A 1,019,856-nucleotide genomic window follows, 5' to 3' on the forward strand; every position below is an offset into this window, starting at 1 on the left:
CAGCTCTGTCCACTCTGAGTTCCTGCTCCTTCTCCTTGGGCTGAATTCCAATTCCTGCAGCTCTCTGCAGATTCTGCTCTTTGATCTCTGCAACTCTCTTGTTCTGCACTCTCTGCTCTGCAGTCTTTCTCGATGCTGGCTCTCCCTCAATGTCTGCTGCCTCAATGTCTTCTTGATATCTGCTTCTGAATTCTGCTGCTTTCAGTTTTGCTGCTCTCAGTTCTACTCCCCTTCAATTCTGTGCTCTCCTTTTATACAGCCTAGCCAGATAGAACTCAGGTCTCTGATTGGCTGAATTCATGACTGACTAGAGCTTAGTGTACATACCATTGGCTCTGGCCTTAGCAACTCCCCTTAGGGTCCCGAGGGCTTCAAGCCCACAACAGTTTAGCACCTAGTAAGTAGGGGCGTTAAGCCTATTTATAAAGAAAAACATAATCAAACTTTCCCACCTAGGCCCACCTGAGGCCTATTGAATGGCTGGGGAAGATCTTCCATCACATTAATACTACATAGGCCAAATGCCTATAAAATATTTTCTGCGCTCACTGATTTTTTATCCCCTCTTCTCACTCTACATAAAACTTTTGCAATCTGTATTCTGACTACATCACTCAACTGAAACTGTTCTCTCTGAAATAACCAATGATCTCTTAACTGACAAATCTTATGGTCACTTTTCAGTCCTAAATCACAGTTGATCCTTGCTCTTTTACTAGACACTGTCTCCCGTTTGTGATTTTTATGACACTACTCTCTCCTACTTTTCCTGAACTTGTCTGACCTCTTCTCAATCTCCTTTATTTGGCTGTCATTCACACCATATCCCTTAACTGTGGATATCCTGGACCTGCTCTCTCCCTACAATCTCTCCTGGTGATCTCATCAGCTCCCATGGATTTAATTAACATCTTATTGTCATTTCCTGGTACCCTGTAGCTCTAAATTCCAGCACAGTTTTAATGGCAATTCCACCTGGTTCTGAATTTTATAGATCTTTTAATTTAATAGATCTTTGCTCAGTTTTCTTCAGCATGCTAGGGGACCCTGACAGTCAATACCTTTTTGCTTCCACATGAAACAGAAAATAGTATACCTGAACAGTGCTTCCACAGTTATTGAGTTCCTAGCTTGTTTTTCTCAAACTATAGTTAGAGATTTGGCAAAAGTTAAGTTCCCTGGTGGTTTTGTTCTGATTCAATATGTAGATGGTCTGTTATTCTGTTCATTCTCTTTTGAGGACTCTTGACATATTTCTGTGCATCTTCTTAATCAATTTTCTTTTAAAGACAATAAAGTCTCTAATGAAAAACTGCAATTGTGTAAACCTGAGGATATATACATGGGATATATTTTAAATAGAGATGGATTCCAAATGACCCCAGGCAGACTACTGGTCATCTAAATCCTCTTCAACCTCAGGCCAAAAAGCAATTTGGGACTTTTTTTAGGTTCGGCAAATTATTGTGGACAATGGATCCCAGGATACATTTTTGTTGTAGTTAAGTCATTTTCAGTCATGTCTCACTGTTCATGAACACATTTGGGGTTTTCCTGGCAAAGATATTAGAGTGGTTTGCCATTTCTTTCTTCAGCTTATCTTACAGATTAGGAAACTGAGCCAAACAGGGTTCAGTGACTTGTCCAGGGCTGCACAACTAGTAAGTGTCGGAGGCCAGATTTGAACTCGTGAAAATGAGTCTTCCTGACTCCAGGCTTAGTGCTCTATCCACTGTACCACCCAGAGCACAACAGTGCTACAGAACTACAGGATCACTACTGTGGCTAAACTTTTTTATGCTATACTACTACAAACTTATTGCTTCTACTTCCTCTCCTCTTATTTATTCCTCAACTCTTTGAAATCAAGCTTTCATTGATCACTCAAGTGAAACTGCTCTCACCTAAGTTGTCAGAGAAGAGCCAAATCTGATGGCCTTTTCTCAGGTCTAATCCTTTTTGGCCTATCTGTTGCATTTTATACTATTGACCACCTTCTCTTCTTGGATGTTCTTTCCTCTCTGGGTTTTCATGATGCTCCTCTCTCCTGGCTGGCTTACCGTATGATTATTCTTTCTTAGTCTCCTAAGCTGGCTCATCATCTACATCATGCCCCCTAACTGTGGGTGTTCTGTAAGATTCTCTTCTTCTATACTTTCTCTCTTGGTAATGCCACCAGCTCCCCTAGGTTCAACTATCTTCTCTATGCAGATAACTCCCATTTATATGTCCAAGCCCAATCTCTCCCATGAATATCAGTTCTGTATCACCAAAATCAATCACTCAATCAATAAACATTTATTAAGTGCCTACTACTATGGGCCAGGCGCAATGCTAACTGCTGAGGATACAAAAAGAGGCAAAAGACAATCTCTGACTTCAAGGAGCTTACAACCTAATAGAGGAGACAACATGCAAACAAACATATAAAAAAGCAAGCTATATACAGGCTAGCTAGGAAATAATTAACAATGGGAAGGCATTAGAATTAAGAATAACTGATTAGATATTTCATAATGGAAAAATCTTCAACTCAACATGTCTAAAACTAAGCTTATTATCTTTTCCCCACAAAACTTCCCTTCTTTCAAACTTTCTTATTTCTATCAAAGCTACCCCCATCCTTCCAGTGTCTTAAGTTCATAATCTTGGCACTAATACTCAACTACTCACTCTCCCTCATATCGCACATCAATTAATTTCCTAAGTATTGTCATTTCTATCTTCCTAACAGCTCTTGCAACTGATTTGTTCTCTCCAACCACACAACTACCAGTTTTATTATTATTCTACTTATTATTATTCTTGCCTAGACTATTGCCACATTCTCCTGTTGTCCTTTCCTCACATTTCTCACCACTTTAGTCCATCCTACACAATGCTGCAAAAGTAATATTCCTTAAGCAAAAATCTGACCATATGATTCCCCTACTTAACCAATTTCAATGCCTTCCTGCTGACTCTACTACTATAAACTATAAACTCCATATCAACCTGGCCCCAAACTTCTCTTTCCAATCTCATTGGACATTATTCTCCTCCCTGCACTCTAAAACCCAGACAAACTGGTCTTTTCTCTGTACCTTATTCACTACATTCCATTTCCCATCTCCAATGCATTTGCCCTGACTATCCCCCCATGCCTTCCTACCTCTGCCTCATAGAGCTCTACTCTATCTTTAAAATGTTCAGCTCTGGCACATCTTTTTGCATGAAGCTTTTCCTGACCCCTTTCCCCTTCCCAATAGCTAATGCCCTCTCTCCCTCCCTCAGTCCCTTGTACTTAACTACTTTGTGTGTATATACACATGTATGTGTGTTTATTATCCTTATATTTGTGATGTATAGATTTTTATATGTGTTCATCTCCCCCATTAGAATGTGAGCTCATTGTGAGTAGGGATTGTGGTGTGGTGTTGTGTGGTGTGCTGGTGAAGAGGGCTAATCTCTCTCTCTCTCTCTGTGTCTCTCTTTCTCTCACTGGTACCCATCTTTATTTGGATTGGTTTACTAATTCTTATGCTATTCCCTTGTTCTACCCTGTAGGTATAGTTTTCTCTATAGCTGCTCTTCTCCTGTGCTTCCTTCTCTTTCTTTCCCTTCCCTCCATTCCATTACAGGGTCAGGGCAGCTCCCCACAGGATTTTCTGTCTTCTAGCTGACATTGTTTCCAGTTTCCTATTGTATAGTAACAAGTACATTTCCCCAGAATAGACAGAAGGTAAATGTTTCTTCTTCTAGTTGCTGAAGTGAGTTAGTATCCCCATTTCTATTTCTATCCTGTAGTTGAATAATGCATTTGTTTCTTGATGCCTTCCAGGCAATGAGTAGAATGCACTCTTTTTTATTGAAAGCCTCAAGGGTAAATTAGACCACATTAATTTTGAAAATTAGCTGTGTGTGGCTAATGGGCACAGGGTCCTCTCAGATAGGACCCCTAAGTTTCCTTAAATCTCATCATTTCAGGTAACCTGCTCAAGTTAGTAGATGAGGCAGAAGATACTCATTTGAGGATCCAATAGACAACAACTTTGTCTCCCTTACCCTATGTCATCCTGTCCTGTCTTTAATCTTTGACCTCCATAAAAACCTCTAAAACTACACCATCATTCTGAAACCTCTATATAAGCATTAACTTCCCCCCCCCCCCCCAATAACGGAGTCTCACTTAGCTTTCTGGCTAGGAGACCATCAATAAAGCTCCCAACGGCTACAGAGAAGGTCTAAGTGAATTCTTTCACACCTGAACCAGCTCTACCAACGCTAAACCTCATCACTTTCAGCGGCAATAAGAATAGGAATTCCATAGCTTACATTATAATTGGAATCAAAATGTCTTATTTTAAAATAGTTCATAACCAAAGATATCTGAAGGTTCTCTAAGGATGTGTAGTGAAAAGACAGAAACTTTTGGATATTTACTTAATCCTACGATAAATCTTTAGGGAAAGGACTAATCAAATGTGTGCGGGGCATCTCCAGGGAACAAGCTGCAAGTAACTCTAAAGCTCTTAAAACAGAATTGTTGGCATTGTTGCTGTCAGTGCATTGTGACCTCAAGCCATTTAACTAACAAGTCCGGGACAGCAAGGGGCAAAGAGCAGCGACATTAAAGAGAAGATGTATTAACTAGGAGAGAAAAAAGGAACAGATTTTGAAGAAGCCCTTTTTGTTTCCAGGGTTGAAAGGAACTACACTTTTAAGATGACCAGCGGCACAAACTCTTTCACATCGTACCGAAAATCTAAAATAAGGTGAATCTTTGGTGGGAACTATTGTTAGGCAAAAGGGGGAGGGGGACAGAGATGTTCTCTCTGTCTTTTCCCAAGTAAAAGACCAATATTAATGGTATCTTCTGCAGAAGTCCTAGAACGCAGGACAAGTACCTAAAAGAATTACATGAGGACTTGAAATTAAGAAAACAAGAGTTGGTGGAGATGCTGAAACCCCTGGAAGAGAAGAATGGCACCTTACTCCAGAACTTAATGACTAATTTAGAGGAAAAACAAAAAAGGTAAAAAAAAAAATCTACCTGAGGTTCACAGAAGCAGGAAGGCTGGAGAATCTTTGAAATCAATGGGTAGGAAGTGCTTTCTTTTTAAAGAGCAAGTGTGGATAATACAATTGTCACAAACAAAATGACCCAGGCATGGAGAAAGAGGCTTTGGTGCTTCTTCCAATAGGAAGTTCTCAATGGCTCCATTTCTCTGAAAGTGAGCATAAAATTGCAGAAGGATTCCATGGCACTCTGGCATAACGTTACGAAAAAGAAGTTGGGATGAGGGACACTTTCCTGTCCTTATGATAGCCAGAGATATCCTAAGTAATCTAAGCAGGTATTCCCAGGCTGAATCCTTTCAAAAGAAAGAATGATCTAAAGTGGGGGTAGAGAAAAGTTCTTTTCAGAAGCCTGTTTGTCCTTAACATTTCTTGTTCATTCATGCCTGACTCTTTGTGACCCTGTATGGGGTTTTCTTGACAAAGATATTGGAGTGGTTTGCCATTTCCTTTTCCAGTGGATTAAGGCAAACAGAGGTTAAGTGAATTGCCCAGGATCACACAATTAGTGAATGTCTGAGGTGGAATTTGAAGTCAGGTCTTCCTGACTCCAGGCCCAGTGAGCCACCTAGCTGCCCTTTTCTAAGAGCATAGATATTTTTCACTTTAAGGCAAGCAGAGTTATGGATCCAAGAATGCTGATAAGTTTATCAGAAGGTTGTCTCTTCTGGGACAAGCTGGCAGTCTCACTTACCATATCTTGCATACTGAGGAGAAATCTGAGAGATGTCAGGGCATTGTGGATAGAGGACTAACAACGGGCAGTCAGAAAGACCAGGTTCCAAGTCTAGTTTCTGGGGGACAGGTAGGTTGTGCAGTGGGTAGAGTACCGGCCCTGGAGTCAAGAGAATCTGAGTTCAAATGTGGCCTCAGACACTTATTAGCTGTGTGACCCTGGGCCAATCATTTAACCTTGACTGCCTCCAAAAGAAGAAAGTCAACCTAGTTTCTGACACAGAATAACTATAAGATAAAAGGCACTTAATCTCTCAGTGCCCTCAGACCACATTCTAAGACAGGAGTTAGATTTCAAGGGGTCCTAGAACTTAGATGGGAAAAAAATTACATTATAATTTCAATATAATTGATTTCATTTTTAATCCTATGCATTTTATTTCATGCACTTAGGAACTTATGCTAAGAGAGAGTCCATAGGCTTCAACAGACTGTTAAAGGGATCCATGATATGTGCATTTAGGGTAGGAACTCTTATACTAAAGCAGCAAGTTATGGATTGCCGACCTGCATTTGCGGTGGGAATTTCCAAACAGGTGTTCCTCACACTGATGAAATCACAGATCTAATCAAGAAAGAACAAATAGACTCAAGGGGATGAATAGGTGGGAACTTCCTGGGAACGAATATATAAACTAGGGCACGAATCTCATTAATTATGGAGAACTGATTATTTCCAGAGGTATTCCAAAGTTCACCTAATAATCCAGCTTTGATATCACTTCTCTTGCAGGGGAGCTCTCAGGACCCAGTAGCTAAATTTTATCTTTTGTACAGAGAATGCTTATACTTGATGCCTTCTCCCTACCTTACAGTCTACAGATCATGAGGCAGATCATGGCAGCAAAGGGAGGTGATTCTGATGATACCATAGTCCTGGAGATGATCAAGGATACAGAAGAACTAAAACAGAACCTGGTAAGAGGGCCTGGGGTTGCAAAATAGTATTTTGGACAGGAATCAGAGGGTTCATGGTACTAGTTATGGAGGCAGATATATAGCACATCTGGGCTGTGATATTTATAACATATTTACAATATGATTGTAGTAGATAATGTTTGACACACACACACACACACACACACATGCATACACTTCTTTGTAACACTATTGTGAGCACAGAAAAAGCTCATGGTGACCCACATAGGACAGATATAGATATAATGGTGAAGGGTGTCAAGAATACAACTTCTTTGATTTTCTTTGTGATTTTCTACACCACAAGCATATTTGTCCTTTCACATCTCAGCACAAGTAGGAAATTTCCCTGGAGGGAAAAAAGGATTTCACTATCAGAAGCCAGCCCTTAAGGCAATGAAAAAGAATCAGCAACATAAAAGGGATTTTGTTTTTTTTTAAAATGTTATAAAGGAGATATGCAATTTAAAGTGCTAAAGAAATGACCACTCCACCCCACCCCCAATAGACCAAAAGGTAGAGGAAGCTAAAAAGCATTTGTTTTGTTTTTTAATCATTTGTCATTAATATTACCCTTAAAAAGATTTCTAGTCTAGTAACTTTTTTTCTTTAAAATCATAACACTCATCTCTTGCTCTTCTGGAATATTCAATAGAACATTGCCTTCCTTTAATAAATAGCCTCTAGGCTCCACTCTCCCTTCCCCACCCCTCCTCCTTACCCTTCAGTGTCCCTTCCCATCTCACTTCTGGTACATGTAGCAGGACAAAAAATTCATCTTTCTCTACAGGTAAAAAAAAAAAAGTTGCTTCAAAGAGAAATGGAGTTGCAGTGTAACAAGGTAAGAAAGCTAGAGCAAAAAATTCTAGGACTCCCTGAAATCATGGTAAATTCTACCCCATCACCACCATTAAAGAGACTATTTTTATCCTTGAGACATTTGATACAATAAAGTTAGGTTTTAATTAATATTTAGTCTTCAGTAATCAATCAATAAGCATTGGCAGCTAGGTGACACAGTGGATAGAGCACTAGACCTTGCAGTTAGGAAGACCTGAGTTCAAATTTGGCCTTAGACACTTAGTAGCTGTGTGATCCCAGGCAAGTCACTTAACCTCCGTCTGTCTCAGTTTCCTCAAATATAAAATAGGGATAACAACATAACCTACCCCATAGAGTTACTGTCTCAAAATAGATAATATATGTAAAATTCTACCACAATATAAATGATTACCCCATAGTAGTTGCTTAATAAATGCATATTTCCTTCCTTATTTAGTCCCAATTCTGTGCCAGGCATTGGGGATGCAAAAAGGAACACTAACGTTGTCCCTGGAGAAAGGAAGTTTTCATGGGCTTTATATAATAATCCTCTGGCCAGAAATGACCTATGCCTTTGTGGGTTTTGACTTTCTAATACTTTTCACTCCATCTTTCCACCAAAAAAAAAAAAAAAAGTGGATGCCATTAAGACCAGGTGACAGATATTGTGCACTAAACTCCATTAATTGTTAATAGAATTTCCCTCCTTAGAGGGAAAGCACTCAGAGATGTGAGGACATTTCCTCTAATGGGCCCTAGCTCATCCAGAATTTTCCAATGATTTTCAAAAGAAGAAGCAGGCTCATATTCCCTAGCTTTTGATTATTCCACTTCGACATTTCTTCCTAGGAAAGAGAGAGGCAAAGATTGAAGAAACTTTTTCATTCTGTGTTCTCCTTGAGAGTGATGTTGGACAGAGAGAAAGTATCTTCCAGCAGAAAAACTAAAACGCTAAATCTTTCCACACCTCCAAATCACCAATGTAAAGTTGTTTGGGTTTTTTTGTTTTTTAAATTCCATCAGCAGGCAATCGAAGATGAGTATCGTTTGGGACAGGAAGCAATGCTACTCAAAGGCAAGGCAGAAATGCAGGCATTAAAGGCAAGTATATTACATGCTGATCAGAATTCTCAAGCCTTTTGATACAACACAGCTAGAAACATGAATCTGGGAGACAGGATCACCTTGGGTAGGCAGATAGGGAATGTTTGGCTCCCTTGTTGGTTATCAGATTTATTGTCTTGCCTGTGCCTATGTATAGACAGTGCCTATGCCACTGACTACGCCCCTTTCCTGGGTTCTCCTCTCCCTTTAGCTCTGTTCTTTCATCCCAGGCTCCCTAATCCCCTCACCAACTAGGAGGAACTGAAGGGACACCTCATATGCTTGAGAAAGTAAAGGAGGTAAGAAAAGTAGTGAGACCCTTCTTGGTGTTAGCAGCTTGGCTTCAGAAAATGACTTCAGAGAGACCCTGACTTGAGCAATAAGACAAAATGAAACACAGAAAGTAGAGGTTATGGTGAGCTCCCAAATGGATGAGTTTTTCTTGCAGAACTTGTGCCTTCTTATACAGTACACTTCAGTGACTCTATAAGTTTCTGGAATGTCTGTTCTAGGGTGAAGTGTTAGGGTCTGTCCCAATCATGACTCCACAATGTGTCAGTGGACAGTGGTGTATGGTTGAGTTATTGAAAGGTTATTAGAGATGCCTTGGATGTATCACATAATTAGAATCTGCTATGATCTCCTAATTCAAAGAACTCAAATTTCATTCATTTAATTTTGACATTTGAAATTACTCTACTGCATTATGATCATCAATTTACAAAAAAAAAAATTCAGAGAACAGCTGCAGGGGCATGGTGTATCAAACTGGCATGGTACTGTGGGAATTTCATAGCTTATGGAAAAGACTGATACTTAACCTCAATTTGATTTTTCACCAAAAGACTCTTTCTTTCACTAGGAAAGGCTTCAGAGGGACATGGAACAGGTCACTTTTCAAGTTGAAACCGATGATGTTCAGGTACCAACTCTCCTGACTTTGGACATGGGGTACAAATTTAAAGTTGTCAGGGTGTCTTTATTTGCTGATAAACCTCACATTCAATGAAAACAACACCGGCTTTGACCTAGTAGCAATAGATCTTGATCCCTGATTTTATCTAAAAAGAAGTAAAATTGCCCACTGTACAAGAGGGGAACGTAACCTCCAAAGAGGATTCTAGAGTCTTAAGATTGGCCCTATATAAAACTGTAAAGTAAGCAAATCTTGCCTTTAGGGGACTCTATCCTCGTCCCCAGTTTCCATCTGTAGGAACTCTACTAAGTGTCTATTCTGAGGTCCTTTCCTTTTCCCATATCCTTATCCTTCTAGGAGCACATTGATGTGTAAAGAACACTAGATTTGACATCAAAAGACATGGATTCAAATCTTTGCTCTGCCCCTATTTACTTGTGTCACATAGGGCAAGACACAACTTCCTGGGCCCTTAAATTTCCTAATCTGTACATTGAAGGAGTTTGAGGAGATTACCTCTGACGTACCTTTTTAAACTCTAAATCTATGATGCTATGATCCCTACTCCCAAACCCTAGTAGGTAGCCTGATGAGTGGTAATGGATTCATCAATAAAATATCTACTGATTGTGCTGCTAATCCCCAGATAATAAGGAGATAAGTATTTCCTTATGGGAGATTAAGCAATTTAATGATAGAATGTTAGATTGAGAATCAAAAGGGTTCTGTTTCTGACTTCACTGTGTAGTCATTGAATAATTTTGAACAAATCACATCTTCTCTCTGGTTCATTTCTTCTTTCTGAATTAGGAATAAATAATAGCCTACTTCTTTGAGACTTGAGCAAGAATTAATAGGAGTTTGTTGGCAATCTTTGGGTAGAAGGCAATGAGTAGTTAGGAACTGGGTTTAGAGAAGTAACTAAGTATTTAGCTAATTATTGTTTTCCCAAAAGGAACTTCATAGTAGAGTGGTTGAGGAGAAGATCGAAGCTCTGTCGAAACCCCAAAAGGCAAATGACCTGCAATTATTACACTATTTAAAACAGAATTTGGAGATACCTCAAGTTAGCTCCAAACTTATCAGCCCAAGGTAGGTGAAAAGTAGGGTAAGCGTATTTCTGAGGATGAACTTGGTGGTTTAGGGTTTTGTAAGACAGACTGAGTCTTAATTTAGGAAGCAGAGAGCTATTGCCTCTGGGGGTCCAAAACTAAGGTAAAAATAGCTGATGTTTATATTTTATATAGTACTTTAAAGTTTGCAAGTGTTTTATGTACATTATCTCATTTGGTCCTCACCAAAATCCCATGAGGTATGGGTGCTTTTTTACATATGAGGAAACTGAGGATCAGATAAGGTAAGTGACTTTACCTAGGGTCACACAGCAAGTAAATTTATCCCAAATTCAGGCTTTCCTGGCTCCAAATACAGCACTCTATCCACTATATCACTATGGTCTTCAATTAGGATGTCTAACCAGGAGCTGGATAGCTGTCAGAGTTGTGGAATTCCTGGATCTTTATTAGACTATGCTATTTACTAACAGAAGCCCAAAGGAAATCCACAATATGAAAGTGATAAGTATGTTTGTTTCACCAGCCTAGGCATTCCTCATGTGTAAGAGTTTCCCCTATAAGAATGAAGGAATGACAGGTAGGAAAGGAAAAAAGGTTCTTAAACCTACAAATAGCTTAAGAGGGATACTACAGGGTGTTCCTAAAGTCGGGACACATAGGCAAAAGTATGTATTTTCAAGAAATGAAATGATTGAAATTTTCAACAACATTTTATTTAATTGGAATACTAACAAATAACATCTTCAACTTCAAATATCATATGATTTCATATTGATATTCCAAGAGTGAATGGCTAAAATTGATGGCAATTGGGAGTTAGTGAGTTATTGCATCACGTTCACGTGAATCTTGCAAAGCACATCAACCTTTGCAGCACAAATGATGGAAATCATATTAAAGATGTTATTTGTTAATATTTCAATTAAATAAAATGTTGTTGAAAATTTCAATCATTTCATTTCTTGAAAATACGCATTTTTGCCTGTGTCCAGACTTTAGGAACACCCGGTATAGAAAGGAATCAGGCATTAAGAGATGTTACATAAGTATAAACAATGCATATTCCCTCTTACTTTTGCTTATCCTTTAGTACATGGTACTTTAAACTCTCCCTCAGTGCCCAGCATAGTGTTCTCCATACACCATAGGTATTCAATAAATGTTTGAGGAAATGGAAATCTTAGACTACTAATTTTACTATGGCTAATTAATTTTTAGAGTCAATCTGTAAACCCATTATAAAAGAACTAAAGACAAGTATCAAAGATATGAAAGGAAAAGAAAAGCAGTGTCGCCAGAATCAAATAAGGAGTACAACTGCTGATGTTTATAGAAGAACCTAAGTTAGCGTTATCAGCAAAAACACAAATAGTGATAAGATAACCAGGGGAATATCCAGGTCATGTAGTTATTATTCTCCCTAAAGTCCGGCAGTTGCCAAAGTCTACAAACCGTTCTTATACAATCCTGCTGAGATTAATGTCTCATGGCTAGGCCTGAAGGACATGTATTGATGTTAAGGGAATAGTATTGTTCTAGTTCCAGGAAACGTGATTGAGTATATGGAATCTGTTGGACAACATGAATGGATATTTCTAGCAACTTACTAAAATAGACATGAATTTCCTTTTTGCTAGCCATAAGGTAGACCAGGAGAATTAGCAGTTGGTAATGGTATCCCACAAGACAGATATATTCTTAGAATCAAAGACTATTGGAGCAGGATGAAACCTTAAAGATGATCCAGTTCCTTCCTCCCATCCTATCCCCACCATTCCATACATGAGAAAAACTAAGGCATATATATATATGTATATATATATTTACACATAATCTCACAACTTGGTGAGACAGATAATATAGGTAGTACTATCCTTATTTTACAAATAAGGAAATTGAAGCTTAGGACATTTAAATGTCAAGTTGTTAAGAGTCAAACAGCTAACAAGAGTTAGGGATGGGATTTGAACCCAAGTATTTCCTGACTCTAAGCCTTGTACTCCACTCCACCACACTGGTCTCACCAGAGGACCATGATGTTCCAACTTTTCTTTTTTATGCTCTTAGAAAGTTTGGTGCTTTTCTCTCAAAGAATGTTTGATGATGGATCATAAGGTTCTTCAGTATCACAAGTGAGAATGATCATAGGTATGAAGAATAATCATCCTTCATTCCATAGAATCTGGTTTTCCTATTGAGAATGAGAATAGAACAAAACACTGGGTTGTATTCTCTTGCACTGTGAGGCTGGAGATCTAGGTTTAGTCATGGTTCTGCCTCTGGATATTTTGACCTCCCTATACCAAGATACCTAGGTGGTACAGTGGATAGAGCACTGGGCCTGGAGTCAGAAAAACTCACCTTCCTGAGTTCACATATGACCCCAGACACTCTGTGATCCTGGGCAAGTTACATAATTCTGTTTGTTCCTTATCTGTAAAATGAGTTGGAGAAGGAAAAGGCAAACTACTCCAGTATTTTTGCCAAGAAAACCCCAAATGGGGTCATGATTGAAAAACAACTGACTGAACTGATGCCTCATTTTCCTTATGTGTAAAATGAGGAGTTGGAAGATTTTCTCTAAAGTTCCTTCTTGTTCTATCATTTTATGATTCCAAAGCAGAAATGCCCTTAATATACACAATCCTGGTGTTTGCTTGAATACAATTGAAGGATAAGCTAAGACCTGACAATTCATCATAAATATTCAAGTCAACTCACTTAGTGTTTATTAAACATCAACTATATGCAAAGCACTATGCTAGGCCGGGGAATAAAAAGACAAAAAGAAAGTAGTCTCTGTCCTCAAGAAGCATACATTCTAATGGATCCAACACAGGCAACTTATATACAAAGTATGTGCAAAGTAATAGTGATGAAGAGCTCTAGACTATAAAGGGCGTTATATGCCATGTTAAGGGTGACACTGAAGCTTCTTTTTTTTATTTTAATTTTTTTTCTTTTAGACTCAAAGGCAGAACACAAATAGAGAAAAGAAACAAAAGCATATCATAAACTTAAATAATGGAACTTAAATTCAAAGTAAGAAAGAAAAAAAAGCATGTCATACGCATAGCAGAACATAAGAGGATTCAAAACATGTAACAATAAATTTTCACTTCAAGAAAGCCTGTATGATAAATAATACACATTGTGTTGAGAATTGTCCATATTTCTTTGCTTCCTTTTAAGATTTCTTTTGTTCTCCCATGTGCATTTTTTCTTTTTTTTCTTAATTTAGTATATTTAGTTTTCAACATTGATTTTCGCAAGAGTTTGAATTACAAATTTTCTCCCCACTTCTACCCTCCCCCCCACTCCAAGATGGCATATATTCTGGTTCCCCTGTTCCCCACTCAGCCCTCCCTTCTGTCACCCCACTCCCCTCCCATCCCCTTTTCCCTTCCTTTCTTGTAGGGCAAGATAAATTTCTACACCCCATTGCCTGTGTATCTTATTTTCTAGTTGCATGCAAAAACTTTTTTTTTGTTTTTGAACATCTGTTTTTAAAACTTTGAGTTCCAAATTCTGTCTCCTCTTCCCTTCCCACCCACCCTCCCTAAGAAGTCAAGCAATTCAACATAGGCCACATGTGTATCATTATGTAAAACCCTTCCACAATACTCATGTTGTGAAAGACTAACTGTACTTTGCTCCTTCCCAACCCATCCCCCTTTATTGAATTTTCTCCCTTGACCCTGTCCCCTTTCGAAAGTGTTTGTTTTTGATTACCTCCACCCCCATTTGCCCTCCCCTCCATCATCCCCCCTTTTTTTATCTTCTTCCCTCTTCTTTCCTGTGGGATAAGATACCCAATTGGGTATGTATGGTGTTTCCTCCTCAGGTCAAATCTGATGAGAGCAAGACTCACTCATTCCCCCCTCACCTGCCCTCTCCCCTCCTCCCACAGAACTGCTTCCTCTTGCCACCTTTATGCGAGATAATCCACCCCATTCTATCTCTCCCTATCTCCCTCTCTCAATATGTTCCTCTCTCATCCTTTAATTTGATTTTATTTCTTTTAGATATCTTCCCTTCATCTTCAACTCACCCTGTGTCCGCCCTCTCTCTCTCTCTATATATATATATACACATAGATATATACATACATATACATTCACTTATATATATATATACATAAACATATATATATATATATATATACATAAACATATATATATATATATATATATATATATACATATTCCCTTCAGCTACCCTAATACTGAGGTCTCATGAATCATACACGTCATCTTTCCATGTAGGAATGTAAACAAAACAGTTTAACTTTAGTAAGTCCCTTGCAATTTCTTTTCCTTGCTCTTTTTCTTGATTACCTTTTCATGCTTCTCTTGATTTTATTTCTTTTAGATATCATCCCTTCATCTTCAACTCACCCTGTGCCCTCCCCCTCTCTCTATATATATACACACATACATATGTACATACATACATACATGCACACACACATACACACACACGTATACACACACACACACACACACACACACACACACGCATATTCCCTTCAACTACCCTAATACTGAGGTCTCATGAATCATACACATCATCTTTCCATGTAGGAATGTAAACAAAACAGTTCAACTTTAGTAAGTCCCTTACAATTTCTTTTTCTTGATTACCTTTTCATGCTTCTCTTGATTCTTGTGTTTGAAAGTCAAATTTTCTATTCAGCTCTGGTCTTTTCACTGAGAAAGCTTGAAAGTTCTCTATTTTATTGAAAATCCATATTTTGCCTTGAAGCATGATACTCAGTTTTGCTGGGTAGGTGATTCTTGGTTTTAATCCCAGCTCCATTGACCTCTAGAATATCGTATTCTAAGCCCTTCGATCTCTTAATGTAGAAGCTGCTAGATCTTGGGTTATTCTGATTGGGTTTCCACAATACTCAAATTGTTTCTTTCTGGCTGCTTGCAGTATTTTCTCCTTGAGCTGGGAGCTCTAGAATTTGGCGACAATGTTCCTAGGAGATTTCTTTTTGGGATCTATTTGAGGAGGCGATCTGTGGATACTTTCAATTTCTATTTTGCCCTGTGGCTCTACAATATCAGGGCAGGTCTCTTAGATAATTTCTTGAAAGATGATATCTAGGCTCTTTTTTTAATCATGGCTTTCAGGTAGTCCAATAATTTTTAACTTATCTCTCTTGGATCTATTTTCCAGGTCAGTGGTTTTTCCAATGAGATATTTCACATTGTCTTCTACTTTTTCATTCCTTTGGTTCTGTTTTATAATATCTTAATTTCTCATAAAGTCATTAGCTTCCACTTCCTCCAATCTAATTTTTAAGGTGGTATTTTCTTCAGTGGTCTTTTGGACCTCCTTTTCCATTTGGCTAATTCTGCCTTTCAAGGCATTTTTCTCCTCATTGGCTTTTTGGAGCTCTTTTGCCATTTGAGTTAGTTTCTTTTTCAAGGTGTTGTTTTCTTCAGTATATTTTTCAGTATTTTTTTGGGTCTCCTTTAGCAAGTCATTGACTTGTTTTTCATGGTTTTCTCACATCCTTCTCATTCCTCTTCCCAATTTTTCCTCTACTTCTCTAACTTGCTTTTCCAAATCCTTTTTGAGCTCTTCCATGGCCTGGGACCAGTTCATGTTTCTCTTGGAGGCTTTTGTTGTAGGCTCTTGGACTTTGTTGACTTCTTCTGGCTGTATGTTTTGGTCTTCTTTGTCACCAAAGAAATATTCCAAAATCTGAGACTGAATCTGGGTGTTTTCACTGCCTGGCCATGTTCCTAGTGAACTACTTGACCCTTGAGTTTTTTGTCGGTGTATGACTGCTTGTAAAGAGTACTATGGTCCAAGCTTGGGGGATGCACTGTTGATTTCAGAGCTATTACAGCCAGCTCTGCCACACCAGCACTCCTCCTTCCCCAAGAACCCCCAACCCAGACTGGACTTAGATCTTCAGCAGACTCTGCACTCTTGCTCTGATCTGCCACTTAATTCCTCCTACCAGATGGGCCTGGGGCTAGAAGCAACTGCAGCTGTAGTTCTGTAGCTGCCCCACCTCCGCTGCCCCCAGGGCAGTGGCTGAACCACAAACTCTATCACCCTGTCCCCAGCAGCTTTTCCCACTAACCTTCTCTGTTGTCTTTGGTGTTTGTGGGTTGAGAAGTCTGGTAACTGCTGCAGCTCGCTGATTCAGTGTGCTAGGGCATGCTCCCCCCCGGCTCCTGGTCTGGTTGGTCCGCGCGGTCTACACTGGGCTCTACTCTGCTCCACTCCCAGCTCCGTGAGTGAAAGACCTCACCCAGCAATCATCCAGGCTATTCTGGGCTGGAGCCCTGCTTCCCTCTGCTATTTTGTGGGTTCTGCAGTTCTAGAATTGGTTCAGAGCCGTTTTTTATAGGTTTTTGGAGGGACTTGGCGGGGAGCTCACGCTAGTCCCTCCTTTCCAGCCGCCATCTTGGCCCCATGTGTATTTTTTTTACTTTGTTCTTCCCCCCCACCAAGGCTACAATTAAGTATGGATATGTTTCTCTATAGCTATAGATATATAGATACACATATACATACATACATACAAATATAGACATATACTTTTCCAAACAAATTCTCCTCCTGATCTTCATTTTTATGTTTGTGTATAACTCTTGTTTCCTACCCCTCCTGCCTCCTCTACTTTACTTCTACCCACTACCTTGCCCTCCTATTATTTGCCTACCCCCCTCCAAGGATCCCTCCCTTATCCTCCCATTCCCATAAATCTAAAGACTCTTTTATACCCCTCTTTTGCCTATTCCCTCACCATCCCCTCTAAGATCCCTCTCTTATCCTCTTCTCCCTCCCTATATCCCTACTGTTTTATTTCTTCTGAATTTAGAAGACTTTTATACTCTTCAAAATATATATGTATTGTTCCCTCATAAACCCATTCCCAATGAAAGCAGGTTACCTAAACTACCAGCCCTCCTCCCCCATCTAATTCCTCTGTATTGATTCTACTTCTTGCACCTCATCTGTATACTCTTTTTAGCTATTCCTAATGGTTTTGATTTTTAAATTTGTATCATACTCAGGTTCACCCCAGTCTTTCTTATGAGTTACCCAATTATTAATAAGAATCTTAGACATACATTTTATACTTTACATATATAAAAAGTAAACAGTGTGTCCTTATGAATCCCTTATAATCCATCTTTGGTACATACCTTATATTTCTCTTGGCTCTTATATATCAAATATTGTATTAAGTTCAGGTTCTGTTTTTTAACAAAGTCTTGAAAGTCAGATAGTTGCTCAAATGTCCATTTTTTTTTCATTCAGGACCATGCTTAACTTTGCAGGGTATGATACTTTCGGCTGGAGCCCCAGTTCTTTTGCTCTTCAATATATAGTGTTCAAGACTTGTGGTCCTTTAATGTCTCTGCAGCTAGGTCTTGTGTGATTGTAATTGTGGTACCATCATATTTAAATTGCTTTAATCTTAATGCTTTTAATATTTTATCCTTGAGCTGGGGGTTTCAGAATTTGACTATGATATTCCTATGAGTTTTTCTCATAGGATCTCTTTTAAGTGGGGATCAATGGATTTCTTTTTCTATTTCTACTTCCCCACCCCTCCTTGTTCTAGTGCTTCAGGAAAATTTTCTTTAACTATTTCTTGCATTATTGTATTAAGATTCTTTTTTTTAAAATCATAACTTTCAGTTAGTCTGGTTATTTTTATGTTTTCTCTTCTTGAGCTATTCTCCAAATCTATTGTTTTTCTTTGTTTTACCTTCTGTTCTATTTTTTCATTATTCATATTTTGTTTAATTATTTCTTGATCTCATAATTTTGCTGGCTTCACCTTGCCCAATTCTAATTTTCTTTTAATAAATTTATTTTTTTATTTTTAGTTTATAACATTCAGTTCCACAATTTTTTGGGTTCCAGATTTTCTCTCCCTCCTTCTCCTCCCGCAAAGACAGCATGAAACCCAATGTAAGTTCTACATTTACCTTCACATTGAACTTATTTACATAATAGTCCAGTTGTAAAGAAGAATTATAACCAATGGAATGAATCATGAGAAAGGAGAAATGAAACCAAAAAAGAAGGAAAAAAAAAAAGAGAAAGCAAATAGTTTGCCTCAATCTGCATTCAGACTCTATAATTCTTTCTCTGGATGTGTATAGCTTTTTCCATCATGAGTCTTTTGGAGCTGTCTTTGAACCTTGTACTGATGAGAGAAGTCAAGTCTATTAAAGTTAGTCCTTACGGATACCATGTGTCTGTAATCGTGTATAATGAGCTCCTGGTTCTGCTCCCCTCATTCAGCATCAGTTCATATACATCTTTCTAGGTTGTAATGAAGTCCATCTGTTCCTCATTTCTTATTGAACAATAGTATTCCATTACATTCATATACCACAATTTGTTTAGCCATTCCCCAACTGATGGACATCCCCTTGATTTCCATTTCTTTGCTACCACAAAAAAGAGATGCTATAAATATTTTTGTACATATGGGTCCCTTTCCCACTTGGATAGCCCTAGAAGTGGTATTGCTGGGTCAAAGCGTATGCACATTTTTATAGCCCTTTGGGCATAGTTCTAAATTGTTCTCCAGAATGGCTGGATCAGTTCACAACTCCACCAGCAATGTAACAGTTTTCCAATTTTCTCACCTCCTCTCCAGCATTTATCATTGTCCTGTTTTGTCATGTTAGCCAATCTGACAGGAGAGATGTGGTACCTAAGAGTTGTTTTGTTTTGCATTTCTCTAATCAATAGTGATCTAGAGCATTTTTTCATATGACTATAGATATCTTTAATTTCTTCCTCTGAAAACTGCCTGTTTATATCCTTTGACCATTTCTCAATTGGGGAATGACTTGTGTTCCTATAAATTTGCCTCAGTTCCCTGCATATTTTAGATATGAGGCCTTTATCAGAGACACTGGTTGTAAAGATTTTCTCCCAATTTTCTGCTTCCTTCCTAATCTTTGTTGCATTGGCTTTGTTTTTACAAAATCTTTTCAATTTAACATAGTCAAAATTATCCATTTTGCATTTTGTAATGCTCTCTGTCTCTTGCTGGGTCATGAATTCTTCCCTTTCCCATAAATCTGGCAGGTAAACTATTCTTTGCTCTCCCAAATTGCTTATAGTATCAACCTTTATTCCTAAATCATGAACCCATTTTGACTTTATTTTGGTATACAGTGTAAGATATCGGTCTACGCCAAGTTTCTGCCATGCTATTTTCCAATTTTCCCAGCAGTCTTTGTGAAATAGTGAATTCTTAACCTAGAAGCTGGATTCTTTGAGTTTATCAAAGGGTAGATTGCTGTAGTCGTTGACTATTGTGTCTTGTGTACCTACCAATTCTAATTTTCAAGGTGTCATTTTCTTCTTTAAGATTCTGGATCTCCTTTTTTAATTGGTTGACTTTCCTTTCATAATCTTCTTGTTTTTCTTGGATTATTTTTTTTTTTTGGCTTTTCCTCCATCTCTGTCATTTGATTTATAGTCTTTTTTAAAGATCTTCTATGAATTCTTTTTGGGCAGGTGACCATTTGATGTTACTCTTTGGAGGTTTCTTTACTTCAATATCCTCCTCTGAAGATGAACCTGTATTCCCACAATGGCTTTCTATGGTTGGATTCTTTCCCCTTTGCCTGTGCATTTTTTTTCTTTTTTTTTTTGTGGTAACAACTTGATTTTTGTAATCACCTCTAGCCCTGGGGTATGGGAGATGGTGCCTCTTACCCCAGATCTTCAGTTCTCCCCTCTAGCCTGGAACCAAAGCCAAACCTCCAACCTCCTGTAAGTGCCCACAGCCAGGGGTTTTCTGCCCCACTGCTTCTTCACTCACCAGGCGTGTGCTAGTTCCTTCTCGCCTCCACCGCTCTTCACAGCACAGCTGGGTCTGGCGTTCCTTGTTAGCAGCGGTTCCCTCGATCTTCCACAGGCTCAAATGCCCAACTCCCCTCACTCTGGGGGTGGGGTGGGTAAAAGTTCCTGTGGCTGAGTCCAAGGCAATCTCTCAAACCAACTAACCCCAGGGCTTGCTAGCTGTTGTTCAAGTGGCTTCCCTGCTGCTGGTTGTTAAAGTGGACCCTAGCCTGCAGGTGTTTACTGTTCACACCCACCAAACCTAGTCCTGGGATTTTTCTTCTGATCTTCTCAAATTGTCCCAGGAAGACCCCAGTTGTGCCCCATTCTTATTTTTACCCGCATTTGTTCACCCTAACGTGCTATTTTATCTTTTTTTGTGGGGGAAAATCTTGAGAGCTTGGAATTTTCTGAACTACTCTGCCATCTTTCAGAATCCTCTTGCGGATGAAGCTTCTCGAAGAGGAGAGTAATATAATCAAGTCTGTGCTTTAGCGATATCAATTTGGATCCTGTGTCAAGGATGGATGGGAGAGGGGAGAGACTGGAAGCATACTCTAATAACAGTTCAAGACTAAGGTTATAAAAGCCTAGCTTCATAAGTGGAGAGAAGGAATGGATGCAAAAGATGTGGTGGTAGAATTGACAAGACTCGTCAACTCATTAGATAATAGAAGTTGAGAAAAGAGGAAGACTTGAGATTGACTTTGAGGTTGGGAACCTTGGTGACTGGAAGGATGGTGTTGTTCTCCACAGAAAAGGGAGTTAGGAGAATAAGACTGGGTTTAGGGAGAAAGGTAATGAGCTCCATTTGATACATATTGAGTCTGAATCATTTAGGGCAGGAAATAACTCTTTCTGATTGTTCTTAGATTCTGTGTTAATCCATTTACAGCATAATGTTTGTCTACTACAGTAATAAACATCATGGGATATTAGCTTTCATTAGCAAGGTGTTGCTTTTTTAAAGAGGAGGTAATGAACAAGAAAACTGACAATTTTAAATTAATAACACTAGTACCTCCAAGGAAGAAGGTATATCTTCCAATGTTTATTTGAATTTTTCAGTAAAGAAAACATTAGGATTCATGGAAGTCAAGACAGAATGTATAATTCTGTTTTGTTTTGGTTTTTTGCCCAGGAGGTGGCATCAATCCCATCTCTGTACTAGTAACTTCCTAAATTTCATCAATTCAGAAAGTGAGGAACTCTTCTTTCCTCAGCCCTATTACATAAGGCCCTATATTTCTATATATCTCAGATGGCATAAAGAAGCACTGTTGGGCTAAGGCCACTGGGTTAAGCTCATAGGGTTGGCCACTTTACACCACTCCTTGTCCTCTACCTAGCCATTGTGGTTTGTCCAGGTTCAGTTTTAGGGAAGCTAGATATCTCCTCAGGGGATTGGACTCCCTATTCTCATAGTCACTGGCTCATTGCCCCATACTCTGGCACTCCCAGGGAAAGTTGCTAGTTATAGTAATAATCATGGCTCAAAAATATGACAGTGGTTTTTAACTTGAGGTTGCAACTTTTTTTAAAACAATGATAATTGTATTTCAATATAATTGGTTTCCTTTGTATTTTATTTTACGCATTTAAAAACACTTTTGAAGAGTCTATAGATTTCAAACTACCCAATATATAAAAAAGGTTAAGATCCCATGGTCTGAGGGGCTTCTCAAAAAGAGAAATACCAACTACACAATATGAACAAAGTAGAAAATAGTTTGTTTATTCTAATACAGAAAGCAATGTTAAATTGCAATGTGAATGAAATGAATGATTTGAACAGGATTCAGTAACTCAAATTATAACTACAGATATAGTTAGCTAGGAGACTGATCATTAGGACTCATAAAAATATAGCAGTTGTAAAATATCAGTAGTTTTGCACATTTCATTTCTGCTCTAGACATTGTCTGATTAAACAGTCAAATTAGATTTTCTTCCTGGTGGCGTCTCTTTCTGATGATGATGATTTCCTTGCTGCCAACCTAATCTTGCTACTTCTGTTGCTGCTGAAAACTGTTTGACAAATACTATTCTTACTATCAGTACACACAAGCCTTTTAGGACCTTTCAATACAAGAAGACACTAGACTAGAGGTGAAGACAGCCAGTGGCCCCTGCTACAAGCTCACCTAGTTTAGTCCCCACATTGCATGGTGGGGAGCTGTGGCAGGGTTGCCACTGGATCAAGTCAGAGAAAAATCATTCTTTTCAACCCTTCGCTGGAATAACATATTGTCACCTCAAAAGAGTAATTAAAGAAAATGCCATCTAGAAACTGTCTTCTCTTTTCAGAGAACCCAGAGTTCTCAGTTCTTCCAGATCATCAGTCAATCAAGGGACTCTATCTCTGAGTCATGATGTGGCCAGAAATTGACACCTAACATTCTGGAATGGTGATTCTGTATGCTCTATGGGAAAGGGGGTGAAGAGGCCCATTAGACATGAAAAAGAATAATTCCAACTGTAATCTCATTTCCACCCAAGTCTGGAAAAGTTCCCCGAAGGCCAGTCCTGTGAATGTTAGGTGTGGCAAAAGTAGAGGGAGACATAACTCAGCTTGCTTGAGAAATTGCTGGGCCAACTGCACTGCACACCTGTGCAGGTAGACGGAGGTTGTAAGATACAATGGAGAGAAGAGTGGAGAAGTTTGAGAAAGGCAAACACAAACTGTTTTCATGGCAAATGAGAATCTTCCTGGAGCCAGAGACATTCTGCGAAGCTGGCCCCTGACATGTTCTTTGGCCCACAACTCTGGAGACTAGGAATGAACTCTTTGAAAAAGAAAAGACAATTTGGTCCCACAGATCCTGACCAAAATTCCCTCATCCCACATCTTTCTTTCTGATATGTTGCTATAATCTCAAGTACTGGTTAGTTACAGTGCAGTAGTACTACATATTTGTGAGATAGTTGGAAAAACAAAGCTGTATTAATGGTATCTTAAAAAGGAGATCAAACTCTGTTACCAACACCATTAATCTTCACAGTATTCCTGTTTTGGGAGAAAGCAAGAATTATCACCTCCATTTTCACAGAAGGAAACATTCTGGTAGAAGGAGAAGAATTAATTTTCCCAAGTCTAAAACAGCATTAATCCTTACCTTTTTATTGGGCAAACTGTAAAACTCAGAATAGAAGATTGCTAAGTATTAGTCTTGCTTTAGCTGCCTCAATTCTCTTTCCCCGTATTATAAAAACAAGTTTTTCATCTTTTTTTGTGCTATGACTCAGTACAATCCTTGGCACATAGCATTTGGTTAATAAATGCTTCTTGTTTTATTTATGTACGTAAATGTACACATGAAGTCTTTCCCACAGAAATCATCTGTCCCTCGAAACTCTTTCCTCAATTCTCAATCACTGAACATATCCAATCTATTGACACATCTTGTCATTTCTATCTTCGTTCCTCTCTGTATCAATACTCCAGCTAGCAGCTGTTGTGGGGGTGAAAGACCAACACAAGCCCAACAACAAGAATGCTGCCAGCACGCTGCAAAAGCCCAAGTTCTTTTGATCTGCTTTGGTAAGGAAAGCAACATTAAGGGGTTGACAAGTTTACTTTAATCCAGCATACAGACATCATTCACTTAGTTCAGGGGAAAAAGCAGGTACCCTGAACTTCAGAGCAAATTACAAACAAATTACAAATATTGACAGACAGACAGAATGCAATTCATAGTTACCAACATCTGAGTTCAGCCCGGGAGCTCTTAACAAGGGGTGGTCCAGAGTCATGCATGCCACCACTGCTGTGGGTAAGAGCTCTGAAAAAGAGAAAGCCAACCCCTGGTTTTATATCTTTTTCAGGGTCAACGGTGAGTCACACATGCGACTCACCCATGTGTCCTAGAATCGTCACAAAGAAGCAACTTAAACCCACGTGGTCTAAAAGCCTCTGATGTCCCAAACACGTCACTCCAACTCATGTGCAAACTAGGCCCTCCCCTGAGGCAAGGAGGCCACCAAGGACTCCCAAATCTAATCAAGGAAACAAAGGCCAAACTCTTCAAGGGCACTTGGTTGAACTAAGAGCCCATTTTGTTTACCAACATACTCTCACACAGACATCAACCTACTTCACAACTCTCCTAAATGTTCCCTTCTCTCCACTACCACTCTCTTAGTCACCCAGGCTCACAACCTTTGTGTCAATCTTCAACTTGGCAGAGCCAAGATGGTAGAGTAAAAGCAGGGACTCATCTGAGCTCTCCCCCAAACCCCTCCAAATACCTGTAAAAATAACTCTAAACAAATTCTAGACCAGCAGAACCCACAAAAAGACAGAGTGAAACAAATCTACAGTCTAAGACAACCTGGAAGGTTGACAGGAAAGGTGGGTTGCACCAGGCTGAGAGAGGAGCGCAGCCAAGCACAGGCCATGCTAGCACAGACTGGCCCCCAGCAAACCTGGAGCAGGCCTTGGGGACTGAATCACAGACACTTATGACAGTTTCCAGACTTCTCAGACCACATACACCAAAGACAACTTAGAAGGTCAGTAGGAAAGGTCTATCAGACCGGGGTGAGAGAGGAGTTCAGTTCAGCTTTGACCCTAACATGGTCCCAGCCCTGGCAAACCAGGAGCAGGCCTAGAGAATGACTGAATCGGTAGCGGCAGTGGCTGTTTCCAGAGCTTTCAGCCCACATACTTGGATCTGGGGGGCAGTCCTGGGTAGCAGTCCTGGGTTGAGGAGGAGCACTGCCATAACACAGTTTGTGACAGCAGTGGAGAGGGAATCCTTCTCACAGTTCCAGGGCGGAAAAGAGTACTTGTGGTCACTCAGAGACCAGAGCACAGATCAGGAGAGGAGTAAACATCTCTCCTTAAATCATACCACCTTGGAAGAACTGAAAAATTACAGGTCCCTAGAAGTATCTCTGAAAACAGCAGCACAAAACCCCTGAAGCTTGGGACAGCACACTCTCCACAGTGGAAGTAGAGCCCTTTTTTACAAAGAGTTAAAAAGGCTGGGAAAATGAGCAAACAATGGAAAAAAAAGTCAGAGTATAGAATCTTACTTTGGTGACAAGGAAGATCAAAACATACACTCAGAAGAAGACAACAAATTCAAAGCTCCTACATCTAAAGCCTTCAAGAAAAATATGAATTGGTTTCAGGCCATGGAAGAGCTAAAAAAGGATTTTGAAAATTAAGGAAGAGAAGTAGAGGAAAAACTGGGAAGAGAAATGAGAGTGATGCAAGAAAATCGTAGAAAAATTGAGACCCAAAAAATACTGAAGAAAATAGACTAGACCAAATGGCAAAGAGATCCAAAAAGCCAATGAGAAGAATGCCTTAAAAAGCAGAACTGGCCAAATGGAAAAAGAGCTCCAAAAGCTCAATGAAGAAAATAATTCCTTAAAATTTAGAATGGAGCAAATGGAAGCTAATGACTCTATGAGAAATCAAGAAATTATAAAAGAGAACCAAAAGGATAAAAAAATAGAAGACGATGTGAAATATCTCATTACAAAAACAACTGACCTAGAAAATAGATTCAGCAGAGAGAATTTAAAATTATTGGACTACCTGAAAGCCATGATCAAAAGAAGAGTCTAGACAACATCTTTCAAGAAGTTATCAAGGAACACTGCTCTGATATTCTAGAATTAGAGAGTAAAATAGAAATTGAAAGAATCAACCTGTCACCTCCTGAAAGAGATCCCAAAATGAAAACTCCCAGGAATATTACAGCCAAATTCTAGAATTCCCAGGTCAAGAAGAAAATATGACAAACAGCCAGAAAGAAACAATTCAAGTATTGTGGAAGCAAAATCAGGATAACACAAGATTTAGCAACTTCAACATTAATGGATCAGAGGGCTTAGAATATGATATTCCAGAAGTCAAAGAGGTAGGATTAAAACCATGATGCACCTACCCATCAAAACTGAGTTTTAATCCATGAGGGGAAAAATTGATATTCAATGACATAGAGGAATTTAATGCATTCTTGAGAAAAAGCCAGAGCTAAATAGAAAACTTGACTTTCAAATACAAGACTCAAGAGAAGCATGAAAAGGTAAATAGGAAAGAGAAATCATAAGGGACTTACTAAAGTTGAACTCTTTACATTCCTATATGGAAAAATGCCATTTGTAACTCATGAGACCTTTCTCATTATTAGGGTATATGGACAGAGGGCACAGAATGAGTTGAATATGAAGGGATGATATCTAAAAAATAAAATTAAGGGGTGAGAGAAGGAAAAAGGGCAAGGTAGAATGAGATAAATTATCTCACATAAAAGAGGCAAGAAAAAACTTTTACAGTGGAGGGCAAGAGTGGGGAGGTGAGAGGGAATGAGTGAACCTTACTCTCACTGTAATTGGCTTAAGGAGGGAATAACATACACAACAAACTGGGTAAGGAAATCTATCTTGCCCTACAGGAAAGTAGGAGGGAAGGGGGAAAAAAGGGAAGGGGTGGTAGAAGAGAGGGCAAATTGGGGGAGGGGGTAATCAGAAGCCAACATTTTTGAAGAGGGACAGGGTGAAAGAAAACAACATGACTATAATGGAAGTTTTTGCATCGCTACACATGTGTAGCCTACATCAAATTGCTCATCTTCTCAATGAGGGTGGGGAGGGAGGTAGGAAGGGTGAGAATTTGGAACTCAAAGTTATAAAAACAAATGTTAAAAATTGTTGTTACATGCAACTGGGAAATAAGATACACAGGCAATGGGGTATAGAAATCTATCTTACCCTACAGGAAAATAGAAGGGGAATGAGATAAGGGGGGGGTTGTAATAGAAGGGAGGGCAGAATGAGGAAAGGGGTAATCAGAAGGAAAACACTTTTGAGGAGGGACAGGGTGAAAGAAGAGAGAAGAAACGGGTGGAGGGAATAGGATGGAGGGAAACACAGTTAGCAACAGTAAGTGAAAAAAAATTTTTGAAGCAAGCTTCTCTGATAAAGGTCTCATTTCTCTAACATATAGAAAAACTATGAGAAATGTATAAAAATAAGAGCCATTCCCCAACTGATAAATGATCAAAAGATATAATCAGTTTTCAGATGAAGTAATTAAAGCTATCTATAGCCATACGAAAAAATACTCTAACTCACTATTGACTGGAGAAATACAAGTTAAAACAATTCTGAGGTACTACCTCATCATCCCAATTAGATTGGATAATAGGATAGAAAAGGTAAATGACAAATGTTGGAGGGGATGTGGGAAAAATGAGACATTAATATACTGTTGTTAGAGTTGTGAATTGTTTAAACCATTCTATAGAGCACTTTGGAACTATGCTGAAAGGGCTATAAAATCATGCATGCCCTTTGACCTAGCAATACCACTATTAGATTTGTATCTCCAAAGAGATAAAAAACAAAAAAGAAAAGTACCTATATGTACAAAAATATTTATAGCAGCTCTTTTCTGGGGGTAAAAAACTGGAAATTGAGGAGTACATGTCAATCAGGGAGTAGCTGAATAAGTTGTGGTATGTAATTGTGATGGAATACTATTGTACCATAAGAAATGATGAGCAGGATGCTCTCAGAAAAACCTAGAAAGACTTATATGAGTTGATGCAAAGTGAAATGTACCAGGTATGAAGTAACAGCAATATTGTAAGGTGATCAGCTGTGAATGACTTAGCTAACCTCAACAATAAACGATCCATGATAACTCTGAAGGACGTAGGATGGTAGGATGAAAAATGCTATCCATCCCTAGACAAGGAATCGATGGTGTCTGAATACAGATTAAAGCAACTTTTAGTTTTTTTTTCCACTTTATTTTTTTGAGCTTTTTTTTAATCTGTGTTTTCTTTCACAACATAACTATTATGGATATGTTTTGCATAACTATACATATATACATCTATACATACACACACATACATACATATATATAAAAATATACATATATATATATATATATATATATATATATATATATATATATATAAACCTATATGGACTTGCTTGCCTTCTCAATGAGGCAGGGTGGGGAAGTAGTAAGAGAGAGAATTTGGAACTCAAAGTTTTAAAAACAAATATTAAAAATTGTTGTTTACATGTAACTGGGGAAAAATTAAATACAAAATAATAAAAATAAATCAAATCAAAAGGAAGCCCCAAAATTCCTTAACTCTCGCTCACTGCACATATACAATCTATTGCTACATCTTGTCATTTCTGCCTTCACGATAACTCTCCTAAATGTTCCCTTTTCACCACTCACACAGACACCAACCTAGTTCAGATCACCACCTAATCCTTGTACTATTACAACAGCCTTTGGACCGGTTTTCCTCTCCCTCAAGAGTCTCCCCCACTTCAAATGTATTTTACAAAAGATAAATAAACACGAAAATAGTAACTCCTATACCATGGAAGATGTAGTTCCAGATCTTCTATATTGTAATCCATGGAAGGCATTTTGGTTTATTTTATGGATTTCCAGAGCCCTTGTAATAACTCTAGAGGCCTGTAGGTTGGGAACCATTGGTGTTATGTATTATTTATGCTAGGTTCTGAGAAATATATAAAGTTTAGATAAGACATGATCTCTGCCACCAAAAAACTCACATTCTAGAAAGAGAGAACTCACTGACCAGTTTAGATTTTATCTTCTTCTGGTTTTGTGTTTTGATGTTCTTTGTCACCAAAGTAAGATTCTATATAGTCTGAGATTTTTTTTTCCACTGTTTGCTCATTCTCCCATCCAATTACTTGACTTTTTAACTCTTTGTTAAGGTAGTGCTCTGCTTGCACTGTGGAGGATATACTGTCCCAAGCTTTGGAGTTTTGTATAGCTGTTTTCAGAGATACTTCTAGGGACCTATAAATTTTCAGTTCTTCCAAGGTGGTATGATCAAAGGAGAGGTGTTTACTTCTCTCATGGACTGTGCTCTAGTCTGTGAGTGACCACAAGCACTCTTTTCTGCCTTGGAACTGTAAGGAGGATTCCCTCTCTTCTGCTGCCACGAGCTCCACCATGCAGTGCTCCTACTTGCCCCAAGACCTTCACCCAGGACTGCAGCCCAGATCCAAGCACAGGCAAAGCAAGAGAATCCTGCCTCAGCACCAGCAAAGAGATCTCTGCAATCCCCCTCTGATTAACTGCTTGACCCCCTCACCATCTGTGGGCCTAGAGCTCTGGAAGCAGCTGCCACTGCTGCTGCCCTGCAGCTGGGGCCAGACCTTTTTCCTCTCTCACCCACATCCGACAGACCTTTCCTACTGACCTTCTAAGTTGTCTTTGGCACTTGTGGGTTGAGAAGTCTGGAAACTGCCACAGCTGCCAGTGATTCAATCCCCTGAGGCCTGTTCCAGGTTTGCTGGGGCCTGGTCTGTGCTGGTGTGTTTTGCACTGGACTGTGCTCCTCTCTCAGACTGGTGCAACAGATCTTTCCTGTCAACCTTCAGGGTTGTCTTGTGCTCGAAATTTGTTTCACTCTGTCATTTTGTGGGTTCTGCTGCTCTAGAATTTGTTTAGAGTCATTTTTACAGGTATTTGGAGGGGTTTGGGGGATAGCTCAAGGGAATCCCTGTTTTTACTCTGCCATCTTGGCTCTGCCCCTTAGATTTTTTTTTTAAAGTATACAAGGTGAATTGTTGGAAGTTATGACACATAACTAAATATACAGAATACAAAATAATAATATATGATAAGGAGATAAGAAAAGTACAAAGTTAGATATGACATATTAAAGGGAAAAAGTCAAGGGGGGGATCAGATGAGATTTGAATGTCAATTTCAGATTAAACAGTTAATTTCTTGTTATTACTTCACTATGCAAAACCTTCCAGAAGTCCTTAGGGAATTAAATCTTTATTTCAAAACGAAGTTTCAAAATTTGAAAAACCAAAAGCAGAAAGGCAGTTCTTCAGCGGAGAGAAGACTATTAATTTGAGTGTTGATGGATAGTGATAGCTTATTCTGATAGCTCAAGTGAAAAGCAGGAGGTTAAAAAAAAGCCAACTACACAGATATATCTACCCACTTCCATTTTTCCCTTTCCTTATGCCTTTCCTTTCTTCCTTTTACCCTGATTTCTCTTTTTCTTCCTTCTCTTTTTCTTGCCTCTTTCCTATATATATTTTTTCTCCTTCAAGCCACCTCCTCCCCCAAAAAGAACCTGGCATTAGTATATGTACATACATAGACACACAAATATACAAGCATATGCATTGCTCTAACTACATATAATTGTATAGTTTAAATTTTTAGTTTTAGAAATAGATGAGTAAAACTGTATTTTCTTTCTCCCAAAACAACAATTTAAGCTTTTTGTTTGTTTTCGTATAGGAAATAGCATGGTATAGTATAGTGGTGTCAAAGTCAAATAGAAATAGGCACTACTAATCCATACATAAGGATCCTGGCAGGCTAGATATTAACTTAGTTTTAAAATATGTTATCTATGTTTTATTGTATTTTTATTTATTTTGTTAAATATTCACCAATTACATTTTTATCTGTTTAGGCCACACTGAGGGGTGGGGTACCTCCTGTTTGACACCTCTGCTATAATGGAGAGATAGCCTCTATATAAAAAAGACCTGTGTTCTAGTCTTATCTCTAACACCTGTTTCTTCTGTGACCCTGGACAAGTCATTTAACTTCTTAGTGTGTTCTAAGCTACCACAGAAGACTATTAAATTGCAGAAAAGTTGATAACTTAAATTAGTAGGGTGAGTTTTCTTATCCGGGTGATCCCTATACCAGTGAAATCACAGGTCCACTTGTTCGTGATACTTGGTCTTATTTGTGTTGATCATTGGCCATTTTTTTACACACACACACACACACACACACACACACATGCACACACACATACCTATATGTTTATATACATATGTTCATATACATGTACACAGACAGATAGTTAGATAGATATAAACATTTTTATCAACAGGATTAAAAAAAAGTCACCATTTCAGGCCTTAAGGGTATGACTCTGGATGGGCATACCTTATTTAAAAGAAACAGAAGAAGTAAACAGAGGTGGGATGGCATTGTGTGAGGTAGCATGTAGGTGTGAGGGTACCGGGTATGGTGACATGTGCCTGTAATCTCTGCTGCTGAGAGAGGCTTAAGCTTGGTGGTTTGCTTGAGCTATGGAGTTGTGAGGGGCAGTAGGGCTAAAGCCTACTACTAAAGTCCAAGCCTATTACTAAAGTCCCTACTAAGTCTTACACTTGTAGAGTAAGCCCCAAGAGCAGGGGGCCAACCAAGCTGCATAAGAAAGGCCTGAGGACCCTGGACCAGGTCAGAAACAGAGCAGGTCAAAGCTACAGTGCCAAAGAATAATGGAATCAGGTCCAGCAATGGCTACTGTATGTCCATCCTGGATGAGATAAGAGAAACCTCATTTCAGAAAAGGAAAAAGGAAATTGAAGACTCAGAGGGATGAGGCATGGGAAGAGCAAGTTTTTTTTCATCAGAGTATCTACAGATCACATGAACAGAAAGAGGAAATAAATGAAGAAATTAGAATCCGTGCTAGAGTACTCTCTTTCCCAATAGCAGAACAACAAATAACTTCTTGACTTGACTTAATGATAGTTTCATTCTTCAAAAGGGGACAAACAAGCTAAGATTCTACTCTGGACCTGATTGTCACTAATAGGGAGGAATTGGTTGTTGGGGAAGAAATGATGGGAAAATTAAGAGGAACTGACCATTCGTTCATTCCCTTTCATTGCTACAATTCTACTTTCTTCTTTATATAAAAGACAATCTGACAACCACTAATCCTCATTTATGTGATTAATGCTGACATTGGTAGAGGTTTGGGGAGAAGTTTGGCCTTCACAGAGGCTAAGCAGATACAATAACTTTATCTACATCAAGCAATGATCCTATTGTTTTGGGACAGGGGAGAGGAAAGTCATTCATAGTCTGACACACACCTCAAGTTTTTAAGAGAATAGATTTTAAAGACTTCATAGAGAGTTTAGGTAGCATTCCATGGAATAAAATTCAATGAGGGGGGAGTTAGCCTGACAGGGATGAGAAACTCTCAAGTATGAAATATTGAAGACACAAAGGAAAACAATTCCAATGATGATGGAAAATGAAAGTTGTCTGAGGGGACTAATGTGGATGTACAAGGAAATTCACTGACTAACTTAAATTTTAAGAGGATAAATATACAAGACAGAAACAAGGGTGGTTAACAGGATGAATATGAATATGGCATGATCCTATAAAACTAATGTCATGAGTACTAAAACTTGGAATGAGCTGAGATGGATGAGTAAAGGTAAAGAGAAGAGTAAGCTTGGTTTGTTTTTTTAAGCCACATTGTGGGAAAGAGGAAATTCAAAAAAGTGATAGGATCATTGAAGTAGATAGAGTTACTGATTGTTCCTTTTCCCCATGGCTCAGCCTCATTGAGGGCCAAACTTTTCCCCAAATCTCTATTTGTGTCAGCATTAATCACACACATAAGGATTAATAGTCATCAAACTGCCTTTTACATAAAAAGTGGAGTAAATTAATATTTCTAAAATTGAGGCACAACAACAACAGAGGCAGCAGAGGGAAAGCTCTGTATTAACAGAAAGTATTTATAAGAGGCAACAAATAGCTTTAATTCCATGAGAAACAGAGACTAAAGAAGTATAAGTAAGTAATATAAATATAATATAAATAAGTATAAGGGCTTAGATGAAAGGAATTTGGCCTAGAATTAATAGTCAAGCCCATTGACAGGTGTTATTCTCTTCCCTTTTCTGAAAAGAGACATTTGAAATCTCCCCCCCCAAAAAGTGGAGTAAAACAATAAAAAAGCGGGGGAGGGAGGAAAATGGAAGAAGAGAGAGAGACTTATTTTGGACAGGAATAAACCAGTACTTGAGCTCCAGCTGCAGACTTCTCCAAGGAGTCCAATACTCTAGAGGATGAAAAAAAATCATCCATCAGTCTAATAGGGATATGAGCTATTTCTGGGCCAGGCCCAACTTAGGATGGATCCACTGGATAAGGCTCAGGATCAGAACAAAGGATACTGCTAGATCTCTTAACATTTAATAAAGGAAGTTTACTTAGCAAAAGCATGGAAAGGATATTTAGCAAGGATCCAGTATTGATTTGGTTAGTCATAGCTCCTCTGCCTCCACATTTGCCATGATAGTGTGCCCAGTCAGAAGCATGAGTCCATCTTTTAGGAGTCCTTGACTCTTCATGCACTGAACTTTTGCTGTAACCAGAAAGCTATGTCAATAATTCAAGCCTTAGTTTCCTGGACCAATAAAATATCAAGGATGGCTTCGATGGCAAGATGTTGGTCCTACTACATGAGCTTTAAGCCAGGCCTGGTTTAACAGGTAAGTGAGGAAAAATTAATTTCCCCTGGCTTTACTATAATCTTACTGGCATGTGCATCAGTCCTAGTCTGAAACAAGTGGGATACAGAGCAAATCCCTTATCAAAGCTTTTGATTCCCAGTGTCTGCTGATTTGGTCATGAAAGATCAGCCCCACTTGACCCTGCCTGCCTTCTTTCCCAATTGGTAGGGCTGCTATTTCCACTTTCTCTCTCCTAAAATCTTCTAAAAACAGTCCTAGAAATTTAAGTTCAAAGATATCATCCACTGGTGAACTCTTGAGCATTCCCATGGCAGCAGAACTCATAACATTGGTGCAACAAGCCCTTAGGAGCTAATGAGGAAAAAAAGAACCTGGAACAAAATTTTGAAGTGCACATATAGTTACATGAAATGATGTGGATGATGAGCTAGCAAAGGAGACTCAGAAAAGGAACAGGAAGATAGGAAGGTAATCAAGAGACAGTTGTATCATGAAAACTCAGGGAGAAGAGCGTATTTCGTATTTGAAGTATTTACAAGGATGGCCAAAAGTGTTAAATATAGAAAAGAGATCAAGAAGGATGAGGACTGAGAGAAGATTCGGCAATTGAGATCAGTGATAACTTTGGAGAGAGTACTTTCAGTTCAGTGATGAGGTCAGAAGCCAGATTGCAAAAGAGTGAGGGACATGTAAGTGGAGGCAATGGGTGAAGTTTCCTTTTTTTTTAAGCAAAAAAAAGTGGAAGTTGCTTTTTCTATGAGTTTGGCTATGGAAGGGAAGAGAAATATGGGATGGCTAGTCAAAATCTAGGCAAAGCTGTGGTTACCAAGCACCAGTATAGCATTATCAAGAGGAGATTATGCCAGACAAATTTTATTTCTTTCTTTTGTTGTAGTTACTAGATTGATATTAGATTGATAGCTCAGGGGTAATGCGGACCAGGGTAAGAGAGGCTTTTCCCAAAGAAGCCTGGGCTCTGGTATAAATAAAGGCTAGATTCCTCCTGACAATGTCCTGACCCCAAAGAGGTAGGAATCAGGCTTTTCTTGCTCTCTCTGACATATTGTGCCACTAATAAAAAAATCACACATTTTAATTGCCAGGTAGATAAAGACAATTTTATAGGATCACTGAATAGTTATTTCACATTCACTTCAAATCTGGACTATTTGAGCATCTGAAAAAGTCCAGATCTTCTAGATAGCCAGGAACGACCCCATAGTCCTTCCGGCTGCAGACTCCTCCTGATGGTGGTACTCTTCTCCTCTGAGAAGCTATTAGGGAGTTATATCCTACTGGGCAACCAGTACCCAAATCAGGAATTTTCAAATTTACAAAGTAGCCAAGGCTGGAAATGTTGATCTTGAAGGATTGCTGTTCAGTCACTTGGACTCAAAGAGTAGTCAATCCTTAATGATTTAAGGTTAACTTGGCAGGTCCAGGTATCTGAAGTATGCCCCTGTACTATTTAGTATATTTATCAGTGGCTTAGAAAAAGGTACAGATATGGAATGTTTATCAAATCTACAGAAAACACAAACCTGGGAGGCATAGTTAGCATACTGGCTGATGGATTTCAAAAAGACCTTAGAACATTGGGCTTAATTTAATAAGATGAAACTTGACAGGGAGAAATATAAAAATGCCTTACACTTAGGTTTGAAAGTTCAACTTCACTAATGCAGGAAGGGGCAGGCATAGTTAGTCAGCAGTTTGTTTGGAAACAATATGAGAATTGTGGTGGACAATAATCTCAATATGATTCAGCAGTGTGATGTGGTAGCCAAAAAAAGTGAACATTATCTGAGGCTGCATTGAGAGAAGTATCTTCCTAGAATTAGTAAGTGTTAGCCCCTCTGTACGATACTGTGTTAAATCATTTCAGGAATAGTTCTAGGCAATCACAATTTAAGCAGGTCATTGATAAAACAATAAGGTATCCAGAATAAGGCAATCAAGGTGGTGGTGAGAGTTAAAGGTAGTGGTCAGTTAAGGGAACAGAAGGAAAAGAAAATGAGTTAGGGGAGTTATATATGAGTATTTGAAGGGCTGTCACATGGTTGAGGGACCACATTTCTTCTGTTTAGCCTTAGAGGGCAAACCCAAGAGCAATGAGTGGAACTTGACAGGAGGGCAAATCTAAGGCTCAATTTTAGGGTTATACAAAAGGGAAGGGAAGGAGAATGGAATAAGCACTTATATGGTGCTTACTACACACCAGGGACTGTGCTAAGTACTTTACAAACTAATTCTCATTTGATATTTACAGCAACCCTACGAGGTAGGTGTTTTTATTTCCATTTTACATTTGAAGAAATTGAGGCAGGGGTTAAGTGACTTGCCTAAGGTCACACAGCCAGTAACTGTCTGAGGCTGGATTTGAATTCAGGTCTTCCTGAGTCCAGGCCCAGTGTTCTATCTACTATGCCATTTAGTTGCCTGACCAAGCTGATGAATGATGTCTATATTACAGTTGGGGATTCCTTTTTGGACCTAAGTTGGAGTTAGTGACCTCTGTGGTCTCTTACCTTCAGGAATTTCCAATGGCCTTCTACTGACTCTGTGAATAAGTACAAACCCTTCAGGCATTTAAAGCCCTTTCCAGTCTGATCCCAAAATACCATTCCATGCTTATTTTCCATTACTATGTTTCATACGCCATAGTCCAAACTGTCCTGTGTGTTGTTCTTCATATATGATATTCCATTGCCCATGCCCTTACACAGACTGTCCTCCATGCCTAGAACGCACTCCCTCCTTACCTCTGTAACAGCAATAGCATATGAGAACAGCTGCTGTAAATATCTATATATCCATCCATATATATATATATGTATACATATACATATATGCATTAAGGATTGAATTGCACAGTATAATAAGCACTCTATTTACTCTAAACCTTGAGCCAAGAAACTAAAGCATCCACAATCCATAACAACACAACAACTTATTACCAAGGTGGCCACATGGCCTTAAACAGATGCAAAAGTAACTTGCCCTTTTCCCCCAACAAGTATGGCCACAAAGCCTAAAACAGAACGTATCAGTCAATATATAAACATAACACTGAGTATGTAACATGGCACACAGCATATATCATTGCATTCAGTATATGACATAGCATGCTCCCCACCACCACCTTATACCTTCTTCGGGGGCCAAAATCTATGGGGAGTGAGCAACCAGCTCCTCTTCACTCAGGTGCTGTCCAAAAATAGTTTATATAATCGGGGGTTCTAGGCCAGGGTCTTCCCTAACACAACACATCTCCAGGGGTAGCAGAGAACACAACATACTCCACCCCTAGGTTACAGTAGGTTACAGTCTCCTCAATCAAAACAGTGTCCAAGTCCTGAAAGTCCTCTTAGGGTTGTGTCCTTTCCACTCTGCCATTGCAGGCTCCCATCTGGCATTCTCAGGAGTGTGCATGCTCGAATGAGGCAAAGAGTCCAAGTCCTAACTCTTGTTCCATGTCTCACCTCATGGAGGAAGGGACTGCTCCATTCCAAGCTCTCCCTGCTCCTGCCTGGGTCCAAGCACAGCAGGGTCCAGGGGCTCCTGCCCCCAGCTTCTGTCTCTGGCCCTCACCACCCCAACTCCAGGGGAAGCAGCTCCCTAGTCTCACATGGGGAGGGGCCACTCCAGCCTGAGATCTGGGGATAGCATACTTCCAGGGCTCCCACCCACTGGGCACAATTTGGGTTGGGGCTACTCCACTCAAGCTCTGACTCTGGCCATGGCCTTGGCTCTGACAAGTTCAAAAGAAACTTCTCTGGCTCCTTTGTTATCTCTATAGAAGCTTTAGCTAAAAAAAATAGCACAGCAACTGGGAAACAACAGACAACTATCCCAGTCTCACTAAACCCCATACTTTCATTTAGTCTGTGCAGATCCTGCCGACAGGAGGGCTGCTAACCCAGGTTTACTCTTGATCTATCAGAGGTCTCCTTTCCCACTCTCAGGGGTCTCCTCTCCACTACTAACAGCAACCACTCGTTCAGGTGAAGCATCCTTCTTGTAAGCAAACCCCTAGGCAATAGCAATCTTCTAGAATACATACAGTTTTCAAAGATTCTGCGTTTGATTGGTTCAGTGCCAAAAAACTCAAAGCCTAGGTGCCTTAGCATCTAATTGGCTTAGTGCCCAAAGGCGTGAAAGCCCATGTGGCCTAGAACCTGATTGGCTCTGAGCTCCAGGTGACCCAGCATGTGATACGTCACAGCTGTGAACTGGGCCAGAATTCAAAGGACCAAGACATCTGTGACTGATAAGGCAAAATACTTAGAAACAAGAGATTGTAAAGGCTACGGATCCTGGAAACAGGATTCCAAGAAATAATAACAAAAATCTACCTTGCTTGTGCACACAACCTTTGCCTCAAAGAATCTCTAGTCTCCTCCAACACTCAGCACAAAAGTGTAGGGTTAATAGAATATAAGATCCTCCCCATCCATTAACAGGCCTATGTGATCACATGTGTTCCCTTTTTTCCTTGGAACAGGGGTAGTGTTCCCAGGCCTAAAGGTACACAGGTATTTCAATCAAGGATGTCTTGTTGATTTGAGCTCTAGCCCAGTTCACAGCTGTGATACATCCAGAGTCACACAGAGTCCACTGGGGGAGGAACTTGCCGAAGAGGAAGCTTGCTTAGGAGAAGCCTGCTTATGCAGAGGCTTGCTTGCAAGAAGGCTTTCACACCTTTTGGTACTAAGCTAATTAGTCACTGAATCAAGAGGGTTTCAATGCCTTCTGGCTCTGAGTCTATTAGCCAAGAGTATATAGATATTCTGAGGTGAGATTTTGCTGTGGGGCTCACTCATGGGAAGAATGTTTGCTTAAGGTCTTTATGATTTGGCCAGATGAGACTCTGGGTAGCTGTTGTTAAGGAGCACCGCCCCCCTCCTTGTGAACCCAGATGTTGGAGCTCCCAGTCTGGTGATGTATTGCTCTGTTAGGACAGTTGCAGCCCTGTCTATCGGATCTCTGTGCTAATTTCCCTCTGCTTGTATTTTTTTTTCTCTGTTTGTATTTTCTCCAAGTTCAGGGTGCTAACCTTTCCCCCGAACTAGTGAATGACCTTTACCCTTTTTATTTACATTGTTTAATTAAAGTAGGATTGTTAACTATTTTAAGGTGTCTTTCCTTTACAAAAGATCAAAGAACCTGTGCTAGGAGGCCATCCTGGGTGTGCTCAGGTACTTGATAACACGATGAGCCACCTCCTTCATGTGGTTTTTCCTCTGGTACGTCTAGCTTCTAGAAGCTCCTCTGTACAGTCTTATGTTGCATATATGTAGAAATGTGTATATATACATATAATGAACATGTATATACATATATGTATGTGTATATATTTATATATACACTTATGCATGTATATACTTATATGTGTATATGTACTTTCCTCCAACAGGCCAAGAATGAGTTCATTTTCGTCTTTGAACTCTCAAAAGTGCCCCGAACATAGTAGGTACTTAATGAATTCTTGTTTCCTCCCTTGCTAAAATTCTATGATTCTGTTACTCTGAGACTTCTGGGAAATAATTATATCAATTTACTGAATGAAAATTAAGATATTCACATCAATGCTAATATAAAAGATGATACTGTAGGAATACATCTTCATATGATAAATAATGGCAGTGGGACATAATCCTTGGAGTCAAGAAGACCTGTTTGAAGCAGCTATATGGTACATTGGACATAGAGTGTTGGACGTGGAGTCAGAAACACCTCAGCTCAAATCCAGCTTCAGGTACTTTACTAGCTGTGTGATCCTGGGCAACGCATTTAACTTCTGTTTCCTCATCTGTAAAATTGGGATAATAACAGCACTCAGGGTTGTTATGAGGATAAACTGAGATAATATTTTAGAGTGCTTTGCAAACCTGAAAGTGCTATGCAAATGCTATTTGTTACTACTACTACTACTACTACTAGTACTACTACACTATTATCACCACTACTATTATACCTCTCAGTGCCCTAAGAAACAATTTAAGATTGAGTTGCAGAGCAGGCCCTGATCTGTACTGGTAGATTGGTTGGAGGAATTCCCTACCTGTTAGCTTCTGATACCCATGAAATCATAGGTTCAATTAAAAAAGAATTAACTCAAAGGAAGATCCTTTTCCCAAAGGCACTTTTTTCTTCATGTTTCCTAGGTATTCCAGGCTCACTGGCACTGGGCAGAAGTCAACTTGTGAGTGTGGTAAGAATGACATTTATTTGCAATTTAAAAAAATACTTTTAGGACCTATTTTGATAATGGTTTGAAGTTTGAAATAGACTGCAGTACTTGAACAGTTCCTGATATCATCAATATGATGACTGCCTAGTCTAACCCATACATATCTTCCCACCCTGTTTGATTCTTGACCTTTGCTGCCCAACATTCTGAAGTCTTTCCTCTTTGACACTGTAAACATTTTTACACTACAAAAGAAGTGCCAGGGTACTGGATATGATTATAGCAAAATTTTTATGTGTCGCAGGGCTTTTAAGGAGCAGAGACTCGAACGGAAAATTCAAGTACTAAGGGAAGTCTGGATAATGGTGTAGCAGGTGAGGCTCTTTTCTCTGGGTCTGCACCAGGCTGTTGCTTTGCCAAGTTAAGTTAATATTCTGAAGACTAGGTGATTTCTACTTTGCTTTGGACTTTAAAACAGGCCCTAGCCGTTTGTATTAATTAAAAATCCTTGCAAATCCTTTTCTTCACCCCGCTCATTTTCTGCAGAAGGCCACATTCTGTCAGTTTAAATAGCCACATTTTTGTTACTGATAAATTTTTGTTTTTGCACAGTATACAAAATCATCAACTAAAGTTGACAACCAACTCACAGCTAAAATCCAGCACCTAGCAGTCCCTAAAAACAGGTTAAAAAACACTATAAAAATGATTGCCACTGATAGCAATATAACATTATACTTTAGTGATTTGCTTTTAGTTAAAAATAAAGGTCAGTTAATTTAATTTTATTAAGTTAGTGTCAGAAACCACAGTCATTTTAGTAACCTTTAAATTTGAAATCAAGGTCAAACCAGTTTAGGTGTAATTAATGGCCCAAATTCTTTTACAAAAAAGGACATTTTTCTCCCAGGAAAAACTCAGTCTCTGAAAATAAAAATAAAAAAGGTGAGGAAATCTAGGAATCAGGGGAAAAGTATGGGGGAAGAGCATGAAAAAATGAAATATTTAATTCTTGGGAAACCTCCATATGTAGGTAACAGTTTAAGATACTAATGTCTCTGAAATAAAAATGGGTGTGGAAAAGAAAGCACATGCAAGCATTCTGGATTTCAGTTTGGAATTACACAACAAAAGTTGCTAAACTGTTTATACCCTATGACCCAGAAATCTCACCACTAGGCATACACCCTAAGAAAGACAAAAACCTAAAAAAGTTACATAATATATTAAAATATTCATGGTAGCATTTTTTGGTGGTAACAATGAAATAGAAACAAAAGTGGGTACCTACTGATTGAGGAAGGCCAAAAAAGTTATAATGATATCAATGTAATGAAGTATCATTGCGCAATAAGAAATAATAAATATACGGAATTTAGAAAGGTAAAGGAAATCTCTCACAGGTAGTATGGCCAATTTATTACCAACATCCTAATAGTCTAAGAATATGCTTTTGCTTTTCTTTTCAGACTGCTTTTGATTCTTTTTCCCCTTAGAATTCATTCAACCTTAGTCTGAATGATGTTAGGTATATATATTAGGTATAGCATTGCTAATTTGCTGATAATTTGGGAATCATTATTATTTTGTGTGGAGGAAGCTAGCTTTTTTTTATTATCAGCTTCATTTTTTGATTCCTCTGAATTAAGCTGTTCTAAACAAGGCTAGTAAATTAGGCCACTGTTCTATCCAGTAACCACCTCCCCAGCTCCAGTTCCTCACTTGGATCCCCTAGAGGACTGTAGTCATGACCATCTGTACCAGTCAGGCCTCTACCACTCTTTTCTGCTCCTTGTCTATCTTGCTTTCCACATCCAGTTCTGATTATGTAAACAATGTCGAGATGAGCAGTTAGCAATTAAAAATAAAGTGACCTTTTTGTTCTGGGTAGCCATTTTGAACAGAAGGCACTGATGCTTCTCAACCATCTTCATCGGTAGCATACATAAATTAGTCATAGCATACTGTGAGAGAGTTCTCCCTTACCTATTAATACGAATACTGTAAAGACTTGGAGTCAGAGGGGCTGGGTTTATATCTAGGCTCTGCTAATTACTATCTAGTATATGACTTACATTGGGCTACCAGGGGTGGGGAACCTGTAATTAATCTCTCAGTGTCTCCTCAAATGTAAAAGGTGGGGATAGGATGATAATGACCTTTAGGGTTCAGTCCATTTGTAAATTTAGGATCCTATGATGCAGGGCTTTATAAATAGTGAAGTTTTCAGAGGCAGAGATAGACCCAGATTACCAAGATATTACCAAGATGTAAGATATCAGGAGCATAGGAAATGAAAGCATTATCACCATTATATTCAGCAGATATTAAAATACTTAAAGAATTTCTTTGTATATTAGTTAAGTCTTTGAAAAAAATACGGTTGACTTTAATAACGGAAATGAGATTAAAAAACAGTAGCAAACACTGGCATAAAAAGGTTTAGTAGAGACTCTAATACTAGAGGTCATCCTTCCAAGGTTCCAATTGGGCACCCAAGTGGGAGTGAGATTAATGGGTGTAGGGACAAGACACAAGGCACATAGCCAGGAATGCTGCCAATAGTAGTTTCTGACAGAGACCCAACACCAGAGCAAGAACTCCAAGAAAACCTCAATTGCTGACAAATTACAAATGCACAGAATTGGAAAGAATTATTCCGTATCATTGTTCCCAAACAAACAGAATTCCTATATGGTTACTGAGACTTTGAGAGCAATTGGGCTGACCCAGATTACAAAATAATGATAATGGAAGACAGCACCATTTAAATTAAAATACTAACAACCCTCAACTGCAAATGGGTTATGCCTCAAGAATTTCTGTATGTTAAATAACTGAATCTCACATCCACAGAAACAATATTATATATGGGAGTTCTTAGGCCAGCTCACGTCTTTATAACCCATAATGTACCGAGAATAGTACTACACAACACATTCATAATGTCTAACTACATTCTACGGGAGGATGTGGAATACCAACTTTTGACACCTGTTTATTTTTCTTGATTTTGTGCAATGGGAGTGACAATTTCCCTGGATCCAATTGCCTTTGGAGGTTTGTGGCAGGTGATTGGTAATGTGTGTAAGGAGTAGGAAAAGAGACTGGTGAGGATGGGGATCTGGGTAATAAAAGATAAAGAACTGACAGTGTTATCCTGTCAAGGCCACTTGTTCCTGGTATGGTTATTCCACTTTATCCTTTTTTCCCCCTTCCAATTAAAAAACAATTCAAGACATGTATTGAGAACCTGTTACTGCAGGCAACTTCACTGTGGTTGTCATTTCGAGGTACACATGATTTACTACGGCAATGAAACAGCCCCTGCCCTCAAAGAGTTCACATTCTCCTAGGGAAAATCATGAACTGTAGTAAGTAAATGCAAAGTATACAAAAGGTAATTTCAAAGAGGTAGGAGTGCAGCTGGGAAGAATCAGGAGACCTTGTGTAGGAGGTGGCACCCAGATTGTTCTCTGAAGGTAGCTATAGATTCTACAAAGTAGAGGTGAGCAGTGTTTATATTTCAGGTGTGGGGGCCAGTTGTGCAAAGGTAAGAAGCCGCAAAGTGGAATATCACATATAAGAAACACAACTGGCAGGCGAGTTTGGAATAATAATTGTATGAGTGGTTTGCCTACTTTATGTGTGACTGCAACTGTGCTCATGATTTATAGTAAGGACTCAAAATCTGCCATTACAACTAGGATGCAGAGCTTCAACTAACATAGTTATCACATTCAGTCATTCAACTGGCATTTATTAAATGTGTACCATGTGCCAGTGTAAGTGGCATTTATTAAGTGTGTACACTGTGCTCAGCCCTGGGGATATAAACATAAAACATTCCTGTCCTCAAGAAGCTTACCATTAGAATGATTACATCCAATTGGGTGACAGATTTAACTGTACGAACTTATGTTCCCTGAAACTCTGAAAAAAATCTAAAGGTCTCAATGAAGAGAAGTATTTGTACCTATATCTTTACTGTTTTTCTAGTAAGGTACTCCATCTCCTGACTCCAAGCATTTTTACTAACTCTCCCCCAGGCCTGGGATGCTTTCCTTATCTCCACTTTCTGGCTTCCTTCAAGTCCCAGCTAAAATACCTGCAAGAAGTCTACCTTAATTCTAGTACCTTCTCTCCTATTTTTTCAATTCATCCTGTATATAGTTTGTTTGTACATAGTTGTTTGCATGTTGCTGTTAGACTGTGAGCTCCTTGAGAGCAGGGGCTGTCTTTTACCTTTCTTTGTATCCTTAATGCTTAGGATAGTGCTTGGCACATTGTAGGCACTTAATAAATGTTTACTGAATGAGTAAATATTATTTGAATGTGATACCCAAGGGTCTCAATTATTGGTTATCTGCTTTCTAAATATCCACTACACATTTAAGTAACTGAGTCTTTTAATTTTTACTTATGAAAATGTTCACTTTGAAAAAGATTAACAAAGATTTAATCCAAAGAAGCCAGATTAAAAATAATGAATTTGAAGGTACCATGATACTTTAGGACTTTAAAAAAGTTGCTGTGGGCCCACCCTTGATGAGTATCTAATGTCATCCATGATGGGGGTGGGGAGTGGCAGTAAAAGCAAAACTGAACTGATGGTTCTCCAACTGAATATGTGAGTATTCTTGTAGAGGGGGGAAAAATCAAACCTACTTCCTCTCAACCCGCCCCCCCCAAATGTGGTGCTAATAAAGTGAACCTGATGTACGGAAAATCTTCCTATTTAAAAGCTATCCAAAAGTGGAATGGGATGCCTTGAGACATAGTGGGTTCCTACTAACAGAAGTCTTAAAGGAAAAGTTAGATGACCATTTTTTTTCCTTTTATGTGTGGCAGTAAGGATTTCTGTTGTTGTTCTTGTTGTTTTGGGTCCCCTACAACTCTGAAATTCTGTGATTTGTAATAATCTTGAAAATATTTGATTACTGACTAGTGGTCAGGGAACTAAGACTAAAATACACAGCTCAATTCACAATTAAATATTTGTAGAAGGCTTTAAAGTTTTCAAAGTACTTTCCTCACAATAATGCAAACTTATTACTTCTTCTAGAAAAATTTAAATCACATATTCTAGGCGGAGAATGTTATCTTTCCAATGAAATATTGCACATTTACACACTATGATCTTTTCTCCATTTTAAGTCTTTGGCAGCCAATAAAAGGCAACCTTTTTTAGAAGGGGAAGGAAATGTGTTCATTTAATTCCAACTCTTTACATAAAGATTTATCTTTTCACTTTCACTTCCGGGTTAATTTTCTACATTATGACTTCTAAGATATTTGTGGATAAAATAGGATTCACCTTCCCTCTCATTTCTCAAATAATTTTATTTTGATCTAATACATTTAATTCCCTGATGCCAGAATGCACTGTGTTGGAAGAAATGAGTTTGGTGGAAGAAAGATATTTCTAGCACTGGATGATATTTTGCATACAATCCATCAGTAAAAGGAAGTCACACTAATAATCAGGCCAATGAATTAATTTTTCTGTAATATTTTATTCGTTAAAGCTTATTGAATTTTCACAGAGATCACTGCCATTATAAATAAGATATATGTACAAACAGAATTCAATTAATAATAAATTCTAACACAAATACTTGCTACAAAAACATACTGCTTAAAATGTCACGAATATAAAAACTTGCGTAAGTATTAAATTTTAAGATAAATTTTATATTCATTCTCGAATCAATTTTACCAAATGTCATCATCATAGAATTCTGCTAAGGACTTTACAAAGAACAAAGAAAGCCCATGATCTTAATATATTGCTAATTTGCAGCAGGCCCTTATTAAATGTAATTGAGGCAGCAACTTGTTTCTGCATAAAAACACTGAATTATATGGCTAGAGTGTAATTCGAGACCATCTAATCCACCTCCTAATTTTACAGATGAGAAAACTAAGGTCCAGAGTGTGACTTCTTCAAAGTCACAGTTAGCTAGTGGAAGAGCTGGGACTACGACCCAGGTCTTTTAACTAGCGCCTTTCAAGTGAGAAACCGAAATTTTAGTTGATTTCACATTCACAGAAAGGGGGAAACATAACTTGGATATTCTGCTGAGGTGTGTACCAAGTTGTGGATCTCTTTACTCTTTTTACTTGGTTTGAAATACAGAAAATTATCCTCAGAGATTACTTTACATCTATAAATGGATGACTCCTTGGTGATAAATTTTGAGTTCATTATAGTCATCTGACATTTTAATCTGTGAAAAAGTATTTTCACATATGCATACATATACCATATGGGGCTATATAAGTATAAATTAATTTATCTTATCAGTTGAATCCACTTATGTTTCCCTCCATTATCTCAATGAGGCTAAACATTTACTAAGGGCCTGCCCATTTTGAGTCTTCAGAGTTGAACAACTTTAAAATACTGGCTCTGCTCCATTGGAATAATTCATTCACCACCATATTAACTACAAGCTCTTACACACGTACCAACAAGCTTAAAGTGTGGGTCATAGTGAGCAGAATTAACCTCAAAGGGCTTCTAAAAAAACACCCTAAACTTGACTAAAAATGTTTCTCCTTAAAATGGTATGTTGGTTTCTTTTTCCAAACTCAAGATTTTCTAAGAGAACAGATTAAAAAAAAAAATCATGCCACTGGAAAAAAGTGAAAGACAAAACTGAACTCCTCATCTTTCCCTCTAAACCCTCCCCACTCCACCTTCACTATAACCTAGATGTTATGGTCAACTTCTCACTATATCTCACAACCCCTCCCCCCACCCAAATCTGTTGCCAGGGCTTGATTTCCCCTCTATAACATCTCTCCAATATGTTCCCTTCTTTCCTCTGACACTCCCACCACTTTGGTGGAGGCCCCAATCACCTCATGCCTTTCTCAAGTGTCTCCCCACTCCAGTCCATCCTCCATTCAACTATAAATGTGATTTTCCTGAAGTGTAGGCCTGGCAAAGTTAAACCCCATCCCCCCGGAAACTCCACTGGCTCCCTATTGCCTACCTGATGAAAAATCAAAATGCTATGGCATTCAAAGCCCTTCCTACCTTTCCAAGTCTCCTTACACCTTACTCTCCAACACCACCCTGAAGGCCTGGAATACTTTCTGCCTACTGCTTTCCCTGGCTTTAAGTCCCAACTAAAATCCCACCTTCCATAGGAAGCCCTTCCCAAACTGCCTAATTCTAGTGTTTCTCTCAATTATTTCCTGTTTATCCTGTATATAGCTTATTTGTTCATATTTGTTATTTAAACAGACTTGAGGGCACGAGCTTTCTTTTGCCTCTTTTTGTATCCCCAGTGCTAAAGCAGCAAGGAAGTGTGATAGAGAATAACAAAAAATAACCATGGGTTTACATATTTTATAGAACGCACAGGAAAATAAAGAGCAGCTGGGTAGATCAGTGGGTAAGAGTCCTGGACTTGCCCTCAGAAAGACCTGGGTTCAAACACAGGCTGCCTCAGCCTAGCTCTGTGACCCTATGCTTAACCTCTCTCAGCCTCAGTTTCCTCCTCTTACCTCACAGGGCTGTCAGGATAAAATGAGATATACGCACATTGCTTTGCAAATCTTTAAACACTACGTAAATGCTAGCTATTATTACCAAATTCTATCTTTGTGGTAATTCATTGGGTCATAATGTCACACAAACAGTAACAGCGTGAATTTAAACTTGAATTGGGAAGGTCCACATTCCATTTCCAATTTGATTGGGAGGGTCCACGACTGGGGAATCTCAATTTTTTTCCATGTGTCATGGAGCCCTCTGGCTGTCTACGGATCACTTTTCAGAAAAAAAAGTTTTTAAATGCATAAAATAAAATACACTAGATCATAAAGGAACGAGTTATATGGAACTGTCAATCATATGTACATTTGTGTGTATATGTATGCATATGCATACACATATGAGCACATAAGTGTGTACATGTACATGAGTATGTACATCTAATAAACCCAAAATCAGACTCCAGGTTAAAAATCCCTTGCCTAGAAACATGCATTTTCTCTCTAATCAAACGTTCCTTTCGGTAAATAGGTTTATTCCTCATTTTTTTTCTGCATGGGGAACCCAAGGAATGTCAGGAGTGCTAAAGGAAAGAAATGACGCTAAATCACGAAGCTGCTGGGATGCCCAGGAATCACTGCAAAGTGCATCGCTGAAGAAACCAGGTTGTTGTCTAAGAGATACCTTCTACGAGGCGCCTCCGAGCCGCCAGTATTCGACGTTCTCACCCCACCTACGCAACCTTCAAAGCTTCTTCCAGGCTCCCCACGGGGCTCTCCCCCGCCTCCCGGGGAGTGGGCGGCAGTTCCCCAAGGGCAGTGCGTGCAGCCCACAGGAATCCTTCGCTTTTGCTACCCTACAAGCCATGGGTCCTTCGTGTGCTCAAAACACCCTCCAGGGATCTCCAAGGCAGAGACTGCGCCGCTCCCACCCGCTCTGGCAAAAGGAGCAGAAAGGGGACTAGGGAGGGAGTTCGGCGGCATCTTCCAAAAAAAAAAAAAAATCTCTGCTCGGCGGAGGATTGCTTTTGTCTGGGGCTCCTTTTAGGTTGACCGTTCCGCGCGCTCCCGCGTCAATTTCCTACTTACCTTTCCCCACCCCCCAAGCCTACCAGGCAAAGACTGCCACCGGCCGCGCGCCAGTGCGCGCGGGACCACGTTGGGTCTCTTGCTCCTGCAGGTTCCCTAACCCGTGCAGTCCCTCGGTCATCCCTCCTCACCACCTCCTCTCTACGCTCCCACTGGCTTCACGTCCCGGCCCCCAGACTCCGCCCCCCCTCCCAACCCAGCCACCTCCGCCACCCCAGGAAACTCCCCGGCAACACACGCGCTCCCGGAGGCTCCCACTTCAGCTCCGACAGACCACCCTAAGTCCTCCGCCTCCCCAGAGTGAGATCCCAGCAGCTCCTGCTGCTGCCACTGCCCCAGCCTCCAGCCCGGCCGGGGCTCTGCTCTCCGGAGTCTTCGGTTCCCGCCCGGACTCCCCTCGTGCGGGTGCTCCAGGCGCGCGCGCACGCCAGCGACCCTCCTCCTCCTCCTCCCCCCCCCCCCCCCCCCCCCCGCCTGCCCCGCCGCCTCTCGCGGCTTTTTGCCCCACTGGCAGCCTTCGTCCCCCCAGTCTCCTAGTCACGCGCTCTGACTCCTCCTCCTCTTCATCCTCTCCCTCTCCGCCGCCAGTGCCGGGTCGCCTCAAGTCCCACGCCCCCCCCCCCCCACTTCCTTTCTTCCCTCCTCCTCCCTTTCCTCCTCCTCTTCCTCCCTGTTCCTCCTCCTCCTCCCCCCTCCCCCGCGCTCGCGCTCTCCCTCCCTCCCCGCTCACTCGCGCGCTCCCGGCCCCGCGCGCTCCGGGCCCTGAGTTTCTCTCGGCTCCTGCCTGTGAGGTGACTGCGCTGGGAAATATGGCGACCGAGGGAATGATCCTCACCAACCACGACCACCAAATCCGCGTCGGGGTCCTCACAGGTAACCGGCAGGTGGGGGATGTTGGGACCCCCTCGGCGGCTTCCCCGCCTCTTCCTCTGGCTTCTCGCCGGTGGCGGCTCCTCTCTGCGGCCCCGGGAGAAGCGGGGCGGGGGGGATCGCGGAGGTGGGGGGGGGAGCTGAATGACAGTCGGCGGCGCTGCTGGGGGTTGGGGTATCCCCGGGGGTCTCCCCCCCTTCCTCCCCGCCTGGGAGCTGCTGCCGCCCCCGCAGCGTGTCAGGGCCCGGCGCTGCCTCTATCGCCTCCGATGCCGGAGCCGGAGTCCCCGGCCTCCTGGGAGAGCTCGGGGCCGGCGCTGCGGGGCACCGACCGCGCGGCTGGGGAGGAAGCCCGGCTTGCTGGGACCCCGCATTGGGAAGCCCTGCGTGCGCCCCACGCCGGCCCGAGCGCATCCCGCGTGTGTGTGTGTGTGTGTGTGTGTGTGTGTGTTGAGGGCAGTGGGGGGAGATCCAGCGTCCGCCTCTTCCCTGGTTTTCTCCCATCCCTCACCCGGCAGCCCCGGAGCTGCTTTGGCGGTGGTTGACTGAGGCTTTGGCTGGACTTGACCGAGAGTGTTCGCCTGGCCAAACTCCGTTATAACCCCACCTGTCACCTCTTGGCAGGTCGCTCCCCTAGGGAGGAGAGGAAGCACCTTGCGTGAGGACAGGTGATGGAATCTGCATTTTGCCTCCTTGAGGAAGGACCCTTTTTACTCCTCCCCCCTACCCGTTTTCCTCCAACAGCTTTGTACTCTACACAGACAAGGGGGTCCTATCCTGTTCCCTTCCCACTTCAGCCCCCATCTGGCTCGGGATTCCCCCAGTCCTCTTTAGCACACACACCCCCATCCCCCAACTGGTGGAAGGTCCGGAGGCTGGTAAAAGGCGCACTTTTCCTCCGGCCCGCGTTTACCTCCCTCTCCAAGGCTGTGTGTGCTCTGCATGTCTGATTCGGTTGCGTTATATTTGGGTAATAACCCTCTGTTCGGCGATATGCAGGCAGTTGCTGCAGGACACGACTCCCAGGATAAATAGCAAGTGAATAATTTCTGGAGGTTTTTTGTTGTGCTTTGGTTTCTATAGTTGTGTTTCTGTGTAATAAAGAGATGATGAGATGGTTTAAAGGACCCACCTTTGGTATTTGGCTTGAAAGAAACAAGCAGGCTCAGTGATGAACCTCAGTTTTTGAGACTTACGGAAAATAAATTACGATGTAGATGGGAATCCCAGCTCCTCTTCCCCCCTCCTCGCCCCACCGTATGTCCAGATATGACAAGGCTGAGATCGTGCTCTAGGAAGGACTAAAGTCATGACAATTCGTTTTATTCTTAGGTAGAAAAATTTCTTAGGCTGCTGGGTGGAAAGAGATCTGAAAAGTACCGGCTTATTATTTTTTTTAAAATTCAGACTTGCGCTTATTGATTATTTTCGTTATGTGGAAAGGGATACTCTCCCTCCTGAGTAAGCGATGCTGATACTCGGGTCTGCTGAATTTTTCTTATTGAAAGCTCCCTGGTAGGGAAGCTAGTCCAGACAAATTTTGTAGAAGGAAACCCCCAAGTCAGAAGATGCGCTGTTCTTTCCTCATGGTGCTGAAACTGTTAACTGGAAGAGAGATTCAAGGTTTCCTGGAATTAGTGAAGTTCAACAAAGAATCTGCAAAATTATCTGTGATTGAATGTAAACTGGTTCTTTTGTTTATCCTACACTCTGCAGTCTGAATGTTAAGCCTAGTGAAGAAGCAGCATCAGGAGTTAACGATAGAGGCTGGAATATTCAGTAAAATCATAGAAGCATTATACAAATTATCTGCAAAGATACATACCCTTTAGGGGCTTGTTATCTAAAAACACTGACCGCTGCAAACATCTGAACAAACTTGCTAAGTATACAATTACTCTATTGATATTATGTACAATTGAGCTTGCATTGTGAGGAAGGAGTGTGAATTTGGATAAGGTAGATTATATATTTGAAAGAAATACTGAGTATTTTTGACTTGAGAGAAGTAGAAAGGTAGAGGATTGTAGGGGGAATTGAGGAGTTCTAGGATACCCCTGTCCAAAAACTTTTGAAGCAGAGTGTAAGGATCCACAAATCTTTAGTGGGACAGGCACATGGTATAGTCAGAATGTTAGGCAGAGAGATAACTTTTACAGTGGAAAGATGGAATAGTTGGAGATGAAGAATTCCCAGAAGATGAACTTGCAGTAATCTAGGTGAAAGATGTTCAGAGCCTGAAGTAAGACTGTGGCAATAGGAGTGAAGAAAAAGGGACAGCTTTGGCAGAGTTGATAACAAAAGGTAATAAGATATGCCTTCCTTCCCCCCCTCCCGACCCCCCCCCCCCACCCAGAAAGCTATGTATGTAGACAAAAGTTACTGATATTTCTTTGTAGGAAGGTGAGGCATGGGGAGGAGGAACAATTTTCTATGTTTTCTATGTTTATATGTTTCACTTGAAATGAGTCAAGTTACTCTGCTCAATAAGGTATGTAGTTTTGGAAAAACTATGAAAGAATCAGGTATTGTACATATTTGTATCTGTAACAACTTTATGACAATTTTAATAACTAAAGTTTGTTTTTATTAATTTTCATAAGGATATGTCTCATGCCCAGTGAAATTCAGTTAATAGGCCTTGCTTCCATAACAATGGTTTTGGTATTCTAAGTTGTACTGAGAATTTATGGTCTACCTACAAAAGCACTTGTAACAACTCCTTGTATTTTCAATATTATGATAAAACTGTATTATTTTTAAGACTGTAACTGACTTGATTCTTCTATATCAGGTGCTCTTAACCTAAGTTCTGTGAATTTGATTTTTATTTTTTACTATCTTGATAACTGTATTTCAATATGATTGGCTTCCTTTTAAAATTCTGTGTATTTTATTTTATGCTTTGAAAACCATTTTTCTGAAAAGAGGTTCCATAGGTTTCGCTAAATTGCCAAAGGAATCAATGAAATAGAAAAGTTTAACTCTTGTTCTATATGATATCTTCATACATGTCTTAAAAGCATGTTTGAAAGATAACATTTGCACTTTGAGATTTTCACCTGATAGACATTTTTGCAGTATTCTCCCCAGCTTTGAATTTAGCAATTTAGTACATGATATATTGGAATTTTCTTATGATAGTGTAATGTGATTTCTACAATGTGAGGTGATTTCTAAAATCATGATAGCCCTAAGGCAGTATTTGCCATAAGTACTTCATTTTGGCTTGATCTTTTGAATTATTTAGGAATTTGGAAGTCAGATGATAAAGTTAGTATGGATGTTTTAATTTTTCTGCTTAAGATTATGGGCACATTTTAAATAGTAATATGAGATATATAGCGTGTACATGAAAATCAGTTGATCAGGGACAGTTGAAGGATTGTCACCTTTTGAAAAAAGGTCTTATAGCTTTGAAATATTTTATAGTTAACTTTAGGAAGATTATAGAAATTAAAGGAAGATTATATACAGTGTTATAAAGTGTAATTTCTAAATGTCTTCTTGTTCCTTCCTTATTATGATTATAGTAGATGTTGAAGATAATCCAGTATTTTCTGTTTTAAACCTGAATTTGGACATTAGAGAATTATAGTTAGTATGATGATTTTGTAGACTGTTTCAGTAGGTATTGTATTCGTAGGTAATCTTAACATTTCATTGATATTCACAATAAGTCACATTTAAAAAAATGTCATATCTCATACTTCTCAAAATTATCGTTTGAGGATTCTTTTTTTTAATCAAGACAGAAAGCCATTTCTCCATTGCAAAAAGTACATAGTTACTCAGAAAGCACTTCTTAAGTGCTTAGTATGTTTCATGTGCTATAGGAAATAAACATTTAATATTGAAATGGGAAATTGTAGAAATTTACTCAGTAGTTATTGATAATTTATCATCTACATTAGCTATTGTCAAAATTAGTCAACAAATTCAAGGCACCTTAGAAGCAGTTATTTACTAGGACTAAATGTTATCAAGAAAGCAGCTATTGAAAAATGAGGCTTTTTAGGGAGGAGAGTTATTTTAAGTAATCAGCTATTTTTTGCTTATTATAACAACAGTGCCACACAGAGAAATAAGTACAAGTATAAACAATAATTATTATAGATTAAAAAACTTATTGGAAATCACAACACTGTGACAGATTTATGTGTATGTCAGTAGCATATAAATAAAAATTCTTTAAAATGAAAACTCATATTCTAAGATAAGTTGATGAGAAGCTTTTTATAAATATATTAAGGTTTTATCTTTATTAGCTTATACTCTACAAATGCCATATTTATTTTCTGAAAATTCCATTTACTGATATATTGTAAGTATTCATAAACTTTTTACACTCATAATCATAATTTTTTTGAGATTACAAACTCTTTGAGGTGAAGACTTTTCTTTATTTCATATTTGTACCTTCTCCAAGACTTTGTATTGTACTCTCTGCATAGTAGGTTGTTAATCAATATTCGTTGAAATTTAGAATTTTCATTTTGAGAATGGCAATAACGAAGGATTAAATAAATAAGCAAATCATTTACTACTGAGACAGAAACCGGAAACAGTGTGCTAAGTCAAGGTAATTCTTACAAGCAACATAAAGTACAAATATATATATATATATATATATATATATATATATATATAGTACAAAAATACCTTTAGAGATCATCTAATCCAACCTCCTCCTTTTTCAAGTGAGGAAACTGAGACCCAGAAAAATTGTGATTTGCCCAAGGTCACAGAGTTAGGATTCAAACATTTGTATAAATCCATATTTAGTGCACTTTCTGTTATGCCACATTGCCCTGTAATTGTAGATGTATTAAATGATCATTAATCAAAAGTGACTACTATGTGTTTAAATAAGACTATTTCTCAGACTAATTTGTGGGTTGGCTATAGAGGTAGTTCCTCCTTAATATTTATCTTGAAAGTACATAGAGGATTTGATGAATGTGAAAAGTGGAAGTTTTAATAAAAAAATTTTTTCCCTGAAAATCACCACCAACACTAGCTTGAGTATCATATTAATAATTAGTTAATTTAACTGAGAGACATGTTGCTTTCCTGTTTTTTTTTTTGAGGGGAACATCCTATTGTGGACTTTTATTTTCATAACACAAATTTGAAGTCTTAAAACTATTTTTAATAGTATATAAGCTTTTAAGAGCAAGGATTGTTTTCTTTGTATCTTTGTATCCCTGGTACCTAACACAGTGTTTGGCTTAAATAGATATTTGTTGATTGGTTTTCATTTATTATCATCAGTGTTCAAGTAGATCACTTGGTTCAGTCATCTTTCAAATTATGTGAAGAGCACAATAAAAACCCATTCTATGTTAGGTCAATGCCTTTAAAAGAGACTTAAGAATTACCAATGGTAATATTTATATGAGAGCATGTTAGTTGAACCATAAAGAGATACCTTTTGTATATCTTTGAATATTTGTTTTTGATTCAGATAATGTTATGTCCTCAATGCCATGGAAACTGCCTCTGCTGATATAGTTTGATATTGGTTTGGCCCAAACATGAGCAATTAATATCTCGTCAATTATTTAGATCTGTCTTATTTCTATAAAGAGTGTTTTGTAGCTGTATTTTTATAGTTCCAGTGTGGGCTTTGATAAACAGACTCCCAAATACTTTTTATATCTCATTGTTATTTAGAATGAGATTTCTTTCTCTGACTTGCTGCTAGATTTTGTTGGTAACATACAAAAAGATTGATGATTTGTATGGGTTTTTGTTGCATAATGGATAGAGCTCAGGACTTGGGGTCAGCAAGAATTGAGTTCAAATCCTGTCTCAAGAATCACTTAGCTGTGTGATCCTTGGCAAGTTACTTAACCTCTCTGAGTCTCAATTTCCTCATCTGTAAAATGGGGATAATAATAGTACCTACCTCACAGGGCTGTTGATGAGAGTCAAATGAGTTAACACATGTAAAGCACTTTGCAAATCTTAAAAGCTATTATTAAAAGCTAACTATTATTATCCTACTACTTTGCTGAAGTTATTGTTTCAATTAGTTTTTTTTAGTTGATTCTCCAGGGGATTTCTAAACAGACCATCAAGTCATCTGCAAAAAGAAATAATTTTCTTTCCTTTTTGTCTGTGCTTGGTTCTTTTTTTTTTTTTTTACAACCAAAGAAAAAGAAAGTTTATTAAAGATTCTCCATATTGGGTAGACAATTAAGGAGCCTGAATATTTGTGACTCTCGTATTGACAAGCAGGCCATATTGAATCCAAACTAGATTGAATCTGAGCACCTTCATGGAAGCAAGATGGAGCTTATATAGAGAAAGACTGTGGGAGGCATCTAGGGGTGGTTCTAGGATGATGGGAGGAAGGGTTTAGGGAGAATCTTGAGAAGGTCTAAGGATGATCTTGCTGGGACTGGGATGACTAGAGAGGGACTCTAGGAATGGTATTAAGGGTGTGAAATAACTGGAGGTGATCTGGAGGTAACATTGGAGGGCTAGGCTAGTTTAAGGGTAACAAATTTGGGTATAGATATTTTGATAGGATTAAGGGTGGGAAGTAGCCACACAATGGAGGGGTAGGCTAGGTTAAGAGTAACAGAGATTTGGGCCTAACGATAATGAAAGGTTTATGGGCCCAGGCAAATGCCTCATCAAGTAGGAAGACTCAAAGAGAGTTCAAGGGGGCTCCCAGAGCCTGTACCCCATCATTCCCCCCCTCACACAAATGGGCCCCAAATTCCTTTGGGTTAAGGAATGAAGGTCTCAGTTTCAGAAACTGCTTCCTGCTGACAAGAGGTATATGGGTCCCGTTCACATAGTCTGAGCAGTCATCTGGAAGTTGATCGCTTGGACCCTGGAGGAGACAAATCTGGCAGACAAGGACCAAACAAGCAGCATAGGAGTATAGAGAAAGGACAATTTCCCTGGCATGACCCAGGGAGCAGGGATTTGACCTCTATGGTGTGCTTAGTTCTTTAATGTCTTTTTCTTGTCTTATTGCTATGGCTAGCATTTTTAGAGCTATAGCAAATTGTAGTGTTGATACTGGAAGTCTTTGCTTTACCCTTTGTCTTAGTGGAAAGGTCTCTAACATTTTTCCATTCCATATAATTCTGGCTCTAGGTTTTAGAAAGGTACTATTTATCATATTAAGAAGAAGTCCATTTTCCTATGCTTTGGATGATTTTTTTGAAGAAATGAGTATTTTTTTTTACGTTTAATCAAAAGCTTTTCCATCATCTGTTGATATTTTGTTTTTATTGTTTGTGTTAATGTGATGTATAATATTGTTTTCCTAATATTGAACCAAACCTGTGTTCCTGGCATAAGTCCAGTCTGGTCATAGAGTGAGATATGTTGTAGTGGCTCTCCAAGATTTGGTAAGATTTGTTATGGTGGGGAGGTTAGTGGTGAAGGAGATTGAAAACTCTAGCATGACTGAGGTTGCAAACTGGGTGACTTAAGAGATTGACTAGTAGTTCCCTCTAGCAATAGGGAAATTTGATAAAGTATGGTTTTAGGAAGGAAGATAATCAGTTCGTTCTTGAACATATTGAATTTGAGATACTTGTGGGACATCCAGAAGATGTCACAAGAGAGATTAAAACTGGCTGTTTAGGTTTGAAAATCATTGGCTTGTATAATAATTGAATCCATGAGTATGTACTCCGTTACCAAATTATGATCCAAAACAGAACCTGGTGGATAGCTAAACTAAAAAGATCAAGAAATGCATGATTATCCTGCAAAAAACGATTGAGAAGCAATGGCCAAATAAGTAGGAAAATGAGGAAAGAGTAGAGTGACAGAAGCCAAAGAAGGAGAGAGTGAGTATCTAGGAGGAGTAGGTGGTCAACATTGTTGAAATCTACAAAGAGGTTAAAGAACCAAAAGGCCTGAGAAAAGGTCATTGGATTTTGTAATTTAAAAAGTTGATAACTCTGTGTTAGAAACATGCTTACATTGTCTAGGAATAAACAATACTTGTTGGGAAGTCAGGAACATTTTAATTATATTTTACATTTATTTAGTCTGAATAAATGGGTACGTCCCCTGAACGGAGTACAGGAGAGTACAAGGACTCAGATGGACACCAGGCCTTTTATTGACCTCCCCACCCACTTCGAATTTCCCGCCAGGCCCTTGCCAGATGCAACCCCCTGACTGCCTATGTCGTGCCCTCCTCAAATGACTCGTTTAAGCATACATGCAAACCTCTAACCTTTCACCCAACCGGAGGCCTGGTCTCTGCTGGATCACCTGACATTTTGCTAAAGCTGCAGGGAGAAGGGGAGAGGGATACTTTCAACTCTGGAAACAAAATTGCTCGCCCCAGTTCTTACACTCTGTAAAGAGTAGTTTCAGTAGAAATGTGGAAAGAGGAAGGGTCCTCAATCATTTCTAGGAATTTGGCAGTGAAAGGAGAGCTATAACATGCAGTTTAAGGGGATAACAAGGTCAAATGAAGGTTTTTAAGTGATGGGATAGGCCTGAACATGTTTTTTAGACAGTGGAGTAGCTGAAGGTAAGAAAAGAGTGAGTTCCTGGGGAGATGAGAGGGAATTGAATAGATGGCACAGTTTCACCTTGATAAGACTTCTGAACAGCCACTTCTTTCTAAGAAATAAAAGCAAAAGAGGAGAGCATGGGGATGTGTGATTCAGAGGGGATTGTAGCATTTAGAGTGGAGAAGAAGAGGGAGCTCATAATAGATGGCCTTGATTTTCTCAGCAATAAGATAATCCAGGTATTCCAAGAGAGTCAAGTCAAATCAGCAAACATTTATCAAGTGCATAGCAGTGTGCTAAGTACCAAGTATACAAAGACAGGCAAAAACCAGGCCCTGCTCTCAAGGAGCTCACAGTCTAGTGGGAGAGGCAAACCATGCAAATAACTGTATACAACTGAGATATATACAGAATACATTGAAGGTAATTTCAGAGAGAATGCACCAAGGTTAAAGATGAGCAGGGAAGGCTTTTTGAAGAAGATGGAATTTTAGATGAAAATGAAAGGTAACCAGTAGGAAGAAATAGGGAGAGAGGGAATTCCAGGCACTGGGACAGTTAGTGAAAATGCCTAGAGTTGGAAGATGGAATATCACTAGATTCCATAGTATTTGGAAAGGAGTAAGGTGTAAGTAGACTAGAAGGGCAAGAAGGGGCCAGATTATGAAGGATTTTAAAAACCAGAGGATTTTATATTTGATCCTGGAGTTTATAAAGAGCCACTGGAGTTGATCGATTAGAGGGAGAGACATGGTCAGAACTAATGCTTTGGAAAGATCAGTTTGGCAGCTGAGTGGAGAGTGGATTAGCATGGGGAGAGACTTGAGGCAAGGAGACCCATCTAGCAGTCTTTCAGTAATCTAGGCATGAGGTGATGAAGGCCTGCACCGGAGTGGTGACAATCTCAGAGGAGATAATAGGGCTTAATGGAGAGATATTGCAAAGGTAAAACTCCCAGGCCTTGGCAACAGATTGGATATGATGTGGGGGTGCGGGGTGAGATAGAATGAGGAACCTGGGTAACTGGGAGGATACAGTAACAGGGACATTAGGAAAGGGTTGGGAGGTTGTGGGAAAAATAAAGAATTCAGTTTTGACCATGCTGAGTTTAAGGTGTTTATGGCACATTCAGTGTGACATGTCCAATAGGGAGTAAGAGACATGAGACCGGAGGTCAGTAAGGATGTTAGGATGAGATAGGTAGGTTTGAGAAGATAATTGAATCCTTGGGAGCTAATGAGATTATCAAGTGAAATGGTGTAGAGGGAGAAGAGGACCCAGGACAGAGCCTTGTGGGACGTGCATGGTTAGTATTTCCTGGATAAAGATCTAGCAAAGTAGCCTGAGAAAGAATTGTCAGTTAGGAGGAGAACCAAGAAGAGAGTAGTGTCACAAAAATAGAGAGGAGAGTCTAAAGGAGCAGAGGATGATGATCAGCAATGCCAAAGGCTACATAGGGGGCAAGAAGTATAAGGATTGAGAAAAGACCATTAGATTTGACAATTAAGAGATCACTGGTAATTTTGAAGAGAAAATTTCCAGTTGAATGATGAGGTCAGTCTTTAGTTGTCAAGGTTGAATATGACCAACTCCTCTAAATAGTTCATTATAACTTTTTTAACAGCACATTTTCTTTCCTAGAAACCTGTGTAGGCCTTGTGGATAGTTAAAAAAAATACAACATTGCTTATAGTTAATGCCCCAAGCTGGAATTAGTCCCAATAAATTTTGACTGGGTTCAGTGATCTCTATAGAGATGATTCCTGTCTCTCTATATACAGACTTCTCTTTTCTGAACTCCCAGGTTTACAACTTCTCCTATCTCCAATTCTTCATTCTCACTTGCTCTACATATATCCCAGCCCCAAGTCTTGTCGTTTCTACCTTTATAACACTCACAGGTTTCTTTCTCTTTAGTCATACAGCCATCACCCTAGTTTAGGCTCTCATCACCACTTGCCTAGACTTAGTGCAATAGCTATCTATGTCCCTTCCCACTCCAATCCATTTTCCGTTCATCTTCCAAATGTTTTATCTGCTTCACAGGTTTGAGCATGTCATATTTCCCACTGCCCCCTCTCTTCAAATAAATAAACCCTGGTGGCTCCCAGTTACCTTTATGATCAAATCAGTCTTCTGTTTGGATTTCAAGTTTTTTATAACTTGGTCCCTTCCTTACCTTTCTAGTCTTCTTTACTCCCCTCCATGAACTCGTGATCTAGCTCTAGTGGCTTATTTGCTCATCCTTACACACAATACTCCATATCTCAGCTCCATGGTTTTGTACTTTCTGTCCCCCATTCTTGGAATGCTCTCTTTCCTCGCATCTGCCTCTTAAGTTTCTCTTATATTCTTCAAAACTCAATTTAACTCCTATCTTCTGCAGGAGGGCTTTCCTGGTCATTAGAGTTGCTAGTGCTTTTTGGGTTTCAAAATCACACCTATACTGCTTTCTCTTCCTGGAATTTCTCTTAGTCCCTGGGCCTCCTTCCCCTAAACATTCTATCATGCCTGCAGCCTGCTCACCCTAGATATCCCTCTGCTGTACCTATCCCCTTCTCTTATTGTTGAATTCCTCCTGGAGCTTCCATTTGGTGAAGGAGTCTAGGCTGGCCTGCCATTATTCCCCTCTGGCTCTGTTCTTGACTTGATCTGGATTGTAAAATCATGCTCCCAGGCCTGTACCTTCATTCTACCTCTTCTTCCTTATGCTTTTCATCTCCCCTTTTCTGTTCCATTTTTAGAAGGTAAGCTCCTTAAGGAAAAGGGCTGTCTTTCTTATTGTTTCCATTTGTATCCCCAGGGCTTAGCACAGTGCCTAGTACATGGTGCTTAATAAATGTTTTTTTCATTTCTAAAGGATTCATGCTGGAAAATGCTATCCACATCTAGAGAAAGAATTTATTGAGTCTGAATGCAGATTAAAGCATACTATTCTCACTTTTTTTATCTTTTTCATGTTTTTTTCTTGTTCTGTTTCTTCTTTCACAATATGACTATTAGAAACATACTTACGTTGTCTAGGAATAAGCAAGACTCATTGGGAAGTCAGGAACGTTTTAATTATAATTTACATTTATTCCCCCTGAATAAATGGGTACCTCTCCTGAACAGAGTACAGGAGAAAGTACAAAGGACTCAGATGGATGCCAGTCCTATAATAGACCCTCACCTTGTATCTCCTGCCAGGCTCTTCATTGGCCAGATACAACCCCCTGACTGCCTACATCATGCCCTCCTCAAATGGCCTGAGGCCTGGTTTCTGCTAAAGTTGGGGTGGGGAAGGGGGAGAGTTACACCTTTAATTCTGTGGAAGCAAAACTCCGCCCCCCCCCGTTTTTACATGACTAATATAGAAATATGTTTTACATGATTGCACATATATAACCTTTATCAAATTGCTTACTTTTTTAGGGAAAGGGGAGAGGAGAGGGGGAAGGAGTAAATTTGGAATTCAGATTTTTAAAAAAATGAATGTTAAAAACTGTCTTTACATGTGATTGGAAAAAAATACTATTTTAAAAAAAAGAAAAAAACTTTGTTTCTGTTGTGGTAGTTTTTGCCTTTGTTTTCCTAATACTTAGCACACTGCCTGGTATATAGAAACTACTTAATAAATGCTTATTTTCTGATTGACTGAAATTCCAATGTTAGTTTGTGGTTCTGGCCACATCACAGTCAGAGTATCCACTTTCCTTTTGATACCAAAAAGATTTTTAGACAACTTTAAAGTTATTTTAGTGTATCCCAGGTAATGGGATGCATTTCCTATGGAATAGACTTGATTATTATCTTTATCATCCAGTCCACAAAGTACTATTTCTTTCATAGGTTGTAAAATAATGTGCTTTTATTAGATGATTGAAATATTTTAATTATTTGGGATCCACTGGCCAATACAGTAGTGCATGGCATATTTTCAGTTTTGACCATTACTTCAATGAATTGGTTGAATCTGGATAGGACAGAGTTTATAACTGACTGGTGATGAAGTTGTGCTACTTGTTTTTTGTATGTGGGACAGTCCCTACCTGTGTTTCCCTCTCCCCACTTTGGTTCATGCTGCTTTTCCTGAAGATTTTCAGCTTCTGTTGCCCCAAAGCTGCATTCTCTTCATGAGTGTGTTCAATCAACGTATAACTATCTATTCTGAAGTTATAATAGAAGGTAATTCTGCCTTTCTGATGGGCTTCTGGTAATATTACTTGTGTATCCTGTCTTTTTGGCCATCATCCTCTTGTCATTCCCTTTCCTGTGGAATAGGTTTTTGATCATGGGTCCATTTTTTCCCACCTCTTTTTTTCTTGAAAGATCCTTCTTTGAACCATGAATAAGAAAACGTCCTAGTGATGTTTGGAGTTGAGTCTTTGCAATACTGCCTATCTTGTGGTCTCTTTTCATAGTGCTTGAATGATTTCACGTGGTTTATCAAGTCGTCACAAGTTTGGTGACTTGTTTTCACATTCCTTATGTCACCCACATAGCTTGTTGTCTAATTGGATGATTCCGGTCATGTCTTCATCTTCAGAAGAGATCACCCTTCTTGCTGTCGGTATAAGTTGTCTGGTCATGACAAGAATTTGCAGTTTTCCTTTGTATACAAGAGTAATACTATCAAATATAGCGGTTTCCATGGCTGTTATTTGCTAGGACTGTAGAACAACTTGTGTCTTTTTATATATTCCAGGTATGTAAGTTTTGGATTTCTTTTTCTTGACCTCAGAGGTATTTAAATGCAGTGTCTTAGAGGTAGCTGGTGGAGCAGTGGAGAGAGTACTGGGTCTAGAATCAGGAAAACCTGAGTTCAAATATGGCTTCAGACATTCACTAGCTGTGTGACTCATGGCAACCTCTTAATTTCTATATGCCTCAGTTTCCTCAGTTGTAAAATGGAAATAATAATAGCACCTACTTCGCAGGATTATTGTGAAGTTCAACTGAGGTAATATTTGTAAGATGTGCTTAGCACAGGGCCTGGCACATTGTAGGTGTTATATAAATGCTTCTGCCGTTCCTCTTCCCTTCCCCTTTAAGGCTTTCTATCAAACAATTCATCTTGTCCTCTGTCAGAAGCCTGCCAGCCCTGTAGAACTTAAATGGCATTGATGCTAAAGTACTTAAAAGGGTGTTCGAGTTAAAAGAAGAAAATTTTCTTAATGATAATAAAGCAAGTTCACTTTATAACAAAAATCTCCCACATTTACATAGTGGATATTATTGGAAAACTGATATAGTTAAAAAATCAATGCCAAGTCCTCAAATTCATGCTGTGTTTCAGAAAGATAAAATGATTGCATTAATGTATATATTTATTTTAAAGATGGCAGTATCATCTTTCCAGGCACTCACATCCTTAAACTCAGAGTTAACTTTGACTCCTCACTTTCATTCTCCCTCACCTCTTATATCCTTTCCTTGGCAAGTCTTGTTGGTTCTACCTCCAGACTGTTCTCACATCTAGCTCCCTATGTCTACAATGCTAGTCCAACCCCTTGTCATTTCTCACCTGGATTATTTCAATAGCCTCTTTTTGGTTTTCCTACCTCAAATTTTTTCCTTACTCCAATCCATCCTCCATGATGTTGCTAGAGGTATTCATAAAGCACAGGTCTGGCCATGTCATTTCACTGCTCAGCAAACTCCATTCACTCCTCCTAACCTTTAGGATCAAATCCAACTCCTATTTGGCCATTAAAACCCTTTTCAACAGGGATTCTCAGTCCTTTTTATATTGTGGACCCCTCTGACAGTCTGGTGAAGAAAATGGACCTTTCTCAGAAAGTTTTAAAATGCATAAAATATAGATAAGATTGGAAAGGCAACCAATTATATTTAAATCAACATGTAATTTTCCCCTATCCAACTTTATAGACATCCCTCCAAAAAAACCCTCTGTGGACCCCAAGTTAAGAACCTCTGCTTTATGACTTGGCTCCAGTCTACTTTTCTATCTTGTTACAATACTTTTCTTTATACTTTCAGTGGGCTAGCCTAACTGTCCTTTTTGATGTTCCTTTTACGCAGCATTCCATATCCTGTCTCTGTGACTTTGCACAGGTTGACCCTTATTCTCTTCTTGCTGTATTTTAGAATTCCTAGCTTCCTTCAAAGTTCAGCTCAAATGTTATTTCTTTCATGAGACCTTTCCTGTCATTCCCTCCTTTCTCAGCTGCTGGTGCGTCTCCCTTGAAGTTCTCATGTTCAGAGTATGTATAGGATTTTGTGTACGTATAAGCATACACATATATAATAACATACACGTGTGTGTGTGTGTGTGTGTGTGTGTGTGTATTTCTTCCCCGCCACCCCTTACTCCGAATATGTATGACACTGGGCAAGTCAGGAGCTTGGTGTGTACCAGTCAACTATGTAAGACTAAGTTGCAGAGATGGTTGTTGATTTGTATTAGTAGAGGGTATTTCCTCACTGGGAGTTCTTTATACCAATAAAATCACAGGTCCTCTTCATGTATACATATATGGGTGTGGCACACACACATGCATATCAACAATATGGGTAGATATATGTATCTATATGTATGTGAGTATTTGTGCACACTACCTCTCTGCAGCCTTTGACATTGTCAATCATCCTTTTTTCCTTGATACTCTCTTCTCTATAGGCTATTGTGATACTACTCTCTCTCTCCTCCCTATTTGGCTGCTCTTTCTCTGTGTGCTTTGCTGGATCTTCATCCAGGTCATACCTACTGACCCTCGGTGTCCCACATTGCTCTGTCTTGGGGTCCTCTTTTCTTCTTCCTCTATACAGTGTCACATGGTGATTTCATCAGCTCCTAAGGATTCAATTATCATCTCTATGTTGATGATTCTCAATTCTCTCCCTAGCCCTAATCCTTTCTGCTGACATCCAGTTCCTGTAATTTCCTACTGCTTATTGGACATTTAAACTGAATGCCTTACAGACATCTTAAACTCAGCATGGCCAAAACAGAACTCCTTATCTTTCCTGCAAACCCTCCCTTTTCCGTATTACTGTTAAGGGTCACCCCCAGTTTACTCATGCTTAAAACCATGCTTGAATCCTCACTCTCTCATCTCTCTGGTATGTAATCTATTGCCAAGGCCTGCAGATTTTACCTTCTTAAGATTTCTTGTATGTATCTTCTTCTCTTCTCTAAGACTGCCACCACATTAATGTAGGATCTCATTACCTCATGCCTGGGCTATTGCAATAGCTTTCTAGTTGGTCTGCCTGCTACAAGTCTCTTCTCACTCCCAGTCAATCCTCCATTCAGGTGTCAAAGTGATCTTAATAGAGTGAAGATTTAACCATATCACCTATCCCTTCCCTGCTACCCTCCCTACCTTGCCCCATTTTACTTACCTCCCTGTCATTTCTAGGATCAGTTATGAAATCCTCTGTTTGGAGTTTAAAGCATCTCATAATCTGCCCCTCTTCCCCATGCCTTTCTAGTTTTCTTACACCTTACTCCCCTCTGCATACCGTGCAATCCAACAACACTGGCCTCCATGCTGTTCCTCAGACTTGGCACTCCATCTCCCATCTCCAGACATTTTCACCTGTTACCAAGTGTGGAATGCTCCCCCTTCTCCTCTCGGCTTCCTAGCTTCTTCTGTGGCTTCCTTTAAATTCTAGCTAAAATGCTATCTTTTACAAGAAGGTAGGGGGAACATTTCCCAATTTCTCTTAGTTCTAGTGCCTTTCCTCTGTTAATTATTTCCAATTTGTCATATGTATATAGCTTGTTCAACACTTAGTTATTTGCATGTTGTCTCCCTCTTTAGACTTGGATCCTTGAGAGCAGGAACTATCTTTTTTGCTTTTCTTTGTATCCCTACTACTTTTCACAGTGCTTGGCACAAAGCAGGTGCTTAAATAAAAAATTATTGACTTGATGATGTGTGAGTATGTATTATATGTTTGCATAGGTACATGGTGTTTCCCATAATAGAAAATGTAACCACTTTGAGGGCAGGAACTGTTTCATTTTTTTCTTTGTATACCTAGCACCTAGCATAGTGCTTGGCATATAGTAGGAATCTAATAATACTTGTTGACTATTTATATTATGAAAAATTAGAGCTATGGATAATAATTTTTTAAGATTTATTTTTGAAGATTCCCAGTTTAATTCTCAGTTTTCTTAAACGTTACTACCCCTTTTACATACTGCACACATCCAGTGACACTAGCTTCCTTGCTGTTCCTCAAACACGACACGCTGCCTCCCACCTGCAGGAGTTTACAAGCTCTTCAAATGAAATACACACGAAGACCTACTTATTAAACACTTGTCCAGTCTAAGAAGGAATTATCGTTTCATCTTAATGGCCTAGATATTTCTAAATATTAATCAACAAGGAATTCATTTGCCATGGGCAGATCAGATACATTTAGTCCTCCATCTGCATATGAATGGTAAATTGACTCATCTCATGGAAGAAATATGTGTCTACCTGAAAATATTATTATGCTTTGACAGAGGGAGAACAAAGAAATTTCTGATTTAGCAAACAAAGTATTACAAATTGTATTACTATTTATGACATCTTATTTTCTCCTATGGTTATTGTAAAGATAAAATCCCCTGGGTTTGCCTCTTTATCCCAAAGTGACAAGCCCTTAAGCATGTATGTTTCTGTGGGGTCATAGGCTTAACACTGCATGGAATGTCTCCTAGCTAAAACAGACCATAGGTCTTGCTTTTTATCTCACATTTCATAAATAATGAAGGCAGTGAATTGCCAAAGCATACTTTTTCTTTTATAAGTAAACCTTTCTGCAAAGAACTGCATTTATCCTTTCCTCATTCCTTTCTACTTTTTTTTTTTTAAATGTGGAATTGATCAGTATCCTATAGTGGAAAGAGTAGTGTCTTTGAGGTCAGGACAGACCTAGTTTCATATTCTGTCCCTGATACTTGTTAATTGTGTAAAAATGGGCAAATCACTTAAATCCCTGGGCCTCAGTTTTCTTCATTTTTATTTTTTTTTTAAATTTTTTATTTTAGACAAATACTAAAACTTAAATATGTAATAAGAAAAGGAAAAGAAACATAAACTTAAATATAAAATAAGAAAAAAATGTGTCATGTTCATAGCAGAACATAGGAGAGGATTCAAAATATATAGCAATAGCTTATCATTTCAAGAAAGCCTATATATTAAATACTGTGGGCTAAGTTGAAAGTTGTCCATCTTTTCTTTGCTTCCTTGTGTATTTTCTTTTGTTCTCTGCTGTTCACTTTTTACTTTGCTCATTTTTCCCCCTTCCTCCCCCCACCCACCACCCCAAACCTACAATTGAGTGTGGATATAGTTATATCTAGGTATTGATATATACATATACATATATACACATACATACATGTATAAACATATACTTTCCCAAAGAGATTCTACTCCTAGTCTTGTTTTTATGTTTGGGCATGTCTTTTTTCCTATTTCTCCTAACTTCTCTGCTTTACTTCTGCCTACTGCCTTGCCCTCCTATTACTTTATCTATCCCATTCCAGCAATCCCTCCCTTACTTTCCCATTCCCCTAAATCTAAACACCCTTTTGTACACACCCTTTGATCTAGTCCATCCTCTTCCCTTCTAAAGCTCCCTCCTTTATCCTCCCTTTCCTCTAAATCTAAACACTGTTCTATACCCCACTTTCAACCTACCACCTCACCCTCCCCTCTGAAGATCCCTCCTTTATCCTCTCTTCCCTCCCTATCCCCTTAGAATTTTATTTATTTTTTATTTCCTTTTTTAAATTTAGAAGAATACTCTTCTAGATGTATATGTATTTTCCCCTCTTAAACCCATTACCAATGAAAGTGGGTTTCCAGAATTAACAGCTCCCCTCCCCCAATCTAATTTCTCTGTATTGGTTCTTCCTCTTGTACCTCATTTGTATGGATAATTACTTGTAGCTGTTTTTGAACAGTTTTACTTTTTAAAGTCATATCATATTTAAGTCTACCCCAATCTTTCTTATAAGCTACCTAATTGCTAGTAACAGTCTTAGACGTAGGTTTTACATTTTCTGTACTTTATGGAAGACATTCTATCCTTGTAATTGGTCATTGGTATATACCTAATATTTCTCTTGGCTCTTGTACATCAAATCTATTGAGTTCAAGGTTTTTTGTTTGTTTTTTTTTTAAACAGAATCCTTTAAGTCTGACAGTTGATCAAATGTCCATTTTTTTCCCCTTTAAAATTATGCCCAGCTTTGTTGGATATGATATTTTCGGTAGGAGGCCCCTCTTCTTTTGCTGTTTGATATATAGCCTTCCAAGACGTGCCATCTTTTAGTGTCTCCAACACTAGGGCTTGTGTGATTCTAATTGTGGGACCATCATATGTAAATTGTTTTTTTCTTGTTTCTCATAATATTTTGTCCTTGATTTGGGGGTTTTGGAATTTAACTTAATATTCCTGTGAGTTTTCATTGTAGGATCTTTTTCAGGTGGTGATTGGTGGATTTTTTTTGTTTCTACCTTCCCCTCTTGTTCTAATGCTTCAGGACAATTTTCTTTAATTATTTCTTGTATTATTGTATCAAGATTCTTTTTTTGATCAGAACTTTCAGGCAGTCCAACTATTCTTATGTTTTTTCTTCTTGATCTGTTCTGTAAATTCATTGTATTTCTTATGAGATGTTTCACATACTCTTCTATTTTTTTCATTCGTTATATATATGTAATACACACACACACACACACACACATATACACACACAAAATTAATCTCTTATAACTTCTCTGGCTTCCCCTTGCCTAATTCTAATTTTCAAAGAATCATTTTCTTCCTTAAGATTCTGGATCTCCTTTTCTAATTGGTTGACTTTCTTGTCATAATTTTCTTGTTTTTCTTGTATTGTCCTTATTTTCCTTTTTAATTTTTCCTCAATCTCTTTCATTTGATTTTTAAAGTCTTTTTTAAAGTTCTTCAATGAATTCTTTTTGGTCAGGTGACCATTTGACATTACTCTTTTGGGTAGAAAAGAGTTTCTTTGTTTCGGTATCCTCCTCTGAAGAGCAACCCCAATCTTCTCTATTCCCATAGTAGCTCTCTGTGGTTGGATTCTTTCTCCATTACCTCTGCATTTTTTTTCGTAATAATTTAGTTTTTATAATCACCTCTAGTCCTGGGGTATGGGAGTTGGTGCCTCTGGCCTCTGATCCTCTTCAGTTCTTCCTTATGACCTTGAACTCAAACCAAGACCTCCAGCCTCTTATAAGTGCCCTCAGTCAGTGGTGTCCCTGCCCCACTGCTTTTGCAGTCATGGGGCTTGTGCTGGTACCTTCTCACCCTGCCACTCTCTGCAGCACAGCCGTATTTAGCGTTACTTGTCCGAAGAAGTTCCCTAGATCTTCCCCAGGTCAGACTACCCCGGGGGCCCGGGGAGGGGGAGGGGGGTGGGGAGGGGGGGGTGGGAAAGGAGTTCCTGTGGTGGGACCAAAGCAGCCTAACCCCAGGGCTTGCTGCTTGTTGTTATAGTGGACCCCTAGACTGGAGGTGTTTACTCTTAAACTGGGAGGAAATTTGGTCCTGGGATTTTTCTTCAAGTCTTCTCCTATTGTCCCAAGAGGACCCCTGTTCTGCCCCTACTCTTTGTTTTAATGACTCTATATTCACCCAGAGATTCTATTTTATCTCTTTCTGTGGAGGAAAATCTTGAGAGCTTGAAATTTTCTGACCTACTCTGCTATCTTCCTAGAATCCTCTCCATTCTTCATTTTTAAACTGAAAAGGTTGGACTAGTTCACCTCAACATCGAAGATCTTATGTACTTCTCTGAGCTTATTTCCTCATCCATAAAATGACGTCAGTAATATTCATCTAAAGTGCTTTATAAACCTTCAGGCACTTTTATAAGTGTAAGCTAAATGTCCTGTTACAGTCATTGGGTTGTGCTGTCATTCAGTATGTGTTATTGATAATACAAAAGTGTATTCTTAGCAAAGACTACTTAAATGCATCTATATTTTTTTATCCTATTATTGTTGCAACCATTATCAGAGAAACAGACTGTATTTACAAGGATGTATTGATGCCAGTTGAATGCTGTTGCAAGGTGTGGTGACATGTTACTCTATTTGTAGTTGCTGAAGTGAATTGGAAAAAAACCCTTCAGCTATATTAACTTTAGAGCATTTGAAAACACTGGAAAATAAGTCTACATTTGCCATATGGGAAAAAGACAATTGGTAAGTGGAAAAAGGTTTTGTATTTTTTATGTAAATATTTAAAACATGAGAGAAGCTTTAAAAAATTACCAATGATCAGAACTATCAAACTAAATTGTTTACATGTATGTTGTTCTGTGCTATATGCTATAGAAAATGAATCACCACCTTCTACCATCTTAAATGTTAAAGTAGGGGCAAGGTACAATGATTCTGATACAACCTTTTATTCAAGAGTGAAGCTGGTACGAATTTAGCCAAGGTGACTGAGAATATTTTGTGACTTTTCCATTTTAACTCTTTTTCTTCAAAGGATACTTCTTAGATAACCTATCAACAGGTTACTAGGTATAAAGGTCATAGATTTGCACTTGAAGGCACAGGGCTCTAGGTTACTTCTCTGTGGAAATTGAAAAAAAAAAGGAAAAGGTTAGGGTCAGAAGAAATGAATATGTATGGACTTTTATTAATGGTTTTTGAGGTAGGATCCTCCCAAGTGTCATAGATTGATATCTAGGAACAAATGTATCATGTGACACTATTGTCTATGTCCATTATAGGATAATACTTTCTGTTAGAAAGTAGAAAAAGGATTAGGAGAAAACACACACATACACATACACACTTACAATATTTGCTAATTGTTAAGCATCTTTTATGAGATACTTGATGGGGAAAGAGATTAAAGGCGGTGGCTAAAGTGAAAATGTGTATGTTTATATGAGCAATACTGATGGATGCAGATTCATGATCCTTTAAAAATAATCTCAAAATTATTGGGTTGAGGTATGTTATAAATTATACCATTCTGAGAAATTCTTACTGGATAAAAACCTTTAATTTGCAATATGATAATTTTAGAAATCTTAAACATATAGTCTAAATTTAGCAATATATTTAAGAAAGAACACTTATTAGGAACCTTGGAAAAAATACCTTATTTTTTAAAAAAAAGTTTTTTGGTATCTTTTTTTTTTAACTTCCACAAACAATTTTAAATGTATATCTCTTCCTTTCCTACCTGGCAAGTCATTCTTTGTCATAAAGAATTAAAAAGAGGTTAAAAAAAAGTCTAATAAAACCAACATATCAAACAAATCTGATAGTTTATTAAATACTTCCCATCCATAATACTTACCTTTTCAAAAGAGAACACAGGAAAATTTTTTCAACTTTTCTCCAGGGCCAAGTTTGGTCATTACAATTACATGGCATTGGAACAGCTAGGGGCAGTGTATAGATCAGAGGTCCCGGAGTCAGGAGGGCCAGAGTTCAAATTTAACCTCAGATACCTACTAGTTGTGTGACCCTGGGCAAATCACTCAAACCCCATTGCCTCCAAAAAAAATTACATAGCATTCAGTTTCCTTTCTGTTGTTCTTTCCATTGGCTTTGTCTAGTCATTATGTATATTATTTTCTTGGTTCTATTTAATTCTGTACCAGTTCATATACATCTTCAAATGCTTCTCTGAATTACTCATATTCATCATTTTTTATGATGCAGTAAGATTCTTTTATATGCACTTGCCACTAATTCTTTAGCCATTTCTCAGTTGATGGGTATGTACTTTTATTTTTTCGTTATGCTGCATTTCATCTTCGTTTTCGGATTGGCAATCCACGTTCTTTGTATTTGTTTCCCCAGTGCCTAGCATAATGCCTGGCACGTAGTAGGTACTTAATAAATGTTGGCTGATTGTTTTTCAGTTCTTTGCGTTCACCGAAAGTATCCTTATCGCTATTTGTATGTTTGTGGGACCTTTGTCTCAAACATTGAGGTCTAAAACGCTGCTCTAGCAGTGGAATCTCATTTCAGAGGGTATGGACATTTTAGTAGCTAAGAAATTACTTTATCATGATACATTGGAAAGGACATTAGGTTTGTAATCAGAGGATCTGATTGAGTTTGAATTGTAGTGTCCACTTAAAAATAATAAAACTCCCATTTCTTTTGGATATTTTTGTTTATAGATATTTCTTCCTGGATCCGCACTTGTACTTTGGTAGAACTCTGATTTCTTTGGTGGGAGTGTTCCTTTTACTGAAATGAATTGCAAGCCGTTGTTGGTTTCATATCCTACTTATCAGTCATTATTAATTGATTAGCAAGCATTGATTATATGTCTGCTATGTGCCAAACATTGTGCTCAGTGTTAGCTATTCAAAGACAAAAGTGAGGCTTTCAAGGAACTTATATTCTATTGAGGAGATACATTTTTACAGAAATAGAGGATTATTCAAAATAAATACAAAGTGATTATTATTATTTTTTTGGACAAGGGTGCTCACTGGGGGAATCTAGATATGCCTGTTGTTGGAGGTGGCACTTGAGCTATGCTTTGAAAGGAGCTAACTGTAGCAAGAGGTGGAGCCAAGGAGGGAGAACATTTTGGGTATGAGGATAGCCTATGCAAAGGTTTGGAGATGGGCAAGCAGGCTAGTTTGACTGAAGTATAGAGTTATGTATAAGTTGGAGAAATGTGTAATCATATTGGAAGGATAGAATGGAACCAGAAAGTAAAGAGCTTTAAATACCAAATAGAGGAATTTGTGCTTTATCTTAAAAGCAAGTGGTGAGCCACTGAAGATTTTTGGTCTGGGGAGTCATGGTCAATCTTGCACTGTAGGAATATAAATTTTCCAGCTCTGTGGAGGATGAATTGCAGAGAAGGGAGGCTGCATTCAAGGGAGACTAATTGGAAGTTCTTGCTGCACTCTAGGTAATTAGGACCAGATTTAGGGTGGTTGTGGTGTGAATGGAGAGGAGAGGATGAATATGAGAGATCGTAGACAGTGGAATTGACAAGATTTAAGAACTGAGAGTTTATATAGGGGGTGAATGAAGACTAAAAAGCCCAGGATGAGGGACAGCTGGGTGGTGCAGTGAGTAGAGCACTGGCCCTGGAGTGAGGGGGACCTGAGTTCAAATGTGACCTCAGACACTTGACATACTTATTAACTGTGTAACCTTGGGCAAGTCATTTAACTCCAATTGCCCTGCCTTTCCTCCCTCCAAAAAATAAAACAGTCCAGGATGACACTCAAGTTGAGAGCCTGGAAGGATGGAGATGCCCTCACTAAAAATAGGGAAGTTAGGAGGAGGGTTTTTGGAGAGAGAGAATGTGGAGAAAGATAATGAATTCTGCTTTGGATGTATTGAGTTAGAGATAGTTCTGGAACATCCAAATGGGCATGACAAGCAGATGGTGGAGATGTGGGACTGGAGTTTAGGAGGGAGCTGAGGGAAAAATAGTTAGATTTATGAAATCATCTGCATAGAGAAAATAGTAGAGTCTTTAGGACTTGATGCAATCACCAAGAGAGGGAAAGATACAGAGCTGACAGAGTACAGAGGACAAAAGTACAGAGATGACAGTACTGCAAAAGAAACTGAAATTGGTCATACATGTAGAAGAAAGAAAACCATGTTAGAACAGTGTTACAGAAACAGGGAGGAGAGAATACGCAAAATGACAGGGCAGGCAACAGTATCATATACCATAGAGAGGTCAAGAAGGACGATGAGAAAAAATCCATGAATTTCAGAATAAAGAGATCATTGGTGACTTTGGAAGAGTGATTTAAGTGGAGTGGTGGGGAGGGAAGCCAGATTGCAAGGGGTAAAAAATGAGAAAATAGAGGCAATGGGTGTAGATTGCTTTTTCTAGGAGTTTGATTATGGAAGGGAGGAGGACTATAGGATGTTAGCTTGAGGGGAGGGTAAATTAAAGGTATTTTAAGTGTACAGATCTAGGGCATGTTTACAGGTAGCCCAGGCAGGAGGCATTGGATAAGAAGTTAAAAATTAGGGAGAAAGGAAAAAGATGCTGGAATCAAGGATATAAACAGAAGCATTGTCATTGTCAGAGAGAAAGCATATTTCTTCCTAGACTAGAAAAAAAAGGAGTAGAGAATAGGAGATGATATTTAGGTGATTTGAACTGTGGAATGGAGGAGAAAGGTAGTTGAACAGATGATGATGATTTTTATATTTCTACAAATTCTCTGTAGAAGACCTCAGTGCTCTAGAGGCCTTCCTTTTGAGTGGAATGCTGAAATAGTGAAGCCCCCTCAGTGTTGGACAAGACCTTACCTCTCTTACCACCCACCTCCACCCTGCGCCCTTCTATATTCTTAGAAACTGCTCTGCTGAGAAAGTAGATAAGAAATTACATCAGACAGAGACCTGCAAGGTCCTGTTTATCTAACTTTTACTCCCTTTTTGCTTAATACCGGTCCCTGGTCTCACGCCTGTCTTTTTGTTCTTTGTTCTCTGTTGCTGGGAAAAGATTCTGCATTTAGAATCCAGTTAATCCAGTTAATGGGAAGAGGAGCCAGTAGGGGGTGGGGGAACTCTGTGTTAGGGTCTATATAACTTGCTTTGAGCTGTATGCTACATACACATACACACACACACACTTGCTGGGGTGTGTCCTTTCTCATGAGAAAGTAATAAACTTCTTTTTGCCTTTTCTCAAGAACAGTCTCCTTATATTTTTAATGTGAGTAGTGGTCTCTGACCCACACACTCTTGTGCTTTCAATATCTTGAGGATATTAATGTTGCATATAGATTGCCTATCTGTCTTCTTTCTTTTTCACTATCTGGTTGGCCATTTCTTTCCCTAAAATGTACGTCTTGAGATACTTGTCTTAAGTGGACTTTTGGGACGTTGAACAGTTTAGAATTTATGTCCAGCTTCCCAAATGCAATCCAATTCTTCTTCTCTCTTCTTGGCTTTGTAATATTCCACAGCTCAGTGTTGTTAGTACATTGTTATCTGAATAGGAACGTTTGGAGAACTTCATGATTAATTAGGGAATACTTTTTTGTTAGGACACTGTTCAAGACATCTTCCGTTGACTTTAGAAGGGTTTATGTTTTGTTTTTATATTTCATTTGATACTGGTACTCAAGTGATTATTTAAAAATACTTATCTGCATTGATCATATCATGTATAATTTTAATTTTTGTGTACATGAACATTGAGCAATCAGTAAGAAGATTCATAGGATCTTAAATTCTGTATGCATCTCAGTTTTGTGATAGTATCCTGTGATAGAAAATAATCTGCAGAATCTTTCCACTTTGTCTCTGGTCTTTTTATTAAGGTTACCCTCAATGCCTATATAGTCAACTCTTATAAAGAATTCCCAGGACTTATAGTCTAATTATCATAGTCCTCTCCTCTTCCACACCTCATCTTGTGGATCAGTCTAGTTCTTTTCCCAAAAGTCAAGGAAATTTCCCCCAAGACTTAATTGACTTGGTGGTGTAAGGTATAATTGAATTTCATTTCCACAGAAATTATCTGAAAACATGATTTGAAGTCATACTGGTGGCTAATGTCAGAGATAAAGCTGCTTGTAGGAGGAGGGGCAGTGGGGAATGTTGGCTGCCTGAAAATCAGCATATCTACTACTTTTCTTTTTTCTGAAAAGGCTGTATATCCTGTATACCAAAAATATCCTGTATATCAAAAAGAATTGCCAGGCCAGGTCTCATTCACAAAGGATGAGGATGAAGTCCATAAACCCAGATCTGGTCTCATAATGAGACTTTTATCACTGATATCTTGAGTTCAAATCATCAAACTCATTTTATCAATTCTTTTAGCAATTGAGAGGGATCCTTTCTCATGCTATCTGATGCAGACAAATGGGGAAGAGACTAAAAGTATTTTGGCTTGGTATTTTGTTTTAAATAATAAAGTATATGAGAATGAAAAAGGGGGAGGATTGAAATGTGGAAATGAGAAGATGTAATCAGGGGGTGAAGTTTAGTGAATCCTGGAATGCTGCCCAATGGAGTTCAGGGTGGGAATTTCAAATCAGGATAACTATAAAACGAGTTTTGTGATTATCTTGGGTGTGCTTGTGCCTAGGAAAAGGGACCCTCTTTCACAAGGGATTAAAAGGCCAAATCCCCCGTTAGAAATGATGTGAAATAAAAATAAATTTTTTTCTAAATTCACTCATGGTCAGGTGGAATTCTTGTTAAGAGAGTAATTGGCTAAAATAAAGATGGAATAATTGGCTAAAATAACGATGAGAACTTTCCTGGCTTCACAATGATTACTGTTTTTTGTTTAGAGTGAGCATATTTCTCACAATTTGGGGGCCATGAGAATGTGTGTATTACATGGATCATCCTGAAGGCTCGAAGCCAGGGAAGCAGTGGGCTACGGCAGCAGGCCTGGGCTTACTCCCTGACCTTGCCTGGGAAGTCCTGTGATCTCCACAAGCATGTTTCTCATAGTGGGCTAAGACTCAGCCACCTAGTCCATAATTGAGCCTTACACACTTTCTGGTGGCCTCTTCTTTTGCTGAAGGCATAAAATTAGCTTGGGCCCTTCTGACTTCTAGGATATCAAGCCCAAGGACTTGAGATTCTCTATATGCTCTGCAGATCATATGCTTTTCCATATAGAGGTAAGGGGAGGGGCATGCCTAACTTAGCTGAGTGCTGCAAACTTGTTGAATATTCCTTCTATACTATGGCTAGGTAAATCTCTTTTTGTTAACTTGGCTATGATTTTCTGCTTTTGTTTCAGTATCAGACCTAAATTACTTGGGGACCAGCCTGAGGGCATATGTGCAATAGTTGCTGATGTCTTTTCTGTTGACTTTTTTTAAAAGGACCATTTGTTATCTCTTTCTTTCTTTCACTAATCTGTATTGGTAATTAAGGTGGGGCATTTTTTTTTTAATGTTTTCTCTTTTAGAATGCTAAAGTAATCAAGTGCCTTTGATTAAGTCTTATTAGGTACAAAGCCCCAGACCTACACCCTTTTGCTAACTAGTTACAAAGTCCCAGACCCACACCCTTTTGCTGATTAGTTGTGAAGCCTTTGGGCCCTAAGAAGGGTATATAAACTCAGAGGTTAGCATTTTGTTTGGGGCTCTCACTCACTGGAAGAGTGTTGATGTGGAAACTCTGGGTAGCCATTGGAGCCTCCCAGCTTTAAAGAAAACCCAGATGTTGGTGCTTCTCTTTTTGGTAACTATGTATATGAGGTCTTGATTAGACAAAGCCTGTCTGTTGAATTGTGTTATTTGATCTGTTGATATTTTATGTTTGTAATTTCTATTTGTATTTGCGCTGAAGTTCAGGGTGCTGGCTTTTCCTCTTGAACTAAGTGAATGATATACGTATGTTTAATTAAAGTTGCTTTCCTTAGAAAAGCAGATCAAAGAACCTCTGTTGGCAGCTCTTGTTGCTGGTCTTGTTGAGGCTTACACCCATACAGCAGCTGCTAGCAACATTGTTGTTATATAATCTTACCTTTCATTAGATAGATTGGAATATTGATTCATGAGAATTTTGAATTTGTGTGGCCTTTCTCTTAGTCTGAACTGAAGAGACTTTATTATATAACATATAGTTTCCAACCAGAGGAATATAGTTATTGACCTGGGATTGAGATCCAGCTCTGACAGTCAACTGTGGGCAGATCATTTAAGTTCTCTTGAATTGGTAAGATGGTGGTAATAATAATAATACACCATGCATTTATTAATAATTAAAAGAAATATTTTTGAGGAAAGTTTTTGGTAGACTGTGAAGTGTTATATACCATGAGTGTTATGGTGTTCCAGATGACTTAGATATAGCCTTTGGTCCCTAAGAGTTTACATTCTAAAACATTTGACTTCTTTGAAACACCAGTGCTTTTAAGTTTTAAAGTCATGTGGAATAGTGGTTTGTTCCAAGATACAAATATAGTCAGAAGTAGGACTAAAGTTAGGTATTGGACTGTGACCAATATAGAAAGTGAGACCTAGGTCTAAATGTTACATCTGGATTGTCGCTAATCTAGAAATAGGCTGTTGGATTGTCAGGGTGTTTTTTACTTTTTAACTCTTGTTAAATTTTCATTCTTATAATGGATACACTTTCATTCTACACTCTTATCTGAACGAATAGGTAATTGACACTATCAAGATAGATTTGCAGATGATCATGTTACTAGTACTTAACCAACAGTAATTATGATGATAACAACACTAGTGTTGTCATTACCACCTTATATTTATATTGGTACTTAGTTTATAAAACATCCTTCTTGTATGTTAACTTATTTGATTTTCTGATCTTATTTTGGTTTTGGTTTAATCCCTAGTTTTCAGATGAGAAAATAGGGTAACAGGCTAAGCACTTCTTCCCACTATACCAGATTATGTTGTTGTTAGATTAGAAATAAATTCAGAATTTTAATAGGAAAAATAAATATTTTAAAGCAGAATGGGAACAGAAGAACATTAGTTAAAACAGAACGGGAGCAGACGGGTATAAAATGTTGCTTATTTTCTTTAGTGTTATAAGCTTCAGGAACAAAATTATGTGGTAGTTTCCATGCATAGAATGTATAGTAATAAAGCACAGGCATAGTCTTGGGTACTAAAAATTAATGATGAGAAATGTTGTATGCATATACGTACATATATGCATATACACATTCACACATACCACACTATAGCTACACCTCTAGATCAGAGTATACAATATATGATTAAGAGATTTTTGTCTATCCCACTGTCTTATCTATCACACTTTATTATGAGAGGATCAACAACTGTTGCTTAGAAATCAGGATCACAAAGTATAACTAAAGAGATAACTGGATTCTGTTTAAAATTAGTAACTCTTTTACTAGATAAATGTGTAGGAATAAAGATTTAATTCTTATTATTACAATGCTAAATCTTACATTGTATATTAAAGTTAGAGGTAAAGCCAGAAATTTTTTGGCTTATTTACACTCTGTGGAAGCATCATGGTCATGTAAAGAGCTGTACTGGTTAGGAGAGAATTGAATTCGGATACTGTTTATAATACTCCCTAGCTGTGTGAGCCTGGACAAGTCAGAAAATCAGGTACTCTCAGCATTGGGACAGAAGTCAGAGCTCGTCTTGTACTACATGTCCCTCAAATTAGACCCAGGCCCTTTGCTTCATGAGAGTACTTCTGAGACAATGTTCCATGTAATAAGGTATAAGCACACCTTATAGAACTTTGCCTTAGTGTTGTTTTACAGTAAATACGTACCTGATAACTAAATCCCATCATAATACTGTAGAACCTCACTGTTTCAAAAGAAGTTCCACTGATTACTCTAGATACAGATCATAATGTTGGCCTACTCTTTGCATTGGTAATTAAGATGGGCTTTTAACACTTATTCAATCAAGCGCCCTTGAAGAGTTTGGCCTTTGTTTCCTTGATTAAATTAGGAGTCCTTGATGACCACCTTGCCTCAAGGGAAAGCCTAGTTTACATGGGTTTGAGTGATGTGTTCGTGACATCAGAGGCTTTTAGACCACATGGGTTTAAGTCGAATTTTTGTGACGCTTTTAGGTCATGTGGGTGAGTCGCATGTGTGAATCACCTTTGACCCTGAACAAGATATATAAACCCAGAGGTTGGTGTTCTCCCTTGGAGCTCTTAGCCACAGGAGTCGTCGCTTGTGACTTTGGGCCAGCTGTTGTCAAGCTCCCCAGCTGGTCAACTCAGATGTTGATGCTTTTTGGTAACTATGAATTGTGATTTGGTCTGTTTCTAATGTATGTTTGTATTTGTATTTGCTCTGAAGTTCAGGTTGCTGGCTTTTCCTTCTGAACTAAGTGAGTTATATGTATATGTTGGATTAAAATAAGATTATTAACCCCTTAACGTTACTTTCCTTAGTAAAGCAGATCAAAAGAACTTGTACAGGCAGCATTCTTGTTGTTGGGCATCTGTTGGTTTTTCACCCCCACAGCAGCTGCTAGCCGAATTGTTGCAACACTCTTGAGCCCTCAGTGGGATGAACTTTACTAAGCATCAGACAATTCACAATTCCATTTATACAGCATTGTTCATATGGAGCTAAATGCCAGTTGCAAACTTGTTTTGTTAAATACTGCATTTGCAAAACCAATTAATGATAATAGTTAAGGTATATCTACACATTAATTAGAGATATGAATAATAATAGCTCATTGGGTATGATCTGAAAGTGTAAAGGAAGTATAAACACAGGAAAAAGGGGTAAGTTAGATGTAGTAGGAATTTGAAAGAGGGCACATAGATGTAGAAAGATGTGAGGAAATTGGGAAAGAAGATGAATATTTCTGGTTCAGTGACTTCCCTTTACTGGTTGGGATCTGAACTTATATGGTGTCACAGAGGTGAAGTTGGGTTCAGTTGTGAGGACTCTCCTCTTACTACATATTGGACATTTGAAAATTAGCTTACTTATCCCATTGATGAAATACACGTGATAGTGGCTTCCTTTCTTAATGTGTTTAATGCTGAAATTTTCCATATATTTCTTTCTTTCCTTTTGTCTTCAATTTTTCTTTCTGACAAAGTACCCACCCCCCTTCCTCTGGGCAAATGTGTTTAAGTTCAGTTTAAATCTGGGGATTCTTTGTAAAGTATGTGCCCAGGGTAGTCCTCCCTACTAAATCCAAATGTGTTAGCATGTAGGCTAAATAGAGATTAGCTTACTCATTTGGTAAAAGTAATAATAATAGTCTTTGGAATGGTCTGGAAGAATGAATTTGACAGTGTTTATCTCTAAATCTTTGACTTGCTACTAGCAAAATAAAATAACTAAAATTTCCTTGACCTTTCTTTTTGAAAAAAATCACCACCAAAAAAAATCTGGCATTCTTTTTCCAAAAATTTGAAGACATGGTAAGGAAGACAGCAACAAGCATTAAAGACCTAGAAATAAAAATTAACACCATGCTAGTATTCTGACTCAGGTTAAATTTGGAGCTGAATTCTAGAATCTTTTGGCATTCTGTGAGCCTGAGATTCTGTGTGGGTGTAGGAAACAAACAAAAAAAAAATCAGTGGTTGATCAGTTTTCTTACGTCCTAGCTAGATGAAGAGTAACTAAAGTTTAATCTGCTTTCAGCAAATGAGAAAACCTTCTGTTTTTTGGAAAAAGGATATTGTTTCATGGAGCAGTGAAAGGGGAAGCTACTTCTTTCTGGGGCCGGCCAAGGAGAACGGGAAGCCCATAAGAGAAGGATAGCGGCCTCTAAGAGATAGAAAGCTACTCAAAGATAACATTTTTGTCCTCCTTTAGAATTTGTTTATTTCTGGACAGAAGAACATCACATGTTGTTAAAAAAAATTGAAGGGGATATCCACATTACTTTGTCATCCTGAAATTTGCGTAAATGTTCCTTATAGTAGATGGTATTACTGTAAGAGAATTTAATCTGTATTCATTTGCTTTTTTTGCTACAGATCTCAGAAAAAGTTTTTGGAGTAGAGACTAATAACACTTAAGTGTATTTGTAACTCTTCCTAGCCCCTAAGCCCCTTTAGATTAAGCTTCTTTTGAATTATATGCATTCCTTTCTGTTGTTAATTATATCCTATATTTTATTCCATTGGGTTTAAATTTTTTTCTTTTTTATTATCATAAAATTGACAAATATCAGTAAGCATCATTTCCATATACCAAGATCACAAAAAGGATTATATGTGAAACTGTGAATAATTATCTACAACTTGTTTTAAAAAAATCTATATATAATAAATTTAACATAGTTATTTCTTAATAGTCCTGATTATCTGTGTCTCTGGATTCATTTCTGCTCCCTTCCTTGGATCATGTTTCTTTCATTTTAGCTTCTTTATCACTATTCTCTTTCCTCTGATAACTATTTGTCCTTCCACTATTGCCTCCAAAACCTAGCCTTGTAATAAATAAGCATATTTAAGTAAAATAAATCCGCACTTTGGCCATGACTAAAAAATTGTTTTTCATTCTGAACTTGCTACTAAATTTATTAATTCATTGTTTTTTATTTTCAGTTTTGTTTCCCTGCTCTTTGATTTTAAAATGTTCTGTGTTTGTGTTTAGTTGGAGTTTTTGTTTTACTGCTTTTGTAGCTTTCTTTTTAGTTCTATGGCCAATTAATTTAGCTATTCTTTCTCTTTTATCGATGAAAGTGGTTAGAGATATGAAATTTCCCTTTAGATTATGCTCTCTACATTCCAAAAGTTTTGGTATTTTGTCTCATTGTTGTCCTTTTATATGATGAAATCATCTATTGTTTCATATTTGAACCACTAGTTCTTTAGTATTAAATTATTTAATTTCTGTTTAAGTTTTTATCCTTCAAATGCCCTTTTATTGATTATAATTTTTGTTGTGTTATAGTACATAATAGGCAGTTAATAAATGTTGACTTGATTGAAGGATCTATTCAATATATCTGCTTTTCACTCAGTCAGTACCCATTTATTAAGCATCTACTACATGCCAGAAACTATACCATGTGTTGGAGACATAAAAAAAGGTGGAAGATAGCTCCTCTTTCAAGGAACTCAGCGTAATGGAGATAACATGCAAAAAACTAAGTAAAACTAACAAGATATAGATATTATCAATAAAGGGAAGGGACCAAAATTAAGGAAGATTGGGATAAGTTTTGTGTAGAAAGTGGGATTTTATTTGGGTCTATAAGGAAGGCAGTGATTTTTTTTTAATGATCATTGCTACCTTTTAAAAATCATTATTTATTTAATATTTTTAGCTTTTAGCATTAATTTTCACAAGAGTTTGAACTACAAATTTTCTCCCTATTTCTACCCTCCCCCCCTACTCCAAGATGGCATATATTATGATTGCCCCGTTCCCCAGTCAGCGCTCCCTTCTACTCCACTCCCCCGCATCCCCTTTTCCTTTACTTTCTTGTAGGGCAAGATAGATGTTTATGCCCCATTACCTGTATATCTTATTTCCTACTGGCATGCAAAAACTTTTTTTTGAACATCTTCTTTTAAAACTTTGAGTTCCAAATTCTCTCCCCTCTTCCCTCCCCACCCACCCTGCCTAAGAAGGCAAGCAATTCAACGTAGGCCACATGTGTATCATTATGCAAAACCCTTCCACAATACTGATGTTGTGAAAGACTATATTTTGCTCCTTCCTATCCTATCCCCCTTTATCCAATTTCCTCCCTTGACCCTGTCCCTTTTCAAAAGTGTTTTGTTTTGATTACCTCTTCCCCCTATCTGCCCTCCCTTCTATCGTCCCCCCTTTTTTATCTCCTTCCTCCTTTTTTCCTGTGGGGTAAAATACCCAATTGAGTGTGTATGTTATTCTGTCCTCAGGTCAAATCCTATGAGAGCAAGATTCACTCATTCCCCCTCACCTGCCCCCTCTTCCCTCCCAACAGAGCTGATTTTTCTTGGCACTTTTATGTGACATAATTTACCCCATTCTATCTCTCCCTTTCTCCCTCTCTCAATATATTCCTCTCTCATTCCTTAATTTGATTTTATTTTTATAGATATCGTCCCTTCATATTCAACTCACCTTGTGCCCTCTATGTATATATTTGTGTGTGTGTGTGTGTGTGTGTGTATGTATATGTATAGTCCCTTCAGCTACCCTAATAGTGAGGTCTCATGAATTATACACTTCATCTTTCCATGTAGGAATGTAAACAAAACAGTTCAACTTTAGTAAGTCCCTTGTGATTTCTCTTTCTTGTTTGCCTTTTCATGCTTCTCTTGATTCTTGTGTTTGAAAGTCAGATTTTCTATTCAGCTCTGGTCTTTTCACTGAGAAAGCTTGAAAATGCTCTATTTTATTGAAAGTCCATATTTTGCCTTGGAGCATGATACTCAGTTTTGCTGGGTAGGTGATTCTTGGTTTTAATCCTAGCTCCATTGACCTGTGGAATATCATATTCCAAGCCCTTTGATCCCTTAATGTAGAAGCTGCTGGATCTTGTGTTATCCTGATTGTGTTTCCATAGTATTCAAATTATTTCTTTCTGGCTGCTTGCAGTATTTTCTCCTTGATCTGGGAGCTCTGGAATTTGGCACCAATATTCCTAGGAGTTTTCTTTTTGGGATCTTTTTGAGGAGGCGATCTGTGGATTCCTTCAATTTCTATTTTACCCTCTGGCTCTAGAATATGAAGGCAGTTGTCCTTGATGATTTCTTGAAAGATGATATCTAAGCTCTTTTTTTGATCATGGCTTTCAAGTAGTCCAGTAATTTTTAAATTATCTCTTCTGGATCTTTTTTCCAGGTCAGTGGTTTTTCCAATAAGATATTTCACATTGTCTCCCACTTTTTCATTCCTTTGGTTTTGTTTTATAATATCTTGATTTCTCATAAAGTCACTAGCTTCTACTTGCTCCAGTCTAATTTTTAAGGTAGTATTTTCTTCAGTGGTCTTTTGGACCTCTTTTTCCATTTGGCTAATTCTGCCTTTCAAGGCATTCTTCTCCTCATTGGCTTTTGGGAGCTCTTTTGCCATTTGAGTTAGTCTATTTTTTAAGGTATTGCTTTATTCAGTATTTTTTTGGGTCTCCTTTAGCAAGTCCTTGACTTGTTTTTCATGGTTTTCTCACATCACTCTCATTTCTCTTCCCAGTTTTTCCTCTACTTCTTTAACTTGCTTTTCCAAATCCTTTTTGAGCTCTTCCATGGCCTGAGACCAGTTTATGTTTTTCTTGGAGGCTTTTCATGTAGGCTGTTTGACTTTGTTGACTTCTTCTGCTTGTATGTTTTGGTCGTCTTTGTCACCAAAGAAAGATTCCAAGGTCTGAGTCTGAATTTGAGTCTGTTTTTGCTGCCTGGCCATGTTCCCAGCCAACTACTTGACCCTTCAAGTTTTTCGTCGGGGAATGACTTCTTGTAGAGTAGAGAGTACTTTGTTCCAGGCTTGAGGGGGTGCACTGTTATTTTCTGAGCTATTTCTACACAGCAAGCTCTGCCACACCAGCGCTCCTCCTCCCCCAAGAACCACCAGCCCGGACTGTGACTCAGATCTTAAGCAGGCTCTGCACTGCTGCTCTGATCTTCCACTTAATTCCTCCCACCAGGGGGGCCTGGGACCGGAAGCAACTGCAAATGTAGTTCTGCAGCTGCGCCACCGCCGCTGCCTCTGGGGCAGTGGCTGAATAGCGAACTCCTTTCTCTCTGTCCCCACAGGTTTCCCCAGTAACCTTCTCTGTTGTCTTTGGTGTTTGTGGTTGAGAAATCTGGTAACTGCCACAACTCACTGATTCAGGGTGCTAGGGCCTGTTCCGCCCAGCTCCAAGTCTGGTTGGTTCTGGTGCAGCCCACCCTGGGCTCTATCCACTCCTCTCCCAGCTCTGTGCGCTATAGACCTTACTCAGTGACCATCCAGGCTGTCCTGGGCTGGAGCCCTGCTTTCCTCTGCTATTTCATCGTTTCTGCACTTCAAGAATTTGTTCAGAGTGGTTTTTTGTCAGTGTTTGGAGGGTTCTGGGGGAGAGCCCTAGGTGAGTCCCTGCTTTCCAGCTGCCATCTTGGCTGCGCCCCCTCGTTGCTACTTTTTATAGATGTTCTTTAATAATTCTACAGTTTTGTCAGGATTGATGCCAAGGTCAGTAGTCTATAGTTGACATATTTCTGTATCTTCTTCCCTCCCTTTGTAAAACATTTGGTCAATATTTAGCTTTTTCTAATCCTGTGGTACCTTTCCAGTTTTCACTGGTCTTTCAGAGACTACTGGCAATGGATTATCAGTCACATCTTTCAGTTGTTTCAGTACTCTGGGTCAGGTGACTTAAAATCATTTAGAACTGGTAGGTATTCTCTTATCATCTACTTATGTGTGCTGGGTATTCAGCCCTTATTAACATTCCTATTCCAAAAGATATTCTCCTGTGCTGTAGGCAAAGAAGAAAATAAGAGTTAAACTTTTCTCTTTCTTACTATACATTTTTATTATCTCAACTACCCTAAGCAAAGGATTTAAGCTTTTTTTAAAAAATCTTTGTTTTCCCTGCTTTTCCTTTTAGTACTCTCTGTCTTATGCCACATTGCTTTAGTTTTTGCAGAAACAGAAGGGGGTCACACAGAATTGAGGATCATCTTGTATTTTAAAATTTTTCTTAACTTTTAATTCCTAATTTCTTGTGTTTCCATGGTTAAAGAATTTATCACCAAGTAACTAGCTTCTGCTGGAGGCCATTCCTAGACTTAGCAGTTGCTAAAACTGTCTCCATCTTTCTACTTTACATGTATCTTATTTGCACCTATTTAAATATATGTTGTCTTCCAGCATTAGAATGTAATTTCTTTGAGGGCAAGTACTGTATCAATCTTTCTTTATATCCTAGTACTTAATAGAATACTTGACACAGAGTAAGCACTTAATAAATGCATGTTGATTGCCTCTTTGAACTTAGGAAGTCTGGTCCTTTAATTTTATCAAAAATCATTTAGACAATTACCCCAAATTGCTGTTTTGTCATTTCAGTCATGTCTGACCCTTTTTTTCCCCAGTTCTTTATTGCTTTATTTAATATTTTTTAGTTTTCAACATTGATTTCCACAAGATTTTGAGTTACAAATTTTCTCTCCATTTCTACTCTCCCCCCATTCCAAGATGGCATATATTCTGATTGCCCCTTTCCCCGGTCTGCCTTCCCTTCTGTCACTCCACTCCCCCTCCCCCATCTCCTTTCCCCTTACTTTCTTGTAGGGCAAGATAGATTTCTATATCCCCGTATTTCCCAGTTGCATGTAAAAAACAACATTTTTTTGAGCATTTGTTTTTAGAAATTTGAGTTCCAAATTTTCCCCCTTCTTCCCTCCTCACCTACCCTCCTTAAGAAGGCAAGCAATTCAATATAGGCCACACATGTATCATTATTCAAAACACTTCCATAACAGTCATGTTGTGAAAGACTAACTCTTTCCATCCTATCCTGTCCCCCTTTATTTAGTTTTCTCCCTTGACCCTGTCCCTTTTCAAAAGTGTTTGCTTTTGATTACCTTCTCCTCCTATCTGCCCTCCCTTCTATCATCTCCTCTTTCTTATTCCCTTCCCCTCTGCTTTCCTGTAGGGTAAAATGCCCAGTTGAGTGTATATGTTATTCCCTCAAGTCAAGTCTGATGAGAGCAAGATCTACTCCTTCCCTTTCACCTGCCCCTCTTCCCTTTCATTAGAACTGCTTTTTCTTGCCACTTTTATGTGAAATAATTTACCTCATTCTATCTCTTCCTTTCTTCTTCTTCCAATGTATTTCTCTCTCACCCCTTAATTGTATTTATTTATTTATTTTTAGATATCATCCCTTCATATTCAACTCACCCTGTGCCCTTTGTCTTTCTGTCTCTAATACTTGAAATTTTATGTTTTAAAATTTATAAAATATTCCATTCCAAAATTCCTTGATCGCATCCTAATCTGCTATCATTCCATCTCCCCTGAGCCTCATTTCTCCTAAACCTTTTCTTTATCCTCAAGGGAACCTCTAGCCCCTCTGCCCCTCAGTGTTCTCCCCGGCTCCATTCTGGCTTTGTTTTCCTCCTTTCCAAATGTTGATCCCGTAAATAACCAATTCAAATCCTACTGTCCTCTCCTGTCAATTCCCTGCCCCCTTAGCTATTGCCACTTATACCTTAGCACACCACAACCTCAGATTACCCCTACCACTTGTGTCCATTCCTACTCAAGGGCCATTGAAGGCTGTTGTAGAAGTCAAGGAACCACATTGTTTGGATCTGTTACAACTTTATGTAATTTAATCTAAACTTTTATGCAAGATAATTTACCCCATTCTATCTCTCCCTTTCTCCCTCTCTCAATATATTCTTCTTTCATCCCTTAATTTGATTTTATTTTTTTAGATATCATCCCTTCATATTCAACTCACCCTATACCCTCTGTCTCTCTATATATGTATATTCCCTTCAGCTACCCTAATAGTGAGGTCTCATGAATTATACACATCATCTTTCCATGTAGAAATATAAACAAAACAGTTCAACTTTAGTAAGTCCCTTGCGATTTCTCTTTCTTGTTTACCGTTTCATGCTTCTCTTGATTCTTGTGTTTGAAAGTCAGATTTTCTATTTAGCTGTGGTCTTTTCACTGAGAAAGCTTGAAAATGCTCTATTTTATTGAAAGTCCATATTTTGCCTTGGAGCATGATACTCAGTTTTGCTGGGTAGGTGATTCTTGGTTTTAATCCTAGCTCCATTGACCTGTGGAATATCATATTCCAAGCCCTTTGATCCCTTAATGTAGAAGCTGCTAGATCTTGTGTTATCCTGATTGTGTTTCCATAGTATTCAAATTATTTCTTTCTGGCTGCTTGCAATATTTTCTCCTTGATCTGGGAGCTCTGGAATTTGGCACCAATATTCCTAGGAGTTTTCTTTTTGGGATCTTTTTGAGGAGGCGATGGGTGGATTCTTTCAATTTCTATATTACCCCCAGGTTCTAGAATATCAGGGCAGTTTTCCTTGATAATTTCTTGAAAGATGATGTCTCGGCTCTTTTTTTGATCATGGCTTTCAGGTAGTCCAATAATTTTTAAGTTCTTTGTCCTGGATCTGTTTTCCAGGTCAGTGGTTTTTCCAGTGAGATATTTCACATTGTCTTCCATTTTTTTCATTCTTCTGGTTTTGTTTTATAATTTCTTGATTTCTCATAAAGTCACTACCTTCCACTTTCAGTATTCTAATTTTTAAGGTGGTATTTTCTTCAGTGGTGTTTTGGACCTCCTTTTCCATTTGACTAATTCTGCCTTTCAAGGCATTCTTCTCCTTATTGATTTTTTGGAGCACTTTTGCCATTTGGGTTAGTCTATCTTTTAAGGTGTTATTTTCTTCAGTATTTTTCTTTTTGGGTCTCCTTTAGCAAGTCTTTGACTTGTTTTTCCTGATTTTCTTGCATCACTCTCATTTCTCTTCCCAATTTTTCCTCTACTTCTCTTTCTTGGTTTTCCAAATCCTTTTTGAACTCTTCCATGGACTGAACCATATTCATATTTTTCTGAGAGGTTTTTGATATAGGCTCTTTGACTTTGTTGACTTCTTCTGGTTGTATGTTTTGTCATTCTTTGTCACCAAAAAAAGTTTCAGTCGTCTGAGCCCTTTTATGCTGCTTGCTCATGTTCCCAGCCCCTACTTGATCCTTGAGGTTTTTGTCACAGTATGACTGCCTTCAGAATGACAAGTGCTTTGTCCAAAGCTTTAGGAGTTTTGCATTGCTGTTTTCAGAGCTACTTCTACACAGCAACCTCTGCCACACCAGTACTCCTCCTTCCCCAAGAATCGCCAACCAGGATCCCGTCCCAGATCCAAGTAGGGCAAAGCAAGAGAACCCTGCCTCTGTGCCAACAAAGTGCTCACTGCACTCCTGCTCTGATCTGCTGCTTAATTCCTCTCACCAGGTGGGCCTCTGGAAGCAGCTGCAGGAGCTTTCTCTTGCTGCCGCCCAACATTCTGCACGGTATCACCTCTACTGCCCCTGGGGCTGGGACCGACTGTGCAGTCCTCTCCCCTCCATCCAGCAGTTTTCTCACTTACTTGCTAAGTTGTCTTTGGTGTTTAGGGGTTGAGAAGTCTGGTAGCTGCCACAGCTTAGTGATTCAGGGCTGTATGGCCTGCTGTGCCACATCTCCTCAGCGCCTCTTCTGTCCTGGCGGCCCACGCTGGGCTGTGCTCTGCTTCTAGCATGGTATGATAGAGCCTTCCCAGGGACTATCTATGCTATCTTGGGCTGGAAACCTGCTTCCCTCTATTATTTTGTGGGTTCTGTAGCTCTAGAAATTGTTCAGAGCCATTTTTATAGGTGTTTGGAGGGATTTTGGGTAGAGCTTAAGCACGTCCCTGTTTTCCTGGCACCAACTTGCCCCCGCCCCTCATGTCTGACTCTTAATGAACACTTTGGGGTTTTCTTGGCGAAGATATTGGTGTAGTTTACCACTCTATACTGCTATAGCTCATTTTACAGATGAGGAAACTGAGCCAACAGGGTTAAGTCACTTGCCAAGGGTCACACAGTTAGGAAGTGTCTAATGCCAGATTTGAACTCAGGAAGGTTAGTCTTTCTGACTTCACTATCTTCTGTGCCACCTAGCTGACCCTGTCAAAATGACTAGCAATCAAAATAAATTAGTACAAAATAAAACAATTAAGGTATTACTTCCTAATTGTGAAATTGGAAAAATGAAAAAATTAAATATTTGAGGGACTGTGGGAAGGGAGGCACATAATTCCACTGCTAGAGGAACTGTGAAGTGAACATTTTGGAAAACTATTTAGAATTATTCAGGAAAAGTTACTAAGTTGTTCAAATCCTTTGATTCAGTGATTTTATCATTGTACTTATAGGATTATAGACATAAAACTTGTAAAGGGACCTTAGAGCTCATCTAGGCAAATTTCCATGTTTTGCTGATGGACTAGAGCAAGTTGCATAGGTTATAAGTGGCAAGGTTAGGATTTGGAAGTAGGTCGTCTGACTTTAAATGCAATGTTCTTTCCGCTAGCTTACAATGGTACCAGAGAGGTTAATGAAATGTATAAAAATATTTATAGCAACATTCTTAATAACAAAAAAGTGGAAATAAGATATGTGTCCAGCCAATCAAGGAATGGTTGAACAAAACGTGCTATATGAATATAATGAAATATTTGGACTACAAGCCATAATCACTGTGAAGTAATAGAAAATGAAGAAAGCAGAACAAAATAAAAAAATTCACTATGACTAAAAAACTGTAAATCAAATTAGCATTAAGAAAAAACACAGGTTAGATGCAACAGTTTGGTGCAAAGTTACTAAAAAAAAGTACATATTTTTTTCTTTCTGTAAATAATCAGTAATCTACAGAAGTGGGAAATGGACACGTACCACAAATTAGAATCACTCTATTAGCTGGTTTTGTTTGTACATTTTGGGGCAATATACTTTGTAGGGAGGATTGTTTGGGTTTTTGTTGAGAAACGTTCATTGTATGAAAACAAAAAATGCCAATGATTTTTAAAATTGGAACACACCCCTTCCTGAGAATACTGTATTAAACTGAATTGTAGTGTTAGTAATCTACCTTCTGTGGTATATTTTCCTTCTCTTCCACTTTGAAGTTAGGGTTCATTTTTCTTCTCTGTCACTTTTAAAGTTAGTATTCATTCATCTGAATTGTAATTGTAGCTCTGAGAATTGGAATCATACCCATTTTTAAGAGTTGGTAAACTTGAACAAGTATAATGAGTGAAAATGTTCCAAAATGAAAATTTTAATAAATATATTTTAGAGTTTTTGAAAACTTAAGGATAAGATATTGTTTGTGATGAAAAGGAGCTTTATTATTATTGCTTTCAAATTAAAGACCTGTCATAACTGACATGTCAGTATTAATATCAGACATATGTAAGTATTTGTAGAATCAATGGTTATGCAAATCAGATAGGAAATGTAATTACCATCAGGCAAGATTCTGGGATCATTTTAAAATATTTCAAGAGATGGGGCAGCTAGGTGGCACAGTGAGCACAGCATCGTCCCTGGATTCAGGAGGACCTGAGTTCAAATTCAGCCTCAGACGCTTGACACACTTACTAGCTGTTTGACCTTGGGTAAGTTACTTAACCCCAATTGCCCTTCCCTTCCCCTGCAAAAAAAATATTTCAAGAGAATATATTTTCATTTGGACTTGTTAAAAAAGTCAGTGGTAGTTGTCCATTTGTGAACAGCTAAAAAGTAAAATCTGATCAGTTACTAAATGCTCTTCCATTGGTTCATGATTTCATTTTTTTCAACAGATGATCTTAACTCATTTCTTATCTTGTGCGATTCTTGTCTCTGTTCTCCCACAAATTTTCTATATAACATCTGCTTTAGAAACCTTGTGAGGTCTAAACTAACAGACTTTTCACTGACAAGTTTGCCGGTAGGTGAATATTTCTTTGGCTATAGCAATCCATGAATCTCATAGCAATAGAACTTAATATTTATTGCTAAAAACTGAGAGAAATAACTAATTTTAAATGCTGTGCTTTTGGTATGTGTAGTGTAATGTGTTGGTGTATATGCAATAGCTCCTTTTTCTCCATTTAACAAGAATTTGTACGTATAAATATTCAGTTAATTGAGCAAGGATGTGGGGACAAAAGAAAGTATAAAAGTGAAAAGATTACAGATAGGACCAACCTGTTGGACATGAGGTGAATCTGATAAATTTTAGACCATATTTTGCTGGGGAAGGGTAGATACCATCGTCAGAGAAATGAAATGACTTGACCAAGAGAACTCAGCTGATTAAGGTGTGGAATTTGAACTCTAAACTCAGACCTCCTGATTGCTATTCCAAGACTCTTTCCAATAGGTGATGCCCCTTTTCATTATTTAAAAATACTATTAGAAATTTAAAGGTAGTTATTATAATAATGCAAATTAATTATTTGAAGACTTTTTAACTCTGACACTGAGAATGGTATAGCTCTGAAGTCAGATCGTAAAGTCTTGAGCCTCATAGATGTCATTCACCCAGAGAACTAATAAGAGAAGTAGAAAGAGCTGAGGATGAGGGTTGGGGTATGAGTAGCATCATTGTGACCTTCAATATAAAAAGCACTTAAAGTAGAAGAAAAGAGAATAATAGGAAAAATAGTGAACAGAGTTGAAATTTGAGTGATATGTCTTGGCTATTTGCTTTGAAAGATAGACAAAGTGGAGATAATGTGGAGAAAGTTAAATCAAGTTGCTTCTTGTTAAATAGCAAGGAAGTACAATTGTGGCATTCATAGTAATACTAACTAGCATTTAAAAACATCAGCATATTAATAATTATTATTTATATAGTGCTTTGAGTTTTGCAAAGCACTTGATATGTTATCTCATTTGATCAGCACAACAGCCCTGTGAGGTAGATTATTTTACAGATGTGGAAAATGAGGGTGAGAGGGTTAAGTGATTTTGTTCAGTAAGAGCCTGAGACAGAATTCGAACTCAGATCTTTCTGACTCCAAAGGCCATCTCTTTATTCTTTATGCCATCTAGCTATTTTATCACTTAGAGTTTAATTACATTTTGCTGAAATTAAGTTAGAACATATGAGGCCAGATATGTGAGAGGGCACATCAGTTAATGAGTGAAAAAGCATTTTAAGTGATGATGTGCCAAGCGTTGTGCTAATCACTAGGGATACAAATAGGAAAGTAAGATAGTTCTAGCTCTTAAAGAGTTTACATTAAAGAAAGGGGAAGATCACACTTCTAGGAGGGAGCAATTGCAGGGTGAATGACTAGGCTGAGAGGTACAGAGGACAGAGATAGGACTTATGGGAAGGCCCAGTGTTCAGTAGGGTAGTTGTCATCTTATAAATTAATATAAATAGAATAAATAAAGCAAATAGAGGTTGAGTTTATTATAAGTCGATTGTATAATAACTGTAGAGACAGAGAAGAGGAGTAGCTAGAGAGCTGGCCCCAAATCTAGAGGACCTGGGTCCAAGGCTTGCCTGTGAAACATAAAGACTTCTTGACTTTGATCTTTTCACTGCTCTAAGCAGTTCTCTAAGGCTATAAGTTACAGAGAGGGTGCCCTCTGAGGGAACCATCCTGCATTGGTAGAGGGAGTTTCCTTAATTCTTAATTTCCTATACTAATGAAATTATAAGTCTAAACCTATCAGATCTGTACTTATTTTCCTTTTTACTTTGTATTTGCTTATTTCCCTCCTTCAGTTTGTGTGTTATACATGATTTGCATTTAAAAATGAATTTAAGCAATTCGTTACATTTATGAAATACAATAATGAGTGTAAGTTGTGATATACTCTACTTTTTATTAGATGTTTGATGTCCCTTAAAAGTCATAATAGTCAAGTCTTTATTATCTAAGTGCAGTGGCAACTTCCAAGACAACGCATAGAATATGGGGTAGGGGGGTTGGGGGGGGTAACTAACCAGCTTCTTTAGAATATGACATTAGCCTTGATCATGAGAGAATTATCACATAATATTAATAAATATCATAATTACCTTCTTAGAGTCTTTACTTTTGCCTTATAATGCAAATATGCTAAAGAGAGGTAGTTGATGTAATATATTAGTGTGTATAATGATAGAAACCACTTTATTCCACTCAAAACTATTAGACTAAATTAACTGAATGTAGATAAATTAAATTGCACTTATTTTAAGTACTCCTTATTTCAGACTTAAATAGTTAGTGCCTTAACACATTATATCATTTTCTATTCTCTTGGTAGGTATTTCAGATCAAAACTTATGGATGGGAATTCCATGATATCCTCTTGTCCCTAGTTTTCGTTGTGTCTTAAGAATGTTTCCCTGACTTTTATGTACTGTAGTGTAGCCATTAGTAATCATAATATATAAAAGAGTCTGTTTGACTCATTTAACAAATGTAACTTTTTTTGATGATCTCATAGTAATTGATTTAAAAAATCACCAAAAGTATTAAGAAAAGTTTTCTGTTTAAGACTTAATGTACCATATATTGCCAAGTGAAAGCTCCCAACACAAAGCGGTCTGTGTTTCTAATGGAAGTTTTAGGTGATCTTAACCAAAACTACACTAGCAGGCGCCACTATAATAAGACACAGCTAGTTCACAGCTTCCTGAGGAGCTACAGCACCATGATGGCATGCACACCCACTCAGAATTTATTTTCAGAAATGACAGAAACACCTTGTTATAATTAAACTTTTGTACAAAAAGTACTGGGATGCACTGAGGAAAATTTACAAAGAAGCCAACAGTCTTTGGAGATCAAAAACAGTATTAATTTTTCTGTAAGGATCTCTTAACTATACAGTGAGATGCTCTAAGATGTTAGAGAAGAAAAACAACCAGATCTCAAGGCCTGTACCTGAGACAGTGCTACACATAAGACCTGTGTAGAATTTTTCTATGTAACAGACTTCCTTTTATGAAAAATCTTCTTTGAAAACATCAAATGTTTTCTCAACATAACAGTAATAGTGCTTAAAGTTTGCCAAGCACATGTCGTGTTATCTCATGGTCTGCTTCAGAAAAACCTTGTGACGTAGTCGTGAGGTAGTGTGGTATTATTGTGCCCATTTTACAGATGAAGAAAGTGAGGCTCAGGGAGGTTAATGACCATGGCCACCCATGTGACCATATAGTAATACTAAATATGTTGGAGGCTGGATTTGAGCACATCTTCCTGATTCAGTGTCCAACACTTATCTGCTACAATACAATATAACGTAATAAACATTTATTAAGTGCCTGCTTATGGGCCCAGCACTATGCTAAGTGCTGGGTCTACAAATAGGAAAAAAGAAAGAGTTCCTGCCCTCAAGGAATTTTTAATGGTGGAAAGACTATGTACAAAGAAGGCTTGGGCAGCGAGAGGAGAATGGACCTAGCCCTGGAGGGCATGATGATGGTGCATTTCAATCTGTGGGAGGGCAACTGGTTGGAAATGAATGCTATTTCAAATTGCTTCTCCAGTGGTCTTAAGAATGGATGGGTGGATGAATTAATGAAAAGGGCAGGGTACAGTCATTTATTAAGAGCTTACCAGGTGCCCCACATATGCTTAAACGCTGGGGTAAGCAAACATGAGCAAAAAGAAAGAATTTCAGCCTTCAAGGAGCCTATATTCTAACAGAGGAATCCAAAACCTGAAAGTGAGCTGAAAAAGGGGAGGGGAGGAAGGGACCTACCTGCTTTTGAACATAATGTTGAAATTCTGAAAGTCAGAAGTCTAGCCTGGTGTCAGTCAGAAGTCTAGCCTGGTGTCAGGGAGTTTATTAGGGAAGACAGCATAGGTCAAAGAGTAGTGGCCAGGGAAGGGTATTTTGAAATATTGATCTTTTTTTGTTTATCTGAGAATTTTAAAAACATTCTTATTTTTATTTTGTTGCTATTTAGTGAGGATGCCATTCTTTTAATATAGAAATACTGTGTAATCTGCATTAACATCCTTTTGAATTAAAATTAATTGTTTCATATATAGACAATTCTCTTTTTATGTAAGTGGATTGTCGGTAGAGATGGGGAAGAAAGAGAGGGAGGGAAGGAAGCAGGGGACCTTCTACTCTTGGAAGGAAGGGGGCAGCAGACAGGAGCAAGAGTATGAAGAGCAACACCCTGGGTGGGACCTACCCCTTGTGAGGCCTGGCCAAAACTGAAAGGAAGAAGGAAATGGAAGATGGTGAGGGCTGGACAAGGACATAGACCCAAGTGTGTACAGTTGACGGAAGGTCTCTCTGGGTGCTGGAAGTCTCAAGCCAAGCCCCAAGTCCAGGTGGTAGTTTCTCCAGGTCCATTCTTCTGCTTTCACTTGGAGTTTTTTGTTTGTTTTTTTTTAAGGTTTTGGGACATGATAGGGGGTGGGGGATGGGGATGGGAGGCTACAAAGCCCTGAGCTAAGGGGGCAGGATTGAAGAGAAAGAGCCCAGCACTGTACAGTAAAGTTAACATATTGTTTGGTGGGTTTTTTTTAAGAATGCAGATTTCTTTCACAATTTTTCATGTGAAGTTGAATTTGGGTAATTATGTAAAGCGAGAACTGTTTATAGTCAATTTTGCTATAATGCTCTTCTTGAAAACATGAATTTATTCCAATGTGATTGATGCATTAGAGAACAATTTGAGCATAACATGAATTTATGCATGATTTTGTCCACTAGGTTAACACAAAAGACTGTACGGAGTTGAACTTAGGTAGGAATACACAAAATGCATACGTATGTATACCTTAAACATGTGCCAGCTACCTCAATTTACTATGTGTATTATCCTATAAGGTAGAATCTAGCTATTCTCTTACATTTGTGAATATTTCTTCTACATTAAAACAAAATGAAATTCAAACATATCTAAGCATACAGGTTCAAAAACAACAAGCAGTTCATACAAAGGGAAAACTTGTAAGTATTGTGGAAAAGTTTGAAATAAGGCATTTTGGAAGAGACAGAAGAACATGTGATATCAGCTGAACATGGAGAAATAAAGGAATCCATATTGAAGACCTTTGGAAAAAATGCCATGAAAATAAAAGAAATGTCTATGGGTTAATCTCTTTTTCCCCGTAAGCCCTGTAATTTCTAGTTGTGTGATTTTGCATAGCTTGATGATTTTTAGGAGTGGCAGAACTGACTTTTATTTTGATTTTTTCATTTTTATTTAATATTTTAGTTTTCAACATTGATTTCCACAAGATGTTGAGTTACAAATTTTCTCCCCATTTCTACCCTCCCCTCCATTCCAAGATGGCATATATTCTGATTACCTCATTCCCCAGTCAGCCCTCCCTTCGGTCACCCCACTCCCCCCCATCCTCTTTCCCCTTACTTTCTTGTAGGGCAGGATAGATTTTTATGCCCCATTCCCGATACATCCTGTTTCCCAGCTGCATGCAAAAACAACTTTTTTTTTTTTGAGCATCTGCTTTTAAAACGTCGAGTTTCAAACTCTCTCTCCTCTTCCCTTCCCTCCCACCCTCTCTAGGAAGGCAAGCAATTCAGCATAGGTCACATATGTATCATTATGTAAAACACTTCCACAATACTCATGTTGTGAAAGGCTAACTATATTTCCGCCCATCCTATCCTGTCCCCCTTTATCCAGTTTTCTCCCTTGACCCTGTCCCTTTTCAAAAGTGTTTGCTTTTGATTACCTCCTCCCCCTATCTGCCCTCCCTTCTATCATCCCCCCTTTTTTATCCCCTTCCCCTTACTTTCCTGTGGAGTAAGATACCCAATTGAGTGTGTATGTTATTCTCTCCTCAAGTTGAATCCACTGAAAGCGAGATTCACTCATTCCCCCTTACCTGCCCCCTCTTCCCTTCCAGCAAAACTGCTTTTTCTTACCACTTTTATGTGAGATAATTTATCCCATTTTATCTCTCTTTCCCCCTCTCTTACCCCTTAAATTTATTTCACTTTTTTAGATATCATCCCTTCATATTCAACTCGCCTTGAGCTCTCTCTATATATGTATATTCCCTTCAACTACCCTAATACTGAGAAAGGTCTCATGAGTTACACACATCATCTTTCCATGTAGGAATATAAACAAAACAGTTCAACTTTAGTAAGTTCCTTATGAATTCTCTTTCTTGTTTACCGTTTCATGCTTCTCTTGATTCTTGTATTTGAAAGTCAGACTTTCTATTCAGCTCTGATGTTTTCTTTTTCAAGAATGCTTGAAAGTCCTCTTTATTGAAAGTCCATATTTTGTCTTGGAGCATGATACTCAGTTTTGCTGGGTAGGTGATTCTTGGTTTTAATCCTAGCTCCTTTCACCTTTGGAATATCATTTTCCAAGCCCTTCAGTCCCTTCATGTAGAATCTTCTAGATCTTGTGTTATTCTGATTGTTTCCACAGTATTCAAATTGTTTCTTTCTGGCTGCTTGCAATATTTTCTCCTTGACCTGAGAACTCTGGAATTTGGCGACAATATTCCTAGGAGTTTTCTTTTTGGGATCTTTTTTAGGGGACGATCAGTGGATTCTTTCCATTTCTATTTTACCCTCTGGCTCTAAAATATCAGGGCAATTTTCTTTGATAATTTCTTGAAAGATGATGTCTAGGCTCTTTTTTTGATCATGGCTTTCAGGTAGTCCAGTAATTTTAAAATTATCTCTCCTGGATCTATTTTCCAGGTCAGTGGTTTTTCCAATAAGATATTTCACATTGTCTTTTTTCATTCCTTTGGTTCTGTTTCATAATATCTTGATTTCTCATAAAGTCACTAGCTTCCACTTGCTCCAGTCTGAAAAGGTGGTATTTTCTTTAGTGGTCTTTTGGACCTCCTTTTCCATTTGGCTAATTCTGCCTTTTAAGGCATTCTTCTCCTCATTGGCTTTTTGGAGACCTTTTGCCATTTGAGTTAGTCTATTCTTTAAGGTGTTACTTTCTTCAGTATTTTTTTGGGTCTTCTTGAGCAAGTCATTGACTTGTTTTTCATGGTTTTCTTGCATCATTCTCATTTTTCTTCCCAATTTTTCCTCTACTTCTCTAACTTGCTTTTCCAGATCCTTTTTGAGCTATTCCATGGCCTGAGCCCAATTCATATTTTTCTTGGAGGCTTTTGATGTCGGCTCTTTGACTTTGTTGACTTCTTCTGGCTGTGTGTTTTGTTCTTCTTTGTCACCAAAAAAGGAATCTAGAGTTTGCGTTTGAGTCTGAGTGCATTTTCGCTGCCTGTTCATGTTCCCAGCCAACTACTTGACTCTTGAGCTTTTTGTCAGTGTATGACTGCTTGTAGAGTAGAGAGTACTTTGATCTAAGCTATAGGGTGTAAGCACTGCTGTTTTCAGAGCTACTTCTACTCCACTGTCACCCCAGGCTCTGTCACAGCAGCACTCCTCCTCCCCCAAGAGCAGCCAACCAGGACCGCAGTCCAAATCCAAGCAGGGCACAGCAAGAGAATCTTCCTTTGTTCCCACAGAGCTCTCCTTGCATTCTTGCTCTGATTCGCTGCTCAATTCCTCCCACCGTGTTAGCCAGGGACTTGGGAAGCAGATGACTCTGGGGCTCTGGAAGCACCCTCAGGAGCTTCTTGCTGCTGCCACTGTCGCTGCTTTAGCACCTCCTCCACCCCCAGACCGGTCTCAACTAGATCCCGCAGTTTCCCACTAACTTTCTCTGTGGTCTTTGGCGTTTGTGGGTTGAGAAATCAGGTAACTGCCACAGCTCACTGTTTCATGGCCCCAAGGCCTGTTCTGGCTGGCTGACTCCTGGTCTAGTCTGTCCTGGTGCAGCCCACACTGGGCTGCGCTCTGTTCCCAGCACCGTGCGATAGACCCTTCCCAGTGACCATCCATGCTGTCCTGGGCTGGAGACCTGTTTCCCTCTGCTATTTTGTGGGTTTCACAGCTCTAGAATTCATTCAGAGCCATTTTTATAGGTGATTGGAGGGATTTGAGGGAGAGCTTAAACAAGTCCATGATTTCCAGCCGCCATCTTGGCTCTGCCCCCCAGAACTGACTTTTATTATGCTTATGAAGTTCCTGGGACATGAAGTAGATCTCAGAGAGGAACTGGTATTATTTTGATGAGTTGTATTTTTATTTTATATTTAAAAGTACTTATTTCTAGGATTTGGAGTAAACAAATTATGTAATCACCCTGGAAAGATAGGATGGAACCAGATTTTGAAGTGATTAAAATGTGAAACAGGTATTTTATTCTAAAGGCAGGTAGGGAGCCACTGAATCTTCTTGAGTAGAGGAGTACCATTGCTAAACCTATGTTTTAGGTATATTAATTTGTTAATTGTAGAGGATCACATAGGTGAAAGAGACTAAATGGGAGGATGCTAATGAAGAGACTGTTGACACTCAAGGCAACAGTTGAAGTGAACCTGCATCCAGCTGGTTGTAGTGTGAGCATAGTGAAGGGGATAGATGTGATAGATATGTTGGAGGTGGAATTAACAAGGATTGGCAACTGACTAGGTGGGGGGAAGGGAGTAAAAGTCAACAGCTTATAGGTTGTGAAATGTGGGTGACTGGGGCGTGGTGGCATCCTTGACAGAAATAGGGAGGTTAGGAGGAAGAGTTGGTTTAGGGGAAAATAATGAGTTATGCTTAGTGAACATTGACTTTGAGGTGGAGATGTCAAATGGGCAGTAACACATATGGGACAGGAGCTCAAGAGAGAGAACTTTTTTCCAATGGAGATTCAGGTAATTGAATTCATGGGAGTTGATGAAATAACCAGAGGAGGATACATAGAGAAATAGGAGGAGACAGTCTAGGACAGAGTCTGGGTTATTTGTTTCTGGTTGTTAATTATTCCTTTGGAAGCTGAATTAATTCTTTTTGGTTATATGGGGTGAGAATGAATAGTCTTAAGATGACAGTGAGGTTGTGAACCTGCATGATTGGAACCTGGTACCCTCAATAGTAGCAAAGAAGTTCAGAATATGGGTAGGTTTGGAGGAAAAGAAAATAAGTTTTTTTTTTTTTAATGTGTTCATTTCAGCATGTCTATTAGGCAGTCCATATTGGACTAGAGTTGGGTATTCAGATCTTGGAGTTATTTGCATGTAAATGCTAATTAAACTACTGGGAGCTAATGAGGTTACCAAGTGAGAGAGTATAGTGAGAAACTATAAGAAAGCTCATGACAGAGCCTTGTTGTTTATATTCGTAGTTAATTGATCCTGCAAAGCGGATTGAGACAGAACAAACAGACATATACATAGACATATGGGAGAGAGCAGCATTATGAAAAAGCAGAGAAGAGCTAGTATCCAGGAGAAGGTGGTGGTCAATTGTGTGTTAAGTGCTACAGAGAGGTGAAAAAAGGATGAGGATTCATCACTTTATATTTGGTAATTAAGAGATCATTAGTTTATTAACAACTATAGGAACAAATGCTCCAAGTCACTAATAATAAATGAAAATCACAACACTGAGTTTTTATCTCAAACTCAGCATACAGGCAAAGATGGCAAAGGTTGGGGGCCAGTCACTGTTGGAGGGGTTGTGAAAACACAGACATTGGTTGTTTTTTTCCCAAGTAACAAGCATTTATTTTCACTCTCTTCCTCCTCTCAGTGGGAATAAAGAAAAAGACCTTTGTAGCAAATATGCACAATTAAGAGAAACAACAACAATACAAAAACCTTTGCCTATATCCAAAAATTGGGTATATTCAAAAATTTGTCTTATTCTGCATCTTGAGTCTATTACCTTTCTGACAGGAGGTAGCATGTTTCAACATTGGTTCTCTGAAATCTTGTTGGCCATTATGTTTATCAGAGTTCTCAGTTTTTCAAAGTTTGTGTTTACAGTGTTATTGTCATTGTATAAATTGCTCACCTAGATCTGCTTCACTTCATTCTACATTAAATAATTCATACAAGTCTTCTCAAGTGTTTTTTTAAACTATCTCTTTAGTCATTTCTTATGGTATGATACTATTCCATTACATTCTTAGACCATAATTTATTCATCCATTCCCCCATTTATGAGCACCCTTTTAGTTTTCCACTCCAGAAGAGTTGCTATACACACATTTGTATCTATGAGTCCTTTTCTACTTTCATGTATTTCTTTGGGGCATAGACCTAGTAGTTAGTAGTCATCGAAGCAAAAGGTGTGCTATGCATAGCTTTAGTAACTTACACATAGTTTCAAATTGCTTTCCTTAATAACTAGACCAATTTACAGTTCCACTAACAATGCATTAATGTCCCTGCTTTTCCACACTTTCTTCAGCATTAGTCATTTTCTTTTTTGTCATGTTGGCCAATTTGATGGGAGTGAGATGAAACCTCAGAATGCTTTCATTTATAGAAATTTTAGTTATGGAACATTTTTATATGACAATTGACAACTTGGATTCTCTCTTTAGAAAACTGCCTTTATAACTTTAAACCATTTATCAATTGCAAAATGACTCTTACTTTAATAAATCTGAATCAGTACCTTATACAGTTTAGAAATGAAACCTTTATCAGAGAAACTTGCTACTAAAATGTTATCCATTTCCCTTTTAATTTTAGTTGCATTAGGTTTATTTCTATAAAAAGTCTTAAAGTTAAAAATTCCTAACATTATTTATGAATTCTTTTTTTCTTTCAGTTTTGTTCATCTCTTCTTTTAAGAATTTATGTTTTGGTGTTTAATTGGGTTTTTAAAGATTGTTGGGTTTCTACCTTTTTTAGTTGCCAGCATAATTCATTGATCTGATGAAAGTGTGTCAGGTTATAAAATTTCCCCTAAAACTGTTTTGGCTGAATCCCCAAAATTTTTAATATCTTTTCTCATGTTTGCTATCTTTTTTTTTCTTTCTTTTGGAGCTGGGAAGGCAGGGCAATTGAAGTTAAGTGACTTGCCCAAGGTCAGCTAGTAATTGTGTCAAGTGTCTGAGGCCAGATTTGAATTCAGGTCCTCCTGACTCCAGGGCCAATGCTCTACTCACTGTGCCACCTAGCTGTCCCCATGTTTCTTATCTTTAATGAAATTATTGTTTCTGTGATTTGCTCTTTGGTTCTTTGAGATTTTCGACCTTTTCTTCAACTAACTGACCCTTTACTGGATAAGATTTTTTTTTTTTTTTGCATTGTGGTGGGAAGGACATATTTAATATTTCTGCTTTCCTTCATTTGCTTTTGAGCTTTTTATGTTCAAATGGTCAATTGTTGTAAAGGATACATGCACAGTAGAGAAATATATACTCCTTTCTATTTCCATTCAATAATTGCAAGAGATCTATTATATCTCTAACATTACATTTTAATTACATTTTAATATCTTTCTCTCTTTTTTTTTGGTTAGATTTTTCTAAGTCTGAAAGGATGCATTTGAGTTTCCCACCGTTAGACTTTGTGAAAAACACTGTTGGATTCTGTATTTCTAATACTAAGCTGTTAATTCTCCTTCCAAGTCTTTTTTCTATAACTCATTCTTTTCCAATTCTTCTAGGGTTTTAATTTTATTTGTAATGCCATTTTAAACTCTATTTCTTTCTGAGATTCTGGTTGACCTGGTGGCCAGTTGTGCATTTCTTTGAAGTTTTGTTGAAAATATTTTGGAGTCATTCTCTTTTTACTAGCTTTGTGTCTTGGGCATCCTTAACACTATAATAGCTTTTTATAGTGGGAATCTTTATTGTTGTTGTTTATTTTCTTCCAGCCATGCTTCTTAATTGTTTGTGTGCATGTGTGTGTGTGTATGTGTGTGTTACGTCCAGACTCTGCATTCTAGAGTGAATGTCAGGGCCTTGTGTGGTCCTGATTCATATTCTCTGGGGATTCTCTACTACTTTCTGTGGGTGCTGTCTTTCTTAAAGATCTCGGAGGTGGCATGGCTCATTCTGAAGACCAGCATGTTTTCATTATAGGGTAAACAGTTCTGATCTAGGGCATTGGTATTAGCTTTTCAAGCGTATAATATTGTTTTTGCTCCAGTTAATACACTGCAGGTTTGACTTGGTTGGAGATCTAGGCTGCTGCTGGCCATAGCTTCTGTCATCTTTCTTGAAGTCTCTGCAAGCTCTTAGTGATAGAACTTCAGGGTTCTTCTTGATCTGAGCTCCCTACCTTGTTCACTCTTTTCCAGACATCAGCCTGGGGAAGTATGTTGAATCTAGGACCCCACACTGTTGTCAGTGTCACACAGATGCTGCTTACTTTTCTTTGTGCACCTTGCCTTAGGTAAAGGTTAAGCTTGAGCTGTAACCATTCCTTGCTATGGTGAGACAGATTGGCCCTATACTTAGCTGCACATCCTCTCCTCAGTCCACACTGAATGGCTAATCTGGCTCTGGGACCCAAGCAGCCAGAGATGCTGGCTAGCTCCTGTTTGTACTCCTGGTATGGTAGAGAGAGCAGTTTCATTTTGGTGATAAGATTGGAAACAAGATTGTAGAGGGTTGAGAAGTGAGGTGAAAGGAGAGGAAGTAGAGGTACCAAGTGTGGATGGTTTTTTCAAAGAGTTAGACTGGGAAAGAGAGGATAAGGGATGATAGATAATAGAGCTGTTAGGATGTTAGTGAAGCATTTTTCTTTTGTTTTTTAAAGATGGGGAGATTTGAGTGTGATTATAGGCAGCAGAGAAGGAACCAGTCATGGAAGATTGGAGGGGGGGAAGGAGAGTTGGGGCAACATGATAATCTTTCCCAACTTAATGCATTTGGTGGCACTTTTGTTATTGTCAGATAGAAGTAGGAACCCTTATTTTGTAACCTGTTTTTAACTTTGGATATTTTTCCATTGTACATTATGTTGACTCTTGCCTTAAGGAACATAATTTTTATTGTGCTGAGGAAGAATTCTTCTTAATCTTTTGGTCTTTTTAAAAAAACGAATATTGGATTTTATTAGAGGCTTTTTCAACATCCATTGGTTATATCTTTAATGTTTTTATTTATATTACATTATCATTATTTTAACTATTAGCTGCTTCTCTTGGATTAATTTTGTTTCAAACCAGTATATGTCGTTAATTTCCCCCCAAAATTTAGCATTATTCCCATACACATATAATTCTGTGCTTACTTTTCCTTTTCTAAATTTTATGGCAAGGTTATTTGTTAAGAAATAAAATTTACTCTTTGTTTTAGTTTTCTTATAGGATGAATCATATATAATAGGGGGTGGAAGTAGGAAAGTGGAAATATGCTTGTCAGAACTGGTTTAATTAGGAAGGAATTTTAAAAAGGATAACGAGGATGAGTTACATGCCAGTAACTATACACTTTTACAAAAATGAATTTATTATAGTATTCTCAATGTAACTGTACTGGTAGCCTGATGGGCAGCTTGGTGGCACAGTGGATAGAATGCCTGCCCTGGGGTCAGGAGGACCTGAGTTCAAATATAACTTCATACATTTACTACCTGGGTGATCCTGGGCAAGTCAATTAACCCTGTTTGCCTCAGTACTGGTAGCCTTCTTTAAAAAACCTTCCTATATTTGCCTGATAATCATTCTCATATATGAGGGTCATCCCAATATATGAAGTACTAAACAGAGGGTCAGAGCGAATGCTAACCTTTCTACTGCATGCTTTTAAAGTTTAGAAACTGAAGTGGTGGAGCCAAGATGGTGGAGCAAAGGCAGGGACTCAGCTGAGCTCTCTCCCAAACCCTTCCAAATACCTTTAAAAAATGACTCTAAACAAATTCTAGAGCAGTAGAACCCACAAAAAGATGGAGTGAAACAAATTTCCAGCTGAAGACAACTAGGAAGGTTGACACAAAAGGTCTGTTGCACCAGGTTGAAAGAGGAGCACAATCCAGCACAGGCCTTGCCAGCACAGACCGGGCCCCAGCAAACCCAGAGCAGACCTATGGGTGACTGAATCACTGGCAGCAGTGGCAATTTCCAGACTTCTCATTCCACTGTCACCAAAGACAACTTAGAAGGTCAATAGGAAACGTCTGTGGCACCTAGTTGAGAGTGGAGTGCAGTTCAGGGTCAGGCTGCAGCGCCAACCCAGGAAATGTGCTTTGGAGGTGGAGCCAAGATAGAAGAGGAGAAGGAGGAAACAATAAACTGAGCTCTACTCCACAAACCTCTTCCAAATGGACCTAGGGAATACACCAGATCAAATCCTGATGAGGAGGTCCGAAAAAAGTCACAGTGAGGCATTTGTCAAGTCTAGGTTGGCATAGGAAGAAAGAGAAGTCTTCCAACACTGGGAACATGATAGGGCTGGGAGTATACTGTATACAGAACACTTCAGCATCCAGGCAAAAGCTGTGTGCATGTGGAGGCCCCATTTCTGTACTGGGACACCCCAGACCCATGTTGGGTACAGTGACAAGGAAAGATGCTACCTGGCAGTTTTGTCACTCACTACCCAGTTTTAGGACACAGATCCAGGTAGACTGAGACCAGCACCCAGAGTGATGTCTCTGGGTAGGGAAATCAGGGTAGCCCTCAGTAGTGTACCAAAAAAGAGGAAGTTCAAAAGCAAGCAGCAGCAATGTTTCTCAGACCCCAGGAGTAGAGCAGGGTCTCATTTATAGCATCTAGCCCAGCCTGCAGATGAATAACTAGGGCAAGAATCCCAGACCAAAGTGGAGCCTACAATTCTGTGACTCTGAACCAGGGGAATTTCCCAGCTGGCTGATAGGGGCTGAGGACAGCAGCATTCTGCTCTTGCTCAAACCCATCTGGTTAGGAACTTGCAGAGCCTCATACCAGGGAGCAGCAATCCTATTTTGTCCTGGATCTCTTATCTCCTTCCCCTCCTAATTTCCTGGAGGCTAAGATGGATTTCTATACCCAATTGATTGTTTATGTTATTCTTTCTTTGAGCCAATTCTGATGAGAGTAAGGTTCACTTACTCCCCCAACCCCACCCTCTTCCCCTCCACTGTAAAAGCTTTTTCTTGCCACTTTTATGTGAGATAATTTATCCCATTCTACCTCTTCCTTTCTCTTTCTCCCAGTACATTCCCCTGCCCACTCCAGGAACATGGGAAGCTTGCAGGTCTCTGGCCTGTTCCTGAGATCCTGGAGTACAGCACTCAGTACCTCCCAAAACTGCAGTTGGATCAGCCCAGACATTCCCTCCAGAAGTATGCAGAGCCTAGCCCTAACATCAAGTTAAGAATCAGTAAATAGGCTAGAAAAATGAGCAAACAAAATCAAAAAAAGGATCCCACCATAGAGAGCTATTGTGTTGGCAGGGAAATTCAAGATACAAACTTAGAATACAAGAATGACTCTAAAACATCTGCAACCTCAGATAAAACACAACTTGGGCACCAAATGACCTAGAAGTTTTGAAGTTAGATGACGCATAAGTTAGTTTGTTTTTTAAGTTAAAAGTGTTTTTTATAAATGAAACAAAAAAGCTTGAAGGAAAAAAATGGAAAAGAAATGAGAGCTTTGGAAGAAAGAATTGGTAAGGGAATTAGCAGCATTGCAAAAGAGGTTCAAAACCTTGCCCAAACAACAAACTTCCTTAAAATTAGAATGTACCGAATAGAAGACAATGATTCCATGAGACAAGAATTATTAAAATAAAGTCAAAAGACTGAAAAAAATAGAGGAAAATGGAAGATGTCTCATAATAAAAACAACTGACCTGGAATCATTGGACTTTGTGACTACCATGACCGAAAAAAGAGCCTAAACATCCCATTTCAAGAAATCTTAAGAGAAAATTGCCCAGATCTGTCAGAACCAGAGGGCAAGGTGGGAATGTAATCCATCAGTCACTTCCTGAAAGAATCCTCAAAATGAAAACTGGGAACTTCATAGACAAAATCCAGAGCATCCAGATCAAAGAAAAAGATGCTACAATAATCCAGAAAGAATTCAAGTTCTGTACTGAAGAGCCATAGTTAGGATCACACACAATTTAGCAAATACCACTATAAAGGAGTGGATAACTTGGAATGCAATATTCCAGAAACCAAAATATATGGACTTACAGTCAAGAATAACTTACCCAGAAAAACTAAGTGTTATGCTATTGGCAAAAAATGGATTTTTATTGAAATAGAAGATTTTTAAGTGTCAATACTTTAGATTGTTTGAACCCCAATAATATCTAAAACCTCTAAACTGCTTTTGCTCTATTCCAAAAATCCCCTTTTCCTGCCTCAGCAACTTCAAAGACCAGGAGTATCTTTATTGTCTGTGGTGACAGAAAGTCTGCAGCCAGAGGTGTGGGCTAGAAACAGTTGCATCTCCAGGTGACCCTACATTGTCAATTACCTTGTACCCAAGAACTTGGATATGGAGATCATAAACTGCAGCTCTGAATTGTTACTTAAACCTTCTCTTTCTCTTGTTCAAGTTAATCAGAAGCTTGCTTCTGGTTCCATGATCATGTATCCGCTAGCTCCAAGGGAATAAATCTATACTAATTTTTATTTCACCTAGTCTATTTGCCTCCTTTAACCAAACGCCCAGGTTGACAGGTATGGTGCTGTGACTCAGATGGAAATGGTGGCCTGGGACAAAGAACTGCAGCCCAACCTTGGCAGTGCTCTGGAATTTTGGCCTTGACAAGGTGGGGTTAAGTTGTCCCTATCCCCAGCTTCCAAAAAGAACTCCCACAAAATCGGTGGAAATCCGAAAATTCCCTTTAAGCTAGCTTTGAGGGCAGGGAACAATAAATCACTTTGGATTAATTCGGTTCCTCTGTAGATCGAGTTTTCAAAACAAGTTGGGAATGTTTTTCACCTTGGGTTTGGTGAGGTGGCTGAGTGCAAACAAAAGGCAAAAAGTTTTTCCTTTAAGGCTCGCAAAGCTGCTAATTCCCTCTACCTTCGCTCTCCCTCTTTTCCAACAGCTCCAGCTCTAGCTGTTCCTCTACTCTCTCCTCCCTATTCCTCGCCACCTTCTTGCCTCCCGTTCCCTTAAAGGCTCTGATTCGGGGGAGGATAAATGTTCCTTGTCCTCACTCCTTGCTTTTCCCTTACCTGCCTAAGGCGGATAACTTTGTACAGCGGTTGCTGCCGTTGCCTCCTTTCTCTCCCCTCCCCCCCCCCCTTTCCTCCCCTTCCCAAGGGCTTTTGTTTTTGAGGAGGAGAGCTACACTCTGGATGTAGGTTATGGAGGGTCAGAAACATCAGGGATGTCAAGGCTTCCCCCAAAGACCATAGGGGTGCTAATAGCCAATTCATGAAAGCCTCTAATTCCCTCTCTTTGATTCCCTCTCTTTATCGTTAAATTGTGAGCTCAGTCTGTATTTGTTCTGTTAATTGTAATTTTTTTTTGTCTGTCAGTATGTGTGTTAGTGTGTATGTGCTGTGAAATGAGTTGACCTTGTGAGGTTTGAAACACAGGCAGCCAGAGATTTCGGGGGGCTGCAGCTAGGGAAACAAAGACTCTTTTCTTTGTGGTTTCTGGTCTGTCCAACCTGGAATTACAGCGGAAATAGGGCTAAAACTTTTTAGCAGATTCTGGGATTTAATCATTAAAAAGTTTGGAAACTGATTAGTTGGAATTTTGGGAGAGAGAACTCCAGGAAATCTCACTTGTGCTAAAACACCCCCTTTCTAATCCTGATCACTTATCATTCCCCACTCCCTTCCCAGAGTTAAGAGGATGTCTCAGTGTGGGAATTTTTAACATCACTAAGGGTTTTTGTAATTCCTCTCATCCCCAGGTGAAAATTGTGGGGAAAATTTAAATCACCCTTCCCCACCTGGCAAAAGGAGGGGAGGCTCAGAAATTCACAGACTGGTGGTAGCTTTGTGCCTCTTGGGCACTTTTTGGGGCAAGCTTTTTGGCAAAGCTTGAAAATGTCATCCAGGTCCTATACATTTCACCCACTCTGTCCCCAGCAGCTGCAGACTGCCCCAGGCTCAGTAAATTCTGCAGTTGTGGGGGAAGGGAAAGGTGGATGGATTGGGACTGTAGTTAGCATTTCCTAAACTCTGCCTCCCGGAATTATCACCACTGGGATACCAGCTTCTGCTTTAGGTAAACTTCACACTTCTCTGTTCTAGTTGTAAAATTGTATTCTATTTCTGTTTGACCTATTTCCTGATTTGTAAAGGGAAAATAATAATGATGGTTGTTATGGGATCAAAATGATAATGATTGTAAAATGCTTAACATAATGTCTGGTATATGTTGGACATAATATTATTATTATCTCTCTCTAATTTAATGTAATTGTTAACTTTTGAAGTGGTTTTTGAATACCAAAAGTAATAAGTTGAAAAATTTTCTATATGTGATAATCTGGAAATGCAATTGATGTCATGTGAAATTTATTGTTTCTGTATTTCTGAAATTATATTGTATTTCTAAAACTCTGTTAGATTGTGAAATTTGAGAAGACCATTATGTGATAGAAATGACATTATAGCAATTTTAATCTGATTTTGATATATGTGAATTGGGTGCTTTTAAAGGATGTGATGAAAATTTGATGATTTTAAACTGTCATATTTGGTTTAGAAATGCATTTACCTAGACTGAAAATGGGTAGTTCAAATTTTACATACATAATAATGTTTAGGGCATTATTACATTTCTGTAGTCTAAATTTTTTTAGAGTTGTATTAGGTCAAGAAGTTGGACAATTGCTGTAACCTAAGAAATTATAAACTCCCGAATTTTGTCTTAATTTAAATGGAAGTTCAGTTAAAATTGTTTTTGTTATAATTCAAGTAATTATACAAAGGCCTTGTTGGGTCCTCTTGTAATTTCTGTCAATTCAGTATACATTGCAAACTGTTAAAAATGTGATTTTATAGATAATAATCTTTTCTTTTACAGTTCTAAGAGTATTGGGCCTTAGAAATTAAAATGTTACCGATAGTGATTATGAATCCAGATTTGGTTTGCTCATCCAGCTAAGTCATGATAATTAATAGATTCTGTTTCAAAGTTTAAATACATGATCATTGGTTGTGGTGTGCTTATATTTCTAAATTTTCTTGTATTATGTAACTTAATTAACATTGCATTACCTATGTTGTTAGGAAAATAATTCCTCTTATAATCTAGATGTTACTAGATTAAGAATTGTACTTAATTAAGAAATTGAGATTGTTAACTGAACCAAGGACTTTTGGCTCCATCTAGCCATGAATTCTTATCAATCTTGTGTAAAGTTTTCAGAGTAGAGGAATTGCTACGGAGAAAGTTTTTAAAGTCCTGGTAAACTTTGTTATTGTGATAAGGCTAATTTAATTGGGTATGTAATTTATAGAAACTAAATGTCCTCCCCGTTACAACACCTTTTTGACTAAGGAAAGGTTTTTGCTTCAAGGAATAGGTGAGAGACATATATCATTTTAAAACTTTCCAAATAATTTTCTTCATAAAAGTTTAGTGACTATTTCTTTTAACATCAGGATAAAATTTTAAACTGTTTTTAAGCAAGGGAAAATACTTTTTGGAGGATCTCTTGTGCAATTTTTAGAAGGCCTACTTTGAATTTGTAATCATTCAATGGCCTAAGCACATGTAAAAGATTCAACTCCTGAAATCTCTTTTCTCCAGAATGAGTGTAATTGGGGAAGAAGAAAGGTTGAGATATAACAATATGTATCTCTTCAGTAGTAAGATCAAAGTCAAGAACCTCTTTTGTTTAAGGCAGATAAGAAGGTTTGGGGACAAAATGGGAGTCATCCAAGCCCTTCCTGTCCCCTACATAGTTGTTATGTTGAGAGAATCTGAGGTAGTATTTTAGAAGACAGAAAAGTTGTGAAACTTGATTTGAATTAATGCTCAATGAAATTTGGGACAGTCCTGACTGAAGGATATTTATTTGCTATTTAAGACTTTATGGGACTATGACTTACTTGTTTTAGGCTCTGATAGGTGTCATAAAGCCAATAGTAGAATGACATGCACTACAGGCTGAGAACTTTAAAGGTGGATGTCTATGCCTGGGAAAAAGTTTTGAAGACGACCTTGGACACTGCCTAGGTAGGATCTTCCTGACTCTGTTTCCCAGATTCCCCTATTTCCTTTCTGAAAAAGGAAATTCCCCCACCTAATTACTCCTATGCCCTGCTTTCAGCATCTAGTGACTATATGATTGGCTGTCAGATATGACTCATGCCTGGAATCAAACAGAGCTAAGGAATTTCTCTCCTTCTGTTAAGATACATGACATTATCCCTCTTTTCTTTCATAGCAAATTTATATTATCAAGAAGTTTTGTAAGCACAATGCTAAATCTGTTAGGTAATAGATAAATATTGGAATATCTCTGCGTTATTATAATAGGATATAGGAATGAATAGCTTATAATTTGACCTATATTCATGGCCAAATAAAAATATAATATATAGAGATAACATCCTGCAAAAGGAGAAAATGATTAGACAAAGTAATAAGACAATGATGTAATATGATAGATGTCTTCTAATTCAATAGGAAAGCAAAATTTTGGGAAAAGTAACAGGATCAGATTGATTCCTCTAAGGATTATATACAGATGTATATGATTGACAAAAATTCATTATGCTTTGGTAAATAGATATTAAATTTGGATTTTTGCACAAAAATTGTATAAGATGGTGGTAAAAGTAAAATTATTTCTCCTTTATTAAAGTATTTCTCTGATAATTTTAAAAGGTAGATGAGCTCATTTTATGGTTGGACTTTCGCATTTCATAGGTTTCTTATACCAGGTACAAGATTTAGGTAAGAATAGAAACAGCAGATGATGTGTGTGTGAGTGTGTGTGTGTATATATATATATGTGTGTGTGTGTGTGTGTGTGTGTGTGTGTGTGTGTATAAAATGATTGTACTAAGTTATATTAAGTAAGAATTACCTGGGAATTATCAAATGATTGGGTAAATTGGTACTCTTGTATAGTCATATGAAAGATAGTATTTTTTTCTAAATATTAATGGGAATAATTTGGACAAAGGAAAAAGAAGTCTGTGAAATAAAGATACAAATGTAAGGTTGAATCATTATCCCATAGACTAAGGCTGGGATTTAGAGTTACTTTGCATCTATGTGCACTAAAGTCCTTAAATGTTTCAAAGTGATATAAGAACAGTTGGATATTAATACAAATTGTGCAATTGATTGCTGGAATTAAATCAGAAACATTTTACCTATCATATTTATATAGTCCAATTTTTAAAATACATGCAAGCTATTTAAAACTAGCCTTAAGGTTGTTCCTTAAGCAATGTGAGAACGAATCTATTAAAATAATTGATTATGGAACATCCTAGATTACCATAGGACTGGAACTAGTGTTCCTATATAAGTTCAGGTCCTTTACTTCTTGGTAATGGTATGGAAACAATTAGGTCAAGGATTTATGAGAATATTATTTTGTTAACATCATGCCTGTCTAAAGCTTTGTTACAATTAATAATGTTAAAAGAAGAATGGATGGTCGTTTATTTTGTAAATGCCATCAAAGAAACATGGCATGACTAAAAATTCATGATGTTATATGTACTGTGTTACAGGGATACCCGAAATTCAATGTTAGTTGACATTGTTAATGATTGCATTGCTTTGGATGGTTCATATTTAAGTTTTCTTGGTTATCTAATGTATAAATGTAACATGGATGTTATTATGCATATGTCATTATGCAATTATGTGAATTGTGGGAAAACTTTATTGTATTGTTTGAACCTAGCCCTGCTTGGCTGGCAAACTGAACCATTTCTATGTGGCTTTAATCAAGGACCTGTGTTGTGCAGTTTCTTCTCAATTATCAAATCATGTGTTTTCTGAGAGCCTCTGTCAGGTCTACCATATCTAAAGACTGCTTCTGCTCCCAACTGGACATCTGAGCCCATAGGAGAACTTGCCCACTGGTGTCCAGGGGGCCTGAAAATGACAACATCAGCCAAGAGTCCGGACCAGGCCTGTGAGAAATAAAGCTCCCTCCCCATCTGAAGCCTCTCCCCTGGGATCAGCAGCTTACTCAGATTCCCTCCTATTTTCTGCTGCTGGAGTTCTTACTATACTTGTTTTCTCCTGTTACTAAGGGTTCCACTAGGGCTGACTTTGGCCCACAAATGTTCCACCACCTTAGTTAACAAAATAATACTGTCCATGGTTGTTTTTCCCTCTGTCTGAGGGGCCCACTCCAGACACTGGGATTAGCTTGTCTCCCTGGTCAGCAAAGGAAGAATTTTTAGAACTTCCTTTCCCATTCCCGGAAGAAAAGTCATACCTCTCTTAGTCTAACAGGTGTCGCCTCAGCTCACCTTTGACCAAAAGGAGGAAATGTCAATACTTTCAGATTATTTGAACCCCAATGATATCTAAAACCTCCAAACTGCTTTTGCTCTATTCCAAAAATCCCCTTTTCCTGCCTCAGCAACTTCAAAGACCAGGAGTATCTTTATTGTCTGTGGTGACAGAAAGTCTGCAGCCAGAGGTGTGGGCTAGAAACAGTTGCATCTCCAAGTGACCCTACATTGTCAATTACCTTGTACCCAAGAACTTGGATATGGAGATCATAAACTGCAGCTCTGAATTGTTACTTAAACCTCCTCTCTCTCTCTTGTTCAAGTTAATCAGAAGCTTGCTTCTGGTTCCATGATCATGTATCCGCTAGCTCCAAGGGAATAAATCTATACTAATTTTTTTTTTTTACCTAGTCTGTTTGCCTCCTTTAACCAAACTCTCAGGTTGACATAAGCATTCCTGATGAAAAGACTAGAATTGTAGAGAAACTGACATTCTAATACTGGAGTTGAGAGAAATACAAAAAGAAGCAAACATGAATGAACAGTGATAAGGGACTAAAATAAGATAAACTACTTACAGTCGAATATGGGGAAATAAGACATATGTCCCCTCAAAAACTTATCATTATCAGAGATTATAGAAAAATTCTAATTATAGAGTGATCTGTTATGTCTTGATCTTAAGAGAAGAATGAAAAGAGAGGAAAAAAAGGAATACAGTGGGGGGGGCAGAGGGAAGAAAAGGAAGGCTAGAGAAAATTATCTCACCTTATTAGAGTTGTACAAGTTTAAACACAAGAAGGAGGAAGTGGAGGGGAACAGCTGATACTTCAGATTTAACATTCACTCTTGTTGTTTGTCTTTCATTCTCTAAGAGGACCAGTGACATCATGAGGGTAATGCAAGTCAGTAGACTTGCAAGTGAATTGGATATAAATGACGCAGGGCCATGTGGTCTTCAGCCTCATTCTCTTCTTCAAAGTCATCTGAGTCCAGTGGCAAGACATAGGTTAGGACGTGCAGTGGGAGACCCGAACCTTTTTAAGCTAAGGTTTTTCCCAGGTCTCAGTTTGAGATAAACCCATTTAGTGATTAGAGGCAAACAGTGGCCTAATTTGAATCAGTCTGGGTCTGAGGTTCTGGCCAGAAAAGAAACAGTTGCTATTTACACTCACTCTGAGCCATCAAAACCCAAAAAATGAGCAAGTGAGGTTTGGACCGGGATCTATTATTGGCCAGTCAGTGAGAGCCAGGGTCATTTGGGTTTAAATGCATAGTCAAGTAGCTCCATTTGAATCCCAATTGGTTTTTATCAAAGCCAGGTTTGCCAGAGAAATCATGAATGAAAACTACCTGAGACAAAAGAGTTAATTGTCCCAGTTTTTTAAAAAAAGAATAACAAAAACAAATGATGATAGAATAAATAAAGAAGAAAGAAAAAAAAATCAAGCCCCGAAACCCCCAATATATCTTGCAAAATATAAGGGATCAGAACTACATGTAAAGATATGACTCCCCATGTGGACAGAGGGAGAAGAAGGAAGGAGGAGGAGGGGGGAGGAATACAGGCACATAGTTGGGTATAGAAGTGAATTTCATTTAGCAGAGACATAAGAGGGAAGAGGGAGAATTAGAAGGAAGGAAGGTTAAGGAAAGAAAAAGTCCTAAGAAAATTAAATTCATATTAAGGATGTACAAAAATATTTCTAACTCTTTGCTGTGGCAAAGAACGGAAATCTGGGTGTCCATATACTGGACAATGGATGAATAAGTTATGGTATATAAATATGATGGAATAGTATTGTTCTGCAAGAAATGATTATGTTTTCAGAGAAACCTGAGAAGACTCCTATGAACTGATGCAGAGTGAAGTGAACAGAGCTAAGAAAACAGTTCATACAATGACAACAATGTGGTGAAAACAAACAACTTTGAAAGAATTAGAAACTCTTATCAGCATGATGACCAACCACTGCTTTAGAGGACTAATGATGAAACATGCTACCCACTTCCTGATAAAGAGGTAAAGGATTCTGAGAACAGAATGAGACACCCACCCCCACCGCCCACACACACACACACCCCTTTGCCTTGGACATGACCAGTATAGGACTTTGTTTTGATTGACTCTACATTTTTGTAATAGGTTTTGTTTTTCTTTAGTTCTCAGTTGGGGTAAGAAGGCAGAGTTTTTTTGATTGAAGAAACTATGTAATTAAAACAAGAAAAAAATGACTTGATCTGTATTTCTAATGACTCACAATCTAGGTAGACAAGAATTCATCTTTTTTCTGGGTGCCATTGTTTGTACATTATTTCCTTTCGTCATTTAATTTCAACCTTCCTTAACTGTTGCTTGGGTCCCTCTTCACTTATTTCTATCCCTTCTCTTCCTCATCACCTCCCCCCAGTATCTGTAGGCTCAGCTTTCATCTGATTTACAGTGAGATTCTCATTAACAAATGATGAAAGGGAAATATAGCCCTTCCTGTTTTTTCCTGGAATGGTCTACATCCCCTTGCCATGCCCTTTCCATACTCTTCTTCTACTACTACTACCTACTAACTAGTTTTATGGTTTATGAGTGAATATTCAAAATAGCTCTAGTGTAATTGTCTTTTGAAATTCAGATGGATCTTATTTTAATGGCTTTGTTTTTCTCTGTCAAGCCTAAGTAGGGAGGGGGGGCAGGAGAGAGAGAGCGTGAAAGTGAGCACATGCAAGAGCAAGCAGCCACATATTTTTATTGCTTGTTTTTTTCCCGTTTGTTAGTAGTAAATCACCCTTACAAATCATTAAGGGCTGTTAAGAAACTTTATGTTTTGTGATGACCTGTGGAAAGAAGGCCATTGGTGGTAATGGAAAAGGAAAGCTATCTGATTAATTGCTAGGATTTGAAGAAGAAAAAGGGAATAACTGGGAGTACAGAGAATTGTTTTATGTTAGTATATGATTATATTTCTTGTACATAATGGGTTGAATAGATTATTGTGGACTGACCTGACAAGGAACTATGAACTAGAAATGGGATCTTAGAAATCTAATCTAGTTCAGTCCTATCATTTTACAGTTGAAGAAAGTGAGATCCCATGGGAGGATACATTTCCTCTTTGCCTTTATTCCCTTCCCCCATCCCTCTTGGGTCACTGAGACCCTATGGGGCAGTAGGCTCAAAGAAAAACATGGATGCTCACTTGGCAGTCACCAGCTCTATTCCTTTCCTTGATATGGAAGACAACAAGAAGTCCTAATGTTCTCCAGGTTTAACCAATCTGCCTTACTTCTGCACATTCTAGATCAGCCTGCTGATGGATCCTACGGATCCCTGGGCATTGCCATTTGTCTTGTCACTTTATTCTTAGGATTTCAGTCCTTTTCATCTGCATTGCAGCTGAACTCTCTTATGCATTGTTTTCTCCTTAGCTAGTTCATAAGCTATTTGAGAATAGAAATTTTTTATTTTTCTGTTTGTATCTATAGCACTTTGTACATAGTCAGCACTTGATAAATGCCTTTTCATTCATTCATTTGTTCATTTATTCATTCATTCAGATAAGTTAAATATATGGGATCAAAGAATCATAGATGTAGAGCTGGAAGAGAACCCTGGAAGCCAGTCTAGCCTAACTTTCTCATTTTACAAATGAAGAAAATGAAATTCAAAGTGACTTGTCTGAAGTTCAAAAAATTAGTAATGGAAGGAGCATTGGAATTTAAACAATGTGTGGGATGAAAGACCCTCACCAATTAAAAAGTTAATTTGTAATAAGGAACCATCTCAGGGTGGGAACAGAAATAAATTTTATTCAGTTCTGGAGAATAGGGCTTCCTCTGCCAGAACAGATCGAGCAAGGGAGGCAGAGTACAAAGAGCAAAGCACCAATAATTATATCTAAGGCAAGAGAATTCCTGCCCACCTCTGACTCTTCTCACCATTGCCTGGGAGGCTGGCTTACAATCTGAGCACGAAAAACTAGACAAAGAACCGAGAAATTGAGGCACAGAAACTCCAATTCCCATTCCATTAGTTAATGATTACAACTGAGGTGACATCTATAAATCTGAAGAAGGAGAACAGAATAAGGGGAGGGGGAGACCCTCTTCATTCTTCTACAGTGCTTTTACAGTAAAGGAAAGCAGGTCACAGTGACCCTATTCTTACTGAGCAAATCTTTAAACCAGAACCAGAAGAAAGAACAAAAAGTTTCAGGGTAAACTTTCCCAGAGGCTGAGCCATCAGACTCTCACAGCCTCAGCAGAATTTTCCACTTCCTTATTTCCCTATTTCTTGATTTTTAAACATTTCTTAGTATATAGATATATATTTATACATCTCTTCCCTGTGAAGTCTTCACATTTTATTTACCTCACACAACAAGGTCTCTGATTCCAAATCCAGTGCTCTTTCTTCTGCTGTTTCTATGCTGTTCTAAATCACATACTTAAAATAAGTTTTCAGTGTATATCTATAGTAAGAGATAATATATGTGCTTGAATATGTAACATTAGTTGTACACCTAATAAAACATTTGACATTCTTTTTGACAGGAATTTGAATAGTGTGGGACAGAAGGAAGAAAATCTGAGGTGTACCTCTGAACTTCCAGAGATGAGAGATATATTTATTTGTATTTCTGTGTACTTGAGAGACCCATACTTTGAGCACAAATTAATAGGAGATTTTTGAGGTTTTTGTTTCTTTTTTTTGGATCAGTGTAGTCTTTTCATAGTACCTGCATTTATAAACCAGTACGTAAAAAATTTATCTTATGCTATTCATAAGAGAACTGTAACTTTTCAGAAAACCTCTGGCTCACTAAATTTCTGCGTCAAAGGCAGCGTCAAGAATTGAATCATATGCTATTTAGAGAATGGGCAGGGTTGATTCTTGGCAGCAGTGTCCTGAAACACCTTGCTGGTAACTTTTTTCATGGATTTAGAAATGGAAAGGACCTCAAAGATCAGCTAGTCTACCTTCCCTGATTTTATAGTTAAAAAAAAAAAAAACGAGATCAGTAAAGGTTAAATGACTTTACTCAGGCCACGTGGATAATAAATGGGAGATCTGGGATTAGATCCTAGGTCTTTCACCTCCATGTCCTATATTCTCCAAGGTAAAGGGAAGAAGAGGAGGGTAAAGGATAGCCTGTGCTCACATAGGGAAGGATGAGAAGCAAAAAGAGATTGTGATCATAGTTATGTGTAATTCAACAAACTTTTATGGTTTGCAGGGTTAGGTTATGGGTATGCAAATAATCATAATTGTGACATAAGAAATATTTGTGATGCAGTGGGGAATATAATAATGTCCATGGAAATTATTGTGAGAAACTTGAAGAGAAGAGGACTATACTGCCTGTATAGAGGATGGTTTAAGTAGCAGCAGGCAGACAGGAGAGGAGAATGATAGAATAAAAAGGGCAATCAGAAAACAGTCAAGTTAAGTGGTCTCTGGGTTGGAGGGAAGGTGAGGCTTCAACTCCTACAAGAAATTTGTGATATTGAGACACTTCAGTCCAGAAATCATAGCTAGGGCAATCATTGATGTGCTTTCCTCAGGAATATCAAAAGGAGTCTAAGGGGAAGAGATAGAATCCTGTGGTTTTTTTTTTTTTAAGTAATTCTGGGATATTTGCTGATACTTTATACAAGTTTAATTGTCTAGTGGTCTGTTTTGAATTTAAATTTGATTTTTTTACTTTAATCATAACATTTTTTCATTACTTCATTTTCATCAGAAAATAGCTGCACTTGGAAGAGAGACTAAAAGGAAATGCAAGACATTTTTATAATTATGTCTATCCTGATAGGATTAAAAGATAGTGAGAATTTACTGTGATTTTAGTTTTTTGCTTGGAGTCTGTTTGAATAGAGAACTTCATACTCAACCAAATGAAGCCTGAAGAAAGCAGTATGGAACTGTAATATGAAAATTCCTCAGAACTCAAAATTTCAGATATTCCTGGTTGTGGTTCACTGTGCCAAGGCTTCTGGCAGCCAGTGTTGCAGACATGTAGTTTATGTGTAGTCCATTTTCTGTTCCACTCTAGGTTTTCCATGGATAGGCACGGGATACTTTGAAAATAAGCGTAGTTTAATTGTGGCTCTAGCCCTCACCCCAGTGTAAAACTTGAGTATTTCTAAATTTGTATCTACATACTCAGTTATGAACATGCTAACAGAAAAGCTAGGCAAACCACAGAGTAGAAGTAGTAAAACACATTTAATTGGAACAGAAAGAGAAATGAAGCAAACATTCTCAGCAACCATTCCCCAGATGAATATGTTCCCATTTTTTTCTTCACAGCATAGTCTAGAGAGGGAAATCTCCTTTATCCATTACTACCTTCAGACTAAGGGAAAAAAAGCGTAACATCTTGGCAGCCATGAACCCTGTCACTTATAGTTCTTGGCTGTCATTATGTTCCAGATGCAGCTATCACCTTGTTGGAGCCAGCAGCTTCCCTAGTAGTCAATACATGTTTCTGTTCCTTTTCAGTTCTTCACTGTTGGCAACTCTGGACTCCCCAGATGCTATGTTTTATCTGCTTTCTCCATTCAGCTCTCCCCTTGAGTCTTCCTGCAATATCCATCTCTTTTTATGTAATCAAGTATTCCCTTCTCTGAGATACCAGTTTTTGGAGAAGTAAAGTCTTGATAATATGCTCTGTATCATCAGCTAGGCACACTGGAAATGTCGACTTTCCAGATAACTCTCATTTACAGAGGTGCCAATCTCTTGCTAACAAAACCTTGTCGTTTGAGGGACTTAATACAGTTATGGTATAGCAATGCAGTGTAGTGTGTTGTAAAAGACCTTGTTGCTCTAGTAATTGGGAGATCTGTTCTAGCTTTACCATTAGTAAGCTGTTTGATCCATGAATAAATCACTTAACCAATCAATATCTGTTTTATAATCAGCAAAGTAGGAATGAAGATTCCTGTTCTGCCAACGTGGAACATTGTGATGATAAGTAAAACAATATGTGTGGAAAACTTACTAGGGGGGGCAGCTAGGTGGCACAGTGAGTAGAGCACTAGCCCTGGAGTCAGGAGGACCTGAGTCCAAATCCAGTCTCAGACACTTGACACACTTACTAGCTGTGTGACCTTGGGGAAGTCATTTAATCCCAATTACCCTGCCTTCCTCCCTCAAAAAAAAAAAAGAAAACTTACTAGGGCCATAGATAGGAGAAATACCATAAATTGCAGCAAAATATTGAACAAAGTCCATTATGTTATCTTTGTGGACAAAGAGAAAGATTAATTGGTAGTTCAATTAGGTAAATTCAAAACTGGTTGGACATTTGGATTCAGAGTATTGATTAATGGATAGATGTCAACCTAGCAGGAGATCTTTAGTGGTACACATCCTTTTCTGTTCAGTATTTTTATCAGTGATTTGTTAGAGACACAAATAACATACTTATTAAATTTCCAAAGAGCAAAGATGACAAAAGATGACAATAGCGTTGGAGGGGCTGTGAAAGACACTAACATTCTTCTTCTAGGTATACTTCGTTCTGGATTTTAATATCATGCTTCAGCTTCAGTCTCACTTTGAAGCCTGGGACCTTCGTACGTGCTAGGACCTCTTCACTCTGGAACATTCAACCATATACCCAGGCAATCATCCCAGTGGTCTTCTTACCCTGGATCAGTTCCTGGGGTCTCCTCACATTGGAACATCCATCTAGCCATTCATCCACCTGCCCACTCCATCGATCTTCTTACTCTGGAACATCCCTTGACCATGCTTCTTTGCCTTTTGATGAGTTCTTCCTGGGGCTTCTATTTTGGAGAATGACCCAGAGTAACCAATTTTCATTAGCCTCATAGCTATGCCTATGATTTTTCTTACTTCAGTGCCATGTCTTCATCATGCCATCTCCTTCATCTCCTCTTAATCTTTTCAGCTCCCTTTTCTGTTTTGTCTTCCCTCATTAGAATGTAAGCTACTCAGCAGTCGGGACTGTCTTTCTTTTTGCTTGTATTTGTACCTGCAGTGCTTAGCATAGGGCCAGCACATAGTAATCACTGAATAAATGCTTGTTGAATTCCTACCTGCTCACCTGTGAATCTGTCTAGCCAGTTCTGAGTTAGGATAAAAATGTGATTAAACTGTCCCTACCCTCTGATGCAGAGATAAGCATATGCTTCATAAAAATTAGAGAAAGGTCCTAGATTGCATAATATTAAGAGAGGTGTGTGTATGTGTGTGTGTGTGTGTGTGTGTATGTGTGTGTGTGTGTGTGTTGAGGGAATTGGAAACAAAGTAGATACCCATCATTTGAAGAATGGCTAGAAAAAATTGTCATTATATAAAGCTATATTAAAATTTAAAACCAGGGTGGAGCCAAGATGGCGGCTGGTAAGCAGGGACTAGAGTGAGCTCCGTAACCGAGTCCCTCCAAAAACCTATAAAAAATGGCTCTGAACCAATTCTAGAACGGCAGAATCCACAGAACAGCAGAGGGAAGCAGGGCTCCAGCCCAGGACAGCCTGGATGGTCTCTGGGTGAGGTCTATTCCACACGGAGCTGGGAGCTGGAGCTGGGAGCTGGGAACGGAGTGAAGCAGAGCCCAGCCTGAGTGGCATGGACCAACAAGGCCAGCAACCGGGCAGAGCATGCCCTAGCGCCCTGAATCAGTGAGCTGCGGCAGTTACGAGACTTCTCAACCCACAAACACCAAAGACTGCGGAGAAGGTTAGTGGGAAAAGCTGCGGGAGTGGAAGGAGTTCGCGGTTCGGCTTCCAGCCCTGGGGGCAGCGGAGGTGGGGCAGCTACAGCTGTTGTTACTTCCGGCTCCAGGCCCACCTGGTGGGAGGAATTAAGTGGCGGATCAGAGCAGGGGTGCACAGCCTGCCGAAGATCTAAGCCCAGTTCAGGTTGGGGGTTCTTGGGGAAGGAGCAGTGCGGGCCTGACAGAGCTGGCACCTCCCCCCCAAACGTGGAACATAGAACTCGTTAGTCTACAAGCAGTCATACCCCACTGAAAAACCCAAGGGTCAAGTTAGTTGGTTGGGAATATGGCCAGGCAGCGCGCCCAGATTCAGTCTCAGACTTTGCATTCTTTCTTTGCTGACAAAGAAGACCAAAACATACAGCCTAAAGAAGACAACAAAGTCATAAAGCCTACAACAAAAGCCTCCAAGAAAAACATGAACTTGCCCCAGGCCATAGAAGAACTCAAAAAGGATTTGGAAAAGCAAGTTAGAGAAGTAGAGGAAAAATTGGGAAGAGAAATGAGAAGGATGCGAGAAAACCATGAAAAACAAGTCAATGACTTGCTAAAGGAGACCCAAAAAAATACTGAAAAATACACTGAAGAAAACAACACCTTAAAAAACAGACTAACTCAAATGGCAAAAGAGCTCCAAAAAGCCAATGAGGAGGAGAATGCCTTGAAAGGCAGAATTAGCCAAATGGAAAAGGAGGTCCAAAAGACCACTGAAGAAAATACTACTTTAAAAATGAGATTGGAGCAAGTGGAAGCTAGTGACTTGATGAGAAAACAAGATATTATAAAACAGAACCAAAGGAATGAAAAAATGGAAGACAATGTGAAATATCTCCTTGGAAAAACCACTGACCTGGAAAATAGATCCAGGAGAGATAATTTAAAAATTATTGGACTACCTGAAAGCCATGATCAAAAAAAGAGCCTAGATACCATCTTTCAAGAAATTATCAAGGAGAACTGCCCTGATATTCTAGAGCTACAGGGCAAAATAGAAATTGAAAGAATCCATCGATCGCCTCCTCAAATAGATCCCAAAAAGAAATCTCCTAGGAATATTGTCGCCAAATTCCAGAGCTCCCAGATCAAGGAGAAAATACTGCAAGCAGCCAGAAAGAAACAATTTGAGTATTGTGGAAACCCAATCAGAATAACCCAAGATCTGGCAGCTTCTACATTAAGAGATCGAAGGGCTTGGAATGCGATATTCCGGAGGTCAATGAGCTAGGATTAAAACCTAGAATCACCTACCCAGCAAAACTGAGTATCATGCTCCAAGGCAAAATATGGATTTTCAATAAAATAGAGGACTTTCAAGCTTTCTCAGTGAAAAGACCAGAACTGAATAGAAAATTTGACTTTCAAACACAAGAATCAAGAGAAGCATGAAAAGGTAATCAAGAAACGGAAATTGCAAGGGACTTACTAAAGTTGAACTGTCTTGTTTACATTCCTACATGGAAAGATGATGTGTATGATTCATGAGACCTCAGTATTAGGGTAGTTAAAGGGAATATGCATATATATATGTTTATGTATATATATAAGTGAATGTGTATGTATGTATGTATCTATGTGTATATGTATGCATGTGTATATAGGTATATATATATGTGCTTTTATATATGTATATACATATACATATATATGTATATATATATGTAAAAGAGAGAGAACAGACACAGTGTGAGTTGAAGATGAAGGGAAGATATCTAAAAGAAATAAAATGAAATTAAGGGATGAGAGAGCAACATACTGAGAGAGGGAGATAGGGAGAGATAGAATGAGGTGGATTATCTCCGTAAAGGTGGCAAGAGGAAGCAGTTCTGTGGGAGGAGGGGGGAGGGCAGGTGAGGGGGGAATGAGTGAACCTTGCTCTCATCAGATTTGGCCTGAGGGGGAATACCATACATACTCTGTTGGGTATCTTACCCCACAGGAAAGAAGAGGGAGGAAGATAAAAAAAAAATAAAAGGGGGGGGATGATGGAGGGGAGGGCAGATGGGGGTGGAGGTAATCAAAACAAACACTTTGGAAAGGGGACAGGGTCAAGGGAGAAAATTCAATAAAGCGGGATGGGTTGAAAAGGAGCAAAATGTAGTTAGCCTTTCACAACATGAGTATTGTGGAAGGGTTATACATAATGATACATGTGTGGCCTAGGTTGAATTACTCGACTTCTTAGGGAGGGTGGGTGGGAAGGGAAGAGGGGAGAGAATTTGGAACTCAAAGTTTTAAAATCAGATGTTCAAAAAAAAAAGTTTTTGCGTGCAACTAAAAAATAAGACATACAGGCAATGGGGCATAGCAATTTATCTTGCCCTACAAGAAAGGAAGGGAAAAGGGGATGAGAGGGGAGGGGGGTGATAGAGGGGAGGGCTGACTGGGGAACAGGGCAACCAGAATATAAGCCATCTTGGAGTGGGGGGGAGGGTAGAAATGGGGAGAAAATTTGTAATTCAAACTGTTGTGAAAATCAATGCTGAAAACCAAATATGTTAAATAATTAAATTTAAAAACCAAATATGAAGAGTTCAGAGAAACACAATATGTGTGTATACATATATACATGAATTAATATAGTGAAATAAGTAGAAACAGGAAAAGAATACAATGTTACAGCAATGTAAATAGAAAGAACCAACCAGGAAAGAAGCAATTCAAACTAAAACTATTTGATTATAATGACCAAGCTTGACTCCAGAGAACAGTTGATAAAACACTCCTCTCTCCCTTTATTTTGGGATGGTAGACTATGGGTATAGAATATTGTATATACTCTCAGATATGGTCAGGGTGCTTACTGGTTTATTAGCTCTTTTATTTTTCTTTATAAATCTTTGTTACAAGGAAAAGCCCTTTGGATAGAGAAAGAGGGAGAATATACTTGAAAATAAATAAAATTTCCAGAAGCATGAAGGTGAGATAGATAAGGTACACAGAATCAGATCCAAAAAGCTCATGACAGCTGAGACTGGCTATATCTAATAGGATGAATTTTAATAGGGATAAATATAAAGTCCTATGATTAAGTGGAAAAAATAACTCTACAATTACAGGATAGGGAGAGACCTGACTAGACAGCAGTTCCTGTGAAAAAGACCTGAAGGATTTTAGTGGAATGTAAGCTTTATGTGAATCAGCAGTGTCATGGGACAGGTAAAACTGCTCATGTGATTCAGGGGAGAGGGGTGAGAAGGGAACTTGGAGAAGAAAGGTTAAGAGAATGAAATTTTATATTTCTGATTGTAGCTACATTCCTTAGAGTCTTTGCTTCCTGAAAAAAGTAGTAAATCACCCAGAAAATCTCTTTACCCCTTTCACCTTCCTTCCCTGCTCCTGCCCTTGTTGCAAAATTTTTTTTTCACTGAATCTGTGATTTCATTTTTATCAGTAACTCCTAGGGAGCAAACTTCCTCTCTTAGGGTAGATTGATACCTGCTCTGCAACTGTTACTCTTAGAGAGTAACCTGGAGTACTAACAGGTTAAATGATTTGCCCAGGGTTACAGAGCTATAATGTGTTCAAGGCAGGAAGTGAACCCAGGTCTACAGGACTCCAAGGCCAATTTTTTTTGCACCAAGATGCCTCTAACTGTAAATAAAATGTTGACTTAAAAAAAGGAAGGTTGGAGAAAAATATGTAAATAAATGTTATTAATAGGAGGGAAATAGTTTTAAAATTTCTGAATTTAAATGATGGCTTATGAGCAAGTAACTTTTTTTTTTTTTTTTTTTTTTGGCTTTTTGGCAGGGCAATTGGGGTTAAGCAACCTGCCCAAGGTCACACAGCTAGTACATGTGTCAAGTGTCTGAGGCTGGATTTGAACTCAGGTCCTCCTGACTCCAGGGCCGGTGCTCTACTCACTGTGCCACCTAGCGGTCCCTCAAGTAACTTTTATTTAAAAAATCTCAAATATTAGTCACTACCTACCTGGAACACAGAAGTTATATTTTTACTTTCTTTCTAAAATGTGCTGACATCATCAACAACAACAACAACAAAATCTATGCCAAAAAGGCCAAAAAATTCCTCATATTTTATAGTTTTTTCCCCCCATTTCAACAAATTATTTATTAGGTACATATTCTGTGCAAGGAATTATTAAGGATACAAAAATAAACATGCTGTGGGATATGTCTTAGTGTTTATTTGGAGCGTGATCTGTATGCTTGTTTCTTTTACAAAATACCTGGGGCATTTGGTTCCTAACCATTTCCTGATGTGGAGTAATAGAATATTTTATAGCTGGAAAGCTGCCAAGAGTTCTCCAAATTTCTTACAAATGAGAAAACTGAGGCATAAATTACTTTTTATTTTTTTTCCCTAAGGCTTAATACCAGTTGGGGTGTGTGAGAAGATATATCTCCTTCTGATAATGTCACCATTGACTTGAGGTTGGGGTTGGGAATGAGTGTAACTGTTGGTTCCATTGTCCTTTTGGAATCTCTGTAAGCTATAAATAGGGAATAGAGAGTCTTAGCTTGGTCAGATGGCTTGGTAATTAGTCAGACAAGGTTTTGATGTTTGGTAAAGTCAATAGAAGAAAGAAAGAAAAGATCTGCAAAGATTTCTGTTAAAAAAAAAAACAACCTTTTTGCCAACAAGGATTATGGATCCAATGAATTTTGAATCTAATGTCACAGTCATACATATGGAATTGGTACTGAAGAAAACAAGGAGAGGAAAAAAAAAGATAGGAAAAAAAGCTGACCTAGACCAAATATATCCAGAGGGTCCATAGCAGTGATGACACAATCTTGAGGGCATTAAGGGATTAGTTTTTAAGGTTTCTGAATGAAGGAAGATACCAAAGGTGTAGGCAAAAAATTCTCAAATTCATTATCACAGAAAGGTAACTTATAGCTGCTTTCCCATATTCTTATTACTTTCTTATCTATATAGTTTTAATGAAACTAAGCTTTACACTTAGCCAGGGAATGGTTGATGATGGCATTAGATAGGAAAACCCAGGCTTTTTGCAAGTAATATTTCACAGTACACCATGACTTTAGTGTCATTCAATATATTGAGAGATGTGGAAAATGCAAGATGCTACTATGCTTATTGCTTTTGACTTAAAAAACAAAAACAAAAAACATTTGATTTGGCAGAGCCACCTATATCTTTATAGTCTCTCCTCCAACACTATATCTCCCATGCATCAGTCAATTATATAAGAATCCTTGAAAGACACAACATCAGAGATAACCTCATTTAATTGTCCTCTAATCATTAATATCAATTACTCTAATGGATCCATGATCTCATTGATTTGGAATTTCCCTCTAATGATGCAAATCATAGCCTTTCCATAGCTGCTCCCTACATTATGACTCCTGTCCATGTTATCCCCTAAGTTTTTCTCAGGGGATCCACCTAATATGATATAGGCCTTTTTTGCTTTTTGTTAATATCACAGGGTAGCAGTGGAGCTCTCTTGTATACCTGTCATCTCTCACTCTTGTCATGGGACCAGCCTTCCTCTTTTTCCTATCATACAGTTTCTTAATAATATATTTTACTCCTGTTCTTTGGAGTTCCTTGTTGTCACAACCTACTCATACTGACCATGCTCATTGCATCATTGGTTATATATTGCAGCCTGTTCATACTGACCATGCACATGGTCTTCTGATAGTCATTTTTAATTTTTTGGAGATTTATATTCCTTCGGTGGGGGGGGGTGGAGTGTATAACATTACCAGTAGAATGTTGATATTAAAAAGATGAGCCTTTGCTCTTATGGGAAAATTGGTGTCACTAACGGAGCTTTAGGCATTTCCTAAAGACTATTCTCCTGTACTTTTCTTGTTCAGTTCTGGGATCAACTTAATGTCTATATGTGCAGCTTTTCCCAGATATATATACAGATTGATAAATCCCAAGTCTATCTATCTAAATTCATGTTGCAATCTGAGCAGTTCTTCATCCAGTTGGTCTCTCTTCTGTGAATAGTTGGGCGAAACTCCTTTTAGTAATTGCACATTTCTTCCAGGAGCTCTTCATGTTCTAGTTTGATGCAGTTAACGTAATGTCAGTTGAAAGCAGAAACTTATGAACCAACCTGTCTTAGAAAAGAAATTCTTCTTCAACCTGGACTTCAATTCAGTTCAACAATATGGACTTCATAAGAGTTTTAACAAACAGCTTTGGCAAACATACATGCCTCCATTTTATGTCTTGCTTGAAACTTATGATCAGAGGATTGTTAAACAGGGTTATTTCTGATAATACATATTTCAAATGATTTTGCTAAATGGATAAGAGTCATTTTGTTGTAAAAAAGATATCAAGGCAGTGCTTTACTCTGCTGGATCAAATGCCTTTTCATGTTTAGGATTAAGTGGGTTCAATTATACATCATATTTTTTCTCCTTATTAGCCTTTTTTGTTTTTAACTAATTCTGATTGATAATATTACATGAAGGATAAGATAGAGAAATGTATAGTCTCCAAAGTTGTTTGCCACTGTAATAGAAGAGATCCAGGACAAGGTCTAAATTGAGGAAGGCTTCTCCGTGAATGGTGAGGTCCTCCAGACACCTCTGTTTGTGGATGACATGCTGATTTCATCAAGCCCCAGAACATTGCAGAACCTTACAAATGAGATCTATAATCACTTAAAGAGTTTGACTTAACTATTAACCTAGGAAAAACCAGATGGATGAAGAATGTTTATTGTCCAGACCTAATCAGATACTAGGAAATAAGAAAAAGTTATCTACGTATTCTAGGATATATTCCTTGAAGTTTGAGTCAAATTGGAAGTTAATCTTGAAGCTTGCTTATGAACTATTGAATGTAAGAAGGTATAATATGACAAAGAAAGAGTAAAGCAAAAACTTTATTGCTTAAACTATTTAAAACTAGACTGAAAAGCAATTAGTGTATTGAGTAGGTTTACCTTGAGGTTCAGCCTCAGCCATAATATTTAGAAAATAAAAAATAAATTTTTAGGGACATTTTTGAAACGTGAACAAAATGACCTAATTTTCTTCTTGAATGGTTAATTTCACGTAAAATAAGTGATAAATTAGAAATATAAAGAATTAAAATTTGAACAGATAAGATTGTATAATCCGGTGATTGGAAGAAGATCTTGTCCATAAGACAGAGAGCAACACTTCATGAATTAAGTAGTTGAATCGTCTTGCAACTCATAGAAGCCATGTAGCTTTGCTTGCTAAAATAAGGATGAACCTCTATGCTTCAGGCATATTCTAAATTATCTCTCTCCTATATGCGTCACTGCCAAGTTACTTAACTATAATTTGTCAGTTGCAATTGTTGGAAGGAAGGTCACCTTTTGCTTTTAAGGGGACTTTATTTAGAAACAAAATTAAATGCAGGTATCCCTTATGGAAGATAAGATATTAGAGCTGGAGTATCAAAGAAACATCAAAAAGTTTCTTCATTTTCTAAGACATTTTGATAGATGTTACATAATTTAAATAATCTGCAAGCAGTATATGTTTCCAAATATAAGGAAAATAGTGTATGTCTAACTTCAGTTTGGGGGCATTTTTCAATATAAAGTGATAAAATGGCAAGAAGGATTAAGATAATAGACTTAAACAGTAATTTCAATATAAAATTTGTCTGAGTCAGGACATTGTTATTATATTCTTGCATTAGTTAACTTCATTGAATTTTCTTTTCCTAACATAAAAGAGAGATATTTAACTTTTAAAGGAAAGGAGAATCAGAAGAATTATAGAGGAATCCTAACCTGAGCCAGAAGTTTGGATAGTGAAGGAATTTTTTTTGGAGGGTGGAAGGCAGGGCAGTTGGGGTTAAGTGACTTGCCCAAGGTCACATAGCTAAGAAGGGATTTGTTATAAATGAGGAAAGGAAGAAGGACCCCTGAAGATACAGATATATAGTTATATGTTTTTATGTACATATATGTATACATATATACATACATCCGTGCATAGACACATATATATATGTGTGGATCTTCATAAAGATTAGAATGTTTTGAGGAGGAGGCAGTTGCTTATCCTCTAAGAAAAGTACGTGCAAAGGTATTTTCAGGTAAGAGATCATTGGTTCAGGTGAGGGGTATAAATCCAAGATTGTGACAGAATCTTCAAAATGGAAGACTACTACTCTTTTCCAGTGACTCACGTGGGCATAAATGATACTCCTAGAAAGACCCTGTAAAGTATTGTCAAAGATTATGAAATCTCAGGCAAGAACCTGAAAAACATAAGTCATAGGTGGTATTTTCTTTTCTGGAAAGCAATGGATGTAAAAGAGGGTGGACAGCTGGTATCTGAGAATGGATTTTGATTTTTTAAACCATGACTTTAAATACAGAAATGGGGTATACCTTATCAAGGTAAGATCATATTTCTCTAATGTAAAAGGATTAACACTGAAAGGGAAAGGGAATGGAGAAAACTGCCCGGGTATGTTTACCAAACTAGATAATAGAAGTTGGAGGAGACAGGGTTAGAAGAATAATTTGTGAAGAAGAGATCTGAGTCTGCCTCAGGAGGGTAGTTTGTTTTTTTCTCATTGGTAGCTAGGTGACCATTTGCCAGGTATGTTGTCTTTGGGACTCTTTCACATATGAGTTTCACTAGAAGGTTGTTAAGGTCTCTTCCTACCCTAAAATTCTTTGAAATTGTCGTATTTTATTTTTGTAGTATCTCAGATTTCTTAAGTGTACAGCAAAAAGTAAAAACTTTCCCCCCCCCCCCAAAATCAGCTTTTGAATCACCTTTAGGAGAAACTATATTCTAACCGTGTTATAGTCTAGGCCTCTTAAAGGACCAGTATTAAGATTTTCTAGTCTGAACTTTACTCAGAAAGTATCTTCTCTTTGTTAACATTTTTCCAGTGGAAATAGATGGCCAATGAAATGTTGTTTCACCAATGCAGTGTTTCTTTTAAAGCCATTAGTGACTTTAAGTGGAGAAAACCTATACATTAAGTTGTAATATTTAACTTTGGATGGTTAAGAAAACAGGTGGCCACTTTTGAGCATCCTGCTATCTTGCATCACTTTCACATTCTACCTAGCCATCCCACTATATACCCTGTGCATCTTGTTCTTTGCTTGCCATATAGCAACGTTCAACCTGTTGCTCTGGATCATGGTAGTCAAATCAGTAATAACATTACTTCTGTAAAGATCCTGTCAGTTAGTTGCCCTATATATCAGCTTAGCCTCCCAGTGATTCCCCAGACAAAAAACTGCCTTTTAAAAAATTTTTTTAAATTTAATTTGTTTAATATATTTCGTTTTCAACATTGATTTTCACAAGAGTTTGAATTACGAATTTTCTCCCCATTTCTACCCTCCCCCCCACTCCAAGATGGCGTATATTCTGGTTGCCCCGTTCCCTAGTCAGCCCTCCCTTTTGTCACCCCACTCCCCTCCCATCCCCCTTTCCCTTCTTCTCCTGTAGGGCAAGATAAATTTCTATGCCCCATTGCCTGTGTATCTTATTTCCTAGTTGCATGCAAAAACTTTTTTTTTTGTTTTTGAACATCTGTTTTTAAAACTTTGAGTTCCGAATTCTCTCCCCTCTTTCCTCCCTGCCCACCCTCCCTAAGAAGGCAAGCAATTCAACATAGGCCACATGGGTGTCATTATGTAAAACCCTTCCACAATACTCATGTTGTGAAAGATTAGCTATGTTTTGCTCCTTCCTAACCTATCCCCCTTTATTGAATTTTCTCCCTTGACCCTGTCCCTTTTCAAAAGTGCTTGTTTTTGATTACCTCCTCCCTGTCTGGCCTCCCTTCTATCGTCTCCCCCTTTTTTATCTTCTTCCTCCTTCTTTCCTGTGGGGTAAGATACCCAATTGAGTGTGCATGTGATTCCCTTCTCAGGTCAAATCTGATGAGAGCAAGATTTACTCATTCCTCCTCACCTGCCCCCTCTTCCCTTCCTACAGAACTGCTTTTTCTTGCCACTTTTATGCGAGATAATTTACCCCATTCTATCTCTCCCTTTCTCTCTCTATCAATATATTCCTCTCTCATCCCTTAATTTGATTTTATTTTTTTAGATATCATCCCTTCATATTCAACTCACCCTGTGCCCTCTGTCTATATGTGTGTGTGTATATATATATACATATATGTATATATACACACACATATATACATACACAGACACACACATATATATATACACACACACATACACACCCACAGATATATATATATATATATATATATATATATATATATATATATGCATATTCCTTTCAGCTACTATGATACTGAGGTCTCATGAATCATACACATCATCTTTCCATGTAGGAATGTAAACAAAGCAGTTCAACTTTAGTAAGTCCCTTATGATTTCTCTTTCTTCTTTACCTTTTCATGCTTCTCTTGATTCTTGTGTTTGAAAGTCAGATTTTCTGTTCAGCTCTGGTCTTTTCACTGAGAAAGCTTGAAAGTCCTCTATTTTATTGAAAATCCATATTTTGCCTTGGAGCATGATACTCAGTTTTGCTGGGTAGGTGATTCTTGGTTTTAATCCTAGCTCCATTGACCTCCGGAATATCATGTCCAAGCCCTTTGGTCCCTTAATGTGGAAGCTGCTAGATCCTGTGTTATCCTGGTTGTTTTTCCACAATACTCAAATTATTTCGTTCTGGCTGCTTGCAGTATTTTCTCCTTGACCTGAAAACTCTGAAATTTGGTGACAATATTCCTAGGAGTTTTCTTTTTGGAATCTTTTTTAGGGGCGATCTGTGGATTCTTTTAATTTCTATTTTACCCTCTGGCTCTAGAATATCAGGGCAGTTCTCCTTGAATAATTTTTTGAAAGATGATATCTAGGCTCTTTTTTTTTGATCATGGCTTTCAGGTAGTCCAATAATTTTTAAATTCTCTCTCCTGGATCTATTTTCCAGGTCAGTGGTTTTTCCAAAGAGATATTTCACATTGTCTTCCACTTTTTCATTCCTTTGGTTCTGTTTTATAATATCTTGATTTCTCATAAAGTCACTAGCTTCCACTTGCTCCAATCTCATTTTTAAGGTAGTATTTTCTTCGGGGGTCTTTTGGACCTCCTTTTCCATTTGGCTAATTCTGCCTTTCAAGGCATTCTTCTCCTCATTGGCTTTTTGGAGCTCTTTTGCCATTTGAGTTAGTCTATTTTTTAAGGTGTTGTTTTCTTCAATATTTTTTTCAGTATTTTTTTGGGTCTCCTTTAGGAAGTCATTGACTTGTTTTTCATGGTTTTCTTGCATCACTCTCATTTCTCGTCCCAATTTTTCCTCTGCTTCTCTAACTTACTTTTCCAAGTCCTTTTTGAGCTGTTCCATGGCCTGAGACCAGTTTATGTTTTTCTTGGAGCCTTTTGATGTAGGCTGTTTGACTTTGTTGACTTCTTCTCCCTGTATGTTTTAGTCTTCTTTGTCACCAAAGATTCCAAAGTCTGAGACTGAATCTCAGTCCATTTTCGCTGCCTGGCCATGTTCCCTGCCAACTTATTGACCCTTGAGTTTTTCGTTGGGTTATGACTGCTTGTAGAGTAAAGGGTACTTTGTTCCAAGCTTGAGGGGATGCACCGTTGATTTCAGAGCTATTTCTGTACAGCCAGCTCTGCCACACCAGCACTCCTCCTTCCCCATGAACCGCCAATCCGGACCTGATGCAAAGCTTAAGCAGGCTCTGCACTGCTGCTCTGATCTTCCACTTAATTCCTCCCACCAGGTGGGCCTGGGGCTGGAAGCAACTGCAGCTGTAGTTCTGTAGCTGCACCACCCCTGCTGCCCTGGGGGAGGTGGCCGAACCACCACGAATTCTTTTTAGTCTGTCCCCCGCAGCTTTTCCCACTAACCTTGTCCATTGTCTTTGGTGTTTGTGGGTTGAAAAGTCTGGTAACTGCCACAGCTCACTGATTCAGGGTGTTAGGGCCAGTTCTGCCCAGGTCCTGGTCTGGTTGGTCCTGCCGCTGCCCACACTGGGCTTTGCTCCCCTCCCGCTCTGTGTTTGATAGACCTCATCCAGTGACCATTCCAGGCTGTCCTGGGCTGGATCTTTGCTTCCCCCTGCTATTTTGTGGGTTATGAAGTTCTAGAGTTTGTTCAGAGCCATTTTTTATAGGTTTTTTGGAGGGACCTGGCAGGGAGCTCACGCAAGACCCTGCTTTCCAGCCACCATCTTCAAAACTCCCTTTTCTTGCTGCCATTCCCCTATATGTGTTGTTCTCCTGTGTTGGAATGGGAGCTCCTTGAAGGCAAGGATGTCTCTCTTTTTGTATTCTGTCCTCAGTTCCTAGCACTGTGTGTGCGCTCTCCACACATATTCATTTACCTAAAATAGATTAAAAGAATGAAATCACATATTCCAACGTAGTTAAAAGGTCATTTACATTATCTAATGATAAGCAAAACATAAAAGAGTAATTACAAAAGAAAATCTTCAATAAAATTGATGATTAAGATGGTATAGGAGGGTAAATGATATAGATGCCAGAATAATGTTAAAATATAAAGGAAAAGGTCATGAGTTAGGTAACATAACAGATTAAGAAATTGAAATATTTTTATTTCATTGGAACAGGAAATCAACAAAAGAGCTTGCACTGCCAGGGAAATTGACTTATTGACACAGGAGCAGATATGGCTTTAAAAATTATATGCATTCTTTTCTTCCTTGAATATGGGAGAATATGAATGAAAGATGTTATAAATAACTGCATATTTTCTTGGGAGAGAAAGAACTATCACTGAATATATTTTAGAATTGCAGCAAAGCAAAGCTGCAGGTGATTTCAACATTTAGGCATGTGATAGCTAAACTAAACATAGGATTCATCTTCAACACAATATCTCTGTGTAAATAAGAATGTAACTTTATTTTGTCTTTGATCTAAAAAAAAAAGCCTGTGAAGTACACAAAATTTACTAAAGCACCATTTTCATCGGTCTTTAAAGATAATTTTGCTACATTTTAAGACAGTTTGAGTAAACTTTAAAAGTGTGGTATCAGTCATAATTCCTATTTTAAGTTCTGATTTGTCTGTAGGACCATGACTTCTGTATCCATCTAAATTTATTGTTCAGTTATTCCGTCATGTTTGGCTCTGTCCATGGGGTTTTCTTGACACAGATGCTAGAGAGGTTTGCCATTTTTTTCCCCAGTGGATTAAGACAAGCAGAGGTTGAGTGACCCAGGGTCACACAGCTAGTATCTGAGGCCAGATTTGAGCTCTAGTCTCCCTGACTCCAGTCCCTGCACTCTATCTACTGAGCACCCAACTGCTTCCTATCCAAATTTATACCCATTTTCAAAAGAAAAAAAAAACCTGCATACTACTCTGCACTGTGGGAACAATGCATGCCAGAAACAATTTTTATTAATTTATGATAATTCTAATCTAAACTCTAAACCAGTGGTGGGATTCAGATAAATTAACAACCTGTTCTCCACAGGAACCAAGCCGAGGTGCCTTGGCCGCTGATGTGGTGGGTGCAGGCCCCGCCCCACCCTAACAACCAGTTGGCTGAACTCAACCTAAAATTAGCTACAGTTCTATTGAACCCGTTCAAACTGGCTGAATCCCACCACTGATCTAAACATTATTTTGCCTAGAGATACAAACGTCTAAACTGACAGAGTCCACTCAGTGCCTTACATGGATCTCTAAAGTCATTTTGAAATCCATTTATAGGATTCTTGAGCAAACTATATCTCATGATATGAGCAAACATAGTTGCAGGGCTCAGGATAAAGTAGAAATTCAGTTACCATTTTGCTTCCTCAAACAGAACAGTAGTCACTTAAGTTTCAGGGTAACCTTGGAGAATCATTTTCCTAAACCATTTGATCCTTCATTGTTCACTTCCTTGAAGGAATCTCCTTTCCTGCTCAAAAGATCTCCCTAAGTTACATGAAATCAAATAAAGCAAGTTCTTCTCTTAGATGTATCATTATCCTAATGGTCATTCTAAGGCTCCTTGCCCTTGTCAGCTCCCTGCACCAAGATGGGGTGAGGTCTTTTCACGGACTGCTTTGGAGGATGGTGATCTAGAGAGAAGGGAGCAGGGCATAGTTTCTGAATTGATAGTTAAAGGGTAATAGGTTACTTTTCCACTTAGTCTAAGGTATTCAGACTTTCACAATTTTAAATGCTTTCTTAGTATTTCTAAAAAGGGAGGAAAGTGGAGTTGGCTGTAGAAACAATGTGCTTTATTTCCAAAAAGACATCTTAAGAATAATTAAAAATTAGGAGATAAAAGGTCAAAATTCTGTTTTCCTTAGATTGTGACAGGGAAAGTTTACTTGTATTTCTTAGATTGATTCTTCTCCTTAATCCCCAGTGGCTAGCATATAGTAAGATAAATAAATTCTTGTTGATTAAGTAGGGTATTATCCCCATTTAATATACAAAGAAAGGCAGTATTGTATAGTGGCTAGAGAACCTACTTCAGAGTTAAGACAAACTAGGTTTAAGTCCTATCTCTGGAACATTGGCTATGTGACCTTGGGTAAGTCATTTAACCTCCTAGTCATAGGCAACTCTCTAACACAGTGGTGTCCAGAGTGGAGTTGGGACTCCCTGAAGAGTTGTAGCTTAACCTAAAGGGGAATAGGAGGCTGGACTAGATGACCTTTAAGTTTTTTTTTTCTAGCTGTAAATATATGATGTTATGATCCTAACAGGAATGTGTCCTCCCTATGAAAATCCAACATAATTCTTATCACCCAGTACTCTGCCCCTTCCCTCTGATGTGCTAGGTCCTAGCCTCTCCACTTCTACACTGGTATCCCCTTAGGGCAGTTATACCTTTAATTGCTGCCCACAGCAGCTGCACAGCTAGCACTGGGAAAATTACACTCCTGTCCCTTACCCCTAGATTACTTTGTGGTTGGAGCAGTTACCCTAAGACAGCTGGCTTTGTGCTGTGGGGGAAGTGGTAATCAATAAAAACTTCCTGACTTGTCCAAGGTCACATAGCCAGTATATGTAAAGAGGTGAGACTTGTACCCAGGTCTTTCTGGCTCTGTACTACACTATATATTTCTCACAGTGGGATCAAATATTATTTCATTTTTATCTCATTCTTTTAAAAGTTCCTGTTTTGGTATAAATTTTATAATGAACAACATTATCGGTAGAGTAGTATATATGTATTATTAAGTAAATAAGACACATTTTGGGTACACGCTGAAACTTTTTTGCTTATTGAATGTGCTCTCAAAACATTTTTACTAATAGTGGTATGCAATCAAATAATTTGTATACCGTTGCTGTGAAAGTTACAGAGCAAGAACCAGTTGGCAGAAGGAGTTTCCTCACTGGAGTGTCCCCTACAAGAATGAAACCACAAATCAAGACCAAAAAAAATTAATAAATGAGTACACTCATCTGTTAGATTAAATGGCTTATCATCCACAGAGGCAGGGATGTTAGGAGTACCATAGGAGATAGATAAAGATAAGGGTTCAGAACTATTTCACTATGGTCTGAGCATGCTTTTTCCTCTTGTCAAGACTGTCCTTATTGCAATTCTCCATTTGGCTCCAGAATTGTTCTTTATGAGATCTCCTGCTCACTAGAGATCTCATCTTGATGACAAGGAGCTAGGTTTGGAATAACGAATAAATTGTTTGGAGACTATGAGGACCCTTTGGTCAAAATTTAGTTGTAGGAGCTGCTTTGTTCTTCTCTATGTGGAAACATATAGCAACAGGCCCCCAGTCCAAACAGATGCTTTACTTGTCAGCAACGAAATAGCTTAAGTCTTGCATTCATATATCTATGAACCAGCTGAATTTAAATGCTATGATGAAGTGGGATTACCTACCTTAATGGTTTTTTGTGAGGCTATATATAGAACACATAATAAGTTGACAGATCTTAGGATCCTGGCATTTATAGTTGGAAGGGCCCATAGAGATCACCCCGTCCAGCCCTCTCATTTTACACATGAGGAAACTGAAACCTAGAAGCATTAAGTGACTTGTTCATGCAGAGATTTTTACTTTACCTCCATCTTAGAATCCCTGTTTTCCTTCAAATTTTAGCTCAGATGCCACTTCAAATATATGAGCCTTCCCTGATTCCCTGGCTGCTGGTGCTTCCTCTTCAAAATTTCCTTTTATTTATTTTGTATAAATTTTGCATATATTTTGTGTACATGTTGTCTCCCATATAAGACGTTAGCTCTTTTTAAAGCAGAGACTTTCAGCCTGACACAGTGCCTAATAAATGCTTATTAGTTGATTTGGAGTCAGAGGTTCTGAGTTAGAATCTCAGTTTTGTCACTTAGAGTCTGTCAGTCAGTACACATTTATTAAGTGCCTACTATGTACCAGGTACTGGGCTAAGCTCTAGGGGTACAAAGAAAGGCAAAAAGTAGTCCCTGTCTTGAGGAGGTCACAATCTAATGGGAGAGAGAAAATGTGTACAGGACAAATAGGAAATAGTCAACAAATAGAAGGCACTAGAAGTAGGAGGAATTTGGAAAGACTCCTTGTAGAAGGTGGGATTTTAGCTGGGACTTGAAGGAACCCAGGGAAGAGAGGAGATAGGTTGAGGGGTAAGAATGTTCTAATCATGGGAGTACAATCAGTTAAAGTGTCTTGCTTGTGGAATGGCAAGGAGGCCAGTGTCACTGGATCAAAGAAAGAAGACTGGAGAAGTACTGGGGGGAGGGGGGGGAGGGGAATGGTAAGGTTGAGAAAGTCTTTGAATACTAAGCAGAGGATTTTATATTTGATCCTGGAGGTGACAGGGAGCCACTGAAATTTATTGAGTAAGGGATCACATGGTCAGATTTGCACTTAAGGAAGATTTTTTGATAGCTGAGTGGTGGATGAATTGGAGCAAGGAGAAACTTGATGTGAGCAGACCTACCAACAGGCTATTACAATAGCCTGGGTGTGATGTGATAAGAGCTTACATTAGAGTGGTGGCAGTATCAGAGTAGAGAAGAGGGCATAGTCTAGAGATGTTATGAAGGTAATGACCTTAGTTCACTTAGTTTTGCTGGAAATGAGTTTTTTCTCTGTAGAATGAGGTGGTTGGTCTCTAGATGACTTCCAAGATCTCTTCTAGTTTGAAATTTGTGACACTACTACATAGTAAATTCAGGGTATGTGTAAGTTGAGATGTGACCCCAGAGCCTCTAGTCTCAGCAACTGTTATCACTGGGCGTTTCTAGTTTGGTTTTGGTGTCAGCATAATATAAATTAGTTGGCTGGATGGAAGTAACAGAAGAAGATGTAGTGCATAATGTGCCAAGCTTGGGAGAAGTTGAGATAAAGGGGAGAAGGTGGCTATGGATTAAGAAAGTACCTGTTGTGCCATACCTTCTCTCATCAGCTTTCCCTCTTCCTGGTTCTCAATGGCAGCTGATGTGAGACCAAGAGAATGGTTTGAATAGGAGTAACCAGGAAAAAAGATGTAATTTCTAGTATTCCATCTTATGACTTTATCGATAAGAGTCCAGGGTTCCAGGAATTGTTGTGCCTTTGAATCAAAACCAAGTGCATGTCAAGCTTTCTTAGATCAGTGGTTTTCAAACATTTTGACTAAGCACCCCTATCATTTAAAAAATTGAGTATGTACTCCCAATATGAGGACATATTTATATTTAAAATATATACATGTACCATTGTATTAGTTGTTAGTACATTATTATTTACTGATTTTGTGTATGTGAGAGGTGTAATGGATAGTGAGCTGGGCTTGAAGCCGGGGAGATCTATATTCAAGTCCTACCTCTAATACGTACTGGCTGTGTGACTTTGGGCAAGCCACTTAACTTTTTAGTTTTCTAGGTAACTCTTTCAAGACTATAAGTTGCAGAGAAACTGCTGACTTTCCATTGATAAAAGGAGATTCCTTACCTGGGAACTTGCTGTACCAGTGAAATAATAGGTCTGCTCCCTAATCCTAACCTGTTATGTACATTATTATGTGCATTTTTATTATGTATATTATTATTCTGTGTATTTACAAAAATGGACATTTAAATGGTTGAGATAAAGATGACATAATATTTTAAAAATACATTCATCAAAGGTACAGAAACCACACGTTGTATCAGGAAATGTACTTCTTGTTCTATACCTCTAGTCAGTCTGTCACCTCTCTGTCAGATGGTAGGTGTGCTTTCATCATCAATCTTCTGGAGTGGTGATGGTCACTGCATGGATAAGAGTTCTTAAGTCACAGTTTTATTCTTTTACGTCACTGTAGTATTGTGTATTAGTGCTACTACAAAAAGTGCTGCTATAAGGTTTCTTTGTTCTCTGTGGAGGTATATATCTAGTAGTTCAGTTGCTTTTTGGACATAGCTCTAAATTGAATCAGTTCACAGTTCCATCAAAAGTGCATTACTGTGCCTGTCTGCTCCCCCCGCCCCAATCCCTCCAACAATTGTCATTTTCCTTTCTTTTTATCATCTCTGCTATTTTGATGAACTGATGAACTTCAGAGTTATAATTTGTACTTCTCTTTTTCTTATTTGTAATTTGGAGAATTTTTTATATGGTTGTTGATAGATTGACTTTCTTCTTTTGGAAATTGCCTGTTCATATCCTCTGGAAATAGCTCTGGTTTTCATATATTTTCATTACTTCCCTATGTATCTTGAGTATCAGCCATTTATCAGAGAATTTCTGCAAAGATTTTTCCTAGTTTACTGGTTTCTGTTTCCTTTCTAATTCTGAGTTGATATTGTTTTTCCAAAAATTTCTCTATTTTATGTAATCAAAAGTTTCCATTTTGTATTTTTCTGTCATCTCTAACCTTTTCTGATAGGTTTTGTTCTTCCAGTGTTATGAGTAGCCAGAGGCCTAATTCAGTTTGAAGTCTCAGGTTTTTAACTTGGGATCCATAAACTTTATTGGTCTGTGGATAGATTTCAGGGAGTCCTTGAACTTGGATGGGGGAAAAATTTTATTGTAACATATACTAACTTCTAACTGAAACTAGTTTTTCCTTCAATTATGAATTTTGAAAAATTATTCTGAGAAATGGTCCATAGTCTTCAGTATATTGCCAAAGGGGTATATGGCACAAAAAAGGTTAAGAACCCTTAACCTTTAAATGGTAACCAATTCTTGTCTCTAACCTCTAATGTGAAGCCAAGGAACCATTTAGGGCCAAAGCTTTTGATTTAGCTTCCAAGAGAACTGTTATGGAACTTGTCAGGAAAATAAGTAGCATAAGTGGCAGGTGTATATTTTTGTATTCCTGCTCCAAAATATTTTCTTCTATGTTGAATCATTATTGAATTACCTGATGTAGCTATGAAATAAAGAATAAGATGCCCAAACCCTTTAAATATCAGCTGCGTAAAGAATGCACATCTCTGGATTTTTAAAATCTCTTGTCTAAAGAGAGCTGTCCTAAGGATCAATTGCTACCAAAATTAGAAAGATTGCCATCTGTTGGCAGCTAATTCATGCAGTAGACCATTGGTCTCAAAGGTTGTGCAGTTAAGTGCCAGGAGTTTCACTGGATGTGCTTCCTGTGCCTCTTGGCAGACTGTTCTTCCTGGCATGGCAGCTCTGTCCAGGGAAGAGCAATGCTAACTCCTTGGGAAGGGAAAGAGAAGTGGAGGAATCCCAAGGCTTGGTTGACTTAGAAACTTTCTTTGTTGTCATGTTCAGTTTGCTGCAATTCCTCATGACAAAAAAATACTACCTCATGAGCAGAAAAAAAAAATATGAAAATCATTGAAAGATGCTGAGGAGTTCTGGTCATGTATTTCAAGCTACATACCCGCAGATGTCACAGAAAGATCAAAGGAGCAGTTCGTTGTCTCTTCCTATAAGATAGCTTCTTTTTTCTCTTGGAGTGGCCAAGCTAAGGACTGCCTTTTTTATGGTTTTTAAAGGCCCCTTTCTTCAGAGGTGCTTGGTGTAAAGGATTGTGTTTCAAAATATTTCCAGTTTCTTCTAGGACTCAGCACCTCCTGTGCTCTTCACCCAAAAGACCCTTTAACTGGATTGTTCTGACAGCTCTTCCCATCCTGCTATCCCCTCCTCTGTCTGCTTGTTTTTACTTAAATCAAACCTGCCCTCCTCCCTTATGCATGAAATGTGCTCCCCCTACTTTCATACTTCTCATAGCACTTTCTCTAGACCTCTTCCTTGTCCTTATTACATTCTAATTTGGATCACACTTGGTAGGTGCTGTACTTGTATGCCTAGCACCTAATAGTGCTTTGCACATAGGTTGTACATCCAAATCCAGTAAATCCAATAAACATTTATTAAGTGCCACTAGGTGCCGGGCACTATGCTAAGTACTGGTGATGTAGTTAATAAAAAAAAAAGATAGTTCCTGCCCTTTTAGAGCTTACAGTCCAATGCAGGGAGACATCACACAAAAGGAGGCAGGAAAGGGCGGGGGATGCCAGGGAGTACCCAGTCTGGGGACATCTTGTTCCATGGAGTTGAAACCAGGCAGAGCAGCAGATGCAGAGTGGAGTGACCTGAAAAAGTCCAGTTGCTTTCTACCATCTTATAAAGGAAGGCATTGGGAGGAGTTTGGTACTCTACCTTTGAGGCTTCCATTTGGAGGGGAGAGGAGGCTAAAGAGGGTAATAAAAGTTCGTTGAATTCTAACCTTCTTAGAATCTTTTCTTTTCTCTTTTTTATCCTTCTTGTGAACATGGGTTGAGCTTTACCTTTCTTCCCCAACCCAATTCTTAATCTTAGAAGCCAAATGATATATTTAAAAGAACATAGGTTTTAGAGTTGAAACATCTAAGTTTACATCCCTGTGCTACTTACTACCTCTGTGACCTTGGGCAATCATTTAGCCTTTCTTTGTATCAGTTTCCTCATCTGTAAAATGGAGGCACTAGACTAGTTGATTTCTTCATTCCTTTCCAGTTCTAAATATAAGATCTTGTGATCCTTTCCTTCTTTGCCTTTAAGTTCTCAGCTGTATATTTTATTTTCTAGCAGTCTAACATTATTTAATGGTATTTTCCTATCATGATCTTATTTTAATCGGATATCCAGTGTATCATATATATTGTTTCTACCACCAGTAAAAAACTCAGTGAGAGTGAAATGAGTTGTTGGAGGAGAGAAAGGGAATAAGCCTATGGCACAGTGCTAAGTGCTTTAGAAATAATATCTCACTTGATCTGCATAACAACCCTACCAGGTGGATGCTGTTATTATCCCCATTTTACATTTGAGGAAACCGAGACAGAAGTCAAATGACTTCTTCAGGGTCACACAGCTAGTGAATGTCTGAGGCCAGGCTGCACTCATGTCTTCCTGACTCCAGGTCCACTACTTTAGCCATGATACCACCTAGCTCCCTGGCAGTATATATTCTCTTCATTATTGTAAGTTATAAAATTAAAAATTAAATGTTATGGATTCCTTGATGTTTATAATTTTTAAAATATCAATACAGCCAGCTGGTTTCCAGTTTGAATGAAACTAGTATTTGAAGTTTGCTTTTGCCAACAGGTAGGGATGCCAGAACTCTTCATTCTGTTTGTATTGTAGGTAGGGATAGAAACTGTCAAGTATATGCAGTTTTATCGAGTTTTTCCCCACAATTTTGAAATTTAAAAGTTTTATGTTCACTAGCCAAAATATTTTTTTAATTAATTTTAAACATATTTTGTCTCTGAAAGTTTGGACCTGACAATGACGGAAACATCATGAGAACTAGAGAAATTACTGGAAGAGATAGGTTTGGGAGAAGATGAGTTTTAGGTGTATTAGGTTAAGGTATTGATGGGGGAATCCAGGTGGTGATATCTAATAGATAGCTGCAAATATAGAGTTAGTTTTCTTGGGAATTGGAGTGAATGATAATATATACTTGGAAGACATCTGCATAGAGATAATTGAAGTCATAGGTATCTAATTGTCACAATTAGAGTTAGGGGGTAGGGTTAGGGTTAGTTGAATAGGGTTTAGTAAGTTGAATGCTCTTAAAAGTTTAGAGGTATGCTGGGTGAGAGTCAAAGTTCATAGCTAAGAGGTTCTGAGCAATTTTTAAGGAACAGATTGTGTAAGGTCATTATAGGACTGTTTTGGGAAGTATTATTTCAGGTATATTTAAAGATGTCAGATTTCATCATTGCATTTTTTTAATGTATATGAACGTAGATTAGTGCTCTTGATAGAAAAATATTATATAGTCAAGGTAGATAAATCTATATGGGTATGAAAGGTATACAAATAGGAAAGAGAAACAAAAATTTAGCATGAGGAAAGTGGGCCATGAGGACAGTTCACAGAAGGAAAAGAGGTCTCTTATCTTTTAGTCCTTGTAGATCTGATTAATTAAAGAGTTTCTGTAACACAGTTCTGATGACTAGCTTCTCCTGTTGTTCAGTTTTTGTTTGCCTATTACACAGATTATGCCATTGGACATTTAAGAAATAAGTGATTAATAAAGTTTTTAGTGAAGTGTTTTGCTGAAGGCTCCTTTGAGTGTGCATAATAGATGTCAGTTGGAAAAAATAGGACATAAATAAGAACAAAACAGAGGATATTTTTATTAGACCATGACTTAATAACATTGAAATTTATCTTTGCTCCACTATTCTTCCACACAGCAGATCTGAGAAGACATACATATTCTGGGTTAATAGAAGAAATGTTGGCTTTGACTCTGTAGAGAACTGTTACCTTTAGGAAAGAAAGAAGATGCTACTTAAAAAGCACAGCAAGAGTCTGAATGATTAATGTACATTTAAGATCATTAATTTGATAATGATGGCACAAGATTTTCACTACATGAGATATAGAATATGCCTAGTAATTTCATAATTGTGTTACAAAAATGAGTTTGTCCAGTGAACCAATACTTTAAACATCTGTCATTTCATTAGTATGGATATTCCTGTTTCCATAGATCACAACCTCCTTGTGCCATGTGGAGGCAGCATGATATAATGGAAAGATTGATGGCCTGAGACTCAGGAAGATCTGGGCTCAAATCTTACCTTTACCAATTGTATGACGGTGGGCCATTCATTTAATTTCTATAAATCTCAGTTGTCTCATCCTTAAAATAAATATAATAATGCCCCCATGCCAAAGGGTTGTAGTGTGGTTAAAATGAGTTGATATATGTTAAAGCACTTTGAAAACCTTAAAGTCCCATATAAATGTCAGCTCTTTTTATTAGTAGTTGTTTATTGAGAGGTAAGTTTGTGTTTTTATTTTTGTGTTGGAGCTGTGATTTACTTGGTATAGAGAAGTTCTGAGGAGGAAACTCCTTATCCTATGGTCACATAGTCAGACGCAGACATTAAACTCAAATCTTCTGACTCCTTTCTGTATACTAAACCATGGTGTCTCTTGAGGGAGTTATAGTGGACCAAAAATTCATCGTCCTATTGCCAACATGGCCTTGGGCTTTTTCACATTTAGCTAGGATGGTTGTCAAACAGCAGACATAACTTTTTTGACCAGTTCTGTATGCAAAGATGTATCAGCAGCTGGAAAAATTGTCAGAGCTTCTACTTGATTGCCAATTTTTAAGCACTTGTGGCTACTACAACACCACAATGAGAAATTAAGAGCAGAGAGAGACTATGGCAAGGGCAGCCAAATGATGATGGTCATAATATACTTTTCACAGTGTTTGGATTGTTGCTATTCTTAGCCTTCATATGGTGCATATATTTGCATCATATTGCTATTTGGGATTTTTGAAACTGTAAGTGTCATCCTTCCTTTGTGAATGTAGATTGACATTGCTTGCTAGAAAATGAATACATGCATATACACTTTAGTAATTGCCTGCTATCACATCTCATTGATTCAAGAGCTCTTAATATATAGAGTACTGAAGAAAAAAACTTAAAAAGAAGAAAAAAAACTTAAGTGAATTTTAACCTGTTTCCTCCAGCTGTAGCATGCTTCAGAGTCTGGGTAATGGTCCAAGAGAGTTAAGAGTTAAATCAGAAGTTCTGGCCATATCTGGCCACCAATAATATTTTGGTTTTTGTTTTGCCATGGAGTCCCTTATGAGCGCGTGGCCATTTGAGACCCTCACAGCAAACTACTATCTGTATGAGAACAAGCCCAAGTGGATCAGTCATGGGGTGAGTCAAACTCTTTCCCCATTCTTTTGCTTCCTCTGTCATCCCTCAAATATTTACAGTGCTCAAAGATCTCAAAGTGTAGATTTGGCAGTGCAGGCAATAAAATCTTGCTTGAACATCAGTCACTGCCCTAAAACCCCTGAGAAGTGAAGAGAATGGGTTAAATGCAATGTAGAAATAGCTCCTTTACTATATGAAAAAGGAAAGCTGAAAACTATCTTTGCTGCTGCCTTCCCTTATCTATGAGCTAGTATATCAAATGCGATAACATATGTACAGTGCTCTGCAAAGCTTACACCACTGTATAAATACTGTTCATTATTAATGTGACTCCATGGGCAGCCACGTAGACCTCTAATGAAGGAGTGTCTTAAAATGTACACCTGGAAACTTGTAGCACCCTTTTTTCCTCCCAGCTCTCCTGAGATCTTGATTGGGCTATAAACGATATCCCTCACTAAAACTTATTTGGATACATAAGTTCCTGTTCTTGGGCTTTCTTTTTCCTTCCTAGTGAAAACACTAATTTACCACAAAAAGTAATATAGGTAGCAGAGATTAATAACCTTCCATTTCTTCATTATTTCCTATAGCCATAAAGAACACTTAATTGATAGAGCTATTTACACATACAAATAATTGTACCAAGGATAATTTTGAACAAGTGTTCTTTTTTTCTTGAATCTTTTCTTTTCTTATTTAATATTTTTAGTTTTCAACATTGATTTCCACAAGATTTTTTTTTAAATTTAAATTTATTTATTTAACATATTTGGTTTTCAGCATTGATTTTCACAACAGTTTGAATTACAAATTTTCTCCCCATTTCTACCCTCCCCCCCCCACTCCAAGGTGGCTTATATTCTGGTTGCCCTGTTCCCCAGTCAGCCCTCCCCTCTATCACCCCCCTCCCCTCTCATCCCCTTTTCCCTTCCTTTCTTGTAGGGCAAGATAAATTTCTACATCCCATTGCCTGTGTATCTTATTTTTTAGTTGCATGCAGAAACTTTTTTTGTTTTTGAACATCTGATTTTAAAACTTTGAGTTCCAAATTCTCTCCCCTCTTCCCTTCCCACCCACCCTCCCTCCCTAAGAAGTAGAGCAATTCAACCTAGGCCACACATGTATCATTATGTATAACCCTTCCACAATACTCATGTTGTGAAAGGCTAACTACATTTTGCTCCTTCCCAACCCATCCCGCTTTATTGAATTTTCTCCCTTGACCCTGTCCCCTTTCCAAAGTGTTTGTTTTGATTACCTCCACCCCCATCTGCCCTCCCCTCCATCATCCCCCCCCTTTTATTTTTTTTTTATCTTTCTCCCTCTTCTTTCCTGTGGGGTAAGATACCCAACTGAGTGTGTATGGTATTCCCCCTCAGGCCAAATCTGATGAGAGCAAGGTTTACTCATTCCCCCCTCACCTGCCCTCTCCCCTCCTCCCACAGAACTGCTTCCTCTTGCCACCTTTATGCGAGATAATCCACCCCATTCTATCTCTCCCTCTCTCAGTATGTTGCTCTCTCATCCCTTAATTTCATTTTATTTCTTTTAGATATCTTCCCTTCATCTTCAACTCACCCTGTGTCTGCTCTCTCTCTTTTACATATGTATATATATACACACACACATATATATATATATACATACATATATAAAAACACACATATATATATACACATACATACACATACATACATATACACATAGATGTATACATACATACACATTCACACACACATATATATATATATATATACACACACACACACATATTCCCTTCAACTACCCTAATACTGAGGTCTCATGAATCATACACATCATCTTTCCATGTAGGAATGTAAACAAAACAGTTCAACTTTAGTAAGTCCCTTGCAATTTCTGTTTCTTGATTACCTTTTCACTTGATTCTTATGTTTGAAAGTCAAATTTTCTATTCAGTTCTGGTCTTTTCACTGAGAAAGCTTGAAAGTCCTCTATTTTATTGAAAATCCATATTTTGCCTTGGAGCATGATACTCAGTTTTGCTGGGTAGGTGATTCTAGGTTTTAATCCTAGCTCCATTGACCTCCGGAATATCGCATTCCAAGCCCTTCGATCTCTTAGTGTAGAAGCTGCCAGATCTTGGGTTATTCTGATTGGGTTTCCACAATACTCAAATTGTTTCTTTCTGGCTGCTTGCAGTATTTTCTCCTTGATCTGGGAGCTCTGGAATTTGGCGACAATATTCCTAGGAGATTTCTTTTTGGGATCTATTTGAGGAGGCGATCGATGGATTCTTTCAATTTCTATTTTGCCCTGTGGCTCTAGAATATCAGGGCAGTTCTCCTTGATAATTTCTTGAAAGATGGTATCTAGGCTCTTTTTTTGATCATGGCTTTCAGGTAGTCCAATAATTTTTAAATTCTCTCTCCTGGATCTATTTTCCAGGTCAGTGGTTTTTCCAAGGAGATATTTCACATTGTCTTCCATTTTTTCATTCCTTTGGTTCTGTTTTATAATATCCTGATTTCTCATAAAGTCACTAGCTTCCACTTGCTCCAATCTAATTTTTAAAGTAGTATTTTCTTCAGTGGTCTTTTGGACCTCCTTTTCCATTTGGCTAATTCTGCCTTTCAAGGCATTCTTCTCCTCATTCGCTTTTTGGAGCTCTTTTGCCATTTGAGTTAGTCTATTTTTTAAGGTGTTGTTTTCTTCAGTGTATTTTTCAGTATTTTTTGGGGTCTCCTTTAGCAAGTCATTGACTTGTTTTTCATGGTTTTCTCGCATCCTTCTCATTTCTCTTCCCAATTTTTCCTCTACTTCTCTAACTTGTTTTTCCAAATCCTTTTTGGGTCTTTCTATGGCCTGGGGCCAGTTCATATTTTTCTTGGAGGCTTTTGTTGTAAGCTCTATGACTTTGTTGTCTTCTTTAGGCTGCATGTTTTGGTCTTCTTTGTCACCAAAGAAAGAATCCAAAGTCTGAGACTGAATCTGGGCGCGTTTTCGCTGCCTGGCCATATTCCCAATCCAATAACTTGACCCTTGAGTTTTTCAGCGGGGTATGACTGCTTGTAGACTAACGAGTTCTATGTTCCACGTTTGGGGGGGAGGTGCCAGCTCTGTCAGACCCGCACTACTCCTTCCCCAAGAACCCCCAGTCCAGACTGGGCTTAGATCTTCAGCAGGCTGTTGCACTGCTGCTCTGATCTTCCACTTAATTCCTCCCACCAGGTGGGCCTGGAGCCGGAAGTAACAACAGCTGTAGCTGCCCCACCTCCGCTGCCCCCGGGGCTGGAAGCTGAACCGGGAACTCCTTCCACTCCTGCAGCTTTTCCCACTAACCTTCTCCGCAGTCTTTGGTGTTTGTGGGTTGAGAAGTCTCGTAACTGCCGCAGCTCACTGATTCAGGGCGCTAGGGCCCCCTCCGCCCGGCTTCTGGTCTGGATGGTCCACACCGCTCAGGCTGGGCTCTGCTCCACTCCGTTCCCAGCTCCCAGCTCCCAGCTCCGTGTGGAATAGACCTCACCCAGAGACCATCCAGGCTGTCCTGGGCTGGAGCCCTGCTTCCCTCTGCTGTTCTGTGGGTTCTGCCGTTCTAGAATTGGTTCAGATCCATTTTTTATAGGTTTTTGGAGGGACTCGGGTACGGAGCTCACTCTAGTCCCTGCTTACCAGCCGCCATCTTGGCTCCACCCTCCCCACAAGATTTTGAGTTACAAATTTTCTCCCCATTTCTACCCTCCTCCACCCCAAGATGGCATATATTCTGACTTTACCTTTCCCCAGTCTGCCCTCCCTTCTGTCACTCCACTCCCCTTCCTCCTTATTCCCTTTCCCCTTACTTTCTTGTAGGACAAGATAGATTTCTATACCCCATTGCCTGTATGTCTTATTTCCCAGTTGCATGTAAAAACAACTTTTTTTGAGCATTTGCTTTTAGAACTTTGAATTCCAAATTCTCTCCCTTCTTCCCTCTCCACCCACCTTCAACAAGTGTTCTTTGATAGTCTTCAGTAGATTATTTTATCTACCAGTAATCCTAGACATGTACTAATGTTCTCTAGACATTAGCATTAATTGTTGAATGTGAGATTATAGCTAATGATGCCTGAAACAGATGGGAATAAAAATTTAATTCCTGACTATATCAGGATTTCTTTTAAAATCACCAAACTTTAGTAATTTTATACTTTTTTGTATACCCCAACAGCTCTTGTATATAATGTAGGCACTCAATAAATATTTAATGTATTTCATTTTTATTTAGTTTGAATAAGCATGGAGTTGAAATGAAAATGATACTATAAAATGGAATTTATAAGGCAAAACACTTGGTAGTGATGATGACAATAGGATCATAAATTTAGGATTAGAAGAGATTTTTACAGCTTAGAGTCTTAGACCAATTTTTTTACTCTACAGATAAAGAAACTAAGCCCCATAGAGTTAGGTGACTTTCTTAGTTGGTGGGATTTAAACCCTGATGCCTCTTCCTCCAAATTCAGTGTTTTTTTCCACTAACAATTTCAGGGCTCTCAAAAAAAAAGTCACTAAATCGAAATTCTTTACAATAACCCTGTGAAGTAGTATCTCAGTGATTATTACCTTAATTTTATAGTTGAGGAAACTCAGTTTCTGAGAAATTTCCTGAGCTTACTAAATGCCACATAGCTAGTAAGTATTGGAGCTGGGATTTGAACCCAGATCCAGAATTTTCTGTGTGCTGTATCACACCTTGCCAGTAGGTATTGTCAGATATGACATGATGCTTGACAGTTTCCTGCACCAGAGTCTTCACATTTTGTAGAATGAGTTAACACCCTAGTTTATCAATTTTCCAGTTTTAACATAATATAAAATTGGTGTTCTTAAAGCAAAGGAAGAGAAGAGGAGATAGAAGGGCCAAACCTGTATAGTTAAATGCTGTTCTTTAATTTCTCATAAATGTGACAGTAAAGGAAAAGAAGTCAGTATTATGTGGATTTGATAATTACAAATAATGTTTCTGTTAGTGAAATTTACAATACAAATATTTTGTTAAGCAAAAGTAATTTGGCTTTCTATGTTCTGAGAGAAGACTTTTCAATCACAAATTTAGAAAAATATGCAACAATTATTACACCTTTATCTTCACCAAATCCATGGGAGATGTAATCTCCCTCCAAGTCTTTGCAAGTAGTACTTATAGACAGAGATGGGTCTGGATCTGTGTTTCATCACAGTGAGGAAAGCCCAATGTGAAAACCCTTTCCACTTATGCAGATTATTAATTCTTCTGTAACTTCTGCAAGATTTATTGTAGGACACTGAGAGGTTATGGGAGTTGTACATATTCTCATAGGCAGGATTTGAATCTAGGTCTTCCTGATTTCTAGACCAGCCTTCCATGAATTATATTGTTTCTAATATTTTCTTTGTAATATTTCTGCATGATTCCTTGGATTGTAGGATTTACAGTTTCAATTTGCTATTATTCTAGTGGAAGAAAATGATACCTTTTTGTAAAAAGTGAATTAAGTTCTCAGTTTCCATCCCCCAAACGGAGCAATGGAGAAGTTTAGGAAAAAGATAGTTTTCTGTTGATAACTTTTTATTAAATATGTAACTTAGTAAACTAGGTAGGCTTGAATTTAAATGCTTTCATTTCTCTTTCCATCTCAACCAAACTGCTCCAGATCACACTGTATAACACTAAATAGAACTTCATGCATTGATTCCTCCCTATTAGTCCTTTTGTTGCTGATTAAGTTCATTTGAATGAAGTAAAGTCATTCAGGACTTGGGGTTGTTAAGCCCCAACCTTGGATGAATCTTACCATCTGCTACCTTAGCTCCTATTCCTGTGCTTACTGGGTCTACTACAGATTTGTTAAATGTCCTCAACTGAGGTTCTCTATACAGCAAGGCAGTTCTTTTATGTTTCTCTAATCAGTTTGCTATGTTATTCACCAGAAGTGGTTATTCCAAACCTTATCCTTTCAGCTTGCAGTTCTTATGGTCACAAAAAAAAACCCCAGAGAAAACCACAACACACACATACACCAAAACCTGACATTTACCAAGAGTTCTTTTTTCTTTCCTCCTCATTTAACTCAAATATATTCTCCAGCTATCTCCTTCATCTTCATGTCACCAACTTGAAGAGCTTGCCTTTCTCCTTACCAAGCCAAACTCTTCTACTTGCACAAATGAGCTGATTCCATCCCATTTTCTTTAACATATTGTACCCTTTGTCATCTCTCCAGACTCACTAATGTTCAGTTTGTCCCTGTCTACTGGCTACTTCCGTGTTGCCCAGAAACTTGCTCTTGTCTCTCCCCCACTTGCTGTCATCCTATAATTATCTTTTGTGGCCAAACTCCTTGAGAAAACTATCTACAACTGCTCCCTCTACTTCTTCTCTTCTCACTTTCTTTTAAACCTTATGAAGTCTGGCTTCCAACCTCATTATTTGACTGAAAATAGCTCTCCAAAATTACTAGTGATCTCTTAATTGCCAAATTGAATAACCTTTTCTCAATGCTCGTCCTCCTTGTGCTTTCTGTATCTTGTGACGCTGTTGATAATTCTGTTCTCTTGGATACTTTCTTCTCTCTAGGTTTTTATTTTATCCTTGTTCTCCTTCTACATATCTGGCCACTCCTCAGTCTCCTTTGCTGCATCTTCCTCCAGGTCATGCCCATTAACTGTGGGAGTATTCCCCAAAGCTCTGTCCTGGGCTCTCATCTTTTCCATTATATAGTCTCACGTATTGATCCCATCAGCTTCCATGGGCTCAGTTATCGTCTCTATTCACATGATTCTGTGCTTCATCCGTCCAGCCCTAACCTATCTTCTTACCTCAGTCTTGCATCACCAAGTACCTCATAGATATCTCAAACTGGATAGAATTATTATTATCTTAAATTGGATTCCATAGAAATTTTGAACTTGACATGTTCAAAACAGAATTCATTATCATTCTTCCTAAACTCACTCCTCTTCTGAACTCCTCTAGTACTATTGAGGAGGGTACCACTGTCATTCAGCTTTTCCAGGCTTAAAAATGTTTATCATCCTTGATTCCTCACTTAAAATCACCACATCAACAATGTGTTGCTGAGTCTTGTCTTTTCTACCTTCTCTTGTATGTATCCTTTTTTTTTAACCACTCCCTTAGCAGCCACCCTGGGGCAAGCTCATGAAATCACATCTGGACTATTTCATTGGCCTTCTGGTTGGTCTTTCTGCCTCAAATTTCTCTCTGCTCTCTGTTCATCGTCTATTCAGCTCTCTTAAGTGTAGGTCTGAACATGTCATACCCTGCTCAATAAATTCTAGTGCTTCCCTGTTACCTTCAAGCATCAAACATAAAACCCTCTGTTTAATACTTAAAACCATTCATAACCTGGGTCTTTCCTACCTTTCTAGTCTTACTACTCTTTCTTCCCTTCCACATAATCTAGAGTCCAATAACATAGGCCTACTTGGTGTTCTTTGCATGTGATGCTCCATCTCCTAACTTTGTGCCTTTTCGCTAGCTGTTCTCTATGTCTCAAATGCTTTTTCTCCTTACTTCCACCTCTTGGCTTCCCTGGCTTTCTTTAAGATCCAGCTCAGATCCCCCTTTCTGAAAAAGAACTTTTTTCTATCCTCCAGTATCTTCTCTCTGAAACTAACTTCCATTTGTACTATATGCCTCTGGTATGTGTATCATACCAGAGGCATATTGTTTCTCTTGTTTGAATGTGGAGCTCCTTGAGAATAGGGTCTGGATTTGTTTGTTTTTTCCGAGCTTAGTACAGTACCTGTCACATAATAAATACTTAGGAAATGCTTATTGTCTGTTAATACATATTTGAATTGATTTGTGTTGGAGTCAGAATACCTGGATTCAAGTTGGTGCCACTTACTAGTTATTGTGGTCATGGGTAAGTCATTTTTCTCTGAGATTCACTTTCGTCATCAGCAAAATGAGGGACCTAGGGTGGATGAATTCAGATTCTTAGAACTTTCTAGTTCTAAGTTTATGAGTCCTAGCCATAGTATAGACCAAAAGATTCCCTGTTGATGACAAAATTCTCCAAATGTTTCTGTTTGCAAATGATATGTTAATTACATTATGTCCTGCAATGCTACAAAAACCTCACTAAAATCAAAATAGTGTGAAAGAGACTGGTTCAGTTATGTATGATGGAAAAAATAAAAGTAAACAAAAAATAAATAATGCCAGACTGGCAGCTAATTGGATAGCTCATCTATCTGGCACAGCTAGGGAGTGGGGACTGATAGCAATTCTAATATTTAAAGATGTCATGGGTGGCCTGTGTAAGTATTGCAATAGTCATGTAGAAGAAGGATTATACATGGTTATTTTGTCTCTATAGGAGAGAAGTTACAGAGAAGCAGACTCCAGCTCAGTATTATAGAACTAAGTACAATGAGTTGTCTTGGGTAGTTAATGTATGACTCCTATTTCAGAGGTATTATAGGTGGTGATCAAAGTGAGGGACCTGTGTATTCACTAAACTTGGTATTTCTTTCTGAGCTTTGCATGGAATAGATAGGTGGTGATCAAAGTGAGGGACCTGTGTCTTCACTAAACTTGGTATTTCTTTCTGAGCTTTGCATGGAATAGATGGGAAAGAGATGAAATTCATCATTTGCACTTGTCTGTGATTCTTCTGAGGAACTTTAGTCCAATTTAGTTTATGAAGTAACATAATTTAGTACATAGTTTTCATCTATCTATCTATCTATATTAATTCTTTAGGTAACACCTAGATGAACTTTGAGTAACTGGTGGAGTACTTTTTACAAATTCTTTCTCTTTGGACTAATTATTTGGCAGTTCTTATTTACATAATGCCATCTGTCAATTAGAGATAGCCAAGAACCATTGCTTTTGAGTGAGGAGAGCTGTACCAGGAGAACATTATACAGGATTACAGACACACGGTATCTGTGATGACTAACTTTGATAGACGTGGCTCTTCTCAGTAATACAAGGTTCAAAGACAGCTCCAAAAGACTGATAATGGAAAAAGCTATGCACATCTAGAGAAAAAATTATGGATTCTGAATGCAGATTGAGGCAAACTATTTGCTTTCTTTCTTTTTGCCTTCTTTTTTGGTTTTGTTTCTTTTTTCTCATGATTCATTCCATTGGCTAGAATTCTTCTTTACAGTTTGATTATTGTGTAAATAAGTTTAATGTGAAGGTATATGTAGAACCTATGTCGGATTACATGCTGTCTTGGGAGGGATTGTGGAACTGACTGTTGTAAAATAAATTTTTAAAAAAGAACCATTGCGTTGTTTAAATATTTTCCATTTTATATTCCAACTCCTATTTTCCACCTTGGAAATTGATGACAGTAACAAAAAAACCTAAAATAGTCTATTTGCTAACTTATATTACTCTTCTCATGAATGGTTTTTGTAATGGTGAAGAACAGACATGCATTGGATTTGGTATCAGAGGACCTGGGATTCAAATCCTACCTACTCCTTCCTCTTACTATCTGTATGATTTTGGACAAGTAACTTAATCTCTCTGTGTCTATTTCGTCATCTGTAAAATAAGGGGGTGGTATTAGATAGCCTCTAATGTTACTTCCAGCTCAAAATTGATGATCTTAAAATCCCATGACTTGTGGTGTTTCAGTATTTCATGTCCTGCATGGTGCTGCGTTTTCCTCTGACAATACACTTTGAAGAAAAACTTCACCAAGATCGTTCTTCTGTCCCCATCTTTCACCTCCAGTGACAAAGCAAGAAAAACAAAAACCACATTACTTGTATAATCAAGTAAAATAAATTCCTTCATTGGCTGTGTCAAAATAAAATATGTCTCAGTTTTTACTATTCAGCTCTTTATTAGGAGGTGGATAGCATGTTTCATTATGAGTCCTTTGGAATTATATATGATCATTATGTTGATCAGAATTCCTAAATCTTTTAAACTTGTTTGTCCTTACGATATCATTGTTATTGTCTAAATTTTTCTCTTGGTTCTGCTAACTTCACTTTATATCAGTTCACAAAGATCTTCCCTGGTTTCTCTGAAACCATTTTCTTCATTTCTTATAGCACAGTAATATTCCATCACATTCATATACCATAACTTGTTCAGTAATTCCCCAATTGATGATTATTCCCTCAGTTTCCAATTCTTTGCCACCACAAAAGAGCTGTCTAGCAGAACTCTTAAGTACAACGTGAGTGATCTAGGTTTTGAGGCTTGAGAGTTGAGGTGTGTTGATGTGTAGGGTAGAATTACACTTTTTAATTGTATTAAAGCAACTTATGTTTCTTAGAACTGAGATTTTGATAATTAGATTTTATTTAAAAGAAAGGATGGTAATGACTTATTACAAACTCAATATTAATCATCATTATAACCAACTAAACCTGCTTTTCACCTATTTACATTTAAATAAACTAATTGTACATAATTTCATAGCACCTTTTTAGTTACTCCCTCTAAGTCTCCATCAGGATGCTTTGTCAATTCATTTCAATTCATTTTTTTTCCTTGTAAAATCTTTTGTTGATCTTTTTTCTTTTTTATATCATTATTTTTTTCCCAAATATTCACTTCATTCTCATTATAGAATCCTTCCTTGTGACAAATAAAGTCAAGGAAAACAAATCTTTACATTGGCCATGTCTGAAAATGTGTTCTTTTTACAAAACCTATTGTCTACCATCTCTGAAAAAGGAGGAAGTAGAGGTATGCTGGAGCCATCTATATCCAGCTTGCTCCTAAAGCCCATTGTTAAACTTATAATGTGAGCATTTACACCAGTAATTATATCACTAAAAATTAGGGCTTGATTTATAGTTTTGTTGCTGAATTGTTAATTTGTTACATTTAAGAAAGTATTAAAAATGCAGGTTAAATTTTTTAAAAGTTTGTACATACATGTCCACTTCCCTCCCCCCCACCCTCTGCCCTCCACTCCCTTCTCCTTTAAATATTTACCAGTACACCCCTTGGTACCTATGTGTGCTTTACTATTAAGTCCTCTGAAGACAGGATTGGTCATTCCATTGCCCAGAGTTCTGAAGTCTTTCAATATTTTTTTTCCTTGACATTCCCATTTTCTTTTTGTCTTACTGTTTATAGTTGATGTGTACTCTGCACTCTTGTTCTGCTTCTTTTGCTTTTCGTTATTCATAAAAGTCCTCCCACTTTCCTTTATATTACTCCTACTTGATGGTTTTAATTACATGATAGTATTTCATGACATTCATGTACTGCAGTTTATTTAACCAGTTTCCTTTTGTTGGATGGGTTATTTTTCCCCACTGAGGAAGAATGATCAGATATTCACCTGGATGTCATCAAGAAAGTTTACTTCAAAAATACAAATCATAACCCACTGATGCCTGCCCATCCTTTACAACATCTTTGTTCTTCCAAAAGTTTACTGCAGGAAGTCCATGTAATGTGCTGGACCTCTGTCATTGCAATTCTGCAGTTATTCTAATAACTCATAATAATAGTTTCCTGGAGGCGCTGACAGGTGCCTTGCTCAGCGTTATGCAATCAGTCTGTGTCAGAAGCAGCAGTTCTTGATTCCAAGGCCAGCTCTCTTTCATTGTGCCATGTTACTTCTAAGTCTGTTATTCAGCTGAAATTCACTGGTGTAAGTTCTTAGAGATGTGGAACTAAATCTAGTTTCCTCAAATATATTTGTTAAGCAATGGATTCTTTCTTCAGTTATCTATAAGTTTGAAAGTCAACTTGGTTTTTAATAACCTATCATAACATCATTGACTTAGAGCTGAATGAGACCTTAGAGATCATTGAGTCCTACCTCCTTATTTTATAGATGAGGAAACTGAGGTTTCAGTTAAGTGACTGGCTCTTGGTCATACAACTAATAATTGTCAGAGATGAAATTTGAACCAAGTCTTTCTGACTCCAAGTCTGTCTACTTACTCTGCCAGTGGTGTGAAGTTAGAATTGGGGTGACTAATCTATAAGAATCCATGTGGGCCACTTATTGACTTAGTTGTTCAATGCAATATTATCTATCTTTTATTCTATTTTTATTTACTTTTGTTAAATATTTACCAATTAAATTTTAATCTGGTTCAGACTGGTCTTGGGAGTGTTGCCTAGGTCCATCGGTAGTGTGTTTGAGCCCTCTGCATCACATTTTACTGTTTTTCAAGAGAATGGATTCAGGGAGACCAGTTAGGAGGCTGTTGTTCAGGCAGCAGTTGATGAGGGCATATACTCAAATGGTTATGATATGAATAGAGAGGAGACAGATTCAAGAGAAACTGGGAAGAGAGGATAAATAAGACTTGGTAATTTTGTGGATTAAGGGATGAGAGAGAGAGAATTAGACAAGGATCATTCCTAGGTTGCATATCTCAGTGATTGAAAAAATGGTGGTATATCCTTGACATTAGAGAATCTAGGAGGAGGGGGAGGCTAAAGGAAAATATGCCCCAAGGATATGGTATGATATAATATAATGTAACATAGTAACATAATATAATATAGTATAACTATTCATTTAACCAGAATGTATCTAAAGCTTATAATAAGCATTTAATTAAATGACAAAGGCAAGGAAAACAGAAGCATAGTATCTTGAAAAAGAGCTATAAAAATTATACCAACAGAAATGTAATAGCTATTTAGACGTTGACAAGTCATAAGTTGGGATTGTGATTAATGCTAAAATTTTGCACCCTGTCCTCCCCTATTTTTCCTTTTTCATGGCATACAGCATCATCATTGGAATTGACTTAAAGACTTTTAAATTTCTTTCTTTCTTTGATTCAAGCAGAAACTAGATTGGAAAAAAATGTTATTTTTCTTGAAATGAGTAGGTTGTTTAATGCAGTATATAGAACTATTAAACCGTTGACCTTTAAAAGTCCAAGGCATTTTCTAGCTTTCCATTTTTAATCTTAATTTTAAAATTTTATAATCATACTGAAAAAATACTGGTTTTGGCAATTTTTTCCCCACCCTTCTGAGAGTCTAGTATAAAATTGCTTATATCAGTTTAACTTTTCAATAACATCATTAATACATTATAACCAAAACCTAATGTAACTGAAATCTCACTGTAACATCATTTGGTTAAGTGAGCATTTGTAACATTATTCCTATGTAACTAACAGTCAGTCCCCTGTAATTTTATTTCTCCTAACATGGTGTTTTCCTTGAACAAGTTAAATTATCAATTAACAAACATTTATTGAGTGTCTACTAGGTGACATTAGGTTCCCTCTATCTATACTCCATTTTCCACCTATCTCTAAACCTTCTTTGAACCCTGTTTACAGGATCTTACCAAGTTATACTAAATATAGAACCTGGTGATGCTGAAACAGAAGCATAGTATCTGTACCAGTGGTACAGTCTCTCCAGCTGGGAAGGAAGGAGAGATCATATAACCAGAAGGCTTAAGGAGGTGCTGAATTGGTCATGTTAAAAGCTAGCGTCTTACTAGAGTTGTAAAATGGGAAGCTGAGGGGACAAAAGCAGAAGGCATTATCTGGGTCAGAAGCAAGTTTGTACCCAAATCATCTGACTTTAGTTTCTCTTCTGGGACTCTGAACTTTGCCTGTTATGCTGGGTTGATTTCAGCATTCTCAAGAATTGAGACTTCATTTGGATTCAGATGCATACGTAAATGCTGTCTTCTAATTGACTTCTCAATTGTGGCATCTAAGTGGGCTTGTTTTGTTATTGTTTTTCATTTGTTTCAATCATGCCATACTCTTTGTGACCCCATTTTGGGGTTTTCTTGGCAAAGATACTAGAGTGGTTTGCCATTTCCTTCCATAGCTTATTTTACAAATGAGGAACTGAATCAAATGGATCTAAATGACTTGTCCATGGTCACAGCTAGTAAGTCTGAGATGTTGGTGCCTCTCCGCTGGTAACTATATATTGCTACAGCTAGACTGGTTTGTGTATCTGTTCATATAATGTATGTTTGTAATTTCTCTTTGTATTTACTCTGAAGTTCAGGGTTCTGGCTTTCCCCCCTGAAGTAAGTGAATGATATATGTATGTTTGATTAAAGTGAGATTGTTAACCCCTTAAAGTCGCATTCCTTAGAAAAGCAAATCAATGAACCTGTGCTAGTAGCCTTCCTGTGTGCTGTTGTTGTTGGTCTTACCCAGCCACAGTAGCGGCAACAGCATTGTTATTACATAGGATGCTTAAGAAATGGATTAAATCATAAATAAATAATATTTTGCCTGCTACATATTTATAACATATTTTTTTAATTGAACATAATGACTTTATCAATGGTATGCAACAAAGAATTCTATGCTTCTCCCCCTTTACTATTGGGGTACTTTGGGACAAGGACTGTGAATGGGACATGAGATCCCTAATATATGGAAATAGTTAGGAGTGTGGGCTCCCCAGTAGTAGAACTTTTCTTTTGTATGGAGAGATCCATGGCTTTCCAGTTTACTCCTTGGAGGTCATGGAGACCATGCAACTACGTGGTTGCTATAACAATATTCTTTGTCATGCCAGGAAATGAACTTGACAAAATGTTCATTGAAGGCAATACCAGCACCAGCATCAAACATAGAAGAATGGGTGTTTCTGTTAAAGTTACAGGATACAATCTGGTCCCCTGTGTAGCCCAATATGCCCTTCAAGAGGCCTTCCAATACTTGCTTCACCACTTTCTCGTTACCATTATATTTGGCAGGGTTCTCCAGGCGGCATGTCAGATCCACAAAAGATACTTTGGGGTTAGGAACATGAAAGGCTATGCCTGTAAGCTTCCCATTTGGTTCAGGGATGACCTTGCCTTCTGTCTTAGAAGCACCGGTGGAAGCAGGATTGATACTTTGGGTAGTTCCATGTCTATCACACCACAACTTGCCAGAGGGAATAGGTGCTGTCTTCTGGATGGCAGTAATGGCATCACGGACTGAGCCCTTCCTTAGTGTCAAAGCTGTCATGAATAGCCAGGGAGAGACACTGTTGAGGGAATTATTGAATTTCTCATGTTTCACTTCCATCGGGAACATAGGAGCATCAGGAGTAGGGGTAGAAATGATGACCTGCTTGGTTCCACCCTTCAGGTGAGCCCTGACCTTTTCTGTGGTGGTGAAGACACAAGTGGATTCTACTCAACTCCAGTATCTCCTCATTTAATATTGGGATCATGCTTCAATAAGAGAGTAATAGCTTTTCAATTGACCACCAGTTTTCCATTTTCAGCTATGGTAGCGCCATTGAACTTGCCATGGGTGGATTCATATTTGAACACATAAACCATGTAGTTGAGTTCAATGAAAGGGTCAATGATGGTCTCACCTTCCACTCCACAGGAGGTGAATACGGCCCTGCCCACCAGGCATCCAATATGGCCGAATTCATTGACTCTAATCTTTATCATCTTGTCTCAGGGATGTGGCTGCAGCAGCAGATGCTGACACTAAACTTGGGAGAAGAGCCAAGAGCTTTTTTTTGACTGGGGAGAAGAGCTAAGAGTGCCATATGTAACTTTGACTGGGCCATTATGGTTGCTTTACAGTTGTTTTAGTCTACCTTAATCAACTCCCTATCCCATCCACCACACTTCCAAATTCTTTCTCTCTACTTAAATCATCAGTCAAATCCATCTCCTCTTATCCACAGCAGAGAGCTTGGCCTCCTCCTTCAGTGAGATTAAAGCTAATTGATGAGCTCTCACTTGCATTTTTATTCCCAGATTGCTTATAAATTTCTTCACATAATCATTCATTTATTCCATTGTTCCTATTTCAGAGGAGTAAGAATCTTTACTTCTTGCTAAGGCGAATCTCTCTGTGTGCTGCTTTGATTTCATCTCCTTTTCACTCATTCATCTTCCGACTGTCCCTTAAAATACTGAACTCCACATCTAACAGATGTCCTCAGGTCTCCCAAGTCTTCCTGTTCATCTACTCCACTAATCCATCTCTCTCTCTCTCTCTCTCTCTCGCAAAACTTTTAGAAAAAAGTTTTCTGATCTGATGCCTTCACTTCTTCAACACACTCTTCTCAACTCTGAGACAGGAAACCCTTCCTGAGCTTTCCAGTTGCTAGTGATCTCTCTCTTCCTTCTCAAATTATCATGTTTTTATTCATATGTGTAAATGTTGTGTCTCTTCAGTAGGATATAAGATATATGAGTGCTGGGATTATTTAATTTTTATCTTTGTGTCCATAGTGCTTTCTCTGCACATAGTAATCAAAAAGGACTAAATAAAAATATATTTTATATGGAAAATAGAACCCAATACCACATTCTGTGTCTCTGTCTGTCTCTCTCTCAGTTTTACTAATTTTACTCCTATCATCATTATAGTACTGATATAGCATAAAAAAGAAAAGATTATTTTAGTCATTCTGCATCATTCATATTTAATGAATGTTTGATTGAATTAAATTTGGTACTAAATGAAAGAAATGAAATAAGGCAATGTATTAGGGTATGGCAGGATCAAGCACAGATTTTAAGATGGAGAGATAAAAGGGAAGTATTCCAAGGCATTAGGAGATTTTTTTGGTTTCATTCTTTCAATGAAACTTAGATTTATTAAAGGGTTACATGATGTTAAAAATTCTTCGTGTAGTTTAACTTACCAGATTAACACTTTAAGTCATTTTTATAGTAATAATTATTTTTAGTGTAATCTTCGCCACTGATATTTCTTGTATGAAACTCACCAAGTTTCTTCTGTTTAAAATTTGAGCTTGAGTTTTTGATTAATATTTGGTACAGTTTGTTAAAGTCAAAGTATATTTATTTCCATGATGAATTCTGCTGTTTGTATCTAGCTCCCCATTCATCCCATTCTTTCATTCAGATTTATTTTGACTGTCACAGATTGTATTTTTTCTTCCACAGTCTATTCTCCTGGGTTTTTTTTTCTATTTTTTATACTGAACAGCTTCACTGGCTCACAAATTAACTCTTGTAGCAAAGTATCTTGTTCTTTGGGGAAGTTAAGAACTTACTTGTATCCTGGACCCTTATGATATCAATATGGAGTAGGTTTTCACAGAATTTGAATGGTTGAATAGCTGAGTGGTTGAGCTTAATTCTTTGCTATATATGATAGAATAAAATGTTTTTACCTTTTTGTTTTTGGTACTTAACTTCCAAAGGATTGAGAAAGGGAAAAAAAACAGCAGTTGTTAGAGAACCAACTATTAACATTCAGAAGAGTGAAAAATAATGTGATACTGTTGGACTAAAATCAGAACACCTGAGATACAGAAAGACAAAAATAAACTCTTTCCTTTTTTAGATTATATTGGCTCTGTGCTCTTGATAGGTATAAAATTAGTTGGTAAAATTAACAGAACATGACCTGGAGAGAAAATATATGAAATGTTGAATTCTGTTTTTCAGATTACATATGCTCATTTTTAATGCTTTCTCACTTAAAATTCTATGGTTCTGTTCTAAGTTTATGCCTATGAATCTCAGATATGTTTTGACATTTTTCACTTATATTCATATTAGTGTAGTTTAGTAATGTAGATGAGCAAAAAATGCACAAAGGTCTGTGGTTATAGGGATCATTATAACTACTGTGAGAGGTTAAAACTTCTTAAAGATCATTTTGCTCAAATGGGACCCAATAGGAGCCAGACAACTGGTTCTCATAGAAACCTAATTACACATACTTGCTTTTCCTGACTCGGCATCTTCCTGAAGGAATTAGGACTAGTTTTTATTTAAATTATTGGTATTTTCCCATTAGTTATCACAGGTACTGTTAGGTTAATTTAGGAAAACTGGTTCTTATTGGTAGGGCTCTGCTGGCTAAAAGTCTAAGAATAGACATGTGCAAGTAGGATCACCAGTTATAGGCTTTCGAGTGGAAACCATTTGGATCAATTTCAACACTTTTACCTTCATGAAGTAGGTAGGTTTCTTTTTTAATTTCTAAACTGTATTTGTATATTCTACAAGTTATATACCAGATTTTCAAAAGTTTGGAACAAAATGTTTTCTGGTTAATGCTTATTAGTTAACTGGAATATTCAATTCTTCTTGGAATAACCAAATTAAATTGAGTTAACTGGAATATTCAATTACCAGGCAATCCCAACAATTATTGTTTTACTATATAGGCACTCCCCTAGTTATGAACACCTTAACTATGAGCATCTTATACATATGAATTGATTATATGCTCTGTTTCCTACAGCTGGGGTGGCTAGTTCAGAGAAATGTGAACTTGGTTCTTCCCTGTATGAAGTTGAACTACAGATAGCTAAGGTTCCTCCCACTTCCCAATTCCTCTGATTCTTTTCTTGCCCATCAGGGAACTCATACAAATCAGAAATCAGTCCTATATCACCAGTTTACAGTTAGGTATTTCAGTCTGGATGTCCCAGATACATCCTAAATTCTGCATGTCCGAAACTGAACTCATTGTCTTTCTCCCTTGGCTGTTACCTCTTCCAAATTTTCCTATTTCCATTGAAGGTACCACGACCCTTCCATCTCCTAGATTTATAACCTTAGCATTATACTATACTGGAAACGCCACTCCCCTATGTATTTTGTAAGAGGTAAAAGCTTGTCACTTTTACCTCCACGATATCTCTTGCGTTCAATGCCTTCTCTTCACTCAGACAGTACCAAATTAGTTCAGGTGCTTATCACAGAATACAAAATATTATTTGAGAGAACTTATTTTATAACAGAGCTGTGTGAAATTCCTGGCCATTTTAAAGGGGACTTTTTACAATTAAATATCATTAACTCTTGATTTAATTGGACTGTATTGTCTGGGTTTTAAAAAAATTACCTGTGGTGTTTAAAGTGTCTTCCCTTTCTCAGTTTAAAATTAGGGCTAAACTGTGAAGAGTTTATGGCCAGGCCTAGAAGAATTATGTATATTCCTGTGAGGAGAAGAGAGAAAGGACATATCTTTCCCTATATCTTATCTCCTACATCAAATATAATTGAGTTTTCTATTGTCTGGTTTTTTAAAAACAATTTCCAGTAGCATGAAGTTTATTGATTAAGGGAGGAAGGTCAGATCTTTACTCTATGAAAATAACTGTATGGAGGAGGAAATAGAGTATGGAGAGACGTGGGGCATGGAGACAAAATAGAAGTCAATTACAGTTGTTCTGGTGAGACAGCTTGGATTCCAGGTAGGGTTGTGGCTGTGTGAGTGGAGAGAAGGAGGTATATGTGATGAAAATTATCTAATTTGGCAGCAGAATGAATTATGTAAGGTGAGCTAAAGTGAAATGTTGAAGAGGAAACTGACATTGAAACTTAGGTGACTGGAAGTATGGTAGTGTCATCAAAAGTAATAGTGAAGACTGAAAGAGAAAGGGTCATTTTGAGTTTGAGATGCCTATCGGATATCTAGTTTGAAATGTCCAATAGGCCGTTGGTGATGTGGGAGTGATCCTCAGAGGCAGTCATCTGCATAGTGATGATCACTGAACCCATGGGAGCTGATGATGACAAGAGCAACAGTATTACATGCTATGGAGAGGCTGAGAAGAATAAAGACTAAGAAGAATCATTATATTTGGCAATTAAGATCATTGTTAACTTTGGGGATAGTTTCAGTTGTATGATGAGGTTGGAAGCCGGGTAGCATATAGGTTTAGAAAAGAGCAAGAAAAAAGGAAATGGAAATACTAGTGTAGGCAACTTTTTTAAGGAATTTGTCTGAGTAAAGGAGAAGGAATACAAGGTACTATCTTTTTGCCCTTCAGTAATTTACTGTCTGTTTGAGGTCACAATATACATAAATATGTGAAACAGCTAAATAGGAGGGTAGTAGTGTGGTATGTGATTAATCGCCAAAAATAAGTGGAAAGTTAAAGCAAGGCAGGAAAGTGTAGCCATTGGTCTGAGCTCTCATTACTGGTCTAGGTCCTGAAGAATAGTTATTTGACCAGACAGATGGCAGTTAAGTGTCACAGTAGAAAGTGTTGGACTTCGAATCAGGAAGACTTCAGATCCTGCCTTACACTTACTAGCTGTGTAACCGTGACCAAGTTTCTTAAGCTCTCTGTACCTCAGTTTCATTCTATGTAAAATGGAGATGATAATAATTGCACTTAGAACTTTGCTAACTGTAAAATGCTGTGCAAGAGGGGCAGCTAGGTGGAGCAGTGAGTAGAGCACTGGCCCTGGAGTCAGGAGGACCTGAGTTCAAATGTGACCACAGTCACTTGATATACTTCCTAGCTGTGTGACCTTGGGCAAGTCACTTAACCCCAATTGCCCTGCCTTCCCCCCCTCCAAAAAAAGAATACCAAAAAAAAAATGCTGTGCAAGTGCTACTACCATGACTACCATGACTACTGCTGCTGCTGCTCCAGCCCCTAATTGCTCAGAGCCTGAGTTTGGAAGCCTGTTCCTAATGATTTCAGCTTTGCTTCTTTATTTGCCTCAGTTAAGAAGCATTTATTTAATACCTATAACATACCAGTCATTTTGCTAGGCACTTGGAGGGAGGGGTACAAAAATAAAACTGAAGCAATCTATGTCTCAGAGTGCTTGCAGTCTAATGGGAGAGGCAACATATACATTAATAGGTAAGTGCAGAGTAATAGATTAGATGGAAGGGTACCCCAGAGGGTAAGATACCAGCATCTGGGGATTGTCAGAGGCCTTTTGCTGAAGGTAGTATTTGAGCCTTAAGTCTAGAAGGAAACCAGGGATTCCAATCTGTGGAGGTGAAGGAGAACATTCCAGTTATAAAGCATGAAGTCCAGAAATGTAGTATCATGTATGAAGGACAGCAAATAGGCCAGTCTGGTTGGATTGTAGAATGCCTATAGGGGAGTAAGGTATGAAAAGATAGGAAAGGCAGGAAGGGACCTTGTGAGGGGCTTTAAATTCCTAACTACAGTAGTTTGTATTTCATCTTAGAGGTAATTGGAACCATTGGGGTTCATTGAATAAACAGTGACATAGCCAGATCTGCACTTTAGCAAAATCTCTTTGGCAGCAGTGTATAAGATGGACTTAAATGGTGAGAAACTTGAGAAAGGGAGGTCAGCTTTGAGGCCATGGCAATGATTTTGACAAGGGATGATGAGAGCCTGAATCAGGCTCTATGAATGATGAGAAAGGGATGTATAGGACAAACGTTGTGAAAGCAGAAAAGACCAGATTTGGTGATTAATTGGATATATGGGTCTAGGATGACACCAAGGTTACAAAGCAGGGCCGTTGGAAGGATCATGGTGCTCCTGACATTAATAAGGAAGTTCAGAAGAGGGGCAAGTTTTTGTGGAAAGATAATTGAATTCTGTTTTAAATATGTTGAGATTAATAAGCCTATGGGGCATCCAGTTGAAAATGTCCCGCAAACAATTGGGAATTTATGATTCACTCACAGGAAAGAGACCAAGACTGTATATATTGATCTAGGAATCATCTTCATAATGGTGTTAATTGAACCCATACAAGCTGCTGATATCACTAAATGAAAGAGTATAGATGGAGAGGAGAAGAGGACCCAAGACAGAGCCCTGTGAGGCACTCACCATTAAAAGGTGTGACCTGGGAGGAAGATCTAGCAGTGGAGATGAAGACATCACACAGCTGTGAAAGCCACGAGAAAGGAGTGTCTTGAAAACCCAGAACATATCCAGGAGAAGATGGTGATCAATACTGTCAAATATTCCAGAGAAGTCATGAAGGATGAGGACTAAAAAGAGGACATTATATTTGGCCGTTAAGAGGTATTGGTAACTTTGGAGGGAGCATTTTCAAGCAATGATCATAAGCCAGATTACAGAGAGTTTAGAAAAGAATAAGAGACTTGGGGGACCTGAGTGTTGTTGTTCAGTCATTTCAGTTCTGTCTGACTCTTCATGACCCCATTTGGGATTTTCTTGGCAAAGATACTGGAATTGTTTGCCGTTTCCTTCTCCAGCTCATTTTACCTGAGGCAAATAGGGTTAAATGACTTTCCCTGGGTCACATAGCTAGTAAGTGTCAGGCCAGATTTGAACTCAGGAAGATTAGTCTTCCTGACTTCAGGTCTGGCACTCTATCCACTGGGTCACCTAGCTGCCCAATTAAATGTATAAATGGCTTTTTCAGGGAGTTTAACTGAGAAGAAAGGAAGGATATAAAATGATCGCTGACAGGCATGCATGGTAAGATCAATTTTTTAAAGATGGAAAAGATAGAGGGATTATAGGGAAGAAGCCAGCAGGTAGGGAGAGACTGAAGTTTGGGGGGGTGGGGTGGAGGGGCGGGGTAGTTAGCATAGTGCTTCTTTAACTGTGGGTTGTGACCCCATATGGGGTTAATAAAAGTTTGGCAACAGTAAAAGGTTTCTGACCATGCATTGAACAAAAATTAATTCAAAATCACACACATAATGAAACCGAGGGGTGTCTGGCAGTGTTTATTAGTGTCGCATCTCACAACTTCGCTGCAGCCTTGGTTCTGAACACACGACCTAGGTATTTTACACTGCTGTCACACCCAAGTAGCAGGAGTCACCAGTGCAAAAAAAAGTTTAAGAAACCCTGGGCAGCTAGAGAAGGCAAGAGGTGATGAATTAAGAACAGATGTAGAGGGGTTTTACTTAGTAAGGATAAGGGCCATAGATTCAAATGAAAGGAAAAATAGGGGGAAATGATGTCAGAGGGATGTGACAGGAGGAAGCGCTCGGGAAATGGCTTTAATTTATCAGTGAGATATAAAGTGGAGTCTTCCATTCAGAAGGGAGTGGGGGGGCTTTTCATCAGAAAACAGAAGACAGGTAAGATCTGGAAAAACTTCTGTGATGCTTGAGGTATAGGATTAATTAGGGAGGAGCAAAAGGATTGCCTTGCAGTTGAGAATAGATAACAAATTTTTGTAGTGTACCCAATCAGGATGGTTTTAAAACTTATTACAGCTCAGTACAGCAGCAAGCGAATGGGAACAAAGGAAGTAGATGATAGAGTAATTCAGGACCAATACGCTATAGAGTAAAGGTTCAAAGGGATTGATTTGATTGAAGAGTTTAGTGTATAGAATTGAAATGGTTTATTATGGGGTTTGAAATTGGGAGCAGAGAAGAGTATAGTCAGTGAAGGGATGATGACCTGAGTAAATAATGAGGGTTGGAAGGCATGGAGGTTCTAGTGAGTTTGATGATTAGAGTTTGGTTATACAAAATAGGGAAAGGTGGAGTGAGAAAAAATTTTGATCACTGTCTCTGATAAAGGCCTCATCCCTAAAGTATACAGGGAACTGAGTCAAATTTATAGGAATACAAGTCATTCCCCCATTGATAAATGGTCAAAGGATATGAACAGGCAGTTTTCAGAGGAAGAAATTAAAGATATCTATAGTCATGTGAAAAAATGCTCTAAATCACTATTGATTAGAGAAATGCAAATCAAAACAACTCTTAGGTACCACATCTCTCCTATCAGATTGGCCACCATGACAAAACAGGAAAATGATAAACGCTGGAGAGGAGGTGGGAAAATTGGAACACTGTTACATTGTTGGTGGAGTTGTGAACTGATTCAGCCATTCTGGAGAGCAATTTGGAACTATGCCCAAAGGGTTATAAAGATGTGCATACCCTTTGACCCAGCAATACCACTTCTAGGGCTGTATCCCAAAGAGATCACACAAGTGGGAAAGGGACCTGTATGTAAAAAAATATTTATAGCAGCTCTTTTTTTGTGGTGGCAAAGAATTGGAAATCAAGGGGATGGCCATCAGTTGGCAATGGCTAAACAAGTTGTAGTGTATGAATGTAATGGAATACTATTGTACTATAAGAAACGGGGAGCAGACAGACTTCATAATAACCTGGAAAGACCTACGTGATCCGATGCTGAGTGAGGGGAGCAGAACCTGAAGAATGTTATACACATTACAGACACATAGTATCTGTGATAACTAATTTTGATAGACTTGGCTCTTCTCAGCAACACAAGGTTCAAAGACAGCTCCAAAAGACTCATGATGCAAAAAGCTATCTACATCCAGAGAAAGAACTATGGAGTCTGAATGCAGATGGAGGCAAACTATTTGCTCTCTCTTTTTTCTTCTTTTTTGGTTTTGTTTCTTCTTTCTCATGATTCATTCCATTGGTTAGAATTCTTCTTTACAACTTGGCTATTGTGTAAATAAGTTTAATGTAAAGGTATATGTAGAAATCATATCAAATTATATGCTATCTTGTCGGGGAGGGAAGAGGAGAGGTAGAGGGAGAAAATTTAGAACTCAAAAACTTGTGGAACTGAGTGTTATAAATGAAAAATTTACAAAAAAAATCTGACCTGCAAAAAAAAAATTTTTTTCATCAGATAAAGGAGTTTCAGAGTTCACAAACAGGGAAGTAGAATATTTGTTAGTGTTGGCAAGCTCAAGAATATGACCTGTCTTTGCTTGAGGTAGAGGAGATGATGATGAGTTCCTGTGAATTATGTATACTGAGGTACTTAGAAGGTATAGTGTTTGAACGAGCATCATCAGTATATGTGTTAAATCCCTTAATATGAGTGGAGTTGCATTGGAGAAAGCGACTGTGAAATAGGCAATGAACTCATTGAAAGTGGGAGAATTGCCCAGGAATTGGTAGATAAGTAAGTCACCAGGATCTGGATTGGATGATAAATATGGATAATATGAACCTCAAAGGAGGAGAGGTCGCTGTGTGAGAATAGAAGATGGAGAGGCTGAGGGTGGATAAGAGGAGACAGATTTCAGGCAGGAAGATAAATTTGGAGGCTGTTGGAATAGTCCATACAAAAGGTAGTGAACTGAGGTAGTGGCTATATAAGTAGAGAAAAGGCAATGGATGGGAGGAGTATTATGGGTGTGGAAATGATAAGATTTGGTAACTCATTCAATATGTGGGGTAAGTGAAAATATAGAGCTGAAGATGACCCTGAGGTTGTGGACCTGACTTACACACATTATCTTTCCATGTAGGAATGGAAACAAAACAGTTCAACTTTAATAAGTCCCTTATGAATTCTCTTTCTTGTTTACCTTTTCATGCTTCTCTTGATTCTTGTATTTGAAAGTCAAACTTTCTATTCAGCTCTGGTCTTTTCAGCTTGAAAGTCCTCTATTTTATTGAAAGTCCATATTTTCCTTGGAGCATTATACTCAGTTTCACTGGATAGGTGATTCTTGGTTTTAATCCTAGCTCCATTGACCTCTGGAATATCATATTCCAAGCGCTTCCATTCCTTGATGTAGAAGCTGCTAGATCTTGTGTTATCCTGATTGTGTTTCCACAATACTTAAATTGTTTCTTTCTGGCTGCTTGCAGTATTTTCTCCTTGATCTGGGAACTCTGGAATTTGGTGACAATATTCCTAGGAGTTTTTTTTTTGGGGAGGGGAATCTTTTTCAGGAGGCGATCACGATTGGTGGATGCTTTCAATTTCTATTTTACCCCCAGGTTCTAGAATATCAGGGCAGTTTTCCTTGATGATTTCTTGAAAGATGATGTCTGGGCTCCTTTTTTGATCATGGCTTTCAGGTAGTCCAATAATTTTTAAATGGTTTCTCCTGGACCTATTCTCCAGGTCAGTGGTTTTTCCAATGAGATATTTCACATTGTCTTCCATTTTTTTCATTCCTTTGGTTCTGTTTTATGATATCTTGATTTCTCATAAAGTCACTAGCTTGCACTTGCTCCAATCTAATTTTTAAGGTGGTATTTTCTTCAGTGGTCTTTTGGACCTCCTTTTCCATTTGGCTAATTCTGCCTTTCAAGGCATTCTTCTCCTCATTGGCTTTTTGAAGCTCTGTTCTTTAAGGTGTTATTTTCTAAAGTATTTTTTTTTGGGTCTCCTTTAGCAAGTTATTGGCTTGTTTCTCATGGTTTTCTTGCATCACCCTCATTTCTCGTCCCAATTTTTCCTCTACTTCTCTTACTTGCTTTTCCAAATCCTATTTGAGTTCTTCCATGGCCTGAGCCCAATTCATATTTTTCTTGGAGGCTTTTGATGTAGGCTCTTTGACTTTGTTGACTTCTTTTGACTGTATGTTTTGATCTTCTTTGTCACCAAAAAAGGAATCTAGAGTTTGCGTTTGAGTCTGAGTTCATTTTCACTGCCCATCCATGTTCCCAGCCAACTACTTGACCCTTGAGCTTTTTGTCGTGTATGACTGCTTGTAAAGTAGAGAGTACTTTGTCCCAAGATTTAGGGTGCAAGCACTGCTGTTTTCAGAGCTACTTCTACTCTACCATCAGTCACTCCAGGCTCTGTCACAGTAGCTCTCCTCCTCCCCCAAGAACCGCCAACCAGGATCGCAGTCCAAATCCAAGCAGGGCACAGCAAGAGAATCTGCCTTTGTGCTCACAAAGCGCTCCTTGTACTCCTGCTCTGATCCTCTGCTAGATTCCTCCTGCCGTGTGAGCCAGGGACTTGGGAAGCAGCCGATGCTGGGGCTCTGGTAGCAACCTCAGGAGCTTCCTGCTGCTGCTACGGCCACTGCTGCACCACTTCCTCCACCACCGGAGCTGGCAGCCGGACTGCTCTGAACTTGATCCCGCAGTTTCCCCCTAACCTGCTCTTTGGTGTTTGTGGGTTGAGAAGTCTGGTAACTGCCACAGCTTACTGTTTCATGGCCCCAAGACCTGTTCTGGCTGGCTGCCTCAGGGTCTGGTCTGTCCTGGGGCAGCCCAAGTTGGGCTGCGCTCTGCTCCCAGCACCATGCGATAGACCCTTCCCAGAGACCATCCATGCTCTCCTGGGCTGGAGACCTGTTTCCCTTTGCTATTTAGTGGGTTCCACAGCTCTAGAATTTGTTCAGAGCCATTTTTTACAGGTGTTTGGAGGGATTTGGGGGAGAGCTTAGGCAAGTCCCTGCTTTCCAGCTGCCATCTGGGTTCCCCCCCCACCCCACTTTCCAAGTAGTTTTACAGACTTATTAAGACTCATGCAAGCAGCCTTATTGGGTCCAGATTATTACATGTCTCTTTGGTTCTATGGGAGACCTGGGAAGCTGCATGTCAGCCAGCCATTGTGAGTCCATGAACTCCTTCCCACTCCAAGTATCTTCTCTTTAATTTTTTAAATCCTTCCCTAAATAAAGCTTATCATTAGAGAGCTCCAAGTACTATTTTGGCCCCATTATTTCAGCATTTCCTAAAGAACCCAACACAATCAATGGCAGAAGTTAGATGAGGAAATAGAGATGACAGGGTTTCGGACAACTAAGTAGGAGGAGAATTTAGGAATGCTGATGACTGAAAACGTTTTCCTCCTATCCATTCAGTCAGAGTTCTATAAGCTTCTGGGAAACTCCAAACAGTGGAGTAAAGAGGCCATCCTTAGGAAGCCTGCTGATTTAGTGAACTGAATTAGAAGGGAAACTCCTGTACACCATGCTGTGACTGTTTTAAATTCTAATTGAGCAGCCAGCTAACCCATATGGGATTTTAGCAATCCATACTCCTTTCCTCCCCATCCCACCCTCCTATACACACACACACATTTTTGTTTTACCAGAGAGCAAGTTCAAACTGCCTGTAAAAGAGCTTTAAAAAATATCCCACTCTTCTGTCTGTTTAAAACAGAATTTTAACTGTTTCCAGTATAAGAAATAGCTCAACAACCCTCATTTTAGTTCTGAAAGCCTTCTGTGGCCAAATTGGAATGCTCAAAAAAAACCTCAGAAGATAAGTCAGATGTCCTCTTCTTTCTCCAAAGCAGTCAAGAAACACCTGGCTAGGAGCCCAGAAAAGTTAGTTAATGATTATATTAAGTCTGTTTTTTGGTTGTTTGGATGAGTGAATACTAGTAAAAGTGTTCATTTCTCTTGATTTTTAATTAAATGTGATGAATCTCTTCAGTTTCTAGTAAAATTAGGGTGACTTTTTTTTTTTTATTTTTTTTTATTTTTAACATTTGTTTATTTTATTTATTTATTTATTTTAAATGCAATTTATTTATTTAACATATTTGGTTTTCAGCATTGATTTTCACAACATTTTGAATTACAAATTTTCTCCCCATTTCTACCCTCCCCCCCACTCCAAGATGGCATATATTCTGGTTGCCCTGTTCCCCAGTCAGCCCTCCCCTCTATCACCCCCCTCCCCTCTCATCCCCTTTTCCCTTCCTTTCTTGTAGGGCAAGATAAATTTCTACGCCCCATTGCCTGTGTATCTTATTTTTTAGTTGCATACAAAAAGTTTTTTTGTTTTTGAACATCTGATTTTAAAACTTTGAGTTCCAAATTCTCTTCCCTCTTCCCTTCCCACCCACCCTCCCTAAGAAGTTGAGCAATTCAACCTAGGCCACACATGTATTATTATGTATAACCCTTCCACAATACTCATGTTGTGAAAGGCTAACTACATTTTGCTCCTTCCCAACCCATCCCGCTTTATTGAATTTTCTCCCTTGACCCTGTCCCCTTTCCAAAGTGTTTGTTTTGATTACCTCCACCCCCATCTGCCCTCCCCTCCATCATCCCCCCGCCTTTTATTTTTTTTTTATCTTCCTCCCTTTACTTTCCTGTCGGGTAAGATACCCAACTGAGTATGTATGGTATTCCCCCTCAGGCCAAATCTGATGAGAGCAAGGTTCACTCATTCCCCCCTCACCTGCCCTCTCCCCTCCTCCCATAGAACTGCTTCCTCTTGCCACCTTTATGCGAGATAATCCACCCCATTCTATCTCTCCCTATCTCCCTCTCTCAGTATGTTACTCTCTCATCCTACTTAATTTCTTTTTATTTCTTTTAGATATCTTCCCTTCATCTTCAACTCACCCTGTGTCTGCTCTCTTTCTTTTACATATATATATAAACACATATATACATATATATACACACATACATACACATACATACATATACACATAGATATACACATACATACACATTCACTTATATATATACATAAACATATATATACATACATACATATATATACATATATATGTATGCGTATATACATATACATACATACATACATACATACATATATATATATATATTCCCTTCAACTACCCTAATACTGAGGTCTCATGAATCATACTCATCATCTTTCCATGTAGGAATGTAAACAAAACAGTTCAACTTTAGGAAGTCCCTTGCAATTTTCATTTCTTGATTACCTTTTCATGCTTCTCTTGATTCTTGTGTTTGAAAGTCAAATTTTCTATTCAGTTCTGGTCTTTTCACTGAGAAAGCTTGAAAGTCCTCTTTTTTATTGAAAGTCCATATTTTGCCTTGGAACATGATACTCAGTTTTGCTGGGTAGGTGATTCTAGGTTTTAATCCTAGCTCCATTGACCTCCGGAATATCGCATTCCAAGCCCTTCGATCTCTTAATGTAGAAGCTGCCAGATCTTGAGTTATTCTGATTGGGTTTCCACAATACTCAAATTGTTTCTTTCTGGCTGCTTGCAGTATTTTCTCCTTGATCTGGGAGCTCTGGAATTTGGCAACAATATTCCTAGGAGATTTCTTTTTGGGATCTATTTGAGGAGGCGATCGATGGATTCTTTCAATTTCTATTTTGCCCTCTGGCTCTAGAATATCAGGGCAGTTCTCCTTGATAATTTCCTGAAAGATGGTATCTAGGCTCTTTTTTTGATCATGGCTTTCAGGTAGTCCAATCATTTTTAAATTCTCTCTCCTGGATCTATTTTCCAGGTCAGTGGTTTTTCCAAGGAGATATTTCACATTGTCTTCCATTTTTTCATTCCTTTGGTTCTGTTTTATAATATCCTGCTTTCTCATCAAGTCACTAGCTTCCACTTGCTCCAATCTAATTTTTAAAGTAGTATTTTCTTCAGTGGTCTTTTGGACCTCCTTTTCCATTTGGCTAATTCTGCCTTTCAAGGCATTCTTCTCCTCATTGGCTTTTTGGAGCTCTTTTGCCATTTGAGTTAGTCTGTTTTTTAAGGTGTTGTTTTCTTCAGTGTATTTTTCAGTATTTTTTTGGGTCTCCTTTAACAAGTCATTGACTTGTTTTTCATGGTTTTCTCGCATCCTTCTCATTTCTCTTCCCAATTTTTCCTCTACTTCTCTAACTTGCTTTTCCAAATCCTTTTTGAGTTCTTCTATGGCCTGGGGCCAGTTCATGTTTTTCTTGGAGGCTTTGGTTGTAGGCTCTATGACTTTGTTGTCTTCTTTAGGCTGTGTGTTTTGGTCTTCTTTGTCACCAAAGAAAGAATCCAAAGTCTGAGACTGAATCTGGGCACGTTTTCGCTGCCTGGCCATATTCCCAACCAACTAACTTGACCCTTGGGTTTTTCAGTGGGGTATGACTGCTTGTAGACTAACGAGTTCTATGTTCTACGTTTGGGGGGGAGGTGCCAGCTCTGTCAGAGCCGCACTCCTCCTTCCCCAAGGACCCCCAGTCCAGACTGGGCTTAGATCTTCAGCAGGCTGTTGCACTCCTGCTCTGATCCGCCACTTAATTCCTCCCACCAGGTGGGCCTGGAGCCGGAAGCAGCAGCAGCCGTAGCTGCCCCACCTCCGCTGCCCCCGGGGCTGGAAGCCGAACCGCAAACTCCCTCCACTCCCGCAGCTTTTCCCACTAACCTTCTCCGCAGTCTTTGGTGTTTGTGGGTCGAGGGGTCTGGTAACTGCCGCAGCTCACATATTCAGGGCGCTAGGGCCCCCCTCCGCCTGGCTTCTGGTCTGCATCGTCCACGCCGCTCAGGCTGGGCTCTGCTCCACTCCGTTCCCAGCTCCCAGCTCCGTGTGGAATAGACCTCACCCAGAGACCATCCAGGCTGTCCTGGGCTGGAGCCCTGCTTCCCTCTGCTGTTCTGTGGGTTCTGCCGTTCTAGAATTGGTTCAGAGCCATTTTTTATAGGTTTTTGGAGGGACTCGGGTACGGAGCTCACTCTAGCCCCTGCTTACCAGCTGCCATCTTGGCTCCGCCCCCGGGTGACTTTTAAAATAAATAAAATACTAAAGTAATGAGATTTTCCCCCAACTGTGTAATTGGAATTGGAGTTTGATTCAAACTTTGATGGGTGGGGCACTGGTAGGGGGAAGGAAAGAGATAATAGTAAAAATTCAAAGGAAAACTCTTTCCCTCAATCTTGAAGTTTGTTGCAAGGGGGAATAAAGGACTCCAGAATATCAGGGATGTCATTTAAAGTACGAATTTGATGGATTTTGGTAAATAATTACATATGAAGATTAAGCGAGACAAATTGAAATGTCAATAGTGTTTTAATTGGGCACCTAGGTGGTGCAGAGGGTAGAGCACTGGGCCTGGAGTTAGGAAGACCTGAGTTCAAATCCATCCTTACATACTAGTTAGCTGTGATCCTGGGCAAGTCACTTACCCGTTTGCCTTAGTTTCCTCATTTGTGCAATGAGCTGAAGAAGGCAATGCAAACCTTGCTGGTATCTCTGCTAAAAAAAGCCCAAATGGGGTCACAAAGAGTCTGACACAACAGAACAACAACAAAGATTAAGGTTATGTTGGTGTTTCAGGTCTCTGCTTAGCAGTATTTACCTTTACTTACACCATATTTGGTACTTGTCCTATTTATGTAATTCTTATTTTCTAATGTCATTGAATATTTTTTCTCCTTGTTTTTCTTTATCACCCACTTCATTGAAACAGTTAAAAAAACATTTTATTTTAAAACTATGACCAAATGGTTAAATGATTTTTATGAGCGATCTTCTTTTGAATGTCACTATGGAGTTTGTCATCATATTGTCTGTATTCATAATACCTTTTATAATTTTGCAGTCTCAGATAGTTAATAACAAAAGACTAGTACTTTCCAAGTAAGCAAATAGTGAAAATGGAAAGCAATATATACAATTAGGATGAGCCTAATGATATTAGATAGCCAGAAACTGAGTATGCCCTCCCAAGCAGTCAACAGATATTTATGATTTATTAACCTGTAAAAGATGTTGCTTAGTGGTGGAATCTAGAAATGAGTATACTATCTGATTGGCATGATGACATATAAAAATGAAAAGGTAAATAATGACTCATTTGTATGATGCTTTTAATCTTTACCATGAACTTTTCTTCAAAAAATTATTTTATTTTTATAATTTTATTTGTATTTCACCCTCATTTACAAATAGATTCCTTATCCTCTTTCCCACCCAGAAGTTCTTCCTTACAATCAAGATTAAAAAAGAAAGAGGAAAAAAAGCAATTTACCAAAACTAATCAGTGTATTGACCATATCTGATGATTTATGCAATATTCCATTTCCATAGTTCCCAACTCCACAGTGCTAGGATACAGGTACATTTTTCTTATCTCTTCTTGAGGACCAAGATTGATCATTATAAGTATACAACATTATTTTTTTTGTCTTTTCCATTTATACTGTTTTATTTATTGTGTATATTGTTTTATTGGTTTTGCTTGTTTTATTCTATCAGTTCATATAACTCTTCCCATTCTTTTCCGTATTTTTCATATTCATCATTAAGGCTAGATACATTTCATTTATATTCATGTAGGATAGTTTGATTAGCCATTCTACAACCATTGTGTATCTACTTTGTTTTCAGTTTATTACTTCCACAAAACTGCTGCTGCAATGAATATTTTGGTGTTTATAGGACTTTCCTTTCTTGCTTGAGTTATATATATAACAGAGAGGAATCTATGGGTCCCAAAAGGTATGGACATTTTTGTCATATTAAAAACAAATTCCAAATTGCTTTCCAGAATAGTTGTACCAGTTTTTTTAGCTCCACTAACAGTGTATTTGTTTGCCATTTAATAGCCCCTCCCATATTTGACTATTGCCATCTTTTGTGATCTTGATTAATTTGTTGGGGGTGACATGATGCCTTGTAGTTATTTTGATTTGTATTTCTTTTATTATTAGTGATTTGGAGCAGTCTTTTACATGACTGTTAATGGTTTGCCATTCTTTTTGAGAACTGTTAGATGGCATAGTGGATAGAGTGCCAGACTTGGAGTCCAGAAGATCTGAGTTTGAATCCCCGTCAGACACTCAATAGCTATGTTACCTTGGGCAAGTTAGTTAACTCTCTCAGCCTCAGTTTCTTCATCTATAAAATAGGGATAGTAATAGCACCTATTTCCCAGGGTTTTTATAGAGATCAAATGCTAGTCTTAAAGTGCCATATAAATACCAGTTATCATCATCATATTATTATTACTACCAGCTTGTGAGGTAGGTGGTGTGAATATTATTATCTTTATTTTTCAGATGAAGAAATGCAGGGTTAAATAGGTTATACTTTGCTTAGTAAGCAAGTAGTGGTAGAGCTGAAATTCAAATCCAGAGTCTCTGTTGTCTGGCGATTTTTCCACTGCTCTATACGGTCTCTCCAAAACAAGACAGTACAAAATAAATTCCAAACAAGTGCTGTAGTAAATAGTAAATACAACAAGGCATTTCACCTCAGACTGGAATGGTCAAGGAGGAGCTGGTTTTTAAGCTGGGCTCTAGATGAATAGGATTTAAATAGGTGAGGGAAGAGGGTATAACAGGTAGGGGAATTGTGTCATGCAGATAAGTCTCTCCAACCTTATAGGAACTGAGAGTATGTTCTGGGGATTAATGGAAAATAAGGTTAAATTAAAACAGGTCTTAAAAAGCAGGTTTTGGTTTGATGTGCTAGGAAAGGAAGCCGTTATTAGGTGGTGAGTAAAGGATTTATATTATAAATTTGCTGTGAGGTGAATTGAAATTTGAAGAAACTAGAAGAAAGTAAGTAGGAAGGAGGGTGTTTTCATCCCAGTGTGAGGCAGCATTGAGAACCGAGCAAGGGTGGCACGTGAAAGACCTAGTAAAGAAAAAAAAATGATAGGTATAAGTGAATGATTTAGAATTGCTTTAACTTTATCAAATTCTTAAAAAAATTTAAATTAGTTTGTATCTTTGTAAGGGCAAGCAAAGTAGGACTTTTTACTATTTTTTCTTTTGGAGTGCTTCTCATCACTAAGGTAATCAAGTGCCTTTGATTGAGTCTTGCCTTTGTTTGTAGGAAGGTTCACACCCTTTTGCTAATTAAGTCAGGAGAGGTGAGCAGCCCTCAGGCCCTGAAAAAGGGTATATATATATATATATATATATATATATATATATATATATATATATATATATATACTCTGAGGGTAGTTGTTAAGCTAGAACTCTCAGAACTGTGGGAGGAGAGGTTTTGCTTTGGGGGCTCACTCATTGGAAGCGTTGATGTAGAGACTCTGCGTATCCTTTAAAGAGCCTCCCAGCTTTGAAAACCCAGATGTTGGTGCTTCTCTCTCTGGTAACTATGTATGTATAGCATTGGTCAAACAGCTAGAAGCCTGTCTGTTGATTTGTGTTTATATTTGTTATTATATATTATATAATATATTATGACATTGCATATGTTAATTTCTGTTTATATTTTCTCTGCTTGTAATTTCTGCTTGTGTTTTCTTGGAAGTTCAGGGTGCTGACTTTTTCCCCTCAACTAAGTGATTGATATACGTATGTTTAATTAAAGCGAGATTGTAAAACCCTTAAAGTTGCTTTCCTTAGAAAAGCAGATCATAGAACCTGTGTTAGTAGTCCTCCTGTGTGCTGGTGTTATTGGCCTTACACCTCCACAGAAGCTGCAAGCAGCATTGTTGTTACAATCTTTTGTCTGGGCTAGGATTAAAAGGAGTTTATTTGTTCTTCTATTGGTATTCCACTAATTGAGGAGAAGGAAGGGGAAAAATACAAACTTTCTTAGACTTGTAGCATTTTTTAAAATGGTAATACATAACCTGGGTTTCTTTTCTTGCGAGTTGCCTGTCATATCCTTAGACTATTTATCAATTGGGAAATGATTCTTATTTTTATATGTTTGAATCAATTTCTGATACATCTTATAAATGAGAAATGAGACCTTAATCAGAGAAACTCGCTGCAAAGATTTTTCTCGCAGTTAAGCTATTTCTTCTCTCACTTTAGCTATATTGGATTTCTTTGTGCAAAAACCTTTAAGTTTTATGTAATCCTTATTATGATATGGCATGATATGATATGATATATGATATGTAGGATTACATAATCCCTTCCATAGGCTTGAAAGGTATTGTTTTTGTTAGTCTATTTTTAAAAGTATTTGACTTTTTATATCTTAAGCTATGTATACATTTGGGGTTTATGTTGGTAGATGATGTCAGTTACTGGTCTAAATCTGATTTCTACTATATTACTACCCAGTTTTTTTCATCAGTTTTTATCAAAGGGTGAGTTGTTGCCCAAATAACTGGACTCTGTGGTTTATCAAGCACTGGGCTGCTAGGTTAACTTTCTTCTGTATATCGTTAGCCTAATCTGTTCTACTGATTGACCTCTCTTTTTCAACCAGTACCAAATTGTTTTGTCCTTTGTAGTATAATTTGAGGTATTATTTTTTACTGCTAGGTTGTCTTCCTTCCCACTTTTTTCATTATTTCTCTTTAGATTTCTTGCCATATAGTCTCGGCTTCCCCAGTAGCAGGAATTTGCATGCATGTACTGCCACACTTGACTGTTGTTTCTTCTCATTTCACTCAGTATGAATTTACACAAATGTTTCTGAGTTTCTCAGAATCCATCTTGTTTGTTATTTCTTATAGCATAACAATGTTCCATGATATTCATATTTCCTTATTTTTTCAGGCATTCCATAGTTGATGGACATCGATTTTGCTTCTAGCTATTTGCTATATGAAAAATTGTGATTTAAGTGTTTTTTTGTTGTTGTTGTGGTTTGTTGTTTTTTTTTAGATTTTATTAAATTTATTTATTTAACATATTTAATTTTCAGCATTGATTTTCACAACAGTTTGAATTACAAATTTTCTCCCCATTTCTACCCTCCCCCCCACTCCAAGATGGCATATATTCTGGTTGCCCTGTTCTCCAGTCAGCCCTCCCTTCTGTCACCCCACTCCTCTCCCATCCCCTTTTCCCTTCCTTTCTTGTAGGGCAAGATAAAATTCTACGCCCCATTGCCTGTGTATTTTATTTTCTGGTTGCATGCAAAAACTTTTTTTGTTGTTGTTTTTGAACATCTGTTTTTAAAACTTTGAGTTCCAAATTCTCCCCCTCTTCCCTTCCCACCCACCCTTCCTAAGAAGTCAAGTAATTCAACATAGGTCACATGTGTATCATTATGTATAACCCTTCCACAATACTCATGTTGTGAAAGACTAACTATATTTTGCTCCTTCCCAACCCATCCCGCTTTATTGAATTTTCTCCCTTGACCCTGTCCCCTTTCCAAAGTGTTTGTTTTTGATTACCTCCACCCCTATCTGCCCTCCCCTCCATCATCCCCCCCTTTTTTTATCTTCTTCCCTCTTCTTTCCTGTGGGGTAAGATACCCAATTGAGTATGTATGGTATTCCCTCCTTAGGCCAAATTTGATGAGAGCAAGATTCACTCATTCCCCCCTCACCTGCCCTCTCCCCTCCTCCCACAGAACTGCTTCCTCTTGTCACCTTTATGTGAGATAATCCACCCCATTCTATCTATCCCTATCTCCCTCTCTCAATATATTCCTCTCTCATCCTTTAATTTGATTTTATTTCTTTCAGATATCTTCCCTTCATCTTCAACTCACCCTGTGTCCGCTCTCTCTCTCTCTCTCTCTCACATTCACTTATATACACACACACACACACACACACATAAACACATAAACACACACACACACACACACACACACACACACACACACACATATATATATATGCATATTCCCTTCAGCTACCCTAATACTGAGGTCTCATGAATCATACACATCATTTTTCCATGTAGGAATGTAAACAAAACAGTTCAACTTTAGTAAGTCCCTTGCATTTTCTTTTTCTTGTTCTTTTTCTTGATTACCTTTTCATGCTTCTCTTGATTCTTGTGTTTGAAAGTCAAATTTTCTATTCAGCTCTGGTCTTTTCACTGAGAAAGCTTGAAAGTCCTCTATTTTATTGAAAATCCATATTTTGCCTTGGAGCATGATACTCAGTTTTGCTGGGTAGGTGATTCTAGGTTTTAATCCTAGCTCCATTGACCTCTGGAATATTGTATTCCAAGCCCTTCGATCTCTTAATGTAGAAGCTGCCAGATTTTGGGTTATTCTGATTGTGTTTCCACAATACTCAAATTGTTTCTTTCTGGCTGCTTGCAGTATTTTCTCCTTGATCTGGGAGCTCTGGAATTTGGTGACAATATTCCTAGGAGATTTCTTTTTGGGATCTATTTGAGGAGGCGATCGATGGATTCTTTCAATTTCTATTTTGCCCTGTGGCTCTAGAATATCAGGGCAGTTCTCCTTGATAATTTCTTGAAAGATGATATCTAGGCTCTTTTTTTGATCATGGCTTTCAGGTAGTCCAATAATTTTTAAATTCTCTCTCCTGGATCTATTTTCCAAGCCAGTGGTTTTTCCAATGAGATATTTCACATTGTCTTCCATTTTTTCATTCCTTTCGTTCTGTTTTATAATATCTTGATTTCTCATATAGTCACTAGCTTCCACTTGCTCCAATCTAATTTTTAAGGTAGTATTTTCTTCAGTGGTCCATTGGACCTCCTTTTCCATTTGGCTAATTCTGCCTTTCAAGGCATTCTTCTCCTCATTGGCTTTTTGGAGCCCTTTTGCCATTTGAGTTAGTCTGTTTTTTAAGGTGTTGTTTTCTTCAGTGTATTTTTCAGTATTTTTTGGGGTCTCCTTTAGGAAGTTCTTGACTTGTTTTTCATGGTTTTCTCGCATCCTTCTCATTTCTCTTCCCAGTTTTTCCTCTACTTCTCTAACTTGCTTTTCCAAATCCTTTTTGAGCTCTTCCATGGCCTGAGACCAGTTCATGTTTTTCTTGGAGGCTTTTGGTGTAGGCTCTTGCACTTTGTTGACTTCTCCTGGCTGTATGTTTTGGTCTTCTTTGTCACCAAAGAAAGAATCCAAAGTCTGAGATTGAATCTGGGTGTGTTTTCGATGCCTGGCCATATTTCCAACCAACTAACTTGACCCTTGAGTTTTTCAGCGGGGTATGACTGCTTGTAGACTAAAGAGTTCTATGTTCCACGTTTGGGGGGGATGCGGTAGCTCTGCCACACCAGCACTCCTCCTTCCCCAAGAACCCCCAACCTGGACTGGGCTTAGATCTTCAGCAGGCTATGCACTCCTGCTCTGAGCTGTCACTTAATTCCTCCCACCAGGTGGGCCTGGGGCCGGAAGCAACTGCAGCTGTAGCTGCCCCACCTCCGCTGCCCCGGGGGCAGTGGCTGAACCTCCAACTCCTTCCACTTTTCCAGCTTTTCCCACTAACCTTCTCTGTTGTCTTTGGTGTTTGTGGGTTGAGAAGTCTGGTAACTGCCGCAGCACACTGATTCAGGGCGCTAGGTCCTGCTCCGCCTGGCTCCTGGTCTGGTTGGGCCACGCCGCTCACACTGGGCTCTGCTCTGCTCCACTACCAGCTCCCAGCTCCCAGCTCCTTGTGGGATAGACCTCACACAGAGATCATCCAGGCTGTCCTGGGCTGGAGCTGTGCTTCCCTCTGCTGTTTTGTCGGTTCTGCAGTTCTAGAATTGGTTCATAGCCGTTTTTTATAGGTTTTTGGAGGGACTCGGCGGGGACCTCACAGTAGTCCCTGCTTTCCAGCTGCCATCTTGGCTCCACTCCCCAAGTATTTTTTTACTTATTAGTCCCTTCATTGTTAAAATATTTCTACATATTTATGAAATCTTAAATGCCTAAAATAATATTTATAGCATTCACATAGGCCAGTGGGAAAAAGGTGTTTTGTATCTTTTGTCTGGGATAGCATTAAAAGGAATTTATTTATTTTTCTATTGGTATTCCACTAATTGAGGAGAAGGAAGGGAAAAAACACAAATACCTTATATTGGCTGGTCAGTTTCGAGTGGCTAAGATGACAAAGAAATGAATTTGTGGTGAGCTGTCTAGGATAGCTAAGGTTCTTGAAAGCCGAAAAACAAAGAGTAAAAAGAGAATGTACAGCATTTGTCATTTGTGGGTCAAATAAATCAGTAACCTTTTTATTATCAAGTGCCCCATAAACCCTTATTTGTTTCAAGGTGGCTGCCAGAGCCCTCAGAGGAATCATTGTGTTTAGGGAGGATTTGATTCTTGAACAAGTCATCTCAAAGAAGCACGTAAAACTTTAATGTTGTCCCTTGAACTGCCTGGATAGAAAAACTCCGTGATCTTAATTGTATAGGAGTTTCTTTTGTATTAGTAAATTATTTTGTCTTAGCCCTAGCATGTCACTATCATCAGGGGAAAATAAGATTTTATTTTTGTTGTTACTTTCTTTTGTGTTACACCTAGTCTGAATGCCAAATAGTCTACTAGAAATAGAAATACTAGAAATGCCAAATAGTCTCATCTAGAAAAATGGTGTAAAACTTGTTCTGGATCAGGCTCTGATCAGGAGAACAAAGGTATCAAGATTAATCAAAGCAATAATTTTTAAAAGCACGGGTAGAGTAGTGATGGGACTAAAATTTCTGGGGAACTAATAATAGCACAGTATCTGACCTATAGTAAGTGCTTAATAAATGCTTGTTGACTGGCTATAGAAGACTTAAATATAAAAACTAGGTACAATGAATTTTAAGGACTAGATGGTAATGGTGGCTGTAACATGGAGGTTATTAACCTGTTAACGTGAAAAAAAAGATTAATACATAATACTGAAGACTAAAAGCATTGTCTAGAAAGTATTAAAGAAATCACCCTTTGGTGAGATCTTTGCTATTTGTTTTTGTCTACTTCCAAGTGGTTTTCACCATTTTCCATTGCCCAAAATTTAATGTGATGTGTCTTTATCCATTAGATTAGTTATATAATCCTTTCTCTTTGATGCAGTCTTTATCACAAGAGATAACCCTTTGCAACATTCATCATGTTCTTCCATGATGTGTTAGACTTATGACTTCTCTATATCTTATGGTTTCTTTTGGGTAGTAGTTTTTCAGTCTTTGAAGAACTATAAAACTCTTTAAATTTTTTTTTAGGATCTTTGGTCCTACCATCTACACTTTTTTTTTAAAACCACAGAGATGGTTACATTTCTGTGAAAGAATTGTGCTGCTACGTACTTAGTAATTTGAAGAAAAAAGCTAACGAGATTATATTGGTTGAAAGGAAAATACTGTTAGCCACTTTTTTTTTTTTGGCCTGGCAAATTGCTGTGGAAACCCATAGAACAGCTGAAAAAATAGCCATATGATATCTTTTCCCTTGTCTCATACAGACTTTTACTTGTTTTGCACATGTAACACAAAGTATTAGTTTTGATTTTGTACTTTAAGGTTAACACATAGATTGAATAAATCTTTGTTTCTGTTAAGAACATCAAGATCAACTGACAGGCTCTTATTAAAAGCCCTTAGGCTTGAAGCAAAGAGGATATGTGCCAGTGTTTTCTCAGGAAAGTCTGTATCCGTGATTTCTATACCATCTTGCTCTGACAAAGATTGAGTATTTATGTTGAATATATAAAATGAGTTGAATTTATTTTGCTTTCATAGTTCCTTTTCTTCATGTTAATAGTTTGTTTGTTGTTTTTAATGTGGGCATCCACACAAAACACACATTAGCTTTACATATCAAATAAATAGACAATAGTTATGGTAAAATTATAGTTTTGATTTCTTGAAATCTTAATGGTCTGTTGCTCATATATTTCTTCTCTTTTTCATTAATTGTAATTCTTGCTATTAGTAGGTTCTCCACATTAAAAAATTTTTTTTAATCTTTAAGAAATGTTTTGTTTATTTGTCTATATTTTAGGGTTTTTTAAACTTTATTATATTTTGAAAGAGCCTGAAGTGTATAATTTGTATGAATAACTGCAGTATGATGAAAAATGATCTATTTCTAGAAAGTTTTCTGTTCTAATATAAAAGTGAGAAACCATTAATGGAGTGTGTGTTTTAAAATTAGTAAGGCTGATAAAGATTAGAATGGTTTATGTCTGGGCAAAATCCCAGTGTATTTAAAGATCATTTTTTATATTTCCTATTTAATCAGGCCCAAAAAAATCTCTTGCTGATTCTAAGGGAAGGCAAGTTTGGACAGGAAAAATTATAATTTTAATTTTTATGTAACAGAAAAGTTATGTGATGGTCATTTAAGGATGTGAACAGTTTTTAGACTTTAAACTTAATTACTATTTGGTAATGAATTGTGTTGTTATCAGGGCTGCTGTGTACGAACAGAATACTTGAAAAGAGAGAAGCATAATTCTCATGAGATTTCTGTTCTAACTTAAGATGAAGAAAATTGGTCATTTTTGCCAAATGGAATGAAAGAATTAGCAATTTTTAAAAAAAGATTCTTTCCATTAAAATAATAGATGACATGTATAGTGTTGCCTGTACTTTTACATGTTATCTCATGTGATACTCCCCTAAATCCTATGGTCAGTACTGTTATTGACACTTACATTTTAATTTTTAAAAAATATTTGTTGTTGGTTGATTTTTTTTCCCTGTTACTTTCTAATAACCCACCCATCCGTGAAGCTAAATGGTATAGTAAATAGAGTGTTGGACTTAAAGTGAGGAAGACCTGAGTTCAAATCTTCCCTCAGTTATTAGCCTTGTGATCTGAGCAAGTCACATTCTCTCAGCCTCATTTCCTTCAACTTTCTCCTTTTTTCTTCCCCCCTCCTCCATTATTATAATTGTTATTATTATTATTCACAACTTCTCCCATCATCCCCCAAAGTAAACCTTATAGCAGTAAGACAGCACAGTGGATAAGAGCCTTGGACTTGGGGTCAAGAAGACCTGAGTCCATATTGCTTCAGACATTTACTAATTGTGTGACCCAGCGCAAGTCACTTATCCTTTGTCACTTATCCTCAGTTTATTCATCTTCAAAATGGGGATAAATGAGAATATTTGTAAAGTGCTGTATAACTGCTAGCTATATTGCAAAGAAGCTCAAAACAAGCATTTGACAATGTCTAATAGCATATACCTCTAAATGTTGAGGGAGGGTTGACAAAGTCCAGGAACCCCAAGATTGGAGGTCACAGACAGGGTCGGGGCCATCTGGAATCCATTCATGGACTCAAGCATTCTTTAAGTCAAGGTGGCAAAGATTTATTGTTCTGCTTTTCAGTGGGCAAGAGTTCTTAGGGAACCTGCAACCTTAGAGAGGTACAATTAATGTTTATATAGGATAAGCTATAGTAAAACACGTGCTGAATATGCTAACTAGGTGATTCAGGTGGTTAGTTCTCAAAGGAACATGCACTTTTTGTATCTACTGTGCAGGTATCTTACCCAGAGTTCACGGGGAAATAGCCCAAGGAGGGGGGCACTACATGGAAGTGTGGTTTTAGGCCTGAAATATCACTAAGTCAACTAATGGTCAGGGCTGACTGAGAAATACCCAGGCTGCGCCACATCAGTGGATAAACAAAGGGAGTATACATATATCTAAGTCTAGGATACATATGATAGGTCAGTGAGTAGTAAATATCTCTATGAGCCAGTATACAGCCAGTTCAAACTAATAAATTCTGTAGGTGCAGCTGGCTACTGTATTAGGAGGCGAGATAAATGTTTTGCTAGAGCATACTGTCCTTTGGCTGGAGAGAAACTGTCTGAGAGTGTTTTGAGGTAAGGGAGAAATGTGATTTTGGAATTGGGGTCCAAGCACAGGCACCCAAGCACCCCATCAGTTCCATACCTATAGGTCACCATTTCTCTTCCATAACTACCAGCCTGGACCCTGTCACCATCATCCAAGAGAACAGTGTAACCTGACAAGTGCCTAAGCAGGTGCTACAGCTCCTGCCTCCTTGGCAGCCACAGCTACTGAAGACCCAGAAAAGAAAGTCCTTGCAACCAAAGGTTTTGGCACTGTTAAAGTGTTTCAACATGAGGCACAAATATAGTGTTATCAGTGGAAATGACATTAATGAAGATATGTTACCATATTCTGTCACCATACCCTAGGAACTGCTGGACTTTTCAATGTAACTTGCAGCTGAAAACTCCTATTTATTGTCTTTTCCTGTTAGAATGCGAGCTTCTTGAGAGCAAGGACTCTTTTCTTGTCTTATGTTTATATCCCTAACACTTAGAACAGTGCTTTGGACATAATGAGCACTTAATAAATACCTTTTTGTTCACTCATGATTAATTATCTGAAGTCATTGTTACAATTATTAGAGTTCTGACACTTTTTAAGTGCTGTTTTCATTTGTGTTCCTCTGCTTGTGGACTGCTGGACCAGGAGTCAGGAAGACTTGCATTCAAAACCAGCCTCAGGCACTTAGTAATAACTATGTGATGTTGAGCAAGTCACTCAATCTCTGCCTGCCTCAGTTTCCTCATCTGTAAAATGGTGATAATAATAGCATCTACCTCCCAGGTTTGTTGTGAGGTTAAAATGAGATAGTATTTGTAAAATGCTTTCCAGTCCTTAAAGTGCTCTATAAATGGTCTCTACCTAGCTATTACTTCAGTCTGGCTCAGCTCATAAAAGTCCAGGTCCTTTATTTAAATCTGTTCTGCTATTGCTCCATCTGTTGACACCCACTTTGTTTCCAGTTTTTTACTGTCCCAAATAATAATAACATTCATGATACACATTGAAGAACTCTTTACATACATTATTTAATTTGTTCCTTACAGCAATCCTGTAAGGTTGGTGCTATTATTATCCTAATTTTATAAATGAGGAAACTAAAGTTGATAGAAAGGTATTACATCTAGCAAAGTGTCTGAGTCCGAATTCAACTTGGTTATTTTTGACTCTGTATCCACTACTCTATTTAGTGCAGCACTGAGCTGCCACTAGAATATGCTGCTAAAACAATCTTACTATAACTGTAAAACATTTCCTTTGGTCTTTGACCTCCTTGTGGTATCTACTCCCAAAAATATCACTAATTTTAAAGATGTGGACAGCTTTCTGAGGTGGTTAGATCAAATCACAGTTCTGCCCACAACTGGTATACTGGTGGCACTATGGATAGAGTGCTGGGCCTGAAGTTGTGAAAACCTGAATTCCAATCCAGCCTCAAACACTTATTAGCTGTGTAACTCTGGGTAAGTCACTTAAACTCTGCCTCAGTTTCCTTAACTGTAAAATAGGGGTAACAATCACATCTACTTCCTAGGTTTGTTATGAGGATCAAGTAAAGTGCTTATAGTGCCTAGCACACAGTAGGCACCTACTAAATATAGGCTTCTTTTCTCCTTCTTCCAACAGCGTGCCTGCTTTTCTGTAGGACATCAAGTCTTTTCCATATCACCCTTTTGGGCCAATTTGATGGGTATGAGGTGATACCTCAGGCATACTTTAATTTGTATTTCTCATATTAGTGTTTTGGAACATTTTTTCATATGGTCATTTATAGTTTGCCTTCTTTGTCTGTATATTTATTTATTTTGGTAAGACAGGTGGTACTTATAGGGTACTATGATACTATGATCCTATGTACTGCCTTTTTTCTCCTGGAAGGGGAGGAGCTCATTCTTACTTAGTCCTTGTCACTGAAGCCTGGCCTGTTTCTACCCATTCCTCTTTCCCATTAGGGGCTAGTGATTTAATCCACCACACTCATAACTATTAGCTTACTTTTCAGCTTAAAGGCAATATGGTCACCTTATTTAGTCCATGTGGTTACCTACTATACTATTTTTTGGAGTTTATATCAGGTGAAAGTTATTAGTGCAATTACAATAGCTAAGAGCCCCCAGTTAGGGAAATTCCTGACATTCATTCAAAGATTTGGCTCTCTGCCCTAGATCTAATTTTTGTGTATCTCCAGTTAAGCCCTTGATTCTTTCTATTTGATACATACTAGAAATATTTAATGAAAAGAAGTGAGCAGAGTATATTAAGAGTCTAGCACTGAACACAGAGAGGAAGTTGGTGAAAGAGCACAATTTTTTCCCCCTTTGGTCTCCCCTCAGTTCTTGAAGAGTTGTGTATAACTGGCCAGCCTAACCCAAGTTCTCTGTTCCAAGATAGCTGTTCCATTGTTCCAAGCCCAATGGTTTATCACATTCTCTCTCTTCTCTGTTATAGCTCTCTTTGATTTTCTCCTGTTGGTTTCCAGCCCCTATACAACAAGTGGTCTCCAGCTCAATTCATTGAGTCCTTGGTAGGTCTGAGAAGGCCATCCTTTCTCTCAAGCTTTCTCACAGACTATGTGTTCTGAAAACTCTTGGGTATGACTCAAGTTTGCCTTTTGGCTCAGAGATTAAAATAGTCCAAAGGCCTATTCAGGGCTAAGAATGTTAGTCCTAGATAGGAATAAGAGGCTTGGTTCTGAAATACAAACTCCAGTATGTCAGTAAGTTCTCAAACCCCTAATACATTTTGAAAATAGTTTATGTGCTTTTCCCACTTATCTAGTAGGGAGACATTGTGGTAGTATTGAAATGGTTCTATAAGCTTTGTTACTACTTTATATTGGGTGAAGAAGACAGTTAATTTCTGAGGCCTTCATTTTCTCCTGGTTCACATTTGTAAAATGAGGGAGATAGAGTATTTAGATCCCTTCTAGCTCTGTGTATAATTGTATTTTTGGATATAACTTTATCACAGATAGTTAATACAAAGATTTATTATGCTTATGCAAAAACTTTTAATTTTATATAGTTAATATATATTTTATCTTTTGTGATCTCCTTTATTCTTCTGTTCCTTTGTGACTGTGAGATTGATGCTACCCTTGACAATAATAGGGTTATTAAGGTGAGGGAGAGGGTTTAAGAGGAAGAATAATACATTAATTTTGGATATTCTGAGTTTCAGACTCAAGACATACCATTCTAGATCCAGTTGGAGTTGTGAGATTATCTGCAAATAGATTGTAATTGAATACATGAAAGCTGATGAGGTCACCAAGCAAAATAGTAGAGAAGGAGAAGAAGGCTCAGAACAGTGTCTTGGGAACCCCACTATTAGTTGGCATGATTTGGGTAAAGAACCATCTAAAGAAACTGAGAGTGAGGGGTCACAGGTAGGAGGTGAACCAGGAGAGATCAGTGTCACAAAAATCTAGAGAGAAAGGAAAGTATGAAAGAATCAATAGTGTCAGAGGCTGTAGAGAGTTCAAGAAGGATGAGGATTGAGAAAAGCCATTAGATTTGACATTGAAATTTTTGTTAATTTTGGAGGGAGCAATTACAATTGAAAGATGAAATTAGAAGCCACTCTGCAGAGAATTAAGAGAAAGTGAGAGTAAAGGAAGTAAAGGCACCAATTATGGGTGACCTTCTCAAAAAGAAAGATATAGGAGGAGAGTTAGTGAGGATCAATTTTTTTCTAAATGGGCAGAATGTGGTCTTGTTTATGGGTAGCAGCAAGTAGACAGGGAGAGATTAAAGATTAGTGAGACAGTGAAAATTATAGAACAGGTAATCTGCTGGAGAAGATGGAATGGATTTGAATCACTTGAGCATATATAGAGGGGTTTGCTTTGGCAAAGAAAGGGGGCTTCATAGGAGGCCCCTCTTCATGGGAAACAGCAGTGAAGCATAAGAAAGTGTTAGAAGGCATCTGAGTGTTGTCACAAGTGGAGGAAGAGACAAAAGGGAGCTCTTGATGAATGACCTTTTTTTCTGAAGTGAAATATGTGGCAAGGTTCTCAACTGAAAGAGAACTGTGGGAGGCTTGAGGAGAGATGAAACATTTGGAAAAGCTACTGTGGTGAGTGGGATAGTGAATGGGGGTAGTGAATCCCTAAAGGTATAAAATAATTCCCTTCCTCAGTGAGGGCCCAGTTGAAATATATAATGTAATCTGAAGTGGGGCCAGGAGAACATTGTAAACAGTAACAGCAATATTGTAAGCATGATTAACTGTGAAAGACTACTCTGATTAATATAATGATCCAAGACAATTCCAAAGGACTAATGATGAAAAATGCTACCTCACACCTCTAGAGAGATATATGAGGAACTCTTGAGTGCAAATTGAAGCAATTTTTTTCACTATTTTTATTTTTCTAAGATGGTTAATATGGAAATTGTTTTTCATGACTACATATGTATCATGTTGCTTGCCTTCAGAATGGGTGGAACACAGGCTGAAGGGAGGGAAAGAATTTGGAACTCAAAATGCAAAAAAAAAAAAAAAGATGCTAAAAATAAAAAACAACTCTAAAAAAGAAAGCATCATTTGTAGTGTACTCAACATGATTTCATGACTTTCTCCAGCTTTTTTTTTTAAACATTACATGAATAGGAATGAAGGCATTAGATAGTGGGAATAATTACGAGTTGGGAATTATCCAACCCTGGGTTTTGTTTGTAACATAAAGAAAGCTTATTACTTTTGTGGATTTATTTTATAGCCTGCCAGTTTGCTGAAATAATTAATTGCTTAGACTTTTTTTTTCATTAAATCTTTAGGATTCTCTAAGTAAACTAAAATTTTGTTTGCAAATAGAGATAATTTTGCCTCCTTTTTGTCTTTACTTATCCCTTCATTTCTTTCTCATGTCATTGTCTAGAGTATTGTATCAAGTAATAGGAGAAATATTGAATTTCTTTATTTAACTACTAATCATCTGGGAAAACTTCTAGTATTTCTATATTACATGTCACGCTATCTCTTTATGTTAAGAAAATATCCTTTAATTCCTGTGCTTTTTAGCAGTATTGTCATAAATGTGTAGTTTTTTGAGCCTTGTCTGTTGATACTATCATATAATCTTTATTATTTTCATTGTTAACATGCACAGTTGTTTACAGTTTTTTCATAATGTTATATCATCTTTACTTTCCCATGGTATAAATCCAACATGATCATATTGACCATATTTTTGTTGCATCTTTGCTAATATTTTACTTGGCATTTTCCCACCAGTGTTACTTAGTTAGTGATAGTGGAATATAGTTCTGTCTTTCTGCTTTATCTCTCCCTAGTTTGGTTATCAGGACCATATTTGTCTAATGGATGGCATTTGCTAAGGTGTCTTACTGGTTTATTTTTGTGGACCATTTATGTAATAGGGATTAATTGTTTGTTAAATGTTTAATAAAGTTAACTTGTATATCTATATGTACACTCTCCCTTAAATTTGTTTTTTCAGTTTTCAATTCCAAATTCCTTCACTGCCCGTCTCAGTCCCACCTACTGAGATGGCAAGAAAAGCAAGGCCCATTACAAACATGCATAGTCATGAAAAACAAATTTCCTTCTTAGGCTTGTAGGAAGGAGAGAAGGAAAGAAGGAAGGAAAAGAGGAAGGAAGGAAGGAAGAAAAAATATGCTTTCATCTGTACTCTTGAGTCCATTAATTCTTTGTCTGGCTTTGAATAACATGTTTCCTCACAAGTCCTTTGGTTCAACATTGTGTTGATCAGTCTTTCTGAGTTGATTGTCTTTACAGTATCGTTGTTACTGTATAAATTATTCTCCTCATTCTGTTCATTTTACTCTACATCAGTTCATGCAAGTTTTCCTTAGTTTTTCTGAAACTGTAGCCTTTGTTATTTCTCATAGCACAATAGTATAGTATCATATACCATAACTTATTCAGTCATTCCCCAATTAATGGGCATCCCCTCAGTTTTTGATTCTTTGCTATAAAAAAAGAGATGCAATAAATATTTTCGTATATATACGTCCTTTTCCTTTTTCTTTAATCTCTTTGACCTAGCAGTACAATATTTGGTAGTGATAGTGAGTCTTGCTTCATTTCTAATCTTACTAGAAAATCTTCTGGGGGCAGCTAAATGGCGCAGTGAGTAGAGCACCGGTCCTGGAGTCAGGAGAACCTGAGCCGGCCTCAGACACTTGACACACTTACTAACTATGTGACTTTGGGCAAGTCACTTAACCCCAATTGCCCTGCCTTCACCCCTCAAAAAAAAAAGAAAAAAATCTTCTAGCTTGTCTGTTTCACAAATAAAGCTAGTTTTATAATTGAAGACATTTTAAAAAATAAAATTTAATTAAAATAAATTGTAAAATTTTGATAAAGCATGTAGTTAGTGCTCAGGTAATGCATTAGTGTAGTGGAAAGAACTTTGGGTTAAAAATTGAAAGATTAAGAGTCATATCTTGTATTTGTTGTTTACTGTGTGACCCTACAAAAAGCACTTTTTCTTTTTGGGTCTGTTTCTTTATTCATAGAATAAGGGAGTTGGACCAGAGGTTTTCTGGGGTCCTATAACCCTGTTGAATAAGTCCACAAAGGTTATATATTTGAATAAAAAATAAAAGGATTATAGGTTTTTCCGGATAGAATCATATTATTTGATAATACCTACTTGCCTGGATGTAAGGTTTTTGATAGTTTTGTCCATATTTCCTTTCTTGTTAAAAATGCTCTATTTTGGTGCTTCTGACCATTTTTCAGGTACAAACATTTATATTTTTTGTAACCTTTGCCTTATGAGGAAATAAAGCAATAGCTGCATAAATAAGAATTGTTAGATAGGTATATGGCATTGTCCTGTGTATATTTCTTGTTACATGAGAGGGGAATGCCAAAAACAAGTAACATTTCAGCAGTAGCATAGCAGTAAATGGGCATTTTATGTAACACAATGCATAGCTAAAGTCAAAATTATATTATAGCTGTATAATATAGTAGATAGAATTTTTTGCCAGTTATTTTTGCATATTCTAAATCTTTAGTTACATTAAAATTGGGAAACTGAAAATGAAATATAATAATTCAATAAGCAGGTTTTGCTTATCTCTTTAATCAGATTTTCTCCTTGGAGCAGTTAGGATGTATTTTTATATCGCTTATATTGAATAAGTCACCAAACCCTTCTATATTGCCTCCTAAGTGTGGAGGTGATCCTGGGTTCTTGAAGGCTGTAACTATGTAATAAGTAGGTCCTCCCAAGTCAGACAAGCTTCAAGTGGGATTGGATGGGGTGGCATGTATATCTGCCATCAGAGGACCAGCTTTGCTGAATTTGAAGAGGCCTGACCTCTCCAGTCCAGTCACCACTTGATTCCTTTTTTTTTTTCGCCCATAACAATTCAAAAAAAGCATACTAAGTTGTAGGGAGGAGTTGTGGTACACTTCAGGAGAGAGACTACCCATGGCAATGAATTAATGGATCAGTAAGGTATAAGGAGATATGATATTAACAGATGGATATGTACAGTTTAAATCCATTACCATGTAATCTTAGGTACCTAAGAGCAATTTTGGGGTAAATGATTAAATTGTGGTGATGTTTGCCACAGATCTCTTCTTGCATTCTTTTCTCTAAGTTTGTTTCCTTGCTGCTATTTTAATACTAGTAAAATTATGAAGTTATTATTCAAAATAACACACTCTGCCCAATGTGACCTGTGTCTCTAGTCCTATGTCTTGGAGGGGGCACAAAGCTGTATACATAATTTTGATGAGCAGGAGGTCACTAACTCTAATCCTCTTGATAAGATGAACCTGTCTTGCCCTATTACTGAACTCTCCTATGTCTGTTGTTTCTCCCAATTAGAATGTAAGCTCCATGAAAGTAGAGACTGCCTTGCTTTGCTATTTGTGTTCTTGGTGGGGTGCATGGATCTTCAAGGGGGATTAGTACCTCTGGTGCAAGAACTGTTGAGCCCTTTTCAGGGATGCTTTCCACCTTTGGTGTCCACCTACCAACTCTCACTTGTGGCTCCAAGAAGCTGTAGCATGTGCAATGGCCATGCTCCAGTAAACTGTTTCAGCAGATGGGCTAAGCTAGGTTGAGGGTAACTGAAGGGCCTCAAACTTGTCGGTGAATTAGCTAGGCGAATACCCCCAAGCATGCGAAGATTTCCCCTAGTGAAATGGGCAGATGAGAATATTTTATTTCAGTGGCCACGAAGGTGGCTGAAGCAGGCACTTTGGAGTGCTCAGAGCTTGGTTAGACATCAAAAATGCCAAAGTCATCCACTGTAATCCAAGCCATTGCCAGTTGTCTTTACTTTTTCTTGCCTCTGAATTCTCTGGAAGTGAGAATGAGGCCAGTGACTTCATGCAGCTCTGCTTCACTTAAATCCAATTTATGCATGAGACAAGAGACATCATCCATACCATTTTACTTACCTCAGAGTCCTGTGGTGACAGGCAAGTGACGAAGCAGCAGATACAAATATACTGGTTGCTGTAATCACAACCTTTCACAGAGGCAGCCCAGGCCACAGAGTCATCTTCTCACTGGACTGAAGCAACAGTGGGATTTGGCCATCTCTAGGTTTCTGAGCAGCCTTTTTAAAGGAGTACACTGCTCACCTCCTGGTGTGAGGAAGGGGCTAGAAAAGGTGCCCTAAAAATTGTCTGTTTTGCCTACCCTTACCCTGGCTTCCTTACCATGGCAGATGGGAACCTATCCTGTTGTTGAAAACACAAAAAAAGTACAAAAATTTTTTTGAAGATGATTCCATTCACCATCAGTTCATGGAATGTGTGTGCACTTGTAGACAACATGAAATCCAGTAGACCTGAAAGATGAACACCTTTTGTTGAGAGAGAACTCAGCAGGTATCACATCCAGATAGCAGTCCTCAGTGAAACAAGGCTGGCAAATGAAGGCCAGCTTACCAAAGTCAGAGCTAGATACATGTTTTTCTGGAGTGGCCACAGTGATGAGGAGCATTGTGAAGCTGGCATAGGTTTAACAATCAAAGCTAATCTAGTCAACAAGCTTGTATGCATCCCAAAAGGAGTGAACAACAAGTGTGTGACAAATTGCCACTTGCAGGAAAGTGCCATGCCACCATTATCAGTATGTGTGCTCCCACCATGACAAACCTTGATGCAGTCGAAGAAAAATTTTATTTAGATCTGGAGAACCTCATCATCCATGTGCCAAAAGAAGACAAGTTTGTAATTCTAGGTTGCTTTAATTGCCAGATTAGGCACAAACTATCAGACATGGCAAGGTATCCTTGGGAGGAATGGAGTCAGAAATAGCAAGAGCAGTGATCACCTACTACTGAAGACTTGTGCATCTCATAACTTTTTTTTTAATCACCAACACTATCTTTCATTTACCTAAGCACAATAAAACTTCATGGATGCTCCCTCACAGCAAACATTGGCATTTAATAGACTGTCATTGTAAGGAGAAGAGACAGAGTATGAGAGTGATGAAGGTGATGTATGGCACAGAGTGCTGGACCATTCATAGACTTAAATTGGTGTTCAACAAGAGCAGCAGCCCCAAGGTAAGATGATTACCAGACTTAATGTCAGCATATTATAGTGCTTCTCCATGCATTAACAGTTTGTTGCTAACTTGGAGGGAAAGGAGAGCCAACACATGGTTGGCAACAGTGGAGCAGAAAAGGAGTGGGCAGCTTTTGGAGATTTGGTGTAAAGCACTACATTTATTCATCTGGGCCAGAACACTTGCAAACATCAGTATTGGTTTGATGAAAATGATGGGGAAATTCTGAAGCAGCAAAACAAAAAATGAGAACTCCACAGGGTTTAACCAACACGATAGTTTGTCTTCTAAGACAGCAGTGTTTAACTCCCATCAAAAGTAAAGTGCAAGTGAAGTTCAGAAAGATGCAAATTCTTGGCTCAGTAAGAAGGCAGAAGAAATTCAGTTTTATACTGATAGTAACAATCCAAAGTGCTTTTTATGACTCCCTGAAGGCTATTTAAGGCCCAAAGACCTATGGTGTATCGCATCTAGTCAGTGCTGATGAAGCCACATTGATTAGTGATAAAGACATGCTGTTGGAGAGATGGGCAGAATACTTCTATAGTGTTCTCATCAACCAGTGCAGAAGCCATTGATTGTATAATTCGGGTTGAAGTGAGTTCCTCTCTCACTGAACTTTCCAACTAAAGAAAAGGTTTCAAATGCCATTAAGCTCTTCTCATGTGACAAAGTGCCTGGTGCTGATTCTGTTCCAGCTGAGATTTACAAGGCATACCTTATTCATAGAAAAGCTGACTAAAATCTTCTTGATTATGTGGCAAGAGGAGTTTATCTCCTAGGAGTTCAAGATGCCTTTCTTTTACAAATGTTCATACAGACTATTTGTGCCTGACCTGTGATAGAGCCTTCTGAACTCATATTGGTCTGATCAGCCTTAGTTAGACACGCTGTACCTCGATCCCAATGTAGTGATGTCATTTTGGTTCTCTTTGAGCACAAAGGACAACTAACCAGTATTCTTAGTGCTTAGCACAGTGCCTACACATACTATTTAATCATTTTTTTGCTTAGTCGTTCATTTCATTCACATTAGAGCCACACAACTGTGGAATATCTTGTAGAATGTAGATTGTAGAAATAATTTATCTGTTGCTTAGAGATAGACTAGGGAGGTGACATGGTCAGACTTTTAATTTAGGAAGATCACTTTGACAGCTAAATGAAAGATAGCCTGGAATAGGCTTGAGAGAGGAAGAACAACCAATGGGCTCATAATGATAGTCTTGGTGGGAGGTTATGAGGGCTTGTACCAGGGTGGTGTTAAAGGAGAAAAGGGGGTGTATTTCAGATATGTTATGAAGGTAAAATCTATAGACTTAGGCAGCAGATTCTGAATGGGGAAGTTAGAGAGTGAGGAGTCAAAGATGACACCTAGGTTGTAAGCCTGGGGGACTGGGAAGATGTTGGTACCCTAGATAGTAATAGGTAAGTTTGGAAGTAGGGAAGGGTTGGAGAAAGTTGATGAGTTAAATTTTGGAAATATTGAGTTTAAAATGAGTGAGAGGAAGAGAATGGGAGAATTGAGAGCTTCCATTGAATGGCCTAACTTTTTTTGGTAAAGTAAGAGATAAGGTCCTCAGTTGAGAGAGAGAGGATTAGGGTGAGGTCTGGCAGGGTTGAAGAGTTAAGTGAAGATTTGGAATAGCTTTTTTGATGAGTGGGATAGGAATCAATTTAGGGAAGAATAAAAGTATTGCCTGATTCTCTTGTCAATGAAGGGCTTAGTTGCTTTTGGATCATATTAATTTGTAATGAACCTATTCATCAAGATTGTAAGACTTTGTTCATCAGGGTTCAGCAGTTTGTAGGAGTAATCCCCAAGAGATGACTGATAATAGGATAAGGGGGAAAGATCATCTTTAATATTTGCGATGAAGCCCTCCAAAATGATTTAACAAGAGACCTGTTTACATATGCATTGGGATGCCTTCTACTTTTTATAAATTAGTTTTAGATAAGATTCCTCTTTAGGTATGCATCAGAAAAGAAAATCTCTTAGGCCTTTTCATTCACATATAGATTTAAGAATATTTTATAACACTACAGAAATCTTAAACATAAAATAAAAATAATGTGTAAAAAATAGTTCCACTGCATTGCTATCATTTGATCATTAATTGAAGGGTCTTTCAGACTCACCTAGATTAACTCTCTCATTTTATAGTTGAATAAAAAAGTCCAAAGAGGTTAAGTGATTTGTCCAAGGTAACATGTGTGGTAAGTGGCATACCCAAGAGTTATGTCTTCTGGCTCCATTCCACCATTCTTTCCACTGTACCATGCTGATGACCAATGGCAAAAGTGAGTGGTTGCCTGGATATTTCAACTTTGGGGTTGTTGTTTTGTACCCCATGGTGGCCCCAATTTTATGTAGCACCCATTATATGCCACTATTGTCCGGAACACCTGCTTGGCACAAAACCTTTACCCATCCCTTTTGGGCCTCTTTAGCACAAGGTAAGTCTGGTGGGGATTAAGGGTACATCAAATTGGCACTTAAGTGCATCTCTGTGACCATAAGTGTCTAGCCCTCCTTCTGGCAGATTCTTCCTCCCTACCCCACCCTCTTTAGTTTTCTCTAAGAGCAATAGGAAGAAATGGGTGCCTGACTGCTGAGCCACTAGAGATATAAGAGAAGAGTCAGCCAATGATGAATCATTCATCCCTTCTGCCACCTCCCAAAAGTTGATGTGATTTTTTTTTGTTAGTCTCACTTTAATTGACCTTGATTTGAATTTAAGTTTTTTATTGACAAAACACTGTGCTGCCCCCTGAAAGGGCCCTACCTCCAAACCTTGGAAAATTCTACTCTCAGTCATGGTCATGTGGACATAACATAGGATGCCCTAAGAGTTAAAATGAATACCAAGGGTTGCTTTTCCTTAAGATCTCCTTGCCTGAATTTCCCATCCTAGTAGTTTCCTAGCAGCCTCTCACTGCTCCATCTTAGCATCCCAAGACAGGAGAGGAAAAAAAATGTGACCAACCCAAAGCAAGTGCATCCCCTTATACGAGGGTCCACAGTCCGACTGACTGCCCAGAAGTCAGTGGAGCTTCAGATGCTGCTGGCAGTGTCTGGGCACTCCATGGGTCTCCCAGTCAGAGAGACAGTAGGAACAGAAAGATCTAGGGAAGAGAACAAAGAAAGGGGCGCTTATCTGTTATCTCAGTGGCTAGGAGAAGATCAGCGGAGTCCAATTAATATTTGGACTCTTGGTTTCAGCACTATAAATGTTGAGGTCAGAGTTGGGAGAGCAGTTTAGGTGTGAAAAAATTCACTTAGAACATTTTCTCTTAACCAGTGGGAGCTTTATTATGTAAAAGCTCCACAGGCCTGAGATTTGCGAGGAGCTAAAGAAAGGCTCTGATATTTGGAAGGACCAGGTTTATATAGACAGAAAGCTTGTGGATGTTCAGGATGATGTAGTTTTAAGGTGTTATGGTGGTTAAAGATTAAGGATAAGGAAGAATTTATGGCACAGGATGAGGGAGATGGTTGTTTACAAGATAAGAAGTAATTTATGACACAGGATGAGGGGAAAAGGATTTTAGGATGTTCGCAAGTTATGAGATCTCAAGTTACCGGATGGTCTTCATAATGAGTCCCAACTCTCCCCTCAGGAGGATCTTCACAAAATACTGGAAAAAAAGCAACCCATAATATTCTTTTTAACCCTTAGGGCACCCTATGCTATATCTACATCAATAGGCTCTACTTTTTCTTTTTCTCCAAACACACATGTGCATACCAGTGAAAGATAGTTATTGTGTATAATTACCATATGTACATAATGAATGTAATCTAGTTGTGTGCATGTTATAATTTGGCTCATAATACTGCAGTGCATTGATTTTGTTTCCTGAAATAGATTTCTTCTGATCAAAAAATTCATTAAAGGAGGAAGAAATTTCATGTGTTTTATGAGGGCTGGATACTCTCATAGATTAGCTGATTATATAGAGTAGATTTCTATCAGCTATGGTGTACATATTATCATAGAACATGGTATATCAGAGCTGGAATTGGCCTTCCTTAGTAGTTATCTAGTTTAAGTTCTTTTTAAAGATGGGGTATCTGAGGCCCAGAGAACAGCCAATAGCATATAATAAGGCCTTAAGATTTTTTTTTCTTTTTTTTTTCTTTTTTTTTTTTTTGACTGACTGTGGGATCTGCTTTATTGGCTTGGGACCAGCCATGAGATGCAGTTTAAAAAAAAAATACAAAATGGGCTTCAACCAGGACCAGGACAGCACCATATGTTTCCATTTCTGGAGGGTTCCTTGATGAGAGTCAATTGGTACAAAACACTGGGGTGGGGAGGGGGACAGGTGCAGAAATGAGGCAATCTGGTGTTGAGTTCAGTGGTAGCCGTTGGCAGAGGCCCCATTTCTACCCTCCCCCCCCACTCCAAGATGGCTTATATTCTGGTTGCCCTGTTCCCCAGTCAGCCCTCCCCTCTATCACCCCCCTCCCCTCTCATCCCCTTTTCCCTTCCTTTCTTGTAGGGCAAGATAAATTTCTACGCCCCATTGCCTGTGTATCTTATTTTTTAGTTGCATGCAAAAACGTTTTTTGTTTTTGAACATCTGATTTTAAAACTTTGAGTTCCAAATTCTCTCCCCTCTTCCCTTCCCACCCACCCTCCCTAAGAAGTCGAGCAATTCAACCTAGGCCACACATGTATCATTATGTATAACCCTTCCACAATACTCATGTTGTGAAAGGCTAACTACATTTTGCTCCTTCCCAACCCATCCCGCTTTATTGAATTTTCTTCCTTGACCTTGTCCCCTTTCCAAAGTGTTTGTTTTGATTGCCTCCACCCCCATCTGCCCTCCCCTCCATCATTCCCCACCCCCCCTTTTATTTTTTTTTATCTTCCTCCCTCTTCTTTCCTGTGGGGTAAGATACCCAACTGAGTATGTATGGTATTCCCCCTCAGGCCAAATCTGATGAGAGCAAGGTTCACTCATTCCCCCCTCACCTGCCCTCTCCCCTCCTCCCACAGAACTGCTTCCTCTTGCCACCTTTATGCGAGATAATTCACCCCATTCTATCTCTCCCTATCTCCCTCTCTCAGTATGTTGCTCTCTCATCCCTTAATTTCATTTTATTTCTTTTAGATATCTTCCCTTCATCTTCAACTAGCCCTGTGTCTGCTCTCTCTCTTTTACATATACATATATACATATATATATATATATACACACACACACATACACACACATATAAACACATATATATACATATACACATACATACACATACACATAGATATATACATACATACACATTCACTTATATATATACATAAACATATATATATATATATATGCATATTCCCTTCAACTATCCTAATACTGAGGTCTCATGAATCATACACATCATCTTTCCATGTAGGAATGTAAACAAAACAGTTCAACTTTAGTAAGTCCCTTGCAATTTCCGTTTCTTGATTACCTTTTCATGCTTCTCTTGATTCTTGTGTTTGAAAGTCAAATTTTCTATTCAGTTCTGGTCTTTTCACTGAGAAAGCTTGAAAGTCCTCTATTTTATTGAAAATCCATATTTTGCCTTGGAGCATGATACTCAGTTTTGCTGGGTAGGTGATTCTAGGTTTTAATCCTAGCTCCACTGACCTCCGGAATATCGCATTCCAAGCCCTTTGATCTCTTAATGTAGAAGCTGCCAGATCTTGGGTTAGTCTGATTGGGTTTCCACAATACTCAAATTGTTTCTTTCTGGCTGCTTGCAGTATTTTCTCCTCGATCTGGGAGCTCTGGAATTTGGTGACAATATTCCTAGGAGATTTCTTTTTGGGATCTATTTGAGGAGGTGATCGATGGATTCTTTCAATTTCTATTTTGCCCTGTGGCTCTAAAATATCAGGGCAGTTCTTCTTGATAATTTCTTGAAAGATGATATCTAGGCTCTTTTTTTGATCATGGCTTTCAGGTAGTCCAATAATTTTTAAATTCTCTCTCCTGGATCTATTTTCCAGGTCAGTGGTTTTTCCAAGGAGATATTTCACATTGTCTTCCATTTTTTCATTCCTTTGGTTCTGTTTTATAATATCCTGCTTTCTCATCAAGTCACTAGCTTCCACTTGCTCCAATCTAATTTTTAAAGTAGTATTTTCTTCAGTGGTCTTTTGGACCTCCTTTTCCATTTGGCTAATTCTGCCTTTCAAGGCATTCTTCTCCTCATTGGCTTTTTGGAGCTCTTTTGCCATTTGAGTTAGTCTGTTTTTTAAGGTGTTGTTTTCTTCAGTGTATTTTTCAGTATTTTTTTGGGTCTCCTTTAGCAAGTCATTGACTTGTTTTTCATGGTTTTCTCGCATCCTTCTCATTTCTCTTCCCAATTTTTCCTCTACTTCTCTAACTTGCTTTTCCAAAACCTTTTTGAGTTCTTCTATGGCCTGGGGCCAGTTCATGTTTTTCTTGGAGGCTTTTGTTGTAGGCTCTATGACTTTGTTGTCTTCTTTAGGCTGTATGTTTTGGTCTTCTTTGTCAGCAAAGAAAGAATCCAAAGTCTGAGACTGAATCTGGGCGCGTTTTCGCTGCCTGGCCATATTCCCAACCAACTAACTTGACCCTTGAGTTTTTCAGTGGGGTATGACTGCTTGTAGACTAACGAGTTCTATGTTCCACGTTTGGGGGAGAGGTGGCAGCTCTGTCCGACCCGCACTACTCCTTCCCCAAGAACCCCCAGTCTAGACTGGGTTTAGATCTTCAGCAGGCTGTTGCACTCCTGCTCTGATCCGCCACTTAATTCCTCCCACCAGGTGGGCCTGGAGCTGGAAGTAACAACAGCTGTAGCTGCCCCACCTCCGCTGCCCCCGGGGCTGGAAGCTGAACCAGAAACTCCTTCCACTCCCGCAGCTTTTCCCACTAACCTTCTCCGCAGTCTTTGGTGTTTGTGGGTTGAGGGGTCTGGTAACTGCCGCAGCTCACATATTCAGGGCGCTAGGGCCCCCTCCGCCCGGCTTCTGGTCCGGATGGTCCACGCCGCTCAGGCTGGGCTCTGCTCCACTCCGTTCCCAGCTCCCAGCTTCCAGCTCCCAGCTCCGTGTGGAATAGACCTCACCCAGAGACCATCCAGGCTGTCCTGGGCTGGAGCCCTGCTTCCCTCTGCTGTTCTGTGGGTTCTGCCGTTCTAGAATTGGTTCAGAGGCATTTTTTATAGGTTTTTGGAGGGACTCGGGTACGGAGCTCACTCTAGTCCCTGCTTACCAGCTGCCATCTTGGCTCCGCCCCCAAGGCCTTAAGATTAATGTTTATTGATTGATTAAACTCATCTTCGAATTCACAGATTAGTGCTTTTCTCACTTTATGCTGATGCAGTCCCCATTGGTTTTGAAATGAGACAAAAAAGGGAATAAGCATTTTATGTAGTACCTACTATGTGCCAGGCAATGTGTTAAGCACCATTGTAAAACCAATCCTGCGAAGTAGGTACTGTTCCAATCCTTATTTTATAGTTGAGGGAGACAGGGTTAAGTGACTTGCTCAGAGTCACAAAGCTAGTAAGTTGACTGAGGCTGAATTTGAACTCAGGCCTTCCTTGCTACAGGCCCATGTCTCTATACAGTGTGCCATCATCTGCCTTTTTAGACAGAAAAAAGTTATATTCTGATTTGACATTATATCACTAATGTAAGACACAAGTTTAATTTAAATGAACATCAGAACTCCAATAAACATTTGTTGAATGAATAATTATATTAAAATTATGTATGTTGAAAATAAAACAATGAACTTTGTTGTCATTTTGGTGATTATTTGAAGAATGTTCATCTTTCTTTTTCTTTGAAAGTAGATTTACTTTTATTTGTATTAGATGTAAAATTCTTCCAAGCATGATGACAACTTAAAATGGATAAAAGAATTTGAACAGGAAAACACAATGATTGTTTTCGTTAGTGAAATGTTGAAAATTCTCATATAAGGAGTGCATGTTTCTTATTTAAGTTTTTACCAGTGAGAAATAATTATTCAAAATGATTGTTATGTAGTTTCACAAAGAAATTTTTCCAAACTTAAAGAACAAGTAACTTGTATTTTATAAAATAGGTCAGAACATGGAAAATGTCATCAGTAACTTTTATAAGGCAAATACAGTTTCAATTCCTAGGATGAAAAAAGAGAAAACAGAAACAAATCTATTAGCTAGTATCATTAATATCAAAGTAAAAATATTGGATCAATAATTCGTAAGTAGGATACTGCAGTTCACCAAAATAAATTATCTATCATGACCAAGTAGGATTTGTAACCACAATTCGATAATGGTTTGATACAAGGGCAACAATATAGTAAATCATGTTAGCAAGACAAAAAATAAAATCTATGTGATATCACTAGATGCAGAAAAAGCATTTGATAAAATGGAGTATTCTTTTATGTTTTTTAAAAGAATAAGTAAAAATATAGAAGATTCTTTCCTTAATATGGTAAAAAAAAAAATACGTGCCAACTGTGAAATATTTCTGTTCTTCAAATGCTCCACTGTATGAAGGAGAAGTACCAGAAGCATTCTCATTTTTTTAAAAAATCCTTTTTAAAGTTCTTCTATGTATTCTAAATTTTTTTTTTGGAGGGTGGAAGGCAGGGCAATTGAGGTTAAGTGATTTGCCCAAGGTCACACAGCTAGTGTGTCAAGCGTCTGAGGCTGGATTTGAACTCAAGTCCTCCTGACTCCAGGGCCGTGCTCACTGCACCCCCTAACTGCCCCAGCATTCTCATTTAAAAGGAGGTATGTTCATTTATTCTTCTCCTCTTCAACCAAACTTAAAAAATCTTAAGTAGTAACTGCAGTAAGGCATGAAAAGGAAACTAAAGTAATAAACATTGACAATGAAGAAACTAAAATATCCCTATTTGTAGATGACATGATCTGATATCTCGCAAACCCAGGAAGAATAATAAAATTAATAAAGTAACTAAACAACTGTAGTGAATAAATAGTATATTATAGAAATTTGTAGAAATTATCTTTATTTCTATACACTCAAGAATCCATTTCTTTTCATCAAGAATCAAAGACCATTGGAAGAATCAAATACTTTTTAAGTGCGTACCCTTTGACCCAGCAATACCACTTCTACAGCTGTATCCCAAAGAGATCACACAAGTGGGAAAAGGACCTGTATGTACAAAAATATTTATAGCAGCTCTTTTTGTGGTGGCAAAGAATTGGAAATCAAGGGGATGCCCATCAATTGGGGAATGGCTCAACAAATTGTGGTATATGAATGTAATGGAATACTATTGTGCTATAAGAAATGGGGAGCAGATGGACTTCATAATAACCTGGCAAGACCTACATGATCTGATGCTGAGTGAGGGGAGCAGAACCAGGAGAACATTCCCCATAATGGAAGAAGCTGCCTACATCCAGAGAAAGAATTATGGAATCTGAATGCAGATTGAGGCAGACTATTTGCTTTCTCTTTTCTTCTTTTTTGGTTTTGTTTTTTCTTTCTTATGATTCATTCCATTGGTTGTTGTTCTTCTTTACAACTTGACTATTGTGTAAATAAGTGTAATGTGAAGGTATATGTAGAACCTATACCTGATTACATGCCATCTTGGGGGGCGGGAAGAAGGGAGAGAAAATTTGCTTGTGGAACTGTGTTGTAAATTAAAAATAAAAAATAAACTAATAATAAGAAATACTTTTTATAGGAAAAGATGAATATATATATCTTGTACCCGTAGTTAGGTCGAGGAAATATAGATTAAAAATTAATCTTTCCCCAACTTATTTATTGATCCTACTGGATACAAATTAAAGTAATAATGTCATGGCCAAATTCATAGGGAAAAGTTTACAGGTAAATGATGTAAAAATTATGGAAAAAAAAGTCACCAAAGAGAGACTTTTCCTACTTAATTTCAATATTATCTCAAATATTCAGATAGATCTATGATCTAATACATTTGGATGTTCCCCATAATGATACAGATTACAATTTACACAGGACTACCAATCTTGTATGTGCCCCATGTCTCTCCATAAATGCATCAGAAGGGGTCCACTTTGTACCAGTCAGTAATGTCATTTCCAACTTCACCAATATATCAGTGGTACATGCTGTGAACATGTTATCACTTTACCTTAGCTTAGGACAGAACTAATTTATTGAAATATGTTATCTTTGCTAACCTATTCATTTCACTCTTGTGTTACTACTTAAAAGAAAAATCTTATTTCAGTAGAATGTAAACTTCTGGAAGGCAGGGACAGTCTTGCTTTTGTCCTTGTATCGCAACACCTCACCCAGTTTCTCATATAAGTTATATGTTTAATAAAGGTTTTTTTTCTAATTGAATTCTTAATTTAAAGAAGTTTTCATATTAGAAGAGAAATGATTTTTTATAGTGTTATCTGAATAACACTTACTATTGAGTTGGAAAAGCACAACACTTGAAAGAAAAAGTACATATCCATATTTTTTTCTAAATACTTTTGAAGGAAAAAATGGTAGAAGTCTTCCAGAATACCATATGGCTTTTCTTTTATTGTCATAATTAAAACCAATAAATATTTACTGTGTGCCGAGCTCATTGTACATTCCTGGTTTTTCTTAAAGATATATGTATTGTTGGATCAACTCTCATTCAGCTTCATATCATAGCCTGAAGTATAGGGATTCTTTATCCTCTTGGGTTTTCTTGTGGATTACTAGACCTGACTTTTGACTATTTATGAATGTCATTTAGGAGACTTTTCAGTGTTCTTGGGTCTGAAGCAATCAGTATGGTATCATCCATCAGTTGGTACATGTGAATGACCTAACCATCTTCAGGGAATCCCTCTTCCCTGTGCTAGACATCTTCCATAATGGTACTAGATATTTTTGGCAAGTATTTGTCTCTTTGTTTTATACCTTATTTGATAATTGAAGAGTTTTTTTTTTTAAACAAAATCACTAGAATTATTTCATCGTTCAAGCAGCCTTTTGTAATTTTAATATCTGCATTGGAGACATTGTTAAAACCAAAATTTTTAAAAGTCAGTTTTCCTTTTTTCTGTGAATACTTTTTAAAAGTCAAGAAACAAGATTTCTGATTATGATGGTAGCATGGAAGGTCACAGAGGAGTTTACTCTGCCACATATACTCCAATAATAATCTAAAAGAAAACAATGCAGAATCACCAGAATAAATGATTAAATATTCCCAAGAAAAACATAAATAAGTTCCTTCATGCAGTCCAGAACTGCAAAAAAACCACCCAAAAACCTGCATTAGGAAAGAGGCATCCATCCTGAAAACTGGCATAAGCTCAGATGGATACTTGAAAAGTCTGCAGTAGCACTTGGACCAGGGAAAAATTGACTTGAGATGGAAGGAAGCTGCAACACCCAGATTGGAGAAGCCCATGAGGAATAGAAGATTGCAACAGTACCACAGCTTTAGGGACAGCCAACCACAGCATTCTGTTCAAGGACATTGACACCAGTGCTCTCTAATCGCTGGGAATAAAAATCAAAAATCAAACCAGTCACTGCTTTCAAGCTCATGTTCCAGCAAGGGAAAAAACACATATAGAAGGTGTCAGCTACAAGAGAGATGGAAAGGTCCCAGGCTCCTTATGGTACAGCAGCAAAACAAGTAATTTATATCCAACTGTGTCAGTTTCTGATGTTGAACCATTCGATAATACCAAGGACTTTGGTTTGAAGAACTTTCTTTTCTGAGTCTTCTGTTAGCTGTAGCTGAAAAAATTGCAGAAATATTTGTTCTACCACAATTTCTCAGGGCTTATTTCTACACAGAATGGCACCAGAAGCTGAGCTATAAGCACTATTATTCCCAAGACTCTTGGGTTCAGAGTCCTAGGCTCTGTCTATTGGTAACTAAAGGAAGGTGGTGGTGGTGATGGTAGTTTAACTTGTGTTGCACATGCAGCCTCCTCTCTCTCCTTTAAGGTACCTTTACTGCTTGGAATATACTAGTCTGATTGTCCTGTATGTAGCATTACATGAATTCGATAGAATTTTACTACCTCATAAAAAATGATGAATTTAAAGAATATAGAGGGAATTGGGAAGAAATACACATACACACATACATACATGCATACATACATGTATTTATGTATGTGTGTGTATGGATACACATACTACTGATACAAAATGAAAGTAAATAGAACCTGGAAAACAATGTACATAATGACAACAGTAATGTAAATGGAATAACGAAAACCAAAATTGGATGCTGTGTAATTATAATAGCCAAGTTCTCTTCATTGCAGACTATGGAACCTAGCATGTTCTTTTGGAATTGTTTGATGTGTTGGTTAGTTTTACTGAATTCCCCTGCCTTTCCCTTTTTTTTTTTTTGACTTCCTGGGGTAGAGATATACTGGTAAATGAAGATGATGTGAAAGTAAAAGATATCAACAAAATTTCAGAAAAGAGGTACTCTTATTCTTTATTACTCCTTTTTTCTCAGATTGCTCTAATTAATCCCTAAAATTGGGACCCTTTCAGTGATCCTGATTGCAGTCAGACATAAAGCTAAGTAGAAACTCAAAATATTATTATCTGTTGGATATGATATCTAAAGAACAGTAGGGAACAAGACAACTAAAATGCTAGAATTTAGGCATGTAATATCAAGCTTTGTGAAAAATTTACATAGATAGCCACTAAACTGATATTATTTGAAGTATGCCAAAGACTCACATATTTCAGAATATATACATTATTCTGCTAATAGGTGCAAAATTTCCACAAAGTTTTCTCTTTTGAGTTAAGACCATTGGTAAAATGCAAATATTTCTTTGGCTGTGTATCACATTAAGCTATTAGCTCCCATCAGGAGGTTAGTTTATCAGATTAGCTAGTTTAATAATACTAAGAATAGCTAACATTTATATAGTGCTTTAAGATTTTAGAGCTCTAAGAGTGGAGATACAAACCATATAAAATTTTAATTGATGGAGAAAGGAGAAAAAAGTGTGATGCAAACTTTCTGAGGAGGGCTTATTCATGGAGAAAGTCATTTTTAGAACTTCTGCTTAGCAAGACTGCATGAAGATACAGTGATTAGGAGAATTACTTAAGGAAGAGATAATAGAATATCAAAGACAACCTTTATTTAAACTTTTTTCTCAGATCTGGTTGTTATAGAGGTATAGCGAAAAAAAAGGGAGGGGGAGGGGAATTTAATAAAACTAACCAAGACATCAAGCAATTCCAAAAGAATATGCTAGGTTCCATAGTCTGCAATGAAAGGAGCTTGGCCATTATAATTACATAAACATCCAATTTTGGTTTTTGTTGTTCCATTTATATTATTGTAGTCATTATGTACATTGTTTTCCTGGTTCTACTTAATTTCATTTTGTATCTCACACACACTCACACACACACACGCACACACACACACGTTTGACCAGAGAGGATAAATCATAAGAAACGAGTGAAACTTGGTACATCTCTCTGAAGCATGGAAATATAAGAATTATAAGGATTGTGGAAATTTATTTCTTGTTGAGAGAGGGAAAGGAAAAAAAAAGAGGAGGGCATCAAGGACCTTGTAGTTGGATGGGACTCATCTAAACATCACTATACCAATAAGGACTTGGAGATATAAATACAAAAGTGAGTATCCCTGTCATTGAGAAGCTTACATTCTACTAATATATGTATACATATACATGTATGTACACCTATATACATGTATATGTATACCCACACGTACCTATACTAGCTAAATAACCTGTATGTTCTCTTACAACTCCTCGATTTTATGAAGTAAAAAAGAATAGCAGGCCTGTTGAAAGACAAAAGTCAACAAGATTGTTATGCTGGTCTTGTTACCTTAATTAGATTTGCTACTAAATACTAAGCTGTTTCTTGTGTGATGCTACCTTATGTTGATGCCAGTTGAAAACCTTTCACTAGTTAATCATTTTCACTGTTAGCATCACCAACTGCCTATCAGACATTAATTTGCTCTTAGATATTCTACCATCATCTCAAACTTATGTCTAAAACAGACCACAGCGATGTTTCCCCTAAGACCAACTTTCTGTCTTAGCTTTATCTTTTTGTCAATGTTATTCTCTGAAATCATGGATATGAGGCAAGAGGGAAGACTCATATCAGTTATCAAGCCCTGTCATTATTTCATTAGTAATAGCTTTTGCATTTCTCCCTTCTTTTCCATTCCAGTTGCTATGTGCCTGTTCTAGGTTAATTCATTCCTGGAGTATAGTCTCTTAGTTTATCAAACTGTATTCATTGTTGCCCCCTTCCAATCAATTGTGCATAATGTTTTTAGTTCACTCTTCTAAAATACCAATCCATTATACTATACCCCTCCTTTGAAAAACCTTTGACACCTTTCCATTACTTCTCTGTATCCTACTCATCTAAAGCAACCTTACTCTCCTAAGCATTCTTACTCTTTACAGCATCAAGGCAGATTTCATGACTTTGAAAAAAAATCATGAACATGCCTAAATGGTTCGGAATCGCAGGATATAAGGAATTCTCTGAGTAGAAGGCAGAGGAGTTAAAGCATTTATTCAAGCTCTGAAGCAGCAGACCCACAGACCAGTGTCCCCATTTTGATATCGTGGCCAAAACCTTCCAGATCCAAAAAGCCTGCCTCACAATAGTAACCAGGAGGTTACAGAAAAATATTATGGCAGTAAGCCAAACCATACTTCTGCTTCCCCCAATGCTAGGGACCTCTTGTAAGAAGATTACCCACTGGTCTCAAGCTCAGCGCTCTCCAGTGTGCATGCTCCTGAAGCTGGTTCTTGGGTCAGTCCTGCTCTCAGTAGCGCCTTCTGCTGGTTCTGCTTCTGCTGCTCCTCCTCCTCCTGCTTCCACCACATCTGCTTCTCCAAGCTCTGTTCTCTCTTTTTACATAGTCCTTAGACATCATCCAATGGACTGGAACATCATCTGAGAGCGACCAGAACTTAGGCACCTACTATTGGCTCTGGTCTTAGCAACTCCCCTTAGGACCCTGGGACATTGGCTTAGCACCTAGTAGTTAGGGGTTTGGTGCCCACTTAGGAGTGTAGCTCTAATCAGACTTCACTTCACTGGCCCCACCTGGGGATGGGGTGTAGATCTTCTCACTTACTGATTGCCTTTAAATTCAGCCCCAAGATCTTTCATGTCCATTATGTAGGCAACTTGTGTCTAAATAGGTACAAACTCTTTTTTTTTCCTAGTACAATAGAATCCCCTCGAAATGAGCATAACATTTGCAAAACACTTAACATAACATCTCATCATCAGAGTGACTACATGGCTCACTTGTCGGCCCCTAGATCTTTGTATCCATTACATAGGTCAATGGGAAACTGGTATCAATACCATAACAATATAACAGTACAACAAGGATACTACAAAATAAGTACACAGAACAGTATCATCATTCCCCCCCACACCTTGAACGAATGGGGCTCAAAATCTTGGGGTAAGGGGCGAAGGTCTCATTCTCCATAGCTTCTTCTTGCTGACATTGGATGTAGAGCTGTCCCTGCCCCAAGAGGTCAAGAGTCCCATTCAAGAGATCATTTCTTTAGCAAGCTGGCAGGAACTCCAGGAATGCTAGGTGCTTAGGCAGTCAGTCTCTGAAAGTGTAGGATACTTAGGGTACTTAAGCCTAAAGGAGACAGAACTAACAACAAAGTTAAGGTATGGGCTATTACCCTTCAAATGAAATCATCTCCATTTTGCTTGAGACTCCAATTATGCAAAGATTCAATCTCATTGCCAAACTCAGATAGGAAATGTTTCTTTTCAAAAGGAACACAATGAAGAAACTAAGCCAGGAGGATCCCATCCTAGATAGAGACTAGGATTGCCCTCAAGGCTTTTTCTCCAAGATCCAAACTTTCATCTGTTGATCACGCAAGATCACATTCCCTCTGAGTGGCTTGTGGCATTTATCTAATCTGAGTCTCCCTGAAGGTGTGACAAACTCAGGTGCAAAGGTTCAGAATGTGTAGTGTCTATAGGGACAGTTCTCATTTCTCTGTTATCAGGTCCCTTATCTTGGCACATTCTGTACAGTTCATTGGTTGGAATGCCATTTATCATTTCAAAATCTACCCCTGCTCTCAATAGAGCAGTGAACATTTCTTTTCTCTTCACTTTATTTTGGCCCTAAATCTGCTGGCTATTCACTCTCCTCTCTTGAGGAGATCTATCTCTTCCCCATTCTCCTAAGTCATTTAACTGTAAAATCTTATCTATCACCACTGAAAGACAGCTCCCTATTTCCCCAAGTAACAGTCAAAATTAGGTGTTTTTAAGCAGGAGGAGCTGTCTTAACTATTAAATTCCTTTGAGTGACTCCCAAGGGATCATTGTAATATGTATGTGCAGTTCCTATCATGATAGCAGTCTTCATTACCTCCTCCTTTAGTTTTATGATACAATCTCTAAGTAAATACCAAGGTTTATTCCCAGTGGGCCACATAGAATTAGTAGGATATTTTTTTAAGTACATCCCTCAGTGGCTAACGCCAACAGATTAGTCCTGCTATCACCATCTTCTTGCTGATGATAATCCCTAAATGCTTGCTGAACTACAGAGTCCTGGCTGATACCTATGAATTCCATACAATCCACCATATCTACTGATCCACTGGCCCCTTGGTCACTGATTCTTACCATCCAAGATATTAATGATTCTCCCATTCTTTGGGTGAATCTACGTAAAATGTCTGTGATCTCTTGCTGTGAAAGATCTTCCAGAACTTCCCTCGTAACTGAATTGTCACCTTGGGTTTCCATCCTCCTCCTTCATATGGGACCAACGTCTGTCTGAGTATTTAACAGTTTCTCATTCTCTGTGTGAGGGACATCCTGAACCCTAATATCATTTAGTGCCTCCGCCCCTGGCATTGTCTTGTTTTCTCTCAACTCCCTTCTCCTGTCACCATGGTCAGGCTTAACCTTGGCTGAGTTGAAATGTACTCTTGGCCCATTTGGCCTCCTGTTGCTCCTCGCCACATTAACAGAAAAATTCTCATTTGAGTCAGTAGACTCTTGAGCGACAACTTGTTCTCTTGCTGTCTGAGATTCCCCATCTTGCCGTGGCATTGGAGTACCCCCATTTCTTTCACTTAATATAAATCTTTCATATGCTAGCCCGTATGCTGATAATACCATCCAACTTGGCCTAGATAGTGATGCCCCTGACTGAATTCTAACCTCTTGTAAACATCTTTCCAAATCCCTAGGATCTCCTCTCTGTAGTCTTGGTTCCCAGTTTTCACAGAGTCAGACTCCTTTAGCCCATTCCTTTGCTAGGGAGGAATAAAATGGATCCTCCTACCCTGGGATATTCATCACTTCCTCAGAAGTCCTTCTGGTTCTAAATAGAGATCTTATACCTAGCGATCCCATCCTTGCCCCCAGATATAGCATTCAGGCAAATTCGTGATTTTCTTTGAAGTCGTGAATTCTGCCTTAATGCTATACTCTTTGTATATGTACTTTCTACTTTAGCCACACAGGGGTAATTACTCACTTAAACAAATTGCAGTGTATTTCTCCCTCCATGCCTTCTCCCAGATTTTGCCTCCTGTAACTTATAGTTATTCGTAAAAATCTAACTTTACCCCCCCCAATTATTTGTCACAATAATCACTTTCTTTAACTTTACAATACTTACTATATTTTTTTATGTAACACTAAATCATTTAATGACATGTGGAAACTTTTGTATTGCTGTTTAATTTTTCATATATGTAGTTCTTATTCCTTCAGGTAGTTTGTAAGTTTCATCAATGTAGGGAATCAGTCAGTTAGCAAACATTTCTACTATGTTCCAGGCACTGTTCAGGTGCTAGGGATAGAAACAACAACTATAATGAAACAAGTTCTTTGCCCTCAAGGAGCTTACTTCTGTTTTCGAAGAAAAGAACAACTAAAACAAAAACATGATAATAATAGCTCAAATACATATGGCTCTTATTCTGTACCAGACCTTGTGGTAAGCATCTTACAGTATCTCATTTGTTTCTCTTAAAAACCCTGAGAGGTAGGTGCTATTATTGTCCTCATTTTACATATGAGGAAACTGAGAAAAATAGAGGTTAAATGATTTGCCCAGAGCTAGTAACTTTATGAGGCTGAATTTGAACTCAGGTCTTCCTGATTCTAGGCCTCTTACCGTATTCTGCCATCTAGCTGCTGATATGTATGTACAATAAGTATATGTACATAAGTCTTCTTGTGTGTATGTATTTCTGTATAAACACATTTATACAATAAACAAAATAAGGCAATTTGGGGAGGGAAGGTATTAGTACCTGGGTAGATCAGGAAAGGCTTCTTGTAAAAGGTGGCAATTGATATGTCTTGAAGAAGAAATTCTTAGAGGAGACAATGAGGAAGAAGTACATTTCAGGCCAGTGGATGGATAGTCAATGCAGAATCGTGGAGATGGGAAATTCATATTTTTGTCACAACAAGGCCAATTTTCCTGGACAGTAGAATGTTGGAAGGGGAGTAATATATAATTAGGCTGGAAAGTAATAGTAAAGCCAGGTTGTAAAGTACTTTATTGCCCCTTCCCCCAACAAAAAAAAAGTTTATATTTTTATCTGAGAGGTAGTAGAGAGTCATTCTAGTTTGTTAAGTAGAGGAATGACGTAGTCAAACCGTAGCTTAAAGAATACCATTTTGGCAGCTACATAGAGAATGAAGTGGAATGAGTGGAGACTTGAGGAATGAGGAGCAATTAAATGCCTCTTTGAGTAGTCCAAATGAGAGATAATTAAGAGCCTGAACTAAGCTGGTAGCTAAGTGAGCAGTGAGAATGGATCAAATATGAGAGATACCATGGAGGCAGAAAGATTTGGCCATTCATTGGATGTATGTCATTGTTCCTCTTTGAAAATGAAGGATGAACAACAATAAGAAGTGAGGGATAGTTCTAGCTCGAGAATTGAGAATTATGCTGAGGTTGGTGGTACCCTTTATAGAAATAGAGAACTTCAGAAAAATGATATAGATTTGATGGGAAAGGTAATAAATTCTCTTTTGACTTTGTTAAGATTGTTAAATCTGACTTCTTTGTTTCTTCCCATAAGGCATGACATAGCTTGGTAGCACCTTAAATATTTGTTGAATGATCAATTTGAATTTTCATTCACCTCATTAATATATCTTCAAAATCATGGCAGTTGTTTACATTAACTTTGAGTAGTGAGTTAATTTTTTCCCCCAGTAGGAAGTGGCATAGTTAAGAGATGAATTTTCTTACCCTGCCAAAGAGGTTTCTATAGACTAAGAAAGTGTGAGAATTGCTGCCATTAGTTTTATCTGTGAATTTTGTATATCTGTGAATTTTGCTGTGAATCAGGCTAGAACTCAATAAATTTGCTTTGAATCTTGCCTCAAATTTAGGAGCCAGATAACTTTTTATAGCTTTCAAGGAAAAATAGATGAAAAGGTAAAACAGGAAAGCATCATGTTGCCATAGAGCATTGTTCCCAACATCATATCAAGACCCAAATTACATTTCTCAGGAATTTGTAGAAGAGAGAGAGGTTCAGAGTATTTAGACCTCTGGAAAGGTTTAAGGAGCACATCTAGCCAGTGTAATCCTTCGGCCATATGCAAAGCAGCTAGAAACCTTTCTAGCTAATAATCTCTTATGCCATCCTGTCTGAAACGTCACCCTTCCTTTTTCCATTTCTGAAATATTCATAGGCAAGAGTGCTTATTATAGGTGGCAAGTAAGAAGTTTCTAGGAGCCCTCAGACTAAGTAATGCTTTTTGGTCTTGCAGACACATTCTCTTTAAGTTGTTGTGATAGTAAAATATGTGTGAACGAGGTTTGTTTAAATTACTAGATGTCATGATTACCTTGCATTTAAGATTTGTCAAACCGTGAGTTAAATGAATATTGAGTTAATACAGGGTGTTCCTAAAGTCTGGATACATAGGCAAAACTGCATATTTTCAAGAAATGAAATGACTGAAATTTTCAACATTTTATTTAATTGGAATATTAACAAATAACATCTTCAATATTATTTCCATCATTTGTGATGCAAAAGTTGATGAACTTTGCAAGATTCACATGAAGTCAATGCAATAATTAAGTAACTCCACATTGCCGTTAATTTTAGCACATTCACTCTTGGAATATGAATATAAAATCATATGATGTTATTTTAAGTTGAAGATGTTATTTGTTAATATTCCAATTAAATAAAATGTTGAAAATTTCAGTCATTCCATTTTTTGAAAATAGGAATTTTTGCCTATGTGTCCAGACTTTAGGAACACCCTGTATATCTGAGAAGTCGAAATATAGCATGTTATGGTATAATGTGTATTTCCTCATGTTTCCACATTTTATGCACTTGTAACATCTAGTAAATCTCTCATATTAAGAGTCAGACCGCTGTGGAAGGCAGTCATGTGCCTGGTACTCTGGTCAAATCAATCCAAAGGCAACTCTGGAAAAGCTGACTTTGGAAAGTATGAGCCAAGACTTAGTGACCCTCATAACTCTGCCCAGTACTGCCTTTAATTTTTGTGGTAATTTGTATTATAAATCTGTTTCTTTTTGAAGAGAAATGGAGAAAGGGTCCAAGAAAGGGATTACAGGAAAGCAAACCAATAAAATTATATTCTATTTGAATAACATTTTGTAATAAAATTAAGAATTTTCATTGCAAAATAATGTATTTGATTATGTGTGGTCATAAAACTTTTCTTCCAAGATGACAGATCTAAAAGATCTATCCTGTCAGATGCTCCTGTCTTGCTGCTTTTTCATTTTCTTTGTATGACATTGAGTTCTTCAGTACTGATGTGATCAAGTCTGCTTTAAATTATTAGCCCTTTATCATGTTGGATTTAACTCTTCTTGATTTCAGTTTAATAATGGAGAAATTCTGTCCCTGATCAAAGAGCAATCCAATCTTTCTCAAAATAAGTGCTCAGTTTTCTCAAAAACTCTTTGTTTACTAGAAGAAAGATAAAGGGAAGGAATAAGAGAAGAGGCTTTATTGCTTGAAGGAGCATAAATAGAAATTGATACCTTTCTATTGTTAGTGACCAAGGTTGCTTTATAGTCTTTGTTGCACCTGGATTTTTTTTTAACTCTTTGTACACTGCTGCCAAACAGTTATTTTGTCTAGTATATAAAACCATAGGGTGCTAACGTAATTTAAAACTTGTGTATAAATACTGTAATAGGTTGGAAATTTTCCTGGTATTTTTTATACATATGTCCATATTGTACCCATAGACTTTGCTGTTCTCTAGAATGGCTGTATTGACTTTTTGTTATGGATCAGGCAAAAAATAATTAGATAAAGCTTGACAAGTCTAGGAGAAATTTCAGGAATAACTATCTTATTGTTTAAAATACTGCTTTTTAAACTTTAAACAGTATGGCCAAATAAAATCGATGCTTCAAGTTCAACTTCTTAGCTGGCCCAATAGCAGCTTCCCTTTTGTAAAGACCCAAATAACACTTTATACTTAATACTTTAGTTATTTATCAATCCACTAGTTCTATTTTAAGTGATAGCGTCTTAGTATCTTCTGTGTTGCAGATACATTTTTGATGATACTTTATTTTTCATGTCATATAACCTCTAATTACTGTACTTAGAATTTAATATTCACACAGAGTTTTAGGTTGCCACATCCTTTATTAGTAGGTAACTTTCCAACATTTTGAAAGGTTGTATTCTTTTCTGTCAACTTTCTTGGTATTACTTTTATGTTGTTGTGTAAGCTATTTACATTAAATGACCAACTAGCCAGTGAAGCATTTTGGAGTGAAAGACATTATATTCATTTTTTATCAAGTCCTAAAACCTGGCCCAAGAAAAATGAAGCTTATATAATCATAATAGGATTATCCAGTAAAGTATGAGGTAGCTGTTTCTTGAGGAATGTTGAGCATATTCTTATTTCCATTACACTTTATTTAGATGCTTTGTAACTTTGTAGACACATTTTTTCCCAGTGAATAAATTGTTCTCTGGGTTTAAGCTGTCTACTGTGGTAGAAAAACTCTTTCAGAAGCAACAAGGGGATAAAGTGAAAAATATTGAGCACCAAATCAGGGTCACTTATAGGGTCATGTGGATCATATGGGGCAGGTGACCATTTATCTGCTCCCTATGTTTTAGCTGCCAGGAAGAAGCCTGCCATGGTTTTTGGTGTCTCTGGATCCCCACCATATCATCCTGCTCTGGTGGCTCTCAGCAGCAGCCAACAAACAGCTACTGAAAATGCAAGGCAGGTAAGTTTTCTCAAATTGCCTGTATGGCTGCAGTTATATGTATGGTGACCATGTGTCCCAAATTTTCAGGGACATTTCTAGTTTCCAATATTCTTTTCCATTATCTCTATTAAAAATATCCCCCAAATTCTAATATTTTAGTAAATAGCAATTAAGTGAAGAATTGAATTGGTAAGCATTATCACAAAAAAATTAATGAATAAATAAATGAATGATGAAGCATTTATTCAGTGATGCTTTGTACTAGGCACTGTATAAGTCCTGGGAACAGAAATAAAAAGCGAGTACGGTAGACTACAAAGAACTTACATTCCAATGTGGGGAGATAACATAAGAAGAGAAACTGGAAAATGGGAGGGAGGGTCGGGCAGATGGCAAGAGTGTGTGGTTTGAAATTGGCAAAGAAGTGACACGGAGGCCTGTTTTCAGACAAAATAAAACAAAAACTCATCTATCAGAGCCCAAGATTCTAGGGACAGAGTCTAAATTCTGGTGGGAACAAGATGAGGAGGATAGACAAAGTGTAAGTGACATGGTGTGGACATGACTGGAGCTAGGGTTGTGGCAAGGGAAAGAGTGAGAAAGTCATGAAAATATGTGCACATTAGTCCACTGTACATGTATCTATAGTTATGTATCCAAGTAGTGGAGGATATGGCATAGCTGGTGATGGCAACAGCTTTGGGGCACAATATTTCTAATAGTAAAATCCACAAACATTTCTTGGTCCATGTCAGTTACAATTGGTAGCAAGGCAAAATTGATGGACCACCTCATGAGATTTTAAGGTGAATATTTTTCAAGTACTAGTGACTTTATGGTTAGAAGTTATTTGAAATTTGTTTCATGCGTCCCAATTTTTGTTTTGGTAATGTATGGCCACTGTAATTATATGATATTCTAATACCCTAAAAGAATAATTGGAGGTATTTTTATGCCCCCAAAGTAGTATACCCCTTAATTATGGAATTACAGATTTTAAAGGATGCTAAATCTCTATTCAAAGTTTCATTTCCTCTTTGTCTCTGACAAGTGATCATCCAAATTCCAAAGACCTCTAGTGATAATTAACTCAGTGCCTTTTGAGGATGCATATCTTATTTTGGGTTTGTTTTAAACATTAGGAAGTTTTACTTTATACTCAGCTTGAAGTCTGCCTTACTGTAACTTCTACTTATTGGTCCTAACTCTGTCTTCCAGGAAACAAATCTAATTCCTCTTTTATTTACTGCCCTGACTAAAACAGTTATAACAGTTCAATGCTAATGAGATTTTTTTTTCAGAAAAGGGTAAAAACCTAATAGATTTTAAATGACATAAATCACACTTAAATTGTAAAAAAAATATACTAGATTAATATTGCTTTAGCAAAATCTTGATTAATTGTTCAGTAGATCAGGTTAAAAATTTTAAAGTCAGAATAAGGACTTTTTAAATCATAATTTGGTGGTCTCTTCTGGGCCAAAGAATCATCCATTATCTTTCCTTGGAAAGTAATTCATTATGTATTTCTTTTTTATAAATTTTTCTACATAAAATGTAGAAAATGTTGGTCATTTATTTTCTACATAAAATCCTCAAGCAATTCATCATTAGAGGTGTCCTATTAATCTTGGAAAAGTGTACAGGTAAAGCAGTCTAAACCTAGGCCTCCTGGTTTGGTTGGCTATATTTAAACAGTTTTTCCTTAACCTCTTTTAGTTTGCATCTTTCATTATTTTAAAAAGTTTCAGAAGTAGTAAAAGACTCAGTTGTGAAGACTGTAGTGTTTTACCTTGACTTTCAAACTGGCAAAATTTTGTACCAAGCCATTGTCCTTTAAAAGGTATATGGTATCACCTATCATTTAATTTTAAAAGGTTTAAATGCATGGCTATCCATTTAGGCTCATTTTTTTTTCTATTTTAAGTATTTAATTGTTAACAAAATTGTCTTAGGATACAAAGAACATAGCAGTGCTGCTACTTAATTTTATAATGGGAATGTAGTTGAGCTTCCTCATTTTGCTGTGATGAAACTGAGATGAAGAAAGGTTTTTTGCAAGAACCAGGTCTGACTCATAATCCATTATCTTTCCATCATATCATATTATAGTTTTTTTAGTGTGATACATAAGCATGAAACTACTATGACTTTAAATGACCATTTTCAGAATAACAGCTGAAAGTTTCCTCTCAATAGAACGGTCCATTTCAGACTGATATCAGCAGATAGAAATATTATAGACAATTAGTTAAAATATAACTGATTCTTATCTTGTGTTGTAAACTCAGTGCAAACTCCCAAGTAACACTGAGAATGAGGAAGTTGGCTCATCATTTAGCCTCTCTACCAATTTGGATTATAGTTGAGGCACAGGTGGAGATAATTCATAGCCCATCAAAAATAAAGGGAAAGAAAAAGATACTCTCTCTCTATGAACAACTGATATTTGACTTTTGTTCTAAATCCAGAGGACTATTTAGATTGAGACATCAATCTAATTATCTTTTAAGTGTGAAGTGTTTTTTTTTAAATCCTTTGTGTATGCATAAGAGCCACTCTTGTCCCTCTTGTTGCATTCTGTTGTCTATAGAGCTTCCCGAAAGGATAGAGGAAACAAAATAAGACTTCTTCATAATTTTTATCCACAGGGGCTAGAAAAATTCAAAGTAATAAAAGAGAATAATAATAGCTGATTGATTTATACTTAATAGTTTTTAATGTTATAGGAACTTTGATTACAGTCTGCATCTCAGCTAGATAATAATATTAATAATGGCTAGCATTTATGTAGTGCCTACTCTGTGCCAAGCACTTTACAAATATCTCATATGATCCTCACAACAACCTTGGAAAGTAGATGATATTATTACCCCTCCCCCCCATTTTACAGTCGAGGAAGCTGATTGTTGAAAAAGAAGTTTTAGCTCCTTAAACCAAATTAAGAGATGGGTTAATGAAAGGTCTATAAATGGCATTTAAAGAAATCTTATATTTTTTTCACTCTATCTTTTTATTTCCCTCTATCTTCCAGTAGTGAAAACCCTTAGGAAACCTAAAGAAATTTTGTATGCTTATTTCAGAGAAGGGAAGAAGTTGTAAATGTGCATCCATGGAATTGAATGAGGAAGTATTCTAGATGGAACCAGAAAATGAGACAAATTCCATGGCTTTGTGAGAAAGAAAAAAAGGGGAAAGACACAGTCTGGGCCGTCCAGAGAACTAAAGTGGCAGGCACCCTCATTCCTCTACAACCTCAAAAGGCAAAGACTTGACTTATTTTTACAAATTTACTTGTTCCTTGTAACGTAAAATAGCAGAACTCTGTAAAGAAAAGACCTATACATGTGGCCCAGCCTCTACAATATAAATGTAGGGTGATAATGATGATAATCAATTGTTATTGTAGTCTTTTAAGACTTACAAAGTATTTTATATTCATTATCTTATTTAATCCTTGTAAGAACCCTGATTATAGTGAAACAATCTAATTTCAGCTAAATCGTAACTGATGGTTCAAAACAAATATTATTGTTTTCTATGCTTTTCAGTGGTTGAAGTATAAATTAGGAAGTTTACTTATAGAACATCACAATTTTTTGGTGGAGGAAGGGAACTCAGTGACCATCTAGCTTAATCCATTCAAGAAATAAGTATCCTTACTATTTATTATATACCTGATAATTAGTCATACAGACTCTGCTTGAAGACCTTCAGTGAGGTGGACTGTACTAACTCTATTCCACTATTGGGATAGCTGCAGTTATTAATAAGTCTTTTTTTTTTTTACATTAAATCTAAAATTTGTTTCTTTGCACCTTCCACTATTTACTCCTACTCTGGGTCCAAACTGAACAAAGTCTAATCCCTTTACCACATGTTTCCTTTTAGTATTCTTTTCTCCAATCTAAACATCCCCAGTGCTTTTAATCCACAATAGGTTCAGAGTTCTTGACCTTCCTGGTTGCTATTCTCTGGATTCTCTTCAATTTAACAATGTCCTTTCTAAACTTGGGGAGGGTGGTGAGATGGGGTGGAAAAGATGCCCAAAACAACATATTGCTCCAGTTGCTGATAACATTAACTTTTTTTTTTTTTTTGCTGTTTCATCAGACCACTGACTCTTATTAAACTTGTAATCCCCTCAACTCTCAGTGAATATTTTTTAAATGAACTGCTTTATAACTATGCCTTCCCTATATTGTACTTGTGAAATTGATTTTTTTCAATCCAAGTGTAAGACTTTACATTTACCCCTTTTGAATTTCTTATTAAAGTTAGCCCAACACTCCTCCCTGTTAAGCTATTTCTAGCTCTGTATTCTGTTATCTGGTGTGTTAATGGTCTGCCCCAAGTTTGGGTCATCTGTAAATTTGATGAGCATGTCAAAAAATATTAAGAAGGTATGGGATCAAGTACAAATCTTTTGTTCCCCTGTAGTAGAAACCTAAGTTGCCAGGAGTTTGTAATAACTGTATTAATGGGTTATTACAAGAGTTACAATAATGATTTACTGATATGAGTAAAAGATTATCTGGAGGAATAAAAAATAATTTTGGAAGTTAATGACAATAAGACAGTTTTATGTCAGTAAAACCATATTAATAAGGGTCATAATTTTGTCATCTTTGCATAATTTACAATTCAGTGCCCCCCCCCCCCCCCACCATTGTTGCTGTGAACAGTTAGAGGCATTTCTAGAATTCAAAACTGGGATTTGGGGTAAAAAATATTCTGATTATATGCTTTAAAGTTTTGAAGGGAAGGTTTTTGAAGGAAAAAGAATATTCTGATTAGGCCTTCTGTCTTGTCCGCTCTGCTGAAAAGTGCAGGAAGAAAAGACAGCAGCATGCTCTGCCCTCTCTGTATCTTCACTTTTTCCAGAAGATGAACCCTTCCTTGTGCCATAGCTAACAAAGTGTAACATATCTGTTTAAAGTGACATGTTATGCCTTTACTAACTTGTTTCTATGAAGATGATGCTGCCATCATTTAAATAAACATGTAAAAGTGATTCTCCCTTAAATATCTCCTCTGATTCTTAATCATAGTGAATGTTCCAAGGTTCTCTAAGGCTCTAACATTTCCTATCAAACCAGAAAAACTTCTAGTGTGGACATTGGGACAAACTGTCATTCAGGATTTAGCATACCTAAGTTTGAACTTAGGAGGTTAGCCACTTGATGAATTTGTTTTGTTTTGTTTTTACCATAGTGACTTAGAAGACTATGCTAAGGTATTGAGGGGTGATGATTTACATTGTTAGAGGAAATGTCCACAGTGGTGAAATCATAGTTCTTTTGAATTATGAAACAATATCTTGTGTACCTTGATATTTGAAAATTTACATGTTTAGAGTACATCATTTTATGTGAACATAGTGTATATGTGGCACTTAGAATTAAGATGAATAGGTTTGTTTCAGGTTTTGCTTATTGTTAGACTAACAGTACTGAACCCAGTGGGAAATCTTTTTCTATTTCATGATTGCTTAGAAAAAGGAGTTTCTGACATTGTACTAGGTTTATCTCTGTTGCAAAATGAGAAAATAGCCTCTGAACAGATTTGTTCAATCACTGCATAATTCTGTCAGTTAAGTTACTAATTAAAGAAGTCGACTTTTTAATATGTTTTATGTTATCTGATTTCTTTTTTTATTAGATTATTAAGTGGTACTATTCAGTATTATATATATTCCTAACAAGTAAGAGGGTGAATCCTGAATTAATGTTATTGAATACTCAAGAATCCACTGGGTTTTGATTTCTTAGGAAAGATATAGCTGCATTTTTTTTTGTTTAACATTTCGTTTTCAAATAATTATTTTTTTTCTCTTCTCACTCAGCCTTTCACCTGTTTGGGTATTCACTAAAATTTATCCATCATTAAAGCTGCCTGAAATATATTGCATTAAAATTTGGATTCTTTTGTTTGATTATGCAGATTTGTGATCAATTCCTTTGAGATTCAAAAGAAATAAGAACTCTGTGTTCTCCCTGTATCTTCTCCTTTTCCAGAAGATGAACAGTTTCTCCTCCCTTAGATAAAGAGGTGGAATGTACCTTTTTAAAGTGACATATTTTACCTTTTCTGACTTGTTTCTAAGAAAATAATAGCACATTCATTTAAATAAATGGATGTAAGCGATTTTCCCCTAGATTTCTTCTCTGAAGCCTGATCATAATGAGTGCTCCTAGATTTGTACATTTTGTATACCTGTCAAGACTCGTTAAGACCTTGTCTTTGACTTCTTTGTAACCTGCCTGAAGCTAAGGCCCTTGATAAATTTTGTTGAATGAGTGGAATTTTCCCGATAGTTTTTCTTTCTATTTAAAAGCAAGAAAAGTTAGAGCTGGAAGAAATTTTGGAGAAAATTTACTTCAACCCCCCCCCCCCTTTTTTTTTAAAGAAGAGGAAATTGAGACTGAGACATTAGGATACTTTCCTTAGGTCACATAGCTAATTTAAATGGTACAGCTGAGATATGAATTTGGATGCCTTAATTCCTAGTTGAATTCTTTGCATTTATGTTATTCTAAATTGTTTTATATTTATGATCATCTGTTCCTTCTACCCCTTCTCATTGTCAGTGGATAAAAATTCACTTAAAACCAAAATTGATAACTTTGCATTCATCTCTACTTTATTGTTATTTTAATGATTTGATGGTGTGTTTTAAAGTGCCTCTTGCATATTTGCTTCAAAAACCCCAAGATGTTGATAATTTTTTCATAATTTTATATTGAATAATCACTATATTGATGAATATTCAAGAATATATTGAGTATGACTAAGTGAATGATTTATTGTTTTTCTTTTGTATATCATCATAAGCACTTATGACTTAAATTCTTTTTACCAGTCTTGAGCAAAAATTTTGTCTTTGTTGATTAAAGCCCCTGAGAATAGCAGACTAAAAATGTATCCAAAAAATGTTGATACCCTGTTCCATTTCTTTTTTGTTGTGAGAGCTCATGATCCAGAGAATGTTGGACACTCTAAGTTCTTGACTTGTTTTTTGTTTTTAATTTTTGAAAAGTTAGGGCTACAAATTAAATTTCTGTTCATATTATATTTTCAGGAGAATATCATATCTTTTTAAAAAATAAAATTTCATTTATATATTTTTGGTTTTACGTTAACTAAATTTCTCCTTGTAATTTTACCCTTCCAGAAACCCATCCTATAGTACAAAACAAGAAAAAAAGAGAAATAGGAAGAATAACACAGTTAGCAAAACTATTCACTATATTATTTTTTAAAAAAACTTGATAATATGTGCAGTACTCCATTCCTATGGACTGCTCACCTCTCCTCAAGTCATCAAGGAATGTGTCAAACTTTTTATAATTTTCTAATATTCGCTTTCATTTATGCTGTGGTAATTCTTTCCATTTACATTATTGTAAGTCATTATGTATAATATTAATTCACTTTGCATTAGCTCATGTCTTTCCCACCTTTTCTGTCTTCATTATATTTACAGTTTCGTATATATGTACCATAATTTGCTTATTCATTTCTCAGTCATCATACTTCAACTTTGTTTCTAGTTCTTTGCTCACACATAAATATTTCGTTGTATATGAGGACTTTCTTTTCATCAGTGACCTCCTTGAGTTAGATATTCTAGGTATATAGCTACTAGGCATAACTCAGTTACTAATACCCACTATTTATCTTAAAAAATCTTTATTGATATATTTCGTTTTTATAACACTTGGATTTATATCTTCTAGTATCTTTTATGTGGCTAAGTGATTCAGTGTATAGAGCTCTGGGCCTAGAGTTAAGAACACCTGAGTTCAAATGTTGTTTCAGATGCTTATTAAGCTATGTCATCCTAGACAGTCCACCCTGAACACCTCAGTTTCCTCAACAGTAAAATGAAGTTGATAACAATAACTCTTATTTCCCAGAGTTGTTGTGAGAAATAAATATTTGTAAATTTCTTAATGCACTGCCAAGCACATGGTAGATGCTTAATAAATCCTTCTTTTTCTCCTTCCTTCCTTCCTTCCTTCCTTCCTTCCTTCCTTCCTTCCTTCCTTCCTTCCTTCCTTCCTTCCTTCCTTTCTTCCTTCCTTCCTTTCCTAGACTACCATCCTTTTATAACAAAATTAAAAAGGGGAAAAAAATACCAGTTCAACCAAACTAAGCAACAGAGCAAAAAAAATAAAAAGTCTGACATTATAGCAGTGTTTTATACCCATAGTCTCCATCATCTTCAAAGAGGAGGGTTATGTGTCTTTTTATATGTTTTCTTGGACTCAACTTTCATCATTATAATTTTACAGGATTCAGTTTTGTGTGTTTGCGTGTGTGTGTTTGTGTGAGAGAGAGTGTGTGTTTCTATTCATATTGTTGAAGTGATTGTGTTTTCTGGTTCTCCTTACTGCATTTTATAGTAGTTCAAATAAATCTTCCTGCAAGCCTCTGAATTCGTCATTTTCTTCATTTCCTACAGTACTATTGTACTAAATGCACATACCACAACTGGTTTAGCTGTTCTGAAATAATGGGAATGTATTTTGTTTCTGCTTCTTTGATACTAAAAAAGTGCTATTATAAATATTTTGATATATATAAACCCTTCTTTTTATCATTGACCTCTTTGTGGCATATATGTCAAGCAGGGAATCATAATGAATAAAGAAGAATTTATTAAGTGTTTACTATGTTCTGAGAACTGTGATAAAACTGGGAGTAAAACAACTGGGGATAAAAAGAAAAAGAGAGACAATCCTTGCTCTCACAGAACTCATACTCTGATTGCAGGAGAAAAAGGTATGAATGTTTAAGTCACTTTCATAGAGTAATTTCAGATTCTTTCCAGAATGGTTGAAACAATATGCAGGTCCACCAAAATGGCATTAGTGTGCCTATCTTTCCACAACCCCTCCAACATTGACTATTCTCATCTTATATCATCTTTGCCAATTTGCTGGTTATGGGGTAAAATCTCACAGAATATTAAATGTTTAGAATGAAGATGGGTAGCCCTATGAAATTAGAACTGAAATTATTAGGGATTTGGAACAGTGCTTCATATGATTGTTAATAGTTTGTAATTCTTTTGATTAAAGTTTATTCTTCTCTTTTGATTGCTTAACTATTTGCAATGGCTTTTGGTCATATATTTCTGTCTGTTGCCTGTGTGTCATATATCAGACCTTTTTTAGAAATTTTTGATACAAATATTTTTTCCACATCTCCTTTCCTTCTTACCTAAGAGGTGTTAATTTTGCTTATACAAAAGCTTTTCAATTTCATATAAGTAAAAGGGTCTCTTTTATCTTTTGTGTTTACATCTTTCTTTTTTAGTTATGAAATCTTCCACAGCCATAGGTTTTAGAAGCACTTGATCTAGTTGTCTTTAAAAAAATTTTTTTTAGAGTAGATTTTAACTTTAGGTGACATCCCATTTTGAGTTTTTCTGGTTATATTGTAAAAAAAAAAAATCATCTAAACATCATTGCTTTTGTACTGCTTTTCAGTTTTCCTAGCAATTCACATCAAATAGGTTGACAAATAGGTTAACTAAGTTATATTCTCAGACTGATGAAACACTGGGTCTTTAAGTTTGTTTCTGATTCTTCCATATCTAGCCTGTTTCACTGATCTAGTGTCTCTTTTTGAAAATTCAATTGTATTTTATAGTAAGTTCCAAATTTTCTCCCTTCTATTTCCCTGTCTATTACCTACTGAGAATGAAAGAAAAACAATGACTATTACAGATAAGTATAGTCTTATAAAACAAATTCCCTTATTATCTATATTCAAAAAAGAATAATGGAACGAAATATGTTTTGATTTGTACTCTGAGCCCATTACTTCTTTATTTGGAGGTGGATAATTAGTCTTTTGGAAATGTGGTTGGTCATTGTGTTGATCAGAGTTCCTAAGTCTTTAAGAGTTGATTGTCTTTACAATGATGTTATTATTTTAAAAAAAATATTTACCTGGTCCTGTTCACATCACTTTGCATAAGTTCTCTCAGGTTTTTCTGAAACCATCTCCTTCATTATTTCTTGTAGCATAATAGTATTTCACTGCATTCAACTTATTCATCTATTCTCCAATTGATGGGTATCTCCTCAGTTTCCCATTCTTTGTTATCACAAAAAGTTTCCATAAATATCTTTATGTACCCATGGGTCCTTCTTTCTTTGATCTCTTTAGGGTAGTAGCAGTATTTCTGGGTCAAAAGATAAGGCACAGTTTAATAAATTTTGGATCATAGTTCCAAATTGCTTTCCAGAATTGTTGAATCAGGTCACAGCTGCACTAACAGTTAATTAAAGTACCTATTTTTTCATTATCCTCTCCATTATTTATCATTTTTGTTTTTTGTCAACTTACATTGCAAGTTGGTACCTCATAGTTGTTTTAATTTGTATTTCTCTAATTATCAGTGAATTAGAACATTTTAAAATATGGTTATTGATAGCTTGGATTTCTTGAAATCTGTAGGTTCAAATCCTGTAACCATTAATCAATTGGGGAATGACTCTTATTTTTATAAATTCGACTTCATTCCCTGTGTATCTTCTGAATAAAACTTTTATCAGAGAGATGTATTGCAAAGATTATTTTTCTCCCTATTTAATACTTCTCTACTAACTTTACTTGCATTGGTTTTGTTTATGAAAAACCTTTTAAATTTTATGTAATCAAAATTGACCATTTATTGCCTGTGTACCACTCCCATTTTTTTTTTTGTTTCTTTATTCACTATTCTCCTATTCATAGATCAGTCTGACAGGTAATTTCTTCCATGCTATTCTAGCTTGCATATGATGTTACACTTTCTTTCTAAATCATATACTCATTTGGAACTCAGCTTGGTAAGTATTGTGAAGTATTAATCTATGCCTAATTTCTGCCAGACTATTTGCAGTTTTCCTGTAATTTTAGTCCAATAGCAAGTTCTTCCCCAATAGCTGGGATCTTTAGTTTATCAAACACTAAGGTACTATGCTGATTTACTTCTGTATGTTGTGTACCTAATCTGTTATACTGATCAACCTCTCTTTACCCTGGATCAAATAGTTTTGATAATTATGACTTTTTACTATAGTTTGAGATCAGGACCTGGTAGATCCCCATACTTCCCATTTTTTTCCATTGTTTCACTTGACATTTTTGACCCTTCGTTTCTCTAGATGAATTTTGTTGTCACTTCTTACAGCTCTATAAAGCAGTCCTTTGGTAATATGATGAGTATGCCACTGAATAAGTAAATTAATTTAGGTACAATTGGCATTTTGTTATATTGACCTAGCTTACCCACAAGCAATTAACATTTCTCCAATCATTTATTTAGGTAAAAATGTTTTATAATTGTGCTCATATAAGTGTTATGCATGTCTTAACAAGTACTCCCAAATATCTTATGCTGTCTGTAGTTATTTCAAATGGAATTTCTCTTTCTGTCTCTTCCTGATGGATGTTATTGGTAATATACAGAAAAGTGTGTCATTTTGGTGAATATATCCTGTAACTTTGCAGAGACCGTAGCTTCAGTTATTTTTTAATTTGACTCTCTTAAGTTTCTCTGCACAACTATCCTGTCATCTGCAAAAGGTGATACTTTTGCTTTCTCTTTGTGCTTAAACTTTTTTCTTGTCTTATTGATAATAGCTAGCATTTCTAGTGCAATATTGAATAGTGCTGGTTATAATAGATTTCCTTGCTTTATTCTTCGCTTTATTGGGAAGATTTCTAGCTTGTCCCCATTTTAGGTATTGCCAACTCTTGCTTTTAGACAAATACTGCTTATCATTTTAAGGAAAGTTGCATTTATTCCTATGCTTTCTAGTGTTTTTAGCAGGAATGGGTGATATATTTTGTCAAGAATTTATTCTATATTGACATAATCATATGATTTTTTTGTTTTGTTGTTAATGTCAATTAGTTTGTAGTTGTCCTAATATTGAACCAGCTCTGCACTTCTGATGTAAATGCAGCCTCATTATATTATATGATCTTTTGATATATTGCTATAATCTCCTTGCTAGGATACTGTTTAAAATTTTTGGCATCAATATTTATTATGGAAATCGGTTTACAGTTTTCTGTCTTTGTTTTGACTTCCTTTGGCTTAGGTATCAAGACCATATTTATGTCATAGGAGGAATTTTCTTCTTTTTTCTTTACCCATTTTACCAAATAGTTTATGTAATATTGGACTTGATTGCTCTTCGAATTTATGTTAGAATCTCTTGTATATCCTTTTGGTCCTGGGGCTTTGTCTCTCCACACACACTCCCGCCCCCATCCTGCCTTTAGGAGTTCATTTATGGCTTGTTCAATTTCTTTTTCTACAGTAGGGTTATTTATGTATTCTGTTTCCTGTTTGGGTAATCAGTGCAATTTATATCTGTGAAATATCCATTCCTTTTTTGTGTTTTCAGTAGTGTCTGATTCTTTGTGACCCCATTTCAGGTTTTCTTGGCAAAGATACTAGAGTGGTATGCCATTTCCTTCTCCAGCTCATTTTAAAGAAGAGGAAACTGAGGCAAACAGGGTTAAGTGACTTGCCCAGGGTCACATAACTAGTAAGTGTCTGAGGCCAGATTTAAAGTCAGGAAGATGAGTCTGCCTGGCACTATCCACTGTGCCACCTAACTGTCCATCCCATTTTCTTTAGATTGTCATTTTTATTGGCAAGTACTTGGGTAAAATATCTCCTGATAATTGTTTTTATTTCTTTTTCACTGGTTATGAATTCACCTTTTTCAATTTTTATACTGTTAACTTGATGTTTTTAAAGGATCCAATTAGCTAATGGCTTGTCTATTTTAAGAGGTTTTTTTTTAAAAAAAAAAAACACTAGTTCCTAGTTTTATGTGTTAGTTTATTTTTTTTTAACTTTGAATTTTGTTGAATTTCAAGATTCCTGGGTGGAGGGAGGGCATTAATTTGTTGGTTTTCTAGATTTTTCGTTGCATACCCAATTTATTGATCTACTCTTTCATCCCTTCTTTTATCGATAAACATTTAGAGCTATAAATTTCCCTTAATACTACTTTGGCTTCATCACACAAATTTTGATACATTATGTCATTATCTTTTTTTCTTTCTATTTAATATTTTGCTTTTTCCCAGTTACATGTAAAAACAATTCTTAACATTCTTTTAAAAATATTTTGATTTTCTGATTCTCTCCCTCTCCCCCTCCTTAAGAAGGCAAGCAATTAGATATAGGTTATACGCATGCAGACATGCGGAACATATTTCCATATTAGTCATGTTGTGAAAGAAAACACAAACCAAAAAACAAAAATGAAGAAAGTAAAAAAAAAAAGTATGCTTTCATCTGCATTCACACTCTATCAGTTCTTTCTCTGGAGGTGGATAGCATTTTTCATCATAAGTCCTTCAGAATTGTCTTGGATCATTATATTGCTGAGAATAGCTAAGTCATTCACAGTTGATCATCATACAATATGGCTGTTACTGTGTACAGTATTCTCTTGGTTCTGCTCGTTTTACTTTGTATCAGCTTTTGTAAATCTTTCCAGGTTTTTCTGAGTGTATCCTGTTCATCATTTCCTATAACACAATAGTGATCCATCACACTCATACCAGAACTTGTTCAGCCATTCTCCAACTGAGGGGCATCCTCTAAATTTCCAGTTCTTTGCCACCACAAAAAGAGTTGCTGTAAATATTTTTGTACATATAAATCTTTTTCCTTTTTGTTTTTTATCTCCTTGGGATATCAACCCAGCTATTGCTGGGTCAGAGTATGCACGGTTTCATAGCTCTTTGGGCATCGTTCCGAATAACTCTCCAGAATGGTCAAAGCAGTTCACAATTCCACTAACAGTACATTAGTGTCTCAATTTTCACACATACCCTCCAATATTTGTCATTTTTCTTTTGTATTAGCCAGTCTGATCGGTATTGCTGTGGTATATCAGAGTTGTTTTTATTTACATTTTTGTAATTAATAGTGATTTAGAGCATTTTTTCATAGGACTATAAATAACTTTGATTGTTGCAAACTGCCTATTCATATCCTTTGAGGATTTATCAATTGAGAAATGACTTGTATTTTTATAAATCTAACTCAGTTCTCTATATATTTGAGAAAAGAGACCTTTATCAGAGAAACTTGCTGTACAATTTTTTAACATTGAATTACTGTGTTTTCCTTCCATCCTATTTCCCCTTGTTTATCCGCCTCTTTCTCCTTTTACTATGTCCATCCTGTCTACCACCTCATCCAATCAGCCCTTTCTTCTATCTTCCCTGTCCCCCTTCTCTTATCCCCTTCCCCTCTTACTTTCCTGTAGAATAAGATAAATTCCTATACCCAAGTGAGTATGTAATTATTTCCTTTTGGAGCCAGTTCTGATGAGAGTAAAGTTCAAGCGCTCTCCCCTTTCCCACAGTCCCCCATCTTCTCCCTCCACTGACAAAGCTCTTTTACACCTCTTTTATGTGAAATATTCTACTTATTCTACCTATTCTACCCCTCCCTTCCCCTTTCTCCTAGTGCATTCCTCTTTCTCACCCCTTAATTTTATTTTTTTTTTTTAGATATCATCCCATCATATTCAACTCACACCCATGGCCTGTGTCTATGTATATCCCTTCTAAATGCCTTAATAATGGTAAAGTACTTAGGAGTTATATTTGTCATCTTCCCATGTAGGAATGTAAACAGTATAACCTTATTGAATACCTTATGATTTCTCTTTCCTGTTTCCTTTTTTATGTTTCTCTTTGGTCATATATTTGAAAGTCAGATTTTCTGTTCAGCTCTGGCCTTTTCATGAGGAATGCTTGAAAGTCCTCTGCTTCATTTTGAATGTCAGTTTTTCCCTTGAAGTAGTATACTCAGTTTTGCTTGGCATGTGATTATAGCTCCTTTGCCCTCTGGAAGATCATATTCAAAGCCCTCTGATTCTTTAATGTAGAAGGTGCTAAATCTTGTTATTCTGACTGGCTCTATAGTATTTGCATTGTTTCTTTGTGTTTGCTTACAATATTTTCCCCTTTTCCTGGGATCTCTGGAATGTGGCTATATTCCTGGGAGTTTTCATTTGGGGATCTCTTTCAGGAAGAGATTAGTGGATTCTTTCAATTTCTATTTTAGCCATTGGTTCTAGAATATCAAGGAAGTTTTTCTTGATAATTTCTTGAAAGATGACTTCTAGGTCCTTTTTTTTGATCATGGCTTTCAGATAGTCCGGTAATTCTGTATCTGTTTTCCAAGTCAGTTGCTTTTCCAATGAGGTGTTTCAGTTTATTTTTTCATTCTTTCATTCTTTTTTATTGTTTCTTGATGTCTCATAGAGCCATCAGCTTTCACTTGACCAATACTGATTTTTAAGGAATTATTTTCTTAAGTGAGCTTTTGTATATCCTTTTCCATTTGGCCAATTTTGCTTTTTAAGGAGTTCTCTTCAGTGAATTTTTGTTCTTCTTTTACTATTTGTCCTGTTTGATTTTTTAAGGTATTGTTTTCTTCAGTATTTTTTGTTCCTTGTATTCCAAGCCATTGACTAATTTTTTTTCATAATTTTCTTGATGTGTGTCATTTCTTTTCCCAGTTTTTCCTCTCCCTGTGTTATCTGATTTTTAAAATCTTTCTTGAGCTCTTCCAGAAATTTGTTTTGGGCCTAAGAGAACGTCGTATTTCTTTCAGACTTTGGATGTTGCAATTTTGACGTTGTTGTCTTCTGAGCTTGTATTTTGAACTCTGTAACCACAGTAACTTTCTGTGGTCAGGTTTTCCTTATTGTTTGCTCATTTTTCTGGTCTATTTCTTGACTTTTAACTTTATATTAAAGTTGGGCTCTGCTCCTGGGGCAGAGGGGGCACTGTCTCGAGCTTCAAGTTTTTTGTTCAGCTCTTTTCAGAATTAGTTCTGAGGGTCTGTAAGTTTTTAGTTCTTCCAGGTGGTAGGATTTAGGGAGAAGTGTTTCCTAACTTTCTGGTCTTTGTTCTGTTCTGGGATAAAATATAAGCATGCTTTTCAATCCTGGAACTGTGACCAGGGTCCCCACTCCCCTGAGGCCACAAACTCTGAGACTGTGACCTGGATTGGTATACAGCAGGGTGTTTCACCCAGTGGCAGCAAAAGGACCCCTGTAATCTCCTTCAGATCAGTTGTCCAACCCTCATACTGAATGTGGGCTGAGAGCTCTGGAAGCCACTGCTGCTGATTCAGTTGCCCCCAATGCCTGTTGCTCTCTTGCCTGGAGGTTGCCTGTGTTGAACTGTACTTCATTCTCACCCTGGTGCAACAGACATTTTCTGCCAATTTTTTGGGTTGTCTTGGGCTGGAAAATTGTTAGTGAGGACTTTATGCTTTGATACAAGATCAGTTTTTGAGAACTTTCCATGTAGAGCTGAGGAGTAGGTACATTTCTTCAGAGGCCCATTATGTCTAAGTTTCCTCAAATTCTCTTTACCTCCTTAACTTTTTTCTCATTTTATATTATGGTTAGATTTTTCTAGGTCGTCCCCCAGTAGTATAGCTTTACTGTGTTTTTCCTCCTGTAACTCATTTCACTTTATCTTTAAGAATTTAGATATTATGTCATCTGCTGCATATATGTTCAGTATTTATAGTGATTCATTGTCTATAGTGACTTTTATCAAAATGTAGATTTTCCTGTTTATCTCTTTTAATTAGGTCTTTTTTTTAACTTTTTCTTTGTCTGAGATCTAAGCAATATATTTTTGGATATTGGTTTCTAATATTTTATTCTCCTATTTTGTGTGAATTCATCACTTTTAGAATTATGATTATTATATTTCCTTTCATCTGCTTCTTTTATACAGTTCTTAATTTGTCCTTTCTATTATTCCTTTCCTTTGCCTTAACAAATTTTTTGCCTTTCATTTCCCTTTTGGATAAGATGTATTTTGGTACCCAACTATGTATATATAGGTTTTTCCCTCTTTTAATCAATTCAGATAAGTAGTTCAAGTGTTACCTGCTCCCCCAAATGGCCCCCTCCATTGTATAAACTCCTCCTTACATATTACATTTATGCAAGATGATTATCCCAATTTTTCCTTCTTTTCCATGGTATATCTCTTCCCCATCCATTCCATTCTTCTTTTGAGATCCTGAAAACATAAGAATCATTCCTAGGCCCTCTGGCTAATCAGATTTCCCTCTGTAGTCCCTGATTTCCCTCTGTAGTCCCTGATATTAATAGATTTATGTATGGCTATATGTGTCAGCTCCCCACATAAGAATGTGTATAATTTAACATTTTTAGTCCTTTCTGGTTGCTCATTCATGTTTACCTTTTTATGTTTCTCTTGATTTTTGTATTTGTATGTTGAATTTTCTTCTCTGGTCTTTTCATCAGGAATGCTTCAAAGTCCTATTTCTTTAAAAGTCCATTTCCCCCCCTTCTCTAGAATTATACTTAATTTTCCTGGGTAGTTCATTCTTGGCTATAGGCCAAGATGATTTCCTTCTGGAATATCATATTCTAAGCTCTCCACTCCTTTCAGGTGGTGGCTGCTAAATCTTGTGTGATATTGACTATGGCTCCTTGGTACTTGAATTCTTTCCTTCTGGCTGCTTGAAGTATTTTTTCATTGACTGAGGAGGGCTTCATTTTGGATATAATATTCCTGGGAATGTTGAATTTGATGTTTCTTTCAGATGATTACTGGTAGATTCTTTGAATTTCTACACTGTCCTGTAATTCTAGGGCAGTTTTATTTTATGATTTCTTGAAATATGATGTATGATTCTTAAATTGCCTCTTCATTCTATTTATCATTCTTAATTTTGATTAACTATAGTAGATAAGAAGGATTTGTATATAAAATTGCTAATTGAGCTACTGATGGTTATTACAATGTATAAAAGACAAAAGGTATGATTATAAAGCTGTTCTCATATTGAGAAGTTTTTTTTAAAAATTTTATTAAAATTCTGGAATGTTATAACTGGAAAGTACCTTAGAGATAATCTCTTCCAAGATTCTTACTTTATAGATGAGGAAATTGAAAAGTTAAGTGACTGCCACAAAGTATTACGCTGGAACTAGAATCTAGGATTTTCTGACAGCCAATCCAGTCTTCTTTCCACTCAAAATATTTTTTTCATGGAAACAAACTTTGCCTTTCAAAATTGATTAAATTCATCAGGTTCTGACCCCTGTTGTACTCTTTTACTTTGGTGAAATCATACACAACAAACCAAAATAATATTAGTAAGTAACATGTATACAGCATGTTAAGGTTTACAAAATGCTTTCCTCACAAAAATTCTATAAGTGGGTATGGCAAGTACCCTGGGTAAGTTATACACATTTTTACAGGTGAGGAAACTGAGACACTGAGAAGTTAACAGACTTATGATTACACATCTAGATTTCTTGAATCCACATTCACTATTCTGTGCACTATGCTATGTTCTCTTAAGGCAGTGAGTGATATAATTTTATTTTGATTTTTAGAATAAAACAAACACCAATTAAGGCTGAATGGAAGTGAAAACTAGTGACTCATTTTATCAAATGCTGATGATGAATGCTAAAATAGATTTTGCTGTTTGATATGCTCTGGCACTTTCCTTAAACTCCTAAATAAAACTAGGTCAGCCTTTTACCAAAAAAGAAAGTTTTTTCACTTGTATTTTCATCTATATTCCCAGTTCTCATGAGGAATTTATCTTTTTAAATAGATTTTTGCAGTAGTTGTTGTAAAAGTGGGAAAAGAAAGGGAAAGGGAAAAAATGCAAGATATGAATGAAATGTGTACAGTTTTCACATAAGATTTTCACAATTCTTAAGTGACTTATAGATAGCATGTATAAATAGATGGTAGTGGTATATCACAATAGTAGTAATATATTTAAACATTTTCAACTTATTTGAAAATGCTGGAAAATGTGATAATACTTTCTTAAGGGTATGCCAATCTTTTTGCCATTCCCATTTGAATGGTAGGAAGGCCATTTTACAACAGGATTTTACAGGGGAAAAAAAATGAGGAAAGTGGCGATAACATCAATAAAGTAGCATGTTGTTAGAGTATAGTTCAAGTAACTTTTAAAACTTCTATTGACGAAGGGGGTTAAGGATGGGAGATTCATTTCAGCAAACATTTATTTATGTTTTGCCATCTTATATCTATCTTTAGTGCCGAAAATAATGCCTTCCACGTAGTAAAAGTTTAGTAAATGTTTATTGAATAGGATCAAATTTAGGATAATGATACTACAAGGTAGTAATGGGAGGGAAAGAAAAATAGAAAAGAAAGTTGTGATGTATTTCAGGAATAAAAGGACAATCACAGAGATTTATGATACATCTTTTTTTCTATTTGCAGTTTATCCTGTAATATTATAATAGTCCATTAACTGGTCTCCCTGTCTTTTGTCTGCCTCTTCACAATCTATCTTCTATATCTTCTGTATCTTTCGTGACAAAATATTCTTAATCCATTTCCTTTCGCCACATCATTCCTCTTAAAATTCTTCAGTTGTCCCCTATTGATTGTAGAATAAAATAGATGCTTTATCCTTCATAGACTCTTCTTCAAGGCAAATTATTTACTAGCTCTTCTTTGATTTCATCCCATACTTTTCTGATACTGTGACTTTTTACAGTCCTTGAAATCATCTTCCACTACTTTTCTCTCTTGAATACAGGAAAGACTTTTCATAATCTGATTTTTGCAGAAAAAAAATTATTAGGAAAATTGGTCTTTGATGAAGTCTTCCCTGATCCCCACAGCTAAAAGTAAGCTTTCTCCTCACATTTACTTCAGAGAAAGTGATGACTACCTCATACAGGTTAGATTTTTTTAAATTCATAAAATAAGGAAACAAGGGCAGGTGACAGAGGTTAAATACAAAAAGAATGTATCTGGAGTATTAAAGCTTAAAATGAACTCAGGTGACTGATGAAAGCAAATGGCAATGAAAGGGATTTTTTTAAAACCTATTTGAGGGATAAAAGTTGATCAAAGAAGAAATATGACCATTACTCAGAGTAATTATGACCATTACTCAGTGTTGGACAATGACAGAGAGAAAGCATGGCCTCACAATTCCTAGTTTCTTTCTTCTTCCAAGGAAAATGACTTTTGGACTGGAAAAGATAACAAAAATGGAAACAGGGAGTTAGTACCTGATATAAATGAGATAATAAGAGTGGCACCTAGATTCCCTTGGTAAATTCAAGGCACCTGCCTGAGATGAATTACATCCTGCTGCACTGAAAGAATTGATAGGTGTGATTGGTGTTCTACTGTCTAATACATGAGAAGCTATGGAATATGTAAGATGCTGTAGGACTAAAGAAGGACAAATATCCAGCTTTCAAAAAAGGAAAGAGAATACCGTATACTAACTGTGGGACAATAAGCTTGAGTTTGATGCCTAGGAATATTCTAGAATAGTTTCTTAAGGGGCAACTAGGTGGCGCAGTGAGCAGAGCACTGGCCCTTGACACACTTACTAGCTTTGTGACCTTGGGCAGGTCACTTAACCCCAATTGCCTCGTCTTACCCCTCCAAAAAAAAAAAGGTAAAAAAGGTAGAATAGTTTCTTAAGAAATATTTAATGAACCTCTAGAAAAGAAAGTGATAATCATAGAAGGGTGACTTTATCAAGTATAGGTCAACTCTTTTGGAGAGACAGGATTTTATTAAATATGTAATTCTGAGGAATGCTGTAGGTGAAGTTATGTTAGTAAAGAGTTCAGTAAAGTATCCCACTTTATCCTTATGGAAAAGATGGAGAGATATAGGGATAGGTTATTATACATTTAGATGGTTTCAGAAGGGGGTGAATGATTGGACTTCAGGCGTAGTTATTAATGGTTCAATATCAACTTAAATGGAAATCTTTCTGTCCCAGGAATGTGTACATAGTCCTGTGCTGTTAACATTTCTTTCAGTGGCTTGTCTAAAATTATAGATGGAATGCTTATCAAATTTTTAGAAAGGAAATGTTGGTAACACAATGCTGCAAGGATGACAGAATCCAAAAAGATCTTGAAAGGAGAAGCGAATGAGAATTTAGATGGTGCGTACTGTGTTCTAAGTGCTTTTTGCAAATATTTCATGTGGTCCTCATAACAACCCTATGAAATAGATGCTATTTCATCCCCTTTTTACATTTTAGGATATGGAGGCAAACAGAGCATAAGTGATTTACCTATTGTTACATGGCTAGTAAGTTTCTTAGATTAGATTTGAACTCAGGTCTTCCTGATGCCTGGCCCAGTACTCTATCCACAGCTACACCAACAACTTCTATTTTTGACTATTTTGAAATAAATATTAAACTGAATCTAATAAGATTCTGTGGGGATAAATATAAAGTCTTAAATTTGGATTAAAAAGAATTCAAGTGACTTTACAAGTACAACAAGAGTTAGATAGCAATTTGTCTAAAAAACATTTGGGGATTTTAGAATATTTTTAAGTTCAATTTAAGTAATCATATGTAGCAGTCAAAAAGCTAATGAAATCAAGGACTACATTAAGGAACATAGTCTCTAGGACTTAAGGAGGTAATAGACTTGCTATATTCTATGCTGATCTGACTACACCTGTGGATTTTATGTTTAATTCTTGGCACCTCATTTTAAGGAAGATACTGATAAATTGGATAGCATCCAGAGGATTACAACCAAGATGATTTAGGGCCTTAGGTCCTCATCAATTGAAGGAACTGGAATGTTTAACTTGGGAAAAAGAATGGAGGTAGAGGAAAGGGTAGATGATAACTATGTTCAAGTATCTGAGTATTTAATGAGCTGTCATTTGGAAGATTGTAAAACCAGGAACTATAGATGGAGTTTGCAAAGAGGCCTATATAGAAGAACTTCCAAACAATTAGAGCCACTCAGAAGTGGAAATGGCTTCATTGCTAGTAGCAGATTTCTTGTCATTGGAAACCTTTCGACAGAGTTTTGTGTTCACTTATTGGAATATATTGTAATGAAAATTTTGTTTCACTTATTGGAAAGACTAGATAGGCACTGAGATTCCTTCCAATTCTAGAATTCTCTGATTCTGTCTAGATTACACTCCACTACAATTCCTCTTGTATTATCCTTATTTGTATACATGTTCTAGTCACTGATATTAGTATGTACAAATGAATGAATTTTTTCAATTATGTGATTATCTTAACTTTGGATTTGGTACAGTTAGTTGTCATTGATACTTTACCAGTCCCAAATAATGAAGTTGTTTTTATTATAGTATTGAAAGATTAGGAATTATCGTTTTATGGTTTTATGGATTTTTGAGCCACATATCCCAGAAGTATTTTGGCAATAAATTTTATGGTTATAATAATTGCAAATGAGCTTAAATAATGTAAAAAATGGGATTTTTAACTGTGAGCACTCAGATAATTGCTACAGTGGCTCAAATTCTCCATGACCACAAAATAAGCATGAAATAGAGCTCTTGTGGAGAAGAGGAGCTGAGACTTGCCTGAGCCAAAGTCACTTTGAAAGGTTTCCTGCTGATAGTCATCAATTATTCCCATGTTGGGATAGTTTTTAAAAAATGACAAATATTAAACCCAAAACTTGACAAGGCTATTCTGTCATCTTACTTTATATGCAATTTCCTCTTGAAATCAATGAAGACATGTGCCAGTAAATTGCAATGCCAATAACATATTCAAAGCACAAGCATAACTACAATAGATTGATTGTTCTATGTTACATTCTTAGCCTTAATAACACAAATTATTTCGAGGCTTCAGTATTATAAAAATGCAATAGGCAACTAGCCATGTCTTCTTATGAGAAACTCCCTGGCATTTAAGATTGCTTAATAGGCTATTTTCTATTTTTAGTGCAGAGAGACTTGCCTTCTGGAGGTGGTGGTGGTAAAAACTCTCAGTTAAATGTCTAATGTGTCCTTTAATAGAACCATGAAGTGTGTCCAAATCATGTTGCAGAAGTTCCAAAACTTATTTGGCCTACTGGACCCTTTACAAAAATTACTCAGCAACTCCCTAGAAATCTGCTTTCTTTAACCTTTTAAGGTTTTTTTTTTTTATTTGCATCATTTCAAACTACTACCACACCCCTGGTTCATTCCAGTGCCCCTCCCCAGAGGGAGTCATTGAACAAAAAAAGGTTTAATGTTTACAAATGTAGCAAGGATACAGCAAGCATATAATGGTACTCAACTTCAGCCTGGGCAAACTTGGCCTCCCTCACTTTCTCATGGAAAGGTGTGTGATCTCATGTGGTCTTAGAGATCTCTGACTAATTAGGGCTGCGACTTTTTATGCCCCTGATCCTATGCAGACTTTTTATGCACCTGAGCCTAGAAATTGGGTTAGACAAGTTAGGGCCTTTCAGGTTGTATGAGGTTAGGAAGTTGCATTAGGAAAGCTGGGATCAGTCTGGTTGTGCAAGGGATCAGGGAAGCTGTGTTAAAAAAATGCTGATCCTATCCCATATGCTGCTATTTTGTTGGATATTTAGCATGAATGATTGTAGAACCCTGTCAAAGACTTTCCCCACATATTTTGACATAATCATGTGTTTTGAGATGTTTTCTATTTAATATGTTTATGTATGTTGATCATTTTCCTAAAGTTGAACTATCTTTGAATCCCTGAAATAAATCCAAGTTGGTTATGGTGAATGATTTATTGGATAAATCACTGTCTCCTTAATAGCATTTTATTTCAAGATTTTGAATCCATATTCATTAATGATAATGGTCTGTAGTTCTCCTATGTTTTATCTTTGCCTGGTTTAGAAATTGGGACTATATTTGTCTCATAATAGGAATCTGGTAGAGTGCTTTCTCAATTTTTGAGAATAATTTGTGTAGTATTATTTGTAATTGTTCTTTAAAAGTTTGATAAGATTCTTATGTAAATCAATCAGGACCAGAATTTTTTCTCCCTTAGGTCATACTTCCTTTTTTGATACTGGGTTTATTTAGGGTCTCTATTTAGAGAGATCTATCAGAACTTTATTAGAGTCTGTGAAACTTCTCAATCAGTAGAGTGAAATTGTCAAAACAGTGTTTTTGAATAATCAGTTTTTCAACTGTATGAGGGATGGATTGGATAAGGGAGAGACTTCAGAATTACATTTTAGGTTTTTTTTTTCCTTTGACAATCTGTTTGATCCTATACAATTCACTTAAATCATTCCTACATTAATTTCTTCATTTACCTAATAAAGATAGTGAAATATTTGGTCTTTAAGCTTCCTTTCAGGTTTTAAAATTCTCTAATTGTGATCAATTTTTAGCTTTATGTAATTTCCATTTTCAATCCCAAACTGTGCTATATAGGAGAGTATTTAACCTCCTTTAAAGGAGTATTGATTCATTCAATTTAGTGGTTTTTTTTCTTAATGGGTATATTTAACAGAGAGAGCTTATTTTTAGGAGTTTGCTCTTTTACATGGTATATGTATTTATGTGTGTGTATATATGCACACATTTGAAGAATTCTTATGGTTCATTGAAAGTTATTGAATAAAAGTTCATAAATAACTGCATTCTCTTAGCCATCATTTAAAACTACATACTTAAGAAGGCACTTTGGATTATTTGCTTTTCATTTTCAGTTATTTTCCATGTTGGGTGTTGCTGAGAAGAAAATTATATTCTTTGAAGTTGTACTATACTAAAGTGGAAGGGATAAAAATAAAGTATATGATTTTTAGGAATAAAAATGGAAGTGGCAATATTTAAAGATCATGACATCTTTGGTGAATTCATTAACATACTCATTTTCTCATATTTGTATAAGATTTGAAAACCTTAGAGTGTTTCAGCTAATTTAGTTTTTTGGTAAGCTGATGGATACTCTTTCTTTGGTTCAGAGTTTTTTTGGTGTCTGAAGTTTATTTTTTTTGAATGCCAGTTCTCATTGTAGAATGCTGTTAGATTAGAGGTGAAATGGACTTGAGTTGAATGTATATTAATCTCAAATTACGCTCCAGGATTCATTGCTGGTTGTTTTTTTAATGGATTTTATTGATATCTTTTGTTTTTATGTTGCCTAGGCTTCCTCTTATATTCTTCTTTTTTCCTCCTCCCAGAGAGACATTTGTTAAAATATTTTTTAATAGAAAAAAGGGATTAAGAGAAAAATTTAGCAAAATTGAACAATACTTTGAAAAAATCTGTTGTTCTATTCAGTGTTCCACACTCATAGACCCCACCCCTCCATTCTGCAAAAGTGTGTGTGTGGGGGGGGAATGTATCTTGCTATATGTAAGAATGGATATTATGGTATCTTGTTTTGCTCCCACAGATGTTATTGTGAAATGGTAAAGGCTCCCAGGCTATTAGAGGAGCTTGTGATAAGCTTCCTTATCTTGTTCTGCAAGGATAGTGGTCGAGCACCTCCTGGCCTAAGGGGAACAAAAAAGGTTGTGATGTGACAACGGGCTTGAACTTGAGGGGTCATGCCTCGGTCACAAGTGTCCTCACTACTGTGCCAGCTCAGCTAACCCCATGAATATTAACTTACACAGCCAAAGGGCAGAGACTCTGTCATTTTCTGATCATGGGACCCATGATGAGGGAAGGGTAGCATGCTAAGGAGGGAATGTAAGGAAGAGTTGTAACGTGGAGGAGTCTGGACCAATCCTGACTCTGGTGGGAGGAGTAAGACTACACTAACAGCATTTAAGCTTGCTCTTGCTTCTGTATGGTGTGTGTGTGTTCTTTGTGAGCAGCACACCTGCTTTCTCGAGGGAAGTATAATAAATGCTTTTCTCCACCCACTCTGTTTCTGAGTTCTTTCTGTGAGAATGGGTCTATCATGTGGATCTTCCTGAGGGCTTGAAACCAGAGAAGCAGTGGGCTACAGCAGCTCACCTGGGCTTACTCCCTGACTTTGCCTGGGAAATCCTGTGATCCCCCCAAGTGTGTTTCTCACACTATATTTCTTCTTGGGATCAAGCTTGTTCTCTACCTTTTTGTAAACATTCTTTTTCAGTTGTTTTGTTATCATTCTTTCCATTTACATTCTTATAGTCATTGTCTATGTTGGTTTCCTGGCTCTGCTTACTTCACTTTCCATTAGTTCATCTATAGTTCATCCATACTTCTCTGTCTTCATATCTTTACCTTATGGCACAGTAATATTCCATTACATTCAAATACCAAAATTTATTTAGCCATTCCCCAATAAATGGCAGTCTAATTTATTTCCAGTTCTTTGCTACGACAAAAGTGCTCCTTTAAGTATTTTGGTGCATATGGAGATTTTCTTGTTCCTCAGTGACCTCCAGGGTATATATACCTAGCAGTAGTATCTCTGAGTCAAAGAGTATAGACGTTTTAACTACTGCATAATTCCAAGTTGCTAGCCAGAGTGGTTTACTAGCTCACTGTTCCGCCAACAGTGTATTAGTGCACTTGCTTTTCCATAACTTCTCCCACATAGACTGTCTTTTATCATCTTTTCCCTTTTTTCTGGGTATATAATGAAAACTTAGACTGCTGTGTTTCTAAATAAATATCACATGTTATTTTTGTTTGTTTTCATTGACTTCTAGTAGAATAGAAAAATAATTTTATTTAGTTTCAAAACAAGTTAATTGTATCTCCCGCTTATCTACTATTTTTGTTCCATTGAAAAAATAAAAATTGAGTTTTAGTTTTTACATTTGATTTAAAGTTCATCTAAGTCATACTTAAAATAATTTCTTTGAACAGTTTTTTAATCATAACTATGAATATCAAGATATATTAACCTGTTAATGGAGAGTTTTCTTTTGATAAAGTCTAGAAGTACTGGTTCCAAAGCTGTGGAAAAAGCACTGGTTCCAAAGGCAGAGAATCTGGGTTCATTTGTATTCATTACTTGTTTGGCCTTAGACAAGTTATTTAACCTCACTGTTTCTCAGTTTCTTTATCCATAAAATAAGGGGATTGGATGATATAGTCTCACTTCCTTTTCAATTCTAAATGTGGAATTGATCCTATGATCAGTTTCTGCAAAATACTTATTTTATACTAATGAGAATGTCATCTATTTTTGTTTTCATTATTGTAATACATGGACTCTTGACAACCACGTACATTCATTAAACAAGGTTCCAGGAATTCTCCAAATCATTGTAAGCACAAGTCCATACTCTGTGCTCTAGCCCAGTTTTGTCTAACTTAAATAGAAATGGACCCTACTAATTTGTACATAAGGATCCCTGGAGGCTTCATATTGATGTCTATATTTTATTTTATTTTTATTTTGTTAAATAATTTTGAATTACATTTTAATCTGGTTTGAGATGCACTTCAGAGTGTGGCAGGCTCTAAAACATAGAGCAGACACCTGTGTTCTTGCCTATAGTGGAAGGAGGTGGAGACCAAGGGCAGAATAGGATCCTATTTTGCCCTACATAGTATTTAAAATTTTTAGCTACTTTGTATTAATGCCTGTTGGTGGCTTCGAGCTGTCATTGTAACACGTGGAACTTGACATAATGAAAATAAATCTGTGTGTCATGAAGAATATAATTTTATGGCATTAATGATATATATATATTTCAAAATGTTAAAAAGCATGACTCTACCCGTCCACTTGCATATTACCCCCCTTCGTGACAGCTGCCTACTTTGTCTACATTTGATTTTAGCTCTCTATAGAGGAGTATGTCTTAAGTAGGAGAATGGTTTCTACTCTGAAGGACTGACAGTTTATTTGAGATTTTGCAACATATTGGTCATTTCATTATTTTCTTCCTACAAGATTTAGAAAGTTGGGCAATTTATCTTTGTGTAAAAGCCAAAAGTGAATATAAAAACTATTTTGATCCACTCTAGGTGGTATTTTCACACACTAATTGATACTAAAATCAATTTTCTGACCATGAACACCTTATAAAGTGTCTAACATGATAGCTTCACAAAGGAAAATAAGGCCCTTATAATGTCCAGGTTTATTTGACTTTGAAGATTTCTTTATATTTGAAATCATGATAATATATAAACAAATGAAACAAATATTAAAGTTAAAAAAACCACTAAGTGAAACATTAGCTTTTGGAGATAGCTATTGGTTTGTAAACTCTGTGACAACAGTGTCTGTCCTAGCTGCCCTGTATCCCAGTTGCTTACTACAGCATCTTGTAATTCAGTTCTTTTTCAATAAACATTTACTAAATATTTTTTTGTTTTCAAGTCACTGGGGTAGACAAGAAACTAAAATAGTCCATTTCTTCAAGGGGCTTACATTCTACAGTTATCATTTTCCCACTGCGGTTTCTATATATCACAGGTCAGCATAAGAAATTAAATGGAAATTTGGGGGGAGTTTTGTGGAAGCCTCAGATGACACACAAAGGGAGTAAATGACACAGAGCCTATGACCAAATACTTAACCCAAATTTTACCATAGGGTACTATAAACACTCCATAAAGGAAAAAGAAAAAAAAATCTGACTTCTTTTGTGATACAAAGGGAGGGTCAAAAAATTTACTCTGATTTTCTAGATGGGTGGGTGGGGGATTGTGCCATGCACCTAACCCTGACTGCCTGGAAGGGATACAAATAATAGTACCTTAATAGATGTTTATTGGCTTGAATCCAGTTGAATAATATCATCAAACATTAGGACGAAAGGATTTAATAAATTATAGACTCTAAGAGACTTCTATGATGTTCCCTAAATGTTATCTACTTTCAGCAGTAGGACTGCAGTGGCTTAGTGACTTCTCTCACATGTATTGTATTGACTAATAATTAATATATTTTAAACCACTTATTTTAATTTAATATGAATGGGTTAGCATGATTTGGTGGAAAGAACAGAGGTCTGGGAATTAGGAGATTAGTCTGCTCTTCTACCACCTTTCCATGTGATTTTATGTCAGTCACTTAACCTCTTTGCCTTAGTTTATCAAATTTGTAAAAAATTTCAGATAATACACCTTGCCCTATTTATATCATAAAGTTATAAATGTAAAATGAGGAAAATATTGGCAAAAGCGTAGAAGACACATGGAAGCTACTGACACATGGAAATATCATTAATATTTTTTCCTTTTAAATTTGTTTATTTTTAGTTTACAACATTCAGTTCCACAAGCTTTTGAGTGCCAAATTTTCTCTGCCTCCCTGTTCTCCCCCCAATCCCCTCCAAGATGGCATGTAATCCGATATAGGTTCGACATATACTTTCACATTAAACATATTTTCACATTAGTCATGTTGTAAAGAAGAATTATAACCAATGGAATGAACCATGAGAAAGAAGAAACAAAATGAGAGAGAGAGAGAGAGAAAGAGAGAGAGAGAGAGAGAGCAAATAGTTTGCTTCAGTCTGCTTTCAGACTCTGTAATTCTTTCTGTGGATGTGGATAGCTTTTTCCCTCATGAGTCTTTTGGAGTCGTCTAAGAAGTTAACATTGCTGAGAGGAGCCAAGTCTATCAAAGTTATTCGTCTCACAATGTGTCTGTAATTATGTACAATGCTCTCCTGGTTCGGCTTCCCTCACTCAACATCAGTTTATATAAGTCTTTCCAGGTTATACAAAGTACATCTGTTCCTCATTTCTTATAGCACAATAGTATTCCATTACATTCATATATCACAACTTGTTTAGCCATTCCCCAATTGATGAGCATCCCCTTGATTTCTAGTTCTTTGCCACCACAAAAAGAGCTGCTGTAAATATTTTTGTACATATGGGTCCTTTTCCCATTTGTATGATCTCTTTGGGATGCAGTCCTAGAACTGGTATTGCTGGGTCAAAAGGTATGCACATTTTTATAGCCCCTTGGTATAGTTCCAAATTGCTCTCCAGATGGTTAGATCAGTTCACAGCTCCACCAACAATGCATTAGCGTTCCAGTTTTCCCACATCTTCTCCAGCATTTATCATTTTCCTGTTTTGTTGCGTTAGCCAATCTAACAGGTGAAATGTGGTATATCATTAATATTTTTGTTCAGTAACAAATTACCATTGATTTTCTAACACTATAAGGGAAAATTTTTCATGACCTCTATACATTAGAATTATGATATCTCAGAATTGGGCAAGACCTAAGAGATTATCTATTCTAATTTATTATTTGTAATTCTTTCTCCACTATCTCTGAAAGGTAGCCGTATAGACCTGGCATGAGTACCTCTAATAAAGAAAAATTTATTTCTTCTCAAGACAGCCAGTTTTACTTGAAAATTCATTCTTATGTTGATCCAAAGTGTTATTCCGTTGGTCCTAGATCTTGCTGGAGCAATAGAGAACACATCTATTTCCTGTTGTATGTGAGTAATGTTTAAAGACAGCTGTCCTTTTCCTTCCTTGGTCATCTCTTTTCCTGGCTAAACAATAATCTTTTTCAGCTAGTCTTTATATGACCTGATTTCTAGATGTTTGCCTCCTCCTGCTCACCTTCCTCTGGACATACTTTGTTCTCCATTCTGGCATGCGGTATGTAAAATTGAACACATTTCTCCAGTTATGATCCCATCAGTGGAGATTGTTGTTTTTCAGTTGTTTCAGTCATGTCTGTGTCTGTGACCCTATTTGGGGTTTTCTTGGCAAAGATACGGGAGTGGTTTGCCATTTCTTTCTCCAGCTCATTTTACAGATGAGGAAATGGAAGCAAACAGGGTCACATAGCTAGTAAGTGTCTGAGGTCAGATATGAACTCTGGAAGAGGAGTTTTCCTGACTCAAAGCCTGGCACTCTATCCACCATACGACCTACCTCCCCTGACAATACAGATTACACGGCTTCTGTTATGCAGACCAAGATACTATATATACCCATTAATTTAGTCTAAGATCTGCAGTTCTTTAGTGTCTCCACTGCTAGGTCTTGTGTGATTCTAATTGTGGCACCACCATATATAAATTGCTTTTTCTTGTTGTTTGTATTATTTTGTCCTTGACCTGGGTGTTTCAGAATTTGACTATAATATTCCTATGACTTGTCCTTATTGGAACTCTTTCAGGCAGTGATCAATGGATTTTTTTCTGTTTCTATTTTCCCCCCTTGTTCTAATGCTTCAGGCGAATTTTCTTTAATTATTTCTTGTCTTATTGTATCAAGATTCTTTTTTGATCATACCTTTCAGGGAGTCAGATTATTTTTATATTTTCTCTTCTTGATCTGTTCTCCAGATCAGTTGTTTTTCTTATAAGATACTTCACTTTCTCTTCTATTTTTTCATTCTTTATGTTTTGTTTAGTTATTTCTTGATTTCTTAAAAACCATCCCTGGCTTCCCCTTACGCAGTTCCAATTTTCAAGTGCCATTTTCTTCCTTAAGATTCTGGATCTCCTTTTCTAATTGGTTGACTCCCTTTTCATAATCTTTTTGTTTTTCTTGGATTGTTTTTTTTTTTTTACCCAAGAAGTGGGAGAGAGGAATATGATAATAGAGAAGTGTCATTGACACTGAAAGAGTAAGAAGTGGGAGTATGGTAGCCTATAGTGGATATAGTACTTTTTGACTGGGGCTTACATACTCAAGAGTCTCATGAATAGCAATTCTCTTTTGAATGGCTTTTATGTCTAAGGCTTTAGGTCCTGAGCTGAGTCTAGGAGTTGAACAGTAAAATAGATGGAGATATTTTGAGCTGTAACTTTGAAGCAATAAACCTGCCCAGACTTTCAGTGGATCCCTTCATTTTCAATGGGAGGACAGATATGAGGAAAACATTCAATGTCAGTCTATCCTTCTAAGGAAATGGGAAAGAGTTTGTTTTGCTTCTTCTCACTCAGCTAAAAACAGGGTCTTCAGGGTACCTTTTGATGAAAAGAGGCAAAAGAAGTACTGTGATAGTAATTTGGTAGGTTTCTGATAAAGTTGGATTTTATAGTGGGGAGTCATGAGAGACCTAAAGACATCATGAAAGCCCTAAAACTTGCTCTGGCATCACCAAAAAAAATATAATAGATAAACATTGAAGACACATTTTTCAGCTTCACAGTTTTTCTCTGTTTATTTCCTCTAATGACTTAGAATTAGGAACAGTAGAATGTCTGATTTTCATGGAAAATAAAGCAGAGGTTCTTATTCAGGAGATCTATAATTTATATATTTTTTATATTTATCAGTCCTTCATATAGTTTTCTATGTCAGCCATCATAATCTTTTTGGGCTGATGCTAATAGAAATAATACTATTGACTCTAATCTTTTGCTATTATTTTTGGAACACTGTAGCTTTTTTATTGTCTGTTTAAATTTAACTTAACACAGATAGAGTGTTATTGCATAGATTCACCTGATTCATGATTTTACTTTTCTATAGCTACTTTAATGAAAAATGAAACAGTGAAAACAAATAAAGGTGGTCTGAAAAGCTTAAAATTTTATTCATTTTTCACTAATGGCTATAAAAATATGTGGCTTTGTGTCCTTTTAATAAAGATAGCAGCAGCCTAGCAGTAATGCCTTGGGTTCTCTCTGCTTGTGTCTCAAAGTCCCTTTCTAAGGTTGTAATGCCAATGAGTGATTAAATATCTTTCCCCCACCCATTCAATAGGCCCGGGTGTAGTGGGGGGGGGGTGCGCATGGGCACACGGTGCTAGTTAAGGGAGGCTTGATTAGAGGCAGACTTACACCCTTTACTTACTAAGTGCTAAACCCCAGGCCTACACCGTTTCACTGGGCATGAAGCCCTGGGGGCCCTAAGAAGAGTATATATATACCCAAAAGTTAAGGTCAGAATTCAGCCCAAGGAGAAGACGTGAGAACTCTGAGACAACAGAGCTGCAAAGAGAGTGGAGATTGGAGACCAGAGAACTGAGGGGGGAGAGAATGCAAGCATGCATACAGTTGGGATTCGTGAGTGTTTACAGGAAGGCCCCGGAAGTGGGGAAGGTTATAGGATTACGTGGTTTTTTGCTGAAATACTGTGTATAATTTCCTTGTTTCATTGAGGTAGATTTACTGGCTTTGGGATACAACAGTTGCTATGTCAGGTTGGAGTTAATGGTTTTAGGATTTAATCCTCTAGTGTCTAAATAGATGTTATACTTCCCCTGCCTTCTAACTAGAGAATCTCTTATACTTTGCAATTCTGGACTATACAGGCATATTCATGGCCATCTTCAAGGTCATGAATCTTGCCTTACTGATACAAAGGTCTTTCCCCCAGTTGAGTTTTTCACACGGCTTATCACAAGGTCCTATAAGACTTGGTATAGTTTTGTTAACCCTGTTTTGCCAGTGCTCAGAAAATACTGTTACGATATGCTAGTAACTTAATTTGGATAACCATCTGTTGCATAAACATACTGATTGACATCCCTAATTGATTCTCTATTCTAAACATGCTATTCTAAACTTCCTCTTCTCTCCTCAGTCTTCCCACACTAATCCCCTCCCTCCTTTTCCACCAGAGGATTTTACTTCATATTTTACTGAGAAAATGTAAGAGCTTCCTCTTCCCCCCAATCTATATCTAAAAACCCTTTGTCATTGTATCTCATTCTTTATTCTATCCTGTGAAAATGAGGTGGCCCTTCTCCTTGGCATCTCATCTTTTACTACTCTTTCTGCATCCCATCCTATCTCCCCATCACATTTCCCCACTTCTGCCATCATTCCTTTTATTTTTCTAATTTCTAGGCTCTCCCTCTATACTGGTTAGGTCTGTCTAGGTCTCTCCCATCTAAAAAAACAAACCCCAAACCAAAAAACTTTAGTATACCATTTTCTTGAGTATCGTCTTACATCTTTCTTCTTGGAGGCAAGCTTTAAGAACAAGGCTGAAACTTTTCCTTTCCTCCATTCTGTTTCTTTTGACTTAACTTCTCACCCCCTTGCAGTCTGGCTTTCAGTGCCATCACTGAATTGAAATTGATATCAACTTTGATCTCTTAATTACCAAATCCAGTGACATTTCTTTGTTCTCATTTTTCATCACATCTCTGTAGCATTTGGTACTACTGACAACCCTCTCCCCTTGGATACTCTTGTTTTCTTTATCTTTATGACATTGCTCTCTCTTGTTTTGTCTCTTACAGGCCTGTCTGGCCTCTCTCCAGTCTTCACAATAGAACTAATAATGCTAAAACTAAGAGCATTGTTAAAGGTTATATAGATCAGAAGGATGTTGATGTAGATAGTCTTTCAAAGCTATATAAAAAGATCTTTTATGAGAACTGTGATTGTAGAAATTTGGTTTAAGGCACACTGACATGACTGTTTTATAGGCTAAGGTTTTCTCGCCAATGCCATTTCATTGCTCTAAACAAGGTAATACAAATTCCATATCCCAGTACGTTTTTTCCTGTGATTTTTTTCTGTTTCTTTAGTTATTATGTATTGCTATTTACAAATAGCATTGTTTTATCACCAATGATGTATATAAATGGACTTGGAGTAATGTCATATACCACTTGAAACACTTATCAGACTCTGGGCAATTTACTTAAACTTTCTGAGCCTCGGTTTTCATCTCCAAGATAAGAGCTAGACTAGATTACCTCTAAGGGCTGTTCTAGCTCTAAATCCATAATCCTTTGACCTATAATCAATAAATACATTGAAAATATATTATGGTAGTCTTCTAAAATGAACAGAATGCACTATTTTTGTAGAAGTAGAACTTTATGCTGTAAATAGACAGTGTTTATTTGTTAAGAAGGTAAGAGCAATATGGTGTGCATCTTCAGAAAGCAAGTCTTGCCTCTACCAGTCAAGAACTTGTTTCCCAATACTATAGTCTATTTTACATGTTAAATTCTTTATTTTATTCTGTAAGTATTCATAATTGTATCCATTTGTAGCTGTTATGTAACTATGCCCAGATTTAATTTATTTCACTTATACAGTGTACCTTCTTGGACCAGGTTAAGGTGTTAGATGTAAGCACAGTCTGTCTCAGAGATGTTAACCTTTTGATTGCTAGGGTTGATTGAGATGGACCTACTTTAGGCCTCTCAGGCTTCCATATGTATCTCTCCAAAGCTGCCTTTTGGCAAGAGTTGATCCTACTGACCCTTTTGAAAAAAAGAATAGTAATGAACAATTTAGTCAAGTGAAACTGAGGAAGAGTTCTCCAAACATATCTTCCCTTTTTTTCATCCCTTCCTACCTTTCTCACATGGCTCCAAGTCAAATGAGGGAAAACACTTGGAGGTGAAAAATTGACAAAACTAGTAAATAGTTTTTACTGTTCAGGTTATCAATCTCTGTAACAGTGGGTGTCTATTCTTTCAGGTAGGGTTTAGAAATGAAGACATTTTTGCCACTTATATCATTATTGTTTGTTCTATGCTTTGGACAGATCACCTTGGTCTGGGGGGAAGAATGCCAAATTAGAAAGAGGCAGCATAATTCACAAGAGCATTGGATTGGAAATCAGAATGCCTGGATTTTAGTTCTGGCTTTGACACTAACTTGCTGTATGATCTTGGATAAGTCATTCTATCTCTAAAGGCCTTAGTTTTATTCATCTGTAATGCAAGGAGGTTGGCACAGATAATCTCCTGGGTTTCTTTTAGCTCTAAAATTCCATAACTGATTGAATTATGCTATTATGGGTAACATGTATTGAGATATCACTTGTCAGATAAATTGAAGAATGTTAATGCTAATGTACTTAACTTAATCAGTATTTGCTGAGATTTTAAAAAATGGTCATGCATCAGTATAGACTTTGCCTCAGCATAAAGTCTAATTGATTGCAGTTTTAAGGATTTAACTCTAGTAGCCTAAAATTGCACCAAAACTTTTGGGATACCCTGCATTGTTTTAGTATTTTATAGATACTATTTTTGTTACTATCTGAATGAGGCAAGGTGAAAAAAGTAACTTTCCATTATTACCAGTATACTGACTAGGTTGAGTTCTATTGTATATGTTATTTGGTTACTACCTCTGTATGTGAGTTGCATTCCTAGAAAATGCTATGAATATAGAGTTCAGAAATACATTCGTTGAATGTCTGACATTTCACTTAGAAGAATGAGCATATATCCAGACTGGTTGCTAAGTACAACTCAGCACTCAACACAAATAGGTTTTGGTAATGGTACTGCCTGTGCTTCTAGAAGCCAAAGATTATATTTGCATTTGTAATCATTATCCTGTCATATTTTAATAAATTGGAGGCAATTAAATCTTTCTCTAGAAAACTTTACCATTTTTCTTAAAATAGCTTATTTTTTTAAAAACAGTTTTTTTTGAAGTAAAGCTTTTTGTTCTATGTAAACAGTATTTACTTATGCTGTGGATGATTTGTATAAAATAACTATGAGAGCCAGTGTGACAGCATGAAATAGATTGTTGGTCTTACAGCTAGGATGACCTCAGTTCAAGTTCTGATACATATTGATTGTGACCATGGGTAAATCACTTAACTCAGTGTCCCAGTCAATACTCTGAGACTGTCACTTAGATGAGTTGCTGATCTACATCAGTAGAGTAAATTACAACTATAATACCTGGAGTTCCTATACACTGATGAAATTGCTGTTATGGATCTAAATGTATCTTAATGTGTCATGCAGCCTCCAAATAGTAATAACCCCAGTAACAGTAGCCACAAAGAACACAGGCTACATTTATACTCACTGTGCAGCAGAATTTTGCTTATATAATCTATTCAGCCATACTAGTATAATCATCAGTATTTTCTAAGGAATTAGAAGAACATTAAAGCCCATATACACATAAAATGAGAGTCTGTTTTTTCTATTTTAAAAGTACTCTAACAATTCTTTTTTTTTTTTTAAAAAGGAAAATGGCAAAATCTTATGTACATATAAAGAAACCTGGTATGAAATGAATTACATTGTAAGATAGTTGAATCATGGGACTACAGTTGGAAGAGATCTTGGAAGCCATCTAATTCTACACCTTGTTTTCACCCTACCCCAACCACCATTTTACAAATAAGGAAACTCATGTCCTGGGAGAAGTTTCTTACTCAGTCGCAGTGGTAAAGGCAGGATTTGAATCTAGATCCTCTGCCAGAGTCAATATTCTTTTCACTTTACTATACCACGTTGGAAATGTGAAGAAAATATGAAGAATGATCTAATTTTAAAAGCAAATAATCCCTCGATGGACTATAAAAATAATTAATGTATAACATCTTACCCATAAAAATCAGAATTGATAAATAATCTAATTATAAAGGTTCTAAATATGTCCCATTGCTTTTAGGCTCACATACTTGCATTATGTGTTCACATATGAGAACCTCAAATCAAGCTACAATCAACAATTGGGTGTTTATTTAAAGGACATAAAGCAGGGTCATAGCTAGGATTATGCTTTGTCGAGGTGCAGTTTGCGGAGAGGGTGTGCTGCCTCATTTCTCCCTCTGACAAAACCATGTTAGCTAGTAACTTCTTGCTTTGGCTTGATGATTTCATCCCTCCAGAGGAGGTGGTTTATGAGGAAATGGGTCTGATTCTCATTGAAAGGGAAAAATTGGTTGCTGGTATATAAAACATGGGAACATGGAGGAGAAATGACTACTTCCTCCTAGTTTGTGGTAGAGGAAAGGAAAGGTAGATAGAGACTGACATGCATCTGAGATTTTGAGAAAGCAAAACTTTTTTTATTGCAAACTAGAAAACATCAACATAAACATTTCCTTAAAGACCCGAAAATGAGAAGTGTGAAATTGCATATCACCCTTGTACAATTTATTAATTTTCATAGACATTAAATTCAATATTGTCCTGTTTCTTACTATCAGGACCTCCCTCTGGTCTTTTGCATATTTAAAAAAAATGTTTCTTTAATGTTCCTTGTCCTATCACCACCCTTATCTTGCCAAACCTTAGTCCTAGATTATTACTCCTACCATCCACCTTCTCTGCTTCTACTCAACAAACTGCTTTATGAACTAGAGGAAATCTTTCAACTGGGTACTTTACAGATTCATGTTACTCAACTCCAGCTGGACCCTCACTGTAGCAAAGTTTTCATCCCTGTTTGATTCCCTCTATCCTGGTAGAACCTATTTCAAACTTCTCTTCTTTAAGCTTCTGTAATAGTAAGGCAATAATAACAATGTAGATGATAATTGTCAAAATGCCTCTGTAGTTCTGTATCGCAAAGTATATGAGACTCTCCACACAGAAGAAGTAAGCCATTTATTTAGACACCAGAGAACCAGATCCCACAAGCCATTTATCCAGTCTATCACAGCAGTAAAACATTCCACACACAATATCACAACCTGGAGCCTCACCATCCCAAAACCTCTTCAACCTCCTGCTGCAGTCTTCCCGAAAACAAACTCAGTACAGCTGAGTCAGCCTCTTCAGTTCTAACAATCATGAGGGTGGCCATTAGCAGCCATAACTGTTCTCTTTCTCTCTCCCTTTCCCTCTCTCTCTCTCTCTCTCTCTCTCTCTCTTTTTCTCTCATTCCCCCCCCCCCCCCCCCCACCATGTAACTTAGGCTTCCTGTGATGCAAGCAGGTCACATGGCCTATTAATGGGTGGGAATGATCTTCAAATCTAAATTGCTGTTACAGCTCCCTACACCTCCTGCTTCTTGTTCTTCCATCTACTGAGGACTTTGCCTTTACAAAGCCCCTTGATATTATTCCATCTCTCTCTCTCTTTTCTCTGGGCTAGTTCAATATTAGAAAAACCATGGACATAATAGACTATGTTAATAACAAAATAAATGAAAATTACATATCACTAAGAACTAAAATAAAATACAAAGGTGGCTCTTTTCCTCAGAAAGGCCAACTTATTCACATGTGCCTTTCATCCCATCCCCTCCCAGATTATATTTTAAATCACCAATACTCTATCTTATCTGTTTCTCCCAAATATTCAACCTCTCTCTATTAATTGATTCCTTCCTTTCTTTGCTAGACTCCTTGAAAAAGTTGTCTTTTTGCTACTTCTATTTCCTTTACTCTCACTTCTCAACCCGTTGCAACTTGGCATTCTTCCTCATTGCTCAGTGGACACCACTTTCTCCAAAGTTAGCAGTGATCTCTTGTTCCCTAGTCATAATTTTAAAAGTTATCTTTTATGTTCCTAATTTGTTAGTGATATAACCTTTTATATTCAGTTCATGTATCAATAGAAGCTTATTGTTGCATATAATAGGAGACACTGGTCTGTACCAATTTTTTTTTTTACCAGACTGTTAGTCAATATTCTAAAGTACTTTTTGTCCGATAATGAGTCTTTATCCCAGTAGTTTATGTCCGTAAGTTTGTTGAACGTGTACTCTATTACATTTCTTCTGGATTTTTTGTACCTAATTTGTTTCATGGAACAACTTTTTTTTTCTTTACCTATGCCAAGTTGTTTTCATGGTTATTGCATTGTGCTATAGTTTGAGATCTGGTTTTGCTAGGCTCCATTCCTTTTCGCTTTTTTGTTCTAATACTGAACCTCTTGACCTTTTGTTCCTCTAGATAAATTTAGTTAAAAAAATTTTGGGTGCTATAATGTAATCCTTCTGTGATAACTCTTTGTAAATCTTTGTTTCAAATGTGTTACTTGTAAACAGCATACTGCTGGATTCTTATTTCAAATGAATTCTATTGCTCTACCCTTTTTATCCCTTCTAGGATCACTTTTATACTTGTTAATTGTTTATTTCCTATTTTCATATCCTCTAGTTTTTTCCTCCCTTCTGAGCTCCATCTTGACAAAGAAGATTGGTAGAGAAAGAGAAGGGATCTGGTAATCGTTAGTAATCTGTAATTGATATTGACTGTTTCTTTTCCTCTCTCTTAACCTCTCTTTGCCAAGTCTAGATGAAAATTTCTAGCTTATCTTTTCTCTTTTTTTCACTATCCTTTATGTTCATCCCTCAGAAGTTGAAGTTTGGTTTGCTTGTGACCATTTCACTCCCAATTCCACTCCCTCTCTTAGATTCCATTTCCTCTTTCTCTGCCTTTGCCTGTAATAATTGTGAATTTAATATTTTGCTTGTGTGTGTGTGTGTGTGTGTGTGTGTGTGTGTGTGTGTGTGTGTTTTGAATCTTCCTTTATTCAGTTCAGGTAGGAGTGAGAACATGAGATGCTTTATATGAATTCATTTTTTTCTCCAGTGTCTTTCTTTTCCCCTACCATTTCTTTCCACTTTTAAAATCAACAAAACAGAATAAAACCATACTTATACACAGTGCTTTTCTTATATAACTTGCTCTGTAACTCTTAAAGAGACATTTTTGTCCTTCTGATGAAGCCTATGGATGTTTTTAAATGGATATAATAAACTACATAGGATTATTAAGGAAACCAGTATATTAAAATACAGTTATCAAAATACTTTTTAAAACAGGTTCATAGATGCTAGGTTAAGAACCACTGTTCAAAAGGGATTTTCGCTTTTTCTCCATTTATAAATTTAGGATTCGGCTCTCATTTAGCTTCTCCAGTGTTTTAACAAGCTAGCAGCTGGTGTGGGGGTGAAAGACCAACACAAGCCCAACAACAAGAATGCTACCAGCACACTGCAAAAGCACAGGTTCTTTCGATCTGCTTTAGTAAGGAAAGCAACGTTAAGGGGTTGACAAGCTTACTTTAATTCAGCATACAAATATTATTCACTTAGTTCAGGGGAAAAGACCAGCACCCTGAACTTCAGAGCAAAATACAAAGTACAAACATCAACAGAGAGACCTTGTCTGATTCAAATCCCAATACATAGTTACCAGAGTTTGACAAAGTCTCAGCATCTGGCTTTACGAGCTGGAGGGCTTCCTAGCTACAGCTGCCTGGAGTCTCCACACGCCACCAAGAGTGAGTGCCCTAAACAAATTACAAACATCGACAGCAGACCAAATACAGATTCATAATTACCAACATCTAGGTTCAGCCCGGGAGCTCATAACGAGGGCTGGCCCAGAGTCACTCACGCCACCACTGCTGTGGGTAAGAGTTCCAAAGAAGAGAAAGCCAACCCCTGGGTTTATATCTTTTTCAGGGTCAAGGGTGAGTCACATCATCACAAATCATCACAAAGAGGTGACTTAAACCCATGTGGTCTAAAAGCCTCTGCTGTCCCAGACGTGTCACTCAAACTCATGCGTAAACTAGGCCCTCCCCTGAGGCAAGGAGGTGCCAGGGACACCCAAATGTAATCAAGGAAACAAAGGCCAAACTTTCTTCAAGGGCACTTAGTTGAACTGAGTGCTAAGAGCCCATTTTGCTTACCAACATATCCAGTTGGTTAAATATGTTCAACTTTCCATATTTTTCTTGACCCTCTATAGTTTCATCTCAATTTCTGTTGAGCTATGGTCTTTTCATCAGGAATACTTGTGAGTGTTAAATTTTATTAAAACTTCATTTTTGTCCCTGTAGCATTACACTCAGTCTAGCTGAATAAGTCTTTCTAATGTGTAAGCCTTTGTGTTTAGAATATCATGCCTGAAGGTTTTCCCTTTAAAGTAGTTGCTGCCAAGTTTTATACAGTCATTTCTTTTATATGATATAATCTATAACAATGCTGTCAAACTTAGAAACAGGCCACTAGATATAAGTATCCCTGCTTGTCATATATGGACTTAGAAAATCATGTTAACTTTATTTACACTCTATTGTATTTTTATTTCTTTTGTTAAATATTTCCCAATTACACTTTAATCTGGTTTGAGCTACATTCAGGAATGGTGGCCCATGGGGCTGCATTGTGATACTTCTGATCTTTAATATTCAGGTCATAGCTTATTGTGTAGGTGGTATTAGATGTTGGTCTAATTCTCATGTTTGCCGTACTATTTTCCCATTTTCTTAGTAATTCTGATCCATTAAGAAGCTTTTCCCCAAGGAATTTATGTTCTTGGGTTATTGTTATTCAGTTGTTTCTGATTTTTCCTCATGTAGTCTGATTTATTGTTGTTTGTTGTTGTTGATTTTTCATTTTTAAAGAGGACTAATGATGTCACATCTTGATGTGTGTGTTGAATTGGATTTAAGTGAGGCAAAGTTGCACAAAGTCATCAGTCTCAGTCTCTCTTCCAGAGTCTGACTAATTGATTTACTTTTCTATATTTTGACTAGTAGGCTAGGAATAAGAATGGACCTGTTGTTTCATTACTAAAGGGAACTTCAAATAAGAAAATTCCTTCTATCATTGTAGGTATATGCTCTCTTTGCAACTTACTCTTAGAGAACTATCTTGGGCACTAACAGTGTCTCAGAAGCAATATCAGTTAATCAACATGTATTCAGTAAATGTCTCTGTGTTAGAAGAAGTACTTCAACCCAGATCATCCTGCCTTCAAGTTCTGCTCATCCAGTATTAGACATTGCCTCTCATTTTTTAATTAGTACCAAATAATTTTTTATTGCTACAGGTTAAAGATAATTTTGATGTCTGAAAGTATGATTTCCCCTTTTCCCTTTTTTCATTTTTTTCCCTATGTAATTCTAGATCTTTTCTTCCTCTGATTTTGTTGCTATTTTGTCTTTCTCTGCAAAGCTTCCTTTTGGTAGCTTGATTAGTACAATATAGCACTAAATTGCAAATGAATTAAGGTAATATAGGCATTCATCTTGTATTGGCATATGTCTAGACATTGTCAGCAGGCAATCACAGTGTCAAGAAACTTATGTGAAAACCAGATTTATTACAAGAGAAATGAACATTATTGTGGAATCCAAGAGTTCACAATTCATACAGAAGTTTGCATATTTATGACAGCAGGACAAAAGAAAGAGGAGATACCAGGAAGGGGCATGGCATGGGAGTGGGAAGGGTGCAGTAGGTGGGAAAAGGACCCAACCCAGCCCAAATGGGAGCAGCAAGGTGATGGCAAAAGCTGCATTCTTTAAAAGAATTTGTTCTGTAAAACTTAGACTCAAACAAAAGGCTGCACCCAACGACCTAGAAGACCCCATGTGGCCTCAAGGCCGAAGGTTCCTCACCCCCATACTGGACTATGAAGATAGGAAGGAACTCTTATCTGCAAAGGGCCCCAGCTGCACATGTATTTTCTCAGCCTGGCACAGACTGGCTGGCACCTGTCTTGCCTCCCAAGGACACACAGGGAATTCAGCTTGGAATACAAATGAATTATATCAGCTGGGGGTTGGGGGGCATCGACCTTGACACATTCAGGGCCTCCTGCTTGCTCAGGGCCTGGCATTTCTAGAAAATATGGCAACTCAGAAAGACAAGTTTGAAGACCCTTTCACTAACAACATGTGCATTTAATAGCTATTTACATTGTTATTTAAGCAGTTTATAATTGCATCTATACATGTCTTGAGCATGTCATAGTTGATTGATTCACAAATAATTTTTGTGTTTTGTAGTTATTTTGAATGCAACTTTATTGTCTATTTTTCTTATTGGATTTTGCTATTAGATAAAAATGTTATTGATTATGTAAGTTTATTTTATATCTTGCAACTTTAATGAAGCTATTGTCTTGATTACTTTCTGTGTTGATTATCCAAGATTTTCAAAGATCATAAGGTTATCAGCAAATTTTTGTTGTCATTGAGTTGTTTTAGTTGTGTTCAACTCTTTGTGACCCCCATTAAGGGTTTTCTTGGCAAAGATACTGGACCACTTGTGGTCTTCTCCAGCATATTTGATAGATGAGGAAACTGAGGCAAATAGGGTTGTGTGACTTGCCCAGGGTCATCCAGCTAGTAAGTGTTTGAGGCCAGATTTGAACTTGGAACTTCTTGACTCCAGGCCCAGTACTCTATTCACTGTGCCACCCAGCTGCCCTTACAAGCAAATAGGGATAATTTGTCTCTACCTTGTCTTTTTACCTTTGTTTCTCTTTTCATTGCTATTGAGAGAATTTCGTAAGAGTAGAGAAAAGAGACATTCTTGTTTTATTCTTTTTTTATTGGGATTGCTTCTGGCGTTTACACATTGCAAATAATGCTATCTTCTGATTTTAGTCATATCCTTTTTTATCATACTAAAAAGGTCCTTTTATGGTTAGATTTGGGTAGTGGGTTTTTTTTAGCAGAAATTTGCATTGTCCTCCGTTGAACCCCTTTTCTGAATCTACTGATATAATTCTTTTTATGATTTTATTCTTTTAATGATTACTTATGTTTTCCAAATTTTGAACCATTCTCTTATTTCTGGAATAAATGCAATAATAATGAATAATTTGGAGGGCAATGTTTCTGTGTTTTTTTTCTTGGCCAGGATTTTTAAAAATCAATATTCAGCAATGGTTTGGATCTATTATTCTCTTTGTTTGCTTTATCCTTCCCCATTTTAGTTATCAGGACTATATTTTTCTTATGAATGGAATTTGGTAGAGTATTTCCTTTCTCAATTTTTTTAAATTTAAATTTATTTATTTAACATATTTGGTTTTCAGCATTGATTTTCACAACAGTTTGAATTACAAATTTTCTCCCCATTTCTACCCTCCCCCCCACTCCAAGATGGCTTACATTCTGGTTGCCCTGTTCCCCAGTCAGCCCTCCCCTCTCATCCCCTTTTCCCTTCCTTATCAAAATAAATAGATGCTGGTTAACAAATAGAAAAGTTGATGAAAGAAATAGATCTTGCCACCACGCTGGACACCTTGCCTCCTACTTCTTTCCTCCTCTCTTTTTCATCTTCTTTTTTGTATATTGTCTTCCTCCATTAGATTGTAAGCAATTTGAGGGCAGGGACCGTCTTTCTTTTTTACACTTTTATTTCCAGAGCTTTGTACAGTACCTGGCACATAGTAGGTGCTTAATAAATATTTATTGACTGACTGATAACATACAAAAATTAGTGAATGTAGCAGCCTCATATTTCATTTTTTTAATTTAAATTTATTTATTTAACATACTTGGTTTTCAACATTGATTTTCACAACAGTTTGGATTACAAATTTTCTCCCCATTTCTACCCTCCCCCCCACTCCAAGATGGCATATATTCTGGTTGCCCCGTTCCCCAGTCAGCCCTCCCCTGTATCACCCCCCTCCCCTCTCATCCCCTTTTCCCTTCCTTCCTTGTAAGGCAAGATAAATTTCTACGCCCCATTGCCTGTGTATCTTATTTTTTAGTTGCATGCAAAAACTTTTTTTTTTGAACATCTGTTTTTAAAACTTTGAGTTCCAAATTCTCTCCCCTCTTCCCTTCCCACCCACCCTCCTTAAGAAGTTGAGCAATTCAACCTAGGCCACACATGTATCATTATGTATAACCCTTCCACAATACTCATGTTGTGAAAGGCTAACTACATTTTGCTCCTTCCCGACCCATCCCGCTTTATTGAATTTTCTCCCTTGACCCTGTCCCCTTTCCAAAGTGTTTGTTTTGATTACCTCCACCCCCATCTGCCCTCCCCTCCATTATCCCCCCCTTTTATTTTTTTTTTATCTTCCTCCCTCTTCTTTCCTGTGGGGTAAGATACCCAACTGAGTATGTATGGTATTCCCCCTCAGGCCAAATCTGATGAGAGCAAGGTTCACTCATTCCCCCCTCACCTGCCCTCTCCCCTCCTCCCACAGAACTGCTTCCTCTTGCCACCTTTATGCGAGATAATCCACCCCATTCTATCTCTCCCTCTCTCCCTCTCTCAGTATGTTGCTCTCTCATCCCTTAAATTCATTTTATTTCTTTTAGATATCTTCCCTTCATCTTCAACTCACCCTGTGTCTGCTCTCTCTCTTTTACATATATATATATATACATACACATATATATATATATACACACATATAAACACATATATATATACACATACATACACATAGATATATACATACATACACTTTCACTTATATATATACATAAACATATATATACATATATGCATATTCCCTTCAACTCCCCTAATACTGAGGTCTCATGAATCATACACATCATCTTTCCATGTAGGAATGTAAACAAAACAGTTCAACTTTAGTAAGTCCCTTGCAATTTCCGTTTCTTGATTACCTTTTCATGCTTCTCTTGATTCTTGTGTTTGAAAGTCAAATTTTCTATTCAGTTCTGGTCTTTTCACTGAGAAAGCTTGAAAGTCCTCTATTTTATTGAAAATCCATATTTTGCCTTGGAACATGATACTCAGTTTTGCTGGGTAGGTGATTCTAGGTTTTAATCCTAGCTCCATTGACCTCCAGAATATCATATTCCAAGCCCTTCGATCTCTTAATGTAGAAGCTGCCAGATCTTGGGTTATTCTGATTGAGTTTCCACAATACTCAAATTGTTTCTTTCTGGCTGCTTGCTGTATTTTCTCCTTGATCTGGGAGCTCTGGAATTTGGCGACAATATTCCTAGGAGATTTCTTTTTGGGATCTATTTGAGGAGGCGATCGATGGATTCTTTCAATTTCTATTTTGCCCTGTTGCTCTAGAATATCAGGGCGGTTCTCCTTGATAATTTCTTGAAAGATGATATCTAGGCTCTTTTTTTGATCCTGGCTTTCAGGTAGTCCAATCATTTTTAAATTCTCTCTCCTGGATCTATTTTCCAGGTCAGTGGTTTTTCCAAGGAGATATTTCACATTGTCTTCCATTTTTTCATTCCTTTGGTTCTGTTTTATAATATCCTGGTTTCTCATAAAGTCACTAGCTTCCACTTGCTCCAATCTAATTTTTAAAGTAGTATTTTCTTCAGTGGTCTTTTGGACCTCCTTTTCCATTTGGCTAATTCTGCCTTTCAAGGCATTCTTCTCCTCATTCGCTTTTTGGAGCTCTTTTGCCATTTGAGTTAGTCTGTTTTTTAAGGTGTTGTTTTCTTCAGTGTATTTTTCAGTATTTTTTGGGGTCTCCTTTAGGAAGTCATTGACTTGTTTTTCATAGTTTTCTCGCATCCTTCTCATTTCTCTTCCCAATTTTTCCTCTACTTCTCTAACTTGCTTTTCCAAATCCTTTTTGAGTTCTTCTATGGCCTGGGGCCAGTTCATGTTTTTCTTGGAGGCTTTTGTTGTAGGCTCTATGACTTTGTGTCTTCTTTAGGCTGTATGTTTTGGTCTTCTTTGTCACCAAAGAAAGAATCCAAAGTCTGAGACTGAATCTGGGCGCGTTTTCGCTGCCTGGCCATATTCCCAACCAACTAACTTGACCCTTGAGTTTTTCAGTGGGTTATGACTGCTTGTAGACTCACGAGTTCTATGTTCCACGTTTGGGGGGGAGGTGCCAGCTCTGTCCGACCCGCACTACTCCTTCCCCAAGAACCCCCAGCCCGGGCTGGGCTTAGATCTTCAGCAGGCTGTTGCACTCCTGCTCTGATCTGCCACTTAATTCCTCCCACCAGGTGGGCCTGGAGCCGGAAGTAACAACAGCTGTAGCTGCCCCACCTCCGCTGCCCCCGGGGCTGGAAGCCAAACCGGGAACTCCTTCCACTCCCGCAGCTTTTCCCACTAACCTTCTCCGCAGTCTTTGGTGTTTGTGGGTCGAGGGGTCTGGTAACTGCCGCAGCTCACATATTCAGGGCGCTAGGGGCCCGATCCGCCCGACTCCACGTTTGGTTGTTCCACACTGCTCAGGCTGGGCTCTGCTCCACTCCATTCCCAGATCCCAGCTCCCAGCTCCCAGCTCCGTGTGGAATAGACCTCACCCAGAGACCATCCAGGCTGTCCTGGGCTGGAGCCCTGCTTCCCTCTGCTGTTCTGTGGGTTCTGCCATTCTAGAATTGGTTCAGATCCATTTTTTATAGGTTTTTGGAGGGACTCAGTACGGAGCTCACTCTAGTCGCTTCTTACCAGCTGCCATCTTGGCTCCGCCCTCCTTTCTCAATTTTTAAGAATAATTTGTGTAATATTGATTTTAATTGTTCTTTTAACAGTTCTGTAATCTATTTGAAACAGTGCTTGCTTTTCTTTGATAGTTTCTATGTTGTTTGCTTTATAGATCTCGCACTATCCTTACTTTTTTTTTCTTCTATGCTTCATTCTTAGAAGTATGAAATCATGAAGAAAGCAATGTTAGACAGGTACACTACATGATAGATTGCTCTATGTTTGCTGTTGCCATGAAGAGTCTCATTTCTAAATTTCATGCCAGTTCTTCTCCTAACCCCCACCTCTCATTTTAGGTGCCTGCTAGCCCTGGGAACTCACATACACCCTGTCCTGGGATAAAACATTGCCATTGAAGGCATAACATCCCCTAACATAACGTGGCCTCTAATGCACAAACTTTCCCCAGATTAAAACCATCAAATGGTCTCTTTCTTCCATTGCAGATGCCTATTTCTTTCCCCGTTGGATAGACCTTAAGTATTCACTATCCCCTCTGGAGTTAGAGCACCCTCAATTCTAGCCATCTTCCTCATTCCCTTGCTACCCATCTCTTTTGCCAAGAGACTATAGGGATAGTGGTATCTGCCCACTGTTTTCCCATGAACTTGCTGGGAGTACATCATCTGTTCCTTGTTGTCTGACTCTTCTCTCCTCATTTATGCAATCTCCCATCATCTTAACTCTATCCTACCAAAGACATTGATTCACCTGGGGAGGGAGGTTTCCATGGTGCTTCAATATAACACTCCTACCTTCACTTTTTATATTTCATTTGAGTTTACTTAAATTGTTTTTGCTTTGTGACTTTTTTAGTCTCTTGTTTATTCACTTTGCTTTTTGTCTTTTAACCAGATGGACCAATTTTTCTTTCTAATTTTTAAAATACTGCCTTCAGAACAGTAGATAATTAATTTTATTACTTTTTTCTTTATGAGTACACATATTTTTTCTTTTGTTTCTAGTGTTTGGAGTATTTGCAAGTCAATTTTTCTGCTCCTCTAGTTTTTTGTGGGGGGTGGGGTAGGAATGCCTCTTTTGTTGAATATCTTTCTGTCCCCTTCTCTTCTGTTTCTGGGTAAATTCCCAAGGCTAAGCTGTAAGGCTACTTCAGTTTCCTCACACTGGGGTCATAGGATTGACTGGTTTAGTCACTGCCCCAAGTAACCTTTGAGAGAATAGTACTGTTACTATCTAGGTTTCATTCTCCTATAAAATCTTCAATTTAATAGTCAAAACCTTTCATAACCTCCTGAGTGAGAAGGATATAATTTGTGAAGACTTCACAGAGTAAGAATATAGGGGCTACACTATTCTCATATTTCTGGAATGGGGAATGTCTGAGCGAGTAGGGGAGGCTTGGAATTTAACCTTGTGGTGACTTAGCTAACTTCTGGAAAGTCAGGGCCTGAAGCTGTAGGTTCCCTTCCCTTCCCCCTCTCTTGGTGCTAGCACAAGAATTTTACCAAATAGGGAGGTAATGGACTACCTGTGAGCTGTCCCCCTCTCCTTCCTCATGCCTTTTCTTTAACCATGTCATCGCCACATTAGTAGCCATATAAGTAAAGTATGTATGGATTGGCTCTGTATTTTCATGCCTAGATTGTAAGCCCGCCTCCCAGCCAGTGGTGAGAAGGGATAGAGGTGGGCAGGAATCTTTGCCTTAAGAGTATATCTAGTGCTGCATTTCCTTTGTACTTTGCCTCCCTCCACCAGTTTCCTGGTAGAGGCGACACCCAAATCTTGTGAGGTTTGTAAAATAAATTAACTTTGCTTCTCCTAAAGATGTCTTTCCCATTATTTGAATTTTCTGTCCCATACACTACCTTTACCTGCACTCAGCCTTTCCAGTCTTTTTACACCTTAACACCCACACACATACTCTTTTATCCAGTAACAGTGACCTCCTTGCTGTTCCTGCAATAAGACACTCTGTATTTTGGCTTCTGGCATTTTCACTGGCTGTCCCCCATTCCTCGAATATTCATGTCTACCTTCTAGAGGAAGCCTTTCCCAATCCCTCTTAATTCTGGTACCTTCCCTCTAGTGAGTATTTCTTATTTATCTTGTTTGCATGTTGTCTCCCCATTATTTTGTAGCTGCTTAAAGGCAAGTACAATCTTTTGCTTTTCTTTGTATCCCTTGCTTATTGACTGACTCTTCTTCATGCCATAGCTCTCCTTCCTTGAACCTCACTTGATTTCTTCCTCAACTCACCTCTTTTCCTTTTCCTGCCTGGGGTGGTGAAAGGAAGACAAATCATTTTAGATTTAGGAGTTCCTTGACCTAATACTGGGCTTTATTTTCATCTTATGGCAAACACATTTTCAGTCCAGTGTATTTCTCCTTTCCTTCAGCTTCATAAAGTTGGGCAGAATCAGCATCTCCTCCTTCTTGTATAATGGAGGAGATGTTTGGTCAAGTTCACTATAACAACATGAATCCCTAGATAGGTTCCTGCACAAACCCCTGAATTAACTTGTGTTTCTGCCTACTATGTGTGAATGCTTGTGGTGGGAGGTGCACTGAGTGAGTGAGTATTCTAAATGAGACAATTCTCTGGTGTCAATTCCTAAGGATTTTACCTTGTCTGGTTTCTACTTTCTTTTTTTCGAACGAATTTATCTGTAGTTATTTTAAAACTGGCTCATAGTTACTTTAGGGATAGATTGTAATGACTAATCTGATCACATTTATTATTTTGTTGGTAATCACTCTTCTGTAAGTGAAAACATGCTATTAGCAAAATTGTCTTTACTATAAGGTTGTGGATCTTCTTAATCAGTCAACAAGTATTTATCAAATACCTTCTATATGTTTGTCCTATAAAAATTCATGGTATAGAAATATATTTTAATAAAAGTTATATTTTAATATCTTGAATATTAAATGTAAGATATTTCCTTAGATGATTTAAACTATGAAAATAAGTCCAGCTTTGTTTTATTAAAAAAAATATTTTTAATTGTTTTGTAGTAGTGGGATGTCCTTACCAATTCATGGAGTTTTTGGCATGAAAGTCACACTGAAAAGATTCCAACTACGCAAAGATATTCTGAAGAATCAAGCAAAGGTCTTAGAACTCAAAAGGGTCAAAGTTTTAATGGGAAAAGAATTTATTAATATCAGTGGACCGCAGTAGGTTTCCAACACATATTGGGCATTGTATCACCAAGAGGAAAATTATGAGCAGTGTTGCCCCATGCCCAATCAGGGAAACGTTTCTTAGTCCTTTTAGTGCAAACATTTGCTTTCCTGCAGTTTTTTCTTTTCCTACATTAGGAAGTACATGGAGACTTCTTTCTTGGCTATGCTTTTGCTCTTTCAGCACTGAGAAAGCCAGATAGAAATTTTTTGTAAACTTTTCTATCATGACATGCTTCTGATGCTTACTGCTTCAGGCAAGTCATTTAACCTCCCTTAGCCACAATTTCTTCATCTGTAAAATGAGAGGGTTGCACTAGATGGATTCTCAGGTCTCCTCATGCTCTAACTTATTTTTAAAATTGAACTCAACTTTTGTTTGACTAGGAGAATCCCTAGCTTCCTTCAAAACTTAGCAGGGGCGTAAAATCTTGGTTTTTATCCTTGTTTATTTTACTTTTCTGATGTTATTACTACATCCTCTTTTAATGGGGCAGACCAATAACATGCCTATCTCTTCAGGGTTTTTTTTTGTATGACCAACAAGAACATGAATTACTCTAGTTACATTCCTGAACAAGTTCCTACAAGGTCAGTGAGGGAACTTGTTCTTAATTTTTTTCAAATGTACCATAAGAATCAATTTTAAAATAGTTATGTAAAAATTGGTGTCAGTGTTATGTTTAAACATAGAAGTTATATTCTATTAACATGTCAATTCTTGATCAGAAGATAGATTTAAATTACAATTGCTTCCAGTTATAAACACAGCAAATTATCATTATAAAAACATCTTAGGAGTTGGAAGGGGGGACCTATGTCATTTTAGGATGGAAAAGTGTTTTGAAGTCCTAATAGAGTATCATTTTTTTAGACTATCATTTTAAGACTGCACATTTTGCAGCTTGAATGCTATGTGTAGCCTGTTACAGTCATCAGTTGTTGAAAACTTTTTGAAAGAGATCTTATTCTTTAAAACCGTTTTTAAAGGACCCATGTTTATTTGAAGTATATTTAATTTTGAATATTCTAGCTTTGTGAGTATATCATGATTAAGGGATTCTGAGAGCACACAAAGATGGTTTTCAATTTTTTTTTAATAATTCATTGGATTAGATGCAACTGTGTACTCAGAGTCATGCCAAGATTTGCTTTTATTCAAAGAATGTACCAATATTTGTATTAAGGCATATTTTTGAATTTGAGAATTTGGAGACTCTTGTCAGAGTTTGAAAAAGGGAAGATGAGTACTAGAAAGTTCCCTCAAATATTAAAAAAAAAAACCAAGCAAGACCAGTGGATATTCAAGCATATCTTGTAAGAGATTAATTCATGTCATTGTTCAATGGAGTTGAAATACCCCACTTTCTAGGAAGCATTTTTAAATAATGTCTTAGAAATTTTTTTGTATCTTTCTCTACCTTGGGCAGATATATTACTTCCAATTTTTGCAAAATGAATCTCTAGTAAGTGAGCTATATTAACTATTGATTGAATCGGAGAAGCAAGGAGGGGAGTAAACTAATATCTAGACATAATAAAAGCATGTTTAAAGATATACTTGACTATTTGAAATCATATGTTTAAAATAACTTGCTGAGTTTCTCTGATAAAAGCCTCATTTCTCAAATATATAGGGAACTGAGCCAAATTTATAAAAATAAGAACCATTCATTCCTTAATTGATAAAAGATCAAAGGATATGAATAGGCAGTTTTTAGACAAAGAAATCAAAGTTATCTATAGTCATATAAAAAAATGCTCTGGGGGGCAGAGCTAAGATGGAGGCTGGAAAGCAGGGACTTGTGTGAGCTCCCACCTAGTTCCCCCCAAACACTTATAAAAATGGCTCTGAACAAATTCTAGAACTGCAGAACCCACGAAATAACAGAGGGAAGGAGGGCTTCAGCCCAGGAAAGCCTGAATGGTTGCGGGAAAGGGTCTATTGCCCAGAGCTGGTAGCGGAGTAGAGCAAGCAGACCAGGAGCCAGGCGGAACAGGCCACAGGGCCCTGAATCGTTGAGCTGTGGCAGTTATGAGACTTTTCAACCCACAAATGCCAAAGACAACAGAGAAGGTTAGTGGGTAGAACTGCTAGAACTGAGTAAAAGGAGTGCCTGGTAGGGCCCAGCCCTGGGGGTGAGGAAGTGGTGCAGCTCTGGGACTGCTTCCAGCTGCAGTTGCTTCCAGCCCCAGGCCAACCTGGTGGGAGGAATTAAGCGGCGGATCAGAGTGGGAGTGCAGAGCCTGCTTGGATCTGAGTCGCAGTCCGGGTTGGCAGTTCTTCAGGGAGGCAGAGCGCTGGTGTGTCAGAGGTTGCTGTGTAGAAGTACCTCTGAAAACAGCAGCCCAAGGCCCCTAAATCTTGGAACAAAGTACTCTCTACTCTATAAGCAGTCATACCTCGATGAAAAACTCAAGGGTCAAGTAAGTTGGCTGGAAACATGGTCAGGCAGTGAAAATGGAACCAGATTCAGAATCAGACTTTGGAATCTTTTTTTGGTGACAAAGAAGACCAAAACATACAGCCAGACGAAGTCAAAAAAGTCAAAGAACCTACATCAAAAGCCTTCAAGAAAAATATGAACTGGTCTCAGGCTATGGAAGAGTCCAAAAAGGATTTGGAAAAACACGTTAGAGCAGTGGACGAAAAATTGGGAGGAGAAATGAGAGCGATGTGAGAAAACCATGAAAAACAAGTCAATGACTTGCTAAAGGAGACCCAAAAAAATACTGAAGAAAATAATACCTTAAAAAATAGACTAATGGGGATAAAAAGGAATATACTTTCTTCTCAAAAGTACATGGCACATAATCAAAAATTGACCATGTACTAGGGCATAAAAACCTCACAATCCAGTGCAGAAAAGCAGAAGTAGTCAATGCATCCTTTTCAGATCATGATGCAATAAGAATCATTTTTAATAAAGTACCATGGAAATACAAGCTAAAAACTAATTGGAAACTAAATAATTTAATTCTAAAGAGTGAGTGGGCCAAAGAACAAATCAGAGAAACAATTAATAATTTCATTCAAGAGAATGACAATAATGAAACAACATACCAAAACTTATGGGATGCAGCAAAAGCAGTTCTTAGGGGGAGTTTTATATCTCTAAATGCCTACATGAATAAAATAGGGAAAGAGGAGATCAATGATCTGGGCATACAGCTGAAAAAGCTAGAAAAAGAGCAAATTGAAAACCCCCAATTAAATACCAAATTAGAAATACTGAAAATCAAAGGAGAGATGAATAAAATTGAAACCAAGAAAACTATTGAATTAATAAATAAAACAAAGAGCTGGTTTTATGAAAAAACCAATAAAATTGACAAAGCTTTGGCCAATTTGATTAAAAAAAAGAAAGAAGAAAATCAAATTACCAGTATAAAAAATGAAAAGGGTGAGGTCACCTCTAATGAAGAGGAAATCAAAACAATAATTAGGAATTATTTTGCCCAACTGTATGCCCATAAATTTGACAACCTTAGAGATATGGATGAATATCTACAAAAACATAAACTGCCCAGACTAACAGAGAAGGAAGTGAAATTTCTTAATGACCCCATATCAGAAAAAGAAATTGAGCAGGCCATCAACGAACTCCCTAGGAAAAAATCTCCAGGGCCAGATGGTTTTACATGTGAATTCTATCAAACATTTAAAGAACAACTAATTCCAATACTTTGTAGACTATTTGGGAAAATAGGTGAAGAAGGAGTCCTACCAAATTCTTTTTATGACACAAATATGGTACTAATACCCAAACCAGGTAGAGTCAAAACAGAGAAAGAAAATTATAGACCAATTTCTCTAATGAATATTGATGCAAAAATTTTAAATAAAATATTAGCAAAAAGATTGCAGCAACTCATCACGAGAATAATACACTATGACCAGGTAGGATTTATTCCAGGAATGCAAGGATGGTTCAATATTAGGAAAACTATTAGCATAATTGACCATATCAACAACAAAACTAGCAGAAACCATATGATCATCTCAATAGATGCAGAAAAAGCCTTTGACAAAGTACAACACCCATTCCTATTAAAAACACTAGAAAGCATAGGAATAAGTGGAACCTTCCTCAAAATTATAAATAACATCTACCTAAAACCATCAACAAGCATTATTTATAATGGGGATAAACTAGATGCATTCCCAATAAGATCAGGATTGAAACAAGGATGTCCATTATCACCCCTATTATTCAATTTGGTACTGGAAGCATTAGCTGTAGCAATAAGAGAAGAAAAAGAAATTGAAGGAATTAGAATAGGAAAAGAAGAAACTAAATTATCACTTTTTGCAGATGATATGATGATTTATCTAGAGAATCCTAGAGAATCAAGTAAAAAACTACTTGAAATAATAAACAACTTTAGCAAAGTTGCAGGATATAAAATAAACCCACATAAATCCTCAGCATTCCTATACATTACTGACAAAGCCCAACAGCAAGAGATAGAAAGAGAAATTCCATTCAAAGTTACTGAAGGCACTATAAAATATTTGGGAGTCTATTTGCCAAGACAAACCCAGGGCCTATATGAACATAACTATGAAACAGTTTTTATACGAATAAAAACAGATCTAAATAAATGGAGAAATATCAGTTGCTCATGGTTAGGCCGAGCTAATATAATAAAAATGACAATTTTACCTAAATTAATCTATCTATTCAGTGCTATACCAATCGAACTACCAAAAATTTTTTTTACTGAGCTGGACAAAATAATAACAAAATTCATTTGGAAGAACAAGAGGTCTAGAGGATCTAGGATATCAATGAAAAGACATGCTAGAGATGGTGGCTTAGCCACACCAGATATTAAACTGTACTACAGAGCAGCAGTCATCAAAACTGCCTGGTACTGGTTAAGAAACAGGGGTGTGGATCAGTGGAATAGGATAGGTACACAAATAGGTGAAATCAACAAGTTTAGCAATCTACTCTTTGATAAACCCAAAGAGGCCAGTTTCTGGGCTAATAATTCACTATTTCACAAAAACTGTTGGGAAAATTGGAAAATGGTAGGGCAAAAACTGGGCATAGACCAATATCTTACACCATATACCAAAATAAAGTCAAAATGGGTTCATGATTTAGGAGTAAAAGTTGATACTCTAAATAATTTCGGAAAGCAAGGAATAGTTTACTTATCAGATTTGTGGAAAAGTAAAGAATTCATGACCCAACAAGAGATAGAGAGCATTACAAAATGCAAAATGGATAATTTTGATTATGTCAAATTGAAATGTTTTTGTACAAAAAAAGCCAATGCAACAAGAATTAGGAGGGAAGCAGAAAATTGGGAGAAAATCTTCGCAACTAGTATCTCTGATAAAGGCCTCATCTCTAAAATATACAGGGAGCTGAGCCAAATATATAGGAATACAAGCCATTCCCCAATTGAGAAATGGTCAAAGGATATGAACAGGCTGTTTTCAGAGGAAGAAATTAAAGCTATCTACAGGCATATGGAAAAATGCTCTGGATCGCTGCTGATTAGAGAAATGCAAATCAAAACAACTCTTAGATACCACATCTCTCCTGTCAGATTGGCTAAAATAACAAATCAGGAGAATGATAAATGCTGGAAAGGATGTGGGGAAATTGGAACATTGTTGCATTGCTGGTGGAGTTGTGAGCTGATCAAGCCATTTTGGAGGGCGGTTTGGAACTACGCCCAAAGGGCTATAGAAATGTTCATACCCTTTGACCCAGCAATTCCACTTCTAGGGTTGTATCCCAAAGAAATCACGCAAGCGGGAAAAGGACCCATATGTACAAGAATATTTAAAAGCGGCTCTCTCTGTGGTAGCCAAGAATTGGAAATCAAAGGGATGCCCATCAATTGGGGAATGGCTGAACAAACTGTGGTACATGAAGGTAATGGAATACTATTGTGCCATAAGAAATGGGGATGATGCAGACTTCATAACAACCTGGTAAAACCTACACGACATAATGCTGAGTGAGCGGAGCAGAGCCAGGAGAACGTTATGCACAGCCACAGATATATGGATTCCGTGAGGACCAACCCTGACAAACTGTGCTTTTCTCAGCAACCTAAGGGGCAAGGACAACTCCAGGGGACTCACGATGGAGAATGCTATCTTCATCAAGACAAAGAACTGCGAAGTTTGAATACAGACTGAGGCACACTACATGCTCGCCTTTTCTGCTTCTCTTTTGTTTTTGTTTTTGGGGTGGTTTTTTTTGGTTTTTTTTTTTTTGGTTCCGTTTCTTCTTTCTCATGATTCATTCCATTGGTCAAAATTCTTCTCCACGACTTGACTAGTGCATAAATTAATTCAATGTGAAGTTATACATGACAGTTATATGAGACTTCATGCCGTCTTGGGGAGGGTGGGGGGAGGGAGGGGAGAAAAACTGGAACTCAAAACTATATAGAACCGTGCGTGGTAAACTAAAAATAAATAAAGAAATTTATGAAAAAAATGCAAATGGAAAATAGTTAAGACAATAAATGAAAATACAATAAAAAAAATAGACTAACTCAAATGGCAAAAGTGCTCCAAAAAGCCAGTGAGGAGAAGAATGCCTTGAAAGGCAGAATTAGCCAAATGGAAAGGAGGTCCAAAAGACAACTGAAGAAAATACTACCTTCAAAATTTGATTGGAGCAAGTGGAAGCTAGTGACTTGATGAGAAATCCAGATATTATAAAACAGAACCAAAGGAATGAAAAAAATGGAAGACAATGTGCAATACCTCATTGGAAAAAGTGCTGACCTGGAAAAATAGATTCAGGAGAGATAATTTTTTTTCAAATTTATTTATTTATTTTTAGTTTACCGCACACGGTTCTACATAATTTTGAGTTCCAGATTTTCTCCCCTCCCTCCCCCCTCCCTCACCAAAACAGCCTGGAATCTCATATAACTACCATGTATAACTTCGCATTGAATTAATTTATACACTAGTCAAGTTATGGAGAAGAATTATGACCAATGGAATGAATCATGAGAAAGAAGAGACAGATCCAAAAAAAAAAACAACCCAAAAACAAAAACAAAAGAGAAGCAAAAAAGGCGAGCATGTAGTGCGCCTCAATCTGTATTCAAACTTCACAGTTCTTTCTCTGGATGGAGATAGCATTCTCCATCATGAGTCCCCTGGAGTTGTCCTTGCACCTTACATTGCTGAGAAGAGTGAAGTATGTCAGGATTGGTCCTCACGGAATCCATATATCTGTGGTTGTATCAGGAGAGATAATTTAAAAATTATTGGACTACCTGAAAGCCATGTTCAAAAAAAGAGCCTAGATATCATCTTTCAAGAAATTATCAAGGAGAACTGCCCTGATATTCTACAGTCAGAGGGTAAAATAGAAATTGAAAGAATCCACTGACAGCCTCCTGAAAAAGATCCCAAAAAGAAAACTCCTAGGAATATTGTTGCCAAATTCCAGAGCTCCCAGATCAAGGAGAAAATACTGCAAGCAGCTAGAAAGAAACAATTTGAGTACTATGGAAACACAATCAGGATAACACAAGATCTAGCAGCTTCTACATTAAGGGATCAAAGGGCTTGGAATATGATATTCCAGAGGTCAGTGGAGCTAGGATTAAAACCAAGAATCACCTACCCAGCAAAATTGAGTATCATGCTCCAAGGCAAAATATGGATTTTCAGTAAGATAGAGGACCTTCAAGTTTTCTCAGTGAAAAGACCAGAGCTGAATAGAAAATTTGACTTTCAAACCCAAGAGTCAAGAGAAGCATGAAAAGGTAAACAAGAAAGAGAAACCATAAGGGACTTATGTTGAACTGTTTTGTTTACATTCCTACATGGAAAGAAGATGATGTGTGTAGCTCATGAGACTTCAGTATTAGAGTAGCTGAAGGGAATATACATATATATGTGTGTGTGTGTGTGTGTGTGTGTGTGTGTGTGTGTGTGTATACATATATATTATACATACATACACATAAAGACAGAACGCACAGGCTGAGTTGAATATGAAGGGATGATATCTAAAAAAAGTCAAATTAAGGTATAAGAGAGGAATATATTGAGAGAGGGAGAAAGGGAGAGATAGAGTGGGGTAAATTATCTCACATAAAAGTGGCAAGAAAAAGCAGTTCTGTTGGGAGGGAAGAAGGAGCAGGGGAGGGGGAATGAGTGAATCTTGCTCTCATCATATTTGACTTAAGGAGGGAATAATATACACCCTCAATTGGGTATCTTACCCCAGAAGAAAGCAGGGGGATGGGGATAAAAAAGGGGGACGATAGAAGGGAGGGCAGATAGGGGGAAGAAGTAATCAAAGGCAAACACTTTCGAAAAGGGACAGGGTCAAGGGAGAAAATTGAATAAAGGGGGATAGGATAGGAGGGAGGGAAACATAGTCTTTCACAACATGACTATTTATGGGAATGTTTTGCATAATGATACATGTGTGGCCTGTGTTGAATTGCTTTCCATCTTAGGGAGAGTGGGTGGCGAGGCAGGAGGGGAGAGAATGTAGAACTCAAAAGTTTTAAAAACAGATGCTCAAAAAAAAGGTTGTTTTGCATGCAACAGGAAAATAAGATATACAGGCAATGGGGCATAGAAATCTATATCTTGTCCTACAAGAAAGTAAGGGGGAAAGGGGTGGGGGGAGGGGAAGGCGGTGATAAAAGGGAGGGCTGACTGGGGAACAGGACAATCAGAATATATGCCATCTTGGAGTGGGGGGAGGGTAGAAATGGGGAGAAAATTTGTAACTCAAATTCTTGAGGAAATCAATGCTGAAAACAAAAAAATATCCAATAAAAATGCTCTAGATCACTAAAGGTTAGAGAAATGCAAATTAAAACAACTCTAAGGTTCTACTTCATAGCTATTAGATTGGCTGACATGAAAGAAATGGAAAAGGACACGTGCTGAAGGGAATGTGGAAAAAGAGGGATACTGTGCACTGCAGGTGGGGTAGTGAAGTGGTCCAACCAATTTGGAGTACAATTTGCAGCTATGCCCAAAGGATTATACAACGTTGCATGCACATTGACCCAGCAATGCCACTATTAGATCTGTAGCTCCACGCCCCCCCCAAATAAATAAACCAAATAAGTGAAAAGGACCCATATGACTTGTTGTGAAGGAGCTATATGAAACAATGAGCTATGCTGTGCAGAGTTACCTAATCTGATGAAGTTGTAGTGGATTGAAATATGGTCTGTTGGAGAAGGAAATGGCAAACTTCTCCAGAATCTTTGCCAAGAAAACCCCTTGGACCATACTAAAACGATAAAAGAGATGACATCAGAAGGTGAGCCCCTCAGGTCAGAAGGTGTCCAATATGTTACTGGGGAAGAGTACAGGACAAATATGTGACTCCAGTACTAATGAAGCTGCTAGGCCAAAGCCTAAAGGAAGCTCAGGTGCAGATGTGTTTGTTAATTAAAGGAAAGTCTGATGCTGTAAAGGTCAGTATTAGGTAAAGACATAGAATGTATGATTTATGAACCAAGGTAAGCTGGATGTAAGTCAAACAGGAGATAGACACATTGATGTCTTGAGTGTCAGTGAACTTTAATGGTTGGTAATGGGTGAGTTTAATTTAAATGATCACTATATATATTACTGGGGGCAAGAATCCTTTAGAAGAAATGGAGTAGCCCTCATACTCAATAAAAGGATGAAAATATCAGTACTGGGGTATAATCCCAGATGACTGAATAATACCTGTTCAAATCTGAGGCATGCTGTTCAACCTCATAGTAATACAAGTATATGCTTCAGTCACTAATGTCAAAGAGACCAAAGTTGATCAGTTACATGAAGATGCACAACATCTTCTAGAAATAAAACCAAAAAAAATGTCTCATCATAGGAAATCAGAATTATAAATTAGGAAATCAAAAGATAATTGAAATAACAGGCACACTTGGCCTTGGAGTGCAAAATGAAGCAGGGCAGAGACTAATATTGTTTTGTGAAGATAACTCACTGGTCATAGCAAACACTCTTCAACAACCCAAAAGGTGCCCCTACACACAGACATCACCACATGGTCAGTATTGAAATCTCATTGATTACATACTTTGCAGCCAAAGGTGGAGAAGCTCTTTATAGTCAGCTAAAACAAGAACTGCAGCTGACTGTGGCTCAGATGAGGAGCTTCTCGTTGCAAAATTCAGACTTAAATTGAAGAAGGGGAAAACTATCACGACCTATATCATCCTTTAGTGGAAGCAATGAATAGATTTAAGGGATTAAATCTGGTAGATAGAGTGCCTAAAGATCTCTGGACAGACGTGTGCAATATTATATAGGAGGCAACAACAACAAAAACATACGAAAGAAAAACAAGAAAGCCAAATGGCTGTCTGCTGAGGCTTTACAAATAGCTGAGAAAAGACTAGGAAGTAGATAAGGTTTTCTTAAATGAGCAATGCAAAAAAGTAGAAGAAAACAGAATGGGAAAGGCAAGACCTCTTCAAGGAAATTAGAGACATCAAGGGAAAATTTCAGTGCAAAAATGGGCATGATAAAAGTAAAAAATGCTAGGGATTTTACAGAAGCAGAAGAGAATAAGAAGAGGTGGTAAGAATACACAAAAGAATTATGTCATGGATAACCACGATGATGTGGTTACTTATCTAGAGCTAGGAGAATGAAATCAAGTGGGCCTGAGGAAGCATTACTGACGATGTTGGTGGAGATATTGGAATTAGAGCTGCACTATTTAAAACCCTATAAGATGATGCTCTTAAAGTACAGCACTCAGTATGGCAGCAAATTTGGAAAACTGCAATGGCCATTGGATTGGAAAAGACCAGTTTATGTATGTCCCAATCTTAAAGAAGGGCAGTGCCAAGTAATGTTCAAATTACTGAATGGTTGCATTCATCTAACACACCAGCAAGGTTATGTATAAGATTCTGCAAGGTAGGCTTCAGTAATATGTGAACTGAGAATTACCAGAAAAGTAGGTTGGTTTTCAAAGAGTCAGAGGAACTAAAGACCAAATTGACATTTGCTGTATTGTGAAGGAAAAAAGTGAGGAAGTTGCAGAAAAAAAATCAGCTTCTCCCTCACTGACTACACCAAGGCTGAGGAACCTGCAGCTTTGAAGCCACATGTAGCCCTCTAGGTTCTCCAGTGCAGCCCTTTAACTGAATCCAAACGTCACAGAATAAATCCCTTTAATAAAAGGATTTGTTTTGTAAAACTTGAACTCACAAGTCCACATCCAAGGACCTAGAAAGTCACATGTGCCCTCGAGGCCGCAGGTTCTCCATCCCTAGACTACACTAAAGCCCTTGACTGTGTGGATCACAACAAAATGTGGCAAGTCCTAAAAGAGAGTGGGTTACTTGTCTCCTAAGGAACCTGGATGTGGTTCAAGAAGCAACAGTTAGAACTGAACATGGAACAACTGATTAGTTTAAGATTACAAAAGGAGCCCCTTATTTAACTTAACTTATATGCAGAGTACATCATGCAAAATGCCAGGCTGGTTGAATAAAAAGCTGGAATTGAGGTTCCTAGGAGAAATATCAATATCTGCACCTGAATGCAGATGATACTGTTTTAATGGCAGAAAGTGAAGAGGAATAAAGAAGCCTCTTGAATTGAGTGAGCGGGAAGAATGTAAAAGCTGGCTTGAAAAGAAAAAAAAAACTAATGTCTTGGCAACTGTGGATCAGCAATAAACTTGGCACAGAATTGAATAGGCAGAATAGAGTAGACTGGATTATATTTGGGAAATCAGATTCCTTTTAATGACCTAAACTCTTGAAACAAAGGCGCCATCAATTTGTTCCTGCTCCACTACCCTGGGAAGAATTAAAATTCGGATTACCCATAGGCAATGGAAAAGCACATGATAGGGAGTGAATACGTACAGCACATTATGAGTGAATACTTACATAGGATAAGTGGCATGAAGTATTCTAACAGAAAAATGTATGTCTAGAAAAAGAGATGATCCAGTTACATAGCAAGAGCAAAGAATAATGCATGTTCTGTCTACATGTTCCATTGGTATCAACAAAGCATCAGGAGATCTAGAGAAAGGCCCCAACATATTGGTTGTACTTCCTGCATAAAATTAATGAAATATATGGGTACAAAAAGCAAAAGGTAAAGAGCTGTGGATTGATTGTGATCTGCACTATTGGAAGGAATACCTATAGTGATGAGATCACAGATCCATTAAAGTGCTAAAATGATGTTTGGCAATCATTCTGTTCCCATCTCAGTGACTTTGTTTCAATTGAATACTGGTAGGAGGAGCTTATTAAAATGTTATCAGCACTGAGGAAATGCTGGTATCTTTTGGATATTCATTGTTTGCTAGTGTTCATCAATGTCTGATATTAGTAAGAGCAAGATGTTGAACATAAAAGGGTAACAGAAACCCCTCGATTTTCTGTTCAATGACATCTGTTCCTTAGAATAATACACTTTAATGATTTCAAAAATTCATCTAGTTTGGAAAATTCAATGCATACTATTAAAAACAGCTGTCGAGTAAAAACATTTTTATTGAGCAATTAATTATAAAAAAATTTTTTTAATGCTGCAGGTCCAAGTATTCATCACCTCTTGCCTGGAACTATTGCAGTCACCTCCTAATTTGTCTTCTGGCATTCAGTCTTTCCTCTTTCCAATCCATCCTCCATGCACTTAAAAAATTATTATTGCTAAAGTACTGTATACTATATAAAGTCCTTCTGTCACTTTAACACAGAAAGAATGATAAAGGTGTAATTCAATTCAACAAATATTTATTAAATTAAATGTTTATAAGGCCGTGTGCTAGATGATGGGATGATAAAGATAAAAAAAAATGACATGATCATTGCCCTGAAGACAGTCTAACAGGCTGATACAGCATGTACACAAGTAATTACATTATAAGGTAGAATTTGATAGAGCCAAAGAAGAGAAGCTGACAGTCCTATTTCTCTATAGGACATCACCATTCTTCTAGTCATCCAGATTTACCATCTAGAAGTCATGTTTAATTCCTCATTCTCACTCATCCCTCATATCCAATCAGTTGCCAAGTCTTATGTATTCTTTTTAAACATCTCTCAAACCTGTCCTCCTCTCTTTAGTCACAACACAACCACTCTAATTTAGACCATCATCAAATCTTGCCTGGACTGTTAAAAAAGCCTCCTAATTGGTCCCTCTCCTTCTAGTCTCTTTTCTTCTCCAGTCCATACCCTTCACAATTCCTAAGTTAATATTCCAAAAGCACAAATCTGATTGCGTCTCTCCTCTGTTCAAGAAGCTTTAATGGCTTCCTTTTTCCTCTAGGATCAACTGCAAAGTCATTTCTTTGGAATTTAAAGCCCTTCACAATCTGGTCATTTTAGTTTTCCAAGTTAAGCATACATTCCTCCCCTGGTGATTCTTCCTTCCAGCCAAACAGGCCTGCATGCTGTTCCAGGTGCAGTACAATGACTTTGCATGCCCTACATGCTGCCCCCCACTCTCCAAGCCTAGAATTATCTATTTTTACCTCTACCACTTGGTGTTCCTAGCTTGTTTTAAGGCTCAACTCAAGCAGCACCTCCTTTAATAGGCATTTATCAATTCCTGCAGTGAGACTCTCTTTGCTTCAAATTTCTTTGTATGTATTTTGGGTATATCTTGTATTTATTTGTATTTATACATACTCTAGTCTACTTTTAGAATTTATGATCATGAGGGTGGAAACTGTCTCACTTTTGATTTTCTATATTCAATATCTGATTGACAGCAAGGAATAGTAGATAGAGAGCTGACTTCAGAGCCAAGAAGACCCAGCTTACTGTTTTGTGTCCCTGAGCAAGTCACTTAATTTTTTTAAAATTAAGATTTTTTATTTTTAGTTGACAACACTCAGTTCTGCATGATTTTGAGTTCCACATTTTCTTACCACCCCCCTCCCCAAGACGGCATGGCATCCATTATATCTTCTACATTCTACATTCCCCATTCAGTTTTCTCCAGAGGTCTATCATATCTACCTTTTCTAAAATTCTGTTCACTTCCTTAACTTCCTTCTTACTTATTTTGAGGTTAAATTTATCAAGTTCAGGGAAGGGGAGGTTGAAGTCTCCCATTATTATAGTTCTGCTGTCTATTTCTTCCTGTAGCTCCCTTAACAACTCCTCTAAGAATTTGCATGTATGTTAAACAATGATATTGCTTCATTGTTCATGGTGCCTTTTAGCAGGATGTAGTGTCCTTCCTTATCTCTTTTAATTAAATCTATCTTTACTTTTGCTTTCTCTGATACTAGGATTGCTACACCTACTTTTTTTACTTCAGTTGACACGCAGTATATTTTACTCCAGCCTTTTACTTTTACCCTGTGTGAATCCTCCTGTTTCAAATGTGTTTCCTGTAAACAGCATATTGTAGGATTATGGTTTTTAATCCATTCTGCTATCTGCTTCCGTTTTATGGAAGCATTCATCCCATTCACATTCACAGTTACAATTTCTATTTGTGTGTTTTTCTCCATCCTATTTCCCCCCTGTTTATGATTTTATTTCTCCCTTTCCCCTTCCACTCCTCAACAAATTTTGTTTTGAATGCCACCTTCCTCAGTTTACCCTCCCTCTTGCTTCCCCTCCTTTATCTTATCGTTTTCCACTTCCTACTTCTTCTCTCCCTTATGACCACCCCCCTCCCTTTTTTATGCCTTTCCCATCCTACTGCCTGTGGGACAAGTTAGATTTCTATACTTGTCAGGGCTTGTTATTCCCTCTTGAACCAGATCTGATGATAGTAAAGCTCAAATACTGCTCTTCTTCCTCCCTTCTTTCCCTCTATTCTAATGTGTTTTTGTGCTTCTTCATTTGGTGTAATTTACCCTTTTCCACTATGTCCTTACTTCTTCTCCCATGACCCTCCCTTTGCATCTCTTAATTATGTTTTTCATCCTTATATCAGTTATTTTATACTGACATTAACAGTCTATGTGTATCCCTTTCAATTGTCATAATAGCTGTACTATTCTCAAGATTGATATATATATGTTATACATACATAAGATGGTATAATCCCATATAAAGATGTAAATAATTTGCTCTTGTTGATTAATAAGGTTTGTGGAGGTTTTTTCCCCCTGGTTAACTTTTCATGCCTCTCTTGAGTTTTGTATTTGAAGATCAAATTTTCCATTGAGTTCTGGCCTTTTCATCAGGAAAGTCTGGAATTACCTTATTTCGTTGAATGTCCTTGCCTGAAAATTTATGCTTGCCTGAAAAATTATGCTTAATTTTGCTGGGTGGTTGATCCTTGGTTGTAGTCCCAGCTCCTTTGCCCTTTGGAATATCATATTCCAATTTCTCCTGTCATTTAATGTAGAAGCTGAGAGATCCTGCATGATCCTGACTGTAGTTCCATGATATTTGAATTGTTTCTTTTTGGCTGCTTGCAGTATTTTCTCCTTGACTTTGTAATTCTGAAATTTGGCTATAATATTTCTTGGTGTTTTTGGTTTGGGATCTCTTTCAAGGGGTGATGGGTGAATTCTTTCAGTGAGTACTTTACCCTCTGGTTCTAGGACCTCTGGGCAGTTATCTTTGATAATTTCTTCGAAGATACTGTCAAGGCTCTTTTTTTCATCGTGGATTTCCAGTAGACCAATAATTCTTAAATTGTCTCTCCTGGATCTATTTTCTAGGTCAGTTGTTTTTCCAATCAGATATTTCACATTTTTTTTTCTATTTTTTCGTTCTTTACATTTTGTTTGACTTCTTCTTGATGCCTCATAGAGTTGTTAGCTTCCACTTGGCTCAATTCTAATTTTTAATGCCTTGCTGTCTTTATTTTGTTTTTGAATCTCCTTTTTCAGCTAGCTGATTTTACCTTTCAGGGTGTCATTTTCTCTATTTGGATTCTCAATCTCTATAGCCTTTTTGCCAATCTTACTTTTTAGGGAGTTGATTTCATCATTGGATTTTTTTTCCATTTTTTCTTTTACCTCTCTAATTTGGTTTTTAAAATCTTCCTTTAGCTCTTCCAGTAATGCTTTTTGGGCTTGAGAGCAGTTCACATTCCCTTTTGAGGTACCAGATATGGGTATAGTGTCATTGCTATCCTCTTCCAAATTGGTATTTTGTTCATGCCTGTCTCCATAAAAAGAATCAATGGTCCTCGGGCTTTTTATGTTCTTCTTCATGTTGGTTGGTTAGCCTTTTCCTAGCTTTACAATGAATTTCTGCTTTGGAGGCTCTGGGCTCTCTGTCTCAGGTTTCTTATACTGGGGATTGTGAGTCTAGTTACTGGCTTTGTGTATTATAGCCTTCAGTTTCTTGAAGTGTGGGGGTGGGGGTCCGGCTGCCTGAGGTTTCCTCTTCACCTGGGGCTGCTCCCCAGCACTGTTGGTCTTCAGCAATGTCTCAGTTGTTCGTTGTTTGTGCTAGGGTCTGCCTCTTCCCCTGGTGGTGCAAGGGTACGTCAGGGCTCCTGGTGTTGACCCCTGCTGGCTCTTCCCCTATGGGACTCATGAACTCCTGCTGTTTGACCACTGAAGCCCCACTTCTGTCTCCTCTATTCCAGCATTTTTTCTTGAGGAATTCTGTGGGTCAGATGTGGGGGGTGGGGGGGTGGGGATGGATTAGAGCTGTTTACCTGGCCATTATGTCTCTCAGAAGTTCAAGAAGACTGGGCTTCATAACTTTGGACTGCAAGCTTCAGGAGGTGATGTCTCACAGCCGGTGGCATTGTGCTGCTGCCTCTTGTCGCTTCCACAGGTTGCCGTCCTGTGTTGGGAGGCCTGGGGATCTCCATGGGTTTTGGGCACCCAGCCTGTCTCACACATTGATATCCCCAGCTGCTTCTGCTTTTGTGCTGTTTGGAGCAGCTCTGCACACCAAGCACTCTCCTAGCCTACGGATTTGTCCCGTTGGCTTTTCAGACTCTCCTGGCTTGGGAGTTTGCCTCACTCAGACTGCTCACGTTTTCTAACTCTCTCAAATCTGCTCAGATTCACTTTTTTGTAGGAATCTGATAGAACTTGTGAGAGAGCTCCGGTAAGACGCTGTTTACACGTGGCTATCTTGGCTCCGCCCCTGTTTGACTGATTCTTGATGTATCATGGAGTCATTAGCTTCTACTTGCCCAATTCTAATTTTTAATGTATTGTTTTCTTTATTTAGCTTCTCTATCTCCTTTTTCCATTTGGTTGATTTTACTTTTCAGTGAGCCATTTTCTCCATTTATATTCTGATTCTCCTTAACCATTTTGCCAATTTTACTTTTTAAAGATTTGTTTTCATCAGTAAATTTTTTTTTCCATTTTTACCATTTTTTCTTTTACCTCCCTAATTTGGTTTTTAAAGTCCTCCTTGAGTTCTGCCAGGAATCCTTTTTGGTCTGGAGACCAGTTCACTTTCCCTTTTGAGGTTTTAGATGTGGGTATAGTGTCCACATTTTCCTCTTCTGAATTGGTATTTTGATCTTCTCAGCCTATATAATAGATATCAATGTTCTTTGAAAGCTTTTTAGTGTGCTTTTTCATGGTGTTTTTTTTTTTCCCCTCCTATCTTCTAAAGTGGATCTCTGCTTCTGGGGCTCAAAAACTGTCTCAAGTTTTAAGTGCTGTGGCTTCTAGTTTCGTGAGGTGTAGGGGAGGGGTGCTCTGGCTGCTGGGAGTCTCCTCTTCCCCAGGACAGCTCTACAGCATGGGCGGTCTCTGCTGTTGTCTGTGCTGGTGTCTGCCACTTCCCCTGACTGTGCAAAGCCAGGTCTGGGGTCCTGGTGTTGACATCTGTTAATCCCACCCCCTAGGGCTCAATTATTCTCATTGTTTTGCTGAGGTGTGGGCTGCTGGGACACCTCTCTTCCTACACTATTCTCCTTCTGCCACCCCAAGAAGGGCTCTCTCCCCAACTTCTCTCACTATATGGCTACTGAAGCTCCACCTCTGACTCCTGTTTCTCCCGAGGCAGTATTCTCTGGGTGAGGGAGGGAGAGACAATTCACCTGGCCATTATGGCTCCCAGAAGTTCAGGAAGGCGAGTTTCAAACCTTTAGACTGTGAGTCGCCTGGAGGTCCCTGGGTAGTTGTTTCCATGGCTGCAGGTTCTGTGCTAGTGTCTCTTGTAGTTCTGACAGATTCCTGCCCTGGGCTGAGAGGCCTTGGGCTCGATTGCTGCGGTAGCCGATCCTTCTGCCCTGGGGCTGCTCTTGTTCCAGAATTTTGCTCACCCAGACCTCTCCCAGACCAGCGGTTTCTCTGCTGTTCCTGGTTGCTGTGGTCTGGTCCCTTTCTGCGTGCCCAGTGCTCCTACCCCTTTCAGTCTACTAGTGGCTTTTAACTCTCTCAAATCTGCTCAGATTCACTTTTTTGGACGTATCTGACAGAATTTGTGAGAGAGCACCAGTAGTTCCGTCCTTTCATAGCACCATCTTTGCTCTGCCCTCCAAGTCACTTAAATTTTTACTACCTTAGGCAGCCTTCTAAGACTAATTTGCAGAGAAGGTTCCAGACCTAAAGTGGTAGAGGTTATTGTAGGAATGGAATGATCCTACATCAGTGAAATCACAGGTTTAGTATATGTCTTCCATTCTCTTCACTGAGCAATATATATGGCATAGAATAGGCAATTACTAAATTTTTATTAATTGATTGATGTACTACTCTAAGAAGCTTTGGACTTAAGAAATTACTTTCAGCTCAGACTTATGAGGGAGGCAACATTTGATTTGGTCCTTGAAGTAGCAGAAGAATTTCAACAAGTAGAAGAAGGGAAGTATGTTCCAGGATTGCAGGGTAGCCTGCAGTAATAAACAGAGGTTGAATGATGTAAGACAAATTGGGAGAATAAATTTGGACTGTATTACACAGTACATGAAAGGAAGTAGTGAGCAATAAGGCTTTAAAGATAGGTTTTGCAACCTAATTATAGAGGCTGTAAATACTAGGTTGATTAATTTGTATTTTATACTGTAGATAAATAATAGAGTAACAGAAGTTTTTAAGTAGGTGAATGACATTGTTGGTACTGTGAATTAACATTAAGATGGGAAAAAATGGACTAGGGAAGGGCTTTAAATGTCTATCAGGAGATTTTATTTTTGATTATGGACATAATAGGGAACCACTGCAGTTTGTTGAGTAGGCAAATGAGTCTGACCTGTGCTTAAGTAAAATCCTTTTGACAGCTGAGTCTCAGAGGATAGAGTGTAATAGAGAAAGACTTCAGGCAGAAATACCAACCATCAGGCCATTGCAGTAATCCATACATAAAATTATGAGGGCCTCTGCCAGGGTAATGGCAGTGTAAGAGGAGAGAAGGGTGTGTATATGAGAGATGTAATGAGGAAGAAACAGTAGGACTTGACTACTGATAGGATGTGGCGGGGTGGGGGGGGGCGTGGTGAGAGAATGAGGAGTCGTGTTTCAAGCCTATATGTCAGGAAGAGTAAGATTTTGGTGGGGTAGAGTAATGAATTCACTTTTGGACATGTTGAGTCTGTGTTGTCTATTAACATCCAGTCCAGATGTCCAGTGCTTCTCTCTATATAGATCTATAACTCTTTGGTAAGGATTAGGTGATGGTAAAATTTGCTTTGATTTTCTTCATTTCTTGCAATTTGGACTTATTGACCCAACTGGAAGTCATGGTTGGAAAAATGCTGTCATAGAGTTTGCTATTCAAGTGCTTTGGTTGCTGCTTAAGTTAGAGATGAACATTTTCAAACTCTTAGTGCAGATTCTTCTCACGAGATTTCCAGATATATTTTATTAAACACCTTAAAGCCTTAGAAGAACATCAAGGTTCTCAATATCTTGGAACTTTTTGATAATTACAATTGATACTTCTTTAAAATGTTTTCCTTTTAATAGCAAGATATACATGCACACATATATACTCATGAACATACAGATCTGTTCCTATCTGTATGTAAGGTGGATTTTAGTGTATGTAAAGTCGATTTTGTTATTCTTTTTTAGGTAATAGTTCTCAGGATCATAGATATTAGTTCCCATGAATCATGGCCATAACAATCTACTAGTTCCCAGGCTTATGGCTTGTAAACATTTCTACCATGTTTGCGCCTCATATTATAATCTTAAAGATAATATAAACATTTCAGTTAAGCTGGTAGACATCTACTGCGCATGCATTATGCAGAGGCATCCTGATATTGGTAAAGTTAATGTAAACTCGTTAGGCTCTTGCTGGCAAGATACCTTCTTTGTGTGCTTCTCTGTAAATCAAGTGAGCACTGTAAGTGGGGAATACGAATACACAAGGGGAATGTGCATGTGTGTATGCCTTGACCAGCCCCCCATCAAGTCTGGGCGGGGGGTGGGAATACACAAGCTGGAATGCTATACACGTCTCGGTCAGCCCCCAGCAAGACTTCGGGGATCCTTTAGGAGTTGGAACTCTCGTTCTTACCTGCCCCTATGAGAAGAGTAATTAGAGGATGCTGTAGGAGTTGTGCTGCCATTATCAGCAACCCTACTGAGAAGAATAAAGTAATTATTTAACCCCTTATTATGTCTCTGATGCTGTCCTTCTGGCTGTCCAGATCAAGAATGAACCTGCTAGAAGATGCAAAGTGTCCACTCCAGTGCTTCTTGTGTCTCCCCTCCTACACTATCCAACACAAAGAAATAGATATTATTACAGATGTACATTAATTTTTACTCATCATTATTCAAATTTTATGCTCTAATATATACTGAATACTTCTGGCTAATATGTTGCTACTTTATTTCCCATCCTAAAAGGAAAGTAAAAGAATAGTTTATATCTGTATTAGTTTATGCATAAAAATAATATCTTCCATTCCGTGGATAATATTACTACTGCATATATTATCTTAACATTTATAAATTCAATTTAGAGATACCATATTATTCATGCTGCACTTTACTTGTAAATAGCAGACATGTAAGCACTTGTTTGAGAAGTCAAATCAGGGGGCAGCTAGGTGGTGCAGTGGATGGAGTACCATCCCTGCAGTCAGGAGGATCATAATTCAAATATGGCCTCAGACACTTGATACTTAATAGTTGTGCTACCCTGGGCAAGTCACTTAACCCTGATGAGGGAGAAGTCTGATCTGGTCAACAAACATTTATTAATTACCTACTGTGTGCCAGGTAATACCCTATGCTCTAGGGACTAAAAAAAGGCAAAAAAAAAAATCCTTGCTCTCAAGGAATTAAAAATAGAGGTGGCAACATGCAAATAAGTATGCATAAGCAAGATGTATAATTGGATAATTTGTAGACTAGAAACCAATGGAAGGTGACATGAACAAGATGGAGGACTAGACGAATTGGATTTCTCCAATCCTGTAAACCTCTCTAAAATAGGAATTATGCATAAAAGATAAAGCAATGTCATTTGTCTCCTGGAGCAAAGACATTAAGCACCCTAATAAGCTAACAAGACCATGAACTAACAGCAGAGAAAGCTAATTCCTAAGCCACTCACTCAGAACTCTTTCCTCCACTATTTGCAGGACTGCACAAGCCAACCCATAGAACTAAACTCTACTCTCTCCTTCTTCCCTTCCCCCTGAACCTCAGAAAACCAAACAGTGGAAAGCTTGGTCTGACTGGGACTGCGTTGTATCAGTGTGCTGTACTGTAATAGAGCTTATCCAGACACCTGAAAACAGGAGGAACTGAGGCAGAGCATCTTCATTTGTATGGTGTTCCACCAGACCTTTAGGAAAGGGGACTAGCAGTGATGGCCATTTCTGACCCCACAGAAGTTAACTTGGGACATCTGAAATGTGAAATCCCTAGCAAGGGGAAAAACTGAGAAGACTTTGATGTCCTGTCACTGGAGTAACTGCAGTCAAAGGGGAAGGAGTCAGAAAGTGAACGATTGGAGAATATAAACTAAAAAGATTGAGATTACCAAAGATCTTAGGAGGAAGAAAACTTAAAGACCTTAATCATAAACAGATAAAACAACAGGAAGACATTAATAACAGAAAGAAATATAACTTTTAAATAAGCCTAAAGAAACCAGATTTGTATGAATAAATTTTGCAAAACAAAGGAAAATTAATTAATACCTGATGAGGCAGAAGATGTAGATTCCCACGATGGCATGGAACCAAAGAAAGATGTGCTGAATGGTTTAAGAGAGAAACAAGAATTGCGAAAGCAGAAGTTATGGCCTGCACAATAAAAATAATCAGCAGAATGGAAAACTTTAAACCATGGTGACAAACATTACCAAAGAAATAAAAGACATAAGCAGTTGACTGGGAATGTAAATACATGACAGTGAGAAACAAAAATCAGTAACATTACAAGAACTATACAAGAAACCAATGGACGGCTAGATTCTAAATTTGATTTTTTTCTTATTTTTTTGACATATGATGCTTATTTTATTATTATTTGCCAAGCTATGTTAAGAATCATGATTTTAGGGGCTAAACACAATGATTTCATTTTAAGGCAACATTTCATTAAATAAGAAATGGTATTTGGGTTCCTTATAACACAAAGCATACACATAATTTCTGTAAAAGTAAAATATCATCTTCAGTATTCATTTGTGAATAATCCTAAGAAAGGAGTTCATGAGGAAATATAAGTATGCATTTATTTAATGAGTGCACTATTAAAATCATTCATTTGCAAGAAGGATCATTTTCAACTGAAAGGAAAAGTGATTTTCTGTTCTTTTGTACAAGGATTTTTTTAAAAGTACGAATATTGGCATTGGTTTGACTAGCAAAATCTTTTCTATTCAATCTTCAGATCATATTTGTAACCAAAAGTGTTACCATATGGTAATTCAGTAGCTTTGATAATTCTCTGAAATTCGTTTCTGATCTGTTAAGAGTCTCTTCATATGAATTAGTACTACCACAGAACTGATTGCAATTACACCATTTGGCTTTCATGCTGTCTTAATCTTTAGGGGGATTAATCCAGTTGGGTTGTAAGACCACAAGTCTTATGGTGATCCCATTAGGTCAGATTTATATTAATGAAGAAAGTTAAAAAAAAACTGTTATACTTAATAGTATATGGTTTATTGATAAGGAAAAACATTTTTAAATTTAAAACCTTTTAAGTCTACATTTAAAGCCAGATTTTATTTTAATCCCAGCATTAAGTATGAGGAAGAAGTATATAGATGATTAAAATGCATTTTTCATTCTAATAATTTTCAGTGTATCTAGAGTGATGATTGGTTAGTGAACAGTCTTGTGTGCTCCATTGATATTCACATGACAAGAGCCTTAACAGTAGACCCAGTATTACTACATTTAAAAAAAATTCTCCAACTAGGTGAAACCTATTCAACTGAATCTGCCTTCTCCAAAGAGACCTTTGATCTTTAATTGCTAAATCCTAAGCCTTTCCTTAGTCCTCAGCTTTCTTGACCTCTCTGTAGCATGTGACACTGTTAATCTTACTCTCTTTCTGGATACTCTTTTCTCTCTGGGTTTCTCAGTTCTTCTTCTGCCTATTTGATTGCCCCTTCCCAGTCTTCTTTACTTAATCCTCATTTATGTCTCAGCTCCTAATTGTAGCTATACCCAGGGGTATACTAGTATAAGCATTAATTGGCTCTGAAAAAAATGTGCCTAAGGCATACTTTTAAATTTAATTTCTTAAGTCTACACAACCAACAAAATAATACTCTGAATTGAAGCATTTTGCCAGTTTCCAAGGTGTAAATGCTCTCCCTGAAAATTTAATCATTGACTCTTTCTAGCCAGTGTGAGCTGGCTCCAGCATTAGTCTCCAAGACTATCCTGAGCAATCTTCTCTCACTACACTTTTTATCTTGAATACTTCATTAAACCCCAGGATTAAATTATCATATCTATAGAAGTGTCTTCCAGATGTATATACACAGCCCTGGTCTCTCTACTGAACTTTAGTTCCTTATCACAACTGCCTATGGGATATTTGTACCAGGATGTTCATATGCATCTCAAACTTAACATGTTAAAACTAGAACTCATTATATTTCCCTTCAAAACTTGTCAAGAGCACCACCATCCTTCTAATAATCTAGGTTTGTCACCACCATCATAGTCAACTCCAGCCTCTGTCAACTTACCATTAACCAAGTCTTGTTAATTTTACCATGCCAGTATTTCTCAAATTCATTATCTTCTCTCTAATCATATGGCTACAACCTCTCAACTGGACTTTTGCTGTAACTTGGTACTTGTTCTTTCTTCTTTAATCTGTCTTCCCCATAGATAGAAAAATGGTATTTCTGTAGTACGTCTGACTTAAGTCATCCCCCTGTTCAATAGGCATAGTGGCTTCTAGGCTTAATTATAGATTCTTCTAACATTTAAAACCATTTGCTTTCTGGCTGCAACTTTCTTTACTAGTTTTAGTTACACATTCCCTTTCATACTCTCTATAGTCTAGTGAAATGAGTTGCTATTTTTTTTTATATTGACACAACCTTTCTTATTATTTCTGTGCCTTGGAGCATGCTATCCTGTATGGTGGAGATCTACTCCTCCCCTCTGGATGCTCTCTATCTGTATCCCTGGCTACTCCAAACTTTAGGTCAAGCACCATTTCCTTCAGGATGCCTTTTAAGATCCCCTCAGCTGTTAATCTTCAACCACAGATACCATTTTACACGTACTTTGTATTTCATTATCTGTATGCATGTTGTCTTCCCACCTCAATAGAATGTAGGCTTGAGGGCAAAGACAGCTATGTTCTTGTTTTTATTTTTTTTCACTGAATGGCTATAGTGTAGTGGATAGACACTTGGTTTTGGAGATAGGAAGACCGGGGTTCCAGTCTTGCCTCAAATCCATCCTGACTTTGTGACATTGGACAAATCATTTAACCTCTCAGTGCACCTAGGCACCTAAGACTAGAAGTGGTAGAGCTGTTGACATCTGTATTTGTAGCAGGGGCAGTTTTTCTTTTTTTTAAACAAGCCAAGTCAGCAAATATTTATTAAGTGCCTACCTGCTATATGCCAGGCATTGTGCTGAGCACTGGGGCAAAAGAAAGGCAAAAAGACCGTCCCTATTCTTAAGGAACTCAGTCTAATGAGGGAGGCAATATGTAGAGAACCCTATACAAACCAGGGTAAACTGGGACTAATCTCAGAGTGAAGGCACTAAGATTAAGGAGTACTGAGAAAGGTTTCTTTAAAAAAAAAACTGGGATATTAGCTAGGACTTGAAAAATCCAGGAAAGTCAGGAAGGCAGAAGTGAGGGAAATTATTCCAGGCATAAGGGATAACCAGTGAAAAAGCCAAGAGTGGGGAAATAGGATGTCATGTCATCAGATTTCAGCCTTCGTAATGTTCTTATAGAGATGGAAAAATACACACTTAGATGAAGGTAAAGCATATATAGGGTGTGAGCATTCCTGAGGATTTATAATATGATGCAAAAATTAGAAGCATAGAGCCAAAGAAAAAAGAAAAGATCATACTGATTGTGTAGTCATCTCTCGTGATAACATTTGAGCAAACTGAAACCCAGAAAGATAGGAATGTACATAGGGAGTATTAGTTGAGCTGGGATTCAAACTCAGGAACTAGCAGTCCAAATTCACTGCCCTTTTTCCAAACTGTGCTCTTAGAAGAGTAGAGGAATAAGACAAAAAGAGCCACTCTTACTTGTCACCTAATTCTATCCATAAAGAACTGATTAGTAAAGTGACAGGACCAGGAACCCAGGGAGAAAGAGATTATTTCACCTGAGGGTTCCTGAGATTGAATACCAGCTCAATTACTTATTCCCTGTTTTCCTTCCCTATCTCTCTGGGCTTAGTTTCTTCAACTCTAAAATGAGAGGACTCAATAATATCTAAGACCTTATTTGTCTCTAAATTTTATGATTCTTGAGTTATCTTCAGAATTCTTAGCAAAACTAGTCAGGAATCAGTTTTCTGATTCTAAATGTAGTTGTCACAGTAACCTTGAGTAAGTCATTTTATCATTTTGGCCCTCATTTTCTTTGTCTACAAAAGAAGGACATTGCACTAAATTAACTCCAGGATCACTTTCCACTCTAACATCATGAATTCCCCAGTTAGAGTTTCAGAAAATTGTTTACTCAGTACTTTCTCTCTGCAGAGAGATCATCATTATGTAAAGCATCTAGAATTTTAAGAAATTGACTACCACATATGAAGAATTTATTTTATGTTAAACACATAGTCTTTCAACCATTCAGAAAGTATACACTTTTGGAAAATTCTGTTTCTAAAAAACCAACTATTAAATTCTTTTCTGCTGACATCATTCTCTTCTGCTGTGCATAGAGCTCCTTTTGATTTCAGAGGGGAGATTTAGGAATAGCATACCCTGTTAATAAACAGCATTGCTTTTTCGGTTTCTAATTGTGTTCGGCTTTTTTTTCTTTTTACTGCTAGAGACTCTAACAATACCTTACATTTAAAAAACATTTTTAGATTTTTTATTTTTAGTTTACAACACTCAGTTCCACAAGTTTTTGAGTTCCAAAATTTCTTCTCCTCCTCCCTCCCCCTCCTCCATGAAGACAACATGGAATCCGATATATGTTCTACATATACCTTCTCATTAAACTTATTTACACAATAGTCAAGTTGTAAAGAAAAATTATGACCAATGGAATGAATCATAAGAAAGAAGAAACAAAACCAAAAAAGAAGAGAAAAAAAAGAGAGAGAAAGAGCAAACAGTTTGCCTCAATCTGCATTCATACTCCGTAATTCTTTCTCTGGATGTAGATAGCTCTTTCCATGATGAGGCCTTTGAACTTTGTATTGGTACGAAGAGCCAAGTCTATCAAAGTTATTCATCAGAAGCAATATGTCTATGGTTGTGTACAATGTTCTTCTGGTTCTGCTCCCCTCACTCAGCATCATATCATGTAGGTCTTTCCAGGTTATTATGAAGTCCGTGTCTTCCCCATTTCTTATAGCACAGTAGTATTCCATTACATTCATATACCACAACTTGTTTAGCCATTCCCCAATTGATGGGCATCCCCTTGATTTCCGATTCTTTGCTACCACAAAAAGAGCTGCTATAAATGTTTTTGTACATACAGGTCCCTTTCCCACTTGCGTGATCTTGTTGGGATACAGCCCTAAAAGTGAATAACTTACATTTAAACTTTAAAATTTTCAAAATATTCTTAATAAATAAGTATTGCATTTTTACTCAGCCTTCTGTTGTATCCAGTTCCTGTACTCAAGGAGTTTACACTCTAGTTGGGGAGAAAAAACTAACAACTAAAAAATAGTGACAAATGTAAGATAGTATATAATGTTTGATGAACAAGTGAATAGATGCAAGTTGAAAACTGTTTCAATTGCCATTACAGTATTTCTATATAATGAGACAAATTCCATGCTGATAATACTAATTTTGCTTTTTAAAATTTTTACCATGATACGTTTTATTAAAAGAAAGTTCCTTTGTTAAAATAGCTTTAAGAGGATATTGGTTAGGGAAAATTAGTAGAAAGATCAGAATTGAGTTTGGGAGAATCTTTAGGCTGGGATCAAAATGAGGAATTGAATAGGGTAAGGGAGGTGGGGATGTGGATGAGTGCTAAAATATTCAGACACTTATCTTGTATATCAAACTGGGATCTTGTCTCAAGAACAAGACCTCTATGACACCTATCAGCCATGAGACAACTGTCTTCCATTTCTAATGAAGAACAAGTTCTGCCTGTCCTTTTTGGTCTCATTTGTTAGTTGTTTAGTCAGGAGACTGAACCAAGGACTACTAGATTTGGGGGTAGAAAAGGATTTAAAAAAAAAATTATGAATTGTGGAACAAATTCAAGATGATAGTAAAAATGACCTGCTTGTGCAAGAAAATCATGAAAAACAAGTCAATGACTTGCTAAAGGAGACCCCAAATACACTGAAGAAAATAACACCTTAAAAAATACACTAACCCAGGAGGTGGAGCCAAGATGACGGCTGGAAAGCAGGGACTTGCCTAAAGCTCTCCCCCAGGACCCTCCAAACAAATACAAAAAATGGCTCTGAAAAAAATTATAGCACTGGAGAACCCATGAAATAGCAGAGGGAAACAGGGCTCCAGCCCAGGACAGCCTGGATTGTTGCTGAGTAAGGTGTATCCCACCGTGCTGGTAGTGGAGCAGACCAGAGGCCAGTGTGGGCTGCGCCCAGACTAACAAGACCAGGAGCCAGGTGGAACAGGCCTTACCACCCTGAATCAGTGACCTGTGGCAGTTAGCAGACTTCTCAACCAAGAAACACCAAAAAAAAAAGAGTGTTAGTGGGAAAAAACTGCGGGGACAGAGTGAAAGGAGTTCGAGGTCGGCCACTACCCCAGGGGCGGTGGAGGTGGTGCAGCTCTGACGCTGCTTCCAGAGCTACAGCTGCAGTTGCTTTTGGCCCAAGGCCCACCTGGTGGGAAGAATTAAGCGGTGGATTAGAGCAGGAGTGCAAAGCCTGCTTTGCCCTGCCTGGATCTGGGCCACGATGCTGGTTTGCGGTTCTTCGAGGAGAAGGAGTGTTGGTATGGCAGAGCTTGCTGTGTAGAAGTAGCTCTGAAAATAGCAGCGTAGCTCCTAAAGCTTCGGACAAAGTACTCCCTACAAGCAGTCATATCCCGACAAAAAGCTCAAGGGTCAAGTAGTTGGCTGGGAACATGAACAGGCAGCAAAAATGTACTCAGATTCAGACTCAGACTTTGGAATCTTTTTTTGGTGACAAAGAAGGCCAAAACATACTGCCAGAAGAAGTCAACAAAGTCAAAGAGCCTACATCAAAAGCCTCCAAGAAAAATATGAAGCAGGCCATGGAAGAGCTCAAAAAGGATTTGGAAAAGCAAGTAAGAGAAGTAGAGGAAAAATTGGGAAGAGAAATGAGAGTGATGTGAGAAAACCATGAAGAACAAGTCAATGACTTGCTAAAGGAGACCCCCCCAAAAAAATACTGAAGAAAATAACACTTTAAAAAATAGACTAACCCAAATTGCAAAAGAGCTCCAAAAAGCCAATGAGGAGAAGAATGCCTTGAAAAGCAGAATTAGCCAAATGGAAGAGGAGGTCCAAAAGACCACTAAAGAAAAGACTACCTTAAAAATTAGATTGGAGCAAGTAGAAGCTAGTGACTTTATGAGAAATCAAGATATTACAAAACAGAACCAAAGGAATGAAAAAATGGAGGACAATATGAAATATCTCATTGAAAAACCACTGACCTAGAAAATAGATCCAGGAGAGATAATTTAAAAATTATTGGACTTTATCAGAGATACTGGTTGCAAAGATTTTCTCCCAATTTTCTGCTTCCCTCCTAATTCTTGTTGCATTGGTTTTTTTTGTACAAAAACATTTCAATTTGACATAAAATTATCCATTTTGCACTTTGTAATCCTCTCTATCTCTTGTTGGGTCATGAATTCTTTACTTTTCCATAAATCTGATAAGTAAACTATTCCTTGCTTTCCCAAATTACTTATAGTATCAGCTTTTACTCCTAAATCATGAACCCATTTTGACTTTACTTTGGTATATGGTGTAAGATATTGGTCTATGCCCAATTTTTGCCCTACCATTTTCCAATTTTCCCAACAGTTTTTGTGAAATAGTGAATTATTAGCCCAGAAGCTGGTCTCTTTGGGTTTATCAAAGAGGAGATTGCTAAACTTGTTGATTTCTCCTACTTGTGTACCTATCCTATTCCACTGATCCACACCCCTGTTTCTTAACCAGTACCAGGCAGTTTTGATGACTGCTGCTGTGTAGTACAGTTTAATATCTGGTGTGGCTAAGCCACCTTCTCTAGCATGTCTTTTCATTAATATCCTAGATACTCTAGACCTCTTGTTTTTCCAAATGAATTTTGTTATTATTTTGTCCATCTCAGTAAAAAAAATTTTTGGTAGTTCAATTGGTATGGCACTAAAATAGATAGATTAATTTAGGTAAAATTGTCATTTTTAATATATTAGCTCGGCCTAACCATGAGCAACTGATATTTTTCCATTTATTTAGATCTGATTTTATTCGCGTGAAAAGTGTTTCATAGTTATGTTCATATAGGCCCTGGGTTTGTCTTGGTAAATAGACTCCCAAATATTTTATAGTGCCTTCAGTAACTTTGAATGGAATTTCTCTTTCTATCTCTTGCTGTTGGGCTTTGTCAGTAATGTATTAGAATGCTGAAGATTTATGTGGGTTTATTTTATATCCTGCAACTTTGCTAAAGTTGTTTATTATTTCAAGTAGTTTTTTACTTGATTCTCTAGGATTCTCTAGATAAATCATCATATCATCTGCAAAAAGTGATAATTTAGTTTCTTCTTTTCCTATTCTAATTCCTTCAATTTCTTTTTCTTCTCTTATTGCTACAGCTAATGTTTCTAGTACCAAATTGAATAATAGGGGTGATAATGGACATTCTTGTTTCACCCCTGATCTTATTGAGAATGCATCTAGTTTATCCCCATTACAAATAATGCTTGTCGATGGTTTTAGGTAGATGCTATTTATAATTTTGAGGAAGGTTCCACTTATTCCTATGCTTTCTAGTGTTTTTAATAGGAATGGGTGTTGTACTTTGTCAAAGGCTTTTTCTGCATCTATTGAGATGATCATATGGTTTCTGCTCGTTTTGTTGTTGATATGGTCAATTATGCTAATAGTTTTCCTAATATTGAACCAGCCTTGCATTCCTGGAATAAATCCTACCTGGTCATAGTGTATTATTCTCGTGATAAGTTGCTGCAATCTTTTTGCTAATATTTTATTTAAAATTTTTGCATCAATATTCATTAGAGAAATTGGTCTATAATTTTCTTTCTCTGTTTTAACTCTACCTGGTTTGGGTATTAGTACCATATTTGTGTCATAAAAAGAATTTGGTAGGACTCCTTCTTCACCTATTTTCCCAAATAGTCTACAAAGTATTGGAATTAGTTGTTCTTTAAATGTTTGATAGAATTCACATGTAAAACCATCTGGACCTGGAGATTTTTTCCTAGGGAGTTCATTGATGGCATGCTCAATTTCTTTTTCTGATATGGGTTTATTAAGAAATTTCACTTCCTTCTCTGTTAGCCTGCGCAGTTTATGTTTTTGTAGATATTCATCCATATCTCTAAGGTTGTCAAATTTATGGGCATACAGTTGGGTAAAATAATTCCTAATTATTGTTTTGATTTCCTCTTCATTAGAGGTGACCTCATCTTTTTCATTTTTGATACTGGTAATTTGATATTCTTCTTTCTTTTTTTTAATCAAATTGGCCAAAGGTTTATCAATTTTATTGGTTTTTTCATAAAACCAGCTCTTTGTTTTATTTATTAATTCAATAGTTTTCTTGGTTTCAATTTTATTCATCTCTCCTTTGATTTTCATTATTTCTAATTTGGTATTTAATTGGGGGTTTTAAATTTGCTCTTTTTCTAGCTTTTTCAGCTGTATGCCCAGATCATTGATCTCCTCTTTCCCTATTTTATTCATGTAGGCATTTAGAGATATAAAACTCCCCCTAAGAACTGCTTTTGCTGCATCCCATAAGTTTTGGTATGTTGTTTCATTATTGTCATTCTCTTGAATGAAATTATTAATTGTTTCTCTGATTTGTTCTTTGGCCCACTCATTCTTTAGAATTAAATTATTTAGTTTCCAATTAGTTTTTAGCTTATTTTTCCATGGTACTTTATTGAAAATGATTCTTATTGCATCATGATCTGAAAAGGATGCATTGACTACTTCTGCTTTTCTGCACTGGATTGTGAGGTTTTTATGCCCTAATACATGGTCAGTTTTTGAGTATGTGCCATGTACTTTTGAGAAGAAAGTATATTCCTTTTTATCCCCATTCAGTTTTCTCCAGAGGTCAGTCATATGTGCCTTTTCTAAAATTCTGTTTACTTCCTTAACTTTTTTCTTATTTATTTTGAGGTTAGATTTATCAAGTTCAGACAGGGGGAGGTTGAGGTCTCCCAATATTATAGTTTTGCTGTCTATTTCTTCCTGTAACCCCCTTAACCTCTCCTCTAAGAATTTGTGTGCCTTACCACTTGGTGCATATTTGTTAAGCAATGAAATTTCTTCATTGTTTAAGGTGCCTTTTAGCATGATATAATGTCCTTCCTTATCTCTTTTAATTAAATCTATCTTTACTTTTGCTTTGTCTGAGATTAGGATTGCTTTTTTTACTTTAGCTGAGGCACAATATATTTTACTCCAGCCTCATTTCCAAAATATACAGGGAACTGGGCCAACTATATAGGAAAACAAGGCCATTCCCCAATTGAGAAATGGTCAAAGATATGAACAGGCAGTTTTCAGAGGAAGAAATTAAAGCGATCTATAGGCATATGAAAAAATGCTCTGGATCACTACTGATTAGAGAAATGCAAATCAAAACAACTCTTAGATACCACATCTCTCCTGCCAGATTGGCTAAAATAACAAAACAGGAAAATGATAAATGCTGGAAAGGATGTGGGGAAATTGGAACATTGTTGCATTGCTGGTGGAGTTGTGAGCTGATCTAGCCATTTTGGAGAGCAATTTGGAACTATGCCCAAAGGGCTGTAGATATGTTCATACCCTTTGACCCAGCAATACCACTTCTAGGGTTGTATCCCAAAGAAATCACACAAGCGGGAAAAGGACCCATATGTACAAGGCTATTTATAGCAGCTCTTTTTGTGGTAGCCAAGAATTGGAAATCAAAGGGATGCCCATCAATTGGGGAATGGCTGAACAAGCTGTGGTATATGAAGGTGATGGAATACTATTGTGCCATAAGAAATGGGGATGATGCAGACTTCGTAACAACCTGGAAAAACCTGCACGACATAATGCTGAGTGAGCGGAGCAGAGCCGGGAGAACGTTGTGCACGGCCAGAGATATATGGATCCCGTGAGGACCAACCCTGACATACTGCGCTCTTCTCTGCAACCTAAGGGGCAAGGACAACTCCAGGGGACTCAAGATGGAGAATGCTATCTTCATCCAGAGAAAGAACTGTGAAGTTTGAATACGGATCGAGGCGCACTACATGCTCGCCTTTTTTGCTTTTCTTTTGTTTTTGTTTTTGGGTTGTTTTTTTTTTTTTTTTTTGGTTCTGATTCTTCTTTCTCATCATTCATTCCATTGGTCAGAATTCTTCTCCACAACTTGACTAGTGCATAAATTAATTCAATGCGACTTTATACATGACAGTTATATGAGACTCCATGCCATCTTGGGGAGGGAAGGGGGAGGGAGGGGAGAAAATCTGGAACTCAAAACTATGTAGAACCGTGTGTGGTAAACTAAAAATAAATAAAGAAATTTAAAAAAAATTATTGGATTACCTGAAAGCCATGATCAAAAAAAGAGCCTAATTTCTTTAAGAAATTATCAAGAAAAACTGCTCTGATATTCTAGAGCCAGAGGGTAAAATAGAAATTGAAAGAATCCACAGATCACCTCCTGAAAAAGATCCCAAAAAGAAAATTTCTAGAAATATTTTTGCCAAATTCCAGAGCTCCCAGATCAAGGAGAAAATACTGCAAGCAGCCAGAAAGAAACAATTTGAATATTGTGGAAACATAGTCAGGATAATCCAAGATCTAGCAGCTTCTACCTTAAGGGATCAAAGGGCTTGGAATATGATATTCCAGAGGTCAATGGAGCTAGAATTAAAACCAAGAATTACCTACCCAGCAAAACTGAGTATCATGCTCCAAGGCAAAATATGGACTTTCAATAAAATAGAGGATTTTCAAGCTTTCTCAGTGAAAAGACCAGATCTGAATAGAAAATCTGACTTTCAAACACAAGAATCAAGAGAAGCATGACAAGGTAAACAAGAAAGAGAAATCATAAGGGACTTATTAAAGTTGAACTGTTTTGTTTACATTCCTACATGGAAAAATGATGTAAATAATTCATGAGACCTCAGTATTAGGGTAGCTGAGGGAAATATACGTACACATATACATATATAATATATAGACAGAGGGCACAGGGTGAGTTCAATATGAAGGGATGATATGTAAAAAAAATCAAATTAAGTAATGAGAGAGGAATATATTGGGAGAGGGAGAAAGGGAGAGATAGAATGGGGTAAGTTATCTGAAATAAAAGTGGCAAGAGAAAGCAGTTCTATTGGAAGGGAAGAGGGGGCAGGTGAGGGGGAATGAGTGAATCTTGCTCTCATAGGATTTGACTTGAGCAGGGAATAAAATACATACTCAGTTGGTTATCTTACCACACAGGAAAGAAGGAAGAAGGGGATAAAAAAGTGAGACAATAGAAAGGAGGGCAGATAGGGGCAGGAGGTAATCAAAAGCAAACACTTTTGAAAAGGGACAGGGTGAAGGGAGAGGACTGAATAAAGGGGATGTGTTGGTAAACAAAATGGGTTCTTAGCACTTAGTTGGCTTTTGTTTCCTTTAAGTAATTCAGTGTATTTCTTTGAGCCTTACTAGGTGCTAAGCCCCAGGCCCAAACCCCTATTAGGTGTAAAACCTATGTGGGTGTGGATTGGTAACTAAGGTGGGGCCCAAGGTGAGGCCAACTCAGGGGAGGGCCTAGTTTTACACATGAGTTTGAGTGATAGGTTTGGGACATCAGAGGCTCTTAGACCAGGTAGGTTTAAGTCACCTCTTTGTGAGGATTTTAGGTCACGTGCGTGAGTCGCATGTATGACTCACCCCTGACCCTGAAAAAGATATAAAACCAGGGGTTGGCTTCATCTTCTTTGGAGCTCTTACCCACAGCAGTGGTAGTGTGTGTGACTCTGGGCCAGCCCCTTTAATAAACTCCCAGGGTGAACCTAGATGTTGGTAACTATGAATCTGTATTTGGTCTGTCTGTTGATGTTTGTAACTTGTTTGTAATTTGCTCTGAAGTTCAGCATGCTGGTAGCATTCTTGTTGTTGGGCTTAGGTTGGTCTTACACCCCCACAACAGCTGCTAACTGGATTTTTGAAACAGGGGGATAGGATAGGAGGGAATAAAATATAGTTAGTCTTTTATGACATAAGTATTGTGGAAGGGTTTTGCACAATGATACATGTGTGACTTATGTTGAATTGCTTGCCTTCTTAGGGAGGGTGGGTGGGGAGGGAAGAGAATTTGGAAGTCAAAGTTTTAAAAGCAGATGTTCAAAAAAAAAGTTATTGTGCACGCAACTGGGAAATAAGTTATACAGGCAATGGGGCATAGAAATCTCTGTTGCCCTATAAGAAAGTAATGGAAATGGGGATTCGGGGGGTAGTGGGGTGACAGAAGGGAGGCCTGACTGGGAAATGGGGCAGTCAGAATATATGCCATCTTGGAGTGCGGGGTTGAGGGTAGAAATGGGAATAAAATTTGTAATTCAAAATCTTGTGGAAATCAGTGCTGAAAACTAAAAATATTTTAAAAATAATTAAATATTAAAAAAAAGTTTTTGCACAAACAAAGCCAATTCAACCAAGATTAGGAGGGAAGCAGAAAGTTGAGAATTTTTATAATCAGTGTTTCTGATAAAAGTCCCATTTCTAAAATATATAGAGAACTGAATCACATTTATAAGAATACAGGTCATTTCCCAACCGATAAATGGTCAAAGGATATGAACAGGCAGTTTTTGGAGGCAGAAATTAAAGCTATCTATAGTCATATGAATAAATGCTCTAAATCCCTCTTGATCCAAGAAATGCAAATCAAAACAACTCTGAGATACCACATCACACCTATCAGATATGTTAACATGACAAGACAGGAAAATTATAAATGCTGGAGAAGATGTGGGAAAATTGGAGCACTAATGCTTTGTTGGTGAACTGATCCAACCATTCTGTAGAGCAATTTGGAACTATGCCAAAAGCGGAACTATGGAACTATGGAACTATGACCCAGCAATACCACTTCTAGGTCTGAATCCCGAAGAGATGATAAAAATGGAGAAAGGACCCGCAAGTACAAAAATTTTTATAGCAACTCTTTCTGTAGTAGCTAAGAACTGGAAATTAAGGGGATGCCCATCAAGTGGGGAAGTGCAGAACAAGTTGTGGTATATGAATGTAATGGAATACTCTTGTGCTATAAGAAATGATGAGCAAGGAGACTTCAGAAAATTCTGGAAAGACTTATACGAACTGATACTGAGTGAAGTGAGCAGAAAGAGGATAACATTGTATATACTAATAGCCACATTTTGCAGTGGCTAACTTTGATAGACTTAGCTCTTCTCAGCCATGCAAGGACCTAAAACAACCTCAAAAGACTCATGATGGAAAATGCCATCCACATCCAAACAAAGAAATATGGAGACTGAATGCAGATTGAAGAATATTATTTGCTCTTTTTTGTTTTGTTTTCTCTTTCTCATGGTTCCTCCCATGTGTTCTGATTCTTTTATACAACATGACTAATATAAAAATAAGTTTAATAAGAGTGTATATGTAGAGCCTGTATCAAATTGCACACCGTGTTGGGGAGATGGGATAGGAGGGAGGTAGAGAAAATTTTAAAATTATGTAAGTAAATGTTGAAAACTAAAAATAAATAACTTGTTTAAATAAAATAAAATGAGATAGAGAAGGAAAAGGCAAACTACTCCAGTATCTTTGCTAGGAAAACCCCAAATGAGGTCATGAAGAGTTGGACATGACTGAAAAATGACACAACGACCTACTTTATAAAGTTATTGTGAGGTTCCAATGAGGTTTTGTATATCAAGCAAGTCATCATTATGTGGTAGGCTTCCAAATTTAGCTATTTTAATTATATTTGTTTTCAAAGCCTGGTTAATTGGATTAGTATCAGTATACTCTAATTAGTTGTCATATCTACGTTGTGTTTTTAAAGATGTTTTATACAGTAGATGTGATTACAGGAAACAAACAAGATTAAGTCTTAGAGCTTCAGTTGGTCCACAGTAATTCAAAATTATAAATAGTAAACAATATTTTTAGAAATACTCCTTTAAACTGAATCCTCAATTTGATTTTTTAAAATTAAAGAGTCATATGATAAGAAGTGGAGGAGACCTTAACACTTATAAAGCCTAATTCAGATAGTTATGTGGCACAATGGTTAAAGTACTGGGCTTAAAGTCAGGAAGAATTCAGTTCAAATTTGGGCACAGATACTTTCTAGTTGTGTGACTCCGCGTAAGTTACGTTTCTCAATTGTAAAATGGGGATGATGATAATAGCAGCTACCTTTTAGGGTTCTTGTAAGTATCAAACCAGATAATATTGTAAAGGTCTTAGCACTGTGACTGGCACATAGTAGATATATAATAGGTGTTTGTTTCCTCCCTTCTTTCCTTTGTTGAAAAACAGAAGTCACAGGAATGTTGAGCAATGTGCCCAACGTTGGTAGCAAAATCAAGACTTTTGATTCATAGTCTAATGTTTTTGTTTAACATACTCTTATATGGGTTTATGCATTGAAGCTGAAGGACATCTTCTCACAGGTGATTTTTGCACTGGAATTCTTGTAAGCTGGTTTTATGGTCATATTCTACTTATCATCAACCATTTGTACCTGCCATTTAATTGAAGTCTTTAAATTAGATCATTGGTTAGCATTCCTTGTTCATCAATTTGTCTGTCCATTATAAAAATTACTGTAGTGACAATACTAATTCTAGAAAAGTTGTATACATAACATTTGATGATACCATGTAGCGAGAGATTTAAAACAAAGAATTGGGAATAGAAACTCCCTGCTGAGCTGAGAACTAATTGTTATTTTCTTATCCAGATTCGTTGGTTTGACAGTATTATCCGCAGTCAACCTACCAGTAATAAGAAGTCAAAGCTTCACTGTAATGTCTAAAATTAAAAAAGAATGAAAGAAAATCATTGACTTTTTTCTTCATAAGTTCAAATTAGCTCTCAGTGTGAGTTTTGTTTAAATTTGTTAATTTTTTTTTATCTCCTCCCCAATCCCTTTTCTTTTTTTAGTGAGTGACAGCTGCTTTCGGAACCTTGCCGAAGACCGAAGTGGGATAAACCTCAAAGACCTGGTCCAAGATCCTTCCCTGTGAGTATTGGGATTTCATTACTTATTTCTTAAAACTACAGTGATGTCATACTTAGAATATCTTAATTCATGCTGATTTAAGCTAATGGAGGCTTTTCTTTATTGGCAGCCTTATATACATATAAAGATAGTAAGTAAAGAAAAGTAAAGGAAACGAACTAGAGTCTTGAAGATTAGAGAAGAAGGGATGCTTGACTTGGCTAAAAATGTACCTTTCAAAGAACTAAATTAATGGCTCTACATTGCCAGAAGGTAGAATTATTAGCAACATGTTATATTTGGAAAATGAAACTGAACTTGTTTACATTCCTTTTGAACGTGTTTTATGTACTTTATGAAGTAAGTATCATTAGGCTAAGGGTTGTTTTCAATTTTGTTGTATACATTTTACTGTTTATAATTTTACTTTAAATGGATTAATTGCATTCTTACTTACTTATCCCACATGTCATTTTAATATTTTCTTCCTATTCCCAGCTGAATGAATTTTTGACAGGTTCACCTTAACTAGGGTGGAGTGGGAGGGACTGGCAAAATGTTTTCTACATGTTCTCAGGGGGGAAAAGTTCTTAAAATTGTCAAAGCCAAGTAAGTCCTGGAAAAGCAAATGAGTTATGGCATGCTATCATCCTTAGCATTCTCAAAAATGCACATTTTAGGGGTAAGAACAGGATCTGAGCTTTCATAGTTATAGGGAACTCTAGGACAAGGAAACTCACTCTATCAGGAGGACAGGGGAACTGGGATATTGGGGTACAGTTTTGTAACTATTTTGTAGTCTTTTGTTGCCTAAAGCACTGAGAGTTTCAGTGATTTGCCTAGATTCAAACCTAAAAGCTGATTCTGAGAATGGGTCCATAGGCTTTGTGAAACTGCCAAAAGGTTCCATGACCCCAAAAAATGGTGTGAACCTTTACTCTACCTTATCGAGACTGGTAGTCTCTACCCTACCTCCTTATCCTTAATAATTACTTAGACCGGGAGTATCTTATTCACTGGGGTGTGTGTGTGTGTGTGTGTGTGTGTGTGTGTGTGTGTGTGTGTAGTGATATCATTTTAAGGCATTTTTTGGAATGTGAGAAGGAAGCTAGTTCTTGAAAACCTGTTTGAATAAAATAAATTGTCACACTGTTCAATCATTTGAAGGAGACATACTTCTGTACAAGAGGTGTGTGGGAGTGTGTGTATGTGTGTGTGTGTGTGTGTGCAATCCCTATGTTTAAGGATTATATTCACAGTGAACTTAAGTGAGAAGCTTTGAGAAATTTCAGTGGAATATTAGGGTAATAATGAATTGTATTATTTTGAATGAGTTTTATACTTTTCTTTTTAACTTAATACCATATTCTTTGCCACCCTACCAGCAGATCCTTATGGTCCCAACAGAGTTGCTGAAATGTAGTCATCTCTCTAATATAAGAAAAATCTAAGTCAGAATATCTACATTATAGGTATAAAAAAAGCAATTTACAGACACTGATTTTTTTCAAACCACTGTTCTTAAATTAACATTTTTTACCTTGGCCATAGTCTGTTTCTTAAAACAGATAATTGGACAGAAGCCTTCTGTTTTTTTATTTGCTCACTTGAATTGAGAAAATGCCATCACTATTCAGGATCTTCAAGATTTAGTATTGATGACAGAATTGAGATTAGTTTTATTTAGGGACAAACACCAATAAATATAGTCATTCAAGGTGACCAGTACTATAAAAGAGTAATATATTTTTTTCAGTTACCATGAAAAGGAATATTCTGTTTTCTTAGCAGCAACCATTTTAAAGTTTCTTATAATCTATAAATGCTTATGTGATGATATGGTCATTGAACGGCTCACTCCTATTATAGCTGTGTTAATTTACTGAATAGTTGTCTTAGGTGTGAGGGAATCGTAGGAGATCTTTAAGCAGCTTCCTCTTTCCTGGCACAAGTGTTATATCAGTTTAGTAAGTTTTAGAAACAGGGAAAAGCTCTGCACCTCACTCCTCGCCCCAGCTTCTCCTATTATGATCCTTACCTTACTTCAGAACCGAGTCTGGGGGTGATCTTCTCCATGAAAACTCGCTTGAGTCATCCAGAAATTTTCTTTTCCTGGCCATATTATAGCATTCGCTTTGTATATTTCCTCTGCAGTTAATATATTTCCATTTCTATTGTATGGTCCCTGGCTTATGTCCCTTGAACATTATTCCCGTGTCTGTTGGCCCAATCCTGCCCTTCACTTTGAAAAGAGCAGTTGTGAGGAAAGAACCTTTGAGAGCCTCAAGTCAAGCATGAAGCTGGCATGTTGGTAAGCAAAATGGGCTCTTAGCACTTAGTTCACCCAAGTGCCCTTGAAGAGTTTGGCCTTTGTTTCCTTTGAGTAATTCAGTGTATTTCATTGAGTCTTACTAGGTGCTAAGCCCCAGGCCCAAACCCCTATTAGGTGTAGAACCTATGTGGGTGTGGATTGGTGACTAGATTGGGGCCCAAGGTGGGGCTGGCTAAGGGGAGGTGATAACTCCAGAGCCATGCCCATCTTGAGTCTTACTAGGTACTAAGCCCCAGGCCCAAACCCCTATTAGGTGCTAAGCCTATGTGGGTGTGAAGCTCCCAGGGTACCAAGGGGTGGTGCTAACTCAAGAGCCAATCATAGCAGCCTAAGTTCTGGTCATTCAGATGACATTTGATGACGTCTGAAGGCCTATAAGAAGAGAGGACAGAGCCATTTGCGCAGGGCTCTCACTCGTGATGGTGCTGATGCACAGACTCTGGGCAGCTGTAGCTAAGGGCCCTCCAGCTTGTAACCTGGATGCTGAGACTTTGTTAAACTCTGGTAACTATGTATTGGGATTTGAATCAGACAAGGTCTGTCTGTTGATGTTTGTACTTTGTTTGTATTTTGTTCTGAAGTTCAGGGTGCTGGATTTTTCCCCCTGAACTAAGTGAATGATATTTGTGTGCTGAATTAAAGTAAGCTTGTCAACCCCTTAACCTTGCTTTCCTTAGTTAAGCAGATCAAAAGAACCTGTGCTTTTGCAGCATGCTGGCAGCTTTCTGGGTGCTGGCTGTTGGTGGATCCTATACCCCGACAGAAGCTGCTAGCCGGATTGTTGAAACAGCTGGTGGCCTGTGAGAGGTACAGGGATTACCAGAAGATCTAGATTGACCTGTGTGGTAATATAGTGAGAGCACCCTAACCAGAAAACTACAACTTTGGCTTATGGAAAGGCTGATGCATGCAGCCTGATATTAATTAAGTTTATGAAGTGGACCAGGAATAGCTTCTTTAAGAAAGGAAAGGTTTGATCCAGTACCTGTAGCTTCCTGAGGTGTGAATTCAGGATTAAGTAAGACTAAAATAAATCAGGTGTTCAGAGCAGCCTACCAGGAACTATACAAGTAGACTTGCTTTCTTTTGGGAATCTCTGGATTCTTGGTGCATCGAGTTTCAAAGAAGCCCGCTCTCAAGGAGCCAGGGAACTGTATGTTCTTTTAACCCTTTGCTACAGTGAGGTCAACTTTCTTAGTTTAGGGTGCCCTGCTGCCTCTACTTCTGCTGCCCAAACCATTGGCACCAAGGCAGAAATAGCATGTATGATGTTGGCGATTTAAGCGTATGCTTTTAGTCATGGAATCTAGGATGGCAGCAGGCTAAATCAAGACCTGCTTTTTGGTGAATCCCATATAAACCAGTATTTAGAAAGGAGTGTTGCTCCTCAAACCTCACAACAGTACTGTTTACTCTTATGGACTGTTTTTGTCTTTGACCTAAGGGCATGCGTACTGAATTTTTTTTTTTTGCATATTCTTCCTGAGTGTTCCTCTTAGTAAAAAGTTTTTTAATTAGTAAATTTATTTATTTTTAGTTTTCAACATTCACTTCTCTAAGTTGTAAATTTTCACATTTTCTCCCCCTCCCTTGCCAAGATGGCAAGCAATCTGATATAGGCTCTACATATATATTCCTATTAAACATATTTTCACATAAGTCATGTTGTATAGAAGAATTATAACGAATGGGAGAAACCATGAGAAAGAAAAGACAAAACAGAACAAAAAAATGAAATACTCTGCATTCAGACTCCATGGTTCTTTTTCTGGATGTGAATGGCATTTTCCATCATGAGTCCTTTGCAATTGTTTTAAGTCCTTGCATTGCTGAGAAGGGCTAAGTCTATCCAAATCAGTCATCCAGCACTGTGGCTGTTACTGTGTACAATGTTCTCCTGGTTCTGTTTACTTCACTCAGCATCAGTTCATATAAGTCTTTCCATATAAGTCGCCTGTTTATCATTTCTTATAACACAATAGTATTCCATTACTAAAAATATTTTTTTAAAGTTGCTTTATTCAGTCTCTCTAGATCCTCAGTTTACATTTGTAATCAGCATGTGCCTACCTTAAGATAGCCTTCCCTTGTCCCCCTCCTTCCCCAACTAGTAAGTCTTTTAGCAAAGGGTACTATGTCTTACTTCATTAGAACCCTCCATACCATGTTCAGCACTTTTCACAAACTATTTACTTAAGTTTTTGTTTGATGAATAAATAAAATCAAACTACCCACATGTTACAATATTGAAAAAAGAAAAAAATATTGGAAATATCCTTCTAACAAATGCCTTCTTATTTTAAAAAATCATCTTATTTATAGAATACTTTAGGCTATTATCTTGGGTATTATAAGATACAAACATGGGTTTAAGAATGTAAATGTTTCAGGAAAAAATATATATTATGATGCCCGTTGAATGAATAAAATTTAGTATGTTTATGTACCTGGTAGTTGAAGAGTTGTGAAGAAACTTTTAACTTTTGGAGGACCTAGGGGTTCAAAAGAGGAAGAAAAGAAAAGAATAGAATGTTACATTAAGAACGCATTCTCAAATGCTATGGTAGATATGTATGGTTCAAATAGTATAATGAAAAATATATTAAGACTGTGTATAGTTGGAAGACTTGGGTTGATTTCTGTCCTCAAGCTTTTTAGCATACAGTTGTTGGTAATATCTTTGCAAACCGTAAGTAGATATCTAGATAATGAGCTATTATATTATTCATGTTGTTGCTATACTAAACCAGGATTTGGCCTTTTGAATTTTCTGGAAAAATAAAATATTAAAATTAAAAAAACCCAATCCAGTCTCTTCTAATAGGAGCAGAGAACATAGGTCTTAAATCTTGATCACATTAGTATTTTAATAATATCATCCTCATGAATATACCTGCATTTTAAAATTGTTTGTAATGGTGCTTTTTATCCTGATCTAAATTGTGAATGTGACTATGTTATTCATATAGAAATTAACATTTCATTAAGATTGGATTGTCAAAGTATTGTCAAAACATCACTGTATCTTTCAGTATATTGTGAGGTAATCTTTAGAGACTTTTGTTTGCATTTATGGAAAGCATGAAAAAAAGATCGTGGGTATGGCCTTTAAAATTCAAAACACAGGATGTTCCATAGTAACTTTGTAACCATCCTTTTTTTTTTTTTTAAGTTTCCCTCCTGTTCGGATTCTCTTTGTAGCCTTCCATTACTACTGTGGTTACTATAAGAAATGATTGTAAAGGATTGCTTTTGGCACAAGAATATATTTTTTAAGTACTAGTGACCTACTTGGAATCATAATACTTGGAAGTATAATAAAGGGAAAGGTTCTATTTACAAATTTGCTGACAATAAATTAACCCAATATTTTCTGCATTATTTATTAATATTGATATTTGAATGGGGCACTCAGCATTTAGAAACAAAAGTCTATTGAGAACAGTAGTATCAGCAGTAGTATCTAAATATAAATTTCTGAGACATGCCATTACAAAATGTGCCCTCCTTCTTCTACCTCCTCCAGGAGCCTTGCTCCTTGTTATGGAGATTCCCTGATTGTATTGGTGGTACTGAAACATAACCTTTATCAGTAAGGCAATATTCATGACCTTGAGGAGTGCAGAACAGGAGAGTTGTGGAGGTAAAAGAGCAGAATCTGCAGAGAGCTACAGGAATTGGAATTCAGCCCAAGGAGAAGGAGCAGGAACTCAGAGTGGACACAACTGCAGAGAGAGTGCTGAGCAGAGAGTTAGGATTCAGGGGTGATTGTTTACAGGAAAGCCCTATTGGCGGGCGAGGAGGGGGGGCGGGGGGGGGGGGAAGAGGTTACAGGATGACTTGGTTCCTTGCTGTAATACTGTGTTATAACTTCCTTGTTACTTCATCGAGGTGGGCTTACTGGTTTTGGAATATAATTGCTACTATATTGAATTGGGGGTACGGGTTCTTGGATTTGATACTCTGGAGTCTAAATAAATGTTATATTTCCTCTGCCTTCTGCATAGGGTCCTGAGGGCTTCAGGCCCACATCAGCTTAGCACCTAGTAAGTAGAGGCTTTAGGCCTACTTACAAACAAAGATGTAATCAAACTTTTCCACCTAGGCCCACCTGAGGCCTATTGAATGGGTGGGGAAGATCTTTGATTGCATTAATACTACACATTCTCCGTTTGTACTCTTTTCTTCTTGATTGAACAGTGTTTTGGTGTCTTGGATCATAGCATTAAGTAAAAGGAAAAGGAAGAATTTCTAACAGGAAAGCAATCATAGTCAAATATAGCCTGCACTTGTTTGTTGTATTAAGACAAGTTGCTGTGGTGAACTGAATTTCTTGACAGTGCTGGGCCCTAGAGAATAAAAAATACTTCCCAAAATGTTTAGTGTACATATGATTCTTATGCAGCATCTTAGGAGGCTGCATACTTGGATTAATGGTATACTTGTTTCTAAATAGGCTATTTATAAGACTTAAATTTTATAATTATCTTTCAAATTGAATTTCATATTTTCATAATCCTCCTACATTTTTCTCCTAGAATTTTTTTTACTGAAACATTTTTTTTTAACAATGTAGGATTTCATTTTGATTTGCTAGTATTAAAGTTTTACCAAATCTAAGATCTTAGTAAAGCTAGAGTATTAGTATTTGGCAGTGAATACGAGAAAATTATATAATGATTAATCAGCAGTTTCTTTACTGTTTGTCAAGTGGCTACAAATCTGGTAGTCTGGACTGTGAGAGAAAAACTCCAATTATGCTTGTAGTTCAGAAGAATTGTTACTCTAAGCGGTCATCTTTTTCTCCAGAAGCTGGAGATTTAAGACCTTATCTCTTCAGGTGGTGAAGTAGTTATTACTCTTCTTCCTGAGTTTATTTTTTAAAGATGTATTCAACCAAAAAAAAAAACCTATGACAAAGGCAACCCTGTATATGATACAATGAAAGATTCTATAGATTTCACTTTAAGTATACACAATTCCTTCCTAGAATGTTCAACTCTGATTACCTATCAGTCCAGCAATAAACATGTATTAAGTGCCTTCCAGGCACTGTGCTAAGTGCTGGACATATAAAGAACACATGGAAATAATGCAGCAAACATTAAAAAAATTTGAAGGGGAAGGGAGTTATATTTTTTTGGACAAGGTATATGATTCCATTGATATAAGGATATCATAGTGAGGAAACTCCCTCTAGCAGTTTGGCATTTAGTCTTAGAGAAGTGAAGAAGCATTGAATAGTAACAAATTGAATTAATGTAGCTAACCTGCATTTGAAGATTTACAAAGGAGTTTACATGCCTTATTCCATATGATATTCAAGATATTCCTTGTGAGGTAGTGTAATAGTAATTAAGATGGGACTTTTTGCTGTTGACTTTTAATGATTCTGGCCTTTGTTTGAATGGGGCAGAAAAGTGGGATGTTTTTGTATTTCTCAGCACTGAGACAGTTGGGAGCCATTGATTTGTATCTGATATGATATTAGGGGTGGGGAACTTCTCCACACCCAGCCTGGGTGAGGTCAGGGCCCTCCATCCCTGAACAGGATACATAAGCGCATACAGAGCTTGGAGCTCTGAGCTCTGAGCCACAGCAGGAGTGGCATGTGACTCTGGGCCAGCTGTTCTAATGAGCTCCCAAGCTGTACACCCAGATGTTGAAAACTACGAATTGTATTTGGTCTGTAATTCAGGATGCTGGCTTTTTCCCCTGAACTAGGTGGATGTTATTTGTATGCTGGATTAAAGTAAGATTGTTAACCCCTTAACGTTGTTTTCCTTAAGTAAAGCAGATCAAAAGGACCTGGGTTGGCAGCTTTCTGGGTGCTGGTCGTTGGTGGATTTTATACCCCCACAGAAGCTGCTAGCTGGATTGTTGATACAAATGGCATAGTCGTGGCAGAATCTGCATTTTAAAAGGAAAGTATGGCATTTTGCAGTACTGGGGTGGTTGAATGCTTCCCAGTTTTTGGATTGCTCTTTGTACTTGGGGTGGCTATGGTTCTATGGAGCCCCAGGAGCAATAAAGGCCTGAAGGAGATCAGGCAAGTGGCAGTGACGGGAATGGTTTCCCAGGAGCCCAGAGCAGGGGGTCTGGGAGATAACCTCTCCTTCCCTCTCCCTACCCCACTAGCACTCCAGAGGCGAGAGGCCTGAGCAGAGGCTATGGGAGGAGAACAAGCTGAGGCCTGGGAGAGGTGTGGATGGCTGGAGCAAGGGCTTGAGCTGATATGCCTGGTTCCGGAGGACTGCTGGAAGTGTGAATGTTTTGAGATCGTATTGTATGTGGAGTTTTGGAACAGGAGCAGAGAAATGCTTTCCAACAGACTTCAGAGAAAAAGCGGGGAATGGTGTTCCTGAAGATATGGCAGAAGCGGCTGGTGAGGAGAAGGAGGAAGCAGACAGTGGCTCCCAAAATATTGACCCTGACAGAGCAGAAGACTACCTTCATGAGAACTTTGGAAGAGCGAGAGTGGTGAGCTGCCTTCCAGCTAACTTTGGTGAGGTGAGCACAAAAGTGGGGAACCGCCTAGATTGGGATTCTGGCAGAAGCCAGGCCTGGCCAGCCAGAGCTGGACAACCAGGAACCCAGGCAGTTGGAGTTCAGCCCTGGGGCAAGATGGAAACTTTGCAGCAAGGCACTGAGTGTGACTTTCCTGCCTTCCTCTGGGCCTGTTTGGGACCCAGGAGGGAGGGGTGGATTTGTCTATGGTGGGGTGGGGGAAATGCCATAGACCCCCAGGGACCTCACCTTGTTGGCTTTGTTGCCCAGCTGCCCCCCAGGACTCAGAAGCAGGGTGCTGGAGCAGTGTGGGGAGGACATATCCCCAGGACAATTCAGTTTGGACTTTGTGTTGGGACTTTGCTAATTAAAGCATGCTGGTACCTGAGGGTAGCAGCAGAAGCCCTGCAACTGCTGTGTGGGGAGGACACTCAAGAAGAGCTTTGCTTGGACATTCTGTACAGCTTAAAGAGATTAACTTGCTGGGACCTAGGGGTGGACATTTGAATTGTAAACAAATATTTGGGAATGGCTCTGAATGATATGTTTTGCTTTGTTGTGAATGATATGTTTTGTTGTATTTCCCTGAATGTGATTGCAATGTATAATGTTTCTATTTTGTTCCAGGATCCATGGCCATTTAATTTAGGTATCAGCTAATCATTTAACAATAAGTTTCAGATACAGTATTAGAACTTGGGGCTCTCCTGACTCCATATACAACATTCTTTCTATTATAATTCCTCCTGTACAAATTTTAAAAAGGTACATATTGTTTTTAGAATCAAAGATTTAGACCTGGAAAGGACTTCAGAGGCACCTAGTCCAACCCCTTCATTATACAGATGAGCAAACTGAGGCACAGGGAAGTTAAATGATTTGCTCAGGACCTCACAGAGAGTAAACATCAGAAGCAGAATTCGAACCCCTATCCTTTCACTCCAAAGCTACCACATTTTCTATATTACCACCCTACTTTCCCATTGGCTTTTCAACTCCAAGCTTCTTGAGGTTACCTTAACTTGGTTTAACAAGAGTCTATTAAGTACGTATTATGCATAAGCACCATACCAGGCTTGGGGAATACCAAGACAAAACTGAAACAAATAGCCCAATTGGGGAGCTTTTACATTCTGCTGAAGTATAGGATGTTGGGGGTTATCAGTATGTGCTGTGAAAAGTAAATACAAAATGTATGTACAAAAAATCACCAAGTAGTTTGTTTTTGGTTTCTTTTTGGCAGGGGAGATAGAAAGGAGATAGAAAGAATGCCATAACTGGGTTTAGTTGGTTAAGAAAGATCGAAGTAGCAAACTGAGCTGTAATTCAAAGGAATTCTAAGAGAGAGAAGTGATTGGGAGACAATTGTAGGCATAGAGGACAACCCATGCAAAAGCACAGAGAACAGAGATGTGCCATATAGTAGATACAAGAGCAAATAGAATGGGTTAACTAGCCTGGAGAGTGCTTGAAGGGGATTAATGTGTCATTATTCTGGAAAGGTTGGCTGATAAGATGTAAAGGGAGTCTAGGGCTTGGTTATTTATAAATTTTGGAGTTTTCTGTGTAGATGTCATTAAATCCATGAGAGCTGCCTTATAAGGTCACCTACTTAAAAAGTATAGAGAGAAGTGGATCCAGGACAGATATCAGAGCACAGAGCCAGGACAGTCACCCATAATTAGGGAGGATGAAAGGGATGATGGTCCATCAAAGGAAACTAAGAAAAAATCAAATACAGCTTCAAGGTTGTGACAAAATGGCTGGTGGTACTCTCGGAAGAACAAAGGAAATAATAGGGAACGGGTACATTTGGAGGGGAAATGAGTTCTGTTTCAGGAATGATGAGGCTTTTGAAGCAGAACTCATTTCTTCTCTAAATGAATCTTTTCTCTTGATACCTAAACTGGTATCAATAGATAGATAATGATGTGACTAGAGCTCCAAAAAGAGGTATGGATTGAATGTAAAGATTTAGGAGTCATCTTCATAAAGATCATAATTGAACCCAGCTAATGAGACAACCTAAAGGTGTTGTAGAGATGCCAGGAGGGAGCCCTGGGAGTGGTGCATAGATGTTGATCCTCCATTAAGGAGCTTGAGTAGGACTAGTCTGATAGGAATAGCATAAATAGCATTGTTCCAAAGTCCAAGAGAGAAAAAATGTATGACTAGAAAGGAGTGGTCAACAGTGTCAAATGCTACAAAATGATCAAGAAGGACAATGGGTTGACTAGATTGGAAAGTGCTTGTCCTGTGAAATAAGTCAGTAATGTTGAGGAATCCAAAGGAATTGGTAACCAATCCTGGCCAGGAGCTGACTCCACCCTTCTTTAGGAAGGGGGAGTGGGGAATACAGGAGTAAGACCAACTTTATTCTGTTAGACTGACACAGATGCATGCACCATCGTACCTCCCTTCAGAAAAGGGATTAGTCTGCTCCCTTCTGGGTTACAATCTTCCCTACACGCCTCCAACATGCAACTCCTTGGTATGTTCCCCCCACCTCAACATATGTCCCACGTTCAAAAATGGCGGAAAACTCCTCCCTGTGGGTGTGTACGCTCATATTCAGTTAGCCAATTAAGCATGCCTTGTAGCCATTTGACTTAGGTTTCTCTTCAACCCTGACCAGTTTTGCCTATATCCGGAGTTTGTGGTTTTCAGAAAGCCACTAGCTATTCTCTCATTGGCTGAGTCCATATACCTTAATTTGTATTCTCTTCTTTGTTCAAGCTGACACTTCATTAATTATTCTGTGGAACTCAATTAAGTCTTCTGTGGAAACCTAACTTTCCCTAACTTTTACCCATCTCTCATAGTAATGGAAGATAACAGAATACAGGCAACAACTCAGCTGAAGTCGCCCAACATTCCCCTCCAAACAACATTAATATAACTCCTAAAATCAAATTTTAAGTGATAGAGTCAACAAGAGGTCAAGGTGAGACATTTTTCCAGCCTAACACAGTTTAGGAGCTCAGCTGGAGAGGTCTGTGACCTTGGGGTGGACAATGGCAGTAGCAGCAGCAGCTTCAAGAACTCTCACTCCAGTATGGAAAGGAGTCTGACAACTGGTCAGAAAGAGATTACAGGGAAGAATCTTTTGCTGGCACTAGGTGGAACTGGCACTAATTGGCCATAGTTTAAGGGAGGGGAGCTACTTGTGGTCAGTCACAAGGTAGCAGAGGCCTTATTCATCGTTACAATGTAGAGAGCAGCACTAGTCCTTGTTGCTCCAGGGACCTGGTCACAATTCCAGGGTGGCTGCAGGGGAGCAGGGGCTCTTCCTGGGTAAGTTCCAGAGTACAGACCAGGAGAGCAGTGACCACACCTCTTTCTTGATCACTCCACCTTGGAAGCACCAAAAATGTGTAGACCTCCATCACTAGCTCTGAAAACATTAACAAGAAAAAGCCCAAAGCATGGGACAATGCCTTCCCACCCCCAACCCCCCACGCTCCAGTGAACAGAGCCCAACTTTAACGTAAAGGTCAAAATCAAGAAATAGGCTGGAAAAAAAATGAGCAAACAACAGAAAAAAGAACTTGACCATAAAAGGCTACTGCAGTGGTAGGAAGGACCAATACATAAACTCAGAAGACAATCATGTGAAAACATCTAAACAAATGCTAATTGGACCCAAGCCCAACAACAATTTCTGGAAGAGTTAAAGAAAGCAAAGAGAGTAAAAGAGGAAAAATTGGGGAAGGAAATGAGAGTGATGCAAGAAAATTATGAAAAGAGAATTAATAGCTTGGTAAAAGAGGCACAAAAAATAACTCCTTCAAAAGCAGACTTGGCAAAATGGAAGAAGAGGTAAAAAATCTCACCGAAGAAAATAATTCCTTAAAAATTAGGATTGGGTAAATGGAAGCTAATGACTCCATGAGACATCAAGAAACAATAAAACAAAATCAAAAGAATGAAAAAAATACAAGAAAATATGAATTATCTCATTGGAGAATCAGCTGACCTGGGAAAACAGATTGAGGAGATATAATTTAAGAATTATTGGATTATCTGAAAGCCTTGATCAAAAAAAAGAATCTAAATATCATATTTTAAAAAATTATCAAAGATAACTGTCCCAGTATCTTGGATCCAGAGGATAAAATAGGAATTGACACAACCTACCAATCACCTACTGAAAGAGATTACAAAATTAAATCTCCCAGGAATATTACAGCCAAATTTCGGAGCTGCCATGTCAAGGAGAAAATTTTGCAAGCAGCCAGAAAGAAACAATTTAAATATTGTGGTGCTATAGTCAGGGTAATACACAAGTTAGCAGTTTCTACATTAAAGGATCAGAAGGCTTCAAATATGATGTTCTGAAGGGAAGAGGAGCTAGGATTACAACCAAACCATTACAACCTAACCGGCTTGCATGATTTCATACATATAATTGATATTATTTTGCTTGCCTTCTCAGTGGGTGAGGGAAGGGCAGAAGGGAAGGAGAGAATTTGGAACTCAGAATTTTAAAGAATGCTAAGAAAGTAAATAATTTTTAAAAATAAATGTCTAGTATGGTAGGTTAGAGCCAGATTACGTAGCATTTTTGGCTTTGTATTTGATTCTAAAATCACTGGGCAGGGCAAATTGATGAGGGCAATGAAATGGTCAGGCCTGTGCTTTCAGAAAATTATTTTGGTAACGATCTGGAGGATGGATTGGTGAGGAAATTAACCAGAAATTGGGAAACAAGTCAGGCGGCTATTACATGTAATACATAATAATGACCTGTATTAAGGTAGTACAATTGAAGAGGATTGTTGTGATGGATGTTGTGGACGTAGATTCATCAAGACTTGAGGTATGAGAGAGAAAAAACAATCAATCTCTGAGGTATGGAAATGGGTGCCTATGAGAAAGGCTTCATTCTTAGTGGCTTCATCTTACCATATCTCTGAGAGAAGTTACTTGTTAATTTTGGTTTGCTTTTGCTTTCAACCTGTTTATTAGAATGATGCTTGTAGTATATGTGAAATGTTGGTTTCTAACGTGCTATGCTTGGTAATGTGCAAGATAAAATGTCCTTTGTCCTATGGCCCTAGGAGGGACTGTTTTTTGTATTCTGTACTTGTCAATTCATAGCCAAGCCCCCAGCACAGTAGAACAATTCTCCAGATATTAAAGGGATAACCTATTTCATAACATTCATGATGGGAAGCCAAGGCAGTTGAAACTAGAAATATTTCAAAGTAGCTACATAAACTGTTTTTCACCATAGAACACTTAAATTACATGTATGCTACCAAGTTAGCTATCAATAATTCTACTATGTATAGTAGTATATATAGTATAGTATACTATACTAATAATTCTATTATCAAATTTTTATCCAAAGAGGTTCAGAATATAATCTTCACCATTTCTGCCAGCTAAAAACTAAATATTAATTTTTTTTCTCATTTCCACTTTTGATTATTTTTTCCTGCCTCCTTCATGACAAAAAGCATTTGTGAGGGGCAGGTAGGTGGCACAGTGAGTAGAGCACTGGCCCTGGAGTCAGGAGGACCTGAGTTCATAATCCGGCCTCAGACACTTGACACACTTACTAGCTGTGTGACCTTGGGCAAGTCACTTAACCCCAATTGCCCTACTGTTTCAACAATCTGGCTGGCAGCTGTTGTGGGAGTGAAAGACCAACACAAGCCCAACAACAAGCACGCTACCAGCATACTGCAAAAGCCCAGGTTCTTTTGATCTGCTTTGCTAAGGGGTTAACAAGCTTACTTTAATCCAGCATACAAATACCATTCACTTAGTTCAGAGGAACAAGCCAGCACCCTGAACTTGGGAGCAAATTACAAACATCGACAGACAGACCAAATACAATTCATAGTTACCAAGAAAACCAAGTCCGGACATCCGGGCAAGCTGAAGGGCTCTACAGCTTCCTGGAGTCTCCACATCAGCGGGCCACCAAGAGTGAGAGCCCCTGAGCAAATAGCTCTGTCTGCTGTTCTTGTACCATTTCAGATGTCATCAAATGTCATCTGAATGACCAGAACTTAGGCTGCTATGATTGGCTCTGGGGTTAGCACCTCCCCTTAGGACCCTGGAAGCTTCACACCCACATAGGCTTAGCACCTAGTAATTAGGGGCTTGGGGCAAATTTAGGAGCAAAGATCTAATCAGGCGTCCCTTACTTAGCCCCACCTTGGGCCCCACCTTAGTTACCAATCCACACCCACATAGGTTCTACTCCTAATAGGGGTTTGGGCCTGGGACTTAGCACCTAGTAAGACTCAATGAAATACACTGAATTAATCAAAGGAAACAAAAGCCAAACTCTTCAAGGATCCCCAATACACCTGCCTTCCCCCCTCCAAAAAAAAAAAGCATTTGTGAAAAACACAAATATTTGTGTGATGTATATAGGCTTGAAATTGTCCTTTAGAATTTGTGTCTATTACCATTGTTTAAAATTACTTTTAGAGTACAGGAACCATGTTTGATAAGTTTGCAGAGAATCTTAGTGCAGTGACTGGCACTGGCACAAGCAAATGCTTAAGAGATTGTTGATGGATCAGTAGGACTTACATATGTTTCTTGTGATTTTAAAGATGAAAATTTTTATGATTATTAATAACTTACCATTATTAATCCCTCTCTACTTAATGAATAGTATCCTAAAGACATAAAAAATAGGTCAGTTACCTTGTTGAAAATTGATATTGCTTTACAATATTGACTGAGGGGCAAGTACTTAAAAATTTAAGAATGCAATTTCTGCAAACTAAAAATGTAAACATTTTTCCCTTTCTGGATTGGGTGTAAGGTCTATATAAATAATAAGGTCTACATAAATAAATAAAAAGACTTAGTTCAAACAATCAAATATTTATGACTGACAAAACAAATGTATATGTGAACCTAATTTAACATTTCTTTCATAGTCTCCTGTCTTCATGGGTAAGACAAATATAATGTGACACAGAAATTCATAGTAATAATTACATCTTGCCTTGATGGCATAAAGATTGACCGCTTCTCATCTTTCCCACTGCTGTTCCTCTTTGTTCATTACCATTATTAATAATAATATTTGTAGTTACATAGTGCTTCAGGGTTTACAAAGGACCTTCTTTACCTCAGTCTTATAAAATATTTCATATTAGTGTTATTGGCCCACTTGTATGGAAAAAAACCTAAAACTCAGATATGTTCATTTTTTTCTTTTTTTCCAGGTCCTCATAGCTAATAAGTAAAGAAACTAGAATTCAAACCTAAGTGACTTCAGGTCTAGGGCTCTCATTATTACAAAGAAAAAAGATGGAGTCAAAAACATGACTTTGTCCTTTTGTGCTAAGCTCCTTCACCATTCCATCCTCTGCCGTAGCTGAGATTTAATATGTATGGTGCTGGAAAAAGATCATTTATCCTTTCAGAATATATAAATTCTTTATAAGCAAGGACTGCTTCATCGTCATTTTGTAACTCCCATAGTCCTTGATTCAATGATAGTATTCTATGAGTGTTGATAAATTCAACTGAATTTTAATCCATATAGAGCCAAATCTTTATAGCTAAAATAAAAATTTCTGCTTATTTTGAGTCTCAAGTATGATACTCTGTTCTTACTTTGATACTTTTTGTCAATTCTTTGCATGAATTTATGGAATCAAATTACGAAAAATTATTCTTCCATATCCTTTCAGGGCAAGTCTGTTAAAATCACCACATTTTTAAAGGTGTCTGTTAATTGGGGAATGGCTAAACAACTTATGGTCATGAATGTAATGGAATATTATCATACTATAAGAAGTATGGAAGTTGTAAGAACTATGATGAAATATAGTGATTGAATATTCCTGATTCCAGCATGATTAAACATGCTAGCCATTACTGTGATTTGATGTATTTAGGGTGTAGAATGAGACATCTGTTTTTTGTAGTATAGGCATTGAGGGAATTTATTTTACTTGAATATGCATATTTGTTACAATCGTTTTCTTTTTCTTTCACTAGGATGGTGGTTGGGAGGAAGAGAATTAGGATGTCTGTTAATTTTTCAAAACATACATAGGGGATAGAATACTATTTTTAGATAAGGTCATAGTATTATTAGTTTTGCTTAATTGTTTTAATTTGTTATGAGACCACTTATGAGATGAGAGTAATCTATAAAAAATATGTAATTAAAAAAACAAAACAAATTGGGGCAGCTACGTGGTGCAGTGAGTAGAGCACCAGCCATGGAATCAGGAGGACCTGAGTTCAAAACCAGCCTCAGACACCTGACACACTTATTAGCTGTGTGACCTTGGGCAAGTCACTTAAGCCCAATTGCCCTGCCTTCCCCCCTCAAAAAAAAAACAACGAGGATAAAAGACAAAAAACAAAACAAATTGATAAAACTGAAAATGACAAAAACATTACTATGATAAAGAAAGTCATGGAAAGATTTATATTAACTGATGCATAGTTAAGTAAGCAGAAACAGGAAAAACAATATACACAAAGACTATAATAATCTATATGGACAGAATGATTACAATAAAACAAACCATACTAAATTCTGAGAAATTATAATGACAAACAGCAGGCCTCAACTTTGCCCACCTACTTGTGGAGGAGGAAGAGCTATAGGAAATTGGGAGTGCTATCTACTCAGAATAGAGAATACTCAGCCAGAGAACTAAAGAACATAGGGAATTGGTACAAGGAAACAGTGTACATGGGGGGCTACACCAAGCCTAAAGAAAAAGCATAAGTGGCATATGGCTGGGGTCCCTTTCATCCCCCTAAAAGTTACTTGTGGCAGGAACCAAAGATGGTAGAAAAATGAATTCTTTAATGTGGTAGGAAGCTGAAACTTCCTTCAGCCAAGCTGTTGGTGGTTTTGGGGATACCACTCTCCTGGCTATCTTCCCACCTATCTGATCACTCATTCTCTGTATCCTTTGCTGGATCCTCTTCCACATCATGCCATCAAACCATAGGTATCCTACAGGATTCTGTTCTGGGCCTTCTACTCCACTTCCTTCTACTGCTTCACTTGGTGATATCATCAGTCCCCATGGATTTAATTACCATCCTTTTGCTGCTATGCATCCTACCCTAACCTGTCCACTGTCCTCCAGTCCCACATCTCTGACTGCCTTTCAGTCATTTTGAACTGGACATCTAGTAATTAACTTAAAACTCATGTCCAAAACAAAACACATTATCTTTTCTGTTAAATTCTTCTCCTTTCTGCCTGTCCTATTACTGTTGGGAGCAATTCTACCCTCCCAGTCTCTCAGGCTCTCAACCTAAGCTTTATGACTCCTCCAGTTCTGTCCCTCATATCCATTATGTTGCCAGGGTCTGTTGATTTCATTTTTGCAGCATCTCTTGAATAAGTCTCCTATTTCTTGTCTGTCACTGTCAGCACTCTAGTGAAGGTCCTCATCACCTTATGCTTGAACTATTGCAATAGTCTTCTTTGTGAGTATACCTGCCTCAAGTCCCTCTCTACTCAAATCAGTTCTCCATTAAGCCACCAAAGTTATTTTCCTAAAGCACAGGTCCAACCATGTCACCCTCCCTACTTAGTAAACTCCACTGGCTCTCTATTGCCTCCAAGATCAAATATAAAGTCCTCTATCTGGTGTTCAGAGTCTTACATAATGTAGTGCCCTCCTACCTTTCCAGTCATGTTATACCTTCCTGTCAATCACATATTCTTTGATCCAGAGACACTGGCCTCCTTGAACAAGATACCCACCTCTCAACTCTGGGCATTTTCCCAGGCTGTCCCTGTCTTGAATGCTCTCCCTTGTCATTTCTGCCTGTTGCTTTCCCTGACTTCCTTTTAAGTTCTATCAAAAATCTCAACTTCTACAGGAAGCCTTTCCCAGCCTCTCTGAAATCTAGTGCCTTTCCTCCTTTAATTATTTCCGATCTGTCCTATATATAGTTTGTTTGTATATACTTGTTTGCTTGTTGTCTGCCCTGTAAGATTGAGAGCTTTTTGAGGACAAAGACTGTCTTTTGCCATATTTTGTATCCCCAGCACATAGTAGGTACTTAAAAATGTATCTTGACTGACTGATGAATGATAATTTCCCATGATACTAGGCTCTAAAGAAGTTTCTAGAGACACAGGACCCCTAATCACTCCCTCTGTTTACCCATATATGGAAAGTATGAAAACAATTACCAGACATGGTCTTACTGATTTCTGAGGGAATCCGATTCTGGAGTTCATTAAGTTATTACTTCATTTTTTAAGAAAACAATTAGAAACTTAAGGTCTTCTTTATTTCTCACTGACATGGAAGTAATAGAAACTGCATTACTAGAGAGGACAAGTGCAAGAGTCAGACTGTCTGTTGTACAAGGACCTGCCCTAGCTAAAATTATTTATTACCAGAAACCTAGTGTGATTTATTTATTCGTTTATTTTGGGCCATGGCAGTTCTTGAAACAAAACAACTGCAAAGGATAATTTTAAAACTTTGATTATTGTAAAGAGACAGTGAAATGACTAGGTGAATACACCTTGGAAAATGTTTTTTTTCCCACTCCCTGAAGGGGATTTGATCTTTGAGTTCTTTGTTGGCTCGCAATGGGACTGTTCATTCACTAGTGATCTGATAGCTGTTTTTAAACTGTTATCAATACTGTTTGCTTCCTGCAGGCTCAGCACCTTCACAATTTTATATGAGATTCTGAGAGAGAACAATGGGGAGTGATGACCTCACTTATTCCCAAGGTTCTGATTTATAGGCACCTGCTGCTCAGCATACAAAGAACAGAGATATCCAAAAAAGAATGGAATCTTTTCCTAATGAAACCAAAGGGGAGCCCAAATGAATTTTCCCAAGTGTTTCTTCCTCCTTCTCAGTTCAATTTGAGAAAAACCTACATAGCAAGATTTTGTGAGATGTACAAAATGTCTTAAGTAGTTCAAGCTGTAGAAAGATGTCTGAATTCTCCTATTTCTTGAAAGGTGGCATTATTGAAAATAAGTTAGGCAGATGGTGTTTTTCTCTTCTTTCTCTGTGTCTCCATCTTGTCTTTCCTTCTTTTATTCTAGTGATTAATAGCATAGTCAGAACTGGAAAAGTATACAAACCTTGCCAATCAGGGGAAGAAATCTATAGTCAGATTTTCACAAAGCCATCTGGCATGAAATATAACTTGTTTCCATCCAGTTGGACTAGAAGCAACCTAATTAGCTAATTGGTTTTATTTAGCACAAATAAATACAATTAGGATACTTTGAGGTATTTTTTTAAAATCCCCCTTTTTCAGTATAAAGTCATGACTTTTAGGCAAGAGCAACATTTTCATTGTGGCAAATGAATTGAAAAGAGATATGAAGTCATTTTTACTACAAGGGTAATATTATACGCCTGGAGTTTGAAAATGCATATGTAACTAACAACGTTAGTTTTTTGATAACATTTACTTTGAATCTGGAGATTAGTGGAAGTTTTGAGCAAACTATTAGTAAAAAACCATATGTCATGAAAAAGAAATCATTTTGCAGCCTAAAAAATAGGATACTGTGGTTTAATTATAGTATTCTAACAATGATTCTTGTGATTGTACTGCTGACCCTGTATAATCCAGTGCTTTAATCAACTGACAGAAAGTTGTTGGCTCAATACTGTCCTCTGATAGAATGTATTCCATTTCTTACAGAATCAAATTAGTTGATTTCTTTCTCTTCAGGAAGCATATTTCTCTGCAGCAAAAAGTAAAGGCTTAGAATCAGTATTGGGTATAGTATGTTTAGCAAGACGAGTAGGCCACTAACCTGGCTGCCAGAGAAAGTTCATGATGGGAACTAATGGGGAAAAAATGTTTAATAAGTAGGGTGAAGCTAGATTTTAGAGGGTCTTGAATGTCAGGCAGAGGAGCAGGATAGAGATTCTTCACCATTTTGTGCCATGGGCTTCTTTGGCAGTCTGAAGAAGTTTGTGGACTCTTCAGAATAATCTGGTTTTTGGCCTACATTCATAATGGAAGGAAATGCCAAATTTTGGTTAAAGGTTGGTGAAAATAGAATGAGACTTCTGGGAGCCAAGATGGTGGCATAAGGAATAAATTTCTATAGCTCTCCCATTTTGACCTCCAAACAACCATAAAATAGTGCCCAAGATCAATTCCTGGACCAGCCAAGCCAGTAGAAGGATATGGTGGGGTGGTCTTTTAGCCCGGAAGACATGAAGACTTGGCAAGAAAGATCTGTATCACTTGGGCAAAAGGGGAGCACAGTCCAGGACAAGAAGCGTCCCAGCAAGCCCCACCTCAGAACACCAGTGGAAGATTCTGAGCCCCAGTGTGGTAAAGCAGACAAATGCCAACAATCAGAACTCCCTCCTGCCTTGGCCCCCCTGCGCGCGCGCGCACACACACACACACACACACACACACACACAATCATGCCTGCCTTAGCATAGTCAGGAGAAGTGGCATACTCCTGCTCCAAGAATCACTACATGCTTTGGTGTGGTCCAGGGCTGGCAGCCATTGTCCAAGGGTCAAACAGACAGGCATCCTCCAGCGTTCAGACTTCCAGTTGCTTTAGCGTAGCCTCAGGAAAATGCTGAAAACCCACACCTGGCTTCAGCACACACCAGACACCACCACTAGGAACCCCAGCTCAACACCAGATAAGCTACCAGCTCTCTACAACCTCCCAACGCCAGAACCTGAGGCCCCAGTGCAAAAAGCCAGAGACCAGGACCCTGGCCCCCAGCAAAAGAAGCTTATGGCAGTACCCTGCTGTGCTCCAGGAGGAGAGCTCAACTTTAGAAGCCACAAAAAGCAATCCCCCCCCCCAAAAAAAAAACATGAGCAAGAAGGAAAAATGAACATTGACCTTAGAAAGTTACTATGATTTCAGGGAAGAAGAAAACAAGCTCAGAAGAGGACACATTGCCAATATATCTGCATCTAAGACTGTAAAGGGGATTATAGATTGATCTCAATCCCAAAAAGCCTTCTTGAAAGAGCTCAAGAAGGATTTTAAAAGTCAAATAAGAGAGGTTGAAGAAAATTGGGGGAAAGAAATGGAAGGTATGCAGGAGAGAGTCAAAAGCTTAGGAAAGGAAGGACAAAAATTGACAGAAGAAAACAATTCCTTAAAAAATAAAACTGGCCAAATTGGAAAAAAAAATCTGCTGAAGAAAACAACTCCTTAAAAAGTAGAATTGGCCAAATGGAAAGGGAGGTACAAAAGCTAACTAAAGACAATAATTCATTAAGAATCAAGAATCAGTTAAATAAAATCAAAAGAATGAAAAAAATAGAAGAAAATGTAAACTACCTCAATGGAAAAACTGACCTTGAAAATAGATCCAGGAGAAATAATTTAAGAATTATTGGACTAGTTAGTAGAGCACTGGCCCTGGAGTCAGGAGGACCTGAATTCAAATCTAGCCTCAGACACTTGACACATGTACTAGCTGTGTGACCTTGGGCAAGTCACGTAACCCCAATTGCCTTGCCTTCCCCCCTCAAAAAAAATTATTGGACTAGCAGAAATCCGTGATGAGAAAAAGAGCCTGGACAGCATGTATACACAATAAAATTACATTTATTAAAGGCCATGGGAAGATAGATCAGAACTTAATTGGAAACTGAATAATCAAATCCTAAAGAAAGAGTGGGTCAAACAACAAATCAGAGAAGTAATCAATAACTTCAACCAAGAGGATGACAATAATGAGACAACATACCAAAACTTATGGGATACCCCGAAAGCGGTTCTTAGGGGAAGTTTTGTCTCTCTAAATGCTTACATAATAAAATAGAGAAAGAGGAAATCAATGAATTGGGCATGCAAATAAAAAAGCTAGAAAAAGAGCAAATTAAAAACCCCCAATTTAATACAAAATTACAAATTCTGAAAACTGAGAGATTAATAAAATTGAAATCAAGAAAACCGTACAACTAATAAGTAAAACTATAAACTGGTTTTAATTTTTAAAAACCCAATAAAATAGAAAAATCTTTGGTCAACTTAATTTGAAAAAAGAAAACCAAACTACCAGTATCAAAAATGAAAAGGGTGAATTCAGCACCAGTGAAGAGGAAATCAAAACAACAAATAGGAGCTATTTTGCCCAACTGCATCCCAATAAATTTGACAATATTAGTGAAAGAGATGAATTTTTACAAAAATGTAAATTGCCCAGATTAACAGAAGAGGAAATAAAATACTTAACCCCATTTCAGAAAAAAAAATTGAACAAGCCATCAAATGAACTCCATAGGAAAAAATCTCCAGGGCCAGATGAATCACAGGTGAATTCTGTCAAACATGTAAAGAGCAATTAATTCCATTACTATATTAACTATTTGGAAAAATAGGTAAAGAAGGAGTCCTACCAAATTCTTTTTGTGATACAAATATGGTGCTGATACCCAAATCAGGAAGAGCCAAAATGGAGAAAGAAAATTATAGACCAGCTTCCCTAATGATTATAAATGCAAAAATTTTAAATAAAATTTTAGGAAAAAGAATACAGCAACTTATCTTGAGGATAATAAAGTATGACTAGGCAGGATTTATGCCAGAAGTGCAGAGCTCATTCAGTATTCGGAAAAGTATCAGTTTGTAATTGACCATATCAATAACAAGAGTAACAGAAACAATTTAATAGAAATATATAACATATATATTCAAAAATAAAAACATAATAGAAATCAAACTCAATAGATGCAGAAAAAGCATTTGACAAAATACAACACCCATTCCTATTAACAACACTAGAGTGTATAGGAATAAATGGAGTTTTCCTTAAAATGATAAGTAGCATTTATCTAAAACTATCATCAAGTATTATATGTAATGGAGATAAGCAAGAGGCATTTTCAGTAAGATCAGGGGTTAAACAAGGATGTCCATTATCACCACTGTTATTCAATATTGTTGTAGAAATTTTAGCTTTAGCAATAAGACAAGAAAAAGAAATTGGAGGAATTAGAATAGGCAATGAGGAAACAAAGTTATCACTCTTTGCGATGATATGATGGTATACTTAGAAAATCCTAGATAATCAACTAAAAACTACTTGAAATAAACAACTTTAGCAAAGTTGCAGGATATCAAATGAACCCACATAGATCATCTGCACTTCTGTATATTACTAACAAAGCCCAACAGCAAGAGACAGAAAAAGAAATTCCAGGTCAAGTTACTGTAGACATTATAAAATATTTGAGAGTCTACCTACCAAAACAAACCCAGGAACCATATGAACACAATTACAAAACACTTTTCACACAAATAAAGTCAGATCTAAATAATTTGAAAATATTAGTTGCTCGGGGTAGCATAAGCTATATAATAATAATGACAGTTCTGCCTAAATTAATTTATTTATGCAATGCCAGCCAATCAAACTACCAAAAAATTATTTTACACGCGTAGAAAAAATAATGAAAAAATTTATCTTGAAGAACAATAGGTCCAGAATATCAAGGGAATTAATGAAAAGAAATGCAAGGGAGGGTGGCCTAGCCATACCGGATTTTAAATTGTACTATAAAGCAGTAATCATCAAAACTACTTGGTATTGGCTATGAAATAGAGTGGTGGATTAGTGGAATAGGTTAAGTACATGAGACACAGTAGTCAATGACTGTAGTAATCTACTATTTGATAAATCCAAAGACTCCAGCTTCTGAGATAAGGACTCACTATTTAACAAAAACCGCTGGGAAAACTGTAAAACAGTATCAGAAATTAGTCATATCCTAACATCTTACACACTCTACCAAAATAAAGTCAAAACGATTTAGATATAAAAGCTGATACTATAAGCAACCTAGGAAAGCATGGAATAGTGTATCTGTCAGATCTATGGAGAACGGAAGAATTTATGCGCAAACAAAAGATAGAGAACATTATGAAATGCAAAATGGATGATTTTGATTACATTAAATTGAAAAGGTTTTGCAGAAACAAAGCCAATGCCACCAAGATTAGTAGGAAAGCAGAAAGCTGGGCAACAATTTTTACAACCAGTGTCTCTGATAAAGGTCTAATTTTTAAACTAAGTCAAATTTATAAAGAAGAGAAGTCTTTCCCCAATTGATTGCTACCATCAACCTTTGACCAAATGGTCAAAGATATGAACAGGCAGTTTTCAGAGGAAGAAACCAAAGATATGTATAGTCATATGAAAAAATGCTCTAAATCACTATTGATCAGAGAAGTGCAAATCAAAACAACTCTGAGGTACTATGTCACACCTATCAGATTGGCTAAGGTGACAAAACAGGAAAACAATAAATGTTTAGAGAAGATGTGGGGAAATTGGAACACTAATGTATTATTGGTGGAGTTGTGAACTGATTTGGCCATTTTGTAGAGCAGTTTGGAACTATGCCCAAAGTGTTATAAAACTGTGCATACTCTTTGATCCAGCAATACCACTGCTAGGTCTTGATCCCAAAGAGATCATAAAAATGGGAAGAGGACCCATATGTACAAAAATATTTTTAGCAGCTCTTTTTGTGGTGGCCAGGAATTGGTATATGATTTTGATGGAATGCTATTGTTCCATGAGAAATGGAGCAAGCAGACTTCAGAAAAACCGGAAAGACTTGTATGAACTGATACTGAGTGAAATGAGCAGAACTAGGAGAACATTGTACACAGTTACAGCCACATTGTGTGACTGTTATAGAGTTATCTCTTCTTAGCAATGCAAGGATCTAAGACAACTCTAAAAGACTCAAGATGGAAAATGCCATCCCCATCCAGAGAAAGAACTATGGAGTCTGAATGAAGATGGAAGCATACTATTTGCTAGCTTTTTCTTTTGTTTCTTCTTTCTCGTGGTTCTTCCCATTGGTTCTAATTTTTCTTTACCTCATGATTAATGTGAAAATGTTTAAAGTGATTCACATCACTCACAATTAATGAGATAAAAATTAAAGCAACTCTAAGGTTCCCCCTCATACTTAACAGATTGACAGATATCATAAAAAGAGAAAATGACTGTTATTAGAAGAAGCTATATGAAAACAGAACCACTAGTGGACCATTTGTAAAGTTGTGAAATAGAAATCCAGTATGGAAAGCAATTTGGAAAAGGACCCACGTACACAATAATATTTGTAGTTGCTCTTTTTGTAATGGTAAGGAATTGAAAACTTGAGATGTCCACCAGTTGAAGTATAGCTGAACAGTTATTATCTTTGAGCATTGTGGAATATTTTTGAGCTATAAAAAATGACGAAAACGATAATTTCAAAGAAACCTGGAAAGATTTTGTGTGAATTATCATAAAATGACATGAACAGAACCATGAGAATAGTTTATATAACAACTATGTAAAGAATAACAACTTTGAATGAATTGAGAATGTGACCACCCACTAATCCAGAGCCCTCCAATGATGAGGCATACTACCTAGCCCCTGAAAGAGAATAAATTCAAGATACAGAATAAGTCACATGTTTTCAGACATGACTAATGTGGGGATATGTTTTGTTTGACTGCATATTTGTTACAAGAGTTTTGTTTTTCTTTTGCAATTCGAGGGAAGGGAACTGGAATATGGCATTTATAAAAAGAAATGAAAAGAAAGAAAAGGAGGTCATCAAAGCATTTTTAGATGCACAGAAGTAAACAGGAAGGGCAAAAAGAATCACATATACAAGTATGGTTGCTTTGGGAAAAATTTGGGGAAATTGAATTTATTGCCTTTTAAAAGAAAATTAAGCTGCATATAATAGAAGTTTACAGTTTCATGTACAATCCTGCTTTTTCCCCTCCTACTATGTATTTGGAAATACCCACTTTATTCCTTTGTTAAGTGCATAATAAAATTAAGAGTCTAAGAAAAATAAAAATATGCAGTTATATAAAAAGAAGTAATTGGTTTAAAATATTCATACCAATTTACCTGATAAATCTGGTATCTAAGATAACCTAAAGAATTGACATACACACATATATAAGAATAATCTATTTCCCAATAGATGTCAGTCATCAAAGGATTTGAACAAGGGATTTTCAAATGAAGAATTGCAAGCTATTAAGTTATATAAAAAATGTTTTCCAAATCTCTGGTAGTAAGAGAAATGACAATTAAAGTAACTTGGTTCCACTTCAAACATATCATACTAACAAGGACCGTAAAAGAGGATAATAACAACTATGAGAAGGGGAAGGGTTTGGAAGATATGTAAACTAATGTAATTCAACCATTTTGTAAAACAGTTTAGAAATATAATCAATCACTGCCTATACTCTTTGACTCGGTAAAATTGTTGTTCCATTTTCTTCTCCAGCTCATATTACAGATAAGGAAACTGAGGCAAACAGGGTTAAGCAGCTTGCCCAAGGTCATGCAACTAGTAAGTATCTGAGGCTGGATTTGAACTCAAGTCTTCCTGGCTTCAGGCCCAGCACTCTTATCCACTGTGCCACCTAGCTACATATATCCCAAGGCGATCGAGAGTAAAGGGCAAAGACTCATACACAAATATATTTAAAACTTCTACTAGAAAATGGATCAACAAACTGTGGAATATTAATATTATTCAAAATCAATGTGGAAAATTTAATTTTATTAGGACATAAGAAATTATGTGGCAGAAAAAGAATGCCTTATATGATCTGATGCAGAGTGAAATGAACAGTAATTGGACAACCATTTAGCAAAGCGTCACAGTAGCAACATAAGGGGAAGACCCTGAAAGAATTCAGAACTCCAATGAATATAGTAAACACAACCAATCATGACTTCAGAAGACTAATAATGAAACATTTCTCATCTCTTGGGAAAGAGAGAATAGATTAAAATGGTCTCCGAGGGAGCCTGGGAGTGATCAAAAGAGTATCAAATGTTTCAGGAAGTTCAGGAAGGATGCAGACTGAGAAGAGCCTTTAAATATAGCAATTAAGGGATTGATCATTGCTTCTTGTATTCAAAAAACAGGGACAGTTCTCAAGAGATGGATTTCAGCCTATTAACAGTCATATGAAAGATATATCCAAATCATTAGTAATAAGAGAAATATAAGTCAAAATATCTTTGAGATTATACCTCATACCTTGCAAATTATCATTTATGATAAAATATGGAAATACTCAATGTTGGAGTAGCTACAAGAACACTAATAAACTTTAGTGTACTTATGGATTGGTCTAGGCATTCTGGAAAGCAACTTGAAATTATGTTTAATAAAAATATGATATCCATATCTTTCGACTCAGGGCCTTCCATGGCTAGACAAAATGTTACAAAAAGGTCAAAACCAGAAAGAAAGAAAAGTTCTATGTATGTAAAAACATTCTTAGAAGGCTTTTTTTGTGGTTGCAAAGTACTTGGGAACAAAGTAGATGTCCTTTGGTCGGGAAATAGCTAAACAAAATTACGATACGTGAATGCCATGGAATATTACTGACCGTAAGAAATAATGAGTATAAATAATGCAAAAAAAATCCCAAAATATGGGGAGACTTATTTTAACTGATGCGAAGTAAAATTAGAATCAAGAAAACTATATGCAATGATTAAGAATGATCTAAATGGACAAGACCAAAAAAATTAAAAATTGAATGCTAATCATAATTATCAAGTTTGACCCTGAAGAAGAAATGAGAAAATATAACTTCTTCCCCTATTCGTAGATATGAGGACTATTGATGTGACTGCATATGCTGCCAGACTTTATCCATATATTGTTTAGTTTTGTTAATTTTTTTTGCTATGAAGGATGCTTTCTTGGTGTTGGGAGTAGTCAGATATATTTTGAAATAAAGGCAATGTACGACAAAAGAAGATATCTTAAAATATTTCAAAAGAAGAAGAAAATAAAATTTAAAACTATGTACATGTTGTCGTCCCCCCCCCCCAAAAAAAAAGGCATGTAAGTTCTTTAAGGCAGGAATTGTGTCATTTTTATCTTTGTAATGCTGCCACCTAGCAGTGCCTATCACATAGAACAATAGGTACTTAATAAATCAAATTAGGAAATGGTATCATTAGGAGTCTGTTCTCCCCAGGTAGTAACATTAGCTAACATTTATATCATACTGTATGTCAGGCACTGCTAAGTACTTCATAATTATTATTTCATTTCCTTCTCACAACAACCGTGGGATATAGGTGCTATTGTTATCCCCGATTTACAGATGAGGAAACTGAGGCAAACAGTAGTCAAGTGACTTGCCCACAGCCAGAAAGTGTCTGAGGCTGAATTCGAACTCAGGTATCTCTAACTGCAGGCCTGGTCTTTTATCACCTGCACAGTCTAGGCCAAGGGTAGGGAAGCTGTGGCCCTCTAGGTCTTCAAATGTGTCTTTTTGACTGAATCCAAACTTCACAGAACAAATCCTTTTATTAGGGGGATTTGTTCTTAGAAGTTTGGATTCAATCAAAAGGCCTCACTGCCTACCAGAAAGATCTCCCAGTGCTAGTGTTGTTAGATTCTGGAGGAAGTTGCTTATCCTGTCAGAGTCCTACCTGAGGCAGCAGATGGGAAAATGTTGTCCCCTTCTTCCTTACTGTATCAACCACCTCTGGTGATGAGTAGCAAAGAGAGAGAGAAATCCAGCACTCAGTTTTACTAAAGAAGCGGCTAGAAGGGAGAGGTCTGGCTTCTTCCCTCCTAGCTGTCTAGCCTTACTTGCAGTGGTGACTAGGAGGAATAGATCCAGATTTCTCTTACCTGCTCCCATTCTGCTGCCCTGTTCTGTCTGAAATGCATTATAGACCTGCCTTCTTTAAACAAGAATTATACATCCCTAGTGATATAATTTGCAAAACATTTCTTGCTACTTGATGTTTTGATACATCTGTTTAATCTAAGCACTTCTTTCACCTTTGTAGAGTTCAACTCCTCTTCACCTCATCCTGTTTGTTTCTCCCCACACAAACCCTCTCTAACAACATGCAAGAGGACTTTCTTTGGTTCTTTATTTCTGGGCCGTCAATGACTTAGATCATTGTCTCAGACTATTGTCTCTTAACCTAACTATATGATGTTTGACTTGTTTACTTCCTTTTATGACCATCTATAGCCCTGGTTTTGTCTCTCGCCCCAATCGCCTTTGGTGACATGCTGCAGTCTACTTGCGAGGACTATGTAGGGTTTCTGTTGCCTTTGGGGTTCTTACCATTTTGACATCATGGGGTTTTGTGATGCTTAGCTCTTTTTCACACAGGGAATATTGGTTTGTGCAACAGCTTGCAATTTGCAATCCTGAATGCCCTGCATAATGGTTTAAAAAATTCTGGTACCGGCTCTTTAGCTCTCTGAACCAAGTATCCAAGATGTACTTGTTGATAAACTAGCTCATTGGGCTATTTATGTAGTAGCATTGGATCAGACATGTTTTTCCTTCATTCTGCTTTTACAATCTGGCTGGTGTATTAGCAAGCACCCCAGCACACCCAGGATGGCTTGCTAGCACAGGTTCTTTGATCTGCTTTTATAAAGAAAAGACAGTTTCAAAGAGGTTAACAATCCTACTTTAATTAAACAATGCAGACTTTATTCTGTTTAACCTTCTCACAGGGGTTGCTGAGCACCAACTCCTACAGCATTCCCTAATCACCTTTCTCGTAAGGGCCGATGAGAAGGGGAGGGGGGACAACTCCCCCTACATCTTGTTGGGGCCAACTTGTGCATTCCCCTAAATCCCCTCAAGCCTTAATGGGGGACAACTGAGGCAAACACAAATTACCCCTCAAGCCTTGATGGGGGCGGATCAAGGCACATACAGCGTCCTAGCTTGTGCATTTCAATCCTAAAGATTCCCCACTCACTGACCAGTGCCCACCTGCTTTATACTAACACTCTACCCTTCCAGAGTCCCGACCTTTACAATCTAAATAGGTGACACCTGGCCCTTACAATCTACATGGGTCATGGTGGAGATGTTTTGAACCATAGAACTCATATCTAACACCTGGGAACAAGATTGTTATGACCATGGATCCTGGAAAACCAAACTCCAACAAATGCTAACAAAAATCCACTTTTCTTACACTTACAGCTGGTTAGACCAATCTCTCTTGACATTGCAATTAATTTCACTCGAGGCTTTTTGTTGTTGTTGTTTAGGGTTCAATACAATGACAATTGCAGAAAGCGCATTTGATCAGGATCATCTTCAATAGAGAATTCTTTTTGTTGGACTCTGCACTGGATATGTTCAGTGATACTGGTGAACACTTTAGTTGAACATATATGTCTCCCTGTTTTTTAGCTCTCTCTTGATTTCAGTATGTAGTGAATCGTTAATCTACATAGTCACATTTGTCATAGTGTCTTGGGCAGTTTTGATGTATGCATCAGACATTCTTTAATGAGTGATATATTTTATTGTACTAAGTTGTAACAAGAAGAATCAGTGACATATGAGTGAGCAAAGTCTTCTAATGACCTGATCTATTTATTCTTACTTTGACAATCACAGAATGAGAGGGAAAGAGTAGATTGTTGCATCTATCATTTATTTCCATCTTCCAGTTACTTCAAAAAAGTGAAAATATCTAGGGAAAAATTTTGTACACCTTTCTGGAAAAAAATTATTTTAATGTAATTCTTTTGGGGACTTTTGCCAATGTAATTTCCTTATTTGGTTGTAATGAATTTCTGACTGATGAATAGATCTGTTCATTGTGCAAGAATATAAAAGGCTCCCATTTATAAAAGAGGAATATGTTTGAACACTAAATATTTTTCTTTGTAAAAGAAATATTATAAGTGGTGGGTACATTCCTCCATCTGCCCACAAAAGCTTGAATTTACCTTATATATGAGTACTATATTTCACCATAACTAAATACCCCCAAAATGACATTGTTTCTGTCAAAATATATTGTGTTCCAACTCAGGGCACAATACTCACATCTTCTTGTCTCACTGCCTACAGTTCTTCTGGCAGTAATACTGGAGGATATAATAAGAATTCCTTTGGGAGCTAGGAGAGGAGAATTTTGTATTTCTGGATACCGGTAACTTAGTAAATCTCCGCACCTTCACATCTATATAAGATAAAACACTTTCCCAGTTTTTAAAAAAGTATCATCCAAGTGTTCTGAATTGGGGAACAAAGAAGAAAGTAGTTGGAGGAGTCAAGAAGAAAGGAAGAGAGGGCTGTGTTCATAAGTGAGGGACTGGTCATTCTGAAAATATGCCCAGTTATATTAGGATAGACATATTACAAGAGCAAAGAGTAGGATGCTGTGGCAATTTCTGTACAGAAAAATTTGGAATATCTGAGGGGAAAAGTTAACAGGAAATTTATAGTTATATGCTATGCATTATCAACAATGTTAATAAAAACAGAATGTAAAATTAACAGCCAACCCTCAAATGCAGAATTTTTTCCTTTGCTCTATATCTGTAGTGTAATCCATGAGATAAAATGCATAGCCCCAAGTATTATTGTAATAAGCATCTAACACAAACATAGACTGTGTACCAGTGCTAATGGATTTTCATTTATAGAGTAGTTTAAACTTAAACCTGCACTAAGACTTTTGGAGCAACTTGTATAAAAAAGAGAAGATTTTGAACAACCATACCTGGGACTGAGCTGTCCTGATTAGAGTGTGAGTGTAAACTCATCTAACCCTTATGTCCATCCACCCAGAACATCTTTACATCTTCCCTGCCACATATACCCTCTCGCAAACTTCCTACCTCTTGCTCTGCAGTTTTCAACTTAGTACTAAATACCATTGGAAGGAGTGTGAGGATAAACTTCTTTTTGACACTACTCCTTCCTTTTACTATATGTCTCCCTCTATTAGAGTTCAAGGCTGGGACTATCTTACTTTTGTATTTGTGTCCCCAACATGGTGCTCAGCATGTAGTAGACTTAATAAATGTTCTTTCTTTCTTCCTTCTTTTTCTTTCTTCCTAATCTTTCTTTCTTCTTTCTTCTCTTCCCTCTCCAATTAAACTACCCTTTGCTTTCTTTGTATTAGCAATGCCTGGCTCACAGTAGGTGCTTAGCAAATGCTTGTTGTCTGATCAAAGAGAGGAATTTATGTTTTATCCTAGAGGTAATAGGGAGCTCCTGGAGTTAATTGAGAAGAGGAGAGACATGGTCAGATCTGTGCTTTAGGAAAATTACTTTGGCAACTGTTTGCTTCATGGATTAGAGAGGGGAAAGAGTTGAGTTGGGGGACCAGTTAGGAGATTACTATAGTGGTCCAAATTAGAAGAAATAAGGGTCTGAACTGAAGTAGTTACAGTGTGATTAGAGAGTAATGACAGTTGAGAGATTTTATAGAGAGTAAAAACAGTTGTGAGAGCTTTTGTGGAAATAGAGTTGACAAGATTTGGTAACTGATTGGAAATGTTGAATGATAGTGAAGAATTGATAAATCTGAGATTATTAATGTGGGAAATTTGAAAGATTAATCTAGACAGAAACAGGTAATTTTGAATGAAGTGTGGCTTTAGGGGGAAAGATAGTAGTTTCAATTTAGGGCATATTGAATTTGAGGTACCTGTGAGACATTGACTTTGAAATAACCAATAGATGGTTTTGTGAATTGGGACTGGAAATTATGGTGGACAGAATTTTCTTAATAATAGAATGGGAAATCTAGAGGGCACAATGCAGATGATATGTACAGCTGGATTGAAAAGAGGACTATGTTGGATGAAGATAAGACCTTGATATATAATAGCAGAGAATGCAGATGGTTTTTGCTTAGGCAACCAAGGATTTCATATCATTTGAAATAGAAGAGTAAGAAGTAGAAGTTTGTGAGCCTTAGGGGATATAGTATCTTTTGATTAGGGCTCCCTCAAGAATTCTATAAATGGTTTCTGTAATAGCCAGGCCAATTCATAGCTCCAGCAGTTCATTACTGTGTCTGTTTTCCTCCATCTCTTCCAACATTTTTCATTTTCTTTGCTTGTCATCTTGGCTAATCTGATGAATGTGAATTGGAACCTCAGAATTACTTTAATTTGCATTTCTGTAAGTATTAGTCATTTGGAACTTTTTTCTTTTGGTTGTTAATTTAAAAAAAAATTCTTACTATCTATAACTACTTCTTCATATAGCCTTTAACCATTTATCTATTTAACTGTATGTCTCTACACTTGAATCAATTCTTTAGACATCTTGTAAATGAGAATTTTATTAGAGGAATTCGCTATAATAAAATTTCTCCCCAATTAATTGTTTCCCTTCTAACTTTAATTGTGTTTTGGTTTCTTTGTACAAAAACTTTAATTACAACTAAGTAGAATTACTGTTTTATCTTCTGTGATCTGTCTATCCCTTGTTTGGTCATAAACTTTTCCCCATCCATGGGAATCCAAAGGAAATTTCTTTTTCACTAATTTGCCTATGATGTCTAAGTCATGTAACCATCTGGAATTTATCTTGGTATTTGGAAGTATACATTGGTCTATACCTAATTTCTTCCAGGTTGCTTTCTAAGGCTTATAAAAGATTTTGTCAAATATTGAATCCTTACAAAAAAACTGGAGTATTTGTGTTTATTTGTTATATATTGTTTGTTTTGTTTTCTTCCTTATGTATATTTTTCTGTATATTTTCTTCTCTTCCTTCTGAATATTTTATGCCTAAACTTTTCTTCTGATTGACCTATATTTAATATCATTTTATAATGATTATTGCTTTATTATATAATATGAGATTGGGTACTACTAGACTCTCTTCTTTCCCATTTTTTCCCCTTTCCTTCCCTGGAGGTTATTGAACTTTTATTCCTCCAGATGAATTTTATCATTTTTTCTGACTCCAAAAAATAATTCTTTGATACTTTGGCATGGCACTGAACAAGTAAATTATTATAGTTAGCATTATAATTTTTATTAAATTAATTCAACTTAACCATGTGCAATTCATATTCCTCCAATTATTTAGGCCTGTCTATTTCTATAAAGAGTATTTTATAATTGCATTCATAGAGTTTCTGGATATTTCCTGGTATATTTCTTCTCCTAACTATTTGATCAAATATGTAGTTATTTTAATTGGTATTTCTCTTGCTATCTTTGTTCACTTTTTTAAAATAACATACAGGATTGCTGATGATTTATGTGTATTTATTTTATGTCCTTCAACTTTGCTTGTTATTCATTCCTTCAATTAATTTTTCAAATGTTGAGAAATACTGGTCTATAGTTATACTTCTTTACTTTATTATTCTCTATTTTGAGCCTTTGCCTCATAAAATGAATTTGGTATATATTTTCATCTTCAACTTTTGAGAATTTGTATAGTAAATATGTTACTTTTTAAAAAATGAAATAATTCCATGTGGACCAAGTGTGTTTTCCACCTCACAATTCTGCCTTGATAGTTTTGAAATTTGATTATTAAATATACTATTTGGTATCTTGTTTCTTTTTTTTTTTAAAGAAAGCCATCTATTTCTTTGGAATTCTCAATTTTGCTGTCATATAACCATGGTGGGCTCTGATACATATTTTTATTTCTCGGTTGTTTGCCTTAGTCATTTTTATTTTCTAAATTTTATTTTCCTCTTTCATCTTTTTAATCATATTGGCTAATGCTTTAACATTTTTAGTAACATTTTCAAAGAATGAGCTTTTTGTTTTATCAGCCTTTTTTTGATTTATCTATTTTTCTCTAATTTTCAGTATTTCTTCTTTTGTCTTTATTTTTGTATTGTTCACATATTGATTTTCTGATTGTTTTAACTAAATATCTAGCTTATTTATCCTGTACTTTTCTATTTTATTAATATGGATTTAATCTTTCTTCCGAAGAGCGGCTCTAGTTGTGTCACAGAAATTTTGTCTCTTCTTTATCATTGTCTCATTGCACGTTATGGACCAGTTAAGATTAGATAATAAATTTGTAGTGGACCTTGTCAGAAAAATTGTGTGCCTTCCTTCAGCACCATACAGCAGCATGTGAAGAGCTACAGAAAAGGCAGATAGAAGAATCAAAAGTTCAAGTTTGACAAGGGCTTCAAGAATAAAGAACAATGTAAAATGTGCATAACCTTTGATCCAGCAATACCACTTCTAGGGATGTATTCCGAAGAGATCGCAGAAGTGGGAAAGGGACCTGTGTGTACAAAAATATTTATAGCATCTCTTTTTGTGGTAACAAAGAACTGGAAATCAAGGGGATGCCCATCAATTGGTGAATGGCTAAACAAGTTGTGGTATATGAATGTAATGGAATTCTATTGTGCTATAAGAAATGGGGAAGATACAGACTTTATAATAACCTGGAAAGGTCTACATCATATGGTGCTGAGTGAAGGGAGCAGAACCAGGATACATTGTACACAACCACAAATATATTGATTCTGTGATGACTAACTTTGATAGACAATGTAATGCTGAACTGGTTAACTTCTAGGGTAAAAATCGTGATAAAAGGAAATCAAAGCCAAGGCATAAGAGATGATGGCCTTAATGAAAGGAATGTTTCAATTTATAACTTTAGATTAATAATTCACTATTGTCTGGAAATAAAACTATGAAACATCACATTTTGACTTATAAATTGTAAATTCATTGTAGATTTGAATGGTAGATAATAATTTTGTAACCACATAATTTCATTTTAATTGAGATATATGTATTTGAATAATGTACTATTCCTATCCTACAAATTCTTTCTAGTGTGACAATATTTCTTCTGTTTTTGATACAGGCAGGAAAAAAAGCATTTCTTTCTGTCTGTCTTGTATATATATGCATGCACATAAACACACACATGCCCCTTTTCAATTTATAAAGTACTTTCCTCCTTAAACTACTGCTTCCTTGTTTTTAAGGAATAAGTACTTCATTCTTATCAAGGAAAACTGCCCTGATATTCTAGAGTCAGAGGGTAAAATAGAAATTGAAAGAAGCCACCCATCACCTCTTGAAAAAGATCCCAAAAAGAAAACTCCTAGGAATATTGTCGCCAAATTCAAGAGTTCCCAGGTCAAGGAGAAAATACTGCAAGCAACCAGAAAGAAACAATTTGAGTATTGTGGAAACACAATCAGGAGAACACAAGATCTAACAGCTTCTACGTTAAGCGATCAAAGGGCTTGGAATATGATATTCTGGAAGTCAAAGCAGCTAGGATTAAAACCAAGAATCACCTACCCAGCAAAAGTGAGTATAATGCTTCAAAAGGCAAAATATGGATTTTCAATAAAATAGAGGACTTTAAAGCTTTCTCATTGAAAAGACCATAACTGAATAGAAAATTTGACTTTCAAATACAAGAATCAAGAGAAACATGAAAAAGTTAATAGGAAAGAGAAATCATAAGGGACTTACTAAAGTAGAACTGTTTTGTTTACATTCCTACATGGAAAGATGATGTGTGTAATTCATGAGACTTTTCTCAGTATTAGGGTAGCTGAAGGGAATACACATATATATATAGACAGAGAGCACAGGGTGAGTTGAATATGAAGGGATGATATCTAAAAAATATAATTAAAGAGTGAGAGAGGGAGAAAGGGAAAGATAGAATGAGGTAAATTATCTCACATAAAAGTGGCAAGAAAAAGTAGTTCTGTTGGAAGAAAAGAGGGGGCAGGTGAGGGGGAAAGAGTGAATCTTGCTCTCATCGGATTTGACTTGAGGAGGGAATAACATACCCATTCAGTTGGGTATCTTACCCCACAGGAAAGTAAGGGGAAGGGAATAAGAAAGGGGGAATGATAGAAGGGAGTACAGATTGGGGGAGAAGGTAATCAAAAGCAAACACTTTTGAAAAGGGACAGGGTCAAGGGAGAAAACTGAATAAAGGAGGACAAGATAGAACAGAGGGAAATATAGTTAGTCTTTCACAACATGATTCTTGTTTGCATAATGATACATGTGTGGCCTATGTTGAATTGCTTGCCCTCTTAGGGAGGGTGGGTACGGAGGGAAGAGGGGAGAGAATTTGGAACTCAAAGTTCTAAAAACAAATGCTCAAAAAAAAAGTTTTTTGCATGCAGCTGGGAAATAAGATATACATGCAATGGGGTATAGAAATCTATCTTGTCCTACAAGAAAGTAAGGGGAAAAGGGATATGGGGGAGTGGGGTGACAGAAGGGGGGGCTGACTGGGGAAAGGGGCAATCAGAATATATGCCATCTGGGAATTAGGGGGGACGATAGAAATGGGGAGAAAGTTAGCAACTCAAAATCTTGTGGAAGTCAATGTTGAAAACTAAAAATATTAAATAATAAAATAAGGGGGAAAAAGATTACAAGGCTGAAACTGGTGAATTTAGCATTTGCAGTCATTTTGAAAGGTAACTGGTGAGCTTTGTCTTATATGTCTCTGAACTGTAACCAAGGTCCTGGACTCCATCCTTTGAAAGCTGTAAGAGTTATTGGCTAACTGGCTCTTTACTTTCTATATCCTCTTTGGAATGTAACAATAAAAATTAATTTTTTTTGAAAAAAGAATCACACAATGATAGAAGTTCTCTTCAATTGTTCCAAACATAACATTTAATCAAATTCACCTTGAGCTTCTCTTTCACCCTTTCTGTGGAATTCAAAACCTCTTATTCTTTCTTTACTCCAGTCTAATAGAGAGGTAATGCTTCCTGCCAAAAGCACCACCTCTACCCATTATTCCATGCTCCCCACCCTCTGTTTTCCCTGGCATATTGTCCTTATATTCATGCTCATTTCCTCTCATCTTCAGTATTCCCTGATCTACTGTTTCCTTCCCTGCGCTCTGTAAACATACTCAAGACTGTTAACCTGAAAAACCTTTGGTAGACACTTTTGTTGTGTTTTAGTCATGTCACACTTTCCATGACCCCATTTTAGGATATTCTTTGCAAATATACTGGAGTGGTTTGCTGTCTTATTCTCCAACTCATTAAAGATGAGGAAACTGAGGTAAAACAGAATTAAGTGACTTGGGTCACACAGCTAGTAAGTGTCTAAGGCAGGATTTGAACCCTTGAAGATGAGGTCTTCCTGATTCCAAGCCCAGTACTATATCCATTGGGCTCAAGCTATTGTCATGTATATTTCTTCTGCCTTTTACATCCAAACTTGTAGGTAGAGCTGTCTTCACCTATTGCTTCCATTTCTTTTCTTCTTATTGACTTTTTAAAAACCTTTAAATACACACACACGTACCCCAACCCTGTGTACTCTGGTGTGTTCATCCTCCTCCTTCTTAACATCTCTTTATACAAAGATAAAATGACTTATATTCTATCTGTGGAGAGAACATGTAACCAAATAAGCATATACAAATAAATACAGCATGAATTTTGAAGGGAAGGTAGCTTTTCTTGATCTATCCATCCTTTAACACTTGACCACTCTCTCTTCTGGGATAAATCTCTCCTCTCTTCCTATGTTTCCAGCATCTCCTCATTTTTCTTTGCTTGTTCATCATCATTATTATTCCCTCTAACTCTGTCTTGAACTCTCTTCTGTTCTCTTTCTACATTCTTACTCATTGACCTCATCAGCTTCCATGGGCTTAATTAGCATTTCTATGTAGTTTCTTTATAAATCTGTATATCTGGATCTACTCTCTATCTTGAACTCTTTTTGTACTTCTCTAAGTGCCTATTGGATTTTTCAAACTGGATGCCTGTGTCTAAAATAGAACTGATTATATTTTCTCCCAAATCCCCACCCCATCATCCCTTCAGAAATTCCTTATTTCTGTCAGTGACACCATCATCCTTCCAGTTTCCCATTTACATAACTTCATAACTATTATCCTTGACTCCTCCTTCTCATTCATGTCATACACTGTTAGTTGCCTGATCGTGTTCTTTCTGCCTTTATACTATCTTCTATCTTCTTCTCTCCATGTATTTAGCAACACTTCTAGTTCAGGTACTCATCACCACTTGCATGAACTATTGCAATAGACTCCTAATTGGTCGCCTTGCCTCAAGTCTCATCTATCCCACATACAGCTGTTAATGTGATTTTTCTTCACCTTAGGTTTGATTATATCCTTTTGTTGCTCTTGTTCAGTTGTTTTTCATTCGTGTCTGACTCCTTGTGACCCCATTTGGTGTTTTCTTGGCAGATATACTGGAATGGTCTGCCTTCCCTTTCCAAATAAGGAAACTGAAGCAAACAGGGTTAAGTGACTTGCCCAGAGTCACTGGACTAGTAAGTACCCAAGGCCATATTTGAACTCCAAAAGATGAGTCTTCCTAATGCCAGGCCAAGCCCTCCCTCCACGGTACCGCCCACATCATATCATGCCCTTACTCAGTGAATTTCAGTAGCTTCTTTTTGCTTCTGCAATCAAATATAAGCTCCCTTGGGCTTTCAAATTCCTTAACAACCTGGCTTCAACCTACCTATCTAACCTTATTTTACATTACTCTTTTCCAAATTCTGCATTCAGACAGGCTGGCCATCCTGATGTCCCTCCCAGGACATTTCATTATCTATGTCTGTTCCTTTCTACTCTCATGCTTGGAATGTACTCCCACCTTACTTTCATTTCTTAGAATCCCTTTCAGTTCTCTGATCAAGAAACTTCTACATGAAGATTTTGCTATTGGCCCCAGTTGATAGTCCTACATCTCCCAAATTATACTTACTCATCATGCAGTTATTTATGTATGTATTGTGTCCCCAGATAGAATGTAAACTCCGTGATGGCAGTGCAGGAAATGTGTAATTTCTTCTTGGCATCCCCTGCATATAGCACAGTTCTTGTAATGTAGTAGTCATTAATGCTTGTTTATTGATTGATAGAACAATCAGAAGAAAAAGTATCATTGGTTTTGGAAAGGTCCATAACTGATTTGTTAAATCCATAGTCTGATTCAAAATAGTTTGAAGAAAATTTTACTGCCATACTTATTGGAGGGAAAAAACCTTAAGAAACAAGATATAAGTTTAGTATCTCTTAACTTTTCTTAGAAAATCATTACTCTGTGTGTGTGTGTGTGTGTGTGTGTGTGTGTGTGTGTGTGTGTGTGTAAAATTTGCCAAAGATTTAAAGTAATCTGGAAACATAGTAATTACATAGTAATCAATTAATGTTATTGTTGGTTACACCTCAAACATGTTGGTGAGTTTGGGACATATATACCCCATGCATGTGAAAACTTCCCCAGGTGGAATGGGAGGATGAGAACAATTTGTTTTGTGAAGGTGGCTGAAGCAGGCACTGTGAAACACTTAGAGTTTGGTGTATTAGCAAGGTAATAATCACAATATAGACAATAATTGTCAAAATGCCTATGTGGTTCTGTATTGCAAAATATAAGAGACTTTCCATATAGAAGGTAGAAGAAGTAAACCATTTATTCAGACACCAAAGAACCAGGTTCCAAAACCAGTAAGCCCAATCTATCATAGCAACAAAGAATTCAATACACAATATCATAGCAGAGAACCATCCATCTCAAAGCCATCTACTCCCCTGCTGGGGCCTTGCCACCAACACATATACTCACAGTAAAGCCACCATGTCTGCTCTCTCCCTCAGTTCTAACTGCTCTCTCACTGTATTTCCTGTGACACACTTTTCCTTTCCTCTCAGCAAGCTCTTCCTACTAATGTGACTTAGGCTTCCTGTGACATAAGAAGGTCACGTGGCCTATTAATGGGTGGGAAAGATCTTCAAATCTAAATTCATTACACTGGGTCAGACATCAAAGATGCCAAGGTCGTCCACTGTATCCTGGGCCACAGCCAGTCATCTTAACTTTTGTCTGGACTTTGATGACTCTGGCAGAGAGGGTGAGGCTGATGACTTTGTGTAGCTTTGCCTCACTTAAATCCAATTCACTCGAAAGTCAAGACATCACCCCATGATGCCATTGGTTCTCTTTGGAAAATGAAGGACAAACAAAACAACAATCAACTAATATTCAAAATAGGAGTTACATAAAGGAATATGCTATATCTGTTCTACAGATGAATAAGGCAGTGAAGAAGAAAATGTGTGAAGGCAATAGATACTCACTTCCACATTAATATTCTTCTGTTCTAAAAGAATATCTTTCATTTGCTTATCCATGGGCCACATCTTGTTAGCAGAGAGAATTCTTGCTTTGATTTCTTCCTCAGCCCCATTTCACTATTCATTCCAATTATTAAAGGTAGGCAGAGGAGAAAAACTAGCAAACAACTCTAGGTTCATAGTTATTTTTCTGCCAGTTCATTTTATATTTCATTAATTTTGGAAATTACTACAATTGAAGACTGGAATTTTGTAAGAAAAGAAACTCATGATAAAATATGATCCTAATCCAGAAAAAAAAGATATACTAGTCAAATGAAGACCTTGTAGTCCAAAAACTTTCCTTCCAGATCAACTCTTCCAGCTTGCCTAGACTGAATAGATGACACAGCCACCTAGTATAAGGATGAGTACAGGTAGCATGGGGCAGTAAGTCAGCTTTTAATGCCAACAAGTTCAACGTGCTGAAACCTTGGAACATGTTCAATAGTAGCAATACTGATTTCATTTATTTAGAAATTTAGTTACTGTATTTTCTACATGTATAAAATATGAGAACAAATGAAATTTGATGTTTAGACTTCACATCACTTCCATGAGCTTTCATTTACTTTACTCCTGTTTCAACAAAGATCTATATGTTGATAGGATAAAAGTGAATTTACTTACCTCCGTAGTGTTTTTAAAACACCAGTACAGCCAATTAACATTACGAACTCCTATATCTACTCTTTTGCTTTCCCATAGATGTACCTAGTTGCTAAAAACTGACTATTCAAATGAATAGATTCCTTGCTGCATCAAAATGAGACAGAATTATATCCTGTGTCATCACTACATGGCAAAACATGAAATGACAGTGGGAGGCAGGGATGTAATGTTAATTGGATATGAAGATCTTCCCTGCTCATTAATAGGCCTCACATGGAGCCCATTAAGGGAAGCTTGTTTAGGGGAGAGTTGCTTGTAGGAAGGTTTTCACACCTTTTGCTACTAAGTTCTTTAGGCACTAAGTCATCAGGGTTGTGATGCCTTCTGCCTCTGAGTATATATACTCTTAGTTGGTATTTTGCTTTGGAGGTTCGCTTATGAGAAGGACTTTTTGATTTCCTAATCAATACTCTGAGTAGCCATATATTCAGAGCCCCTGATTGCTCAGATGTAAAGGTTCTGTTGATCCAGTGATGTATGTAAAGTGTATAGCAATATTGCTTTAATCAGGCAGTTAGAGCCCTGTCTGTTGGTCTTTATGCAAATTTCTCTGCTTGTATTTTCTCTGACATTCAGGGAGCTGACTTTTTCCCTGAACTAGTGAATGTAATTAAAGAAGATTGTTGACCCCTGTAAAGTTGCTTTCCTTTAGAAGCAGATCTAAGAACCTGTGCTAGCAGGCCAGGTGCTTAAACAACAAGAGGGAGAGAACAAGCTTTTATTAAGTGCTTGCTATATGCTGTGCATTATCTAAGTGTTTTACAAATATTATCTCATTTGATCTGTACAACAACTCTTGGAGATAATCATCCCTATTTTACAGTTGAGGAAACTGAGGTATACAGTGGGTGACTTGCCCAGGATCACCCAGCTAGTAAATATCTGAAGCCAGATTTGAAGTCAGGTTACTTGTCTCAAGGTCTAGTACTCTATTCATCGTGCCAGCTAGCTGCCTCTTTAACCCAGACAAATACAGTGTATATCCTTATTTCTGTAGAGGGCGCCACTATGTTCTCATCCACTCACTTTTACAATCTCAGAGTCATCATTTATATTTAAGTCTCTCTTACCCTTTCATCCTCCCTCCCCCTCTTATCAGTTACCTAGTCTGGTTGAATCTACATCTACAGCATCTTTCTCATATTTTCCTTTCTCTACTTATTCATCTAGCCACTACTGTAACTAAGGCCCTCATCTACTCTTTCTTGCATTGATACAATAGCCTTTTAATTGATCTAACATCTGTTCTCTCACCTCTCCAATTTATCCTCTAAATATCTATCAAAAATATTCTTAAAGTATCCTCAGCTTGACATTGAGTTCTTCACAGTACGTCTACAAGCTACCTTCCCAGATTCATTTCGCATTACTCTTTTTTATAAACTTTCTTCTAGCCAAAATAGTTCACTTCCTGTTGCACAAGTCATGCTGCTGTCCTACAGTGCACTCCTTCTTCGCCTCCATCTCTAGAATCCTTTCTTTAAGGTACAAGTCAGGTACAACTTGGGCACAACTCCACTTCAGAGGTCTTTCTTGATTTCCCTATTTGCTAATGCAGTCTCTCTCTTCAGATCTTACATTTACTTAGATAAAAGTAAATGCTGTATCCTCCACCCACCCACCCAATGTAGTGTAAGTTGTTTTTCATCTTATCTTTGTATCTTCAGTGCCAAAAAGAGTGCCTTGCAAAATGACTTGGATAAAGTTCAAATGGAGTGCTTATCATATTTAAAAATGAATCTGGGAAGAATAGTTAACATGTTGGATGACAGAACAGGAACCCAAGATCTGGACAGGTTGAAATGATGTGATGAAGTGAAATTGATAAGAAGAAATTTAGTGAGGATAATTGTAATGTCATACACAAGGTTTCAGAATGTCAGCTGAATAAGTGTTGGATGAAGCAGTTATATCTATACAGCAGTTCATGAGAAAGGGGAATTGGTACATGAATTGTAAGCTTAATATGTGAGTAGTTGATGTGGTAAATAATATGCTCTTAGACTCAAATAATAGCAGTATATGGTGTCCCAAACCCAGTGTACTCTGCCTGTACGTATCTGGAGTATTGTATTCATTCAGTTCTTGTCACCATACTTTTGGAAGGACATTGACAAACTAAACAGAAACGTGTCTAGAGGTAACTTAGAATAGCAATGGGGACTGGAAATCTTGTCATATAAGTACCGATAGAAAGATTTGAGGACATTTGATTTGGAGAAGGAGAGATTGGAGGTGGGGGGATGATAATGTAAGGGCGGGATTGATTGATTTACTATATCTGGTTACCTAATCCTACTTAAAGTAAGTGATAAGATGCCAAGTCAGTCAGAAATAGACCTTAGACCAAGTATGAAAATGCCTTAAATCTAGAGTGACTTTTCATAAGTTTAGTGTTTGGATAAGACTTGGAAATTTAGTCAAACCCCAGAGGTCATGTATTATCAGGCTATTTTGGAAACAGTCTTGGAGAGTTTGGAGCAAATATGACATTGCAGAAAAACATTTGACCCCCAAAATGGAGGTCTAGGCATTTTCTCCAATCCCTTATCCCTTTCTTCATGAAATAGGACACCAAGAACCCAAAGGTTAAGCCTCCATGAAATAATGCCTGACTTGAGTTCACTGAGCACTCCCTCCCCCACTACCCACCACGGAAGCAAGATTGCACAAATCCAGCAAACCAAGGGGCTTTGCAGAAGAAAGCAACCTCACACCCTGACCTCTCCTTCCTCTTTATAGAACCATATCGATCCATACTCCAAATTGCAGAGATTTCCTGCACCATATAGCCACTATGGTGGCAGTGCTCCAACAGAGCCCCACAGGAGAATTGAAAGAGGGAATGGGCTTATAATAGAGCTTAGTGTTCTCAGCCTCCCCAGCCCCCATGCCCATGCCATTAAGACTATCAGTTGAGAATAAACCCCCAAACCTAAAAGGATTTTTAGAAAGGAATTTATTAATTCAGCTTGACGGAGAAGAAAGCCAGAAGGAGGTGTGGCTCTCCTTAGATCTGTTAAGTCTCACATTATATAGAGTTCTAACAAGGGTACAAGCACACAAACTGCTATACTGCATGTTGCTTAAGTATAAACATTCAATAAAGATTGGACAAAGCCAAAACTCAATTAAGCACAGAACATAAGCAATTTAGGTGGACTTGAAACCTGAGTGGACACAAAAGGAGACCTGAGTGGGGTTCAAACATGTATACCTTGCAGCCGTCTCTCTGGCTCTCCTGGAGTTTCTGGGATCCACATGATCCCTGTGTCACATTCTGGATTAAACAACATCTAACCCCATAAAGCTAGCTTCAAACAATGTTAATGAATAACATAGTATTTTCCTCACAAGCCTAAAGTCCAAGTTACGAAATTTGCCTAGGCTTCAGCAGCACCAAGTCTGACAATTCTCTGTACTTCTGAGCCAAAGAACTGAAGAACAGAGGGAACAGGGCAGGTTGATTGGTTGTCCTTCTTTGTTGAAGAGGACCAAAATGACATCACTATGCTAGAGTCAAGTTTCAGTATGTCCAACTGTGGCTTATCAGAACAGTAGGAGCTTGGAATGTTCTACCACAGGTCGAGCACAAATTGTTGGTGTGAACACTTAGGGTAGATTCTCTAAATTTTCTTATCTTGTGTTTCTTTTGAGCTGCTTCGGTTCTGCTTTGCTCATAGAGCACAGCACCTTCTCTGATGTGGGCATGCCACGCTGAGCAGTCCTGTGTCAGTATCTCCCATGTCATATGATCGATTCCGAAGTTCTTGAGAGAGACCTTGAGAGTGTCCTTGTGTTGAGGTTTATGGGTGCCAGGACCCAGAAATACCAATGTGCAGGTCATGCCTCGAATGAATTTGACCCAAAGCCTTCTTTCAGCCAAAGATTAGGTTTATTAGAACATCAGACAGCGTGGATGTTCACCGTTTTGGCCAGACTTGTAAGGAGTCTGAGCATTTGTGATGCTTCTTTGACAAGCAGGCCAGATTGAATCTGAGCACCTTAATGGAGGCAAGCTGGATCTTATATACCTAAAGACTGTGGGAGCAAAGAAGGGGTTGAGATGGAATTAGTGGTGGTCTAGGATGGAGCCAGGTGTAGACAATGAAAGGGCAGTTAATTAACTGGGAAGGGCAATTATCCCAGGCAAACACTGGGGACCTAGGCCACTTGGTGGTGGTGGTGGGAGGGCTTTTCCTTTTAGGGGTCTAGTTCAGAAGACTGGGGAGGTTACTTAAGTAATGATTAGGTCAAATAGGTTTCCTCCCTCAAAGAAAATTGATTGCACTGAAATTCTCTTCCCCAAACCAAACTGAAGATGTTTCTGATTTAATTTCAGTTGTTTGGGAGTATGTAATGACTATACATTAAGGTCAAAATCTCACAGACTTGCATTGTGCTTATATCTTTTATTGACCACTTCTTCTAATTATAGAAATTTGTTGTAAAAAGATAGAGCAGGGACAAGATTTATACAGGATAAAGCATCCTTAGAATTCCGATAATTCACAGTTTTCCAGTCATGCAGTTATCAATTCCACCTCATAGCCAGACTCAGAAATAGCCAGGTGGATTACCCTTTTCAAAGGAACACAATGGAGAAACTGAGTGTAAGTAAGGTGGATTTTAGTGTAAGTAAGGTAGATTTTAGTGTGTGCAAAGTGGATTTTTGTTGTTATTTCCCAGGATCTATGGTCATAACAACCTCAGTTTCCCAGAAGCTGTGGCCATAACAATCTCTGTTTCCTAGATATTAGATAAGAGTTTCCAGGCTCATGGTTCAAAACATCTCCACCACACTTGCCCAGCATTATGTAAGGATAAATAATATAAACATGTGTGCTGAAACTACATATCCACTGCGACTGTGTAATGAGATATAGGGATGAGGTGGTGTAAACTTGTGAGGCTATTGCTGGCAAAATGCCTTGTTTGTCTGATGCCCTATAAAAAAGGTGGTCAGTGGTCAGCGAGTTGGGGAACCTTTATGGTTGAATGCATAAGCCTGGATGCTGTGTGCCTTGATCGGCCCCCATCAAGGATTGGGAGGGGGATGTCTGTGTTTGCCTCAAACAGTCCCCATTGAGGCTTGAGGGGATTTAGGGGAACGCTTTAGGGCTGAATGCACAAGTTGTGCCTGTCTCTACTGGCCCCATGGAGACATAGGGGTAGTTGCCCCCCTTTCTCGCGGGCCCCTGCAAGAGGGATGATTAGGGAATACTGTAGGAGTTTGTAGTGCTTCAGTTATCAGCAATACTGTGTTAGAGAAAACTAGACTAGAATAAAGCTTATTATTAACCCCTTTGAAGCTGTCTTTCCTGTCTGACCAGATCAAGAGCAAACCTGTTAGAGGCTGGAGTCCAGACCTCTAGTGCCTCCTGTGTAGTATCTAACACTGAGCCAGGAGGATCCCATTTTACACTGAGGCTAAAATTGGCCCTCTCAGCTTTTCCCAGATGCAGACCTCCCATCTGTATCACATTCTCTGTGGGTAGCTTGTGGCATTTCTCTCAGATGGTGGATTATTGACTGTTGATTATGGATGGATTATTATGATCCATCAGATAACTCAAAACAAAATCAGTTACAGTCCCAGGAACTTCTACCTCAAACAGCAAATTTCACTAATCACAGCTTAGGAAAAACTTTTCTAGGATTTAAATCTCAAATTTAAATTTATCCTGCTGTAAAAGAGATCAGTTCTATATACTCGCAAATTCTCAGCAAGCCAGGTTCGTTATTTAGGAACTCCATAAACCAAAGAAACTTCTAGGCAAATTTGTACATTAAAACAATAACCAACAATTTTACAATTTTCATAAGTGATAGCCAAAGTGTTTTAGCTGTAACCAAATTATGAAAAGTTGCTTGACATAACTGATACAAAAATTTACCAATTTAAAACTTGAAACAAACCCATTACCAATCAGGTGACTTCAATTTTGTTTAAATACATTTCCAAATTACTTTACACAGAGAATGGGCACCTCATCATTAACATGTTAAAACTACAACTTTAACAGAGCAGGCTTACTCAGATTTGGAGGCTGGCTGGCTTCTCACCTCCTGCTGCCTGCGTGATACTTCTAGGCTTTCTGGCCCCAGGGGCCCAGGGCCAGTACCAGTGGGGCCCATGCTGTAGCTGCTGCCCTCCCCCCTCCTTTTCACCAGGAGGGGGAGGGTGAATTAGAAGGTAGTGGGGAAAGGTGAAATTCTTTTCTCTTAGTCTGATTTGGAATGTGACCCTGGAAAAGTCACTTTAATCTTTGCTAACTTCAGTTTCCTCCTCTGTAAAATAGGGAATAATAACAGCACCTACCTCCCAGGGTCGCTGTGAGCATCAAATGAGATGATAATTGTAAAGGATTTTTCACAGAGTGTTATACATAGTGAGTTCTATATAGATATTAGGTAGTGGTAGTACTAATAGTAAAAGATGAGAAAATTTAGGTGTTCTTTTCAGATGACGGTTTTAAAAACCATACAATAGCCAAGTTTTTCCATAGAAAACCCGGCAACTGTCTGAAAAGGGGCTCAGAAGGGCCAGTTTTTCTAGCCATTCTATAATTGTATAAAAGATGACCAGTTTGCACTGGCTAGGAATTGCAGTCCCCTTCCTGTATTCCAACCTGTGAAGAACACAGGCCCATGTTGGGAAGAGCTCATGCAGGCTTCTCTGGCACATCTCTTTTACCATCTTTAGTGGGCTTCTGGCCTGACTCCTTAGCTTTCCAATTTTCTTACATTTTACTCCCATCTACTCTGTAGTCTAATTAGTTACACTGGCTTACTTGCGGATCCTTCACATGACATCAAATCTCAACTCAGTGCCTGTCTCCCATGACTGGAATGTTCCTCCTCACTTTTGCCTCCTAGTTTCCCTAGCCTTATGTGAGAACCACCTCAAATACTACCTTTGCAGGAACCTTTCTTTATTCCCTACCTTCCCTGTGAAATTACCTTCTATTTATAGCATATGTATATAGCTACCTTTTATATATGTCTGTGTGCATGTGTGTGTGTGTATATATATATGTATGTGTATATGTATGTAACATGTGTGTATATATACATATATTTATATATATATACATATATGCACACAAATACAAGTAGCTATTTATCATGTTGTTCTTATGTTGAGGACAGCAATCATGCTTTTCCCTTTCTTTGAGTCCCCAGAGCTTAGCATAGTGCTCGAAAATAATAATAAATGTGTATTGATTAAATGCCTTACATATATCCCTAGTAGAAATTCAACTTTGTGAATTTTTTTTAATATATTGCTGGAGTCTTTTTCTGTTTAGCCAGAATTTATTGAAAATTTGTTGTATCACTCATACTGATGGCTCTCTTGTTTTCTTTCTTTACCTAATGATTTTGTATAATTGTATGTAATATTTGTCACATATAAGTATTTTGGTAAGATGTCTTTATTCTTGATTATTCAAAAGTCTTTGGTATTTCCTTATAAATTCATCTGTATCAGGATAGGTTTTTCCCCCCACTTATTGCTTTTTTCAAGTTTTTTATCCTGCAACTTTGCTAAAGTTATTTATTATTTCAAGTAGTTTTTTACTTGATTCTCTAAGTAAATCATCATATCATCTGCAAAGAGTAATAACTTAGTTTCTTCTTTGCCTATTCTAATTTCTTCAACTTCTTTTTCTTCTCTTATTGTTAAAGCTAACATTTCTAGTACAAAATAGACATGCTTGTTTCACCCCCTCCCAAACCCCACCCCCACCATCCTGGAAATGCATCTAGCTTGTCCCAATTACATATAATGCTTGCTGATGGTTTTAGGTAGATGCTACTTATGATTGGTTATTGATTTTTTCAGTTTATGTCTTTGAGATTAGATTTACAGCTTGAGGTCTTAATTTGTTAGTTGAAATATTTTATTTTTCATAAGTTATAATGCATTTACCTTAGAGTCTCAGTTTTCTGGTTTGCAACTACATATAGTCATTTTTAATAATTTTATTTTCTCTTTGTTAATATTGAATTTACTTTGTTCATTTTTCTTTTGGGGTATGATTTTCCTGTTTTCATCAGATCAACAAAATAGTTCATCTTTTTTTTTAGAAAGCAAGTTCTTAGTGTTATCACTGTGGTATTTTTGTTTTTCGGGTTTCTCTTTTATTTTCAAGGTGACATTTTTGTTCTTAATTTGTTGGTTAATTTTCCAGTTTCATTTTTAAAGTACATTATCAATTGATCATTTCTCACTTTTATTATTTTACTTAAAGTTTTTTCAGAAATCTAATTTACCTGCATCCCTAATTTTGGGGTATTTTGTCTCATTGTAAAATTATGTTTATACAATTATTGTTGCTATGATTTGTTCTTTGAGATACTCATTATTGAAGTATCGCATAATCTTCATTTACTTCTATATGTTTTGCTTGTATCCCTGTATAAATTATTATTTTTTTTTCACAATGTGGCCTCCTCCCTTCAAAAAAATCCTCCTTTGTAGTTTGAAGTTGGAGGTGGAAAAAAGAATGTTTGCAAACCTTACTACTATTCTATATACACTTTAAGATAAACATACCTATATCCTCATCTCTAACTTTTGTGCATTTGAAATCTTTAAATTTCATTTGAAATTAAATTCATTTGAAATATTAACAATTAAATTTAAAAATATTAAAAATATTTGAATGGTTTGGCTATATTAATGTCATTTTTTAACCTATAATGTAGCATATAAAAAAGGCCTATACCTAAATAATGCAAGTTTAATAGAGCTAAAATAAAATAATGGATTATTGATTTAGTACTTTCAATAAACATTAGTAATCCTTAACTGTACTATTTTGTGAGATCTTATGAAGCAGTAGGTTTGTGATTTTAGTGTGAAGTAAAAAATAGGGTTTTATTAGTCAACTAAATAATATTAAGGTTAAAAATCATCACTATCCATTGACGATATATTTGCTTACCATTAATCTATCAGATTTTAATTGAATAACATGTCAGTTAAATATAGCTTGTTGTGTCTCTGAAATTCATTTTATACTTTGGCTAACATTGGCAAAGTTTACGAGAAAAAAAGTGGTGTCTTTTGCTCTTTGGTTTGTGGGTTGTTTTTTTTTGAGCCTCTCAACTATTACTCTCCTCATTTATTTATTTTTTTTGGTGTTTGGCTTTTCATCAATTTATTTATTTTTAGTTTTCAACATTCATTTCCACAACATTTTGTCCCCATCTCTACCCTACCCCCTACCCCAAGATGGCTTGTATTCTGATTGCCCCTTTTCCCAGTCTGCCCTTCCGTTCTATCACCCTACTCCCCTCCCCCTCCCATCCACTTTCCCCTTACTTTCTTGTAGGGCCAGATAGCTTTCTATATCCCATTACCTGTATATTTTATTTCCCAGTTGCATGTAAAAACAATTTCTTACCCTTTGTTTTTAGAACTTTGAGTTCTAAATTCTCTCCCTTCTTCCCTACCCACCCCCCACCTGGAAAGACAAGCAATTCAATATAGGTTATATATGTATCATTCTGCAAAACACTTCCATAATCATCATGTTGTAAAAGACTATATTTCCTTCCATTCTATCCCATCCCCTATTTATTCAATTTTCTCCTTTGACCCTGTGCATTTTCAAAAGTGTTTGCTTTTGACTACCCCCTCCCCCAATCTATGCTCCCTTCCATCATCCCCTTCCCCAGTTATCCCCTTCCTCCATAGTAAGATACCCATTTGAGGGTGTATGTCATTCCCTCTTTATGCCAAATGCGATGAGAGTAATGTTCACTCATTCCCTTTCACTTCCTTCCTCTTCTCTTCCATTATATAACAGTGGTTTTTTTTGCGTCTTTTAGTGAGATAATTTACCCCATTCTCTCTCTCCCTTTTCTTCTTCTCCTAATATATTCCTCTCTCACCCCTTAATTTTTTTTTAGATATCATCCCTTCACATTCAAGTCACCCTGTGCCCTGTGTGTGTGTACACACACACATACACACACATATATATATGCATATACACATACATATACATATTATATGTATGTATGTATGTTCCCTTCAACTACTCTAATACTGAGAAAGGTCTCATGAGTTACAAATATCATCTTTCCATGTAGCAATGCAAACAAAACAGTTCAGCTTTAGTAAGTCCCTTATGATTTCTCTTTTCTGTTTACCTTTTTATGCTTCTCTCGATTCTTGTATTTGAAATGCAGGTTTTCTATTCAGCTGTGGTCTTTTCATGGAGAATGCTTGAAAGTCCTCTACTTCATTGAAAATCCGTATTTTGCCCTGAAGCATTATACTCAGTTTTGCTGGGTAGGTGATTCTTGGTTTTAATCCTAGCTGCTTTGACCTCTGGAATATCATATTTCAAGCCCTTTGATCCCTTAATGTAGAAGCTGCTAGATCTTGTGTTCTCCTGATTGTGTTTCCGCAATGCTCAAATTGTTTCTTTCTAGCTGCTTGCAGTATTTTCTCCTTGACCTGGGAACTCTGAAGTTTGGCGAGAATATTCCTAGGAGTTTTCTTTTGGAAATCTTCTTTAGGTGATCAGTGGATTCTTTAAATATTTATTTTACCCTCTGTTCTAGAATATCAGTGCGGTTTTTCCTGATAATTTCTTGAAAGATGATATCTAGGCTTTTTTTTAATCATAGCTTTCAGGTAGGCCAATAATTTTTAAATCATCTCTCCTGGATCTATTCTCCAGGTCAGTGGTTTTTCCAATGAGATATTTCACATTGTCTTCCATTTTTTCATTCTTTTGCTTCTGTTTTACAATTTCTCGATATCTTGTGCAGTCATTAGCGTCCATTTGCTCCATTCTAATTTTTAATGCATTGTTTTCTTCAGTGATCTTTTGAACCTCCTTTTCCCTTTGGCCATTTCTGCTTTTTAAGGCATTCTTCTCTTCATTGGTTTTTTGAATCTCTTTTGCCATTTGGGTTAGTCTGTTTTTTAAGGTGTTATTTTCTTCAGTATTCTCTTGGGTCTCCTTTACCAAGCTGTTGATTTGTTTTTCATAATTTTCTTGCATCACTATCATTTCTCTTCCCAATTTTTTCTCTACTTCTCTTACTTGCTTTTCCAAATCCGTTTTGAGCTCTTCCATGACCTAAGACCAATTCGTATTTTTCTTGGAGACTTTTGATGTAGGCTCTTTGACTTTGTTGTCTCCTTCTGGCTATATGTTTTGATCTTCTTTGTCACCAAAATAATATTTTATAGTCCGAGTATTTTTACACTGTCTGCTCATTTCCCCAGCCAATTATTTGATTTTTGAGCTCTTTGTCAAGGTGTGACTGCTTCCAGAGTCGAGAGAGCTCTGTCCCATGCTTTAGGGGTTTTGTGCTGTTGTTTTCAGAGCTACGTCTAGGCACCTGTAAATTTTCAGTTCTTCTGAGGTGGTATGATCCAATGAGAGGTGTTTTACTCCTCTCCTGGCCTGTGCTCTGGTCTGTGAGTGATCTCAAGCCCTCTTTTCTGCCTTATAACTGCCAAGAGGATTCCCTCTCCACAGTCACCACAAGCTCTGCCATACCAGGACTGCCAACCAGGACTGGGACCCCAATCCAAGCAGGTCAAAGCAAGAGAATCCTTCCTCAGGGCCAGGAAAGAGATCCCTGCAATCTCTCTCTGATTAGCTGCTTGCTTCCCCCCACCATCTGTGGGCCTGGGGCTCTGAAAGCAGCTGCTGCTGCTGCTGCTGCTGCCGCTGCAGCTGCTGCCACCTCTGCTGTCCCAAGGCTGGGGCTAGACTGCACCCTTCTCTCCCTCAGATCCCAGAGAGTTTTCCCACTCACCTGCTAAGTTGTCTTTGGGGTTTGTGGGTTGAGAAGTCTGGAAACCACCACTGGTGCCAGTGATTCAGTCTGCTGAGGCCTGTTCCAGCCTGGTCTGTGCCACACTGCCCATGTTAGGCTGTGCTCCGCTCCCAGCACCATGCAATAGACCTTTCCCAGAAACCATCCAGGCCATCTTGGGCTGGAGACTTGTTTTACTTTGTCATTTTGTGTGTTCTGTAGCTCTAGAATTTGTTTAGAGACATTTTTTTACAGGTATTTGGAGGAATTTGGGGGAGAGCTCAAGTAAGTCCCTGCTTTCACTTGGCCATCTTGGCTCTGCCCCCTCTGTTTTTTGCTCTTTGGAAGATCTTGTGCAATCCCAATTTCTTTTCTTCCAGGGAGCCTTTCCAGATCTAACTCTGTCAGGGGATCCTTTTTCCCTTAGAATCTGGCATAACATCCTAATCTGCATTATTTTTATGTAGTTACCATGCCTTAAAGTTAACATTTTTTATTTTAATTACGTAACACATAAAGCTCCATGTGAATAGAAACTCTATTTTGACTAAACTTTATATCCTCTCCCACAACTGGCACAGTAACTCTACACATATTAGATGCATTGTTGAAAATAGTATTATTTAGTTGAGATGAATTGAATTGAATCTTTAATGTTCAGAAAACACATCTACTTTTGTTTTCTGAAAAGAAAAAAAAAATCATGACCTAATATTGTTGTTTAGTAATATTTATTCTATATTTCGAGATAAAGAAGGCCGCCTTTTAAGTGTCATCAACTCATTTCCCTAAGTTTTCTATTACTGTGAAGGGTACCACCATCCTCCCAGTCATCTAGCTCAGGGCTTCTTCAACTTTTTCCATTTGTGACCCTTTCAGCGCTTCTTAAACTGTGACCAGATTCTAGCCTAACAACCTAGATGGTGTCTTCACTTTCTCTCACCTCTGCATATCTAGTCACTTTTTCAAGTCCTGTTATTTCTACCCTCTTAACATTATTGAATATGCCCACTTCTTTCTCACTACTTGGTGCAGGCCTTCCTCCTTTCACTCCTGAAGTATTTCAATACCCTACTTATTGGTTTCCTTATCTCAGGTCTCACCCTACTCCAATCCATCATCTACTCAGCTATCAAACTGATCTTCCTAAAACATAGGTCTGACTATATCAACACTTGCCTCCCCCCCCCCATGCAATAAACTCTGGTGACTCACTATTACTTCCAGGATTAAATATAAAATCTCTTTTGGTTCAAAGTCCTTCAAAACCTGGACCCTCCCTGTCTTTCCAGTCTTCTTTTACCTTACTACTGTAAGAAATGGGAGGAGGGGTTTTGTTTCCACAGAATTGAAGGTGTACTTCCCCCCCTCTCACACCCCAGCTTTAGCAGAAACCAGGCCTCAGGTCAGTAGGATGAAAGGTCAGAGGCTCGTACGCATGTTTAAATGAGCCATTTGAGGAAAGCATGATGTAGGCAGTCAGGGGGTTGTATCTGGCCAATGAAGAGCCTGGTGGGAGATTTGAGGTGAGGGTCTATTAAAGGACTGGCATCCATATGAGTCCTTTGTACTTTATCCTGTATTCTGTTCAGGGAAGGTACCCATGTATTCAGGGGGAATAAATGTAAATTATAATTAAAACGTTCCTGAATTCCCAACGAGTCTTGCTTATTCCTAAACAATGTGAGTATGTTTCTAACACTACCCTCCACATGCATCTGGTTCAGTGATTTTAGCTTCTTTGCTATTCTTTGAGTAAGACATTCCATCCCCTCACTCTGAACATTTTCACTTGTGCCCCCCCCACCCCTATGCTTGGAATTCTCTCCCCTCCTCATCTCTGCTTCCTACTTTCCCTGGCTTCCTTCTAGCCCTAGCTAAAGTCTTACCTTGTACAAGTAGGTTTCCTATTCTTTATTAATCTTAGTATCCCTATTCCCTTAGATTATTTCTAATCTCTCCCATATATATCTTGTTTGTTTATATTGTCTCCCCCTCTAGACTGTGAGCTTCTTTAGAGCAGGGACTGTTTTTGGTTTTTCTTTTTCTTAGTATCCCCAGCACAAGTGACTTGCATATAATAGGTACTTAATAAATGGTAATTGATTGGTTCACAAATTTAGGGGGGAAATTTTGCTAAGTTCTAAATATTATCAATGTTGAATACTACTAAATATAGTGTGGTATAAATGTCTACCAGAATTCTAATTTTTTTTTCTTATCAGGTGTTTTGAGTATGAGTTAGTTACTGGGTAGAAAATGTAATATTGCAACTCTCACATGAGCTAAGAATTTTACAAATCATGTTAAAGCTAAACATGAGTAGAGGGAGGACTCACCTTGGAAGATTGAATTTGATATTTTGCTTTCTAAGTTTTGTAATGAAACTCCTTAGTGGTTCTTGTGATTTATTCCCCGATTTCGCAAATTAAAACTTTAAGACGTAAAGGAGGGAGGGAAATTATTTTTAAAATAATGGTCTGTTTTAAGTTGTATGGTCTAAAAATAACATTAAATTTTGAGTAATACACACATGGTATATGCCAAATGAATTAACAAAATGGAGACTTAAAATGACCTTATTTTTCCTGAAGAGTTCTGTGTATCTCACATTGTCATGGGTAGAATTTTAAAATAATTACATAGATTTTTTTAAAAAATAGACTTTCCTATGGACTTTCTTTATGAATCATAGCGTGTTAGTACTAGAAAGGACCTTAGAGGTTCTCTGGTCCATCCTCTTCTCATTTTAGGGGAAGAGAATTCAAAATTTGCTTAAGATCATATGGTTTGGTGACTCTTGTTTCTGAACTTTCTCTTCAAGAAGTCAGGAATGTTAACACAAACTTTTAACTTCATAAATATTACAAGTGAAAATAATCCTCGTGTTTTCAGAGGGAGAAAAGCCCTTCCTTCCATTGTTCTAAATGTTTTTTCTCTCCGTTTTTCTTTTCAGTAAAATAAAATGTCACTTAAGAAAACACAAGAGTGCTACATAACTACTAACTTATCCTATTTCATAATCACAGAGTTGGTAAAGGAATATGAGATTACGTAGTGCTACAACCCTTCATTTTACAGAAACTAAAGCCTGTCGGGAGGTGAAGTCAGGAATGTTAACATAAACTTTTAACTTCATAAATATTACAAGTGAAAATAATCCTGGTGTTTTCAGAGGGGGAAAAGCCCTTCCTTCCATTGTTCTAAATGTTTTTTCCTCTGTATTCAAGACATGTGCATTTTAAAAAAAGTGAACCTGACCCTCTCAGGTGTCATCTTTGTGGGTAAGGGAGAAAAATCATTTTTATCCCACAATATCTTATTTCTGTCTTGATTAATCTCTTATGCTCACTTTTACCAGGTGCTTTTTGCACTTATAAGCATGGAAATCATTGTAAGGGCTGATTGCATTTGTAAATTTAATTCACAAGCATAATTCAGCAATTATTTTTAGTTTCTCTTTGTACAGCACAAAGACTAGATTCATGTGGTGTTGCTGAGTCATGTAAATAGTTGTTATATGCCAAATGTTGCCAATAAATATGACAACTCAAGCTCTCTGTTTGAAATAACAAAGTGTTCAGATACATTTTGCCACAAATGTGAATTGTATTTATCTGGTAATAATATTAAGATTTCAGATGCAAACTGAGCTATTTAGAGAAGTAATTCTTGTCTTTAGAAATTTTATTTATGCTCAGGGAAGTATCTTTTGAAAATGGACATGAAAAATAATAAAATTAGGTAAATGGTTAATTTAAACCTAATCTCAGCAGGGAGTGGAAAAGACAAAGCAGAAGTCATCCTACCCCAATTAAGAAATGGTCAAAGGATATGAACATTTTTCAGAGGAAGAAATTAAAGATATCTATAGGCATATGAAAAAATGCTCGAAATCACTACTGATTAGATAAATGCAAATCAAAACAACTTTTAGATACCACATTTCTCCTGTCAGATTGGCTAAAATAACAAAACAGGAAAATGATAAATGCTGAAGAGGATGTGGGAAAATTAGAACATTGTTACATTGCTGGTGGAGTTGTGAACTGATCCAGCCATTTTGGAAAGCAATCTGGAACTATGCCCAAAGGGTTATAAAAATGTTCATACCGTTTGACCCAGCAATACCACTTCTAGGGTTGTATCCCAAAGAGATCACACAAGTGGGAAAAGGACCCATATGTACAAAAATATTCATAGCGGCTCTTTTTGTGGTAGCTAAGAATTGGAAATCAAAGGGATGCCCATCAATTGGGGAATGGCTGAACAAGCTGTGGTATATGAAGGTAATGGAATACTATTGTGCTGTAAGAAATGGGGATGATGTGGACTTCATAACAACCTGGAAAAACCTACACGACATAATGCTTAGTGAGCAGAGCAGAGCCAGGAGAACACTATACACAACCACAGATATATGGATTCTCTGAGGACTAATCCGGACAGACTTTGCTCTTCTCAGCAACACAAGGTACAAAGACAACTCCAAAGGACTCACGATGGAGAATGCTATCTACATCCAGAGAAAGAACTATGAAGTATGAATGCAGATTGAGGCACACTTCATGCTCGCCTTTTTCTCCCCCTTTTTTTTTCTCTTTTGTTTTTGTTTTTTGGTTGTGGTTTTTTGTGGGTTTTTTTGGTTCTGTTTCTTCTTTCTCATGATTCATTCCATTGGTCATAATTCTTCTCCACAACTTGACTACTGTGTAAATTAATTCAATGCGAAGTTATACTTGGAAGTTATATGGGATTCCATGCCGTCTTGGGGAGGAAGGGGGGGAGGGAGGGAAGAAAATCTGGAACTCAAAATTTTGTAGAACCGTGTGTTGTAAACTTAAAATAAAAAAAATTTAAAAAAACATTCAAACCTTCACAACCAACAATGTATTTACAAGTATGTCCTCCCACAACCCCTCCAAGACTTGCCATTTACCATTTTTGTCATTTTTGCCAATCTGATGGGTGTGGAATAAAAATTTAGAATTGTTTTTAAAAAAAAAATGAAGTCATCCTAAATTCAGTACACAAATCAAAACTAAGGATTTACAGCAATGAAGCAGCAGCATATAGTTCTTTGTGCTTGTTATAATTAATGCCTGATATATCTCACAAATTCTTGATTTCTTTCTTCTTAGATTTCAGAAATACTAAAAAGTGTCTTATAAAAAAGGGGAAAAAAACCTGCTAGTGATAGCATAGAGAGATCTAAAGAAATGTAACTCAATAGTGTATTTTCTTTGAAGAAAAAGTGATAGACAAAGCTCTGGAGAACCGGAGCCAATCTTTGAAATGCATGTTTAAGTCTTAAGTTGAGGCCATTTCATTTAGCATATCAGTAACATCATTAGTAACTAGGAAACAGCCCCACCGATGTTTGTCATATTGTTCATATTAAATCGCATCTTGGCCACATCATTAGTGTTCTTGTAGTATTTCATCACAAACCTATTTCTCTGCAATTTAAGAGGCAGGAACCACCTTTTCCTGATACTAAAGCTAGCTTTCTATCCATTAAATTACTTGCCTCTCATAATGCTAAAATACAGTCATTCCCCAAGTATATGATTACAGTTATTTGCGAAGATAAAAATCTGTAGATTACATAATAGGTACTTTGAGGTACCACCTTCGGAATTTATGCTAACATATAATGAGAGACAATGTAGTTCATAGTGCTCAATTTCTAGTCAAAGGACCCAGCTTCCATTTCCATTTTTACTATTTTAAGACCTTAGGCAAGTTACTTGTTACCAGTAGACAGTGTTATTGCTCAAGGTTTTTCTGTGTGAAAGAAACCACTTTTTCCTTTAGTCTCCAACTTTCAGATTTCAGTCACCTAAGTCTTGCTTTCTCATAAACTAGGAGTAAATGGTCATGAGTAACTTGTTTCATCTCTCTCTGACAAGTTTTTAAGAGTTATTAATAAAAAAAGATGAGAATCATAAGATTTTCTCATGATCGCAGCTTAGAGCTTCTAAAACCAAAATGAAACCTTAGCTACTTTAGAACAAGATTCAGACCTCTCAGCCCAGTTTTATATATTTCTAGCCAAGCTATTCACTGTTTCTTACATTTCATTTTCTCTATATGCATTTAACTAATAGACATGCATTAATTAGATATGAAACAATCGACAGTGTGAATGATTGATCATAGTTTTCTGTGGTGCAAAATCAATTAGAAACAGCTTAAAGAAATAGGTGTGATCCTGTGTTCCTACTTTCTAAGCAGTCAGAGCAGAGACCACCCCTACCTTAACCCATTTACAGTGGTTTGCATTGTCTGGAATAAAGGATGTCAAGTAGATCAGTACTCTCAAAGAAGAGGGAATACATTGAAGATTCTTTCCACTGTTAAAGGCCTAGGCAGAGCTGTAACTAGCAGTTCTTACATCCAGAGCAAGCACAACAAAATCAGCTTTGAGCAAATACAAATTCATTTGAGTCTGATGAGAAAAACCAAAGGGAGATTTTTGGATGTTGGAAGATACAGTCATGTGAGGGTAAGAGGCAAACAAAGAACTTTTGATACCATAAGGCTGCTATTGGTAGGCCAGTGCATGTAGGAACTCACCTGTGGTACAAATAGGAGTCTGATTATTCTTTTTTTTTTTTTTTTTCAGTGGGGAAGGCAGGGCAATTGGCTTTAAGTGATTTGCCCAAGCTCACACAGCTAGTAAATGTGTCAAGTGTCTGAGGCCGGATTTGAACTCAGGTCCTCCTGACTCCAGGGCTGGTGCTCTACTCACTGTGCCACCTAGCTGCCCCTGAGTCTAATTATTCTTATTAGCTAGATGCTAAGTTTAGATGGTTCTGCTTGCTGAAATTGGTGAGTAAAGTTCCAAGTAAGCCTGCCCTAGGTACAGCTTTGCTCCAGGGAAGCAAAGGCTTCCTCATCTCCCCAATCTCTTCTTTTTGCTTTGTGTTTTCTTCTAAACTTAAAGATTACGAGAGAGGGAGAGGGGGAGAGAGAGAGAGAGAGAGAGAGAGAGAGAGAGAGAGAGAGAGAGAGAGAGAAAGTATTTCCATACACACAGCAGAACACAAAAGGAATTCTTTATGAAATTGAATCTCCATTTCATAATGCTTTCTTTTTAAAAAGTATGTAATAGATGTTACTTTCAAATCTGTCTGCCTGTCTGTACTTCCTTCTGTTCACTTCTGGGCATTTAAAAAAAAAGTTTCAGTGGCCTGAAACTTTTTTACATCACTACTAATAAACCCTTCTCTCCTACCACCTTTAAAAATTGAGAGAAGATAAAAGAAAAAAAATACCTGTACAAATAAGCACTGTTGAGTAAAATGAATGTTGTTGCTCAGTCTTTTCAGTTGTGTCCCACTCTTTGTGACCCCATTTGGGGTTTTCTTGACAAAGATGCTGGAGTGATTTGCCATTTCCTTCTCCAGTTCATTTTATGATATGGAAACTGAGGCAAACAGGGTTAAATCACTTGCCCAGGGTTGCACAGCTAGTAAGTGTATGGTGCCAGATTTGAACACAGGAAGATGAGTCTTCCTGACTCCATGCCCAGCATTTAATCCACTGTACCACATATCCAAAAATATATGTCTCTGTGCCTTGTGTCCATCATTTACCTCTCTTTACAGAAGTAACACGTTTCAATATAGTTCTTCTAAGTTGTTTTTCTTTATAAATGTTACTTCCTCACAAAAACTGTTTTGTTGTTTCTGCTCACTTTACTTTGAGTCAGTTTATACTACCCAGGATTCTCTGAAATAATTTCTTCCATCATTTCTTATGGTACGCTAATATTCCATTAACTTCACAGAACACAATTTTTCTGCTATTCCCAAATAGTAAAGAGGAAACATAAAGTACACTAATAGTGTACCTTTTACTTTTCTTCTGGATCAGAAAGTTTGTTTTGCCTGTTGTAGTGGTAATTAAGGTGGGACTTTATTTTTACTGTTTTCCCTTTTGGAGCCCTGAAGTAATCAAGTGCCTTTGTTTCTTTGTTTCTTCTCCGGGAGTCTTTGATGACCTGCTTAAGGAACAAGAAAGTCTATTTCACATAGGTTTGAGTTGCATGATTGTTATGCCTGAAGAAGTGTCACATGGTTTGGAGTCTCATGATTGTGACGCCCTTTGACCCTGAACAGGGGATATAAACTCAGAGGTTAGCGTTTTATTTGGGGGCTCTCACTCATTGGAAGAGTGTTGGTGTGGAGACTCTGGGTAGCCGTTAAGGAGCCCCCCCACGTTGAAGAAACCCAAATGTTGGTACTTCTCTGGTAACTATGTATTGCTATGGATAGTCTGGTTTGTGTTATTTGCTCTGTTTATATAATGTATGTTTGTAATTGCTGTTTGTATTCTCTCTGAAGTTCAGGGTGCTGGCTTTTCCCCTGAACTAAATGAATGATTTATGTATATTTGACTAAAGTGAGATTGTTAACCCCTTAAAGTTGCTTTCCTTAGAAAAGCAGATCAAAGAACCTGTGCTGGCAGCCCTTCTGGGTGCTGGTGTTGTTGGCCTTACACAGTAACTGCAAGTGACATTGTTGTTACACCTGCAGCTATTTCCTCCCCAGTATGTTCACTCTCTTAATGCCACCACTCCCTTCCATGCTTGTTGAGTCTGATGTATTTCTATACGAAACTCTGTGTGTTCAGCCCTGTACTGTCTATTAAAGATAAGAATGAGGTTTATCTGATTGGCCCTTATGCTTTTTTTCCAAATTTTTGTGTGCTTCTCAAGCACCCCAATTATAAGAAATAGCAAGCTCTCCTTTCTCCTTTCTATACCTTTTACCTTTCTGATATGGATAAGAATAGTTGTTACGTATCACTTACTGTGTACCAGTCACTTCACACATTCTATTTCATTTGATACTCACAACAACTCTGGGACATACATGCAATTATTAATATTTTACAGTTGAGGAAACTGAGGCAAAGTTAGGTGACTTGCCCAGGATATTTGAACTAAAGTCTTCCACCTTCAAGCCCAGGCTCTGTCGGCTATATCATCTAGCTTCCTCTTTCTTTTTTCTCTTTAAATAACCAGTCTATCCTGACTTCTATTTCCTATTTAACTCCCTCATTGCCCTTTGAAGACATTAAAGTTCTTCAGGAACACTTGGTTTTTCTCCTTCTATTAGAATGTTATCATTACATCATTATATAGCTCCTTCCAGTTGCTCAAATTTACACTTATAGATTTCTCTGAACTCTTGTATTTATATTTCAGAATTCCTGCTTAGCTCTAGTTGGTTTTTTTCATAAGAAGTATTTAAAAATGTCCTTCCTGCCTCCCTCCCTCCCTTCCTTCGAAATAAGTTCTCTATCATTAGATGTGTTCAAAATTTAGATTACTGCTACCTGCCCAGAATAGGGTAGAGGGAATGTTTACATTATGTAGGAGTTAGATGACTTCTAAGATGGCTATGATAATATAAAATAAACCATCTTTCACTCATTCATATATATGAAAACCTTGAAGGAAGAAACAAATATAACATTGAACATTGCAAAATTATGCTGGTTGACCAAGATGTTGATTCACAAGTTGCTAGAAATGATAAAAGAATGACATAGTTATAAAGCTAGAAGAGTTTAAGTATACTCAGGATCAGATGGAAATCAGTAGCCTTGCGGTTCATTCCCACTAACCCTGAAGTGACAATTAAATTCCTTAAAGCCAACTTGGAGCCTCAGCTTCCTACTCTTGGGATGTGCTTTGGGGTTCAATAATAAAATATACATAGCAACAAACAGGGGCTATTGTCCCAATACTGAGCAATACTAAGACTCTCTGGGTTAAAGGGAATTTTTTTTTACCTTTCGGGACCTAGGTGAAAAAGTTGTAACATGACTAGATTGTTTCAACTAAGATGAGAAATATAGCCAACGCTATGGCTGGTCTTTGGGCTTTATCTTGATTTATAATACCATGCAAGGTAGCTGTTTACAAAGTAAAGGGAATCAGAAACTCTGGATGAACTTGCAGGAAATAAAACCCTAAACAGAAAAGCCAAATTCAATACATGAGCATTTGACTACCATACATGCAAGTCAAGAAATCAGTACACTGCACAATTCTAGAAGCTATAGCCCTCTTAAAGCAGCCCAAGATTGCATTTGATTTTTTGGCTGCCAGATCATACTGCTGATACATATTGGGCTTTTTTTTTAAATAGTAAATTATTTTGAGAACTTTGGGGGATGAATTCCCTTTCCTGAGTAAAGGGAAGATATAATTGGAAAAAAAAACCTCATGGATATCATTGATGCCACAAAAGTGCATCAGTAAGTCTGCCTACTTTCTTTTCTGTACAGATTTTTTGGGAAAATAATCTGCACATATTTTTGAAATATCCATAATGAAAAAATGAGGACAGAGCAGTAAGGCTTTCGCAGACACTTTTCTATGAGCCAACTACATTTTTATAATTACAAAAGTAGCCAAATAAATCAGAAAATACAAGGTCCTACTATGATGAATATTTGTTGACTATAAAAAAAGCATTTGATGTTGTAGAGCGTGATGTCTCCTTAAAAAGGTTTTCATCCAACAAGAGTTCTCCTAATATATGCAAGGCATAGAACATGCCTTCAAAAATTTAACAAGAGAAACAAGCTAGAGAGACTACAAAGATCCAGGTTTTTTTTTTCCTCTGTAACTTTCATCTACTATACCAATGTATTAGAATCACTATGTAATATGGTTTCTGCTACCTGCCCCCCACACACATGGGTTAGGATCTAGAAAACATGGCAGGCAGAAAAAATAATAGTGAGTCATTTTTCCAGTCCAAGTTGGCATAGGGAAATAGAGATCAAAAAGGATTTAGTTAGGAATAGCCTCACAGAGCCTTCCAACATGGGATTGAAAAAAGGGACTATGCCTCCAACAGGAGTATGTACCAATTAGAAACTCTTTCACTTACATCCCAGAGCTGGGTCACAAAGCCAGTGAGGACTAAGAAAAGGACCTGTGCATAGTAGTTAAAGTCCAGAGCAAAGAGTGGTCATGGGTCCCAGGCTATTTACTGAGCAAGAAGCAAGTACACAAGTAAATAGCAATTATGTGGCTCTTACTCTGGGAGCAGAACAGTTCCCAAATTCAGCCGCTAACATATTCTGAAGCCTATAGCAGAATAACCTGAGCAGGACCCCAGACCAAAGGGAAGATGGCAGTGTGGTCACTATGACCTGTATACTTTCCAGCTAGCTGACAGGGGCTGAATCCAGTAATAGTCTACTGGAGCCCTAGCCAGTGGCAAAGTCACAGTTGTGTTGTGCAGACGTCGAATGATCACTTGCAGAACTCAGACCAAGACAATGCACTGGAAACTTATAAATCTTCAACCTAAACTGTCCCTGCAATCTTTAAATAACACAATTTTTAACACCCTAAGAGAGCAGCAGCAGGACCCAACTGGACACAAAATAAGAAAGTCCAAAGTCAGTAAATAAGACTAAAAGAATGAGCAAACAACAAAACAAATAATCCTACCATAAAGAGCTTTATGGTGCCTGGGATCCTCAAGACACAAACCTAGTCACTCTAAAACAGCCCTAAGCAGAGCTCAAAGAAAAACACAGCTTGGACACAGGTTCAACTCAGATTCCTTGAAGAAATGATGTAAGGGTTTTTTTTTTTTAAGTTTTAAATGATGTTATAAATGAAATGACACTGGAAGAAAGAACTGGAGTAAAAATGAGAATGCTAAAGGAAAGAAATGAGAATGTTAAAGGAAAGAATTGGAAAGAAAATTGGTTGCACAGGAGCATGAACAGGATGTTGGAACTGGACTCCTCTGCATACCAGTAAGTAAAGAAGAGAGGGAAGGAGGGAGGAAGTGACCACCTTCTGCCTCCTGCTCTCAGCTGACCTTGTGGGAGGGTGACCCCACTGAGGGTTGAGTGGGGCAATGTGTCAGCCATCCCAGGAGCTGCCATGGGCTCCTGCTAGAGTGCTGGGGAAGAGTCACGGCCTGCTGGGTAGGTGCTGCTTCCCCTTCATGTGGCTCCGGCTCCTGGACAAGATAAGTCTTCAGGTGTTAGACATTCTATCTGATGGTTTTGGAAATGAGTCTAAGATGCATACTTCTATTATCAGACTAAAAAGACTGGTCTGTAGGGGACCACTGCTCTGTGAATTAGCGGGTCCAAATGTATTGAATGCTGCTGCATTCTTCTCTACTACATGGCTTTCTGCAAATAAATAAGCTACTGCTTCAGAGAGTGCCTCCATCTTCAGTTACTCAGGTGGGTCTTTTACGTTTCTAACTGGACCACTTGTTATACCAGCTCCTAATAATACATCACTGCTGTTTGCCTCAGAAAGTACTAGCATCCATATAAAGGATCATATAGAGATGGTATTTCAGGCAGAATTTGGACTTGTGTGCCTGATGTCTTTGTAGCAGTTGCCTATTTCCCAACACAGTCTCCATTTTCTTCTAACATGGCTGTAGCAAGTCAGGGGCTAAACTACTGACTGAGTTTCTGTAGGCTCTTAGGCAATTTGAGATTTCTAAGGGTAGCTTTAGTCTATGCCATATTCTTATGTGTATTTGTTAGCTGGTCTGGAGTTCTGGATTTAATTTTAACAACAGTTCATGTCAGCCAAGTAGATGGCTGGATTCGATTTTGGTCAACAGTTAGAAGCTACATCGTTGAAATAGCTTTTGCAAGTTTTGCAGATTTTGTCAGAAGCATGCTGAAGATAATCCATTGGTTACTGTTTTCTGGAGCTAAACTATCATCCATTTGGTTCACTCTGACCTACGTGAACAGCGTTACTCACCTGCCTTTAGTGAGTTACGCGCCTACTGTATTCTGCTGAAAATAGCAGCATACCTACCTTTTTTGAACTTCTTTGTGGAAACTACCCTTCCGGTTCCAGAAGGAGCTACTTATGGAGTTGTTTCCTTTTTTACGTAATATTTTCATGGGAATGCTTCCTCTCCCGAACCCCCACATTTTATTATACAGAGTTGTTTTGGTTCAACTGGTGCCTTCCTGAGTCGTTTGCTCCTCATTTTGTGCTTCAGGGAATCCTATGATAGACTTTACCTTGATGTTGTTTTAGTTTGATAGCACAGACTATGAGGGATTTACAGAGACTTGACCACACAACAACATATTATATATTTGCTTGGAATTGCACAGGTAAATAGAGAGGTAAGAGAAAAGATTAAACTTTCAGAGGTTTTATTAGGGTATGAATTTTTTATTTTTATTTTTTTGCTTATTTAATTGCTACTGGGTAACAATAATGAAGGACTTGAGTAGCAATATATGATTTTGAAATAAACTTATTTGGTGTGCAGATGTCTAATTCTTTGGCTAGAGATATTATATCTTCCAGAAAAAGCACTCCCCCAAAATAGTCAGTATCCATTTTGTATCAGCGCTAAACTACTGAGTGATTAAATGAAGTCGTGAGGAGAAACCAAAGGTAATATTGGTTCAATTACATGTACTAACAAAGTATTTCTTCCATGAGTCACTGATCAGATTAAGGAAAAAATGCCAGTAACTTTTTTAGAAGTTTAAAACATGTACCAGATTTCAATATAAATTGCCAACAAATGTGTAAATTACAGTAACTAATTAAAATATTACTTTTTTCTAATAAAATTATTTCTTATTTTAAAAAGGAAGAAAGGGAATTGGCAGCTTGGGAGAAGAGGTACAAAACCTTCCCCTACTTAAATCATGGACTCCTTGAAAATTAGAATGGACCAAGTATAAGTTAATAACCACATGAGACAATAAGAAATACTAAAACAAAGTCAAAAGGCTGAAAAAAAGAAGCAAATGTAAGATTTCTTATATTAAAAAAAAAAGTTAACCTGAAAAACAAATCCTGAAGAGATAATTTAAAAACCATTGAACTGTTGGAAAGCCATGCCCACAATTTGAAAGAAAACAAAAGAGCCTAAAAATAAGTATCCAAGAATAAGATAGAGGGAAATACACATTTAACACTCATAGTTCTGTATATGAATGAGATGAACTCACCCATAAGACAGGATAAAAGAATGGATTAGCGAGCAGAACTAAATAATATGTTGTTTACAACAAGCACACTTGAAACATAAAGATTCAGAGTTAAAATAAAGGGCTGGAACTAACTCTTTGATGCTTCAGCTGAAGTAAATAAAAAAGGTAAGGGTAGTAATCACAATTTCAGACAAGGTGACAACAAAAATAGACAATTAAAAGAAATAAACAAGGAAACTGCATTTTGCTGCAAGGTTTGTCCAAAGTCACATAGATAGTAAATGTGTCAAGTGTCTGAGGCCAGATTTGAACTGACCTGACTCCAGGGCAAAGGCTCACTGCACCACCTAGCTGCCCCAAACATGTACATTGAATGATATAAAGAAAGGAAACATATTAAATGAGTAAGGAGAAATAGGTAGCAATAACTGGAGGGACAGTGGTAGAGAAAGAGAATAAATGTAGTTTTCAAAATTATTTATTTAGTAATAAAATGTGTACAGCTCGAAAAAAAAAGTGGAAGAGGAAAAATTGAGAATAGAAATAAGAGTGATGCAAGAAAATTATGAAAAGAGGATTAATAGCTTGTTTAAAGAGGCAAAAAAACTACTGTAGAAAATAATACTTTAAAAATTGGCCTAATGGTAAATGAAAAACAATAATTCATTGAAGAGAATTCTTTAAAAAGCAGAATTAGCCAAATAGAAAAAGAGGCACAAAATCTCACTGAAGAAAAAAAAAGCTAAGCATTGCCTTTCTTTTTACAAAGGATCTGTTAAGATCTCATTTATTTCTTTTAATTGTTAATTGATCAATTAGTTATTATTTTTCTTAATTTTTCAAATATTTAAGTCAAATACTTATGAAAAATATGTCTCACAAAGAAAAAGTTAATACATATTTCCAGGGTTGAATTGCAAAATATAACAAACTTTCTTCCTCAAAGACAAAATCAAGATATTTATTCAGATAGCAGAAAGCCAAATCTACCATGGTAACAAAGAAGTTTATACGCATCACCAATCCAGGGAGCACCAACACTCCCAAGCCTTCCACCCCTTAGGCCTCCCCACAGACAGGCTCCCCTAGGCAAAATTCTTCCCTCTGTCACTCATGCTAGTTTCTCTGCCTCAGCTCTGTCTTACTCTCTTTCAGCTGTACCTCACTTTCTCACTTCCTGCTCTACTCCTTCAGTAAGCTCCTCCCACCATGGGCTCCATGTGACTCAGGCTCCATCACAGCATTCAGCTGGGCCTGAGCTCAAAGCAGGTCACATGGGCCTATTAATAGGCAGGAAAGATCTTCGCATTTCGTTAACATAGCTTTGTAATGTGTTTTCAGTCCTACATTGCTCTTTCACCTTCCTTTTCTATTTTTCTAATCTGAAAATTTACTACCAGAAATCTTGAGATATCTTTTATCTGACAAAATACTTTAAAGTTAAATTATTGAAAAATTTCCTAAGAATCTATAATAGCACTTTGTAGTACATTTTATTCTGGGTGGCAGCTTGTGCTTTTGACTTTAATATTGTTTAATAATGTTATTTTTAATTAGTATTTGAGATTACGAAAAATTGATAACTGTCCTTTCCTTCAAGTTTGTCAGGCATTTTACCAGTTTTCAATAAGTGTTCCAAAGAAGTCAAAGAGCATTGAGATAGAGAGTAATAAGCTTTTAATAAATATTTATTTATTGAATGAAATGTCAATAACAGAGATGGGAAATGAACAAAGGGAGCCCCAGACTTTTTACCTAATCATATGTTAATAGCATTTCATGCTATTTTGTGTATTCTAAATAACCATTTGATACTTAATATCATAATTTCTAAGTAGTACTGGTATATATTCATGCATATTTGTGCATGAAGTAGGAATATCACAGTCTCACTTGGATATTTTGATGATAAGTAGATTTTGGATGGCAAGGAAAACCTTGGCATCATTTAGGCAGCAAGAGCTTTCTGAAAAGAGATTAATGTTAATTAAAGTGGCATCTGAGAAACTTCTGCATATGGTAGCAGCCAAGCCAAGTACACAGTTATTTTTAGAGTATTCTGTTCCAAACATGACTTAGAAAGATGAATCAATAGTCTGGCTTCTTAAGACAGTCACTAAACAGATTGGTTCACATCTTTAGAGGTAGTGAATGCTTTGAAAGCAAATCACTGCCCAAGCCAAGGACATCTAAGAATTTTTTTTAAAAGATTCCATTCATACTACCTAATCTGGAAAAAAATGTATCAGAGATTTAAAAAATAGGCTCAGCCTCACTTTTGCAATGAGTTCACTGTATATGAATGAATAATTTACTTTCTTATTGGTAGGCCCAGGATTAGTTTAAAAAAAAGTTATCTCACTGATTGTATATATCAAAGAATTTTGTATTATCTCAAGGTAAGAATAGGAGATACTTTCTTGCAAGACAGCTTTTAAAGTTCATTTCTTTACCAATCAAATGCTTTTCCTAATCAAAAATACAGTTCAATACACAACTGTACCCACTAAACTACCTAGCTGTTGAAATGCCTATGAGTGATTCCAGGCAAATGTCCATGGTCTGCTACTATTAAATATGTTCCATTCAATAGCCTGCTCCCATATAGCAATGACTTTTGGCTCACTTTTGCCTTATGGGGGAAAAAAACCCAGACCCAGCTTAATACACTTTGGGATGTCTGTTAAAGTTAAGAAATCAGGTGACAGGGATGCCCAATACACAAACCCAGAAGAAGAGAATAATTCCAAAATACCTGTAAATAAAGCTTCAAATAAAAATACAGATTGACCACAATATCAAGTAGAATTCCTGGAAGAAACAAAATAAGGAATTTTTTTCTCTGTTTTGTTTTAGAGAGTTTAAAATTATATGAATGAAATGAGAGTTATAAAGGCCTAAAAATAGAAAATATATGAGCCCTTTAGGGGAAATATTTTGAAGAAGAATTAACAGCTTAGTACAATGGATACATACATTATCCAAATAGCAGATTTCCTCAAAAATTTTAATGAATCAAGCAAGTCAGTGATTCCATGACGAATGAGAAATAGTCAAACAAAATTAAAAGACTGAAAAGTAAGAGAAAATGTAAGATCTTATGTGAAAAAGTAACCAGCCTGGAAAACAGTCAAGGAGAGAAAATTTAAGAATAATTAGATGTCCTGAAAGCTATGACCAAAAAAATTTGACAGAGCCTGGATATCTTATTTCAAGAACTCATGAAAGAAAAGTTCCCATAATTATTAGAATCAGAGAACAAAGTTGAAAGAGAAAGACTGATCTCTTCCTTAAAAGCAAAACAAAAAAAAATGCAAAGTTGAAAACTAGAAATGTCATAACCACAATCAAGAGCTTCTAGGTCAAAGAAAAAGAAAGAGTTTAAGTAATGAGGAACTACAGTCAGGATTATGCAAAAATTAGCAGCAGCCACTACATTAGGGGAGTGGTGGAAGGCTTGGAATATGATATTGCAAAAGACAAAAGATAAAGGCATTTAATAAAAAATAATTCATCTAGCAAAACTGAGTATAATCCCAGACGAAGAAAAGGAATCTTTGATAAAATTAAGAACTTTGAATCATTCATGATGGGGGTAAAAAAATAAAACTTGAATAGGAACATTGAAATATATACAAGAATCAGGAGAAATTTTGAAAGTTAAATAGAGCTGAGTAATGAGTATGTAGTATACAAGGATAAAGTGTTTATGTTTTTACAGTGGGAATTGTAAAAAGTGCCCTCTCATTCTATGACCTCATTGCGGTCATAGAAGAAGGGCATCTGTTATGTTTTAATTATCTTAAAAGAAGAAAAGCAAAGAAAGGGGTATAAACCAGGAAGAAAGGGGGAAGAATAACATAGAAGCATATAATCTCACATAATTGGGATATTTAAGTAGAAGACTGTTGGGGTCCTCTGCCCCAACACCCAACTTGTTGGGGTCTGTTATCCCCCAACACCCAGGCCTTTGTCCAGCAAAGGACCTGATCTCCCGGACAATGAATGGGGCGGGAGCCGAAGGTGGACAGTAACTCTGTTTTATTCAGGTTAAAAGCAAACTTTTATATCTTTGGTTACGTAGGCATTAGGGCCGCCCTGGTTCCGCCTACTCTCCTCCCCTTCTCTTCCGGAGGTAACCGGAAGCAACCGGAAGCTCCCTGCGGTCAGGCAGTCCAGACGACGAACTGGAAGTTCCGTGTGCTCTGGCAAGCCCAGACAAAGAGCTGGAAGTGCCATGTGGTCAAGCAGGTCCGGGCAAAGACCTGGAATTGCTACAGAGGCAACAAAGGCGAGACCCCTCCTCCTGGCTCCACCCATATCTCAGAGCTCTGAGTTTACCTCAGCAGGCCCTGAGCATGGAGGTCCAAGGAGGGCAGTGGTCGACTCTAACTTGCCCGGTAACAGAAGACCATAAAAATGAGGAACAGGTGGGGCTAGCTGATGTTGGAACACAAATACAGATACATATACAAAGGGTGGTAAAGGAATAGGTTCAACTAAGCAGGAAAACTGACGGAACAAGAAGGGGACATTAAGAGGAGGGGCCTGGGGGTGGGAGTGGAATTTACTTACCTGAGTTTAGATTGTGAGGAGAGGCTTAGAAGTCAAGGATGGTTAAGAACCTGTGATTGTCTTTTGGGAGAAGGAAAGATGCAATCAAGTTGATTGTATCAACCATAAGTCATTGATAGCTCTAAACTCTATAAAATAGCTCCTCTCTCACCATCCTATTTTTCATAAAGAGTAACAGGGAGGAAGGAGAGGAAAGGATATATACAAGGCCAGGATAGAGGGAAATACATAATGATGATTATAACTGTGAATGTGAATGGAATGAACTCACCCATAAAACAAGAGAATAATCAAAGAATAGATGAGAAAACAGAATCTACTCTCCACTTTCGGTTTTTCCTCCAGCCTGTTACTTCCACACTGGCTCCTTTGCCCTTCTAGGGATGACTCTGCCCTGAAAATGACACACTAATTGGTGAATTCCTGCCTCAAACCATCATATCATGAAAAAGCCTGGGAACACAGAAAAGAAGAACTATTAAACATATCCTTTAAAAAACAATACAATAAACAGTTCATGTAAGTCCTTCCAGGTTTTTCTAAAGTTGGCCTGCTCATCATTTCTTATGGAGCAGTAGTACTCCATTACATTCGTATACCATAGCTTGTTCAGACATTCCCCAATTGATGGGCATCCCCACAATTTCTGATTCTTGGCCATCACAAAATGAGCTGCTATAAATATTTTTGTACACTTTGTACATTTTTATAAGCTCTTTGGGATACAGACATGGAGCAAAAGGTATGCTCAGTTTCACGGCCATTTCTGCATAGTTCTGAATTGCTCTCCAGAATGGCTGGATTGTTCACAACTCTGCCAACAATGCATTGGTGTTCCAGTTTTCCCACATCTTCTCCAACATTTATCATTTTCCTCTTTTGCCAATCTGATAGGTGTGATGTGGTACCTCAGAGTTGTTTTGATTTACATTTCTCTGATTGATAGTGATTTAGAGTATTTTTTCATATAACTATAGATAGCTTTGATTTCTTTCTCTGAAAAGTGCCTGTTCATATCCTTTGATTATTTGTCAATTGAGGAATGACTCATATTCTTATAAATTTGACTTCAGTTCTCTATATATTTTAGAAGTGAAGCCTTTATCAGAGACACTGGTTGTAAAAATTGTTTCCCAGCTTTCTGCTTCCCTTCTAATCTTAGATGCATTGGCTTTATTTGGGCAAAAACTTTTCGATTTAATGTAATCAAAATCATCCATTTTGCAACTCATAATGTTCTCTATCCCTTGTTTGCTTATAAATTCTTCCATTCTACATAAATCTTATTTCAAGTAGTTTTTAGTTGATTCCCTAGGATTTTCTAAGTATACCATCATATCATTTGCAAAGAGTGATAGCTTTCTTTCCTCATTGCCTATTCTCATTCCTCCAATTCCTTCAATTTCTGTTTCTTCTCTTATTGCCAAAGCTAAAATTTCTAGAACACTATTGAATAACGGTGGTGATAATGGGCATCCTTGTTTCACCCCTGATCTTACTGGAAATGCCTCCAGCTTATCCCTATTACATATAATGCTTGCTGATAGTTTTAGATAAATGCTACTTATCATTTTAAGGAAAACTCCATTTATTCCTATACACTCTAGTGTTTTTAATAGGAGTGGGTGTTGTATTTTGTCAAATGCTTTTTCTGCATCTTCTGAGTTTGATTTCTGTTATGTTTTTATTTTTGATTATATATTATATATTTCTGTTATATTGTTTCTGTTACTCTTATTATTGATATGGTCAATTATGAACTGATACTTTTCCGAATATTGAATGAGCTCTGCACTTCTGGCATAAATCCTGCCTATTCATACTTTATTATCCTCAAGATAAGTTGCTGTATTCTTTTTCCTAAATTTTTATTTAAATTTTTGCATCTATATTCATTAGGGAAGTTGGTCTATAATTTTCTTTCTCTATTTTGGCTCTTCCTGATTTAGGTATCAGCACCATATTTGTATCACAAAAAGAATTTGGTAGAACTCCTTCTTCACCTGTTTTCCCAAATAGTTTATATAGTATTGGAATTAATTGCTCTTTAAATGTTTGATAGAATTGACCTGTGATCCATCTGGCCCTGGAGATTTTTTCCTACGGAGTTCATTTGATGGCTTGTTCAATTTCTTTTTCTGAAATGGGGTTAAGCATTTCATTTCCTCTTCTGTTAATCTGGGCAATTAATATTTTTATAAAAATTCATCTCTTTCACTAATATTGTCAAATTTATTGGGATGCAGTTGGGCAAAATAGCTCCTATTTGTTGTTTTGATTTCTTCTTCATTGGATTCACTGAATTCACCCTTTTCATTTTTGATGCTGGTAATTTGGTTTTCTTCTTTTTTAAAATCAAATTAACCAAAGATTTTTCTATTTTATTGGTTTTTGTAAATTAAAACTAGTTCATAATTGTATTTATTAGTTGTACTTTTCTTAATTTCAATTTTAGTAGTCTCTCTTTCAGTTTTCAGCATAATCAGATGGAAGTGGTATATTCTGAATAGGTCAAGAGCAGGCAAAAGTAGAGTTTCTGCTCTACATGAATCTGTGGTGAACATTGACACTGAGGGGAATGAAAAACCCCCTGAATCTAAGCAGCAGATGGTACCATCCTTAGTGAAATGGAACAATGGATATTATGGACTAACTGAGGAACAGAAGAAACATGCTTGGTTTACAGATGGGACAGCAAAATATTTGGGACACAAGAGACATTGGAAAGCAGTATTCTACAACCCCTATACTAGGCAAACTCTGGAAAGTTCTGGGATAGGTGAAAGTAGCCAATATGCTGAACTGATGGCAGTGCATCAAGCCATCAAAACAGAGAAAGGAGGGTAGTGTCGTATATTTACTGACTCATGGGCGGGATTTAATGGGTTAGCTTCGTGGATGCCTATGTGGAGGAATCAGAATTGGGAGATTCATGGCAAACAAGTTTGGGGTAAAAAGTTATGGGAAGATATATGGGATATGTCTCTGGTTACAAATTTGTCAGTTTTTCACTGTGATGCTCACGTGACCTGACCACACCAGAACGCGAGTACAATGCACACGCGGATGGGCTAGCAAAGATTCCTACTGAACGTATTGTCCCGACTCTGACCACAACTGATGACCCAACCTTAGCAAAATGGGTCCACCAGACAGCCGGCCATTTAGGGGTCCAGGCCACCCACTGATGGGCACAGGATTGAGGTATTAGTATCTCTCATGCATTATTAAAACAAATAACAGAGGAGTGTTGTATATGCCAATTAGAAAAAAGAACGAACTGTTCCTAGCATAGTAACTGGAGAAATAGCAAGGGGAAAAGTTCCAGCCCAGATTTGATAGATAGATTATATTGGACCACTACCCTAAGATAAAGGATGTAGATATATATGTACATGTGTTGACACCTATTCAGGTGTACTAGTAGCTTGTCATTATAAGGATGCAACTCAGAAAAACACCTGTAAAACCCTAGATATTGTAAGTTTATACTATGGAACCCCAATGCAGATTCAAAGTGACAATGGGTCACATTTCAATTGTAATGAAATGAAAAGATATTGTGTATTGAATAATATAGAGTGTATATATCATATTCCATATCACCCACAAGCATCTGGGCTAATTGAAAGAATGAATGGATTGTTGGAAGAACAGGCTGAGAAAATTAAGCCCTAATAATTTGTATCAACATTAGAAGTATAATTTGTCTGTTGACTTACGTAATTTGAATACTACGCCCGTAGGAGGGAATACACCTCTAGCCAAAATGATGACCCCAGATGTGCAGATTAGAAAACAGCAAACATGTGAGATCCAAAATATTGAATTTTGGACTGTGAGGGAAGATGTCACACCACCGTGTCCTGGAACACCTGGTTTGGCAGGATATGATTTACATTGTATGGAGAATTTTAGGTTGAATAGGAAAGAGATAAGAAAAACCTCTACTGGGGTATATATGAGAATCCCCAAAAATCATTTTGGATGGATATTACCTAAACCAGTTTTAGCAGCTCAAGGAGTACATGTATTGGCTGGAGTGATAGATTCTAATTATCAATGAGAAGTTGTTGTGACACTCCAGAATTTGGGTGAAAAACCTGTACAATTTTGTAGAAATGATAGGATAGTTTAAGTGATTATTATCCCTTGTGAAAAAAATACCCTTTGTGAAGACTGACCCTCCTCCCAAAATAGCTACTAGAGGAACGAAAGGGTCTGGCTCTATTGATAGAATAAAATAAGGAGCTAAGTTATAGGTAAAATGGAAGCCGGATGATGTTCAAAGGCTGCAGAAGTCATAGATCATGGGAGGGACAATACTATAACAGTTGTTTATTCAGGGGAAGATAATTACCAAATCGTACCCCTAAACCATATATTTTACTGTGAATAAGGCTATAATAATAGATTCATGGACTCTAGATGTATGGCTGATGCTGATACATGCCACAAGCCATTCTACTGGGGATCCTTGAAGAGTTTAGTCTTTGTTTCCTTTGATTAATTCAATGTCTTTCATTGAGTCTTGCTAGTTGCTAAGCCCCAGACCGAAACCCCTATCTAGGTGCTAAGCCTATGTGGGCTTGAATTGGTTACTAGAGTGGGGCTCCAGGTGGGGCCAATGAAGGGAGGTGCTAACTCCAGAGACAACAGTAAGAGCTTAAGTTTTGTCCACTCATATGATATTTGATGATGGCTCAAGAGTGCATAAAAAGGGAAGACAGAGCTATTTGCTTAGGGCTCTCACTTTTGGTGGCTTGCTGATGTGGAGACTCTGGGGCAGCTGTAGTTAAGAGCCCTACAGCTGGCCTGGATGTTTGGACTTGGTTAAACTCTGGTAACTATGAATTGGGATTTGAATAAGACAAGGTCTGTCTGTTGATGTTTGTAATTTGTTTGTATTTTCTCTGAAGTTCAGTGTGCTGGCTTCTTCCCCTGAAGTAAGCGAATGATATTTGTATGCTGGATTAAAATAAGATTGTTAACCCCATAACATTGCTTTCCTTAGTAAAGCAGATGAAGAGAACCTAGTCTTGCAGCATTATGTGAGCTGGTTTTTGTTGGTTTTATACCCCCGCAGCAGCTGCTACCCGGATTGTTGAAACAACATCTACTTTTAAAACTTTGAGTTCCAAATTATCTCCCCTCTTCCCTCCGCATCCACCCTCCCTAAGAAGGCAAGCAATTCAACATAGGTCACATGTGTATCATTATGTAAAACCCTTCCACAATACTCATATTGTGAAAGACTAACTATATTTTGCTCCCTCCTATCCAGACCCCCTTTATTCAATTTTCTCCCTTGATGCTCTCCTTTTTCAAAAGTGTTTGATTTTGATTACCGCCTCCCCTGTTTGCCCTCTACCCTATTGTCCCCCCTTTTATCCCCTTCCTCCTTCTTTCCTGTGGGGTAAGCTACCCAATTGAGTGTATATGTTATTCCCTTCTCAAGTCAAATCTGATGAGAGAAAGATTCACTCAATCCCCCTCACCTGCTCCCTCTTCCCTCCCAACAGAACTGCTGTTTCTTGCCCCTTTTATGGGAGATAATTTACCCCATTTTATCTCTCCCTTTCTCCCTCTCTCAATATATTCCTCTCTCATTCCTTAATTTGATTTTTTTTTAGATATCATCCCTTCATATTCAACTCACCCTGGGCCCTCTGTGTGTATATATATATATATATATGTATGTATGTGTATATATATATGTATATATGTGTGTGTGTGTATAAATATACATATACACGTATGTATATATGTATACATATATATGTATACGTATATGTATGTATACGTATACATATATATGTATGTGTATATATGTATGTATGTATATATGTGTGTATGTATGTAAATCCCCTTCAGCTACCCTAATGAGGTCTCATGAATTATACACATCATCTTTCCATGTAGGAATGTAAACAAAACAGTTCAACTTTAGTAAGTCCCTTATGATTTCTCTTTCTTGTTTACCTTTTCATGCCTCTCTTGATTCCTGTGTTTGAAAGTCAAATTTTCTATTCAGCTCTGGTCTTTTCATTGAGAAAGCTTGAAAGTCCTCTATTTTATTGAAAGTCCATATTTTGCCTTGGAGCATGATACTCAGTTTTGCTGGGTAGGTGATTCTAGGTTTTAATCCTAGCTCCACTAACCATCCAGAATATCATGTTCCAAGCCCTTCAGTCCCTTAATGTAGAAACTGCTAGATCTTGTGTTATTCTGATTATGTTTCCACAATACTCAAATTGTTTCTTTCTGGCTGCTTGCAGTATTTTCTCCTTGACCTGGGAACTCTTGAATTTGGCGACAATATTCCTAGGAGTTTTCTTTTTGGGATCTTTTTTGGGAGGTGAATGGTGCATTCTTTCAATTTCTTTTTTACCCTCTCACTCTAGAATGTCAGGGTAGTTTCCCTTGATTTTTTACATATATATATATATATATATATATATATATATATATATATATATATATATATATATATATATATATATATACACATACATACACACACACATATATAAGTCATTCTTGTGAATGGTACAGCTATTATGACAAATGAAAGGGATATACATAGGTTGTGAATGCCTGTATAAATTAACTGATGTAAAGATATAAAATATAAGTAAGAGATATAAAGGGAGGGCTATGAGGGAAGCGGTAAGGAGGTAGTAGAAAAGGGTAAATTACACCAAATGAAGTGGCACAAAAACATATTAAAGCAGAGGGAGAGAAGGGAGGGAGAAGAGCAATATTTGAGCTTTACTGTCATCTGATCTAGTTCAAGAAGGGAATAACATACTCTGATAAGTTTAGAAATCTAACTTGTCCTACGGGAAGTGGGAGGGTAAGGGGGGAAAAAGGGAGCGGGGTGGTCAAAAGGGGGAGGAGAAGTAGCAAGTGGGTAATGGTAAGATAAGGGAGGGGAATAAAGAGGGAGGGGTAACTGAGGAAAGCGGCGGTCAAAAGCAAAACTTTGTTGAGGAGGAGAAGGGGAAAGGGAGAAATAAAAGCATAAACAGGGGGAATTAGGATGGAGAAGAAGACACAGATAGAAATCATAACCCTGAATGTGCAGGGGATGAACATTCTCACAAAACAGAAGCAGATAGCAGAATGGATTAAAAACCATAATCCTACAATATTCTGTTTACAAGAAATGCATTTGAAACAGGGGGATATGCATAGGGTAAAGGTAAAAGGCTGGAGTAAAATATATTGTGCCTCAGCTAAAGTAAAAAAAGCAGGTGTAGTAATCCTAATCTCAGACAAAGCAAAAGTAAAGATAGATTCAATTAAAAGAGATAAGGAAGGACATTATATCCTGCTAAAAGGCACCATAAACAATGAAGCAATATCATTGCTTAACATATATGCCCCAAGTGGTAAGGCATACAAATTCTTAGAGGAGAGGTTAAGGGAGTTACAGGAAGAATTAGACAGCAAAACTATAATATTGGGAGACCTCAACCTCCCCCTTTTTGAACTTGATAAATCTAACCTCAAAATAAATAAGAAAAAAGTTAAGGAGGTAAACAGAATTTTAGAAAAGGCACATATGATTGACCTCTGGAGAAAACTGAATGGGGATAAAAAGGAATGTACTTTCTTCTCAAAAGTACATGGCACATACTCAAAAATTGACCATGTATTAGGGCATGAAAACCTCACAATCCAGTGCAGAAAAGCAGAAGTAGTCAATGCATCCTTTTCAGATCATGATGCAGTAAGAATCATTTTTAATAAAGTACCATGGAAAAATAAGCTAAAAACTAATTGGAAACTAAATAATTTAATTCTAAAGAATGAGTGGGCCAAAGAACAAATCAGAGAAACAATTAATAATTTCATTCAAGAGAATGACAATAATGAAACAACATACCAAAACTTATGGGATGCAGCAAAAGCAGTTCTTAGGGGAAGTTTTATATCCCTAAATGTTTACATGAATAAAATAGGGAAAGAGGAGATCAATGATCTGGGCATACAGCTGAAAAAGCTAGAAAAAGAACAAATTTAAAACCCCCAATTAAATACCAAATTAGAAATAATGAAAATCAAAGGAGAGATGAATAAAATTGAAACCAAGAAAACTATTGAATTAATAAATAAAACAAAGAGCTGGTTTTATGAAAAAACCAATAAAATTGATAAACCTTTGGCCAATTTGATTAAAAAAAAGAAAGAAGAATATCAAATTACCAGTATCAAAAATGAAAAGGGTGAGTTCACCTCTAATGAAGAGGAAATCAAAACAATGATTAGGAATTATTTTGCCCAACTGTACGCCCATAAATTTGACAACCTTAGAGATATGGATGAATATCTACAAAAACATAAACTGCGCAGGCTAACAGAGAAGGAAGTGAAATTTCTTAATAAACCCATATCAGAAAAAGAAATTGAGCATGCCATCAGTGAATTCCCTAGGAAAAAATCTCCAGGTCCAGATGGTTTTACATGTGAATTCTATCAAACATTTAAAGAACAACTAATTCCAGTAGTTTGTAGACTATTTGGGAAAATAGGTGAAGAAGGAGTCCTACCAAATTCTTTTTATGACACAAATATGGTACTAATACCCAAACCAGGTAGAGTCAAAACAGAGAAAGAAATTATAGACCAATTTCTCTAATGAATATTGATGCAAAAATTTTAAATAAAATATTAGCAAAAAGATTGCAGCAACTCATTACGAGAATAATACACTATGACCAGGTAGGATTTATTCCAGGAATGCAAGGCTGGTTCAATATTAGGAAAACTATTAGCATAATTGACCATATCAACAACAAAACTAGCAGAAACCATATGATCATCTCAATAGATGCAGAAAAAGCCTTTGACAAAGTACAACACCCATTCCTGTTAAAAACACTAGAAAGCATAGGAATAAGTGGAACCTTCCTCAAAATTATAAATAGCATCTACCTAAAACCATCGACAAGCATTATTTGTAATGGGAATAAGCTAGATGCATTCCCAATAAGATTAGGGGTGAAACAAGAATGTCCATTATCACCCCTATTATTCAATTTGGTACTAGAAACGTTAGCTGTAGCAATAAGAGAAGAAAAGGAAATTGACGGAATTAGAATAGGAAAAGAAGAAACTAAATTATCACTTTTTGCAGATGATATGATGATTTATCTAGAGAATCCTATAGAATCAAGTAAAAAACTACTTGAAATAATAAACAACTTTAGCAAAGTTGCAGGATATAAAATAAACCCACATAAATCCTCAGCATTCCTATACATTACTGACAAAGCCCAACAGCAAGAGATAGAAAGAGAAATTCCATTCAGAGTTACTGAAGGCACTATAAAATATTTGGGAGCCTATTTGCCAAGACAAACCCAGGGCCTATATGAACATAACTATGAAACACTTTTCATGCGAATAAAATCAGATCTAAATAAACGGAAAAATATCAGTTGCTCATGGTTAGGCTGAGCTAATATATTAAAAATGACAATTTTACCTAAATTAATCTATCTATTCAGTGCCATACCAATCAAACTACCAAAAAATTATTTTACTGAGCTGGACAAAATAATAACAAAATTCATTTGGAAGAACAAGAGGTCTAGAGTATCTAGGATATTAATGAAAAGACATGCTAGAGAAGGTGGCTTAGCCACACCAGATATTAAACTGTACTACAGAGCAGCAGTCATCAAAACTGCCTGTTACTGGTTAAGAAACAGGGGTGTGGATCAGTGGAATAGGATAGGTACACAAGTAGGAGAAATCAACAAGTTTAGCAATCTCCTCTTTGATAAACCCAAAGAGGCCAGTTTCTGGGCTAATAATTCACTATTTCACAAAAACTGTTGGGAAAATTGGAAAATGGTAGGGCAAAAACTGGGCATAGACCAATATCTTACACCATATACCAAAATAAAGTCAAAATGGGTTCATGATTTAGGAGTAAAAGCTGATACTATAAGTAATTTGGGAAAGCAAGGAATAGTTTACTTATCAGATTTATGGAAAAGTAAAGAATTCTTGACCCAACAAGAGATAGAGAGCAGTACAAAATGCAAAATGGATAATTTTGATTATGTCAAATTGAAATGTTTTTGTACAAAAAAAGCCAATGCAACAAGAATTAGGAGGGAAGCAGAAAATTGGGAGAAAATCTTTCCAACTAGTATCTCTGATAAAGGCCTCATTTCTAAAATATACAGGGAACTGAGCCAAATATATAGGAATACAAGCCATTCCCCAATTGAGAAATGGTCAAAGGATATGAACAGGCTGTTTTCAGAGGAAGAAATTAAAGCTATCTATAGGCATATGAAAAAATGCTCTGGATCACTACTGATTAGAGAAATGCAAATCAAAACAACTCTTAGATACCACATCTCTCCTGTCAGATTGGCTAAAATAATAAAACAGGAAAATGATAAATGCTGGAAAGGATGTGGGGAAATTGGAACATTGTTGCATTGCTGGTGGAGCTGTGAGCTGATCCAGCCATTTTGGAGAGCAGTTTGGAACTATGCCCAAAGGGCTATAGATATGTTCATACCCTTTGATCCAGCAATACCACTTCTAGGGTTGTATCCCAAAGAAATCACACAAGCGGGAAAAGGACCCATATGTACAAGGCTATTTATAGCAGCTCTTTTTGTGGTGGCCAAGAATTGGAAATCAAAGGGATGCCTATCAGTTGGGGAATGGCTGAACAAGCTGTGGTATATGAAGGTGATGGAATACTACTGTGCCATAAGAAATGGGGATGATGCAGACTTAATTGTGCAATTTGAACCTTCCTCTTTCTGATTCTGAAGTTAGCTTACTATTTCTTCACTAAGCTGTTTTACCTTTCACCTTGCAACATTTGTTGTTATTTAGTAACTATTGATCAAATTGACTATATACCAGCTAAATGAACCATCCCTTTCAAATACCATTACATTCTCAGAAATCTGTAGGTACTTCTAATGATCTAAGCCAGATTATATGGCTTTTATGTCGTTGTCTCTTAAATATCATATGTTTTCTGTTTTATGTAGTGATTATAGTATTTTTTATTTGTTCGTATGTAGATTCTCATTTAAAAAGCCATGATATTTTGGGGAGTACGCATATGTTTTGACATACTGATTCTGTGGATTTCTCTTGAATAGTGAAACAACAAAGGTCTATAAAGTCTGCTATGGTTCTTTTTATTGAAGTCAAATGAAATTACATATCAAAATTCAGTTACTTCAGTATAATGCCATATATATACATGAACTATGGACTGTATTACTTTGAAGTAAATTCCTAGGTTGTATGTATCTATGTTCTACTGTAGAGGTGTCAGACATACAACCCATTGGCCATATGCCTAGAATTCAGCCAAAATGTAATTGGGAAATATTTAACAAAACAGAAATACAGTAAAACATAGATAATATCACATTTTAAAACTAAATCAGTATGCAGCCCAAAGGGTTGCTACTGTATGCATTAGTGGTCACCATTTCTATTTGAGTTTGACACCACTGGATTATAGTGTGAATATATACACCAACACTAGTTAAGTCTTATATTGGCCTTTCTATACACTTAAAAGAACATAAACAGATGGCTCTGGGCTTTTAGATGTATTATTGTAGTGTTTTCTGGCCTCCTGTAAACTTTTATTTAGAAAAAAGTATCTTATCTGCTGATAGTTGCTTAGCAAGTAATCTCACAGATATCAACAGCCAAAGCATGAAATAAGTATTGATTTATTTGTTTGCCTATATAAATATTTATTTACATTTGTTTCTTCCTGCAATGCCAGGTTTAAATTATTGTCACTTCTTCCCAGCTATGCTGTATTGTTGCCATTCCTCCAATAGTTTGGGAGGAATAAAAGAAATCTCCAACCTTTTTGTTAAGGCTGTAAGGGAAGGCTGTACTTTTCATTTTCCATAGCTTTGAGATTGACTGTAAAGGAAGGGTGTAAGAGTCGAGAGTGTGGACTGCCAATAAAGCCACTGATTAGAAGGAAAGAAAGAACCTATCACTGCTAATTATATTCTCTGATGAAATTCCTAAAGAGGAAATAGGTGAGGTTTGTTTTGGTGGTAGGTTTTTTTTGTTTAATGTTTTATTGATGTTCTTTTTAAAAAGTCAGCATCAATCACCAATGATTCCCTCCCCTGCCTTACAACAATTAAGTGGAACAAAATCAAAATCACATTGCTTATATCTGAAAATTTCATTTCTGTACCTCTTGTTCTCCACCTTGTTGCTGATAGGTAGAAGACACTCCATCATCTCTAAAGTCATTATAAGATGATGCAAAGAAAAGTTTGAGTGTTTTTCCTTTATGTGTAAATTGTTTTTCCTAGTTTAAATGTAAGTATTCCCAAGTTACTCTGAATCCTTCATATTTAGACTTTTTACTCTGCAATAGTGTTATACTACATTAACATACCATGATGTATTTAGTCATTCCCCCACTTTCCTTATTGTTCTTTACTACAAAAATTGTTCTTGTAAATATGGGACTTTTCCCTCTACTTTTATCTCTTATTAGGCATGCCTGGTAGTGATATAACTGCGTTAAATGTTGTACCAGAAGCGAGCGAGACACACCACAGAGTATAAGTTTTAAGTGGAGAATTTATTAGCCGGCGGCCATCGGGGTACGGCACCACAAATCAATGGCAAATGTGTTGGGGTGATGGCTTGGCTTATATAGGATATGGGGGTACAGAGTAGGGGGGAAGAGGAACCAAGGTCCTGGCTGATCAAAAGATTCAGTCAGGTTATCGTACTAGTGGGATAATCTCATTTACATTCCTTGGTGGAGTCCCAGAGTCCCAGGGATATCTCCCAGGAAGGGTCTATCAAGTTATCTCTCAGTGGGATGGTCCTATCTATTGACATTCCAGGAAGGAACCAAGGAGTCTCAGGGATATCTGCTAGACAGGATCTGCCAGGTTATCTCTCAGTGGGATGGTCCTATCTATTGACATTCCAGGAAGGAGTCACCGGATCCTAGGGGGCTCGTCAGTAGCTAGGGGTTACTCAGGGGTTCCTAATTTTCCTTGTATTACATTCCCCACTTTTTTCTTCATGGGAATTTCAAATCCTTGAAAAAGGAACGACCTGATGGGGCATAACAATAAAATTAGGAGGCCAACCAAAATGCTAAGCAGGGGTGACAATAAAAGGGAGGCTAGGTCGTTGGCCCCAGGGGAAGGCCAGACCTAGTTGGAAGACTCAAGGAGAGTCCAAGGAGCCTCCCCAGGTACTGCACTCCAGAAATTTTAAAAAATGGTATAAAACATCCCACATTTCCCAAAACATCCCACATTTCCCCCTTTTTGGTCAAAGGCAAACTGAAAGTTTCGCCTAAAGACCAATTAAAGGTATGGAAAAAACTCTATTTTCCACAGGGTGAAGTTTTAAGATCCCTATCTAGGTGGAGTCAGGTTTTCCCTTTTCTGTATTTGGACATCCCCAGGGATGGGCAGAAATTGTAAACTAATTGTAAGTAAGCAGAGGGAACATAATAAAAGTTCAGGAAAAACAGTCTTGGGAACACAAGGACGCAGAAGGGAAAAAAACAGGTCTTTGCTCAGGTTCTGGTTCCGGATCCTGTGAGAAAGCCGTCTGCGTCCGGTGCTGTCCCTCCCAGGCTCTTGGAACCGCAGGGCGAGGTCTTCTATAGGCCCAGATGTCCACTCCTCACAATGTTCATTTAAAGCAGTATTTTAAAATCCCAGATGCCTGATTGTAGTTATCTGGTCCCTTGATAGTAAAAGAGAGTTCTGCTTCTCTGGTTCAGATCTAGAAATTCTCAGACAATTTTAACTTACTATAACTTACAGATACTTTACAAAGGGGATATATTTTCACCTGTACCACTATCTTATACAATTTTCTTGTATTAGCATCCAAATTTAAATCTTATTACCAAAGCACACTTATCAGCTTGAATTTCCAGAACTGATAAATTTTTAGAGCCATTCATACACATCTGTACATAATTCTTAGGGGAATCAATCAATTGCCTTTTTTCAAAATTCGCTATCCCTTCCTTTTATTAGACATCTATCACATTACATCTTTGCCTTATTTGCTTTGCCTAATCATTTTCCCCTTTTGGAGGATGTTATCCCTATATTATTTCAATGTTTTATTTGGTCATGAACCTAAGTTAAAATTGTAAGCTGTATCATACCTGTATCCTATTATAATAACTCAGAGATATTTCAATATTCATCTATCTATTACCTAACAGATTTAGCATAGTGCTTACAAAACTTCTTAATAATTTAAATTTGCTATGAAAGAAACGAGGGACTATGTAACAGAAGGAAAGAACTTCCTTAGCTCTGTTTGATTGCAGGCACGAGTCATATCTGATAGCCAATCTTACAGTCACCAGGTGCTGAAAGCAGGGCTTAGGTGTAACCAGGTGGGGACTTTCCTTTTCAGAAAGGAAATAGCAGAGTTGGGAAATAAAGTCAGGAAGATCCTACCTAGGCTGTGTCCAAGGTCGTCTTCACGACTGCTCCCAGGCAGACCCACCTAAAAAAATTCTCAGCTTGTAACGCCTGCCGTGCCATTACTGGCTTCATGTGACCTAGTCCTGTAATCAGAGCTTAAGACAATATTAAATTGTAGTCCCAAAAATCTTAAATAGCAAATAAATATCCTTCAGATAAGATTGCCCAAATTTTATTGAGCTAACAATTATCAAATCAAGCTACATAACTTTTCCATCTTCTAAATACTTCCTCACACTCATCTCCAACTTACTTTGACCATCTGAAACTATCATTCTCGGGACAAGAGAGGCTTAGCTAACTCCCATTTGTCCCCAAACTTTCTTATCTGCCTTTCCTATTTTCCCTCAACCTTAATTCACCTTTCCAAATCTTTCAAACCTAGTACTAAGTCTTCTTTACATTTCAACCATAAGACAAAACAACTCATAAGTTAGTACTTTCATTGTCATAACTGTGTATACTGGAATCCCATTCCAGCTTCTTAAACACACAAAGACACAAAAAAGGGGATTTGTTTTTCGTGATAACTCATTCTAAAAGAAGGAACACTTATTAAAAAGATCTGCCATCTCACCTCCCCCCTGAGGGTGGGTTCTTCTCCATCAGATGGCAGACTTCACTAATTAACTACTAGGCCAAACCCATCTCAAGTCTTAGTCTAATCTTATCAGTTTTTTTTAAGAAGCCAGGTTGGAGGCTTCTTGACCCCTACTGTCCTCTTATTGCTGCCCCTCTCCTTTCCTTCCCTTCAGACAGGTGGGCTAAGGTGAAATTCTTTTCTTCTTATCTAAACTAAGGGCGGGGAGGAGTAAGGAATTCAGACAGTCGGTTGGAACCTCCTTACTCAAAAAAACTTGAATAAGACATTGAATGGGCCCTTCTATAGATAAGCATCAATTCTAATAATTCTAATAAGGATTTTTTTTTTATCCAGATGTTAAAAGGCATGCTCGCTAAACTTTCCTGAACACAATTATTTAGAAGGTTTTAAAATGATAGACATCTCCTTTTTCCTTAAAGCAAATTAACCCTTAAATGCTGGAATTCATTAACTAAGTTGGTGCCAAATGTCCTCACTCTCAAATATTGCACAGAATTCCTAGACATTACAAAGTTCCTTAATCAAAAAAGTGTTATAATGGGAGGACACTTAATTTCTATAAATTACATACTCAATTAATTAGCCTTATCACAATAATAAGGTTTACCAGGACTTTCCATAAGAATTCCTCTACACAGAAAACCACACAAGATTGATAAGAATTCATGACTAGATGGTTTCAAAAGTTCTTGTTTCAGTTAATAACCTCAATTTCTTAATTAACTACGATTCTCAATCTAACAACATCCAGATTATAAGAGAATTATTCTCTAACAGCACAGGTAATGCGATGTTAACCAATTTGTATATAATAACTAACTTAGAAATAAGTACACCACAAGCAATTATCATGTATCTAAAACTTGAAACAGATTCCAATTAATTACCAATCTAGTGATCATAACTGAGTTGGATAAGCAAATCAAATCTGATTCATAACCACTAGTGGTAACATTTTAATTTCTAAGGCCCAATACTCTCTGCATTATAAAAGATTACCACATTTTTCAATATTGCTGATACATCTGTTTGTCACATTACACAATTTAGAAATGTACCAGTGCCCTAAACATAATTATGCATTTTAAAACTTGAAACAACCCTTTTATCAATTTAGGTGATCACATTTCTAAATCTCCTTGCACAGAGAATCTTTCATATCATTATTTGAAACTATAACTTTAAATCACCAGATATATTCTCATAATAGAAAACTTTTTCACGCAAAAAGTCTGTTCTCATGGTTAAATATCAGTATTATTAATTATTTACTTGTTATAACCACATATAACAGTTCCAAATTTTATCACATCCCTTTAAAAACCCAATTCACATATATCAAAATCAGATTAAAATTGCTATAATATCATTTCTTACCACACAATGGTCTTCTCAAATTTCACAATCTAAGAGAATTTTGGGAACACGATGCAAGTTTAGAAATACAGAAACAATAATTTTCAGATGACATCTATTGCATTTCCAGACTTCCACATATAGAAATTATTCAGCTTATTACTTTTGGTATTATATATTAATGTATTAATATATAAATACGTGTATCACATATACTAATACATTAACATCCCAAATACACTTTATTTAGCTGTATATTCTTCAGCACCACTACCTCTGGCCCAGGTATAGGAACTTTTGCCTGGCCATGAATGAACTTATGAAAGAAAGAGAAACTTAATTTTGTTCCAAGCTTCATCTTATACAAAAATGCCTAAAAGGATTTTTTTCGGACTCCCAAGGAAAATAAGAGCAGGAAAAAATCCCTTTTAGTTTTCTAAGGAGCTCCTCCCTAGGTGGGGCCTGGCAGCCCCTTGAGGGCAAGGAGCCTACCCTTCCAAGCACTAACTGACCAACCCTATTTCTTTACAAGTTTCCTTTTAGCTTCAGCTCTGATAACCTTTCACTGTGGAGGGTGGGGGAAGGGTGAGGCCAGGAGCAGCACATGGCAGCCAAGAGGAGCACATGGACTCCTGACTAGACAGGTAATCTCAAGCTGCTATTCTACAACCCTCCTAAATTCCTTATACAGGTTTTCTATCTCTCTCTTTCATAAATTTACCTTTTAAACTTTACCACAAGGACGGGCTACAAAGGTACTCAGGGGCACAGGACTGACTGTGAGTCTGTGACTTTCTATCCCTCTCCTCATTGCCCGGTGGGGAGGGCGATTTAAGTTTTTCCCTACAGTTCTCCTGCATTCTCTACTAATCTGATCCGGGAGAAGAGGAGTTTGATTTAACTGCTCTAACTTTTACTGCAGCCCTAGTGAAAAGATCTCAATGATTGTAATTCAGGTAAACTTCACCCCTTGCTCACTCCCAAAAACCTCTTTTGTACTTGAATCTAAGGGAATCCGGGACTAAGACAAATGCGAGAGTCCCGCTGAAGGCTATAACTGAGGTTTTAGCCAGAAGGCATTCATTGGGAGGAGATGTTTTCGCAAGAGTGAGCTCCTGGAATGGATTTACAATTTCAGGAGTTCTTTCTTCCCAAATTCAACTAACCAATTTCCAAACTTTTTAACAATTTAAAACCCAGAATTTGCCAAATTTTAACCCATTCCCGTAGTTCCACGCTGGCCAAACGGGAGCCACAAGGAAGGGAGTCTGTTTCCCTAGTGGCAGCCTGATATCTCTGGCTGCCTAAGTTTCAGATTTTTTTAACAAAACATAGACATTTCACAATTGACACAGACACGCTAACAGAGACGAACTCAAAACACAACAAAGTTCACGGTGTGGATCGAACTGAAGGCTAAGCAGGCCCCCTCAGAGGAAAGATTTCCTCCTCAAAGATACGACCCCCAATCTCTCTCACACCTCCAACACAAAACAGAGACCAACAGCATGGGCTAATTGGAGGCTAAACAGGTCCCCTCAGAGGAAAGAAGATAAACCAGGTTTCCTCTTCAAGGAAAACACCCCCAATCTTCCCATACCCAAACAGACCCGGTAGCATGGGTTAACTGAGGCTAAGCAGGTCCCCTCAGAGGGAAGAAAATAAACCAGGTTCCCTCTTCAAGGAAAACACCCCAATCTTCCCATACCCAACACAAAACATATAACCAATGGCATGAGTTAACTGGGGCTAAGCAGGTCCCCTCAGAGGAAAGAAAATAAACCAGGTTCCCTCTTCAAGGAAAACACCCCAATCTTCCCACACCCCAATAGGAAGGGTGGCGTCCCAGCTTCCTAGCTCTGTACCACAGCCTCGTCAGGGTTTAGCATGGTATCAGAGACCCAAATGGCTAGCCCCAAACCAGAAACCAAACCAGAAAAACCTTACCTCTAGAGGTCTACAAAACCAGAATTCTCCGTAGGCCGAAAAGGGACAGGTCAGCAAAGAGTCCATTCTCCGAGACCATCACTCCACATCAGAGTCCTAGGAAAAGAAATCCCCAGGAGCCGGCCCTCTGAAGTGAGAGAAGGTGGATCGGGGGCAGAGACTCCCTGTTGAGGTCCGGAATTCTGTGTGTGTCTCCAGGGCGGTAACACGAAATACCGCCACATCTCGCTGGGGCCTCCAAAATGTTGTACCAGAAGCGAGCGAGACACACCACAGAGTATAAGTTTTAAGTGGAGAATTTATTAGCCGGCGGCCATCGGGGTACGGCACCACAAATCAATGGCAAATGTGTTGGGGTGATGGCTTGGCTTATATAGGATATGGGGGTACAGAGTAGGGGGGAAGAGGAACCAAGGTCCTGGCTGATCAAAAGATTCAGTCAGGTTATCGTACTAGTGGGATAATCTCATTTACATTCCTTGGTGGAGTCCCAGAGTCCCAGGGATATCTCCCAGGAAGGGTCTATCAAGTTATCTCTCAGTGGGATGGTCCTATCTATTGACATTCCAGGAAGGAACCAAGGAGTCTCAGGGATATCTGCTAGACAGGATCTGCCAGGTTATCTCTCAGTGGGATGGTCCTATCTATTGACATTCCAGGAAGGAGTCACCGGATCCTAGGGGGCTCGTCAGTAGCTAGGGGTTACTCAGGGGTTCCTAATTTTCCTTGTATTACAAAATACAGTTCTTATAGAATTTATAGAACAATAAACTGCAGTGTTCAATTGCTTCTGGGTCTTGCTTATTTTGTCAGTTCCATTGATAGACTTTTGTGCTCTTTAACTAGTATCAAATAAGTTTTATGTTTTCTACTTTATAATACAGGCATACCTCATTTTATTGCACTTTGCAGATATTGCATTTTTTACCAATTGAAGATTTGTGGCAACCCTGCATGGAGCAAGTCTATTGGTGTCGTTTTTTTCAACAGCATGTGCTGAAATTACATTTGAAAGGCAAGACTCATCAAAAGTACTTGATTACCTCAGTGCTGAGAAGCACTCCAAAACAAAAGACAACAAAAGGTCCCACTTTACCTGCCAGATTCAAAGGCAAGACTCATTAAAGGCACTTGATCGCCTTTGCATTCCAAAAGAGAAAACAGTAAAAAAAAAAAAAAAAAAAAAAACAACTCCCCCCTTGCTTAACATTACCAGAGAACAAAAGAAAACTTACTGGGAAGCAAAGAAAAGATGGATGTCTCTCAAGCAATGCATAGTATTTATTATATAGGCTTTTTTTAGGATTTAAAATTATGTTCTTTCTTTTTTTATTAATAAATTTATTTTTTATTCTTAGTTTTATTCTTAGTTTACAAAACTCAGTTCCACAAGTTTTTGGGTTCCAAATTTTCTCTCCCTCCCACTCCTCCCCCCAAACCCTCAAGACAGCATGTAATCCGATGTAGGTTCTACATATACCTTCACATTGAACTTATTTACATAATAGTCCAGTTGTAATGAAAAATTATAACCAATGGAATGAATCATGAGAAAGGAGAAACAAGACCAAAAAAGAAGGAAAAAAAAAAGAGAGAGCAAAAAGTTTGCCTCAATCTGCATTCAGACTCCACAATTCTTTCTCTGGATGTGCATAGCTTTTTCTATCATGAATCTTTTGGAGCTATCTTTCAACCTTGCATTGATGAGAGGAGTCAAGTCTATCAAAGTTAGTCCTTACAAATATCATATTTCTGTAATTGTGTATAATGTTCTCCTGGTTCTGTTCCCCTCACTCAGCATCAGTTCATATAAGTCTTTCTAGGTTGTAATGAAATCTGTCTGTTCCTCATTTCTTATTGCACAATAGTATTCCATTACATCCATATACCACAACTTGTTTAGCCATTCCCCAATTGATGGGCATCCCCTTGATTTCCAACTCTTTGCCACCACAAAAAGAGCTGCTATAAATATTTTTGTATATACAGGTCCCTTTCCCACTTGTATGATCTCTTTGGGATATAGCCCTAGAATTGTTATTGTTGGGTCAAAGGGTATGTACATTTTTTTCAAACTTTAAGATGTTTTTATTTTTAGTTTACAACACTCAGTTCTACATAATTTTGAGTTCCAGATTTTCTTCTCCCCCACCTCCCTCCCTCCCAAGACGGCATGGAATCCAACATATCTTTGACATATAACTTCACATTGAAATTATTTGCACAGTAGTCAAGTTCTAAAGAAGAATTATGACCAGTGGAATGAATCATGAGAAAGAAGAAGCAGAACCAAAAAAAAAAAAAACCCAAAAACAAAAGAGAAAAAAAAACAAAGGGGGGAATAAAAGGCAAGCATAAAGTGCGCCTCGATCTGCATTCAGACTCCATAGTTCTTTCCCTGGATGTAGATAGCATTCTCTATCGTGAATCCTTTGGAGTTGTCTTTGTACCTTGTATTGCTGAGAAGAGCAGTCTGTCAGGGTTAGTCATCACAGAATCCATATATCTGTGTGTATAGTGTTCCCCTGGTTCTGCTCCACTCGCTAAGAATTATATCATGTAGGTTTTTCCAGGTTATTATGAAGTCTGTATCATCCCCATTTTTTATGGCACAATAGTATTCCATTACCTTCATATATCACAGCTTGTTCAGCCATTCCCCAATTGATGGGCATCCCGGTATGCACATTTTTATAGCTCTTTGGCCATAGTTCCAAATTGCTCTCGAGAATGGCTGGATCAGTTCACAACTCCACCAACAATGTAACAATGTTCCAATTTTCCCACATCCTCTCCAGCATTCATCATTTTCTTATATAGGCTTCCTGGACATGGAAATTTATTGTTATGTATTTTGAATTCTGTCTTACATTCTTCTGTGCAAATTATATGCTTTTTTTCTTTTCTTATTTTGTATTTGTTTCAATATTTAAGTTAATAATATGTTCCTTTTCCTTTTCTCTATTGTATATTTAAGTTTTAGTATTGTAGTCTAAAATTTTGAAAAAAGAAAAATATTAAGAACTTACTGTGTGCAAGGCACTGTGTTAAGCTATTATGAAAATAACATAGATGACATATTTTATCTTGAAGAATTTTAGTAGTGATTGTATTGATTTTGTACACGTCGCAAGTTTTATTTCCTTTTTTTGGTTTCATTTTGTTATTGTTTAATGTATTGCTTTTCTGAAATATTTGAAAGTACGTTCAACATACACTAATTAAATACTCACTATGTGTTCAGGACTGTAGTAGGCCCCATAGACACAATACAGGTATAAGATGCATTGCTTAATGATGGAAACAAAATTCCTCATATGAAATAATTATAAAATAATATAAAGCAGTTTATAATCAAAGTTTAGGTGGCATAGATTGTTATTTTAAAATTTGAATTATAAAGAACTCAAGCATTCATAGCATAGTTTTAAAAATCTGATTTGAGATCCATAAAATAGTCCCTTCATATAAACCTTAATATTAAATTCCTCAGGAAATTTAATTTACTGTCTTGTCCAGAATTCTTAGTCAAATATTATTTCAGCAGTAATTGTTAAACACATTTGTAGATTTAAATTACCTTTTATGTAATGTTAAATTTATTCAAGTATACTAAAATTCAAGATTAATTTGGAAGGAAAAATTATTTTGAACTTTTTTATAGTTGAAATCTGTCACTATTTGTTTGTAGTATAAGATATCCAGTGATATCTATTTTGTATATCATTGTAAAGATCAGAGCCTTTTGAAAGCTCAGGTTGATGATTACTTTTCTCTCTGAAAAAATTTCAGATCCACAGAAGTAGGCATGATACCAAGTTGGTGAAATAATGAGAGTGGTAGATAAAAATGAAGAGGCAAAAAGTAGCAGGAGCAAGTTCCTTTGTAGAGCTAGTTTCTCTAAGCCTTTGGCTTGGTCATCATTTAGTCCAGAGGTGTAGAACCTGTGTCCTCGAGGCCACATGTGGTCCACTGGGCCCTGCAGCCCTTTGACTGAATCCAAACTTCACAGAACAAATCCCCTTAATAAAAGGATTTGTTGTGTAAGAGTTGGACTTAGTCAAAAGGCAGTACCCAAGGACCTAGAAGGCCACATGTGACCTCCAGGCTGCAGACTGCACCCCTGATTTAGTCAGTCTGTTAATTCATCAGACATATTTTAACTCCTCTGCTACCTCTGTCTTTAAGAGTAGAAATGGTTTGTCATTGAATTGATATGTAGTAATATTTATCTGGAAGTCTGAGACTACCATTTTGTTTTTGACTTTGTAAAGCTGAATTCCAATGTAGGTAATATATGTGTGTATCAGTATCAGTAGCATGATCTATATGCACTACAAAATAGATTTTTAAAATCAAACTACCCATTCCTTTGTTATGCACTAAACCAGTAGTATGCAAACTTTCCTGGTTATGCATTCCTATCCATAAAAATATTTTCATCACACCCACCTAGTATACATATACATGTGTATAAAGTATTTCTTATGTATTATAAAATATACAAAATGGACATTATTTAAAGATTAAATAATTCTGAAATTAATATTTTAGGTTAATTTTTCTTTTGATCCATATTTATATATTTAAATAATATTAAATATTTTAATGAGAACAGCAAAATTGAATATGCTTCATTATTTCTGAAAAACTTATTTTGTGATAATGATTAGGAGATGCTTCCAATCTCAATGTATTCAAATTTCCGTATTTAAATTTAATATTGTCATAGTTGAAAAAGAAAACTTCATTGTATACAAAATAATGGAGGTTCATTGTTGCCTACACTTGCTGACTCATGACACTCTTTTTTCAACCTACTAACCAATAATACATAGTTTTTGTTGAAATTCAGCCACTGGGTTTCCATCTTCCCTAATATCAGTTGGTTTTCCTATAAATTAGTTGGAAGATGTTGCATTTTTTATTTTCCATATTTTCTTATATACTATTCTTGATTTTGAGAGTATTTTCTTCTCCCAATTTCAGGTTGGGTGGGACTATATCGGCTTACAAGATAGTACCAGATGAAATAGAAGAAATCAAGGTACAGTATAATATCCTTCAACTCTGAAAAAAAACAAACAGTAGGCCTGGGGAAGGGAAGAAAAGAATTCCTCCTTTTAAAAAAAAAGATTAGAATTACTGAGTATGTTGAAACCTTATTGAATTCCTAATTAGTGATAATTCTTAAAGAGGGCACAGAGTTATTATTCATCATCTGACTTCACTTAACCATCCAAAAAGATCTTTAAAGAGAAATTTTAATAAATATAAAAAAGAATCATTCATTTTCTATGAAAATTTATAATTTGCTGGCATAATAACTTTAGAAGAGGTACTTCAGCTGGTCATGCATAATAGATCAAACACAGCTACTGTGCTAAATCTTCTGTGCTAAGGATGTTTGCTACTTAGTATAATTAATAAACTAAAATGGTTAGTTATAAATAAGAGTAAATATTAAAATCTATGCACGTGAAAGTGAATGGGAAAAATCCCACACCTTCTTTGCCTAGTCTGGGAAAGTTTCATAGAGAATAAGAGCCCTCACATGGGCTTATAATGGTAAAGAAACAATGTAAGAGAAAATACTAAAACTAATTTTTCATCGTGTTTCAGTTTGTTTTTCTTATGTCACACTAAGCCCAGCTCAAGTTTCAAGTAATTCTAGTAATTCTTACTTACTTCCTTTAAAAACATATAACCAATTGTGCTATTTTCAATATATAGTTGTTAGTTAATGTGAGAAAGGTATCCTGGCACCCTAAAACTTGATGTACTACTATATTCCTTTCTCCTAAATTTTGTTTCAAATTCTTTGGCTTTAACAGATTTATTATTATTAAAAACCAGTTCACTTCAAGGATCGCAATGCTTAGGAACATTGTTATTCTAAGTAGTAATAGGCTATAATTCTTACATAGCATTTGCAAATATCTGCTGATAATTTAGAAATAGAGGGAATAGGGGATGAGGAGAGGCATGGCTTATTTTCTTTCCCTGGCCTTAGTTCTACTACTTTCTCCATTAGAAATTTTTGGTATTTTGAAAATTTGTTAGGGAAACTTGAATATTCAGCATGAATATATTATAGCTTCTTTAATCTCTCCTCGAGCCATGTGGCAAAGATGTTTTGGGGGAGAGCAATTTGGAATAAGAGGCCTTGGAGAAAATCCCTATCTTAAATACCTATGTGACCTTGGACAAGTTTATTTCCCCTCCTGGGCCTTAGTTTCTTCATCTGTAAAATGGAATTAGAATAAACGATCTGATATTTGTGTATATGTCATCCAGAAAGAAAAAAAAAACATTTTAACACTTCAGAATTAGTATATGGTTGGATTTTGTAAGCCTTTTACTTTAATGGGATCCCTTTTGAACAAAGTAAAAATAATGGTGATGTAAAATAACTGTAAATGGGCTTCTTTTATCTCTCCTTTTCTGTTACATATTAATTTTAGTCATAATTGTTCTGATGGGTGATTGACAGTACTAAACTGCAGTTTCTATCTTTTTTTTTTTTAACCTGGGGTAGATAAGTGGGATAGTGGAGAGAATTCTAGAAGTGGAATCATGAAGACCTGCCTTTGATCCTTACTGCTTTTGTGCACCTGAGCAATTGACTTAATACCACCTCCCCTCTTAAGTGCCCCCCCCCACTCCACAAGCATACTCAATTTCCTCACCCTTTAAATTACAATAATAGTAATAGCACTTGCTTCATAGGGGTGTTGTGAGGATCAAATGAGATAACACATGTAAGATACTTTGAAAACCTTAAAATGCTGTATGTGTTAGTTATTATCCAAAGAAAAAGGTGGTTAAGAAAACCTTATAAATGATGGCATTCTTTTTGCCATCAAAAAAGAACTAGAAGAAAGCATATACAAATGTGTGTGTGCATATATGTGTGTGTGTGTGTATACATATATTTATAAAATATACACATATGCAAAGATATACACATACATGTATTTTACATAAAATAAAGTATTTAATATAAAATAAACTACATGCACATAGATATATGCATATATTATGTGTGTATTTTATACAAAATAAACTTCTGTAAGCATAATCAATTCAAACATAGGATTAATACAAAATACTGATATTTAATATTAAGAAATGTAATTTAAAAGTTTCAGTTACATTGTCACAGGTAAATTATTGAAATAAATAAAAAATTTTAGAAGATGAAATATATCTTTTAATTCTAATTTTCTCAACTAAATATCAGTTAAATCTATAGCATTAGCTAGAAGGTATTTTAATAGAGGAAAACAAGGTCTGGAGAGGTTATGACTTGCCCAAAGTCGCACCACAAGTTAGTTACACCATTATTTAAAAGACAACCTGGTAGGATTTTATCTGTCATCTATGAGACATAATCTTGATGTCTCTAATCAGCCTCTAATACTTGTTCTAACCCAGAAAGTTTTTTATCACAACGTGAAGTTAATAGGGATTGGAACTTCTTTGTTTGCTTTCTATCATAGAAAAACCTGAGTATTTAGATGCCAAGTCCTATTTGTGATGATACCATCACTGATTCTTTCTACGTCCCAGGGAAACAACATGGTTTGTGAAAGACAATCATCTGGCAAGAATAGGAGAGAAACTCCATTCCATAAGTTTTCCACCACTGCTCCCCTCCCCTAAACTACTTAATACCTTAAGTGGACTCTACAAAAAGAGCTTCTATAAATATTTTTGTACATGAAGGTCCTTTTCCCTTCTTTGTGATCTCTTTGGGATACAGACCTAGTAGTGATATTGCTGGATCAAATGGTGTGCACAGTTTGGTTGCCCTTGTGCATAGTTCCAAATTGCTTTTCAGAATGGTTGAATCATTTCACAGCTCCACCAACAATGCATTAGTGTTCTGATTATCCCACATCTTCTCCAACATTTATCATTTTCTTTTTCTGTCCTATTAGCCAATTTGGTAGGTGTGAGGTGGTACCTCAGAGTTGTTTTAATTTGCATTTCTCTAATCAACAGTGATATAGAGGATTTTTTCATATGGCTGTAGATAGCTTTAATTTCTTCACCTGAAACTGCCTGTTTATATTCTTTGACCATGTATCCATTGGAGAATTATTTGTATTCTTCTAAATTTGACTCAGCTCTCTATAAATTTGAGAAATGAGGCCTTTATGAGATACTCTAAAATTTTTTTCCCAGCTTTCTGCTTTCCTTTTAAGTTTGGTTGCATTGGTTTGCTTTATGTAAAAACTTTTCAATTTGATGTAATCAAAATGATCCATTTTGCAATTTCATAATGCTCTGTATCTCTTGTTTGGTCATAAATTCTATCCTTCTCCGTAGATCTGACAGGTAAACTATTCCTTGCTCTCTGATTTGCTTATATATCACCTTTTAGGTCTAAGTCATGTACCCATTTTGACATTGTCTTGGTATATAGTTGATTCTTTAAGTGTACCATCATATCATCTGCAGAGTGCTGGTTTTGTTTCTTCATTGCCTATTTGAATTCCTTCAATTTCTTTTTCTTCTCTTACTGCTAAAGCTAACATTTCTAGTGTAGTACTGAATAATAGTGGTGATGATGGGCACCCTTTTTTCACCCATGATGTTATCAGGAAGTCTTCTAGCTTATCCCTGTTACAGATAATGCTTGCTGGTGGTTTCAGATAGACACTACTTATCATTTTAAGGAAAATTCCATTTATTCCTCTGTTCTTTAGTGTTTTTTATAGGAATGGTGCTGTATTTTGTCAAAAGTTTTCTTTTTATTTTATGATTTCTGTTTGTTTTGTTATCTATATCATCAATTATGCTGATAGTTTTCCTAAATATTGAATCATCTCTGTATTCCTGGTATAAATCCCACTTTGTTATAGTATATTATCCTGATGATAAATTGCTATAATTTCTTCACTAATATTTTATTTAAAATTTTGCATCAATATTCATTAGGAAAATTGGTCTATAATTTTCTTTCTCTATTTTTGCTCTTACTGGTTTAGGTATCATTACCTCATTTGTGTCATTAAAGGAATTTGTTCGGACTCCACCAATTTTTCCAAATAGTTTAAATTGTATTGGAATTAATGATTCTTTAAATGTTTGATAGAATTCCCTTTTAAATCCATCTGGCCCTGGAGATTTTTTTCTTAGGGAGCTCATTAATGACTCGTTCAATTTCTTTTTCTAAAATGGGATTATTTAAGTATTTTATGTCCTCTTTTGTTAATCTGGGCAATTTGTATATTTGCAAATATTCATCCATTTCATGTAGGTTGTTAGATTTATTGGCAGCTGTTGGGCAAAATAGCCCCTAATTATTGCTTTAATTTCCTCTAAATTGATGGTGAATTCACCCTTTTCCTTTTTGATACTGGTAACTTGATTTTCTTCATCTTTTAAATCAAATTAACCAAAGGCTTATCTGGTTTTTTTTTTTTTCATAAAATCAGCTCTTGGTTTTTATTAGTTCAATGGTTTTCTTACTTTCAATTTTATTAATCTCTTTTTTGATTTTTCAGGATTTCTAATTTTGTGTTTAATTGGGGATTTTTAATTTGTTCTTTTTCTAGCTTTTTTTTAATAGTGTGCCCAATTCATTCTCTTTCTCTATTTTATTCATGTAAGCATTTAGAGATATAAAACTTCCTCTCAGAACCACTTTGGCACTCTTAAGTTTTGGTCTGTTGTCTCTTTATTGTCATTCTCTTTGATGAAATTATGATTGTTTATATGATTTGTTTTTTGACCCATTCATTCTTTAGAATTAGATTAGTTTCCAATTAATTTTCAATCTGTCTTTTCATGGCACTTTATTACACATAATTTTTATTGCATCATGACCTGTAAAAGATGCATTTACTATTTATTTCTACCTTTCTGCCTTAATACATGTTCATTTTTTGTGTAGGCGCCATGTACCACTGAGAAAAAGGGATGTCCTCCTTTTTATCCCCATTCAGTTTTCTTTCTTTTTTTGAGATCTGCTCCTTTTTAAAAATTTTTTATAAATTTGACACAGTTCTCTATATGTTAGAGAAATGAGACCTTTATCAGAGAAACTTCAAAAAAAAATTTTCACAGTTACTATTGCTAATTTCCCTCCATCCAATTCCACCTACCCCCATTTATTCTATTTTCTCTTTCACCCTATCCCTCCTCAAAAGTGGTCTGCTTCTGACTACCCCTTCCCTCAATCTGTTCTCCCCTCCCCCTTTCTCTTATCCCCTTCCCCTTCTACTTTCCTGTAAGATAAGATTGATTTTTATACCCAGTTGCCTGTGTATGTTATTCCTTTTGAGCCAATTCTGATGGGAATAAGGTTCACTCACTCCCCCTCACCTCTACCCTCTACCCCTACAATGTAAAAGCTTTATGTGAGATAATTTACCCCGTTCCACCTCCCCCTTTCTCTTTCTCCCACTACATTCCTCTCTCTCTCACTGCTTAATTTTATTTTTTATATATCATCCCTTCATATTCAGCTCACACCTGTGTCCCCTTCCTATATACCTTAACTCCTCTAATAATGAGAAAGGACTTATGAGTTACAAATATCGTTTTCCCATGTAGGAATGTAAACAGTTCAACCTTATTAAGTCCCTTATGATTTCCCTTTCCTGTTTACCTTTTTATGCTTCTCTTGAGTCTTAGATTTGAAAGTCAAATTTTCTATTCAACTTTGGTCTTTTCTCAAGAATGCTTGAAAGTCCTCTGTCTCATTGAATGTCCATTTTTTCCCCTGAATGATCATGCTCAGTTCTCCTGCATAGGTGATTCTTGGTTGTAATAATAGCTCCTTTGCCCTCCATAATATCTTATTCCAAATTCTCTGATCCTTTAATGTAGAAGCTGCTAAATCTTGTGTTATCCTGACTGTGGCTCCACAATACTTGAATTGTTTATTTCTGGCTGCTTGTAATATTTTCTCCTTGACCTGGGAATTCTGGAATTTGGCTATGATATTTTTGACAGTTTTCATTTTGGGATCTCTTTCAGGAGGTAATGGGTGGATTCTTTCAATTTCTATTTTACCCTCTGGTTCTAGCACCTCAGGGCAGTTTTCCTTGATAATTTCTTGAAAGATGTTGTCTAGGCTCTTTTTTTTGATCATGGCTTTCAAATTGTCCATTAATTTTTAAATTCTCTTTCCTGTAACTATTTTCTCCTTCAGTTGTTTTTCCAGTGAGATATTTCACATTATCTTCTATTTTTTTTTTCATTTTTTTGGTTCTGTTTTATCACTTCTTGGTTTCTCATAAAGGCATTAGCTTCCATGTGCTTCATTCTAATTTTTAAGGAATTATTTTCTTCAGTGAGCTTTTGGACCTCCTTTTCCATTTGACCAATTCTGCTTTTTAAGGCATTTTTCTCCTCATTGGCTTTTTGGACCTCTTTTGCCATTTGACCTAGTCTGTTTTTTAAGGTATTATTTTCTTCAGTATTTTTTTGTGTCTCCTGTACCAAGCTGTTGACTCATTTTTCATGATTTTCTTGCATCACTCTCATTTCTCCCCAATTTTTCCTCTACATCTCTTACTTGATTTTCAAAATCCTTTTTGAGCTCTTCCATGTCTTGGGCCCAGTTCATATTTTTCTTGGAGGTTTTGGATGTAGGAGCTTTAATTTTTCTCTCTTCTTCTTTGTGTGTTTTTTATCTTCCTTGTCACCATAATAACTTTCTAAAGTTAGAGTTTTGTTGTTGTTGTTGTTGTTTGCTCATTTCCCCAGCCAGTTACTTTTAACTGTTAAATTAGGGCTCCACTTTTCACTGTCCCAAGCTTCAGGGGGTTTGTGCAGTTGTTTTCAGAAATACTTCTAAAGACCTATAAATATCCAGTTCTTCCCGTGTAGTATGATCTAAGGAGAGATGTTTTCTACTCTCCTGGACTGTGCTTTCATCTGTGAGTGACCACAAGCCCTCTTTTCTGCCCTGGAACTGTGAGGAGGGTGCCTCCTCTGCTGTGGCTGCATACTCTACCATGCCAGTGCTCCTCCTTGCCCCAGGACTGCCACCCAGCACTCGGATCCAAGTATGGGCAAAGCAACAGAGTCCTGCCTCAGTGCTAGCAAAGAGGCCCCTGTAATCTCCTGACCAGTCGTTGAACCTCTTTACTGTCTGTGGGCTCAGAGCCCTGGAAGTAACTGCTGCAGTGGCCTGTGCTAATTCAGACACTCCCAAGGCCTGGTCCTAGCCTGCTGGGGCTGTGGCTGTGCTGATGCAACCTGCACTGGACTGTGCTCCACTCTCACCCATGTGTGACAGACTCTGCCTGCTGACCACCTAAGTTGTCCTTGATGTCTATGGCCTGAGAAGTCCAAAAACTGCCACTGCTGCCAGCAATTCAGTCACCCCGAGGCCAGCTCTGAATTTGCTGGGGCCTGGTCTGTGCTGTGCTGTACTGCACTCCATTCTCAACCTCATGCAACAGACCTTTCCTGCTGACCTTCCAAGTTTTCTTGGGCTAGAAATTTGTTTCAGGCCATCTTTTTATGGGTTCTCCTCTAAAATTTGTTTAGAGTTATTTTAAAAATTTATTTGGAAGGCTTAGAGGAGAGCTCAGGCAAGTCCCTGCATTTACTCCACCATCTTGGCTCTGTCTCCCCTATTCAATTTCCTCCAGAGGCTTATCATATCTAACTTTCTAAAATTCTGTTCATCTCCTTAACATCTTTCTTGTTTGTTTTATGAGTTAGAATTATCCAATTCTGATAAGGGGAAGTTTAGGTCCCCAACTAGTATAGTTCTATTGCCTATTTCCTCCTATAATTTATTTAATTTCTCCTTTAGAAATTTGGATGCTATACCATTTGGTCATAAACATGTATGTACATATACATACATACATACCCATACATACATACATAAACATGCATAAAGAAACATAAACATACCATATGTGTTTAGTACTGATATTACTTCATTGTTTTTGGTACCTTTTAACAAGATAGAGTTTCCTTCCTTGTCTCTTTCAATTATAGCTGTTTTTCCTTTTGCTTTGTGTGAGATCATGATTGCTACTCTTCCTTTTTTTACTTCTGCTGAAATATAGTATATTCTGCTCCAGCCTTTTACCTTTACTCTGTGTGCGTCTCTCTGCTTCAAATATGTTTCTTGTAAACAACATGTTCTGGGTTTTAATCCCCTCGGGTAGATGCTTCACTTTTATGGGAGAGTTCATCTAGTTCATATTCGTAGTTATGATTACTGTGTATTTCTCTCCATCCTATTTTTCCCCTCTTTATACTTTACTCTTTTTCTTCTTTCACCCTGTCCCTCCTCATCACTGTTTTGCTTTTGACCACTGACTGCCTCCTTTAATCTGTCCTCCCTTTTATCAGCCCCTTCCCATTTCTTTTCACCTTCCCCTCCTACTTCCCTATAGGGCAAGATAGATTTCTATACCCAACTGAGTGTGTATATTATTCCCTCTTTGAGCCAAATCCAACAAGAATAAGGTTCAAACAATGCTCACCCTGCCTCTCTTCTTTCTCTTTACTAAAATAGGTCTTTTGCACCTCTTCATGTGATTACATTCTGCCTCCCCCTTTCCTCTTCTCCCAGTATTATCTCTTTTTCATCCCTTAACTTTTTTTATACCATCACATCAGAGTCAACTTTTACCCTCACGCACTGTCTATGTATACTCCTTCTAACTGCCCTAATAGAGATACAGTTCTTAAGAGGTACAAGTATCTTCCAGTGTAGGTATGTAAACAGTTTTACCTTATTGAATACATTTTTTTCTTTCCCATTTACATTTTTATGCTTTTCTTGAGCTTTGTATTTGAAGATTGAATTTTCTGTTCAGCTCTGGTGTTTTCATCAGGAATGATTGAAAGTCTCCTATTTCATTGAATATCCTTCTTTTCCCCTGAAAGATTATGCTCTGTTTTGCTGGTAGGTGATTCTTGGTTGTAATCCAAGGTTCTTTGCCTTCTGGAATATATTCCAAGCCCTCAAATCCTTTAATGTAGAACCTGGTAAGTCCTGTGTAATCCTGATTGTGGCTCCTTGATATTTGAATTGTTTCTTTCTGGCTGCTTGCAATATTTTTACTTTGACCTGATAGTTATGTAATTTGCTGTAATATTCCTTGGAGTTTTCATTTTGGAATCTCTTTCGTGAGGTGATCAGTGGATTCTTTCAGTGACTATTTTACCCTCTGGTTCTAGGAGGTTAGAGGGAAGTTTTCCTTGATGATTTCTTGAAAGATGCTGTCCAGGCTTTTTTATTTTTATTTTTTTTATCATGGCTTTCAATTTCAATAATTCTTGAAATGTCTCTCCTGGATCTATTATCCAGGTCATTTGTTTTTTTCCAGCAAGGTTTTACATTTTTTCCTATTTTTTTTTCATTTTTTAAATTTTGATTGATTAATTCATGTCGTCTCCTAGAGTCAGTAGCTTCCACATGCTCAATTCTAATTTTTGAAGAATTATTTTCTTCAGTGAGCTTTTTTTAACCTCCTTTTTCATTTGGCCAATTCTACTTTTGAAGGAATTGTTTTCTTCAGTAGATTTTTTTTTTCCAATTTGATCAATTTGATTTTCTTCTCGAGTGGTTTTCAATTTTTGTGCTTCCTTTTCCTTGCTATTGACTCTTTTTTCGTGATTCTCTTGTATAATTCTCATTTCTTTCCTCAGTTTTTCTATTTTTCTCATTTGATTTTTTAAATCGTTTTTGAGCTCTTCCAAGAATTGAAACCAATTCACATTCCTCTTTGAGACTTTGCATGTAGGCGTTTTGACATTGTTCTCTTCTGAGTTTGTTTTGATCTTCCCTGTTGCCCTAGTAGCTTTCTTTGCCCAGGGATCTTTTTGGTTTTTGCTCATTTTCAGCCGATTTTGTGACTTTCAAAGTTGATTTCTATACCTGGGATACAGGAGACTCTGTCCCAAGTTTCTTGCGGTGGAGGCCAAGTGCCTGGCTACTAGCTTTCTGCACTGAGGTCTCCAGGGCTGGCAGTTTGCCTACTATACTGGGCTGAAAGCCTCATAGTTGGCTTGCTGAGCCAGGACTGTGGGGTTGCTATTCTATGCTGTGGTTAAGAGACTCCCCATGACTTGCCCAGATACCACCTGTGCTGGGCTGCACTCCCCTTTCACCCAAGTGAGACACACCTTTCCTGCAGTCCTTCTAAGTTATCTTGGGTTGGAAAATTATTTAACCCTGTCTTTTTGTGGCTTCTGTTGCCCTCAAATTCATTTAGAGGCTTAATTTAATGTTGCTTTGAGGGAAACTGGGAAAAGCTCAGGCAACTTCCTGGCTTTTTCTCCACCATCTTGGCTCAGCCTTGATTCTAAAAAGAGTATCCTCTTTAATTTAAGATTTTATATATAACTGGGATGTTCTTACCAAGCTAGAGATCTATTATGAGAGATGAAGAGTATTAAATATAGAGACAGGGAAAGATAGATTGAGATCAGAAGCATGAGTTGATATTAAAGGATCAATAGGAGTGGATGAGATATAGTCTAGAGTCAAGCAGAAATTTCAGGTGCGGAGAGAATAATGTTCAAGTTTAGCCAAGAGTTTATGGAGATTTGCCATTCTCTTTATCTAGAGAGTGCTTATATGTTTTTATGCGCTATCTTCCCTCTTCCCCTTCAGCTGAGTACATTTCTCAGAATGAAGATCTAGAGTGCACACATATATATTCAACTAAGGTGTTCAAATACTAATTTACTTTTTGAAACAAGGAAAAGAACTAGAAATAAAACTATAAGATTCAGGAAAGTATTCCAGCCTGTGATTTGATTCATTCCTTGTCTTGTAATTTTAGTTGGGCAATTCTATAATTTGTCTCCCTTAATGACTTTAATTTTAAGCAGCATCTAAAGACAGCTTTCTGTCCTTTACACTTTTTAGTTCAGGGGCAGATATGAAAGTTTTTATTGAAATCGTTAAAGAGTTCTTCAGTTTAAAAATACAGAACTTATTTTCCTCCAAGAAATAGTTAAGGAATAGTTGAGTTGGTATAAGGAAAAGTAGAGAAAAAGCATCATTGTTTATGGGAGTTATATTTGAACAGATTCTTCCTTTAACAGTTGTATTTAAAAAGATACTATGCTTTAATAGTTCAGGAGCCTGTGATTTATTCAGTATTGGTATATCCTCCACTGATATACAGCTTGCAACCTCTCTACCCTTTAGTAGGTGGTATGCATGAATTGTTCCCCCCCCTTCAAAAAAAGTCACCACCTTATGGCCAACATGCAGGTGATTATAGCCAAACTCATCCAGGCTAGTTTTCAGATGTCATGTGTATATACAATCCAACTTTGGGGCTGTACTTGAAATTCCTTCGGATTGGTTACATTTGCAGTCCACTGTCATAGCCTTTGGGTGGAAAAAAGGTTTATCTCCAATCTAAGATAAAGTAATAAAAGAAAACATGTTGCACAAAATGCTTGCAGTTATCTTTAATGACCCTTATTTCTCCTTGGATCTGGTGGCGCTCACCTAGAATGATTTTTTTTTTCCTTTACTACACTCACAATCCTGTAAGCTTTTACTCTTCAAAGTATCCTTAAAAATAAAATCACTATGTTTGAAAGGCTTGATTTCAAAATAATAATATAATGACCTCTCAAACCTCAAATAAACTGAAACTCAGTAATGCTAAGATAAGTGTAAGGGTGGGTTTCACCCCATTAAACTGCAAAAGCCATAAACACCTGAATTGAAGCAATCAAGGGAGTCAGGTTTTCCTTTAACTTCATCCACCTTATCTTCTATAAACAAGGCACTTAATTTCAGAGTTTCCTAGAGCTTTTGCTATTAGATGAAAGACAAATGACAATATACAAGAAACATTTTCTGGCAAAAAAAATAAGTCACACCTCTCAGACAATGTATAAAAATAGCTGTCAATACAGCTGTAAGCCTAGGCAGGGTAGTTAGCCAGTTCAGCCATGGAGAACCTTAATTCAGAGAAAATAGCTCTTGAGCTAGAAACTCTCTTTCCCTCCTTCCTAACCATGTTACCAAAAAGCATCTAGCTAAAATAAAGAGACTTAGTGAGGGCAAGCAGACGGTCACCTAAGGAAGGAAAGGGTGTCCCCCAGAGTAAGGAGAGATACACCAAGAAGAATCATGGAAAAACAGAGATAGCTAGATATCATCTTTCAAGAAATTATGAAGGAGAACTGCCCTGATATTCTAGAGCCACGGGGCAAAATAGAAATTGAAAGAATCCATCGATCGCCTCCTCAAATAGATCCAAAAAAGAAATCTCCTAGGAATATTGTCGCCAAATTCCAGAGCTCCCAGATCAAGGAGACAATACTGCAAGCAGCCAGAAAGAAACAATTTGAGTATTGTGGAAACCCAATCAGAATAACCCAGAATCTGGCAGCTTCTACATTAAGAGATCGAAGGGCTTGGAATGCGATATTCCGGAGGTCAATGGAACTAGGATTAAAACCTCAAATCACCTACCCAGCAAAACTGAGTATCATGCTCCAAGGCAAAATATGGATTTTCAATAAAATAGAGGACTTTCAAGCTTTCTCAGTGAAAAGACCAGAACTGAATAGAAAATTTGACTTTCAAACATAAGAATCAAGAGAAGCATGAAAAGGTAATCAAGAAACAGAAATTGCAAGGGACTTACTAAAGTTGAACTGTTTTGTTTACATTCCTACATGGAAAGAGGACATGGATGATTCATGATTCATCAGTATTAGGGTAGCTGAAGGGAATATGCATATATATATATATATATGTGTTTATGTATATATATATAAGTGAATGTGTATGTATGTATATATCTATGTGTATATATATGTGTGACACAGGGTGAGTTGAAGATGAAGGGAAGATATCTAAAAGAAATAAAATCAGATTGAGGGATGAGAGAGCATCATACTGAGAGAGGGAGATAGGGAGAGATAGAATGGGATGGATTATCTCACATAAAGGTGGCAAGAGGAAGCAGTTCTGTGGGAGGAGGGGAGAGGGCAGGTGAGGGGGGAATGAGTGAACCTTGCTCTCATCAGATTTGGCCTGAGGAGGGAATACCATACATACTCAGTTGTGTATCTTACCCCACAGGAAAGAAGAGGGAGGAAGAGAAAAAAAATAAAACGGGGGGGATGATGGAGGGGAGGGCAGATGGGGGTGAAGGTAATCAAAAACAAACACTTTGGAAAGGGGACAGGGTCAAGGGAGAAAATTCAATAAAGCGGGATGGGTTGGGAAGGAGCAAAATGTAGTTAGTCTTTCACAACATGAGTATTATGGAAGGGTTATACATAATGATACACATGTGGCCTAGGTTGAATTGCTCGACTTCTTAGGGAGGGTGGGTGGGAAGGGAAGAGGGGAGAGAATTTGGAACTCAAAGTTTTAAAATCAGATGTTCAAAAACAAACAAAAAAAAGTTTTTGCATGCAATTAAAAAATAAGATACACAGGCAATGGGGCGTAGAAATTTATCTTGCCCTACAAGAAAGGAAGGGAAAAAGAGATGAGAGGGGAGGGGGGTGATAGAGGGGAGGGCTGACTGGGGAACAGGGCAACCAGAATATACGCCATCTTGGAGTGGGGGGGAGGGTAGAAATGGGGAGAAAATTTGTAATTCAAACTATTGTGAAAATCAATGCTGAAAACTAAATATGCCAAATAAATAAGTTTAAATTAAAAAAAAAGAAAAATAGAGATAGGCAGATATAAAAGAATAGTCACCTGAAGACAGAAGCAGCTTCAAAGAGTAACTCCTGAATAGGAGAAGAATGCCAGCTATGGACTCAAGACAGGACTTTACTGGTTGGCTATGTGCGTTCTCTACATACTTGCCTCACTATCACTATACTGAAATCCAACTCTTCACCTGTGCTCTGTGTGTGTAGTATTCTCCAGGCTCTTTTGGGGGGATGGGGAGGTGGGGGGGTGGATATTTTATCCCAATTGTTTTTACTGTACCATCTTAGTAAATTTTTTTAAAGCTAATTGAAGTCTGTCTGATATTAATGGGAAGTACATTATGAGGACCCATTAGTAACAATGAAAACAATACATAATAACAAAATAACAGTTATAGCAGTAATAACTAACCCTCATATTGTGCTTGCTAAGATCCAGGTGTTGTTAAGAGTTTTACAGTTACCTCATTTGACCCTCATTAAAAACCTGGGGGGGAGGGGAATAGGTGCTATTATTATCCCCATTGTGCAGATAAGGAAACTGAGGCAAAGAGAGGTTAAAGTTGCTTGCCCAGGGTCACACAATAAGTGTCTGAATCTGGATTTTAACTCTGGCCTTCCTGACTCCATGCTCAGCACTCTGTTCACTGCTTTACCTAGCTGCCCAATATTGAAAGACTTAAAATACCTTAATCAGAGCATGGACCAACCATGATACCAGAGTACTGGTAATGAAGCATGTTACCCATTTCTTGACTGAGAGATGATGGACTCAGAGTTTGTAAGCAGACATAAATTTTTGGACATGACCTCCTTACTTAGTTATGCTTATTTTTTAACAATTTTTTTTGCTCTTTTGTTTTTAACGAAGGTAAGGATTCAGGGAGAGGGGTAGTAATGTTGATTTTAAAAAGAAGAAAATAAAAAAGAGGAGGTGCATTGAAACATTTTTAAAAAGCATACAAAAAGTACTTCAGAAGGAAAAGCAGACAAACAGGACACTTTGGAAAATAATGTGTTGTAAATTCAACCCATACAGGGTATTATATCATTATTATTATTATTATTATTATTATTGTTGTTGTTGTTGTTGTTGTTGTTGTTATCATTATTATTATTATTATTATTATTATGCAGAATATTCCAAAAGTGTTAGTTCAGTTTTAAGTTATTAGTATTGGGCTTTTTTTTTTTTCTTTTTTAAAGCCAGTGGTGTAGAATAGAGATTTGTATATAATCCTCATCTTGTTTTTTATTTTGTATATGGAAATGCTTATTTTTCTTTTGGGTATTTAAGTTCAAGTTTTAAAAATAAATGATGGAAATGTAAAGGAAGGCAAAGGCTCTCAAATGCAAAATAGACATTCTAGTTGGGCTTATATAGCTCAATTTTATATGAAGAGGTCATTAAATCAGTGAATATGCCTCAAAGGTTGGGACTTCTTTCATCCTTAGCTACCCATTTCCATAAAATCCACAAAAGTGAATAGGAAAACTGGGACTGATTGCTGTGAAAAGCAAGGTGGGGTGTCTTAATGAGAGAAGGGGCCTTTGGAACTGAAAAGATTGCCAGAATTAGACAGGGTATACTTCTTCCACCTCCTGCTTAGAGATGGCAAACAACCTCAGAACTAGAACTCTGAGGAAGTCAACAAGAAAAGATTTTTGTCAATCCTAAACACTGCAACACTCCAGCTGAAAAAGCATACAACACTTCTGCTGAAGAGAGCATAGTCCTACCTAGCCAAGCCAGTGGCTGAAGGTCATAAGACTACAGTTGCTTATTGAAGATCAAGCACGTGGAGTACAACAAATCTCCCTTTCCATCAAGGATGTCTTGCTATGCCCTGAAAAGAGCATTCCAGCCACGTAGCCTACCCAGCTCAGCATTGCAGCAGCACACCAACCTGCCTATCACTGTCTGGTAGTAACTGCTTAGTGGCAGAGTGCCCTACCCAGCTTGGTCCAGCAGTCATTGTCCAGCGAAAGTGTCTCCTGCCTGGCTCTGTCTAGCAACACAAGAATTCTACCTGGCCCTGTACAGCAGCTTTGGAGGCTATTCAGGGACCAGAACACTTAAGTAACCTGCTTGACCTAGCCTAGCCCAGCAACATGTTAAGTCATTTAACTGAGAGACCATGATTTGTAAGGTTAAAAACCATTCACATCTGGCCTCACAAGTTCCTCAGCTGTGTGACCCTAGGGAAATCACTTTACCTATGTTTGCTTCACCCTTCTTATCTGCAAAATGACATAATAATACCTTACCTCCCTAGGTGGTTGTGAAGATGAGAGATATTTTATAAATTAAAGTATTAGTGATTATTGTTATTATTATTATTTCAAATCCTAAATCTTTCTAACGTAACCCTTAGTTGTAACAAAGAAAAACAATGAAGGAAAAATATTTGACACTGTGAATTCTTCAATTAGTGTGTACAGTGTTTGATCCTAGTAGTCCCGAATCTATCTGCTGTGAGCAGGATGTTTTCGTTATTTGTTCTCCATAATCTTCATTATTTTTTCTTTTCATAAACTATTTTGTTTTCATAAGCCAAGATTCAGCTTTGAATCCTCCAACCCCAAAACACACACACACACACACACACACACACACACACACACACACACACAGAAAAAAGGAGAAAAAAAAAGCTATTGCAAATATAGTTAAAATAAATTTCCACATTTGCCATGTCCAAAAAAAAACATTGTCTCATTCTGCATTCCGAGTCCTTTACCTAGCATGTTTCTTTATTAGTCCTCTGGAATCCTAGTCATTACTTTGGTAAGAGTTCAAAACAATAATATTCCATCACTTTTATAAACATTTGAAAGCTGTGCCCTAAGTGACCTCATTGTTTCTAGTTTGGCTTGTCTTCTGGGTAGCACTTACTGATTAATCAGTCTGTGGAGAAAGAGGCAGCTGGTTTGCACATGTACTTTGATCTCATGAACCTGCCTTTTATATTACCTGCTACCCAGCAGGTAGCAGGCCATCCTCCTTAACTCTAATTTCATTTCCTAATATGCATCAATAAGAAAGAAGCTGATGAGTATCTATCAGGATTGTCTTGCTTATATTACAAGAAGTTATCTTTAAAAGCAATCTCCATCTTGAATTTTAGGCTGGTCCCTTGTGGCAGGTCCACCAACACATTTCTGTCTGGATGTTTTTAGTTTTCTTATCCTGAGTTTTGCCTTTTTAATTAGGATGGAGGCTCAAACATAGAATTTTCCTTTTAACAAAACCATAGCTTATTCATTCATTCCACAATTTATAGACCCTCTCTTAGAGTTCCATTCTTTGCCATCTCAAAAAAAGCTATAAACATTTTTTATATCCTTAAAGTTTGTTTTATTTATTATTAATGTCTCCCCTTGATCTATCTTCTCTTAATTCCCCATACCCTTCTCCCCTTTCCCTGCTCTTTTCCTGATAAGTGAAATGGATTTTTGTACCCAGCTCTTTGTGTGTGTGTGTGTGTGTGTGCGTGTGTGTGTGTGTGTGTGTACCTTCTTTTGACTAGTTTAAATGGGAATATAAGGTTTGAGTGTCAGCCATTACTCCCCAAACCCCTGTTTGTATAAGTATCTATTTGTACATCCTGTGATTATATGAGGTTACTTTCCCTGACCTTCCTTTCTCTCCCCTTCCTACCCAACGTACTCCTCTCCCCCTGTCTTTCTATTCTTTCCTTAAGATCATCAAGGCATAGCAGAACTAATCCTGGGCTTGTCTACGTAGATTCTTTCTGTGAACCCAAGTAGTGATAAGGTTTAGAGGGGATGCACCCGTCGTTTCCCATATTTCAATGTAAGCAGTTGATCTTTCTTTATTCCTTTTTTCATTGTTCATTTATCTTTAACTTTTTATGCTCTTCACTCCTGTGTTTCAGCGTCAGAGTTTTGCTACAGTTCTGATCTTTTTATCAAGAATGCTTAGGGGGTGCAGAGCCAAGAAAGCAGGGACTAGTGTGAGCTCCCCACCAAATCCCTCCAAAAACCTATAAAAAAATGGCTCTGAACCAATTCTAGAACTGCAGAACCCACAAAATAGCAGAGGGAAGCAGGGCTCCAGCGCAGGACAGCCTGGATGGTTGCTGGGTGAGGTCTTTCGCGCACGGAGCTGAGAGCAGAGGGGAGCCAAGGGGAGCCGAGCCCAGCATGGGCGGCGCAGACCAACCAGACCAGGAGCTGGGTGGAGCGTGCCCTAACACCCTGAATCAGTGAGCTGCAGCAGTTACCAGACTTCTCAACCCACAAACACCAAAGACAACAGAGAAGGTTATTGGGAAAAGCTGCTGTGGACAGGGGGATAGAGTTTGCAGTTCAGCCACCGCCCCGGGGGCAGCGGAGGTGGGGCAGCTACAGAACTACAGCTGCAGTTGCTTCCAGCCCCAGGCCCACCTGGTGGGAGGAATTAAGTGGCAGATCAGAGCAGGCGTGAAGAGCCTGCTGAAGATCTAAGTCCAGTCTGGGTTGGGGGTTCTTGGGGAAGGAGGAGTGCTGGTGTGGCAGAGCTGGTGCATCCCCCCAAGCTTGGAACCTAGAACTCTTTAGTCTACAAGCAGTCATACCCTGCTGAAAAACTCAAGGGTCAAGTAAGTTGGCTGGGAACATGGCCAGACAGCGAAAATGCACTCAGATTCAGTCTCAGACTTTGGAATCTTTCTTTGGTGACAAAGAAGACCAAAACATACAGCCAGAAGAAGTCAACAAAGTCAAAGAGCCTACATCAAAAGCCTCCAAGAAAAACATGAACTGGTCTAAGGTATTGGAAGAGCTCAAAAAGGATTTGGAAAAGCAAGTTAGAGAAGTAGAGGAAAAATTGGGAAAAGAAATGAGAAGGATGCGAGAAAACCATGAAAAACAAGTCAAGGACTTGCTAAAGGAGACCCAAAAAAATACTGAAAAATATACTGAAGAAAACAACACCTTAAAAAATAGGCTAACTCAAATGGCAAAAGAGCTCCAAAAAGCCAATGAGGAGAAGAATGCCTTGAAAGGCAGAATTAGCCAAATGGAAAAGGAGGTCCAAAAGACCACTGAAGAAAATACTACCTTAAAAATGAGATTGGAGCAAGTGGAAGCTAGTGACTTTATGAGAAATCAAGATATTATAAAACAGAACCAAAGGAATGAAAAAATGGAAGAACGTGTGAAATATCTCATTGGAACAATCACTGATCTGGAAAATAGATCCAGGAGAGATAATTTAAAAATTATTGGACTACCTGAAAGCCATGATCAAAAAAAGAACCTAAATATTATCTTTCAAGAAATGATCAAGGAGAACTGCCCTGATATTCTAGAGCCACAGGGCAAAATAGAAATGGAAAGAATCCACCGAGCGCCTCCTCAAATAGATCCCAAAAAGAAATCTCCTAGGAATATTGTCGCCAAATTCCAGAGCTCCCAGATCAAGGAGAAAATACTGCAAGCAGCTAGAAAGAAACAATTTGAGTACTGTGGAAATACAATCAGAATAACCAAAGATCTAGCAACTTCTACATTAAGATATCGAAGAGTTTGGAATACGATATTCTGGAGGTCAGTGGAGCTAGGATTAAAACCAAGAGTCACCTACCCAGGAAAACTGAGTATCATGCTCCAGGCAAATTATGGACTTTCAATAAAATAGAGGACTTTCGAGCTTTCTCAGTGAAAAGACCAGAGCTGAATAGAAAATTTGACTTTCAAACACAAGAATCAAGAGAAGCATGAAAAGGTAATCAAGAAAAAGAACAAGAAAAAGAAATTGCAAGGGACTTGCTAAAGTTGAACTGTTTCGTTTACATATCTACATGGAAAGATGATGTGTATGATTCATGAGACCTCAGTATTAGGGTAGCTGAAGGGAATATGTGTATATACATATATATATATATAATATACATATATATATATATATATATATATATATATATATATATATATATATGTTTATGTATGTATACGTATAGGTGAGTGTACGTATATATATATGTACGTATATATATATGTGTGTATGTAGAGAGAGAGAGCGGGCACAGGGTGAGTTGAAGATGAAGGGAAGATATCTAAAAGAAATAAAATCAAATTGAGGGATGAGAGAGGAATATATTGAGAAAGGGAGGTAGGGAGAGATAAAATGGGATAAATTATCTCGCATAAAAGTGGCAAGAAAAAGCAGTTCTGTAGGAAGAGAAGAGAAGGCAGGAGAGGGGGAATGAGTGAATCTTGCTCTCATCAGATTTGACCTGAAGAGGGAATACCATACATACTCAATTGGGTATCTTATGCCACAGGAAAGAAGGAGGAAGAAGATAAAAAAAGGGGGGGGTGATGGAAGGGAGGGCAGATGGGGGTGGAGGTAATCAAAAACAAACACTTTAGAAACGGGACAGGGTCAAGGGAGAAAATTCAATAAAGGGGGATTGGTTAGGAAGAAGCAAAATATAGTTAGTCTTTCACAATATGAGTATTGTGGAAGGGTTATACATAATGATACGCATGTGGCCCATGTTGAAATGCTTGACTTCTTAGGGAGGGTGGGTGGGAAGGGAAGAGGGGGCAGAATTTGGAACTCAAAGTTTTAAAAACAGATGTTCAAAAACAAACAAAAAAACTTTTTGCATGCAACTAGAAAATAAGATACACAGGCAATGCGGCGTAGAAATTTATCTTGCCCTACAAGAAAGGAAGGGAAAAGGGGATGGGAGGGGAGTGGGGTGACAGAAAGGAGGGCTGACAGGGGAACAGGGCAACCAGAATATATGCCATCTTGGAGTGGGGGGAGGGTAGAAATGGAGAGAAAATTTGTAATTCAAACTCTTGTGAAAATCAATGCTGAAAACTAGATATATTAAATAAAATTTTTTTTAACATTAAAAAAAAAGAATGCTTAGAAGTTTTCTATTTCATTGAAGATCCATTTTTTCCCTTGCAGCATTATACTTAGTTTTGTTGGGTAGGTTATTCTTGGCTGTCAGTCCATTTTGCTTGTCTTCTCAAATATTGTTTTCAAAGTTCTCTGCTCCTTTATAGTGATGACTGCTAAAACTTCTGTGGTCTTGACTGTGGGTCTTTGGTATTTGAATTCCTTCTTTTTGAGTGCTTCCAATATATTTTCTTTGAACTGAGAACTCTGGATTTGGGCTATGATGTTTTGAGAAGTTTTCAAGTGGAGGTTTTAGGAGGTGCTTAATAACTTCTTTCTATTTCCAGTGTGTCCACTCCTTGTAAGAGATAGGGGCAGTTTTCTTTTAAGATTTCTTGTTTTGTTTGTTTTGTTGGGTCGTGTTTGTTTTGTTTTTTTGGAGGGGGCAAGGCAGGGCAATTGGAGTTAAGTGACTTGCCCAAGGTTACACAGCTAGTAAGTGTGTCAAGTGTCTGAGGTCGGATTTGAACTGAGGGCCTCCTAAGTCCAAGGCTGGTACTCTACTCACTGCATCACCTAGCTGCCCCAAGGTTTCTTGAAATAAGATGTCTAGGGTCTTTTTTTTGGTCATGGCATTGACATAGTCCAGTGATTATTAAAATTTTTTTCTCAATCTGTTTTCTAGGTTAATTGTTTTTGCTATGGGATATTTTACAGTTTGCTCTATGTTTTTCAGTGTCTTAACTTTCTTGTAATATTTCTTGTTGCCTCATGGGGTCTTTAGTTTCTGCTTTATCCATTCTAATTTTCATGGAGTTTGTTGCTTGGGCAGGTTTTGCATGACCTGTGCCAAGCTGTTCATTCCCTTTCCAGTTCTTTCTTCCTTAGCTCTCATTTCTTTTCCAACCTTTTCCTCAGTACTCTCTTTTCATTTATAAAAACATTTTTAATGCTTATTTAAAAAAAAAAAACAAAAGAACTCTGGCTTTATTTTTTTCAGGAATTCTGACTGAATATTTGTCCGTGCTATGGTTTTTTTTTTCCCTAAGGCATTGTTTATAGATGTTTTGGAGTCATTCTCTTCTGCATTTGTGTCTTCAACATCCCAGCCACCATAATTGCTCACTAGAGTGTGGTCCTTTTTTCTTTTTTTTAATTTCCCCATTCTTCCAGCCTAATTCCTGACTTTGTTCTTGATGTTAGGGCTGGTCTCTGCTGCATGTCTGGAGGATAGGTCTGGGCTGGTCCCTCTGCTTCTTTCTTTGGGTATTGATTTTTGTGCCATGCTTTCAATGTGACCAAAGGGGTCTGATCCAGGGTAAAATGTGATTACTACCCCCCTGGTCTGAGTTCTGAAAGTTCCTGACCTAGTTTTGGGTCTGTGCAAGTGTAGCATTTTGCTGAACTCCACCCCTGTCCACCAGCTGGAAAGCTCTGTTGGTACAAACTAGTGACATAATTGTAGGCTTCCTTTTTGTCCAGTTTCTACTGCCTTTGTTATTCCTCTACAGGCTGGGCTAAATTTCTCATTAAGATCCTACTTTGTGCCTGAGGTCTCAGCTATACCACTGTTGCAGCTGCTAGCTTCTAAACTTATTCCTTTCTCAGTATACTGTCCAGGGCCTCCCTAGCTGTGCATAGACTCCCTTCTCAATCTGTCCTGGATCTGCAACCCACTACTGGATAATAAGCAACAAAGCTTCCACTTGGACCTTGTCCCCATCAAAATACTCCAGTGTGGGTCTAAGGATGCCTCAATATGGGTCTGGGACCTCCTTTTATGCTAGTGTGTAGGCTTACCCCGGGCACTGGAGTACTCCATATAGCTTGCTCCTGTCCCAACCCTGTCTTCCATGTCTGCAGAACTCTTGGACTGTCTCACAGTTTCTTGGCAAAGATACTGGAGTGGTTTGCCATTTCCTTCTCCAGTGGACTTAGGCAAAAAGAGGTTAAGCGACTTGCCCAAGTGTAACAACAGTGCTGCTAGCAGCTGTTGGGGGAGTGAAAGAGCAACAACAACAGCACAGGTTCTTTGATCTGCTTTTCTAAGGAAAGCAGCTTTAAGGAGTTAACAATTTTACTATAATTAAACATACATATACCATTCACTTAGTTCAGAGGGAAAAGTCAGCACCCTGAACTTCAGAGAGAATACAGAAATTACAAGCAAAAATTGTATAAACAGAGCAAATAACACAAACCAGTTTATCCATAGCGATACATACATAGTTACCAGAGAGAAAAGCAACAACATCTGGGTTTTTCAAGGCAGTGGGGGGTGCTGTTTCAACGGCTACCCAGCTAGCCAGAGTCTCATCACCATCACTCTTTCAACAAGTGTGCCCCCAAAGGTGAAACGCTAACCTCTGAGTATATATACACACTTCTTCAGGGTCAAAGGGTGTCACAACCAGGTGACTCAAACCCAAGTGAACTAGACCTTCCCTTGATGTAAGCAGGTCATCAAAAGCTCCTGATTAAATCAAAGATTCCCAGTTGAAATGAAGGCAGGACTTATCCAAGGCACTTGATGACCTCAGCATTCCAAAAGAGAAGACAACAAAAAAGTCCCACCCTAATTCCATAACATCAAGGATCACATAGCTAGTAAGTATCTGAGGCTGGATTTGAAGTCAGGTCCTCAGGTCTTCCTGACTCTAGGCCTACACTGAGCCATCTAACCAGCAATACTAAACCCCTTTTTTCCTACTTTTTCTCATTATTTCTGAGATTCTAGAATTTTTTTTCCCAAATGAATTTTGCTGTTATTTTGTCTTAAGTTTAAGAAGTATCTCCTTGGTGATTTGAACTGTATAGGAGTAAATATTGTCATAAGCCCAACAGAGGAGCTCTATCCCCTTCAGTCCTATTTGTTTTGTATAGAAGCTCCTAGGAAGCAACTACCAGTGGCATAAGCCTTAATTCCCTAAGCCAGTCAAATCTTGGGGATAGTTTTCATGCCTTTTAAGGAAAAAAAAAACTTACAGAGGGAGGGAAGGAACTCAGGAAATGGCTTCTACCACATAAACATGTTACAATTGTTATCTATTTTATCAGGAGGGTTTTTGATACTCTAATAATTTCCCATTTTTATAGAGTAGAAGTGAGTCAGAGTGGAAAGTGCCCTCATTGGAAAGGCACTTGAGTGCTGTGGAAAGAGTACTGAACTTGGGATCAGAACCTTTAACTCCAATTCTGACTCTGATAGGCATACCCATTATGGCCTTAGGCAGGTCATGTTGGCTCATATCTCTGGGCCTCACTTTCCTTATCTGTAGAATGGGGATAATAAAAGCGTGTACCTCCCAGGGTTGTTGTAAAGATCAAATGAGATGATATTTGAAAAGCTTTTTGTAAATCTTAAAGTGCTACATAAATGCCAGCTAGTTATCATCATCATCATCGTCATCATTATCATCATCATCATCATCATTATCATCCTAGATGAACATCTCATTTCATTCTAATTTCAGACCTAAACTACCAGGAGACTAGTCTGAGTTACTTTCAGCCCATGAGAGTTTATATGATTACCAGTCAAAACTATTCCTTTTTAATACTTTATGAGGTCTGTCTGTCACTGTTCATCTCTCTCTGTTCATTCTTTCTTAGAATTGTAAAACCAAGAAGGATCATAGTGCCAAGTAAATAATTTGTCTGACTTACAATGAGATAGAAGAACAAGTGTGGTTTGGTAAGCCCCTATTGAATGACTGGATCTTTGTTTTTCTGACCTCAGTACACTGCTACATATAAATGACACCGTTGCTCTTGGCAGTTCAAATATCAGCTACATAAAGGTATGGGAAGGGTGAAGGGAATAATACTAATAGCTAACATAAAGTGCCCAATCTGTGCCAGCCACTATACCAAATGTTTTACAAATATTGTCTCGTTTCATCCTCATAGGTAGGACTTTTATCCCTATTTTACAGTTGAGGAAAATAAGGCAAATAAAGTTTTAAGTGACCTGCCCAAGGTCATGCAGCCAGTAAGTATCTGAGGTTGAATTTGAACTCAGGTCTTTCTGATTCCAGGCCAGTATTCTGTCCACTGTGCTACCTAGCTCCTTGGAAGAGGATGACTAGGGTCAACTCACATAGTGTCCATAACTTCCAGCAGGGCCGCCCAACCTTAAGTTTTTATTGAAACAATAGACAATATATTTTGATTTGCCATTTTAGTGAGAGCTCTGCGGTAGCTCAGCCTCGTTTACTAAAGCATTTGTGTCAGTTTCTGTGCTTGTAGGTGGGCCACATTTTGGACAGCCCTGACTTAAGAGGATTCTTAGTAGGAGTTGAATAGGGTCTCCCTGCCTCTGACTGGTGGGGCCACGCTTTTCATACATATCTTTCTATGTGAAGTGTATAAGAAGACTAGGCAGAACAGGATCTGTGGCAGAGAAATATAAACAAGAACAGGATGATATCATTCTCAATCCAGTTTCCAGACTTGACTTGCCCATGTATTTCTGTTGATGCTACCCTTATTCTTTCAGGCACCCAGTTTCGTAACCTTCAAGTTTTCTTTGGTTTTTCAGTCTCTCTCATCCCCTATATCAAGTCAGTTTCCAGTCCTGCCTCCAAAACAAATCTCACATCTAACCCTTTCTTTCCACTGTCTAGTACAAACCCACATCATCTCTTACCAAATCATAGTTTCACAGCTAGCAAATTATATTTCTGAAGCATGAGTCTGACCAGGTCACTGTGCTCTAGCTTGAGAAGTTTCAAAGCTTCCCTTTTGCCTCCAAGGTACAGTACAAGCTTCTCTTTTTAGTACTTAAATTTCTTCACAACTTTGACCTTCCACCTTTCAAGTCTCCTTGCAAATTGCTCCTCTATGCTCTATGGATCAGCCATACTGAATTACTTGCTGTTCCTTACACATGATGGTGGGACCCCTGCACACCTCCATTATTCCCCACAAATCCCCAAGCTAGAATATTCTCCTTCCTCACCACTGCATCTTAGAATCCCTGGCTTCCTTCAACGCTGAGCTCAGATGCTTGCTTTGGCAGCAGAGATACTAAAATTTCAATAACACAGAGATTAGTATGGCCCTTGCGCAAGGATGACATGCAAATTCATGAGTGTTCCATATTTTTCAAAAGAAATAATTTAAGAACTATTGGGCTGCCTGAAAGCCATGATCAAAGAAAGAGCCTAGGCATCAAATTTTAAGAAATTGTAAAGGAAAACTGCTTTGATATACTAGAACCAGAGGGTAAAATAAAGGGTGATATCATAAGCAAATTATGAGAGCATGGAAAATTTTACCGGTCATATCTATGGATCGGAGAAGAATTTTTGAACAAAATGAGATAGAGAGGATCACGGGATGTAAAGTGGGCAATTTTGGTTTCATGAAATGAAAAGGGTTTTGCAAAAATTAGAAGGAAAGCAGGAAACAGAGAAAACATTTTTACAGTTTCTCTGATGAAGGCCTCATTTCTCAAATATATAGTGAACTGAGCCAAATTTCTAAAAATAAGAGCCATTCCTCAGTTAATAAATGGTCAAAAGATATGAACAGGCAGTTTTCAGAAGAAGAAATCAAATCTATCAATAGTCACATGAACAAATGCTCTAAATTATTTATTGATTAGAGAAATGCAAATTAAAACAATTCTGAGGCACCACCTCATATTAGATTTTCTAGCATGATAGAAAAGGAAAATAATAAATACTGGAGGGGATGTGGAAAAATAGGTACACTAATGTACTGTTGGTGGAGCTATAAAATGGTCCAGCCATTCTGGAGAACAATTTGAAACAAGCCCCAAAGGGCTCTAAAACTGTGCATACTCTGACCAAGCAATACCGCTGCTAGGTCTATATCCCAAAGAGATCAAAGAAAATGAAAAAGGGCCTATATGTACAAAAATAATAATTGATTTTTTGTGCAAAGAATTGGAAATTGAAGGGGTGCCTTTTCTATGTGGACTAGCTGAATAAGGTGTGGCATATGGTTGTGATGGAATACTATTGTGCTATAAGAAATGATGAGCAGGATAGTTTCAGAAAAGCCTGGGAAGACTTAAATGAAGTTATACTAAGTGAAATGAAGAGAAACAGGAGAATATTGTACATAGTAACAGCAATATTGTAACAGTGATCAACTGTGAATCATATGACTCAGGAAGACAAAATGCTATCCTCCTCCAGAGAGGGAACTGATGAACTCTGAATGAAAATTGAAGCATTTTTTTTCACTTTCTTTTTTTCTTCCAACATGGCAGACATGGAAATGTTTTGCATAATTTCACAAGTGTAGTTGATAGCATATTGCTTGCTTTTTCAATGGGTGGGGGAGGGTCTGGAAGGAGGAAGAAAATTTGGAACTCCACGTTTTTTAGAAATAAGTGTTAAAAATAAATTAATTGAAAAAATCGTTTTTAAAAGACTGAGCTCAGATGTCACCTTCTGTAGAAGGCCTTCCTTGTTTCTCCCTGCTATCTTTCATCTTATGACTCTCTTCCCTTTTGTGGCGAAACTCCTTAAGAAACCCATCTATAACTGGTACCTCACCTTTTCTTTTCCTCTTTCTTCCTTACTCTGCTGTTTGGCTTTTGACATCATCATCTTCTTGAAATAGCTTTTTCCAAAGTTATCAATGACCTCTTTTTTCAATGATAGTATTCACTACGAAAATGTCACTTAAGTACCAATTCAGAATACCATAGTTTTTCAAAGCCAGTTACTTTTGTACAAAAAAAAGGCTTGCATTTGGATTTCAAGTAATATACTTTCCTTCTTTCCAAAGAAAACATGAAAACTGCTCAAGCAATCTTGCTAGAAAAGATAGCTCTGCTTCGTTTTGGATTTGGTCCAAAACTAGGTGGTCTCATTAATTAAATACTATAAAATTCAACCTTACAGAGATTCAGTATGCCAATTTCTAGTCAAGGTATCCATTTGAAGTATCCCTAAATCTTCAAATATTGGAAATTTGATATTGCGTGATATTTTCAGGTCATGTTAATTCCAGTTGATCCCATATGTTCAGAAGCCCTATACCTTCCCCTCTTTTTCCATCAAAAGCTGCAGCCTTTCCCCAAGCTAATTGAATACCTAATATATAGATATGCTTCTTAAATACCAAATATGAATAAATGTGTTACTAGCTTGGAGAGACCCTGGTGTACCTATTAATACATCATATAAATAGTCATTATCTTTTCTCTAAAAATACTGCCTCAACCATAGGTGTCCTCATGCTTCCTCTTTCTGAAACAGTCAGCTCTTCAGTCTCAGCATTTAATTTGTTAATTACCCACTCCACTGGCTTTATTAGCATTAGATGATATTGTACTTTCAGTCAGTTCTTCTAGATAATTGCTAAGGCTCAGTCCTTCACTATTATTACGGCTTCTTGAGTCAAAATGGTCTTTCCTGGTTCTTGAGCATGTATTTTATATTTGTCTCTCATTTACTGAGACCATATTTGTAAATGAAGTATTAGTAGACTTAAGCTCTATTGTTTTCTCTATAAGACCAACTACATAATGTTCCTGCACATATGTTTTGGTTCTTGCTGCAATTTTACAATTTTACAAATTTTACAATAGAACAGGTACCCCACTCTGTACTGAGAAGTCTGTGCCTATAGAGTTTCCCACTGGGATCTATATGTTGGTCTAACACATCAACTCCAACCACACTTGGATTCATAGGATTTAGTTATTCCCTGCATAGCACTTGTTGTAACTGTTTCCCATTGGTGGTTGAAAACATGCTCTGACGTCCAAATTTTCATGGTGCCAGCAACCAGCAGAATGTCTGGTGGCACTAAGGCATACTAGAGGAAAAGAAGTGATACACCCCGCTTCCACTTGCTGGCCAGAACATGCAAATGCCAAAAGGCTCAATGACCTCTTAATTGCCACATCTAATGACTTTTTCTCAGCCCCCATTCTGATTTATACTTTTTTGCAGCCTTTGACAGTCAACCACCCTTTTTCTCATGGATACTCTTTTTCCCTAGATTTTTTTTTTCGCCATTGTTCTCTTCTAGTTCTCTTCTATTGTTGGCACAGCTCTAAAGCCAATACCTTCTTAGTTCAGGTTCAATGTTGGGACAAAATGAGTCACCAAACGTTTAACAAAGGAGGTTTACTTTGCCCTAACACAGCAAGGGTACAGTGACACTTATCTTCAGCTTTGGTAGATGCAGTCTCCCTAACTTCCTTACAGAAATCCATCTGATCAGCCAGTCAACAAGTGATGCTGATTGGTGTGATCATAAATACACATCAAGTCTGAGAGGCACAAAGCTCACATGGTTTCTTTTTTTTTATTGGCCCTAGGCCTGGAAACTGCATAAGAGAAGCTGGGGCCAATCAGGTTTCTTGGGAGAAGGAAGCTTCACCAGAGAAGCCACTAGGGAAACAAGGACTGAAGGAAGTTGTGTGGGTTGTATGTGTGGGGAGGAACTTGTGACAAGGTAAGAGAAGCTGAGTGAAGAAACTGCTGCCTTACCACATCCTTCTACCTGGCTAGCTTACTTTTTAGCCTCCCCTGTTGAGTTTTTATCCAGTTCCCTACAGCTTACCATGGGTGTCTCCCAAGGCTCTGCCCTTTTTTCTTCACCTTTTATACTGTATCACTCAATGATCTTACCAACTGCCATGCATTAAATTATTATCTCACTACAGATGATTCTCAGATCTAATGGTTGTTGTTCAGTCATGTCCAACTCTTCCTAACCCCATTTGAGGTATTCTTGATAAAGATACTGGAGTGCTTTGCCATTTCCTCCTCCAGCTCATTTTATAGCTGAGGAACTGAGGCAGACAGGGCTATTGACTTGCTCTGGGGCACACAGCTATTACGTGTCTGAGGCTAGGTTTGAACTCATTAGGAAGATGAGTCTTCCTGACTTTGGACCCAGCACTTTATCCCCAGCACACCTAGCTGCCCCAAATCTGTTTGTCCAAACCTAAACTCTCTCCTGCCCTCTGGGCTCACATCACAACTGACTATTGGACATCTCAAATTGTATATCCTATAGACATCTCAAATTCAAAATGTCCAATGTTCCCCAAACCCTTCTTTCTGCGTAATTTCCCTATTACTATTGAAGGTAACATTTTCCCAGTTGCCTAAGCTTACAATGTAAGTGTCATCCTCACCTCTTCTCTTTTACTTAACCAGACCCTCTCACCCCCTTTATCCATTGTGTTGTCAAATTCTGTCAGTTGCAACTTCTTAACATCTTTTATACATGCTCTTCTCTCCTTTGATACTGCCACCCCCCGGTACAATCCCTCATCACTTCTAGCCTACACCATTGCAATAGCCTGCTGGCTCATCTCTGACTGAAATCTCTCACCATTCGAGTCCACCATCCACTAACCTGTCAAAATTATTTTCCTAAAGTAAAGGTTTCTCTCTCTCTCTCTCTCTCTCTCTCTCTCTCTCTCTCTCTCTCTCTCTCTCTCTCTCTCTCTCTCTCTCTCTCCCTCTCTCTCTCTCTCCCTCTCTCTCTCTCTCTCTCTCCCCCCCCCCTCTCTCCCTCTCACACACACACACACACACACACACACACACACACACACACACACACTCCATCGCACCTCCAGGATCAAATATAACATTTTCTGTTTAGCATTCAAAGCCCTTCATAACCTGGGACCCTTCTTACCTTTTCAGTGTTCCCTTCCACATAACAAACTATCTTCTGTCTGTGCCTTTTGGCTAGCTTTTTCATGTACCTGGAATGCTCTTCTTCCTCATCTCTATCTCCTAGTTTTTCTGTCTTCCTTCAAGCTTCAGCTAATGTCCCACCTTCTTTAAGAATGTGCCTTTCCTTTGAGATTATCTCCAGTTTATCCTGTATGGAACCTAAATTGCTTTCGCTCTTAGAATATCTCCAGTTTGTACTCTATATATCTGTATATACTGTATATGTAGTTGTTTATCTCCCTCAGTAGCTTGTGAGCTCCTTGAGAGGAGAGACTAAATTTTATTGCTCTTTATTTTTGTTTTTGTTTATATTCCCAGTACTTAGCAGCACAGTGGCTCATAGTGGGTGCTTAATGATTGCTTGTTGACTTGACTTAGTAATTCTGAGAACTGATAAATGTTTCATTTCAACCACATTCAACTGCACTTCTTTTTTTAGTTATTCCAAATAGGCATTGCTTTTTTTCATTTCTAACACTTGGCCATTTGCCTTTTTCTCAACTGCAGTGCTCTGCCTGAAATCTTGCAGTATTTTGTATTTACTCTTCCAACCACCACCTAACCTTCTAGGATAAAAAGTTGGAGGACAACTATATGTTGTCATCTAATTTTTACATTACTGTATGATTTCATCTAATCTTTTTCCCCCATTATCCTAACACCATGTGTACAGAATAATCATACCTGAGAGTAAATGAAAGAAATCTTGATGGCCATTCAGTCTAAGAAGGCTCCTCTAAACCAAATATTCCCCTCCTTTTCTACTTTAGCTTTACTTCTTCATTCAGAAAGATAATCTCAATACTATATAATATTGAAAGAGTAATTTTTGACCCAGCCAGTCCAACCAAAGGAATAATTCTTCACTGCTTTTGAGCATTTAATCCAAAGCTACTTGTCCGTGTGGTATTCTTGCCTCCTACAGGTCAACATTTTACTTTCCTTCTTTATTGTTATCCTCTCTCTTTATACTCAGTTGCTTGGTTATAATTCTTTCACTCCATTCTACTTTCTTTTGTATGTCAAAAATACATTTCTTTTATATTGTATAGCAGGTTGGGCCTCAATTTTAGCCCAGTACAATTAAGTTCATACTTAAACAATTCAACTTATACTGTATACAAGGCCCTATGCTTAGGTACCAGGACTACAAAGACAAATACAGAAATAGTTTCTGCCCTTCCTGGAGGGATACAATAAGCATGCACAAAATCCAGTGCAAAACAAATTGAGGTGGGCTGTTGACAAAGACAGAGGTAGAGACAAAGAGGAAATGCTTTCCAGGCTTGGGAGACAGTCAAATGTCTGGCACTGTGGCAGGATATGCAATATCAGTTTCAGGTAGCAGCTTAGTTTTTTTTTTTTTAAGGATGGGAGAGAACTATTAATATTTTGGGGCTGGGGAAGGAAGCATTAGCTAAAGAAACATTGAAAATGATAGAGCAAATACTTCTTTTTTTTTTTAAATAAAAAAAAGCAACATCCCAGAGTAGGCAATTTATTTATGAAGGGAACAAATAGAGGGACTGGACTTGGCATCTCCTCACAGACTGAAGAATAGAAGATAGTATGAAAGACAATTTAAAGAGGTTTTGAGATATAGAGTAGAGGAGAAGACAGGGTTTAAGACAAATTGTCTCAAAATCTCAAGAAAAGTAGGAGGGAAAACAGGGAGATTGAGTAGAAAAGAGAATCTTGGAATAGCTTTGGGGAAGAAGATAGAGATAGAGAGTTAATCAGGGCAAAATAAAAGACTTGCCATTTAGCAGTGAGGGCTCAGTTGTGGTTACATAAACATTTGTAATGGACCTATATTCAGCCTGATTGTATAATTTCCTCCAGTAACAATTGAGTGGGAATCCTTGCCTGTGCACTAGGAATTTGGTATGCCTATACTACCCTCTCTTCCCACCTCTACCTGCTGAATTATTTTCAATCTTTGAAGGCCAAATTCAAATGTCACATCCTTTACATCTTCCTCAATTATTCCTATTAGAATCACTCCTGCTTAAACCTTACATATCATTCTGTGTTTAATTATTATTTTGTATTGTAGTTACTTTACATGTGTGTCATATCCATCTGTTAGATTCTAAGCCCCATCCTCCACACAGCTGCCAAACTGATATTTGTGAAACATGGCTGGTTATAATATTCCCCTGCTCAAAAAATATTAGCAGCTCCCTGTCGTCTCTAGGATAAATAGAAACATTCAAGGTGGCATTAAAAGCCCTTTACTATCTAATTCCAACCTTCTTTCCAGATTGATTTCATATTAATCTCCCCACTCTGCCTCGCCACCACCACACACACAGATATATACATTATACTCTACATTCTAGTCAAACTGCCCTATTTGCTTGCTTTCATACATGGCATTCTACCTTCATCTCAGAGGAAGATACTAACAGTAAGGAAAACCTTGAATGGTTTCTAGCAGAAGAGAGAAGTAGAGATGAGAAAGAAGAGAATTCCAGGCACTGAAGATACCCAACAAAAATGCAGAGTCAAGAGATGGTGTGTCTTGTGGGAGGAACAGCAAGGAGACCAGTGTCACTGGATCATAGAGTATATGGAGAGGATTAGGATATAAAGAGAATGGAAAGGTAGGAAAGAGGTTATGAAGGAATTTAAAAAACAAGATTTTATATTTGATCATTGAGTTAAAGTGGAATTGAAGAGGCTGATGAACTTGGAGAGCAAGGTGTTTAAAGGACATTGATGTGAGTAGGGTGAAGATTTTAAAACAGGTACTGAACTCTTTGAAAAAGGAGAGAATGACCCAAAAACAAGGAAATGACTGATTAGACAATGCATGTTTGCAGTCCATCAAAAACGAGAGATCAAGGCCTCATATGAAAAAAATTCCTTAACTCTCATGAATCTGATCTTCATTTTCCCTCAACCATCACATAGAATGTTCATACCTTAGATCTCTCTGTCATTCATAACAGTGCAACTACGTGAAAATGAATTCTAAAATTCCTCTCTCTCATCATAATCTTCTTCATCTCTTTATCTCTGCCTCACTCTTCCTAAACCTATTTGTTTTCACTGTAATTTATACCACTATCCCTGCTGTGTACCTGTCCATCACTGGGTTCCTAGTAGACAAGATTAAAATAAATGAAATTTAGTTACAGACATTATCACATGATGTATCTTAGGTACATTCAGTTACATAGGCATTTTATTTGGTTATGTTGAGGCTGTATCACATTTCTTCAAGGTAACATCACACATGTAACTTGTATTGGTAGCCTGGAACAAAAACTATATACTCTGTGTTTTAGCCAAATCTTTCTGAGATAGTTTATTAATATCTGAGCATTTCTACTTGAAGAGAAATTCAGACTTCTTTCTTCTAAGTAGAATATACTTGATATAAAAAGATCCACCAGTTGTACCAGACATATAATTTTCATATTAAAATCCATAATTGTGCAAAGTATTTTTTATACAGAAACTTTTAATAGCTGAAAGGTAACACTGTGATCTGTACCTGGTTATAAATAGGTTGCAGAATATTATCAGTAGTAACATTTGTGTGACAATTAGCATAAAAAAATCACCTAGAACATATAAGACTATGAAATGCAGTAGACCAGTTGTATAGGAGGAGTAAGAGATAGTATGAGACCCCCCACAGCTATTGATAGAACCAGAAGCAAGCCTCTAGTGTTCTGGGTATAATCTCTATGAAAAATTTACGGAAACCTGAACAGAAGTTACTGAGGATGAGATGGGAGGATGTGAGTGGGGTGTAATCAAATGCTTAACAAATGCTCATTGATGATGATAAAAGGAATCATAATGATCATTTCCTGAGTACATTGAATAATAATAATAATAGAAATTATATATAGTGCTTTGTTTTTTTTTTGTTTTTTTTCCAATTACATGTAAAGATACTTTTCAACATTTGCTTTTATAAGATTTTGAGTTCCAGATTTTTTTCTCCCTCTCTCCTCAAGATGGCAAGCAATCTGATGTAGGCTGTACATGTACAATCATATTAAACATATTTCCACATCAGTCATGCTGTAAAAGAAGAATCAAAACAAAAGGGAAAAACCATGAGAAAGAAAACCGAGAAAATGGTATTCTTCCATTAGCATTCAGACTCCACAGTTCTTTCTCTGAATGTGGATAGCATTTTCTATCATGAGTCTTTTGGAATTGTCTTAGATAGTCCTTTGCTAAGAAGAGCTGAGTCTGTCAGTGGATCATTGCACAGTGTTACTGTTACTATGTATGATAATTCTCCTGGTTCTGCTCACTTCATTCAGCATCAGTTCATGTAAGTCTTTCTAGGTTTTTCTGAAATCCACCTGCTCATCATTTCTTATAACACAATAGTATTCCATTACATTTACATACCACAGCTTGTTCAGCCATTCCTCAATTGATGAGCATCCCCTCAATGTCTAATTCTTGGCTACCACAAAAAGAGCTGCTATAAATATTTTTCTGCACATGGGTCCTTTTCCCATTTTTATGATCTCTTTAGAATACAGACCTAGTAGTGGTATTGCTAGATCAAAGGGTATGTGTGTAAAGTATTGATTGTGATAAGTACCAAACAGGTAAGATGAACTCACACACAAACTCAAATATTGTGACTTTGAGTTTGCTTGTTCCCCTGGCTGCTGTCTTTTCCTAAATGAAGACTATTGAGATCTCAGAACTGTGTCTTCAGAAATTATCATCTATCTGGCCTTATGATTACCATTGCCAGTAAATAGAATCACTCTGGCAAAGTACCAGGACCAACAAATACTTAGACTCATTGCCTGAATAAATAAAATGATATATAGAAATCTGCCTCCAAATGTCCTTTGAATTCTCATTCTCTCTGTATTTTCAGGTAGGGGTAATCTAACCAATTAACAATCTATACCATGAGAGAACCCTGCAGCCAGCATCCCACAACTTGTTGCAAAATCTGCATCTGGATAATCTATTCTTGAAAATATACTGTTTCTACAGTCCCATCATTCTCTAATCACATACTTTCTTTAATTGTAGATTCATACTACTATACACATACTCTACAACATTTTCAACCCACCTTCCAGTCTGTATATACCCATACTTCATACTTTTAAGAGGAGGTTTCAAAATAAATGTCAAGAGAGCATATTGACTTCTCACTGTTCCAGGCCAAGAGATAATGACCAATCATGAGCAGCTTTGTGCCCCTTTTTTCTTTTTTTTTCTACTGTTTTCAATTTCCTGCCTATTGTTTCTTATAATTTATTTAGGGCAAGATAGATTTCTGTGCCCCATTGCCTGTATATCTTATTTCCCAGTTGCATGCAAAAACAACTTTTTTTTGAAAATCTGCTTTTAAAACTTTGAGTTCAAAATTCTCTCCCCTCTTCCCTCCCCACCTACTCTCCCTAAGAAGGCAAGCAATTCAACATAGGCCACACATGTATCATTATGTAAAACCCTTCCACAATACTCATGTTGTGAAAGACTAACTATATTTTACTCCCTCCTATGCTCTCCCCTTTTATTCAGTTTTCTCCCTTGACCCTGTCCCTTTTCAAAAGTGTTTGCTTTGATTACCTCCTCCCCCATCTGCCCTCTCTTCTATCATCCTACCTTTTTTATCCCCTTCCTCCTTCTTTCCTGTGGGGTAAGATACCCAATTCAGTGTGTATGTTATTCCCTCCTCAAACCAAGTCCCATGAGAACAAGATTCACTCATTCCCCATCATCTGTCACCTCTTCCCTTCCAACAGAACTGCTTTTTCTTGCCACTTTTATGTTGAGATAATTTACCCCATTCTATCTCTCCCTTTCTCCCTCTCTCAATATATTCCTCTCTCACCCCTTAAATTTACTTCATGTTTTTCGATATCATCCCTTCATATTCAGCTCACCCTGTGCCCTCTGTCCATATGTGTGTGTGTGTTTGTGTGTGTGTGTGTGTGTGTGTGTGTGTGTGTGTGTGTGTGTATTCCCTTCAGCCACCCTAATACTGACAAAGGTCTCATGAATTACAAACATCATCTTTCCATGTAGGAACGTAAACAAAACAGTTCAACTTTAGTAAGTCCCTTATGATTTCTCTTTCTTGTTTACCTTTTCATGCTTCTCTTGATTCTTCTGTTTGAAAGTCAAATTTTCTATTCAGCTCTGGTCTTTTCACTGAGAAAGCTTGAAAGTCCTCTATTTTATTGAAGGTCCATATTTTGCCTTGGAGCATTGTACTCAGTTTTGCTGGGTACGTTATTCTTGGTTTTAATTGTAGCTCCATTGACCTCTGGAATATCATATTCTAGGCCCTTTGATCCCTTAATGTAGAAGCTGCTAGATCTTGTGTTATCCTGATTGTGTTTCCACAATACTCAAATTGTTTCTTTCTGGTTGCCTGAAGTATTTTCTCCTTGATCTGGGAGCTCTTGAATTTGGTGGCAGTATTCCTAGGAGTTTTCTTTTTGGGATCTTTTTCAGGAGGCTGTCAGTGGATTCTTTCAATTTCTATTTTACCCTCTGGCTCTAGAATATTAGGGCAGTTCTCCTTGATAATTTCTTGAAAAATGATCTCTAGGCTTGTTTTTTGATCATGGCTTTCAGGTAGTCCAATAATTTTTAAATTCTCTCTCCAGGATCTATTTTCCAGGGCAGTGGTTTTTCCAGTGAGATATTTCACATTGTCTTCCATTTTTTCATTCCTTGGTTCTATTTTATAATATCTTGATTTCTCATAAAGTCACTAGCTTCTACTTGTTCCAGTCTAATTTTTAAGGTGGTATTTTCTTCAGTGGTCTTTTGGCCCTCCTTCTCCATTTGGCTAATTCTGCCTTTCAAGGCATTCTTCTCCTCATTGGCTTTTTGGAGCTCTTTTGCCGTTTGAGTTAGTCTATTTTTTAAGGTGGTTTTTTTTTCAGTATTTTTTGGGTTTCCTTTAGCAAGTCATTAACTTGTTTTTCATGGTTTTTTTGCATCACTCTCATTTCTCTTCCCAATTTTTTCTCTACGTCTCTTACTTGCTTTTCCAAATCCTTTTTGAGCTCTTCCATGGCCTGAGACCAACTCCTATTTTTCTTGGAGGTGTTTGATGTAGGCTCTTTGACTTTGTTGACTCCTTCTGGCTGTATGTTTTGGTCTTCTTTGTCACCAAAAAAAGATTCCAAAATCTGAGTCTGAATCTGAGTCCGTTTTCACTGCCTGTTCATGTTCCCAACCAACTACTTGTCCTTTCAGCTTTTTATCATGGCATGACTTCTTGTAGAGTAGAGAGTACTTTGTCCCAAGCTTGAGGGACTGTGCTGATGTTTTCAGAGCTACTTCTACACAGCAAGCTCTGCCACACCAGCACTCCTTCTCCCCCAAGAACTGCCAACCAGGATTGCAGCCCAGATCCAGGCAGGGCAAAGCAGGCTTTGCACTCCTGCTCTAATCCACCGCTTAATTCTTCCCACCAGGTGGGCCTGGGGCCAGAAGCAACTGCAGCTGTAGCTCTGGAAGCAGCCTCAGAGCTGTACCACCTTCACTGCCCCCGAGGTGGTGGCCAACCACCGACTCCTTTCACTCCATCCCAGAAGTTTTTCCCACTAACCTGCTCTGTTGTCTTTTGCGTTTGTGGGTTGAGAAGTCTGGTAACTGCCATAGCTCAATAATTCAGGGCCCTAGGGCCCATTCTGCCCCGTTCCAGTCTGGTTGGTCCTGGCATGGCCCATGCTGGCCTGTGCTCCACTCTGCTCCTAGCTCCGTGCTATAGACCCTTCCCAGTGACCATCCAGGCTTTCCTGCACTGGAGCCCTGCTTCCCTCTGCTATTTTGTGGGTTCTGAAGCTTTAGAATTTGTTTAAAGACATTTTTTATAGGTGTTTGGAGTGACCTGGGGGAGAGCTTAAGCAAGTCCCTGCTTTCCAGCTGCCATCTTGGCTCTGCCCCCAGTGAACCTTTTTTCAATCCATTCTAATAATATGTATGTTTAACCAAGAACCTTTATTGCCTCCTCTTCAAATGACTTTATTAAAGATATCCTTCAATGCATATTTCATAAACACCTGGAAATATTTCATGTAAGTAATATAGAAGTCAAAATCTAATGTTAGACTTTAGCAGATTATTGTTTTACCAGCTAACCATTTCTGGAAGCTTTGGCTGTGGTAACATATAGTCTATCTAGTTTCCCAAGAACATGTAATTTTTCCCACTATTTATATACCCTCTTAAATGTATCATAGTGTGAAATGCTAGAACAACATGCAAAAAGTGGTGTTATATTCTATTGGCAAAATAAAATAATTTTCAATTTCATTATTTTGGGAGGTGTCCTGCTGTCTTTTAATTCAGGTTCTCATATTACTCTGTGGTATTTAGGGATTCTGTGCAGGCAGTGAAATAACAGAATAAATTTCTTAAGGTATTAACTCAGTCCCTAAACTAGCTCAGCAGTGTGGTTTTCTGGTCCACTACTCAGTTAGTTGAACTGTTTTCAAGCCAAAAGTATAAAAGTTATGCTTATATGCCTGTGTTTGGAATGAGATTAGTATTGTTCCTAAAAGAAAATGGGAAGAAGAGAATAATAAATTGTGCACTTTGGGGAGGAGAAGGGTTGAAAAGAGGAGAATAGAAGAAGATTGGGAAATTCTCAGGGTTCCCATTCTGAAATGTCTTAGGAGGAGAAGAGACCTAGTGGCAGATGCACTAAATTTCTAAGGCAAAACACATTTGGATAGTAAACTCACGATTGATAGACAGTCGAAATTGCTAGTCTAAGAGTTCCATGTATGATAAAAATTGTTTACTACAAAGTCACCTTGATAGTGGAAAAAAGTTGAGAGATTTTTAATTTAGCTCCTAAGTCACTTTTTATTTCTTTTTTATACGCTGCTACATGCCATATCTGTTGTAAACACAAGTGAATTTTAGCCATATTTCCACTTCAGATAATAGCAGGGATTCTAAGGAAGAATAGATAGTTGCTAAGTCCAGACCTTTTTTTTTAATGGGACCTCTGCTTTCATTGGTATAAGTAACTCCTAGTGAAATCAGCATTTTGAAATGTATAGTCACAGAGAGTTACCTAGAGCACTGAAGCATTAAGTGACTTGCCTAAAGTCACACAGCCAGTATGTATCCAATGACCTTAAACTCAGGTCTTCTTAATTCCAGGACTGGTTCTTTCTATCTGCTATGATATCCTATGTCTTTGAGTCTAGGATATTTCCCTAAAATTTTTTTTCCATACCTCTGTCTATTAAAATGCTTTTTTTCCTCCATCAATACTTAGTTTCAGATGCTACCTGTCCTATGAAGCTTTTCCTGACAAGCCCTAGGTGAAAATAATCTTCCTATCTTCAGATTTTCTTTCCGCACTCTTTCTAGTTCTCTCCATGCCTTTACCACCTTGTACTTTGTATCATACCTATTTGCGTCTTTTTTCTTGATTTCTCCCCATTCCTGCTGCCAGCCATTAGATTTTAAGATCATTGAGGTTAAGTACTATGTCATTTTTCCTGTTTTTATCCACAGTATCTGTCATAGTGCCTTTCAGTAGTGTACAGCTAGGGAACATTTATTGGACTGAACTGAATTGAATCTAATTCCTCGTGTTCAAAGTAAGATAAAACAATCTTAATGTATTATTCCTTCCTTCCTACCAGATCTGACATTTTAAAAAAAAGATAGAATAAAATGCCAGTGGACATTTTGGGTTGATTTTTATTACATAGTACATTTGTTTTAGCACTACAATAATTTAAAAATGTAAGTGTCCACTTTAAATTCTGTATACTTAACACATTTTTTTTTTTTTGCAATACATAATTCCCATTCATTACCAATAGCAGTAACATCCGTAGCAGTCCTACCCAATCAAGGCAATGCATTGAAATGTCTTTTTTTCTTTTCTTTAAGTAGCAGGATAATGAAGTGTATTCTCACCTCTTTGTCAGTGTGGTTTAGTGTCTCAGTGTTAATTCAAAGCAACAGCACTACATAGTGGTGGTTATAGAATTAATTTGTGTTTATATGGAATTAATTAGCATAATTATTAGCAACCATAAATATCCCTTGTTGATTTTTCTTAATCACACCCTCCCACCATTCTTACACACACACACACACACACACACACACACACACACATATACATCTTAAAAGTTTTTTAAAAACTGAGAAATAAAACCTCGTTTTATAGCTCTAAGGTCTGGCAAAGCAAATTATCACACTGGCCATGTCCAAGAATGTTTATCGCTTTCTATATTTTAAATTCATCACATCTCTGTCAGGAACTGATATGTTTCATCTGAGGGAATTGAGCAAACTACACTGACTCCATCTTGTGACTCAATTCTGGAGCTAGCTCAATTCCATTTCTGTTCGATTATGGTTCGTAACAACAATGCTACTTGCAGCTGCCATGGGGGTGTAAGACAAATAACACCAGCGCACAGGAAGGCTGCTAGCACAGGTTCTTTGATCCGCTTCTCTAAAAGAAAGCAACTTGGAAGGGGTCAACAGTCTTACTTTAATCAAACATATATATATATGTATGTATACATGTATATGTATATGTGCATATACATATGTGTGTGTGTGTGTGTGTGTGTGTGTGTGTGTGTATCATTCACTTAGTATAGGGGAAAAGTCAGTACCCTGAACTTCAGAGAAAATACAAACAGAAATTACAAACAAAAATTATATAAACAGAGCAAATACATACAGCAAAGACCAACTATGACCAAAAAGCAATATATACTTAGTTACCAGAGAGAGAAGCACCAACATCTGGGTTTTCCAAAGCAGGGGGAGGGGAGGGGAAGGGAGGTTCCTTAATGACTACGTTCTTCAGGTCCAGAGGGTATCACAAACTTTGTGACCCAGGCTCATGTGACTCAGGTTCAAAGCAGGTCACACAGGCCTATTAAGGGGTGGGGAAGATCTTCAAATTGTATTATCATTACATGGGTTTAGTCCAAATTCCATCTTGTGAGAAAATTAGCACAGTGCCTGACACATACTAGATGCCTAATAATGCTTACGGACTGACTGAGGTAGACACTTAAAGTTGACTTAATTTTCATTTTTCTAATTATTAATGATTTAGAGCATTTTACGTGGTTGTTAACTTAAATCTCATCCTTTGAAAATTGCATGTTCTTTGACCATTTATGTATTGGAGAATGAATCTTTGTCTTATAAATTGCAATCAATTCTGTGTGTATGTATGTGTATGTGTGTATAATTTGAATGAGACTTTTATCAGAGAAACTTGCTATAAAGTTTTTTTTTCCCCAGTTACTTGCTTCCCTTCTAATTTTTACATTAGGATGATTTATGCAAAAAGAAAAAAAAAACATTTCATGTCATCAAAATTGTCCATTTTATCTTTTTTTTAATCCTCTCTAAGAATTCATTTAGTCATGAACTTTTTCTTTATCCATAGATCAGAAAGGGAATTTCTTCCTTAATTATTATATGACCTTTTACATGGAAGTCATGAATCCATTTGGAACTTATCTTTGTATATGGTATGAGGGAATAGTCTGATCCTAATGTCTTCCAAAGTGCTGAACAGTTTTCCTAATTTTTGTCCATAGAGTCCTTCCCATTCCGCCCAGAATCTTTGGGTTTGTCTTGCACTATGCTGCTGTGTTTGTTTCTGTATCTTATTTCCCTAATCCGTTCCACTGATCATCCTCTGTTTTTTGAACTAGCACCAAATCATTTTAATGATCATTGCTTTGTGGTAAAGTTTGAGATCTCATAGGACCAGGCCTCTTCCCTAATTTCATCCTATTTTTTTTCATTATTACCCCTGATATTCCTGACCTTTTATTTCTCTATATTAATTCCATTATTATTTTCCTATGTGTATAAAATATTCCTTGAGGAATTCAGTACAGCATTGAATAAGTAAATTAGGTAACATTGTCATGCTTAATATATTAGATAAATCTATCCATGAGCAATTAATATTTCTCCATTTATTTATATATGTCTTTTTCCAGCAAAAGTTTTAATTCACATAATTCCTTGGTGAATCATGGTAGAAACATTCCCAACCATTTTATAGCTTCTGTGGCTAATTTTATTGGAATTTATATTTCTAAGTCTTCTTTCTGTGTTTTTTGGATATTATGGTTAAGTTAAAATTTTTGGTTAAGTGATGATTTAACAATTTCAGACGTAATTGTGAAAAGAAAAATCTTTCCAAATATATTAATCTTCCTATATGAACTTTTTTTGTTGTTGTTAGTTCAAGATCTTCAAATGCCCCAGGGTCATCATTCAGAATGTCAGTGATAAGTATTTAGAAGTATACCTAAATATAGAAAATAAATATTTGACAAATCTTATACAAGAAATGGCCTCCCTGAAATCTAGAATAGACCAAACAGAAATCAGTGACTCAATGAGCCAGCAGGAAACATTGAAACAAAATCAGAAGATTGAAAAAGAAAAGAAAAATATGAAAGATATCCGCTATCAAAATAATTGACCTGGAACAAGGAGAGAGAGCTTAAGAATTATTGGGCTTCCTGAAAAACATGATTACAAAAAAAGGCTGAACATTTGTAGAACAATGCAATATTCACAGCACCTAAGGTGGCTATGAATATGCTGGCGTAGTTCTGAATTGCAAAATATAACAGACTTTCCATATGGAAGACAGAACCAGAACATTTATTCAGACACCAGAAAACCAAATCCCAACACCAGAAAGCCAAATCCATCATAGCAACTAAGAAACCTATACACACTAGCAATGCAGGGGGCACCCCCATCAGCAAGCCCTGTTAGGGCCTTCCCACAAACGAACACCCTCAAGCAAAATGCCCTCACTCACAACAAGCTGCTTGCTTCCTCTCTCACTCTCTCTCTCTCTTAGCTCTAACTGCTCTGACCAGCTTCCTCTCAGCTGCGCTCCACCCCTTCCTGTTCCACCTGTTCAGCAAACTCTTCCCACCCCAAGCTTCATGTAACTCAGACTCCTGTGGCTTAAGCTTCCATGTGACTTATGCAGGTCACATGGGCTTATTAGTGGATGGAAAAGATCTTCCCATTTACATTATCATTACAACATTGTATTTGAAGAAACCATAAATGAGAATTTCCTGGATCTGTTAGAACCAGAAGGTGGGGAAAAAAGAATCTATCAGTTTTCCCTGCAGAGGAACCCTCAAAACAAAGTTTCAGAAATATCATAGTCAAGATCCAGAGCTCCCCCATAAAAGAAAAAAAAATATTATAGGCATCCAGAAAGAATCAGTTTTAGTACCAAGAAACTATAGTCAGGATCACACAAGACCTGGCAATTTTTACTGAAAATGAGAGATCTCATAGTATAATATTCCAAAAGACAAAAAATTAAAGCTTACAACCAAGAATAACTTGTATTGCAAAGGTAAGTATAATCCTACATGTAAAAACATATGACCTTACACGCTATATTTCTGAAGAAAAGACCAGAGCCAAATGGGAACTATGAACTATCTACACAAGAGTTAAAGAAACTTGGAAAGATAAATTTATTTGAGTAATTGGAAGGATGTTTATGATAACATATTGCTAACTTTCTAATGGAAGAGAAGAAACAAGTGTCTCTGAAGAAACATAATGTCTTCAAAGGGTATTGAGGAAGTTAAATAATAAAAGCAAAGGTCATGGACAGTGAATTGGTTTTGTTTTAAGGGTCTGAAGAAGGAAAAGAAAAGGGAGGATAAAAAGAATACACTAGCATGAAGTAATTTCTAATACTTAAGGTACTTGAGGAGGAGAGCATACAAACATGGAGGAAATGTTAGGAGGCATGGGCATCAGGGAACTTTGGTCTTTAATGGACAGTGGAGGATTGAACATATACATTTTCATGTAGAAATATATACAATAATGGAAACAATTAGGGATAAAGGGGGAGGTCATTTAGAGTAAGGGTAATATCAAGGAGAAAATTACAAGCCAGGAAGCAACAACAACAACAAATTTCTTCATCCTGAAGGAGAGAATAAAAGGGAAAAAAAAGAAAAAAACAAAAAGATGCCTTTAATTGCTTCTTACCTAATTCATGGGAATGATTAAACAAATTGTGGGCTATCACTGTAATGAAATATTTTTGTGGCATAGGAAATAATGAAAGAGATCATTTCAGAGAATCCTGAGGGTAGTATGAACTGATGTAACACTATGTAATGTTAATGGAATAGGAAGATCTTCCCCATCAATTAATAGGCCTATATAACCACTTGTGTTCACTCATAGCTGTGATATATCCCAAGTCACATAGAGCCCATTGGGGGAGGAATTACTTAAGGAGGAACTTGCTTTTAAAGGGGCAGCTTGCTTAGGGGGAGGCTTACTTGTAGGAAGTTTTCACACCTGTTGGTACTAAACTAATTAGGCACTGAGTCACAGGAGTTTTGACGCCTTCTGGCTCTGAACCTATTAGCCAAAAGTGTATATATACTCTGAGGTGAGATTTTGCTTTGGGGGGGGTCACTTATAAAAAGGACTTGATTCCCTGCATGAGACTCTGAGTAGCTGTTTGTTCAGAGTCCCCCGACTACCCAGATGTATCTGTGCTTCCCCATCCAGTGGGTATGTAGGTGGTTGTATTACTTGGATTCAGACAACTGGAGCCCTGTCTGTTGGTCTTTGTGCTAATTTCTCTGCTTGTATTTTCTCCATGTTCAGGGTGCTGACCTTTCCCTTTGTAACCAGAATGGCCTTTGTTTTCTTTGAGTGACTCAGTTTATCTCAGTGAGCTTTACTAGGTGCTAAGCCCCAGACCCAAACCCCATTAGGTGTTAACGTAATCCATGTGGATGTGAACCTCCCAGGATCCTAAGGGGAGGGGCCAACTCAAGAACCAATCACCAGAGCCTGAGCTCTGGTGATTCAGATGATGTCTGATGATGTCTAAAGCCCTATAAGAAGGGAGGACAGAGCCATTGGTGCGGGGCTCTGGAGATGGTGTTGATGAGGAGACTCCGGGCAGCTGTAGTTAAAGAGCCCTCCAGCTTGTAAACCCAGATGTTGCAACTTTGTTGAACTCTGGTAACTGTCTGTTGGGACTTGAATCAGACAAAGTCTGTTGATGTTTGTAATTTGTTTGCATTTTGTTTTGAAGTTCAGGGTGCTGATTTTTTCCCCTGAACTAACTGAATGATATTTGAATTAAAAGTAAGCTTGTCAACCCCTTCACCTTGCTTTGCTTAATTAGGCAGATCAAAAGAACCTGTGCTGTTTGCAGCTTTCTGGGTGCTGGCTGTGGGTGAATCTTATACCCCCACAGAAGCTGCCAGCTGGGTTGTTGACACACCCTTGAACTAGCAAATATAATTAAAGTAAGATTGTTGACCCCTTTGAAAGTTGCTTTCCTTTAAGAAAAGCAGATCAAAGAACCTATGCTAGCAGGATATCCTAGGTGTGCTAGCATGCTTGCTGTTATACACTTCCAGAAAAACAGTTTATATAAGGACAACAACATTGAAAAGAAAAACAACTTTGAAAAAAGATCTGTTTCCAGAAGGTCTGTAATGAAACATATAAACCACCTGACAAAGAAGTGACAGATACAAGATGTAGAAAGTCATATATTTTTTGGACATGGCTACTGTGTCAGTTGGTTTTGCTTGGTTATATTCATTTTTTAAAAAGATTTGTTTTGCTTATTCCATCTTTCTTTCTCTTGGTTTTTCATGACTTTTAATGGGAAATGGGGGAAAGGGATTATCAATAGTGATAAAAAAAGTACATTTTAATACACATTCTCTTAGAAGAAGCACATACAAGCAGGGGAGTTTTGAAATGTAGAATTTATTATATATCATATATATATTTTTTTTTTAAAAAACAAGCACTAGTATTCAAATACACAGAAAAGAACAAAAAAGAGCTTCATAAGGAAGTACAGACAAGTAGGATAGTTTTGAAAGTAAATCATAGAATTTATTATACACTTTTTAAAAGTATAATCTATTTTATATGGAAGTTGATGAAGAGTGACTGACAAATGCACCACTCCAGGATAATCAGATAATGCTAAATATAGACTGCTAGAATTTTTTTAGAGGCCATCCATCAGTCATGCTACCTCAATCTATCTGTCTCCCCTTCTCCTCTGGGCAAAGGGGCCTGATCTTAGGGACTTATATCAGTCATGATAGGACATTCCCTGCCCTCCTACCCAAACTAGAGAAGTAACTGGATTTTAATCTGCCTTTATAAGGAGTAAAAAGAGGAATGTTACTATAGAAGCACTATATCCACTCTTAAATCATGGAAATGTTAGACTATAAGTAAATTATTGATCTTTTCAAGAGTGTAGATTGCATGTATCTGTCACATATATATATATATATATATATATACATACATTATATATATTTAAACAACTTCATTAACAGTCAAGCAGTGATTAACATTCACATCTGTTATGTCACATCATACAAATGTAAGTACAAAAGTACCTTAGTACAATATATAGTCTCTGCATGATCCAAAATATTTGGTGGCCCCAAAAAACTTTCTCTAAAATTCGGTAGCTTATCAGAAATTAAAACCGTATTCTTTTTAAAATGAAGTTCTGTTAGCAAAGAGTCGGACTCTAAGGTATATCAGTATAGTACAGGTTGAGAAGTTGCAGGAGAATGTTTGAAGGAAACATTCTAACATTGTGTAGCAGATACAAGAAACATTAGATTTAAAGCTTTTCAGCGTAACTCATACAACCTAAGTTGTCAGCAGAAAAATCCAGTCGTTTTCACTAATGCTAAACTACTAAATTATTTCACCCAATGTTAACTAAGTATTAATTTTTAATTAATATAAACTTTTAATATTAATTCATTTACAATATTTAAACTTATTTATCCTTGCAAATGACAATCTATGTAAATTTGAGTAGTGCCGAGTAAACCTAATTACACAGCACTTTCTTATCGCTGCTTTCACAAAATTATCTACATCCTTAGTTTGGTTATATAATCAGAGTAAAAACAACAAAAAGTATGGTGAAAGTACAGTGCTACCCCTTTATAATGCTGATATTGGGGGGGCCAATCTAGCTTTAAAAGTTCTTTAATCACTTTTACTGCATCATGTCCTTTCTTGGGATGTAATTCAAGTTAATCTCTGAAAGTACAGAATACCTAGAAATGGCATAATGGGATTTACCATAAATCAACTAAACTAGCGTAATAGCATATTTTTTTAAAGATGTTAACAACTGTTTTGCCTAACCGGTGATACAGTGCTTGGCAAACAGATTTGGCTAGGTTTAAAAAAAAAAGCACATTGGAGAATTTTCTAACTTCCTTCAAATCATGCATACATTTTGCTAATTAAGCATCTCATTTTTAAAAAATCACAATAACTGTGGGGGGTACAAACTAAAATGAATGACAATTTGATTGTCATAAATCAATTATTCTAATAATTACACCTAGAAATTAAGAATTAGCACACATAAATATCATTTGGGGAAAAGCCAATATAATACAAAGCAAAAAAAAAAGCACAAAAACCCCACCAAATTATTAGAAAACATACAGGGAGTCTGTCTTTTTTAAAGCAAAAAGATAGTGATCCATGTGAGAACACCCACTATCTTATGGAGTAGGGGTGAGGGAATTCCCAGTGTTTCACAGCTCTAAAAATAATGAGTTATGATTGCGCAGGAAGGTTTCAGATTATTTCAAAAGTAAGTCATTTCAAAGACATAAACCCTGCTTCCTGTGCAATACACTACTAATAATAGTAAGCATGTTTTTTTTTTTGAAACAGAATCTTGTGAAGTTACAAATACTTGTGCTAATTTAAACCTCTATAGTTCTAAAGCCTAGAAACTAGACTTTTTAATAATCCTTTAGTAGAAAAGTATAATTACACACTAAGAGATTTCATACACATTGTGACTGTTAAGTAATGAGACTGGTTTTCAAAATTCTTGCCCTCCCTGTACCTCCTCACATACCCATTGAGAAGGCAAGAAATAGGATACGCATTACACATGTGAAGTCATGCAAAATTTATTTTCACATTAGCCATGGTGCAAAAAAAAGAAAGAAAAATAAAGTGAAAAAAATATATACTTCAGTCTTCTCTCAGAGTTCATCATTTTTCTCTCTGAAGTTGGATAGCATTTTTTATCATGAGGCCTTTGGAACATTGTATTGATCAAAATATAGAAAACAGTTGTTCATCCTTACAATATTGCTTTTACCATGTAAAATGTCTCCTGGTTCTTCTGCTCACTTCATTTTGCCTAACTTCATTTAAGCCTTCCCAGGTTTTTCTGAAGCCATCCTTTCATTATTTCTTAGAGCAAAACAGTATTCTTACAGTCATATACCACAGCCTGTTCAGCCAGTCTCTATTCAATGGTCATCCCTTCAATTTCCAACTCTTCGCCATCACAGTAAGAGTAACAATAAATATTTTTGTACATACAGATCTTTTCCTTTTTTCATTGATCTCTTTGGGATGCAGACCCAGTGGTGGCACTGCAGGGTTTAAGGGGTGCACACAGTTTTATAACCCTTAGGGCATAGCTCTCAATTATTCTCCAGGATGATTGGACTGCTCATAGCTCCATCGACAGCAAATTAGTGTACCTGTTTTTCCACATCACTTCCAGCATTTGCCATTTTCCTTTATGTCATGTTAGCCAATCAGGTAGGTGTGAGGTGGTGCCTCAGAGTTGGCTTAATTTGCATTTCTCTAATTATTAGTGATTTAGAGCATTTTTTATGTAAGTATTGATAGCTTTGATTTCTTCTGAAAACTGCCTGTTCATGTCCCTTGACCTTATATGAATTGGGTCTCATTTTTAGAAACTTCCTCCCTTCTCTATATATTTGAGAAATGAAACCTGTATCAGAAAAGCTTGCTATAAAAATGTTTTCTCAGTTTCCTGCTTTCCTTCCAATTTTGGCTGTATTTAGTTTATTTGTGCAAAATCTTTTTTATTTTAGTGTAATCAAAATTATCCATGTTACCTCCAGTGAGTCTCTCTATTTCATGTTTGGTCGCAAACTCTTCCTTTCTCTATAGATCTCACGGGTAAATTTTCCCATGCTCCCTTAATTTGCTTAAAATAGCACTCTTTTGTCTCAATCATGTATCCATTTTGAGCTTATCTTTTTAGATTGTATAAAATGTTGGTCTATTCCTGCCAGACTGTTTTCCAGTTTTCTAAGTAGTTTTTGCTGAATAATGAGTTATCGCCCCAATAGATTAGATCTTTGAGTTTATCAGACACTGTGTTAGGGTCATTTACTTGTATATATTGTGTACCTAATGTATTCCACTGATCAACCACTCTATTTCTTATTCAGTACCAGATTATTTTGATGATTAGTATAGTTGAGATCTGGTACTTGCTAAGTCACATTCCTCCACTTTTCTCTTCATTAATTCCCTTGATATTCTTTACCTTTTATTCCTCCAGATGAATTTTGTTATTATTGTGTTAGCTCTATAAAATAATTCTTTGGTAATTTGATTGGTATGGGACTAAATTAAGTAAATTAATTAGGGACTATTGTCGTTTTTATTATATCAGCTCAGCCTACTCATGAATAACTAGTATTTCTCCAGTTGTTTAGATCCGTCTACATTTATGTGAAAAGTGTTTTTGTCTTTGTCTTGCCCTTATTTTATTATCATACATCATTTCGTCCTAAATAATCTTATACTGGATAGGCATATCTTTGTATAAACAAAACATGTAACACTGCTATTCTTGGGGGTGGAGGTAAGCATTATACAATATTTTAAAAGGTGGTAAAGTTTACTTTGCTAAATTATTAAAGCTATCTTCAGTTATGAAAATTAACAGGGAAGTATAAGCAGCATTAAAAATGGTTGATTAAAAAATAAAATTCACAACAATGGACAGGGAAAACCTAAACATTTCAACAAATCACGTATAAAATTTGATATCTTCACATAAAGTATCAAGTCACATTATAAACTTCTGATGGCTAGGAACTTCTCTGTGCACCAAAGCTTGTGTCTCATATCTCTGGCCCTTGAGAATATACCTGCTCATGGTCATGAGGCAAAGCTGCCAGGAAGAGGATCCAGGAGTCTTAGGTTCAACTGCCAGCTCTGCCAGTGACCACTTGTAAGATCCTCGGCAAGTCTCTTTGCTCAGTTTCTTTATCAGTAATATGCGGAGTTAACATTAGATATTTAAGGTCCCTCTAGCAATGTATGAAACTATGCATGTATGTACATAGCGATTGTTCTGCCCTTACCATCCCAGAATGAGGCTAGTTGTGGCTCTCCCTCAGAGATCTATCAGTTGTACTGGTTAGACAGCAAATCGACTAAAGTGTAAAACAAACAGTATTCTTCCATGATTTCTTGGATATGACCCAAGAACCTATTTGCAAGGGTGGCTTAGATCCAACTACTATATCCCCCCTCACCCTGTGTAGCTCTTATTTATTTGTGTCCTCTTGTAAATCTACTCCTGTCATATATACATATATGTATAAATAAAGTAGGAGAGCCCTCCCAAACTGGCAGACCTTAAATAGTTTGTGATCACTAAGGCAGATTCCCCTTTTGCTGCACACTAGACCAGCTCTTCTCAGTCATATATGTTATTGACAGTATCTCTTTGGGCACTTCTCACATGGAAATCATTGGTGGTAACATACTACAACCCCCTTAGACTTGCTCTGTGGCTTTCCATTTCACTTTGGTCCATTAATTTGACCCTTTGAGTCAACAGTTTTTCAGAAAAGGGTTTAGTTCTTTCTGGAGACAACTGCCCTCTATATCTAGTACAGATGAAGTCTGTTTCATTGTGGTGCAAAGTTCTCATGCCACTTTGAGACTTTGCCAGCTATGACAGTCATAAGTCACTGACTCATGCATTGGTTTGTATGCCGAAGTCATCAGCAGGGTATCTCAGCAATCAGAGGCTACCATCCATTTTATTTCAACAAGGAAACAATGATCATTGACCCCTTATTCCTCTCACCTTCTCTAATGGCAAGCTAGGTTGCTTTTTCTTTGATTTTAGTGTGGTACAGTAGAAAGAAAGGAAAAAAGCAATGATTTTGGAGTCAAAGAACTGAGATTCAAAAGCCACTTCATCCACTTACTATCTGGATATCCCTGGACAAAGCATTTCACTTCTCTGACGCTCAGTTTCTTCTCCTGTAAAATGAAGGGATTGGACTAGGCAGCGTCTGAGATAATGTTAATTTGTGATTTTCTAAGTAAACTTTCATTGTCAGAGATCTGTTTCTATTTGAATTTGACACCGCTACTCTTAAACAATATAAATAATGGGAGATGAGAGATTCTTCAAAAATGAAATCATAACTATATAATAATGAATGATCCCAGTGAAAAAAGAAAAGGTCATAGTGTATGAAGAAGTCATTTTGGCCTATATGGAAAGCTACTGGTGAGTTTAAATTTTTAAAAAGAATTAAAGAAAATCAAATCAGCAGTCATTTATTAAGTACCTACTATTTCTCAGGCACTGTACCAAGAACTGGAGATACAAATAAGTGATAGACATAGGTATGGGGGGAAGGGGGAGGAAGGGGAGAAAGCTAGGTGCTGCATTAGATAGAGCACTGACCCTAGAGTCAGGAGACACTTACTAGCTGTGTGACTCTGGGCAAGTCACTTAACCCCTATCGCTAGAAAGAAAAAAAAGAGAGAGATGCTGGGGATACAAATATGACAGTCCCATTTGCAAGGAGTTTATAGTCTTATAGAAAAGACAGCAAGTATATAAAAAGATATCAAAAGGATAAGTACAATAATTAAATACAAGCTAGTTTGGGAATGAGGTCATTGGCTGTTTGGAGGATCAAAAAGATGGTGCTTAAAGAAAAGAAGATGGTGCTTGAGCTGAATATAGAGAGGATGGAAGCAATGGACAATACAAGAAGAAATGACAAGGGAAGAAATAGGCTCATAGCTTAGGGAAGATGATGATGGAAAAAAGGCAAACCACTCATCCTATTTTGCTTTTGTATTTTACCCAAGGAGGATATATTTCAAACTATAAAGTACAAGATAAAGAAAAAATCACATTCCAAGATAGTCTCATTTTTAAAAAATTCTTTAGATCCAAATAAGCCATATTACAGGTGCTCACATGGTTTTCAGAGCCATTGTTGTTCATATTTGAAATAGCATGCAACAGAAATTCTGAAGCCTGGAGACAGGTGAATAACCCAAGTTTTTAAAAGTGTGGGTTCTAAAAATTACATACGTACAAACTTCATGCTTACCTTGGCAAATTTCTAGGAAGGATTTCCAATGAGATATTTGTGATCATTTAGAAAATTTATCACTTTAAGGTAACATGGAATCATTATAAATAAGACATGTCAAGCTACATTCATTTTCTTTTTTGGCAGATTTATTAGGTTGGCAAATCTGTGAAATACCATAGAAATAGTGTATGCATCTTGATTTCATGAAATATGATAGAGAGAAGACAGAGAAGCTCAGCTCTAAGTCTTTTTCTATTTTCTCTGATAAGAATTATAAGGGTTGAACACCAGGATAAGAATAAAAATTGAAAGTATCTAATTGCTCTTGTTAATTTAAAGTCACTAGACTCAAATGAGTGATATCAATCTATCAGTCACTCAATAAACACTTACTAAACATTTGGTATATCCCACACAATTGAGATGCTGGGATACAAGGACAAAATTCGAGGTCTCTGGCTTCAAGGCACTTTCCTTCTAATAATAGAGGAGGCAAAGGAGAGTACAAAATGTGTACAGAAAGATAAATACAAAAAAAAAATATATATATATATATATAAAAATAGAGAGAGGAGAGAGAAAATAAATATGAAGAGATAGAGTAGATGACCTTTAATCTCCCTTCCAGCTTTCATTTGGTAATCCTACAATCCTGGCAAAATTCTATGCTCAATTATTAAAAGAATGTGGATTGGGGAGGGGCAAAGCCAAGATGGCAGCTGAAAAGCAGGGACTAGCATGAGCTCCCCACCGAGTCCCTCCAAAAACCTATAAAAAATGGCTCTGAACCAATTCTAGAACTGCAGAACCCAGAAAATAGCAGAGGGAAGCAGGGCTCCAGCCCAGGACAACCTGGATGGTCTCTGGGTAAGGTCTATCCCACACGGAGCTGGGAGAGGAGGGGAGCGGAGCAGAGCCTAGCGTGGGTGGAGCAGGCCAACCAGACCCAGAGCCCAGCGGAGCATGCCCTGGCGCCCTGAATCAGTGAGCTGCAGCAGTTACCACACTTCTCAACCCACAAACACCAAAGACAACAGAGAAGGTTAGTGGGAAAAGTGGAATGAGTTCATGGTTCGGCTACCACCCTGGGGCCAGCGGAGGTGGGGTACCTACAGAACTACAGCTGCAGTTGCTTCTGGCCCCAGGCCCACCTGGTGGGAGGAATTAAGTGGCAGATCAGAGCAGGAGTTAAGAGCCTGCTGAAGATCTAAGTCCAGTCCAGGTTGGGGGTTCTTGGGGAAGGAGGAGTGCTGGTGTGGCAGAGCTGGCACATCCCCCCAAGCATGGAACATAGAACTCTTTAGTCTACAAGCAGTCATACCTCGCTGAAAAACTCAAGGCTCAAGTTAGTTGGTTGGGAATATGGCCAGGCAGCGAAAACGCACCCAGATTCAGTCTCAGACTTTGGAATCTTACTTTGGTGACAAAGAAGAACAAAACATACAGCTAGAAGTCAACAAAGTGCAAGAGCCTACACCAAAAGCCTCCAAGAAAAACATGAACTGGTCTCAGGCCATGGAAGAGCTCAAAAAGGATTTGGAAAAGCAAGTTAGAGAAGCAGAGGAAAAATTGGGAAGAGACATGAGAAGGATGCGAGAAAACCATGAAAAACAAGTCAATGACTTGCTAAAGGAGACCCAAAAAAATTCTGAAAAATACACTGAAGAAAACAACACCTTAAAAAATAGACTGACTCAAGTGGCAAAAGAGCTCCAAAAAGCCAATGAGGAGAAGAATGCCTTGAAAGGCAGAATTGGCCAAATGGAAAAGGAGGTCCAAAAGACCACTGAAGAAAATACTACCTTTAAAATGAGATTGGAGCAAGTGGAAGCTAGTGACTTTATGAGAAATCAGGATATTATAAAACAGAACCAAAGGAATGAAAAAAATGGAAGACAATGTAAAATATCTCATTGGAAAAACCACTGACTTGGAAAATAGATCCAGGAGAGATAATTTAAAAATTATTGGACTACCTGAAAGCCATGATCAAAAAAAGAGCTTAGATATCATCTCTCAAGAAATGATCAAGGAGAACTGCCCTGATATTCTAGAGCCACAGGGCAAAATAGAAATGGAAAGAATCCACTGATCGCCTCCTCAAGTAGATCCCAAAAAGAAATCTCCTAGGAATATTGTCACCAAATTCCAGAGCTCCCAGATCAAGGAGAAAATACTGCAAGCAGCCAGAAAGAAACAATTTGAGTATTGTGGAAACAGAATCAGAATAACCCAAGATCTAGCAGCTTCTACATTAAGAGATCAAAGGTCTTGGAATACAATATTCCAGAGGTCAATGGAGCTAGGATTAAAACCAAGAATCACCTACCCAGCAAAACTGAGTATCATGCTCCAAGGCAAAATATGAACTTTCAATAAAATAGAGGACTTTCAAGCTTTCTCATTGAAAAGACCAGAGCTGAATAGAAAATTTGACTTTCAAACACAAGAATCAAGAGAAGCATGAACAGGTAATCAAGAAAAAGAACAAGTAAAAGAAATTGCAAGAGACTTACTAAAGTTGAATTGTTTTGTTTACGTTCCTACATGGAAATATGATGTGTATGATTCATGAGACGTCAGTATTAGGGTAGCTGAAGGGAATATGCGTGTATATGTATGTGTGTGTATATATATATATACATATATATGTTTATGTGTATATATATGTATTTGAGTGTGTATGTATATATGTATGTGCATATATATATATATATATATATATATATAGAGAGAGAGAGAGAGAGAGAGAGAGAGAGAGAGAGAGAGAGAGACAGCGGGCACAGGGTGAGTTGAAGATGGAGGGAAGATATCTAAAAGAAATAAAATCAAATTAAGGGATGAGAGAGGAATATATTGAGAGAGGGAGATAGGGAGAGAGAGAATGGAGTAAATTATCTTGCATAAAAGTGGCAAGAAAAAGCAGTTAAGTAGGAAGGGAAGAGAAGTCAGGTGAGGGGGAATGAGTGAATCTTGCTCTCATCAGATTTGAACTGAGGAGGGAATACCATACATACTCAATTGGGTAACTTACCCCACAGGAAAAAAGGAGGAAGAAGAAGATAAAAAAAGGGGGGGATGATAGAAGGGAGGGCAGATGGGGATGGAGGTAATCAAAAACAAATGCTTTAGAAAGGGGACAGGGTTAAGGGAGAAAATTCAATACAGGGGGATAGGTTAGGAAGGAGGAAAATATAGTGACTCTTTAACAACACGAGTATTGTGGAAGGGTTATACATAATGATACACATGTGGCCTATGTTGAATTGCTTGACTTCTTAGGGAGGGTGGGTGGGAAGGGAAGAGGGGAGAGAATTTGGAACTCAAAGTTTTAAAAACAGATGTTCAAAAACAAAACAAAAAAAAAGTATTTGCCAGCAACTGGAAAATAAGATACACAGGCAATGGGGTATAGAAATTTATCTTGCCCTACAAGAAAGAAAGGGAAAAGAGGATGGGAGGGGAGTGGGGTGACAGAAGGGAGGGCTGACAGGGGAACAGGGCAACCAGAAGATACACCATCTTGGAGTGGCGGGGAGGGTAGAAATGGGGAGAAAATTTGTAATTCAAACTCTTGTGAAAATCAATGCTGAAAACTAAATATATTGAATAAAATCCAGCCTCCTTGCTTCTTAAAAAACAAAATAAAAGAATGTGGATTGTGCATCTAGAAAAAGAAGTAGTCACAAAAAGCTAGCGTGACTTATAATTTAGAACAGATAATCCCAGACTATTCTTATTTCCTTTTTTGGTAGTTATGAAACTGATATGTTAGGTAAATGCCATAAGTATAATTTAAGAAGATTTTACTAAAGCATCTGTTTTTTATTGCTTTTTTTGGTGGGAAAAATGGATAGACAGGCTAGATGAGAATAAAGTTAGGTAAATTCAGTTAAGTTGAATGTCAGAAACTAGCCATTTATTATTCAATGTTATCTTTGAGGGCAGTATTTAGTGTATTGCCCCTGGAATCTTTGCTTGTCCCTGTGCTATTCAGCACTTTTGTCTTGAATAAAGGCATAGATAGGTAGCTCACTTTTGAAATTTGGAAATTATATAAAGCAGAGAGAGAAGGACTAGAATATTGGGCCACATCACAAACCACCCCTTTTATGATACTGTCTAGATTTCTTCCAGGTATAATAGGGACCTTTTTCACACACACACACACACACACACACACACACACACACACACTCACACTCACACTCTCCAAGCCCAATTGATGTCATTAACCAGATGCTCTCTGCCCTGCTAACTTTTGTTAAATGGGAATGTTAAATGGGAAATAGCATACAACAGAAGTTCTGAAGCCTGGAGACAGCTGAATAAGTTTCAGAACTGAGTTTCAGAATCAATCAAAATTGTAATGTACATATGAATCCTTTCTAAACACCTATATTGAATCAAACAATAAACCAGGTGTAAACAACCTATCTAGAAGGAGTGATATGTGTCAAACTATTGGATGAAATCACATGATGAAATAAACATATTGAGAGTTATTGAAAGAAATCTTGTTTGCAAGAATGGGATAGATAACTTTCTGTGTCTAAAGTTTGGTATTGCAAATAATTAGGCTTGATACATTTTCTGGCATTAATCAACCTTTTGGATTATTTATAATTCTATTATTTCCTTCTTATTACTGACCAGGGTAATAGTAGTGATTAACAAAAAGATAGTGTGGGACAGGGGTAGGGAACCTGTGGCTTCGAGGCCACGTGTGGCCCCTCTAGGTCCTGAAGTACAGCCCTTTGACTGAATCCAAACATCAGTCAAAGGGCTGTACTTGAGGATTTAGGAGGCCACAGATTCCCCACCTCTAGCTATGGGATAATGGCTAGAGGGCAGCCTCAATCAAGAAGGACCTGTGTTTATGTTCTACCTCTGCTACATGCTGTCTTTGTGACTCTGGGCAAGTCATTTGGCTACTTAGCATCCCAGGTAACCCTCTGAAAGCATGAGTTGGAAAAAGGCTTCTGATCTGCATTGGTAGAGGAAGTTCCTTTCTGGGATCTCCGTACATCAAAGAAATGGTAGGTTCAATTTTTAAAAAAGTAATAAACATTAGGCAAAGCATAAAACAAGGACATGTATATGTTTACCATCAGAATCAGATTATGAGTTGAAGAGGGACTCCTTGTGGATAAAGAGATCTTTCAGATGCTCCTGTTTGAGAATAATGTTATCCTGATTATGTCAGGACCTGAACACTCTGAAGTCTTCTGGAAGAGATCTGTAAACATTCAAAAGAGTTTCACTTGACCATCCACATAGGAAAGACCAAGTGGTCTGTTGCCTAGATCATGACATGCAGTTGAATGGATACTCTATAAAACATTCATCAGTACATTTATCTGGGCTAGACAATACAAATAGATGAAAAGTTGGGACCAGAATTAATCAGAAGGAAGAGTATGGGCTATTTTGCCTTCAAGAAATTATCAAGTTCTTTAAATGAATCCAACCTTCTGGAAACAAAGGCCTATCTTTTGCTACCATTGAGTATTGTTATATGACTATAGATGACATTCTCTGAAGAATTGAAAATGAATATCCCTAAAAGAGCAATAGAGAGTGGATGATGGGTAATATGAACAAGCTGTAAAAAATAACCAGTGAGGAACTTGAAAGAACAGAAGTAAATATTTCACTAGAGAAATGATGGGAATATGTGATAGGAAGAGAATATGAGTTAGCAGCATGGTTAAGGTGGTGGATTATAGGATGTTCAGCCTGATTGCTTCTCTTAGTATCTTAGTGATTATAAACTATGGTGGGTCCAAGTTTGTGGGTCATGAGGAACAGCTTTTCAATGGAAGCCATGATAAACTAGAAAAAAAAATTTTTTTATTGAAACAATAGAAAGGATAAGAGATTTCATGGTTCTAACAACAGGGGGAGACGCAATAGCATGCTTATTGAGCTTCAGCCTTGCTGAGCTAGGCCAGAGCAATACTTTTTATGTGAAATTGAAATGTTTGTTTGGCAGCCACCTCGGCAGTTGGATCTTATGCAAAAGGTACCACCTAATATCCTGGTATTTGGGTGTTATACCACACATAAAATAAATGAGGGGATTCCAGTAGCTGCTGCAAAACCTTTGTCTGAAGTTAAGGGAGACATTTTGTTCAATCTGGCTTTATTTAAATAAGTTCCAGAAAAATTCACTTTCAATGCCCATCAGTTGGGGAATGGTTAAACAAATTGTGGTATATGAATGTAATGGAATAAGAATGCTATAAGAAATGAGGAGCAGACAGACTTCATTATAACCTGGAAAGACCTATATGAACTGATGCTGAGTGAGGGAAGCAGAAGCAGAACATTATAAGCGATTACAGACACACGGTATCTGTAAGGACCAACTTTGATAGACTTGGCTCTCCTCAGCAATGCAAGGTTCAAAGACAGCTCCAAAAGACTCACGATGGAAAAAGCGATGCACATCCAGAGAAAGAATTATGGTGTCTCAATGCAGATTGAGGCAAACTATTTGCTCTCTCTCTTTTTTTCCTTCTTTTTTGGTTTCATTTCTTCTTTCTCGTGATTCATTCCATTGCTTATAATTCTTCTTTACAACTGGATTATTATGTAAATAATTTTAATGGGAAGGTATATGTAGAACCTATATTGGATTACATGTAGGCTTGGGGAGGAGAGGGAGAAGGAGAGTGAGGGAGAGAAAATTTGGAACTCAAAAACTTGTGGAACTATAAATTAAAAATAAATTTTTTTAAAATTTCCTTTCAGCTACAGTGTTGCTATGAGAGAGTGAGGAATGCCTCCTACATAGTGAGTGAATCCCCCATAAGGATTTTAAGGTGATTTTATAGCGATCAACAAGGATGAAGTAGACCCAAAAAAATCACATAAGATGGGTAGGCGTGGGTGATTTATGGTCTTCATTATTGGAGTGGATTAGTCAGCAAGTATTTATTAAGCACCATCTGTGTGCCAGATACTGTGCTAGGTACTGGGGTTACAAATACTAATGATGAATGAAACAAATTCTGTTTATAAGGAGCTGACATTCTAACTGAAGAGACCACAAGTCCATATGTAAGCATATACAGAATAAATATAAAGAGAATTAATACAAAGTAGCTAAATACAGTGGGCAGCTAGGTGGTTTTGAAATGGATAGAGCCCTGGGCCTGGAGTCAGGAAGACCTAAGTTCGTATGTGACATTAGACACTTGCTAGTTGTATGATCCTGGGCGAGTCACTTAGCCCTATTTGCCACAGTTTCCTCGTCTGTAAAATGACCTAGAGAAGGAAATGGCAAACCACTCCAGTATCTTTGCCAAGAAAACCCCAAATGGGGTCACAAAGAGCTGGACACCACTAAAACAACTGAACAACAACAGTTAAATACAAGATAGTCTGAAAAGGAGGACACTATTTGTTTAGGCAATCAAGAAAAGCTTCACAGATAACAGATTCATTTGAGCATTTTGGTATTGACCAAAGCGAGATGTAAGTGTCTAGGTTTGGTAGTCATATTATGACTACTACTGTATGTGAGTGATAAGTTACTCATTAGGGAAAAGGGCTTTATAATACTCTGAATTATACAAATTTATTTCAGTGGTAGTTACTAATATAGTGTTGACATTTTGATGCAAGATTAGATAAAGTATGTTGTCAATCATCAGTCTTTCCTTCTAAATAGTTTATTATTCATCTTTGTGGACTTTAAGCCATGGTCTTAAATTATTTTAAAGTCTCTAACACCTGGGGTACTAGTACTTTTAGAGTTTCATTATGAAACAAAAACAAAGCAAAAATATGGTTCCTCAAGTGCTCTGATGTTATCATTGGGCCATTCCATAAAGTATGTTTTCCAGGAAAATGAAAGAAGTTACCTTCTGTAGTCTCTCATTCATTTCTGGATCATTACTCTGGTTTGTAAACCTTGTGAACTTTAGGTTTTTGATAGACTAGGTATGTGGTAACTGGATAGTCTGCCTCTGTTCAGGAGACCCCAGAAGTTCCACTGATTGACAATGCTATTTTTTTTTCGAGGAAAAACTAGAAGCTAAATGAAGTCAGAAATAAAATTGTAAGAGTCTCATTTTCTCTCTGGTCCTTCTTTTAAAGTATTAACTGATATTAATTCAGTGTCCCTTTTGTTGAGGGAATCAGTTTCCCAAATACTTTATTGTATATTTGTCCTCTCAAAGGATCATAGGCTTTAGAGCTGGAAAGAACTTCAAATATCATCTAGTATAATACCCTGACTTTTTAGTTGAGGAAACTGAAGCTCTCAAGTTTAATAACTTGCCAAATGTTAATAGAGTGAGTAGCAGAGCTGGAATTTAAACACAGGTTCTCTGATTCCAAATGTAATGCTCTTTCTATTACTCTTTATTGTCAGGCTTATTTCACTGATGTAAGCACTTTCTTCTTCAGTTACATCTTATCCAAACCTTCTCATTGTATGGGAATTTTATCCGTGTTTTTCCATAAAGAAAAAAAACTTTGACTTTAGAACTCTGCAAGGTTTTGTGTCATATAAATTAACATCAGCAATGACCTAAACCCAAATAGTGCACATTTTAAAAATATCTTTAGAAGTAATATATATAGTACTTGAAAACTGCAGCAATTAATGTTTTAAAAGAATGGAATTAGATTCAAAATAGTCCAAGGATTAAACACAAGAGCACTAGTTTGAAGAAAAAGCCTACATTTTTTTTAGTAGGAGAAAGATATACTTAGCCTGAAATTGTACCCTGTGAGCAGACGGGTTGACAGTTTTGTTGTTTAGTAAGAATGACAAATGATGATTTAATACTTAGCAAACAGAGTTCTGTACTTTTGGGAATCTTCCCATAGCTGGAGATATTGTGAGAATTAGTAAAATATTTGTGTATTTGTCCTCCCCTAGTATTTCATCTATATAGGGGGCTCTAGTGTGGAAATTCCCTCTGCCAATGCACACACACAAATTAGAGCCTTAGAGTTCCCTTGAGTCATTGAGAGGTTAAATGGCTTGTCTAGAATTATAGTCAGTATGTGTCTGAGGTGTGATTTGAACCCAGGTTATCCTAACTCTGAAGCTGCTTGTAAGCTACCTGTGCCAAACACTGGGATTATAAAGAAAGGCAAAAGTTTCTGTTCTCAAGTAGTTCACGATATAATGGGGGAAACCATGTACAAACAGCTGTGTACAAATGAGATATGCATGGAATAACTTGAAATTAGTCAGCAGAGGTAAGGCCTGGGAATTAAAAGAGATTGGAAAAGGCTTCCTTTCAAAGATGGGATTTTAGCTGTGATCTGAAAGAAGCCAGGGGAGCCAAGAGGCAGAGAGGAGGAAAGGGGAAACATTCCAGGAATGGCAGACAACCAGTAAAAATTCTTGAAGTTGGGAGATGGAATGTCTGGTTCAAGGAACAGCAAGGAGGCCACTGTCACTGGATCAAAGAGTATGTGGCAGGGGGTAGAGGAGGTGTTGTAAGGTGTAAGAAGATGGGAAAGCTGGAGGTAAGGGGAACAGGTTATGAATGGCTTTGAATACCAAGCAAGGTTTTATATTTGATCCTAGGGTCAAAAGAGAGCCAATGGCTTTATGGGGGATGAAGGGGGTGGTGGTTTTAGATTGTGTGTGACATGGTCAGATCTGCACTTTATACAGATCACTTTGATACCTGAGTGAAAGATGGACTGGAGTGGGAAGAGAGTTCTGGCAAGCAGATCAGCCAAAAGGCTATTGTAGTAGTCTGGGCATGAAGTGGTAAAGACCTGCACCAAAGTGGTAGCAGTAGCAGAATAGATAAGGTACTACATATAAGAGGTGTTACAAAAGCAAAATCAACAGTCCTTGGAATGCATTGGATATGAGCGAGGGGAAAGGGTGTTTGAGAATGAGGAGTTGAGGATGACACCTAATTTAGACTGGAAGGATGGTGATACCCTTAACAATAATAGGGAAGTTAGGAAGAGAGGAGATTTTGTGTGGGAAAGATGACTTCAGTCTTGGGCATTTTGAGTTTAAGATATCTAGAGAACATCCTGTTTTAAATATTCAATACGCAGTTGATTGGAGATGCCAGGTAGAGGTCAGAAGAGAGCTTAGGGCTAGAAAAATAGATGTGAGAAACATCTGCACAGAGATGATATGATAGATGAATCAGCTGATGAGACCACTAAGTGAAATAGTATAGAGGGAGAAGAAAAGGGGACTTGTGTGCACAGGCACACACACACACACACACACACACACACACACACACAACCCACACAAAAAAAATTAGAAGTAGCAAAAAAAATCCAATTGGATTCCCTTGGGGAAAATATTATTATTCCGTATCTGGAGGTTTATTTTAACATTTGTAGAAATTCTAATCTAATTTTACTAGCTGCCTATCATATGATATAATATAATCATTGTCATTGTTGCATCTTGGAATAACTAACAACTGTTATTTATTTTCCGAAGAGCTCTGCGAAAGACTCATATCACTTGATCACAATAACATTAATATATGCCCTAATATTAATCTTTGTAAAGTAAGACAAAAAGAGGCTAAGTTATAATATCCTTTTCCCCAATTAATGTATTTATTATGTAACACCCCTTTGAGCAGCACATAATTGTAAGAGGCATCATTGTGTTAGAAGGCTGGAATACCTGGATTTAAGACTAGCCTCTGATACATACTGCCTGTGTGGCCCTGGACAAGTCACTTAGCTTAACTATGTTCTAGGCATCAAAGACTTTAAGTCACAGAATAAGCGATGACCTACATTAGCACTGGGAGTTTCCCCACCCAAGAATTCTCCAGTGAAACCACAGATTTAGTCCCCTTCTCCTACTGGTATGTTCCCCCTGGGGCCTCCATTCTGTGAAGAGACCCAGACTGGCCAACATTCATTCCTTTCCCACTTTTCCTAACTTTCTGGACTGAGGCCTCTTCACCCTGCAACAGTTCAACCTCTGTAGCCTTCTCACCCTGAAATATCCTTCCATGAGTCTAGTCTTTTATCCCATTGGTGAGGTACCTCCATTTTGTGTAAAAGCTCAGGCTGGCCAATCTTCATTCCTTTTCAAGTTCTACTTCTGACTTTATAGATTTGAAAACCATGCCCTCATGTGGGCACCTAATCTCCATTAAGTCCCAATTTTCAGTTCCCTTTTGTATGCATTCTTCCCTCACTATAATGGAAGCTCCTTGAGGATAGAAACCATCTTTCCTTTTCCTTGTATCTGTATCCTCAGTGCCAAGCACATTGCCTGGCATATTATAAATGCTTAATAAGTGCTTGTTGCCTTGCTTTCCCTATCTCAATTTCACTGGAGACCAAAGCCATTTCATGCATAATATACAGGCTTTGTAGTAATATACAGGTTTGTAATAATAGACAGGCTTTGAATAATAGGAACGGAATAATAGCTTGGGACCCTAAAACTATAAAACATGAATGAAAATAAGACCTAGTGGGAAACGGAGGAGGAAAGAACAAGGGGTATGCTGGAGCCAGCTCAGAACAGCCGAGAGCCGGTTGTTAAATTTTCGTTGTGCCATTTACAAAGTATCTTGTGTGTACATTTTTCCCCCAAAGATTTAATTGTTAAACATTCACCAGCACACCACTGGAAAGAACCCACTTAATACTTCTAGCTGTGTGATACTGGGCAAGTCACTTAACCTGTCTGGACAATCTATAAAATGCCCACATGATCTATAAAGGCTTTTCCAACTCTGTCTTATCTGTGAAAGAGGGTGAGTAAATTCTTTGGAAAAAGATTGGAAGAGTAGCCCCTTCTAAAGTTGGACTTTCATCTGGGAATTACCAGAGAGAGAGAAGTTCAGGTGTTTCTTATTGGTAAGAAGTACACGGCATAGCCAGCATGAGTATCTACAAAGGAGATCTGAACCTGGAGTTAGATACTGCATCTGGAGCCTAATTAAAAAAGCATCTCCAGATTGCGCTAACCAACCTATGAAGAAAGTGTATCGGAACAAGAAATTTGACTTGTAGATTCAGTGACTGAGGTATATGATATTTACCTTAAAATTCCTCATATCATAGTCAAATAGATGTTGTGCTCCAGATGGCTGACTCAGTGTTACGAGTGTATCAGACAAACAGCGCATGAGCTGTATGTGGCCTGAAACACATTAAAATATAGTTCCTATCTGATTTTAATTTATTGGTGTATTAATAAAATGAGAAATATGTAGAAGTGTGCTTTTCTAAGTCATTATGTGGCCCAATGGGATCCTTACATATGGTTTAGTGGCCCCATTTCTATTTGATTTAGACATCATTGATTTAGATGACTGACTCTGGAAGAAGACTATGAGAACCAGAGAAGGGGCTTAACCATGCTACCAAGATGGAAGTTTAAAAAGAATTGGGTGATTGTAGTAAAACCAGCAGAAGCTAGATACAGATAGTGTTCTCTTTTAATATGTTCCAGGAAGTTTTGCCACATAAAGAAATCTAGAAAAGCCAGAAAGAGAATCCAAACCTTTTCTTTGAGTTCAGTATAATTTTCATCCACCTAAGATCTTCATTGTTTTCTGAAGTAGGGGAACAAATTTTCTAGTAGTTTAAAAATCCTTCACAAAAGTTTAAGTCAAGAGAAAATATAAAAAAGACTTTTTCCAACTGAAAGTGAGTTGGGTAAAAAAATTAAGGAATGTTCTCTTTGTTCCTGTCCCTTGTGTCCATAATTTGAGATAATAGTAATAGAAGAGTTGTAAATTATGAATTCTTGAAATTCCTACTGAAAAAAATCAAAGGAAATAATGTATTAATAGTGGAACATTAAAAAGGAATAAGGGATAAAATTAAAATTAAATCTAACATGAAATCAAAGAAGAGGTATATGAAATAAACTGGCAGATGAAAGTGGGGGAGGCAAAGTACTAAAAAAGCTTGACAAAACTGTAAGTTGAACATGCTGGGAAGCAGTAATGGACAATTGGACAGATGCTGTCTTTTTATAGGACAAAAATAGATGAAAGTTGATGATTCAGATGCTTCATTCAAGTATTTAAATCTGGTCATAAATCCAATTCTTTTTCTCTTCTTTTTTTTTTTGATAAGTAGAGGGGGACTGAACATGTAGTCTTATTGGTATAGAGCAGAGGTATCAAACACACAGCCCACAACTCTTCCAAGTGTGGCCTGAATCAGGATAGATATAGTTCCAATCTGATAGTGTGTTGATGCATTAATTTTTTTTAGAGAGAGAGAAAGAGAAGAGAGAGAAACTTGTTGTTTTCTAAGTTAATATGTCAATCTCAGGGATCCTTTCATACAGTTTAGTGGCCCCCAATTCCATTTGAGTTTGATACCACTGGTGTAAACAACTCTCAATAAGGAAAGTTTCTGTATCAAAGCAAAGCAGATTGGCACTTGACCTGCAACTTAAGGTCATAGAGAGTTTCCTGAAACAGTGAGAGGCTATGCAACTTGCTGAGTGTCTGTCTGTCAAAGGGAAAACCTGAACCCTCATATCCACTACAATACTTTGCTTTTTGTGGATGCTTTCCTTAACTAAGTTTTCAAAAAGTCACTTCTCTAGGTATGGTGGTGCAGGCCTATAATCTCTGCTATTGCCAAAGCAGAGACTGGTGAATCACTTGAGCTCAGGAGTTCTGAGCTATATGGACTAAAGCTTAGACTCAGTACTTTCTAACACCAATATGGTTACCCTAGGCAATAGAAGATCCCCAGATAGCCTAAGGAGAGGCAAATGGCCCATGCCAGAAAGACAACAGGTCAATGCTTCCATGACAATCTGTGGTGGTATCAGGCCTCTAAATAGACACTGTACTTCTAGCCTGGGTAAGGTAAGGAGACCCAATCTCGAAAGAAAAATCAAATCACCTATTCCAAGAATGCAAGGCTGGTTCAGTATTAGGAAAACTATTAGCATAATTGAAACAAAACTAGCAGAAACCATGTGATCATCTCAATAGACGCGGAAAGAGCCTTTGACAAAACACAACACCCATTCCTATTAAAAACACTAGAAAGCATAGGAATAAATGGAACCTTCCTTAAAATTATAAATAGCATCTACCTAAAACCATCAGCAAGCATTATATTTAATGGGGATAGGCTAGATGCATTCCCAATAAGATCAGGGGTGAAACAAGGATGTCCATTATCACCCCTACTATTCAATTTGGTACTAGAAACGTTAGCTGTAGCAATAAGAAAAGAAAAAGAAATTGAAGGAATTAGAATAGGAAAAGAAGAAACTAAATTATCACTTTTTGCAGATAATATGATGATTTATTTAGAGAATCCTAGAGAATCAAGTAAAAAACTACTTGAAATAATAAACAACTTTAGCAAAGTTGCAGGATATAAAATAAACCCACATAAACCCTCAGCATTCCTATACATTACTGACAAAGCCCAACAGCAAGAGATAGAAAGAGAAATTCCATTCAAAGTTACTGCAGACACTATAAAATATTTGGGAGTCTATTTGCCAAGACAAACCCAGGGCCTATATGAACATAACTATGAAACACTTTTCACGTGAATAAAGTCAGATCTGAATAAATGGAAAAATATCAGTTGCTCATGGTTAGGCCAAGCTAATATATTAAAAATGACAATTTTACCTAAATTAATCTATCTATTCAGTGCCATACCAATCAAACTACCAAAAAATTGTTTTACGGAGCTGGACAAAATAATAACAAAATTCATCTGGAAAAACAAGAGGTCTAGAATATCTAGGGTATTAATGAAAAGAAATGCTAGAGAAGGTGGCCTAGCCATACCAGATATTAAACTGTACTACAGAGCAGCAGTCATCAAAACTACCTGGTACTGGTTAAGAAACAGAGGTGTGGATCAGTGGAATAGGATAGGAATACAAGATGGAGAAGTCAACAACTATAGCAATCTCCTCTTTGATAAACCCAAAGAGGCCAGCTTCTGGGCTAATAATTCACTATTTCACAAAAACTGTTGGGAAAATTGGAAAATGGTAGGACAGAAACTGGACATAGACTAATATCTTACACCATATACCAAAATAAAGTCAAAATGGGTTCATGATTTAGGAGTAAAGGCTGATACTATAAGTAATTTGGGACAGCAAGGAATAGTTTACTTATCAGATTTATGGAAAAAAAAAAGAATTCGTGACCCAACAAGAGATAGAGAGCATTACAAAATGCAAAATGGATAATTTTGATTATGTTAAATTGAAATGTTTTTGTACAAAAAAAAGCCAATGCAACAAAAATGAGGAGGGAAGCAGAAAATTGGGAGAAAATCTTTCCAACTAGTATCTCTGATAAAGGCCTCATTTCTAAAATATACAGGGAACTGAGCCAAATATGTAGGAATACAAGCCATTCCCCAATTGAGAAATGGTCAAAGGATATGAACAGGCAGTTTTCAGAGGAAGAAATTAAAGCTATCTATAGGCATATGAAAAAATGCTCTGGATCACTACTGATTAGAGAAATGCAAATCAAAACAACTCTTAGATACCACATCTCTCCTGTCAGATTGGCTAAAATAACAAAACAGGAAAATGATAAATGCTGGAGAGGATGTGGGAAAATTGGAACATTGTTGCATTGCTGGTGGAGTTGTGAGATGATCCAGCCATTTTGGAGAGTAAGTTGGAACTATGCCCAAAGGGCCACAGGAATGTTCATACCCTTTGACCCAGCAGTACCACTTCTAGGGTTGTATCCCAAAGAAATCACACAAGCGGGAAAAGGACCAATACGTACAAGGATGTTTATAGCGGCTCTTTTTGTGGTAGCCAAGAATTGGAAATCAAAGGGATGCCCATCAATTGGGGAATGGCTGAACAAGCTGTGTTATATGAAGGTAATGGAATACTCTTGTGCTATAAGAAATGGGGATGATACGGACTTCATAACAACCTGGAAAAACCTACATGACATAATGCTGAGTGAGCGGAGCAGAGCCAGGAGAACTCTGTACACAACCACAGATATATGGATTCCGTGAGGACCAACCCTGACAGACTTCGCTCTTCTCAGCAACACAAGGTGCAGGCACAACTCCAAAGGACTCACGATGGAGAATGCTATCTACATCCAGAGAAAGAACTGTGAAGTTTGAATGCAGACTGAGGCACACTTCATGCTCGCCTTTTTCTCTTCTCTTTTGTTTTTGTTTTTGGGTTGTTTTTTTTTGTTTGTTTGTTTTGGTTCTGTTTCTTCTTTCTCATGACTCATTCCATTGGTCATAATTCTTCTCCGCAACTTGACTAGTGTATAAATTAATTCAATGCGAAGTTATTCGTGGTAGTTATATGAGATTCCATGCCATCTTGGGGAGGGGAGAAATCTGGAACTCAAAATTATGTAGAACCATCTGTTGTAAACTAAAAATAAAAATAAATATTAAAAAGAAAAATCAAATCATCAACATAAAAAAACCTTAAGTAATAATTTCTGCTATAATATTATGTATTAAATTTGCCTGAAATATTTATACAGATTCTTGAGGTTTAGGAAGGACTTTACTTATATGATCTCATTTGGTTCTTATGACAACCCTATTAGATAGATAGTGAAAATATTATCATTCCCTCTGTGTTCCTACCAAACTTGCCCATGTCCTGATAGTGTGATACATGATACTCCATCTTCCACCTTTGTGCCTTTGGACAGGTTGTCTCTCAGGCCTAAAATGCTGCCTTTTCTTATTTCTCCCTCTTAGAAACCATACCTTCCTTCAAGTCTCAGCTACTGTGCTGCCTACAGGAGACTTTTCCTGATTACCCCAGTTGTTAATGTACCTGTTACAAAGGACATTGTATTAATTTTGTTTTATTTTAACTTATCTGTGTATATGTTGTTTCCTTCCGTAGAATGTAGGCTTCTTGAGGGTGAGAAGTGGTTTTTTGTCTTTGTATCCCCAGTTCCTGGCCCAGAGTAGGCACTTATTTTTTTTTTAACTTTTGGATTAAGGTAGATGAAGTCTTTCTGATGGATTTACTTTAGTCTAGAGTCTTTAAATTTCTTCATGTTTCTTCCTTCCACTCTTTAGAGTCAGTTTCACTATTGATATGTATTTAACACTATTGTCATCTTTAATTAATTTTTTATCCCTGAGAAATAACACATTTTCCTTTTTTCACATTTTAAAGTTTGCTTAATTGAGGAGTGATCTGAATATCTTTCCACAATGCCTATGTATTTGTGTTTATTTTCTTGCACTTTGTTTATACTCTCAGTATCTGATTCAGTTTCCTTGTCAAAACTAAGACCTTTCCTCACAATTTACAGAAAATAAAAATTTTGATGCATCTCTGCTTTAAAAACAAACAAAAAACCCCATAACTTTTGATAACTGCAATTATTTTAATATACATAACATTATTTAATTTATGGATTTCCCTTGTACCAATTCATCTTCCAAATCTTATGCTTTTTATAAACCTCCCTCTCTCCCAGGGCTTCTCACTGTGTACTATATTTATATAACCCTTGTTCTGGTTCAGTCTTTTTTCAGTCATGAACCTCATTTCTTTTTTTTTTCTTTTTTTCAGGGGGGAAGGCAGGGCAGTTGGGGTCAAGCAACTTGCCCAAGGTCACACAGCTAGTAAGTGTGTCAAGTGTGTGAGGCTGGATTTGAACTCAGGTCCTCCTGACTCCAGGGCCAGTGCTCTATTCACTGCACCACCTAGCTGCCCCATGAGCCCCATTCTGGCTGCCCCACGAGCACCATTTCTTGAAAAAGATCCTGGAATGGTTTCCTTCTCTAGCTCATTGTACAAATGAAGAAACTGAGGCAAAGAGGGTTAAGTGTGCCCAGGGTCATACCTAGTGAGCATCCGAGGCCAGATCATAATTCAGGAAAATGAATCTTCCTGACTACAGGGCCAGCACTCTATCTACTGTGCCACCTAGCTGCCTTTTTAGACGTACATTTCAAATTTCAACTTTTTAAAAGTAGGAACCTAAAGAAAATTAACTACTTAGTTATACATTGGACTAAATGATTTCTCTAGTACTTAGCCAAAGCATGTGTTCTACCAACATACCCCTTTATAATCCATGATCATCTTCACATCATTTGAACCAATACAGTAGGATTCTTGTGGCGAAAAAAAAATACAAATCTCCCTCAGTATTAGGGGGTCCTATCTGCTTCTACAGTGACCAAGGCAAAAAAAATGATACAAAAGTTACGTATCACACAATTTTTTGACTAGAAACATTAACTGTTAGTGTTCTGTATGTAAGTTCTTTATCCAATGACCAACATGTCAGTCAACAAACATTTATTAAATGCTTATGATGTGTTCTAAGAACTAGAGAAACTGAACCATGTTAATACTGACATTTTACTATTGGTGAAACTAGAGCGCCTAAGAAATTTGCAATAAATTAGAAGGATGGCTTACAGACTTTTTTCTTAATAGACTTAAAGAAGTTGGCCAAATTACTTTTATCATAGGGTCAAAAGTAATAAAATGTGTCATTCATAGAGTGCTTTCTTATCATGTATTGTCATATTCATGAGAAGCATAAGTATTTTGCAAACTAGGTGGCGCATAGAGCATAGGCCCCTGGAGTCAGGAAGACCTCAGTTCAAATCCAACTTTATACACACATACTAACTGTGTGGTCCTGGGCAAGTCACTTTGTTTCAGTTTGGGGTGCTGGGAATCCTGAAATTTAATTTAAGCCTTCTTTCAGTCAAAGTAGTGAGGTTTATTACAACACCAGTATGGTGGGCAAGATGACTAGTAAATCTGTGAATTTGATGAGGATGGGATTGATATTTATATACAAAAAAAGGCTGTGAGAAGATTTGGATGGGATTAAGGAGTGGCAAATAGCTGGCGTGGTCCAAGTGCAGACAATGAAAGAAGTTAAGTGGTCAAGAGCCACAGTAAAAGGGCAGTTAAAAGGATTGTTGAGTATCTAGGTGAGCTGGGATGCACCATATGCCTCAGGTGAACCTCCAGTGTGGGAAAAGTTGAGGGGCTGGGTTATGTGTGGAAAAATTCAGGGGCTTTTAGGGGTCCAGGTCCATCAACTTAACCTCTAAGTTTCCTCATCTTTAAAATAAAGATAGTATTAGTAGTACATATGTCTCAGGATTGTTGTGAGGATAAAATAAGTAAACATTTAACCTTAAAGAACTATATAAAATCTAGCTATTATTATTATGAATTAATATCTTTTGGAAAGGAAAGCTAAGCTAAATCAGTCTTATGTACCTTGACCCTAGTGTAACGGTCAGCACTGGAGGCAATGGTCTGAAATATGAATTGATATTAAGAAATGAATGAGGGACTTCCATGTTATGTGACCTACAAGTTAGAGGACTTGACATTTTCTCTGATCCTCATAACATCTTAAAACTCTCCAAAATAGCAATTATGCGCCAGAGGTAAAGCAATTAAGCTGTCTCCACAGTCTAGGACACCAAGGGCCCAAGCAAAATAAAAGCAGAGAGAGCCAGTATTCTCTAACCCCTAACAAGGATTTCACCACCTCTCCCCCATTCATTATGCAACCAGATCACCCAGTGCTGTGAAGATCTAAACCCCAGGCTACAGCACAGTAGCTGCATTCTGTGCTGCAACAGAACTCTGCAGGAGAATGGAGGAAGAAGAGGAACAAGGCAAGGAACAAGTGCATATATCTGGACTTATAAAAGAATTCCACCCCAACATAGTCCCCTTCTTCCATTTTCCAGTGCTGTGAAGTTCCAAAGTCCAAGTGACAGAAATTTGCTCAGTCTGTGATAGAGACATGGCAATGCTCTGTTGTTTGTCCTTCATTTTGAAGAAGACCAATGACATCACACATAAATTGGATTTAAGTGAGGATTTAAGAGTTGCACCAAGTCATCAGCTTCACTGTCTCTTTCTGAGTCATCAAAGTTCAGTGTCAAGACAAAAGTCAAGATGATTAGATGCCTGATGGCTGAGATGCAATGGATGATGTTGGCATCATCAATATTTGACCAAGCTCTGAACACTACTTAGGCCTTGCTTCAGCAACCTTCATGGCCATTGGAACAAATTGTCCTCATCCACCTATTCTACCATGTGAAGTCTTCACATACTTGGGGTAGATATCCCCCTAACTCACTGATGGGTTTGAGGTCTGTTAGTTACCCTCAACCCGATTTAGCCCATCTGCCAAGGCAGTTTTACTGGGGTGTGACTGCTGCATGTGCCACAGCTTCTTAGATCCACAGGTGAGAGTTGGGTGGAGGTAGACACCAATGGTCAATGAACAGCCCTGAAAAGGGCTCAGCAAGCCCTTACATTAGAATTGCTAGTCCTTCCTGAATGTCTCATACACCCCAAACAGTGCTTTGTACTGCTGGGGCAAAGAGCTGAGGAACAGAGAACAAGCCTACCCTCTGTCTGTTCTGTCCCTTCCCTCCCTCCTCTCTTTCGTGCCACTCCTTTGGCCAAGACATTTGGGGTAGAGACCTAGGAAAGTGACCTAACCAAAAATTGACCAGTGTGGGAGGATGCTGAGATACTTTAAAATCTAGCCCCCAGGGAAATCTCCATCAGAGGAAAGAGAGTTAGAAAATGATTAAAAGTGAAGAGACAGAGACTAAAAAGACCAAAGTAAACTCGAAGACCTTGAACATAAGCAAACAAACCAACAAAGAAGACATTAATCACACTAGGGAATATGGCTTCCAGATCTGGTAAATGAGTTCAGACGTCCTTGAAAAAATACTACAAAACAAAGGAACATGATTCAATACTGAGACTGAGGACGTTATGGATTTTGAAGAGAGCTCACATCCACAGCATGCTCTTCTAAATAGTTTAAAAGAGAAATTATTATTATGAGAGCAACATTTATGGCTTACACAGAAGAAATAATTCACATAATAGAAAAACTTGAATCCATGGGGGCAATTCTCACCAAAGAAACACAAGAAGAGACAATTGATTAGGAATGCACATATATGGAAGTAAAGGATAATCTAGAAAAAAGAGAAGAAAAAAGCAATAACATTACAAGAAAATGTGCATTCCATGAAATCAAAACATTGATCTTGAAGACAGGATATGTAGAGACCCACTTAGGGATTATTGGTCTCTCAGAAGAACACAAGTGTAGAGACCCACTTAGGAATTATTGGTCTCTCAGAAGAACACAAGTCAAAAATCCCAAAAACTATATTGCAAGAAATAATATAAGAAAACTGCCAAGAACTTCTGAACACAGAAAACAAAGTGCCAATATGAAGCATATGTAGTTTTGTTTGTTTGGGGTGATGGGGGAGGGGGTGGGAACCACAGCTGCAAACTCTAACACCTTTTGGTTTAAATTGAACAATTCCATTGAGAAACAACTAACTCTACTAGCACCCAGGAAGAAGACCTTTGAATATAAAGGAAATGTGAATAACAGCAAGATTGTTAGAAAACACTAGAGAGAATGGAATAATCTGTTGCCAGGAGCTATACAGTTCAAGTTACAGTCCAAGGTGACCTAACTACCTTGCAAATCTGGGACTAACCATTAAGGAAAAAAAGGTGAATTTTCAAAATATCCTTAGGACAAAAAAAACAACTAAATAAATTATTTTCTTCTCAGATACCCCAGACAACAGAAATACAAGAAGGGTAAACAAATACAGCAAGCAAGGAGAACAACAATGACAACAGACAGACCATTAAGAGACAAATTAAGAAAACTATTTGCCCCATTTCTCTGAGTTTCATACAACTGATCTAGACCATCAAAAGAAATGATAAAAGAGGCAGAGATGAAGAAAGCACTTCTAGACCTCAAAGCACATTATAAGGCAGTAATCATCAAAACCATCTGGAATTGTTGAAAAATAGAGATACATAATATGAACAGACTAATTAAGGGGAATCAGAAAAAAAAAATGGAACTCAGCAGCCCAGTTCAGTAAAGCAGAAAACAAATTATTTAGGAAAGAGCTCCCTATTTGACAAAAACTGCAAGGAAAACTGGAAAGCAACCTAGTAGAAAATGACCTTAGATTAACACCCTATGACACATTCAGCAGTGCATTGGATAAATGGATGTGTGATCTTAATGTTCGAGATCATACTATAAAAATATTGGAAAGTAAGCAGAACATACACTCCTCATAGCTATGGGTAGGAGATGTATTCTTAACCAAAGGGCAGAGGCAATTAAAAAAGATAAAATATATAACTTTAATTTCAGGGAACTGATAAGCTTTTACACAGACAAAAGTAATGCTCCTCAAAAAGTAGTCTAATGGGGGAAAAGTCTTTGTATCAAATCTCTCAGATAAGGGTTAGTTATCCAAGTCATATAAATAATTAATATATACACATATGAGAGGCGGACTTAAACCCACGTGGTATAAGAGCCTCTGCTCTCCCAGACATGTGAACTAGGCCCTCCCTGGAGTTAGCTCCACCTTAGGCCCCACCTTAGTTGCCAATTCACACCCACTAAGGTTTTACACCTAATAGGTGTTTGGGCCCTGGGGTTTAGCACTTAGTAAGACTCAATGAAATACACTGAATTAATCAAAGCAAACAAAAGCCAAACTCTTCAAGGGCACTTGTTGGACTAAGTGCTAAGGAGCCCATTTTTGGTAACCAACACACTGATGCATAGTAAAGTAAGCAGATCCAAGAAAACAGTATACTCACTGACTGCAATATACTGGAAAGAAAAACACACAATTAAAAGTAAATGTTGCAAAATTATGAAAAGCAAGTGTGGCTCAAAAAGAAAAATTTTACATGATTGCAAATATCTAACTGATATCAGGCTGCTTACTATCTCAGGAAGGAGATAGTTGGTGGGGGGTAGAATTGGGAGCTCAAAGTTTTTTAAATATTAAAAATTGTTTTTACATGTAATTGGGGGGAATAAAATATTATTTTCAAAAAAGATAAGTGGATGCTGTCATCCCAGTGGTGGGATGTTCACAGGTATTGCATATCGTACTTATTTGGGAGCTTTTTCTGTTTACTGATCGGTTCTAATTTTTCATCTTTTTATTTTTGTTTTTGTCTTTAAAAATGTTATTTGTTATATGAAATGGTTCTTGGAGGAGGGAGGAAGGGGCGAACTGATAATATAAAAAAAGATATCAAAAAACCTTATTTTTAAAAAAAAAGAAATGAGTGAGACCAAAGGTTTTTTGACTACTCAGAAATATCACAATCATTTATTGTGAATACTTTCTAGAACAGAGTTTTGAACATTTGTTGTTGTTCAGTCCTTCAATCACATTCAACTGTGTGTGACCCCATAAACCATAGCACACCTCCACTTATCTCTAAAACTCTGTCCAAATTCATGTTCATTGTTTGCATGACACTATCTATCCATCTCATCCTCTACCTTCTCCTTTTTCTTTTGCCTTCAGTCTTTCCCAACATCAGGGTCTTTACTGAGTCCCATTGTCTCATTATGTGGCCAAAGTATTTAAGCTTCAATTTCAGAATTTTCCTTCCAGTGACTAGCCTGAATTAATTTTTTTAAGTTTTGACTGATTTGATCTTCTTGCTGTCTAAGGGACTCTCAAAAGTCTTTTCCAGCAACACTATTTGAGAGCATCAGTTCTGCAGTCCAACTCGCACAGCCATATATTGCTCTTGAAAAACCATAGCTTTGACTATATAAACCTTTGTTGGCAAGTTAATATCTTTGCTTTTTAGTATGATTTCCAAATTTGCCATAGCTTTCCTTCCAAGGAGCAAGTTTTTTAATTTCATGACTGCAGTTGCTGTCTGCAGTGATCTTTGAGCCCAAGAATATAAAATCAGACACTGCTTACATTTCTTCTCCCTCTATTCACCAGGAACTAATGGGATCAGTTGCCAAGATTTTAATTTTTTTGATGTTAAGCTTCAAACCAGCTTTTACACTTTCCTCCTTTACTCTCTGTCATCAAGAGGCTTATTAATTCCTCTTCATTTCTGCCATCATAGTGGTATCAGTAAGCACCAAATAACATCACCCACAAGAAAAGAAAGAAACTGATTATCTTAGTAAATAGGAAATGGCTAGTTACTGATGTGGGAGTTTTAACTATGTATTGTATGATTACTGATCAAGCAAAAGTCAAAACAATCTTTAAAAAATGTACAAAAATGAAAAAAATATTATATAAATACATAAGCTTCAGTACTGCCAAATGAAAATAACTGTTAAATTCAAAACTTAGGAAATGGATAAAAGTAAAGATATCGAATCTAATTTTAACTGTTTCTTACTGTAGTTTAATGGATATAAAACAATAGCAAAAACGAATGCAAAGGAGCCCATAAACTTCTTACAATGAGCAAATACTTAAGTTGAGAAATCGTACAGACTAGAGCAATACTAATTTAGAATATGAACCCACATAGCATTAACAAGAAAGATAGTAGAAGATTAACCAACAATATTGACTCACAAAGAAAATGAAAAGAAATTGAGGGGAAAACAAGTTTGCAAATTTCTTGACTTGAGACACAAACTAAGCCAGATCATATCATTTTAAGAGCATGTACAGGTAAAACTGGAACGAGGACAACAGTTATATGATTTGTCAGCATTTTTATGTCAATCCATTCTTACCATTGATGACAATGAAACCATCAAACTTACATAATAATGAACTTTTAGAACTAGGAGAAATAGAATTTTAAGATCACATCAGGCAGAATGGCTGAACCAATAGCAAGAATTTCAGCCGCCTTCGTTAGTGGAACATCTGGCAGAAGGGTAACCTGTGACCATGAACATCATTGCCTTAGAAAACAAATGCATATTGACAGAAAGCAAGCTTACAGAGAGTTTTGCCCATTAGGGTAAGAACTGAATCTTAGCGAGGACCTAATAGATGTCTGACAGACTGTCCCATTTAAGCTTTCTATTATATTGCTTTAAAGGCCTATTTTAATATATGTTATTACTTTTTTCTGGAAAAAAAATCAAAACTTATGCTATACAAACATTCCATTCAGTGTAGTAAATCAGAAAGAGTTCTGAAGCACAGTTAAGAGTACGAGGGTTCTTGTGCCACTTACTTCTTATATGGTCTTAGACAAGGCAGTAAACCTTTCTGGACCTCAATTTTGTCATCTACAAAATGAGGGAATTTTTCTGGACTTCTAAGTCCCTTCTAGTTCTAAATCTCTTATTCTCCATATTCTTTCAGGAAAACCGTACCCCAAAGTTGAGTAGAGTTTAGTTGACATATTGATCTTATAATCAATGTATTTTGAAAAGCTATTTAATTTTGATGCAACCATTTATTTGAATTCTGGAATGGCTATGGGAAAACAGGCTCTTTAATGCATTGTTAATGGAGTTGTGAAGTGATCCAGCCATTTTGGAAAGCAATTTGGAACTATGTACAAAAAACTATAAAACTGTATATACCCTTTAACCTAATGATACCACTAGTAGGTCTATACCCCAAAAAGACCAAAGAAAGAGTATAAGGATCCATATGTACAAAAATATCTATTGAAGCTCTTTTTGTTTTAGCAAAGAATTGAAACTAAGGGAGTGCCTATCAATTGGAGAATGGCGGAATAAATTAGGGCATATAAATGTGATGAAATACCATTGTGCTATAAGAAATGATGAAGGGGATGGGTTCATAAAACTCTGAGATTTATGTAAACTGATTCAGAGTAAAGTGAGCAGAAACAGAAGAAAAAATTATACAATAACAAAATTATTATGAGGATAATCAACTATGAAAGACTTAGTAACAGTAACTCTAGTCAGTATAACCACCAACTGCAGCTCCAAAGGACTCATGATGAAATATGTCCTCCACCTCAAGATAAAGAAGTGATAGACTTAGAGTGCAAATCAAAGCATATTTTTTCCCTTTTTTTTTTTAGACACAGCTAATGGGGAAATTTGTTTTCATATTTGTACTAGGCTTTTCTTATTATCAGTGGAGGAGGGGAGTGGGAGAATTTGGAACTGAAAATAAAATTGGAGGAAAAAAACTGTTCTGTTCTCTGCTTTGTAAAAAATTCTTCAGTGAATCACCTTTTTCTTTTTGGCAGTAGTTAGCATTAGCTGATATATTATCCCTTTTTTCTTTCTTTGACCTCTTTGGGGTATAGTGTTATACCAAGAGCGAGCTAGACATATCACAGAGTTTTAAATGGAGAATTTATTAGCTGGTGTCCGTTCTGGGGCATAAACAGCCCAAGTCAGAATGGCCAGGAGTTGGGGTGAAGAAGTCTTAATTATACAGAAAAAACAGGGTACAGTGGTTAATTATCTCTTGAACAAAAGTCCTGACAGATCAAAGATTCTGACAGGTTATCTTTAAGGGGGATAATCTTATCTATTGACCTTCCTTGGAGGAGTCACGGAGCCCCAGGGACATTTACTAAATGCCAAAAGTCTGAGTCCATTCTTTCTTATGCAAACTGGGGTTTTCTCAGGGGCTGTGGGGCAGAGGTCTCCTTAGCAATAACTGATTTCTCCAGTACCATAATAGGACTAGTAGTGACATGACTGGGTTTAAGGGTATACACAGTTTAATAGTTTTTTGTGCATAATTTCAAATTGTTTTCCAGAATGACTGGATCTGTTGCTACACCGGCAATGCACCATTGTCCCTACTATACTGCAGCCCTTCCACAAATGTTCATTTTTTTGTCATCTTTGATAGTGTGATAAGTATGAGGTGACACTTTTCATTTTCATTTCTCTAATTGTTACAACAAGGGTTCTGCATGAAGTCGCTATGAAGAGAGGACTTCTAGGACAAGTGTTGTGAGTTGAACCTTGTCACACATTTCTGAAACGTGTATCAGTACAATTATGGTCTAAATTTAAGCTTACTTCTCCCATCGAGGCTGTATTTGTGGGGAGGATTGAACTAGGTTCTTAAGAGAACATTTTGTTATTAACTGTCTTTACCATGCTATCTGAGAGTAGTAGTCACATCCCTCTGAGGACGCAACCTGACAATTTGAACAGAAAGTGGCAAATACTCTCATCATCATCATCTTCTTCTTCTGCTTCTTAGTTGTCATCATAGTCATCGTGGTTGTCTTCTTCCTCCTCTCCTTCTCCCTTCTCTCTCCTCCCTTTTCTTTCTTCTTTTACTTATTTTTTTAAGCTGGGACGATTTATTTTTTGTCCTGGGTGGTTTTCATTTTTCATTCCTTAAATATAGCTCTGGAAGACAGGCTTTTAAAAGCCCATTGTTAGTCATGGAGTAATGTAAAATTGAAATATATCTGAAATTAACAAAAAAAATTTTTAAAGCCTATGGCGTTTTAAATGGAGCTACTTTGACTCTACCTTAAAACTCAGATCACTCTGACTTTCATTGAATGGCCAATAATAGCTCCAAACCCCTGTGACTTAGTGTTTAGGTTTTGATGGCTTAGAATGAGTGTAAATAGCAGTTGTTTTCTGTTCTGGCCAGAAACTCTGAGGGTCTTCCCCTCTCAGGTTATCATCTTTGTGATGGTAAATTGAACCATCTTTTGTCTCTACTCTTACCTAGCCCAAAGTCATTGAATGGGGATGGCCTCAGACAAACTGAGACCTGTGGAAAAACCATAAATTAGAAAGGTCAAGATCACTCACTGCATCCTGGGCCGGCCACCTCACAGTGTTATTGGTTCTCTTTGTTTATGTAAAACCTTTTTTGATTTTATGTAATCAAAATTGTCCATTTTCTCTTCTTTGATCCTCTCTATTCCTTGTTTGGTCTTGACCTCTTCCCTTATACAAAAGACATTTTTCCTTGTTCCTCTACTTTGTTTATGATGTGATCTTTTTTATCTAGGCCTTATATCTGGTTGGAACTTATTTTGGTATATGGTGTAAGATCTCATTCTCAAATTGATTTCTGCCAGATTGCTTTCTAGCTTTCCCGGCAGTTTTTACTAGTAATTTACTTAGCAGTTTACTAGTATAAACACTTGCCTCAATAGTTAGCATCTTTGACTTTATCAAACACATTACTGTGTTTGTTTTCTTCTATATGTTAGGTACCTAATTTGTTCCACTGATCAACTTTTCTATTTTTGAACCAGTACCAAACAATTTTGATGTATAACTTTAAATCCAGTATTAGAAGGTCCCTTTCCTTCCTACATTTTCTTTTCCTTATATTCTTCTGAAATATTTGATATTTCATTCCACTAGTTGAGTACTATTTTTATTTTTTCTAGCTCTTATAAAGTTATCCTTTGATTGTTTGATATGGCTCTAAATTAACTAATTGATACAGAGATTATTATAATTTGTATTGTGTTGGGACAGCCCAATCGAACAGTTAATTTCTCTCCACTTACTCAGTTCTGTCTATATTTCTGGAGTGTTTTATAATTGTATTCAGATAGTTCCTTCTGTTATCTGGGCAGATAACAGATTCCTAACAGTAGGTTCTGTCCAAAACCAGAATGACCTGTTTCGAGAGCTAGTAGGCTTTGCCTCCTTAGATGTCTTTAAGTAGAGGCCAGATGATAACTTGTCAGATTTGTTATAATAGGTATTCCTGTTGTGTATCATTTGAACTATTTATTCTCTAAGGTCTCTTTTAAATCTCAGATTTTAATTTTGTGGCATAAGAAACAAGTCTGGTTTTTAGAGATAGGAGCTCAGCCTAGTCAAAACAGCATTTTACTAGGAATAAGAAGAAATGAATTGTAGTCCCAGCTCTGTCATTAACATTAACTATGTGGCCTTGGGCTGTAGTCTTTTTGAGCTTTAAAATTCAGTGAGTCTATTGGTGTTAAAGTATTGGAGAAACATTAAGAAGCTTTCTATTTCAATCTCCTGAATATGGCTGCCAAACAAAACAATTCATTGGCAACTTGGAAGCTTTTCTGTCAACCAGATATTGTGGAGAATGCCAGTAAACTCACTATTTTAAGTAGAAAAACTATTTTAAATTAACCTGAAAGAACCTTGGAAGTAGTATCATTAACACAAATGATCATGATTACTCATTCCCTATTTACTTTTTATTTGTGACTCTGAAAATCCTAAATTTTGATTCTCAGGAGTTACGTATTGTTATTTTCTGTGACTACGTTTTCAAATGATAGTTGTCTTGGTAAATGTTCATTCTTCCTTGGAGAAAGTGATGCAAAATTCCCTTGTTGTTTGTTCACAGGAAGCAGTGTTTCATCCCTGTATATGATGTTCTTTGGGGCCTAGCATGCTTTTGGGGCAATAAACTCTCATACCACAAGTGACAGTAACACTGTTCCTTTTCAGGAAACACTGATAGATTGGTGTGATGAAAAGGAACTTAATTTGATTTTAACAACCGGAGGAACTGGATTTGCACCACGAGATGTCACTCCAGAGGTGAGATAGCATATGCCTTCATATTCAGTAAATAGCCTAAGCACATGTTGTTTTAAAATCTCTGTACTCTTTTTCTGACTTTCTTTTTGCAGTTTCTTTATGCAGATCAAGTAACATGTACCAACAATAGAGTATATGTGCTGCCACAATATTATTCAGATGCTACAAACAATATCATTTTCTTGACATTCCTTGGACTTAAACTAGAAAAGATTCCATATAACCAGGTTAAACTTCTTGCCCCAGGATATGATAAGGCATTTGCTCAATGGCCTGTTTTATGACCCATAATTTAGATATTTACCTAGTTGAGAAAAGAGTAATAATGAACAGTTATCCCTGAAAACTATTACTTTTAGCACCATGAGAAGTTATCTAACTTCTAAAAATTCCAGACCTAGGTCTGTGGCCCTGTTCCTTATATTAAAATTGTTTTGTCACAGGGTTATGTTTCAAAACATAACAGAATAACTCCAATGTAATATGTGCACAAATGTTCCAGCGTTTTAATCAAAAACAAATTTTGCAAAGGAAAGGTCCTCTTTCTCGTGGTTTTAAATGTTAGAGGCAGTGATATACAGAATTTAGCAAGCCCAAAGAGTTAAATAAATATCTAGGCATTCTGCATTAAGAATCAACGTTGGCTCTTATATGGGAGAAAAAGAAATGATAGAGAAAGAGAAAATTTCTACCTCCACCTTTATTTTATTCTTGACCCATGTTCCAGTTTGACCTAAAGAAGACATGGAACTAAATCATTTTGATATTAGATATAAAATTTATATTACTGATTATATTATTGTTTTCCCTTTTCCCCTACCTTAAAAAACAAACCAACCTTGATTGAAAAACAATTTATATGCTACCAGTTGGCATCCCTAACTAGCCACTTCAATTTGCAGCTTCAAAGTAGTATTGTGATGTAGTTCTTAAACAGCTGCTACTCTCCTTTACCCAAGGAAGGACATCAAGTGTTTGAAAGGGTACTTTTTATACAGAGAATTTTCAAGGTATTTTGTGGTTCTTCTTATTGAAAGTCACATGTAAGATATTTGTAACGTTTTCATCATTAAGGTGACACTTCCCCTCTTAAAAAAATTATCGGACTATATGTATTGATAGATTGTAAACTTCACTGTTTTTAAAAGTTATCTTGTATGTTGATTCTATTGTAGTTAACTTCTTGAACTCTAGGAGAAATGGTCACTTGATCATTGCTATTAGAACTAGAATAATTATTTGTAGAATACAGGATAGAAGCAAAAAATTCACTTTAGAATTTTGTGGGGAATTTTCCTTAGAAAGATTAAACAGCAAAGTATTAAAAAGTATGGAGTGATTGAAGTTTTTATCTAGAGTACCAAAATTTAGAAGGTACTGCAATACTTGTATGCCAAATAAAATAAGTAGAAAAAACTGTTCGTATCATAATTAGCGAGAACAGTTCAAACATGAAGCAACTAGATGGTAGTTGTTCATCTCATGAACTTCTCTCTGCCAGGCCCAGCCCTACTCCTTCCCCCAGGGACATCCTCTCTAACATCTGCTTTGTGGTACCTTAGGGCCTCCTCCTACATTGGATAATGTTCCAATGTCTCTCTCCTTCCCCTCACAGGATTTTGTATTCTAAGATCAGAAGTCTCCTCATTACCAATTGAATCTCTCTTAAAAAGTTTATTTGAGGTCACCTTTAATGCTGCTTCCCCTGGGCATACTTGGTGGTGCTTGCCTTGCCCTGGATGGTAGTCAATACTAGTTATGGCTCTATCAAAAGGTCACTTAAAGGTACAGATTTCTAGAAGGTAGGTGTTCCTAAACAGTGTTCAGGATTTGAACTGAGTGACATTGAGGTTCATTACATCTCTATTTTCTATGATACTTTCATAATTTATAACTTATTTTGCGGTAAAGTGGCTGGAAATAATGCTATTGGAAAATTATTCTTATCCTTTATAAATGTGGGACAGTCAATTGTATATCAAGTTAAACAGTCCATATGATATAGAGCCTCAAGCCAAAAAATCAGCCCACATTCCTCTGATATGTCACTATATTAATACCATAATCAATTTTAGTCTGAATTTCCATGTTTAGCATCCTCTTAGTTTGCCCTAGTTTTCTTTGTAGCAGCAACTTAGCAAAACTTGTTTCCTTCCGTGATACTCCACGTGTTATAATATCAAGGGCTATGAATGAGTAGTTCTGAAATTGTAGAGTTTTACATTAAAATTACGTTTTCAAATAAACCACTAAAGGCAGGGTAAGTATGTGCCAACAGCAAATGACTAGGTATTTAAGTTGTTTTAACTTTATATGTATTTCATGGCTTTGAAGATACATGAATTTTACTTCCTTGATGGCATATGTTAATATAACTATCAGTGTCAAGAACCTATAAAACTTTTAACTTTTGAAGAAAGATGTAGTAGAATGGCTGTATAAGAAGACCTCTTCAACTTCTGTTACAGAATCTCAAATTTTTTTTAAACTTTAGCAAAAAAATTCATAACTGTGTAGTTAATGATGTCCTTTATTGTTATTAGTGTAAGATTAAACTGATAAACAGGGATTCAAAGATATAATCATCTATCTCTAAGACAGTTGTCTATCTTATATGAAGATGATGAAAACAAAGATATTTTATTTATAAATCATATATTAATAAAAATATATGAAATATGTAAAGCACAAATTTGTATTATTGTCCAAGTCTAGAAATGTTGAAGACTAACCAATAGTTCATTAAGAGTTAAGTTATGCAAAACTTCTAAGGAGACAGTATGGTACACTGGAGGAGCACTGAACTTTCCCTTATAGTTATGAATTAGAATTCCTGCTCACCCAGCTACTTGCCACTTGGGCCAGTAATAGAACTTCTCTGGGCCTCAGTTTCAACCAGTTGACCTCCAAGGTTCCTTCTAGCTCTAGAGCTATTATTATGTTTGTGTTTTTTTAATGGACCTTATGAATCTTATATTGGTCTTTGCCACAACCAAAGAAAAAGATTGTCAGTTTCCGGGATCATTTGCAACTACAAAAGACAACTATATAGTTCTAAATGTATTTCAAAGAAAGAAAGGGGAAGAGATAAAGTGAGAGAGAGGCAGAGAATGGCAGTGAATATTATACAAGTGGAATAAAATCATCCAAAACTGGTGTAAGACTCAGGGCAAAAAGTAATTAAGTCAGTCCTATCCCTCCCACCTTTATTTCAATGTATGTATTACATATTTAAAAGGAAGGAGCGCAGCGAGCTGCTAAGGTGAAATCTGCCCTGCTTACATAGCTTGTAGTACCCTATATTCTGAAATTAAGGAATTGTGTCTGCTCTAGCCCCTGCATTTTAGAAATATGTGGTTCTGTGGATAGTAACATAAATATTGTTCTTTCTTCCATCTCCTAAGCAAAAGGCCCTAGACAAAATTGCCAGCGCAACTTACCTTCTTTGACATAACTATTTTGCAATTACTAAAAATATTTTAAACTATAATATTTGATTGTTGAACTTTTAAAAGGTGAATTGTCTTTAGTCTCTAAGGATACTTCTTCAATGTGTTAAATTTCAAGAAAAGAATAGATTTGTTTCCTCTGACTTGGAGGAATTAGCACTGTTGAATGCCAGCAATTAATGTGAATGAGAGAGAGTGGACGTATGAACAAGGATCAGGACTGAGGTGAGGACTGGACCTTGGATTTCAGTGCACCTGGAACTTCCAGGCGAGGGAAGTCCTCCCATTCAGGCCTGTACTTTTTCTGCCACATAGAGAGTCTTTTAAGAGTTGCCTAGATCAGTGGTATAAAACTCAAATAGAAAATGACTGGAACCTCATATTGACTTAGAAAACAACAGATTAACTTTACCTATGTGATATTGTATTTTTATTTACTCTATTAAACATTTTAATCTAATTTTGGCTGCACTGGGAGCCTGCAGGCCATGAGTTTGATAACTCTGGCCTAGAACACTGAAGGGTTAAATGAATTGCCCTGGGTCAAACAGCCAGTATTAGTTAGCTGGCATTTGAAACTAGATCTTCCTCGTTTCTATGCCATATCTCTAAACCACTATACCATGCTGTCTTTCAAAAGAATAAATGCCATAAAAATTCCCAAGACCATCTGATATCAAGCAGTAGCATTTTATGTCCAGGAAAGGTGGTCAAGATCTAGTGCCACAAATAAAAAAGAATTAAAGTACTTTAAGTTTTACAGATCAAAGCCAAATGTAAGGTCCTTTAAACACCAAATACTGGAGAAGGTTAAAGGATGAAGTAGTGTTAAACAGACTGTAATAGAGAGATGAAATGTGGATTCTCTCTTCCCCAGCCCCTAACTCAGCTCAATTGATGCAGTGCATAGAATGGAGTTACAACTCCAAATAGGTAATGTGTAAACAAGATTTCTAGCATGTTTAATTGAGTTGATCATGCTCATATTTTTACTTAATTAAAAAGAATTATATTAGCTCTTTTGAATTAGATTTGGATATGTCTGTTTTTCATAGCTTCGAGTTTTCTAAGAAAGATCAAAGGAAAAACACCTCCCCAACCCACCTGAATTCCACAGTGGAAATTTGTGTAGCATAAAACACAATAGAAAAACTAAAAATGAAAGTGTCACTTTAAATAAACCTAACATATAAAATTTCCAATTTGTTTAATTGACCCAAATAGGAAGCAGTTTTAGTCTATGTAACTTTTATATTTATTAAATTTCAAACAGGAATACATATGTTAGATGGTAAAAGCTGCTGGAAAAGCATAGTGTTGCAAGTGGTCTTTATAAATACCAAGACAGAAGGATAAGGGTCAAAGGGTTTGCAGACTTTTCAGTTCAGGGAACCACAAATATGAAGAAATTTGTATGGTCCAGGGGAGCAGAGGGAGGAGATTTTAGAGCCTGAGAAGCATTGCCAAAATAAACATACTTTAACTATTATATGAAGACTATACATACCAACTGGCATTGTGCTGCTAGTGTCTTAAAATATGCAGCATGCCATGAGATATTTCAGTATCTTAACTTCTACACCACATGTTTTCCACTTACCCTATTGTGGAGACATTTTTTAGGTGAGAACAGATTGCCAGATTTCATAATCATGTTGTCAGTGAAAAATAGGATTTGCATTACACACATTTGTATTATAGTACAGTAAAATTTGCTGGAATACATCTATTCCAGGATTTTAAGTATATATAAACAACAAGCCATGTGTTATCTTTTGCATTACCCATTTTTTACTTCTTAAACTGAAGGTATTCTAAAAAAAATATAAAAACACGTAAAACAAGAACAGTGGACAATTAAAAGAAACAACACAGTAAAATATAACCAAAAATAACCAAACACAAACTAAAGATTCTTAACTCTGTTCTTATGACTTGTGAAAAATCAATAAAAATTGTTCTCTACCCCTCAGGTAAAATTATTCATTTTGGAAAGCAGAAAAACTGTCTTACACAGTAGTTATTTGGAACAATTTCAGTGCTGCAGACCTTATTAAACAAAAGCACCTTATTGACATAGGGAAAATCAACAATATTACAATAAGTTAATAGTAGCCTGAGCACCAAAAATATTTCTGTAAAATCAATCACTACAGTTATAAGAAATAATAATATCTGACATGTAGTTCTTTAAAGATTGAAGACTTTGCAGATGTTTTCTCATTTGATCCTCATACCAACCCTTTGAGGTAGGTGCAGCCAGGGCCATTATCCCTGTTTCAGAGATGAGAAAATAGGCTCAGAAGGTAAGTAGCTCACCCTTGGTCACAGCTAGTAATTATCTGAGGGCAGGATTCAAACCTGGGACCCTTCTGACTTCAGATTTAATGATATTTCTACTATAACAGAGCCCTGCTATTTGAGATAAATTAAAATTAGATTGAATTAAGTGTCTCATATTAAGTATGCCAGTTTTACATCATCTGACAAGACTGTTCTTGTTAACATTCAAAAGAACTCTTTCTTTTTGGGTTCTATGAAATTGATCTACCTATTCACACTGGATCTTTTGTTAACATTGGTCTTTTCAGGTGCCAGTGCTTTCTATTAGTGCTACATACATCTAGCCAATATTGTAATTCAGTTTTTCATAGATGCAGGAGATTTATCTGTATGAGTTTTATAACAACTAAATACTGAAGTAGATGGAAGATATTTCCTCCTTGATATCAGAGTGCAGGTATCAGAAGGCAGTAATAAGAGGATAGGTTCCCATAGTCTACATGATGTATAGGGTGTGACTTTCCAGAAGGGCTTTAATATCCCCAGAGCCTCCTCTGTTGCCTCTGATATAGATTATAGGTATAAAACAATTTGAATTGTATACCTTTTAGTTCCTGCCACTGAAAGATATGTTACTTTTTAATGTGGTCATTATAGGCAAATTCTCTTATCATAAACTTATATTGTACAATTGCTGTATACTTTGCAATCTTAATCAGATTTTGTACCAGTTTTGGATGGCAGATGTTCAAAATTCACCTTCTACGAACTGTATCCTTTATGAATTGGTCACATGAAGATGCACAACCAGCAATTTTAGCACCTTTTACAACTGCTGCCTAGGGCAAACAACATCATATGTGTATCTTTGTAATTCATGATCTGGAAATAATGTGAGAAATAAGTAAAACAAATTCAGTTGAATAGAAGGAAATATTGGTTACTTTGGGGATTAGAGGCTCAATCTCAGATTGGAAAGGCCTTCCTATGCTCTTACTAATCCACCAGAAAAGCATCAGTGAAGCTCAGGATCATACAGTCTGTTGTAGAGTTGTAGGGACAGCTGGGTGGTGGTGCAGTGGATAGAGCACTGAGCATGCGTGCAATCAAGAAGCCTTAGCTTCCTCAATTCAATTCCAGCCTCAGACACTTACTAACTGTGTGACCCGGGACTAGTCACTTAACCCTGTTTGCCTCAGGTCCTCGTCTTTAAAATGAGCTAGCGAAGCAAATGGCAAACCGCTCCAGGATCTTTACCAAGAGAAACCCAAAATGGGGTCACAAAGAGTCAAATATAGCTGAACAACAACAACAAAGGGAAAGTGGAAAAAGATTTACTACTCACTCTAATTTGAGGAAGTCATACTGTTTGTGTAAGGGAGGTCAGGAGAGACTTGAGATAATAGAGAAATAAGGGCGGGGCAGGCGGGGGGGGGGGGGGGGGGGGGAGGGGTGCAGCTTGTGGAAGTTAGTGCTTTCTTTATGGGACAGGTGATGGAATAGGCTGCAGTCTAGCCATCCAAATCTGAACTTCCTCTTCCCTGTTCTTCAGCAAATGGCCAAACTCACACTCCTCTCACTTCCTTCTATTCTGCTGAAAGAGTGCAACTGATAATTTTATGTAACCTCTAAATTTCGCTCCCTGGGGCAAAGCACCAGCTGCCCAAGGCAGGAGCCCTGAGGTAGCTAGAGATGAATTGATAGAGCACTATGCCTGGAGTCAAGAAGACCTGAATTCACATCCAGTCTGATACTTGCTAGCTATGTAACTCTGGGCAAGCCATTTAACCTTTGTTTGCCTCAGTTTCCTCAACTATAAAATGGAGATAATGCTAGCACTTACCTCCCAGGGTTATTATAAGGATCAGATGAGGTAATTTTTTTTTAAGCCCTTCACTGGGTGGTAGGGATATGGTAGGGACTAGATAAATACTTATTTACTCCTTCCTTCCTTTCCCTCTCCTCCATGTTAGTTAAAGGTGTATATGATATTTAAGCTAACATTATAGTGATATCCTGCTTTGTCCCTGTTTCCTTTCTTCTTTGAAAGGATGTGCATACTTCCTAACATATAATAGCTAGTCAAATTAGATACATTATGAGAACCACTAGCTCTCTAAGGCACAGAAACAGAAGTCTTATTTCAAATAAATAAATGTTTATTGAGTGCCTACATGCTCAGGTATGAGGAAGCACAATTCTGTGTCTCTTAATTTTGCCCTTTATGGATTCCACTAGCCTTTTTAAAGAATTAAATAAATTACAATCTTAGAGTTAAAATAGATCTTAGCTGTTGCATAGTCCCAGCCTAAGTCAATAAAGAAATTTTTGTTTGTTTTTTGTTTAATATAGGATGTGGCACTGAGGATTAAGGCATTGTCACCAAAGTTGTGGATATGGCATAAAACATAAAACAGTTGTATAATAACTTAAGGCAATGTAAAATTAAACACTAAATTGGATCAGACTCGGTAGATCACCTGATCTCTGAGGTCTCTTCAAATTCTGGAATTCAGTGATTCTTAATGGTACAACAAGTGCCACAAAAGTTTAAAAAAAAAGTGTTGAATATGGGAGGCTACAGTGGAAGTTTCCATTAAAAAAAGAGAAATTTTAACTGTACTTTGAATGATAATGGTAAGTAGTAACATTACAGGCATGAGAAATCTCCCAGTTAGACTACCACAAAGAAACTAGTGTCAGTAGAAAAGAATATTCAATTTAGGAAATAGTATAATAGTAGTAATAGTATATAGTTGCTACCTTAGGACCAGGGAATAGTAGGGAAGTATAGTAGCATAGTACAGTAGTATATAGTATATAGTTAGTCCCTACCTTAGGACATCCTAACCCTAATATTTATGTTGGTAAGAAATCATCAGTGCCTTTTCAGGTCAACAGTTTGTAGGTCCACGCATGGGAGGGGGTGGGGGACGAGAAGGGAGAGATGGGATAAACAGAGTCATGTAGTACTCAATTTCTTAGCTACTTAGCAACACTTGACCTTCATTCTCCTTGAAGGCTCTTCTCTGACAGGTGCTAGCTTAAATATACTATGATGCAATTTTATATCATTACTGAATGACAGAATTACTCTATAGAGTTGTGAAGGACCTCAGCAGCCATTTAACACACCTAATAAATGGTCTTCTAGCCTCTGCCTAAAGAGCTCTAATGAACCGGAACTTACACCTCCTGAGGGAACCCATTCAGATTTTGAAAAAAACTATTAGAATGTTTTTCTGAGTATCAACACTAAATTTGCCTGTTGACAATTTCCATTGCCCCTGGTTCTATCCTTTGGGCCAAATAGAACACAGCCAATTCTTCCTTGTGTAAGTTCTTCAGCTGTTTGAATACAACTATCATGTTCCCCTTGAGATTTTTTATCTCAGACTTTTAACTCAGATCTTCCTTCAACTGATCCTCATATGACATGGATTCAAAGTCCTTCACTAAGCCTCTTTACAGGCACTCTCTGATTTATCCATGTCCACATTAAGCCTTGGTACCCAGAACTGAGCATAATATTCTAAATGTAATCTGACCAGGACAGAGAACAGAGGACTTATTATCTCCTTATTCCTGGAAGTGTAATACCCTTATAATTCAGCTCAAAGGAGGCTAGGGATGGGGATTGGCTTGTTTGGGCTTCCACATCACAGTGCTGACTGATATATAACTTACTGTCCATTAAAACCTCCAGATCTTTTTCAGTAAACTGCTGTCTGTTCTTTCCCTATCCTATAATTGTAAAGTTGATTTTTTGAACCTAAGTATAAAACTTTACATTTATCCCTATTTAATTTCATCTCATTAAATTCTGACCAATCTTCTAACCTGTCAGTCTCTTCATATCCTTACTCTTTAACTAGTGTGTTGGCTATATTTCCCCAACTTTTTATAATCTGCAAATTCAATAAGTATGTCATCAAAGCCTTTCTCCAAGTAATTGATAAATATGTTTAATAGCACAAGAACAAGCACATACCCCTAGGCATCCCCCTAGAAATTTCCTGACAAGCTGACATTGAACCATTGATGATTATGTTTTGAGTCTGGCCACTTAACCAGTGGTGTCAAACTCAAATAAAAAGAGATCCCTGCTAGCACATAGACTTAGTAAATAAAAAATTCACTCACACACACACACACACACACACAGAGTTTTTATTTATTTTGTTACACATTTCCCAATTACATTTTAATCTGGTTTGGCCCAAACTATGTAGTTTTACAGGCCAGGAATCTGACACCTCTGTTCTACACCTCTCCATGTTTTCTATAAGAATAGTATGAAATACTTTATCAAATGCTTCACAAACATCTAGGTAAATTATATCTGTCATATTCTACTGATCCATGAGTTGAGTGGACCTCTGTCAAAAAAAATTTAGTTTAGCAGGACCTCTTTTTTCTTGTTTGTTTGTTTTTTGTTGTTTTTTATGAAGCCATGTTGGCTTTGTAATAATCTCTTCCTTTTCTATTTAATCATCCTTAATCATACATTCTAGAATTTCTGGTCAAGCTCACTGGCCTGCTATATGCAAAACAAGACATTTGCCTTTCCCCAGTTCTGCAGTACCTTTCCCATTCTCTATTATTTTTCAGATATCTCTGATAGTGGCTTATCTATCACATCCACTATTTCTTTGAGTGCCCAAGAGCACCAAAGCTCCTGGAGAGTGGAGCTATTTTTCTTTGATAGCAGCAGGAACACTCTGAAACCCCCTATAACCCTGGGTATAACACTCAGACCTGTGCTTTCCTCTGCTAAGCTGTTAACTAAGGCTGTTGAGCACAGTGCCTTATACACAAAGGGTACTTAATTAATGCTTGTTGAATAATTGATGTAGGTCATCTGGGCCAATTGACTTGAATTAAGATCAAATAATATTCTCTTACCATTTCCTTTTTTATCTTAAGTATCAACTCCCTGTTAACACATTTTTATTCTCTCATGTCTGAGGCAAAGGTCTGTTGCTCAGGCAGAGAAAACAGGAGCAAAATAACTAGAAGCTCTGCTTCTCTCTGTGGTCAGTTATCATTGTCCAGTACACTCCTAGCAATGGTCCTATAATTTCATTGGGCTTTTTTCCCTACTATAGCTTTAAAAAAAAACATCCCTTTTTGCTGCTTGGCATTCCTCCCCAAACCTTAGCTCATTCTCAGCTTTTGTAATCTTGACACTACTTTTACAGGATTGTACTTTTTGCATAGTCCTGATGTTCATTTCCTGTTACCTTCCCTTGTTTCTAATTTCCTTTTATAAGTTTTTTTTTAAATGTAAATTAGTGAGTTCCCTCCATATCTACATCAGTCTATGGAAATTCCTGTTTTCCTCCCATTTGTTATTCTTCGTGTCTTTGAAATTTTATTCTCTAGAATTTTTAGTTCTTCTGGCCTGGTTTCTCCCATGTCCATGGTTTCCTCCCAAACCTTCTTCTTAAACCTTTGAAATCTGTTATTCCCAAATAGAGGCTTCATGGGAGACTATTACCAACTTTCCTCTCTTTTGCCACAAACTCTAGGAAGGAAAGGTCATTCTCCACCCCATTGTTCCTGTCATTTCCATCCTAACAACAGTTTCTCCCTGCTAGTAAGAATCAGATCCAGCATGGAACTTCCCTTTACTAGTTTCTTGACTTTTTGAAAGAAGAATTATGATTAGGGGAAATCAAGAAGTTATATTTTTGGCCTACAGAGCTCCACCTGATGTCTGGATAACTCCCATTACTACTCAAGTTCCCGTGCAAATCTTACGATCTCTTTTTTGAACACCTCATCTATTTCCTCTTTCTGTCAAAGTGGTCAGTAATCTTAATAGCAAAGTCATTTCTCATCCTGCCTCCATTGATGTTTACTCAAAAGTTCTCTACCATTCCCCCCAACCCCTGCCAGTTTTAAGATTTCCTCAAGTGAATATACCTTCTTATAGAATGCTACCCAACTTCCCCCCACCCCCTTTATCTGTCCTGTTTCTTTTGACTAAAGTATTATTTTCCATAATAACCTTAACCGTGGCAACACACCCTCCTTTGTGAAATTCAAGCAGTTTGAATAGGTTTTAGCTTTTGGGAAGGAGACATATAGCAATGCCTTATGATGAATGGATCAGGGTGTTCCCACAATAGTCATACTTTAAAGTATCTAAATTAAGATTCTTCCTTCATTGTAGCTACTCTTTATGGTATCTAGCTTGGCAGACAAACATAAGCAGTTTTATGCATGTCGTAATGAGGCCTTCTGACCAATACTAGAGGAAATTCCAGAGAGATTCACATTATAGTGAATTCTCCCCTCTTTGTAAGTTATGATAAGATTCTGCTGCATTTGGAAATTTGAATAATTATCAAAGAATATGATAAAACATATCCGATAATACCAATTTATTTACTTTATCCCTTCCTTTTTTCCAGTTCCCAGCTCTAACTACTGAGTCTCCTTTAAGGTAGATCTTTTTTAAAGTGGGGGGATGAACCAGTACTCCCTTAGTGCTGAGTAGGATTCCGAGGGGAAGCAAGCACTGCTTTTACAAAATGTATTGATATCAGTGTTAGTATAAATCAGCCTACATTATCTACAGCATTATTGCAGCAAGTAATATAATACTCAGGCCTATCCCTGCCTACACTGGGCCTTAAACTAATCCTTTTTTCCCACCTATCTGAAAACCTTGGAGTTTTTCTCTCTGCATTATGTATTTTTTAAAATTGATGTCATTAGTTTCACATCATGTCTTTTTCTGAATACTCCCTTCTGATCCATATACCCAGCAAACCATCCCTTATAACAAAGATTAAGAGAGAAAGAAAAAAAAAGCAGTTCAACAGAACAAACCAGCACACCAACCATGTCTGACATTGTGTTTAGAACTCTGCTTTAGGGCTGAATCTGGGCATTATAATTACTGTGTTCCGTTTCTTATTGTTCTTTCTGTTTACATTATTGTAGTTATTGTGAATATTGTTTTCCTGGTTCTGCCTACTTCATTCTGTATCAGTTCACATAAGTCTTCACATGCTTCTCTTCATATTTGTCATTTCTTAGAGATTAGTAAAGTTCATTGCTTTCATGTATCACAGTTTATTTAATCATTCCCCAATTAATGGGCACCTCTTTTGTTTCCAGCTCTTTGCTACCATAAAAAGTACTGAAATGAATATTTTGATGTGTGTGGGATCTTTAATTCTGTCTTTGACTTCTTTGGCGTATGTGACTAGCAGTGGGATCTCTGGGTATGAACACTTTAGCCTCTTTCTACATTGTGTATTAAAGTACACACCACTCATCTGAAACCACAGAATTTGAGTTTTCAGAAGAATGTGCTGAGAATTTGAGACAGCAGTATTAGAAGCCTCAGAAGAGAATAAAGGTACTTCTAATATATTATTTGACCCTTCCTTCTATTTATTGCTGCTACTGGTACTGTCATTCTCCTCTACCATCTTCCAAGAAGCAATCAGTACTAGATAGTAGTAAGGTCTGACCTCTTTTCCCTCATAAAAGGTCAAGGAGATCCCAGTGATCTGCAACTGGAACTACCATTAGCAGTTCATCTTCCAATCTTTCCATGCTGCAAACAGGGGAGTTCCCCAAGTATCTCCTTGCTGAGAGACTGTTTGCACTGGAGGTAAGTGTGAAAAGGGGAAGTTGTGGGGTGTAACGGGATGAGGGTTTCCCAAACCTTTCCCAGTCCTCAGAAATAACTTGGTTCTGGGACAGAGAAAAGGTTCGGGCTGGTTCTTATTTTCTTTGAACCAGTTAACCCAGCCCAAAATTTGACCTGCTTTTCCTCAAACTGGGAGTCAGAAATCCCTTTTCTTTTCTGTTTTTCTGCTGCAGAAATTCCCAACATTCCCATTTTGTGGGCTCCAGAAAGGGGTAAGCAAAGCCTTCAATCCCAGCCAATCATTTCTAAATTAATAATTTTTTAGTGTTTCGGTTTCGTTGTTGTTTTTTTTTTTTGTCATCATCCAAAACAATGCTCAGATCCATTTCCCTCATCAATTTAATTTCCTTGTGGATTGTTATGTACCTATGTTCTAGGATTGTTTCTGTATCCCTGAACACTAGAGCTCAGATCCATCCGCTATTTCCATTTGTGTGCTGTTCTCTTGTGGGTTCTCATATGCAATTAATTTATATATTGGTGTTCACTGAATGGAAGAAAATCCAATTCAGGTTGTTTCACCTTCAGTCTCATCCTTTCCCTAAAAGGTAGGGTTTTTCTGCTGAAAGCCAGGCACTATCTCACTATCTGCCCGTGGTCTGAGATCACCTTTGTGCTCTTCTTTCTTTGTGTTTACTGCCTTTGGTTGCTGTATCATCCTGCTGCCCACTCACCTGCAAAATGTTCTGCATTCCCTCAGTGGTGCTTTGTTCATCTGCTAATGGCACAATGTCGCCATATCCATTAGCTGCTTCATCTACCTAGAGACTGCCCAGCTTTGCCTATCTACCATCCTATCCCCTCTCTGGCATTACTACCTGCCAAATGCTGTGCTTTCCACCTGCCTGCGAAAACCGGGTAATACCAAAACCAAATGCTGACTACCCAGCTTCTATGCTGTCTGTTTCCATTTGCTGAATACCTTGTGCCTTTGAGATAGCCTTCTGACTGGATTAGCTTGTCTGCTATTTCCTCTGCTGGTATACTCTATATGACTAGTCAGTCTCAATTCACTGAAGATATTATATTCATCTCCTATGTCTCTATAGCACTGTCCTTTTGCTATTTGCTGATTGGATTATATTGTCTCTTTATGGGCCATTGCATCTGATAACTCACTGGCATTTCACACTGTAGCCTTGTTGTCCTCTTAATATTTTATTTTCAAAAAAGTTTTTCTGAGCATGATCCAAAGAAATAATAGAAATTTTAAAAATCTTGCTATACAGCAGCTAAATAGTTTATCCTTTTAATTCAGATTTATCCTCCTTTCTGCTTATTCACTTGATTATATAATCACCTTATCTAGAAATAAGGGCTACTTCTCCAATTCTTCATTGCTTTTGTTCTAGTTGCCTTCTCATATCATGTACTCTGAACATTTGTTTCTGTTTTTGTGGAATATTTTTATATTTCCTCCATTTGATAAATCTTTTTAAAATGTTCTTATTTTTAAAAAAAATCCTTTAAAAGGAGAATTATTTCTTTTCACTTTTGTCTTTTTTAGTAATTCTGGAAGATAAGCGGGGAGGGGCCCTTCAGAGTATCTTCTCAAATAAGTTCAATTCTTAGTAATTCTTTGCAGTACAAATTGCAGTAGTTTTTTATTACACTTTCCCTTTCAGAAGGTCATTTTCTTTCCTCAGCTTCTGCATAGTTTCTTTATGTTCTATTATCAATACCAAGAATATTTCAATTATCCTTTCCCTATGTCTCTTCCTCACCTTTTAACATATCTTTCATTGTGGGGATAGGGAAAAGAGTTGGCATGTACTATTACTTACAAAATTTCCTGGCATCTACAAAGAATATAAAGCATACATTTCTCTACATTGAAGAGTTTTCAGTCTTTTTACTCAAATTTAGATGCAAGATGAAGGCCCAATACGAGAATCTGTAAAGATATTATTAGTGAGGTCTACAAGCACAAGACCTGGAAATAACAACCTACTTTTTTGGTTGTTGGGAAGCTTATATTTGAAGTTTAGGAAATGACTACTATATATAAAATCAAAATCTAACTTTCTCTACTAGAGAATTAAGAGAGAGCAAATCTAAAAGAAAAAAACTGTACTATCTAGGGGTATGCAGAAAGTTCCACGAATAGACATAGATAAGGCTCTTTTTCCTAAGTAAAAGACAGGAAACTGATCAACTTGGGAGAAGGGTAAATTATTATTTTCAATATCTTTCAATTCTTTTGTTTGATTAATGGAAATAAAATGAATAGCAAAGAAACTAGTGACATTTAGTAGTTTGTGATCTCACTGAAAATCTGAGGGTATTTGTAATAGAGACAGAGAAGTGGGGGAAAGACTTTTAGAGAGCCTACAGAAAACCAAAGGGTAAGATTTTTGAAGACTCAAGTTCTAGGAAGAAATAGTAGAGAGAATGACATTCAAATGACATGAAAGTTGGAAAAGTTTGAGGTATTGGAACAATGATTCTGAAGAAGCCAAAAGAAAGGACAGTAGCCTTAGAAAGGCAATATTGCTTTGAAATGGAAGATGAATGTTTCAAAGACTTAAATCTTTAAAGGGAACAATTCAAATAAAAGATAAGGCATAGAAGCTTGAGAGTGAGCAAGTGTTCCTGGGAAACTGGAACAATAAAGGGAATAGAAATAAATATTCAAGAATAATCATAGGATATTAAAAAATTTATTAAAAAAATACTTCTAATAATAATGATCACAGGAAAGATTATGTTGTCTCGTGTTGGTTTGGCCCAAAGAAGAAAGTCAAAAATACATCCTCATAAATATCCAACCTAATTATGGTTTAAGGACCAATCAGTAATGGTATAATATTAAAAGTGATCATTATCATAAAACACAACTGATGAATAGCAATTGTAACTTCAACTTATTAATTCAGACTACAAGCTAAACTGAAACAATACAGCAGAGAAAATCAAGGTATTAATTGACTGGTGGTTTAGAACAGTGATTTCTTAAAACTTTTTTTGATCATGTACCCTTGTCGGTAATTTTTCCCCCTAGTGGATATGCTCAGGGTAGGACAGGAGAGTTTTCCAGTGGCACCTGAGTAGCAGCAGCAGTAGGCATACCATTGCCTAGCTGGCTCAGAAGGGTAAAGTTGGGAAATTACACAGCCGAGGAAGGGGTTCATGTAGGAGAATACTGGCCTGAAATGGATAAAGGGTAGGTTTAATTATGTTTCAGACAAGCTCTGCAATTGGCTATCATGAAGAAGGCAGGATGTGAGATGTATTTTGCTCTCTGATTGGTTAATCACATACACTTTGAAGTTAAACCACATCACTGTTGGGATGACGCTCTCAGCCCTGACTTTGGAGACCATCAGTTTATAATGCAACTTTGAATGAAAAGAGTTCTTGTTGAAAGGAAGGGAAAAGGGGATGGGAAGGGAGTGGGGTGACAGAAGGGAGGGCTGACTGGGGAACAGGGCAACCAGAATATACACCATCTTGGAGTGGGGGGAGGGTAGAAATGGGGAGAAAATTTGTAATTCAAACTCTTGTGAAAATCAATGCTGAAAACTAAATACATAAAATAAAAAATAAATAAATGAATAAAATCTAAGTATTAAAAAAGAAAAAGAAAAGAGTTCTTGTCCACAGAAACCTCAGCTAAGGACAATTTTGGGCACCTGATGAAAGCTTAAAGGTGACTTCTAGAGTATGTAAGAGAGGTTAAGTTAGAGCTAATTCCACTTCCACATAGACATAGAATGATATTTCAAGGATTAGCCATTCCAATTAAGATAAATTATGCTAAATAGGTAGGTAAGTAGATAGATAGATAGATAGATAGACAGAAAGACAGACCAAGCAAGAAAGTATTTACCGTGTATTTACTATGTGCCAGGAACCATGCTGAGTGCTAGATATACAAAAACAACAATAATGATAATGATAATAACACCTAACTCTTATATAGTGCCTGCTATATAATGAGCTCTGTGCTGAGCACTTTACAAATATTGTCACGTTTGATTCTCCCAACTCTGTGATGTAGGTGTTGTTATGATCCCCATTTTACAGTTGAGGAAACTGAGACAAATAGAGGTTAAGTGACTTGCCCAGTATCACACAACTATTAAGTATCTGAGACCAGATTTGAACCTACATCTTTCTTCCTGATTTCAGGCCTAGTGATATATCCAATGATGCTACCTTGCTGCCTGAGAAAACATTAGAAAACCTTCTAATGGGGGAAGATAGGGGTAGAGGAAAATATAAAGGGAATCTAGAAAGTTGAGGGAGGGGGGAAGGGAATGGTAAAGGTAAAGATAGGGCAAAGAATTTTGTAGGATGAAAGAAAAGTCTGGAGAGTGAGTTGAACCTGAGAGTGAGTCTTATGGCTCAGGCGCCTCCAGAAATATCAGTCTCGCCCAGGATTTCATCAATAAGGAGAGTAGCCTTCAGAGATTTAATGAAATAGTGAACATTTATTAAGTGCTTACTGTTTGCCAGACACCATACTAATTACTAGGAATACAAACACAAAAAAGAAAGACTTCAAAGAGCTTACAGTCTAACAGAGAAAGACAACATATCAAAGGAAGTTGAAAGAGGTGGGGAGAAGGTACCTGATATGGGAGCCTACTGGAGAAGTCCCAAGGAGTATAGCAGAGGAGGAAATAAAGAGACAGCTGAGCTATATGACCTCCTTAAATGGTGGTTCCGGAAGGAGCTCTCCTTTTTCCATTCAAAGCGGTCCCAGGAGTAGAGGACTGGTGAGGTGTGAGTACCAACGCTGAAGTGCTTTTGTAGGATGATGAGGCTCCTGTAGGTATGATGGAGGAGTCCAAACAAGTATAGGTAGGATACAGCTATTTTTAGTTTTTCCAGTTTCCAAAAGTTAGAAAAAGTGGAACCTGCTCAATAATTTCCAGGGGTTCCCTACTATCTCCAGAATCAAATATAAAGTGCCATGTTTGGCATTTAAAGCTCTTCCTAATTGGCCTCTTCCTTTCCAGACTCCTCTGCTCCCTACCACATGCTTTATAATCCAGCCATCCTGGCCTACTTGCTGTTCCTTCCACACAACATCCCATGTCCCATTTCTATATCTTTGCATTTCCCCAGGCATGGCATGCTCTCCTTCCCAACTTCCAACTCCCTGAGTCTGTGGCTTCCTTTAAGATACAGCTCAGGCACCACCTCCTTCAGAAAGCCTTTCGAGAGATAACCCCAGCTAGTAGCGCCACCCTCTCTAAAATCACCTGATATTCTATCTCTTGTATTCTGGTTGTGTGTGTGTGTGTCTCTTTATGTGTAGTCTGCCTTATTGGAATGTAAGCTCCCTAAAGGCAGGGACTCTTCTTGCTTTGTCTTAAATCCTTAGTACTTGTCATAGTGCTGTCTTTCACAGAGTATGCATAATAAATGCTTTTAGATTTATTGATTGATTTCATTTGGCTGGTCTACTACTCACAAGATTTTATTCTTTCCTTCTGTCTAATCCTTTGCAAAATCACATGTAGTCAGACATACTGCCTAAAAATGTATCTTTTCATCTGTCCTAAGAGTTGTCAAAAGTGGGAATTTCTTCTGTACTAATGCGGCATCTCACAGAAGGAAGATTGCTTGACGCTGATTATAACTTAAATGCCACTTGGAGTGCTTTCACTTTGAAAGCTTACTGCATTCAATGACAGGTTAGTCATTCTATTGGTAGTTATTAAAGTGATCACCAACATTATGTAAAATTAGCCTTGTTATTTTTATACCAAAGAATTTGAGAGCATAGAGATATAAATAGAAAACAAGCAATAAGGGGTTAGTTTTTGAACAAATAGGGAAAATTAATTTCTTGAGTGCAGTTTCATGTTAAAAAGAATTGTGATTTGCACATATGGATGGATAAATAAATGAAAAAGCATTTATTAAGCATTTACTTTGTGCCAAGTTCAGTACCAAGTCCTGGGGTTACAAACACAAAAACAAACACAGTCCCTGTCCTCAAAGAGTTTACATTCTAATATGAGAGACTACCTTTAGTAGAACGGTGGCCAGGTAGAGGGATTTTGGTTTGGAAAGCTTGAGGGATCATGAGTAAAGTTTTACTGGAGTAGATATACCCTTTCCAGGATAATTGGGAACATTTACTTGATTATGACCCCTAAAAATGGAAATTAGGATGGAAGAGGATAAAGGAAATGCTGAAGGAATGAAGCTGGGAAGAAAGTTGCTAGGGAATAAGGAGTAAAATGAAACATGTTTAGGTCCCACATGAAGGAGTGAGGCTGAGGAGATACTCACCTATCAACATAGTCAAGTATCCTGAACTGGAGTTCTAGGAATGAAAGAGTTAAGGCCTCCAGGATATGGTCTCTGTTCCAAGGTGACACTGACAGCATTCTGGAATTTAATTCTACTTCAGTATCAACTGACACTCACTATCCATAGACTCTGCTATATTAATTAGTGTCACTACAAAGTAGAATCCATCACTGACTAGATCAATTAATCATCTGAGCCAGGATTTCATTATCTTACACCCTGCCCTGCTTCTCCTGTCAAAACTGAGGTAGGCCCTCCAACCTTGACAGCAGTTCCCTTTCATTCCTGCTGTTCAGTACTTCACAGTCATCCCTTTAACTTAATAAGCTTCACTGACGTATTTATCTTCCATTCTCCTCCTGTTGTACTAAAGTTATTTCACTTAACAGTAAGGGAAGAACCAGGTTCTTCGAGAAGAGAAAAAGGGACTAACCAGAAAGTGTGCCCAAAAATCTAACTTGCCTTATTAGCTTCTTAATCTTCAGATTGGAGATGTGTCTTAATGTGAACTAAAATGCATTTTATTTGTGCACGTAATGAAAAAGAATTATAAAAGACATGGTATGAGAGAGCCAATGAAAATCAGTGTTTTGTTTCTGTTGTTTATACTTTTTCTGTCAATGTAAGTATTGAATGGCTTTTTCTCTTGAAGATTAAAAATGAATATTTATACTTAAGAAAAATAACAGAGGAAGAAGTTAGAGACTATTGCAGTACCTTTGTAGAAAAATGTCTGAAAAATAAATTATTTCAACCTGATCCTGAAAGAGCATTGGATTTAGAATCAGAAGACCAAGGTTCAAATCCTGTTTTTGTCCCTCACTGGCAAAGTGACCTTGGGCAAGTCACTTTACTTCTCTAGTCCTCAATTTCTTCATGAATTAAATAAAAGGATTAGACTAGATGATCAGAGTTCCTTTCCAGCTCTTAAACTATGAGCCTGTTATCATTGTTATTATGTATAACAAGGAAAGCAAGTTCTCCCCATGTAAAAGTACCTTTTTTGGAACAGTGCAGTAAAAATTCATTTAGCACCTACTGTGTGCATACAGGTTATTGTTGTAGGTTCTGGCAGAAACACATAAATTAAGACAACATTTTTTCTTCCTTCAAGTAGCTTCCGGTTGGGTAGGGGAGATAAGGACACATACACACACACACACACACGCACACACACACACACACGAGTAACTATAATGGAACAATCTTAAGGTTATAAGAGAGGGACAAATAAAGTGTTATTAAGGTACTTGGAAGGAAATCCTAGATCTTAGCGTAAAAGGTAACATTTGAGCTAGGTTTTGAAGAATTATAAAAGCTTTCAACAGGCAGACTTAGAAACAAGAGAGAAAACAATATTCTTTATTAAGAAAATGGCACAAAGAATCTAAGCATAAGGATAAAGCATAAGACTTGTATAAGGAATAGCAAAAGTCCAGTTTGCTTGGCATATAGATTTTACTGAAGGACATAGCACAAGATAAAGAAAAAAAAAAAGATTATGTCAAATTGTAGAGGGGTTTGAATGTCAGCCTAAGGAGTTTAAACTTAATTCAGTAGAAAGCCGTTAGATTGGAAGAAGGACAATACTGGCACAGGCAGAGACCAGATAGGAGACTGAATATTGCAGTATTCCAGATAAAAGATTATTAGGTCCTAGAATAGTGATGGTGGAAATGAAAAAAAAAGGGGGGCAGGGACAGATGTAAGAAATATTGCCGTGATAGAATGACTTCTTAATACTCAAGCACCTATTGGCTATAGTCTTAGACCTACTTTTTTTTTCCTTTCCACTTTCCTGGTTTTTTTCATCAGTCTTACAAGTATGTATGCTAAAAAGGAGAGCAATGCATGTATTCATGACTTCACTAAAGGTATAATTGAAGTTGTAGTTACAGACAGAGAATTGAATCTAAGTCCAAGGTTTTTTGGTGTTTCAGGAACTATTCCTTGTCACATTTAGATTTTAATCATGTACTATAGTTAGGCATGCAGATGAACAGAAAGAGAAATGCAGATTTTATCTACAAATAGATATAGTAGTATACTAACTTTATTGCTTCAAAACTTATTAATACTGGAATAAACAATTTTTTCACTTTCATATTCCTGCAGCAAAAGTCAAAGCAAAAACTAATATAGACTTAAAGACAGCAAGTCAATAAAATATAAACACAAATCTTTATAAATAAATTAATTTTTCCACTTAACAAAATCCATGTGAGTTTTATGACAGCTATAATTTTCTCTAACCTATGACCCACTGTTGAATCCTATGGTATTAACTGTCTAATACTTTGCAACATAATAGGAATGTAAGGTGTGTGTGAATGCAACAAAATTACCTTAACTCAGACTAACTGTCACCACCCCTAGTTTACCTTCATAACATCTCTTTAATCCTACCCCTTTCTCTTTTCTACTACTGCCACCATCCTTTTGCAGGTCCTCAGTACCTCATACATGGACTATTGCAATAGCCTGATGTCTCTCTTCCACAACTGTGTCACTACTCCAATCTACCCTCTATTCAGCTGTCAAAAAGAGCTTCCAAAAGAAAAAAATATTTTCTGATGAGGTCACCCTCACTACCCAGTAAACTTCAGGGGCTCCCTATCACCTCCAAGATCAAATATAAAATAATTCCATTTGATATTCAAAGCCCTTCATAACGTGTCCCCTGGAGCCCCACTTTTCTGGTCTTCTTAAACTTTATATACCACCACATAATCTTCAGTCCAGTGACTCCTTCAGTCCAGTCCTCCTTGCCCTTCCTAGAGCTAGACATTTCATCTCCCAACTCCAGGCATTTTCACTGGCTTTCCCCCATACTTGGAATGTTGTCCCTCCTCAAATCTGCTTCCTGACTTCCCTAGCTTCCTTCAAATCTCAGCTAAAATCCCACCTTCTACAGGAAGCATTTCCCATTTCCTCTTAATTCTAGTTCCTTTCCTCTATTGATTATTTTCAATTTATCATGTAACATCAATCAAAGGTAGCCTGAGTCAAAGATATGTAGGAAGTATAGAAATTAGCAATTTTACCTAGTTCAGTGAGCTAATTTATATAAAATGTTCCTGTGGCTGGTCTTTTTGTTTATTCGTTTTAGCACTAGACCCATGGCAGTGAGTCTGATTTACCAATCCTAGGCACATATAACAATACACATCCCATTAGCCATTATCGTGCCCCCTTAGGAAAAGCTCTTCAGAGATATGTGATGCTTCCCTTTGGTACTCCTACCTCATCAGTAACTTCAGTTGCTTCTGTTCCTCTGATTGGAGGCCTGGAGGTCAGAGCAAAAACCTCTTCCTAAAGCCCAAATTTAAAGAGGTCTCAGAATCCGAGGCAACCCTTCATTTTCCACCTGCTGCACTACTTGGGTTCTACTCTACCGTCATCATGCCCCACCCACTTTCAGTTTTCTTTTGTGTTTTGTCTTCCCTGTTGAATTGTAAACACCTTAAAACCAAGCACTGGCTTTCTTTTTTCTTATTTGTTTCCCTAGCTCAGCACCTGGAATTTTGTAGGCACTTTAATAAATGTTTGTTGTATCATATTATATTGCAGGCTGTGGGCACCAGTCTCCACACACTCATTCTCACAACATTTTTTTTTTATTTTTATAGGACCCGTGTTTTCATCTGTATAGGGAGCTCCCAGTGAGGAATTTACTCAATCAGTTCAAATTAGTACCTTCTCTATGTGAGCTGATGAGATTGGCACACTGAGAGGTTCAATGTCCATTAATGGCCCAATTGCCAAATCTAATGACCTTTCCTCAATCTTCATACTTCTTGACCTCCCTGCAGCATTTGACACTGTTCCCAGACAGCAAGGTGGCACAGTGGGGAGAGGTGACCTGAAATCAAATTCAGTCTCATATGTTTAGCTGTGTGACCCAGGACAAATTACTTAACCTCTTTTCAAGTTTCCTCATCCATAAATTGAATGTAATAATAGCGCCTATCAACAAGAGTTGTTGCAGGAATAAAATGAGGTATTATTTTTAAAGTGCTTTGCAATCTTTAAAGCACTATATAAATGCTAGCTATTAGCAATTACCCTCTCTTCCTAGATACACTCTGCTCTGAGTTTTCCTGATACTGATCTCTCTGGGTTCTTTTCTGTTCTGACTGCCCATTCCTTCTCAGTCTTCTTTTTGTTACCTCCTCCATGCCAACCCAACTTAATCTACTCCCCAAGGCTGTGCCCGAGGGCCTCTTTTCTTTTTCCTCTATACTGCCTCCTTTGGTGATCTCACACGTTCCCATTGGTTGAATTATTAGTAAGTCAACAAATATTTATTAAGTACCTACTATGTAGGTGGAGCAGGACTGAGCTTTGGAATCAGGAAGACATCTTCTCGAGTTCAAATCTAGACTCAGTCGCTTACTAGCTGTGTGACCCAGGGTAAGTCTTAACCCTGTTTGCCTCAGGTCCTCAACTGTAAAATGAGCTGGAGAGGGAAATTGCAAACCACTCCAGTATACTTGCCAAGAAAAACCCAAATGTGGTTGCAAAGAGTTGGACACAACTGAACAACAACAAATATTCCAGGCACTGTGCAAATCACAGGGGACACAAAAAGAGGCAAAAGACAGGCCCAGCCCTCAGCGAGCTCACAGTTTAATAGGAGAGAAAACAAGCAAACAAATATGTACAAATAAGCTATCTATACAGGATGAATAGGAAATAATGAAGAAAAGACACTAAGAATTAAGAAGGATTGGGAAATATTTCCTGTAGGAAGTGGGATTTTAGTTGGGATTTAAAGGAAGCCAGTTAAGGCAAGTACTAGAGATGAGGAGGGAGAACATTCCAGACATAGAGGACAGCCAAAGATAATGCCTAGAGCAGAGAGACTGAATGTCTTGTTCATGGAGTAGCAAGGAGGCCAGTATCACTGTACCAAAGATTATGTGGCAGGGACTAAGGTATGAGAAGACAGGAAAAGCAGGAGGAAGCTAAATTATAAAGGGCTTTGAATGCCAAATAGAGGATTTTTGTTTATCCTGGATGTGATAAGGAGCCACTGAAGTTTACTAAGTGAGGTAGTGACATGGTTAGTGCTATAGGAAAATCAGACATAGCAGGCTATTGCAGTAGTCCATGTATAAGCTAATGAGAGCTTGTACCAGAGTGGTGGTACTGTCAGAGGTGAGAAGGAAATGTATTTGAGAGATGATGCAAAGATAAAATTGACAGGCCTTGGTAACATTGTATATAGGAGGTGAGAAATAGTGAAGAGCCGAGTATGACTCCTAGGTTGCAAACCTGAGGGACTGGGAAGGTGGTTTCCCTCTAGAGTAATAGGGAAGGTAGGAGGTGAAGGAGGGTTTAGAATGAAAGATAATGAGTTCAGTTTTGGACATACTGAGTTTAAGATGTGTACTGGACACCCAGCTTGAGATATCTGAAAGGCACTTAGAGATGTGAGATTGAAGTTTCAAGCAGTGTAAGTGGATTTGAGAATCATCGCCTAACAGATAATTAAATACATGGGAGCTGAGGAGATCACCAAGTGAAGAAGAATAGAGAGAAGAGAAGATAACTCAAGACAAAACCCTGTGGGACACCTGTGGTTAGAGGGTGTGATCTGAATGAGAATCCAGCATAGGGGACTGAGAAGGAGCAGTTGGATAGTTAGAAGAACCAGGAGAGAGTAGTATCCTGAAAACCTAGAGATAATAAAAACAACAACAAACATCATATAACGCTTACTGTGTGCCAGGCATTGTAAATTTGCTAAGTACTTTACAATTATCCTATTTGATGCCCACAGCCCTGAGAGTTAAGTACTTTGTGTATATATCTCTCTCTCTCTCTCTACACACACATACACACACACACACACACACACACACACACACCATATATATGCACTAAACACTTAGTTCCTTAACCTACTTAATTCTCATGAGCTACTTCTCTACTCCACCTCAGCCACACACAAAGATGGTCATACCTCTGATCTGGCCATAATCTGGCCAAAAGAGAGTTATTATCCCCATTTTACCAATGAGGAAACTAAGGCAAATAGAGTGACTTGACTAGGGTTATGTAGCTAGTTTCTGAGGCCAGATCAAAGAAAAGAGTGTGACCAATAGTGCCAAAGGCTGCAGAGAGGTCAAGGAGAATTGATTGAAAAAAAATGCCACTGGGTTTGGCAATTAATAAATTCATAATTTTGGAGAGAGCAGTTTCAGTGGATTGATGAGGTTAGAAGCTGGATCGTAAGCTTTTAAGAAAATAATTAAGAGAGAGGAAAGTGGATGCATCAATTATAGATGGCCTTTGCAGAGAATTTAGCTACAAAGGCTGAAGAGCTATATGACAATTGTTAGCAGAGATGGAAGGATCAAGTAAGGTTTTTTGAGAAGACGTGGGAATGTTTGTAAACAGTAGGGAATGAGCCAATAGACAGGGAGAGATTGAAAATAAGTGATAATGAGGATGACACAGAGGGCACTGTGTCATCACTGTTAGAAAAGATGTGATGGAATGGGATTGCTTGAGCAGATACAGGGGCTAGTCTTGGTAAGGAGTAAGGCTACTGCATCATGTGAGATGGGGGTGAAGGAAGAGATGGTAGCAGAGGGCACCTGAGTGACAGATGAGGAAGAGGGGAGAAGAGAGAGCTTATGGCAAATGGCCCCAATTTTTTTTGCAATATAGGACGTAAAGTTCTCAGCTGAGAGGGATAATGTCATGGGAAGTTTGGGAACAGATGAAAAGATTTTAAAGAGTCATTATGGAGAATGGGATAGTGCATTCACGAGGGAGATATCATAGGATTGCCTAGCAGCAGCAAGGGCCCAGTTGAAGTTGTGTACCATAAATTTATAGTGGACTCAACCATAATGGTTGTATGACTTTCTTCACCTTCATTCAGAGGCATGTGTATAGGAGCAAAGTGGGACAGATGGTAGGAATGATCCAGGGCTGAGACACAGCACAATTAGCAAAATAATTAAGTGAGCTACAGACCTGAGAGAAGAAGACAGTGTTGAGTTGAATTTGGTTCACCAAGAGGTCAAGATGGGAAAAAGAGGAAAGCAGGGTTAATGCAGGAGAGGGGATCTGGGAGAAAACAGAGGAAAAAGCTAATAGATTATGGTCAGATTTAAATCCCAACTAAAATCCCACTTTCTATGGAATTCTCTAACATGGAGGTGATATATTTATGGACTATGACCAGATCAGAGGTATGACCATCTTTGTGTGTGGCTGAGGTGGAGTAGAGAAGTAGCTTATGAAAATTAAGTAGGTTAAGGAACTAAGTGTTTAGTGCATATATATGGGGTGTGTGTATGTAGAGAGAGAGAGAGATACATACACAAACTATATGTAATATGTATAGATATATATGTGTGTGTATATCTATATGTATCCACGTATATCTGTGTGTGTAGAGAGATATCCACATATGTGGATGTATACATACCTATATCTATATGTTTTTATACACACACACACACACACACACATATTATATATACTTTTTATATACTGTGTGTGTGTATATTCTGGTCCCTAAAAACAAACCACCTGTAGGCTGGTGGGCTATGTAGAATGGTTTTATCATCTCTATGCAGAAAATTCCTAGATCTAGATATCCAGCCCTGGTCTCTCTCCTGAGCTGTAGTCCCATCACCAACTCCCTCTTGGAAATCTCCAACTCTTTGTCCCAAAGACATCTCAAACTCATCCAGATCAGGACTGAGAGATTTTCCTTCCCTCTTCCACACTTCTGTATTACTCCTGAGGGGTTCTTGTCATACTCCCAGTCACTCAAGCTTGCAACCTTAGTGTCATCCTTAACTCCTCATTCATACTCACCCCATATGTCCAATCAGTTGTCAAATCTTGTCATTTCTACCCTCACAACCCCTCTTATGTGTTCCATTCTCTTCACTCACAGAGCCTCCATCCTAGTTCAGAGATTTATCACCTTTTATCAGAACTATTACGAAAACCTTCTCATTGATCATCCCGATCCAAGTCTCCCTATTCCAATATGGAAATTACTTAAAAGTGATTTTCTGGAAGCAAAGGTCTCCCCATGTCACCTTTCCTATTAAGTAAATTCCAGTGGCTCCCTGTTACTTCTAGGATCAAATATAAACTATTTGGCATAACTTCCTAGCCTTATTACACTTTATTCACTCTGTAATCCAGATACACTAGCCTGTTTGCTATCCCTCACACACAACCCTTCATCTCCTGGTTTCATACTTGGAACATTTTTCAATTTCAGTTCCATGCCTGGAATTCTTTTTCACTTCAGTTTTAATGTCTTAGTTTCCCTGACCTCCTTCATGTCTCAGCTCAGATCTTACCTTTTCTTGTTAGGCACTTATTTATTTATATGTTATCTTCCCCATTAGAATGTGAGTTCTTTGACGTCAGGGATTGTTTTTATTTTTGTTTCCCTAGTATTTAGTATAATGCCTAGCACATAGTAGGTGCTTAATAAATTTTTTTGATTGATTGATTTGCCTGATCAGCATCACACAACCAGTATGTGTGAGAGTTAGGACTTGAACCCAGGTCTTCATGGCTGCAAAGCCAGCTTTCTATCCAGTACACAGTGCTGTCTCTCAAAGCTTGAATATACATGTAACTAATCATCTTCACCATTATTAACACAAGGACATGTTACCACTGATTGCATCCAATTATAATTTGAAGGTGAGGCATGATTACTGTTGTCATGTTTATGTTGAATCAGAAGTTACATGGTGATTATGGAAATGATTGGGTTTGGAGTTTCTATCCATTTCACTACATACACTTCCTTTCTCTAAATGTGTTCATAGTTCTTAATCACTGGAAGAGAGATAGAAGCCTAGTTTGATTGTTCTAAAATGAAATCTACTCTGTTTTCCAATTTATTGCCTTTCTCAATTTCAACCAGAAATTGGAAGACTAGATAGCTGTCACTTTTAATAACGAGTTACCTAGTTCTGCCAACTTTGGTCTGAGTATATACTATGGGATTTCTAGTCCAGGCTATCTGAGTTCTTAATCCTAGATTTCATGTGAACTTAAAAATATATAGTTTCTTTGAATTACTCAGAATTTGTTACTGAAGCTTTCAAGGGGTAGCGATCATGTACTGACAAAATCATTTCCATAATAGATGGAAATGATTGATGAAAACACTAATGATGTGTGTGTTTATGTATGTATGTATATGTGTGTGTGTGCATGTGCATGTGTGTAGGCTTTTGGGAAGATTACCTGACAAAAATGACTGCTGAAGAACATTCAGAGTTAGTATGGTCAGTTTATGAGTACTACGTGTGGTTTGTTTTAGGGACCGGAACTCATTCTAGTCTTTTCCTTGACGGTGACCCAGTTGGATCTTCAGGCCCATCTTCTCTTTCAAATATTTTTAAGTCAGTATTCAATTATATTGGTGTCCAAGTGATGGTTGAATGTTAGCTCTGAGTAACAGTGGAGAAAGCCATTTGAAAAAAAAACTTCAGGTGATTAGTGGCACAGAAAGCCACACCAGAGGTCAAGCTGAACTTTAACCTGTTTAAATGATGAATAACTTGTCATTTTGAATAAGATTAAGTTGATATCCATGTACTCATGTACTTATCATGTGGTAAATATCATCATCTTCATTATTCATTTAAATAATACTTTCATACGCAAAAAGCAATTTCCTCACAACAATCCTCAATCCAAACAGCATCCCCATTTTACAGATGAGTAAACCAGAACTTCAGAGAAGCGAAGTGATTTGTCCATTGTGACACAATTAGTAATTGTTGTAGCCTGGATTCCAACTCCAAGTCAAGCACTGCTTCTACTGTATTATGCTGTCTCTCAACAATAATTTTAATATGACCCATGAATCACTGGTGCAACTAGCATAAGTATCACCTAACCCATATTTTTAATAGTATCACATTATATTTTTCCAATTTTTAAAATACTGTTTCTTATAAAATTAAATACAAAGCCTTTCTAAAGCTCAGCTATATTTTGTCTTATATTTATTAATGATTAACTCAGCTAGCATTGGTTAAATGTCTACTGTGAGGTAACAACTGGGAATATTCAAACACTCAAATGGATTGGTGATATCATCAACTTAAACATTCACGACAGTTGATTCAGCTTACAATCCGTCTTTGCCTTCCCATCTTGCAGGACTCTTATCTGTCTCTTCCCATAAGTTCGTTACCAGGTAGATCCACCCAACATTCTGGAGGTCCTCACTTTGTCCTGACATCATGAGGAAATCACGGGCGCACTAAGCCCATTACACATGTTGTCTATCCTTATTGAATATAAGTTCCTCGAAGGCAACAATCCTTTTTATTTTTGGTATCTTAAGTGCTTCTCACAATTGTTATATCATAGCAGTTACTAACAAATACTTATTGATTGACTGATTATCTAGATTTTAGCCAAGTATTTGATAAAACATCTCATATTCTTCTTATGTAAAAGATAGAAAGATATGTGGTATATTATATCACGTATCATTCAGTCAAGCACCCTCTATATGCTATATCCAACCAAGCACCATGAGAAGAAGTCCATGTTGGGGACAACACAATTTTGAAGTTGTTGAAGGATTGATTTTCAAGAGATCTAAAAGAAGGGAAGATACTAAAAAACTGGAAACAATCACAGATGGCATTAATATTCAGGAAAAAGTGATCAAAAGGAATTCAATAACTAGTGGCCAGACTAGTTATTGATAATAGTTGTCTTTTCTCTCTGAAATCATAATGAAAATGATCTACATATACCTGGAGGGTATCCTTAATGAAAGTGTAAGAAGGGAACAAGGAGGCTTTTTATAGTTTTCTACATCTATAGTCATAGAATTAACAGCAACAACAACAAAATAACACACAAGGTCTCGGTCTGTTTATTATTTGTTGTTTTGGTGGGCTTTTTGTATTAGACCTGTGGTTTCACTGGAATTCTCAATATGTCATTCATATAGAAACTCCCAGTGAGCTCATCTTTTTCTACCACTCCTCCCCTTTTCCCAACTTCCCTACTCTTTTTGAGGTCACCACCCTCCTCCTAGTCACCCATTCTCTCCACATCATCCTTGACTCCTGACTTACAGACCCCACATTTCAGTGTGTTTTCATACTTTTTTTATTTTTGCTCCCACAACATCTCTCATGTACCCCCTTTCTCTGCACACGTCCAGCTTCCACTGTAGTCCAGGCCCTCATCACCTCTCACCTAGCTTTCTACAATTGTGTTCTTATTTTTCTCCTGAACTCAATACTTTCCCACTCCAGTCTATTTTCTACTGTTGCCAGAATAGTTTTCCTAAAGTGCACCTCTTACCTACACACATACTTAATAATGACTTCCTATTATCTTCAAGATCAAATATAAAATTCTGGCTTTGACATTTAAAGCTCCTCACAACCTGGCCCCTTCCTATGTTTCTGATCTTCTCATACTTTCTTCCCCTCTACTCAATATATGATCCAGCTATATTACTTACATGCTCTTCCTTACACATGATTCTTAATATCCCAATTCCATTTGCATTGCAGGCTCCCATGCCTGAAATACTTTCCCTCTTTACCTTCAAGTTTTGGCTCCCCTTCAAGACACTCAGTTCAAATCTACACCTTCAGAAACTACACTTTCTGTAGGCAAATTTTTCCAATCCCCTAGGCTTCTAATCCCTTCCTTTAGATGTTGCCTTCCATTTACATCGTATATATTTGATATTTACATATTTTTTTGCATGTTGTCTCACCCACTAGAATGTGAGGTCTTTGAGAACAATAACTGTGGCTTACCTTTGTTTCTATCCCTAATCCTTAGCACATAATAATCCAACACATAATAAGCTCTTCATAAATGCTTATTGACTAACAGACACAAGTAGTATATGTCATAGGCAGGACTTGAATCCAAGTCGTCCAAGACAAGCTCTCTATCCACTATAAACACTGCCTGTCATAAGTTAACATTAAGATTAATGAAAATCCATTATGTGAATTTCGAGTTCTTAAATTGATTTTATTCAGTTAACTACACTCAGTAAGTAAAAATGTGGCTTGCCCAAGAGGATAGATCATTGGGCAGGAGTCCAGACAGCCAATAAACCAACCAGTCATGTGTTCTGACTACCCAAGAGCCTTTCAGTGCTGTCTCAAATGAGATCATCTTTCAACTTCATGATTTCTCAAACCTCAGAAATGAACATTTTAAATAGTGTTCTATTAACTATGTATTGAATTTCAAGAGGTAGAATAAGATAGCATTTTATTTTTTAAGTAGTTAAAGATAGCCAGTGACAAAACAGTACAAATTTAGGGAATACTTTATATCCTTCCATACAGCATAAAAAAATGAAGGTAAATAATCCATGCATTAAAAATTGGTGAAAAGCACTTGTAAAAGAGTGGTAATACAGCCTTTGAAATATTGTATTCCCTGGAATCAATCAACAAGCTATTATTAAGCACCTTTTATTGCATATACTGTGCTGAGCACTGAGACTACAAAGACAAAAGTAAGACTGCCCTGACCGCCACCACTTGAAGGTGGAAAGTGGGGGGAGGGGAACCAGGAAGGTCCTCTTGAAGGAGGTTGCATTTGATCTAAAGCTGGAGGGAGTAAAGGTTTTCAAGAGGCCAAGATGCAGAGGGAACACATTCTAAGCATGGGAACAGCCTGTGCAAAGGCATTGGGGTGGGAGATGTAATACTCTGTTTAGGGAAGAGAAAGTAGGCTAAAGCACAGAATAATGGGGAAATGGTGGGGGAATAATATATAATTAGCCTGGAAAATTAGGCTGGATCCAGATTGTGAAGGGCTTTAAATGCCAAACAGAGGAGAGATTTATATTTTATTATAGTAGTAATAGGAAGTCATTAAAGCTTCTTGAGTAGGAGGAGAGTAGCATGATTAGAACTATGCTTTGGGAATATCAATATATCTGCTGTGTGGAGGTTAGATTAGAAGGGGTAGATAGACTAGATTCAGGGGGACCAATTAAGAGGGTATTACAATAGTCAGAAAGATGGTTTTGGTATAAGTAGAAAGAATAATGTGAATTCAAGAGATGTCGAAGAGATAAAATTATCACAAGCAAGCAACTCATTGGATAATGGAGGAGAGGGAAGATTGTTTTGAGTTTATAAATAAGAGTAACTGCAAGAAGGTGGTATGTTTCATAGAATCTGGGAAGTTATAAAGAAGGGCAAGTTTAGGGGGAAAATAACATTTTTAAATTTGAGAATTATCCGGTAAATCTGGTAGGCAGTTATTGATGCAGGGCAGGAGAGAGATGAATGCTTGAATATGGGGATTTAGTAGTTGATAGTTGAATCAATGGGAACTTATAAAAATCATTGAGAAAATACAGAGAATAGGAGAGGGACTAAAATAGAACCCTAGGGTACATTTACTCTTAGGGGATAGCCAGGGATAATGATCTTGCAAAAGAAAAAGGAGTCAGACCTGTAGGAAAAAACACTATGACAAAGCAATGTCATGAAAACAAAGGGGAAAGAGAGATCCAGAACTGGAGAAAAAGTTTTGGCCAGTATGCAAAAAGTATTAAATGCTGAAGAGAATTCATAACAAATGATAAATAAGAAAAGTTCATTTGATTTAGCAATAAAGAATTTATTTAAATCAGTTGTAGAAAGTGCTTTAAGTCTCTAAAGATACTCAGGATAAAGAGATAAGCATTTGTACTAAGAAGAATGGAGGAAAAATAATCTTCAATTGCATTGATGAATTCCTGGGGATTTGATTGCCTCTAGGTTGACATGATAATGAAATTAACATTTAAAGAAAAAGATAATAAAATATCATAATGTATACAATATAATTATGGAAATATGCTTATTGCTAGGCTCACATATATAATTTTGATTCACATTCTCAAAAAAATTATACTAGTAACAAAAGAAGATTGAAACATCTATTAACTCAGAGAAAAGATATATATTATCAGTAAGATCATATCCTCATGGAGTAAAAAAATAATTTTCTTATTTTCCTCAATGGGCTTTTTCTGATTTTTCCTTAATATTAGAGGCCTTTTCCAAGTTGTCTCTAAAACAGTAGTTATAATAATTTTTAAAAATCTTACATAAATTAAGTTGAGTGAATCCATCTCCTTTTTTAGTTGGCAGAAGTCAAATGAATATAGATAGTTAATATTAAGACAGCATGATGTAAAATGCTAGTGTAAGAACCCAGGAAGTCCTGAGTTCAAGTTCAAGGTTCATCTTTGACATAACGCAAGTTATACAACCCTGGGCAAATCACTTAACCTCTCCATGCTGTATGCAACTCTCCAAGACTCTAAGTTCCAGAGAACGTATGGACCAGCATTGATTGAGTGTCATTCCCCCAGGGAATTACCTAAACCAGTGAAATGTCTCTCTTCCTATTTTTCCTCATTTTATCCCCTTATTTGCACTATTGTCTGGAGAAAGATCAAGAGGCCTGAAAAAGAGACTCAGGATGAATATATTCCTCCTCCTAAAATAGATGCTAGAGGTGTGAAAAACTCTAACCTATCACTTATCTCTCCTATTATGTCAATTTCTCTAATCAGTTAACAGTCACGCGTACCCTATCTAATCAGTTATAAAGCCCTATTATTCCTAGCTTCATAATCTCTCAAATATGATCCCTTCTCTCCTCTGACACTGCCACCACCCTATTATCAGGCCCTTTATCACTTCACGCCTGTACTGTATTAGTAGCCTACTGGTTCATCTCCCTGGAGTAGCTAGATGGCAAAGTTGATGGAGTACTAGGCCTGGAGTCAGGAAGTCTTATCTTCTTGAGTTCAAATCTGGTTTTAGACACTTACTAGCCATGTGACCCTGGGCAAGTCATTTAACCCTGTTTTCCTCTGTATTTTCATCTGTAAAATGAGCTGGAGAAGGAAATGGCAAACCACTCCAGTATCTTTGCCAAGAAAACCCCAAATAGGGTCATTTGTGAGTCTCCCTGCCTGGGTTTCTTCCTCTTCCAATCCATCCTCCATTCAGCTGCCAAAGTGAAAATGCAGGTCCAACCATATCACCCCCTCCCCATTCAATAATAATATCTAGAATTTATGTAGCACTTTAGGGTTTATAATGCACTTTAAATATTATTTTATATGCTGAAAAACCTTGGGAGGTTCTTTAAAATTTATTTTTTATTTATATTATTTATACATTTGTATATTCATGTATTTAAGGAAACTGAGGTAGAGAAATATTAAGTGACTTGACCACAGTCACCCAGCAAATAAATATCTGAGGCTATATTTGAACACAGGTCTTCCGAACTCCAGGCCCATTCCTCTACCCAAGAGTTCCACCAAGCTACCATTAACTAATTCCCTATTAACCTCCAGGATCAAATATAAAATCCCCCATTTGGCTTTTAAAGCCCTTCAGAACTGACTCCTTCCTACCTTTCCAGTCTTCTTACATTTTATTCCACTCAACATATTCTGTGATTCAGTGAACATGATGCTCCATCTTCCAACTCCTAGTATTTTCACATTTTGTCATCTATTCTAGAAGGCTCTCCTCATCTCTATATCCTAGCTTCTCCGACTTCTTTCAAATGTCTGCTGAAATTCTACCTTCTACAAGAAACTTTTCCCAGCACTCTTCTCACAAATAAAGTCAGATATAAATAACTGGAAAAACATCAGTTGCTTGTGGGTGTGCCCAGCTCATATAATAAAAAATAACAATTCTACCTAAATTAATTTACTTATTCAGTGCCATACCAATCAAACTACCAAAACATTATTTTATATAGCTAGAAAAAATAATAACAAAATTCATCTGGAAGAACAAAAGGTCCAGAATATCAAGGGAATTAATGAAAAAAATGCTAGGGAAAGTGGCCTAGCCATACCAGATCTTAAATTATATTATAAAGCAGCAGTCATCAAAACTACTTGGTACTGGCTAAGAAATAGAGGGGTAGATTAGTGGAATAGGTTAGGTGCACAACACATAGTAGTTAATAACTATAGTAATCTACTGTTTGATAAACCCAAAGACACCAGCTTCTGGGATAAGAACTCATTATTTGACAAAAACTTCTGGGAAAACTGGAAAATAGTATGGCAGAAACTGGGCATAGACGAACATCTGACGTCATATACCAAAATAAAGTCCAAATGGGTACACAACTTAGGTATAAAGGCTGATACTATAAACAAATTAGAGGAGCAAGGAATAGTTTTATCTGTTAGATTTTTGGAGAATGGAGGAATTTATGACCGAACAAGAGATAGAGAACATCATGAAATGCAAAATGCATAATTTTGATTACATTAAATTGAAAACTTTTTGCACAAAGTCAATGCAACCAAGATTAGGAGGGAAGCAGAAAATTAGGAAAGAATTTTTACAACCAGTGTCTCTGATAAAGGCCTCACTTCTAAAATAGTCGAGTCAAATTTATAAGAATACGAGTCATTCCCCAATTGATAAATGGTCAAAGGATATGAACAGGCAGTTTTCAGTGGAAGAAATTAAAGATATCTATAATCATATGAAAAAATACTCTAAATCACTATCGATTAGAAAAAATGCAAATCAAAAAAACTCTGAGTTACCACATCACACCTATCAGATTGACTAACATGACAAAAGAGGAAAATGATATATGTTGGAAAAGATGTGGGAAAATTGGAACACTAATGCATTGTTGGTGGAGTTGTGAACTGATCCAGCCATTCTGGAAAGCAGTTTGGAACTATGCTCAAAGGGCTGTAAAAATGTGCATACCTTTTGACCCATCAATACCACTTCTAGGGCTGTATCCCAAAGACATCATAAAAATGGGAAAAGGAGCTACATGTACAAAAATATTTATAGCAGCTCTTTCCGTGGTGGCCAAGAACTGGAAATTGAGGGGATGCCCATCAATTAGGGAATGGCTGAACAAGTTGTTGTATATGAATGTAATGGAATACTATTGTGCTATAAGAAATAATGAGCAGGCATACTTCAGAAAAACCTGGAAAGATTTATATGAACTGATGCTGAATGAAGTGAGCTGAACCAGGAGAACATTGTACATAGTAACAACCACATTTTGCAATAACTGACTTTGATAGACTTAGCTTTTCTCAGCAATGCAAGGACCTAAAATGATTCCAAAAGACTCATGATGGAAAATGCCATCCATATCCAGGGAAAGAAATACAGAGCCTGAATGCAGATCAAAGCAGACTATTTTTTTTGTTTTGTTTTTTTCCTTCTCGTGGTTCCCCCCATTCATTCTAATTCTTCTATATAACATGACTAATGTGAAAATATGTTTCACAGGAATGTATATGTAGAGCTTATATCAGATTGCATGCTGTCTTGGGGAGGAGGGAAAGGAGGCAGGGAGAGAAAATTTTAAAATTATATAAGTTGAAAACTAAAAATAAAGTTATTATACATAAAAAAGAAACTTTTCCCAGTTCTGCTTAATTATAGTGCCTTCCCTCTGAGACCATCCCCCAGTGTATTTTGTTTGTACATACTTGTTTGCATGTTATTTCTCCATTTAGATTCAGAGCTCCTCAACAGCAGAAGCTGCTGCTGCTCTTGTTGAGTTTGTTTTAACCTTTCTTTGTATAACCAGTGCTTAGCACAGTGCCTGGCACATAACATAGTGGGTACTTAATAAATGCTAGTCAACTGACTACTACCCTGAAAGTATGGAATCAACAATTCCCCCAGGTGGTCTTTTGTTTGGTCAGCCTTTTTATCTTATTTAAGGCCAACCCTAAAGTCTCTGAAGGTTAATTTAAGTGGCAGATGGTAGTGTGAGAAATGTTAGTTAGTAGGAGGAGCCTTTTAGATTAAATATCCCCAGCCAGAAATAACTGTGGAGCAGAAAAAGTTCCACATTTCTCTTGGCAAAAATATGGCTAGCACATAGTTCCTCTGGACTCCAACCCCCACTATATTTAGTGACATACACAGAGGTTCACAGAACTTAATCAAGAATTGAAACTCTTTGGGATTTTATTGTTGCATTTTCGTTATATACTTAATCACATTGTCTATTAGCAATGATCTTTCAAGGTCAGTTTTTTCTGTGAAATTAAAAAGTGGGCTTGAATTTCGTTGACAGCTTTCATGCACTACAGCATTATTGTTTATGGTATTATTTTGCAACTTCATCTGTCTTTGAATCCTCTTTAGAACTTTAACTAATGATGTCTTCAAAGTATTACTGCTCAAGGGCAAAGAAAAAGGGATCACAATGTATCATATTTTCCTTCTGCTGGAGGTGATTCATAGCTACACAAGCACTTAGTGGTGAGAAGAAAAGGAAAGTATTTTTAAAGATTACATGTGAGCACAATGTAACCTCTTCATCTTGGACCCCACTAATTCAGAGTAAGGGGTAATCGAGGCAAGAACTGGGAAGATTTGCCTTTACATTATCTATGAAAATTAGAATGACAGAATATTGGATTTTGGAAGGACCTTGCAAATCATCTAGTACATATCTCTCATTTTAGAGATGAAGAAACTCATGTCCACCACAGTGACTCAGTGTCACCCTAAGTGAATCCTTTGTCATCTGATATTGACTTCACTAGGGCCATTTCCAAATCTTCACTATTTCTCGGCCCCAGCTACCCACTCTTTAATTCTGCTCTCTATTCCCTGTCTTAAGTTTCCTTTTCTTACTCTCTGTACTCTGATCTTTCCCACCCTCTATTTCCTAGTCTTCTTTCTCTTTTTAGGTTTGTTTCTGGCTTTCTTTACTGTACTGTCAGTGTCAAAAATTAGTTTTGGAGGAGGTTGCAAAGAAAAGGAAATGACAGTGCTTCATACATTTATATTAATTAGTGCCTTATGTATAAGTGCTAAATAGAGGAAGAGATAAAATAAATAACCCAATCTTAGAAAAATAAATTGAACAAGTCATCTATGAACTTCCTAAGAAAAAATCCCCAAGACCACATGGATTCACAAGTAAATTCTACCAAACATTTAAAGAACAATTAACTCCAATACTTTATAAACTATTTGGGGAAATGGGTGAAGGAGTCCTATCAAATCCCTTCTACTGCACAGATATGGTGCTGATACCTAAACCAGGAAGAGCCAAAACAGAGAAAGAAAATCATAGACCAGTTGCCATAATGAATATTGATGCAAAAAGTTTTACATAAAATACTAGCAAAAAGATTACAGCAACCTATCACAAGGATCATACCCTAATACCAGCTGGGATTTATACCAGGAATGCAGGGCTGATTCTATATTAGGTAAACTATCAGCACAATTGACCATATCAATAGAAATCATATGATTATCTCAATAGATGCAGAAAAAGCCTTTGACAAAATACAGCACCCATTCCTGTTAAAAACACTAGAGAATAAATAAGAATAGAGTTTACCTTAAAATGATAAGTAATATTTGTCTAAAGCCATCAGCAAGCATTATCTTGTAAAGGGGATAAGCTAGAAGTCTTCTCATTACAATCAGGAGTGCAACAAGGATGCCCATTATCAGCTCTATTATTTAATATTGTACTAGAAATGTTAGCTATAGCAATAAGAAAAGAAAAAGGAATTAAAGGAACTAGAATAGGCAATGAGGAAACAAAACTATAACTTTTTCCAGATGTTTGGATGGTATACTTAGAAAACCCCAGATAATCAACTAAAAAACCACTTGAAATTATTTATTTCAAATAAATTTATTTCAAATAAATTATTTATTATTGCTTTAGCAAAGTCACAGGATATAAAATAAACCCATACAAATCATCAGTATTTCTTTATATTACCAACAAAGTCCAGCAGCAAAAGATAGAAAAAGAAATTCTATTTAAAATAACTATAAACAATATAAAATACTTGGGAGTCTACCTGCCAAGACAAACCCAGGAACTATATAATCACAACTATAAAACACTTTTCACACAAATAATGTCAGATCTAAACAGTTGCAAAAATATTATTTGCTCATGGGTGGACCAAGGCAACATAATAAAAATGACAATTCTACCTAAATTAAATCTATTTATTCAGTACCATACCAATCAGACTGTAAAAATATTATTTTATAGAGCTAGAAAAAATATTAACAAATTTAATCTGGAAAAACAAAAACTCAAGAATATCAAGGGAATAGTAAAAAAAAATGCAAAAGAAGATGGTCTAGCCATATCAGATCTCAAACTGTATTATAAAGTCATAATTATCAAAACAATCTGGTACTGGCTAAGAAATAGAATGGTGGATCAGCTGAATAGATTAGGTATACATTACATTATAATAAATAACCATAGTAATGTAGTATATAATAAACCCAAAGATCCAAGCTTTTAGAACAAAAACTCATTATTTAACAAAAACTGCCGGGAGTTAATTGTTCTTTAAATGTTTGGTAGAATTCAATTGTGAATCCATGTGGTCTTGGGGATTTTTTTCTTAGGAAGTTCATAGATGACTTGTTCAATTTCTTTTTCTAAGATTGGGTTATTTATTTTATCTCTTCCTCTATTTAGCATTTATATATAAGAATTGCTAAGAACTGCTTCTATATTTTTCTGCTGAGGTAGTATAGGTACCTCTCAGCATTTGGATGCCTTGATATTTGAAGGTGTTATATAAAAGGCCGTGGCCATGTATAGAAACTAAAATGTAAATTGTTCATTGTTTTCTAAATCATTACCAAATTTGGAACTGTAACCAATGGCATTGCTTTGGAACACTTGCCCCATTGTCTCCCCAAATACTGTTGTTCCTGTGGAGGAGAGTGGGGAGGAAGTCTGGGCATGTGATTTCATTTACATAAAGAGCTCACATTGTAAATCAGCAACTTATCTATAAATTATAATATAGATTCCTCTGCTGTTTCCAGTTGCTTTGGTCTGATGCCCTTGCGCATGCCTCATGCTCCTCCCCCTCTCAGTCTATTAGTAGCTTCTAACTCTCTCTTGATTCACTTTTTCAGATGTATCTGACAGAATTTGTGAGAGACCTGCTTTCACAGTGCCATCTTGGCTCCACCCCCACCCACCCCCCCACTTAAAACTCTTTTCCAAAAGATGTTAAATTCTGGAGGTGATTCATTTTATCATTCTGGGCTATTCTATTTTGAAACTTTTGATATTGCTTAGTGTTGCATTAACCTGTATTATGCTAGAGTTTGAAAAACTGGTAGTCAAATAACAGTGATTGATATTACTAACAGTAATATAGTGCTTTCATTGTAACAAATCAGTAAAGGTATGTAGTAGTACAAGTATCATTATCCCTCATTATAGAGAAGGGAACTGAGGTTCAGAGGGGTTGAGCGAATTACCCATGTCAATACAAAATGTCAGAGCTGACACATGAAACTCATGTCACATATGCATAGTGGTAGTAGGAGATAGCAAGGTGCACCAGAGAGTGCTAGATTTGGAGTCCAAGGACCTGACTTTAAATCCTTGCTGTGCTAATGCTATCTTTATTAACTTCAGCAAGTCACTTAACCCTTCTTGCCCTCAGCTGTAAACTTAGGGAGTTGGACTAAAGGGACCTGGGGTCTCTTTCAACTGTACATCTATCATTCTGTGATGTTCTAATTCTAATGTTCTTCCACAATCTTCTGAATTAACTGACCAGCATTCATGGGATCATAGTTTTAGAGTTATAAAGGATATTAGTGTCCATATCTCCTTTTTATTGCCTATTAAGAACTTATAAATTAGATGGTGGCTGGAAAGCAGGGACTTGCCTAGGGCTCTCCCCCAAGACCCTCCAAACACCAATAAAAATGGCTCTGAACGAATTCTAGAACTGCAGAACCCATGAAATAGCAGAAGGAAGGAGGGCTCCAGCCCAGGACAGCCTGGATGGTCGCGGGGTAAGGTCTATTGTGCACAGAGCTGTCAGCGGAGCAGAGCAGAGCCCAGCGTCTGGACAAACCAGACTGGGAGCCAGGCGGAACAGTCCCTAGCACCCTGAATCAGTGAGCTGTGGCAGTTACTAGACTTCTCAACCCACAAACACCAAAAGCAACAGAGAAGGTTAGTGAGAAAAGCTGTGGGAGACAGAGTGAAAGGAGTTCTTGGTGCAGCCACCACCCCAGGGGCAGCGGAGGTGATACAGCTATTGAACTACAGCTGCACTTGCTTCTGGCCCCCAGCCCACCTGATGGGAGGAATTCATTGGCGGATCAGAGCTGGAAGCTGAGTCTTCTTCAGATCTGAGTCCAGTCCAGGTTGCCGGTTCTTGGGGAAGGAGGAATGCTAGTGTGGCAGAGCTTGCTGTGTAGAAATACCTGTGAAAAAAACATTGCAGCCCCTCAAGCTTGGAACAAGGTGCTCTCTACTCCACAAGCAGTTATACCCCGATGTAAAACTCAAGGGTCAAGTAGTTAGTTGGGAACATGGCCAGGCAGCAAAAATGGACTCAGATTCAGACTCAGACTTTGGAATCTTTCTTTGGTGACAAAGAAGACCAAAACATACAGCCAGAAGAAGTCAACAAAGTCAAAGAGCCTACATCAAAAGCCTCCAAGAAAAACATGAACTGGTCTCAGGCCATGGAAGAGCTCAAAAAGGATTTGGAAAAGCAAGTAAGAGAAGTAGAGGAAAAATTGGGAAGAGAAATGAAAATGATGCAAGAAAACCATGAAAAACAAGTCAATGACTTGCTAAAGGAGACCCAAAAAAATACTGAAGAAAACAACACCTTAAAAAATAGACTAACTCAAATGGCAAAAGAGCTCCAAAAAGTCAATGAGGAGGAGAATGCCTTGAAAGGCAGAATTAGCCAAATGGAAAAGGAGGTCCAAAAGTCCACTGAAGAAAATACTACCTTAAAAATGAGATTGGAGCAAGTAGAAGCTAGTGACTTTATGAGAAATCAAGATATTATAAAACAGAACCAAAGGAATGAAAAAATGGAAGAAAGTGTGAAATATCTCACTGGAAAAACCGCTGACCTGGAAAATAGATCCAGGAGACATAATTTAAAAATTATTGGACTACCTGAAAGCCATGATCAAAAAAAGAGCCTAGATATCATCTTTCAAGAAATTATCAAGGAAAACAGCCCTGATATTCTAGAACCAGAGAATAAAATAGAAATTGAAAGAATCCACCAATCACCTCCTGAAAATGATCCCAAAAAGAAAACTCCTAGGAAGATTTTTGCCAAATTCCAGAATTTCCAGGTCAAGGAGAAAATATTGCAAGCAGCCAGAAAGAAACAATTTGAGTATTATGGAAACACAATCAGGATAACACAGGATCTAGCAGCTTCTACATTAAGGGATAGAAGGGCTTGGAATATGATATTCTGGAGGTCAGTGGAGCTAGGATTAAAACCAAGAATCACCTACCCAGCAAAACTGAGTATCATGCTCCAAGGCGTGGACTTTCAATAAAATAGAGGACTTTCAAGCTTTCTAAGGGAAAAGACCAGAGCTGAATAGAAAATGTGACTTTCCAACATAAGAATCAAGAGAAGAATGAAAAGGTAAACAAGAAAGAGAAATCACAAGGGACTTAAAGTTGAACTGTTTTGTTTACATTCTTACATGGAAAGATGATGTGTATAATTAATTCATGACACCTCAGTATTAGGGTAGCTGAAGTGAATACACATATAAATATATGTGTGCGCGCGCGCGCGCGCGTGTGTGTGTGTGTGTGTACATAGACAGAGGACACAGGGTGAGTTGAATATGAAGGCATGATATGTAAAAAAATAAAATCAAATTAAGGGATGAGAGAGGAATCTATTGAGAGAGGGAGAAAGGGAGAGATAGAATGGGGTAAATTATCTCGCATAAAAGTGGCAAGAAAAAGCAGTTCTGTTGGGAGGGAAGAGGGGGCAGGTGAGGGGGAATGAGTGAATCTTGCTCTCATCGGATTTGACCTGAGGAGGGAATAACATACACACTCAATTGGGTATCTTACCCCACAGGAAAGAAGGAGAAAGGAGATAAAAAAAAAAACAGGAGGCAATAAAAGGGAGGGCAGATAGGGGGAGGAGGTAATCAAAAGCAAACACTTTTGAAAAGGGACAGGGTCAAGGGAGAAAATTGGACAAAGGGGCATGGGATAGGAAGGAACAAAATATAGTTAGTCTTTCACAAAATGAGTATTGTGGAAGGGTTTTGCATAATAATACACATGTGGCCTGTGTGGAATTGCTTGCCTTCTTAGTGAGGGTGGGTGGGGAGGGAAGAGGGAAGAGAATTTGGAACTCAAAGTTTTAAAAGAAGATGTTCAAAAAAAAAGTTTTTGCATGCAACTAGGAAATAAGATATACAGGCAATGGGGCATAAACATCTATCTTGCCCTACAAGAAAGTAAGGGGAAAAGGGATGGAGGGAGTGGGGTGACAGAAGGGAGGGCTGAGTGGGGAACAGGGCAATCAGAATATATGCCATCTTGGAGTAGGGGAGTGGGTGGAAATGGGGAGAAAATTTGTAATTCAAACTCTTGTGAAAATTAATGCTGAAAACTAAAATATTAAATAAATAAATAAATGAAAGGGGAAAAAAAGAAGTTATAAATCAACTTCAGTTTTTATTTTATATACGTGATACATTATAACTGTTTTGCCAAAGACCTTAGCCTGAACCTAAGTGTGTGATGTCTGCAGTTTTGATCTGATTTGGGACGAGTCTCTCCATCTCCCCCACAGAAATATCACTCTTGTTGTCTTCTACCATAATTTGTCCTATTCCTTCCCTGCCTTTCTTTCCCTCGCATTAGAATGTATAGAAATTGTTTCATTTGTCATATTTATGTCCCAAGTGCCTAGCACATAGTAGGCACTTAATAAGCACATGCTGATCGATTGTCTAGTGAAATTTCTGTTTTATAGGTTTATTTCTGGAATTTTTTTCTTTTCATTTCTGATAGGGCTAGAGGAGAATTACGTATATCAGACCATATTTAAAACATCCTAAGCGTGTCAAATTTGTCATTTCTACCTTCACATCTCTCTTGTGTGTCTCATTTCATCTCACAGAGCCATCACCCTAATTCACCTTCTCACCAAGACATGTACAATGGCCTTCTATTTGGTCTACCTGCTTCAAGTCTCTCCTCTCTTCAATCCATGCTCCACACAACTGACAAAGCAATTTTCCTAAAGTTATCTATTTGTCAATTAAGAAATCTCCTCACTCTCTGGCCTCTTTCTACATTTCAGGCATTCTCACATTTAACTTTCCTACATGCACTCTACATTGTAGTTCTTCACACACAAGTTCTCATCTCATTTCCATGTTCCTTTGCATTGACTGTTCCCTCTATCTGGAATGTGGTAGCTCCTCACTTCCCACTCTTGACACCCCTATCTTCTTTCAAGACTCAGCTCAAATGTGGCCTCCTACAGGTGTTCCTAGCTCCCTCTAGCTAACTGAGCCTTCTTCTCTAAGGTTACTTTCCTTCTACTCTGCATTTATTATATGTACTTCTTTATCCTTTTTAGTTATATGTTGTCTCCCCCATTAGAATATAATCTCATTGAAGACAGGGACTTTGAATTTTTACTTTTCTTTGTATCCCCAGCATTTAGCACAGTACCTGGCACATGATAAGCATTCAATAAATGCTTCTCACTGATTAACTGATTATGATATGAAAGTAACTTCTGCCACATCCTTCAGTGACCCACTCCATTGTATAATTGCTCTCCATCAGATAGTTTTGTCTTATTCTTCACATTTATAATGGAGTTTAAGCCAGCTACCTCTTTTGTTCTCAGTGGCAATGAAGAGCATTTCTTCATTCTTACTCATTTGTTCAGAATAGCTCATTGATGTATATTGTGAATCACTCAGTCAATCAATAAGCATTTATTCAGCACTTCCTATGCATCAGGTACATGGAGAAAGGTACATTTTAGAGTTTTTCTTCTACAGTAACACAGGAAATAGTCTAGATTCAGTGGTCTCACACTCAGTTAGAAATGCACATTGCATGCACATTGACTTGCATGGTGCACGTTGACAAATTAACCTTTTCTATGTTGTAATCTATTTTTATTTATTTTGTTAAGACATTTCTCAGTTACATTTTAATTTGGTTCAATCTGTGCTGGAGAGTTATAGGCCCCAGTTTTACACTTGGCTCTAGATTACTTCTTCAGATCCTTTTGAGCCCTGTCATTAAATAATCAAAGGACCTCAAAAAGCCCCTGGATTGAGTCTGTGGTTGGTTGGTTTGATTATTTCACACATGATAAGCAGCCATGGCATAACAGTTAAAGAGCCAGGAAGACTTGGATTAATGTTCCATCTCTAACATATACCCTTATTGTGTGACCCTATGTAAAGAAAAGGCGCCAGCCTACATTGGTAAAAGGAGTTTCCTTATCTGAGATTTCCCAAATAATTGAAATCAGATCCAGTCTCTATCCCTTTGGGAGAGCAACCTAAGAACCCTAGATTTCTGGCCTTCTGGAAATCTGAATAATAGTAAATATGCTTATGTTTATTCGGTCCCTTACTAATTCATAAATTATCTAGAAAACTTTTGATATTTTCAAATTGATTACATTATTTTGAGTTATTCTTTGGAATTTTTAAATTATTTTTTTTAAATTAGCTTTAGGGAAGAAGGTAAAATTTTTACCATTTTCTTCTGAAACACTTTTTTGGTTGATTTTCAAGGGACAAAAGAGCCTGACGGGAAAGTATGCTTGCTCACTGTATTTTCATATTCCTGCTATAGACAATTGGACACTGCTAGACAATTGTTTCTTTTCTCAAAAAATACAGATTGTAAGTAACAGGGCTGGAGGGGGGGGCAGTTTTGTTTCCACAGAAAGTGTCCCTCTTCTTCCCCCTTCCACCCAGCTTTAGCAGATTGTAAGTCAGGTGACTGGTTAGAACTGGTTTTAATAAGAGCTCTTGGGTAAAAGGTTAGAGGCTTGTACACATGTGTAAAGGAGCCATTGAGGAGGGCATGACGTAGGCAGTCAGGGGGTGGTATCTGGCCAGTAAAGAGCCTGGTGGGTGATTCGAGGGCGAGGGTCAATAAAAGGACTTGCGTCCGTCTGAGTCTTTCTCTGTTCAGGGGACGACGTACCCATTTATTCAAACCGAATAAATGTGAAATATAATTAAAATACCCCTGACTTCTCTTGCTTGGGTTGCCTTCTTTCTCATGAGAAAGAATAATAAATACCTTTTCTGATTTCTGGCTCGGACTCTGACCTCTTTATTGTGTTGTTGCACACAAAATGTTTTGGGAAAGAGGGAGAGTGGGTTTTAATTTTCAAGTTAGTTTCATTCTCTCTCCCCATCTCTTTCTCTTTCCACCTCACCCCACCCCCCATTATTTAGTTAATTTCACTCAGTGTGCTGTTTAATCTTTAATTACAGGCTACAAAAGAAGTAATAGAACGGGAAGCTCCAGGGATGGCCCTTGCAATGCTGATGGGATCACTTAATGTTACACCTCTGGGCATGCTATCTAGGTAAGAAAGTAACATTTTGCAAAGATTACTATTTCCATCTATTATGGGGTGGTAAAAGACTAGTTCATAGTAATTGGGCAACAGGCAAGCATTGTAGCACTACAGCTCTGTCCAGGTGAGTAGGGTGATTGGTCCCCGATACTGTGAGATCTGCTGTGTAGGGCAAACACTTTTCTCATCTTGGCACAAAAATAATACCAGACATATGCCCACGATTCTATTTGTTTTTATTGTGATGCCCACAAGGGCGGAAACTGCACATCCAGTCAGGGCTAATGGAAATAATACAGCCGCTTGTTGCCTCTGGTGTGGTTACAGTTCAGTTCTCCATGACACAGGTTTTTCAGACCTGAGTCATTGGTACTGTTGCAGTTTAAAGTGCTTGGAACCCTGAAATGCAAGGGGTATTCAGAATTCAACCACTTAAGCCTTCCAGTCAGAGTAGCAAGTTTGAGGCCAATAGAAGCTGAGAGATTTTAAGAGAATCAGCACTGTTCTATCACCAATAGAAGCAGGCAAGATTTCTAATATGTGCAATTTAATGGGGGCAAGATTGGTACTTGTATAGGAGAAAAGACAATGAGAAGACATAGTTGGCATTAAGGAGTGATAAATAGCCTAGGGTAGATGAGGTGCAGACAATGAAAGAAGTGGTCTGAGAGCTGCGGTTAAAAGGTTTATTGAGTATCTAGGCAGACTGGAATGGACTCAAAAGGTGCCTCAGGCAACCGCCAAGGGCTGGATTGTGTGAGAATGTTCTTGGTCCAGGTCCCGTTGCCCAGTACTCCAGATGTGGACAAAGGCAAGACCTAATTGGCTATAGCTGTTCTCTTATGACAGACAGTAATAGAGAGAGAGCTTAAAAGTTAAGTTAAAACAAGTTAAGATCCGTTTCAAGATCCATTCCTGACATGTATTGGCTTGGAAAAATCTCTTAACTCTCAATGCCCTACAGACTTACAGAAAAGGTGCTGTTCTACATGGTAGAGGGAATTTCCTCATCTAGGAGTTTCCTGTATCAAGAAAATAACAAGTTCTACATCTATTTATTTTATACTCTCATCTGGCTGCAACAATGATAGATCATACTTCACAGTCCCATGACACTGGCCTACTGGCTGCTCCATGGATAAGATACTCCATTTCTCTGTTCCAGGCATTCTCTCTGGCTGTCCCCATGCGTGGAATGCTCTCCTTCCTCATCTCTGCCTCCTGCTTTACCTGGCTTTCTTTACATCCCAACTTAAATCCAGCCTTCTACAGGAAGCCTTTTCTAGCCTCTCTTTAATTTTAGTGCCTTCTTTCTGTTAATTATTTTCTATTTATCCTGTACATAATTTGTTTCTACATACTTGTTTGCTTATTGTCTCCCCCATTATATTGAGATCTCCTTGAGGGCAGAGGCTTTTTTCTCCTTTTTTATTCCCTGCAATTAGCACAATGCTTGACACATAGTAGGCACTTAATAAATTTTTATTAACTGACTGAATTAGTGGTCAGTGTTTTCCCTTCTTAAAAGCCCACAAATCATCCGTTTATTAATACATCATAGATTGGGGAGGAGGGGGGAGGTGAGAAGGGAAGGATTCAAAGTCATAGTTACTGGTCTGTAGTTGAAAAATTCCACCTCTTCCCCTCTTTTTCAAAATTGGGACATTTTCCTTTGTTCAGTCCTATACCACTTCTATTCTTTTTAGGTTTTAAAAAATCACTGCCATTGATATATGAGGGCAGGGGAACCTGAATTCACTGAAGACAACAGTTACCGTTTCCACTTTCCCTGGGTTTCAGATTATCAATTAATCATATTTTAAACCCTCTCATTGCAAAAATCACTCTAAACAGAGAAAACAGAGGCTAAAGTATGACGTTTAAAAAGGTTCAAGAGGCATAGTTTATGGGTAATTTAATCATTTTATTAATAAGGACAAAAGTTTATTAATAAAAGGATGGTCATTTGGCCATCTCTCTCAGACCAAAGACCCTCATAATGGGTAGAACTCACAGTTCATATACCCTTAGAAACAGTAGGTGGTCAATGGGTCTGAGAATGACCCTTGCACAAAGAAATTATCCCTGCTCAGATCACCCTCAGCTAAACCAGACCACTTACAGCCTTGACAAAAGGATCAACTGTCTCTACCCAAACTTGAGTAAAATGCCATGGGCTTCCCCACCTTAGATTAAATTTCTTTAAGGTTGGGTGGGGTCTGACCAAGACCCATTATCAGTGATGTCCTATAAGAAAACAGAACTAAAATCAGGACTTTAGGAGAAGAGGGGGAAGCCCTGAATCTCCCCAGGACATCAGTTATTAATAATCATTTCTCATGTTCCCCCATTTGATTCTTGAGGGGTGTGACCTCCTCAGTAAATCGTTAACTGATGTGACAAACATTTCATCAAGGGTTCCTAACTATGGGACTTAAGAGGGGAGACAATGTGAGAGGAAAAAGGGAAAGATCGACAGGGCTTGGACAAAATCAAAGGGGGCAATCCCCTTTGATAACATTTTGACAAAATCAAAGAGGGCAATCCCCTTTGATAAGTAGACCTTACAGATAAATGGTGCAAAGGGAAAAAGTCAGCAGCAAAATAAATTTCATAGATATGTCTCCTTCCTTTCTGTTCCTCTGGAAACATTTGATGGAGTCCTGTGGTTCAGGTGTGGTCTCAGTAATTCTCCAGCTCAGGTCACTTCTAGAAAGTCCTTCTCTGCTAAAAATTTCCTACAAAATTGATCTTAACACAAATTTAAATTTACTTTGCCAAAAACCAAATTAGATAATGAAAATTAGGCTCAAACCTTATATCTCTATTACTAGAAAATCAAATTTGGAAACTTTTAGACCAAGAATTTTACAATTTTAGGTTAGCCAATTGTCATATTGGTATATATAGGAAACAGAGATACAAACAGAGTTTTAGAACCTATTTTTTATATTTGGCATTATTAATTCTCTCATTAGGAGGATGAGATACTGCTAAGGAGTTAATAGAAAACTTTTTATAAGAAGATCAACTCTAGTATAAAAATGAATTCATATAAAAATTGCCAGATTAACTTCAGTTGTAACAAAAGGTTCTGGGATGGGATATATGACGACATTGAATAATCAGTTTTAAAAATAGTACATATCAAGTAAGTTATTTGTAGTAAAAACCTTTTCAACGTGTAGCCATGTTCAAATGAATCACCCCTAACAAAAGTGGATGCCTCTTTAAGGCATTTAAAAAATAGACCACCACCATTCTTCTTCTAGGATAACTCATTGTACTGTCTAATATTCACTAAACAACAGTCATATCCCAGTTTTACAAATGAGCTATTGTCCATTCAGGAAATGTCATGTTGGGGAAATTGAGTCAGGAGAATAGTATCTCAGCCCATGCCAATGGTTGTTTTGCAGTTTATACATTTAAACCCCATAAGGTTGCTGGCATCATGGATTCTTGGCTCAGTAGCATTCCTTGATGATCAAACCTGGAATCAGACTTAGAATAGTATCACTAGAGCTTTGGGTAGATTCAGCTATCAAGGATTAGATAACAAGCGTTGACTATAATCTCACATTAGTCACAGTAATTAGAGATTCATATAAAAATATCACAACTTGATATAACTAGTACTCATGGTAAGTAGATACTTTTTCACACTTAAATTTCAACATTACACAAATGATTTTGCTTTAAGATGCTTACTAACAAATAACAAAAAACTAGGGATTGGATGTGTAAATATAATAATCCCAATATGCCCAGAAGAGCATATATGAAAAGTTGTCTATAATAAAACATGTTCAGTTATTAAGGATATTCAAAGGGATATAAAAACAGACCACTGGTCTCAGAATCTGTTTAAACAATGGGAACATCTTTAAGGTGACTCTTAAGTAGTTTGCATGAATTTCTATCCATGTTCCAATTCCAGATTAAATAACAAACATAAGTAAAGTCAGATTTCCCCCTAAGGTGACACAAGATAGCTCATAATTCACTATTCTTCACTAATATAACTGTGCGTACTGAAATCCTGTTCCTTAAAATATAAGCAAAAGAAGTTCCTGACTTTAACCTCACAACTTTATAGATTTACATCTTTGTTTCACATGCTTGTTTACCTTTGTCTAATTATACTAATATCATTCTGAAAGAATGAGATACTTTAGGAATTGAATCTTACACATATGACAAGTTCAAGCACTAATTTAACTCTTGCTTAGGCCATGGAATGACAACAAATTCAGATCAATATAGCAAGATATTTCCCACTTACAGCTTATTACAGTAATGAAGATACACTAGTGTTAATCTAATAACTAATAGATTCAGTATTGTATTAACAAACTTCTACTTTGTCTACCCTAATAGAAATTGGCTATGAGAGCAGAGACACAGTTATGACATCATCAAAGCTGTGCCTCGGGGCCGACATCATTATAAGTAGCCTAGCATATGGAACCAGGTGGACAGATTTTTTGTATGAGAATGTCCAGCCTTTCCCAAGGTAGCCTCCCTGCCTTATTCCCAGGGACAGACAGATATGGACAGATATTCACCAGCCTTAAATCTCAGATGTTGCTTCTGTTCAGCTGCTGACTTCTGATGTTTCTCTTAATGTGTCCATTTAAGACCAGTTCAATGACACAACAGACCTAAGAATGAAACTCAAAGAACATTTAGGGTCTCCCCCCCCCCAAAAAAAAAAACTTTCTCCTCAAACTATAAAGCCCCCTAATTACAGTAGATCTGGACAAAATTTTTATTAATACCATAAAATTATTGCAATAAATTAGTTTACAAATAAAATTTATTAGGCCTTTTGAAAATCACACAAAAGATTTTTTTAACTTAAACATCCCTTCCTAAAAGTATTTCTCGTTCTTAAAAACAACTTAAAATTTATCCTGATGTTAAAAGGAATAATCACTAAACTTCCATTAAGTAATTAGTTGGAAACCTCTAAAATGATAGAGATCTCTCTCTTATTCAACCTTAAAGCAAAAATAAATCTTTAAAATTGGAATTTATCAAAGCTAAATTGCTGTACAATGTCTTTAAGCAATATAAATAAATTCCCAAAGTACTATAATAAAATAAATTCCTAATTACCACAAAATTCCTAACTACCATCCCTTTTTCATCAAAGAGTGTTTGCAGTGGGGAAGAGATTCACTTTTTCTAAGCCAAAAACAATACACCCAATTAAATTAGCCTTATCACAATAACAAAGTTTACCAGGCCTTTAAAATTTACTCAATATCTTTTTCTTCCCTTTGTAAATGTATCACTAGAAATCAAGAAAATAATTACATTCTGGTTCACTCACCCTTTAAAGCAAAATTAATCTTTAAAAGTGGACTAAGTTAAGACTAAGTTGCTTCAAGATGTATATGACCTCCACAAGTAATAGATAAATAACCTTAGATGAAACTCATTCTACGTTATAAGTAGGCTTGAAAATTTCACTCCCATTTACTCAGCAGGAATTCCACAACATAGAAAACTCTTGTACAGGGTTGATAAGAACTTATGACTAGATAGTTGCAAGAATACTTCTAGGTTTACAAATATTACCTATTGCCATACTTTGTATAATGTATATATCAATTTTCCTTTTTAAAATACCTATTGAAATACTTGATTAAAAGAATAACTCCAAATAGCTTAGTTAACCGTATCATAATTTTCATAAGTAGTAGCCAAATAATTTAGGTGAAACTTCCTCTTAAATAAAGGCAAAACTTCACTCCATTTTGCAACTGCTGCTGTACCTGGTTTCAATTCCACTGCTCAGGGCCAAATATCTACTAGTGTCCTGTCCTTCCCCTATCCCACCCCACTTTCCTTCCTCCTCCTTGCATGTTGTCTCTGCCTTTAGATTGTAAGCTCTTTGATGGCAGAAACTGTCTTTTTTATTAATTTTATCTCCAACACATAGCACAGTGCCTGGCATTTAGCTACTTTAATAAATGTTTATTGGATATTGGTGGGAAAATATAGGCAAAACTTCCAAGTTCTTAAATTACAGTACTCCAGAATATTACAACACATGATCAACAGGGCTGATAGAATCCCCTAACAGCTAACACATTCATTTTTTTTTTGTACAGCACAATTCTTAATCTAATAACATCTAGATTGTAAGAGAAATTGCTTTTCTTTTTTAATAATTATTTAGTACTTTATTTTTCCTGTTACATGTAAAAATAATTTTCAGCATTTGTTTTTAAAACTTTGAGTTCCAAATTCTCTCGCTTCCTCTCTTCCCACCCTCCCTCATTGAGAAGACAAGCAATTCAATATAAATTACATATGTGTAGTCATGCACAACCTATCCATAATAGTCACGTTGTAAAAGAAAACATAGGAAAAAAACTCAAGAAAAATAGTTAAAAAAAGGATACTTTAGTCTGTATTCAGACACCATCACTTCTTTCTCTGGGGATAAATAGCATTTTTCATCATAAGTCCTTCAGAGTTATCTTGGATCATTGTATTGCTGAGGATAGCTAAGTCATTCATAGCTGGTCATCGTACAGTATTACTGTTACTTTGTACACAGTACATTTCACTTTGCATCAGCTCATATAAGTCTTTCCAGGTTTTTCTGAGAGCTTCCTGCTCATCATTTCTTATAGTACAATAGTATTCTATCATAATCACATATCACAACTTGTTCAGCCATTCCCTAATTGATGGGTATCCCCTCAGTTCCTAATTCTTTGCCCCCAGAAAAGAGCTGCTATAAATAGTTTTGTACATAGATGTCCTTTTCCTTTTTGTTTTTTATCTCTTTTGGGATACAGACCTAGTAGTGGTATTGCTAGGTCAGAGGATATGCTGGTTTTATAGCCCTTTGAGCATAGCTCGAAATTGCTCTACAGAATGATTGAATCAGTTCACAACTCCACAATAGTGCATTAATGTCTCATTTTTCCCACATTCCCTCCAACATTTGTCATTTACCTCTTCTGGTATTAGGCAATCTAATAGGTCTGAGGTAGTACCTCAGAATTGTTTTAATTTGTATTTCTCCAACCAATAGTAAGTTAGAGTATTTTTTTTCTTTTGTCTTTTCCCCCATTCCCTCTGCTCCCCCCCTTCTCAAAACGGTGTGCAATGTGATAAAGGCTATATATGTACAATCATATTAAACATATTTCCATATTAGTCCTATTGTAAAGAAGAATTAGAACCAAAGGGAAAACCACAAGAAAGAAACAAAGAAAAGAAAATAGCTTGCTTCAATCTGCTTTCAGACTCCATAGTTCTTTGGATATGGATAGCATTTTCCCTCATGAGTCTTTTGGAATTGTTAGAGTATTTTTTCATATGACTATAGATACCTTTGATTACTTCATCTGAAAACTGGTCATATCTTTTGATCATTTATCTATTGGAGAGTGGCTCTTATTTTTATAAATTTGACTCAGTTCTCTACATGTTTGAGAAATGAGGCCTTTATCAGAGAAACTTACTTCAAAAATTTTTTTCAGTTGCTATTACTAACTGTATTTCCCTCCATCCTATTCCCCATCACCCACCCCCATTTATTGTTTTCTCTCTCCTCAAAAGTGTTTTGCTTCCAACTGCCCCCTCCTCCCCTAATTTTCCCTCCCTTCTATCACCCCCCTTATCTCCTTCCCCATCTATTTTCTTGTAGATATATTTCTATACCCAATTGCATGTGTATGTTATTCCCTCTTGGAGCCAGTTCTGATGAGAGTAAGGTTCACTCACTCCTTATTACGTCTCCCCCTTCCCCCTCTTCTCCTCCACTGTAAAAGCTTATCTGGGATGGGGGCTGTGGCCCTGCCTGTGCTGGATTGAGCTCCACTTTCACCCAGGTGGGACAGACCTTTCCTGTTGACGTTCTAAGTAGTCTTTGGTGTCTGTGGGATGAGAGTTCGAGAAACCACCACATGGCTAGTGTATTCAGTCTGGATTTTTTGGGGCCTGGTCTGCATAGCATGCACTGATCTCTTTCCTTGATGCAACAGACCTTTCCCCTAACCTTCCAAGTTGTCTTGGGCTGGAAATTTGTTCCACTCCATCTTTTGTGGATTCTGCTATTCTAGAATTTGTTTACAGTCATCTTTTAAAGGTATTTGAAATGGTTTGGGGAAAAGCTTAGAGGAGTCCCTGCCTGTGCTCCGCCATCTTAGCTCTGCCCTGAAAGAAATTGCTTTTCTAACAACATAACTGATACAGTTGTTTACAAAATTATACAATATAAAAAAATTTAGAAATATAACAATATCATAAACAATATTATATATTTAAAATTTTAAACAAACCCATTACCAATTCAACTGAATGTGCTTCCAAATTACATTACACAGAAAATCATTCATCTCATCACCATTGGCATTGTATCACATCTAAAACCCTATATAGAGTTATCAAGTATGAAGCAATTACATCTAATTAAAGAGAATATACGCAATCAGCATTCATATAGCATTTGCCCTATGCTAAGCACTTTACAATCGTCTGATCCTTGCAACAGCACTGGGAGGTGGGTTCTATTATTTTCCCCTTACAGAGCAGTAAATTGAGGTGAATAGAACTTTCTGGGGGTGATACAGCTAATTAATTTCTTAATGCCAAACAACAAATATATTTTTACATTAGCTTGTAATTTACCATAATAATCCTGATAGGAGAGCACTTTCAGATCTTATTCTTATTTCCTTCAGGACATATTTTGGCTTAAATCAAATCCGGATTTATAATCAATAATGGTAATGTTTTCATTTCTAAGGCCCAATATTTGTAGCACTTAAAAAAAAGGTTATTATTATCCATAAATTCATATATTTCCCTTTTTAAAAATAAAAAAGACAAATGGTGACAATTCCCAACTCAGAATCACCTTTTCCTCTGCTTAAAGAGCTAAGATCATCTGCCTCTACATTTGATACTTATCAGATAAAAGAGCATTCCAGCTCCCCATTCCCATCCTCCTGGCAATTTCAAGCTGCATATACTAGGAAATACCTATAAAGTTTTACCAACAGTTTGAAATCACATCTGTTACTATCAGGTTAGTTTAAAATGTACTGGGCTAAAATATCCCAAGATTCTAGTTGTACTGCTTGCTGCTTTTTGACCCAAGCCAAGAGACCTAAGGAATTTGATTAAATGCTGGCAGAGAATGGCCAGTTTCCCCAGATAGAAACCTGAGCTTTCCGAGTTACTTAAATGATTGAATTAAAATAATAATTAGATAATTGAACTGTACAAGGAAACATTTAAATTTTATATAATTATCACAAATCACAACCAGTATTTTTGCCATATGCAATATTTATGTAGTGTTAGATTTAATAAGGCTTTCCTGTAGATTTATCCTGAAAAGTGAATAGACATGATTAACCAGATAATCTAACCTTACAGAATGCTTTCTAAAAATCTTTTCCTTTGCAATTTCTAGTTCTTAATTGAAGTCAAATCACTACACTTTAACCATTTAAGCATGGGGCTAGATCCTGAAATCTTAAAATACTGACACCCTAACTCAGTGTTAATCTGCTACTGATTATTATTTTTATTACTTTCACATCAATCTTTTAATAGTTAAAATCCATAACCCAAAAGAATTAAAGAATTCACATTCTAAACAATATTTGTAATACAATAAATTATCAAATTAATGTTAGATATTATGTTTGTGCACATTACAAATCACCTAACTGGGGTATCTTGGCTTAAAACCACAAAAGCTAACAAGTTTCCTGATACAGTATAATAAATAATAAAATTCACTTAAAATGAAACCAGAATAAATTCAGTTACACCTGGATCTATTTTCCAAATGTCATTGTTGAGGTTGAGGGGTGCTGGTACCCTGAAATTCAAGGGTAAATGACACAACGGTTCTGCCTGGAGTGAATTTGACTCAAACTTTCTTTCAGCCAGAGATAAGATTTATTAGAACACATCTGTGTGGACAAGATTTTAAGAATCTGCCCTGGGTAGATAAGACTGACTCTTTTTACATAAAAAAAAAGATTTTGTGGGAAGATCTGTATGGGAGTGTCCAGTATGCTGGGATGACTGTAGAAGTGGTCTAGAAGATATGGATGGGAAGATCTGGGAGAGTAGGCTGGGGTGACTGGGAGGTAATATTAAAATTTGGGGTTGAGGGGTGCTCGAGATCCCAAAATACCCGGGTCCTGTTTGAATGAATTTGACTCAAACCTTCTCAGCCAAAGAAAAACAAAGTTTATTAAAGAGTATTGGGTAGACTCTTGTTTGTGACTAATGCCAGCAGGCCAGAACAATCTGAACTGAGCTAGATTGAATCTGAGCATCTTCATGGGGGCCAGATGGAGTTTATATACAGAAAGATTGTGGGAGGGATTTAGGGTGATCGAGTAGTCTGGGGTGATGGGAGGAGGGGTTTAGGGTGGACTGGGATGAGGTCAGACTCCAGGGTGGGAAATAGCTGAAGGCTACCCGGAGAAGAGGGACAATAGAGGGCTAGGGTAATTACCCTTGGGTATAGATATTTAAGGGTGGGAAACATCCTAAAGGCTATCTGGGTGGGAAGTGGCCTGGGGCCATCCAGACAAGGAAGGTCTGGGCTATGTTTGAGGTAACAGAACTGGAGGTTTGGGCATAGGCCACAATAAAAGACTAGTTGAAAGAATTACTGGGATGGGTTGATGCCTCAGAAGGCCAGAGACTTGGCCATGTGGGAAAGTTCTAGGAAAGTTGGGGGGAGCGGTGTTCCAGGGCTCTTACCCTTTCATTATCATACTGTGTGGGTCAGAGACCTCTACTCATGTTAAGAATAGACAGAGACCATTCTTGAGAGAAGGTAAAAAGGAATTATTGCTTCCATGAGATAGGATACCACCCAAGCGGGGTGCTTTAATTATGTTTCACATTTATTTGATCTGAATGAATGGGCTGAACAGAGTACAGGAGAGTACAAAGGACTCAGATGGACACCAGTCCCTCTATAGACCCTCCCTTTGAATCTCCTGCCAGGCTCTTCATTGGTCAAATACAACCTCCTGACTGCCTACGTACAGGGTGGGGGGAACAGGAGCAAAGGTCCTGGCTGATCAAAAGATTCAGTCAGGTTATCGTACTAGTGGGATAATCTCATTTCCATTCCTTGGTGGAGTCAGGGAGCCCCAGGGATATCTGCTAGAAAGGGTCTGCCAGGTTATCCTTCAGTGGGATGGTCCTATCTATTGACATTCCTTGGTGGAGTCATGGAGTCCCAGGGGGTTTGCTAAATGCCAAAGATATCTGAGTCCATTCTTTCTGGGGGTGCTTGTCAGTAGCTAGGGGTTACTCAGGGGTTCCTAATTTTCCTTGTATTACACAAGGGCACGCAGAACAACTATCCAGGGACAGGAAGGGTGTGCTACCACCCTCCAGCTTTGTACAGGATATATCCTCCATTTGTCTCCACATCTTCTTATTCACCTTCCATATTGTTGCTCAGACCTTTCCTAATCTTTCAAACCCATTACTCAGATTAATGAGGTTAAAGAAAATTACGAGGTTAAGGAACCATAGGTTTTTACGGGTGCTTGAGACCCCAAAATACCAATGCACTGAGTCCTGGTGAATGAATTCGACTCAAGCCTTCTCATAGCCAAAGAAAAAGAAAGTTTATTAAAGATTCACCATATTGGGTAGACTCTTAAGGAGTCTGAGCATTTGTGACACTAATGCCAGCAGGCCAGAACAATCTGAACAGAGCTAGATTGAGTGCCTTCATGGAGGCAAGATGAGACTTATATACAGAAAGATTGTGGGAGAGATCTAGGGGTGGTCAAGTAGTCTGGGTGACTAGAGGGGTTTAGGGAGGGTCTTAAGGAGTCTAAGGAGGGTAGTACTGGGGTGACTAGAGGTCAACCTCCTATGAGTGAGATTAAGCTGAAGGACACCTTAAGATAACAAACAATACAGGGCTAGGCTAGTTTAAGGGTAACTGCCTGGCAATAAGGGAAGGCTTAGGGATATGGCCTCAGGGGAAGGCCAACTCAAGTGGGAAGATTCAAGGAGAATTCAAGGGAAATCAAGGAGAGTTCAAGGGGGTTCCCAGAGACTGCACCCCATCAAGTTCAAGGGGGTTCCCACAGTCTAAACCTCATCAAGACCGCCCCACTTTCCTTTACATTTCAACCATATCCCACACTGCACATTCTATTGTTAAACCAATGTCTTAAAACAACCCTACTTTCCCAAGCTGTGGAGTTAATTTCAATCCAGGGGACTCTCTTCATTAATCTGCATATCACAAAATTCAGATGTTCTCTAGGAGATGTAAATAATGAGATTTGAGATTTATTGTAACATAGCTGGCAGAGCTCCTTAGGGAACGTGCATTCCTTAAAGAACTTGCAACTTAACAGGAATGATGCTAAAAAAAAATGTAGTGGATTATCTGGCAGATATGCTAATTAGATGAGAGCCTACAACCTTCGTCAGTGGCATCATTCACTACTGGAAAGGGCGGGGTGGGGAGGGTTTCCTCAGGGGTGTACTTTTGGTCTGTAATGTCTGTAGCAAGATAGCTTTGAGTTGAGAGTTGATGATAGCTTGACCTGGATTGAATGATAGCTTTGGAAATCAATACATGATAATTCTGTGGTTACAGGATTGTCTTCTTTTTGCAAGAAAATTTCTTCAGAGGTCAGCTTGTTTTTGTGATGGGGAAAGATAGTTTATTTTACTGGGGACCTGCTTATGAGCAATTGCAGGGAAAGATAGTTTGTCTTATTGGGGCCCACTCATTGAGTTTTTGCTAGGCATAGTGTCCTTGGGCTGGAGCATAAATTGTCAGGGATAGTGTTTTGAGGATAGGGAGAAATGTGATCTTGGTATTGGAGTCCAAACACAAGCACCCCATCAAAAGAATTCCAAATCTCTCATTCTCACAAAAGGAGATAGAGGCTTTCCCTTGAGGCAAGGAGGTCATCCAAGACTCCTGATTTAATCAAAGAAATAAAGGCCAGACTCTTCAAGGGCAGTTGATTAAATAAGTGCTAAAAGAGAAAACAGTAAAGGAAAGTCCCACCTTAATTACTAATACAAGTTCCTTACAAAGTTTTCTAAGTTTTCTAGTTAGTTAGATGCAGATCCATATTAGCAGTTCATTAGTCACGTTATCCACCTTTGTAAGTAAACTGTTTATCACTGCTTCACAGAGAAGGGCATTCCAGCAGATGTCCAGATAATTGCACATTATCATTTCTATATTATGCCTCTGTCTATAATCTGTTTCTCAATTTCATCATCCATTTTCATTACAAAAGAAATTTACAATCTAAGTGGTGAGAAAAGACATTCAAAAAGAATCTGGCTGATCACCTTGTCAATACAGTTTCTGGCATTGGTGAGAGATTGGATAACAGGAGCGCTAAAGTGCCATCTACCGCTAAGATTTTTTAATAATTTATTCTATATGCAAGTATGTAGTATATATACATATATATATGTATAAATACAAACATGCGTGTATGCATGAAAGGAAGTAAGTTCCTCATTGGTAACTCACTAGAACAATGAAATCACAGGACTGCTTACAAGAGAGACAGACAGACAGACATATATATCTGTCAATAAGACTTATCTCTGGCAGTGCTGATGGACTGGTTTATTATCTTAGGTAATTGTCCTGAGGCACTAGAAGGATAAGTGATTTGCCCAGAATGACAACTAGTATGTCAAAAGTAGGACTTGAATCCAAATCTTCCTAACTTTGAGGCCAGCTCTAATCTCTCTCTCTCTCTCTCTCTCTCTCTCTCTCTCACACACACACACACACACACACGTGTATGCACATGTATATATGTATACATTATTATTGTTGTTCAGTTATTACTAACTCCTTGTGACCGCATTTGGGGTTTTCTTGGCAAAGATACTGGAGAGGTTGCTATTTCCTCCTCCAGCTCATTTTACAGATGAGGAAACTAAGGTAAACAGGGTTAAATGACTTGCCCAGAGCCACACAGTTAGTAAGTATATAAGGGAAGATTTGAAATCCAGGCCTAGCACTCTATCCACTACACCACCTAACTGTCATATACATATAAACATGTGTGTCTGGGAATATATATATTTATTTAGCATACTATCATTGATAGAGAACTGGCTGTAGAGTCAGGAAGACCTAAGTTCAAATCCTAACTCTGCCCCATAATTTTTATATGAAACTGGATAATAGGGACCAGCTTCACACCAGCCTCGTATTCAGGTTCAACATTGAGATAAAATGAGGCTTTCACAAGTTATTGAACAGTTAATAAAAAGAGGTTCATCGTGCCCTAACACAGCAAGGATGTGCAATAAGGATACAGTAGCACTTAGCTCCTCTCAATGCACCCTTCTGTTCTTCTCCCTGTGGAAATACAAGTCATCATGCCGAGATATGGTGACTCCTGTGGTTTTTAGAAATCCATCTGCAGGCCGACTCTCTATGGATGAGACTTTTATATGCACTTAAGTGGCTAGGAACTGTGTCAGGGAAGGCAGAATCCATTCGAATCCTATGGACAACTTTGTTCCTTTTTAGACAACTAATCCCTATTGAAGAAAACAGAAGAACTCTAGTCCTACCATATACCACTCCTGTGGTGGCAAAGACCTAAGGATCTTGCGGAAGACCTTCCAACTTTAAATGTTTTCAGGGGCTTTACTGGAAGTCTTCCTGGAATAGGCAGTACTAAGAGGAAAAAGAAGAAAGAAAAAAGCACTTCCCTAATAGTCACCAAAAAGAAATGGAAAGAGAAAAAAACATGGAGAAAGACAAAAAAACTAGAAATTCTAGGCTAAGTTCTAAGTTTTGGATCTTAACAATCTAGTCCATGTATTGGAAGGGTGTCATATCTTTGCAGTTCACAGTGGGACTGCTAACGTAAGGTGGTGATGATGCGCTAATGAGCCAGAGCAGTACCAGGAATATTAGCAACATAGCACAAATGATGATGACTCCGGGACAATCAGACTTTTCTCCTGATGTAAGGTGGTGATGAGAAACAGGTGCAGTGCCAGGATCATGGCCATAGCATAGGTAATAACATTTCTGGTACAGTCAGTATTTTATCATGCATCAAGATCATCTGTAGTAAAGTGTCCCAGGGTCTAACTAGGTACCAAGGATCTCCCAATATTGCTACCTACTCAGTATTCCCTGGCACACCCTCCAAAATATCCTTCTCCCTGAGGGCCATATTAGGGGAATGATACAAAATCTTTGCCCGCTTAGAAGCCTATGTGGATGGGCTTCCCCTTCTTCCACAGGGATTCTCCCTCACATACCCCTTTAAGGGGCTCAGAATTAAATTCCCTTTCTTCCAAATAAATACACATCCACTATAATTATAGAGACAGTTTCCCCTCCCTCATACTATTAGAAAGCAAAGTATTTTCAGCAATACCATTCCTTGGTCCCCCAAGCTCTTTCTGGGAAGGAAGTGTCTAAATCATCCCTGAATAAAGGAGGCCTGCTAGTTGAAGAGGATTTGAGCTACTTTTCCAGGGTATATGGAACCTAATGAGGGGGCAAAATCCTTAAGACCAGAGCAACTCTTTTACTGAGGAAGAAATACAAAGGGCCAGAAGGGGTCAGTCCAAACCATGTCTAGAAACAGTCCATTATCAAGTAAGTCTTCCATGAGACTGGTTCCAGGAAACCACTGGACCAAGGCCCTTTTCTTCTTAGGGTAGACTTGATTTGTCACAGGCATGGCTTCCAAGTAATTCTATAGATTCTATCCTTCCCTGCTATATCCCACTCTACAGTTTGTTGGGACCTCCTCAAGAGAATAGAATTTTGTTCCTCATTTAATCTGGGCCATTTCCCACTCTCATTCTCTCCCTCTCCCATCCTCACCCCTCTCCAGCTTGTGTTATGGTAACAGGACAAATTAACCTTTCCTACAGATTGGGGCAGATATCACTTACATAAAAACATGAACAGGATATTCCCTAAAGAGCAATATCTTTGCTCCTTGTCACTGAGTGGTAATTAGCATTTTTTTTCCTGCAGGGATGGGATGATTCTGGCTCTTGGCGGAGTTAAACTAAGTTTTTATGAGTATATCTGTTCTCTATCAAAAAGAATAGATGAAGAACCTAACTGTTGATAGTACTAGCCCAAGACAATATGCCCAAAATGCAAAGAGAACCATATAGGCTTAATTTCTGCTTTCTAGGAGTTTGTTACTAAAACATGTTGAAAGAATGTAAGTATAAAGATATTTTTGATTATAGGATAAAAACAGTATAAAGGAATAATAATGAAGTTATATCCTAAAGCAAGTACATATGAACAATTGGGAGAGGAGAGGTAACTGTGTATGTAACCAGGGTAGAAACTTACCATATGTTAGGGGAAATATTCCCTATCTCTAGTGAACCCAAAGAAACCAACAGGACAATAGTTTTGCTCGTGCTATTTAATGAATGAGAGAAAGATGGTGAGTGGATTAAGCTGGACTAAGGTGGAAGAAGACTATTCCATATAGTTTTGATTAGAAAAAATTGGAAATTTTTAATTCATAATAACAGTAAAGAGAATTTTTTTCCCCTCTTCGATACACATAGCCACAAAAATCAAGTGGATCATAGATTACATTGCTACAGAGAAGACAACAATATGCTATATTTTCAAAAACTCTTTAAGACATAAAAAAATTATAGAATAACTTTTAAATTGTTTTAGTATTAACTTTGTTATTGTTCTCGTTTAGATAAATATCAAAAGTTTCTTTTTCTTCCGCTGAGGGCCCTGTATTGTAAGGATCTTAAGATGAGTCAGGACAACAGGAAATCAGCATAGCAGAGTAGAAAAAAGCACTGGATTTGGAATCGGAGGACCAGAGTTCAGATCCCAACTCTGCCACTGACTACCTGTGCAAGCTTGGACAAATTATTAAATTTCTCTGGGCTTTAGTTTCCAGTAAAATGAGGGATTTATATTAGATGACCTCCAAATCCCTTCTGAAATAGCTAAGTGATATAATGGATAAAGCTCTGCACTTGGAGCCAGGAAGACCTGATTTTGAATCCTGCCTCATTCAGTCCTCACCTTGGCAAGTCATTTATCCACTGTCAACCTCAATTTCTTCATCTGTAAAATGAATATAATATTAGCACCTACTTCAGGGTTATGAGAATCAAATGAGATAATAAATGCATTGAACTCTGTAAACTTTAAAGCACTATGTCAGTGATGGTAATGATGAAAAAGATAATGAAGATGGCTTTAAATCCATGGCCCTAACTGTATCTCATATATATATATATATATATATATATATATATATATATATATATATATATATATATACACACACACACACACACACACACACACACATATCTATATCTATCTATATATATATATATACACACACATATATCTATATCTATCTATCTATCTCTATATATATATATATAGAGATAGATAGATATATATACACACACACATATGTATACATATATCGCAAGTGGGATTTTAGGTGTATTGAATCCTATTTTCAGATTTATTTGGCCGTTGTGTGACAGCTGGGTGACACAATGGATAGAACACTGGCCTGTAGTCATCCTTTGGAGAGAATCAAAAAAGACCTCTTGTGAGGCATTTAAATGGCACAATGGATAGAGTCCTGCACTTGGAGTCAGGAAGACCTGAGTTCAAATTCAGACTCAGACATTTACTAGCTATGTGCTCCTGGGGAAGTCACTTAACCTCTGTCTGCCTCAGTTTCCTTAGCTGTAAAATGAGAATCATAATAGCACATATCTCCCAGTGCTGTTGTAATGAAAAAAAATGAGATATTTTTAAAACCCTTACAACAGTGCATGGAACATAGTAGATGTGCAATAATAAATGCTTATTCCCTCTTCTGTCTTACTCAGGCACCGCATACATCAAGGTTCTAACTCTTCGGAATGCTGCTAAGGGTTCTGTACTAGGATCCTTCTTCGTTCCACCCTTTCAATACTAGACAAACTTCCCCTTCCTCCTATTAAATTTGTTGTAGCCATGGTGGCAGAGCAGGCAGCCGACCAAACTGCCTTAAATGGTATGACTATACTCACTTGGGAAATCCTACTTTCTGCTGCATGTGACCTCTATTTAGAAGCTTTAGACCCTTGCTTAGCTTGTGAAAATAAATCAACATATTTATAGTACAAATACTAGTAGTACTGAATGCAAGTACTTAGTACAACATTATTCTCTTTTTGCAGATCAGAAACTAATGCTTAGAGAGAGAGTTTGATCTTTCCAAGTAGCAAAGACAGGACTTGAGCTGATGTCTTCTGACTCTTAAATCCAAAGCTCTTTCTACTGTGTAACAGAATACTAGTAAACTCTTTCAAATTGGATGCAGCAAAAATCTTTATTTTATTGGTACTTCCTTTTGAATTACAAAGTTGTCAAATGTTCTCTAATTTGTGCTGAGCCACAAAGTAATGTACCTGTTTGTTTTTCATATTTAAATGTTTCTCTTGGTTTCTGTTTCTCCATTCCAGATACACTACAAGAACTACCTGCATCCTTTATACTAGATGTAAAAAATATAAGAATTGCTACTAAAAGTCAAGCAATTGCTCTCTGTCAAAAATGACTCAATTTTAAGATCTAATTGTATGCCCGGTTTTGATCTGTATCCTAAATCGCCTGCCAGGCAATTTTTGTCAGTGTAACCAGTCACCAATGGATGATGTACAGGAGCCTGTACAGCAACATTTCTTTACTTTTTATTCAGGTTGCCAAGGGAAAAGAAAATAAATTTTCATACAAGATGTGTAGACAGGTTTAAGGAATTTTTTTTAAAATATAGATAACAGGATTCCAGAATAGTTGGGCTTTCCTTAAAGGAACTACATTACATGTGTTTTCTTTAGATAGCCACTGGTAGTCTCATCTACTATGATGAATTCCCTTATAATCTCTTGGCTTAAAAATATTATCTATTCCCACTATCTCTCTCAAACTCCATTCTCACATTGTTAAGTGCCTGGTAGAAATTCCACTTGAACACCCTATCAGCATCTTTTATAACATATCCAAAACATAGCTAATTATCTTCTTCTCTAAATCCATTCTTCCTCCAGACCTCCCTATTTCTGTTGAATTATCCACCATCTTTCTAGTCATTCGGGTTTGCAAACAAGAAATCCTCCTTGTCTTCCCTCTCCTTCCCCTCCATTTGTATATCTAATTAGTTGATAAGTTTTATGAGTACTAACCAAATAGCGTCTCTCAAATCCTCCTCTCTCTACTGATTTACCCACACTACCAACTTCAGTCCCTTGTCACCTCTTGTTAGGGATACTTTAATAGTCTCCTAATACATCTTCTGTCTTCAGTTCTTCTCACATACAGCTGTCAAATAATCCTTTCAAGTCATAATTCTGACCATATTACTTGCCTACTCAAAAAAGTTTAGTGGATCCAGTTGCATAAAGCCCCAAACAATCTAGTGCCAACCTGTCCTATGTGACTTAGGTGAGTCACTTTCTTTCTGGGCTCGTTTTATCTTCTTTAAAAGGTAAAGTTGGACTAGATAACTTCTTTGGTCACTTCCAGCTTGAAAACAATGAAATACACTAAGCATTTAGGAATTAATCTTCTGAGACATACACAGGACATATCTAAATACAGCTACAAAATAATTTTTATAGAAACAAAGACCTAAATAATCAGAAAGCTAATCAGACAAAGCCAAAATGACTCAGTAACAGGAAGAAATACAGCAAGCCCTCCAACAAAACTCAAAACAGATTTCAAAAACACACCAGACCAAATCCTAATGGAGAAAACCAAAGAAAAATCAGTAAATCATCACAGATCAACCTCAGGAGACAGAAGGAGATCTGTAGACACTTGGGATCTGGTCCGGAGCAGTACAGAAAGAATCTGGACAAGAGCAGGTTCCAGATCCATAATAGGGCACTGTGACCTTATGAGGAAACAGGTGCAGCTGGCTTCCTACCACATTGTAGGTCACAGATCTAGGGTAAACTAAGGAGAGGACCTGTGCCCAAGGGTAGTATTTAGGGGTAAAGAGCAGTCACAGGCCCTTTGCAGTCTACTAGGAGAAACCACAGCAGTGTGGCTCAGATTCCAGGAGCAGAGCAACATCTCAGCTCCAACTTCCACCTCATTTTTGAAGCCTAGGGAGGAATAACTAGGCAGAATCTCAGACCAAAGGAAAGTTTGCAATACCATACCTGTGGACCAGCAGAACTTCCATCTGGCAGATAGCAGCTGAGTCTAGCAGAATTCTCCTGTCACTCATACCCAAACTTCAGGTTCCTGCGTACAGGTCAGGAACTTGCAGAGCTCAGACAAAGGGGCCAAGAATCAGATTGCCCTCTGTCAGACTACATCAGGTGCACTGACAGCTTGCAGGTTCCTAGCCTCAGATGTCCCTAAAATCCTGGAATAACACATTTAATAGTCCAAGAAAGCAGCAACAAGAACAACCTAGACCTTCTCTCCATAAGTACACAGAACAGCCCAACTCTACCAGCAAATCCAAAGTCAAGAAATAAACTGCAAAAATAATCGAACCAACAAAAAAAATTCCTGCCGTGAAAAAGCTATTATGATGACAGAAACATTCAAGACACAAACCCAGAAGAAGAGAATGACTCCAAAATATCTACAAAAAAACCCTCAGTGAAAAACATAGCTTGGGTATAAATTCAACTAGATTTCCTAGAAAATATAAAGAGTTTTAAAGGTTTTTAAAATTATTATACAAATAAAATTAAAGGACAGCATAGTAAAGATGACAGAATGGTAGGAAGCAGGACAGCAGAACCCCACCCCCTCCCCACCAAAAAAATTTACAAACAGATCTAATAGATCTACCAGACTGAATTCTAATGAGGAAATCTAAGAAAAAGTTTCAGTGAGTCATTTTTCCAGCCCAGGGTGGCTTAGGGAAGTAAAGAAATCTAAAGACATTGTGGGGGTTGAGGATGAAGTGGGGAGGGGTCTGGCCAGAGTATTCTTTTGGAGTATTCCAACACAGAGAGAGGCTGTGCACCTGGGCACCAGATCCATGCCAGGGCACCCCTAGACCCATTCTGGGGCACCTCAGCAGGAACATGTGACAACTGGCAGCTTAGTTGCCTATTTTCCATTTCCCAATCATAGATCCAGAAAGGAATGAAAAAGGGTTTGTGCCCCTCCCCCACTCCTACCTTTACCTCTCCATCGAAGGACAAGCCCTGGGGTGTGTACTGAAAGATGAAAAAATTCAGAAGTAATCTGCAAGGTTGTGGCTCACATCCCAGGAGCAGAGCAAGATCTCAGTTCTAGCTTCTAGCCCAATATGAGGCCTGCAGAATAATAACCAGTGTAGGAATTTGGGGCCTGTAGTTCTGTCACTCTGAACTGGCAGAGATACCCACTTGGCTAATAGTGACCAAGTCTAACAGCAGCTTATTTCTGCTCAGACCCAAACCAAGGTCAGGAACTTATAGAGCTGAGACCAAGTTGTGTAGCAATTGGACTTTACACTAACTACTTTGGGAGCCCTGAAAGCTTGTAGGTCCCCAGCATAAGCTGTCCCTGAGGTCCTGGAAAAACATACCTCAAGAAAGCAGCCCAGACCTTCCCTCCAAAAGTGTACAGAGCCTGGCCTTAATATCAAGTCCAAAGTCAGGAAGTAGGCTGGAAGAATTAATAAACAAACAAAAAAATAATTCTACCATGAAAAATTGTTATGGTAACAGGGACACTCAAGACACAAACCCAGAACAAAAGAACGACTTTCCAAAGGATCCACATACAAAGCCTCAAAGAAAACACAAGTGTAGGCAGAAATCCAACTAAAATTGCTGGAAGAAATGAAGCAAGAGTTCAAAAAAAAGTTAAAAATGTTTTTGTCAATGAAATTAGAATGAGAGGAAAAAAGAATTGGAAAAGAAATGAGAACTGTGGAAGAAAGAATTAGAAAAAGAATTAACACCTTGGTACAAGAGGTTTAAAATGCTCAAGCACCAAACTCCCTCAAAATTAGGATGGGCAAATAGGAGTCAATGAATCCATGAGACAACAAGAAATGTTAAAGACAAGTAACTAATAAATTAGAATCAAATTTAAAGTATCTCATAGCAAAATCAATTTACCTGGAAAACAGATATGACATGACCAAAGCAAGAACCTAAACAACATATTTCAAGAAATCTTAAAAAAAAAAAAAGCTGTTCAGATCTCTTAGAACCAGAAGGTAGAGTGGAAATAGAAAAAATCCACCTGTCACCTCCTGCAAAAAATTCCCCCCCAAAAAAACTTCTTCCAGGAATATTGCAAACAAAATCCAGAGCTCCCAGATCAAAGGAAAAAATACTGCTAATAGCCAGAAGTACTGGGGAGCCACAGTCAGGTTCTAGGAACTGAGGAACCACAGTCAAGTTCACACAAAACCACTACTATAAAAGGTCAAAGAACTTGGAATGCGATATTCTAGAAGGCAAAATATTTAGGCTCACAAGAAGGCAAACTATTTAGACCTACCCAGCAAAACTGAGTGTAATCCTACAAGGGAAAAAATGGATTTTCAATGAAATAAAGTAATTCCTGGTGGAAAGACTAGAGCTATGTAGAAACTTTGAAGTTCAAACACAAGAATTAAACGAAACATAAAAAGATAAATAGTAATAAACAACAATGAAGGACTAATCAAGGATAAATCATTTACATTCTTATATGAGGAGATGATACATCTGGCCCCTCTGAATGCTGTCTTCATCAGTGGTCATAGATGGGGTCTGATCAGATAGTAGACCGGAGCATGGTTCTGATGTGTCTTGATGATCTAAAAAGAAGAATGGAAAGACGGGGAAGAGGAAATGTACTAGGAGAGGAAGAAAAAGGAAAGTTAGGCTACATTATCTCATGTAATTGAGGAGGTAAAAGTAGACATCTTTATAAACAAGGAAATGGTGTTGGAGTGGCTGACACCAAAGGATTATATAGAAATAGATAAGATATAGAAATATAGAAAATATAGAAAAAGATAAGTTTTTTCAGGCCTATGTTTTCATTAGTATGGAAAGACCTATTATGGAAATTTTTCCCACCAATGCAGATTAGTAAACTATAATTTATCCTGTTAGAAAGTTGCGCAGAGGGGGCAGAACCAAGATGGCAAATGGAAAGCAGGGACATGCTTAAGCTCTCCCCCAAATCCCTCCAAACACCTGTAAAAAAATGACTCTGAACAAATTCTAGAGCTACAGAACGCACAAAATAGTAGAGGGAAACAGGTCTCCAGCCCAGGAGAGCCTGGATGGTCGCTGGGAAGGGTCTATCGCACGGTGCTGGGAGCAGAGCACAACCCAGCATGGGCCGTGCCAGGACAGACCAGACCCAGAGTCAGCCAGCCAGAACAGGCCTTAGGGCAATGAATCATTGAGCTATGGCAGTTAACAGACTTCTCAAACCACAAACGCCAAAGAGCAGGTTAGAGGGAAACTGCGGGATCGAGTTCAGAGCCATCTGACCACCAGCCCTGGGGGTGATGGAGGTGGTGCAGTGGTGGCCATGGCGGCAGCAGGGAGTTACTGAGGCTGCTTCTAGAGCTCCAGTGTCAGTGGCTTCCTGAGTCCCTGGCTCACACAGTGGGAGGAATCTAGCAGTGGATCAGAGCGGGAGTGCAAGGAGCACATTGTGGGCACAAAGGCAGATTCCCTTGTTCTGCCCTGCTTGGATCTGTATTGTGGTTCTGGTTGGCGGTTCTTGGGGGAGGAGGAGCGCTGCGGTGACAGAGCCTGGGGTGACAGTGGAGTAGAAGTAACTCTGAAAACAGCAGGGCTTGCACCCTAAAGCTTGGGACAAAGTACCGTCTACTCTACAAGCAGTCATATCCCGACAAGAAGCTCAAGAGTCAAGTAGTTGGATGGGAAGATGAACAGGCAGCGAAAATGAACTCAGAACCAAACAGACTCAAACTCAAACTCTAGATTCCTTTTTTGGTGACAAAGAAGATCAAAACATACTGCTAGAAGAAGTCAACAAAGTCAAAGAGCCTACATCAAAAACCTCCAAGAAAAATATTAATTGGTCTTAGGCCGTGGAATAGCTCAAAAAAGGATTTGGAAAAGCAAGTAAGAGAAGTAGAGGAAAAATTGGGAAGAGAAATGAGAGTGATGCATGAAAACCATGAAAAACAAGTCAATGACTTGCTAAAGGAGACCCATAAAAATACTGAAGAAACTAACACCTTAAAAAATAGAGTAACCCAAATGGCAAAAGAGTTCCAAAAAGTCAATGAAGAAAAGAATGCCTTGAAAGGCAGAATTAGCCAGATGGAAAAGGAGGTCCAAAAGACCACTGAAGAAAATACCACCTTAAAAATTAGATTGGAGCAAGTGGAAGCTAGTGACTTGATGAGAAATCAAGATATTATAAAACAAAACCAAAGGAATGAAAAAATGGAAGAAAGTGTGAACTATCTCATTGGAAAAACCAGTGACCTGGAAAATAGATCCAGGAGAGATAATTTAAAAATTATTGGACTACCTGAAAGCCATGATCAAAAAAAGAGCCTAGATATCATCTTTCAAGAAATTATCAAGGACAACCGCCCTGATATTCTAGAGCCAGAGGGCAAAATAGAAATGGAAAGAATCCATTGATCACCTCTTGAAAAAGATCCCAAAAGGAACACTCCTAGGGAGATTGTCACCAAATTCCAGAGTTTCCAGCTCAAGGAGAAAATATTGCAAGCAGCCAGAAAGAAACAATTTGAATATTGTGGATACACAATCAGAATAACACAAGATCTAACAGCTTCTACATTAAGGAATTGAAGGGCTTGGAATATGATATTCTAGAGGTCAAAGGAGCTAGGATTAAAACCAAGAATCACCTACCCAGCAAAACTGAGTATCATGCTCCAAGGTAAAATATGGATTTTCAATAAAATAGAGGACTTTCAAGCTTTCTCAATGAAAAGACCAGAGCTGAATAGAAAATTTGACTTTCAAACAGAAGAATCAAGAGAAGCATGAAAAGGTAAACAAGAAAGAGAATTTATAAGGGACTTACTAAAGTGGAACTGTTTTGTTTACATTCCTACATGGAAAGATGATGTGTGTAATTCATGAGACCTTTGTCAGTATTAGGGTAGTTGAACAGAATATACATATATATAGAGAGAGAGAGACAGAGGGCACGGGGTGAGTTGAATATCATCTACTGAGGTCACACTCTTGAATGAATAAACTAGAGTTTACATCTCTGTATCCTATGCTGGCTTATTTGGGCAGTAGCTTGTAAAAACCCCTAAAATTTTCCACAGCTGTTTTGTTGACCACAAAAGAACTTCCTCTAGAGAAGAGGAAATGGGAGAGCTGATAAAGTTGTAATCCAAAATTTTTGTGCTCTAAATTGAGAAAACTAAAGAGACAGATTAATGCTTTGTGGTTCTCTATTGTCTTGTCTTTCTTATCTCTTGCACCTGTGAAAACTTCATATTTCAATAGGAGAGCTTCTTCTACTTTGGGGTGATTACCTGGGAAAGGTTTAGGATTCTTCTGAACCTGGTGAACATTTACCTTGTTTTCTGTATGCAGAGAAGTAAGAGATATGTTAGTCTGATTGTCTGTCATTTATGACTACTATACTATCTTGATCACACCTGCTGTATAAATCCATAGTTAAATTTAGGGCATAACAGAGTAGAGTGGGGTAGGGAGGGAAGTTGGCGAGTCCCAGATGTGACATAATTCTTAAGTAGTCAGGAAGGAATCCCCATCACTAATGATACAAAGCAGATTCAAGTACTGAAGAGTCAGTCTTATTATGGTCAATCTGTTCCAGACTATGGCATGCCTGAGAGGTATGCTCTCTCAGACATATTTTCTCTAATTAAGCAAAAAACAATCCCAGGAGGGCTGGTGCATGTGTCTAAGTCTGTACTTAGCTCTGTCAACCTAAATACCCACAATGTAGTACTTTTTGTCGTGAAGCTTTACAAATTCTAAAGCATAGAATAGAGTTTCAGTTTCTAAACTGAATTGAGTTATTAGTTTATTTGGGCAAGCCCCAAAGTACATGTATTTTACATCAAACAAAATGAAAAAGAAATTAATGAAAAACCTCTGCAATTTTCTCACTGACAACTTTTCAACTAGCAAGATGAGAGAAGAAAAAGAAATGTGGCAAATACAGTAGACCCTTGGTTTATGAATTTAATTCATTCCGAGATTCTGTTTGTCATGCAATTTGTTCATATTGCAAAGCGAATTTTCCCATAGGAAATAATGTAAAGTCAGATGATCGGTACCACATTCCCAAATATATTCATAAAAAAATTATTTATAATTTTAAGTAAGTTTTTTGTCCCTAATGCACCTGAAATACAATAGCAATGATTAGTACACAACATAAACTGAAAATAAAACAAATTAACCTACACTTTACCTCTAAGAAGATTGTGGCTGGTGTGAGGGAGACAAGAGGGAGGAAGAGGAGGAAGGGTTATTGCTTGGAAGGAGGATCTTATTCCATGAGAAGAACATCGGGGCTTTCAATGTCGGCAATGTTCTCTCTTATGCTACTTTCGCTAAAAGTAAGACTAACACTGCTGCCTTCACTTATATTTCATTTTTTAGAATCACTTTCATGTTTTGACTCACTGATTTTTTTTCTTTATGTTCACTTCTGACTAGGAATCTAACGACACTTGTTTTTGACTTCTTTTCAGAATGTCACAAAAATGTGACATTGCATTATTGTTAAAAATATTCATATGCAAACACAAGTTAATACGCTTGTAATTGTAAGGTTAAGAGTGAACAATGCTACCTTCACGAAGGGTCAACACTAAATGAGGCCAATTAGGCAGTATAATGACCTGAGTTCCTTTGTTTGACATATGAAAGCAAAAAAAAAAAAAGCCATTGCCCTAGCTGAGTGTCATCCCTTTGTGAGCCATTCGAGTCCAAATATGATGTTCATACTGTGAATTTTTGTTCGTCCTGCGAGACAGATTTTGCGAAAAAATTTTCCTTGTCTAGTGAAGCATACGTAAACCAGGTTACTCATAAACCGTGGTTGTACTGTATGGACAAAATGGAGTCATGTTTTCCCAAAAATCTACTTTCAGTAGCAGTCAAGTGTTTGATAAATACAAGAACAATAGTACTTTTGGAAAGTTCTTCATTATATAATAATAGTATTCTTGAAAATTTTGAAAGATAATTTGGCAAAAATTAAACTTAAGACAGCATTCTATACCATACTTCTTTAGTACTTTGGTGGATCTATTCTCTCATTGACTAGGGTGTCCCCTTCCAACAGTACTGATTACAACCCATCTACATGCTTTCTTGTGCTGGGTAACTCACGTCCTGCTATAAATCATCCAGAGGAGTCCACCTACTATATTGTGGGCCCTTCTTTAGTTCATTGAGAATCATATGGATACCAAAGGAGTATGATGACTGACCATCTGTTAACTCTTATCTTGAAACATGGCTCTACTTTTCTTGAGGTACTCTCTTTGACAGCATCTTTTATACTGCTTCACTTACACAGTGCTTTATGATATGATACCGTCCACTCTAATACCCACCACATGTCTCTCCATTACTCTTTGCCCATGACTTTAATTCTTTAGAAACTATGGTATTATTCGGAGATTCACAGACATATAATATACAGTAACAACAACAAAAAGTTATAAACAACTTTGAAAGTTAAAAGAACTATAATCAATACAATGACCATCCATGGTTCCAGAGACTAATGATGAAACATAGTATCCACTGTAGAGATATAACTGAATTAGGGTGTGACGTGAACTACACACACACATGCGCGCATGCACACACACACACGTGTAAGTAGACATATATGTATATATATAAAATGCATACATACATATACACATTATAAAGCCATTGAGGAAGTATATTTTGCTTGACTCTGAATGTTTGTTATAAGAAATTTGGGGTTTTTTAATGGGCTGAAAGGCAGAAAAAAATAGATTTCTATTTTTTTTTTATAGAGAGAGTATGTCATAGACATGGAATGTTGCATGAACTTTCAGAAGAAGTCACAGTATTATTAGTGTTTCTTAATTATTTTACTTTGTCACAAGAGACCCCTCACAAAGTAGGTGTTATCTGCTAACAAAGTAGGAGTAATTTGTATAGGTTTGTAATGCAAAAACAAAACATAATAAAACTTTTTTAAAAAATAATTTTTAAAAATTTGCCTTTGATCTTGGAGAAGCTTGATCTGCATCTGTTCTCTCCTATTCAATTATGAACCCTATTCATTGTCATCTGCAGTGTCTGTCGCTCTCTCTCTCACACACACACACACACACACACACACCGTTCACCAGTTCAGTAGACTGCCCATCTAACTATTATAGACTAGATGACAGGAATTCTATTTACATTTGATTTGTCCTTTGAAGATAGTTACAAAAAAATCTTTGGAGTGATTTTTTTTTTGGAGTGATTTTTGATCTCATTTAATAGGTTCTGCAGTTTTCTGTGTCTTAATCAAATTGGGACAGTTCGACTTTTTATGTTTAGTTTGTTCATCCATAAAAAGGAGCATCTCAATGACCTCACCATCTGTTAGCAATCCATGTTCTATTAAGAGTCTGTACTGGGCATCTTCCATGATGGTGGCAAACTGAGTTATACTGTGTTGAGAGTGACCATTTCCTGTTTTATGCAATGCTTCTTTTCCTCCTTAACAGCTGCTTTGCCATCTCAGCCCTGAGCTCTATTACTCTGAGTGGTGACTGACTACTCAGAATGCTATTTTAAACGGTATCCAACCAATGCTCATTCTTATCAGTGCTAACTCTACTTTGCTCCTGACTCTACTCTCTGATCTTCTTTTTCCTCAGTATCTTGTCCCCAAGCAAGTACCCTTTCTCCTCTGAATCTCCACTTTACAGCTCTAGTTTTATGTTATCTTCTCATTAAAATATTAACTCTTTAAGGGCATGGGACTATCTTGCTCACTTTTTTATGAACCTGAGACTCCAAGAAGCTATAGAAAGTGTAGCAGCCACATCCCAGTAAAACTAGCTCAGCAAAAAGACTAAACCAGGTTGATGGTTATCTACAGGCCTTAAACTTGTCCATGAGTTAATGGGATAGCTACTCCAAGCATGTGAAGACATCCCCCAGGAGAATGGGCAGATGAGAACAATTTGTGCCAAAGACCTTGGCAGCTAAAACAGACACTGTGGAACATTTAGAGCTTGGTTGGACATTAAAGATGCCAAGGTCATCCAATGCTTCTCAGGCCATCACCAGTCATCTTGACTTTTGTCTTGCCACCGGACTCTGATGGCTCTGGAAGAAAGAATGAGGTTGATGACTCTGTGCAACTGTGGCTTACTTAAATCCAATTCACATGGAAGTCAAAACATCACACCATGATGACATTGGTCCTCTTTGAAAACAAAGGACCAACACAAACAACAACAGTAACATGTATGCTAAACACTTAACAAAACCTAGCTCATAGTATGCAATGAATAAATGTTTAGTCTCTCTATCTTTGTTCATAATCATCAAAAACATCACTAATCAGCCTTGTTGCATGTTTCAAGAAATCTTGTATGATTTTAACATATGGGTGTTAGACCCCTTATCGGAGGTAAGCACTTTCAGTCTGTATGTTGTTTTACCAAAACAATTTTTTGAATATTTAACAAAGAATAGGTTCAGTTGGATCTTGTATTCTCTACATCTTTCAACTAATTGTGATCTTCCAGAGAATGTCATTTGTGAAAGGCTGCCTATTCCCTTCTCATACTCTTTTTGAGAAAACCCATAGTTTATATGTAGATTATTGGCACAGAATCAGAACTTGAGATTTGTTAAGGAACCCCAGAGCCATTTAATCCAACCCCACAATGAAAAATATATCACTAATGACATACCCAATACGCAGACATCCAGCCCCACACTGGAGACCTTTAAGGAAAAGGAACCTACCACCTTTCAAGATTGCCCATTAGCTTCTTTTCAATTTTCATTCATTATTCTAACCCGTGAGGCCAAACAGACCAAAACTAATCTTTCCTTCATCTGATAGCCCTTGAAGTACCAGAACCCAGCTATCATTTTCCTCCTCTACACTCCAACCTTCTCCCCTCCTGGCCAGTCATCATGCCAAGTTCCTTCAACTATCCACATATGACATGGACTCAAGGACTTTAATGATCACTGGGCCATTCATTTCATGGGGTTGGCTACAATATTGCGTTGTTGATTTATTAAGCTTGAAAAGTCCACTAAAACCTCAAGGTCATTTCAGAATAAATACTGTTTAACTATATTTCCCCCATCATATACAGGTCTCCTCTGTAAATGCTCTTCAGCCTACCTACTCATCCCATTTTTAATTTTGTGCTTTTCTTCATACATGACATCCAGGATTGTGATATGAGTTTGCAGTGTGTTGACACCAGTTATTATTTTTTTGTTGTTGTTGTTGTTGTTTTGTTTTTTGTTTTTGGCAAGGCAATTGGGGTTAAGTAACTTGCCCAAGGTCACACAGCTAGTACACGTGTCAAGTGTCTGAGACTGGATTTGAACTCAGGTCCTCCTGACTCCAGGGCCAGTGCTCTACTCACTGCACCACCTAGCTGCCCTGTACACCAGTTATTATTGATGAAGAAAATGGTTTGTTATTGGAATCTTTTCAATTTTTTATTTTTTTGTCCTTCTAGTTTTATTTTAAATGTTTTTGTGATCATATAACTTAATTGAGCTTATTGCTACAATTAGTGGATTAATTGATTTAGCTTAAGCTCTTATATTCTTATTCCTTTTCCCTCTGCCCTACTTCTTGTTGTTTTATCAGGTAACACTCCTCATTATCTTCCATTCCTTCCTCCAGAAGATTTTTACAAATGATTCAGTATTCTAAATTTATGTTGCCCTTGTCTCCCATTTCTTTGTCTGACAAGGAGTTTAAGAGTTTGATGGATGAGGCAATTTCTAGATTATTTTCCTCTCCTTATTATGGTAGTTAATTTATTTGTTTTGTTTTGTTTTTTTGGAGGGGGGAAGGCAGGGCAATTGGGGTTAAGTGACTTGCTCTAGGTCACACAACTAGTAAATGTGTTAAGTGTCTGAGGCCGTATTTGAACTCAGGTCCTCCTGACTCCAGGGCTGGTGCTCTACTCACTGCACCACCTAGCTGCCCCTGTGGTAGTTAATTTATACAGGTTGAACTTCCTTAAGTAGTGATAATCTGGGTCAATATCTTTTTATCTGTTTTTCATTTCTCAGTGTCAATAACTTATTTAAATAAATCAGGTGGGAGTTATTTTAACTGCCTGCCATGTCATGTTTTTATTCTACTAATTTTGTATTAATTTTGATTCTTGCTTTAATAAGTTGAAAGTCTACATACAAATAGCTCATTCAGAAATGTAACTCCCACATCAGTAAGTTTTAAAGTTTCTGATATTATTTAGCATTCATCAGTACTTCAGTGTACATCAGTACTTCTCATTTTATTACTAAAGAAAGTAGTGTGTGTGTGTGTGTGTGTGTGTGTGTGTGTGTGTGTGTGTGTGTGTGTCTGTAGTGCTTAGGATCCCTTTATTATGGAGACCCCCCACCCTCTTCTGTTCTGGGAACAGCCTCAGTCAGGTCAATCCCTTGATAATTTAGATTTGATACTGAAAAACAATGAGACATATTTAGGTCATTGAACAGTTAACAAAAGGAGATTTACTTATCCCCTATCCTTTGGAAAATGATAATAATGACAGGCACTGAAAACTCCTTAAGTTGATTCAAGTCAGTGAAGGGCTTCCATTGTGGTCTAACAGCCAAGTATTTAGGAGCCCCTCTAGTTCCTGAGGCCTACTTTTTTTACCAACATGATGAGGAATTTATCTCAACATTCTAAGCTCTTAGTCCCCTGAGCTAACCAAGTTTCAAGGATGGTCTACATACCTTTTAAGGAAAAAGCTAGACCAAGTTTCATGGGGAGAAGGGTTAGGATGTTGCCCTTACCACACCCTCAATACCTTCTCTGAGAAGTATGTAATTAAGGAAAAAGCACTCCTTTGTGCCTCTCCCTCACTAGTCATATTCAAGGCAACCCCAGTTACTGTGGAGAGAGGTTCTCCTGATCACTCTTGCTACATATAAGTGAGGTATCTGGGTAGAGTCAGAAGGAGTAATATTTTCCACCATATTTTTCTCTGTCTTCCCCTTTGCTTGCCACTATAGAGAAGGTACCAAATATTGACTTATTTTGAAAGATTTTATCAGTTTCTTCACAGAATTCCTCTACATCCTCAAGCTTTGCAGCAGATACTAGCACATATCCTTTACTTCTAGAAAAGAAATCTTCATGACGGTCTTTTTGCAAGTGCTTATCATTAAGTACTGTAATATGAGATGAACTGATAGTTCTTGTTTAGGCACAAACAAAATAAAGCTAGCTCTACTAGCTCCTTTATTTGCCTCTCCAAAGAGAAGCTTCTATTTAGCTGCAACTTCCTTTTTAAAAATTTTACTTTATTTTCAGTTCCAGATTCTCTTCTTCCAACCTTCCCCACCCTGGCTCACTAATTGAGAAGGCAAGAAAAACAAAACCCATTACAAACAAGCAAAGTCAAAGCAAAATAAATTTCTGTGTGAGCTATGTTAAAAAAAAAAAGGAAATATTCTTCAGTCTGCACACTGAGTCCATCAACTCTTAGGCAGATAACATGTTTCATCATTAGTCCTTTGGATTTGTGGTCATTGTTACTAAGTATTTCAAACTTAAACTTTATAATATTGTCGTTGTTGTATAAATTGTTTTGCTGGTTCTGTTCATTTCACTTTGCATCAGTTCATACAGATCTTCCCAGGTTTTAATAGAAATTAATTAATAAATTCTCTTCATCATTTCTTACAGCCCAGTAATAGTATTTCATCACCTTTATATAACCATAAACCATTCCCCAATTGATGAACACACCCTCAGTTTCCAGTTCTTTGCTAACACAAAAAGTAGCTACACTTTCCTTACCAATAAAGATCCAGTTTTATTTATAAAGACATTTTTACATGATTCAGTTTCTCCAATATCATAGTAACCTGTTGAGAGACAGAAATCTCACATTCAGAATCCCAATTTTTAAATTAATGTTGATAGCCTAAAAACTGGTTCTTAAAACACTCTATCCCCTTTCCACAACTACCACTGGCACTATAGAACTGGAAGGATGCTGCAAAGAGTTGAGGTTGATTTTTATATTTTCTTCGAAAATTTAAGTTGCTTTTAAAATATTTTTCATCATTTGGTGGCCAGCCTATTGTTGGTGACCTGTTGTGTTTACGTAAATTGGTCATTAAATCTTAGACATCATCTATTGCCAAAAGCATACGTCATACCATATACCACATATATTCTAAATATATTAACTATCAAAATATAAAAAAGTCACATCATAAAAAATTGAAAGAGAAAGAAGTAGGGAAAGAATTCATAACCAGACAGGATAGAGAGATTAAAAAGACAAGATACAAAATTCTTATTATGAAAATTTTTAGATTCTGCACAAACTTGGTGCAGCTAGAATTAAACTATGAGTTAGGAAAAATATTCTGTGCCAGATCTGATGAAAGTTTGATCCACACTATCTGTTGACATAAATATGAGAGCTATTCTCCAATACAAATGTGAATAGAAGGTACAAACAAACCCTTGTTCAAAAAACCGTGCAATAGCAACAATTGCCTAAAAAATTGTTCAAAAATCACTAATAGAGAAGTGCAAATTAATACAACTTTGAAATATTATCATATACCCATAAAATTGACAAAAATGAGGGGAAATGTGAAAATCAAATGTTGGAAGAGCTGTGGGAAAAAAAGGTATGCTAAATTTACTGGTGGCAGAGCTTTGTTGACCCAGTCATCCAGAAAAACAAGTTGGAATTATGCAAGAAAAATTATAAAATTGTTCATACATTTTAACCTAAGAATCTCATTGCTGGCCTCCAGGAGATTAACAAAAATAAGAGACTCATCTGTACAAAAATGTTCAAATGAGAACTGCTTATGATTTTTAAAGTTAGAAACAAATTTTGTGCTTAATGACTGAAGAATGACTGGGAAAACCCTAGCCTATGAAAGTGTACTATGTTGTAACAATTGATAAATGTGAATAGGAAAACATCAGATTACAGATCTGATGGTTACTTACACGAAAGAGCTGGTTGTTAGAGAAATGACAAAGAAAACCTGGTATTATCTAACATGCACTCTCAGAAGAACAGATTTCATGGGATTCAAGAGAAAGATAGTAGGAGCTCATAGATTAAAATTCCGCAGTGTATGTGAAGAATGGGAAACTCTCAGGAATGAAATACTGTATATACAAAGAAAAATAGTTCTGATGAGGAAAAGAGGGAGTTGTCCAAAGAGATCTACATGGAAAGACATACAGGAAACTTGCCATTCAACTTAGATTTTTAAAAGACATCTAGATGGCTTTTGGGGGAGGGAGGAATGTACAATTAAGAATCATCGGGGGGGTGGAGCCGAGATGGCAGCTGAAAAGCAGGGACTAGCGTGAGCTCCCTGCCGAGTCCCTCCAAAAACCTATAAAAATGGCCCTGAACCAATTCTAGAACTGCAGAACCCACAAAAGAGCAGAGGGAAGCAGGGCTCCAGCCCAGGACTTCCTGGATGGTCTCTGGGTGAGGTCTATCCCGCATGTGGCTGGGAGTGCAGCTGAGCTGGGCGGAACAGAGCAGAGCCCATCATGGGCGGTGCGGACCAACCAGACCAGTAGCCGGGCAGAGCGTGCCCTAGTGCACTGAATCAGCGAGCTGCAGCAGTTACCAGACTTCTCAACCCACAAACACCAAAGACAACAGAGAAGGTTAGTGGGAAAAGCTGCGGGAGTAGAAGGAGTTCATGGTTTGGCTACTGCCCCGGGTGCAGCGGAAGTGGGGCAGCTACAGAACTACAGCTGCAGTTGCTTTCGGCCCCAGGCCCACCTGGTGGGAGGAATTAAGTGGTGGATCAGAGCAGGAGTGCAGAGCCTGCTGAAGATCTAAGTCCAGTCTGGGTTGGGGGTTCTTGGGGAGGGAGGAGTGCTGGTGTGGCAGAGCTGGCGCATCCCCCCAAGCTTGGAACATAGAACTCTTTAGTCTACTAGCAGTCATACCCTGCTGAAAAACTCAAGGGTCAAGTTAGCTGGTTGGGAATATGGCCAGGCAGCGAAAACGCACCCAGATTCAGTCTCAGACTTTGGAATCTTACTTTGGTGACAAAGAAGAACAAATCATACAGCCAGAAGAAGTCAACAAAGTCAAAGAGCCTACAACAAAGCCTCCAAGAAAAACATGAACTGGTCTCAGGCCACAGAAGAGCTCAAAAAGGATTTGGAAAAGCAAGTTAGAGAAGCAGAGGAAAAATTGGGAAGAGACATGAGAAGGATGCGAGAAAACCATGAAAAACAAGTCAATGACTTGCTAAAGGAGACCCAAAAAAATGCTGAAAAATACACTGAAGAAAACAACACCTTAAAAAATAGACTGACTCAAGTGGCAAAAGAGCTCCAAAAAGCCAATGAGGAGAAGAATGCCTTGAAAGGCAGAATTGGCCAAATGGAAAAGGAGGTCCAAAAAACCACTGAGGAAGATACTACCTTAAAATTAGATTGGAGCAAGTGGAAGCTAGTGACTTTATGAGAAATCAAGATATTATAAAACAGAACCAAAGGAATGAAAAAATGGAAGAAAGTGTGAAATATCTCATTGGAAAAACCACTGACCTGGAAAATAGATCCAGGAGAGATAATTTAAAAATTATTGGACTACCTGAAAGCCATGATCAAAAAAAAGAGCCTAGATATCATCTTTCAAGAAATTATCAAGGAGAACTGCCCTGATATTCTAGAGCTACAGGGCAAAATAGAAATTGAAAGAATGTACTGATCACCTCCTGAAAAAGATCCCAAAAAGAAATCTCCTAGGAATATTGTCGCCAAATTCCAGAGCTCCCAGCTCAAGGAGAAAATATTGCAAGCAGCCAGAAAGAAACAATTTGAGTATTGTGGAAACAGAATCAGAATAACCTAAGATCTAACAGCTTCTACATTAAGAGATCAAAGGGCTTGGAATACAATATTCCAGAGGTCAATGGAGCTAGGATTAAAACCAAGAATCACCTACCCAGCAAAACTGAGTATCATGCTCCAAGGCCAAATATGGACTTTCAGTAAAATAGGTGGACTTTCAAGCTTTCTCAGTGAAAAGACCAGAGCTGAATAGAAAATTTGACTTTCAAACACAAGAATCAAGAGAAGTATGAAAAGGTAATCAAGAAAAAGAAATTGCAAGGGACTCACTAAAGTTGAACTGTTTTGTTTACAGTCCTACATGGAAAGATGATGTGTATGATTCATGATGCCTCAGTATTAGGGTAGCTGAAGGGAATATTCATATATATATATATATGTGTGTGTGTATGTGTGTGTGTGTGTATATATATGTGTATATATATATGTTTATGTATATATATGTATAGGTGAGTGTGTATGTATGTATATATGTGTGTGTGTGTGTGTGTATATATATATATATATATATATATCGAGAGAGAGAGAGAGAGAGAGAGGGCATAGGGTGAGTTGAAGATGAAGGGAAGATATCTAAAAGAAATAAAATCAAATTAAGGGATGAGAGAGGAATATATTGAGATAGGGAGAGATAGAATGGGGTAAATTATCTCGCATAAAAGTGGCAAGAAAAAGCAGTTCTGTAGGAAGGGAAAGAGAAGTCAGGTGAGGGGGAATGAGTGAATCTTGCTCTCATCAGATTTGACCTGAGGAGGGAATACCATACATACTCAATTGGGTAACTTACCCCACAGGAAAAAAGGAGGAAGAAGAAGATAAAAAAGGGGGGGGATGATAGAAGGGAGGGCAGATGGGGGTGGAGGTAATCAAAACAAACACTTTCGAAAGGAAACAGGGTCAAGGGAGAAAATTCAATACAGGGGGATAGGTTAGGAAGAAGCAAAATATAGTGAGTCTTTCACAACGTGAGTATTGTGGAAGGGTTATACATAATGATACGCATGTGGCCTATGTTGAATTGCTTGACTTCTTAGGGAGGGTGGGTGGGAAGGGAAGAGGGGAGAGAATTTGGAACTCAAAGTTTTCAAAACACATGTTCAAACAGAAAAAAAAAAAGTTTTTGCATGCAACTCGAAAATAAGATACACAAGCAATGGGGCATAGAAATTTATCTTGCCCTACAAGAAAGAAAGGGAAAAGGGGATGGGAGGGGAGTGGGGTGACAGAAGGGAGCGCTGACAGGGGAACAGAGCAACCAGAACATACACCATCTTGGGGAGGGTAGAAATGGGGAGAAAATTTGTAATTCAAACTCTTGTGAAAATCAATGCTGAAAACTAAATATATTCAATTAAAAAAAAGAATCATCCCAAAACTGCACAATTACTAAACAAATTTTTAAAAAAAGACATCTACAAAAAATTGCAAGAAAAGCCAATTAAAAGAGAAAGAGTATAAAAGGGTAGTGTGGTACCCTAGGAACAGTGTGATGAATGCTAAAGGTAAAATGATCTGAGGCTGGTAAGAAAAGCTAATTTCCATAAAACAGGTCTCAAAAATATATATTGAGGAAATTAATATCAAAGAAATGTGCTACTTGGGGTATAAGTATAAGTCAGTATAGCTACCTTCAGATAGAAGGCAAGGGTGCTTAATTCTTTTTTTGTTTGCTTTGTCTGCTAAAGATAACGAATGACCTTTGGACTGAAAAGTCCAAAGTGACAGAGGGTGAACTGATAACTAAGACAAGTACAGAACTAGAGAGTACCTAGCTACCCTTGATGAATCTACATCTTTGGCCCATGTGAATAAATGAGCAGATGACATTGCTGAACAAGGCCATGATCTTTGAAAAATCCTGGAGAACAGGAAAAATGCTCTAGGATTGGCAGAAAAAAAGTCTAAATTTTCACAACAAAGGAAAAGAATAGAATCTGCAAAATATAGTTCAGTGAGCTTGACATCAGTTCCTAACAAAATCCTACACAATATTATTAAAGAACTACTTATCAAACATCTAGATATCAGTCCTCACAAAGAGCCAGCATGGCTTCATCAGGAACAAGTCATGCGAGACGAATCTTTTTTCCTGTTGCTTCCAGCTGTAAAATTCTGTGATATTATAAAGTGATGCAGTGTGAAGGCAGCCAGAGCCAAAATATGTACACAATGACTACAACAACTGTTTTAAATAAAGACAACATTGGATGGTAACAAAACTCACATCAAAGATGGTATGGGTGGCTAAGTATTAAAGCTAAAGAAATTACAAAATGACATGTACTGTCAATCATAATCTCTTCGTTAGAAGGTTTTGCTTAAGTTTGGGGAGGGGATGTTTTGGGGAAAGTGACTACTGCATCAGAATAATGTATCAATAAGGACATTTTTAATTTAATTTTATTTATTTATATATTTAACATACTTAGTTTTCAGCATTGGTTTTCACAAGAGTTTGAATTACAAATTTTCTCCCCATTTCTACCCTCCCCCACCCCACTCCACAATAAGGACATTTTTTTAAAAATGCTCACAAATCATCCCTTTAAAACCCATTGAGATATTTTTCCAGGCATCAAAGTCCAACTTACTGGTCTGCAGTTTATTTTTAGTTCGTTTTGTTTTTGCTAGAAGGTTACAGTCTTGTGACACTTATCCCATTCTCCATGACTCTTCAGAGAACACTGGCAATGATTAAAGGATCATATCAAGAATCTTTTTCAGACCCCGTCATATCCCTTTTCAGGGCCAAGTGACTTGAATTAACTGAAGTTAGACTTATCAACTCGTGAGTCTGGGTTTCAGTTTTCTCTTTACATTTCTTTTCAAATATGAACCCTTAATTTTTTGTTTCTTCTAAAAGAATGTAAATTTCTTGAAGTTAAGGACTCTTCCTTTTTTTTTCTTTATATCCCCTGAACCTAGCACATTTCCTGTCTATAGTAGTCACTTAATAAATACCCATTGATTATTTAGACATCCTCTCTAGCCTGAGGATCATTCTGCTTAACAGAGAAGACAAAAAGCAAAATGGAATCATCTGCTACTATTGTCCCATCTATCCCAAACTTTAGATCTATCCTTTTTTTCTTCTTCTTGTCCCCCAAACCTCTTTTTATTGCCTTTAGTATTTTTCACAGGTGTGGCTCATAATCTGTTTTAATCTTCCTGACACTATTCTTGTAAGTCAGGGCTGTTCTTTTGCATTCATCATTAACTGCATGTCCTCATTTCCATATTTTGAACATAACCTTTCCAAATGTGAGTTATTTGGAATGTTCTCTATGTAGTCACATTGATCTCTTTAAGTAAGGAAACAAGCATTTATTAAATATCAGCTACATACCAGGCACTTGCTAAGTGCTTTACAAATATTATCGCCTTTGATCCTCACAACAATGCCGGGAGTCTACATCTTACAGTTGAAGAAAGTGGGGTGGCTACCTCAGTTAAATGACTTTCCCAACATCACAAAGTAATAAGGGTCTGAGGCTAGAGTTGAACCCAGGTCTTCTTGACTCCTTTCCCTTCATCATCAGAGTCATTCACAATGGACTTGGCAAAATTTCTTTCTCAAATATGTCCTATATCACTCTTGAGCTGACTTCTCTTTTAGAGTCTTAGATTCTAATATCATTCCATCTTTTCCTTTGAATTTTTGAAATCTACTATTCTAATGCCTGGGGGACTGTTTCAACAATCTGGCTAGCAGCTGCTGTGGGGGGTGTAAAATCAACAACAACCAACTCACAGAACACTGCAAAAGCTCAGGTTCTTTTGATCTGCTTTACTGAGGAAAGCAATGTTAAGGGGTTAACAAGCTTACTTTAATCTGGCATACAAATACCATTCACTTAGTTAAGGGGGAAAAGCCAGCACCCTGAACTTCAGAGCAAATACAAACAAATTACAAACATTGACAGACCAAATACAATTCATAGTTACCAAAATCTAAGTTGAGCGAGGAAGCTCATAACAAGGGCTGGCCCAGAGTCACGAGGGCCACCACTGCTTGTGGGTCAGAGCTCCGAAAAAGAGAAAGCCAGCCCCTGGTTTTATATCTTTTTCAGGGTCAAGGGTGAGTCACAAAGAGGCGACTTAAACCCACGTGGTCTAACAGCCTCTGATGTCACAAATGTCATTCAAACCCATGTAAACTAGGCTTTCCCTTGAGGCAAGGAGGTCATCAAGGACTCCTAATTTAATCAAGGAAATAAAGGCTAAACTCTTCAAGGGCACTTGGTTGAACTAATAGTGCTGACAGCCCATTTTGATTGCCAATTCAGGGACATGTCAGATTATGCCCAGCATTTTTTTTCTCATTTATCATGTAATGTAAAATAACATAGTGTAACAACAATGTTATTTGCAGCTACTGTGGAGGTATACGACCAATAACACCAGTACATAGGAGGGCTGCTAACACAAGTTCTTTGATCTGCTTTTCTAAGGAAAGCGATTTTAAGGAGTTTACAATCTCATTTTAATTAAACATACATATACCATTCACTTAGTTCAGGGGAAAAAGTCAACACTCTGAACTTCAGAGAAAACACAAACAGAAATTAAAAGCAGAAATGATATAAACAGAGCAAATAACACAAATCAGCAGACAAGGCTGTCCATAGCAATACATATATAGTTACCAGAGAGAGAAGCACCAACATCTGGGTTTTCAAAGCCAGCAAGCTCCTTAACGGCTACCCAGAGTCTTGTCTGGCCAGATCTGGCCATGAACACTTCCAATGAGTGAGCCCCGAAAGCAAAATGCTAACCTCAGAGTATATACACACTTCTTCAGGGTCATCCCACAGAGGGCATCACAACCATATGACTCAAACTCATATAACTTAGGCTGTCTTGTGATTTAAGCAGGTCATCAAACACTCTTGATTCAAACAAAGGCAAAACTCAACCAAAGACACTTGATTATCTGAGAAGTGCTCCAAAAGAAAAAACAGCAAGAAGTCCCACTTTGCTTGCCATTATACATGGGCACTTTAGGAAAAAGTTCTTTTTGTTTATACTTCATTAAACAGTTCTTTCCTCCATATTGGGCAGAACTAGGTCTAAAAAATAGGAGTTTCCCTTGTATTTACTCTATCTTATGATAAAATTATTGGTAATGGACTTATTAAATAACTTGAGTTGTTTGTTATAACAATGTTACCTTTATTCTACATAAATAAGCTATATTAGAAACTCATCACTTTCTTACATATGACTAGACATGCCTAATCCTACCATATGATCATTTCTTTTATTGTTGCCCTTTTATCCATTTCTCTGCCATGCAAACTCTTTGTTCCAACCAAAATGGACCTCACAGTGTTTGTCTGCATGCCTGCTCCTAACACTTTGATCATGCTTCTTCTTCCATTTAAAATCATACTCTAAAAAACAATTTGGAACTATGCCCAAAGGGCTATAAAATTCTGCATACCCTTTGATCCAGCAATACCACTACTAGGTCTGTATCTCAAAGAGATTTTTAAAAGGGCAGGGGAGAAGAACCTATTTGTACAAAATTATTTATAGCAACTTTTTTTTTTGAAGTGGCTAAGAATTGGAAATTGAGGGGATGCCCATCAATTGAGGAATCGCTGAACAAGTTGTGATATGTGAATGTAATGGAATACTATTGTTCCATAAGAAGTAGGGAGCAGGCACACTTCGGAAAAACCTGGAAAGACTTGCGTTAATTGATACTGATTGAAGTGAGCAGAACCAGGAGAATACTGTACACAGTAGCAGCAACATTGTGAGATGACTGACTTTGTTAGACAGCTGTTTTGAGCAGTGCAGTGATCTAAGAAAATTCCAAAAGATCCATGATGGAAAATGCTATCCATATCCAGAGAAAAAACTATGGCGTCTGAATGCAAATTGAGGCATACTATTTTCTCTTTCTTTTGTTGTTTTTTGTCTTTTCTTTCTCATGGTTTTTCTCTTTTGTCCTGATTCTTCTTTCACAACATGACTAATGTGAAATATGTTTAATAAGATCATACATGTATAGCCTATATCAGATTGCATGCCCCCTTGGGGGGAGGAGGGGAGAAAGGGAAAATTTAGAACTCAAAAGTCTTACAAAAGCAAGTGTTGAAAATTAAAAATAAGTAAATACATAACTTTTTGAAAAATCATACCCAGAATACTCCACCCTCACTTCAGCCTAATAAATTTCTACCTGTTCTTCAAAACATCTAGTTCAAATGCCATGTTTTCCATGAAGCTTTAAATGTAAGTAAGTTTCGTACTCTATTCACTTACTGAATACAATAGAATCTCAGGAGTTATTTTTGGATTAATTAATATTTAGCAAAGGCCTGTATTTTAAAAAGGAATGAGCACTTGTTCAAGTGTTTGTGCAAAGTGTTCAAGACCACACAAGAATTAGGTAGGTGAAAAATTGGCAAAGGATCCAATTAACTGGAATATTATCAATAAATCATTATACTCCCAGCACAAAATAGTATATTTTCTGGATCAGTCCAGATAGTTGCTTAACATTTTCCTTAACGATAAGAAGCTAGAATAGAGAAGACAGTTATTACATTTACAATTTAGAAATAAGCTGGAGGTGAGTAGACATTACCAGTGCCTTAAATGGTATGATAGAATTCAAAGCAACAGTAGTAAATTGGAAAATTGGCAAGAAAAATGTTTAAGTACACAAAAGGAAGAAATTATAAAATGAAAATAAAAATGTCTAGGAGCTGTGTATCCCTTAAACTATTCCTCATAACTTTATCTGTAAAATTCAATTAATGACATGACTCCCCTTCATCAGTACTTGAAAGGAAAAAATTCAGTAAGTTATAAAAGCCCATTGAATATTTAGGGCAAATGCAAATTAACTTGTTGAGAAGGATATACAACTTTCATATTACATTTGCAAAACAATATGAATGAGAAAACCCTAAAACGGTATTAATAGTTATATAAGTAGCAACTAATAGCACAGTTCTAAGTAGACAATATAGCTTTCATTCATTCAATAAATATTTTTTGGCTGCTTCCTGTTTTCCGGAGCAAGGCACTGTTTTAAACTGTGAGGGAGATCGCTTATTCAACCCTGGCATCCATGTGTGTAAGATGAATTGGAGGGAGCATAGAGAAAGCTTTAGTAATAGCCTCAGTAAAAGAAAATGGATGACTGAGTAAGGACTGTGGTAGTGGGAGAGACAAAATGGAAATAGATTTAAGAAATACATTTTAATGATAAAATAAGAAGCAGCACAATTCTAGAATACATAAATAACAGCACATAGGAATTGCAAAACAACCTTCCTTTTATACTTTATACTACTAAGGCTTTAACTAGAGTACTATGTCCATTTCCTGAGCACTACAGCCAAAAGAAGGTATGGTAGAACTTGGAAAGTGTTCTGAAAAGATCACAAGGATTATTTAAAAATTGGAAAGTGTATCTGAACAAGGACCTATTCAGTCCATTGAAGAGAAAAGAAGGCCAAAGGTTGAAATTCTAATGATCTCCTACTATATGAAGAGTTTTCATAAAAAGGATAATTACCAGTTCTTTTATTCACCCCAGGGTCAAGCATAAGATGATTAAAGTATAGAATTAGTTATTCTTGTCATATGTAACAATGAGGAATACTGGAGAAAAGATTGGGTTACCATAGGAGATTATGAAATTTTTTTATTTTGAAAGTCATAAAATCAGACCTGAAAAATACCTTAGAGATCATCAAGACTAGTTTACCTGAGTTTTATAGTTCTGCATACAGCCAGTTAGTGGCAGACTCAGAATTACAATGCAGGCTTCCTAACTTCTTTGTTCTTTATGGTATATCATTCTACCTCTGTCTTGGCATCTTAACTGTCTGAGATGACCAAAAGTGAAGGACTAAATTAAACATTGTTTGAAGTTCCAGTCCACAATTTTCTGTGATTAGCAACGTGTCTAATAATGATCTTGTTTTTTGTCCCACCCTTCCACTTTTCATGTTTGCCCCTTTTTTTCCAAACATAAACTGGTTCATTCTTAAGATTGTAGCCTTCCTTCCCCACTGAGCTGGAGTCTCTCCAAACCTTATTCTCATTATCATAAAAATCTCAACCACTGTGACAAATTGTATGTCTAATTTTTTTTTATAGAAACTGCTCATAGGAACATTTTACCATAGACATTCTATTTCTAAGACAGTTACCACCAAAGTAGAGCAGTTGTCCTTCATCATTGGATTTTTTAAAGTGTACCTAACAAATAGTCTTCATCTAGTTTTTCTTTTGTTTCAGACCTGTATGTGGAATCAGAGGGAAAACGCTCATAATTAACCTGCCAGGTAGCAAGAAAGGGTCCCAGGTAAGCATCATCGATGTCAATATTGTTTCAACAATCACAGACCATTCACAGATCTGAAATAAGCTGTGCATCCCACCTTAAAAATCACCAAAATTTGGTTTGAGCATATGGTTACTAACTTTATGAAGACACACACCATGTAGCTAAAAGTAGGATGAAACATTCTTCCTGCCTCAGATACTTATTAGCCGTGTTGCCTGGGACAAGTCACTTAACTTCTGTCTGATTCAGTTTCCTCAGCTATAAAATAGAGATCATAAAAGGACCTACCTCCCAGGGTTGTTGTGAGGCTTAAATGAAACAATATATGTAATATACTTAAACATATTGCCTAGCATATGATGGGTACTTAATAAATCCTTCTTCCACTCGAAGTTTTAAAAATGAATGTTGAAAATTGTTTTTGCATGTAACTGGGGAAAAATACAATACTAAATAGATAAATAATAGCTTAAAAAACAACAACAAAAAATAAAAATAAATCCTTCTTCCCTTCCCCATCACCCTATTCCTGTTCATGTGTTATTCCAGGCCTTCTCTTCCTTGAAAGAGTGCTGCAGGTACTAAAGGGAACATAAAAATCTTTATTCCTGTCTTATTAGAAGGATAAATCAAGAAATAGAAAGTCCAACAATGGGACATATAAGATGGTAGCTTCTTAATGCCCAAATCTGTATGTATGACTGGTAATTCTTTATTCTGGTGAAAATTGAAAGAATTTTTAAAATGAGACTTTTATTTGCTTTTTATTCTTCAATGGCAAAAGCCAGTAAAACTGGGTCAGGCTTGTTTCTTGCTTTATTCATCCTAGTTCTGAGGCATTGACAATTCCAGTAGTAACATTTAGAGCAAAACAGACTGTTTAGGAACATTTACATTCATCTATAATTTGTTTTCATTTTCAATTTCTCTTAAATCTTTTAAAAATGTCATTGCCTCTTTTTTCAGACTTAGCGTTTTAGGCTCAGCCATTACTTCATTGACAAGATTACTAGAGAGCAGCATCTCATGAATTATCCATATTTTGAACAATTGATTTCATCAGTATAAACAGCTACTAGTGGGGACCTTCTTCAATTAATGTAGGTCAATGCATTCTTTGCAACATATAGTCTTTGAGAATTACCTGGAACACTGAGAAATTAAATATTTGTCACAGGCGGGATTTGAATCCACGTCTTTCCAAACTCCAAGGCCAGCTCTCTATCTGATGTACTATACTGTCTCTCAAAGAAAAACTAAATAAAAGAGAACCACAACCCAAGTAAAGAATTGGTTTCCTCAGTTTCTTTGATAAAAATCATACAGTCTTTCTCTAGAAAATACTGGAAAATTATCAATAAAAGTAGTTTTATTTGGTGGGTCAAATTATCTTTCAAACCTGATTCTGATATTGAATTTAGGAGAAAGTAGGTATCTTATTTCTTTGTTGGTGGGGAACACATGGTGGTAACTTTGTGTTTTCTTGCTATGAAAGGGAAAAGCAAGTGAAGCTATTTTGGGAGATGATTTCCAGAATTGATTTTATTTGACTCTGGCTGTCACTTGGTAAACTACCTATTTTTCTAGGCCCTTGTGGCTAAAAACTTATAAATACAAAATATACAGTGGAAGGGAAAAATGTGCTAGAGGCAGTTCAGCATCTAAAATGAAAGTGCTTACTGGGCCAGTATATTACTATATTGTTTCACACACCAAACTCTTTGATAAGAAATGCTTCAGTCCACAATCAGTCAGTAAGCATTTATTAACCATTTACTATGAATCAGGCACTGTAAAAAAAATCTCTGGATACAAAGAAAGTCAAAACCAGTCACTGCCCTCAGGAAACTCACATTCTAATGAAGGAGACAAATGTGGGTAAGCAAATGCATACAGGAGAGAGAGAGAGAGAGAGAGAGAGAGAGAAAGACTGAAGATAATCTCAGAGAAAACACTGGTGGCTAAAAGGGCCAGGAAAAGCCACCTGCAGGAAGGACAATTTAAGTTGAACCAGAAAAGAAGTCAAGGAAACCAAGAGTCATTTAAAAGGACAGAGAGAGAAAGAGAGCACTCCAAACAAGGCAGAGTCCATACAGTGGTGTGGAGGGAGGCAGACAGGTGGTGAAGCATCATATGAGAGGAACAGCAAGGATTATCTAGATGGTAAAGAAGTATAAAAAAAATAGAAAGGTAGGAAGTGACAGGTTATCAAGAATTGTAAATACTAAACCAGGGGTGGGGAACCTGAGGCCTCAAGGCCACATGTGGCCCCCTAGATCCTCAAGTGCAGCCCTTTGACTGAATCCAAAGTTCACAGAACAAATCCCCTTAATAAAAGGATTGTTAGTAACTAAACAGAGGAGGTCATATTTTAGCTTGGAAGTAAAAGGTAGCCATTTGAGTTTATCAAGTAGGGACATGACATGGTCAGACCTACATCTTAAAAAAATCACTTTGGCAGCTGAGTAGAGGATGAATTGGAGGGGGAAACAAGTCAGACTAATTAGAAGGCTATTGCAGTAGTCCAGGTGAGAAATGATGAGTGCCTGGAGTAGAGTGACTGTGTGTATACAGAGAAAGAGATGTTTGAAAATTGTTGAAGGTAAAAATGATAAGGCTTAACAATGGATTAGATATGGATTCGATAGTATGAGTGAATGAGGAGTCAAAGATTATACCAAGGTTGTGAGTCTGGGTAAATGGGAGGATATTGGTTCCCTCAAAAATAATAGGGAAGATTTGAAGGGAAAGATAATGAATTTTATTTTCAACATGTTGAATTTGAAATGCCTATGGTACATCTAGTCCATCAGACAGTGATGTGGTCTTATATCTCAGAAAGGAGATTGGGGCTGGATATATAAATCTCAGAATCCTCTGCATAGAAATGCTAATTAAATCAATGTGAGATGATGAGATCACCGAGTGAGATAGTATAGAAGGAAAATAAAAATGGTCCAAGGAGAGAGCCTTGGGGAGCCACCCATCTAGACTGTCCATGACATAGATTACAAACCAGCAAAGAAGACAGAGTTGTCAGTCAGATAGGAGACCTAGGAGATCCGCTAGAGAAGAAGGAAGAGACTATTTCAGAGGAGAGGGCGATCAACAATGTCAGGTACTTCAGAGTGTTCAAGAAAGATGAGGTTTAAGAAGGGCCATCAGACTTGTCAGTTATGGGATTATGGGTAACTTTAGGGAGAGGAGTTTTACTTCTGTGATGAATTCAGAAGTCCTTTCCCAAAAATTTAAAGAAGAATTAAAGGAAAGGAAATGGGACTGAGTGTAGAGAATTTTCTCAAGCAGTTTAGTTGAAAGAGGGGTGAAAAATTGGAACAGTAGCTAGTGGGGATGGTCAGATCAAATGAAAGCTTTTAAGCCTGGAGGAGACCTGAAAGTACTTGTAGGTAGCAAGAAAACAACCAGTAGATAGGAAGACATTGTTGATTAATAAAAAATCAGGTTGATAGAGGGGCAATTTGCTGGAAAAGATGAGATATAATGGGAGCAAGTGTGGAAGAAGAAGGGTTTGCCTTGGCAAGGAAAGGGGTGCTTCTTCCTTTTATACTGAAATGAAGGAGGAAATAATGGGAGTCTCTTTATCAGTGATATGAGATAAACAGTATGGAGAGCTCATAGTGAGTGGTCTCAAATTTTTTTTGGTGAAATATGAGGCAAGGTCCAAGGAGATGCTGTGAGAGGCTTGAAGTAATACATGAAGATTGGGAACAGCCTCTGTGAAAAGCAGAATAGTGCATTAAAGAGCTACTTCTTTGCTTTGGCAAAAACCCAGTTGAGATTAGAAAACAAATTTGTAGTGAACCCAGTCAGCACAGTTTGGCGATTTCCTCCAGCTCTGTTCAGGAGCAAATGATAAGAGTGGGTAGAAGGTAGGAGTGATCCAGGGTTGGGGTTTGGTAAAGCATGATTACCAAGAAATGGAATAGCACTAATAGCTTAATCATGATATGCTTATTATCTTTGAATCTGATTCTCCCTTGCTTAAAGATAGTAATTTGTGTGCCCTTGAAAAATTCTCTTCCTCCAGACCTTCAGGGGAGAATTAACATGTGTTACCAAGCCACCTGGTATAGGCAAAAGTACAGAAAGGAGAGCCAGGGAACTTAAATCAGCTGGTCTGTAGCACACACTGTGCCAGGGTACATCAAGTGGATGCACCCTTTTTGAAAAAGCCCCCAACTTATTCATCATTTCATTGCTTCATATTGAACCTGAAGCACATATTTATTGAGCATCAGATATTTATGTCAGACATAAGACATTGTACTAAGTTATAAAGAAAGAAGAGTAATAGTTTCCACTCTTACACTCATGGAATTTCTAAGCTTTTCATTGTGGAAAAATGTGTCTACAAATGATGTACAAGGTATAAAGTGAATGCATAGTAAGAGTAGTCTAAAGAAAAACTATCATTTCCAGTTGTGAGGATCAGAAAACAAAGGCTTCATTGAGGGGCTCAAGTGTTTTATGCATTTATGTCTTGTCTCCCCTATATTTTCCAATCTTCATATACTCTTTTTTGTAATCTTCATGTAATCTTATTTTTTAAATCTTTGTCTCATTCATTTTTGTTTTTGTAGCAGCTAAACTCAGTGCCTTGTACATGGCCACTCAGGAAATGCATAGGGCTGTTTAGTCAGACTTTAAATCAGGAGATCAGTTCCCACAAAAGGCATGTCAGATTTAACTGCACCGCCTGCTTACTCCATTGTAGCCTTCCCAACGCATTCCTAGGATACATATACTTTTACTCTTATACAGGGAGGATCTGGCTCACAAAAGGGAAGAGAAAGCTCAAATTACACTTAACACAAATTACTCTGGTATTATAATTTCTGAAATTTTGAAAGAAAAACATAGACAGAATTTATGAAAGTTTATATATACACGTAGCCTGCATAATTACTAATATCTTACCTTAGTCTTCAAATTATATCTTCTATATGATTTTATAAACAGATCCATCACAGCTTCAGTAATGCAATGACAACTTGTTTTGTACTATGTTCCTTGAGAGTCACTTGTAATTAAATTTACTTATCATTATTAAATAACTGTAGGATTACAAAATCCTAGGCAAGTAACTGAAGACCTCAAAAGGTACATATGGTATTTTCATCATTGCTGCCCACTGAAGATAGAGATTTCCAAAAAGAAAGGTGATTTTGAAAAGTATACAGATGGGAGAGAGCACTGGGCATGCAGAACTAAACCATACCAGAGTGGGAGCAGGAGCAGGCCCAGGGCTGAATTGCCAGTTGCTGCGTTAATCCTCAGGCCTCTTGGCTCAGGACAGGAGTCTGTTGGAGCTAGTTGAGATGGAAGCGCAGAGCCTGCAGCAGCAGCAGCAGCAGCAGCAGCTACTGCTGGAGCTATCAGTCCACTGTATAAAGGTTTGAAACTCACCTGCTTGAACTTCTGGCAGCCATGATGACTCAATAAGCTCTAAGAGCTCTAATCCCTCCCTTGAATAAACCCAGAGAATACTGCCCTAGGAGAAACCTTGGAATAGAGGAGCCATAAGTGGGGTTCAACAGTCTTTTAGCTCCAGAGGCCCCTCTTGTGGTAACAGAAGGAGACTAGTACAGGAAGGGAGGTAGCCCAGCAAGCCTCACCTTAGCACACCAGCAGAAGTCCCTGAGCCCCAGGGCGGGTGGAGCCAGCAAACGCCATCATCAGGACTCCAGGCGTGCCTTTGCAGGGGAATTGGCAGACACCAGTGCAGACCTACTGCTGAGACCACCGGTGCTATATAGCATAGACCTAGAGGAGGAGGAGACTTCTAGCAGCCAGACCACCCCTCCCCCACACCTCACACTGTGACCCCCCGGGGGAACTCAGAAAAACTTCACTGGGCCTTGAACCTTAGCTCACACCAGCCAGCTTCAGCTAAGCATTAGGTGAGCTGCAGCAGTATATAGCTTCTAGCTGACAAAACCAGAGGCCACAGTACACAAAGCCAATAACCAGACTTCTGGTTCCCAACACAAGAAGTTTGGGACAGAGCCCCCTGCGCCCCAGAAGCAGAGATCCACTTAAAAAGTGAGGAAAAAGACAACCACCATGAAGAAGCAATCCAGAAAAATAAAGACCATTGATTCTTACTATGGAGATAGGGAAGATCAAAATACCAATTCAGAACTATACCCACTGACACTACCCACATCTGAAACCTCAAAAGGGAATATGAACTGTTCTCAAGCCCAAAAAGCATTCCTAGAAGAGCTCAAGGAAGATTTTGAAAGCCAAATTAGAGAGATAAAAGAAAAAAATGGAAAAAAACATTCACTGATGAGAACAAATCTTTAAAAAGCAAAATTGGTGAAATGGCTAAGGAGGTACAGAACCTAATTGGAGAAATTTAATCCTTGAAAAGTAAAATTGGCCAAATGGAAAAGGAGGTACAGAACCTAAATGAAGAAAACAATTTGTTAAAAATTAGAATTGGGCAAGTGGAAGCTAGTGACTCTGTGAGGCATCAAGAATCAGTCAAACAAAATTTAAAGAATGAAAAAATAGAAGAAAATATAAAATATCTCATTGGAAAAACAACTGACCTGGAAAATAGATCCAGGAGAGATAACCTAAGAAGTATAGGTCTACTGCAAAGCCATGATGAAAAAAAGAGGCTGGACAGTATCTTCCAAGAAATCATTAAGGAAAACTGCCTCAGGGTCCTAGAACCAGAGGGTAAAATGTCATCAAAGGAATCCACCTATCACCCCCTGAAAGAGATCCCAAATTGAAAACTCCAAGGAATATTGTAGCCAAATTCCAGAATTATCTGGTCAAGGAGAAAATACTGCAAGCAACCAGAAAGAAACAATTCAAATATCACAGAACTACAGTCAGGATCACAAGGACCTTGCAGCTTCTACATTAAAAGATCAGAGGGATTGGAATATGATATTCCCGAAAGGCAAAGGAGCTTGGACTACAACCCAGCAAAACTGAGCATAATTTTTCAGGCAAGTAGATGGACATTCAATGAAATAAGGGAATTTGAGACCTTTCTGATGAAAAGGCCAGAGCTCAATGGAAAATTTGATCTTCAAATACAAAACTCAAGAGAGACATAAAAAGGTAAACGGGGGGAAAGCCTTGTTGTTCAATAAGGGCAAATTGTTTGCATCCTTATATAGGATTATATTGTTTTATATATATATATATATATATATATATATATATATATATATATATATATGTGCATTAATCTTGAGAATGGTGTAGTTATTATGACACTTAAAAGGGATATACATAGACAGAGTGTGAGTATAAATTAACTGATGTGATGATAAAAAAATAATTAAGCAGTGCAAAGGGATTTTTCTGGGAGAAGAGGTAAGGAGGAGGTAGTACATCACATGAAGAGGCACAAAAACATAGCAGAGGGAAAGAAGGAAGGGAGAAGAGCAGTGTTTGAGCTTTATTCTCATTGGATTTGGTTCAAGGAGGGAATAACATACTCTAATAAATATAGAAATCAAACTTGTCCTACAGGCAGTAGGAGGGCAAAGGGGAAAGAAAGTGGGGGAGGGGGATTACAAGGGAGGAAAGAAGTACTAAGGGACATAAGGGAGGGGGTTGATAGGAAGGGAAAACTGAGGGAGGCTGTAGTCGAAAGCAAAACTCTTGAGGAGAGGAAGAAATAAAAGCATAAATGGGGGGGCAATAGGATGGAGAAAAAGACACAAATAGTAATCAGAACTGTGAATGTGAATGGGATGAACTCTCCCATAAAACGGAAGCAGGTAGCAGAATGGATTAAAAACCATAATCCTACAATATGTTGTTTACAAGAAACATATTTGAAATGGGGATACACACAGGGTAAAGGTAAAAGGTTGGAGCAGAATATATTATGCTTCAGCTGAAGTAAAAAAAGCAGTGGTACCAATCCTAATCTCAGACAAAGCAAAAGCAAAGATAGATCTAATTAAAAGAGATAAGGAAGGAAACTTTATCCTGCTAAAAGGCACCATAGACAATGAAGTAGTATCATTTCTTAACATCTATGCATGAAGTAGTACAGTATCCAAATTCTTAAAGAAGTTAAGGAAGTTACAGGAAGAAATAGACAGCAAAACTAGACTAGTGGGGGACTTCAACCTCCCCCTCTCTGAACTTGATAAATCTAACCTCAAAATAAGTAAGAAAGAAATTAAGGAGGTGAATAGAATTTTAGAAAAGGTAAATATAATAAACCTGTGGAGAAAACTGAATGTGGATAGAAAGGAATATACTTTTTTCTCAGTCGTACATGGCACATACACAAAAATTGACCATGTATTAGGGCATAAAAACCTCACAATTCAGTGCAGAAAGGCAGAAATAGTCAATGCATCCTTTTCAGATCATGATGCAATAAAAATTATTTGTAATAAAAGGCCATAGAAAGATAGACTAAAAATTAATTGGAAACTAAATAATCTAATCCTAAAGAAAGAGTAGGTCAAACAACAAATCATAGAAACAATCAGTAACTTCATTCAAGGGAATGACAATAATGATACAACATACCAAAACTTCTGTGATGCAGCTAAAGCAGTTCTTAGGGGAAGTTTAATATCTCTGAATGCTTACATGAACAATATAAAGAAGAAAGAGATCAATGAATTAGGCATGCAAATGAAAAAGCTAGAAAAAAGAACAAATTGAAAATCCCCAATTAAATGCCAAATTAGAAATACTGAAAAGCAAAGGACAGATTAATAAAATTGAAATCCAGAAAACTATTGAACAAATAAATAAAACTAAGAGCTGGTTTTATGAAAAAAAAAAGTTTTAAACCTTTGGTCAATTTGATTTTTTAAAAAAGGAAGAAGAAAACCAAATTACCAGTATCAAAAATGAAAAGGGTGAATTCACCTCCAATGAAGAAGAAATTAAAACAATAATTAGGAATTATTTTGCCCAATTCTATCCCCCAAAATTTGATAATCTTAGGGAAATGGATGTATATTTAAAAAAATACAAATTGCCCAGATTGGCAGAAGAGGAAGTAAAATACTTAAATAACCCAATCTCAGAAAAAGAAATTGAACAAGCCTTCAGTGAACTCCTAATAAAAAAAATCTCCAGGGCCAGATGGATTTGCAAGTGAATTCTATTAAAAGTTTAAAGGACAACTAGTTCTCATCCTTTACAGACTATTTGGGAAAACGGGAAGGAGTCCTACCAAATTCTTTTTATGACACAAATAGGGTACTAATTCCTAAACCAGGAAGAGCCAAAACAGAGACAGAAAATCAGAGACCAATTTCCTTAATGAATATAGTTGCAAAAGTTTTAAATAAAACATTAGAAAAAAGATCACAGCAACTTATTATGAGAATAATACACTATGACCCGGTAGGATTTATTCCAGGAATGCAAGATTGGTTCCATATAAGGAAAACTATCAGCATAATTGATTGTATCAACAACAAAACTAGCAAAAACCATATGATTATCTCAATAGATGCAGAAAAAGGTTTTGATAAAATACAACACCCATTCGTATTAAAAACACTAAAAAGTGTGGGAATAAATGGAGTCTTCCCAAAAGTGATAAGTAGCTTCTACCTAAAACCATGCTCAAGCATGATATTTAGAGGGGATAAGCTAGATGCATTTCCATTAAGGGGGGGTAGGCAAAACAAGGATGTTCATTCTCATCCCTATTATTCAATTTTGTACTTGAAATGTTATCTTTAGCAATAAGAAAAGAAAAAGAAATTAAAGGAATTTAAATGGGCAAAGAAGAAACTAAGTTTTTACCCTTTGCAGATGATATGATGGTATACTTAGAGAATCCTAGAGAATCAAGTAAAAAACTACTTGAAATTATAGATAACTTTAGCAAAGTTGCAGGATATAAAATAAATCCACATAAATCTGTGGCATTCCTATATAATAAAAACATAGTCCAACAGCAAGAAATAGAAAGAGAAATTCCATTTAAAGTTACTGTAGACACTATAAAATATTTGGGAGTCTACCTGCCAAGACAAACCCAGGACCTATATGAACACAATTACAAAACATTTGTTACACAAATAAAGTCAGATCTAAATAAATGGACAAACATCAGTTGCTCACAATTAGGTCTAGCTAATATAATAAAAATAACAATTTTACCTAAATTAATTTACTTATTCTGTGCCATACCAAACTACCACAAAATTATTTTATAGAGCTAGATGAAATAATAACAGAGTTCATCTGGAAGAAAAAAGATCCAGAATATCAAGGGAATTAATGAAAAGAAATGCTAGGGAAGGAGGCCTAGTCATACCAAATATTAAACTGTATTATAAAGCAGCAATCATCAAAACTACTTGGTGTTGCCTAAGAAATAGAGTGGTGGATTAGTGGAATAGGTTAGGTATTCAATATGTAGTAGTCAATGACTATAGTAATCTACTCTTTGATATACCCAAAGAGTCCACTTCTGGGATAAGAACTCACTATTTGACAAAAATCTTCTGGGAAAACTGTAAAATACTATGGCAGCAACTGGGCATAGACCATCTGACACCATATACCAAAATAAAGTCCAAATGGGTACACAACTTAGATATAAAGGCTGATACTATAAGCAGTTTGGGAGAGAAGGAAATAGTTTAACTGTCAGACTTATGGAGAAGGAAAGAATTTATGACTAAACAAGAGAGAGAGAGCATTACAAAATGCAAAATGGATAATTTTGATTACAGTAAATTGAAAAGTTTTTGTACAAACAAAGCCAATGCAACCAAGATTAGGAGGGAAGCAGAAAACTGGGAAAGAATTTTTACAACCAGTGTCTCTGACAAAGACCTCATCTCTGAAGTACACAGGAAACGGAGTCATTTATAAGAATACAAGTCATTCCTCCAACTGACAAATGGTCAAAGGATATGAACAGGCAGTTTTCAGAGGAAGAAATTAAAGCTATCTATACTCATATGAAAAAATGCTCTAAATCACTGTTGATTAATGAAATGCAAATCGAAACCACTCTCAGGTACCACATCTCTCCTGTCAGATTGGCTAACATGTCAAAACAGGAAAATGATGAATGCTGGAGAGGATGTGGGAAAATTGGAACACTATTCCATTGTTTGTGGAGTTGTGAACTGATCCAACCATTCTGGAGAGCAATTTGGAACTATACCCAAAGGGCTATAAAAATGTGCATACTCTTTGATCCAGCAATATCACTTCTAGAGCTGTATCCCAAAGACATCATAGAAGGGGGGGAAAGGACCTGCATGTACAAAAATACTTACAGCAGCCCTTTTTGCAATGGCAAAGAATTGGAAATCAAGGAGATGCCCAAGAACTGGGGAATGGCTAAACAAATTTTGGTATATGAATGTAATGGAATACTGCTGTGCTATAAGAAATGAGGAGCAGATGGACTTCATGAGAACCCGCAGTCTTATATGATCTGATGATGAGTGAAGGGAGCAGAACCAGGAGACCATTGTATACAACCACAGACGCATTGCTTCTATGATGACTAACTTTGATAGATTTGACTCATCTCAACAATGCAAGGTTCCAAGGGTCCAAAATACTCATGATGGAAAAGGCTATCCACATCCAGAGAAAGAATTATGGAATCTGAATGCAGATTGAAGCAAACTATTTGCTCCCTTTTTAAAAAATTTTATTTTATTTTTGGTTTTGTTACATCTTTCTCATGGTTCATTTCATTGGCTATAATTCTTCTTTACAATTTGATTATTGGGAAAAGAAGTTTAATATGAAGGCATATGTACAACCTATATCAGGTTACATGCCTTCTTTGGGGGAGGGGGAAGGACAGGGAGGGTGAGAAAATACGGAACTCAAAAACTTGTGGACTTGAGTGTTGTAAACTAAAAACCAATTAATTAATTAAAAAAGGGGGAAAAAATATACAGATGGTTAAGAAAAAGGTGTTGGAGAACAGGATTTGAATTTCTCTGCCTAAACTTAAAATATAGAATTACTGGGCTATCAAACTGGCACAAAGTACATCCTTTAAGATGTAGACTTGCAGATCTGATCAAAAGGGCTTTAAACCAAAAATAAAGGGGGAGAGAGAACTGTCTATGTAAATCTTATGCCAGATACCACTGAGAGTAGCAGGTACAACAAAGAAGAATAACAAAAGAATTCAATAATAATTCAGAATAGACAGATTCCATAAAGAGAAACAGTAAATAGCCATGGTTTCAGTTGTACAATGCTTAGGATTACAGGTTTCAAAAATGAACTAAAGAAAATAAGGGGGTAAATTTAGTGTCATAGCAATGTAGGCTTATGGCTCAGCAATTCTGATATTTTCTTGATTGTATTTTTTGGTAGTAATGACGTGTGATTTTTTTCCCCAGATATTTGGTATTCTCTCCTCTTTTGGGATGTTTTGAGAATCTGTCCTTGTCTAAGCTGTTCTTCCGGTTTCTATTTTCTTTACTACATTTCTACTTACTTATGTAGTCCCTCAGAATCTGAGATATTAGAGCCAAAATATAATAATTTCATTGCCATTAATGGAAAGATTAGTTTCTTAGAGTAATATTTACAGATCTTTTGCATTTTTCATCTGCTTAGTAATCCTTCCACTTTTATTCTTATATGTTCTTGGAATAATCTGGCTGAATAAGTTCTCTTGCCAAGTTTTCTATAAATGTGTTTTTCCCCTTCACCATTTATTACTGCTTCATTAGTCTATACTGTTCCTAATCTCCCACCATGCTCCTCCATAAGATTTTTACCAACGATTTTTTATTATAAACTGCTGTTACCATTGGCTTCCATCTCTCTCTCTCTCTCTCTCTCTCTCTCTCTCTCTCTTTCTCTCTCTCTCTCTCTCTCTCTTTCTCTCTCTCTCTCTCTGTCTCTTTCTCTCTCCCTCTCTCCCTCCCTTCTTCCCTCTTTCTACTTCCTTTTCTCTCTGTCCGTCTATCTGTTTGGCAAGGAGATAAAGAGTTTACTGGTTCATGCAGTTTCCAAGTTCTTTTGGTTTCTTCTATGTGGTGATTAAAATTGAATTTCTCTAAGGAGATGGTAATACTTTTGTGTTAATATCTGCCTGTTTATCCATTTTCAACTTCTCAGTGTCAATACCTTGATTAAATGTCAGGTGGGAGTTTAAATTGCAGATTGTATTGTCTCATTTTTATTCTTTTTCTAATTTGGGATTAATGTTGCTCTCACAAGTCAATGGTCTGACTCTACACAGAAAGCTGATTTGGAAATGGCTCTCATATCAGGAACCAGTCATTTCCTGGCTGTTAGGATATACACAGTTTCAATTTTTATGATGTTATTTAATATTTCATCAGCTACTGGCTCTCTTATTGAAGAAAATATTCATCAAGGAGCTTATATGTGGTTTACCAGCTTTTAACTTTAAACTCTCTCATTTTTGGCTCCTGAGCCACAGTTTCCAGTATTTGTTTTTGCCATCTTCCTCTGTGCCCATTTTTAAAGTATTTTTTTAATTAGCAATAATTATTTATCCTCTGTCTCACCTCCTTTCCCTCATGAGTCCTCGGATAGGGGTGAGGAGTGAAGGGGAAGAAAAATCAAAATAAAGGCATTGTAACAAATATACATAGTAAAATAAAATAAGTTCTAATATTGGATGTGTTCCAAAATATGTCTCATTCTGCATGTTTAGTCTATTACCCCTCTGTCAGGAAATGGGTAAAATTCTTCATTATTTGTCCTTTAGAATCATAATTAGTCATTGATAAGTATCCTTAAGTCCTTTAAAATTGTTTATTTTTACAATGCCATTATTATAGTATAAATATTTCTCATCACTTTTCTCTGTGTCATTTCATACAAGTCTTCCCAAGTTTCTCAGAATCCATCCCCATCATTTTTTACAGCACAAGAGTATTCCATTACATGTATATAGCATAATTTGTTCAGCCATTCTCCCATTTATGGACACTGCCTTAGTTTATATTTCTTTACCATTACAAGAAGAGCTGCCATAAATATTTTTGTATGTATAAAAGACCTTTACCCTGTTCTTTGATCTCTCTGGGGGCATTCCTAATAGCGCTGTTGCTAGATAAAAGGGTAGGCTCAGTTTAGTTACTTTTGGGGCGTAGTTCCAAATTGCTTTCCAAAATTATTGGACCATTTCACAGCTCTACCAACAGTGCTTTGATGTGCCTGTTTCTCATAACCCCTCCAACATTTGCAATTTTCTTTTTTTGTTATCTTTGCTATCCAGTAGATATGAGGTGGAACCTCAGAGTTGCCTTAATTTGCATTTTTCTAATTATTAGTGATTCGGAGCACTTTTAAAATATGGCTATAGATAGTTATGATACTTTTCCCTTGAATTACCTGTGTCATAAGGGGTTATAAAGGAAGTCAAATAAGACAGAATTCCTAGGATTAGTTTTGTTATGTTTTGATGATCTTAAAAGAAGAAAGGAAAAGAGGATATACTTAGTAAGAAAAGGGGATAAAGGGCAAGGGACACACCTCAGATACTTGGGGGCAATAAAATTTATACAAGCAAGGGAAGGGTAAGGAGAGAAGGCATCATTTGAACCTCACTTTTATCTAAATTGGTCAGAAGAGGATAGACCACCCTCAGGGTGTGGTATAGAAATACATTCAACTCAACAAAACATGAGGGGAGAATAAGAGGAAGAATAGATTAGAGAAAAAATAGTCATAGAGCAAACTAAGCTCAAAGTGAACATCATGAATAGGTTCAAAAGGAAAGAAAGAGAAGGTAAAAACTGTTCATGGGAATCTATATGAGGGAAAGAGAAGAGGAGAAGTAGATTGTTCTGAACACACTTCTCTTCCATAAGACTTCTTTGTAAAATGAGAGGTGGGGAACAAAGAACAAAAACATGAAAATGTGTAGGAAGTCTACTCCTTACCCATTATCCCAAAGCTAGGTCAGCTACATCTTCCCCTCAGGGTTCTGTGGGTACCCTAAAGGATTAGAATTGTCTTTCTCTGTTGCCATCAGTTCAAGGTCCCACTGGTTGTGTTTCCCACACATTTGACTGTCAGAGACTAGTGCCTTAGTTCCATTTATCCATTTAACATCAGTTAGCTTTTTCAAAAGGATATTTACTTTGAAAACATAACAATTAAAAAGTATAAATATTTCTGTCAATACTACAATACACATTCTTTCCTATACCACCCAAGATTTTGTAGAAAGTGGGCTCAGATTTAGCATAGTTTATATATAATATTGATACTACCATTTATACGACCAGCAGATGAATCTTTGTCTCAATTCTCATTGGGCTAAGTCCTAAATGTCACTCCCAAAGTTCATTCTTTATTCCCTAAGTGTCAGTGCTAGACCAAATATAAAACCTAGGAAGGACTCAAATTCTACAACTCCCAGAGAGTAGTTCTTTTGACCTTTTGAAACTCAAAAGGTTGGGGTTTACAAATTAATCTCCTTTACCAAAAATAGTGAAGAACAAATGGTGAGGCAAAGGGGGAGACGCCTATTTTCATGGGCCCATATATCAACCTCAGTGAAAAGAAAACCCAAGGCCCTACCTCTTACACTAGAAGCCATCAGTAAAGGCCTGAAACCAAGAGAGAGCAGCTGAAGAATGGTTAGCCAAACTCTTGTCAACTAGTGCTTTTTTGATTACCTCTGCTGCTAAACATCTACTTATTGACTATTGTGATTAACTGACCAAAGCCCATTATAGAACATCTCTCCAAGGTAGTTCCATCACAACTCTTCTAGAAGCAGGTTCCCTAGTCTCTTCCACATGAAGCGACACCATCAAACCAATGAAGTGACACCATTTTATACATGTTCTAATTCCCATTACAATAGGATGGTAGAGATACATAATTAATGATCATAACTATGAATGTGAATGTGTGTGGTGAACTGAACTATAAAACAGAAGAGGATAGCAGAATGCATTAGAAACCAGAGTCTAATAATATATTGCTTATAAGAAACATACTTAAAACAAAGATTCATCCAGTTAAAATAAATGGCTAAAGCAAAATTCACATCTTCAGGCACAGCAATAGCAAAAATAGATGATTAAAAAGAGATAAGCAAAGACACTTGCTTTATCCTCATGCCCACCTTTGTACTGAAGTCCAATAGAATGTAAGATCATTAGGAGAGAAACTTGTTGGGTTTTTTGTCTTTGTACCTACAAAACAAAGCACTATGCTTGACATATTATAGAAAACACAATAAATTCCTATTGAATGAGTGAAAAATTGCTAACTATTAGTATGTGTTTTGATTCAGTATAGAAGATCTTATCAAATCTTCATAGAATTTCTCTACTTTCTCATGCTTTGCAATAGATGTTGCCATATAAGCTACATGTATCTTCATAGTAGTCTTTTTCCAGATTTTCATCCATAAACACTTCAATATGATATGACCAAATGTTTCATGAATTATTCATCCATAAACACTTCAATATGATATGACCAAGTGTTTCATGAATTATTCATCCATAAACACTTCAATATGATATGACCAAGTGTTTCATGAATTAATATTTCTTACTGTCTTTGGATTTATAAGAAAACCAACTATACCACCTTGAGAGAGATTATAGTGACATAAATTCCATTTAGCTATAACTTCTATATATACATATGTATATACATACATACAAAGAGGGTGTTCCACAAGTCTTAGTGCAATTTTAAGCTACTTAAGCTTTAATAAATTATTAAAGCTTTATTTTTAAGAGTAATATATTATTAAAGCTTTAATTGTTTAAAATTGCACTAATGCCTTTAGAACACTATATAGATACAGATACATAAATAGAGATAAAGGTTTAGATAGATATAGATGGATAGATATAGTTTCATTTATAGCAAGAATATCAATATTGATATGATTCAGTTCCTTAAATAGTATGGCAGCTTGTTGAACACAGGACAAGGATTACCCATTAAAAGTACTAACCGAAGAAGGTGGGAAGGCAGAGCCAAGATGGTGGCTGAAAATCAGGGACTTGCTTAAGCTCTCCCCTAGGTCCCTCCAAACACCTATAAAAATGGCTCTGAACAAATTCTAGACCTGCAGAACCCACGAAATAGCAGAAGGAAGCAGGGCTCCAGCCCAGGACAGCCTGGATGGGCACTGGGAAGGGTCTATCGCATGGAGCTTGGAGGGGAGCAGAGCCCAGCATGGGCTACGCCAGGACCAACCAGACCAGGAGCCAGGCAGAATAGGCTGTAGGGCCCTGAATCATTGAGCTGGGGCAGTCACCAGACTTCTCAACCCACAAACGACAAAGACAAGAGAGAAGGTTAGTGGGAAAAGCTGCTGGGACAGAGTGGAAGGACTTCACAGTGGGCCACCACCCCAGGGGCGGCAGAGGTGGTGCAACTCTGAGGCTGCTTCCAGAGGTACAGCTGCAGTTGCTTCTGGCCCCAGGCCCACCTGGTAGAAGGAATTAAGTGGCAGATTAGAGCAGGGGTAGAAAGCCTGCTTTGCCCTGCCTAGATCTGGGCCATAATCCTGGTTGGCAGTTCTTGGGGGAGAAGGAGTGCTGGTGCGGCAGAGATTGCTGTGTAGAAGTAACTCAGAAAACAACAGCACAGCCCCTCAAGCATGGGACAAAGTACCGTCTACTCTACAAGCAGTCATATCCCGACAAGAAGCTCAAGAGTCAAGTAGTTGGATGGGAAGATGAACAGCAGCAAAAACGGACTCAGATTCAGACTCAGACTTTGGAATCTTTTTTTGGTGACAAAGAAGATCAAAACATACAGCCAGAAGAAGTCAACAAAATCAAAGAGCCTACGTCAAAAGCCTCCAAGAAAAACATGAACCGGTCTCAGGCCATGGAAGAGCTCAAAAAGGATTTGGAAAAGCAAGTAAGGGAAGTAGAGGAAAAATTGGGAAGAGAAATGAGAGTGATGTGAGAAAACCATGAAAAACAAGTCAATGACTTACTAAAGGAGACCCAAAAACATACTGAAGAAAATAACACCTTAAAAAATAGACTAACTCAAATGGCAAAAGAGCTCCAAAAAGTCAATGAGAAGAATGCCTTGAAAGGCACAGTTAGCTGCATGGAAAAGGAGGTCCAAAAGACCACTGAAGAAAATACCACCTTAAAAATTAGATTGGAGCAAGTGGAAGCTAGTGACTTTATGAGAAATCAAGATATTATAAAACAGAACCAAAGGAATGAAAAAAAAATGGAAGATAGTGTCAAATATCTCATTGGAAAAACTACTGACCTGGAAAGTAGATCCAGGAGAGAGAATTTTAAAATTATTGGACTACCTGAAAGCCATGATCAAAAAAAGAACCTAGATATTATCTTTCAAGAAATTATCAAGGAGAACTGCCCTGATATTCTAGAGCCAGAGGGTAAAATAGAAATTGAAAGAATGCACTGAACACCTCCTGAAAAAGATCCCAAAAAGAAAACTCCTAGGAAAATTATTGCCCAATTCCAGAGTTCCCAGATCAAGGAGAAAATACTGCAAGCAGCCAGGAAGAAATAATTTGAATATTGTGGAAACACAATCAGGATAACACAAGATCTAGCAACTTCTACATTAAGGGATCAAAGGACTTAGAATATGATATTCCGGAGGTCAAAGGAGTTAGGATTAAAACCAAGAATCACCTACCCAGCAAAACTGAGTATAATGCTCCAAGGCAAAATATGGATTTTCAATAAAATGGAGGACTTTCAAGCTTTCTCAATGAAAAGACCAGATCTGAATAGAAAATTTGACTTTCAAACACAAGAATCAAGAGAAGCATGAAAAGGTAGACAGGAAAGAGAAATCATAAGGGACTTACTAAAGTGGAACTGTTTTGTTTACATTCCTATTTGGAAATATGATGTGTGTAATTCACGAAACCTTTCTCTGTATTAGGGTTGCTGAAGGGAATATACATATATAGAGAGACAGAGGGCACAGGGTGAGTTGAATATAAAGGGATGATATCTAAAAAAAATCAAATTAAGGGATGAGAGAGGAATATATTGAGAGAGGGAAAAAGGGAGAGATAGAATGGGTAAATTATCTCACATAAAAGTGGCAAGAAAAAGCAGTTCTGTAGGAAGGGAAGAGGGGGCAGGTGAGGGGGAATGAGTGAATCTTGCTCTCATCGGATTTGACTTGAGGAGGGAATGACATACACACTTAATTAGGTATCTTACCCCTCAGGAAAGAAGGAGGAAAGGGGCAAAAAAGGGGGGGATGATAGAAGAGAGCGCAGATAGGGGGAGGAGGTAATCAAAAGCAAACACTTTGGAAAAGGGACAGGGTCAAGGGAGAAAATTGAATAAAGGGGGATAGGATAGGAGAGAGAAAAATATAGTTAGTCTTTCACAACATGAGTATAGTGGAAGGGTTTTGCATAATGATACACCTGTGGCCTATGTTGAGTTGCTTGCCTTCTTAGGCAGGGTGGGTGGGGAGGGAAGAGGGGAGAGAATTTGAAGCTCAAAGCTTTAGAAGCAGATGTTCAAAAAAAAGTTGGTTTTGCATGCAACTAGGAAATAAGATATACAGGCAGTGGGGCATAGGAATCTATCTTGCCTGACAAGAAAGTAAGGGGAAAGGGGATGGCAGGGAGTGGGGTGACAGAAGGGAGGGCTGAGTGGGGAACAGGGCAATCAGAATATATGCCATCTTGGAGTGGGGGGAGGGTAGAAATGGGGAGAAAATTTGTAATTCAAAATCTTGTGGCAATCAATGCTGAAAACTAAAAATATTAAATAAAAAAGTTTTTTAAAAAGTCCTAACCATTAAATTTACCTTTCTGGGTTGTCTAACAGTTGAATCTTAACACACACATTTTTTTTTCCATCACTCTGCTATTGACACTGCAGCAGTAGAAAAGAGCCACATAGAACTGAGAGCCATTTGTAAATTACCTTCGTTTCATGTGTTTCCATGACCTCAAAATGTATCAGTTAGTTGCCAGCCCATTGGTGATAGCCCCTGTGTACTAAACTAGCTTGTTCTTCAGAAAGCAAGCATGCGAGTTTACTAGGATCTTACTTGAAGCTTTTCCAACTTGTTAGACTTGTTGGGTTTGTGTTCTGATCGATAACAGCTTCTTAGGGTAACCTTCATTCCAAAAGGAAACAATGGATTAAGACTTTGAGGAAGATCATTTGAGGCATATATGCATAAAAATACCTAGGCCAAAAACACCTAATGTTTTCTCCTCTATTAATACTTCTCTTGTCCCCTACCCATCACCAACTAGGAGTAATTATCTGAACTCATTACTCTGAGCTGCTATACTTTTAAATTATATCAGCTTTCATTTAGCTCATCCTACCAGGAGACTGAAATGTCCACGAAGCCAGTGACAATATTTAATGTTTTCTGTGTGTTCTACATAATAAATACCATGGTACCTTTCAAGTAGTAGGAACTCAGTAAATATTTGTTGTAAGAGTGAATGAACAATGTAAGATAGAATATGATGAGTATGTAATAGAGATACAAACATGGTCCTTTGAAATTTTGGAGAAAGGATAGGGCTCTGAGAATAAACTCGTTTATTCCTCACAATGATCTAATACCATGTTCTAACTTTAACTGTGAAAATCTTTTTTCTACTTCTTCCAATATGTTTTTAGATACCAATTGTATGTGCACTAATGTGTGTTCATTTCATCCTATGAGAAATGTTGTGTTTAGGATTCTTGTTTTGTGGCCCACAAAATGTGATGTTTGTGGCCGGAAAAGTAATCTCTTCATAAATACAGTGTTTCAAACACGTTCGTTTTTGTTCACATTGTCCCCTTGAAAACTCTATGTTTTAATCTAATAAATGTTCATGTTAATACAGCTTCTCAAGTAATTTTTATCACCATTTATACGCCCAAAAGGCACCCCTTCATCATATTCTTTTCTTCCTTTTGCACACAGGAATGTTTTCAGTTTATACTGCCAGCCCTACCTCACGCCATTGACCTTTTACGTGATGCCATTGTAAAAGTAAAAGAGGTGCATGATGAACTTGAAGATTTGCCTTCTCCACCACCTCCTCTTTCCCCTCCTCCTACTACTAGCCCCCACAAACAGACAGAAGACAAAGGGGTTCAGTGTGAAGAAGAGGAAGAAGAGAAGAAAGACAGTGGCGTGGCTTCAACAGAAGACAGTTCCTCATCACATATAACAGCAGCAGCAATTGCAGCCAAGGTAAGTCTGCTTAATTTAGAAAGGGAGGCAGTTTTAGTTTCTATATTAAATAATACATGATCCCTTTGGACCTTTGTATGAATACTAGTATTTTGAATGTCAAGAAAGGAAAACTTTATGATTATTTTAAGTTAAATTGTGTCATTAATCGATTCGACACCAACATACAATTCACCACAGATGTTTGCCCCTCTTAAATAACCATTTTAATGTGCACCTGAATATCTTCCAGGATAGTTTATTTTACCCTTTAATCACTGTCTCACCTATCACTCATGTTTATCTGAGTGATTACCTAAAATACATTTCTCTATAACCTTTTCTAGTATACATATTGACACTAATTTTTGTATGATAATTCCTTTTGTAATGAATGACCTATCATTCCATAGGAATAACTTCCAAGATAAAGTTTACAATTTTAGAAAATAGAATTGCATGCTCTTAAGTCAATATATGAAACATCATTATTCCTAAAAACATAATAATAATTTTTGCTGATGTTCAGGAACTGTGCATGGATTTTGTTATCTCCAAGTTACAAAAGCAGGGTCTCATGTTCTTTAATTCTTTATAAGGAGACCCCCATCTACCCAGCTTCTTTATGAAACTAATTTTTCTCCCTAGGATTACCCAAATGGGAAGAGACCAAAGCTTGTCCCATTTTGGATATATGTTACTTATGTTAGCTACTATAATTTTTCTTACAAAATTCAATAGAGTATTATCCATTGTTACCTTAGCCCCCTGACATGTTTTTATTAAAATAGCATTTGAATGAATGTTACATTTAAGAAAATACAACAGTGCTAAAATTGTCCCATAGTGATCATCTAAATGAAGTGTATGTTTTGTTTCATTGACTTGTATTGTATTTTTAATGCCCCTTTCCCTTCCCCCACCCTATCTCACTTTCAAAATTCCTTTTGTTATTCTCTTAAAAATTTATGAGTTTCTGATAAGAGAGGATAAGTCATTTTCAAATGTCATGACAAAACAACACTGCTAGTTCTTAGGTGTCTCACCGTGTATCATTGCAATTTTTGTTTCAGTGCATAAATAGTACATCATCTTTACTGCCCTACACAGCACAGTATCCAGCACAGATATCTTTCAGTACTTCTAGAAGACCATAAGAAAGTGAAACATACAAGAAGAGTGTCATTAGGAATCCAGTTTAATGTAAACTTCTTAAGTAATCTTGTTAACTCACTGAAATATTCTGAAACAAATGTGGGAAACTTCAGAAGAGAAGGGGAATGGAATCAATCCATACACATAGAGGTTCTTTAAGCTTTCAGATTCCACCTAGCCCAGAGAAAGTGTCCTAGGGTCCCTATTGCATTCACCACTTCATATGCATTAAGCATTTGCTTTTGTTTTATCAAGGTTATATTATGCTGCTTGTCGTTTAAAAGCTAGCAGTTTATAAGAATGGAAATGAGGAATGATGATTGCTTTTCTATTGCCCAATGTTCAGAACTCATTTCCTTACATGTAAAAATCTTCTGATTTTACTCTGTAGTCATACTGTATTGAGTACAATTAGAATTATAAATTCACCATTGCTGATTGAAATTTTATTAACACAGTTAACACTGCAATGTCAGACTTAATATGTTGATTATCTTGAAACAGCTGGAGCCAATGAGTTAATTTTTTTAAAGCGATGTGGAACTTAAGATTTAAACTGACCATTTCCCTCTAAGTTTGTAAGAATTTGTCATTTCATTGTCCCATCTGTTTTCACCCTTGTTCTTTTCCGATCATTTTGCTTGTATAGTTTCATGTTTCCTATCACTGTATTCATAGCTGTTATGTGTTGTGCATTAGAAGCATCCATTCTACACCAGTACTGCTGTTATCATGGCACACGGTGAGCAGCCCATTCCTGGTCTCATCAGTTATTCCCATCACGCAACAGGCAGTGCAGGAGAACCGGTAAGACATACCTACAAGAGGCTTTTGCATTAATGGTTTTTGTGAACATATGGCCTGCCTCCTATCCTAGTATTTAGGGAAGATGTGTTTATCAGTTTTTTTATGCTGATGAATCTTCAGCAGTGCCTTTTTTTAATGTGAAATTTAAATGCCACTGAGCATAAGGGAATTACTGTGACAAGCATTTAGTTTAGGATTAAGTTACTATGGTTTGTCGATAAGCTTCCATCACAGAACCACCGAGAATTTCATCACTTAGAAGTCTGTGTTTCTGATTATTTAGCACTTTCATCTCATATCTTTAAATAAATTGCTCAACCAATTAAAGTAATCCCTTACAATTATCACTTTAGAGTTTTAAAATCTTATTTTCTTTTTTCATCAGGTTGTATTCTTTTTTAAGGAATTTTCTGTAGGCAACTACTTCTACTTATATTTTCTTTGTTTTAACCACATATTCATTCTTGTACTTTCTGTATTTGGTTTCTTGCTCCTTAAGTGTTCCCTTTAGTTCTAAATCAGTGAATCTTTGATTCCATGATCTCTTTCACATATGTCTGTTTAGGAAATAGTAGCTGTCTTTATAAACTAAAAAAACAAAAAACAAAAATACAACAACAACAACTAGGGAAGCCAAACATCAAGATGGAAGCTGTAGGGAGGAATAAAATAACCCGTTTAAGGAAATGGCTCTTAGGTGTTAAGAAAAAAAGGAGTTGTTCAGGACAGATGAGTGAGGAAGGACATTAAGTTGGTATAAGCCACTGTATAAGGAAAACCAGAATTACTCACCTCCAGTACACAAATGGATCTGTGACCTCCTCCTCAATTCAGGAATTCCCTCCAGCATTGCAATTGCAGCCCATCAATGCCTGCCCATCCTGTGTGACTCTCATCCAGGTCCTCCCAAAACTTTGTCACTGGACATATGCACAGCATCCTTGAGGCTTTCATTGCTTTTCCCCAACATTGTGTGGGCACCAGCAGAACTCTTTGGCCATATACCTGTCATCCCTTGTTCTTGCTTCTTGACCAGCCCATCTTCTCTTTCTCTCATAAAATGGTTTCATGACATCCTTTATTCCTATTTGCCTTTAGAGTTTGTCTCAACTTGCTCATATCCACTGTGCCCCTTTCTATGCCCCACTTTATGATGTTCATCTTTAATTCTTCAGGGGCAGTAACGTTCCAGGTCTTACTTTCATACAGCAACACTTGTGAACTGTTTGTATTGCAAGGGCCTTTGCTGTTATGAGAAGTTTGGGGTGATTAAGAATGTTTGTGATTTCCCAAAAGTAATCCAACCTGCTCTCCTCCTCCTTTTCAACTCTGGGTCCATCTCATTGTATTATTTGTCTCAGATGTTCATACTGTTAGACAAGCTTTATAGTTTCCATTCAGATGTATAATAAAGTCTAGGCAACATTTATTCTTCATCCATTTGTTCTTTCCTGTGTGAATAGATACGCCTGACTCCATTTAGTGACTACAGATGTCTTCCATTAGGCTCTGCAATGTCTTGGACCTTGATGCAACAAATAAAATGTCATCCTCAAACAGGAGCCATTGGAGGACCACAGGCCCTCCTCAACCTGGACACTATGTTCTATCTCCTCCCTCACAATAGTAAATACCTCTGGAAAGCATACATCTACCAGTTTTTATGCATTGTCCTATGTTTATTTTCAGAGGATTATTGGATAGGATTATTCCTATTATATTTTCCAAAGAAAATTGATTGATCCTGATGAATCTGTGGGAAACAACTTGTGGTAAAAGAACCTGGAAGGTGGTGTTTTGTTTTACCAAGTCAATTAAAACCAAATTAAAAAGTCAAGAAATTGGGCAGAGCCAAGATGGTGGCATGAAAACAAGGAATTGCTTGAGCTCTCCCCCAAATTCCTCCAAATATCTAAAAAATGACTGAACAAATTCTAGAACTACAGAACCCATGAAATGACAGAGTGAAACAAGTCTCCAGCCCAAGACAGCCTGGATGGTCTCTGGGAAGGGTCTATCACACTGTGCTGGGAGTGGAGCGCAGCTCAGTGTGGGCCATGCCAGGACAGACCAGGTCGGAGCACACCAGGCAGAGCAGACCTCAGGGCCCTGAATCACTGGCAGCTGTGGCAGTTTCCAGACTTCTCAACGCACAAACTCCAAAGACAATGTAGCAGGTAAATGGGAAAATTCTTGGACCTAGGTGAAAGAGGGGCACAGTCTGGCCCCAGCCCTGGGGCAGTGGAGGTGGCTGCAGCAGTGGCAGTGGCAGCAGCAGTGTCTTCCGGAGCTCCAGGCCCACAGACTATGGGGGGAATCAAGCGGCTGATCAGAGCAGGAGTGCAGGGAGCAGTTTGTTGGCACTGAGGCAGTATTATCTTGCTTTGCCCTGCCTGGATCTGGGTCACAGTCCTGATGGGCAGTCCTTGGGGGAGGAGGAGTGCTGGGGTGGCAGAACTTGTAGTGGCTATGGAGAGGGAGTCCTCCTGTTAGTTACACAGCAGAAAGGAGCTCTTGCAATCACAGCCCAGAGCACAGGCCAGGAGAAGAGTGTTACACCACCTCAGAATAGAATTAGTTCTGAAAACAGCAGCGCAAAACCCCTGAAGCTTGGGACAGAGCGCTCTCCACTCTGAAAGCACTCATATCCTGACAGAGAGCTCAAAAGTCAAGTAATTGGCAGGAAATTGAGCAGGCAGCATAAAAGGACTCAGACTATGGAATCTTTTTTTGGTGACAAAGAAGATCAAAACATACAGCCAGAAGAAGTCAACAAAGTCAAAGAGCCTACATCAAAAGCCTCCAGGAAAAAATATGAATTGGTCTCAGGCCATGGAAGAGCTCAAATAGGATTTGGAAAAGCAAGTAAGAGAAGTAGAGGAAAAATTGGGAAGAGAAATTAGAGTGATACAAGAAAATCATGAAAAACAAGTCAATGACTTACTAAAGGAGACCCAAAAAAATACTGAAGAAAATACCACCTTAAAAAATAGACTAACCTAAATGGCAAAAGTGCTCCAAAAAGCCAGTGAGAGAAGAATGCATTAAAAAGCAGAATTAGCCAAATGGAAAAGGAAGTCCAAAAGACCACTGAAGAAAATACCACCTTAAAAATTAGATTGGAGCAAGTGGAAGCTAGTGACTTTATGAGAAATCAAGATATTATAAAACAGAACCAAACGAAAGAAAAAAATGGAAGACAACGTGAAATATCTCATTGGAAAAACCACTGACCTGGAAAATAGATCCAGAGAGATAATTTTAAAATTATTGGACTCCCTGAAAGCCATGATCAAAAAAAGAGCCTAGATATCATCGTTCAATAAATTATCAAGGAAAACTGCCCTGATATTCTAGAGCCAGAGAGTAAAATAGAAATTGAAAGAATCCACTGATCGCCTCCTGAAAAAGATCCCAAAAAAAGAATACTCCTAGGAATATTGTTGCCAAATTCCAGAGTTCCCAGGTCAAGGAGAAAATACTGCAAGTAGCCAGAAAGAAACAATTTGACTATTGTGGAAACACAATCAGGATAACACAGGATCTAGCAGCTTCCACATTAAGGGATCAAAGGGCTTAGAATATGATATTCTATAGAGGTCAAAGGAGCTAGGATTAAAACCAAGAATCACCTACCCAGCAAAACTGAGTATCATGCTCCAAGGCAAAATATGGATTTTCAATAAAATGGAGGACTTTCAAGCTTTCTCAATGAAAAGACCAGATCTGAATAGAAAATTTGACTTTCAAACACAAGAATCAAGAGAAAGGGTAGACAGGAAAGAGAAATCATAAGGGACTTACTAAAGTGGAACTGTTTTGTTTACATTCCTACATGGAAAGATGATGTCTGTAAATTTATGAGACCTTTCTCAGTATTAGGGTAGTTGAAGGGAATATATACATATACATACACACACACATACACACACACACACACACACACACACACACACACACACATATATATATATATCTATATCTATATATATGTATATATATATATATATATATGTAGACAGAGGGCACAGGATGAGTTGAATATAAAGGGATGATATCTAAAAAAATAAAATTAAGGGGTGAAACAGGAATATATTGAGAGAGGGAGAAAGGGAGAAATAGAATGAGGTAAATAATCTCAAATAAAAGTGGCAAGAAAAAGCTGTTTTAATGGAGGGGAAGAAGGGGTAGGGGAAAGGGAACGAGTGAATCTTGTTCTCCTCAGATTTGACTTAAGGAGGGAATAACATACACACTCAGTTGGGTATCTTACCCCACAGGAAAGTAGAGGGGAAGGAGATAAAGGAGGGATGATAGAAGGAAGTGCAAATTGGGGAGGAGGTAGTCAAACTTTTGAAAAGGGACAGGGTCAAAGGAGAAAACTGAATAAAGGACGACAAGATAGGATGGAAGGAAATATAGTTAGTCTTTCTCAACATGACTATTATGGAAGTGTTTTGCATAATGATACATATATAACCTATATTGAATTGCTTACCTTCTCAAGGAGGGTGGGTGGGGAGGGGAAAAGGGAGAGAATTTGGAACTCAAAGTTCTAAAAACAAATGTTATAAAAATTGGTTTTGCATGCAACTGGGAAATAAGATATACAGGCAATGTGGTATGGAAATTTATCTTGCTGTACAAGAAAGTAAAGGGAGAAGAGATGGGGGGAGTGGGGTGATAGAAGGGAGGGAAGATTGGGTAAAGGGGCAATCAGAATACTTGCCATCTTGGAGTAAGGGGAGGGTAGTGATGGGGAGAAAATTTGTAACTCAAAATCTTGTGGAAATGAATGTTGAAAACTAAAAATAAATTTAAAAAACTAAAAAAAAATCAAGAAACAATAAGCACAATAGGAAATTATATTCTCCTCTTTCTTCATTAAATTTTGAGGTGGTAAATATATAATCAGTTGTCAGATATCATTTGCTAAAACATACTCCCTACTAATAGCCTCACTGAAGATGCCCTTGATTTGCATATAGATAACCTTGATAAAGATTTTGTATATCTGGGTGAGTGGGCATATATGTATTGGTAGTTATGGATAACTACTCATTCACCTTTTTTGGTATCAATAAGGTCCAAGATTTTTGCCTTGCCTTTGGTGTCTTCCTCTCCTTTAGAAGCCTTGAAAGTAGTCCCTGAATGCTCTGCCTCCAGAATGGATATCTTAGTCTGTATTTATTTGATCCAATCCAGCTGGTTTTCCTGTCTTTGTTCTCTTTAGTGCCATTAGTACTTCCACTGTAAGTACCCAACGATTGTGATATTAGGTTCCAAGTGTGGTAGTTCCACTACAGAAGTAAAGAATCTGAGAATTAAAAGATAACTTAGGGGCTATCTAATCCAACACATACATGAAAGGGATCCCCACAATAACATACCTGACGAGTAGTTATTTAGCCTCATATTGAAGATTTCCAAGGAGGGGATATGCTACCTCTCTAGGAATGCCATTAAACTTTTGGGCAGCTCTAATTCTTAAGAAATTTTCCCAACATCAAGCCTAAATTGGTCTTTTTGCAGCTTCTACACATTGCTCCTGGTTTGGCTTCTGGAACCAAATGGAACAAGTCTAGTCCCTCCTACACAATGGACTCATCAAGTACTTGAAGTCAGCTATCATGTACTCCCTTAGTCTTCATTTCCCCATGCTAAACATATCTAGTACCTTCAACTGATCCTCCTGTGACACAGACTCAAAGTCCTACTACACCACTCTGGTTGCCCTACTCTGAACACTCTTCAGTTTATCAAGATCCTTCTTAAACTGTGTTGCCCAGAATTGAACAGAATACCCCAGACGAAGTCTTAAGAAGGCAGAATAAGTGGACTATTGCCTCTTTATTCCCGGAAGCAGCCCAAGATCACATTAGTTTTTTTGGCTGACATATCCCCACAGCTGATACAAATATATATATATGCATATGTGTGTATGTATGTACCCAATATATACAAACACATATACGTATGCATATATATATACACACACACACACAGAGCACAATCCATTAATACTCGCAGGTCTTTTCAGGATTATTTATTATTATAAATTCTAGTGTTAGCTGTGATGAGTCAATGCTCTGACTATGTACAGATAGCTGACTCCAGAATAACTCTCATGTCTGCTATAAGTCTTTTCCTGGCTTTTGAAGTGGAGCTAATTTAAGTCTTTGTGATTTCATTTGATTCTTGCAATATCTACCTCCTACCAGTTCTTTTTTTTTGAAGACTCGATGATAAAAGAGGGATGAATTTCTATATAACCTCTCTCATTTCTTTCTCCTGAACCATACTTTCCTATTTACTTCTCCCCATTCTCACATTTTCCCACTTTTGCATTTAAGTTTCCAGAGCATATGTTGATTTGATTTGAAGGGGTTTATCAAGTTCATAGAATTTCTTTACCAGTTTGTCTTCATCATTATTTTTATAGTGGTCCTTTTGCAAATATTTCTCATTACAAGATGAACATATGACTCATGCAATAATATTTCTTATATATTTGGAGTATACAATAAAACTCACTCCAACTTTTTTCTTTGCCTCTGTAAAGAGTAATCCTATCTTTCTATTTACATGCAACTTCCTTCTTTGTTTTTATTTATAGACAAAATATCAAGATGGATATGATTCTTCTCCTCTAGCAGTATGTCCACTCATTAATCACTAGACAAGTCTCTCATATTTCGATATCAATAGTCAAATTAAAGTTTGTTGATGGTCAAAAAACCATGTGATTCTTAGTACCCTCTGACTCCCTTTCTCATCACTCTGCCACTGTCACAATAAAAAGAGAAGGGGGAACTGAGGACTGAGCATCATTTTAAAATTGTATTTGTTTCATAGGTTGCCATGACCAAAAAAATTTGCATTATCGTGATAGCCAGCTTACCAATAAAGTACCTCTCTGTGATTACTTATTTTCCTTGGAAAATAGACTGAGTCTATTCCCAAGACCAAAGTAGAAGCCTTCAGCGTGGTAGAACCCATTGTCAATTCCATATAATGACAAAGCCAGAGTAGGACTTTTGTGGAGGAATGTGAAGTTCAAAATATAACAAATGTAAATTAAGTACTCTATGTTCTTATACTGTGCTGACTATGAGACTAGGGAAGGATTTAACATTTATTTGCTGCCCTCAAGATATTTACAATCTGATAATAAATCTAGTATCTATAAAATGACTTTCAGTGGGACAAACTCCCAAAATTTAATTTTTACAAAATAAGCATTCCTAGATAAAAAGTATTTTTGCCAAAAATAAAGGGATAAATTTAAAATTGTAGTAGTAAAATAAATAATAAAATTGAATTGATAACTGAAAAATGAGTTATTTTAATATAATTTTACTGACAACCATGAATACTCAGAGTCAGTTTGCCAAATGTGATACAATAGTGAAAATTTTATTCATTTATCAGGAAAAAAAATTAAGCTAGTATAGTCACAGCCAACATATTAAATTATCATATTCTGAAACACAGGTTTATGTCACACATACACGCACGCACACACACACACACAATCTGACTGCTCCTTCTTAGTCTCCTTTGCTGGATCCTTAGGCAGATCTTGCCTGCTAACCAAAGGTGTCTCATAGGATTCTGTCCGTATTCTCTTCTCTTCTCTCACTATACCATTTTGTTTGGTGATCTCATCTGCTCCCATGGATTTAATTACCATCTAGGCAGATGATGTTCTAATCTACCTATCCTGCCCCAATATCTCTGCTGACTCCAATCTCACCTCTCCAACTACCTTTCAGACAACTTGACCTGGATGTCTAATAGACATCTTAAATTCGTTTTGTCCACAACTAGACCCATCTTTTCTCCTAAACCTTCCCCACCCACCTTCCCAATTACTATATAAGGCATCACCGTCCTCCCAGTCCTCCAGCCTCACAACATAGGAGTCATCCTTAACTCTTCATTATCTCTTACCACCACGCCCCTCCCCCACATCCAAGCTATTGCTAAAGCCTGTCAATTTCACATTTGCAACATCTCTCATATGTGTTTTCTTCTCTTCTCTGACGCTGCAATCACTCTAGTAGAGGCTATCATCTCTCACTTGGATTATTGCAATAGCTTTCTGGTATGTCTGCCTGCCTCAGAGCTCTCCCCACTCTAATCCATTCTCCATTCAGCTATTGAAATGATTTTTCTAAAAGCAAGGTCCAATCATGTTACATATCCCCTACCCAGTGAACTCCAGTGGGCTCCCCATTGCCTCCAGAATCAAATACAAAATACTCTATTTGGCATTCAAATCCCTTCATAATATATGCCATTTCACCTTTCCAATCTTCTTACAGCTTACATACCACCATGTATTCTTTGATCCAGTGACACTGGTCTCCTAACTGTTCCATCAAAACGCTCTATTTTGTGCTCTTGGAATTTTCTCTGGCTGTCCCCCATGCCTGGAATATATTTTGCTTCTTTTTGTATATCCAGTACTTAACACAGTGCCTGGCATATGGTAGGTGCCTAATAAATGGTAACTAACCTAAAGAAAGCATTTGGATTTAGAGAAATAACTATTAGCTTTTGGAGCTCCTAGGATATTATACAGGCTCCATTCTTATTTGTAAATTGGCCATTTTAGTGCCATCCTTAACTCATTACTCTCACTCATCCCACATATCCAGTCAGTTGTTGAATCTTGTCATTTTTTTCCTTCCCATCTCTAATATATGCCCCCTTATCTCCACACATACAACTGCCATCTAGTTCAGGCACTCAACACCTCTTGCCTAGACTATGTTAATTGACTTTTGGTTGTTCTCCCTGACTCATATCTCTCTCCACTATAATCCATCTTCCGCTAAACTGCCAAAGCGATTTTTGAGTAGCATTTAACTATGTCATTTCTTCCCCCTACTTGGTTGGTCCTACTATGTTGGAGTCAAGGTACAGTGTGTCCAACTGTGGCTGATTAGACTAATATAAGCTCAGAAGGCTCTACCTACCATAGGTTGGGCACAAATAGTCCATACGAATAGTTGGAGTGGAAAGATCTCTAAATTTGCACATCTCATGTTTCTTTTGAGCTACTGCAATTGTTTCACTCATGAAACCCAGTGCCTTCTTTGATGCAGGTACAGTGGACATTTCTTTGCCAATATCTCCCATGTCTTTCAATCAATTCCAAAGTCCTTGAGAGAGACCTTGAGAGTGTCCTTGCATTGCTTCTTCTGAACACTTGTCTTTTAGGCAGACATATACTTCGCAGTTTAGTTTGAGAAAGGACCTCAGTATCTGGTACCTTATCCTGCCAGATGATCTTCAGAATCTTCCTAAGACAATTCAAATGGAAGTGATTCCATTTCCTGGCATGGTGATGGCTTACTGTCCAGGTTTCATAGGCATACAACACTGAGGTCACATAAGGACTTTGTAGACCTTCAGTTTGGTAGGCAGCCTAGTACCTCTTCTCTCCCACACTGTCCTTTGGAGCCTCCCAAACACTGAGCTAGCTCTGGCAATGCTTGCACCAACCTCATCCTCTCTGGTACATCCCTGGAAAGTACACCATCGAGGTAAGTGAACTAATCCACAGCATTCAGTATTTCTCCATTTTCTGTAACCAATGGCTCCATGTATGGATGGTGTGGTGTTGGCTGGTAGAGAACCTTTGTTTTCTTGGTGTTAATTTTTAGGCCAAAATTAGCACAAGCAGCAGAGAATCTATCCATACTCTTTTGCATTTCAGCCTCAGAGGCTGCATTGAGTGCACAATCTATAGTCAGTATACAACCTACTCAGGAAACTCCAGTGGCTGCCTATTGCCTCCAGGATCAAACATGAAGCCCTTTGTTTGTCAGTTAAAGCACTTCACAACCTGGCTGTTTCCTCCCTTTCTAGTTTTTTAATACTTTACTGTGCTCCATAAACTCAAAAATCCAGCCACACTGCTCTGTTTACTGTTTCTCTCTCCTAACATTCCATCTCCCATCCCCGTGCCTGTGTACTAACTATACCCCATGCATGGGATGCTCTCCCTCCTTAGCTCTGCCTCTTAGTTTCACTAATTTCCTTCAAGACTCAATTTAAATTACACCTTCTGCGATAGTCCTTTTCCCTCTATGATTACCTTTCATTCTACTTTTTGTAGACCCTAGTTATTTACATATTGCCTACCCCCATTGGAATGTGAACTTCTTGAGGGCAGGAACTATTTTTTGCCCCTTTTTTATCCCTAGTATTTAACACAGTGCCTGGCATATATTAAGATCTTAATAAAATGCTTTTTGAATAGCTGGTTGACTATGGCCATAATTACTTTGACAGATGGTGATCCAAGTGCAAGGTCTTTGTCTTTCAAATATGACATTTAAAAATAAGTAATTAAAAAGAATTGAGAAAAAAAGTAATAGAGAGAATGAGGTGTTCAGAGTTTGTGAGGCTTGTAATGAAACCATATACACTCTATGTGTGCTTCTGCTAATACTGACCTCATTCACATCTTAGCAACTCCTCTGGTTTGTTGGCAATATTCCAACTGGAGATTAATCACTTGGTGTTTCCTTTGGTATTATTGAACTGTTCTTTTCAGGCTTTCTGAATAATAAGTGAAAGGGCTACTTTTAGAAGGGGAGGACCATGCAACCTACTTCTTTCCTTTTCTTTCCTAAGTGTATCATCTTTTTTGTGACAGAGAAGTAAATCTTGATCAGAATAGCAAGAACTTGGTCTCTGTTCTTGTGTTTTAAAATTGTCCTTACTTATACTGAAGTTCAACAGAACATTTCTGTTATCTTTTTCAAGATTTAACCAAAGGGAAACAGAAAAGCAACATGATTTATAATACTCCTGCTGCAGTTTATCAAATGTTGAACTTCAGAGGTTAGCTAAAGGTGGTTCTGATTTCCCAACATTAATGCAATAGATTATTTAAAGATGTGTGATGATTTACTGATAATACTTATCTAGGTGAATATAAGTAAGTGATTATAGGAATGTTTGTTAGTATAGTTCATTATATAAAACCTAAGACATAGAATGCATGATAAGAGAAAGCAAACAGACCTGAGCCTTTCCAAATACTTGAATTGATGCTTAACTGAGGGTTGATCTCCTCATTCATTATCTGCATCTACCCTTCTCTGAGTCTTTCCTTAATACCCTCCTTTGCTCATCTTACCTTCTTTCTAACTATTAATCCAATCCTGTCTGTCTTTCAAGTCCATTCAACCCCTTCTATGAAGCTTTTACTGACTGTTCAAGCCTATACTAATATATCCCTTTGGTGAACTGCATTACATTTATTCAACAGGTATTTATTTAATGTTCACTGTATGTAAAGCACTGTGTTATAGATAATACAAAGATATGTAGGAGAAAATATTTGCCTTTAAAAATTTAATGAAAAAATAGAGGAGATACAGCACACATACAAAGAAGTTTGAGGCCAATCAATGGGTGTTCTCTTCTACTCCACAAAACTTTCAAGAATCATTACTCATTTATTCCATTCCTTCTGTTCCAGAAGATATATCTCCCTTTCTAAGGCTAGTTCTTCTGGCCAAATCCTTGCATCCATCCCTTCCCACATTTCCAGGACCTTGCTTCAGTCATTATCCCACCCACCCCAACTTTAACATTTTCAATCACTCCCTCTCCATTTGTACCTTCTTATCTACAAATATTCAGTTCTCCCCAAAATCTTAAAATCTAAGAGGTGGAATAAATAATGAAAGTTGTATCTGACCAAGAATCCTTCCTTTAACATCCCCAATCAAATTGTCATCTAACTTCTGTTTCAAGACTTTCAAAGAAACTTTTTCACTTTCGGATAACTCTAGTTGTTTAAAAAAAGAAGTTTTTTCTTATGTAAAGCTTAGATCTGCCAGTCTGCAGTTTCCATTCGTTGCTTCTAGTTCTGTTTTCTGGGGGTAATAAGAACAAGTCTACATTTTTTTCAGTGGAGTTTCAGTTGATCAGGTATAAACTCTGAGGCAATTTTAACAAAACAGTGAGAACATCAAAGAGGTTAAAGCAAAAGGTTAAGCAGTAGAGACCTATGCCAAAAAAACCACCAAAATTGGTCTGGTACTTGGAGCTGCCTGTTCATAGTATGGGAGCAGACATCTAATCAATGCTTGACCTAGATCGAGGGCTGTCCTAACCACAGAGATGACTTGGCCCAAGGGTTTCTGAAGTCCCCCTCCCCCCCAAGAAATTGTAGTCTGGCTGCCCAGGTCTTCATCAGTTCTGAGAATCTAGTTATATTTGGCAAGATGCTCAGATCAGCAGGGGTCACTAGCTTTGATCTGTCTAGTGCAGAGACCCAAGTCTGCATTGAAAATCACTTTAGTCTCCCCAAAATGATGGGAAACTGTTGTTCCTCAACTGTTAAACTGGGTTAGCTTGCATACCGAGAGAGATTCAGAGATCCATAGAGCCACTCTGGTTTACTTCGAACAAGAGGCAGTTGCAGGCTTTGACATTTACAGCTTTTTCAAAGCACTTCGGGTTGGTCACTGTGAGAGACTCCTCTACCATCTGGATGCTGGCCTCTTCTCAATACGACCTAAAGATAGCATAAGCTTTTGGCTCTTGCATCACACTGTTAGCAGAAATTGAACTTGCAGTTCACTAAAACCCCTAGTTCTCATTCACATGAAATTTTATCTTATCAAACTTTCCCATCCTTTATTTATGAAGTTGATTTTTTAAGCTATATAACTTAACATATGTCCCTATTATATTTCATTTTATTTGATTCAGCTGATCGTCCCATCCTTCTGAGTCCAAATGTCATTCTTCTTGGAAGAGAAACAAAACCAAAATAAGAATTGAGTATTTTGGCCTTCTCACCCATCTACATTTATCATAACCCTGTCTGCCCCAAGCAGCAAGCTCATCCCTTCATAGATACATTTACATAACATTTTAAATAATCCTGTTTGTTGTCCTCAGCATTCACTGCCATCTACAGTCACAAAAAAAAAAGGATCTTCCTTTGACCTTTATAGCGTATTCAAAATCTTTCCATCTATAACCATGCTGGTTATATAACCATTTATAACCAAAGTTACAAATTAATATTATTCAACTTTAACTGGGTTCTCACTGCATCAGTGCAGTTTTTTTTATATTTCTATAACTGATTCTGTATCTTACTCCCCACAAAAGTTTTTCCAAACCTCTAATCAGACTTTCTTGTAAAAATTGTTTAATCTATTGTCTTTTTATAACCAGTGCATAACATAATACTTACTGGTTGATTAATTGTTCTCCCCTTTTCTGCTAGGCTTTTTATTTAAATATAAAAAAAATCCCCATTGTGTGCAGAGCACAGTAGGTAGGCTCAGACTGCCAAAACTCTTAAAAAAGTTGTCTACATTCAATGTCTCTACTTCCTTAACACCTACTGTTTCAACAATCTGTCTTCCATGTTCGAACACTAGTGAAAATGCTCCCTTAAAGGTCACCAATAATCTTTTACTCCCTAAATCCAAAGGGACAGTCTTTTCTTCCCCACTAGATTATAATCTCTCTGAAATAAAGAATTATGTATAATATTTCTTCATAGCCTTCCTAGTACCTAAAAGTGCTTGACACATGTTTGAATGCTGTGTAAATCACTCATAAGTTCCACTGAGTCAACACACCCAATCCACTCTACATTGTACAACTAGTTTTTGCTGTGTTAAGAGGCATTGTGTTCTAGTGAGAAATTCACTAGAGCTTATCAAGGCCAACCCTCAAATTTTACTAAGGCCCAAAGTAGTGTAATGATTTGTTCAAATTAAAAAGCTAGTAAGTAGTAAAGCTAAGATTTTTGAACCCTCTTCTTCTGACTTAAAATGTACTGCTACAATAGCGCAGTAGTGAAAACTACCTTGTGACTCCAGGAATAACAATAGTAATAACAATAACTCTTGTTCAAATAATATTATAATGTTTACAAAGGGCTTTTCTTACAATTCTTTTAAGTCTCATTGCCCCTGTTTTACATATGAGGAAAACGAGAAAGGCGACATTGCCTGCCTGTGATCAAACCTTCTTGAACTCTCTGCAGCCTTTGGCCCTGTCGATCACCCTTTTTCGTTTGATTCTTCCCTCTGTGGGTTTCTGTGACATCTCTCTCTTCTGGTTCTCCTGTCCCCTTCTCTGGCTCTTTCGCTGGATCTTCATCCATGTCACACTTGCTAACAGGAGGTGTCCACCGAGCCTCTGTCCTGGACCTTCTGTTCTTCTTCTTCTATGTTATTTTGGCTGGTGATCTCATCAGCCCCCATGGTTTCAATTATCATCTCCATACAGATGATTCTCAGATCTTCTCATCCTTTCTTTTGCCCTGCAGTCTTGCATCTTCATCTGCCTTTTAGATAGCTTGAACTGGGTATCTCTTAATACGTCTTGAACTGAATTCATTATGCAGGCCCTCATTACCTCACACCTAGACTATTGCCTGCTAGTTAGTCTTCTTTCCTCAAACCTCCCCCTACTCTAGATGTCAAATTGATCTTCCTAAAATGTAGGTCTCACCACATCACTCCTCAATTTGGTTAACTCCAGCAGCTCTCTATTACCTCCAGGATCAAATATAAAATCCTCCATTTGGCCTTTGAAGACCTAAAATACTTTCCTTCCTCATCTTCACTTCCTAGTTTTCCTGGCTTCCTTAAAGTCTCAGCTAAGGGCTCACCTTCTACAAGAAACCTTTAGTGCTTTCTCTCTGAAATTTCCCTCAGCTGTGAGCTGTCTTAAAAGAAGCCAGAGAAGCCAGGAGTTGCAGGTGAGGAGGGGGACCAAACAGAGAAACTTCTATTTCATCCTGGAGGTAATAAAGAATCAATAGAATCTATTAAGCAGGGGAGACCTGTGCTTCAGAAATATAACTGGCAGCTGATGGATTGGAGTAGAGAAAGACTTGCAGCAGAGAAACCAATTAGGAGGCTATTATAAAAATAGGAGTGTGAGGTGATGAGGGCCTGGACCAGGGTGGTGGTCGTTGCCACTGTAGAGAAGGGGCTGTGTGCTTTGCCTTGAAGGCACTAAATATCAAAGTTGTTATTAATTTGATTTGTAGGATCCTGTTGAATTCTTCATGGAGTATTTCTACCTTCTAGTTATCTGCAACAGATGTTGACCCAATTTTTATTTATCTTTCTTTTATGTTAGTCTTTTTTGCAAATGCTTATCATGGCCACAAACGGAGAAAGCGTTTGGGAACAGAAAGGTTCCAAAAGATTTGGATGAAAAATAAACTCAATGTTTCTCTTACACAGAAATAAGAACGGTAGTTGCAGTAGTCTCAGACTTCACGCAAAGGTCTATGGGACGCTTCTTGGAAAGTCAGATGCAGCACCTCTTCCACCAAGGGAGTTTGCTCAAAAGCTAGCATTTCCTTTCCCAGGTTAGGAAAAGGCAGCATTTGCTTCAAGAATCAGGAACACGAGTACAAAGGGAGTGCTACTATAACTGACAAAAACCATAGCCAAGTCAAGTGAGCTTCTCTCCCCACTCCTTACCCTTAGTGTTCTGGCAACATCTCCTCTCCAAAGTTCTCCAGTCCCTTGTAGCATCAGCCAACTTCTCCCTCTACCTCTAGCTTATGGTGCTACCTCCTTGTGTGCATTCTTACTTTTGCTACTTTGTCCCTCTACCCCAGTGAGAAGAAAGCATAATTTTTTGTACTTATAGTCTATATGTTTATTATAAAGAACATATATATGTATAGATATACTTATATATAAGTATATATATGCAACATATATACATACATACATATGTGTATATATATATATATATACACACACACACACACATACACTTATAAGTAATATGTTTATTAACCCCTTTCAGCAGTGGTAGCTATTCATAAATGTCTCTAGCTCATTAATTCTAATTCATTAATTCTGTTGAATCTGTCATGGGTTCAGCTTCATGCAAACCGGGTCATTTTTCTCTGTTCCATCACTAAAATGTATACCCAAATCTGGCTTGCGTGTGTGGATTCTTGGTCACAGAGGAATCAGGTGAAAGAACAATATTTAAATTAATCTGCAGGACTATAATAAAAAGTAGAGTGTAATAATTTTCATGTGAAAGATGACTTCTTATTATCAAGGATACGTTTGGCCAGAAAATGTGAGTCATTCATGTATTAATTGAAAATTAGCCCAAGTGGTAATTTGGTGCCCCTTGAAATTAAAAAAAAGAAAGAAAGAAAGAAAAAGAATGTCTCCAATGTATTAAGTAGATTCTTCATGAAGAATTTACAGAAAAATACAAATAAGAGTAACCTAGAATGGAGCATTAAAGGTGTTGCATTCCGAATGAGAGGAGGGAATACTCACACCAATTTGTCTGAAAACACAGATGTAACAAGAAATTAAAGCAAAAAATTAGTTTTGTATAGTGACTCTTTCCAAACTCTTCATCTTATTTTTCAAGACTCTCCATCATACTCTCTTCCTTCCTCTTCCCCCTCACCAACTGTATCAGCCTCATTTCTTATTGATCGTACATATGATTCTTCACTCCAAACAAATCTACATAATATCCCTATACATATCTAGCATCAAAATAACATGGGGTAGTCTCTCTACCTTCTCCATTTGAGGGGCGCTTCTGCTGTGGACACATGCATAAGTTAAGTCCCAGGGAGCCTGGCCTCTAATTAGAAAGTGGCTAGCCTCTCCTTTCTTTTTTTTTTAATAAAACTATATTTTATTTTCACGAAGATCTGCCTTCTCTCCTTTCCCCCTCCCTGTTCCACATATGCTCTCCCACTCTGAGAAAGCAAGAAAAACAAAATCCCTGTTACAAACATGTATATTTAAGAAAAACAAATTCTTTCATTGGCCATATTCAAAATAACACATTTGTGCACTCTGAGTCCACGAACACATTATCAGAAGGTAGGTTATCCATCATGAAGCCTCTGGAATTGAGTTTGATTGTTGTGTTGATCAGTTACTAAGTCTTTCAGAGTTGTTTATCTTTACAGTATTGTTGTATAAATTGTTCTGGTTCTGCTCATTTCACTCTGCATCAGTTCATACAAGTCTTTCTAGGTTTCTTTGAAACCATAGCCCTTTATCATTTCTCAAAGCATGATAGTATTCTACCGTATTTATATGCCATAACTTTTTAGTCATTCCCCAGTTGATGAGCACCTCTTCAGCTTCCAGTTTTCTACCACCACAGACATAGCTGCTACAAATATTTTTGTCCATATGGATCTTTTTCCTCCATATTTGATCTCTTTGAGATACAGATGTAGTAGTGATATCACTGGGTCAAAGGGTATAAGCAATTTAATAGCTTTTTGAGCCTCGTCCCACATTGCTTGACAGAATGGCTGGACTATTTTGCAGTTCCATCAGCAGTACATTAATGCACCTGTTTTCCCACAGCCCCTCCAGTGTTTATCATTTTCCATTTTTCTCAGCTTTGCCAATCTGATAGGTATGAAGTGGAACCTCAGGTTTCTTTTTATTTGCATCTCTCTAATTATCATTGATTTAGAGCATTTTTTCACATGGCTATTGATAGCTTATATTTCTTCTTTTGAAAAGTACCCGTTCATAACCTTTGACATTGACCAGTTGGGGAATGGCTCTTGTGAACTGCCTATGTGTTTTAGAAATGGGACATTTGTTGGAGATATTTACTGTAAAATTTTTCTTTTGCCATTTGCCTGCTTCTCTTCTCATTTTAAGCTGCATTAATTTTGCCTCTGCAAAAGCTTGTAATTTTATACAATCAAAATTATCCATTTTACCTTTTGTCATCCTCTCCCTTTTGTCATCCTCTCTATCACTGAGTTTTCTTTAAGTGATATTCTGTTATATTTGAATAACATAATGATACTTAAACTGATACACACGCTTTAGAATGTACCATTCGAAGTATTGTTATCTTCTTTAAAAAAGTCATCTTAAAAAAACAGTCATCTCAGGAATCTATACACTTATTCCAGTGATACTGCTAGTGCCCAAGGTACTTTTAGGACTCTTCTTTTGGAATTTCCCATAAAGCCATTTTACAAACCACCTGAGAAAATCAGCTTCATTTTTTATAGTGATATCTTATTTTTTTCATTGATTGGTATCCCTCCCCCGCCAAAAAATTATAGGATTATGGATTTAGAACAGGAAGGAACTTTTGAAGCCATCAAATCCTACCCCTAATTGAGGAAGCTGAGACACAGAGAGGTAAGGTGATTTGCCTTTAAGTGTGAGGTAGGATTTAGACACAGGTGATTCTGACTCCAAGTCCAGAATTCCATCTAGTACTCTACACTCTCACCACAAAGCATTATTTGGTGGCCACTTTTCTGATGATAGGGCTCTGTATACTTTTCTAGTCTGTTCCTTTGGCAATAGACATTAATATGTACTTAAAAACTTTCCACAAAGCTAAAATTTGGTAGAATTTAAATTCCAAAGGTAGAGCCTTCAAAAACTCAGGGTCATCACCATGTCTCAGTGAAGCTTAGCAAGAAGCCTGAAAGAGCCCAGATCCTCTTAATCTAGCAAACACTTAATTTCTTTGCTGCACAGATACATGTGACAAACAAGGGTAGCAGTAGTTTAAAGTACAACCTTATTTGCAAACCACTATAGAAGAGAATGAGCAAAGACTGTCAACGCTCCTGACTCCCAAAATATAGAAAAAAAGTTGAGAAAACAAGCTTGCTATGAGACCTAGGTAAACTAGATTACCCTAAAAATATTTGTAGATAAAACAACAAAGATGTCAGAAATGAAACAGATCTGCCAGAATTTTTATAGTGATCTATTTTCATCAGCAGTAATAATGAATCTACCCTATTTTAACTCTTACCACCTCTGTAATACTATGCGCTATGTGAGAAACTAGCAAAGACACTTAAGAAAAAGTTGGGAAAAGCAGTTGAACTGGACCAAACATACACAGAACAGATCCATGCTGGAGACAACATAATTTTAAAAACATACAAGGATTTGATTCTCAGGATACCAGACAAAGATCACAGATGGTGCTTTTACCAAAACAAGGCAACCAAGAAGACATTAGCAACTACCAACACATATGCTTGCTTTTATATCTCTGCAAAATCTTTGTAAGAATTGTCTCTGCATATATTAAGAATATTCTCAATGAAAACGTGCAAATAGAACATATAGGCTTTTGTGCTCTCTTTTCTACAATAAAACATATCTTTATGGTCACTTAGCTGATGAAAACATATAAAATATAATATCCTCCTGTGTTTATCATTCATTAACTACTGGAAAGCATTTGACCCAATGGAAAGATACAATCACGAAGGATCTAAGACAGGGTTCCTCTCATACCTGTATTAAAATTCTACAAAATAAAACCATGTAACAAATTCAGCTAAAAATAACTTTGTTCAGTGATTTGCTGAATATTAACAGTAAGTGACATATTAAACAGAGTAACAGATTTATACCTAAGGTATTCATCAGTGACATGGAAGATGGCCTGTGCAAAGTTCACACAAAGGATTTTCTATTGATTGGTAAAGTTTTCACTTGACATTGTGTTGATTGTATTGAGGCACAGAAGTTCCCAAAGACTCCCAGTGAAATCTGAGGCAATATAGAAGAACTTGGGCCAACCATCCATTCACACTGGAAAAATAAATTGATAAAAAAAAGCTCATATTCTTCAACTATGTCATTGAATTAGTCCATCAATATATGGGTCTTAGACAGATGCTGTAGATCAGAGGTTTCAAACTTCTGGTAGGCTACCCTCAAGTGACTCTTAAATGGTCCTCAAAGTTTCTAAGTACAGTCCAAATGAAATTAAAATGTAATTAGGAAATGTTTAACAAAACACATAAAAATATAATACAACATAAATAATGTTCATTTGTGATTTTCTAAGGCCCCACAGGGGGACTAACTAAATCCTCACAGGGATGTAGTGCTATTGGAGTTTGACACCACTACTCTAGATGGACACCTATTGACTAAGCCCAGAATTAAGCAGTAGGAGGTTATAAGCTAGATTACATTTTTGAAATCTGCTTTCTAGTGAAATGAACTGCTTTCAACAATAAAACCCATCATCTCTTTTTCACTGATGTATCCTAGATAATATATAGCTATAAATTCTGGTTAAAATAATAATAACAACAGCTAGTATTTATGTGAAGTTTTATGTTTTGCAGAGCACTGTATATGTTGTTATTTGAGCTTCACAAAAACCTATAAGGTAGGTGACATTAATTTCTCCATTATACAGATGAGAAAACTGAGGCTGAGAGAAGTTTAGTAATTTTTTCCTGGGGCCATATAACTAGTAAGTGTCTGAGGCTAGATTTCAACTCAGGTCTTCCTGATTCTAAATGTAGCATTGTTACTGTTCTACCTAGCTGAAAAGTAGCTTGCGAGAAATTATGGAGGAGAAGTATGGATGAAAAAGAAGTGGTCCAGGAACATGACAAGATGAGAGGCAACAGAGAGTCCGTATGATACACAGGTACCCTGAGATATTAAAAGAAAAAAAGAGAAAGGCTTCCAACGTATTTGGTAGAATTTTCATAGAGAATGGGAAAATATAAATAAGAATTGCACAGGATAAGTAGATCTACGCTGGTGAAGGTTTAAGAAGATGGCCATTTTTAATCTAGAGAAGAGAAGACTTGAAAAGAAACCATAACTGTTTCTAAGTATCTGAAGGACCATCACATGGAAGAGAGAATAAACTTATCCTGGTTAGTCCCACAGGACAAAGCTAGGAGGGATGGATGGAAGTTGTAGAGGAGGCACATTTTTGCTAAATGTAACGACAGTGAGATACAGAGGGGTATAGTGGATATAAAGCTGGTCTAAGAACCAGAATGATATGTCAGTCAGCAGATATTTGTTAAGCCCTTACTATATATTAAGCATTATTCTAAACACTGGAGATACAAAGGTAAAAACAGTTCTCAAGGAGTTCACATTCTAATAAGAGCCACATCATGTAAAAATAATTAGATACCGAAAAGATATATAGAGTAGGTAGAAGGTAATCTCATAGGAGAAGGCACTAGCAGCTGGGGGTACCACAAAAAGGCTGTGAAGGGAGAGCATTCCAAACATGGGTGGAGAGACAGTACAAAGTCATAGAGTACAAAGACAGGAGAAGTAGTTTTGTGGTTAAAGAACCACAAGAGACCTATATACTGGATCATAAAGTACATGGAGGGGAGTAAAATATAAGAATGTTAGAAAGGTAGGAATGGCACAAGTTATAAAAAGCTTTGAATGCCTTGATAACAGGGAGGCACTGGAGTTTATTGAAGGAAGGGAAAAGGGAGGGGTCACATGTCAGACCTTGCCTTCAGAAAAATCATTTTGGCAGGTGGATAAGTGGAGGATGTATTGGAGTGGAGAGAAATACCTGAGGCAAGGTGATAAATTAGACTAGTACAGTCCAGGCAAGAGGTGTTTAGGGTCTTTGTATGTGCTAAGAAGGGCACATTTTTGAGAGATGTTGTGAAAGTAGAAACCATAAGATTTTGCTGTAGATTGGATATGTGGAATGAATGAGAGGCACTGAAGTTTTTAGTTTAGGTAACTCGGAGCATAGTGGTACCCTCAACAGTAATAGGGAGATTTGGAAGATAGAAAATTTGGGGGGAAAAGATAAGGAGTTTTGTTTTGGAAATGTTGAGTTTGAGATATGCAAAAAAGTTGGCTGCATGAGACTAGCTCAGGAAAGAGCCTAGGACTGGATAAATAGTTGAATGAATTAATGATAAGCATCTTTATATTTGTTAAGTAATTACTATGTACAGAACACTCTGCTAAGTGCTAATAAAAAAGTTACAAATAATAGTAGCAAAAAAGTAAAAAAAAAAAAGTTACAAATAAAAAACAAAACAGTCCACAGCTCTCAAGCTTCCATTCTAACGAGAGAGACAGCACAATATGGGATCTAGGCTATAAATCCAATAGAGAAAACCCCTGATTCTTAGTGTGCAGGAGCAAGATATGTAGTAATGTCATCTTTGCTAACAAAATTGTTTCCATTTCTGATATTAAACCATGTGACAGTGCCAATGACTTATATGACAGGAACTTTCTTTTCTGGATCTTCAGTAGTTATAGTTGCAGAACCTGTTTCCAAATTCCCTTCCCACAGGGATTGCTTTCCAAGATAAAAGTCAAAGGACAGGGTGCTGGGCTGGAAGCAGGAATCATAGTCTGGGGAGGTTCTGCCATTGGTGGCAGTTGGGCAAAAATTGGCATTGGTAGTTGGGAGAAAACTGCATCCTTTCTCCACTGTGATTGCTTTCCTCAATAGTGACTGCAAGTCCCCAGCTAGAAGGAAGGCCTGTGGTCTGGGAGCACTGCTATTCCCAAAGTTTTTAGTTTCACAGTCCTTAGCTGTCTCCACTAGAATATGAGAGGAGGTGATGCTTGTTGTGGTGATCGTTTGACTTGCCTGGCATATGATGCCTCCTGTCTTTCCATTATGGTACCTTACTGATTCAGATAGGAACTGATCAGCATTTGGTAGAAATGTCTGGATCCTTCACAGGAATTGGTTCCCCGCATAATGACTATAGGGGCTAGGCTGGAAGCAGGAAATCCAGAAGTCAACTGCATAGCTAAATAATTTATAGAGGCAAAAGAACAGAGCCCAATACAGAACCTTGGGGAACACCTGTAGTTATCAGGCATAACATGGATAAAGTAACAAGCAAGGGAAATTGACAAATATGTAAGAGGAGAACCAGGAAGGATCAGTATCAGGAAAACCCAGAGAGGAGAGAGTATCCAAGAGGAGACTGTGGTCAGCAATATCATGTACAGCAGATAAATTGAGAAGAATGAGCACTGAAAAAAGAACATTGCATTTTGGCCATTAAGAAATCATGGCAATCTTTGGAAAGAGCAGTTTCAGTATAGTGATGAGATAGAAAACTAGATTGCATGCAGTTTAGAAAAGAATAAGGAGATAAAATGGAGGAACCCAGAATAAATAACTCTCTCAAGGAGTTTTGCTGAGAAAGGGCGGGGAATGACAGAGGATGATAACTGGTGAGGATCTTAGTTTCAAGTAGGATTTTTTAAGAATGAGAGAAATATGTGCTTGTTTGTAGGCTGCAAAGAAGGAGCCAGTAGATAGGAGAGTGGAGATGATGGAGAGAGCAGTCTGTTGCAGAAGATAGAATGGAATGGGATCATTTGTACATATAGAGAGGCTTGCCTTGGTACTCTTCATGTGAGACAGGGGTAAGGGAGAAAGTGGAGAGAGGCATCTGAATGATATGAGATGAGGAGAAAAAGAGACACTCGCAGCAAACCGTCTCTCTCTCTCTCTCTCTCTCTCTCTCTCTCTCTCTCTCTCTCTCTCTCTGTCTGTCTTTTGGTGAAATATGCGGCAAGGTCCTTAGTTAAGAAGATGGGGAGAAGTTGCCATAGAAAGTTTGAGGAGAGATGATAATGTTTGAAACAGCCATTGCGGATAGTGGGATAGCTAACTATCCTCCCAACTAAGGAGAAGTACAATTATTACCTTGCTATCCTGAGGGTCTAATTGAGATTAGTTAATATAACTGTATAGTGGACCCCATCAACATGATTTCTTGATTTCCTTTAGTTCTGTCCAGCAACACATGAGTAGGATTAAAAGAGTTGGCTGGTGGAAGTAATGAGGTTTGACAAAGCATGATGGGCCACAAGATTAAGGGGGCAAGGTATTCAAGAGTAGAAGATAGTGTAGAATTGAGTTGGTTCACCAAGTGATATAAGGTAGGAAAGAGAATGTATCCAATGACAGGGGTGATAGCCTTAGAAAGAACTGAGGAATAGAGAATATGGAAGGCACAGTGAGGGCAAAAAACAGAAGTAGGAGTTATAAGATATAAGGAAATATGGAATGATAAAAGGTTGTGACCAGATTAAAAAAATCTTGAGTTTGTTAACATGAAAGTGGAACATAGAAGTGGATGATGACAAGATCGACAGTATGACCATCTCTGAAAGTAACTTAGTAGAAGAATGGTATTACAATGAATAGATGGAGGAACTAGGAAGCGACAGTATTTAAGAAAACATCAGTGTATACATATATGTGTGTGTATACATATATACATATATATATCTATCTATAGAGATAGGTAGATAGATAGACAGATAGATATTGAAGTCCCTGATATGAGGGCAGGAGTTGAGCAGGGGAAAAAAGTACTGATCCAAGCACTAAAATTTAAATCATGAGAAAGGAAAGAGAATGTTTGAGAATTGATAGATAATGGCCACCAGGCTCTTGATTGGGTGATAAGTTTGGCTAGGTTTCCTCCTTAAAGAAGGAAAGATTGTTGAGTGATGGTAGTAGAGTCTAGAAGTGGCAAGTGGGTCAAGGAGTTTTCTGACTCTCCTACCACATCCAGTGAAGTCCAGTGAATAGGAGAATATAAGAAAGTACAGGAAGTACTGGAAAAGGTAGAGAGGGAAGTAGTGGCATCAGAAGTTAACTAGATCTCTGTGTGTGACAGAATGAGAAGAGAAAAGATTTAATAATAGGAGAACAAATAATGATAATTCCCTTAATACTAAGGGAACTTAATAATACGGGAAGTTTATTTATTATGGAACATACATTCCAGAGGGCACAGTGGGAGGGATTGTTTATTTTTGTTTACCCCTGGAAGAGGACCAGTGACATCAGCAAGGTGATGTCTTGACTTGCAAATGAATTGGATTTAAGTGAGGCAGAGCTATGCAGTCATCAGCTTCACTCTCTCCTACAGAGTCATCAGAGTCCTTGACATAGGTCAAAGGTACTAACAATGGCCCACAATGCAGTGGGAGACCTTGGTTTTTTAAGCTAAGGTCTTTCCCAGGTCTCAGTTTGTCTGAGGCAATGCCCATTCAGTAGTTAAAGGGTAGGTAATAATTGTAGCAAAAGATAGCCTAGTTTGCCTTTACAAAACAATCATTCTGGGAGGGGAAGACCCTCAGAGTTTGTGGCCAGAACAAAAACAATTGCTATTTACACTCACTGTGATCATCAAAACACAAACAATGAACAAGTGAGGTCTGGACTGGGACCTATTATTGGCCAATCGGTGAAAGCCAGAATGATTTGGCTTTAAAGGCATAGTCAAGTAGCTCCATTTGAATCATAATGGGCTTTATCACAACCTGGTTGTCCAGAGCTATATTTCAAGAAGTCATAAATGAAAACTACATGAGACAAAAGAATTAATTGTCCCAGTAAAAAAAAAAAAAGAATAAAAAATAGGGAAGGGGAAAAAAATCTAGCCCCCAAACCTCAAAATGCTTTGTGAAGTACAAGCAATCAAAATTTATATTCCTTTGGATAGACCACCCACATGTAAGGGTAGGACTCCCTGTAAAACAGATAACACTAGCACACAGGAGAGCTGGCTAGCACAGGTTCACTCTTGATCTGGTCAGACAGGAAAACAGCTTTGAAGGAGTTAATAATCTTACTTTATTCTAGTCTAGTCTTCTCACAAGGGTTGCTGATAATGGGAACACCAACTCCGACAGCATTCCGTAATCACCCTTCTCATAGGTTGCCAGCAAGAAGGGGGTGGTAACTACCCCTACATCTCGATGAGGTCAATAGAGACAGGCACACCTTTGCATTCCCCTAAATCCACTCAAGCCTCTATGGGGGCCAGTTGAGGCAAACAGACACCTCAAAAGCCTTGATGGGGGCCAGTCAAGGTACATACAGCATTCCAGCTCATGCATTCTACACGAAGGATTCCTCACTCCTTGACTAGTGCCCACCTGCTTTATAGGGCAACAGACAAAGAAGGCATATTTCCAGCAATAGCCTCACAGGTTTACATCACCTCATCCCTATAGCTCACTGTGCAGTCGCAGTAGATATTCACAATTTAAGGGCAAATGTTTATATTATTTATCATTATATAATGCTGCCCAAGCATGGTGGAGATGTTTTGAACCATAATCTTGAGAACTCATATCTAATACCTGGGAATAAGAGATTGTTATAGCTGTGGATCCTGGGAAACTGAACTCTAAGAAATAATAACAAAAGTCCATTTCATACATGCTAAAATCCACCCTATTTATACTCCCCATGTGGACAGAGGAGGAGGAGAAAGAGAGTAGAAGGAAAGGAAGAGCATATGTGGAGTATGACACTGGAAAAATAGAGTTGATGTATATGAGAATGAGAGCAATAAGAATAAGTTGGGGATACAAAATGGGATTTTTATGGTGGCATTCAGTGAGGGTTCAGAACCCCTGGAATAGGCAGAGTATAAGGGGATAAGAGGAATGAGTCCAGGCAGAGTATCAGTGGTTTGAGAGAGATGTGTTGAGGGAGGGACAAGATAATACTTACTGTTCAAGGTCCTTCCTGGAGGTTCAGTCTCGTGGTAGGTAGTGTTGTATCCTGTTGTATCCAGTTGCCACCTCTGAAAGGACAAACTTTCTAGTGATTGTTGTTGTTCAGTCATGTCTGACTCTTTGTGACCCCTTTTGTGGGGTTTTCTTGGCAAAGATACTGGAGTGGTTGGCCATTTCCTTCTCCAGCTCATTTTACAGAAATTGAGGCAAACAAGGTTAAGCAACTTGCCCAGAGTCATACAGCTAGGAAGTATCTGAGGCCAGATTTGAACTCAGGAAGGCTCATCTTCCTGACATCAGGTCCAGAACTTTATCCACTACACCACCGAGCTGCCACTTCTAATGATTAGAGCTGTCAGAAATGGAGTAGGTTACTATAGAAGGCAGTGAGCTCCTTATCTCTGGAGGTCTTCAAGCAAAGGATGATTGCTTTGTTACCCTGGAGTTAGGGTTACTCTTGGAGATCATAAAAAATAATTGAAGAGAAGCAATCAAATTCTTCCATTCATATTGCTTCCTACAGAGAATTACCCTCTCTAAAATGGTGTTTTTGTAATAGGAGGAAAGGATGGTGAGGAAGAGGGGAGCTAGGTAGTTTTTAAAAATAGGAAAAAAAAGATGTTAGCATCAACCATAACATTTTTGCTGTTAAGCTTGTGATGATTTACAAGCTTTCCCTTTTTTTGTTTTTTAAAAGGTTATATCTCTCATATACCTTCGGGATATTTCAGTTTTCTAGTACCCAGGGATTAGCTGAATGGGAGTATGAGCTTGGGAATGGAAAAGTCATCCTTCCTGTCTCTGCCTAGGGAGTCTGCTATAATCTTTAAGAACTGTTTTGCTCCCCCAAAAAAAAACAAAACCCTATTTCACTTGGGTTGAGTTATCACAGGTGTCACAATTTTTGGAAATAGTTTTATCAGTGTAAGGCAAACAAAAGTGAAATTGCAGAAATAAGTGGAAAACCAACAATCAAAGTATCTTTTTTTTTATCTCTTCTGGTCTATTTCTTTTCTTTTTTTTTAACTTTCTTTCTTTCTTTAATATTTTAGTTTTCAGCATTGATTTTCACAGGAATTTGAATTACACATTTTCTCCCCATTTCTACCCTCCCCCCACTCCAAGATGGCATGTATTCTGGTTGCCCCATTCCCCAGTCAGCCCTCCTTTCTGTCACCCCACTCCCCCCATCCCCTTTTCCCTTACTTTCTTCTGGGCAAGACAGATTTCTGTGTCCCATTGCCTGTATATCTTATTTCCTAATTGCATGCAAAAACTTTTTTTTTGAACATCTATTTTTAAAACTTTTGAGTTCCAAATTCACTCCCCTCTTCCCTCCCCACCCACCCTCCCTAAGAAGGCAAGCAATTCCACATAGGCCACATGCATGTCATTATGCAAAACCCTTCCACAATACTCATGTTGTGAAAGACTAACTATATTTTGCTCTTTCCTATCCTATCCCCCTTTATTCAACTTTCTCCCTTGACCCTGTCCGTTTTTGAAAGTGTTTGCTTTTGATTACCTCCTCCCCCTATCTGCCCTCCCTTCTATTGTCCCCCCTTTTTATCTCCTTCCTTCTTCTTTCCTGTGGGTTAAGATACCCAATTGAGTGTGTATGTTATTCCCGCCTCAGGTCAATTCCAATGAGAGCAAGATTCACTCATTCCCCCTCACCTGCCCCCTCTTCCCTTCCTACAGAACTGCTTTTTCTTGCCACTTTTATGTGAGATAATTTACCCCATTCTATCTCTCCCTTTCTCCCTCTCTCAATATATTCCTCTCATCCCTTAATTTGATTTAATTAGATATCATCCCTTCATTTGCAACTCTGCCCTCTGTCTCTCTCTATATGTATATTCCCTTCAGCTACCCTAATACTGAGGTCTCATGAATCATACACATCATCTTTCCATGTACGAATGTAAACAAAACAGTTCAACTTTAGTAAATCCCTGACGATTTCCTCTTTCTTGTCTACCTTTTCATGCTTCCTTTGATTCTTGTGTTTGAAAGTCACATTTTCTATTCAGCTCTGGTCTTTTCCCTTAGAAAGCTTGAAAGTCCTCTATTTTATTGAAAGTCCACGCCTTGGAGCATGATACTCAGTTTTGCTGGGTAGGTGATTCTTGGTTTTAATCCTTGCTCCACTGACCTCCAGAATATCATATTCCAAGCCCTTCTATCCCTTAATGTAGAAGCTGCTAGATCCTGTGTTATCCTGATTGTGTTTCCACAATACTCAAATTGTTTCTTTCTGGCTGCTTGCAGTATTTTTTCCTTAATCTGGGAGCTCTGGAATTTGGCAACAATATTCCTAGGAGTTTTCTTTTTGGGATCTTTTTCAGGAGGTGATCGGTGCATTCTTTCAATTTCTATTTTACCCTCTGGCTCTGCAATATCAGGGCAGTTCTCCTTGATAATTTCTTGAAAGATAATATCTAGGCTCTTTTTTTGATCATGGCTTTCAGGTAGTCCAATAATTTTTAAATTCTCTCTCCTGGATCCCTTTTGCAGGTCAGTGGTTTTTCCAAGGAGATATTTCACATTGTCTTCCATTTTTTCATTCCTTTGGTTCTGTGTTATAATATCTTGATTTCTCATCAAGTCAATAGCTTCCACTTGCTCCAGTCTCATTTTTAAGGTAGTATTTTCTTCAGTGGTCTTTTGGACCTCCTTTTCCATCTGGCTAATTCTGCCTTTCAAGGCATTCTTCTCCTCATTGGCTTTTTGGAGCTCTTTTGCCATTTGAGTTAGTCTATTTTTTAAGGTGTTACTTTCTTCAGTATGTTTTTGGGTCTCCTTTAGCAAGTCATTGACTTATTTTTCATGGTTTTCTCGCATCACTCTCATTTCTCTTCCTCATTTTTCCTCTACTTCTCTTACTTGCTTTTCCAAATCCTTTTTGAGCTCTTCCATGGCCTGAGACCAGTTCATGTTTTTCTTGGAGGTTTTTGATGTAGGCTCTTTGATTTTGTTGACTTCTTCTGGCTGTATGTTTTGGTCTTCTTTGTTACCAAAGAAAGATTCCATAGTCTGAGTCTGAATCTGAGTCCGTTTTCGCTACCTGGCCATGTTCCCAGCCAACTTACTTGACCCTTGAGTTTTACATTGGGGTATAACTGCTTGTAGAGTAGAGAGTACTTTGTCCCAGCTTGAGGGGCTGGGCTGTTGTTTTCAGAGCTGCGCAGAAAGCTCTGCCACACCAGCGCTCCTCCTGCCCCAAGAACCACCAGCCTGCACCATGACTCAGATCTAAGCTGGCTCTGCACTCCCGCTCAGATCTGCCACTTAATTCTTCCCACCAGCTGGGCCTGGGGCTGGAAGCAACTGCAGCTGTAGTTCTGTAGCTGCACCACCTCTGCTGCCCCTGGGGCAGTGGCCGAACTGCGAACTCCTTTTATTCTGTCCCCCGCAGTTTTTCCCACTAACCTTCTTTGTTGTCTTTGGTGTTTGTGGGTTGAGAAGTCTGGCAACTGCCACAGCTCGCTGATTCAGAGCTCTAGGGCCTGTTCCGCCCGGCTCCTGGTCTGGTTGGTCCGCTGGGCTCTGCTTCACTCCGCTCCCAGGTCCATGCAATAGACCTTACCCCACGACCATCCAGGCTGTCCTGGGCTGGAGCCCTGCTTCCCTCTTCTCTTTTGTGGGTTCTGCAGTTCTAGAATTTGTTCAGAGCCGTTTTTTATAGGTGTTTGGAGGGACCTGGGTGGGAGCTCACGCAAGTCCCTGCTTTCCAGTCGCCATCTTGGCTCCACCCCAACAATCAAAGTATCTTAAGGAATCTTTTGGTTGTCCCTAAACACTGTAACTTGGTCCGTGCCAAGGTGAATGACCTTGAAATATTCTCCTCAAAGGAAAACAATAGAGCTTTTGCATTAAGGAATTACACACTTGGATTCTACATATAAATGCTTACCTAGATTGGAGGGATTATATACTTCACAAGAATTAAAGAGAAAAAGTCCTCGATTTACTGTTGTAGCTACTATTCATGAATAAATGCACGAGCAAGCAATATCAGTTAGTTTACTTTCATGAAGGAAGTTTGGCACTTATTAGTTTTTCAAATCCCAAATAGCAAACATCCTTATGTAATACCTCACTCCCTGGCTCCCTCACTGTTCTGAAGGCCAACTATGTTGAGTTCTTCAAATACCCTTAAGGGTTTGGAGGCACTCTGCCATTGGCTGCAGCCCCTAGCAATGGTGTTCCCCCAATTATGAGGGGTTCCCCCACACTCCAGTTCCACATAACTACTAACAGTTTAGCTTTTGCAAGGAAATATTTACTCAGGAGTATAATCATAAATATACAAACTTACTCTCCCATCCCACAGGGCATAATCTTTCTCTCCCCTTCTACAACCTCAGTCTCTGGGGAGGGGATTATGTTCATGGCCTTCCAGTAACACACAGTCTGAAGCTCAAAGTCCAAAACACCCCTTGGGCTTGAATCCAACGCACCCTCACTTCTCAGGGCTTCCCTGCTGGTCTGATTACAACATCCTTGCTTGTCTTGGCTCAAATTCTTGGTCAGGTGGAAATCACTGCAAGCACCTGAAACTGAGAAGGACAAACAACATAGAACAGAAACAAACACAAACACTCCCAGGCTTGCTTCTTTGAGCCTGGGGAAGAGGGAACAGGGACAGGAGGTCCTTCCTCTCTCACAGGTTCAGTTCATGGTCCTCCTGCTGTGAGTGAACTATGATCACCCTCTGGAGGCAGCAGGAAGGCTCACAGGAAAGAGCATTAGCTAACTGGAAAGACTGTCTCAGTTTGGCCAGTTTTAAAGACAGCCTGTTCCAATTATGTAAGCCAATCAAAAAAGGCTATCCCCACCCTCCCAGTAGGTAAAAAAGAGTACCTCCATGTTAGCCAATATGGACATATTCCGAAGTCAAGCCCTGTTAAATTTATATACATTAGTTTTAAAACTACAGAATGACAGACCAAATATTATGGAAAGCATTGCAGCAATTTAAAGTTCAGTTGGGCCTGCCACAGTGACCATTGTCAGTGATATAATAATGAAATTTCTTAGTCAGCTATGGTTTAAACTAGATGACCTCTGAGGTCCCTTCCAATTCTGAGTTTCTGTGATTCCAAGAGAGTATTCATGCTGATAGAATCACCACCACAGTACCTTGGTTTGTTGTTGTTGTTGTTGTTGTTGTTTTTATAGATTTGATTTCAAATTCCTTTTGGCTGCATCCCCCCAAAAAATTGTATCTATCCTCAAAGAGTGAAGATTTATCATCAGCAAACAAATATAAACAGAATATTATCTTCAGTCTCTGAAAACATTTTCAGAAAAAGAGCTACAGAAATGCTGTAAACAATGGCAGCATCATTGGAATTTGTATGTAGTCTCCTAATATAACTGTTTTGTGAGGGATAAGATTCATTTGGATGTATGTTGTGGTGTCCTTAGTTGTAAAAATCAATTGTATATTACTATAAGCCCACTATAAATTATGTGTTTCTCGCTAGACCTCAAACTTCTCTTGGCCAAAGATTTTATTTTCAGTTTGTAAATCAGAGAGCTTAGTGCTTTTTCTTTTAAATGTGTTGCCTTGTGTTTACAGAGGGTACTGTGCTTGACCCAGTGTCTTAAAAGGCTTACAGTTTTTCCAAAAAGGGTGATATATTTTTGCTCAACCCTGCACATTCTCACACTGTTGAGAGATGACCAATGGCCCACTTTTTTACAATACTGCTACATTACAGGTAGTCTATAGCCATAAAGTATAGCAAAGTTAACTTGCCTAAAAACATTCTTAGAATTGTACCCTTGCAATTAGCCCATAAAACTAAGCGGCCTTATATTATTTTAGTGTTAGCTTCATCTTGGACATTCACTGCATGTTTATTGAGTAGCTGCCACCAGCATACTTCTCCTTCATTATAGTGTGTTTAAAAATCTTGACAACTTACTCTCTGTATTTCTAATTTTTAATCATTATGACCTTTTCCCCCAGTTACTTCTTCCACCCTTCCTTTTACAGCCCTAGTAGCCAAGCACATTGAACATAAAAGGGAGGGAATTAGGAAAAAAAAAAGAAAATTTTCTTTGAGTAAGCATTTCAAAGAAATTCCTTTAGTTGTATTGTTTATTTTGTATAAGCTATGTTAGGATTGCAAAATTATTATATAGGTAGCACCAAAGATTCTGTGTAATTATAGAAAGCAAATTAGGACTAAAAAAAGTAGAAGTTTCAGGTAGACAGATTTTGACCCAACGTGAAGATCTTTATAATAATCAGCAGCCCAACAATGAAACAGGTCGCCTTGTTAGATAATGAATTCTCTATTACTGTTCAGTAAGAGATTGAAGGACTAATTTTGCCCATGAGGATAACTGTGATTTTATCAAATGCCTTAACTATTCACATTTATATAATGCCTTTGCTGTTTACAAAGTGCTTTCTTCACAACAACCTCTGAGGAAGGTATGCAAGCATTATTACCCCCATTTGACAAATGGCTTTTCCGTGGTCACATAACTAGTAAGTAACAGTGTCAGAACAGAAAGATGGATCTTCTAATTCCAGAAACAGTGTTGCCTACACTGCAGCACACTGCCTCCCTGCTTCCTTGGCGTAGAAACACCCATGGAGATATGTATGAATCACTATTATATTGTAGTTAGTCGCTCAGTAGAGACATAGAGGAACAAAAAGGAAAGAAACTTGCTGGCCATATAGTCTGGTGGCTGTAATATATCCTATAGTTTCTCTTTGAGGCTTTTTCCTAACCAGTTGATTAGCTACAGAGAAGTGAATAGTAGATAGGGGAGGAGAGTCAGCACAATTCCTTTGGAAGATTGTATTCCCAATGCAATTTCACTTAATGAACAAAATTCTATTGGTTTAATAACTCATAGTTGAAATTATAGTACATGTCTGCTGAGAGTTTGGGATCAGCTGGGACAAGTTGTTTTCTTGACATCAGTTATGTAAGACAATAGAACATAGATCTGTATTCTGAAAGTGATAAAAGCATTTCTCTTGGAATCTCTGGAATTTTTCTTCCAATCTGTATTGACTTAGCACATGACTGATTTATCTTCTCTAACTTCAACTGGTTCCTCACTATTATTGGTCAAGCCTTTTGTTCCACACCTGTTCATTTATATATGTGACCATAATTTTTATTTTTTAATTTTTAATTTTTATTCTTTTTAATTCCTTCCAGTGCTCTCTAGTCCTTGGCATGACTTTGCCTCCTGCTTAACAAGAGCAAGCCTGTAAAGAATGAAGTTATTTTTGTTCCTTTCTTTCTATTTGAAATAATCTCTATAGCTATATTTAAATCTTCTTCTTTCCCTACTGTTTTGGAGACAGTGGTTATCCTTCATCTTAACCTTTATTTCCACCCTCTCTCATATAGTTCCTTCCTTCCAAAAGTATCTCCTTTCTCCAGTACTTTCAATCTCTTACTTTCCATCTGTTTAAGGTCTCCACCCCCAAATCACTATGTATTGAATCCTATATTTATTTATCTGTGAACATATTATCTCTCCAGAAGAGTATAAACTCCTCAAAGGCAAAGACTATCTCACTTTTGTGTCTGTAATCCTCAAGCCAGGCACATAATAAGTTTCTTAATAAATGCTTGTTACTTAATTTTCTTTCTCAATGTTAACCATTCTTTTTAATACTTTATAATTATGGCTTCTGCCTCACCACTCTACTAGAATGTCTGTTCACCAGTGAATTTGCCATAACCAAAATCAGTGGTCATTTATTACCAATTCATTTGTTCATCAAAATATTGACTTCCTGGTACAAAATGGGATCCTAGGACTTAATACTCATTCACTGTGATCCTACTGAAATCATTCAGAGTATTGACTAATCACTCTTTAAAAATATCTTCTCCCTTTTTGTCTGTGATACTACTACTCTTTTTTCTTATCCACCTGATGACTACTTCCTTGTCTCTTTTCCTGGCTTTTCAACTTCCCATTCCCAAGGTTCACTCCTGGTATCTCTGTTCTTTCCTTTGTATACTCTTTCCCTTGGAATCCTCATTTGTTCCAATGGCATAAACTCTCACCTCCCTGAAGATGATCTACCACCCCCATTCTGCCTTTCCTTCTCTTGAGCTCTAGTCTTGCATTTACAAATGATGTCCAAATATTTTCACTAAGATCTCTCCTTTCGAACTGTCCTCACATATAGCTGCCAAATTCATTTTTCCAAAGCAGTGTTTTGATTATGTTGCTACTAAGCCTAAAAACCTCTAATGGATCTCTCCTGCAAATTAGGTTAAAACTCCTTAACTTGTTGTTCAAGGCCCTCTGTAATCTGACCCCATTCTACCTCTCCTGCCATTCCCCATTAAAAGTATCAATAAGAGTAACAACTGAGGATCTCATTTCTAGCAAGAATGATGAAGACAAATGTGTGTATGTGATGTTTGTATTAGTGCCATGGTCAAGTAATAGTTATCTTCCCTCAAAAATACAGGTTGGTTTCTCTCCTAGAAAGGAAAGGAAAGGAAAGAATGCCTGTCCAGGTTATCAGAGAAAGCAAAATATTCCTTTAAAATGAAAGAAGGGATTAAATGTAAAGACAAAAAGCTTAATAATCTCAGAGCTGGGAGGGATCTCAGAGGTCATCTATGTCCAACACGCACCAAAAAACAACACCCTCTTTAAAATATATAAGAAATGATCATTTAGCTTTTACTTGAAGACATCTAGTGGGAGAGAGGAGCCCACTGTCTCTTGAGGAAGCCCATTCCAATTTTGGATAGCTCTAATTGTTAAGAAGTTGGGTTTTTTTCCCTTTATATATTACCTAAATCTTTCTCTTTGTCACTTCCATTCATTGCTTCTAGTTCTACTCTATTTCAAAGGATGATGGGTATAGAGCTTGAAGAAGCCTGAAAGCTCCTCTTGTCCAGCCTCCTCATTTATCCCATGAGGAAACCAGGGAGATTCACTGACTTGCTGAAGGTCAGCCAGAATTCAGACACAAATCCTGATTCCAAATCTAGTGTTCTTTCAAGTTAATAATACTACCTCTAGGCCCAAAAAGAACAAGTCTAATCCCTCTTTCACATGACAGCCATTTAAATGGTTATAATCTCACCAAAATAAAGTAAAAAAAACACTATGTTACCTCCCCAGTCGTAAATTTACTGTGCCTCTTTTTTATTTAATATTTAATTTTTTTTCTCCAATTACATATAAGAACAATTTTAACATTCTTTTCTCAAATTTTGAGTTCCAAATTCTTTCTTCCTCCCCACCCTCCCTCATTGGGAAGGCCAGCAATTTGACATAGGTTATACAAATGTAGTCATGAAAAAGATGTAAGTCATTCTGTAAAAGAAAATATAGACCAAAAAAAGCAAGAAAAATAAAGAAATTAAAGAAAAAGTGTCTTTGATCTGCATTCAGGCTCCACCAGTTCTTTCTTTTAGAGATGGACAGCACCTTTCATTATAATTCCTTCAGAATTGTCTTAGATCACTGTATTGCTGAGAATAGCTAAGTTATTCAGAGTAGGTCATATAGTATTTCTGTTAACTGTGTACAGCGTTCTAGTTCTGCTCCTTTCACTTTGCATTAGTTCATGTAAGTCTTTCTAGGTTTTTCTGAGAGTATCCTTATCATTTCTTTTTTAATTAATTAATTAATTTGTTTTTGGTTTTCAGCATTTACTTCCATAAGTTTTAAATTTTCTCCACCTCCCTCCAACCTCCTTCCCCAAGATGGCATGCAGTCTGCTGTGGGCTCTACACATAGATTCCTACTAAACACATTTTCACATTAGTCACATTAAATAAAAGAATTATAATGAATGGGAGAAACCATGAGAAAGAAAAACAAAACAAAACGAAAAAGAAAATAGTCTGCTTCACTCTGTATTCCAAATCCATAGTTCTTTCTTTGGAGGTGGATGGCGTTTTCCATTATGAGTCCTTTAGAATTGTTTTAGGTCCTTGCATTGCTGAAAAGGGCTAAGTCTATCAAAATCAGTCATCACACACTATGGCTGTTACTGTGTACAATGTTTTCCTGGTTCTGCTCACTTCACTCACCATCAGTTCATATAAGTCTTTCCAAGTATTTCTGAAGTCTGACTACTTATCATTTCTTATAGCACAATAGTATTCCATTGCATTCATATGCCACAATTTGTTCAGCCATTCCCCAGTTGATGGACATCCCCTCAATTTCCAAATCTTAGCCACTACAAAAAGAGCTGCTATAAAAATTTTGTACAAATAGGTTCTTCCCCCCTACCCTTTTTAAAATATCTTTGGGGTACAGATCTAGTAGTGGTATTGCTTGGTCAAAGGTTATGCATGAATGATGAAAAGATATGAACGGTTTTCAGATGAAGTAATCAAAGCTATCTGTAGCCGTATAAAAGTGCTTTAACTCACTATTGATTGGAGAAATGCAAATTAAAACAATTCTGAGGTACAACCTCATACCTATTAGATTAGCTAATAGGATGGAAAATGACAAATGATGGAGGGAATATGGAAAAAATGAGACATTAATGTACTGTTGGTGGAGTTGTGAATTGATACAAACATTCTTTAGAGCAATTGGGAACTATGCCCAAAGGACTATAAAACCATGTGTGCCCTTTGATCTAGCAATACTACTAATTGGTATGTGTCCCAAAAGAGAGAAAAAAAAAACAAAAAGCAAAATATCTATAGCAGTTCTTTTCTGGTAGCAAAGAATTGGAAATTGAGGGGATGCCCATCAATTGGGGAATGGCTGAACAAGTTGTGGTATGTGATTATGATGGAATGTGCTACAAGAAATGATGTGCTAAATCATTGTACTATAAGAAATGATGAGCATAATGCTCTCAGAAAAACCTGGAAAGACTTACATGAGCTGATGCAAAGTGAAATGTGCTGTGTACAAAGTAACAGCAATATTGTAAGATGATCAACTGTGAATGACTTAGCTATCCTCAGCAATAAGATGATCCAAGACAACTCTGAAGGACTTAGGAAAAATTCTGTCTAACCCCAGAGAGAGAATTGATGGTGTCTGAATACAGATTGAAGTATATTTTTTAAAATTTATTTTTCTTGAGGGTTTTTTTTTTGGTCTGTTTTCTTTCACAACATGACTATTATGGAAATGTTTTGCATGACTACCCATGTATAACCTATATCAATTTGCTTGCCTTCCCAATGAGGGAGGGAAGAAGGGAGAGAATTTGGAACTCAAAGGTTTGGGGGTTTTTTGTGGTCTTCATTTTAAAATAATCTATTTAGTATTTTATTTTTTCCCAATTACATGTAAAAACTATTTTAACATTAATTTTTAAAACTTTGAGTTCCAAATTCTTACCCCTCCTCCTTTTCCAACCCCCCCCCCCCCCGTTGAGAAAGCAAGCAGTTCAATACAGGTTATTCATGTACAGTCATGTAAAACACTTCCATAATAGACATGTTGTGAAAGACTAACTACATTTCTCTCTATCCTATCCCCTTCCCCATTTATTCTGTTCTCCCTTTTCTTTCACCCTGTCCTACCCAAAAGTGTTTTGCTTCTGACTACCCCCTCCCCCAATGTATATATGTATATATATGAAAGCTCTGCCTCTTTTATGTAAGACAATTTACCCCATTCTACCTCTCCCTTTCTCTTTCTCCCAGTACATTCTTCTCTCACCCCTCAATTTTACTTTTTAGATATCATCCCTTTATATTCAACTCACACCTGTGCCCTCTGTCTGTATATACTCCTTCTAACTAACCCAATAATGAGAAAGGTCTTATAAGTTACAAATATCATCTTTCCATATAGGAATGTAAATAGTTTAATAAGTCCCTTATGATTTCTCTTTCCTGTTTAACTTTTCATGCTTCTCTTGAGTCTTGTATTTGAAAGTCAGATTTTGAATTTAGCTCTGGTCTTTTCTCAAGAATGCATGAAATTCCTCCATCTTAATCAATCTCCATTTTTCATTTCATGGATTATACTCAGTTTTGCTGGGTAGGTGATTCTTGGTTGTAATCGTAGCTCCTTTCCCTACAGAATAATTTCCAGCTTCTCTGATCTTTTAATGTAGAAGCTGCTAAATCATGTCTTATCATGATTGTGGCTCCACAATATTTGAATTGCTTCTTTCTGGCTGCTTGTAATATTTTCTCCTTGACTTGGGAATTCTGGAATTTGGCTATAATATTCCCTGGAGTTTTCATTTTGGGATCTCTTTCAGAAGGTTAGTGGTGGATTCTTTCAATTTCTGTTTTACCCTCTGGTTCTAAACTATCAGGGCAGTTTTCCTTGATAATTTCTTGAAAGATGATGTCTAGGCTCTTTTTTTGATCATGGCTTTCAGATAGTCCAGTAATTTTAAAATTATCTCCCCTGGATCTATTTTCCAGTTTAATTGTTTTTCCAATGAGACATTTCACACTTTCTTCTCTTTTTTCATTCTTTTGATTTTGTTTTATGATTTCTTGATTTCTCATTAGCTTCCATTTGCTCCATTCTAATTTTTAAGTAATTATTTTTTTCAGTGAGCTTTTAGACCTCCTTTTCCATTTGATCAATTCTGTTTTTTTAAGGCATTCTTCTTTTCGTTGGCTTTTTGGACCTCTTTTGCCATTTGAGTTAGTCTAATTTTAAGGTGTTATTTTCTTCAGTATTTTTTTGAGTCTCCTTTAGCAAGTTATTGACTTGTTTCTTATGATTTTCTTGCCTCATTTTCATTTCTCTTCTCAATTTTCCCTCTACTTCTCTTACTTGATTTTCAAAATGCTTTTTGAGCTCTTCCATGGCCTGAGAAAAATTCATGTTTTTCTTGGAGGCTTTGGATGTAGGAGCTTTGACTTTGTTATCATCTCCTGAATCTGTGTTTTGATCTTCCTTGTCACCAAAGTAAGTTTCTATAGTCAGAGTTTTTTTCCATTGTTTGCTCATTTTCCCAGCCTGTTACTTGACTTATTAACTTTTTGTTAAAGTAGGGCTCTGCTTCCATTGTGGAGGCTGTACTGTCCCAAGCTTCAGGGGTTTTGTGTAGCTGTTTTCAGAGATACTTCTAGGGACCTGTAAGTTTTCAGTTCTTCCAGGGTGGTATGATCTAAGGAGAGATGTTTATTCCTCTCTTGGCCTGTGCTCTGGTCTGTGAGTGACCTCAAGCACTCTCTTTTTTGCCCTGGAACTGTGAAGAAGGTCTGCCCTCCACTGCTGCCACAAGCTCTGCTATACTAGTTCTCCACCTCACCCTGGCACTGTCACCCAGGACTCCAACTTAGATCAAAGTATGAGCAAAGCAACAGATTCCTGCCTCAGTCTAGCAAAGAGACCCCTGTAATCAATCTCCTTCTGAAGACAACTTTTTTTTAAAATTATTATTTATTTATTTAATATTTTTAGTTTTAAGCACTGATTTCCACAAGAGTTTGAATTACAAATTTTCTCCCCATTTCTACCCTCCCCCCCCACTCCAAGATGGCATATATTCTGATTGCCCCATTCCCCAGTGAGTCCTCACTTCTGTCACCCCACCTCCCCCCATCCCCTTTTCCATTTTCTTGTAGGGCAAGATAGATTTCTGTGCTCCATTGCCTGTGTATCTTATTCCCTAGTTGCATGCAAAAACTTTTTTTTTGAACATCTGCTTTTAAAACTTTAAGTCCCAAATTCTCTTCCCTCTTCCCTCCCCATCCACCCTCCCTAAGAAGGCAAGCAATTCCACATAGGCCACATGGGTATCATTATGCAAAACCCTTCCACAATACTCATGTTGTGAAAGACTAACTATATTTTGCTCCTTCTTATCCTATCCCCCTTTATTCAATTTTCTCCCTTGACCCTATCCCTTTTCAAAAGTGTTTACTTTTGATTACCTTCCCCCCCATCTGCCCTCCCTTCTATTGTCCCCCCTTTTTTATCTCCTCCTTTTCTCTGGGTGAGATACCCAATTGAGTGTGTATGTTATTCCCTCCTCAGGTCAATTCCTACGAGAGCTAGATTCACTCATTCCCTTTCACCTGCCCCCTCTTCTCTTCCAACGAACTGCTTTTTCTTGCTACTTTTATACAAGATAATTTACCCCACTCTATCTCTCCCTTTCTCCCTCTCTCAATATATTCCTCTCTCATCCCTTAATTTGATTTTATTTAGATATCATCCCTTCATATTCAACTTACCCTGTGCCCTCTGTCTCTCTCTATATGTATATTCCCTTCAGCTACCCTAATACTGATGTCTCATGAATTATACACATCACCTTTCCATGTAGGAATGTAAACAAAACAGTTTAACTTTAGTAAATCCCTGATGATTTCTCTTTCTCGTTTACCTTTTCATTCTTCTCTTGATTCTTGTGTTTGAAAGTCAAATTTTCTATTCAGCTCTGGTCTTTTCACTGAGAAAGCTTGAAAGTCCTCTATTTTATTGAAAATCCATATTTTGCTTTCGAGCATGATATTCAGTTTTACTGGATAGGTGATTCTTGGTTTTAATCCTAGCTTCTTTGACCTCAGGAATATCATATTTCAAGCCTTCGAACCCTTAATGTGGAAGCTGCTAGATCTTGTGTTATCATGATTGTATTTCCACAATAGTCAATTTGTTTCTTTCTGGCTGCTTGCAGTATTTTCTCCTTAATCTTGGAGCTCCAGAATTTGATGACAATATTCCTAGGAGTTTTCTTTTTGGGATCTTTTTCAGGAGGCAATCGGCACATTCTTTCAATTCTATTTTACCCTCTGGCTCTAGAATAGAAGGGCAGTTCTCCTTGATAATTTCTTGAAAGATGATATCTAGGCTCTTTTTTTGATCATGATTTTCAGGTAGTCCAATAATTTTTAAATTCTTTCTCCTGGATCTCTTTTCCAGGTCAGTGGTTTTTCCAGTGTGATATTTTACACTGTGATCCATTTTTTCATTCCTTTGGCTCTGTTTTATAATATCTTGATTTCTCATAAAGTCACTAGCTTCCACTTGCTCCAGTCTAATTTTTAAGGTGGTATTATCATCAGTGGTCTTTTGGATCACCTTTTCCATTTGGCTAATTCTGCCTTTCAAGGCATTCTTCTCCTCATTGGCTTTTTGGAGCTCTTTTGCCATTTGAGTTAGTCTATTTTTTAAGAAGTTATTTTCTTCAATATTTTTTGGGTCTCCTTTAGCAAGTCATTGACTTGTTTTTCATGGTTTTCTCACATATTTCTCATTTCTCTTCCCAAATTTTCCTCTACATCTCTTACTTGCTTTTCCAAATCCTTTTTGAGCTCTTCCATGGCCTGAGACCAATTTCATATTTTTCTTGGAGGCTTTTGACGTGGGCTCTTTGATTTTGTTGACTTCTTTTGGCTGTATATTTTAGTCTTCTTTGTCACAAAAAAGGTTCCAGAGTCTGAATCTGAGCTCCTTTTTGCTGCCTGTTCGTGTTCCTAGCCAACTACTTGACCCTTGAGCTTTTTGTCGGAGTATGACTGCTTGTAGAGTAGAGAGTACTTTGTCCCAAGCTTGAGGGACTGTGCTGTTGTTTTCAGAGCTATTTCTACACAGCAGTCTCTGCCACACCAGCGCTCCTCCTGCCCCAAGAACCGCCAAACTGGACCGCGACTCAGATCCAAGCAGGCTCTGCATACCTGCTCTGAATCACCACTTAATTCCTCCCACCAGGTGAACCTGGGGCCAGATGCAACTGCAGCTGTAGCTCTGTAAGCCACCTCAGACCTGCACCACCTCCACAGCCCCCAGGGTGGTGGCTAAACCAAACTCCTTTCACTCAGTCCCCGCAGTTTTTCCCACTAACATTCTCTGTTGTCTTTGGTGTTTGTGGGTTGAGAAGTCTGGTAACTGCCACAACTCACTGATTCAGGGTGCTATGCTATGCTTGTTCCGCCTGGCTCCTGGTCTGGTTCATCCAGGTGTGGCTCATGCTCCACTCCCATCCCAGCTCCGTGTGCGACAGACCTTACCCAGAGACCATCCAGGGTGTCCTGGGCTGGAGCCCTGCTTCCCTCTGCTATTTCATGGGTTCTGCAGTTCTAGAATTTATTCAGAACCATTTTTATAGGTGTTTGGAGGGACCTGGGGGAGAGCTTTAGGCAAGTCCCTGCTTTCCAGCCACTATCTTGGCTCTGCCCCCTGTAATCTCCTTCTGACCAATTGTTTGACCGCCTTACTGTCTATGGGCTGAGAGTGCCAGAAGCAGCCATTGCCACTGCTGATTCAGTCCTTCCTAAGGCCTGCTCCTGGTTGTTGGGCCTGGGGTTGTGCTGATGCAGCCTCCACTGGTCTATGCCCCTCTTTCACCCAGGTCTGACAGACCTTTCCTGCTGGCCTTCTAAGTTGTCTTTGATGTCTGTGGGCTGAGAAGTGTGGAAACCACTGCTGCCAGTGATTCAATCCCCTAAGGCTGGGAATGGGCTGACCTGACTTGTGCTGGGCTGCTTCTCTCTCAGCCTGGTGTAATAGACCTTTCCTGTTGACCTTCCAGGTTTTCTTAGGCTTGAATTTTTTTTTTCACTTTGTCCTTTTTGTGGGTTCTGCTGCTCTAGAAGTTGTTTAGAGTCATTTTTAAAGGTATTTGGAGGGGTTTAGGGATAGCTCAGGCCTTTACCCCGCCATCTTGGCTCCACCCCCCTGGAACTCAAAGTTTTAAAAACAAATGTTAAAAATTGTTTTTACATGTAACTGGGGAAAAATGAAATACTAAGTAATTTTTTAAAAATAAAGGGTATACATGGTTTTATGTCCTTTGGGCATGGTTCCAATTGCTCTCCAGAATGATTGAATCAGTATACAGCTTCACTAATAGTGCATTAGTATTTTAATTTTCCCATACCCTCAAACATGTCATTTTCCTTTTCTGTTATATTCCCCAATCTGATACATGTGGTACTAGCTCAGAGTTATTTAATTTGCATTTTTCTGATCAATGGTGATTTAGAGCATTTTTTCGTATGACTATAGATAGCTTTGATTACTTTGTCTGAAAAGTGCCTGGTCATATCATTTGACCACTTATTGAAGAATGGTTCTTATTTTTATAAATTTGACTCAGTTTTCTATGCATGTGAGAGATGGGGTCTTCATCAAAAAAAAAAAACTTATTGTAAAAAAAGTTTTCACATTGATGATTAACACCTACCTATGTATTTCCCTCCATCTTGTTTTCCCACTGTTTATCCTAATGTCTCTCCTTTCACCCTGTCCATCTTTAAAGGTGTTTTGCCTCTGATTTTTTACTTTCTCCAGCCCCTACTTCCCTGCTCTTATTTCCCTCCCCTCCTATTTTCCTGTATGATAAGATAGATTTCTACACCCAAATGAGTGTGCATATTATTCTCTCTTTGATCCAATTCTGATGAAAGTAAGTTTCACACTCTCCCTTCTCCTCTTTCCCCATCTTCCTCTCTACTGTAGAATAATTTCTCTTTCCTGTTTATCTTTTCATGTTTCTTTTGAGCCTTATATTTGAAAGTCATATTTTCTGTTCGTCTCTGGTCTTTTCATCAGGAATGCTTGGAAGTCCTCTGTTTCATTGGCTGTCCATTTTTTCCCCTGAAGGATTATACTCTTTTTTGCTGGTTGGTGATTCTTGGTTATAATCCTATCTCTTTGCTTTCTAGAATATCCTTTTACAACTTCTCTGATCCTTTCTTGTAGAAGCTGCCAAAATTTTGTGTTATCCTGACTGGTTCCATGATATTTGAATTGGTTTTTTTGTCTTTTTTTCTGTCTGCTTGTAATATTTTGTCCTTGATCTGGGAGTGCTGAGATTTAGCTATAATATTCCCAGCAGTTTTCATTTTGGGATCACTTTCAGGAGATGATCAGTGAATTCTTTCAGTTTCTATTTTACCCTCTGATTCTAGAACATCAGGGCAGTTTTCCTTGATAATTTCTTGAAAGATGATATCTAGGCTCTGTTTTTGATCATGGCTTTCAGGTATTCCAATAATTTTTAAATTATCTCTCCTGGATCTATTTTCCAGGTCAGTTGTTTATCCAGTTATATATTTCACACTTTCTCCTAATTTTTCATTCTTTTGATTTTATTTGATTGATTCTTGATGTCTTATAGAGTTAGCTTCCAATTGCCCAATTCTAATTTTTAGTTATTTTCTTCAGTGGATTTTTGTACCTCTTTTTCCACTTGGCCAATTCTGCTTTTTAAAGAGTTTTTCTCTTCAGTGAATTTTTGTGCCATTTTTTACCATTTGTCCTATTCTATTTTTAAAGGTGTTTTCTTCAGTATTTTTTGTACCTCCTTTACCAAAATTTTGACTTTTCTTTCATGATTTTCTTGCATCACCCTTATTTCTCTTCCCAATTTTTCCTCTACCATTCTTACTTGATTTTTAAAATCCTTTTTCAGCCTTTCCATGGCCTCAGGTCAATTCATATTTTTCTTTGAGGCTTAGGATATAGACTTTGTTGTCTTCTTCTGAGTGTGTGTTTTGATTTTTCCTGTCACCATACTAACTCTGTAGTCAGGATCTTTTTCTGCTGTGTGCGCTCATTTTCCACTTTATTTCTTGACTTTTAACTCTATGCTAAAATGGGGCTCTGCTTCCAGAGGCACTGTCCCAAGTTTTTTTGTGCAGCTGTTTTCAGAGGTAATTCTGAGGACCTGTAAGTTTTTAGTTCTTCCAAGGTGGTATGATCTTAGGGAGAGGTGTACTTACTGCTCTCCTAGCCTGTACTCTGATCTATAAGTGACCATAAGCATTCTTTTCTACCCTGGAACTGTCACTAGGGTCCCCCGCTCCACTGCTGCTGCAAGCTCTGGGATGCTAGTTCTTTTCCTTGCCCTGAGAGTACCACCTGGGACTGCAGCCCTGATCTGAGTATGGGCAAAGCAACAGAGTCCTGCACTCAGTGTCATCAAAGAGACCCCTGTAATCTCCTGCTGACCTGTTGTTCAACCCCCTTACCTTCTGTTGGCTGAGAGGTCTGGAAACTGCCACCACATCCACTGATTCAGTTGCCCCCAAGGCCTGCTCCTGGTTTGCTGGGCCTGGTCTGTGTTGGTACAGCCTTTGCTGGACTGTGCTTCACTCTCATCTTGATGCAACAGACCTTTTGTGCCAACCTTCTAAGTGTCTTGGGCTGGAAAATTGTTTCATTCTGTATTTTTGTGTGTTCTGCCTCTCTAGAATTTGTTCTGAGCCATTATTTAAAGCCATCATTGGAGGGGCTTGGGGAAAAACTCAGGCAATTCTTTGCCTTTTCTCCACCATCTTGGCTCAGTCCCCCTCTTTAGGTCTACTGTCTGTCTTTTAATGTAACCTAAGAACATGCTACGTTTCCAAGTTTCTGTAGTACACTTTTAATTCGTATTAAACGTATGTTACTATGCTCTAATACTTTTTCAGACAAACCCCTCTTTATCCATCCTTCCCTCCTCTAGGATTTCAGAAGTTGAACCCAAGGAAAAGATTTTTCATTTATCCCAATTAAATTTTAATTTATTAGATTTGGTCCAATGTTCCAGTCTGACAAGATCTTTTTAGATTTTCACATCCAACCAGTTCACTACAGCATTGTGACATCCACAGAATTGACAAACCTGTCAATCTATGCCTTTATCCTCGTAATTGAGAGAAATATTAACTAGCACAAGGCCAAGCATAAATCCTTGGAGCACTTCATTAGAGACATCCTTCCACTTGACATCAGTGACAATTATTTGGGTCTGAATAATTGATTTCTTCTGAATCTGACATCTAGTTCACATTTCTCTGTCTTGTTCACGAATGCAGCATGAGAGACTGTAGACTGTCAAATGCTTTACTAATATCTAAATAAAATATGTCTATGGTATTTCTAATAGTTTAATAATCAAGGAGAAAAAGGAAGTAGGCTTGGTCTGACATGAACTATTCTTGATGAGGCCATGCTATTTTGAATTTGTTTGTTTTTTTATTTTTCTATTCTATATGTTCTTTTTTGTTGTTATTCAGTAATTATCAGTCATGTGACTCTTGGTGACCCCATTTGGAGTTCTTGGCAAAAATACTAGAATGATTTGCTGTTTCCCTTTCCAGGTCATTTTACAGGTGAAGAAACTGAGGCAGACAAGGTTAAGTGACTTACCCATGGTCACACAGCTACAAAGTGTTTGATGCCAGATTTGAACTTAGGAAAATGAGTCTTCCTGACTCCAGGCCCAGCTCTCTATCTACTGTGCCACCTTGCTGCCCTTAAAATCACACCTGGTATTCCCACAAGGTCTCCCATGCAAGTACTGACCAGGCCCAACTTTGCTTAGTTTCCATGATCAGACACATTCAGGGTGGTATATGTTCATAAACCATCAACTATACCTTTAATAATGTTTCTGAGTCCTACAGCACATCTCCCATTCTCCATGATCTTTTAAAGATCATTGACAGCAGTTCAGCAATATTAACCAGTTCTTTCACTACACTAGGATGTAGTTTGTTTGAGTCTGGTGACTTGGACTTACCTAATTGGGCAACTGATTGGACTCATTATTTCCCTTGAATATCCGTTTCCTAGTAGCTGTATTTGTTACCCTTTCCAACCCAGAGAATGTTCTCTTTGGCAGAGAAAACAGAAGCAAAATAAGCAGCTTTTCTCTATCAAACGCTGTCCTTATTGTACCCAACACAAGCGTTAGCATCATCCTCTCTTTGTGCTTCCTCTTTCCTCCAATGTAACTTTAAAAAAAACACCCTTTGTTGGCTTTAGCTTTCTTAATAAGCCACAGTCTATTCAGAGCTTTAATAGTTTTCAATGCTATTCTTTCAAGACTTTACCACACTTTTATTCCCTGTTACCTGTCCTTACTCAAATCTTTCTGTGGTAGCAAAGAATGGAAATGAAGTAGGTGACAGTTGTTGAATGGATAAACAAATCACAGAACATGAATGTAATGTAATATTACTGGGCCATAAGAAATAACAGATATATAGAATTCAGAGAAGCATGAAAAGATATTAAGTGATATAGAATGAAGAGAGAACCAGGAAAACAGTATCTAAAATAACTATAGTCATGTAAACAGGAAAAACAAAAATAAATGAAATTGAATACTGTATAGTTATAATGACCAAGCTAAGGACTAGAGAAAAGTGAAAAAAATGCAGCACCCTCTTTTCATTGTGAGAAGGTGAGAAGAGAGCACCAGTAGCTGAAGGGATCAGTAATGCTTCATGAAGAAGATGATACTTCAACTGAGTTTTGATGGCCACAAGAAATGGTAGAAGAGAGGGGAAAGAGTATTCCAAGCAATAAAGACAGCCAATATAGTGGTTTGGAGACCAGAAATAGAGGGTCCTTTGTGAAGAACAACAAGTAAGCCAGTTTAACTGGACCACAGATTATCAGAAGTAAGGTAGTAATGTTAGTCATTAAGCATTTCATAAGTACTTACATTGTGCCAAGCACAAAGAGGGTCCTTTGTGAAGAACAACAAGTAAGCCAGTTTAACTGGACCACAGATTATCAGAAGTAAGGTAGTAATGTTAGTCATTAAGCATTTCATAAGTACTTACATTGTGCCAATCACTGTGCTAGAGATACAACAAAAGGCAAAAGATAGTCCCTGATGTCAAGGAGTTAATAGTCTAATGGGGGAGACAACATACAAACTATGTTCAAATAATATATTTATGTTTGTATATGTTCATATATATCCATATGTATATGTACATCTATATCATATATATATATATATAAATATATATGATAATCAACAGAGGGAAGGCATTAGCATTAAGGGAGTTTGGAAAAGGCTTCTTATAGAAAGTAGAATTTTGGCTGAGACTTGAAGGAAGCCAGGACAGAGAAAAGAGAAAAGAATGCCAGGCATAGGGGACAGCCCAGAATCGGGAAATGGAGTGTCTTGTGTGAGAAACAGCAAAAGGCCAGTCTCACTGGATCAAATAAAATGAAGTAGGTGTGGGAGGGTAGGAATATGGGTAGGAAGGGCAGGAAGAAGTGCAATCTAAGAAGACTGGGAAGGTTGGAGGGGCAGGTTATGAAGTGCTTTGAACATAGGATTTTATACTTGATGCTATAAGAGGGAGCCACTGGACTTGATTGAATACGAAGGTAACATCAGATTTATGTTTTAAGATCACTTTAATAGCTGAGTGAAAAAAAGATAATGAGGATAGTTTCAGACATATTTAATTTAAGATTTATCAGGATATCCAATTCAAGATATTCAGTGGACAGTTGGAGATATAAGACTGGAGTTCAAGAGAGAGGTTAGGGCCGAATAAATAGATTTTAAGAATCATCACCAAAGAGAAATTAACTGAAACTATAAGAGCTTAAAAGGTCGCCAAATAAAATACTGTAGAGGGAGGAGAAAAGAGGTCCCGGGGTAGAACCTTGAGGAAAATTACCATTAATGTGCATGAAACGGATGAAGATACAGCAAAAGAGATAGAGAAGGAATGGTCAGATAGGTAGAAAAAGAGAGCAATGGTATGAAAACTTAGAGAGAAGAAGAGAAGGGAATATCAAGGAGAAAATAGTAAATAGTATCAGAGGCTACAGAGAAGTCAAGAAGGGTGAAGATTAAGAAAAAGCCATTAGATTTGACAATTAAGAGACTATTAGTAACTATGAACCAAAACTATGTTTTGGTTCAGTGATGAGATTGGAAGCCAGACTGGAAAGAGTTGCAAGAGAATGAGAGAAAAGGAAGTAGAGACACCAGAAGCAGATAACTTTTTCAAGGAGTTTAGTCAAAAAAGGAAGGAAAGATAGGGGATTATAGTTAGTAGGAATAATCAGGTCAAAGAGAGTTTTTGTTAAAAATGTGTGAAATATGCCTGTGTTTCTAAGCAGCAAGGAGGCAGCAAGTAGATAGAAATTGAAGATTAATGAGAGTACAGATGATAGAAGGTACAGTTTGCTGGAGAAGACAGGATGGAATGGGATCAAGGATGCCAGTAGATGGGTCATGGCAAGAAGAGCTAGATTTTTTTGTGAGACAGGGGTAAAGGAGGACATTTGAGTGATATGAGATGAATAGGCAGGGAGAAGAAAGAGGCCTTAGCAAATACCCACAATTTTTTTTTTGCTGAAAGTTGTCAGTTGAGAGGGTAGGAGATATGCGTACCATGGGAGAGTCTCAGGGGGGATAAAAAAGTTTGGAATAGCTGTTGTAGTGAGTGGGATAACAAATTGATTAGGGAATTCTAACAGAATTGCCTTACTATAGTGAATGCCCAGGTGAGATTATATAACATAAATTCATAATAGAAACAGTCAGCAGTTTTGTGGTTTTTCTCTAGCTTCATTCAGTAGTATGTAAATACATGATGGGAATGAAATAGTCCAGTGTCAGAAAGGTAATTGGGGAGCAAGCTCTAAAAGGTCTTAAAAGCCAGAGTTTATTTCTGATCCTAAGGAAGCCATTGGAGTTTATTGGGCAAGGCAGTGACATGATTAGACTTGCACTTTAGGAAAATCATTTTCCCATCTACATGCAGGATAGATTAGACTGAGGTGAGACTTAAGTTGGAGAGAAACAATTAAGAAGTTATTATAGTAATCCAGGTGAGAGCTGGTGGTTGTGAATAGAGAGAAAGGGATAATTATAAGAAATGTGGAGATTAATAGGGCACATATGGTACCTTATTGGATATGTGTGATGATGAAGAATGATAAGTGAAATAATATTAAAGTTGTAAGACTAAGAAGCATGGTCCTGAACAGACATATGAAAGCTAAAAAGAAGGGTAAATTTAGGGTAAAAATAATGAATTCTGTTTTGGACATGTTGAGTTTGGAATGCCTTTGGGATATCCAATTTGAAATGTCTAACAGGCAGTTGAAAATGAGCAACTGGAGCTTGGGAGAGAGACTATGAATGGATATGTGTATATGTATCATATACTATATATGCACATATGTATACATTATATATATACACATATATGTTTATTATATATAGACACACACATTGGATTAATCTTCATAAGGGTGATTAATTCATGAAAATTGATGAGGTAACCAAGTGAGAGTGCAGAGAGAGAAGAAGGCCCAGGACAGAACCTTGGAGTATGCTACAGATCTTGAGCCAAGAACAGAACCTGAGCAAAGGCAGTAAGATAAATAGGAGAACCCAAATAGGAAAGTATATCCAAGAAAATTTGATTAACAGTGTGAAATGCTGCAGAGAAGTCAAGAAGAATCAAGACTGAGAGCAGATTTGGCAATTAAGAGGTCATTTTGACAAGAGGAATTTCAGTTGAGTGATGAGGTTTTAGGGCGAGAAAAGGGGTGAGTGAAAAGAGAAGAATTGGCCACAGCGGGTATAGGTAGCTTTTTCTAAGAATATGGCTTTGAAAGGGAGAAGAGATATTTAAAAAATAGTTTGAGGAGACGATAGAGTCTTGTGAGGGCTTGGGGTTTGGTTTTGTGGTGTTTTTTTTTTGGTTTGGATTTTTTTTAACCATATTTGTAGGCAGTAGGGAATGGACCAATAGTTAAAGATTTTTGAAGTTTTTTTGGAGGCAGATGATTGTATGGACATTGTACTATAGAAGCAGGAAAGGATAAAATCAACTATACATGTAAAGGGTTGACTTTGATGAGGAAAAAACATGTCTTCATCAGAGAAAGGAGTAAACAAAATGAGGAAGAGGAATGATGTGTCAGTGCTTTTTAAAAATGTTTCCAATAAATAAGCATTTATTTTCTCTCCCTTTTACCTCCTCCACCGGAAAAAAGAAAAACAAAACCTTTGTAACAAATATGTGTAGTCACGCAAATCAAATTACTGTACTGGCCATGTCCAAAAATGTGTTTCATCCTACATTTTTAGTCCATTGTTTTATTTTTTAGAAACTGAGTAGAATTCTTCATCATTAGTCCTCTAGAATCATATCTAGTCATTATGTTGACTAGAATTTGAGGTGTAAAGGAGAAAAGAGGGAGTTTTATTTTCTCAGTAGAGTGAAGCTGAGAGGATGGGAAAAGGGCGGCGCAGGCTAAAACTAAAAGGGTTACCTTGCTGTGATCAGGGTTCAGTTGAAATTAGATAACAAAAATTTGTAGTAGAACCAGCCTCAATCTTTCCATGCCTGACTATCTTGTGCAACTTTTCCATGTGTTCTCATAAGTGCCCCACAGGGAAACATGCAGGAGCCATCCTCATTTGCCTTGACATTGCAAAAATACCAGTGGAGCATATAGGCTGCCCATCAATTATTTATCTCACTCTTTCATGACTAGCCCATCAGCTTTTTTATTTATACATTTCTTTGATGACATCCTTTCCTCCAGTTCTTTCTCAGTTTCTCATGTTATGCAATTTAACTTGTTCATGACAACCATATTCCTCTCCATTGGGCTTCAAATGAAATTAATTTTTAATTCGTTTAATACCAGTGTTCCAAAACTTAAAACTACATCCAAATACCTATAGAATATTATTATTAAAAAGTTGGGCATCTGTTTTGGGAAAAGTTTGGAGGTATTAAAAGAGCTTTTCAATTTTCCAAGGCAAACCAGCATGTTCTCCTTGTGTTTAATTCTGAGCCCAAATCAGTGTCCATTTGCAGTGTCTAAGACTATTGTGCATATATATGTAAAATGTGTGTGTATACATATAATATATATTTTATTTATACATTATATATTATTTATACATACATACATATATACATATATACATATGTGTGTGTGTGTATATATATATATGGATGAGCTCCTAGTTTTCCATCTGGCTTCTTGTTATAATCTAAATAATAGGAATTCTTTATGTACTTGGTTTTTCCTATTGTGAATATTCAGACCAAATTTTTGTTGTTGTTGTTGGAATGATTATGGATCTCATTCAGGAGGCTCTACAGTTTTCCAAGACTTGATGCAACAAAGCATAGTGTCATCCGCAAATGAACATGTGGAGGATCTCACAATCTACAGGAAATTTCTCTACAACTAGAATTCTGGGCTGAGTCTCCTTCATGACTGTTTTGAACTCCTCTGGCGAGCATACATCCCACTATTTTTTTTTACTTACCTTACATTAATGATCAGAAGATCATCAAACAAGTTTGTCTTTATTGTTTTATCTTTCATGGAACATTAAATAATTCTGATGTATGCATGGAAAACATATTGAGAGCCTTTGTGGAGACATGGTGGTCTACTAAATCAAATGCTTTTTTATAGTTAACAAAGAGCAAAGACACAATATTTTTTCCATGATTTTGTTATCTTCCCCTGTATAAATCACTTCCTCAGTGCTCTCACAATTGTATTGCCTACAGCCCAGATCTCCATAGATATATTTCCTTTGGCTAAATCTTTGGAAATGTGCTCTCTTGAAATCTAGAGTACATGTTTGACCAGGGTTATATTTACTGTCATACTTCACAAACTCTATGAAAGAATCATTGCTTTCCCTCCTACCCTCACAACTTACTCTAATTTCAACCCCACCAAATAGTTCTTCCTCGTCAATATCAGGTCCAGGATAGGCATTTCCCATATTAGTTCCTCCACTCTTTGAAGGATAAAATTATTAATAAATTATTGCTAAAGCACAGCAAGAAAATATTAGCTTCTCTACTTTGTCCCAGAGAGAACTCCAACAGATGTTTTGATTATTAATTTTATAATAAAGGTGGCATGACTCAATGGATAGTGGTTGGCCTTTGGGTCAGAAATATGTAGTTTTAAGTTCTGCCTCTCATATATGCTGTCTGGGTGTCCCTGGCAAGGTACTTAGCTTTTTAATACCCTAGACAGCTCTCTAATGCCATAAGGTGTACAAGGTGTTCCTAATGTCTGGACACAAAGGAAAGAACGCATATTTTCAAGAAATGAAATGATTGAAATTTTCAACGACATTTTATTTATTTGGAATATTAACAAGTAACATCTTCAATATGATTTCCATCATTTGTGATGCAAAGGTTGATGCACTTTGTAAGATTCACATGAACTCGATGTAATAACTCAGTAATTCCACATTGCTATCAATTTTAGCACATTCACTCTTGGAATATGAATGTGAAATCATATGATGTTATTTGCTAATATTCCAATTAAGTAAAATATTGAAAATTACAATCATTTCATTTCTTGAAAATATGCATTTTCGCCTATGTGTCCAGACTTTTAGGAACACCCTGTAGATTAGTGGGCAATGTGCATTGATAGTTTTCTCACCAGGAGTTTCCCTACACCAGTGAATCAGCCACAGATCCAGACAAAAATTAAAGCTTCCTCTCATCACATGAATGTTTTGAAGATTGAATGGAGAGCTGAGGCCTGATGTTTGCTTAACTGCCTAGGCATTCTAACTTGATCCTTTGTGTACAAAGCATCAAGTTATAATGTATACCGTCATTGTATATGTAGTATATTTGCATAAAGTTTACAGGTCAGAACAACTAATTTTCTAAAACCAGTAGTAAAATTGTAGCATTACTACAAACCCCTAACAAATCAGCTTTGTGATGCAGACTATAACTAAAATCTTCTAAAAGTACTTTCATATACTAAAGACTCACTAGAACACTGAACTTGTACTACAAACCCCTAACAAATCAGCTTTGTGATGGAGACTATAACTAAAATCTTCTAAAAGTACTTTCATATACTAAAGACTCACTGGAACACTGAACTTATAGATCAGATAGTCTTATAATCAAGTCCCTTTGATACTTCATAAATGAAATCCTTTTGGATGGGCCCTTTACAGCCCTGAGTTACTTGTCCTTTAAAATAGTATATTGTGGTAGGACCCTCATACAGAATTTATATCAGTAATGAATTATGCTCTAACAAGATTCCAAATGTATTATTCTTATAAACAAAAAAATCTGGAGAATTAATAATGATAGCTAACCTTTGAATAATGCTTTCATTTTTTAAAGCATTTTCAGCTCTTGTTTCGGTGTTATAGCATCTCTGTTAGGTAGATACAATAGCTATTAAGAGATAGGGACTAGCACTGTAATTCCATAAATATAAGAAATTCCTGGCAAAGAAACTCCCTCTACTAATGCAGTTTGGAGCCTTTTCTGAAACATAGAGCTTGAGAGGATTTTGGGAAACACTGAGAGATTAATCAACTTGACCTAGGCTACGAAGTCAGGATATGGCCCTAAAGCCAGTCCTTTTTGCACTATACCATCTGCCTCTCAGATTAGATATGAATATCCCATTTATACAGCAAACTACTCAACTTCAGGTGAAGTGGGGAGCTAGGTCTCCTATTTCTCAACCCAGTTTTCTTTCCACTGATTTGTAACTGGAAATCTAAAATGCCTTTTTCCCTTGTTTTGAGTGAAATTAGAAAAGCAAGAAAGTTGCTCTCCACAAATAGCTTAGCATTCCTGGGCCTCCATTTTGTCATCTATAAAATGAAGGCATTGGGGTAGATCACCTATGAGATTTGCTCCAGCTCTAAATATCTGATTCTATAAGAATATGGGAACAATTAGTATAATTTTCAAGTTGAATTTAACAAATGGAATTTGAGACCTTGATTTCCCTTTCTTGTTAAAGAGGGTGATTATCGTTGCAAAAGAAATATGATTTCCATATATCCACCTTCCTAGTCCTTATGGAAAACAAATAAAGTTGAAGAATGATACTTACTCCCATCATTGATCCAGGAAAAGAATGTTGAAATTGTGATTCTTCTGTGTTCTCAGAAAACTTAAAAGGAATGTGAATAGATGTAAGAAGTCATGATAACTAGTGGCATACCAAAAATAATGCTACTCTCTCCAGATTTTTTTGGTAACATTAAACAGCTCATAAATTTCTCCATACTTGTTTGATAAATATTGGACTTTTTGCAATTTTTCTTTAGAAAAATTCTCCTCCCCCATTTTTTAAACACATTGCTCATTTAGTTGTATTCCTGCATTCTTTCAGATGATTCTTCTCAGTTCCTTTAGGGACTGTTTTCCTCCTACGTGACTGTTTTTGGCACATATCTGAAGGACACTGTGTAGTTTGCTGTGATTACATTGTTTGCTGCTTTATTCTTATTGTTGCCTCAGCAGATTGTGTGGCTTTATTGCACAAAGTTGCACAATGCAGAATTTAATGCAGGATTTAATTAGTTGTGGTATGAATTTATGTTTCAATCAAGATTAAGGAAGAAGGCACATAGGGACAAATCAAATTTTGCTTGTACACACATGTGGGTACTGTATACCTTCAGCAATGCCCATGTTTATTAAGTATTGTAGATAGATCATAGATTTCAATTTAGAAAGAACTATAGAAATCATCCAGTCCCCTCCTCTTACAGATGAGAAAAGCAAGGCCCAGAGAGCTTAACCACTTTCCTCAAGGTCACATAATAAGTGGCAGAGCTGAGATTCGAACCTTCTTTATCTCTCCCCAAAGCCACTCCATCATGTTGTTGCCCATAGCTGTATGCCTATGACTAATTTCCTCAAACTTCCACTCAGGGGATACTTTTAGTTTCTCTTCATACCAGAAGTTAGTTATATGTGTTTTCATAATGTAATTTTTAACCTGTGAGCTGTCTTATATAGAAGCTGAAAGTTGGCAAGTTTAGCAGCAATCATTGATGACCCTGTTATAGGCCCAAGACCTTAAAGACATTTTTCTAGGTCTCAAATAATTTTGCAGATTTTTATCACTCTCTGTTATACTGGTAAGTTTGAGAAAAACTGTTTTGGTGAGTACTTTTTTCTTCAGACTTAAAGATTTTTTTTCATCTTTCTAGATTGGCTTTAGAACATATTCCACATTATTGGTCTTTATTATTACTACCAACAAATAACACTAAGACTATGAAAACAGAATGAATTACACATCACAAAGACCTAAAATTTGGTTTGGGCATAGATTTTCTATGTTAATAGCTGCTTTAATCATAGATACTTTCAAGTTATTAATCTTATATGTCTTGCTCAGATTCCAGATTCCATCATTTCCCGTGGTGTTCAGGTGCTCCCACGAGATACCGCCTCCCTCAGCACTACCCCTTCAGAATCTCCTCGTGCCCAGGCTACATCTCGCCTCTCCACAGCTTCCTGTCCAACACCAAAAGTAAGCACAGTGCCTTTGCATCTGGCATGTCTCCAACATATAATTGTGTAATGACTCATACTTCCTTTCAACTGACCAAGGTTGGCTTACATGTACAATTATACTATGAGAAATGAAAGTTGAATCCCATACCTTATTCTACAAATTATATTTTTGAAAAAGTAATAGGAAAACAGAAACGTCACAGGAAATCTGCACTTCTGTGTCACAACTAGGAGCATTACTTCTCTGAATCCTAACTTTTAGACGTAGTTTATGACAGCACCTGATAAAATATACTGTTTCTAATGCAGATGTGAAATTCTGTCTTCATCTAGAGGGTGAAGATATTCTTAGCCAATGGATAACAGGACTATATGTACATTCACAAGATAAGTCTATTCACATTTCTAGTCTAGGCTGGGGTAGCTCCCTGCTTTAGTATCATTCCAATTTTTTTCAAACATATTCAACTTGGAATGTTGCTGCCTGATATTTGGAAACAACTCTAAATTGACTAGAAAGAAAGTTTTAATGCCAACCTTTGGGGTGGGATGGTTATTATTCAGCATTTGTATTACAATTGATCCTGAAGTCATAAGAAAACATACTGTATTCTGTTAATATGCCTGTTTCATATTTTAGCAAATGTGGTAAACAGACTACCTAGCATAATAATGCCCATGACTGCTTCCTCCTGAAAGTTTCTTCCCTAGCATCACTGTGTGCTTTAAAGATCTGCATCAGCATTAAACTTTTTATTGGATGTACCTGATACAGACCTGTTAAACAGATTGGTAGCAAATGGCTAAAAGTAACGTCCTTTCTTATTTAATTGATTATGATGGTTATAGATTAGTCGGCTGGATAAAATGATCACAGGAGTCTGACAGTCCGTTTTTCATACAATGGCTCTTTTTCTGTCAACAAATTGAATTAACCCACAAGGATCTGTTCATCTGCCTTTCCCAACTCCAATATGTTTGTCAGCATAATGAATGCCAATTCTGGATTTGACTAGAATAGATCAGAAATGTATGTGGGCATTTTTAGCTGGTTTTATGTCCCACAGTACAATTTTCTTAGCAGTATTTTCTTCATATGTAGTGAATGTTGTACAGGTTTGTTTTTAGTTCTCAAATTAGTTGAAATTAACTGATGCCTTTAGAAAATTGGGATCTCACAATTTCAATAAGAAGGCTTAATAGTGAATAAAAATAGTAGGTTCATCTTAGGTATGGTGTTAAATGTGTTTGTGCTATTCAGATCAGTCAAAAATCAATCAACAAATATTTATTTGGATAATAATCTAATGCATTTCAAACTGAATGAAAGCATACATCTTTAAAAATGTAATTTAATGAAAATTCTCATCTCATATCAATTAAATATTTCAAAATATAGCCATCACTAGCATGGGGTAACTACTGCTTTGCCTCAGAACAGGAAATTAGCCACCTTGGGCATACTTAACTCTTTCAGTGACCAAACTCCCTTCCTCCTCTCCCCTGGCCTGCCGCCCCCAGCCCGCACACAAAAACACACCCCTGCTTGTCATATAAGGAGATAGAAACCTCATAGTAATGTTCTAGGGGCAGCTTATTCTCCCCTACAGAGTGGCTTGAGGAGCTACTTGTCCCAGGCACACATACCAAAATGGTATTTACAACCCTGTTTCAAAACAAAAGAATCCACAGCCCACTGGGATTGCATTCCAACTGTGCAAACTCAGTTTGGGAGGTAATTGAATCATGAGGTCAAGTTCACTTTAGAATGTTGAACTAAAGCCTTCACAGATGCTAAAATTCTCCATAAGAAATTTTTTAAAATTTTAAGCAAAATATGGTATAATCAAAACAGTCTCTGTGCAGATATAAATGATAACACTGTTCATGAAACAAAAGGTTTTATGCATAAAAAATAAAACTTAAAGCTTTTCCATGAATAAACATGTAACATAGATACTACCCGATAAGGAATCTAAGGCTGTTGCTCCTATTGGAAAGGTAATTGAAATTCTGGTGGAATTAGAGGAAATGTGGAAAGATTAAAGACGTCTTAATGGCTCAAAAAACCTACAAAGTTCCCAGAAGGCATGATACTCTTATGTTTCTTTTCTTATTCTATAATTTTCTTCCCTTTTTTGTAGTTCAGACGTTCAAGAGAATGCATATATACATATATGTATATGTGTGTATATATAAGAGCTCTTATGAGATAATTTTCCAAAATCATCCTTATCTATTGATTATAATCTTCATGGTAATATCTTCATATGTCTAATGTAGCTTTTGTTATTTTGATAGAGAAGTATTTAACATTTTAAAATTTTTCTCATCCTAGTTCATAGTTTTAAGTTAGAAACATAAGATATTTTATACACACCCACGCACACACATACACGCATATATAATATATGTGTATTGTGTACTGTATGTAGTGCTTTCAGGATACTGTTAAATAGAGATAAATGAAAACCTTTGTTGTAGAATTTTCCACATATGTTTGACAAGTCCTCAATTTTTACCCTCCTGACCTTCATTAGAGAACTAGTTTTTTGTATAGGACATGAAACATACTATACATGAGCTCTGCCTCACGTGATATTGAATAAGAATGAAGGTAATACATTGTAATATATCCTTTTGCTTTTAAACAGCATAAAGTACAGTAGAGGAAAAACCACAAAAATCCACTGAGTTATACCTAAGAAACTATAATTATTATATATACTAGGCCACATTCTACACTTTTTTAGGTACCTGAGATTCTTGGGCATCTTCTTATTTACAAAATTATTTGAGTACTAGTTTTTCTTTTTCGTGTGATACTCTTGTTACTGGACTTCTGAAACAATGTCATCTGTGGTTTCATTAGATGCAACTGTCAATTTAAATATACTCTAACATGTAACAGAGTTTAATCAATCAATCAACAAGCATTTATTAATGGGCACCAACACCAGGCTCTGTTATTGACTTGCCTGGTGATTCTTAAGCAAGTTACCATCTGGTACTTCAAGGTTCTTGTTTGGAAAATGGATTTCTTTTACATGGGTATTGTGAAGAAAAACTAATTTAAATATTAATTTAAGGAGAAATATCACAATGGCATTTGAGCCTTAAATTCATATTTTGAATATGAAACCAAATATGATCTCTTAAAGGAAACTCTATGAAAGAGTTTTCCATAGGCCGCCAAGGAAAATTTCAGAAAACATTCTTAAATCCTTTCATAAGGGAATTTTATCTCTAGCAAGGAAGGAGTTCTTTCTTTCGTGGATCCCCTGCATTACAATTGCTGCTTAAATTGTATTTACACCTGTGTTTTGTGAGCTGTCATCTAAGCTCCTTATTATGAAGACATTATAATTATATTCAATCTTTTTATTTAATGACAAGTTAAAAAATTGATTTTTGGATGAATGTGTTCCACACATGCTGAGAATGTACAGAAATAATGTTATGTGGTTATTTTTCTGTGTTAATTTTTCTTTAGTTGCATACTGTTTGGATTCCTAAGTACAAACCTTATTTTATATAGACAGAATAAGAAACAGAAAGTATGCATCAAAGGGCACCATTGAGGAAAAGTCAAGATGGTTCTTATACAAGATTTTGCCTACCATGATTTATTTGCCCTAGATTTAAGATCCTTTCTCTACCATAATAATTTTCTCAGCCAATGGTTATATTAGATGTAGCACATTTCTCTTTACCTTTTTATAATATTAAGTCCGTTAGCTCATGGGACTTCCATCCATCAATCTTTTCACTCTCCAAAAGTCATCTTTTTAAAAAAATAATTTGAGTCAGTTCAGAAATCATAAAACTTACGTACCACAGTGCTTTCCATCTTGGTGAAGAAAAAGCCCAAAATAACAATCTGTAATTTGAGGTATTCCAAAAGAAGCACTCACAAGGGTTGCTCTAATTTGTAACACCCATAAGTACATTGTTCACATTCAAATTTAAGTTCTTCCAGAACAGTATTTTCCATAGGAAAAGCCATAAACTCTTTAGTTTAAAATAAAAATGTACAAAGTTAGACATCTGAAATTGAATTTTGAACCCACTAAGTCAGACTTGGCTAGGCAACCCACGTGAATGTAAATTTCTCTGTAGACTATTCTTGCCAGTTAGCAGCTATGCCTAAACACTTCCTAAAAAAAGTTATCTTTTAGCTGTCATTGTTAGTGAATATCATTCTTAATACATATCCTTGATCTTCAAAGTTATTTGTATATCACCCACTTATTAAGGAATAAAATCTCAGAATATTATCCAGAAACCATCACTACGAGTTACCAGGGGGCATTAAATTCTCTGGTATACTCAAATATTTTCTTGTCATTAAGGAAACTATACTTCAAAAATGACCCTTAAAGAAAAAATTATCAGCCTCTCCTAAAATACAACAGCCTAGGACAGCCCAATTATTTAGTCACTGCTTTTATTCATATAGTCAAAAGAAATGGTGAATGACTAAAGTTTAAATTTGATTGATATAGGAGTCAGTTTATATCAGTCACATCAATTGTATTTACCTAGAATGGTTAATTGTTAACTCAACAACAATCACTCACAGTAATTTTGAATTTGCTTTTATTTCTATTCTATTTTCATGCTAAAGGTTTATTTCATCAGTTTTATTTAAGCAGTGACCTATGGGAAATACTTTAAGATAAAGAGCAAGTTCAGTATGAAAAGGAATAAGGCCATTTTTTCTTACAGAACCACCCCATTTTATTTTGGATCTAATGTCAATTCATTTCTCTTAAGCTCTAATACAGAAAATAACAGTAAAGTAGCTATCTATCATATAGAAATGTAGATCTAAACTGAAGAAGATCTTGGAAGCCATATACCCCAGCCACTTCATATTATAAATGAAGACACAGTGCACAATTCACACAGGTAGAAATTATCAGAGGCAGATGTAGCAACAATGTGCTAGCAGTTGTTGTAGGGGTGTGTAAGACCTATCACACCAGCATACAAAAGGACTGCTAACACAGGTTCTTTGATCTGCTTTTCTAAGGAAAGCAACTTTAAGGGGTTAACAATCTCAGTTTAATCAAAAATATATATATATATACATAGATAGATAGATAGATAGATATAGATATAGATATATCTAATTCACTTAGTTCAGGGGGAAAGAATCAGCCCCCTGAACTTAAAGGCAAATACAAACAGAAATTACAAACATCAACAGACAGATTTTTTCAGATTCAAATCACAATACGTAGTTACCAAAGCACCAATGGGTCTGGGTTACAAGCTGGGGGGCAGTTACAGCTTGCCCAGAGTCTTAACACTCCTTCCATGATTATGCTCCCAAAAGTCAAACACCAAGCTCCCCTCATTTATATCCAATTTGGAGCCCTGAGGGCTCTGTCCTCACCCAGGCTGGGTGTGTGAAAGTTCCCCATCCCCAGTATCACATCATATACAAGTCAATGACTCCTGATTGTCTTAATGCTGAGAAATATTCCAAGACAAAGATAGCAAAAGGTTTCCCACCAATTCAAACAAAGGGGAGACTTGATAGTCTTAGCATCCCAAAAGGGAAGAAGAGGGAAAAGTCTGATTGCCTTACCAGCAGGATTTGAACCTAGGTCTTTTGACTGTGGTGTCGGAGATCTTTCTACTGTGCCACACTCCAGCACAAAGTAGGACTGCAAGCAGAGATAATACAGATGAAAAGGAGTGTTTCTGTTTTCACGCTTACTGGTACATTGGTGAATTAAAAGCCCCTCTTTAAAATTAAAATTTATCTCCTTTAAGGAACCAACATAAACTCATAAATTGGCCAATAATGAAGAATGAATTATGCAAAGCTGTAAAATTTTCAGCCCTAAAGGCAAAGAAGCTACATTTCTGCTAACATTCCACATTATTTTGAAGTACCTATAATCTCACTGTAGAATTGCAGAAGTATTCGGCAGTGTATGTATACAAAGAACTATTTGCTATGCAAAACTTTCAGATACATATAAGTTTCCTGCATTGTATCATGGCAGCTCATAGTGCTCACCTAAATATCTTCTGAGGTCTAGAAGATATTCTCAGTTAACTCTATACCAAAAACGCAACTCATTGAGCTGTGTTATTATGTACATTGATCTTCATTTGCTTCCTCTAGTCACTAATGGAAAATATAAACCTTAGCATATTAAAGGATGCTTGGGCGGTAGCTGGGGATGACTTGGAGTGGGGAGATTATAGACCCTCAATGTGCAAATTCGTAAGTGTCACTGAAAGAAACTGCAAGGGTGCAAATTTGCAATATGAACTTGAATCCTTGAGGTCTCAGAGATCAAAAAAACAAAATTTAAAAGATAGATAAGATTGAAATAATAATGATGACAACAATAATAGCATTAATATAGGGCTTTAAAGCCCTTCATATTTCTCTCATTTGATATGAAATTAAAAATGGACTCACGCAAGGATATTTGAAATATGTCATTATAATAAAAGTATTAAAATGGTGAAGGCTTCATAATTATTTTATAATAATGAGAAAAGGATTTAACAATATTTTATTTGTTTGGCCTAATGTTTATCATGGAAGCTATATTACTACTCGGCAAACGATAGGTACTTGATGAATGATTGATTGAAATGAGAATGGAAATTCCAGGATCCAAAGCAAAGTAAATACCAATAAAACTCTGTTTCTCCATACTTACTATTGGAATACCAGACATCTGCCAGGATTATTGTTTCTCACTGTGACTTTAGGTACCTGATCTTATGCTACAGTATACAGAAAAACCTTGTACTGTTGTCTTTCCTTCTCTTCTACTTTCATCTGTGGATTTGATCCTTATCCTCTGGAATAGCCTGAGTGGCTATCGCTAAGCTCAACAGGGTATCCCTTGAAACAATGGTAGCCACAATTTTTTTTTCTCTGGGGCCCCCTTTTATCTGCCAAATCACCACTGTGAACACCCCTATGAAGACTATCGCCATTCCAGGGAATTCACCTCTTCCACTTACCCCCAAGTCACCCCCATATCTCAGAATATTAGTAGAGAAAATTCCAGCTCAAACTCTAGGTTGAAAGTAAGAACCCAGAATGGCATAATTCATGAAAGGGGTCTGCCTGGTCACTGAAATGTGTATCCTCTAACCAAGCTCTGAGTTCTAGAGGCTGAGACTACCAGGAGATAGGAACTAATTAAGGTCTTAATCACACAGGTTTCTTCCTTCAGCCCACAAACATACTTAAGTCTCTGCTATCCTTTAAAAAAATTTAGACCCTTCTCTTAAGGCTGCTAATCTTAAAAACTATGATCCTAGGTTTCCATTCAGTTTCATTTTGAGAAAAGTTGTTTGTACTAATCAGTTGCCAAGGACTGTTGATTCTAGTCCAGCAACTTTTCTTACATCCAGTCTACTATATGCAAAGCTCAATGCTAGGCATCGGGTATATGAGAAAAAATTAAACCCAGACACAGCCCTTAAGAACCATATATTTTATTGAGAAATGCAACATGTGGACAGATATTTATGTGAGGAGAGAGAGAGTTCTGACAGCTAGGGGGAATCAGGGAGGATTTTTCATATAAGGTGATACATGCACTAAACCTTGAATCTACAAAGGTATTGACGTAAAAGATGGAATGCCAGTTTCAGGGAATATCAACTAGTCTGGTTAGTCTGGAACTCAGCTTGAATAAAAGAGAATGATGTGTAGCAAGAAAGGCTACAATTAGATTATGAAATGCTTTAAGTACCAACCTGAGGAATATGTCATTTATCCTACAGGCAATAGGGAGCCACTGAGAGTTCTTGGGTAGAAGAATAATAGTATTGGATGTATTCTTTATAAAAAAATTTTTGGCAGCTGTGGAGAGAATGAATGGGAGAGGGGAGAAAGTGGAAACTGAGAGTCTAATAAGAAAGCTTTTGCAGTAGTCTTTAAAAGAAGTAATAGGGGTCTAAAGCAGGATAGTGGCTGTGTGTGGAAGCAAAGGAAACATGAGAGACATGCTGTAGAAGTAGAATCAGCAAGATATAGTTACTAATTGGAGATTTGGGAAAGGAAAAAGTCAGGGAAAAAGCCAAGGTTGTGAACCTAGATGCCTGGAAAGATGGTGGTGCCCTTAACAAAAATAAGGAAGTTTGGAGGAGAAGGTAGCTTAGAGATTAAGGAATGCTTTCTATTTTGGATGTGTTGAATTTTAAATGACTACAAGAAACCGAAATGAAGATGTCCAAAAGGCAGCTTGTAACACGGGACTGAAATTCAGGAGTGAGAGTACTGTTGCATATATAGATCTAGAAGTCAACTGCATGGAAAACTGAGAGAACTGATGAGATGACCATGAGAGAGAATGTAGAATGAAAGGAAAAGTGGGCCCAGGTGAAATCCTTGGGGAACAATCTTAGCCGTGGAGACATTGACAGTCCAGCCAAGAAAATTGAGAAAGAGTGGCTAGACAGGTAGGAGGAGAGAGCAATATCACAAAAAATGAGAAAAGAAAGAATATCAAATGCTGCAGAAACATCAAGAAAGGATGAGAATTGTAGAGAGGTCATTCCTATGGTATCCTTAGATCATTGGTAACCTTGGGAAAAGCAGTTTCAGTTAAGTGGTAAAGTCAGAAGCCAAATTATAAAAAGGATTAAGAAATAACTAGATGGAGAGGAGATGGAGGAACAGTATTAGTCTCTTTAAAAGTCAGGTTGTGAAAGAGAGAAGAGATATGAAAGATACATTGAGAGTATAGTACTGTTTTGTTTTGTTTTTAACAAAGTCTTGAGGGTCTGACAGTTGATCAGATGTCCTTTTTTTCATTCAGGATTATGTTTACCTTTGCTGGTATGATAATGTCGGCCAGAACCCCAGTTCTTTTGCTTTTTGATGCATAGTATTCCAAGACCTGCAGTCCTGTAGTGTCTCTGCTACTAGGTCTTGTGTGATTCTAATTGTGGCACCATGACATTTAAAATTATTTTTTCTTGTTGCTTTTAATATTTTATCCTTGAACTGGGGATTCAGAATTTGACTATAATATTCCTGTGAGTTTTCTCCACAGGATCTCTTGCAGTGTTTGATGGATTTTTTCTATTTCTACTTTTCCCTCTTTTTCTAATGCTCCAGGACAGTTTTCTTTAACTATTTCTTTTATTATTGTATCAAGATTCTTTTTTTGATCATAACTTTCAGGTAGTCAGATTATTCTTAAGTTTTCTCTTCTTGATCTGTTCTCCAGATCAGTTGTTTTTCTTGTAAGATGTTTTATTTTCTCTTCTGTTTTTTCATTCTTCATATTTTGTTTTATTATTTCTTGATCTCTTATAACTTCGCTGGCTTCACCTTGCCCAGTTGTAATTTTCAAGGTGTCATTTTCTTCCTTCCTTAAGATTCTGGATCTCCTTTTCTAATTACTTAACTTTCTTTTCATAATCTTCTTGTTTTTCTTAGATTATTCTTTTTTTTTTTTTTTTAGTTTTTCTTCCATCTCTCTTATTTGATTTTTGAAGTCTTTTTAAAGTTCTTCTATGAATTCTTTTTGGGCAGGTGACCATTTCACATTATTCTTTGGGGTAGAAGAGGATTTCTTTGCTTAAATATCCTCCTCTCATGATGAACCCTGGTCTTCTCTATTACCATAATAACTTTCTAGGGTTGGATTATTTCTCCTTTACCTGTGCATTTTCTTATAGTAATACCTTAATTTTTGTAATCACCTCTAGCCGTGGAGTATGGGGATGGTGCCTGTGGTCCCAGATCTTCAGTTCTCCTCTCTAACCTGGAACCAAAGCCAAACTTCCAGCCTCCTGTAGGTGCCCACAGCCAGGGGCTTTCCGCCCCACTGCTTCTGTATTCTGTGTGTGCTGGTTCCTTCTCTATTCCCACCCCCGCCCCCACCTCCTCACTCTCCACAGCACAGCTGGGTCTGGAGTTCCTTGTCATCAGAGGTTCCCTCGATCTTCCCTGGCTCAGATGCTCAGGGTGGTGTTCCTGTGGCAGGGAAGAGGCAGCCTCCCAACCCAGCTAACCTCAGGGCTTACTCCATGTGCAGATCCTAGCCTGGAAGTCTTTACTCTTCACAGAAACCAAACCTCGGATTTTTCATCTTCTAGAATTGTCCCAGGAAGACCCCTGTTGTGCTCCTATTCTTATTTATTTTTACCAGCATTTTGTTTGCCCCAAGGTGCTATTTTATCTCTTTTGTGGGGGAAGATCTTGAAAGCTTGGAATTTTCTGACCTACTCTGCCATCTTCCCAGAATCCTGTCTAGAGTATAGTGATGTTAAGTGAAGATATTTTCAGAATAGAGAAAGATCTGGGTATGTTTCTAGGCAGCAGGGAAAGAGACAATAGACAGGAAGACTGAAAATTAAAGCTGGGTTGAGGGGGGAGGTAAGAAGTAAAGCAACACACATTCAAAGGAAACAGGAAGGAGTGGGGTCAAAGGCACAACTAAAGAGATTGATCTTGATGAAAAGGGCAACTTCATCAGAGCCTACAGTAAAGAAGGGAAGAGTGTGAAATGATGTTGAATTTTGAGGTTTGGGGATAAAGGAGATATGGAAACTCATGACAAATGACTTGTATTTTCTTAGTAAAGTAGGAAGTGAGGTTCTTTGATGGGGGCTTGGAGGTTACGTGGGGAAGAAGGCATAGTATAGGAGGTGTAAGGAAAGAAGTTTAGAAACAGCCACTGTGAGGGGTAAAATAGAGTCAGAGTAGTGAAGATCCAATTAAGATTAAATAACATAAATCTGTAGTGGACCTAGCCTGGGTAGTTGTGTGATTTTCTTCAGTTTGCGGATGTAGAAGGTAACTCAGGATTTGTGGTTGGCATTGATAGGACAAGAGAGAAGGAATTCAAGAATACAGGACAGTATATATTTGAACTAGTTTACTAGATATTCAGGAGTTCAAAGGGAAGAAAATGAGATGAGGGCAGGGGTGATGGACTGGGAGCTGACTAAATGATGAAGTGAATGGAGGAAAAGATAAGGACAGAAAATATGTATAAGAAGAGTGAGATCCAGAGAGAGATGGACTAATAAGAGTCTATGATCAGAAGAATTCCAGAGTTCTGTATTATGGCAGTTAATGGGTGTTGGTGAAATGAAGAACATGACCATCCCTTTGCCTATCTATCTTCCTTTCCTTTACAATGCCGTCATCTTAACCTGGAATTTAATAACCTTCTATCTTTACTATTATAATAATTTCCTAACTCATTACAGTATTCCAATCTCTTTCTTCTCCATCCTTCACACTACTACCAAAGTAATTTTGTGATTGTATACAAATTAGGTAGCAATAGGCATAGAGGATTTTGAAAACAAGTTTAACTGTTCTTATTCCAACTTTGCAAAAGACTAATTTATCACATCATATGATGTTTCTGAGCCTTAGTTTCTCCATCTACAGAGGCTATGATGTGGTAGAAAGAATGCTAGACATGGAGTCAGTGAAGTTCGGGCCCAGATCCATTGAAATTCTGGCAGCTAGGTGGTACAGTAAATGGAGCACTGGAGCTGAAGTCAGGAAGACCTGAGTTCAAATTTGGCCTCAGGTATTTCCTAGCTTTGTGACCCCAGGCAAGTCATCTAACCTCTTTTGTCTCAGCTTCCTCATCTTTAAAATAGGGATAATAATATCAACTTTCCAAGGTTGCCATGAGGACGATAAAATAAAAATAATATTTGTAAAATATGTCACAAACCTTAAAGTGCTATATATCTACTAGTATGACTGTGTGTGACTGTGGACAAGTCACTTAACCTATTTAAGCTTTGTGTTTCTCATTGCAAAATGAAAACAATAATACCTGAACTACCTATCACAAAAGACTTTTTGTGAAGCTTAAGTGGGATAAGTTATATAAGTCATCTGTAAAATGGAGACATTAATAATGGTAGTACCTATCTCATTGTACATTTTTGAGAATCAAATGAGATGTTCTATAAAAGGCTTTGTAAACCTTAAAATACTAGATAAATGTTAGCTATCATTGTTATCTCTAAAAAGAGGTAATACTTGCTGAATCAATCAATCTCATGAGGATGTTGCAATAATAAATGAGATGTTACAATAAGACTTCACTATTTCAGGCTAATGTGGTAGGAAAAGGCTCATATTGACTAATGAATTTTAAAATATTTTTAAAGAAATTCCATTTTTATTACTTTCAAGTCTGTATTCAAATTAATTACTAGCAGTGTTTCTAAATAGAGATCCTGCTTGGCCTCCTTGAATATATAAGACTCAGTGATCCCATCCCATCATGTTTCTTCCTTCAGAACTTTGTTCCTCCCTCATGTATTTTCAATCTATTTTATACCACTACTTCCTCTTAAAAACATGTAGTGTTATCCTCTAACTTCCAAAAAAAAGTTACCTTTGATCCTCATACTGCCTAATGCTACTATTCTATTTCCTTTTACCCTTTCACTGCCAAATTCTAAAAGAAAGTAGTCTATACTTTCTTACTTTTCTTCATACAACCCCATGTAATCTGGCTTCTGTTCCCACTGCTTTACTGAAACTGCTTTCTCAAAGGATACTAATAATGTCCTAATTCAATATATTCTCATCCTTTTTCCTCCTTCACTTCTCCATAGTATGATGCTATACTTTCTTGCTTCTCCTACCTCTTAACTTTCTCCTTGGCCTCTTTCACTGGTCTCACATCCTCCCACCCCCTAAATGTAGATGTTCCTGAGGACTCTGTATTTGATCGCTTCTGTATTGGTCTTTTTTTTATACTTTTTATTTGGTGAACTCATCTATATCCCTTGGTCCCTGTGCAGAGGGAAATTCCTTGTATAGGAAAGTTCATATCCTGATCCATAAATTTATTAACCTAATATAATTTTCTACACAATTAATTGATTGATTTTGAAACATCCTAGGCAAGAAAAATGAGTAAGCTGAAATTTTATAGCATACATTTTTATAAAATTTTAGTACCAAATCCAAAGCATCACTCTAATCTGTAATTTAAATAGTCTTGAATTTCATGAAGGTTTTTTTTTTTCCTTTTCATTGAAGCTATCAACTCTACTTCATTGGCCACACTATTATCCAGACTCCTACATAGTCACACTCAGAAAACTGATTAATTTTTCTTTTTTGTTTAATAGAAACAAACCCCAGAGCAACCCATTTATTGTTATAATACCATAAAAGAAAGATCAAAACAACATGGAAAAATGTGTAGCTGGCTTTTGAAGCCCAGAGAATGTAACTAAGAAAAAAAAGTAATTTCCTTCTGAGTGTCTTCTAACTTCACTGACAATATTCTTCTAGTTAGAGACACTTTGTAGTAATGTTGTCTCCTTTTAGCATGATCCGGCCAAGCTGTTTCCTTGACTTTGTTTTAGAGTGAATCTCCTCTGCATCATCCAATACAAGATTCGTATACTCATCGAAACCAATTATGCAGCCCTCTATTCGCATATTTACTTGCTCATACAGCCATACCTGATTTTGGAGATACCTGAAGATGAGGTTGATGGGCTGCACCATCACCTTCTGCACCTTCTGGCCCTGGCTGTGGTATGCCATGGCGGGAGCATACAATGAGAGCATGGGGCACTGGGCGCCTTAGGGAAACCACGAGCGGAACCGCCTGATTAATTTTTCTAAGCTCTTGGCAACTTGCTAAAGATTTTAAAAGTACTTTCCAATCCAAATTGACCCCAGTTTACTAGTAAATGTGTATTCAGGATCAGGCCCATAAATACACATGTTTGCCCAAACACATGTTAATTTTGCAGACCAAAAAAAAAAAGCTTTCAAAACATTCTTCTGTCTATGGTATAACATCAAGTCTGTGGCCCATAAATAGCTTTCAGGGCATCATATAGCATTTTGGATTATAACTATCAGCATAATACTGAATTTCATCTGCCTTCTTACTGAGCCAAGAATCCTGCATCTCTCTAAGTTTTGCTTGTACTTTACTTTTGATGGAATTAAATGCTGCCTTTTTAGAGATGGATGAGCTATCCTGCTGGTAAACCCTGTGGAGTTCCCGTTTTTCATTTAGCAGCTTCTGAATTTCCCCATCATTTTCATCAAGCCAGTCTTGGTGTTTGTGAATGTTCTGACCCAGATGAGCAAATGCATCAAATTTCTGAAAGCTGCCCACTCCTTTTCTGCTCCACTGTTGCCAACTGTGTGTTAGCTCAACTTTTTCTCCAAGTTAGCAACAAACTGTTCCCTCTCAGAGAAGGGCTCTAATTTGTTGACATTAATTCTTCTGGTAGTCATTTTGCCTTGGGGGCCCCACTTTTGCTGAATGTGAATATGTAGCTTGGAAAGGATAAGTCTGTGATCAGTCCAGCACTCTTCACCACACATTGCCTTCGTCAATCTCACATCCTGTGTGTCCTTCTCCTTACAATCACATAGTCTATTAAATGCCAGTGTTTGCTTCAAGGTGCCTCCATGAAGTTTTATTGTGTTTAGGTAAACAAAAGACAGTGTTGGTGATGAGAAGTCTTCAGTAGTAAGTGATCATTGCTGTTGCTGTTTCCAACTCCATCCCTCCCTAGGACTTTGGAATTGATTGTGTGACATGGGAGACATTAGCACAATATGGCATTCCCTCATCAGAGAAGATGCTGTGCTCTATGAGCAAACAGCTCAAAGGAAACACAGGATGCACAGGTTTGGAGAATCCACCCCAAATGTTCACATGGACTATTTGTGCCTGACCCATGGTAGAGCATCTGGAGCTCATATTGGCCTGATCAGCCACAATCGTACATATTGAATCTTGACTCAAGCATAGTGATGTCATTTTGGTTCTCTTCTAGAACAAAGGATAACCAGCCAGCATCAAGTCTGTTAAACATTGTACAACCTAAAAATGAGATTTAGTAAACCTGCTTGGATCCATGCCAGGTTCTACCACTTTTCTCTGCTTCTCAATGCTTTTGCTCTCCAAGAAGTAGGGGAGGAATTGCTATCTCCCTCTTCCCTAACACTGTAATACAGTGCAATATTATTATGCTGACTTTCTCCCTGAGGTAATCCTAGCCTGGGTGCCCGGCCTTCCAGACCCACCTAATTCCGGAGCACCTAATTCCCACTGCTTCTTACCCCTCAAGTGTTCACACGTACTTGTGTGTGCACACATGTGAGAGAGAAATAAGCACCACAGCCAAGTCTGTCAAATATCCTTCCGACCCAGAAATAGGAAGTCTCTTTGTCAAGATTCTCCCCTGTTTACCCTCAACAGCCACCTCAGCTATTTAGTCACCCCAGGCCCAACTATTTCCAACTCTCCCGAATGCAGTGAATTGTGACAGCTATGAGGTACTCTGTAATAAACAGCTGGAGCAGCTCAAAGCTGGTACTCTTGCCCCACCCCCATGGGGGTATTCATATGCCAGAGAAAGGACTAGAACTTTCTAGCAAATTAAGTTGGTGGAACACTTGCAGAAATAGTTGTATCTTCTTCATAGTTGCCCTGTGAAGAAACTCACTAGAAAAAGAACTTTTTGGAAAAGTAAATGGGACGTTGGAAATCTATGGCTTGTACAAGCCACATGGATAGTAGATAGACTGCTTTCTTTCACTGAGGCATATCATCTTCCATAGGGAATTCTCTATAGTATGGTCTTGTTCTCAGCAAACATCTACTTCCTAAGCTTTACCAAAAAGAACAATATGTAATATTTCATGGAATAGTTTTCTCTCTTTTTCGTTAGGCATTTCTGCCAAGAAAATCTACAAGATGAATAGTATTCAGTTACCTTGCTTTCAAGTGTACTGAGGAATCTTTTAGGCGTAAACTTTTCTTTGTTCTTGTTCACTGCCTCAAATGACAGCCTATTTAAACCAGAACTGCCACATAATATCAGCTGTTCTTCAAGAAGAGTAGTTTCAAATTCTAAAACAGTGTCAGTCACCTAAAAGAAAAATTTCCCTGAAGAGAATTTTCTTACAGATAAATCCTGTGTCAAAATCTGCTTGATTAACAGCTTAGATGAGCCCTGATTTTTTTTTTTATTACAGTGTCAGCATCTAAATTAGGAACAAAACTGGAAGACTTGAAGTATAAAATAATGACCACAGCAGGAAACCCAAAATCTCTATTTAATTCTTTATTCCCTCCAGATTTTATTAAAATAAACCTTATGAAAAAATCAGGCCAATTCATTGAAGGGAGATTCCCCCTTTCTCCTTAGGTAAATGAACCTTAACTTTTAAAAAAAAAGTGCCACATATATTTTCTTGTGACTTAATTGTTAGAATAAAGCTATTTAGTTGTAGGATTTTTTGCGTATGAACCAAACAGCAAGCAATTTCTGTTCCCCCTTAGGAAGAAAATATAAGCTCCAGTGGTATATAATTGCAGCAAAGTCTGCATCATCAAGAGTTGTGTCTATTTAAATATTTTGCATTAAGGAGATACACATGTAATTACCCAGTATCTAATATCTTATTCAGACTAAATATAGCACTGCAGCCCCCAATAGGTTTTTACTATTGACCTTTCTATAATAGAACCATTCTGGTAAAAAAAAAAAAAGCAAGCAGGAAAAGAAAAATATTTTCTCTGTGTGTGTTCTACACAACAGGAGCACTGCAGACCTTTCATCAGGATGGCATTAGTCTTTGAGTTTTTCCTATAGTGATGATGGCCACTTCTAGATAATAACATGATTTTACAAAATTACTAGTGAGATTTGGAGAACCATCTGTAGCCATTGATGACTTTCTCTCTAGAAGGTGATTCTTTTGGGACTAGAAACTGTGACTTTGTCCACATTCTTCTTATACTGTAAATTATTGAATTAACTGGCCAAAATACGTATGAGTTAAAAAAAAAAGACCATCCTCCAATTTAATGACTCATGTTTAACACTAAAACCTCCCTTCCTCCAAACTTCCCTATTTCTTTGACAGTACTCTCAGTCACCCAGGTTCATAATTTTGGCATCATTCTTCATTATTCCTTCTCCCTCACTACCCATATATAATTTCTTATAAAATCTGGCTGGTTCTAACCCTGTGGTATTTCTTTTAGTCATACTGTTCTCTCCATCCAAAATGTCTGCCACCATAGTTCTGGCCCTTACTGCCTCCCACCTAAACTGTTATAATAGCTTCTTTAAGAAGAGAAATATGGTCTTGTAAATGGTAGAATGTCCGGACATGAGTGACTGAAGAGTGTACTTTGTGCATGTTATACGCTAAGTAACATAAATAATAACTAGAATGTGCTTGTGCAAAGCATTATAAGTTAAATGGTTGAAAGTAAGGGGTATCTTTGTTGACATTATACCAATATTTATGGACCTTAAAATTTATTATTAGCAAAAAAAAAGTTTTGAAGATTAACTCATAGAAAATCAAGGTTTTATTGCTTAAGTGACGCTGTCTTTAATGTACATACCAAAACAAGGCCATCCCAGTGTTTACCTTCTTGCTTACCACATGGTTTAAAAAAATCTTTTTGTGCTTCTTGATTCTGGAACCAGGGATTGATTGTGATCTAACCTATATATAATACATGCTTTACTTCCACTTAGAAATATATTAGTTCACTGTATTGACTGAATCAATGAGATTTCATTATGAAGCTTCCTTGTACCGTATTCTCACTAGACACTGGGGATAAAAAGATAAAAATGAAGTAGTTCTTACCCTCAAGGAACTTGCATTCTATTAAGAGATAAGATCTGAGCTCAAGTTTTATCTCTGATACATACTCTCTGTGTGACTCTTGGAACGTCATTAAGCTTTTCAGTGCCCCAATCAAATATCCAAGAGTGTAAATTACAGACAAGTTGCTGGACTACATTAGCAAAGGGAGTTTCCACACCAGGAGATTCTTATACTGATGAAATTATAGATCTGGAACAAAAAATATTGATTGGGCATTTTCTAATCTCATTCCTTTAATTTCCTTTTGGAAAGTCAACTCATAGATACATTTATAGGCTGCTTATTGTGTTCATTCTGATTAATTTAGCGAAGATAAAATTTAAGATGTTTCTACCCAAAAATGCAATTATGCTTTATGGTTATTCTCTTGTATCCTATGTATTCTACTCACAAATTATGGATTTGTGGTTAGGTTTTGGACAAGTTTTGAACTTGGTTTTGGACAAGTTGCTTTACTGTTTGGTATACAACAAGATTTTATATTCATCTGTGCACGCCTTTGTCATCTGATAAATTTCCCCTCTGCCTTTGCAGATAATAATTACAGAAACTGTAAACCTTATTCATGATCCTATCCGTGTTTCCCTTAGGAAGTCAGTGAATATTTACAGCTTTATGCTCATCATAGAAACTAAGCACAACTTAAATTTTGAAATGCCTAATTTCTGTTCTGAAACCTGTCTGTACAAAGGGAATTTGATATGTGGGAAATCAGCAAACCAAGCCAGAAATTTTTATTGGTCACGTTTAATAGAGCTTCTGATTTAAACAAATATATCAAATGCAAAAATGTTTTCCTTCAGTGTGAGGTACTTTTTTAAAAGACCTACTTTCTTTCTTAGTGAAAAGATGATTTTATTTTTTATATTATGCTTTCCCAGCCATAGGACCTATTAGAATTGGAAAGACAGTATGCGTAAACAGTAGCAGAGGCTTCTGATTAAGAGTCGTGACTTTCTTCATTCTGCTTTTGTATTTAACATGGAGAACTCAACCCATTGATTCCCAACCATTTGTATATGTAACAGAAATGGATCAATTTCAATTCCCTCATGAATTTATCTGCATACAATTTAGGGGATAGTTGCATTTGACATTATCCTATTACTGACCATGCTTGATAGTTACTAAAAACAGTCATGTCTCCAAAATTATATAAAGCTTCAACATTAGATATTGTTTTTCTCTTATAAATAGATCAGACTTGATCATCTTATTAGCTCTTCCTTCTTAATTATGTTTCCACTACATATAGTGTAAGTACCATCATATTTCCTCAGTACTTTACATTTCATGACTGCAGGTGGATTATCTACCAGAAATGCTCAAGACATTCTCATTTAGGTCACGTCAGTTTCTGCTAAATGAAATATTGATTGTTGTTGTTATCCACTGGAGTTTTCTGCCAGTTTTAGGAATATGGGGAAGTAACTACTGTGAACTGCAAAGAATAGTGTAATTTAAAATGAAAGCTGTTAGTAGGATTTAATGGCTTTGATCCAATAAATCTCTTATAAGAAAATTGTTTTTAACTTCACTGGAATGTTGTAGAAGAGTAACCCATTAGAAATAACTGGTTCTGTAATTATAAATTCTATGCATGATCCCATTCTGAATAATCAGCTGTCATTGGCCCAGCCATTGCCTCAGTGGAGAGATGATTCTAAACCCCTGTTAATAGTCTAAAATGATCTATATTATGAAATGGCATTATTCACTGAAAATATTAGATAAGAATATCATTTGATGCTTCCATAGTAGTTTTTTGTTGTTTGTTTTTGAGTTGTTTGGGATAAAACAACTGGGGTTTTTTGGCTGGGTAGGGTTTTAGTCTTGGATTTTAGGGGGAAAGACAGGTTTAGGGTATTTTGGCCATTTATCCAAAAAAGCTGGAATGGATACTCTTTTTTTAAAATTAATTAATTTTCAGTTTTGAACATTCACTTCCACAAGATTTTGAGTTCCAAATATTCTCCGCATCTCTCCCCCGATGGCACCCCTTCCCCCAATCTGCCCTCCCTTATATCACCCCCTCCTTCTCTTATCCACTTCCCTTCTATTTTCTTATAAGGCACGATAGATTTCTGTACTCCATTGCCTGTATATCTTATTTCCCAGTTGCATGTAAAAACTATTTTTAACATTCATTTTTAAAACTTTGAGTTCCGAATTCTCTCCCTTCCTGTCTCCCCACCCACCCTCATTGAGAAGGCAAGCAGTTCAATATAGGTTATAGATGTGTAGTCATGCAAAACACTTCCATAATAGTCATGTTATAAAAGACTAATTATACTTCCCTCCATCCTCTCCCACCCCCACTTATTCTATTCTCTCCTTTGACTCTACTCCTTCTCAAAAGTATTTGCTTCTGATTACCCTTTCCCTCAATCTGCCCTCCCTTCTACCATCCCCCACCTCTTATCCCCTTACCCCCTACTTTTCTGTAGGGTAAGATAGATTTCCATACCCAATTGAGTGTGTGTGTTATTCCCTCCTTAAGCCAAATATGATGAGAGTAAGGTTCACTCATTCCTTTTCACCACCTCCTCCCTTTGCCCCTCTACTGTAAAAGCTTTATCTTGCCTCTTTTATGTGAGATCATTTACCTCATTCTACCTCCCCCTTTCTCCTTGTCTCCCATTACATTACTCTCTCATCCCTTAATTTTATTTTTAGGTATCATCCCTTCATAGTCAACTCACCCTGTGCCCTCTGTCTACATACATGCGTACATATACATACATATACATACATATCCCCTCCAACTACACTAACACTGAGAAAGGTCTCATGAGTTACAATTATCATCTTTCCATGTAGGAATATAAACAGTTCAACTTTAATAAATCCCTTATGATTTCTTTCCTGTTTACCCTTTTGTGCTTCTCTTAAGTCAAATTTTCTATTCATCTCTGGTTTTTTCATCAAGAATGCTTGAAAGTGGGGCAGCTAGGAGGCACAGTGAGTAAAGCACTGGCCATGGAGTCAGGAGGACCTGAGTTCAAATCTGGCCTCAGACACTTGACACACTTACTAGCTGTGTGACCTTGGGCAAGTCACTTAATCCCAATTGCCCTGCCTTCCCCCCAAAAAAAATTTTTTTTAAAAAAAGAATGCTTGAAAGTCCTCTATTTCATTGAATATCCATTTTTTCCCCTGAAGGATTATACTGAGTTTTACTGGGGAGGTGATTCTTGATTTTAATCCTAGCTCTTTTAACCTCCAGAATATCATATTTCAAGCCCTCCAATCCCTTAATGTAAAAGCTGCTAAATCTTGTGTTATCTTAATTGTGCTTCCACAATGCTTGAATTGTTTCTTTCTCACTGCTTGCAATATTTTGTCCTTGACTTGAGAACTCTGGAATTTGGCTATAATATTCCTAGGAGTTTTCCTTTTTGGATCTCTTTCAGGAGGTGATTGGTGGATTCTTTCAGTTTCCATTTTCCCCTCTGGTTCTAGAACCTCAGGGCAGTTTTCCTTGATAATTTCTTGAAAGATGATGTCTAGGCTCTTTTTTTTGATCATGGCTTTCAGGTAGTCCAATTATTCTTAAATTCTCTCTCCTGGATCTATTTTCCAGATCAGTTGTTTTTCCAGTGAGATATTTCACACTATCTTCTTTTTTTTTTATCCTTTTGGTTTTATTTTATGATTTCTTGATTTCTCATAAATTCATTAGCTTCCACTTGCTCCATTCTAATTTTTAAGGAATTTTTTTCTTCAGTCAGCTCTTGGACCTCCTTTTCCATTTGACCACTTCTGCTTTTTAAGGCATTCTTCTCCTCACTGGGTTTTTGAACCTCTTTTGCCATTTGGGTTAGTCTGTTTTTAAGGTGTTATTTTCTTCATTATTTTTTGAGTCTCCTTTAGCAAGCTGTTGACTCATTTTTCATGATTTTTTTTTGCATCATTCTCATTTCTCTTCCCAGTTTTTCCTCTACTTCTCTTATTTGATTTTCAAAATCCTTTTCGAGCTCTTCTATGGCCTGATACTAATTCATATTTTTATTGGAAGCTTTGGATGTAGGAGCTTTGACTTTGTTGTCTTTTTCTGAGTGAATGTTTTGATCTTCTTTGTCACCAAAGTAAGATTCTGTAGTCTGAGCTTTTTTCCTCTGTTTGCTCATTTTCCCAGCCAGTTACTTGACTTTTTAACTCTTTGTTAAGATAGGGCTCAGCTTTCAGGGTGGTGGGTTTTGTGTAGCTGTTTTCAGAGATCTAAGGACCTGTAAGTTTTCAGTTCTTCCAAAGTGGTATGATCAAAAGAAAGGGGTTTACTCCACTCCTGGCCTGTGCTCTAGTCTGTGAGTGACCACAAACACTCTTTTCTTCCTTGGAAGTATGAGGAGGATTCCCTCTCTACCCCTGCCATGCCAGCGCTCCTCCTCATCCCAGGACTGCCACCCGGGACTGTGACCCAGAACCAAGCACAGGCAAAGTAAGAGAATCCTGCCTCAGCACCAGCAAAGAGATCCCTGCAATCCCCCTCTGATCAGTTGCTTGATTCCCCCACCATCTGTGGGCTGAGAGCTCTAGAAGTAGCCACTGTGTATGGCCGCTGCCACCACCCTGGGGCTGTACCACACTCCTCTCTCACCCAGGTCTGACACCTTTCCAATGCATTTGTGGGTTGAGAAGTCTGGAAACTGCCACAGCTGCCAGTGATTCAGTCCCCTAAGGCCTGCACCAGGTTTTCTGGGGCCTAGTCCATGCTGGTGCAATTTGTGCTGGATTGTGCTTCTCTCTCAGCCTGCTGCAACAGACCTTTCCTGTCCATCTTCCAGTTTGTCTTGGGCTGGAAATTTGTTTCACTCTGTCATTTTGTTGATTCTGCTGCTGTAAAAATTTATTGAGAGTTGTTTTTTACAAGTATTTGGAGGGGTTTGGGGGAGAGCGCAAGCAAGTTCCTGCTTTTACTCCACCATCTTGGCTCCACCCCTGGAGTGGATACTCTTGAGAGAAGAATAGAATAGGGCTTGAGAGAAGGATAGAATAGGGCCTTTGGATAGAAAGTAAAGAGATAGGGAACCTTATTTGGGAAACCAGGGTTGAAGCTAGTAACAATGAAAGACATACGCTTGTCAAGAATGGGAGAAGACAGCTCTTTGGTGAAGGTATCGCCACTGCAGCCACATGGAGTCGGCAGTCCCTACCTCTCCTCCTCCTGACTCACCGCTGTTCACTCTCACTGAGGAATAAGTCAGTCAGGAAGCCGCTCTACTGTCATGGCATTCAAAGACACCGGCAAGACCCTTGTGGAGCCCGAAGTGGCCATTCACCGGATAGGGATCACCCTCACCAGCCGCGATGTGAAGTCACTCAGAAAGTGTGTGCTGACCTAATTAGAGGAACCAAAGAAAAGAACTTGAAAGTGAAGGGACCTGTTCGAATGCCCACTGAGACACTTTGGATCACAACTAGAAAAACTCTCCGTGGTGAAGGTTCAAAGACTTGGGATCGGTTCCAGATGAGAATCCACAAATGCCTTATTGATTTGCACAGTCCTTCTGAAATTGTTAAACAGATCACTTCTATCAGCATTGAGCCAGGTGTAGAAGTTGAAGTCACCATTGCAGATGCCTAACCAATCATCTCTTTTAATAAATTGATTGCAAGCATTAAAAAAAAAAAGAATGGGAGAAGAAAAATACAGACCCAGAGTTTGCCCTTTCTCTATCAATAGGAAATCTAAACCTATAGATTGTCATCCCAGGCCATTCCCAGAGCTACATGAAGGGTCGGGGCAGATTAGGAAGGGACAGCATTAGACAACTGTCAAAGAGGATGAGGAGAGAAGAGAGAAAAATACCAACTGAACAAGGGGGGAAAAGGGGGAATTTCTAAGCCCAACAGCACTTGAGTGGCCATTCATATGTAGGAAATATATTTTAAGTTAGAGATACCCTTTTGTGCATTCACTAACTTTTTGGAAATGAAACATTCCATACTTTAAGACATAAATAATCAAGTAATATTTATTGAATATCTATTCTGAAAAGGTATCATGTTATTAAAACATCACTGAGAAATAATCATTAATCTTTTCAAAGATTTCTGCTTCTTGGAGATTGCATAATATTCAATCTCCATTTGATAATTTATTTTAGATAGATAAGAATTTAGAAAAACTTATATGTGAATGTGACTGTTTCACATGGGAAAAAAATAGCTTGTCAAGATGGGTGAAAGAATGATTCCTTTTGCATAAAAAATCTCTTGTATTGTTCTGCAACTACAGCTTGGATAAAATGTTTAACATATTTGACAGGAATTATACTTGTAGAATACAGTGAAAAACAGAACCTTTAAAAATTCTGGGTTTTTTTCTAGCATATAATGAGCATATGATAGTCATAATAATAGTAGCATTTATATAGCATTTTAAAGGCTCCAAAACACTCTACAAATAGCATCTCACTTTGTCTTTACACAACTCTTAGAAATAGGTGCTGTTATTATTCCCACTTTACAAACAAGGAAACTGAGACAAAAAGCAGTTGCAGTTTACCCAGTCAGTCAAGGCTTCCTAACTCCACGGCCAATATTCTCTCCACTACGCCACCTAGCTGCCTTACCGTGGCAAAGCATTCTGCCAGGCACTGGAAGAAAGAAAAAAGTTTAGATAAGACATGATGACATCATCTAGACTGTCATCAACTTTATAGTCTACAAGTACTATATGACATATATGACTTCACAGCAAAATAATGAACAGAAAATCAATAAATTAGAATTATTGTAAAGGAATAAATTGTAAAGGGGACATTGATCAAATTTTCCTGTCCATACCATTTCCTACATTTAGCAGTTGCTTTCTAAATATTTGTAATAAGGTAACTGCCATAGCAGAGGAGAAAGAAATAGCCCATGGATAGGACTGTATATCCTAATAAGTTTTATTGAAGGATACCCTTTACAGCTTACAGAGATCTTGAGGGCTGGAGGTGATGGTGCTCTGGCTTCTTTGGTTTGCCTCTTGCCTTCAAGCAGCACAGAGACTTTTGACCTCAAATAAGCTCATGGGAAGCATGGAATGGCGATACCTCAGATGTCTCATGGGAGTTGCAATACCAAAGGTGACTTACCAACTTTCTCATTTTATATAGAAAGGGTCTTATCTCTAATATGTTATTAATAATGTTTCAGTTTTCCATTTTCATGGGATTTAAGGAAAATGTTTTGCTAAATAGAATGATGGAATATTACATATAAAATTGTTATTTTCGGAAATAGGGAAAGGTCTCCTAAACAGTTGAAGGATGTAAAGCAACATAATGGAAAATATAACCAGAGATTTGAGAGTTAGAGATTAGCTTAGTACTCATCTAGTCCTCTCCATACATGAAAGGAATTCCAGCTATAATATACCCATATTTGTGTGTATGTGTATGTATGTATATGTGTGCGTGTGTGTGTATATTGCATTTATTTGTGGGAAAGGATGTCCGAAGTTGTTTGGAGCAATTTGTTGCTACTTGGTTTTCTGTGCTATTTCAGTAAATGGTTTTATTTTGAGTTCATTGTGACTTTTGGCTTACTATTAAGAAGAGCTCAATAGTGGAGGCTCTTGATCTATAGTTTTAAGAGTACAAACCCAGAGAGTACCTTTAAAACCTGGGTTCCCCAAGATGAAGGGATGTAAGTTTGGTTAATTTGGGGTGCCCTGTGTGTTGCAAGGACCTGTTGGATAAATTTTTTTCTCTGGGCCTTCATTTGAAATGGAGAGAAAGACCCATTAGAGAAATGTATGGGTTGCTTATCTTCCCAAAGAAGTTCATTAGAGGAATTTTCCCCCAAAACAGGTAGGTTTCTTGCCTGAAGGAAAAGGGATAACTACTAGTCAATCCTAAATGCCCAGTCCCTGTTGGTAAATTCCAGCATTCTCTGGGACCTCATCTGGGACTATACTGGACTCTGAAGGGGTAAACTAATTTTTTTCCTTTTATTTTTCTATTTTTGTGATTGTTTTTTAATTTACATTGAAATTTTTGTTTTTTTCTAGTTATTATAGGAGGGGATAGGCCCTTACAAGCATCATGCAGATACTACCTTAAAAATATTGTTTACTTGTTGAACATATATAACTTTGTATTAGGATTTGAATATCATCTCTATGCCCACCAGCTGTAGTTGATCTGGGCCCTCAGGAAAGATTGTTGATTTTAAGATCATCTTAAAATTGTGATGAATGGACTTCTGAGACTTAATGCAGGGCATTAAGTAGTCCATTAAGAATTGTACCATGTGGTTTTTTTGGGACTCTTTAGTTCAAGGAACTGGAAAAGGCACTGGATATGGGAAAATGTGTCCGTCCCCGCCCCCAAATCCCAGCCGATTTTTTGGGAATAGCAAATATTTAACTGGGAAAAGAACATATTGGAGTTTGGATTGTAGAACTTCCCATGGAGTTGAGCATCAGTGCTGTCACCTTTTGGTGACACATATGTCCTGCTGCAAGATACCATTGCTAGTAGTTGTGGGGGTGCATTAGCAAGGCAGTGATCACAATATAGACAACAATTGTCAATATGTCTATGTAGTTCTGTGTCACAAAATATAAGAGACTCCATAAAGAAGGCAGAAGTAAATCATTTATTCAGACACCAGAGAACCAGATCCTGAAACCAATGAGCCCAATCCGTCATAGCAGCAAAGAATTCAATATACGATATCACAGCAGAGAACCACTCCATCCCAAAGCCATCCACCCCATCACACTCACAGCACACTCACAGCACAGCTAGTTCACCTGCATCTGCTCTCTCCCTCAGTTCTAACTGCTCTTTCAGCATTTTCTGTGGCATACTATTCTTTTCCTCTCTGCACGCTCCTCCCACCACATGTGACTTAGGCTTCCTGTGATGTAAGCAGTTCACACGGCCTATTAATGGGTGGGAAAGATCTTCAAATTTAAATTACCATTAGAGGAGGAAGGGGAAAGAAAGAAATCCCCAGCCATTCTAATACCATTTCTACACACTCCAAGAGAAAAAAGGGGGGGAAAAGGAGAAGACATTTTTTCCTCAAAGCTTACCTTAGAAGAGGAGATCATCTTCTTTTTAGCTAGGTCACACTTGTATGGCCATTGTTCTTAGCCACTCGCTGGAAGTTCCCCTATTCTTCACCTGCTTTCATCCAGTAACCAACATCCTATAATTATATAAGATTTATTAAGGAACATCTTTATACTTTGTTGCTGGGTTGTATGGGTAATTCATTTATATACATTTTTTTAAGAAAGTGTCTAAATCCTTCCTTTATACCACCTTTTTAGTCTCCATCTTCTATTCTTGTTATCAGTCATAAAAAAACTAACATGAAAAGCTCTGGTTGCTTACTTCAGGTAGGGGAGAAGCTGTAAGACTATGTTCTGTTTCGCAGCATGCTGAGAAAGAAGAGAAACTAGTTGCTAGCCATGAGGGACAGCCCAACAAAGAAAAAGGGTCGGGGGAAGGTGACCAAGAGTTATCAGGATGTCAATATGTCCCTGAAGATGCACATTGTATAGTTCCTCATCCCCTAAAAAAAACTACTGCACCCATTTCTCTCACCCACTTTGATGTACTAATTAATGGAGTACAACTGGGAGAGCCCCTATTCTCATTGCCTGAAAGGTGAGGGAGGATGAGCCCCTGGGATCCTGCTGTATTGAGGAGTTGGAGCAAAGGGACCTAGTGCCATCATTATAGTCCTATATTTCAGGCATATTCTGGGTTAAATGGACTTTTATGGATCCCCATTCACCAGATTCCTGTCACCTCTAGTATAAAATACAATGTCCTAGCCTTATGTTTTAAACCTATACAGATTGATGTCAGTCTAGCCTTCTAGTTTTATTTCACATTATTCCTCTTTACAGATTCTCACTTTCATCCAAACTAAACTGTTCCCTAAATTCGGCTCCTGCCTCTGTGCATTCATGAAGGACTTTCCACATTTACCTCTGCCCTTCAAAATCTTCATGCCTTCAAGGATCATCTCTGATGCCAATTTTGTTGTAAAGCCTTCAATCTGTCACTCAACTTACATCAGACTACCTACTTTGTGCTTAGCACTGGGGATATAAAGAAAGGCCAAAAAAAAATTCCCTGCTCTAAAGGAATTCACAGTCTGATGGGGGAGACAGCATGGGAACAATTATAGTCAAGCAAGATATGCATAGGATGAATTGGAATTAATCTCAGAGAGAAGCAACTAATATTAAAGACAGCAGAGAAAGGCTTCTTTGCAGAAAGTATAGCATTGGCTAATAGCCAGGGAGCCAGGAGATGAGAACTCGGAACATTGTAATTACTCCTTTATAACATGGTTTGAGATCTCCCAAGCTAAAAGTGTCCTCTCTCTCCCTCAAATTTTCCTGAAACATTTTGTTTAGGTTGTTCCTTTGTATTTACTACCATTCACCTTCTTTTATACTTCTCTGTGTATTTGTCATACTCTTGGCCCAGCCCCACTTCTTCCTCCCCTGCCAAATGTAATCTCTTTGAGGGCAGGGACTATCATATTTTACCTTTTCTTAACATTCTTTTTTTTTTTTTAATTTTGAGTTCCAATTCTCTTCCTCCTGCCCCTCCCCCACCCATTGAGAAAGCAAGCAAAATATGATATTTTATCTTTGCATCCCTAGTACCTACTTTACTGTATTATTTATAGTAGATGCTTAAAAAATATTTGTTTAATTGAATTGAGTTAAATTGACCAGAACCTAACCATAGTTATAGATACAACATTTTTTTTCCTATGGTAATATGCAGTCCAAGTTCCAAACAATCAATTTTAAATCAGAGACTTTATGTAAAGTTAATTCCTGCTTATCCTAATTATTATGGGGCTTATTCATTAGATTATGAATTATTCAGACCTGTTTACTACTGCTTTTCTTCTTTCTATTGGCTACCTATTGTCTGTTTCAATTTGGCAGGCATCTTCAGTATGGCCAGGTAAAAACCAAAGAAATAAAATTTGAAATATTCGGTTCTGCATATTAATTTTTTGCAGAGACTGAAACTAAATACCTCAAAACGAATTCTGGAGCAGCACAAGCAAGAAAAGGACCAGGTGAAACAATTTTCAAAACCAAGACAACTTTGAAGGTTGTTAGGAAAGGTCAGGTCAGCTAGGTGGTACAGTGGATAGAGTGCCAGGCCTGAAGTCAAGAACACTCATCTTCCTGAATTCATATCTGGCCTCAGACACTGACTAGCTGTATGTCCCTGGGTAAGTCACTTAACCCTGTTTGTCTCAATTTCCTCATCTGTAAAATGATCTAGAGAAGGAAGTGGCAAACCACTAGTTTCTTTGCAAAAACAAAACCAAAACCAGCCAAACCAGGTCACAAAGAGTTGGACACAACTGAAAAACAATTGAATATGAACATAGGAAAGGTCTGTTTCACTGAGGTGATAGTGGAACACAGTCCAGGACAGTGCTTGCCTGGCAAGTCAGCAGCAGGTCTTAAGGGGCAACTGAATTGGGATCAATGACTTCTGGAGCTCTCAGCCCACAGATGGTAAGAGGGTCAGACGACTGGTCAGAAGGAGATTATTGGGGACCCTTTGCTGGCACTAGACATAGGGCTCTTTTGCATTGCCCATACACAGTTACAGGCTGTAGTCCCAGTGCAGGGAGGAAAATTAGCACAGTAGCATATGGATGCAGGAAAGAAGAGACTCTTGTCACAGTTCTAGGGCAGAAAAGAGAGCTTGTGGTCATACATAGGCCAGGAGAGCCATGAGCACACCTCTCCTTAGATCATACACTTTGGAAGAATTGAAAACTTACAGACCCTCAGAACTAGCTCTGAAAAGAACAGCATGAAAAACCTGAAGCTTAGGACAATGATCCCACCATCCCAGCAGCAGAGCCCAACATTAACATAAAGATAAAAGTCAAGAAATAGGTTGGGAAAATGAGCAAATAACAATAAAAGGAACTGATCATAGAAAGTTACTATAGTGGCAGAGAAGATCAAAACACAAACTCGGAAGACAACAAAGTCAAAACAGCTGTATCCAAAACCTCAAAGAACAATGTGAATTGGTCTCAGGTCCAAAAAGAATTCTTGGGAAAAGCTCAAAAAACGTTTTAAAGTCAAATAAGAAAAGTAGAGGAAAATTGGAAAAGAAATGAGAGTGATACAAGAAAACCATGAAGAGAGAGTTAACAGCTTGGTAAATGAGGCACAAACATACACTTTGTCTTAGTCCATTGCCTTAGTCCGTGGCCTTAAAAAGCAGAATTAGCCAAATGGAAAAAGAGGTGCAAAAGCTCATTGAAGAAAATAATTCCTTAAAAGTTAGAATTGAGTGAATGGGAGCTAATGACATCAAGAAACAATAAAAACAAAATCAAAAGAATGAAACAAGTAGGAGAAAATGTGAATTATCTCCTTGGGAAAATAACTGACCTGAAAAAATAGATCCAGCAGAGATAGTTTAAGAATTATTGGACTGCTTGAAAGCCATGATAAAAAAAAGAGCCCAGACATCATATTTCAAGAAATTATCAAGGAAAACTGCCCAGATATTCTAGAACCAAAGGATAAAATAGAAACTGAAAGAATCCACCAATCACCTCCTGAAAGAGATCCCAAAATGAAAACTGGGATGGGAGGGTGCTGGACAACACTTGAACATTATTCTCATCAGAATTGGCTCAAAAGAGGGAATAACATACACCTCAGTTGGTTATAGAAATCTATTTTACCCTACAGAAGAGGAAGGAGATAAGAGAAGGGGATGGACTGATAGAAGGGAGGACAGATTGGGGGAGGTGGTGGTCAGTGGTCAGAAGCAAAACACTTTTGAGAAGGAACAGAGTGAAAAGAGAGAGAGAGAAAGATAAATGGGAAAATAGGTTGGAGGGAAATACACAATAGTAATCATAACTGTGAAAAAAAATATGTACAGCAAGTTTCTCAGATACGGGCCTCATTTCTCATATATAGAGAGAATTGAGTCAAATTTATAAGAATACATGTCATGCCCCAGTTGACAAATAGTCGAAGGATATGAACAGGAATTTTCTGTTGAAAAAATACTCTAACTCACTATTGATTAGAGAAAATATAAATTAAAACAACTCTGAAATATCACCTCATACCTATCACATTGGCTAATATGACAGATGTTGGAGGGGATGTGTGAAAATTGGGAGACTCAAGCATTGTCGATAGAGTTGTGAACTGATCCAACCATTCTGGAGAACAATTTGGAACTATGCCCAGAGGGCTATAAACCATGCATACCCTTTGACCCAGCAATACCACTAATAGGTTTGTATCACAAAGAGATCAAAGGAAAAAAGAGAAGGACCTATATGTCCAGGAATGTTTCCAGCAGCTCTTTTGTGGTGGTGTAGAATTGGAAATTGAATGGCTGCCCATCAAGTGGGGAATAGCTGGACAAGTTGTGGTGTATAATTGTTATGGAATACTGTTGTGCAATAAGAAATGACAAGCAGGATGCTTTCAGAAATATCTGGAAAGACTCACATGAACTGATGCAAAGTGAAGTCAGAAGGACCAGGAGAACAGTGTATGCAGTAACATCAATAGCATACAATGATCACTGTGAATGACTTAGCTATTCTCAGCAAATACAATGGTCCAAAACTGTTCCAAATGACTTATGATGAAAGATGCTATCCCCGTCCAGAGAAAGAACTGGTGGAGTTTGAATGAAGATCAAAGCATACTTTTTTAACTTCATTTTTCTTCAGGGTTTGGGTTTTTATTTTGGTCTTTTTTTTTAACATGACTAATATGGAAAATATGTTTTGCATGACTACACATGTATAACATATATCAAATTGCTTGCCCTCTCGATGGGGGGTGGCAGGAAGAAGGGAGAGAATTTAGAATAAAACATTCAAAAAAGCAAATGTTTAAATTGTTTTTACATGTAATAGGGAAAATGAAATATTTTTTAAAAGAAAGCAAAAAAAAATGCTGGCTTTAAATAAAGCATCTGTATTAACTGTATATTTCACTTATTCAGGTTATCTCTATTCTCCATTACTGTAGATAATTGGGAGTTGAATATAGAATGAATGAGGACATCAGTGTTACTCCACTGTTTTTTAAGACGTGTGAGCTTAACTTCTTGCCTCGTTATTTTTGAAAATCCGTTAATGCCATTTTCCATTCCTTTCCAACCACAGCTTCTTAGAAAGTATTCTTTCTAATTCTTTCCGAAGTTTCTGTATTAGAACTTAGTGTTATCTTCCTGTTTAACCAGTTTATGAAATCAATAGAGTAGTGGATTATAATCATCACTGGCTTTGAAAATCACATTGGTTTCCTAGTGTCCCTCTTTTAATGGTTTCAAGTGTTCCCTGGCTCATTTACTTATACCCAACTGCTGCCAAAGCATCAAAAAGTGAATTAGCTTCTTCCTAAGTCTCTTTAAACTGGCATTGTGTTGTGTGGTTCCGTGAGACTTCAAAACTCACAAGTTAATGAGCTTTAATAATTATTAACAACAAATATATGTGCTTTTTGTCTCTCCATAAATTGGCATCTTTATTTCTTTGTGCTACATTTCTTAAGCTGTAATTGGGTGATATTTAAATTTTTTTTTCCTGATTAAGTTGCTCTTTCATAGACATCCATCTTTTAGTCATTACAGAGAATGAGTTAATTCTGTCAAGGAGAGAGAAGCAAAGGTCATGACTTTTATTCCAAGCTTCAACAATGACTTCCTGTGTAATCCTGAGTAAATCAGTTCATGTTGCTCTGTTTCATATCATCCCTACCTGAAAATTCACGTATTATAACATATGAAATATTTGGAGAAAATCCTCATACTATTGTATGAAGCATTGAAATGAATGGTATTTGAACTAAACAACAACTTTGTTGTGAGAGGCCTCAGAGACATATAACATTTTATATTTCATATTGTATATCATAGTAGCCATTTTATTTTCATGCCTCACCTTTGATTATTTTATACTTCATATTTTTCATAATTAAAAGAATGTAAAGCTACTTTATTTGTTTCTTCTTTTTATTCCCACTATCTAACACAGTGTTTAGCAGAGTAAGCAATTGATATTTCTTGAATTAAACTGTTGAATCGCAAGCCCTTTTTAGTAAACGGAAAAGCTGTTCATAAATGACCAAGATAACTGACTCTAGAAATCACGGACTTTCTGCAGATTTTCAGTGATTCTAATGAAGATCTGATATCCTGCATCTACTCTCTTAATATCTAAAGCTATAACTAAGTAAAAAGGAAGAAATTTGATGATTATTTACCCAGATAATGAACATCAGATGAGATATAAAATAAAGAGATGTATGTTTCCCAAGGTGTTTGCCATGGTCATGAACACTATCATGTCCTGTACCAAGGTCCAATTGGAAGTGGAATTTCCTGTAGATGGTGAGGTCTTTTGGATGTTCCAAGTCCATCACTCTGTCTTCTATACCAAAGCCCATTGGTTCCCATGAAATGTAGAAAGGCCCAGAGGATGGCCTTTAAAATATTGTGTAGATAACCTTTAGAGGATCTAGGGAAAATTTTGGACATGAATCACCCAGGATGAGAAAGCATGGATGGACTGTGATCTATACCACTGAAGAAAATACCTGTATCAATGAAATCACAGATTCTTCTGTTATAATGCTTATTTTAAATGAGAAAGAACAGTAGGAACAAATTATCTTTAACTAAACAAAATTCATGCCATTTTGAACATTTTCTATTATGTCATGTCATTTCTTTAACATTATGAGTTCTAGGATTATTTAGTTTTGTTCAATGACAGCTTTCACTCTAAGACATTCCTACTGTGGGATCCCTGTACTGTCTGTCAGAGAAATCTCCAAAGTGTAACATAAACAGATGCTACTAGTAGAGAGTTGTCCTGGAGGCATCTCAAATTCAACGTGTCCAAAACAGAACTCCTTATCTTTTGAAAGAGAGAAAAAAAACCTACCCTCTCCCTTAACTTTATTTCTGTTGAAGGCATTCTCATCACCCCAGGTTCAAAACCTCAGTCATCCTCAACTCTTTAATCTCTTATCTCTCAAATCTAATCAGTTACCACTTCCTCTTGACTCTATCTCTATATCTCACATCTGTCCCTTCTTTCCACTCAAACAGCCCTCACTTAAGGTCAAGCCTTCATCTCTTCTTATTTGGACAAATTCATTTAATTCTTTGCCTCTCTAGCTTCTCTTCAATCTATCCTCCATACAGGTGCCTAATTGACATTCCTAAATCTTAGATCTTACCATGTCACTCCCCTTCTCAACAAATTCCAGTGACAACCTCTTTTCTCTAAGATAAAATGTGAACTCCTCTGGCTAATTCTTAAAGTGTTTCATAGTCTGGCTCCAGATTTCCTTTCTGGACTTACTGCACGTTACTATCTTTCAGATATTCCCCATTCTGCTCAAACTGACCTATTTACGTTCCCCCGGACACAGCATTCTGTCTCCTGACTTCATACCTTTATACAGGTTACCCCTAAACCTAGAATATGTGGTCTCTTCAGATCTACTATATTAGAAGTCCTAGCTTCCTTCAAAGCTCTGCTCAGGTGGCACTTCTTAGAGGAAGCCTGTCTCTATTGCCCCAGTTGCATGCAACCTCTTCCCAAAAATTACTTTTTATATTGTTTTGTATTGAATTTTCCATGTACATGTCTCCTTCCCAAGAAAATATAAGCTCCTTGAGGGCAGAAACTCTTACTTTTGTGTTTACTTTTGTGCCTAGCAATCCCTAGTAGCATTAGAAAGAGTAGGAATTTAATAAATGCTTGTTGAATTAAATTGAAGAGCTTCTTTAGATTTTAGCTATAGGAATCACATTTATTCTACAATAATAGTCTTTAAAAAGTTATGTGAACCCACTGTGACAGCACAACCATAAATATGATCATTAATGCGAATCTGCCTTTAGTACCAACTTACTACCAACTTAGTACTGATTTCTAAAACTTTCTGTCTTTTCCTCATTAGCTAGGAGAGTTGTTTGTTTTTAGCAATGCTTCAGATTAGAATACCAATAAAAATTAAAGGATTCCTAATTGATGTAATACATTTAAGGCTTTGTGCTCAGGATTTTTTTTTATATGTTTCAGTAATGATGTGTGAAGAGTAGCAGTTTAATTTGCTTTTCACACGATCCTTTAATCTGATAGGAAAAAAGATTGTTTCACATGGAAGAAAATTAACTGAACTAGCAAGGAAGATTTAAGGGAGTGATTATATCTAATGTTGGTCTGGCATTAAAATTTTCTAGTCGGGCAGCACAATTGTTTAATTGGAAAACTTAATGGCAGCTGAAAAACCTCAGTGCTTGTGTTAGCAAGCTGGAGTGATTTACTGTATTACCTACTTGTCAAGACTGACTTTCCACTTAAAGGACGTTTGTGTTTTTTAATAACACAATTGATGCCTTCTGATGTTAACCTTGGAACAGGAGACTAATGCATTGAGCACAGTCAATGGAAGGTTTTATTCTCCATAGATGTGTTAGTATTTCCTTGTTTTCTATAAGCCAAGTCCAGATGAAATGCTTCATCAAGTCCTGCCACAACAGAAGTCCCCAGCTAGCCAAAAGTAAGTGTTTCTTTCCCAGCATAAGAAGAGCATTGAGTGAATTCAGCTTCTAAAGCCAAGGCTCCCAAATCATTGCCACACTATAACCAGCCAAGAGCAAATCTAGGACACAGCTGTTCCAGAGAGCATGCAACCTCTATATTAGCCAAAAGTAAAATCTCTTCTAGCCTTTCAAAGGGGTACCTCAGAGAGTCAACTGATGTCTTTGCATGTATTGCTAACTAATGTGTAGATATTTTTTTAAGTTCACTTTTTCTTTATTCTTCTGTCTTTTTTACCCATCTTCCTTCATTGTAGCAAATTAGACGGCCGGATGAAAGCAAAGGAGTTGCTAGTAGAGTTGGATCCCTCAAAGTAAATATGTTTCTAACATTTTGGGGCAAAATTTTGTCTATAGCCTACACTTCCTTCTTCCTTTTTGGGAGGGTGGGATGGGTGGGAGGGGGCTTTTTCCATTTTCCACCATCCCATTTGTTTGGTTTTTTTTATTTCAATATTTTTATTGGCTGTTGGGTCATATTATTTTTTGTTTCAGCTACACATAAGAGCAACCAGCTGAAGGCAAGCCACCAAATAACTAGCTTTGAAATGGTACCACAAACAAAACGGAGCAACAGCCTCCTTCAAGGTGCCTATAATTTGGGGCTCTAGATTAAACCGTTCCTCTGATTGATGTCACTGTATGTTTAAGTGCCTGTTACACAGAAAACTGATTGATTCATTTTCAGAACATGGTCTCCCCCTTTTTATTTTTTGGCAAAAAGTAATTAAATATTTCCATGCTCTTGCTAATTTTAGTTCTTTTCCACAAGCACAATTATTATAAGGGTAACGAGCTTCATTTAATATTTGTATGCTTAGTATCCTAGGAAAAGGGGTAATTTTGACACTAACAAAAATCATTTCACCATTTAGCTTATAGTTTTTAAACATATTGCCCCTTTTATTTGAATCTTTTAAAATATAGTATTTATAGTGGTCAACAAAAACAATCTTACACAGTTACCATTTGGGTGTAATCTTTTAATAGGCAACTTAAAGTTTCTTACCTAATGGCACAGTTTTGCCAAACCCTTCCCTTTCTATTTGGTTAATTGATATCAGGCACTCACCACTCTATCATTTAGACTTAGTACAAAAGCAAAAAAAAGTTCTTATCCTTAAGAAACACTTTCCAAGGTAGCCAAGAGTCACTTCCATTGCTGCCACCAAAAATTTTAGGTAATGAATTTGTAGAATTTAAAATGTATATAAAAAGCATACATTTCCAAGGATCAAACCCTACCCTCTGCCCCACCCCTTGCTCTTATAATATTGTTTATTAGTTTAGTCCACATGCCAGAATAATTCATTATAATAAGACTGTAATGACAAAATCCAGAAGCCACCTTGTAGCCTAATTTTAAGCCATTTTAGTATTTCACCTTTTTCTCCCCTCACCTTACTTCCTTTTAGCAATTTAAGAAACACTAATTTCTGCCCCTTGCCCCTTGCACCTTCCCTGCCTTCTTATTTTGATTTTCTTTTAATTTTTCTTTTAATTTCCTTTTTGGTGTGTGTGTGTGTATGTGTCTCCTTTGTTCCAGGACAAGCCATCCTCTTTGTTCTCTAACACTGCTATACAGCGGGCAACTGTTGTGAAAATGTTATTTCACCGAGCACAAATAGTGGGGATGGGAATGTTTAATTATAGCATATTTCAGAAACAAAGCCATTTAAAATGATTCCATTAGAAAAATGGAAGTTTGTGTGTCACAGTGGTGCACTTAGAACATTCCTCACTGTCTATCTGTGAGGTTTCTTTTATTTTCTTTTTATTTTGGGGAAAATGAGCCAATATAAACTTTTACTTTGGGTCGCTCCTAAAATTTAAATGAAAAAATACAGTGTATGTATGAGAGACCATTACTGAAATTACTGATGGTGACTTAATGAGATTTCATAGAAGGGAAAGATAGCGTCAGTAGTTACAACAGCATCTACTGTATGCTGAATGTTGAGTATGTATGCGTGTGGGGAGGGTGGGGGTAGGTATGTGTGTAATTCTGGATTCAGCTTTTGGATGTATTGGACACCAATTTATTAGTGTATGTTTACTGATATTTTCATGTATATACAGTGTGAACGTGTATATACATATATATGTATTTGACAACAAAATATGTAGGGTCCAACCAATTTATTATTTTAATATGGGTGTGCCTACCTACAACAGTATGTTTTGGAAGGAAAAGGCAAAGTTTTCTAACACTCAAAAATCTTCATCTCCTCCCTCTTTAAAAAAGTAGAAAATGTCAAAGAGTAAGTACTTGGGAAATTATTTGGCTAGTTATTATATTTATTTCCCTTTCATTGCTCCTGAGGGAAAAGCTTCTCATAATTAAACAAAATAAAATGTTGATCTCCGAATTATTGGTTTATTGAGCATGTATGCTTGTGTTGTACAAAAGAACTTTGATGTCATGAAATGTTTTGCCAAAGGCAGTGAGAAATGTATAATACTGTGATCTTATCTTGAAAAGAAAAGAAAGAGAAAAAAAATGCAAATAGAACAAGTTGCTTTTTCAATTCATTTTCTGATGTTTACATGTAGCTCCATCGAAAGCTGGAGGAGCTCAGAGATCACCTAGAAGGCAATGTGAAAGGATACTCTCTCAGAGTAAATGTACGATTTCACTCGGTGATTTTTTTTCTAAACTTCCGCTGGCTGGTAACACCAAATCAATTGGTTTGTCCTTTCATCTCCATCTTTTTCCTTTCTCTCTCTTTCTCCCTCTCTCTTTCTTTCTTTTATAGCTGGGGTTTCATGCTAACATATATGAGATAAAGACAAAATTGTCAGGGTTTGAAAGAATCCTTATACCACACTGACCAATACTGGGGTTGGTTTGATAAGTTTTAGAACAATTGCTAAGTAAAAAATTCCCTGCTCAAAATCAAATTTGTTCCTATAAACAATTATTTAACTTGCTGGGGATCACTTTTTATGAGACTTCATTTTGAAACTTTTCCATCAAACTATCTTCCACTTCTCATTAAAAAATATTAAGCAGAACTTTAAATTATGGGCTGGTTCAGGCAAATGAAGCCTTGATGCTTCTCAAGCTTGGTCTGTGTGGGAAATTAATGTGCTCCATATCAATCAGTAGGAAAAATAATCAGTGCCAGGGTGAGATCGTAGGTAAATTGGCAAAAGGATTATCCCATGATCCCATAGAATAAGTTAACAAACTTTTCAACTCACATATTTTTAAAGTAATTCTGAAGTGTTTTTCAATTAAAAATAACCAAATCCAAATGAAGTAATTGTATCTTAGACTCATGAAGTATCATAAAAATATTTGAGATAAAATAATGCTGTGCCCAAAACATCATTTTGGAGGAAGTTGGCCACAAAGCAAAGCACATACTGGGTATTTAATTTTTTCACATTGCATCTACTAGCTCTAATATATCTTTTGTACAGGGCATATTTTTCATGACAATAAAGTTGGATGTTAAGATTGAGACACAAATTATTTATGAGCATTCCTGGCATACTTGGCCCTCCCCCCCAACTTGTGATTTTTATTAGAAATATATCAAACTTCTCAACTCACATTTTTTAGAATAACTTTGAGATATCCTGTAATTAAAAATAGGGCACTCATTCCAATAGTGTGTGATGTGGATTTAGAGAAAGGCTGCATGCTGTAGTTGATAAACATCAAAGGTCAAAGCTAGGAAGACCTGGGTTCAAATCCTATCTCTGCCACATATTGACTGTGTGACTCTGGGCATATCAATTGACCTTTCAGTGCTCTGAGGTCTTGAGGACCACATGTTGCAGAACAGATGCCAGTCTGAATGGGCAATTGTTTCCTTACCCAGGATTTCTCTGTACTAATGAAACTGCAGGTCCAGTCCTTATTCCTATGAAATGAATTTGGCAGACAAGAGTATGATATACTACAGCAAAAAAAAAAAGTATAAATCTTGTCACTCTATTCCTGGAGCTTCAAAGAATAGCACCTGTGAATCTTAGTTATTGATTTTACTTCTCCCATTGATTTTTACCACTAATACATCATAGTATCATGATAGTTTTGAAACAGTCAAAATGGAATCAAATGTCATGGTGGTTTCCTTGTTTCATTGGGTTACTTGGTCTAACTTCCAAGTAGATAAGAAAGTCATGTATTTTTCTAGCTGAGATCCCTGATTCTATATCACTGAAATATATGATTCAAAAGACTTTTTAGATATACGAGTAATTAATCCAAGGGCGTTAATTATGAAGGTTTCATCTTTCCACCTCATTTTGCTGAACCAGAGCTTTGTCTTTCAAGAAAATTCCACAAATCTAACAGGTCTTCCATATCTCAGCCACATCTGTACTCCATTAGAAAATATTTAGCATAAATTTATTCCCTTTTACATCGGTCTCATCAGTGCATATAAAGAGATCAGAAATATTATGCTAAAGTGAAAATTTTCAGAACATGAATTAACTTATTTTTAGTGTTTTGCCTTCTTTAAAAGAGGTGTGAAAATAGTATCATTCTTTTTTTTCTCTCTCAGGGAAAGACAATAGAATTACTCTTAGAGAATCAAAACAAAAGTATTTTCTGCTTCCTAGTTCTGTGTTAGTCATGAGATTATAACCACATCGTCTCTAGATTTCTCTTCATTTTGCCAGCTGTGTTATTTAAGGTTTGCTCACAATATCATCTTGATCTTTTTTTTGAAACTTCATTGGGCAGCGCTTTGCCCAGGTTTCCTTATGAAGGGACACTGAATATTAGGTGTTTCTATCCATAAGTTCCATTTATAGACTAGTGTATAGAAAAGGAAATATTAAAATGCAACCCACTGCCTCCAACACATAGCTTTCCTAATAAATTCAATACAAGGAAGGATGCAAATTGCATGAGGAGTCCAGGCTCATTCATTTCTGCTTGATTCATCTTGCCCTAAATCCCCTTTAGAGGTACTATTTTTAATGAATACTGTGGCTTTCATGCAGAACAAAGCATGCACAAATTAATTCAGATTTCTTCTCATTAGTGGTGCCCCTTGAAATTAAGATTTTATTAATATTTACTTTTCCAAAGTTAAGTTGGCATATAACAGCTGTTTCATTTTTTCCATGAAGGACTAGATTCATTACAGAGGCCATATATAAAAGTAGCATTGTTCTGAATTTTATGTATTTAAAGAAATGCCATGAATACTCAGTAAGACAGAAAGTTCAGGACAAATGGGTTTGATTCGTAATTTTTTTCTTTTTTGTGTTAGGTGAGGTAAGTGAGAGAGAAACCTCTTTTCTTCATACCAGTTTGTGGAAATAATTTTATTAAAATGCTAACAGTTTCTTACCTGACAGTTTCTAGAATACCCTTATCTTGAACTGGGGAAAGGGAGGTGGGAAGGAAAGGCTATGGAATAGAATTAATGAAATCATTGGAACTATTAAATTTCTTCCACACACAGGGTCCCAATAATCTTGTTTGTCCATTTTCCAGCCAAAGAACATATCATGAGTAAAAGCATATTAAACATGACTTAATTTTAATCATTTTCTATAATTATGACCAAAGGGACAGCATTCTTTGATGATAAAGTGCTTGAATATCATTTGTCTGATTTAGTAGATAAGAAAAAAATTCCAAATTCTTGGAATGAATGTGCAGAAGGTACATAACTATTAGAGAAAGATCTCAAGTAGAGGAAAAAATAATTCTCCTTTTTATCAAAAACAGACATAATTAGGACAATATTAAAAACTACTATAGATACCAAAGAAATATTATAAATGACATTTAATTTACATGATTAAAGGTAATAATCTGATTGAGAAATATTAATGTCATATAGATTTGTAAAATGGAAATTGGTTAGAAAACAGTCACTCCTTAAAGATTTGGGGTAGAATTATTAACTAATAGATAGCTAACTGCACAATTTAACAAAGGAAGAGGTTTCTATTATAATACACCTAATTCAGTTGTCAGATGAGGAAATGAAACATTTTGTACTCTTTTATTTTCTTCATTCTCTATAACTTGATAAGATTCCATCTTGTTATAAATAATTCACTCTTGGCCCAAGGTATTTAGTAATAAGGTTTATTTTTACTAAAAACAACATCAAGAACGAAGAAAAGATTTTTTTTTTAAAAAGGACGGCTTATGAAGACAGACAATTGGAATTTAATAAATGAATTTTAGGAAATAGTTATTATGTGTTGGGACTCTGATAATTGTTTATTACTCTATTACACAAACAAAGAGGGTGAATTATTTTAGGTTAATAAAAGAAGTTACAGCTTGAAACAAGAACAGATTCATGGAAGATATTAAAAAAAAACATTGGAGTTAAATCAGTGGCACAATTTGCTAGTGGACATATTTTTTTTCCAATGGACATATTTTTGAAAAATAATTTGAAATGTTCAGGAATGAACTTACAGAAAACCCTGGTATAGGGTTCATTTGAAGGACAATGTAATAGTAGTTCAGGTGATTTGTTAATTCACCCTACAGATTTATTTGTTATTTAACATAGAAGTTTTTAGTCTAGCATATATACTTCATGTTACAGATTTAGGATGTCCAAGCTGCTATTGTCTTTGAATTTATGAACACTGTTCATGTTTTTTATTTATCATATGTTTACATATAATACAAGTACAGATTACTGTACTAAAATGTCTAACACTAAAATGATTATGAATAGAAGTAGTGAAATCGCCTTCCTTCCAAAATCTAGAGCTTTAAAAACAGAATTACTCATAGATGTGGAATATGTTCTGATCAATCATGCCTGGAGATTAACATTTTAGATTTGTTAACCTGTCCATGTGACTATATATTTTTTGTCTTTCCTTTTTCCACTATTTTGCCTCACAAACATGAAATTAGTCTTATACTCTTCATCTATTTATTCTCTCTTATTAGAGTCCCATTTAGGGTTTTCCATCTATCAAGTCAAAAATGTAAAAATAAACTATTTTTAGCCACTTATTTAACAAGCCAATGATTAGGACAGTGAATAAGTTAATAACATATTTTGTTTTGTAAGTACTTTTGTTTTATACATTGACTATTCTGTTTATTATTGAATTCATTTTTGATAAAGAAAGCTATTTCCCCTTAGGAAACATCTGTTTCTCTTTTGAATTCTTCTAAATTCTCTGTTATGACTTGACCAGAAATCATCATCCTTCATTCATGATATAATTGCTACTAGCAAAAATGTAACATGTGAGAACATATAAGCATATCATAACTTAATATGTGCACCTGGAAAGGTATCAAGGCATCTCTACTGCATTCCTGCACAGTACAGGCACCTTTGAGCCCACCAGAGGATTTCAGCTGTGAAAACTATAGGGTTGCCACTGTGCCTTCTCCTGTTTGTCACATGAACCATGGCAGCCATCCATCATTAGTCTGTCTCTAGTCTAACCTGTCTGCAGCCTGAAGTTTAGCCTGTTTTAATTTTGGCCCGTACCTGCTGCCAAGTGGTGCTGGTCTACTCTATTGGGAAATATCTCAGTTTGATTGAGGGAATAGGAGCAATTGTAACATTGCAGCTTAATTATGTGGGAAATACAGACTGTTATTCTTGGTGAAAATCATTCCACCCCACTAGCTATTTGCCTGACCTTCCACATTTTTCAGGCAATCTTAAAATGCCTCTTAATTCTTGCATGGTGTCATTTGACCTTTATTTTTAATGAGCCTTTTTATTGGATTATTAGAAGTGTTCCATTTGGTTTAATATTATGTATGAAAAAGACAGCATGGTATATTAGAGAAGTAGTTTCAGTCAGAGAAGGCCTGGATTCAAGTCCTACCTCTAACACCAATAGGCTGTTGCCCTAGTTAACTCACTTTACCTCTCAGTGCCCTAGGGAGTTTTCTAAGAGTATAAATTGCAGAGCTGCAGAAAAGGACAGTTGCTGATCTACACTGGTTTTGCGGGGGAGGCCCTCACAAGAGATCCCAATATTAATGAAATCCCAGGTCTGGACCAAATACATCGATCTCAATCATTGTTACCAATATAAACAGTTTTTATTTAACACTGTGAGTGCTTTGACAGGAAGTATATAACTATGTTAATGATGAATGAATGTTAGGTTTGACTCATTAGAATACTAACAAATCCTACTATTTTCCACAAGTGAAGAGAATCCCCTGAACGTTTAAGGTTAATCAATATTATTTTGACATGTAACAATCATACTTTATGCAAAATGATGAAATTCTTTTTACTCGGAATTAGGAACAGAAAATTCTCATTTCAAACTCATAAAACCACTTACAATAATGACCTTTGCCTAAAGCAGCATTCTGTGTGCTGGTACTTCTGTAAAGATGTTTATTGCTCATAGAGCCAAAATTTTCTTCTCAGAACTGACTTTAATACAAGGAAAAGATAATACAGTATCTTTTTGACAAACAAATCTCCTTAGTAACAGAAAATGGAGTAGAGAAATACCAAAATTGGAGTGTTATCAGCCAAACTGTTTTTAATAAATTTTTTCAAAATTTTCTGTCTTCTCTTAGCCCTTGAGATAATGAAAACAGGGACAGAACAATTGGAGAGAGAGCAGTGATTTAGAGATACTATGGTCATGCTTTCCTACAAAATGACAAATTTCATCTTATTCTGAGTTTGCCTTATAATAAAGAAAAATAGATATATAGCTTTGTTAAAAAGTCATTATTTGTTGCTACATTTTTTAAAAAGATGAAGAGTATCGAATAACACTGACATTATCAGAACTCCTTTGTTGGGATTGTGTTTGTACTTGTTACAGTCTCTAGCCATTATATAAAAGTTCTGAATTAATCTACCTAATACCCCTTGAGCTTTCTCCTTCGTGTGTTACCCTTCCAAGGTTGGAAAGAAAGGACAGAATCAGATAATAGTATTTCCAATTCCCTAGTAGAAACTAATTATATTTCCTATATCATCACTCCTCCTCCTAAATTTATACATTTTGGATTGTTATTCCAAATTTGTAGCTAGAAGATTGCAAGCATTCTTTTTATAAGCAGAAGTATTTCTAGTTGTGTCTGCCTTCATTAAAATTGAGATCACGTGACAATGGGATACACAATTTAAGTGAAGGACAAAACAGAGCCCTTGGTTTTGAACTTGGAATGGATTTAGCATCATAGAATCCATTAAACATGGATTAAATGAAAATGAAGAAAAGCAAAATGGGACTGGTAAGGAAGCGTTTGTGTTCAAATTATGAATCTATTTGGAAATATGTGTGTGCAGTTATGTTGCCATTGGGTGGTATTTTTTCTTATAAATCTGAAAGTTCACTAATCCTGAAAATGGACTATTTGGAGGAAGACAAAAGATCAGAATGTGCTGGCTTTGGCATCCTGGGAAGAAGATGGCATTAGGATATTCACTCAATAAATAATTTTAAATGTGATTTTGAACTAATAATAATCAGTGTGGCATAGCAGGAAAAAGTCATCCCTTTGTGCTATATTGCCCAAATAAGCACAATTCATCCAGGTTCTGGGCAGAAAAGAGACATCCCCTTTAATTCATTTTACTTACTTTTTTAGCCAGGTATTTTCAAGAAAAGATTCCACTTCAGATGGCTTGAGGCCTGGGATATTTTCAAACTAAAATGTCTTCTTATAACAACTATTGAAATCCCCAGATGGTGCTGGAACCATCTAAACTTCTGAGACCCTTACTATGCCATCTTTCCTTTTTAACAGTGTTTTCTTTTCCTCACTGCACAACCAGGCTCGGCTTCCCTCGTGCTCATCTACCTATAGTGTTTCTGAGGTATATTCTGCACGTGTTTTATTACACAGTCAACAACATGCTCGCCCTCACTGTTTTGTTTTGTTTTGTTTTTTTATTTTTATTTTCCCGTTGCCTTAATTTATTTTGCCTTGCACTTTGCACAAACTGCCTGGAAAGGGAGGGAGAACCAAAAGAGAGCTGTCTCTTCGGGGAGGGGAGGGGTGGGATAGATGGGGGAGCGTGTAGGATGGTCTCTTCTAACATGCCGCCGTAATGCCCAGTTTGACTTTTTGGGGCCATTATTTTATCCCTCTAGGATTGCTAAAATCTGAAAATTCAGATATATATCTGTTACTACCATGTAAACCCCTCCCAAAGTTGCTTTAAATCAGGGCACTTATTCCTAGGAGAGGCAATGTGGAGTGACCAGTGGAAGGAGAGCCAGGCCTAGAATCAAATCCTGGTTCTTCCTCCTTACTCTCTGTGTGACCTGGAACAAGCCACTTAACCTCTCTGAGCCTCAGTGGTCCTATTTGTAAAATTGAGAGAGGTGGACAAAAGAGCCTCTGAGTCCCCTTTCTGTTCTGAGTCTGTGATCTTGTAGCAGACATTCCAGATCGTGGACCTGTATAGCTTTGTCGATTCTCCCTCTCCACCCACACGGTTGGAACACAGGACTCTAAAATCCATTGTTAAACAAGAGATTTACTATTTTTTTCTTAAACCACAACAAAGCTATTCAGTTATTCAGTAAAGCCATTTTTCCGGTCCATTTGTTGTTCCAAGATTCTCACCATCAAGAAAGGCCTACCACTCATGAGACTGGCTCTTTTAATAAAATAGATTGAGGTTTGAGCTGTTCTCTTTGCCCTTTCAGGACCACAATATCTCATTCCTCTTATGTTCCCCAATAGTAGAAGTAGATTTTCTTCTTCCTCTAAAAGGATTAATTGAAATCTCCTCACCAGACTTGATCCTACTTTTCAATGCAAGAACACCGGTAAGTAGTGAAGCAATAAAAACACATTTAGCTCAGAATGGGATGAGAAAAGTCACTTCTGCTGCCAGGTAGCAATTTCAAAATACTTGCTTCTGATTCTGCAGACATAGGACATTGTGACTCACATTAACTATATGCTGCCTCAGGCAGGTCAGCGTGTGAGGTCCACTCAGTTCTTACTGTAGAAATATTATCACAGACTCGTCATAACACACACACGCACACGCACACGCACACACACCAGTTTATTGGATTGCAGGTAAAATTTTCAAAACCACCATGCAGAATATGTTCTTTTGACTTGTTAATTGAAGACACTAGATCTGAAGGCAATTAAAAAGGCATGAATTTACAGTCTTATTACTGAGTCATCTTTTAACTTGCAAATTGAAGGAACCAGATATGAAAACAATTAGAAGAGTCTAAAACTAGAGTCTTTCACTGAGTCACTTCTAATTACTGCCATTTTTTTATTTGCAAGTTATACCTTTCTTAGATTTTTTTCTTAGAATTGGTTTTGAAAAGAATTAATTTTTATTGAACCTAATCTTTGTAGAGAAAAGGAAAATCATGTGAAAAATGAATAAATAATGACTTCAGTCAAGAGCCTTGATAGAGAAGTTTGATACCATCTCATCACTGCATTTTTCACAGGATACTTCATTTCGTAATTTGCCCCAGATGTAAGTTCTCAGTGTAAAAATAAATAACTTTTTTCACCCTCTCACCTCATCTCAGCAATTTACCATTTCCTAGTATAAGAGGTACAGCAGTGGTACCATCTCCAATAACCCATAGCACCCTCAGGATATTACTTTCGCTATGATGGTATATATAGGAGATATCTAAGGTTGTCATGTGGAACTGATCTCTGGGGCATTACTGTTTAACAAGGCATTTTTTCCAAGGCACTCAGCACCTGGTCTCTGACTTAAATCTATCCCATTTAGTTTTATTTTATGACGATACAAGAACTTTCCTAATTCGTCATGAAACTGTTTTTCTGTCACCTATGATTAATCCTTTTTTTCTGTTAAAACCCATGAAGCTATAGAATGTAGACTCCATAGGTGGTGTTTATATTTAATTTGTGATGCTTTTATAACTAGGGACCTGAATAGACAGTTCAGAGATTCCCAGAGTCTAATATTCATTGTACAAAAACAAGACCAGGAATAAAAATCTCAGAAATGTCTTTCATCAGATTGTACAAAATGTCTTAAACATGTAAATATTCTAGTTCAAAAAAAAATCCAAGCCTAAAAACAATATAAATAAAATCCCCCAATTCAAAAGAACTTCATTTTGTGCAAGGCATATATTTAATAATGCAAAACTATAGTTTTTGGTCTCAAGGAGCTTACATTCTATTAGAATGATAAAGTTATACACAGATAACTATAATAGTGTGCCCAGGTGCATAGGAGAGGGATGAGAGATTAGAGAAAGGAAGAAACTAACTACAGCTATCAGGAAAGACTTCCTGAAAGAGATGGTATCTGAATTGAGCCCATGGAAGTCAAAAGTACAAATTTAGAGAGAATCTGTCCCAGGATAACATCTCCAAATACACAGAATCATTAAGAAAAAAAGTCAGATGAGCATGTATAGTGTTTATTAAGTGCTTACTATGTGCAAACTCTGTACTAAATGCTGAGAACACAGATACAAAAAAGTAACAGTCCCTTCCCGGATAACACATTGAGGGGCGGTAGAAAAAGGAAAACCACTTTGGGGACTGAGGTAATGAGTCAGAGATGAATAAAAAGATTGCCATGGATTGGAAGGACCTAATGGTAGTAGGGAGAAGAGTTTGTAGTGGATTGAGTCAGTGAGTCTCAGTGACTTCCTCCAGTATCTCTCAGCAGTTTAAAAGAAGTAAAACACCTGACATCCTTTCTTCCCTATAAAAGAATTTATTGAGAACCTACTATATTCCATGAAGTCAGATAATATATACACAGTAATTTATAAGGAAGAAGAATAACACTCAATATAATCTTATTGTAGAAGGTATCACTTGAACTGAACTTTGAAGGAAATTAGGAATACTAATAGGCGGAAATGAGGAAACAAGCAGTCAACAAGCATTTATTAAGCTGCACTGTGCTAATTATGGGAGTACAAAAAATAAAGGCAAAAAGAAGTCCCTGCCCCCAGGGATCCCTCATTCTAAAGGGGGAAACAACATGCAACAAAAAGCTATGTACATACAAGATATATACAGGGTAGATGGAATAGGGAAGTGGAGGGGACTGGGAAAAACTACTTCAGAAGATGGGATTCGGCTAAGTCTTAAAAGAAGCCAGAAGGCAGAGGTGAGAAGGGAGAGCGTTCCAGTCATCCAGGCAAGTAGTGAAAAGACACAAGAGTTGAGAGATTACTGTCATATAGAGGAAACAGCAAGAAGGCCACTGTTGATGGGTCATAAAATACATGGAGAGGAGCAAAGTCTAAGAGACAAGAAAGAACTTTAAATACTAAACAAAGGATTTGTATTCGATCCTGGGGTAATAGGGAGTGTGTTGGGAATTCTTCAACTCGTATGTCCTGAGATCCTCCCACAGGATAATTCTTCTACCCTGGACTGTTTGACTGGAGGTCAGTAAATCAAGAGGCAAAGCTGGAAGGTAAAAAGTTTAATTAGCATCAGCTGATGAACAGTTGCCAGGTGGATAGCCTTGCCCCCAAACAAAGGGCAAAATTTACACAGGTAAATAGGTTTTTACACAATCTCAGACTTTATATGGCAAAGAAGAAAGTTCAGTTAGCCTACTGGGTGAGATTGCTTAGCCACTTTCATTATTTGGGAGGCTGAGTAATAAGGACAGTATGGTAGGCAGTTTTGGAGAGAATGTGTTAACTTTGAAGTCTTAGGAGTTACCCAAGACCAGGTCTGTTCCAAGTGAGCTCATGTTTTCTGTATAGTTAGTTTTATCAGAATGTCCTTTCGGGGCAGTATATCTCTAAGCTGGCAGAGGCCTCCCTTCAAAGTGGGATTATTCAGGCTTACCTTGTCCTTGCCAGCAGCCTGAGAGTCTCTATGGCCTAAGTACTGTAACTCAGTTTCTCTGACTTATAAGGTTACTTTTTCTGGGGATTGTCCACTTCCTCTACAAGTACATTCCAGGCATGCATGTTATGTGCATGTTATGTTCAGAGAGTAACAAAAAAACCATTTCAGTTGGAACAGTGCTGTTCAACTGGATAGTAGGCTGATGGCAATTTTATGAAAATTTTTTTAATGTAACCCCTTGAACAGGGCCTTTGACATTACTTATCTTGACAAATGATTATGAAGGTGCTGAAAACTCCATTAACAATGAAAGCAAAAGTATTTTAGTCTTTTTTCCTCCATATGTCAATCATCTCCCTTAATTTACAACAATGAGAAAGTAATCTCATTTTATCACAGTGTTAATCCTCACATATCACAATAGCTGTACCTACTGCATTCACAAAACAAAACAAAAAACAAGTCTTTGCAGAAAAAAGGAATCTGACTGATAGCCAATGATTTACAGTCAGGTAATCTATAATTGCCCTTGTTGGGGGGGTCTTACTCAACTCTTACTATGGGATGTTATAATGTAAAAAAGCCTCTTGTAAAATGACACTTCACAAAATACCATTCTCTTTGGCGTTCTAGATTAAAACACTTCAGTTGTATGTCTTAATATATGATAGAGAAGCCTTCTTACAGTATAGGAGACTGCAGGGACTGAACCTATCACTTCTTTAGCATAGTGTCCTAGCTAAGGAAACTCCCTCTACTTTAAAGACTTAACTTTTTATCTGTCATTCACTTACTTGTGTAGGTATGTGTTCTAACTCTTTAAACAACATAAGAGGGGACTTCTGATTTTTAAAAAATAGAGGAAGGCATCCCTTAATACAGTTTGTTATAGTCATTGTTTTAGAAAGATGACACCGGTGGGTACATATAGCCATACATGTACATGTGCTTCATGATAGTGGCATATTGATTTTGGCTCAGCCCGTAAGAATCATCCTCACATATGAGGCTCATAAAATAGTATGAAATAAAGATGCTGTGTGAATGGTATGACACAAAATGTCATTCCTTTACATGACTTAAAAGGGTTAATCCTTTTTAGTCATACAAAAAAAAAAGAAAGGAAATTCCTCTGCTGAAGTCCTAACTAACGCTCTATCTTACATCGATATTCAGTGACATAGGGTTCATTTTTAAAAGATAATTTAGCATACTGATTTAGAACTTCCTTTGTTTAGCCAGAGCCAGATTTACCCAAATCCCCTGTGCACTGACAATTCTGTTTAAAACTATAATACAAGACTGAATGTGACATATGCCACAAGAGAGGTGCTATTGGAATCCCAAGGACAGAAAGATTTCTTTTGGTTGGAACATCAGAGAAGGTAAAGATAGGGAGAAAAGATACTCCACTGAGAAATAACGCCACTGAATGACAGCTAAAATTAGGCTGAATATAGTTCAACTGCATATGAAGCCAAAAATGTGTAGGATTTGGAGTTCACAGGTCCTGTGTTAATAATCCCAGTTCTGCCACTTATTGCCTCTTGACTTTAGGCAAATCACTTAACCTTCCAGCCTTCAGTTTCCTTCTCTGTAAAATGAAGGTGATACTTCTAGTACTTCCATATCAGAACTGTTATATTAAATGAGATAATGTATATAAAACACTTTGCAAACTTTGAAACAATGGGTAAAAGATCGTATTATTTTGAATCACCTTTGCAGTTCTCAGTGTTGTTGTTATGGAGTCATTTCAGTCATGTCTGACTCTCCATGACCCCATTTGGGGTTTTCTTGGCAAAGTTACTGGAGTAGTTTGCCATTTCCTTCTCCAGCTCATTTTTTACAGATGAGGAAACTAAGGTAAACTAAGGTAAACTGTGCTAAGTGACTTGCCCAGGGTCACACAGCTAGTAAATGTCTGAGGCCAAATTTGAACTCAGGTCCTCCTGACTCCAGGCCCAGCACTCTGAGATCTACTGTGCCACCTAGCTGCCTCGCAGTTCCATATAGATAATAAAAATTTGATGGTTGATTATTTTGGTTAGGACTGACATCTAAATCTTATAACTGTAAGATAACTGGGAAGTGCAGAGATTTGTCAGGTTTCCTGAAGGATCAGTTGTTGGGCCAAAGCTAGACCAATAGTTTTGATACTCTAATCCTGCATACACATGCTGTCCTTATTAATTAGCTTCCATGCTACATCACCCCCTACATTAAGCTATTTTTTGCTAAATTTGAATTGAGGGTATAGCCAATGGCAAATACTTGTTCATACTAGTATCTCAGTAGATTTTGATGGATGTGGGGAGAGAATTCAGGTTGTTCAGTATTCTCCCTGACCCCACTTATATGATGACCCAAGTTCATTACAGTTTTTTGGAACTTCACAGTTCTGTTTTGCATGTCCCCATGTGAACCTCTGATGAGGCTCCCTTTCAAGAGACTGATCACCAATTTGAGAAAAAACTGAGCTAACCTATCTGGAAATTTTATTCAGATTAAATCCTTAAGAATTAATACGGGGAAAAGGTAATAACTACAAAACAGAGTAAATTGAGGATTTTTACCAAGTCCCTAGAAGGTAGTTCCTTGGTGAACCCTGTCTGAAATGGAGATTAAAATCTGATTTGACTGATAAACAAATAGGACATTTGGTTCTGATTAAAACTATGGGATCTATTACCCAGATACAAAAGGGAAAATATTGGCTGGTAATTTAAGCAAAAAAGGATTGATGTATCAATTTCCTGTGACTTTTTTTTTTTGCTCAATCTGTTTCTCAGAATGAAAATCAATTTTCTTTATCAAAGAGATTTTTACTCTTTTTGGACTGAGCCCCAGAATTCTTTCCTTCCTATGCCCTTATGCTCCACAGGCCAGCATTTTCTCTCCATTATTCTCCTTCTTTCTTAATTAACCCAATTGCCTCTCCTGTCTAGGGAGACAGTGCCAATACACAGCCTTCACAGCTTCCAGTAAATTACAGAGGTTTAATGAATACTAAGTAGCTCATGATCATACCTTGTACCGGAAACTTTCTTAGATTTAATACCATGTGTCTCTTCTCCTTTAGATTTGCAGGCATTTTTGAGTTATCACCAATTCTTTTGGAACTCTTAAATACATAGATATATATCTTGTGGACTACTAGCAATGTAAATTTTCCCTACATATATGCCCACGGGCACATTCATTTGTGTACACTGGAGTTTATAGACTTGGTCTCCAGCAAATAAAACTATCAGTTTTCTGTATTCATCATTCCTATACCTTTCAAAAGCACTTCTTTTCCATAGATAATGTCTTTCCATTTGCTCTGTTTAAGAATTCAGTCGTTTTGGTGGACCATTATGTTTCCAAATTGCATATTTCATTGCAGAATCACTCATGATCTTCTTTTTAGTCTCTGAATAGAACCTCTTACCAGCCATGTGAATTTTGGGAATTGTGATTTAAGATATTTTAAAATTTGAAGTATTTCAAATTTCTTTTCCATCATTTTTCCAAAATAATAAATTTGACAAGGTTCTCAACATATTCTATAACCAAATTTCTCCTTTAGCATAAATGATTAAGATTGAATTTCCACAGAGCCTTTTAAAAAAGTTTACATTTATTCCATTGATTTCTTGACTTTTCTAGAGGTCTTTAGGGTTTTATTTTATTTTCTTTTCCCTACTGTTATGAATAGAATCATCTTAGTCTTTGACCATGAATTTTAGACATATTATTTGCTTTTTGTAGAGCGTACTGAGATATTTTATTTACTCAGTGATTAGCCTTAGGGAAGGAGTCAGAAATCTTGGGTATTAGCTGTAGCTTCACTGTCAACTTATTTTGACCTAAGGAATCACTACTACGCTCTTTTTTTGCCCTAGATATGCCATGTCATCCTTTTAAGGAAGGTAGAGTAATAACATTTTTGAGCATTTTTTAAATAAGGTTATTTTTGCGCTCTTTTCTTTTCCCTCTGCATATTTAATGTTTCTTCTTTTTTCTTTCTGGGCTCTACTTTTCATGTTATCCCTTCTCTTACAAAATACTTTGAAGTCTTTGAGCCCAAAAACTTGAATCTATTGTCTAATCTTTTAAGCAGACCCCCAGTAATAAGCAGTAATACCCCCGAGTCTTTTTTAGACATAACCTTTGTTTTCTAGAGCTGTTCCATTATAACACCATCCAAACAGTTTTCAACTTTCCATGAAGTTATACAAACAAAAATTCATTTGTCACTTAGATGTTTAGAACACATTAGAATACATTTCACCACAAAAACCATGTTTAAATGCTGGTTGGATTTAAATGGTGAGCTGGTTCTCAAAAGCCTGTTTGATTCATAACATAGCTGAAATTGTACTTTTATTTAGCTACATTATGAATTAAATTTGTGGTCTAGGCAACAAATCTAACTAACCTAACAGTATTCCCAAGGAAAGGTTTTCTTCTACATTCTAGCTTAGAATTTGGGGAATGTTAGAAAGAAGAGTACCTTGTACTATAAGTGGAAATTTCCTTTCCTTCTAAGACTTCTTCCTCAGATACATCCCACTTTTATAATGAAAACAGATCAGTTCTCCTGCTGAGTTTCCCCTTCAACTGAACATTCCAGCACTTAAGAGTCACCAAAGTCAAATTTCTCTGTGTGCATACTTGAGTTGAAGGAGCCAGTGTTCTTATGCTAAATGCCGCATGGATGATCAAGGTGTTCAGGTCTTGAGTTCCAGTTTGGTGCTTACAATATCTGTCTTTTTACCTTGAATAGGCTGGAATTTGTTCTAATCAATGCTAACATTACAGAGATACTCACCAGAACTGGATATATTAGAGCCCTTATGCCCACCTACCTATTAATACAAACCTTGGGCTTAATCTGATATGAATAGTTCTCAGTCCACTAAGTCCTATATCTTTAATAAGCTATTAAAGATATTTTCCTATAATGTCCCATAAAATGTCTAGAAATCAGTAGTCACTTGGGATCCACTGTCCAGCAAGGCAGGACACTCCATATTTGTAATCATCATCATCACTTCTGCATGAGATCCTGTGAGTCCCAATGGAATGGACCCATAAACAACTAACACAGTTGAGGGTAATATTTTTGAAATCTAAGTCAACCATTTCCCCTGGCCCTTTCACTACTTCCCAAAGAATTCAATTTATAACAAACAAACTCTGCATTCTTCTCTTGAATGCATGCTATCAGTTATCTCTCTCCCTAGACACAGCTGTAGCAGAAGATTGTTCTGATTCTTAGGCTTCAATCTGCTGTTCAATCTTACCTGTTCTGACTTTTGTTCTCTTGATGCTTTTCCTATCCAAATGTAATGTTCCATATTGTTTATAGTTCCATGCCTCAGCAGCTTTTCAGTAGACTCTCGCCTTTGAGTCTAGGTAACCAGTGTAGATCTCTTGCTTGGCATCTCTAGCCCATATACAATCAGATGTCCTAAACTTCAAGTTAAATCTTTCTTAGTTTGGCCACTCTTTCCACACCTACTCCATTACTCAGAAAAATTTCATCTTTTCATTCACCAACACTTCATTTTGTATGGCCAATCTAAATTTCTGCTGAGTCTTTCCCAGAGGCATGTAACTCCTTTACTGACAAGATTTATAACTTGGCCATAAACATACTCATTTTCTATAGTGTAGTATCTGAAGATGAAGCATCCCTTCCCTATTTAAGGAAGCCTCCCAGTTTATCTACTGGCAAGCCATGTTTATTAGGGCCTCTACTTTTTAAAAATAAGCTCTTTTTCTTCTGAGGGAGATCTATTGATCAGTTTCCAAGTATTGTTTCCTAGAGTTACTATATCAGGAATTGTTTAATTTTCCGTAATTTTTTAAAAAACCAAATGTGTTTCATAGTTTAAACTTCTTACTGATCACTGTGTCTCTCTAGATCTTTTATGGCTCTCTCAATGTTTTTATAATGTCCTTATTATTACATACAGAGTCTATTCCTAGTATTAAAAAAAACCTCTTCTTCTTTCTGTTTCCATTACTTCATACCACATTTCTTCAGTGTTAATCCCCATTTTGTTCAAATTTCAGTTAAAATTATTTTTGGCAAAACAAAACTACAGCAGCAAACAGCCAAGTATGAAGTACAATATGGTAATAAAGTCATAAACAAATATGCAGATACTACCAGCTATATATATTATATATGTATGTATATATAGCTTCTGTAAATTTATACAGAACCATGTAATACAAGTAGCAATAACTCAATAGCTTATGCTAACAAGTAGCATATTAAAGATAAATCATATTAATGCTTTCAATGTCTCATGTAGATAAGGAATAATATCTTCAATAGCACATAATTTTAAATAATGTGACTTGCCAGCAATGCAGTACTATTGTATATAATAGGCATAATACATTAATAATTGTTAATAATTGACAGCATTTACAAACACAAGCCATTTGAGATCCAATGCAGTATAGTAAATTGATTATGATAGAGGAAAACCCCCAAGGGAAAAAAAAGTTTAAGTTAAAAAAGAAAAATTTATCAATATTTGAACTAGAAAGAAACAATGATGATATAAACAGATATTTCAAAATTAGAAACAGAAAGAAAAAATTTATTTCAGAAAAAAAGAAATGAAATAAAATTAACCTATAAGGGAATAATATCCTCCAACTTTAAAAAAAAAATCACAAACATCCAAAAAAAATTCTTCTAGAGTAAGCATCCCAATCTGTGATACCTATGTCCCTGAAAGATTCTTAAAAACACACATACTCAGGTAAAACCACATGGATACATGCCGCTCTAAGGCAAGCAATCCATTTGGACTTAAAACAATCAAACAACCTTAGTTCTCCCTGGAAGTAAACTGAATGTGGGACTACCATCAAGACAGCCTTTTGGAATTCTTTTCCACAGAGTCATATATAGCCCCATTTTTGTCGAGATTCAAGCCAACCTGTGGTGTAGATGTGGAAAGCAAACATATTTTAAGGGCTTCTGAGTAAGCAATCCCTTTCTATAGGAACTATACTTTCCAAGTAACTCATTGGTTTTACTCTCCCAGAAGGATGTTATATAGGAAACTTGTGGTTTATCCTCTTCTTTTTCCAAGGAATATTCTGCTTCAGGAAGTCCCCCCTCTTTCTCTAAGAGGTCCAAACCTGAGAGCTCTAAATCTGGAACTTCCCATGATAAACTGCCTATGACTTTGACTAGAAGGCTAAATTTCAACATCATGCATGATGAAAATTCCTGGTATGGTTATCAGAATGTAGTTACCCCTCTTTTCCACTCGTGTTTGGAGTTCATAAACATTGTCCATGAACAACCATCAGGCTGAGCTGGCATACACACCTGGCTCAGAATGTGCATCTATAGGCTGTGTATTTGTTGAGATAGGAGATTCCACTCTTAAGATCTTTTTCATTCTACTTCTGTTTTGTGCTTCTGCCACAAGTTGCTATCAACTGCTCGTCGTGGGAAAAAGTTTCCCATCCTTCCCCCTAAACACAAGTCTTCTCTGCTACACCCTGTCTTCTCAAAGACAGCAAGAGAAAAGAAGAGTTGAATCCTCTCCAACTCACAATCAGCCAGTCATGTTGAAAGCAGCCCAGTCCTAGGAATGGTCTGTGTCCTCAAAGAAAAGTACCAGTAGTCATGACACCTCCATGTGGAAATATTCCTAAACTGCCTTTAAGTAAAGTGTCATGCCCTATAATCTCATAAGGCAGACAGTAGAAACTATCAAAATAATCTAGGACTTCCCTGATTAATCTACTTTATACTCACCCTTCTCTTCTTATAGGTAGAATTTAATGGGAGACCTACGTGGGGAAGTAAAGAGGAGTCTCTTAAGCTAATAAAGTCCTACAAAGTTATTTTGAGGTCCTCAAAGAATGGTGAAATATAGGATCATAAGATCATATTTTTAAAACTTAGAAATAATTTAGTCTAGTCCCCTCAATTTACAAATCTGGAAACTGAGACTCAGAGAGATTAATTGACTTGCCCAGAGTCACACCTATAGTAAATAGCATAGCCAGGATTCAAACCCAGGTCCTCTAAGTCTAAATCCTGAATTTTTATGTAATGATTATTAGGTTGGGTTCAATTTCAGCTACATTTGTCATACAGAGCAACAAACAAGTGGTGACATTTTTCACAACGCAGCATTAGGAAGCCTTGATCTGTCAAATATTCAGTGACTGCAGGGTAGATAACATCATATTAGACAGAGAACCTAGAAGAGACCAGACATGGTTTGGGCCCTTATGTATCTTACAATTTATTAAGTGAGATAAGACATGAAAATAATCTTGTTTTGGTAATGGTGGAGATATTGGAAAAAGTACTTCAGACCCTGTTTTGGTGGGGGAGGGGAGGTTGTTGTTATAAGTTCTTGTCCTATGCTCTCTGTTAATAGGTCTTCTTTGAGAAATCCAGGATGGCCCTAACCTTGTTAATATTCCTTTTATAACTTTTGTCAACCCTGGTGTTTGTACCTCCCTCTACCACAGTACAAAATCTCTGAATATTCATGCAGTGGGATGGAAAGTATTTCTTCCCATGACATACCTAGAACTTTTGGTTGTATTTTATGCCTATATATACACATAAAATATTTATTTAGAAGACTGTTGTCATTAAGTTACTATGTATTTTTTCTTCTCACTAGGAATAGTAAGATAGTGGTGAAAAGTACCTTTCATGAGTTACTACATTTGAATTTCACAAGAATTCTGTGAGGTAGAAGGTCCAAGTCCTGCTTCAGTTCTTTTAAGATCCACAGTTTCTTTGGCAAGGTTATTTCTTCCAATAATGCAGATCCCTACTATCTGTACCTTATCTTTCTTAGTTTTCGTGTCTCAAAAATTCATCAGGTGGTCAATTCTCTGGTGCTGAGTACAAATATTATTACTCTCAGTTTATAGATGTGGAAAATAAGCTTAGAAAGATTCAGTGAGTCACCTACATTCATATGGCAGGGAATAATCATTGATCACAGGATCATAGCTACAGAGGTGGAAGGAACTTCAAAGATCATCTAGTCCAACCCAATCACATTTATATTATCAGTCAAGCAACCACCAACCTTACTTAAGTGCTTACTATGTGCCAAGTACTGTGATGTACACTGAGAGTATGAAGAAAAAGCAAAATTGATCCCTGCCCTCAAGAAATTAAAAGGAGCAACAACATGAATGTACATCAGTACAGACAAGATTCAAAGTAGATGAAAAGCAACCAGAGACAGAAAGGTACTAGCAGCCAAAGGTCTGCAGAATATGGCGTTTGAGCTTAAGGATTCTAAAGAGTCAGAGGTGAGGTAGGAGAGCATTCTAGGTATGGTGGACAGCCAGCACAAAGGCTTAGGGAAAGGAGATGATCATTGTGTGTGAAGAACAGCAAGAGGGCCAGAATGGCTAGACTATAGAATGTAGGGAGGAGAGTCAGTCATATGGAAGAATACTGGGAATGTAAGAAGGAAACAAGCTATGAAGATCTTTATGTACCAAAGGAAGGCACTGGGGTTTGTTGAGTGTGGGGAAGTAACATGACCAAATCTGTATTTGTAAGAAAATTACTTTGGCAACTGTGTGGAGGATAATTTGGAGTGGGAATAGAACTAAAGAAGGAAGACCAATTAGAAGACTTTTATAGTGATCCAGGCAAAAGATTCTAAGGACCTGAGCTAGGATGGTGGCTGTGTGAGTGTAGAGAAGGGAATGTATTTGAGAAATGATGTCAAAGTAGAAACAAGATTTGGCAATGGGTCAGATATGTGGGGTGAGTGATATTCAGAAGAGAGATAGGTTTGGGAGGAAAGATAATGTGCTCTAATTTGAACATGTGTTTGAGATGTTTATGGGACATCGAGTTCAAAATGTCCAATAGGCAATCTGTGATGTGGTCTGTCATTGAGACTAGGGTTAGATATCTAGATCTAGGCATCATTAGCATTGAGATAACCATGAACTCTTGGGGACTGATGAGTATACTGAGAGAATATAGAGAAAAAAGTGGAGAGAACCCAAAATAGAGTGTTTGGAAACAGCACCGTTAGTGGGCGTGTTATTGATGAAGATCCAACAAAGGAGACCAACAAGTAGTAGTTAGACAAGTAGGGGGAGATTCAAGAGAGAGAGCAATGTCATTTAATCCTAGAGAGGAAAAAATATCCAGGGGATTATTGATAGTGTCAAATGGGAGACATTGTCACGTGTATAAATAGCAAGGAAGGAATCAGTATATAAAGAGATATTGACAATTAGAGAGAATAATAGTGAGGGTAATCTCCTGCAGAAGATAGGAGGGGATGAGATCAAAGATGCATCTAACAAATTGACCATGGCAAAGAGGAGAGCCATTTCATCAGAAAATAAAGTAGAGGAAGAAAATGTGAGGGTTGATGTCAGTGGGATATGAGATGAGAATGAAAGAAGAGGGACCTCACTGCAAATGGACTCAGGTCTTTTTTAGTGAAATATGAGGTGAGATCCTTAGCTGAGAGGGTAGGGGGAATTGCTATGGGAAGCTTGAGAAGAGAAGATTTGGAACAACTGCTTGTGGTGAGCAGAATAGAAAACTGATAGGCAGGAATAGAAAAATTGCATTGCCACAGTGAGGGCCCAGTTAAAGATAGATTACATTAATGTGTGGTGAAATTAATCAACACAATTTCCTGACTTCCTAAAGCTGTGTTCAGCAGCATATGAGAAAGAAGCAAAGGAGGTAGCATTGGTATTTGGCAAAACATGAACACCAACAGGACAAGGTATCTGAGAGTAGAGAATAGGGTAACGTTTACAGCTTCCAAAGAAAGCACTTTTTTCACAACAACCCTGTGAAGTAGAAAGGACAAGTAGTACTCCTTTTTACAGACAAGGAAACTAAGAGGTTCAGAGAAAATCAGTTTTGTAGGGTCACATAGCTAGTAAGTAGCAGGACTGAGATTTGAAATCATCTTCTGACTCTCAGACCAGTACTATTTGCACACTCTAAATGTAGATTCATACAACAAATATAGATTCTACAAAGCTATATTTTGTCATTTTTAAATTTAAAGTCATAATTTAAAAATTAGACTATTACTGAATATTTCTAAATTATTTGCATGAATATGTTTGTACTCACTGATAAAAGACTGCTGCCTTTTTTTTAAAAATCACAGTTACCATTCTGAATAGATTATTCTATAGGATCTATAGTTTTAATAATCCTTTGCATCCGTATCATGCTTTGTCTCCGGAGAGTTCCAAGAACTTTAAAATATTAATTTATTACCATTGGCAGCATCTTTGTGATTTTCATTCACTTTTTAAACATAAAGCATAGAAATGTTAAGTATATTGCCTTAGGTTATTCTCAACCAGTAAAAGGCCAAGCCAGAAATAGAATCAAAGCATATGTGGTGATTACTCCCTTTATATCTATGAACTCTCAGCAGGTTGAGGCAAAAGTACCAGCTGTCTACATGTAAATATATATTTTGGACATTGACAGCTGTGCCAAATTATACTTTTTCAGTGGCTAGAATATCTCTGCACTTGGGGACTGTTGACCTTATCATAACAGTTTTTCTTGAACTGAAATTTGTTGGACATTGAGAGTTGTATTATTTCTTTAAAGGCTTTTTTCATGCCTATCAGCATTTGTCACTTAACTCGGTGATAAAGAGAAATCATAAGCATATGTCACATGGACCTAACAGACTTTGCCCCATTTTCATGGCCAGTTTGAAAATGCTTTCATACTACTTAACTTCTTCATCATTTTTGTTATATGAGAAGGTCAGACTAGCAGATTTGTGATAACCCAGGATGCATACTCTGGTTCAGGGGTGGGGAACCTGCAGCCTGGAGGCCATATATGGCCCTCTTGGTTCTCAAATGCGGCCCTTTGACTGAATCCAAACTTCACATGATATAGATTGGAGGATGGGTTTTATTTAGAAAGACTATTATCATCTATCAGCCTTTGGAATAGAACAGATGAGTTATATATCAGATGCTAGTCAAATGTACTATAGTTTTAAGATCTTCCCTATCTCTTGCTTCCCCCTTCAAATGACCTAGTTTTCCATTTCTTTTTTTCCCTGCTATCATTTAAAGAATAGGTTTCTCTTCCCTGGGTTTTCTATAACAGATTTGTAAGAATATACAACAAATCGGAAAAGGATGAACTCAGTATCGTATAGATATTTTTAGTTTCACGCATTATGAGATTGGTAATGGGTATTTTGATTCTCATGGCCTTTCAACAACCATATTTTGTTTTTTTGATTAATTCACTTGCCCCTATTTCTATTTCTAAGCTTGCCCTCACATAAGAAAATAAAAATCTATTTTTGAAAGGTTGTCAGTGCCATGCTACAAAAGGAATTTCCTAGAGCCATAACTGACATTTATGTAATGTTTTCAAGTTTACAAAGGCCTTTAATCTATATCTCATCCAATCCTATGTGGTAAGTGCCACAGGAATTATTATCCCTATTTTGTAGATGATGAAACTGAGGACCATAGAAGTAAGTGACCTACCAGTAGTCACACAACTAGGAAGTGTCTGAGAAGGGATTTGAACTCAGGTCAAGTCCAACAACCTTTCCTCTAAATCATACCGCTTTCTGTCTTCATGAAGTATGCTTCAGAGGAAAATGAATAGGACTTAAAGTCAGAGGACCTGGGCTTGAAATTTGACTGCCATAAACTTGCTATATGATGTTAGAAAATTTTCTAACCCCTCTCTCGTTCTCAAAGTCACCGTATGTAAAGTGAAGGGGTTATCATAGGTAATTACCAAGGCTTATCTGTAAATTATTAAGTTCTAAATCCTGTAACCAACATATAAGGCTCATCTCCACCTGCCAAAGGTGTCCCTTCCCTCACCAGAGCTGTCCTATCCTCCTTATATCTAATTCTCTCCAGGTTGTCATGGTTAAATGTTCTCGTTGGAAAGCATGGCACAAGCTTCTGCATGGCTCTTTAGTATGGCTGGTGTGTGCAACTTCACTGAAAGGAAAATTTTTATTGGCAATCTAGCTACTCAGATTTTTTTTTAACTGTAGCTGTAATAATTAACTGTGAGCCTCTGGATCCTGTACAGGGCCTGGCAAAGGAAGAGTATTCCCCCTAGATAGGGGAACTGTGATAAAAATGAGAAAACTGAAATGAACTTGCTGCCTATAGCAGGCAGATGCTTCTGAATTCCAGGCCAGCATCCCTCACTGGATGAACTACAGCTTGAGCATTATATCATTTTACGGGGCACAGATATGTTTTCTGGCCATGAAAGAGTATTTTGATAGACCTGTAATCTCATTGATGTGGTTTCTTCTTCCAAAAATGCAGACTCATCCACACTTCTTATCTGAGCAACTTTTATCCAAGTTCTCCTGTAAATTTTCCATAAAAAATCATCTTCTCAGTCTCTTGACATTATGAGTGAAGCATATGTGCTGTCTACCTGTTGTCTTTCGTTCACATTATGTGACTATGATACATCCTTTTGTCATTGATATTATCTTTTATTCTGGTTTTTACTTGTAATTCATTGTTGGAAAGATGCTGCAGCCTATTCAGACTTATGGTGTATCTCTTCTTCGTGGTATGGATGACCTACAATTTTAATTCTTCAGGGATTCCATGATTCTCAGCCATTTATTAACACTAACAGTAGTTTTAAAAAGATTGTTTCAGGTTAAAGTTTAGAGTCATTGAAATCATTATGCATTTTCCGCAATGCAATTTTATCCGCTCTCTTCCTTCTCTTAAGTTTTAGGCCAGGGTCATTTTCCATTGTTATCTCATACATACGTACATACATACATATATATATATATATATATATATATATATATACATATGTGTGTGTTTATATATGTGCATATATTTATGTATGTATACACACATATATATATACTAATGGACCACATCAAAGGGAAAGTAGGAAAAAGAAAATTCAGGACACTCAAAGAGAAGCTATGAGAAATTATCGACATTAGCTGGAAGCAATGTCCTCAAATGCTTGGCCCAGTGTCTGAAATATAAATAGTTAAATCAAATTAAGAATGACTTTAATTGTCTTGCAATTAGATTTCATAGATTAATCATCCATCTCAAAATTACCTCAAATATGATTGAATCCGTTCATGTCTTTGACAAAGTGCAGACTGCTCTTAATATATCTTACTGTCACCTACTGAGTTATAGAAGCTCATCAGCAACCATCATTCGCTGATTCAGATGTCAAGAGTCCCTTTGTCACTTCCATTATACATTCTTCTTACTTATTTGGAAAAGCGAACTGGATACTAATGTAATCTTATTTATGAAAAGACTTCTGGCTTTCTTTTCAGTTTGTGATTTCATGTTAAAATTAGAAGGGAAAAGAGGGCCCTGAATCTTATCATTTAAGCTCTGGATTCTGAAAGAATAGTTTTTCCATGAGTCCCTGGATTTTGGTACTACATACAGATTGTCCAAGTCTTCATTCCACAGTTAACTCCTCTCTAGGATTTTCTCAAGGAATGGTAATAAAAGCATACTACTTAGAACTAGACTACTTTTCTGCAACACTTTGATGTGTAGGTGAATATAACAGAGAACACATATGCTTCCAAAAGTCCATAATGCAGTGTTTCATCTTCATCTGAATAGCCTCCTTTATCTCATTTCCCCTTATTCATGGCAAATATGTCAATAACTTCCCTTAACCAGTAGGCCTTATGGCCATGCAGCATAGTATAAATGATAAACTGTAAAAGTGCAGAGAAAGTAGTAATGGTCAAGCATTCACCAGTGGAAAAGTAAGTCAGAATCATCTTGAGTTATTCATTTAATCTGGACTGTAATTCTCATAGCAAGTGTTTTAGGTCTGTGCCAAGTTCTCCTACATTATAATTCCCCAATAGTAGCATCACCAAAAGCTGCCTTCTACATTTGGGAGCCATAACTTAAGCCTACCTACATCATCTTCCTTTTCACCAGCATCATCTTTCAGAACATTTGAAATCTGTGTCTTGGGACTGCAGTCTATAAACCTCCAGCCTGAGTCATTTGCATTCTGCTTGTCTGAGCCATTGCTGTTGGTTGATGCATTTCCTGGTGCAGCTTTCCATCTGCTTAAACATTTTAGTCATACTATACTATCGCTTCAAGCTGTGTGTGAAAATTACTTTTGTTTCCTTTTAAATGTCCCTCCCGCAAGGGAGATGTTGCTACTGCTATTCTGATCAGCTCCAGTGTTAGTCAGATTACATACCCTTTCCCTTATACAAATATCTCTCTATGCCTTTATCCTAAACTTTTGGTCCTCTCCCTATATAGATATTAAAAGATGGTTCTGTAACTGAATAAATAATGGTATTTTAGGTTCTGGCTGTGTATATTAGTGGTTGAAAGTGGGAAATAATTCTCACAAGCACCCTGTGGTCTTCGGTTCGTTATCTACGTTACTCTCACTCATTTCCTACATCACTTCCCACATTTTTCTTTTCTGTGATCCTTTTTCTGAAAAACTTTTCTTTGCAACCACCTTTCCCTTTTGCCCCTGGCTCCTGGTACATCTTCTTGTGCTTCTCCTATTCATCAGTCTTTGGCTTCCTAAGGTCCACTGACCTTGCCCTATTTTCAGCCACTGAGCAATAGCATAAACCCAGCAGTTGTTTTTAAAGATAATGTCTCCCATTCTGCAGTAATATGCAAAATAAGGGTAAGCACACTTGGTGCTAAAAATATATCTATATACTACATCCCTATCCAGTGCCAGATAGTTCACAAAGGGTACCACTGATCCACAAGGACTACAGATGATTAATTGTGGATGAAACCAGCAAAAAGAAATCAAGCGCAATTTATCCTAACAGTTGAAATCTGAGCATACAAAATAACACTGTTGAAGGCTTTAAAAGAAAAAAGGATGTTTGTGATTGTTTAACTTGTGTTAATGAGGCTAAGGCTATAGGGGTGATCACCATATGACTAGTAAACTTCATAATATTCTGTGGTCACAGGTTGCCCCCATAACCTCAGCTAGCCATTTTACAAATATTTGAACTGAACACAAAAGGAACAAAACAAGAGATTCTGTTGATCAATGTAAAATGATCACAACTGCAAAATTTCACTACTTGAACTAACTGTGGGAAAAGATCAGTCTATGATAGTGAAAAATTTATATTTTAGGCTATTTTAAAGTAATTTTATTGTTCATGTTAAGAGTAATATAAATCCAATAAATTATTTTTGAAGCCATTATTATTTTGAAAGAGCTGTAGAGAGGGTAGAGGAAGAACTTGGTTATGTTCCAGTGACAGAAAAATTTTTAAAAGCTGAGGAATGAGTTTGTGCAAAGTTTGACCTGGTTGTTTTCCTGATACTACTTCAAAAGGCTAAAACTACTCTTAGAGCACAGTATCACAGCAGGAAAGAATTAAATGAAAGGAGGGAATGGGGGAATGGTGAAATTGACTGGAGCAGCAGTTGGAATTTCATCAGGGTTCTGAGGCAGCAAGGCTGAATGACACATAAAATGATTATTCATAACTGAAAGAGCGAGTTCAAATCATCTTGCATTCCAAAACAGGGCGATCTAAACCTATGAGATTTTAATCTCCTAACAGAAGTATTCAAAGTATATGCTATAATGATAAGGATTTGATCAGTAGTACAATGAAGGACAGTAAATTGTACAAATAGAAAAAGGTAAACATAATCTTTACATATACATACACTTTAGGTAAATATTGTTATATAAATGGATTAATTTTCGTCCGGTTGGAGGTAGTGTGATTAAAAATGGAGTAAGTTATACCCCATTTTTAAAGTTCTTTTATTCCAATGATTATGATATGTCTCCTGTTGTGAGAGCTTATATTTACTCTTGTAAAAGTTCCAAAGGTTTAAGTGTTACTTCAGTGGTGATATTACTTCAGTGATTACCTGTGTATATGTTTGTGGGAACAGATTTACATTTACAGACATTCTTTGCTCTTTTGTTTAGTTAGTGCTTAAAATATGTTTCCTTTATTTTTAACTTTGAAAGCTGATAGCAAAAAAAAAATTTCTTCATAATTCAGTTTTCATTACGAAGACTCATTGATCTTTTGATTTTGTCCCACATGATATATTCTTCAGTAAAGTGGGACAGTAGATAAACCACACAACTGTTAAGTGAGAGTATAAATGGTTATAAAATAGTAACAAAAGAATATTCCATCCCTAGAAGAATGGATCAGTACCAATGCAGGGTCATAGGAAGCATCTTTGTGCAGTGATCTAATTATAGTAAAGCATCAGTTAACCATAACCTAACTAGTTGTAATCATAAAATAGCTACAAACAAAAAATAACACAAAACCAAAAAACCTAACTTCTACATTCTTCTTTTATATTCAAAGAAAGCCTGAAAGACTACCTACCTATCCAGGATGCTATTAAGCTGACCTCTGTGGTACCTTTAAGCTTAATAGGCTCTGGTTATATAATTATGAAAAAAATAGCAAATGAAAAGGAAAACTGATCAGCCAAATTAAGACTTCTAGACTATATCCTGTATCAATACGTATTTAATTCACTGTTTTACACCTATGGAACCACATAATGAAAACTGATGTCTGTAATAATGACCTGCAGCCACTCAATCATAAAGACCTCAAATCATAAAAATCCAATTGTGTTCACCAAACTATACTTTAGTACTTTAATGAGTTTGTGATCTCATTACTGTGGGTGCTCCCTCCATCATCATTTTAGATTATGTGAGTTACTCACCCATAGGCTAAGTAGGTTCTGCCTTGTACATGGTCCAGATGAAAGATCCCAAAATAGAACTCTTTCTCTATCATTTCTGCCCCTCAAATATCTTAAGCAGTTTTCATACAGGATGGACAATTCATGTGATTAAAATAGCATATCCTCTTATGTACTTATAAAAAGTGGATTATATTTAATAAATAAATCCAGCAGTATGCTCAAGACCGGGACTTAGAAAAGGTAGTAACCATTGGTTTAATCTGATCATCATATTTTCTCTTCAGCTAAAGGCTTTCTAAACTAAATATCCATGTAATTTATACTATAAATGGGAAAGAAGCTTACATGCGTTTTAGCATAAACACAACTCAAAAGTTACAGAATCTAAGAGATGAAAGATTAAAAATTATGTATAGTTTAACCCTTACTCTAACATTACCTATATGTGATCATCTAGTCTCAATGCAAGACCTCCAGGGATAGAGAACTCTCTAACCTTCCATTCCCTTTTTTAAACAGCTCTAATTGTTAGGACATTTTCCCTTATACACTATCCTTTGTGCCAAAATAAGTGTAACTTTCGTACCATAAGAATTCAAATTCTTGAAAATAACTTACCACACTACTACCAAAGCTTTCTGTTCTTTGGGCTAAACATACCAAATTCTGTAACTAACCCTTATATGGCATGGTTTTGAACCCCATTACCATCTTGAGAACCCTCCTCTGATCATGGTATAGCTTATGAGCTTGACTTTGATTCCTAGCTGAATTCTAGAAGGCATTGTTTTAAGGGCTGGAATGTGCAGAAAGGGAAATGGTAACCACTGTTAGGCAGCATGAATTGAATAAGAAAACCAAAATATGAGTATTTTACTTTTATAGTGGCTGCTGTAAGCACTAGATAGTGAAAAATAGAAGTCATCTCTGTTCCCAAATATTTAAAACACACCACAATTCTATGAGCAAATGCAAATTCTGTTAATGAGTACTCTAAACCAAAGCTCTGGGAAATAAAAATTCAGTTTTCTTGCTGGTCATTTTTTTCCAGTTAACTATGAAAATCAACAAAACTTAAACTGACATTTGGCCTGATTTTTATTGTTGTTCAGTCATTTCAGTTATGTCCCCTACTCTTCATGACCCCATTTGGGGTTTTCTTGTCAAAGATACAGTGGTAGTTTGCCATTTCCTTCTTCAGCTCATTTTACAGATGAGCAACTGAGGGTTAAGTGACTTGCCCAGGGTCACATAGGTAGCAAGTGTCTGAGGCTGGATTTGAACTCAGAAAGTTGAGTCTTCCTGACTTCAAGCCCAGTGCTCTATCCACTGTGCCACCTAGCTCCCCTAATAGGGAAGGATAAAACTGAAAAGCAAAAGAATAATCTATCCCTAATAGGTTTACAGACTAGACTAAAAGTTTCCATTAGATCTTGGGAGACTTGAGTGAGCAACTTATTAGACGCCAACAACTCATCTCACTTTTGAGTATAAAATTTTAGATAGCTATTTGCTACACATTTTAATAATCTAGAATTTTATATTTATTCTGCCCTTGTCCCTAACATGTTTAAAGTACTTCATAGACATTTCCTCATTAATCACCACTGGATTATTCATGCAATGAAAGTTTTTTTTTTATTTCATAGAATCTTTTACCCTATAGATTGCTTTAATATCTTATGAATGCTAATTAATTAATACCACCCCTTGCAGATTTGGGAAAGATATATAACTATTTTACAGAAAGCAATTGGCTTTGAATTAAAAAGAAACGTGATGGATAAAAATTCCTAGTAATGTACCTTGCACATAGTAGGGACTCAGTATTTGTTAAATAAATCAGTTACATGATGATGGTAGTTTAAGAAAGGAAGTTAAAGAGAATATTAAATTCAAATAAAAATGCAATATTTCAAAAAAAACAAGTTTAGGAGTTTGACATATACGAATGTGATTTCTCATCGGCAGTGCCAGAAGGTCTATGACAATCACAAGTAGTCTAAAACTCATGCTTCATATCATAGGGTAAAAATGTCATCTCTAATAACAGTAGCTATATCATTTGTTTTATCTTATACATTGAATAATGAAATCTTAGATTTGAAGGGATGTTAGAACTTTTTTCAAAGTCCTACATCCAACTACTGATGCAAACCAACCTGAGCTTATTTCTAAATTCATTATGACCATAGCAAAAATCACGTAAAAAAATCATATAACAAAAATCATTTATCCCCAAACCAAACAAGTTCATTTGAGATTATCTTCTGTTACATTTTCCATGGCTTTGTTCCTTTTCCAAGTAGGGTAAATGAGTATTTCACATGGATAATCCAGAACATCAGATGTGATTTTTGGTGGTAGATTTAGCTTCATAATTATATTCTAAGATCATTGAAAGACACTGCACAATTTCCTAAATGTTCTCTCCTTATCCTATTAAACTCTGTGCCTATTTCATTATCTATCTTCAATGTCTGCATAAGATACACATGTATTGGTCAATTATTGGTTATTCACCCAATTGTATGTCAAAGTCTGGATACTATGTGGATAGTTAAGATAGTTAAGCCAAAAAAAATTTTTTTAATCATAATAGATCTCATTTAGGAGGCTCTTCAGTGTTCTCTGACTTAAAACAATCAATAGTGCCATTTATAAAATAGGGGTAACTGGAGGACCTCATTTTCTGCAGAGAATCTCTCTTCTGTTTAGACTATTGAATGAATATTGTCTATATCAAGCTCCTCCCCAAAACAAAAACCTATCCCAATACTTTTCCAGTCATGTATTATTGCTGTAAAAAATAGGATACCAAAAATGTTAAAAAATAAAAGTTACAGATTACCCAAAGGACAGTGGTAGGTATAAGTAAACTTTAGCATATTAACAATAATTAATTAAGCAGAAGAAGTATTTAAAAGAGATCAAAGAGATGCACAACCAGAAAAGGTAGCTGGATCAGTCATACAGTGGGATCAAGAGATAACCAGGGATACAACCCAGTAAGAGACCTAGAGGAAGGCAATCAGCATTTTGGATAGTGTAATGGATAGAGCACAAGATTTGGAAGACTTGAGTTCAAATTCTGCCTCAGAAACAGTGGCTTTGTGACCCTGGGCAAGTAACTTAATCTTTCTTGCCTTCAGTTTTCTCATCTGTAAAAATGAGGGAGTTGGACTCAGTAACCTCTAAAGTCCCTTCCAGATCTAAAGATGTGATTCCTAGATCCTGTGGAGAATTTATAGGAGGATGTAGACAAGGGTTGCACAGGACAGGAGTATTTGGGTAATTTTCAATCTGTAGGGTTGGAGATCATAGATCCATCAGAGTTGTATTAAATTAAATATTAACATGTATTCTCTTAAGTACATACTGCCTTGAAAACAAGGAAATGATCCAGGCATGCCCTTCATGGCAAGAATATACTAGACTGGGAGTTTACATGTGCCAAAAAATAATTGAGAAGTGACTATAGTTGGAAGGGAAAGGGATTTCTAAAAAAAATTTTTTTAATTATGTTATAATTCAGTTCCCTCTTCCATGAGTCATAACAATATCCCAGTAATGTACTTATGGATATTCCAAGTATTAAAATTTGTCATTTTCTTTGAAAGACACTAAATTCTTAAAATAGGCCTATTGTGGCTGAAAGCAGCAGAGGTGGGCCTTTCGTTTGCAATAGTGGCTACCTGCCCTTTTACCTGCCCTCCTCACGAGGAGGCAGCTTACTTAGTGCAGTAAAAGGAAGGCTAAATTTGGATTCCAAAGTCTGCCTCTGTCACGTACTACGTATATAACCTTACGCAAGTCACTGGCACTCTCTAGGCCCCATTTTCCTCACATACAAGAAGAGTTAGCTCACATGACCTCTAACTTCCCTTCTGACTCTAAAACTTTCCTCTAAGACATGGGCTGCAATCTGATTGGTAAAGGGAGTCGCAAACCAATGCCATCATAGATGTTTTAAAGTATTGAAGATGTAAAACTGAAAAGAGAAAATAACATTGAAACTAATCATTTGCAAAGCAATTGGGAAAAACCCATGTTGCTTGAAATTATTGAAACTGTTCTGTGTCCTTGGTGAAAAAAGCTACCACAGACAGTGTTGCTGTTCATATGTAGGTACAGCCAGGAGTCCACTGAGTTACCACAGCGAATATTGGGGAAATCTTCCATTGATTTTAGTCTTACAAAACCTAAAGCTAAATAATTGCTTCATTTAAACAATTGATCTTACCATTGTGACAAGACATGTGAGTAGCAATTAGTGGAACATGACACTTAACACTGCCTAGAATTATATTTTTCATGATACTTAAATATTTATGACAATTTTAGGCAGTCCTACTCTGTCCACTAGTTTTTAACATTGTCTATAAAATGGGCAGTTGGCTAATTAAATGATACATTTAAAAGTATTTCTTATTTAAATTGCCTGAAGTTTGATGCTGTAGAATTCAAGGAAGCAGAGAGAGATAACAAAGATTTGTTATACAAACATATTTTCAACCCCTACAAGGATAACCCCAGATTTTAACAGTTATTCACCTTTGTTTTCCCTGTCTAAATCATTGGTCTGTGAATTAGCAGTCTCTGTAGATTGTAATCTGCCACTGAATGATCTGAGGGTAAGCCATTACTCATATGTCTCCAGTCTGTAAATTAGACTTGATACCTTCTGCACAAGAATTTCTTACAGAGGACTTAGTTAATTTGCTTCAAAGGACTTTTAATTCTGTGGTTTGAAAGAGATATAAGTAAGGCAATATAACATATAACTTATCAAGTATGGATTGTCATTAAAATGAGATGGGTCAGTCACATATTTTTAGTTGTTTATTCAGATAAAGTTATATGAGAAAAACTATGGTATAGAGATTTTTCTTGGGCAGCTATTCCATTTTTACTTTCAAAGCTGAGAAGAGAAGAAAATTACCTGGAATTTCAAGAGTCTGAGGTAGATGGTAGAGTTGCTAGTTAGAATTGCTAGGTTAGTGTTTGATTAAATCCAAGTTTTCCTCTTGTCCTAGAGTAGACTTTTAAGGTTAGTAGTTGGACCAAATACTTAACCAATAATTCATTGCTACTTCCATTTCTCCCCATCTTCCCAGGGCCCTAAAGTCTGAAGAAGAGTTACCCAAAGGAGTAGTTCTCAAGAGTTTATTCAACTGTTTATAATTCAAAGGCAGTTTGCTTTTAAATAAACTTAGCACTATGGAGGAATTAGGGTCAGAAAAGCCCACAGTGAGCCCTATGACTCCAGTGACCTGATCACATAGAAAAGTTCTACCCCAATTTTTTCTAGAAGACATCCCACTCTGGTAGAACATTAAGAAACCTAAGACAAAACCAACTCAAAAACCTTGGGATTAAAAAAAGAATCCTCAGATTCCAAAGTCCCTATTCAATTAACCTCATGCATTTTAATAGTAGTGTTTTGTGATGTGTGTTTTTTTTAATAAACTCCTACATTTCCCTGTAGCATATTACTCATTTATTAAATCCAACGTATTTTCATGTTGTATACCTACCATTAGGCAGAATCAAATTCAATAGATGAATTTCACATTTCACAATTATTAAGAGATTAGTTATGACCACAGCTGAAATAATCAAAAGTGATTTGGTCTCAATGGTGGGGTGGTTCATTTCATAGTAATTACTTTTGTTACTGCTGGTTTTTGTAAAGCTCAGGCATCATTACTGTTTCTAAAACAAAAAAAGTTACCAAATTTTTATAATGTTTTACAGCCTTTATTCATAACACTATAAATCAGTGGAATTATTGAAGTTTCATACTGAAGAATTGTGCAAGTGATTTTTTTTCTACATTAGATTCAAATAAGGTCATATCTCTACTTTGTCCATTGAAAAAGTTACAGTGGAATGAATGCAGTCATAGTGCTTGCTTTACTATACATCATCCCTGTCAATGCCCTTGATGACTGTAGGAGGAACCCAAAACCTAGATTTCTCCAACCAGCAGGAGATGGATGGGGATAGCAATATTATACTGACTTGTTGGTGGGTAATATTGGAAAAAGAAGCATCAATACAGTAGTTACCAGAGAATTACATGACCATGGCACTATAGCATCTATAGGCTGAGCTATGATATCATGTCTGACGTGAATGAGAAATTTACCATACAGAAACTTTACATTGAAACCAAATAAAGGAAGAAAATGTTAGAATAATTTTAACAAACCTTTAGTAAGCAGCTATGAGTGAGAAGAGTACGTTTTTCATAGTGTTTATTTCCAAGAAAGTATTTAATGGAAGTTTTAAAAATATTTTTTCTAAATAGGTAACTTTTTTTAAAATTTCCTCATGTAAAAAGATCGAGATTTTAAAAGGGGCTTTTCACCACCACCCCTTCAGAGCTTCCTAAATTACATAACTAGGCAGGCATAAAAAGTCTCAATTTTTGAAATAAACTATCAGCCAAGAATAAAGATATGGAATAATATGATCTAAGACTAGAAATATACCCAAGATTTTTATCTCATGGGCTCTTTAATGTCCACACAGAACAGACAGCATCTTGACTTATAAGGCCTTATACACCAGACCCCAAGTAACCAACTGCTCAGAACTTTTCAGTTTGCAACCATATTTTACAGATTGATACCAGCATATATTTCATAAAGAGTTAAAGAAAATTGTCAAGGTGAGCAGCAGAAAACTAGTAATTCTTTAAACCTGAGTGGTGTTAATCTGTGATTTATCATATTCACCATTCAAATACTTTATCATCCAGATATTATTATGAACCTATTCTAAAAGTGGGTTTCATTTTATGTGCTTCTTTCTTTCCTCACTTCTGCAAAATGCAGAGGGGGAAAAGATGTTAACCACATATTTGTACTTAACCACCCAGTGTTATATATACTTTCTGGCTTCCACTGGAGAGCCCCTGACATCGCAAGGAACGGTGATCAAAATTCCACACACTAGCTTCAAGCTGGGGGCTCGTAGCTACTGCAGCATTAAAAAAGGGTCTTGTCCTGGCTTCTTTAAATAAGCATGGTGATGGGATGGTTTAAGGGAAGAACACCTCTCAAATCACATGACCACTGCTGTGCTTCATGTGTCCTGCTTCTTTCATTACAGCTTGGCCACTACATTCTTCCCCTGTAATTTAGTGAGTGTGCGTGTATGTGTATATATGTGGATGTGTAGTTCTGTTGGTGGTTACCCATTATGCATGCCTCTTTCAGTGTTAGAGTGATGTGCTTCCCCCTGTGTCACAGGTTATGGGTTAGCCCTTTCCAATTTTCTATGTTCCTAAAAGTTTGGGTCTTCTGTTATTAGTGTGCGGTTCATGTAGTTGTGATGTATACATCCTGAACTGTTCATGTTGCATTAAACATGAGTTGAAATGCTGTCCCATGAGAGTTAGCTTTTCACGTTGGGCTGAAAAAGTCTTCATTTCTGTGTAGCAATTCATGTTACTATAACCTATGGCTTTCAATTGTACCTCCATAATGAAGACCTGACTTTAAACACTGTGCTATTCTTGTTATGACCTAAGCATAAGGTAAGTGACTTCTCTAACTGTATCTAAAGATTGTGGTCATTTATTAAAATTTTTTCTCTTCTGTTTTCTGCCTTTTTTAATTATTTTTCTCATCTCTAGTGTGTGCTTTTCTCATTTCATTTTCAGTTTGACTCCTTAAGATTGCTTTATGAGCATTGTGATCTTCAGCAAAATACATATCATAGATTTAAACGTATCAGATGTGTTGTCATAAATAATTTGATATCCTAGAGCAGTCTTGAATGGTAACAGAAAATATGTATCTATATTGTCAATAAACCTTATGCTGTTCATTTCTTCTACTGGCTTGAATACTACAAACTCTATTTTACACATGGTATAGCATTCATTCAGTGGAAAGATGAATCAGTTGTCAGCATTGGAAAGTCAGAAATTAAAAATGGTAAAATTGCATGTTCTGAGAGAGTGATAAAGCAGATACTCTGACACTGTCCCTTTCATTATGAATCTTCCAGGAAGCTAGTAGTAGATGAAATCCTAGTTCTGTTTTTTTTTTCAGACTTCCCTTTTTCCAATGAGTACAACCAGGGTAAGGTAGAAAGAAAAATCTACAAGACATGAACCTTCCTATAGAACTGGAGACGGGCATGTGTTACTTTCTCTCTGGCATGCATGAGATCAAGGGTAACAGTTATTTCCCAAGTCCATCCAGCAAATCCCATTACATTGTGTGTGATGGTACAGTGGAATCTTAAGCTTGGGATTTTACCAAAGGACTGAGAATTTGAAAATTCAAAGGCTTATAGTGTAAGGAGAAGGGAAGGAGCCCGTTTTAAATGGGTTTTGACGTACTTATAAACATTAGAACTGGACATTTTTTAAAAGTGATTTTTTTTCCCCATTCTCCATCTTTACATCCAGAGCCCTTGGTGTTTAGAAAGTGTTTGTATTAAAGGCTGTTTTGTGTTCTGGGTTTGTTTGTGTTTCAATTTAAAGATTCCCCAAATCTGGCACTTTGTTATCCAAAGTAAAGTAATTAGGAACATCATGCCACTGTTTGATGGCTCTGTGCCAATGTTAAGAAATGTTCATGTTTAGTTGACTTGGTTTCTCGTTATACAGATCCTTCTTCCATACCTGCTTTGAAATTTATAGGTAGCAAGTTCTTTTCCATTTGGCTCATATTGCCCCATCATGTGAATGTCTAAAGCAAGGTTTCATTTGGGTTTCTTTATTAAGCCCATCATATGAACAAGAATAATATTTTTAATAAACTATCCCAAGAGGCTTTTTTATTTTTTAGTAATAGCTAGTTCTTTACCATCATTGTCATTTGGACATTGTGCAAAATTAAATGCTTTGGGCACATTTTAATAATATTGAACTGCTCTATTCATTATAAATTTCTGGGTTTTGTCCATACACTAGTGCCAATATAGGCTGAAAGATGAACTCAGGAAAAATAGAGGTTATGACATGAGTAACTACTACTGATCAAAGGAGTTGCTTTCCATTCACAAACATTGCTTTGCACTATGGGTTTGAGCTCCTTCTGTTCTACACTTTGTTGAAGATTCTCTTGACTTCCATTTTACTCCATTTAGCACTTTTTTCTGTAACATTTCTCCCCACACCCACTTTCCTTTTACTTTCCCAACCTTTCTCCTTCTTTTAAAAAAGCTGCTTCTATTTCCTGAACCACTTTTTTTAACTCAGTTTCTCTTTTAACAAGCTTGTCTATTAGTGTTTCTATTTCTTTTCTCCTTTAGGATTGTGGTGGTTATTGTAGTTACACTAATTTTCATCCCATGGTGTGCCAACTTGCTTTGTTTATTTTGTATGGAGCCCATCTTTCCCCCTCTTTGTGGTTTTCAGTGAGAAACAGAAAAACTTTAATCATGTAGATAATGTCCCTGTAGGCCTGCCTATCTGCCTTCTACATCTCTAGATCTAATTCACTCAAATCCTTCTCTTTTTTTTCGCACTTCCATTTTTTTTTTCTTAAACAGTCATCATTCCTTTCCTTTTGGTCCAGAGCTATATCCTTTTGGTCCAGAGCTATACTTTAATAAAACTTCTAAGAAAAAAACTTCTTTCAGATTGGCTCCACTTTTTCATGGTGCCAAAAAATAGTTCAGTGCAATAAAAAAATAAACAAAAAAAGAGAGATCTGGGCCAAAGGAGGAAAATTTTGACACTTCTTCGGAAATTTTTATTTTTAATCGCATTTTTATGTGATTTTTTAACTTCTTATGTGTATGTTTGTGATTTTTTTTGTTTGTTTTTAACATTAACAGTTTTTTTTCAGGGAAGGACAACCATAACCCACCCTAAGTTGCAACATTCCTCTCATAAGTTGTTTCATTATGATAAGTAGATTGTGTTAAACTGCAGAATCCAGTTTGTTGTGTGAATAGACATTTGGGGCAAGCTACTGTGGAGCAGAGAGGAGAGAGGTTTGGAATTTCAAATAAGGACAATTTCCTTTGAAATTAGCAGAAAGCCCTAACATCTAATTTTTTAAATGAGTTCAGTGGAGTAAACATATAGATACTTAAATGACAAATACATTTAAATACAAGAATGGTAGACAGATATGCTCAATTTCTTAGATTTTTTTTTTACTGAGAGACTAATTATAAGACCGTTGAAGCATTGTTACTAAGATTATCACAATCACAAGATAAATGTTGCTTATGCCTGGGTTTCTTTTTTCTTGTCCCACCTTAATGGGTCTACAGAATATGTCTACAATTGAGTCTTTGAGTACAGCTTTCTTACATGAATTGGTTATTGTTCTATTCAAGGGTTTTAAAAGTCTAAAAGTGAAGGGTTTGTGCATCTTTAGTTAAATAATGAGCCTTGGAATTTTACTCAGATCTTGATTTCAAAAATTCATGAACAAAATTGCCATTATTTTCACTGTTATCCTAGTTCATAATATACTCTCAAAGTTTATTTTCCTGACTACCAGTCAGTAGTTTCTTGGAAGCAGGGGGGGAAATGAATGTATGTACAATGTATATTAGGTATATTGAATCCTACTTTTGAAATCTCAGAAATACATAAAGCCTTTGACTCTAGATCCCAGAAGCTTGCCCATTAACTCTGCACATCTGACTGTCCGTATTACTTACTGTATCTCATTGAGTCTGTACTCTCTCTGCAGGTCCAGTCCAGGTGCAGCAGCAAGGAGAATATTCTCAGAGCCAGTGAGTATTGCATCATTTCAGGTGGACTAATGAATAAAACCTTCTAATTAGATATAAAGGATAGTTGAGAATAATATATTGGTAATGGACTAGCAAAAGAAATAGCCATTTCATACATAGAATTGATAGGTCTTGATGGTTCTGATTCTCAAGGATAATCCTCCAGGAATTTAAGTTTTCAAATTAGTATAATGTACTCTTTCATGAACTACATATTCTTTTTTGCTCTTTGCTAACTTTCTTTTCCCCATGGTGGGGAAGATGGTGGGGAAGAGGGAGAGAAGCATACTTATGCTGTGATTTTTTTTATATGAGAAAACTCCTTATCCCAATGCAGTTATGCAGCTGTTTTGCACTTGGCAGTATAAGAGTCTGGACTGTGGGACCCAGAGATATTATGTGGCTGCCCAGGATCTCACAGCCAGTATGTGTCATAAGCAGGGCTTGAACCCAGACCTTCCTCTTTATTCACTGTGCCTGCATATACCTTTTTTTTTGATATTCAGAGAGTTACAGCTAAAGATACTTTGTGTTTTAGTGTAGTGTTAAAGTCAGATCTCAGCCTGCAGTAAAATTATAAGGAATGTAATTGACATTAACATAAAGCCAATAATATTAAATTACCTGAAAAGGTAGAAGCAATAGGGCGATATACCTGATCCCCAAAAAGAAAAGAACATGCCATTATCCTCTCAGTAATTTGTTACTTTGGTAGATCTATGATGTTATTGATGTGGGTTCCCCATTCAGTGGGGCAAATAACAACCTAATGACATCTTCTCATCTAGTTCAGTTCTTGTCCGTATCTTCCCATAAAGCCTCCACAGACAATTTAGCCAATGTACTGGACATCCTCCTTTATGTCTTTTAGCATATTTTGGGCACAACTTCAGGTCCATCTGTCATCCCTTGCATTTGCTTCATGGATGAGGCACCTTCTTTTTATTTTATAATTCCTGAATGACAGAGGGCCAGTCTCAGAATCATAAAGACCTGTGTTCTAGTTTTGCCTTTGACACATAATAGATGTGTGACCATGATCAAATCATGGTGCTCCAGGTGCCTCTCTAAGACTGTGAATTACATAAGGATGGCAGAAGAATGGATAACTGATCTGTACTGGTGAAAGAAGGTTTTACACTGGGAGTTCCTTATACCAATGAACTCACTTATTTGGGAGTATGTGTGTACACACATGCATATGTATGGGCACTTATATATCTTGTGCAAGTCCTCACTGGTAATGTGCTGCATACATACTTGTGCATCTTTCCATTGGTCTATGGAAAGTTACTTCGACACTTTAGAGATTTGGGTGTTCCTATGATTTATAGCCATAACATCATTGGAAAATTGCTGGTATAAAATAGATAGGTTTTTATGTCAGGGACCAGCTTAGAACTGTATAAAATTCTACTTTCTTCCTCCAAAACAATTGGCTAAAAGGTATAAAGAATAAATGAATAATTAATAAGCACTTCTTAAGTACTTAATATATGCCAGGCACTATTCTGGAAATAAGAATACAAGCAAACAAGATAGTTCCTTACCTAAAGAAGCTTACATTCTAATAGAGTAAGACAGCATATGTAAGAGAGTTAATTAGAGTTAAGTTGGGTGGATAGGGTGCAACTGAGAGTATGTGTTGTAGCATGGCTTGAAACTGACTGGAAAGTGACATGGTGTTTTGGTTCTGGGAAAGATAAGGTAAAAGTTCACTAGGATCTAGAGTCTGAATTCCAGAGGAAAGAGGAGGGCGAGAGAAGGCAGGATATGGATGATGATCTAGCAAAGGAAGCTGAGGAGAAGTGGTCAGACAAGAAAGAGAAAAGGCAATTGAGGGTTCCTCCTCTTGCCCCATCACATGAACGTTAGATTTTGTCTGTAAGCAATAAAGCAAGGTTTCATTTGAGTTTCTTTGCTAAACCCATTATATGAACAAGAATAATGTTTTTATTTTAAACTTTTTCAATTTAAATTATTTAAAAATTAAAACAAATCTCTTTAAATGAGGAAGAACAGTGTTATAAAGTAGCGGGAGAAGAAAGAATCTAGGAATAACTGGTGGTCATTGTCATCAAAAACTGCAGCATTGTCCATAAGCAATTAAGGTATTGGTAACCTTGAGGAGAATACTTTTTGCTGAAATTCTAATGTAGGAAGCCAAAAGGTAGAGAAGAGCAAGTGTGAAGGAAATGCAGACAATGAGCTTCCTCTAAGAGTTTGGTTGTGAAAGGAAGGAAAGATAAAGACTAATAGTCTTAGGGGATGGTAGTGTCAAGTAAAAGTTGTTTTGTTTTTCAGGTGGCAGAGAAGTGGGCATGTTTTGAACACAACAGATATGGAATCAGTATATAAAAAAAGATTGGAATAGGAAGCGACAGGAATGCTTGAAAGGGGAAAGCTCTTGGAATAAATGAGAGGGGATAAGATCAATTTATTGTTTCTTAATTACTTTTTAAAAATTTGACTTGTTAGAAAATTTTAACCTGAAAGACTCTTTGAACAAGGTATTTCCTATGCTAAGACCTTCCATGATTGATGCAACCACAGAGATAACTTTATTTGACTATTCTCAATTCATTATGAGGAATATAAAACAGGCTTATTATGATCACCAAAGGCATTTACCACCACTGTGTAAGATATTCTGTCCAGAGTCCAAATGGAAGCTATTTCCTATAAATGGTGATATCTTCCAGATTCTCTCACTTATAGATTATATTATAGTACATGTATCAAGCCCCAGGACACCATGCAGCCTTTTCACTGAGGCCTACAACCATTCAAAAGAAATCAGCCAAACGATCCACACAAGCAAAACCAAATGGATAAAGATAGGCTGGCCCCAGTGGGTCTTAACCCCAAAATACTTGTAATCAAGTAATCACAGGTTGCGAAAATGACTTACACCCCACCCTTTTCCACAACAGCCAGTCGAAAGGCTTATCTCTAACATCAACCCACCTCCCTGTCTCCTACTCCATCCTCTAGTTCCTTTAGGCAAGCTTGCAACTTCTCCGATCTAAGCCACGCAGCAGCCGTTTCTCCAGTCACAGAGCTACCACCCTAGCTCATCAAATCTCACCTGTCTCTTAAAATAATCTTCTGTTTGGTCTCCTTGCCTTAAGTCTCATCCCCACTCCAGTCAGATACCACACAGATACCAAAGTGATTTTCCTACAGCATAATTCTATCTATATCACTCCCTTGTTTAATAAACTCCAGTGATTCCCTTTTGACTCTAGGATCAAATATTCTTTTACCTTTATCTCATCTATTTTTAATTTCTGTTTTATTCCAGTTTGATAATGTATGTAATTATGTTTGTGTTGCATACAAAAAGACTCACAAGTGTCAAATCCACCCTAGCTGTTTTTGATGAATGTATATCAATTCTTAGTGATTATTAGTATAATGATTTTCTCAATGATTATTGATTTCAATTCTAGATGTTCACAAACCATCCCTTTTAATAATATATTCTTAAATTTTGTCAGGAATTGAAGTCAAGCGTAACATTTTCGCCATTCAAAAAAATCACCTATCTTCCTTTTCCTTTTGTTAAAGTTTGAAGCAGCATTTGCCTATTTCCAGTCCTGCAGCATATCACCTATTTATCATGATTTTTCAGAGATTAACAACAATGGCTTACCAGCAAGTTCTTTCTGTTTTCTGGAATATAATTCATCTGCACTGAGTGATTTGAACTCATTGAGGGCAGCTAGGTACTCTCTCATCATGTTCTCACTTTGTGTTGGGTTTCAGGTCACTGGTAAACCTTTCTTGTTTTATCGTTCCAAGGCCAAAGATTGTTCTCACTAGTAGAGAAAAGAAAGGCAAAATAAAAGTTTAATACTTCTGTTAGTTTCCGTATCTATTATCATTTCTCTATACCCCCCGAAAAATTATATCATGTTGATTCAACTTGACTTGTTGACTTCTTTCTCATACCCAATCTGATTATTGACATGAGGGTTATTATCAACCATAACACACAAACTATTCATATAGGATCATGCCACTTAATCTGTTGTCTGCCCTTGCTTACATTTTCTCTATGCATCTGTTTTAATTCTATGTTGACCTATGACGTCTCTCTGTATATACTACATTGGTCTCTTTAGACAAATCCTTCCTTTCCTCATTAAAATCCCATCCCTCTGGGCAGTGTTTAGATTCTTTTGGCCATGAAATTCTATCCTTTCTCTATAGTCTTTGAAATTCCCTCTCTCAAAATCTGAGGTGTAAGTCAGACTGTGCCTGGTTTTTCCCTCCTTTTCTCTTGCTTTTCCTAACAGGAGCCTTTACTGTCCTGAGGGACATAGTTCACAATGTATTGTGTGCTCAGTTACCAAAACTCCTACATGGTGATGTATAAAGTATTGAACAGACCCGTGTGACTGTCATGGTAAAGGCCACACAGTTGCAAATGCAAGCAGAGGTATGAAAGTAGCTCATCAGTACTTGACCCTCCTTTAGATGCAGGAATTATGACAGGAACATGGACACCCAGCCATCAAATGCCTGATGATGTTGGATCAGTTCTAATAGGCTGAATGTCTGTAAGCTTCCTGCCAAGGTGGCTAATTCATTAAATATATAAATACCATTTTCTACAAGACTGTATCTTTCCTGTTGATTGTAATGTCCCTAGATTTAGAAGATTGTAAAGTTAAATCTGCTTTTGAAAAAAAAAATAATGACCAAGAGATCTCATACTGGTTAAGCTAACAAGCTGTCAGATTCTTATGGTCAGTGTGGATGATGAAGAGGTGCTGAGTTCTCTCAAAGTGGGTACCTCACATTCTTCAAATGTACCATTAACTGCAAATAGATCTTCCTCTTACATGATATAAAAGGTAAATGGAATGATTATAGAATAAAAGAAATTGATAAGAGTAGATTGGTGGGTAGAACCAATTGTTAAAGTGTGACTGAACAAGAAGGAAATGGGGCTGTAGATAAGGTATTGTTGAGACACAAAAAAGGAATTTTAATTGGGTGGTCAGAATATTTAGAAGTGATAATATAAAACTATAAAAAACTATAAAAAATTTTAACTAAGTGTTTAAGGTTGATGTGTAAATATCCACAAATAGAATCAAGAAACAAGGCTGAAAATCACAACCATTATGGAGAATAGGGAAAATTGTGTAGTGACTGGCATTGAGTTCAAATGTGTGTATTTCTGCCACATCCTTAGTTTTATCTGTGTTCCAAGTGAAGGATAGTTTCCCTACTGGAGAAGAAAGTGAAGGGATGTAAAAAACACCTTTCCCCTTTCCATGTTGTAAAGGAAAATGAAATGTTTCTAAAGGAAACAGAAGCAGTGTTTCAGTGGGAAAAGGAGAATCTGAGATGGAAAAAGCAAGACTTGACTTGCCAAGGCAATGAAGATTTCAAGTCAAAGAGGAAAAAGAACAGAAAAGGTTAGCTATGCTAACCAATTTTCAGACTCTTTCTGAGGAATGTTATGGATGATCTGAGGAAAAATAAGCCTCTTATCCTACAAAGAATAGGGAAAGCAAAGAATCATATAGTAGAGCCCAAAAAACATTGGATGAGAGAGAAGGAGAGCATCCAACAAGGGTCAGAGGAAAAAAGGAGGCAGGGTACTAGTTGGTGATTCACTGCTGATGAGTACAAAGGCAGCTATTTGTCAGCCCAAAAACAATTATAAAGAGTTTATTTGTCTTCCTGGGGTATGAATCTAAGACAGAAAAGAAAACTTGATTGTTGCCCATTGAAGGCAAGGGATGCAGGAGAGAAAAATTAATTTGGGAATTGAACAGCTGACTAAGAAGGTATTCTCTGAGAATATGATTTGGATATCTGGATCTGATTCCTGGCCAAAGGTGGAGTATACCAACGAAGATTAATAAGAATTTGTTTGCCAGGTGTCTTGAAAATCTAATCTGAAGGACTTTAAACTAAAAATGAAGGAGGAGGAGGAAGACTTTGTGTGTATTTATTTAAGTGTGTGTGTGTGTGTGTGTGTGTATTCAAGTTTAGATAACATATACTCTGTGGCAGGGCTGTCCAAAATGCAGCCCGTGGGCCACATGCAGCCCACAGTGCGATTTATGCAGCCTGCCAGCATAGAAATTTACGTAAATGCTTTAGTAAATGAAGTCGAGCTACCACAGAGCTCTCACTAAAATGGCAAATCAAAATATATTGTCTGTTGTTTCAGTAAAAACCTAAGGTTGGACAGCCCTGCTTTATAGTATACTGTCTCAAAGATACATAATATAGTTACACCCACATAAGAATAGCTACTAAGATACCCAGAAATTCACAGGTGACAAAAATCTAAGATAGGAGCCAGTAGTAAAGCATATGTCTATATGCAAATACCCAGAGTTTAGGTAACAAATAAGAAGAAATAGAGGTCCTAATATTAGGTGGTATTTAATCTCATAGGTATCACTGAACCTTGGTGTAATGAAACCTATTAATAAACCATGCCTCTGGATAGGTATACATTATTCAAAAAAAAACAGAGTAGGTAAGGAGGAAAGGTGGTTAGCTTTGAAAATGAATAAAGTATACTTATATGAAGAAATAAAGGAATGAAAGGCAAAAAGCATGACAGATAATATGAGTAAAAATCAAAGAAGGGAGAAAAAAGGCTACTTTTTTGAGTGGAGTAGAATATTACAGACCACCCGGGCATAAAAAAGAATTACATGGAGAGTTTGGAAAACAAATCACAAGCCTAGCACAGAGAGTTATCTAGAAATCTGCTGGAGCTTTCTCTTTTCCCCAAAGAGAGTGTCTATCATCTTTCATCTCCCCTCTTCCATCTCCTCCTTTTTTTTCTCCTCCTTTTTCTTTTTCAAGATTTTATAATCTGAGTTTTGGCCACCCAAAAAAGGAATTTTTTAAAATGTTCCTGGCGTGTGTAATATTTGCAACCTGCATGTTTTTATAGAACCAGTTAGTGACATTAGGCAGGATGTGCCTGTATATTGTCTCTTTGTCATCTCTTTTTTGAGTAACTCAAGGGTACTAACTTGAAAAGACAACTTTATCACTTCTCTGAAGCAGAGTAGAGGCCCTCTATAGTTTGATGTTTCTGCTAATACCGAATAATACTCACAATCCTTTTGTTCCCACACTGAATCAACTCTGTATTTGCCACCTCCCTTGAGAGTGGGTCTGTACATCTTCCACTACTGTGCTGAAATCTAGGGTTGGACCAACTACCAATAGGGCAATCCAGGCCTAGTGTCTATGAGGTGACATATTCTTGCACTATGGGGTAAGAGATGAAGAAGGAAGATTATCAGGGACCTGCCAGTCTAAAAATTCATCCCAGTGCCATCTCGTTTTGGGAATTTGCCCAGCCTACTCAACGTAAGTTTAGTCACTGGTTCACTAGATGGAGAGAGACACTTGTCTATAGGATATCCATCATGTTTCCAGAGGACTTTTTCTGTCAAATGGATCAGTTTTCATTGTAGCAACTGTACAATAGTTGAATGGTACCTGAATCTCAGTACCATTATAAAAATAATGGTCTCTCATGATTATATCATTGAATTTAGAACTGGAAGAGACTTTAGAGATTATCTGATTCAACTCTCTAGAGATGAAGAAAATGAGGCCCAAAGTGATTTAGTTATTTGGCCATGGTCATACAGCAAAGCCAAAAACGAACCTATGTCTCTGATTCCAAATCTGGTGTCCTTCTCAATACTGCCAACGTCAGATGGGTAGGACTTGAAAAATCTGTTACTTTGTTCTATTACTGATAATCTGTGTGAACTTCATTTAGTAACTCAAGTCCCCTTTACATCTACATATATCCAATGGCAGTAGTACTCTAAAAGGGCTTGCTGAGGCTTAACTAATTCATGTTGGTAAGTGACACCAAATCCTTAGATGACAGGTATATATTATCCACGGACACTTGTTTCTACTCTAATATTATTTGTTTTGTTTCTTTGGCTTAGCATCAGAATCTAGTCAGTGTTATCTTTGTTTGAGATTGTTTGATTTTTTTTAATCACTGGATTTAATTTTATATCACTAGATTTTTCAAAAGCTACAAGTTAAATCTGTTCAACCTCTTTTGCATTTATGAAATGTTACAGTGCTATTCCTACTCCAAAAACGAACTATTCAAGGTTTTCTTTTTTTGAATGTAAAAAGTGAAATTTCACACATAGGGAAATCTGAGTAGGAGGTATTTCTGTGAAGCTGAAGAGAGAAAAGGAGCTAAAAGCAACCATGTTACTAATAGAAGGAGTAGGTGAAAAACTGCAGAGTTTACAATTTAATCACCACCCTCACAATCATAAACTTTAACAAAAGTATTGAGGAAAACATCTTTCTTTGTTCCTTTACTTTGGTTTTCTTCTTGCCAGAATGTTTTTTTTTAATTTTGAGACATAAAAAATATCCAAAGAAAAAATTTTAGACAGAAAGTTCTATAAAGTAACAACTGAAGCTTACTCTTCTATGGTATTTATGTAGAAGAGGAAATAATTTCCTTGCTAGGCACAATGCTGAGTGCTAGAGATACAAAAAGAGGCAAAAGACAATCCCTGCCCTCAAGGAGTTCACAATCCAATAGGAGACAACAAGCAAACAAATATGTACAAATAATCTCTACACAAATAAATAGCAAAGAATTAAAAGACAAAAGTCACTAGAACTAAGAACATTGTATATAGTAACAGCAGTATTATTTTAAGAACAACTTCGAGCAAATAAGTTATTTTGCCTATTATAAATAACATAATTTACTGTAAAGGACATATGAATAAAGACATTATCTGCATCCAGAGAAAAAACTGATAATAGAAGTACATATAGAATAATACACACACACACACACACACACACACACACACACACACACACACACCTATTTGTGTCTGATAATAGGTATCTATAGGGCCAGGGGTGGGGGAGAGAGAAAAAAAGGAGGAAAAAAAAAAGAAATTTACATGATAATTTTGTTGTATATTTGAAAGGAATAACAAGTTGTGCATAGTAGATTTGCAATTCCATGTACAATCATCTTTTTTATTGTACTGTTATGGAACTGCTTGTTTTGTTCCATAAATTAAAAATAAAATTTGAAAAAAAGAGGGGTTGGGAAATTATTCCTGTAGAAGATATGATTTTAATTGGAAGCCAGGAAGCAGAGATGAGGAGGGGGAACATTCCAGGCATGGGGGACAACCAGAGAAAATGCCCAGAGTTACAAGATGGAGTGAGTATCTTGTTCATAGAATAGCTAGGTGGTCACTGTCACTGGATTGAAGAGTACATGTCAGGGAACAAGGTATGAGAACACTGGAGAGGTGGAAGGGGGCTAGGTTATGAAGGGCTTTGAATGCCAAATAGATGATTTTGTATTTGAACCTGGAGATGATAAAGAACCCCTGGAGTTTATTGAGTTAGGGAAGGGAGAGGGAGGAGGGGTGTGATTCGACTCGACCTGTTTTTTAAGAAAATCACTTTTTGACTTTTTGTACTGGAGATGGACTTGAGGCAAACAGATCCACCAGCAATTAGACTATTGCTCTAGTCCAAATGTGAGGTGTTGGCAGTATCAGAGGAGAAAAAGAGGCATATTCAAGAAATGTTGCAAAGGTGAAATTGACAGGTTTTGACAACAGCTTGGATGTGGGAAGTGTGAGATAGCAAGTCAAGGATGACACCTTAGGTGGCAAGCCTAGAGAGCTGAGATGAAGGTGGTGCCCTCCACAGTAATAGAGAAGTTTGGTAGAGGAGAGGATTTAGGAGGAATGATAATGAATTCAGTTTGGGATATTTTAAATTTAAGATGTCTACTGGAGAGCAAGTTTAAGATAACTGAAATGTAGTTGGAGATGCAAGATTGGAGTTCAGCAAAGAATTTAGGGCAGGATAGGTAGATTAGAGAATCATCAGCATAGGGATGGTAATTAAATCCACAGGAGCTGATGAGATTATCAAGTAAAACAGAAAAGAAAAAAAAGAGAAAAGGGCTAAAAACAGAACACTGTGGGACACCTACATTTAGAGGACATAACTGGATAAAGATCCAGCAAAGGAAATTTTGAAGGAGTGGTTAGATAGGTAGGAGGGTGGTATCCTGAAAACCTAGAGAGAAATGAGTATGAAGGAGAAGTTGATGAGCAACTATGTTAGAAGCCGCAGAGAGTTCAAGGAGAATGAGGACTGAGAAAAGGCCATTGGATTTGGCAACTAGGACATCATTAGTAACTTTGGAGAGGGCTGTTTCAGTGGAATGATGAGACTAGAAACCAGATTATGAAGAGTGAGAAAAAAGAAAGTTGGAGGTACTGTTGTCGGCAGTCTTCTCAAGAAGTTTAGCCACAAAGGACAGAAGAGATATAGGATCATAGTTAATGGGGATGGAAGGATCAATTGAGGGGTTTTTGAGGATGGGAGAGTCATGAGAATGTTTGTAGGCAGTAGGGAAAGAAGCCAGTACACAGGAAGAGGCTGAAGATAAGTGAGAGAATGGGAATGACAGAAGGGAGAAATCTATCAGAGGAGATGGGATGAAATGGAATCATTTATGCAGGTAGAGGGGTTTGCCTTCATAAGAAGTAAGGAGACTTCTTCATGAGAGACAGATGAGAGGAGGAGATAATGGCAGAAGGCATCTGAGAGATATGGAATAAGTAAGAGGCAGGAAGAGGGAATTCAAAACAAATAACATCAATTTTTTTCAGTAAAATATGAGGCAAGGTTCTTGGCTGAGAAGGATGGGGTAAGGGGAGGTATGGGAGGTTTTTTCAAAATCTAACCAGGATTGTAGTCATCTACAAATACTTGTTGCATGCCTACTGTGTGTAAGGCACTATGGTAGGCACTCGGGATATAAAAAAGAATAAGGCAGGGTCTCTGATGAGGCATACAATCTAAGTTAGTGATAACTAGACTGATAAAGGAAAAAGATAACAAACAATACAAGATAGAATATATTAGGTGACAAATGGGTGCCATCAATGGAAAGAACTACTCATTTGTCACTTAATGATCTCTGAGCTTCCTTACACTTAAACCCTATAAAACCTATGTTTTTTTTATAAACATTTCCCATTACCTTCTGTAACTTAGAAGGGTGTTACAATAGCCTTCTAATTGGCCTGCAGCCTTCTAATTGGTCTGCCTCCAGTCTCTCCCTCTTCCAATTCTTCTTCCACACAATCACAAAAATAATCTTTCTTACACATAAATCTGATTATAACACTCCCACTCAAAGCTTCTCCTTGGCTCCTGATTGCCTCCTAAATCAAGTCTTAAACATCCAGGACTCCTTCAGTAACTACTCTTCCATACAAAATCTCTGCTTCAGCCAAATTGAAGAAGCAAGATGTAGTAGAAAGAGTCAGAATCTGAGTTTCAGTCATCGCTCTAATTCCACCTGTGTGACCTTAAACCACACACTTAAACTGTCAGGGCTTCAGTTTCCTAATTTCTAAAATAAGGAGATTAGACAAGATGATCTCTAATTGCCTTTCCAGCTCTAAATTTACAAACCTTATGATCTATTAATTTTCATTTATACCCCATACATTTTCTTGACTTTGCCTTTCTTTCTCAAATTGCCTCTTCCTATAAAACCCTCTTTCTTTATCCTTGTACATCTAAGTCTGAAGCAGCCAGGTAGAAGAGTGCTAGACCTGTAATCAGGAAGCTGTGAGTTCAAATCTATCCTCAGATACTGTATTTCACTGCACAGTCATCATACCCATGTTTTTTGTTCTTGTTTTTTCAGTCCAAAAATTGGTTTATAAGCTTTCATCGAGTATCGTTGTATGGTATAATTCTGTTTGTCATGCCACTTAAAAGGTAAACAGCAGCTATGTTTTAGTGGCATATGGATTAGCAAATTTTACCTCTTGCACATTTCAAGCCAAGAGTGTAGAATTCTCAGCCCACATGCATTGTCAGTATATTTCCCAAAGCTGACTTGCATGGTTTGTTTAGAGCACTGCAGTGCTAATGGTGTTGTCACTCAACCCAAGGAAGAGTTTTAGGCCCAAGGGGAGCAGACTGGCAGGCAAAGCTGCTGGGAGTAAGTCACATGATATGGTTAAGATTTGCATAGTGGTGCTTGCTCAGTTAAGTTACAGGAACAAACTTCTGCAGCTAATGCTCAGCCTTAAGGAAGTGAATATCCTCAAATGATATAAAGGAGGAAAACATTTGTGTATTTTTTAAAAAGTGGCTAAGTTTAAAAAAATCAAAATCTAGATGATTTCTAAAATGCCCCCCTTCCAATTCCTAAAACAGAGGTCTCACCATATCACTCTCCTGCTCAGGAGGATTTAAAAAAAATACACAAATTGAACAAGCACCACTAAAATAAAGACTTTCCCATAGTTCTGTTTCTAGTGCTTCCTCCGCACTTCTTTACTAGTAACTCCCTTATGAAGTGTTGTCCCATGCTTAGATAGCAGACTTTCATCCCTAGTTTCACATATGCTTTTAATTTAGAAGCAATTTTATCAGGGAGCCATTTGTATTTGTTTGGTGACATTACTTTTTTATTAGAATAACACATTATCAACCAGCATAGGAGTCTATGAAATGCTGTCAAGATGAATGCCATTCATTAAAATTCTAACCATAGCAATGTCGAGTTATTTAAAGTTTCTTTAACTCCATTCTTTCAACTACAACTCCTAATTTTCTATGAAGATTTTCTTTTTCAACTTCATTATACACCTAAACAGTTCTATTTCCTGGTCTCTTAGACCAAATTTTCTTATAGAAAGGTATCCTCTGAATATTTAATAAATAATTCCTAACAATTTAAGTAAAGGTTTCAAAAATGGATTTCTGTTAAAAGTTTCTAATATAATAAAAAAGTTTCTATTAATATTAACATTTTTCTTTTCTTCCTTATTTTCTTTTTTCCTTCTCTTTCCATTTTTTCTTTCACATTCCTTCACATTAATTCAATCCAATCCATTTCAGTTTGGCAAATATTTATTGATTTCAATCCTTCATTCCTTTCACTTTAACTCCTTCTCTCACATACTTCTTTATCTCTTGAAATATAAATGTAATTTATTCATTTTTGCCATCTGTGGATCCTGTATTATAAGGATTTGGGGGGGGGGTCCCCCTATTTTGATTTTGTTCAGGAGAGTTTCCCTTGAGGGACCTGTGATCTCACTGATAAGGATGTTCTTTCCTTTGGTACAGATTGCATCCCATCCATTCTTACCCATATTGTGCATCTCAAGCGTGCCAGTGGAGCACAGACTTCCCATCAGTTATCATTCACTTTTGCTATGATTTTAAGATTTCCAAAATCTTTGCATATGTTATTTCTTTTGATCCTCCCAGAAACCCATGAGGTGTATGTGCTGCTATTATCTATTAAGTGTAGGTGCTGTTATTTTACATACGGGAAAACTTAGGCTAAGAAATTACTTTCTCAGTGTCACATAGCTAGATTAAGTATCGAAAGGAAGGGAGGAAGGGAGGAAGGGAGGGAGGAAAGGAAAGAAAGAAAAAAGAATTCTCTGTGGGCCTGGTGAAATTTATGCAAAGAACTTCAAAAGTTTTAGTTTAAGGGTCTAGCTGAAGCTGGAAAACCTTCCATGTCAGAGAGAAATAAGACTGGAACATAGAGAAGACCCACCATGAGTTCGGTGTAACTTTGGAAAAGGGAAGAGCCAAAAGGTAAGGAGGAAAAGCAATGCCTAGACATACAAGAGAAAAGGCAAAAAGTGTGGACTTTCAAGGAGAAAGTAAAAAACTACTTCACAAGCAGCTAAACCAGCAGAGAAGCTCAGATGGAATGAATGAAAACTTTAAAAAGTAGGCTAGGCCTGCTATGAATGAATACTTAACTTTAAAAAAAAAAATCAGACCAAAACTCCCTGAGCAAAAAGTGGACTAAAATAGCAGCATGATACTCCAGAAAGGTTCAAAAGAGAAATAATTTTTTTAATAATAGGTTAAGTTAAATTAGGTGAGAAAAATTAGTTCTAAATACAGAATTTAAAAACACAAATATTAGAGTAATGGATAGTCTCTCCAAAGCATAAGCTTTGGGAAAGAATACCATTTAAAATACAAAAATGTTGAAGTAAAAGAAAAACAGGCAGAAAAACAAGAAGGAACTTTAAAAGAACATATCAGCTCTCTACAAGTGAAAGAAAGCAAATGACCTCAAAAAGACAGGAAGCACAACATTAACTCAAGGAGCATAGGTCTCCCAGAAGAACATGCTACATTGAAAAATCCAGATACCATATAGTAGGTAATAATACAAATAAAGGGGCCAGAAATTTTGAATGCAGGTAATAAATGCTTATTGATCAACTCCATAGATAGCCACAGGAAAAAAAAAAAAAACTTTAACATGCCAAGCATGTAATAGTTAAATTTCACAATTTTAATAACAAATTTGATAGACAAGTAGCCAGAAAGGATCTCATACTATAAAGAAACCCCATTTTAAATAACCCAGGTTTATTTTGCAATCATGAAAAATTAAGAGAATAGAGTAATACATTCCACAAAGTAAAGGAGCTTTAACTATAACCTAGAATAACATATCCTCCAAAGCTGAGCTTAATCACCAACAAAAAAAGAATTAGGCACTCAACAAAAGAGGGCACTTGAGGTAATCCTGAAAGAAAAAAAAAACATAAGTGAGATTAATGTTCAACTTTTAACTTGCAAAGAGAATAAAGAACAGAAAAGAAAGGTAAATATAATTATCACAAAGTAATTAAGTAATGATTTTAATTTTCTCATGTTAACATGTAATTTTTTAAAATTATACTAGTGTAAAAAAGTAATTAAGAGGGAGCTTCAGTGGGCAAAAACTAAAGGGCTAAAAATTTTAAGAGAACTTAAAAGGCTCAAAAGAAGTAAAAGGAAGAAGTACCAAATACACTATAGACTAAATCTTATTGTCCCCTATACTTACTGTCTTCTGTGGGAGCGATAACCCAATGTGAAGAAGTACAAACAAGAAGAAGGGAGGGGGGAAAAGAGGGAAACTGGAGATTCAGCCCTATTTCATACATAAGTAAATAGAGAGGTGATAATAATTTCCTTAGTCTCTCAACACAAGTGGAAACTGTGGGATAATAGGATAAAAATAATGGATAGAAGGAATTGGGTTGAGGCTGGTGGAAAGGAAGCTTTGCTGTGGCAGTGTAAAGGAAAAGGTGCTGTTAGGCAGCTAGGTGGCACCGTAGATAGACTGCTAGATGTAGAGTCAGAAAGACCTGAGTTCAGATCCATCCTAAGACACACACACACACACACACACACACACACACACACACACACACACAGTTACAGGTTGAACATAGTTACAGAGCTCAAGTGAAAATTCAGTTAATATTTTGCTTTGTCAAACAGAACAGTTGTCCTCTAACTTTTGCACACCCTGGAGAATCATCTTGCTAAAACCCTCCAATCTCTCTTTAACCACTCTCTCCTACGATTCTTCCTTCAGCCTGATCTGAGGTGAACTCAAGAGATACTTCTATCATCTAAATTACTCAAAGACTTCTTCCTTATCTTAGTCTGATAATTACTCTAAGCACTTCAGGATTCCAAAGAAATAAGGAAAGAATGCATGTCAGGCTTGGAGGACATCCTACTCAAATGGGTTAAATGTTTGAGATAGAATGCATAGTTGTCTAGAACAGGACTTCTTAAACTTTTTCCACTCTCAACCTCTTCAGCACTTCTTAAACGGTGAATTACAACCCCATATGAGTCCCACAGAGTACATCAAGGAGAATAATATGAATAAAAACATTTATTACTCAACAAGCACTTATTCAGTACTGCCATTGTGCTGAGAATACAAAGAAAATAAAAACTATACCTGCCCTCAAGAAAAGTATAATCTATCAGGGCGATTATTGTCAGTCGTTTTTTCAGTCATGTCCAACTCTTTCATGGCCCCATTTGGAGTTTTCCTAGCAAAGATACTGGAGTATTGAGTTTTATATAGGCCTGGGGACCTACAAGCTTTCAGTGCCCTTCACCACCATCCATACCCCAGATCGGAGCTCTGTAAATTCTTGACTAAGGTTTCTCTCTGAGCAAGAGTGAACTGCTGCTGGATTCTACCATTTTCAGTCTACTGGAAAAGCTCATAGTAGAATTGTAGATCCCACTTTGTCCTAGTATTCTCATTCTGACTCTTCTTCTAAAGGCTGGGCTAGACATCGAAAGTGAAAGTGAGACCCTACTTTGAGCCATACTGCTGCTGCTGCTATTGCTACTGCCTTCTGAATTTCCTCCTTTCTTCACATATCATCCACAGTCTACCTCGTTTGAAATGTTCCTGCTTTCTGCAGGTCCCCTTCTTACCTCAGTCTGTGAACTGGGACTGGGTAGTGGGCAAAAAGTTGCCAGTTGGTACCTATCCCCATCACAGTGCTACAGTATGGATCTGGAGATGCCCCAGTATGAATATGAGACTTTCTCTTGCTCTGGTGCACAGTCTCTACCTGGGCATTGTAGGACTCTGAGGGCATCTGTTGCAACAATTCAGCTAGCAGCTGCTGTGGGGGTAAAAGACTAACACAAGCCCAACAACAAAAACACTGCCAGCACAGGTTCTTTTGATCTGCTTTACTAAGGAAAGTAGCGTTAAGGGGTTAACAATCTTATTTCAATCCAACATACAAATATCATTCACTTAGTTCGGGTGAAAAAGCCAGCACCCTGAACTTCAGAGCAAATACAAACAGATTACAAACATACATTATAAACAGACTAAATACAATTCATAGTTACCAAGAAATCATCAACATCTGGGTTTCCGAGCCCAGAGGCTCTTAGAGCAGCTGCCCAGAGTCCCACACCAACACTCCTCCAGGAGTGAGAGCCTCAAAGGAGAATGCCGACCTCCATGTTTATATATCTTGTTCAGGGTCAAAGACTTTTCATATCCTTTGTCTATCTGTGACTCACCCACGTGACCAAAAAGCATCACAAAAATGAGACTTAAACCCACGTGGTCTAAAAGCCTCTGATATCACAAACATGTCACTCAAACCCATGTAAACTAGGCTTTCCCTTGAGGCAAGGAAATCATCAAGGACTCCTAACTTAATCAAGGAAACAAAGGCCAAATTCTTCAAGGGCACTTGATTGAATAAGTGCTAAAAGCCATCCTTAATTACCAATACAGCATCACATTCCTGGCCAACCAGTCTCCACTATCTGAAGACTTATGCTGAGCTGGGTTGGACAAAGGACTCACTGTAACTTTTTCTGGTTTCCTTCACCAGGATTTGGTCTGGTGCATGTTCTAGGAGTGCTAAGAGTTTATGGAAAGGAGCTTGCTGTATTACCTGCTATTATTCTGCCATTTTGGCTCTGCCTCTTGGTTGAATTTTGGAATTTTCTAAGTATATCATCATTTCATACTCACAATCTAATCCCCTATGATGTTCTACCCCAGAAAAGGGATTTTAAAAAACTGCATAAGAGTGACTTCTACAGAAAATGTATGCAACTTTATCCGATAATGATTTACTGTTTATTTTTTTTAAAAAAAAGGAAGATTATGTGCTTTAGCTTTGATAATTAAGTACCAATGATATCTATTCATTTTTATCTTAATTTTGTTTCTTTTTTTTTGGAGGGGGAAGGCAGGGCAATTGGGGTTAAGTGACTTGCCCAAAGTCACACAGCTAATAAGTGTGTCAAGTGTCTGAGGCGGGATTTGAACTCAGGTCTTCCTGACTCCAGGGCCAGTGCTCTACTCACTGTGCCACCTAGCTGCCCCAAAATTTGTTTCTTTTTAAAATTGTTTTTATTTATACAGTTGCAGTCATTGTGAATATTGTTCTTTTGGTTTTTCTTTCTGCATTCTGTATCATAGCATACAATTCTTTCAGTTCTAACTCTTGAATATAAAACATAGCTAAGTGCTACAGTAGTTAGAACACTGGGCCTGAGTCAAGATGACCTGAGTTCAAATCCAGCGTCATACACTTACTGCCTATGTGATCCTGGGTAGGTCTCTTAATCTCTGTTTACTTCAATTTCCTCATCTGTGAGATGCTACATTTTATTCAGCCTTTCCCCAACACACAATTCATTTCCCATCTTTTGCTATTACAGTGTGTTGCTAGAAATATTTTTGCATAGATGGGTCTTTTCTTGATGTCAATAATCTCCTTAGAGTATAAATCCAATAGAAAGATTACATGGTCCGAGGCTATCTTTGTTAGCTTCATAACATTTCTTGAATAATTCTTAACTCTTTTCAAGAATTATTAGCTTGCCTGATTTCCCACAACTCTGCAAACAATGGATTTTTCCTACTTTTACTTTCTTTGATAATATTATTATTAGACATTTCTAGATCATAAGATTATAACATTCATATGTCTAGGACTGCAGTGGACCTCAGAGGTCACCTAATTCAACCCCTTATTTTTACAGTTGAGGAAACAAGAGGATAAGTGGTTTACCCAAAGTTCACACAGATGCTTCTCACTCAGTATAGTATCAGTGTGATAACACTTACTGTTTGCATTTCTTCTTTTGAAGACTTTTCATGTCCTTTGTCTATCTGTTAGATTTCTGTCTATTCCCTATACATTTTGGATATCAGACTTTTATCAGAGATATTTAATATAAAAAAATTTCCATTCAGTATATTTTCTCCTTATTCTAGCCAAATTGATTTTATTTGTGCTGAAGCTTTTTTATTTTTATTTTCATACACTTAAGCTTAACTATTTTGTCTTCATCTGTTCTGTGTAGTAACTTATTACAAATTCAACCCCTATTCAGAGTTATAAAAAAGATATAACCTCACATTATCTTTCTCTTACCTAATTTTTTCTAATTTTGCACTTAAACACCAAAAAAAGTATTTCTATACATAGCAGAATACAAAAAAAAGGTTTCTATATGAAAACCACAAATTTCTCTTTCATACTACTTTTATATTACATACTACTTTTCTTTTAAAGTACATAATAAATTGTACACATTGCTTTCAAAACTAACCTGCTTGCCTGTGCTTCTCATCCTTTTTTGTGGTTGTTATTGGTACTTTTCATATTTGTATACCAAATCCACTTGGTATTATTGTTGTATATTGTATAAAATGCTGAGCTGAACCTACTTTCAATCAGTTCTTATTGAACAAAACATTATTGTACCAGCACTTTTTGTCCTCGGATTTAGGGAAGATCAGCCTGTAGTATGCATCTGCTGAATCTTGCTCTTCTGTTTAAAGTTTTTCTGTTTTATCCATTACCATATAATTTTGATAATTTCTACCTTATAATATAATTTATTATCTAGCAGTGCCCCAAACTCCTTCTTTCCTATTTTTTTTTCATCACAAGAAAATTATTTTGATACCTGCATAAGGGATGGAATAGCAAGCTAAAAGACAGGAGACATGGAAACCAATTAGAAATCTGTTTTAATAATCCAGGAAAGAAATGATGATGCCTGGAACTAGGATGGTGGCCGTGTGAATGGTAAAAAGGGAGCTCATGTAAAACATGTAGAGGAGGTAGAATTGACAACTTATTGAAAAAGGAAGGTAAAGGAGAATGACTAAGAAGGTAGAATAGAAGTTTTGAATTTAGGTGACTGGGAAGGTGATGGGACCTTCAATGGAAATAAGGAAGTATGGAGGAAGAGTGGGTTTCAGAGTAAAAAAAATGAATTGTTTTCAGCATATTGACTTTGACATGGTAATGGGACATCCAGCAAGTAGTTGTAGATGTGAGATTGAAGGAATATAGATGTAGAAGTCATTTTTATAAAAATTATAATAGAACCCATGGAAGCAGATGAAATCACTAAAGAAGAGAATATAGAGAATAAAGAAAAGATGTAAGATGGAGGATTGGGGGAGATTCATTATTAAGAACAGGAGATAGACGATTTTCAACAAAGATTGAGAAGGAATAGTCAGATAAGAGAACTAAAAGATTAGATTACCGTGGAAGTCAAGAGAAGCAAAAGAATACTGAAAATAGGGTGGTTTACAGTGCCAAAAGAATTTTTTTTAACTGAAATGTTTTGTTTCAACATATACAGACTCCTAACAAACTTCCAGTTGAATCCACCACAAAATTCAATCTTCTAAAGCAGTTAGTAAAAACATCATAACAGAGTTATTGCAAATTTATGGTACAAACAACATTACACTTTGGTAGTTTTCTATCCATTTAGAGATGAGAGAGACAGAGACAGAGAGAGAGAGAAATGATGTCTACTCCCGTAACAGACAGAGAGGGGATGAAGAGCATATGTCCTCTTACAGTATAGAATAGAAGAGGATGGGATCATGCATAAAAGGAGCAAAGTTACCCTTGGCAAGGAGAAGGACCAATTCACACTCTGAATCTGGAGCCAGTGAGGAGGGGATGAGGGGAGAGAATGGGCAAGAAATCTCTGTTGGTGATTTAAGCAGCTCCCAAAGGATCTGTAATTACCAGTCATTTACCAGTAAATCCCAGTCCTTTCCTGAACCCAATGCCAACTGCCATTGGACATTACCAACTAGATGTCCCATAGACATCTCAAATTCAAAATGTCCAAAACAGAACTCATATTTTCCAGAAACCTTCTCATCTTCCTAATTTTCCTGCTTCTGTTAAGGATATCACAGTCCTTCCTGTTTCTCGGGTTCCCAATCTCATAGTCATACTAACAGCTAACATTTATATAGTGCTTGCTCTGTGACAGGCACTAAAGGCTTTACAATTACTATCTCATTTGACCCTCACAACAGCCCTGGGAGGCAAATGCTATTATAACCCCCATTGTATATTGAGGAAACTGAGGCAGAAAGGTTAAATGTCTTGCCCAGGATTACACAGCTAGTAAGTATCTAAGGCTGACTTTGAACTCAGGTCTTCCTGACTCTGGGCCCTATACTGTATTCACTGTACCACCTAGCTGCCCCAAGTCAACCTCTATTCTTTCTTTGCCACCCCTTACATCCAATTAGTTTCCAAGTTTTGTTGATTCTGCCTCTATATTAATACCCACATTCTCTCCATTCAAATAGCCACTACCATAGTTCGGGCCCTTTTCTCTAGTTTCTTGCCTCTCTAATTTATCTTCCACACAGCTGCCAAATTAAGATTCCTACAATACAGATCTAACCATGTGTTTCAACAGTCCAGCTATCAGCTGTTGTGGGGGTAAAAGACCAACACAAGCCCAACAACAAGAATGCTGCCAGCACACTGCAAAAGCCCAGGTTCTTTTGATCTGCTTTAGTAAGGAAAGCAACGTAAAGGGGTTGACAAGCTTACTTTAATTCAGCGTACAAATACCATTCACTTAGTTCAGGGGAAAAAGCCAGCACCCTGAACTTCAGAGCAAAATACAAACAAAGTACAAATATTGACAGACAGACCTTGTTTGATTCAAATCCCAATACATAGTTACCAGAGTTTAACAAAGTCCCAACATCCAGGTTTACCAGCTGGAGGGCTCTTAGCTACAGCTACCAGGAGTCTCCGCATCAGCACACCACCAAGAGTGAGAGCCCTGCACAAATGGCTCTGTATTCTCTTCTTATACCATTTCAGACGTCATCAACCGTCATCCAAATGACCAGAACTTAGGCTGTTATGATTGGCTCTTGAGTTAGCACCTCCCCTTAGTACCCTGGGAGCTTCACACCCACATAGGCTTAGCACCTAATAGGGGTTTGGGCCTGGGGCTTAGCACCTAGTAAGACTCAATGAAATACACTGAATTAATCAAAGGAAACAAAAGCCAGACTCTTCAAGGGCACTTGGTTGAACTGAGTGCTAAGAGCCCATTTTGCTTACCAACACACTATGTAGCCACACTACTTAAGGAACAACCACCCCTTACCTATAGGAATTGACAGACCCCTCTTTTAAAGCTCTTCACGTTCTGGTTTTGGCCTGCTTTTGAAGATTTATTGCACATTACTCTTCATACCCTTCACATTCCAGCCAAAACGTCATTCCCATACATTCTACCTTTTGTCTCTGTACTCATAGGCCTGGAAAGCACACCTTCCTCACCACCACCTCTTCACTGCTAAGCTCAAATTTCACCTCCAACAGGAAACCTTTCCTATCCCCCACCCTCCAATTACTGATGCTTTCCCTACAAAAATTACAAATATGTGTGTGTGTGTGTGTGTGTGTGTATGTATTTAATTGTCTATGTACACATTTTTCCCCAATAGAATATAAGTGCCTTGGGTCAGGGATTATTTCATTTTTGTCTTCACGTAAAATAGGCACTTAATAAATACTAATTGAATTGAATTAAATTAAATTGAGGCAGGTAGTAGAGGAAGTGAGGGAGTTCATGATAAATAACTTCAATTTTTTTAGGAGATTAACAGGTGAGACCCACTGCTCAGATTGGACGAAGGTGAGATTGAGAGTTTGTAGAGAGGGAGGGAGGAAAGGAAGGAGGAGGAAGTACTTATCAAGCATCTACCATCGAAGGCCCTGTAACATATGGAATATATGCTTTGGGGAGTGTGAGAGTCAAAGAAGAATGAAAGAATTGCTGTGGAGCATTGAGGGCCCAGTTAAGCTTAAATAATATCAATTTGCAATTGACCCAGTCGCTTCTAGTAATGATTAAAATTTTAGAAAGTTACGGTTAAAACCTATGCAACAGGTAATCCAGGACTGTCGGGACAAAAATGGTATGAGGACCAAGGGGCAAGAGATTCAAGGGTGGAGAACAACGTACTGTCAAACTGAACTAAAATTCTGAAGAAAGGAAAGCAAGGCCGAAAGAGGAGTTATGATCTGAGAAATCAGGAAATTTCTTCCAGAACCTCCCAGAACCTGAAGTTGCAGTAAATATAGTCAGTCAAGACAATCAACTAGCATTTCTTCAGCGCCTACTGTGTGCCAGAAATTATACTTAGTGCTGGAGACCCAAAGAAAAGAAAACAAAAAATCCATGGTTTCAAGGATCTCCCTTTTATTGGGAGAGACAATATGCAAACAACTATGTACAAACAAAATATATACAGGATAAGTTGAAGGTAGCAGAGGAAAGACACTAAAATTAAATATGACTGGGAAGGGCTTCTTGCAAAAGGTAGGGATTTAGCTGAGACTTGAAAGAAGCTGGGGAATCCAGAAGGCAGAGATGAGGAGGAAGAACATTCCAGGGGATCAGAGACAACTACTGAAAACCCTCAGTCAGAAAATGCAGTGTCATCTGAGAGAAACAGCTAGGAGACAGTGTCTCTGGAATAGAGTACTTGGAAGGGAGGAAGGTATAAGAAGAATGGAAAGGTAGGAAGGGAACAGGTTATGAAGGGCTTTAACAGACAAACAGAGGATCTTATATTTGATCCTGAAGGTTGTACAAAGCCAATGGAGTTTATTGAATAGAGAAGAGGGTGACATGGTTCGACTTGTGCTTTAGGAATATCAGTTTCAGTGGAAGAAGGAATGGGCTAGGAAGAGACTTGAGGCTGGGAGACCAACAAGCAGGCAGTAGTCTAGGCATGAGGTGATGAGGGACCTGCACCAGGGTGATGGCAGGGACAGATGAAAAAAGGGATCTTATATGATAGATGTTACAAAATGAAAAAAGAGATTTAGAAGCAGTGAGCCAGCGGAAGAAATGGAAGGACAAGAAATTATGATCAAAGTGTAGAATTTCAGAATTCATTAATTTCACTGAAAAAGGGTGCAGGATTGGGTCAGAAGAATGAAATTCTGATACTGATTCTTCTACTTACTGAGTGACACTAGGTAAATCACTCCACTTCTCTGCTCAGTTTCCATATTAGTAAAATTTCCAAGTCCACTTCAACTCTTAATATTTTCAGATTCTATGGTATGAAGTATGATAAATCCAAGCATCAGTTTTTCAGTGCTCCCAAACAAAAAAGCATTAGCACAAAGGCACCAAGGATTTAGCATCAGGACAACAGGAATAGAGAGGAACAAAAAAAAGCCCCAGTTTATACATCTACTTTTCCACCTAATAACAGCTCGTTTTTTATGGTACCTTGCATTGTACAAAGAAAGTGTTTTCCTCACAGTAATCCTGAGAGATAAGTATTATTATGCCCTTTTACAAATAACAAGGTCATTTTAGGTGCTAAAACCAGTTCTTCTAGCTCCAAGCCCAGAACTCTTTTCACTATAGAATTGTGTAGCAAACATAGATAAACCAAAGACTGATATTATGGGCATCATACTGATGTCCATATGACACACATGAACAGAAACAGAGCAAATGACAGTAATCATCCATAGGGTATAAAATAGGAAAATCCTCTATATGGTGACATATGTGGTTGTATTACTTTTCTTTATTTTTTTTTAAACAAACCACAGGATTCTTGGTACTGGTTGGTTAAATGTATCATTTATAGTCAGTCCCAATTGTTCATCAGGTTGTGGGTTATCCAAGTCTCCTTACTCCCTTTTGACTTCCCACTGTTCTTTAGCTAAGGAAAGGGAAAAGGAGAAGGAATTAATCTAAGTCAGACCATTTAGATTAGATTAGAGGGAGAAATTAGAGGGAGAAAGAATATGTCTTCATCTGTTTCTGTAATTCTATCGAATATAACTCATGGATTTTATTGTTTCATCCTACTTCATTTCTTAGCAAGGTTTATCTAGACTTATTTGTAATCATACTTGTACAAATGTGATATGGACTTGCAGTGCACACTTTTTGTATGTGGCAGTAAGGTCCTGCTTATTATCTCTTTGCACACACTCTAGGAGCTGTTTATTTTAATTTCCATGGTTTTAACCTCCCCCTACAAAAAAATATGTGTGTGTGTCTGTGTGTGTGCAACCACACACACAGACACACACAAGTCTTTTCAGCCTCACTTTTTGGTTTGTTTCATTTTTTTTATTTTCCCCAAAGGCTTTAGATCACATTGCCTCAAATAAACAAAGAGAAGAGCTTCTGGGATAACACAAAGAAATATTGCCCAAAATTCATACTGCCTTGCATATCCAAGTCCAGGCAATTCTACTACTACAAGCAATCCCCTAGAGTTCTGTACCCAGTCACTCTTTCTTTGATAGATTTATGTGAAAGGCTGAATGCTTTACACATCTGAATAGCAACATTCTGTGAATTATCAAAGACCCTAACTACTTAATCTGAATGTATTACCATCCTGTGCGCTATTTAAATTTCCTTAGACTATCCTCTTTTGGCTGCCTTGCTTTTTAAAGAGATCCAAGTAGTTGAAATAGAATGTATTTGAGCAACAAATACGGTGGTAGGTGAGATAGTAATATTAATAGGGCAAAACAAGTATCTTCCTTGTGATTTTCAGTACACCCTAAGAATGAGTAATGATTTAAGCTTGAACTACTTTAGGGAACTCTGTTGCTGATTGCTTTGAAGAATAAAGTTTCCCCCTGAGGTTACTTTGATTAATCAGGTAGAACTTACATAAGCCTTTTATTTGTTTCTACTTTCTTCTCTTCTGTGATCTAAAGAAGGCATCATTTGTTCATTTATTTTTAATAAACATTTGAATGGATTTTTCAGATAAAGACATAACAGTACGCTTATGGGACTGACAGGATAAAACAGGGCATATCTGAAGTATTTTTATTGTTTTATTGTTTTGATGGACTCTGTACATGGGAAAGGTCACTGCCGCACAAAGTTCCTTTGTTCAGTAGAAAGGAAGCTGAAAATGTCTTACAGAGTCAGTCTGTTAATAACCTAGCATTTATTAGGCTCCTACTATATGCCAGGCATGGTATTAATTACTAGGGATACAAAGTAAGGCAAAAAAACTGTACCGTCTCTTAAGGAGTTAATAGTATAATAAACAACTAAATACAAACAAGTTCTATACAGTTTAAATTGATGGTAATTTCAGAGGGAAGGCACTATGATTGAGGAAAACTGATAAAGGTTTCTTGCAGAAAGTGAAACTTTGGCTGAGATCTGAAGGAAAACTGGGAAGCCAGAAGATGAGGAGGGGGAGCATGCCAAGCACAGGGGACAGCCAAAAAACAGTCAGCAACAGGAGATGGAGGATATGAAGCATCATTGGATCTCAGGGTACATGGCAGGGAATACAATGTAATAAGCCTGGAAAGGTAGAAAGAGTTAAGTTATAAAAGGTTTTAAAAGTCAGACAGACAATTTTATATTTAATGCTAGATGAAATAGGTAGGTGACATAGACCTATAGTTTAGGCCAGGCCTGCACAATTTGTGGCAAGCTACTTATGGCCCTCAGGACACTTGCTGCACATAAAAGGATTTCAGGGCAGCCTTGGAGGGATTGGGGGGGATGTAGAAGAAAACATCTTCTATATGTAGAGGAAATTCTTTGGCCTACTGTAAGGGAGCTGCAAGTTGTGCAGGCTTGGTTTAGGCATATCTTTTTGATGGATGAGGATGGATTGGAGTGGGGAGAGACTTGAGGCAGGTAGAGCCACAGCGGGCTATTGCAATAGTCCAGGCCTGAAGTGCTGAGGACCTGTGTGGCAGTTTCAGAGAAGAAAAGGGGACTTATAAAAGAGGTATTACAGGGGGAGAAACAAAAGGACTCGACAACTGATTGTATGTCTGCAGTGAGAGAGCATGAGAAGTCAAGGGTAATGCTTAGGTTACAAGCCTTGGTGACTGAAAGGGTAAGTGGTACCTTGACAGTACAGGGAAGGGAGAAGGATAATGAGTTCAGCTTTGGACTTTCTTGGGTTTAAAATGTCTGGGGAGAGAGATTAGGGTAGGACAAGTAGTTCCCAGAGCCATCTGCATAGATGCTAATTAAAACTAGTTGACTAAATGTAAAGCAGCTGAGTAAAAGGCCTAGTGGTCACTGGAACCTCGCCATAACTTCCATTTAGGTTTCATTCTGATTCAAGTTCCTACTGTATACTAGCCATTATTTTTGTCATTTGAAAATGTCATTGATACTGGTGTTAACCATTATGATGTGGGAAAAAAGTTACTGTAAAAAAATATTTCTAGTGGATCTACTAGTTTGTTATTCAGTCATTTTTCAGTGGTGTCTGATCCTTCATGACCCCATTTGGGCTTTTTCTTGGCAGATACTGGAGTGGTTTGCCATTTCCCTTTCCAGTAGATCCATTTTGGCAGGTCGTCAGTGATTAAGTGACTTGCCCAGGGTCACACAGCTAGGAAGGGTCTGAGGCTGGATTTGAACTCAGATCCTGACTCCATGCCCAGCGTTCTATCCACTGAGCCACCGGCTGCCTCTGATCTACTATAATTCATATGTTAGATAGAATTTGAATTCTCAGAGTTCTAAACTCAAACATAGTTATATCATGCCTCACTACTACCAAGGAAAGTATTCTGTACCACAGCAATAAAAATTTTCTCAGGCTCTTTTCTCTGGACAATTCAGACAGAGACTTACAAATAGAGACAGCAAACAGGCTTTAACAGTTTTTACCTAAGGTTTCTGCATTGTAACTTTTTGTGTCAGTGATTTCTGCCAAGTTTCAGGTAAGCCATCTTTAAAATAATTATAATAAATCTACCTCACTGGCAAATGACACATATTGTTATTTTCAAAAATAAAAATGCAATACTTTTGGCAAACCCAGCCAAGTAAAACATTTTTCTTTGAGGTATTTGTCCTCTAGTCATGATTTTTAATGTTTCTGATAATAAAAATTGCTTGTACTTCCTACCCAGCTTAGTAGGTTCTCAGTTCAGTTGATCACCTGCCCACCTCAGGAAAAGAGCTCCCCAGTATAGGTAGTGGAGTGGCATCACTTGTTCTTTCGCTTTAGGACAGCCACTACAAGACAAGGTAGGTAGCCCCTGTTATTTTCTCCATGGACCTCACAGACTAAGTTTGCTGAAGTTATTCAGTGTTCCACAAGAAGTCTGGATTGCACTTAGAGAAGAATTGACAGGATTTCAAATTATAGTTGTAGATGACTGGCCCTTTTTCTGTCATATTGCGTCATATGCTGTGCCCAGGTTCAGTGGTTTGGGCTAAGATAGAGCTAACATTTCTTGGAAACCGTACCCTACTTGTTGGACCCATCTGTTGATGGGAGTTAAGAGTTCCCCGGGAAAGGGGACGAACTGGTAACTGAACCACTGTTAAGTGGGCTGCTTGTGTGATGAGACTTTACTCATAGAATCTTACCTAACTGTAGAGAAATCTAAGACCAATCTTTATTTTGAAGTAGGAAGAAATAAAAAGAGGAGACCAGATGACTGAAAGCTCTCTCTTCTGGTTCTCCTTATAAGCCAGTGTTAGGCAATTGCAAAGAAGTTTAGTGTCATCTCTAGCTAAGGAACATAATTTTTTCTGTATGGGAAGTAAAGTGGCCCTTGGGATCAAACTCTGGCCTTATTAGTAGCACTCTAGTTTACCGAACCAACCATCTTAGCTTTCATTTTATCTTAGTCTGTTCTAGATGGGCTTGTTACATACATATTACTTTTGAAGTTTGAAAAGCTGTTCCTGTTATCAATATTTAGCTAGTATTTAGCTCCCAATTATACTTGTTCACTTAAGCTCTATTTTGACAACATTTGGATTATTATTTATTTATTTTGTAATTGCAATTTTAAGCTTTCTGTCTCCATTAGCTGTCGATGCCTATATTGTAATGTTGAAAGTTTTACAGTTTTTAAAATAGCATACATATATCTTCTTTTCTCATTAAAGTGAAGAGCTATAGTTGCTGTAGTTCAATCATATTTTAACATCAGCATTAATACAGTTTTATTTTACCAAAGAGAGAGTTTTATAATAATTCTGTTATTTGTAACCAGCACAGTTGAGAATTAGAAACCAAAATTGACAGCTGTTGATAGAAAACTATTGTCCACAGGAAAAGCTGTTGACCTGTCATCTGACAAAGAGAAAAAATCAGCAAGGCAATTACCCTACCCTAGAAACTAGTTATATGCTGAGGAGTAACAGATTAAATGGTACCACAACCTCTTTCTGCAGTGACCCAAAATTCCCAGAGAATCGTGCCCCTCATCTAAATAAACTCTAGGTTTCTCAAGGCCTATCAGCACTCCCCAGAAGGCCCAAATCCATGGATTTTTAACCAAACTAATACAGATTGTGAACATGGGAAGTCAAATGGCTATTTTCCCACCCTCTCAGCTGAGGATCTTTCCTCATACTTCACCTAAAAAATGAGAACATTCACCAAGAGTTCCCCATTTCCTCTTCATCATCTCATGTCTCTCAGATATCTTCTGCCTACCTGTTTCACTTCTCTTTCACATGAAAAGATGGCTCTTCTTTTTGCCAAGACCAACCTTTCTAGATGTACTGTGGTGGGGAAAAGATGAAATGACTGAGGAAACAAAGATTTGATCTTCCAAGCATATTGATTTATTAAGCGGTGAATGGCAATTGCTCAACAAACTGGAACCAGATCTTCTCAGCCTAGGTTTGGACCCTGAATACAGGAGGAGACAGACTTTTATACATGAAAAACAACTACTCAAATAAGACCAATTAATTAAAATGAAACAGTGCAACATTAGGTAATGTGATTTCTAATTAGATGAAAGATTAGGAACTTTCCAAGTTGGGAGGGGGAGAGCAAACGGGTACAATTCCCTGAATTCAGAAAAAAAGGTTCCTGCTTCTCCCAAGTGTCTGTAGATGATAAAAGGAACATGGAAACAATAGCTGATTGACCAGTACAGGACCAGTTCCTAGAGAAGACATTTCTTGCTTAAAATGTACAATGGAAGAACAGTACCTATATCAGTCTTTGGACTCGACTGTGTTTTTGGTCAGTATAACCTCGGTCCTTCATTAAGAGCCTCTAAACAGCACATAGAGGTGGTCCAGGTTCCTAGGCACACAGGGATAGGTTCAAACAATGTAATAAGGTTTTCTCCCAGTTCTCACAATTGAATAAAGTTTTCTCACAAGACGGAAATTGGAATAGGTCTATAATTGAATAGAAAGGTAACTGAACTAGCTCCAAAATTGAATCATAAGATGGAGACAGTGCAGTTCACTCAATTCCCACCACCACTTGTTGCTCATTGCAGTTATTCAGTCATTTTTCAGTCATGCTCAACTGTTAATGACCCCATTTGGGATTTGCCAGGCAAAGATATTGGAGTGGTTGGTCGTTTCCTTCTCTAGTTCATTTTACAGATGAGGAAACTGAGGTAAACAGGGTTAAGTGACCTGTCCAGGGTCACACAGCTAGTTTCTGAGGCCAGATTTGAACTCATGAAGAAGTCTTCCTGACTGCTGACTCCAGGCCCAACTGCATTACCCAGCTACTCTGCTGCTCCAATCCCCTCAGTTCCCTTGATCTGAGAGTGTGTCGTAAATGTTTTACAACTAACTTTCTAGGGGAGAAAATTTAAATTTAATTGGCATTATTAACATTTTCTTTATCATTTCCTTAAATCTAGAAAATTTACAAAACAGTAAATTATGCTCTAATTTGTAACGTTTTCTGATTTCTGAGGTGTACATGTTTACACTGGAAATTTTACAGTCAGCTTCTGGAAGCTGGTAAGAGCTAAGTCTATCAGACCCCTGCCGTGATCCTATCCTGGAAGCATATAAAGCTTCACAACCTTCCTACCTTTCCAGTCTTCTTACTTTTTTAAAAAATTTTATTTATTTTCAGTGTCAACATTCACTTTCACAAGATTTTGAATTCCAAATTTTCTCCACATCTCTCCCCTTCCCCCACCCAAGGATAGCATGCAGTGCATTCTGATTATCCCTTCTTCCAATCTGCCCTCCCTTCTGTCACCACCCACCACTTCTCTTATCCCCTTCCCTTCTATTTTCCTGTAGGGCAAGATAAATTTCTGTACCCTATTGCCTGTATATCTTATTTCCCAGTTGCATGTTAAAACAATTTTTAAGATTCATTTTTAAAGCTTTGAGTTCCATATTCTCTCCCTTCCTCCCTACCCACCCACCCACATTGAGAAGGCAAGCAATTCAATATAGGTTATACATGTGTAGTCATGCAAAACACTTCCATAATAGTCATGTTGTGAAAAACTTAACTATATTGCCCTCTATCCTGTCCCGCCCTCCATTTATTCTGTTCTCTCCTTTGACCTGTCCCTTTTCAAAAGTTTTTGCTTACCCCTTCCCTCAATCCACCAACCCTTCTATTCTCCCCCCTCTCTTATCTCCTTCTCCCCTGCTTTCCTATAGGGTAAGATAGATTTCCATACCCAATTGAGTGTGTATGTTATTCCTTCCTTAAGCCAAATCTGATGAGAATAAGGTTCACTTATTCCCTCTCACCTCCTCCCTCTTCCTCTCCATTGTAAAAGGTCTTTCTTGCCTCTTTTATGTGAGATGATTTACTACATTCTACCTCTCCCTTTCTCTTTTCCCCAGTACATTCCTCTCAACACTTAATTTTATTTTTTAGATATCATCCCTTCATATTCAGTTCACCCTGTGCCCTTTGTCTCTCTGCATATATATGTTATATGTGTGTGTGTATGTATATATATGTGTGTGTGTGTGTATATATATACATATATACACATATATATACATATATATACATATACACACATATATATACATATACATATATATATATATATATATATATATATATATATATTTTTTTTTTTTTCCCTCTAACCACCCTAATACTGAGAAAGGTCTCATGAGTTGCAAATATCATCTTTCCGTGTAGGAATGTAAAAACTTCAGCTTTAATAAGTCCCTTATAGTTTCTCTTTCCTGTTTATCTTTTCATGCTTCTCTTGATTTGAAAGTCAGATTTTCTATTTAGCTCTGGTCTTTTCATCAAGATTGCTTAGAAGTCCTCTATTTCATTGAAATTCCATTTTTTCCCCTTAAGTATTATACTCAGTTTTGCTGGGTAGGTAATTCTTGGTTTTAATCCTACCTCCTTTGACCTCCAGAATATCATATTCAAGCCCTCTGATCCCTTAATGTAGAAGCTGCTAAATCTTGTTATCCTGATTATGTTTCCATAATACTTGAATTATTTCTTTCTGGCTGCTTGCGATATTTTCTCCTTGACCTGGGAACTCTAGAATTTGGCTACAGTATTCCTAGGAATTTTCCTTTTGGGATCAGCGGATTCTTTCCATTTCTGTTTTACCCTCTGGTTCGCAATATCAGGCCAGTTTTCCTAAATAATTTCTTGAAAGATGATGACTCGGCTCTTTGCCTTTCAGGTAGTCCAATAATTTTTAAATGATCTCTCCTGGATCTATTTTTCAGGTCAGTTGTTTCTCTAATGAGGTATTTCACATTGTCTTCTATTTTTTCATTCTTTTCGTTTTGTTTTATAATTTCTTGATTTCTCATAGTCATTTGCTTCCATTTGCTCCATTCTGACTTTTAGGGAATTATTTTCTTCAGTGAGCTTTTGGACCTCCTTTTCCATTTGGCCAATTCTGCTTTTTAAGGCATTCTTCTCCTCATTGGCTTTTTGGACCTCTTTTGCCATTCGGGTTAGTCTATTTTTAAAGGTGTTATTTTCTTCAGCATTTTTTGTGTCTCCTTTAGCAAGCTGTTGACTTGTTTTTTTGTGATATTCTTGTACCACTCTTATTTCTCTCCCCAATTTTTTCTCTACTTCTCTTACTCGATTTTTGAAATCCTTTTCGAGCTCTTCCATGCTCTGAGACCAATTCATATTTTTCTTGGAGCCTTTGGATATAGGGACTTTGACTTTGTTATCTTCTTCTGGTTGTATATTTTGGTTTTCCTTGTCACCAGGGAAGTAAGTAAATACCTTTCCACCAAGAAAGTAAGATTCTATAGTCTAATTTTTTTCCCCTGTTTGCTCATTTTCCCAGCCAATTAATTGACTTTTGAGCTCTTTGTTAAGTGGAGGGTGTACTACTCCAAGCTTCAGGGGTTTTGTGCCACTGTTTTCAGAAATATTTCTAGGGACCTGTAAATTTTCAATTCTTCCGAAGTGGGAGAGGTGTTTACTCCTCTCCTGGCTTGTGCTCTGATCTGTGAGCAACCACAAGCACTGTTTTCTGCCTTGGAACTGTGAAGAGGATTCCCTCTCCACAGCTGCCACAAGCTCTGCCAAGCCAGTGCTCCTCCTCGCCCCAGGACCACCACCCAGGACTGCAACTCAAATCTAAGCACAGGCAAAGCAAGAGAATCCTGTCTCATAGCCAGCAAAGAGATCCCTGCAATCTCCTTCTGATCAGCCACTCGATTCCCCCACCATCTGAAGGCTGAGGGCTCCAGAAGCAGCTGTCACTGCCACAGTGGCTGCTGCCACCCTGGGGTTGGGACTAGGGCTGGGGCTGGACCACACTTCTGCCTTGCCCAGGTGAGAAACCTTGCCCACTGACCTTCAAAGCTGGCTTTGGCATTTGTGGGTTCAGGAGTCTGGAAACCACTGCAGCTGCCAGTGATTCAGTCCCCTCAGGCTTGCTCCAGCCCCATCTGCACCAGCACAACACACACCAGACTGTGCTGTGCTCCCAGCCCAGTGCAATAGACCCTCCCTTTCTGTCAACTTTCCAGATTATCTTAGGCTGGAAATTTGTTTCAGGCTGTCATTTTGTGGCTTCTGCTGTAGAATTTATTTATAGTCATTTTTTACAGGTACTTTGAGGGATTTGGGGGAGAGCTCAAGCAGGTCCCTGCTTTTACTCCATCATCTTGGCTCCGCCCCCTCCCCCCCCCACCAGTCTTCTTTATTGTTACTGCCTTCTGTGATCCAGATACATTGGCCTACTTCCTGTTGCCTATGTATAAATTCTGTGTCCTTATGCATTTGCGCTGACAGTTCCTCATTTCTGAAATTCTCTGCCCCACTTATCTTCTTGGTTACCCTGGCTTCTTTCAAGACTCAGTTCTAATCCCACCTTCTGCAAGAGACTTTTTGCAGTCCCCCTAGTTGCTAGTGTCTTCCCCTCACAAATTACTTCCATCTGCTCTCTACATATCTCCAAAGTACTTATTTACATGTTATCTTCTCCATTAAAATGTATGCATGTTGAGAGAAAGATCTATTTTGACTTTCTTTTTTTTAATTTTATAATGTGTTTTTTTTGTTTTGCCTTAGTACTTAGCACAATGCCTGGAACCTTGTAAGTACTTAAGCAATACTATCTGCCTGCCTGCCTACCAGCCTGACTGACTGACCTATCTTTGAGAAACACTTCAGAAACACTTGAGAAATCAACTTGTTGAGTTGACTCCAGAACAGACTTGAGAATAATGACTCCAATGGTAATGTAGCCTAAAACTTGGAGGATAGTCAAATGTGGGTTTGCTCTGCAAGTTTTCTGATCAAGGGATGTCCAAGAGCTTGATGAAGACCTTTTAGAACTTCTTTGAGCCATCCTTTATCCATATCCAAGGATATATCTAGAACCAGGTTAGCCTTAGACTTTTAGTGAAGAAAAGACTACTTAATTCACAAAATTTTACTCTTTGTTATGTTGTTGCTCTGTGCTCACCCAATCTGACTCGTTACCAAGCCAAAAGACAATTGGCTCCTGGGGCCTGGGGGTGGGAGGAGGGAGTCATTGTCTCCCCAGGTTCTCTTATTTTTGCTTCAAGTTCCTTTTTCTTCCCTCCTTATTTCACAACCCCTTCACTTGATACCTTATTATCCCCTCCTTTACTCTCCTTGTTTTGTCATTTTCATTCATGTCAGACTCTTCATGACCCCATTTGGCATTTTCTTGACAAAGATACTAGAGTGGTTTGCTACTTTCTTCTCCAGTACATTTTACAGATGAGGAAACTGAGGCAAACAGGGTTAAAAGTGACTTGTCCATAATCACACAGCTAGTAAGTGTCTGAGGCTACATTTGAACTCAGGAAGATGATGAGTCTTCCTGACTCCAGGCCCAGCACTCTATCCATTGTGCTACCTAGCTGCTCCTTTAGTCTCTAATGAAGAGGGATCCTTCTTGTAAAAACCAGCTCTTCTTCCCATGCCCTTGGTCCCATTCCTTTCCAACTTTTCCAACAAACTGCTCCCAGTATCATGCCTAATCTGTCTCTAATCTTAAATCTCTAGACTCCTTCAAACTAGTGGTTAGAGATCAGTTTTAGAGCCAGCTCTGCTATGGACTAGTCAGATGGCCTTGAAAAATTCACTTTACCTTTATGAACTCTGCTTCCTCATTTGTTAAATAGGAATGATAACACATATCTCCTCACTTCTAGCTCCTGCCTTCCCTGGCTTCCTTCCTCAGCTAAAATTTCACTCTATTCATGAATCACTTTCTGTTCTTCTTTAATATTCGTGAATTCCCTCTGAGATTATCTCCAATTTATCTTGTATCTTGTTTGTACTTGGTTCTTTTCGTATTGTCTGCTCCATTAGAATGTGAGGGCAGGGACTATTTTTGCATTTCTTTTTATCTACAGTGCCCTTAAGTAGTAGACACTTAATAAATGGACTGCTAGAAGGTAGTGGATGAAGAGTTGGAGGGCCTGAAATGCAGGAGATCTAAATTCAAATGTGGCCTTAGATATTTACTAACTCTGTGATTCTGGGCAAGTCACTCAGTTTGCCTCAGTTTCCTCATCTGTAAAATGAGATGGAAAAGGAAATGGCAAACCACTCCAGTATCTTTGTCAAGAAAACCCCAAAGGGGGTCACAAAGAGTCAGATATGACTAAAAATAACTAAACAACAATCTAATAAATACCCATTGATTTATTAACTAATTCCTAGGATTGTTATGCGGATAAAAAAAGTAAACTGCAAAATGTTATGTAAGTATAAAGCAGTTTTATTTTTGTCTTTCTAATTTTATAAGATTAGAAAACCAAATTGTGTTTTTAAAATTTGTATGTGTATTTCTATTACTGAAAGATGTTCAGTTGGCATATACTGTGATATTATGAATGTCAGAATCTTTATGGTTTCTTTTAGTTTACTGATGCTGTTCATCTTAGAGGAAAGCCTTTAGAGGAAAAGAACTGTTTATCTTGTCTAACTGATCTCTGTATCTCTTAGTTATCTATATCTATTAGTTGGTGATAGCTATCTTTTACCAATCTCTGTATCTCTGCATCCAGTGAACCAGTTAATCAGATATTAATTGATAATGGCAAATATTCTTAAGTTGGGTGATAGGCACAGCAATTTCCCAAAATTCCTTCTAAGATATGTTCTGATTCAGTTAATAAAAGTTATTCTATATTATGTGTACATAATATGGTCTGTAAATCAGATCCATCCCCATTGGGTAAAAAAATATATATATATATCTATTACCAACTGACCAAGAAAAAAGGTAGGATTGGCATAGTGCCTGTAGTAGTATGACATAGATTTGATATTGCCTTCCTCCTATCTGTCTTAGCTACTTGGTCTCCTTTGAAGGATCTTCATTCCTGCTCCCTAACTGTGGATTTTCCCCAAAACTTTGTCCTTTGCCTTCTCTTTTTATCTCTGTACTATCTCCATTGGTACTCTCATCAGTTCAATTATCATCTCTATGCAGATCATTCACAGATCTATATATCTAGTCCTGGTCTCTCTTTTGCACTCCAACCCCGTATTTTCAACTCTATATTTGACATTTCAAACTAGATGTCCTGTAGGTATCTTTAACTCAAAATGTCTATAGCAGAACTAATTATCTTTCCCCTGAAACCCACCTCTTTTCTAAACACATCCATTACTCTAAAGGTCACCGCCATCCAATTCTGAGTCTTCCTGTTTCTGCCATTACGACGTACAGATCCCATTCTCTCCATTCACATAGCTGCCTCTTTAGTTCCATCCCTCATCCCCTCACCTAGACTCTTCCCTCTAATTGGTCTCCTTGCCTTAAATTGGTCCTCTTCTCTTTCTCACCTTTGCTCCACAAACCTGCCAAAGTGATTTTCCTAAAGCATAAATATAATGTCATCCTCCTGCTCAGTGAACTCCAGTGACCTCTAGGATCAAATACAAAGTCCTCTTTTTGGTGCTCAAAGTCCTTCATAATTTGGTCCATTCCTACTTTTTCTGACTTCCCGTACTTTGCTCCATACCATATACACACTATGGTCCAAAAAAACTGACTTACTTGCTGTTTGTTGTATACAACACATTTCCAGTCTTTGGCTAGCTGGAACATTCCATGCCTGAAATGCTCTCCCTCCTGACCTCTGCCTCACTGTCTTCAAGACTAAGCTTAAGTCCAGTCTTCTGCAAAAGGCCTTCCTAGTGTCCCCACCACTTTTTCAACAGTTTGGCTAGCAGCTGCTGTGGGGGTGTAAGACCAACAACAACCAGCTCACAGAATGCTGCAAGCCCAAGTTCTTTTGATCTGCTTTACTAAGGAAAGCAACGTTAAGGGGTTGCTTTAATCCAGTATACAAATATCATTCACTTAGTTCAGGGGGAAAAGCCAGCACGCTGAACCTCAGAGGAAATACAAACAAACTACAAACATAGTTTGTAAACACACCAAATACAATTCATAGTTACCAACATCTGAGTTCAGCTGGGAGCTCGACAACGGCTGGCCCAGAGTCACGAGTCACTACTGCTGCAGCTCAGAGCTCTGAAAAAAGAAAGCCAACCTCTGGGTTTATATATCTTGTTCAGGGTCAAAGGTGAGACACATGCAACCCACCCATGTGACCTAAAAGTGTCACAAAAATGCAGCTAAAACCCTCTGATGTCACAAACATGTCACTCAAGCCCATGTAAACTAGGCTTTCCCTTGAGGCAAGGAGGTCATCAAGGACTTCTGATTTAATCAAGGAAACAAAGGCCAAAGTCTTCAAGGGCACTTGGTTGAATAAGTGCTAAGAGCCCATCTTGATTCCCAATACTCCACCCAACCCAGTCTCTTGAACTTTCCCCTAGAAGATTACCTTGTTTCTACTCTGTATGTATGTATGCGTTTCATATGCACCTATTTATTTACATATTGTTTCCTTGACTGGCATAAAAGCCTCTTCAGGTCAGTGGACTATTCTTGTGTTTCTTTGTATCTTCCAGAGCATTTAATAAATTCTTATTGATTAATTGGTTGATTGATTAAACCTTGCCAGTCCCTGCACTATTAAGAACCAAACCTTAGAGGGAAGATCAGTATTAAGACAGTAATTTGATTGCAGGCCTAAGATATCCCCAACAGTAACATACCATAGTTTGTTATTTAGTCATAATACCTTTTCTCCCTGTTCCCGGTATCCCTAGCACTGGGATCATTGCAGATTAAAAAGAAAAGACCTGACTTAATAGTATTTAGGCCCAAGAACATAAGCCCCTTTTCTTCTGGGGACCAAACAAACTTCAGTTTGAACAACTTGAACAGCTCCTGAATTAGCTCACTAAAATCCCAAACCTGTATCCTATGTAGTTTTAACATATAATTTAGCATTGATAATTTGCTCCGGTGTTCCACCCAAATAAAGATTTTTTGAGGTGGGTCATTTCTTTGTTTTGTTGTCTTTATTTTGCATTATCTCAGAATGGAAGTTATTTATGTGCACAAATTATTCCTACCTTCCTGTTGTTGTTCTAATGACCATAATCTCAGATGAAATCTCTTCTTGTGTAGGTCACAGTGCTGTTGATATAACCAAAGTGGCAAGAAGACATCGCATGTCTCCATTCCCACTAACATCTATGGATAAAGCTTTCATCACGGTCCTAGAGATGACACCGGTGCTCGGAACAGAAATCATCAACTACCGAGGTACAGTCAGATATAGCACTGCCCTTTGTACACTGGCCACAATGTTTCTCTATGATTGAGTTTAATATTAAGATCTATAGCTTTCACAAAATGGTGGGTTTAGTTCCTTGATATTCAACAGCTTTGTTATTATCACACTACTCTATCTTAACTCTCAGAGCAACAATTCTTTGCTTCCTTTTTTTTTTAAAAAGAAGAGCTGCCATATCATTTTCTACTAATTCCAATATCGACTAAAAGAAAACTCAGGACTGAGTGGTAAACATAGCTATTCATGAGACTGATATTCTGCTTGATAAATAGGAAACAACTGATGACCCTCATAAAAATGTTTTTCATGGTATCAGCTTCTTTGAAACCCAATAGCTAAATCCACAGGGATCACCAAACATCATTGACTTCTCTTTTTTCTTCTTTCTTCTTTGTATTTCTTTTATTGAATTTTTTATTATGAACTTTACAAGCCTGAATATCTCTATGTAATGAACAAAAAAATTATACATGAAACTATGAACTCATTATGTACAGTTTGCTTTTTAATTGTGTATTAACTTTAACATGTTAGTAAGAAAACTGCCCTACTTGTTTCTGCCTCCTTCTCAGCTTCATTACCTTCTCTTCTTTGCTTTTCACACTCTATTACTCCTTACTCTCAGACCTAAGTATATACAATTCACCTCGTTGAAAGGTCAGCTTCCTCAGCTTTTCAGGATTTCAGAAATAATGCATAGAAGTTTTAAACATTTAATTTAGTGGTTTTTAAGTTATGTAACATCTTAACTGCTATATATGTAGCCCTCATACATATGTGGATTGAACCAGGTCAGAAGTGCAATTATATAACTAAAAGACAAAATAATTTAAGGTAACATAACAAATGGTATTTATTTTAGTTGGAAGACTAAGGCTAGTGAAACATACTAAATATCAGATTCCATCACAAACTTGGGAAATCCTCTCTCTTCAGATGCTATGTTAGGACATTTTGCATTTGTCCTGCATTTCTAGCTTCCTTGCGTTGTATAAGCACGAAGTCAGGATACACATTTACTCTCATGTTTCTCCACCTCGAGGAAAATTAAGATTAAAAGAGTCCACTAGAGAAATGAATCAGTCAGGTCTTCACTATATGACAACTGGAATCAATTTGGATAAAATTAAAATTCCCATCTATTTTTAAAGTTAGAGTGATTATTCAGAAATAGATTATACATGTTCAACATATCCTCTGACACTCAGGCATTTTCAGGAGGTATGAATATACTCTCAAGTTAGAAAGGAATTATAAAACATTAACAATCTTAAAATATATTTTTCTAACCCATCCTTACCACTTATTATTTTTGGAGATGTATTACTGAACAGCCACTCTTAGACACTCTTGCAGGATTCTTAGACATTCAGTGTTCAAAAAAGTTACCTCTACTTTATTGGGGAAATAAAGTAGAAAACAGTTTTTTTTTTCCTTGTGAAAGGAAATGCAGCAAGCTAGAACTTACTTCCTCTTCACCTGTTCCAACAAACTATATCAATTGTCGCTCATGAGTAGACAAACCTTTCAAGGATGATTAGCTTTCTGGCAAAAACTGCTTCTATCTGTGCTGATGAAAAAGTGACAAAGATCCCTGCACTCAACCTCTGAATCAGATAAAGCTTAGTTTTTAATGGAAAACAGAATTAGGTATATATAGTGGGACCTTATATAACACTGTAGTTGTATTCAGAGAAAACAGTATTTTGTATTTTTAATATTTCTACAAACTGAAAAACAAATGGCGGAAGTAGTCATATATTCCAAAGTATGACAAAACTGTATATTATCATTTAGTTTCTATCTTGTGTGGGGCTTAAAATCATCACTGCTGCTTTTTTTTTAACCTAATTCATTGATGGCTAAGTAGCTCAAGTTGGAGTATCATTACTGCTTCAGCATCTTTTTTGGATATTTGGATCTCGCCTTATCAAATCCAATGTATCATTTTAAATCAGGAGTCTTAAATATACCCTTAAAATTTTATCTGTGCGTTTTCCTTTCTCCTTTCTTTCACTGATTGTGATCTCCGACATTTTGTCCATGTTTGTGATGAGTTTAACAGTTATGTTAAACAATTCAGTAACCCCCCAAAATTCAATAAGCTGTGCTACCCAAAAAAGTCCTAGTCAACTGCATCATAGCTAGTTCTTGAACCTAAGGAAGATTATTTCTTAAAAAAAGATGCTATAAATGGAAATTATGCAATCTGAACCTTATTTTCTTCATTTTCATAATTGAAGGTAAGGCTACTGGCCAAAGTCAGCCCAACACTTAATCCCTTCAAATTGAAAAAGGAATAGAAGAGGGAGAGACCCAGAGAAATTATTTGCAAAAGCAAAGGAGTCCAGGAGGCTAAGCAGACTCCTTCCCTCTATTTAACCCCCAGATATCTTCATTCAGGTATTTGAGGAAGGGCTTTCTCTTGGAAGTTGTAAAGGGACAGATTTGGGCTGTATACAAAGAAAAACTTTTTGTTGGGGGGGGGCAGGGCAATTGGGGTTAAGTGACTTGCCCAAGGTCACACAGCTAGTACATATGTCAAGTGTCTGAGGCCAGATTTGAACTCAGGTCCTCCTGACTCCAGGGCCGGTGCTCTACTAACTGTGCCACCTATCTGCCCCCCCCAATTTTTTTAACCATCAGAACTGTCTAAAAATGAAAGGGCCTACTTGGGTGGTAGTAGAATTCTACTTACAAGAGGTCTTTAAGCTGAAGCTTAATGGACACTTGTCTATGATTTTGTAGAGGGTTTTCCTGTTTACGTAAGGGTTTAACTAGAAGATTTCTGACATCCCTCACAACTCTAAGATTCTGCAGTGCTTGGACATTTTGGTTGTTTTTTCCTATAAATTTTTCTTTTGCAGAGATAGCATTAGAGATCAAATAGTTTGTCTCTCTGCTACATTCCTCAAAATTGGCAAATCAATGTATCTTCTGTTATGCACTCTCTGCCCTAGGTGCCACAAGTTCTAATATACTCATTATTTAGTAGCAGAGCATAGTAAGTCAGTGTAACATACTTTTCTAAATGTACACTACTCCTTGAATATAAGCCATCTCTAAAGTATCTCGGAAAAGAAAAAATGTAAAGAAACATATACATAAATACACACACACACACACACACACACACACACACACACACAGAGGAAGGGAATGGGTATGCACTGAAAACACTAATTATGGGCCTTACTCAGGTTTGGTACAAGCTGGATATTTGAGTAGAGAGATGATGGGAGAGAATTCTAGCATATTGAGGCCATATTGAGGAAGATACAATTTTTGTCTGAAGGAAACCTTTCCTTCAAGCACCAGCGCCTTCATTCTCTTTGCCAAAGTACCCCCACCCTAATCCAATTCTGTTCTGGGGGAAAGAGCAGAAATTTGTTCACATTAAAGTAAAACTAATTCAATTTAATTCAATTCTGCAAGCATTTATTAAGCTCCTACTAAGTGCGAAGGAACTGGGATAGTCAAAAACAAACAAAAAACATTTTGCCTTCGAGGAGCTTATATCCTACTGGGGCATAACTGACAACTGAAGGCTGTAACTTTTCTGAGGACTATGTGCATTTTAATAGGTCTTAAGGCATTTGCTATCAAGTAGAGAAGAAAGGGGAGGGGAGGGATGAACCAACAGAGCTTCCCTATCCTTCTGAAATCATACCTACTCTGCCTGTGTGTAAGACTAGCACTGACCTAAATGCCAGTGAAGGAAAGTTTATGTTGCAGAATGTCTAGAACAATTGAATGCACAAATGAGTATGAAACCATTGATGTCAAATGAGCTCAACAATGTTGCTTTGAATGGTCTTGTTGCGTATTTGTGAGAGCCAGAGCTGGAACTTTTCAGTCAAGCATGACCATATATAAAAATGCAAGTGATTGGTCCCTGAGAGTGAGCCTCATTGACAGATGGCTTCCCTTAAAACACAGTACATGAGACATAATTTTAGAGCTTAAGAGGAACCTTAAATCATCTATTGCATCTCCCTTGTCTTGTAGATGAGGGAATTGAGGCCCAGAGAGATGAACTGGCAGAGTTCAGAATGAGATCACAGAATCTGTATTAGAAGGAAACTGAAGTCCTCTTAGCCTAACCTGTAGTTGACCAAGAATCCCCTCTACATCATATCTCACAAGTGGTCAAACAGCCTTTGCTTGAAGGCCCTCGGTGAGGAAAAACCTTCCTCCTGGGACAGACCAAATGTCTTGTCCAGTGGGTTTCCACTTGCTCTACCAGTATTTTCATCAACTGCATTGAACACAATGTGAATATGGATTCATGAGAAATTGAGCATTATTTTCCTTCTAAAATATTAAATATTACATTGATATGTATAAAATATAATTATTCCAGACAGTAATTCTTTGGGTGGAAAATGGCAATAATTCTCGATATTATGCCTCATAATTTCCCTGATTCTCTTTTATCCTGGGGGCATTTTATGTCCCTAGACTCCTGGAACGATATTTGTGGGATCTACCAAAGTATTTAAAGCCTCAAAGTCATCTTTGGCCAGATTAGTTTGGGATATGCGGTACTATGCCATGTTGCCCCTTAAATGGACATTCATTCATTCATCCATCAGGCATTTATTAATCACCTGTTTCATCCAAAGCAATATGATAGGTGATGGAAGAGCTACAAAGAGAATTGAGATGTGCTCCCTGTCCTCATAGAGTTTATAATCAAATGTTAAAATTATTAAAAGAGCAATGAGATTAGACTATTTTAAGAATGTACTATAAGTAAGTACTCAATGTGTGCATGCACGTGGGCTTTTTATCTGTTTTAGCAGGAAAGGCTTTCAGAGTTGCCTGAAATCTGTTCTTTTACATATTTGCTATTTTTGTCAGATCTCTGTAGTCACAGTTTATTAGTGAGTACTGCCTTTGATTTTTTGCAATACCTTTTATAACAAAGGTTGGTAAGATTTTTGAGGCTTCTTTTAAAGATTCATTTTCTTCCCTGGTAAAACGCACGACATGAATAGATTATAAACTCAGAAATGATATGTGTGCATTGCCAGCTACTAGCAGGAAGATTTTGAAATATATTCTCACCATTCTCTGCAGTTCATGGGCTTTGTTGAGTTAACATTGTGGAAAGACATCATTCAAATAGGGATTCTGTGAACTTTAAGCTTTCTTACTTGGAATTATATGACAAGTATAAAAGTGCTTCTAGATCTGGTTTCTGATCATGGTGCAATTAATTGAGGCCTTCCTAGCCGAGGAACTTCCTGCCATTTGGTATGGGAAAATCTCAGCTTTGCTTCCTATCCCCCCAGTCCACTATGGCACAAGCCATCCTAAAACCTCCTTGAAAACCTTGGCTCTTGTCTAGAGTATGGATTTCACAGCAGACTATGTCAAAGTCTGAGTGCTATGCAGGGATTTTCTGTGTTGCATGTTGCAGTTGGAGAGGAGTCATATTCAGAACTCTCTCCCATCTTCTCAGTAGCAAGGAATTCTCACTGAGAAGGGTTCATGAGTCATTTATAATCTCAAAAGTTCTGTAGCTCCTAGTGCTTCAGTGGACTCTGAGGGAATGGGACTAAATATGTTCTGTGTCCTTCCTTCAAACAGGGTTTGGTTAATGTACCTCTTGAATTCTTCCCAACCACTGAGGAGTCCCAGTCACTTACAAATTTAAAAAATTTAAATATGTCCCTTGTCTTAATCTGACTTGATCGTGCACACTGACATTTAATGGAATCAGAGTAGCAATGGGGTAAAGATATATTCAAGTTATTCTTTCAGCCAGCCAAATGTATTCTTCCTCATTCATTACTAAGAGCTAATTAAACAGCAATTGTCATCTATTTTTGTCTCACTGTCTCAGGCAGGTCTCCAAAACCAGAATAAAGTAGAAAACTGAGGAATTTATCCAAGTAGTATAGATGAGAACAATAATAGCCAACATTTTATAGCACTTTAAGGTTTCCAAAACATTTTACATACAACATATCATTTAGGCCTCAGTAACCCTGCCAAACTGGTACTAAAGGTATTATTCCCATTTTACAAATAGAGAAACTGAGACTAAAGAGCTTAAGCAACTTGCTTGTAGTCACACAAGCAATCATTGTTAGAGGTGGGATTTGAATCCAAGTTTTTCAGACTCTGATTTGTTTTGAGGTTTTAAATAACTATACTGGTCTTTACTTTACCAGTAGCTAAGGACTAGCAGATGTTTCTCTATATAGAGATTATCCTTTGCCAACTTTCACTATAGGTGCTTGCGTGCATGTGATCGTACGTATGCATTTCATTACATTGTTTCATGAGAGAATCTCAGTTCATCCTTCAAATATTCTCATCTCATTGTATTCTTACAATCAGGAATCTTGTTAACCTTCTAAATTATGCACATCTTAATACATCTTCCTCTCTATATATTCTCCTTATACATCTCATTGTATTTTTAAAATGTGAGCATATGTCTAAAGAAACATTTTTATCTAACTGTGGCATTTAAAAAGTTCAAGAGACAAAATTTTGGGGAAATTTAATCATTTTATTAATAATACCAGCATTTTAATAAAAGGATGGTCATTTGGCCATCTCTCTCAATAATGGACAATAATGGAGGCGGGCTTACGGTTTATATACCCTTCAAATAGTAGGTGTTCCCCAGGGTGGGTATCAACCCTGATTGGTTAACAATTAATGAGAGAATGAGTATTACAATGAGGGCCTGAGAGTGACATCATGTCATCCTTGAATAGAGAGACCATCTTTGTACCCAGACCACCCGCAGCCTTAAGCAATTTAGAGAAAAAGATCTGTTTCTACCCAATCTTGATTAAATGGAATTTACTTTAGACTAGAGATTCCTAGTAAGGTTGAGTAGGGTTGGGTAGAGGAGGTTAGCTCAACCTTCAGAGACTGAGGTCTTGAAATGGGGATAGAAAAGGGGGGGACTGACTCTCACCAAATCATTAGTTATTAATAATCATTTCTTTCAAAATCCACTAATAATAACATTGAAGCAACATAGTACAGTAGATATATTGCTAGGCTTGGAGTAAGACTTAGGTTTAAACCCTGCCTCTGATACTTACTGGCTGTGTGACCCTGAACAAGTAACTTAATCTCACTAGGCCACAGTTTCCTCATTTGTGAAAAGAAGGGATTGGATTAGATGGCCTTTGAGGTCCCTTTCAGCCCTAAGTTTATGATCCTATGGTCCTTTCATATCCAAAGATGACATTACTGGTGTACTAGCAGTAGGATATATAATTTAAGTTCATTTTCCAATAGTGGAGTTGTATTTGTGTTTTTTCTATCCAACTCTAACCTTAGGTGATAAGGGCCTGCACCAGGGTTGTGGCAGTGTGAGAGAAAATAAGGGGGCTTATATGAGAGATGTCATGAAGGTAAATCTGTGCAACAGATTGGATATGGGGGGGAGGGGAAGAGACAGGAAGAAGTCAAGGACACCTAAGGTACAGTTCTGAGTGATTTAGAGGATGGATTTTCCTCAGTAGTAGTGGGGAAGTTAGGAAGAAAGGAGGATTTGGAGGGAAAGACAGTAAGTTCAGTTTTGAACTTGTTGGATGTCTATGAAACATCCAGTTTCAGATATGCAGTAGGCAGTTGGAGAAACAAATCTGCAAGTCAGCAGAGACATTACTACTTGATAAGTAGTTTTTAAAATCATTAGAATAGAGATGATAATTTAATCTATAGGAGCTGATGAGATCAACAAGGCAAGTAGTATAAAGGGAAAAGAGAAGAGGGGCAAGGACCACCCTGTTAACCCACTGTTAACAGGTATGAGCTGGATGGAGATCTAAAGGAGTCTGAAGAGTAGTCATGTAGGTTGGAAAAGACTCAGGAGAGGATAGTGTCATAAAAACCTTGAGAGAAGAGAGTGTCAAGAAGAGGGTAACTGACAGTTTCAGAGTCTTCAGAGAGGTCAGTAAGGATTAGAAAAGATTAGAAAGATTAGACTAGAAAAGAACATTAGGTTTAGCAGTTCAGAGGTTGTTAATAACTTTGGAGAGAATGATGAGATTTGACACCAAACTGTACAAGGTTAAGAAGAGAGTGAGAATGAAGAGAGCGAGAATAAAGGAAGTGGAGGCATCTATAGTAGACAGACTCCTTCTCAAGGAGTTTAGTCACAAAAGGGAAGAGAAATATGAGATGATAGCTAGTGAAGATGGATGGATCAAAGGAGGGTTTTTTTTTGAAGATGAGGGAAACACGGGCATGTAGCCAGTAGACACAAACAGAGAAAGATAAATGAGAGAGGGGGGTGATAGAGAGGAAAATCTGCTAGAGAAGACAGGGTGGAATGGAATCACTTGTCCGTGTAGGATTTATCTTGGCCAAGGAGAAGGCCCTTTGCATTATATGAGACAGGGGTCAAGGAGGAGATAGTTGCAGAAGAGCTGGGTGATGTAGATGAGGAAGAGGGGGGAAGAGGATACTCTTAGTGAATGGCCTCAATTTTTTCCAGTAAAATATGAAGCAAGGTTCTCACCTGAGAGGTTGGAAGGAAGGGGAGCTATGGGAGGTTTTAGGAAAGCCTCTGTGGTTAATGGGATAGTGAGTTGATTAGAGAGGTGTAAAATGATTATCTTACAGCAATGAGGGACCGGTTGAGTTTGTGTAACATAAATTTGTAGTGGATCCGATTAGTATTGTTTCATGAGTTTCTCAAGCTTTGTTCGGCAGCATGTGTGTAAGAGCAAAGACAATGGATGGTGGGAGTAATCCAAGGCTGAAATTTGGTGGGGATTGGTGATATGATAAAGAATTCAAGGGATTCAAGAGGAGAGGAAAGTGTAGAGTTGAACTGGTTCACAAATTGGTCAAGATAGGGAAGACAGGATAGTGTAGTTTGTGCAAGGATGGTGATCTGGGAAGAGCAGGGTGAGTGATTGATGGTCATGTATGGGCAAAGAACAGAGTTTGGGGTTGCAAGGCAGAAGGAGAGATGGAATAACAATAGATTATAGTCATACAAGGGAAATTCAGAGTTCATGAACATAGAAGTAGTGGTTTTATGGGTGATGGTAAGATCAAGGATTTGACCCATCTTTGTGTATGGCTGAGGTGGAGTGAAAGCATTGATCATGGGAAATGAGTAAATTGAGGGGTTCTCCTGTTTGAGGGAGTATTAATACGTATGTTGAAGTTCGATAGTATAAGGGCAGGATCTGAAGAAGAGAGAAAGATTGAACCAGGCACTGAATTCATCGAGAAAGGAAGAATGTCCTGGATATCAGTAGACAATCGCCACCAGAATTTTGATTGGGCATTAGATATGTATTGAATGAACCTCAAAGGAGGAGAGGTTACAGAATGATGGTAGTAGAAGGAGAACCTAGAAGTGGAAATGGAGATCAAGAAGTATTCCCACTCCCCTACATTGGCTAGTGAATGGGTGGAATGAGGGGAACTACAACCAGTTTTGGAAAGGGACACCAAGGAACTTATATCTTCAGCAAGGATCCAGGTCTCAGGTAACAGCCAGAAAATGGAAGGAATGGAAAAAGAAAAGATTTAATAGGAAAATAAGTTTGTTGTTCATTTGAGATCAGAAGAAAAGAAGAGAGGGGGGCGGAGCCAAGATGGCAGCTGGAAAGCAGGGACTAGCATGAGCTCCCTGCCGAGTCCCTCCAAAAACCTATAAAAGATGACTCTGAACCAATTCTAGAACTGCAGAACCCACAAAACAGCAGAGGGAAGCAGGGCTCCAGCCCAGGACAGCCTGGATGGTCTCTGGGTGAGGTCTATCCTACACGGAGCTGAGACCTGGGACCTGGGAGCTGGGAGTGGAGCAGAGCAGAGCCCAGCATGAGCTGCTCGGACCAACCAGACCAGGAACCAGGCGGAGACGACCCTAGAGCCCTGAATCAGTGAGCTGTGGCAGTTACCAGACTTCTCAACCCACAAACACCAAAGACAGTGGAGAAGGTTAGTGGGAAAAGGTGCAGGAGTGGAAGGAGTTCACAGTTCGGCCACTGCCCCTGGGGCAGCAGAGGTGGGGCAGCTACAGCTGCTGTTGCTTCCAGCCCCAGGCCCACCTGGTGGGAGGAATTAAGTGGCGGATCAGAGCAGGAGTGCACAGCCTGCTGAAGATCTAACCCCAGTCCGGGTTGGGGGTTCTTGGGGAAGGAGGAGTGCTGGTGTGGCAGAGCTACCGCATCCCCCCAAATGTGGAACATAGAACTCTTTAGTCTACAAGCAGTCATACCCTGCTAAAAAACTCAAGGGTCAGGTTAATTGGTTGGGGATATGGCCAGACAGCAAAAATTCACCCAGATTCAGTCTCAGACTTTGGATGCTTTCTTTGGTGACAAAGAAGACCAAAACATACAGCCTAAAGAAGTCAACAAAGTGCAAGAGCCTACACCAAAAGCCTCCAAGAAAAACATGAACTGGTCCCAGGCCATGGAAGAGCTCAAAAAGGATTTGGAAAAACAAGTTAGAGAAGTAGAGGAAAAATTGGGAAGAGAAATGAGAAGGATGCGAGAAAACCATGAAAAACAAGTCAACGACTTGCTAAAGGAGACCCAAAAAAATACTGAAAAATACACTGAAGAAAACAACACCTTAAAAAATAGACTAACTCAAATGGCCAAAGAGCTCCAAAAAGCCAATGAAGAGAAGAATGCCTTGAAAGGCAGAATTAGCCAAATGGAAAAGGAGGTCCGACCACTGAAGAAAATACTACCTTAAAAATTAGACTGGAGCAAGTGGAAGCTAGTGACTTTATGAGAAATCAAGATATTATAAAACAGAACCAAAGGAATGAAAAAATGGAAGACAATGTGAAATATCTCATTGGAAAAATCACTGACCTGGAAAATAGATCCAGAAGAGATAATTTAAAAATTATTGGACTACCTGAAAGCCATGATCAAAAAAAGAGCCTAGATATCATCTTTCAAGAAATTATTAAGGAGAACTGCCCTGATATTCTAGAGCCACAGGGCAAAATAGAAATTGAAAGAATCCATCGATCGCCTCCTCAAATAGATCCCAAAAAGAAATCTCCTAGGAATATTGTTGCCAAATTCCAGAGCTCCCAGGTCAAGGAGAAAATACTGCAAGCAGCCAGAAAGAAATAATTTGAGTATTGTGGAAACACAATCAGAATAACCCAAGATCTGACAGCTTCTACATTAAGAGATCAAAGGGCTTGGAATATGATATTCTGGAGGTCAGTGGAGCTAGGATTAAAACCTAGAATCACCTACCCAGCAAAACTGAGTATCATGCTCCAAGGCAAAATATGGACTTTCAATAAAATAGAGGACTTTCAAGCTTTCTCAGTGAAAAGACCAGAGCTGAATAGAAAATTTGACTTTCAAACACAAGAATCAAGAGAAGCATGAAAAGGTAACCAAGAAAAAGAACAAGAAAAAGAAACCGCAAGGGACTTACTAAAGTTGAACTGTTTTGTTTACATTCCTACATGGAAAGATGACGGGTATGATTCATGAGACCTCAGTATTAGGAGAGCTGAAGGGAATATGCATATATGTGTGTGTGTGTGTGTGTGTGTGTGTGTGTATGTTTATGTGTGTGTGTATATATATGTGTGAATGTGTATGTATGTATATATGTATGTGTATATATATAAAGAGAGAGAGCGCAGACACAGGGTGAGTTGAAGATGAAGGGAAGATATCTAAAAGAAATAAAATCAAATTAAGGGATGAGAAAGGAATATATTGAGAGAGGGAGATAGGGAGAGATAGAATGGGGTGGATTATCTCGCATAAAGGTGGCAAGAGGAAGCAGTTCTGTGGGAGGAGGGGAGAGGGCAGGTGAGGGGGGAATGAGTGAATCTTGCTCTCATCAAATTTGGCCTGAGGAGGGAATACCATACATACTCAATTGGGTATCTTACCCCACAGGAAAGAAGAGGGAAGAAGATAAAAAAGCGAGGGGGATGATGGAGGGGAGGGCAGATGGGCGTGGAGGTAATCAAAAACAAACACTTTGGAAAGGGTAAAGGGTCAAGGGAGAAAATTCAATAAAGGAAGATGTGTTGGTAAGGAGCAAAATATAATTAGTCTTTCACAACATGAGTATTGTGGAAGAGGTATACATAATGATACACATGTGGCCTATGTTGAATTGCTTGACTTCTTGGGCGGGTGGGTGGGAAGGGAAGAGGGGACAGAATTTGGAACTCAAAGTTTTAAAAACAGATGTTCAAAAACAACAAAAAAAAGTTTTTGCATGCAACTAGAAAATAAGATACACAGGCAATGGGGCGTAGAAATTTATCTTGCCCTACAAGAAAGGAAGGGAAAAGGGGATGGGAGGGGAGTGGGATGACAGAAGGGAGGGCTGACTGGGGAACACGGCAACCAGAATATATGCCATCTTGGAGTGGGGGGGGAGGGTAGAAATGGGGAGAAAATTTGTAATTCAAACTATTGTGAAAATCAATGCTGAAAACTAAATATGTTAAATAAATAAATTTAAAATTAAAAAAAGAAGAAGAAGAAAAGAAGAGAAATGTGTTGACTATGGAGCAGGCATTTCATAGAGCACAGTGGAAGGGACAGGTGGTTTTGGAGGGGGTCATTGTGAGGATTGAGTTACAGGGAGGGGGATGGGGAATGGGAATTGAGTATTGACCTTAAGTGCTCAGAATCATTAAGGTGGGAAAGATCTGATCGGGGAAGAATTTGTTAATTATTGAGGAACGAGTTTAGGTAGATACTTATTGCCCCTAAGGGTTTGACCTCAGACTGAATCCTTTCTTCTTTTTTTTTTAATTCTTTTTAAAATTTACTTTTATTTTCAATTCACAGAGCAAAACAAGCATTTCCATAATATAGTATAATAAAAAAGATGATTGCACATGAAATTGCAAACCTACCATGTACAACTTGCTATTTCCTCCAATTCATTGATTAATATTGATTATATTGGTTGATTTTGATTTTCTTGCTATCTGAAGATTCCTTCATCTTGGAATTCCTTCATCCTTGTTATACGAAGATTCCTTCATCTTGGAAATTAAATTCCATTAGCCATTTTTGCTCTAACATTTCCATCATATGGATTCTTTTTGACAAAGAAAATAGAGATAAGATGAGTCTCCAGCAGCTCTGTTTTTTCACTCTTGTCAGTTAATTTTATCCCACACAACCCAAGCAGTGGGTCTTATCTTTTCTTTCATTTTTCACATTTGGTCCCTGTGTCAACAACCCGGCTGGCAGCTTCTGTGGGGGTATAAGATTCACCCACACCCAACACCCAGAAAGCTGCCAACAGCACAGGTTCTTTCGATCTGCTTAATTAAGGAAAGCAAGGTGAAAGGGTTGACAAGCTTACTTTTAATTCAAATATCATTCAGTTAGTTCAGGGGAAAAAAACCAGCACCCTGAACTTCAAAACAAAATGCAAATTACAGACATCAATAGACTTTGTCTGATTCAAGTCCCAACAGATAGTTACCACAGTTCAACAAAGTTTCAACATCCGGGTTTACAAGCTGGAGGGCTCCTTAGCTACAGCTGCCCGGAGTCTCCTCATCAACACCATCTCCAGAGCCCCGCACCAATAGCTCTGTCCTCCCTTCTTATAGGGCTTTAGACATCATCAGACATCATCTGAATCACCAGAGCTCAGGCTCTGGTGATTGGTTCTTGAGTTGGCCCCTCCGCTTAGGACCCTGGGATGTTCACATCCACATGGATTACATTAACACCTAATGGGGTTTGGGCCTGGGACTTAGCACCTAGTAAAGCTCACTGAGATAAATTGAGTCACTCAAAGAAAACAAAGACAATTCTGGTTACAGTCCCTCTGTAGCTAAAAACAGAATAAACAAGCAACAGCAACAACAGCCTTATGACTGACCAAGCCAGCCTCAGTTCAGGAGCTTCACCACTCCCATCACTATTTTTACATTCTTTTTTTTTTTACTTGTTCTTGCTTCCCATCCCCTTTACATTTCTTTTAAAAAAAATCTGTTGATTATCGAGTTCCCTGTGCATCCACATTGGTCTTATCAGGCTCTTCCTATTTTTCCTCCCCACTGGAATTGTTTCCCTTTCTGTTTCAGAATTTCATTCTTGAGATTGAATTCCCCTGAAACCTGTTATTCCAAGGTAATCTTACCTATCCCTCTGCTTTGAAATCGATTTTTAACAATATCTGGGCGTCACATTAGACTGATTTACTTTTTCTTTTCCATTGGACTGAATCCTTTTTTAGACTGTTCAAACCAAGAGTTAAGTGCTTGGAGCTAAAGGAATAGTATTATTCCCCTTTCCCTAAGTCAGGAAATTAGACTAGAGACTTGATTAGGTGGCCTTTTTCCTCCTCCTAAGGCAGGCTGGAGAGCAGGCAGGAGACCAACACTATGGAATGCCATTTTTTCTCCTCACCACAAAAACAAGAGATGTATGTGCAACGGAATCACATTTTTCCTCTTTCCAAGGGAGATAGGGGACCAGGCAAGAGACCTGGAATGACAGAATGTTGTTTTTCCTCTTCCTCCAAAGCGAAAAGCAGGAGCAGGCAATAAAATGGCATTTCTGTTCTTCCCACAGGAGGCTAGAGAATAGGCAGAAAACCTGATGTGATGGAATAATGGAGAATAATATCAGATAAAGTTAGAAAGGTAGGGTTGTGCCAAGTTGTAGAGAGCCTTGCGTATCAACCAAAAGCATTTTTACTTTACTCAATAGGCAGTAGGGAGTCACTGAATATTTTTTTTGTACTTTAAATAGTATTTTATTTTTTCTGATTGCATGTAACAATTTTTAACATTCATTTTTTCATATAAAATTTTGAGTTCCAAATTTTCTTCCTCCCTAAGATAGTAATACAGTTTTTATCTTAACTTTCTACTTATATAGCTACCAGCTTAGTTAAGGTCCTCATCATTTCTTCATAGATTTATTCATTTTTTAAAAATTTTAAGCTCCAAATTCTCTCTGCCCTTCCCTTACCCCTTGAGAACGGAATCAATATGATATCAATCATACATCTGAAGTCATGCAAAACATATTTCAGTATTAGCCACATTGAAAAAGAAAACACACACACATACAAAACATGAAAAATAAAGAAAGTTGAAAAAAATATGCTTTAATCTGCACTCAGAGTTCTTCGGAGGCAAATAGCATTTTTCTTCATAGATCCTTTGGAATTGTCTTGTATTATTGTATTGATCAGAATAGCTAAGCCTTTCACGGGTGATCATCCTTACAATATTATTGTTACCTTGTACAATGTTCTCCTGAATCTACTGACTTCACTTTGCATGAGTTCATATAAATCTTCCCAGGGTTTTCTGAAACCATGCTGCCCATCATTTCTTATAGCACAATAGTATTCCATCACAACCATATACCATAACTTGTTCAGCCATTCCCCAATTGACGGGCATCTCTTCAATTTCCAATTCTTTCTCACCACAAGAAGAATTGCTATAAATATTATACAAATAGATCTTTTCCCCTTTTCTTTGATCTTTTTTTGTCTGGGCTCTTTCTTTGATCATGGCTTTCAGTCAGTTCAATAATTCTTTTTTTTATTTAATATTTTTAGTTTTCAGCATTGATTTCCACAAGATTTTGAATTCTTGTGTTATCCTGATTGTGTTTCCACAATACTCAAATTGTTCCTTTCTGGCTGCTTGCAGTATTTTCTCCTTGATCTGGGAGCTCTGGAATTTGGCAACAATATTCCTAGGAGTTTTCTTTTCGGGATCTTTTTTAGGAGGCAGTGAGTGGATTCTTTCAATTTCTATTTTACCCTCTGACTGTAGAATATCAGGGCAGTTCTCCTTGATAATTTCTTGAAAGATGATTTCTAGGCTCTTTTTTTGATCATGGCTTTCAGGTAGTCCAATAATTTTTAGATTATCTCTCCTGGATCTATTCTCCAGGTCACTGGTTTTTCCAATGAGATATTTCACATTGTCTTCCATTTTTTTCATTCCTTTGATTCTGTTTTATAATATCTTGATTTCTCAAAAAGTCACTAGCTTCTACTTGCTCCAATTTAATTTTTAAGGTCGTATTTTCTTCAGTGGTCTTTTGGACCTCCTTTTCCATTTGGCTAATTCTGCCTTTCAAGGCATTCTTCTCATTGGCTTTTTGGAGCTCTTTTGCCATTTGGGTTAGTCTATTTTTTAATGTGTTATTTTCTTCAGTATTTTTTGGGGTCTCTTTTAGCAAGTCATTGACTTGTTTTTCATGGTTTTCTCACATCACTTTCATTTCTCTTCCCAATTTTTCCTCTACTTCTCTAACTTGTTTTTCCAAATCCTTGTCGAGCTCTTCCATGGCCTGAGCCCAATTCATATTTTTCTTGGAGGCTTTTGATGTAGGCTCTTTGACTCTGTTGAGCTGTATGTTTTGGTCTTCTTTGTCACCAAAAATTATTCCAAAGTCTGAGTCTGAATCTGAGACCATTTTTGTGGCCTGTTCATGTACCCAGCCAGCTACTTGACCCTCGAGTTTCTTGTTGAGGTAAGACTGCTTGTAGAGTAGAGAGTACTTTGTCCCAAGCTTTAGGGGCCTTGTGCTGCTATTTTCAGAGCTACTTCTACACAGCAAGCTCTGCCACACTAGCACTCCTTCTCCCCCAAGAACCACCAACCAGGATTGTGGCCCAGATTCAGGCAGGGCAAAGCAGGTTTTGCACTCCTCCTCTAATTCACCACTTAATTCCTCCCTCCAGTTGGGCCTGCGGCCAGAAGCAACTGCAGCTGTAGCTCTGGAAGCAGAACTGCATTACCTCCGCCATCCCTGGGGCGATGGCCCACTGTGCACTCCTTTTACTCCATTCTTGCAGTTCTACCCACTAACCTTCTCTGTTGTCTTTGGCGTTTGTGGGTTGAGAAGTCTGGTAACTGCCACAGCTCACTGATTCAGGGCACTATGCCTGTTCCACCGGGCTCCCGGTCTGGTTGGTCCTGGCGCAGCCCACACTGGGCTCTGCTCTGCTCCACTCCCAACTCTGTGCAAAGACTCTTTCCAGCCACTATCCAGGCTGTCCTGGGCTGGAGCCCTGCTTCCCTTTGCTATTGTGTGAGTTCTGCAGCTCTAATGTTTGTTCAGAGCCATTTTTATAGGTGTTTGGAGGGACCTGGGGGGGAGTTTAAGCAAGTTGTTGCTTTCTGGCCGCCATCTTGGCCATCACTGAAGATTTTTAAACAGAGAAGGATCATGTCCAGACTACCTTGTGAGTGGTCAGATTGGAATGGGGAGAGAATGGAGGAAAGAAAATCCGTTGGATGCTATTACAAGAGTCCAGGCAGGTGGCAGTGAAAACCTGTACTTGACTGCTGGTAATGGGAATAAAGATGGTGGGGAGGACAGCTGCAAGAGATACTGCAGAAGTGGAATCTACAGGACATAGTAAATCTTTGGATGATACAGTTGAGGAAAAGGATCAAATGTTTTAAAGATGGATGATCGGATGAATCAGTGCTCTGATGAAAATAATCAAGTCAACAGGAGAAGCAAGTTTCAGAATCTCATCTCATAAATAGACAATGTATCATCATGCCCTTCCGTTTATATGCATGCCCATTAAGACTTTTGGTACTTCCTCTATTTTATTACACCCCTCAAACATATATACCATATTTAGTGCAGCTTTCATTGGAAATCTTTTATACTATCTGTGTTTCAAAACGTTCAAGCAGAGGTAAGAGATTATATGTTTGTAAAAATATGACATTTTTAATTGAAGTGGAAGTAAAGTGGGAAAATTAGTGGGGAGTACCAGTGGAAGTTTCTTACTTTTAAAGTGATGGGAATGTTTGAGGAAAAGGTTTTCATATTCAAAAAAGTCATCTACCTGGAATGGATAAGGAAGAGTTATATTGGTATAATAAAAATACTTGCCAATATCTGAGATTATCAGAGAAAGTGAAGGAAGAAAAGCAGGGAAAATATATAAAGATAAACAAAGGCATGAGTAAAGACCCTTACAGGAAAATTAAAAGGAATGAAAGCTTGACAGTGGCCTTTAAGCTAAATTGACTTGTTTTCCCATTTGTTTTCCCATTAAAATATAGAGCATCAAAGCAATCACCTCTTAAACTGTGTCTGCCTTTTCTCAGTGAAACTCTTTGTAACTCTTGACTGGCTAGTAACTCACCCCAAGCAGTTCATAGCTAAGTGCCAGGGTAACCCACCCTTTTACTAATTGTTGCGATGACATTATCAGAAGAAATACAAAAAAACACGGGGAGCCTGCTATAATCAACAGCCCTCCATGCATATGTATAACACCCTGTTACAATAATTAGCTCTGTTTAAGCCTAGGAAGCAATATAACGGCCCCTAAGGTCCACTTAATTCCTTTCTCTTCAGCTTTAGGGAGTTTATTTTAGATGAAAAGTTACTAGGGGCACTTCAAGCCCACAGTTGGGAAAATTATTAACATTTAGGCAGAGGTTGGGCTCTCAACTTCACTTTATATTTCTGTCTGTTTCTAGTTACCCTCTGGCATCTTTGTGCTTGAGGCAAAATTCAATCTACAATAACTATTTGGGTAACAAATTAGCATGTCATGTTATAGTGACTGTGGATAGACAGTTACCAGGCAGGGTAGTTGGAAAAAAAAAAAAACAGCTTTTACTCAGGGCTTCTCTCAGCTCACATCTCCTACTCCAAGATGGCTTTATAGCTCGTGATAGCTCATGGCTTTAAAGATCAATATTTTCCTTCTCTGCTTACCTTTGTGCCAAGGGTGTCTCTATATGGTGATAATTAATAGATGACCCCTAGGGCATTGCCAAGTTTCCTTGCCTTATTCAAGCAAGATGCTTATATAAAGTCATTATAGTTCAAAAGACATTTTAATATTGTTTAATTAATTTAATACTGTTTTTAATTTTAATTTAATATTGTTTAATTGTAATATTGTTTAATTTAATATTATTTGGATTTAGGATTGATTGATTGGGAATCTATCTTATTACAAAACAAACTATAGTTAGTGAGGTAGGGGAATAAATTAATCACCCCACCCTTATATTCTCTATTTCTAGAAAATATATTCGAATATGTTAGGCAAAAATCCATAATCCCATATCCTCCATGGCTCTGCAGTCACTTGGGAAAATTTAGCATCATATATCTTAAATACCTTCCTGAATGCCTTAAATATCTTAAATACTTATACAAAGGAGTCTCAGGAAAAAGTTGTATGGAACATTTTGTAATCAAATCCAGTAATCAACATTCTTCCCTTTCCTAAAGATTAAAATTCCCACTTAATCAGGAAAAACAAACAAACCTCTGCCTTCTAATTCTAATTCCAAAATGGCTTCCTTTATTCCAAAGCTAGGAAGAAGTATAACTTACAGGGTCTTCAATGACTTAAGCCCTTTTTGTTAAGCAGCTAATCCAAGCCTTAACAGAATCACTTACATTCCCTTTCTAACATTGATAGGCTATGCAACATAGCCAGACTAATTTAACAATAAATTAAATATGGTTCACAAGCTACACAATAAATGTGATGATAATATAAAGCAAATAAATGTATAAGAGAGAAAAATTTATTTTAAAAAGAATTCTGCAGCAATCAACATGTGCATGATTGAACACCAATAATTCCATTCAAAGGCATACATTGCATTGGTAAGCATTGGCATTATCGTCATACTACACGTGTAGTTTTTTCCTCATTTTCACCTGGAACACTGTAAGTTAGTGGTCCCTTACTCTTCTACGACCTGATGATCTGCCTGCTCCTGTACTAGTGCTAATTGATAGTATTTGCTGATCATATTCCTCACTAGAACTATAGGTCTGCCTTCCAAATCTTGAGTATACAGAGGATCCAGACCAGCTAGCATTTTTATTAGTTCTTCAGGAATAGTATGCAAAGTCATCTTTATTTGAAATATTTGTTTCTGAGCTACTGGGTCAGGCAGACTGTGTAAGAGTGACAGGAGGTCTCTTTAATATAGTTCAATTCTGTATACATTTATTAAGCACCTGCTATGTGCCAGGCACTATGCTAAGACCTGGAGATACAAAAAGAGGCAAAGACAATCCTTGCCCTAAGTCACTTACAATCTAATAGGGGGAACAACATGCAAATAAATATAAACAAAGCAAATTATATATAGGATAAATAGGAAATAAACAGAGGGAGGGCACTGGAGTTCAGAGGGGTTGGGGAAGGCTTTCTGTAGGAGGTGGGCTTTTAGTTGGGACGTCAAGGAAGCCAGAGAGTTCAGTAGTCAGAGTGGAGGAGGGAGAACATTCCAGGCATGGGAGATGGCCAGAGAGAGATGGAGTGTGTTGTTTGTGGAACGGTTAGGAAGTTAGCCTCACTGGTCACTATGTTAAGTAAGGTGTGAGAAGACTGGAGTCCTTTGAAATTAATATCTATCTGCCTCAACTTGATTGTCAGGATGTCCTATTGGCAGGGATTATTTTGTAAACAGCTAAGTTAACTATTCTTGCTATTATTAGTATGGAGTGGTTTTCCTTCATTCAGTTAATTTGTGGGTTCCATGAACACCCAAGATTTCTGAGCAGAACTCTTGTCACCTGGTTGAAGGAGTTAACAGTCAACTCAGGCAACTTGAGCAATTGTTTATTTCTTTCAGTGTTTTGAAGTTTTAGCTAAATAGCAAGCTTTCTTCAGCTTCTGTCTCAGGTAAAAGATGTACCGGTTATAGGTTTCTGCAGTCTCTCCATCTTCAGAGACTCTGAAACACAGATCAGTAGGTAGGCATAGCTCATACATCAGTAAGAAGAGTATAAAGCCATTGGCACCATTACTTGTGGAGCTGTATGCGTAGCTCCATTGAGATTTTTGTTCTAGTCTAAATCTGATATATTCATCAGTATGCTGTAGAAATGTTCAGATTATTGGGTAAGGTGTTCCAGTAGTGCCAGCCAAAGCTATTATTTCAATGAGCTTCATTTCAAAGGCTGCCTTGATCTGAATGGATTCTGGTAGGAAATCCATATACTGAAAAACACTTTCCCTACAATTTTTTTTAGCAACTATGGAAGCTTTCTGATTCCTGGTTGGGTATGACTATGCATACCTTGTAAAGGGATAAGCTACCAATGATATGTAATTATATTTTTGCTATTTCCTTCCAAAAACAAAAAGTCAAGGCAGACAGATTTTAAAGGTTTGCTGGTGCTAACATTTTCCAGATATGCTACACAAATCAGTAGTGTTTTGCACACAAGTCTTACCCTTTTTAGTGATATTTTGGGCCAGTCAAATTTGTTTCTTACTACCTCTAAGGTCCTTTCTTGTCCAAAGATATCCAAAACTTATCTTGTAAAACTTTAATGATCATAGAATAATACACCTTGCATAGTACCACCTGTTTTGGGTAACATTGTGGAATCAGGGATAGTCCAATATAGTACTCCATAGCATATATCCACCTTCTGCCATTGTGTTGACCAAGTAGTGTGTTGGGCAAGCACTAGTCTAAGGGATGGGTATGTATACAAATAATGAAATAGTCCCTTCCTTTAAGAAGTTTTTATTTTTCTGAGCAGATGTGATATGTACACAGATAAGTAAATAAGGTAATTTTAAAAGAGAATATTACCAACTAGGAAAATAAGGCAAATCTTCACTTGGGAGGTACACCTGGACTAATCTTTGAAAGTAAGCCAGAGTTTCCAAGAGGCAGAGATGATGAGGGAGTACCTTCCAGGCATGGATGGTAGTCTGTGCATAGTAATCAGTATTACAATGCTGAATTCAAAGTACAGCTAATAGGTCAGTTTGGCACACAGAGTATATGAAGCAAAGTGATATAAGATAAAGCAGAAAGGTAGATGAGAGCTAGACTATGGAGAGCTTTAAATGCCAACCCAATTGGAAGTCACTGAAGGTTTTTGAGAAGGAAAATAGTATGGTCATCTATATCTTATAAAAGTTATTTTAGCAGCTCTATGGAAAATGGAATGAAAAGAGAAGAAATTAGAAGGAGGGAGACCAATTACTAGCCTACTTGGCAGTCCAGAAAATGAGTTAATGAGACCCAAGAGGTAATAAGGGATTCAAATACAGTGGAAACCTATTAGCAGAAAGAAGGGGATTGATATGACCTGAGGACCAAAAGAATGATGGTATTATCTAAAGAAAGAGTTAGGGAGGTTTTAAAGTGGAAATTATTGAGTTTTGTTTCGGACATGTTGAATTTGATGTGTCTTTTGGCCAGTTGGACATATCTAGTAGGTAGTTCTAATGTGGCACTAGAATTCAGGAAAGAGTCTAGGGCTAGTTACATAATCTTAAATTTTTCCGAGATAATTTATTTAGGTATGGTTCTCTCAGAAGCCACGAGAATGATACAGAAGACGAAGGTCATGTTGCACTGTCTTGAATTCATAAATTAAAATGGACTTTTAACATTTCTCAATATTGTCATTGTTAATGATCTCTTCAGATGGTAATAGAGCAGCAGGTGCCAACAAAGGACTTTATTCCAGTGACCATATTTTTATCCATATAAGAATCAGACTATTCATGTTTTATTACTAAATCCAGGCTATAACTTTTCTCTGTTCATTTATTGAATGAAAATTATGATACAGTTCCTGCCCATTACACATACAAGCATAAAGTCATATGTCAATGGATGGAAAAACAAATTCACAACAGAAAGTTAAAACACTTTGTGTTCTACAAAGATTGTTTTCAAAAGTAGAAAAGAAAAAAGACTCTACCAAACTCCTTTTTTGAGACAAATATGGTCTTGATTCTCAAACAAGAGACAAAACAAGAAAGAGAACTACTGACCAATATCACAATGAATACAAATGCAAAAAAAATTAATTCTTCACAAGAAGACTAAAGAAAGGGCGGAGCCAAGATGGCAGCTGGAAAACAGGGATTCACTTAAGCTGTCCCCCAAATCCCTCCAAACACCTGTAAAAATGCCTCTGAACAAATTCTAGAGCTACAGAACTCACAAAATAGCAGAGGTAAACAAGTCTCCAGCCCAAGACAGTCTGGATGGTCACTGAGAAGGGTCTATCTCACTGTGCAGGGAGCAGAGCGCAGCCCAGTGTGGACTGCATCAGGACCAACCAGACAGGAAGTCGAGTAGAGCAGGTCTTCGGGCCCTGAATCATTGAGCTGTGGCAGTTACTTGATTTATCAACCCACAAACACCAAAGACCAATGGAGCAGTTTAGTGGGAAAACTGCTGAATCTGAGTGAGAGAAGTTCACACTCTGGCCCCAGCCCTGAGTGTGGCAGAGGAGGCACGCTGGCAGCAGCTGGAAGCTCCTGCAGCGGCTGCGAGAGCTCCAGCATCAGCTGTTTCCGGAGTCCCTGGCCCACACAGTGGGAGGAATCAAGCAGCGGATCGGAGCGGGAGTGCAGGGATTGCTTTGCTGGCACAGAGGCAGGGTTCTCTTGCTTTGCCCTGTTTGGATCTGGGTCACAATCCTGATTGGTGGTTCTTGGAGGTGGAGGAACACTAGTGTGGCAGAGCTTGTGGTGACTGTGGAGTAGAAGTAGCTCTGAAAACAGCAGTGCTTGGACCCTAAAGCTTGGGACAAAGTACTCTCTACTCTACAAGCAGTCATATCCTGAAAAAAAGTTCAAGGGTCAAGTAGTTGGCTGGGAACATGAATAGGCAGTGAAAAAGGACTCAGACTATTGAATTTTTTTTTAGTGACAAAGAAGATCAAAACATACAGCCAGAAGAAGTCAACAAAGTCAAAGAGCCTACATCAAAAGCCTCCAAGAAAAATATGAATTGGGCTCAGCCCATGGAAGAGCTCAAAAAGGATTTGGAAAAGCAAGTTAGAGAAGTAGAGGAAAAATTGGGAAAGAAATGAGAGTGATGCCAGAAAACCATGAAAAACAAGTCAATGACTTGCTAAAAGAGACCCAAAAAATACTGAAGAAAATAACACCTTTAAAAATAGACTAACTCAAATGGCAAAAGAGCTCCAAAAAGCCAATGAGGAGAAGAATGCCTTGAAAGGCAGAATTAGTCAAATGGAAAAGGAGATCTAAAAGACCACTTCAGAAAATACCACCTTAAAAATTAGATTGGAGCAAGTAGAAGCTAGTGACTTTATGAGAAATCAAGAAATTATAAAAACAGAACCAAAGGAATGAAAAAATGGAAGACAATGTGAAATATCTCATTAGAAAAACCACTGACCTGGAAAATAGATCCAGGAGAGATAATTTAAAAATTATTGGACTACCTGAAAGCCATGATCAAACAAAGAGCCTAGACATCATCTGATATTCTAGAACCAGAAGGTAAAATAGAAATGGAAAGAATCCACCGATCACCTCCTGAAAAAGATCCCAAAAAGAAAACTCCTAGGAATATTACAGCCAAATTCCAGAGTTTCCAGATCAAGGAGAAAATATTGTAAGCAGCCAGAAAGAAACAATTTGAGTATTGTGGAAACACAATCAGGATAACACAAGATCTAGCAGCTTCCACATTAAGGGATCGAAGGGCTTGGAATATGATATTCTGGAGGTCAAAGGAACTATGATTAAAATCAAGAGTCACCTACCCAGCAAAACTGAGTATCATGCTCCAAGGCAAAATATGGATTGTCAATAAAATAAAGGACTTTCAAGCTTTCTCAGTGAACAGACCAGAGCTGAATAGAAAATTTGACTTTCAAATAGAAGAATCAAGAGAAGCATGAAAAGGTAGACAAGAAAGAGAAATCATAAGGGATTTACTAAAGTTGAACTGTTGTGTTTACATTCGTACATGGAAAGATGATATTTGTAATTCATGAGACCTTTCTCAGTATTAGGGTAGTTGAAGGGAATATACATATATATGTATACATATATATATGTGTATATATATATATATATATAGACAGAGAGAGAGAGAGAGAGAGAGAGAGAGGGCACAGGGTGAGTTGAATATGAAGGGATGATATCTCAAAAATTAAGAGATAAGAGAGGAATATATTGGGAGAAGGAGAAAGGGAGAGATAGAATGGGGTAAATTATCTCACATAAAAGTAGCAAGAAAAACTAGTCTTATTGGAAGGGAAGAGGGGGCAAGTGAAAGGGAATGAGTGAATCTTGCTCTCATCAGATTTGACTTAAGGAGGGAATAACATACACACTCAATTGGGTATCTTACCCCACAGGAAAGTAGGGGGAAGGGGATAAGAGAAGGGGGATGATAGAAGGGAAGACAGATTGGGGGAGGAGGTAATCAAAAACAAACACTTTTGAAAAGGGACAGGGTCAAGGGAGAAAACTGAATAAAGGGGGACAGGATAGGATGGAAGGAAATATAATTAGTCTTTCACAACATGATAATTGTGGAAGTGTTTTGCATAATGATACATGTGTGGCCTATGTTGAATTGCTTACCTTCTCAAGGAGGGTGGGTGGAGAGGGAAGAAGGGAGAGAATTTAGAACTCAAAGTTCTAAAAACAAATGCTCAAAAAACAAAAAGGTGTTTTTACAAGCAACTGGGAAATAAGATATACAGGCAATGGGGTATTGAAATCTATCTTTCCCTACAAGAAAGTAAGGGGAAAGGGGATGGGCATGGGGGGGAGTGGGTGATAGAAGGGAGGGCAGACTGGGGAACAGGGCAATCAGAATATATGCCATCTTGGAGTGGGGGGAGGGTAGAAATGGGGAGAAAATTGGTAACTCAAAATCTTGTGGAAATCAATGTTGAAAACTAAAAATATTAAATAATAAAAATATGAAAAAGAATATAATAAAAAATTTTGAAAGAAGACTAAAGAAATATAGTCAGAAAATAATTCACCATTCCCAAGTTAGATTTATAGCAGGGATGCAAAGATGGTTCAATATTAGGAAAACAATTAGCATAATTATCTTATAAAAACGAAAGATAAAAAAACCATATGATTATTTCAAAAGATACAGACAAAAAGGACTACGACAAAATGCAGCCCTCGTTTATGTCAAGAACCCTAAAAAGCATACACATTCAAGAACCCTTCTGTAATATGATGAAAAGCATATATATTTAAAACCAAAAGCAAACATTGTTTACAATTAAAAGACACTAGATGCTTTCTCAGTACAAACAAGGACAAAACAAGATTGTTCCCTCTCCTCACTATTTTTGATATGGTTCCAAAAATGTGAACTATAATAGTAAGACAAGAAAAGAAGACTCAAAGGTGTAAGCGTTGGTAAAGAAGATGAACTATCCCCTTTTACAGCTTGACGTGATAATATACTTAGAAAATCCCAGAAACTCAGAAAATAAATTAACCAAGTAGTAAATCACGACAGCAAGTTTTCAGGATACAAATGAATCTATAAAATAATCAGCATTTCTGTGTAGAATTTTTAAAAACCAGAAAGAAATGATATTAAGAAAAATTTCATTTAAAATAACTATAAAATATTTGGGAATTAGCCTGTTGAAACACATAAGATGCAGAATTATAACTACAAAACTCTTTACAGAAATAAATGGAAATAAATAACTAGAAAATGATTCAATGATCATGATTAGGCCATGCCAATATGAATATAAATATTAGCTAAATTAGTTCAGATATTTAGTGCTATACAAGTCAAATTGCCAAGAATATATTTTTAAAATTAGACAAAAAAAATAAAATTCATTTGGACAAAACAAAAAATTCAGACTATTAGGGGAAATAATGAGGAAAAAATGAGGGAAAAAAATGTGAATGAAGGGAGCATAACATTACCAGATCTCAAACTATATTATAAATTAACAGTCATCCAAACCATTTGTAGCTGATTTAAAAACTCAAATAAAAGACAAGTAGATAAGTAGAGCAGACTATAAATAAGGAACAGAAGCAAGTGAAAACAGTTGTTCTCTGTTTCATAAACCCAAGAATATAAATTACTGAGGGGAGGATTCCCTTTTTGAAAAGTATTGCTGAGAAAACTGGAAAGCAGTTTGGCAGAAATTAGAATTAGACCAACATTTTCTACAATATACCACAATAAGCTCAAAAGAGATATGTGACCTGAATATGAAAATGCGTACTATAAAAGGAAAGAAGAAAAGAAGAGATCAGGATTAAGTGTGTTTCACAACTATGGCTGGAAGAGAATGCTTAACAAAAGAGAGAAAGGAGATTATAAAAAATAAAATAGATAATTTTGGTTATATTAAATTAAAAATCTTTAGGAAAAAACCAATTAGTACAAAATCAAAAAAGAAATAGAGTGGGAAAAATATTTGCATCAAACATCATTGATGAAAAATTGATCTTTTATCACTGAAAGCAAAAGAATTTCCTGTGTCCAAAAGATAAAGACTTAACATAAACTCCAGAGCCATAAACTACAAACTCTAAATGATTAAATGAAAACATGTTCTAAATTACTAATAGTAATTGAAATACAAATTAAAACAGCTTTTAAGTTTCCTATAACTCTCTGCTATGACAAAGATGAAGAGGAACAGCTTCCATTTGGAGGGGCTATGGAAGGATAAATACACTGATGTATTGTTGGTGGAGTTGTTGAATTGTCCGATTGTTCTGCAGTTCAGTTCTGAATTATGCAACAAAAAAAGTGGCTAAACTGTCTATGCTATTTGACCCAGCAATCCCATTGCTAGATATACCCCAAGGAAGTCAAAAACAGAACCAAGCATCCAATACATACCAAAATATTCATGGCAACATTATTTTTTGGTAGCAAAAAACAATAAATAACATGGGTAGCCATTAATTGAAGAATGGCTAAAAAAAACTGTGATATATGTACGTAATATATATAATAAATTAAGATTATGAGGAATTCAGTGCAACATGGGAAAATTTGTATGAGCTGATGAAGAGAAAAATAAGCAGAACTTAAGAGAACAATATATATACAATGACTATAATAACGTCAATGAAAAAAATCACTAAAGGAAGTTGAACTCAAAGTAATGGAAAAACCAATGAAGATTCTGAAAAAGAAATATGCATCTCCGCACAGCAGAAAAAGAGAGATCCTGAATTATACAGGTTTTTCTAAATTCATGTGTTCCTTCAAATTTGTGACACCCAAGCAGAGTATCATAGAATCCATTTTTAATCAATAATGAATAAAAAATACCCAGATGTTTCCAAGTATTTTTAAATGTATTCTGAGAATTTTTTTTGCCAGATTTTTGATCAAGTCAGTATAAGATGCTCCCACTGAATAATGCCTTTCAATGCGAATAGGCACTTTCTTTGCATCTTAGAGAGTTTCCAGAGACACTGAGAGGTAAAACTTCCTAAGAATCAAATGGCCAGTACGTGGCAGATGTGGGACTTGAATTCAGATCTTTCTGACATATCTCTATCTGCTGCCTGTCACACTGAGGGTGTGGTCAGTACAATACACTGATGAACCTGAGGGCAGATACCATACCATACCATATTTTGGTACAAGTCTCTACCAGAATATATATAGTCACTTAGATTTGCACATATTCCACTTTCACTGGTTGTCCTTTTGGTCTTTGGCCATAGCTGAGATTGTTCTTGCCAGGAGTTATTTTTACTTTCATTGGCCTGGGCTGCCCCATAAGGCTATCAATTTTAAACATTTTTAGTTAGTTATTACACTGAATAACTGTTAGATGGAAGAGACCATTCAGTCATTTGTTTTTTACTCCTGCTTTTGTTCTTATATATGAGCTGCATTTTTTGAGGGAATACTTACATTGATAAGATCTATTGGAGTATGAATTGGATGCTATAGAAATCCAAACAGACACATATCTACTTCGGAGAAACATAATCACACCTAAAGTAAATAAAAGATATGGAAATATGTAAGCATTTTATAAACCTTAAAGCACTATATAAAATTAGCCATTTTTAGACAGCTGGGTGGCACAGTAGATAAAGTACTTTTTTTGAATTATTCAGGTAAGTTTATGACTGGAATCACTTCAGTGACCTTGAGAAAATCTGAGATCCTATTTCCTATTATCATCCATTCCAGAATTATTCAGTTTTCATCTTTTAGATTTAAACCTTTGGTTGAAACTGTTGTTCAGGCAAGGACGATCAAATGACATTTTCTTTTTTATTTTGTCCTTTGGAGAATAAGCCATTTGGGTGCACATAAATCATAATTACCTTTCTAGGCAAATGCCTGGCTTTTTTATTCACATCATATGTATTGCCACTGATAGCCTTTTGGATCTGTGAAGGCTGTCCCGTGTGTGTGTGTGTGTGTGTGTGTGTGTGTGTGTGTATGTGTGTGTGTATTAGGAACTATAATGAAAATAGTAGAAAATATAATGATAAACATTAAGAGACAAAGGGATTCTTGCAGTGAGAGGCCCTGTGCAGGCTTATGTTAGCCCCAGCAATGCAGAGGGAAAATATTTGAGCCTGGTTCAATATAATGGAGAGGCATAGACTAGAACCAGAGCAAATCATCTAGCCTTTAATGCCTACTCTTGCCATTCCTCTCTCATTAATCTCATCTAAATAAAGTTCATGTTCCGTAGCAAATGCCAGCATGCTCTTGCCACCAAGATTTCAGATACTTCTAGATCTCATTAAAATACATATGTACTGTTAGGGTTTCATCTTCATAAGGTTGATGAAATTCTTCATTTTACAGAACTGTCATATTGTAATGTGCACAGGAAAGCAGAACAATGTGAAAATTATTTACCACACCTTCATGTAATCCTGAAGTAGTATGTAACATCTCTTTAAGAGATGACTAGGATCTTCATATCCACTGTAGATTGGGAAGGCCAAGGCTCCATGTTCGAAACTATGTGCACTGATGACCCCATCTGTAGCCACAGGAAAAAGGATTACACCCTCAGGTCATCCAGAATTTGTATCAGCACCTAAGTTACTTACAGGAAGTATCTCATACCCTTAAGATAACTCCATCTTTACATGTTAAATAACAGAAGGGAACAAGGTATAATACTTACTTCTTGGTAAACTACATATCTTTTAACCACTGCTCTGGTCATAAATGCAGATGCAGTTGCTTCCATAGCAAAGATTAGAATCAAATGTGAACTTTGATTATTTTCTGTTTGCTGCCATCTGCAAACCCTTCCTATCACCAGATCTGCTGCATATTGCTTTCCAACACATCATCTGCTTACCCTTCTACTGTCCCTCATGCTTTCAAACCAAAACTTGCAGTGACACGTTTCCCACTTGGGAGGGCCATGTTGAACCTCTCTGGATCCATCTGCTTTGGCATTGGTATGTTGCTGATTTGCCAGCAAAGAGGAATTTACCTGAAAGATGGCAGCTTCCCTACATTCTTGGCAGAAAGAAAAATAATTAAAAAGTTCCAAAACTCTGCAGTCCGGTCTCAAGGGCTGCTAATTCTGTTTTAATAATTTTGTTAAATAAGTGTAAAACAGCCTTTGTTTCTTTCCAACTGAGATGCATTATTGTTCATTCTCTGTTCTTTGAAGATATGCCATAAAGGCCAGATGGTATTTATGTGCTGCAAATATGATGCTCCAAGAATGTACATATGATATCCCAAGTTGGGGGCAATGCTTTCTTTCCCTTCCCTTGTTAACAAGGACCAAAATTAAATGATGGAAAGAAATATGCACATCCTAGAATGTGTAAAGGGGATTAAAGGGAAAAAAAATAGGAAAATAGAGGGAGGCCAGGTTATAAAGGGTTTTAAGTCACAAATGGAGGAGGCAGGGGGAGGAGTTGATCCTGAAGTTAACTGAGGAGAGGTAACACAGTCAGATCTATGCTTTGGAAAAATCACTGTGGCAGCTGAGTAAATGAGGTATTGGAGTATAGAGAGATGTGCAGCAGAGAGACCAGTTAGAGTGCCTGCGACAGTGATCCAGGTGAGAGGTGATGAAGGCCTGACCTAGGATGCTGTCTTTGTGAGTGGGGAGAAGACACAGTCCCAATAGAGTGGAGATACCTTCGCAATTTAAGAGATGTTGTAAAGGGATATAGGGAGAGACTGAAGATTAAAACAAAAGTGGGATGACAATGGTAGCAATCTGTTGGAGAACATGGAAGGGGATGGAATTAAGGATTCATGCAGCAAAATTTGTCTTGGCAGTTAAAAAGGCCATTTCTCCATGAGAGACAGGAGTGAAAGAGGAATCGTTTGGGCAGATGTGTGAGTGCTATGAGAAAAGAGAGCTCTTGGCAAAAAGCCTCAACTTCTTTTTAATGAAATATGAGTCAAGTTCTTTAACTGAGGAGAGGGAATACCACAGGAAGCTTAAGGAGCAATAAAAAGGCTTATAATAGCCACTGCTATGAGGTGGATAGCGTATTGATTAGCAAAGTGCAAAACTGCTTTGCTTTCGGTGAAGACCCAGTTAAGATTGTATAACATAAATTTGTAGTAGACCTAACCAGTATGGTTTTGTGATTATTTTTCTCCATCTCTGTTTACATGTCCGAGAGAAGGGGAATGGTGGGAGTAATCTGAAGTTGGGATTTGACAAAGGTATGACTAGCCATAAGACAAGGAGGCAACAGATTTGATTGTAGAGGTTGATATAGAATTGAACTACTTCACAAAAGGTTTGAGATAGGAAAGATAGATGAATCTAGCCAATGCAGAGGTAATATCCTGGGGAAAACTGACAGGCAGAGGAAATGAAAATCAAGGTGAAGATAAAAAACAGGGTTAAGGCATAGAGAAAAATGACACAATAAAAATTATGATCAGATAAAGGAATTTTCGAGTTCATTAATGTGAAAGTTGAACACTGTACCAATGGTGCTTTGAGGAAATAGGCAAGAAATAGAAGGATATTGGAAAACAAACTCATCTCCATAAAACGTGAAAACAATTGCTATTCACAAATGGTATAGTACAGGCTGAATAAGTAGTAAATGACAATGCACTAGAAAAGGAGTGGCATTTATTAGGAATGCCTTCCTGGAGGAGCTGAATTTTGAGCTGGTCCTAAGAGGTCGCGGACATGATTTTATAAATACAGAGGAGAGAATTTCCAGGTGTGCGTAATTCACTCATTCAGTAAGCATTTATTAAGTATCTGCCATTTACCAGACACTGTCCTAACCACTGGGCAAATACAGAGGGGCAAAAGGCAGCCCCTGCCTTCAAGGAGCTCACAATCTAATGGGACATTGCTATATAGCACTGATAAATATAAGCACCAAAGTAGGAGTTAATAAGCTAAATGCAAAAAAAAAAAAGCTTAGGGAATAATGAGAGATGAAGTTAGCAAGGTAACCTTCTCATGTGTCATTGTACCAGCTTTCATACTGATTTGTCTCACTAGGTCCCTTACCCTTCTTTTTTAGTCATCAGCATTTTATGACTTTCCTTCACTATCATTTCTTTCCCCCTTTTGTCTTCTGCTCAAACAATTTGTCTGCTTCAGGTCAATCCCCAGGATTGACTGGAAACAGCTGGAAACAAATTCATCATCTTCTTAGCATGAGGTAAAGGAGGGGACAAGAAAGTCCATAAAGGAAGGGTTAAAAGTGAAGGAACAGGCAAGTGATATTGGGTTTGGGAAAATTAGGCCTCCTGAAGTATGCAGAGCTGAGACAAGGCCCCTCTGTGCTGGGCAGCAAATTGAAGCTACATCAGATCATGATCCAGGGAGCAAAAGGATATAATGAGGTACCTTGACAAAGGGTGTTAGTAACTATATTAGACCATCTGACTGGGTTTTAGGAAACTGAAGTTTTGCTCCCCATTCTACCATTAAAATGTCCTCGTCAGTGCCTCAACTTTTCTTATTAAAGTACCATGCTGTTATTATGATTCCTAGAGTAATGAACTTAGAATCAGGAATACCAGAGTTCAAATTGCTATTCTTCATTAATGGCATAACCATAGGCAAATCTTAACCTTTCATCTATTAAATGGCGATAACAGTATCTATAGTACCAACTTCACAGGGTTATTGTGTGAGGCTCAAATCAGATAATATATATAAGGCACCATGCAAACCTTAAAACACTATAAACTACTTGGTACTGGCTAAGAAACAGAGTGGTGGATCAGTGGAATAGGTTAGGTACACAAGATGCAGTAGTCAATGACTATAGCAATCTATTCTTTGATAAACCCAAAGAATCCAGCTTCTGGGCTAAGAATTCACTATTTCACAAAAACTTCTGGGAAAATTGGAAAATGTTATGGCAGAAACTGGGCATAGATCATTATCTTACACTGTATACCAAAATAAAGTCAAAATGGGTTCATGATTTAGGAATAAAGGCTGATACTGTAAGCATTTTGGGAGAGCAAGGAATAGTTTACCTATTAGATTTATGGGAGGGGAAAGAATTCATGAGCCAACAAGAGATATAAAGAATTACAAAATGCAAAATGGATAATTTTGATTATGTTAAATTGAAAAGTTTTGTATAAACAAAGCCAATGCAACAAAGATTAGGAAGGAAGCAGAAAATTGGGAGAAAATCTTTGCAACCTGTGTCTCTGATAAAGGCCTCATATCTAAAATTTATAGGAATACGTCATTCCCCAATTGAGAAATGGTCAAAAGGATACAAACAGGCAGTTTTCAGAGGAAGAAATTAAAGATGTCTATAGGCATGTGAAAAAATGCTCTAAATCACTATTGATTAGAGAAATACAAATCAAAACCACTCTTAGGTACCATATCTCTCTTGTCAGATTAGCTAACATGACAAAACAGGAAAATGATAAATGCTGGAGAGGATGTGGGAAAATTGGAACACTGTTACTTTGTTGATGGAGTTATGAACCAATCCAGCCATTCTGGAGAGCAATTTGGAACTATACCCAAAGGGCTATAAAAATGTGCATACCCTTTGGACCCAGCAACACCACTTATAGGGCTGTATCCCAAAGAGATCACACAAGTGGGAAAGGGACCCATATGTACAAAAATATTTATAGCGGCTCTTTTTGTGGTAGCAAAGAATTGGAAATCAAGGGGATGTCCATCAATTGGGGAATGGCTAGACAAGTTGTGGTATATGAATGTAATGGAATACTATTGTGCTATAAGAAATGGGGAACATACAAATTTCATAATAACCTGGAAAGGCCTACATGATCTGATGCTGAGTGAATGGGGTAGAACGAGGAGAACACTGTGCACAACCACAGACATTGCTTCTCTAATGACTGACTTGGCTCTTCTCAGCCACACAAGGTTCAAAGACAGCTCCAGAGGACTCATGATGGAGAGAGCTTTCTACATCCAGAGAAGGAATTACAGAGTCTGAATGCAGATTGAGGCAAACTATTTGCTCTCTCTTTTTTTCTTTTCTTTTTTGGTTTTGTTTCTTCTTTCTCATGATTCATTCCATCGGTCACAAGTCTTTACAACTTGACTGTTGTGTAAATAAGTTTAGTGAGAAGGTATATGTGGAACATATACTGGATTCTATGCTGTCTTGGGGAGAAGGGGAGAGGAAAGGGAGGGGAAGAAAATTTGGAAATCAAAAACTTTTGGAACTGAGTGTTGTAAACTAAAAATAAAAAATCTAAAAAAAATGCAAATGAAAACTCACCCATTAAAAAAAAACTACATAAATTCAGTTATTAGAATTGTCATCTATAAAATCAGGATAATTCTGACTAACCATTATAAATTAGAGCTTCCAAAGAACAGCAAGGTCTAGCTGAATATAAACATCAAGTCATAAATACATGGACTAGCCCTTCAACTGGTATATAATCTTTTTTTGGAGATTATATTATGGAAATAAGTCTCAGTAATTTCTCAGCATAGAGGTTAAATTCCTGTTTAAGTCACATCAGAATGCTAAAGGCTGTTTTGCAGAATTACAGGCTGCCAGGTTTGAGTTTTTACCATCATCTCTATGTACTTTGGGTTGCATGGATATTATACCTTGGTCATCTCTATATCACAGACATCTTATATGGAGATTGTGTGTGCCTAAAGAGCAATAATGAATACCTCCATCATGAAAATAGAAATTAAGATAGTGGGATCATATTCCTTTGTCTAACCCTAGATGGGTCTAGGACCTTTGTCAACTCAGTATACCTGTCCGTGTCCAGATCTGACCATCATAAAAAGTAATTATAAATAATAACTTGCTATTTGTAAAGCATCTTAAAGTTTGCAAAGCGCTTTGCCTGTGTCGTTTCATTTGATCCTTACGAGATCCCTGTGAGGTAGTGTGTTATCATCCGCATTTTACAGACGAGAAAATTCGTCTGCCTTCAGGTTCATAGGGAATTGTAAAAATTTCTTCATTGATAGTTAAGATATCTGCTTGTTGTGCATATAATATGTGTGTGTATGTATACATATATTTGTGTCTGTATAAATATATTCACATATATTTTACATACATATGTGGACTATATGAGTGTGTATATATTGACATACATATTTATGTCAAAGCCCAGCAATCTTCAGAAATGTTGAACTGTCTCTTTCCAACATTGTGATAAGATTAGGGGTGGAGCTGGACAGCAGATGCTGCTGAACACTGACTCTTGAACCAGTAGGCAGGTAGGCAAGAACTGGCTGCCATTTTCCATGGAGTACAGTTCTAGTTACTCTTAAGTGTTTGGAAATGGAAAATCGGCTTGTGTTTACTGCAGTTACTAATCCTTAGTCGGTATTTCAATATTTAATGAACTTATGCCTCACTTCTGTTGTAGGCTTAAATGCTGCCAAACAGACAAACAAGAATACTATATACAGATAAACTAGCCAAAGGCTTATCTGAATCAATCAAGCAGAAATTCATAAATGAAGCTGCTGTGATTATAAAAGATTTCTAAATTAAAATGAGTGACTAATGGTTGAAGAGAGCCCTCTGTCTTCTCCAGGTCTGGCAGCATTTCATCACCTGTGATCAGATACTCTAATGGGCCAGCAAAGCCAAGTAAAAGAGTAGCAGTGGTTTGTTTGGAATGAGGCATACGGCCACATTGCTGCTGTAATCTTGGAAGGCTAGATTAGTTCCAGATATGAAGCTACCCCCAAGGAATTTCAGTGTGGTACTGTGCTAGAACTAGTTTCAAGAGTTCAAGACCCAAGCTATATAGCAGGTCTACCAGGGAAGTAAGAGGGCCATTTCAGTTTTGGTCTAAAACAGAGCTGTTTATTCTGCCCTCATTCTCTATCCTGCAAATTGTATCATCCATCCCCTTTATTATGGAATCTTTATTATGGAAGAGTTCCTTCTAACTCACAGGTAGCTGTGTGACTGCAACAGGGGTCTCCACCTAATTATTTTTTTCGCTTGAAACATGGGAACCAGCATACACTAAGCCTTTAAGTGGCTGACTAAGGAGCTGGCCTATGTCTCAAGGCAACAAAGTTGCCAGGTAAGGCCAGGTAATATGACCACTTCTTGTAAATAAAGTCCTATATTATTGAAAGTGGAGAGAGGCTTAATTTTTTTTAATAAGAGGGCAGTAATTGACTAGATAATGTATGGCATTGGTAATGAAATCTAATGTTTTTTTTATTACTGGGAAATATTTGCTAAGTGGTTCAGATTATTAAGTAATAATCCCAAATGACCATTCTTCTGTATGATTTCAATAGCCTCTACATAGTATCAGCTGCTAGTTTTAGCCCACTCCTTAAAGTCACCAATTTATCTGGTCAAATGAAGTCCAAACCAACAGCTAAAATCCATGTAGACTTTGCTAGATAAACTTCCTCTTTATCTCTTAAAATGCTGATTACTTGGTGACTTGAGGAAAGGCTATAGTTACCCAAACTGAGCACAATAACTAGGTTATAAGTCTTCAGAATTTCTCTGCTGCTTTTCCCTAGTCTTGTTTGCTACTGAAAGGAAACCTCAGTAAGCTTTCCTTTTAAAGAAGATGATATTTAGGAGTATTCTAATGTTTATGATGCTTCTGCTTGAATCTCTTTGAAGACTTTGTGGTAGCCCAAGTCAATATTAGGAAGCTTTCCTCAAGTACTCTAGGGAAATAACTAACTCTAATTTTTCATCCTGCATACCAGAATACATTTCTGTCTTCTCTTAACTACAGGAGGTCTAAAAGAACCTTTATATGAACTAAGTTAAACACATATACACATCTCTTTTATGGCTATGTGCCATCTTTGATTTTCTTAATCCAGATTTACTCACCCCCACTTGTTGGGTTTTTTTTTTATTTTGTTTTTTTTCTTTGCAGATGGGATGGGAAGAGTTCTTGCTCAAGATGTATATGCAAAAGACAACCTACCCCCCTTCCCAGCATCAGTAAAAGATGGCTATGCTGTCCGAGGTAAGGGTTTTCTCTTTCTTGATTAGTATTTGTCATGCACTGCATATTTTGAAGGATTTGGGCTAATTCCAGGCACCCAACTGTTACTGCATCTGCTTCTTCACTGTCTGTTAGAATAACTTTATTCACAGAGAGGTATATTCACATGTGTATTTCCTGACACTAGGCCTAATGAGAATCTTTTACTGGAAGCCTCACTATTGCACAAAAACTCCCACTTGGCAGATATTTAAGAAAGGGTCTTTGAATTATGTACCTTCAGGTGTTAGTCTTGATTTAGAACCACTCCCTAGAGGCCTAGGGATGTTTTCTTAGTGGAACCTCTAAAGACTCAAGACTAGGAATAGAGAAATCAATGCCAACACTGGGCCAGTTGAGGTCAGATTTCAACTGAACCCCAGGCGACCAACAATTGGAATGATCTGTCCTCCTACTTTAATCACAAGTAAACTATTTACTGAGAAGAATGAAAGCTAAATTTCTATCCATCCTTCAAACATGACAGTCTTCAGAGCTCTTGTAGCTACAGATGGTGCTGACAATACAAGCAGTTGATACTACCATAGACTATACAAATCCAATAAATAAATGCTATAGTGATTCCTCCCAGTAGAAAGGCCAGTCTGAGACCCCAAAAATGTAAATTGTATTTGAATTGCTTAAAGACTCTGGGTATCTTTCCATTAGTTATGAGTTCAGTATTGATGGGGTTGGAAAAATGTCTAGAAACATTTCCCAGGACACAGAATCTGTCTTCATAGACAATAGAATCCTTTACTATCTTTTATGTTGGGCAGTTAAAATGATTTTCTTTTTCTTTGATACATTTAAATATTTATTCATATGTTAAATCTCTGGTGCCTTAATGTGTTGGAAAAAACATTTGCTTGGTCTCTGTCTATAGTGGTGTCCTTGGTCAAAATTGTTAGCCTTGTACTTTACAGAGCTCTTTTTGTGTTAGTCTTCCGTTGCAGTTCAACTTAGTATGTGAATGAAATCATATCTTTTTTCCTGAGGAAAAGGAAACTCAGAGATGATTCTCATTGGCTCATTTCCTTCAGCTGGCTGAACTGTAGAACACTGAGGTAGAATAGGGGAAGCAGAAACCCCAGACACACAGCCCTGCCTTGATTCAGCTGTATATTTTTAGCTTCCAAATTTCCCTCCTGTGATATTTATGCAGTGAATATTGTCCAGAAAGGAAATTATTTTATTCTTTGGACAGCCTCATCAGCTCTTACTGCTTCTTATTCCCTGCCTGGAGAGCTGGAGTTGTTTGTGGCAGTGCCATTTGTGATCTTACAAAATTGTTGTAAAATGACAAAGGATTCTGACCTCAAGGGAAGGACAAAAATCTGAAGCAGATGAAACTCCAAAGGGATTGAATATTCAATCGTTGCCTGTCTGGTAATATGAATGAGGAAAAAGTGAAAAAATAAGTTACTTGAGGCACAATTATTCTTAAAGAGAATGTTCTCTGTTTTTGCATGAGACAGCCGCAGCTTGGTAGAGTAAAACTGTATTGCTCAGAGCTCTTCTTGTTGCTACAGAGAATGATTAGCCCACATGAGCTCTAAAAGCCTTTCTTGACTTACATGAACTGATGCATAGTGAAGTGAACAGAACCTGGAGAATGTCGTACATAGTAGCAGCAATATCGTTCAATGAAAAACTGTGAATGACTTAGCTGTTTTCAGCAATACAATGATCCAAGACAATCCCAAGGGACTAATGATGAAGCATACTTTCTCTATACAGAGAAAGAACTGATATTGACTGAATACAGACTGAAGCATGCTATTTTTCACATTCTTTCTTTTTTTCTTTTATTCGAGTCTTATACAAAATGTCTAATATGAAAATGTTTTACATAACTGCACATGTATAACCTATATCTGATTGCTTACTGTCTCAGGGAGGGGTAGGGGAGGGAGGTAGGAATAGAATTTGGAACTTAAAACTTTAAAAAAAAAGTTTTAGGGGGCGGAGCCAAGATGGCCGCATGAAGGCAGCCTCTTACCGGAGCTCTCTCACAAGGTCTGTCAGATTCCCATAAAAAAGTGAATTTGAGCAGATTTGAGAGAGTCAGAAACCGCGAGCAGTCTGCGTGGGGCAAATTTCCGAGCCAGGAGAGTCTGAAAGGCCAGAGGAACGAACCTGCAGGCGCGGAGAGTGCTCGGTGCGGAGCTGCTCCAGACCAAGGCGGAAGCGGCCGGCCGGGAAATCCACGTGGGAGACGAGCTGGGAGAAAGCTGGGCGCCCGAAACCGGCAGAGATCCCCAGGCCTCCCAACACAGGACGGCAGTCTCTGGGAGCGACGAGAGGCAGCGCAACGCCACCAGCCGCGAAAACACCCAGTCCTGCCGCTTGCAAAACCCAGGATCTCGGCCTCTTGAACTTCCGGAAGACTCAATGGCTAGGTAAGCGGCTCTAACCCCTCCCCCCCTCACCCAGAGAATTCCTCGGGTAAAAAAAAAAAAAAAAAAAAAGAGAACTGAAACAGAGGAGAGAGTAGCAGGGCTTCACAGGACAAATACTAGAAGCTCATTAGTCCCAGAGGGGAAGAGTCGGCAGGGGGCCAAGCCAGGAGCCCAGACGTAACCTTGCTCCCCCAGGGGAAGCGCCAGTCATCAGCTCAAACAACAAACGGCTGAGACCATTGCTGAAAAGCAAGTGCTGGAGAGCACCCATAGGGAGTGAGACGCCAGGGAGCCAGACCCCTCCCCCACACCTCAGGAAACTGAAGGTTATAATTCTAGACTCACAACCCCCAGAATAAAAAAGCTGGGACAGAAAGCCCTGAGACTCACAGATAGAAATTCGTTCTAACGCCAGCAAAAGGCAATCCAACATGAAGAAGAACACAAAAAAACCGAGGACAATAGATTCTTTTTATGGAGACAGGCAGGATCAAAATATCGACTTAGAAGAAGATAGCAATGACACGGTAGATACATCAGATACCTCAAAAGCTAATATGATCTGGTCTCCAGCCCAAAAAGCACTGCTGGAAGAGCTAAAAGAGGATTTTAAAAACCAAATTAGGGAGCTAAAAGAAAATATGGAAAAAATGGAAAAAAGGGAGAAAAAATCCACTGACGAAATCAAGTCCCTAAAGAATAAGATTGGCGAAATGGCTATGGAGATTCAGAATCTAGAGAGAGAAAAGGACACCCTGAGAGGTGAAATCAACCAATTGAAAATGGATGCTCAAAAGCAAAATGTAAACACTAACTCATTTAAAATTAGACTTGAGCAAGTGGAAGCTAATGAATCTATGAGGCATCAAGAAGTAATAAAACAAAATGTAAAGAATGAAAAAATAGAAAAAAATGTGAAATATCTGATTGGCAAAACAACTGACCTGGAAAATAGATCCAGGAGAGACAATTTGAGAGTTATTGGTCTACCGGAAATCCACGATGAAAAAAGGAGCCTTGACAGTATCTTCGAAGAAATTATCAAAGACAACTGCCCAGAGGTCCTAGAACCAGAGGGGAAAATAGTCATTGAAAGAATTCACCGATCACCCCCTGAAAGAGATCCCAAACTGAAAACACCAAGAAATATTATAGCCAAATTTCAGAGCTATAAACTTAAGGAGAAAATACTGCAAGCAGCCAAAAAGAAGCAATTCAAATATCGTGGAACTACAGTCAGGATCACGCAGGATCTCTCAGCTTCCACATTAAAAGACAGGAGAAATTGGAATATGATATTCCGAAGGGCAAAGGAGCTGGGACTACAACCAAGGATCAACTACCCAGCAAACTAAGCATAATTTTCCAGGCAAGGCGATGGACATTCAATGAAATAAGGGAATTCCAGACCTTCCTGATGAAAAGGCCAGAACTCAATGGCAAATTTGATCTCCAAATACAAACCTCAAGAGAGACATAAAAAGGTAACCAGGGGGAAAAACCCCACAAACTTCATTAACCAATAAGGTTAGGTTGTTTACATCTTTATGTGGGATTATATCATCTTATGTATGTTTTTTATGTATATATATATATATACATATACATATATAAGTCATTCTTGTGAATGGTACAACTATTGTGACAAATGAAAGGGATATACATAGGTTGTGAATGCCTGTATAAATTGACTGATGTAAAGATATAAAATATAAATAAGAGATATAAAGGGAGGGCTATTAGGGAAGTGGTAAGAAGGTTGTAGAAAAGGGTAAATTACACCAAAGGAAGTGGCAAAAAAACATATTATAGTAGAGGGAAAGAAGGGAGGGAGAAGAGCAGTATTTGAGCTTTACTGTCATCTGATCTAGTTCAAGAAGGGAATAACATACTCGGATAAGTTTAGAAATCTAACTTGTCCTACGGGAAGTGGGAGGGAAAGGGGGGAAAAAGGGAGGGGGGAGGGCAGAAGGAAGAGGAGAAGTAGCAAGTGGGTAACGGTTAGATAAGGGAGGGGAATAAAGAGGGAGGGTTAACTGAGGAAAGCGGCGGTCAAAAGCAAAACTTTGTTGGGGAGGAGAAGGGGAAAGGGAGAAATAAAAGCATAAACAGGGGGAATTAGGATGGAGAAAAAGACACAGATAGAAATCATAACCCTGAACGTGCAGGGGATGAACATTCTCACAAAACAGAAGCAGATAGCAGAATGGATTAAAAACCATAATCCTACAATATGCTGTTTACAAGAAACACATCTGAAACAGGGGGATACACATAGGGTTAAGGTAAAAGGCTGGAGTAAAATATATTGTGCCTCAGCTAAAGTAAAAAAAGCAGGTGTAGCAATCCTAATCTCAGACAAAGCAAAAGTAAAGATAGATCTAATTAGAAGAGATAAGGAAGGACATTATATCCTGCTGAAAGGCACCATAAACAATGAAGCAATATCATTGCTTAACATATATGCACCAAGTGGTAAGGCATACAAATTCTTAGAGGAGAGGTTAAGGGAGTTACAGGAAGAAATAGACAGCAAAACTATAATATTGGGAGACCTCAACCTCCCCCTTTCTGAACTTGATAAATCTAACCTCAAAATAAATAAGAAAAAAGTTAAGGAGGTAAACAGAATTTTAGAAAAGGCACATATGATAGACCTCTGGAGAAAACTGAATGGGGATAAAAAGGAATATACTTTCTTCTCAAAAGTACATGGCACATACTCAAAAATTGACCATGTACTAGGGCATAAAAACCTCACAATCCAGTGCAGAAAAGCAGAAGTAGTCAATGCATCCTTTTCAGATCATGATGCAATAAGAATCATTTTTAATAAAGCACCATGGAAAAATAAGCTAAAAACTAATTGGAAACTAAATAATTTAATTCTAAAGAGTGAGTGGGCCAAAGATCAAATCAGAGAAACAATCAATAATTTCATTCAAGAGAATGACAATAATGAAACAACATACCAAAACTTATGGGATGCAGCAAAAGCAGTTCTTAGGGGAAGTTTTATATCTCTAAATGCCTACATGAATAAAAGGGAAAGAGGAGATCAATGATCTGGGCATACAGCTGAAAAAGCTAGAAAAAGAGCAAATTGAAAACCCCCAATTAAATACCAAATTAGAAATACTGAAAATCAAAGGAGAGATTAATAAAATTGAAACCAAGAAAACTATTGAATTAATAAATAAAACAAAGAGCTGGTTTTATGAAAAAACCAATAAAATTGACAAACCTTTGGTCAATTTGATTAAAAAAAAGAAAGAAGAAAATCAAATTACCAGTATAAAAAATGAAAAGGGTGAGGTCACCTCTAATGAAGAGGAAATCAAAACAATAATTAGGAATTATTTCGCCCAACTGTATGCCCATAAATTTGACAACCTTAGAGATATGGATGAATATCTACAAAAACATAAACTGCCCAGACTAACAGAGAAGGAAGTGAAATTTCTTAATGACCCCATATCAGAAAAAGAAATTGAGCAGGCCATCAACGAACTCCCTAGGAAAAAATCTCCAGGGCCAGATGGTTTTACATGTGAATTCTATCAAACATTTAAAGAACAACTAATTCCAATACTTTGCAGACTATTTGGGAAAATAGGAGAAGAAGGAGTCCTACCAAATTCTTTTTATGACACAAATATGGTACTAATACCTAAACCAGGTAGAGTTAAAACAGAGAAAGAAAATTATAGACCAATTTCTCTAATGAATATTGATGCAAAATTTTAAATAAAATATTAGCAAAAAGATTGCAGCAACTCATTACGAGAATAATACACCATGACCAGGTAGGATTTATTCCAGGAATGCAAGGCTGGTTCAATATTAGGAAAACTATTAGCATAATTGACCATATCAACAACAAAACTAGCAAAAACCATATGATCATCTCAATAGACGCAGAAAAAGCCTTTGACAAAGTACAACACCCATTCCTATTAAAAACACTAGAAAGCATAGGAATAAGGGGAACCTTCCTCAAAATTATAAATAGCATCTACCTAAAACCATCAACAAGCATTATTTGTAATGGGGATAAACTAGATGCATTCCCAATAAGATCAGGGGTGAAACAAGGATGTCCATTATCACCCCTATTATTCAATTTGGTTCTAGAAACATTAGCTGTAGCAATAAGAGAAGAAAAAGAAATTGAAGGAATTAGAATAGGAAAAGAAGAAACTAAATTATCACTTTTTGCAGATGATATGATGATTTATCTAGAGAATCCTAGAGAATCAAGTAAAAAACTACTTGAAATAATAAACAACTTTAGCAAAGTTGCAGGATATAAAATAAACCCACATAAATCCTCAGCATTCCTATACATTACTGACAAAGCCCAACAGCAAGAGATAGAAAGAGAAATTCCATTCAAAGTTACTGAAGGCACTATAAAATATTTGGGAGTCTATTTGCCAAGACAAACCCAGGGCCTATATGAACATAACTATGAAACACTTTTCACGCGAATAAAATCAGATCTAAATAAATGGAGAAATATCAGTTGCTCATGGTTAGGCCGAGCTAATATAATAAAAATGACAATTCTACCTAAATTAATCTATCTATTCAGTGCCATACCAATCGAACTACCAAAATTTTTTTTTGCTGAGCTGGACAAAATAATAACAAAATTCATTTGGAAAAACAAGAGGTCTAGAGTATCTAGGATATTAATGAAAAGACATGCTAGGGATGGTGGTTTAGCCACACCAGATATTAAACTGTACTACACAGCAGCAGTCATCAAAACTGCCTGGTACTGGTTAAGAAACAGGGGTGTGGATCAGTGGTATAGGATAGGTACACAAGTAGGTGAAATCAACAAGTTTAGCAATTTACTCTTTGATAAACCCAAAGAAGCCAGTTTCTGGGCTAATAATTCACTATTTCACAAAAACTGTTGGGAAAATTGGAAAATGGTAGGGCAAAAACTGGGCATAGACCAATATCTTACACCATATACCAAAATAAAGTCAAAATGGGTTCATGATTTAGGAGTAAAAGTTGATACTCTAAGTAATTTGGGAAAGCAAGGAATAGTTTACTTATCAGATTTGTGGAAAAGTAAAGAATTCATGACCCAACAAGAGATAGAGAGCATTACAAAATGCAAAATGGATAATTTTGATTATGTCAAATTGAAATGTTTTTGTACAAAAAAAGCCAATGCAACAAGAATTAGGAGAGAAGCAGAAAATTGGGAGAAAATCTTTGCAACTAGTATCTCTGATAAAGGCCTCATTTCTAAAATATACAGGGAGCTAAGCCAAATATATAGGAATACAAGCCATTCCCCAATTGAGAAATGGTCAAAGGATATGAACAGGCAGTTTTCAGAGGAAGAAATTAAAGCTATCTACAGGCATATGGAAAAATGCTCTGGATCGCTGCTGATTAGAGAAATGCAAATCAAAACAACTCTTAGATACCACATCTCTCCTGTCAGATTGGCTAAAATAACAAATCAGGAGAATGATAAATGCTGGAAAGGATGTGGGGAAATTGGAACATTGTTGCATTGCTGGTGGAGTTGCGAGCTGATGCAGCCATTTTGGAGGGCGGTGTGGAACTATGCCCAAAGGGCTATAGAAATGTTCATACCCTTTGACCCAGTAATACCACTTCTAGGGTTGTATCCCAAAGAAATCACGCAAGCGGGAAAAGGACCCATATGTACAAGAATATTTATAGCAGCTCTCTTTGTGGTAGCCAAGAATTGGAAAGCAAAGGGATGCCCATCAATTGGGGAATGGCTGAACAAGCTGTGGTATATGAAGGTGATGGAATACTATTGTGCCATAAGAAATGGGGATGATGCAGACTTCATAACAACCTGGAAAAACCTACACGACATAATGCTGAGTGAGCGGAGCAGAGCCAGGAGAACGTTGTGCACAGCCACAGATATGTGGATTCCGTGAGGACCAACCCTGACATACTGCGCTTCTCTCAGCAACCTAAAGGGGCAAGGACAAATCCAGGGGACTCACGATGGAGAATGCTATCTTCATTCAGAGAAAGAACTGCGAAGTTTGAATACAGACTGAGGCACACTACATGCTCGCCTTTTCTGCTTCTCTTTTTTTTTTGTTTTTGGTTTTTTTTTTTTTTTGTTGTTTTTTTTTTTTTTTTTTTTTTTGGTTCTGTTTCTTCTTTCTCATGATTCATTCCATTGGTCAAAATTCTTCTCCACGACTTGAATAGAGCATAAATTAATTCAATGCGAAGTTATACATGACAGTTATATGAGACTTCATGCCGTCTTGGGGAGGGAGGGGGGAGGGAGGGGAGAAAAACTGGAACTCAAAACTATGTAGAACCGTGTGTGGTAAACTAAAAATAAATAAAGAAAAAAAAAAAAAAGTTTTAAAAAAAATTTTAAAGAAGAAAAAAAGCCCTTCTTCCTACTGTGAGTTCCATCCAAAAATTTTTATGTGAATTAACGTGCAGTAGCTTATAGTAACTTTTATTTGAAAACTATTTTACATCTTTGTAAAAAGTATCAAATAAATATAGTATATAAAGTTCAAGAGGGTATCTACTGTCTGATACTTATTATTTATTATTTGTGGAAGGTTGGCAGTGCTCTGAGCCATGTAAAGAGGAGATACAGTCTTGACCTTAGGAGCTCACAACCTAATTTGGATCAACAACTCAGCTATAAAGACAGCAGTTATAGAAATGGTTGAAATTTGAAGCACTAGGTTCTTAGGTACGTCTGCTAAGTCAATATATGATGACATTATGACTGAAGCAGACAAAAGTCGGAAATGAGAGCCTCAAGCCACCAATAAAAAGCTTAACATATTCTTAAAGTAAACTTTGATCCATCAACATGGTGGGTTTTTCAAAAACTCCTTCCCCTCAGTTCATTATCTGTTAACAAATTATTAGATAATAACAAATAACAAATTCTACAAATAATGTTACTATACTTTACAACACTGGGAAATTATAGTGATTTTATCTTCTTTGTAATTAGATTCATTCATTAGTCTCTTTCTGCATTACACCATCTCCGTCAGTGTCTCAGTGAGAACCAGCAAGGCAACTGTTGACTAGTCCCCTATCAGTGCCTACCTGACCATTCTTAATCTTGTAGATCAGAGGGGTCAAACTTGCTGCTTGCTTGCAAAACTCCCAACCTAAACAGCAGCATAGACCACGTTATTAAAATGTAATTGGAAAATGCTTAACAAAATGAATACGAATACATATAAATAATAAGTAATGTTATTTTGTGATTTTCTAAGTCAGTATGTGGCCTACGAGAACTCAGTTCTATTTTAGTGTAACACCATGTTCTAGACAATTTATTGTTTAGTATCACATCTCCCATCCCTATGCCTTTGCCCAGGCTGTACCCCATGTTTGGAATACATTCTCTCCTCTCCTTCACCTCACAGAATCCCTAACTTCTTTCAGAACACAGCTCAAGTTCCACCTCCAACTGGAAGCCTTTCCTGACCCCTCCCTCCCCTCAGTTACTCTCTGCCCTCAATGAAAAGTTATTGCGGATTCTATGTTTACTTTTCTGTATACATGTTGTTTCCTCCTAATAGAATGCAAATTTCTTGAGAGAAGGGACTACTGTGTTTATATCTTATATCCTCAGCCTATAACCCTAGCACCGTACTTGGCAAACATGAGCTAACTAATGGTATGTTGAATGAATGAGTGAAGAACATTGAAATGTTTTAAGAGCCTTAAAGAGCTGTTGTGTTACCAGAAAGTAATGGTAAAGCATGGCTTCTCTGTCAATTCCTGTAAGAAATAGGAAAAGAGTATCACTTTGAATGTAGATTTAAGGCTTCAGTATGTTTTTGCAGAAATCAAAAGTCACCAAAGAACCATGTCAAGAACCAGGGTTCTTGAAATAAAGATGTAAGTGAAAACACAAATATTTTCTGAACACTAAGAAAAGGAGGCAACTTCTGAGACCAGCATTAAACATTTGTGAATTGCTTACATAATGTGTTTGTTGTTAGATTTGGTTTTGATTGCTTTTTATTGCTTCCTGCAAATTAAATTCAGTGGTTACAATGCAGAAGAGAAACTCATTACTAGATATGTGAAAATTAGCTGTGTGCTTTAGAAGAGAAACAAAATGAAATAATAAGCCACTACCATGTTAAGCGTTTTTGTAAAAATCGACTGCATAAAGGGTTCATTCCTTGTTTTCAAGGATATGCAAAGTGGTGAAAGCAGTCTTTAAGAAATCCAGTGTGTTTTATGATAGTGAAGGATACATGCTGGCTACTTGAAACAGTCTTCTTAGTAAAAAAAAATAACCGTGTAAATGTGCAAATACAGTATAAAGAGTAATGGAGTGGGAATCAGGAGGCTTTGGTTTTAGGGACTCTCCCACTAATCAGCTGTTTTAGATATAAGTATAGAAATAAACCTCCATAGCAATCTTACTTGTGGTGTGAAGGTTACACTGGGTTCTTAAAGGCTTTGCCAGTTCAGGTCTCAGCAAATCTTACCTAGGTGGAAATGATTCAGGCACAGGCTCAAGAGTGATCTGTATATACAAAGATAAGTCTAGCATAGCTAGCAAGTTCAGAGAGGCCCACTCACCACCAGCTTGCTGACAGGAAGATGAATTGTTGAGCTGCATCAACTCCCAAGGACCAGTTACTCAGTTGTGAAGACATCATACATCTGTGAAAGGAGTACCCACACCCAACAAAATTCAAGAACCTTCACATATCAAAGTATAGATAACATATTTTTTAACTTCCCAGAGTACTTTGACATCTCATTTAACTTTCCCAATAACTCAGTGAAGGTAGAGAAAATTGGGGCGCACAAAGTTTTAGTGACATTCCCAAGACTAGATAGCTATTTAACAAAAGAGCCATAATAACTAAAACCTAGGCCCCCTTGCTCCCAAACCATTATTTTTTATATTAGGTCAATCTACTGTTTTTTGATCAGAAGACAACGTTTGAGGCAACCATTATCACATCTTTCTCTGGCATAAATTACATCATTTTTTAAAAAGATCTTTCATACCACTATATATAATCTGTGTGTATATGTGTGTGTATTTTATACATAGTGACAGTGTGTTGGGAAAAAATGGTATTTTGGAATTGGAGAACAAGGATCCAAATCCTTCCTCTGCTGCCTTGTGTCCTTGGGCAAGTCACTTACTTGTTCCAGGCCTCAGTTTCCTCATCTGTAAAAAGAAAAGGGTTGGATGGGAGATTAATTCTTAGATCATCCCCAAGATTCTTTCTTACTCTAAAGTCTAAGATCCTATTATTGCCCTCCTTCATGCCATATACTACTAACATTTCATTCAGTGGCTTTGCTGGGAGACATACCAATTGAAAGCAAAAGAGTGGAAATTACAGAAAGGAAAGGAGAGAGTTCATTCACCAACATATCACCAATAATACCTTCAATAAGAAAGCCTGTTCAGGTGATATTTCAAAAGCAAACAACCAAATCAAAAGTTGTACGAATTGTTGCATAATTTGTAGACCTTATACTCAAATATCCTTAAAGTATATTATACTAATACTCAGATAATCTTATACTCAAAGTCTCTTTAGAAAGGCTTCAGTGAACCAATGTTTAATAGCACCTTGGACCTATTTCCCATTATTTGGATTTCATTATTGCTATAGGTCTACACTTATCATTGTTCTTGGTTCTGTTCCATTTCATAGCTGCTGATGGCCCAGGAGACCGTTTCATCATTGGGGAATCCCAAGCTGGTGAACAGGTGAGATTCATGTATAGGATTTCATGTAATTTGATTTAAACTAAATTTAACATTTAATGAGTATCTACAAGGCACAATGTTAGATATTCTGGGAAAGATAAAAAATAGATGTCACAAAATCTTTTCATTCAAGTAATTTATAATTTAGTAGCCGAGATAAGACATGTAAGACACCCAAAAAATTATACAAAGCATAAGTGTGTTATTGGAGAAGTCTATAGTATTGTGAATCAGTTAAGGAGGGAGAGTTCACTTCTGACTATATAGATGAAGGAAGACTTCATAGAGAAAGTGGTGTTTGATCTAGGCCTTGAATGATGGGTAGAATTTTTATAGGCAGAGGTGGAAAGGAAGGACATTTTAGGAGGAGGAAGTATAGCATAATTAGCTTGGCTTATTTGGGGAATATCAAATAGCCCAATTTGGCTAGAGCATAGAAGTACATAAAAAGGAGTAATGGAAGATCTGACTGGGACCAGAGCATGAAAGACCTAAAAATGTCAGGCTATGGAGTTTAGAATTTATTCTGTAGGCAATGGGGAGCAGTTTTTGATCAGAGGAGTAACAAGATCACAATTGTGCTTTAAGGAGATTATTCTGGCCACAGTGTACAAGATGGCTTGAAGAAAGAAAAGACTTGAGGAAGAAAATACAGTTAGGAGGCTATTAGGGTTAGTCCTAGAAAAAGTGTGAGAGAGTCTCAACTAGTGTAGTGGCAATAGAAATAAGAAAGGGGTGATGAAGGAGAGGCATTGGGGGAAAAGACTGAATGAAATATAGTAAATGAATGTGAGGGGCAGAGGGTACAAGGAAAAGAATAAAATAAAAGATCACCAAAAAAAATCACAGATCTAAGAGTTGGAAGGGACTGCCCAGATCATATATCTTAAACCATTCCTGACCAAGAATCTCTTCTATAGCATTATTAACAAAGCATCCAGTCTCTGCTTGAAAAGGCTAGCACCTATGACAGTGATGTTGATGAGGTCAATTTTTTTTCTTTGAATTACAATCTTTAGGTCACTGTTCTTAGTACCTATACTTTGTGCATTTGTCAAAGTCCATCTAGGGGCATGGCCCATGGTTCTTTGTTTCCCCAGGGTCTTACCGTCTTCTCCCTGTACCACTCAGTTGGGTTTGTCATAAAAAGTGATTTTAAGAGCACTTTCTGTGCTACATGCCCTAGATGTAGCTTTTTATTGCTTGTCCTGAGTGCTAGAATTGTTCATTACAGGTCCGGAATTTGTACATAAACATCTGAAGCCATAGGGTTTATTCCTGGCACTCTTCTTCAGTACTGTCTTTCTTATACTACTGATCCTCTCTTCTGATGGTTTTCTTCCTATTTCATACCAGTAACACTGTAAACTAATAGATTTGGGAGATCTATGTGGACAGTTTGTCCCTTCCCTTCCCCTTCCTTGCTCCCTTTTTCCCTCGCCCTGTTCCTCATCCTTCCATTCTAAGTTTAATGATATAGGTAGGTAGGTAGATAGGTAGGTAGGTAGGTAGGTAGATAGATAGATAGATAGATAGATAGATAGATAGATAGATAGATAGATAGATATAGATATAGATATAGATATTTAATCCTGATAAATGGGTTTTTACCAGCATATTAGGAAAATGGATTCCTGGTCAAGATCTCACCATTGTTATGTTTTAAGCCACAGTCTAGAAATTCAAATCCCCTTTCTAACATCAACTTCTTAGTCCACGTTTCACTCCCCAAGTTTGAATTTCTCTTCTGAACTCCCTACCTTCAAGCATCAGTAATGATAAGAACACCTCTGCCCTAAGGTCTTCATTTATAAGAAGAACAGCTAACATCTGCATAATGCTTCCTGTGTGCCAGGCACTGTGCTAAGTGCTTTACAAATATTATCTCAGTTGATCCTCACAAAAACCCTTGGAGGTATGTGCTATTATTATCCCCATTTTACCAATGAGGAAACAGAGGTGAAGTGACTTGGCCAAGACCACACAAGTACTAAGTATCCCAGGCTAGATTTCAGCCCAGGTCTTTCTGACTCCAGGCCTAGTGCTCTCTCCACAGCACTACTCAGCTTCCCTAGTACTTCATAATCCTTAGCAGTGCTTTCTAGGTTCCTTCTCAAACCTATATTTGTCCTTCCCTAGGTGCTACTTAAGTGCTTGCAGAAAAACAAATGATAGCTAACAGTTTATATAATTCTCAACAACTCTATGAAGCAAGTACTTCAAGTCTTATGATACCACCCTCCCACACACCCTTTTTACAGATGAGCAAATTGAAGTTAAGAAAGGATGTGTCACTCTAGTGACATGACCATGTTGCTAGTAAATGTCAGAAGCCTAATTCAAATCCAGGTCTCTCCTAATTTCATGTTCAACAGTCTTCTCATTAGCATAGTTGCTGAGGGTCACTGAAAATTTTTCCTTGTCCTTCATACTTTCATTTAATGAAAAATCTATACTCTTTTTTTTCCTTGTCAGTAGCTCTCTTGGCTAGTGTTTGTGACTAACAGCTTCCCTGCCACTCCTCCTAATTGTACTAACCAAGGTCCTCTAGTAAGGCTTAATTTACTTGCCACACATTTCCCATTTTTTCTCTCGACAGAATCATACAGTCTGCCCAAATGAATTTAATTGGCAGTTGGCATAGTCCTGCCACACCCAAATGCAGCCAGAAGCAAATAGAAGCTGATTCATGAGAAGAAGTCAGATTATCTAAGCAGATTCAGCCTCCGTCCTGGGAATCTCCAAATATTTCCCTGTGCTTCCTAGAGTTTTGAGCTTGGGTGACTGGAAGGATATGATGACTAACAAAGATAGAAAGGCAGGAACAGCCATCTGAGGGAAAGATGTTCATTTTTTCCTAGCTCCTTAATCTTTTGCTAATTTGGTATGGGACTAAATCTGTAAATTAATTTAGTTAGTAGCCAGACATTTTTGACCATGGCAAGTATGTAGATTTCTTGTGCTTTAAGATGCATATTTCTTACAAGGATGGTGTTTTTCTCTTTCTGCAGGGGTTTAGCAGCAGGGGGTGGTGGGACAAGAGGGAAACTAGTAACAGTATTGCTTCCCCCCACCAAAAAAAAAGAAAAGAAAAAAGGTCATTGAAGCATTTTTTCAAAATTCGCAGAAGAGAGAAGAAGGGAATTCAGAAGACAAACAGGACAGCTTTAAAAGAAGCATGTTGAATTTATTATATACTTTTCAAAAAAACTATTAGATAATTTAATTTTTAAATATAACCTCATTTCCTATTCTACTTTGTATGTGGAAATGTTTGTTTTGGAATATCTTCTTTAAATTATTCTTTAAATAAATGTTCATTAAATTCAGAACAAAAAAACTTTTAAAAAGAGGCCTAGAAAAAATGCTAAAATATATGACTGTGGGGTCTAAGTTGGGTAAGGAAGAAAGCAAAACCTTCTTATAGTCATAGTTGAATATTCTCAGCTTCTGTCAGACTCTCATTAGATTTCAGTAACTGTTTCTGAATTCCTTATGTCAATGGTATGGAAAGCTTAGAGGTCACATCATAGAGACGATTAAAAGGTTCAAAAAAATCCTCTGAGGACACATAAAAGAAATTGTAACTTTTTAATCAGTAAACAACTAGAGGATATTTATCTCTGTGGAATAGGGTGGTAAGCACTCCATTGGTTGCTATCTTTTGGTTCTACCTTCATAATTAAGTATTTTGGGGATTTTTTTTGGTAAGTAACCAGAGGTCATTCTTGTTTATTTGCTGGTGTTTTGAAGAAAAATGTAATTATTAGTTTGCAGGTACCAATTCGTAAATCTTGTTCTCTTAGACTTTTTCTCCAGTGTATTATAACCAGGAAAATTTTTAAAAAGCCTAGTTTCTATCCCAGTAAAGAGAGAAAGAAGGTTATTTAAGGGCAGGTGTCTAACCTTTACACATACTGTTTGAGTAGAATTTTCCCATTAGGGGGCAGGTACTTAGCCATTCCCAAAGTAACCTAAGAGCAGGAACATGGTGATTTTCTCAGTTGTCAACTAGGAATAATAAAAATACACTCCCTAGCATATGTATTGATTAAATTGAGGACAAACCCAAAGGATGTTTCTCTTCCTTTCCTTTGGGAATTCATCCATGGATACTTAGCTGTCCTGGCCATATACTTTTGCAAGCATTTTTATCCAGATGAGGGATAGTAGCAAGAATAACTCAAATTTTTCCTTGTACTTACTAGCAATGCCAAGTGTGTAATGTGAGGACAGGGAAGAGAGAGTGAAAATTTCAGAACAGTGGAAGGTTAAGGTAACAAGGGAATCCAGGACCACAAATGCAGTTAAAATGTATGACCATAGAGTGAATAAGTGAGGATGTGAGGGTGGATGAGCAAGGTACCCAGAGAAGAGCTATGGTAATCTGTACACCCCCATCTCATTATCCTGGCATCAGCCTGGGAGACATTGCCTAGGACTCTGAAGCTGTCACCTAGAAGACAATATCACCAGATCCTTAGCTGACACTGTAGTGCAGAACAAGACTTTTGTCACAGTCCCAGAATAAATGCAGTCAGTCTGGTTTGCTGGTGCAAGAATTTTATGTGGGAATTGAAACAGCTTCTTATTGTTTTGCTGCTTTTCTGCTAGCAATTTGCCATACAACTTTATGTAAGCCACGTGTCCTCTTAGTGCCTCAGTTTCTATTAGTTAAGTCCTTTGTATGAAATCATTTCCATAATGAAACAGCCAACTCTCACTTACCCGGGGTATGGTGATCTCAACCCCTTATCTTCTTCTTATTATTACTTATTTCAGTCCTAGGTAAGACTTGTGCTAGAAAAATGATAGTACAAAGAGAGGTAGTGAAATTCAAATCAGACAAAAAGGATTCTTTTTAGCAACTTCTACAAAAGCAATGTAGCTAAAATAACTCCCCTTCAGCCCCACCCCCACTTTTTTGTTATCTTTGGATTTCCTTTATCAACATAACATTTTTTAGACAACCCAAGACGTTTTTCGGGTGAAGCTCACTTTTTTTGTGTGTTTTTTTATTTGATATTTTTTAGTTTTAGCATTAATTTCCACAAGATTCTGAGTTACAAATTTTCTCCCCATTTCTACCCTCCCCCCCACTCCAAGACAGCATATATTCTGATTGCCCCATTCCCCAGTCAGCCCTCCCTTCTATCACCCCCATTCCTTTCCCACCCCAATCCTTTTCCCCTTACTTTGTTTTGGGGCAAGATAGATTTCTGTGCCCCATTGCCTATATATCTTATTTCCCAGTTGCATGTAAAAACAACCTTTTTTTTTTGAGCATCTGCTTTTAAAACTTTGAGATCCAAATTCTCTCTCCTCTTCTCTCCCCAACCACTCTCCCTAAGAAGGCAAGCAATTCAACATAGGCCACACATGTATCATTATGCAAATCACTCCCATAAATAGTCATGTTGTGAAAGACTAACTATATTTCCCTCCATCCTGTCCTGACCTCTTTATTCAAGTTTTTCCCCTTGACCCTGTTCCTTTTCAAAAGTGTTTGCTTTCGATTACTTCTTCCTCCTATCTTCCCTCCCTTCTATTGTCCCATTTTATCCCCTCCCCACTACTTTCCTGTGGGGTAAGATACCCAGTTGAGTGTATATACTATTCCCTCCTCAAGTCAAATCTGATGAGAGCAAGATTCACTCATTCCCCCTTACCTGCCCCCTCTTGCCTTCCAAATGAACTGCTTTTTCTTGCCACTTTTATGTGAGATAATTTACCCAATTCTATCTCTCCCTTTTTCCCTCTCTCAATATGTTCCTCTCTCACCCCTTAATTTGGTTTTATTTTTTTAGATATCATCCCTTCATATTCAACTCATCCTTTGCACTCTGTCTATGTACATGTATATTCCATTCAACTACCCTAATACTGAGAAAGGTCTCATGAATTACACACATCATATTTCCATGTAGGAATGCAAACAGAACAGTTCAACTTTAGTAAGTCCCTTATAATTTCTCTTCCTTGTTTACCTTTTCATGCTTCCCTTGATTCTTGTGTTGGAAAGTCAGATTTTCTATTCAGTTCTGGTCTTTTCACTGAGAAAGCTTGAAAGTCCTCTATTTTATTGAAAATCCAGATTTTACCTTGGAGCATTATACTCAGTTTGTCTGGGTAGGTGATTCTTGATTTCAATCCCAACTCCATTGACCTCCAGAATATCATATTCCAAGTCCTTTGATCCCTTAATGTAGAAGCTGCTAGATCTTCGGTTATCCTGATTGTGTTTCCACAATGCTCAAATTGTTTCTTTCTGGCTACTTGCAGTATTTTCTCCTTGACCTGGGAACTCTGGAATTTGGCTGTGATATTCCTAGCAGTTTTCTTTTTGGGATCTTTTCCAAGAGCTGATCAGTGGATTCTTTCAATTTCTATTTGACTCTCTGGCTCTAGAATATCAGGGCAATTTTCCTTGATAATTTCTTGAAAGATGATGTCTAGGCTCTTTTTTTGATCATGGCTTTCAAGTAGTCCAATAATTTTTAAATTATCTCTCCTGGATCTATTTTCCAGGTCACTGGTTTTTCCAATGAGATATTTCACATTGTCTTCCATTTTTTCATTTCTTTGGTTCTGTTTTATAATATCTTGATTTCTCATAAAGTCACTAGCTTCCGCTTGCTCCAATATAATTTTTAAGGTAGTATTTTCTTCAGTGGTCTTTTAGACCTCCTTTTCCATTTGGCTAATTCTGCCTTTCAAGGCATTATTTTCTTCATTGGCTTTTTGGAGCTCTTTTGCCATTTGGGTTAGTCTATTTTTTAATGTGTTATTTTCTTTAGTATTTTTTTGGGTCTCCTTTAGCAAGTCATTGACTTGTTTTTCTTGGTTTCCTCACATCACTCTCATTTCTCTTCCCAATTTTTCCTCTACTTCTCTTACTTGCTTTTCCAAATCCTTTTTGAGCTCTTCCATGGGCTGAGCCCAATTCATATTTTTCTTGGAGGCTTTTGATGTAGGCTCTTTGACTTTGTTGACTTCTTCTGGCTGTATGTTTTGGTCTTCTTTGTCACCAAAAACAGATTCCAAAGTCTGAGTCTGAATCTGAGACCGTTCTCACTGCCTGTTCATGTTCCCAGCCAACTACTTGACCTTGAGCTTTTTGTAAAGGTATGACTGCTTGTAGAGTAGAGAGTACTTTTTCCCGAGCTTTAGGGGCCTTGTGCTGCTGTTTTCAGAGCTACTTCTACACTGCAAGCTCTGCCACACCAGTGCTCTCCTCCCCCAAGAACCACCAACCCGGACCTCGACTCAGATCCAAGCAGGCTCTGCACTCCCGCTCTGATCTGCACTTAATTCCTCCCACAGGGTGGGCCTGGGGCCAGAAGCAACTGCAGCTGGAAACAGCCCCAGAGCTGCACCACCTCTGCCGCCCCCAGGGCAGTGGTCCACTTCGAACTCCTTTTACTCCATTCTAGCAGTTCTACCCACTAACCTTCTCTGTTGTCTTGGGTGTTTGTGGGTTGAGAAGTCTGGTAACTGCCGCAGCTCACTGATTCAGGGCACTATGCCTGTTCCACCGGGCTTCCGGTCTGGTTGGTCCTGGCTAGGCCCATGCTGGGCTCTGCTCTGCTCCACTCCCAGCTTGGTGCAATGGACCCTTCCCCGAGACCATCCAGGCTGTCCTGGGCTGGAGCCCTGCTTCCCTTTGCTATTTCATGGGTTCTGCAGCTCTAGAATGTGTTCAGAGCCATTTTTATAGGTGTTTGGAGGGACCTGGGGGGGAGCTCACGCAAGTCCCTGCTTTCCAGCCACCATCTTGTGGCTCACTTTTTAAAATGTATGAAATTCAAGTGACTTCAGATAGTCAAGATACTGAGAAGATGCTTTTTAAAAAATGGTTCCATAATAGGCAGCACCTGACATAACACTGAGTATGGTCCCATAATCAGCCTTTCTCAAGTGCAACACAATCATATGGCATTTTCATTAAATAAATATGGTTGTTGGAAACTCAGTCCAAAACCTCCATTAAAGGAACATCAAGACTTAAAATACCTTTATACCTAAATAATATCAATAAATACATAAGGGCAGAGAATACCAAACATTCCCAGAGGAGCGTGCAGTCAAGTATTGTTCACATGATTAAAAAGATCAATGATAGTATTGATTTCAACATTACAGTGATATAGAACACAACTTATCTGAGCCTTCCCATCCTGTCTATGTGCTTAGGTGTTTCTGGAGTGGAGTATTTCTAGTTGCTTGTTAAACCCTAATTAGGCATATTAATATGCTCCGTGCTTCATTGAATAATTACTGGGAAGTGGACTAGATGACCTCTTGAGGGTTTTATTAGCCAGTCAATTAATCAACAAGCATTTCTTAAGTACCTCCTATGCACCAAGCACTTGTTAAAGTGCTAGAGATACAAAGTCAAGTAAAACAATCCCCGCTCAAAAGAAGCTTACATTCTAACTGAGAAGATAATAAGGATCAGTAATTAAGCAAAAGGTAGTTTGAGAGGGAGGGCACTTGAGGGGATCAGGAAAGGCCTCATAGAGACAGTTTTGCTTGAGCTTCATCTTGAAGGAAGAGAGATTATATAAAGCAGAGGTGAGGAGGGAGTATAAGCCAGCCAGTGGAAAGGCACAGATATGAAAGATTTTGTATCATTGTGTGAGAACCAGAAAGAAGACCAGTTTGGATGGACGGCAGAGTGGGAGGAGAAGTTATATACAATGATGCCAGACAGACAGATTGGTGTAAGCTTGTGAAGTACTTTAAAAACTAAACAAAGTAGTTATATATTTTATTCTAGAGGCAGTGGAAAGCCATTGAAAATGACATGGTCAGACTTGTGCTTAAGGAAAATCACATTGACCACAGCATCAATGTGCACCCAAGTAGAAAAAGATTTGTGAAGGAAGACCAATTAAGAGACCATTGCAGTAATTTAATTGAGTGGTGATGAGGGTCTGAATCAATTTGGTAGCTGTGTAAATATTGAGAAAAGGTCAGATTTGAGAAATATTGTGGAGGTAAGTAAATGGCAAGATTTGGTAACTAATTGAATATGTGAGTTGAGGAAGAGTAAGGAATTGGAGATGATGCCAAAGCCACTTGGGAAACTGGAAGAATGGTATCTTTGACAGAAAGAGGGAAGTTTGGAAGAGGTGGGGTTTAGGAGGAAAGACAGTGAATTCTGTTTCTTCTACAGAACATCATGTTGAAGTATCCAGTAGGTAAATGATGATGTAGGACTAAAGCTGAGGAGAGAGACTGTGACTGGATGTGTAGATCTGGAAGTCATTAGCATAGAGATTATAATTAACCTCATGTTGTAGTTGGTTGGATGTTTGTTCCTAGCTACTATGTAAGATTTTCAGGATTTATAAGACAGATACTTTGTGTGTTATTGGTGGAGTTTTGTTTTGGTTTGGTTTTTTTAACTGGCCCTTTCCCAAGATTTTCTTTGGTTTGTGATTTGTTACAGTTCTTCGTGAGGATGACTCCACAGTGCTGCAAGAACTTGAATTACTGAAAAATGACACAATTATATGTTTTATGCTAGACTAAGACAAGAACGTAGACTGATACTCAGAAAAGTTTTTCGTAGGGTTTGAAATAAAGAAGCTTTTCTGATTAGCCTTAGAAGTAAATTCAATTAATCAGAGCAACCCATTCCCAAAGCATTCCAATTAAACACGTTTTTATTATAGTACTGAGGTCTATTTTTATAAGTTTAATTAATTAGAAATATGTTGTATAACATGTTTTACCTCCCAGAGAACTCAAAACAATTTATATTTGTTGAGTCTTCTTGGTATGTAATAACAACAATAATAACTGGTATTCATATAGCATCTACTATGTACTAGTCATGAAGCTAAGGGCTTTACAGATATCTCTTTGATCCTCACAAAAATCTTGCAAGGAGATCGGTAGGTGCTATTATTATCCCTGTTTTATATATGAGGAAACTGAGGCACATAGAAGTTAAGTGACTTGTCCAGGGTTACATTGCTAGTAAGTGTCTATGGCTGGATTTGAACTCAGTTCTCCTTGACTTCAGGCCCAGTCCTTTATCCGCTTTACTGCCTAGCAGCCTCTGAAAAATAATACGAAAAAATTAATAATTCATATACTTAGTCCTTTATGGTTCGTAAAACACTGTGGCACCACTGTGAGGTAACGCTGTTCCATTTTAAAACTAAGTAAACTGAGGCTGAGAGATATCAGGTGTGCTGCCCAATATCACTCAGCTAACAAACATCAGAGTCTGAGTTCAACCCACGTCTTCTAATTTCAAGTCTAAAAATCATTCCACTCTACCATGCTGACTTTTGTATTGCGAAGTAAATGTCTTCTTTTCATCTATTTCTTTTTCTAGCCCACTCAGACAGTGATGCCAGGACAAGTTATGCGGGTCACAACAGGTGCTCCAATCCCCTGTGGTGCTGATGCAGTAGTACAAGTGGAAGATACTGAACTCATCAGGGAATCCGATGATGTGTGTAACCCCCAGATCTTTTTTTTCATTGTTCTGTCAGGTAGTTCTATAAGTCTAATCTTGTTTAAAAAAACAAAACAAAACTCTATAAAAGTCTGACCTGGATCTTTCATTGTCCCGTAACTTCGCTGTATTGAATATAACTCAACCAAGTTATCTTTAAAATGGGAAACTTTCCGTGTTGATTTCTGTTGTAATTGTATATGTTCTAACAGAAATCGACTTATATTTGGCCCCAGAAATTTCAGGTGCAAATAAGGAATGACATTCTATCCTAAGGGATCAGTGAGGGTATATGTTGCTTTTAGCTGGGAATCGTTTCATAATGTAGCTAACCTGTGAACATAGAATACAGAAGTAATGAATTTAAACTCCAAGAAAAAAACTTCAGTAAAACATTGAATGCTTCTGTATTAAGTCAGTCAAAATACTCAGCTGTTCCAACAGTCCGGCTAGCAGCTGTTGTGGGGGTTAAAGACCAACACAAGCCCAAGAACAAGAATGCTACCAGAACGCTGCAAAAGCCCAGGTTCTTTTGATCTGCTTTAGTAAGGAAAGAAATGTTAAGGGGTTGACAAGCTTACTTTAATTCAGCATACAAATACCATTCACTTAGTTCAGGGTAAAAAGCCAGCACCCTGAACTTCAGAGCAAAATACAAAGTACAAACATCAACAGACAGGCCTTGTCTGATTGAAATCCCAATACATAGTTACCAGAGTTTAACAAAATCCCAACATCCAGGTTTACCAGCTGGAGGGCTCTTAGCTACAGCTGCCAGGAGTCTCCGCATCACCTTACGCCACCACGAGTGAGAACCCCACGCAAATGGCTCTGTCTTCTCTTCTTATTACATTTCAGATGTTATCACAAACGTCATCTGAATGACCAGAACTTAGGCTCCTATGATTGGCTCTTGAGTTAGCACCTCCCCTTAGTAGTGGGAGCTTCACACCCTCATAGGCTTAGCACCTAATAGGGTTTTGGGCCTGGGGCTTAGCACCTAGTAAGACTCAATGAAATGCACTGAATTAATCAAAGGAAACAAAAGCCAAACTCTTCAAGGGCACTTGGTTGAACTGGTTGCTAAGAGCCCCTTTTGCTTACCAACACACCAGCCAGTTCAAAATGAACTTTTTAGAGCTGGTTTTCATAAGATCCAATAAAATTGCCAATCAGTTTACTTTCAGCCTCTCCCCTAATGCTTAAATCTAAGATCTCTTATGGCCTGAACAAGCTGTCTTCTCACTGAAGCCAGATGTAGTGTTTGAGGTAGAATATGAACAGTACTTTGAGTGGAGTGGCTTCAAGATTTCTGGGGCTTTATCTTACTTTTGTTGCAAAGTGCTTTGAAATATCTTCTATGAAAGGAACAGAGACATTTATATGAAAAACAAATACATTTCCTCCAGTGCTTAATCTGTCCAACAGATTTAGCTGCACTGAAGCAGCTACTTTCTCTGGACTAGGGTGGGGTTTTTGGTTTGAGTTTTTAATATCATAGTTTTTAATCATATCACAGTTTTTAATCATAAGCAAGACTTACACAGCACTTACCACTTGGGATACAAATCATGTTTCTGCATATTAAAACTCTCCAAGAAAATTTCTTAGCATCAAGAAAACCAAGCAAAACATTGAGATCCAGAACACATGTACATGCAAGTTTTGTTGGACAACACCTACCTCCAATGTCATCATATTTACAGTCCATAAATGTGGAGCTGATTGTCACCTTTTCTTCATACAAAGTGACCAGATGACAAATAAAAATCTTTCACTTAAAGCATTCCCATGAAATCTTGGTTTATGGATAAATTTATGATTCATAATAATGGAAGGGAAATGTCTTCTTCATTCCCTACTTAAGCATGGGGACAACAGCCATAGTGTTTTCATTGAATGACTTTGGCCCTGAGAATGGTACCTGAAAGTGAATTTCTTTGAATTGGGTTGATCCATAAAAGCTGGAGACTGTGAAAGAGGAAAAACTATGTAATTTGCTCCTTGCCATTTAACTTCTCAAGGTTTCAGGAACCTTCAGCAAAAACTAAAATGCTAATTTTTTTTAATTTAGCAAATGGTTTTTCATTTCCATTTATTTCTATCCTGAGTCTATCCAATGATAAAAGCATCTGAAGGAAGCAAGTAAGACCTTTTGAATGGACTTGGAGATTAATCAGTTTTGTTAGATTGACCTGCATGCAGTCACATGACATGTTCTTGTTCCAGGGCACCGAAGAACTGGAGGTTCGGATTCTAGTGCAAGCTCGGCCAGGCCAGGATATTAGGTAATGAGAATATATAGCCAACTTATAAACATACACATATATTACTATGTGTATATGTAGATATGTGTACATATAGTCATTGTCAGGAGAGCATGACTGATATTATTATATAACTAATACAAATAACTACTAGTTTAAGCTATTCCCTTCAAAAAATTTTAATTTTTGACAAAATTTACTGACAAGCTGCAATAAGTACCACTCTAAATTTGATTTCTTCATTCTTCTTGTGCCCATTCTTTGTGCAAATGCTAAAAAAGACAAAAGGCAACAGTAAGTAAGAAAAAGAGAAGGAAAGGTTATGGACCATCATGTTCCATATGCAATCAGCCTCTAACTCTGGATAAACAAGAATCGGCTGTTTCAGGGGATGGAGTTTGCTTTTACTGGTGATGACAATGGGCTGCCCTTCCAAAATGCTGCTGATCCAAGATCAGATGCTTTTTTCCACCCACCTTCTAAACTCTCTCCTGTCTTCACCTATTTCTTTGCTTCATTGATATCTTTCACTAATGTTGAAGAACACTTTGGAGAGAAAGGCATGTGCTTTAAAGGTTTCCTATAGGCAGGTTAGATTTGCACTGAACCTGTATATTCTGATATGACCACTCACTGCTCTCTGCCCATCCCACTGCCATTGTCCCTTAAAAACAAATGCATGCATTCTCCAGAGAACTTGCCAGTTAGGGTTAAGGCATTGTCTATGCCCATTGAATAGAGATGATCAAATTATCCCATGTAAGACTCAGACTCAAAACTAAATTGGCTAAGAGGTCTCTAATCAGCTGAATTAACCAGCCACGTTAAACATCCCAAATACTGAAGATTACAGATTTGTTACCTTAATACATTCATGTATCAACTCATATGTGTGTGTGTATGCATGTCTTTAATAGTGTTATAGGTAAAAGTTTGGAAATCACAGGTATGAACAATGTTAATGTTTAATAATGGAAAGTCTAGATCTTGCCTTAACCTGCTCTTAAGCAGGGGTCCATCACATGAAAGAATCCCTGCTCTAAAATAATAGTTTAGATAGTAGGCAGTTTTTTAACTCTAAAGATATAAATACTAAATTATATGGGCCTCACTTCCTGTCTAACTTCCCCATATTTCATCCCTTAGTGACCTCCATCACTGGAGGTATACAGGGTACATCTTTTCCCTGGGGAGTTGAAAAGTTGCTATTCTAAATCACAACGTTTGTGTTTATACTCTGGCTTTCAGACCCATTGGCCATGACATTAAAAGAGGGGAATGTGTATTGGCCAAGGGAACCCACATGGGCCCATCAGAGATTGGTCTCCTGGCAACTGTCGGTGTCACAGAAGTTGAAGTTAACAAGTTTCCAGTAGTTGCGGTCATGTCAACAGGGAATGAGGTAAAAAAAAAAACCTTTCAACTTAATGCATTTCTAACATCCATTTAGGTTTGTGGATCTACCTAAAATATTGTGAATTAACATTCCTTGTGTCCATATTGAGGAATTGTCTCAGTTTCTTCCTCTATAAAATGATATGTTTAGAGAAGATGAGACCCCGTCCAGTTATTACCTGTGATCCTATGACAAGATGATCTTCTAACCAGGAAAGTAGGAGGATGTCTTCCAAGTAGTTTAGGTAGAGAAAATGAGAATACTCCCCAAGCAATTAGAGATTAGATTTCAGAAGCAGTAATATCCTTCAGTTCATTGGCATGAAATATTATAACCAGTGGCCTCTATGAAACCATCACATCCCTTAGAAGAGAAAGAAATCATCACTTGGAAGCTGTATATGTTGATTATGTATTTTCAATACTTAGGCCACAACAGCAGTGAAGTGGGCCCACTCTGCTACTGAGATATTCGACTACCCCTGGACAAGGAGTATTACTATCAGTCAGGACACCAGAGCTAACCCTTCTCCCTGCTCAAAAGGTTATGTGATGTTATCTTTAAGAGTAGATTGGTGTTTAGTCTCTTCTCTTAAAGGCAACATGCTCTTCTAATGTGTCAAAATGCTGCTTCAAGCCTAATTCAACTTCCTGAATTAAGTTTGTGTTGATTCTAGCTGATGACTCTTCCAAAGCTTCTTGGCCCTTCTTTTGTCTGGAGTATGCGATGTTTTGGTAAGGGAATTCTGGAGCTAAACGTCTAATTTTCACTTCTAGAAACTCAACACTTCATAGCAAAGATATGAAAACTGCCGTGGCACGTAGTAAATGTTTGATAAGTACTTGCTGACTGACTGGACAAGATTTTTTTAAATGTTTTAATTATTAAAAATATTACTGTCAAAAGACATAAGGAGGACATCTTTTGGGGAAAAAAACTATTTGGTTTGAAAAGCTTTTATTTTTATTACTACCTATTATCTTTAATTTCCTAAATTCCTGAATATGACATTACCCTATGGCTTTTCCCCTGGGACAAAAAAAACTCTCTACTTATATTGCTAATAAAGGTAAAATCAACATTCCACATCTGTTTAGTTCCCAGTGAATATGCTCATCTTTTTTTCCAGTATTTTCTATTGACTTCTAACCCTCTAGGATAAGAAAACAAGAATTAAATCAACCTTACCTATATAGTAAAGGAGAAGCTGAATGAGTTTCATATTCCATGGACCAAATGATTCAAATGCAATGTTAAGAATCAGGAATTTGGGTTTAATGTGACTTATGGGAACCTTATATCTAAGTGTCTTTGTAGGCTGTTTAAAAATATTTTATATCACTTTAGCATTTTCCAAAACATATTCCATGGAATAGTGCTGTTCTCCATGATGTGTCTAAGCATTCCATGAGAAAATATTGATGCTAATGCTATTTTGCTCTATCAGACGTTAAATATGCCATTTTGTGTGTGAGGATATTTATTGTACATACCTACAATTGTATACATGCACTCATCTTCTGTATGCGCAGTTGATTTTTTTTATCCCAATTATGGGACTTCACATATATCTTTATTAAATTCTATCTCACTATTATATTTATTGGTGTACATGTATTCTTTTATATAAGATTGTAAGTTCCTTGACAACAGGGACTGTACCTTATCTGTTATTCTCTTGATATCTAGCACAGTGTACTGACCCAAAGAAGAGTGCACTGTGCAATTTAATCCAACAGACCTTTATTAAACATTTACTATGTACAAGGCTATGCCCTGACCTAGGTGCTAGAGGTACAAAGAGACAAAAATGAAACAGTCCCTTCCCTTAAGACTATGGGGATAATAAAAGGTGTATTAATAATGTTAACAATAATTGCTAACTTGTGGTAGCAAGCATGAGCCCTCCCATAGGCCTGGAGTTCATGGAAGGAGGAAGAAGATAATCTTTTTTTAAAATTTATTTAGTATTTTAGTTTTCAACATTGATTTCTACAAGATTTTGAGTTACAAATTTTCTCCCCATTTCTACCCTCCACCCCACTCCAAGATAGCATATATTCTGATTGCCCTGTTCCCCATTCAGCCCTCCCTTCTGTCACCCTACTCCCTCCCCATCCCCTTTTTCCTTACTTTCTTGTAGGGCAGGATAGATTTCTATGCCCCATTCCCTATATATCTTATTTCTCAGTTGCATGCAAAAACAACTTTTTCTTTTGAGCATCTGATTTTAAAACTTTGATTTACAAATTCTCTCCCCTCTTCCCTTCCCATCCACCCTCCCTAAGAAGGCAAGCAATTCAGCATAGGCTGCACGTGTATCATGATGTAAAACGCTTCCACAATAATCATGTTGTGAAAGACTAACTATATTTCCCTCCATCCTATCCTGTCCCCTTTTATTCAGTTTTCTCCCTTGACCCTGTCCCTTTTCAAAAGTGTTGGCTTTTGATTACCTCCTCCCCCTATCTGCCCTCCCTTCTATCATCCCCTCTTTTTTATCCCCTTCTCCTTACTTTCCTGTGGGGTAAGATACCCAATTGAGTGTGTATGTTATTCTCTCCTCAAGTCAGATCTGATGAGAGCAAGATTCACTCATTCCCCCTCACCTGCCCTCTCTTCCCTTCCAACAGAACTGCTTTTTCTTGCCACTGTTATGTGAGACAATTTACCCCATTCTATCTCACCCTTTCTCCCTCTCTCAATATATTCCTCTCTCACCCCTTAATTTTATTTTTTTTAGATATATGTATATATTCCCTTCAACTACCCTGATACTGAGAAAGGTCTCATGAATTACAAATATCATCCATGTAGGAATGTACATCGATGTAGGAATGTAAGCAAAACAGTTCAACTTTAGTAAGTTCCTTATGATTTCTCTTCCTTGTTTACCTTTTCATGCTTCTCTTGATTCTTGTATTTGAAAGTCAGATTTTCTATTCAGCTCTGGTCTTTTCACTGAGAAAGTTTGGAAATCCTCTATTTTATTGAAAATCCATATTTTCGCCTTAGAGCGTGATACTCAATTTTGCTGGGTAGGTGATTCTTGGTTTTAATCGTAGCTCCTTTGACCTCTGGAATATCATATTACAAGCCCTTCAATCCCTCATTGTGGAAGCTGCTAGGTCTTGGGTTATCCTGATTGTGTTTCCACAATGCTCAAATTGTTTCTTTCTGGCTACTTGAAGTATTTTCTCCTTGATCTGGAAACTCTGGAATTTGGCTATGATATTCCTAGGAGTTTTCTTTTTGGGATCTTTTCCAAGAGCTGATCAGTGGATTCTTTCAATTTCTATTTGACTCTCTGGCTCTAGAATATCAGGGCAATTTTCCTTGATAATTTCTTGAAAGATGATGTCTAGGCTCTTTTTTTGATCATGGCTTTCAAGTAGTCCAATAATTTTTAAATTATCTCTCCTGGATCTATTCTCCAGGTCAGTGGTTTTTCCAATGAGATATTTCACATTGTCTTCCATTTTTTCATTTCTTTGGTTCTGTTTTATAATTTCTTGATTTCTCATAAAATCATTAGCTTCCACTTGCTCCAATCTAATTTTTAAGGTAGTATTTTCTTCAGTGGTCTTTTGGACCTCCTTTTCCATTTGGCTAATTCTGCCTTTCAAGGCATTCTTCTCCTCATTGGCTTTTTGGAGCTCTTTTGCCATTTGAGTTAGTCTATTTTTTAATGTGTTATTTTCTTCAGTATTTTTTGGGTCTCCTTTAGCAAGTCATTGACTTGTTTTTCTTGGTTTTCTCACATCACTCTCATTTCTCTTCCCAATTTTTCCTCTACTTCTCTTACTTGCTTTTCCAAATCCTTTTTGAGCTCTTCCATGGGCTGAGCCCAATTCATCTTTTTCTTGGAGGCTTTTGATGTAGGCTCTTTGACCTTGTTGACTTCTTCTAGCTGTATGTTTTGGTCTTCTTTGTCACCAAAAACAGATTCCAAAGTCTGAGTCTGAATTTGAGACCATTTTCATGGCCTGTTCATGTTCCCAGCCAACTACTTGACCTTGAGCTTTTTGTAAAGGTATGACTGCTTGTAGAGTAGAGAGTGCTTTGTCCCAAGTTTTAGGGGCTGAGCTTCTGTTTTCAGAGCTGCTTCTACTCCACTATCACCGCAAGTTCTGCCAGTGCTCCTCCTCCCCCAAGAACCACAAACTAGGATTGCAACCCAGATCCAAGCAGGGCAAAACAAGCCCTGCACTCCCACTCTGGTCTGCCGCTTGATTCCTCCCACTGTGTGAGCCAGGGACTCAGGAAGCAGCTAACACTGGAGCTCTGGTAGCAGCCACAGGAACTTCCTGCTGCTGCTGTCACCACCGCCACACCACCCCTGCCACCCCCAGTGCTGGAACCGGACAACTTTCTAACCTGATCTAGCAGTTTCCCCACTAATCTGCTCCGTGGTCTTTGGCGTTTGTGGGTTGAGAAGTCTGGTAACTGTCACAGCTCAACGATTCATGGCCCTAAAGCCTGCTCCCAGCTGCCTCCCGGTCTGGTCTGTCCTGGGCACAGCCCATGGTAGGCTGCGCTCCACTCCCAGCACCATGTGATAGACCCTTCCCAGCCACTATCCAGGCTCTCCTGGGCTGGAGACCTGCTTCCCTCTGCTATTTTGTGGGTTCCATAGCAGTATGAGGGCCTGCTGAAGATTTTCTGCAAGCGTTCGTCTTGCAGAGGGATACAACTGCAGTTCCAACTCATTCACTCGCTTACACTAACCCTGGAACAAACCTGAGATATTACAGGTCTGAGTTTTACAGGCATCCACCCTGACCCAGACATTTCTCCCACTCTTAAAAAAGAACAGAAAAGAAATGCAGTCCCTGAAAGTCACACTGAAGGTGTACGCATGTACAGCTGTAGGTACACATTGTAAAACAGTTTTATTTTGAGCACAGTATAGTCTCAAGAACTCACCTCAAATCCACAGGTCACATACAGGTACACAGAACCTAATGCACAAATTGGAATTTTATACAGTGTAGCAAAAACATAACTTAGACATAGACATAGAATATAGCATCATATAACAAAGAGCAGTCAAATGAAAATACGTAATACAAAACACATTGCAAAGTTGAATGCAATAGTTCAAAGAGAACACATATAGATAAATAGGATTCTGTACTATATTATGAGGGTTATGTACCACAGATGACATATGATAGCCACCATACTGGTTCAGGCCATTATCATCTCTCTCTCTTTCTTGGACTATTGCAGTAGCCTTCTAATTGGTCTCCCTGCCTCAATTGTCTCCTCTCTCCAATCGTTTTTACACAAAGCTACCAAAGTCATTTCTCTATAGCGCAACTCTGATCATATATGTCATTTCTCTATTCAGTAAATTCAGTGGCTGCCATTGCTCTAAGAACAAATATAAACTCCTCTGTTTAGCATTTTAAATCCTTCACAGCCTGGTCTCAACCTGCTTTGCTTTCTTCATTATACATCTCTCCCTTTCCCATTTCTCCCTTTCTACAATCCACCCAAAGTAGCCTTCTTTCCATTTCTTGCATATGACACTCCATCTCATATCTCCATGTTTTTGCATTGGCTTTCTCCCAGTAAAATTGATTGCCTCCTAGCCTCTGCCTCTAATAATCCCTTATTTCCTCCAAGGAATAGCTCAAGTACCACATGATGCCTTTCCTGATGTCCTTAGATACTAATGCCCTCCTCCCAAAAAATATTACCTTATAAATTTTATCATGTAAATTCTTTTCATGAATGTACATGTTTGTGTCTCTCTTTATGTACAGGTTGTCCTCCCAAAAGAATTTAAGTTCCTTAAGGACAGAGACTGTTCTATCTTTGTTTTTATATCGTTGGTACCTAACAGTGCCTGGCATTTAGTAGGCACTTAATAAATCCTGATTAATTGAGTCATTGCTCACATAAACATAAACAGAGCATTATATACTGGATTTCATACAAAATAGATTTTACATATTTCCTATTGCTGGGCACTCTCTGGCTACATGCATTATACCTTCACTCTTTACCGAGGAATACTTCTCAAATATCTTTCCTGCCACTTTGGGCCAACAGAACCCATTTGATATCTGTTTCAGTTTTCTTTTGGTCCAGGTGTCCAGGATCATCATGAAGTATTTCTATGGGTCAATAAGCCTTGGGTAATACTTAACTGTTTTCTTATACCGTGGGTAGGACTGTTTGTATTCTGGTGCAGTATTCCATTGCAGAGCTCCAGTTTCTTCTATTCTCTTGCTAGCAAGGTACCTTCTGGGGAACAAAGCTTGGGTTCTCAGAGGATTATGTTCCTGTTTCCTTACCTGTGGCACAGTTCATAGGAAGTCATTCTGTAGTTCCACTTGCCACCAAAGCTAATCAAGGCAGAGGAGACTAATTCAGTGCTACAATATTTACTACTTCTAAAGTCATTCCCTGAAGTCCTAGACTTTCAGCTACTTTTTATTGTGTTAGTGTTCCCACTGCCTATATATCATTCCTTTCACCACTTTCTTGAGGAATTATTTAGGATTTCTGATGCTTAGATTCTGTGTGACAAGGCAACAAAATATATTCACATTGGTTTTCCCTGGCCCGATTTGTTCTGTGAAGTTTGGATTTAGTCAAAGGGCCACACTTGAGGGCCTAGAGGGCCACATGTGGCCTCGAGGTCACAGGTTCCCCATCCCTGCCTGGCCAAGTAATAGCCACTGATCTCATAATTGGCCAATGCTCCTAACCAATTCTAAACTGGCACTGGCCAACTTAGGACTTGTTAGAATATAAATCGGTGGATTATTGTTCATCTGTATTTGGAATCAAGTTTCATACATCAGTCGTAGAACTCAGCAGTGACATCCTACTTCAAAGCCAAGGTCTTTAATTTGTGGATAGGATAACAAGTCTTTCTCACTGCCATTCAAACCTCAGCTGGTAAATGCAGTAGGCTTCTGGTATTCATTACTCTACTGGTATAAAACTGCTTTCAAGCCCTCTAACCTGGCTTCATTGGCTTGTTCAGTCTATAAAAGAGAACACTGGTACATGTATGAGTCAGTTAACCACATCCTTAAATGCCTGGTCACACTTGTCATAGTGATGATCTATAAACTGTGTCAAACAGCTCAGAAATGATTTCCCTCCTTTGCCTTTCTACTTTTGATTTTTTATAAGATTGTATGTAGATGTAGAGCCAGAAAGGACCTCAGAGGCCATGTAATCTAACCACCACACTTTACAGGTGAGGAAACTGAAGTCTAAAGAGATTAAGAGACTTGCTCAAGGTTATGTGTGGGGGAAGTGTCAGAGACAAGATTTGAACTGAGGTTGTCTGACTCGACACAGTGTTCTTTCTGGTATACCACACCTCTATACCTCAGCCATGTAACCATGAATGGAATCACTTTGAAAAAATGAGATTTTGAGATGATGTATCCATCATTTCTTCAGAAATTTCTGATAGTAACAACCAAATCCTAGCAAAATCTCCATCTCTCAGCAGTCCTGTAGATATGGCAAAATGAAGAGCCTTTCATGTTCTCAGGGATCAGTATCCCCTGCTGAGATACCGTACGACCTACATACTTGTCAGACTTTGCAGAACTGGGACATGTAAACTGACGGTTTCAGACCAGTAACCCCTAATTCATTTGAAAGCTTCATCAGTCTTTCCTCACGCTCTTCTAACATCTTCCCAAATACACGATCATCCAGATACACCAAGTCCTTGATTATGGGCTTGTGTCCCCCATCAGTTTTTCCACATAACCACAAACAGTTATAGGAGCCCCAGAAATCCAATGTACTCAATTAGTGGGGCCCCAACGGGCAGAGTAAGACCCTCTTTTCCATATCATCCTCTACTCGGAGAACCAGGTGGTGTCCGCAGCTCAGGCTCAATTCAAGGCAATTGGGGAAACCCGCTGGTTCTAGAGGACACTGGCAAGGCCACAGTGTGCTGACATACCTCAGTCATCTTCTTCTCTGCCCTCCTATAAACGGTCGCGCCAGTGTTTTCCTAAAGCCGCCCACCTCAGAGAAAACAGTTTTATTAAGGTCGAGTCGTTGAAGTAGATTACGTGACATTCTTTGGGCGTGTTTCATGCCACTCATCCAATGAGGGCATGTCGGTTCACACTCCAGGAACACTGAACCTCTGATGACAGCCCTCTATAGGAGCTTCTCCAACCTTAACATTAAGACAGAGGCCTTCTGTCCCTTCTGTTAAGAGAGAAATAGAAACTTTCTTCATTTGCTAGATGAGGGGATTGGACTGTCCAAGGTCCCTTCCAGCTGGAGATCAGTGATCCTATAATCCTAATAATTGAGAGATCTTTTAAACCTCTCTGCCATGAAGGTACATTTTAAAGGTCAAAAGTTCATTTATCTCTCACTCTTAATTGCCTGATAAACATGAACGATTTATTCTCATGCTCTTTGCTTTGCCAATTTAGTTTTTCCAATAATGCCAACAAAAGCCCAAGAATATGTTTTGCCTTCCTTATCAATGTCTTTAGATGTGCATTGTACCAATCAAACAGGGTGAATAAGAACTTGTTCCTTATGCTAAGAAAAGAACTCCCCATACAACAATAAACAGTACTGTTACCACTGGTCATCCAGGGCTCTCTTTCCTCTTCCATTTAAAAAATGACTTTAACCATAATGCCATAGCAAAAAAGCAAAAACATGTCAACTTGATACCAAATACATTGGGCTAATGATTCAGGTTCAAGGGCTAAAATGCAATAAGGTATTTGTGAACCATAAAGTGCCATTTTAAAAAATAGTTTAGAGATTAAAAGAATCACCTTCAAAGTTAAAAGGACACAAAACATTATTCCCTTCTAACTCCATAGTCACCAGGTCTGGAATTTAGGAATACATTGCTGTAGTCTGTAGGAACTCTAGAGTATTCTTTGATATAGTTCCTTGCCAGACAAGGGCTTCTTATACTTTAGGCAGAGGAGCAGCCAAATCCTTTCATTTTAAAGGATCAGGCAGTCAGAACTACTGAAAAACTAGAAGGAAAAACTACAAGGTGGGATGAAAAGAAAGCCAGAGGATTTAGCTCCACTTTATGGCCTTGAGGAGGGGACAGGGAATGTAGAGAACAAGGATATCAATAAAAACAGTGTCCAGGAAGAATAACTTGAGCATGTCCAGAAGTAGGCTAATGGACCGTACTCTCTGCAGGCTCCTCCCTTCCCATTAATAGATAAGTTCAACTCTACACTAGTCTCTATTCACAGAACACTTGGCCCCTGGTCCTATCTCTGATCATGCCTAGCCAAACCCATTTCCTACCACATACTGCTAAAAGGAGTTTGAAGGAAGTCACAAAACCATTGACTGAATCCACTACAAATTTGTTATCTAGTATCAACTGAACCCTTACTTCAGCCAGGATATCCTTCTGTTCTTCTCTAATCAATTCTTTGCTAACCTATTCACCACAGAAGCTGTTCTAAGCCTTCTCTTTTTTCCTCTTTTCTCCCATCAAATCCCTTTGCTCTACTTCTCAGCTGAGAACCTTCTCCCACACTTCACCAAAAAAAAAATTGAAGCCATTTAACAAGAGCACCTTCTTTCCTTCTCCTCACCTCACATTCCTCTCACAATATCCCTCACTACCTGCTCCTTCACTCCAGTCTCTGATTAAACCAGCCGCTTTCCATGTACCCTTGATCCCACCTATCTTCTCCAACAGACAGCTCCCACTATCATTCCCTCTCCCTAATCATAATTCTTTCCCTCTCTGCTGACTCCTGACTTCTCTGCTGCATAGAAACAAACCCATGTGTCTGCCTTCCTTAAAAACAAAACAAAACAAAAAAACCCTCAATAGCTCAAACTATCCACTTCTCAATTAAACTCATTGGAAAAAAAACCTTCTGGGGGCAGCTAGGTGGCGCAGTGAGTAGAGCACCAACCCTGGAGTCAGGAGGACCTGAGTTCAAATGCGACTTCAGACACTTGACACACTTACTAGCTGCGTGACCTTGGGAAAGTCACTTAATCTCAATTACCTTTCCTTCCCTCCTCCAAAAGAAAAAAAACTCAAAAAAAGAAAAAAGCGTTCTGTATTCAACATTCCACATTTTTCATCTCTTCTAAACAAACCTTCTGCAATATGGGTTCTACCCTCATTCAACTGAAACTACTCACTCCAAAGTTACCAATGATCTCTTAAAAGGCCAAACCTATAGGCCTTTTCCAAAACCCTTATACTTTTTGGCCTCCCTCTGCAGTATTTGACATGGTTGACCATTTCATGCTTTTTCTTCTCTGGATTTTCATGACACTGGCCTCTCTTGGTTCTCTTCCTAACTGTATGACCATTCTTTCTCAGTCTCATTTGCTAGATTTTGATCCATGCCATGTTACTCACTAAAGAGGTTACTCATGGTTCTATCCTGAACTCTTTTTTCCTTTTCTCTCTGAATTATCTCACTTGGAAATCGCATTAGTTCCCATGGGTTCAGTTATCGTCTCTATGCAAATGATTCCTAGGTCTATATTTCCAGCCTTTGCCTCTCTCCTGAATTCTAGTCTCACATCTCCAATTGCATATTAGACATTTTGAATTAGATGTGATATAAAGAACATGTATATAACAGCATTCATTACATTTATCCCCAAACCCACCCCTATTACCAACCTTCCTATTACTGTTGAATGGTCTAAGAAACATGGCTTGTCCTGGGCCATTTAGGTTTAGTGAATTATGTGAATTTTTGCTCGCTCCCCAATCAAAACTGGTCATCCCTAGGACTGGAGTTCCTTAACTGAGTGGCATCCAACAGCAGGGTAGACAGCAAGAAGATAGCTAAGATGAACAGTTGGAAGAAATGTTGGGCAAAGCTGAATTCAAACAAAAAGGCAATTAAAAGAGTTAAACAAGTATGTTATTTTAAAAGGTTCCATGCACAATAACAATATGTGAATCTTATATATATGTACCGAGCAATCATAGGGAGACAGAACAGAAAACACTATGGAGTTAAAAGTTGTAGATTCAGGCCCCACCTCTGACATTTACTACTTGTGTGACCTTGGGCAAGTTATTTAGCATCTTTAGGCCTCAGTTTCCTCATTTATAAAATGATGGTGCTGGACTAGATAACTTTTGAGATCCTTCCTAGATCTAGATCTATGATCCTGTGATCCTAATTGATCAATCAGTCAGTAAGCATTTATTAATACCCACCATGTGCCCAGCACTGTTCTAAGCACTGGAAATACAAAAAGAGGCAAAAGAAATCTTTGCCTTGAAAGAACTCATATTCTAATTGGGGAAGACAAAAAGCAAATGGTCCTCCAGTATCTTAAAAAAAAAAAATCTGTCCTACAAGGAGACACAAATTTAATAATAGTAGGATATTTAGCAACCCACTATTAAACTATGATAAATCCAACAAAAATATAAGAAAGAATTTACAGAGCTAAGTAGAGTAGTAAACAAATTAGATCTAATAGATACATAGAGAGGACCCTATGAGAAAAACAAAGGTTATACTTTTTCTCCAGTGGTCATAGAATTTATATAAAATTGATCATGTGATAAGCCAGAAAAAAAAGAAAATCTAGAAAAGCAGATATTTTATGTACAACTGTAGCCAATAATACAATATAATTAGTTATAAATGATAATAAAATGAGAGTAAGATAAACGTCCATATAGACACTAAAAACTGATATATAATGAGTGAATGAAAGAGGAAATTATAAAAGCAATAGCAGAGTACATAAAATAATGATAATATATTTACTACATGTCAGAACCTATAAGATGCAGCCAAAGCATTATTCAGAGACAAACTCATAGCACTTAATGCCTATATCAATAGAAGAGAGCATTAGCTGGCACAGGGAGTAGAGCACCAGCCCTGAAGTCAGGAGGACCTGAGTTCAAATCCAGCCTCAGTCACTTGACACACTTACTAGCTGTGTGACCTTGGACAAGTCACTTAACCCCAGTTGCCCTGCCTTTCCCCCTCCAAAAAAAAAGAAATTTTAAAGAAAATAGAAGAGAGCAAAAATTAATAAAATAAGCCTGCTTTTAAAAAAAAACTTAGAAAAGAAGGAAAGCAACAAGCCAAGAGAAAACCAAAAAATAACAATAATAAGAGAGAAATAACCAAGATCAGAGCAAAGACCCTTGCAGCTGAAAACAAGAAATATTTGAAACAATAAATCTAACAGTTGTTTTTTGAAAATACTAAAATTTAAGAATTAGTGAACAATTAGCAAGTATAATTTTTTTAAAAAGAGCAAATCCAAACAATCCAAATTTAAAAAGGAAAATGAAAAACTATTGAAGAAGTATAAAATTATTAGAGATTAAAAATACAGCTTTATGGTAGTTAGCTTAGTAATTAAAAGGTATGGATGAATATTTTTAGCACTATAAAATACCACAACCAACAAAACAAGCATTAAGTGCTGTGAATCACGGGCTTTTAACCTTTTTGTGCGTGTTATTTGACAATCCAGTGAAGTCTATGGATGCCTTCTGAGAATAATGTTTTAAAATGAATAAAATCAAAATTATAAGATTACAAAGAAAATCAGTTATGTTGAAATAGTTATCAAACGCTTTGCAAAGTAACTTTAAAGTGCTATTAGAAATGTAAACTGGGGGGGGGGCGGGACAGAGTCAAGATAGTGGCTGGAAAGCAGGGACTTGCTTAAGCTCTCCCCCAGGTCCCTCCAAACACCTGTAAAAAATGGCTCTGAACAAATTCTAGAGCTGCAGAACCCACGAAATAGCAGAGGGAAGCAGGGCTCCAGCCCAGGAAAGCCTGGGAAGGGTCTGTCCCATGGAGCTGGGAGCAGAGTGGAATGCAGTGCAGCATGGACTATGCCAGGACCAACCAGACCGGGAGCCAGGCAGAACAGGCCATAAGGCCCTGAATCAACGAGCTATGGCAGTTACCACACTTCTCAACCCACAAACACCAAAGACAACAGAGAAGGTTAGTGGAAAAACTGCTAAATCAGAGTGAAAGGAGTGTGTGGTTGGCCCTAGCCCCGGGGGGCGCAGAAGTGGTGCAGCTCTGAGGCCACTCCCAGAGCTCCAGCTGCAGTTGCATCTGGTCCCAGGCCCACCCTGTGGGAGGAATTAAGTAGCGGATCAGAGCAGGAGTACAGAGCCTGCTTGGATCTGAGTCCAAGTCCTGGTTGGCAGTTCTGGAGGAGGAGCAGCACTGGTGTGGTGGAGCTTGCTGTGTAGAAGTAGCTCTGAAAACAGCAGCACAAGGCCCCTAAAGTACAAAGTACTCTCTACAAGCAGTCATACCTTTCCAAAAAGCTCAAGTTGGCTGGGAACATGAACAAGGAGAAAAAACAGTCTCAGATTCAGACTCAGACTTTGGAATGTGTTTTTGGTGACAAAGAAGACCAAAACATACAGCCAGAAGAAGTCAACAGAGTCAAAGAGCCTACATCAAAAACCTCCAAGAAAAATATGTATTGGCCTCAGGCCATGGAAGAGCTCAAAAAGGATTTGGAAAATCAAGTAAGAGAAGTAGAGGGAAAATTGGGAAGAGAAATGAGAGTGATGCGAGAAAAACAAGTCAATGACTTGCTAAAGGAGACCCAAAAAAAATACTGAAGAAAATAACACCTTAAAAAATAGACTAACTCAAATGGCAAAAGAGCTCCAAAAAGCCAATGAGGAGAAGAATGCCTTGAAAGGCAGAATGAGCCAAATGGAAGAGGAGATCCAAAAGACCACTGAAGAAAATACCACCTTAAAAATTAGAATGGAGCAAGTGGAAGCTAGTAACTTTATGAGAAATCAAGATATTATAAAACAGAACCAAAGAAATGAAAAAATGGAAGACAATGTGAAATATCTCCTTGGAAAAACCACTGACCTGGAGAATAGATCCAGGAGAGATAATTTAAAAATTATTGGACTACCTGAAAGCCATGATCAAAAAAAGAGCCTAGACATCATCTTTCAAGAAATTATCAAGGAAAACTGCCCTGATATTCTAGAGCCAGAGAGTCAAATAGAAATTGAAAGAATCCACTGATTGCCTCTTGAAAAAGATCCCAAAAAGAAAACTCCTAGGAATATTATAGCCAAATTCCAGAGTTTCCAGGTCAAGGAGAAAATATTGCAAGCAGCCAGAAAGAAACAATTTGAATATTGTGGAAACACAATCAGGATAATACAAGATCTAGCAGCTTCCACATTGAGGGATTGAAGGGCTTGGAATATGATATTCTGGAGGTCAAAGGAGCTACGATTAAAACCAAGAATCACCTACGCAGCAAAACTGAGTATCATGCTCCAAGGCAAAATCTGGATTTTCAATAAAATAGAGTACTTTCAAGCTTTCTCAGTGAAAAGAATAGAAAATTTGACTTTCCAACCCAAGAATCAAGAGAAGCATGAAAAGGTAAACAAGGAAGAGAAATCATAAGAGACTTACTAAAGTGGAACTGTTTTGTTTACATTCCTACATGGAAATATGATGTGTGTAATTCATGAGACCTTTCTCAGTATTAAGGTAGTTGAAGGGAATATACATATATATATATAGACGGCACAAGGTGAGTCGAATATGAAGTGATGATATCTAAAAACATAAAATCAAATTAAGGGATGAGAGAGGAATATATTGAGAGAGGGAGAAAGAGAGAGATAGAATGGGGTAAATTATCTCACATAAAAATGGCAAGAAAAAGCAGTTCATTAGAAGGGAAGAGGGGGCAGGTGAAGGGAAATGAGTGAATCTTGCTCTCATCAGATTTGACCTAAGGAGGGAATAACATACACACTCAATTGGGTATCTTACCCCACAGGAAAGTAGGGGGGAGGGGATAAAATAGGGGGACAATAGAAGGGAGGGCAGATAGGGGGAAGAAGTAATCAAAAGGAAACACTTTTGAAAAGGGACAGGGTCAAGGGAGAAAATTGAATAAAGGCGGACAGGATAGGATGGAAGGAAATATAGTTAATCTTTCGCAACATGACTATTTATGGGAGCGTTTTGCATAATGATACATGTGTGGCCTATGTTGAATTGCTTGCCTTCTTAGGGAGGGTGGTTGGGGAGATAAGAGGGGAGAGAATTTAGAACTCAGAGTTCTAAAAGCAAATGCTCAAAAAGAATAGTTGTTTTTGCATGCAACTGGGAAATAAGATATACAGGCAATGGGGCATAGAAATCTATCTTGCCCTACAAGAAAGTAAGGGGAAAAGGGATGGGGGGAGGAGGAGTGGGGTGACAGAAGGGAGGGCTGACTGGGGATTGGGGCAATCAGAATATATGCTGTCTTGGAGTGGGGGGGAGGGTTAAAATGGGGGGAAAATTTGTAACTCAAAATCTTGTGGAAATCAATGCCGAAAACTAAAAAATATTAAATAATAAAGTATGGAATTCAAAAAAAAGAAATAATGGGATTCAAAACATAAATTTAAGTATTTTTGTCAACATTTAATTATCAACATATTTGTTAAAGTAAAAAAAGATATATAAATTTTCCTATGATCCTACAAATAAAATTTAACTATTTCAAGAAAAAAAAAGGAAAGGAATGTAAGCTAGGTAGCTATAACAGTTTATTAAAAGCAGGGCTTTTTAACCTGGGACCCATGAACTTTTTTAAAAAATGTTTTAATAACTATTTTAGTAGTATTTTATACTACTGCAAATATTCATTCATACCTTTTAATTTCTAAACACAAAGTATCTGCCCAACATGCTGGGAGCCTGGACTTTCACTGCTTTCTCCTCAACACTGCAAGGATAACTAGTTTGGGGGAGAGGGTGGGGCATCATAATAGACTGTTTATCAATTATCCTTTACTCTCACCATGTGACCAGCCCATCTTTTCTGCTCATACGTTTTCTCAATAACATCTTTTATTTTAGTTTTCCTTCATAATTTCTTGCTAACACATTACATGCTTCTCCATTATCCTTTGGATGATGCTCATTTATAGCTCTTTGGTGACTGCTATGTTCTCTGAATCACAGCAGTATAACAACAGTGCTAGAATTTTAGTATTTTAAAATGAGTCTTAGATTCAAGAAGAAATTTGGAGTCATTGAGAAAACTTTAAATCTGCCCAAAGGCAATCTAGGCAACTCTCCTTTTCAATTCTAGTCCCAATTCATTGTCAGAATAAAGAATGTTATCAAATTTACAATGGGAAAGAAAGATGAGAAAGATAACTATTCACATAGTAAGAACAAGGAACAGTCTATGATATAAAGAGAATTTGAGGATGTGATCTCCCTTTGAAGGATTTGTGAGAAGATATCAATGTGAGTTGTATTCTCAGGCATGTATATGGCCTACATTTTAATTCAGTTCAAAAATTTAGGCACCTTTTATGTACCATTCACCAGAAATAGAAAAAAATGAAACTGTGCCCTGCCTACAAGAAGCTTACATCGTACCAGGAGAAGATAACAGATATCAGATAAATAAATACCAGATATGTGCACAGAATCTCAAGACACAAACTCAGAGGAAGATAACAACTTGAAAACATCTACAAGCAAAGCTTGAAAGAAAAATGCAGTTTGAACACGAACACAAGAATTCATAGAATCACTAAAGAAAGTGGTTTTTATTTTCCCTAAAAGAAGCAAAAAAGAAGTTATTTTAAAATATAAATTCTCCAGATTAACTGAAAAGGAAACAATACTTAAATAATGAATTAAAATGCTCAGTTCAAGGAATAACAAGTAGTCCAGCCTTGCTACATCATCAAATGTATGAAAAGAAGTCATATGAAATAAATTTCAAAAGACAAGTTGGAGTTGAAAGCTTTGAATCCCAGGCTGAGGCATATTTCATAATGGAAACAATGAGGAGGACCTGGAGGTTTTTGATCAGGAGAGTATAAGTGGTTGGAAAGAGAAGAACCTGGAAACAGGGAAACCACCCAGGAGACCCTCCTGAGAGAGCACGCTCAGTGCCTTAACTAGGATGGTGGGTACAACCAGATGTGGTGGAGGTAAAATCAGTAAGTGGCAGCAACTGATTGTTTATGGAGGATGAGAAAGAGGAGATAGTCAGAGATGACAAAGGTTATGAACCTGGGTGACCAGGAAAATTCAGTACCTCGATTGGGACTACATACTATCATTGAATATGCACATTGGAAGCAGAGAGGCTTAAATGTTTGGTTTTCTTTTGAGATTGGGGATGGTAAGTCATGTGTTTTGGCCAGGTTCCAATCTAATACTGCTCTGTATTCATCCTGACTACTTAACTTTTGGCCAGGTTCCAATCTAATACTGCTCTGTATTCATCCTGACTACTTAACAGGGATATTCTGAGGGCAAGAAATGTGAGGGATTTAATAGATCCTGTCTCTAAAGCATTTGTTATCCTCTGGGGAGAAAAGATTATGATATAAATTCAACATATTATTACACGTAAAAACTTATTATGAAAAAGTTTGCAGTTCCACCAAGTTGTTTTATCCCTGAATCTTTTTGCCCAAATTTCCCCCATCCTTAAAAAACTTTCACTTGACCCTGCCATTCCTTCAAATTTATCATCCCATATTTTCTGGCAAACTTAGAAAAATAAAAGCCCTCTGTGCCCCTTACCTCTAATTCTAAACATCCCCCTTGAATATGGTTTCTACTGCTCAACTGAAACTGTTCCCTCCAGGGTCACCAGCAATCCCTCACTTGCTACCCAGTGTATTTTTCCTAGGTTTCATCCTTCTTGACTATTCTGTAGTATTTGACACTATTGGCCACTCTGTCCTCCAAGATACTCTGTCCCCTGCCCCTGTCCTTCCTCCTTCCCCTTCCATCTCCCCACCCCCTTCCAGGTTTTCTTCATACTGCTCTGTCTTGCTTCTCTTCCTACCTGTCCAGCCATTTGTTCTTAGTCTTATTTGCTGGGTCATCATCCATGTCCCCCTTCCTTTGTGTGAGTGGACCCTAGGGTTCTGTTCTGAGCCATCTTCTCTCTCCACACTCTCTCTTGGCAGTCCCATTATTTCCTATGGGTTTAATGATCATTTCTATGCAGATATCTTCCAAATCTATGTAACCAACTTTTTATCCTTTTCTTGAACTCTTATCCCACATTGCCAGTTGCCTGTTGTACATCTGGGAAAAGTATGGAGTAACAGAAAGAAGACCTAGGTTCAAAACCTGCCTCTGATGCTTACTGTGTGTCCTTTTGTAAGATAAAACTTCCCTAGACCTCATTTTCCTTACTGTAAAATGAAGAGGAAGGACTAGATGGCCTTTGAGGTCCCTTCTAGCTTAGAGTAGGGGTTCTGAACCTGGGGTCCATTGCGTACATTTCAGGGAGTCCTTGAACTTGGATGGGAAAAATTACATCTTTAATTTCACTCATCTCTAAATGAAATTTAGCATTTCCTCCAATTATAGGCAATAAACTGTTATTCTGCGAAGGGGTCCACAGGCTTAACTGGACCTATACAAAAAAGATTAAGAACCCCTGCTTCAGCTTTATGATCTATGACATAGTTCAAATCCTACCTCTGAGTGATTAATAGAGCAGCAACTGAGGCCCTACTCCTGTTTCCTCACCTGTAAAATGAGAGGGTTGAACTATATAGCTTCTGAATTGCCTTCTAACTTCTCGATCAATGATTCTATGATCTCCACCTGGGTGTCCCAGTAGCATATCGAATTCCACATATCCTAGATAAGGATATTTGGTGAAAAGATAAATGCCTTGTCTTTTCATTAATTAAACCCCATCACCCTTCTTAGTTTCCCCATCTTTCCTGTCACCTAGATTTGCTACCTCAAAGTTATCCTTGACTCTCCACCTCTAACCCAGATTCAGTAAGTTGTGAAATCTTCTCAATTCTATCTTTACAATACCTCTTGCATCTCTCCCCTTCTCTTCACTCACACCATCACCCTAGTTTAAGCCCTCATCTATTGCCTTGATTATTGCAAACGCTTCTTAATTGGTCCCTCTGCACCAAGCAGCTCCAACTTATCATCTACAAAGCTGTCAGATATCACTAATGCAAAAGTTGGGTCCTGCTCAAGAAGCTTCAGGAGCTCCATTTTGCCTCTGTGGTCAAACACACTCATTTAGAATCCTTCATAATCTAAATCTAACCGATCTTTCCAGACTTATTTCATATTGCTCCCCCCACCTCCCACACACAAACAGACAAGATATCTGGCCTGCATTGGTAAAGTGAGTTTTTTCAACCCAGTACCAGTGAAATCACAGGTTCAGCTCCTAACACAATCCCTTTTTTCTTCTCACACTCTAAGTTCCAACCAAACTGGCTGATGTATTATAAACATATACAGTATTTCATCTCCTTCTGTACCTTTGCATAGGGTTACCCCAAAGGTGTTCTCCCTTTTCACTTCCACCTCCTGGAACCTGTCTCTGTTCAAGACTCATCCTACATAGGGCCTTTCCTGAACCCCATAGTTTTTGCTTCTCTCCCAAACTCCCAAATTACTTTGTATTTACTTAGTATATACTCTGTATTGACTTATTTCTAAAACAGGATGTTTATTTCAGAACACAAGCAGAGGAAGGTCAGGGCTTATTCAATTACGTGCGTCTATCAGAGGAGAATGGGTGTACTTATGACAACTACACCCTTCAAGGAAACATTATGATAAGAGATTAATTGGTGGGGTTTTGTCTTTTTTTCGGGGGGTGGTTGTAGTTGCTGAATCCTGAAGATGACCTCTTACCAGGAAAGATTCGAGACAGCAATCGTTCAACTCTCCTAGCAACAATTCAGGAACATGGCTACCCAACCATCAACTTGGGAATTGTAGGAGACAAGTAAGTATTGAATGTTAATTTGACAAGTAAACATTGTGCAAATATGGGTCTTTAGAATGTTAGTGGAGTTTGACCCAAAGAGGTAAGAAAAATAAAATTATCTAAATGTTTTAACTTATGTCAGTCTTTGGGAGCCAGAGGGCTATAGAGATACTTATATCCTTTAGGGATTTTATTCTTCCCAGGAGATGGCTATTGAAGCAAAAGAAGAAAATTCTGCATTGCTGTGGGTTTTTACATTATGGAAATCTTTATCTTATTGTTTTGGCTTCCTCCTACTACTCCTATTATCAGTAATTTTTTTGCAACTTATTCCTGTGCTTATTGCAGTAAGGACCAGGGAGAGCACAGGTGAGTAGAGAGGATGTCAGTTCTAGCATTCATAGGCCCCTTCCAGCTCTGACTTTTTAACATTTGAATACATAATCCTTAAACATTCCAGTTTTTTCAATATTGAATTTTGAGTCATTGGAACATGCATCTACCAAGGTCTGCACCTAAAAAACTGTTCATTTCTTTTCTGTCATTTCACTCTACAGTCACCTTTTCTTCACATTTTTTCCATCTCTTCTATAATAATCTCTAAGATTATTTCAGATGGAGGTCGTTTCCTTTGACAATTTTTTGACCTTTTAAAACCTTTGACATTTGTTTTGACTTTATGTTCAGTCCACAACTGGTCTGTTGGGTCTGTAGCTGAGTACCTAGCTCAGAGTCTTGTACTCAAGTGTGGACCTGATTGGTATAGCTATGTTCCATGCCCATGAACTATATATTTAACCCTAACCAGCTGTTGTACAAGTGAGGGAAAAGAGCTAGTTACAGAAAAACAGAATTTGTATGAATTTTAAGTTGGCCAGCAACCAATCTTTCTTTGCATAGGTTTCCAGCCCTTGAAAATTATATACTAATACAAACAACTCTAGGAAGATAAAATCAAGTGCCAAGAAGACGAAGAAAAATTTCTGAGGCACAGAGGCATCAAACCCTGAAATACATAGCCATGGAATAGAGAAAATAAGGTTGTCAGGTTAATTTGAATCTCTTTCCTAACCAACACGAACAACCTCAGACCCCATAGGTTTCCTTGTTTCCTAGTCTCAAACACAAAGAGTTCTAAATAAGTACCTTGGCACTAGACTTTTTCTTACTCTTTTTGTCTCATTACTTTGTCTTCCAAAACACTGTTAATCATTTGCCACACTGCCATATAAAAATTAAAAAAAAAAAACAATAGCCAATAGCTCTGATTTTAAATGAATGGTCACCATTGAAAAAATTCACGTTGGCATTGGTGCTCCATTTTCTGAAGCCAACACGGTGGATGTATTTAGGTTTCATGGCCAATAATGTTCACACAGTGCTCTGAAGAATATTCTCTGGCTCCTTTTTGGGATTAAATATGATAGAGGCCAGCAGGGAGAACAAGGAAAGCAGGTTAAAAATAAAATAAAAACAGCTCCCAGTCTCCAATGGTAAACTTACTATTTGCTGTCTATACTTCACATCAGAGTAAGTCATTATAAAAAGTTGGAATACATCTGCACATTCTCATTCTCAGGCTTGAAAAGCCCCAAAATGAACAAAGAAATAACTAGATTAAAATGTAGAAGTGGAAAGTGAATCCACCCAGTAACAAGAGGAAAGAATTTATGAGTGCTCTAATGGGAATCTGTACAGGGAGTTTAGATTAAATTCTTCTTGTTTCTATTGCTAAAGTCATTTGGTATTCTAGGAAGGTTGCCTCCCCCCTCATTTTTAGCTACCTTTGCAGCTGTATGCTAATGAGAACAAATGACATTACATAAAAGTTATCATGTAAAAACCACTAGGGAAAACCTGAAGGGTCTGGCACAAAGTCTACAATGTCTGCAAAATGAGAGGAGAAACAGTCTCCAAGTACTCACCAGCTTTACCCAGCTATGGCCAAGAGAGACAAAGGAAGAAAGAGCAACCTTAAATGAATTTAAACTCTGTTTTTTCAAACCCGGAGAGTTTATATTCTTTAACTTAGACCCAAAGAAGCGTCTAGTCTTTAACCCGCATCCCAAGAATTATATGATCAAGTGAGATGATATATAGAAGTGCTTTACAAACCCTAAAGGTCTATATAAATGCTAGCAATTATTAATATCTTAGCATAGGAAGGAACCCTTATTGATCCAATTCAAAAAAATCGATATGCAACATCCCTAATGGACGGTCATGCATCAATTCTTGAAGACATTTAATGACTGGAGGTTCACTGTCTCAGAAAGTGGCCTGTTTTCTACAACTCTAATTGCTAGAAAATTTTTCCTTACATTTAACCACAATTTGCCTCTCATAACTTCCACACATTGATCCTAGATCTTGTTTCCTTTTTTTCTGCACTATAAGAGTCCTTCATTAATTCATGTTTAACTTATGATCCATGAGAACACCCTATGATCAAATTTTATATTGGAAAGATCACTAAACAGGAGGGTCTAGAAATCTGAATTTGCATCCCACTAAGGCTGTCACCTTGGGCATTTCCATTCCCTAAAGCCTCTTACCTTATTTACAAAGTTGTACAATTAAACTACACAACTTATAAGATATCTTCTAGTTCTAAATTCTTGTAATTCTTCTTTTATTATCATGTCTGTACAAAGCCCATCTGCTTTGTCTTATGTAAATGCAGTTTATTTTTCCTTTATCTATTAAATACTCAGCAGCTGTCCTTATTACTTCTCCAACCTATGACAAATATTACTAAGGTAGTTAGTAAAGTACTAACCACTCTTACTAAATTGATATTATCAGCAGGTTTAATACATGCTTTCAAACCCTGCTTATAGGTAACTTATCTTCAGTTTATACAAAAACTTTGTAAATGTGCACACAAAATTTTAACAAGTATCTTGGTATAAACAGAAAAATATTGTACATATTAGGCACTTAATTTGCATTCATGAGCTTTAAAAATGCTTTCCTCATGATAACTATGAGGTAGAAAGATAAAATGATATTATTCCCATTTTAGAGATGAAAACTGAGACAGAAGTTGACTGACTTGCTTCAGTAGTAAATGTCAGAGGCAAGAATTGAACTTGGATCTTTTGATTCTACAGTTTTCCGTAGTATTTTACTACCTTTCTGTATTAATAAATGTTGAATTGTATTTGAGAGGACTTATTTACTACAAACACTTATACTCTGTACAAAATTTAGTGCTTTATATAATCTAGCAAAATTAGGGGGGATTTCATTAGCAAAGAAACTATGAGTGCCCTAGTATCTATTGGAGTCAACTCAGCTTGCTTTATTGAGCTAGACCACATTCAGTCATAGTCTTGTGTCAAAGGAGATATGATGAAAATGTATGTAAAGTGCTTTCATACTAGGAATTCTTATACTATAATTCATCCCATCCTCATTCTTCATCACCATCAACTTGACTACATTTCCTATGCCTTCCTTGCTTTTAGCTGATATTGTTGTCAAAGGGTTACATTTAAGGGAAGGATAAAGCTGATGAGTTTGGTTTTAAACATAGTCAGGGATTCCCAGATGCTCTGTGAGATGACATTAAGTAGACAGCTGAAAATGCAAAACTAGGGCTTTGGAGAGAAGTCCGGGTTAAAACTATAGTTTTCTAGTGGGGGGGAGGGGCCCGGGGGGGGCGTTATATGATCACATATAGAAGGAAACAAGCATAGAATGAAGAGAGAAGAGGGCCCAGAACAGAATCTTCCCCTTTAGTTGGTAGGAGGAAGACTAGGAAAAGGAACAATTAAAGAGAATGCAGTACCACAGAAGCTAAGGAAGAAGAGTTTCAATAAGGAAAGGGTAACCACTAGCATCGGGCAGTTAGGTGGCACAATGGATAGAGCATTGGGCTCAAAATCAGGAAGATTCATCTTCCTGAGTTCAAATTTGGCCTCAAACACTTACTAGCTATGTAACCTTAGGCAACTCATTTAACCCTGTTTACCTCAGTTTCCTCATTTGTAAAAGGATCTAGAGAAGGAAATAGCAAACCACTCCAGTATCTTTGCCCAGAAAACTCCAAATGAGGTCACAAAGGTTCTGATGTGACTGAAATAACTCAACAACAACCAGCAGTGTCAAATGCTCCATGGTGAAAGAAGATAAAACCTCAGCAAAGGCTTCTGGAGCTCACAATTAGACCGTCATTGGTGGTTTTTAAGAGCACTGTTTTAGAAGGAAGGTAGGTACTCTCCTTCCTACTTGCACTGTCTATGTGCAATTGTGTGAGATATACTCACATACTCTATTGGCAAAACCCTGCTATTATGATTTCCCCTAAAATCTGCTCATTATATGACCAATCAATCAGTTAACATATATTAACCACCTACTATGTGTCCAGCACTGTGCTAGGTAACAGGGACTTCAAGACAAAAATCAAACAGTGCTTAACCTACAGAAGCTATCACTACCAGTAAGTTTAAGCTCAACAACCATTTCCAAAATCTTTTACAATATTTGAGTTATTGTCTTTTTACCCACTAACATTTTTTAAAATTTATTTTTGCTACATTATGCAGAATTTAAGAAGGTGCTATGGCCACCTTTGAGGATAAGTTTTAAGTTTCATGAGTTAACTAGCTGGATAATCAGGCCTCTCTTCTTGAAATACAACCACAACTTGCATTCATTTTGCAACAACTGCACTGAGGCAATCACTTTCTTATATTTGCAAATGCGCTTGTAGTTTTGTGTAGCCTAAGTGAATTGTCCCTCACCAGTTGTGTCAAACAACAAAATCACATCTTTGAAGTATCCCACTAATATAGATTGCTATAGTCAATCAAGCAAGCATTTATTAAGCACCTAGTAAGTAACTGGCACTGGGCTGATGCTGGGGATAGAAAGACAAAAGCAATTCATTCAGGTTTTGTAGTCATGTTCAGGTCAGAAAGAAAAAAAAAATCTCCTTTTTTCCAGAGACTTTGTATTAGTAATAGTGTTATTTCCCTAGTATAAGAAATAGAAATAAGAATCCAGAAAGCTATGCTTTCCAGGCTTATTTATGACTTCTCAGGGAAGAAGAAAGCTGGGAAATGAGCAGGATATATTAATCTTAACACTGAAATTGTATCTGGAAAAGGCAGCAGCAATCAGAGAGTAAGAGAGGGTAAAGAGGTAAATTGAGAAATAGATCACAACCTCCATGAGCACTGATCATTTTACCTTTGACACCATTTAGTGAATTTTCCTTTAGGGAAACCACTCCTCTGGGCAGACAGTGACTGCATGAGGGCCAGTAACAAGATAGAGTGGAAACCTGAGAGGTTTCCTGGACGACAGGATATGGAACAATATGAAAGAGGAAATGAGAAGTGAGAGGGCAATTTTTTTGGAACTAAACCCCCATTCAGGAAAATCTTATGTACCATAGACTCACTTTTGTTACACAGAATTCTATTAACACAGGATTTTTTTAACATGGGATTCAATTCTATTCTCTGTCATCCAGGACTTCCTCACATCTAAAGTACAATAATATATGTTTGTATTCAGATGTTTTCATAACTTAGATACTGCAGGAGTCAAAAACACCTTCTAAGTCATCAAAGAGTAAATGTCAAAGTATATTTTGATGTTAACTTTCCTTGACTGTATCTTTGAAAATGGATAAAAATCAATTTTCTGACCATGTTATGTAACAGTTTACTAAAAATATGAAATGTGGGGGCAGCTAGGTGGCAAAGTGAGTAGAGCACTGGCCCTGGAGTCAGGAGGACCTAAGTTCCAATCCAGCCTCAGACACTTGACACACTTACTAGCTGTCTGACCTTGGGCAAGTCGCCCAACCCCAATTGCCTTGCCTTTCCCCCTCCAAAAAAAACCAAACCAAAACAAAAAAATAAAAATAAAAATACAAGATGCTAGTTACTATTATTTTATAGCATTTCTGTATTTCATCGATGTTTTTCTGTAGTATACAAAATTGGGGAGGCATCTTCCATTCCAAGCCATATGTAAGTAGGACCTTCAGAAAGCCAATTCTGTCTGCACATCCTGTGCAGTTTTAGGTGCTATTTTTCCTCTGTCACTAGAAAAACTAAATCAGCTTTGGCAAGTCATACTTGCTGACCTTTTTTTTTTAATGAACTATTTCCTCTTCAGTTAGGAAAAAAATAGCAGAGGGAATTTTTGCCTCAAAAAGATATATGCTGTTGAATGAATTTATAAAGCGCTGGGGCTGGGCTTTCAGACTGGCTCTTTTAAAAAGTACTATCAATGGATCATTTTAAAGACAGTAAGAGCTCTTCCAGTATAAATCATCATTGATCTTGTTTTATGATATCTATTGTCATGATTTCTCATAGGCCCAAATACCCCTGCTTAGGAGCCCACAAAAAGGCCCCAATCTGCCCTATCACACTTCACTTCATGGAGAAGGTGTTTCTGAGGACAATGATCTGAGAATGGGGCTAAAAAGTTTAACTTGAGAGCTCAGAATTTTTAAAAATCACTAAATGAGCCAGGCCAATTATATGTGATCATAGATTTAGGGCTGGAAAGGAACTTGGAGGTCATCTGATCCAACAGCCTTGTTTTACTGATATAACACCAGAGGACCCCTGCTGGGCCTTGAAAGGGCTGAACCACTCTCTCCCATTAAAGGATTCCTAGTCCTCCACCATAGATAGTCCTACAAGAGCCTAGCCCTTAAAAAAAAGAAATCAGACTATTTGTCTCAAGCCCTGAGGAAAATCACTGAGAGTTTAGGTTTGGTTCATGTCTAAAATCTGTAATGGAGTGGAAAGATACTCCATATACCGTATATATCAGGCATAAGACAAGTATTTATATCCCTTATCACAAAAAAAAAACACCTAAAAAAATAACAGACTCACAAGCAGGTACAATGACAAAAACCTAAACAATTAAACAATAGCATATTCTACTTTCCTGGGGTGTTGGTGCTTAAAATGATACGTTTATGACACTATTAACTTGACATTTCACCTTCGCCTTGCCAGTATACCGTCCAGACAGCACCTTAATGTTACTCTCTTCTGGTAAGCACCCCTTCTGTCATCTTTTTATCTTTTTTTCTAAGAAGTACCATAGGGTACTCCTCCTGAAGTACAGCTGACATCAACTCAGGAACTCCCAAGACAGAAAAAAATTCTCTCTCTCTCTCTCTCTCTCTCTCTCTCTCTCTCTCTCTCTCTCTCAGGAACTCCCAAGACAGAAAAAAATTCTCTCTCTCTCTCTCTCTCCCCCTCTCTCCCTCTCTCCCTCTCCTCCTCCTTCCTTCCCTCCCTCCCTCCCTCTCTCATAATTGCTGCGTGATTACTAGGAAAGAAACACAAAGAAGAAAAAGCAGATCCCCACCCCAAAAAAAAACAAGAAAAAGAAAATTTTAAAAATATGTTTCAATCTGCATTCAGATCTGATCAGTTCTCTTTTTTTGTAATTTTTTTATTTTAAACTTAAAAACATGAGAAAATGAGAAAAGGAAAAAAAATTACCATGTACAAAGCAGACCATAAGAGAGGATTCAATATAAAACAATAAATTTCCATTTCAAGAAAACCTATATGATAATACTACACATTATTTTCAAAGCTGTCCAGCTTTTCTTTTGTTCTCTGCTGTGCACTTTTTACTTTATTTTTCCACCTCCCTCCCCCCACCATCCTAAAGAAGGCTACAATTAACCACAGATATATGTACATATACATACAACTCTATAAACACACACATATATACATATACACTCATACACATATGTGTAAGACTGTACTATGCTTATTTCCTCCTATCATCTGTTTCTCTGAAGGTGGATAGCATCTTCCTTCATAAGTCCAAGCCTCTCCATGTTTTTCTAAATCAACCAGCCTATCATTTCATACGCTACAGAAATATTCTAATGCAGTCACATCCTATCTGAGAGATCATCTTCAAAAGTTTTTTTCCCCATTTTTCTGCATTTCTTCTATTCTTGGCTACATAGGTTTTATTTATACAAGAAAATTTAATTTAAAATAACCAAAATTATTCTTTTAATACTTGAACAATGCTCTCACCTCACCATATAGTTTAAGGTCGGACACTGCTGAATCTACTTCCTTTACATCTTTTTTCCCCGGTTTCTTTGAGTTGTTGACCTTTTGTTCTTCCAAATGAACTTTGTTATTATTTTTTCCAACTCAGCAAAATAATTTTTTAGTAATCTAATTGGGATGATGTTAAAGAAATAGATGGGTTAGGTAAAATTGTCATTTTTAAAATTCCATTGACTTTACCTATCCATGAACAATAAATATTACTTCAATTATTTAGATCTGGGTTTATTTTTTTAAAGATATTTATTTTTAGTTTTCAACATTCACCTTTACAAGATTTTGAGTTTTAAATTTTCTATCCCTTCTTCCCCTCTCCCCTCCCCAAGACAGCAAGCAATCTGATATAGGCCATACATGTACAATCCTATTAACCACATTTTCACATTAGTCATGTTATAAAGAAGAATTAGAACCAAAGGGAAAAACCACAAGAAAGAAAGAACAGAAAAAAAAAGGAAAAATAGTATGCTTCAATCTGCACTCAGACTCCATATTTCTTTCTCTGGATGCGGATGGCATTTTCCAACATGAATTTTTTAGCATCGTCTTAGATCCTGCTATTGCTGAGAAGAGTTAAGTCTGTCAAAGTTGGTCATCGCATTGTGTTGCTATTACTGTGTATGAAGTTTTCCTGATTCTGCTCACTTCACTCAGCATCAGTTCATGCAAGTCTTTCCAGGTTTTTCTGAAGTCCCCTGGCTCATCATTTCTTATGGAACACACCAGTGTTCCATTACATTCATATACCACAACTTGTTCAGCCATTCCCCAATTGATAGGAGTCCCCTCAGTTTTCAATTCCTGGCTACCACAAAAAGAGCTGCTATAAACATTTTTGTACATGTGGGTCCTTTTCTCATTTTTATGATCTCTTTGGAATACAGACATAGAAGTGGTATTGCTAGATCAAAAGATAGGCATAGTTTTGTAGCCCTTTGGGCACAGTTCCCAAAACCTCTCCAGGATGGTTGAATCAATTCACAACTCCACAAACAATGCATTAGCATTTGTATTTTTGTATATTTGTATAAAAGTATTTTATGTTTATGTCATATAGTTCCTACATCTGTTTTGGCAGGTATACACTGAGATATTTTATACTGTCTAGGTATTGTAAACGGTCTAACCCGATATTAAATAATGTTGTTGACACATAATGTAGTTTCTCTACTTTTCACTTTTGAATAAATCCATTTTGACTTTAACTTTCCACTTTATGGGTAAATTCATCCTATTGACATTCTAAGCTACAATTACTTGTTGTTTGTTTTCCTTCTTCCTATTTTTCCTCACTGTCCTTCCCACCCTATTTACCCTGTCCCTCCTCACTTCTCTGCTTTTTTTCTACCTGCTGCCATGCCCTCCTATTCCTTAACCTACCCAGCCCTCTAAGAGTCCCTCCCTTATCTTCTCTTCCACTCCTTTCCCCTTGCCCTCTTATTTCTTTCTGAATTTAGAAGGCTTTTATACATATATATGTATGTATGTATACATATGTGTGTGTATGTTGTTCTCTCTTTAACCCGTTCCCAATGAGAGTACTACCCACACTCTCCCCTACTAGTTTCTTCTGTGTCAGTTTTTCCCTTTTATGCTTCATTTGTATGAGATAATTACTCGTTTTTGTCTCTCTCTGCACAGTTTTTTAATCACTCCATCATGCTCAGCTCAGCACACGTCTTTCTTTCAAACTACCCAAGTAAGCATGACAATCATAAGAATACTGCTAATATTTTCACATTTTCACAAACAATTTGACCTTATTGAGTCCCTTATATTTAGTCTTTAATATTTACCTTATCTTTCTCGTGGATGTTATAGGTTGAATTTTCCCTTAAGTACTGGGGTTTTTGTCACAAAAACCTGAAAGTCTTTGAGTTCATTAAATGTCTATTTTTTCAGGATTATACTCAACTTTGCTGGGTAAGTTACCCTTAGTCATAACCCTAGCTCTTTTGCTCTATGGAATATAATATTCCAAGACCTACAGTTCTTCGGTTAAGACTTGTGTAATCCCTATTGTAGCTCCATGATACTTAAATTGTTTTTTTTTTCTTGTTGCTTCTAATATTTTCTCCTTAACCTGGGAGCTTTGATATTTTGCTATGATATTCCTATAACTTTTCCCAATGGGATATCTTTCAGGTAGTGATTAGTGGATTTTTTTCTATTTCGACTTGGTGTTCTTGTTCTAGAACTTTAAGGAAATTTTCCTTGATAGTATATCAAGATTCTTTTTTTTATTGTAATTTTCAGATAATCCAACTATTCTTATATTATTTGTCCTCAATCTATTTTCCAGATCAGTTGTTTTTCTAATGAGATGTTTCACTTTGTCTTCTATTTTTCATTCTTTTGACTTTATGATTTCTTGGTGTCTTAGAACGTCATTAGCTTCCCCTTGCCCAATTCCAGTTTTCAAGGAATTATTTTCTTCCTTAATTTTTTGATTCTGTATTTCCAGCTGGTTGACTTTCTTTTCATAATTTTCTTGGATTGCTCTTTTTTTCTCATTTTTCCTCAGTCTCTCTTATTTGATGCTCCCTTATCTTACTCTAAATATGAACCCAAATCTTCTCTATCCCCATAGTTGGGGATATCTAAAGTTGGGTTCTTTCTCCTTTGTGTACTTATTTATTTATTGTTTTATTTTGTTTCTAGCAGCTATTAGTGTAATCAAGTTGTAGTCCTAAGGTGTGGGGAACAATGGCCCAAGTTTCATGTCCTTCTTACTCTTATTTTCTGAGGTCTGTCTTGGGGTCTAACCTTAAGATCTCTTATCCCCTCCTAAGCCACAGCTAGGGTCCCCAGCCACTGTCCCACAAATGATCTTGCTCCCCACTCCCTTGCTCTGGTGGCTGTAAACTATAGCTGTCCTCTCCACCTTGGAACTGAAACCAGGGATTCTACTCTCTTGTAAGTGCCCAGAGCCAACCAGGTCCTTGCCCTTTGCTATTGCACTCACCAGGTGTGTACTTGCTCCTTGACCCCGAAGCCACACCCTGCACCCATCTAGTTAGCACAGCTGTGCTTCGTGTCCCTCCACTGGTAAAGGTCCTTCAGACCTCTCCTCCTCAGACCTCCCCACACTGTCTGTGAGATGAAAGTTTCTAAGGCTGAGGCTTCCTCTCAACTCAGCTGCTCCCAGGGCTTGTTCTTCATTTATACTGCAGAGTTAGCCTGGAGGCCTGAGTTCACTCAGGCCAAACCTCCACCCCTGGTCTTTCCTGAGGTCTTTTCAAATTGTCTTAGGAAGGCAACTGCTTTACCCCAGGTTTATTTCTGCTGCCCTGAAGTGATGTTCTGTCTTTTTTTTGTGGAGGAAATTTGGAGAGCTGAAAGTTTTCTGACCTACTCTGCTGTCTTCCCAGAATCCTCTCCTCCATCATTTCTTTCTCTGGAGGTGGATAGCATTTTTCATCATAAGTCCTTTGGAATTGTCTTGGATCGCTGTATTGCTGAGAATAGCGTTATTCCCAGTCGATCATCATATGATATGACTGTTACTGTGTATAATGTTCTCCTGGTTTTGTTCAGTTCACTTTGCATGTAAGTCTCGTAAGTCTTCCCAGGTTTTTCTGAAATCATCTTGCTTGTCATTTCTTATATAGCACAATAAAATTCCACTGTTATCATATACCACAACTTGTTCATCCATTCTCCAACTGATGAATATCACCTTAATTTCCAAATCTTTGCCACTACAAAAAAAAAAGCTGCTTTAAATATTTTTGTACATATAGGCCCTTCTCATTTTCTTTGATCTCTTTGGGATATAGACTTAGTAGTGGTATTTCTGGGTCAAAGGGTATGCAAAGTTTTATAGCCCTTTGGGCACAATTGCGTGGCTTGCTCCTGCTGCCTCAGGGACCACACTTTCTAGATTCATCCTTCTCCCCCAGAGGCCCTCCAGGGACCAAGGAACTGCTGAGTCACTCCAAAGCACCAGATCCTTCAGCACTAAGCCCTTCACACGACCTACCAAAGAGGAGAGAGAGCTCAGTTGATCACCTTCCCTGCTGCATAGCTAAGGAAACAAGCCCAAAGAGGGAAGTAACTTGCCAAAGATCAAAAATAGTAAGTGACAGAGCTAGAGTAGAGCCCAGTAGCTGCCTCTACACTGTGTTCACACTACATAGAGCTTTACCTAAAGGATTCCCCAGAAGAGCAATCACGTTGACAGGTAATTCACAGTGTCCCATAGGCATAGGACATCTACAAGCGTGACAAAGACTAGTTCAACACCAAATAGAAGTCAATTTGAGTTAATGCTAATATGGTAGCTTTCAGGCTGTTCCTAACTCAACAAATGACCATCTGGATTTTTTCACTTCACACTATCATACTGTTGAGGTTTAGGGGTGCTAGGACCCCAAAATAGCAATATGTGGGTCCTGCCAGAATGAATTCGACCTGAGCCTTCTTTCAGCTAAAGAAAAACAAGATTTATTAAAATCTGCCATGTTGGCCATACTCTTAAGGAATCTCAGCATTTGTGAGGCTTGTATTAGCAAGCAGGGCAGATTGAATCTGAGAAGCTTCATAGAGGCCAAGATGGATCTTATATGCAAAAAGACTGTGGGAGGGATCTAGGGTTAGCCAAGTAGTCTGGGGTGATTGGAAGAGGAGTCTAGGGAGGATCTTGATGGGAGGGGCCAGTAGTCTGGGGTAACAAGGTGGGATATCAGAAACCAAGAGAATTGGATTAAGGGTGGGAAGTAGCCTATTTGGAAAGCTGTCTGGAGATAACAGACAATGAAGGGCTAGGCTAGGTTAAAGGTAACTGAGAATTGGTGATAACAAAATGCTTATAGCTTCAGATGGACACCAGATCAAGTGGGAAGATTCAAGGAGAGTTCAAGAGGGCTCCCAGAGCCTGTGCCCCATCATTCCTCCCTCAAACAAATGGGACCCAAATTCTTTTGGGGTTAGGAGCAAAGACCTCGGCTTCTAAAACTGCTTCCGGCTGGCAAGGGGTGTAGAGTTGTCCCTGCCTCACTGGGTCCAGTTCAAGGGGTCAGACTTCAGGTGCAGTGGGCTAGAGACCTTGGACTTGGTTGGCAATTGGTACATAGCCTGAGCAGTCATCCAGAAGCTGATGGCTTGGACCCTGGAGGCTGGCAAGGAAGTTAAACAGACAAGGACCAAACAGGCACAAAAGGAGTATAGAGAAAAGACAATTTTCCTGGAAGAAATTAAGGATGACTGTGGCAAGGCCAACATATAAAGGGAAAAGGAAATGTTTGTTTGATAAGGGAGTTTTTTTTTGATGTTTTTTCTTTCTGAATTGCTCCACGGGCATGTAAAAACATTTACTTTTTTATTTTCCCCTAGCTCAAGGGCTCGGGTGGGTGCTATTAATTCTGCCTTCTGGTCAGAGGTCCCAGGGGGCAGGAATTTGGCCTCTATGGTATGGTGGAGACTTGACTATTTCGTACCTAGCTCTCCTAACCCTTTGTTCTGTGTATCACACTGCTTCGGGGTTCAGGAGTGTGTGGCAAAGAACTGGGTCAGATGTATCTGAGATCAAGGCTTGATATTATTCCTCGAGCCTGTGGCTAGCCAGCCACTGTTGGTCCTCTGCTTCCAGGATGCTCTGAACTCAGTGGGGAGTCAGGACTTCCTGGGGCTGACCAAGTGGAAGTTTAGAGGATTCCTCAATTAGAATGGCTGTAGTAGCCAATGCCCAGAGGCATGTAAGCCACTGGAGTCTAATTGTTTTAAAAAACAGGCAACCAGCCTGCGGTCAAATCCTAAATACCTCAACAATCTGAATTTCTATTAGATATTCATTTAGCTTATTAATTAACATCTCCTTGTAACAAAAACTTCTTTGATCTAGTTAAGATGAAAGCTAAGTTAGTCATACTTGAGTGTAAATTAATTCAAACTAGTTGCTTTCTTCCTAACACTTAGCTTAGCAGGTACACTGAGGAAATGGCACTGAGTATACCTCCGAGGTGAGCAGCTGGATACAGAAGGGAGCTGAAGCAGCATAACATGGGCTCCTGAGAAAGGTACCCAAGGTCACTGGAGAGGAGTACGAACAGGCTAGTAATAAAAGAGACTTTGTCAGTTTCCAAATTATGCCAGTCCTGTGACCAGGGATTCCTTAACCAAGCCTCCTCCTTCTCCCTTCCATGTCTCTTGCTCTGAAACTGGAAACAATTGTGGGATAGTAGAAAGAGTGACAAACTTGGAGTCATAGAACCCAAGTTCAGATTCCAGCTCTGTGTAACCTCTTTCAACAACATCATTTTCGTCATCTGTGAAAAGATAGAATCAATAACTTCCAAGTCTTTTCCAGGTCTGGATCTATGATGCTTTAAACTCTTCAACTACATTATGTACTAAATGAGCTTCTGTGAGTTGGTCTCAAATATAACCATCACTTATAATACTGTTTTTATAGCAAAATGCCTTGTGAATTCCAAACAGTTGACTTAGAAATTAACTATTGGAAATCAACCATTCATAAGTCAGGAACTGCTTATGTAGAAGGAAAAATTACAGAGAACCCAATTTATGACATAGTAGAAAAAGACTTGAATTTGAAGTCAGAGTTAAGTTAGAATTGGGGACACTGAACATGTAAGTCACTGTATCCCTGGTGTGTGGGGTGAGACCACCCGCAAGCAATTAATTAAAAATGTCAGAGGTCTCTTAAATTTAGAAACAGAAAACTTTTTTGTTAGGATCTCAGGAGAAAGGGCGATCTCCGAATGATAGACAATCGGTAGGGAGAGACTGGGCCCAGAGGGCAGAACTTAGCTTTATACTCTCACGTAAACAACCCCCACTCCACCACTGACCTTTTACTCTCATTGGTGGAGTTCAGGCTTACAGTCCAAACTCGGAAATCTACTAGCCCAGGTACAATTTAGCCAATGCCAAACTCTTAAAAACACTTTTTTCCTTATTTGGCGAGGTTCATGCTGGGGGGGTTCAGGCTGCTCTAAGTTTTGGATTCCTAAGGGTCAAGTGATTCGAAACTTAAGCCTAGCTGACAATCAGAAGCCCTGAACCATGGTGAAAAATCCCCACCCCCATTCATCCCACTCAACTCACAGAAAGGCCAAGATCCAAATTCCATGAGAGGGCTTCACCATCCCACTCTCTGGGCTTACAAGTCACTGTATCCCTTAAGTTTTCTTCATTTTTATGTAAGGGTGGGGCAGAAACCACCCCACCCCCATTTTAGCCTTGCTATGGGGTGACATTGCACAAGTTCATAGAGGCTGAGGAAATTTGGCCATGCCCCAAAGGTCATCTATAAATTATCAAGAATAAGATTTCAACTAGATCCCTTGAGAAGCAACTACCTAGGGAAGATTGAGAGGCCTAGCTCTGCATTTCCACATAGGTAGTGTGGAAAATATTATACTATTTTATATCATTTTTAATTTCAAGTAGACCCAGAGCCTGATTTAATGAGTAATTGGATGAAGATCCAGGACCTGGGCTTCTTTGTTCTCTCTAAAAGTTTGCTCAGGCAATACCCTTACCTCTGTCAACAAGACCAGATCATTAAGGCCATTACCCTAACCCCAAGAGAGATTATCTTGCTTAATATTCTACAGATATATACTATGTTATGGAATGTAATGAGACACAGAGACGCTGGGCTGTAGTTTCAACTGACTTTTGTCAACCTCCTTTACAACTCTATTCCATTAAGGAAAATCCTCTTCTTGTATCATGGTTAAACATACATGGGGGTCATAAAAATGAGGTAATACAGGCTTGCTAGCTCTGCTAAAATAACGTATATAAGTTTTCTCATTGCTTTGTTCAGGCAGCCAGAGTTTATACTCTGACTCCTTGTACGTACAAGTAAGCTAGCTCCGCTATGCTTTAAGGGAAAATAATAAACAACATGGATTTTTCTATCACCTAGCTCTGTTGTTTCCTTCAACCAAATTTTCAGGTTTAACAGTAGAGATTTAGTATTTGTGGGTGAAAATTTCATCCTCAACCCATAAGTACATACTCTGAACTATTGTTGGACCATGTGAATAACCAACTGGTCCTCGATCTCAGAATTCTAGAACCTTGTCTCTCTACCTCTCTATCATCTTTACTCATCTTAGAATGATTTAACTTGTATTTGCTGTTGCAGGTGAAACAGGAAACTAATTAGCAGCTGTTGTCTGTGTGTTTATATTAAATATTTTAAAAATAAATCTGCATTCACATGCTGCACACTATGTTTGAATCCACAAGAGCCAAACAATTATGAAGTTCGGCATTACCTTGCATTTTATGATTATGACAAAATTGCCTTCCCAGAAAATCGGATGTTAACGTAATAATAAATGGGCAGATTCAAATATCAAAAAGCAACAATCACTCAGAACTAAGACGTGTACCACTAAGTCAGTCTTACTAAAATCCAAAAATACATAGTGATCTGGAGATACCACACATCCATCCTTAATAATAGCTAAAAACAATAAATAGCGTTTATATGAGACGTTGGGACAGCTGGTGGACAGAGTGCCAGCTGGCCCTTAGAACCAGGAGGACCTTAGTTAAAATTGGGCCTCAGATACTAGCTTCTATGTGATCCTGGGCAAATCACTTAATCACTTAACTCTGTTTGCTTCAATTCCTCATCTGTAAAATGAGCTGGAGAAAGAAGTGCCAAACAATTCCAGTATCCTTGCCAAGAAGAGGGGTCACAAAGAAGGAGATACAACTGAAAAACAACTGAACACCATGGGACATTAAGATTTGCAAACTGCTTTACAATGCCTGGGTTGGTAGGTGTTGTTATTATGATCCCCGTTATATAGATGAGGAAACCAAGGCAGACAGCTGGGAGGTGACTTGCCCAGGATCATAGAGCTAGTCAGTGTCTGAGGCTGAATTTTGGAAGTCAAGTCTTCTGGACTCCATACTCAGCTCTTATCCACTGAGGCCACCTAGCTGCCAAGATTCTTTTTACATATTTGCTGTTTTTGTTCTTTTCCTGCTATTAAGATTCTTTGGTTTCTGATTAAGCTAGAATTTGGAGAGGATACATTACTCGTTCTCCATTTCCCAAATCGGAGGTGAATGTTTTTGGTTTTAGAGAGGAAATCCCTTTTTATAGTGGCAGATACCTTCAGGAAGTAAGGAGAACTACAATATAATGGAAAGATAAGTCCCAAGGACTTTGAGATTATGGACTCAATTTTTCTCAGTTTCAGGAAAATTCAGTTCTATTTATGTAGCTGTCTCAGTATTGTGTACTCGAACTTTTTTAATGGAAAAGTGACTCACACAAAATAGAATTTATTATTTTGAAATATTTCAAGACACTTTGAGATGACTTCTTCCATTCTATAAGCTAAAAATGTAGTAAGTAAGGTTTGTCTGAGCAGTTGCTTTTTTTTAATTCCCTCTTCCCAACAGAAAAGTGGAAGAACACATTCTTTCCAGACCACACCTTTCTCCTCTCCCAGGATGGCTCAGAGAGCTAGACCTTCCTTTTGTCTCTACCTCCGCCCCACCCTCCAGGTCTAGTTACAACAATAGTTTGCCCTTTAGCCTACAGGAAAATTGGGCCCCCTTCTCTGCAATTTTAGGAGCTCATAAAAACTAATAAAAATTATCACCATAAGATCCTCTTTTATATAAGATAGATCCTGTATTATAACTTGTAAGGCCTGGTTAAGGAGAAACCCAAATGTTTTGGACAGAGATTTGATAATCTTTGACTAGGTTAAAATCTTTGCAATCTTTTTAGCAAAAAATATACAAACATTCATCACAAAGAAGTTGTGGTCAATCACATGTTTTCTTTATGTCAAGGGAAAATGCTTTCAAAACTAATTAAATCATAAGTTATGAGCAAGGTTTAAAAAAAACAACAGAAAAAAACTTGTTTGCAGGCAATAAAAGGGAAGGGGAAGCTAAGGCACTTCATAGATTTCAGTCTTGTGGAAGAATAGCATAGATTTCAGTCTTCTCTTGTAGAAGAATAGCTCAGTCACCTCTCAGTCAGACATTTACTAGGCAGAAGCAGAGGCTGTCTTTACAGCCACCTTGACATTGTAGCCCTCGTCTTCCTGTGTGGGATGAAAGACCCTCACCAATTAAAAGTTAATAAGGAGCCATCTCAGGGTGGGAACAGAAATAAATTTTATTCAATTCTCGAGAATTGGGCGAACAGATCTAACAAGGGAGGCGCTTTACAAGGGGCAAAGCACCAATAATTATACCTAACACAAGAGAATTCCCGCCCACCTCTCACCCTTCTCACTATTGACTGGGAGGTGGCCTTACAATCTGAGCATGAAAGCTAGACAAAGAACTGGGAAATCGAGGCACAGAAACTCCAATTCCCATACCCTTAGTTAATGATTACAACTGAGGTGACATCTATAAATCTAAAGAAGGAGAATAGGATAAGAGGAGGGGGAGACCCTCTCCATTCTTTACAGTAGGGAAAAACAGGTCATTATGACCCTGTTCTTACTGAGCAAATCTTTAAACCAGAACCAGAAGAAAGAACAAAAAGTTTCAGGGTAAACTTTCCCAGAGGCTGAGCCATCAGGCTCTCACGGCCTCAGAATTTTTTTTAACTTCCCTATTTCTTGATTTTTTAAATTTTTTATATTTTTTTTTGCTTTTGGCAGGGCAATTGGGGTTAAGTGACTTGCCCAAGGTCGCACAGGTAGTACATGTGTCAAGTGTCTGAGGCCAGATTTGAACTCAGGTCCTCCTAACTCCAGGGCCGGTGCTCTACTCACTGAGCCACCTAGCTGCCCCCTTGATTTTTAAACACTTCTTAGTATAGATATAGATATATATTTATACATATCTTCCCTGTGAAGTCTTCACATTTTATTTACCTCACACATTCCTTCAAAGCACTCATGCTCCATCTGTATCACTTACCTTTTTCTGAGTTTGCTTCCATCTTTATTTTTCCCTTTATTTGCAATTCCTTAAAAAAAATATCCACTGTGACTCTCACTTTATGGTGAGATCTCTAGGCAAGAGGACACAACCCCTCCACTTAGAATGTGATTCCCACAAGTCAATGCAACTATTCTAAAACTTCTTCCTTGACTTTCAAGGAACTGGTCTCAGTTATTTACAAAGACCTTTTACAATTCTAATAACTAGACAATGCTCCTTCCGCAAGTTCTCTCTTTTTAACTGAGATGTCTCACACCAAAATGAACCCTGGCACTACTATAAGGGGTGGTCATATTTTGCCTCTAATCAGAATATGTGAGAGAAGGCTGAGGTAGCCCAGTCCAGCCCTAAGTCATCACTAATACAGAGAATTGTAGAAAATGGGAAAAGAGCCATAAGACATTACTGTCCAGGAATCCACCAAGCTCTCAGTCAAAGATGTCATCCTTGACTCTTCACTCTCTCTTATCCCAGAAATTCAGTCTTTTGCAAAGGCTGAATCATAACATCATCATAACACCTCTCTCTTCTGACATTGCTACCACTTTGGTGCCAAGAGCAGATCCGACACAATCCCATTCACATACACATAGCTCTGGGGACTCCCTGTTCTTTCCAGAATCAAATATAAAAATCTTCTGTTGTTTAAAGCCCTTCATGACCTGACCCCTTCCTACCTTTCCTATCTTCTTATACCTTACACTCCCCCACATACTTTGAGAACCAGTGACTTTGCTTTTTCCTTCAACAAGAGGCAGCCCTAAACAAGGGCATGGACTGTTCCCCACCCCAAGAATGCTCCCTCCTCATATCCACTTCCAGAATTCCCTGGTTTCCTTCAAGTCCCAGTTAAAATCCTACCTTGTACAAGAAGCCTTTCCTGACCCCTCTTAATTCTAGTGCCTTCCCTCTGTTAATTATTTCCAATTTAGCCTATATATAACTTGTTTATAGTACATAGTTGTTTGCATGTTATCTCCCCCATTACACTGTAAGCTTCCAGAGAGCAAGGACCACCTTTTTTTACCTCTTTGTATCTCCAGCACAGTGCCTAGCACATAGAAGGTCCTTAATGTTTCCAAAAAGGGAAGAGTAGGGTCTAAAAACTGTAAGTCACTGTGCTTGACTTCTATTTCTAAAGGGAAAAAAGGATGCTTAGGAACCATCTAGAAGACCAAAAGATGATCACAAATAGTCAACAGGGCTTCATCAAGAACAGGTCATGCCAAACTAAATCCATTTCCTTTTTTTGACAAGACTGACGGATAAAGGAAAATCCTATAGAAATAATGGACTTTAGTTAATGGACTTTAGCTAAAGCTTTTGGAAGTTTCTCATGCAATTCTTGTAGACAAGCTAGAGAGGTGATACAGAACTGGTTAAACTGCCAAAGCCAAAGAATGATTCCTCATCACTGGTTCAATGTTAGCTTGAAAGGAAGTTTCTACTAGAGCGGTCCAGATCTGTGCTTGGCCATGTGCTATTTAATAACCCTTATGTCAGCAATGTGAACAAAGGAGCATGTTTATCCAGTCTGTAAATGGCACAGAACTAGGAGGGATGCAACACTGGACCAACATAACAAGATGACGTTTAATAGAGATAAGTGTCGAGTCTTTCACTTGAGATTTTTTTAAAAATCAGATCTACAAATAAATAACAAGAAGATATGCACATAAATGACAGGTTTACCTGAGAAAGATCTGGTGCTTTTAATGGACTACAGAGTCAATGTGAGGCAATAGTGTGATGTGTCATCAGTAAAGCTAAAGTGATCTTTCCCTGCATTAAGAGAAACATAGTGTCCAAGGATAAAGAGGCGATAGTCCTGCTGTACTGCACTCTGGCCAGATCACATGTGGTATATTACAAGTAATTCAAACATATTTCTTTTTGATGATTTTATATCATCAGGAAACAAGCACTGATTAGATAATAATCACATTTATAAGTTAAAGATTACCAGCTACTTGATCCATAAAACAATCATACGAAGTAGGTACTATAGATATTATTACTTGTATTTTACCAAAAGGTTAAGTTATTTCTCCAGGGTCACACAGCTAGGAATGGCTTAGCTCATATGAGCCAAGCTCATCTTCCAGATTTCAAGTCTACTGTTCTTTCTACTATCACCTGCTTAGGAGCCACATTTTAGGAAGGACATTGATGACCTGACAGCATCTAGAGAAGGACAGTTAGGATAAGAAAGATCCTTCAGGATGTACCATAGGAGAATTCATTGAAGGAAGTGGGAATATTCAGCTTAGAGAAGAACAGACTTGCTGGAAGGGGACAGAGGAGGGACAGGAAGAGGAATACGATTGCTATCTCCAATTATTTGAAAGATTGTATTGTTAAAGAGGATTGAACTCATTCTGCTTGGCCTGGAAGGACAGAATTAGGAACAATGGGTGGAAGTCATAGAATGGAACATAAAGGCTTAGGGTGAGAAAAAACTTGCTAACAATGAGAGGTACCTAGAAGTAGATTGCACTGCTTCAGGATGGGTTAGGCATCATACTGCAGGTTTTAAATCAAGGGCTAGATGAGCATTTTGGGGAGATATTGTCCATGGTATTCTTATTCCTCCATTTCCTACCCCATCAACCTTGCTAAGTTCTCTAGCTGTGTTGGAACAGCTGGGGCCAAACCATGGGTAGGCCAGGAGTCCCATATGAAACCAGAGCCTTGAGCCTGTTCCAGGGCAGACCTAGGCCCTTGGGGTTGTTTAGAACTAATCTGACCAGATTGATCCAAGTTGGAGCAGCACTCTGGATGTGTCTACTTGAAGACTTCACCTGTACACTCAGGTGGCTTTGAAAGCCTTAGCTTCCAAGCACTTCTCCTCTTGATATTTAGCACTATTTCAATGCAGATGTGGGAAGATGTCATGTAATATCAACGCTCCCAAGGAATCATCTGACTGTAAATGGTCAAGGAATTGGTAATACTATAGGTCCCAAGACTGATGTTAGAGTGAATATCCTTGCAAAATTGGTCATTTAAAATATAAGCATAATTAAAACTCTCATTGTAAATGCAGAAGAAACTAGACTGAAGTTTCTAGTATAGACCCAGAACAGAATGTAGTTTATAAAGATCTTTGTCCAAAGTCTCTCTAGTGGCAGTGGTGAAAAATATTTCACAGGTAAAGGAAAAAATTTTCTTTGTGTAACCAAAGTTTTGAGTATAAATTTTTTGCCATATTGAAAAATATGAGCCACACATATAACAAACAGCTTTTAACTAAAAATTTTTCAGTATATCATATAGTGCCTTGATTGAATGTTTTCTATAAAAATGTAAACCTGATATACAATAAAAAAAATGGCTAAATATAGTCATTATTTACTGTTTTATGTTTCTTTTCTTCTCTTTTGGAAAAAGATGATATTTAGCTCTTTGTTTTCATAGATCTCAAAAAATATTAACTCTCTTTTTAATACCCAGATCCTTCCAGCCCTTTATTTCTTTTATTTATCCTGAGTCATTTTTCCTTTTACTTCTAGAAAGCAAATTCAGGGCTTGTGAACATACTCTAATGTTACATTAGAATAGCCTAGAAAAAAAACATTGATTTTATTCTGTAATACTACACTAAAATATTATGTATATGTAAATGTACAGAATTGCTGTCACAGCTAATCCCTAACCAGATGCTTCAGTATAATTGTCTCTTAGACTGTTGTACAGAGACCTCTATTAGGATTTTCCATATCCAGGTGTTTGAAATAGCTAAGAAGACCGTAGATAGAAAAGCCTGGGGTTGGAAAGATCATATAATTTATTCTAAGGTAAGTTTTTTGTGTTCAATTAATAGCATTTATTAAGTGCTACATGCCAGGCAGTGGTAGGCACTGTAGATTCAAAGACAAAAAGTTAAACAGTCCCTGCTTTCAAGGAACTCACATTATTGGGGGAGATAACAAGTGTAGATCAAAGTATACAGAGAAGAAGTACAAAATTTAAAAAAATCAACTATAAGGTGGTAGGGATGGAGGGCACTAACTGTTGGGAAGGATCAAGAAACATAGAATGAAATACCTGAACTGTGTCTTGAAGGAAGAGACAGATTTTGTGAGCCTGAAGTAAGGAAAGAATATCTTCCAGGCATTAAGACATAGAAGGTTGAGAAAAGAAGACAGTGTTATGTGTGATGGAGGCCAGTCTGGCAGGAGTGTAGCATTCAGGAAGGGGAGGAATATATAATGGAGCTGGAAAGATAGGTTATCATACGTTGGGAAAGGATTTAAAAGCTAAGCACAGGAGTCTGTATTTTATCCTAGAGAGATCAGGGAGCCACTAGAATCTAAGTAGGGAAATGACATGGCCAGGCTTGTACTTAAGGAAAATCATTTTAGCAGCCGTGCTGAGAATCTATTGGAACATTTAAACATGTAAAGCAGTAATCTAGGTGGAAGATGATGAAGTCCTGAACTAGGATAGTAGATGTATTAAGGGGAAAGGGATGCCTGCAAAAATGTTGTGGACATAGAGATGGCAAAATTTGGCAATTTTTTGGATATGTGAAGTGAGAAAGTGAGGAGTGCAGGAAAATACTGAGGTTGAAGACTGGAAAAATGGTGGTGCCCTCAATAGAAATAGATAAATTCAGTGGGTTTAGGCATAAAGGATAATGAGTTCTATTATGGACGTGTTGAGTTTGAGATATCAATGGAACATCTACTCTGAAATGTATATGTGATATCTGAAATGTTGATGTATGACTGAAGTTCAGGAGAGAGACTAGAGCAGGATTTATAGATCTGAAGTCATCTAACTGGAAATGATCATAAAATCATGGGAGCTTGTGAGGGCACCCATAGAGAGTGTAGAGAAAAAAGAGGATCCAGGCCAAAGCCTTAAGTGACACACACAGTTAGGAGGTTTGATAGGGATGATCAAGAATCAACTTTCACGGAGACAGAACCTAGCAACTGCTTCTGTAGGTTCTACAGCCCCGCATCCTCAGCAGCCACAGGTACTGAAAACCCAGAAAAGATAATTCTCACTACCCAAGTTCTTGTTACTATCAAATGGCTCAATATAAGAAATGGATATGGTTTTCTCAATAGAAATAACATTAAAGAAGATGCATTACCACCTGTTTTGCCACCATACCCTAAAAACCATGAGGCCTTTGCATTTGACATGCAGCTAAAATCTCCTATGTATGTTGTCTTCCTCTATTAGAATGTGAACTCTTTGAGAAAAGGGATTATCATGCGTTTCTTTTTGTATCCCCAGAGCTTAGTATAATGCTTTACCTATAGTAAGTGCTTAATAAATGATAATTCATTCATTCGTTATGAGCAAGCAAAAGAGACTAAGAAGGAACAGTCAAAGTAAGAGAGTAGTGTCGCAGCAATGCAAAGAAGGGACAGAATACTGAAGGAAAGGGAATTCTCTTTATTCATCCCTTGATCATTTTTATCCTTCTCCTTGATGTTCCTTTTTTCCCCAGCAATGATCCCATGTATAAAAATCATGTAACAGTAGAATAATAAGGATCAAGAGAACAGACATAGGGAAGAGCCGGTCATAGTCACAAATAGTTCATTGACCACAGTGTGGCAAATACTATTGAGTATATGTTTGAGGACACTGAGGCAGGAGTACATATTAAATTATTGGGGGAGGGGAGAAATCCCCTTTACCTTAATTCTATAAAAATTGAAATGCTGACACAGAAAATTGCTTGACCTTGGTCCTGGAAACTATGTATAGAAATAAAATTGTGTTTGAGAGGAAAAGGCATAGGCCAGAACACTGTTCAAGAAATAAATGTTCATTTGTGAACATTGGTCAGTCTATCTCAGAACCTGCATCCACCTACAAATATTAATAATATAATAATACTAATATTGCTTCCATTGTTTTCATTGGCTCAAGGTGACCCTGAGCCACCTTGGTAAGAGCCAAAATAGGTTACAAGTTTCACATGCTGAAACTTAGCTAACGTCACTTTCTTCTGGCAGAACATTATTGTACTTTGATGCTGACGTTCATTTTCCATTCACCTTTAACCACTCTCCAGGCTATGTTCCAAATGATGTTTTTTATAATGATTTTTTTCCATTTACTCCATAAGTCAGTCATTTGGCTAGGACAAATACTTACACGATCCAGCAAAGGAAGAAACTGAGAGCTATGTCCATATAAAATTCCTTGTGAAGTGACCTCCAGTATTCACAACAATATGATGTCATACGCCTTAGCCAATTTATTCCCTAGGGCAAAATAAATTGTTTAGAAATCTGTTGAAAAGAACTAGTACTGTGTACTTACTAATATCACCATTATTGGGGCAAATTTCCCTCAGATATTTCCCAGCCTTAATATGTAAGTCCATGATGTAAATTGTGAAGTTTCTGTGTGTTTGTGTATTTATGTATACACACATGTATAGGACAGTGACTAGAGGCACCATTTGAGTGAGGCCATGGCAGCTGACAATTTGTTCTGGTTTCACTGCTATGGGGTTGCCAAGCTTCTCAGCTAGGGAATCAGGTTCCCCAAAGCAGAGAAGTAAAGGAAGCACCTGGTACGATACATGAATCGGGCAAAGCTCAGGACCTTTTATTCCAATGAAGAAACAATGATAGCCTCAGAGATCACCACACACATTACAGATTCACTTCTCTCTACTAGTACAGTCAGTTCAGAGGCTAATACCTAGTGCCGTCCTTGTTGGAACACTGATGGTGTTTTCAAAGCTGACATTTAGCTGTTTTGCGTTTCACCTCTGCACCAGCCTGTCTAGTCAAACAGCCAAGGATGATCTTCTGGTTGTCTCGCTATGTTGTTGGTAACTCCTTTTTGACCTGTCTGCTATTGCTGCTACTGCCTCTGGAACCTCTCCAGTAGCCACTTCCCTGATGGCTTCCTGGGCCAGCCATTGATACTCTCTCTTCTTCCTGCTGCGAGGGTGTTACCTTTTAAGAGATCATAAAGCCTTCTTCAGAGAAAAGAAGACACAAAAGAGAAATAATCCCATACCAGGCTGGCTTTCATACCCCTCTTGGCCCTGTTTCTGGCTTCTGAACTTCAAAACCATGCTCCTGCAAAGGTATCTTCATCCTCCCTACCTGTCTTTTCAGCTCTCTTTTTGGCATTGTCTTCTTTCAGTAGAATGTAAGGTCTTCGAGGGCCAAAGCTGTCTTCCTTTGTGCTTGTATTTGTATCCCCAGCACTTAACAAAGTGCCTGGCAATTGTTTGTCCTTCATACACAATGCTGGGATCAAGGTACGGCGTGTTTGACTGTGGTTGATCAGAGCAATATGAGCTCAGAAGGCTCCACCACAAGTCTGGCACAGATTGTCCGTTTGATTTTTGGTTTTTTGTTTTTGTTTTTTTTTTTGTTGTTTTTTGGCAGGGCAGTTGGGGTTAAGTGACTTGCCCAAGGTCACACAGCTAGTACATGTGTCAAGTGTCTCAGGCTGGATTTGAACTCAGGTCCTCCTGACTCCAGGGCCAACGCTCTACTCACTGCACCACCTAGCTGCCCCAGATTGTCCATTTGAACATTTGGGATGGAGATGTCTCTAGATCTGCACATCTCGTGTCTCCTTTGAGCTACTGAGATTCTGCTTTGTTCATAGAGCACAGCGCCTTCTTTGATGTCCTATGCCAGCATTTCTCCTGTCTCACAAATGATACTAAAGTACTTCAGAGAGACCTTGAGTGTCCTTGTATCGCTTCTTCTGACCTCTGTGTGAGTGCTTGCCTTGTGCAAGTTCTCTGTAAAATAGTCTTTTAGGTAAAAGTACATTTGGCACTCAGGCTACATGCCCAGCCCTTCGGTGTTTCACTCTCAGCAGTAGTTTGAATGCTTGGCAGTTCAACTTGAGAGAGAACTTCAGTGTCCAGTACCTTATCTTGCCAGGAGAGCTTCACTATCTTCCTAAGAAAATTCAAATGGAAGCCTGACAATTAATAATTGTTCATTTCCTTCCTTCTTTTCACAGGCTATTTTGCATATTTTACAGGTAATTTACATATTAGTGATGTCATGCTCCATGATTTTCAGTCATATGGTATCACTAGGAGGATTTTAGCATCTAAAAGATGCGAATTTGTAGTAGAAAGCAATTTGAAGTGAATCAAAGTGCCACAATTTTCCAAATATAGATAAGCCTGATCTTTTTCCATTTTATTCCAGTCTCATGAGGCTCATTGTCCATCTGTAATACCTGTCTAAAATTTGTGTACTGAAAATCTCCATCCAATTATATTTCATAATCTGGGCAATTGTGTATTTTTCATCTAGTTTTTACAATGTAGAGGGTTTCAAATAAATAGTGGTTTCATTGAAGAGTCTTTGGAATGTTTCAGGACTCAGTACAATTAATACTGTCATATGTGAATGGGCAGCTAGGTGGTTCAATGGATAGAGTGTCGAGCCTGGAGTCAGGGAGATCCTGAATCCAAATCTAACTTAAGATACTTACTAGCTGGGTGACCCTGGGCAAGTTACTTAACCCTATTTACCTCAGTTTCCTCATCTATAAAATGAGCTAGAGAAGGAAATGGCAAACCACTCCAATATCTTCACCGAGAAAAGCCCAAAGAGTCGGACAAAACTGAAAACACCTGAACAAACATATGTGAATAGAAACATTTGAAGAACTTCACTGTCCGTGAGGAAGCCTTCTTTTTGTACTCTTTTGCAGGACATCCTCCATGATATGGATATGTGTGTCTGTTTTAATTCAACTTAACAAATATTTATTAAGTATGTACTATGTGCAAAGCCCTATTTTGGGCTCTGGAGACAGAAAGACAAAAATGAAAATGCCCCTAGTCTTAATAAGTTTACATTCAATTGGGGGAATATGAAATGTACACATTTTGCAATATACAAGAAATTTCAAGAGGGATGGAGCACTAATAACTGAAAGGATCAGGAGAGGCCTTGCAGAGTTAGTGACACCTCAACTGTGCTTCGAAAAAAGCAAGAAGAGGCAACAAAGATGTGGAAATATATTCCAGACAATAGAAAGTACTGATGTTTTGTGTCTTATTTGCTGTTGATACTTGGGGTGAGAGAGAAGAGTCATTTAATCTTTTATGATTTTAATATGACTTGGCAAGCGTCTTGTTTTTTTCAGTCATGCCTGATTCTTCATGACTTCATGTGAGGTTCTCTTGGCAAGGATACCAGATCCTTCTCCAGCTCATTTTGCACATGAGGAAACTGAGGCAAACAGGGTTAAGTAACTGGCCCAGGGTCACCTAGCTAGTAAGTGTCTGAGGCCAGGTTTGAACTCAGGAAGATGAGTGTTCCTGATTCCGAGCCCAGCACTCTCAACAGTTCCACCTACCCTGCCCTTACCTTTTGGAAAGAGCCATTTATGCAATATTTTGTTTACTGAATCAAACTTTCTAAAAAATTAAGAATAAACAACAGAATCTTATATTCTTTATACTTTTCAGTGAGTTGTATCACTGTTTTCTTACCTACCATAGAAAATCCACAAAAAAGCTGCAAGTTCCATCCCCATGTGGTCATCATGGATAATTTCAATTCCTATAAAGACTTATTCTCATAAAGATGTGTTAGAAATAAGAAAGCACGCCTTCTAAGGTGGTTCTTATTGCTAATACGATTGGCTATTACATTTTCCATTATTTTGGAATTTTCCCTTCTATGAGCTATCTTGAACATTGATTCCTGAGCACCTTTAAATTTGCCTCACCAGCACAAATTTCTTTTGTATGTGTTTGATCAGGTTCTAGTTCTCTTCCCAATCTTTTTGTTTCTTCCCAACTTTAAAGTATTTATTTTATTTCCACTTCCTCACATAAGGGGGTGGGAGGAGCACCTTAGTCCTCTTCATTTTAGGTCTGTCAGAGACATTTTTATATATATACACATATATGTGTGCGAATATATGCATGTGTGTGTATGTATTTACAAACATTACTACTTGGAGAGAAATTCAAATGGCAGAGCTACCCCATCAATTGAAACTGGCTGCCTAAGCAAGGTCTGCATACATTTTACGGTATTCAGAAACAGACGAAATTCTGCAATCAAGATTTATCAAGGGATTAAAGTTCAAGTAACAGTTACTGATTTATCAAACAAAATAATAGTAATTTAAAATGCTTGCACACCCTGGAAAACCATTTTCCTAATAAAGTCAAGGCATGGGAAGGATTACTCTTAATTAGATTAGTGCCAGAGGATCCCAAAGTGGGCAATGGGGGGGGGGGGGCCAGGGGGGGCCAGGGGGATGGTAGTAGCCTCAGGTGCAATTGGGAGGCATTGAGTAAAAATAAGGGATCAGTGGAAGCATAAAGAAAGAAGAGAAGAAAATTTTGAAAAACTGTTCGTGCATGTTTCATCTGTTGTGTAACAGAGTTAAAGTTGTAGTGATTACATTACTTTTCAGATAAACACACAAAATGCAAGCTATAACCCATTACTGGTCAAGTCTGTAGACAATTCTTAACAAGCAAGTGCTGGCAGGCAAGCCTGTCGGGCATTGTCAGGAAGTCCAACATGCATTAGCAGGAATATGTGCGTAATGACTTGTTTACGATATGATACTATACAGTTACATGATGCAATATTGTGGAAAAAACCCACAAATTTACAATAAATTATTAAATTTAAGATACATCATTTTTAAAAAAAATATTTTATATTTTTTTGAAATGATGCAAATTTAAAAAAAAAAAAAAGGTTTAAGGGTTAAAGAAAGTAGATTTCCAGGGAGGCACTGAATAATTTTTTAAAGGGGCCAAATAAATTGGGGAACCTCTAGATTAGTCAAAAGGATTTCTGCCTTTGCCTAGTCACCCCCATAATTCTGTCTTTGTCTAGTCACCAGCATAATTCTGTCTTCAGGTAGACCAGAACTCTTGCCTAAACTTTGACTTAGTTTACCCTTAGAAACTGGTTAGGTCTTTGGAAAGGATGTTACAAAAATTTTTCAGGCTAGGACACTGGCTTCTTGGTATTTGATTAAGTACCGACAAGGTTTATTTTATTCACTTGAGTCCAAAGACTTCAGACTAGAATACTGAGTAAAAATTATTTCCCTGTAAAAGGAAATGAGGTAAGTTTTAGGGTGTTTCTATATTCCCTGTTTGTGCTCAGCATGAAACAGTATAAAGCATAATTAATGTTTATTAATCTAGAACAGGCCTGTATAACATATGGCCCACAGGCCGCTTGCCCGCCAAAGTATTTCAGACAGCCTGTGAAAAATGTAGGGTTGCCAGTGTGCAGGCTTCCGTTTGTCACATGACCTGCAGCAGCCAACCATCGTCAATCTGTCTCTAGTCTAACCTATCTGAGGCCCGAAGAAGTTTAGCCTGTTTTAATTTTGGCCCTTACCTACTGCCAAGTTGTGTGGGTCTGATTTAGAATCTCATAGTTCATTATAAATAAAGATCTCACTTCATTTTATTTAAATATATCAGATACATCAAAACAATAAACTAAAGGAAAGAACTATTCCATATGCTATAACAGTATACTAAATAGCCCACTGTGTTTGAGACCATTGCCTTGAATAGCAGGTTGTATGACTTGGGGCGCAGAAAGTAACATAGTGAATGGAGGCAGTGTTGAAACTGACTTTAATGGGCAGCGAGGTGGCGCAGTGAGTAGGCCCTGGAGTCAGGAGGACCTGAGTTCAAATGTGGACTCAGACACTTGACACATGTACTAGCTGTGTGACCTTGGGCAAGTCACTTAACCCCAATTGCCCTGCCAAAAAGCAAAAAAAAAAAAAAAAAGGGGGGGGGTGGGGGGAAGAAACTGATTTAAAGTCTCCAAACTTTAATTTGCTGAATAGTGACCAGAAGGCTATTAAAATTAATGAAGCTATCTAGGACCAAGGTGGTCCAGTTCCAGGGTAATTGGAACTTTAAAATAACATTATTCTGCTGGTCAGGTAATCAGTAGACAGTCATAGGATCACTTTAGCCATATTTGTAACAAAATTGACATTCTGAATCTATATGCTGTGTGTTCAGTGGAGTTATAACTGTGGAGAGTGTGCTTTCTCTAACCCAGCAAATCTTATCATGTACTGCAACCATGCTCTCCCTGTAACTTTGTTGCCCAGTATGACTGATTATAAAGGCCAGAAAGTTCACCAATTCCCTTTTCCCTACCGAATACTGGAATTTTTCCACTAAACTAGGACTGTCTCAGGTACTTAATTTCTCCCCTCTCCCACCACTCATATTGGTTTTCCAGGAGAATCAAGTATCCAAAAGAGCGTATGCAGCACCAAATGTATCCTTCCCAGGGTCCTCATATCAGGGCCCAGACTCCCTCCATTGCCTATTTGTCTCTGGAATTCTTTGTGAATTTCTTGAATGATAAGAGATTGTTTTCCTATTCTAAATGCGCTACTTCATTTTTCAAATTCAGCATTTTTTCAGGTGGTGTACACAGCTCTAGAGGCACGGCAATTTCTGTGTGTCTCACTGTTTTCTTAGGTCCCCAAATGTTCATTAAATTTGTTATAATTTTTGCAATCTGGGCTTTTCTCCTTTTTCTGCTGCTTTTTAGTTGGCTCTTGCTGGAGACTACCATAACTGACACAAAATGTTAGTCCCTATTTAGATGAAGGGTTCCATCTTGCTTCTGTTGATGAGCCAAAACTTGAAGTCACTGGTCTGGCCTCTGGATCAGTTAATGTTTGCTGTTAGCATAATCACATTTTTAAATTTTCTACTTCTGAGATAATAGTATTATAAATATTTCTTATTATCTTTTAATTAAGCTTCACGTCTGTAATGTGCTAATTTAAACTACCTTAATTATTCTTTTTACAGTTCTTAACACTTTTTAGTATTTCTAAAAGAAGGATTGGGGTGGGAAGTGGGGAAGCTTAGGGTGCTTCCATAATAGTAATAATGGAAAAATAATCATAATAACTCATACCTATAACTCCTAAGTTTCAAAAGGCTCTGCAGCCTGATTTAATGAATGGAAAGGTAACTTCAGAGTCAGAAAGACCTGAATTGAAATTCCACCTGTTCCACAAGCTGGTTGTGGGGCCTTGAGTAATTTAATTAACCTCTGAGTGCCCCCAGATGCTTCCTTTTCATTGGTGGAAAGCATTTCCTGATCAGAGGTTCTCTATACCAATGATCTCACAGATCTGGGTTCATTCCCTCCCTTCCTCTCCCCTTCATGCCCCATCCCTGTGAGATAAGTAATGTGAATAGTATTATTTCCATTTTGCAGATGAGGGGGCTCAGAGAGAAATCACTTGGTCATGGTCATGTAATTAGTAAATATTAGAACAAGGTTTCTAACTCGGTTCTCTCTGCTCCAAAGCTAGTGCCCTGAATGTGCTAATTCCTCTGAATATCTCTTACCTACAACCACTTATTTCTATTCCCACTTCCAGCAGTATACCTAAGGCAGCCCTAGTCATCTCATCCTTGAACTATTTTAATGGACCTCCTAACAATTTCCTGTTACCTGAATCCAAGGAAAAACATTCCAACCAGTACTTACCATCACTACTAGACTAGTCTTTTTTTAAAATACAGATTTAGTCTTAAAAAATGCTTTTAAAAATTTCCATGACTTTCCATTGCGTATAGACTAGAGAACTGATTCATCAGCTTGACATTCAAATTGTTCCACAACCTGGATCTATCTTGCCTCTCTAACCACACCCTATTTCTGTCTATCTTGAGTCTTTCCCTCTAGAGAGGCCTATCTCCATCAGTGAATATTAAAGGCCTACTGTGTATCAAGCAAAAGCCAAAAGTGAAACAATCCCTGATCTCAAGGAACCACTTGTTTTACCAAGGGAAGCAGCATATATGTGTATACATACGTATTACATAGACGACAAACAGTACAATGTAGATATGAGGCTATTGGGGGCAAGGGTGGGACTATTGGATTGATTGAATGATGAGACCTCATATTGGAGGTGAAACCTGAGTGGAGTCTTCAAAGGAGAAGCAGAATTCTAAGAAGCACGGATGGTGGGCATCCCAGATAAAGGCCTAGAGACATTAGCATGTCTAAAAGAGGGAACCGAGTAGGAGGTGGGATGGTGGGGAAAGGTGAGTATGTTTCCACAGTAGAGTATCATATGTGAGGAAGAGAAATGCCAGTTTGCAGAAGATTTTTTACTGAGTTTTACTGAGACAGGGAGTTATGTGGTCAGACTTAAATACTTTTGGAAAATCAATCTGGACTATGGATTAGAGTGGGGAGAAACTTGAGGCAAGAAGGAAGCTCAGTGAATGGAAATGTTAGGGCAAAGGTTGATGAGGGCCTGAATTAGAGCCTAGTTGTTTTGATAGAAAGAAGGGAATCAGTGTAGAAGTAGAAAGGACAAGATTTGGCAATCAATAAACTTTTTTTAAATAAATGCTTGTTTATAGATTTTTTTGAAGTCATGTAAAACATTTCCATATTAGATATATGTTGCAAAAAAAAAGAAAGAGTGGTTAAAAACAATGTGCTTCAATATGCACTCAGAGTTCATCTGGAGATAGATGGAGATGGAGATAGCGTTTTTCATCATGAGTCATTTGGAATTGTCTTAGATCATTGTTCAGTAAACATTTATTAAGTGCCTACTACATGACAAGCACTATGCTAAGTGATGGGGATACAAAAAGCAGCAAAAGACAGTCCTTGCCCTAAAATAGCTTAAAATCTCATGAGGGAGACAACCACTGATTACCCATGTGAGATAAATGAAAGCAAGGAGTTGAGAACATGGAGGTATGAATCTGAGTTGAATAGTTATGAATAGAACCTGAAGTATGAATCTGAATCTAGAATAGAGGGGTTGGTTTGGGAGGAAATCAACCAACAACCATTAAGTACCTACTATGTGCCAGGCTCTATGCTAAGCACTGGGGACACAAATACAAAGAGTGAAATTCCATAATCCCAAGGACCTTATAGTCTTTCTGGGGAGTCAACAAGTGTATGTATAAGTATATATAGAATAAGAGTAAAAATAAATAAATACTAGTTACAATGGGAAGAGCATTATTAATGGGGGATCAAGAAGGACTTCATAGAGAAGGTGGTCTCCAAGTTGAATCTTCAAAGAAGATAGGGATTCTATGAGGGGATTCTCTAATGAGAAGGGAATGCATTCCAGGCATGAGAGACAGCCAGTAGTAACAAAGAGATAGTAGAGACAGGAATGCAGTGCTGACTAGACTGGGGAACAGGGTGTGGGAAGGAGAGAGGGATGAAAAGGTAGATTGGGACCAGGATGGGAAGAGCTTTAAAAGCTCAACAGAAGAATCTATATTTGATCCTAAAGACAAAAGGAAGTAATTATTAGTTTTATGATCAGATCAGGAAAATCATTTTGGCCACTGTGTGAAGCTTCCCCTCCGAGAAGGGAGAAGCAGTTAGGAGACAATTGCAGTAATCCAGTGGTGACTGTGTGAGAGGAGAGAAGGATATGTATGTAAGAGATGACCTCAAGCTAGAAATATCGAGATTTGACAACTAATTAAATATATGCTATGAGAGAGCAAGGAGCCAAGGATAACACCTTGCTCTTACAAGATTACAGACCTGGAAGACTGGAAGAAAAGCAGTACCTTCAACAAAAATAGCGAAGTTTAGAAGAAGTATATTTCTGGTGGGAAAATTTATTGAGGTCCCTTCTGGACATGTTGGGTTTAAGTTGTCTATGGGGCATCCAGTTTAAAATGTCTAATAGGCGATTGGTGATGCAGGACTAAAATTCAAGGGAAAAACTAGGGTTGGATATATAGATCTTGCAGTCATTTGCATAGGAATGATACTTAAACCTGAGAGAGGGAAGGGGGGGTGATAATTATATAATAATCTGCTGGAGAAGACAGAACAGAAGATAGAAGGCATAATATTTAGAGGGGTTGGCTTTGGCTAGAAGAAGAGCTGCCTTATTCATTATCAGAGACTAGGAGAAAAAAGTCAGGAACAGTGTCAGTCAGTTTTGAAATATGGAGAAGAAGAGAAGAAAGATACTGAATAGTCTCCATTTTCCTTGGTAAGGTCAGAAGCAAGGTCCTCAGCTGAGAGTTGTCAGAGGGGAAAGGTGAGAGACTTGAAAAGATTTGGACTAGTTTCTGTGGACAGTAAAATGGAAGGAATAAAAGGAAACATAATGAATTTTGTTTGGCTGTGTCAGGTTTGTGATTTCTGTAGAATATCCAGATCAAAATGTCCAATGTTCAGTTAGGAATGCAGGACTATATCCAGACTACGTCTAGATAACTAGATCTGGGAATAGTATGCATAGAAATGATCATTAAATCCATGGGAGCTCATGCAGTCACAGGCTGCAAACACTCCTGTCTTAGTCATAACTCTAAGCTTTTACTCATGATAGTACTAGTACCAGGGATAGCATTGTCCCTTCTCTTATGTCCAGCCTTCCCTTCAGTGAGGAGTTCAAGGCCTGCCTCTTCCGTAATGTTCTCTTTAACATGACTACCATTTATATATAATTCATTTTGAAATTTAATTCTATAATGCTTGCACAAAACTATCATGTGAGTAGATTTTTTTTTCTCAACCAAATTAAAAACTTCTGAAGGGTAGGGAGCAGGTCTTATGCTCATGTATAATATACTTGTGTGTGTGTGCATCTATATACTTTTATATATTCCCTTCAATGCCTAGTAATGCTATCCTTGGTGCTCAGTCCTCACTCAAAGAATAAAGGGGTTGATTTTAAGTTTGTACTATATCTGAATCTTTTTTCTACATGTTAATTTCTTTTAATTTTCTTACAGCCCAGATGACTTACTCAATGCCTTGAATGAAGGTATCAGTCGTGCGGATGTCATCATCACATCAGGGGGTGTATCCATGGGGGAAAAGGTAGGAAAAGGAGGACTCGTGCCCCCATTGTAACTTCCTGGCATATGGTCAGTCTGATTTTTATTGCCCTGGCATCTGACAAGGCCCTCAAGTAGCCTTTGCCCATTACCCCAAAATCTAGGGCACATTCAATGCTACTGAGAACTATTCAGGGATACAGTTTAGGTGGGTAGAGGACCCATTTGGGCCAAAACCCAAGTGATAGTTTAATCCAAAATAGGTAGTTTTGCAGCTTCCATAAGGTTTTTTTTTTTTAATTTCTACTTGACTTCGCTCTGCTTCTCCAGAACCATCCCCATAAATAGTCTGAACTGTCAAGAAAGAGCTCCAAATCAATTTATGCATGAGTCTGTTATACTAACTCTGTCCAGATCACCCTGCCTGAAACAGCTGCAGGATCTACAGCCCTAATCCAACTGGGGCCTTAGTAGCTCTAAAGTTGTACTGAAAGCACTTAGCTCCCCAGGCCTAATTCATTGTACTCCAATCTATAGTTGAAGTACAAGGAGGTATTTTTGATCACTTCAAAAACTGGAAGCAAGTTTTGGTTTAAAAAAGTATAAAACTACTAATTACAAATGACAGGTATTTTCTGTATTTAATTATTTTTAATTAATTTAATTGTTTTATTTAATATCCCAGTTGGAAAAACTGGTTCACTATCATATCTGAAATATACTTAACAAATGCTATTATGTCTGCTGAGTATAAAGTCATAAAAGCAGCATATTTGCAAATATCGTATCCAGCCTTACATTTCAATGTTTTAAAAATATTCTGATTTTTGCCAGATTTGTCAGATTTCTACAAGCCTATCCTATGCTTAGTTCTAATTTCAGTAGTCTGAAGAAATCATAGGATCCAAGACGTAGAGCTAGAAGGGACCTTAAAAATAATCTAATCCACCCCACTCCCGTTATTTTACAAATGAGGAAACTGTGACCAAACAAGATTTAGTGACTTCCCCAAAGTCATATAGGTTGTAAATGGCACAATCAGTATTTGAACTCAAGTCTTCTGACTCCAAATCGAGTCTGACTCTTCACTATGCCATGCTGCTCCCCAAGTATTAATTTTTTTATTATAATAGCAATTTCTTGTTTTCTGAGAGCATGATTTCTTTTAGCCAGAGTTGATTTCTTTCAAACCCTTTGCTGTGGGCCTTCTCTAATCAGTATAATCCTTGGTCCCATCATCCCTGTATGGGAAACGGCCTCAGAATTCCGTGCCTTTCCCTTCAGAAAATAACCTTCAAAGTATTTGAGAATAGTTTCTCATCTACCAAAAAATCACAAAGGGGAGAGTTTCTTTGATTGAAATCACTATCTTGAATAGTATACAGAAGTGGAGATGATAAATACAAGTATGGTGTATGCCATAAGCACAACTCACCAGATAGATTGCTGAGCTGCTTTTCATTCAAAACTTCAGAATACTCTTTAGCCCCAGGTATAGCAAACTCCAGTAGCCCTTCCCAGAAATCACAAAGGCAGAGTGCTGAGGACTATAGACATCTGTTTTAATTACTCTTACTATTTAGAGCAAACACTGTTGGTGTATTACAAACACTAAACTTACTATCTCCAGGGAGCATTTCATATACATGGCTCCTAATAAGCTTAATGGTAGGGTGATGATAACTGGTTGTTATCCCCAAAATGTCCAAGAGAAAAGTTTATAAAACACGTTTTCTAGTGTATTATACTTTATCTGAATAAAGAAGGTCCATTTGCTGCTTACCCTCCTGGTTGTGTTAGCAAGAAATGAGTCATTAGTGAAGGATATTGCCTTTTTTTTTTTAATACTATGCATGCACTAACCCAAAGTCATACAGCTGAGAGGAAAAGAATATTTAAGATTTCACTGTGCTTATTACTTGGAATGATAATGATTTTTTGTTCAGAACCTATAATGTCATTGACCTGGGGAACTCCTAGTGAGGAAACTCTACCAAGGCAGAACAGAACCTGTTCCACAACTCACATTCTCCAAGAGTTTCCTGGGACATGGAAATGTTAAGTGAATTCCTCAGAGTCACACAGCCAGTCTGTGTCAGAGGCAAGATTTCCTAATACCAGAGCTGAAGGTGTCTGTCAGGGATAGTGATAGCTTGAATTTATAAAGTTTTTATTTATAGAGCTTTTATAGAATATATAGAGAATTTATAGATTTATAAAGCCCTTTTCTTATAACACTGAGAAGAATCATTATCTTTGTTTTATACTTGAGGAAACTAAGTAGTTAATTGCTTTGGATGGTGTTACAAAGAAATTAAGTGTCAGAGCCAAGACTCAGACCCAGGTCTAACTCCAAATATAAATGCTTTCCCCACTATACCAAGATACTTTATGGATTTCAGAATGTATTTGACTGGGGAGTACAAAAGGGAGCCTTAAAGGCTCTCCTCGGGGTGTCTCCCACACATATTAAAATCATACAAGATTCTCTGACAGATGTGACCACAAAGATAGCTTTGTTTAACCACTCAATGGCTATCAACCTCATATTTGCCTCAGGGGTTAGCCAGTAACCGGGACAAGGTTCTTCTGAGGCTATCAACAGATGACATCACTACATAGAATACTGCTTTACCTTTGAATGACTATGTATTTCATTGTCATTCAAAGATAAACCTTAGCTAGCAACTGACTTTTTTTTTTGAGGCAGTCAGGATTAAGTGACTTGCTCAGGGTCACACAGCTACTATGTGTCTGAGGACTGATTTGAAATTAGATCCTCCTGACTCCAGGGCCAGTGTTCTATCCACTTGTATCAGCAAGACAATAAACACAACATCGACAATAATTGTGAATATGCCTATGTAGTTCTGTATTGCAAAATATGAGAGACTCTCCATATAGAAGGTAGAAGTAAAACATTTATTCAGGCACCAGAGGACCAAATCCCATGACCAATAAGTCCAACCCATCCAAGCAGCAACCAACTCCCAAAACCAGTAAGTCTACTTTATCATAACAGCAAGAAACTTAAAACACAATATCACAGCATTTCCCACAAACACACTCACTGCATAGCTAGCACACTTCCTAGCTCTCCCTCAGCTCTAACTGCTCTGAGCATTTCCTGCTCCACCCTTTCCTGTTCCTCTCTTTCAGCAAGCTCCTTCCACCACATGTGACTTAGGCTTCCTGTGATGTAAGCAGGTCACATGGGCCTATTAATGGATGGGGAAGATCTTCAAATTTACATTACCATTACACCACTGCACCACCTAACTGCACCCTAGCTATTGAAAAACAAAATGGACAAAAATTGTTTACTGGCCAGATTATAACATGCTATTCATTTTTAAAAAATTCGTGTGGATAAAAATTATTTCCTTAATAGTTTCCCTCCATTTCCTGTCCTTTTGGGGCGGGTACAACTGTTTTCCCTTGTGGTCATATAGATGAAATCATCATTCCACACTTGTATACTTTCCTATGGCTTGTCAGTCCTTTTTTTTAGACTAAGCAAGTTCATTGATTTATTAACCTTCTAGAAGAAGAGAATAAGCATCTTTTGGGTTTTCCCTACAATGGCAAAGGAAGAGATGGATTATTTTAATATCTTAGTATTGAATTACAACTATATTCAGTCAGAAAAATTCCAGTAATCAGAGTGGCTTGGAGTACTGATAAAATTATTCAATCTCATTAAGCAAAGAAAAAGAAACTACTTAATAGCACTAGAGAATTTTTCATTCATAGAAAAGTATGACAAAATCCTATTTTAAGATATACTAGGGCCCTATGAATATTTAATTTTGCATAATACCTCATTTCAGTGTCTAGAGGAAGAACTTTACCTATATTTATACAATAATTCTGTTGGAGGAAAGAAAAACCTGTATCGCCAATGTTTCCCAAAGCAGTCTATTAGCATTATAGGATTATACAATTTAGAAGTAGAAGAAGCCTTAAAGAAGAAGAAGCCTTATGATCCTATGGATCATAAATCTACACTTGCAGTGGACTTCAGAAGCCATAATCTAATGAAATTCCCTGACTTCACAGTAGATGAAGAAACTGAGGCCTAAGGGGGTTAAGGGACTCACCCCAAGGTCACACAGGAAGTAAAGAAAGGCTAGTTTAGATTTGAAAACCAAGACCAAAATGGATGAAATGATTTACCCAAGGCTACATTGGTGAAATCACACACACACAGAAGTCCTGCCAGGCCCAGGAAGGATGGGGCCCTTGCCCTCTCAGCTCTGAAACCATTTGCACAGACAGGGTTTGGTCCTAGAGGCGCCTGGACTCTCAAGGAGTCAGGCTTCTTTTCTTATTGTCTCTGGCTCTTTATACCCCTACCCCTACCCAGGGCACAGGGAAAATCACTTAAACTTGAATTTAGCTCCTGAGCTCCTCTAAAGCATGTAGTTGAAAGCTATCCAGTGTAGTGGAAATCAAGAATATTACATCTATTTTTCCACACAAAATAAATTCTTAAAAAACACAAAACACAAAAAAACAAACAAACACAAAAGACATATGCAGTAGCAAAAAACTTAAGCAAGCAGCAGTAACTTCTAAATATTGTTATACTCTTTCGGGAGTTTGACACTTCAAAACATGAAGATTTTGCAAGATTTCTGAATCAGCATTTTTCTCTCCAGCTCTGTACTATCTCCCTCAAAGTACATGTCTTTTGGTAAGCTAGGCCAGGGGTTGGGATCTTCCTTCTGCCCATGGTCATTTTCTCCTCTTTTTTTTTTTTTGAGAGGCAATCAGGATTAAGTGACTTGCCCAGGGTCACACAGCTAGTAAGTGTCAAGTGTCTGAGACCAGATTTGAACCCACGTCCTTCTGTCTCCCTGACTGGTGCTCTATCCACTGTGGCAGCTAGCTGCCCCTCCATGGTCATTTTCTCTACCAAAGGGTTAGGGTAGGAATGTTTTCTCATGTGTCTTCTTTCAAGCTATACATGTACTTCATAATTTTGCAGCATTCATTTTTTATTTTGTGTGTGTATGTGTGATTGTTCTTTTTGTTTACATTATGTAGTTGCTGTGTATGTAGATTGTCTTTTTGGCTCTGCTTACTTCACTCAACATCAGTTCATGTAGATCATGCCACACTTTATCATATTTGTCATGTAATATTCACATTCATGTATCACAATCTGTGGGCATCTATTTTGTTTGCAATTCTTTGCTTCACAAAAAGTGCTGCTATAAACATTTTGCTATGGATAGGGATGTTCTTCTTATCAGGGGCCTCCTTAGGGTAAAAATCTAGTAATAAAACCTCTGAGACAAAGGACATTTTTGTTGCTTCATTTGCATAATGGCTTTCCAAAATGGTTGTCACAGCTTCACTAAGAATGATGTGCCTGTCTTCCCACAACCCCTTATACTCTTTGGATGGAATATTCCAATCTTTTATCATCTTTACCGATTTACAGTGTGAGAGATGAAACCTCAGAGCCTTTTAAACTTAGAAGGTTGCCACTAAGATAGTGAATGTCCATCCCAGTATTGTCATTTGGTTTCATATTCTCAGGAAAGAAACACAAGGCAGAAGAGTCTACAAGGGTTTTAAGATCAAGTCTCAAGCTGATCTAGGCCAGAATGTGTTGGTTGGCCAGGTATGAACAGTTTACCATCTCACCTCCTACAGGAAATCCAAGTAGAAGCTCTGATACATTCAGAAGGCAAGGAAAAAGAGATGTCTAGAGCAGGGCTTCTTAAACTTTTTCCACTCATGACTCCTTTTCACATTTAGGCTATGTTCGTTGGCGTTGCATGGCCTGAGGGTATGCACAGTGCAAAATGAACATGCTTTATGTTCAGAACCAATGCAACAGTGAAGTTGTATAATGCAACATGGGCAAGCACTGCCAGAAACACCTTGGATTCATTACACCTTTGATTTTTAATTAATTTCTGGTCATTGCGCATTGCCTCTTACAGTTGCTAAATATTTCGTAACCCCTTATTGGGTCATCACTCCTTAAAGTCTATTCACTAGGTAGCCCTTCCTACCTGAGTGGCCAGTCTTCTCTGATGCTGCTTTAAAATGAAAGGTTTTTTTAATCTTTTTTTTTCAGTTGTCAAGCACTTCTTTTTTCCCTTCTATCTCTCCCTAACCACTGGAACAATAGCTAACATTTATATAGTGTTAAAAGCTTTACAATTACTATCTCATTTGATTCTCACGAAAACCCTAGAAGGTAGGTGCTATTATATATTACAGATGAGCAAACAGACAGACAGAAGTTAAATGATTTGCCCAGGATCACACAGCTTGTAAGTATACGAAGCTGAATTTGAATCAGATCTTCCTAACTCTAGGCCCAGCACTCTACTCACTATGTCACTTAGAAATATGGAAACCTCATTATCACATAAGCATAGTTGAGTAAAACAAATTCCCACATTGTCCATGTCCAAAAATGTGTTTCACATTTTTTATATTAATCCATCAATCTCTCTTTCATGAGATGGGCCCTATTCTGCATCATGGTTGGTCATTACATTCATCAGAGTTCAAGTTTTTCAGAAATATTCATCTTTACAACATTTAATATGATTGTATAAATTGTTCTACCACTGCTTCTGCTCTTTTAACTCTGCATCAGTTTGTATGTCTTCCCAGGTGTCTCTGAAACTGTCTTTCTTCCTTTCTTACAATACAATAGTATTCCATTACATTCATATAGGATCCTACAGTGGATTTCTAGTTATTTGCTACTACAAAAAAGAGCTGCTATAAATATTTTTAAAATATATGACCATTTCCTCTTTCTTTGATGCCTAGTAGTGGTACTGATTCAAAGGTCAAAGGGCATAATGGCTTATAATTCAAAATTTCTTTTCCAGAACAGTTGTACCATTTCATAATTCCACCTATAAAGCATCAATGTATCTGTTCTCCCACAACTTCTCCAACATTTGTTATTATTCTATTTTATCAAATTTGCCAAAATAATAGGTTTGAAGCCGACAGGTTCAAATTGGCATTTCTCTAATAGTGATGTGCAGCATTTTTTTCACATGACTATAGATACCTTGGGTTTCTTCCCTTGAAAACTGCCTTTTATCAATTGGGAAACAGCCTTTATTCTAATAAATTTGAATCAGTTCCTTATATATCTTGGAAATGTGGCCTTTATCGGGGAAATGTGCTATAATGATATTTTCCCAGTTAATCCTTTCCTTTTTAATGTTGGCCATATTGACATTTGCCCTTCCCCAATCCTGTGGTACCTCTCTCTTTCAGATGACTGAGAGTTGCTCATCAATATGTCCCATTTCTTTCAGTATCCTACGATGTAGCTCATCAGGTTACAATAACTTGAACTGATCAAGGGCAGCTAAGTCCTCTCTTACTGTGCCTCGGTATAATTCAAATAGCGGCTCCTTGTTACTAAGTTTTACATAGTCCTTTCCATTCTAAAGACCAGTCTTCTAAGCCAAGAAAAATAAGGCTAAGCAGCTCTCCCTGTTCTCTTCCACTGGAAGCAGCAGTTATATTACTTCTTTGTTCCTTCTATTTTCCTCTAAATACTTGAATCCCTAATCCCATTTTTTTTTTTGTCTTGCCTTTCCTTTTCGGACTCAGCTTAATCTGATCTTAGTGCTCTTGACATTATTCTTACAGGACTCTGCCATGCTTTTGTATTCATCCTCCACCTTCTTTAAATAAGTGTTTAAGTTTTAACTAAGGTCCCTATTATGTCCTGCCTGGATCATTGTAATAGGCCTGCTAACTGATCTCCCTACCTCCATTCTCTCAGACCTCATATAGACCTCATATTTATTGTTTTGCATCTTTATAATGTGTTTGTCACAAACTGCTGTGTATTATTTGTTTGTTCTTATCTCTCATACTAAAAGCGTACTCTAGGAAATCTGTCTTTTTTTAATGCAACTATTATTTTACTTTTTGTCAATTAATATACATCAATTTTGTCTTCCTCCCACTTTCCTCTTCCCGAGGAAAAAAAAAAAGAAAACAAAACTCTTATAATGCCTAGTCAAGCAAATAAAATTCTCACATTGTGTCCAAAAATGTATGTCACATTCTACACCCAAAATCCATCACTTCTCTCTTTATCATCAGACCTCTACAATCATACATGGTCACTGGATTAATCAGAGTTCTTAGATTTTGCTGCAGTCTCTTATTTTAATTGTGTGGATCTTTCTGCTTCAAGTCTGTTCCTTGTAAATGACATATCATTGGATTCTGCTTTCTAATCCATCCCGCATCTTTTGTATTGTAGGTGAGTCCTTGCCATTCATATCCTTACTTGTGATCATGAATTGGATATATTTCTCCATCCTTTTCCTTCTCTGTTTCCCACCCCCTCCTTATAAAGAAGATGGTGGTAAGAGAGAAGGCATTGCTCATAAATTTGATGAATCTGCTTGTGCTTCTCTGTCCCTCTTCTCTTGCCTCATCCAGAGAATGATCACAGGTTCTTATTCTTTTAAAGAATAATAAAAAGAAATAATAATAAAGAACAAAAAAATAATTTCTTTTAAACTCTCCTTCAAGATCTGCCCTCCTTAGTAACAGTTTATTTTGTTTAGAATTAATCCTTCCTTTAATCTAAGGTACTTATTCCCTTCTCTCACTTCTCACATTCTCACACTCACATTGAGTGAAATGTATTTCTCTATCCAGTTGTGTGCATGTACGTGTATCCTTCCCTCCTTTGATCAGTCCAGATGAGAATGAGGTTCAAGTGATGCCTCTTCCCCTGCCCTTTCCTCCTTACATATATAATCTTCTACTGGCATACACTGATTATGTTAAATAATTTTCTCTACCCTTCCTCTCCCCTTTCCCCTTACTGGGTTCCTTCTTCCCCTCCCCCCTTTCCATTCTTCTTTTAATCATCAAAACTTAACAGAACCATACCCAGGTGCTCTGACTTTTTAGACTCTCTGACCCCTGATAATGATAGGGCTCTGAGGGAATACCTCAACGTCTCCTCATATCAGAATTTAAATAGTTTATCCTTATTTAGTCTCTTATGATTGTTTGCTCATCCTTACTTTTTTATGTTTTTCTTGACTCCTGTGTTTTTATTTTAAAGTTTCACCTCAGCTCCACTCTTTGTTTCCAGGATGTGAGCCACAAGTTGCTATTAGTTTCTAAATTTACTCCTTAATGAACATAGTCAAAGGCCCATGACCACTACTTATCCTGAAATACCATTCCTAAGTGTAGATCACCTTCTCAATCTGCCCTGGATCTGTGACCTGGAACTGAGTAGTGAGTGACAGAGCTGCCTGTTAGGACCTGTTGTGGCACACTTCACAAAGACAGTCCCCTCTGGGTGTGTCTGAGACACCTTCTCATTCTTCTTGCACATCCTCAGCCCTCTTTCAGTCCTTGGACCAGAATGCTCTACACAGCTCTTTCTGACTAGTTCCTGTCCCTAGCGTCCACAGACTTTTCTGTCTCCCTTTGCTAACTTAGACATAAAATTAGAGACTTTTTCTTCAATTTCCCAGTCAAGACTTGTTCTGATGCATTTTCTCTATCTTGATGGAGGATGACTATAGTTCTCCCTGCATCTTGGCTCCTCCTCTGATGCAACTTTGACACGGTCTCTCCATCCACCTCCCCGTGCCACCCCTACCCCCCCACAACTGCAAGCTTTGATAAAAAGGAGGAAAACCAAGAGACTGCTCAGGGTTTGCTGAGTCATCCCAAAACACCGAGCCCTTCAACTTTGAGGCACACATATCCACTAAAGTTCCCAAGGGAGCTCGGTGAAAACTATGGGAAGAGCTCTAGTCATAATCTGACTACATAAGTAATAAGTAACAGAGCTAGGATTCAATCCAGTGATCTTTCTCAAATACCACAATGCCTCACAAATGATACACTTTTGAGTAGGGTATTTAAGTACAGGACAGCTGTATTTAGCTACCTATAGGAAAAAGGGCAAGGTCTCCCACTGCATCCAGTCATCCTAGTCTTTCCATTGGACCCACTTGCAAGTCATGGCATCACCTTGCTGTTGTCATGGTCCTCTTCAAGAATGAAAGACAGATATCTAACAACAGCTCTCTATAAGTATTGATTGCTTTGGGTTTTATCTGGGGCTTGGGGAACATTGTTTTGGTAGAAAGAAGGATATTTTTCTTGGTGATGGGTACTTGGGCCGGTGGGAACTGTAAAATATTAGCACTCTGATCAGCTCAGTGGAAGCAGAATTACTGCTCTGGGTTATTACGTGCAGAGCCCAGACCTTATAAGTAGCAAAGTGCAGTGAATTGCTTTTCTGAACTACAAAATCACCACCTCAGCTAAGACTTGATAATTCACAGAGCAGCTTGAGCACTCCACTTTGTCTCCACCCTAAATTTAGCTGTGGTCTGTCTTTATAATGTTCACTCCAGCACCAACAATCCACATTCAATTTAACTCAGCTGAATTCAACTACTGTTCCAATGAATAGCACCTACTGTGTACAAGGCACAAGTACTACACACACACACACACACACACACACACACACTAAATACCCCCTGTCTTCAAGAAGCTTGGGGTTTAGGAGCAAAGTATACAACATGAACTCAAGTATAATATAAGGTAGGGAGTGACTGAGGGCAAAGAAGAAATAAAAGAGTTGTAGGAATTTTGAGGAAGAGAGAGAAGCAATAGTTGGTGGATCAGGGAATCCTTCACCAAGAAGGCAGAACCTGAGGTAAGCTTTGGAGAAAGATAAAGATAATGAAAGGCAAGGGGGAAAAGGAAGCACCTTCCAACCAGAGAAGACCACTGAAGGACCACTTGAGGCAAGAATTAGAAGTCCAGTCTGACTGGAGCATAGATTGATAAATGGTGTAATGTGAAATATTTGGAAGCAATTTCATTTTGTCACAAAAATAAAGGGAAGCGAGGAAGGAAATAAGCATTTATTAAGTGCCTACTATGGCCATGAATTGTGATAAGTACCTAACAAATATTATCTCATTTTAGCCTCACAGCAACTCTGAGAGGTTGGTGCTATTAAGATTTCTCATTGTATAGTTGAGAACACTGATACAAACAGAGGTTAAGTGACTTGCCCAGGGTCACACAAGCTTATAAGTGTCTGAGACTGGATTTTAACTCAGGTCTTCCTGATTCCAGAACCAGCACTCTGTCCACTGCATCACCTAGCTACCTCTAAAAAGGATTTACTAAAGGTTTTTTAGTAGACGGATGACCTTTTCCTTTCAGACCTTTGATAAAGAAGATTCGTTTGGCAGCTTTGTGAAATATGGGGAGAGACTGGTGGGGGGCTGGAGGCTAATTAGAAGAATACTAGAGTAGAACAGGTGAGATAGATCTGAACAATCTGAACTAGATTAGTGGCAAGGTTCTAGGTACAAGAGATGTTGAAGTAGAAACAACAAAACTTGGGGTCTGATTGATTACTGGTGGTGAAGATAAGCACAGAGACAAAGAGGAGCTGGAGATTACAAACCCCTATGACTAGGAAGATGATGGTATCCTCAATAATAGGAGGGAAGATTAGACTTTTTCCCAGGAGAATGAAAGGTCTTTGAGGATAGGGATTGTTTCATTATGTCTTGGTATCTCCAATCCCTAGCAAAGTACCTTGCCTATGGTGAGAGCTTCAAAAATGTTTGTTTTCTTGAAAGAGCAGTGGGTTTAGACTGGCAGGTTAGATTAATTCAGTTTGGAACATGTGGAGTTGGAGCTGCTGAGGGTACATCTGGGTGGATATATGAAACTGATGTTTCACTGAAGAGTCCTACCCTTGATCTTGCCACCATCCTAACACCTAACATTGCTACCACTCTGGCACAGGCCCTCATCACCCCGAGTCTGGATGACTGTAATGGTCTCTTGATGAGGAGGCTCAAATCTCTCCTCACTCCAATCCAGCCTCCATTCAACCACCAAAGCATAGGTTCAACCATGTCAACCACCTCCCACCCTGCACGCTGCTCAATAAACTCCAGTCATTCCATTGGGCATAGCCTGCAACAATGCAGATTGCTACCTCAGCCATACCTTCTCCCCGCTGTGCCTATAGTTGATATCCTCCCATAAACTTTCACGGTGGAGCCAGCAATGCACTCTTCTTCTGGAATCCTTGGCATAAAATAGACATCATGGTATCATTCAGAATGTCCATAGGTGCTTAATTTGTTGAAATGGATTAGATTAGATTGGATTAGGATTGAATTGAATTGTGTCCAGAAGACTGGCATGGGAGGCAAGGTCAAAAGCTTCAGGAAGGGGAAGGGAATAAGCATTTATAAAGCATCCATTCTGTGCCAGGCATTGTGGTAAGTGCTTTACAAATGTCTCATTTGAAAATCAAACAAAATAGAAACTGAAAAGCAGCTCTTAGATTTAGCAGTTAAGAGGAGAGATATGCCTCCTTCCACAAAAAAAGAAATAAAATTATGAAAACCTCACTAGCTTGTCGTTTTGAAAACAGATGAACTTTTATTAAGATATAACATTTTATATTATAGTTAAATGTGTGAAGAAGCAAAACATTCCCTTTTGCAATAACCCTATCTCTGTGAATGTATTATTTACAAATATGTAGTACACTGAATCTAGGCTTTATGTTAAAAAAATTTTTAAAATATGGTGTGCAATTTGTGGGCATATGCCATAATTACAAATTTCTATTGTAAAGAGGTTTGCATAGTACCTAAGTGATGTAACGGAGAACTGAACTTGGAGTCAAGAAGATCTGAGTTTGAATCCTGCCTTAAATGCTTGCTACCTATGTGACCCTGGGCAAGTCACTCTGAAGAGTGAGCTTCACTTTCCTATTGTATAAGATGGAGATGATTAGCACTTACCTCACAGGGTTGTAGTGAGGCTCAAATTAAACAACAAATGTAAGTGGGTGAGAGTGAATTGAAGAATTGCTTAGGTGACTTTGCTGGAGGCTTTCCTTTATGCTGAAAGATTCTCAAATATCTCAGTTCTGAAGGTCTGCTATTTTATAGAAGACCCACAGGGCATGAACAAGTCCCTCAACCTGTACAGGTTGCTCCCCCTCACTGAAATGCCTTTTGATTGATGTCCAAGCTTTGTTCACACCTCTGACTGACTAATTCAGTGGGCTGATAAATGAATCACCAAGGGAGCCTCCAAGCCAAGCCCCTCCAAGCGAACTTCTCAGTTAAGTAGGATTCAATCAACCTCCACCATCGCAACAAATGTGCTTTGAAAACCTTAAAGTGCTATGTAAAAATTAACCACAATTTTTAGAAATAGGGACTGGATTTTTGATTTCATGGCCACAGGGAACTCCCAGAAAACTCCCTGTGCCAATGCTGGTTGGCATTTTGCTGTCAAACTCAGATGGAAATGGGGCCACTAAACCATACATAAGGATACCTCCAGGGTGCATATTGAATTAATATTAGCTGTGTTTTATTACATTTTAATCTGGCTCTGACAGCGCTCTGGAGTGTGGTGGATAGCAGTCCTGAAGGCAGGCTGCATGTTTGGCACCTAGAGCATTAGAGGTGATATGATTGCCCCAGGATCACATGACCAATTTGTATCAGAACATAGGCCAACTCTCTCTCCACTATGCAGTGAAATGACCATGATCATAATCATTGTCATGCTCTTTAAATTTAGTTAAAAATTATTTTTGATATATCCAAGTGGCTAAATCACTTTGTAGAATTCACATGGGGGTGAAAGTCACAAAGGAATAGCAGTGTAAACAACACAGGCAATTTTCTTTATGCATCTATTTGCATAATAAAGAGACAGAATTTACTATTGGTATTTGACATGGCAGGAACTGAGAATACAAATTGGTGCTATGAAAGTCTGGGAGATAACAGCATAGAGTAGAAAGAGTACTAAAATATGGAGATGGGAACTGAGTTCAAATCCCATCCCTACTATTTATTCCATGCAGGACTTTGGATAAATCACTGTCTCTGGGCCTCACTTCCTCAAGTATAAAATGGTTTCTTCTAGCTCTAAATGATCCTATAGATAATGCCTATGTCTTGGAGGACATCCTGATTTGATTTTAGCCACCGCTTTGGTGGACTGCCTTGATTCTACAGGACAGCAACCCTCAAAGAGTTATCCCTCCCTCCCTGACAGCCAGTTTAGTCAGTTTAGACTGGTCTTCCCAGTTTGGAAAGCCTTACTCCAGAGACCTGTACTCTTTCCCTATTCTTGTTCTAATAATTTGTCAGAACCCTTTCAGAGGAATGGAAGTACAGGTTTCTGGAATTGCTTTTCCTAAAAACGTTTAATATTAGGATACTGGGACTTAAAGTTACAATCATCGGCCTCCCTGGACAGGTAATTTTATCTGAGCATATTCACACCTATTTTAAAAATGCTTTAACTATTGACCACTATTAGTCATGAGAACAAACCCCAAAATCTGAAATAGTTTTAGAAAGAAATTTCTTTGGTCATTTGGTAGAGAAGGAAAGCTGGAAGGAGGTTCTCTCATCCAAGATCTCAAGGTTTACATTGTATAGGAGTTGAGAAGAATACCAGCACATGAACCACATGTAACATGTAAGCTATTTTGTAGAGAAGAAAGTTCCCAGGCTAAGTCCATCGAGATGTATATCAGTAAGCATAAACATTCAGATTTGGGGAACACAGAACATAAGTATTGGGTGGACCAAGGATCTGGGTAGGATCCAAGCATTCCCTGTAGCCACCTGGCTTCCCCAGGAGCATCAGAGGTCAGCCTGACCTCTACAGTAAGCTTTTGGGTTAGACAATTCTAGCTACATAAAGCTAGGTTCAAACAATATTAATAAGGTTTTCTGAACAATATATGTAATAAAATATTTCCCTACATCATTAGTTCTAAAAGATCTAAAATTCATGAACAAAAGCTATTTTCCATTTCATTTAGTAGCTTATATTTAGCAATCTAGACTTCATGTCCATATCTCATTTAGTAGAATGTTGGCAATCCAACATGCTATGTATGACCTTATCTTATAGGTGTGTTTAGGCACTAGAGATGAAATACTGTAGGAGATATATTTATGATATCTATCCAGATAAAAGTTTCTTTGGGCATTTATGTTACCAAGAAATTAAGTCTTTCTAAAAAAATAAAGAAGATAGTCTCACTAAATAATAGCTTTTATAAGGAAGATAACTGAAAATACATTCTTTTCTTTATTTTAATAAAACTTGAAATTATAGCTATTTTTTTTCATATTTGCAGGACTATCTCAAGCAGGTGCTGGACATTGATCTTCATGCACAGATCCATTTCGGCAGGGTTTTTATGAAACCAGGGTATGACATTTTTCTTGTGTCAAAAAATATATATAATATGAGTTTTGACTTACACTTCGCTGGAGACTTTATTGAAAACCTATGATTTATTATACTTTAATATTATGTCTCTTTCCTTCTAAGATGTTCACAGAACATTTAGCACAAGAATAATTACTACCTAAAATGGAAATTAATGTGCAAATAACACCAAACAGTTTTCTTCCTCAGAGTTATAGGATAACAAGGGCTTTATCTGAGGTCACTGAAACTTATAGAGCACGTATCCTCTTCAGCAGCAGAGAAACAACCGAGTTTACCTCTTAGCAGGAATAATTAGCTAAATTTAGAAGCTACTATACTTCCCCTGCCCCCACCACCCACCCACCCAGAGCAGCCGCTTCTCCATTAGAGCTCTAGGATCTCTCCCCCCTCTACAGGGGCCATGAGTCCCAAAATCTCCCTCCTTCAACTGAATAACTGAATTTGTCTTAAAAAGTGGATTTGAAGGGCACTTTTAATTCTACTTTACGGAGGAATATTTTGTAACTTGTCTCAAAAATCATATATGTGCCTCTGAACTTCCTTACGAATGACCACTAGTTAATAGCACTGTTAATAAAACAAAGCAACTTTTCTAGAGCACCGCTCACACAGCCTCCAAGTTAATCTAAGTTGTCATCACCTCACATCTTCGTTACTATAGTAGTTGGTGGGGTTTGTTTGCAGCAAAGCCAGTCCTGTGGAAGAATTTTCTCCCCTTACAATTTCCACACCTATTTTCCTCTCCCTTCTCATCCCTCTTTCCCCACCCTACATTTCACACTTCCCAAAGAGAGAAAGAATAAAGTTTGTACGTCTCATTTTATATAAACATTCCAACCTTGGACTTTTTCCCATAAACAATAACCACTTTGTTGTTCAGTCGTATCTGACTCTTCACAACCCCATTTGGGGTTTTCTTGGCAAAGATACCGGAGTGGTTTGCCATTTCCTTCTCCAATTCATTTTACAGATGAGGAAACTGAGGTAAACAGGATTAAGTGATTTGCCCAGGAGGCCAGGTTTGAACTCCGATCTTCCTGACTCCAGGCTCTGTGTTCTATCCACTGTGCCACCTACCTGCCTCCAAAATAATCATTTAGGGAAGGGCTATTGGGCAAACTATAGCTGAGGGTCTACAACCAGTGGCAAGTCCCTGCCGCTCTGTGTTATTGGAAAGTTATTGGAAAGAACAGGTGAAAGAACATGTCTCCAAATTACAGTATACTCTTCCCCCACCCCCGTTACCTAAAAGCTCTGTTGTCCTATTCATGAATTCTTGGACCTAGTCTATGAGAAAGAAGTATAGATAGATTTTAACCCTATTCCATATACTCCTCTGCTACCTTAAATCTCAGTTAAAGGGACATAACATGGTTGTTGCCTTGGGGAAATCCCTGAAAGCAACATAAGGACAAAATTGAAAGGTGCTGATGTTCTCATAAGTGAATAAATATATTGATAAGTATTGAGTTATTCTCCAGTTGCAGTAAAGGCTAAGTTGAGGGGTGAAGCACTAATCCTGGTGAACTTCCTCTTCCTCACAGTGCCCTTTTTCTTATCATTTACCAGTGTATGTATGAACCATAAACCTTGGATTACCTCCATCCAGGTACTTTCTGTATTTCTGTATACTTCTAAGCAACTGTGGAAAGAAATACAGGATTAAGACAAATCCATTTACTAAAAATACTCATTTTCAAGAATTCAGCAGGCTTAATAGACTAAACATAATCCCAGGGTGGAGAACCTGTGACCTGCAGGCCACATGTGGCCCTCTAGGTCCTCAAGTTTGGCCCTTTAACTGAATCCAAACTGTGAAACTGAAGTCTGGATTCAGTCAAAGGGCTGCACTTGAGGACTTAGAGAGCCTCATGTGGCCTAGAGGCCACAGGTTCCCCACCCCTGTAATACACACGAATGGTTAACCATCTGTATAACATGTACTATTAAAGCTATTAAATTGCTTGAAGCTTTTTTTAAATCTAGGAATCTAAATTTTTTTTAAATCTAGGAAATGTTATATATATATAAAGAGTTAGGATTAATTATGGTTGAGGAAAATACTATAAACCAAAAACTGTCCCTAGAGCAAGTGGCATGAAAATAGCCTCAGTTGAGGAGTAGGTAGCTCATCCTAGCCCACCATCTGGTAGCTTTCTACTTGAATTTCTTGCTAACTAGCTGCTAAACTCTGTTGTTTCTACCCTACTCTAAATTTAGCACCCTGGTACAAAACCCTGGTTGCCTCCAGCCTAGTTATAGCTCTGATACAGGCAGCATGGTATAGTGAAAAGAGCTCTGGATATGCAGTCAGAGAACCTCAGTTCACATTCTGTCTCTGTTACTTACTACCTGTGTGCTTTAATAGGGCAGCTAAGTGGCACAGGGGATAGAGTGGAGTTAGGAAGATTCATCTTCCTGTGTTCAAATCTGGCCTCAGATACTTCCTAGCTGTGTGACCCTGGGCAAGTCACTTAACCTTGTCTGCCTCAGTTTCCTCATCTGTGTAAAGTGATCTGGAGAAGGAAATGGTAAACCACTTCAGTATGTTTGCCAAGAAAACCCCAACATTCTTTTTGTAAGAGTTATAACTTACATTAGATGGAACTTTAAAATCTCCAAATTTCTTTATTTACATTTATTTCATTTGATCTTCCCAACAGTCTTATGAGTTAAGTAGAGCAAGTATTATCTCCACTTTACAGATGATGAAAATTAGATGGTGCAATTTGGAGGGGTCTGCCCAGGGTATCACATAGCTGGTATATGGCATAGCCCGTACTCAGAACCAGTTCTTGTGACTCTTAAGTTCAGTACTCTTTCTCTAACATGGTTTAGTTATAAACAGTTGTTCCTGCATCCTTGGGCTGCCCAGGCATGGGAGTGAAATTTCTCCTCTATGACTGAGACTTTACTAGTATTGTTGTTGGGAATGTGAGGTTGGCATTGGGATCTTTCTGAAAGTTTGCTTTTTGTCAGATTATGAATCTGAAATTTCCCAGCAGTCAAGGAGGAATGCCAGCTGAGTACAGTAATAATGGACCTCCGAGAAAAAAGTTCCTGTTGTCTTGCTATGTTGTCACTCAGACCATTCATAGGGTGGTCATAGTTTTAAGGGACCTTAGCAACCACTGAGTCCAACTCCCTCATTTTACAGATGAGAAAACTAAGACTAAATGATTTTCCCAGGATCAAAGAGCTCATTCAGATGCCATTTAGTGGAACTTTGTGACTCAAGTCCAGTGCCATACTACCACACCTCACTGCCTCTCACTGCTACTGAGAAGAATATTTTGTTTTAGGTGGATATGGATTATTTTACCATGGCTATTCAGATTTTTTCTCTAGGTATTGCCCATTTAATTAATTATACAAAGGACATTCTAAGTGAGTTCCAGTGTACTTCTTGTTAACCACAAAAATGAATCGATATGTTCTCTTCACTGTGTAAAGTATGCATACATTTCCTGCTCTCACTCTTAGTGGAGAATTATTGGTTTAATATCTATGATTAAAATTTTCTCTTAACATCTCTGCTATTTAATTTCGATATTCCTTTCTTCATTCTTTGTTATTCAGGATTTTTGTGGGTTTCAGGGGCTTATCAGCCCTTAATGGTTATTCTTCTTCCCTGGAGTCATAATACCCAGTTTGTGACTTCAATCATTTGCATGTATGCTTGTCCTAGTCTGACTACCCAAGAGAATAGACAATATGAGCTGAAAAGTACCAAGGAAATTGCTTCCTAAAGATAAACAGAAAATAATTTCTATTTAGCCACAGCATTTTTAAGATAAGACACTTATGTTTATAATCATTCACATTACAAACATTATTTGGTAATGACATTTTTGTGGTAATAGGATTTTGTTAAAGTGAACTGGTTGCAATCACATTTTTAGCCTTCAAATTCATAAATGACACTAAGCGGAATCCCAGCCTCTCCGAAGTGAGTTAGCGAGGGGGAAGAAATGATCCCTTTGTCTATAGGAAAAGGGAGAAGGAAGCATTTGGCCCAAACCAGCTCCATCTGGTTCCTGGATCTTCGTGGGTGGTGTTTTGTTTTGGTGATTGGCTAGGGAATTTAGGTGGCCTCCTTAAAGACATTGGACTGTGGAGAGAAAGGAGAAGAATTTAAGGGCTATTGCTACTAGATAGCAAGATGCATTGAAATTTCTGGTAAAGTTCTTTCCACCCACCACAGGCAATTATGGTGTTTCATTTTGCAATGACTATAATGTAGACAGAAGCCTGTTCTCAGGCCTTTTATGCAGGATTATTTTTGTATAGCATTCTTTATGCTATTTGCTCTTCTTAATGTACCAGTTCTAACAAGTTTGGATATCTCTTTTTCAAGCCCATGGCAGATTAGAAACAGCCAAAGACTGGCCCCAGACTGCAGTGAGAAGTGTCAGCAGATAGCCAGACTCCAAGAAAAGAGGTAGCAAAGCCATAAAGACAATCACAAGAACTCAGAAAGTGCAGAGATCTGTGGTCATTTAGAGAAGAGATGACCTCCCAATATTACTGCAGAGTAGAATACTGATGTTCATAATAATAACCTTGAGCCACCAAATTAAAGACCTCTGACCTTTGGCACATTCTTTTTTTTGGGGGGGGCACATTCTTTAAAAAAAAAGAAGCTAAATGATTTTTAGTATTCTGTGAGTACAAAGTCAGGGAGACATACAGTATATCTTAGTAAGAGCGCCACATTTACGTAGTGCTTTTTTTTACAAGGGGAGTTCATTTCAATTCACCAAACATCTATTCGGTACCTACTGTGTTCCAAGCACTGTGATAGGTCAGTAAAAGAGATACAACAGATGTTTCTCAGGGAGCTTTCTTCTGAGGTAGGGAGTGCAGTCCTCAATTTCAAGATGAAATGGGAGCTCAGGTTGATGATGAAGTGAGTCACCCTAACAACAGTCATACAACTAATAGTAGAAATCAAACAGCCAGCAAGTATTTATCAGAGCTCAGACCCCAACCCAAATCCATTTCTTTTTCTGCTATGTTATACTGCCTCTTAGTATACGATATCAATTTTAGAAAGATTTCTAGTTATAGTTAAGATGAAAAACATGGCAAGAGTTTATGCAGTAAACCCCAAGTGTTCTGATTAGCTTAGGTTTTACTCTAATTGAATTTGAGCTTTAGTACAAACCAAGAGATAGTCCGGTAGAAAGAGCTCTCAAGTATTGAGTAGTGAGCTGGAAGGTATGTGAGCCCAGGAGAGTAAAGAATCAAATAATCGGAAGGGTAAAGTGAGCTTTGGAATTTATAAATAAATGCGTGGTACACATTTGTACCACAAGTAGACTAAAGGGAGGAAAATGACATACATACAAAAAAAAAGGGAGGGAGAGGCTGGACAATTGAGAAAGATAGTAAAAACAAGTCTCCTTAAATTCTTGTTAAACACTTCTTTAGTGTTCCAGGGGCTACAAGAAAGATCAAATAAAGTATTTCATAACATGTGATCATTTATATGTTATACTGACATAATAGAAGTACCCCAGTATTTATTGTGTACTTTATATCTAGTACATAAAAACAATTTAATTTCTCTCTAGCCTGCCAACAACATTTGCAACCTTGGACATTGATGGTATAAGAAAAATAATCTTTGCACTACCAGGTAAGAGAAATATAATTTCTGTGGCTTTCTCTGAAAAAGGGACAGAAATGTTTTGTGCTTTGCTACTTAAATCTTTTGAGTTCCACATCCTAGATGCTACCTCTTTCTGGACACTTACCCTTCAGATCATCATAGAGAGCGGGCAGATGATGACTATGAGTAAATCAGATGACCTCTGAGTTTCCTTCTGGTTCTGAAATGCTGTGATTTTATAATAATGTTAACCCATCTCTACCACTCCTGAGAGCGGAGATCCATGGATACTATGGAAGAAATCCAAAACTGCTCTAGCCTTCAGAAAATGAAATCTTAGCCATTTTTGCAAGGTTTGAAAATACACTGATGCTTCATAAGCTCTTTGCCAGACTCATTACGGCCAAGTCTCATTCAGAATTTTCTCCTGAACCCCAAGACCAGTACCAGTCATGCAAGACTAGACACTTGTGGTGACTGGGCCTCATTTCCAAACATACAAAAAAGTTCATAGGATTGTACATGTAGAATTAGAACAGGCAGACAGCCTCTCAGAGGCTTTCTGGTCCAACTCCTCTCTTTTTACATATGAGAAAACTGAAACCCAGAAAGTAATTTACTGAAGGTCATATGGATCATAAAACATCAGAGAAGGCACCTGAATCCAGGTTCTCTTTCCACTGTTAAAATGCTGCCTCCTTAACACAGTCTTTCAAAAAAAATAAGAAATCAGATTAAATTCAATCAGATCTGACATTTACAATTCCTTTGGATTTGGGGTGGTTATTTTTATTATGAAATAAATTTAACAAGTAAGTTAATATTTGTATATAAAGGTAAAGAGCAGGAGTATTTGATATGTGTAGAATAAAATATACTCTAAAACTTCTAAATCTGATGCTTTAAAAAGATTATATAAACCTTATAATTAAGGACTTAAAGCAGTATGCAAGGAAATTAGCCATCAGAAAGCTTTGTTTCTGAGGTAAAATGCTGAAAATGTGATCAGTGATGGGCCCCATGGCACTTTCATCCCCCAAATGTAGGTATTTTTCTGTTCTCATTTTTACAAAATTATGTTCTATAAAGAAATGATTGCTTGTCACTTCTTCCTTTGGTCTGTAAGAAGGTTGATATAGTCATTCCTTTATTCAGCAAACATTTTGAAGCACCCATTGTTTGAAGCAGTATAACATGCAGTCAATCAGCTAGCATGTATTAAGCTCCTATGTTCCAGGCACCATGATGACCAATGGAAATACAAAGAAAGGCAATAAAACAATCCCGACGGGCTCAAGGAACTCACAATCTAATGGGGAGCAGCATACAAACAACTATGTACAAACGAGATAGAGACAGAATAAAATGGGGTTGATCTCAGAGGGAAGGTGCCCTGTGACCCTGGCGAGCCACTTACACTCTCAGTGCTCCCAGGTAACTCTCTAAGACTGTGCATTGCAGAACAGCTGCTGATCTGCTTTAGTAGAGTGAGTTTCCTCCCTGGAATGACAGGATCCTAGACCTAGAGCTGCAAGTAACCTTAGAGATTATCTAATTCAGCCCCTTCATTTTATAAATGAAGAAAATGAGAGTAAGAGGTTTGTTCAAGGTCATACAGGTAAGCATCAGAGGCAGGATTTGAACCCAGGACCTCTGACTCAATAGTCAATGAAATCAAGTCTGGTCCCCTCCCCATCCTATCCCCCCCAAAATTACAAGACACTGTGCTAGGTTCTATACAACCTGCCTTCAAAGAATTTACAATCCAGTAGTTCCCCTACAGTATACAAATAACGGTAACACAGTTATTTGGTAAATGCATAGGAGAGGTACAAAGTGTTATGGAAGTTCAAAAGAGGAAGAAGTCTAGCTATTCCTTCTAACCCATTTCTTCATGCACTTATCCCTGAATCTGCCTTTGTAATCACGAGTGGAAAGGGTACAATTTTTCCAGGAGAGGGCAGACAGAGCAAGGAGAAGAGCTAGTCAGTGCTTCTGACCTTTACAATCCCAAGAGCAGTGTGAGCAAGGGATCTCAGGCTCTTTCCATCCCTGTCCCTCCGCATTTAGTCCCATCTCATTAACCTGTCTGCCTTATGGTGCTCCCTGCCTCAAATGCCTTGTTCCATCATTTGGGGGCTCAATCAACCAGAAGCATAAATGAAGTACTGTGCTCTGTGCCAGGCACTGTGATGGCAAATACAAAGAGAAAGACATGCCCATTTATAATTATGTACAAAACAGAGACAAAGGTGATTTGGGAGGGGAGGCACTAGCAGCTAAGGGAATCAACAAAGTCTTCAAGAAGAAGGTGTCACCTAAGCTAAGCTAAGCCTTGGGGGAGGGGGATGGCACTAGGGATTCTGAGCAGTTGAAGAGGGAATGTTTTCTAGGCATGTAAAAGCACTGAAGCAGGAGATGAGTGTCAAATATGAGGACAAGTAAGAAGGTCAGTTTGTCTAAATATTCACATACTATAATGGAAGGAGGCAATATATGAGGCTGGAAAGGAAGGTTGGAACCAGGTTGTCAAGATCTTTAAATGTCAAACAAAAGAGTTCACTTCTGATCCAGAGGTAGTAAGTAGAGATAGGTCAAGGTCAGATTTGTGCTTTAAGAAAGTGTAGGCTGCACCAAGGTAGTGGTCATGTGAGTGGAAAGAAGGGGTCAGATTGGAGAGATATGGTGGAGTCATAGAAAACAAAATAAGGCAACTGACTAAATGTGTGGGATCAGTGGGAGTATGGAATCGAGGACAACACCGAGGATGAGAACCTAAGTGACTGAAAGAATGCTGTTGCCTTTCTTTTTTTCATGCCAAAAATAATCTTCAGAAGAGAGACTGGTTAAGTAATTTGCTGAGACAGTTAAGCCGACATATCTCATTCTGTCACTTCTACCTTTCTAAAAGATGTGATCAAAAAGTCTAGTCTGAGGACTCAAAATTCTCTCCATTAACAGAAGTGTTTTCTGAGACACATATGCCCCCCCAGAATGTCTCACGGAAAATACATTCAGCATATTTAGTTGATTTACAATCTCTTAGTTGATCATATAACCAAAGGCACATTACAGTGAGGGGCTACTGACTGAATTAGAAATTGTGTCCCCCTCAAATAGACAGCAATGTTCTTTCAAACTGTTATTACAACCTGGAATGTTCCCTGTTCATCCCTAATGAACCAAAAGAGGGCAGCAACATCTCACATCTCAAGTTATAAAGAAAGCAAGGGCCTCCACAGCTAGCTAGTATTTTCAGCTTTATGAAATAAAGACTATATCTGTTTTCCTCGCTGCCAAACAGAGCCTTTATCAGTCTTTATGATTTTTAAAAACAATTCATTTTAAATACTAAGATGGGAATGTAATCTCTGTTGAAGGTTTTCTGACCTTTTCCAGAAAAGTTTCCCTCTTATATTTTGAGGTAGAAGGAAGAAGTATACCTGAGAGATCCATGGGATTTCATTGAAAATGAATAAATTTGATTCTACCTCCTTAACAGCTCTCATATCCATCTCCTCTCTATTCACACTACATCCATTCTCAGCCCCTTATCACCTCTTGCTTGGACAGTTATAATAACCTCCTAATTGGCCTCTGTTCTCCCCTCTCTAAATCATCCTTCATACAAATGCCAAATTGATATTCCTAAAGCACCAGTCTGAACATGTTGCTCCCCTGCTCATGAGGCTTCTTTGGCTACCCATTGCCTTCGGAATAAAATACGAGCTCCTTCAGTAGGCATTTAAAGCCCTTCACAATCTGCTTCCAGCCTCTCTTTCCAGACTGACTACATATTACTTATCCTCCTATCCAGCTGCCCCTTTATATGGAATTCCATCTGCCCTCCGTCCTGGATTACCTTTCCTCTTCACCTTTAGCACTTGGAACCATTAGTTCCCTCCAATGCTCAGCTCAAGTGGTAGAAAGAGCCAGGTTGGCTAGGGGACAAAAGAATAAACAGTTCAGCTTTGGATATGTTAACTCCTCTGTCTCCAGTCCCTCCCCTCTTTAATCCGTCCTTCACATGTTTGACAGAATAATCTTCCTAATGCACAAGTCTTCTCAAAAATCACAGTACTTTCCAGATGCCTATAAGATAAAGTATAAAATCCTTAGCCTCTCATTTGAAGCTCTCCACAATTTATCTCCATCCAGCCTTTCTACCATTTTTCACATGTACTCTAAATTCCAACCTAACAGAGATATTAGCTATTTCTCAATCTCGACCTCCCATCTCACACTTCCATCCATTCATGTGGGATGTGCTTCAGGTGTGGTATGCACCCTCTTTATCTCTGTTAAAAACCTCTTTCTTCAAGGCTCTGCTGACATTCCACTCTTCTCCAATCTCTTCCCGCCCTTACCCCAGCCAAAAAGTTTCTCTCTTCCTCCTCAAATTTTTGCGAAGCACCCTTGTTAGATTTCTCCTTTGCTTCCATCACACTCTATATTTTATTATACTTCTCACATCCCACCAATGGGTCTGGGTTGTTTTCTATTTTTATATCTCCGGTGCTCAACACAATGTCTTTCACACTGTCAGCACTTCATAAATGTTTGTTGAATTGAATTGAGCTTTAGGTATGAGCAGATGGGTGAGGAGATGTCCAGCAGGCAGTTGTAGAGCCTTGAAGGTTTCAAATTTATTTCCTTAAAAGAGTCTTATGAGGAAGAGCTAAAAAAAAAAAATCTTAAATCTTTCAGAAAGTATGGGAAATGAACCAAATAATAGAATCAAATCATTTCTGAGCTTGAAGGAACCTTAGAAATTATCCAGTCCAGATCTCATCTTGTAGATGTGAAAACTGAGGTACAGAGAAGTCAAGTGATTTGACCAAGGTCACATAGCTAAGTAGTAACAGACGAACTAGATTAGAATGCCATTCTTTTGACTCTCAGTCTAGTTCTTCCACTGTATCACTACTGCCTTTCTTCTGAGAGGAAATCCTTCTTGAATAATTACACTTTCTTTCCTCAATTCCTTTTTTCCAATTTTAAGTGAATGGATTTATTTATCATCAGATGCTTCGCACTTTAAAATATTTGATAGTGTATAAGCTGCCTTACTTGTCAGTGGCATAAGTGATATGTAATCAAGGAAACAGATGATTAGAAAAGGAAGTTGACTGGTCATAGACTGGTACCTACAAAATGTATGAAGTCTCAAAGGAAAGAATCCAACATGTTGGAATGGATCCACCATAGACCAAAACTATGCATAAGGAAAAGGCAGAAATGTGATGCATTCTGCACCAGTGGAAGGGATATCCTACATGAGTTCAGGTCACACATAACATCAAAGTATTGAAGAAGTCCAATGCGCATTCAAAACAGCTGACAAGCTTCATCTTAGAATAGCCTGCCATTTATTGGTAGGCCCAAAGAGTTGCTATATATGGCATAGCATTTTATTTAATCACTTTTATATTTGGATCCTTTTTAATTTGAGATGCCTCAGAAGTAGGAATGGCTAAAGATCAGTCACTTTTTTATGTAACCACAGTTAAACTGAAACACCTTACAGTTTTCAAAGCTCTTATCTGAAAACAGCCACAGAAGGAGGTTTTGTGTACACAAAATTAATTGAAAATCTAGCAATAAGGACATTAATTAGGAAACATTTCTTTGTTTATACTATGAATGACTGACCGGTTTTATTTTTCAGGAAATCCTGTGTCAGCTGTGGTCACCTGCAATCTCTTTGTTGTCCCAGCACTAAGGAAGATGCAGGGAATCCTGGATCCTCGACCAACAATTATCAAAGCCAGGGTAATGTTTTCTAGTTGTAGCAAACAAACAAAAAAAACCCTCTACACTCCAAGGATCCACTTTTTCAACTGACTATAATTACCTGGAGCATTAAGTTTTTACAAACAAGCCAAAAAAAAAAGTAAATTTGGAAAAAGCAAGTCTCCTCTTCTCTCCTTCCATATTCTCTTCTGAAGTCATCCTTGGGTCCAGGAAAAAATACTCTTCACATAATTGAAAGCCAACTAAGAACCTCTGAGAATTAAAAATTAAGAATGGATGTTAAGGGAGCATACTATACAACCAAGAAAAATGTCCAGGTCATGGCAGGCAGTACCTGACCACAAGCTGTAACAGGATTTGTATCAAACCTCCTTCCCTGGTATGTAGCCATAGATGTATGCTCTCCCACCTACCCTAGACTTATTTCAGTGATTCTACTATGGTTAACACATGCTGCAAGATGCTGGGGTTACAGAGATGAATAAGTCATTGTCTCTGCTGTCAACAAGCTACCAAACAACATATAAGAAAAGATTTATAAGAAAAGACTAAGGACAGATAAGGAAAGGTGACCGTAAGTGATTTTAAAGAATGAACACTAACATAGAGAAATGACACTAAAGTTACTTGGAATAAGTTTAATTTCCTCTTTCCTTCAATCACCAAAGGAAAGTGAACAAAATATGATTATGTCCATACATTTTTCTTACTCTGTAATGAAAATCTTTTTTGAAATGGACAAACTATAAGACCAAAGACAGATACGGCAACAGAATGTCAGACATGGAAAGAAACTTGAAGGTACCTAATCCAACTCATATCTTAGAGCCCTCTCTAAAATATTCTGGACTAGTGGTTATCCAGCCTCTGCTGGAGAAATCCTTCCCTAATGCACATATTAACTCTATGTTCTGTTGAATTTTTTGTCAAATATTTCCAAATTACATTTTAATTTGCTTTAGCTGTACTTGGGAGTATGTTTAACACCTCTGCTGTAGAACAGCATTAATGGAAAAGTCTGCCTGTTCCCTTCTCATAACAAGGATGACCTTGATACATATGTAGACAGTGGTCATAAGCGTTACATAGATGGAGAAGCAGGCATATGATACTGAAATTATTGACATTCTTTCTGCCACTTTTTTTCTTGGTGGTGTTAAAGTCTGAAATTTTTTCCATGTCTTTGTTATCTCCTCTTCTTCAAATAAAAAGAATTGAAGTATTGGAGGATACTGGGACCCAGGGGTTATCTCAGGCTAGCTGCCGTGTCTCTGCCTCCAGTATAGCCAAATACTTTATAAACATCTGAACTTTATACAACATGAAAGAAGAAGAAGAATTGCTTGGTGTTCCATAAAATATTTTATCCAAGACTAACAATATAAAATATAAGAAATTTTAGGCTTTAGAAATAGTATACTTTTTTTTAAAATTTAATTTATTTATTTAACATATTTAGTTTTCAGCATTGGTTTTCACAAGAGTTTGAATTACAAATTTTCTCCCCATTTCTACCCTCCCCCTACCCACTCCAAGATGGCGTATATTCTGGTTGCCCTGTTCCCCAGTCAGCCCTCCCTTCTGTCACCCCACTCCCCTCCCATCCCCTTTTCCCTTCCTTTTTTGTAGGGCAAGCTAAATTTCTACTCCCCATTGCCTGTGTATCTTATTTTCTAGTTGCATGCAAAAAACTTTTTTTTTTTGTTTTTAAAAACTTTGAGTTCCAAATTCTCCCCCCTCCTCCCTTCCAACCCACCCTCCCCAAGAAGTCAAGCAATTCAACATAGGCCACACATGTATCATTATGTATAACCCTTCCACAATACTCATGTTGTGAAAGACTAACTATATTTTGCTCCTTCCCAACCCATCCTCCTTTATTGAATTTTCTCCCTTGACCCTGTCCCCTTTTGAAAGTGTTTGTTTTTGATTACCTCCACTCCCATCTGCCCTCCCCTCCATCATCCCCCCCTTTTTTTATCTTCTTCCCTCTTCTTTCCTGTGGGGTAAGATACCCAATTGGGTATGTATGGTATTCCCTCCTCAGGCCAGATCTGATGAGAGCAAGATTCACTCATTCCCCCCTCACCTGCCCTCTCCCCTCCTCCCCCAGAACTGCTTCCTCTTGCCACCTTTATGTGAGATAATCCACCCCATTCTATCTCTCCCTGTCTCCCTCTCTCAGTATGTTCCTCTCTCATCCCTTAATTTGATTTTATTAGAAATAGTATATTTGATGCTTACTGTGTCAGTACATTTCAACATTTCCACATGTGGAATGGAAGTGCAACAAGCAGTTCAGGAAAGCTAATTAGACTTTTTTTTACTGTACCTTTTTTTTTTTTCAGTTTGAGATCAGTCACCAAATAAATAAACAGATAAACTTTAACAAAAAGCAGAACACACTCTGACCAAACTAGAAGATATTCACCTTATTCATTGTTTAGACATCATACTGAATTTAGGAAACAAGAAAACCCCTGTTAGTGACAAGAGAATACTAATCAGAACTTTCTGGCACTAGGCAAAGCCCAAAGAATCTTTTTGTGCTTTGCTTATGTTAATACTTACAGTCTCTCCTTTTTAAGACTGACATTTGTAGCTGCTTTCCATTAGACAAAGCTGCTTGGATGAGCTCCTTAAATCAGACTGATGTTCTTTACGTTGTTTCCATAATGCTTCCAATTTCCTGTCAGCTAATGGGAATGCAAAACTTGGTCCAAGAATCCATCAAATTCCTATCTCCCACAGAGCTATATCACTGTCTGCCAGCAAACCTCATCAGCGTGGACATTTGCATCTTAAATACCATCCCTAACTTAGGTTAATAAGCATTTTTAACCACTACAATCACCTGACACACAATCACATCCTCAGAGTCCAGTCATTTCACTTTGCTTTAAAAAGGCTGAATCCTACAATTTCAGCTTTCTAAATGAGCAAGGAGGCCAGCAATTGACAAAAGCTAGTGGAACGCTGACCTCGGTAATTTGGCCTTTCTTGGCTCACCCTGACCTGCTTTGTGGAAAAGCTGTGCATTGTGTCCATTGTATTCTCTGCTTCAGCCACAGGGGTATATGATGAACTGCATTTTTTCATCGTCCAGACCAGGTTTCAGTGGAAGGGCTACCATTCCATGCTGCAGTGTTTAACAGGATGCCGACATGGAGCATTTGCTTTGCCTGTTTATTTCACTTAATAATCTTATGGCTAGAATTGAAGAAGCATTTTCCCCCTTCCTCAAGGACCTTATTACATTCATTCTTTAGAGAGAGACAACTTTTTAATTTTAAGTTTATACAAGATACAGGTTAGAGATAGGTACTGGATAGTGACTGGACCTATAGTTTCATTAATATAGGAACTTCCAAATGAGGAAGTGCCTTCTACCAATGCATGTCAGCAACCTTCTTGCAATTTTGATCTTAAGAGAGTTGCCTACAGCTGAAGATGGTCTTATGTAAGGTCAGACAGCCAGTAGGTATCAGAGGTGAGCCTTGACCCCCGGTCTGCCTAGCTCTGAGGCCAGCTTTCTATCCACTGTGCCTGTGGTGCCAGGCTGTATGTATACAGAATGAAAACAAGATAAGGAGAGGAAGAAAACAGGAAAGGCCTCCCAGAGGAGTTGGTGCTTAAGCTGAGCTTTGAAGGAAACCAGGGATTCTATGAGGCAGAGATGAGGAGGGAGTGTACTCTACCCAGGGATAGCTAACCTGTGCAAGGCATAGCGAGAGAGGAGTGTCGTAAGTAAGGGACAGTAAGGAGTCCCCAAAGGGAAGCAATGTGCAAGCCTGGAAAGGTAAGTTTTCATTGTAGAAAGGAATCGGGATTGCCACTCCCTACTGGAATCTCTTTCCTTATTATTCTTCCAGAGTAAGAGAGCTCTGCACGCTGTAAACATTGAACAGAAACTTTGTAACTGATGTAAGCATAAAAGTATGTACAGTCTGAGCCTTGAACTTACACACAAACTCAGAATTATTAATGTAATGTTATGCTATTGTGTTCCAGTCAGCCTTTACTGAGGGCCTACTAGTTACTAGGCAGTAATTTGCCAAATAATTCTATTAAATGCAATATCGGGTATTTTTTTAAAGGGTGGAATTTTGAAAGGCAGACATGCCATTGAGTCAGGTGGAATAAGGGAAGGCTAAGGTGTATTTAGAAAATGTTAATGTCCCTGAAGAATAAAAACATTTCAAGTAGAATTGCCAACATGTGTAAGTGTTTCAAGGTTTCCTTATAAGTTTGAGACAAGTGCTTCACAAGGGGCTACTGTTGGAAGACCAATAAAGTCTGTGTTATCACTGTTGCAGGATTTATTGGAAACACCATAAAAAGTAGAACAGGAAATCTCTTGAGATCATGATCTGCCAAGCCTGAGCAGGCTTTTATATGTGGATAATAGAAGGATCATTCTATTCTAAATTGGAAAGGACCTTCCTTTGAAGTCATCTAGTCCACCCCACCATTTTTAATCCATGCTTTGAGAGGCCCAGAGCATAGAAGTAACCTTCCCAGAGTCATACAGAAACAAATCCAGGATTCAAACCCAGATTTTTCTATTCCAAAGAGAAGTGTACTGTAGCACAGTGGTCCTATGATGGAAACCTGGATCACACTGGATCACTATCTACCTGGAAAATAGATAAAGAGTATCCCCTTTCTTATTCTCACTTTATGTGCTTAATAATAATAGCTAATAACCGTGCTAAACACTTTACAACTATTATCTCATTTGATCTTCACAACAACCTGAGATGTAAATTCTATTATTATCCTCATTTTATAGATGAGGAAACTGAGGCAGATAGCCATTAAGTGACTTACCCAGGGTCATGCTGCTAATAAACATCTGAGGTGAGATTTGAACTCAGGTCTTCCTGACTCCAGGCCCAGTGTTCTAACCACTTCGCCATCTAGCTGCTCCTAGACTTTTACTTATAGGCTACTTCAAAAAAATACTGTGTGAACAAAAGCAATCCATACTGATGGAGTTAAAAACATCTCACCGAATTAGCTCGCGCTGTTTTTTCACCAGAAATGTCACACTGTGATAAAACATAATCAATATGTTACATTTCTTTATATCATTCACAGAAATGCAAAAAAACTGAGAGAACAGTTGCTTCCTTAAGCTACATGCTATAATAATCATGATTTTTATTATAGACAAATATAATGATTAGTAAAGTGTATATACATTTTACTAAAACATCCACCCTATGTTTACGGTTCATTAATAAAAAAAATGCTGTTAGATTTAATATTTTTTTCTGCTCAAAGTACTAATGGTTCATGAACTTAGCTGATAATAATAGTTTGAGAGCATTTTGCATTTTTTATTTTACAATTAGTTGTGTTAATGCCCTTTGTCTTTATATCACAGCAACTTCCAGATGTAATATTCCCCAAACCCCCCTGACAGAGAAAAATAGTTTAATAGCATGAGACAGTGGAAAGGATGAGCTGGAAGGGAACTTAAGAGGCCATGGGGAAACTGAGACCTGAAAGGTCACGTGACTTGCCCAAGGTCACACAGGTAGTGACAGCGGCAGGATTTAAACCCTTGTCCTCTGACAGCAGAGCCAGTGTACTTTCCATTGTACCCCTCTGAAAGAATGCTGAGTATGGAGCCTGAGCACCTAACCTTGGGAAAGTCACTGTTTCCTCTGACAATGAGGCAGTTGGACTAAAAAGGTGTGAGTTCTCCATCCATAACCTATGATCTCATCTGAGAGTTTATACAATATTCCACACCTGTATTCTACTACCACCCCGCCCTACCCCCTCCAAGATTAGTCATTATAGCTACTCAGAATTTGGTTTCATTTTAGTGTTCATGTTTATAAATGTAGTCATTGTGTATACACAGAGCATTTCAAAAGACCAGGTAACAATTCAAAATCTGTACATGCAAAAAGTGCAATCACATGTGAGGCTGAAAGAACAAGACATTCAAGTCAGACACCAGATTTTTTAAATGAATTAGTGAAAAATTAGGAAAGAAAAATTGAAATAAGGATTTTCAAGGGCTTTTTGCTGTTAGGTTTATGAATAAAAAATATTGTTGTAGCCTTTCACAGCTGATCTGTTTAACATGTGGTTATACTTTTATGAATTGTTGGAAAAAGAGATGCCACTAGAACTATCTGCCTCTTCATGAGTATTTCAGCATTTTCCTATGTTAAGTATACTACCAAATAAGCAGACCTGTGCCAAAGACGAGGCAAGAGCTTACTGCTCTGTTTAATGTGTATATTTTATTTAGTTTTTGTTCTTTAAGAGGGATGGTAGGCAGGGATAACCTTAAGAGCCCTATGAGGCTTTTAAAATCTGTGTAATTTGTTCTCAGATGCCGCGGACCAATTTTGTATTTGCTTATTTGTGTATATGTTCTCTTTCCCTGGAGCACATACGCTTAAAGGGATGCTTTCCTTTTGTCTGTTTTCCAAGAACAGTGCTTGGCACTTAATAATTGTTTGCTGCTGGGCTGATGCAGATTGGTTTCAGGGCCCTGGCAGGCAGCATTTTAGAGTGCTTTTATCTTCTCCGCCCAAGGGGCTCAGGAGCCAGTCTGGATTTAGGCTTAAAACGAATCCCTCCACATGAGACCAAGGTGAGATCGTCCTGGTTAGTTCTCAGATTCAACTAAACGCTTTCCTAGGGACTGGGTGGAGCCATGTAGAAGTAAAAGAATGATCCCATAAACACTTCCTGGCAGGAGAGAATGCTGATACCTGCTTTTTGAAAGTGGCTAAGGAGTTTTTTGATCACTCTGAATTTTTATCAATAATTTTTTTCTAAAAAAGTGCAATGTATTTTTGCCTTCATAATTACATTCACATATCTTAAAAACTATAGATTTTTAGCTCTTAGCAAGAAAAGTACCATATAGTTGCAATATTGTTTATATAATTGGGTTTTAATTTTTTACTTCATAGAAGATGACTTTGTTTTCTTTGACTGTCAACCTAGGCTTTAAAATAAAGCTTGAAGGGGAGACCTTAGAGATTTTCTACCCTACCCTCGTTTTGTACGTAAGGAAATTGAGGCATACAAAGGCTAAGTAATTTGCCCAAGTTCATACAGCATGTGGCAGACCTGGAAATAGAACCCATGTCTCCTGACTACCAACAGAGTATTCTGAAGGATAGGAAAAAGAAATCAAGGATCTCTACCCCAAAGAAGATATCAATATGATTATAACATGAAACAACTTAATTACATTAGGCTCATACAATATTAGACAGAGAAGACAAGCCCTCAATACATGTGAAAAAAATAGTACAAACTGAGTCTCATGAGCAGCAAAGAGCAAAGGAGTAATCAAATGGGTGAGATTTAGTCAGACCAGATTTCTTGGAAGAAATAAATTTCAAGCCAGGTTCTGAAGGAGATGAAAAGCTTGGATTAAAAAAGGGAGGAATGATGTTTCTAAAGGCACAGTACGAATGGGGGTTCCTAAAGTAATCAGATTTCCATTCTGCCAATATTTTATATAATTATGATCTCTGCTTTCAGTAGACTTAAGACTACTTAAAAAGTAAGAGTTTGTTTAAGGGAAATACCACTTCCCACATACTGGAGCAAGCTTTATTTATTCTGACGTTGAACTTAATTTAACTTCGATGAGCTGTGGTGGATAATTGTGTGTTATTCAATTTATATAATACCCTTTAGGCACCTGCTACCTTGTTTCTTGTACCTGTTGTTTCTTTAGCTTATCAGATTTATCATGGAGGGTGAATTAAAAGCCAAACATAAAAGGAGTAGAATTTAAATCTGATTGGCTCAAAGCCTAATTAGTCAGTCAGTGATATATAATGTGGGTGTACTGTTGGTAATCAAAGGATTTCTTTGTCCTTTTCCATTCCATGAAAAGGAGTCACCCAGAAGAATTCTTTTATAATGTCAACGTTCTGGTTAATCCAGATTGTTATAACCCTTAGGAAAAATTATATTTATCAGCTATAATGATGAATCTTACTTTACATGTATATGTATGTTTATGTGGGAATATCTATATCAATAGACATATACATATATGTGCATATGTATGTGAGTGTTGATAGATAGATATAGATATTTTCTTAGTATTAGAGCACCAATGAGAAACTCTAAAGAAAAAAGGGAAAATATACAATGTCTTCATGCTGGGGGTTTGTTTGTTTGTTTTCCTGTTAATATACATTCAAATTTTTGGAGAGTATTTATTCACTACTTCACAAGCTGCTTTGATTCTATCTGATTTTTGCTAGATGTTCAACCAATCAACTGTAATTCAGGAAGCCCTTCTCCTTTCATCTTGCCCTCTTTCTCCCATCAGGCATAAAATCTTCCAGTCTTTCTTTCCTCATCATTCCACCAAAGGCCCCAATCTTCCCCTGCCATAGTAGGGGTAGTGATAGTGAAAATAGCACTGGACCCATACCACTTGTCATGCCCACCCCTCCACACCCTTAGTAACACCCCCGAACCAATCATGAGAAAATATCATCTGGTAATGTGGTTTGAACCAATCACTACCAATGAGAGAAAAACAACAGGTTTGTTTTCTTTACCCTTTGTTTCTGCAGTTATCATGTGATGTGAAATTGGATCCTCGCCCAGAATACCATCGGTGTATACTGACTTGGCATCACCAAGAACCACTGCCTTGGGCTCAGAGTACAGGTTAGTCACACCTGTGTTCAAGAATGCCTTATGTGCCTGTTCTGTGTGTATTATTACTTACCACTTTATATTGACCTGACTATTTGGATTATTGGACATTTTCCTTTTGAAAATTCTACTAAATTAAATTATTTTTGCAGATGTGGACATTCTGACATTATAACAGGCAAGAGTAAAAAATTAAAACGTAGATTGTTTCATTTTGTTTATTTCATTTTATTTATTTTATTTCATTTATCATGAATTGTGAATGTGGAATTGTAAAACACTTTTTATGAATTAATTAGGGGCATATGGTAGAGGGAGGAAGAGGTAGGGCCCAAAATGGAGAAGGCCTAGGTGAAGTGGGGTGAAGTGACCTAGGACATTCCCTGAAAGGGATGGTCCAGGTCCAGTTGAGGGTATAACAGGGTCTTGTGCAGCAGCCTCACTCTACCCACCATGTTAAAATGACTATCTCCACCAGTCATTCTATCTCGAGTCCTCAACTGAAATGTTGATAACAATGAGTGATAGTCATTTGTCCTATGAAGAAGTGTGATGGAATCATTCCTGTTCCTCTGGACAGCTCTACTCTTGCTAGTTTTTTGGTTTAGATTTTAAAATGTTGATCAGTAGAGACAACATCCTCAACTGTTATGATAGACACAAATGAATTTACATAAATGCCTTTTAAGCAAAATCTGAAAAAAAATCTTAAGAAATTAAAAGCAAGTGTAAAGTCTGGAAATGGGAGCATACATGTCTTTGTTATCATATAGATAAAGCCACTTCTGGTTTCTGAAGCCACGTGGCAATTTTCTGTTACATAAGTGTCCTCCATTCCAACTCCCTGACTCTAAAATTCCTGGTCATGTATGTACTATTTCTAATCTAGGTGCAAAAGCTACATATCATCTCAGGGAGGAAATTATCCTGTCATATTACAAACACAGAGTCTGGAAAAAGACTTTACAAATTCCCCTTTTCTGTCATATCAGGTGGGTAGCCTGAGTATTTGTGGCATTTTGTGAAATGCCTGTTGAAGCTATAAAAGCTTATTGGGGGGCAGCTAGGTGGTGCAGTGAGTAGATCACCGGCCCTGAAGTCAGGAGGACCTGAGTTCAAATCCAGTCTCAGACACTTGACACACTTACTAGCTGTGTGACCTTGAGCAAGTCACTTAACCCCAACTGCCCTGCCCTTCCCCTGCAAAAAAAAAAAAAAAGCTTATTCAATTTGATTTTGTATTCCTTCAACAACAATAATTCCCAAGTCACAAAAACAAAAGATGGCCTGCAAAAAGTAAAATTTAGCTATGAAAATACAGGTATGACCATGTCACTCTCCTGCTCAAGAAGCTTCGGTGACTCCTCCATGAGTCTAGGATCAAATACGAACTCCTTTGTCATTTAAAGCCCTTCCTAATCTGATTCTAAACTACCTTTACAGCCTTTCCCTATGTATGTTACTCCCCTTCACCTACCTTGCAATTCAGCCAAAATGACTTCCTTGTTTTGCCTCACATGACTCCATTTTTTGTCACTGTGTCTTTTGCCCAGGCTGCTCTCCATGCCAGGTGCTGGAGAAATAACATGTATGGATAAGCAGATGTGAGGTGATAAGTTCAGTAGACAGCGCCAGTAGGATCAGAGAAGGCTTCATAGGGGCCACCTGAGCTGAGCTTGGAAGGAAAAAGGAAGATTTTGAAATGCAAAAATGAGGAGGGTTTGCATTCTCAGTGTGTGGGAAAGCTTCTTGATATGCAGGAGATGGGATGTCAGGTTCAGAGAACAGCAATTACTCCCATTTGGCTAGAAAATAGGGCGTGTAAAGGAGAAAGTAACATGAAATAAAGGTGGAAGGATAGTTTGAAGTGTGACTGTGAAGGATGTTTAAATCTTTCCAAGCTGAGGTGTCTGCATTTTAATTTAGAAGCAGTAGGGAGAACTTGCATGAACTGATGCAGAGTGAAATGAGCAGAACCGGGAGAATATTGTACGTAGTAACAGCAATATGATATGATGATCAATTGTAAATGGCTTAGCTATTCTCAGCAATATAAAAGAGACTCATGAGAGAAGCAATAGGGAGCCAAAGTTTTTTTTGTTGTTGTTGTTCAGGGAATGACAGCAGATCTATACCTTAAGATGACTGTTTTAGTACTTATGATGGTATAGTGAGGCAAAAGACCAATTAGAAGACTAGAAGCTAGGCAAGAGGTGATAAACTGAATCAGGACGTTGGTGGCCTAGGTAGAGTGAAAAGGAAGCAGGAAATGTAGAGATTAAAGTCAACAAGACTTGACAGCTTATTGGATGTAGGGGTGAGAGTGAAGGGAGGGAGGAGAGGGAAGAGCCAAGGATGACAACAGGGTTACATAACCACTCTGAAGAAGAGGAATGTTTACAGAATAAGATCATTAGTTTTATTTGGGATATGTTGAGTTTGAGGTGTTGATAGCACAGCAAAGTGGAGATATCCAACAGACATCTGGTTTTTTAGGAGAGAGATTGGGGATGAATTCATAGATTTAAGAGTTACCTGTGTAGAAATGATGAGTGAACTCTTTGGTAGTCAGTGACATCATCATAGAAGAGAGTGTAGCTAAGAAGCAAAGGAAACCTAAAACAGAGATATGGGGGACACCTACAAATTAGGAGGCAGGAGAGGTATGATGATGAGCAAAGAAGACTAAAAACAAACCATCACACAGGTAGGAGAAGCAGAAAAAAAGTAACGGAAACCAGGGAAGGAGAGAATGTCCCAAAGGTGTGAGTGGTCATCAGTCTCTAAAGCATCAGAGAGACCAAGGAGGACAAGACCTAAGAGAATTCCATCAAACTTTGCAATTAAAATCTTTGAAGACCTTTAAGAGAGATTTCAATAGAGTAGGACGTTCAGAGGAAGTTGGACTTAGGGAGGAAGATAATCAGCTCTATTTTGGACATAGCTGGGTATATTGATTTGGAATCTTCTTTGTAGAAAAGATAAATAGAATGTATAGTAGTAGTTCAGATTGAGGGAGTGCATTTGCAAAAAGATCAGAAGTGAATGGATAGTAAGGTGGAATCAGTGATTACAGATGACTTTATTAGTCACTAAGTCTTGTTAGCAGTGAAAGAGAGGCCCAGGTTAGCGAAGAACTTTGAGGGGGAAGGGAAAGACCTGCCATTTGGGAGGGTAAGAGAGCCCTAATATTGGGCAAGACTGAAGATGAAGGGGAGAGAAATAATGATCAAAGGTGCAAGCTCTCAGAGGGAAAAGGCAGAGAAGGAATCAAAGGTGCATAAGTAGAATGGTTGGCCCAGATAAGAAATTGCATGGGAAACAAGGAGCTGTCAGATAAAGATGTATAGAGTTTTAAGGTATAGAACAGGGGAAATGAAGAATATATATAAATGGCTTCCATTTTCTCAGTCAATTAGAAGGCAAGGTCTTCTAAGAGAGGGGTATGCAGGGTTTGAGAAGAGAGTTTGGAGCAACTCTGTACCCTTTGATCACAGTTGAATGGCTTCCTTCAGTAGCTTTCAGCAGATTGGTATTAAGAGGAGAGAAGGTGAATAGTGGGATTGGCTCACAGTTTGAGATGGGCAGCGTGTGATTGGTGGTAAGACAGAGGATTCAAGAGTGGTGGATGATGTATAATTGAACTACTCCACTATAGGGACAAGACTATGAAGGAGAAGTGGTGCATAGGCCATGGAAGTTGAGGACGTTGCAGACCTGAGAGGCTAAAGTGTTCAAGAGAATATCATAGTTCCTAAGTATGAGGGCAGAGGTTGGGATGGAGAAGAAAACTACAAGCCAACTACTGACTGAGCTCCTTGATGAAGGTAGAAGAGTGACCTCAAGGCCATTAGATTACAGCTAGAATAATCTGGACCCAGTGATATAGATGGAAGGAGTGAACCTTAAAGGCAGAAAAGTTGCAGACTTCACGGTAGCATTCCAGAAGTAGCAGAGGACAGCACAGACTATCTCAAGCCTTCTTCCTGGCCCCGTTTTTGAGTTATGATTGTTGTTTCTTTGTTGTTCGTGCTGCTGTTGCTACTATTGGTGATGAGGGGGTTGGAGAGTAGCAGGAAACGTCTCTTGAAGAAACCCAGTTTTTTGTAAGCACCAGGAAACTGAACGGTTATTAGATAAAGGGGAGTTGGTTAATAGAGACCTAGGGGTCCAGAAGGTACAGTGGAAAAAGAAGGCAGAAGAGCACAGGAACCAGGGTAGGATAATGCCAAGCTAGATAGGGATGATGGTTCTGGGAAAAGTAACAGGAGAAAGGTTTTTGCATCAGGTGGTGGCTCCTCTGCATTACAGGAAGTTAGGGAAGCATTAAGGTGGAACAAGACCAGAAGCAGTGAATGAGAACGCCTTCTCTGGGGTGGGTTGGAGAGCCTACATGAAGAGGGTATGAGGTACAAGGAGTGAGGAAGTTGGAGAGACAAGATTTTGAGACAGAAAATTAAAACTAACTAGCTTTGTGTCTTGAGCAAATCACAATGAAAATAGTCTCCAGTCGTGTGACACCTGAGTTTGAATCATACCTTTGGCTCTGGCTGTGTTACCATAGGTAAGTCACTTAGCCAATCTGAGCCTCAATTTCCTCAACTGCAAATCCTGCCTTCCAGCTTCATTATTGTAAGGATCAAATGAGATAATGAGTTTTATAAACCTTAAAATGCCACCTTAAATGTTAGCTCTTTTTCATTTTTATTAATGGGGAGGTAGCCTATGCAATCTGTACAGCCCCATCTAGCTCTAAAATTCCATTACACATGAAATCTAATCCTCTCTTTTCTTTATTCCTTGCACTTTTGTTCATAAGTTTTCATTTTGGAAAAAAAAATGCTATGAAGGCAGTAGACACTTTCAGTGGGTCTTCTGCTAATAAACAACTCTCTCTCTTAGGGAATCAGATGAGTAGTCGTCTGATGAGTATGCGCAGTGCCAATGGACTATTGATGCTACCTCCAAAAACTGAGCAGTATGTGGAACTTCATAAGGGCGAAGTGGTGGACGTCATGGTCATCGGAAGGCTATGATGGTCACCAGCGAGAACAAAGCTTTGATGCATGTCTACATATCATTGACTGTATCCTGTAATATGCAACGGCACAGCTAGTTTTTCTGATTTGGATAAAAGTTGATCAGTATAGTCAACACCTTGACCTATATTTCAAATGAATTTAAATAAATACCTTTTAAAAAAAACACCTAAAAATAAAATCTTAACAAAGAAATTTCTTCTGATTATATCAAAGCAACTTTTTCCTTTCTTGCAATTGCTTTGTGTGTTCAATGCTAGATCTGATAGCGGTAGCTTTTAGTAGACAGCAGTAGGTGCCTGCACAACTTGTGTTTTTCTCATCTTTAAAATACAACTACTTATGCTCTTTAAACAAGGCTGTCTGCTTATTTATACTAGCTTAGGAAACACTTGGATTTCCCTTCTTAGTATGCTTCATAACCACTTCACAGAGAGCTTTGGCTTGTTCTTTCTCTTGTATCTCGTGTTTATGTGCACAGTGCCAAAAGAAGACTGACTGTGTGGGGATCTCGCTCTGCCTTGGGGTGCGCCACCCCCTTTGCAGCAGGGTCCAGAGGGATTTTTCATCCCAGCAGCCACCTGGCACAGTCCTCTTGGGCAGTAACTGGATACTTTTATTTGAACAAACAAAAAAAAATTGCTTCCTTAAGTGCTGACAGCCTTTTTAACCAATACATTTAAAAATGTACAGAACTAAAAAATATAAAGAATCAAAGACTGATCTTGTACAGATATTAGCGTTACCAGCATTCATGTGGAAATTAAATGAGAAGAGAAATAAGAACCTAACGTTGAACAATTCTGTACCATAACATTTTCTGTAATGATATTAAAACTTAATGAATAAAAAAATCCTTGATCATTATTTAAAATTTCATTGTGTCAGCCTCATTATTTAAAAAAGAAAAGGCTGTCTTGCCTCTCAGTCTCAAGACTGAAAGGAAGGTAGAAGATAAGCTGGCCAGGTAAGTTGGACTAACAGGAAACTTTCACTTTCTAAATGTTTGAGTCATATAATAATTGGACTTATTTCATCACAGTAGTTGCAGCACTTTGAAGAAGAAAGCTTAGTTGTCCAGAAAGGCGAGAAGAGTAAGTTTAATTGATTTGATGTTTCCAGGCCAAGACTGGGTGACTAGATCCTCGTTTAAGGAAATTACAACATCTAGCAAAGGCAGGAAACTGGAAAGAAATATTATAATTCATTAGCTTGAAAGAGAATGATAATACAAACTTACTGAAATTCATAAATTTGTAGTTCTTTGGAAGAAAAGAATGTAAGGAGTAAGAAAAAAATCACATGTGAGTATCTGGGGGATTTTTAATAGTGTTAGGATAAAAGCAGCAAATATGCTTCTATAGACCATGAGGAATTAAATAGATATTGTAAATACCATATGCCTTGTGAATGTCTTGGGGTGGGACGGCAGGATAAGTATATATTAGTTGGTTTTGCTGAACCATTTTTATTCTTTGTTACCACAGATGGCTTATTGAATAAAAGGAGGAATGTATTTAGAAATGAAGATATGAAAAGAAAATCTTTCAGAACATTTTATTTAAAAAATTTTTAAGTAGTAAAAGCTGAATGAGTTCATTTTTAAAAGTCAAAATTATTGAAAGGTGAAAGTTAAGGGGTTGAAGAGAACAAGGGGAGTTTTTACAAAGAGGAAAAAGAGAAGAAAAGAGATGGAAATAAACATTTATAAAATGCCTATGTGCCAGCCAATGTACTAAGTACTTTTTCAAATATTATGTCATTGGATTCTCACACAATTCCATGAAGTGCTATTATTATCCCCACTTAACAGTTAAGGATAGTGAGGCCCAGATTCATTGATTTATCTAGAGTTACACAGCTAGTAATTGTCTGAGGTCAAATTTGAATTCAGGGCAACCCTACTTCAAGTCTAGCGCTCTGTCTACTGAAAGATATTACAGAAACAAGAAGTAAATAAGGAGGGTACTAAATGATAATAATTCAAATAAAATTATCAAATTAGATAGAGTATGTATAACCATAAATGAATCATGTTGTAGAATAAGATAGAGCTATTAATCACCTGGTTAAAATCAATCAAGAAGCATGTATATGCTGGGAAATGATGACACAAAGACAAAAGCCAGTCACTCTACCCTCAAGAAGCTTCCTGTGGAAAGGCCTCATGCAGGAAGTAGCATTTAAGATGGACTTGGAAGAAGCCAGAGGTTCATGAGGCAGAAATGAGGTGAGTGTGCATTGATGGTCTGTACAAAGGTATGAAGGTGGGTAAGGATGGAGTGGTGTGTGCAAGAAAGAAGGGGGCCAGCTTGACTGGACTATAGGATGGGCAAGAGGGAATAATAAATCTGGAAAAGTGAGTTGGAAGCGGATTGTAAACAAGAGTGAAGGACTTGAAACACCAAATAGAGGAATTTGTGTTTGATCTAGAGGCAAGGTGTGGAAGGAGCCCCAGAAACTTCTTGAGTAGGCAAGTGACATGGTCATACCCATGCTTTACATATCAACTTGGAAGCTGTGTTAGGATGGAATGGAGAAAAGGAAGGCTGAAGGCCAGGAGAAAAATGAAAAAGCTAGTGTAATTTTTCAGGTGAGACAGTGTGGGCCTGAGCTAGGAGAGAAGGAGATGGATGTGACAGATGTTACAAAGATTTGCTATCTGATTGCAGATGTGAGAAGAAAGAAAGTGAGGAACTGGGGATGACTGCGGTTTTGAACCTAGGTGACTTAGAAGGATGATGGTGCTTTTGACAAAAATTAAGAATTTTTTTAAAATGATGAGTTTGCAAAGAAAGCTAAAAAGATAATGAGCTCTGTTTTAGATATGAGTTTGAGATGCCTCATGGACATACAGTTCTATCTCTCTAGCCAGCCAGTTGCAGGATGAGCTGAGATCTCAACTTGGGCTAGATTTACTAAGGAGTGGACTTGCAAACTGAGAGTCATGGTTGTGTGGTTTGTCCTTTGTTCTTGAAGAGAGGATCATGACCTCAGGGAGATGGTGACCTGACTTGCAATTGACTTTGATTTGAGTGAGGGAGGGTCTGTGCAAGGTCACATCTGGGTTTAGGGGCCAGATCTTGATCAGGAAGACTGGAGATGCGTTCAGTGAATAGGTCTCTTTAAGAAGTGAGTCAAGAGATGGCCCCTTTAAAAAAAAAATCAAACTGGGAGGAGAAGACCGTCAGGGTTGCTAACCAAAACAGAAACAGGTATTATTTGCTTTCACTCTGAACCAGGAGGGCCAAAAAAATGACCATTAAGTGATGCTTGGGCAGGGACCTATTATTGTCCAATCCATGAGATCCAGTGTGAATTGGGTTTAAGGCTTGGTCTTTGAAAAAGAAATATAGCCAGGAAACCCCTTGGGCAGAACACCCTTAGACAAGGGGAAGAAAGGGGAGAGGAGAGGAGAGAAGTTGCCCAACTGGAACTGCTCACAAGTTGTGGTTTGTCCTTCATTCTGAAAGGAAGATGATGACATGACTTGCAATTGACTTTGATTTGAGTGAGAAAGGTACAAAGTCACCAGCCTCACTTCGGTCACTAAGAAAGCACATAGAGAGAAAAGAGGGCTCAGGAAGAGCCTTGGGATGCCCAAGGTGGGGGAAAGAGGGGACTGCGTAGAATACAGATGATAAATAAGCAAAAGAGTTAGAAGAAGCAGTCCAGGAAAGAAAAAGAACCAAGAAAGAACATGATTGCCTTAAAAAAACATGACAAGGAGAAAGGTTTATTGCAGGAAGATATTGCAAAAAGTTCTTGCATGCATTTACTACATGCATTTACTTAATCAAAATTATCTTTTAAGTCCTGTTAATCAAAATTTAATCCAATAAACATTGATTAAGCCCCTACTGTGTAAAGAGCACTATGCTAGAGGAAAAAAGATGAGATAATACATAAGCGCTATCTGTATGATATCTCTAATAGGGAAAACTAAGATAAATACACTATGATACAAAGGAGAATATAAAATTCAGTGAGGCAAAGTGTGTCAAAGTGAGGCAGAGTTTGATGAAAAATTTGAGGAAGGAGAAATCACCAGCTGGTGGGATCAGGGATGCTTCATGGAGCAGGTGGCATCTGAATCAGATTTCAGAAGTTAGAAACAGGATTTGTGGGAGTTGACTGTAGTGTATGTGGGGGTGGGTGGGGTTCATCCCAAGCACAGGGAACAAAATGTGCAAAAGTAAGAATAGAGATTAAAGAATAACCATGTGAGATAAGGCTGGAAAGATAGAACTGTTGATATCCTTCAGTGCCAAGAGTTGAGGTTTATGCTTTATTTGGTAAGCAATCAATAAATGGAGAAGTGATCAGACTGATTCTCCCTATCACTTCCAGGAATAAAGATAAAAAATCCTGTTTGACATTCAAAGTCCTTCGTAACTACCCTTCCATTTTTCTTATACTTTATCCCCTGCTATGTATTCTTTGATTCAATGACATAGCCTTCTTGCTATTCCTCAAACAATACACATCTCCTGATAGTGGGTATTTTCATTGAATCCCTTTTAATTCTAGTGACTTCCTACTGTTATTTTTTATTTATCCTTTGTATGTTTTGCTTGTACATAGTTATTTACATATTATCTCCCTGATTAGATTGTGAAATATAGGGAAGCAACTATCTTTTGCCTTTCTTTCTACCCCCAGAGCTTAGCACAGTACCTCACACAGAAGCCAGGAGAACACTCATGCAGAGCATTCCAGTAGAGGAAGAGGCAGTGCACCTGGGCAAAAGGAGGTTCCATATCAGGGACCCCAAGACCCTGGACACCCAAGAGGAAGAGGTGCCAACTGATAGCTTTGGTGCTTACTACCTAGTTCCAGGTAACAGATCCTGGGCAGACAAAAGAAAGCACCCATGCCAGGGGTGAGGAACCTACGGTCTCAAGGCCACATTTGGCCTTCTAGGTCCTTAGGTACAGCCTTTTGACTGAGTCCAAGTTTTACAGTACAAATCCTTTTATTAAGGAGATTTGTTCTTTGAAGTTTGGATTCAGTCAAAGGACCACACTTGAGGACCTAGAGGGCCACATTTGGCCTCAAGGCCTCATGTTCCCCACCCCTCACCTACACCCATTTTCAGAAATAAGCAGTAGTGGGGTAGCTCAGATCTCCAGAGCAAGGACCCTCATGACACAAACCCAGAAGAAGAGAATGACTCTAAGATATCTACACCCAAAGCCTTAGAGAAAAGCACAACTTGAGTACAAATTCAACTAGAATTCCTGGAAAAAGTGATGCAAGAGTTTTAAAAAATGTTTTTATAAATGAAATTAGGGTTCTTGAGGAAAAAACTAGAAAAGAAATGAAAGTGATGGAAAAAAGAATTAGAAAAGTAATTAACAGCTTGGCACAAGAGGAATAAAACCTTGCCCAAGCAATAAACTCCTTGAATATTAGAAATGATTAAATAAAAACTGAGACAAGAATAATTAAAACTAAGTCAAAAAATAGGGGGAAAAAAGGAAAATAATAAGAAGAAAATGTAAGGAATCTCAGTAAAAACAACTGACCTGGAAAACTGATCAATGAGAAAAACCTTAAAAATCCCTGGACTACAAAAATGACCATAAAAAGAAAAGAGAACACAGACAACATATTTCAAGAAATCTTAAAAGAAAATTTCCCAGAACTCTTAGAACCAGAGAGCAAAGTGGAAATAGAAAAGATCCACCAACCACATCTGGAAAGAAACCCCAAAATGAAAACTCTCAGGAACATGATAGCCAAAATCCAAAGCTTCCAGACAAAGGAAAAATAATGCATACAGACAGAATGAATTCAATTACCAAGGAGCTATAGTCATAATCACACATGATCTAGCAGCTATAAAAAAGTGGAGAACTTGAAATGTGATATTTCAGGAGGCAAAGGAAATAGAATTACAGTCAAGAATACCTTACCCAGCAAAACTGAGTATAATCATATGGATGGAAAAATGGAACTTAAATGAAATAGAGAACCTTCCAAGCATTTCTAATGAAAAGACCAGTCATACAGAAACTTTGAAGTTCAAATACAAGAGGTAAGAGAAATATAAAAAGGTAAACCTGAATGATCATAAGAGGCTAACCAAAGATAAACTGCCTTACCTTAGAATACGGGAAGAAGATGTGTGTGTCCCCAATAAGCCCTATCATCATCAGAGGTCATGGAAGGAGTCTAATTAGACAAGGCCTGGGAGTCGCTGGTTATGTCTTGCTGATCTTAAAGGGGGTAAAGAGGAATACACTCTGGAGGTAGAAAGGGGGAAAGGAAAGAAAAGCAAAAACAGACAATACAGATAAGGAGGAACGGGTGGGAGGAATGGCTGACACTTGAACATCATCTGAACTGATCAAAAGATGATATACACATATACACAGAGTTGGGTACAGGAATAGATTTCACTCAACAAGAAAAGAAGAGAAAGGAGAAAGGGAGTTAGAGGAAAAGTAAATTAAGGGAGTCCTAAGTAAAACAAACCCCAAAGGGACCTACAGGTAGCATTGATTTTGGCACTACTTATTCCTGTGTGGGAATTTTCCAATGTGGCAAAGTGGAGATCATTGCCAGTGACTAAATAAGGACCACCCCAAGTTATATTGCTTTTGCTGACACAGAACATTTAATCAGTGGTGCTCAAGTCGCAACAAACCCCACCAAGTCTTTGATGCTAACTATCTGTTTCGTCACAGATTTGATGATGGTGTTGTACAGTCAGGCATGAAGCATTGACCTTTCATGGTGGTGAATGACATAGGCAGGCCCTTAGGTTCAAGTGGTTGTAAAGGGGAGACCAAAAGCTTCTATCCAGAAGTATTTTGTATGGACTGACCAAGATTAAAGAAATTATTGAAGCTTGGAGGTGGCACTTTCAATGCCTCCATTCTTAATCTTGAAGATGGTATCTTTGAAGTCAAGTCCACAGCTAGGGACACCCACTTGGGTAGAGAAGACGTTGATAGCTGCATAGTTAACCACTTCATTGATGAATTCAAGCAAAAACACAAGAAGGACATCGGTGAGAATACCAGCTGCCCATCAACTGTGCACCTCTTTTGAACATGCAAAGTGTACCCTTTCTTCCAGTACCCAGGTCAGTACTGAAATTAACTCCCTTTCTGAAAGTATTGATATCTATACCTTTATCACACGTGCACATTTTGAAAAGCTGAATGATGACTTCATCAATGGCACAGTGGATCCCATGGAAAAGGCCCTAAGGAATGACAAACTAGTTAAGTCACAGATTCATGACATCATTTTAGTGAGTGACTCCACTTGTATCCCTAAGATCCAGAAACTTCTCCTGGACTTCTTCATTGACAAGGAGCTCAAAAAGTGTCAATCCTGAAGATACTGTGCAGCTGTCTAGGCTGCCATCTTGTCTGGAGAGGAATCTGAAAATGTTCTGAACTTGTTTTTAGACATCACTCTTCTTTCTTTTGGTATTGAAACTGCTGGTGGATTTATGACAGTTCTGATCAGATGCAACACCATCATCCCTACCAAGCAGATACAGACCTTTACTACCTACGCAGACAATCAGCCTGCTATGTTTATTCAGGTTACAAACGTGAGAGAGCAATGGCAAAGAATAACAGCCTGCTTAGCAAGTTGAAGTTCACAGGAATCCCCTCTGCCCCCAGGGATATTTCTCAGAGTGAAGTAACATTTGACATTGACATCAATGGCATCCTTAATGTGTCTACTGTGGATAAGAACACAGGCAAGGAAAATAGGATTACCATCACCAATAACAAAAGTCACCCGAGTGAAGAAGACATTGAACCTACGGTCTAGGAAACTGAGAGACACAAGGCTGAAAATGAGAAGCCTAGAAACAAGTCGTCTTCCAAGAACTCACTTGAATCATAAGCTTTCAACATGAAGGCTACACTGGAAGAAGAGAAATTCCACAGCAAAAATGTTAATGAAGACAAACAGAAGATCCTTGACAAATGCAATAATCAGCTGGCTGGATAGGAAGCAGGCAGCTGAGAAGGAAGTGTTTGAGCGTTAATAAGAATCAGAGAGGGTCTGCAACTCTATCATTACTAAGCTGCACAGAGTGTAGGGAGTGCACCAGAGGACATGCCTAGTGATAGAGCAACCCCCTCCAAAGGTGCTTCTTAGGAACCCATCACTGAAGAGGTTTACCAAATACACCAGAAGAGAGAACATTCCATGTAGCTTTTCAAAAATTGAAGGATGCAAATCTGTAGCCAAAGCAGTAGCAGTTTAAGAATTAACATTTAAGCTACTGTGTAAATCTGGACATTCTTAATATGTGAATATTTAAAAAGGCAGAGAAGTGAATAACCCTGCACTTCATCATTACTGTAAACAAGTAGAAATCAATTCTTGTCCTGAAGAATAAAACTATTTTAACTTGGCAAAATTTTTAAAAAGAAGAAATTAAGGGGATGGTTTCAGAGAAACCTGGGAAGACTTTCATGAACTGATGCAGAATAAACTGAACAAAGCCAGGAGAACAAGAACAATAATATGATGAAGACAAACAACTTTTAAAGAATTAAGAACTCTGATCAGCATAATGATCAACCATGATTCCTGAGGACTAATGATGACATAGACAATGCAGAAATTTGTTTTGCTTGGCTATACGCATTTGTAACAAAGGCTTTGTTTTTCTTTTGTTTTCAGTTAGGGAGGGGATTGGGATGAGAAGATGAGGAAGAGTTTTGCTCATTGAAAAAAAAATACAATTTAAAAAAGGAAGGATGGGATGGTCTGTGATGTTAGGCACTGCAGAGAAATCAAGGAGGATGAGGACTGGAAAAAAAGGCACTAGGAATATACCTGAGTATTCCTAATATCTAAAAATTAAGACTATATGACTTTTTTGTTAAAGGGGATAACTGTTTGCCTTAATAGTATTTTAAATGAGAGATTCAAGGTTATTCTTTGTGGTATTTATCAATTGTTACCAATATACAAAACGGTATTGATCTTTTTCCACTTTATAGCTGTTGGTCTTCAGGAAAGCCTAGAAGATCATCACCATCATCATCATCATCATCATCACCACCACTTGCAAATGGAAAAGTCCTAAGAATAAAGGCCTGAATTAAAATCAAATGCCTTTTGAAATAAAGCCCAGTAACACATCTGCTAGATAGCCCTAATTTGGTTATAATGCTAATGAAATAATGTATCTCACCAGCTTGGTTATTTTGTGTCCCAACATAACTATTAAAGTTAAAGTACTAAAGACATACAACTGGTTGGGATAAAGTTGGAGTAAAAATAATAATTAGTAATAACAATAATAATGGTAATTTCTTTGTATCCCCAAGCACTTAGCGCAGTGCCTGACACATAGTAGCTGCTTCATAAGTGTTTACTGACTGACTGACTGACTGACTGGAATATTAACACAAAATTCCCAAAGTCTTCTTTCCTAAACAGTGAAGGTTTCTCTTTCAACCATGATCTAATTTTTCTACTGCAAATTGTCTTAGTGGGTTCCTCATCAAAGCTAACTTTTAAGCCTTACTTGACCATAGAATCCTAAGGACAGGAAACTTAGAGGTCATTTAGTCCAGCTTCTCACCTAATTCAGGATCTCTTTTATAATAATTTAACTTTTGTAATTTTAATGTATTTAATTAATTAAATTTTAATTTTTGTAAATTTAATTTACAAAATTTAAATTTTGTAATTTTAAAAGGTAGGTAGGGCCTAGGCCTAGCCATGGCTAAGGAAACAGCACTACAAAGAATGGCTCCTTTCAGAGACTCTAAAGTTGGCAGCAGCGTCCAATATCTTGACTCAAGGACTATCCCATAGACCTGTTCTCCCCTTCCCTCAACTCCCACTCCATATGACAACTCATTATCCAGTTCTCTAAATAACTCTCACAGGCAGATAGAGTGCTGGGCCTGGAGTCAAGAAGACCCTGGGCAAGTCACTTGACCCTGTTTACTTCAGTTCCTCATCTATAAAGAGATGAGGAGAAAGAAATGGCAAATCGCTCAAGTATCTTTGCCAAGAAAACCCCAAATGGGGTCACAAAAAGTCAAATACAATTGAAAAATGACTGAATAACAAAACAAAAAACAACTATGACATAAATCTCAACCACACAAAACATCATTCTATCACAACTTGAATTTATAGCCAACATAGGGGCACTGTTGCTGGGCCCACAGAGCCTAGAGTCATATTTTGCAGCCATTGAGGTTCGTGGTCTGGATTCAGTCCTAGAGTAAGTCTGACTTCTTATTAAAGGTCCCTATTTCTAAAACTCATTGGCTAATCAAATCCTCCACACCAGTTACTCTGGGTATAATCTTCCTTTAAACAAAATTAATGGCTCACAAGTCTAGGGGTTCCCAAAAAGGATGTAATAGTGATATGAATCGTATAAGAGCCAGAATTTTATTCCTGAATAGAAGGAAATGCTAAACATCAAAGCATCGTAACACATGAACAGAACTAACAGGATTAACAAGCTTCAGTAATCTAAGTTATAACTATGGTTATAATCTGTTAGGAGGCTAATATTTAAGCTTTATCACAACATGAAGTGGCTTTGCCAGACTGGTAGTCAGGTTTTATATTTCACCGCAGCGGAACACTGTCTGATCAAATGGCCAAGCCTGATCTTCTTTCCAGTAGCTGTCTTCTCTCATGCAGAAGCTTCCCCTGTCATTATCCATTAATGCTGTGGAAAGATTCATCACCACCACTTCTGCAGTACCTTTGGGAACTCATAAGGTCACCACTACTTCTGGACATGTCCCCATGGAAAACTTATTCGAATAAGCACAAAGAGGTAGAAAAAGGCAGCCATAAGTCTACTTACTTGAGTCCACACTCCAAGATGGGAGCAGTAACAGGGTTGCCATGATATTAAAAAAACAACATTTATATGGTGCTTACTAAGTGCCAGGACTGTGCTAAGCGCTTCGCGATTATTATATAACCCTGGGAAGTGGGTGCTATTATTATCATCACCATTTTAGAGATGAGAAAACTGAGGCAAACAGAAGTTAAGTGACTTGTCCAGGGTCACACAACAAAAATATCTAAGGCTGGATTTGAGTTCAGTTCATGACTCCAGGTCTGATGCTCTATTCACTGTACCACCCAGCTTGCCCATCCAGTTTCACCCTTCTTTGGAAGCACATGTCACCTGGAGAGCTGCAGTCAAAAGGGGTTAAGCTAGAAGCTTTTTTTTTTTAAAGGTTCTTCCAGCTTAGCAGCCAATCAATCAGGGGACTCTTCGGCATCTCCCATTGCAAGTCCATCAGTGATGACCTCCGAAGCTCCCATGGGATCATTAGGAGCAAGGCACATAATATCTGAGCACACCATACTCTGTGGAGTGACACTCATTCCAAAGGAACTCAAAGCAAAGTAGTGCGACTGGGTCAGGACAATCTGTAGAGGCCGCCAAATGCTGGCTCACCTTATTAACTACTTGTGTGACCTTGGGCAAGTCATATACATCTCAGAGCCTCAATTTCGTCTTCAATAAAAGGAGAGCATGACTAGGTGACTCCTAGGGTTCCTAGTTTTAAATCGATGACTATGATTTTCTTTCTCAGGTGTTTGGCTTCCTCCACTATAAAATGAGGGGGGCAGAACTAGACAACCTCTAAAATCCATTCCAGGTCTAAATCTCTGAAGCGGTACAAAGCAGTCGTGTATTACTTGCTTGTCAAACATTATTTCTCATTTTAAATGAGAAAACAATCACTACCATCTCCAGCCTGTTTCTGCAGGAAACCAGAAGCAAAAACTGAGTAGGAAGGATCAAGGCTGGATCTGTTCATAGAGCAAATGGAGGGCAGAAGAGGTTATGAGTATAAGCAGAAAATGAAATTCTCTGCACTAGCTGCCCCTACCGAAATAGACATCGTGACAGCTCCTCTGCCTCCCAGAGGGTCAAAATGATTCCACTGCCGAGACCTGCATCTCTGCCACCTCATCCCACCCTCAGGGAGCCTCTGCCTTATGGACAGCACCTTAGAAGATCCATTTAGTCATCATCTCTTGGAGACAACACGGAGTAATGACTGGACTCAGAGTCTAGAAGGCCTGAGTTCAAATCCTACCTCAGATACTTACAAGCTGTGTAGCCCTAGGCAAGTCACTTAACTTTACTAGGCCTCAGTTCTTCATCTATAAAATAATAGCCTCTAAGGTGTGTTTGTTCATTAATAGACTTCTCCATGCTTATGTCCAGGCTGACTGTACCTAAAATAAAACTCTTCTTCTGCTCAATAAAAATCTCAATTTTGTGGTGGAATAGAACTCTAGGACAATGTAAAGAAAGGCAAGAATGGGGGGAGGAGGAGGAAAGGGTGGTACAAAATGTAAGGAAGCATGAACAGAGCTTCCCTGTTTCTAGCTGAGTGCTTGAGGGCTTTGGGGATGAGAAGCCCCTGGCTGCTTCCAGCAGGACATGCGTGACTCAGCTCTGAAGGACTTGGATAGTTGGTGGATGACAAAACAATTCTTTCATTGGCCCCTGAGCAGGAAGAACAGTCAACTAAGCCTGTCTTTAAAAGTGAGTGAGCCACTCTTGGCTGGTTCCTCTCTTTCTGCCAGTCAAGCGTGCACCTCTCTAACCTGCTGACTACTCCCATGTTGTGTCCACAGCAAGTAGATGACCTTGAGGCTGGGCTTCTGGCTGCCTCTTTGGATTTGTGTGACTTTGCTTCATTTTAAGTATAAAGCATCAGTCTCCAGATAGACCTGTACAGGCTTGGAGGTGACCTTATGAGTTTGAGAGGTTCCGACTTCCTAAATCCTCAGTCACCAAGAGCTTCTTGGAGAAGAGAAATGATCAATAGACAGAGAAGCCCCAATCCCTGACCTAATTTACCAGAAGGAATAGTTTAGACAATATAGATCCAACCAAAATGGAACAAAGAACACTTTGGGTTTAGCATTTCTTGGCTTAGGGGAAATAAGTAGCTGTCTCATACCTGATTTGCATTGTACCTTAACATTTCCACTCCCCCTACTTTGGGAAGACCCTAGAGGTGAGGCCAACCCAAGTTTTAAATAAATCTTCCTAGGGGCTCCACGGTAGGGGGGGCAATGAGTCAAAGACTTTGAGAAAAGGAGTCTGACCCTTATTTTAATTGTTCAGACTACCCTGTGACTGAACCAGTTTCCCCTCACACACAGGTCCAGGGCGAATAATCGTCTTCTTAGTGCAAAGAGAGAAGGTATAGCGCACTAGCCTCATAGACCAGCAGTGGTTTTAACTGTTACATAAGAATAGACCAAGAAGAGAAAATAACAATCTCTTCCTAAATAAGAGAAGGGTCAAGACAGTATCTCTTAAAGCAATGGTATATTCTCTGTAGAAGTCGTTTTTAATAGTATCTGGAGATAGATACCGTGTTCTTGTTTATTATATTAGGCAATGACCTCCTAATTGGTCTCCCTACATCTGACTTTACTCCTCTTCAATTCATCCTCCACACAGGTGTTAAACTTATATTTCTAAAGCAAAGATCTGACCGTGTCATTTCTCTACTCAAAAAGGTTTTGTAGTTTCCTATGGTCTCTACTCAGGGCGGCTAGGCAGTACAAAATTAACTCCCTGAATTCAAATCTGGCCTCAGACTGCTGCGTGACTCTGGGCAAATCACTTAACCCTGTTTGCCTCAGCTTCTCCATCTGTAAAATAAGCTGGAGAAGGAAATGGCAAACCATACCAGTATCTTTGTCAAGAAAACCCCAAATGGGATAAGAGAGTCAGACATAACTGAAATGACTGAACAACAAAAATTTCCACTAAGTCCAAGCTAAAATACAACTCCTTGGTTGGCTTCAACCGATCTTTCCCAGCTCACCTCATATTACTGCCCTTTGTGTACTCTGGTCCAATCAAACTGGCCTATTTGCTGTTCCCTGTGTACAGCATTCCATCACCCCCCTCCATGCCTTTGCAAACCACCCAGGCTCTCCTCTATGCTTGGGAAGGCTCTCCCTCACCTCTCCTTTTGAAATCCCTCACTCCCTTCAAGGCTTGTCTCAAATGCCATGTCCTACAAGAGGCCCTTTCCTGCTGTTTCCTGGTGGTGCCTCTCCTCCTGAAATTATCTGGCCTTTATTTTATGTAGATGTTGTTTATTTGTGTGTACATGTTATATCCTCTCATTTGAATGCAAGCTTAAAGATAAAGATTTTTTTTTTTCTTTGCATCCTTAGAGCCCAGCACAGGTCCAGACACATAGTCAATGCTTATTGACTAAACTGAATTGAATTGAATAAAACCTTTTGCCACAGGATCTCAAAGTGGTCTTTAAACATCACTTTGTAGAAAACTCAGGAGAATCAAGACTGCAGAACAGCAGTTCTTAACCTAAGATTCATGAATTATCTTTAAAAATATTTTATAAATCTATTTCAGTATAATTAGAAATATTTCAAGTATTATTAATATTTCAGTATAATATCAGTATATTGTAATTCAGTATAATCCCTTTGTAATTTAATAGTTTTATGTTATGCATAATTATTATGCAACATTATTCTGCAAGAAGGTCCCATAGGTTTCACCAGATGGCCATAAGAGGCCCATGATAGAGGGAGGGAAAAGGTTAAGAAGCCCTGCTCTAGAGTTCATTCTCCCTTTTCCAAAGTCCAATTTTCCAATTTCTTTCCAGTAGACTACTAGATCAGTAGATTCACCACTCTCTCCTCCATAACCTCAGAGAACAAAAGGGGGTAGAGAAGACAAACGGCCTTTACAAGTAACTGCATGTACCAAGTACGCTCAGTGGTTTATTTACTCAGCTCAGATCTACTTGATGTCACTGCTCTGACATCAGCAATTAGGTCAGTGCATTATGATATATCGGTGATAGAATAATACTCTTTACAGCCTGATCTGCCCTTTGTCTCCTAACATGGTTTATTACCTGTCCTATGGACATGAACAGATCACCCTAAGGAAATGAGAAAAGAGTTAAAACTTACTTGAAAATTAACTGACCTGCCAATAGGGGAAGTCCAGAAGGATCCAATCTCATTCCCTATGTGAGTTATACATCTGGATAGACTAACCTTGCCGTGAATATTTTTGGGGGAGAAAGATCATAGTTGCAGGACTGGAAGGAGATGGTTTTTTGCTTAACTTAGCTCTGATAATTCATGGGCTATTTATTTTCTTGACTTTTCTTTTCATTCCAGCTACACAAGAACAAATAGATGTAGGGAGAGGAGGAGGAATGAATTCAGTTTGCCAGTTGTTAGCAGATTTTGTAAAAGATTTAATACATGGGAGCTTGAGACTAAGAAAAAAAAGCAAACCAAGTTTTGAAGGCCATTTGTGGATTTCAATTTTCTAAGCTCTTTCCATAGTATATGCTATAGGATATGTGTAATTAAGAACTAGTTTATAAGAAGAACATAATATTTTCTAAATGATTCAAGAAGGCGCCTGAAAAGTAAAGCATTCTGTCTTTTCTGAAGTTTTATTGATGCCTTTTTCTATCATATGGTAGTCATTTCTTGATATATCACCACTTTCCTGGGACCAATTAAAAAAAAAAGAGAAGGAGAGAAGGAAATAAGCACTTAAATGGAAGGCAGAAAATACTACCTATATTAAAACAATGTGAAAAGAAATTATATTTGATATTAAAGCAAATACCATGAAATTCCTTTGTTCTGCAAATGCAATGGAAACAATGTTATCTCAGCATATGATAAATACAGGCAGCAAGGTCTAATTCATGAGAAAATATAAACTGTGATAAAAATGAAGATAAAGGACTGATACCACCTCCAATCATTTAACTTCTCTTGAGCTTCAATGATAATACCTTACAGGGTTGTCCTTGGGATTAAATGGAACAATATAAGTAAATGGACACTACATAAATGTCGGTTGTTATTATTGAGAGCTGTAGCATCATGTAATGGATGGAGCCAGTCAGTAAGATCTGGGTTTAAGAGTCTGACACATATTGATTGTGTGACCCAGGGCAAGTCACTTAACCTTCTGACTTTCCAGAACTATAGACTGCAGAGAAGGTGCTAATTTACACTGGTAGAGGACATTTCTTTACTTGGGAGTATCCTAATTATAGGCCTAGTCCCTATCTTCATTACTAGAAAAAGTCGCCAAATACAAACCAAAACAAGCCACACACAGAGTAAAGGGGCATGTGCATGATAACATTCCTCCTTGTCCTATTCATTCTTGAGCATTTCTTTATTATTTGATACTTGATACAGTTACTTATTATTACCTGTTTTATCTCCAACTCCTTTAGGTTGAAAATGGGATTTATAGCAATATACGACCAAATTTCACTCAAACAAAAAAAATTGTGTCATCCTCTGTCTTGTTTCCTATATGTATACCCTTCTACTATTTGCCCAATTTGTTCCCAGGGGAAAAAAAAAGTACAGAAAAGTTTTGTTGTAGAGCCAAAGTCATATAGTAGTAATAAAATAAATAAATATATAAATATAGATTATATAATATATAAATATATTTCTAATAAATAATAAATAAAATAAAAGTAATACAGCAATATAAAAGCAAGGGGAAGCTAGGTGGTGCAGTGGAAGGAGCACCAGGCCTGGAATCAAGAAGACCTGAATTCAAGTTTGGCCTTAGATACTAGCTGGGCAAATCACTTAACCCTGTTTTCCTCAGTTTCCTCATCTGTAAAATGAGCTGGCAGAGGAAATGGCAAACCCTAAATGGGGTAATAAAGATTCAGAAATGACTGAACAACAAACTTCAGTTAGCTTTTGGGATGCTACCTTTGAAACAGCGATAATACTGTTTAGTTGTGATTATGGTTTTTGAATAGTTGAAATGTTACTGAAATGAATATGAAACTTAGATCAGTTCAACATACTCCCAACACAGTTGGGTCTTATGAAGAAGTTAGCAGTGACCAACAGGGAACAATACCCAGGAGACTCTGTAGAGTTTAGCTTCTTTGCAGCTGTCAGTTATATGTGGGATTCCTGTATACTAGAATGATTATCAGACTCAAAGTCAGAATTGGCTCCACCAACCAACCACCAGGTCAAGACATATGCATCCTATAGCAAGTTCAGTTTAAGTGCCACCTCTTTTGTGAAACCTTAACCAGAGCCCTCCCAATGAAGTTGTCTGATACTCAAATGTTCCTCACTTTCTCTTCTTCTCTGCCCTAGACATATTGTAACTTATATCCCCCTCTAGGCTCCTGGAGGTCAGGAACTGTGTCATTCTTTATCCCCATTGTATATATCTCCAGTGCCTCAAGCATGCTAGGTATTTCCTCTGAATAGCATCTATGGATAAATATACAGAGAAGCATGGATAGGTTGCAACCTGTACCAGTGGAAATAACCACATTGATGAGATCATAAATCAACTGAAGTATACAAAGAATACTGGATTTGGAGTCTGGATTCAAATCCCAGGTCTACCCCTGTGTGATCTCGGACAAGTCTCTTCATCTCTATGGCCTCCATTTTTATGATCCAATGAGCTGCCTAGCCTATGCAGGGCTCACAAAGCAGATAATGTCTATTGAACTGAAATGTTACACCATTTTGTTAAAAGCTAGAATTGCTAGCTATGTTTAGCTAGAAGAGCTGCTACTTCAACAAAACAGTATGTCAGTAAAATACTGTTTAATATTGTTGTTCATTACTCGTCACTGTCATCTTCATCTCGCTCCTTTTTTATCTTTGTATTTTTTCGACTCAAGATTTTATCATGAAGTAATGAAGTCCAAAACAAACCTTACAGCCCTGTGATAGGCCTGAGGCTACAGGAGGGGTAGCTCCAAACAACTTACAACAGTATGTAGGTATTAATGAAACTATTATTATTAAGTATATTATTGTCGTTCTGGGCCAGGCCTGACTGAAGCCAGACTAATGGTTCAGGATGAAAGAAAAGATCGCTAAATTGGGCATACAATTTAAAAAAAAAAACTTGAAAAAAACCCACATTTTAAACCCCCTATTAAATACCAAAATAGAAATACTGAAAACCAAAGGAGAGATTGACAAACTTGGAAGTTTAAAAAAATGACAAAACTAGGAGTGTTTAAAAAAAAACAATAAAATAGAAATACCATTAGCTAACTTAATTGAGAAAAAGAAAGATGAAAACCAAATTAACACTATTTTAAAAAAAAAGAAAAAAGTGAATACACAATCAATGAAAAAGAAATAAAAGCAATTAGGAGTTAATTATGTGTCAGTAAAACTGACAATCTAAATGAAAAGGATGAATATTTAAAACAATATAAATTGTCCAGGTTAACAACTATACATGAACTCCCAAAGGAAAAAACCCAGGATCAGATGGATTTGCAAGGGAATCCTACAGAACATTTAACAATTAATTCTAACACTACATAAACTGTCAGAAAAATAGGTAAAGAAGGGATCCTGCCAAATCCCTTCCTTGACACAAATATGGTCTTGATACCTAAACCATGGACATTCAAAACAGAGGAAGAAAACTATAGACCAATTTTCCTAATAAATTAATATTGATACAAAATTTTTAAATATTAGCAAGGAGCCTACAGTAATATATCACAACATCATACATTATGACTAGGCTGGTTTGTACTGGGAATCCAAGGCTGGTTCAGTATTAGGAAAACTATAAGCATAATTGACCATATCAATAGAAAACAAACAACAAAAATGATATGATTATTTCAACAGATGCAAAAAAACAACTTTTGACAAAATACAACACCTATTCCTGTTTGCAAGGATACTAATCAATACTAGAAATGCTAGCGATAGCAATAATACAAGAAAAAAGTCATCGAAGGAATGAACATAGGCAAAGAGGAAACACAAATATCCTTTTTTGCAGATGATATGATGGTTTAGATAACAGTAAAGAATAAAATAAAAATTAATTGATATAATTAAGAACTTTAGCAAAGTTGCAAGATATAAATTTTTGTTCAGTCATTTTTCAATCATGTCTGACTCTTCATGACCCCATTTGGCGCTTTCTTGGCAAAGACACTAGAGTAGTTAGCAATTTTCTTCTCCAGCTCATTTTTTACAGATGAGAAACTAAAAAAAAAAACAGGGTTAGATGACTTGCCCAGGGTCACACAACTAGTTAAGTGTCTGAGTATGGATTTGAACTCGGGAAGATGAGTCTTCCTGACTTCAAGCCTGGCATTCTATCTACTGCCCCACCTAGCTGCCGAAATATAAAATAAACCCACGCAAACCATCTGCATTTCTGTATATTGCCAACAAAATTCATCAGGAAGATATGAAAAGAAATATTCCATTTAAAATAACTATGGACAGTATAAAATACTTGGGAATCTATCTGCTAAGATACTCACAGGAACTATATGAACCCTCATCATACAAAGAAAGGCACATATAAATAACTGGAGAAATATTAATTGCTCATGGGTAGGCCAAGCCAATATAATAAAAATGGCAATATTACTTTGGTGTATCCTCTTGGCATACTCCAATTGAAGACAACCTTCCTTGACTAAAATTTCTCACAGTATTTTGTTTGGACCTCTCCTTTTCACTATGCATCATATTTGTTTGGTTATGTGTTTCATGTTCCTTTCCTTTTCTCATTAAATTGTGAGGTCCTTAAAGGGATAGTGTTATTTTTGTAGTACTCTGCTCACTGCCTTGCATTTACTAAGTGTTTGTTAAATTGAAGTGAGGCAAACCAAGCTGAATTAAACAAACTCTGAGTTCTTTGTTTTCTAGTGGGGAAGAGGAAAGAGCTTGGTAGGGGGACAGTAACTGCTAGTAGACAGAGTAGCAACTTGCAGAGAGAAGCTATCTAAAGAGAGTTCTCTCTCAACTCACTCCTCTGCTATTTGTCAAGAATGAATTATCAGGGATCTTCTAGTGGTTATGTTAATGCTTGCTTTACTATCAGTTAATTACATTGCCATTTTGCCCATAAGTAGATGCTTAATTTTGAATAAGCATATATTTTTCTGCTGTCATGATAATTTTTTTGTGTTTTCTATAGGCATCATGAAGAAAACCAGTTCTTCTTTATGGAGCAATGATAGTGGTTCAGTTTCCATAGAAAGAAGCTCTAGCAAAGGAAATCTTCAAATTATGTTGGACGAAGGGGAATATGCTCCTTTTACATCTACTCCTATGTTAGAGAGCAATTTTATTCAGGTAAATCATATTTTAGCTTACAATTTAACTTCAATAGCTTTTATAATCAATTTATTTTAACCTATCATCCATTTTCTAATATATAATCATCCATACTAGCTCCTGTTTTTCAAAAAAAAGTTGAAGCAAAACCATCAGAGAGAATAATTACATCTGGCTATATCCATCCCTTTCTTTTTTTATGATATATATTAACTAATAATTTAAAGTCAATACTATTCATTGTTTGACCATAGTTTTGCCTTTATTGTGGTCTTCACATAGTCATCATCTGTGTTGTTCCAATGGTTCTGTTTTCTTGAATCTATATTAATTCATAAAGGTTTTTACCATGCTTCTCTGAATTCTTTATATTTATAATTCCTTACGCTATAATTGTATCCCATTACATTCATATGCAACAATTTGCTCTCCCATTTTCTAATCTTTGGGCATAGTTTTTTTTTTCCCCATTTTTTTTTGCAATGGTAAATAGTACTGTTATGAAATATTTTGGCATATGTGGTGCCTGTCCTTGATCTCCTTACTTATCTGAGATATTCTACTGATCTAATTTTCTATCTTTTAACCAGTTTCTGATAATTTTAATAATTATTATTTGTAATATTATTTGAGATGTGGTAATGGTCATCAGGAAAGATTCATTACAATTTAAAAAAAATTTATCTCCCTTGATATCCTTGACTTTTTGTTGGTCTGTATAAATTTAATTATTATCTTGTCTAATTCCATAAAGAATGTCTTTGGTAGTGTGACTGCTAGAATACTAAGTGCATAGATGAATATGAATAATACTATTATTTTTCTTATGTCAGATACCTCTTAGGTTATTTATTTCCCAATTTTTTTTTTACATTTTGTAGTTATTATAAATATTATCAAATATTTTAAACTCTTCTATCTTTTCCTCCCAGATTTTGTTGATAATACATGGAAATGCTGATGATTTTTAAAGTAATGGGGTAGAAAAGCACTTAAACTCTTACAATGTGCCAAGTACTGTGCCCATAGATTTATTTCTATCTTGTTATTTTTGCTGAATTGTCTCAATTGGCTTTTTCATTAATTCTCTAAGGTTTTGTAAGTAAACCATCTCACGTGTATACATATCAACAAATGGAAATGTTTGCCTCCTCTCTGTAATCCAATATATCTAGTTTATAGTGCTACCTCATCTTCATCACACAGAATCCCTCTCTTCCTTCAAGACTCAGTACAAGTACCATTTTCTACATGAATGCTTTTTCCTGACCCTCCCCCCCACCTGTTAGATCCTTCCTTCCCTAATTACCTTTAATTTAACTAATTTGCACTTTGTAATATATGCAACAGGCTTATTAATTCTTCATAGGTAGGCAGGGCCAATATAATAAAAATGACAATTTTACCTAAACTAATTTATATATTCAATGCCATCCCAATTAAATTAACAAAAAATTATTTTGCTGAGTTAGAAAAAATAATAACAAAATTCATTTGGAAGAAGAAAAGGTCAAGAATATCAAAGGAACTAATGGGAAAAAATGTAAAGGAAGGAGGTTTAGCAGTACCAGATCTTAAACTATATTATAAGGCAGTAGTTATCAAATTATCTGGTATGGCTAAGAAAACAGAAAGGTAGATAAGTAGAACAGAGTAGACATACAATTTACAGCAGTAAAAGATAAATAGTATCCTTGTGTTTGACAAGTGTAAACACTTAAGTTGGGAATAAGAATTCACTATTTGCTAAAAAAAAAAAAAAATATTGGGAAAGCTGGAAAGCAGTCTGGCAGCAATTGGTCATAGATTTAACTTACACCATTTACCAAGAATGGATACATGACTTAGATATAAAGAGATATTACAAGAAACATATTACCTATAAGAATTACAGATAGGCAAATAATTTATGAGTAAATAAGAGATAAAGAACACTGTGAGGTGCAAAATGGATGATTTTAATTACATTAACTTTAAAAGGTTTTGTGTAAATAAATGTAGTCAAAATTTCCACTGATTTTATTTCTTAGCCAATACCAGATGATTTTGATAACTACTGCTTTATCATATAAGATCTGGTATTGCTAAACCTTTACATTTTTTCCTAATTAATTCCTTAGACATTCTTGACCTTATGTTCCCCCAAATGAATTTTTTTTTTCTAGCTCAATAAAATAATTTTTGGTAGTTTAATTGGGACGGCATTGAATAAGCAGATTAGTTTAGGTAGAATTGTCATTTTTATTATATTGGCTCTGCCCACCCATGAACAATTAATATTTCTCCAGTTATTTAAATATGACTTTATTTGTATAAAAAAGTTTTATAATTATGTTCATGTATAGTTCCTGGGTTTGTCTTGGCAGGTGGCTACTCCCAGATATTTTATACAGGCTACAGTTATTTTAAATGGGGTATCTCTCACTATCTCTTCTTGTAGGGTTTTTTTTTTTTGGCAATATATAGAAATGCTGGTGATTTATGTGGGTTTATTTTATATCCTACTATTTTGTTCAAATTATTGTTTCAACTAACTTTAAGTTGGATCTCTAGGATATTCCAGGTATATCATCATATTATCAACAAAAAGAAACTTGTTTTATAACCTCATTGAGCATTCTGATTTCTTCCATTTCTTTTTCTTCTCTTATTGCTATAGCTAACATTTCTAGTACAATATTGAATAATATTGGTAATAATGGGCATCCTTGTTTCATTCCTGATCTTATTGGGAAGGCTTCTACCTTATCCCCATTACAAATAATGCTTGCTGATGGATTTAGGTAGATGCTTCTTTTCATTTTAAGGAAAAATGCATTTATACCTTTGCTTTTGAGTATTTTTAATAGGGATGAGTGTTGTATTTTGTCAAAGCTTTTCTGCATCTATTGATCATAATTTTTGATACTTTTGCTATTAATATAATCAATTATGTTTATAGTTTACCTTATGCTAAACCATTCCTGCATTCCAGGTATAAATCCCACTTGGTCACTATGTAAAATCTTTGTGATATATGCAATCTGTTTTCAAATAATCTTCCTCTCTCTAAATCTCCTCCGACGTGGTGCTTTTTTCTTCAGTCTGGATACAAGACACTAGAAACCTGTAGACTGTCAGATACTTTAGGGAAGGGAAAGGGAAGGAAATAAGCACTTATGTGGCCCCTCCTAAATGTGAGGCACTTTGCAAATATTTCATTTGATCCTCACAACAGCTTTACAAGGTAAGGTGTAGGTAACACCTACAAGGGAGGTGCTGTTATTATCCCCATTTTACAGTTGAGGAAATTGAGGCAAAAAGAAGTTAAGTGAATTGCCCAGACACCTAGTGGGTATCTGAAGCAGGATTTGAATTCAGATCTTCCTGACTCCCAACCCAGTGTTATATCCACTGCTGCCTATATCTAGCTGCCTATAAATACAGTAGATAGACTACCACATCATGATTTTTTTTGCAGCAGTGGAAACTCAATAAGTACATGTCTTTATAGAATTCAGCCCCCTTCCCATACAATTAAGCCAGTTAAGCCTGATCTAAATACTTTCCAATCTCTTGCTGTAACAGAGATTTTCATCTTTCCCATCCCATATTCATAACTAATTCCCCCCTCCTTTCTTCTCATCTACCTGCACACACGTTTTCAGGCCAATGATACTGTAGCTAATTTTGGAATGACAACAAATCAAATTTCCACCCATATTTTCTGCGTACAGGTCAACAAGAGAGGAGAGTCCGTCTACCTTCATAACCGAGCCAACTGGGTGACTGTAGGCATCTGTGCTTCTAGCCCCAATCTCAATTTTCCCAATGTGATGTTGCTGGCACACCTGGAATCTAACTCCAAGAAGGATGATGAGCCGACATTTGATGATGTCTTGAACCCCACCTCTGAAGTTCAACTGGTGCTCAGCAGGTAAGTTGCAAAGGACAAAACAATTATAATGTCTTTTCTACACGGAATTAGAAAGAGAAATAGCTTGTTTCAGGTTTAACATACTCCACATACATTATCCCCTACATGATGAAGTACAAGAAAGGTTAACATGCCTAAAATTATTATTCTTAAGATATTATTAGTTAAAGCCAACTATCTATCAGTAATTCTCATGAAAAATCAAAAGACCATAAAAACACTTCAACGAAACAAATTAGTGATTTTTCATTAATTTCTTTTACAAATGGGCGAAAATAACGTCTGATCCTTTACCTAAATGTTTTTGCCCTCAAAGTAATTTCTGGCCCTCTGAGAGGCTACCCCTTTTCTTTTTTAAGTCTGGATACTCCCTTTTACTTTTATCCAGGTAAGCTAAAGGATCCTTCTTCCAGAAAAACTCCCATTGGCTATGGTTCTAAATATAATTTTACTACTGTCCCCCACCCCAAAATCTTTGAAAAGCAAAGCCTCTCCTAATAATTCCATGCTTTGATCTTCCAAATATTTCATGGGAAAGATCTGTTTGAATCATCTCATGTGAAATGATAGCTACCAATTGTGGAGGAGGACCTAAGCCATTTCTTTAAGTTGTACAGAACCCTCTAAGGGGGCAGAAACCTCAGGACCCAGAGAACTCTGCACAGAAGATGGAAGAAGAAAGGGCTAGAAATGGTCAAGAAAAGCTAGACCCAAGAAACAGCTGGAAAGAAAGGCTCCAGTCTTTTCTTAGGATAGCACTGATTTATCAGAAACATGACCTCTGGGATAAGAGGGATGATGGTGGTGATGATGATGATGATGACGTTGCTTTAAAAGTTCCAGCATTTGCGTGATACCAGATGTCTGGGGATGGTATGGAAGATGAAAACCCAGCGCATATGATGGCAATGGGCCCAATTCAGTGCCTTCTTCCAAATAAAATGGGCACCCCTGATAAGAGGCAATGGTTTAATAGCAAAGAAAGGTGTGTTTTGACAAGACTGTGATACTGGTTGCCAAAGCAGCAGACTTGTAATCCTCAATCTTGAATAGCTATCAACTGCAGTGAGGACAAACTCACTCTGCTGTGGAGGAAGATAAAAAATACAATCAACTTGCCAAACAGAGGCAGGTCAAAAACCACATAGGATCAAACCATGCTGACCTTTCAAAGGCAGATGTTCTAATTGGCATGAAAAGCATTATCAGACAAAGCAGTTAAATCATTCTTGGCTAAAGAAATTATATGGCACCACATATACCGCAATATAACAGCTGCCTCACATCACATCCCTCTGATGGTGGACCTAATCTCTACTGTTCTTATGAGAGCATCACCTGGTTATTCGTTTGAAGTATATAATGCTTCCAATGTGCACTTGCATGCCCCACAACCTTTAACTGTGCAATTTTATTCTGTCCAGGTCCCTGATTTAGCCAAACCCATTCCACTACCCAAGAATTAGTATGAATAAAAATGTTATCACCTCCATCCCTCAAAGCTCCTTCACAGACCAGCCATATAGCTCAGAGCTCAGCCTATTGGGAGTTTTTGCCAAGACATTTATCCTTAGGGCATTCCTCATTACTGGTTAATAGCTGCCAAAGTCCAATTGTGCAAGTTTTTCTTATAACAGCAGAACTATTAGTTAAGAGCTAAGTCCTCATAGGGTCCACTGGACTAGAGGAAAAAGAAAGCACTGCCTGAGCTTCTAACAATGCCACAACTTGTTCACGAAGGGTACTAACACACAAGGGACCTGGGCTAGTAAGATTTTAGACATAACATTTTCATTTAACAATAAAAGCGTCCTGTGCCCTACATAACTTGTTAGAGGATCCATGTTGTTCCTTCAACACAAGTGATAATTCTGGACAAAGGTTAATACAGGATGTGACCCTGTTGCTACTTCCAGTAGCAACCCAGGTCCAATGACATGTGAGTATCAGTTTCCCAAGTGTGATATAATAAAAAGGCCTCTTCACATAACCTGTAGCTCAAGAAGTCCAACAATCATTTGAGCCAACTTGTTGTAATTGTTCAGTTGTTCAGTCATGTTTGACCCTTTGTAACCCCACAGACCACAGCACACTAGTGCTCTCCATGGGGTTTTCTTGGCAGAGATTCTGGAGTGGTTTGCCATTTTCTTCTCCAGTGAATTAAGGCAAACAGAAGTTAGGTGACTTGCCCCAGGGTCACACAGCTAGTAAGTGTGTGAGGCTGGACTGGAACTCAGGTCTTCCTGACTCCAGGCACCATGTTTTATCTACTGAGCCATCTAACTACTTCCAAGGCAAACAGAAGTTAAGTGACTTGCCCAGGGTCACATAGGTAGTAAATGTCTGAGGCCAAATTTGAACTCAGATCTTCCTGACTCCAGGTCCTAAGTTCTATTTACTGAGCCACCTAGGTGCCCCACACAACTCTTACTACCTGCAAAAGGCTCTATTTAGTCTGTTCTTTAAGAATAGAAACTCTTTAACATCATAGGCCCACAACAGGATCATAAAAGCCTGAGGAGAGAGACTGCTGGACAGCCTGCTTTAGATTTTCCCAGTGTATAGTCTATGCCAGTCCCCATTCAAAAGTGGCAGACTTGAGAGTAACTTGAAACTTGACTGAATGGGCTGGATCCTAAATTTTCTTTTGAGTTCATATCCAAACCTTTGTTTTTCACTTTGAGACACCATAACCTCTAAGGCCTCTGCCACTGTGGCCTTTCATCCAGCTCATCAACTCTGCATCATCAATAGTGGACAACAATATCCTCAGAAAGTGGAGCTTCTTTCACGTCTATGCCCATTCAACCATGGCAATATGAAGGAGAATTCAAAAGATCTTGAGGAAGAATGTTGAGAAGTAAACTGAACTGCTAACAAAATAAAAGCAAACTTCTCTCGGTTGGTCTCAGCCACAGGTTTGAAAAAGAAAGTATGAGTGGGATTAATAACCACTGAGCTGAGGACTGGTCTATCTGCTCCACTATGCTCTCAAGATCAGGAATGGCCACAGGAGTTAGCATAATGACCTTATCTAGCTCCTTATAATCTATTGCTAATCACCACGTACTGTCTATCTTCACTGGACACATATGGTCATTATAAGGGAAGTTTGTGTAATTTAAATATTCCAGCATTTCCCTTACCAAGGAGGAAATATCTTTCATTCCCCTGGGACCCAATATTATTTAATATCAACTACAAAGCATAGTTCACTGGAACTCTACAGGCTTTTATTTAGCCCTGTAAACAAAAATCAGCACAGACGCTCCTGATTCCTAATAACTCATAACCTCTGTGATCACATTACTTCCTTTTGGTTAACCACTACAACTGAGAGCCACCTCCACCTGAAAAAGGGTACACCTCCCCTCAGGAGTTTGTGCCCCTAAATTCCTAAAAGAAATTGGCGGTACCCTTACAAAACCATTGAGGGTAACCTGGTTGCCAGAATCTGTCAGCACCTTATGTGTTTAGTAGTCTCCCCTTTCCAAGGGGCAGTTAACTTTGGCATATGCCCTCAGTCCCCTGTAGTCCCGCAGTTAAAACATCCTGAGACTTGAGGCATCCTCAGCCCCAAGAGAGATTTAATCCAACAGCTTCTCAAATCTGGTAAATACTTGGGTGGCTGAACAACCAGGTGGGATGGAAGAGTGACCGTATGTATACAGTAGAGGATGTTTTGGGGATGTTCTAAGTTTTAGTGGGGCACAGGGACATTTTACTATATAGTCCCAGATGTCTCAATACAACTATACTAACACACCATGTACTGACCATCTGATAGTTTTCCACCACCATGTTTTAAAAATCTATACAATGTTATTACCTATGTAAGAAATGGGAGGAGGAGTTTTGTTTCCACAGAACTAAAGGTGTGCTTCCCTGCCCTCCCCCACCCCAGCTTTAGCAGAGATCAGGCCTCAAGGTCAGTCAGGTGAGAGGTCAGAGGCACACACATATATATATACACATATATACATATATATACATATATACATATATACATATATACATATATATACATATATACACATATATACATATATATACATATATATATATATATATATATATATACATATATATATATATATTTATACATATCTTCCCTGTGAAGTCTTCACATTTTCTTTACCTCACACAAATTGGTTCAATTGATTTGGCGAGAACAAATCATCTGTAAATTCTTCCGCAAAAGGTATGTTGCAAATAGCTCCCATTAGACCACATCCACAGTAGCAGTTGTTCTAAAGATTCATTGGCTTATTGTTTACATTTCTCTTGAAACCACCCAAGTTACTAAATGTTAAAAACTCAAACACCCTCTGACTCATCCTTATTGGAAGTCACTGTTCCAATGAAGTATGAGTGTAAAACCTACTCTAATCCCCACTCAAGATTACTCCCTTTTCTAAGGGACTCAAGGTATTAAAAGGAGAAACTTCTGGGTCAGAGAATATGCTTTCCACCTCCAAGCTACAAGTCACTGACTCCATTAACACAGACTTCTTTACCTGGGTAATCAACATATGTATTAAATGGTCCTCAGACTTTCAAAGCACAGTACTTAAAAATCAAAAGCTCATTTACATCTTCTTCTAATTGCCTAATATGCAAGGATAATCTATTCTTACTTTCTCTATGTTATCAATATAACTTCCATAGAGCTAGATCATATTTGCATATTCCCCAAATAAACACATTGAGCTAACCTCTCAGGATCAGGAAACTCTTCTTTCCAAAAAGCTTCCCCTTTATTTTTAAATAAGGCCTTTTTCCTCTGGGGAAAAAATTCTGTTGCTAGCCAGTCTGTCATCCAGGGCTCCCTTTCTTCTACAATGTTCTTTGCCTACTTAAAAAAGGAATTTAACCATGAGGTCCATTGGGGGAAAAAATATAAACTAGATCTCAAGAAAATTCAAGGTTTAAAATGTAATAAGCATTGGTGGAGCAGAAAGTACTCAACAATTAAGCTTCATTAAAGCAATAATTAAAATATCAATTAAAAGAATATCAGGTACTTATCTTCTCCTGGATAATCAACATTTCCCAACTGGAGCTAGGTGAAACTTCTGACCTCCACCTCCTGGGGTGAACCTTTTATACACGCTGATTGGGGGTTGGGGTGGGGGTGGGGGCAAGGAAGTAAAATGGCCTTCCTGCTGCCTTAATGGACCAGCCCATGCTACATAAAGCATAATACTGACCATAATCAGGAAAGGCTTCCAATAGAAGGTGGTGCTGGAGCTGAGATTTGAAGGAAACTAGTAATTCTAAGAGGTAGAGATGAAAAGAGATTTCATTCCAGGTACAGAAATTAGCCTATGCAAAAGTATAGAGAGGAGATAAAATGTTTGGTTCAAGAAACAGCAAGAAAGTCCGTTTGATCCAATCACTCAGTCTTAAGCACTTGGGAATGCAAAGCAAGACAAAAGATAGCTCCTACAAAGTTCACAAACAAAGATAGCATGCCAAACAATCCATATACATGATAAATAAGAAATAATCAACACTGGGAAGGTACTAGAAAGTGCTAGAATTAAAAGGGACAGGGAAAAGCTTCTGACAGACAGAAGGTGGAATTTTTGCTGGGACTTACAGGAAGCCAGGAAAGCCCAAAGACAGAGATGAGAAGGGAGAGCATTCCAAGCTTGGGGGTGGGGGGGGGCGCTGCGAGGAGGGTGCGGGGGAGGGGGTGTTTGATATATCACCAGTCAAAATGCCCAAAGCTGAGTGTCCTGTCCAAGAAACAGCAAAAAGGCCAGTGTCACTGAATCTAAGAGTGAGTGGCGTGTTTAAGATGTAAGAAGACCAGAAAGATGGGGAACTAGGTTATAAAGAGCTTTAAATGCCAAACAGAGGATTTTATGTTTGATCCTAAAGGTGATAGGAAGCCACTGGAATTTCTTAAGCAGGGGGTGACGTGGTTGAACCTGCACTTTAGGAAAATCACTTGTTGGCTGAACGGAAGATGTACTGGGATGGGCAGAGACTTATGGCAGGCAGATCAACCATGAAGCTATTGCAATAGTTGAGGCATGAGGAAATGAGGGCCTGAACCAGGGTTGTAGCATTATCAGAGGAACATATTAAAAAGATGTTACAAAGGTAAAAATTGACAAGCCTTGGCAACAGATTGGATTGGGAGGGAGGGGATGAGAGATAGTGAGGAGTTGAAGATGACATCTAGGTGGCAAGCCTCAATGACTGGGAGGATGGTGGTACCTTCTACAGTAATCGGAAAGTTTGGAAGTGGGGAGGGTCTTAAAGGGGGGGAAGATCATGATTTCAGTTTTGGACACATTGAGTTTAAAATGTCTGCTGGACATCCAATCTGAGATATTTAATATAAGCAGTTGGACATACGAGAGTGAAGGTCAGCAGAGAGGTAAGTACTGGAGAAGTAGATCTGAGAGTCATTAGCATAGAGATGATCATTAAATCCATAAGAACTGTTGAGGTCACCAAGTGAAATATTATAAAGGGAGAGGAAGACAAAGCCCTATGGGACATAACCTGGGCATGACCTGGATGAGGATCTAGCAAAGGAGACTGAGAAAGAGTGGTCAGATAGTTAGGAGGGATGACTAGGACAGAATGGTGTCCTGAAAACCTAGAGAGAAGACAGTATTAAGGAGAAGAGGGTTTTGGCACTTTGACAGTGATGAGGGTTTGAGGTGAGAGGTGCTCGACACCCCAAAGTACCGACACGCCGGGTCCTGCTGAAAGAATTCGACTCAAGCCTTCTCAGCCAAGGGAAGGGATAAAGTTTATTAAGAGTTAGCCAAATAAGCCTGCCCCGAGAGATCCCACCCCTTGCGACGCCTGTAAGGAAAAAGGGCCAGACCCATCTGAGCTAGATTGGTTCTGACCAACCTCATGGAGGCAAGATGGAGATTATATACACAAAGATTGTGGGAGGGATTGAGGGGTGGTCTGGGGTGACCAGAGGAGGGGTCTAGGGAGGGACTTAAGGACGAGGTCAGACTCCAGGGCGGGGGAAATAGCTGAAGGCCATATGGAAACGACAACCCATCAAGGGCTGGGGTAGCGAGCCAGGGCATAGACATTTTGATCAGGATTAAGGATGGGGAAACAGGATTAAAGGTGGGAAACAGCTGGACAATAGAGGACTGGGCAAGGTAGGCACCTGGGCTCAATGGCTACAGCCTCAGGCCAAGGCCAGGTCGAGTGGCAAGACTCAAGGAGAGTTCAAGGGTTCAAGGGGTTCCCAGAGACTGTGCCCTCATCAACAGTGTCAAAGGCTTGCAGAAAGGTCAAGAAGGATGAGAATTGAGAAAAGGCCACTGGATTTGGCAAGTGACAGATCATTATTAACTTTGGGGAGAGTAGTTTTGATGGGGTTTAGACTGTGGGAACCCCCTTGGACCCCAGAAGAATTTGGGTCCCATTTGTTTGAGGGGGGAATGATGAGGCTACAGTCTCTGGGAACCCCCTTGAACCTGGAGTACAGTCTCTGGGAACCCCCTTGAGCTCTCCTTGAATCTTCCCACTTGATCCAGCCTTGGCCTGAGGCTATAACCTTACATTATCATTAGGCTCAAATCTTTACCTAGCCTTGCCCCTTTATGGTCCAGCTACTTTCCACCCTTGATACTATCAATATCCATGCCTTCAGCTATTTCCCACCCTGGAGTCTGACCTCATCCCAGTCCCATCAAGCTCCTCCTTAGACTCCTCCTCAAGTCCCTCCCTAAACCCCTCCTCTAGTCACCCCAGACCACCCCTCAATCCCTCCCACAATCTTTCTGTATATAATCTCCATGGAGGCAAGATGGGGTAAAACAATGGAATTTCAGAGTTCATGAACATGAAGGGCAGTGCATTTCTGGGTGATGGCAATTTCAAAGGTATCTTTGAATAGGTAGGTCACAGGAAATGAGTAGGTTAAGGAACTGGAAGGTTAGGGTATTTGAGAGAGTATCAATATATATGTTGAGGTTAACTAGCATAAAGGCAAGGAATTGGAGAAGAAAGATTGGGAGTCAGGTACTGAACTCATTAAAGAAGGAAGGGATGTGTACTGGAGACCTGTAGATGTGCATTATGTGGACCTCAAAGTAGAAGTAGTAATGGTGATGGGGGAGAACCTGGAAGTGGCTATGGGGAGCAAGGAGTATTCCAATTACCTCACTTTAACCAGTGAGTCAAGGGGAATGAGTGAAAGTACAGCCAGTGCTGGAAAGGGTGGGCAGGAAGGCTGTGTCACTAGGAGGGAGCCAGTTCTCAGTTAGAGCCAGAAAATGGAAGTAGAAAAGGAAAAGATTTAGGATGAAGGCAAGTTTGTTGCCCATGGAACAAGCATTCCACAGGGTACAATAAAAGGGATGGGCAACATTTGGTTGGGATTTGGTGGTGAGAAAATTGAGGGGGATGAGAATAAGAAATTTGGTAGTCAGGGGAATGGGATTTAGATGATGACCTACTGGGCTCAGAATCACTGGGATGTGGAAGATATGATCAGGTGGAAGTTTATAAATCATTAAATGAAAAATTTAGCTTTTCAAAGCCAATAGTTTTGTAATGGAAGCATGAAGTTATTTCAGAGCCTTGGGCAAATCAGATGAGAGGGCAAGAACTAGAAGCAGAAGGAGTGGTGACACTCTCCTTCTCTAAGGCAGGAGACCAGCCTGGAAATATGACATGGCAACCTCTCTCCACATCTCAGCAACAGGAAACCAGTAAGATGGAATGGTGTTTCTCCTCTTCTCACAGGAGGCTGCAGATCAGGCAGGACTGTGCAGAGTACAAAAGTAAAGGACCCACCTCTCCATTTCACAATCTCATAGGAGCCTGGAAATCAGGCAGGAGACCCATGCAGCATGATGGAAGGCCCTCCCTTCTCCTGTTAAACTCCTAATGGAGGCTGGAGATCAAAAAGGAGACATGTGATGCAAGACAGAAGAAACAGAAGCCATCTCCCTTCTCCTCTTCCATCCTGCAGATTAGCTGCTCCCTGCTCCTTTTCTTCCCTCAGAAGGATGGATTGATGGATGGTAGGAGATGTGCAGCAAATGGAAGGCATGCCTCCAGATGGAAGACTCTCCCACCTCTCCTCCTCATACTTCTACCAGATCTACCAGAGATCAGACAGGAGAGAGGCTCGGCAAGATGGAAGGCTCATGGCAAGCAGAGAGGACATGAAAGGGAGTAATGTATAATAAAGCTAGGTAGAGCCAAGTTGTGAAGGGCTTTAAATACCATAAAGGAGTGTCACTATTGATCCTAGAAGTATAGGTAACCACTGGAATTTACTGAGCAGAGGAGTGACATAAAAATCACTTTGGCAGTTCCATGAAGAAGGATTCAAGAGGAGAGTAGAAGACCAAACTAGGAGACTACAGCAATAGTCTAGGTGTGAGGCCCAAAGGTCCTGGATTATGATGATGACCCTGAGAGGGAAGAGAAGGGAACCAATGTAAAAGATGTGGAAGGAGACCTGGCAAGATCTGGAGACTCATTTCATGTGTGGAGTGTTGAAGATGCCACCAAAGTTGTGAAACTTTTCCCTCCCCCAGTCTACTTTCACATTTCTTCATTTCTCACTGTAAATCTGTCAGGAGGAGTTGGGGTGGGGGAGATAAGGCAGGATATGTAGAGCAAAGGAGCATGCCTTCAGAGAGCCACCTACATGAGTCACACATGTGAGTGTGCGATAGTTGTTTCTCTATCTCTCTCTGATCTCCACCTTTGTGTCTGACCAGTTGAGTGCTCTGCTGTACAAGTCCAACCTCTGCCATTTTCTTGACAGTAAGGTACCCCAAGAGATGGGAAGTTGAATCCTTTAATATCAGTATATTGCTTCTTGACTTGTATCATCTCTCTGATAGTCATCAGATACCTGAATCATCTATGGACAACTGAAGCAAAGAAGGTTGGCTCAATAAAAGAATATTTATGTTTATGCTATTGTAATATTATTTGGTGGAAGTGTCAGACTCTTAGTTGTACTTTATTTACTTGTGACTCAGACCCCTAGTTTGCGACAGTGTTAAATATAATTTCCACTCCTTCTCGAACCCTAGTTCAGGCTCATATCACTTCTCACCTGTACTATTTCAATAGCCTATAACTAGTCTCCCTACAGGAAGCAGCTAGGTGGCTAACTGGATAATGCCAAACCTGGAATCAGGATTCAAGTCCAGCCTCAAACACTTACTAGCTGTGTGACCCTGGGCAAGTCACTTAACCTCTATTTGCCTCAGTTTCCTCATCTCTAAAATGAGCTGGAGAAGGAAATGGCAAACTACTCCAGTATCTGCTAAGAAAACCCCATGAACAGTATAGTCCATGGGGTGACAAAGAGACACGATGGAACAACAGCAGCAGCAACTACCACCAAGTCGTCCTACACCAAGTCTCTCTGAAGTCTGGTCCATTATCTACTCAACTATCAAAGCGATTTTTCTAAAGTATAGATCTGACCATGTCGCCCTTCCTGCCCACTCAATGAGCTCTCTATTACCTTCAGGACCAAATATAAACTGCTCTGTTGAGAATTAAAAGTTCTTCATCCTTTGGCAATCTTCCTGTATTTGCTACCCTCCACACACTCTACCTTCCAGCTGTGCTGGCCTACTTGCCATCCATTAAACACAACACATCATCTCCCATCTTCATGCCTTTGCACAGGCTATCCTCAATGCCTGGAGTGTTCTACCCCCTCACCTCCACCTCTTAGTTTCTGTTCTCCTTCAAGACTCAGCTCAAAGCCCATCTTCTTCAGGAGATCTTTATTGGTCTCTCACCTGCTGATGCCTTTCCCTTTCAGATGACTTGCCTACTCTGTTCCTAGCTTGTAAGTACTTAGTTACTTCTGTGCTGTCTTCCCAATTAGAATGCATACTCCTTGAAGGCAAGGACTGTTTTTGGCTTTCTTTATATTCTTAGGGCTTAGCACTGGGCCTGGTACATAGTATGCATTTAACAAACGTTGTTGACTTATGATTTTCATAGCTTTGGTGTCATGTGGCCTTTGGGACAGGGCATCTGCACCCACATTAGTGTTCCCTGGCTGATAATATAAGGTAAAGTCGTAGTGGGCTGGTACTGCTACCCATCTCTTTCAAGTAGCATCCAATTAAGCAATGGGCAGAATGTTAGTGAATTGTTATCAATCTACTTTTGAGACTTTGTACATAAGAAATACTGCACAATGCATAATAGGAATTTGAATATAATAGAAATTTGAAAACTGCCTAGCATGCTGGGATTTGTAGTTCAGAGGAACTTTCAGTCCCAAGAACCATTTGGCATATACCAATCTTGGAAGCAGAAGGTGGACTTGAGTCATGCCTGAGAAATCTTAAAGCGACACATATAATCTGCAAGACATAGATTAAGAGAAAGGAATGAGGATTTCAAGAGCAAAGGAATGAGAGCATTCCTTAATGATTTGAGCCAGAATCTGTGACAAAAAGGATGACAGACAAATAGGAAAAAAAAAAAAACAAAGGAAGAAGGTGAAAGGAGGATTGAGCTAAGGTTGAGAAGGGAGAGATTAAGGAGAGCTTTCAAGTCATCTAAGCAAAAGACTGGGGCTGAAGCTACGGCTTGTATTCACCTCTTCAAAGATTGAGGAAAGGTCTGCTTTTTCTCCAAGTGTCTGTCCAATAACAGATACTGTAATATACTCTGCTTACATCTTTTTACCTAAACATTTCTTGTATTATCCTGATTTTTGCCTCAAACATAAAGAGGCCTGGAGTTAGCTAGAGATAAACATAAATTTAAATTAGGGCAGATTGCCAAATCTCTGCATGAATGTTAGGAATTTTCTTATCTGGGGAGCAGGATTCTTGTGATTGTTTTCTTATGTAGTTTTTCATGTGATATAAACTACATATAACAGCAGAGAGGGAGATTACATGGATCTGAAGGCCATCATTTTGCCTCTAAGGTATAAAAAAATAATCTAATTGTTGTAAGAGGGTGTGGTTAAATAAATCTTCAGAGAAAAATGGGGTGAGGAGAAGGTGATAGCTGAAAACACTGATAACCTATCACACCCTAAGAGCTTAAACTTGACATGTCCAAAACAAAATTCATTATCTTTTCCCCTAAACCCTTCTCCTCTCCTACCTTCCTCCCATCTCTCAGGCTTGCAACCTAGGAGTCATGTTCAACTCCTCACTATCTTTCCCCCTACCCCTCCACTACCACATTCAAGCTGTTGCCAAAGCCTTTTAATTTCACCTCTGCAACATCTCTTAAATATGCCACCTTCTCTCCTTTGATACTGCCACCAATCTAGTGCAGACCCTCATCACCTCATGCCTGGACTATTGTAATACCCCATTGGTAGGTTTGCCTGCCTTGGGTCTCTCCCTACTCCAATCCATTATCCATTCAGTCACAAAAACATCATTCTTAAAGCACATGTCAGTTCATGTTACTCAAGAAAGTATGAAGGAAAACTGCTCAGATATCATAGAATCAGAGGACAAAGTAGAAATGGAAAGGATCCACTGATCACATCCTGAAAGAGCTCCCAAAATGAAAACTCCTGGTAATATTATAGCCAAATTCCAGAGCTCCCAGGTCAAGGAGAAAATACTGAAAGTAGTCAGAAAGAAATAGCTTAAGTACTGTAGAGCCACAGTCAGGATTATATAAGATTTAGAAGCTACCAATATAAAGAAATGGAGAGCTTAGAATATGTTATTACAGAGAACAAAGGATATAGGATTACAACTCAAATTAACCTACCCAACAAAGCTGTGTATAATCCTAGAGGGGGAAAAATGGATCTTTAATGAAATAGAAAACATTGAAGCATTTCAGATGAAAAGACCAGAGCTGAGTAGAAAATTCAACATACAAACATAGGAGTCAAGAGAAACATAAAAGCATACACATAAGAAAGAAATCATAAGAGACTAAGCAAGGTTAAATTGTTCATATTCTTAAATGATGTGATACATATAACTCTTCAGAACTTTTATCATTATGGATCTTTTTGGAAGTCTAATTAGACAGAAGGCTTGGGTAATATTCTGTTGTTTGGATGATCTCAACAGAAGAATGGAATGGGTGGTGAAGAGGAATGCATTGAGGAGGGGAAAGGAAAGGAACAAGGGGAAAAATTATCTCACACAAATGGAGTGAACAAGGAGTAGTTTATACAGCAGAGGGGACAGTGAAAAGGGAGTGGATATCATTTGAACATCATTCTAATCTGAACAGGTTAAAGGAGGGAAAAAATATGCATATACACAGTTGGTTGCAGAAATATGTTTTAATCAGCAGCCAGATAGAGAGAAAAGACATTAAGGGAAAAATGAGGACTAAGGAGGAAAAGAGATTAAGGGAGGCATTAGTCAGAAGCATAACAGACTCTTAAAGAAGAAGGAGCGGGAGGGGGGGGGAAAGAGAAGAATAAATATAAGAAAATGAGATGGAGGAAAATACACAGAAATCATAACTCTGAATGTGAATGCAAACAAACAAAAAAATACATAAAAAACAAACATAAAACAAAAAAAGATTGCAGAATGGACAGGAAACCAGAATCCAACAATATGTTGTCTACAAGAAATATACTGCAATCAGAAAAATACTGGATCAGAATTTATTAAAGCTGAAGTAAAAAAGGCAGGGGTAGCAATCATGATCTCAAACAAAGGCAAAGTTAAAAACACACCTAATTAAAAGAGATAAAAAAAACTACATTATGCTAAAAAGTTACCATACTGAATTAATAACAATACCAAACATATGCATCAAATGATGTAGTATCTACATTCTTAAAGGAAAATTTAAATTAATTACAGGAGGAAAGAGTATAACTATAATACTGGGGAGAGGAGGCCTCACAAATATGACCATAAAATATGAAGAAGTTAAGAAGATGAATAGAATTTTAGAAAAGATAGATATGATTGACCTCTAGAGAATACTGAATGGGAATATAAGTAAGTATACTTATTCTTCAACTGTGCATGGAAAACTGATCATGTATTAGGGCATAAAAACCTTACAAATAATGCAGAAAAGTAGAAATGTTAAACACATCTTTTACTGATCATAATGCGAAAAAACTCCAAAAAGGCCTTGAATTCAAGCAAAGATTAAAAATTAATTGGAAACTGAATAACTTAATCTTAAAGAATGGGTGGGGTTAATAATTTCATTGAAGATAATTACAACAATGAAACAACATATCAAAATTTGTGGGATATAGCCAAAGCAGTACCTAGGAAGAAATTTCTATCTCTAAATACATCAATGAAGGAGAAAAAGAGTAGATCAACAAATTGGACAAACAACTAAAAAAGTTAGGAAATCAACAAATTAGAAATCTCCAATTAAACACTAAAATAGAAATTCTAGAAGTCAAAGGAGATATTAACAAAATTGAAAGTAAAAGAAAATTGAATTATAAGTAAATAATTATAAATTATAAATAAAATTAGGAGCTTATTTGGAAAAAAAATAAGTTAAGCTAGGAACTAATTTAATTTAGAAAAAGAAAGAAGAAAACCAAATTACTAGTATCAAAAATGAAAATTCACAACCAAGAAAGAAGAAATAAAAGCAGTTATTACCTAACTATATTAGAATAAAACTGACAAGCTAAATGAAATGGATGAATATTTGCAAAAATATAAATTTAGCAATCCATAAATGAATCTTCCAAAGGAAAAAATCTCAGGACCAGATGGTTTTACAAGGGAGTTCTACCAAACATTTAAAGAACAATTAATTCCAATACTACATAAATTGTTTGGAAGAAAAAAAGTAAAAAAGGTATCCTACCAAATCAAAGTTATAAGATAAATATAGTATTGATACCTAAACTAATTAAAATGGAGGAATAAACTACAGACTAATTTCCCTAATGAGTACTGATGCAAAGTTTTTAAATACAATATTTTTTTAAATTTATTTATTTAACATATTTAGTTTTCAGCATTGATTTTCACAACAGTTTGAATTACAAATTTTCTCCCCATTTCTACCCTCCCCCCCACTCCAAGATGACGTATATTCTGGTTGCCCTGTTCCCCATTCAGCCCTCCCTTCTGTCACCCCACTCCCCTCCCATCCCCTTTTCCCTTCCTTTCTTCTAGGGCAAGATAAATTTCTATGCCCCATTGCCTGTGTATCTTATTTTCTAGTTGCATGCAAAAACTTTTTTTTTTGTTTTTGAACATCCGTTTTTAAAACTGTGAGTTCCAAATTCTTTCCCCTCTTCCCTTCCCACCCACCCTCCCTATGACGTCAAGCAATTCAACATAGGCCACATGTGTATCATTATGTATGACCCTTCCACAATACTCATGTTGTGAAAGACTAACTATATTTTGCTCCTTCCCAACCCATCCCCCTTTATTGAATTTTCTCCCTTGACCCTGTCCCCTTTCCAAAGTGTTTGTTTTTGATTACCTCCACCTCCATCTGCCCTCCCCTCCATCATCCCCCCCCTTTTTTTTAATCTTCTTCCCTCTTCTTTCCTGTGGGGTAAGATACCCAATGAAGTATGTATGGTATTCCCTCCTCAGGCCAAATTTGATGAGAGCAAGATTCACTCATTCCCCCCTCACCTGCCCTCTCCCCTCCTCCCCCAGAACTGCTTCCTCTTGCCACCTTTATGTGAGATAATCCACCCCATTCTATCTCTCCCTATCTCTCTCTCAATATATTCCTCTCTCATCCCTTAATTTGATTTTATTTCTTTTAGATATCTTCCCTTCATCTTCAACTCACCCTGTGTCTGCTCTCTTTCTCTCTCTCTCTCTCTCTCTCTCTCTCTCTCTCACATACATATATACATACATGCACATTCACTTATATATGCATATTCCTTTCAGCTACTATGATATTAAGGTCTCAGGAATCATATACATCATCTTTCTATGTAGGAATGTAAAAAAAACAGTTCAACTTTAGTAAGTCCCTTATGATTTCTCTTTCTTGTTTACCTTTTCATGCTTCTCTTGATTCTTGTGTTTGAAAGTCAAATTTTCTATTCAGCTCTGGTCTTTTCAATGAGAAAGCTTGAAAGTCCTCTATTTTATTGAAAATCCATATTTTGCCTTGGAGCATGATACTCAGTTTTGCTGGGTAGGTGATTCTAGGTTTTAATCCTAGCTCCATTGACCTCTGGAATATCATATTCCAAGCCCTTCGATCTCTTAATGTAGAAGCTGCTAGATCTTAGGTTATTCTGATTTTGTTTCCACAATACTCAAATTGTTTCTTTCTGGCTGCTTGTAGTATTTTCTCCTTGATCTGGGAGCTCTGGAATTTGGTGACAATATTCCTAGGAGATTTCTTTTTGGGATCTATTTGAGGAGGCGATCGGTGGATTCTTTCAATTTCTATTTTGCCCTGTGGCTCTAGAATATCAGGGCAGTTCTTGATAATTTCTTGAAAGATGATATCTAGGCTCTTTTTTTGATCATGGCTTTCAGGTAGTCCAATAATTTTTAAATTCTCTCTCCTGGATCTATTTTCCAGGTCACTGGTTTTTCCAATGAGATATTTCACATTGTCTTCCATTTTTTCATTTCTTTGGTTCTGTTTTATAATATCTTGATTTCTCATAAAGTCACTAGCTTCCACTTGCTCCAATCTAATTTTTGAGGCAGTATTTTCTTCAGTGGTCTGTTGGACCTCCTTTTCCATTTGGCTAATTCTGCCTTTTAAGACATTCTTCTCCTCATTGGCTTTTTGGAGCTCTTTTGCCATTTGAGTTAGTCTATTTTTTAAGGTGTTGTTTTCTTCAGTGTATTTTTCAGTATTTTTTGGGGTCTCCTTTAGCAAGTCATTGACTTGTTTTTCATGGTTTTCTCGCATCCTTCTCATTTCTCTTCCCAATTTTTCCTCTACTTCTCTAACTTGCTTTTCCAAATCCTTTTTGAGCTCTTCCATGGTCTGGGACCAGTTCATGTTTTTCTTGGAGGCTTTTGGTGTAGGCTCTTGCACTTTGTTGACTTCTTTAGGCTGTATGTTTTGATCTTCTTTGTCACCAAAGAAAGAATCCAAAGTCTGAGACTGAATCTGGGTGCGTTTTCGCTGCCTGGCCATATTCCCAACCAGCTAACTTGACCCTTGAGTTTTTCCGAGGGTATGACTGCTGTAGACTAAAGAGTTCTATGTTCCATGTTCGGGGGGGGGGATGCATCAGCTCTGCCACAGCAGCACTCCTCCTTCCCCAAGAACCCCCAACCCGGACTGGGCTTAGATCTTCAGCGGGCTGTGCACTCCTGCTCTGATCTGCCACTTAATTCCTCCCACCAGGTGGGCCTGGGGCCAGAAGCAACAGCAACTGTAGCTGCCCCACCTCCACTGCCCCGGGGGCGGTGGCCAAACTGTGAACTCCTTCCACTCCGGCAGCTTTTCCCACTAACCTTCTCCACTGTCTTTGGTGTTTGTGGGTTGAAAAGTCTGGTAACTGCTGCAGCTCACTGATTCAGGGCGCTAGGGTCCGCTCCACCCAGCTCCTGGTCTGGTTGGTCCAAGCAGCTCACGCTGGGTTTGGCTCTGCTCTGCTCCCAGCTCCCAGCTCCCAGCTCCGTGTGGGATAGACCTCACCCAGAGACCATCCAGGCTGTCCTGGGCTGGAGCCCTGCTTCCCTCTGCTGTTTTGTGGGTTCTGCCATTCTAGAATTGGTTCAGAGTCATTTTTTCTAGGTTTTTGGAGGGACTCAGCAGGGAGCTCACTGCTTTCCAGTTGCCATCTTGGCTCCGCCCCCCCCAAATACAATATTAATAAAGAGATCATAGCAATATATCACAAGGATCATACATGACCAGGATGGATTATTTGTTGTTTCACTTTTTAAAAAACTGGGACAATTAACTCTTTTGTCTCATGTAGCTTTCATGTATGATTTCTTGAAATATAGCTTTGATAAAGCCCACTGGGATACAAATTAAGGTACTTGATTATGCCTTTAAACCCAAATCATTCTGGCTTTCATTGATTGGCCAACAACAGGCCCCTGCCCAAGCCTCATTTGCTCATTGTTTGGGTTTTGATGGCTCAGAGTGAATGTAAATAGCAATTATTTCTGTTTTGATCTGAAACTCTGGGGGTCTTCCCCTACCAGATTAATTCTTTTATGAAGGCAAACTAGGCCATTTTTTTTTGCCTCAATTCTTGCCTAGCCTTTAATTATTGAATGTTGCCTCAGATACACTGAGACCTGGGGAAGACCTTAGCTTAAAAATGCCCAGGTCTCCCACTGCATCTGGGGCCATCAACAATCTCCCTGACCTACGTCTTCCTATTGGACTCCGATGACTCTGGAGGAGACAGTGAAGCTGATGACTCTGCACAGCTCTGCCTCGCTTAAATTCAGTTCACTTGCAAGTCAAAACATTAGGCTCCTGATGTCATTGGTCATCTTCCAGAATGAAGGATGAACAACAACAAACACCAAATTCCCTCTATGAAACCAATAGTCTTTTAAATTGTTTTGAATCTGAACTAAAACACCAGAAAAGCATTTCTACAAAGTAGAAAGCAAAGAGAAATTATATAAAACTATGAATCTCCATTTTATAGGGCTAGTTTAAAAAAAATTTAGACACTACTTTAAAAACTGTCCTGCTTATCTTTTTCCTTCTGAACTTCCTTCTGTTCTCTTTTATGCATTTAAAAAAAATTTCAATGGTCCTCTTTTTTTGAAGGGCCATCATTACTGCTAACCATCGATTTGCCTCTTTCTATACTAATATATTCCTCCTTTTCCCTCTTCAAACACTCAGAAGAAAACCAACCCATGTTCAGGACATCACTTTTTGTTATTAATTCCCTCAATACCCATTAAAGATAGTAAGGTTCTGGGGCAACTAGGTGTTGCAGTGAGTAGAGCACCAGCCCTGAAGTCAAGAGGACCTGAATCACATTTGACACACTTACTAGCTGTGTGACCTTGGGCAAGTCATTTAACCCCAATTGCCCTGCCTTCCCCCTTCAAAGAAAAAGATAGTAAGGTTCTGAAATGTTATATTATTCTATGTATATTCTGTTAGAATGTTTTATATATATTATATGTATATATAATTTATATACATATATATGTTATACCATGTAGCTCATATATATATGTGTGTGTGTGTGTGTGTGTATATGTATGTATGTATGTATGTATGTATATATGTTATACTATGTAGCTCTTTCCAATTGCTCAACCTGAAATTGGGTACAGGTTCTACTGAACCGGTGAGAACTGGCTGAATCCCACCACTGCCCCTGGCTCTTTGATATTCAGGCACCTTTCTAGCACCTCAGGACAATGTGAGGTAACTCAGAACCCTTGAACCTGGGCTCTTTTGGTCTGAGCACTGTGGCACTACATTGGTAAACACAGTGCTGGTTGTTGTCTGCTGCCACTCCCTGAGATTTTCAAGGTCCTCCAACCTGGGGCTCTCTGAATTGACTTTGGTCTCTCCCAGTGGTCTTTTCCACTCTTGCCACCTCTGGACAGAGGGCCTTGCAGGCTACATGTATTCTATCTCTACTCGTTCCAGCTTTCACTTTGCTGGGATATCATTGGGATAAAAATGTCACTGTACTGGTTTTCTTGTTCATTATTTGGTCTGGTGTGAACTTCAAAGTTTTGTTCCAATGGTGTTTTTTTTTTAATATACCTTAGTTTTGCCTCAAACACTTACTAGCTATAAGGCCTTGATCGAATCACTTAACCTATATTTACCTCAGGTCTGTCAACTGTAAATTGGGAGTAACTATAGCACCTCCCTGGAAAGGTGGTTGTGAGGATCAAGTTAGGTATTTGTAAAGCACTTGACACAGTATCTGGCACATAGTAGGAGCTATAGAAATGTTGTTATTGTTGTTATTGTTGCTATCTTCAAATGTTTATGGTTTCTCCTGTTTTTTTTTTAGTTTTACCTTCCTTAATCAAAATGTACAACTTCCTTCTGTTTTCAAGTGTTTAACATGGTCCATCAGCTCATGAATTGTTTCTTTGTGTTCATATTTTCTAGTTATGAATAAATAGCATTTTTTTCTCTTTCCCTCTCAACCACCAAATTGTACATACTCAAGCAAGGCATTGTTATACATTTAAGTGACAATTTGTTTTCTGTCCAAAATTGCTCAAATGTCATCTAAAAGCTATGGTTTCTTCATATACATTAACATCTTTCATTAAGCCAGAGTTCTTTTCCTGTTCTTTTTAGGTACCAAAGTATTCATCTATAACAGCAGCAGTATCTTACATTCTTTAACAGTTGGTAAAATTCTTGATGTAAAAATACTCTTCTGTCCCTTTTTGTGCTAAATTGGTCTTATGACTGTATCGGTGTCTTATAGGGATAGTATACTATACTGTGTCTTGATTTTTAAAAGCTCTTGGGTCCCAGGTAGATTCTTTTACTAAGGCAAACTAGGCCATCCTTTTGCCTCACTTCTCATCCAGCCTTTCACTACTGAATGGGCATTTCCTCAGACAAACCGAGATGTGGGAAAGACCTTAGCTTAAAAAGGCCAAGGTCTCCCACTGCATCTGGGGCCATCATCAGTCTCCCTGACCTATGTCTTGCCATTGGCCTCCAATGAATCTGGAGAAGAGAGTGAGACTGATGACTCTGAACAGCTCTGCCTCACTTAAATCTAATTCACTTGCAAGTCAAGACCTCACCCTCCTGATGTCATTCACCCTCTTCCAGAACAAAGGATGAACAACGACAACAAAAGTTCTGCATGAATGTTTCTTAGAATCTCAGACTGTAAGATTTCTGAGGAAAAGATCAATAAAATCCATACCCTTTCTTCCTTTTTTCCTCCCTCCCTTCCTTCCTTGTTTCCTTCCTTCCTTCCTTCTTTTCCTCATAAGTTAATCACTTAATCATTTATTAAGCATCTACTATGTATCAGTTACTGTGCTAATGTTAGAGATACAAAGACAATAGTAAAATAGTCCCTGCCCTCATGGAACTTATATTCTAATGGTAGAGAGATTGTGTGTATGTGGATATATACACACATATGTAGTTTTGTATGTATAAAGAAGACATACAAAGTAGAGCCAAGATGATCTTGGATGGGAAGGCAGAAGTAGCCTGGAAAATTTTTGGCAGAAGTGACAGTTAAGCTGACCTTGAAGGAAACTAAGAATTCTGAGATACAGAGAGAAGCGGGGTGGGCAGCCAAGGCAAAGGCAAAGAGACAAGAGAATTTAGCAATCAGACATTCAGTTAAATGTTGAGGATCCAAAATGAAAATATTTCCTTCAGTAAGCCTGTAAACAAAGCCTATGCATAAAATCTGAGTGAAAAAAGAGCAAAACTAGGAATAAGGAGACCTCAATGATAGTCTGACTTGATCCCTAACTTGTGTGACCTCAGTCAATTTCAGTATGCTTTCGTTTTCTCATCTATTACATTGGGATAATAATATCAGCCCTACTTTCCTCAAAGGATTGTAATAGAGATAAAATGAGACCATAGAATATGAAAGCACTTAAAAAAGTATCAAACACCAAGCTTGGCCTCAGAGAAGAGTTGAAAAAACGTACCTCTTTCCCCTCTCTGCAGAGGTGGGGTACTGCGGCGGTGAAATGTTATATGTACTATCAGCTATGATTGATGTGTTGGTTGGTTTGGCTGAACTTTGCTTTTTTCTTTTTTAATCTTTGTTACTAGGCATTGAATGTGGGACAAGGAAGGATATATACTGAAATTAAAGTGATGTAGAAAAAAAATCAACTAAAATTTTTTTGAGAACAAAAAGTATAAAGAATTATACAAATGTAAAGTATTATTAGGTTTCCAGATCATATCACTTTTAAATTTGTTTGCAGGGTTCTCCCCTTGCAGTTTGTGACTATTTCTGTTCATGATGCTCCGAAAATGTGCCTCAAAATAAAGCTGGTGAGTGGACATGCCTACTATCTTCAGCTCTGCGCCCCCTCACATAAACAGGATGTTCTATTCCAACAATGGATTGAGCTCATCTCTCTCTTGGAGTCTGCTATAAAATCACAGAAGGCCACTGCCTTTACAGTAGACCAAAAACTTTCGAAAGTCCATGAGAACACGGACAAAATGACCAATGCTGAGGATGATATTCAAGTAAGTCACATGGAGAACATTAAATATTTAGTATCAAATATTAACATGCAATCAAAGTTTATGCATTCTACTTGGATTTAAGGTGGTTTGAGGAGATCAATTATCAATGTTCTAAGAATACACTCTTGGTAATTCAATTTTAATATTGTTTATGCCTGTGGAACAAAGTGGTTGGCAAGAAAATCACAACAATTCTAGATGTCTGGTCATTTGAGATAAAGAGTAACCCTCACTATCGTGTATTGATACCCATAAAGGCATAAAGCATTATACTAATTTCTAAGTAACAGATTTAAGATGAAAGAAAATTGGTTAATAATGGAGCAGGCATTCCAGAGGGTAAACTTTTAGGTGATGTCAAGACCCTAGATGTGACTATATCTGTGCGCAGGTGGGGTGGGGTAGAGGAGTAGGTCATGGGAAATTAGTAAGTTGAGGAACTGGGAGGATAAAGTATCAATACTTGAAGTCCCTTGATATGAGAGCAGGAGTTGAGGAGGACAGCCAGGTACTGAACACACTGAGGAAGGAAAGAGAGTATCATGGAAGTCTTTAGACAACAGCAGTTAGTATCAATAGAAATAGAAAAGTTAGAGGAAGGGGCAAGTTTTCAAGGAAAAACCAAGAGTTCAGTTTTGTACATTTTGAGATTGAGGTTATCAGCGGTACGCTGAGGTGGAGGTGTCTAATAGGAAATCAGAGATCTAGACTTGGGGGTTATTTACAGCGTTATTAAAGAGTTAACAGCAAGAGAAGAGAGATAGAGAACTGAATGAGCCATGAACAGACACATACACAGGCTATTCCTTTGCTTAACATTTACATTCCAAGGGTTGAAGTCCCAGAATGTGGCCATTATCTTGGATTCAAGGGATAACTCTATGGGGTTATATTTTCAACACTTTAACTCCTAAACTCCCAAATGTGTTCTTCCCATAAACAATCACCTAGTAGACTAAATTAATTCTTAGCAAAGGCATTTGCTTGAATACATAGCAAGAACAACAGTTGCAAAAATATTTCCACCTCATATAGAGTGTACTTTCCCCACAAATATATACTACATCTGTGGAAAGAGTGGGCATAAACCTAAAGTACAATTGTAGTGAGGTGTACATATATGGAACATATGTGGTAAAAGGGTAACTAACAAATCTTGTAACTAGAAGCTCTTTGTTGAGTCCAAAGCCTGAAGGGTCAGGTTCCTTGAAACTGCCTTCTCCCTTGACTAGCTGGCTCTATTTACCCTCACTACGTCTCTCTGCTCCTACTAGGCCAGTCTCTTGGATGATATGGTCAAGTCAATGATAGGAGGGAGAGAAAATCCCCTTGTTTCAAGCAAAAGTAGCTCCCTTTGAAAAAAATTAAATGTATTTCTTTAAATATTTCCCAGTTGCACTTTTGAACATTTTCAACATTCATTTTTAAAAATTTTGAGTTCCAAATTCTCTCCCTTTCCTATTCCTCCCACCCATCTTGAGAGGGCAATATATTAATACATCAATTATACATAGGAAGTCATGTAAAACATATTTCCATATTAGTCATGTTGCAAAAGAAAACACACACACACATGAGAAAAATAAGGAAAGTGAAAAAGAGTATGCTTCGATATATACTCAGAGTCCATCGGTTCTCTCTCTAGATACGGATATCTTTTTTTTTTTTGTCATAAGTCCTTTGGAATTGAAGTGACTTTCTTTCGAGAGCCTGGTTCTTCTCCCACTTCTGGGTTTAATTCTTGAACTGGTGAACTCCTGAAAAGACAAATTGCTCAAAATTACTCTAGCTGTTTTATGTCCACAGAGGTGTGATTAGCTTGTTTTGTAGTCAGTCAGGACTGTTCCCTTGTTGGCCCAATCACCAATGAAGTTCATACCTCATAAAGCAATCACACATATTATATGACACACATTGTTTATACGTGAAAACCTCTTCTACATGAAAACCTGTAAATGAATACACTAAACTCCTCAGGATTACATTCTGGCCTTCATAGTTAAATCAGTTGTGGAGGGAAGTAAAAACCCTTCTCTTACATTCTACTCCCAGTTAAACATTTGTTACCAGCATATCAACCAGAGTGCTTTCAACAAAGTCTATGAATCCCACACTCAGGATAGCTCTTGGGGAGATTCAAGCACTGTCCTTTCTAGTGCTTTCACCATTCCATTATACTAAGAGAAAACTCTGAGAAAAGTCCCTATGATTCAGTTTAGTATCAGGAAATTAACATTACTTCCAAATGCATGGTGATTCAACTTAACAAAATTTGTCATCTGACAAATTCTCATAGGTCACCTCCTACAAAAGCCTTTCCTACCCAAAGACAATAAACAAAGGGAAAAGAAAATCAAGCTTCCCATCTCAGAGGGAAAGCTTGGTTTGCTAGAACATATTAGGTTTTCTTCATAGAGATGAAGGACCTGGGATCAACTGGGAAACAACCCCTCATGCTTCAGGTGAGAAAGCAAACTACCCTGGCTTGGTGCTGACTCACTGGCACCAAGGAGGTACAAGGCTCCTCTCAGAGGTCCTTTCCCTTTCCATCTCCAACAAAGGGCCCCTCTGCTTTGAGTTCAGTCAGGTACCAAGTACTATGATAAACTAGTGCTGGATTCAGGAGGGCTGAGGAACTCACCCTCTTCTAAGGCGCTTCTTTGCTCTGGACTCCATATACAGGTCATCTTTAATCCTGAAAATTCCTGCTGGGTGCCTGCAACAACATACAGGTCCTTGAAACAGACAGGGAAATCCACCTACCAGTCCAAACAAAATATCTCTATCATGCTCAAGGTACCCTAAAATGTGTCCAGGAATCCTTTCATATGTAAGGAGAATTTGGAGAATAATTGGAGTTTTAGACAAAAAAAAAATGTCCTCTGAGTCCTCATACTACCCAACCAAATTTTCTCCAAGGATGCCTGAAACATATAAAGAATACAATTGGAAGTCTAAACTCACCCCTCAGGACAAGCAGATTAACTTAAAATGAAAAGAAACTGAGAAACACCGCAAAAGATGTGTGAGGATCCCTCAAATGGACTGAGCGCTCAAGGTTCATTACTAGGAATTTCTAGGCCAGCAAGCAAACATTATCCTATGGACCTATAGTACATGAAGATCTCAGAAATGCTGTCTTGACTCATCATAATAAAGTGAGTAGTCTAGGTCAGAGGTCTCAAACATTCAGCCCACAGTACTTGGAGTGTGACCTGAACCTAGTTTAAAATGTAATTGGAAAATATTTAACAAAATAAATAAAAATATAATAAAACATATATAATGTTAATATATGGTTTTCTAAGTCATACTAAGTATGCAGCCCAGAGGGATCATTTTGTATAGTCTAGTGGGCCCCATTCTAGTCTAGGTTTCCTTAAAAAAGAAAAAAAATGACATGGATAAGCTCCCACAGTGTTTTCTAGGTAAATTTCTAGGCACCTGTATTTTAGGGATCCATACAGTTGATACTAGCTACAAAACTCACAACATATACAGCAATAAAATAGAGAATAGTACATAAGCATTCAAACAAACAAAAGTTCTCTCAAAGGAAACATTTTAATTTGTAAAAGAAACACGTTAGAAAATAGGATGTCCAATTATAGTCTAAAACTAAAAAAAGGGGGAAAAATGATAATTTTTCTCCAGTAGAGCTCCACAAACTAGGGTATATAAGAAGGAAAATCTCAGATGAAGAATGTCTCTAGAGGGTCTCTGAGTATAATACTCCCTTCCGGAACACTCCCCCAACTCGCACTCGCAATCAAAGAGCTGGATCCCCAGAGTATAGTAGCTACAGCAACAGCAGCAGCAGCCGTAACAATGATAACCATTAATTACTACGACGACTACTACTACCACCATTATCATCACCACCACCACCACCATCACCACCAACACCACCATCACCACCACCACCATCACCACCACCACCACCATCACCACCACCACCACCACCATCACCACCACCACCACCATCACCACCACCACCATCACCACCACCACCACCATCACCACCACCACCACCATCACCACCACCACCATCACCACCACCACCACCATCACCACTACCACCACCACCAGTATTCTAGGGGTTATCGATGGGGTTATATTTCTAATTCCGTAGCTGCTGAGCCCTCAACATTAACAGTCAGAAAGGAGACTCAACTGTAGACTCAAGGGGGTAGCTAGGTGGCACAGTAGATAGAGTACCAAAACTGGATTCAGGAAGACTTATTTTCCTGAGTTCAAATCCAGCCTCGGACACTCTTTGCTGTGTGACCCTGGGCAACTCACTTAATCCTGTTTACCTCAAGTTTCCTCATTTGTAAAATGAGCTGAAGAAGACGATGACAAATCACTCTAGTGTTTTTGCCAAGAAAACCCCAAATGGGGTCACAAAGAGTCAGGCATAACTGAAATGACTAAACAACAAAACGAGTAGGCTCGCTTAGGTCTTAGCAGAAGCATTTGCTCAAATGGCACAGCAAAAATAGTAGATACAAAAACACCCCCCCATAAACTAGGATGCACTTTCCACAAGCATAATTCTTGGGGGTCCTCATTCGTTTTCCATTTCCGACTCCAACTCTTCAACTGGTGAATTAGGAAACAGGAAAACTGATAAAATTCTTCTTGCTATTCAGTCTCCGGAGACATGCTAGCTTGTTTGGTTAATGTTTGTTTCTGAATCAAAGGAGTTCACACCTTTATAAAGGGATCGTAAGACACTGACTCCCATTCTTCCACACATTTAAATCTCATCATTTATGACTATCCTTCTACATAATGCTTTATGATGACATTCTGGACTTTTCACAGTTATATTAACTGAGAGTGGGGTGTGGGAGGGTGAAACTCTTTCCCTTTCTCAAGTCGTATCATAGATGTTTAATCATTTCAATTGCTTTACTTTTCTTGTTTATACTGGGTTCATTGACAACACAAATACTAACTGAGAGGCTGCTACGTCCAATGTGATATATTTGGTGATATGAGGGACACGGAGATAAATAAGGCATAGTCCTTGTTCTAAAGGAACTTACAATCTTGTTCCACATCTTGAGTCCATTACCCCTCGATCAAGAGATGGGCAGCATTGCGTAATTATCTAATTGCTTATTGCATTGATCAGAGTTCCCACATCTTTCAAAGTTGTCTTTCTTTATACTGATGCTATTATTGAATCAATTGTTCTCAAGGTTTGTAAGAATAAGGCAATAATAACAATGTAGATGATGACTGTTGAAATGCCTATGTGGTTCTGTATCGCAAAGTATACGAGACTCTCCACATAGAAGGTAGAAGAGGTAAACCATCTATACCGGAGATACCAGACAACCATATCCCACAAGCCATTTATCCAATCTACCACAGCAGTAAAACATTCCACACACAATATCACAATCTGGAGCCTCGCCATCCCAAAACTGTCCCGCACCTGCTGGGGTCTTCCCCAAAACAAACTCACAGTACAGCTAAGTCAGCCTGTTCAGTTCTAACAATCACGAGGGCAGCCATCAGCAGCCACAACTGCTCTCTCTCTCTCAGCATTTCCTGTGACATAACTTCCTTTTCCTGTCAGGAAGCTGCTCCTACCACATGTGTCTTAGGATTCCTGTGATGTAAGCAGGTCACATAGCCTATTAATGGGTGGGAAAGATCTTCAAATCTAAATTGCTACTACAAGGTTTCACAAACTTTTCTCTGAATTAGTTCCTACAAGTCTTCCCATATTTCTCTGAAATCATCTATTTCTTAATCCATAATGGCACAGTAATATTACATTATATTCATTTGCCATAATTTGTTTAGCCATTGCCCAGTAGATATATACCCACTTAGTTTCCAGTTTTTTGTACTACAAAAAAGAGTTGCTATAAATATTTTTTGTAAATATAAGTCCTTTTATAAGACAAGTAAAAAGGGATAGAGATGTATGTGGTAGGAAGAATATCCTAAGGCCCTGTCCCATGTAGGTTAGGCTAGTTTTTCCTTAAAAGATTGACATTATCCTAGAGTATTAATTGACTGAAGACTGTGGTTTAGGCCACTGATTTAGCTTCCTCATTGCCTGAGTTTAAAAAAACAACAAAAAAGGACATTCAACTCCTCTCCAGTGCTTCACCAGCAGGTTCCTAGGAGCGAAGCTCAAAACTTCACTAAGACTTTTAAGATGCTCACTGTGTATGTATATGTGTATATGCATGTATATGTGTATATATATATATATATATATATATACACACACGTATATTATGTGTGTGTAAAAGCAAATAACATATATGCATCTATATACATGCATATGTATGTGTGAGAGGTATACATAAGGAGAAAAAATGACATACATACATGTGTATATGCAGATGTGTTTCTGTGTACGCGTGTGTGTGTGTGTGTGTGTGTGTGTGTGTGTGTGTGTGTACGCACACAGGAGAAACAAGGACACAAGTGCATACGTGTCTTTGTTAGAATGTGAGGTCCTTGATCCTTGAGAGTAGGGGTTATTTCATTCTTTGTATTTGTATCACCAGTGCCTAGCACAATGCTTGACCCATAATAGACACTTCATAAATACTTACTGGTCGTTCTATTGGTTGATTGTCGAATGACAAGCAAATATTCAGATAATGCAATATACTCTAAATTTGTATTGGATGAAATAAGTCTGAGTTCCTGCCACTCTTTATGACATTGAACCGTCCTGAAGCAGAAATGCAAAAACCTGATGCCAGGATTGTCCAAAGATGAAAATGAGCAGGTCAGGAATACTGGAAAGTCACAAGGACAAGGGATTCTATAATCATGGCTAATGAAATACTAAAGTTACAGATCCCAGGGTCAAGCTGGGTATGGAGGTAGGTGAAAGCAGTGTGGGGAAGATAAATAGGATGATAAGGATAGGTTGACCAGAAGTTAAAATGAGGGTGAAGAATAGTGTAACTATAAATGAAAACACAGATTTATTATCAGTGCAAGAGTTCGAAAAATAAGAGGATGAGAAGTTGCAATTGAAGAGTGAAATTTCAATGTTCACTACCTTAGAACTGGAAAATATGGAGAGACAGTGAGGACTAACATATAGCTATCCTAGTAGGTGGCTTGAAGTGAAATGGAGTTGAACATGTTAAGGAACCGTATGGCTACGAAGTTAGAGGGATGTAAATACTGACTATGAATACTGAAGTTCCCAATACTGTTAGCAGGAGATAATAGGGACAAAAAAATTGAGCTGGATACTAAAGTCACTGAAGTGACTTGAAATCAGTGAATGACTACAAGTAGGAATGGATAATGTGGTATAAATGGTTTCTTTTGGTCAGTCACTATAAAGGCACGGCGTAGACTCTACTTTCCCAATCCTTTTGTCTATTCTGCATGGGAATTCATTTTCGTACCTAAGAGAACCCCTAAACCATGTGGGTACTCAATAAATACAAGACTATCCTTGCAGTCAGGAAGACTTGAGTTTAAATTCTATCTCAGATACATACTAGCTATGTGACCATGGGCAAGTCATTTAACCTCTTAGTGCCCAGACAATTGTTTTAGGATTATAAAATATAGAGAAAGTTGGCAACCTCCATCAATGAAGGTAGTTTTCAATTCTTCAGATAAAATCACAGGTCTGAACTCCACTCCTCTCAATTATTATTAAATGATGTTCTTACTGTGTCTTATTTTCTGTTTGTTATTATTTCCAAAGATAAACAAGATAAGTGAGCAGCTTGTGCATTTACAAGATCCAAAAAGTGATAGTATCCTTGAGAATGAGCCGTCTAATAATATCATAATCTCTGAAGTAACTTTTGAAGAATGTGAGAGTAAATCAGAAGTGAATAATCAAACCAACTTGAAACAAAGTGTAACTGTTATACAAAAGGAGATAAATGATCCTAACTTTGATGAAAAGAAGATTGTTGTTACAGAGCCAGCCACCGAGGCAGAAGAGTTAAGGTGTGTAAGATTCCCAGATTCTAAGTAATGGGGAAAGATATCTATTTATCCCCACACACACATGCACTTTTAAAGTTCCAGCATTGGTTCAAATATTGGTCACCAGAGGCTTCTTAGAGCTCCATAACTCTATAAATGAATAATGATAGTTGACTCTCAAATAGCCACACTTACTTTATAATAATACCTTACAATTCTATAGCACTTTATGATTTACAAAGTGTTTTCACATGTACTATCTCATTTGAGTCTCATAACAACCCTGAAAGATTGGCAGAGCAGGCATTATGATATCCATTTTAGAGAAGAATAGAGTGAGACTTGGATAAATTAAGCGACTCATCCAAAATCACATAGCTAGTGAATGTTGGAGCTGGAATTAAAACTAGAACTATGGTGATAAAAGTCAACCTGATACTCTGACACATCAATAGAGTCTAACACACAGGGACTGTGGGGTAATTCTTTTATTGTGCTTTGCCTTAGCCGCATCTTTATTAGAGTGTTATATCCCATTTCCATCATGTTTTAATTTGGAATCTGACTCTAAAGAGGATCCAGTTATGGATGACAACAGTTACTTAAGGGTTAGAATGGGTCCAGTAAGGGCGAGCTTTAGAAGTTGAATTATTTAGGTTAGATAAGAGAAGGTTAAGTAGTGACAATTATTGCCTTCATTTATTTCAATGTTTTGATGAGGAAGACGCTAATAGTTGTTCTTAAAACACGAAACAGAAGAGATTTTAGTTAAGCATATAAAGTTCTTGACTACACAGTGCTAGTACCATAGCAGATACTCAATAAATAATGCTGATTGATTGATCAGGGTAATAGAACACTCGAATGGGTTACTGGAGGTTGTGGAATCCTTGTCCCTAAAATTCTTTTAAAAAGAAACTAGATAACCTTCTGACTTGGACTGTTAGGCATTCCTCTGCCTAAAAACTCTCAGGATCCCTACCTTGTCTATAATTCTACAATTACAAATTACTTTACTTTACATTATATTACATTCTTTTACATCACATTTCTTGAAGAATTAGATAATGAATATCAAACCCAAATATAAATTTTTTTGCAATTTAAAATATTATCTACTTTTTGGATTAGCTATACCTCGCTTTTCTAATTTTTATTAATGTATACAATAGTGTTGATTACACCAGCATGACAAGTCAGTACTGTAGAGAGTCTCAGTAATCTGAGGAGTGAAAATCTAAGATGCTACTCAATATTTTAAAACCTTGGTTAACCAACATATGATACAAATCTGGCTTTCCTCTTTAGCTCCTTCTGTAGCTAAGTAGAGTTAACATTAAGCTGTATGAATGTGAGCGATTCTAGAGGAGAGTCTAGCTTTGCATTGATACCCTGAAATTGGTGAGAATCCAAGTAAATTTCCTATCCTATAGGTTCTTACTGTTATGATTGGCTCCAAGAAAGGCTATATGCTAAAACCTAGGGACAGCCCAGCTTCCAAAGGATTTTTCTATAGAACTCAAATTCCTTGAATATGAATTACAAATGGAAACTGAAGCTACTTCCCATAGAAATTTCCTTGTTCCTGATAGGGATAAGAAGGTATAGAAGTATCAAAAATAGGAAAGTTTCCCCATTAATTTTGATCTAGTTCTCTTCAGCAGAAGATTCAGCAACATTTTAGCAATGGGTAATGCTAAATAATACCCATGGTCGCAATTGGTAGAGGTAGTTCGGCATAGTGGAATAAAGTAGTAGGCAACCTAGTTCAAATTATTAACCATTTGACCCTGGACAGTCTGCCTCAGTTTCCTCATCTATAAAAGGGGGTAATAACTTAGTAACTACAAATACTATTTTCACAAGTTTATTGTGATACTCAAATGGATAATGTAAGTAAAGTATCATGTAAACTCTAAAGCGATATGTCAATAATCAACTATTATTACTAGTCAAAGGCACAAGAGGAAGAGATGGCATGATGTAGTGAAGACAGTGGCCAGGTCAGGATGTTCATGGCTCAAGTCCTATCTCAGACATACTGGATGCATGACCTTGGGCTATCACGTAACCTCTCAGTGCCCTCAAACAACTAAGATAATAAATTGCTAAATGGGTGCTGATCTGCATTGGTAGAGGGAGTCTTCTCACTGGGAGTTCCATAAGCCATTTATGGGCCAACACAAGAACTGAGGCTAAGAGGGATTAATTGATTAATCTAGTTACAAATGCTAGTGGATGTCTAAGACGGGATCAGATTCAGGTCTTCCTGACTCCAGGTACAATCTCAAGCTGCCTTTTGGAAAGAAAGCCAAACATAAAGTGGGAAAGGATAGTATGTTACCGCAAGGTGCCACTCAGTGGAAAAAACCCTTTCAGTAACCATGCAAGAGAATGCTATTAATATTTCCACTGCGAAATAAACAGTTGAATATGTTGTTCATGAGAACAAACCCCAAAACTGGAAATAGTTTTAGAAAGAATTTTATTGTTTGGTAGAGATGGATAGAAAGAAGGGGTAGCTCCCTCTCCTCAGGTTCTGGAAAGTTTATATTATATAGGATTTTGACAAAAGTTTCTGCACAGATAAGTTACAAACAAATCATAAGAAGAAAACCCAAAACACAAACGTGGGTGGACCCAAAACAAGGTTTGGGTGAGGAGACCAAAACAAGAATACTTTGGGTGGCTCCAGGACCTGGGGGAACCCAAAATACTTTGCAGCCATCTCCAGCATTCCTAGAGAGTTACCAAGGTCAGACAACATTCCGGGTGCAAGCAACCTCTAATCACATAAAGTTGGATTCAAACATTTTTAATAAATGATAAATGATTCACAAATATTTCTAAAAACAGAAGAGGAGTTTTAAACATTCATTAATTCATCCTAACATCCTCCCCTAAATCACAACTGATTTGACCTCTAGCAACTCTGGTAGTTATTCCTATTACTCACTTTGATTCACATACCTCAAACCTAATAGCTTGCTTATATCTAATTCTTCAGAGATAATCCCAATAATTTGAGATCATCAAATTATTTGTATCTCCTTCTTGACTGCCATTCATATAGATAGTATATGACCTAAAGTATTAAATCTGATTTCTAAGTAGCTTACTAATATTTTAAAGTTATAAAGATTTTTTGAGTTTTTAACATAAAAATACTCTGAAAGGGCCAAATATTATTACCTTATTATCATTATTAGAAATAATAAGATAATTAAGAATAGCAAGAATCATAAAATCAGAATGTTACTGTTGGAAGGGACCTTAGAGGTCACTTAACTCAACAAGACACTTTTAGTATTTCTCCTCTGGTCTATGAGTTTGTCATATCAAGCCTATGTTATAAAGAGGATTCCATTCTCTCATGGAGTGAGAGATCAGACAGGGTGATGTCTAAGGTCCCTTCCAACCTTGAGATTCATGACTCTAAGGACCTGGTGACTTTTACCAGGTAGGGGAAGAAAGCAAATAAAAGCCAATTTGGGCTATAATTAATCCTACAGTGCTCAGTAAAGTCAAGAATGTATTTTCTTCTGCCTTTATGTATCAGAAACACAATTATAAACTCTATTATAATTTCATAGTGTTACTTATGGTCAATAAGGTTCTCACTGGGACTATTCCCTTTATTAATAGCTTTACAGAGAATTTTTAAATGAATTATTAACTATTGCAAGTATTTTCATTTAAAGTAAATACACATTGATGAGTCTTACTATAGTATCTCCAGGGTTTTGAGGAGGTTTTTGATGGAAGTCCATAGACTTGATAGGTCTCAGTTTCTTAAAATTATTTGTCATCATTTTGGACATCACCAGATGCATTTATTTGGTTATAACTATTTGGATACACTGGTTTGTAAGTTATTGAGATTCATATTATAACTATGCATATTATATATATAACATTATAACATAAAACTTTCAGACCACTTTTTTTTTTCTGATAAATTAGTGAATCTTCACCATCTAGCAGGGTCCCATTGCTCTCCTTTGAGTCACATGTTAGCTGCTTATCTTTGTTTCTCAAATTTCAAAACAGCCCCATGCAATTCGAATAATTTGGCCTAGCTGCCTCTGAGAAAGGTGGGAGGCAGGAAAAGCCAATGGAAAAAGTGTCCGTGTCTTTCTGAACTTCCCCAAAGAACCTTAGTGACATACTGATAGAGTTCAGGAAGCCTACCAGCTAAGAGTTAGGTGAGAAAGGCATTAAATGAGATGGATGCATCCTATGACAACCAGGAGTAGAAAACAGACTTGGTTGAACAGTGCAAGTAGAGAGTATTCCCATATCCACCTGAGAAAACCCTATTTGAAACTTTTTGCTTCTTTACAACTATGTCCCAAAACTCCACCCTACTGATTAAAGAGTTTTCTTAGGTGGCTATGGAAAAACTTCTGACTCAACTTGTTCAATCAAGTCTCTTTCTCCCCAACTCAGCATATATTTTCTCTTTTCCCCAATTCCAAAGTGGTGTGCCTCACACTGAACAATTTCCTGATTCTTTGTGGATCTTGCCTTGTTGTAGTTAATGGTCTTTTTAGAGTTCTTTCCATTTGCCTTTCTATTTCTCATTTTCTTCTGGGATAGCTAGGCAAACTACTCCTGGGCTTCTTTCAGGTTCCTCTCAGCCCTGACATCTGTAACTCAAAAGGGGAAGGTACAACTCATATATCTAATTTATATATAAAAATAAGTATATTATTATATACAATTTATAATTTGCAAGTATAAGAAAATATATAGAGATATATACATATATGTATATTTACAGACATGTAAGTATTTTCCCTCCTCATTCTATTTATATTCACATTTCAGAAGTAAGATCACAAGCCGGGTAAATATGTTTCAGTTACTATCACAAAGCATTTAGAGAATGACAGATTACATACTATCTAATAATTCTTTTGTAAATGTTTGTGGTTGAATTGGCAAAGTTTTGATCTGAGCTATTTGTTTTACAGGGATTCCAGAAATGATTTAGTCACTACAGGTATGAAGTAAATTCTTTTACATACTTCATTGTGATCCAGGTATCTAGGATCATCCACTCACTGGAATAGAATAGAAATAACCAACATATTTAAATATTGGCTTCCTTTGCATGCCATCCTCTTTAATCATTACTTCTTTTTTCTCTCCCTGAAGTGGCAGGTCTCCCTTGTTCCTTAGGCAGACCAATTAGGTACAAACTACAGAGTAACAAGACCAGTTTTCTAGGCAGAACCCATAGCAACTGATCCAACAGATGAATCTCCCTTCCTGGTTAGTATGGAAGAGGAGGTGGTGCTCATAGTTCAAGTTCTCAGTAAATTTTCCGTGGTCAGTTTGCCAGTCCTTTTGCCTTGCCCCTGTTTTGGCCTCTTCGCTATTGTCAAGAGGCACCACTTGGTGTCAGCTGCTATTAATTTGTTATAGTTGAACACTGACCTCCTTATTTATAGCCAATTTTTGCTACTAAATTTTTGTGGTGGTGGTTTGTGTTGGTATGTTTGTCTTTATCAGCACCAGGGCTGAACCCCTTGTCAATTTCTTTCTTCTCCTCTTTAAGCTGTGGGTGGATCTGATATCTCTTAGTTCACAGTCATGCAAGTAAATGAGAATTATGGAAGGGACTTATGTAAGATTGCTTCTGTGACACTCTATAACTTATATCACTTCCTTACATTTTTCTTAATAAAAGGGAGAATGTAATCTGGGGGTCAGGGAAAACAAAAAATAACTTTTCATAGAACAAGAAGATAAGAGAATTTCCCAAAGCTTAAATTTTCAAGCATTTTAAATATATTCACTGCTGCCCTACTATATAAGAACAAAGAATTTAGTATCGTTTGGGTCTGTCTGTTATCCATTTCAAGGAAGGATTGGTTACAAGAATTACCAGAAAGATTTGATTATAATACATTTATATTATTAGACATACATACATCCATATATATGAAACATTTACTGCAGTATAGGCTTCAGCATCAAACCTGAGGGGCACCATCAGGAGGGACTATGGGAATTCATATAACAATTTAAAATCTTCTTAGTGTCTGCAAGGAATTTTCATCTTGCCCAAGAAACCATCATCAAGAAACCAAATTAAGCATGAAATACTTAGAAATGCCAGAAGCCCCCAGTGCACTGATTTTTCCCACCTAATAGTTGCAAATCTAGCATCAATATTAATAGTAATAATACTATGTATTTAGTATTTAAATAGTGCCCCTCTTCCAAGGAATTCAAAGCTTTCTGCCAAAGAAACCTAAAACTAAAAGTTACTGAGTACTTTGTACAGCCAGCCTATATAATAATCTTTGGCCTCCCAAATGAACACCTAGAGTCTCATTCCTAGCACTCAAAGACAACAATAATGTAATGTAATTATATAAAATGTAATAATATAACCCAACAATTTGCCTTTTGATTTTCCATAAAGTAATAATTGCTTCCCTTGTTTTCTTTTATTTATTTCCTAACTCTTCTTCCTGCATTTCTTTTCTATGTATTTATTTTTCTTCAGGCTTGTATAGTTTTTCAGTTTTCCCTCTGGTTAGCCTTTCTTTTCCTTTCTCTACTTTCCTCTAAGTCATTTCATGTTCTCCTACCTTTTCTCATACTCACACTGTATTGCTTCTGCACTCCAACAAAAGATAACAGTGAGTAAAATGAATTTTATTATATCAAATCCAGATTTATTTGAGCTTAAGATATGAATGTCTGATGCTCACAAAGAAGAATCCAAAGTATTATCTGCTTCCCATTATTAGCAAAAACCACAACTCTCACTACTAATCCATATCTGATGCATACTGGCTATGTCCACCAGGAAAGTCTTTAGCTGGCTCATCTCACATCTTTTAGTTATTTGAGCTACAACTTCACTCTCATGAGAGAACTGAAACGCTACTTATCATACAAGTGGCACTTCACACACTCCATTCTGATAAGCAAGAAATGAGGCATAGTCTAGTATGATTATCTTTCTAAATCTCTCATTCTTACTCTTTTGATTTCCTAGCTTTCTGTTCTTTATTCTCCCTTATTTATTCACAGTGAATGTGAAGGGCAGAATTATCACTTGCAATCAATATTCCTCAACAAGATGGACTGAAATGGAGCAGTCAACCAGAGATATTTAGAAGAGGGGGGAAATGCCTTCCCACTCTTTTTTCCTTCTTCACCTTTTTAAATATTAAAAAAATTTAAAAATCTTGAAATTCTGAGAACCAATATCTATTTTCTGAAAATAAAATGAGCTTTAAAGGAGAAATGAAGGGGGGTGTTTTTAAAAATTAAATATATTTTAAAGTTTTTTTTCTTTTACCCCCTTTTTCTCCATCTCTCTCCCTCTCTTCACCTTTGCCTTCACTTTCTCATGTTTTCCCTGGCTTTTTTTTTCATTTTTAATCCCTTTCCAGTTTACCTAACTCTTAAACTTCCCTCTGTTCTACCTCTCTCAGGGGGATGAAACTAGAAAAAAGTAATACACAAGAGTGGTGAATATGGACTCAGAGTAATGGCTCTCCTTACTACCTGTGTGATGTTGGATAAATCACTTGAGCTCTGAACCTGTTTCCATACCTACAAAGTAAGGAGATTGGATTGGTGAGCTCTAAGCTCTCTTCCAACTCTAAATTATATGCTATTAGGAAATGAATGCCTCACTCTATCCATCATCTGATCTGATCAGTCTTTCAAATGCTTGAAGACAATTATGTTCCTTCTAAATTTTCTCTCCTTCAGGTTAAGCACTCCTAGTGATTCTAATTCCCCCATTATGGAAGTGGCAAGAGGAGAGTTCCCCCACAATAGTCACAGAAGAGACAGTGGCAATAAGAAAGGATTCTTATCACAGCTGTTTGTTTGTAAAGGGTTGTTTCTGTGTCAGAGGTTTGTAACTCAGAGACTACCTATACTAATATTTTCATTATAGAAAATATTTGTACTAAAGGAACTGTGTGGAAAAAAATTCATCTGGGGGAAAATGCAACTAAGTATTAATATCAAGCAACAATATCTTTTCAAATACAGTGAAGAGACTTTTGGGAGAAATACAACAAACGAACAAATTCTGCATAAAATTGAACAATTTGTATTGAGTTTGAAAAAGCACAAAATAATTCTGAATGTGTTTTTAAGCTTGCTGAGATATTTAATTTTGATTTCTCCAAAATAGTTATGGCTAAAGCAAATTCTTAAATATCAGTAATATTCCCAACATTCAATATTCCAGCAACTAGAAACTAGCTGTTGCATTTTCCATTCAGTTTTCTCTAGTTAAGCTTTTCCAATCTAATGCGACAAGCATTTATTAAGCAAGGAACTCAGATCATTAACCAATTCATATTTAGGTTTTTCATTTATATATCATTATATGTTGAACAAGATTCACAGACCAGTCTATCAGTCCCTTAGAAAACGGTACTTTAGATGCCACCTAGAACTGGGGAAATATTTTGTTACAATTCATTTTGCTGAATTAAAAAAATTTTTAGATAAAATTATTCCACATGTGGGTGGACAGATGAGTAGTATATATAGAGACTGAACACCAACTAATGTTGAGATTAACTGTCAAAATTAGATGGAAGTTTGGCAAATATCAATTAGCTCAGCGAAATTCAAGTGAAGACCCAAACGATAATTACCTTGCTATTGCAAGTGAGTACAAATATTGCCTTTCAAGTCAAAGCCCTACTTTATGCTCCCACAGAGCTTAATATAGTCTCCCAGGGTCTTTTTTTCTCTTTAAAGTCTAGGGCAATTAGTTTCACAGATTCACTTTTGTTCCCCACCTCTTCCTTTCCCCTTTTTACCCACTCCAGGATAGCAAACACAGGTATAGTACACAATAAAGGTGTGTTCATCTTTATCTGGAGACAAAATCCAGTAGAAAAGCAAATAAGTTTTTAAAAAACTATCAACAGCAACAAAAAATAAAATAGGAAACTCCAAAAGGGGAAAGGATGCTGGCTCATTAAATAGGAGGCAGGAGGATGTGTGAGGTAAATAAAATGTGAAGACTTCACAAGGAAGATATGTATAAACATATATCTATATCTATACTAAGAAATGTTTAAAAATCAAGAAACAGGGAAATAGGGAAGTGGAAAAATTCTGAGACCGTGAGAGTCTGATGGCTCAGCCTCCGGGAAAGTTTACCCTGGAACTTTTTGTTCTTTCTTCTGGTTCTGGTTTAAAGATTTACTCAGTAAGAATAGGGTCACTGTGACCTGCTTTCCTTTACTGTAAAAGTACTGTAGAAGAATGGAGAGGGTCTCCCCTCCCTTTATCCTATTCTCCTTCTTCAGATTTATAGATGTCACCTCAGTTGTAATCATTAACTAAGGGAATGGGAGTTGGAGTTTCTGTGCCTTGATTTCCCAGTTCTTTGTCTAGTTTTTTGTGCTCAGATCATAAGCCTGCCTCCCAGCTAATGGTGAGAAGGGTCAGAGGTGGGCGGGAATTCTCTTGCCTTAGGTATAATTATTGGTGCTTTGCCCCTTGTACTTTGCTTCCTTTGCTGGTTCTGTTCTGTGCTGGCAGAGGACACCCTATTCTCGAGAACTGAATAAAATTTATTTCTGTTCCTACCCTGAGATGGCTCCTTATTATAAATTAACATTTTAATTGGTGAGGGTCTTTCATCCCACACAAAGAGAAGGCCAGAGGGGAAGAAAGGAGACACAGTCAACCACCTGACTTCATGGATGAGGGGAAAGTATTGGAAAATGATGAAATTCACTAGGTCCTAGGTACAGGAAGGACAGGTACATTAAAGCAAATTGCAAGTTCCGTCCAAGCACATGGCTCCTTAAAAGTGGATCAATAAGCCAAACAGAAGCTCCACTGCTCAAGATTACATGTGATTTTGTCATCCATTAGGATAGCAGTTCTCTTCCTTGTGATCAGTTCCAACATCAAAGGGCCCCATTCCTCTCTGTGGAGCTCTAAAGTTCTCTGGTTTCCCTGTGCTCCCTATGGTTCCCACCTCTCACCATCCTTCAGTCTCTCTATGCAGTTGGAAAAGACTACACCTCCTAGCAGCCCCTGTTGCTGACATTGGCTATGCAGTAAAGATCTATACATTTTTAAAAGAATTAGTAGCTGACTTCATGTAATCAATGAGGTGATTTGCCCCAACATCTGGGTATAGGAAGTTTCCCAAATATCAATACCCAAATTACAAATGCCTATTTTGACTACTTAAGAGCAGAGCAATCCCAACTCCCACTGCAGCTACTGCCATTGCTACTGCCATAAAGTTACCACTGTATGATGCCCCACCTCCACTCTCATCCTGTTCCCAAACCAAAGTACTTACCAAGCCTACTAAGAGACTTGCTGCCACCATCATGGGACAGGAATCCAGCGAGACCCTTATTATAGCATTAGAGGGGGTGAAGATGGATGATCAGGAAAGTAAGCACTTTGTGCTTTGAAGAAAACTAGTTAGAGTCAGGGGTGAGGAAGGGATGTATTCCAGGCAGGAGAGCATGTGAGGAACAGTAATGCAAGAGGGGGGCCCTAGTGAAACTTCAGGGAAAGCTGAAGGTCAGCCCAAGGTAAAAGATACTAGCATGTAATAGGGAAAGCCTCCAAATTCAAAATAGAAATTCCCTACCCTAAAAAGGGTGGGAACTTTGAATACCTAGAGTACTTAAGGACTAGCAAGACTGGTCTCCAGGACACAGTTTTTAGTACCTTTAGTACCTTTGTCCCAAGCCACCATTTATTCTCATAGGAGTATGCAGTAAAATAATTAAATTGGAAATGATTACCTTAAGATAATCGTGTAGTGGCTTACTGAGGGAAGGGGCAAATAGACAGAGGAGGCAAGCTTTTTTCCCTTCTCTGGGAGTAAAGGTTTGGAGGGAGTTTAAAGGAAGAAGCTTCTGTAGAGTTCTGTGGCAGTCTGGCTGAAAGAACACGCATGGTTAATAAACATTTATTAAATACCTACTACATGCCAGACACTGTATTAAACATTGGGGATACAAAAAAAGGAAAAATCTTTACCCTCAAGAAGTTCACAATTTGCTGGGAGAAGACAAGGGGTGGGGAGAACTGGATGGAGCATGATAAAGCTCATTGGAGCATAACTAGGTGGGAAATGAGAAGATGGTTGGCCTGGATGTCGTCCTTAAATGGAGGATCTGAGAGGAGCTCTCCACTGTCCACTCTCAATGCTCTCCAATCTATGGGAGAGAGGAACCCCAGGGGCACAGGATACTCAGTTCCAGGGTTGATGTGATCTTGCAGGATAATGATGAAGTTCAGAAGAGTGTAATCCATTGGGAAATGAAAAAATGACTGGTCTGGGCATCATGGAAAATCTAAGCAGAGTTCTCCCATGCATGGTAATACTCCACTTGCAGAGACCCCAGTATCACCCAATCATTCAATCAACAAGTCCCAGTCCTAAAGGGGTTTGCAACGTAAATGGGGAAATAACATACAAACATACATATATATATGAACACACAATATGCTTTATGTAACATGTATATATAAAACATGCAATATACAAAATAAAGTTAATAATTGAAAGAGGGGAGGCACTACAATTAGCAGGGGTTGTGCAAGGCTTCCAGTAAAATTTTAGTTGGGACTTAAAAGGAAGCCAGAGAGGTCAACAGGCACAGGGGAGGAGGGAAGAAAGTTCTAGGCATGAAAGACAGCCAGAGAAAATGTCCAGAGCCAAGAGATGAGGTGTGTCTTGTTCATGGAACATCTAGGAAGTCAATGTTACTGGACCAAAGAGCACATATTGGAGATTAAGGTGTAAGAAGACTGGAGAGGCAGGAAGGGGCTAGGTTATGAAGGGGGTAGCTAGGTAGCACAGTGGACAGAGTTCAGACCTGGAGACAGGAAGACCTGAGTTCAAATCTGTCCTTAAGATACTTACTAGCTGCCTGACCCTGAGCAAGTCACTTAACTCTGTTTGCCTCAGTTTTTTCATCTGTAAAATGAGTTGAAGAAGGAAATGGCAAAGCCAAAACACTCTGATATCTTTGCCAAGAAAACCCCAAATGGAGTCACTAGTCAGAAATGACTGAACAACAACAAAAAGTTTTGAAGAGCTTTGAATGTCAAACAGAGCATTTTGTTTTTGATCCTGGAGGCAACAGGAAGCCATAGAAGTTTTTTGAGTGAGGAGGAGGTATGCTTTAGGAAAATCAATTTAGTGGCTTAATGGAGAATGGATTGAAGTGGGAGAGATGAGAGGAGGCAGGAAGATCCACAAACAGGTTACTGAAATAATCCAAGTGTAAAATGATGGGGGCTTGCACTGCAGTGGTGGTAGTATCAGGGGACAGAAAGGAACATATATATTCAAGAGATGTTGCAAAGGTGAAATTGACAGGCCTTGGCAACAGATTAGATATGGATTGGGGATTGGGGAGAGGCAGTGAGAAACTGAGGATGGCTCCTAGGTTGTGAGCCTAAGGGACTGAGAAGATAGTGTTGCCTTCTATAGTAATAAGAAAGGTAGGAGGAGAGATTGGGTTCAGGGGGAAAGATAATGAGTTCTATTTTCACATATTGAGTTTAAGATGTCTACTGGACATCTAGTTCAAGATGTCTGAAAGGCAACTGGAGGTTTGAGATTGGAGGTCAGCAGAGAGTTTGAGACAGAAAAGATAGATTTCAGAATCATCGGCACAGAGTATTGTTATTAAATCCAAGGAAGCTAAAGGGACCACCAAATGAAGTAGCTTAGAGGAAGAAGAGAACAGTGGTCAGGAAAGAAAGCAATAGGACACCTATAGTTAGAGAGTGTGTTCTGGAAGAGGATCTAGCAAAGGAGACAGACAGAGAACAGTCAGATGGGAAGAGAACCAGGGGAGCAGTGTTTTGAAAACCTAGAGAGAAGAGAGTATCAAGGAGAAGAAAGAGGATCAACAGTGTCAAGTGTTGTGGAGAAGTCAAAGAGAAGGAGAATTAAGAAAAGACCATGGGATTTGGCCACTACGAGATCATTAGCAATTTTGGAGAGAGCAGTTTTAGTGGAATGATAAGGTAAGAAGTTGGATTGTAAAGGATTAAGAGAGAGGAGAGAAAGTAGAGGCACTTACTGTAGACAGCCTTTTTGAAGAGTTTAACCACAAAAAGCAGACATATAGAATGACAGTAGGGACGGAAGGATCAAGTGAGGGCTTTTTAAGGATGGAAGAGACATGGGAATGTTTGTAGGCAGTAGGGAAGGAGCCAATAGAGACGGAGAGGTTGAAAATAAGTGATAGAATGGAGATGACAGAAGGGGCAATCTGTTGGAGAAAATGGGGTGAATTTGGATCACTTGAACAAGTAGAGGAGTTAGCCTCAGTAAAGAGTGAGATGGGTGAAAGGAGAAGATAGTGGCAGAAATGGTCTGAGTGACAAGAGATTAGGAAGAGGGGAGATGAGGAAGTTCATGGCACATGCCTCAATTTTTTTCTGTAATATATGAGGAAAAGGTTCTCAATTGCAATAGAAAGTTTGGGGAGGGTTAGAAAAAACTGGAAGAGCTTCTATGGAGACTGGGATAGAATTGATGATGGAGGTATAGCAGGATTGCTTAGCAGCAGCTTAGGTTATGTAACATAAATTTGTAGCGGACCCAGTCATAGAAGTTTCATGAATTTCTCTATCTTCTTCTAACAGCACATGCATGGGAGCAAAGGTAGCAAATGCTTGGGAGTGATTCAAAAGCTGAGGTTTGGCAGGGCATAACCAATGATATCAAAGGATAAGGATCAAGAGAGGATGACAGTCTATAGTTGAATTAGTTCACCAAGAGGTTAAGATGGAGAGAAGACTACAGAGAGGCTACTGCAGGGGAAGAGAAGAGGAAATTACCTGGGAGAGAATCGAGGTGTCAAAGCATTGGGGGTCCCCAGCATGGACAAAGAGTATGATTTTGTTAGGGATAGGTGGTCAGATAAGGGGATTTTGATATTCTTGAACATAGAGGTGGTACATTGGTGGGTGATAGAGGGTATGACCATGTTTGTGTGTGGCTGAGATGGGGTGGAGGAATAACTCACAGGAAATGAGTAGGTTGATTAGGGGATTTAAGGCAGAGTTGGTTGTTGTCCTTAGTTCTCAAAGAGGACCAAAATGACATCATTATGTTTGAGCCAAGATTCAATGTGTCTGACTGTGGCTGATCAGGCTACTATGAGCTTGGAATATTCTACCACAGGTCAGGCACAAATAGTTCATGTGAACATTTGGGGTGGATACTCCAAACTTGCGCACCCTGCATTTCCTTTGAGCTGTTTCAATTCTGCTTTGCTCATAGAGCATAGCACCTTCTCTGATGTGGGCATGCCATATGGAGCAGTCCTGTGCCAATGTCTCCCATGTCACACAATCAATTCCAAAGTTCTTGAGAGAGACCTCGAGAGTGTCCTTGCATCGCTTCTTCTGACCACCATGTGAACGCTTGCCCTGTGTGAGTTCTCCATAAAATAGTCTTTTTGGCAAGCATACGTTTTGCATTTCCACAACGTGGCCAGCCCATCGGAGTTAAGCTCTCTGAAGCAGAATTTGAATGCCTGGCAGTTTAGTTTGAGTAAGGATCTCAGTGTCTGGTACCTTATCCTGCCAGGTGATCTTCAGAATCTTTCTAAGACAATTCAAATGGAAGCAATTCAGTTTCCTGCTATGGTGCTGGGAGACTGTCCAGGTTTCACAGGCATACAATAATGAGGTCAGCACCACAGTCTGTAGACCTTCAGTTTGGTAATCAGTCTAATACCTCTTCTCTCCCATACTTTCCTTCAGAGCCTCCCAAACACTGAGCTAGCTCTGGCAATGTGTGCATCAACCTCATTATCAATATGTACATCCCTGGAAAGTACACTACCAAGGTAAGTGAATTTATCCACAGCATTCAAAACTTCTCCATTTGCTGTAACTGATAGTTCCACATATGGATGGTGTGGTGGTGGTGGCTAAAGGAGCACCTGTTTTTTCTTGGTATTGTTAGGCCAAAATTTGCACAAACAGCAGAGAATTGATCCATACTTTGTTGCATCTCAGCTTCAGAGGCTGCAATGAGTGCATAATCATTTGCAAACAGAAAATCAAGCACCAACACTCCCTCCACTTTGGTCTTGACTTGTAGCCTTTTCAAATTGAAGAATTTACCATCAGTGTGGTACCTGACCTTGATGCTGTGTTTATCCTCATTGAAAGCATTTGACAACATGGCTGAAAATGTCATGCTAAAAAGCATGGGAGCAAGCACTAGGCCTTGTTTTACTCCATTGGTGAATGGGAAGGCACAAGAGCATTGTCCATTATCTAGAACCCAGGCAAGCATGCCATCAAGGGCTGCTTTCCACCTTTGGTGTCCACATGTTCCACCCAACTCTCACTGGTGGCTCTAGGAAGCTGTGGCACTCACAGGGGCCACACCCTGGTAAACTGTTTTGGCAGACAGGTTGAACCAGGTTGAGGGTAACCAAGGGGTCTCAAACCCATTGGTGAGTTAGGGGGCAGATGAGAACAATTTGTTCCAATGGCCATGAAGGTAGCTGAAGCAGGCACTGTGGAGTGCTTGGAGCTTGGTTAGACATCGAAGACCCCAAGGTCATCCAATGCATCTTGAGCCATCCCCAGTCATCTTGATTCTGTCCTGCCACTGGACTGTGATGACTCTGGAGGAGACAGTGAGGCCGACAGCTTCGTGCAACTCTGCCTCACTTAAATCCAATTTACACATGAATCAAAATACCAATTTACCATTATACCTACCTCAAAGTCCTGTAGTGACAGGCAAGTGATGAAGCAGCAGGTGCAGATACACTGGGAGCTGTAGTCACAATCCTGCACACAGGCGGCCCAGGCCATAGGGTTGTTTTTCACTGGAGGCAGCAGTGGGATTTGCCAGCCACCTGGGTGTCTGAGCAGTCTTTTAAGGATCGTACTGCTCATCTCCTGGTGTGAGGAAGGGGCTAGAAAAGGTGCCCTAAAAATTGTCTGCTTACCCAACCCTGGCCTGAGGGGTAGGCAGGCAGGGAATCCCACTCTGTGGTCGAAACACAAAGAAATGTACAAAAACGACTGCAAAGATGATTCCACTCACCATTGGCACATGGAATGTGCACACACCTATAGACAACAGAAAATTCAGTAGACCTGAAAAATGAAAAGCTCTTGTTGTAAGAGAACTCAGTAGGTATCGCATCCAAATAGCAGCCTTGAGTGAAACAAGGTTGGCAAACGAAGGCCAGCTTACCGAGGTCAGAGCTGGATGCACGTTTTTCTGGAGTGACCACGGTGAAGGTGAGTGCTGTGAAGCTGGCGTAGGTTTTGAAATCAAAACTAATCTAGTCAACAAGCTTGTATGCCTGCCAAAAGGAGTGAATGACAGGCTCATGACAATGCAATTGTCACTTGCAGGAAAATGTCACTCCACCATCATCAGTGCCTATGCTCCCACCATGACGAATCCTGATTAGGTCAAAGAAAAATTTAATGAAGGCCCAGAAACCCTTATCATCAATGTGCCAAAAGAGGACAAGCTTATAATTCTGGATAACTTTAATGCTAGAGTAGGCTCAGACTATCAGAGTTGGCAGGGAGTCTTAGGGAGGAATGGAATTGGAAATAGTAATGGTCACTTAATACTGAAGACTTGTGCATCTCATGACCTTCTCATCTTCTGTTTACCTAAATGCAATAAAACTTTACGGATGCACCCTTGCAGCAAACATTGGCATTTAATAGACTATGTAATTGTAAGGAAAAGAGACAGGCAGGATGTGAGAGTGATGAAGGTAATATGTGGTATAGAGTGCTGGACTGATCATAGACTTATCCTTTCCAAGCTAAATATTCACATTCAGCAAAAGTGGCACCCTTAAAGCAAAATGACTGCCAGAAGAATTAATGTCAACAAATTAGAGCTCTTCTTTGAGTGGAAACAGTTTATTGCTAACTTGGAGGGAAAACTGAGCCAACACATAGTTGGTAACAGTGGAGCAGAAAAGGAGTGGGCGGCTTTCAGAGATTTGGTGTATAGCACTGCATTTGCTCATCTAGGTCAGAACACTCACAAACACCAAGACTGGTTTGACGGAAATGATGGGGAAATTCAGAAGCTGCTAAATGAAAAATGGGAACTCCACAGGGTTGATGAGCAGGATAGCTCATTCATCTCTAAGAAGGCAGCATTTAATTCCATCAAAAGTAAAGTACAAGCAAAGCTCAGAGAGATGTAGGATTCTTGGCTCAGTAAGAAGGCAGATGAAATTCAGTTTTATGCTGATATTAATAATCCAAAGTGCTTTTATGATGCCCTGAAGGCTATTTATGGGCCAAAGACCTATGGTGTATCTCAACTAAGTCAATATGTAAACAGAAGTTCCCTAATTTGAAGGCAGAATTCTGAATCTGTATTTTTAGCCCTCATGTCTTTCTTGAGCTTCAGGTCCACATCACTAATTGCTTGTTGCATATGTCCACATGTAAGTCCTAAAGGCATCACAAGTTCAACATATCCAAAAGTGAAATCATTGTTTTTCTGGAAAAAAATAATCCTCTTCCTAACACAGGCACCACCATCCTTCTAGTTACTTAGGTTCACAACTCCATAATCATATTCAACTCTTTACTTCCCTTGCCCACCCCTCAAATACAAAATTAACAATCATGACACTGCATGGAATGAACTGAGCCATAAAAGGAAGGAGGGTAGAGGAATGGATCAGAAAGCAGAATCCAACATTATATATTTTTTTTTGCAAGAAACACACTTGAAACATAAGGATTCACAGAAGTAAAATGAGGTATTAGAAAACGTATCTCTTAATCTAGTTCAAAAAGGCAGGAAAAGAAGCATGACCTCAGAACAACAATCAAGTTTTAGACAGGATCAAAAAGATATGAGCAGAGACATTATATTGAAATAGTATGAATACATAATGACTGAATGACATAGCGTCTAAATACCACACGGAATAGCTAACTGAATTACAAGGAAAAATAGACAACTAAATTATAATAGTTAAGAACCTCAATGTGCCCTTTTTAACCTAAACATATTTAAGAAAGAAGACAAGAAAGAAGTGAAGGACTTGAATGGAATTTTACAAAGTAAGAGATGAAAGATCACTGGCAATTATTGAATGGCACTGAAAGGCATTTGTGTGTAAAAATAAACATACATGTATATGTAGGTATTCAATCAATCAGTCAGCGTTTGTTTACTAAGTGCCCACTTGTTCTATTCACTGTGCTAAGGCCTGGGAATACAAAAAGAGAGGCAAAAGGCATTCTCTGCCCTCAAGAAACTCATAATCTTATAAAGGAAACACACACACACAGACATACAGACACATGGACACACATACACACATACATATTTCTATTATATATACATTTATATTTTTTTTTCAGCTTTAATAGTACCTTCACAAAAACTGACTATATATTAAGGCATTAAAACCTCATAAACAAATGTATGAACGGAAAGATTCAACACATTCTTTACTGACCACAATGCAATGCACATTACAATCAATAAAGGCAATTTGAAGAAAGAATTCAAACTTAAGTGAAAGGATAAAATTAAACAGTATAATTCTAGAGAATATATGGGTTGACATAAAGTCAATGAGATGATAGATTATATATTATCATAGAAAATTATGAGATGATTGCTTTTGGGACACAGCTAAAGCAGTCAGTAGGGGAAAATTTTTATCTCTAAACACTTTTATCAACAAAAGAGAGAAAGAACAGATCAATGAACTGACAATTCAACTAAAAAACAAAATAAAAAACTCCAACTAGATATAAACAAAAATTCTTAAAATCAAACAGAAGGTAAAATAAAACAAAAAACCCAATTCTTCTGAATTGGTAAATAAAACTAGGAGCTAGTTTTAAAAATCAATAGAATAAGAAGAGAGGGGTGCATTTTTTTCACCTCTGGGGTCAAGCTTGGTCATTATATACAGCAAATAGTTTCATTTTATTTAGTTATTTCCTAATCAAAGGACATCTGATTTCAAACCACCCCATTTTACAGATGGAACCATAGTCATCAAATTATTTACTTAAGATTACCAAGCTCCAAATCCAGCACCCTTTCTATTCTCCTATACTACCTTAAGGAAACGAACAGTCACAAAAGGATATGTGTGGAAGGCAAGTATTAAGAATGAGGTGGTACAGCCCAGGCACTGTTGTACCTATGCCATTTGGTATGTTGGGGAGAGCCTCTAGGGACAATTTATGGGACCAATGAACAAGTGTGTTACAACACAGGATAAGAAGATATAGATGGACTGCAATCTGTACTGGGAAAAGAAGTAACACATTGATGGGACTGCAGATTTATCAAAGTATTACAGAATCAAAGATTCACTACTTCAAGTTCAAATTACTATATTCTCCTATTCCCTTTTTAGTGTTCAGAGAAACTGAGAGCAGCACAGTAAAATAGGAAAAGAGCTCTGCATTTGAAGTCAGGAGAGATCTGAATTTGAATCCTTACTCTGATGCAAGCTCTGTAATGACAGGCAAATCATATAATATTTCTGAGCTTCAGTTTCCTCATTTGAAAAATAAAGATAATAATATATATAAGGTACTCAGTCACAGGGTTGTTGTAAGGATCAAATGATTCGCAAAATGATCTTCAAACTTTAAAGCACTAATATGAATGGAGGCAGCTAGGTGGCACAGTGAAGTCCTGCCCTGGAGTCAGGAGGACCTGAGTTCAAATTCAGCCTCAGACACTTGACATACTTACTAGCTGTGTGACCTTGGGCAAGTCACTTAATCCCAATTGCCCTGCCTCCGCTGCTCCAAAAAAAAATATGAATGTAAGAGGCTATTAACAGTTATGGAATCTTGGTTAAGGAGTGTGTTTTAGTCAATATCTTCCTCTATCCCCATTAGGAACTAAAAAATTTAGCAGAGGAGACATCACATATCATATGCAAATAAACATAATATAAAGAAGACTATGATAAATGCACAAGAATGGCATAAAGTATTATACAAGTTTGGGGTACCTAAGTGGCTCGGTGAATATAGAGAGCTAGGCCTGGAGTCAGGAAGACCTGAGCTCAAATCTGGACTCAGACACTTACTAGCTGTGTGACTCTGGGCAAACCACTTCGCCCTGCTTGCCTTAGTTTCCTCATCTCTAAATATGAGCTGGAGAAGGAAATGACAAACCACTACAGTATCTTTGCCAAGAAAACCCCAAATGGGGTCACAAAGAGTTGGACGTGACTGAATGACAAAATTTTAGAAGTTTAGAAGGAAAGATTTTATGGTAGTAGAGGTAGTTTTGAATTAATATTTAGGGGCGGAGCCAAGATGGCGGCTGGAAAGCAGTGAGCTCCCCGCCGAGTCCCTCCAAAAACCTATAAAAAATGGCTCTGAACCAATTCTAGAACTGCAGAACCCACAAAACAGCAGAGGGGAGCAGGGCTCCAGCCCAGGACAGCCTGGATGGTCTCTGGGTGAGGTCTATCCCACACAGAGCTGGGAGCTGGGAGCGGAGCAGAGCAGAGCCCAGCATGAGCTGCTCGGACCAACCAGACCAGGAGTCAGGTGGAGCGGACCCTAGCACCCTGGATCAGTGAGCTGCAGCAGTTACCAGTCTTCTCAACCCACAAACACCAAAGACAGTGGAGAAGGTTAGTGGGAAAAGCTGCGGGAGTGGAAGGAGTTCACAGTTCGGCCACCACCGGGGCAGCCGGAGGTGGGGTAGCTACAGCTGCTGTTGCTTCTGGCCCCAGGCCCACCTGGTGGGAGGAATTAAGTGGTGGATCAGAGCAGGAGTGCACAGCCTGCTGAAGATCTAAGCCCAGTCCGGGTTGGGGGTTCTTGGGGAAGGAGCAGTGCTGGTGTGGCAGAGCTGGCACCTCCCCCCCAGACGTGGAACATAGAACTCCGTAGTCTACAAGCAGTCATACCCCACTGAAAAACTCAAGGGTCAAGTTAGCTGGTTGGGAATATGGCCAGGCAGTGAAAAGACACCCAGATTCAGTCTCAGACTTTGGATTCTTTCTTTGGTGACAAAGAAGATCAAAACATACAGCCTAAAGAAGTCAACAAAGTGCAAGAGCCTACACCAAAAGCCTCCAAGAAAAACATGAACTGGTCCCAGACCATGGAAGAGCTCAAAAAGGATTTGGAAAAGCAAGTTAGAGAAGTAGAGGAAAAATTGGGAAGAGAAATGAGAAGGATGTGAGAAAACCATGAAAAACAAGTCAATGACTTGCTAAAAGAGACCCAAAAAAATACTGAAAAATACACTGAAGAAAACAACACCTTAAAAATAGACTAACTCAAATGGCAAAAGAGCTCCAAAAAGCCAATGAGGAGAAGAATGTCTTGAAAGGCAGAATTAGCCAAATGGAAAAGGAGGTCCAATGGACTACTGAAGAAAATACTACCTTAAAAATTAGATTGGAGCAAGTGGAAGCTAGTGACTTTATGAGAAATCAAGATATTATAAAACAGAACCAAAGGAATGAAAAACTGGAAGACAATGTGAAATATCTCATTGGAAAAACCACTGACCTGGAAAATAGATCCAGGAGAGAGAATTTAAAAATTATTGGACTACCTGAAAGCCATGATCAAAAAAAAAGAGCCTAGATATCATCTTTCAAGAAATTATCAAGGAGAACTGCCCTGATATTCTAGAGCCACAGGGCAAAATAGAAATTGAAAGAATCCACCGAGCGCCTCCTCAAATAGATCCCAAAAAGAAATCTCCTAGGAATATTGTCACCAAATTCCAGAGCTCCCAGATCAAGGAGAAAATACTGTAAGCAGCCAGAAAGAAACAATTTGAGTATTGTAGAAACCCAATCAGAATAACCCAAGATCTGGTAGCTTCTACATTAAGAGATTGAAGGGCTTGGAATATGATATTCCAGAGGTCAATGGAGCTAGGATTAAAACCTCGAATCACCTACCCAGCAAAACTGAGTATCATGCTCCAAGGCAAAATATGGATTTTCAATAAAATAGAGGACTTTCAAGCTTTCTCATTGAAAAGACCAGAGCTGAATAGAAAATTTGACTTTCAAACACAAGAATCAAGAGAAGCATGAAAAGGTAAACAAGAAAGAGAAATCATAAGGGACTTACTAAAGTTGAACTGTTTTGTTTACATTCCTACATAGAAGGATGATGTGTATGATTCATGAGACCTCAATATCATAGTAGCTGAAAGGAATATGCATATATATATATGTTTATGTATATATGTGTATATATATATATAAGTGAATGTGCATGTATGTATATATGTATGTGTATATATATATAAAGAGAGAAAGAGAGAGTGGACACAGGGTGAGTTGAAGATGAAGGGAAGATATCTAAAAGAAATAAAATCAAATTAAGGGATGAGAGAGGAATATATTGAAAGAGGGAGATAGGGAGAGATAGAATGGGATTATCTCGCATAAAGGTGGCAAGAGGAAGCAGTTCTGTGGGAGGAGGGGAGAGGGCAGATGAGGGGGGAATGGGTGAATCTTGCTCTCATCAAATTTGACCTGAGGAGGGAATACCATACATACTTCATTGGGTATCTTACCCCACAGGAAAGAAGAGGGAAGAAGATAAAAAAAGAGGGGGGGATGATGGAGGGGAGGGCAGATGGGAGTGGAGGTAATCAAAAACAAACACTTTCGAAAGGGGACAGGGTCAAGGGAGAAAATTCAATAAAGGGGGATGGGTTGGGAAGGAGCAAAATATAGTTAGTCTTTCACAACATGAGTATTGTGGAAGGGTTATACGTTATGATACACATGTGGCCTATGTTGAATTGCTTGACTTCTTAGGGAGGGTGGGTGGGAAGGGAAGAGGGGAGAGAATTTGGAACTCAAAGTTTTAAAAACAGATGTTCAAAAACAAAAAAAAAAGTTTTTGCATGCAACTAGAAAATAAGATACACAGGCAATGGGGCATAGAAATTTATCTTGCCCTAGAAGAAAGGAAGGGAAAAGGGGATGGGAGGGGAGTGGGGTGACAGAAGGGAGGGCTGAATGGGGAACAGGGCAACCAGAATATACGTCATCTTGGAGTGGGGGGGAGGGTAGAAATGGAGAGAAAATTTGTAATTCAAACTGTTGTGAAAATCAATGCTGAAAACTAAATATGTTAAATAAACAAATTTAAATTTTTCTTTTTAAAAACTCATTGCTAGGTTTTTAGTATTATATTTAACCAAGAGAATGTGACATTCTGGGGCAGTTCCTGGCCCTGGTCTTAGCTAACCAGCCACTCAGACTAAAAGCCTTCAGGCTCGTTTGTCTCTGGGAAACATTTCAAACAAAAGCAGGGAAGCAGAACAACAAAAAGCAAAAGACTCCCCTAAACTTTGGATGAGTGGAAGCTGGAGGACAATTTGGCAGGAGGACTTAAGATGCATGAATGCTATTTGGTTGCTGTTGTTAAAGTTGAGAATGAATGCCAGAAACCAATGCAACTGCAAAGTGTGTAAAAATGAACTAATTGAAAACTCAGAAAAAAATGGGGCTACTTTTCAGATCATTCTGAAAATAGTTAACATATTTTTTCCCTTATTTATTTATTTATTTAGCTATCTATCTATCTACTTATTTAATATTTTTAGTTTTCAACACTGATTTCCACAAGAGTTTGAATTGAAAATTTTCTCCCCATTTCTACCCTCCCCCTACTCCAAGATGGCATATATTCTGGTTGCCCCATTCCCCAGTCAGCTCTTCCTTCTGTCACCCCAGTCCCCCCCACCCCCTTTTTCCTTACTTTCTCATAGGGCAAGACAGATTTCTATGCTCCATTGCCTGTATATCTTATTTCCTATTTGCATGCAGAAACTTTTTTTTTGAACATGTTTTTTAAAATTTTGAGTTCCAAATTTTCTCCCCTCTTCCCTCCCCAACCACCCTCCTTAAGAAGGCAAGCAATTCCACATAGGCCACATGCATATTATTATGTAAAACCCTTCCACAATACTCACGTTGTGAAAGACTAACTATATTTTACTCCTTCCTATCCTATCCCCGTTTATTCAATTTTCTCCCTTGACCCTGTCCCTTTTCAAAAGTGTTTGCTTTTGATTACCTCCTCCCCCATCTGCCCTCCCTTCTATCTTCCCCCCTTTTTTATCTCCTTCCTCTTTCTTTCCAGTGGGGTAAGATACCCAATTGAGTGTGTATGTTATTAGCTCCTCAGGTCAAATCTGATGAGAGCAAGATTCACTCATTTCCCCCTCACCTGCCCCCTCTTCCCTTCCAATGAATTGCTTTTTCTTGCCACTTTTATGCGAGATAATTTACCCCATTCTATCTCTCCCTTTCTCCTTCTCTCAATATATTCCCCTCTCATCCCTTAATTTGATTTTTTTTTAGGTATCATCCCTTCATATTCAACTTACCCTGTGCCCTCTCTCTCTCTCTCTATGTATATTCCCTTCAGGTACCCTAATACTGAAGTCTCATGAATTATACACATCATCTTTTTATGTAGGAATGTAAACAAATCAGTTCAAGTTTAGTAAGTCCCTTATGACTTCTCTTTCTTGTTTACCTTTTCATGCTTCTCTTGATTCTTGAGTTGGAAAGTTAAATTTTCTATTCAGCTCTGTTTTATTGAAAGTCCATATTTTGCCTTGGAGCATGATACTCAGTTTAGCTGGGTAAGTAATTCTTCATTTTAACCCTTGCTCCACTGACCTCCAGAATATCATATTCCAAGCCCTTTGATCCCTTAATGTAGAAGCTGCTAGATCTTGGATTATATTGATTATGTTTCCACAATACTCAAATTGTTTCTTTCTGGCTACTTGCAGTATTTTCTCCTTGATCTGGGAGCTCTGCAATTTGGCAACAATATTCCCAGGAGTTTTCTTTTTGGGATCTTTCTCAGGAGGTGCTTGGTGCATTCTTTCAATTTCTATTTTACCCTCTGGCTCTAGAATATCAGGGCAGTTCTCCTTGATAATTTCTTGAAAGATGATATCTAGGCTCTTTTTTGATCATGGCTTTCAGGTAGTCCAATAATTTTTATATTCTCTCTCCTGGATCTATTTTCTAGGTCACTGGTTTTTCCAATGAGATATTTCACATTGTCTTCCATTTTTTCATTCCTTTGGTTCTGTTTTATAATATCTTGATTTCTCATAAAGTCACTAGCTTCTACTTGCTCCAATCCAATTTTTAAGGTAGTATTTTCTTCAGTGGTCTTTTGGACCTCCTTTTCAATTTGTCTAATTCTGCCTTTCAAGACATTCTTATCCTATTGGCTTTTTGGAGCTCTTTTGCCATTTGCGTTAGTCTATTTTTTAAGGTCTTATTTTCTTCAGTATTTTGGGGGGTCTCCTTTAGCCAGTCATTGACTTGTTGGTTTTCTTGCATCACTCTCATTTCTATTCTCAATTTTTCCTCTACTTCTCTAACTTGCTTTTCCAAATCCTTTTTGAGCTCTTCCATGGCCTGAGACAAGTTCATGTTTTTCTTGGAGTCTTTTGATGTAGGCTCTTTGACCTTGTTGACTTCTTCTGGCTGTATGTTTTGGTCTTCTTTGTCACCAAAGAAAGATTCCAAAGTCTGAGTCTGTTTTCTCTGCCTGGCCATGTTCCCAGCCAACTTACTTGACCCTTGAGTTTTTCGTTGGGATATGACTGCTTGTAGAGTATAGAGTACTTTGCTCCAAGCTTGAGGGGCTGCACTGTTGTTTTCAGAGCTATTTCTACACAGCACGTTCTGCCACGCCAGTGCTCCTCCTCCCCCAAGGACTGCCAACCTGGACTAGACTCAGATCTAAGCTGGCTCCGTACTCCTGCTCAGATCTGCCACTTAATTCCTCCCACCAGGTGGGCATGGAGCTGGAAGTAACTGCAGCTGTAGTTCTGTAGCTGCACCACCTCCGCTGCCCCCGGGGCAGTGGCCAAACCATGAACTCCTATCACTCTGTCCCAGCAGCTTTTCCCACTAACCTTCTCTGTTGTCTTTGGTGTTTGTGGGTTGAGAAGTCTGGTTAACTGCCACAGCTCACTGATTCAGGGCGCTAGGGCCTGTTCCTCCTGGCTCCTGGTCTCATTGGTCTGCGTGGCCCATGCTGGGCTCTGCTCCGCTCCCCAGCCACATGCAATAGACCTTACCCCAAGACCATCCAGGCTGTCCTGGGCTGGAGCCCTGCTTCCGTCTGCTATACCATGGGTTCTGCAGTTCTAGAATTTGTTCAGAGCCATTTTTATAGGTGTTTGGAGGACCTGGGGGGGGGGGAACTCACATGATTCCCTGCTTTCCAGCTGCCATCTTGGCTCCACCCCTAGTTAACATATTTTTAAGAAAATAGCCTTGATGGTGCCTAATAATACCTAACATTTCTGTAGTTCCAACTATGAGCCAGGCACTTTACAAACATTTTCTCATTTGATCTTCCCAACAATCCTGGGAAGTGGGTGCTACTGTCATCCCCTTTTACAGGTAAAGACACTGAGATTAAGTGACTTGTCCAGGGTCAAATAGCCATTAAATTTGTCTGAGGTAAGATTAGAAGCGAGTGATTCCTGCCTCCAGGCCCAAAGATCTATCCACTGTACCTTATAGGTCTTAATTTCCATTGAGTTTATTATTTCTATAATTCTCTCCTACCTGTTATACTTATATAAAATATGACCAAAAAACCAAAAGGTTCTACAGAAATATAAGGGTGTAAATGAGTCTTTGCTAATTCTCTCATACGCAACATTATACCTCTTGAGTGGGATGGTGAAGACCTCTCATAGAATCTAAATCTCAGTCTCTCTGTAAATTGAGTGGGATAAATAAAAGGACTCTTCAGCATGGCTCATGGCTTCTAATTGAGGGCTAGGCCTAAGTTTTGAATCACCTGTCCAGTAGGAATCCAAAACTTAGAGCAGCCTGACCCCCCCCCCCCCACCTCAGCACAAGACTCACCAAATAAGGATAAAAGTGTTTTTAAGAATTGGCATTGGCTAAATTAGCATTTCCTTGTTCCTTGTATCTGGGGTTCATTTCCACATTTAGATTGTGAGCCGGAACTCCACCAATGAGAGTAAAATGGTCAGCGGTGGGTGGGGGTTGTTTGCCTTAGGGTATATAGCTGAGTTCTGCCCTCTGGGTGCTGCCTCTCCCTACTGATTTTCAATGGGTTTGAAATAAAATGCATTTCTACTTGAGAAGCCTCTGAGTTTAATTTTGGGTGAAGTTGCTGTCCCACACACTCTCATTTCCAAGTCTGGAATACATTTCGTTCTCATTTCCAGGGTTTAGAATCTCCAGCTTTCTTCAAAGGTCAGCTCAAACACAAAGTTCAACATGAACTGTGTGGCACAGATTTACAAATTAAAGAAGTAAAGCAGAGGCATCTCAAGGTGAAAATAGAAACGAAATTTTCTTACAATCCTGCGGGAAAGGGCAACTCAGGCACCTCTCAGTGTCAGAGTGCACTGGACACAGAGAATTGGGGTATTTATGTAGGTCCCTAACCGCAATTCCCCCTCCCAACCTCCTTCCTCTCAGCTTGAAGATGCAAGCTTTGAGGGTATAATCTGGATGTGATAAATCTACCCGGTGACAATGGTAAAGAACAAATGGTATGGTTATTTTTGACAAGCAGGTGATGCATCATTCTTACATCTTAAGTGATAAATCTACTTCAGTGACAATGACAATGAATAAATGGTTTGGTTATCTGTGACAAGCAGAAGCCAGTTGCTGGTTACCTCATCTGCACATTTGTGGCAAACTAGCCTTTCCCACCACCCTTGCTTCTGCAACGGATGCCTCCCATCACCCTTACATCTGTGACGGATATCCCCCAGTACCCTTACATTTTGTCTCTCATCATTCTTATACCTAACTGGTCTTGCACGTCTACATTGCACCTGGCTTTCCGGCTTTTCATCCATTCTTCTTCTGAGCTGAGGGTCCTTTATCCTGAGGTCAATACACAGGAGGTGAGCATCCTGTGTCCTATCCTTACTCCCAGAGGATTTTATGGTTGCTGACTTATTCACCTCTACCCTTCTTTCTTTCAGGCCTCTCGCCCTGTCCTATTTTTATTCTCGGGAGATCCTATGGTCACTAACTTGTCTTCCCACGGTCACTAACTTGTCTTACAGAAAAACTTAAGTAGACAGGTGAAGTTTAGATTTCATGAGAGGCCTTACTATCTTACTTATTCCTATTTTTTCAATTTGTCCTTTTTATGAGAGGTCTTCACTCGTTCCACTCAAAGTCTTTCCTTATCCCTTCCAGCAGCTAGTGCTCCACATTTGAAATTTAATTTGCATGTATTTGGCCTCTAGTTACATAATTTATATATTTTATGCAAACACATTTTTGTCTTTGGACCCAGGCCTCTGAGTCAGAAGGTCGGGGTTCAAGCCTGACTTCTGATATACTGGTTATGTGACCCTAAGCAAGTCACTTAATCTCTCAGTGCCACAAGCAATTCTGTAAGATGGTTGTCAATCTGTCTGGTCTATAGAAGTTCCACAGTGGAGCTCCCCACACTGATGACATTGGAAGGTTAGTAAAAATAAAACAAAGAACTTCCTTAATCTATATATACTTACATATGTACATAATTTCCTGCAAAAAATATAAGCTACTTAAGGGTAGAGACTATTTCATTTTTGTCTTTATATATACCCAGGCCTACCCTAGCACTGGCTACGTAGTAGGCACTTAATAAATACTTATTGATGGATATAAATGGAATTTTGCGTTTTATCATCAATGAGAGACATAAGTAACAATGCTGGCACTTGGAGCAAACGCTCCCAAAATGTGCCCTAAAATCAACTTTTAACAAAAATTCAGTTAGAATCAGAAAGAGACATTTCAGAAAGGGAATAACCTTAGATACTCCGTGTGAATGGAACACACAGAACATTACCCTGATGTAGCTGAAAACTGCCCAAGACACCTCATGGGTATTGCTGGGGAAGCTGAAAGTTAGGTAGGGGTAGGATGGTAAAAATTTCACAAGAAGTACAGCTGTTTAGGAGAAGGAAGCAGGCTATATATTAGCTTCTTATTTAACATCTTATTCTTCCTAAGTGTACTAAGATCAATAGTTTCTGCCTTCTAAAGGATTACAAGTACTATCCCTGATCTCTAATTTTTGACACCCTATGGCAAAACTCAAGTTATCTCAACCTAGTTATTATGACTCTGCTACAGATATCAATAGGTAAAGTATGACTGTTAACTTGTTTGGGGGCTGAGAATCAATTTTCTCTGGGACATTTTATCAGAATTTTTGATTTATAGAGACCACTTGTACAGACCACTCAGACTAGCTGAATACATTTACCAATGCCAAAAACATTGTCTTCTGTCGTCTGTTTCTACATTTACACTTATAACTCCTTCAACCTCCCTTGCCTTTCTCCACTCACTTAAAATAAAATTTTTAAAAATCATGCTTCTTCACCACAATTTTCTATGAAAAAAGCAATCACACCTCCTAGGAACTGTATAAAATCAATGAGCTAGCTAGGATCCTACAGCAATCTGGGAAGTGTCTGGAAGTGAGTAGATAGAGAAACTGGAGAAGCAATCACTTTGTGGGGAGGAGAGTACCTTCCTTGGCCTTCACCTAGGTCTCTTTTTCTCCCCTCACCCCTCCTTTTGTCATAGGATGAACTTGGGAGTTTTGAAGGCTGAGAAGGATTGTGGATTTCCTTTTTCCTATGGAGTCATAGCATTCCACTAGACTACATAACAACAGCCACTGGTGGCATCCTCTGTATAAGGAGCCAAGGACAGAATGGATACAAAGAGGAAAGGCAGATTTGAAGAGCCCAACAAAAGCTATACACAAGAGGAACTACATAAGTACTCCACAAACGGACTTCTAGGAACTGTGAGCTATCCCCTTTGACACATGTGTTGGAAGCTTGTGTCCACTTTCCTGTGGACTCTACATGTACTGGCAGGCAAGTGTGTTACAGATGGATGGAGGCTGGGATTGGGAAGGATGTTTTGTATCAAATGCATCAACTACATCACCATAGTACTTACCTATTCCTAACAGCTAATTAAGTCTAGCTAGTTAACTGATATTAACTGATAATCATAGGAGTAAGAACATGGGTCCAGTCCTGAGAGCTAAAATAGCAGAGAAGACACACTCCAACACCTCAGGGCTACTCTGGGGTTGAGTAGGGAGGAAGGGTGTAGCAGCTGCCTCCAGGGATGTATCTGCAATAAAGGTGGAAGAGTACCTCTTGAACTGACAGAAGTGATAAAGGGAGCTGAGGGCTATTTGGCTTGTACTATGAATAGGAAGGCAAAATTATGAAAAATGCCTGGGAAAGAATGGCAATATTATACTACGTGGCAATGACTGCATACAAAATATTAATGTAATTGATTCAAATAAATAATAGCTAATAACTTTTGAGGGGTAATTCTATTATTTGCTCTACTAGGTTTTTCACAATTTTTAAAAATAGCTTAATTTTTGGTTTAAAATATTAATACGATGACCCTAATTTACATAACACAAATTTTGAAGAAGCCAGGCTGCCCAATCACAATTAATTCAAACCAGGCCCTTGCCCACACCAAGAAACAGTGAAAGCAAGGGAATGTCAATATTCTGTTAGATTTATAAAGGTTTAAGTAAGAATAACCAACTACAAAACACTCAAAAAACACTAAAAAGGAAAACCAAAGATGTTATCTGTGGCATGTAGATGGGTGGGGTATCTAAAAAAAAACTGAGCTGCAGAAAATTGTATTTTGGAAGATATATGTATACAGAAAGGCAAATGGTACCTGGCCAAATCAGTTACATCTTACCTGGTAAGTTACATGAAATCTGATTACACAAAGATATCTCAATTCTGATTGCAATGAGAACTTATTGAAGAAGGATTTTTAGGCTATGAACAGTTTGTAATGTTCTTACTGGGTCGTTTATTGGGACTATAAGGTAAAATCTAAGTACTACTTTGACAGAACTCATATGCCCTGGCTCTACCTTACTTGACATCAGCAAAATCTTTCACCTTTTTAAGCTTAATTTTCCTCTTCTGAAAAATGGAGATTATACCCAGACTGCCTCAAAAAATTTTTGTAAATGCTTTTTACGTAAGTATGACCTGTTGGTAACAATTGACTTTTTTGCAAGTAAGGTGATATAATGTAGGTGAAAAATGTTTTTAGAGAGGCCCTGGTAGACTGGATAGAGGGGAAGCCTAGGAGTAGGAAAGTCTGTGTCCAGTACTGTCTCTGGCATAAAGGACAAGTGTGAGCTTGGTCAAATCACTTAACCTTTTAGTTATCCCAGGCAATTCTCACAGCGCTTCATAAGACAATACATTTCAGAACAGTTGCCAATTTGTTTTTGGTGATTGTCTCACAGAAAATTTCCTATAGCAATGAAAGCAAGTCTGGACCAAAAACCGAAAGATATTTTAAGAAAGGATCGTGGCAAATGGCTTAGCATGTCTTAGTACAGTCTTAACCTCTTAAGACTGCACTAAGACTTTTGGGACACCGTGTGTCTGTGTGTGTGTAATATGGAAGAGAAATACATATATAGTATAGATGCTATACATGATGGATGATATATACTATATAACTTTATAACTATAGTTATTACTGGCCTCTCAGTCTATTAATGCACAGACTTTCTTGTTTAGTTGATTTGCACACGATTTTGCTATTGCACTTGTACCACTTATCTGCAACCTATATCAAAGAAGGATGGGTTCGGTTTCAGAGAACAAATAAGGAAGGAATCCCTCCTGTGGGCAAGTCACTTAACTTTTCTCAGCCTCAGACTCCTCATTTGTA

General features: G+C 37.7%; 3 protein-coding genes and 3 pseudogenes across 6 annotated transcripts; 4 read left to right on the forward strand and 2 right to left on the reverse strand.

Moving 5' to 3' along the window:
• Positions 1-49,148: 49,148 nt before the first annotated feature.
• On the forward strand, positions 49,149-934,869 carry GPHN (gephyrin). 4 transcript variants are annotated; one of them, XM_036769507.1, is made up of 23 exons: positions 49,290-49,432; positions 309,584-309,662; positions 405,818-405,875; positions 487,431-487,523; positions 501,101-501,139; positions 534,548-534,642; positions 578,999-579,065; positions 599,937-600,209; positions 658,346-658,480; positions 735,907-735,949; positions 774,412-774,549; positions 811,647-811,739; positions 823,864-823,919; positions 834,271-834,390; positions 836,623-836,681; positions 837,909-838,062; positions 857,705-857,826; positions 893,560-893,647; positions 908,822-908,895; positions 914,496-914,560; positions 920,202-920,305; positions 928,867-928,963; positions 933,854-934,869. In XM_036769507.1, the coding sequence occupies exons 1-23, from the start codon at positions 49,369-49,371 to the stop codon at positions 933,985-933,987; spliced, it is 2,250 nt and encodes a 749-aa protein (XP_036625402.1). In that variant the 5' UTR covers positions 49,290-49,368; the 3' UTR covers positions 933,988-934,869. The 4 variants fall into 4 exon arrangements, with proteins under 4 accessions (XP_036625400.1, XP_036625402.1, XP_036625398.1 ...); XM_036769503.1 differs by lacking the exon at positions 501,101-501,139 and adding an exon at positions 602,043-602,150; XM_036769506.1 differs by lacking the exon at positions 501,101-501,139 and adding an exon at positions 220,916-221,028 and having other exon boundaries at positions 49,335-49,432.
• On the forward strand, positions 431,341-431,439 carry LOC118830357 (annotated as a pseudogene).
• Positions 433,506-434,090, reverse strand: LOC118828377 (annotated as a pseudogene).
• On the reverse strand, positions 671,750-672,007 carry LOC118859078 (small nuclear ribonucleoprotein E-like). Its single transcript, XM_036769508.1, has one exon. It carries the CDS (start codon positions 672,005-672,007, stop codon positions 671,750-671,752), a length of 258 nt encoding a protein of 85 aa, XP_036625403.1.
• Positions 934,870-938,693: 3,824 nt separating the features above from the next.
• Positions 938,694-942,010, forward strand: LOC118829864 (annotated as a pseudogene).
• An 11,984-nt stretch (positions 942,011-953,994) lies between these two features.
• Positions 953,995-994,642, forward strand: FAM71D (family with sequence similarity 71 member D). Its single transcript, XM_036734215.1, has 6 exons — positions 953,995-954,147; positions 957,846-958,045; positions 979,846-980,116; positions 987,828-988,078; positions 993,034-993,062; positions 994,578-994,642. The coding sequence occupies exons 1-6, from the start codon at positions 953,995-953,997 to the stop codon at positions 994,640-994,642; spliced, it is 969 nt and encodes a 322-aa protein (XP_036590110.1).
• Positions 994,643-1,019,856: the final 25,214 nt, after the last annotated feature.

The sequence above is a fragment of the Trichosurus vulpecula genome, chromosome 8, assembly GCF_011100635.1.
Source record: "Trichosurus vulpecula isolate mTriVul1 chromosome 8, mTriVul1.pri, whole genome shotgun sequence".
In the NCBI taxonomy this organism is placed as follows: Eukaryota; Metazoa; Chordata; class Mammalia; order Diprotodontia; family Phalangeridae; genus Trichosurus; species Trichosurus vulpecula.

Excerpts from the sequence above, each read along its gene's own strand:
- GPHN (XM_036769503.1), top strand. The coding sequence starts at position 49,369 with ATGGCGACCGAGGGAATGATCCTCACCAACCACGACCACCAAATCCGC. Across the intron at positions 823,920-834,270 it reads AATCCCAAGCTGGTGAACAG|CCCACTCAGACAGTGATGCC; the intron begins GTGAGATTCATG and ends TTCTTTTTCTAG. Across the intron at positions 836,682-837,908 it reads CGGCCAGGCCAGGATATTAG|ACCCATTGGCCATGACATTA; the intron begins GTAATGAGAATA and ends TCTGGCTTTCAG.
- LOC118859078 (XM_036769508.1), bottom strand. The coding sequence starts at position 672,007 with ATGGCATACCACAGCCAGGGCCAGAAGGTGCAGAAGGTGATGGTGCAG.
- FAM71D (XM_036734215.1), top strand. The coding sequence starts at position 953,995 with ATGAAGAAAACCAGTTCTTCTTTATGGAGCAATGATAGTGGTTCAGTT. Across the intron at positions 958,046-979,845 it reads GTTCAACTGGTGCTCAGCAG|GGTTCTCCCCTTGCAGTTTG; the intron begins GTAAGTTGCAAA and ends ATTTGTTTGCAG. Across the intron at positions 980,117-987,827 it reads ATGCTGAGGATGATATTCAA|ATAAACAAGATAAGTGAGCA; the intron begins GTAAGTCACATG and ends TTATTTCCAAAG.